At 47.1% G+C, this 864,017-nt stretch overlaps 14 protein-coding genes across 40 annotated transcripts; 9 read left to right on the top strand and 5 right to left on the bottom strand.

Annotated features, from left to right (window-relative positions):
• The first annotated feature begins 848 nt into the window (after nt 1-848).
• Nucleotides 849-2,340, top strand: LOC120759743 (galanin receptor type 1-like). Its single transcript, XM_040079327.1, has 2 exons — nt 849-910; nt 995-2,340. Exon 2 carries the CDS (start codon nt 1,064-1,066, stop codon nt 2,264-2,266), a length of 1,203 nt encoding a protein of 400 aa, XP_039935261.1. The 5' UTR covers nt 849-910; nt 995-1,063; the 3' UTR covers nt 2,267-2,340.
• Nucleotides 2,341-30,105: 27,765 nt separating this feature from the next.
• On the bottom strand, nt 30,106-38,321 carry CHST12 (carbohydrate sulfotransferase 12). 2 transcript variants are annotated; one of them, XM_040079037.2, is made up of 2 exons: nt 38,211-38,321; nt 30,106-32,899 (listed from the first exon to the last, which is right to left on the bottom strand). In XM_040079037.2, exon 2 carries the CDS (start codon nt 32,802-32,804, stop codon nt 31,554-31,556), a length of 1,251 nt encoding a protein of 416 aa, XP_039934971.1. In that variant the 5' UTR covers nt 32,805-32,899; nt 38,211-38,321; the 3' UTR covers nt 30,106-31,553. The 2 variants fall into 2 exon arrangements, with proteins under 2 accessions (XP_039934971.1, XP_039934972.1); XM_040079038.2 differs by lacking the exon at nt 38,211-38,321 and adding an exon at nt 37,872-38,089.
• Nucleotides 38,322-56,056: 17,735 nt separating this feature from the next.
• On the bottom strand, nt 56,057-70,837 carry EIF3B (eukaryotic translation initiation factor 3 subunit B). The gene is made up of 19 exons (XM_040079335.1): nt 70,375-70,837; nt 67,032-67,224; nt 66,148-66,267; nt 66,006-66,063; nt 65,226-65,354; nt 64,064-64,221; nt 63,342-63,473; nt 63,172-63,238; nt 63,023-63,069; nt 62,065-62,275; nt 61,424-61,496; nt 60,842-60,964; nt 60,588-60,666; nt 59,616-59,754; nt 59,300-59,425; nt 58,754-58,831; nt 58,211-58,319; nt 57,726-57,843; nt 56,057-56,628 (listed from the first exon to the last, which is right to left on the bottom strand). The coding sequence occupies exons 1-18, from the start codon at nt 70,835-70,837 to the stop codon at nt 57,740-57,742; spliced, it is 2,409 nt and encodes an 802-aa protein (XP_039935269.1). The 3' UTR covers nt 56,057-56,628; nt 57,726-57,739.
• A 5,012-nt stretch (nt 70,838-75,849) lies between these two features.
• On the top strand, nt 75,850-96,812 carry SNX8 (sorting nexin 8). 6 transcript variants are annotated; one of them, XM_040079229.2, is made up of 12 exons: nt 75,884-75,941; nt 76,942-77,015; nt 83,515-83,705; nt 84,152-84,269; nt 86,671-86,792; nt 87,162-87,242; nt 88,184-88,344; nt 88,751-88,883; nt 89,972-90,040; nt 90,806-90,955; nt 91,347-91,496; nt 92,240-96,812. In XM_040079229.2, exons 2-12 carry the CDS (start codon nt 76,982-76,984, stop codon nt 92,351-92,353), a joined length of 1,323 nt encoding a protein of 440 aa, XP_039935163.1. In that variant the 5' UTR covers nt 75,884-75,941; nt 76,942-76,981; the 3' UTR covers nt 92,354-96,812. The 6 variants fall into 6 exon arrangements, with proteins under 6 accessions (XP_039935160.1, XP_039935159.1, XP_039935163.1 ...); XM_040079227.1 differs by having other exon boundaries at nt 88,724-88,883; XM_040079228.2 differs by lacking the exon at nt 75,884-75,941 and adding an exon at nt 76,512-76,760 and having other exon boundaries at nt 88,724-88,883.
• Nucleotides 96,813-97,133: 321 nt separating this feature from the next.
• NUDT1 (nudix hydrolase 1) lies at nt 97,134-101,640 on the bottom strand. Its single transcript, XM_040079230.1, has 4 exons — nt 101,540-101,640; nt 100,829-100,985; nt 97,856-98,001; nt 97,134-97,640 (listed from the first exon to the last, which is right to left on the bottom strand). Exons 2-4 carry the CDS (start codon nt 100,978-100,980, stop codon nt 97,468-97,470), a joined length of 471 nt encoding a protein of 156 aa, XP_039935164.1. The 5' UTR covers nt 100,981-100,985; nt 101,540-101,640; the 3' UTR covers nt 97,134-97,467.
• A 100-nt stretch (nt 101,641-101,740) lies between these two features.
• Nucleotides 101,741-104,109, top strand: MRM2 (mitochondrial rRNA methyltransferase 2). 3 transcript variants are annotated; one of them, XM_040079209.2, is made up of 3 exons: nt 101,741-101,789; nt 102,452-102,723; nt 103,438-104,109. In XM_040079209.2, exons 1-3 carry the CDS (start codon nt 101,752-101,754, stop codon nt 103,860-103,862), a joined length of 735 nt encoding a protein of 244 aa, XP_039935143.1. In that variant the 5' UTR covers nt 101,741-101,751; the 3' UTR covers nt 103,863-104,109. The 3 variants fall into 3 exon arrangements, with proteins under 3 accessions (XP_039935143.1, XP_039935144.1, XP_039935145.1); XM_040079210.1 differs by having other exon boundaries at nt 101,763-101,889; XM_040079211.1 differs by lacking the exon at nt 101,741-101,789 and adding an exon at nt 101,804-102,174.
• Nucleotides 104,110-104,853: 744 nt separating this feature from the next.
• Nucleotides 104,854-451,498, top strand: MAD1L1 (mitotic arrest deficient 1 like 1). Of its 10 annotated transcripts, none has more exons than XM_040079071.2 (19): nt 104,861-104,963; nt 105,063-105,272; nt 106,072-106,225; nt 107,468-107,608; nt 109,320-109,499; nt 109,879-110,003; nt 110,708-110,789; nt 111,899-112,029; nt 113,193-113,307; nt 113,823-113,884; nt 139,764-139,850; nt 205,160-205,304; nt 244,954-245,094; nt 271,044-271,100; nt 288,094-288,182; nt 296,557-296,647; nt 328,013-328,220; nt 360,292-360,482; nt 450,389-451,498. In XM_040079071.2, exons 3-19 carry the CDS (start codon nt 106,076-106,078, stop codon nt 450,545-450,547), a joined length of 2,154 nt encoding a protein of 717 aa, XP_039935005.1. In that variant the 5' UTR covers nt 104,861-104,963; nt 105,063-105,272; nt 106,072-106,075; the 3' UTR covers nt 450,548-451,498. The 10 variants fall into 10 exon arrangements, with proteins under 10 accessions (XP_039935008.1, XP_039935005.1, XP_039935004.1 ...); XM_040079072.1 differs by having other exon boundaries at nt 104,864-104,963; nt 105,236-105,272; XM_040079070.2 differs by lacking the exon at nt 105,063-105,272.
• Nucleotides 451,499-468,887: 17,389 nt separating this feature from the next.
• ELFN1 (extracellular leucine rich repeat and fibronectin type III domain containing 1) lies at nt 468,888-572,379 on the bottom strand. Of its 2 annotated transcripts, none has more exons than XM_040079617.2 (4): nt 572,295-572,379; nt 550,116-550,228; nt 514,898-515,031; nt 468,888-472,493 (listed from the first exon to the last, which is right to left on the bottom strand). In XM_040079617.2, the coding sequence occupies exon 4, from the start codon at nt 472,051-472,053 to the stop codon at nt 469,663-469,665; it is 2,391 nt and encodes a 796-aa protein (XP_039935551.1). In that variant the 5' UTR covers nt 472,054-472,493; nt 514,898-515,031; nt 550,116-550,228; nt 572,295-572,379; the 3' UTR covers nt 468,888-469,662. The 2 variants fall into 2 exon arrangements, with proteins under 2 accessions (XP_039935551.1, XP_039935552.1); XM_040079618.2 differs by lacking the exon at nt 572,295-572,379 and adding an exon at nt 569,303-569,444.
• Nucleotides 572,380-611,913: 39,534 nt separating this feature from the next.
• Nucleotides 611,914-615,245, top strand: PSMG3 (proteasome assembly chaperone 3). Of its 2 annotated transcripts, none has more exons than XM_040079622.1 (3): nt 611,914-612,020; nt 612,380-612,597; nt 614,608-615,245. In XM_040079622.1, the coding sequence occupies exons 2-3, from the start codon at nt 612,382-612,384 to the stop codon at nt 614,758-614,760; spliced, it is 369 nt and encodes a 122-aa protein (XP_039935556.1). In that variant the 5' UTR covers nt 611,914-612,020; nt 612,380-612,381; the 3' UTR covers nt 614,761-615,245. The 2 variants fall into 2 exon arrangements, with proteins under 2 accessions (XP_039935556.1, XP_039935557.1); XM_040079623.2 differs by lacking the exon at nt 611,914-612,020 and adding an exon at nt 612,148-612,276.
• A 1,434-nt stretch (nt 615,246-616,679) lies between these two features.
• Nucleotides 616,680-628,341, top strand: TMEM184A (transmembrane protein 184A). 3 transcript variants are annotated; one of them, XM_040079420.2, is made up of 9 exons: nt 616,680-616,791; nt 620,147-620,371; nt 621,008-621,173; nt 621,993-622,083; nt 622,170-622,245; nt 622,799-622,890; nt 623,283-623,452; nt 623,552-623,749; nt 624,184-628,341. In XM_040079420.2, exons 2-9 carry the CDS (start codon nt 620,147-620,149, stop codon nt 624,432-624,434), a joined length of 1,269 nt encoding a protein of 422 aa, XP_039935354.1. In that variant the 5' UTR covers nt 616,680-616,791; the 3' UTR covers nt 624,435-628,341. The 3 variants fall into 3 exon arrangements, with proteins under 3 accessions (XP_039935354.1, XP_039935353.1, XP_039935352.1); XM_040079419.2 differs by lacking the exon at nt 616,680-616,791 and adding an exon at nt 617,108-617,210; XM_040079418.2 differs by lacking the exon at nt 616,680-616,791 and adding an exon at nt 617,285-617,527.
• Nucleotides 628,342-628,674: 333 nt separating this feature from the next.
• On the bottom strand, nt 628,675-643,197 carry MAFK (MAF bZIP transcription factor K). Of its 5 annotated transcripts, none has more exons than XR_009208345.1 (4): nt 639,080-640,159; nt 634,892-634,971; nt 632,776-633,696; nt 628,675-628,816 (listed from the first exon to the last, which is right to left on the bottom strand). XR_009208345.1 is itself a non-coding variant. In XM_040079421.1 (3 exons), the coding sequence occupies exons 2-3, from the start codon at nt 634,925-634,927 to the stop codon at nt 633,262-633,264; spliced, it is 471 nt and encodes a 156-aa protein (XP_039935355.1). In that variant the 5' UTR covers nt 634,928-634,971; nt 643,052-643,197; the 3' UTR covers nt 628,818-633,261. The 5 variants fall into 5 exon arrangements, 3 of the variants coding, with proteins under 3 accessions (XP_039935355.1, XP_039935358.1, XP_039935357.1); XR_009208346.1 differs by having other exon boundaries at nt 628,693-628,816; nt 632,817-633,696; XM_040079421.1 differs by lacking the exons at nt 628,675-628,816; nt 639,080-640,159 and adding an exon at nt 643,052-643,197 and having other exon boundaries at nt 628,818-633,696.
• Nucleotides 643,198-645,486: 2,289 nt separating this feature from the next.
• On the top strand, nt 645,487-656,038 carry LOC120759797 (lysosomal alpha-glucosidase-like). Its single transcript, XM_040079416.2, has 20 exons — nt 645,487-645,571; nt 646,667-647,198; nt 647,404-647,549; nt 648,510-648,675; nt 649,172-649,268; nt 650,277-650,396; nt 650,659-650,777; nt 650,847-650,978; nt 651,748-651,858; nt 652,652-652,765; nt 652,922-653,006; nt 653,355-653,472; nt 653,823-653,956; nt 654,053-654,204; nt 654,340-654,488; nt 654,577-654,718; nt 654,885-654,983; nt 655,108-655,272; nt 655,355-655,501; nt 655,707-656,038. Exons 2-20 carry the CDS (start codon nt 646,677-646,679, stop codon nt 655,767-655,769), a joined length of 2,781 nt encoding a protein of 926 aa, XP_039935350.1. The 5' UTR covers nt 645,487-645,571; nt 646,667-646,676; the 3' UTR covers nt 655,770-656,038.
• A 797-nt stretch (nt 656,039-656,835) lies between these two features.
• Nucleotides 656,836-683,643, top strand: INTS1 (integrator complex subunit 1). 2 transcript variants are annotated; one of them, XM_058422605.1, is made up of 47 exons: nt 656,836-656,911; nt 657,018-657,308; nt 657,874-658,070; nt 658,282-658,419; nt 658,815-658,974; nt 659,356-659,461; nt 659,720-659,906; nt 660,036-660,181; nt 660,460-660,601; nt 660,935-661,111; nt 661,386-661,494; nt 662,093-662,213; nt 662,862-662,939; nt 663,449-663,606; nt 664,800-664,896; nt 665,298-665,389; nt 665,713-665,773; nt 666,157-666,354; nt 666,641-666,770; nt 666,936-667,115; nt 667,207-667,356; nt 667,557-667,736; nt 667,904-668,008; nt 668,341-668,508; nt 668,821-668,932; nt 669,256-669,414; nt 670,160-670,306; nt 670,702-670,800; nt 671,173-671,297; nt 671,982-672,326; nt 672,901-673,060; nt 673,668-673,808; nt 674,190-674,370; nt 674,454-674,577; nt 675,060-675,178; nt 676,149-676,236; nt 676,834-677,060; nt 678,045-678,168; nt 678,648-678,781; nt 679,152-679,344; nt 679,609-679,736; nt 680,202-680,314; nt 680,865-680,978; nt 681,781-681,851; nt 682,356-682,447; nt 682,520-682,629; nt 683,027-683,643. In XM_058422605.1, the coding sequence occupies exons 1-47, from the start codon at nt 656,854-656,856 to the stop codon at nt 683,140-683,142; spliced, it is 6,651 nt and encodes a 2,216-aa protein (XP_058278588.1). In that variant the 5' UTR covers nt 656,836-656,853; the 3' UTR covers nt 683,143-683,643. The 2 variants fall into 2 exon arrangements, with proteins under 2 accessions (XP_058278588.1, XP_039935374.2); XM_040079440.2 differs by having other exon boundaries at nt 669,253-669,414.
• An 8,892-nt stretch (nt 683,644-692,535) lies between these two features.
• On the top strand, nt 692,536-717,138 carry MICALL2 (MICAL like 2). Its single transcript, XM_040079583.2, has 17 exons — nt 692,536-692,698; nt 699,450-699,498; nt 702,999-703,140; nt 705,551-705,711; nt 706,334-706,455; nt 706,819-707,490; nt 707,699-707,868; nt 708,755-708,830; nt 708,972-709,087; nt 709,631-709,780; nt 712,468-712,523; nt 713,015-713,138; nt 713,571-713,661; nt 714,024-714,097; nt 714,397-714,511; nt 715,410-715,456; nt 715,548-717,138. The coding sequence occupies exons 1-17, from the start codon at nt 692,556-692,558 to the stop codon at nt 715,631-715,633; spliced, it is 2,394 nt and encodes a 797-aa protein (XP_039935517.1). The 5' UTR covers nt 692,536-692,555; the 3' UTR covers nt 715,634-717,138.
• Nucleotides 717,139-864,017: the final 146,879 nt, after the last annotated feature.

Here is an 864,017-nt window from a genome sequence, read left to right as displayed (position 1 = left end):
GTGCGTGCGGGGCTGTGTGCGGAGTGTCCTGCATGTGCGGAGCTGTGTGCGTGGCTTTGTGCGTGGCTTTGTGCGTGTGCGGGGTGTGCAAGGCGTGCGGGGCTGTGTGCGGGGCTGCGTGCAGGGCGGTGTGAAGGGTGTGCGGAGCTGTGTGCGGGGCTGTGTGCGGGGCGTGCAGCGTGTGCGCGCCGCGGGCTGTGCGCCGGGCTGGCGGTGCGGTGGGTGCGTGGGTGCGAGCACGCGCGTGTGGCAGCGGGTCGGGCGCTGCCGCCGCACACACGCACGGACACGGGGACACACGGACACGGGGACACACGGACACACGCACACATCCGCGGCAGAGCTGCCGGCGGGAGGAGCCCGGCCGGCGCTGCTCGCCATCCGCCCGGTGAGTGCCGCCGCGCCGCGGGACCGCGGGAGAGACAGGGGGAACCGGGAGGAACCGGGGGGAACCCAGAGCCTCGGGGCAGCCCGGAGCAGAGGTCCGGCGGCCGCGGGACACGCAACTTTCCGGGGAAGGAGGGAATGAGGGACAGAAAGAGGGGGCAGTGGCTGCGGACCGAGGCTGGAGATGCTCTTCGGGCTGCGGGGGCACCGCGTCTCCTTCCCTCTCCCAGTGCCGTCTCCCCGCCGCCGGGCAGGGGCTCCCGCCGGTCCCGCCGCTGCTGCCGGACCGGTGCCGGTGCCGGTGCTGCGCTGCCCAGCCTGGCCGCCCCGCGCTGCGGCCGCTTCTCAACTAAGTTGGGGATAAGCCACTGCTGGCCCGGCAGCTCCCCGTGAAGGACGATCTCCGCTCCGAGCCCTTGCTGACCCTCCTTCTCCACATCCTCTCTTGCAGGCAGTGCTGATCCCAGCTCACCATGTCCGGAGCACTGGGAGCAGCGCAGAAGGCTCTGCTCTGTTAGCCCAGGTTGCCGGGGGTGGGGGGGACTCAGCCATGGATTTGTCCCCCCCAGAACCCGGGGCCCCTCCTGACCCTCTGCAGCTTTGGCAGGAGGAGAACCAGACGCAAGGCGGGCTCTGGAATGGCAGCCAGGAGCTGGGGTGGGAAGAGCTGGAGAAGATGCTCTTCCTCTTCGCAAAGGAGCCTGTCACCATCAGCCTCACAGTGATGTACTTGGTGTCCTTTGTGGTGGGCTTCGTGGGCAACATCCTGTCCATCAGGGTGCTGACCCGCAAGCGCCGGAGCCGGGCGTCCAGCCTGAGCGCCACCCGCAGCCTCCTCATCAACCTGGCCGTGTGTGACCTCATGGTGGTGTGCATCTGCATGCCCATCACCGTGGGCAACCTCATCTACAAAGCCTGGGTGTACGGGGACTTCCTGTGCCGGGCAGTGCCCTTCATCCAGGCTGTTTCTGTGTCCGCCAGCGTCCTCAGCCTGACCGTCATCAGCGTGAACCGGTACTACAGCGTGCACAACCCGCTCAACGCCCGGTCCTTCTTCACCCAGAAGAGGATCCTCAGCACCATCCTGGTGGTGTGGTTGTTGTCCTCAGGGATATGCATGCCCCTCATCTTCATGAGCAAGCGGGACGAGATCGGGGTGGTGGAGGGCTTGCCCCTGGTGTTTTCCATCTGCAGGGAGATTTGGCCTCAGGAGAGGCTCAAGCAAGCCTACAACTTCCTGCTCTTCTGTGCCCTGTACTGCCTGCCCGTGCTGTTCAACATGGTGATCTGCTTCCTCACGGTGCGCCGGCTGTGGAGCCGCAGCAGCCAGCTGAAGGAGAGCTCTGCCCTGAACCGATCCCTGCCCGCCTCCAGGCTGAAGGTCCGCAGGAAGGTGGCCCAGATGGTGGTGGCCCTGGTCCTGCTGTTCGCCATCTCTTGGCTGCCCGTCTACCTGATGGACATCTGGATCGATTTCAACATCCCCAAGTCTTTGCAGGACGTGACTCCTCCTCCTTGGATCCTGCAGCTCAGACCTTTTGCCCAGTGGCTTGGCCTCACCAATTCCAGCCTCAACCCTATATGCTATTGCTTCATCGGGAACCTCTACAGGTCAGCCAAGGAAATGAAGAGCAAATACCACCAAAGGATGGTCTCTCTCTTTAACTTCTCTCTGTCTGAAGGGACAACCCATTCCTCAGTCGCAGAGCTGCTCTCTTACCGGAGTTCCGTGGAGCCTGCAAGGAAAGGACCCTCCACCACCCCCTCCACGGACAGGAGATGTCAGGGAATTCATGGCCATAAGAACCAGCGTGGACACTTGAACTCCTGCCAGCACCCACCTCTGAATACTGTCTCCAGTGAGAACACTTCCTTGTAATTCTGCTCAGGAAGTGCCACTCATACCCTCATCTGCATTTAAGGACTCTAGAGATCTTTCTGAACCCGATATTTTAATGCTGGAAAAGAGCTTTCTTCTAACAACTCTTGATACCATTTCAAAAATGCTGTGACAGGGAAAGAAACAGGTAACAAAAAAGAAGATGCATTTTAACTCGGATTATTTTTACTGGGGACAACTGGATGTGCAGCCCGTTGCCCAGTCAACAGTCACATAATTAGACAGATCAAGTTCCCAACGAGTGAGCTCTCCCTGCAGCTCCATCCCTGGATGCAGAGTGGATACAGTGGATGCTGTGTGGATACAGCAACGATTTGACTGCTTGCTGCTGCTCACACTTGCTGATGAAGAGCAATGATAAGAGGCACTCTGTGCTCCAGATCCATCAGTTGTAGTTGCAAGCAGTGAAGAAAAGCTGGAAACAGCGTCATAAAAAGTAATAGTAAATGGAGAATTTCACACACTTCACCACTTAAGATTTCATTGTCTGCTTATATTGTTTCACTCCTCCACGCAAATAAATTCTCCTTATGTGAAGAGACCATGCCAGGAGTACTAAAGCAACCATCACCATTCCACATTTGGGAATTCAGAAGGGATAATGTGGCCTCAGAGGTGATTTAGGAAACAAAACAGGAAAATATTTTTTTTGGCCGTCAGCTGTCTTTCTTACAGCGGTGCTCCTGTGCGTGGAGTGGAAAGAACTGGGCATTTATTAACATGATTTGCACTTGAAAAACCAGCCTTGTTCAGCTGTGTCTGTACCAAACAAAGTCAATGGCATGTGAAAATAAAAATAGAAAGTGGTTTATAGCTAATAAAATCAGAAACAACTAATGCAATGCTGTTTGTCTGAGAAGGAGCGAATCAAAGTGCTTGCTTTTCCTGAGCATCACAAGTAGGTTAAAATCTATTTCGTCCATCTTCTCCTTTAAAGGAGACTTTGATAAATAAATTGTACACTTTTATTCTGTTAGCATTGAAAGACTCCAGTAAAGCCTGAGCATTCTGTTGTTCTGAGCACTGGATCTGTGTGCACAAAGGAGACCTTTCCTCCCAAGATCTAAGAGAAAACACATCAGACCAGGCAACAGGTGGGAGGCAAAAAAAACATGCAACAAAAGGCTGAAATGATACGAGAGATGAATCCCTGCCCTGCTCGATGCCAGGGGAGAGGGGATGTGCAGCATCTCCTGGTGCCAGAAGAGCCCGTGCCCAGCTGCCTGTGCCCCAGCACCTGGCACAGCAGGTTTGTCCTCTTAGCAGAGCCCAGACTGAACACGGCAGTGTCCCTGCGAGCGGATTTTGCATTTAAAGGAACTCAGGTTTCTAACGACTGGGGGCTTTTTAAATTATTATTATTATCACCGAAAAAGGGAAGGATGTTTAAGGAAATCCAGTATTCATATTTCATTCCTGCTGCCTTCCAGGGGGCCTCTTGCTGGCCAGAAGACAGAGACAAGAAAATAGCCATTGAACCTAACCCTTGTAATGATTGCTCAATAGCGTTTAATGTTAACAATGATCTGCCTGGGAAGTGAAAGATTTCTCCTTACCAGGCAGTGCCATCATCAATTTGTATTCTCTTTATATGAACGAACAAGACTTCACAACTACCCAGATTTATGGTTTTTATGTGTGCTGGAGACGAGAACATCTGCATATTTGCAGGTGATATAGGAGTGTACCTACTGCCTGATCTTTTAGTAGCTGTGGAGAAAAGCCTGTAGAGATTTTATTTTCCCTTTCAAGGCATATTTTTAGGGCTGGCAATATGTGGCAGACTGAGGAGCATCAAAAGCTCACTCTGAATGCCCACTGATTCTGTGTCTGTAAAAAGATGTTCTCCATCCCCAGACCAAATGTAACACAATATTGTAACCCCTGCATTGCCCTGACCTATATATTTAATCCTGTCCCAAATAAATGACAATGAAAGGGCCACGGAAGTGCCAGACCAGCTCCATTCCCTGTGGTGGCCTGGCTCTGAAAACGGACAGGGTCAAGTGATGCAGTCAAAGATGCAAGATTTCCATATTTTAAAATTTCCCAGAGGAGAATTCTTTTCTCTGAATTCATGAGCTGATGCCTGGATCCTGCCTGGAAGTCTCTGTACCCTCCATGGAGGCAGAAATACCAGGGTCTGTGTTCTCCTCAGTGTACCTGGTCCTCCTCCTCCTGACACAGGTGCCTGTGCCTTCCTCCAGCCCCACAGCACTCCTGAGATTCACAGCGGCAAAAGCCACTTCCACTAGGCAAGGTTATCTCCTCTTCACACTTCTAAATGTATTTCCCAGTTTTGCTCAGTGTCCCTGTTTTCCTATAATAAAGTCGAATTGCTCACTTAACTCCTCTTTGTCTCTTTGTTTGCTTCTTCTCCATCACCCACGCTCCAACACCTTCCCCACCGTCTCTACAGTGAAATCTCCCCCTGCCTTTCCCTGTTATCACTCTCTGCCTGTGAATTCCCCTCACTCTAATGACCCATTCATGCCTTCTCTCCCCTGATGAGAAATCCCCTGGTGCCCCGCTGATCTGAAGGGCTCCTTTTGTGCTGCAGACACCTGTGCGCTGCGCAGAACGCTGATTTATTTCGCAGGGCTTTGCCCAGGGGCTGCCAGGTAAGTAATGGATTTCGGTCACTCTCACCCGAGGGTAAATGAGAAGCAGTGACGTCAATGTGGAAGCCACACAGCATCCTGTGAGCTGCCTGGGCTCTGGCAGTGATTTTATTAACCTGAACAGGTCTGTGGAACTCGGCAGTGCCTGGCTGACTCATCCTGGATCCCAGAGAGGTGAAACCACACCGTTTGGGAAGGTGGCTTCTTCCCTCTATTATCTGATAAAAGATCTCTTTGTATTTAGGGCTGATGAGACATCTGAGCGTCCTCCAGGCCACACAAGGTCCTCATTTTGGATTCAAGGGACTCCTGGTCCATCGAGGCATTGGGAGCAGACATGGCTCTGGCTGATGAACATGGATGGTCTCCTCACAGGAGCTCCAGCCGAACGTCTCGTACTCGGTGTGGGGTTGTGGAAATGTGTTTCTCTCTAAATGTGCCCAGGCAGACTGGAAATGTGAATTGTAGGTGTCTCAAGGACAATGTTTTCCCACTGCAATGCTGCTAATGCATCTCAGTCCCACTCTTCCCCCGTGGGTCTTTCCTCTCTGCTCTGCTCTTTGAATCAATACAGCCATTTTACCACGTTACCAAAACAGGATGTTTAGAACAGCCTTTCCTAGAGTCACTGAACCATTTAGGTTGCAAAAAGACCTCTAAGATCATCGAGTCCAACCATTAACCCAGCGCTGCCAAGGCCCTACCAAACCACATTCCCAAGCACCTCATCCTTTAAATCCTCCAGGGATGGGGACTCCACCACTGCCCTGGGCAGTTGTGCCAGTGCTGGAATCCATCTGCTGTGTTAAGGACTTCCAGGCAGCTGCTGCTCAGAAACCCTCTCAGGCATATCCCATCATCTGTTCTGTGCTGTCAGTACTGCCTCAAAGATGAGACAGGTTTATTTTCTGGGAGCCACCAGGGAGATAGAAAAGAGGCAATGTTTTGTAGCAGGTATCATTGAGGTATGTACAATCATGACTGCTACGTGGCCTTGGTATGGAGATTGATGAATCACTGTTCCTTATAACAAAATACTCAGGGGAAGCCAGTGAAAGGATTGGACAGGATGTGTGGGGGGAAGCAGCACCTCTTCTCACACCGTGGCAGCTGCTGGGCTCACAGGCAGAGGAAGTGGTGAGGGCTGAAAGCGATGAAAAGTGTCCAGGAGGAGAGGACCCTTCACAGCAGAAAAGGCCATCAGCAGCTCTTTAAATCAATGATGAAACTTCTGACCTAGAGTACATTGGGTGTATAACCTGTAATTTCCACTCTTGCTCCTTCCCAGGACGTGCTACCAGCCATCACTGGGAGCTGCCTGCTGGGCTGAGCATGGTTTGATTAATTCAGTACCCTTGTTTTTACACCCTTATGAAAATCCTGCCACATTAAAGAGCAAGGCAAGAGCAGAGGATGAATTCAGAGCTGGAAAAACTTGACCAATGGCAAAACTTTGCAAGGCACGTTCACCTGGAGGTAGGGCAGGTTAATGCTGACACAGCTCAGGCTGAGAAATGCTCACTCTGGCACTTCCAGAGCGAGAGCTGAGGAGCCCCAGGGGATGGTGCATGGGGCCCACTCCAGTGCAACACAACAGAATCTACAGATCCATCCCTCTTCCAGTATTCATCAGCCCTCTCCAGGGGTCAGCACTTGCACTGCAACATCCCAGAAAGAAGAATGCCCTCCAAAGGGCAACTCCTGCCTGCTGGTATTTTACACATCATTCTTACAGATGCTGGCATTCAAAGTAGGATGGAAGCTGGCTGGAAAGTTATCCACAACCCCAGCAGCCCCAGCATAACTCCTCCTGCACTCCATACACCACAGCACACCCCACACACAACACCTGAGCTCCTCTGACCTGAATACCCAAAAGAACAGGGAGACTGCAGGACTTGCCTGGGTTTGCAGTGCGTTGTGATGCCCTTGCAAAGAATCAGAGAAGCATCACTGTGAATCCTCTAGGAAAAAGCAGTGCACCTCAGTTTATATTTTTGATTATATTTGTCATGAAAACAAATCACTGGCAGCTGCTAGAAGAGGAAATGAAAGAGCAGCTGTGAGCAGGTACAACCAAGAGAGATTGGTGGAGCCCTCTGGGAAACTCAGCCTCCAGGAAAGTGCTGCTTGCCTGGCACGTGTAGGGATCACATAAGACTCTTCCCAAATTTTCTGGGGATGAATGACTGCTGGTTAGGTCGGCCCAGGGGCACAGGAACTGCAGTAGTTGCTTTCTCTGCCTGCTAAACATCTTTAGGCAAAGCCCTCGGACTCAGAACTGACAGAACGCAGCTGCAAAGTCAATGCAGCCTCGTGTGCCTGCCACCCCAGGCTCCTCTGCCAGGTCCTGGAGCAGCCTCCTGGCTGCCCTCATCTAGCTTTTCTTCCTCCTTCACTTGAAACAACCGGGAAACATTTTTAAGTGTTTCAGCAAAAAAGGTGAATGCAGCGCTTGCAGAGAACTTCTTTGCAAGGGAGGAATCCTCAGCAGAGTGCTCCTGGTTGGTGCCTCTTGCTGATTGCAAGACAGCCCCAAGAAGAAATCAATGCCCAGAGTGCAGTGGTGAGGAGCTGGCTCAGGACTGCCAGGGCAGGGGCACTGATTACCTTGTGATTATCCTCACCCCATGGGGAGAAGGGGAAGTCTCATGCAGCTGCAATGTGACCTTTGATTTTAAATATTTTCTACGCTCAACCTTTTCCTTCTTAACTCATTGCACTCTAAGACAACTGGTTTATGCTGCATGCTGGGTGGGTGGGTGGGTGTGTGTGTGTGGGGGGAGGTGAATTATCCCAGGATGATTTATTTAAAAAAATACACACGAGGTATTTCTGCACCTGAAAGATCCGGGAATGAACAACTTGTCCCCACATGCCTTACCCTTGTCTCTGTGAGGTTTTACAGCACTGAGGAGCACAAAATGCTGTGTTCACTGTAGGATAAGATCACCAAACTTAAATAATTCCTTTACCTGGCTGGCGTTTCCCATCCACAGCCCTCTGCCAGGTGCTCTGGGGCCAATCTGCAGAGCAGGGAGCAGTGGCCTCCCCCTGCCCGTGCCAGGGCTGGCTCTTCTGTGGCTGCCAAGCACCTCCAAACAAAAGCACCAGCATCCCTGGGTGTGCAGGCTGCTGCCCCAGGTGCTGCAGAGTCTCTGCCTTTCTTAATTTTCCACTTGAGGTGTTTTCAGTCAATCCCCGCTTCCCTGTCCTCAGCCATTCACCACGAGAACGGAGCTGCTGAATTGAAGGGCTTTGTGAATGAGTCTTTAGGCAGATGTATCCCATTACCCAGGGCTCAGAAGTCGTGAGCTGCTATTTCTTAGTGTGAGGAAGGAAAATGTGGCAAAACATTCAGGAAATAAGCTAAAAGATGAAAAGGAGAAGGAGAGAAAGTCCAGACAGTGAAATAAAACCATCTTAAGGCAATTACTGGGGGAGAAATAGATCTGCCAAGGATATTAAAGCTCTCATCCACTTGCTAATCTCTTCTGATAAAGGTCTCACTGGCTAAACTAATAACACCATTAAATCTGTGGTAATCAGTACCAGAGGCAGCCCAAGGATCTCACAAAGTCACATGCCTGGAGGAAAACCTTTTCCAGCATGACTGGGCACAACCAGCAGCAGGTAAGTGGAGGTTGCACCTGAAATGCAGCATAATTGCTGTGGGACTGTGACTCAGTCACCTCCCTAATCGCCTCCCTCAGCTCAGAACTGAACCTGGAATTCCCAGGGCTGCATCCAGCACTTCTGCTTTGTCAGATTGTTATTCTGGGCTCTGGCAGCAAACCATGAGTTCCTGCACTCGGTGCCTCTCAGTACACATTGCTGTTTGGAGTGGGCTGGCTCATAAAGCTTCCACCAAGGTGGGAAGTTCTCCTGCGGGAACGAACAGCCCAGCACAGCCCCTGGCAGAAATGCGTCAAGGAAAGGATATGAAACGGCAAAACTATCCAAAATCCTCCTCCTAAATCCTCACAGCAGGGGCAAGGCTGCAGTCTGCTCCTCTGTGAGTGGGAGGGGAAACAGATTGTGGGGGGACAACCAGCCCTGCAAGGTGCACGTGGTGACCTGGAGCAGCAGGGAGGAGGTGCACAGGTGCATCCATGCAGCAACATGAGACAGTGACCAAGAGTTTGTGCAAAAGCACTTTTGATGTCCCCTCTCCAGCAGGGCTCTGACTGGGCAGCGAGGCAGTGGAGATGCTGCTCCTCTGTGACAGGAGGGCGTGCCCAGGCTCCTTGCTCTCCAAAAACATGCACATCCTGCTCCTCTTTCATTCCCTCTCCACCACTGTTGGCTTCAGCAGAGTTTCTTCTGATCCATACCCGCAGGAGATTAGAGTGAGGCACAGAGTGAAGGAAATATTGCCAAGGTGAGGCTGCTGTCACATCAGCTCCTGTAATTCCATAGCCTTAATGGATCTACTCCTAATTTACAAGTGAGAGCTGGACCTGGCACCACGGGCTGAGAAAAAAGGTGTCATTTTTATACAGTCAAATTTATATCTGAAATAAACACCACATTAGATCTTTCCAAGTGGTCTGAGATGCAATGTGTTCTTTTCTCTCCCTGTGGAAAGGTGAAAATCTTGCTAATGTTTTCAGTGCCCTCAGGTCTCGAGGCTGGATGTTTTTTGGCCAACTGCTTGCTCCACACAGGCTGTCAGGGGCCAAAATGGGAATTGTGTCCTCCAACCATTTGATGTGAGAGATTTTCAGCCTCTTCCTTGAGGCTGCCTTTTGCAGGGAATGACGCAGTCCTGATGATATGCAGTCTCTTACAGAAAAATTCAGATGATGAAGAATAAATAGTTTTCCATCTGTATGGGCTTTCCTTGTAGACTTCAGAAATAAGGAATACATACATATGAATATACTTCCAATTACAGTGTAAGCATATCAAGTTTAGAACACCGTGGTCCCTGCAGAAGCTGGCGAATATCTGCGTGATCACAGGCTGTGAATGGAAATTCGTGGCTTAACCAAGACCATGTCACACAGGACCGACTGTGGGGACTCAAATGGATCTACAGACACACATCCTGGAGGGAAAACACCTACAGCAGCCACGTTTCTGCATCTGCAAGCACAGCGTGGGAAGACTGAGTAGGATGGGAAAGCCTTTGCTCTCAAATAACAAAATGCTCTTTTTGATCTCATCTCCTTAATGCTCTTCCTGAAGTCCAGGCATGACAGCCCAGAAGCCAGAAAGCTGCCAAATTTGTCATGGAAACAGCAAAGCTTTTCTGCGAGGCTCAGTGCCAGAACTGGAAGCCAGAACTCCTAGGAACAGCAAACAACTCTTTCCCAGTCTTTTGCTTGGTCAAGGAAAAAGCAAAACTTGGGAAAGCAGGAGAGGCAGTGATGGATGTGGGGGTTTGAAAGGGGTGATGGAGCAGCTCCCCTTCCTCCATACCTACTGCCAGGGGAGGGCAAGAGAGGCACTGCCAGGACACGTGGGAAGCTCCTTGCTCCAGGCTGGCTCGGCTGCAAAGGTACAACACAACTGGACAGCAAGACCTTAAATTTCTTATCTGCAGACTTGAAGCTGCCAGACCAGAGGCAATCTTTGCTGCCTCCTCTTGTAGCACAGAAATGAGGGCCACAACCCATGGGCTCCTCTCGTGCTGGCAATTAGAAGAGACTGGAGAAATCTCTCAGGGCATGGCACTTTCTGATGAAGATCTGTGTCCTGCTCTGTGGGAGCAGAGATGTGCAGTGCTGGTGAGAGAACTCAAAACGAGTGGGAAAGAGAAAAGCAGTTTTTCATTTGTGCTGATAAGCTTCAGCATGTTTGGTTCAGCAGCCTTTGCCCATGGGAAATGTTCTGACAGATTATTGTTGTGGGGTTTGTCAGGGCTTTTTTTTTCCCAAGTCCTTTCCTCAACTGTGAGAAAAGCTAGGAATTGTAATTTTTGTTCCTTGGCATGCTGTGCTGGATAAGAGAAATCTGCAAACAAGGAGGTGAAACGATGGAGTGCAGCCCTGAACAGAGAGGTGGACATGACAGAGTTGAAAACAACGCAGATTGTGAAGTAGCAAGAAGGTACCAAAATTAAGTAACCACAGGTGAGTGCTTCTGCTTGGGGGAACTGCTCAAGAACCAAACAACCAACACAGGGACTGCACAAATTTACCTTGTTTTATATGCCTCACCCCTTACTGTGGATGGTCTGTGTCCACACAGGGGATGGGGAGGATGATTGCCCCTGCCAGTCCCTGCTGTCCTTCCCATTGCCTCTCAAATGGAAAATGGTCCCCATGCCTCCCTTGTAAAACCACATGAGCCTCAGCTTGACTTGACTCCCTCAGTCCTGCCATCCTTGAGGAGGTGCCAGGAGTCTGGAGCCACAAGCTCCACAGCCCATGGCTTCTGTCCAGGAGAGAAGGGGCTGGAGCCACACAGGCTCCACTGCAGGGACTGGACCTTCCAAGGAAATGGGATCTACATGGCTTTGAAACTATGACTAATTGGTCCTTTCTTTGCTCCTAATTCTTATTGCTAGCCATTTTAATTATACAAATGAGGTTTTCTCTTGTTTCGTCCCCAGAGAGTCAATGCATTAAACAAAACATTAAAATATAATCACGGAAACTCTCTCATATATATTTATAATGTCGGAATTGCTGGCATTAATGCAGAAGTGGCTTCTTCACGCTTATTTCTTCTCACTCTATCTATATCCAAAATATACAGCACACAAAAGATAAACACATTAAACTGCCCAGCCATTAGCACATCTGTCATCCAGAAAGAAATGCAAGGAACAAATTTACAGGGAAAAGCCAGTGAAGGAGACAAACACAATTACAGTGATGTGTCTCCACCACTGTCTGATCATTAAGGGTGATGACAAGGGAAGTGTCATTCCAAAGACTCTGGCTATTTGGGAGCTGCTTCCACATGAAAAACACCAAGAAGAGAAAAAGAGCAAGGTGGAAAACCCACAGTGACCCAGGGCAAATGGGCTGGTTTGCTACCTGTGCAGGAATCCCCCTGCATTATATACAGGGGGACATTGTCCAGAAGGCCGGACTTAGTCCATATTTTCAATAGTTACATCCAAAATACTTCCCACTTTAGAGAGAAACGAGACACCAAGTGCAGCCTTCAACCACATTCTACAGGAGAGGGGGGTAGGAAAGCGTGAAGGTGCTCAGAGCCTCTCAGCCACCACCTGCCCCAGCCCCTCTATCACTCTCGAGCTCCTGAAGAAACGCTCAGCCCCTTCTCAGCCAGTTTGGTGCTGCTTTCCCAGGCCAGGGTCAGCCCGGAAAGGTGCCGCAGTCAGGATGCCTCCCCAAGGGCTGTGAGGTGCTGGCACATTCCCCTTGCCTGACTGTTTTTCCAGGGGAAGGATGACTGCAGCTGCATCCCAGGCTGGGAAGAGTCCAGCCTGGTGCATCTAATCGAGGAGCCAATCTCTTCCTTGTGCTCCAAGAGCCAAAGCACAGACACAAACCCTGCGGCACGCACCGCTCAGCTGGGGCGTCCTGGCACCCCCAGGAGCAGCCCCAGCACCGCACAGCTTTCCTTCTCAGGCCCTGGAATTTGAAGGCAGGAGCTGCTCTCCAGCACACCAGCACAATAATCTGCCTTATTAAGAATCCCTCAGCCCCCAGATCCTATTTTGGACTGATGCTTTGCTCTTGTTTGTAGGTGGCCACTGTCTGCTTGATTTGTGAGTACTCCTGAACCGCTCACAAATTCAATCAAGTGCCCTTGCAGGAATCACTCCCACGGTGACGCCAAACTCGAGGGAGGTTGCAAGGAATGACCAGTCACAAAAAGCCGACCTTCTGCATCAATAACTGGTGCTGCTAAAGCTGACTCCTCAGGCATTAGTGGGATTGACTGCTGCTCCCCACCAGATGCATTGATGCCAAGTGCACCTTGAGTGTGTATTAGCAGTAAGTTACTGTTGGTACCTCTTAGTTTCTTCCATCAAAAAGCAATCACCCTCCTCCCTTTCCCCATGGCAACCAGGGTTTAGTAATCACCTCATCACCTATTCCAAATTGAGGCTGTAATACCTGTCCTCAAAGACTGAAAACTCCAGTCTCTATTAAACTGCAAGTATCTGTTACTCTGGCAAAGCATCTTCCAGGCTGCATGTGGATAAATGTTCCCTCCTCTGGCTTGAAGAATGGTGGGATGAGAAGGGCAGAGAAGATAAATATTTAAACAGCCTGCAAAAGGAAAACCATGCTTTGAGATGTGGGAAACCAAATGCTCCACAGGTGAAACTTCCAAGGAAAATGCAAAGGATCAGGAATTAAGTATTGCGCTTTACCCACAGGGGAGATTTCTCTCATATCTCTTTTTCTGGCTTCTGCAGACAAGTTGACAGCCTGAATTATCAAAGCATTTGTGCTACACAGGAGGGATTCTCATCTGGGGGCTGGTGCAGCAGAAGACATCTAAGATGGAAATGGAGCTCACTATTTGTTTCTCTGCTGCCAGCTCTGGTTACAAGAAATGCGTTTCTAAAACCTCCAGCCTGGCCAGGGACAGAGCCATCAGTGGATCTCTAACTTGAAAATGTGCTGCTAAGGAGGTAGAAAATAAAGAGCAAAGATTCTCAAGACCTGATTGAAGGTGCCGAGCACTCACTCGCTCCTAACATTTCTTATCCAGAACCATTTGTTTCACAGGAGTTTTCTAGCAATGGATTCCGTTCCAATTAAAAAAAAAAATAAATCTGAGCACCGAATTTTACTCAAAAATCTTGAAAAGCCGGGGAAAATACGTAAATTCAAAAATTAATTATCAGAGTTTAGGCGCTTTTTTTTTCCCCCCTAAATATTTGTAGAGTAAAAATAATGTTAATTCGATGACATGATGAAAATAGGGAAAAATTCTACTCTAAATGTTTTCTGTGACAGTATCCAAAGCCTGGGAGAAAAACCCTTAGTAGCGGGGGAAAGAAGGAATTCTGCAGGATCCTAAGACACGCGCAGCGATTGAAGCAAATGTAAAACACCTCCGACAAGAAACTGCTCACGCAAATGTGCTCCTTGGTGGCACCATCTGCTGGGTGTCACAGAAGCAGCTGAGACACGGAGGAACTGGAGTCCGTGGTTTGCTGTGTCCAGCAGACACGAGAGAGAGCAGAACAAGGTCAGGGCGTGACGTGGGATGTAGGGTGTAGGATGTGCAAAAGCACCTGCAAAATCCAGAAGAGCTCCATCTCACCAGAATCTTCCTTACCGGGTGAGAGTCTGGTTTCCACAGGCTCTCTTTTCCTGTAGTCTTCAAAGAAAATAGCAAAGCAGGGTACCTGTACTGTCATTCTGGTAGGAACACACGAATCCCATGCTAGAGTTCAACTAGGAAATTCTCTGTGCACATTTCTGCTCCCTCATCCAAGAAATATAAACCTGAGAGGACAACCAAAGAGAAACGTTAAGTAACTGGTTTTGAACTCTCTCTCTTTCAACCCACAGAGAGGACAGGATGTGGAGCCAGCCCGGAAGAAAGGTTTGAATTCAAGCCTACACGGTGCCTTCACAAAGAATGAAGGCACTGCACAGAAGTCTCTGCCAGGCTCGCCCTCAGCTGGTGCTGACTCATCCTTGTGCTCTTTGGTGGCCCATTTTCGGCCACATGAAAGCAGCCAGCCCCTCCACCATGCCAGCGGCTGGCCTCCCATGCCCTGCTGCCCCACGTCTCCAAGGTCAGCTTGGATTTCTGATCAAACTCCTCCTCCCAAGCCCCGATCTCCCAGGCACTCATGGAGCTCACCTCTGCTCTCTTTAAAGCACCTTCCACCAACAGAAACAGACATCACAGCATCCACATACCGAATTCATGTTCTTCATCTTCTCCTCCCAGTTTTCATAGATTATATAAAGACTTCCCAAGCACTCACACCTTGTTCCTAGAGGATTGCATGCTGTGCTAGTCACAGAGTAAGATAAAGTCATGAGCAATTGGGAGAGGATGATGCCAATTTGGCATGGCCCTCTGTTAAATTGCTTAACACTAATCCAAGTTTTTCACAAGGCACATGCCCAAAACACATGATTATCTGGATTCAATCTCCACCATCACAGATTCTGCACCTCTTGGAGAAATAATGCACTTCTCCATGACATAGCTGACCCAGAGATCCTTAAGATGACATAAAATTAATAGAAGTCATGCTTTTCCCTGTGTCTGTTGCTGCAGCTTTCGAACCCGCTGAAAGCTATTAGTAGGTTTTGATGACAGCTGGAAGTGTCACTGTGCACTGGAGACACTCCAGTTACTTGAGAGTGGGTTCTGGGATATCTGAAATGCTGGTTCATTGTATTTTGTCTTGTTGTAGCTCTGTAGGAAGCAGCCCAGTATTCCTGGCCCTTACCTGAATTGCACCATCCCATAAGCAAACCCATTTAAAGAGTAATGACAAATTTAAAACCAGCTGGAAAAGAACCCAGCATTAAAATTATTGACTCTGGGCTCTGTAAAGACCATTTAATGTAATTCCCTTGCTTCTGTTACATACCCCAGACACAGGCAAATTGAGAGGTTTGGGATTTTTAGGATGCAGATTTGAAGCCTGGTTGATGGCTCAGCAGAATCAGTGCCCTGCATCCCACGCCTGCTCACATCAAGACTTCAACACCACATCTCAAGGACAAAAAAAGGGGATTTCCACAGGGAATTGTGATGTAACAGAACAGAAGCTGTTAATTGTCTTTATGATGACCTGGTGAGTTACTGGAATCTTCATTCCATATAAATGGCAGTTTATTTATAGATGAGCTACTTCAACCACCAACAATTGTGAGGCATGAGGGAATTCTAAATTTCTCCACGTTTCCCAACTGGACATAAAAATAATCTGGAAACGATTTTCTGCTGACTTCATGGTGATTTGGAACTGCAGTTTCCTCCTCATTCACCAGTTTGGTTTCTGTCACAGGTCAGAGACATGGATCCTGTTACTTCCATTAACTTTCCTTTTTAGTGAGAACAGCCTTATCTCTGCTCTGACCAAGACTCCTCTGATACCTGAGCTTTTAAAGCAAACAGCAAAACTGGATTTTGATGACCTTTAAACTTGAATAGTAAATTTTATTTTTTTTTTTAAGCATGTAGCAGTGGTTCTATTTTTGTTCCAGCCATTGATGATGACCGTGTTTTGTGATGATTTATGCATCAGAAGGATATTAGTTGAGACGCTTCGTGTATCTGCTACAGTGATATTTTGGTACTTTGTTCTTAAGATAAATAGATTGGTGTAAGCTGAGCTCCACAAAGCTGCATTTCACAAACTAGGGAATATTAAAAAAAAAAAAAAACAAAAACTTGTGAGAGCACTTGCTGAAGATGCTGTTTATCATTTGCTGCAGAACCACAACAGAACATGCTTTAGTAATATATACTTTATAATGCCAATCGATAAAGTCATTGAAATATTTAAGGCATTTCTTTCATGTTTTGATTTTCATTAGAAATTCATATTAGACATTAGACACATTCTTTCAAAACACTTGAGAGTTACAGCCTTTTTTTATTATTATTTTTTAATGATACAAAGCCTTTTCCCTCTCCTGTCCTATCTCGGCCCCTTTGTATGTCTCAGGGTTCTTAGAGCACAGTGCACTTAGAAGCCATTAGTCACCTATTGGCATATTTAGGAGGCTGCTAGCTTTGAAAATCTGATCCTTGTGAGCTCAGAGTGCTTGGTCACGTCGGGGGCATGAAACGCCAGATTACTTGGCAGCACAAATACAAAGTGACAGAAGGATGTGGACGCAGTTGCCTGTCCTTGCTGCTGAACCAGCCCTGGTGCTCCATACCGTGACGATGCTGGCTGAAGTCAGAGTTGGGCAGACTGGCCCCAGCCTGGGTGTCTGCCTCTCCAGGAGCATCCTCCAGATGCAGGCAGGATGCTTGTGACAGGATTCTTTAGGACAGGACTTTCTCTCCTAAGTCACTGCCCAGGCACGGCTTGTTTGTCCTCCTCAGCTTCCAAGTGCTGTTTTAAGGCTGCCCCTCACATCAGCAGGAACTCTCCTCTGACAGAGGCTTTCCAAGTCTCCCTTTCTCAGTGAAACCTGGTGATGGTGAGAAATGCCAGATGCCCATGCCAGAAATTGCTGGAAGTGCTGCTCATCCCCATGCGAGGCACGTGGCAAGTGAGAGCTGGCACACTGACCATAAATCAGGTGCTCTGCAGGCTTTGCACACCTGGGATTCTTCAGCTCCACCTCTGCCTTCTGCCTCCTCACCCTTCTCCACCAAACTGGCATTTCTCCATCATCAGCAACGTGTCATAGCAGTGAGAGAGAGAGGGGCAGAGAGAGACACAGAGAATCCATCGTGGATCTGGCTCCCCAGCTGAGGTCATTTGGCTTCCAGGCACTCAGGGAGTTTGCTCTGGGCTCGAGTCTGTCCGGGTCAGCAGTGTTGTTGTTCCTTTGTTATTTGACAAACCTCCAGCACAGACTTGTCCTGTCCATCACCAGCATCTCCTGAGTGGGACAAGAGCAGTGAGATGTGCTCTCAGCCAGCTGGAAACAAAGCAGAGATCTTCTTCGGAGCTCCACCGGCAGCTCCAAAACACTTGGGCAGCAGGAGCAAGCTGCTCTCTGAAGGATGGGAGAACCAAGACAGACCCAAACTGGTGACTGATGGAACTTTGCTTGCCTGATTTTCTTCTGGATCATCCCTGTCCTTTCTGCCATTCCTCCTCCCATCGAACTTCACTGCCCTTTGTGCTACTCATCCCTAAGGTCAGCAGCTCTTTGCTCCTGTCCTTTCCTCGCTCTTTCCAGCATCACCTTTTCAGAGGTGCAACAGGGATGACAGCAGTGGAACAATTCTAGAGCTCGAAGCCTGTTGTCAGAAATGAGATACCAATATACCCTGTTACCTCCCAATGACCCACCAAAGTACCTAAATCTAGGCTCTTGCACCACTTTGTCCTCCTAAAATATTTATGGTCTCCCCCCCTAAAAAGTCACTCCTGTCTCTTTTGGCTCCCCAAGGCGCAGACGGATGAGATTTCCCAGCCGGGCACTAGGTGGCAAAACATCCCGAGAAAGGGAATTTCCCACCTCGGCTCTTTAGGAAGGGCTTGCGGGAGCTTTGCAGAGTGTTCCGAGCGCAGCTGAATATGCAGAAGTTGCAAATGTAAGCGCACAGAGCCCAACAGAGAGAGTGAGAGGAGGTGATTTGTATTCCTGTCCTACCTTTGGGCACAAGGGTTTGCGTGCAAGCGTCTGAAGCTGTTTCCTCCTCCGCCGCTCTCCCGCTGACGGATTGTGGCCATAGAGCTTCAAATATGCAAACAGCAGCCCCGGTGAGGGCAGAGCCACTTCTGCTTACAGAGATGCGCTGGCTCCTTGCGACAGGCACGGGTCAAGTGAGCTGCAGCACTTGGCCCGAGGAGCCCTCAGCCCTGGCAGCACTGCCATCCTCCTCCTCCGACAGCTCCAGAACAAAGAACTGGCCATTTCACAGGATCATAGACTGCTTTGGGTCGGAAAGGACCTTAAATATCATCTAGTTCCAACCTCCCTGCCATGGGGAGGCTGGCCTGAAACAGAGACTGGACAGAGCTAGTGAATAAAGTAGGTATTTATTCAAAGTATCCGCCTGGGGCAGGACCAGGCTTGACCAGGGCTACAGCCAAGGTGGACCCAAAATGGTCACAAAATGCCTGATTTTGCAGATCACAGAGGCAATACTGGCCAAAATGGGTGACAGCAGGCAGGGTCCAGCTCTCCAAACCCTGATGCTGGGCATTGCTGGCAACATGTGTGGATGCAGGCACCCCTTCTGCTTTGCTCCAGGGAAGTTGGAGTGGAAGAAAAAAGCAACAGAGACCTCAATCAAGGAGGAGAGGTGGGGGGATTTGGGATCCCAGAGTGCCTGAGCTGGGTCAGAGCAGTGGGCACCCTCAGCAGGCATCACACCAGTGTGGTGGAGCACTTTAATCCAAGGTGAAGGTATCAGAAAGGAATGCTCTGCCAACTCCACAGCCTGGCAAACAGAGTGGAAAATGTGCCGAGATCTACAACTTCCTGAGCATGTTCTATGTCTGGAATCTGCCTGCAAAACAACCCAAATTTCTCAAAGGGGTTCATTATTCAAAACTATTCGCTGAATAATTTCTCTGAGTAATTGCAGGTCTGAAGCTTGTCAGCAAACAATTCATCGTGGGCACCCGGGCAGGCAGCTCTAACCATGCTCAGGCTCTGGTCTGTGAGTGGATAACCCCAGAGCTGGGTAGGAAGGGTAAACAAACTTGTTTGCAAAATCAGGATCTTGACAGGGAAAGGGAGAAAAAAAAAAAAAAAAAAAAAAAGAGAGAGAGAGAGAGAGAGAGAGGGAGAGAGAAATTGTATCATCTTAAAATAAGCTGCTTCCACCACGGTTTCTAGCTATAACTGACCAAAATAATCTGGCAGAGAGAACTGGGCAGTGGGGACCAGCCCTGGGCTGCCACATCCCTGCACATGGGGTGTGGCTCTGTCCTCCAGCTGCCCCCATGTCCCCGAGGGAGCAGCCAAAGTGGTTCCCAGGCAGGGAAGGGAAAGGAGCAGGAGATGGGGAAGGAGGAGCTGCCTCCATCCCTGCAGGGCCCTGAACACCATGGGAAGAGCTGTATGCTGGGGGAACATGTCACAGCCCCACTGTCCCAAGAAAATGTCACCAAGCAGTGCTGACAGTTCACACACACTTGGAGAAGGAGCAGGGACTGACTGGAAGTGTTTGCACAATTCAGGGCTCAGAAAGTGCACAGTAGCACTGGGCTGGGTACCAAAGTCATCACTCAGGCTATGTTTCCTGCTGAAATCATGAAATAATAGATGTCCAATTAACTGGCAAAGCAAGATGCAAAGAGAAATATTGCTTGCAGAGAGCTGGCGTAGTGCCCATGGAGTTATAATAAGAATATTTTATTTGCCTGGGCTATAGATAACCTATTTCTCTTCTCTCTCTTGCTGCCTCTGGGTTTCCTGAGAGTAAATGGGTTTTCTTGGAATAACTTTTCCAGCAATCTCTAAAGTCCTCTCACATTCCACCAGCTCAAATTTTTCCAAATACTGCTAGACTAAACACAGCCCTAATAGCTGGTGTCACAGACAGGAGTATCTGACACACTCAAACTGCACAAATTGCAAATTTGAGGCTGTGGTACTTTTCAAAATATTCCTGTGTGGGAACAGGAAGGGGAAGAGGAGCGAACCTACTTCAGCCTTTAGAACAGGCAGAGCAGGCAAAGTCAGAGAGAAAGAAGAAACAAAAACAAACAAACAAACAAAACAAACAAACCCCACAACAACAAAAAAACACCCTAGGAAAAAAAATAATTGGCAGGAAAAAAGCCTGCTTCACATTGCTGTTTCCTAAGCCAAAAATAAAACCACAGAGGTGTCAATAGGACTGGACAGATGTCAGCTCCCCATCCACCTGCTAAATAAGTTATTAGAATCCAGAGACCATTGCATGGAGAAAATCTTGTGCACAGCGCCCTGGAGCCAACACAGGGCACGTACTGCACATCCCTGAAGAGCACAACAGGAAAGGTTCCAATGGCAGCACTCCAGCCTATCAACCACACATAATTCAGATTAAGGGCAGCTAACATGAGCTAAAGCCTCTGAAGAAGGTGTCCAGGAAAATGACATTTTTAATGGGTCAGTCCTTCCCTGTAGGTGCTGCAGCAGCAGCTGAGCTGTTTGCTTAACTTGACATGTAACCACAGCTCGGGGTGGGAAAGAACGGATTCTGTTTAATTGCTGCAGCCATTACCCTAAAACGAGTTCTCTGTAGTTCTCTGTATCTGCTTGGCCCAAGAGTGTTTCCAAATCCTTAGGAGCAAGTCAGCAGTCAGAACCTCGGTAAAACTGGAGGCATCAAGCAGGTGAGGGACTCACTGAAGGTCAGAGCATGACCCATTGGCAAAACTAAGAATGGAAAATCCTTTGCCTCTCAGCCTTGTATCCCAATTGCATTCCTGGTGGTCTCTGATCTTGGGGAAGGCAACGCAAATGAAGTTCCAGTACACACAGAGGAACTTATTTTAATTAAACTGCCGTTGAAACAGCAGAGAAACATAACCTGTGAGTTCTGTTTCCTTCTTTTTTCCCTTTTAATTCTTAAATTTTTTCTTCCCAAGCCTTTCATTCGCAAAACTCGTTTATCCTTCCTTTCTTCTTCTGTATTCTTAAACTTCTCATTTTGCAGTATCTCTCTTTATTTGCAGAGAACAGGCTGGAGAAAACCAAGAGGTACATCCCTAATGGAAAGGGAGCCCTAAAACTCACCTGCCAGCTAATCCCTCTGCTGCTGGTGGCTGCCACTTTCCCATCCTGACAGCAGCTGGGAACACAGGGATGGATGGCTGTGTAAATGTGCAACGTGAGCTCGGGGTTTTGCTTTGTAAAGTGATGACAGAGCGAGAAGGAAAACACAGGATGCGACTGGAGAGCGGAAGATGTTTCCTCTGCGACAGCACCGTTCTGGGAGCCCAGCAAAGCCCCAGTTCTCACCAGTGGAAGTGTGGTGCAGGTGCAAAAAAGCAATCAAGTAACCAAAAACACAATGAGACAGCCTTTTCCTGCCGCTTCTTGACCTCATCCTTTCTCAAACCAAACACTGCTGTTCTTTCAGGGAAAATAAAATTTAAAATAAATAAATAAATAAATAAAGCCCCTGTTGCTTTTGACCAAACAAGAACAGAAGAAAAACAAATCCCAGTGCAGCTCCTGCTGTCTGTGGGTGACTGTCTGAGCAGGGCTGAGGGGAGCTGTGCCTCGGCTCCACGCTGTCAAGCCTTGCAGCTGCGGGCAGGGAGCAGCAGCAGCACAATGGCTCAGAAATGCCTTGCCAGGCTCAGGCAGATCAAGCCAAACACGTGTAGTTTGCCCATTTTCACTCGGAAGGCGCCACATGAGCTCCTGGAGCCAAACACACGGGGTCTAATAACTCCCAGAAGGGAGAGTCACAGAGTCATTTTTGTTGGAATAAACCTCCAAGGTCAGCGAGTGCCAGCTTTGATCCAAGAAGATCAGAAGACGGGAGAAAACCCAGGTTGCCTCCAGGTACCTGCCCAGGTGTTGGTCCTTCACCAGCCGGTTAACTCCATCCTGATGGAATTCCTCCTTTGCACTCCACTGCCAGTAGAACACACATCTCTAGAAGGGCCAAGAAAGGACCCTACAGAGAGCCCTTGCTTGTGGCATCACGATCTCTGTGGTGTGGGAAGAGGCCGGTCCAAAGCAAACACCAGCAAAAAAACCCCCAACAAAAATAAGGAAAAGATCAAGTTCAGAGTTAAGAATGAGGCAGCTAGTTTCTGTGTGTTCTTGCACTGAGTGGCATCCCTGCAAGGAGCAAGTGGGAATATTTTAACAAAAATATTCCAGCAAAGAACCCAGTTCTGGCAACTGAGCTGTATTGGAAATTTCCTTCCAATCGGCATGGCCAAAAAAAAAATATCCAGCTAACACTGACAGCAGCAGCCCAATCTATACTGAAAGCTTTTTCCTGAATATTGGAGGAGAAAACAGACAGAGACAAAAAAATAACACAAACCCACCCCAAAACACTTGCCCCTCGTTGTCTTTTTATCCTAAAATAATAAGAGCTAAATTTTCACTAGTGTCTCAATTCCAAAGGCAGACTTTGCAAGCAGGCAGTTTTCTTATTGAAAATAAAGTGAAAAGCACCGCTCCCAAACCTGCAGATTTTCCAGAAGCCAGGAGCTGTGTCCAAGCACACTGACCTTTTGCTAAGCTCTAAAAAATGTAATAAATGCAAAGCGCAACAGCATCTGGAACCTGCACTGACATCTTGAATTCACATTCCCACTTGCTGATGAAGGATGCTTTGCTTCTTCTGTTAAACAGGTTTGCTCCCCAAAACCTTGCCGTAGGCTGGAGCCACGGCTGTGCTGAGGGCCTGGTCCCAACCTGGCCCAATTTTGGGGCATGAAGGACCCTCACCACACAGCAGCTTCATCCTGCTGCTCTGCCTCTGCCTGGTGCTGCGTGGTGGAAGAGAAGCACAGTTTGTCTCGGTCTTACAAAGATCTTTTGTTGTCAGGCTGCTCCCAGCACCCTCACTGTCCCCAGGAGGATCTGTGTGTAGGATGCAAAATCACTCCAGGAATTGCTTCTGTCTGGGGGTATTTGTGGAGTAACATTACGAATTTTACTGCCCACCAGAGGCTGTCCTCTCTCTCCTGTTGCAGCTGGCAGGGCTTTGAAGGAAACCTGATGCTGCTTTGAGAATCCAAGGAATCCAGGAAGCTCAGACCTGAGGCATCTAAAGGAGAAGAGGGAAAACCAACACGATCCCAATTCCATCATTTTGGGATCAACTTCCAGCCCCACTAACTGGGGGCTGGATCAGTGCAGTGGATAGCAGAGGGTGCACTTGGGGCGTGCCTGGCTTCACTCTCTGGCTGCTGAGGGCAGCTGGAGCAGGGACAAAGCAAACAGGCTCGGGGAAGGACAGCCAGAGAGACACCCACAGCCACAGCAGAGCCTGGCTGTCCCACACCCACAGCATCCTGCTGGCTGCACAGCACAAACCACCCTGGGACACAATTTGCTCGGGAGAACTAACAAACAAACTGGGTTAATGGAGAGAAATGCCCCAGTATCGACAGTCCGTTGCAATGGAGTAATTGTAACCACAGAAATGACCCTCTGCTGACAGAAAGCAGGAGGCCATCACTTGCATGCGTTTCACTCCATCAAAAATGTGTTTGTTTAAACGTTTCACATGTGTTCACCTGCCCAGAACTGTGGATTGGTTCTGACACTTGACTTCACATACACTGCACTCACCCACAATACATAAAATACAAGGGAAGATAATCAAGGAACACAAATCTAGGTCATCGTGACCTGAAGCAAGAACCTTTATTTGGAAGACCTGCATGCCCAGACTACTACTGGGTAGCTGTGTCATGCCAAGGTGGGCTCCCCACTGTGCACAGCAACACCCAGCACTTGGGAAATGCTTATACACACTCAGTTCACTGATTTATCATTAGCTAAAGGTCACCAGAGGCTTTGTAAAAAGCTTTATCCTCTCAGCATGATCATTCTAGGTGACAAATACTTCTGATTTACCCAAGACACAAAACATACAGAGTCAGAAATCAATAAAGCACGCAAAGGTTGAGGGAAAGAAAAACTGGAGACAGACAGAAGTGCCCAATAACATGTGAAAGGTCACCGGCACCATCTCTCCTGCACTTCCACTCCCTGTGGACATTGCCCTGCTTGCAGAGACTGACAGCTGGTGGAACTGCAAGCCCTCCTCCCCCAGCACAGGCAAGCACAACCTTAGACCACCACTCTTCTTAGTTTGCTCTGAACAACTGTTTGGTCCAAGTACACAACACCCAGCACAACTCATGAAGACACAGGAATTTTAGATAATCTGTCCCCATATCAGGTATCAGAACCCCTTGGATTTTGCCTGCTGCAATGTGATAAGCTTTCTCCTCCTGATTTTTCAATTATCTCTTTGCTCCTCTACTTTGGCCCCTGCTCCCCGCTGAAAGGCAGACAGGACAGGTCTCCATGCTGCAGCAGATGGCTCCTGGCTTCTCAGCAGCCCTCCCACTCTCCTCAGCATTTACCTACCCCACAGAATCCCCATTTTAATCAGAGATGCCCTCCACTCCCCCCACCCTTTTTATCCTTCAGAAACACATCCCCAGCCCTGCTCCGCTCCCTGCTGACCACTCTTTTGGCCACCACTGCCTTTTTAACACATCTTCTTGGCTCTTCTCTGTCCCCTGCACTCCTCCCATGTTTTCCACAGAGACCTGTGTAGTGTCCAAACAAAACAAGAGTCAATCCCAATGGCATTTTGTTCCCTCCATTTTGAATTCCTACAATGACAGAGAAACAAACATTGAAACTGCAGCTTCTCTGCCACAAAATGTGGCTTTGCCAAAGCTGCGTGTGATCCATCTGCCTGGGGGACAAAACATGGAATTCATGAAGGCACTGCTTGGTGGGTCAGGAAAAGTCTCCCTCATTTGTTGAACACATGGTTTGGGCAAGACTGGGAGTATTTTGATACTGGCACAGTCTGAGGATGAGAATCTGAGACAAAACTGCAAACCCTTTCATTAGGTGAAAAGCGCCAGCAGAGCTAATGGCATCTCAGCTGGCTGAACACACTCTGCTCAAGAATGCCCAGCATTTCCCCGGATGAAGAGAGACATTTTGTTCAGATTGATGGCACTCTCCGTGCCTCCTCTTCCTCTGGAAGCCAGCCAGGGGCAGAGCAGGGTGGTGAGCTGGGCCCTCTGCATTTCTGTGGCAGAGTTTTGCTCATGGACCCACGTGAGCCCTTGAGCCGTGCAAAGCATATGTGCTCCTTGAATCAACACAGGTCTCATGCCAACAGCTTCTAGATCAACCCCATGGTCAAACATGCCTGGACTGAGGCAGTTTTGCACAGCTTTCCCTGCCAGCACTCTATCCCAATGCTCCCACACAGGTCACTGCTCCTCCTGGAGGGCTCCAGACCTCCTGTGGACACAGCTCACACACGGGGCTCTCTGAAATACAGGTGTCTACCACCCTCCCTTCATGGAGAACAAACAGGAGATGGCTTGAGGAACTCACCAAAGGGTTCACAGCTACAATTAGCATCACTGATAATTAAATACATGCTCCTTGGCTCTGTCTCATGTTTTGAGGAGGAAAACATGGTCCATTGCACGAGACTCGTCCGTTGCATGAGTTCACATCATTCCTTGCAAGGGAGATTCCTGCTGCCCTGCATCCCACCACAGCCTGGGGGTCACTGTCTCTCTCCAAATGCAATGGACCAGGTCCAGACCTCACTGCTCAGATGGCAAGGACACAAATATGTGAAAAGTCTGATAAAAAAGGCAATGTAAAAATGATGAAAAAAGACAGGTGAATAGCCACACTTACTTGCCCTGCTTCTCCTCTGGGGCAGTCTGCTAAAATTACTGCAGCATTCTCCATTAGCACCCGTGGTGTGACTCTTAGGGATGTCCTGGGCAGGGTAAAGAGCTGGACTCGATGATCCTTGCAGGATCTTCCACCTCAGGATAGCCTATGACGCTACGATTCTGGTTTGGTTTTTTTTTTTTTTTTTTTTTTTTTTTTTTTTTTTTTTTTTTTTTTTTTTTAATCACCTCCTTTTGTGAGGATTTCCAGAGCCTTTAGTATTCCAGCAATTAATTTTCCAGTCTCAGACACAGGCTCACCTGCAGCACAGGTTGCACAAAACAATCTCCTGCTGGGCGCAGGAACGGCGCTGTTGAGTTGGGGTTGTGCTTTGCTCATCGCCTCGCAGGGCATCCGTGACGGGAACTGCTGCTGACAGCGGCTGGGGGAGAAGGACTCCTGCTGCCGCAAGAGCCAGCCCGGGGAGAGCGGCAGCGGCGTCTGTCAGAGCCCAGGAACACGAAACGGGCTTCGGAATCGGCCACTGCGGGGCGGCTGCACGCCCTGCTTCCTGCGGAGCCTCGCACAGACACAGCGGCGAGAGGAGGCTCAGCCAGCCCTGCCGGCGGCCGAGCATCCCTCCCTCCCTCCCGTCCCGGCACGGGGATCTCCGGCATCGCTCCCGTCCCGGTACGGGGATCTCCGGCATCGCTCCCGTCCCGGCACGGGGATCTCCAGCATCCCTTCTGTCCCAGCACAGGGATCTCCAGCATCTCTCCCATCCCAGCACAGGGATCTCCGGCATCCCTCCTGTCCCAGTACAGGGATCTCCAGCATCCCTCTCATCCCAGCACAGGGATCTCCAGCATCCCTTCTGTCCCAGCACAGGGATCTCCGGCATCCCTCCTGTCCTAGCACAGGGATCTCCAGCATCCCTTCTGTCCCAGCACAGGGATCTCCAGCATCCCTTCTGTCCCGGCACGGGGATCTCCAGCATCCCTCTCATCCCAGCACAGGGATCTCCAGCATCCCTCCTGTCCTAGCACAGGGATCTCCAGCATCCCTCCTGTCCTAGCACAGGGATCTCCAGCATCCCTCCTGTCCTAGCACAGGGATCTCCAGCATCCCTCCTGTCCTAGCACAGGGATCTCCAGCATCCCTCCTGTCCTAGCACAGGGATCTCCAGCATCCCTCCTGTCCCAGCACAGGGATCTCCAGCATCCCTCCCATCCCAGCATAGGAGTATTCAGCACCCGTCCCATCCCAGCTCAGGGCTCTTCCACGTGCATGGCATGGCACTCTGCCACAGCCCCCGGGGCAAATGCTCCCCAACTCCTGCAAGGACAGACCTCAGCCAGCACAGTCTGAGCTCAATCCACAATTTGATTAAATCAAGGATAGAGAAGAGTTGTGCCAGCTCTAAAGCCGGCACCACCCATCCTCCCCATCTCCTTCCCAAACAGCCAGGTATCAATGGCTTTATTAAATTCCACTTTTATTTATCCCTCTTGCCCTTGACTAGAGGGTTTATGAGCAAGACCAGCGTGGGCAAGCCCTTAAATTCAAGCAACACGACTTTCTTTTGAGCCACCACACCCCACACCCTCCCTGGCAGCGCTGTGCACCACAGCCCCGCAGCACCCTGCCAAGTCACCGGCTTTCCCCCGCGGGCGCTGCAAAGGTCCAGCTTACGTAAGAAGGAACAAACTGGCTTTTCTTCACCACCCTTTCAATGCTGCCATTCATCCCCTGCCCTCCATCCTCCCAGTGCCACCTTGAAGGATGCAAAACACACAGCCAAAACACTTCATCTCACACGTTGTCCTGGGGTGATGAGTCTATAATTCTGTCTCCCTAAACACAAGAGAATTAAAGGGTTAAGGCAAAAAAAATAATGAGATGTAAAGGTACTCGTGTGTTAAAGACAGTCCTACCCTGACAAAGTCATGCTACTGCCCAAAAAACCATGGAGTTCTGACCTGACAGCCCTTTCCTGGAGGACACAGGGGCTGCAAAGCCAGGTCACATGCATCCCACTCCACCAGAGAATCCGGCATCAAACAGTGAGGGACCAAATCTGTTCAATGGTTGTATAAAGATTTTGGCTCCGACGCTGAGCAAGCACTAAAGCTGGTTTCAGTTCTGCCCAGCTGGAAACATCTTGGTCAAACCCCAGGTTATTTTTGCATCTGCACATCAGTTCTGCCTCGTTAGAGACTCCGTGCTGTCTTTAGCCAAGTGGTCAACCCCAGGGAAAAGCAAACCAAGAGGGGAACAGGACACAGCTTTGCAGGCTGAGCGTGAAATGACAAAGCCAGGTTTATTCAGACACAAATAGCGTGCTTCAAAGCATTTTCCACCCCTCATGAAACTGATACTAACATCATAAGCATCTACATTCCAGGATTTTTAGCCCTCTTCTGACTTCAGGCCAGCACGGATGCATTCTGCCGGCCATTATTTGTCAGATACCAAATTCCAACTCCTTTACGAAACCAGGGGGGAAGGAAGCATGGCTGGTTGAACTCTTTGTCCTTCTCCCCCCCACATACACACTTTCACATCATGAGAACAGAGCAAGAAACCCACAAAAAATGCACATTTCCAAAGCCAGAGGCGACATCCCAATTCTGGCAACCCAGTGGTCTCACCACAAAGCTCAGCACAGCCTGGATCCCCTTTGACTTCTTAACAATACATTCACAGTGGTGGCAGGGTGGGGAAGAAGGGCTTCAAAAGCGAGGAGCAGCAAGGAACAAGTTATTTTGAATCCAGAAGCCAAGCACTGCAACATGAACACTCCCCATTGGAGTTTTTCTGCTCCTCCCGGGAAGAGCTTTGAAGCGTGGCAATGGAAAATGAGGAGAGAGCCAACAGCACCCAGCACGTTGGCTGGGGACAGTTCTGCAAGCACTAAAATGCCTAAGATATCAGTAAAGGCTGGACTTGGTGAGGTGGAAGAGGAGAGTAGAGAACACAGGGCCTTGGGTGGACTCATGCCATTGGTACATTCTCTTTTCTGCCTGCAGCTCCCAGGGAGGCCGATGACGCCATTGGGATGCAGGCAGCTTGCTCAGCCTCACACATGGGGTGTTTTGGACCTCAGTGTGATGCAGGGTGGTGTGAGCACATAAAGCTGGAATTTACTCACTTCATCCAGCTTTGGATGTGGAAAGAGAAATCTGTGTGATGCAAGTCTCCCTGTCTAGCCAGTGTCGGCAAGGGAAGGGAGGCTCGGAAAAACCTTTTTTCTTCTACGGCTGTTAAATCACGAGGCAGCCACACGGAGAGGATACACTCACACCACATGGAGCAGCTGCTGGGCAGGTTTTGCAGCCTTTTTGCACCTCTTCTGCCCACTGCACAACCAGGACCTCGCTGCCAAAACCAGTAACACTCTGCAAGCCATTCCTCCCCTGCCCTGGACGAGTGCCAAGCAGTGACCTTGAGAAGACGTTCCTGGGACAGGCCGTGGCCAGGAATCACAGGACAAGTGTGGCTGGGGAGGCAGCAGCTGGTTTGCAGGGTGGCACTGGGATCCAAGCACTGCTCAGAGGGGCAGGAAGAGAGAGAACCAGATCAGGAGGTGCAGGGGAAGCAGCTGGTGGGAAGCTCACACGGCATCTGCGCTACGGCCCCAGCCCCCCATGCCTGCACATACTAAACATCAATTACATGGAAATTAAAAGAGGAAAAAAATAAACACTTTGAAAAGACAAGAGATGAAAACATCCACGCCGTGTTGTTTGAAGAGCGGGATGAACCCACCCTGAAGAAATGTAAATGGAGCAGGAATCAAGAGACTCCCGGGATTACTCATTACAGGAGACGAGACTCTACATCTTTCTGTTTCGCAGCAATTAACTGTTAACTGGGGAAAAAAATGAAGAGATCAACACTTTTCTATTATTAGTTTTAAATAATGACTCAGAAACAGGCACTTCCTTTTTCCCCAAGCTATGAGGAGCAAAGCACCAAGACCCTGACAACGGCTTCAGGCTCATTTAAACTGCAAATATCTCTGCAGAAATTACGGGAGAGAGTTGTGAATACAAAGAGAAACAAGCCCTTTATTTTGAGTCCAACTACCAGCAATTACCTCTCATTTACAGGTTAAAAAGCTTGATACAGCATATTTGTTAGGAAAAGCATGAAGTGCCTAGATGTACTTGTGCAGAAATTGGGGAAGTGAGAGAGAGAGAGGAAAAGTCATGCCTGCTGAAGGCCTTGGAAGGAAACTCAGTCAAAGGCCAATACAAAGAAGTCTCCCCAAAACACAGAGCTGTCTCCCAGGGCCTGACCCTGGACCTTAATCACCAATACCATCCAAAGTCCAGGGAAATAATTAAACATTTCAGCTCTGAAAGAGCTGCCTGCCTAATTTGCTAAGCAAACAGTTTTTGCAGAGCAATTCAGAGAGAGAAAGAGAAGTGGATTCAGCTGATGAGACACAAAAAATCTCTAAAGACTTAATTTCCTTTGGGAAGCAGCCCACATGCTCCCAGCACAGTGGGAACCATCACTCCTGCAGCAGGTCCCAGCAAGGCAGATGATCAAATCTGCATCAGCCATTTGGAATAAGCAGAAAGGCAGCGGATGAGGATGTGGTGTCACGAGCATTAGCTGGAATGCTGAAAACAGAAAACCTTTGAGTTCACCTTGACATCTGCTTATTAAAGGAAACCTTTTGGATTCTCTTCTCTCAGAGATAAGCATCTGCATCCCTGCCACTTTCCCTTAAAGAGTGCACAGGGATGATGAAGACACAGCACAGTTCTCAAGGGACCTGCAGTGCATGCAGCAGTGACCAGGACGTGGAGCAGCACACCACCAGGGCCTGGCCAGCTCGCCCATCCACGAGCACGCTCTGCCCACCCTGACTGGCCACAACCCCTAAGAACTTCAGCACCCTCCTGGAATGGGACAAGTCACGGGAATGCTCCACACTAGCAAGGTACAGGGGCTGAACCTCAGCTTTGTGGACAGCAGAGTCCCACAGTGCTTGGCCAAAAGGTCAGGCAGTGCAGAGGTGCTGTGCTGGCCACCTGCACACCCCAAAACACCCCACAGGACTTGTCACTGCCCCCAGTGCCATTTCCTTCCTGTGACTCTGGTGTCACACTCCACACCTGTGAGCAGTGTGAGTCACAGAGTCCTTCCAGGCCTGTTTGGCAGAGCCAGGCACTCACCCATCCCACTGCCTTGGAGTGACCAAAGCAGACCTGGCACCATCAACATCCCAGCCCCCAGGGAGATCCAACTGCAAACCTTGGACCTCCGAAACAGCAGCCCTGAGACAACACACAGAGGCAGGTACATCATTTCTTCAGGTTCTCTTTTACTTTTTTTTTTTTTTTAATTCCTTCCCCTCCTTTGCCAAGAAACACGCTTTGTTTTAAATATCTTAAATATATTAATTTTTAAAAAGTATTAATAAAAAGCTACTGAAGGACATGATTGGCAGAGTGACCAAGGGCAGCAACCCATTGCAAAGTATGGGGACATTTTAAAAAACAGAAAACAAATGACAACCCCCCAAAAATGGCATTTTTTGCATATGCACAGCTGGCTGGAATACCCTGGACTCTGGCATTATTGCAAAAATGGAAGGGGAAGCAGTAGAAAAAATATATTTCATTGTACCAACTTGCATCAGGAAGGGAGTTAAGAGCAAAAATGAGGAGGATTTAAACATTTTTGGTATTTCAGATGTTCCCTCCCACACCCACTGCCCAATCACGTTCAGTCTTTAAGCAAGTTTTCTGGCTTGGGGTAGCCAAAGAGTACAAAATCTGCTTCGTAAAGCTTGTAGAGCTGCTGCCTCCAAGCCAGTGGGATTTTGGCAAACCAGTTATCTTCCCAGCTGCTGGCAGTCCTGTTCCTGTAGCTGGGTGGGAAGCGAAGCAGCCTGTCCACTTTGAGGAGCTGCAATAAATAAGCAGCATCCTCATCCAGCGTCTCCAGCTTCCCGATGAAATCATAGTCAATCTGGCACGGGTGGCACAGACGGTAAACCTGCCTCCAGTGCTCATTGAAGGGGGCCATCTTCTCTGTCCTGGGGTCCAGTAAGTACTGGATGAAGTCAGAAAAGGAGACTTTGAGGCCTGCCCCGAAGGCCTCGCTAACGGAGGTGGGAAGGTTGGTGTGGTTGGAGTACAGCTTTAGCATGGGGATGGCGAAACGCCGGTAGAAGTCCTCGTTCTCCAGCTCAAACTTGCTGCGAAAGGCGGAGATGAGGCGGACGAAGGGGTCTCGTACAAAGAGGAACTTGGTGTACTTCTTCAGCTTGATCTTCATCAGGTGCCGGGAGAACTTCCCGTAGCGGCGCCAGAATTTGTTGAACGTCAGGTGGGTGCTGGTGTTGTGGACGTGCTCCCGGGGGATATCCAGGGGGTTCCGGTAGGGAACGCCCTGGTCCAGCAGGCTCTCACTTAGCACGATCATCACGCGTTTCCAGTTGGTGCAGGCCACCTTGGGCACGTAGCAGTAGATGACGCCGTGGCGGTCATCCACGATCAGGTGGTTGAGCTCGTAGTTTGGAATGTCATCGAAGGAGCGCTCCTTGGTGGGGAAGGTGAAGCTGGAATTGGCACAAAACTCCCGCAACGTTCTCTGCCTCTCCACCTGCAGCTTCTCTTGGTCCAAGCTGTTCCTGTCCTTGTGTGTAGACCAGTCATAGCCGCGCACGTTCTCCTCCAAGTTACTTAGCACAGGCTTGTTGGAGCCCTGGACGAGGAGCTGCTCTGTCTTTCGGGGGATAGAGCTGTTCTGTTTCAGGCTCGAACTGAGCAGCTTTGCCAAAAATTCATCGACATCTGGCAAGGCTTCCCAGTCCTCACCCGCGGCGATGGCTCCCGGGGAGCGGGGTCTGGAGAAGGATGTGTGCAGGTAGAAGTGAGCCGTCCCCACGTTGTCCCAGTACACAATAATCAGGAGGATCATGAAGATGGAGACCAGCACCACAGACAGACGGAGGAGCCGCGCTTTGGTCATCCTGACACCTACTGTGGTAGCTGGCTTTCACCTGGATTCACCTCTGGCTTGCAGAGTGAGGCTTGGGGTCCAGCATGGTGCTGCAGAGCAGGAGCCTGGAAAGGTATGAGGAAAGAAAAGTTAGTTGAACCCCTTAATCCTTCTGGTTCTGGCACAATCAAAACTGGTCGTGGGGCTGACCATCCCCATTTCCACGTGGGGAGAGCTGCGAGAGTCAGAGGTACCCATAGAGACTGTGCAAAAGAGCTGGCTGGCCAAAAGCAGACAATGTGTTGCAATTTTATCAGTTTCATAGCAATCATGGCTTTTGTCAATCTCCAGTTTCTGAAGTCAGGTGATTTCAAGAGAAGCTCTGATTAAATTTTAAAAAGTGAGTAAAATATGATTTCAGGCCTAGAGCCTACAGAGGCAAGTTTGAGAGTATTAAAATACACAACCATACACGGAAAGTATGCAGAACCATTTACCTTTCAGACCTCCTTGATTTTTACACTATCTAACACACAAGAAGAAAGAAGCCTCAATCCATGATTTCAGCTTTTGGTATCACACTGTGGCCTCATCTCTGTATGAAGGTGCTCTGTGCTGAAAACAAGATCCTTACTGGAATTATGAACACAGGGCTAAAGGTGCCACTGCCTCAGCGGCTAAAGCAAGTCCCTGCTGAGAGAACATCACTGACCTGAACACACCATCTTATCTACCCTGTGTGAAGACACCCAGTAGGTGTTATCTCCATGATCTTTCTTGGTAGCTATTTCATTTTTCCAGGAACAAAGATTACACAGTTCTCCTACAACCCTCCCACAAAAGGATACAGTCCTGAGAAGAGCCATGCATCAATAAAAATCTAAAGGAGAGATTACCTTTAACTGAATGATTCAGGAGATTATGGATGCTCTGCTAAATCTGTGTTTGTGCCCAGACACTGTTGAGTCAGGACCTCTTTTCCTGCTTTAATGTAATTTATATTTCTATCACACTCAACACTAACAACTCTTGATCACCAACGACAGGAGAGAAATCACTGTTAAAGGGGCAGCTGAGATCATCTCTTGTGAGGGGCACAGCAGGTTTGGGTTTTTTGCTTCAACCAGCCCCATCATTTCACTGCTGTATGCTTTCCATGATTCCCAGCCCCTTTCTTCCTGCAAGATCCCCCAAGATCCCACCCACCTCCCCACCCTACTGCATGTTTTCTGTCCAAGGCTCCATGCAGAGGCAGGCTGGCAAACCAGCCTTGATCTCTCCCCAAGCCAGCAAGGAGACAGTGCCTACAGCCAGGGAAGAACAACACAGCAAAGTGAGGAGCTACAAATAGTTACTGCAATGTTCTCCAAGCACAGTCCAGGCTCTGATTATAAACACATAGCAGCACCTACAGATAAAAAACAAGAGCTGTCCTTTCCACAGACATCCCAAATCTTTCCAATGACTTCAGAACAAACTCTGCAAACACCAGCTTTGAAAACAAAGCCACTTCAGGGCAAGCAGCCCTGAAAAGTTTTGGGTTTTGTTTTTTGGGGTTTTTTTTTTTTTGTTTTTTTTTTAATGAAGGCTGGGTGTCTCTTCTTCCCAAAACACAGAGGTTGCTCCCCAGCCAATCCACACCACCCTAAACAGCATCAACCCCACCCTTCACAGAGATGCAGAAGAACTCGAGTCCAGAAGTGCTGAGCTCTGTCATTCCCAGGGAAAAGGTGCTCAGCACCTCTGAAGCTCACTGCAGCCTAGCAGTGAATGACTTGGTAAAAAGGCTGTGTTTGTGTCTCAGCGGTGACGGGTTTTAACAACCAAAGTCCAGGTTTCAAACATCAGACAAGAATTTAGTAACAAAGAGGAACAATACCAGATACTGTTACATGTCAAAGTATTAGGTCAGCTTGTCCCAAGACAGAAAACACATATCCAAAGGCTTATGGTTTCTCCACCCTGCTGTATTTATTTACAATTTGGAAGTAGGGAGAGCCAGAAATCCAGCAGAGCTGTAGCCTAACACAAGGCTTTGCACTGCAACACCAAAAAGTGCCCTTTCCTGAAGCCAGGTTCTTATTCTGCCTGCTAAGAGGGGCTGGAGGAACGGCAGACAAAGCGTTTTACACTCTGCAGAGCAAGAAGCAGGTATTACTCAGCAGTAATTCTCCGTGTTTAGCTAGTCAAGACTGAGGATAGAGCAGATCTGAGCAGAAACACCCAGAGAGATCAGCAGAGAGCTAAAGAAGGGGCAAATTACATATGTGCGTCAGCACTTCAGACCAAGCAACTGAGTCCAGCAGCAGAAGATAATGGAGGGACACTGCCAAGCCTCCTGCTTGGCATGCTCTTGGGTTTGAGTTTTGCCCAGATCTGCTCTTGCTTTTGATCCCGTTCAGCTGCTTAGGGCAGGGACTGCTTCCTATTCTGGATGAATAGTGTGCCCACTGCGCACAGAATCCCAGCACACTGTGCTTCCAGCGCTGCTTGAGACCTCTGGGCTGGCTGGAATGCAGCAAGCCTGGAAAGCTGCACAGAGAATCCTCTTCTACCCCCAAACCCAGCAGCTTCCACAGCCCTGGGCAGCACAGCAGCCTCCAGCATTCCTGCAAAGCTGTCCCAGCCAGGCATGGACAGATCACCCTCCTGGCAGCAGCGACAGGGGCAGACTGGACGCTGTGTGTGGCACTCACATTCCCGGGGCAAATGGAAAGAGGGATCTTCACCAAAGCCACCCCACAATGCAGCTTTACCAAGTGCACCCCAAGGGCTCCAGCCTGCTCTCCAGGACACTGCACACAGGCCTGCCAGAGAGTTTCGCTTTTCCAAGACACACACAGCAGCAAGCAGCACAGAATCAGAAAGACTCCACTTCCATTAACTCTACCAGTGCCAGAGAGGAACCCTGGAAAAGAGCAGTAAGACAGCTTAATTCCCCCTCAGAAGGAAAGCGCTGCAGAAAACAGGAGTTGCCCTATTGATTACGACCCATCCCCTTCCTGAGCACTTCATAAAGGACACCAGACTGAAAGCACAAATTAGAGGTCTCTGTGCACATTAGAGGGAACGTGCCTCTGTCCTCCCCTCGCCAGAATCAAAAGGAAAAGCTTCCAGAAGGAGCCAGGAATTTACATTCAAGTTCAACCCAAAGTCACCAGCCAACAGGAACGTGCACACAAAGCTGCCTCTGTGACACAGTGCTGGCAAACTGGAAAGTGGACCAAGCGCTATAATCATCCTACAGGGTCCCCTGAGCAGCCATCCTGTGACCATCTCCAACCTGAACCTGACCTGGGCGTGAACCAAGAAATTTTCTTCCCATCCCAGGCCTGAGAAAGACACTGAGGTCTGAGGTCAATCATCCAATGACATGCCAAATCCCCTCTTGTGTCAACCAACCACTTCCCGAACTCTCATTTAACACCGGAAAGGGGAGACGCGTCCCCAGCACTGTTATTGCAATAGCTATTGCAGACACAACTCCTGGTGCGTTTGGAAACTTTATTTCCACTTCACAGCCCGATTGTAACTGTTTATTCTTAGGCTAGATAAGAGCTTAAGTAATTTGTGTCTCTTCAGTCTTCCCTTCCAGCCTCTCAGCAAAAGAGAAAACCACTCGCTCACTTACAGGAGCAGTAAGGCCTACAGAAAATAAATCAGCTTACAGAAAGGCATGTGCCAGACACAGGGAACAATAAGGCCTCTCTATGAACAGCAGTGGTCTTGAAAGAAATGTGCCTCCAAAGGCTTTGGGTGCAGATCCCCTCTCTTCTTGCTTTGTGTTTCCCCAGCACTAAACGCCACCTCAATTCCTCCAGTGCCCACTTGATCTAACATGAGAAGATTCAGGGTTTCAGGCAGCTTACTTGGATTTTGCCTGCTTAGGGAGACAGAAAGAAGCAGGGTAAGAACTTTTAAAAACACATAAAACTCCCACCAAATTCAAATGGATACTTTCTCTTGGGGCACTTCCCCAGGGATCACCGGACCCATGCAGCCTTCTGTACTCACATATCATGGTACACACACATCATGCTCAGGGAATCAGCAACCTCTAGAGAAGTGGAACCAATTTAATCTCCTAAAGGTGCAGGAGAACGAGCTCCCACCAGTGCAAGCAGACTGCACCAACAAACAAATTTCATGCACTTGGCTATCACTCAACACATTGTTTCTGCCCAGCCTCCCAAAAGTCTAGCACCCTTTGCAGAGCAAGGAAGTTTTAACCCATCGAATGACATCAATACTTACATGAGTATAAATGTACACCATAAGCAAAAAACAGAGCTGCTTTGCATGCTGCACCACAACTTAGCCCATATATGTTAGACACCAGCAGAAGAACATCCTAATCTACAGTTTGCCAGCACCTTGCCCGCCACTGCTGCCAAAAAGTTTGTACAGGCTCGGCAGCATTTGCACCTCTTTTTTAAATATCCGTACTTGGAAGTTATCACCATCTCTTAAACTTCAGGACGAAACTCCCCAAAACACAGCACATCCTGCTCACGCATCACTTTTATCACAAACTTCCAGCACACGCACCATCCCTGGCTTCACAATCGCAGGAAGCACCTCAGGCAGCCTGGGCCAGCAGCACCCGGGGACATTCCTTGTGTGTCAACCCCGACAGCCGCACTGGCTGTAGTCACCCTACAAACACCTGGTTCCGGCACAGTTTCCAGCCTGAGCCCTGCAGTGAAGTTTTGCACGCGAAGCTGAGGCTGGAAGAAGAGCGTTTTTGGGCGGAGCAGCGCTGGAAGCCGGGCTGTGCCGTCGGGAGGCGGCTGCATCCCGGGATCGCTCCCGGAGCCGCTCATCCCCGGGTCGCTGCCAAGCCCGGCAGGGCTGCACCGGCCCCAGGCCCAGCAGCGGGGCTGGAGGGAGTCACAGAATCGTCAAGGTTGGAAAAGACCTGTAGGATCGAGCCCCACGATCAACCTAACGCTGTCAAACCGTGACCCCGAGTGCCACATCTACATCTACCTCCAAGGGACGGTGGCACCACCACCTCTCTGGTGGTTCGGGCTCGGCTTGAGGCTGTTTCCTCTTCCTCTATCTTTTGCTACCTGGGAAAAAAAGACCGACACCCACCTGTCTACAACATCCTTCCAGGTGGCCGTAGAGAGCGATGAGGTCCCCCTGTCCTCCTTTAATCCAGGCTAAACCCCCACCCAGCTCCCTGGGGAGCGTCCAGCCGGGAAGGTGCCGCGTGTGTGGAGAAGGAGAGCTGCCCCGCAGAGAGCCCCGCAGCCCCGGCCCCGCGTCCCGCCGGAGCCGAGCCCTACCTGGCACCGGCGAGAGCGGAGGGGCAGGCGGGGGGCACGCCGCGCTCATAACCGGGAGCTGGTCCAGCCCCGGGGCGGCACCGCCTCGGCGAGCCCCGCCCGGCTCCTCGGACAACCCCCGAGCCCTGCCCGGCCCCGCGCTCACCTCCCGCCCGGGCACCGCAGCCTTCGCCTTCTTCCCCTTCCCTTCTTCTTCTTCTTCTTCTTCTTCCTCTCCTCCTCCTCCTCCTCCTCCTCCTCCCGCCGCGCTCCCGGCGCCGCCTCTCGCGAGACGCCGCGCGCGGGGGTCCCCGCGGGGCCGCGCAGGCGCCGCTCCGCCCGCCAGGGGGCGGCCCCGGCCCCGCGCCCGCCCGCGCCTGAGGGGAGCGCCGTGTGGGGCGGCTGCGGGGTCCTGACGGCCTCTCGGCGTGCGGAGAAACGGCCATCGACTAAAACGCGAGATTCACCTCGACGTGTGGGAGCGCTGCTTCCCATGGAGATGGGCAGAGCACGGGAACAGGGTGGCCGGGGAGGGTGCGGAGTCTCCCGCTCTGGAGATAGCCCAAACCCACCTGGACGCGTTCCTGTGTCACCTGCTTTAGCTGACCCCTCCGTGGCAGGGAGTTTGGCTAGGTGTTACTCAGAGGTCCCTCCCGACCCTGAAAATTCAGTGATTCTGTAAAAATTTAATGTAAAGCGCACTTTTTAATTACTTGCAGGCTGCCACCGCACCGTAACGCTGTGTGGGGATTTAATGTCCCTGACCAGCAGTCATAAGGAACAAAGTCTAAACAACTGGACACAGTAAGGCTAGAAAATGCTGCTGAAAAATCCCAGGAGAGTTTAAGCTCCTTTTGCTTCTCTAGTCGTTTGTGATTTGTAAGAATTGAATCAAAAAAAAAATTAGCCCAGCACTGAAAAGTTCCACTTTGCACAAGACAGGGGCAGCAGCCTCACGTCCAGCAATAATCAAACCTACAAGTGATAATTTACAGATCCCGCCTCCAAGATTTCAAGCCCCAGCTTTTACATAAATTAACAGACATTAAATGTAGATTTTACAAGCAGGGAAGTTTGCACATCACGTGGCTCTGTACTCTTCATAACATTCATGGAAAATTATCAAATTCTTTGTCACACAAATTTCCCCTTGGGAGATGCAGCCTCAGACTGAGGCACTCGGCTCAATTCAGCTCACTTGAAAAGGCACCAAACACTGCAACTTTTTCATGGTGATTCAGCCCAAAGGTATTTAGCAAAGATGTATATTCTTGGAAAGCTTCATTTTCCCTGTTTTTGGTCCTGCACTGTTTGCAGGTCAGTGAGGTCTTGTAAATACAGTCCTGGCTCAGGACCTGCTGGCACAGGATTGTCTTATACACACTCTGTGCTAATTTTACCTGTGTGTCCGTTCTTTATATCTTTGTTTATCTGAAAAAGTCAGCTCCGGGGACACGTGTTCCTGACCTTCCACTTCCCTGTCACACTTTTTCCTGCTGCTTTCTGTTTCTTGAGGAAAATTGGCTACTTGCTACACCCGCTCACATCCTTGCATTGATTACATCCCCAATTCAGGGGCTTAAGGCATTTATAAAGACAAGTAATTAAGCTTCCTCATCTCTGGAGTGAACTATCTCTCCTCTTCCCGACAGCAAAGCAAGAGGAGTACCGAAATAGGAGTGTGTACAGTGTCACCCAGTGAGAAACATCACACAGGAGAATTCTTTGCCAGTGTAAAAAAGATTCTTCATCCATTTGGAAAAAAAATGCCCAAACCTACCTGAGACTATCACCTTAAAGGAGGGAAGACACTTCTGCTTGGGGCAAGGAGTCACTATCCCGTGCAATTATCAGACACATTTTATTTGCAGCATGTTTAAAAAAAAAAAACCCTTAATGGAGAAGGCTACCAAATGAAGACATTTGTTCCAAAAAGAGAAACACATTCCCACGGTTTACCTCGAGGTTAGTCATTCTTGTCAGGGTCTTCACCTCTCCCCACTGCTGCCTCTCTGTCTGTAGTCAGATCTGAAATGCTCTGTAGATAGAAGAGAGCTTAGAGCAATCTCTGGCTGCTCTCACAGCCAAACATCTGCTCACCCAAACAGCATTCCAGACGTGCAGTGCACCTCCCAGCTTCACAGCAACACACAGGGAAAGAACAGGGAAGCTATTTCTCAGGCATTTACATTTGGTTTTAATAGTCAGGGAGCCTTTTGGATGCATGGGTGGTATCCACACTTTTGCCCTGGGAATAAAAGGCATCTTGGGCTCCATGCTGACATCTTCTGGGAGAGACACTGCTGGGAAAATGAGGTTTTCTCCTTCTCTTGGACTCTGTTATCACCCTGCTTGTTTTAGACTGAAGCTAACTGCTAGAGCACACAGGACAGAGCAAAGACTTGAAGTAGGGATATAGAACAGGAAATTTGCAGTGTGTAAGCTTCCTCTCCTCCCTGCTCGCCTTCCCTCTGCTCTTCAGCAGCATGACACAGAAGCTTAAATACATTTTAAGGCACACCTCTGAATCTGCTTCTTCAGCTTCCAGCAATCTTGAAATTATATTCCTTTGGGGCCAAAGAGAGTCCTGTTCATGGGTAACTTCTTTTTAGTCCTGGGCTGGCTCCCCAGACAGGCGACTGCCTGTGGCTTTTACCGACTGCTGGCACCATCTGCAGGCCCTGCAAGAGAGGGAAGAACTCAGTCAAGTTTCTCGCACCTTGATTTGAGTCTCGTTGCCAGTCAAAACAGGGAAGAGACAGATTGCCACAGGCCGTGGAGGGGTGAGTTTGGCAAAGGCCAAGGATCTGCACATCACTGCCTCAGGAAGATCCCGAGGTGACACCTTCAGTGGAAGCAGTATGCTGGCATATGGCTAACTCAGATTAAATTCTGTGCTTCACATATGGATTAGACTGGCGTTATGAACACCTCTGAAAATGTTATTTTCTCTTCCTAAGAGGTTATTTTTGGCTAAGAGGGAGATGGAGTGTAACTCCTTCTGGAACGTTGCCCGTGTCATCTGTTGCAAAGAAAAAAGGCTTAAAACTTGGCTATGAAACCTCTACCCATGTGACTGCTTTCACAACTGGACCATTTGTGTTGCATTTACAGCTCTTTTAGTTCAGATTGCATCAGAGCAAGTGCTGAACAGTGTCACAGTTCCTCCTGTGCCATCCAATCTGATACTTCATGCACTCACTCGTTTCTGTAGGTCCTGTCCTTTGACGTGACCAGCATTGCTCTGCTGGGTGGTGCTTGCAGGAGCTTTGCCTTTTGGTAGTACCTTGCATGGAGTCCCCTCTGTTGGAAACAGGGGGAGCTTTGTTATAAACAGTGGGAACAGAGCACAGTTTAAAAACATTTTGCAATGTATGAGTTGCTAATATCTATCCAAAATAAATTAAATGGATAGTTAACCATCTTTTAGTTTAAAAAAAAAAAAAAGCTAAGAAAAACGTATGAGGATCAGTAAACACCCCTTGCCAGAACGGTGAAGGATTCTGGCAATATTTCAATAGGATTTGGGCGTCCAGTTCTCCTGGTCTTGTCTGTCCGCACAAAGCAAAGCAACTGAAGCTGGCAGATGGTCGGTGCAGCCTGTCACTGGTGTCCTTGTTGAGGGTTAGCTTAGATATGAAACAAAGACTAAACTGAGATCAACAGCTTGCTGCACATGAACCCAGCTGAATGTTAGTGCTTCACCATAGGTTACAGAGGCAGAGCTGAGGCAGTACAGAGGATGTGCTTTCTTACCCATCAAAAGCTACTTAGGCCGTATAAAAATATGGTTGTCTTACTGATAGTTCTGATCATTAGTGTTTACCCTGACTTATTTCTCATATGACAATCCATCTTCTCCAGCTGAGCTGATGCAGGACATCCCCATCTCTCAGATGTGATGTCAGGCACAGAGAAATCTCTTTGGCCCCTGCCTGAATGGTGGATGACAAGAGCCCTGACCTTTGTGGCAATGGATCTGCTACTTGCAGCTTTGAATGGATGGAAGAGGCTGGCTTGGCACAGGCGGCTCTCATAGATTTTGTCTGTACTGGGGCTTGAGGGAGTCCAGGTCTTATCTTTTGGGATCTGAAAAACATCAGGATGAGTTAAACCCAGTGGTGTTTTCTCTGACCTCTGACTGTTGTCCACATTGCACCAAAAATATTCTCTGCCCTTCCCACCTGACCGGCTCAGCTTGCTCTTTAGGCAGGAGGTCAGGGGTGTTATAGAAGAATGAAGATATTTAACTTATTTCCTCATGCAGTTTGTACTATGTTTCTCTTGCTGTATTTAAAAACCACCCCCTTCCCTGGGTCTCCTGGATCTGCACAATTCATCCCCTTTAGAAAAAGCGCTAAGATAAATTTGTGTTCCTACCCTGTGAAAGTTTGGTTCTTCACAAATTTTGGTTCTTTGTCAATTTCCTCCAAGGTCTCTGGACTCAGTAGTAACAGCAGCAATGTCTATAGGAGGTGCTTTTTCCCATGGAAAACCTCACATACACTAGGTTTAGCTGCTCTGCATGTTCTGCCATCACAGAAGCAGGATGCTTTTCTCAGCAAATGTGCCTTGAATTCAGTTCCTGCCATACTGACCTGCTGAACTGAGCTTTCTGGCAAACCAGAGAAGGTTGGGCTGAGATGGGTATCCAGAGACCATACTTCCTACAGAGCGTCATTTTAGATGATCTGTAGCTGCCACTGTGAACAGAATATGCCAAGAGGTTAACAGATGAAAGCACAGACCCCTTATGGACAGGGAGAGATGAAACATGTCTAGCTGAGAGCTGTCAAGCTGTGGGGAAAGCCAGAAAGCTGGTAAACATGGTGATAAAGAACACAGCAAGGAATACTTCAGAATTCATTTTTGTCCCCTGATCCTCACTATCCCTGCTACTTTCTTTGGTTTAAAAGCCCGGCAACAGAAGCAAATTGCAACGTGTCCCATAACCCTCTCTGCAGAGAAGGCTCCTGCTAAAACAGAGCTGATTTGCAAGATCAATATACAAGGAAACTTTTTTAAGGGATTTCAGTGTCTAGAGGTTGTTCCAGATTGGTATCTCCCAGCTTTGTGGACTTACCTGGGAGGTGCCAGGTCTCCATGCCCTAGAGAGTAAATCTAATTATAAGAAAGACTTAGAGTACTTGTCTGACTCAAGGGTGATGGACGAAATGTCAAATTTCACCCCCCTGGGTATATCCTTCATGTTCCCAGGCACACCCTTTCTGAGATCATCTTTATTAGGATCCAGATGCTGACTGACATCCAGGGAAGGGCTGTTGTGGGGCTGCAGGAAGAGGGAAGAATGAGATCTTCAGCAGATTTTTGTCACTATAAAGCCCCTTCTCTAGCCCAGGCTCTCTGTCGGTGTTACAAAGACACTCTTGATACCTTATGTGCTTTTACAGAGTTGAAGCCACCTGCTATTTGCTCCCCTCCTGTAGAGGGTCACCCAGAGTAGTTTGATTTCTTATATAACAACATGACTAACATTTAGTGTATTATTCAAGGTGAAACCCGACTCTGTGCCCTGTTCATTCTAGACAATCATAATAAACAGGAGATGCTGCTGCTTGGACTCCCTGCTGAAGACTGGCAATTTCCTGGCAACCCTTACAGTCTCAAAACACACAAGTTTTCCTAAGACAAAGCAGCCAGCAGCATCTTTTCTTTCTGGTAGGAAAGATCTGAAGGTCTCAGAACAACGGTGCCCTGAGCGAGCAGAGGCCTCTGGATAAGAGTTTCCTTCAGCAGTCACTTGGGCCGTTGCCTGTTTGGCTGTCTCACCTTTGCCTTTCTGTTGAGTGGAACTGCAGAGACAACGTGTTCATAAAACAAAATCCCTGTGCAGCTCCTGACTGGTACCAGGACCCAGCCAGGCTTTGGGTGTGTGTGATTCCATGGCCATGACACCACATCATGAGACAGGGTGGATCCTCCAGCACAAGAGGCTGCTCTGCCTTACCCTGAGCATGCTGGACAGAAGCAGGATGCAAACATGAGTGTTCCTAAGGTGCAGTCTGAAGTACTTAGGAGTCAGATGCCTCACTGCTTTTATGCTGCCAGCACAAATCCACATGAACCTCCGAACCTCCTGCCCTCAAGCACCCACCAGGCAGAGGCCAGACTGGCCACCTTGAGGGCACCTTCCCCTCCTCCCCTTCAGGGCCACTGTCCTGCGCTCTTCTGCCAGCAGCAGGTTGATCTCTTCTCTCACTGCTGTAAATTCCTGAGGTTCATGTGAATCCATGACATCCCTGTCTTCCTCCTCAGTGTTTCCTCCTTTCTCCTCCTTTGATGGCACCCTTGCATGCATCCTGAACCTTCTCTGGTTCCCAGCTGCCAGGGAAAGAAAAAAAAAAATAGGAACTTTGGGGACACAGTGACATGGCTCTAGCGATGCATAGCCCTTCATTGTGTCTGTACAGCCTCTGTGTCTTCCATGACAACAGCAGAAGTAATTAGTCCAGGCTGCTCTGGAGCTGGACAAACCACGCAAAAGAACACAATTACTTTCCTCCCTTTGCCTCCTATGTGATCTTTCTGTGGAAAGAACACCCCAACACAAATTACTGCCTATTCACAGGTACTTGTTGAATATCTGTAATGTCATCATGATTGTTTTAACCATAAATGACCCAAATTCTAAGGAACCAGATCTTCCATTACCCAAAGGGAATCTATAAGAAAGAGTCCACAAAAAAGAAAACTTTTTACAAGGGCACGTAGTGGCAGGGCAAGGGGGAATGGCTTCAAACTGACAGAGGCAAGGTTAGATTAGATGTTAAGAAGAAATTCCTTACTGGGAGGGTGGTGAGGCACTGGTGAGGGTTGCTCAGAGGACCTGGTGGTGTCCCATCCCTGGAAGGGTTCAAGACCAGGTTGGATGGGGCTTGGAGCAACCTGGTCCAGTGGAGTGTCCCTACCCATGGCAGGGGGAATGGAATGAGATGATCCTTAAGGTCCCTTCCAACCCAAACCATCTTATGATTCTATAAAATTTAGAGGCAGCTAATGATAGGGAACTGACACCTGCTTATAAGTTTATCCAGAAGAAAAGGATGCTGTTGCTTTTTCAGGCAGGGAATCATGCCTAGAGGCACTGCATCGAAATGGAAACCACTTCAAAAGCACCGAGTGACTGGACCGGGGAAGGACCAATCCAGCCTGTGCTTCCACCCAGTTTTTCCCTTAAAACACAAGTTCAGAATTAGGACCAAAAGAGGTGAGACATCTCCCAATTATACGTTAGTCCTGAGCCTAAACCCGATGCTCTGTGTGCTGGTTGCCTCACAGAGCTATAGCTTCTCCTGGCGAGTTTGGAGGTGCATGCTGGAAGCTGAGGATGTTCTCACTCAGCAGTTGTTAGGAGGTGCCTGCAGGTATCCACATGCAGCTCGATGTTGGTGTTTTCCAGCTCCATCAGGCTGTGACACATCTCCATTTGCTCTCTGAAAGCCTCGATCAGCTGTGCCTTCAAGGTGTTCATTACTTGGCTGTGTGCCTCAGGCCCTTGGTGCCTCTCTGCTGCAGGGGAAAACATTTCTGTTCTGACTTTAGGCCAGGCAAAATTCTGTGAAATCCCCCCAAAACTCCAAAACTACTCTGGGACCAGCCACGTGTTACAAGACATTCCTTTATATGACTCTGCTTCTTTCTGCAGTCTTGTCAAGTTCATCATGTGCTGAAGAAATATGATAGAGCTTTATGATTTCATTACTAGCAATAACTAGGGCTCATTGCTATGCTTTTGTGAATATGAAGGGGAAACTGCATTGCAGAGAGATCTCTTCTGCCTTTGCACACACCAAAAGGAAAAAGCTATCTGTTTTCTGTGCTTGTTATCTAGAAATAACCTTGGCTGTTGGTAGCAGAGGCCTATTATATCTCAAGTATAGTCTGTCAGAGAACTTGTCTATTTTTATTTCATTTCTTGCCAGACTCACTGACAAAAGGGACAATTCCTGGGGCAGAACAATCAGTGTTTTAAAATCTTCACCCTGCCCGTCTCTCTATTTTTTTTTTCTTTTTTAAAATTACATTCAATGGACCATAGAGCAGAGCTCAGTGTCCTGACACAGCCTCAGAGCCCGCGGTGATGCAGGCTATAAACTCGGTCACCTCTCTGTGAGAGACAGGACCCCCCACAGCAAATGCCACCATTTGATGTCAAATCTCCTTTCAAGGGCAGGTTTGTGAAATTTAACACATTTTAAGGCTGAGGAAGATGCTGAGAAGGGTGATAGCCAGAGTCACACAGAGAGGCTCATGTAGAAAAACAACTTCAGCTCCCCCACCTGCCTCCACTGCCCGTAAGACTGTGCTTCCCACAGTGCTCCTCCACAAGCGTTGTTGAGGCAGTTTCCTCAGCCATGAGAGACCCACCAAGCACCACCACAACCCCCACAGCCCCTCTCCTGCTCTCTTCCCTCCAGAAACCCCAGAGCCATTCTAGCTCCCGGCTCTAACATTGCAGAACCCCAAGATTGGGACCAATTGCACTTTTCTCCTCCTGGTCCTCAACCCTCTCCCTCAGCTGCTTGATCTCCCCACATCCTTACCTGCCACATCATCCTCTGCCTTTCCATTATTCTGCCTCTTTTCTTTCACCTTCATATTTCTCATCTACAACTCACACAATTTGCTTTCCACTGTTCCCTTCATCTGCATTTCCTCTCTTATTCACACCTCTACACCAACCTGCACTGCCCACTCCTGGAGTTTGTTCTTCCTTCATCCACTGCATCTTCTATTTCCCCTTGCAAGCTTTTCGTCATAGAATCATAAAATGGTTTGGGTTGGAAGGGATCTTAAAGCCCCTCTTGTTCTGTGGGCAGGGTCACCTTCCACTATCCCTGTCCAACCTGGCCTTGGACACTTTCAGGGATGGGACATCCACAGCTTCCCTGGGCAACCTGTGACAGAGCCTCATGAAAACTTTAAGGTGTTTTTTGCTCTGGTACCTGTGTCTTGCTGTTTTTTGCTCAATAGGCAGAGAACAAAGTCATTTGAGATTCTTCAAAGGAGGCGCTGGCTGGGCTGATGTGTGCAATCGTAACAGTCCTGCTGTTGCCCCCCAAGGACTCCTGGAGAGATGCAATGTTTATGTGGTTAATGTGGATGTGGCAGGGTTTTATGGTGCAGGGACAGCCACCGTGGCTGGGTACCCTGCAGTTCATTGAGATTCCGGTGCAGAATCCCATTTAGGAGTGAAGGGAGTGCTGGTAAAAGACCATTCATTAGGCCCTCTCTCCATCAACAGTAAAATCAATAAGTAATTAACTCGCTACGAAAGAAGAATTTTGCAAGAAAATCGCAATTTACACAAATGCACTGGCGGTGCCTCAATTCTGCTCACAAAAGGAGCCTGCCTTTCCCTCCGTGTCTCCTCCTCCCCACCATCCTCTAGAAAACACATCTGTCATGCAGCAGCAGTGAGAGCTCCAAGCACCAAGGCTTGAGGCCAGGTTCATAAATGAGGTTGTAAAGTATCTATGAAATAACCAGCGTGGCATAGAGTGTGTCTGCAACCTTTCTGATTTCCTAAGGGAGAAACAACTTATGACAGCACACAGTCACTCTCAGTCCTCCTTCCTCTTGCCCCCAAAAATTTATTGTCCAATTTCAGCCAAATCTTATAGAAGGGATGAAACATTCAAAGGCATTAAGTTAATTTAAAAACTCACTAGTCACCTGTGAGCTTAGAGATATATGACCCACATCTACAGAATTTCTTTAACCATAGAAGCTTCTTCCTTAATCCTCTGAGAGGCAAAATGAACAGGTCTTTCCTGTTCCTGTTCCTGTTAAAGACACAGAGAGCAGCAGCAAAGCCCAACTGCCACCTGAGCAAGCTTCCCCAAAAAATGATGCTTGGCTTCCTATTTATTTAGTCCTTCACCACATAATTTCCTCCACTTACTCCAGTGTTTCACTGCACAGTGAGGAGAGAGACCGTGTGTGCCATCCAAAAAGGGTGACAAGAGGACTGGCAGATGGGCAGACAGGTAGGTTAACTGCTCACCTAGGTGTTCAGAGCTAGAGCTGTAGTCTATAAATGCTTTCCACAGCTACATCTGCTCCCCTGAGAGCAGCCTCCAGCATTGCACAGATGCCCTTATCACCTCCTCCTTTCTAATGGGAAGATTTGTCTCTACTGAATTCTACCTCAATTAAGTGACTTTTCTAACGTGGCAGCTTCACTGTTCCTTCAGCATTTAAGTGAGGTCCACACTTCCCAGTGAGAATGGTATTTTAACTCTTCACCCTTGTCCTCACAGTAAGCACTTAATTAGCTCTATATTTGTGGTTTTCACAGCTGTATTTTATTCCTCTGAAGCAGAACAGCTACAGGGAGTACTTTACCTGCTGGACCGCATGCAAAAATTGTTGCACTAAAGCCAGAAATGACTCCTTCTATCAGGCTCTTTGTTGGTGGACATATTTCCTCCTAATTCAGTCAAAAAAACCCACAGACTTTTGGTCAGGCACAACAGCTGTCCAAATGATTTATACCTAATTACATTCCCTGTGATTTTCTCACTATGTTTTAGAAATTTCCTGGGCTCTGGAAGGATTTGCAAGCTGTTTGAATTCTGATACATCATAAGAATGGGCAGAAAAGCACAGAGGTTTATTGAATTTTCTAAAGGCAGGCAAGATGCAGAAGCCTACTGAAAGAAATATCCTTCAATATCATTATTTTATTGGACTCTGAACATGAAATGCTTTGGTGTTTTTGTGCCTGCTGAAGGAAGGAGTAAATTCCTTCCCCGACCTTTATTGGGAAGTGCCACTGGGTTTCCAAAAATGTCTTAGGCAGCATACAAGAGTGAAGCTTCATGTGAACGAGAACACAGGTGACTGATGTGCTGGGAGAAGCAAGGCTGCAGTCACATCGTGGTTAAATCCTCCCAGTTCACTTTTCCCCAGTCTGCAAAACACGGCTCAGTGAGGGCACCAGAGCTCCCTTGACTGTAAAACCACAGAGCCAAAACGTGACAGTGACCTGATTCACCAGAGACCTCGGGAGACAAAGCTCTGCTCCCCTGCTCCCCTGGGGAGGGACAGTGAGGGAGGGAGAGGCAGAATGAACACCACACATCTCCCCCACTTCTCTGGCAAAAGGAAAACCCTCACAGCCCTCTCACCTTCAGCACTGTCACCTTTTATCTGGGTGACAAGTGGCCTCTGGGCTGTGCTGCTCTGTTCGCCTGCCAAAAACATTTATCTAAGCAGGGGAAACAGTTCTAATGTTAAGCCTTTAAAAGAAATGGAAGGCTGCTACCTGGGTTGCTGTGTGATCAAAACCACAAATGTCTTTCCTCAGGATCTGTTATCTCACGAGATGCCACCTGGGTCTCGGCTTGGATCCATCAGGACCCCCTTTGTGACGGGATAAAGTCAGAGGGAGAACGGCTAGGTCTGGTTTGGATAGCAGCCTGTGGGGATTCCTCCCAGCACCATCCCTCGGCCAGAGGAATGCTGCACTACAGCTTTGCCTTGAAAACGCTCAGACACTCAGGGCTGAGGCCGACAGGCTGAGTTTTGCAACTGATGTGGCAACTTCTGCAACCTGGAGAGCTGCAAAATCCTTGGAAGGGCCGTTGAACAGCGAAACAGTCGCTGGCGTTGGGAAAGAGCAGAGCCTGCAGGGACGCAACAGGGAGGGAGGGACAGCACCTCTTACCTCAATTTTCAGCTAAGATTCAGACAGAGGAGCTATGAAAGAAAATAGCCAGGCTCCTCAGCAGCATAATTGCCCGAAGCCTTTTGTGCAGAAGGACTGAGGGAAATATCTGCATTGCTCAAGGACAGAAATTTCATTCTGTGTCTGGCTTTTATTAAGGCAAAAAGCAAAGTTGAGGAAGGAGTTGCAGCAGGTTACAGAACAGTTCTGTTTCTTCTCAGTCCTTTAGGACTTATTCAGTACATGATTATCACAGTGTATTGTTACTGTGCAGAATGGGGTTCTTTCTCCTCCACTGAGAGGGCTCACAAGGAGATGCTCAAGGAAAGGACAGAGTGTCTCCTGTGCCTCCTTCTCCAGAGCAGCTTTAGTGCTCTCTCAGATGAACAGATTGTTAGATAAGCAATTAGAGCATAGACCAGCAGAATAATCCTCTTGGTGCCCAGGAGAGAGACAGGTGTCCAGGACAGGTGCCCACGGGGTTCCAGAAACTTCAGAACTTTCCTTTTTTTGCATTTCCCACTAAATTTCAAGTCCCTAGCAAGTATCTCTTTGATCTGCAAGTTTTCAATTACCAGAATTACTTGGTTGTTGTTGTTGTTTTTTTTTTTAATTCCTTCATTTTTACTGGTCCGGCTCACACGTTAAAAACTGAAGCAACACAAGAACAAGCTGTGAAGGGAACTCCTGATTTGTCCTTGGTGGCAGCATTTGCCTGCATAAGAGAGACTGACACGTAATCATGTGCACAGGCAAGGGTGACAGGCAGGAGCAGAGCCTGGAGAATGAGGTCAGCTTGTTTCCTTGAGAAGTTTGTCCTGTAACACTTTCAGGCCCCTTTTACCAAGCTCATGTAACAGCCAGATTTTGCTCACACAGTGTATTTATGTGTCCAAGAGTCCTCCTTTCCCAATTTGGAGCTAATGCCTTGTCTAACTAGCAGTATTCTAAAAGCACAAATCTTCTGCTGTTTCATGGAGGCATAAAAATATAACAAGCCACAAGCAGAGTCAGTTTTGAGTTAGGATTAATAAGCAGACAGAAGCAGTTCTAAATGAGTTCAGCTGGGAGTAAAAATAGCAGGGAACATGAATGCAAATCAAAACACACCAGGAAATTTAAGTACTTTAACTGCCCAGTCAATTAATTTGCTTCCATAATTGCAGTTATTTGCATTATTAAGAGAAAAGCATTCTCATAGACAGAAGTTACTCAGACAAATGTCACGCACATTTCCTTCTCAGATTTCCATTAGAGAAAATAGATCTTGGGGAAGATGATGCAAGTCTGAATAAGATCTATAAAAATAAAAGCTGATAGCCTAGTGAGATTAATGGCTGCTTTAAAATAGGAAAAAAAAAAAAATAAAAGCTGTATTTCACAAGCAAGGTACTAAACAAAAATTGCATTTGTAATCCATAAAGGGGAAGAAGAGATTCGTGCTCTCTTTGCTTCTGCGGGCTGCTACCATGTGATTATTTTGTGGAGACAAGACGTTACAGAATCATTGTTTGTTTAGGAAGGGTTCAGAGAAAGATCAGCTGATGCACAATAAAAACCAATGGGATTTACATCAAAAATGAAGGTAAATTACAAGGGCACAATAAAAATATGTGAATAGATGTAGCACTGTTGAAGAAGTAAGTGGGAGCCTTCTGCAATTCCTGCCTCTTACAGAGGTGAGCAAGAGGTGGAAGATGCAGGACTGGTACAAAAGAAACGCCCCTGCACGGGAAGCTGCATCCCTGCTGTGTCTCAGGAAAGGCAGGAGTTTTGCAGGATTTGAAAGCAAGGGCTTGCACGTGAACCAGAAGAGCTCTGCAGGCAGTGAGTGCAGCTCCCTCCTCCACCTCAGCATCGCTGGGAGCAGAGGGCCACCTGCACACACAGGCACACACGGGTGGCTTTTGTGCGCTGAGGTCACCCAGAGCTCCCTGCAACAGGGCTCAGCTCCGGGCAAGCACCAGCCACGCTCACGGCTTCTTGCTGATCACATTCGAAACGTTAGAGCTTTAAAGCACGGAGAGTTTAATGACGTTCTTAAAGTTCAAAGCAGTTCGTTCTCCCATGATTTGTACTTGACAAATCCTTCCTCCCTCTGCCTCTGGCTCTGTCTCTGACACAGCAGGGCTCCGAGTGATTGACAGGGAAGGTGGCGGAGCGAGCTCAGCCGTGTCATTGCCGCAGCCAGCAGGAACCTTCGGAGGTCTGGGACCGTGGTACCCACAGCCGTAGAGCTGAGCACAATTACAGATTCCCCCGGTGCTCCCAAAACACCGATTAAAGTTATCCATGACAAGGAAAGGCAGTTGCATTTCACTAAGTACCCACTTTGTTTAATCCCAGGTAACAATCATTATGAGCCTTGTTCAACCAGATCAGAGCAAGTTGGCTCTGATCAGTGCAGGTCCTGCAAGGCTCCTCGGGAGCTGGAATTCATCTGGAATTCATCACAGGACTGGAGCAATTATAAAGCAGCAATTAAGTGCCAGTGCCTCGTGCCACAACTCAATCAGTCAGAAACACACTGCTCTGTTTGAAACACAGACACAACTCGACTCCGAGATTTAAAATGCAACGGCACAACCTATTTGTCAGCATTAATAACAGACAAGAGCGTGTGCATTTGAGCCTTGTTAATGTACAGGTGAAGCCGCAGGAAACGCTGCTGTGGGGTTAATGGAGCCCCCTGAAGCTGGGATCCTGCTCTGCCCTCTCTCACTGTGGGTGAGTGGCACAGTCCCAAAGCTGTGTGCCTGGCAGAGGGTGTTTGAAATTCCACCCAAGAACTGCCTTTGGGATCTCGGGTAATAACAGAGATTTGAAAAATTCTATTTTCACCTTTTTCACCTGGTTGTTTTTGCTCTCATAAAACACAGTGGATGTCCCCTTTGCGGCTCCTGGCAGAAGAGCTGGTGCTGCTAAAGCATTTCCTAGTGCACAGGAATGATGCTGTACCCAGTGAGCAGTTATCAAAACAGATTTGTTCTACAGCCCCACCAGTCACAAGCAACTAGTTTCTATAGGAACCAGATTTCTCTCCACAATAATGAGCCATGTACCAATTAAATGAGGGTTTCACCAACAGCTCCCAGTCTCAAGCAGTGCAAGAGACAATTGTGAGTAGTTCCAACAGCAATAAGGGAACATTTCTTTGCTGTGAACATCTCAGGGTACCAGGTGAGCTCCCTAGCTTTGGACAGCTTTTAATATTCACAAGAATAAGTTAATTGCCATTTCATCAGCTCTCTAAACAGGGCTGAGGAACACTACTGTGGGAGCAGCTCATTCCCACATCTCTTAAAAGCATTTGAAAATATTATCCTGTACACTATAATCCCAAATTCTACAGGAGGTGGAGGGGATCGTGCAAGTCAGCCTTAAACTCCAGAATGGTCCATTTCATCACTGCAGCTGGGAGCCCTGGCACTGAGGGTAAGAAAACAAACCCAAATGAGCAGCATGTGCAGCCAGGTCACACCAAGTACGAAGGCTTTTCCTTGCATTAGAGAGGAATGCAAGGTATTCCACATATTATTGACTTTATTTTAAGCGATTCAGTTAGAGCAGAGGTCTCTGTGTCTGCCCCAATCCTGTTTTCAGCACACTGTGAGAGCAGTGCTTCAGTTTAACTGAGAGGCAGGGGGTTGGAGGTTAAAACTTGGGAGAGGATTACATTTTCAAAGCATTCCTCTTCCTGGGATCAACACAGGGATGCTGAGGCCCTGCAGGAATTGTGAGGGCTCCGGCAGGATTTTAATCCCAGCTGCTTTTGGCTGCTGATTGTGAATCTGTCACTCAGGTCCCAAAGAGATGGGGACAAAGAGGATCACTGTGACACCACCACCACCTGCCAGGTGACCCAGCCTCACTCACCCTACTGCACATTGCTCTCTGCAGATGACTTTTGCACAACTTTCACTTTAAATCATGCACAGATAGCACAAGTCTGTTCTTTTTCCCCCTGATTGGAGCAGGGAGCCCACCAGGACTCCATGCATTACAACAATCCATTAAAAAAATAACCCACAAGATCACCCTTTGTATTCATCATTTATTGACAGTAAAGAAGTCAAAGCTCATAAAAGTTACAGCGAGGCTTAATGAAAAAATATTAGAATTTAAGAAGTTAAAACTTAGTTTAGCAAGTGACCAAAATTTGTTCTGTGAAGTTGCATGAAGGGCTGTAGATGATTAAAAGGTCATGAGAATATTTATTACAAATTCAAAATAAAGACAGAGTGAAGACTAGCCCAGGATTATATGAATTGGTCCAGTTAATCCTGCTATTTAAGAACAATCATTAAAAATACTTAATATAATATTTAAACAAAACCAAGGATAGATACTATCTTAATGCTTAAGGTTTGTTTCCTTTCCCACCCAAATTCTGGACCCTTCAGGGCACTCAGTGGAGGTACAAGTGCTGTGGGAAGCCTTTTTCCCCACCACACACAGCTTTAGACTGTACCTACAAACCTGCTTCTGCTTTGGCCATCTTTCTGGAGCCCTTCCAAAGGCACAGGCTGAGAAGCAGTGGCAGAGAACTCAAAGCTACACAGATGGATTCAATCCTACTCCACCTCCTAGTGCAATTCCAAGATATGGCAAGGATAATTTACCAAATCCATTCCCATAAAGCAATTTCAGTGGCATGTAATTCGCAAAAAGCACGTGAAGTAAAAAACACAACAGGAAAGATGAAGTAATTGAAGAGAATGATGTCAGAAATGCCGGTGTTAGATGAGAAAAAGCCTGGTCAGTACAAGATCTCATCCGCATCCAAAGCTGCTGCAGGAACAATTTTGGATGCAATTTTTGTGGGTTTTTTTTCCTCCACTGATGATCCACCTTTCAGAGAAGCATCTTAGAAGAGAACTCAATTCATTCAACACTGCCATTACATTTAATTACTTAGAAAACAGCCAGGAATAAAACACAGCAGCCTATTAAACCTCCATTGCATGAAGACAGGGGGAAAAAACTTTCCATTTGTAATTCAAAAAATGCTGACAAAGTCAGCTCTTCACAACAAAAGGGTCATAAAAATAATTCCTGCTATGCAAGATCAAACCATCATTCTTTACCATGAGGGTGCTCAGTCCCTGGCACAGGGTGCCCAGAGAAGCTGTGGCTGCCCCTGGATCCCTGGAAGAGTCCAAGGCTGGGTTGGATGGGGCTTGGAGCACCCTGGGATAGTGGAAGGTGTCCCTGCCATGGCATGGAGTGGGACTGGATGAGCTTTAGCATCCTTTCCAACCCAAACCATTCTGTGATCACTGGAGAACGTAGTTGTAGTCTATGTTATTCTGCACTGTTTTTCTAGAAAGTATTTCATTCCAGTCTAGTTGAGAAATGAGGCTGGGAAATACTGTGGAGTAAACTTTAATGAACTATACCCATCTATATGGATTATGAATGAACAAATGCAGAAAGCTGAAAATTAGTACAGACTTTTGGAAAAACGTGCTGGTTAAAGAGTGAATTGTTGAAACTTAATCAGTACCATTTATGGGAAAATAATTTTGAAAACTTTCTGGTAAAGAGGACATGGGAGTTAATTGAGGCATTTGTGCATCGGCCATCACAGCAAATTTACCTGATGACAAAGGAAGTGCTGAGAACATCCCTGTCCCCTGGCCACCTGCAGCTGAGTGGGGCTGTCTCCTGTGCCCAGAGGGCTCCCCACTCCAGAGCTGTGCCACCCTGCTGTACAAGTGAGCCCTGGGCTTAAGGAAAGCCAGCCAAGAGTGCTCACCTTGGCAATTTCCCTGCCCAGTCCAGGAGAGGAGACAGAACATCCTCATTCTGCAAGGGCAAGGAACACGCCAGCCTCTCACTGCTCAAAGACCCAGCACTACTCACAAATACAAGTACAGAGAAGCTGCTGCACCAGCTCTGAGTACAGTTCTCCATCCTGAGCTTGGAGGGCTTTGGAAATGGAACCAGGTACTGTAAGAGGGAACAGAAATCATGTGCAGAGAGCAGTGCTCTGGAACCCTGCAGTTTTCACTGGTAAGATACACTGACCCGGTAATTCCTGAGGCTTTTATCAGTTTGCAAGTGGTTTAAGCAGCCAGTCATTTTCTAGGCACTCCACCACCATGAACAGGTCAACGTGACAGATTAATGAGCTGTACCATATTGTAAAAAACCAAGCAACCACAACACAAAGCCGGAAGGGCCATGAGGAACCAAGATTTGAAAAAAACCCAAAGCAACCATTAGCCAATACAGCAACCACACTCTTATTACTGGGTGATGTTTGACTTTGATCATTCAGGGCAGCATTCCCTACAAACAACACACAGGCAGCCTGGTTTTAGTATAGGTCTGCTTTTATTTCCATATTCAGCTCTTTGAGGGAGACATCCTTTCACAATCTGAAAGGAGGAGGGTATAGCCCGCTGTAGTGCTGCTTCAGCACACTAAAACACATCAGACGAAAAATGCTTCCGGTGACTTTTCCCCACCCCAAATGAACACCTGTCCATGCCCTGGGGGCACAGAGAGAGTCCTGGAACCCAAGCATTGTGTGTGTGACACAGGGGTGCACTGGTGAACCTCACCTCACTGGCAGGAGGCAAAAACTGCCAGCTGGCAAGGACTGCACGGGAGTTGGGAAGTAAATACTGGTAGTAGTGGATTTAAAAAGAAAAAAAAAATAATAATCAAACCCTAGAAAAAAAAATAATATAAATTTAAAAGCAGCGCCTTTCCAGTATCTCACTGCTGCAGGCAGCAAGACTTAAAGGCACTACAATGTGTCAGAATGGAGAAAATCTGGTGCATCCACCCTTCCAGAGTGCAAGAATATGGATTAAGAATTCCAAAGTTGATATAGGCTTTCGGAAAACAAACAAACTTCTCTTCAGCACAAGATCTGGTGGAGCTGCAGAAAAACAAAAGGAGAGGTGAGTTAGTTACCGTGCTTTCATACAAAAAGCTCAATCTCAGAAGCTGAGCTGGTGGAAGGCTACACCAGCTTGTGTTTCAACTCTTCCTCTACACTCATGTGGTTTAAATCCATACACTAAGCAGCTTCTCTCCCTCTTCCTTCCATAAAAAGATCTCCCATGTATGGAACACATAAGCCAGACCCAAATATAGTCAAAGGTATCAAGGTATTACTTCTCTACAGCTGCAAGAGGCACATGTTGCACCTGAGCTCTTTAGGTATCTGGAGGCTGAAGAACTGCAGGGTGACGTTCAGCTGCTATTTCCAGACTCCCCTTCCTCTAGTGAGATCCTAAACATGACAGGGCAGGAACTCACTGCAAGTTTTAAATCCTGTAAGCGTCTGTGAAAGTATTTTTCCTCCTCAGTACAATGCCAAGCTCACTAAAGGACATTTCCTACAACAGGGGCTGCAAGTTCTCCACTGCCAACATAAAATATATGAATTCACAAGAAGGAGCTGGGAAAAAAACAGTGAATTAAATACAAGATTTCCCAACAAGCCATGCCAGTCAGTACACCAAAATCTGCTATCATGTGAACTCTATCCAACTTTTCTAGAAAACAGGAACTGAGTTCATGCAGATATTTAAACATCATCTCAAAATTTTATCAGCCCACAGACAAATGCTGTATAATCTTTAATACAGTACTTAAAACTCTGTCCAGTCTTGGACTAACATGCAAATCTTCAAAAGGCAAAATTCCTATCTCATACCAACTACAGTTCCTCCTACTGACAGAACTTTCAGGTCTGCAACACTCTTCATAGGCTGAGCCTGACTCTGTTGTGGGTTTGATCTCTCAGGCACGACAGGATGCACAGAGTTATTCTGCTCAGTACAACTCACAGATCTGATTATCTGTAATTATTTTTTAAAAAAACTTGTCTTTCCTAGCTACAGAAAAAAACATAAACCAGCTCAGAGAATAACAGATTCACCAGTGCAACACACAGACCTAACTCCCTAAAGCAAATTATCGACTCCATAGCAATAGCTGACAGTTTCTCTCAAAATTATGTTATCTTACCACGGTTTTATTAATTACTCTGGTTCTGCAAGGGTAATAATTTCTTCATTGATAAAAAATTCCACAGTCTCCTCCTCCCAGTCATCGACATTGCTGTCCAGCTCATCTGTGTCTACCCCTGCAATGGAGAAAACATCAACACGGAACTCAACAAACGAAGCAGCAATGAAATGATTTGATGCTCTTAGCAGAAACAGCCCTTAGCCCAGCAGTGAAACAAGAGGTAAAGAGGTACTTGGTGGTTTAATTCCTACCAAGTACCAGTAAAATTTAATCAGTGACAACTAAGGCATTACTGTCTCCTGCTACAGTTTTATCCCAAGGTCAAGCCAATGCCTTTTTTTCCTCGTGCCACGATTCAGGATAAAGAGGTATAAAATCCCTCCAGAGAACAGGGGGCTGGCTTTGGCAGGGAGCAGAGGGAGAAGGGAAGGGGCTGAGGCGGTGAAGGAGGAGCTCTGTGGTTTTGCCCAGCCCTGTCTCACCCCCGCGCAGCTCCAGGCGCTCGTTGCGCTGCTCCATGTACAGCTCTTGTGCCATCTTGCGGTACTTCCGGAACTCCTCCATCATCGTGCGCCGCCGCTCCACCAGCTCCTGCAGGGGCAGGGAGCGCTTGGTGAACCTCCCCCGAGCCAAACCCACGCCCAGGCATTCCTCAGAGTCAGACTTCGTTCTCATAAACACCTTCTACTGACTTAAATTAAAAAAAAAAATTCTCTTCTCTGATCAGAATGCTGTTTTGGTCAGGTGTCCTTTTTTCTAATTGGAAGAGCTTTTCTTAATTTAAACACTGGCTAACGCAGCAACATGCTAAGGACTACAAAATTTTACCACCTTTGCTTAACAATGTAACACCAGTTCCTCTCCAGACTCTTTACAGTAGTATCTCTGAACTACCCATTGGAATAATTCTAACCATCTGGATCAAAGGAACTTGTGATACAGGAAATGTAACTTACATATCATCAGTACAAACTAACGATAGGCTACAAGAGCTTAATCTAGAATATATTTCAAAAGTGTCTTGCCTTTGAAGCTTTGGACTGGCTCAGGCGATCCTTCTGCTCAAATATCTTGGAGTATTTCTTCAGATCCTTCTTAATTTGCTGTGAAACAGGAAATTTTATTTCAACTGGAGTATCAGACTAGCAATTACAGCCATCATCTTCTCTCAGAACTCCTTCAAGCAGGCTATGCCCCTCTTAAAAACATGTCTGTGATAGGCAATTTCCCTTCACTATAATTTTGTGCCTTGGCTTATAGATCATGTAAGTGCTTCTGTACACATACAACTAGCAAAATCTGAGAACAAAATTCAACTTACTCTTCCTTATACCCTTTCATCATACCCTAACTGTAAGAACAACTGGTAACCACTTCTATTTTGAGCTTATAATAACAGCCAATATCTGCAGACATTCCCAGAAGTGAGGTCCCACACTGCAATGTGTTTATTCACACATTCAGGGCAAAAGGCAGTTGTGTAACAAACCTCACTCTCAAGAAGAGGGAGTACACCAAGAATGTTTTCCAGACCAAATCCATGGCAGCACAAAGCCCCTGGAATACCCCACCTTTATCTGATCCTCGCTGAGCAGGGTGGCTGGTCGTGGTCTCCAGAGCAGCTGACAGAACCTGTCTTTGTTGTTCTTCTGAAGCAGACGGCCTTGGAAGGTCCATAACCAATATGCATTGTCCACCTGGAAGAGCAGTGCAGCAGCTCAGCCAAAATAAGCTTTAACTTAACACTGGAGTGCTCAGAAATGAATGTTTAAAACTGTGGTGGAGGTTAAGTCATTCAACCAGCGACAGGCTCTCTTCCTAATCAATAACCCTTTCCAGTACCACTGGAAGAGCAAGCAGGGGTGGGGAAAAGAGCTGCAGCAGTACCTTGTGGCTCCACCAGGACACGGAGGTGACAATGTATCTGCCCGTGGGGTCCCACTCCACATCCGAGGCCGTGTAGTGCTCCGCGATGTTCATCATGGTGCAGTCAGACGTGTCAACAAATGCTAAGGCACCATTCATGCTGCACAGGCAAAACAAGACATTGCTTCACACACCAGCACAGCCTGGCCTTATAAAAACATTTCACAAGCTGCATCTCTACAACTCCTCATTACAAACAAATTCTCAAGACACGGGTTCGTGCCAGTCTCTGCGGCTGGAAAGGAACATGGTGGATAAAAACAAAACATCACATAAGAATGACACTTCTGTTTCTATGTTCAGGGACACTTAAGAATATAAATGAAATGGGTTAAAGTCACAGTGAAAACATGCTCTGGGCAAGCTACAGCCAAAGTTTAACAACCATATGCTCAGACACAGTAGTGAAGAAGAGATTAAAGAAAAGATTTCTAAGATGAACAGAAGAGCTTGTTTGAAAGCACATGAAAGAAAGTAGTACTTGACCAGTTAACAACAATCATTTTCACTTGCTCTAAAGTGAACTTTCCTGATAATTCTTTCAAAGAGCAGCACTGACATTTACAGGTACTGCCCATGAAAGTGCACAAGGTGATGACAACAAACACATCACGAGAGCCACAAGCACGGCCAGACTGGATTGTCTCAGTCAGTATTTAACTTAAACAGCTGGAAGGTGTTTCTAAATATGCACTTTCCAGTTGAAAAATGCATTCTTCATTTGATGTGGCAAAAACAGGAAGGGAAAGCTGCAAAGGACTAAGATACATCATGAAGTTGCATCTCTGCACTGCCTTTGCTTTTGCACAGCTCTATCAGAATTACAGCAATCAACACTGACAGGGGCACCAAGCACTTCTTGGTGAGATACTGTAGTTCTTTTCCTCTCTTAAAATCAGTGTGGTGGGGTTCAGCAGCCTGTGCAACACTCACCTTCTGAGGCCAGCCAACACTACGAACTGCCCCTGGGGACTCCAGAATATCGTGTTTGCCTGCTGTTTGTCAAACGTTTCTGAAAAGAAACAAGGCAAATTCAGAAAAAGACCTCAATCTAATGCCATCAATTACAAGCACTAACCCCACTAATTTCTCACAAAACATCACAAACAGCTGCAATTTTGAGTTTAGTGCATCTACTACCAAGCAAAATGTTTAGTATATGCACGTCTCACTTGTTTTTCACTTACTTATGAGTTCTATTTTCCCATTGTTTTTAACATGGTAAAAGGAAACTGAAATTCGTGGAGTTTCTCCATGCAACACAGCAAACTTGCTTCCATTTGGTTCCCAAGCAAAGGCTATGATGCTTTCTGTAACAAGAGCAGCCAAAACACTGTTAAAGGAGAATACAAACCTCTCATTTCAAGTAGTTACCATAAAAAAAATCAAGATATTGAAGAGAGGGAAGCCATCAGTTAACAGGCTTTCTTTTAAAACACAGGTTGATAATTCAATTTCAGGGAGTTAGGGGAAGTATTTCTATATATAGCTTTAAGTCTTCCATCATCTACATATCTCATCAGCCCTATCATTTTTATTAATAGCACATTTTCAGTTCTGTCATTTTTTAAGTCAGTCACAAACATGAACAGCAACAGAAGTTTTGATTTCTCATTTTTACATGAGACATTCTGCAACATTAAAATCCAGCTCTTTTCCAAAGGGTTAAATTCCTGATTATGTCATGTGTTGACAAGCATTTCTAAGAAAGACACAAGCATCTCTGCAGAAAAGTTCAAGCTCAAAAGTAAGGAAATACTTGGCATTACCTTTCATTTCCACCACATCCACTGGCACCTGTTTCTCTCTCATGCGGAATATCTCAAAGTTGGTCACTACTCCCTGTAAAGGCCAAAATCAGCTCATTACCCAGCACAAAAACAGCAGAGTAAATAATTTTATCACTTGGCATAGAAGGACAACTCCACAATTGGCCTGTCAGGACACAGGATGAGAGTGAGTCAAGGTTTATTCCTTTAATGAGAGCAGATAAATACAATATACCTCCTTACCAAAAACATTCCAAATTTGTTCTGATAGAGTAACTTCAGAATTGGGTTTGCCTTTTTTTTTTCCTCACACTGGTGTAAAATTTAATTAAGACAGATGAACACGTGGCACACTATGCAGCTTGACCTACATGATGTTCAACAGCTGCTTAATTGTGAGCAGGAGAAGAGGTGAGGCACAGACCTCTCAGAGACCAAGAGGCCACTAAGCTCAAAGCAAATCCTGGATGCAAACATTACCTACATTTTGCTTTCCACGTGCTTCAAATTCATACAGAAAAAAAAATAAAAATAGCTTTGATATGATGTAATTTACACTGCCTTTATTTAAAGACAGCACTGTAAGAAAAGGAAGCATGAGACAAAAGCAGAATTTCCCAATAAAATCAGAACCCATGTACCTGTGTGCCTTTGGGAGTCCTGTCTACCTTCACACACAGGTAGTCCCCATTCTTCTGCCAGTGCAGTTTACAATCCACTACGTTGAACAAATTCCGCACACGGATTTCTTGTCTAGAAGGCAGCTGCATCAAAGTCACTCTTGCTGGGATGTCTTTGTCCTCAGGCACCCAGAAAGCAATTATGTTACCACCTGGAGACCACGAGAAGTCTCTACAAGAACAAAGTTAAAAACGTGCCATTTTAATTCTCAGTTAGAGATACTACAAGCAGAAACCACTTTCCTCATAGTACCTGAATGTTGCAAAGATCAACTCTGGATAATAAAGACAGGCACAGATACATAACTGAGGGCCCTTTAATAACCAAACCAGATTTTTAAGCAGCTATTTAAATTTGCTATATCACCAGTGTTGTCTCATCAGTACATCTCACCAAAAAGCAAGGGTTTACACACACAGCGACTGCCAAAGATTAAGGAACAAATGAGCCAAAAAAAACCCCTATTAAATTACCAGGGAGACCATCTTCTTGCACCTGGGTACACTTAATTTTCTTGTTGCTTTACAGAGATGTACTTTAAAAACTCTCACAGGAGTCAAAGTGTCCTGTGCAGACACAGCACACTGCTCTAAGCCAGCACAACCACCTTGTTAGAGAGATATTCCCCCACAAACTGCATTCCAGTCTGGTTTTGTAGGCAAGGAACAGAACTCCCAAGCTAGATGCTAGATTAAGCAGTACCACAAAGAGGATTTCAAAGCACAGAATCTAACAAGTATGTTCATCAAGTGGAGAGTTTTCCACTTCTTTTTGCCACTTTGTCTAATTTGACCACCTCAACATGTAAAGCGCTCTGCTCCAGGAACCAGTCTAAAGATTCCTCCTGGCGTAACAAATCTCCAGACTAACAGATCCCAGCTAAAGAGCACAGTTATCGTAACAAGAGAATAGACTCACCTTATGCCATTGATTTTCAAGCTCTTTTTGTCCAACAAACCCATAGACTAAAAGATGAGAAAAGGACGTATTTTCAAGTTAGTAACGTTCTTACATTTACACACATACTTTCTACTCTCGTCATTATGCAAAAAAAGACAAGAACTTACAGGTGTTTCATAGATGCTGAGGGTATCTGAAGTCATTCGAGCAAAGAATTTACCATCATGACTCCATCTAAGCAAGAAAAGAAAAAAAAAAAAATTAAATTGGAACTGCCTTTTTATTAAATGAAGTCTGAGACCACAACTCTCTACTCTAATTCTGTTTCTCAACCTACTTAAAAATAGGCCAGTGAGCTGAGTTTTCACAGTGGAATCCTCTCTTCTTTTGGCCAGTCAGAATATCCCAGATGATGATAGCCTGAGGGTCATCCTGTGTGTCCATCAAAGGGCTGAAGGTCACTAAATACCTGCAAAAGAAATAATCCAATTCATTAGTGAAACTTCATTTAATATGTCAATACCACCAGGTTTTCATCCAAGTAGTATCTAAATACCAGGCACTTTTAAACTGAGATTTAAAAATGAGACTTTTCAGGGGAGGGACAAATAAGAACAGGATGATAAAAGAGGAGAAAGTTTTCTGGCATCCCTCTGGCTGAAAGGTTCTAGATTTATGTGCAAGTCTCTGATATTGATGTCACAAGGGAGGGGAACTCACCAAATACACTGTTACCTATTAGATAGTTTTGACATGAGAGTAACACTGGTTTCAAAGCAAATATAAATCATTGACCTTATCCAATCCAAATTACAGGGATGCTGGGCTTCTCCATTGAAAGGTAAATAATCTCTTTAATACAAAAAAGCATGAAACCCAACTGCTTCCAAATGTGTTACTTGAAAACCCAAATGAAAATGCATTATTTTATCCTTCTCTCCAGAGCTCTTTAATGTTAAAAACCCTTAAGAAATTAATTTCAGCACTCCAGATTTGGAGGATGCTGCTCATGCCTCATGCTTTTGACCCATTAGTCCAAACCAATGTCATGCTCTGTACCTTTCACAGGGTGAGAAGTCAATAAGCTGCACTCCTTGGTGACTAAACCTTTGAATCTGCTTGAACTTCTCTCCACCCCACAGCGCGATGCCTCTCTGGTGGAATGTAGCCAGGTAGGTGCCTTTGGGAGACCAACGGACGTAGGTCTCTGTCCACCTCTGGAGTTCACAAAAAAAAGTACACACAAAAGTTTAACTTCACGCTGTGTCCCTAAAAGGAATGGAATAATGTTTGTAGAAGCACATTTTGTAAAACCCTTTAGAAAGTGAAGATCTCAGGATCTGTGGAGTTTTATTTCATGCATATAATGTACAGTACCTATTCTTCAGGTTGAAAATTGTCAGTTGGGACCTTTTCGACTCACAGAACACCAAAGATGTTTTTCAGGTACAGTGACATCCTTTGTGTAGCAACAATTAAACCCACCTACCACCCTGGATTTCCTTCTTTCAGCCTTGGTAAGAGCACGCTGTTCTCAGAAGAGTAAGTATTTCAAATTTCTGAACAACATAGCTCTGGACCTCCAGCTAAATTAGAGAGATCTCAGCAATACAGACCACAGCCAGAGACCATGGTGATGAGCAAATATTCTCACCGTCCCAGAGCCAACTTCCTCCTACTGCAATGCACAATGGTTATTATGGAAAATGCTCCTGGGTTCTAACAGTTCCCAGCAAGCCCAGTGCCTGCAGCAGACAGACAGACTAACTCTCCTTTTTCATGCCATTACCAAACCAGCTATTCCTCTTTAACACCTCTGTGGTCAGCACAAAAGCAAGGAGTCATCTGAAGCAGCAAACGTAAGCACATATTCAGCTCAAACGAACAGTGCTCCTCAAACTCTGACTTTGCATTCTCAGGTCTTTCTGAATCACCTATAACAGGGAGATGAAGGAAACTAATGGGCATCATAGACCAGTTTAAAAAAAACAAAACAAAAAAACACCACCACCACAAATTCTTAAAAAGTTCACTTCACAGTTCTCTTACCTAAGCAGCTCAGTCTAATTCTAAAGGATGTGATTTCACCATTCTTCCCAAGGAAGTAAAAATTATTTCAGCAATGAGAAAAAGCCTTTTTTTAAATTAAAAAGCTGCAATGCCATAAAATGAAGGAGATTGGCAGTGTATCTGCAATCTCCAGCACTTCCAGGACACTCACTGCTCTGTCCTCAATCTGAACAGGTTCCTTGATGTCATTCCAAAAAATGGATGTCCGGTCTCCGGACTCAAAGATCACGCTGTACTGATCCCTACAATCAGGGTCTTCCAACCAGTACCGGAGATTCCCCTGAGAAAAACAGAGCAAAAGAGTATTAGTGACTCAAAGGCTGAGTCAACAAGTCCCACAAATTCATATCTACCTGGCAGGTGGGACCTGGTCTTACCAGAGAGTGCAACTTTGGGGTCTTACCACTGCAAACAAGTTTTTGAAGTGAAATTAATCAATTCTAATTACTGGAGGCTGAGAGCACACCATAAACAGGTGGATCTTCAAGGTATTTTGATGATGTTTAATACTTATTTTAAACAAGAAGTCATTTGGTATTTGGTGTTTAAAGAAAAAGCAAACTATCCTTTCTTCCCACAGACTATTTACAAAGCAACCAGTAACAAACACCAAAGTTTGCCTCAAACAATTAAGAATATAAAAAGATGCTTTTCAAAGTCTATTTTAAATGATTTGTGCAAAATTATTATTCATTCTTAAATAATAAGAGTAAATTAAGCTTCACACTATGTGTAACTATCAAGCAGGAGAACCCAAATTCCTCCCAGCACTGCATGATGGTGAGCATGACACAACAAGAGCATGTGATCAGCACTGCTATTTACACCCCCATTAACACATTGTTTCTATTTTCATAAGGACATTTCAGCAATGAAGTAACCATTTAATAATAAATTGAATATTCCTTCCGCTTTTCCGAAAATTCCTTACCAAATCCTTAAATGGCTGTTTCTCAGGGATTTCCCACTCGTCACTGATCGTCATGTACCTGAAAGAGCAATTTTGGTTGGTTACCCTCCACGCAGGCACTCAGGATTAGAATCCCCAGATGACACACAATTGCTGCACTCACTTATCAAAGTCTGTGAAGAGGTTGACTCTGAAAGTGTGCTGCTTATCCAGTTTGTATCCATCTGCGTTCTTCACGGCATCCACGGCGTGGGAGGGAGACATGTACTCCAGGAAGATGTACCTGCAAGGAAGGAAATCCAAAGTACAAGGCATAGTTGACTACACAACAGGCTCAAAACGAAGAGGAAACAATGGGGATTAATTAAGAATTCAGCAGAGAGCATCTACAAGATAACTTCTTGGTTTGTCCCTAACCAATTAGGGTCAACAGCGAATTAATCTCCATTCTGCCCACAGGCTCACAAACATTTTTTAGCTCTCTAGGCCTGACCTCAATTAATCTGATATCCTTTCTGAAATGGGCCAGACATAGCAGTGAATGCAAGCTCAACACAACCAGGACAACAGTGAGACAGGAACACGCAGGGAACATCCACAGCTCTTCCCAGCTGACCAACAGGTCATGTTTAGGAATTGTAACTTGCTGTCACAGGCATCTCAAAGCATCACTATTGGTCTTTAATTACACAACTCAGCTTCCTTCTGCCCACTAAATCCAACCTAGCTTGGAGCCCAGCAGACCCAAAACTAATGGCATCCTGAACACCATCAGTGTCTCAAAATGAGGTAAGAACACAGACAGAATAATTTTCATGCTGATTTATAGAAGCAACAACCCCCACCACCCTCCACTATGGAGCCTAATGAGCATATTAAGCTTCTCAGTTCCTTCAGGAACTTGTTTGTCACTCAGACTCATGTCAGGACTGCACAGGCTGAGGTAGAAAGAAGAACTATGAGGTCACCCATAAAGTATTGACACTAACAAAGATCAGCCAGAGCTGGGTTTCAGTCCTTGCTCCAGCTGGAGTTATCATGACTTACCCTTTTGTTTTTCCATCTGCTTCTGGATAAAATTCATTGATAATTTTACCAAACTTGGAAAATATTTTGTGGATGACATTCTTCAGTTTCTCCAGTCGGTCTGGTCCAACCTGGGGCACATTATCCACAACAATCACCGAGTCTATTCCATCTGCCTCCTGTGGCTGATCTTTCAGGATGTCACCAAGCAGTTCTGCAAAGACAGCACAGACAGGAAACTAAGGCACTGCTCACATCATGAAGGAGACAAGATGAAAAGAACAGTGAGAGTAAGAAAACAGAGACTTCAAATTTCAAGAAATTTCAGGAATCATTTAAGAAACCTGGTAGGGAATGAATGTTCTGTCAGAAAAACTGAAGTGAACGCACAACACCCCAACAGCACATCCTGACTAAGTGACAGGATTACGTGGTTTCATGCCAACTTTAAGCACCCAACTCTTGAAGTCTTTCCCAAAAACACACCTTACACGCTGAGGCTGTCAACACTTGCACCATGAGTTTTTCTCATGGATGGAACTGGCTCACAAAGTCCTCAAAACTGACAATAGCACAGACAAATGCATGATTTACTACCTGACCTCTGACCAGTCCTCTTGCTCAAATTATAACCAGATTACTTTGATAAAAATGAATGTAACCTGTACGTCCCTCTCAAATTACACAAGTTTTAGCATAATTCAAAACTATCCACCATACTGGAAGCTCTGCATGTCTCAGCATCACTATAATTAAGAACTCACACTCCATCTAAACCTTTAATTAAGCACAAAAACGAAGGTCCAAGGCAAGACACTGGACCATATTTAAGCTAAGACCATAGACCAGATTTAAGCTTTGTGAAGACAAGCACACATCCTCCCACACTGGATATTCTTTGAACTTATTAATTCCTGAATATGTAGTAAGTTTTAAGATTACGTGAAGATCACTATAAAATACAAGACTACACAAAAAATAAGTTCACACCACTATACTTTTGAATTAGATAAAATTTGGAGAGTCAGACTATCTATAGTATCCACAGACTACGGGGAAAGAAAGAAATCCAAACACACGTGGAAAGACTTAAAATATGAGAACAAACTAAAAAAGGCATGGTATATGCTGATATTTTGAAGACATTAAATTTTTGATGGTTCTGTAATTCAAGAAATTTTTCTGCCCAGAAACATCACTAGAAAGATCTCCAGCAATGAAGAATTATCAGAAACATGCTCACTTTGAATTTCAAACTACTAAAAAGTTGCTTTCGACAACTTTAAGCTCCAACAGGTTATTACACATGAAGCTTCCCACTGATCTGGGGCAACATGAATCAAAAATATTTAGCCCATTACCATCAAGATTATGTAGCATCCACAGAATGTTGTTGCTTGTAATATTTATCACTCAAAAAGATCATCTCCATGTGCATGTAGGAACTACAAATAACAAGTAATAACATAAAATATATAAAATGAAATGACTTTTCCACAGGAGTCTACAAGCAAAAGGAGAAAACCAAAGTAAAACACAAAAGGGTAATTTTTAAGGCTCCTTTAGTTATTTCTTTTATAGTCACTTCTCAGAAAATACTTTTTAGGCCAAGGAATCCATGTTTAGATTCCTGAGCAGGAATGCAACACCCTGTATTGAATCAAAACTGCAACAGACTGAAGACAAATTCCCACACTGTGCCCTTAAATTCAAAATTGTGAACAAAGGAATCTTCAAAGAGCAAGGAGCTGGTTCAGCCAGCTCCTGCTGCAGCCAGAAGGGAAGCAGTGAAGGGTGTGGTGGGTACAGGGCTATCTTCAGCTGGCAGTATTGTAAGGACCACTGTCATTATCTGAGCTAAAGCTTCACTGGTACCTAAGTGGTTGTCCAACAATCCCTCCTGTAACTGGGATCAGCTGTTCTTCCATGCCAACACCACTCGGGGGGGAAAGAAGAGGCTGTAAAAGAGCTGAGATGTTCCAGTCCTGCAGCTGGTCCATCTCACAGGTGCTCCTGAAGATCTGTGTTACCATGAGCATTGAAAGAGCCTTGGCTTGGTCACACTGGGCTGCTTCTCTCCTTGGGGAGGCACCAGAATAATGGGAAAGGAGTAAGGAAGCTCAAGAAGCAATCCACACAGATGGAAAAGCCAGGCCAGCAAGAGTGACTAAACTTAAATGCTGTAACTCAGCCATTAACACTAGATTTCACACAGCTGAGAAGTTAACCAAATTAATTAACAACAAAGTAGGTGGGAATGGAAAATACGCCCAGTTTCTAAGAAGGAACTGAACATAACAATCCCAGATGCACACAAAGTGTATTAAGCAGGCACTTAACAAAATAAATCCAACTCCAAGGCAATTTTGCCAAAGTCTCTTTAAGAAACCAATGAAAAAGTTCAAAGAGCTGTTATACAGACTGCTAAACTGAGAACAGCAAACACTTCCTTAATCTAGCATATTTGGCTGCTGTTTTATCAAACTAAACAAAGGACTGGAACACAAGAATGTATCACCTGTATTCCACTGCCAGTTGAAATAACCAGCTGATTTACAATCCTGTGCTTTAGAAACATCTTTCCACTCTTGATATGTGTAACAGACCCTACAACACGCAGAATACACACACACCAGACCCTAAAACAGCACAAATGCTGAACAAATAACAGGGGAAAACATGTACTTTTGCTACTCAAAAAGTAAGAAAATTTATCTGGAAAGACACATCTAAAAACCACTAAATTAGAGTTCTAACTTCTTCATGGCAAGCCCATGTCTAAATAAAACACAACAGCTTTACCATTTTAAGGCAGTCAATATCCACTACCTTTACAAGAGCCTGGGCTGACATTTTTAACTACCAGAAATGATTTTTCCCTATGTTCTTGTCACCAAGTACCTATAATCACATCTTCACGAGCAGTAACTCTCCTGAAACCCTGTTTTCATTCTGGGTGCACAGATAAAACAAGAAGGATAAAATACAGTTCGTAACGACCACATCAACCATTTAAAACTTCTGCTTCTACAGCTGATTTTAACTAATGGAGGCAAAAGGAAGGGAGACGAGCTGATGATTCCACCCAGAGGGCAGCCCACGCCTGAGGTGTAACAGCGACTTTAGAACCACTTTAACAGGAGCTTTTAGAACAGCAGTGCTGTGCGGTGCAGAGAAAACTCAGAAAAAAGCCATCACTTAAGAAGCCCAGACAGGATGCAGAGGGGCACGCAGGATGCGGAGCTGCCCGGCACCAGGGCGGAGGCGCAGCCGGGCCCGGGGGCTCGGGGCAGAGCGTTCCCCGGCCTGGCCCCGGCTCCCCACGGGCTCCCCCGGAGCCCCCGCGGCTCCTCCCGCCCCGCACCTTCGTCGCTGATGTCGTCCACGAAGTCCTCGGGGTCGCTGAAGGAAATTTCATCCTCGGGCTCGGCCGGGGCGGCGGGCGCGGCCTCCCCGTTCTCCTGCGCCGCGCCGGGCTCGGCCTCGGCCGGCGGCTCGGACTTGGGCTCCGCCGCGGGCTCGGCCTCCGAGCCGGGCTCGGGCTCGGCCTTCGCGGGGCTCTCGCGGCCGGACGGCGGCTGCGGCTCGGGCGGCGGCGGCTGCTCGGGCTCCTCGGCGGCGGCGGGCGGCGGCTCGGGGGGCCCCGGCGGAGCCTCGGACTCTCCTCCTCCTTCCTCCTCCTCATCTTCCTTCTCGTCCTCCTCCTCCCGCCGCTGCTGCGCCGGCTCCGCGGGCGGCGGGGGCGCGTCCGTGTGCTCGGGCTCCTCGGCGGGGCCCTGCGCGCCGGGCGGCGCGGCGGCCGCGGGGCTCTCCTCGGTGTCCTGCATGGGCGGGCGGCGGCGGTGGCCGGGCCCGGGTGCGGTGCCCGGCGCGGGTGTGCGGGTGTCGGCGCGGTGCCCGGTCCGCTGCGCTGGCTGCGGGCTCTGGGGTCGCGGTCCCGGTCCCGTCCGGAGCGCGGCGCGGAAAGGCGGGGGAGGGGCGGGGCGGCTCCTACGGCCGGGCCATGTGCGCCAGGCCCAGCGGCCCGCGCGCGCCGGCACCTACCAACGCGCGCGGGGCCAGAGGGGGATCCCCGCCCCCGCCGCCGCTCCCGCCCGCCGCCGCCTGCTCTCCCCTCCGCGCACGGGCGATCCCGCCGCCTTCGCCAGCCCTGTCTCGCTCAGCCGGCGGAGGCTTCGTCACCTTCTCACCCCGCTGCGCGCCTGTCACCCCTATTTCGTGACTGCTGTGGTTGAGCTCAAGATGGCGCCGTTTTCCATTCTACTGAGGTGGGGCCCGGCCGAACTATTTTTTGGGGGGCGCGGTTACATTTGACTGCGCTGATGCCCAGTGAAACCTCCCTGCGTGTGCGGCCGCTCAGCACCCGTCGCTGCCCGGCGCTGGGCAGCGGGGGGCAGGACAATGCCATGGGGACAGGACACCGCACCGGTACGAACCTCGCCCTACCGCCCCCCTACAATCTTTCACCGTGGCTTCGCCCGAAGGCGTTCGGCGCGGGCGCTACCAAGCTGCTGTAGAGAGGGAGGCGCGCGGTGCTTCGCCGACATCGACGCGGTTGTGCCGGGGCGCGGCGAGGGCGGCGGGTCAGCGCTCCCCCCGCGGCGGCGGGGCCGTGTGGTACGGCCCGGCGGTAGCGCCACATCAGCCGGGCGGGATGGCGGCACGGGCGGTGTGTCCGGGCGGCGTCCGAGCGCTGCTTTAGTCCCGCCATGACCTTTGTGGGGTTTAAATAACATCTTTTCCTGAGGTACAAGACGCCAGTGGCCATGCCGCGGCATCTCTGCCTGCCCCGCCAGAATGCTTAAAGGTCCGGTGACCTCCCGGTGGAGCCGGGCGCACAGGACAGTGGTGTGAGGGGTCACCGTGCACAGCCCTGGCCTCTTCACGTGATGTTTAAATGGTTCTGAACTGGTCAAGCTCCCTATTCTTCGCGTTGGCTACCAACATGACTGACCTGAGAGGTGACCCCACGTTACCGATTAAAGCACCACATTCTGTCCCGGGCACCTCAGGGTGATGTACAAGAATACATGAATGTGACTTTTGTCACCATGTATGTTTACATATATACACACACACACACACATATATATATATATATATAGTATATTCAGAGTGGCTCAGAGAACTTGGAATTTCCCTCGGATACCATTTGAGGTGACAATTTCAGAGGAAAATCTCGAGAAATGGCTGATCTGTTCGAACTTAGAGACGAATGCTTGCATTTTGAGTAGGATTTCTTTTTTATACCAATGCTTTCAATCAATCATCAAAACGGACAATGCCAGCATTTAACAAACAAACAAAAAAAACACACACACACAAAAAAAACCCCCAAACAAACAAAAAAACCCCAACCTGAAACAGACAGAACAAGTACTATACATGGCATTTTAAAATCGGACCTTGTCTCATATGGCAGCAGCTTTTGTGTTTTGACAAACCCTTGAGGGCAGATGTTTAAGAAGCTAAGGCAGACGCGCCAGTTGTGTAATTTTTCATGGAGTCACACGATGGCATCCGAACTCCACTCCAATTCCGAGTGTGTCCACTCCCTGTTGAAGGCAGCTCGAATGAATTGGAAATGATGACTGGCACTTTGTACAGGAGTTTTTTCCCCTCATTATACCATGGTAGCTGACCAGACACGGGCTTCCCGGTCAGCACCAGCCCTGACTCTAAAGTGAACAGAAAATGCTGTTGCCTGACATCACAACCATCTATTTTTCCAGATGTGAGGCAGGACATGGCTGCTGTTCAATCCATGCTCCCAGCTGGGTCCTCAATATTCCGTGGCTCTTCCAGGGCTGTGTATGAAGTCTGTGTTGCTTTTGTTTCACCACTCCCACAGTTGTCTATATTGCTGGAATGTGCAATTTCTGCAATTGCCCTTCTTCCTGTTTGCACTTTTCCAGTCACTCTGGTTAAACAGGGGATATAAACATTGGATTCTCCTTTCCCTGACATTGCACGGGCTGCTCTTTGCACTTTCCTGTACTTTTCAGCAACTTTTGATTTATCTGCTCTTCCTTCCTTCTCCCTTTCCTTTCTCTGTTGAAATTTCCCCTCAGTCCCTGTTCTATCTCACTGCTGTTCTTTTTTCTTCCAGCCCTTACTCAGCAATGTGAGGCAGAGCGGAACAACTTAAAATCAGAGATTTTGACACTGGCAGCTGAAGCCTGTTCCTTTAAGTACTGCACATGCACAGCTCCCAATCAATGGGAAATTTGGGGGGAAAAAACCCTTGCAGGAATGGCTTTTTATAACACAGCTCTCCAACCAGCAGTGCCTCATGAATTTTACTGCGTGCAGGTGATCTGAGAATAGTGGAGCTGACAGCTCTGTTTCCTAAACTGAATTCTGAAGGAGTAAGCAAGTTCTTGTATGAAATTTCATCTAATCCTGACAGGACGTGCCCGGAATGACACATTGTGAGGCAGGGCCTCGGGTAGGAACCTATTTCTGCATTGCTTTTGTCACCTGGAACCTGCTGGTTCAGCCCCTCTGCTCCGCTCTGGTGAGACCCAGCTGGAGTCCTGCATCCATCCCAGCACAGGAAGGACATGGACCTCCTGGAACAAGTCCAGAAGAGGCCACTGAGATGATCAGAGGGATGGAGCAGCTCTCCTGAGGGAAAGGCTGAGAGAACTGGGATTGTTCAGCCTGGAGAAGAGGAGATTTCGGGGTGACCTGAAGGGGCCTGCAAGAAAGATGGAAGGAGATTATTTACAAGGGGGAATGGCTTTAAATTGAAAAAGAGTAGGTTTTGATTCGATATTAGGAAAAAACTCTTCCCTGTGAGGGTGGGGAGGCCCTGCCACAGGTTGCCCAGAGCAGCTGAGGCTGCCCCATCCCTGGAAGTGTCCAAGGCCAGGCTGGATGGGGCTTGGAGCAGCCTGGGACAGTGGGAGGTGTCCCTGCTCACAGAACGGGGGCGTAACAAAATGTTCTTTAAGGTCCTTCCAACTCAAACCATTCTGTGATTCTCTGATGTGTCTTTTTTTTTTTTCTTTTTTTGTTTCTTTATGCTCAAGGTTTCCAGAAAGTTTTGCTGCAGTTACAGCAAATACAGAAGTGTCCAATAACTTATGTCAAGCAGACTCTTTCTGGCCCCGTTGAAAATTTATTTCTGCAATTGAATTATTTTTCACAGTATTTTCTTCAAGACTCCAAAGCAATCTTCAGTTGAGAATATCTTATTTATACCAAATAAATAGTTATGCTATTAGCTTAAGTACAGACCAATCAAAAATCTATAGCTAAATGAGAACATGTTGATTCCTCCATTCATTTTCTCCAAAATTGCTATATAGGCAAAAAATCCTGTGGTGCTCAGAAGTGCTGAGCACGCAGAACTCTGCTCGGCTGCTGCACAAACATGGTTTGAAGGGCCTCTCAGCTTAAATAATGCCATGCTTTTTTAATTTTATACGCAGCTTTCGTCTGCACCCACGCTCGTGGGGACTGAGCTGAAATAGCACTGAGGGAGGAGGAAAAGGAGAATCACCCGACTCATTCACATCTTTGTAGCAGCACAAAAAAACTCTCAAAGGGGAGCATTGTGGTCACAGTTACCCCTGAAATAATTCTCACTTGATAATTTTGTGCTTTAGTTCTCTCTGTGTACAGTGGAGGTGACTATTTAGCTTCCCACGATTAAGAAATATCAGGGACATTAATTAGGGAGGGCATCCAATCCTTTGGACATTGAAAACATAAAACATTATTATGGATTGTACATCTCAATCTGGAGGTCCAAAGTCTGTAAGGATTTTTTTCATGTCTGATGGTGTTTTCAAGAAAATCGCTGTACAAAATATGTGCCTTTCTTTTCACCACTGTCAACCATATCATTCCTAATAAAATACAGGAAGTGGGGAAAAAAAACACTAATAAAATGAGAGGTGCTCATACAATGTTCATATTTATGTGCTTTTCTGAATAGCTTAGTGTTCATTTCTACCAAATTTACCAAAAATCCAGAGGCATGCAAAATATAAAAAAAATACTGAGCATAGGAAACTTGATTAATTGCTTAGATGGCAGCAGAAATGCCATGGGAAAAAGAACTCAGTTAAAGAAAATATACCAAAAATGACTTGGAGTAATTCATCTGATGAGAGGGCACAGTCTCGAGCTGTGCCAGGGGAGGTTTAGGTTGGACATCAGGAGGGATTTCTTCACAGAAGGGGTGTGTAGACATTGGAATGGACTGCCCAGGGAGGTGGGGGAAGTCACCGATCCTGGAGGTCTTTCAGGACAGAGCGGACGTGGCACTCAGTGCCGTGGTCTGGGTGACAAGGGGGTGTTCGTCCATTTCAATTTCAAATTGCTTTTCAAACTCTTTTCCGACCCAACTGATTCCGTGATTGTGTGACTGGAAACCCAAAGTACAGCCTCAAGAGTTTATCTACTTCTCCTGGCGCACAGAAAGCCTCCCTGAAGTTTGCAACAACCATCCTTTTCAGATTCCAAAAAGTAAAGCAGTTATACTTCCCAATAATCCTGTATTAAACCCATGAGCCGATCACTTCTTATACGCTTTAAGATACTTGAGAGATGCGCTATTAATCCCGAAGCGGTTCAGAGGCGCTCGGAGCGATCCCGCCAGCGGCTCGCTGCTCCTGCCGGAGCCCGTGCGGGCTGCCCCGGAGCCGGGGGCGCTGCCCGAGCGGGGCACGATGGCTCAGCGCTGCGGTGTGACGGATCCCCGCGGAGCGGGGCGCGGGCGGAGCCGCAGGCGGCGGGCACCGCGCCCCCGCGCCCCTCGCCCCCGGCCCCGCGGGAGGCGGCTCTGCCCGCCCGCCCCGCCCGCGCTGACAGGCGGGCGCTGCGGAGGAAGGGGAGGGCGGCCGGCCCGGCCTCACATGACCGCGGCCGCGATGGACGGCGAGCCGCCCGCGGGCACGGCGGGCGCGGGCACGGCCGCAGGTACGGGGGGATGCGGGATGCGGGCGGCGGGGCCGCGCCGAGCGCTGCCCGCCCGGGGAGCGGACGGGGCTCCGCGCCGGGGTCGGGGCCGCGCTCCCCGCCAGAACCTGCGGGGAAGCTCCGCCGCTTTCCCCTCTTCCCCGGGGGGCGGCGGGACCCCCCCGGCCCCGGCCCGCCCGGCGGCTGCCCAGGGCCGGGCCGCAGCGCTGCCCTTCGGGGGGCTGACGGGGGTCCCTCTCTGTGCCGGGGCGCAGCTGGCGGTGCCCGGCCCGCTGCGGTTACCTGCCCGGCGGGGCGGCAGGAGATCGCCCCGGTGGCCGCGGGCGCTCGGCTCCCCGAGCCCTTCTGCGGGGCTGGGCGCGGGCACGGGGCGCGGTCCTGAACTTCTCCCGTGGGGAGTCACGCGGCCGAGCGCTCCCAGCGTGCTGCACTGACTTTATTTTATTTATTGTTTGTTCCGTGCCTGCTCCCCCGCCCGCCGAGGTGCGCTGGTTCCGCCGCGGGTCAGCGCGCAGCGGCGCGGGCGGTCCCTGTGCCCCCGCTCCCAGCCCAGCCCAGCCCGCCGCACATCCAGCGGGGAAAGCTCCGGCTCCGGGCGCTGCGGTTCTCGGAGCGAGCGGCTGGGGCTGGGGTGAAGAAACTTGTAGCCGAGTACTGCCGGCGCTAGTTGCGAAATGAGAGATGGAGAGAGCTGGGTGAATTGAGGGAATAACATGTTAGACTCCTTTAGCAGCTAAACCGAAGGAAACTTTTACAAGGAAACTTTTAGAGGGCTCTCTAAAGTTCCCTTTGCAGTGGCTGAAGTTTTGTACCTGCTCTGTGCGTACTATTTTTTTTTTTTCCCCCCCCTCAGTTTGGAAAGAAAAATTAGTAGCTAAACTTAATGCATGGAAAAATGGTTTGGTTGATTATATTTAGGATCCACTCTGAATTTAGGCCTGTGATGCTCCTGATGCAGATAATGCTTATAAATAAGTTATTTTGGAATATTTCTGTCCAGGACTGATGTAACAAATTGAACAGCAGCCTTTGTGGAAAAAATGTCCTACTGTGCCAAAGAGAGAGCTTGCTCAGGTATGTCTGTTATAGATTTACCATCTGCTTCAGGAGCCTTATAGAATGTCTCCAAGTAGGGTATTCTTGAACTGATTAACTTCTGGTGATGGTGCTTCTGTACCTTTCTGAGCTACTCAGCCTTCTTTAGAAAACTTGGTTTTCTTTGGCAAAGGTTTTATGGTGAGCACTGAGAGAGGGTATATAATGATCTTGGCTAAAGAAAAATAATGCTGTGAATGCAGCAGTGTTATTTTTTATTGTTATTTCTAGCATCATGATGCAGGTTCAGAGATCTTTGAAGTTTCACACCCATATGTAATTTTTCTGGGAGACCAGCAGTTTGTCTGTGAGTGTTTTGGGGAGCTTGAAATATCCAGATTAATGAGAGTCCTGATAGGTATCACTGATGCTCCCCTATGAGAGCACATACAAATGCCTTGTTTTGGGATTTAGCAGAGTTCAAAGTACTTTAATACAATCAAAGAGAAAAGAAAAAACGTTAACATCCAGGATACAGAAGTCAGTTTTGCAGAGTTGCTTTTATAACTTTTTTTTTCCTTTTGCTTCCATGTGAGTCTGTTTTGCCACAACTGCTCCAGGTGTGTTGGCTTTGTGGGGAGTGAGGTGTCTCTTTTTCCTCTGATGGTAAACCTTTAACTGTGTGCAGCTCGTGGGAGGGCTGTACATGCTACAGACCGTATAATTTGCACATGGCCACTGATTTCCCCCACAGCCTTCAAGTTTCAGGAGTTGATGCAGGTTGAGGGAGAAAAATTTACCTGGAATTGGTACAAAAGAAGGAGAGCTTTAATGATTGCTTTTCAGCTGGGTTTGGGATAGGAATGAGCTTGTTCTAACTATAAAATGTGTGAAAAGACCGTTGGGAGGCTGTAGTGTCTGGGGTGGGAATGCCGTTTTTTAATGCTGACATCGAGTTTTCCCCGCACTGTAATCAGAAGGGTGAGAAACATGTAAGGAAGATGAGAAGCAAAACAAAAGATAAACTGTTTCTTTTCATGGGATATTCTTGACCTCTATAAGGGCGGTTGGTTGTGGAAACTTGCCAGTTTTGTAGCGTGGCTAAAATGTCCTTGTGAAAGTTTCCCGGAGTAGTTGTTTGGGTTATTGCTTGCTGGGTTGCATTTTTGGGTGTGAATTTTTACACTTCCAACCTCTTTGTGAAAAATGATAGCCTAGCAGTCATCCACTGAGAGCTGGGAACCAGCCCTAGTGAGCATTTGACTTCTTGTCTCCGTAGTCTTAGGGCACATTCCTCGATGGATTTTTCTCTGCTAATCCTGTTATTTCTTCAAAGTAGCTGCATCTCACTTTATTGTGTTTGCTACAGCTGGGGTCTGTGGCTCACGGCTGGCTTGTGAATGGAATGTGTCCCTTGTATTCCCCGACTGGGGAAATCAGATGAATCGGTTGATGATCCAACTGCGTAGTTAAAGGAGCAAGGCAATAGGCTTTTGGTTAGTTCTTTACATACAGGAAATCTGTGTGACAGGTTGGTGTTGGGTTTTTTTCCTGCTGGAGTATGGGATTGTGGTAGTTTGAGAAGCAGCAAGAGGCCTACAGCTGCAGGGGACTGCAGAAATTCAGGTGCTTTTTAAATATTACTAAATAAAGCTTAAATAGTCTCATCTCGTTTTGAGTTGTGGCATAACTTCTCTGTTTCATCTTTAGGAGCACCAAGTACTGAATAACTATCTTAAACTTACTTGGAAAAAAACCCCAAACAACCACCAAAAAACCCCTCCCCAAACCAAAACCAAACTACCCGCGGCACCAAAAAAAAAAAAAAAAACTACTCAAAACAAGGGGAAATATGAAAACCTAACCAAAGGAAAAAAAAAACAAAACCAGAAAACCCAGGCTAACTAGTGCAGGGTAAATACTTGACATCTGTGGTGGTGGTGTTTTTGTTTTGTTTGAAGGAGAAAAACAAAATGTTGGAGCCTGTTCCCAGCATCTAATTTTACGATAGTGTGTGCTATTTTATCTTGTTTTGGCATTGAGTAACTTGTTTTTACAAGGGAATTGTTGGGAAGAAGAGGGAAGGAGACTGTTAATTAGAGTGAAGCTAAATATGATAACTTTCCTTGTACCCAGTAAGAAATACAGACCTGCCTTCCATGTTGAACACAGAGCTGTGTAGCACTTTGTGTTAGACTGATTCTTTTGCTTTTCTCCTTTTGGAATAGGAATTGCATGGTTTTAAATTCTTCAAAACAACCCAAACAAGTTGTGGTGGTTTTTTTTTTTTTTTTTTTTAAAGGGGATTTCACATTATGTAATATTTAAAGAAACCCAAAAGCTTAGATGGGAATCTTTGAATTTGTAGTTGAAATCTGCACCAGTTTTCAGGGAAGCTGTTGTGGATGTTGGATTCTGGAATTATGGAGGAATGTGTTTGACACAATAAGGGGGAAAGGCATTTCCATAATTCCTGGTGCTTCTCATGAGGAGACAGAAAGGAAAGGGAAATGCTGATGAATGATATTTACATTGCTGCTTTAGTACTCCTGGCTCAGGAGTTGGTAGTGGAGCCCCCATTTTTTTTCCAGGGAGAAATCTGAGGTATCTGTGTGCAAACCCCGTCAGTTTTCATATTCCCTTGCACTTCCTGGGGGTTGGATCCCCTCTGCTCTGCACAGCTGTGGCCTGTGATGATGGAGGAGAGGTCTGAGCTGTTTTTCCTGAAGGTTTTGCTTCCTTACAGTCTTCTTTCTCCTTCTAGTAAATGTGCTACTAATTTAACAAGTAATTCTGTGTCACCATCTGCTTAAGCATGTCTAATAAATTTATCTGATGAGCACCTGGTGTAATAAAGTGTTGGTAGCACCAGCCATCTGTAAAATGGAGATAAGGCCTCCAAGTTTGATTGACAGAGCTTAATCAGGGAAGGGAGATCAATGTTGTGATTTACCACCTGTGCTTCCAGCCCCGGCATCGCCCTGCTGTATGTGCTCACTCACACCTGAAAACTCTGTGCAGCTATCCAGGTACTTGGAAATTTGCTCTGGCTTTCATAAATGCCTGATTTTGGAAATTAGGATGGAGGAAACTGGTAACTCCATGGAGGACAGATTGCTGCCCGGTTGTATCAGTGGAGTAATGAACGTTGAGCACTAACTAAAGCATGAAGCACATGGTATGAAGCAGAGAAATTTTCTATTGCAGTTGTTCTCTGGCTAAGTTTCTCAACTCCCTTCAGTCCAAAGGCTACCTGACTTGTTACCAAAAAAAAAAAAAAAAAAAGAAAAAGTATTATGCAGTGTTTTCATAGCTGTTTTCTTTTACAACCAAACAAAAACTAGGCCATGCTTTGAATGCTTCTTCAAACTTTTAGTGCTTGTTGTCTTCTTGTTGCATATGTATGTTTATATGTATTATTTTTAACTTTTATATCAACTTGTTTTCGGTTGTATCAGGCCACTTCCTGATATCTTATTGACAACAGATTGACAAACTGCTGTAGCAAAAGCCTAGCTTGTAGGAAAAAGCTGATTTTTATTTTGTCTGCTTCCCAGTGTTCCAGGGGAACCATTCCATACCTCATTTCTGTATCCACTTGCTGCTCTCTCTATATAAACTTTGCTAGATAATGATCTGCTGAAACCAAAGGGAATGTTTTCAAAATTAGCTGTTCTCCAGCAGAGAGTGCGTGATGGGAAGCGTTAAGTGTTCTGTTACAATGCATGTAAATCCTTTTGCTGGCTGAACACAGGAGCTCATACCAATGAGTTCCCACTATTATCCACCATTCCTGGCCCGGGCTCTTGAGGCTGTTCCCAAATAGGCTCTTTAGTAACTCGAATGAAAAATGGGCTGAAGAACAGCTCCAGTATGTATTACTCTGTAGGGTTAATGTTGATGCCATGATAAGCGTTTCCTAAAGCAGGTTAACAGCTGTTCCCAAGTCATTTTGTTGTGTTCTCAGAGCGGTGTTTGTGGGTGTAGATTTACTCTGAGTAACTGTCTTGTTGATACCAGACACACTGAGGTTATTAATTAAACAGTAATTATTCAAACTTGTTTGCGTGGTTGTCTGGTTTGTGCGATTTCACACATTTAGACAAGGTTGAGATGTAAAGAATATTTCAGGGAGAGCCAAGAGTGTGAACTGCTGATAAAGAGCAGGCATGTCCTGTAGGTGATTTTTAGAAAGCAAATTTAGAGAATAACTTGATAAAAACTGGGGAGGAATTATCAAGATAAGAGCAGCATGGCTGAATTGTCCAAGGACTGTGGAGTCTTGCCTGGTGGGACATCACTCTGTAGATGTGTTACAGGGTGATGGGGTGCAGACCCGTAATGAACTTTAGGGTCCTCAGCATCAGTTTGGTTCTGGGATTTGCAGATGAAACACTGAGGGTTTCATGCTTCACCCTGTACATCTTTTCTCCTCATACCTGTCTCTTGCCTTTGGAGCTTCAGGAGTTTACCAGACAATGCTGAGCCCCAGTTCAGGGACTGGTTTGTGCTGTTGGTTGTCCAGCAGAAAGGTGGCAAGCAGAGACAGTGACTCAATAGGCAGGAGGAGATGTTGTGTTAGTACAGATTGGCACTGCTTGGGGAGTTAGTTGGGGTGCATTTTGAGTAGGCCCCTTTGGGGGAGGCCTCTGCAACGTCAGCCAGTGGCTGAGCGGCACAGAATGCTCTGGAATTCTCTGCAAGGATGTGTGTGTAAGCGCTGGAAGAGTAACAACATCTGTCTTGTGTCACATTTCATTGGTGTGTCTTGAACAGTTAAACCCAAGAGTTACGAGGGTGGGCACCCAGAGAACTGCTGCTCTGGATATCCAGGATGCCTTGTGCTCTACAGACGGCGTCACTTCATCCAGCAGTATCCCATGTCAACACTGAATTAGCTTGGATTATTTTACTGCAAATTTCTGGCAGGTAGCTGGAAATTTTTAGGAGCTGCTCCATAGGTGGGGTTAACAGGTGATATTAAAGCAAAGGTGTTAAGACTTGCTTCTCTGAGTCACATTAGCAGGAATCTGAAGCCTGATGAGGCATGTGGGATAAGGTCATTTGTCCAGGATTTGGTTTGGTTTCATTAAGCCATTTTATGGAACAAATAGCAGAGTGTCTGTTACGAAGTCATAAATCTGAGGAATTAAAGATTGCTTGTTTTCCCCATTTATCAGGCACATGAAGAAGCAGGTGGGAAACCCTTATCAGGAGGAGGTCAGGGCTTTCAAGTTAAGGATATGACTTCTTATCTTCCTTGAGTTAATCTGTTACCCAGCTAACAACTTTTTGAACTAGGTATCCAAGCATAAAGAAAAGCTTCTTGCTTCTGCAGCGTTACTGTCTGTGTTCTCAAAATTGCAGATATATTTAAGAACTTCTGCACAATGGCAAGGAAGGGATAATGAATCCTACCTGGCTGCTCTAGGTACTTTCCATCAGTGGATTTGACTTGCTTTATAAAAGCTGGTTCATGGTATGCCTCTTGGAGAGAGGAAGCCACCACCTGCTCCAGACTGGAGAGCAGAACTCAGGTGCGGGGTGAGGAGAGTTCAGGGTTGTACCCTCAGTTTTCACTCTGTTTTCTGTGTGTGGAATGGGTAGAAAAGAAAGGATGGTTTTGAAAAACAATGTCAGCTTAGTTTGCAGTCACATAATAGATGTAGTTATGAAGTGGGGTTGAGATAACAGGCTGCAGTCAGGCACTTGATAAGAGAACACTCTGAGTCATCGGCTTTGCCCCTTCTTTGATGTCATTTGTCCTCTGGGGCCACATTCTTAAGACTCATCTTTTTTCACTTCTGCATCTGTCGGAGAATCAGTTACTGTCCAAAGCTGCCCAGTTATGGTCAAATTCACTGTTGAGAGCTGCTTGTTTTCTAGCTACAGTGGAAGAGAATAGGTAAGCTTGAAAGATTTTGCCACAGCTTGCTATGATTGAGGAATTGTCAAGTTGTAGGAACCTTTTCCCTCTGCTTTGGAACTTAAGCATGTTGACATAGTAAATTATTGTAATTCATGCTCACTGTAGCACACTGTCATAGAGTTTAATAAAATTATATCAAATTAAGTGTCTCCTTCCTTCATAATGATGTGCAAAATTAATGGATGAAATTTCTGCAGCGGGGTAAAACGACACATTTTTCTTTCCTTCCATGAGTTGTTCTAGGCAGGATCCAGAAGTGCTGAGCAAGGGTTTCGTTCATTTTGGCAGATCCTGCTGTGGTGGGAGCTGGACAGACAGGAAATGCAGGCCTCTTGGCTGATTCACAGAACAAATTTGGCCCGTGATTCTTTGCTTAGTGGAGATGTCTCAGTGACTCGATATAATTGGCGGTGCTGGTGAGCAGGGAGGCACCGGCCATGTGAACGTGTGTGAAGCAGCATAACCTCCCAGGGGAGTGGCCTGGCTGGGCTTCTGGTGGTGTTGCACCACTCTGGGAGCACCAAGCAAAGGAGGAGAATATTTTAAGGCTACTTCTTTTACTATATCTTATCAGCTCTACACTTTTTTTTTTCCCTTTTTGTCTTCTAGATTTGGCAAAGCCTCCAGTAAATGAACCAAGGGAGCCGGAACAGTTTCTAATGCAGACGCCCCAGGGAAATCCACTGCTGCTTTCCCACACCCTACAAGAGCTATTGAGCAAGGATAGTGTGCAGGTGGAGCTTATACCTGAGAAGAAGGGCCTTTTTCTGAAACATGTGGAATATGAGGTTTCCAGCAAGGTAATGTGAACAAGCTTTGGGCTTGGTGAGAATGTATCCTCCTGAGAATGTCTGTGCAGTTTCTGCTGGCAAAGTCCTGAGCGATTTAGGTGTGCTGAGTGATGCTGCTTTTAAGTAGACCAGTTGTGTGGGTTGACTTTTAATGCAGCAGCATTGGGCCTTCCTGGCTTGGGCCTGTGCAGCATGGAACATCTAACTGAGCTCTGAAGGGTGGTGTGCAGGTTCAGCTGCTTGGAACCTGAGCTCTGTACAAAAGCAGGTGTATGACAGTGAGAACGGAATGGTTTTATAACATGTCAGAGTAGGCAGCTGAATATTTCAAACTAGTTTGCAGTCTAGTTTTGGGCTAGTGAAGAAATTGTATTGAGAGTGCAAAAAAAAAAAAAAATTGTGGCGGTGCTGCTGTCTGAGCTGTGCGCTGACCTGTCCCCCTGTGTCACCTGCAGCGGTTCAAGTGCTCGGTGTACAGACGATACAACGACTTCGTGGTGTTCCACGAGATGCTGCTGCAGAAGTTCCCCTATCGCATGGTGCCAGCCCTGCCCCCAAAGAGGATGCTGGGAGGTAAAGCTGCATCTTCATTTTGGGTTTTGCTTCACCGTGCAGGTGCCATCAAGGTGATGCTGTTGGAAAGGAATGTTTAAAAGATCAAAAGCCCTGGCTTCTGCAAGAGCCATCAAGGTGATACTGTTGGAAGGAAATGTTTAAATTATTGAAAGCCTTGGCTTCTGCCTGGCTCAGACAACAGCTTTGAGGTTATAATTGTTTGGAGGTGTAAATTATTGCCATGTTAGGAATTCCTAGAGGTGAAATATGAATGCAAAGTTTCAGTGGGGTTTCTTCCTGTGGAATTTCAGTATCTAATGATTTTTCTTTGTAAGATTTTAGGTGTAATTCTACACAAGGGCGTGGCAGAGCTGCAGGTATTGCTTCTTAGGAAAACAGGTTGTGATGGTCATTGTTTAGTGGTGGACTTGGCAGTGTTAGTTGAACAGCTGGATCTTGAAAGTTCTTTTCCAACCTAAATGGAATCAGTTCATTCAAGTATACTTTAGCAGTTAGACTAGGAACCAAGAAGTATCCCAAGACAGAAAACATATCAAAGATCCTTCAGAAACATTGTTTTCATTAATCTCAAATATTGACACTGGTTTTAAGCATCTTTATTTCAAAAGTTGTGTAACTGTATAAGATCCTGTCTTGTTTATTACTTTATCTTTGAAAGAACAAGCTCTTCAGTGTCTTCTCTCCTGCCCATGGTGCCAAGCTCACTGTGTTCCAATAAATAATTTCAGCTGAGGACTCCATGTATTGCTCCAGTAAAGCAGAATTGGTAAACAGGGAGCAGAGCAGGGTGTATAGTGAACTGGAGCAAAGCAAAATCACACTCCTGAAAAGCTTCAATGGTCATATGTTTTTATGATGGAATGTGAATTGTGAAGACTTTTTTTAAGGGATTGTGATACCCATGTGTGAATTTAACTTGATTCAGTGTTCTCAGCCAGAATTTCCACTTCATACAACATCTGTGAGCAAAGAGACCTTTTCTGATTAATCTCAGTGGGCAGAGGATGCCTGTAGAGAAGCTCCCAATATCTGTCACTTGTCTGGGACTGTTATTTCCTTGCATTGCTGGTGTGTTGATATTTCCCTGCATTCACTGGTGCATTTCTTCCCACACATATTATAACTTTAGGGAAAAAAACCTGATAGGATTAGTTCCCAAACTGTTTAAGGAGAACAGTTCTAATACAGTGCAAAGCTGTGATAAGGCAGAGAGTGTTGGATGCCTTTAGTCCAGTGACTGCATATAGAAGAGCTGTGGAAGTGGGCTTAATGGGAACTGCAAACAGGAAGAAGGAAAGGGAACAGGCAGTTCTTGTTTCTGCATAGATTAATGGACTGACAAATGCTGTTGCAAGATGCAGGATTTGATGGATTAGTGTAGATGTGTGACTCTTGGAGCCTGCAAGTCCCAGAGCCGGATGGACAAAGCTCTGTGCCTTGCCCTTGGTGTGCCCCTCTGCGGAGGTACACGGATCGCAGTGGGGGTCTGCTCCCCTCCATCTCTCAGGTGGAGATGGATGACCTGCTCTGCTGGTTTGGAGGACAGCAACCATCTGAGGCAGATCCTGTGGGAAGTGTGTAGAAAACTGCAGAAGTGTCTGTGTAGGTTAAGTGTGAGCAAAGCAAAACCAAGATCTGCAACCGCAATGGCAGAAAAATGAATTGGTGGGCAGTGCTGTACTGAGGATCACCTCTGAGAGTCCTCAGAGCCAGCAAACTGCCAGCTTAAAACTGTGGCAAAAGAGTAAAGTTCCTTCATGATATGAGTATTGCCATGGATAAGAGCATTCCTTTAATTTCTTTCTATTCTGCTTTCTTTTCCTTCCGTCTTTGATTTTATTTATTGTTCCTGAAAAACTCCAGGAACTTTGATTTAATTCCTTGCTGCAGTTATTGCCAGATTGAAAATCTTCCTGTTTCAGCAAGACATGCAGAATTTTTTTTAGTTTGGCAAGTAAAGACTCTGGATGGATGTGCTGCAGATTGCTGTGCAAGTCTTGAGAAGTAATTTTTGATGTCTTGCATGAAAAGGATGGATGCTGATCCCAGGAGTCCCAGACAGGCTGAATATCCTCTGTGGAACTGATTCAGAGGAAGAAGAATCTCTGTAGGCCTGTTGTTTGTAGGTGGAGGTTTCAGGCCTTAGGTTTGGTTGTTTGTCCTTCCTCCATGACGTGACCTGTGGAAATAACCACGTGTAGCTGTGTGTGCTGGATTTTGTAAGAGGTAAAGAACGCTCGATGGAATATTTGTTCAGGTGGTCAGTCTGAAAGGTCTGGTTTTGGGAGCTGACAGACTACAGGTAACCATTCTTTGGTTTTTGTTGCAGTGCTTTCTTTTTTCTTTCTGAGATGTAACCTGAGGGGCGTTAATTGCAATTTCACGTTCCTTCCTGCAGCTGATCGCGAGTTCATAGAATCGAGGAGGAGAGCGCTGAAGCGATTTATAAACCTGGTGGCTCGACATCCCCCTTTCTCTGAAGATGTGCTCTTGAAACTCTTTCTGTCCTTCAGTGGCTCAGTGAGTGTTTGTTAGCAATAGTCCTGAGCTTGCAAGTCTTGCTGTAACTGCCTGGCTGGGCACAGCATTCAGAATTGCTGTTAACCTACATGGCTTTGCTCCCTGGGATGAAGGGAATTTCCTCTCAGTAGGTGTTTCCACAGTGGAAAGTGGAAGGTAATTTCACTCAGTGCCAGGAGTGTAGTATTTTGAAAATTATAACTGTTCTTAGGGGAACAGAGATTATGCTTTTACTTAAATTAAACCTAACCTGGGTAAATCTGCATCTGCTGAGTTGTGCCTTGCTGCTGTAATACATCTGAGACCTGCATGAACTGCCTGTGTTTTTCATAGTTCTTTCATGCTCATTTGATTCTGTATTTTCTCCAGGATGTACAGAATAAGCTAAGGGAGTTGGTCCAGGGAGTAGGAGATGAATTTGTGACTTGCAGATTAGCTACCCAGGCCAAGGTATGTATATGAATTCCTTGCAACATGTTATTCTGGTTTGAATGGCTTTCTTCTCCAGGTGCTTCAGTTATGGCATTTGTGCAGTGATGGAGGCCTTAGGTAGGAGACAGTTGTTTCCAGAGTGTGAAGGACTCGTAGTTTTATTGAAAAGATCAAATAAACTTTTGACTCCTAAGGGCCTGATATTCCTAGCTAAATTCTGGCTCATGAATATGATATAGATTAAACAACGAATCCTGCTCAGAACATGTTTCTCTGTAATTGCTTGTACTTGCCTAACAAACAAATGCACAAATTGCACAATTTAAGAGTTAATGTCTGGATTGATGCCTTTCCCTTGTGCTCATGCCCTCATTCTGTCTGTTGTCCTCTCCCTGTGGGAGAGCAATTTGGACTGTTATGGAAAAGTTAGTTATAAGTTCTCCATATATCTGTTTATCCCAGTGATTAGTGCTATGACAAGTTTTAAGTACACATCTGTGTACACTGTGTTCATTGAGCAATTTCAAAGCAGGTTGTTGTTCAGGTTCCTGCAATGCTTGCAGAAGGTTTTGCAACTGGAGCTTAATTCAGGCTTTTACCAGTGATAAACTGGTCAAAAAAAAGCTGAACTTTCAGCTCATGCTCGACTTTACTGGGCTGGGAGTTACCAGTAGGATCAGATCAGAACTTGTAAGCTTGAAACTTCACAAAACCTCTTTTAAATACATAGGAGAATTGCAGATTTTGCCAACTGTTTACATTGAGTATTTGAACCGCTTTATACCTCTGAAAATTGGGGCTGTTTGTGTGACATGTGACTTGGGCACCCAAATGGGAAACTGATCTCTGCGGAGTTGTTAGAGCACAGTGGGAGAGATTAAGCACAGGAGGGAAGCCTGTCCCTCTCTGCAGACTGTGCCTCTGATTTATCTACCAGTAATCCCTCTGTACTCCTCCAGGACTACCTCCCAGCTGACATTCAGGCCCAGTTTGCTGCCAGCAGGGAGCTGATCAGAAATATTTATAACAGCTTTTATAAGCTCCGGGACCGTGCGGAGAGGATTGCTTCCCGAGCCATCGATAACGCCTCCGACCTCCTCTTATTTGGGAAGGAGCTAAGGTAGGTTTGGGGGAACAGGGTTTGCTGATGTGAACATTTCTACTGTTGGTTTAGAACTCAAAACTCTTGTAAAGTTTACCTGCAAACGGTCTGGTAAAAATGGGTATTTCAGTGCATGCTGTAGGACATAATCAATTTTCCTTCTATTAAAGAAGGAAATGCACGCTTTCCACTAAGGCTGCATTCCCTGAGTGTGAGGAAAGAAAACAGAAATACCTTCACATTCAGGTCCTTGTGTTACTGTCTCTCTCCCCAGTATGTACACAGTTAACTGCATTTGTGATGGGACAGTAGTAGCTCAGCGCTGTGAGCTATTTAGACAGATTTGAAACTGCTCTCTGCAAATAATTTTATCTACTCAGTGGAATTTGTCTCCTAGGTGTGACCATTGCTTATCTCCTTCCAGTGCTTTGGGCTCAGACACTACCCCACTTCCTTCCTGGGCTGCTTTGAATAACAACACCTGGGGGACTCTGAAACAAGCCTTGAAGGGTCTGTCTGTTGAATTTGCACTTCTGGCAGATAAGGCTGTGCAGCAGGTGAGTCCTTTACTTTTGTCTTTTTTTTTTTTCCTTTGTGTAACATGAATGAGGTACACTGTTGCCCTAAATTTCATCTTGAATCATGAGCTCTGTGGACATAAGTCTTTCAAGAGTTAAGAGGGAGATTGCAGTCCAAACTCACATCCTTAACTAACAGCCTGCTTGTTCAAGCTTGTGTGAAATACCTGGACTGTGTTTAAATGGGGGGAAAAAATGTAACAGGCAAGGGAAAGGAAAGAAAAACCTGCTTTATTTCTTAATTTTAAATGGTTACTACACACATTAAGTTCACTACTAGGGTGAGTCCAAAAAGTGCTGTGTTCCATTTTATTAGTCTGCTACAGAGAACCTAGAATTACTTATTTCTGAATCAAATTTTCACATTCACGTACTTAAACATTACATGAGAATCATTCAGGTGGAAGCACCACATTCCGGTCCAAGTGTACAGCGTGGTAATGACTGTCAGAATGATGTGAGAACACACCAGTCTGGGAAGGAAAAGTAATAGTTTTGTCTTCAGTGCTCTTCATCTCATTGTGTTAAAACACTCAGTGTGCTTTTGTAGATCAGTCAGGCCAGGTCTCTTTCTCTGGAGTTTACGCTCCAGAGAGCTCTATTGATACAGGAAGAAAAGAGTATTCTATAAAATAAAAAAACTGGTAGTGAAATTTGTCTTGGTGTCTCATCTCTGCCTTCTGATGCATGAACTATTATGGGCAACATGCAGGTATTCAGTTTTAATGGATTAGTTATCTTGTAGGAAGGGAAGATGAAAGATTGGAGGAATCTGCAAGAGCAAGGAATTCCAGGCAGAGTGCGCTGAAAGGACTGACACGCAGGCCTGTGAAACCAACTCCTCTTGTTCTAATGATCAGTCAGTTGGAAAAGCTGTTCCTGCCTCAGTCAGGTCTTTGTTCTGCACACTGAAGACTAAACACTCCAGTGCCATCGCAGAGATTTTTGATGCAGTTGTGTAAGCGCCGATGTGCCCTGGAGAGAGCAGTGAGAGCCTGCGTGGTGCGTGGGGGTGAATGGCTGTGATGCCAGGCTTATGTAAAATGTACTTTTTCCTTGTTTTCTAGGGTAAACAGGAAGAGAATGATGTGGTGGAGAAGTTGAACCTTTTCCTGGATTTACTCCAGTCCTATAAAGTAAGCTCTGCTGTTCTGCCAACAAGAAAGTTGTTTAGAGCAAGCTTGTGCTCTTTAGAGGGTGTAACGCCAACTGGATGGAAAACTGTCTGTGGGGCCAGTTCAGAGGCAAACTGGGCATCTGGCAGAGGGAGGGGAGTGGCTGTTGGCCATAAGGAGCTCTGTAGCCTTCCTGATCAGCTTGTCTGATGATGAGAGCTTGCCAAAGAGCAAACTCTGCAAGGAATTCAAAAATACAACTGGTTAAACTGTGTGGATCGGCTAACATTTTGTTATTAGATTTGGCTGCTTTTGAGTCAAAGCAGTGAACTAGATTGCTACTGATTTGCTCATGAAGACATGAGTTCAGTTATGAATGAAAGGATTCTGTTAATACTAGTCTTCTGGTCAGCTGTATGTGGCAGCCTCTCCTGACATTCCCAGGCCAGGACTGAATTTGAAGGACTTGAGCCACCACTTTAATTAATTGCCAGCACTTAATACTGAGAAGGTCAGAAAAGATAAGAGGCCTGATAAGATCCACAATGTTGGCAGAAGTGATTCTCCAGGTTGCCTCTTCAGCTCACTGGTCTGGGTTCAAGCAGTTTTCTTTCTTAAATTCTTAGCTACTGGCATTTTCTGACCCTCTTGAAAGCAAAGGATCAAAAATCTTCAGCATAGAAATGACACAAAGCGTGACCACACGTGTGTGTTCCTGATGTACTTGGCTGCGTTTGCTGACTCTTGGCTCCCACTACACACCTTCTGTTTTCTTTTCCCATAAAGGACCTGTGTGAAAGGCACGAGAAGGGGGTATTGCACAAGCACCAGCGAGCGTTGCACAAGTACAGCATGATGAAGAAGCAGATGATGAGCGCCACTGTGCAGAACAAAGAGCCAGAATCTGTGGAGCAACTGGAATCTCGGATTGTGGAGGTAGGGCAGGCACCTGGGAGAGCAAAGGGTGGGACTGGGCTCTGTAATGGTGCTGCTCTGTAATTCAGTCACATTTGCAGAAAGTTTTTGGACTGAAAGGGGAGCCTGTGCTTTGGGAAATCTGTGCTACCCGCTGTGCCACGTGGAAAACGTGTTACTTTTCCTCACCACTGGTTACTGGCTCTCTGGCAGCACGTCATTTGCAGGAGCTGTGGGAAGCAGCAGTCTGCATGATGGAAAGGGCAGTTCCTGTTGCATCAAATGGGAATGCTGCTCCTTTTTTTAGGTTTTTGGTATGTGTTTGAATTGCTGGTATGGGGAGGAGAGCTGTTTTCTCCTGTTTCTCCTTTCTCCCACCCTCTTCCTGGTCACTGAGTTCCTCTTCTTTCAGCAAGAAAACGCGATCATAACCATGGAGCTGCGGAATTACTTCTCCCTGTATTGCCTGCATCAGGAGACACAGCTCATCCACATCTACCTGCCTCTCACATCTCACATTTTGGGGGCCTTTGTCAACTCCCAGATTCAGGGTCACAAAGAGGTGAGTTCTAGACTGTGTCCTTTTCCCCAAAATATGAATAACAATTTGAATGGATTTGTTTTCACCCATTGGCCTGCACCCTCTAATCATCTGTGCAGCTGGGTTCTCTCATAATTTAGGAAGTTATCTGAGGTTTTTCCAGTTTGGGGTGGGGGTCAAGGTTGGCCTCTAAGCTCTCTAAAAGATGGTATCTTCTTGCAGCAAGTTTTTTTTCTTCTTTTCTTCTCCCATCTGTAGCTGGCCCTACCCTGTGAGTAGTTGAAAAAGACCCAACCATTAAATCTCTACTCTGTAATGAATGATGCATGTTTGCTGTATTAATCTGTTTTTTTGTTGAGCTACAGAGAAATTGTGTGACAAGAAAACTTTCTAGGTTTGGCTCTAAAACTTAGAAGCTCCCTTTTGTTAAACCCTAAATATGGGCTTTAATATTCCACATATATAGACTTTCTTGCTTTGGTTATATTAGAAAAGTCTTTTCTCCTTCAGCTCTCTTCCATCCCTTCAGTGAAGGAATTTGATGAAGGGAAGTCTCCCTTCCATAAAGGCTCAGAAAAACGTTCATGGAGCTGCACATAGCACTGGTTGAACAGGAGCAGTCTGGGTCCATTGAACTTCCTGAAAATACTTCAGCAAATTTGTGTTGTGCTTCTGAGTGCCCGAGACTGCTGCTAAAATTCTGTGTGGTGAGATTGTTACCTGCTGTGTGGTCATGTCTGCTTTCTCTCCTTCTCCACTCACAGATGAGTAAAGTTTGGAATGAATTGAAGCCGAAGTTGAGCTGCCTTTTCGTGGGATCCAGCAGTATGCCAACTCCACCGCTGTCACCTCCAGAGGGAAACTTCTTTTCCAATTAATGTTCCGAGCATCCCACATGGAGCAAGAAGGGCAATCAACGAAGGGGTGGGACCTCTACCTCCAATGAATCCTCCAAACAGCTCCTTTTTTTTTTTTTTTTTTTTAATATTGCTGCTTTCAGCTGCTCTCTGATTTAGACAGACTGGATGTGGGGCAGAACATATGTTTATAGAGACAATTTTGTAATTTTGCAATGCCCTGGGGCAGAGCTGATGTTCATTATTCTGCAGACGCTCCTCATGGGGTTGGGATATGGCCTGGCACAGCGAGTGCTGCCGTGTTGTTGCTGAGGCCTCTGCATCTTGTACTAACAGTCCTCCAATCGTGTTTATCTGCAGCTGTGCTGACACATCTCTGCACGTCTCTGAAGTGCTGAGATGAACAGGATAGCTGAAGCACTTGCTTGTAGTGGCGATAAATTGCTTTTTATACCTTGGAGGGCCTGTGTTAGGGACGTGTGTGCATAAGGAAAGCTGAAAGCCATTCCCCCATCCCACTGTAGGTGTCTAGATTTGATTTCTTACTGCTAGACCTTAGCACAAAATGAATGAAGTGGTTGGATTTTGTAACCCAGCTGGGCAGGGGTCAGCGCTGCTGTGTGGCAGGGATTTTCCTGATGGTGCTGCATGGACTGTATTGTCAGTGTGTTTCCCTTCACGGTTGCAGGGCAGCCTGGGGACTTGCTCATATTTTTCAGTTTGGGGCCAAAGACAGCTGGGTTCTGGAACTCAGAGGAGTTTGCCTGGCATAAATGGGAAAATAATTGACTAAAACACTCCTTAATTGTATGCCACTCCTACTACAGGAGCAGAACAGCTACAAGGTAGCTTGTTTATTTCTTCTGGAGGTTCTGACCTCCTGGTGAGTAGCTGTTCAGATCTGTTGGAGAGCTGCTGAGCCAAAGGCCGGTGTTTTCTTTGGTGTAATATCAGAAGTACCCTGTTGCACCAGCAGGCTGGAACACAGTGCTGATAAAGTTCATTAGCAAAAATTCAGTATTATCAGGATGTTACTGTCATTCTTCCTGGCTGCGGGTAGCATTGCAGTGTGTTTGTAAAGGAGAGTGGACAATTAAGTGAAAGTTCTCATCTCTAAAAATGCCACAGCCCTTGGTAATGGGGCTTTCAGAATGGTTTGTGGTTGTGATAAAGGGACTAAACATTCTCCACTGGCTTTCCCTTGGGAGGCAAAGGGGGAGAACGTGCGTGTCGTGTTACCTCAGGGGAAATGGTGCACATCCTCCAGAGAAACCGATAATCAAACTGCAAACGTCTGCAGCAAAACTCTGTGTGAACAGGACTCCCTGAACCTGACTTCTCTGGGGCCAAAATAGCTTCCAAAGGGGAATTTGTGACTTGGCTTCTTAGCATTTTCCTCGAATGGGTAAAAAAGGAAGCACATTAAGAAGGATGAGTGCTTGATGTTAAATTGGAACCATTACAGTATTTTCCCACTAGGGAACTTCCCGATTATCAGGAAGTGTATTTAAATCCTCCAATCACAGAATCTTTTTTTTTTTTTTTTTTTTTCTTTTCTTTTTCTTTTTTCTTTTTTTTTAATTTAGGAAGTTCAGTGCAACATGAAAATCTTCCTAGCCCAGGTGGAAATTCTGGAATAGTTTATTCAGCTAGGAGCAGGATAAGTTATTTGCCCAGTTTCAGGAGACTGAATAACCATTACTCACAGCCCTCAAAATGGAGTAAATACAGTGCTATGGATGAATTCCTTGAGTGCTGGGCCTTAAGCAGTGTGCAGCCAACCTTGTACAGAATGCATTAAGAGCTTTTTCCAACAATTCAAATGTTAACTCACTTTCCTCCTGCACATGGGCCTTGTCCAGTGAGACAGATGAACTGCAAATGGCTGTGACAGATTTGATTCTCTCCTGGAGATTTCCTAAGCGATGCAGAAGAAATTCTGCTCACAAGCTGGAGCAAACTGTCAGGGGAGGGAAATGTTTCTACAGTCCAGTTACAGAAAAGATATCATCTCAGGCATGGCACAACAGGTTTTTCTGCTTGACCTTGTCTTGATTAGGAAGATGGTTTGTGGTTCAAGTGTGGAAAGTGAGTTACCAGACTTTTCCATGCTCTTCGCTCCTGGCATTATCAGAAGGTGCTGGCTGGTTATGGCTGGCTTAGTCTTAGCACCCATCCTCCCTCATTTATCTTTGTTTGCCTGATGTGGTGAACAGTGAAACTGAGAAAATACTGTATGTTTTGGGGCAAGATCTGATAATTTATGATGGGTCTCATATATTACTTGTTTGACTGGGCAGTGTTCTATAGGAGTGCTTACAAAGGACTAGCCTGAATTGAATTTTGCACTTCCCACTTTTAGAAAAAACCCACAAATTTGAACTTGATTTAAAATCAAAAAACAACCCCCCCAAAAGCAAACATCAAAATGACATTAGGGCTTTAGACTGTCTCTTCTTTCCTGTTCACTTTCAAGCACAAATTGTACAGTCCTAGTGCAGGGACTGTAACAATGATACAGACAGATCACAGGACCTATAAAGAAACTGAAATTATGTGGTTCTGAGAAACATCCCATTCCTCCATTGTCAACCCTTGTGTCTTTGAGAAGAGATTTGGGGATGGGCTTTTTTTTTTGTTTCACCAGGTATTTGAGAACTGAGGCCCAGTATTCTCAAAGCTGATCCAGCTGCTGGCACGTTCAGAGTTTATTTCATACTGGACTATCAAGCTTCTGTCTCACTCCTAAACACATGCAGACACTATTTCATACAACCCTTAGTTTGCAAACCTTTCTTCTGGGAGACTGGTCAGTGTGCAAATAGCACTGTTTGTTTACCTCAGTGTGTGAGGGATTTCCTTCCTGTCTTTGTCATGTTCAGTTTATGGATCTGTCAGACTTGGAGCATCAAGCACAGCTTCCTTCCTCCAGAGGGAAGCAGCAGGGACTCCAAGGATCCATCAAGCTGACTTCAGCTGTCTGTCTGCCCTAGCCAATGTGGGGAAGACAGTTGTAGTTACCTCCATGCTCTTGCCTTCTGCAGTAAACACTAACCAAGCCAGACTAATGGAGGAGTGCGTGCTGCCTATCTGAGATCCGATGCTCCTGTAAGGTGCAGTGCCAAAGTGTTAATGTGCTTTTGTGAATGGAAGCTTTTCTATGTGTGCCTGAGGTCAGGGGACTTTCATGTGTTCAAAGGAGTGATGGTAGAAAAGCCTTCAGTGTCTGTCAGAGCAGTCCTGGAGGTACCAGGGCAGTCAACGCCTGAGACCCTGAAAGGCTGCCTGAAAACTGTTCTCTGAAAAGGGATTTATGTTTTGTCACTCCTGAGGGCTTCTCCACTTCCAGCTGTGAAGTGGGAATATACAGGCTTTTTGTCAGTATCATGTTGAAAGGCTCAAAACTCTATTTACAATACCTTAAATCTTTGATCCTTTCCCTCTCCTTCCATCTTCTGGCAAGTTGCTCCTCTTAAGTTGTAACATGTTGAGTGGTGCCTTGCTACATTCCTGTGCTTTTAACTCTCCTTTAACCATGCAAGGGTGTAATTCCTGGAATTTGTAACAGGTTAATTTTCACTCTTCAGTTTGTGCTGTTTACTAAAAGACAAAGATCACTAGCTGGGAACAGAACTTATTTAAACCATGTCAGTCTCATGGCAGCCGGAGCAGTAACATCCCAGTTCTTTCCAGGCTTGGGGACAGCACTTTCCTGAAAGGACTCAGCTGACTGCACACAGGGGATAACAGATGTTCTTTTCCTACCCAAACTCCTGGAGGAATAGAAAGTAATTTTGTGTGATTGTCACATGCTGTCTCTCACCCAAAAATTTAGTTTCCACCAGGAAATAAACCAAGGTATTGAACAGGTATTGGCTGCCAGTCATTCCCTTTGCCACCATGCAGTAGGGTCCTACACTCTGTAAAAGCTGCCTGTCCTTTTGTGCTTATTCTATTTGTGCCAAGCCATTCTCTGTTAGAGCAGCCAGGAACCCTCACTGCCAGATCAGAAGCAGAGGTGGGTATCAAAACCTCTGTAAATAAGTGTGCAGCACAAAAGGAAAAGTGAGGTTTTAAGATGTTAATTCATCCTCCTAAATCTGAGCTGTGGCTTGCTGAGCAGATGAAGAAGGATGTTTTTGAGTGGTATAAATTTTTCAAAACTGCTGGAAGGAGACAAGAAAAAAACATAGTTCAGAGGGTGTGAATTTTGCCTGCCTGGAATATCCTGTATCTTTGCTTTGCTCAATTAGCCTTATGTATGAAGCACTTTATCCAAATGCAGGAATTAAAAAACTATTACTACAGCTGGTAGACTGGAAATGTTTACAGATCTTACATTACATTCCAAGATTCTATCTGTAAGTGTTACATGTCTGTAAAAGTGTTTGAAAGAAAAAAACAAAACCAAGCTTGTGTAAGAAATTACATATGTGATGTGTTATTTCTGGCATGGTTGGATTAAATTTCTGCTGTTCACTGTGCTAGGTTGGGCTGACATCAGTGCTGAGCTCCTGCTCCTGCCCTGGGACAAAGCCTTCAGCCCTAAGGGATGGCACCTTACAACAGGAACCTGCTGGGAGTTGTAAATATTTTTACCTGAAATACTCAAATTGTTTGACTTCACAGCAGGAACTGCAACAGTAAAAGCTGGGCTGGGACAGGACTGTACATCTACCTCTGGCTTGTGTTTTCTTAACTCCCATAACCTCACACTGCCTTCAGCTGGAGGATCCTGAAGGAGTTTCTGGTTCAAACCTTTCAAAAGGCTTTCACAGCATCATTACAACAGAACAGCACATGCTTTTACTAAAAAAGTATTTTTAATAATGATAAAAATAAAATCCACCCATGAGGGAAAAGCTTAAGCCACTAAAAGAGTTAACACTTAAGTTTTTAATAGTTGTGATCACATAACCACTAAAGCCTACCACAGCCAGGGACTTCACAGCAGGGAAAATCTTGTTACTTTAATTTCTGCTCGAAGAAACCCCCTTAACTTTCCTTACTTTGCAGCGACCTGGAAAATAAGTCTCATTTTCTGGAGAGCTGAGCAAGGAGACCCTCATAAGTCATACTCAGGATGCTGTAGCCCAATGTGGGCAGTAGCACATGGGGTGAATGCTTCTGCTTTCTTAAACTTCCTCCACTTCTTTTAGGCTGTGCTCCAGGATGGTGTCTTGTCCCTGGAACTTAAAATAGCCACGAAACAACTTTCTCTGAAGCACCAGGGGAAACCAATAGCTGTCGTCGGGCCACATGCGATGGAATGGCACCTCGTCCAGCCGAAACCACTGGGGCCGCATTTCTGGTGGCAGAAAACAAAAGAACTTTGCATGGGACTTTCTCATGGATTTTTGCTGCCTACACTGTTAATATTGGTCAACAAGCAGCTTCCCTCTAGAGGCCAGCTGCCTTCCTTCTGGGAGGCATTTTAGCATGAATAGTTCTCCATTTCATAAGGGCAACGCTGTCTCAGAAGAGTACACACACATCCTTCCTTTCCCCACACCAGCCACCTACCCTCACTTTCTGTTGGTTCTCCATGAAAGTGATCTGCCCGGAAAATGTGAACGTCCATGAGTTCAGAGTTGCCGACAAATTCAAATGTGATCTGGCCCATCTTCTGCAAGGTGTCCACAGTCAGTCCACTCTCCTCCAGGAGCTCCCTGCACAAGAAAAAGACTTCTTAAATGAAAGTGAGCATTGGGAGGGCAGAAATGCAGTCATTAGACATTCAAAACCCTTCCAGTGAACCAAAGGTGAAAGCTCTTACGGTACAACAGAGCAGGCTTCTGACCTGCACCAAGCCACGAGGCTACAGCACCACAGTGGAGCAGGTCAGGTGGGATCGTGTGTTATTTCATGCTCCTGAGCCTGGCAGGAAAACAGTCTTATGTTGGAAGGGAAAGAGTCAGGAAAATTGATCATTTAGTATAATTTAGCCCTTGCAACATGCAGGTCTTCTTGAGGTAAGCTAGAAGTGGGTGTGTGAAGTCATGTGACTGTAGCTGGGTGTGGCTTCAGAGCTCCAAGATACATTTCATTTAGATGGGCAAAAGGCTTTGCCAACTTCAACTTAAATCTTTTAGAACTGTGGAGAAGCACGTCATGAACACCAGAAAAAATATCTATACTTGTTACACAATCAGCCACTAATGAGGCAAACTGAAGCTTACTTAAATTACACACTCCATAACATAATTTGCACACAGAAGGTTAAGAATTCTGATTCCCATTCAAATGCAGCATAAAAAAAAAATAAATTGTTGAAACTGTGCCTTTCCTCTCCTTGGAAGCACATTGAGCATAATGAGAGGCCAGAAGGCAAGACTTAAGAGCACTTGGAGAGCTGTGCCAGCTCTTTTCCACACGCCACCATGCACAGCTACTTGAAGCACACTCAATTATTTCCTCTCTATGCTCTGTGTTCAGATTTTTTTTTTTTTTTTTTTAATTTTACCTCCCTCTAACAGAAGCAGCAGAGCTTGAAGTTAGTCATGGTTTTTCTAATGCACAAAAATAAGGAATACTCTGAAACCATGTATCTTTAGTTATGGTTAATAATTAATGTGGTTGTCTATTTGGCAGCAACAACAATTTTAAAATGTAATGGAAATGATTCTAAGGCTCCAGTTTTCTTTGGCATTGATTTCATGGATCCCATCTTTCAAAATTATACTTCAGCTTAATGTCTTGGCTAATTTTAGTTTAGCTTTTGAGAAGCTATCTATGTCTAAAATAGAGGCAGTTTTCCAGCAGTGACTCTAAAAGCCTCCTTCAACAGGCACTGATAATTGAACAACAAAGTACTACACTGCTACAGTTCTCCAGGCAATTTATCCATCCGCTGCTTGGCTCTGTCTGTAGCAAGTGGAAACATTACAGGTGGCAAACTAGAAATAACTCATTGACTAAATGCTCCCCTTACAAGATGTGCCACAGAGCTGCCCAGGTGCTCATGGGAATGTGCTGTACCCAGCAGAAGATGAGAATCTTCCTGGTACTGGGGACTTTTGTTCATGTTTTGGCTTAATATTTAACTACCTGTGCTGACAGGACACTTCACACCTGCTGCCTCTGCCAGCCCCGCTGAGACAGAGCAATGTGGAAGCACAAGCTCAGATATCAATTCCCAGTGCAGAGTGGAAGTGGTGCAAGGGGAGTTTGATTTGGACTGTGTGATGCTTCCTGCAGCAGAGCTGTGCCCTGAGGCAGCACTGCACCAGCAGTGCTCCAGCCAGCAAGGTGGCCAGTGTGTCCAGCTGTTCCTGGCCCTGGGGACAGCTTCCTGCCCAGCTGACCTCAGCAGGGATTGGTTGTGTCATTGCAAGCAAGCTGCAGGAGAAGGGATGGGGACAGTCCCCAGCAGCAGGTGCTGGTTGTGCTGTGGCACATTGCATTTGGATTGGGGAAAATGTTAGCACTTGACATCTTGTGTGAACAGAAGTTCTGGTGTCAAACTCGGGGCCAGCACAGGTAAACACACCAAGGAGATCAAATGCTACATGAAACCATTAGATTCACCCCACAGCTGGTGGCAGGTAAGACTAGCAAATGTTAAGTGACAAAACTTACGTCCCTCCCTCTGCTCAGAGATGGTAATTATACAAAAAGCCATGATGAAGTGTGGGGTATGTTAAGGCCATGTGCTGCTGGGAGCACATCTGCACAGAGACCCTTCTGTCCCCAGGCCCAGCTCACCACAGAGCCCGGGCCGTTGTGCTGGCACAGCTGAGGAGGCTGTTGAGGGCAGAAGCTGTTGGGAACCAGCTGAGCACACCGCCATTGATCTTCCTGCAGGTGCAAGGGCAGCTCTGGGCACACATCACAAACAGAGGAGATGGCAAAGCGTGGCTTTGTATCAGCAACGTTCATGTGAAGAACAAGGCACCTAATTTTAAGAGGAGTTTACCAATTCAGCTGTGATCTGCTGCTTCATTTTAATGACCAGATAGATGAAAGAACTACAACAAATCAGTACTAAAAGGTTTAAAAATGACACCGTGCCTTTTTACTGATGAAATTCGATTCTGCAACTCAGCATTAGCACTTAAAAATGTCACCATAAAATCAAATAATAAGCAGTTTGGCTAATTATTTAAATTAAATTAGCTGTAATTCTTCTATATAGCCAAAATTAAACCCTGCACCTCTCTTCAGAGTGCAAGAACCTCCACCCACCACGCACTCATTCTCAGTTTAGATCAGAGTCCAGGAGATGGGAGAGAGGACACAAGAAGTTCCAGTTGCTCACAGACTGGATGAGAGTTTAAGATTTGCAGATGACAAAGGGGGAGCAATCCTGTTTCTCTGTACATGTGGATGATCCCTCATCACTTGTGGAGCAGGTGGGTCACGACTGGACCGGTGGGTAACACAAAGGTGTCACTGACCAGATGAGCCGTGGTGCCTTCACCTGCAGCCCACTGCCGATGGTCCAATACCCTCTCCTGTGCTCCCATCCCTGTCCCGCGGCGCCGGCCCAGCCCTCACCTGCGGGCAGCCTCCTCGATGCTCTCCCCGGGCTGCACCTTTCCCCCGAAGCCGTTCCACAGCCCGGCGCCGAACCCGCGCTTCTTCATGCCCAGGAGAACACGGGACGGCTGCACCACCAGGACGAGGGTGAAGAGTCTGGACGTGTGCATGGCTCCTGGGTGAGGGACGAGACGGGCACGCTGTGCCAAGGGTTCCCGGCACCCTTGGGAGGGGACCCGGAGGGTACATGGAGCCCCTCAGCCCCCAAACCCCCAGCACCCCTCCCCAATGCCCGGTTCCTAAACCCTGGTCCCCCAGTACCTCTCCCAATACCTACTTCTCTACCGCCCGCCTTCCCAAATCCTTGTTTCCCCAAAACCCCCTCCCCGAATCCTGACCCCCCATGTCCTTAACACCCTCTCCCGGAATCCCTGACTCCCAGAATCCCTTCCCCAAATCTCTGATCCCCTCCGCAAATCCCTGTCCCCCCAGTCTGCCTGACCATCCTCAACACCCCTTCCCCGCGTCCCTGAGCGCCCAGAAACCCCTCCCCAAATCTCCGATCCGCTCTCCCTGAATCCCTGCTCCTCCTAAAACTCCCTCCCTGATCCCTTATCACCCTCAACATCCCCTCCCCGAATCCCTGACTCCCAGCGCCCCTTCCCCAAATCGCTGATCCCCCACCCCAACCCCTGACCCCCCTGCACTCCCATCCCTGTCCCCGCGCACCTCAGCCCCACACTCGCAGCTTTCCCGCCGGCCTCGGTGTCACCCTGAGCCCGTCCCCGCTCTTCCCGCGCCGCCGCCGCCCCGCCCGCGTTCGCCGTGAGGGGAGGCGGGCCGGGGCGGGCCGGGGCGGGCCGGGGCGGGCCGGGGCGGGCCGGGGCGGGCCGGGGCGGGCCGGGGCGGGCCGAGGGGGGCCGGGGCGGGCTGAGGCGGCCATGGCGGGCGCGGGGGGAGCCGCCATTGCCGGGGGCCGGTGCGTGCCGCGGCGGCTGAGGCGATTCCGGCGCCCAGGCGGGGGATGGTGGGGTGTCGTTAGTGCCGGCGCCTGGAGTTTCCCTCGGGAACGGGTTAATGTGCGTTTGGGAGTTTAGGTTAATGCCCTGCGGCCGTTCCGCCCGCGGCTCTTGATGGCTCAGGAGCTTGTAGGAGCTCGGGCATCCCTCCGTTCCTCCGAGGGGAGGCCACCGGCCCCGCTGAGGCAGCACAGGACCGTGCTGGGATCACTCTGCCATGTCGTGTCCTAAAAACAGCAGAGCAGAAGCTGGAGTAGGATCTCTTTCTCCCCTTAGCTCAGGATAACAAAGGAGGCCTCATCCAAAATACGTCCCTGCTGTTGTGATAGGACCTGACAAGTAAAGGTGCCAGAAATCTCAAATTTGGGCGCTTTTTAGAATCATAGAATGGTCTGAGTTGGAAGAGACCTTTGGAGACATCTAGCTCGATGACCCTGCCAAGGCAGGGTCACCTGGAGCAGGTGACGTAGGAACATGTCCAGCTTTATTTTGAATGTCTCCCCACAGGGAGACTCCACACCTTCCCTGGGCTGCCTGTAGTGCCTGGATTGAATTCCTGTAGAGACTTCTGAACACAGAGTGGTTATTTACTGAAGGGTTGACTTGCCTCTCTTCCTGGCAGTTGTTGGCTTTGGATGAACAGATGCCTGCACACAACGGTGAAGTTTCTGAGGAAAACTGGAACGGAGCAGAGGTGGTTGGAGAGGCACTTGAAGGATCCCTTTGTCAAGGCATCGAAGCAGCAGCATTACCGTTGTCGAAGTGCCTTCAAGTTGCTGGAAATTGATGACAAGCTTCGTGTTCTTCGTCCAGGACTTTCTGTTCTTGACTGTGGAGCAGCACCTGGTGCTTGGAGCCAGGTTGCTGTAGAGAGGGTCAATGCCTTAGGTACTGGTAAGTGCAATTGTTTGACAGGCGAGATTGGGATGATACCCCTCTTGAAGTGTGTGAGAGATCTGTGAAATACTGTGGAATCTAAATCAAAATACTGCGAGATCAAGGAAATGTTATGATGGTAACAGTATGGGGAGGGGACATGGGTCATTGGCAAGTGCCAGAGCCCCTGATAAAAACATGAAGGAGTGAGCCTAGTAAATCTTCATATAGAGAAATTGTGTTTATGGAATAAAACATACTGTGTGGTGCTAGTGACCTGATTAGCTGTTGAGGGGAAGATCCCTTCATCCAGTTCTGAAATTTGTGTGATTGTGACCTCCAGCAATTACCTTGGCTTATTTGAAATATTATTTCCCTTCTCGAAAAATGGAAGCAACTGCTGTGCATGGTTTATGTTGGTGAAACCACTGATGTTTACAAAATGAGGTGTTATCATCTGCACCATTGTCCAGGATTTCTGGACTGTCAGCCTTGAAAGAGAAGCAGAAAACCAAGAAAAATCCTCCTTGTCTGTCCAAAGTAGCTGAGTTTTTATGTTTTGAATGGATGAGCTTGTGGCAAAGCCTCCATCCAGATGCACCCAGCAAACTGCCAGGGGACGAGAAGGCAGCCGTGGCAGGTGGTGGGTTTTGTCTGTTGCCTGGCACAGAGCGTGCATGTGCAGGTTTTTGCAGCCACTCTGAGTGTTCCCTGTATCATTCATCCTCACAGATTCCGCTGTCCCTCGGGGCTTCGTGCTTGGCGTTGACCTGCTGCGGATTTCTCCTCTGGAAGGAGCGGTTTTCCTGTCGGAGGCTGACATTGCAGACCCCAGCACACTGAGGGCGATCCAGAGCCTGCTTCCCTTAGGGCAGGCAGATATCATCCTGAGTGACATGGCACCCAACGCCACGGGCATTAAAGAACTGGATCATCAGAAGCTGATCAATCTGTGTTTGGGCCTTCTGGATGTCTCCCAAAGCATTTTAAAGCCCAAAGGAACGATGCTCTGTAAATTCTGGGATGGATCCGAGGCCCGTGTTCTGCAAAACAGACTGAAGGAGCAGTTCCAGGATGTGAGAACTATAAAGCCTCAGGCCAGCCGGAAGGACTCTGCAGAATCTTATTACTTGGCAAGGCTGTACAGAGGGAAATGAAAGTCAAGAACTGCAGATTCTCTGACACTGATTGGAAATCTCAACTTAGTGCGTGTTTAAAGGAAAATCCCACCAAAATCCCACCATTAAGACCCTGGGAAAATTTGCTGCTCTTCTCAAAGTCCATCAGGCTTTTCAAATACTTGTGGACAAAATGGTTGGGAATGGAGTGGAGTAATCTGAAAGGCAACCTCTGGGGCTGGAGTAATGGAAATGAAAATAAAATGCTGATTAGATGAGTTTTTAATGGGTGCCTGAAAATCATTGCACTGTTACTGCCGTCATACGTGAGGCTGACCATAAAGGTTGTTAGACCGTGAGGGAGCAGCAGAAGGGAGTTTGAGCTGGTTTGGTGCCTTTTAGAAGCTGGTGCGATTCATTAGCACAGGTAAAAATGGAAAATGTGTCTGTGCACATCAGGATCTGCATCCTCCTGCGGGATGTGTAACAGCCATGTGAGAGGCACGGCTGCCTTGGGAATGTTCTGCCCCATTGCTCTGCTGCCTCTCCTACAGACACAGGTTATATTTTGGATTTGCTGCTTCCTGGCACTCGTAAATCCAGTCACTGGCAGTGGGACGGGGTCATGGCTATGCAGATCACCTCCCCAGTGCTTTTTAGGTGTGACCAATGGTGTTTCTCAGGCAAAAAAGACATGATGTTCCTAAGACCCCGGCAGCGAGAATGACTGAATTGCTGGAAATCTGTTTGCACAAATAAATTTGGCTGTCGCCTTATCTGAAAGTGACAAATTTTATATTAAATAGTGCTTTTATCAGGCTGACTGTGGCATGAGTTATATGAGAGGCTGTTTTTATGACTCCCAGGCCTTTCTCACCATCAGCAGCTCATTTGGGGCTGCTGACGAGATGCCTGCCGGAGCAGGAGGACGCGGGGCGGTTTTTGGGAGGGGCGGGCGGAGCTCCAAGCGTCGTCCCACCTTGTCGGGTGATTACGGTAACGCGCGGAGTGCTGCGCGCATATCGCCACCGTTACGGCTGCCGGTGCGGCAGTTCTCGCGAGAGGCGGGCGCGGAGTTCCCGCGAGGTCCCGTGGCCGGGGCGAGGAGGGAGATCCAAGCGGGGCGCGCGGCGCCGAGCGGTGAGGGAGGGACGGGGGAAGGGGCAGGGACGGGGGGAAAGGACAGAGAATGGGGGGCTCCTGCCGCGCCCGGCCCACTCCACCCTGCTCTTCCTCCAGGGGAGTCGTGCGGATGAACCCCTCGCTGCCCGGAGCTGCCCCGTGCCCGCCGCGGCCGCTCTGGGTGTTCGCTGCTCGCCGCGGGTCCCTGCGTGCCCCGAGGGAGCCCTGGCCACGGGGGTTTCTGAATCGGACCGGGTCACACGCCTAAGTGTTGTCCTAATTGTTAGCAGGTTTGAGAGCGGGCTTGCTGGAGCTACCTGTCGGCAGGTGCGTTTGGTACTCCAGTGCACAGTTTGGGTTTTGGCAGATCTGTTGCTTCTGCGCCGCTCTTACGCCTCCTCCTCGTGATGCTGTAACTCCAAACAATATCTACTGTGTAACCCCGAGAGTGCAGGAGCCCGGCGGCAGCCCCCAGTCCCTGTAGTACAAGCCATGTAGATATTGTGGCTGCCTTTCCTGGTCCTGGATATTTTCCGATGTTTCTGGGGATTTATGGAGCGTGCAGTCACTGGAGGGACTCACCTAAGGCTTCCTGAAATCTCCTGGGAAACCTTCCAGGCTTTTCTGAGCTCCAGATTTGATTTCTCTTTGGCCTTTTAGTTAGTATCCTTCTGAACTGGAAGGAAGAGCTGCATCTCATTATTCATATAATGAGAGGCAGTTTCACCTGTAGAAGTGATCAGTGGACTTGGGAAAACTTCTTGTTGGAAATCAGAGTTCAAAGTGCTTCTGGGAAATCAGAAACAAGTGTAGCAGGAAGGGTTTGGTGCTGCTCTGGAGTTAGTTCTGCTCCCATCAGCTTCAAAAATTAGGGGGAAGAACAATGAGTTTGGATTGGTCAGAGAAGAAAAGGCTGTCTTGCATCTTTTTCTCGTTTCAGAGAAAATTACAGCTTCAGCCTGGGTGGGGTCATGTTTTCTGTGTATCAGCAGTGATTTGCAGATTGATTTTACCCTGTAAATTGGAAGACCCTGTGTTCATTGTTTCCTCAGGGCAGTGATGGATCCCTCTTTAGCAGAGCAGTTTGCTCTCAGTGTTTTGCTGATGACTTTCTGTCCATTTCCAGAACCATGGAGGACTTGGAAAATAACACCACTGTCTTCTCCACCCTGAGATCCCTCAACAACTTCATTTCACAGCGTATGGAGGGGGTGTCTGGGCTGGCTACACCAGGATCATCTCAAAGCTCCTTACAGATGCAGTACCAGCAGAGGATGCAGGTGAGGAGTCCTCATCTTGCTGGTTCCTGCAGTATCACTTCAGTCTGGTCCTGTGCTCCTTTTGATTCCAGGAGCAGGGAATTTCATTCAGTTCTGACCATTCTTTCCGAAACTGACGTGAAATTGACACAAACTCAATAAAGGGAGCTTGCTGTCACTATTGCAGAATCTTTTCCAGAACATATTTAATTTTGTTTTACAGTTTCAGACAGATTTATTTCTCTTTTGTAAAAGTTTAAGAAACATCCTTTGAATTTATTCCCTGCTAGGTATAGCTGTCCCAGCTCAGGAAATTAAATAGTGTGTTGTTTTCATATTGCTGAACAAAGGAGTTTTATATCTTAGCATTTTTCTAGTAAGACATTTTGTTACCTTTATTCAGAATTTAAAGGCTTCTGTGCCTGGACACATCCAGGAGACTTGCACTGAGCTGTGGCTTTGATATGCAAACCAGTTGTGCTTTCTTATCCACCTGGATTATTTACTTTTTTTTTTTTCCTTAGCTGCTTCAGGCTCATAAAGTATAAAGTAAATTGACATCTTAGATCCCAGGGACTGTTTATTAGGCTGAGATGAAATTTCTCTATTCTGTATCTTAATAAAATTTCTATTTCAGCCCCTAAGTACAAAATAAGTTTGCTTTTTTCTTAAATGTAAATCTGCTTTGCACTTGGAATGTCGACAAACATTTAAGCTTTTTCTTCTGTCTGTGTTCCATCTCTGGGGGCAGCAGTAGTTGCAGGAGGCTTTCTCTGGTTAGAGTCTCCATTGACTGTGTGTGTTGGATGTACATCAGCAGAATGTGAGCAATTCTGTTAGTATTGTCTGTGCTCTCAGGTAATTTGAAGGAAAAAACGAAGTGTAATGTTGTAGAGGTTGTAGAAAAACATGTTATTTTGCTCAGCAGTTACGCTTTATTGGGAGCATAATTGTGCTTTTTAGACTTGGGGAGTTCATAATTAGCTTTTTGGATAGAGAGGTAGATTTTGTCAGACTACATCTAGAGATTGAGAAATGCTGACTTAAGAACCAGGAATTAATTTCTTTCCAGTTCACCTTGGTTTGATGTGGGTTTCTGAGTGTGGAGTTGAACTCTTAGTTTCCCAATCTGCAGCTGGTGTGAGAGGTACCACAAATTTGATGGTAGTTTGTAAAATGGCAAGTTAATGTCAGCTGAGCAGTACAGGGCAGGATGTGCTGTTAATGGTGTGCCATGTCCCTTTTCACACATGAACTGACCAGCTGGAGGAGCAAGCTGGGCAGATCCACTCCAAATCCCAGCTGCTGCAGGTGGAACGGGAGAAGATGCAGATGGAGCTGAGCCACAAACGAGCTCGCATCGAGCTGGAGAAGGCAGCTAATACCAATGCCAGGAACTATGAGGTGAGTGGGATGTCTGCACGTGGCTTGGGAGCATTGGCCTGAGCCAGAACACATGGAGAGCATTTACATCAGCGGTTTGGTCTGGTTCGGTTCAGGGATGTGCTTTGGTTTGCAGTGGTCTGTCTCAGAATGTGTATAGTTACTCTTTTTTGGGGGTGAAACGAAACTGAAAGGTGCACTCTAGGAACAAGCCTGGTGTTCTTCAGCTGCTAATGGACCCTGTCTTCAGAGCAGGACTTCAGTGAGTCTGCATTTACTGTGTTTGCATTTACTGCAGGTGTGGGTGTCAAGCTGCCAGCACCAACACATCTACAGAACTGCTCCCAGTGCACTGCATTAACTTGCTGATGTGCACAAGAGTGTGAACTTGAAGCCTCGTTAGGTTCACAGACTGATGATCTGATCACTGGATTCTGTTAGCTTACCACTGAAGTTGTCATGGATTACAGTAACAAAAGGGATTTGTTATTAGTTTCTCCCAGAAGTATTTAATCATTTTTCTCCTAGAGGAGTTTAAACTTCTGCTGGCACAATTGCAAGCGTTTGGTTTGTGTGACTGTAATTAATTGGAATGGCAGCAGTGCCAGCCGTGCAGTGTCACGCAAGAGAGCCTGCACTGATAAAACAGTGAGCCTCACTCAGGGACTAATAGCTTTTATTGGGTTCTGCTTTTCTTCCCACATATGTTTGCTTAGCGATGTTACTGAAATAAGCTGTGGATCAGTGGCTTTTGTAGCATAATAGAAGTCTTCTGTGTGGGTGATTATTGAAAAAGAAATCTATAAAAAATAATAAGTACGTTTTGTTGTATTTTATGAGGGTGACAGATTTAGTGTGTGGTTGTGAAATAGGGAGTCAGTGACTAAATTCCTCTTTCCTCTGAAGTCAGGTGATGTGGGATTAAGCCAGGAAGAGTTCAAACTGGAATGTAGCTGAGTCAGTCACAGAAACCCTTGAAATACTGGTACAAAAAAAGGGAGCAGCATTAATCCAGCACTGTGGTAATTACCCTGCTCAGATTCTGTGTTTTTCCAAGTCACGTGGATAAAGATTTTAGCAACCTCACATTGCTTTGCATAATCCTTGGTTACTATGCAAATCCGTGTCTCCAGTTGCTTTAATTAGCTAAGCAATTTACTATGCGTTTTTTCAATAAGTATCAATTTGTGGTAGGAATAAACTGAAATGGTATATGAAAGGTTATCAGACTGCAAAAATATTCATTGGATTAGTTGATAATATTTTCTTTTAAATGGCCTCAATTCCAGAAGTTGCAGAGGGAAGTTTGTCTTCTTAACTCAGGTATTGAGGTCTGAGTTTCTGAAAGTCAATTTGCTGTGCACGGGTCAGCTTTAAATTGGAGATTGAATGTTTTCAAATTTGATCTGATGGAGAGTGTGCAGTGGAATCTGTGAAGCCACATCTGTATTCTCATAGTCATGTCTTAGTATAAGATACTTGGAAGAGGTGGTCTCTTAATTTTCCAACTCCATTTCCCTGGTTAATTCCTTGGGTAATTCCGTTGAGTTGCTGCTGATAAGATTTTTGTCTTTGCTAGGTTAAAGCTGTGATCTGAGTAACTTTGCTTTATGATGAAGCAGTTACCATTGGTGACCATGGTAATGAGGAATGGGGACAAAAGAAGGAAAAAATGGCTTCACCTTTCTGCTGCTTTCTTCTTAAGTCTCTTTGTGTTTTTTCCCTCGGCCAGCGAGAGGCTGACCGTAACCAGGAGCTGCTCACGCGCATAAAGCAGTACCAGGAAAGGGAAACAGAGGCTGAAAATAAACTGAAAGAACAAATGGAGATGAACAAATCTTACAAGAAGAGCATGGAGACAATGAGTAAGAAGCTACAAGAGAAGGAGAGCAAATTAGCTGAAGCTAATGAAGTAAGAACAGAGTAATTTTTAATCCATCCATAGCTTCAGGTGACTTTGCAGTTCTTGTGACTTGAAAATGACCTTTTTGATTAAAAAAACCTTTAAACAAAATAACTGGAACATTGTGTTCATCACCTGAAGATGAATAAACCCTGGTGTATGTTTTTTCTGTCAAAATTTAGAAACAGACCAAACCCAGACATGAGTAGGTCAGAAGGAGAAGAGATATATGGAGAAGGAGAAAAAAAGTGTGAGGCAACATCCAGCATCTGGATTCAGAAGTGTGAAGAAAGGGACAGTGATGGAGGAGATAATATGGGAAAGTGTTCAGGGAAGTCAGGAGAGTCAGCCTTGCATGTTAATACTTTTTTTTTTCCCATTAATTCAGACAATCACTGTATTGAAAGGGAAAATATCAGAGATGCAATGGAATATAATGAACCAAGAGATGCAGATGACAAGCCAAGACTCTCAGAAGCAGGAGCTGATGGAGCAGCTGGATGTTGAAAAAAAGTAAGCAAGGGATGAATGACTGTAGGGAGAAAAAGGCAAACAGAACTTCAGTCTTGTGCAGCTGTCATCACTCAGAAAACTTGCAACGGCGTTTGATTTCTGCTCTTCAAAGGGGTTCTTTGATCTGGGTGTGCAGGTTAGAACCGTTGTTTGAAACCAGCTCTGAGGTGCAATTTTAATTGTACCTTGAGGAAAAAGACCCACCAACCTGAGCTTTAAATCTCAGTGATGTTTCGTGTTCCTGGTGGAGAGTTAACAGAAGGCACATGGGTGGGAAGGGCTGATCTGAACTTTATGGACTGAGCAGAACAAAAATATCAAACCTTAAATCACAGTGAAGTACGGGTAATTGAAAGTTACGAGTGTATTTTTCTTTGTTTACTAACTTGAGCTCTTCAGTTTCAAAGTTGTGAGGTTCTCTTTACTCTGAGTATATATTTGTTGTTTTCAGAATTAAAGTGGCTTGATTTTTTTTAGCATTTTTTCTCAATATGCTTCTTTTTATTAAAATGAATGGATATTTTTGTTTCTAAATTAGGGGGAGCTGATGTGAGTGTGAGACTGAAAGAGAAAATGTTACATAAGAGTAACATTTACTTTGTTAGTGCTCTTTGACTCTGTGGGTCAGACACTTCTGCAGGTGGGTTGTTTCTGGGGCCTGATTTCTCGGTGCTCAAAATGCCTCATGTGTCTTCACTTTCCAGAAAATGGCAGGAAGCAAGTCAGCAAATCCAGACACTGCAAGCAAGCCAGTCCTTGCTGGCAGAATATGAACAGAAGGTTAAGGTAAGAAACTTTGTGACCTATATAAAGCTTTAGATTTTAATTCTTTCCGTGGAAGAACAGAACACTGGTTTTGTGAAAAACTGGGCTGTTGCAGAAGTAAAAGGTTAGTTTGTCATATGAGTACCTGAGTTGGTTGCTGGCAAGAGTTGAGCTTGGGTGGCTATCTACAATTAGCTGTAACATGACACTTTCTTTGTTGTATCAATTGGTTGAAATTAAGCATGCTTTCTCTGTAGAAAGGTGATTTATATCCTTATGAACTGCTCTGGAGGAATGCTCTTTTTGGTCTTGTGCCACAGGACAAATTTACTGTGCAAAAGATTGCTTCTAGAGTGATTTTTTTTCAAATGGTGTGTGATGAGCCCAGCAGCTACAGTTATTTTCTGCTTCCCAGAAAATCCTTCCTCTGCAGTTGTATTTAGAAAGTGCAATTCCTTGTAAAGCTTTCAAAACTATGCTAAGTTAAATGTCATTATAGAGATGCTTTTTTGAGCACATAGGTTGCTGAGAGTCTGTCTTTTTAACTTGTCTTGTCTTCCTGGCAGAGGTAGATGAGGAGAGTTTGGTTTGAGCAGTGACATTGCCTTGCTGTTAGACCAACCTGATTGCCAGCAAGAGGAGACATTCTCCATTGAAATCAAAGGATGGAAAGCAGGATATGAATTTGCAACACAGCCCTAAATAATCTGTTTTTTAGTGGAAAATGCCCCAACATTTACCATAATGTTGAAATGCATATTTGTGTCTCTTTCTGTACCTAATTCTTGCAGGCCATTCAAATGCTTCCCTCTGCACTTCATTGATGGAGGGATAGAGGATGAGAAAATCACAGATTTGGTTCAGTTGATAGAAGAGGGTACTTTTAATGAGTAATTGAGGGGGTTATTGTTATGAACTTGGACTAAGCAGGTGTAGAGAGACGAGCCCAGGTGTTAAAAGTGCAACAAAGTCATCCCTGCTTTGAGCATGGTTTGGACCACATGACCTCCTGAATTCACTTCTAACTTCATTCAAGTCCTTGATTTGAGCTTACAGGGTACAATGCAGAAATAGCTCCTACAGATTCCAACTTATTTACTGCTGTCCTGTTCTCATGCCATGTTCTCCAGGATCTGGAGCTGAAGTTGTCCCAGCAGGAACACGATGCTCTAATTGTCAAGAACATGAAGGCAGAACTGGCTCGTTTCCCAAAAATGGAGCGTGAATTGCGCCAGCTCCGGGAGGAAAATGCTTACTTCAGGTGAAGGAAGGGTTCAGGTTGTTGAGGGTTATGTTCCTCTGTGCATGCTACAGCTGCACTGTCTGCACTTTGACATCCCTCTTTAGGGTTTCCACATGGGAAAGCTCAGAAGGAAGTATTTAATATAAATACTGCTTATGAATTGAGCAGTTTCATGTTGCTCCCTAGATGAGAGGATCTGACAAGATCTGAGGCGTCTTCTCAAACACAGGAGCCTCAGAATGTGCGTTCATTGTTCTGGGTGGTGGTTTTGGTTTGTGAGAACAGAATTTAATGTTTAAAGGTAGTGATGAACTCCATACAGCTTGGGGAAAGAATTTCCTGTAGGGAAAAAAGGCAGCTGAATGTTTCTTTAATAACTGGTTTTGCTTAGCTGTTGTTACACTGTTCTAAAGGCCTGTTGTTCCAGCATAATGTTTAGAAAGTGTCTTGTTTAAATTTCTAAAGCATTCTGATATAGCCATTGGTAAGAGTAGGCTTTCTGGATTGTCAAAGTGGCAGTCAATTTGGAAAATTAAATTAGCTGAAATGTGAAATAAATTGCCTTAAGGTATTTGGTGTGTTGTTGTTGTTTGTTTGTTTTTCCTTTTTTTTTAATTACATGAGTCATCTTGCCAGCTTTTTTTTTTTTTTTTTTTTAAATTAAGTAATTTTCCTAGGTTTTGGTCTTGTAATTATTTCATTATAATTTTAAATTGTTTATCTTGGAATTCTTTCTCATGCTTGCTTTTCTACATTGAAACATACCAACATTATAAAGGTCATTTGTTTTGTACTGTTTTATTTTACCCTTCTACATCTCTGTTGAAGTAAAACCAAGCAGTGCTCCAAAGCCTGGGTCTGTAATGCTTGCTGTGTTCCAGCCAGACTGAAAAGCAGAGTTTGGAGTCTTTTGTTTACCCTTGTTTGGACAAATAGTAAAGTAGACACAAAGCTCCAGCTTGTTTGGGCATAATTAGGATAGTATTTAGGGTAGAAGAAAATAATATCAATAAAACTGTATTTTTTTTTTTTTTTGGTAGTAGTAGTGGCTTTGCAGTGAAGGTTATGGAAGTGAGTCAGTTGAATATCCTGATTCTCTTGGTTTTCCTGTATATCTGAAAGTTTGTGAAGGGGAGTTGAGTTGCATGAATCTTTAGTAATTTTCTCTCTCTTCACCACAGGGAAATGAAAGAAAACAATGGTTTGCTTAAAGAGGAAGTGGAAGGTCTCCAAAGAAAACTGGAACGCTATGAGAAAGTCCAAGCACAGCTAGTGACTGTGGAATTGGAAAATGAGGTGAGGAGCTGGGAACATCTGGTGGATGAGCAGAACAGGAGTTTCCTTTATTGCCTGTCCTGACTTTTAGGCTCTTCCTGTATTGTGTTACTTAAGATATGATACCTCCTTTAATTAATGGACTCAAACCAGACAGTCCCAAAATGGAAAGTCAGCATGAGGGGAATTATGGCAAGGAAGGTGTAAAAGGCAAAAGGATATCTGCTGTTCAGCTGGAGATTTTGTCAAGAATAATCTCATCATAGTGTCTATTTTAGTCTTGATGTTCCTCTTTCACCTTTGTTTTGCTGGAAAGGCTTTTTCTGGCGTCAGGCTCTGTCCAGATGTGGTGGTGTCGAACAGGTGTGTGGTCAGAACCTCGATAGCCAGGGCTGCAGAATGACAAACCAAAAGGGCTGGATAAGATCAGCAAATCCACAGGAGGAGAAGGAAGGACACTGACTATGAGAAAACTCTGGAAAGTGAGCTGTTGAACATGTGTCTATGTCTAACTCGACTTTTAATCTTTACTTTAGAAACTTCTGGGAAAATTACAAAGCTGGGAGAAACTGGACCAGAGCACTGGCTTAAATATCAGGTATGTGCTCGCAGCTCTGGAGGGAAGTAGGACTTTAAGCCCCTTTCCTCTTAATCTTCTGACTTATCTCTTAAGTGTGTTGGTCATGCTTTCCTTCTGTCCCTTCTTCATGTGGAAGCTCTTCTAGTACTTTTTATTATATATGAGAAGAAAATAAATTACACATTTTTTTTAAAGTAACTTTGGTAACTAACAAATGTTCTTAACCAAGTCAGCTTGAGTAATGTCTTTGAGGCTGGGGATCAGTTTTGCATTCTTGAAACTTTTTGTGGATAGCTGCATTTTTGTTTAGTTTTGTTTAGTTAGAGATTAAACTTGTTTAATAAGTGAATTTCTCAGAATTTTAGATGTCCAGAGAAGAGAATGTGTGCTACTTGTGAAAAACTGTTGTAAACATATTTCCTTTGAAATCTGGATATCGAAATCAGCTGCTAGATCACGTTGTGACTTTCTTTCCCTAAAGCAGCTGAAGAAATGTTATTTTAGTTATTTTGTCAAACCCACTCCCCAGTTGTGTTTTGTAACACCAGCTGGTCTGTGTGCTGGTACTCAACAGCTCCTCCTGACATCTGGAGCAGTGAACCAGATTTTTTAAGGTCGCTGTGTATGTGGTATAAAAAGGAGCTGGAAATAGTGGAATTTGTGATCATTTTCTTCTGCTGCAGAACGTGTTCTGTGTATATATGAATCTTTTGTGTGCCATGTTTCAACACTGTTTTATTTTCTCTAAATATTTAGTGTTGTTACATGAGAAAAGGAGATGCTTCTTTGTAAATAACTGATATGAGCATTAATCACCTTGGTCAAAGCTGAAACATGAACAGCAGAACCTCATCTTGCCAGTTGTTTCTCCATTCCATTCATTCCCCATACCCAGCCACAGAGCTGTGTCTGCACACTGCTGGGATTGTTTAGAAATGCACAAATGGTTTGGACACATCGCTGCCTCATGTAAGAGATACTTGTGTTCCACCTTGGAAAGCTCCCTTAATTTTCTCAGTGTTTACTCTTTAATGAGGATAACGAACCTTTTCCAGAGGCCTGCTGGTAGGTAGCATGCTTGAGGTTTTCTGCTGCATCTGCTGAGGATCCATACATTTAGATGAAGATGGAATTATGCTAAGTCTCCTATGGTAAGGTATGGACAGAAATTGTAGGAATCCTTTTCACAAAACCTTTTGGAGTAAAAGCTTTTTACTTATCTCAAGCTGTTAAAGGTTTAACGAGGTAATTTCACAGTGGGAGAGAAATGGAACCAAGTGATTCTGCCTGTTGAAGTCTAATAACTCCTTCATTTAAAATCAGAATATTCACTGTGAAGTGCTAGCTTTGTGATTGGGCTGTATTGTTTAGTGCTATTAATGGCACCTTCTACAGAAAGGGGAATTGCTCTTGAGAAAGATCATCTTTTCATGCAATTGGAACAAGTGGAACTGGATGATTTCCCCCTCCTTCTCATATTGTTCTTTTTTTTCCTTGCTCAGATTTCTTACAGCGTGAATTACATTAATTTTTGGTGAGGGTGATGAAGGTGATAAGAGATCATTGTCCTGGTTGGATACTGGAGAATGCTGTTGGTGAAAGTTTGAGAGGAGTTAATTGCCCATCTCATAGTAGAAAAGAAACAAGAACAAGCTCGCTGATTTGTCCCAAAGAGCCAGAGCAATGTTATGTTTGCTAATAACTAGATAAGAAAGGGGAAAGGGAATAAATTAGGATTTCTCATCTTTTCTTATCAGGTTCTTTATTGGTACAGAAGATGTAAAGGAAGTGCATGCAGCATGTGGTGTTTTAGGAGAGGATGATTTTTCATTTCCTCCAGCACTTCCATAGGGCTTGTTCAGTGTCTGCTCTCGGTGGTTTCTGTTCACTGATTGCCTGCTCCCAGCAGGCTTTTTGTCAGATAGGCTTATGATCGGCCCTTGCAGTGTAATTTTATGTAATAATACTTGGGAAGGAGGTGCAGCTTTCAGGAGTGTGGTGGTAATCCAACTGTTTTTAGTACTAGTCTCTTTTTGGTGACAATGGAAGAGTGTTTATAATGCTTCACCTTGTGGGGGGAAAACAAGTTCATTAACAGTTGGCTCTGGCTAATCTTATGTTTGCTCATTCTGGATTTCAGTTGTAAGCTCCTGGGCTTTTCTCTCTTCATAAACAGTGGAAACAAAAACTCTATAGCAGCTCTATAGCAAAATATCCCTGTGCTGTACAGTAGCTAGATAATAAAATAGGACTCACCATATGTGTTATATATGGTTCATCTGTACACATTATGAATCTATGTCATCCTTCCTGTGTTCCAGTACATTTGCATCATATGTCCTTTGGATTCCTTGAGCTTCCTACCGCCTACCTTGCAGAGTAGTTTGCTCTGGTTTTTATTGTGGATCTAGGTCTTTTTTGTGTGTTACTGTTATGCTGCCAGTGGTTTGCATACATTTGTCATGTGTAGCTCTGACTTGATATTTCTGCTGTAAAATTGGTTTCAGCTGTAAAGGGGAACATCCACAAAATGTTAAATTCTTGCTCTGTGACTAGAAAGTCTTACTTATTTTGGAGTGCACTATCCTATGGAAGGATATTTATACACAGCTTTTTTAGCACTGTTATTAGGAAAGGGTTGTGTTGAGAAAATAAGCTTCTCGTGGTCTGTCTGTCCAGAATGTGCTGATGTAGTTTCTATTTCTTCAAAATCGAGTAATTGAGTTGTTGACTGGTTGACCGTTTTCACTGACAAGCCATGTTAATCGTGACACACTGGGCTGCTTTTTCAGCATTGGACTTAGAGATATTTTTCAGGGGGTTCCTCTACTGCCATTAAACAATTAATCTATTTTACCTGAAGAATATTTGGGGGAAGTTTTGGGTGACAAAGCCCAGAGCTCCCACGAGATGGCGCCCGCTCTCCTGCAGGGGAAGGAACGGGAGCGCTCCAGCTGGGATTCAGCCCGCTGTGAATCCATCAGCCTTGGGAAGGGGCAGCTGCTCTCGGGAAAACTCAGAACTTTGAAACTCTCTTCTGTGCTGCCTGCATGCAGTCATCGTCTCCTTGCCCAGTACTCCGGGCTGTAACTTGGTCTGAAAATGGTTTGTGCAGGTTTCTCTAATGGAATGTGTTTTTCTAACTGACTTTGTAAACTTCATGTTTACAGCACGTGTTCTTAATTTTGTTGTGTTTAATATGAGTTCTTCACAGCCTGGTTCCTTTCTCCCCACCCCAAGCCTTAGAATTGCATTCTCAGAGCAGCGCTGTTACTGTTCTGCCTTTCTCTTCTGCAGCATGTAGAAGATGCCCAAATAAAAAATGAGGGTGCTTGTACTGTGAGCTATTAATCTAAATAAGCCTGTTTTGCTGTTGTTTGTCTGTGTTTGCTTGATATTGGTTTTGTCCTCTAATGAATTAGGCAAGTGATTTGCTACCCGTAAATAGATAGAGCCTGGAGTACTGAGTGTTGCAAAAAGATGTGCATCAGGTATTTGTTAAAGTTGAGGCAGTAACTCAGATACTGAGGGTACTGGTAGCCATTGATAGCAGCTGACAAGGTTTAATGCTAAATTTGTCTTTGTCTTATTCCATAAGTGGCAGAAGATTGCAAGTTTTGAAAGGCTGGCTGAAGAGTTATACGTGTGGGTGAAGACTGGCAGGTGGGCCACAAACAACAGCTTCAGAGGAGTTTTAGTCCAAGCTTTTTTTCTTTTTTTGAGGTAATAAATAGTAATGTGTGATAGAGGGTTTGTTTCTTATTTTGCTTAATGTTGCTTTTTTTTTTAATAGAAGTAATGGGTTATAAAGTTTTTACAGATTGACCTGCTGGGCTCAAAGATCTGTGTATACACAGCAGAATAATTTTGAACTGGTAATCAAATATATTGATCATGGTCTATTTAAGTCAGTCTTTCCTTTTTGGAATGCTGTTTTCTGTTGCCGGGGGTACTGTCAGCTCAGGCTTGGCGTTCATGTGTGGGGAATAAAATAAACAAACCACTTTTCAGAATCATTCCAGTTTTTTCCACAGTGGGGATCTCAGCTGTTCTTTTTCTGAAGGACCATGGAATACAGTGTGGAAATTAGAGAGAAGTGTGCTTGGACTCCTGTGTGGAGCTCAGAGTCTCTGGTCACGGGCTTGGGTGTTCTGAGTCATGTCCCACTGTGGTTCTTGTGTAAGGCAGATCTTGGCTCCCTGTGCTGATGGAGTGAGGCTGACCCAGAGACACTTGGGGTTCACTGAGTCTGGGTTTGGGGAGTGCCCACAGAGCCCCTCAGGGTGAATGCAGGGGGCTGCAGCAGTGAGATCTGGAGCTGCTGCCCTGCCAAGGGAAGCGCACGTTTGGCAGGAATTTGGGCCAGTGCTGAGGGACCGTTTTCCCTCGGTGGAGCTGCCAGCTGCAGACAGCACACACTGATCTGCTGACCTGTCGCCTCAAGCCAAAGAAGTAAACCTGGGAATGCTGACCTGGTTTTCTTTCTGAAACATCTGTGGGCTGGCTGGCTGACAGATCTTGGGGACTAACTTCCTGCAGTGTCTGAGACCAATTAAGAAGAGGAGATAGTGTGAATGTGTATGCATTTCCTCTCTAAGAAAGGGTTTAATTAAGTGGCAAGCATCTCTATTTAGTACAGTGGTTTGCTCAGTTGTAATTCATAATTACCCAGGTGCTACGCTCAGTACGGGAAGTCCTTCTATGCACATTCTGCTTTTGGAGCTGGGGGAAGGGAGGAGAGAGGGAGGAAAAGGGGAATCGGATTTCTTGATTCTGCATTTAGTGGTGGATTAGTGCTCTTTTTTTTCAGTGAATAGAAGAAAAAGGAGAATATTGGAGTTCTCTACTTTCCTTTTTGAATCTTGATTAACTATGCTTAGCTACTCTTTTCCATCCAAGGCATTGAATATCTTTGCAGTAGTGAATGAAGCTCATAATCTTTTCCTTTCTCACAAGACAGCAATTTGTCTTTCTCTGAATGTCCATTATGAGTGAATGGTTACTGGTTTAAAAAAAATAAGTTGACAGATATACAAAATAGTGCATGTTGAAATAATTTGAATTACTCATGTTACTCTGGATACTTAATTAACTGCAACCAATCAAGACAAGACTGGATGGAGGTTATTGTTGCTGGTTCCAGTAATGCCATAATTCTGGCATGATCATTCCATAGTGGAGCAAATATTTTTATGGGATAGCCTATTGTAGCCCTGTGGTCTTTTGTCATCAAGCAAGAAATCAGTCTAATTAAAAGCATTTGGTGCTGGCTGCCCGCTGTCCTGAACTACAGTGCTAATTTCTTTGTTGGAGGGTGAGGCGTTTGGTTTGTCTTGGTTGGCCCCTGGTGGCCCCCAGCTTTAGAGCTGTGTCCCTAATTGGAGGAGAAAATTAGGATTAGCACAGTAGGAGGATATTGAAGCTTCATGTTCTATGTCTTCATTTTTTCATAAATAGTTGTAATTGATGATCTGTGAACAGACTGAAATTTGCATGACTGCTGTTTACAAGATTCCCAGTGTAAAACAAACTGTCTCCTCACAGTGGGGATTCCCAGGGTACCCAGTAGGGAGATAAATGTTGTGTAGGGGGAACAAGTAATTAAAAACCACCACAAACAAACACCAAAAACCAAAACAGCAACCAAGAAGCACTGTGCTTGTTAGAGAAACTTTTATAGTTAATCAGATTTCAGTTTACCTCAGGGATGGATTATCTGCTGCTGTTCTGTACAGGCGCAAGCACTGCAATTCATTGTTACTTTTTTTACCTTCTACTGAAGGTGAAGGTTTGGGAAATGCTAAAGAATTCACTTTCTGAAGAGGGCCAGTGTATGAAGGTTGCTAGTATTCTCCCAAATCCCTCAGAATAGGGCTTTCTCCTGGCTTCTGCATGGGGATTGATATTGAGTGAATTTCCCTTGCATTGTTCTGCCATGATGAGTTAGTCCCAGGTTTGAGCAGCTCTGCCATTCCTCTCTCACCTGGGGCTTCTGACTCCAGTGTCTGTCTTAAAATATTCTGTTCCTATCTGGTACCTTCTGGTTCTGTGAACTCTGCAGCTGAAAGAGGTTGTTCCTGCAGAGCAAAAAAGCAATCTATAATGGGAAATAGCAATCCCATTCCTGATCTGTTCCCTCATCAGGTCTCCTGTTTTGGTGCATAAATACTTGTGCTGCTCCAAAGCAGGACTGGGGACGTGGCAATGAGCAGCCAGGGATGGAAGGGATGATGACGGTAAACATTGTCTTTATATAGAAATAAAGGTTATGTGCTCAGTATTTGTAGGACTTAGCATGTGTGAAAGATGAAAGCAGTCCCTCAGCAGTGTTTAACAGCTTCTTGAGGGGGAAGTGCCTGAACAGTTCCAAAGGACATCTATCTTTAGAGTGAGGTACAGGTTTAAAGAGAAAATTATTTGTGGTTGTCTTACACTAAAATTGTGTGTGCTGAAGCCACCAATTTTTACATAGAGAAGTCCTGGAGGAAGCTATCACCTGTCGAATGTGACATGCAGCATATGCTGGAGTGTTCCTCTAAGCTCTTTTGTTCTTCATTATTCTGTTCTCTTGTTTTAAAATGTACATTATTCTTCACTTTCCACGCTGCCTTAGATTTTAGCTTTCTATGACAGAACACTTACTGTGCCTCATGGGGAGAAAATGCTTCTTTGTAATCTCAGATTCTGAAGCTCCAGGCTTCAGAGCAGTCAAATGCAGTTTTGGTAGACTTCAGTCCACATTTAGGTGTTGGGAGTAATGCATTTAAATGTGATGCTTGGAAGTGTGATGTCAAATCTGTGCTTTAAGTAGAGTTTAGTTTTTCTCCCATTCTCTTGGGGTTTATCCACTTAGTTTTAATAAAGCAACCACATTTCATAGATCTCTTTAAGTGTTGCAGGTCTGTGTTTTTACAGTTCTTCACTGAAATACTGGGCAAAACTTCCTGTCAGTCTTTCCTGTCTGATACTAATTTTCTCCAAAGAATGCTGTACTTATCTCTGATGTTCAAAAATATTAGTGTTCTTTCTCCTTTGCCATTAAAGCTTTTATTTCCATTTGAATATATCAGAGTAATAACTCTGGAGGCTAAAGGAGAGATGGGAAGAGTATAAAATAAAACAGATGAGCACCTGACATTGAGGCAGAGCAAGGCTGTAATGTATAATCAGATAATCAGAGTGAGAAGTAAGCAAGCTCAGATCAAAAATATATCTGTCCTTGCTTTGCATTTCAAAGCTCTGGGAACAGTTCAAGAGATTGTCTTCCCAGGATCACAGATCTGCCATTCTGGAGACAGAAAAAGCTGTAAAGTAGCAGCTTAGCTCACTGTCCATATTTGGTGGAGCAGGATTTGAGGAACTTCAGTAGTTTTGAGTACAAGAACTGTGTGGAGAGTAATTTAGGGATGTGTGCTGGTGTTGTCTGCCCTATAGCAGGTGTTTCATTTGCCATGGGAGGCTCACCAGTCAGACACTTCATTTTGAGCTGCTGCTTTATTTCTTGCCGGTATTGTTTGACACTGTTGGAAAACAGTTGGGTAAAAGTTGCTTGGCTCCTTGCAGCATTTAGTGACCCATGTTATGTGTAAATGGCTTGAACTCTGCTGCTCACTCTGCTGTGAAGGAGAAGCTTTCAAAAATACAGACACTTAGAAAGAGCCACTTTCATTGCATTACAGCCCTGTTTGCCTTAAAGTGAAATTATCATTTAAATGGCAGAGACTAATCAGCAAGAGGATGGTTTGCTTCTGTCAGACAGCTCAAATGCTTGTGCTTGATTTTTATTCAGCCTATCATTTGATCGTTTCCAAAAACCCAATAACCACTATAATCTCCAGCTCAGTTTTAATTTTACCTTTCCATTTTAGCATCTTTCAATATTTCAGCTCTAAATTTTAAGCTGGAGCTGTCAACGTGCTCTGCCTCCCTTCTCCCTTAGATGTGCAGTGCATTATCCCTCACTTACCCCAAAGTTTTGCTTTTGCAGGGAAACTTTTAAACAAAAATGTGCATCCCATACATGCATATTGAGTGATGGTTTTGTTTTAGCATAGCAAAACAAATGCAGAGGCCTTTTTTGAACAGAAGTAAAACAAAATGCTTCAGTAAGGATTCAAACTCTTGTATGCTGCTCCCCTGTACTCCTGGGCATGGCCTTTAGCTACAGGGGCAAGGAATCTCCCTTCTTCATTGGATCAAGGAATACCAAGATGGATTGTACCAGACTGATGTAACAGTTTTCTTTGTCTAGAGAAGTATCTTATCAGATAAATCACAATAAATCTTATTTATTTGAACTTCACTGGAACAAGAACTGCTTGGGAAAGTACAAACCATGGGAGAGAAGATGGGAATTAATAGAAGAATTGTAGGATGTATAAGAATTGTTTAAGCAGGGATAGATTCAGTATTGTTGAAAGAAAATGCAAGGATAAGTAGAATTCCTCAAAGATTAACCTTAGAATCTGCTTTATTTAGTATTTCTTTTAATGGTTTTGGTGCAAAAATTTGGTGTGTGCTGATAAAACTTGGCTAATGATGCCAAGTTCAGAGGATTCATAAATACACAAAAGCTGGATACGCAGAACTGAATGACCCTAAGGATTAGAATGCAGAAATGGAACAAAATTCAATGAAACAAAGCACAGTGCTCCATGGAATTGGGAGCTGAATGCAAACTTCTTTTGGAAAATGTAGCACATAAGTGGAAAGGACCAGAAGGGCTGTGTGCTTGTTACAGTGACTGTTCATTCTCATGCAGGGGGAGGCTCCAGGAGAAAAATTGCCGTGGAGGTGAAAGTGTTCAAGTGCCTGGGAGATGCTTCTCAGAGTTCTGGTCAGTCAGTGCGGAGGAAGAGAGAGGGGTAATCCAGAAAGTGGCTGCTGGAAGGAGCCTGGGAGCCCACTGAGTGTGGAATGGAACAGCCTCTGGCAGAATCTGGTGGGAGATGTAATTGCTGCCAGGAAATTCACGGATAGAAGGGAGGAGAAGGAAGCGGGGGATCCGTACTGGTTAGAAAAGGAGACTTATCCTTAAGACTTGCACTGACATTTAAATCAAATTGCTATAACCCTGCCATGAATGCAGTTACAAGGAGATTGCATTCAGAACTTTAGTTTTTCTAAAACTCACAGTTTCCGGTGGAGTCGGAGGTATCCAAGTTGCTGCTCCACAGGGTGATGGAGGAGATGAGTTTGTAGTAGCAAAGGACTAGACAGGATCTAAACTAGAAGGTTCTTTACCCTTTCATTTGACTGCGTATGTGCCAGTGTGTAAACAAGAGGGTGTACTCAGGAATAGGAAGAGAGGACAGTACATTTTAGTTTGGAATTGCAGGCTTTGTTTAATACCAGGGTTCTGAAAGCTGGAGGTGGGGAGGGTGAGTGGGGGTTAGTGAGTAAAAGCAGATCATGTCTATTTTTCTGCCCATGCAGAACGAAATCTGTGGACAGGGACTTGAAGTGTGAGAGCAGCTGACCTTTGTTCATGTTGAGAAATAAGCAGTTTGCTGAAAAATGCACTGAACTATTAAGTAGAGCTTATCTGACAGTGCTGATAAGACCAAAATATGATTTGGATTGTCAGAGAAGCTTTTCTGAGTGTATTTGGTGCAGGTTATCTTGATGGTGTTTTGAGAATGACTCACTCCTGGATAGTGTTTAACCTCATCAGTGCCTGGAGCACGAATTCCTGCTTCTGAGGGTAGCTGGGAAGGGGCTGCTCTAATCATCTGTCTTTGGTTTGTTGTCAGTGCAGTGAGGAGTTCTGTGCTGGATCGGCCAGGAAAGGTCTAATTTTCAGTTTTAATTGTACCTAACAGCCGGCATAGCAACATCAACGTGGGGCAGGAGGAAATTGGAAATGTACGAACATTACAGTACTTCAGTTTTTTAGCATCGTTAAAATGCACCTACTCTGACAAGCTTGCTTACATGCCCTGTGAAGGTATTATGTAAGCTTTGTCCTGAAGCTCCCTTGGGACTGTTTTCCCAATGAATATTTTGATGAAAACTTACCTTTACTTAGGTTATAGTCTCTTTCCTCACCAGCTACTTTATTAAAGGGAATATTCCTGCAAATATACCTTTGTCCATGCATTGCTTTGAGAGAGAAAAATTCATGTAGCTTGGAGTAGCAAAAGCACAGCACGGTATCTTCCAACATTTCTTAAAGGGCACAGTGAACTTGAAATGTTAGTGAGTTAAAAGATTAATGTGATAAGTGCCTCAAGGTTCTCTTGAACTAGTGATTATGTAAGTGTTGTTTGTTATTTTAAAATAACTCCTAGCATGGAAATTAGCATGGTGGATTGGATTATTTACTCATCCATTTCTGGTCAGTGTCAGTGCTATCTTGGCTAGATAGAAAAATCCAGAGTAACGGGCAAGACCTGAAGCAGGTTTTTTTTTAAGAACAAAAGTTTTTTAACTCTCAGTATGAATTTTAAATAAGCATAAAGATTTTTAGTTGGTGCCCTCCATCCCTTTTTATAAGTAAAGACTCTTGCAGTCTGGAGCTATTATGTGTTATGTGCATAGAGTAAATAGAAAAATGTTTTACTTACAGCTATAATCTTTATTATTTGAAACAATATTCAACAAAGTTTAAGGTATTAGAAGTGAGCTTCCTGTATTGTTGCTGTTTATGTAAATGATGCCTTTTCCTCTTTGAGACAAAATGAAAAGTGTTTTTCGTCTTAACCTACAAAACCCACAGCCTGAAGCGAGCTGCCTGAATGAGAGCAAACACTGCATTGGGCTGGCAAAGAGCACTAGGGCTGGAATAATTGGAAAGATTCCCATTTTGGGAGCAAAGGTGGGAGGTGTTGTGGGCTGAGTGGATCCCTGTGTTTAGTGAATACCCAGAATCAGCATCTTGGGGGTGTTTTCAAAGTGCTGACCTGCACACCTGAAATAAGAGCTCAGGGCTCCTGCTTTCGAATGCAGCTCTCAGTGGGGTTAGAGCAGTTTGTAGGAGATGGAGCCAGGTCTGCTCAGCAGAAAGGAGATAAAACATGCCAACTCTCCCACTTAGCCAAGGCAGGTAAGAGTTGGAGGTGCATGGGACAATCTCTCCTTCCCTTCCACTGATGTGCAGTTCCAGGAGTGCATTGGCAAAGCTTGTTTTTTCAGCTGGATGCTCGGCACATACTTTGGTCGTCACCTTGCAGCAAAATGTTTATTTCTAATGAAGTCACATCCTGCAGAATGGTGTTCTTGCAAGAGCATGACCCATTTTGAACAGTGTGGTAGAAACCTCTGCAGCAGTGGAGCCGCTCTCAACTTTTCTTGCCTCTTGCTATAAGCAGGAACAGATCTGTCACAGAGCCTAACCTTCCAACACAGCAGAGTTTTGGCTTTTCCAGAAATGTATTGGTTCAGATTTTGAGCATCTCTTCTCTGCCTTTTTAGTACCTCTTGGGCTCAATCCTTGCTCACTCGCTTTCCCTGCATTATTCTCTACTCTCTTGTCAGCAGAGTTCACAATTTCTGTGTCTCTGCAGGGAGTAATGGGCCGCTATTGCAAGAACCATTTTCTGGCACAAGTTGTTCTTGTTGTAATTGCTTTTGAATTCTTATTACTTGTTTAAACTGTCTTCCAGAGATACTCTGATATAAGCAGTATAGTACAAGGGAAGATAAATCTTTTGAGTAGGAAGAAATATGAAATTCTGGATTTATTTGAGTTATTCCCTGCTGACCAAGTTGATTTATTTTCTGTTTTAATGAAACACTCTTCCTCTTGCTGTGATACACATCAAGCTCTTCAGTGATGGCTTGAAATCCTGCTAACTTTTTAAAGGAGGGCAGAAATGGGGTATCTGGCTTTGACTGAGAATATGTTCAGTATCTGCATCTTCAGTTAGAGAAGTCAGCTGTTCATCCAGTTAACTGGGACAGCTTTTGGGAATACTTCACAGCTCTGCTCTTGGCTCCATTAGAAGATGAAGCTTTAATGTAGTTACGAGTTTTCTGTACTCAGTTTTGCTACTGTGTTTGCAAATGACATTTAACTCCGTGCTCTTTGTAATCCCAGAGATAAGGCTTTGTGGCTTCAGGTGGTTTTCTGCAAATGCAGCAGCCAAGGTTGATGGCACCAAGCCTATTTTGTGACAAGCCTTTCATTCAGGCCTGATGGTTTCCAGTGTGACTTTGGCAAAGGCGTCACCTGCCTTCTGGAGAGCTGGCCCGCTTGTCAAGGTCACACAACACCTTTTGGCTCACCTGTCTGCAAGTACCTGGCAAGGGGAAATGCAATTGGCACTTTGTAATAAGTGATATATTTGCAAGGCTGGTAGAGAGGAAGAGTGAAAAAATGCTCTGAATTATTTTATTTTTTTCTAATTGAGTAGACAAAGGTCTTGGAAATGTATGTGTTCCCGCCTGGATGGCTTGTGACAGCTGCTAAAGATAAACATGCTCTTTCTCAATGTCATTTGACTGTAGTTAGATAGTTAAAATAGCTTTTTGTCTTCCAGAAATATCTGTCTGGTTTTTGTGTTCTGTTCTTTTCAGTGGTGGTGTGTTCAGGTCAGCAGATTTTCAAAGATTGGTAGAATACCAGGTTGGAAGGGACCTCGAGGTTCAGCCTTTTCTAACAAAGACCTGGTTTGGACAAGATGGCCAAGAACTGGGTCCAGGCGAACCTTAAAAGTGTTCAGTGTTGGAGGAAGGTTTAGGTAAACCCTTAACCAACATACATCATGAAAACCTAAACCATAATGTCTGAATCTACAGCACAGTTGAGTGTTTACCAGAAGTGACTTTCATATTCTGGTACCCATATGATGTTAATAATTGTCAGAGACATCTGATACACAATGTTAGGAGAATTGTATTTTTGTGTCTAAGGTTGTAAGGGCTACAAAATAAGTATTTGGCCCTTCAGAATTCAAGCATCAGAGGGACAGCTACCAAAGTTTTAGCATCTGTGTCAGTCCGTGGCTTTTGTCAGGGAGGATGGAATGCTTTTGGTACTAAGTTGGGATTCAGTTCTATGGTGTGATTAAATCATTACATGGAATTTGATGGAACCATATCTGGCAAGAATCTTGCTGACAGCCTCAAGTTTGTATGTGGGTTTTTATAATTTAAAGGGGCTGTCTCTCACCTGGTTGTTTCTTACAATTTTCTGTGCTTAGTAATTTGGAATTGTTAGGTTTGTATATGCTGTCCCCTGCATTTTCCCTCCTTGCTGTGCCAGGGGAGTGGGGACTTCACTGAAGCAGAAGGAAATAACCACCTTCTCCTCCTCCACACACTGCTGCGTTTGTCAGAGGCAGCTCAAGGGCTCAGGTTGTCCTGCTGTTGTGGAGGAGCTGCAATTCTCTTCTGTCTGAACAATAAGCTTTGTATCTATTTGTACAGTAATGAACTGCTTTTGTTTCCTTCAGGAACCTGCTCTGCTGTCTGGAGCGTTTCCATTTACAGACAACCCTTGCCAAATTAATTTTATTTAATTATCTCCCAGGGCTAAGCTTGAATACATTTTGTGTTAAATTCACCGTTTCTCCCTCTTCTGAACGAAATGGACTTAATATCCTTGTTAAAATCTGATTAAAACTAAAATTGAGTTTTTTGAAGTCTGATTATCCCATGAAATGGAATTTTTAAACCTAATTATGAATGGATTTGCATACATTCTTAGCACCATTGAAAAGAAAGTTGAAATAAATTTATTAATGAAATCTTACTCTGCTGTCTCTTTGGGCCATGGCAATTGCTGGAGAGTAAGGGAGAAGGAAGGCAGGCGAGAATAAAAACTCCCCCTCTTTTGAAATAAACCCTCTCCCCTCCCAATTAATTCTAGAGCTGTTTTGACCCTGTCTCATTTTTATTCCTCCCTGCCACACAGCCCAATTTAGGTAATTGACGGCCTTTCAGAGGGTAACTACACAGTTGAGCTGGTTTCATGTATTTAAAGTCTTTGTGCTTTCTGAAGGGAGGATGTAGTGGGCAACTTTTGTTTCCACTATTATGTTCTTTCTCTTTTTCCCGAGGTAGCCCTGACACCTAATCAATAGGCATCTCTTGTTCCTCCTTTCTGAGGAGCTGTATACTGGAGTGTTCCTGTTAAGCCTGCTAAAAATTGGATGGTTTGACAGACTCTGGTGAATGTGCACATGGAAATTGGGATTGTCTATGTAGTTCCCTGGGTTTGCAGCCAAAAGGTTCTTTTGTAGGATATATTTGAATCTCTCAGTACAGTAATTGTGCCCATCCCTTCAGGATTGTGCCAGTTCTCTCTGGGAAAAGGTGTGCCAGTGAAGGATGTGTCCGCTTGTCTGACGTGGTGCAGAGGGCAGCAGGATGCCTGTGCAGGGAGGTGTTGGTTTCATGTGGAGGCTCCTCCTTGTTGAATCTTTCTGTGTGTTTCTTGCACTGATTGAAGAGTCCATCTCCTTACACGAAAGGTACAGCTTGAAGGTGTGACTTTTTTATTTTTCAGCCAAGTCATCCTCTTACCTAGACTTAGAAAAAGCTCTTTGCCTATTTAAGCATTAGTTACAAATTTTTTAACAATGTCTTCTCTCTGTTATGTGCTGTCTGCAGATTTTTTTTTTTTCTTGTTAAAAAAATATAATAGATGTGCTAGAAAAAAGGTGCTTTGGCAGTTCGGAAATCCTGGTCTTGATACATGACTCTGCAAGGAGTAAATGCTCAGCATGTGGCCAAGTGTTCTGCAATCATTTGCATTTGCAAAGTTGCTTTCAAAGAGAGACTTCTTTTCCATATGCCTTTGTGCTTTCATTTTAATCCTGTCTTTGCACAGGTTTGGTACCAAACATAGTGGTGGTATCAAGTTCTACATGAAATGTGGATTTCTGGCACTGTTTCTTCGGGGTGCTTCTGAAGTGGGGAGTTCTATGAGAGAAGCTGTGGTTCAGCAGAGGAAGAAGAGTGGAGCTGAGATTTGAGAATATTTTTAGTTGGCATGTGCTCAGGTTCTAAACCAGGATGGTTGAATTAAATTAAAAATTTTCTTGGTGATGTTACAGGAAAACTCAAAAATTCAGACAAGCTTTGGAGGAAAGCAGCTGACTGATGGAGCTCTGCACCAGCAACTTAAAATTACTTTGTGGTTTAATGGCTGCAGCTTTCATTTGTGCTTTCTGAAGCTGTTGTCCAAAGACAGGTTTAGCATCTCAGGTACATAATACTGTATAACTAGGACTCCCTTGCAGTATCTTCCCAGTTAAGTTCCAGTGAAATCTGAGGAGCTGGGAATTTCCGATGCACCTTTTCCTCAATTGTGGAGCTGTTGTACAAAGCTGCAGTCACACCAGCAGTGAGCAGAATCTGGAAGCTGAAGATCCCAGAGAAGCCAGGAGGAGATCTCCAGGAGGATGGATGTTTTGAAGACTTTTGGAAGGCTGTTTAATTATTTTATTCTTGCCTGATTGGTTCTGTAGCATCCATCTGCTAAAATAGGAAAAGTAACTGGTTTTTGTGTAGTCTTGATGAAGGGTGGGAGCATGGGTGGCGTGATGAAGCAAAGTCTTGAAAGTAAATGAGAATGAAAGGAAGGAAGTGCAAGTGGTGTGAAAAAAGGCTGTCTGTTTGTTTTAGCAGAGAGAAGAGGACACATTTCAAACTTTGTCAGTGTTTATCATCTAATCTTGTTAGTGCCTCGCCCAGCAGCTTCAGGCATTGAAAGTGTTCAAAGCTCCATGACAGCAGCAAGCCAAGACGATGTCCAAGCGCTTGTGACACCAGTGCAGTCCTTGCCTGAATCCCAGTCCCAGGAACCGTGGCAGACACAGGGAAGCCACAATTTTGCTTTTGGCTGCTCTGAACCCTGTGCTGGATGCAGGTACCTGAGCTGAGTGAGGGTTTTTGAGAGCAAGCTGGCAAAAGAAGAGTAATTGTTGAAGTGCCACTGTTTACATCTGTAATGCAATTACACTTGAGCAGTTCTACTTTCTGTGAACAAGTCTTAAAGTCTGCTTCTGTCTCCTTCTGCCATGAATTATTCATTCCTTATGGATGAGGGTGATTGGGGTTTGGCTTTCACAGGCACGTTTATTATGCCCACTTAGCTCCAACTGCTTTGGCATGCTCCAAGCCTCAGTTATTTTCCCAGCGTTTGTTCTTAGCATTCATTGTTCTTGATGTTAAAACTTTTGGACTGTGTAATTCAGCTCTGGTTTTGGGAGTGAGAGTCTGAGGGGATGGAGGGTGTTGGTTTCTTTCTTTTGATTTTCTCTGCAGCAAGCATAGGAAGAGCTTTTTATTTAAATCTCTGCTAATTGCCAAGTCTGAGGGTAACTGCTGTATTATCACCATGTGTCAAAGAACTTGGATGTGTGGCTTGGGAGCTTTGGATGTTAAGGAAATAAAGCAGAATTTCAAAACGAGGTGAGATTGATGTGCTCTGCCCTTCAGGGAGAGTTGTTCTGAGGGCTGGTGAGATTGGGATATCATAACACAGGGGTGCCAGCACCTCTGCAGCAGCAGTGACATCTGGGTTCCTCTGTTCTGACAACTTGTGTTGTCTGCTTTGTACTGGGACTGCAGCGCTCAGGTCTTAGTGTGTCTCATGTTAGTGATGCCTAGAGCTGATGTGCTAATGGGCTTCCATAAAACTTTCTATTTTAAATGTTATTTGTCCTTCACTTTGAATATTAAATTTTTAGAAACTTTCAAAAAAAAAAAAAAAGTATGAGAGAGAATTACTGCATTTGTTTAAAGTTCTGAAAGCTTTTTTTAGCTAAACAGTTCAAAGAGCGCATCTCACTAATCAGAGGAATATTTTTGTGTCCCCGGGGTGGTCACAGTGTTTTAATTGGAACTCGGGCTTCTTTGAAGTCCTTTTTAATCCTCCCTGAGCTGGGGGAGAGGGTTTGAAGACAGTGCTGTAAATCTGAAATTTCTTTGGTTTATTTACATGTGTCTGGGGACGTGTGTAATTCGTTTTCCTGGATGAAGCCTGTGGACGGCTGAGTGGGAAATGTGCTTCCCTAAGTGGGGAGGCCGGAGCCAAAGGTGGGGGTTCTGCACACTGAGCTCACGTGCTCCTGGATTTGTCAAAACCAGGAATTGGGCAGCAGGCTCAGAATGGGAAATGAACTCTGTGGGAAACAATGTGGTAGCTAAACGTGAGGCTAGGCTAAGCAAAAAGCTGGGATTTAAACTCATGTTTTAGGATTAACTGATTAGTCTGGCTCACAAAAATGGTGTTGCATATTGATATTTGACTTTTACCAGTTAGGAAACAAAAGATTTAGGAGACACTGCTTATGATTGATAGCTTTAATCATCGATTAAATCAGTGTGAGGTTTCATTTTTCTACATCGAACTTGAGATTTTTGGGTGTCCCTAATGATATTGCTTAGTCTTTGTGCCTCACTTTCTAAAATTCAGGCTTTGCTTTGGTCTGGTTTCCAGGGATATCTGGTCCTACCTCCAATGTTTCATGAACTTGATGTAACTACCACAAGCAGATCTTCAGTGGCAGCTGATGCCTTTTTGCCATCTTAATACAAATGCTCTGTGGCTGCTGACAGCACGAGCATTTTCCTTAGGCATTGTCTAATTTTGTTGTTCTGCTATTGATTTTCATGATAAATATAATCATTTATCAGCTGTGTTTTCTGTACTTCACTAAGGCTTTTAACCTCTCACATTTGCTGAAGCTTGGATGTTTTATGTTCTGCTTCTGGCAGAGGTGAGATATAATCTTTTACTGAATTTGGGTAGTGTTTAATTAATCAAAGCAACAGGCTTAACCTCAATTTTCTGTCTGAATTCCAGCTGAACATACAAGCAGTATGCCTTTCATTTTTTCTGAAATTGTTACCATAAATTTACCTGCGACTATTACTGTATTGATATTAAAAACCCAGTTATAAAATAACTTTTAGTGTAGCTTAAAGTTGCAGTTTAAAGTGGCCATTCCTGCCATGAGATTGAATAGGTAAGTGATTGTAATCAGAAGTAAAAAAGAATAATATATGGGATGTCAAATCACTTTATATAAAAGCAATTGAAAATAGGGTTTAGACTCTCCCAAGGACCTCTCTCCAGCCATTATTGTTATTATTTCCTTTTGCTGAAGGTTAGGGGCTTTGTGTTACTGCTGGCTAATATTTTCAGCTGATAAGAGTCTGGGTAAACAATGGGATCAATAAAGAAGTTGAAAACAATACAAGGACTGAGATAAATTAATATTTTGCAGGGGTTATCTCAGACAGGTGTCAAAAGAACAAGACCATCAATTCAGTGCAATCTGTAAAATGGTCAAATGTACATAAATTGTCAGTAGCCAGCCTTGGCTGCAGCAGGAGTTCTCCTGTCAGACAGGAGCCCTGTCTGTCTGGAAAAATGATGTCTCTGTGTTGGTAATTTCCACGGGGGTAGCAGTTACGCCAGAAGGGCATGTTGGATACATGCAAATTATATTTGTTTTTAGGTTTTGGGGGATTTTTGTGTCTTGTCCCTGTGTCCCACTCCTCCTTCATTGAGAAGAAGCTGATGACGTCTATTTCTAGGCTGGTCCAGGTCACTTTAATGTCTTGAGAGTGACCTTGCATAATAGAACCAGCAGAGGTTTGGTAAAACTCTCAGTTTATTAGCATAGATATTCTTGCCTAATTTGTAAGATAAGAAGTTAGAGATTATTTTAGATCCTTCTGTTGTAACCAGCCCTCCCTGCCAGATCTCAGCTTCATGAGGAGCAAATCTCTGAATGAGCTTTTATTCATTGACATGGAAGTTAGAAAGAGAAGCTTCTGCCTGATCTTCTGGAAATTTAATTTATTGCCTTGATTTTTTTTTAGCTGTCAGATTTCTTTCCCAGTTTTGTATAATCCTGGTAATTGGCATGGAATGGCTTTCAGAGTTTCTAACGACCCACTGTTGAATGATATATCTGTGAAAGATACAACATCTGCCTGTTTGGAGTTTGTTTCCAATGAACATATCTTTGTATTTCAGTCTAGTTTTCAGATATTTTTTGTATATTGCTATTCACACTATTCAAATGCCTTGAAAGTCTCGGGTTAGGATTCGTAATTGGTATTCTGCTGTCATTCAGTTCTTGAGATTAGTTTGGTTTGCCCCCACCTTCCTCATGAAATGTCTTGGCTCCGCTGTTCACACTGTCCTCTCAGCCCAGCCTCAGATTGCCAAAATTATTGTTCCAACTCCAGTGACAAATAGAAACTATAGGAAAAACAGCCCTACTTGGGACTCCCGAAAAGGAGTTTTTATTCATTTGGCGGCATTATTTTTCCCTTTAGCTTTTGCTTTTTCCTCAAGTTAAGTCTATGATTAGGAAAAATACTTAAAATGTCTTCTGCTGCTGCTGGAGTAAAATGAAACATTACATTATTAAGTGTGTTTACATTTTGTGCTGGAAGTCTTAAGGGCAGTAGGTACAAAATTGTGTTCCACGATAATTTCCTTTCAACATCGTCATTAATATATAATTACATTCGCTAAATGTGAATTGAGAAAATACATTTGCTTCTCTAATTGAGAAGATTGTGCTGTTATCTCTGTTAGCACGAGAGCAGTAACAGCCATTTTTAAAATCCCTTTTGATCATTTCCAACTTGACTACTTATGTGCTACTGCTGGTGAATACCTGAAAGGTGCTTTAGAAGTTTGTGGTTTTTTCTTTCTCTTCAGTGTCTAATCTATTGGATTTAAGACCTTAAAAGCTCTTTATTTTCTTGTATAGGAAAAACATAGGACAAAGAATTTGCACAGCTTTGCAGATACACTCCCTGTGTCTTGAGATCTATGTTAAATGCCTTATTGCTGCCTTATAAATGGTTCCATTTTATGAAGGTCTCTTGATGACTGTGAAATTTTTGTTTCACCATGACAGCTAAAAGCTTTGAATTATGTCATATGGTCGAGCATGCAGCAGCAGACCCCAAAGCTGAGTATTTTTATCTTCCAGATCAGCAGTCTTTGTACTGCTGTGTGTACATTCCCTGTGCTTGAGGTCTCTGAAAGCCTTTCACTGGTGAGGTTCCATTCCACTGTGCAATGTGTGTTACCACATTTCTGTGCATTGTTCTGTGCTTGCTCTTAGGGGTAGGGATGAGGAAGGAATTTGTGCTGTTGAAATGTCTGCCAAATGGTTAATTTTTTTTTCCTAAGTAAGATGAATTTTATCTTGTTGAGCTCTTACATATATCTTTAAAGTAGAAATGAAACTTGAACAATGTGTTGTTATGATGCCATAACTTTGGGAGGAAAAAAGCTTTTTCATTAAAATCCAAAGAAGTTATTAACTGGAATCTAAGACAGTTTTCTTCCTTTTTTCCCCCTCTTCAAATTATGGCTTGATTGGATTAATTGCTAATTTTGCAATTGCTCCAAAAGAGATGTATCAATTGTCTTTAGAATTGTCAAGACACTTATAATGTTTTCTTACAAATAAGTTGTTCTTCTGCTTCGAGTGGTTAATGGGGACATTTGCTTTGGTAAAGAGCAATTGGATTTGTTGATTCTATCTGTACACAAATAAGAGTTCTCTAAATGAGAGGAACCTCGGAGGCTGAGATTGCTTATTGCTTTCACTTGCACTTCAGATTTCCTCCACTTACTTTCTACATAAAATATTAAGCAGCCACTTTGTTGGAGAAACAGTCTCAGGTATACCTTAGTTCTGTGGGTTTGACATCTCTTTATACCTTCATTTGAATGACTAAAGGCCTGTGACTGCTTTTCAAAACATTTTAATCAAAGTGCTGCAAAGCACTAAATGTGTCCTAATTGCCTGGAAACACTGAGGATTTGTTTTTGTGACTAATGTGTGTAGGAGATTCCATGTGGATTAGTTAATGTAGTCGGGAATAGGAAGGGAGGATGTAGGCACGGAGGTATGAACGCACAGGGGTAACCTGGACTGGAGCTGGAAGGGGCTTTTCTGCAGGAGAGGTGCTGTTGTGAAAGTTAAATCTCAGAACTTCAGGTCTGGACACCAGATTTTAGTGGCAATATCTTCCTCTAGTCTGGTGAAGGGGAGCTAAGGAGTCTTCCCAAGGAGGTGATGCATATATTGAGGAGAAAGGGAGATTAAATAATTTGGAGTTAATATGACTAAATTCAACATAAGGACTGTGCTGTATCCTAGAAGTCTGTATGAGCTGTTGTGATTATTTGCTGAACTTTCTTGCAGGGCGAGTCCTTCCAGGAACTGAGCTGCTTTTGGACTTGGTGAAGCTTCAGAGCTAGACAGGAGTCCTGTAAACCAGAGACAGAGGAATTAAAGCAGTTGAGGAGATCAAATATGCAAAGAGGATGTTTGAGACTCACTTCAAACATACAGGAAAAGACTGTTACAGGCATTCCATGGCCTTTCTAATCACACAGAAATATTTAAAACAACTAAACTGCCTTTCCAGAAATCTTCTCTTGTTGTCATGTTATTGTTCTGTTTGTTCTTCAGATGCTGTTGTTTTCCTGCCTAGAAGGAAGATTAAATAATTTTTATGAAAGTAGAAAAGGTTCTTCTTTTGGAGAGGAGAATTTCAGAATCTTATTACATTTCTTTGTACATAATAGGAAAAAAGATAAGGAACAAAATAAGTATTTTATACTTCTGGGAGATTACTTTAAAAAAACAAAAAAACCCAAGAAACTAAACCCCTAAACCCACAGAAGACACCTGGAAATTGTTTTTCGTAGAAGAGAAGATGTGGACTCCCTTTCTGTGCCTTATTTTCTTGACAAACACTTTAATAAGAACACTGGTCTCTGGTCTTTGTCAGTTAATTATGTTTAAGTGTAAAACTGAAAATACTGTACCAAAAATGTTTCATTTTAATTTGATATGGCTTAGTTGAGGCAACCAGACCAGTCATTGTATATTCATATTGAGCTGAATCTGTAAAGAGAAATGTTAATTCAGCAGACTACCAAAAATAAGTAGTGATTTAGTGTTATAAATGTGGTATTAGTTTGGTAGTTTAAATCAAATTTAATTAAACAAAAAGCAGTGAAGAACTCAGTCCTCCAAACATAGTTGATGAAGTGCCTGCTTTTCTCTTTAATTTTACTTTTGTCTTGCACTTCCATACTTAAAATTTAATGTCTGATCTTTACCGTCAAAACTCTTCCTTTGCTGTGCATTTTGAAACATTTTATAGAAGCAATAAGAAGTTGACATTCTGATAAATTATAAATTAAAAATTTTTTTCTTTAACATTTTCATCTACTTAGTCTCATTTTAATGTTACTTCGACAGCTAATTCTCAGTGTGTAACTGTCAGAGTTTATACTGAAATGGTGATAGATCCTTAACTAGGAACAGAGCCTTCCTCCAAATCCTGGGAAATGTCAGTTGTGTGCATTAAAAAAAAAAAGCATACAAAATAGCATAAGCTCTTTTCCTCAAAAGTTTAAAAAGTATGATTTTTAGTGGGCACTAAAAGTCATTATATGACTTTTTAGATATGGACATCCCATTAATTTAATTTTTCACTTCATTTGAATGGTTTTATGTTTTCGTCATTCTTAAGTTGCTCCTTTTTAAGTTATCTGTGCTTCAAGGGAAGGCAAAGGGCTTTGGTTACCAGCAGTTTTGTCTCCTTACTTACTGTGCCGTGAGCTGCTGGACTAATTTGCTTATTTAGGGCAAAAGAAAACCTCGTTCAAAATAGGCTTAAATTCAACTGTTTGTTTTTATGGAAGGAAGGGGGTGGGTCTCAGGATGGGAAGGTGGGACAGAGGAAGAACCTTCCAGCTTTTATCTCCACGTGCCTTAGCCAGGAGAAGGGAACTGAAGGCAGTGATTTGCTCCTGCATTTAGGAAGCCCCTTTTTCATTTGTTCATGTGAACTTTATGATTACAAAGCACATGAATCAATTTTGATAGCACACTGCCCTGACTTGGACCGTTCTGGGTCCCTTTACAGGTTTTTGGGTGGCTGGTGCACACGAGCTGTGGGTTTTTTGGTGGATCCATGGGCTCCGTTCCTCCACCGGGAAGGAAGCTGCCTGCAGGTTTGCAGAGCAAACAGTGGCAGTGCTCAGCTTTTCAGAAAGGGAGTTCTGGCTCTGTATGGTCAGGACAGGGTTTCAAACTTCCCTCAGCAAGCCATGGTGATTCCAGTACTGTTGGAAAGCTGCATTGTCACAAAGATGCTCTTAAAGCAGATTCCTTGGCTTTCCAATACTGGTTTTGGTATCAGCTGTTCCATAGGGGATGGACAGAGCTGAGCAAAGATTCAGCCAAGGCTCTCAAGGCCTTGTTGCTGTGTGTTGGGATGCTGACAAATTTCTCTCTTCCCATGGCATTGTTTGCAGAAACTCGTGCAGTGAGAGGGCTGGTTACAGCTGGTTGCTGTTTGCTGTGCTTTGGGACTTGACCAATTCTCTTCAAATTGAGAGCTTTGATTTAATTTTATTTTGCATGCAGCGTCGTTCCTCTGCTTGGATCAGTGGAAATTTGGCTTTTGCCAAACTGCTGGTGCTCAGGATAGGGAATAGACCTTGGAACCAGGCTTTGAAACCTCTCAATTAGGGTGTTGGACAGCAGAGTGTATGCAAAGGTGTCTTTGGCTCTATCACCTGACATGATTTCGTGTTACAGAAAGTGAACTTTTCTTTACAGGGGATTAATACCCATGGACTTTGTTTTCTGTTCCATATCTACACTGCTCCACTTAGAAATAAAATAATAAAATCTATTTATTGCCAATAAAACATTGTCCAGAACGAAGTGTGAACCTAAAGCTGCCAGTTGCTGGAACTGAGATTGGAAGCTGATTGTTGGTTTGAATGGCTGAACAGATGAGGATGATTGTTTTTTATTGGAAATCGCTCAGGAGCTGTCATTACTAGAAATCTGTGGCTTTTATAGTACTCTCTCATTTTACTACTGGATTAATTTCTGTTCCTGATCTCAGTCCTAATATATTATAGTATGAATTTCTGAAAAAAAAAAAACCAAGAAAAAAAATCAAGGCAGATACACATTTTTGTACATTAAAAAAAGAATCAGTGAAATTATTTCATTGAGGCAGGGACCAAACACTGGTGTTGGGGGCTGACATTCAACATGACCAGAAAGCTGCCTGATACCAACTATGCTTATGATAAAGCTGCTCTATTTGGGTGATTTATTAGCAGCTTAGAACTGCATTTTTCAGAGCCTCGTTGACTTGGCATTACACTGTACAAAGATTTTTCCTGTGGAAATCATTGTGTCTGCTTACAGCTTCTTTTTGCCAAACAGACTGAGTGTGCCCAGTCCATTTCCCTGGTGTTCCCCCTGATGCCCAACCACTGATAGCCCTCTGTGAAGAGCTGGTGAACTGCTCCAGTTGAGAATCCCTTCAGGCTCAGCTACAAAGCTTTGAAATGTTATTTAATGCTGCAACACATTTGAAAATTCAGATGCACGTTGGCTTAAAATTGACTTGTCTTTGCTAACAGAATGTTATTTTCAGATGCTTTAGCCAAGCCATCTTCAGGCTGTGTCTTGGTTTCTTCTCTTAATTCCCTTGGCTAGTGAGTGTGATGTCCTGTCCTGACTGATTTCTTGCTGCAATCTGTTCCTTCCTGCATTGTCTGATGGGAGAACACTTCCATCTGTTTAATTGTATATTAACTATTAAGACTCAGATGTAACACAAAAGGTGTTAGAGGCCCCAAATTTTTCTGCTGAGGAAGGATAAAGGTTTGTAATTCTGGAAGTGAAAGGCAGGAGTTTTTCAGCTGGGATTGCCAAAATTGAATCCTATCTGCACCAGCTCAGCATTTAACTAATTTTCACTCAACTGGAAGTGACAGATGATTAAAGAGAAAAAGCAATGCCTTTTGTTTGATGTGAGTAATTTCCTGAAAAGTATTTTCATCAGAGAAAGGGCTTCTCTAGTCCTAGATCCAGTGAGAACCTAATGATCAAGCTCAAGGCACTTCTCCCTGTTCAGTTTTTGGGGTGGCAGCAGCCTCATTCCAGTGCTGTGTTTCAATACTGTAGACTCTGACCAGGCTTAGTTTCATCTGCCAGCAGCAGTGGAACCTCGACTTGCTGTTTGGGGGACATGATTGTGTTTCTGCAGATTTCACTGCTGCAAGGGTGACTTCCCTGTTGCTCCCTGTGAAAAGTCCTGTCGAGGTCTGGGTTACTCCTCCCTTTGTGGGTGGTGCATCTTGATGGAGCAAAGGGATGGATGTACTCACTTCATACAGGGGTGCCCTTTCCAGCCTCCTTTCCTTTGGGAAGTGTGATAGAGATGCTTCTGTTTTAAGGTGGGAAAAACTTTTCTGATGGCTCAAGACAAGTTTTTATTTTTACAACTTAAAGAGAGGCCTCAGAAAGAACAGTGTCATCCTCTCTGGAACTGCCAGCCTGGAGTTATTTTGATCCCATTCCATTACCTTTAAGCATTTGTCATTGGATTTGATGAAAAAATAAACCTATTTCTGACAACTGCGGAGTCATTGCTAGCGGGTCTGTAGAAATCTCTGATCTCTCTGACAGGAAAAGCTTATCAGTGACATCTGAAGTGCTTCCCAGAGCTGAAGGATTCTCGTTTTTAATGCTGTGGCTCTGGAATAATGGTGTGTGTGAAGGACTCTGAAGTCAGCACTCTGGTAGCTCTGTGGGACCACTGCTTTGAGTCACCTGTGATGTACCAGAACATCTACACTCTCAGAGGGTGTTCAGCAGTAGCCAGAGTTGTTGAATTGTACAGTCTGCATTTGGATTTATTTCCTCCTTTTCTTACCCTCTTACTACTAATGCTGTGCTCAGTACTGTGATGGCTTTAGATTTTATGTGAGCTGGACGGGCTGCAGCTCTGTCTTGTTCTAAGGGGCTGCAACAGGTTTGGCCCCAGGAAATTGCTTGGCTGTTTTATGGTTGTGTATGGAATATAGATTTGCAACCAATGATTCATTAAAAGTTGTTATCTTGTTTTAATTGCATAGGACACCTGATGATCTCTCGAGGCAAATTGTGGCCCTGCAGCAGCGGGAGCTTGCCCTGAAAGAGCAGAATTCCACCTTCATGAGCAGGTGAGTGACTCCAAGGGGGGATGCTGGTTGTAAGACCCTGCTATGTTAAAGCACAGAGAAAGGAAACAAGGACTGCAATCTGAGAGACCAGCTCTTTAGATTTTCTTGATGTTCCATGGAGCCTTCTGTGCTGCCTTCTATTCTTTCCCATGTTGATAAAGGGCTTTCTGCTTACTGAAATCCTTGTAGGAAGAAAAAAATTAATGACTATGGGTGATGCAGTCAAGAGTTAATCAAGCTCTGTTATGAGCTACAGTGTTTGCAAGGGGAAGCGAGTTGCTTTCCCCAGGCCATTTCATCTGGGAAGGAAATGTCACAAAGCAAAATGTGCCAGGAGTCTATCTGGGTATGGGAAAGGGAGCAGGAGCTCTGAGGACTGTGCTGTGACTGCTAAAAGGACCAGGTTGTAGAGTTGGGAAAGGAAAAGGATGTTTGCAATTCCGATGGCAAAGTACTGCCAGCTTTGAGAGGAGCAGTCTGTTTATGGAGTGAGATGCGTGTTTGAAACATGAGCGTGTTTAAACCATTGCCCTCCTGTGGGAGTGAATATGTAATGGGGAAATAAATTTTCCAGAGCTAAACTTTCCAGGCTGTCCTGGTTCCACAGCCTATCTGAACACAGCTCCACAGCATGCCAGGCAGTGCTTCTCACCCTCAGTGCACATCTTACTTCCTTCTCTGTTTAATTCCACACCTTAGGAGCCCTCTGTTAAAGCCATTCTTGTTAAAAGCAATACCTCTGTCTTTCCAAAAGACCCTGGACTGTTTGCATTGCAGCTTGTAGCTGCCTTGGCTGAGCAACAGGAGTGTGGAGAATTTCAGCCTTTGGTGTAAAAATGCTGAATGTAAAGCAGGCAATACCCTGTTGAGCTCTGGGTGGGCACACTTAGCTTGTCGTGAGCAGCATTTCCTGCTGTGTCTCCTGAGGTAGGTGCTGCATTTTGGTTCAGGAGATGATCGTGTTTTGGGCTCCGCCTTCTTAATGATGGGCAGGATTCAAGCAGGGTGTTTAAAAACTTTGGCTGTGCTGCTGCTGTTAATGAAACTGTTTAGTCACTTGTAAAATGGTTAGCTAAGTGTAAATTCCCAGGAGTGAGCCAGCCAAATTGTTGTGTGTTTTTTGCTGTGAGGTTCACAAGGGAGAAAAAAATCTCACCAATGTAAAAAAAGACATTCTGTGTATTAAAAATAAACCAAGTAAACCCTCCATCCCACACCTGATTAAATGATCAAATGAAAGAATGATGGTAGTGTTTGAGTCACTGATTTGGGGTTTGGCTTTTTTTTTCAGGCTGCTCTTCACAGCTTCTCAGAGAAGTTCTGTCTCTAAATTTATTAATGGCCAAGGGGAATCATCTGTAGAAAATGCAGCTTTTGGTAGTGCCTGTTCATCTAGATATAATTGTGCCAATTTAGTTTAAAAATAAAAACATGATTAAAATTACTTTTTGATTTCAAGTTAAATGGGCTGTAAAGCTGCTCAAATTAAAATTCTAACATTTTCCTGATGCAATGCTGTGTGTCATTTCTGAAACTGATAATTTTGACTTTCTTCTCTCACATACCTTATTCTGTCTTATAAAGAAGGCAATAAGATAAATTTTTAAAAACCTTTCATTACAGGTGATTTGAAAGCTCCCAGCAGAAGGTTTTGAGTTTTTGGAAATAAAACCTTGTTAAGGAAGCAAACCTAATTTTCTCCTTTCCATAAATCTTTAGCTGATACTCTTCTTTTATTTGTTTTTCAATTGTGTTCAGAATTGTCTGTGTATTAGAGTAACTTAATATGTGATCATGCCTCCCTCTAGTGATGGAGCCCAGCACTTATTCAGCTTTCTATTGTTTGGTTTTTTTCATCCACAGGTTCTTTAGCCCTTAGTTGAAATATGTTGTCTTTGGTGCTGATAGTGCAGCGTTTGATTTGTTAAGTCAGTGGTTATGTGTGTGCAGAGTAATGTGCAGTGCAAGCAGCACAGAATTTGTGTCTACCCTAAGAATTTTAAGTTTTCTCCATTCAAATGAATGAATTAGCAGGTGCTTAAGAAAACATCATCACAAGTTGGCATTTGAATTTATTTTTATGGCAATGAAGGAGAGAATCACAGATAGTCCTGGCTCACCTGTTGCTATGGTGCCAAACTGAGTTTAGTAGAAAAGTTTTTAGGTGTCATGGTAAAGGGCATTATATTGTCCCCTTCCCTACCTGGCAGATATTGGGTCCTTGTGCAGTGGATGTGTGTTTGCTCATCACCAGGCTTTTAAACACAGGCAGGAGAGGGCCTGGGAGGTGGTTTGCAAGCTGATTATTCTCTCTGTCTTCACACTGCAATCATCTTGGTTTGTATTCCCCGTGACGCTTTCCCACTGTTCAGTGACTGGGGTGGACACTTGCCAGCTGCTATTTCTGTGTCCTGTACTTGGTCTAGAATGGGGAGTTATGGTTGATAACCTTTTCCGAATGGCTTCACTGAACAGAAAATTTATTTTTTTTCTCATTCTTGCATTCTTGACCTGCTTTCCGTTTATTACTGTGCATTTTTTTGAGCCAGTGTTTGCGTCATTAAAAAGGCAATAGAGGTGGTCCCACCACAAAGTGACAACAACACTACAAGCCCACCCTTGCAGTGGCATTTCCCTGCGTGGGGATCTGCGGTGCAATCTGTGTTTTGTGTAGCCTGTGCAATTGCCAGTGTCCCCAGGCCTCCCAGAGATCAAATGATGATGCATTTCCTATTTGCTTCATCACTCACATTGGACACTTTTAGATACAGAACCACAGGACTGAATTTCCTGAGCAGTAGGTTTAAATCAATTTCTTTTAACAGCGATTGTTTACACCTCTGAGCTGTGCTGACACCCTCGGAGCTTGCTATTTTTGGGAAGGGGAGAAAACCTTCCCGTGGTGCCAGCATGGGGCAAGAGGAGAGGGTCACTTTAGCACTGAACACAACTCACTTCCCTTGGCAACTTCAGGACGGCTGAGTAATGTAGCTGAAAGTGCCGTTAATCGTGCGTGATGGACTCTCAGTGCTGCTTTGGAGTGTGTTGCTAGAAGTCGTATAAATAGAGTAAATTACACCTTCAGCAGCAGCAGCAGGAAGTGTCGTGGAGCTTTTTAACTGCGGAGCAAAGATAACAATGTAAAGGTTCAAAAGCTCGAAAGAAGATTGCTCAGGGCCACTTTGATAGCAAGAATTGTACCTGCTCGGCTATTTAGGAAAAGGTGATGGAAGGACGGTGTTTAATTAGTGGGTCAGTTTAACCATGCAGCCGCCTTTAAAGCCCATTTTCCCCCAGCTGTGACTGCTGTAGGTGTGGTACACTGAAATGTGTTGCTGGTTGTAGTGGGGGATATGGAAAGTGGTTCATAAGCTTTTCTCTTATGGAGAAATGATGTAGCAGTTATACTGTTTTTTAAAGTGAGAAAAACGGCATGTTTATTTGCCTGCTTCCTATCTGCATATTTGGTCTCTCTGGAGAGATTTCCTCAAAGTATTCTAGAATTGGAAGTGTCCTATGAGATGGCTCACGTGAAGGAATGATGCTGCTTTATGGCTTGAGCTTTGCTGCATTTCTGAAAGACAGCCCATGAAAATGGTTACTTGGGGCTCCTCCCAAAGTGATCATTTCTACTTTGGCTCTTGTGGTCTAAGTGCAGTGTTGACTTTGGACCTTGAGACGTCTTGTGGAAAGTCAAATACAAGGAAACACGTAGGAGAAGTTGGTTCTGGGCAGGATGAAGGACACAAGGGAAAATGGAAGAGCGGTAAATCCTTGGTTTGGTGTTGAGATCCCGGAGCTGATGGCTTATTCCCATCACCTTGTGTCAGAAACCCAGCCATGTGTTTTGACATATTGTTTCATATAGGAAAAGGGACACAGAGAATGTGTTTGAAAGAGGATTTTCCTTACTGCAAGTGCTCACAGAGTTCTGTTAGGAGACATGCTTGTTTACCACCTTTATTCATATAAATCATGTAAAACTGATTTACCCAAACAACCTGCTGTGTGTGTTGTTACTTAAAATGAAATAAAACCCCAAACCATTGAAGACCAGGGAATGTAGATTGCAAACTGAACAGAAAATGCTTTAGACTTGGGCAGCAGGGATTTTTTTTATTATTAAAAAAAAAAAAAAAAGAGTGATGATAAGCCCAGAGCTGTCCATCTTCATGAGTGCTGTTAGCTCAGAAGTGTTGTAAATCTACTGCCCAACCTCTCTTTTCCTTGGATGTCCCAATGAATGTCAGTCACAAAAACAAATAGAGCCTGTCAGACTTCTTCCCCTAATCTTCTGGAAAGTTGGACAGAAGTTTAATTACAGTGAAGTGTCTTTTATCTGACAGAGAGAGAAGTGCTAGCTTTTTATTAGGCTTTATGAGTTATTTTGTGATCAAAAGAAGCACTTAATGTCTAATATAGGACTAGGTAGGGATTTTTTTTCTTCCTTCGTTCATCTATATGGCACATTGCACCTTGATTTATACATGGAGGTGTCTGTGTACCTAATACCAGACAAATGTTTATTCACAGTGCTTGAGGGCAATATTAACTGCTGGCAGGTTCTGCATTCGTTTTACAGAGTGAGATGATGAAGAATTGACTGTAGATGCTGCTTTTCTTTTTCTCCAAAATGCATCTTTCCTGCACTTCTATACCAGAAGGTACTGACAGTGTCTCATTAAGTGACCAATCTACATATTCATATAGTAAGCTTATAGAGAAACATCTGGTTATTCATGACTCTAATTAGGTAGATACAAAGCTTCTCTGTTTTTGTTTTTTTTTTTCCTATCATATAGTTAGCAGAAAATAGGACAGCAAAAAATAATTTAACCAAGACATTGACTTATGCTTCCAATTTGAAAAACATGGGATTTTGCCCAGACCTTTGCTTTTCATGATTGTGCCATTTTTAGTCTGATTTCCTGAGGAAGTGAGGCTTATTACTGTGCTTTGTGTATGTATGTAGATGAGATTTGTCTGTGCCTACCCTACACTTTTGAACTTGCAAGTTGTGTTCTGTCAGGCTTGGCAGATGGTGGAGGTCTCAAAAAGAGTGAATTTCAGCAAGTTTAAGGCAGTCAGATCTCCATCTCCAGGAGGAGATCTCCATCCTGAGGCCATGCCCTGAGGTCATGTCAGGGATCAGAGCCCTGCAAGCAAAGAGACCCTTGGGAATGTCCCATTGTCAGGAAGGCTCCTTGGGAGATCAGGCAGCACTGAGGGAGCTCTGTCCTCACACCATCATTTTTGTCCATCAGTTTTGCTATTCGATGCTCTCCAAAGGCTCCTGGCATTTGAGAATAGCCATGGTAATGTTGTTGGTATCATTTTCTTGCTTTTCATGTTTCATGTCATTTTGGTATGAGAAAAAGAATTCTGCTTGGGTCAGGAGTCACCTTTTGAGAGGGAAATCCAGTGGAAACCAGGCAACTTTGGTTCTGGAGCTCATGGAACATTCTCTCTGTATTTAAAAAGGAAATATGTAGAAAAAGCTGAAAAAAGCAGCTTAGAGGAGGTAGGCAAATCTATAATGATACCACTGTCTCAGCCTGGAGCTCTGAGGAGACTGTAGAGTGCAAAACCAGTACAAATATTTCTCCTTGGTTTCTTACCTTTTATTTGACTGTGCTTCTGGGAGAACATTCAAGAATAATCTGTGAGAGCACTCTGTTCTGTGCTCTGATCACTTCTAATGATTAAAAAAAAAATAATTTAGAAGCTTTTAGAAGCTGTTTAACTCCGTTTTTAATAGTTCTCCTTGTTCCAGGCTCATGCTTGACCCTGATGTCTGTGCATCTCTGTTACTGGAATGAATGATGGCTTTCATTTGTTAGTGCTCATCTGGAGATGCTGATTCAGCATTCCCTTGGTAGCAGTGGGCATTATTGACCAGGAAAATGTGTTAAAATAAGCCGCTAATTTGGTAGGAAGCACAGGCTGTTCTTAGTAGTGTGTGGTACAGCAGGCACCGTGCTTGGAGCTGCACTGTAAAAGTTAGGGAAGGAGAAATGTGCCTTGCATCTCTCCTGTGCATGACTCACATCTACACTATAAATCTTTCACTTCTGCAAGATTAAAATTCCTAAAAATTCTAGCTGAAATAGATGTATCTTAATACTAGTCCAGGGTTCTCAGAAACCAGAATGAATATTTAGATATTGAAGTAGTTAGAAGTCAAAACTTATTATTTCTTTTCATTGATCATAGCATCTCTCTGCTAAGAATAAATTAATGATGTACAGGAGGCTGATGGGCAAAGGAGAGTGCCCCACATCCACGTTGTATTTGTGATACGAATGCAGAGGGAGGAGTTGTAATCTCAGCTGTGCACTAGGCAGCAGTACAGAAATATTCTACTTTGAAACCAGTAGTATTATGTAAAACCATACATTCAGCCTGCTGCCAAGCTTTGTGTAGAGCTCTGGGAATTGTAGTGCTTTAAGATTTCCTGTTCTTTGGGATTTGTCTTTTATTGCCTCTGCAATGTGGCAGTATGCCTTGGAAAGTTTGAAGTGAGTTGGAAAGAGCAGGGCCAGTCAGTTTGGTGATATCTTTGGAATCGGTGTTGAAGTCACCAGGGTGGTTCCATAAATGAGGAAGATGAATGGAGCCCAAGAAATCTGGGTTCAGTTTGTGGAGTGTTTTCCTGGGTGCTGAGTCACTTTAGCCAGTGACACGAGTTTCTCACTTTCTCACCTCATGAATGAAAACAAACGTTACATCCTGCCTACTCTGCACCTTACTATTTTTAAGGCAAATAAAACACATTCATTCCTATCCTGTTAAGAATTTTTTGTTCCTTCCTCCCCCAAATACACATCTGTTTCTTCCCATACGGTATCTTAAAATGACTGTAGTGACCACGGCTCCTGAACTGTGTGTTTCATGAGAAGACATCAACAGTCAAACAAGGCTGTGTTTAACAGTTTTGTCTCTTAATTTGTAATGCTAGAGCTGCAATACAGCTTTCCTGAGCAGCCACGGGAAGCCAGAGGAAGATTGGTGGCAGAATGCAGAATGAATTTTCTGTCTTTTTATACTCATTTATTCGAACACCTACTGTAGCTGCTGTAATAACAGAAGTTTCAAAGACTATGGATTTTTCTAAAGTACTTTATGGTACTGTTGATGTTGTTTATTTTGAGCAGATTGATGAGGACAGCCAGAATACACTGAGACATTTTACCAAGGTAAATGTGAATTCTATAGGATTTTTTAAACCCGCTGTAAAGTGGTGTCAGTTCAAATACTGCACAGAACATGGTTATGTCTGAAAAATAGATTGTTTGGCCTGAGATGTCTCAATCAGTTGATCATATCTGCACGTACACTTTGTTCAGCTCCATAACTAACGTCTTCTTGAACAATTTCTCATCTGGATCACATCCTCTCTACTGCCTGCTGCCTTCAGGCTGCTGTTATTGGTATTTTCATTATGTGTTTAATATTCTTTGTGGCTGCTTGTATGCACATGTGAATGTATAGAGCAAAATACTGAAGGTATATCACTGGTGGTGGTGGGAAGGCATTTTTAATTAGTCATAAATATTCTGCTGTCAAAGTTTTATCATCAATACAAAAGAAATACTGCTCGGAAAGTTTATTCAAGAAGTGAGCTGCTTGTCTTTTTTAGCTGCGTAAGGCAAAAAAAAAACAAACCCCAACTTGTCATAAATTGCAGTCAACCCCCCTCCCAAAAAGCAGCTTTCTCTCGCTGCTCTGAAAGTTAAATGACTAATGTGCATAATTTATTTGAGCATCTGTGCTAAAAACTTGCATACCAAGTTTTAGTTCAATGTGATCAACAATGGCGAAAATTAGGATTTATCATGGAAATGCTGACGGATGTGAACATGTGTAGGCTAAACCGGTGCCTGACAAACCTTCTTATTGTGCAATGCTAATGGTGAAACACAGTTTTTTTTTTTTTTCCTGCTCTAATTGCATTTCCCCACCCCCCTTCGGCTGCCTAATTTGCTGCTTTTCAAAATTCGGTGGTTTTAGCTGCGCTTCATATTTGGATTCCTGCTTTTTCTGGAGTCTGCATAAAACCTCCTAAGTTGTCTTGTGATATTTCTAAGCGTAAGATCCCCTGAGCTGCCTGGCTGAGCATCAGCATCCTGAGCTCGGGCTGGGGCTTTGCAGTAACTGCAGGAGAACAGGAGATGGTGCCGGCAGCCTTGGCAGCTGCTCTGCCTTCCCTCCCCTCCTCCTCCTCCTCCTCTGCCTTGCACAGCCAGGCTGCTGTCACCAGCGTTATAAATTCTGGAGCCAATTAGCTAAAAAATGCTACAAGTGAAAGGAAGGAGAAGAAGCTGTAGAACATCTTGATGTGAATATGGCTGTTTGAGAAACTCTTCCTGTGGAACGGTTTGGGTTGGAAGGGACCTTAAAAATCACGTTTCCAACCCCCTGTCGTGGGCAGGGGTGCCACTCACTAGACCAGGGTCCAATCCAATCTGGTCTTTGAACACTTCCAGGGATGAGACATCCACTGCCTCTCTGGGCAGCCTGTTCCAGTGCTTTACCACCCTCTGAGTAAAGAATTCCTTCCTAACATTTGCTCTAAACCTGCCCTCTGTCAATTTAAAACCATTGTTCCAGGTCTTATCACTTTCTACCTGTATAAAAGTTCCCTCTCCTCCTTTTATAAGCCCTCTTTAGGCACCTGAGGGCCACAATAAGGTCTCCCCAGAGCCTTCTCTTCTCCAGGCTGAACAACCCCAGCTCTCTCAGGCTGTCTTTGTAGGAGAGGTGCTCCAACCCTTGGGACATCATCCTGGCTCAGTTGTACCCTTTGCTGCAGCTCTGGTGCAGCCTTTGGTGAAGCATCAGATACATTTGAGCATCTGGTTAAGGAAGGAGAAGCTGGTTTGGAGGAGTCAAGGCAAGGCCTTCTTAGGAAACTGTGCTGATAAAGTCTTATCTTAGATATTGGAAAGATCTTGGCTGTATTCATGCCTTGTTGGTGCTTCCTCCTTTCTCCAGTCTTGTCCACCAGATTTCTTGTTGAAGAAAATTTATGATTAAATTTCCAAAGTCAGACCAATTGCTTAGTTCTTGCATGGGCATCACAGAAGGGAAATGTGTTTATAGTCAGTTCTCTCTCTGTCTCTGTTTGAAGCAGTATTTGGTGTGTTTTCAGGCAGCAGTGGCTCAGCCATGCCCTGTTCAGGTGAAATGCTGACAGTTTCTCAGTGCAGTCATTCTGTTTCAGGAAGGTGTCCCTCCTTAGGAAGGAGAGGGGATAGAGTTAGAGATGAGTTTAGAGAGGATGCATCCTGCTGATCCAGTTATTTTGTTGCTGGTGACTTGTTTTTGTTCTGTTTTTCCCTTAACTTGTGGTGGGATGCGATGTTCAGAGGGCCTGTTGGGGCTGGATGTGTGGTCAGAAAGAAGGCTGGGGCATGGTGATCTGTTGGAGTTCAGAAGAGTGTTCCAGCAAAATGTAATTTCCTTGTCATATTCTGTGTATGGGCTGTTTTTTGCATATTTTCAATTTTTAAAACAATGTCCATATTCATAACTTTTAAAATATGTTCTCACTGTTAAGAGATGGAAACCAGTAACAAAAAAAACCCACACACACACAAAACCCCCATCAAAACCCCCACAACAAATCCCCCAAGCTTTCCTTTTATTGAAGCAACAACAATCAAATTCTTATGACTGGAATAACTACTGAAGAGGCTCTCTGTTTCTCAGCCAGAGAAAGCTTTTGAAATATTTATGGAAATAAACCAAAACGTGTCCTTTCTGACTGTACAAATAAGAGATTATCAGATCTAGCCTATGGCAGTTGCAGTACATACCGTCCAAAGCATCTACAACTAATAAAGTAGAGCGTATGCTTTTAAAAAATGCTGTGAGGTTTTGGGTTTTTATTTTTTTTTAATGGGACTCTACTGAAAAGCAGATTTCCATGGATTATCCTAATGAAAAAGTCTTTTTGCACCTTGCATTGGAGGTAAAAATTGTTACTGAGGCAATACATTAATTGACTTTTTAAAACCAGAAGCATCATTTATGTTGATGCATCTTTATCTGCTTAAAGAGCAAGACTGAAGTCGCTTTGTAGCTCTTTCTGCGGTAGCTGGGAGTGTGGAGCAGGGCTGCTCCCATCCCCTCCTGTCGAATCCTGTGCCACCAGGGACAGAATTGCAGCACAGGTTGTCTGGCCGTGTCACACTCCCAATTTACTGCGTTGAACTTGCTCATCTGGGTCTTACACCTTGCTTTTCACTCTGCAACTCTTGCTCTGGTGTGAGAATTGGAGCTTGTTGAAGTCAGAGTGCATTTTGATGATTCACAGAAGAATCAGCAGAGCCAGGTTTGTAAGGAGTGATACCTTTTATTAGCCCCAGTGATAGGATTAGCAGGCAGACATTGGTGTGGGCACACAGCCAACGCTCACATCTGATGGAGAGGGAAAAGCCTTCCAGCTAAATGCAGGTTGAGAACAATTGCTCTGAGTTTAACTTGATTAATCAATTGGACAATTTGAGAGAGAAGATGGTGGGCACACGTGGGACAGGAATCAGAGGAAATGGAGGGGCTGTTAGCACCCATGAGAAAGAGATTGTCCAATTTGTTCTGATAGCAGGGTTTGGGTACTTGGAGAAGACAATTAGTAGAATGAACTTTCTCCTTATCGAAGGAAATATTTGAAAGCAAATAGTGTGTGTCATGTTTTTGTTGGAGCCTCATCCTGTGCTTCACTGAGTCAGCACTGGCTTGTCAGCCTTGCAGTTAAGGGACTAGGACTGCAATTTTATATTATCTGAAAATACTATTTTCTAAACTGTCAATAAAATAATTTTGCTATATTGTTTGACTTATCTCCTCTGAGCACTCAGGTGCAGCAGCAAGTCTGAACTGCCAATACAGTGACTGCTGAATGAGTTTTGCTTTGTTTGTCCCAATACTTTCTAGGATTAAGTTGTTGTTCCCTGAGCCCTGCTGCGAGTGCTCTGGGCTCTGCTGGCTCTGGGAAAGGCCAGCTGCAGATACCAAGGGGGATATTGGTGCTCATGGCAAAATCTGTCGTCAGTTTTGGACTTAACAGCAGCGTAATTAACTTTTTTAAAAAAACCTTTTAATTGTGTCCTGTTAATACAAGTGCACCTGCTGTTGTGTTACCTTGAATGATGTGCAGTTTGTGCAAAGCCATGGGTGGTAAGTCTCTAGCTCGCCTATTTGAGAGTAACATGATGTCTTTTAAGTGTATTTGTCAGATTTTTTTCTTTCCTGATTACATCCAAAAAGGGGGAAAAATGCTGATAATAACTGTGATTATAAAACCCCAAGTAACAGTAAGATAACCTGGGGCAGAGTAGTGCCTAAAAATACTTGTCGTTTTTAAGCTAATTACATTTTATATTGCCAGTGACCTTTTGGAAACCTTTCATTTACATGGATTGCTGATGCCTCCAAGGAAATGCCTTTATGCAGAGAGAAAATGCATTCCAGTCATCTCCTCAAAGCAGAATGCAGGTCTGCTGTCTGTAGAATGTGCCCTTTCTCAGAAGGACTTCATAGCAGGCTTGTTCTGAGCTCAGGGGGAGCTTTTTGTGGTGGAGCACCCAGGCTGTGTCATCTCACCAAGCTGCTGCTTGAAGGTGAGGGCTCTGCGTATAAACAAGGATGGGGGACATTCTTGAACTTACAGAAATACTCATTAATACTTAAAGGCAGAGGAGACTTGAAATTCATTCTGACTCCCTTGGGAAATTTGTGGCTCAGTGGCAAACTTATGAATGATGAACTGTGGGCCTTGTTTCAAACATATGAGCCAAATATAAGGCAGAAATTCCTCACTTTGTGCAAGCTTTTAATTTGCATTTTTTTAATGTGATGTTGAAGTAATTCACATCTTCCCTGAATGAATGTTGAAGGTCTTGAACTGAACACAGGAGAGTGAGACTGGATGAAGTTTGTGTAGTTTCTCCTTTCCCATCCTCTGAAGATGGGTATCTAATTCGTGAATGAGAGCTGAACAAGAGAGAGCAGATTTGTTGCAGCTCCCCTGGATAATGTAGCTGTCATTGAGGCTGACAGAAGTTGCTGTGTCCTTCTCCTTGCAAACCCAGCAGTCCTGGTCAGACAGCCTCCGACTTGATTGTTTTGATGTTTTAAAAATAAAGTGAGTGGCATCTTTTGTTAATGTGTACAGACTTTGAAGAAGTTCCTCTTGTCCTTAAAGAAGTGAATCAAGCCAAGGACTCAGTGTAGATGGTACCATGTTTGATCAGTCAAGCTAATTTTTAACTTTTTTTTTTTCACAGCACTATTAAAGAATAAGTTACCTTCTCTAGTTACCTTACTTCAAAGAAGTAAACCACCATCATTGTCTCTGCTGCAAGATACTGAAGCACATTCTTGAAACAGGAGAACTGGACATAAAAATTCCATGAGACTTGGCTGATTGTTACCAATCCCATACTGGGATTTAGGCCACTAAGTACTCATCACTGTATCAGGAGAGGCTTATGTGGAGGTCAGGTGAAATGCAGAAAATTTGGGACCAACAGAAGTCCTGCAGCAGAGATGAACCAGGGCTTGTAAAAATGCTTTTCTCATAAGGAGGCTGATGGTGTAAGCAATGTGTGTCAGCTGTGTTTTCACACCTGACCTAGCCTGGAGCCTCTCTGAAGTACAGTAAATGTTATTTATGTTCTCCCCAAGTGTGTACAAGGATATGTGTAACTGCTTGTGGTCAATGATGTGGTGCTTTTTAATGTGTTAAAGCTGCTTCAGGTAAAGAGGGAGAGGCTGGATGGAAATTGAGAGACCTCTGTAAGACAGGACTGCAGAAACATTTAAAACTCAGTGGACCTTTGGAAGCAATTTTGTTCTGGGCTCTGATTTTGACCCAGAACTTGTGTGTAATGTTAGGCAAGTCAGCACAATCTGTCCTCTGGCTGGTGAGAGTTAACAAACCTTGTGACAGAATTTACCAGAGCATGTCTTTGTCACTGCTTGTGCAGGGCTTTCTCAAAGAGCAATTTGTGCCACTTGCAAATCCTAAAGCTTTTGCCTATGCCCCAAACAGATTTTTTTTGAATTATTCCAAAAATAAACATGAGAGAAAGCAGGTGAATTTTGTTTTGCTTCAATCAGCTTTGTATCCCATTCATCAAATAGCATCCTATTAAGAAAACTGTGGGAACCCTCCTAAGGAAGAGAAGAAGCTGGCAGTATTCCATGGTCCTGGAATAGACCACTATGCAAAGAAATGCTGCCCTAGTCCCCTGAAAAGTCCATGCTTGTACTTTTGGAGTGACAGAGACAGAAGAGTGGTGAGAGCAGTTTTGTTTTGGCACTGCAACAGGGATTTGTTACAACACTCAAAAGTTTGGCTTCGGTGTGGATTTGCTGGTTTGCCTTATGCATTTTAAAGGTATCGAGTGAGGAAAAAACAGAGAGCAACCTGTGAAGATGGTGAAGGGTCTGGAGGAGAAGCCATGCAAGGAGTGGCTGAGGTCTCCTGGTTTATTCAGCTGGAGAAGGGGAGACTCATGGGGGCTGCAGCTCCTCCCCAGGGGCAGCACAGCTCCGATCTCTGCTCCCTGTGAGCAGGGACAGGACCCAGGGAACGGCTGGAGCTGTGTCAGGGGAGATTTAGAGTGGATATCAGGAAAAGGTTCTTCACCCAGAGGGTGCTGGGTTCTGCCCAGGCTCCCCAGGGAATGGTCACAGCCACAAGGCTGCCAAAGCTCAAGGGATGCACAGGGTGGGATTGTTGTCTGTGCAGGGCAGAATCTGGACTCAATGATCTTTGTCAGTCCCTTCCAACTCAGGATATTCTGTGATTCTAAAAAGTACACGTTCCAACTCCAGCTTCTGCAGAAGAGGGGTGGAGTGTGAAGAGAAAAAGTGTGGCATTACTGCCAAACCATCTGCAGCTGAGCAAAGCCACATGTGAGAGTAAATCATCAATATTTCAGATCACCACTTTGATAAACAAATTTTAAAAAGTGAGAATGAAAACCTGAGGAAACAAAGCAGAAGAGTGAGTCTGTGTGCGTTAATGTCCCTTGAGCCCCTAGCAGGCAGGAGAAAAGGTTGTTAGAATTCTAATTTGAATTCAAATTCCTTTTGATTTTGTAGTCCATGCCAATTCTGTGTATATTGTCACTGGAAAGTGAGCACGGAATGCTTGAGACTCCCTTACCTTGATGCTTGGCTAATTTTATGGCCCTCCCATATTTTGTAGCTGTAAATGTTGCATACTTTATTGCATTTAAACTGGTTTTAATATAGTAGGTCATAAAAATTAAGAAAGGAGTGGTAGTGTCCACGGCAGTGTTGCATTTAGTTCAGGGAGGATGCTGGCAAGTCACTGAAAGGCTTAAACTGCAACTCCAGGATCATCTGCTTAGTGAAGCCAGTGCAGAAATAAAAACCCCCAACCTGTCACAGCTGAGAATGGATTTCATTGTTAAAAAATTCCTCCTTTTCCTTTCATCTAAGGAGCTGGTTTTTGCGTTGAGGCATCGATCCCAGTGTGAGGAGAGGAGGGAGGCTGTTTCTTTCCTTTTCATAAAAAGGTTCAGCAAGTTCTGTACACTGCATAGCTGTACATATATATATATATATTTAATATATTTATGTACAATACGGTGTAGCTGGGAAACTTCCTAGCTAACTGCTGAGGAGCAGCTCTAGTTTATCTGTTAATTGCAATTATTCTACCTGCAACCCATAAGTCTTTATGATTTCATACATCTGCTTCCAGGAGGTTGATTACTCCTGCTGCATTAAAAGCTGAAATAGCATGGGAAGGTAGGCACTTACTGCGGGATGGTTCCATGGACGTGTTTGACATTTCTTAACTGTTGAGCATTTGGCTTTGAAACTTCCTTCAGAGAGTGGCAGGGCTGATGTCTGATCTCCACATGGGTCACAGCTTCATTTAATACCTTTTGACATTAAAACTGTTTGAGAACTGATGCCTGTGGTTTTGTCTGCTCTGATTTCATCATGGCTTAACAGTTGGTAAACGTTCCTGTAAAATGTTTATGGTGGTTTCTCCAAGTGACAGCTTCAGTTCCCACATCCTGAACTTGTATCTCAGCAGCTGCTTCCCACCAACCTCCACGTTCAGCGCAGACTGGGAGCTGCAGAGGAGCCAGAGGCTGAGAACACTTGCTTGGATCCTTTATCCCATATAACAACAGGGGCAATTTATTTTGCTGCTCCCATTTAAAGAACCAAAGAAAAAGTCTCTTAATGCCTCAGAATGATTACACCTGTTTGTCTAAGATGTCACAAAAGCAGAACTGGATGGAACACGGTGTCCACCTGAGGCACAGTTGGCACATTCACTAACCTGAAACCTTAATGTAAACTTGAACCGCTTTAGAGGCTGGCAGTAATGGCTGTGATCAGTCAGTTTGCTTTTTGTTTGTGCAGATGATGTTCAGAGAACCTGGACACAGAACCACACTAAATGACATTATTTTAATAATTCCTTTATAGCATCCATTTAATCATTCTGGGAGCCAGCACAGATGTATTTTGGAGTGTTCAAAGCAGGTATCCCATCACTCATTCAGCTTTATCTGCATCCAAACAAATATCTGGATAGCTAACTTTTTCTTTTTTTTTTTTTTTTTTTTTTTTTTTAAGTTACTTTCCCACTGCTCCTTGATTTCTACAGCAGGAAAAAAAAAGAAATCAAAAAGAAAATGAAAAAGCTGTGCCTCTGGCCCGTCCCTGTGCAAGGTGGGCTCTGCTCAGCACGGAACAGCATGAATTGGAGAGGAGGCTCTTCATATGGGAGTCAATCCAGCGTTTGGAATCTTACCTTTTTCTCTTCCTGGCACCCCCAACATTGTCCACTGTGAAGGAGAAATGAGGCTTGGAAATTGAGAGACCTCAATTGAGTGCAGGCCAGGAGTGTGTAAAAGGTACTAAAATAATATGCTTTGCAGCATGTGTTTTGGCAAGATGAGTTAATGTGTTTTACTGCTCCACAGTGGAAGTCACAGATTTCACTCAGGCTCTTTCCATCTGCCTTTAAATTGTGTCCACAATTTCATTTCTTCTGTTTTTCATTTCTTTCTTTTTGTCTCTTAGTTCTTGCAGCCCTTCATGTGTCCCATGTAACTTAAAGGTCTGCAATACCTTATCCAGTCTCTTTGAAATAAACTCTCTCACGTAGAAATTGCCGGCAGGGAGACCATTGGACGTGATGTAGCATTCATTTCTCTGCTGCACTGGGTAATGATTTCCTGGTTCCAGGAGCAGGAAATTAAAATTCTGGTGAGAGGATTTGCCCCCTTCCTCACTCAGCAAGGCCCCTGTGCCAGAGCACAATCACTTCCTCTGCAGGAGCAGGGGGAATGTGATACTGTGGTCATTCAATCAGAGGGAGAAATGCTTTAATCTCTGCTATTCTGTCTGATAAATGCTTCCTTCTTTGTTCTGAATTCAGATCTCTAGTGCTCCTATTGTTGCAGGGATTGGCGGAGAAAAGAGATCATCCTGTCCAGTTAAGTGTTCAGTGATGATGCCTTCCTTTATTCCCAGAGGTACTTTGTGATTTAGTAAGAGAAATGCAATTGCAAGAAGGGCAGAAAAAGCATAGGAAAGAAGTGGGACTATCTGGCAAATCCCAGCACAGCTTGTAATTTCCCTAAAACAAGGACAGCGTGCCTTGTGAGAGACTTTCATTTGCAAAAGCAGTGGAGATAGAGCAGCTTCTGCTCCAGCACGGGGTCTTTGCTCTGAATATTTGGGGTGCTCCATATTTATTGGGCAGATGAGTTTCTGAATTTCTGACCTGTGCAGCCTCTTCCTTTGTCGTGTGTTCCCCTTCCCTGCGGCAGCTGCACAAAGATGTGATGGATGGCTATTGACTTTGCTGCTTTCTTTTGCTCCCTTTGCTGTATTGACACGAGTTAATAGGGCAGAAGTGGAAGACAGACTGGGTACAAAGTGGAGAGAGATTTTATGTCAATAGGATTTGTAAGATAAGAAATACAGCATTAAGGGTGAACACACAGGAGAGTTAATAGCTAACAAACGACTCAATGTGTTGACAGGAGAAAAGACACTGACCAGGAGCCATAAACTCTTCCTCAATGAGAATATGTTCTCTTGTTTGGTGTGATGTGTTATTGGTAATTAGTTTTCTCAGCGCTGTCAAATGCTGAAAGATGGGTTGTTGTCTTTTATAATGCTGTTATAATGTTTCATTATCTTGGCTTTACGAGTTCTGGTTCGATTAGTTGATCACACCATTAGAGGAGAGTGCCTCCTTTTTTATTAATACTACTACATCCATATGCTCCCTTGATTTGGTCATATTAAAAGTGGAAATGAGCATGTTGAGTGAAATTTAAGCTCGAAGGTGATTGGAAATGGAAGGCAGAACAAGTTCTGACTGAGCAATAATAGTTCACCCAGCTTTAAAAGGCAGTAGATCATTTAAGCTTTTTAATAAATGGAGTGTGTATTCTAGAATTTTAAACCAGATATTAGTAAGGAGCCCCCCAGAAGGCTGTACATCCAAATGAAGAAAAAACATTTTATATGTTTCTTACGTTCAGTGCTTCTAAAAAACTCTGCTGATACGTAGCAGTAGTTTGAAAGGCTGAAGAAACACTTTCATTGGTACCAGGAAACAAGTTGAACATCTTAAAATGAGTTCTGTGCTACCACTGAACGTTGTTGGATCCTTAGAATGTTGCTGAATTACTGAAAGGAAACTGCCAGGGGCGAGAAGCAGCCCTGGAAAACAAATTGCAGCAGGTATTTGGAAACCAGCTAAATACACGTTCACTGGAAGATGAAAGGAGACTCTTCATATCTCTTATAATTATTAAAGAGAAGAGCTGAGCTGCTGGCAAAGTTATTTAGATGGGTTAACAATTGAAAAATGAGTAGTTTAGTTAAATATTGGAAAGCTAGAAATGAATGAGAGTTCTTAGACCAAGTTAATTATGCGTGGATGTGTTCTGTAGGTATGGGGGGGAAATGGCAAGGGGTATTTACTGGGCCAATTTTTCAGTTTGCCTTTTGTTTGGGAGCTTTTTTTAATGAGAAGGATGTTCAGTAATTTTCATTTGATTAATGTTTGTGGCATTTTAATGTTCTTTTAAAATGGGCATCTGCATACATTTCTAAAGGGCCCCTGCCTGGTTTGGCTCATGAAGTTCTTCTGTACTGGACTTGGGTAGAATTAGAAGAAGAAAAAGCATAATTTAGTGCACTGCAGGCCAAAATACTAAACCCATGTTAGAGACAAATAGTGGCATAAGCTGAAGAGTTCCATAGAAATAACCTTTCCTTTGTGACCTTCTTAGGAGAATGGAAACAAAGGCAACTTCTTTCTCTTCCCGCTTCAAGTGTCTTTTTTATTTTGGCTTAAAATCTTTATATCTAAACATGCAATAAATATGTTCCTGCCTGGGTTTCTGAAAATAAGAAATCCATTGGTGAAGGACATAGTTAGAGAGGCAGTAGGGAGCTTCAGCCTGTTGTTCCAGTGAGGTACATTACACTCAATGTGGCAGCTGGAAGTTTTTGTAGGCAGATGGAGCCTTTGGGGTAAGCAGAAATGGTGAATTCAGAACTGAGGATTTGAAGCTTGGGCTGGAGTTTGCACACAGTCACATTTCAGATGTGTGTTATGAATACTTAGTTCTGCTTTCTCATCTTTACCAGATGTTACATGACAAGGTGCAGATTGGTTGATAACCACAGTTTGTTCAGGAGAGCTGCAAGAAGTTAGTTCTTTAGAAAAAAAAACCCACCAAGATTAGTGATTTCTATTGAAATCTCTGATCATGGCCAAACAGCTGCTATTCCTCTAAAAGACCTTATTTTACAAGAGTGTTGTCATCAGGTTTATTTTCAGGGCTGTTATCAGTGCTTGGGGTGTGAACAAGTTCAGACACTGGGGAGACTTGTGTGAACTTCTCATATAATCATAACTTAATCCATTGACTGGAACCACACAGATATTTGTTTTTTAAGTCTTTGCCAAAGAGATGCTGGAAGTGACATTCTCCTGTTAGGTACCCTGACATTTGAACTGTTAATCATGATGGAATTTGATTTGGGCATTTAACTGTGCAAAGCTTTTCTGCCCTTTTGTTAATTAGCTGGATTATCCATCTATTAGACAGGATGCATGTTTATTTGCATGGACAGTCTCCATCTGGTTTGGGAATCTCATGCTGAGGTCAGTACCTTTGTTTCCAGATAATAGGAGATCTTGGTAAAGCATAAAATCCCAGAAAGGTTTGGGTTGGAAGGGACCTCAAAGATGATCTTGTTCCAGCCCCCTGCCATGGGCAGTGACACCTTCCACTAGCCCAGGTTGCTTTGTAGATGACAGGGATTTTAACCTTTCTGTTTAGAGTGGGTGATTGAACTATTTTGTCCTAGGCTTTGGCTTTAATACCATTTTTGCAAACAGATGCAGAGATGTTGAGGTATTTTTATTGAATGGATTGAATTGTTGCAGATTTTTCCTAGGGTATCAGACCAGTTTTTTTATCTAAGAACAGAAGAAAAATTTATTTTTGGAGTAGTTTCATTAGTCTTTGAGTTTGGATGTTCATTAGCCTCTGGCTACCTTGCTCACACAAGAGAGGGGGACAGGTCTTTTAAAGCCAGGGAGTTTTGTACAGAGGAAGGAGCAAGGACCTGGCTTTTACTCCAGCCAAAAGCAGTGACAGCTGGTTTGCTCTATTTAGTTTGTGGCAAGGAGAAGGAGCGTGTGTTCTGTAGCCCACACGTTCAGAAGGAACAGAATTTAGAGAGAAAGTCTGGGGAGGAGAGAGGAAGTGTGGGCAATGTAGGGCTGATGGGGGTGATGTGGGTGGATATTTGATTTGTTACTGTATGGGAGGGATTAGACATACAGCCACAGTCCAAAGGAAATTGAGCTTTGCTAGTTAGGTGGCTTTGTGGATTACAGGAGTATCTGATGTTGTGTGTGTGCATAAGGTAATTTAACATGGTCAGAGAAGGCTGCCTGGAAGAGGACCTGCTCAATAACATCTGTTTAAAAAGACTTGTATTTTTCTCCTGACGTGCATTCTGTGACTGAGCAGGTTAAGACCATAATTGATTTTCTTAAACCCTCTTTTTCTTAATGACTATGGAGCTAAAGAGAGACAATTCAGTACGGAGAATTTCACTTCGTGTCTTCCAAAGTTGAATCCATTGATTTTTCTGAGGATTAGCATGCTTGGTGTTGTGCTAATTATAAAGAACTTTGCAGCAGAAAATTGCAAAAGACTGTTGTGTTGGGTGGACTCAATTTACTCTATATTTTTGAACTGAATTCCTTTGACTTTAACTCATATTTTTAATGTTCCTTTTTCTTTGGCTCTAAGTGGCCATTTCATCCGTGTCTGCATGGCCTGCTTCACCACATCAAGGCTGTGGTTGCAGCAGGGATGCTTGACATCTGCTTTCTATTCCAAGTAAGAGCATTAGGAATGTCACCAAGGGACGGATACATGGACAGAAGCAAGAGAGGAAAAGTTCAGGCATTGGAGAAAGTAAGGTTTGATCCTTCAGAGAGCCCTATGATTGGGATTGACTGAGTTTGATTTCAAATTAACAACTAAAATCTTGCAGTTCCTCTTGCTCATTTATAATTTCTGGTGGTTATTCCCACTTCTGTGGCCTCCTTCCCCTTCTGCATCCTCTGTGCTTGTCTCACTTCCCTGGGGCAATGCCAGAGTCTCTGGTTTCTTCCCTGGTGGCCTCAGTGCTGCCTCTGCCATTGGGATCCACCTGCTTTGTGTGACAGAATGGGGAGCTACAGTGACAAGAAGCTAAGTGCCAGCAACCAAAAATAACCCCCAGTTTTCACTGCTGACTTTTATCAGTCTGTTCCCTTAAAAATGTGCTGAATGCTGCCAAGTGTTGCCACAACATATATGGCATTGTTAATGTTCGATAGAATTCCGTTGTTTAAAAAAGAAAAAGGCCACAGAGCTCTTGCAGTAGCCCTTGAATGTGTGCTCACCTGTTGGGGATTGAAATGGTACCTTTGAAGTGAACTTATACTGTGTTATAGTGCAGGAGAAACACTAATTTGGGAAGCCATGAAAGTACTGTTCTGTTTATTCTAAATGTTCTGTTGGAAAACTTCTGGGGGAGGATCCCTACAAGTACATCTATTAATCACTTCTACCCAGAAAAGAAATTTGTGAGATGTAATAAGCAATTGAATTAGATGAATCTCCAAAACAGTAAGATGCATTTCTTGAAGTGAGCTGGGCAAACACAGAATCCTTGGGAACCAGCAAGTGAAACGTGATCTGTGCAGATGTGCTCTTTATTTACCAGAAGATGCTCAGCTCCATGTGGGCAGACCTTTCTCACTTGGACCTAAGAAGAGAGGTTTTTCTAATTAAATAGCCTTTTTGTTGGAAAGCAGACCTGGGAAAGCATTTTTTGTGTGAAGATGTTCCCCTGTTGAGTCACTGCAGTGGGAGTGCTGTAAGATGGACATTCAAAGAGTGCTCTCACTACTGAGCTGAATTCTCTTAACCCTCATCTGATTATTAACATCTAATTTGTTTCAGAAAAGTGGGAGTAGCATGAGTGTGTTTTGCTCAAGCTGTTTAACCAAAGGAGTCAAGGGCTTGTCTGTTCCTCCTCAAAGCTGCTGCTGCCTCAATATTGTGGTTGTATTTAGTGCTGAAGACCCGTGAGAGACAATGAAAATGAGACATTTCTGGTTTTCTGCTTGAGAGCTTCCTGAGGTGATGCTGGTGCATCATATGTCTTGGAAGACTTGTGTCTGCCTTGATCACCCTTCAGTTTCACTGGAAAAAGAATTGTTCCCATAAAAATGAGGGAAAGCCCTGTACAGCACAAAGCTGCATGCTGGCTCTCTTCTCTACTAGTTTTCCTTAATATTGTGTTATAGATCTAAAGACATTAAATTTTATCTCTGGGGTAGTTTTGTTACTCTTTGGCTCCTTATTACCCTGAGTCCATCAGAGACAAGAGCTATTGTGTTGTTTCAGTTGCAAAACAAATCCACAAAGGAGTTATTATCTTAATTAGTTTGAAATGTAATTTCATTCAAGCTGTAACAAACAAGTAGGTACAAAAAAAAAAAAAAAAAGCAGGTAGTAGGGGAAAACAAGAAGGAATGATAATCCTTGCTGAGTGGACTCTGGTAAGTATAACTCGATGGTTGTTAAGTGTTTAACTGTTTTGGGTGTTGAAATCCTGTATCTGGCAAAAGCTCTTTTATAAATGAGACAGCAGAGACAGAGTTTTAATAGGTTAAATAAGCTGCCCAAGCAATACAGATTCATTTTGCATCACAAGAGCATACAGTTCTTCAAGTGCTCGGTAAACATTCACGTGTTTATTGTATTGCTCTCTGTTTCCCTTAGGTTGAGAGGGTGATGGATAGTAATAGTAGCACTGGCTAAAATCAGACTCAGTTGTTCTTCTCTGGAGAGTTGTTGCTTTGTATCTTTTGCGTTGTTAGAGACTTTTTCATATGCTGGTGTTTGGGGCTGAGTTTGTTTGCACCACTTCTGGGCCCAATGCTCAACTCCCAAGAGATTGTTGGATTTCACTAATCCTGTATAGTTAAGTCAGGTTATTTTTATTCCTTTTTAATCTCTCTCACAGGATTGAAGAAGTCCAGAACTGACTCCTTGCCAAATGATTCCAAAGGTTGTTTATGATAAAAAAAGCCATTTGGTATTTCTCCTTTATTTTCCCTTCAAAGGTCGTACCTTTCCTTGCCAGATGTGAAGGCCTTGTATAAAATTAAACCCTGTTTCCGTTTTTGGATAAAAATAACAATGCAGGAGGTATGTACTTAATGGCTTTGTGTATTCCCTGGGTGATTGCAGTAGCTCAGCTGCATCAAAAGCTGGCATTTAGCAGACCAAGTCCACAGTGGATTGGATCAATGCAGTGCAGAACTGAAGTCGGTGGAGTTGGATATAAATATATTTCTCCCTCCATAACAATTAAATGACATTTTTTCTGAAGATCCAGATTGTAACTATCTTTAAATACACAGTGTTTCATACAGACAGATCAGGTCTTCAGTTCATCTGTTCAGTGCCTGGAACAGCTTGATGCTAGGTAGCTTTTTTACAGCGATGAACTAATTTCACTCAAACCTTTCTCGTGTCAGATGCACATTATTGCTCTGCCTGTGTCCCTCTTGCCTTTGAGAAAAGCCTGTTTATATCAGATGTCTCCTTGTTTGTGCACTGCTGGCACATTGCTGCTGCACACAGACCTCAGACTCTCCCTTGGTTTCTTCTTTTAATGGGGTGCGACTGCTGCAGCTGGCATTTCACTCCTCTGCTCTTTATTCTGTGCACTGAGGAAAACTTCGGGTGTTAACCAGTGTTGAGTTTCATTTATTTATTTGTTCCAGGATTGTAAACAGATTTGCTTCCTGTGTGGGAGCAGAGCCAGGCACTTGCTTGATTTGTTACTTGCAGCGACACAGGAGCAGGGGGATCTGTCAACTCCCTGCAGGCAGCTGAAGCCAGTCTGGAATATACTTAATTGCTCTTTCACAGACTCCTCTTTGCCCAGGGTAACTTCAGAAAGAATGTTCTGAGTTTGCAGCAGTCCTTAAGATGTGGGCATTGTGGCAAACTTACTGCTATTTTAAACTGTTTCATAGGGGAAATGGGTACTGATGTTGTGCTGGCTCTCCATGTCTTTCATTTGTCCGTCTGATATTCCTGTCTTTAGATCCCAGACTGGCCTTTCCTCCTGAACTGCACCATTTCTCCTGCTCTGACACCTTCTGACTGAGCTGCTGTTTGTTCTCAGTCTTGGATATAATTTTTTGGGTGTGTGGGGTGTCTGTGTAGACACATCTGCTACAGATGTCACTATTTTTATCAAGTTGCTTTTACCAAAGTGCCAGATTTGCAGTCTCCGTTTTCCCCAGCGTTGTTGGTGATATTTGGGATTCCCTTTTATTTCCTGGCTTTTTGGAGATTTAAGGTACCCCTCACCCCCCAGTTTACCCTAAATTTAAACATAAATATTTCTGGGTTTTGTGAGGATGAACTTCAATGTGATAAATGATTACAAGGCTGAAGGAATATTGAATGTTTACCAAAACTAAGGGCATTATTTTGCATGTCTGCTTTGTGCCAGAGTGAAATAATTAGCGCAGGAACTGTATGATAAACTTGTAGTGACTCAACACAGTCATCTGATAATTTTAAAATGTTATTAAGAGATGACTCTTCAGGGGAATTGCTTAGAGCCTTGTGGAGTCTAATGATTTGTTCAGTGCCTTGTGGAGTCAGCTGAGCTGTTACCTCTGCCATGGTGCCATCCTATGGGATGGCCACGGTGATCCTGTTCCTGTGGGGCTGCCATTGATTTCAGGGCTGTGCCTCAATTCCTATCTTGCCATGTCATAATTTCACTCCTTGCTCGTTTTCAAGCCTTCCCTGGTAGCAAAGATCTGCTTCTAAGGTACATTTAAAGATCTAAACCCATCCAAATTCACAATTTTTTTTTAACAGTGTCAGAAAATGCTATTGTCAGCTGTAAGTTTTTTCTCTTTTTTTGCGGCATTCTCCTGGTGTTCTTTCCCATTTTCAAGGCAGCTTTAGACAAGTACAGAAGGGACTGTTGTGATTGATTGGGACTTATGGGCTGCTGTTCCTTTCTCCTACCCCCAGGTCCAATGTGATCCAGGGCTGTATGATCACATTCTTGATTGTCTGCATCCTTTGTGCTTAGTGCCAGCTGATGGAAAGAATAAAATAGTTTGTTAGAGAAACTTCTAACTTTTTACCTGCCAAACTCAATCCAGCCTTGGGCATTTCAGATAAAATAGTTTGGAAACAGGAAAGATGTGTGCTGGGTTTTTTCCCCTCTCTCTCTGAGAGGCTTCTGCTGAGGTTTGTAGAAGGGCATTCTAACAATAGTCGGTTCTGTAGGAGGTGAATTTGTGTTATGCCATCTATATTTTAGTAGAGAAGGACAGGATTGAATAGTCATAGGACTAAAATGCATCTTAGAAAGATCCATTAGTTAGAAATGGCCTCTGGAGCACACAGCATCTGCCATGGAGACCGTGGCAGGAGCCAGTGAAGAGCTGCAGCTTCTCACCCATTTATTTTCATGTGGAAACGCAGTGATTTGGAAACATCTGATTCCTTTTACCTGGAAAATGGACAAATTCCACCAGCATCCCGACCCCCCTGGACGTGCTGCAATCCCTCCCTGATGCTTCCCACTTGAAATGCAATCCTCCAGGACAAGGCTTTCTTAGCAGTAAATGAATTTTCTAATGAGCTTGCCTTCCAAAACAGCGAGGAGATGCCAAGTGACACGTTGGGAAGTGCCAAGCAGGAGGGAAATGGCTCTTCTGTGCCGACTGTCATAAACAGGATGTGGTTTGTTTACAGTCCTCACTTGCTCTCTACAGTTCCCTGTCAGGGCTGTGCACGAATGAGCCTCCCTGCAATGGCCTGGAGAAATCCGAGGTTTCTGAGCCAATATCAAATATTGTGTCAGAGGAGGAAGTGGCTCCGGGCGAAGGAGCAAACAAAATTAAGCATTGTATCTTGGATTCTTCTGTGCTTTTCTGGGGCATTTATCATTCTGACTGTGCAGCTGCGATGCAGTTGACTGCAGAGCAGAAGGGAATTTAATAAAGCGGGAGGGTAACTGTTGGGTGACTAATTTTAAGAGGAGGTATGTTGAAAAGCCGTCGTAGTGGGATAGTTTTGGAATGGGGACAAGGGTTTGTTAAGAGGTACATTACAAGAAAACAGTCTTGAAAGTTGTAAGAAGAATAAAATGGAGCAGTTCAGCTGGAAGTGACCTAGAATTATCATCTAGTCCAACCTCCAAGAAAACAACTTCAAGGGTTTTTTCCCTATCACCCCCAAAAATCCACATAACCCCCTTGGCATTGGCTGGAGCTCTTTGCACAGTGCTGAGGGGGTTCTGCTGACCACCTCACAGCTCAGGTGCCGCAGAATTAGTTACAAACATCATCAGAGCTCTGTGAGGAAACCCCAAGGAGCCAGGGCTCTTGCCTTTGGTGCTTTTGCCGTTAAAGATTGCCGAGCTCATGTGCCATAAACCACTCCGTGTACAGGAACATGGTGCTGATCCACTGTGGTTTAAGTGAAACTTCCCTTGGAGTGACAGCAAATCCACCAAGGTCCCCTGGCTGTGGGGTTTGGCACGTGCTGCTCCTGGAGGGAAGGGTGCTCTGAACAATCTAATTAGGCCAAGTTTTATTCTCCGAGGCTTCGCTGCCAATGAAAGCTCCTCGCTTAGAAAAATGAAATTGAGCTATAGCCCAGAGTAATGCGATTTGCATTAGAGCAGATTGCGAACATAAGGTAAATTTTTAAGTATCAAAGTAATTTAGAGACTGAAGTTTTACAGAAATTCTGTGATGCTTAAACAGTTTGCGACTCTCTCTCATAGTTTTCTAAGAAAAGGCTCTGATGCTTGGGAGTTGACGTTCTCTGTTTTCCTACATACATGGATCTCTTCCTGTATATATCTTAAACAACATGAATAATTCAGTGCTTGTAAATAGACAGGGAGACGTGTTGAGCTGGAAAGTCAGGGGTTTCTTTGTTGATAGTCATGTATTTTAGTTGTTGTGTAAAGAAGGCAAATAAAAGAAGTTAAAGTAACACTGTTTACATCACCCCAGGAGTGTTTGTGCTTGTGTTTATCTGCTCCTCTCGAGTATTTTGTTGCACTTTAAAATCAGTTCCTTGATTCCTTGGCACTAATTTACCAGCTGAAGTTTGTCTGAAAGGACATGTGGGCTGCCTTGTCTTTTTTGGGGCTGCAAAGACCACCAACATTCCCTACAAGCAGCTTGGGTTTTCAGCCAGCCTGCTGCTGCTCTGGCAGAGCGTTTTGGTGATGCCTCAGTATTCTGAGTTTTTTGTTTGCCACCTAGGATGCTGACAACTGAAAAGGCTAATTGGGATAAGGTGTAGGGAGGAATAGAAGATCTCAGAACTCGGACAATAAACAGAATTAATTTGGTTGGTGCACGAGTTGTGTTGTGGAGCAAGGCTGTACACGTATCTTCTCTCATGTTGAAGCAAGGAGCAACTTGCTGTCAGAAAAGGAAGGAATCATTTGTACTGAGTTTAGATAAACTCCCAGTGGCTGCAGACTTGTCTTTAAGGGTTTGTGTGGGGATTTAGTGCTGTGGCCTGACTGGATGTGCTCTGTCTGACTGAGAAAATGAGAACTGATGACTGCAAGCTGCCATCCATTGGTGTGGATGGCTTTTGGTTTTTAAGTCACTGCTCATTAGTGAGGAAAGCAGGGTTAGAGTCGCTGCTTGTATAATTTGCAGAAGTAAAAATCAAATGTCAATGCAGGATGGATGAATATTGCAGGAAGCAAAGTTATGGCAGTATTAACAGACGCTGAGCATTTCTAGTATAAACTGAAAAGGCCACTCTAGCAAGCCAGCACTTCCTAATCTTACTAGCAGAAATAGGTATTGTATTTAACTCTTAAATCTTTGAGTCTGAAATCTTTGTGTTTACCTTGTTATTGTGCTTTCCTCTCCTCATCTGGAGAAAAAAAAGGTGGTTTGGTAAGAGAAGAGTTACGACAAAATAATACCCTACAGAAGTGAAACCATCAGCCCAGCATGGAGCAATCCTTCTTTACACAAATACCATTTAGCCGTAAGAAATACAGAGTTCATCTCTTTGTACAGAAGATATATGGGTTTGCAATCTGCAGAGGGGAATATGAATCCAGCTGTTTGTATTATGATTATTATTTCTTTTTGATTATAGGCTGTTTGTGCCTAGGGAGAACAGCCAAGCTGAGGAATGGGTGTGCATTGTGCTGGCAAATCCAGTTTGGTGCTTTGTCCCGGGCGAAAGGAGAGCGACAGAAATGCTGATGGAAAAACAGGAAAAAAACCTTAAAGAAATGAGAACTGTTTTCTTAACAGCATCCATAAAGCTGGGACTTGATGGTGTATTCTTGAAATATCTTTTTCTAGCACACTAAAATTTTCAAGGGCTTCTTGTTATTTAATTTTTAAGATGCTGTATTTATAACATGCAAGGTATAAAAGCTCTTGCTGATCAGAAGGTGTTGGGAGATTTGGGAACTCTGGTGTCATCAATATATTCTGTAAATAAGTCTCATTGACTTATTAATAAACCAAATGTGGGAGAATGTGGGAGGTGTCTCTGAAATAAAAGTGCTGTGTTCTGCAGCTCCTCAGAGCCAGCATGGCAGCCTGCTCCTGTCTCTCTCTCCCCAAAGCGTGCTGTGGGTGCAGGCAGTGAGCTGGAGGATTTGTTGCAGATGTGGCATCTTGCTTTCCAGCCTTCCTTCGCAGGAGCTTGTCGTTTCTTCCTGGAATGTGTTTTGATTCTGTTAGGTGAAGGTGGAGCAGCCTGTGTAGGAAATGGGAGCACTCGGGGAGTATCTGCTGCTGGCAGAGACCTCATCCAGCCCAGGCTCCATCACAGGAGACGTGGCATGATGTAGGATTTATCTGGGCAGATTTATTGTCTCCCAAGGGGCTGCTAGCACAGGGATGGGGAATGTGGAGGTACAAACCTCCGTGACCTAGTTGCAATTCCTTGGAACATACGCCCTGAAAACGTGCGCTTCACACAAGTATTGAAGTGCATGACTTTATTCACCCTTGGCAGTGGAGAGCGGTGGATGCAGCTCTCCTCCCCACTGGGTTGATTGGGATTTGTAGCTCTCAAGGATTAACCAGGCTCTGCCCCATCTTGGTTTAAAATTAGATGATTTCTGCCCCGAGGTCCTGAAAATTTTAGCCTTGTCGGAGGTGAAGGATCATGACATCACACCCTGGGAGCATCAGAGATCCTGGGACTCTGGATGAAAAGTGAATGTTCTGGAAGGCCTCACAGAGAGCACTGGGAAGGTTTTGGTGCTGGTGAAGGCCTCAAAGCTTTTGAGAAAAATCCCCCACAGCAGTGCCTACTCCATCATCTGTTTTAGGAACAGGACTTGGCTCAAGGTTGCTGCAAGTGAGGAGCACCTTTCACAAGGACAGTCCAGAGAACACTGAGCTGATCCCTGTCAGATGTCACCTGTAAACTTGTTCTCCTCAGACACCTCAACACTAGACAGCAAAAATGGCTTCTGGAAATTAATATTTTAACTCTAATATAGAAGTGAGGGCATTCCTTCATGGCACTCCAGCTGTTGAGCTGCCTGGAAAAAGGCCAGGTAGAAAGTCAGTGGATGGTGTAACAGCTGGGCTAAAATGTGTGCAATCTTTTATATTGGGAGAATGTGTCTATTGAAGCTTGTCAGATTTTCTGTTTCTACAGCATTTCCAGATTGGGTTTTATTTGTTAATGTTCTGTTAGGTTGTGTTTTTGCATGGTTTTACACTGATAGGTTGGAATTTTTTTTTTTTTTAAGTGTTGTATTTTCACTTTTGAGAAAATAAATACTAGTTTTGTGGAACTGTCTTTGATACATTTTTCATGATGGCTTAATAATAGAACTACCATGAAAGGCTGCTTCCCAACAATGTGCTGTGATTTCCATATGAGAAGGGGGGGGTGGGATCCCAAATATTTTGATGTTCCATTAAAATTTAAAGAAATATTATATTCAATTCTCTGTGGCATTTCTAAAAAAGATTCCTTAATTTTTTTTCTGGTATAGTGCAGATGGCATTAAAAAAAAAAGAAAAGCTTTATGAATCTCCAGCCTGCTGCTCATCTCAGCAGGAACTGCTCAAGACACCAGGGGAGGCCTGACCAAGCATTCCCAAGGGATTATCATGTGGATGCACTCTGCACATTGTCTTCTCACCAGTGTTTTCCATTGCCTGGTAGAATGCTTTTCCTTTCAGCAGCTGGAGTTTTGCTGTTTTCCATGACTGTCATGGAAATGAAAGGCCTGGCAAGGGACCTCTTGCATTCTAGACCAGACCCCAGGTCTGGAGGGATCATTCCATATTCTTTTAATTGATTTATTGAGGTTTTGAATGCTGCATTTCATGCTCTGATCTGTAGTTGAGGGAAAGGCCAATATGGCTGCGTCACCATCAGTGACATATTTAACTTTTGATACATCCCCAAGTGACTCCAGGTACATTTTTTTCCGGAGCAGAACAGTTGGTCTATTGTTGATTTAATTTGGTTACCTATAATGAAAGCTTCAGTAAAATATTTAGAAGTTATAAACACAGAATTGTAGCCAAGAACTGACTTACAGAACGGCTTCTGCCAGTTCCTTGAATTTTTATCCCAGGAAGTATTAACGCAAATTCTGTTTAGTCATAGAATTTTCTCTCAGTTCTGCTACTTATGATTTACTTCAGTGTCATCTCCTGCCAACTTCTGCTAAAAATACCTGATGCCAAAATATTTTGCTTTATAATTTAATGATGCCTTAGTTGGTTGTTTGTTTTTTTTTTGGTTTTTTTTCTGCTTCTCATATTTTCCGCGGCATTACCTGAAACTGAGCTGAATTTTTGGAGCTTTTTTGAAATTTTAGGAAATACTTGTTCCAGCTCCTGTCCTGTGTAAGGGGCTGCAGTGGGATTGCACTATTTTAATAGCAGTAGTTGGAAATTACTGAGATGTGCTTCTCTGTTTGTTTCAGTCCAGCTGACTTGCCCCATATCTTTTCTGTTGCCTATTCAATACGCAGCTCCACCTCCTGATGTTGTTGGAAAATTGATTGCTCACACAGGTGGTATTCTAGTTTATCTTCTTCAGAGACAAGGAGAGTGCTCTGTGCCTTGATGATAAAGAAGCATTTTTCTCATCTCTGGTAAAATTATCATTTTATACACAACTGTTTATTTTCTCCTGTCTCTGCGTGCTTTCAGTGTTTTCTGAAGATAACTGTTGATCTTTTTTCCTTCTTTGACTGCACTCACTGGTGTTCCCAGAGCATTTCCATTTGCTCTGTGTTAAGCAAGCTTTCAGGTACTACTGTTCCTTACCTGCCTCCCTCTCTTCATTGATTCGTGGTGGCAGTTTAGCATGTTTGATTTTACAGAGAAGTAGACTGGTTTGGAGCCTTCCCAGCTGTATGTTAGAAACTTCTTGTGCCCTCATATTTGCATTACCCTGAATCCTAGACAAGCTGACTTTTAAGAGTCAGAGATTTAAAGAGCAAGCTCAGAATTCTTATTTGAAGCCCATATTTGCATGTCTGTATATTTTCTGTGCACACCTGTGTATTCTTTTATCTAAATCATATACCAAGTTCATTAATTTTTCAGTAGCTGAACTGCATGGCTTTTGATTTTCACAGTAAGCAACTTTCTGAGATGGATGGTGCACTTGGGACCTGTATGTGGCATTTGGGATGTTTAGCTGATGCCTTTCTCTTCTTGATGAACTTCCAGACAATGGCAGGCGTGGATTGCAGACCATATGAACCATTTCAATGGTTTTGAACCCTTGCAGCTTTTTCCCTGGGTTTCAGAGAGGTTTGTGATTGTCCCTGGTTGTCCCACATCCCCTCACCTGATGGCAGGTGCTGCAGAGGGAGGTGTTTGCACTCCCTGTGACAAGATGTGCATCACTCCCATCTCCTGAGCAGACACCTCAGGCGTTTCATTTGCTGATAATCTTGTTCCAGCCCCCTGCCCTGGGCAGGCACAACTCGACCAGTTTGCTCCAAGCCCCATCCAACTGGTGCTGAGCTTTCCCAGAGTTGTGATGCTAGACCCTGGTTGTTTACCACAGTCACAGAAGATAATAAAATATGCAGTTGGCATTGAGGATCATTTCAAGTTTATGGCAGCTGTTATTTGAATGAGGACAGTGATGTAAGATAAGGTCTTGCTTTTTCTAAGGTCTGAGATTTGCAATAATCATTTTCATGACATTATGTTGCCGGCTTTCTTATGGTTTTATTTCGTAGCATATGCTGACTTTGATTATGTGTGTGCGAGAAAATCACATGTTTTTGGATGACCTGGACGACTTTGATACGAAGACATTTAATTATGGAAAATAACTTCTGCAACAGCAGGTGGCTTTAAAACTGCTCATATTCAAACTGTACTGTGTGGTCATAAATGCAATATTGTAGTAAAAACGCAGATCGGATTTTGGACTTGTTTCCAAGCCCAGAGGGTCGTATGTTGTTTGTAAGTTTTGAATACTAAACATAATGCTATTGCTGGAGATAATTTCTAGCTCCCAAGTTACAGTAGCATGGAATAAACAGACTTTTATTACTGGCAATCAGTGAGTACATTTTGGTTTGTATTAAATCTGGCTTCAGTGAAGATAAACTTGAGTTTTTTTCCTCGATCAGCTTCTCCTGCTTTTATGCTTTTTCTGGGTAGATCAGTAGAGAAAGGAAGAAAACTGCTCAGGGAGGTTGTGGACTCCCCAACCCTGGCAGTGTCCAAGGCCAGGCTGGATGGGGCTTGGAGCAACCTGGGATACAGTGGAAGGTGTCCCTGCCGTGACAGGGTGAAATGAGATGATCTTTAAGGTCCTTTCCAACCCAAACCATTCTGTGATTCCATGATCAGTGATGGGTAACACTCTCCAGGCAGCGTGGCCTCAGTCCAGGGAAGAGCTGGACCACTCCTGTGTTTGGGTTTACACTGCACGAGGTGATGGAGCCTGAGTGTCTCTGAGCTGGGCGCCTGAGGTGTCCCACTGCTCTGGGAAAAGCACTTCCAGTATTTCTAATGTTGAACAGACCTTTCAGCAGCTCTTATCAGAATGACCAAACAAACATTTTCATGAACAATGAAACAGCTTTAATTTCCTGTGGATTTCTCTGTCTTGGTTAATTAGCTTTCTCGAAACCAGGCTTAATTTTTCTGTTGATTCTTCATTAGCCTGAAAAACAACCATGCTTTTCTCCCTGTTGCTCTTTTCCTACAGAGTATTTTGGATAGCAGCATGTGTGCTGCTGTATTCAACACCACCAATTAGATCAGGGACTAGAGAAATTAAGGGTGAATTTGTGAATACCAAATTGTCTCCTCACCAGCTGCTTATTTTCACAAAACTTGTAGGAAGGGAGTTATCCTTGAGATGTCTGCTCTCTATCCTGTGGAGATGACTTTTGTAAGTAGGTGTTGTAGGGGAGGAAAAAAAATGCACAGAATGTCTAACCTTGATTTTCTGTTGTAACGATTAAAATATCCTAAAAGTATGGATTTTGCATCCAGAGGTGAGTGTACTTATTTTAATTTTTCTTTTTTAATGAGAGTCACTTAGAGCTCTTTGCATACAAAGTGATACAATAGCATTTAATATTCTTTTCCTTTAAGATGATAAAGGCACAGGGTTTTGTGTTGGTACCTGCTAGGAGGAATTTCCATTGAAATTTCCAAATCCATGTCATCTTTTGATAAAGCAGCATTAACTGCTATTACTTTATTGAAGAGACATCATTATTTCTTATGAGTGCCATCAGTGCTTTTCTTAATGATTTTCCATCACACTGATTTTGACCAGAACCTTTACATGATTTTTAAAAAAACAGTTTGTGAATGAATGACTCAGGGTGCATTTGGATATCTCACTCTAGTCACCTGTTACGTGTGAATTAAGAGCCACCACAGAGGTGCTTCTGCTGCTGCTTTGATTGGATGCACCTTTGATTCAGTCATCATTATTATGCACTCTGAATAATAAATCTTAATTCCCTAATTACTCGTTTACCCACTGTTCTAAATTGTCACATATTTACCTGATGCCATGTAATTAGCTAATTACAAAATTTATACAATAGATGATGTATTTTTCATGTTTCATAGTTGGAAAAATACAATAGGAAATGGATTGGGAGGTATGTTTAAATGCCCAAAGTACTTCCAGCTGTAATCACTTAAGAAAGCTTACTAATCTTAATAAAGAGATTTATACTTAAGCTTCCACACAAGAACCATGAAATGGGGAGTACAGCACTAACAAAATAAATGTTGAAACTGGAAGTTTGGGCAAATACTTGAGCTTTCCCACTGAGCTTTTTTCTTAATAATAGTCAATATATTCAATAATATTTGGTTAAGAATTTGTTATTGCATGACTTACCTGACAGCCTATATAATTAAATATTAATTAAAATGGCATATCTTATGCAGATATTCCCTCTGTCTGGGAACTATCAGTATTAAGAGGACCTTTCTGAGCACAAAACTCTACAGTGGTCGATTCTCTGAACCATTTGAATACAATGTCCATTACTTGTGGTTTTAATTAAGGTGGGTTTGTTTCTGCAACTGGGGAAGTGGGGGAAAAAGGGTGGAAAATGGCCATTTGGAAAATCCTCTTCTGTCTTCCCATACTTACCTTGACTACAAGAAGCCCATGCAATTAGTAAGACATTTGTTGCTTTTGTTGTTTGACATCTGAGAAGTGATGCAATTTTTTTTTCCTTTAAAAGAGAACCTAGAGCAAACCACGCCGAGATTACTTTTGAAGCCAAGGCTTTTCCTGGTAATCAAGTGTTTACAGAAAGATGCTTTGTTCAAACCTTTTCTGGGGCTCTGTATGCTTAAACAAAGGGCTTTTAGACTTAAACACAGCTGTTCATTTGAAAATGAAAAATCAAATTAAGCAGAACCAGCTTTTGAAAGTTAATGTTGTATAGCCACGGAAACAAAGGAAGAAAATACTGTGTTTTACGTTTCACTTAAATAACTTTTTTAACATAAAGTTTTCAACTCAGAAGTGTGGTTTCAAAGCTGCTCATCTCTTGCTGTGTCCCGCAATAGAACATCTGCGTTCATTCTGACGCGGATGAATGACATGAATTAAACTAAAACCGTTGAAGTGCTCTTTTTAACATAATTACACCTTGTTCATTTTGGAGACACAATGCAGGGATGAAATGCCAATTAAGCCTGGTATGTTAATGAGATTGAGACTGAATAGGGGATTAGAGCGGACACAAATCCCAGCGGAATTTATTTGATATAATCCCTCAAGTTTGTGGTGTTTTCAAATGTACAATAAGATTTCTATTAAAATTTCCAGGCACAGAATAAAAACAAAACAAAAAAATCTCCAAACATATTAAGTTTGGGGATGACATAAAGAAGCTGGCATGGGGTCTGAGTTTGGTAGTCTTGGTTTTATTGTCTTTGCTTGTGTCAGGTTGAAAGAAAACTTTGTAAGTGTTTCATGTTTCCACCAGCACAGAGTTCTCTTGCACATTCATGCCATGTGTGTGTCATGGAGTTCCACAGTGTGTAAATATTACTTTACTAAGATCCCCCAGGCTTGTGAGAGCAAGAACTGGGATTTGTGATGTAAATATATGTGTTTTTATACATGTATTTACACATAAAAGAAACAGGATATTACTTCATTACATAATTTAGTGTTTTTTAAAAGAGAACCAGACCAACGAACCGTAGAACACAAACCAATACAAGTGGCTGCCTTTGCCTTATAAAGATGGATTCTACCTTCTTACACCATCATTTTTTAATTACATTTTTGGCATGGTCATCCGAAGCAGTGTGTTGGCAGGAGGGTGGATGGTTGCTGGATATTTTGAGCAGGACGGAGTGTAACTCCACATCTGGTGATCAGGAACAGGAGATAAGGTGTAGATGCCTCTTGCTTGTGGTCACTAAGTTGGTAAGCTGTACCTATGTTTAGAAATAGAAGGTGATCTTTTAATCAGCTGCATTAAAAAGAACCCAAAATGACAAAAGATGTGTAATCCAAATTTTTCATGGTTACGAAGACATAATTCCATTTCCTAGAAAACTCGGTAGTTTATCTACTAGAACATCTCAAGGCCGATGATTCTGTTCCAGATGGATCTTACTGCAGATCAGTCCGGCTTTAGGAGCACGATCAAACCATCCTTTCAGCTACAGATCAGGTTTAAGATGAAATGCCATGTCACTACCTGTGATTGATTCTTGAGTTTCTGTTAGATGAGGAGAACTCCTGTGTGTGGAGGACAGACAGCCTCTTAGCCAGGCTCTGGATGAGAGACACTTTGAGTCAGGGCTCTTCAAGTCAATTTAAATCCTAATTAGGACGCTGGAGAAGCTCCCCTAAAAGGCTGCACAGGGGTCCTTGGTGTGTGCTGAGGCTCAGAATGAAAAGCCATTGCCTGGTCTTTTCAGTTTGCCAGTGGTGTGTCCAACCCAATGTCTGATTGATTTTGTCTGTCACACAAGTATAAATTTTTTGTCTGTGTGAGTGAGGACTTAGCACAATGTCAATCACCCAGGGTAGTTTTATAAAGGGAAGGTTCAGAAACCTACTAGAAAAGAAAGGAGAAAATTCCTTTCTATTTTTCCTGTACAATTTAATTTGTTCTTGTATTACTTGTAGGTGGAAGCCCTTGGGGCTTTTTTATTTGTCCTATATTAAAAAAATGTATTAAACTCTTGAGTCCCCTTTGTGGCAGGGAGTCCAGTTGTTTAAACAAGTATAATTCTTGTCTTTTTGAGAGTGTTCATAGTTTTTTAAATAGAGTTTCTGAAACGTTAAACTATTATCCTTTTCTGTCCCTTTTTGAGGAGCTGGCCTCTCAATCAGAACAGCTATATGCAGAAAAATAACTGCTTGAATTAATCAAAAGGCTGTCTTTTAGTAGTGGATTGAGCCTCCCAGAGAATGGGTTATCTTCATTAAGTGTGTTTTTCTTTTGCTATATCCGTTGCCTTTTGGTAGCACCATTTGTCTTCAGCCTGTCTCGATATTTGCCTCCAAGCAACTCTCAGGTTAACAGCTAGTGTTAAAATGAATTATTAATATTGCTGGAGATACTGCTGGCTTGAAGTGTTTGAGAAGAGTCTGGAGCTACATTACAGCTTCCTATGAATGTCAGGGCTGCTCGACAGCTACAGCAATTTTCCTGCTCTGTTTCCTAAGCCAAATCCTTGCTAGATCCTTGGTAGTTGTGTCCTGCTCTGTGTTGTGACCAGCTGGATGCCAGCCTGTCCTCATTTGTATGCACCTCTATAATTCCTTGCCCAGGCTGGAATATACAGCAGTGTCCTGAAGTGTGAGTCTGCCCTGGGACTACAAACCACAGCAGTTTCAGGCTCCTCAGCACGGTCTGTGGCACAGAGATCAAATCTACTGATAAGTTTTTGTACTCATCTCCCAGAGAATCCAAGGTCTCCATGGTTTTTCTTCACTGCTGTAATTATCAGTGTCTGGGATATTGAAAATGCTTGTAATGACATGTCAGCTCTCCATGTAGAACAGAATTTTCTTAATTTTTCTTTGGTTTGTTAAAAAAAAAAAAATCTCCCTCTGGAAGTAAACCCAACTCCCCCTTTCTCAGCTGAGCATCTATTTTGATACCACCCTCCACAGTAAAAATAACTTCACCAATCCTGTTTCTAACAGTTTAAGAAATAAGTGATGAATTAGAACTGGTTGCTGCTTTGGGGATGGGAAGAAGGGAGGACCCAGAAACTGAGCCATGTGTCAGAGCTGCTCCTGCAGAGACACACGCTTGGTGCCGTGGTGACGCTGTGAGAATATTCCAAGTGGAATATGTTGTAAGGAAGGAATCACCTCTGTTACTCAAAACTCCATGCACTGCTGTAAAATTTGCTGGCCCATGTGTTGTTGTTCTGGATCTAATTCAAAGCAGGATTAATCTTTTCACTTACGAGATGCTGGCGCTTTGACTTCATTTCTTACAGCTTAGGTTAAATCTTTTACCGTGTGGGTAGGAGAGCATCCAAGTGTTGCAGCTTCTGCTGGTGGCTGTGAGTGGGATAAGGGAGGAGTCCCAGTTCTGCGATGCTGATTCTCTGTAATGCTTCAGAAGCTGGGTCCTTCCACCATCCACATCACATTTTAAAGCAAAACCAAACTGACCAAAGAACAAACCCATGAGCAACCAAACAAAAAAAGCCCCAAACAAGCAAAAAAGATGCTGCTAGTTCCTGTCAGGCTTTGCTGCTTAGAAGTAGCCATCCAGATTTGAGTTCAACTGGTTTCTGAGATCTGGAGCTTGTCTTTTATGTTAAATGCATTGGGAATGCTGGAATTAGATGTATAAGGTTAAAGTAATGACATTTTTAATTTGAGAACTTATCCAGGTATGAAGTGAATTACTGAAACAGTTGGCTTAACAGAACTGAATATAAAATATACAATTGGAGCTGTATTCCTGACATGCATTTAATTATTTGATATAAAGCTTTTTTCAAGAGATAAATGATGGCTGAAATGATTCTGAGTGCCGCTATAACTGTTTGGATTGTCCTGTCCTCTGGATTAACATCTCTCAGGAAAGGCTACAACTTGACTTTGTGTCTGTGTCTGTTTGGCTGCTCACACCTGGGCCATTCTCCCCACCTTGTGTTACTCCTCTTCTTATCCTCTGCTCACTTTTCCCAGCAGGGCTTTGAGGTAAATCTTGCTGGATTTTTTTTTTTTTTTTAACTGATGAGAAGATGAATGGTATTTTTCGGCATGTAGACTCTTTCCAGGATTTGCTTGTTTCTCTGGTACATTGGACACACAATTCCCACGCAGAGCTGGAAGCTGGCACCGCTGGGCTGGGTTAAATCCCTGAGCTGTGGAGTGCTCAGACACTGGTATTCTTCTTGGCACTCTTCCCACGTTCCCTTCCAATGGGGGATGATCCATATGCGTTCAATGCAGCTTTCCTGTAATAGGCCTCAGTGCCTGCAATAACAGATTCTGTTGTCACGCAGTTGGGCAGTGAAACTCTGATCATTACTTATCTGAGCGCTGATGCTTTGCCCCAGGCAGCTGATTAGATAAATTCCCATCTTTATCTTTTAGTTTTCTAGATGTTAGCAGCATACTCCTTTCCTTGTGATACTTCTCTTGGAAGGGTTTGCTCTGAAGATTGTCTGTAGTGGTTTCTTAATCTTGTGTGGTATCAGTGCAAGGATCTAGAAGGGGTCTGCAATTTCCGTTCAGATGAATCCTGCTGCAGCTGCTGCTGCTCCTTCCCGATGTGTATGAGTGAGGTGCTGTCAGTATTTTCACTCTGTGAGGGCAAACAGCAGTGAAATTGAACTCAGCAGTGCCCTTTGCCTCTTGGCATCTTTCCTCCTGGGCGCAGTGGAGTTTCTCACTCTCAGAGGCACTAGAAGCCCGTTGGGGTAGCAGGTTTCTTTTACCAATAATTTACATCCAGCTGCTTAAGGAGCCCGTTGTAGGTATGAGCTCTGACAGAATGTGTAAATTACAGCTGGTTTTACCCATGACATGTCTCAATTTGTTCAGTCTGGGCAGGGTTGGTTACCTTCAACTCGGCAGAATAACTCCGGGAGGGGAGGTGAGGTGCAGAACCACTTGGATGAGCAGATTTATGAAAATCAGGTGTGCTGAAAGTACTAAATAACTGCAGCAGGACAAACGATATTCCACAGTGACTGGAGTATTTTCTGCTCTGGTTGGAGCAGTAGAGGGATGTGGTAGATACTCATCCCCAGTGGTGTTGTCTTGCTGCATTCTGGTTGTGGAGCATCACAGCACCAACCTGCCTGTAAATGTATAATTGAACGTTCTGAGACAGTAAGCTGACAACAAAATGCAGTTTTTAAAGTTCCCTCATCTTACAAATAAAACTATGCTTGGCAAAATAAAAAGGTAAAGTTTCTGCCTAGCTTAAGAAAATTAAATGCTTTTTCGTGTAATTTTATTCACATTGCCAGAGCCTAACAAAGATGTGGTTGTTTACTTGTTTGCTCTAATCATATTCTTTTGGTTTTGTCATTAATAATGTATTGTGAATATCAATTAAAAGCTAAGCAGAAATTCAGACTTTTCTCAGCGCCAATTGAAAATGAAACATTGTTTCAAAGGAATATTTTTCTAATTTAAGAGGGAAAAAAAAGCCAAATAATTCAAAGTTGGTGTGTGAGAAATCTTGATAATTAGAAAATGATTCTTCCAGCTTGCAGCTGACAGGAGATGCTAAATCACATATATAAAAAGGAAGAAGAGAAAGGAGTGGAAAGTAAATTGTTAGCCCTGTTCCATAACTGATGGGAAAAGCAGGCAATTAGGTGATTTCTTTCATTTTCTCACATGTGCAAATGAGAATCCATTCATAAGAGATCTGTAATATAAATGATAAAACTGAAAACAACAACAATAACAACGAAGAAAGATCAGCTTGCCAGGTACGGTCTGAGTGTGAAGGTAGATATTTTGTCAGTGCTGTGAGTTGGTGCTCTGGGCTAGCTTGGCTCGAAGGGCCCTCGAGCAGTGGCAGGGCTTGGCTTGTCACTGATGTCCCAGCCCTGAAACAGCAGCACCTCCTGGATGAGAAGTCTCACTCTTTGTGCTGTGGAGCTGTGCCCAAATTCTGTTGTCTTTGAGCAGAAAAGGATGGACGCTGTCCCTGTCCCTGCTGGACACTGTTCAGAGCTCCTCCCTTGGCTTTTCCTGGTGGCTTTGGCGTTTGTTAGGGAGCAAAAACGGATTCGTGGCTGCGGATCTTCGGCGCCTGCTTTGGTTTCCTTAGCAAATTGATGTATTGTGGCAGCCACCACCCCACTCCTCGATGGAAAAAACCTCCCCTGGCCCTTCTGCAGGTCTGTGTGGGTCTGTCAGTGCTGTCAGGGGCTGTGGGTCCTGCAGAGCTCCTGCTGCTCCGAGCTCAGCCCCTGCCTCGTTTCCGTAGCGGGGCATCGCCAGCTCGGGGCTGGGTGGGTTTTAATCGGGCTTTTCCTTTTCCTGTTTGCACTCTGCTCCATTTTTCCTATTAAATGGTGATTGCACATTGTTGAAGAAGGCAGTCAAGTGTAAATTTCATTTTTTGCTTCAGCTAATGTTGCTGTTAGAGGTGGCTTTGCACATCTGTGAATATTCCCTGAAGGAGGAGGAGGAAGATCAATAGATGTTCCAAAAAAACAAAACAAAAAGAAAGCAGTGGGAGAAATTTTGGGGTAAAGGAAACTGTGTTTCAGTACAGAAACTTTCTGGTTCCGTCTGCTTCCAATCACTTGCTTTGAGCTTCCTTGGAGCAGACAGGGATGATTTGTGTTTTTTCCAGAGATGGAAGGAAGTAGAAGGAAGTAGAAGACACTTTCTTTTGAATAAACGGATTTAGGTGGGGATGAAATCTCCCTTTGTGTCATTTATTTGGATTATTTTCTAAGCAAATGAGAGGGTGTGCATTCATTTGTGTGTGAGGGTTTCCTATGCTGCTTCTCTAACAGGTCCTGTTAATTCTCAGTGCACAAAGCTTTGTGCTGGGACTTCGATACGAAGTGGCAGTCCATTCTGTCCATGCAAGGTCATTCCCTGCTGTATATTCACAAGTTTCTTCTCCTAACCTTGCAGAGGAAACTCTGTTCCCCTTTTTTGAGTACTCTCTTACTCTGGGGCAATGTTTTTAGGAAGCAAAAGTACCAGGTAAGTTTTTCCATCTCTTTGTGGTCACCCTGAGAGCACATCCCTCTAAATCTTGTGAGTCCAGATTGACTTTATTATCCAGAGGGACTTTTGTAGCTTCTTGACTGCAGTATTTCTTGACTGCTGCTCAGATTTCAGTACCAACTGTGGTTCATTTTTTGCATACATTCCACTGGTGGCTAGTCCCCTTTTATTACCACCTTTTCATTTGCCCTAAAGTCTGAGCTGCTCATAGTGCTGAGCTCTTTCCTTCTTTCCTTCTGTTTTTCCCATCCTTTTACGCACAGATATTTTATTCATGTAGTCCCTTCTGTTCGCTATTTGTCTTCCTTGCTTAAAATCCAAGTGCTGGTTAGTTTTTGGATGCATTATAGCTGCAGCCCCCAACCTGCCTTTTAAGCTGCAAGCATGACTAAGGACAACAAGGCAGTATTTATTTTCCTTGTTCCTTCCATTGTGTTTATATTCATTTATTATCCTGTCTTTTAAATGGAAGGTGTTCTGTGCAGTTGCTGACTCTCTCCTCTGTCTCATAAAACTTCTCAGATACTTGGGGCTATAAAAACCTAGTTGTAATCTGCTTTGGGATTTTCTTTAGAGATTTGTTACCTGTGTGCTACCCGTAAAAAAATGTGTTAAAATAATTTAATTTATGGTGAATTTTTGTTCATTTCTCTGCAGTAGTTCCTGCAGCCAGGTAAGATGACTGCTGAGTGAAGAATTGCCTGTCTCTTCACCGTGTGGATGTGCATTTTTATCACCTCAACTTCCTTTGCGTGTTTTCTTATTGCTGTCTTTCTGTTCAGGAAAACACAGTTTTTTCTAAAGTTGGGGGTCTGTCTGTGCTACAGGAATTGGAGACCAGCAGGTAAAATCTGCAGGTGTAAAACAGCACAACATGACGAGTAGGATTAAATTTTGGGATACCACGCAGTAGGATGGTATCAATGCTCAAAAAGGGACTGAGAACAATAAAGGAAGAAAAATACATTTTGGTTTATTATTACAAAGGTACCTCATCTGATTCAAAAAGAGTCCGAGACAGAAGTTGCTGGAAAGATGGAGAATATCCTGTGAGAGTTTTGATATGCCTTTGTCCTGCTCTTGTATTTTCCAAAGACTTCTGCCTTGGCTGCTGTTGAAGAAGGAGCGCTGGGCTAGATTAGATTTTGTCTGACCCCAGAGTGACTGCTGAGAATAGTTATTTTTCTTTGAGGAATAGCAACAGGCTTTATAAAATGGAATATTTGTGTACTCAGTGCAAGGTGTGGTGATGTACCAATGTTAACAATGTAGGTGGGTGTTCAGGAAATCCATCTTCTGCATGACAACACAGTTAAGTTTCTGTGCACCAGGGATATTCAGATACATTGCAAATTATCAAGAGGGCAAATTCACTGTGCTTCAGAACCTGCTGGGTAAATCACCTTACCGTGCACAACATAATATGGCTTTAATTCACCAACTGTTTAAATATGACATTCTTCACAAGGCAGCCTCAGCACTCAACCCTTTGGTGCATGTTAAATTTTAATGGAACATCTTCGATTAAAAATGAAGCTTTTGGAGCTCACACTGTTCATATGCAAAAAGTGGTTATCGTCATAAAAATCCCAGGAGGGGAGCAGAAAAATGCAATAAAATTTCACACTGTTTAATGTTCATCACCCTCGGGTATCCAGTAGATTTCCACTAACTAAATGTGAATTCCATTTGCTTTAGTAGCTGAATCTCCTTTCTCAGCCAACTTGCTTGTGCTGCTGCCCATGGAATCTGTTTGGAGTGTTTTCTTTTGAAATGCCTTTGTATTTCTTCAGATTTCTCTCTTTAAGAAATGCAGCTCAGTTAAGTGAAGTGGTTTATTTCCAGTGTCATGTCTGAGCATCTTCTGTGGGTTTGTTTGATCAGTTCTTGGCTGCCTTTCCTCCTTCGCTCTGCACAGAATTTGCTTTGTGGCAGGGCTGTAAGGAAGCAGAAGTGCAGTTCTTTGCTCTGCATTCCCTCCTCATCCCTACTAGATTGATAAATCACAGCTGTTTATTGGGAAATCTAATATATGGCTCAGCCCCATAAGGTAAATCTGTTTTATTTGATAAAATACACTGTTATTACCTGCCAACCTTCACCACAGGTTAGTGAAAGTGCCAAGGTTATCAGAAAACTGCTGATTGTTATTTTTGGCTTTCTCATCTGGATTCAAAACCCACCTGCCCTTCTCCTGTGTCCTGGGCTCCTCTTCCAGGACTTGTGTCCAGATTTCCCTTTGCAAAGAAGTTGATGCACCAGGATGGGTGGGAAATACAAAAAGCTTCTCCTGGAGATGCTTTCTCTGCTGTCACTGACCAGCACCACTTGGTTGCCACCTGGGCTTCCCTTTGGAAACCACAGGCACTGTGTGTTGTCTCCAGCACTGCTGCTTCTCTCAAGGCTGGGAATAACTGATTTCCCCATCCATAACACAGGAGCAGAACCAATTGGTTTTGTCTTCTCTCATTTCTCTTTTGTTGTCTGAAATTAAGGTGATTTTTCCCTCTGAGCTGGCTTTTCTGCAGACCTATATCTCTCATTTATTGTACTCTTGCACTGAGGCTACTGATACTGAAAGAAAAGTTTGCTCTGTCATCTTTCTGACAGTTCTTTTATGACAATTCTTGGGCTTTTGGGAGATGTGGCTCTTTTTACTCTCTTTTTGAGAGGAAATACTGTTTGTGCCTGAAGGTTCTGTTGAGAAATGTCTGGGTTTTCAGTCTTGTGTGTGTCTATAGGTACCCACGTAGGTTCTGGTGCCAGATTTTTTTGCATGTTTATCATATAAACAGTGTACATAAGAAGGATTGTGCCATTACTATTAAATACAGTGTTGTACAGATGAGTAATGGAGGTACAGGGGAGGTTAAATGGATTGCCTGAGGTTAAGCTGAAAGCCTGAGGCTCAGTGTGTCTTTGAACTTAGATCTGCTGAATCCCAGATAAGAGCTCTAACCTGTTAATTTTCCTTCTTAGATCTGTTACTGCTGCAATTAATTTATAACTTTATCATCAAATGCAAAATATTTCAATGGCTAAACACAAAAGAGTTGTTCAATCAATTTTAGATGGAATTTACTTTTAAGAACTGGACAACCACTAATAAATATTTTCCAAGTATTATGAAAAGTGGAAAATACATTGCTTTTAAGTCTTAAGTCTGTCTTCAGGCTAAAGATATCCCTGATTCTGACTGTGCACACCCAGTTTCCTGGGAGATTTCATATCCTGTTTTGATTTCCTGAGATGGAAGGTGACCGCTGGGCAGAGATCTCTCTCCCATGGTGTCTGTGGTGAGAGCCTGTTCTGTCCTTTGGGCAGGGACGTGCAGGGGCAGCACAGGGCAGGATGGCTTTGAGCTGAAGGACAGCAGGTCTAGATTGGATATTGGGAAGAAATTCTCCCCTGTGAGGATGGGGAGGCCCTGGCACAGGTGCCCAGACAGCTATGGCTGCCCCTGGATCCCTGGAAGTGTCCAAGGCTGGGTTGGACGGGGCTTGGAGCAACCTGGGACATTGGAAGCTGTCCTTGCCATGGCATGGAGTGGGGTGGGTGAACTTCAGGATCCCTTCCAGCTCAAACTCTTCCATGATTCCACGGTCCACTGGATTGTTTTATCAAAGTAAGGATAATTCTTCCTATCTAACACTGTTATTCAGCACTTTAGTTTTCCAAAGTAATTTTCCCTTTGAATTTTTTGTTTGCTTGTTTGTTTCTTCATTTTTGAAGAATAAATTTCTTGGCTTCCTCAGTGTAACTTTGGTGTTAATTGCTAATCTCCTGAAGCTTCAACAGGTAATTGGCTGAGACTTCACTCTGGCAGCCCACAGCTCAGTGTGCTCTGAAGTGGCTTCTCATAGATTGCATTTTTATAATGATGTGTTTTAAAGCAAGTCACCTCTGCTGGTATTTGGGACATTTGAATAGGAAACAGTGGATGTATTTGTGGTATGTTTTAGGGAAACAAAACTTTTGCCCGTGCTTCAGGGTATCCAGAGCCCATTTAGTACTGCAGGGAGATTAATTCCGTAACACACTTTGTTTCTCAGAAGAACATGATCCCCTAGATTCAGATAACAGTCACTGAGGAAATTTGCAGCTCAGATTGCAGGGAAATGTCTGCCTTCAAAATACTATAGAATTATTCACTGTATTCTGCAATATTGGGAGTTTTGGTAACTGAGTTTTCACTGCTCAGAATGAAATTGTGTAATAGATGCTGGAGGCTTAAATTTCTTAATTGTCCCTATGCATCTACTTATTTTTATAATTACTGTCTGTGTGTCAAAAATGTATTACTGGAAAGAGAGTATCAAAGATCCTTTCCCCATTTGAATGAGCACTGCTAGCAGCTGTCACACATAGTATAAAAACTATAGAGGCAATTTAGCTTGGCCCAGCATTTCTGTTCTCTCTATATCAAAGTCTGCCATTTCAGCCTCATTTTCCTGGCAATGGGATTATGTGCTTTATTACTTTATTTGGGTAGAGGATGAAATTCTTCAGCCTTTTTTCAGTCCGTGGAGCTTCCAAGGTGTCATGGTCTGAGGCAAGAGATTTGCAGCTGGGTTTAGTTAGAAATGACTCCTGGATGCTCAGTCACCATAATGACTCTGTTTGGATTTTAATGCCCTTGCACCTCAGCTCCCTGCATGGGAATAATGTGCTGTTTCACAAAGATGAAAGGGGAAGAAAATGGTTTTGTAATGTTTCTGCAGGAGATTCTCCTTGAAAAATGAGATGAGGAATTTGTGAATATGAAGGGCCCTTAGCATTTTGGCATAGAATGGCATTTTGTCTCATTTTATGGGGGGGGCTGCAGTGCACTGTCTGACCATGGGAAATGTAAAAATGAGAATTCCTAAATCTGTATATTATAAAGTTTTAATTCAAACCCGGTTCTGTGTTCATTTGGAAAGTAAGAATGTTGGATCTGGACTGTTTCTTACAAGTTAACTACAACATGGCAAGAACCTAACAAAACTGGAGGTTTTTTACCTTCAGTTTCAATCACTTCATAATTTTTTTCATGTACAGAAAAGCAACTTGAGGGAGAAAAATTAAGCAAAAAGAGGCAAAACCATCAAGTTCTGTGAGTAAGTCATTAGGATAGAATTAACTGAGGGCCGTGGATCTTGGTCTTACTGTCCTGGTCCTTGCATGAAGAGTTATTTGCTCTGCAAGCTGCATGTTGTGGCCGTGGCTGCTGACACCTGGGAGCAGGTTGCTCATGGAAGAGCATCACTTCACACCTTTTTTTTCCCAAAAAAGGCCCCTTTTCAGTTTCCTGGATTGGTACAGAGATACAGGGGATTAGCTCTGTTCTTGCCAGCTCAGGTAAAGCCCTTGGTCAGGAGCCACTGAGCTTTGAAACGAATCCCTAAAAGTTGTGCTCCAAACCACCCCATCCGAATCCTGCTGGGTTCCCTGTCCAGGAGAGGCACTGGCAGGGAGAAACTGCCACAGAGCACAGCCAGAGAGAACCCAAAATGATGGGAACAGCCCAGCCACCAGCCAGGGCAGGAGAGGTCTGGTGGGCTGTGGATGTAACACAAAGTACATTTCCCCTTTTACATGGATTTTTCTCGCGTCTGAACAATGTCCCGGATTGGATTCAAAGGGTGACTGTCTAATTCCCTTAATTGCTGTGATTCAGAGGCAGTTTTGGAGATGTCTTCTCTAATCAGCACGCTGTGGTGCCTGCCTTTGCTCTTCAGGCTTAATGTGCCTTGGATGGAAGCAAAGCAAAGGTTTTTGTGTGTAAACACAAATAACGTTGTCCTGGGTGTTTGCTCACAAATGGATGAGGCTGGATGCTGCCAGTGGGGCTCTGTGTGTGGAGTGGTTTTGTTTAACTGAGTGTTACTGCAAGCTTACAGTTGATTGAAAACTTCAATTTCCTCTTTCCTAAGCTGCACTGTTGCCCATAGATGTAATACTTTGAAATATGACTTTATGTGCATATGTGTACCCATGCAGGCTTCAGATTAGAGAGTAAAATGTATGATTAAACTAACATTCAATGTTTAAGCTACTCAGTCAACAGCCTTCTGGTTATGGATGTGTTTCTAAGTTGGACAGGTCAGCAGATGGGACGGTTACTACAGTTTTTGTGGTAGTTTTTGTCACCAGTCAAACTCTTCACTGCACAGGGGTTAGGGAATGAATACATTTGGGGAGCATTCAGAATGGAGGGAAAATGCCCGGTTCTAGTCTCAATTCCAGGCACAAACCAGTTTCAGGACAGCTGGAAGTTTCCACTGAAATTATGAAATGAATTTACATCTCTCTGGTTAATTAGCACTACTATCCCCAGCAAACACTTGAAGCGGATGGGAAATTTTCACTCTTGTTTTTGAGCCATGTCTGCAGGCAGTGTAAAACTGCACAGACCACGTGTGTGTCAGGGGACCCTCCCAAGCATATGAGCTCTGAATTTAATGGATTTGAAAATACTTTAAGAAGAGATGTGGCTGGATGAGAAATGTCAGTGTCTCCTGCAAACCGGTTTGGGCTGAATCTTCATCTGAATTGTTCTGGGGAAAGGCAACCCACCCCAGCACGCCTCCTGTACACAACACAGAAAGAGTGGAAAAAGCCTGCTTGAGATACAAAACTTGCTTGAAGATCAGAATGGAAAACTAATCTGCTCAGCTGTTCTTTAAGAGCAGACTGAGCTTTGCATTAATGCAGTCACAGTTGATGGGACACAGAGGAAAGCAAACCGGAGGCTGAGAGCCTACCTTTAAAACAGTAAATTCGATGTTCCGAAAGGCAAGACGTTCACAGCTATTATCATCTCATATTTATTTGCAGTCTCATTTTCCTTGCACTTACATTTAGACCTCCTACTATGCTATTAAATGTGATAACTAGGTGGTTTTGCCCTGTTTTTGGAGGCACTGGCTTTTCAGATTGATTTTTAAAAATGCAGGGCTACCATCAGAACCTCGTATTTGATGACACTCAATATCTCTGACTTTTTTTTTTAAAAAAATCAATGCACACTGAATCTTGTGCAAAACCACACTAATTTCTTCTAATGAAACTGTAAGGCTGACACCTGTAATCTTCTCAGCAATCCAGATTTTACCTTTTGGAGGCAGAACTCTTGCACACAGCGCTGGTAACTTGTGCTGCCTAGGATTTCTGTCTGGCCCTCACTTGGAAAGATGGTGAGAATAACCACAATTAGTTGATGTCAAATTGACCCAGGTTTTCAAGATTCAGCAGGGAATCTCATGAAGGCAAGCAAAGATTGCTCAGGCAGCTGCATGGATTAGTTTTTCCTCTCTTCAGGGCTCTCTCCCGCCTGCAAGATTTGTCTTGGGATGTCAGTGGAGACAGGCACTGCAATTAGCTTTATATAAATAAATTTGATGTTATTGAACACGACTGCTTATGATGTTTCTACAGAAGCTTGAAGAAAAAGGGGAATAAGTACTGGAAGTTGTTTGAATATTCAAATATTGGTACTGTGCCTTTTGGTATTTTTCATGGAGTAAACCCGGTGCCTCTGCTCGTGTCACTGCCCTGCTCTGCACCAGCTCAGACCTGCCAAGTGCTAAATGCAGGATTTTCTACTTAACAGCCTGGTGTAAGACCTCATAGGAAGCTTATATTTGCTTGTTGAAACCGAATTGCCAGCAGTTTTCTTGGGGAATTAAAAAGAATTTTAAAAAAGCCCCACCGATATGAAAATTAAAATCCAGCGATGTGCTAATCGAGGCCATGCAGGCTGCAACCCTGCCCCTCATTTAAAATAAATGCTGATGACCTGGTTAAATTTAGTCCTCAGTTGTGGGCAGAACTGAAGTTATTTTTCTTACGTGCCGTAGGTTCAAGCAGTTGTATTTTCTGTTGCAGCTGTGGTGTAAATAAACACTGGGTACCAAAATAACCTGGTAGGAGGTCCATGTGCTGGAGCGGGCTCAGAGAGGTGAGGTGCCTCATAACCAAAGGAAAATTCCATACTTTATGGTATTGTACAAACATTTCCTGAATTACTGGTATGTCATAAGACATTATTCTTGCATTGTACCTAAAAGCCAGGCGTTACTCTGTGCATTCAGTCATGGTTGTTATTGCTTGTTTCACTGGAATTCTGGTTGTCATGTGGTTAACTCGGGAAAGGATATGTTTTAATTTCAGATGCAATCCTACATTTCAGTTTAATACTTTAATTGAACCTTAAAAAACCCACTCTGAGGACCTGACAGACGATATCTTTTTGCTCGGCCTTTGTTCTATGGATGGTGGTGTTAGAAAATCAAATATAAGTTTCTCCTCTGGTTTAGAAATATCCACTTGCCCACATAATCTTTGTAAATGTTCTCTGTGCTATAGTTTACAGTGCTGGTTTGAAAGTTCAATGCAAGGTAAATGTTGGATTGTGCCTGCATTCTCTTTAGTTCCAATGCTTTTATCCCACGGTGCTGCACCACAAATGGATGAAATATTTCACAAATCCAATTAAAAAAAAGAAAGATGAACTCGTGAAACTGGTTTTGTACTGTAAACACTACTGGTAAAATACAAACATTAATTCTTCTTACAAAGATTCTTTAATCGATAGAAATGTCACTATACATTTTTTATAAAACTATTAAAATAGTCATTTCCCTAGACTGTCCTGCCTTAATTGAAACACAAATATTGGAACAGCAAGGTCCTGAAAATGAGAGCATGAACAACCCTGGAATGAATTGGTTATTATTGTTTAGAGCTAGAGAAGGATCAGAAAAATACTGATGAAATCAGCTAGATTAGAGTTTTAAAATATTCCTGTATGAAGTTTGTCATAAGTAATTACAGGCTTATGGATTTTCAAATCATTCTCAGGTTGTTAATTGTATAAATGCTATCAGTATCTAATAGTTGGAGCTATGCAATCCATTTTCTCTAATAGATTAATGAATTCAACTAAAATTGATTGACGGTTTGGTCGATTGATTTGAGCGATTCCAAGTAGACTTGTCAATATATACTCATTTCGAGATACTGAGAGTGTCATAAAATTAGCTAAAGACCAGAAAATATTTACTCATTTGGCCATGTATCCTCTACAGTACAGAGTATTTGGATACTTTAACAGGTTTCAGGGTTTGCTGTTTACTGCTTTTATTCACTTTGAGAATAACTTTGAACAGCCGCAACATCAAAGAAAAACCTCTCCCAGGTTAGCAGCCTGTCAGTTCAGTCAGTGTACGTGCACAAAATAACTTCTGTAAAATCCTGGTGATTTTGTGTGTGTCTTTGCTGTACTCTTCCTGATGTTTTTCCTTGTCTGGCTTACTTGCTTGGGTGTTTTTAATTATTATTTCTATTTTATTTTTCTTTTTCATTGATTAAAAGCATGAACAATGAGGGCCATATACAGTTGCTGTGCCAGTTATCTTTTATATAAAACCTCATGTATCTGTTGAAATGTAGAGAGCCTGGGAAGAAGCACTTGCTGGTTGTTCCTGGCTCACACCTGCAAATATTCCTTGGTTTGGAACATCACCTGTAGCTGGTACAGGTGTTCTGTGCAAAATATCACCAAATCACAGTCAGCCCACAAGGAACTCTGCTGGCATTCATGGGTGACACTGGTGCTGTTGATGGAAAGAGATATTTTCTGTATTCTTACAAGCTTCTTGTGAATTTGCAATAAAATTACCAGTTTTCTGCTCGAGTTCCATTTTAAAGTTTTTAGAAAAAGACTTTTTTTTCCCCCTTGCTGTGTTGATAAATTTGGTGAGAGGGTTTGCTTAAGGTATTTGTGCAAAATTGACAAGAATTTTAACAATTGCAAATAGTTTTTGCACTGCTTTCTGTTAATGAACCCACCTGGACTAATACTCCAGTGGTGTGTTATTGCAGTGTATGGTCACAATGGATTCCTCGTTTTCAGCAAAAACCTTGCTTTGCTTTGCCTTATGCTGTTGAAAGCTGGTTTATACAACCTACTAGTAAGCAAATTTATTGTGTCTTGTCTGTTGGTGTTTCTTCATCCTTCAGTAAACTTGGTTTTCTGTACTGTTGAATGAAATCTGGGGGAAAATTCCACCCTTTCTTCTGGACCACTGGGTACATCTCTGCTGAAATACCTGCAGTAACCAAAGCGACTGTGATTTGTAAATTCCCCTGTCCCAAAGTGAATTAAATGACAGAGGAAAGAGCTGCCAGACATGGATCCTTGATCACTGCTTTCTTCCTTCAGAAGAGTGGCGAGAAAAATTCCCTGATTGAAGATGATCACTGCTGGAAATTAGATCTGGGAACACACGTTTTTTGGGAGTGTTTCAGCAAGCAGTGGCAGAACTCAGGAGTCTCAGATTTTACTCAGACCAACGCCTTCTTCCCTCTTTGTTGTCATTCCAGAGATCTAACAGACTCTTGTATAAAGGGCACAAAATTGTTTCTTCTTTTACATTTAGTTCTTCATCTTTCTTGCTTCATTTAAAGCTGTTTTTCTGATCTGCATTCGTGTTACCGTTTGTTCCCATGGGAGTGATTACATGGTGCCAAAGCACAGAGAGCAGAGTCCTTGAAGCAGCTGAACGGGGAAGACACTTTACTACAAGAAAAGTGCCCTGGGACATGAATTGCTTTAATTAAAACCTTCAGGCAAAAGTTACAAGTCTCCAAGTACATCTCATGTAAATCAGATGGCAGTTCCTTACTGGTTTTTAATGTTGTTTGATGTGTATTACAGTTGAGCAAATCTGTTTTGCAGCAGTTATACACCTTACAGTATAAATCTATATTTTCATATTGCCCTAAAGATGTTAAGAAGCCTTTTTATGCACAGGAGTGAGAGCCCCAAAAGCAGCATTCTGTGTGTGAGAGCAACAGTTGGAGGCTAAACACTGTTAAATTGACTGTTAAAAGAAGTGATTGTGCAGTAACTTTGGAAGTGGGAGGCTCTCTAATGGATTGCAAAAGTAAACAGGTTTCTCCAAGACCTCCTGTGATTATACACACAGGAAAAGCCCCATCAGAGAAATCAAACAGCATTTAAAAATATGAAAACAATTAATGCTTGCAACTCTTGCAATGCTGCGGAGAATAAAACGGTGCAGATATTATTTAATATGAATTGGTAAGTACTGTGCTCTTGTGTGTCTCTCTCTGTATATGTGTACACATATATATATATATTTATACACTGCACATATAACTGTAAATATATTTCAGGTGCAGGAATTTTCTAAATCTCTGCCAGCAGGGAGATGCCAAGCTCTGATCTGAGAGTTTCCACTCAATATCCCACTGAGGCCGTGGTTCCCTGTCATGCCTCCAGTTGTGCTGGAGAGCAAAACACCCCTCTCCTTCTCCTCTCCCTCTGCCAAAGTGCCTGATACTAAGCCTCAGGAATAATGACAAAAATGATTCATTATTAATAAGTTAACCTAGACTATATAAGGCTTGACTTCTTCTGTCTGCCCTGCTGAGTTTGATGTGTATTTCCCTTCCAGAGAAAAAGAAAATCCTGCACAGAATAGCCATGGGGTTCTCTTTATAAGATGTCTGTTTCTGCTTAAGTGGGTTGATGGTAGATTGGAATCATTTCCTTGCTGCTGATGGCAAAGTGATACTTCATACTTCACTGGAGATTTCTGAACTCCATCAGTCCTTTACTGCTTGCAGTCAGCATGGCTTAGCAGTTGAAGATTAAGGCTAGAACTATAATATGTTAAAAAAAAAAAAAAAGAAAGAGGCCAAATTTCAGCCCTGCCTCTGAGGAGTTTCTCTGCCTGGCAGTGGAAAGTTTGCTCACCTTCTGCATTAATATTTTGCTGTTACCAAAATGGCTACATGTACCTTCCTTACAGAGTGAGAAACAGGTGAATACTCTCACACTATCTGGATAAATGAAATATCGTTTGGATATCTTAGTTTAATGTGCAGGTGTCATGCCTGTCAGCAGGGCACTCTGTATCTTCAAATACAGAGTACCAGTTAAGTGTTGTTATTTGCACACAGGCAAACTAAACTTACTTGTCCCCGATGTATTCCCATCTCTGTTGACGTCTTAGATATTTGCTTTGTGAATTTCCTTTATCAAAACTCCTAGGTTGTCCTCTGCTGCCACAAAATCCTTCAATTGCCTTTTTTTTGACATCTGGTGGTATTAATTGTGTGGTGGACCTCAGACAAGAATATTCTGCCTCGTTACGTGTCTGGTTACTGGTGTGGCAGCAGGTGTTATTAGTAGGTATTGTTGGGCATTGATTTGCATTTTCCAGCTGCCTCTCTTTGAAGACCATTAATGTAGTGATTGGTTTCTTTTTCAGCAGCTTCGGTAGAGATTGATGAAAGCAAACTCACAACCACCAGGGAGATGTTCCAAAAGAGCACTCCTGGTATCTTGCTCGGTGTCCCACTGGCAGCAGGACTCTGTGGCCGGTCTGTGCTTGGGGCTGGTGGTGGGATTTAGGTGGCTCTGTTTAATTTCGGTTGTGCCCGCTCTGCTTCCCTTGTGATGGAAGATGGGGTGTCAGTATTGGTGTAGTCTCTGTCCTGGGTGTGTATAAGGGCATTGATTTATGGTTGTATGAGGCTCTTTCCCTCTTGTAGATGAGCTGGGTCACCAGGTCCCACACCCCCCAGCCCTGTGAATCCTGTGGCTGATGGAACATGGTGTTGTTCTTGCCTCTGGTGAGAGAGGAGAGTTTGTATAGGAGATTTGCTCAGTACCTTGCTGTGCTGTGTAAGCAAAGAATCCTTCTATCAATTCATACAAGAACTAACCCTGCCTTTTTAAAGGTCATTTCTGTCTCAGTCAGCTCTTAAAGTTCAAGAGGAAATAAACTGCTTAGAGTTGGCATTTTTCAAGTCAAGTGTCAACTTTTCAAGCCCCCGAGCCAGTGAATACTGGAGGAAGGAGAGATTAATAAGTGAGCTGCTTGCTTGATACAGTGATTGTGCAGAAACGTTCCCTTTTTTCTTTTCTCTTTACGGGGCTTTGGAATGAACATCATTGAAATATCTTACTTTCTCCTTTTCACTTTACAATGCAAAAGTACCCAGAGCTCTTTAGAAGTGCTTCTTTTCTCATTAGTCCGGTGACAGCGAGTGGAGAGTTTGTCAGCTCCACTGAAGTAGGACACAAGGAACATTTTATGACATTGCCAATACCAAAAAGCTCCTTTAACCAGAGATTCTTATTATCCAGTGGGAACAAAACTCTCTCTCAGAAAGCAGCCGGAGGCTGAAGTCTCCAAGCAGGTGCCTGCCCTTAACTGCATTGACGCCTTTTCCCATGCAGGGGATGGTGGATCGATAAGGAAATAACCAGGAGGAATGGGCTGCATTAATCAGGTACAATGGAGGCAGCAGGGGAGATGATGAGGGAAGACAGGTGGCAATCGAAGGATGTGCTGAGCACAGCCCATCAATTGCCTGCCAAAGTGCCTCTATTGAGCGTGGGGGACGTGGGCTGGTGGGGACCAGCTCTGATTGTGCTGATGGGCAGCTCCAGATGGAGCCAGCTGTGTCTCCCAGTTACTGCCTGGGGGTTTTAGTTTTGGTCTTGGCAACTTTGTCTTGTCAATTTGTTTTGCTGGCCCTCCTAAACTCCCATTGACGGTTTTCTTCTTTCCTTCCTGAATGAGTTTGCAGAAATAAACACATTAGTGACATTGTGCTGTCGTGCTTTGCTTTAAATAAAAAAAGCATCACGGTAAGAACAATTTTTGAAAGTGACAGATAAATCAGCCTTGCCGAGTATCTCTGCATGGTCACTCTGTCCCTGGAAGTGTTCAAGGCAGGCTGGATGGGGTTCTGGCAGCCTGGTCTAGTGGAAAGAGTCCCTGCTGATGGCAGGAAGGTTGGAATGACATGATCTTTCGGATCCCTTCCAACCCAAAGCATCTCATGATTCTGTGGTATTCCAGACCATTTGATGTCATGCTCTGCTGGGGTTAAACCAAGACGGTGATGAATTGAGGTGCCACAGTGCTGAGGGCAGAAACCTCTCCCTACACCTGCTGAATCCATGCTGGACTATCATCCTGCCCCTCCGACGTGGAGCTGGTTGATGCAGGAGTTGTGATGCCAACTGGCTGATATCGAATTACATTGAACAGAGAATTTATTTTATAAGTGATGCAGAGACAAAATTACTTGGTTGGCACACCTTGAAATTAATTTCCTTGTCACATCTTCACCATAAAGTAAGGGATCTGATTTGTTTGCAAATATAGTGATTTTGAAACCTGAAACTGCTGTAGAAAGGCTATTTACGTGTCCACCTAACTGGTTTCTCTATAAGTATTCATGACAAAAAGATTGCATAGAACGTAGTATTGTTTTATTAAACACCTGAAAATATCGATGCAGAAGAATTGATGTAACAGGGCTATAAATGCAGTGGTTCTGGCAGTTCTTCCATGGTGACAGCTTTATTCCCCTTGCCTTGTATTGGTTTATGGGTTCTTTGACCTAATTTGGGGGATTAAAATTAGAGGAAGATAGATCTCTGTGCCCTGCATGTAAATCCTAATAATGTCAACAGTCCAGTGGAAGATTGAAATAGTGCTCTGGATTTCTAAGTGGAACAGGGAAAACAAGCATCCACAGGATTTTTTAGGAACGGGGTTAGCAGGACTTCATTTGGGCAAAACCTCTTCATGGGGAAGAAATTACAGCTTGGGAACAGGGTCTGAGGAAGCTTTTGCCTCTGCTCAGCTGCTCGGACACAGCAGCTCTACATATTTCCTGGGTTTGCAGAGAGAGAGGCTGCGCAGCCACTGCAGGAGGAATGGCAGATATTCCTGGTGTGACAGTCGAGCTTGGAAAGATCCCAGTTTCTTTAGTCTCATTATGTGACACCAGATGGCTGGAGACCAGCTCTTCTCTGCTTTGTGGGTCTGCCTGTGCTTATGTACATGCCCAAAATGGATGTGTATGAGAATGCAAAATAATATTATTGGGATGAAGCTTACCCCAGAGTGGATGTTTTTGGTGCAGCTTCAGCTAACACTGCTGTTTTGCCTCATTCTTGTTCTTAGATAGATGGTTTTGCTTTTATGGGGATTTTTTTTTTATTTTTTAATATTTTAAGTGGTGTTTTCCCCATGAGGAAAACAGGTACTCGAAAGTCAAGATCCGGGTTGCAAGGTAAAGCTCTCAGGGGGTAGGAAATCCCAAATTCAAGTCACTTGACACCTTAGTCTAGTTTCCCATAGCATGCAGCATTCTTCTTTCACTTGGCAGAGATGGCAGATTATGCTGACTTAATGAGCAGCTATTAATGCTTTTCTACAGAGAAATTTAATAATTTATTAGTTACTTCTTATGCTAGTTCTGTTACACCAGATGTGAACCAAGGAGAAAGTGTAGCCTTGTTTTTGGAGATGCCAATATGGAATATTTAGAACATGTTCTTTCAAAACCCTGACCCAAGGCTTCACCTGGCCTGAGTAGCTGCTACTGATTCCAGCAGCAGTGTTAGTGCCCAGCACTGGAGCTCAGCACCAGGGGCTGCCCAGTGACTTAGCACCAAGCACGGCTTTGGAAAGGTCATGGTATCACCAGGAGCTCTGGCAGAAGCAAGAACTGGAACCAGATTTTTTGGGGGGAGGCTTTCAGTTGCCTTAATGTGAGACCATTCTCTTCATGCAATTTCTGTGCTTCATTAATCTTCCAAATTCTGAAGCAAATGAGGCAGAGATCCTGCAGAAAACAGATGCAGTTAGCAGTGAATCCTGATTCGTTGTTAGAGCGTGGTAGAAAAGATCCTACACTACCATGACATGTTGTTTGTGCCCAAAGACATGGTGGCACTTGGAAAATCCATGGTTACAGGTCAGGTTATTTGGTCATGGAAATTTTAATATCTTTGCAGACTTAAAATGCATCCATATTGAGGATTTAAGGATTAGAGGTCTGTTACAATGCTGTGCTTAATATGGCTTGGGTCCTGGTAGACTGCTTTGACATGAGCTGAGTCAAAGCAGGTGGGAGGCAGATATGAGATGGAGTTAAATTGGTGCTTGTGAGCAAGAAAAGCCAAGAGCAGCAGTCTGGCAGAGTGCTTGTCAGAGATAGCTGAGTGACTTTGCAGTCATTCCTTTGCTTTTGTCTCTGCCAGTGTCCCATGGGTAAATGCTGGGGGGTAGCACTTAATTGTTTGGGTTTATTTGTTGTCAACAAGTAACACCACGAATTCTCTTCTGAGTCCCTAGTGAAAACTGAGTCAAGTTTTCATCACATAACCTGGAGGGATTTTCACTGACAAAAGCCTGATGCTGAAATGCTGAGCCATAGCTTTGGATTTTAGTCGGAGTTATGGTGAGGGTCCATCGCTGAATTGTTCTGCAAAAAATACTTCAGACAATTGTGTTTCTGTAAATTTGTTCAGGTAGTCTTAGGTTCAGATATTAAAAAAAAAAGAAAAAAGTGACTGAGCGGTAATATACAATCCTCATTTCAATCCTCATTTCACTGTGGAGTACTGTAATTCACACTGGAAATGAGGTCTCATTGGAAAAGGTAATTTGAAACAGATCCGCAGAACCTTCACAAAGCTGTAATGAGTCACCAGCCTGTGAGGACTCACTTGCTATATTGCGGTGGAGGGTTTAATGTTTTGTTTTTCCCATCTAAACACTTTGACCCTTCTTATTTTATTAATATAAGCCATTATCTAACTGTCAAGAGCCTAGAATTTCAGCAGATTTGTTTGCTGACAAGTTGGTTCAAGCACGACCATTCTCCTACTCATTTCTTTCACCACTTCAAGCAAATTTTCCTCTTTTTTCACTCCTCTTTATCAGTTCTTTATTCTTTAGAGCTCTTCAGCTCTCATGCTATTCCCAGATGACTTTCCCACTCTCTTGATAAGTGTTGGTTGGAATGGATAACAGAAATTGGAATTGGTTGGAATGGATAACAGAAATTGGAAATATTCTTAGTCACTCATGGTGTTCATGTTACCAGTTGCCTGTGTGGTGTGGCTGTGCTGGAGAGTTGTCCCAGTGACTTGACAGCTTACTGGGAGAGAGAAGAGTTATGATGTGCCCTTCATAAAGCAAATAATACTGGACTGGGTTGAGAAAACTGCAATGCCTTCACTTGTGACTGTGCAGCAAACTGAAATCCTTGGGATGTGAATTTGGGGCTGAGTGGTGGGGAAGGACAGAGGTAGGGACTGAATCCCTGTAGTGAGGGAGCAGCAGAAAATACCAGTACAAAAAAAGAGTGAAAAGTTTTGACTTTCTTCGTCATATTTAGTGAGTTTCTCCAGCCCACAAGTGTGATTGTAGATTGGTAACTGGTGGGGCCAACTGCATTATTCATTCTGGTTCAGTCTGAAATGAAATCATTGAGGGCAATTTTATGTGTCACACTTCAAGGTCAGATGAGAGTATTTATTATTCCTTCTCTGTTTATCTGTGAATGCAAATTGAATTTAGTGATTCAAATTGATGAAATGTTAGAAATATAAAACTCATCAGAGCCGACACGAAGAGAAATTACTGGGTAGAGCTGGCCAGTGACTTCAGCAGCCCATGTACAGGCCTCTGTTTTGATTAGTAATTATTTCAGTCTTTGGGTTTTCTCATTCAGAGTTTTGTTTCAGTTATTGTCATTTTTGTTTTCAAAGAAAAAAGTGTAATAACACTTTGAAGCATTTAGAATTTGAATTAGATGATGTAAACTAAGCCAGCTGCAGAGAGGGTGCTCGGATCCTGGCTGGAGAAAAGGTTTCCTTTCAAAATTCTTCCTTGGGGTTGTTCTTTGGGGGCTTGTTTGTTTGTTTTCCTGTCTCCTTTGACAGTCCCCTTTCTCCAGTATTTTACTCCCATGTGCTGGATGCTGAAATCTGGATGAGGGGTGATGGGGAAGGGAGCAGACATTTGGCATCTTCTGGTGCTGAAGTTCCACATGTTCCCTTACTGACAGCATTGTCCACAGGTTGATCTTCCTCACTAGCCAGGGCTGTTAGGAGAGCCAAAATTAGCAGCTGCAAAGGGGACCAAATGAACACAACTCCTGAAATAATAGGGGTGGAGATTCTCCCTTCCCAGCTCTCTGTAACGTGTTTTGAACAGTTCAGTGAACATCTTGGTTCTGTGTGGTGGCTCAGTCTCTGGTCAGAGGGCATCTCTGGGCATTCTGTTCTCTCCAGTGTAGGAAAGACACCTTAAACTTGTTCTCATCTCAGAATGGGAGTGGAAAATCCTTTTCAGTGAATGCCCTTTTAAAACAGTCCATCCTCCATAAGTGCCAAATGCCACATGCGACTGATGATGAAGGGAGAGATGACACAAGCTGTACTGGCTCTATGCTGTGTTAAACATCACAGAGGACTCTTAGTTCTAACTCCTCCTTTTTAATTACTTGCATTTAGTATTTGCTTCTCTCCAAGCACTGCAAGGGAATCTGTTTGCTCAGGGTGTAACTGGTGTCTGACCTGTTGTTGATTCAGAACAAGAGCCATGAGCATCTGCACATACCAAAGGCCCTTAAAGATTTGCCTGCATAAGCTAATATTAATCACTTTGTTTATTCAGATATCAGAATAATTTTTTCCTGCACCCAGTTGCACTGAAGGCAGCAGCATTTTCAAGTGTAGTAAGTACACAGCCAGCAGTGTGGGCTCAGTGGTTTTTAAATACCAGTAGAAGTTTTATTTGCCAGATAAATGCCTTTAGGAGAAGCTTTGGCCTTATGAACACTTCAGGTTTAGAAGCTTAGAAAAAGGACATTTATGCCTGTAGTTATCTCCCCCTGGAAATATTTTTCGTTCCAGAATTCAGTGATGGATGTTGAAACTACTGAAGTTTCCACATAAAACCAAAACAAGCCACGGACGTTCCTCATTTGTTAAGACACTGCTTTCATTCTCATCTTGATGGTGATGTGGAATGCCTGTTTAGAACTGGGACAGGGATTCTCACCTCGAGTGGCTGATTAAGTGTCCGTTCAAGTGGAGCCTGTGCATTTTGGATTTTGGCAATGTTCCTGAGCTGGGCTCCTTTGGTCGCTGCTGTCAGCGCAGCCCTGTGTGCTGCAGCGTGTTGACCCTGTAATGGAAGGAAGCACAGGGTGCCTGATGTGAATTTATTTTAGTGGATCTCAACTCCTGCCAGTCAATTATGGCCGTTGTACTGGGGCTGGGGCAGAAAATGTGTGTTATTTCTTTTCTCTAACTGCTCACTTTGGTGGAACTGCGTTTCCGCACCTGATAATTATGCTGCTGGTTAGGGAGTAAAATTAAATACTGTCTCACAGATAAAGCATTGTCAGTGTACCAATAATGCTCCAAATGTCTGTCTGCTTCTTACCCATTTCCTCTGGCCGCACTCGCAAAATAATTCTCTTTATGTTCTTCCCTCATTATAAATTCAATATGATTTGAATCTTCCTTGTATGTCTAGCGGCAAGATGATGTATGATCTGTTTACCTTTGAATGATTTGTGATTTATGGAAGCCTGATGCTGGTGAGTTATACAAAAGATCTTTGAGAAAATACAAGGTGTGAACCAAGAGAAAGTTTGCAGATATTTGCTGAAGACTTGGGAGAAATAAATAACAAGGAGAAAGCGTGTTTTCCCACCGACTCTCTGTAGACCATTTCATGTAGTGTTTTGTGTAGCAGCATTTCACATGGCTTTCTGTGAGGCACGCTTAAAGCTTTAAATAAAATATAGCCCCTGTGATAGCTTCTACTAAAGATGTTCGTATTTTGTATCATTTCTCTTTCTGAATGTAGTGAGCAAATAGCTAACACAGACCTGTTGGCCGCCACAGCTCCCACAGTGCCAGTGGCAGAGCAGGATTTGAGGGCAGGGGAGGGTGACAATTCTATCTGTGAAGAAGAAAGGAAGCAGAAAGAGATGCCAATCTTATTGTAGTAAAAGTTAGCACCCAAACCTCTGAATTTTGAGCTGAAATACTTGTAGCGCTAAAGTCTTCTCCTTCCTGGTGGTAGTTTTTCTAGTTTACCTGCCTTAAATGCTAAACTAGTTTAGGGAGCTCCATCTGTAGCTGTGTTCTCAGAGCTCCAAACAGTCTTTTCTGCAGCATTTTGTAGTGGAGCAGATTTTTCTCTTTTTAACATACAATGGGTATTTTAATGTTTTGCCCAGCGTCACCTTTTCTTTCCTGTGTCCTGTCCCTGTTTAAGTCAGGCTGTTTTCATCTTCTCCCTTCTGTTTTTCCTTTTTCATTCCCATCCTGGATGGTGCTGAGGCAGGTTAGGCAGAGGCTGATGGGGGAGGTTGTCTGTGTCAGAAGTTGGATGTTGTAAGAATCCTTGAGGGAGAGCACAGGCAGGGATGTCCTGCTGCTATCCACTGGAAAATAAAAGACATGCTGGAGTTACCCTGGTTTTGCTTATGCCTTTGTGTTTGCTCAGAAAACCTGTGGGGGAGGAACTGGAATGAAAAATAACGTTTTTGTTCAGCCCTCTGTTTATCAGTTTCCAGTGTGGTTTATGCGTGTACGTGTGGATTCACTGAGATGCCTGCGAGTTGTCAAGTTTCAGGAATGGGTGTTCCTTCATCCAAATGTCTTGCTACAAAACAATTTCCTCGGCTCCTTTTTGCCTCATTAGCTTCTGCATTAACCCTTTTTTTTGGACTCTGACACGAGGATGTTGATGGCTGCGGCGCGCTTCTCTTCTCAGCTCGGCGTGTGCCACGGCGCTGTCACCGTGTTTTCCCTCTGTGCTCCCTCGCTGTTCTTCCCATCACACCCTGCTTTTCTCTTTGATGTTCTCTCCCTCCTGACAGCTGGCCCTGGTAGGTACACGTGTCTCATCTTCTCCCCAGCTACAACATGACCCAGACAGTGTTGCTCTTCTAATTGGCGCTGTGGACCCCTTGTTTTCCTCCCAGGTTCATACACAGACTGCTTCTGGCATCCTGTTTGCTTTCCCTGTATTTTTATTTGTCGGTAACTCCGAGGTGGTAACTTGGCTACTGGAAGGATGGAATGATTAAAATAATGCTTTATGGATCACTGGGGGGCGGGGGGAAGCTGTCAGTTGCTTTTGTCATTTTTGAAGGAGATTATTAAAATGGATCTTATAGCTTCGGTATTCACTGTGTGCCCTCATTGTTCTCAGTCTTTCAAAGAATATTCTGGAAAATGAAGTTTTATCATTAAGATTGCATTAAAGTGGATTACAGAAGGGAAGAGCAAAATATGAAGAGTCTCAAAAAACCCAGAACAGAAAGTTGTTGGCATCTCATTCACTGGGATGTGGAACAAGGAACATTAATAGGCTGATAAACAGAAATGACTTTTTCTCTTTAAGGCTTAAAAGGTTTACTTTGAACTCGCAAAGATTTTTTTAAATGCCACTTCCCCAAGCTTATGTTGAATGGATAACTTGGTGCCTCTTTTATTTTAGTTTTTAATGCCCATATTGAGTGAGCAATTACTTCTGATAAGCCATAGGTGCCATCAGGGTGGAAGAAGAGTGCACTTAAAGAAGTCTGGCTTTAAAGGCTTTTTGCTTCTGAGCACCTACTTGCAAATCCTGTTTTGTGTCAATAAGAAATAGAACTTTCCTTTTGGATTTTTCCTTATAGAAGCAGCTCATGTTGTATTTGGTGCAGTTTCTGGAAGAATTATCAATCTGCCCAAAGAGAGGAAGAAAGGATCTCAATAATGTACTTTGGCATGGTGTGGAGAGTTGTGAGGAAGTTGAATTTCACACCTCCCATAGCAAGGAAACCTATGGTAACAGTTCAGGGAGTTTGAGGATTGTCCTCGCTTTCAGAGACGTCTCTGGCATTTGAATTTTAGGTACATTAACATCACATTTATATTGAGGCTGAAATATAAACGGATGAAGATGTTATTTCCATGCAGTGGCTGGGGAAATTGCCCATTTGTATCTCTTTGCTCAACTTCTCTCATGTTTTAAAACAGTTGTTTTCCAGCCTAGCTTGAGAATTTTGTATGTGGCTGAATGTCTGTGCTCTCCATGAGACGTAAATCTCAAATATTTTTCATTATTTTGGGAAGGAAACTTAGCACATATCTCATTTTTCTTGGTGAATGTCAAATCAATCATCATTTGTCGGTCCACTCAACGATTATAGAAATAAGTCACAATATTGTGAGATTAAAAAAAAAAGATTGCTCCACTGCCTTATCAAAATGTTTTGCAATCATCAAATGTGAGATTTTCACTGTTTCAGGGTAATTAATGTTATGTTTGCATTTTTTTCTTTTGTTCTGACTCTAATCAGGACAAAGGTTCTTTGATAAAGGAAAAAGTATTTGCAGCAAGGTTTCTGTAGTGTGATTTCAATTATTATAACACATATATCAGAGTTAATGAGGGTTTTGTACTTATATTTACCCTATGCATAAAAAGGAATATTGTTGAACAAACTGTAATAAATCTTAAGGCATAAATTGAGGTTACCAGGAATTACCCATCTTCTCTGCCCTGTTTTGAGGACTGACCTGCTGCAAGCTTGATAGGCTGACTCACAGGCATGTTCCATCACCAGAGATGCTACTCTTGGCACGGGTGCCCTTCTCAAATGATTAATTAAAACAGGTCCAAGGAGTAGTGCCCTGCAATGCAATTATCCAGTTCCCAATGCAGATGTGAAGTCCTCTTGATGAACCTTCCCACATGAATACAGCAATGAAGAGACCATTTCACAGTTCCCAATTATTGAATTGGTCTGTGAATGGTTCCAAATTGAACTGGTGCTTCAAACAGGTTTCTAATTCATCCAGTGCTTCAAAACAAATACATTTTTCAAAGAGAAGGATATTGAGGTAGGGAGGCAGCTGCTTTGGAATTCTTGTGAATTCCTAAATATATTTCCCAAGAAATACAGTTTGGTGACCTGGCAGTGCAGGTTGCACTCGATTTATGCTAGAAGTGTTCTTTAAGTATTCCCTTTGGGATCTATCTAAACAGTACCTTAACAATAGTGCTATTTTATTTAAAAGCATTTTAATTTATTTTCTTTCAAATACAATGATGAATAAGACCCCTCAGAAGCACTCATAAATTTTCCACTGTTGTTTCTAGCATTAGAGAAACAAAGTTCTTCTGTTCCTGACTAAGCTGGAGATGTTGAGTTTGATCTTTCTCACTTGCTTGAGGGTTTTTGACTTCTGTGCAAGACTTTTATTTCGTGTCCTGCTCACTCATTAAGTACTTAGCGCAGTCTTGGATAAACTCATCATATTTAAGTCATGAACTGACTCTTAATCACAGGAGTGATTCCACTTTTATTTTGTTATTGATCAAGTGCTTTGCCAGCAGTTGATGTGTGATGAGCTGCTTGATGTGAGCCTTGGAGCAGCTGCTCCTCAGTGCCCCAGCAGCAGACTGGGGCTGAAGGGCACACGTGGAGAGCTTCTCCAGGAGCACACGGATAATTGTGTATCACCACTGCGTGCTGCACAGAGAACTGAGAAGAGGAGGGCCCAGGCTGTTCTGGTTTAATTGAGAATCCACATCTCAAAAGAAATGCTAATCACCTGCCCTTAGAAGACATTTCTCTTCCAACATAGGCTGGTGGCAAGAGCAATGTGCTGGTAGTGGCTGTAATTACTTGCTGAGTACTATCTCTCAGTCAAAGCAGATAATATAAAACCTACCTTTTCTTCTTCTTTGTTAGAAAAAAATGAAAAGATCCAGTAGAACCTAAGGTGGTGCGTTGTTTGTTGAAACCGAGGCACGTTCTCAAAGGCAAACAGATTGATTTTGGAACAGATGTACATACAGTTCTTATATGCTTCGTACGTGTGAGGTTCCAGTAATTGGTGTTGCACAGGCAGGCTGTCCCTGGGGTGGATCTCCCCTCATCTCTTTTTCTGACAACAGCTGATAATGAGACTGCACCTACCCAGTTTTCAGTGGCGCAGCCGTAAGATGAGAGCGACACGGTCGTGGTCGTGCTCCTCTGAGGCTTTCCTGATCCCTCTGATGATGGAGGGGCAGCTCCCAGGAGGTCACAGCTCTGTCTTATCTTTCTTAGTGCCCGGATGCTGGAGAAGGCCCGGCAGCAGCTGCAGGAGGAAATGCTGTGTGTGCAGAGCCAGCTGTTGGATGAGAAGAAGAAACGAGAGCACCAGGAAGCGCTGGTCAGGCGGCTGCAGAAACGTGTGGTGCTCCTCACCAAGGTGAGTTCCCAGACCATGTTTGCAAAAGCCCATGTCTTTATTTCTTTCTGCCAGGTGCAGTCCTTCCTATTTCTTCTTTGTTCACCTCTATAACTGGTGCTGCACAACTGTTCTGGGGTCTTTGCATAAAGGGTGCCGTGGGAGGCATGAAACCTGTCTTTAGGGGCTTTGTTGGAAAGGAAGTACCAGTGCCTCCTGAAACTGTGCTCATGTTCCCCCCAGTTGGGCTCGTGCTGTGCTGAGGATACATGACTTCGTCTGAGCCTTGGCATCGCTGTGAGGGCAGAGAATTGAATCATGTTGTTGCTGGAGTGTTTTGAGCCACTGAAGGGAATTTATAATGGCTTTGGCTGCATTGCCTCCTTTCCTAAAGAGAACGAAGTGGCAGCACCTTGTCAACTGCTCCTGTGGAAAAACAATTTACAGAGAGTAAGAGATTTGCCTTCCTCTTACGCTGGAAGTCTGTTCAAATGTAATGGCAAGCACTAGACCAGTAAATTGAAAATACATTTTAAGATTCTTTCTATAGAATATATCAAAGGGGTCTGCATCATGCTGTATCAGGTGTGCTCTCATGATGAAATTCTATACAATAATTCTGAAGTCTGCAGAGCATTGAAAATTTTATATTAAATTCTGAGAGCTCTCTTTCCACAAAGGGAATAATAATTTGCTGCAGCCAGAATGAGAGTTACTTCACTTTCCAAGAATACTCCTTGCAAAACTTCCCTCATCTGAGCAATCTCCTTGGTGTTATGAAGCTGCTCACGTAAAGGAGCTTATGTGTGTGCAGAAGGTCAGACTCCAGTAGTCAGAGCTCATGAGAGGGAACCAGGCACATCACCACATGGGGAGGCAGGAGGGGAGAGGGCTGCTGTGGTGCCTGAGCTTTAGGCTTTGATTTTCAGTGTCAACTAAAGCGTTTTGATCGATTTTAATTGCGCTGCACCCAATTTTGTGTAATTCCCATGTCACTGTTGAGCCAAAGAAGCTGTGATGTATGGTGCAGTAAGCAGGGCTCTTGAAGCATGAAGCAGCCACTTTACAAGAGGATATTCCATCAGATCTTCTGACTGCAGAGTTTGACGCCAGGGAGAGTCACAGTAGTGCAAAGAGAAAAATGACAGCGGTTCTTCCAGCCTCACGCTGAATCAGGGTGGATGGACCAAACTCTCTCCATGGAAACAGAAGAGGCATCTCCCAGCCCTTCTGCTGCCCCCAGCAGCAGGCAGCTCTCTGTAGTGTTCTAGTTTGGGACTGCCATGGCTGGATATGACACAGGTGTATGCTGAGCCCATTAAAAAACCTGTCTTTATAACCTTTTCAGCTGTCTAACATTGTGCTGGACTGCTCAGCCATTAAAGAAGTTTCTCAGATGGTTTCTAAAACAGTCCCTTTGTTAACTTGTTTCCAGTGCTCAGCAGAAACACTTTTTGTCATAAACCACAAAAATATCATTATTTTTATCTAAGTACGGGACAAAGCCACAACACTACTTTGTCATGTGATGGATTATACCCCGGTTCATATGGAAAGACAAACCTTGGCTTTGTTTGCTGTGCTCCCCCTGAAGAGGAGCATGGGAAAAGTTGGAAGTGTTCTTCATCCGGCCATAGCGAATAAACTTGTGTTTTGACAGGGGAGGTTTTCAGTGTACTCAGTGATTCATCAACTGACCTGTTTTGAAGGAATAAAAACTTTGCTGTTCTCTGAAAATTTATATTCCATCCAGAGAACGCTGGGGTCCTTTGTGAAGAAGTACAGGCATTGTGATACATGGACAATCTATCCTCAGCACTGTTTCTCCTGCTGGTTGCCCTTCTCATGCAAAATCAGAAGAAAGAATTTAATTTAATTAAAAGAAAGTATGATATTGTGATTTAAAATGAGATTGAGCAAATACATTTCCTGTCAGAAATAATTATTTTACATTGAAAGCATATCACCTAGAATGGTATTTAATTATCTAATTAGTGGCATCAGTACTGTAGCGTGCTTTTATGTGATTTGAGAATGGAAAAGATGAGTTCTCTCTATTCAATCTTTGTCTTGTTAAATAGGACCGTGAAAATCTAATTTGGGGGAGAGTATTATATATATGATTGAAATGCTATTGCTTTTGGTAGTATGACTTCTGCATTTGTATATGTTTGACTCTACTAGAGCAGTGAATCAGCGCCTGTGTGCTGAGCAAACAAGGCCTGAAAGGCATCAGAGATGTTCAGCAGTGCAAGTTTAATGCTGTAACAGCTTTCCTTTCTTTGGGCTCAGATTGGAACCTGGAAGTCTCAGTCCTAGAATATGTTTTAAAATATGAATAGAGAACAGGAAGTTGTTTTTTTGTTTGGGAACAGCAGTACCAAATATTTCAGTAGTAAATGTACTCTCTTCAAGGGGGTATTTGCTCTGCCAGTCTGACTCCTTCTCACTTCTATGGCTACTGATTGTTTTTCCCCCGAGACTGAAGCAATATTTTGTGGCTCTTACAGAGTGCCTGTCTCACTTGTCAGTCATGCTCAGTTGCTGCTTGCCACGGTTCCTGCCTTGGTTGCTCTCATATTTCCATTTCAGTGCATTTCACCTCTCTGTCCATTGCTTCCTTCCTCACCTCATTTGCTTCCTTTGGGCTTTCCTGATCTTACTTGGGCCTTTCCCCTTGGTTTACTGCTTGGAAATGACACAGTTGTCAGTCTGGGATACTTCAGTGCATCCCTACAGATCTCTCCTCCCTGGCAGACTGGGACAGCATTCTCCAGTCTCTGAAGGTTGCTGCAGTGGTCCAGCCCCATCGATTCCACTGCTGAGTGTGGGCTGGTGTAGGAGCTGCATCCTGGTTTTTCCTGCTCACAAACTGCTCTTTAGAACGTGTTGGTTGATCAGTTTGTCCCATATGTCCTTGGAAACCAGGGCAGGACTGAAGTTTTCTGATTCACATGTTTTCAAATGAAACATAAGAGTAGATTAGGACACCACTGAGGCTTTCAGACATTGATGGCTGGAAGGTTTCTCCTGGACTGTCACTCCCTTCACTTAAGGTGGTGAAACAGAAATTGATGTTTGAAGGGATGGATTCACTCTCTCAGAGATCTGCCTGACTGGGTTTGCTGTCTGTCATGCTTTTTGCTTTCCCTTAGCTCAGAGTTTTGGGAAACTCATCTTTGCTTTAATACCTGAGGTAGCTGTGATACAGCAGTACTGGGAGATGCCTGAAATGCTGGGGAAACATCTAGTCCACCTCTGCCCTTTTGCCTGTTTGATTTACTGCTGTATTTGCTTTGAATGCCATGTTTACTCACACGGTTTTGTATTTGACTTCTCTGTTGTCCTTAAGCTTTTGAGTGTTTCTCTTTTGATGAGAGCTTTGCACATAACTCCTGGTCTTTGTTTATGAAGTGGGCTTGTTGAAAACGGTCAGTTCTGCTAATTTCTGAATGGCTAAAATTGGAATATCTCTAGGAAATTTTACATGACGTAGAGGTCTCCCAAAATGAAAAACCCTTTCTGAAAATCCTTATTTGAGTGTAAGCAGCTGATTTGAATCAGTATTTCGTGGAAAGCCAGCTCTGGCTTATTTATTTCAGGAGGGCAGCTTACAGAGGGCACAACTGGCCAGCAGAAGTGTTGGTGGAGAACGGCAATAAAGGTGCACTCAAAAACCCCCAAAGCCCTTTGATGTGGAGGGCCAAAGGTTGGCTATCACCTCCTCCTCTCCTCCAGTGATTTTACCTGGCTGTGATCAGCCCTCACTGTGGTTTGTACTTAGCTGCTGCCAGGGTTCAGAGCGGCCAGCCTCTTCCCCTGCACAGTTCAGGTCAGTGACTCCCGAAGCAGCTGTGTGTGCTCAGAAGGAACTCCTGCAAGAAGCTGTAGAGTGTGTGGGATCAGCCCACACCACTGCAGGTTTGACCAGAGACAAAATGCTTTTTGCAGCTGGGATCCTTTGCAGGAAGCTCAAAACTGAAAATGGGAAGCCCAGTTTCGGTTACTTTTTGTACCATATTCCAAATGAGTCCAATTAGTTCCTGAAATTGTAGGCTTTATGGATGTACGCTGCCATAATTGCAGCCCTTGCTCTTGTATAAGGCATGCCACCAGGACTGAACTAATCTGCTCGTGTTGGATGTCGCTGTTTCGCTGCGTTTATTTCCTGTCTGTGCACTTGTCTGCCTTTGGCTACTCTGCTGCCCAGAGAAGAGACTGAAAAATTCCCTTTTGTTTCCTGGGCTCTCAACCAGATCATGTGATATGATAGGAAATCTGTTTCTGTTGAGACATAATTTAGGCCATCACCATAAAAGTTAGAGATTAAACAAGTATTGATTAACCAACTCCAGCTGACTGCTGATACCACATGTTCCTGGAGATATCAGTCAGTGTGAAGTATGTTAGTGACTCCCAGAGCTGAGAATGGCAAAAATGCATCAGAAATGGGACTAGGTAATTAAACTGTTCATTAAGCATGGCAGATGCAGAGTTCATGACTTGATTTGCCATCTGCTTTGTTTTGTAATCAGTAAAGATTTAAAATAATGCTGATGGCTTCTCTGTCGTATTGGGTCCCGCATGATGTTTTTTTTTCTGAGGAGGTAGATGATTTTAAAGCACAAGGAAGGATCTTAAAGTTCTGGGTGTGCAGCAAAGAAGATGAATTAACCCCTGTCCTGGGATATGTGAAAAATTAGCTGTACATACACTAGAAGCAGGCACTTTGGCAAGCAGATCCTTGTGACAGAACTTTTGGCCATCACACCCCGGGCTGTGCTCTGCATCCAGGCAGCACAGTTGGCTTTGGGGCAGGTCTGAGCTGCTCCTCGGGGCTGTGAGCAGTATCCAATGCTCTCCCTGGCTGTTCTCACTCTCCCTCCTTCCTTCAGTCCATGTCATGATTCTGTGGATGTCATTTAAGCAGTGCTGGTGCATCCCCAGCTGTGCTGCTGCTCCACACGTGGTTAACTGCTGTCGGCCTGACCCTGGCCAAACCTTTCCCTCTGCTCACTGTGTCTCCCCTTTGTAGGTCTTTATGAACTCAGGGAAGCTACCTTCCTCTTTATATGTTTCTGTCCACTCAGGGACGGCAGTTGTCAGGGGCTCCTTTTCAGGAGTTTAAATTCCCCAGCATTCAGGTGGTTTTAGAGTTCTGGCCCTCTGCAAAGCTCTGTGCCAAACGCAGGAAAAGACGGAGTCTTCAAGGTTACATGCTTCGTTTATTAGTTCTTATCTTACAATTTTCTCAGTGTCCAAAAGATGTTTGCCGCGGCTCGGACATCTGGTGACTCCTCCTGTCTCTGGGCTGTCCTTATCTTTTATACTAATTGCTACGTATTCTTTATTTACTATTTATTACCAATGTCTATCACTATTACTAAAAAGGTCATCTTTACTCTGACCCAGTCCTCACTGACTGCTTTGTGCCAACGTCACTGCAGAAATGGAGTGAGGGAACAAGAAGGAAGAAGAAAGAGACAACGCTCTAAATTCTCCATCTTGCCCCATTCACTTCAATGCCAAGAATCCCAAACTCACTGTTTTTTCACCCCGTTATATACTAAACTACTATTTTTACACTCTTGTGGCCTGCAATGCTTCCTGCAGCGCAAGAAGCCTCTCCCATGGACTGAAATCAAATCCAGTGTCTCTCTGAGCCCTGGGCTCTGGGCTGGGGTCCCAGACCCCCCTGCCCAAGTCCCTGACCTTCCAGGGTAACCAAAGGAATGCCCTGGACTCCAACATTTATAAATTCATTTTAAGGTGATTGCACATCCCCCTCCTCTGTGATTAAGCAAGGCAGGTTTTGTGAGTGCTTCCTTAGACCATCCTGCATCCTTGAGAAGAGCGAGACAAAACCCTCCGTGCTTGAAGGAAACTCAGCAGCCTTTTAGATTGAGCACAGGTCTCTCTAATTTCAACTTGATTGTTGATGATATAATTTCAGAGAAAAAGGTGGTGGGTAGTTAGGGGTGGAGAAGGATAATAGCAGGATAATAGAAGATCATTAACAGGTGTGAGAAAGAGACAAAGAGAGGATTGCTGCCTGTGGAGTGCAGGGGTTTGGAGTAGGTCACTGCTGAATTTTAATTTTTAATAGCCAGTACCATCATCAATTTTAATTCCCAGACCCTTCTTGTAGGGTGCCTTTTTTTAAAGAATGAAGGCCAACAGGTCAGAGATGAGGTAGGTGCTTTTATGAATAATTCTCTGCCATGTGAACTGGTGCTAAAATGCTCCTCTGTTCAGTCTGATGCAGGGCGGTTGCTGGGCTCCATGTTTGTGATTTTTCTGGATTAGTGGATAAAGAGTGCTGAGTTTTGTGAGGAGAAAGCAGGATTTGGGCGTTTGATGCTGGCTTCCATAGACGTTTTGTTGGAATTAAGGAAGACTCACACTTTGCTTTTGTTGGCCTCTGGCTGCCTTCTGTCTATGAGGTGGAAAGTGCTCCAGGGAAATGAGTTCTGTGAGAGTTATTTCAACACAGTTTATTTGGGTTTTTTATTTGTTTGTTTTGGGGTTTTTTTTGCTGTATAACCCAAATTTGTTGTGAGGTTTTTTGGTTTTTTTTTTGAGTCACTTCTTCCAGTTACTTGCTGTGTCATATTTTGGTCCTGATCCACTTAACGTGGAGCTCAGGCAGCTGCCTCCACATGCAGCAGTGTTGGAGGTAACTTGCTGCTACCACTCTTTGCCTGCAATAGATGCCCTGCAGGATAGCTCCACAAATGTGTGTTCTGACAACATGCTTCCTGTTTTATTTTTATTTTTCTTCATGTGTATCACTGGTCTGCTTTACCTTTCTTAATCATCCTGCAGTCTGCACTGTGAGGACCTTTAAGCCATGCTCTCACTTTCCATACCCTGCTAGGATCTCTTGACCTGATTTCAAGTGGCTCTAGATCTCAGTCTGAGAGTGATATTTTTTTTTTTCCTTCCCTCTGTCTGTACCCTCTAATTTGTCCACTTCTGAGTTTTATTTAGCTTTTAATGGAATGGTCTAACTCGGGTTTTCAAGGAAGTTGCTACAGGGAATACAAAAGAACAAATACAGACTTTATCAGCCTCAGCTGTTCCCCAAGTCACTCAGCCCTGCTCTTAGAGAAGCACAGCAGTGCTGATGGCTTCACCCTGGCCTTGCCGTGACCCAGCCATAGTATTTTATTTTATTTTCATTTTATTGAAATGGTTTCATCTGCAGCACTGCCCTTGCTGTAGCTTTGTGAGCACAATCCCACAATAGTCCAATGGCAATTTTTGCAGACGCTTGTACAGTGACAAACTAACTCTGTGCTGATTTATACTTGATGCTTCGTTATATTCATTACAAGATCCTATTTGCATGCTTGACATTTTAAAATACTGTGTTTGGAATGTGTTATTTATTTTGAGACCTTTATTAAGCAACCTCAATCTAAGGGTTTAATTGTTACTGATAGCTAAGAGTATAATTACCTCAGTAAAATATCATGGCTATATTAAGCAAATGGCAATTGTCTTCCAGAAGAAAATGAGTACAAGCCATTTTCCTTTGAAACAGGTTGTTTCACGAGGCCTGCTAATATCTTTTACTGATGCAATTGAAGAATCTCTATAAAGAATGAAAAAGGAAAGCTGAAATCAATGTGTTTGTAGAAGGGACTGGCTGCAGCAGTGTTGAAGCAGGGCACAAAGACCATTTGGGAGGAGGAAGCATCTTTAAATTAAACCAGGATATGTTACTGTTTCTCAAGTGGGATTTGCAGATTTTGGAAAGTCAGAAGAATGGGGTTTTTGCTGGTGTGGGCTCCCAGAGCAGTGCCTGGTTTCCTTTTTTGCCATTGTTCTTTGCCTAACTTGGTCAGAAGTTTGCTACTCTTGACTGGGTGAAGAAAGCAGCGGAGCTGTTGAGTTTTCATTTCCTTATCCTGCTCCAAAATAATTTTTCAAAGCCTAAGAGTTCCCTTAGTTGGACTTGTCAGTCTGCATTTGTCAAAGGTGTGTCTGTCTCTGAGATGTGGGCACTGCACACGTTTGGGAGCCACTCTGCCCCTCTTGCTTTCCACTGCATCCTCCCTAGTGGGACCTTTTGCTCTTGATCTGTTGTCCTAATTCCTCATAGCTAGTGGAGAAATGTGCCTTTTCCCTGGCTTTGGATGTTGTACTTTGTGTACCCCTGAGGTACCTGGAGGAATCTGTCCCTGGGCTTTGCTTCCCTTTCCCTTTTAGAACCATAAAAGAGCTCATAAAAATTATCTTAGCAGTTTTCTGGGAATCAGTTTTGTGTATTTTTTTTTTTTTTTTCCTCTTGCCTTATTATGTATCTGGTAAACCTTGCAATGATAAAAATACGGAGTTCATCGTTATCTTTATATCTGATGCTTTTGAGGTGGAGGCACAAGGACAGCCTCTGTATTCTCACTGATGTTATCTCTGACATAACTTCTATTTAAGCAGCAAGTTTAGAGGGTTTTTAAAAATTTTATAACAATTCAGAGTACGCAGCAAAGTTAAAAGTTATGTGTTATTTTATGAGGTATCTGTGAAGAACAATAGAAATGTGATCTTTTTTTTCCCAGAATACTGACTGGATTCTGCTTTGTTCTGCCCCCACTAGATATGAATGCTCACTGCTAAGAGGTTAGATTACGAAAATTAGAAATATACCCATAAAAGAATTTATATGACCTTCAGTTCTCATATTTCTCTGAGAGAAAGGGCTGTAGGACTTCTAAAGGTAAAATACTCAATAAAAAGAAATTAGGTTAATCCAATGTTATGGCTGAGAATTTAAACTCACCCAGGTCAGGTAATTCAAAGTTATAGTTCCCTTGCTGCGTGTGCTGTAACATTTATTCCTTAGCTCCTCAGCCCAGAATTCTGAAGGATGGTTGAGCAGGTCTGGCAGGGAAGCAGGCAGGAAGATGGATGGCTGGGATGAGGGAGCGATTGTTGGGGGAAGTCGGGCAGAACAAAGCTGACTGCTGGGCAGGGGCTGGGGCAGCATCCAGGGACAGGGAAAAGGGGCTTAGGATTTCTGAACAGCAGGCTCTGAAATACCAGCAAGGCTAAGCTGCACAAAAAGGGTTTGTGTTTTATTTTTTTTTTTTTTTTTGCAATTCTTTGTTCCTCAGATACTTAGGGTTTGAAGGCATTAATCTCACTGCCTGTTAGAGTGGTGGTATTGCCACAGGAGCTGTAGCTTTGAATCTCTGACTTCTCTCTGTTTTAATTCTCAGCCATAAAACTGGGTTAACTGGGTTTGCTTCAAGTTGAATTGCAATGGATTTTTTTTTTTAAGGATAGGGGAGAGAGATAATTAAGTAATTGCACAGTAGCTTATTTCAACATGTGATGGGAGCCTCTGGTAAGAACAGCTGCACTACTCAGGCACCAGTCAGAGCATCCTTTCAAATGAAGACCCAAAATCTTTATAAAACTGAAGGACTGTCTGGAGAATTGAGGAGTTTTGGATTGCTCCTGGCACAGTGTCATGCAGTACTGACTATTTTGTTCAATGTGTGTTCACAACATCTCAGGTCAAGCATTGCTTAAATTGATGAATATATTAGAAGTCAAATGAGGTTTTACAAAGCGTCTTGGAAATGGTCTCTGACCCATGATTTGTTGCATTGAGGAGAAATGTACTGTTCCCTCTTTTATGAGCACATTTGTTCAGGTGGTATTTCAGATAGCGTCAACAACTGTTTAATAGAAGCTATAGAAAATTTGAAGAATTGGTGTCGTTTCAGTTAATTAATTTTGACTGGTGTCAGATTATTATTTTACAAGTTTCTCACTATACAAAACAGCTGCTGGGTTTTTTAGTGTTTTGTGGGGCAGGGACTGTGCAGAATCATTAACTGTGAACTTCCCTGTTTGGATGGAACCAGTTTGGGACAGTGGGGAAGTTGAGGCTTAGTTTTCTGTCTGTATGAATGAAGTGCTTCAGGATTTCCCTGGAAAGATCCCAGCCTTTTTGAAGTCAGGAATTTAAAAAGGGATCAACAGGTGAAGTGTGAGCATGAGACAGGAAAGGAGGATATGCTTTTTACACATCAAGATGATGTTGGACTTGCTTTCTATCAGGAGGAGATGATCTCTTCTCACAAGAGTCTTCTGATTTGTAGAGGTTGTCTTAGGAAGGTTCCATAATCCTGTAGGGTATCCAAGCTGCTTTTTAAGCATAGGGAAGCATGGCCAGAGTAAAGTTTAAATAAGGCTTAAACAATAAGAGTGGAGCAACACTGGAGAAAATGGAACCCCCACCCTACTTGGTCTTTTAGTCATAATTATTTTGGGTGCCACAAGGGCATTTTCAAAAGGAGTGTGCAGCTCCCCAAATGATCTAGTGTCTGAATTAGAAATTTGAGCAATTTAACTCCTCTCCTCAGTTGCTGTTTTTTTCAGACACGTGTATAAGCTGCAGGAGTTTTATGTTTTATGCTTGCAATAGGAATTCTGCTCTGTAAATAGTATTTTCAGCCTTGCAGATAAGGAAACACTTTCTGGCTTTAATAAATTAATTTTCTGTTGATAACAAACTACCTTTGGAGACCAACTTTTCAGGTTGACATTTCTATTATATTAATTACAAAGAGAGGAGAAGCTGTGCTTGTTTTGTCATTGGGAAATGCCATTTGCCAAGTTATTGGAAAGCTGACCTTGTCAGAAGTGTTATTGCATTATCCCTCAGTGAGGGCCACCACAACTGAATGACAAGGAAAAAAATGCAGAAAGAAAAAAGCAATTTCAGGAGATATAATGAAATCAAAACAAAATGCCTTTTATTCCTCTTCAACGTGGAGATGTTTATTAAGATAGCGTATGTAAGAGTTTGGTGCTGGGGGGAAAAAAGTGCTTGTGAACCGTTTGGGGTTGTTTTTCAAAAAATGAAAACCACCATACAAGAGAATTCTTGACCTTTTGCATGAAGTGAACATGAGCAGGAGGCAGTGCTCACTCCAGTGACATCTCTCCCTGTTTCCACTACATATCCCTCTTCATTTTCCTTTCCCCCCTCTTGTTCATTCTGTACATGAGGCTAAAGGGGCTCAGCCTGTGTGGACCAAAGCCTCCACCCAAGGGCTGGGGGTGTCCTTTGCCACCTCAGTGCTTGGAGAGCTCACCCTGGAATCATTTTCTTTCCCATCCCTGGTTCACTTCACCAGTCCTTTAAGTAAATCCCAGCTCTTCTGTTTGCTTCCAGCAAAATGCCAAGCAAATCATCTGTTTGTTTTCTTCTTTCCCTCCCAATTTAAAACCACAGAGCTGTTAGTTTTCTCAGAGCCATTCTTTGTTCTCCCTGAACGCTGGGGAACAGCAACAGCCGCTCATTTCTACTCTCCCTCTGTGTACCATCCAGGCACAGCTCTGCTGAAAACCCAGGTGATTGCCTTCTCCAAGGAGCCTTCATGTGCCCCTAAACAATCCTGTGCAGGAAAGTACCACTCAGCTTAGTGGCCGTTTCATCTTTGAACGTGTGGGGTACAGCAGGACACGTTCAGTGTCTCATTCTGCCCATCCCTGTGCTGGAATTGTGACAGAGGTGCAGGTCACGGGTAGCCCAGTGAGTGGTTCATAATGGAGCATGGTCATCACACTTTAAAAGCTTTAAATGAAATCTTTTCCACTGAAGAATTATTTTAAAAGCCCCAGAAAGTTGTTTAACTCACCCCCTCCTTCGGTGTGAGGCAACGTGTTTCTTATGTAATATCTATGCACATGAATTTGTCATGTGTGGTGTTAACCTCAGGCTATGTTTGTAGCCCTTGCGTTCCAGTATTGGCTTTTTACTTGCATAAAAGAGAAGAAAAAAGCCCTGCTGAATTCCTTGAAAACATCCTAAATGGGATGCTGAGGAGATGTAAATAATAGCCAGGCTTATAGTTTAACTCTCTGGGGGCATGGCAAGCTGAAGGGTGTGAAACACGTGTTCTGGCTCTGATGCTTTCCTTCAGATAACGCAAGAAAACCAGAAATGCAGAAGTAATTAAATGTGCATACCTTCCCTGCCTCGCTTTCCTCTCTGCCTGCACATGGATTTGTGAATTCTGAGGTTCTGAAGCTCCTTCTGCTGCAGCTGTTGGTGCATTTTCTGCATCGAGTCCTCTGTAGGGGTTCACTCCCTAACATAAGGAATTTTTTAATCCCTCCAAGCCAGCAGCTCAAGCTGACTCATTTAAATCTGTCTCCTACCAAAATGCTGCGACTTTGTGAGTTCTTGTTAAACTTCACCTAGCTAGGCTGAGTTTGGGGTGCTCTTTTTGTCACTATTTATGCTCTCACTACTTCTCCCTCTGCGGAGGTGGTTTGTTTTCTGCTTCGTTTTCCTTTAAGGAGAGGGAGCAGGGATGTGGAGTTGTTGCCCCCATAAGCCAGCAGTTACACAGGCTTAGTTTTAGTGCCAGACTGCTCCGCTGAAGGACCTGGATCTCTTGACTGCAGCCAGAACATCCAAGTAGGCATGTCCAGTTGAATTAGTAACAGGAACAGATAAAGAACTTCCTGCCAAGCCTGCCTGGTGGGCAGGGGGCATACTTTGGCTTTATGGAGAATTCCCTGTGTTTTGGATGTTCTTCAGCTCCGAGAACCTCCGAGCTGTTCCTCCTCAGCTGCCGCTCCGCGCTCGGATCGTGGCTCTGCCTCCACGCGGATGAATGGGCGCCTAACGATCTGCATCAGAAGTTTTGATTTGTAATTAACTTTCAATATGCTAAAAGGAAGGCTAATAACATTAAATGCAAATTACAGAGTTCTCATTCTTGGTGCAAATACAACTTAAGAGAAATGGTATCTTCTCATTTTGCTGTGTTGTTTGGATGTAACAAGCATGATTGCTGCTCTCCCCAGGGGCGGCTTTGGGACTTACAAGGTTTATTCATCCAGACCAATGAGTTCTTTTTCCTGGCAATTTTTTTCCCCCAAAAAGTAGTGATAAGAAACTCTGAGAGGGAGGGGGAAACCTTCTTGATACATTGCCTGTCCTTTCTCCTTTTTTTGTCCTGGGACTTGGTCTGGAGTTAAATGTGTTATAAATATCAGAGTATCAATGCTTGGTAGATTTAGGAGAGCTCTTAGCAACTAATCAAGGTTAAATGCTGTCTATTTTGGGAACCTGAATGATGCTGTCACTCACATTTTAGTAGTACTCAGTGTCTAGAGCTGCTTTCTTCCTTCTGTCATTCCTATGAGGTGGGGAAGCACTGTAATCTCAGTTATAAAAGAGCATGGGGAACAGAGATGCTGGGGTGAAATAGCTGACGACCCGAGCCCAAGTCAGACAGGAGTGCTAGTGGAAGAGCTGTGAAATCTTTATTGCATCTCCTTCTGAGAATGTTTGGTTTTTTATGAAGTCCCCCAGCACAGACTACAGTTTTCTGTGCCTTACCCATGTGACAATGACCTCCCTTCAGGTGGCAAATCCTTTGTGTATGTATTCCCTGACACTGCCTGCTCCGCTGGGTTAGTATCAGCATTTCACTGGTTTTCTATGTCTTTTGAGTCTTGTCATATCCTGGAAGCATCTGGTATCGTTGTGGTGAACCTGTGTTAGTACAAGGGTCTGATTTTTTTCCTGGAGCTGCGTTGCTGAAGTGGTTTTGTTTGTGGAGGTTGTGGCTGAAGTCCCTTCCCTCCTCTCTGTGTGCTCTGGTTGGCTGGCATGTCCCTAGGGATGTCATAGCTTCCAAGGGTGTCAAAACCAAATCCCTAGGAGGTTGTGGTGTAAAAGCTGCTTGTGTGCACACTGTGTGAAATGTAAACTTTTTTCCTTCCCCTCTGCATTAACTTCTATTCGTGTGTGATTTTGCTCAGTCTGTTTATCAGCCTTTGCTCATCTGTCATTATTGATATTTTTAGGTGCTCCAGAATGTCTCACCCTTGTCTCTAGGCTCTGCTGACATTAATATTTTATGTTGTCAGCTCACATCTTGCTGCTTGCCCCTGTTCCACTAAGCTAATAATGATCCTGAAGGAAACTTCTGTCTCTAATCCTCAGTGCAGCCTCCTGCTAATTGCTTTCCAGGGCAGGGAGGGGTGGTGTGCCCCTCCACCAGCCAGCTCCCACCAGCAGGTATTTGGTTCTCACATAATGATTAAAACCCAGGGATGCTCACTCACTTAAACAGCCTTTCAAACCCTGTGTTCACTGGTTCACTCTCCTGTGAGTTCTCTCAAAGAATTGTCAACTGGTTCAGTTTAAATTAGTTTCACAAAAGCTCGTGCTTATCTATCTCTGTTTTATCTTGTTACACTCAACTCAAAGAGGTGCTTTGAATTCTGAACCTTCTTAACTAATTTTCCTAATGTTCAGGTGAAACTTCCTTGCCAATGATTCTGATTTCCCAGAACAACCTTATCTCTGCTTTCAAAACAGAGGAGGATGTGTGCAGTCCGGTATCTCCAATAGGATAGCCATTTTTAATGATAAATCATTTTATTCCTTTTGTCTGCTAACACCTTTGTTATTTTTTGGTCTTGGGTGAATATCCAGCTTTGAGATTATTATTATATCTTCTTAGTGCAGTTTAATTTCTTGAAGCATTTAGCTGCCTTTATCGCAGTTCTCTGGATAAAGCAGAGGAGCAGTGATGATTCTTTTTGGAGCCTGGATCTTTGCTGGGTCAGAGTGTGCAGCTACAGCCACTTGTGCCTCTGAGAGACTCAAAGGATTGCCCTGTATGTGGAGCTGCCCATTTCAGCTTTGCTTGGGGCTTTATGTTTTCATGGTGTTGAAATTTATCTGCCTTTAAAATAAAAATTAATATTATTGCTGTGGCTTTTATTTACTTGATCTTCTCCATTATGTTTTACATTTACATGACCTTTTCTTGCATCATGCAAGCATCGTGACTTTCAGTGTTTTGATATTTATATTTGTTTTCCTCTTTATGAAACTGGTCATGTTAAAAAAAAGAAATCTATTTCATTTCAAATTTCCTTAAAGATATGAGATACCCTTGCAAGTTCACATACCGCAAGAAGCAATTTCTGAGCTGCTCGTTCTCTTCTCCCTGTACAAGTGTCTGAATATCCTGTGAGATTTAACAGCGTTGCAGTGAGTAAAGAAATCACTGTATTCCCAGAAAAGTGTGACTGGATCACAGCTGCTGTCACTGCTGTCTGTCTGCAAGATGAATCAGCCTCTGCAATGTGCAGCTGTGGGCAGTCCGTGGAGCTGGGTGGTCCTGTTCTCTAGGCTCAGGTGGGGATTTCAAATCTGTTATACCTCATTTGGGCTAGTACTACATGGATTCCTCCCTTCCCCTTTCTTCCCCCTTTAAAATTTATCATTAGATTTTATTTATTTGACTTATTTAATTTTATTGTTTCATTTGATGAAACAACCTGGTTGGTGGCTGCATATTTATTTAAAGGGAGGCAATCAGCTGCCAGATAAGGTGAGAGGCCATAGTTCAGGCATTATCTGTGCCAGGTACTGTTGCCAGATGGCCAAAGAGCAATCTTCTAACTAGTCCTGGATGTGATTATGATGTTTCTATGAACTTATTCCAATTTCACCTTTTATTTGTCTTCACAGCTGTTAAGGGTACTTTTTATGGTGTTTCTCTAGTCTGGAAAATTTAGATCAGTTTAGAACACAACTTCTCAGAGCTGCAGGAAGTAGGGCATAGTTTAAAGAGGATTAGTGATCAGTGTGTATAAGGACTAGTCTAAGGTAAATCTTAGAAGGAGCACCTTCATCTTAATAATATATGTGTCACTAGAGATTTGTTTCTTTCTTCAGCTGGAATCTGTCATGTTAAAGGTCATTTTATTGAAATTCATGCTCACATATTCATAAAAGGATGCATTCTTCTGAGCATTATCAATCACCAGGTTTTTGAAGCTGCCATGCTGGGTCTTTTCTGTATGTTTTAGCTCTGGAATCTGATGTGATGAATTAAGTGAGATGTCTGCTCATGATATTACAGCATTAATAATATTGAGGGGGGAATTGTGATGACATGCAGTCTTTATACTTGTTGTGGTTTAACTGGCAAAATATGAATTTATAGGAATGGGACTGTTAGACCACTTTCAGAGCTAAATCCAACCTGTAGGAAGGAGTTCCTTGACAATCTCGTGTTGCCCAAAGCTGTGCCACTGCACCTCCTTCCATTTATCCTTAGATTTATTTTTTTTTTTTTTCCCCACACCAAAATTTGTTCGAAATTTCCTTGTAATAGAGCATTATGGATAACACTTGTCACATTTGGAAGCTGTGAGCCACCGAGGAACGATTTCAGCTCACTCCTTTACAGCCTGCCAGCCTTTTTGCCGTTCAGCGTTGAGGGGCTGGGCACTGCTACAGAGCTGATTGATCAAATATTCCAACAAGGAGACTCCTTTGCCCTCCAACCTTGAGGATGTTAAGTGTGGGCTGAGAAAAGGTGTCCCTGAGGGCTGTGTGCTGTGAGGAGCTGGAGGAGGCTGCTGTGTGTGCTGAGCCCTGCTTATGGCATCCCTTAGCTTCCCATCCAGAGCCAGGCTAATGACAGCTCTGATAATGCCAGATGGCAGGCACCAGTTGTCATTTAATAGCGGAGAAATGCCTAAATGTTGTCTCCAAAACGGGTTTCTTCATTCTTTCTCCTCGTTCCAGCCTGGCAGTGCTCCTCAGGCGGCACTTAGGGACCTCCTAAGAAGATCTTGTGTAGAAAACTGTCAGAACAGATTGCTGTATGGATTTTCAGAGGATTAAAGTTAATTAAAGAGCTATTCCTTGCTTTCATTTCCTCATATCTGCCAGCTATTTACATGCTAATGTAGGGTCTTCCAGGGAGAACAGGACAAGTGTCAGAATTGGGCATGTTATCACACATGGAGACAGTAGAAAATAATGAGATGAGCAAAAAATATATATATAAAATATGTATGTACGTGTGTGTAGCTTGACAACTGAAAGCCAGCAGCAGAACTTTTTCATACTTTCAGTAATGTGTGATCTTACTGAATATAATTCACTCCATTACATCTCACACTGCATAATTTAATACTACATTCACTATAGTATCTTTACATAAGGAGTTTTATAAACAAGCAGATTTAACAGTTTGGGGTTTTGGGGTTTTTTTCTGTCTTGTTCTAAAGAGGAAAGTTCTTTTCTGCAGAAGTAGTGAGTAGTTTTACTAGGAGTACAAACCTGGGAGCAGAGACTTTGGTGGGGACTGGCATTTAGTGTTGCCTCCTCTCAGAAAGATTAAGCAAAGGAGGTGCTCAGCATGGGAGAAAACTGAGAGTGAATGTAATAGTTTTCTGCTCCAGTTGCATTATTATTTGCCCATTCCATTTTCACATTTTTTCAGAGGATTATTTTCTCCTGTAATTTTTCAATATTTTTCATTTTAACACTTTATTAAAGCTGCTGCATAACAGATGTAATAAGATTGATCTCAGGTTACACTTCAAGAGGGAGTTTAATGCTTTAGGAAAATGAGAAACCTCACTGTCTGCATTTTTAAACAAAACTATCTAAACCATCTGTATTGTTAAGCATAGGTGAAGAGTTTTGTCAGCTCCTGAGGGCAGTCCAGATAGTTTGAGGGTGCTGAAGGTAATTGAGCTTCTAAGGACCAAGAACAGTTGAAGACAGATTTGTTTTCTGTAGTTTTTTGCTCTCCAGTGTGCAAGTGACATACAAAGTGAGTGGCTGAGCAAACCCAAAGTGCTCCTTACCACGGGCTGCAGTTGAGGTTGGAGTCCCTGTGTTCAGTGTGACCTTTGTGAAACAGCTCTTTGGCATTAGCCTTTCTCTTCATTTTATCCTTTTGTGGTTTTCCTAGTGGAAAGCATGATGGTCTTACTGTCAGATGTCAGGTGGCTGTTCTTTGGCCTTGAAAATCAGCTTGACATTTTGTGAAAGAGTTAAAAGATATGGGGAAGGGAAAAAAACCTTTTTTGGAGACTCATTTGGGGGAAGGCAGGTGGAGAAGGTCACCCACGCTGAAAAGTCATGACTTATCCCCTGCTTGCTCCTGCCTTGGTAGCACAGCTTCCTTAAAAGATGCCCTGAAAGGGATGTCAGGCCAGAGATACTCTGGGATTTGGGTGTTTGAGGTTTTCTCTTGTATTTGATATCCTAAATCCTCTCTTTAGCCAGGCTGGTGGGCTGACCAAGATGAAATGCTGCTGTGCAATAAGCCTCAGGCTGATTTTTCTCTCTGTTGTGGCTCTGTGAATGTCACCTGAGCTCCACCAGGGAAAAGCTGTCCCTGGTGTCTGGGGAGATGCTGCTAAAGGCTTGTTTACCCAGGCCTGTGCAGGTCAGAATACTTAGGGAATAACTTGTTCTTGACTCCCCATACCAGAGGAAACCAGTGTTGTTTCAGCCTCTCTGCTGACTAAATCCTGTTGCTGTGTGGTTGGGAGAATTTGAAATGAGTGCTCAGAAAAACCAGTGAACTTACAGAATTTACTGAAGGTGGGGCACACATGGAGCTGATGTCTCGTCCCTTACTGGGCTGCCTGTCCCTGGCAGGGCCAACAGAGCGTTGTTTGCAGCAGCTCTGACAAATGGAAATGACAAAACACTGCTTAAAACACAAAGTATTCTAATTTGTGATGCTCATCTCTGTTACACAAATGGTAAGACTCCTGATTTTTATGTGTCCAATACTGGTTTTGGGCAAATGTGTAAACATTTAAGAAGAAGAAGAGGGAACTATTCTCAAGCTTTTCCTTTCAGTGATATGTGTATGCACTTTTTTTTGCCATTCATCTACGTTGTGCTTTGTGTGAGGGAAGTTTCTATTTTGTGTGTCAAGTGGAATCTTCAATTTTATTTTGCCACGTGTTCGAAGGAAGTTTTTATTTCTGTTGCATTGTTTTAGAAAGAGATCCACGCTGCTTTTGCTAAGAAATGGTCTCTATTCAGTCAGAACAGTTGGTCTGTTTTGAGACTAGAGTGGAGTCACATCATGAAGGAGCACTTCAGGCATAAAGGGCATTTGTGTAACAGGTTCCGTGTGCTGAGAGTATGCGTATTTTCTGTGGTGAGAATTAAGCCTGAACATTTTTTTTTTTTTTTCCACATTTTTGCATTTTACTGGAAAAGAATTGAGAGGGGAAAAGAGTCTTTTTCAGGCGTTACATGCACATTTTGCTACTTTATGCCATGCCCCTTTTCTGGGACCTGTAAATATATGGATTTCTAAGGTATTTAGCTCAATGCAACCGTTCCTTGCTGCTGGGAAGAGAACATGAATCTTTTTTGGGAACTAAAATTCCAGTGCCCATATGTGTCTGATTTATGGGTCACAGGGCCTTCGTTCTGCATCCTCAACCTTCAGACTTTGTGATTCTTGGTGATGGATGAGGGTATTGGGATAAGAAGGTAATTTTAAGGAAATAGATGAAACGCGTTTCAAATAGTGAGGTAAGGATTTGATGTCAGTGTGGTGGCTTTTTTTTTTAACTCAAAGTTTTATGTTATTTTGATTTCTGGAGCTTAAATAGGGCACGGTAAGGATCCTAAAACCAAGATTAGATTTTTGACTTTAATTTTTTGGAGTGTCATCCCTCAAGATCCAAATTAAAGTAGCAACTTAAGAGCAGCAAACAACATAAATATTTCAGAAGCAGCATGTTTTCTATCATCTGCCATCTGTTGATGACCTATGCATAGGGAAGGATTCATTCCCCAAAGTCAAAGGTTTAATTTCTCAATGAGATGCCCCAAGAAAGCTGTGAAATACAAGGCAAAATCTGCTGGTTGAGAGAGCTCTTCAGCATTATTTTTCTTCCCTCTTGGGAACTTCTATGGACTGGTTGAAGGCAGGTGCTGACACCTGCATTGTATTGTGGGGGAAGAAGTGATGCACAGTACTTAGTTTTGTATATGTATAAATAAAAATTAGCAAATGAGAGAACTAAAGAAGTCTGGTTAGTTTACACTGTGGCTTTTGAGCTTTAGCTTTTTGAATGGTTCTGAAGATGGAAAAGAGAGGCCACAAGTTGTGTCCTTGAATCTGTGAATGCTGCAGAGAAGCTCAGATGCTCACAGCACCATTTCCATTAATGCATTTTCCTGTCTTTGGCACAAATGACCCCGGATATGCCATAGCTCTTAACACATTTTGAAACTCTCTCCCGTAATTAACTTCTGGTGGACAGAAACAAGGCTGTGGGGATTAGAGATTTGAAGAGGGATTTTTTAACAGGTTTTGAAAATGGTGCTTGGAGGTCCTTCTGCCATTCACATGACTAAGTTTAATTATTTTGAATTGATTATAGGGTCTTGAGCACGGATATGTAACGAGCTGTTTGTTGTCCCTCAGCAACAGCACCTTTTTAAAGCCCTCTTCACTCAGATCCCAGCCAAGCACGGTGTTCCTCTTTGCGGCTGATTTGCCAGCCTGATTGTGCTGAGCAGCCTCTGCAAGGTTTCCATCCATCCAGAGCAGCTTCATCCTATCCCCAGAGGAAGCCTGGTGACACTCAAGCCTCTAGCTCAGTCCACACGCTGCTGTTGGCATCAGCTCAACCTTCCCGACCCTGGGAAGTTTGAACAAAATCTGCCTGCTCTTCCCACCCTCTCCATTACCACCAGCCTTCCCAAATTGTAGAACCACAGAATGGTGTGGGTTGGAAGAAACCCTAAAACTTCCTAAAACCCGTTCCAACCCTCTTCCAGGGACAGGGGCACCTTCTGCTAGACCCAGTGTCCCATCCAACCTGGCTGTGAACACTCCAGGGATGTCACTTGAGGGTGTCTTTGTCACTGATGTGCAGTACAGAGCTCATGGTGATGATGGTGTTCCTCTGGGCTGTTAATAATTACAGTCCTGCACAGTGGCTAGTCTGATGACAAGTCTGCAAAAAAACTCTTGGTAGCCTTTGAAGCAAGCATGCAGCAGTATCCTATTTTCAGCTGTACGTATTTTTTTCCTAGAATTACTTCACCATGGCACTGCTCTGAATATGTCTTGTGAGATAAGCTTTAAATCCTACTTGGGCAAAGTTTTTATTAAAAATTAACATTTGCATGGGGAGTTATAAAAAAGAATAGGGCCTTCATTAGCTTAAAATCATCCAAAATACAAAATAGTATTGAATTGCTCTCCACTGACCAGACAGACTCTTACTGCCTGCCACATCTTGAAGCCCAGAAAAGGCAGCATCAGTAATATTCAAAAAGCCACACTGGAAACTGCACCTCTGTTCCCAGAGGTCCAAGAAAATGAGCTAAACAGCCTGAACTTATTGGAATGGGATGTTAGCTGCCATTTGTCTCAGTGGGGAAAACTGCAGTGTTCATTAGGCATCCACTCCAGATGTACTACTCTGGCAGCTCACGATGTTTGGGAGTGAAAAGTCAATGCAGGGGACGTAGTTTCAAACAGGTTTGCTTTATGGAAGCTCACACTTGAACCAACACAACTCCTGGGCCAGGTAGAGCTCGTTTATGCTGACTGAGGATCGATCCCAATGACAGCGGTTCTGTTCTCCAGCCTTTACAGGAGTTTGAGGGAAATGGAGTGATTGTAAAGGTACTGGAAAACAAGTGTGATGGGAAAGAGTCTGTACAATGGATGTGTGTAGAACATCAGTTTTCATTTTCATTTTGTTTTCTGGGACAGATGAGGGGCACATTCTTTCCCGTATCCCTTTCCTCTTGGGACTGCATGTCGCTTGCCTCTACCTTGCAGCATTTAATCTGTTGTGATTGTCTTAAATGTCTGAATCTCCAGGATATTCACCTTCCCTTGGGCTGGAAGTCACCAGCATGTGTGTCTTTGTGTTAATTTGTCCCAGTTCAGAGGCACAGCATCATTAGTGAGCCGCCACTGCTGTGGTAATTACTGTGGGATTTGGGCACAGCGGTTTGCTCGTGCATTTCTCTGTACCTTCTCTTTAATCTACACAGGCCATCTGCTTCATTTCTTAACTAGAAGTTGTTTTGTTTCTGCTTTGGAAGAGTGACTCTGTTGCTCCTAATCTTCTCTGTGTAGAAAAACCATTGCAGCCGGGATAAATTACATCAGTTTGATAGATTGTGCTCGCTTTTGAAAGATTTCTTGCAGGTCGTGCCCCGTAGTCTTGCTGTGCACAGATTTTTGCTTTCCTCTGTGGCTACAGGGACAGTCAGGGCAGAATTTTGGTAGGACCACTCTGTGATCTTGGGAACTCTTTTAAGTCTGACCACAGGCCTACTGTTGGCTTCGAGCAAAGATTTCCCGGTACAAATATAAATGCACTATAACAAAAAATGTTACTGGGTGGTTATCCCATGACAGCCCTTTGAATAATAACCTTTTAAACTCTTGTCCAAATAAGAATTGTGTGTTGGGTGACAAAAGCACTTCGACTTCTGTCTAAAAGGTCTGTTGTGTCTGCTTATCTGATTAAAAATAGTGAATTGTTGGACTGATTAGGTCAAAGATCCAAGTTACTCCAAATCTGTCTTCTCTTCTTTTGCCTTTCTCTTCCCAGGACTTCTCCAGGATTAAATGGATCAGCTTTTTGTTAAGAGCTGGTTTCCTAATCTTGGGCAGTCCTCAGGCATCACAGGAGATTGTTTAAGTGGATGGAACATTAATATTGCTGTTGGGTAAAGCTTGCTTTTATTTCCCAGAAAAACCTGTTCATTAGATGATGATTTTGAGGGGTACTCTGTGGTGTGGTCAAACGAGACAATTTTTGACGTTTTAGAGGCATTAAAATAAGATTGTCAAACAAGAGCAGTGGGGATCTAACAACATATATCACTTTTTTGTCTTTGGAAGAATTTACAGCCTAGTTTTACCCATAAAGTGGGTTTTGTTTGTTGCCTTTTAAAGATGTTCCTGTTGTCGATAAATAAAAGGTGAGGGCTACAGTGATCCATGCCTCAAATAATACAAAATGAGAAAAATAACTTCCTTAGGTCTATTGACAATTTATTTTTCTTGTAATGGGAACATTATTTCTGCATGAGCCTCTCTCTCCTTGCCACTAGAAGCTGGTGCATGCAGTTCTGAGACAATGAAATAGCAGCATCGAATCAGGGAGTTTGCATGCTGGTTTTGTGAAAAGAATAAAAAAAAAAAACACGTTATTTCTCCGAAGATGTTTTGGAGTAGAGCAATCATTTAGAAAATGAAAAGATTCTTTGTCTAGGAGGCTCTTCTGTTTCACTGTTTAATCTAAGCAGCTGTCTTTCTCCTTCCCCATGGGAAGTTGTGGTGGGTAAATAACATGGAAATTCGTTTGATGATGGAGACATTAGAGGTTGGCATGGACAATTAATTTGTTATTAGACAGAATTAATTTTATTTGATCCTTACATGGTTCTGTTGCTGCATATAAATTCCAGCAGCTCAATGAGTTATCCTGTGAATGTAGCCCTGGTTTTGCTGAAGGGCTTTTGGTGGCTCTGACATCAGAAGTGGCTTCTCCCCTCACCTGAGGGTGAAATGGAGATACAGGGAAGCTTTTGGCTTTGTGCTGCTGGAAGTCTTTGTGGGATTTGTGACCTAAAGCTTGAGTTTTTCCTCTTCCTAGTCTAAATGCTCTGTTCCTTTGCTCAGAACTGGTTTCAAAATGTTTCTGAAGCTCCATCAGCAGAAAGCTGACTTGAGAAGAAAATGAGAAGCTTTTCTTCTGAATTCCTTTGCTCACATGTGGGATAGGATGAAGTATTAGTGGCTACAGGTAGAAGTGTTAATTTTCATCTCCAGGGGGATGGAGATGATGGGATGATCCCCTCACAGAGGGACAAAGCAGGATTTCCCTTTTTACTCCTAGAATTCAAAGCCTCATTTTGGTTGATTCTGGTAGGTACTGATCATTTCTTCCGCAAAAATAGAAAGGAATTAGATCTCCTGGTGTCTTTCATGACTTTTGAATGTCAAGAATTTGGAGCACGTGCAACAGGAATTATTTGGGAATGTTCATATTTGTCACTATCTCTGCTTCTTTTTACTGCTTCCTTCTGGCTTTGCCCCTCTCTGTGTGACTTCAGGAGAGGCAGCACCTCAGAAGTGGCTGCACAGTGCCAGTGATCCTTTCCTATGCAGAGCTGGTGCACATTTTGGTGTTTTGTTTTGTAAGGGTGACCTAATCACTGAGAAGATCCCCAGAGAGACCTCAGAGGTCTGTGTTTTAGCCCAGTTCTAAACTGGTGATTGACCACAACCACTTCATCTGGGGGGCACCAGCTTCTCCTCCTAGGAGAGGGTGATGCTGAACTCCCCTAAAAGGCTGTTTTAGGATTAACTGCTAAAAAGGACAGCATAAAAACCTAAAGGTAGCCCTGTGCTTGTGCACTGCTAAGAGCAGGAGTTTCATGAACAAGTTACTTATAACAGTGTCCTCATAAGGCATTTGTATTTGCATATATTATACTGCATTTTTCCTCCTGCCTTAATTGTCTGTGCTCCAGTTTTCCCCAGACTGGGAGAGTCTCTTTCTTGTGCTAGATTGGTGAACTAAAGATAAAAGTTTTTGCAAATGAGACCAAGGACAAAAGCAGGGAGGATGTTCAACTCGGAGCTGTAAAAGAATATGTGTGTTAGGAAGAGTACCAAATTCAATTATTTTTGTTAACCGGTGAGATCAGAAGAGGAATCAATTATATCATGCAGGTATCTCTCTTTGTGAGCTGCATGATGATAACTTCAATTGCATTTGCTTTTTAAAGTTGATGAGCCAGGAGAGACAGCATTGTTTCAGTAGGAATGAGCAAGAAAGAGGCTCATGTCATCTCTAAATGGCAGGGAAATACAAAACTCACACGTCTTGTCAGTAATATCTTCTGTTTAAAAAGGAAATAAGTGAAAAATCAGGAAAAACGAAGGGATAACATCACACCTCTTGAAGAAATACAGGGCCAGGCTCGGTGTGCGTTGTTGGAGATGATTTAGCAGTAATTAAATTGGTTCCAACATAGCGGGAAAAGACTGAAGATGAGAAGGAGGAGGAAAAAAAAATATAAATTCCTTACTATCCATTAGCATACCAGACTGTTAGCAAGCTCGGTGGGGGAGTGGTGTGTAAGTAAGCATTAGTGATGAGTAGCTGCCCTCCCCTTTCAGTCCACACTGAGCAAGCGCTTCACGCTGGTGTTAACCACCCCCAGCACAGACAGGCTGTCATTTCTGGGTCTGTTCGAAATGCTCTGCTCTCAGACAGAGCAGACACCACAGAAATTCCCTTAATGCTGAACGCAGAGCCCGGCTCCTTGAACGCAGAGCCCGGCTCCTTGAACGCAGAGCCCGGCTCCTTCTTCGTTTCCCATCCCTTTCCTTCCCCTGTGAGGGTCTCACTGTTTGTACGATGCCCTCCCAGGCTGTTCCTGCCGGGCTCCGGCAGCCCCTGGCAGAGATCCCCCGTGTTCCCCAGGCTGTGCAAACCTTGTTCCATGGAGCCTTTTCTTGCAGCCAGCTTGCCGTGGGATGCTGTGCCTCTGGGGCCGCTGTGGCTCATGGAACGACACGCCGCGTATAAATAACACCGCCTTGTTTCTGACCCTCTCCTGTGGCGTTGCAAATAGCAGCCATATCCATCACACGCTGTTCATCGAAACACGAGGGGTTAAAACCACTCCAGAGACCCCCTGTTTCTTCACAGGGCTAGTGATAAAGCAATTGCTGTTTGGAGCATGGGAGGAGTTGCCTTTGTGTGTCTCTTTTGCTGTTGGTATCAGTGGGGTAAATTGATAAATTCAGTTCTGAGCTTTTCAAGTATTTTCATTGTAAAAAAAAAAAGCGTTCTTTAAGAATTAAATATATATATGTTTGAAGTGCGTGAATGTTGGATTTAGAGGAGAATGATTGTGTTCAGCTCAATTCGGTGGGTGATATTAAAGAGGCAATTACACATGATTTGTGAAATAAAGAGCAACCTCGGCAGAGTGTGGTACCTGCAGGGTTTAACAGCACCCTCTGATCTGAGCTAATAAGAGCAGTGTCTAATATTAGAGTTTGCCTTGTCAGAAAAGCCATTAGTGTGCCAGTGTGAGGACGGGGCGTGTAGCAGCTGTTTGCCTTTTGGTGCCACAGGAGGAGGCAGGGAGAAGCTCTCTCTAAAAACTTCATTTGTCATGCTGCTGGTTTGCTGTTTATAGCATTAAACTGTTGATTAAGAAAAAGATGATTGAATAGGTACCTGCTTTTAGAAGCACTCAGACTTCAGTTGGAGATTAATCCCTTCATTTGCTTGTATTCCTCAGAAGTTTTTAAAAATTTGTGTAAAGTTGTTTTTTGTTTTTTATTTTTTCCTTTTGAGATGGAAACTTCAGAGCTCTCTACTTTTCGACCTTTTTATTCTTTTCATGTCATTCTCCTTCGTACACATTGAACCGACAGTATTTTTTCATTCCTTCCTCACACATCCAAAACCTAAAAACAATTACAGTTTCCATTCTGTGCCCTCTGGAGGAACAGGTCTTTGTACAGGATCTGCCACAGGCTTGGTGAGGAAGGGTTTCCGATTAGTACCACATTTGTTGTTAAATTCAAAGCTTTTAGAGATTTGTGCTAAAATTAGGTATATGGAGTAACCTGTTGGATGTGCAAATGCAGAATATTAATCAAAGACCACAGACATTTCTTCGCTGCTTTGATTTTTTTTCATGGCTCTGTATTCTGCATTTTGCCTGTTGGCTGGCCCTGAGTTTTCAATTACAAAGTGATTTCTTGTCCTTTTTCCCCATCTCATTTATTCCTGGCTCTCCTTCCAGTCAGCTCTGGATAACTGAGAGATATGCTAGGATGGTTCTTCTCAGTTGTTGGAGAGGAATTGATATTTATTAACCGTCTACTGAAATGGTAAAAATCAAGAGGAAAAAGTGAAGAATTACACTAGTGAATGCTGCAGAGAAGCATATCTTCAAGTATGTACTAGACTGGAGGAAGAGGTGATAAATTTTTGCCAAGAATCGTGCTCACAGGCGTAGAGATCATTCCTAGCAGGTATTTTGTGTTCTGTTCGTGCTTCCAAGGCACTGCCCCAGCAGCTCTGAGCACAGACAGGATGGATGGACTGTGCTTTGCCCTCTCCTCCCTCCCTGACCTCGGTGTCCTGCTCCCTGGGCTGAGGGGAATCCAAGTGACACAGCCTGGGAGCCAGCCTGGTCTTGTCAAGCAGCCTGAGGTGGATGGGATCGATAATTCCCTGAGCTGGAGCTCTGCAGAGGTGGTCAGTGAGACACAAACCTTGGTGAGGCTTCAGGTGTTGGGACCATCAGAAGATCCATCCCCAGAAGGTACATCAGTGCGGCACAGGGACATCAACTGCTTGTACCTGCTTGCTCGTGTCACAGAAGTGCCACTAGAGGCTCTTACGTGGTGATCACACTGTTTTAACAGCCTGCTCAGAAGCTGAAGACTTCTAAAGAGACAGCAGCAGTGTTTTCTTTGCGTATGTTCCTTTCATTATGTATATCTGGAGCCGATGTGATTTGCTCGTGTTCTGAACTGATAGATTTTCCCCTCATTTTCTTCTTGACTTAAGTGAGTATTAATCATAAACTGTTTCATTAGGAACTAATTTGATTCAGAGGAAAAAGTTGAGAAGGTTTGACATCTGCTGTAAAATTTGTACCACTTCTTCCATGGACTTGAGGCAGGTATTTGGCACAGAGATTCTTCTGCATAACCTTGCTCATTGATTTTGTTTGTGTGTGCATTTAGCATCCTTGATGTGCACAGTGAGACAGGCAGAAACTTATCACTTGCTGCTTTTTGAGTGCTTCTTTACCCTCAACAAGTTGAAGAGAATGAATAACCACAGGCAGCGTCTCTGGGACTGCACTGACCAAAACAATGCAGTTATCCTGCTGTCTTTGAACATGGTAAAGCTCACAAATGTTGTTATTGGAGGTGAAATAATAAGGACAAGTCTAAAAAGTAATAGTTACAGGTAAAATAGGAACAGGTTTTAGAATAAGTTGATGGAGGGGGATTGTCAGGTGGTCAGAAATTCCAGCTGTGTGATTTGTTCCTGTTCCTGAAGTTTTTCCTTCCCTTTATCGCCAAACCAACCCTTTCTTTGTGCTTGTGGATTCAAGTGATTTTATGTTGATTGTGGCGGGCTTTTTAGACAGCCTAGGGGGCTAAAGATGTTAAAGATGCTGTTAAATAATTGAGAATGATTCCTGAGAGGGGAAAACAAGGCCAATGGCAGGATCATAGCCCTGGTCTTCTGGAGAGGGGAGTCTGATCTGTTCTTGAACCTGCCTGGAAGAATTCCATGGAATATGCTCCTGGAGAGAAGGGGAAACCAGGAGAGCTGGGGAGGTTGGGGAGGACAATATCCTGAGCAGCTAGCTTTCAAACCTCAGCTGTTGTGCAAGCCTGAGTCTGCCTAGTGCTGATAATAGACTGAAAATGGCATCATCTCCTACAGCCCTGGCTGGTAAGATAAAGGTGTATTTGAGAAAGATTGTACTAAGTCAGGAGTGTGCCAGGTTTATTGAAAGGCACTTTATTAAATAATATAATGGTATTTTCTAAATGGAAGCAGAAGAACCAAATATAACAACAGATATGTGACATCATTTTGAACTTTTAACTTACTTTAGAATAAGAAAATTGTTCTCATAGTATTCCCTGACACATCTCAATGGACGTTTTTCCAGAGATGGGACAAATTTAGCAATGAGTGTTTTGGGCTTAGATACTGCAGTGCAAAAGGGTCTGATCTCACCTTTTTGTGTTCTTGAGGACTTGATTGCAAACTCAAAGTTCTGTAATTCTGCCCATGGTGGGTTGTGCGTCCTTTGGATTGTCTTTCTGGTAGGTGGAATGCAGCAAAGGTGAAAATTCAACTTAAGTTCCTTAAAATTGTTCAGAAAATTTTGTGTGGATGTGTTGCAGTATGGAAGTAAGATAACCATCATTGGCTGTTTGCTATTGACCATCTTCTTCCATGGTGTTACGTGGCAGGGAGGGACTTTTTCCCCTCTATCTTTTTTTTGCCAGTTATTTCTGTGATTGTGCCATATTCTGTGCACTTTGAAGTTGTGCCCAGAAGTAGAAAAGCTGATGGTCTGTTTCCTTCTCCAAAACGTGGCAGCTCGTTATTATGAAAACAAACCAAAGGGTTTAGTTTGCAGCAAAGGAGATTTTTTGATGCTGTGTTTCTGTTCTTTACTGAAACGTGGTTTTGGTGAACATGCAAATATTGTGGTCAAATATTAATTAAAAGGCTGATGAATGTTTATTTCTCATACATTTAATCATAATTGTTTTTCAGATGTGTACAATGAATGTCTTTCCTAAGTAATGTTTTTCTTCTGGTAAACTGATTTTTCCACTTGTTTTTAATGAAGCACGCCTTCAGTGTTTCACATTTTGTCTAATGGTGTGAGCATAACATTCTTGATGTCAATGCAGTTTTGAGGGAAGATTTTGTTGACTTAATGTTGCAGAGACAGTGGAGAGAGAAAAGAAAGCAGTGTCATTTTGTCTGTGAATTAATTTTGCAGTGTCTAGTGATACTAAATGGAAGGTGTTCACTGAGTGGCAGCTAGTGTTAAAATGAGCTTTACTAACTAGTAGGCTATTTTAAAGTAAAAAATTCAGCTCTGAAATGTTGAAATTTGAGGAAATTTGTACATGTGGGCTGTTAGCACAAGAACTGGAGATTCAGGTGCTGAGATATCTCCTCTTCCCTGGTGTTCTCTGCTGCTGTGCTTGAGGGGGGGTGTTGCTGAGGAGATTACTTGCTGTTTTTTTTGTCATCCCTGGCTCAGCAGCTTTTGGGAGAACATCTTGTCCTGTTGCTCTGAGCACACCAGGAGTGGGTGAGGATGTACCTGTTACTCACAGAGAGGTGGGGAAGGGACCCAGGACTTTGTGTCTTCACTGTTTCTCTTCACTTATTCCTTACCAAGCCAGTTCAGGCAAGGATGCTGCAGACTGAGAGCAGCAGTCAGACATGGGTGATGAGAGTGTGAAAGACTGGGGAAGCAGTTATGCTGGGAAAATGACTGGACTTGTTGACCTTAAAAAGCAGTCAAAGAAGAGTTGGCAATTTGAAAGCCCAGAATCTAATAAACGAATGGTTCAGAGAAGTTGTTTGGGAGTTGTTTTCCCTGTCTGTGCAAGGCAACAACAAAGATGTTCAATGGAGCTGAAAGGTGGCAAATTAAAACCTGATAAAAGAAAATGCATTTTCAAGCAGTGAAAAAAAGTAATGGGATTAATTTCCACACTGGCAAAGTCAGGAGTCTCTCAGTCTTCAGAAAGACTGGATGTTTATATGATCAATAAAAGTATCCAGAGGAGTTGTCAATGAGAGATTGCTTTTCAAATGTTTTTATCAGCTGTCATTTTTCTGGCGCTGGGAGGCTCAAGGTGAAGGTGTAACTGGAATTTTGGTAAAGTACCTGTTTCTTAAACTTCCAGTTTTGTTCTTCACCATGCCAGGGTCTCAAGAGGAGCAGGATCCCAGGCACAGAGGGGTGGGTTATGGGCTCCTCTGCCTCCCTGCCCTGAGGTTCATACGGGATTCAAGAGCCAGCAAATGGCAAATCTCTGTGCAGAGGCTGCAGTCCTGAGCACTGAGGTGGCACACTTCCCTTTTCAAGTGCAGGAGACTCTTTCAGAAGTGCAGGTCACAGGGTTAAATATCATCCCAGCTTCGTGGAGCTCACTGGCTGCCCGAGAGCAGGTTCTGTGGGTGACTCCTGATGAAGCTAATGAGGCACATTCTGTGGGTGTTGGCTGAGCTGTGCTCTGGGTGAGAGAATAAACTGATCCTAAAAGCTGCTTGGTGCAGTTTCCATCTTTTATAAGACAGAAGTGTTAAAGTGACCTTTCATATTTTCAAAGGGTACAGGTTAAAACATGGAGCCCTCATGATGTAGGCAATGTGAAACATATATGATGTAAAATTAGTATTTTGACCTCACGCAAGGAAAGCATAGAGTTTTAGTTCAAAGTAAAGGTTTATCTTTGCTTTGCCCTGCATAAATCACTGGGTGTGATGAAATAATCTGACCCAGTCTTATTGCTGGGAGCATGGTTTGGGTGTGAATTGACTCTTTGTGGTTGTTATTATTATTTCAAGAATATACTTGGGTATTCCTTTGCTTTATAGGTGGTTTATGTAGTATGGAAGGTGCACCCTGGGCCAGATTTCAGTCTCGGTTCCGTCTTCTCTCCCTGGTTCCTCTCTGAAGGAGGAACTGCTGGGCTGCAAGGGCCAAGAGCTGTGTCCTCTCTGCCCTGAGAATCCTTTATAAAGATAATGCAGATATGCCATGGGTGACCTGAGAAATAACCTGATGTAGAATTTGTGAAACTCTTGTTGGAATCACTGATCTTTTATACCCTGGAGGCAGTAGAAGGAATGTTTTATGAATTAAGTGATGTATGGGAAATGATTAATATCTCCTAATGAAGCAGTCAGGTGAGGTATATTCTGAAGGATCACCTAAAATCCGTTTTTCTTTGCCTTTTTCAAAAAAGCCACAGCTGGCATATTTCTGGAGTTGTTAACACATCATGAAGGGATCAAGGAATTGCTTTTGGGTTTGGTGGAATGTGCTGCATAGGATTGGATGAACTCATGTCTGGTGGTGTGTTTTTTTTTTTTTGTTTTTTGTTTTTTGTTTTTTTTTTTTTAATTATTATTTTTTGTTGTTGTTGTTGTTTTGGTGAGGCCATTCCTCCTCCTTCATTCTTGTGGAGATAACTGCACTGGCTTTGAGCACAGTTCAGTTTACTTTTCTCCCAAGTTAATGATATTTAAGCAGTTAAAACTGCAGCAACTGGTTGTTAAGAGCTTTAGAGGCCAATATCTGGGTTACTTAGTAGACAGACAGGAGGAAAAGAAGTCTGAGTGTAAGGAGTAAACATAGGGGGTGAATTTTTATACACTGTCAACATGGCAGCATAAAAAATCTCATGTGCCATCACAAAAAAATTCTTTTGTTCTTATTTTTGGTTCTCGTTTGTTTTGATTTTTTTTTTTGAATAGGTAAGGTATTAGTTTTGTATTGCCAGCAAGGATATATCCATTCCCTTGTCAGCTGTATGCTTTCCCTCTGGCAGTGATGATAATCTAGTGGCTGGGGAAGGTATGTTGAGGGGTTTTTGTGTGGTTGTTTTTTTTTTTAAAAGAAATTACTGTTTTTCAGATGTGAACTGAGCACATGGTGTCAGATGGGGAGTGACCCTGTGCTGAGGCAGGTGAATGCAGCAGCTTCACACACACAAGATTGCTGCTGCCTGAGCAGTGGGACTGTGAGAAATGATAGGAAAAAGAGGTTTTTTGGGTTTGTTTTTTTTTTTTTTTGGAATGAGGAGATGCCAAACACACAGGGACAGAAAAGCAGGCTCGCTCTGGAGACGAGCTGCAGTGAGCGTTCCGGCAGAGGGGAGCTAAACCAAGAAAAAAAATCATACAATTATTTCACGGCAGCAGGAGGCTAAGAAACATAACTAAACATGTTAAACTCACTGTGAAGCAAGAGGACCCCAGGGGTATTTTAGTCAGATAATATTTAATTTGTTGCAGTGTCAGTTGTATGATTGCTCGTCAGCTGGCATATGGATGTGCTGTAAGCAAAGTGGGGCTTCCGGAGACCATGCACGATTTTCCAGAAGATAGTAAAGCAGATTTATCAGAGACGGATTAAAAGAGTTACAGTGGATTTATTTGCTCTGGTCCATTGCCAGGATAGGAGGCAAGCTGAGCTCTCTGCAGAGGAGCGTTGGAAGAGAGGGACAAGAGCTAGAAGGGGAGGGCTGTAAATCAGGAGGAAAACCTACGGAACACAAGAGCGTGTAAGAAATACACAGGTATTTGTAGGAGTACGTTTGATGCTGCCAGCTGAACGTTGGCCAGAAGAGCAATTGGATTTCCCAGTTTCTCCAAAATTTAAGAATGGGTGGTTGAGAAGCTAGGAGTGTCTCTGAATGCCTTATTCTGGCACCTAAAATGAGTGAGTCTTTGATCATTTCTCTCGTGCTCTCTGCCTGATTGTTTCCTCTTCCCACCACAGTTTCCCAGCCTCGGGAAGAAAGTTGCTTTTCAGCCTGAATGATAACTGGACTTTCCTAGCAAGAAAATGGCTCTGTTATAAAAGTGTTAGAGAAAAGATAAAACCCATCCCTTGCAGAGAGATGATGGGACAGACCAGGATTCAAGGTTTGCTGTGTGCCTGTGGTTATGTACATCAACCTTTCTGACCTCTCCCCACCTGTTCCTGTTAGGCATGGATGGAGGTACTTGGACTTCAAAAGAAGGAATATTTTATTTTTCTTGGAGGAGCCCTAGTTGTAGAGCACAGCACATCTGAAAGACTTCTTTATAGGTTAAATCCACCTTTAGATTCCTGCAGTAGCTCTATATTGGCTTGAGGGGCGAAAACACAAGTAGAGGGCTGGTTGATATATAGACAGTCATATTCGAGAATTAAGGATATTTTTAAAAATGTTTCCTAATGGTCTTGTCAGTGCAAGGCTAGTGAAATCCGCTGGATGTTTTTATTTTTGTGAAGTTAACAGGCTCTTTTTTTTTGTAAATGGTGTTTTAATTGAGGTCTTGAGTAGAAAGTCAATGGTGTGTGTATACATACGTGTCTGCAGTCAGTTCTGATTTGCAAAGCAATGTGAAAATAGGTCAGCCACGGAGAGAAGTGTTGGGAAATGGCTGCAGCTGAGAAGGAAGCTATTTGTAGGCTTGGGAGTAGAAAATATTGGCTTAAAGATGGTTTGTACAGAAGATGAGTGGTAAGAGGAAGGGGATCTAGTGATCATAGATGCTGCTGAAGGCAAGGAGGGGTTGAGAAGTTTCTGGTAATTTAACTTCTGCTGGCTTTGTTTGGCTGAGAGCCTCTTGGGTTTTTTTGTTCTAGGAGAGTCCATTAGCTCCTGTGCTAATTAGCAGTGCTCCAAGAGGGGAGCCTGAGGGATGTGGCTCCCATAAGAGCAAAGTCTGACCCAATGTGTCTTTAGCCCCTGCAGGCCTGGTGCTTCCTGGGTCTTGCTGTTGCTTTTTCCCTACACTTTCCATAAGGCAACAGGATTTGAACACAGCTTTACTTCCAAAGCAAGGCTTAACAGCCCTGAGACTGGGGCAGAACCTGCTAATTGCCAGCTTCCCTCTTCCCATTCCCTGGTGAACGCTTTTCTGTGGGGTGCAGGGCATCTCCTGGGTCCTGGTGGACCTGAAGAGGGCTGCACGTGTTTCCCATGAGGAAGATGCAAACAGGCAGCTCTGGCATGGGGCAGATTCCCACTGGTGCTGCAGCCTGTCCGTGGTGCCCGCTGGCTCTGAGCTTCGTTTCTGTGAATTTCAGCACCCTGATTCAAACTCATCCCTCCAAATTACAAAGATGTGTTGAATTGTAATTCCTCTCTTTGATAAAAACATCACTCTAGTTAAGATTTATCACATTTATTATTTGGCTTTATTCAGTAAGCAATTTACCTGTCAAAGAGGGAAATTAGACTGTTTTCATATTATTCATATTAAGGCTTGGTTGATTGTTTCTTGTCCCTAATTCTTCTGTGGCTGCTTGCAATTTGATTGTTAATGTTTTTTTCAAGTATTTTATGAGATACCAAAATATTGAAGTGATTTATGATTGCCAAAATCTGTATCTTCTCACCCATCCTTCTCTTGAAAGGTTGGGTCTGCTCCTCTGTCCTGTTTTCAGTTCCTCTCTTCCCATTTGTGATTTCCTCAAAGGTAGCTCTGGACCAGAGATTAATGTGGTTAATTTTATCAAGTAACCTAAGAATATATTTTATCAGTAGGTCTTGACACAATCTAATACATTCACGGATTCTTCAATTATTTCTAATCATATTTTGGCTTATATTCCTGTGCCTCACACTGCTGATTTTACTGATGTTAAGCATCTGGTCAAGCCCCACTTACCATCTCCCTTTTTCTGTATATGGGTTTAAAGCGAGAAAGCCCAGACCTCTGTTATGCAGTCATCTCTCTTTTATTTGTGTTTTTACAAGAAATAGTTAGCTAAATTATACCTGATTGCAAATAGCATCTGTTTGATGTTGAAGCTCCCATATCTTTCTTCAGTCTTGAAATTTTCCCTTATTACAACTAATTTGGATTTAGAAGTCTGAAGATGAAGAGGAGGGGGAAGAAATTTCTGCCACTGATTTCTGATAATGAAGCAGCCTGTTAACATTCCCCCAAAATTATCATTAATTAAACAAAAAGCTGATGTAATACTTGGAAATATTTCTGTACCATCGAAAAAAAAGCACCAAGTGGGGAATATTCTGATTCCGCTGTACAGAGTCTGTCTCCTCTGCCAGGCTCTAGCCCGTGCACAAGTGAGAGAGGAAGCGAGCTGTGTCGTCGGGTTGTGGATTAATAGTCAGAGTTCACTCGTGTGGAAATAAAGCAGATTTTACTGTGACTAGAATCTGTCATTAAAAAGCCATTATTGGAACTGACCAGCACAATTCCTGCTCTCTCATTGCTAATGACAAAGCAATCTGTTCTTTAAAAAACAGCAACCCTCTATTTTCTTGCGGAGAACGGCGCGGGAGACTCACCAGAGCAGAAGCGGGGTGAAGAGAGGCAGTTGAAAGATTTATTGATCAATAAACCAGACAATTACAGCTTGTTTATAAAGGGGGAAAAAAAATAAAAAAGCCACCTCAAACCTCAGGCCTGCGAGCAACGCTGAGACTCTAATAATGATAACTCTGGCATCCAGCTTGAAACGATAAAAGTCAATAGGAAGATATAGGATTTCAATAAAATTATGACACTAGATAAACTTTACCCCAGGAACACATTTTCCCTGGGTGTGTGACTGACTTCAGTTAGATTTGTAACTTTAATTTCTTTCTTATCGATTTTTTTTTTTTTTTTTTTTCTTCAACTAATTAGGAAGTCCGTGGTGAATGGTGGGTGTGGGTTTGAAGAGGGGCTAAGGAGCAGCAGCAGAAGGGCCTGAACTTATATGTATGTATATAAGGTCAGAGACCTTTCTGTGGATTTTTGGCTATGTTTTACTCTTCAGTTGCTTCCCACACCCGGGCTGGAGTGGCTCTGATGCTCCTCGGTGGGTGTGCGGGTGTCTGTGGCTGCCCTTGTGACGTGCGGTGCTGCGAGGGTGATGATGGTGCTTATGTGAACCCTCCTCAGATCTTTCCCTAAAACTAACCCAAAAGTCCTGGAGGATCCCACTTCTATTCCTGCTGTTTCTAAACTGCTCTGGGGTGTGAATGCTGCAGAAAGGGATTTGTCAGCCGGGTCAAATTTTGGTTTTACGCAGAGGGAGGAGAGCAGCTGGTGGGAGGACTGGGGAGAAGCTTCGTCTTAGGGGTGGCATTTTGCAGAGGTGCCATCCTGTTCTTTCCCACAGCACATTTTCAAGGGATTAGCTCTAGTTTCTGGTTAAAATGATAAAATGTGTTTTCTTCTTAGTCACTTATGCAATAGTGGGAGGAATATTTATTTGATGAATGGGCTGGTGCTGGCAGAAGGAAGGGAAACTGTTCAACCTTTGAAAAAAATCACTATCCTTCCTCTTTTTCAAAACTTACATCTCCTCAAACACAGCTGCAAGCTGGAGCACCAGGGTTTGCTGTAGGGCATTAATTTCCTAGGTTTATAATGAACATCAAAATTATTATTCTGAGTTTAGGGCATGTTTGGAATGAGCTGCCCTTCTGTTCAGGTGTTGATTTAAAGCTGGTTAAGGTGAATATCATCTGGAATTGTGCCAGGATAGGGCCATGGTGAGTTAGCAGAGATTTACCCTGGGTAAATTTTGGAAATTCCCAGAGGAACTGCTTTTTAGTAATTCTGATTAATACTCTCCAGATAGCAAAGCAGCTCTATCAGAATAAGGGTAGAAAGGGCATCTGAAAGTGCCTGGGGAGGAATTTGATGGGTTTTGAAGAATGAAGAAATACTGCAGCAATTACTAAATTAGGATTACATTTTAGAGAATCTTTTTAGACAGAGGACTTCTCAACAAGAACTTGTGTTTCCTGCCAAACGAACAAGATCTTTAGGAGGGAGGGAAAAGCTTTCAGTAAGTGCTCTTGATGGGGAGAAATTTAGAAAATAGAGCTGGGGACCACTTGTTGGAAGCTGAGAATTGATTTCACTAACAGCATTAATATTTAGAAATAATTAAAGAAGATAAGTAAACTCCAGGATCAAGTGTTTGATTGTGTCACCCTTTAGTTCAGCTTTGCAGAACTTTTTTTTCTTTTTTTTCAGTACAGCTTCTGCTGTGTTTACTGTGTGTGATTTTTATTCTTGAAGTTTACTCTTCTTTTTAGAGAGATGCTTGAAGGGCAAGGGCTGTGGTTGATTTTAGGGGAAAGCCAGCCTCTGGGGTTCTGGTCATGCTCCCATGCAGTTTTCCCATGCTCACATTAAAGCTGGGGTTTGTCCTCCTCGTAGCTTGACAGCCCAGGGAGCTGCTGAGATCTTGATGGGGATGACTCAAATGACTTCATATTCAGCAGTTAATTGGAAGCCAAGTGTGATGGGAGTTGCCAGGGGTCCAGTTTGCTTTTGGAAAAACACCAAGGATTTTGGGACTGTCCCTGCTTCAATGGAGAGAACACAGCAGTGGTAAATTATCACATGGATGAAAGATGCTTCGGAGAAAATTAGGACAGCGGAGCAGCTCAGAGTGCAGAGAAGGAGAGAGGATGCTGTAATTGCAAATCTAATTGCAACAACATGCAAAGCTCAAACCAATACCTTCACTAAATGCTGTCATTATGTTCTCTTCTGTGCTCTAGAAAGTGATTTGGCTGTAAATGGGGAATGGCATTCATCTCCTGAGCAAAAGCAGTTTGCTTTATGAAGAGTGCACTGGGCAGACTGGGAACATGTCTGTGGGTACTGCAGGGGGAAAAGGAGGATGGAGAGATCCTGTCCTGCTGCCTCTCTGCTAAACAAGTGAATTACAAGGCAGCTGTGATTGAATTTCGGTTTGCTTCTTCTTTTTCAGTAATGTGGAAGTATTTCCTTTCACATGTCTCTCATATGAACAATTTTAAACTATGGCAAAACTGCTTCCATGGAAAAATATTTCTCTTCAGTCAAATCTGGGCTAGGAGCTAGTAATAGCTGCTGGTACTATTTGTGTTAAAACCTGTTTTTCCTTATGAATTTATTAACTCAGTTCCTGTAGCCCCAGGCTGCCCTTCAGCCTTGGGGTCCTTTTACCTGCTGCCCAACCCAACCATCTTGGCTGACCTTTCAGTCCATGACGTGCTCTGAACACACTGTACCTCAGGCAGTGCCCCCAGTCTTGTCACACCTTGAATTTGAATGTTCCTTCCCTCCCCACATGGACATTTGCTATCCACGTTCAGTCTTTGACCTTTAGAACTGGAAGGAGGAGATAACCTTTGTATCCAGGCCGGGCTGGGTGGTTAGTGGTCACCTTCACTATCTGAAATACAGCCTTTTGCATTTTGGGGTGTGGGGAGAAGGACCTTTTTTCTTGCTCCAACAATTCCTGATTTCCCCAAGTGAAACTTTTCATTGCAGCTGAGCTGGCTTTCTGAAGTGCTGCACTGGCCTGGGCTGGATGTGAACTGCACAGCTGTACAGCCCAGTGATCTCCTGGTGTTACTGTGTGGTGGCAGAATTCCCACCAAGGAGCTGGTTTGTCCAGAGTGCTCCTGCATTTCTGTACCAGGGGAGGCAGCAAACCCCAGCAGTGAAGGGGTGGCGCTGCTCAGCTTTCCGCAGAGTTTTGGCTCTTTGGGTTTATGCCCAGAGCCTGTGCTGCTCTGACCCTGTTCTGTAGCTTCAGAAGCATCAAGGTTCTTCCATGCAGTCGAAAGATGCAGTCGAAAGATGAAACTCTTCATCAGCTGCTAATCCTCGTGTGCATATTGCAGTGTGACCAGTCACCTCCTTAAACATACCTGGCTTCTTCAAATTTTCCTTTTGTCCCCATTCTTCTTCTCCATCAGTCCCTTGGAGGGAGGCATTAGGTGCTTCTGAAGCTGGGAATGCATTAGGAATATTCCAGCCCGAAGCTGACACAAAAATTTGTATGTTTAGCTCTGAGCCCAAGCCTTGTAGTTGGGAAACGCTCTGAGGGAGGGGAGAAGGATCCTTCTGTTTGTCTTTCTCTGCAAATGCCTGCTTATAATTGCCAGTAGGTAGAGAAGCGAGCCAAACACTGTCTGCCAGACATTAACCTCTGAAAAAATGTTTGTTACAAGCACCGAGTGTTGCAGCATCTAACAAGTGATAAGTCACATACCATTTTGAGGCTATTTGCTCTCAGCCACTTTGTTCGATGTCAAATATGTTTCATTTCTGTTGTGACAATTCTGTTCTTTCTTTGCTGAGGCTCTGGCAGGAAAAATATCAAGTACAACACTAAATATTTTGCTGAGGAAACTCACTCAGCCATGTTGAATTAGAAGAGTGTCTCCAGGAAGAAGGCAGGCTCTGTTTTCAGTTGCCATCTGCTTTTTAGAGTGTCTGCATGTTGCTTTCCTGCAAAGGACGTGGGGTTTTATAGATACAAGACAGTCTAATTTTTCAGCTTTCACAGCAGCAACGTTTATTTTATTAAAACTGTGTGTTCGTCTGTGCCTTGATGCTGGTACGAAGATAATGAGTGTACATCCATCAGAGTTGAGTTGAACGGTGGTCAAAGATGTAGAAGGCTCTCGGGGTGCGGTCTGGGGCTCTATCCCTAAAAGGTTCTGCTGTTGTTCCTGGCAGGGTGTTGTGCAGTCAGGGGCTCTGAATGTTTCACTGTTGTTCCCGGCAGGAGCGCGACGGGATGCGGGCGATCCTGGAGTCGTACGACAGCGAGCTGACGCCGGCGGAGCACTCGCCGCAGCTGAGCCGCCGCATGCGCGAGGCCGAGGACATGGTGCAGAAGCTGCACGCTCACAACACCGAGCTGGAGGTAATAAAGCAGCATCCTGCTCTAACCCCAGGGGTTGGAGGAGTTGAGACCTCTAAGGCTGAGTTGCCTGGTGACGGGATCCGCTCTCGTGGGAGCCGGGTTCGCCACGTTCGCGCTCCGAAATTCCGGGATCAATAAGAGCCACGAGTTATTGCTCTGCAGCTGAAGCTGGCGGAAGTCAAGAATAATCATCTTGGGGTGTGCTGTGCTGCACTGCACGGCTGGAGGGGCAGCCACACCCTCTGGTGAAAGGGTTGTGAAGGGGTGGTGGGGCCTTCTCTGGTGCAAAGAGATTCACTCTATCACGTGTGTAATCAAAGCTCTGCTCTACACAGTGTGAGCAACTTGCGTTTGCAACAGCTTTACGTAAGGATTGAAGGAGCAAAGCATGTGTCCACTGTAAATTCTTCATTTCTTGGCTTTGTGCCTGAAAAAACGAGAGAACACTGGTCACTATTAAATGCTTTTTACTAGGTTTTCTCTAAGAAAGAAAACGCTCTCTCCAAAGATAGAAGTATTTCTTAAGGGAATTCTTATATTCTCCTTAGTTTTCTTTTTGAAAACTGGGAATCTGAAATTTGACACTGGTGAGCTAAAAGTTAAGCTAAATTGGCCAAGTTGTTCCTCTCTGCTGTTGTGCTTAGCGGAATGGACTTTATGCTCATGAGTTGAAATATTTGGAATATATATGTGATCCTAAAGCTTGGCAGTTTTATTACATCAGGCTTTACAATAGTCATAAGTATGTGAGTTTTTTCTTCATGTTTAATTCCATCATCATCTAGATTTAGATGCTATAACTCAAATAGAGCAGACTGGTAGAAATTGCTCCTTGGGTTCATGCTCAAGCCACAGGGTGAACTGTCTCACTCTGCACAAAGCTCTGTTGTTTCTGGCATCTTTAAAAATGCTCTTGCCTTGCGTTGGGAGATGGGGACTTATTTCAGGCAGTACTGGCTCCAGTGATCTTTAAATCCTTAGAACAGCACAGTGTGGTGTACATCAGTGTCCTGGTATAGATCCATTTCATTGCTGTTTCTCTGAAACAAATTCTTCAAAGTTTTGGGCAAGCTGATGGAGAAAGTAGCTGGTAACACCAGATGAAATGGAAATTTGCCTGAATTCATCTGCCTCAGAATGTTTCTCTGTTTTGTCTTTTGAACACTGTAATGCTTCCCAGCAGACAGAGCAGGATTCAGGGATGCTGACATAAAGGGATAGGTGGCTATTTTATCCTGCTTCCTTAGATGTTCCCAACAGTGGCTCTGGGTTGTTGCAGGGAGATTTTCTGCATTGTTTCCTTGAATGTGTCAGGTGTGCTCTGTTGTGTACAGGCAATAGCGAATTATCTTTTCTTCTTCAGATGAAAGCATGGAAGAGTGTGGGAACCATTTGGTTCTACCTCTTTAATTATTTATAGGGAACAAATTCTAAGTTTATTTTCATGGATATGGACTAAGGGGTACATGGAAAATTTCAGAAAGGAGCTGTGTTCTCTGGAGTTTTGCTGTGTGTGATGTCAACCTCTAAGCCTTTCAAAGACTTTGCTAGAAGCAGGATTCAAAGACCTGGTATTTTCCTCCCAAAGTAAAATTTTACGCTTCGGCTTGATTGTGTTTACTTTTCTGACTGCGGCGTTGGCTGCTGAATCCCATCTGTTTTGAAATTTTGGGGGAAAAGTGCTTTGTTCCAGTAAAAATCAGAAAACTGGAAAGGAAACTTGAGGTACAGTCAGGACCCCCTGGTGCTTCATCATCAGGAGCTGCAGCTGCAATCAGCTGCCAGTAGATCAAAGCTGCTGAGATGGTCGATGGCTGCTATTAATAACTCCTACCTTGATGCTCTGCACCCTCCCAGCTCTGCTGAGCCTCCCCATGAGGTTTGGAAATGTTGACACCTGCATGACTCAGCTCACAAACAGAGCAGACTGCTGGGATGAGGCACCTTGGAGCCTCAGGTGTTTGAGATGTGGGAGAAACAACCTCTCTGGGGGGGGAGGAGGGGTGGAAAAGGCAACTTGAGCGTGTTTAAATCAGTGTGGCAGAAGGGTTTGGAGCATCCTGGGAGCGTCTGGTGTGGAAGGGCAGCACACAGGGAGCTGGGGAGAGGAGCACAGGAGAACCAGCAATGCTCACCTGGGAGAATCACACGTTTGCCAGCAAAGCAACCAGTGCACAGCTATGAAGACAGATCCAGGGGAGGCCTGGGGTGGGACAGAGAGGGGACAGGGATGGATTTGATCTGAAAAGGCCTGGCTGATGCTTTTTGGAAGGCTGGCGTGGTTGAAGTGTGGAAAAACTCAAGATCACCAGTTAGCAGGGGATGTGCTGTTGTGGATGCCCACGGTGATGCCCACAGAGGGGTCACTGGCATGCAGCAGACAGTGGGACACAGTCCCTGTGTGCTCCATCTCTGCTGGGGAAGCTCCAGCTATGCTCCAGGAGCTTCTGGAGTTTAACAAAGCCCTTGAAGACTCTGAGGTAAACGCATCCTCCTGCACTTCATTTTTGTGGGTTCTGCCCTCCAGCTTTGTTCATAAATCTTAACATTTGCTCTGTGAGCCATGTCTGTCCTCTCTGGCTTTTTATCAGTGTTTTCTCCTTTTTTCGTTTTTAAAATTTTTGCTGTAAACTACTTAATTTAATAAAATCTCTTTCTGTGCTTCCTAGAAGAGAACCTAGTAGAGAAAAGATATTTTCTTTTTTTTCTTGTTTATTCTGCCTGCCCAAATCTGTCAAAACAGAGGAGGAAAAAGGGATACTAACAACGTTTTTTTCCATACTCTGGAAAGGGAGATTTCCCCATCCATTTCAGCAGGAAGCTCTGGTGAGGACGGAGTGATGGAGGTAATACATTTAGAGAGAGGAGGAAGCTGTGAGGGACTGGGAAGACTTTGGGCTGAGGCAACAGCTTTTAACTCGTTAACTTTTAACTCCTCACTAAGGAGATGGGGTCTCTAGTAGGTCCTTTGCTGGGTGTGCATACGGAAGTGGGAAGCTGCTTAAAGGAGCCGAGGGAATGTGAGAGGAGTGTGCAAGCTCTGGAGGGGGCTGTGTGTGCTGGGAGGATGGAGTCAGGGCACACAGGGAGCTGTGCCCCAGCCCTTGCTGGGCAGGAGAGCTGCTGGGAGCGCTGCTTTGCCTGCATCAGACATCTCCTGCATTACAGGCACCTTCCAGAAACTGGGATACAGCAGGGTGCTTTGATCCCAGATCATTTCAGAGGTGATGCTGCAGAAGAACCGCTCCTGTCAGAGCCTGATGGGGCAGAGGACTGAAAGGCAAAGAAAGGCTGATGGGGAACTTTTTAAATCCCCTTCAGTGATGATGGATGAGAAAAGCTGGATCTGTAATGCATGGATATGCAAACAGATGGACAAGCAGTTGCTTTCTCCTCCCCAGAACTGCCTGCCCCCAGCCCAGCCCCCTACTCCAGGGGGCTGATGTGGCTGGAGGGGTTCAAGCAATCATTTTACAGAGCGTTGAATGTAAAGCATGGAGAGCTGCAAAGAAAAATGCCATCTGAAATGGTGGCTGGAAAAGCAAGCAGGCTGTGCCAGCCCATTTCACATGGTTAATGAAGTGTTGCTCACCATCCTTTTAAAAGTGTGTTTTGGAACTGGAAAGGGAATGAGTTTGTCCCTGGCCAGCCTGTTATAAATACTGTAACAGAAATGTTTCTGTATTTCTATAGCAGGATGAATTTTTGTTTTGATACTGGTCATATTAATAGTTTTCTAGCCAATCTTGGTTAACTTTTACCACCTGAGCTCTCATTACTTTTAATTTCAAGCTAAATATGACAACACAAAAACCTTCTTTGCGTGCAGCAGCCACTGTGAAAAAGCTTTGATGCGGAGTTTAGTGTTTGAAAAGTCAAATCCAGCTGCACAAAAGGGAGATAATCATAAATATAACTGCATTAATAGTGATTTTATTACAACACTCCTGGCTCCATACGAAACTTTAAATGAAGAGAGATATGCAAGGAAGACTCATGCTGACGCCTTCAATGGTCTCCAGCATCTTTTACATTGAGAGATTTCCCCTGTCTGTGGGCACCATATGCACTCTAATCAGTTAATTGTGAGGCTGACAGTTTCAGCACATGAGATGCCATATGTTCCGTGGTTTTGTTCCATCACAGGCATTACTGGTGACCTCAAAACTCGTTGACCAAATATTGTCATGTTATCTGCCCCTGATAACTGCAATGCATCTGCTGATGGTGAAACCTGGACCTTGCTGATTTTGTGGTGTAAAGTCACCAGCCTGCTCCTTTCGAAGGGGGTTTACTCAGCAGCCACCCCAGTGCTTGAAGTGCTTAAATTTTACGGTGAATGCATTAAAATGTTAATTTGAGCAGTTAACAGTTCTTCCTTGTCTTTCACTCAGCTTCCCCCATCAGCACTTTTCCACGTTTTTTGCCTTTTTTTTTTTTCCCTTCCCTTTGATCCACACTTTGTGTTTATCTTGCTCCTTTGCCACATTTCCTCTCCCCCTCAAAGGTAGATTGCTCCTTTACACAGCAGAAGGGGCTTCTGTGGTGGTGGGAACTTTACAGAGACGTTTCCTCCCATCTGTGCAAGTTACAGAGGAGTTTGTTTTAATTTTCAGGTTTCTCCTGCCTACTTTCCCTACCTCTCTGCTGCCATCCAACCTTTTTTTTTTTTTTTTTTTTTTTTTTTGCTCAGTGACAACTTTCAAGAAGCAGTGAGATGATTACTCTGCTCACTTTGGACGTCCGTAAGGAGCAAACAGGAATCGCTAGAGCTTTCCTGCCACTCCAGGATGGCATATGTTTCACTTGCCCAGACTTCTGCTGTCACTGTAGCATCTTGTCTGTGGCTCGTGGGAGAAAACAGGCTCTCTCTAGGGATGGTGCTGAGATGCTCCACGCATCAGCTCCCACTGATTGCTGAAGCAGTCACGGGGCCGAACTTCATCTTCAAACACCTCGTTGAAACAGCGCTTTGAACCCAGATGCTTTGGCATCTCTTGGCAGACTCCAGCCTTCCCAGGAGCCACTGAGGAATTTGTTTTTCTTTGCTAAAGGAGAGCAGGTCAGGCCGGTGTTCTCTGGCAGCCCTGCATAATGGATTATCTTGGGCTCTCTGTTATTTCACGTGTTTCACCTTCCTTCAGACCTGAGTGACCTTATGGAGTCAGTGAGTCATTAGTGTCCTCCCCTCCCTCTTACACCTGCCAGTGGCTGTGTTTGGGGAGAACACCTGGCAAATAATCATCATATAATTGAGGAAGTCAAGTCACCAAGAGGATTAATGATTTTTTAAAGGTGACAGTCCCTGCCCTGTGGAAGGACAGTGACTCTTAAAACTAATTGATGCCGGAGCAGATCCTGTCTCTGTGCATCTGAGACTTTTTGTTTGGTCAAGCTAGATTTTAAAACTCAGTTGCTCTTAATTTTTTGGAGGAGATTCCTCATTTTGGATCTGTCCTGAAAGTCAGTAATTGATCAATAGACACAGTCTGTGGCACTTCCTTACACTGGAGGTATTCTGCACAAACCAGCATTGTTTTCACTACAGGGAGATTTTTGCTGCTATTTTTAGCGTGTGAATGCTCTGACAGCTTAAGAATGGCTTTAAGTCAGCAGTTTCCAGGGACCACAGCTAAGTGGAAGCAGCCTCCATCATTCTCAGGAATGAGAATGTCCTGTCACCAACTTGCATAGGGTGGATCATTAACTAAGACAACTTCTCCAGCCTGTGAAAGACTGCCACCAGAAAAATACCCCCAGCTGAAAACACACCAGCAGCCTCAGGGACACTTTTACCTCTTGTCTATGCATTGAAATGCAGGAGACAGAAAAGCATTTTCCAGCTCTGCATCTCTCATGTGCTTCAAGTGCAGTAAGGACAGGGATAGACAATTGTCCTTGCTATCACCTCTTGCTGAGAGTCACTCCTGGTGCAGATGCAGTCAGTGACACTCTGCCCCTTGTTCTCTTGCTGGGTCACATCTTGACACTGTCATGTGGAGCTGTGCAGTAGTGATGAATATAACACCAATCACCTGTGTCAGCAGTGCAGGGAGCTCAGGGTGGATTCTGCCTGAGTGCTTCAAGCCTGCAGGAAGCACACCCAGCCTAGGTGAGGCTGTGCTGATGTCATCCTCCTGCTGTCCAGGTTGGATGCTCAGAGGATGTGGGAATGCTCCTGTACTCAGGCTCTAAGTAATCATTCAGCCCTGGCAGACTGATAGATGCCAGCAACAGAAAGATCTTCCCTTCTTGCCAACAATGCTCCACTTAAAATGCTCTTGGTATGAACAAATCCTCCCATAGCCTCTTCTGGTGATGTTATGAATAACCAAGCACAAAAGAGGCTTGACATAAGGAATTTGGATTAGCTTCAGATGTCCCTGGCTATAGGAAACATGAGAAACAGATGAACCGTGTCTAAATTCCTACAGAAGATTTAAAATTGGGTTCTTTCTTAGTGATGTATTGGGAGAGCCGATAACTGAGGTGCACTTATGAGTCACATTTACCACAATAGAGCTGGGGAGAGCATTTCATGCGATGCTGAGAGCTTTAAAATGCTTTACACTGGAGAGCCTGCATGCCTGTGCTGAGAGATACAGGCTCTGCAATTAGATGTCTTTAAGTGGAGGAGGAGGAGGAAGTAGGAATACATTTGAAGTGGGAGCAGTGGCCCCATCCACAGCAAAGGCATTGCCTAAAAGAGCTGCTCCTGTGCAATGTGGTGCAAATCCCCTCCTGCTGCCAGGTGCAGCTGGGGACCAGGGGCTGAACTGGGGCACAGGCAGAGCCAGTGGTGATATGTCTCTTCCCTCTGAGGCAGAAGACAAAAAAAGGCAAATTAAGTATCTTTGGGGAGTGGATTAGGAACAGATAGCTTCCAGCTTTTCAGAGGGAAGGCTTTCAAAGAGTAGAAGCATGTTCTTATGTTGGTCTCCATGGCTTGCTGCTGCAGGCAGTGTGGAGGGATGAATGGCAGGCAGTAGAGAGGTTGCTGGGCAAATTCTTCTAGAACTTGCACCATTTTCCAGTGTTGCTTTCCACAACTGCAGGATTGTTTTGGTTTTCTGCAACGTTAGAGAAACATTCAATGTTAGGACTACTGCTTTCTGTGTTTAATTTGGGGATTTAACCTCTATGAATCTTTTCCAAGCTGGAAAGTGTGGTGGTTTGAGATAGCACTGGTCTGATCCCATGTGCCTTGTGCAGCTGCAGCCTGTGTCACTGCTGTGCCACACATCTGGTTTGCCTTGGGGCAGGATTGGTTAAAGTCTCCTAACAGCTTCCAAGGTGTGTGGTCCCTTTCTGGAGTGAGGTGATGGGATCTCCTGGGAGGCAGTGCCACATCCTCCAGAGCACTTCCAGCCCAGAGTTTCCTGCAGCAGGTGGAATGTGTTCGTGTGCCTCAACTGCCAAATAAATATTTTGGTGACTGACTCTTTAGGAATGGGAGAATTGGCCAGGACTGACCAGTTTTTCTCCAGACTGGAAGCTGGGCTTGTCTAGGTTATGTTTCCCAGAGGGGCTCTCAGGCCAGTGCTTCTCATCTTTGTTGAGCTCTATTGGTGAATCAATCAGGCTCAGGCCAATAATGTCTCCTGTATGTTCAAACTGCTACTTAGGCACCTTCTCACATCAATGAAAGCTATAACAGCCCATGGCAACCAAGCAGTTTTGGGGAGAAAGGAAATAAATATCTCCTGAAGAAAAAAAAAGGTAAAAGCTAAGGTTACACATCAGGATAATGTTTTACATGGAAATTTTACCTGTTCCCTAGCTTTGAGTTGTATTAACGAGATTAAACAGCTCTTTTCTGGGAGTCTTGATGTTCTGAACTTATTGAGATTTGTTGATTTATTTTTTTTTTTATAATCACTGGATTTGAATTCTGTGATTTGTAGTGCTTCATTTCAGAATAATTGCATAATCACTGCATAATTTAAAACTTAAAGTATGTAGTTGTAAATGTTTTCGTGTCATCTTTTAATTCATGATGACGGTGACCTGTAAGAGCGAGTTCTATTTTTAATTATTATTTTCAGTTTAAAAGCACGCTGTAAATGTTCCAAGGGTTTCCTGTAGGGCCTCCATGTAGGCTCAGCACAGTTGTGCCCACTGCGTTTCTGTGGGGTCCAGCTACAGAGTTTTGTTGAAATCCTGTTACCAAATAGTTATAACATATAAACAGGAAAAAATGCTTTGAGAAAACAGCAGCAACACAAGCTTGTTCCCATGCCCTCGTGGATCCCAACACCCCTGCTCTTTGCAGTTTGCAAGGATTATAAGATGCACTTTAATGTGCTTAATACTTTGGTTATTGTTGCAATTAGTACAACAGTAGTTGCTGTCTTGGTTTTCTTTTTGAAGCCCATTGATTCTTTATATTGGCCTTAATTACAAGTAGTAGAAGAGGTGTTTCTTCAGGGAACTAATTATTCTAAAAAGCCTGGTTCAGCTAGTGCCTGAGCAGTTTGTCCAATGGGGCTTAAATGCAGGTGCCAGTTGCAGTTGTTTTGTTTCAGGACATCCATAATCGTTCACCCTCAGTACTTTCTCCACGTTATGAGTTTTGTGTTTGCTCCCATCTGCTCTCCCAGCCTTTCACCATGGCCAGAGGCTGCAGCACCTCCATTTCCTCAGCCTGGTTTGTGTTAAGGTTGTGAATTTGAGCACGGCACCATTGCCAGTAAAAACTCGAACAGAATTCAAAGGAAGGGAAAGGATTTCTCTCTTTATTCTTCTCTTTTTCTTTTTCACTTCAGTGTGACCAGCCTACTAATATTTGGATAAGGCTGGGAGCAGAGTAAGTGAAAAACCCAGCTGATAGCAGTTCCCACCATGCTGTGAATAAAAACTAAGCTGTTGATATAGATCTCCTCTGTCCAGGGGTGGTCCAGGTAAATTGTAAGGAACAATTCTGCTTTCTCGGAGGCTTTGCAATTTATCTATTTGCTTTAATCAGTGTTAATGTCAAATGTGCTTTTATGGTGCTAAAAGCTTTTCAGCAAAACAAACTGAAAGCCCGGAGTTGTGGAGAAAGCCACGATCTCCCTGTAATGCAAGTTGTAACATTTTTCTTTTGGATTTTATTTATGCTGTTTAATAAAACAGGCAGTGCTGTGGAACACACGTGCCATGAATCCAGCTGTGGTGACAGTATCACGGCTATGAAATGCATGGCACATCGATTTGACATATTGATGTGATTTATGTCTTCATTTTGTTTAAACGGCTCTAATGGCTTCAGCTTTGACAGATGTACACTCAGATTTCTAGTTCTGTTCAAGCCCACATTAAAAACACAACTGATTCCTGGCTTAAAACATTGATTTTTATCTGTTCTGTGTCCCCGTGCCTGTGTTCCACACGTCAGACTCCCAAATGTGAGTCTTTGTGGCATTGACTTCACTTCTTTTTGGAAAATTGTAGAGGCAGTTCATTTTCATTGGAAAGCTGATTCTTGCGAGAGTTGCTAAACCTAAACATTTTTTATTTTTTAAGGAAATCAACAAGAAGCTTGAAAGATTATATGTTATAACATATGTTATGTGTTTATACTGGTGTATAAAAGCCCAGTGAGATATTCAGAAACCATTAACATCAGAGTAATTACTTTGTAGAAGTTATTTTAAGTAGAATTTCATGTGTAATGGGAGAGGGTTTGAGGCTTCTTTGTATAAAGGTTACCATTGTACATTATTTATATACACAAAGAAATGATGAGTGTCTGTATCTGTATTAATTATTGAAGTATTTCTTGAGAGCCCACAAACTCTGAATTTTTCATAAAATCTAGGCTGTGCAGTGCAGTTGGGAAGTGACCCGGTGGTAGAGACCATAAACCAGTGATCTTTGTGGCAGATATTATCGCTAAGCCAGTTGTTACCAGCCCTGCCTTTGGCAACTCTATTCCAAGTACTCTCAATTTTATTAACACGTGGAGGCAGAGTTCTTCACTTTCTGGCTTATTCCCTTTTACAAGAGGTCATTTCATGAGTGAAAATGCAGCCTGAGGATAGATCAGCCCCCTGGTATCTCAAATACTCAGGTAAAATGTGTGTTCCTTTGACCTCCATGGGTCCAGTTCCACCTTAGCAAAATCAGGGGCTGGTTTGTGAAGCGTTCTGTGACCTTTTGTGTGAAGGAAGGTGATGGGGACAGCAGGAGTGACATCTGCAGTGACAACCCCTGTTCCTCTGGGTGGGAACACGCCAGCAGTCACTAATGTTCAGTAGTTATTTGCTTTGCACACGTGTGGGTGCGAAGGGACAGGAGCCCCCACTTGCAGAGTGCTGAAATGAGGCACCCCTTCTTCAAAGAGCCTGGGCTGGAGGCACCTGTCCCCAAGGCTGCTCCTGCTCAGGGGGGATGGATGCTGCCCTTCCTGCTCAGGGGGGATGGATGCTGCCCTTCCTGCTCAGGGGGGATGGATGCTGCCCTTCCTGCTCAGGGGGGATGGATGCTGCCCTTCCTGCTCAGGGGGGATGGATGCTGCCCTTCCTGCTCAGGGGGGATGGATGCTGCCCTTCCTGCTCCTGCTAGGGGGGATGGATGCTGCCCTTCCTGCTCAGGGGGGATGGATGCTGCCCTTCCTGTTCCTGCTAGGGGGGATGGATGCTGCCCTTCCTGCTCCTGCTCAGGGGGGATGGATGCTGCCCTTCCTGTTCCTGCTAGGGGGGATGGATGCTGCCCTTCCTGCTCAAGGGGGATGGATTCTGCCCTTCCTGCTCCTGCTCAGGGGGGATGGATTCTGCCCTTCCTGCTCCTGCTCAGGGGGGATGGATGCTGCCCTTCCTGCTCAGGGGGGATGGATGCTGCCCTTCCTGTTCCTGCTCGGGGGGGATGGATGCTGCCCTTCCTGCTCAGGGGGGATGGATGCTGCCCTTCCTGCTCCTGCTCAGGGGGGATGGATGCTGCCCTTCCTGCTCAGGGGGGATGGATGCTGCCCTTCCTGCTCCTGCTCAGGGGGGATGGATGCTGCCCTTCCTGCTCAGGGGGAATGGATTCTGCCCTTCCTGCTCAGGGGGGATGGATGCTGCCCTTCTTGCTCCTGCTCAGGGGGGATGGATGCTGCCCTTCCTGCTCCAAGGGGATTTGTTCCCCTTGCACCTCGTGCGCAAAGATCGTCTGAGTGCGCTTAATTGTCTCTCAGCTGCAGCATGGCAGCCCTGAGAGCTGCTGAAAAGAGAGTTGTTGTTGGCATTATGGATGGTATTTATTTAGAGCTGCTCATTGTGCTTGGCAGAGGCTGCCTGGGGGGGCTGTGATGAGTGGAAAGCTACCTATGCAGATGGATTTAATTCCTGGGAATGTGTACAGCTGGATAAAATACATGGTGAGTCTCAAATACTTCCGACATGCGTGGTACCAAACACATCCAAGCTTGTTTGAAAGTGTCAGTTAATTATTTTCGGGAATTATTACTCCCAAAAGGCACAATGTAAATACATGTGTACACATATATAAGTGTTCCTAGGAAAGCATGTCTGAAGAGCTCTAGATGAGTGATTTTACACTCTCATAACAATAATGTCCCGGGCTAATTCTACAGACTTTTTATTGCTTTGCTGTTTAGGTCCATTTTTGAAGACAGTAGGTGTGACCATCACAACTGTATAGAGAAATGACATTTATCGTCCCAGTGCCGTGTGACCTTATTGTTCATAAGTGGCATTTCCTTTCAGGATAATGAGCACCTTTTTATTTAGGCCAGGCGAGATCCACGGTCCTTGTATCCAATTCCTGCAGCCCATTGACACTGTACACATTACTGCAATTATTGTGGATATTATTTTCTGTTACATTCCGCTTGCTCTTTGGATTATGCTTTTTTTTCTGACCAGCAAAGGGGACTGAGGAAAGGAAAGGTCACACTCAAGTCTTCGTGAATATCTGGAGGCTGTTGCATGGCACAAATACAGCCACTCCTACAGCAAATGTACATTTATATACCCTTCCTCTGTGGCCTCTTGCACCAAGAGTGACTCACTTTTTTGGCATGTATCAGCCTGGGACAAATGAGCTGGCATTGCCCTGGGGTCAGGCACTTTTAGGCTCAGGTAAATCTGTGTAGATGTTTATCTGCTAGGTTAAGAAGAAAGAAAATTGAAGCATGAAAAGAAGCTTAAAAAAACCCAAGCGTTGACAGTTCTTACTCTTATGTGTTCATGTGAGGGAGCTCTCTGTCGTGCTCCATGGTGCTTTGCCACCAGGAGCCTCTGGAGCAGAGCTCCCAGCCCTGAGCATCCCACTGTCCATGGAGGAGCAGTTCAACACCCCTCTACCGCTGTGGCAGGGAGGGGCTAATAACTGAGATTATCTTGGCATACACCCTGACTTCTTTCCTTCCCCTGCCAAATGGAGATCTCTCGTGTCTCTAGAGCACGGTTTTGCTCAACAGGCATTCAGGAGCAAGGAAACTCGAGGGTTTCTAATGGGACCATCAGGCACTTTCACTTTTTGCTGTGTCAGGCTGCATTTGCTGGAGCAAGAAGCAGTTGTGAGTTGCTGGATTGCTTTCCTGAAATCAGTTACTGTTTGGTTCACTCAGAGAAGATAAAGCACCCACATCTCAGAAAATATCATCCTATCTGGCCTCTTTGGCAGTCTCAGCAGAAGGGCCAAGGGAAACAAATGGAGCACGTGTAAGATAAAATCGTAGCGCTCCCTCTGGAGTTAATGCTTTCAGCCCAAAACTGAGCAGCACTGATGGGGCAACATATGGAAATATTCCCTTCTGTTCCTGCTGCTCAGTTCTGTGGATAAACAAAGGGCTTCAGCCCTGGCTTGATTAACCCTGCACTTCGCCCTCTCCTGCAGGATCTTACAATGAGAATTAAACTGATGGTTGGCAAACACAGAATACGGACCAGGCTTGTGCAGGGCAAGATGTTAACTGCTGAAGTTTAAAATTTTGGATTTCAGGCCATTTTGATAGCTTTCTCCTACTTCCTACAGGGGGGAACAATTAATTTTGAGAAATCTGTAAATCTGTGCAGAGCTGATGTGGGGTCAGCCTCCATCCCCACCGAGGAGGAGGCTCTGAGGAGGTCCTGGGCTGCTCACTGGCAAGATCTGCCATGGAGTTGCAAGGAAATGCTTTGCAGTAGAGAAGGTCTTTAAAGCTAGTCAGCCTCCTTGGGAAGGGAAACCTGAAGGTTTTCTCCTCCTTGGATTCTGTGAGAGCCTCCTTCAGGCTTGAAAGAAGGAGCATAAGATTAAGAGGAGTAATTAAAAAGGGTGCCAGAGAGCTGGAGACTGGGGATGTTGTGGGCAGTCAGACTAGCTGTGGGAGAGAGGAGGAGACTGAGCAGACAGTTGGAACAAGAGCTGTGAAATAAGCCTCAGCTATTTTGAGAAGTGATTACTCAATATTTAAAAAGTAGTTTATTAGAAATTTCCCTGGAAATGCGTTTCAGAAACTGGATCCTCTCTGGATGTGATTCAGATTCCTCCAGCTCTGGTGTTCATTGACACGAGTATTTTCACTTTTGCTACGATGTGGATGGCTGCTTAACTTTAATAGTTTTGAGGCCACTCCTGTTTTGGATGGCTCTTGGCACAAGAGGGCTGCAGAAACATTACACTTCCAGTGCTTTTCTTTAATGGCTGCACTTCATATGTTCAATCTGGTATGTAGGAAAGACTAGAAATTAAGTCCTAGGTGGCCCACTGAGGCTTGACCTTGCAGTTACTGATAACATAAAAGCCTTCTTCAAGTTGTAGGTGTGAGGGGACTTTCAGGGCATCCCTAGCTCCAAGTCAGTGGTGCCTGTTCCCATCCCTGATCCTTCACTCTTCTGGAAAACCAGAGGCAGAAAGGTATTTGAACATTTCATACATTTGAATGTCTTCGTTTTCCCTTATCCCTCCTTCCCACACCTCATCTTTTTCTGTTTCTTTTAGATTTTTACCACATTTCTTCTACCTTGTCAGCCACCTCCTTTCTAACAGACCATTAAGCAATAACAAGAGAAAACAAAAAAAATCCCTTGCTGTTCCCTTCAAGTGCTTGCCTTGCATTTGCTGCCTATTTATAGCTGATTCATTTAAACCACAGTGGCAGTCAATCAGAAATGTGGTGAATCCTTCTTTCAAGAGCATGCCAAGAAAGGATCTTTTTAGTTTGCTTGCTTTATTTATGATTTTTGCTGGAGCCTCTACAGTGTGCCTAAATTCCATTGGGATTTATTTATTTTGAATAAATTCTCAGTTAAAAGTAGAAGAGTTTTGTTCCTTTTCTTAGAAGTTACAGGAGCATGACTATAGTGTGCAGGGATGTTTGATTTTATTTGAGGGTATTTTACTACACCTCCTTTTTTATTTATTTTTTTTTTCTTCCAGCTGGAATCTTGGAGGATTTTTTTTACTTTTTCAGTGTAAGGAATGTTTTTGGATAAGAGAGGCTGTTAACCTCTGGTTTTTTTTTCCTTCAAGTCATTTTCCCTTAAACTTCAGGCAAATTCTGCCTCTAATCTGTGGTACCAACCTGATGGGGTCAAATATTGTAATATGCAATACCTGGAATGGGGAGTGCTCCTTTGAGCGGAGGAGATCTCTGCTGTGGGGAGGTCTCTGTTGGGAAAAGATACTTGGCAATTTTCTTCTAATATTGCAAATCTCTTGTCAAGATGAAGGTTGGTTTTGCTTTCCCAAAACAGATTTAGAAAGAAAATACTGTGTGAAACTGGTCTTTGTATTTGCCAGAGCCTCTGCAAAAATGTTTTAGCAGCAGTAGCTGAGCTTATTTGGGGTTTTTCCCCCTTTTTTGTTCTTTCCTTCCTCCCTTTGATTTTATGCCATGATACCCTGGCAGGACCATAAGGATGAGGCAGTCATCTGGAGGGCTGACTCAGAAAACTGGTATAAAATTCCAGAAGAAAATTCCAGCTTGGCCTCAAACATGAATATACCTTCTGTGTCAAGGAGTCTCTGCTAACCTTGCCTTGGTGCAGAAGGTACAGGCTGAAGAAGGATGATTTTCCTGTTTGTTTTTCCATCTCACTGCCTATGATAGGACTTGATTCTGTGTTCTGGACCCTCCTGGGTCAGTTGTGTTTAGAGCAGCCAGCACAGATCAGCTGTGCTGAAGCACACCGACATTTGGAAATCCCTGTCTGGAAGGGGAATTGAGCCATGAGCTTCTGCTAATTATAATCGCTATGTTTAAAATGGGATGTTTGCTTTATTCAGCAAAATCCAACTATGCACCCAGACTAGAGGCTGGAAATGCTCTGGCAGCAGAGGAGACAGATCCTCAATACACACATTCCCAGGGCAGAAGCGAGGGCAAGGCAAGCATCGCTTTGTCAGAGCAAACATTGCACAATCTTGTCCTGGGGGTGGATGGTGTTACCTAGCAACTTCCAAGAGCGTTGGAAATCTCTTGGAGACCCTCCGAGGCTTAGGCACTCTCCCCAGTGTTCTGCTGGATGCCAAAACCACGCTGGCTGGAATTTCCCAAGCCAAGGGTAGTGCTGGCTGGAACCCCTCCTTGACCTTTCTTTGAGCTGGGACAACCTATGCAGTAGTGCTGAGAACAAGAACAGAAACCAAACTTGATTCGAGTTAACAACAACAACAAAAGTTTGATTTAAACACAGATCTTCACTCCCCATTGTTGTTTTCTGGCTGGCTCACAACAATTGCACAAGGAAGTGTGCCCACATGCCTGAGGGCTCCTGTTGGGAGTGTGTTTGTGGGGATAACAGATATCATTAGGGACAGAGCTCACAGCACCATTAAAGACGTCTTCTCTGAGCTATCACCAGCTGCCAGCAGCCTTGGGCAGCTTGGAGGAAGGCACTGGCCCACTCAGGGGTGTAAGGTCAGTGTGAGTTGTTCAGTAGCCTTGTTTTAGCAGTTAAAAGGTTATCAAAAGTGACTGATATTAGGGGACTTGAATAAAAAAAACCCCTATAGCTGTGCCACTGATTAACTTATGATTAACTTAATCTTTGTTTCATCCAGCTGTGACCATGGATCATCTCTTTGGGCTCTCATCCATACCCTATACCCTCTTCCTCACTTTTGCTTGGGGCAGAGGCTTTCCATCCATACTGCTTTTGTCTGGATTTTTTTTTCAGATTCTAACTCCATTGTAAGCCTGTTTTTTAACTCTCCCAAATACTAGTGTTCCTCTCCAAAGACACTGGCCACCCCCTCCTCTCTTCAGAAGCGCTGACACCCTAAGGCTGTAGAGCCCTCTCCTTTCCTGGCAAACAGGAATATTTTCCAGGTATTCAGCTGTCAGCTCAGTGGAAAGAAAATGTTGCTTTATGGTTGGTAGACTGACAATAACTCTTTATCCCTTTAAATTAAAAGTGACACACTCACATAAATCATTATAACGGTGCTGTGTGCAAACACAGAGCCTGGGTCCAGAGGAGTTATGAGATGACAGTGAGTTGGGGTGAATACCCTTATTCTTGACTTTGAGAAGTGCAGTGACAATGAATCACTCCTAGTGATGAGATGCAGCAGTGCTGACTCATTGGGCTGAAATTAGAAGGGCTTTTTTAGGTAGAGATGTAATTCCACCATTTTTTTGTGATGAATGGATAAGAGTGAACATTTTTGATGGCTAATTTACAGATTTCATGAATTAAATGCAGTTTCTTTCCCTCCAGCTCACAAACCTAGTTGGAGGTAACTTGATGTGGAGAATTTAGATCCAGTGAGGTTTTCCTGGCAAAAATGCACAGGAGGGAGTTGACATTTTGGTAGATTCTGGGTGTTACATTGACACCTCTTCTCATATTTATTTCCTTTTTTTGGATTTGGTTAGTAGTGATGTTTGCTTTCATCAAGAGAAGGCTTTGGAGCCCGAATTAATTCAGCTGATAAACTAAAGGATGGGGGAAAAAAAAAAGTAAATAAATGAGCTGGGCTTAAATTTTGTCACAAAATTAAACAAATGCACAAACATTTGTTCCCCTCTCCTTCAACCAGCTTCTTTTATTACATCTAATGGCAAGGGATTCTGTTCCCATTAGCTGCTGAGTTTTCTGTTTGTCTCTAGCTCTGCTTCCCAGTTCCAGGAGTGTTAATATAACCTGAGGAAAACATCTTGCTCACCAGATCCCAGAATTGCTTACAGTCCTGTTTTCAGATCACCTAAACAGTAATGAATTACCAGATTCCCAGGTGTGTTTCATCTTTTTCAGGATCAGGCACTGGTATCCCTTCATTTCACCTTTAGAGGTTTGACCACAGCACAGTGAAATTAATTCTCTTTAGTGTCCTCCAGATACTTTGTATTTCTTTACCTATTTGCTATTTCCCTATGCAGTGGGCTGGTACTCTCCTAATGGTTTGGAGTTGCAGTAATATATGAATAATCTGTTTTACTCCTGGCAAGAGATTTGCAGCTAACCCTCAACACATGGATTTTATCTTTCTGCTGTTGGGTTAAAACTTTTGCTGGGGAGCAGCAGAAGAGAAGGAACCTTCTGCTACATCTTCACACTCAGCTGCTTTTCTGAGGCAGGAATTATTCTGAGGCCACAAAGAGGATTTGAGTGGCAGAGGCTTCTCTGATGGCTCCCAGTGATGGAGAATGACTCCTTTGGAGAGTCCATCAGCATCCCACAGTCACTTGTTTGTGTCCTGGAGATGCTGTGCTGGCCAACTTCCTCACGCTGGTAGCAATTGGCTTGGCAGAGTTCCATCAGTCAGGCTGCCCTTTGCTGTTGAGGAAGCAGCTGCAAGCTCACATTTTTTGTTTTGGCACTGTATTCTCTCCCCAGGGGACTGCAGCACCGTTTGATTAGGATGGGGGGAAGGAGACCTATTACAAAAGTAGATTATTCCCAGCAGAGCTGTGCTAATCTTTTGGTCTCTGTGCTCCTTCTTAGCAAGGTGCTGAATGAAAACATCAAGGGAAGATGGGGAGAGAGAGAAGTCTCTGGGGTGTTGCCCCTCAGCTGCAGGTCATAGACCAAAACAATACATTGATGTTCTTGTTTTGAGATGTTTTTGCAGAACTAGGGTGGTTTTGTTACCTGAGCCCACTATTTTCCTGCCTACCTTGCCTCATTTTTATCTGTTTCAGCCTGGCATGAGGCTGTCCAACCTCTAGGGACTCATCCCTTCCTGGATAGAAGGTTCTGCATTTTTTTCATCTCCCAGTTTGCTTCTCTTCCTTCCCCCACAGCATCTGCCTGAGAGCTTATGCAAGCAGTGGTGATGGAGTAGATTTAGAGAAGTTCAGGGTCTTTCTCCAAGTTTTACATTTTATTGCAGCTGTGAAGGTCACCTTTGCTTTGAGGATCAGGGAGAGGAGGTTGCTGCCACCTCTGAACGTGTTGGGCTGGAGTTCTGCACTTATTATGGGGCTTAATCCTTTTGGTGCTGTGGCCCATCAGGTGTGGTCTGTGTCAACAGTGGCACCTTGTGCTCGGAGATTATCCTTTTCCTAAAGTTTTTTGACAGTTTTACAGAGTCAATATTATCTTTAGGTTAGAGAGGGAGAGAAAAGGAGGAGTTTCGGAGTTTAGTGCTTTGCCCCAGGTCTCAGTTGTTAGGCAGAGTGGGACCAAGAGCCAGGTTTCTGCTGCAGGACTGTGCAGCTTGCTTTAAGCTAGGTCAAGTAGTTTGCCAGGAATAAGGATATGGGCAACTTCTCCTTGGAATCCTGTCTTCATCTCCTCTCAGTTCCACAGTTACTTTGTTAACACCCTTTTCTCATAGTCTAACCAGGCAGAGCTTGGGGTTATTTCATTATAATAAGCTTACAAGAATTCTTGACACTACAAGTGACTGTATTGTCTTAAAGAGGAGAGAGATTGGTCTGTCCTTGAGGCTCAAGAGCTAGAGAAAGGTGTGGTCATTATCCCCTTGTCCAGGGTGTTGACAGGAGCCCATATCTTTGCTAGGGGAGATGTTTTCCCCGTGTCTTCAGTAATTATAGCGATGACTCTGGTGATTTTTCAATTTGCAGTTTCATGTTTTTGTTGAGTGCCCAAGAACTCTGCTTTATTCCTCCCTGATTTTGGTAACCAGCTGCTTTCTGTCTTTCACTGGGGGTGGCATTTCCCTGCACAAATCCAGTACAAAACTGGTTTTCAGGGAAAGGAGCAGCTCTTGTTTTTTTGGTGGAAAACACTCTCGCTGCTCTAGACAAAGCAGTGGCCTTCAGTCTCTGGGTGTTGTGGTTTGCTGTGATGCCCAGGAGCACAAGTCCCTGGAGATGTGGGACATCTGGCTTACAGGCATTCTCATTTCCTGTGTTTCCTGTCCTTGCTTGGGGTAAAATTAAGGACTAAATTACATGGAAAACTGCATAAGCTGTGGCCTGAGACACATGCTTTTCATTGAGCTGCAGGCCTATCCTCATAAATTATGTCTGTAAGTAATGGTCTCTGCTTTGCCTATTGCAGCTTTTCCGCAACTAAGAGCGAGTGGGGTTTCACTGAATTTAAATTTCTGAAACACATTCAAAAATTGTTGGGGAATTTTCCTTTTCACTTTTGCATCAGACCGAGCCCCCTGCCACGTCCAATCCAGCTCCTGTGAGATAACATGGTGTTCTGGATGCTTTTGAGACAGCAGCAGAGTTTATTTGTAGCTGTCCTTTCCCACTTCATAAAGGATGTGCATTTGGTTTTATAACCAGGAGAACTTTCTTGAGAACAGCAAAAGAGGAGCCTGTAAAGCAGCAAGGAAGTTATTTAGCAATGGCTGGTACTAAACTGTCTTCCTGATTGTGGTCCCAACTGATGCAATTTTGTGAAAGATTGGCAATCTCAACTAAAAAGCATCAAAATACATTAAATTAGAAAGGCCCAGTTAGTTCAGAGTAATCCTGTAGTACAGTTCAGAGGTGCAGAAACAATCCTGCTCTGCTGCCCTTGGGCAATAATGGTGTGCAATGGGTTGAAGGCCACAAATGTTGGCTGGCATGGGATAAATGGATATCTGACTTTAAAGTAAACAGAGAAATGCTTGCATGAACTGTTGAAAGCTGAATCCCACGGGTGAGATTCCAGATTGAGCACTAATGAAAATTTAATTTCAGTTCTCACAGTATTTTAATATGCAGGATCACAATATGCAAATGAAGTGAAGTCTGACTGCAAGTGGCTGATGAGTTACTTCTGCTCAGTCTCTGCCACCCCCAGAAGTAATCTGTCTGTGGCTTTTGTGAAATCAAAGTTTCCCTTCTGTTTTCCCCCCAAGCCAGAGCCTCATTCTTTGCTGAGAGGTAATTAGTGACTGCAAAGTTCTCTTCAAATTGTTCTCATCCTATTCCTGTGTTGTTCCATGTAACTCATCAGCGTGGTGCTTATGTTTCTACATTGGATTGAATTCTAATTGTTGCAGTCAGTGCTTTCCTTATCAGAACTGTCCTGGGAGCGCTGCCATGTTTTCAAGTTTCCTTCTGTATTCCAGCTGCAGCTTCAAAGCACTTTCTTGGCTTTGTGTCTCCTGAATCTGATAGAAAAAGATGATACTGTGCTTTTTTGTCTTTTCTTCCTTCTGCCTGTGGCACCAGATAAGGTGTTCTGGCTTGGACACTGTAGAGGACACATCACACTTCAGCCACACACCCAAGCCATCCAGCTTGAGCCAAGAGGCTCCATCTTCTGTCTTCTTTTGTGAGCGATCAGAGAAACAAGTAACTGTGAAATTACCCAGGGAATGGGGAGCAGCCAGCACGAGGGAACTGAAGTGATTTGGCGTGTTAGAACATACAAGATTCCCTATTTCTGTGATCGGCGGCCGATATATCCTTGTAAATTTAAATTGTGTGTTAACTTTCTCAAAGAGGAGAAGCAAGAATTTATCTTAGAAGTTAATTAATTTGAAATAGCTATTAATGAACATTATACCTAATTTTGCCCATTATCACACTTGACTTGGATTTGCATACAACTGTTGCATATAAAATACTTCCAAAGGTATCTTGGGCTTCAGTGAGCCGTAAAAATGCCATTTTTTGCAGCTGTGTTCCAGCTCTGCCAGGGAAAACCTCTTCCTTCTTCCCTTCCATGCAGAGGTGCTGCCCTTCCAACGAGTGGCCTTCCTTCTGGGGCCTCACACTTGGAATTTCTAGCTGTGATTCACAACCCCAGAACAGGCAGCTCTGTATGTCCTCAGGTATTTCCCCCTGACGAGAAAGAATAAAAATCGCTCTAATTTGAGGCAGTGAATGTGCTGCTTGTTTCCCTCCTTTGCAGAGTACCGACATTGTATTAACGTGACTCTGACGATAATCATGTTTTTTGATGAAAGCATAAGACTAAAATGATGTTTCCAAATGAAGGTTGTTTTGATTTATTCCCTGGATGCAGCACGCCTAATTTTGCTTCCCGAACTCTTTGAAGCACGCTTTTATTTTATGGCGCTGGCTGTTGCCACTGCTGTGCTGTACCTGTGAGCTATTTAATGTGCCACATCGAGGAGTAAATTAATGCAGGTCCACAAAGAGAGCGCTTCGATTTGCTAATTGCTTGTAGAGCAGAGGGTATTGTTGTGTAGAGAAGGACCGTTCATTAGAGACTGAGTAGTTAATTTTTCCCTACGAATGGGGCTCACATTTGAGCTCCTTGCACATCGTTCAGGGCAGCCAGCTCACCATCAGTCCCTGGAAGGGGAATGGGGGGCTCTGGATGCAGTCAGTTTAACCAGCTGCATTGTCACCACCAGATTGCCTCGGTTTCATTCATTAAGCCCTCCCTGACCAGCCTCCTCCAGTGCTGTCAGTGAAGGCTGACTTTTGGAAGGTACAGAAAAGACAAATTATTGATGCAGGGAAGCAAGTTAAACAATTCAGAAATGTCTCCTTGGAGCTGAGTTGGTTCCCCTCCTTGGAAACCATTCCTGCTCCTCTTTCAGCCCGAGCTGCAGATTCCCAGTGAGGCTGGGGCACAGGTTCTTCTCTTCCTGCCACTCTCTTTTGAGGATGACAGTCCACTGACAGTAGATTAGACTATGTTGTCATGTAAGATGAATATTTTGAATTGACAAAGCCTTTTTTGAAAGCCTAGAGTAATTGACTGAGTACTTAAAAGGATTTTTTTCCCTGCTTTGCTACTTGATTTTCCCTTACCTGGTTGTGCTGCCTTCAGTGGGTGCATTGCACTGTATTTGTATATCTGATTCATAGTATGTTTGCATATCAGGTTTCTTAACCCTTGAGCTCGGTGATCTGTGGGAATTTAACATGTGTGTTAAGTAAAAAGAATTTCCTTGGAGCTTTAAGTTAACTTCTATGCGTAGCATGAAAATTCAACACACAAGTCTATCCTGCGGAGAGATTGCTGAGCTACCAAGGGGAAACACGATCGATTGAAAAGACCCTAACACACAGAGCTGAGCTGCTCACAGAATCATGGAATGGTTTGGGCTGGAGGGGACCTTAAAAACCATCTTTCTGTGGGCAGGGATACCTTCTTGGACGAGGTTGCTCAGAGATCCATCCAGCCTGGCTTTGGACCCTTCCAGAGCTGGGGCAGCCACAGCTTCTCTGGGCAACCTGTGCCAGAGCCTTACCACCCTCACAGGGAAGATTGTTTAGACTGTCTAATGTAAGCCTGCTCTTTTCCAGTTTGGAGCCATTCCCCCATGTCCTGTCCCTGCCTAGATTGCTTTTCCCAGAGCAGAACTCTGAGATGGGACTGGCAAACTGCTCCAGCATCTGCTGGACCCCCTGTGCCTTCCCACCACCCCTGAAAGGCCCCTGTCCAACCCTCATGTGTTCCTTGTCTGCATGTGGCTGCACTGAGAAACCCAACAGTCCATTCCTGAAAAGATACATTCCAAGAAAAAACATAATGCTGGTTTTTTATTTTCAGGTCTTTTCCATCAAATGCCTGGGGAATGGCAGCAGGGGCTGAGCAGGCTGCCAGGCACCATCCAGGGCCCTCTGCAGCTCCTTGGCTCTGGGGGCTGCCAGCTCCTCCCCAGCACTCTGATTGAGTTGTGGGGATAAGTTCAGAGCCTAATTTCTCCTTCATAATTAAAAATGCGTGCATCTGTCGTGCTGCTGGTGATTACTCTGTATTTTCTTGTGGCCTAGAAGGAACATGGCAGTGAATCACTTTGCCAGCAGCTGTCCTCCAACAGCTGAGGGAGGTTCAATATTTGATTTAAGCTAATAAAAAGTCTGGGATCGGGCTGATGTTTACAAACTGGACGTGATAAAGCATCCAGATCAGCTCTATCACAGCCTGGCAAGTGTAGACACTGGGGACCCCGCTGAAAATCTGGGCTTTGTCTGGTGCTTCCCCAGCTGTCTGAGTAGGTGGGCAGGGACAGGGAGTGGCAGGGTCCCCACTCTGCACTGCCAGTGCATCCAACAGCATCAGTGAGCTGGGGAAGCCTCCTTCTTTCCAGCTTTGTCACTCTAACGGCTCTCAGTGCATTAAATATGTCCCTTTTGCTCTTCTCTGAGAGTTGCAGTCAAATTGTACGTTTAAAAATGTTTTAATCTTCATAAATCATTTCTTCCAGCAGTCTAGTAAGTTTAGTAGCTGCTCTCTGAATTCCCACTAGTTACTGACTCTTTCCCTTTGAGATGAGCTGCCTAGAAATAAATGCAATGAAGAAAACCTACTTTGTGATTTAGTTCTTATCTGATTGCTTCTCCAAATCATATTGATCTGCTGTTGTTATGCTGCTGGCTTGGACTTGCTGTCCAGGTTTCTCTGTGTGTCTCTGTTGGCATAGCACCTTGAAATGGTTATTTTCCTCAAGCCATATTATTACTAAGATAAATTATGGCATATTTCCTGCTTGTATTTTCAATTTTTCCTATGCCTTTGTATTATTTCTCTCTTGCCTAAAAGGTTTTTCCAGCCTTTGGCTGAGGTAAAATGTGTTGGAGTCTTTGCTATCCTTTGCTTCTGATTTTTATGGGAGTATTATACTTTAAAATGCTCTTATACCCATCTAGTTAAACAGGCTCCTAGGGTACTGTTGCTTTGGTGTTATAAATAAAAACATTTACACTGTGAGGGTGACCAAAGCTTGGCACAGTGTGATGGGTTGATCCAGGCTGGGTGCCAGGTGCCCACCAAAACCACAGGGGACTGAGCTTTGAGGGGATTCCCACCCTTCCAGTGTGGGTTACTCTGTGATTCCATAGGAGGCTGAACAGAGGCTGGACTCTCAAATTCAGGGCTGATAGCTACTGTTAAAAAATACATGGTTTTTAATCTAATTTTCAATTAAGTAATTCTTATATCTGGTTTAGGATAGGCTAGTGGTTCCCATCTAAAGGTCATCTTCATATAGAGAAAGAAAATAAATATGCAGGTTGTTTGTAATCAAAAATATTCAGTCATTCTTGGGGTGTTTTGCAGAGTTTATGCCAGTACCTCTCCTAAATAACCTCTCTAAGGTCATGTTTTCTAATTCTTCCCCAAGCAACTCCTGGCTCCAGCCCGCTGCTGTCATTGTACCTGCTTCAATAGCAGCAGGGAAAAGTCTTTCCCAGGTGTCTGCCAATTTACAGTTCTCTGATGTTTCCACATCAAACTTGGTGATCGTTTCATTTTTGCTCTCCACTTGCTTGTCCAGGCGCTCCTGTTTTGGTTGGGGCTGGTGTTTCCCGCAGTGTTTGATGAGTGTGTTTCGTTCTTCTGTGCCAGGTCCCAGGCTTGTATTAAAACCCTTTTCATCTTCTTTCAGTGCCTCTCCCTTCAATAATGTCACATCATCCCCGGCCTTGCACGGCAAGAAGCTGAAACTTTTTCTGCTTCCGCTGAACTCTGGGGCCAGGGAAATTTTGAACTGTTTGCTTGTTTGTTTGCAAAATGGAACTTCTGCTGTGCTGAACGCTTAGACTGTATTTCTTTATTTATTTGTTTGCTTCCATTTCAGCGCAGTTAGCCTCCAAAGCTAAGAATGTTTTGCTTTTCATTGTAATGAACTGCTTGCTCCTTGTCTCTGGTTTGGATGTGGCATTCAAAAAACTCATTTCATATGTGGTGAGAAGTTGGGAGATGCCGGAGGCTTTTAATGAGTATTTGCTTGAAATTACATGAATCAGTTTGTGGGAAAGTTGGTTTTATTTCTTTTATTTGTTTACACTGTTTAAGTTATCTTATTTGTCATCAGTAACTATTTTTTAGGCTTTCTGCTAAGCAGAGAAAGGCTGATTGCAGCCTAGCAGAGTGTTAGAAAATCAAGGATGTGGGAAGTAATAGCACTCATGTATTATGTGTGGCTTCTCTTAACCATCTCCTAAATATCCGTTTGGTTTAAAATCCTTTTTCATAAACAAAACTCTGTAAAAGATCCCTTTCTGAGTCAAGTTCCTGTTTCCCCTCAGATTATGCCAGGATAACCAAAGGTATTTCTACTCTGGTTTGAGATTCTTTACATTTCAAATTTCCCTTTAAAAAAAGTAAAAATGCTGCATTGAGATCTTTTCTCATGGAAATTCAGGAGGTTTATGTTACAGAGCAGATTTTCTTGATGCTTTACCCCACAGCATTTTGGAAGGCTTCCAAACCCAACCTTGGAGCCCAGAAATTCAACAGAACGTTTTCTATGAAGTTAGCTTGAAACACGTACGCCTTTCAGGAGCTAGGGAGCTAAACCTCCTCTTCTTCAGAGTTAACCTGGGCAAAACTGGGTGGGTTTTAGACCACGCTTTCTGCAGCTTCACACAAATGGAGTGGAGGCATGGTTCTGGCTGGACCATGGGGTTGGAATTTGGGCTGGCTCATCTGGTGTCATTCTCTGCAATAAACCTGGTTTTTCTTGTGCGTGTAGACTTCAGGCTCTTTGGGACAGGATTCTCTCATGCTCTGGGATGCTGACAGGACAGAACAAGACCAAGCACTTATAATTCCTTCTCTGAGCCATGAAAATCATGGTGCCATATGTGATTTTTTTAGGGGGGTGGTCAGAGAGGGGGACGAGAGTCTTATTAAACTTCCAAAATACATTCTAGACTTAATTTCCTTTTTTTTTCCTTTTTCCCCTGTGTCTTGAAGGCTCAGCTGTCTCAGGTTCTGGAAGAAGTGGGAAACCACAAGCAAAGAGCAGAGATGGTAAGTGTTCAATTTCTGGTTTGGGTTGTTTTTTTTTTTTTCCCTCTGGTTGTTTTACAGAGCAATAAAATGCAAAGTTCAGTTCATTTAAACAGTGAATCAGTTCCAGATATTCAGAAATGAACAGGAAATAAACATTGCAAAAGTTGTGTTGCTGCTGCCAGTCCTGGCGCTCCCTGTCTCCATACTCACCTGGAAAAAGTGTTGGATGAGGTCTAGTGGTCTGTCATCCTTCTTTTGGCAATTCCTTTTCTTCTTAGCAAGCATTTAATTTCATACTGAATTAACTCCTTTCTTTGGAGGCCTTTGATTCGGTCTCAAGTGTTCAAAGGACAGGCAGATGAGATACCAGAGAATTACCACAAACTATTTTTTTTATAATATCTGTTAATTTTCCGCTGGGTTTGTCTGTTTTATTGGCACTTCCCTCAAGGACCAAAATTAATAAAGGGACACAAAACCAGGTAGCAGGGAGGTTTATATGCAGTTTCATGACTTGAATATGATTTTTTTATACTCAGGAATAAATGAGGTGTCAGTGTTAAGCCGTTTCGTGAACTCATGTTTTTGCTAACGGATGAACTGTGGGATTCCGGCAACTTTTTCTAGTCACAAGGAAAACCTGAGCAGTATCCAAGATGCAGACTCATTCTGTAGATGTGATTAATTTTATTACTAATATAAAAACAGGCCTGCAGCACTGGCTAGTAAGTAGGTGCTAAACAGACATCTGTTCTGAAATCCAAATCATAAACCGGAGTGCCAGCAGAGATCTTTTTAGACTTGGGCTGCACTCTAGCAGGGCACTGAAGGGCAGGATGAGGTGCCCTACTGTGCTATTAATGGGTTGCCATACGTCTGTTAGGATTTTTTTTTTTAATTTGTGCTTCTTGCTGTTTCAACATCAGATTTTTCCATCCTGAGAGCGTTAATTGATTCCAGTTCTGCGGTGGTCTCACGTTGTGGGCAAACATTTTTGTATGCCCAGCTGCTTTCTGTGGTGACACAGGCCACAACTGTTACTTCCAAAGAAAACTGAATTAATCCTGTTTACCATCTGATCTCATTAAGTGCTGCCTTGTAACAGTTTCAAATTTTATGCAATCAATTTTGTGTTGTGCTCACTAGATGTATCAGAGGAAAAACTTGTTGTTATGTTTTAAATGTTCTGATGTTCTGGGGTTTTTTAAAAACACTGAAAAGTTTTCCTCTTGGGCTCATTAAGCCTGGTTTTTGAGTTGTTTGCCTTCAAATATTTGTTGTATTAATCTGGCTAGCAGAGGGCTGGAGAAACTGGAACTTCCAGTGTTAAAGCATTAATTGGTGCTGTGCATCATCCATCAGCAGAGGATAAAGCAACAGTCAGTGTTCAGTGCCTATTCTCAAGGGCTTTTCAGTGGAAAACTTCTGGTCTTGTGATCTTCCAGTAACTCTTAGATCAAGCTCCTATGAACAGGCTGTTTTCTGTGGGGCTTTAGACCATGGATTGCAGATTGTGAGGTGTAGGCTTTATTCAGCGGCTTGAATTTATTCAATAAATACAGGAGAATTAATTCATACAGAAGAAAAGAGATTTTTTTTTTTTTTCCATCTTTTCTCCTTTTGAGGGAAAACCTGACAGTATAGCTCCTTCTTTTCACTGGTGGTAGATGGTTCTTCTGTATCCCCAGTCAAAATCTCCCTGGTAGGGGAAGTTGTTGTCACTTTGTGTCGTCTGCAGTGTTGATGGTGACTGAGGTCTGTCCCCTTTGGATGGGGCTGTTCCACAGCTGCCTGCCACGGGCTCCTGTGGATGTGCCACCACCCCACTCTCCTCCCTGCCATCCAGCAAAATGCTCTTTATGTGCCTTTTTTCCCCCTCCCTCTCCAGATCAGTGTCTCCCCGGATGGGCTGGTTTTCAGGCTCCTTTAAATTTGCCTGGTTTGGGTTGCTGACCTCTCGCCTTCCTTTTCATCCCTTTCACCCGTGAGCCTCCGGTCTCAGTTTGGTGTTGAGCAGGGAATGCTGAGGGCTTTGTCCTGCTCTGTGCTGACAGATGTGGATGTTGCTTTTCATCAGCTCTTCTGCACCCAGGCCTGTGGCTCTAGGTGAGGTGGAACAAACACCTGCCAGGTGCTCTCGTGGAGTCTGCTGAGACCTTTGGGCTGCTCTGGGACAAACCTCTGTGCAGGTGACACCTCTGCTGCCACCCTCCCTGGAAATGAAGAGCTGGGCTCTGGCTCCAGGGAACTGGCTGATGGCACCTCACTGATGAGAACCAAGGAGTTCTTCCTATCAGTGGGGGCATCTCTGGTAAATGAGTTGCTCTTTACATAGCAATATTTAAAAGTACAATATTGTGGGATAAGTCTGATGGGATGGTGGCCTCAATACAACAGTATCTGCACATTCAGGGCCATCTCCTCCTCCAAGAAAAGCTCAGGGAATTGTGTCCCCAGGGACAATGGCAAATGAAGTGCCAGGTCAGGGCACAAGGTCCTGCTAGAGGAAAATGGGATGCCAGTGGAATGGAGCGGTTGTTCTGGCTGCTCCAGTGCAGGGATTCATTGCTTGTCAACTAAAAGTGAGCGTGCTTCTGAAGGAACAACAACAAAAAGAAATTTAAATGTCTTCAGTTAATTGCAGCTGACAAGACAAAGGCGGTTTGACTTTCCAGTATTAATTAGCAAACCCATACTAATTAGCTTGTATAAGCACAATTCATGCCTCTTTCCCTAAATGCAATTAATATTTGCAACTGAAGAAATCTCTGGGCTGTGCCTCTGTATCATTAACATACTTCGCCCTAATTAGACACGGCCAGTAGTGGCTGGAGAAATGAGTTTGTGATTACAACCATAAAAAACCTTCTAATATTCTATATCCTTCAGGGAATTTGAACCTAGAATTTATTTTTTGATTTAAGAAAAATTACCCTTATCATTGTGCTGTGTAATTAACAATGAAACGTTGATTTTCCTCTCCTCTAACCCTTCAGTTATTTATTTTTCTTTGTTCACAGTTTAAGCATGTTCATACTGTAAGGGAACAGTGCCCATAAGACACATAAAGAGTCACTACTCTTGCTAGGACTCAGATCATTGAGCTGCCCCACAGATCCAAGGGGTTTTTCCCTCTTTTATTTGCTGAATGTTTGTTGTTTCCAATTTTTTTTTTTTTTGTTTGTTTGTTTGAATGTGAGCTTTTCTCACAATTTGATCAGCACTGGAAGTTTTCTTTATTGAAGCTGGTGCTACAGTGTCTTTATTTCCAGGATGTGCAAGGAGGTTGCTCAGCGTTCACCCAGCTCCCTGATCTGTGGTCCCAGGATCTTATTTCTCATGGCACGTTAGTTTAGTGCTTTACAGGCCTGAAGCTGAGGGAGAGCTTCACTCACACCAAAATATTATTTGTGGAAAATGCCCTCTTGTTTGTTATGTTATTTTTCTTTCCCTCCCTGAGGGAGGGAAACAGAAGACGCGTTCGTTTTTGTAATTTTCGTTTGCCTTTTTCATATCCCTTTATAGACACGAGGAGATTGTTTGGCTCAAGCTTGCCATCCAAGCAACAGCTCTGATCTCTGATCTTACACTTTCTTCCAGCCTGGTTCTGTAGCAGGGGGCATTCATGTCAAGATTTTTTGTTCTCCATCATTAATCCCTGAGGGAAGTTGGCTTGGTATTAAAAAAGCATCACCTGTATTTTCATTACCCTGAGGTGCTCTGGGTATCTTTTGGCTTTCATCTTCAAAAGACAGCTTGGCCCATGTGGGCTCTGAAATCTATAGACTGCTCTTTGGAACAAATTAAATTTCACCCTCCAGCAGATTAAAAAGGATGGATATAAGAATCAGAAGAATTGCTTAGCAGAGTGGGAGGTAAAGAAGATTTGAAGTCCAAGAATGCAGCCGTCACCAAATGAATGGCATAAATTGAGTGTCCTTACAAAGGGAATAAAGACACCTTAAAATTAATATAATCAACGCCCCTTGCCTTGAGGAAAAGTGTTGGTTAACCCTTTGCAGAGAAGAGGAGACCTTTATTTAAGAGCAGCAGGTCAGCAAGAGTTAAAGAGCCAATCATGTGTTCAGTCTGATGAAATCATAATGTTTAGGATTAACTTAAATGTCAGTGACTGCCTACACTGATGGTTATCAGGAGTAGAAATGGAGACAGAAAGGACATGAAGGAAATAAACTCAGAACACTGAACTTGATGTAGCTGGGAACTAGCTGTTAACTGGAAAGCAAAATGGAAAAGTTATTACCCATGTTTTTAATTTACAGGTAACACCAATGGTAGTAGGAAAAAATATGAACTTTAGTAGAGAAAAGACCTGCCCTGGATTACTGGCCAATAGAGCTCATTAAATTCTTGTTTAAGAGTTACTGAACAGAAAGCAAGAAATACAACAGACCGAGAACAAGAACAAAAGTGGTGTTCATTAGTGGAAATGTAAATTCTCTGTATTATATGTAATAGGAAGGCAATTAAATGTGGGATTAGAGGGCTGAACCACAGTAGTTATAAATAAAAATGAAGCTTTGCAGGAACATCTTTAGGACCAACAGGTTGGGAGGGGCAGGAGACAACTGACTGGTGCAGGGAGTCTCCATCTGTCAAAAATGTGTTACATAATTTCTGAATTGATTTAGCAGGTGACAGCAAATCTCCTTCTCATGTGACAGATTTTATCCTAACACTTTATGTGAGGCCAGCAAAGCCAAGACAGATGAGCAGTGTAGCACTCAACTGAGCAGCAGGGTGAATAGTTTTAGTAAGGCAATCTTAGAGAAAAATCCACTTCTCAAATCAGATTGAAAAGCATGAACCTGGTTATAAAGAGACAGCAAAAGAAGCTAATCCAGAATGAAGTGATATAGTAACAGAAGACTGGAAGAGGACTTTTAGATCATAAAGTCCAGTCCTTCAGTAACTGAGGCAAATGTAGCACGTATCTCAGTTCATAAATTTATCAAGCTCGTCTTGAAACTGCTTTGGTTGTTTGTACCATTACTGTCATGGAAAGAGTGCTCTGGCAGCTGAAATCTTCCCAGTGCCAACTGAAAATATATGTGCAGTTAATATCCATTTTTTTCTTGTGCTAATATTCTCCTTAAACTACAGTGACTGTTCTTCCTCCCTCATATTTATGCCATGACATATTTATAGAGAACAATTGTTCTCTCCCAGCCTTTCATTTGTCTAGGTTAAACAAATCAAGCTCTTGCAGCCTTCTCTTAAAACAGGCTCTTCAGTTTCCTCATGAATCATGCAGCTTTCTTTAAATCTCTTCCTCTTTTCTGTCTCTCCTTTGAAGATGAGTAATCAAGAGTGGTCACGTCATTCCAGGTGATGTTCCAGCAGTAGATTTTGCAAAGGTGTCTTCCACAGGAAGCTCTTCCATTTCTGTGGTGGAAGAGCTGAGCTGTATCCGGGCCATCACCAATTTCCAGTGCCACACAGCGCTGGTGCTCATCCTGGGGTCCGTTCATCTGCCCCACTCTGTCCTCTCGAGCTGCTGGCTGAGGAAGGCTCAGTTTGTGGGAGGGATTCCAGCTGTTTTGGGACTTGCACTCTGACATTTCAGTTCTGTGCTGTTCCTCCCGTTTTCACGTAGCTTCCTCTTTCTGATCAGTTTATGTTCCTCTGTGGTAAAGCCGCTGTGCTATCAGTAATTGTATTTGTGCATTTGTATTTTTGTATTCCACTTCATTGAATTTTGTTTGTTTTGAATGTGTCTGAGATGTCTTTGTCTCTATCAAGTAGTTTTACTTCAGCAGAGCCATTTGTTGTTTGTTTACTTCACAGTGTTTATATCTTTCTTCTCTTACTGTGTGTTCCTGTAAATTCTGAATTATGAGCTCTTAGAAGAGGGGGATGATTGTACAGGAGTCATTGATACCCTATTTTGGGGCTTCTCCCTGTTTTAAATGCGAAGTTTTGGTTCTGAAGGCGGAGTCCAGACTAGAGGGATGGGAGAGCACTTGTCCTTTCCCTGGCAGAGGGCTCTCAGCGCCTGTTGTAAACAACTACATTAAAACTCGTCCCTGCTATTCCCCACGGGGCAGGAATATAGTGAGCTCTGAGGTACACAGACAAGGTCATTTTTTTCTCCCTCTCCCAGCCTGGGGAATGATGAACAGCCCCAGTCAGTGTGTTGCACCTGCTGCGTGTTCCCCCTTGGAAAATTTCATGTTGAACGCACAAAACCGTGGCACCATCGGAAGCATCTGTTGCAGGTGGCTGTGGGCAGAGCAGGGAGTGTGGAGGAAGCCTTGGGATGCTGGTGGATGAGTGCTGACAAAGTGCCTGCAGGCTGGAGAGGTGCTCTGCACATTACACCTCGGCACTGTCTCAATGCTATTTTAATTAGGTGAGAAGGAGAGACTTACTGAGTCAGTTCTCGTGGTTTATCTCTGTTTTAAAAATCTAGCCGGGCACATGGGATCAAATAGCACGTTCCCTTCAAATTAAAAAGAAATAAACGGTCTGTTTTAAAGTCCCATTACACAAATGAACCTGCTGTTGGATCCATTAACGTGGAAGCTTTATGGGACGCGGCAGCACCGTTTGGTTTCAGCAGGACTGTTTTCATTTGCTCCTCCAAGGCGATTAGAGCTGACACGACTGGCAGCAGGAAGAAATGTGGCTGCCTGAAGTGGAGGACTGCCTTCCTGCTGGTCTTGCCTGTGGGACAGGTGCTGCCAGACTGGGGGGAAATGATCTGACCCAGACCTGAAGAGTAATTCCAGCTCAGATGAGAGTCATGGACATTGCCCCAATTCCCAGCCCATCATTTGGGGTGGCCTCCATGCCACGGGTGTACCCCTAAAACCTGAGCTGTATTGTCAGGCATGAAGATAGCAGGAACAAGGACTGGAGAGGGAGAAGTGGGGAGGGTTTTTTCTCTTCACTTGTTGAGCAGAGCAGAAACGTGGTTGTCCTGTTTAGAAGGTGCTGCAGCTGGAGTGGTCCTTGTCAGTGTCACTGCTGTCACTAAAAATCTGAGTTACACTGAGTTACTTGGTTAAATGAGAACAGGATAGGGGTATTATCAGAGGCTTTATTATAGTAGGCACAGCCTGGAGGCACAGAAGGCCTATTTAATAGACATGCAGGAATTGTGCTTTTCGAGGCTTCATTCATCTCTACAGAGCCTGTAAGAAGTTTATGGGCTACCTCAGACTCACTTGGTTCAAATTAGCTGAAATAAAATTTCCTGGAGAATGCAGGGGCTCTACATTATGTTCAGCACTTTGAGAAAACCAGGTGAGAGGTCCAGGATGCCTCTAGTAATCTGTCATTTGTGCTCCTTTATTCTGCCTTCCTACAAGGCAGCTTGGAGAAGCTGTAGAAGGAATATGAAATTCCAGTGCACATCCAGAGAGGGAAAGGAAGATTTGGGGTTGTTGAACAATCATGTTAGGATGGGACAAAATACTAACTGATGTACAGCTTCCTTGTGACAAGGATGGAGACCAGTTTCCTCCTGCTTTCAGAGCTCTGGGAAGCTGTGCCTGCCTCAGAAGAGGACCATCCTGAGAGATCTGGTGCAAGAGATACGATTCTGTAAGCACAGCTTGTCCCGAACGTGCAGGAGGATGTGAAGGTCTCTAGCTATGGGATCTGGGGAGGGCGTGCAGGGCATGTTCAGAGGATGTGCCTGCCGATCAAAGGTTGCTAGATACTTCTCTTCTTGCCTGGGGCTGGCTTTGTGTATACAAAAAGGGAGATAAAGGCTTAAAAAAAAAAAAAATTAAGTTTCAAGACTTAGTCCTTACACTGACAGCCTAATCAGCTTGTTACATCATTTGTTTTCAGTCTTTTTGTGTCTCAGTGTCCTTCGAAGAGCTTGTTCCCTGTGCTTCTTGCCTTTGGCTGATGGATGCTGGGGGCAGGTAGTATCTGTGCCAGGCTGGGGTCTGTCAGGGCAGCAGAGTCCTCCAGCAGGAGCTGTAAAACCCAATTTATCCACTGAGATGAGGAGATCATAGAGCAGAATTTTTCCTATGACCTCTTGGTAAATAATGAATGGCAGAGCCCTGCCTCTTTGGAATCACTTAATTGAGGCTGACAACTCTTTGTTGTATTACAGGATCTGGCTTGTCAGGCGAATTTTAACTTATTTATGAATATTTCATTAACCTCTAAAGACTGGCTGTATAAAATCGAGCTCCTGCCAGGCCCTGTCCTGTTGATGCTGTGTTCTGTGCTAATGTCATCGCTGCACATGCAGTACACCTTTCCTCAGAGCTGGGCCTCAGAGTTTATTGTTGGTGGCAGAAAGAAAGGTTAAAATGCCAGGTTTGTGCTTTGGCACCGGAGTTGAACATATGGTATTTGAGAGGGAATTGCTGTTTGCCTTTCACTCTGACTGCTGAAGGGCCCTGCAGGCATCACCCTGAGAGGCTGAAATGGGCAGAGCAGTCTTGGCAGAGCCCTGTGGCATTTGGGTTTTGGCACGAGGAGAGAGATTTCTCACTTTTTATCCACTAAAAGCCCACAGCTTTTTGTCACAGGCTAATCTCAGGATGGGTCATTTAGCTAGAAAATATTCAACCTGCTCTACTTAACCTGTTCTTTGGGCAGGGTTTGGGGAACAAGGCTCCTTCCAGGCTCTGCAGCTTCCTCGAAAGCAGCTGGAAGGTCCTGTCAGGAGAGCAGCTGCTTCCCCATTGCTGGGCCCCTTGTCCCATCCTCACATTCCCAACTCTGGGGGTTCAGGGAGCAGCTTTAGCAGGCAGCTCTGCTGGCCCCTGCCAAGATGTGCCAGCAAACAGTGCTCCCAGCTGTACTGAACTGCAAAATTGGGCTGGAGCTGCAGCGGCAGCGAGAGAGCTGCTCCTAAAAGCACAGGCTGTGCGTTGTTCCATGTGAGCAAGAGAAAGAGGATTAAGTTCAAGCACTCAGTGAAGGCTCCTTTGCTCTCTTTGCTTTATTAAGCAGGATTGATTCCGCTGCATTTGTGTTAGGAAACAAAGAAACAAAACTGGATGTTGGATTCCTCTTTCCCTTGATCTTCCTAGGTGCTTGGGAACTGCATGGATTCTTCTCTGACTGTTTATTATTATTTTTCAACGGGAAAACTGATGGTGGGGAGTGAGAGGTGGGATTACAAGCTCCCATTTGATGAGAATTGTTGACTGAATGCTCCGGAAACTCCTCGAGGCTATATTTTCAGGAAACAAACTGTATTCAAACTCTGTATGGAGGAGGTATGACATCTTCACAGATTTATTTGTTGCTTTGCCTGTAAATTGCAGCTGCTAGAAGACTTGATTCTAGCAAAATATGCCTACTCCTGTATGAAAGAAGTGATCTGTGTGATGCCCTTCTCAAGAGCAGACAACTCCCCTGTGCCAACACCGCGGCTACACCGGGCAGGGATGAGGCACATCCAGTCTGGCACCTTGACAGGTTCCCTAAACAGGCTCTTATTCTGTGTTTTGCTGTTTTAACCAGGAGTAATGGGTAGGAGGTGTCAGCCAGTTAAGGCTAATTATTCCAGAGTTGCCTTCTCTCTCTGGACACCAGCTGTTTTGTTCTCCCTGGCTGGGAGGAGCTTTCGGTAGTAATTAAAGGAAGCAGTCATCTACACGCCTGGTGGAAGTGGTGGAGTGAGGCTGATAACAGCAGAGAGCTCCGAGCTGAATGAACGTGGAAATTAGGTGATCCTTCTTCAGAATGAGCTGTTAGAGCAAAGAGAGGGGTTTTGGACGTGGAGCTGTCAAGGTGTTTTGCTGTCAAGCAGTGGCAGTGAGGTCTCATTGCAGTGCCTGTGAGCGTGGGCAGGGCAGGCTGAGAGGAAGAGATTCCCTGTCTGCTCCTTTCTTGGGAGTGAGGGTTGAAATGTGTAATTATACTTGAATAAACTCATGGGTTTAAATTAACATCTTCAGTTCCCGTGCTCGGTGTGTCTCTTGCACAGGATGTTTGCTCTTCTTCCCCATGAGCCTTCCAAGTTTGTTAATTTTGAGCTCTGAGCCAGCTTCCATCCATCTGAAGTGTCTAGTAGTGCTTATTTCCAAAGTCACATCCTGCACCCATCCCAGATTACTAAAATGAAATAAATACAGCACCAAGGACAGTGGGTGCATGGGGATGGTTGGCATCTGGTGGTGCTGGGATGTGAGAAGGAACTTGAGAGGGGCAGGAGACCAGGTCTTGGAGCAAAGGTGACTTTTGGGGAAGAGCTTGTTGGATGGGCTGTGCTGGGAAGAGTTTGGGGCTTTTGGGGATGTGATGTGATGGTGATTCCTTCTTCACATGCTTGGGCATGGCAGCTCAGGCTTGGGCCGTTTTGGGACCCATGTGACATTTGCCTTAGTTTGCAGAACAGCGTCCTGCCATACCCTGTCCCACTGTGATTACATATGGAAACCATAGGGTGGCTGGTTTAATTAAGGTGTCTGCGCATTTGTCCTCTTGTTCCTTTGCGGCAGGGCTGAGCTTGGCTCGCTGAGCCTGTCTGGAGTTTCCCCAAGTTGTGCTGGTGCCATGCAACGTGGAGGGGAGGTGCTGGACGGAAAGCTGCGGGCTGCCTGCGGATTGGGAATCAGAGGGGAGAGAGGTGAATGCTCGTTAGGGCTCCCTTGGGGTGGATGAATTAGTTAATGACTTTGCTGTGCTTTGAAAATGCAAATGCTGTGTCAGAGCTAAGTCTGATTATAATAATCAATCTTCCTTTGGAGAGGGTGCTGGGTTTGAGGAAGGGGGAGAGTGATGAGACTGGGGCTGAATTTTTAGATCACAGATCTCTGCTGTTGTTAAGGAACCGGATGTTGTCTGAGAGGTCAGCAGAGCCGAGGTGGGGCAAAAGGTGGATTTGGGCAGAATCATCCTGGCAAGCACCAGTGGGCCTTGGCAGGCTGAAGTTAATTTTGTAATTTTGTCCCTTATGATTGCCCTGCCTGGAAAGGGAGAGGCTGTTGTCTGCTCCTGTGTGTGAGCTACCCCTGTAATGGGAAAGATAGAAACTGCATCATAAGCAGGGTCCTCCAGGGATGGGGGAGAGGGGAGGGTGGCTGCTGCAGACGTCCAGCCCTGACAGCTCCTTCTCCCTTGGCACCCCATTCGTTTGTAGCAAGCGTTCCTAGTAATTACACCTCTTAATTTAGGAGAGCGAGTGGGAGAAAGGAATATAAATTTGTGTATTAACTTTAGAGATTGGAAATAGGGCAAGTGAACCTTCTCTCTGGGAGATTATATTTGGAAATGAAATAGAATGACATTTGGTATAAACTTGAAAAATTGCTCTCTTTTTACTGCAACGGGAGGAGAAAAGACACAATCCAGACTGTATTGGAGAGAAGCAGAAGTCAGCATATGTCCATTTCACAGTGTGTGTGTATCTACAGTTATATATATATGCATGAGTACATTTTTAGGAAAGTGTTTGCTTAGAGGTTGCTCCTAGCCCTGACTCCTCAGTGATAAAAGCACAGCAAGCTCGTTACAGATGGTGGAACCCCTAGAGAGTGGTGACTCTGATCCAGCCAGCCTTCATCTTCCAAGAAAAAAAAAACACAACATTTTTTTTTGCTACAGCCAAGTGGGAGATGGGTAGTTCCAAACCACTTTTTGTTGAATATCTGATTTTCTTTGGCTTTATTACTTCTGTTTCACAGTGGCATCGAGGATTAATTTTCCCAAGAAAAATGTACCAACTAATCCTGGGCTGCTTAGCCCATTTCTAAATGGCAGGCGATATTTTGTTTTACAAGTACCGTCCTACTTTTTGAAGAAGAGTAAAGTTCACAAGGAAATGTGGTGAGGCTTAGTTCTCCCTCTGTGTGCTTCTCTGCAGATGTTTCGGGGGTACAGCAACAGAGTGCCAGTGGGGTGGGCATATGGAAGAGCTGGTGGTGCTTTTGCTGAGCAGAATGATCTCGGAAATGCTCAGCTTGGTGTCTTACTCTGCTGTGGTGTTGCTGGACACCCAAATTAAACTCACTGGTGTTTCATGTGTATTGGATTTTTGATGCCAGAGTTCTAAGCTTGTAGACAACACCAAGCTTGCTGTGCTGCCTTGTGGGAAGAGGCAGAGAAGCTTCTTAGTCTCTGCTACATCCAGCAGAGAGAAGCACAAATGGCATCACTGTTGTATCAAGGTCCTGGTTTGCCTGTTTTCAGCCCTCAGTGCATGGGCCATACTCGGGGTCCCGTTCCTCTGTTCTTGTCTATTTTAGCATACACTCTTCCTTTCCGAGTCTGCTTGGTGTTCATGCATTTTAAATATTTATGTACTGAAATAGCTCCTTGACTTGTGTTGAGACTTGTAGTCCAACACAACCTCTCAATTCACCTTTCCGTGCCGGCTCTGTGCAATTCAGTTCCCATTTATTGCTGCTGTTCAAAATCAGCTCTTTTGCTGAGGAAGGCCTTTCAAAGGATGTTGCATCAGCCCATTGTTAAATAAACCTTTAGACATTTATAATGGATTCAGCATTTCCTGCTTTTTGCAGTTCCAAAAATGCTGAATGACGTGCAGACACACTTCATCAGGATAAGATTGCTGTATCAGCCCCTCTCAAAAATGCACTCATTATTCAAATAATGACTGTATGTCTCCAGCATGTGTTCTGTGAAATGTGTGTACATGATGTGGGCGAGTAAACCAGCACCCCTCCCCTTTTTCTTTTCAACATGCAAACCCTACATTGGCAGTGAGTTGAAGTACTTTAGATTTTGAGTCCTTTATTACCCAAAATGAGCCACCTGAAGAGAGTTTTGATGATTCCTTTGGGCAGTGCGTTAAAATTTTCTGAAGTTTGTAAACATGGTTTTCAAGGCTGACTGATCTGACCTGTGAGGAGCCTCACTCTGAAGATGGAGCGTGGACAGCAGTGGTCAGTGGGAGGCTCTGGGAAAGCTTTTCTCCATTAACGCTGAAACCTGCTGGAGATGAGTGTGAGGAACAACAGGTCCGTGGCATTGCAGAGACTCAGGGTGCTTGCTTGGAAGGGACGATAGGTCAGAAATTACAAACGTCAGAAATATACCAAGAAAATCAACTCTCTAAAGTTCTTCTAGCTATCTGGAGATTAATTTATAATTTTGTTTCCCCTGTCATCTCATATGTCTTTAAATAATTGTTACAGAAGAGAGAAGCAGTGAGGAACATATTTCTAACCCTGCTGTGGGTGTTTGCTATGCTATTAACACTTGGAGGAGAACCACCTTCTTGGGATCTTGTCCAGGCAGGTTTAAAAGTAAGGCTGAAAGAGCAATGGTATTTCATATAATTAAATACTAGATGAAAATGCATCCATGTTCTTCCTTCCTCTCTTTCTCCTTTGGTAAATAACGATGACGCTACTTATTTTGGAAAGGTTATTTGCATTTCATCTTTTGGGGCACCTGCAGTTTTTTTTTGACAATGGACATTCTAAAATTAGTCTATATCCTGTATGTGTCTTGATCACTTTTTATTGAGAGTAATAAAGTTGTGCTGGAATTCACGCTTAAGAATTGAAAGAGATAAAAACGTTCAGGATAAATGGGATCACTTCAGTTTGAGAACAAGGGGCCCCTATATTTTGATAAGAGAACAACGCATCCTCAAAATGTTAAGAACCTGTTCATGTGTTTTATTCATTCATGGGCTCTGATAGTACTCATTATTCTGCCTTACATAAAAACCTCAGATAACTTTAAAAACTATTAAAATAACAGCATGGCTTCTTTTCAAGTTGCTCATGTGTTCTGTAAGGTGGGAATATCGCTGGGGGTCAGATCCTGGGTGATATAACCCCTGAAGCTCCAGCAGATGCTGCTGTATTTCACAACAGTGTTCCCTGTCTGCTCTTAATGCCACTAAAAAGATCAAGGCTGACCTGGGTGGTTTGGTATGGAATGGGGGAATACAGCAGTGAGCTGTAATTTGAGCAGCCCTTTTCCTCCCTCTGCCTGGTAATGACTTCTACTAGTTTAATGTATTCAAAGCAATAAAAGTTTAACTCAGCCTGTCACATAAAATTATTGATAAAAATTGGAAGAGTTTAGACAGGAATAGTGAGTTGGTTCAAAAAGCATAAAATGCCTGCTGAAAGTGGCATCTGGTGAACAAGAGAGACCAGGACTGGAAATTCATTTAGGAGAAGGGATGTGATAGGAATTAGGCAGAGAAAGTAGCAGGAGGGGTTTGGATCTTCCTTTCCTTATCCCTTCTTGGGTCTGTTCTTTGGCACAGGTACTGAGAGGACAAGTGGACAGGGAGGCACAAACTGCAGCTGTGGTGAATTATTTCATGCTCATCACCCATTCCCAGAGCTATCCTGAGGCTGTGTCAAAGGGAATGGTCTTGGAAAGCTCCTCAACTCTTATTCCTTATTTTAGCTATTCTCTTCATTCTTGTTTTGTGGCTTGCTGCTTGCACTGTATTTCCTTCAGAAAAGCAGAATTGGGTCCCAAGATTGAGCTACTCCATCTCAACTATTTTTGTCCTGGAAAAGACATTAATAACATGACAATAAATAGCATTTTTAACATCTTCAGTGGGATTGGCTGTAAGGAATGTTTTCCTAACAATTGCTAGGGATGATATCTAGAAACAACATATTTTGAGTGAAGTATTTAATAGCTTAATTGTTTTACTTTCTTATTTCATAAACAATTAGTGAGCTCTGAATGGCAGTAATTTCCTGTGGCACAAAATTGTGTCTTGGCTTGAACTTTAAACTCTCCAGTAGTTTTAATCCTAGTTCTGGCAAGCAGGTCTGTGTCAAACATCTCACTCCTCGAGCCAGTTTCATCTGTAGTGATATCACTGTGTCCTCTTCTCCCTTCTCACCTCAGGCACATCGAATTTTCAGTCCAGGGAGTCTTGGTGCTTGCAAATTGGGAGGACATAAAAATGAGATGAAATGCCCTTGCAGGCCATGTGCCCTTCCTTCCTCATTGTCCTTCAGCAGCTTATTCTTAGAAACCCAGCAGAATCTCATCCTGCCGCTGCTGAGAGTACCTGGCACTAATTTGTCACCGCTGTGTATCAAGTGAGATGCTTCTCACAAACTCCCTCAAGCCCGTTTGTGTTCACTCTCCCATCTCCTTTCCCTGTTACACACTCTGTTTTTTCCCCTCTCTGTGCAGCCACCCCAAGAGACCCCAGATCACAACAGCAGATTCCTCACCTGTCTGTGCCCCCTTGTCCCCGGAGAAGGTGGCTGTCATTTACCTGTGGGTGAGCAGGTGCCACATGGGCATGAGGCTGAGCCCTCTTCGCCAGGGATAAATAACTCACCAGCCCTCCCAGCTTCAAATGCTGCCCTCACTCATCCCAGAAAGCATCCTCAAACTCCTCACAGCAAACACATCCAGGCTTCAGCAGACACGGGAAAACGGAGGCATAATGAGTGTTTTCCTGCTAGAAGTAGGTTGGAATTGAAGCCTACTCCTCATCCCAGTACCTTTTATTCACATTCCTGGAATTATCTGGTGTGCTTGCTTTATCCCCAGCCATCTGTGATGGGCTGAGCTGGGAGAGATAAGCTCAGTAATCAGAAAATTGAGGGAAGCATTTCTGGCTGTGATAATCTTATCAGGCAGCTAATATGAATTAACATTTGTACAGCCTGATGATGCAGGTGGGCTTTTGCTTATTTTTTATTCCTGGATGTTTTTTGACAAGGTAGGGGGAGAATGCGAGGCTCTTTGGGACGTCAGGGGCAATTAGGTTAAAACATTTTTCGGTGCTCTCTTTCTTCTGCTCTGTTCCTCTGGTGTCAGAAAGGGGCGGGAGCATAATCCAACCATCCATTTTCTGCCCTTTCCTGCCAGCAGCTCTGCCTGTCTTTTCTGGTAAGCACGGAAGGGTGAAGAGGCAGCATGTCAGAACTTCAGTTCTGTCTGAGCAATGTGACTGTCCGTGACAAGACGCTCCTTTTTCTTGTAAAATTGAAGAGTTTCTGTAAAAAGCTTGCAGAAGTGTGCCATTGCAATGTGATTTTTGCTCTACAAGTCTAATCTATGCTGTTGCAGGGAATGGTGTGTTAATGGATTATTTCGCCGATGCTGAGTGCTGAACTCTCTGTGGTCACAAGTTTTGCATCTATAATTAAGGCTGGATTGCTTATTATTTCCCTCCTGGGTGAAAAAAATATTGTTTTCTTCAACAGATTTATTAGGGGAATTAGTCGACAGGTGGTAAAAAGACAGATGACAAAAGGAAGTCCAGAATCTCAAGGATGAGTGTGTGAAGAAGGTCTAAGCTGAGAGAAGGTGTTGGAACAGAAGTTGGAGTATCCTCTAGGTAGTTTGTCTCTGCTCACACTTCATAATAAATCATTTTTGAGGGATTTAGGAACAAGTAACATATGGAGTTTATCAATCTGTGCATTGTCTTGATCTCTGAATTAGGGACCCAGACTGCTACAAGTCAGGGAGCCTGGGAATTGTAGAGTCTGGGTAAGAAGTTCTCATGTCTGTAAAGTTTTGAAATACTTTCTTGTGAGTTCCTACCCAAGCAAAGCCAGAGGCAGAAAATATTCTTAATTGTTTGTTTGTTCAGCCAGAGCTACCTGAGCAGCTAGAGCTAGAAGTGTATATTGGAAAATGCTGGAAATATTCCCCAGTCTTTTGGATTCAGTGTAAGTGTCTTAGAGCTGTCGTGGACAAGACAGTGGTTCCTTTCTTCTGGGAGAGGAATTGAGTGAGGTTAAACTATCAATACTAAAACTCAGGTCCCAGCGAGCTCCTAATGCCACACAGAATCTTCTGCATCCCGTTTTCCACGGGGAAAAATATCTGAAAGAGAAGCAGGAGCTTTGCTAGTACCATTCAACTTTCTGAGCCCGTCTGCTGTGGAGAAAATGTTGGGAAAAGCAAAAGGAATTGCAAGGGGAAGGAGGATTAAGTGAGGTTCTGACATTCAAACACGAGAGAAGGTGTGCTTCACATCTGTGCCATGAGAAGTCTGACCTGTGCAGAACCTCCTGATTTCCTCCCCCCTCTGCTGTTTGTGTGTGCCCTTGCCAGTGCTGCAGGAACATCTAACACCTTTTGTCTCCTGCAGCTGGAGGTGGAGATGAAGGTCCTGAAGTCCCAGCAGTGCACGGTCGAGCCGAGCACCGTCATCACCAAGGAGGAGGTGGACACGCTCAGGTAGGCAAAGCAAGGGCAAGGCTGAGCAGGTTCTACTCTTTTTGGTGGAACTGATGAGAAGGGAAATGCCTGGGGTGGTTTCAGTGCCCGCTGTGGCTATTGTCATCTCCTGGTGGAGCAGCAGCTACAGGAGCTCGCTGTGCTGTAGTGCATAAAGAAGTTTGGGTGCAGACTGCCTGTGTCCATAGGCTGCCTGCTATGCAGGCAATGGGGTGATGATCAGGATGTATTTTCCTGGTATTCCTGAAGTAGGATGTTCTTTTCCTGTGCGCATTTTAGTTTCTCACCAGCTTTTACGGATGTGAAAACCCCATGAAGCATTAGCAGAAACATTCTGCCCGTGATCTGTCCTGCATTTAGATACTTTATAAGCTTTGCTATCTTTTGGGAGGCTTCAGGCTCTTTTCTTTTGATGTCTGGGGTCTTTTGCTGTCAGTTAATTCATAAGCCTGGCTCCTGCATCACTATTCCCCCTGTTGACTCTCTTTCCTGTGGAAACAGCATTGCTGTTTATTTGTTATTTTGACCAAATCTCGACTGTAAATACAGGATCTGTTGGCATGTGTGTGAAGAGGTTTAGAATCCAGCTTTTGTACTGCTGATGCATGTGTAGCACTGGAGATAAAAGAGGGATGTTTCCCCTTGTGCATTGCTGGAGATGGCAGAGGGGTACCTGTTGTGATTCAGTGAAAGAGAAGTTACAAAACAGCATTTCAGCAGAGGATACATGAGCATTTACAAAAGCTACAGTGAAGCTAAACAACCTTTCCATGTATTCATTAAAGCATTTATAGCTTCCATTGCAAAGCAGGTGACACAATAGATACTGAGCACAGAAAAGTTCATCTGTTTCTGAATGTTTAATAAAGTTGCTTTTATTTAAGTTGTGTGAGTCAGGTCCTCACAGGCTGAGTGTTTAATTCTCAACTCCTGTAAGACATTGGCTGGACTTTCACGTCTTAATTCTTGTGTATTTTCAGATCCATCACAATAAAGAGTGTGATTGCCTCATAGGACTGAAAGCAAGGTTTTGCAGCAAGCGGAATTCTGCAGAAAGCAGAAATTACTGGCCTGTATGTTATGGCTTTGCCTCTGGAGCTTGTTTTACAGCTTTGAAAGCCCAATTCCATAGCAGGAGGGAGGTGTTTGAAAATAACACATGTTCAGCAAAGCTATTCCAATACCTTTTAGAGTTGTACACCTAATCTTGGGGACTTGCTCCTGTAGTTCCCTCAAGGTGCTGTAATAGTTCTGGAGGCCCAAGGCATACATCTCCTTTTTTTTATTCTATCATATGTTTGAGTTCTGCTAAAGGAGGGAATGCTATGACTTCTTCTATTTCCTGGGCAGGGGTGAGTGGAGCTCACAAATACCTGCTTGTTGTGGGATTGTGGCGTTTGAGTCAGCTCAACAGAAGCCCTAAAGCTCCTAGATAATGTTCTTCCCTCTTTGTTTTTAAGGAATTTCTTTGACTACTAATTTCACTCTCTCCTCTTTCCCTGGATAGTATCAAACCTTTCACACAAAGTATGTCCCAAACCCAGGCCAATTCCCAGTGCAGTTGATGGTGCAGAGCTGTTTTCCAGTGATGGGCCATACTCTGAAGGCTGTTTCAGCAGAGGCCAGGCTTCTGCAGTTGTTTCACGTTGATATTTTGGTTTTTCTTCTCTCTTGCTCCTGAAGCCGTGGGTGCATAGCAGTCACAGTTCCACGTTCTAGTTCCAGACTGTTTTTTTTCTGTAATTTTTTACTGAACCACTTCTTGTTGTATGGCTGGTTTGAATACTTGTCCCCGGCCCTGATGCTGGTTATTTGGTTACAGAGCTGTTTCACAAAGCATGGATTTGTTTGATTTTGATTGCCCTTTTCATTACTCAGCTCTAACATCAAATGACTTGGTGCAAGGTGCTCTCTTCCTGCTGGAGCACTGTAAACCAGTCCCTGCTCCTTTTCCCTTGCTGTTGGCTTCTATTACTGCTTCAGACATCTCCTTGCACTCTCAGGCACTCCACATCAGAGTGGAGAGAAATTTCAGAACTGACTCCATAAAGATTTTTTTCTTATGTTTCTAGACTTAAGCGGTCAATGGATGTGGTTGTACTTTATTTTGCATTTTCTGTGCACTGTTCAAGAAACTGGGCCAAGTTCTTTCTTCATAGAAGAGGCTCCTCCTCAAAGGAACACAGAACAAAACACTGTATTCTCCCAGACCTTTGGGGCTCAGGAGGAGTGTGCTGTGATCCACATCAAACACTCCTCGTGGCTCAGCTGGATGTGTCCTCTCCGTACAGCGGCAATGAACCGGGTGGGTGTGATTAAAGAACAGAAGGGGTTTGGAGGAGAGCAGGGATCAGAATGGGAAGGGATTAGATCTGCTGTGCTCATCCTCCTCCTGTGGGCCTCAACAGCACCAGTTTACTCAATTTTATGTAGCTGCTAAGGAGAACAGCCCAAACTCCACTGTCGCTCCTTCCTTCTATGCATCCCTGCCAGAAACGAATTCTGGGAGAAAACAGGGGGAAGAACACAAACTTCCAAATTGGAAAGTGGGGGAAGAAAAGCTAGTTTATGAGGGAGTTATTTCCACTTCTGTAGTTTCTTGTAGTCTCTGAAAACCTGTAACCTACAGGATGATGTGTCTGCTCCTCTGGGCTGAGCCCAGCCTCTCCTGTTAGCTGCTGTCATGGAGGAACAGGAAAAATAGGAGGAACCTCTGAAGCCAGCAAGAGGAGTGTGCAGAACAGGAATGGACTGTTGAGCCTCCAGGCATTTCCATATAGACCCTGTTGTTAGGAGCTCACTTCTGAAAACAAAAGCAGGCGAGACATAAAGGAGGAAAAAAAAATCCATACTAATCCTTTGAATCTGTATTCACCTCTTGTAAGGGAACGAGAGCTTTTAAGAAAAATACCTTTTGTCTCATTTTTCTTTAGTATGGAAAGTAAATTTTCAGCTAGAAACTTGAAAGACTTTATCAGTTTTTCCTCCTTCTCTTGAGAACAAAGTGTTATTTCGTCAGACCTTTTATAACTTTGAAACTCTCTCCCAGCATCATCGTTTCTGGAGAGACAATAAAAGCAGTGCTAATGCTGTCATTTCTCACACTTTTTGCTGCTCCCTCTGAAATATTTGTTTATATTCTGTAGATCCTATGAAAAGAAACTGTGGTCAACCCATTGAGTTCCTGCACTGTGTAGGGTACAGCATTTGGGCATTAGCACCTTTTAGAGGGAAGGTGATAACTGTGAAGAAACTGGTATTTCAGAATCTATAAATAAAAGGAATATATTTAAAAAGAGCTTCACTAAAGACTTAAGTGACAACAGCTGAAGGACCTTTTCAGCTGGAACAAATCTGAACTTTTTCTTTCTGCTGTCAAACTGCAACCCCAGTAAATCCTAAATGTTTTCTGTGGATTTAGTGACTGGGTAGAGTTACAGTAATTCAAAAGAAATTCATGTCCTTGCCAATGCCCATTAGTCACACTTGCTGGAATTCTGTCTGCTCTGCTCCTAACACCATCTCGATGCCATCTGGATCCCTTAATAGCATCTTCCCAACACATACATTTGCTGCTCCATTCAGTATTTTCCTGTTCAGCAGTAGCTTTTCTGCCTGACCATGCCCCCTTCACAGATGGGGCCTCTGTGAGACGTGTCCTCATTGGTGATATCCACAGGCAGCCCCATAACACAGCTGAGAACATTAAAAACCAATGAAACAAAGATAAAAGGGTGATGGTAGGGGGAGTTTTCAGTTGGTAATTCCACTGAAAAGCTCTGGACTCAGAGAGGCTTTTGGAGTGCCTGGATGCTGTTGATAATCCAACAGATTGCCCCCATTTTTCCTTTCTGAAGTAGGAGCAGCCTTGTCTCACGATCTGAGGTTTTTTGACAGACTGAACACACATGTGGGATGTCTCCTGATTCCCACAAGTGTCATTTCAGGAGACCTGAGGCTGTAGGTGGGTTTTTTTTTTTCCTCATTCCCTCTTCTGATTTGAGATAATGAAACATGCAGTAGAGGCAATATGAAACTCCGTTTATAAAAGAGGGAAAATCTGCAAATGCCAATGAATCTGTATTCTTTTACCAAATTTATCTTGTGAAAGGTTGTGGAGGTGGCATCAATTTACCTTATGCCTGTGGAGCCTTCAACTCTTGGTTGAGCCATCTGATACAGGAAAATCTAGACATATGAAGAGATCTTTGCCAGAGATTACGTATTTTCATGTTTTCAAACCCCTGTATGGAAAAGTTTATGAATTCTCCAGAAATTAATTCAAATGGTTTCTTCCTGTATCACAAAATTTGACAATGGTGTTGATATTTCAGAAAGTAACTGGTGCTTTTTCCTTCCTTGTGGCACAAGGCTGTTTTTTAGAATAGACACTGGTTTTTAAGGCCAGGTTGGATGGGGCTTGGAGGAATCTGGTTTAGTGAAAGGTGTCCCTGCCCATGGTGGTGGGGCTGGAACTGAATGATCTTTAAGGTCCCTTTTAACCCAAAACTTGAGCTGGTAGATGATTGTGCTGTACCCAGGTGTTTCTCTACCCTGCTTTTTGTGGTACTCACAAGGATTTGTCTTGCGTTGTTCTCCCTACCTGAAGGTAACTCCACTATGTTACGAGTGGAGGATTGCAAATTGGTGATAAAATAGCATCACCTCTCTTGTGCATAAGGAGTGTGCACCAAGGCTGCCTTTGTGGCTGCTGGTGCATCCCAGAGCAGTACACAATCATCCCTATACGAGAATTTAATGAAAAAAAAACGTAAACGAAAAAAATCCAAGTGCCAAGCCAGTAAATATTTTTCAATATTTGACTTCCATATTTTAACCACCAGCTGCAAATGCTTTGCTGTGTTTATATATAGATAGGATTTCCCTTGCTTCTCTCTTTTTGCCATTGGGAAGCATTCCCCAGGGGGCTGGGAAGCAGAGCTGGAATAGCACAAACTGTTTGCCAATGGTTCTGAACGCTTTCCCACTGGAGATCCAGGACACTTAATGGTGTTAAAAATAAGATAGGAGGGGGGTAAATGGTGAAAGCACTAGTCAGTCTCAAAATCCTCTTGGCACAAAGGCGACAGCGATGTTCCCGTTCCTCAGTGTGGAGGAAGCAGCAGGTTTTGTCTCTGAAGGAGAAGCAGGGAGTGCCCTGTGACTCCATGGGCTGACCTTGCCCGGAGCAGGGCAGGAAGCCCTGCAGCCCTGCATTGTGTTGGGAAAGGAGGATGCCCAGAGCTGGGACACGGGGAAGGAGCAGCCAGCTGGGGGGTGAGCCCGAGGCCATGCTCAGGGGGGAGAGGCTGTGACCCCCAGCTCAGGGTGCTCCTGTTGCAGGTCACAGTAGATGATTGTGGAGAAGAGAAAGCTCCAGGATGACCTCACTGTGCCTTTTAGTACTTAAAGGTACTAAGGTTACAGGAGAGTTGAAGAGGTACTTTTGACCTTGACACGGAGTGGTAGCTCAAGGGGCAATGGCTTTTAGCTGACAAAGGCCAGGGTTAGGTGGAAAATAGGGAAGAAATCCTTCCCTGTGAGTGTGGGGAGCCCCTGGCACAGGGTGCCCAGAGAAGCTGTGGCTGCCCCTGGATCCCTGGAAGTGTCCAAGCTGGGTTGGACAGGGCTTTAAGCAACCTTGGATAGGGGAAGGTGTCCCTGCCCATGGCAGAGTGGGGAACTAAATGATTTTTCCTGTCCCTTCCACCACAAACCCTTTCAGGATTCCGTGATATCTGCTGCCTGACTGGGAGCGCCCCGGGCTTTAAATCACCGCTTGCTCAGCAGCGAGGCACAAAGGGCACAAACAGATTATTGAATCCTGAAACTGCAGGTGAAATAGCACAAAAATGTAATGGCTTGAATCCACCCTCATTACAGCTGTGTCTCCGGTCTTTGGGAAGTGTTTTCTGGCTGCTGCTATGCGTGTTTTTCAAAGGGTAACTGAGAAGTCTGATCTTAAACCTCCCCACGGAGACAAGTTTTGCAGGCAGATAACAGCAGTGTCAGATTATTCGTGAGGCTGGATGGGGAGAAATTTGTTCCCAATTAAAATTCAGCATGTCAAGGATGGAGGAAGTACTGATGAGAGTCCTGTGTCTGGCTCTGACCTTTCAGGAGCTGCTGTTCCTCAGAGAAGAGTGTTGCTCTCCTCGTGGCCTGTTCTGCAATCTATTTAGAAATGCACCGTTAAAAGCATTAATCCACTTTGAATTTCCATTTTTCCTGACCTTTTCAGTGTCCTGCTTTAGCATCCTCTGTCCCCACCAGCTTTGTGTCTCTTCTGAAAGTTATTGATGATGTTTTTTAGTGGCTTGGACAGTGGTAAAACTGTTCCTCAGCATTTAAAGCCTTCCAAGAGCAGAAGAAGATGAGATTTTATAATATTTGAAAATTGCCAGCAGGGGTCAGGCTTACAAATAATTTAAGCAATTCAAGCTGCATATTTATGAAGGAGACATTTCTGTGCTGAACATGATGTAGATGAACGTGCTTCTGTGGAAAAGTTTGGAACTGTTGCCAAATGAACAAGAGAGATGACTTCTTCCTTGTACCTGAAACTGCTGTTGCATAATTTTGGGATATTGGCAGATGGATACAGTCTGTATTGTATGGTGCAAGGATTTTCAACTTAATTTAAATAATTTTAAAATATTATTAAGCAAGATAATGAATTTTTAAAGAATAATCTGAGAAAAGGATTCTGAGAAAATAGAATCCAAAGATCAGCGTTATTCTGTATTAGTTGTACAATTGAACCCAAGAGGTTAACATGTGGAAGGGGAGGGTCTTGAAGAACCATCAGGGTTTTGTACTCTGTACTTAAATGCAAGAAAAAAAAAAATTGTACCCAGTCTTTTATACATATATCTTCTGCCTAAAAAGTTTGATAGAGTTCTCTGAAGGATTCACCATTTGTCTAAGACTGGTAGGGTTGATCTAATGTATTTGACCTTTCAAAACGCTTTGAGCCAAAGGTCATAAAGAAACTTGGATGGAGTGAAAAAAAGAGATTTTGTTGGATTGATAAGAATATATAAACCCTGGAGGTCTGGCTGTCCCAGTGTGCTGTGGGTGCCCATGTGAACAGAACATCTGGGTACCTTGCCAGGATGCTCTCCTGGCTTCTCAGTGCCTTGTCTCCATGATTTCCTGAGCCAGAGATAATACAATATATTTTTACTTTGTAAAACGTCATGCCTTTTTTTTTTCTGTTAATTTGTTTATGTAATGCGAAGTTAAAATATGGAAAATTGAAGAATAAATGTTTTCACAATGCTGAGGGGTTTTCTGCTAGATCCTAGAATGGTTTTGATTGGGAATTGGGAACTTGTCCAACACAAAAAAAAGGGGTTTGTGAGTAGTGAGGTGGCAGAGTTTGAGATAAAATGAAATTATTCAGCTTATCAGAGCATTCAGAATTTCAGAAGAAATCTTAAGATGCTGCTTGAGATGGGAGATGAAGTTGCCTGTCAATAATTGCCAAACCCATGCACATAAGAAAAAACACCCTTTTACTCCCACAACAGAGAGCTCTAAATGAGCTGTTGTCACTCAAGAAAGAGATCTTACATTAATGTGAACAGCTTTCTGAAAATATTAGGTAGGTGTTCCATAGTTAAAAATGCAAATAGAATACTAGAAGCTGTTGGAAAGGAAGTTGAGAGTAAAGCAGAAATCTTCATTATACCACTGAATATATCTGAGTACTCTTTGTAGTTCCAGCTTATTTCTTGTCAAAAAGTCTATATAAAACTTGAAGGAACAAGGAAGAACAATAAAATATGGAAAATCCTTGGTGTCAAGGAAGACTAAGCTGAGATTCTTCAGGACATAATAGAGGAGGCCTGTACTGTGGTGCAGAGAGAGGGGAATGTGGTAAAATTATTCATGACTTTTCATAGCAGAACTAACGGGCACTCAGTGAAATAATCACATGTGAAGTATAAAACAAACTGGACTAATTTTTCATACAGTACATAATTAAATTGTGGAACTTACTGCCAAGGAGTGTTGTGAAGGCCAAAAGTATAAATCAGATCAAAAAGAGATTTGATGCCTCATGGAGGTTTTAGCTGCTGGTGGTTATTAAACATGATGGTCTAGGCTGAGTCTGTGGTTCAGAAGGTATCCAAGCTGAACTTGCTTTATATTCAAATTGTATATTTTTAATATACTTTTACAAATTACATTCTCATCATATAAACATGTCACTTTTAACCATATGTTTTAGCCGCCTCAGCAGTGCGGTTTTGTGGTACTGAATGCAGGAATAATCTGACACTATTTCTGCTTTCACGCTTTACTTGATTATTTGTGGCGGGACTGTGCAGGGACACCCCAAGTCTATTAATTTTCCCTTCTTCTGCAGGTTGAAAATTGAGGAGCTGGAAGCTGAACGCAGCAAGCTGGCAGAGGAGAACAGATCTCTGGAAATGAAGCTGGAGAAGTTCACTCAGCAGGTAGGAGTGTGGAGGTGCAGAGCAGCTGGGGAGCCTGGCATGGTCCGTGTGCCGTGGCTGTTCTGGCAGATGTGCCTGAGTGCTCCCAGCATGGAGTTTCCCTCCCCTCCATCTGGGCAAGGCACCTCTGGGCAGCCTGTGCTGAAGCACTGTCACACCTGTCTTCAGAGAGGTTTGATGTCAGATGTGATCACACGGGTTCAGTTGTCTTGTTGGGTGACTCTCCCTAGGACGTCTCTCCTTGGAGCCTTAAAAATTGGTCCATGTTAAGTAGCTCCAACACTAGAAGTTGTCTGTTCCCAAATTCATTCGTGACAAAGTGGGAGCATAGACAGGGCTGAGCAGCATGGAGTGGATGGGAAATTGTGAGTTCTGTTTGTATTGAAGTCTCCTCTCTGCTGGTGTCAGCGATGGAAGCAGAGACCACCTCAGCAGGCAGGGGTTTTCCAAGCCAGGAACCATCAGAGCTGTTGAGGGGATGAGCTGGCAGCATCCACAGATGTTGGGAACAGAAGGTGTGGAGTCAGAGGATGGGAGGTGTGCTCCTTTTGCTGTGCTACTCTGTGTGTTTTGCCTTGTCCTGGGGCTGTCCTCTATGGCAGAAGGTTTCACTCTGGATAGATCTGTGGAATCTCACACAAGGGCATCTGCAGTGGATAAGGGGACTGGCTGTTCTGCTTGTTGTCACCCTAGGAACAGCTTTCCTGTGCAGAGGAAGGGCAGGGGAGGTGCTTCAAGCTTTTGTGGTGTTTTCTGTTTGAAAGATGCTGGAGCAAACAAGAACCTGAGCCTATTGGTTCAATCAAAGCCCACCCTTCTATGAAGAGTGTTATCTCTTCCTTCCTTTCTCTCTGATGTGCTGAACAATTTGTCATTGTAGCATTCTCTTATTTTTTCTTTCTTTTTATCTTTATTATTCCTTTTTTTTTTACTTTTTTTTTTGCAAATTCCTTCCTGGTAGAAAACCTGCAGGTTTGAAATTACCCAGATTTCAGCCAGACCATTGATTTTATCTTGACACCTATTAGATGTGAATCAATTTTTTTTTTTATTATTTTTATAACCCATTCCTGAGGACAGGGGAAGTGACAGCTTTGATAAAGTAGGGAGCTAAGAGCTGCTGAGCATCTCTGCTGAGCCATATTTAGTGTGAAACCTGTCACCTCGCTCTCCTTTAATTGGGTTTCAGTCATCAGAAGGAGATGAAAGCTTTGGGCTGGTGTTTGGGTGCTTAGGTCTCCAACAAACACACAAGCAGCTTTGGTTTCAGAGCAGATTACAGCTCAGGTCATGGGTAATCTGCCTACATGGTTTTACAGTGGTTGCTGACTTTCCAAGAAGGCCTGACCAGAGGACTTTCCTATTTTATTTGTGGTATCTCGAACTATCACAAAGATCTGCTTTGTTTGTTCATGCAAAAATGAACCAAGTGACTCGAGATGCCAAGTCTTGAGTAGCAGGTCTAGGAAAGAGAAATCTTCGAGCTAGAGGCCTGAATTCGGGTCATGATGCTCTTCCATCTCCCTTGCCAAGGCTGAGGACATGGATTTAACTCCTCATTTAACAGGAGGTAGCTCCCCCTGTCCCTAAAGCTCACTTTACTTGTGTCTTAGAGGACTTGATGCCTAAAGTAGTTTTTTCCAAAAGAGACGGAGTACAGAGGAAAGCACAAGTACAGGAATATTCAGCTGAATGCTAAAGTGTCAGTATTGATCAGTGTGTGCCCACCTGAATGACCAAGAACTCCTCAGAGGGAGAAACAACAGCCTTCCCAATTTTTATTCATCTTGTGAATCAAATACCTTGACAGGCCAAGTTTAAAATGAGCCTTTTTATAAACACATTTGAAGGAAGGTTTGTTTCAGTGAGAATCCACAAAGTTAAGGATAAACTTAGAAATTCACCTCTTCTATCAGTGCTGGGCAAATATGCTGAAAATGTCATTATACACTTAGATGAGGTCACTGAAGTGTTGCTAGTTTGACATGTTATTTATTCCCACCTCTGAAAGAAATCATTGGGAAATGATGGGTTAAAATAAAGTCTGTATCATGAAGGGGAAAAAGAAAGACTACATATAGAAGTCACAAGGAAGTTTTACTGAGCAGGAAGATGACTAAAACTACGAACATGGGAGAAGCATGGCTTCAATCAAATAAAGGTGTAAGAGAAGGGGCTGACATTAAACCAGATAGAATGAGGGTGATTTCTGACAAATCTTTATCTGCAGTTCCTTCTAGTAAAATAAAACCTCTGACTCCTGGAATTGTATCTGTTAAAGGAAAGATATGTAGAAGGGACATATTAAAGTTGGGAATTTGGGAGAGACAGAATGTAAAATTAAGGCTCTGGGTGCTTTACACTGAACTGAATCTGCTGAGTTCACAAAGTTATGGTTGGTGCATGAAATCCAGGGAGATACAACTAATAATTTGTAATTACAAGTGTCGGTTTGAATGTATTGAGGTGTGGAAAGAAGTAGAGTTTTAAAAGTGTTTGTCCCCAAATCACAGAATTGTTTAGGCTGAGAAAGACCTCAGATCATTGAATCCAACCTATGACCCAAGACCAGCAGACCATGTCTGTGAACCAGACCATGGCACTGAGTGCCAAGTCCAGTCTTCCCTTGAACACCTCCAGGAATGGCAAATCCACCACTTCCCTGGGCAGCCCATTCTGATTCTAACCTCTGGTTCTGTGAAGAAATTCTCCCTCTCGCATCCTTTTGTACCTGAATATTGGCACGGGAATTTTGCTGATTTCTGCACAAAAGTCCACTTTATGAGCAAGGGGACCCTGATGGACTGGGCAGAGGGCAAAGAAGCACCTGGAAAGGTGCTTTTAGTGTGTGACACACTCCTTGAGCTCAGTATTAGCAAATGAACTGAGGTGCTGATAGCTCCCCACAGCTGGGTATGTAACATCTGACTTCTCTTTGTATTCTGTGCTTGTGTGGGTCAGCTTGAATTATGCCTGAAGGTGTTTTCCACCTCCACACACCCTATCTACCAAAACCCTTTGCCTCTTGACACCTAGCTGCAGGATGCATTGATTTTCTTTCACTGGTATAAAGACTTTAGCATGGATATCACTCACTGGCCAGGCCTTTACTGCTAATGAAAACCTCAGATTGCAAAAACACAGGAGATGTAAAGCTGTAGAGAAATGACACCCGGTTGAGACTGCCTCCCTGGTGCCCAGGATATTATCTTAAGGAAAACATTTGAAACTGTGGCTCAGGAGACGGGTTCAAGTAATATGAAAAGAGTGGGTTTAAACACACAATTTTATCTCCTCTACCCTTCCTTTCAATGAAGCAAAAAAACATTTCCAGGAAACCTGAGCTGCTACTGCTTTGGCCCATGGTGGGCAGGCTGAGATTTCAAAGAAAGGCTTGGTTTGTTTAGTTATCTGAAATGATCTGGACCATCTTCCAGAGGTGCTGGTGGGAAAGTGCAGCTTGATTCCGGGAACAAAAGAGACTGATCAAATCAGTGCTTTTTGGATAAAGTGGGAGGAAAGAGTTGTGAGGAGTGTTCAATTAGCATTTCTTACTGCTAGGAGCCCTGTTTACAGGCAACCAAGCGGATGTGAAGTGTTCCTTATGCAAATACTACTCTCCTGCTTTTCCTGCTCTCCTCTACTCTTCCAGCTGAAGAAGAGATTCTTCAAGGTTGGCTGCTTCAAGGAAGATTGATTAAAATCAGCTGCAGTTTGACTTAATTGGATCCATATGCTTGGAGAGGGAGCAGGACTAGTTAAAGTCCTCATAATTAGTTCACAGCTGGTTGGTGAGAATGAAACTCCAGTTAGAGTTCAGATAAGTGGATCTATATACATAGAAGGCAAGTAGATGGGATTTTTTTTTTTTACACTGAGATGTGTTTGGGCTTGAAAATCACCTCTAGTCCCATAGCCAAGCTGGCAGCCTAATCCTTTTGAGCGTGTGCATGTGTATTTATGAGGCTAAAGGGAAAGAGTCTGTATTTTCTGGCTTGTTTTTGAATAAAAAGAATCACCTGTGGATGCTGGCAGTCAAGAAAACCTGATAGAAAACTGGAAGAGGATCTCAGGAGTAGACAAAACACAACACGGATGTGTGGGAAAGGGTCATGACTTGGCACAAACTCTGGCCCATCCAACTTTGATTGCCAAGTCCCTGCTCACAGTAGTAACTGGTTGTGCTTAGCCTCTCTGCCAGTCAGTAATAAGACAACAACACCCTCAAGAATGCAGTATTATTCATACATATTGAAATGATTGATTTTTGCCTATTATTTCAAAGCTCAGAAAGAGCTGACTGACTACACAGTGTGGGGACAGTCATCAGAAAGCTTACCCCAGACAGAAGCTGGAATTTACATTAAGCTTTGCTGTTACAATAGAAGGGGTTGAATTGCCTATTGCAGTGTCTTTGAGGGAAGTGCCTGCTGGGTTTAGTTCTCCAGAGATGTCCATGAATGATAGAAATGCTGGACACCCAGAGCATTTACATTTCCCCTTCCTTATCTCTGCAACCTTTGTGGTTGGGCTGGCCTCCTCCCTCTTCTAGCCTGTATTTTGAGCACTGTATAACAAAATATCTGGGAGCTGTACCCCAGGGGGAGGTGGACAGAGAATGTTTCTCCTCTTTAAGCATTAATGACTCATTTTATTGTTAGGGCTTTGGCAGCCAGGCAGCAACTAGCTTGGAGCTAAGAACCCAAGGCAAAGCTGAGGTCATTTAGCAGTCTAACTGTTCATTTTGTGACCAGTGAAGAATGATGAATGAATCATTTACACTGTTTTAAAACTTAAAAGGACATAGTCAACCTTTCAAGGTTCTCTAATTGGCCTCTCAAATGCTCACAAGTCTTCTTCCTGGATTATCTCCATGCCCTCCCTTTTCACAAACTTCCTGTCCTTTTTTCTTCATTTGTGCATGCTGAGGTCTGTGTTAGTCCCTGTGGCACAGCTGGTCCCGGTTGTAAAGCTCACCTAAGTTCAGCCTTTTATTTATTTTTTTCTAGAAGGCTTCTTTAGATGGTTCTGGGCAAATCACTTGGCATCTCTTAAGTCAGGTGCTGCTTTTGGCAAGGTCTAGGATCAAATTTGCCTATACTCCAGAGTGACTTAATTATGAGATGAAATAACTGAGAGTATACAGCGGGAGACCCAGTAAAGAGAGAATGAAGAGAAGTGCAGGTCCAGGACTGCAGAAGATGGGATCATAAGGATCATCCATGGGGATGGATGGGGAAAAGAGTGATTTGTGATCAGTTCCACAGGTTCCTGGATTTGATCAGCAATAAGCTCATCTTTTACAGGCAAAGCCTATCTTCTAAATTTCACAGGCAGCAGCAGGTCTGCACTGACCTGAGGAAGTGTATCTGCTCAAGTGTATATAGTCAGAGACCACTCTGGGGGTCGCTCCACAGTTTTGGCCAAAACAGCAATTAAAAACATGTGACATCATGGGTATTAAATTATGGCAGATCAGAGGTTTGTAGTGCTTGCATTAAGCAGGGGAGAATATTCACCCAGGAAGCTCTTTGATTGAAGAAGGGTGTCCAATGAGTCTGGTTCTGGGCATAACAACAGCAGTGGAGATGTGATGTCACAGTAGGTGCCAGGGGCAGAGGAGCATCGTGGAGTCACCCAGAATGTCCGGATGGTTGGCCTGAGCACACCTCTGCTGTCATACCACCTTCACTTCAATTATCTCTAGAGCTGGGTAGGAGAAACCATGTCTGAACTGCTCTGCTGTGTGGGTGTCCCTGGTGTTCACAGGGAGCTGCTAAGGGCATGTGCTGAAGTGGCACCCAAACGAATGGGAGAGAAAAGAGCTTCCCCTATAAGGTGCCCATAAATTGTGCCGAAAGGATTATACCTGTTATTTGGGAAAGAACATTGTGTATCTTGTGCCACGTGGATTAGGCACTGCAGGAAATCCTAGAACTGGTGTAAAATGGAAGGAGTGTAGAACCTGCTGTGATCCAGCCCCTGGGGATTATGTGACACTGAATTAACTGGGGCTAAGCAAATATTTGTACGTGTTAATTCTGAATACGTTTCTGTTATTGGAATTAACAGAAATTAGAAACATTCCACGGGAGCAGAGAGGAGAAGCATAAACATGTCAGTTACTTGTAGGTTTGTCATTAGGTGGTTCAAGGAGGAGCTGCTTGATGGCCTTGGTGACCCCGATAAATGTGATGTGCAAAGTGGATGTCAAATGGAACAAGGACATGCACAGAACAGACTTGCTAATGTTTGTTAACATCAGGGACCACGAGTGCATGGATTCACATTTGTGCAGGAAAATTTTACCAACATGCCCTTTAAAAAGAGTTTTTTAAAGGAATTTGCACATTGAATATTAAACACCTGAAGCTCTATAAATTCTACTGCCAGAGCTGCCACCGTATTGTTTATTTCATGCAGCACCTTTCTCAAAGTTCTGCAGAAACTGATTAACATTTGCATAATACATTTAACATGAAAATCCAGAATAAATTCATTAATGTTCTCCTGCCACTACCCTTGAAAATATCAGCGGCTGTGTGGCATCACAAGGCTCATTAGACGAGCAGAGGGGGAGGATTTCCCGAACAGCTCTGAACCAGGAAAGGTCAGTGCACTGAGTGCCACCACCTGAGCAGCAGCACGGGGAGCTGGGCCATGGGGAATGTCCTGCTGGAAAAGGTCGCTGTACCACTACACAGGAAGCATGAACTTTAGGAGGTGCCATCCATGCTGGAGTAGAAAAACAGAGCACAAAATGCAGATGAGGATGCTGCTGTGCTAAGGAGGAGGCTGCTCCTGCAGCACGTGTGTTCTGCGGGGTCAAGCAGCAGGAAATTATTCCAGTCCTTCTGTGGTGTAAGAAAGCTGGCTTGGAACAAACCTTGGCTTTCCGAACAGGTGTTGCAGAATAAATGGTGATGTTCTAAAAGCCGTGCAAGGCTTGGTTGCATGGCACCAGACCACTAAATCTGGGGTGTGTGCGCTGCCTTCATGGGAGGATGGAGACAGAGACATCACTCTCGTTAATGCTCTTGTTTAGTAAAAAGAGCAACAGTGTACAAAAATTAGTAATTTCAGCTACAACTGCACATTCAGACTCTCAGTTGTGTATTTAAATGCCCACACAAAAACTTACAGTGCATGCCAGTGAAGCAGTAGTAAGTAGCAACTCCAGAAGGTTTCTGTGTGTTTCACTGATCCCCAGAATAACCCTGTGGGTGAAAGCCAAAGCTGATGAGACAGAAACAACAATTTTAAAATAAGACTTCACTTTCAAACTCCTCTAATCTTACTTATCACACAAAGAAAAAGCAAAGTTTCAGGAAGCGATAAGAGTGACTGTCCCTTTATAGTTTTCTTGTTTTTCTCTGTATTTGTTCTGTGGCACAAATTAGTTTTCAATTGTTCTTTCTTCATTTTCTATTATTTTTCTGCTGCTTTGAATTCTGCTTCCATGTCACAGATACAAAACAAAAATGTCATTTAGACCTTTATAACACAAATAATGCTTCACAAGGTTTGTTTACTGAAGCTTTTGCTTTCTCTCAGACTTTGATGAGCACCATGTCCATAAGTTGCAGCTCTCTCCAGCCCAGGCTTTTAGCTTTTCATTACTCATTACCATTTCAACCTTTGGTTGATAACCCAATTATTTTTTGATTTTTTGATTAAAACAAAGTAATAGGTCATGGTTTCATGCTGCTCTTGTCTTTGCCATTTCTGTTGTGGTCTGGCTTTGTAAAGTCTAAGTTTTCAGTAATGGTCTTCAGCAGTTTTATTCTTCTGATAAAGATACTCTGGTTATGATGCCATATTTTTCCTTTACTACTTGGTATATGTAAAACTTGACACCATCTCTAGGAGACAAAAGGCCAGGATGTGTCACCCAGATTATGGAAAAGATAAAAGTTAGGGTTTAATAATATTTTCTCTGAGTGTGTGATGAGGGGAAGAGGAAAAATCTGCCTGTTTTGTGTCACAGTCAAGAGTGGGCAGTGTTTGTAATGATGTTAAAATATACATGAGGAAATGGGGAGATGCTCTGAGCTGAGGCACTGGTGGGGGTGATACTGTGCATCAGAGAAACACATTTTTGTGTCACCTCTGTCAGGGGGATTCAAGCATGTGAGATGTTGGTGCGTTATCTTACATATCCCAGAACTGTTCCCTTTGATCAGACTGACCTACCACCTCTGTGACACTTGGAGGCAGAGATTTACGTTAAAAAAAATGGGTTTTCTCTGAAGAATTTCTTTGAATAGCAGGAAGGAAACTGGATGTGCCTCTGTCACTCAGATGTGTGTGGCATTGAGCATTCACCTGGCAGTGCAGGCTCATGGTGTGCCCGGGGGGGGTAAGTGGGGAGAAGTAACACCCCAATAACAGAGAATTTCTGTCAGCACACCCTGAACACAGATCATCATACAGGCCCTTCCTAGCCCGAATTTGGCTCAATTTCCATTTGCTGTTGTTTGATAAGACTTTAAAGAGACATGGATCCAGACAAGTCAGAAAAAAGTAATTGTTTCTGACAGCTTTCCTGGCTAGATTTGAAAGACAGGTAAGAGTGGAAGATGATGCCTAATTTAGGTAGAAGGGCTGTTCTGTTTAAATGAGGATGGACAGCTGGAGTGGCAGGGTAAGGGAAGTGCTGTGGGAAGACCATCTTCTTGTATCTTTTAGAAAAAATGAGCAGTGTCCCATGAGGGGGTTCTGTGTGTTCAGGACGCGTCTGGAAATCCCAGCTGTGTTCCATGCAGATGGGAGGGATCCCAGGTGATCACAGCCCTGCTCACCCGAGCACGGGGCTCAGCTCCATCAGGAGCTTTGCTGCTTTGTCTGATGGGCATTTAAACCCCACATTTCCTAAAGGATGCAGCAGCTCTGTGCCTGTTCTTTGCATTTTTGGCAGGACGTTTAAAACGAAATAAAAATTGCCTGAAAGCTGTTGTGCATGTTGGACATGACAGAAGATGTTCAGTTGAGATTGTGACCTTTCAGAACAAAGACTGCTTTTGAAAAGGGGGGTTCATTGTGCTTCTGGCTCTAGTAAGATGAAAAACTTGAAAAATCAGTAACATGAAGGCTGTGCAGCAAGGAGGAGCTCTCCAGAGGTCCTCTTGTGTATTTTCAGTTGTCTTCCAGTGGATGCACTCTTTCCCTCTGTGCAGTGCTACCACAATTCCAATCAGTAGTAATTACAGAAATGTTCTCATTTTTATGAGTAGAGGGATGTGAAAAGCTGTTGACAGCAGTTTGCAAGGGAGCTCAGCTGTGGTGCTGCTTTCCCTCTAGATCCATCACAGCCAGAGCTGCTGACCTTAAGGTTATTTCCCAAGGAGTCAGGGCTTGCTCAGGGGTCAGTCTGTTCAGTGTGCAAGGAAAAGTGTGATTAGATATGTGTGAGCTCTTATGATTAATATTAACATGGTGGAGCTGTCTGAACATTTAAATACAACACTGGGGAAATTAATTTTATGCATAAATATATGTATATATGTTTGTAGATGATTATTAAAATGCATATCAATGTATTTAAATGTAGACATGACTTGATATAGATGGGTGTAAAATAGGAATATCACCTACATTGGCTTAACAGAATCCAGCTGGAGTGTGGTCAGAGGGATGGCAAAGGTGGCCAAACAGGGAGGGAAATGCCTGCTCAGGAGGGAGAGCAGACAGTGGGTGTGGGCTGGGGCTTCTTCCTGGGGTATGCTACTACCAGCACATCAGACTGTGCCCTTCAGGCTCTCAGGAACTGAAATGAAGGAGGGGCAGAATGGAGATATTCCATAGGATCCTCTTCAGGTGCTGGGGGGAAGTAATAGTGATTGTATGACATGAAATGTTTTCCCCAGTGCTGCCAAGTGGCTGTGCCATGGTGGCACATAGGCAATAACTTCTACACCCAAGCAGTTTGAGGACTGAATGTCAGAGTCTTTTGACTTTCCTGCTTTCTGAAGGTCTCTGACATGTTCTGAGTGTGATGCTTCTGTGGACACCGCTTGGGAGACAGATCTGTGTCCGTATCTGGAGATTTTTTGTGTGGTCCATTCTCTCAAGCATCCTAGAGAAAAAAAAGCACTGGTCATGCTGTGTCGGTCAATTCCCCAAGTGTATCCCTCCTAAGCCTACCCTTTCATCCTTGCCATTTTAGTTCCTTGGCTATTTTGTTCAACTTAATGCACTTTACTGATGTTTCCCGCTTCCAGGGGATCAAAAAGATAGTCTGAGTCCTTTAGATATGTGTGAAAGTTAGAGATTATGCCCTTCTACTGATTTACTCAATGATAACTTGGAAACTTCTATCTGGGCAAGGCTGCTTCTGAAGTATTTATTTCTTCAGGCGGGCAGTTCAGGATAATGTTGAATTTGCTGGTTGGAGCAGTTAACTCAAAGCTGCTCAGAATCCAATAGATTGCCCCATAGCCATTCCTCTTATTTTTTCAGTTTATCCACAAATCTCTCTTACTCTTGTAAAATTGAAATGAAGATGAGATGACTGTCCCCATCTGAAAAGATTTCAGTGCTGCTTGAAGTCTCCTTGCACTGGCAGAAAAAACAATTGAGCTTTGAGCTTGAACTGAGAGACAGATAAGATCACCAGGAGATTTCCACAGCAAATGCGGAGTATATTCTTCTCTAATGGATTCTTAGTGCTGTCTGGCAAGTAATTGAATTGCTTGGGTATGAAGGCAGAGGGGACTGGGTTGGGGGTTTTTGGTGTTTGGTGGGTTTTTTTAAAGCTCCCAAATTTTGTGAAGAAAGGAAGTAAACCATGGTTTCTCTGCATAACACAGGATGTCTGTCAGACATGGGGAAGCTAATTAAAATGTCACCATATGTACATGAGGGTGATGAGGCAGAAAAGACCGATCACTTCCTTGGTTCCAGGAATTTGTCTGTGTCTCTGCTTCTATCTACTCACTGCGAAATCTGCAAGTAATTCATGCTCTGGGGGTAGGAATGAGGCCGCTGGGTAAATCTGGCCTCTCCCTCTCTCTCACTGGAGTAAAACAGAAAATAAAAAAGGTCCATTCTTGCTCTGCTGCAATTACTAAGGCAGTCTCACTCCAGCTGGGCGATAGCAAAGATGCTGGTTCCTGCTGTCCCATCGTAGCCAGCACTGCTGGTACACTCTGCCAGAGGACCAGTGCTAGCAGAGGTTAGCGCTGGGGCAACTGGAAGGGTTCCACAGCCAATCTTGTTCCAGTGTACAGCATGTGAGGGGACAGAAGCAAAGCAGCGTCCGCCTCTTTCCCATCCTTTTGTTTAAAAGTACGAAGTATGTCCTGGAAAGCCAAGGGAATGATGGAGAGAGATAATAACACACCCTTTGGTGCATTCTTTGGAAACACTCGAATGGCCAAGAGGTGGTCCAAGCCTTACAGCCTGCATCATTGAAAACCACTGAACAACAGCAAAATGGGGAGGGAAAAAAAAAAAAAAAAAGAGGACGATCATCAGGGAAATTGCTATAATGGTAAGATAATTAGAAGGCAGAATGATTAACATTAGTCAGTGTGCTGCATTGGCAAGGACTGTGCAAGTTGACATAATGGGCCTCTTCCATATCAAACGTGCAGTTTTTCAACATCCAGTTTAACACTTTCATGTGAGTTTAATAGAGTTCACAGCTGAAACAAGCATTTGGTGCTCATGTAATGTTGCACAGTACCTTTCCTCTCCTGTGGCTACTAGAAGGACCTACTACTATTCCCTTTTGTGCCTACTGATACTGAAGGATAAAAGCAACTCTCACCATGGAATTCTTCTACATTGTTTTGAATGACAGCTAGACATGAATTCCTGGGCATTTTCTTCCTGTCGTGCCTGATGGAAATGAACTTCCCTAGAAAAAAAATGTTTGCAGATTCCTCCTGCCAGCCCTTGTGTGCAGGCCCTTGGATTTGCCAAAACTAAATGGTGCAAGAATGGAGATTTATCACCACATTTAATAGCTGGATTTGTAGCCTGATTGAGTTTGGAGCAAAACTTGGAATGCAGAATGACCTCAGTGGTCCCCATCTCTACTGATCACTGCAGACCAGTAAACATTTGTTCTCCTTAGATTGCCACCACCCCACCTGCCTCACGTATGGACCAGGGCATTGGGTGTTTTGTCTCCCTCCATTTTCCCAGGATCTGCAGTGGCTTTCTACTTGCTGTGCTTAGACATGGGCCGGTGTCTGGTGTTTGTGCTGGGGCACTTCTGGACCCCACAAGCTTTCCCCCACCTCTGCACACAGAAATCAGGCGCATCATTCGCAATCCTTCATTGCAGCTGATAAAATCCGCTGGTGTGCTGTGGCAGAAGATCCCTTAGATCTCAGTAGTGCTTTTCTTTTTTTCTTGTACCCCTCTTCTATGTAAATAAAACATCTTTTTCCCTGTAAGATGTTGGAGAGCACAGTACCCGAGCCCCTCTCTCTGCTCGGTGCACGGCGTGTGGGACTCTCAGAAAGGAATTGCAGTCACGCAGCTGTGCAGCGAATATGGAGAGGGTGTTTGGTGTGGTTTGTATTTCATGGATTATTTTCTGGCTCCTTCTGACCCTACCTCAAATGAAATTCCTGCACTTCACCCTTCCTCTGGGCTGGGCAATCAGCAGCTACGATCGAGGGCTGTAGGGGGGCAGTGCTCGGGCATACAAAGCAGCCACGTCAGGACTGAGCAGCCAGGGCTAACGGGGAGCGAGGCCGGGAGCAGAGACAGAAATATGGCAGAATGAGATTCATTAGGGATCAGATTCAATAACTGCACAAGGATGAGAAGTTTATGATCAAAGGCTTACTTCGAGCATTTTAATGACATAGTCATTTAATCCGTTTAAAGCAGATAGATAAGGAGTTAAGTGAAATCTACAGCAGCTGCCTTTCTGAGCTGTTTATGAACCTGTTCCAGGCTACAGATCACTGTGAAAGGCACAGGATGGGTGCTTGCTGTAGTAATTGAATAGTATATAATGGGCTACCAGGCTTTACAGGCTGATTTACATATGAGGTCAGTAAAACTTAATGCAAACACTTGTGGTTTGTGTTATTAGGGTGTGTGGTTCCTCAGCTATTTTTAATGTGCGTGCTACTAGAAAGAGTACAGAATGAAGGAAGGAGTTATTTAAAAACCTTTCTGTGCCAGGATACTTAATTCCCAGTGGGTGTATCTCCTCTGGAAGTAACATCAGTATAGGCTGTTGTGGTGACAAGATTCAGATGGGCTCTGGCACTCAAACCACCAGGTCATCAACCATAGGAATTATGCATCTGAAAAAAACCAGGAGGGTCAAGGGAGCAAGAAAATTATTTCCCAACCTTTCCTTCTACTGTTGGACTTTTGCCACCCTCTTTCTCTCTCTTGGGGACCCTTCTTGGTTAGCTAACTTCCTTCCCAGCTTTTCTTGACAAACACTTTTAAACTCCTGTGGGGCAGTTGGTGACATTATGCTGCCTGTGCCCACAGAGCACAGCTCAAGCCAGTCCCTCATTCTCACAGGCTTTTAGCCTCCTGGACACCACAAATTACAGCTGGAGTGCTGCATATGCCCATGGACAGCACCTTTTGCTATTTCTCAGGTATTGCCTCTCCCCTTCAAAACTCTCCCAGCGCACACACGGGTTTATAAAGCTTACAGCTCCTACATCCCACCTACTCCTTCCCTTCGATTAAACCCCTGGTCCTGTGCACACACTGCTGTGGAGAAGCAAGCAGAGGGGGCTCTTTCTCTACTCACAGCTCGAGGCTTGTTGAGCTGCTGGAAGCAAAGTAGTAGCTGCTGCTGCATTGTTTAAGGCCATGTTACAGTCCCGGCTGTGTGTGATGCAGACACGGGATCAGAGCTGGCATCGAGCTGGTGGGGAGCAGGAAGAATTTCCCAGGGCTCCAGGCCATCTTGTTTTCTACTTATACAGAAAGTTGCTGTCCTGCAGTGGTATCGATTGGTTTTAAAATAGGGAGGTGATAAATGGAGATTTCAGGTGGTTCTGGTCAATGTGACTGCAAGGGTTGGAGCCATTTAAATCGAGTCTGGAATATCTTACCTTACCTCACGCTGGTTTTCCTAGGAGGGATCTGCTTATGGCTACAAGGAACAGCGTGGTTGCATGGAGGGACCAGCACAGCTCTCGTCACTTGTGCTTTGCACAGGAACCACCTGCATCCTCTTCCTCCAGCTCCTGTCCCCCACACCAGCTGCCTTTCTGCTGCGGTGTTTGGGATGCCTGTCACAGCTGCTCAAAGGCTGCTGCATGTCTGAGAGACCAGCCAAGGCTGAAGGTTACAAATCCCTTGCAGCATTCCCTGGCAGCCAGGTTATAGATCAGGGTTTAAGCAACCTTGGGTTTGCTGTCGATCTGCATGCTCCCATTTCCTGAATGGGAATTGGAAATTGTCTGGTTTGAAAATAATTAAAATTTGTCTTTTGAAAAGCTGGTGCTAACAGACAGATCTCTCATTACTCCACTCCCCTGTTGTTCCCCTGTGTCCCTGTGTTTTTTCAGCTACCGTTCTTTCTCAAGAGCGTAGAGACTGAGCACTTGAGAGTTCACTTGTAGAAAGTAATGTACAAAAACCTGGATTTTAATTCCTCTTCTGCCTTCAACTGCCTTGTTCTTTGAGGGGGCCTGTTGCACTCTATTTACACGTGACTATTTCAGTGGTGTTAATGCTTTGGACTAGCAGCAGCTGCCCCCTGGCAATGCAGCACAGTGGCTTACCCAAAATAAGAGTAGCTCTCCACCCCCAACCCTGTGTCAGGAACACTGGAACAAGTTTTTAATCTCTTGAATGCAAAGGTTGTCTGTTTTCTGTGGCAGCACGAAACCCATCCCTGACAGAAGCCCAAATTAGCAATAAGGTTGTTGCAAGCAAAAAACTCAGGCCTCAGGCTCTTTTCTTCAGTTATCTATAAATATTTGGTCAATTAAGCTTATGTCTGGAAAAGTAAAACCTCCACATAAATGATGATGACAGGGAGAGGCAGGAGAGAAGGCTCAGCAGCAGCAAGAGGAAGATGGTGCCAAAGCTGAGCTGGGGATGTGGCTGGGTTATTGACAGTGCACAGCTCTGGCAGGCAGAAGGTGATGCCACTTCCAGCTCTGTTGAGGATGTGACTGAGTGCAAGTGGCTTTCTCAGAATCTGTAGATAATATCCCTGAAACGTGGTCGCTTGTGCTGTGGTTTGGAGATCGCAGAGGGAGGGAAACAATTCTAAAAGGAAAAGGTTTTGCCATAACACGTTTCCTTTGAGCATCTATTACGCCTGTCCAAATATACAAGGTTTGGTCCCTTGTCAGATTCTGTCATGGTTAAGTTTGCCTGGAGCAGCTCTGGACTTCTTTGGGCACAGCTGGCTGATCTTCACACTGTCCAGCCTGGTAACCCAAAATTTGCTGACCATCTCACCTGGCAGAGCAGCACTCCTTGTTCTTTGCCTGGTAGTATTCCTTTTTTTTTTTTTTCCATAGGAGACTATCTCATTTAACAGCTTTTGAGAGTGGCAAACACATTTGTGTGTGGTTTAACTTAATATACAGTCTGCAGTGCTGAAGTGAAGGCGCTGATCAGTTCTTACAGTTGAGATAACATTCAGAAAACAAATTAGAATTTGCGGTTGGTACGGATCCAGGCAGAATTCACAAAGTTGAATAATTTTTTTTAAGTTGAATGTGAACAAGCTTATTATGGATCCAGAGAAACCAGGCATGTATTGAGGAACTAGAGATATTTGTGATTTTTTTTTTTTTTTCCTTATTAGTATAGAGAGTCGACCACATTATGGTCTCCTGTAGGGCATTTGTAATGTGGGTTAGAATTACTACAGTGGCAAGGAGGTAGTGGGGGGGAACAAAGCCTGAGAGTAGCGGGCTGGGTTTTATTTGTTTCAGAAGACCAGAGTGCAGCTGGCTAGTGAAGCTGGCTTTCCCCCTGTGGCGCAGTGCAAGATGTTCCAGGTCTTTCCTGAGGGCAGAACCAGAAATTTTTATCTGTCTGAAACTGTGCTTGAGGCACACGAAGAACAACAGTCATTTTGCTGTTACTGTGACTCGTGCATGCTGCAGCAGAAGTAATAAGGGGGTACAGGGCGAAATTGTGCTTTTTCAGGGTGTTTACTTTTCTGCTCCCCTTCCACTCTGCAGTCCTTCGGGTGCCTCCCCGAAGTGCTCAAGACTTGATGTCAGGTGCTGCCTTCAGAGAGCAGCTGTGGGAGATGGATGGGAGACTGGCTGCAGGATGTTGGGTGGAAACGTGAGAAATAGCTTGTTAGAGCTTTGGCTTTAATGAAGGTGAACACATTGTAGAATGTGTTACAAAGAATGTGTACACATGGTCAGGGGTGTTGTAGATAGAGGTGTGTTTGTGTTTTGTGACTTGTAGAGCTTTCACATCTCAGTCCATCTTTGTTTCTCTCTTCTTCATCTCCCAGAAAAGTAGTTCTTAAATTGACTTTACTCCCTTTGAATCAGGATGGAGACTCCCTAACATAAAGCCTGGGGATCAAAAAATCTGTTTCCATTCTCTAATTTTTTGCACTCTTAATCCTCAAATAACCCTTGTAATTTTCCAATGAGCTGGATTGCATCTGTATGGATCAGCATCTACATGTTCAAGTTGTCATTATGACTGTGAGAAAGACATTTCCTTTAGGGGAAAAAAAAGCACCATCTCAGTAGCTGGGTCTTAAGTGTCATTCTGATTTTCCATCACCTGAGGATTTGAGCAGCTCTGCCACTTTGGAATATTGAAATGAACATAGATTTGAAAGTATTTTTGTATTTAGAGGCATTGATTCTAATATCATTTCTCTACAAATTAAAATTTTCCTTGAAAAAGATTAAACTGTCAGTGATAACATCTAAGTTCTTGTTATATCTAAGAGGAATAAATGCTGAAGTTATAGAATTGTCTGGAGGCTTATAAAGAAAGAGGGGGAATTAATGATACGAGAGAGAATGGATAAAAGTATTGGATAACATTTATTTTTGAATTGGAGGAAGTGGAATGAGTTGAATTAAGAGGTTTAGGGCCAAAAAGAATACCCATTATTCTGATATAACACAAAAAAATAGTTTTAAGAGAAATCCGCCCAGTGACTTGTGGTTGCTCCATAGCCTGTTTTTAATAAGATATCAAATATTGATTTAAAGACACTAAGTAACAGACAATGTATTGGTTTCCCTGGTTAGCCATCCCTATTAAAAATATATATTATTTCCACTTCATTGGCTTCACCGTGAAGTGAAGCTATCAGGTTCTCTCTATGCTTTTGTTTGCGACATTAAAGAACCATTTAGTGTCAGATTTCCACCGAAAACCCAGATCAAATTGCTTCTGCCTTCTCCATAGCAAATGAAATAGTTTGATTTCCATTAATTTCTCAGTGGAAGATGTGTTTTTTTCAGACCATAAATCATTCATGGGAATCTTCTCATCACTTCCCTTAGTTTTCAACAATTCCTCCGTGCCTGCAACGCCTCACCTGGGTGTGTTACCACCGCAGGGGTCACATCAGTGCTGCCTTCAGGGGCAGTATTGTTTCTTTAGCCCTTCCTGCTCAATGATACATAAAGATCCTGGCTGTTCCTTGGGGTTTTTTTTCCTCCTCACTGCATTAAATTAGAGGTAACCCTTAGTTATTAACTGTGGCCTCCTCACAGACACTGTCTTCCAGAAAGTACCTGCTGTGTTGTGTTCTGCTCTCTGGGATCTCTCACGGTGCATTTGAATTCATAGGGAGTGATTGTACCTGGCACAATCAGATTTCTGAACTGTCTTTGTGGGCTTTATTGTTTGCTACAATTCTGCCTTTGCGTTATCTGCATATTTTAGTAAGGTTTTATTATTTCCTTATGTATCTTAGAGAATGTGTGCTGCATACGATCGGCCGAAGAAGCAATTCTTGTTGGGAAAGTAACAGGGAAAAGTCGCTATTATTTCGTCAGCTTTTGGGCCATTTTAAAACTGCCATAGTCTGATTTTGCATCATGCTGGTTTTAAAAGAAAATGCCATTTTGATACCGAGGCAAATATATTACAGAATTCCTATTCTGTTATGTCAACACCGTTATCTTAGTTAACTAGACTTGAAATCTCTTCAAGTCTGTTTGACAAGACCCATTTTCCATGAAATTGTGTTACTTGCTTTTTCTGATCTTTTCTTCTAATGGAGTTATGTATCAGCCCTGTCTTGTGAGTTAAGGAGATTCAGTTTGCTGCATTCTGGAAGCTTCATGAAAAGCAAACAAGGCAGCAGATAACTCGATCTGTATGAAGCGAGCTGGTTAATCTCATTTTTCAGTCTTCACAGTCTATTCACCAGCCAGCGCTGTCTGATTCCGACTGCAGTAAAACGTGCAGATCAATACTGCCAATGGGTGATTAGCAATTTGCAAACTCCAGTAAGTGAATGCATCCGAGTCAAGGTTTGAAGTTGGAGAAGAAAGTGGAGGAGGAGTGATTGAGTGGGCTGAAATAATGAAAGCGGATATTTCCTCTCAAGTGAAATGTAAGCATTGTTGAGCTCTGTTAAGCAAGATGATGGCAGAGATTTGTACTCCTCTCACAGTGATTACAGAAAATAATATTTTTTTCTGAAATCACCAACATCAAATGTGCTTTTCCCTTATCACCCCTCTTGATCTTCTTTTTCCTCTGCTGTTGACCTGCTGGAGGATAAAAATGTCTAAATTTATGCAACTGAGATGTTTATCGTTGCTCTTGAGGCCACTTTTTGCTTACTCAGTCAGATGAATACCAAGGTGCTTGTCTGCTACTCAGTTTCAGGCAGAAAACCCATGGTTTCTGTCAGTATATTCCATACCAACCAAAGTTTTTCAATAAACACCTTTAGCTCCCTTGGAGACCCTGTGTACCGCCTAAGAGTGCAGCTGAAGTAGCAGTAATTTTGAGGTATTAAAGCTGCATTAAAAACAAAACAGTAACTGAAATATGGAAAAGCACCAGGTAGTTCCTGCAGGGAAGGAAAATTGCATTCTCCCTAGCAAATGTGGTCTGACCTCTGAAATTCAGCGTGATTGTGTGCTTAAAGATGCCATCTGAAAATCTGTGGTTAGAGAAGTACAGGAAAGCTCTCTTTCAGGTTTGCTCAAATGAAGTTGAAAAGATCCCTTCTCAACTGCAGCCAGGCTGTATTTCCAAGTTATGCATGTGTTGTCTAATTAAAACTTAATGGGAAAGAAGTAACTACCGCAGTGCAGGAGCATGTTGTGATAGCTGTAGTGTAAGGCTGAGCTGTCCTCTCCTCCCTGGATTGTTACACGAGGGCTGGAGAACTGTGTTCTCATTGAGAAACACCAGAAAAGTAGAATTTCCCCTCATCCACCATTTTCTTTCTTAAAAAATCTGTGATGTATGCTGGCCATGAGGAAAGTGATGATAAAAATCAAAGTCTGAGTTTTATACAGCAGGAAGTACTGTGTTTTGAAGGAGGTTTTGTAGGGTCTTAACAGTTTAGAGATTGACCTGGTAGTCATGATTCTGGAAAAACCTGGCAGTAAAATTTAAAATCATTGCCCCTTCGCATCTCTGTGCAAAATGTGCCGGTTGCTCTCCAGTCCATTAGCACAGTGATGTAAAACTGGTGAAATAAAATCAAACGGGAGGCAGGACAGTTGTATGTCAGACCATTAAGTCACGCACTGTTGTTCGGACAGTTTTGTGTCTACCAAACGTATTTCAAGGTAGATTCAGTTTGGCTTTGGCTCAACTTGGCAGCAGTCTAAGCCTGAATGAGGAAAATGTGTTGTTGGGGATGAAGTGATGTAAGTCAGGTTTAGCATGTTTGACAGAGACATTTTGCTAATGGGTTGGTGATCCCAGTGTGACTTTTTAAAGCATTTTCCCGTATCTTTGGTTCAAACTGCATTTACTTGAAAAGACATGAATAGCAATTGAAGCTTTGCAGGCAACCAAGAAGTATCTTCCCCCAGGGAAAGCTACGAAGGGATATTTAAGCAGATGGTTGTGCTGATGGAAGTCTCCGTGTGAACAGTCTGACCCAGCACGTGGGGTATGAAACGTTGGGGGATGTAGTTTATGTCACCTACTGAGATGCAGCTGAAATTGCAAAACCTGTTCTCTTGCCAGAGGTGTTTTTCTCTTTGTCATAAGAACAGAAGGGTTTAAGCTGAAATTCTGCTCCGTTGCCAAGGCTCAGGTGAATTCCTTGTGCCTTCTGTGGGTGGCTGCTCCTTCTCTCCCCTCTGCTTCATCTTACTCTGTGATGTTACAGCTTGAAATTCCCCCTTCACAGCCCAGGAATTTACTCCTGTGTGGAGACTTTCTGGGCCTCACCACTACAATGGGTAAAACAAAGCCAAGTTAGCAGTTCTTGCTTTCTCAGGCCATATGTAGCTAGTGAGGGTATTGATTTAGTTTTGATGTGATGTAGTTTATAAATATGCATGAGGATTTAGGGTTATTTAACTGTGCTTTTTAATTCTCCTTGCATTGCTGACTCTTCTAGTTCAGGGTTTCTTTGTATGCACAGCAACCTCTTCCATGACAGCCCAGTTCTCACTGCCTGGGACATGTCTAATGTTTGTTAATCCCAAGTCTGTAGAAACCTTTAATATTCAAGGAATAAAAGGAGACAAAGTGATGCCCTTCTGCACAGGGACCAAGAGAGCAGAGTCCAGCTCCAAGGAGTAGGGTGAGGAAACCTGGGGCAAAAAGGTAATCATCACAAGGTGGAGAGAAGGAAGGAGATAGAGGAGACCTTTTTCATGCTCCTAGAGAAGGGGAAAAGAGATCTTTTTATCAGGGATCCTACAATTTGCTTAAATTTAAAAAAGAATTGACCTCATCAAAGGGCGAAAAGGGAGGGAAAACCAAACATTTTTCTATTTGCCTTGGGGGATAGAAGAGAATGCACCATCTGAATCGATCTTTGGATGGTTTAGACACTCGGGTCCCTTACTTGAGAAAGAGCAGAGCAAACAGAAGAGGGTTCTGCCTGCTCGACCCACCTAGGGGAACCTGCAGTCATTCCTCATGGTATAGATGACTGCATGGACAAAAGGATGGTGTGTACATGGATAAGAGCTTTTCTGAGGTGCTGGAGACTTTCTCACTTTTCCCTGTACCCAGTTATCCATTACTCAAGGGATTTCCACCTGTACCTGGTTGGACACTGAGGTGATGTTGGTGAGAGGAGCTCTCCCCAGGGGCAGGACAAGCACCACATCGCTGTGAAGTGACTGTGACAAAAGGAATAAAGCTTGGCAGTTCTGCTGTGGCTGCTCTTCCCCTTGGAGTGTTGCAGGGACATGTTTTGTTTTCCTCCTTTCCCCGTCTGCTTGGCCACAGCAGAAGGTGCGTGGGAGGCGATAGCCCCTCGCAGGGAGAGGCTGTACTGGAGCTTCTTTAACCTGCGACACGTTTGCTGTAAATCCCACTCCGACACTGCCCAGCTGCTCGAGGAGACTGTCAGAAATGAGTCCTCCAAACCACTTTGGTCTGTCATGGTTTCTATGTGATGGGAAAGGGAACTTGACTTGCTCTTTGAGTGGAAAATCCTGCTTGAGGCTGGGATCCTGGTAATGGTGGTGGGTTAGCTCAGGGGGGCAGCCAAGGCTGAGGGTGCTCATTCATCCACTCAAATTGCTTTGTACTCTGCCAGGTTGGAATTTGATGTGCAAGGACGTATAATAGTACTTTTATATGCATTAGATTACAGGATCAAAACGTCCTGGTGCACTTAAAGCATTTAGGAGATTCAGTGTTGCTGTTGTGGTTGACCTCAGCATTCAGCCCGTGCCATGTGTTTGCTGTACAGATACACAATGTGATTGACAGCACTCCCTGTCACTTGTTTTTCAGGCTTTTATATGCTCCAATGAACTTTGATGCTTCCATGAAGGCTTCTACATAATTTTTAATTATATGTCTTTCTATTTATACCAGATAGTGTCTAAAAAAATACCCGCAGAGGTTTTGCTTTTTGCTAATGAGATCCATTAACTGGAAAATCCTATTACATTGCAGTTTCACTTTGCTTTATAAAGTCTTGAAAGGGGGACCTCTGCTGCCATACTTCATTCTGACTTTTCCCTTCCTGTCTAGATACTGAGGCTCCTGGTCTAGCATGGCAAATTTGTGTTGCTTCTCTCCTCTGGGATCTCTCCTTGATGTCCCATCTGAATTCATTCCAAAGTAGAGCTTTACCAGGAAACACAGAGCTATGGAGGCATTAAAGTAAGATTTATAAAGCATTGTGAGGAAGGAAAGCTTTGTGTGTCGGAATATCTGGATTGGAGTGAATACTACAAAAAACCTCACTTCAAATGTCTCCTGTCTTTGCAGAATAAAAAAAGAGAGCAGCAAAGAAATAGTTAAACTTTTTGGTAAAGTGTGTGTACTTCTCTTGAAAGATTTGGTCTGACACATCTCAACAATATTCTCAACCAAAGTTACTTCATTTGTATGGGAAAGTTGATAAAATGTTTTTTTGAAATTCAGATCTGTGAGAGCCAGTATTTCTCACTATATAAAGTTAAGACTTATCTCTGAAAAGGAATTTTTATAACTCATACTTTAAGCTCTTTGGGGCTGTTTTCAGAACCTATGTGCTTTTTATTTTCAGTGTCTTTATCAGAAGTTTTTGAACCAGTACAGGTCTCCTCTGCACACTACTAGACTGTAAATAATAGCAACTTTTTATGGACTTTGTTCTCAGGAAAGGCAGAAATCCTTCACTTGAAAAAACTAGTGTAGAAACCCTGGAATTCAAGTCTCTAGGTGGTAACAAGCCATCCTAGAGCAGACTATGATTTTCTTCCATTTCAATAAAAGAAAGAGCAGCAATTGAAAAGGACAGTGAACATTTGGATGCATTTTTTCTTTTAGATTATCCCAGCTTCATGCCATTCCACGTCTCTCTGTCCTGACTCTTAACCTTCTTGTCACGTTTGTTTGCATCCCAGACCTCATCTGAATGCCTCACTCAATGCAAATTGCAGTCTTGCATCCTCCGGGGAACATAACGTTTGAAAGAGATATAGAGAAAACCAGATCTCCTTTTAAAACTGTACCTGAAGGGCTTTCACGCCACTGCTAAGACATTTTATTTTATTTTATTACTCCCATCGTAGCAGTGTCCAAAATGTGTTACATGTTGTACCCAAAGATATGGTCTGGTGTTAGAGCAGTGTGATTAGGGTGATTAGAGCTTTTTTGTCTGTGATACAGCCGAACTCCAACCACCTCCCTGTCTCATTGCTAATTTGCTGTGGATGCTGCGGTGAAAGGGGCCATAGGGAGGAATATCAATGAGCATGGATGGTGTGGAAGATCCGCTCAGGAAGGAAGAGAAAAACCCCTGTAGGAGCCTTTGTGGGAGGAGCAGCTGTTCCAGGTGGCATTGCTAACGGAGTGGGGAAGGTGATGTGGGATTGCTCATTGCTCCTGAGGGCAAGGGTGTGGGATCTGTTGTGCTGGTGGAGGAGTTACTGGCCATGAAGAGGCATAACTCAGGCTAACACAGAGTCTTCACTGTTCTGGAAATGACTGATGTGGGTGTTCAGGAGGTCAGAGGGGAAAGGTTGCCTGAATCAAGGTATATGAACCTGAGGTTGCATCACCTGGGCAGGGAGAAAGTTCTCCCTGTTTTGTGGAAGAAGTAGCAGGTGTTGTACTAAGAACTGGCTGAGATAATGATGGAAAGGTTGCCCAAGTGAATTTCTGCTGCCAGGTTTCAGTGTTTTGTGTGTGCAGATGTGCACGAAAAAAAGTTGGCGAGAGAAGAAGGGGAGGGAAGTGGCTTGAGACCTGGTGGGAACAAATGAGCCTTTTCCCAACATCCAGCACCTTCTGTTTTTCTTCGCCCCCCCACAACTGTTTCTGATGTCAGGCGTGCACATACTGGCAGAGCTAAAAGGAGCAGGTGGTGGTTGTTGCTTGTTTGTTAGTTTGCCTTGTCTCATCTTTGCAATCCATTTTTGTTACATACAGCTCCTGTTCCACAGGCTTTAAAGATCCCTTGGTGTGGTTATCTTGTGTGACAGAGGGAGCTGGGGCGGGTGAGCGTGCTGTGCTTTGTGCACTGGGTACAGAGGGAATTCTTTGGGATGCAGTTTACTTTGGGTATTACTCTAATCACTTTAACAAGCCTGAGCAAAGAAACAAAGAACAAAACCAAGAACCAGAATTTCCATTAAAATGGCATTTCCTGAGGTAGGATTAAGCTTTCTGAGGCTGCCTCGTACTGGGTACAGAAATGCTTCCAATAGCCTTTTGTATGAGAGAGTTGAGTAACCAATTTATTTATTTTCTTTTTTTTAAGCTGTTAAAATAAAATTTAGGTAGATCAGGGGAAGCTGCTCACCTGAATAGCCAGGCATACTCTAGTTAATAAGCTACTACTGCAAGAGCTGTAGTTGTTGGGGACCTTGCATGTGCCTTTCAGGTGATAAATTCCAATTTTGCTTTCCTGCTGTTTTTTTTGTTCTCCATCATTGAGTGAAATTTCCGATGGGTATTGATGCAGGACTAACAGCAGACAATTCTTGACATAAATGCTGAGCCATTAACCATAAGATGAAGATAAACATGTTCAAAGACAACTTCTAATGGTATGTGACTTGTCTGCTTTCATAACTCAGTGGAAGCAGCGGAATATTCATTATCTGTGTGTGCAAAGCCCGTGTGGCTGTGTTTACCCACAAATACCACATGCTTGCAGTGAAGCCAGACAGTCATTCCAGCCTTTCCTTGAAGGATCCATCGTCAGGAGGAGGGACTGAGTCCCAAGAATAAACCTGCAGGTCCCCAAAAGCAGTGTCAGCTTCTCTAGCATCAGAAACCTGGATTTTGCAAGAATTCAGTAGCTGGAGCCTGGAGTGAAAGATCAGCCAGAAACCTTGAGTAACATTTGGTCACCTTTTGTCCTATCTTTGAAGGATTCTAGATGTGCCACCTGTGTTTTAGTCCACGATTTACCAAAGTGTATCACCAGGCTGCGCCAGCAGTGAAGTACCATCCTCTGCTCGAGAGTTCAAAAGTTCAGTTTTGGATGTTGACCACCTGTATATGCCCAATTACCTGCTGTGTGTTAGTGTTGACAATTGAAGCTACTCTTTTGCCTGCAAGAGGTAGTAAATGGAAGGGAGAGCCTTCCCTGGCCAGTTGGATGCTTTTCAAACACGTCTCTTCCACCATCCCCCCAACTGATGCTTTATGTTTTATATCTGTACATAAGAAACTTTCCCATCTGTCTCTTACAGCTAGATGCAGTCCTTATTTGGACTATTCTTCTAAGGTAACTACTGACCCATTTAAAGCTGATATAATCTACTAAGCTCCGTAAATAATTTCTATTTAAGTTCTCCAGTACTGAATAACTCATCCCAGTCCAGAAACCTTGGAGATTTCGCTCTTAAGAAGTCAGCATGGGGAGAAACTCCGTAGCTCAAGAGGCAGCAGTGTCTGGGTGGCTCTCACTGTGCACGAGAGTCTCGTCAGGAGGAAATGGTCCTTTCCTTGAAGAGCTTCCAAGCACCAGCCTTTTCTCAGCAGGGCCAAGCACAAGCTGTTGTATTGCCAGCCAGCAGCCATTAAGCTCAGCTGTCCATATGCTCCACCAGAATTTATTGTGCTGCTCAGAAATCACAATCTTTTAAGGCTGACAGATACCAAGGCTGAAAAGATGAGGTACTTAAGTGCGTGTCACCCCTGTCTACGGGTTTTGATGATTTTACTTGCCAGAGCGTTAAACAGAAGGAGCCTGTGAGGATGTGAAGTCAGCTGAAAATCCTTCAGAGTGCCTGCTGACATTGTATCCTGACAGTAACTGCCTTTTTTTGGGATGTATGGACTTCTTTAATTTCATTAGTGGTGTTAGATAAACATATTCACACCAATGGAGACTATTCCCTTTGCTACCAGCTCTACCTTCTGAACAGAAATACCTGCAGCAGATGAATAGACCTTAAATGGAGTTGTTAAGCACTGAATGTTTCATTAAATGTAAAGTGGTCCACATGGTTTAAAGTGCTTTATTCTTACCTGTGCGCCTGTGAAAGTGAGTGGAGTAGAGAGAAAAGCTTTTATAGCTCCTGGAGAAAGGCATCGCTGAATTGGGACTGTGCAGCTTTCAAACAATCAGGAGGAGAGATGCCAAAATAAGTTCATCCCTCTTCAAGGTGCTGTCATGGCAGCTTTCATTGTTCTTCTAAACAACTCCCCTTCTAAAGGAAAAGTTTCTGTTTTTCAGAGATTAAAGCAGTCCTGTCTTCATTCATTGCTTTGGCACTTGACTGATTCTTCCCTAATGGGCAGATTACTTAGGAAGTTTTTGAGCTGTAATTTCAACACGTAGACCAACATGCTGACTGTTTGACAATAATATAGTTTTAAAAAATGGCACGTAGCATCAGCACAATTATCTCCCTGGGGTGGTTTTTCTTCAAGCTGGAGGATGGAAGTGAGAGGGGAGGCAGCAGCATCTGACTTGAGCTCGTACCTCGGTTCTAGATGACAAATTGGCCCTGTTGCAAATTCTTTTTTTCCATAGTCTTTTGTCAGAAAGTTTCTTGATAGCCAGAGTCTTACTAAATAGTTCTGCCAGAGTGTGCTTGGAACATACTGCATTAAGCCAATATTTGTGTGTGGCATCTGCAGCGTTTGTCACACACAGTGACTCCACAGTTGGGACAGCAGCAGTGGGGTGGTTCATGGTTTCCCTTGTGGATACCCTGGGGCATATGTCTGTAAGGCTGAGGATAATGCATCAAAAATAACATTATTTCACAAATAGTGGATTGTATTAACACGTGGAATCAACAAATCATCTCTATGAAATGTCCGGTGCCCTTCAGAGAGCCAAAAAAAAAAAAAAAAGGTTTTTAGGTTTTTGCTGCCTTAAGCACCAAATCAGCTAGTTAACATCTTGCTTTCCAGGAAAGAGTAATTCACTTTTTTAAGTGCCAACCAGATTTGGTTGCAATCAATCAAGGTATTTATTGCTTCCTCCTAAATTGAAGCTCTGTGTACATTTTTCTGACAGATCTGAATTACTTGTTCAATGTTATCCTTGGAAGGAAGAATCAATGAACGCCAGCAGTTCTCTCTAGTCCAAGTCATTTACTCTTCAGAATCTCTACAATTTCTGGTTTTTAAGGTATTGGGGAAAACAGGGGTAAAGAGGGGATGCTGCTGAGAATCTGGCAGTGATGTGTTACCTTTGCAGTCTGAGACACTGGCCATGATGTGCTGATGAGCAAAACAAGCTACCAAGTTACTGCTGAACGAGCCAGGGCTGGGATGGCTTTCCAACAGAGCTCTGTAGGTCATACATCGATTGCATCCCCCAAATGTCCCACATTTCCATATAAAGGCACCATGTGCTTAAGTGGATTTTGTCAAAGCGCACGTTCAGGCCGAGTTTCCCAACCTGCAGCACGATTTTCACGCTTCTTGGAGAAGCCAGGGATACATTACTGTTTGTTACAAGATGCTTTTTAACTCTGCTAAGCAATACCTCCTTGCATGTGTTTTCTCAGCACAGAAGCAGCATCTGGAGCTGTGCCTGGGCAGCTGTTTGGGGAGTCCCAGCTCCTGTTCAAGGAACGTGGCTGTCTCTTCTGTGCCTGCCTTTCAAATGCCACTGTTTGGTTTTCCTCTTCAGTCACCCAAGATTAGAAATGATTTTCTAAATGGGCGAATCTGTTTTAGGTCTTCTCTCCCAGTGCCTGAAACAATTCTCCAGGCTTCTGCTGCGCAACTGAAAGAACAAAATTATGATCAGTAAGACTAATTTATTGTAGGTGGAAGTGCAGTTGACAGAGAAAAACAGCAATTTACATTTTCCAGAACGAAAGGGATTTCAGGAGGATGTTGTTTGCTTTCTTCAGTCCCTGGTTTCCTACCAGCATTAAGGTTTCATGTCTATCAAATGCTAGTGAGATTTTAATGCTGCTTTTCTGTCTCTTATTTGAGAGAAAAATACAGAGCAGTTTCCAGCCATGGATCTTCATAGAGCCAACCCATAACAACTCATTTTCACAACACAAAGTCACTCCCGACCTTCAAAAATTTGGGAAAAACACTTCAAACGTCCCAAGCTGTGAAACTGTTTTGACTTTCTGTATTACCTGCACATGAGACCCATCCCTTTCATCAGACGCTGCCTCTGGTCTGCACCGTTTCCATGGAAAGCTTCCTGCATTTATTTGAAACTCCAGAGAGTGCCAGTAAATTTCCTGGAGACTTAAGTAATGCTCTGCTTGGTATGACTGTGAGGTGGCAGCATGGTCTGGTGGTGAGGAGGAGCAGCTCTGAGGATGTTTTCTTTTCTGCCATGCTGCTGAGGAACCTGGAACCAGAGACTGCATCTTTGCACACTGGCACTCCCCTCACATACTGCATCTTCAGGCTTTGTTGTTTGCTTTTTGGGCTTTAATTGGTAGTTTCCCGTGGGGTTTGTACAGGAACTGGCATGCTGGGATCCCTGTCTCACTTGGTTTCTTTTAGGCATTGCTGTAATATAAACCAGCTGCACTAATACTTTAGCTGTAGGGAGAAATGTACTGGTTTGATGTGTGCTGTGTAGAAGAAAGAGAAAGCTACTGCCCCTAGCCCAAAAATGTGAGTAGCATAGCAAATATGTTAGTGATCTCGCAGAAATGTTAAATGAGATGGATTCTGCCACTGCCTTCGTTGCACCGTGGGCTTTTAAGAGATTCTCTTGTCTCAGTGAAGCTTTGGACTGATGTGCTGAGGAGAGCTGGTGAACCCTGAAAATAAGGCTGAGTCCTGGTGATGAGTTTTAGAGCAAGATTTTTCAAGGGGAGCATGTTATGAAAGGAGAGGATAAATGGTCTGAAAGATCTGTAAGAGCCAAAGCACTGCAGCCTCATGGCAGGGCTTTGTAGAAAGGCCAGATAGATGATGGAAAAGAGTAAAAAAACCTGCAGAATAAACACATTGGTGCAGTGTGGGTTACAGCAGCCCTAGCAGGGAGGTGGCAGCAGTCTCCAGGTGTGCAAGGCTTTTCTCACACAGGGATCCTGCTGCTGTGCCTGCAGCAACGGTGATCCCTGCACGGGGGCTGGAATGGTGCTGGCAGCCAGGACGAGGAGCTGTGAGCTCTGCCTGACCTTGGCAAGGGACACAGGGCCAGAGCCCTTCCCAGCTGCTCAGAAGCACCAGCAGCTGCCCAAGGAGAGCTGGGATCCACAGCTGACACTGGAGCATCCTCCTGCCAGCCAGAGTAAGCCCTGTTGCAAACTTTGGAGTTGAACCTCTTCCCTCGAAAGACAAACACGAGAGTGAGGAGTGCCCTGACCTGTCTGGAGGAGTCCAGAAGTGCAAATAGCACAAGAAGGTAACGAGCTGAGTGGAAAAACAGGTTTGTAAATGCCAGTGTGTGCTGGGGAAAATACATCTAATGAGCTGGTGTTGCAGCTGTCTTCCTTCTCCCTCTGTTTGACTCTCCAAGATGCTGCTTGTGTCCTGAATTTCTCTTGATCGAGACTGATGGTGGGATTATTCCTTCTTTTGGCCCAAGTTGCCTGATTGGCAATTAGGGGAGGTTTGTCTCAGCCTGGCTGTGGAAATGGGGTCACAAAGCCCTGTTTCTGTGGGGCTGCAGGGCAGTGCTGCCCTCCCAGGTGTTCTGAGGTCACTGAAGTGAGGCTTGGGCAGTAGGAGAACGTGCATCACCTGCTCAGTGCATGGCCAAGGGCTGGGAGACCACATACCCCTGACTGTGGGGAGTGCAAACAGCTGGAAGGATACCTGAGGTTTCCATGCCTGAGTCTCCCTGGAGTGAGCTCTTGGACCAGGGCAGACCTCTGGGAGTTCCTCCCACCCCTTCTTGGCCTGGGACACGTGTGTGATCTCCTTTCTTTGTAACTTGCACTTACACTGTGGCACAGTGACTCCTCTCTCCTACCCAGGTGCACAGCTGGGCTCAAACTGGTTTCTCAGAGTAGTTATGAGGGACACCACACCTCCCTCTTTTTTTTTCTCTCTCTGGGAAGAAGATCCCAGAAGAGCACCTTTGACCACAGTGACAGAAGCTGCTATTTTGTGAAAGCCCACAGATTTGTCCATGCTCTCCAGCACTCTTCCAGCAACCAGAGATGCTGGAAGAGTCTCACATGTCCTGTCCTGGCATGGCCCATTTATGGAGCTGTTGTCCTTGAATTTGTCAAACCCATTTTTGATGCTGTTTTGTGTCTGTTGCCAGGCTCTGGGGCAGTGAGTTTCAGGAATTCATGGCCTGATGAGGAGCTTCACAGTATATGACTAGAGAGTATTTTCAATAAAAGATGTTTGGGAGTGGGATCTTCTGGGGTCTCTTACCAGCAGTCACCAGCAATGCAGGATGAAGTCACTCAGTCTCTGCTCTGGTTTGCATGGAAAAAAAAAAAAACCAACAAAAAACCCACATAAAGTTCTATCACGTCTTTAACGGAAATGAAATGATAAAATTGGGATAATACCTACCTCATGCTGCTCTCGAGGGTTAATTAATGTTTACAAAATCACTTTAGGTCCCGAGATTTAATTGAAGGAAAAATATTACCATATAAAATAGCTTTTTATGCAGGCACTGCTATAGGGTTTCAGCTGGGCAGAGTGCCGTGGCAGCCAGCATTAGCACATGTTTTACTACATTTATGGTTGCAAGGCTTCCTGTAGTTTGTATGAAAATTGTCTCTCTGAAATCACAAATGAAACATCAGTGTTTTCCTCTCGCTTTGAAAGAATATTAATTTGCCATCTTAGGGCTTGACTGACTATTCAAACTGCTGTAAATACAATTCTCCTTTGAGGAAAAAGGAATGGAATATCGGTTCCCTTGCTTGGGACGAGCTGATACAACTTGCTAATGTCTCCACCTTTGGATGCCATGGATGTTGCTGGCTCATATGAGCAATAAATCAGGCTGGCACTGCGTGTCCTGCTGTAGTTTAAGGGTGTGTTTGGGTGTTCATTATAATCTCCTGCTATCAAGAGATTTTAAATACAGCTATAAAATTTCATTTCTGGAGTTTAATTTGACTGTGGAAGTGTCAACCAGGGAACGAGTTCTGTTAAGTGGGGTGTTTCTGTGGGTTTTTTCTGGTTTGGTTATTTTTTGTTTGTTTGTTGTTTCTTTGCCTTGTTTCAGGGTGTTTTTTTTTTAAGATGGTGTATCGAGAGAAGGAGAAACAACACAAGGTTTGGCTTCCTTTAGCTGTTGGAATAAAACCTTGTCACTGCATAAATGTCACCTTATTTTCTTGCTGCAACTTTTTTTTTTTTTTTTATTTCACTGAGTGGTACAGGCTGGGTGGACTTGGAGGTTGGATTGGTTTCTCAGTGTGCTTTTGTTTTGTTTTTTTCTCTGCCACCCAGGGTGACTACGACCCCAGCAGAACCAAAGTTGTCCATTTCAGCATGAACCCGATGAGTTTGGCCAAGCAGCAGCGCAAGGAGGAGCAGCAGCAGCTGCAGGAGGAGTGTGAAAGGCTGAGGGAGCTCGTGAGGGTGCTCAAAGGAGGCGGCTCCATCTCTGGGAATCTGGAAGGAGTTGGGGGTTTTCAGTCCCCACAAGAAGTTGCAGGTAGGCTGCTGGCTTCTGGTCCTGGGGATGCATTTATTCATCCGTGTTGCCAGAGGAACTGAGTGCAGAAGCAGATGGAGGCATTGCAGACAGTGTGCTTGATGGAGTGGTTGTATGGAAAAGGAAAACAGCTGGGTTGATGCAGGAGAGAGTGTGTGGTGGCAATCCTGTGGCAGTGTGGTAGAGGGTGGGTAGTAAGGCTAAATAATAATAATTCGTATCATTTGTTCATGATGAATGAAATACTGATACAACAGCCTTCATAGGCTGGTGGCCGACAGGGTGAAAGGAAATATTTCCTTCCTTTCAGGGCTGGTTTAGCCCTTGAGGTTGTACAGACAGCAGGAAATAACTTTCATAGCTGCAGGGAAGCAAGTGGTTGGAATCTTTTCAGACCTGGCTTAAAACAAATTAATATTGTTTATCAGTGTATATGTGCCCCATTAATCACAGCTACATTCAATACTCCATGAAAGCAGAGTACATCTTTCACTGAGCTAAATACGTTTCACAGAATCTGTGGCTCTCCAGTGCAGTCTGTCTTCCTTTCACATACCTGAGTGAGACTTTTTAGTACAGCAACCCCGAAAATCAACACCTCAGATTCTGAAAATCAAGGTAAGGATATCAGTAAAGCCTAACCCATCATCTGTAACGCAGTGAGGGACCAGGCAGAATCAAGTTATGTGAAGAGCCCAGGAGAAGTTACTGCTGTAACTCTCTCATAGCCTCAAAACAGTTTGTTAGAGAAGAAAAAATGAAAAAGAGCTGAAGGTCTGTGTGGAGCAAACCAACTGCATGTACATGGTTGATGTCTGGAGGTCAGGCACCTCCCGCAGATGAGAGTGAGAGAGCAGAGCTTTTCCCAAAGGTCACAAGTGCTGGAGACTTCAGACCCACAGGAGGACAGAGCCCTGGTTTAAAGAAAATGCACAAAAACGCCCCATCTTTCTCTGTTATGAAACCGAAATGCTCAGAAAGTGGCTTGTCTGTTGTCCCATCGCTCAAACAATGGCACTGTATTGCTGCTGAGAATGTGTTCCAGCACCTCAGAGTGGATTATGGTACTCTACAGCCTTAAAAATATGGTGGTGAAAAGCGCAGATGGGGTGGTTTGTAAAGTGAAGTGCTCACTGCATGTTACAAGTAAGTGAGAGTTCTGTCACTCCTGTTAGTGGATGCTCTAACAGATGCATAAGCATGAAACACTTGGCAAACATTTTAAAAGACCATTGTCTGTAGGAGCTTCCAGTCTCTGATGCCCAGTGAGCAGTTCTTGGGGACAGCTCTTGCGTTGCAATTTAAATTTGAAATTCACGGGCTTTTAGGGGTTTAAATTGCAGTGGATGCTGCTCCCCAGTGCCCTTGTCTGTCCTTATGCCCTGAGTACCAGGCACATGTGATGCTGCAGGTCCAGGAGGGCTGACAGTGCCCAGGGAGGGCAGGGGCAGAGAGGCTGCAGAGGTGGGGTCAGCCTGTGTCTCTGTTCATTCACTGAGGAGTGAACCTCTGGGGTCTCATTTGCAGTAATTAGACCATCTCTTCTGGGGAAATGTGTTCCTCACGTGTGCCTCCTGTGATGTGTTAGAATCATTATCCTGCTGCCTTTCCACGCAGCTGCTTTCAGCTGTTTGTGAGGTGCCTCTGTGCTGGGATGTTACCAGGTTTGTCGTTAGCTCAGAAAGGGATGCATTTTTAAAGCTGTTTTCTCTTCTGCCTTTGATTCCAACAGGAAAACAAACAGCTCACTGGGTTTCAGGGTATTTCCAGCCTCATGTATGCGGTGCCTTTTTTTTTTTTTTTTTTTTTTTTTTCCTTTTACCCCAGTCCTAAGCTACATCATTCTGACTTCTGGTGACTATCTCAGATGAAAGAGAGCATCAGGTTCAGAACTTAGAAGGGTGGGAAGTACTTCAGTGTCATTTACCAAAGTCACAGGAGGGTCCTCTGTGTTCTCAGAGTGCCTATAAGTGCATCTGGAAGTGGTTCTTGTAAACAAAATGGAAAAATGCTGTTAAAGGATGGAGCAGCCGTGTGGATGATTCTCTTTGAGGACAGGGTAAAGATATAGGAAGCCAGATTATGTGGAAAGATCTTGGGTATTTTTTCTTGTATTTCATGTGCTTGTGTGCATCACTGTCATGCACAGGGCACATTACCATAAATACACCTAAACTGTCATTTCTGCTGTGGGGGCATTCAGCAGCATGGTCAGAGCATGGGGACTGCAAATGTCGGCATGTGAAGAGATGCTGAGGGTGTTACAGTGCTGACCACAAGGTTACCGGGTTATTCTGAGCTGGCTTTAAATTAGCCAGGTGAATTCCAGATTTGGCCTCCTTGCTGGGGCAGGGAGAGCTCCTGGTGGGTTTGGGGACAGCTGATCGAGCGTGCTGTGCGAGCTGCATCCATTTCTGCACTGACTGCATCCTGCATCCGCAGTGTGGATACAGCAGCTGTTCAGCAGTGGCTCAACAACATGGATTCGTGTGGCCAAAAAACTCACACTGTCTCCCTCTGCACACGACATGGAAGATCCAGCTTTTGCTGTTTTCTTAGCTCTGCCCACAGGAACAGCTGCCACATGCCTTCTGCTTCAGTGTATTTTCAAGGTGTGAAGTGGGGAGCGTGTGGCAGAAACTCCCTCTGCTTTGTCGCTGTCCAATTGGCTGCCCCAGGGAGGGAGGTTGGCTGTGCATGATAAGGGAGCGGATTTCTGTGAGTTTTGTGACGCTGTTTCTGTGCAAAAATCACAAGAATTGGAGTTTTTCTTTTACCCCTTTCTGTCAGCTGCAGTCCCCATCTGTCTGTTTATCCAGCTCGTTCGTGTGACACAGGCAAGAGGCAAATTTCAGTTCTCTGAGCTTTTGAGGTGGGAGGTCCCTGGTGTCAGAATAGAATGGGATGAAAAGAGAGCAAGGACACAGTAGGAAGAGTGTGGATAAAAGCTGGGAGGACAACAAAGGTCACATGTAAGTTTGCATTTTGCCTTTAGACAAAGGTAAATGTAAGATTTTATTGTCCTGTTTTGCCATATAACCTGACTGGCTGCTTGGAGAGGTGAGGGATTTTGAGTGGCCTCCAGCCAGCCGGGTTTGATGCGTTCAGCAAGCTTATGTGGTATGCAACAGCTATGCTTATGGCTCACAGAATTATAATTATACCAACCAAAAAAAGGCATTAAGGACAATGATGTTGATGGTTTTGATAATAATGTGTTGGCCATTGTTAAATCCCTTCATTGGACTGGAGTGCAGCACATTTCTTCTGATCGTATTTCCGACTCCTGCGTAGGTAATAAGAAAATTATTACTGTGGACGTTAAAGCTCATTAAATGTGACTCTATTAAAAATCAAGGTTATGCTGGACTTTAAATCTCTTTGAGCATAACCGCTGGAGGCTGCAGCGCAGCCTGGCAACTTGCCACATGCTTCAGTGGCCCTTTCCTCTTGTTTATCCCATAATAGTCGCTGTTCAGATGGGGACCTATGGAGAGCCATAACAACATCCTGTCCTTTTCCAAAATACAGATTGGCAGTGCGGGCTGGTGGGGTGTTGAGGGGGACAGGGCTGTGAGCTGTGCTCGGGGAGGGGGCTGGAGCTCTGTGAGCGTTGTGTAAGAGCGGGGAGCACCAGGGTCACACAGCCATCTGGGGAGAGGCTCCACATCCTCCTGCCTCGGAAACGGGGATGCAGATTGTGACAGCTTTGGAAAGGTGGCACAGGGCATTGCTGCGCAGATCTGAAATCTGTTCCAGTTCTGCATTTCCCTTTCCTGTGCTCTTCACCCATTCCCTCCACTGCCCCTTCTGTATTTCAGTCTGCATCTTCTACCTTTTTTTTTTTTTTTTCCCATCTCCATAGCTTTTCCTATTTTTTCCCCATTTCTCTCCAGGCCATTTCTGCTTAGATGTTTCTTTTTTTGCCCTGTGGGGTCCTGGTTGACCTCTTGATTTCTGCCACTGCTAGAGATGGATTTGGGTCTTAGTTGCAAGCAAATATATAGGTGGCAGCTAATGGGGAGCTGAGAGAAGTAATGACTTGTAACAAAGCATAGGAAGAAATGAGGGAGGATGGTTCAGGTGCTCCTTGTCTCCATTTGTGTTTCTATCTTAGAGGTAATATATCTGAAGGTAGGAATGGATGATCCATGGAAGCTGGTTCCTGACTAAAAGAATGCAAAAATGCGAATTTTCCATGAGCTCTCTCATGATTTATTGCTATCCCGTAGCTACACTGGAGTGTTCCCTTCTTCATGCAGCTTCTCCCCGTGAGAAAGAGGAAAAGTGCTTTTAATATTCTTTCTGGTGAGAGGGAGGCTGGCACCCCTACCAGGAAGGAAGATGGGGAAATCAACTCTGATTTCAACCATCTGGGGAGAACTTTGGATCTATTTTCCTGAGCATAATTCCACCAAAAAGAAAAGCATTTCATCCATCTCAATGGTTTCAGTGTCCTTTTTCCTTACTAGGAAAAAGGTGGGAAAAAAAGGGTCCTTGATGAAGGACTGGGGAATCTCACTCTGAGGCAGGTGTTTGGCCCTAACACAGATCCTACACCTGGCGTTCAGCAGGGGCTGTCCCCAGCATCACAGCCATGCCAGGGCCTTGTAAAATGTATTTAATTGAATTTAAATTGGGTAATGAATTAATATTAAAATAATCTAATCTTGTTGAAGTGACGCGCCAGAGACAGAAAAATTTGTCACTGTCCCAGTGTGCTTGTGCTTCTGATGGATGTGTTTCTGAGTACAGAAGGTGACAAAAAAGGAGCAGATGGAATTTAGAAGTTGCCATTCTCCATCCACAGCTGGCTGAGCTGTTGGTGCTTGGAAGCTTTGGTGCTTCCTGCTGTCTGTGTAGGGAATCCACACACGATGAGGGCTGCACCTGTGAGTGAGACCCGAGCCCACCTGATGGGGGATTCTTCCCTGACCTCAGCTGCTGGTGGGTGCCTGTGTGGAAGTGCAGCCTCCATTCCTCACTTTGTGCCAGTGGCTCCCAGCATCCCACTGGTCAGATGGGCTTGGGCCAGGTGGGTGCACAGAGGGCAGCTCTCCTTCAGTCTCACCCTGCCTCTTCCTGAAGCACAGGAAGGATTCATTAGGTGACTCTTCTGTCACTTATGTTTAACCTGCTGGTTCCCCTTCACTTGTACTGAAGGAATTGCCTTTGTTCTAAAGAGACACAAAGGTCCAGGGCATTTGCTGCCTTCAAATGTTAAGGGACTTCAGTTAAAAGCAGGATGTTAGCCTTTGTGCCCTGCCTGTATCTCAGTAAATTGCTTTCTGCATATCCCAATTTCATCTGAAGTTAATAAAGAGCTTGACTTTGCCTCTGGTGCTTTGCTGTGCACTGATGAAGGTCTGTCCTCTTTCACTCCAGAGATGGCCACATATCCTTCACGGGGGAAGAAATCATCCCCTACTGCCACTGCATCTGAGATGTTGCATAGTGCTGGTGTGCAAACCACAAATGATATAGAAAGCAGCACAAGGGATGAGAGTTATTAGCAGCAGTCCTGAGGCACTGGGAGCTGCTGCCCTCCCGTGCTGACTCCACAGCCTCCGTGGGGCAATCCCTCCAGCTCTCAGCTAATTCTCGTTATTATTGTTTTTATGGTGCTACTTTCTCTTCTGCAAGACATTTAGACCAGTCTGGGACTTGAATTGTATATTAAGACTGGGAATAAGCTGATTGTTTAAATAGAGCTTACTTTGATTCCCTTCGTTATTATCCATATCCCTTTGTCTCAGCCCAGCACTGGAGATAGCCAGGTGGTGCTGCTAAATATACTTGTCTTCATAAAAAATTCTAGCAGAGTTGTGATCTCCTGTACTTGATATTGACAGGGTTACAGTGGTCAGGGGAGAGTCCCCAAACGGTGTCAGTGGATTGGGGCAGTGCAGCTGAAGCTTTTGTGCGTTCTGATTCAGCAACAGTGACTTTGACTGCTGAAGTCACTGCAGGCACCAGTAAAGGTCCTGGCTTGAATGAAAGTCCACTATCTCAAGAGGGCTGGAAGAAATGTTTTCTGATCGTAAAAATAATAATTGCTTTAATCATATATAGTATTCATCATCCAGAAAGATTCCCAAGGTTGGGGTTTTTTTGGAGATAATACAGCTATGCAGACATGCAGCCCTGAGGATATTGCAAACAGTGTGCCCTGCCTGTGGCAAGTTGCCACAAGTTTGTTGAACAACCAAAGCCTTGCCCTGAGCTCTGTGTAATCTGTGTGCTGTGAGAGGGCCAAGGGTTGCTGACCAAACAAACCCCCAAGGATGCCTGAAGCCTGCAGCTTCTTGTGAAACTGGGGTGGGAGGTGACACTGAGATGTTGCTGGATCTTTCAGGCTCTGTCTGCCGTCCAGGGAGCCAGAGGTTTGTAATAAATTCTGTAAAGTAGTTCTGTTGTAGCTGGTGAATGTGTAAAACTCAGTGTCAGTCAAAGGTTACTATCCAGACTATACTTAGCCTTCACAAAGAGCAAAAAAAGCTGCAGAATTTCTTCCTGCCCTCCTTTTCTTCCAATTTCACATGTGAAGTTGTTGGAGGACTTCAGTATTTCTGTCTTTCTAAGAGGCAGCCTGTGAACCTACATAATACTTCCATACAGCTCCAGCAAGTTCTACAAGGGTTGTTTTTTTGGGTTTTTTTTAAGCATCTTCTACCCTCTTGCTAGGCACTGTGCAGAAATGGATTACAAAATATTTAGTAGAAGTTCCATTAAAAAAAAAAAAAAAAAACCAACCTGATTTTGGAAAGAAAAAATAGTAAAATAAGTTGAGAGAGAGAAGGAAATGGAAAAGAAAATAAAATGTATATGTGATGAGGAGCACCAAATTTAAACACAACTGCGACAACATCTGCAGTGGTTTCTGAAGCAATATGAGGAGGGAGGCTCCCAAGGGAAGGTTCTCTGGGTTTATTGATCCTGACTTGAGTCTGGGTGTAATGGAAATGAGTAGCACTGCAAGAAAATACAGCTGAGGAGAAGGCTGCTGGTTTCGTGGGCAAATGCATTTTCCTTACTTGGTCCTGACACAGTAAAGGTGTGGTGTTTCATCTGGGGAGGAAGAGGCTGCCTTTGCTGAGGCAGGTGAGAAGGTTAGAGGTAGCTACAGCCATTACAGATGGGGAGAGAGCAAGGTTAAAGGTGGCTTCAGGGAGTAGATAAATCAAGAGAAAATGTGTGGAGAAACCTGGGCTGACACAGAGTATTCTCCTTCTGTATGTGGCTGTGAAGGAGAAGCTGGTAATAGAAACAGTACTTTTAAGCCTGATTACTTGGGATTCCAGTTCCCAGTCCATCAGTAGCTGAGTGAAATACAAAGTGGGCACGTGGAAGGGTTGTTCTCACTACCAGAAGCAAACCCTAGAAGAAGCTGTGCTCCTTCATTTCTACTGGGGGGATGTTCAGAGCCTTTGCAAGGAGAAAAGTCAGTGAGCAGCAGAAGGATCCAAAATCTTCTCTCTGTGCTTTAACTCCTTCCCATCCCCACAATCCTTGTAAAACACCACCAAATTTGTACTATACAGAAACTGCCACATGAAAGGTAACACCCTTCGTGGCCACAGTTCTTCTACATCCCTCAGGTTCTTCAGTATCCCTCTGTGCTGATGGTGTCTTTATCAACCAGAGACAAGCCAGCAGCCTGTCGAGCTTTGTTGTTGGTAAACTTGGTCATTTGTGTTTTCCTGCCTGGGATACTTGAGTCGAGCCCTCATTGCTTGGTTGTGGCCTCCTTGGTGGCTGGGATGCTCGTGCTAGATCTCTCCAGGCCTGAAGGGGAGGAAATGCAGAGTTATCTGCAGCTGCCCTTTGGCTCCTGCAGCGCTGTGCTGTGAGCTGCCTCTGACAGCGCTTTGCATCGTGGAGCAGCTTTTGATTAGGCCTGATGTGCCACAAGGCCCCTGGATGTACACAATTGAAAATGCTCTTTCATTCATCAGCAGGATTGAGAAGAAAGGCTTGTGCTGATGTCTCAAATTCAGGCCGACACGATTTCCCTGACATCAGAAAAACCAGCCTGCCAGCGCGGCGGAGCGCTCCGGCGGCGCAGAGCCTCAGATCTCTGCTCTGCATCTTGTCCATGGATTGTTTCTCCTGGAAACTAAAGCCTGATGCCTCTGTGAGCCAGTAGGACTGGTAGAAAACCAGTGGAGGGACTTTGCAAGGGGTGTCAAGGACACGGGGAAGTCTTAAAAAGCCTTGTGCTGGCAAGGTGAACATCCCCTTGGTTGGGGTTGTTTATTGCACTCAGGAAAGATTACAGGAATGGGAATGTACTGAACTTAATTACCCTTTCCCACTCCATACTATCCAAGATGGTTTTCCTGTTGTGATCAGGTCATAATAGGAAAGAAAATGACTGAGTTTTCTGGTTTACTCTGGAGTCCTCATACCAATTTGCAGGCAACTATATGTGGCCAGGAGCTGACATCTGACTGTCTTCTCAGGGTAAATCAGGTTCCTTAACACAGAATCCCAGGTGAAGGGATGAATGTGTGCACACTGAGAAATAAAGTCTGTCTCCTTGTACCACATTTTAAAGGGGCAACATGCAACTAAAATTTGGAGGCCGAAGGATAACTTTTGGCGTGGATTGTTTTTCTGGTTCATCTCCCTGACTCTGGGAAGCTGTTTTTTTCTGAGCAGTACTGTTGTGTGGTTGAATTTCCAGTTTTTCTTTTCACTTATGCTGATTATTTAGGAGCTGTAAATGAAGTAAAATAAGGTTCAGTATTTTAGAGCAGCGGCTGTATTTAAGAAGTTTATATTCGATGAGTAAGTTGATGACTTTGCATTATGTGAATTTGATGTGCAAAGTTGTCACTAGAGTGTAAACACAGTGACAGCAGGACCAGCAATTCCCAGCCTAATCAAGTAAGCAGAGTCACACATTCTTTGAGCTATAGTGTAATAGAGACTGATTTACATATTAAAATGAGAGAAGCTACACAGATCCAACAATTAAGTTGATATTTTAATTGCCTAAAAGTCAGGAAATTCAAAGTTATGTTGCCTGCATCAGTTAATTTGTCACCCGCATCTATTTGTGGTATTTTCAATGACTTTATTTGGTACAAAACCAATGTGGATTTAAATACATTAAATGTTAGCTGTGGTTGAAAGGAGAGCTTTGGATTTGCTGGTTTAGAAAGCAGACTAAGAGAATTGAGGGCTCAATTCTTGGTCTGTTTAAAAGTAGTACAAACGAATTTCAGGTAATTTCTTTCTTAATATTCTAGTAGGCCTGTTGGGAGGGAGGGAGCGGGAGCTGTATTCAAATGCAATGAAAAAAAATTCTCATTGATCTCAATAGACCTTGAATTGTATCCTTTACTTCTTGTTTTCTTTGTAAGGAATAAGCTTTATTTAATTGCAAATTCACACAAATGCACTAGTAGCACTAAGAATTACATCAATATATGGATTCTGTCCTTGATGTTTATGCTGGTTTCACAGGGCTGATCTTGCATTCAGATAAGCTCTCACTATACAGCTCCCTTATCTCCCCATGCTGATTTTCTGATATATGAATGCTTGTTCCCTGCACTCACAAAAAGCTATTCACATGCCAAGTCTGACAATTTTTTTTTTTTTTTATAATCCTTCTTTGAATTAGCCTACAAAAAGAATATGTTTGAAAAGGTTAACTAATGGATACATTTTTCTCCCTGACGAGGAAAAGAAGAATGGTGAAGTGCTGAAAAATGGTCAAGCAGAGTTTTGATCACGCTTTTCTTATCAAATACATCCTAGGCAGTGAACAAGTAGGAGAAATGTTAATCCATAGTGGATTTATTTGGAATGGAGAACGTCTATTTGGAAAGCAATCAGCATACAAAAGCAGACACTTGTAATTACTTTGCTGTCTCAATCATGGCACTGACATCAGTACCACGATGTGGTAGAGTTGTGGTATCCTTTAGAATGTGGTGCTGACATGAGGATGTCAGCTGGAAGGGAGAAAAGCCTGTCTTAGCATCTTCACCCCTATTGATCAGGCTTGCTAACACCCAGGTGTTAGGTCAGTAAGTAAATGCAGTGCTCTCTGTGTGCTGCCTGTGGTCTGGGCACCTCGTGCCGCTGGTGTGGTTTTGTGCCAGGGAGGCAAAGGCATTGTTAAATCACAGCAAGTCCTAAAATGCAGGAAACTCATGTCTGCCCATCAGGGATTTCTGAACGTCTGGGAGCAGCCTGTTCTTTACAGGAAACTAAAGCTACCAGGTGTGGTTTGTGTGTCACAGCAGTGATGCATCTCTCCTCGCTATTGCAGTGTTCCCATGTTTTCTCCATTTCAGTGCCAGCTTGTCTGGCATCTTCACTTGGAGAGCAAGTCAATCCAGCTTCCATTAGGGAACAGCACATTCATTCTTACATACAACCAGCTCCATCTCAATGGATGAAAATCAAACAGATGAAAAGCTGAAGATGAGATCAGATTCACAAATTGCCTTTTCACTCTCTGGCTCTCTGAGTGTGTTTCTGTCTCTGTTGAATAGAAGAGTCCTGATGGGTCCTGTTGGAGGACTGTGGCATGGTGGGTTGTTGGGCGGGTATGCAGTGTTGTAAAGTTACCTTCTGCCATGATCAGACACCATCACACGTGTGCAGCAAAAGTACCTAAATTAAATAGATCAGAGGTTTCTGTAAGGAAGGGCCAGAGGCAGCAGCAGCAGCACCTTTGCTGGAGACTGCGGATGTGTCATCAGAAATCTCTCTGCTGGTGGCATCAAAGCGGCCGTGCAGATCTGAGACATTCAGCAAAGGCTTTCTGAATAGGCTGGTAATGACGGCGGCGTGTGATTCCCCTTTTAGACTGCCATGCTGCGATGCCTTCCCTGAAACGAGGCAGGATTCAGGCCAGGGGAAGTTTCTGTCTCCTTTTAGAAAAGCGATAAAAATAAATCCCGAGTTAGAGCCGGTGATGATAGAGCCGCGTAGCAGATGTGGGCTAAAGGCGTTTCCATCGTCAGCCGCCATGGGGAGGAACTCCAGGTCAGGTTGTTTCCACAATCAGTCCCTTCCTCCCTACGTGGGCAGGGTGCTGATGAGTTTGCAAGCTCCCTGCAGGACATGTTTGGACTCCCATGGTGCTACAAGGAGTAGAGAGATTACACTTTGCTCCCAATTCAAAGCACTTCTTTCTACTACAGGATCCATCACATTTTACAGTGAAAAACCCCATTAAAGAGGAGGGGAGCATTACCCTGTGCTTTTATTTCAGAGTCCCTAGGAAGTTTTTGGCGAAGAGAGAAGTTTTGAGCAGAATGTTCCCACATATGCCAAGGCTTCATCTGCAAGGTGATGTCCTAAGCCAAATGGAGAGGCTGCTTGCAGCACTTGGAAACAGATTTAAAGCTAATGGCATCTTAGTTACGCCTCAGGTAGCTCAGAGTCCTCAGCTGCTAACCCCAACAAAAATAAATAAGGATAAAAATTAGAACCAGGCATATCACACCTCCTGCAGCATGTTAAATGCTGCTATTCTCCTCTGTCAAAGCTGGAGTGAGCCAGGCTCTTCCATGCAACCAGGGCAAATAAGCAATTAGCAAGAGGTACAGAAATAGTGTTTAGGAAGGTATAAAGTTGCTCTGAGAGCTATTAAACACCTCTCCTTGTTTTGCTCGTTGTTTAGAGAGGGAATGTTTGACACTTAACAATAGCTGACTAATGCTTTGGGTTTTTTTTTTTTCCTTTTAATGATCGAAATTCAGGGGAGGGCTGACTGTGACAGGCAGGAAAAAGAATTGCCATCTAAGTGAAGCACTTTTTAATTGGAAAGCTCCTTGGATGATTTGGTTTGCAGTGATTTGACTGCTGTCTGGTTTGAATGTGTCAGTGGTACTGACCAGCAGGATGCAGTCCTGTTCTGCAGATCCTGGTTTGCTCTTCAGGCATTGAGAAAGGAAGCTGCTCCAACAAGGAGAATCTGTGATGAGGGAAATTATAACCAAAGCCAGCCGTGCTCACAACTTCACCATCTGCTGGGCAAGCTCTTCTTGGATGCCAGCACTGATAGGAGCAGGCATAATGATGATAATATTTTCCACTTCTGTAGCACCCTCTGTGCAAAGGTCTCTGAGTATGCCAGAGATACTAATTAAGCACCCATGGGAGGTGGGCAGGAGTCTCCACACAGGCTTTTTTTGCTTGCAGAGTCTAAAAAGATTGTGGCAGTAATCTTTGGGCAGCAATTCCTTCCGTCAGGCAGCTTTGGAAGAACTGAGAACCTTTCATAGCGGTGTTAGTTTGAATCAAAGCTGTGTTAGGAAAGCAATCTGGCTGACATTGACCTGCTGGACTGAGCTTATGCTCCTGAGTGGTCTTGTTGGGGGAGCAGCAGAAGCTGGGTCTGCTGTAGCTGGATCAGAGTTTCTTGTAGGCTAAGACTTGGAGTAGGTCTTATAATTTATGTCCAGTCCTTAACAAATGGCCTTCTGAGGAAACTGTGCCCTTAAGATCAGATGGGAATCTCCGTGCAGTGCTCTACATGTGAAAAATCGTGGAATCATATTCTAGTTTGGGTTGGAAGAGACCCTTAAAGGTCATCTAGTCCAACCCCTGCAATAAACAGGGGCATCTTCAACTGGGTCAGGTTGCTCAAAGCCCTGTCCAGCCTGACCTCAAATGCTTCCATGCACCACCTCTTTGGGCAAACTCTGCCAGTGTTTCACCATCCTCACTGAAAAAAACTTCTTCCTTATACCCAGTCTGAATCGACCCTCTTTTAGTTTAAAACCTATTGCAGAAACCCTGCTGCAAAGTCTCTCCGTGTCTTTCTTGCAAACCACCTTTAAGAACTAAAAGGCAGCACTAAGGTCTCCCTGGAGCTTTATTTTAGATAATTCAGTCTTTCTTTTTCATAACCTGCATTTCCACAGACTTCAGGAAATACATGAATAACACTGAATGGTCCATCAGGAAGGGGAAAAGGAAAAAAATTAGCCACAAATCTTTAATGCATGATGCCAACAGTCACAGTCCTGGATTTAAAAGTACGTTCCCTTGAAGATCCATAACATGCTCTTCAGTCGGGTACAGTTGTCACAATGAAGCTTTTCCTTCCCCTTGATTGCAAGGCATAAAATGAAATCTCCTGATTAAGAGCAAAGATACACCTACTATCCACGATCTCTAGGAGGAAAAATACTGTTGTCAAGTACCCATTATATGGTGTGTAAGTGTATTTGAGGCTATTAAAGACAGTTATCCTCAGAGATTTATATGTAACAGGTTAGAACGGGGGAGGGTGGGGGAAAAAAACCCTTGCTGTGTTTAATTATTGCTGGGTGCTGCATGCACTTTTCTCCATTATTTACTTAATCTTAAATGCCAGATGCTAAAGGGCACCGGCATCAATTAACTGCTTAATTAGACTTGCAAAGAAATCATGTAATTTAGTTATAGGCAAATAAAAAACCCAAAAACGCACAGAACAGAAGCTCAGGGCTCTCTTTGCAATCATTTTTAAAGCTCCCTGCATACATTGTTTGCTTTCATTGCTCACTGGAAACTCTTTGGAGCACTCTCTGTGCCTCTTGCCCTGTAGGGAGCCAAATGTCTGGATGCAGCATCTCTCGTTCATTCTGAGTGGATTTAGCCACAGCTCGCTTTGTTGCTTTCCAAACTCTTTTAGCAGGGGTTTGGATGAAGGATTTATGTGGTGCCTCACCCTGATCCAGAGCAGAACCTGGCTCTCACCCTTTCTGTGCTCTGCCTCCCCTCTTGTGCTTGCTCTGGGTGCCCAGTCAGGGCAAGACCATGTGCTGCTCCCTATTCCGCCTAGGAAGATACATTTTTGTGTTTTGCAGTGTATTTTAGCACTTTAGCATGCAAGCTAAAAGCACCCTAACTTTAACAAAAAAGCCCTGCTTCCCTCACCTCAAAATAATAAGCAGCCAGATAGTTTTATTCCATTAGTTCCCGCTCTTACAAATAAGAGCATTCACAAGAGTGGAATGTATTTTGTTTTATCAAGGCCTAGAACTCTGACTGAGTCCTTATGTTGCAAATTGCTGTTAAGAGGGTAATAATAATGCCCTGGGCCTGATTATAAAGCGAAGTCTTCCTTCTGGAGAGCTGCTGCTGCCCGTGTGCCTCTGGTGCCACTGTTGTCACTTTGGTATCAGCACCACTGTCATTGCACTGCCTCTGCAGCATCCCCCGTTTCACAACTTCTGTTTCTTTCTTCGTGCCTGGATGTTGGAAGCTGCTGACATATTTTTTCTCAAATGTCCTGAAACCTTTCTGAAAACAAGGTGGTGTTCAGCTTTTGAGAGCTTTGTTCTCCCTCTCTGCCTGTGCTGTCTCAACACTGCTCTTTTCCTTTCTGAAAATGCGACCCAGCCCTTACAGAGTTCCTTATTTCTTCAAAGCACTGTATAAACATTATCTAATTAAGTATATATAACATGCCCTGAAGTATTTTAAGGGAAAACTGCAGCACAGCATTGAAGTTTCCAGCCACTTGATCCAGTGTAAAATCTGATTGAATCACTAATTATTTTTCAAAATGCTGTGCCTAATGACATGTATCAAGACAGTAAGATCAGAGCTGCAGCCAGAAGCACTGGGAGCCAGGCTGTCAGGTAAGTTCTGTATTAGTTCTGGAGTTGGTTTGGATCTGCACACTGAGGTAATAAACAAAAACACAACAAACAAAAAAAAAAGAGTTGCTGCAGCATTCAGATCTTTCCTGTTTGGATATATATAATCAGCTCTACATTTCCTGTTGAAATGTTCATTAAAATTGCAGCCCCTGTGATTATGCAGCTGCCTAATTCAAATCAATGGGGCTCCTGAAACAATTTTGGATATTTTTAAATACTGCTGTAGAACTTCCTTGTTTACAATGTTATGATTAAGTGACTTTTTTCCTAAGTCATCTAAAACATTAATAAAAATCTCTTTAGGTTTTCTCTAATTTTTGGGTTGTTTTTTTTTGGTGTGGGGTTTTTTTTGGTTTTGTTTTTGTTTTTTAATCTGAGCAGCTGCAAGTCATGCAAACCTTGCTTTATGGTTTTATCTTTTACTTCTTAGTACAGAATGTGTTTTAGGATTGATAACTAAATCAGAAGCCCAATTACACATGTTCGTTATAATTCCTAATAAGCCGTAATTGACTTTTTTTGTTGTTTTGGAATCCAAATACAAGTAAACAAAATGAATGGAGCAGCAGAATAAACCTCACTGAGAGTCCTGTGGCTGGTGAGAGGGAATGGAGGAGTGGCAGTGTGACACTTGGTTGCTGGCTGGGGTTAAACCATGACAAACAGTCATGCTGGGCTCCCAGCTCACCAGCTTCTGAAGCAACTGTTGATAATGCTGCCAAGAAGATTATAATGTCCAAAAGGTCAAGTGCTTCAATAGGTCCCATGCTGAAAGGGAGGTAATTTCGGTTTTACTGGAAAGATGCATTCAAGGTAATTTCAGCTCAGGAAATTCTGCTTTGGAATGCTTCAGGGTGATGCCTGGGCTCTTGTCAGTTTGTTTAAATGGCTTTGGGTTTATTAGCTTTTCACTTTTCTAATACCTTCAATCCCTTTTACTGTTTGTTACTGAAGCCTTGGCACAATTCCGATGTGTTTAAGTTGCAGACGTTACAGGAAAATATCTAAATCAAAACATCGTGGGAGAGAGACAGCATGAACAAGCAGATGTTTACAGTCTATGACTTCTGTGGATGAGGAAAAGCAAACACATTTCTATAAAAACTCAACATGGTAAAAGCATTTTAGTTGTCTGTAGTTACGTGCCTCACCTGCTCGCAAAGGTGGTTTTTCTAGTTGTCTTTTGCTTTTATTACCTCTCTCCAGCTGTACTTATGAACTCCTTTGTTTAACTCCACTTGGTAATGGTCCCACTGGGGCTGCAGGAGCAGGGGAGGAGGCAGAGCTGGCACAGCTCAGGGCTGGAGCTCTGGGTCACATCATTCCTTGCTGAACACATCTGCTGGTGCTGCCGGCTCACGTGTGGGGGTGGCCAGATGTGAAGCACTGCAGATGTTTTGGTGTGGTTGAGCCCAGATGGTCTGATACCAACCTGCCAGTGCTGCTGCCACCGCTGCATCCCTGATCACAGCAAGGGGCAATGATACCGTGGAAACTGTGCAGGTCAAAATTGGTCAGTGCTGGCTGGAAATTGCCATCTGTCTGCTTATTGGGTTGAGAAATACATGAAGATTGTAAATGAACCCTTGTTCTGTGGTGCTGGAGAAGTAGGATGCAGCCTGTAGGATTGAGGAGTGAGAACTGTTATTTAGTATCCTTTGTGTCCTCTTGGTATTCAGAACCTATTCACCTATTGAATTCACCTATGGAAAGTTGGAGGTAAATGCTTTGGATGTGGACACGGGAAGTGAATGAGATGGAAGAGGACAGGAGAGACCAAAGCTTTTTCTCCTTTTTATAGAGAATAGATTGAATGTGATTTGGCCACTGCACCTTAATGGGTAATCCCCACTCTGAGCCTCAGATGAAAAGAAGAAATCTATAAGGCTAGAGATAATGCAGGAGGATTTTTGCAGACTTTTCTCAGATGTAAAGTGAGCTACTGAATAGCACAGCCTTTAAGGATAACTTTTTCTTCGAGCACAGAGCTAATTCACTGATTTAGCCGAGTTGGATAAATCTGTTGCTCATTGCTTGCAAATCCCACGCACACAGATCTTTTGTGTGTACCGTTTTTTCCTTTCCTCAACATATACTCTTCCTAAGACTCTCTGACCTGTTCTGGCTGAGGTGCTCATGCCAGCAGCATGGTCTCCATGGCACTTGGTGTCATTGACCTTAGTGAGAAGAATCCACAGCAGCAGCAAGTGAAATATTCCCTAAACCTGAAGTGAATCCTTCTTGAGGGAGGCTGCAGTGCAAGAGATCAGGAATCTCTGCACTCGCTCCTTGGTGTGGGGTGGATCACAGGAAACCAAGAGTGCTGTGCTTTTTTTCTAAACCAAAATAATCTCTTTGGTGACTAAGCAGGGGAGATCTTGATTTTTTGACAGATCTAATTCCAAACAGGATAGTCCTGCACTAAGCCAGTGTTCGGTGTAGAGTTCTCAGGAGACAGAGAGATGGAAGAGTTCAGGCAATGTCAGAAAGCAAGAGGATCTTCCCAACAACTAGGGCAGGAAGAAGGGATGTAGAGGCTGTGCAAGGGGAATTGAAGATGAAGCTGGTAAAGAAAAATAGTGAAATTCTGGAGTAGGCTGTTCTTTGAGCCTGCTACTACCGTTGGTGTGGTGGAGCTTGCTGCAATGAGTGTGTTGGCCTCTCGGGATTCCCAAAGCAGTCTGCAAACTTAAATCTGCACGGTGCTCGTTTCATCCACCACTCACATGCATCCACGGCTAGTGTGAAGCACAGCAGCTGCTTAGTGCCGCACAGGGACCGTCCTGGTGGCAGAAAGTGAGAAGTGTCTTTTTAACTTGGAAGTGGAGGAGGCACAAGGTGGTTACCAAATGGCATTTGTACAGGACTGATGCCACAGTCCTGGGTCGCGCCCTCGGCCCCAAATAAAAAATGCTCTGCCAGGAAAAATGTTTTACCTCTTCTGTAACATTCCAGGTCTGAGTCTCTTATTTTCTCTGAAAAATGTTATATCCAGAGCACAGCGTGCTCCCTGCCATAACCTTTAGCTCGTTACTGATTCAGGAAGCGAGTGCCAGCTATTGAATCACAGGGCTGGGACCCAGCTAAAGGTCAGGATTGTGTCTACGTACATGAAAGCAAGCACAGCCTCTTCTTCCCAAAAGCACTAATACGTGGAGATGTAAAAGTCCTCGTCTGTGAATTCTGCAACACTCACATCAGGCTTGGAAGCAAACAGACAGGTAGGAAAAGGCAGCTTCCCAGTTGGGGATAATCACATCAAGGGACTGATGGAGTTTAGGAGATGTGGGCACAAGCAAACAGCCATTGTTAGTCTCCAGAAAATGTGTTTCTGCCAGCAAATGCAGACATTTGAAGCAGTTTGAAAAGCCAGGCTAACTCCCATGGCTTGCTGGCCTTCCAAGATAACACTTTTTACCTGTGTCCCACTGCAAAGGTTTTATGCTGTTGTTTTTTCCAGCTCATGCTTAGTTTCCAGTGTCTCTGCCTCCAGCAGCTTTTCAGCTAACTTTGCTCTTAAAACTTCTTGCCTTTTGTTCGTTTGAGTTGTGTGATACAGGATTGAATGCCTTGCATCTGTAGGGAAAAAGTCTCTCCTTCAAGACATTCATGGACCTACATATCTCTGCTTCATGTTAAATTGAAAGATTTTTTCCTCTGTTATTTGGGATTTCTCAGTTGTTAAAACATTTCAATACCCGTCATTAGCAAAGGGACATTGGGCTGACAGAACCCATTTCTCAATCTCCCACATTTACTCACCTGCATCAGTTCTGCTGAGCTTAATTTCCATTATAATCCACTGGGTCACCTGTGCTCCATCAGACTCTTCTCTCTAAGGTCTTGTTTCATTAGAACTTTATTATAGAGTTAATTTTATTTTTTAAAGCCATCAAATTCAAGGCTGAGCTATGAATTTTCCTGTTAAACAGGAAGACATTCCAGGTCTGTGCCGTGATTCAGCAGATTCTGTGTTCTCAGGGCTGTCACCAGATCTGCACTGTTGAATTAAGTAGTATCCTTGACTTTCTTTCCCTTAGCTCCTCTATCTGTAAAAAGGAGACAGTGCTAATCTCTCATTTGTGTGACTCCATAAGGTTTGTCCAGCACTTCAAAGATGCCAAAGACAATAAAACTGCCAAGCCTCCTTTCACTAACAGGATGGATGATTTACACCCAAAATGCTCATTTTTGTGCTAAAACAAGATCACCTGAAAGATACTGCAGTTGGAACCGACCCAAGGAAGGGGGGAGGAGGAAACCATCTGTTACACAACAGCAGAAATATTTCAGGGCATTCGCCTGGGAAGCTCTGGGTGACGGGTTTGGAATATGAAGGCTTATTTATATGGATGGAGCTAATTTTCTCTAAGTTATTCATTTTTCACTTAGGGAATTACCTAATCTTACAAGACACTCTAGGAGGAAAGATTCATTTATTCTCTGTCTCATTCAGCCGCAGGCAAGCCTGAAGATGCTCTGCCTCTTCCAGTTCTGCTTTTTTAACTGATTCTATTAATGGAGCTTAAATATTTTCTTCTTCTGGATAAAAAGGGTTAATCTTTCTCGTTCCCACTCACCCTTCTCCTCCTCTTTTTCTGGAGAGTTCTTTTTTTGGCAGCTCTGGCTGTTTCTATCATCTTCTCCCCCTAATCTGCCACTATCTGAAGAATTCATTACATTTCAAATCAGAGGCCTTGCTGCATACATTAGCAGGTTTTAATAGACTTGCCACGACTCAAAAAGGAGGAAAAAAAGAGAGAAGATTTAAAACTCTTGTCTTGCCGAAAGCAGACAGATTGACTCAAAAATGATTCAGTCAATAAAAGATGAGTTTTGAAAAGGCTTCCCTCTGCTCAAAGGGAGCTCGTATTCCAGAGAATTAGGTTTTTCTAAGCCCACTGTCAGAAATTAATAATACATATGGCATGTAAAATGGATTTAGCCCTCTACAGCCTTATACAAACATATCTTTGACTTGCTAAATGTGACACGACTACCAGGATTTTCCAGCCTTTATCCCAGGAGTTTGTCATCTCTCCAGAATGGTGACCTCGGTGGAATTTTTAAGCACATTAAAAAAAAAAAAGCTAAATGAGATTTTAATTAAGAATATGTTTCTACGTCCCTCACCCTTTTTCTCCACCCAAACCCCTGCTGTCAGAGTGTTTTATTATTATTTGCAGTCAAAATGATGCCAAAAGCTCTGGTTTAAACTCTCAAGCTATCAAGTGTCTTTGCTTGACTCTTTTAGTAGCCTTCCTTTGAAGAAAGATGCTGAGCCCTCTGCAGAATCTTTCAGTTGGGTGTGGGTTTTTTCTGCTGCCACAAAAAGGCTTATAGGCAAATAAAATAACGTCTTTCTTAGGAAAAAAGGGCTTCTGTCTTATTAGGTCTATCCACAAGTATTCTTTTGTGATTTGAGCTCTTCCCAGATGGTCCTGCTCACCTTGCTTAAGGTAACTCGAATGTGCAGGTGTGAAATCACTCCCCACCACTGTTTATTCCTCCATCACATTCCCTCAGCTGATAAGAATTAAAGGTATTAATTTTATCCTCCTGGATGATTTGGTTTGATCCTTTATTGAAACTGGCCTTGTTGAAACTACAGAAGGTGTTGTCTTGAGCAGGTGGGTGCATACAGCCTTCTGGATGGCTGTGGGCTGACTGTATTTGTCCATCTCTGTTTTCTCATTCTTCCAAACCCCACTATTTAATTATTTTAATTATTTTTTTAGATATCAAAGTAGTTGACTCAGTCTTGAAATCTTTTCCGCATTCTCTCTCTGAAAATTTTTTCTCCACCTTTTATTTTAATTACTTATTATGAATTACCCTTTAAGCTAACTTTGCAAAGTCACTGCATGTCCTTATCTCCTGATGGATCTCTTCTGTCCTCAGCTGTGTTACTCTGCATATTGCCTGTGGGCTTGTGGAATGTCCTGTGTGAATGTGTTGCAGCAACACAAAGTCTGGCTCTGGACAATATCTCCTAGATGATTCAGAGAAACTTTTAAAAACATCACTGAAGAAATGAACACACTAAAGTGCTCCATTTTGGACCATTATGTGCTCTACGGATGTTGCTAGTGCTTGAAACAAGCAGAGCTCATAATTTTTTAAATGTGTTTGTAGGTTCTGTGAGAAGTCTGAGCTTAGAGCTGTTGACAACATGCACCCAAAAGTGCAGCAGTAGTGTGTTCTTCTTTCCCACCATGAAACAGGAGACTGGCTCAGATTTTCTTGTGCTTCTCTGGCTCCAAAGAGATCTCTAATCCTGGGTGTTGGTGTTTAGAAGAATTTCCATCAAAGTAACAAGAGGTATTTTCCACAGAGCTGAAGGTAATGAGGTGGTTCAGCTCTAGCAAAAGTATTTCACTGGGTAGGAGATTTCCACTTTTATCTTAGATGTCAGATTTGCTTTTTTTGTTGGTGGGTGGTTTGTTTTTTGTGTTTTTGAATATAAATTTGACATGCCAAGGTTACAATCCCAGAGTTACGTCCCTGGTTTCTTGGGTGTATTTTCTGGTCAGAATGTGGAATTACCAGCTGCAGGAGCATCACTTAATGGGATTTAATTCCCTCTAACTCTCCTAGGCCAGGTTGGATGTGTCTCTGAGCAGCCTGACCCAGTGAGTGGCTTCTCTGTGTGGAACAAGATGATCTTTAAGGTCCCTTACAACCCCAGCCATTCTGTGATTCTGTGTAACTGGAAATGGCCTGTCCTCACAGGACACCCAGTAAAACATCACCTTCTCCAGTACCAATTTCCTTGAAGAAATTTGTGTGACTGGATCTCTTGGTCTTTCTTGCACAAGCAGGAACTCTACTTACTCATTTCTGTCAAGAGCCATGAGTAATTGCTTCCTTGGAATTCTACAGGACTTCTGCTCTTTGCCCCACTTCACCCGTGAGCATTAGCCAAGCAAATGCTGGTCCTTGGGCTGTGTTGTAAGATATAACCAGGAGCTATGCAACAGTCCCAGGAAGAAAACACTTGGCTGTCTTGCATTTGTCCAGTCCTTGGTGTTTCAAATTCTTGGAAAACACAAATATACAAAACCTAGAAATCAGCTGGGTTTCTGCAGCTGGAACTGGTGCTGGAGTCATTCTTCTTCTGGGTGTTTTATTATAAGTACCAAGCTTCTTCCCAGGATAAGTCTCCAGAGTTAATGTCCTGTTATATCATAATCAGGAGCTTTTAGTTTTCTTTAGAAGATGTGCTCCTTACGTTGATATAGAGATGAACAAAAGTGAAGGGAACAAGCATGACTTCACCTCTAGTTTTGTGTTTGTTTCCAATTAGTTCATTTTTGAATCTCGTCCATGTTCTCTTGACTTGGGAAAAGTAGTTTTCCTGGTGCATATTATGTCTCTTGAGCTTCCAGCTGCTTTGCTGGGACATAGCCACCCAATAATCTCCTTGGGAATAATTGCTGGTGTCTTTTCAGATAATTCTTGTGAAAGGTGACAAACTGCTCGCCACAGTGAGATGTTAATAACACAGAGATGCCCTTTGTTTGAAAGCTGGTGCAGAAATTACCCCATGCAGTTGTTGGAAAGTCAGAGTTTTGATGGTAAGAAGTGAGGAATGGATTCATTCATTTGCATATAATTCCAGGCCTTTTGTGTCATCTTTTGTGTAAACCATACAATTTCCATCCCTGTGGGGAATGTGTGCTCATAATACAGAGGGACAGGAACATGGGCTCGCTCTCAGCAGGAATCAGGGTTAAAGACATGTCATCTACTAAAAAGCAGGAAAACATGGTCTGCAGGAACTACACTGAGAGAAACAGCCATGGAAAATTAATGAATCCAAGTTATTAGACCAGCTCAGGGGAGACCGTGCCTCCTGATGTCCCCTCTGAAGGCATCAGAAAAAGGGAGGAAACTGTGTCCTTCTAGGGGTGTATTGAGCTGAACTGTCCCTGCATCTGCCTCGAATCCCAATCAAGACTTACTGCATATTCTCTTGCAGTCAGAGGCTCCTTTTACCAGCCAGATCCACTGCAGCTGTCTGAGGTGGATGTCTTTCTCTGTGGCACTAAAATTAAACTCTTAAAAACTCTTTAGGCTGCAGCTGACTAGTGTGTTCCCAGTGCACGTTTTTCAGCTTTTTTATAAAGAGGTGATGTATTTTTGAAAACAAATGGCATAGGTGTCTCTGTTCTGTTGTGATATAGAGTCAGAGAGTTCCATAAAATACTTGTTTTAGCTTTTCTGTACTTCCTTCTCTATTTCTAGGTAGCCAGAAGGTCTCTCTGAGTAGGCAGCCGGTGCCAGTGATGAACTTTACAATTAGAGCCTTAGTGCCCATCTTCCAAAATTTCTAATAAAATTGCATGAATATTTAATACCCAATTATTAAATATTTAAAGATTGAAAACCGAACTGGCTTGGAAGTTAGCACGTGGTGAATAATTCAGGATCAGGAGAGGAGACTTGGCATTTGGGCTGAGACAGATGTTACCTTTCCTGTCTCCCTGCCGGGAGATGATTTTGGTGTCCTCCAGCCTTGGCAACACCTGTGCTTGGAGACATCAAGCCTTTGCCTCTTGGCCAGGAGTCCCAGCACAAAGGTAGAGGAAATAATCCTCCCTTGTTCGTACTAATGTCTCAGACTCCTACAATAGAAATAAAAGCTCCAGAGGCTGGAATAATATGATTGAAAGCCTGGTTATCCAGGAGATGGCTCTGTTTCCAAACATCTTTCATGCTCCAGGGAAATAAGTTTGCTTGTCTTTACATCTGTGTCACCATCCTGCAGTTCTGTTGTTTCAAAGTCCCTTTTTCCCCCTCCTGCTCTGCTGCTGCTCCACACTGAAGCAGCACTCCGTTCCGCTCCACCATGAGCATCTTTAAAGGATTGTTTTCATAAAGTGGACACCGGACAATGAAGTGAAACATGAAAAATACACCAATAAAACGGGGCAGAACCAGCTATCCTGTGAGAGGAGGTCTGGGGCACCCAGAAGAGTGCTCAGAGGAAACAACTGATGTGATTCTTGAGCAGAGTGCCTTTGGGTCCCGCTGCAGGAGCACAAAGAGCAGGGAGAAGGGTTTGGGAAAGGTTTGACTAGTTGGCATCCAGAGAGCTTTCAGGCCAAGAGCAATACGTTTTCAGAGCCAACACTTCAAAACACTATTAAGGGGATAAATAGGGGAGGAAAAAAGGATTGAATAGAAGGAGCGAGTGGAGGCTTTTTAGAGCTTAATTTCCTTTGAAACAAAAGCCCTAAAACAAATTCCACAATCTTCTGCCATTAAAAACACAAGTAAGGTGGCATGCTGCAGAGCCTTGCTGTTCTCTGTTGCAGTGCCAGTGTGTTCTCCTCCCAGCTGGCTGAAGCCTGTGCATTTTCCTGGCTGCGCCCTGCAGGCTGTGCTCAGTACCCATGGGGCCATTGGCTGACATTTCTGCACAGTGTCACAAAATAGGGAGTTCTGGAGCTGGGAATGGGGTTATTAATGACTGTGAGGAAGTAATTATATGGGCAGAAGGGCTTGTTGACAGCCATGCTCCCAGTCTGCAGGGTTTAGAGTTTGGTCTGTGCATCCCAAATTGGAACTAAAGGGTACCTGTATGATGCCCTGCCCCATCTCAGCATCTGTCTTACACCACGGGGTTATCTGACGAGGGATTTAGACATGGGAGGAACCTCATGAGGTATTTGTTAGTTCTGTATTTTGACTGTCTGCCTGCAAAGCTACAAGCTTTTTGTGTCATGAGCACAGACTTTGCAGTGCGGAGAACAGAGGGAGACAAGAAACTGTAAGTAACACAATCTTGGACACTACCACTGAGTCAAAATAGCATTTCCATGAGTCTCAGCATCTGCATTTGACTATAAAAAGTTCCATGAGTAAGAGCAGAATGGCTTTGCTCCTGGGAAGGCTTGAAATCATCTCTTGCTAGCGGTGGAAATCTCTCCCGTTCACAGCTTCGGTGAGCATCATCAGCTAATAAACTGTGAAGCACTCTCTAATGCATGATTGAATATTGTCCACCCTGTGCTGTGAATTACTAAAACTCCTGCAAAAAGTCTTTACTGTGAGAGAGAACAAATAGCTATTGCTGGAGCTGTTTTTCTCATTTGGTTTAATAGCAGATGTTGGGTGCTGTTTCAGAGGTTTAAATGCATCCAGTGTTTTGGGGTAGTACTGATAGTAGTGATGTGCCAATGGAAACAAAATAATGGGCAGAGAGCAGGGGAGATGATAGGCAGGGGATAAATTAATCTATTAGATGCTTTTGCAGACCACCTTGTCTAATTAACAATGCATATTATATACGTAATTATATCGTTCTTAGGATTAATCGTTTCATTAGACACTTGAGTGGTTTCAAAGCCAAAGTGGTTTCAAGGTTTTTTTTCTTGGAAGCAACTTAGTGGAGAAGTGATTCTCCTTCATCTGTCAAGTGATGCAAGTTATGCCCCTGTTTTTTGCTCCCTGACTTCCCTGAACTACAGCCCATGAAAAGTCCCACTGACTTTTTTTTTTGGAACTCCAAATTAGATTACCTGGAAAACATATAGGCTGGAAGACTTATGCCTGAGATTTGCTGGCTAGTTCTAGAAGCAGAAGTGCTTTCCTGTAAACTGGAGTGACACAGTGTATTTGTGTTTTTAAGGTGAGGCTATTTTTTGCATCGGAAGTTAATCTGAATCTGCAGCTCTGGCTGACATCACTTTGTTCTGAGGAGTGCTGTTGGGCTGTAATTGCCATATGGAAGGGAAATGTGGCTGGCAGACTTTAATCACCATTTGGGAGGTGGAGGGAGATGTCTCCCTGCTCGGATCACAATTTATGACCAGCGTGACCACCCTAATTTCCAAACTGTTTGTGCCATATCACGGTGATTGATGAAGTCCATCTTGGGCAATAAATAGTTCTCCTGAGGTTAATTTCTGCTGTGTCTGGGGTGTGTGCTGCCATCCCCGCTGAGTTCTGTATTGCTGGAAGCAGGCTGCTCGCATCATTACTGCCACAGATTTTAGTGGTACCCGGGGTCTCTTCACACAGAACTGTGCTGCCTCCGCTGAGAACAGCTGCAGGGGTGGCTGAGGAGCTGAGCTGAGCTTCCAAAAGCCCCACTGTTTTCTGCCTGCCCCCACTCCAAAGCAGCTCTGCCAACAAGGAGAAGAAGGACAGAGAAAGCTCCAAGCAGTGCCCAGGCTGGGATGCCCTGAGAGAACCTTTTGCTCAGTGATGGTTCTTTGGCCAAATTCAGGTGTGCTTGTGAGTTTTGCAATTTAGTGTTGTAATCTCTGTCTTAGCAAAAGGAAGAAAAGAAAATCACCCTTTGGTTGATCCTGACCCATGTTCTGTGTGTGTGTGTAGGTACTGCAAGAGGGAGTTCACGCTCTTCCATGGCTTCCTCTCTTTGGTCCTCAGCGTCCTGCTGCTCTCACCTTACCCTTCCAGTGTCCTCTGCTACTTTCTGCAAGTTACCAGAGGATAATTAATTACGGACTTCTTTCCAAGAGAGAGAGCCTTTGTGAAGGTGCATGGGTTGTCTTAAATGGGGCCTTCAGCCAGCCATCCTCAGTGAAGAGGAACATCTGGGAAATTTTTTTCTTTAGTGGAGAGTTCTCGGGCAGTGCAAGAGCTGCAGCTGGTCATGGTGGTGGAGACCTTTACTTGTGCTGTGCTGCCTTTGAAAACTCTCCCCAGAGCTGCTGGAAGGGCAAGCTGGTGGCTGGAGGAGGGGGCTGGGAGGTGCATTGAACCATATGGTACATACACGGTTTAAAAATAAACCGATGTTGACTGATCAAATAAATACCACTTAGGTTTCAAATTGAACAGCCAGCGCAGTCTGTTGAATATAAAACTGTTTTTACCTTCAAGAAAAGTTGTAATTCATGGCTGTAATGTCACAAATTTCAAGTTTTGCAGGGAGCAGTGGGAGGCTGCCAGACTGTAAGGTCGAGTAGGGGTGGTGTGGGGCTGTGTGGTCCCACTCCCCCAGGGCATAAAACACGCCTATAAAATCTAGCAAAGCGAATTTTATTTCTCAAAAGCAATGGTCATAAACTTGCCTGCATCAGAAAATGTTCAGCTCTTCTCCTATTAGCCTTTATTTAACACGATACAATTTATTTTTATGTTGTGCCCTTCACAGAACTCTTTTTCAGACGCTGCTCCTCATAAACTGAGGCTGGCAAAGAAAATTTCAGCTCGGGGTTTGAGCAGGGGAATGACTGGAAGGGTCCCAGGTGCAGAGAGTCAGATGGGAAGGACAGACCTGCAATGGGTGGAGTGATTCAGGATCAGTTTGGGGGTGCAAGGGGGTGATCAATGAGTGTCACTGCATGGCAGCAGCTCCTGTAGATGGGGGAGAATAAAGGTAATTGTGCCTTGCTGCTTGGAACTGAGATACGTGTTTCCTCTTCCCGTTACGGACCTTGCGTGAACAAGGTGGTTCTGGCATCCCTTCTGTAAGCTGGAAACAAAATGTAAGCCATCTCTTGTTTAAGTAAAGCGGGGTTGGTGAAGCTGCAGCATCCTCCATAGCACAGCTGGGTGGCATCTGTCTTGAGGCACCCTGGCAGGGTCAGCTGGGACAGGAATTGATGTGTAAATACTTCATCCTCTGTGTGTTGGAGCGAGTGACCCCCAAACATGGCACTGAGGGAAAGTAACCTTTAATGGAGAGTTAGAGAGGACTGCAGGCCTTTCTGAGACAGGGCTATATTAGCTGGGATTGCAGCTGAATTAATGCAGCTACATGGCTTGTGGCATCTTTGAGGATGGGCAGAACAAATTTGTATTTTCCTGGAAAAGACTAGTGATACATTTAATTTCATGCCACTTTTGGCATGCTCAGAGTCACATTGTTTCCTCCTCTTTCCCTGGGGAAAAGGCTAAGCGTGAATTTGGTTTCCTTTGGTGTAGAGACTGATATTGTTATTGATTGACCTGGCTGAACTCGGAGCAAGAGCCAAAGCTGTGGTATTTCCAGGCTGCTCTGAACAGTTGCAGATGTAAGGAGTGTCAAAGCAATGGAATAAAAAGCAGTGACATTTCCAATATGAGACCAAAAAAGCCCAACTCATATTTTATTTATTTATCCAAAATAGTTTGAATTATTCATTAAAGTCAGTGTAAGTGTGTGAAAATACAAGGTGTTTCAAGAAGCAGTGTCATTAGGAGGAATTAATCATTTGGCAATAATAATTTTCTAACAGATTAATGATTTTTTTATCAGTGAGGATATTTTTTCCTCATCAAACTTTTCAGGACAGGCAACTTTTTGTACGTACTCTCGGCCTGAATACAAAGGAGATGAGGCAGTATTTAAATATATTTTCCTGTTCTCTCTGTTCTTTTTTTTTTTTTTTTTTTCTTTTGGTCAGGCTAGTCATTACCCCCAACCAAGGCATGGCCTGTGTAACCTCATGCTTATTTTCTAAGTTCTTATTTGTTTCATAAACTTGGAGATGCTTTGGCTCCCCTTCTTTGGGATGAAGGGTGTTTGTGATCTCCCCATCCATGGCCTCTGCAACTTCTCTCACCTGTGTTGGACAAGTGGAACGAGGTCAAATACAGGAACTGAGACATGTTCTTTAAATACAGGGATTCTGGTTTTCAAATACTGTCTTTTAAAGATGTAATTAAACCTAATTCTCCAAACATTGGGAAAGATCTGAATGGATCAAGATGCTCAGTTTTCTGTAGGTGGTAGATAAAAGGGGTGGGCACATCAGTGCTCTCACTGGAGCCCTGCCCTGCTACTGCACCTGACCCATCCCAAAAGGATCTCCCTTTGTTCCATGGCCTCTGTGGCTGTGCCTTAAACACTGCTCTGAAACAGCTGAGTTGCACTCTGTGCAAGTGATGACCTTTAAATCAGTTTTTCCTGACTGTGCTAGAAATTTGGCGGGAATTAGGGGTATTAGGTGAGGCTTAAGAATTAGCGTTTTCACAGCTTTGAGTTCAGGTGCAGAGCAAACAATGAGCTGCCTTTTAGCTTAACATCTTCACTTGATGGGGGACATATTAGAAAACTTAATTACTGTCCCCAAGTCTGTGCATATGCTGCTGTCCTGCTGGCTGGGTGCAGGGAATCTGTGGTGCCAGGTCTGTACTTGGACAGACCAGTGGTGCAGAGAAGCTCGAGGTACCCTAAAAATAGACATTCTTTGCCATTTTAGACACCCCAAGGTGTCTGAGATGTTGGCCTAGGGCTGGCTGATATCACACAAAACCTGCAGGATGCTTCTTTCCTGCAGAAGCGTGGTGGAAAGGTATGAAAGATATCCTAGGACATCTCGAACGGCTTTGTTTCAGCAGTGGGATCCCATCTCACTTCTCTCAAGTCTCAGTTTACCTTCCTCTGAAGCCACTCTTCCATGGATCCTGCTCACGGTGTGCTTCCTTGTGTCAGCAGAATCCTCAGTGGAACACAGGGGAGCAGTCACAGTGCTGAGCGCTGTCCTGAGTTAAACCAGGAACAGCCCTGGGCTGAATCATTCCCAGGGGATGAACTCTGCAGGAGGGAGGCACCAGCAGTGCCGCAGCCGAGCTGCTGAGAGCTGCGGCTCAATTGGGCATAAAGGAAGAGCAATCTCTGTTTTACAGTCAGGGTTCAATGGACCTTTCCCTGGGGGCAGCTGCAAACTCAGGCGTTCCTATAGTGTCCCTGTGCCTCCTTGGGGTGTTTTCCTGCTCTGTCCCTGAGCTGAAGAAGCCCTGCTGGACAATTGCTGATGGAGTGACGGAAGGGATGACAAGGCTTTGTCCCACCCCAGGCTGGCGCCGGCACATCCAGCTGCGTCTACGTTAGCAGTTCCCGAGTTCGGCACCTTGTGCCAGTGGCTGACACGAGGCATCTCCAACGAGCAGAGAAGTTTTCATGCAGATGAATTCCTCCAGCCTGGACACCACCACTGCCGCAGGCTCTGGAAAGAGGGCCAGGAGGAGCAGCGGGAGGCGCCAAGGGCACGCAGTCGGGGGTGAACGCTCCCTGGTACTTCAGTTACACGGGAAAGCCCCAGATTTCTTGCATAAAAGACTGACTGTAGTCAAAGTTTTTCCTTTCTCACCCTGAGGGTAGTGGAGGGAAGCAGTTGCCGTCACTAAGTTGCTATTGCAGAGTTGTTAAACTAGGCCAGCGCTGTTGGGTGAGGATGCTCGCGGTGGCCACTGGCAGAACCAAGTCTGAGAGACAAAAGAGTGGGAAAGGCACTAACTCTTCATGAATAACGAAAGCTGTTCAAGGAGTTAATGAATTAGGGCGCCATCCACCTCCAAGGTTATAAAAGTTGGGAAAGGCAACCTCTGAGATGCAGTAGGAAGAGGCAGATTTACTTTTCCAAGGCTAGGCTGCATTTATTAGGGAAAAAAATATTGCTGTTGGACATGGGCAATATATTAAAGGCAGGGCTGCCTCTGACAGTGATGAAATGTTATTTACCACTGCAGTGTGGTCACTGAATTTTTACTTTCATATATAGGATTTTGTCCTTAACAGTTGTACAGCTGAATGAAAACAGAATATCCAGGTCGGAGCCACCCATTAACCTCTCAATTTCAGAGGCTGATTACTTGATTAATCAAAGACCAGTCCCAGCTGAGATGGTGGGGAAAGGGTTGTAATAATCCAGAGAAGGGTTGAGTTAATCACACATAGATGAGTTGCTGTGAGTGGGAAGGTGGGTGGTCAGAAAAGAGCCTTTTTGAGCTCACGAGAAGGGACTGTGTGTAAAACACAGCCCTTTGGGCCATGAAGGGTGGTTTGGATATTCTCTACTCAGTTTACATCTCCCTACAATTGGGGGGTTCCCTGCATAGCAGGGTTTTAATGAACCAGCTGATGATGTTCCTCATGACTGGTTTGCTCCCCTTCATGAAGCAAGATGCAGCTGGGGGAAGCCCAGAGTAAAGGCAAATATTGCTTGTACATCACCTGCAGAAGCTGCTCAGGAAGTTGGAGCTGGATTATTTGACGTGCTGGATTAGCAGCTGGCCAGTGTTAACTCTCACTCAGATATAAAGGGACATGTAGTTCTCTTTAACCATTAAAGAGTTCCTCTCCTTGCCTGGGGATTAAACTGACTTGGATTAAGGCCAAGGTACTTCTGAGCAGGGGCATCCTCAGTGACATTTAAGGCACTTTAACTTAACACATTAAATTATCCTTTTGTTCCACCCACAGTGCCTAACCAAAGCAGTACAGGAGATGAGAGGTGACTGGCATTCTCCTGGTGTGCCTGCAGCTGCTCAGAGGTGAATGTCACTGGCAAGTCCACAGCCTTGCAGCTTCCATCCTACATCCTCCCTGCACTCTGCCTGGGAGGCCAATGGAAACGCTTTCCAGCAAGTACTCAAGCAAAAAAATTTCCAGCTCACTTGGGAAGCAATAATGTTTTAGTATGGGCTCTATAAACCCAGCCAAAAACATTCCTCATATTCCAGCAGTCACCTTGCTCTGAAGTTCCTGCTGGCCTGCTGCTGGACCTGAACTAGCTAAACTAAAGACATATGGGCTACAAATGCTGCAATTACATCTCTGATCACAGCACAAAGCCTTAAACCTCAGAATGATAAAGAGGTTTTTCGATTGAGGAAGTCTATTTGTTTGCTGTTAGAAAGAGTGAGGATTTTTCCTAACCCTGGACTGCAGTGTTGATAAAACAGGCTGACTTGGGAGACATCTCTAGTGTATATTAAAGTAAAGCCAATCTCTGTAATTAATGGGATGATAAATCGAGGTTTAATTACTCAGAAGGCACCTTGGGTGAAAGATTCATGGTAATTGTTGTGTATCCTCTTGAAGGATTCACAGTACTGGCAGCTCCCTTTGTAGCAATAAAACACGGGGTGAGTGGCAGGCAGTCTCCCAGGATCTCTCTGATAGGGACTAGTCCACTTAAGGCAGCAAATGCAAAGAGGCAGAGGTGCTCTCCAGGCTTTTTATCACAATAAAAGCCCCTTCCCAAACCTCGAGGGATTCCTAAGCAGTGTGTCAATTTGAGATCAAAGCACTTACCTCAGATCTTCTCCGTTGGAGATTTCCCTTGTAGGCAGCTTCCTCCTGATGCAAACATACGGAGGCGTATTTCGGGCCATTTTTCCCCTTCATTGCTTTGTGTAGGGGAACACCCTTCTCTTGGGTTCCGTGTAGAAAACAAGATGTGTGCGTGTGGGGAAATGGCTGCTATAGCTCTGAGGTTTTGTAGTGTGTTGTTAAAAGACTATCTGAGGAAAAGAAAAATCCATCCCACCAAGACATGTCTGTTTTCCTTACTCCCCAGGTTACTATCTTTTAGTCTGCTGGGGCCAGGAGGAGAGGAATCCAGCTTGCTTGTTTCTTTACTCTGCCTGCTTAATTCACTTTTTAATTAACCTTTTCAATTCACTCAGTTTGGCACTGTAAGTACAGCACAAGGGTTCTGTGCCGGTGACATACTAGAAAGCACCCGTTTTCTTCCCTTACCCAGAGCTGAAGAAGCAAGTGGAAAGCGCAGAACTGAAAAACCAGCGCCTGAAAGAAGTTTTCCAGACCAAGATCCAGGAGTTCCGCAAGGTGTGCTACACGCTCACGGGCTACCAGATCGACATCACCACGGAGAACCAGTACAGGCTCAGCTCCATCTACGCCGAGCACCAGGGCGACTGCCTGCTTTTCAAGGTAGGTCTCTGGCTACACCTGATTCTTTGGGTTCGTGGTTTTCAACGTGTCAGCGTGTACTTGCTCTTTCTTGATGATTAGACTGGAAAATCACTGCCCCCTGCTACGTGGCAGAGTGTTCCTCGTGAGGGAAGTAGAGATCCTTTCTTCTGTTAAAAAGCAGGAGGTTTGACATCTGGTCTCCCACTTATATATCAAAGTCTGGAGTAAAGAGAAGAGACTATATAGCCATAATACCTCAGGCAGCTGGCCTGGCACTTCACCTTTTTATATTATCAGTTATGTGCCGCAGTAATAAAACCTTATGTAACCATCAAGGCTCATCATTACTTCACTATGAGATATATGTCCCTATGTTTTTTTTACCATCCTCTAGCTTGTCTGCGTGCCATCATCTTGTCTTTATGTAAATTGGAATCCCTTTTGAGCAGCAGCTCATCCTGGTGTCTGTGAAGTGCCATTTATGTGAACGGCACAGATGAGTAGCAATAACAGTCTGTCTTGTGTCTGTCGGGTGCTGTTTCTGCTCTGCCTGGGTGGGCTCTGAGCTTGTGGCTTGATAGAGGGGCTGTTTTTCTGCAGTGTTGCCTACCAGCTGGCAAAGCTGAGCTGATGCATTAGAGAGCTGAGGTGTGACATTAGAAGTCACCAAGATGTCAGCTCCTGTCTTTAGCTCCTGTCTCAAGTGCCGACAGCCCAAGTTTACAGGTCAGTGGGAGAACTTTCTTCTTCTCCGTGGCAAACACGACAGCCACAACACTTAAAATCATACCTGCCCCCCACTGATCCTCCCTAGGGCAGATCTCCCTTATGAAGGGGTTTGGAGGTATCCAGTATAGGAGGGAACTCTACAAGTGGGAAGTGGGAAAGTTCTGTTTCTGCAGACCTACAGCTGTGTGCCACATGTGGATGGCTGCAAGATCATTTATCTACATAACAGGACAAATGTTTTCCTGTTCTGCAACTTTAGTGCCTCAGGAAAAAAAAAATAAAACAAATAAAGCAAGTGAGGGTATATATAAGATAGCACCTAGGGAGGATCTTCAGTAAAACTAGGAAAATATCCCCAAAACAGTCACAGTGATTTGCCTTAGGAGAGTTCTGGACAACCTGAGTCACATGGCAGCAACAAAAGAAAAGCTCAGTGCCCAGGGAAGAGAATAATTCTGTTGGTTTTAAGGTGCTGCCGTTGAATCCTGAAAACAGTTCTCTGAGATGGTACAGTGCTGCTCTAACACCCCCAGAGATCTGTGCTCACACCTGTAGTGTTAAATATTCAATGAATGAGACTGGGGCAGACTCCTGGAGATGTCTGTTGGATGCTATGGCCGGACAGTACAAGTTGCAGTTTTTTCTGCACCACAGGAAAGATGGCAGGCTTGGATAAAGTTAATAAAATGTGAGAAAATTGTATTCTGGCCACATGAATGGCAGCTCAGGAGCTCGTCTCTGGTAGAAGGAAACTCTCCTTGGTAAAATGGCAATATAAATAATTTATATGTAGGAGAGGGGATACTAAAGTACAGATTTCTCTCTCCTTGCTTTCTCTTCTTCACTCGAGTGTTTGTTCCCAAGTATGTCCGATGGGTGGAGGTGAGTGTCGCCGGGTAGAGAAGATGTCACATTTCTTAGAGCCAAGGGAGGGTCATTTATTGATTCTTTGAATTCCTCAGCCTCTCTTACCTCACCACCTCTCTGGACAAAAGGAGCAGATTTGCTAATTACAACATGAACAAGAAAATTCCAGACTCTTTCTCCCTGTTCAGTAAATCGCAGACAATTCCCACTGACTGCAGCTTTGAATAGTAGTAGAATATAAACAACAAATTATTTCCTTGCTGAGTCCAGGCAGCTGGTTCTCATGTATGTGTTAAGGCTTGAATCCTCACTACAGCTTCCAGCAGGGTTATGTGTTTATGCTGTGGAATTTCTGAGCCATAGCAGACTGTGGGTGTTTGTGTGCATTTCATTAACCCAGAGAGGTCACAAAGCATGGATGCTATTTGTATTTATTCTATTCGAGCAGTTTGTGGAACAGGGTCTATATAATTAAACCAGAGAAGTCCCTTGGCACTTTACAAGCTTCTGTAGTTCGGCTGTAAACTTTAAAAGCATATTTCAGTAGCACTGCTGGTGGCATTTAATTTTAAGCGAGGGATGCAATAGGAGGTCCTGTAATGTAACCCCTTCAAAGCTAAATGAAGATGAAAGATATGCTTGGTTTTCCTGGCCAAGGTGTGCTGTTGCTATAGTGGAGCTTATTATCTACCTGCTGTATGTGTCCAGGCAGTTTGCATTAATTGGGATTAGAGCTCCAGTGAAAGGGTTAATCACAGCGCTGTGCTGGGAATGTCAATGACTGCATCTATAAATGAGCACTGAATTCCAATGAAACTATACCAGTGTTTATTGGTGATCTCTATCGGTGCAACAGATGAGCTCATCAGCTTGAAGGATGTCCCAGTGATTTTGAGCCCCTCGGTGAGTGCGTGGGCAGAAAGGCACATCTCAGGCTTCACAGCTCGCTCCCGTTTGTTTGCTCCTTTTTATTGTTTCAATTAAACGCTGTGGAAAGGGCTGTTACAGACTCCTCACCAGGAGTTTAGATTCTGATGATTTTTTTCGTGGGCTGTAATGCATTGTAGCTCCTGGGGCACTTGACAGTTTCGTATTCCATTCCTGTTGCTGCTCCATTAGATGTGTCCAGCCATGGTACAGACTTTGTGTTCCGTGTGATGCTTCACTGGTGTGTCTAGACCAGCCCACACGCGCCAGATATCCAGGAACTGCCTCAATTCCCTTTGTAACAAGCCATTAAAGATGTCTGTTAAAACAAATAAACATTGCTGGGGAGCTTCTGGAATGAGGAGGTGGCAAATCAGGCTGTCATTGCCTGGCCAGGTGCGCATTGAGGTGTTTATCCTTGTCTCTGCCTGGGTCCTGAATGGGAGTAAGGAAATGAGGTCTTTAGAAAGGCAATGACAATTGTTTCAGACAAAGAAAGTCCTTCAGTAAACAGAAGGGCTGGTCAAATTTGAAGAGGAGATGATTTGGAGACACTTGTGCAAATGAACAAACAGTGGAAAGAAATTAAATCGTAGGCTTTTTTCTTTTTGTGTGCCTAAGGACACAGTCCCAGCCAAAGCATCTGAAGTCAATCAATTTAAAAGAAAAAGGGTAGAATTCCTTTTATTTGGTAGACCCTATGGCTTCAAGGAGCTACTGAGAGCAGGAGGCCACTGCATTTTCTAAGAAGCTAAGATATCTTTGTGGACAAATAATAACATCTAGTTTTACATTAAATAGGTACATTATTCAAAGCTCTCTGCTTGGAGGTGACTCCTCCAGGCAACTCCTTACTATAGAGCTTAGGAAGAGAATTCCCCTTCATCCTGCTTATTTTTTGGCTTGAGTATACAAATGATTTTGCTGTTTCTGTACTTGGAGACATTCAAGTCTATCCTCTGGAAATGGGAATAAAGGCTTGAGTGAAGCATTCTCAATGCTTCAGGTAAACTGTTTCCAGTGTTGCAGCGTGAATGTGGAGCTCATCACTTTGAAAAGATCCTAGGCTATGCAATTGTCAATGTTTGCAATCTTTCTGGTGTCAGATTCCTCTACTTTCTTAGAAAGAAGTGCTCGGATTTCTTGATAATTCGTGCCTAAATTATTTGGGTCTAAATTGGTTGGGAAGGAAGTTAAACCAGACAAACTCTTTCCAGTGTCACAGTGGTGTTATGTGTCTGAGCTCATAAATAATCCTGGCCAAAAGGCTGCCTTTAGACAGATATTTTCTATATCCTCAGAGCTTAGTCTTGCAGAGCACAGAATTTTCTCTGCTTCCAGGTCTCACCCTTGTTATTTTCTGTCAAAATTATCAAATGAAAACCCAAACACCAGCAGTAGTTCATCGAAGAGCATCCCCAGGTTGATAGGCTGTATTCCTTGCGAGAGAATACCCTAGATACCAGACAGCAAACAAAACCAGAAGCATCTTGACGTAGCTTGTGAGTGTGGAGGCTCCAGGGCTGGCACTTCTTGCTGCAAAATTAAACCTTTGTTGGTGTCCTGTTGGATTGGTAATACAGTGATAAAATCAAGTAAAATCATCAGCTTTTCTACAGCAATTTTGATAAATTAAAAAGCTGTGCAAAGCTGCTCTGCACACGCTGTCTTGGCACACCTCTTTCAGGAGTTAAATACAGAATTAGTTTGTAAGGAGAACTGTAACTACCAAAACTTTGGGGCCACCTGAAAAGTGAACACTTGGTTCTGATGTAGATCACTGTGGGTGTGGAGGCTGAGCATAAGGGTGTAAAAAGGATATGGATATTTCTTTCCTTTGAATGGAAGAAGGCTGAACCACCTTGAACTGCCCAGTCCTCCTCAGCTTGCCCCATGGCTTGGGTACCTCACTGTCCTCCTGTATTGACCAGGTGTGTAAAACACAGCAGGGCAGCAGTGTGCACAGGATGCAATAGTTTAATTTTCTTTTCTTCAGGAGGGAAATGAGGCTGGATTGAACAAGGAAGGAGGAAGAACTTGGAGGCTGTTTTTCAAGCACAAAGTGATGCTGACAAACCGCTGGCTGAAAGGGGGAGGCAAAACTTGTGTGGTTAAATGTGCAGAGAGAGTTCTGGTCTGCTGAGATTCCAGCACAGGCTGAGTACGTCTGGCCAGGGCACGCTGGTGAATGATGTACAGCTCAGAATAAGCAGGATGGTTAATGCAGGGATTACTTTTATTCTCCTGAGTGCTCTTGTTTCATCTCGAAGCTGTCAGAGCTGTTGGGAGCTGTGATTTTTGAGTCCACATTCTTGGCATACCTGCAGCTTCAGTTATTCCTCCTCGAACCTAGCAGAGCATCGTGGAGAAGCCTGTTCTAGCTGTTTGTTTCTTTTTGTATCTCTTATCTTCTCCCCTCTCCTCCTCTTCACCCTCGATGAGTCTCGAGGGGAGAAGGAAATCACGGATTTGATGGAGAGCTATTCTTCCAGCCGCCGCCTCACGCTCTTGCACACACAATCAAAACTAACAATGGGGCTCATCGGTGGAGCAGGCCAGGCAGCAAGAGATTGATTAGGGACTGTAGACCTCTCTTAACTCCTCGTTCTTGTTAATTGCGAGTTATTTCCTTTTCATATTTTGTTTTCGGTTTGCCCGATTTCAGCTCAGCTCCGGGGGCGCGGGCCGTCGCTGTGTGAGCGTGGTTCCTTCCTGCCGGGTGATTGCTGGGATTCCTGGAAGGGTCAGCAAGCACACATCCTGGGTGGCACTAATCAGCAGCCTCTAAAAGGAGCTGCTGAGCAATCTGTGCTGTTGCAGCATCAAATCCTGCGTTTAAATTGCCCACACGTAATTTTCTTTCAGATATTGTAGTTATATAAAAGTTAGGTCCTAACACTGGTTTGTGTTGGGACCTAACTTTAATTCTTCCTACTGTTTTCAAATTGCTCTTCTTCATGGTTTTTTTTTTTCTTCCTTACACAGTTTCTCTCTTACTGCAAATGCTTCCCTGCACAACTCCCTATTCCCTAGTGCACATTAAGGCTTTTTCCTTTTTTGTTTTTAATGAAGCCAGTCATCTCGAGTATACTGGAAAAATCTAACAGAAGGTTTTCCTTTTGACTGCGGAATTTCTGAGCAAAGGCCTGAAGAGGTTGGGCTGAAGCCCTCTTTCAGATGAACAAAGGGAATGTTCTTTTTCTGCCTCTCTTCCCCACCGGTACAAGGTGGATGTTGCTTCTGCCGATGTCCCTGGATTGTTGTGAGGGTAAAAGGCTGATGCTGGTGGGGAGCACAGAGCACCTTTGGGCTGGGAAACACCCTCCCCTGCTACCTGCCAGTCTGGTATCCATTTCCAGTGTGTTGGCACCACTTGCTCCCCTTCCTGCCATGCCTGTGAGTCTGCCAAGGTAGATCCAGGCATGGAGGTAATTAACACTGATTATATTGGAGCATTATTCTAGTGACAAAGTCTTTCCTGACTAGCAGGAGAGTGGGATGGGCAAGGCTTTCTGAAAGGTCAGAGATTTGTCTTGCTTGGGGGTGCATCCTCTCTGTTGGAGTTACGTGGTGAGGCAGATACAAAACCTGTCACTTCACAGGACTGGTTTGGGACAGGAAACGTGAGGTTGGCTCTCAGATGCCATCTGAGCTTCAGGCTGTCTCTCTGCAATTCTGTTTGTTTTGCAGTCATCATCTGCTGATCACCAAGTTGCTTTTGCACTCTCCCTTCCCTTTGCGCCTTCATTCCCCAAGGCCAGGGCAGTGCCACTGTGGTATTCCCAGGTTTCCCTCCCCACAGCACCCTCCTTGTGCCGGCATGAGCTCTGCCTCCCTGTCTGCACTTCCTTGGCAAAGGAGGAGGGCGCTGAAAAAAAGCAGCTCTCGAGTTGTCCACAAGAATTCTTCACCTGACTTCAGCCCCCATCGCTGTCAGAACTGCTGATAGCCTCATCCAGGCTGTGGCAGGCATCAGCCATCCCAGCTGAAGGACCTCACCGTCTTTCCTGGGCTTCTGGTGGCATTGGCAGCGTTAAATTTACAGCTGGACTCAATGATCATGAAGGTCTTTTCCAACTTAAATGATTCTATGATTCTGCAATAACAATAAGTAACAAAATTACTGCAATGCACCCATTTCTTAGTAAGTTTGCAATTTATCTCCCTCCAAGTCTCCTTCACTGAAATATCTCTAATTTAATGAAACAGGAGTGACAGCCCGTGCTTTCTGGGGTGAGGCATCAAGGAGCACAGGTCACTGATAAGAATTTAATTAAAGCAGAGCATCCAGGCTGGTGTGGCAGCGTGTGTGGCCCTGGAGGGACATGGGGTGGACATGGGGCAGGTCGTGCCTGTGCCCCAAGCAGGAGCCTGTGACTCCATCCTTGTGTCACGGGGCAGAGCCAGGACAGCACAGAGGAGGCAGAGCAGGTCCTGGCTTTTACCTGTTCTAATAAAACCCTCTCCCTCTTCTCTCCCCTCCACCACATCCCCGTGATTGCAGTTTGCTGAAGAAAAGTCGCTCCTGTCTGTGCCCGGTGTCCCTGTGGGAGGGCTCGGGAGAGGAGGATGTCTGTGCCCGCCTGCTGCTGTGCTTGAGCAGCTTACAAAGGACTGTGTGGGCTGGCAGGAGTGTGTTTACGCAATGTGAGACCAAGACAGAGTTAAAAAAGGGATGAAGCAGAGGGGACATAAGCAAAGCCCCTCCTGGATTCCCGTTCCCATCTCGGCTGCTAAATCGCCACGTGGCTCTGCGCTAGGTCAGTCAACCTCCTGGTTTTCTCTGTCCCTCTCGCCTGGTTGCAGGACATTACAATTTGTGGGCTCACAGGGGTTTGAGAAGCTTTTCAAAATGACCTGTGGTGGGGAAGCTGTATGTGGATGGGTTGCAGATGTAACCAGGGCAGACAGCTTTTTCCTGCGCAGCAGTGGATGCAGGAAATTGTCCCTGGGGCACATGGTGCATCCTGAGGGGGCTTGGGGCATGACTGGTGCTCATTTCCTTTTCTGTGGGTGCCCACCACCTCCAGCTGGCATGAAATATCTTCAATTTTATCACCTATCAATCTGTCTATCTATCTATCTGAGTCTCTGGTAGTTTCAAAAGATGTTCTACTTAGAGATTGTGTGATCAGCACTCTTTAAGAAAAAAGCAGTGCCTTTGGAGCCTGGGCGATGGGGGAATACCAATCCTCGCTGCAGCACACATGAAATGGGTGTTTTGCAAAGCAGCTTTTGATGCACGCTTGTTAGTGTCCCTGGCTGCTCTCTTGTGATTTTGCAGAACATGCAGAGCCGTGTCAGCAGCCACAACCCGCCCGTCGCTTGCATATGGTTCTGTTCAAAGCTGCACATGAAAAGGAGCAGGAATTGCTGGGGGATTTTATTTTGCAGGGGAAAAGCCTGGAGTTTCTGGGTACCCTGCATCTCAGCCGTTTTCTGTGGCTGCTCCACAGTCTCTGTTGTTTGCTGTCCTTGGACACAAGGAGGGGAGGGGTCAGCTCCTGTGCCTTGGGCACCTTCTGGGCCTCTGTGCAGGTGTTGATCTGCTCCAAGGCAGAGCAGGTCTGTCACAGCATCATCTTGTGTGCCATCCCCGTGTGACAAATGCTGTCAGGGACTTCAGTAGTCCCTCTGGAGCTTTCCTCCACTTGTGATTCCATGTGAGCACCCCAAAGCCTCTCTTGAGCTGGCTGTGAGGGGTGGTTGGTGTTGCAGAGGGCATGCAGTGAGAGCATTGCCAAGGTTCTTCAAGGTGGCTTTGGTACCACTCCTTCACCTTTTCCCTGTATGTTCCAGGAACAGGTTTGTGAGAACACCTCTAGGAAAAGCAGTTAGTTCCAAAACCAGCTCTGAGGTGCAGCTGGCAGCATCCAGCAAAGCACCCACCAGCCTGTGAGTGCCCAGGTCATGGCAGCTCAGTCAGCCTGCACAAAGGCACCAGTGGGAGTGGGTGGCAGTCGCTGACTCTCTTCTGTCTTGAGTAAGCAGCATGTTGTTTAAATCTAATTAGGGCTTATCTCTTCTTTTGGGAGTTATAGTACTACCCATGGCTGACTGGGGCAGAAGATTTTCTAACCTTCAGGGAGGGAAGAGGATGTGTGTTTGTGTATATAAAGATTGTTCACAAGTATGGAAACACAGCAAAAGATTCCCACGCTGGTGTGGCCCTGGAACATCTGTTGCCTCCATCTGAAATGTGTGTCTGGGCTCATGTAAAGGTCTTGTCCTTTAATTGTTGTGAATATAAATGCTTGTGTTGTGCCTTCATGTAGGATTTCAGTTGAAAGATTGCAGCCTAAATTCGGTTTGGGTGATGAGGTGTTTGGCTCTTTCTCAGCATGTTTGGCAGGTGAGGGACTAGTGAGAAGCAGAGAATGGGGGTCACAGATCCCCTTTGGCAGCCAAAGGGGCTGTCTCACTCACCAGGAGTGAGACAGGAGCTGGCATCTCACAGCTATACAATTCCTCTATCATCCTTGTATTTCTTCCACATTTCACAGTCTAAAATCTCAATTCTTACATGGTTCTTAACCATGAAGTTGGCGCAGCATAAACCAGTTAATGTGCTTTCTCTCAAACTGGCTTGCCAGCTTAAGATAAGAGCTCTGTAGGCAGCTCTCCTTCATGGGATCCCAGTCTGTACCATGTTTCCCCAAGACCCTCATCTAAACAGAGGTATTTTTTTTTTTTATGAAACCACTTGTAGAAAAGCAAAAATAATAACTCCTGTGAGTGTAACTTCTACTTTGCTCCGAGGCATCCTATCACTGTTAGGGGGTAGTTATTGCTGGAGAGCGTTGGAAGCACATCAGGCATCCAGTTGTGGCATTTCCTGAGAGTTTGATGCACTTCAAACGATCTTCCTGATCATTTTGATGATCCTCCTGAGAGTTTGATGGCAGTGTCGGGGGGTGATCAGCATGATGTGCCACACGGGCTCTCCAGATCATAACACGTCCCATCAGTGGTGCAGTGTGAATCCATTCATGTTGCTGTGTCCATGGAGCACTGACAGAATGCAGCAGTGCCTGGAAATCCTCCTGGGGAGCTTTGTGCAAGGACTGATACTGGGATCCTGGTGGATTTCTACCTGACACTACAGAGCAGCAGTGCTTGCAGCTCAGCTCTTTATGTTCTGTATACTTAAGGAATTAGTATGGCTACAGCTCTAATAATTTAATATTAAGAATAGTATTAAGGATTTGATAATGTATCAACTGTCTTCGTTCACATTCATGGAGATGGTAGGAAAACCTCTCCTGTTCTCACATTTGTTTCAAATAGGCAAGTCCATGAATCACTGTAAGTGATCACAAAAACCGTTCCTGCTGCCCCATGTGAGTGTTAGTGCTCTGAGCAGGTAACTTAGTTCTGCTTTAGGCCTTTTTATCTAATATGTTTTCTGTTTTGCCAATTGCATGAGAATGTCCTTCGAGGAAGAAGTTCTGAAAAGTATTTTATGTCAAATCTGTCTTATAAGGATTTGTAGATAAATCACGTCATGGGGGAAGCAGGGAATTTGAGAGCTGTGGATGACCTCCAGCTCTGGTAACTCCCAAGATTATCTTCTGATGGCATCTTTTGCTTCCAGAAGAAAACAAACCAATCTGCCTTGTATCTTGGAGGGAATACACCAAACTGAGGCTTGAAATTTTTAATTTGTCCTGAATCTGTTTCAGCTAAAGCAGGTAGCTGATAACAGTGGATCTACCTCAGCCATGTTCTGGGGAGCTGTCATAAATTTAAACCTTTAAGTGAAGGTTTTGTCTGTGTTCATGGAAGGCTCTGGGGAATGTTCCGTGTGCTGGCTGTCACTTTGCATTTCCGGGACGTATCCGACCCTGCAGAGGGAACTGTCTGCAGATGATTTTTCTCTGAAGCAGAGTGGAGAGCAGCACAAGGTGGGGTTTGTTTACAATTGTGTGGGTGCCTTTGGTGCCTGCCACGTGCCATGCAGCGGTGATGAATCTGCAGCAAGGGTTGCCGTCAGCTGTCAGTTTGCTGGTCCCAGTGAAGCCTCCTGTGTGTGTGAGTGTTGAAAAGGCCCAGCTGACGGTTTCAGGGAGGCCCAGAGGTTTTGGACATGTGTGTAAACAGCTGCCTCTTGCTGTGCTGCTCAGGAGGGTGTCAGACATCTGTGCATGTCTCTGTCAGGCAGGCATCTCACCGCCTTGTCCTGCGGAACCGCAGGACTTGTCCTTGGCTTTTTGGCAGCCACTGCAGCCTAAAGTTGTTTTTCTTCATATAATTCCATTAGAGTGATGACAGTTTCAAGTTGGAACAGAAAAAGACCTGATGAAAGGACCACTCTGTGAGCAGGGAAGATAGACAGAGTGGGAGCAGTAACTAGCAAGGTAATAGACGGTGATGGATCTATAATCTCTGAGGCTGCTGTGTGCAGTAAATTCCTAAATAGTGTCCTTTCAGCCCTAACCTATTTATTTGCAAAGTGCTAAATTTAATTTTCCTTAGTCTGCAGGAAAGCAGCATCCCAGGAATAAACCTTTAGCCCAGCCAAGAAGCTGTGCCAAAGTGCTTGTTCCAGCATTTCCATTTCCTCTTCGCTCTGTGCAGAGCGTCGGGGCTGTGCCCCCCAGCACGTTAACGCTCGGGTTGGGATGGATCCTGCTCAGGAGCCTCTTCAAAAGGGAAAATTTCATAGCTGCAGGTTCAGTAAAACCACCTGGACTCTTAAGAGCAAGATGAATGAACCTGTCCTGAGGTGGAAAGGCTGGCACATGAAAGCCTGTGAGGGAGCTTGTCCTGCGTGTCCTGACGCTCTGTCTGTGCTAAAGGCTCAGCTCAGAATAACTTCAAGAGTTGAACAGCACATAAAAACCCATATATTCAGAAATCTCCACAGAGCTGCATCTTGAGGAAGATAAGAGGTGAGTTTTCCAAGCAGCCAATGCTCTGTACATTCACCTGGTGAAGTTTCAGCAAATGTGGTGAAAAATAGGTTTCTGTGGGTTGCTTTATGCTCCTGGTAGCACTGTGCAGGTGATATACGCAGCATGTGTTCTTCTGGAGCTACCAAAGACGTTTGTTTTTTCCCCCCAAATTCGCAATTCTGCAGAGTTTTAGAAATTTTGATAAAATATTTCAGGAGCAGCCGCACAGCGTCTGAATCCGGGAGTTGGCTTTGAGTCAGCGCTCAGTGTTCCTTCAGTTATCATGACCCCAGTGAAGTGCAATGTGGGCTGTCACTAATCCTGTTGCTTCAGAGAAAATCCAGATCTCAGCTTCACAGCTTTGCTATTTTCCTGCCCGTGGAGGGTTTTGGCAGAGCTTCCTGTTCCTCTTTGTCCATTTCTTTTCCCCATGATGGCAGCACAAGCAGTGCTGCTTTGGCTGGTGGGGAAAGTCCTGCCAGTGCTGCCCTGAGATTCCACCGTATTCCCAAGATGTTGCTTCCCAAGGACTCTGTTCACTTTAGCTGTCTTTATTCCACTGAGTAAAAATCCAACTAAGCCTTGGAGCAAAATGGCATTGAAAAGGCGAGGGGGGTTTTGTGTATATTTGTTCCATTTTGCTATTTTTTAGCACCTCAGGAATGGAATTGGGATGTGTAAGATTAAATCCAGCCCTTCCCTGTCCTTCTCTAATCTCAGTCTGCAGAAGGTTCTGAGCTTCTCGGCTCCCTGTGCTGCTCAGAGCTCTGACATCCCTCTCACATTTATTTTAAAATAAATAAAAATAACAGTGCTGGGAGTTGAGGGTGGAGAATTATGCAGGTCTTTTGCCCACTTTTTGCTTTGACATGGAGCTGGTGGGAAGGGTAGCTCTGCTGCAGGCTGGGAAAGGACCTGCCTTGAGCTGATACTGAATTTGCTGTGGGAGCCTCTGTTATTCTGGAATGAGGTGAAGTTTCCATCCAAGGGCGGGTGCTGTGTCACCTGCCCTTTCCTCACCAGTTAACAGGTTCCTTGAGTCTTGCTCTTTCTGCTGATAGCGTGGGTACAGGTGAGAAAACAGATATTTTTTGTGAGTTGAGATGATGTCTTTCTCCAAGAACCTTTCTCTGCTGTTCTTTCATTTTAAGCACAGTGTCACAGAAAATTTCATTAGCCACACCAAAAGTCTCTGAGCTTGCAATCAGCCTGTCAGGGAGTGATAGATGTACAGCATTGATTAATATTTACATTCTTTGGAGATTTTCCCTTACCCAAGGGGGTCATGTGGACAGCCATGAGTACTTGAGCTTTGGAAGAACCTGGGGTTCACTCTCTGCAGTGAATACAGAATTGGTAGGGTATTAAACTGAAATGGCTTCTCCACAAAACCAGAACTTAAGCAACTTAAAACCGTACTTTCCTACCGTATTTTCCCCTTGAGCCAGGTCTACAGGGAGGCTTCTCATGGAGGGGGTAAGTGGGCAGCACACCAAAGGCCTTCAGACTGCAGAGGGGCATCTCCAGTTTGCCTGAGCTGCTTTCATTACTCAGAGACTGAAATTTTAATCATTGAATTAATTTTTCAGAAACCGAAGTGCAAATCTGTACCCCCAGCGGCATTAATAATGAATGCAGGGAAGAGAGACATTAGGAAAAAGAAGGGATAGGAAATTTGGGGTTGGGGAAGGAATGTTTTTTGGGGGTTATTAATTTGGAGAGATAATGTATGTGTTGTATTTCTTTCTCCCTGGGCCTTTCTCCTTTCTTGCCCATGCTGTGTCCAACAGAGTCTGCTTCATTTCTGTCCGAGGCATTTTTCCAGTCCTTTTCCTTCTTGCTTCTCTTTCACCTGGATTTTCTTCTCCGGGGTAGATAGCCAACTCTGGACACACAGGGCCCACTCCTCATCTCCAGAGCAGCCCCTGAAGCTTTGGGGGGTCTCTGGTCACATCACGAGGAGAGAAGGAGCTGGGGCTGTCTCCTCAGGTTTAAAGGAGACAAGGTCTGAACTTACAGCCAAGATGCCAGAGCTTTCTTCTTTGCTTTTGGCTCCTTCCTCTCTCAAAGAGCACACAGGATTTTTTTTCCCCCCTCCTAATTAAAAGTATTATATACCAGAAGATTAATTAGAAATGAAAGTGATTTTTTTTTTCCCCCCTTCCCTTTTCTGCCAGTGGAAAAGGCCTGTGTCAGGCAACTGCCAGAGGGAGCTGGGATTTCTCCCTTTAATGGATTCCAGGCAATTTGCCTCTGGACAGCTATCTTATAAATAATGAATGTTTGCACAGATTCTCCCAATTCTCCGTCAGCGCAGGTGGTCTTCACTTCCACCAGCCCAAACGGCTCTGGAAACCACAGGGTGCTCCCAGCCTCCGTTACCACACCAAAGGGGCAATTCCTCACCATTCCCCTCCCTCCTCCTTGCAGGCATCATGAAGACCCCCTATGGTGATGGATTTGTATCTTTATTTATCTGGAATCCCATCGAGCCATCGCATCCACGCTCTGCCGTTCCTCCTCCATCACACAGCGCTGCCAGCAAAACCTGCAGCAGAGGATGGGCGCATTCCCCCTCGTGCTCCAGCCCAGGTGCACATTGCATGATTGCAGGGCATTTTCAAAGCCTTTGTGCTCCCTTTCCAAGGCTCTCGCACGCAGCAAGAGGACGATTCTTTGAATTGTTGTAGTAATCTTTTAGAAATGAGGATTTGGTTCAATGGGTGCTCCACAGGGACCCACCTAGAGGAGAAATCCTCACCCAGAAGGAAAGCTGTTCTTGGGTTAAAAGCCCCCCAGAGTGTTTTATGCAGAGCAGGGGCTTTAAAAGTGGCCGTAGTGGTGCAGGGATGAATTCCAGCCGCGAGGAGGACAGTGTAGCCCGAGGGTTTCTCTTCACACTGTGCCACTTGCCCTGTTTATTTCCTTTCCGTTCAAATGGAAGTGGTGACTGCAGGCAGATGAAGGTGAAGGTCCCCAGCTGCAGAGAGCTCCTGTGGTCAGCAGCCACCTGCTTCAGAGGAAAGCTGGGGATTGCTCCAAGAACCTTTTCTGTGGCTCTAAATACAGCAGCTAATGACACCTTCCACTCAGCGGGAAGAAAACAGAATTACTAAACTTGCAATTTGGCACAGTGGGAGTGTGAGTTTGTCCTGCCAGTTTCTCATTGCTATATATTTCCAAGACTTTTTTTCCTCCGTGTTATTATTATTTTTTTTTTTTTCCCTTCTCTGAGGCAGGTGGAATCTACATCAAGGGGTTCACTTTAAGGATTCAAATTATGTGTATGGAAGGCACAGCCCCAAAAGGAGAAGACTGATGGTTGCTTATAAGTCATCCAGCATAAAAAGGAGAATGTGCATGTTCCCTGGGAAATGCCACATGTCTTGGCCTTGTGAATAATGTGTAGTGATGTCCCATTAGGAGCCACGTTCCCAGTTTGGTGTTGAAGGAGAGATATATATTTCCATATAATTTAAATCATTTTGAATTATGGTTTAGGTTTGTGCTAGGCAGGCTGCACAGAGGTTCCAGGAGAATATTGTTTGAGATGGCTTCAGGGGCAAAAGAAAGAAGACAACTGGAGGCAAGGTTAGAGAAAAGTGAACATTTCCAGTTGAGCAAGTTTTACGGTCGTGCACTGTGGTAATTGAAGGTTTGCTGTTAAATGCTACAAATCTGTGCTGGAGAAGAAAACCTGGCCCCAGTTTGAGATTGCTGCAGTGTGAGGTGGGAGAGCTCTTAGGGCAAGAGGTGCTGTTTGTAAAGAAATGCAGGGAGCATTAATGATAGGTTAGCAAGGCCCAGTTTTGTAGAGGAGCCCATCATCTCCAGGGATTGTGAGGGTTCATCCTGAAGATGCATGAAAATGCAGATTAATTTCTCCATCACTGCCTGGAATGGACCTGTCGAGCTGAGTTTGTCCTGGCGCTGTTTGGGGACTGTGGGGTGAAACAAGTGAATACTGTGGTGGTAAAACTCTGTCTTTCTAGCTCCTCTTCTACACCTCTGCGTGCTTGTTGCCAAGTCTGTGTTTGAGCTGGGGGACAGACAACCATCACCAGCTCAGACTAGAGAGAAGTGCTCAAAACTCATTTCTGCAGCCAGCCCCGGAGTGCTCGGAAGAAGCAAACGCCTGGTTTCTGGAGCAGGGACTTGCTTTAATGTTCTTATCAACTGTTTTGCAGTCTTTGTTAAAAGAGGTCAAGGCTCAATTCCCCTGGGTGGGGACTTCTTGAGCACAGTACTTATTATTAGGGCAGTACCATATCTTGTAATTAGGGATGTAATTCCCATCTCTGTAGAGAGCCAGCCTGTAGCCTGGGTACCATTTAAGAGTTTCATGAGATGAATTAAGCGAGGATGGACTGAGCAATACAAGGAATTTCAGCAGAGATCACTCACCTGAAGTACTGCAGGTGTTTCAAACGAGATATGAAAAGTAAATACCTCCCCTTATTTTACTTCCCTTTCTTTTCTAGAGTAGGCAAGGAGAATGGCATTGTTTTGGGGCCATGCAGTAGTGACCTTCTGACAACTTGCAGCCTGGTTGTTTGAAAGGTTGCATCATTCCCTAGTCCCTGCTGGAGCAGCTGGAAGAACCTCTATTTCTTTTTCTGTCTGACACTAAAGATTTTTACCTGCAAAGGACCTGTGTCTTAGAAAATTGTTGTTGCAGTACATCTGAAGAGTCAGGCTTTTAAGTGTGATGTAGAAAATTCTTACTTAATTTAGCATTTTGTTAACTTTACTTTTTTTTCCTCCTTACCTACATGGGTAGCAGTTCTTGCGTTGTTCTGCAGGGAGTTCTACAGTTTATACGCCTTGTAGAAAATAATTTATGTAAGTGCAGAATAAATCAATCACACTTGAAAAAAAGAAAGCAAAGCAATCAACTTTGGGCTTGAAATAAGGAGTAGGTGAAAGGCTGAAAGAAAAGAAGGGCAAAGAAGATGAATTGTGAAGAAAAATAGCAACAAAATTGTGTACAGCGGTAAGACAGAAAAAGCAAGGGAAGGCCAGACATACAAGTTAATGCAATGTATTTTCCCCTGTAATTATATTCATTTGATGTAGATTTGTGCCAGGCACTTTACAGCAGTGTTAATGAGATGAAGGAAGAGCTGATATCCATAGCAGTTTCAAAGACAGGACTTGAAGCTGTTCTCAGTGGGCATGGCTATATTTAGCATCCCAGCACACTGGATATAGGATGCCACTACAGTCTTACACGAAGGCTTCTGAAGGAAGATATCAAAGCACATTGCAGTATTTCCCAAATTCTGTTTCCCAAAACGCTGAGGGCTAGTTGCCAGTTGTTGCTGTGTCTGTGTTCATATTTTTGTACAGCAGGTGCCAACATGGAATTTGAGTCAGATATCCACTGATGATTCTAGTCTTGCCATCTTTGTGGAATTCTTGTTCTTCAGCTGTCTTCAGGAAAAGGGTTTTGCTACCACGGGGTTATCTTCAGGTGTGAGGATCTCCAGAGTGTCTCAGGGGAAGGAAGCACTAATTCATGAATGAAGCGTGGTTCCTCTGCAAATTTGCATTTGCCTTCCTTGCTTTCACACATCGTCCTCCAGAGGGATGAGAGCTGGAGCTCGTTGCCCTCAGCCCCCCGTAATCCTGTTGATAACCTCACTCTAATGATGCACTGAGTGCTGAGGAGTCACGTACTGCACTTGTGATTTTTCTGCAGTGCAACTGGCACCCCTTCATCCTGAAAAACAACAGTACAGATTTTACTGGGAAAAGGGAAGAGGATATTCCCAGGGATTGCTGAACATTTACCTTCCCATATGTAGGGCTCAAAGAGGCGTAAAGCTCGCGTGCTCACAGACAGTTATGTTAGCAACAGGTAGGAAAAATGCTCTGGAATTATTCACACAGGCTCCTGGTGGGAGCTCAGAGTTTTGTGGGTTATCCACCAAGGCAGAGATGAGGTGAAAAATAGGAGTTTAATTTAGGGGATGTTTTCCCTGCCTTCAGCACATCTCTCCAGCTCCTGTCTCTGCTCCCTGATTGCAGTGTAATCTTGCTCATTACTCTGTGACCATAACCTCCTCTCCCTATTTCAGCAGTGAACAACCAGCAGCCAATCTGTGTCCAGAATTAAGATTGTGACCCTCTCCAGTTCCCCCTGCTTCAGTCAGCTGTGGAAGGAGGTACACAGAGGCTCTCTACTAATTGTTAGAAAAGAAGAATTTCAGACCCTGAATTGTTTGCTGAGATTTTCTGTGGTTTATTTTGCTCTGTGCAGCAACAGTTTGCAACAAAAGCAGAGGATTGATTGCTCCTGGAGTTTATTGTGCCTGCTTTTAAAGGAGGCTGAAAGGGGTGTCAGGTGGGAGACGGCTGGTCACTCTCACAATGACAGTGTCCTCAGTGCACTTCACCTGCTCTTTGGGAAGCAGCCATCACACCTACAGCTGTGTGCCTTTGCTCTGCTGCTGATGCCTCAGGTGAACTGCTTGTTAAGGAGGGCAAAACTGTAGATTTCTTTTTGGAAGGAAGGATGGGATTATTCCCCCAGCTGAATAAAGCTGCAGGTTTGGGGCACAATTGACCCATTTGTACTCACAAATGTACAACAGCTTTGTAGGTGGTAATGACTTCTGTCAAATTCTTTTATTTGTCACTTTGAACTATCAGATTATAGAAGAGGCACAAAGACTCCTTGTTGGTAGGAAGATAGCTTGAAGTTGCTGAATCATTACAAGCATCTTAATGCCGAAGCAACTAATCGTTTCATCCAGTGCTAGCTTTGGGCTCTGCCTTCCCTCAGGACCTGGATGTTGTAGAGAACAAGAAAATTAGTGCTAAAAAGATTATTTAGCTGTATGTGAAGTGATCCTCCGCGCTCCTCACATTTCAGAAGGCTGCTGCTTGCTGCGCTGCAATGTTGCTCTGTGAGCAACCCAGGTAAGAGCTGGAGGAGCACCCGAGATGCCCACAAGGACACAGAGGGCACTTCCTGTTGCTTTACATTTACTAGAATATGTTGTATGTAGTGTTCAAAACGGTGGGTAATTATATTTTGCAATGAAATCTATGAACATCTGTTCTTCTCCCTTTCTGTGCCAAGTCCCAACCTTTGGGAATCATGTTGTCTCCACAACAGTTAGATAGCACATTTGCCCCCTAAACTAAGTAGGGGTTTCAAGACAGGAGAAGAAACCTCTCAGGAAAAGCATTTTTTAAAAAAAACTTCCAGCAGCAGCTATGCAGGGACGAGAAGAGAGAGGGAGATGTGGTGGCAAGAGCAGGAAATTGAGACCCACTGTGGTGCCCACACTGAGCAAGGCCCAGTGAAGAATGATATTCATGAATTAACAGCTTCATTGGAGTTGGGTGTATGCCTGGCTGGGAGGTGCATAACTGAGTGTCTCAAAAACATAAAAAAGTTTTTCATGCTTTCTGTTTTAGCAGAAGTTTGGAAGTCTGGTGGAATCCTCTGCTGTAAATATTTATCTTCTAGCTCCCTTTGCACCCCCCTCATTGGGAAAGCTCTTGGGTCCTACAGTAACTGCAGCTTTCCTTCTCTTAGCAATGACAGTGGCACAGTAGTGATGGCTGGCGTGCTGCAGGGAAGAAGGATGTACTCCATCTAGGCTAGACTTGCAAAGAGTAAATTGGAGCAAAAATAGATTAAATCTTTCCATAGTTCAGTGGCAAAAGTAAATCACCCATCATTTGCCTTCTATCTCCCAGATGCATTAAAATGTGGGAAATGCTCCATCTCTGAACCCTTCATTTCTTGACAAGTTTTATTCATTCTTTCCTCTCTGATGTTTTTATTAATTTGTTCTCTGAGGCAGTTCCTGCTGTGCCAAGTCCTTTGACTGCATGGTGTAGGGAGATGTTGATGGTCTTGCACAAGGAGCACTGGATTCTGAACTCAGGGTTTGATGGATATTCTACAACTCCTCCATGTTTCTTTTTCTTTGGGCTTTTGCAATATCCTTTGAAAGGGAGCAGCAGAAACAAAAAATTAAAGGTTCCAAGAGTTACCAATATTTTCTGTGCCTTTTGTCCCACATGATAAAGTCCCAAGTAAAGCAGATAAAAAGATAAAAAGCAAGGGTGACTGTGGTGTGAAAGACAGCTTGGAATGCTGATGATTAGTGATAGAACAGGATGTTCAGGATAGGGCTTGGACCTTAGGATTAAGTGATTTTAAAGATACCTTCTTTGAAGGCTCTGACCTTGTCCTTCCATTTTCAGGCTTCTGCTTTATTGCTCTCCCAAGGAACCGAGGCAGTTGATTAACTCGTAACTCACTAGTTCTTGACACATTAAGCAGCAAATTTGACTCTAATTAACAGCTTTTATTAACCCAGGTTCCCCCTTCCCTCCTCCCTTTCACTCTAGAGACTCCTCAAGCCATTACAGGTTTTAAAGTAATTTCTAATTTTTTTAATCTTTTTTTTTTAATCATAAGTGAATATGTGCAGACGTTGGAATGCACAGCTCAGGGGAGAGACGTGTGTCCGTCAAAGGAAAATTTGGAAAGTAAATATGGTTATTGGGAAGGAAGCGAGGGGTTGGGCTGTGGATGGAGCTGGTGGCTGGCCACAGGCTTGGCTTGACACAGAAGAGGAAACCATGAAGGGCAGGCTTTCCTCAGCTCCCCACCTCCTGCTCTGCGCCGCTGCTTCCCAGCTGAGAGCAGCCAGGCTCAGCTTCAGTGATCCCCCAAGGTATGCAGCCTGCCCTGAAAATGAGAGGGGGCATTTGCTGGCCAGATTGGATGAGAGCTCTGCTGCTCCTCAGAGCCTGCCAGTGCCCAGCTGCCAGAGAGATCTGCATGGAAATCAGCCTGCAGGGAGCTGAGGGAACGGAGGGAATGGCGTTTGGGAGGTCATCCTGTACACAGTGTCCATAGTTATCCCATCCATACCCAGCGCTGGGGCTGATGGAGCAGCGGCTCCCTGGGGAGTTCTCCACGGTAGAGATCTGGGGTGGGATGGGAGAAGGGCTGAGAAGAGCTGAGGGAGTGCCTCTTCTTCTCCAGTGAGGTTCTCTGTGCTCATTTAGTCAGCAGATACAGCAGCTTGTTGGCGAGCACACAGCCAAGAAATTCCAGGGATCCTGACTGTAATCCAGCACAGCCACTGAGTGCCTCACTCTGGCCCGTTCCCCATCAGTGATTTGGGAGCAGTAATGGCTCTGCCAGTTTGTCCAGGTGTTCCAGTTCTGGTGTGCAAGTTCCTGGTGAAGTGTTAATTTTTCTAGTTTGTGAGGGAGAGGGAGGATCTTCACCCTCGTTCAAACACAGAGAGACAGTTTGTTTTCAGATTTCAAAACACATAGTGCTGTGAACCTGCCCAAGAAATTACTGTGGTGTCTTTATAAAAGATGTTTTTCATAAGCTTTGGTAAATGTGTTTTGCCACTATTGCTCTCAATGTATCTAATTCAGTTTTGGGCTTTCTGAACTCTTGATCTGCAAGAGAGCCTGTGACAGTGAGCTCCAGAGGTCAATGCAGGACTTGGGAAAAGCGGGGGGAGGGTTTATATCTGTTTAAAATTGCCATTCTGTTCCTCTGGGTATCATTTCCCAGGCATCTTGCAAGAAAAGAGTAAATACCTTCATTATTCTGTGCTTTCTCAGGTTTCTCCTTAACTGCTAAACAGCTGTGTTTTTATATTTTCTGTAACTAAAGCGAGTGAACGTCTCCCAAGACAGCCCGCAGTGAAGATGAAGTGTTTCAGTGCTCCTGAGAGGCAGAGCAGCCAAGGTCAGCTCAATGCCCCCCAAACCAATCGTGTCATATGCAGTCTCTCCACATCCCAGCTCACTCTCCTATGCAAATAGCTGAAGAATGTGTTAGACAAAACCAGTCCTCGGGGAGCAGCCAATGTAATCTTTCACTATGTTGAATATTGATCGTGTGTTATACCTCCTTTTTTAATTTAGTTCAGTTAGTTTCTGGATTTGTAATAGCACTTTATCCCTTGCTCCGTTGCTCAGAGAGTTTTCTTGTAGCCTTCTTGGTGGTACTTTGTCACAGAGGCTTTGAAAATCCAAATAATTAAACTTAATCCTCAGGGTTTCTTTCTCTTTTTTTCTCCTTAAGAATTTTAGGGAATTCTCCTGGATAGGAAGGGAATATTTTTATTTATTTATTAGCATAATTTTTTGCCTAGGGGTTTATTATTTCTTGTTTAGTTTTATTTGATGCAGAAATAAGTCTTAAGGCCTCATATTCTCTGGATGGTTTTTGAAAACCTGGAGTCAAGCTACAATATTGCTCCTTTCTTGCCTGCTGCTATATGCATCTGATTTTAAGGCTAATTTATTTTTTTAACAATTTCAATACTTTTAGGTCCTCAAATATAATCCTGCCTTGGTGATTCATGACCCACTGAGGATAAGAGATGTGGTCTGGGAGCTTGCAGTTGATTTTGTGAGTTGAGCAAACTTTGCAAGTCACAGGGAGAGCCGTGTGCAGAAATGACAGCCAGCAGGTAAATATGTGTCCCCATCATGGGGCACCCGTGGAATCCATCAGGGGAAGACTGAACTCCCTCCAGCATGTCCCTTTGCTGACTTCAAAAAGGAGGATGAAACTAGGCTTCATTTTAATGTTTCAATTTATTATGTTGGCAAGGTGCAGTTTAAGTAGAGACAGGCCAGAGGTGTTTTTTTTTATTTGGACTGCGTAGAAGATAAATCAGGTGTGATCTTTGCATTACGGCTCTGTGATGCTCACCAAGAGCAGTGATGGATAAGTGTCTTTGTCACTTCTTCTCTGCCAAGAAGAATAAGAAAAATGAGGCTTCCCTTCTGCCATGCAAACAACTGCCAGTCTGTGCATTAAGCAGAAGGCAGGGCTAGGAAGGAAGTTACCTCGAGGGGTTCCCTCCTGATCTGACACACCAGGTTGGAGGAAATTCATTAGAGATATTTTGGTGAGTGGGTGTAGTGAGCACACAGCTCCCAGGATGTGTTTTCAAAGGGTCTGTCTGAGGTTAATGCTGCACTAGATCTCCTCTTTTGTGCTAAATTAGGCTAATATTTAAACAATCTTCTTATTAATTTCTCTGATAATTCCAGTGTTTATCATCTACCAGTGACGTGTCTAAATCTCTGTGTGCTTTATTCTTGGAGTTTCTCTGGTGCAGGGGCTGGCAATGTTCCTGTGTCATCATGTGTCTCAGCATAACCTCTGTGCATGTTGTTGAATTCTGGAGATGAACATAAGGATTAAGATCTTGAGAGGTTAAACAGAATAGATAATTCTCTGTTCCCCCTTGTTTTATCTTCAGTTCCTTTCTCAAGCCATTTGTAGTGAGGTTGCCTTCTCCTTTTGAGATCTTGGATGGTGCTGCTTTGTTTGGACTACTGTCTAGTTTTCTAGGCTGTCTCATTTTGCTGTCTCTTCAGTGTTTCCCATCTCTTCAGGACCTGTTTGCTTCTCCATCTGCCTTTCCTGCCAGGTTCCTCAGGTTTCCACAAAGCAGCTGCATTGCTCCAGCATCTGAGAATAATTTAAATGGAACTGCACTTGACAGTGATGCTGCCAACACTCATTTTGATCCCTGCATCCAGGGACCTTTTTGTTATTTTCATCATGACCTAAACTTGAAATAAGCAGCTGCAGGGCAGGAAGGGATGCCTTGCTCCACTGCACTGCTTGGGGTAGAAGATAACTCCTTCAAAGTGCGAGTGTGCAGGATTATGATGTTTTATTCTCTTAAGGTACCATGTTGGCTTCCAAAGTTAGGTAATTTCTAAGGGCTTCTAATTTTTTTTTTTTCATGAGCAGCTTTAAATAGAAGTCATTAGACACTGTTGTTCAAACTTAATTAACTGTTCTCCTTACTGAATTACAGCACAGCAAAAAGCGATGGCACTGTAGACGGAGAAACATCTTACTAGATTTAAAAAAAAAAAAAAAAAAAAAACAAAAACCCAAAACACAAGTAGATTTAACACTTAATTAGAACACAGGACCTTTGGCAGCCCAGGTATCAGGCTGCCTTCTGGGTGATCAGTGGGGAGAGAGGTGTCTCACTTCCCAGATTGCTGCAGTTGAACCTCGTGTGCTTCAGGCATCATCGGAGCACATGGCCTTGCTTTGTTCACAGGGGTTGGTGCCTGTCCCCCCAGCACAGGCAAAGCGTAACTGCGCCATGTGCAGTTTATTTCATGTTCAGTCTCGCAGGTGCCTGTAGCAGCAGTGAATCAGGGCAGTGGTCAGGCTCCAGCCTGTGCAGACAGCCCCAGTGCAGGCTGTGGTTGCTGGACAGCCCTTGCTGTGGTTTCCAGTGCAAGTTACCATCATTCTGAACTATTATCAGCAAGGGAAGGCAGCACAGGATCCTGTTCACAGCCTTGGAGAGGGAGAGGTCTTTCCTGTGCCTGAGCAGAGGGTTTCAGCTGTGTCTGCACAAGGAGGTGGTGTAAAACCATGTGTGTTTTTAACAAGAGTAGCAGGCAATGTTGATGTTCTAGAGTGTAGTTATGTTGAAGGGAAACAGTTAAGTATAATTTCATAGAGTTACAAGATGGTTTGAGTTGGAAGGAACCTTGCAGACCATCCAGTTCCACCCCCCTGCCATGGGCAGGGACACCTTCCACTAGACTAGATTCTTCCAAGCCTCATCCATCCTTAGACACTGCCAGGGTTGGGGCAGCCACAGCTTCTCTGGGCAACCTGTGCCGGTGCCTCAAGACTCTCACAGGAAAGAATTTCATCCTTATATCTAATCTATAGATAGCAGAGAAAATAACGTGATCAGAAAATGGATTTAGAAGTTGTTGACCTGCACAGTTATCTAGAATTGTTTTTTAGGCCAGGTGAAGTTGCCTGGAAGGAAGCCTTTGCAGCATTAAATCAGGCATGTATTGTCTTTGACTTTTGATATTTAGAACAAAACTTCTGGAAGCGGATAAACCTTCCCATCACATCTGAAAGGCTGCTGATGTTTTGACACTTCCTGCCTTGTAGCACCTTGTGAGGCCTCTCTGAAGTGTGGAGCAGCAGCTTGGGGAGACTCTATGACCACATCCCACTGGGAAAAGGCTTTCTTTTAAAAGAGCTTGCAGAGATGTCTGCTGTGTCTCCGTCCTCCTGGGAGGCTGAAGGAGATACAGCAGGGTGAACATCTCTGCAAAACACAGGATTGAGTTGTATTAATGTCAAGTGTTGGCAGTGGCAGCAACACTCGCTTTTGCCATGTGCTGGATCCATCTCTCCTTCATCCTGTGCCTTAGTCTGACCATCACAAAACAATTTGGTTTCTTTAGCTTGGTTTTGGAGCTACAGCAAGAGCTTACAACAGCTCTTTGGAGTAATTTTCATCTCTGTTCCAGCCAACTTGATTAGACTGCAGATAACACTAGGAGTGAATAAGAGCTCCAGCTCCAAGGGAGCTGGAACGTAATTACTGTAGATGAAGGGTACTCTCCGCAGCTCCTCCAAGAGTGCTGAGATTAGACTGTAATCATTGTTTGTAAGCAGACAGGAATGAGGGGTAATCAGCCAGGCAGCCCTTGCACGTTATTCCAGGAATTAATATTAGCTTCCTGAAGTAGCTCATCAGTTCACACTTACATGAAACCACAGAAATCAACAGGTCTTGTCTTCCCACCATGGCAGCTGCCCAGTGGGCTGGGCCCTGTGAGGCTCAGGTTTGGGGTTCTGTGGGTCAGGCAGGGTGGGCAGAGAGGCTGACGTGGCTGTGCAAGAGGGAATTGGTGTTCCCAGGGAGGACTGAGGTTCTCAGCTCCATGGGGAGAGAGGCTGCCAAGAGGTTGGGCCCAGGAGAGCTCGGGAGCTGCGGCCTGGTGCTACTGCCTGTGGAGAGGCAGACAGGTTCACTGTGCTGAGGAGGGGAAGGCATCGCTTTTTTCTTTAGTAATCTCCTTTAGCCTGCAGAGCTGTGGTGGGAGGAAGGGAGGGACAGCACTGGGGAGGAGTGGGGAAGTTTGGGTTTGAAGAAAATCTTTGCAAGTGTGCTTGGTGCTGCTTGAATCCGGCCCTAATTATGAAGCCTGCGGGTCCCGGTGAGCACAGTGAGAACATCGTGTACAGACACAAAGTTAACACTAGGCAGCAAAAGTCTTGACATCCCTCTGATGTGAAACGAGAAGAGAAGGAAAAAAGAGCTTGCAAATCCAGGCAGAAATCATTAGGAGAGCGAGTCCACAGACCATGAAGGGTCATTTGAGTTTCAAAAAGCACACGTACTGCTTTCACCAGAACTTGCTACTGCAAGCCAGGTGGTGGGACCATTTCATGTGAGTGTTAGCCTGCCCTGCTTCCCTCCCTTCAGCAATTCTCACTGCCAAGCCCTTTGCTTCCACCAGTTTTGGAATAAATCACCAACCAACCAAATGATTATCTCTTGCAGTACTTTACATACATTAGTTATGTGCTTGGGCTTTTAATGATGCTGCTGCTCTGACAGCTCACTAAATATGACGCAGCTTTATGGGTGGCATTGCTAATACTTCAGCAGCCAAAGGTTAGCTGCTATTATTAACCACATTAGTACTGGCTCTTATAGGAAAAGTGAGTGGAGATAGATGCTTTCTCCAGAAAGCTCACAGCCTAAAAGCCAAACCTGAAGGAGTATCAAAGGAGGCAGCAGCCCATGAGCAAATGAACTACTGGTAGCTGGCACAGTGTCATAAGCTTACACTTGTGGCTGTTGGTTCATTTGGTTTGTTAATTGGAATAGAGGTAGGTCGAAGGGCACAGCAGGAACCTGGCAGCCAGAGAAGGGAAGAGGGACAGAGCCAGAGCATCACCTGCCCGTCCTGATCCACTGCCAGAGTTCTGGAGCTCTCTCAGCAGGAGGATGTCTGGAAAAATTCGCAAGAAGAATGTGTTCATGTCTGCATGGATTGCTCCCAAAAGTCTCTTCCAGGCTCTTTTTTAGCATGGGGAAAAGCATGGGAGGGCACATGGGTGAAGCTGTTTGGGCTTCAAAGCTGCAAACCTTCCTTGGCAGAGCAAGGTGTGTGCATGGCTGCTGAGGAGCACCTGCGTTAGGGAAGGACCATGCGGTGGAAAGCTGTGATGGTGAAGAGAAATGAGTGAGTTGGACACCTGGAAAAGGTGGGTGAGGAGAGAGAGGAGCCTCTGGAAAGGGATCTTGAAGTTACTGGGTAAAATGAGCTATGCTGAGGTTGCGCAGCCATGAATTCGCATGACTTGGGCATAATTATTGCAGCCCAGATCAGAGAGGAGGAGCTGTCTAAACTCATTTCTTTTTTGCCGCATTTCTCATTTAGATATGGTTTTTAATCTAATGGATCTTTGTGCAGTTGGGCTCGGGAGTGAGAAAGGCCCTGCTTGCTGTGGTGGAGCAGCGAGCAGAGAGGTGGGGTTTGCTGATGAATATCAGCTTCTAGAAAAGAATTGTTTTTCTTGCTCCTGCTGCTGCTTTGCTGAGGGACTGGGACATAGATCTCATTTTAGAAATCTCACGGTGTGACTGTTGTGTTTCTTAGAAAGGACAGTAGGGAGAAGAAATCCATGGCACGAAGGGGGATGATGTCTGTGGGTGACACTGATTGTGCTTTTGTCCTGTGCTCATCACCAGCCCCATCACACTGAGATGTTCTGCCTTGGCTACCTGGAGATCAGTGTCAGTGCCTCCTCTGATGGACTATTAATACTTCCCAAAGCCCTAGAAGCCTATCTAATAAAAGCCATGAGTGCCTTGGTGCCTTGCTGCATGACTGGAAGATTTATTGCTACAAGCAGCAGAAAAAGCATCTGGGGAAGCAGAGGGGTTGGTTGCTTAAAGAAATTTTAATATCACAGGTCCCCACATTCCAGTTCATCTTTACCAAAGGAGTTATCAGGTTAGAAGGTCCAGTGGGAACAGAGAGAACATGTTATCATCTCTATTATAGGGAAGGCTATGCCAGCACTTTTCATGAAAACCTTCTGTTTTCAAATGGCTATAAATAGTTGGTTAAATGCACATAAATAGATCCTACCTGGGGGTAAATACTTGACTTTGAAGTGAGCAGACGGCTGCTTCTCACTTTTAACCTACATAAAATGAGGGACAGCAGTGTTGCCAAATATGAGTGTTGAAAATTGTAAATGCAATGTAAAAAATAACAATATGCTCTGAGATAATTTTATTTGCCATCTGGTTTTGAGCTGTCAGTTATACTTGCATCATGTTTTCTCTGCAACTGCAAAGTTTCTTTATTTTGAAACAAAAACAAAGATTGCCATCTAGTACCTTGACTTCAGGATATCGAAATTGAAGAAAAGTTTTTAATCAAATCAAGTCTTGCAAAGCTTTTCAGAAAGGGAAGAATGCTGGCAATGGTAGGGCATTTAGGGAAGTTTATTAATCTCTTTTAGTTTTATGAAAAAGCAGATTAACCAAACAGACATAATGAATGCATCAGACATCTCCATGCATTCACAATGAATGTTTGCAGGTAGGCATTTGGAAATTAGGAAGCATTAAGTTAAAAACACATATTTTCCCTCTGTGGTTGTACCCTAAAGAATTAACTTTCCACACCCTTATAGGCATTTGCTACACCCTTGCAGCCACATGTAGCCTAAATAATCTGTGAGTTTGTGATTAAAGCTTTTTTAATATTTATGTTCCTTGGGGATTTAATATTTGATATTCTTGTCTCTTGTTTTTATGGAAAAAAGATAAAAACAAGAAGACAAACAGAAGCTGACATGTACAAGACTGCTGCCATTGTGAACTGGCAGAAAGACCTAATCTCATTTTTTTCCTTACTTCGGCTTGTGGACATGCAGTGCAAGTAGGTTTGTGCAGTTTATGGAGATGTGAAGCAGCTGTATGAACCATTTCAAGTTGGAATAAAATGGTTCCCTTCCTGAATAAAAATATCTGGAGGGCAGCTCACATTCCCCACTAGGCAGATGGGGACATGGACTTGGCAGTGCTGGCTTAATGCTTGGGCCCAAATGATCCTGAAGGTCTTTTCCAACCAAAATGGTTTTGTGATGCTGTGGCTGAAGGGGGGTCCCACCGCTGAAGGAGGAGAGGTGTTGAGAGCTGAACCTCTTTGAAATTGTTTCCCAAATAAGACAGGAGTTATTTTTCTTGAATGGCTGCAGGGCATCACTGTGCAGACTGAAGGCAGATGGGAGAAAATTGTCATTTTTCATTGGGCTGAGTTATCCTGCTCCTCCGGTTTTATTTAAAGTAAACTTGGTCAAGAGGTATTTTGGGGAGAGTCGAAGACATTCAGCTGGGCTGGGCTGGCACAAGGACAGCATCCACCTCCCAGCCTTCCGTGGGGAGGATCCAAGTGCACTCAGCCATGGCAGGCAGGATTTTGGAGGGACTTGGCACCCATGGGGGCTCACCTGTATTGTGCAAGGAGGCTGCAGGCCTGGGCTGTGACTGAGGCACTGCTTTGGCAGGCTGCAGGCCAGCTGAGCCCTGGCATGAGGGTCTTTTCCCCCACACCCCAGCAGAGGCAGATCCCACTGCCAGCTCTGCCAGGCACCCGGAGCCCAGGCAGCCGATCTGTATGTGGAGCTCGTGCCCACGCAGTGACTGCTTTGGGTTATTCATCTCCTGTAGCAGGCTCTGCTGCCTCCTCCCACCCCAAGCTAATTGCTTTGCAAAGCTTCCAAGGTACACCAACTTTTTGTGGCAGCTAACAAGCTTAGCTGATGAGTTCTGCCATCATCCTTCTCCAGAGCTAATCAGCTTACCAGTGCTCCAGAGCTAATGGGTCTGTGGGTCACAGCAGCACCGTGAACTGCTCACACACGCATTTCCCACATCCATCTTTAATTGCATGGCTGCTGCTTTAATGGAGTTTCCTCCTGCATATGCTTCGCCTTCTTCTCCAATGGTTATCACTTGTTATTTTGCAGCCAATTCTTTTTTTCCCTCTGATGCACAGTTCATTAAAGACTATTTTCATGCTATGGTTGAGATTTCAAATATCAGCTGCTTCCAAGTCATCCCACCCAGACTGGGTGGTGCCCAAAATTTATTTACAAATGGAAAATTACATTCGGGATAGCACATCTCATGAGCGCTATGTGCTTTTTACCAGTGCATCCCTGAAAAAAAAAAAAAAAGATCAGTTCCAACGGAGAAAATAATTGAGTGATGTCAGCTCTCAAAAGTCAGGATTTCACAGAGTTGGGAGTGGAAGGGCTGAGAGCTGCTGCAGTGGAGATTCTGCAGCCGAAGAGCGACGCTGCCAGCCTGTAGCCCCGTCATCTTCAAGTGCAGCAGCTGAGAGCTGCACCTGCGCCTGCATCCCTCCCCTAATTTGAAGTGGCTTCACAATCATTTTGCTAGAAAAGGTATTTTATCCTTTTCACTCACTACGTGAAAGCAAGTGGAGAAAAGCGACTGACAAAGAAATGCTGATGGTAACATGTCAAAAATGCCGACTCTGCATTTGGCGAGCAACCCAACGATAAAAAGAAATTTTTTCCCCCTTGTATTTTTCAGCTTTTATAATGGCAGGGGATGGGAGCAGGTAAGGCATCTGCCTGAATCTTTGTGTGAAGTTGTGGCGTGTCTCTGGCTTGGCAGTGTCCCAGGCTGAGACATGATGGGAAGGGTTTGATGCTGAAGTTGAACTGTGAGCGCAGTTTCACATCTCCAGCTGTGCTCCATCCCCACGGGCAGCAGCACTTCGTGCTTGGCAGTGGGGAGAGGACATCCTGCTCCTCACCTGTCCCTAAAGCAGAGCAGGGGCAGAGCAGGCAGGACCTTTTCCAGGAAGAGTCACTCAGAAGGGTTTTGCCATCTGAGCTCCCAGCTGTGAGTGTGCCGCAGAAGCTCCTCATGACTTAGGAAAATATAATTAAATGCTGCTCAGTGACTGTATTGTTAATAACATGATTAAAAAGAAGTTCCTCTTGACCATATCCCGTTCTCGAAAGCGAAATGGAAGAAATGCCATTTAGAAAGTGGGATGTTGTTGTCTGTTCTAATTTTCATTAAATTCTGTGCTTCTGCTCCTCTACAATAATGGTTGCCCAGGTTAATTAACACATGTTGTATGAAAATTAAAGTCCTTATATTGTATTTTTTTCAGCTGAGTTCTCTCCTGTTCTTCTCTTCAGAGCAAAGAGCAGTGCTCTTTCTTCCCTTATTATAATCTTGGTGTTTTATAGACCTCTTTTATGAGCCTCTTGTTTTTGTCCCTTCATACAGTTTACCCAGAATTCCTGAGGGATTTATAAAAACGTCTCTTTGCTTTCTCTAGTGCTTTTCAGTACTCTCCTGGGCCTATCTTAAAGAATTTGCACAATATTTTAGATAAGTATAAGCCACCAATTAAAAAGTTGCATTACTGTATAATCCAGACTATTCCCTATTTTCTGTGCGTTACTGTCCAGAACTTCATCCAAGTTTTGCTAACTCTTGGAAAAAGCACTACCAAAACAGAGGCCTGGTTTTCCTCTGCCCTGAGCCACATCAAATTATTTCTCTTCCCATATTATGCTACCACGGAGGATTTGCACATGTTTTTAATAGTTTTTCCTTGCTCGTTTTGCTGGCACGGGATCATAGTTTGCCAGTCCAAATTGGTAAGCTCCTTCCCAAGCCTTTATTTAAAAACTAGGCTTGATAAGAGCCCAGTGTTTTGCCTTGCCCAACAATTCTTTGGCTTCCAGGCAAATTCTACCCACGTAGGAAGGAGTCCTTCATGATACCTGACAAAATTAATTGGGGAAAAAAACCACTTTGGGATGCTTTTAGTCAATTCAGATGGAGTTTCTGTGGAACCTCGGTGAATATGTTTGAGGAGGGGAGACACAAAATCATGTTGCCATTAGGACACTGTCCCAAACCATGGAACCCAGAGTCTGATGTTTCTTTTCTCTCTTAAAAATGTGACCTAGCTTCTGCTTCCCCACAGGCATGTTCCAGAACTGGGGTGTCCCAGCTGGGAATATTTGGAACAGCTGTTCCTCCTGCTTACTCTGAGGTCTGGAAATCCAGATTTCTTCTGAGTGGAGACCAAGAAAAGGGGTCCTGACCACCCTGTTGGAGGAGATACAAAGAGCTTGCTTTGCTTTTGTCCTGTGCATGATAACTGTTGTGTAAAACACATCTTATGTATATAAAAAGAAATATAAATTTGTATAAAATGCCTCACTGAGCGCAACAAAAGTCGAGCAGCTCTTCAGGAGGGTTTAGTTCAGAGGCAGGTTATCGTGGCTGCCAAAGGGGGATGGCACCACACGGCATCCGTGGTGGAGTCTGTCTGTTCTGCACAGAGATAGCGAGGAGGAAGTGGGCTGGCTCTCAGCCACAGCAACAGATTGCTCCTCTTTTGCAGACTGAAGTCATGTCTGAAATAAATACACGCGCTCACTGTCGCGCATCCTGCACGGAGCAGTGGAGGAGCTGAGCAGAAATGAGCGGTTTTGGCTGGAAATTTCTTATATTGTCGTGTAGAGATGGATTTAAAGCTCTGGGGCAAATATTCTCCTTCCAGTGGCTACAGCTTTTCGTGTGGCTTTGGTGTGACTATACAACACCGTGAAGTGAGCATGTTTTGATAAATCCAGTCCTTCAGTTGGGATCCTTCTGAACTTATAATACATCCATTGACTCCTCTCTTATGTTGTGCCATACCTGAAGGTGTGTCAGGTGTTCGCAGGTGGTGAGAAAAGAACGAAGCCCAGTTTCTGTTCTGGCTGTGTACTTTTCTCTCTGCTTCAGCCCTGAGCTCTTTGCTTAGGTTTTGACACCTCCCCCATGAAAGCTCCATCTCCCAGGCCCAGTAGTCACGGACTGCTGGTGAGGAGCACGCCTGGAGGTGTTTGCCAGGCTCGACGTGCAGAGTCCCTGGTGCTGATGTTCCTTTATCTGTAAAGCCAGCAGTGAGGGGCTGGGGCTGGCGGTGCCTCGCATAGCGTGCGAGTGTAATTAAGAAGATCAACTGTGCCAGTTTTCCGACTCCCCTCTGCTCGTTTGAGGAACAATAGCGCTAAATGATGATTGTAATTCATTACAAATGCACCCTAATTAAATTACCCATCAGTGGCTGCAAGATTAATGATATCAACCCGAGTTAAAACATGATTTAAAGTTAGGCTTGTCACATTTTTCAGTTATTTTGTGGAAGTTCACAGGAGGAAGGGATGGGGCAGAGTGCAAGGTGTGATTGGATGATGCTGTGGAAAACAGCTGGAGCAGCCAAAGGCTGTGGCTAATGGCGTTCCTTTCGACTTTGCTGGGGGCAAACCCTCTGGAAGCTTTTCTCAGGTCTGTCAGGAGGGCTGTGGAGCTGTACCTTTGTCAGGGAATGTTGTTAATCTCTTTGTAGGATGGGCAGGAGGATCCTGTAGAGAGTCTGGCACAGCAAGGAACTGAGCCTGGATCTCCCTGGGTCGTTCTGAGTTTAGCTTGCTGAGTTGTCTTGCCTTTCTTCTTTTTTTTTTTTTGTGTTTCTGCATGCTGAATATCATCCAGTCTTTCTTGAAAACACCTGTAAAAGTAGCAGGGAAACACCATGGATGACATAAGGAATAGTATCAAATACACCAGAGCATCAGCCTTTTTCCCCTTCCTTAGAGAAGTTTCACATTGCAAATGGTTCTCAACAGCAAATATTTACAAGAGAAAGACAACAGCACAACTTTGCCCAAAGTACAAAATTCACGACATTTCATAAAAAGAGACAAAACAAGGTGCCTGCAAACATGCAGCATTGGGAATTTTGCTGCCTCTGTACTGCTGGGGAAGCCTCTGGAGGTGTTCCCAGGCTCAAGTGAAGGGGAGGACTGATGTGTGGGATGTGTCTAGGTGGATGAGAAGGAAAAAAAAGTTGTCTCAGCGTAAGGACTGTCTCTCTAAACACCCTAGCACAGATTGGCTGTGCTTGGCATTGGTTCTGTCATTAGCTGGCAAATAAGCAAGGAGGAATCTTTTCAAAGTAATTTCATTTTCTAGTATTGTACATCCTGTCCTTAAATGCCTTTGCTGATTGGATTGATGGTGCCAGTCCAGAAATGGACATTGTTTACCAGTCGGGGCTGGACTCTTAATAGATCTTCTCAAACTCCTTGAGAGGCAGCTCTTGGATGCTCCAAGCAGAAATAAATAGAGCAATGTGGTCGATGTGCCCTTTGTATCAGTGGAATGGACCTCATTAGAACGTTGTACACAACTGCTGTGGGTTGGAGCAGCAGAAACAAGTGGAGTTCCTGGAAATGAGAATAAACCAGGGCTTGAATGAGAAAGTTGCATGTGTCAGAGAGGAGGCAGCTTTGTTTTTTGCATGGTGCCCTGTTGATTTGTTTCCTTTGCTGGATGCTGGGACAGCCTGGGGCTTGTGAAACACAGGAGGATGCAGGAAGGGGTGCTGGAACAGCAGGTGCTGTGGGATGAGACAGCCCATCCTCTGCCATCCCATGGACTCTCCAGCACTGCTGTGGCAGGCAGATGGCACTTACCAGCTGTGCAAGCCTAATTAATTCACATCAAAGTTACTGGAAGACATTTCTCTGGGGGATGGATGGTTACCAAGAGGTTCAAACTCTTGCTAATATTGAATGTCGTCATCTCCAGGTTTGGATGACCTTGCTTCTGTTGATAAAATGAGGCATTTTCCAGGCTTTTTGCATGTTCTCTTCAGCAGTGCTGTTGCTCATAATATTGAAATGATTTCCCTTGAGCAGGATAGGGATGAATAACTTCAAAGACTTTTCTTCCATAAAATTGTCTGTAAAAGCCATCTCTCATTACACCAGATTTGTAAGTGCAATTTTTACAGGTAGAGGTAATTTTTTATCTTTAACATAAGGGTGGCGAGGCACTGGCACAGGTTGCCCAGAGAAGCTGTGGCTGCCACATCCCTGAAAGTGTCCAAGGTTAGGTTGGACAGGGCTTGGAGCAGCCTGGGATAATGGAAGGTGTCCCTGCCATGGCAGGGGGGTTGAAATTAAATGGTCTTTAAGATCCTGTACCATGGGCATCAGTGGATCCAAGAGGGAGCAGGCTGGGGATTGCTGTTCTCCAGATTTCCAGATCTTGCACACATTAGTGCAGGAATGTCAGCCAGATGTTGGCTGTTGGAGCACTGGGTGCCTCTGTCACAGACCCAATGTGATCTATGAGTTCTGGGAAGGTGGAGTGATCACCTGCAGCTCTTGGCATCCTAGTCACATCTCATCTTCTGTTGGAGAGTTCAGAGCTGCTTCCACAGCCCATCAGCATGTGAATAAATACCTGTCCAAGGAGAGCTGCCAGCTGGCTCAGCCATCAGAGGGGCCTCCCCCGCAAATTTTGGGTAATGCAGCAGATTTAGCAAGTAATATCAGAGTTTTGTGGCCTACTTCTTTCTCTCTGGAGGGTTTTCTGACCTGGCTATGTAGCCTTGAAGCTACATATTGCTCTGCTTGTTATTGCCTTACAAAGCTAAATGGGTTTTTTCTCTTTTCTTTCCCCACCCCCCCCCCCCCCCCCCAGGTGTTTGGACTTGTTTTTATTTAGGACACAACCCTTTTTGTCTTTCTGGTTTTGCCTTCCCCAGCTATCTCCTACTGACAAGGTTGCTGGGATTCAGAGAAATAGCTGACTCACAGGGGCAGATGTTGGGATTTTCCTCTGTAACTGAGCCTATGGAAGGGGAATTTTCCTTTAGGCATTGCGGAGAGAGAGCTCTGCTGGCTCTGACAGGTGCCAGGGGAGTGGTGGTGGGAAGGAGACATCCTTTAACTGAGGAGATGGGGTGAAACTGGGGAGTTTCAATGGTGCTATAGATCAGTGGTTTACATCCAGTCCGTGCAGATAGAGATGAGAAGTCATTACATGCTGCCCTCTTGATCAGTGACCTATGTGAAATGAGTTTGGGTTTAGTCCAGTTCTCTGCGGATAAGCTGTTTGCAGAAAGCAATCAACGCATCTGGCATGGACAGGCACCCCAACCTGCTGCCTCAGCACGGGCCAAGGATGCAAATGTGTCCTGGAGGCCAAGATGCAGTTACACCAAGTCTGGCTTAGGGCTTTTGCTGTAATCTGCTACCGTGGTGCATCTTGCACCTTCTCCAATATGGATGTCCACCATACCAATTCACAAGCTTCTGGCTGATGTTTTGATGCATCCACAAATTAGAAGGGACAAAATCTGGAGGGTTTTGACTCCTTGGTGTCATACTGAGCCTGCCTTTGTGGTGAAATGAAGCGCACATTAACAGAGATTGTGTCTCTTGAGGTCATGCCCCCTTACTGCCCCAGGGTTGCCTCCTTGTACCCCATCAGAATGGCTCTGGGCCCAGCTCAGACCTTTTTCAAGGGCAGAAGAAGCTGAGGCAGGGCAGAAGCTCCGTCACCTGGAGCTCACTCCTTGATCTCTGCTCAGCCAGGGCTCCAAAGCCTCAAGAAGTGTTTGCTTCTGTCAAACGCTGCAGCCATGAGAGCAGGAGAAATCTGGTGGCCTCCAAGAGCTGAAAAATACCTTGTGAGGATCGACTCTCTGCAGCGTAGAGATGTTTCTTTTAGAAGAAATAGCTCTCTGGTTCGAAAGATATATATTCTAGACTGATCAGTGATCTGGGTTAGCAGCAGCACATGGCACTGCCTTGCTGTTTCCAGAGACAGATCCCTCCAGGACAGAGCTAAAGAGCAGAGTCGGAGGAACTGAGGAGCGCCTGAGTGTGTGGATGCTGCTCCTCCCCACTGTCCATGCCTGTAGTCCTGCCAGCTCACGGGCAGTGTCCTGGTTCCATAGCCTGTGATCAGTGGTCAGCAGATGGGCCCCAAGTTCAGCCTGATTAGTGCTGTTCAGTCAACAAGGCCAAGGCAAAGTTGCTGCCTGTCTCATCCCATATGGTGGCTCCTGCTGTCGCTGTTCTTGTGGGAAAAGCTCTGAGCAGCCTCCTGGTCTCGAGTCCAGCCCCTGTTTTCCCCTCACCATTCAGGAGAGAGCACTGGAAACACCAGTGTTTCTGTCAAGCATGGTTGCACCTGAGCGGTGACGTCTGACTCCCAGTGCTGCTGATAGCTGGGAGCTGGCACTGCTTCGTCCCAGTGGATACTCCCTGTCACTTGGCAGGAACAGGCTCCCAGTGGGAACTGCTCCAACACCCTGCAGATGTCCAGGGCCCGTGCCCTGCCTCAGATCTGTGAGCATAAAGGTGAAACAGATGGATGAAAATTAATTCGGAACGGATTCCTGAGCTGTCATTCGGTGGCTGAGGGAGGAATGGAGAGACTAAAGTGAGACAATTTGGGTGACTCCAACTTATTCTTCATGTGTTCTGTTGGAAACTGTCACTTGGAGTTAATCCTTTCTATAGATTCTTAAATTTTTTTCAACCACAGCAACAAGCTGAGGAGCTTGCTTTGTAAAATTGTAGGTGTAGGGTGCCAACAACACAACTGGCTCCCAGGGAGGTCCAGAAGAGTGCCTGGAGTTGGTCTGTCCCTTCCTGTGGAGATGTGGGGAGTGGGAATGCAAAATCGAAGGGCTCTAGATTCAGGACTTGTGCAATGACAGGTTGTGATCCAAATGGGTAATGCACACAAAGCTTCTTGACATCATCCCTTTAACATCTTTTATCCTGAGAATGTCCTAAACAGCTTCCTGATATAGCCAGCCCTCAGAGCTTGTGCCAGCCTCAAAATCTTCATCATTTCAGGGTTGTTCTCTCCAGTTCCCCACACTGGATATGTCCTCATGTCCTCCTATTGTGTTCTGGCATGCTGAAATGGAGAAGGTCTTCTCGTGATGCACAAGTGCTCCAATTAATCACCTATGGCAGTTTGTGTCTCTTATTAGTTTGGAAATTCAGAGAAATGCCGAGGGGTTGGCACAATCTGTTGAGGTGGAGTATGTCTGAGTCTGCTGAAGAGGAGCTGGCTCAACCATAGCTGGTTTTGTTTGTCTTCACAGTTGTTACCACACATTTTCTGTGATCACATAACTGAGATCTGAGTAGATCAAATTTCAGTTTTTTCCCTCCTCTTATGATTCTGGGCTTATTAGCGCTGACAGTTATTTATTTGTCCTTAGTTGTAGGCTGAGGCTGCTTTATGGATAATGTGGGAAGGCTGTCTTTTTTAATTAGACCACAGTCTGTTGTCTGTCTGCCTCATGGGCAGGACACAGCATGCTGTTTTGCTGAGTTTATAATAGCAGGAAGCCCTGGATGCAGGAGGTCATGTTGGGCTTTTTTTCACAGAGGTTTTAGAGCAACAACTCACAACATCAGTGTTCCCAAGACTAAGCAGGAAACAAAACCTATGGAATATATTCTCCTCTCACTCCCCACAGTGAACTATTTAAATTACATTGGGGCATGATGAGGTACAATAGGAACTGAGAGCAGCACACCATGCCCAGCCAGACCACAAGCTGGGTTTGCAGGAACTTATTCCAACTTATTTCCTGTGTCTCCTAGCGAGGTGCCAGCACACATGTTGCATCCCAGATCTGGCAGGAGTTGTTCTCAGAAGTATCGCAGCAACTAATGAGGAACATTGGCTTCGTGGAAACTCACGCCTTTTCTTTTCCCAGCGTGATCACCTGTAGAATGTGCATTATGTCACCACTATGAGATCGGTAGCTTTATATAGTGTCCTATCTTGTATAAAAAGTCAAAGCTGCTGTGTCTTGCTCTTTGAATTCAGTGGCCCATAGCAGGGGGGCTGGAACTAGATGATCTTTAAGGTTCCTTCCAACCCAAACCATTCTGGGACTCTATGAATAATTTTCTTGCATCTTTCTTGACAGCAGCGGACAAACTTGTGCAGAGCAGCTCCTGGTTCTTTGTGGGCAGCAAGGGAGTGAAGTTGGTTCTGATGCCAGCAGGGAAGCTGGGATGGAGGGACAGCTGTCAGGAGCATATCACCAGTCTCCCTCCTCCAAGTCTGACTGAGGACAGGGTGCTCAGCAGAGCACTCATCCACGCCTTTTTCATTTGCCCCTGATTTCAGCAAAGGGGACAGTAACAAGTTGTGTTCATTACCAGACCTTGCAATTCAAGAAAACTCTTAAAATAGAAACTTTCCTTATTCTTCAGCTGCTGGCTCACTGCCCAGGGAAAATAGTGGGTTAAGAATATGAGGCAACAACTTTTCTTTTTCCAGTAATAGTGCTTTCAAACTATATGTCTGTTTAGGAACATTAATCATTGTAACTAGGGGGTAAAAATTTTCTGCCTGTCTTTAATCTTACCTGTGCAATGAGATGGCAACTGAGCTTTTGCTTTCTGTGGATGATTAAGAAGGGCCAAGCTTCAAATAGTTGGCTATATCTTTTTCTCAATTTGCTTTTCTGTCAGGTTAAATTAGAGATGGTCTTAGCCATTCTGTTGCAAACTCTCCTTGTCCTGTGATCTTTGCTGTTGCAAACTGTGCAGGGCTGGTCTGGGTTAGCCCTGCTGTGGAAAACCTGCAGTGAAGGTTTGTCAGAAGGTTCTGCAGTAAAAAAACACCCTTGTCTGAGGCAGCCATGGCACAGCGTGCAGTCAAGAGATGTTGCATTGCCTAAGGGTCTGCCCTGTGGAAGAGATACAGAACTGCTCGTAGGTCTTGATTTCTTGCGGCACTTTCATGAGACTAAGAGTAGTTCTTGACAAATATTGATGTATTTGCAGCGTAATTACAAAGCTTGGTTGGTATTTATATCTCCTTTCCAGCCTGTGCTAACGTTGGTAGATGGTGTTAAAGAGGTGCTCTGTGATTAGTAGCATTAAGTGATACTTCAAAGTGTTTTCCAGACAATAACTAACTAATCCAGTCTGATGCCTGTGAGGGGGAAGAGATCCCAAGGTATTATTTGTAGCATTTCCTGTTTGTAAATCCCTACGGAATCTCTGAGAGGCAAAAGAAATTCCATACATGCGATAAATAAATGGTATAGAATGGTACAAGATTACAGCCAGCCTCCCCATGTGGCTTGGACGCCCCTTGCGTGCGTTGCCTCCTGTGAGGCAGATGTTCTCATTAGAGGAGAGGACGGTGGGTATGCAGGGTAGAGGCTTCTCCTGCTGTGCAAGAGGCAGCTCCTGGGCCGTTCTTTGGCCAGACGGTGGAAGGGCACAGCACTCACAGCATCACCTGGGGCGCTGAGCAGCACCTGGTCCTGACTTCACAAAGAGGGTTACATGGATGGCTGGGCAAACACAAACGCTTCTGACTCGTGCAGCAACTTGCTCCTGCACGAACATTCACACTGACTGGATACCCGGGAGATTAAATCCTTGGACATGGGTTGTGTTTGTGCTGTTCCTCGGTGCAGCTGGGGACATGCCCTGATTCCTAGCGAAGGGACGGTAGGGCTGAGCATCATGTGTTGTCTTCATTAAACTCTGACTGTTCCTTATGTCCATTTTTGCAGTATCTGCTTCTGCATCCCTTCCCTTTGAAAGCTACTATGGGTGAGAGTTTCTGAGGAGCAGGAGTAGGTCAGTAGGAGTCAGTAGTAGTAGTAGTCAGTAGTCCTACTCCTGAGGAGCAGGAGTAGGTCAGTAGGAGTCAGCCCTTATGGTAGGATGGCTGCTCTGTATCTCACCATCTTCTGGTAGATCTTCCTTAGGCTTTCCTTTCTTGCTTTGTTGTTAGCAAAGGAATTAATTAAACACGGCAGGCCACTGTCCTTTGTTGCTGGCTCCAACCTGCAGGTGCTGTAGAGAAACACCACAAGCACTCTGTCCCTCTCCCATCTCCTCCTCCAAAAGCTTTTAGCCATCGGTAAGTTTGGGATAAAACCCCAAGCCTAAGTGACAGCCACCAAGCCAGTGCAAAAAGTCAGATGTTGGGAGATAAACTCACTGATTAAAGAAAATGGATTTCAGAGAAGTGGAGAGGAAGGCAGAGTGAGCACATTGAGGAGGAAGAGAACAGAAAGCCCATGGCAGGAGCTGGGCAGAGCAGCCGGGGTGAATAAACAACCAGCCGGCGTGTTCCACCAGCATAGCTGATTTGTTCCTCTCTTCCAAACGGTTTAGCTGAAACCCGCAATTTGAAAAAAATCTTTCCTTTGTTTTTTGGTGGGGTTTTTTTTTTTTTTTTTTTTTTTTTAAACAGTTCAGTGCCTAGGAGAGCATCAAAGAGCTCGGGTTTCAAATCAAAATGAGACTGTGGCGGTTGTGTTGTCGTTGTACCTGTTCCGCTGCTCTGGTCTTTGGGAGGCGGAGGCGTCTTTGGGGAGCGGGCCCAGCCAGGCTCGTTGCTATGGCAAAGTCTCTGCTGATGCCTGCTCTCCGCCTGTAATTGCTATTCAGCAGCTGTTTCCAGTGGTTGTCTGGAGGAACTTGCACAAGTTATGGACGCGAAAATCCCTCCCTGTACGTTGGCCTTTGCTGGAGCTGAGCTTTGACAGGAGAGATGCATTAGCTTCCAAACTCACAAGTAATTAGGTTGGTTTGAGTCGTACTTTGCTGAAAGTTAAGGCTTTGGGGCTGGGAAAGGAGAGTGGAGGAGGGGCAAGTGGCAACTTTAAAATCAATATTGCAAATGCGATGCAAAAGAGTGTAATTAGCATGTTTTGCAGGGCCTATTAATTCCTCTGAAATGCTGTTTATTAGGCAGAAGAACTTTGGGAGCCCATCAGTGGATTAAACAGGTTCTGTAATGAAATGTAAATGGTGTAATTGGGCTTGTTCTGAAAGTATTTATTCTTCACCTGTGACCTGCTTGATTGCGGTTTGACAACACGAAGGAGTGTGCATCTCTTCGTTAATGACAGCTAATTCCCTGGAGCTAATGGAGTGGGACGCCCAGGCGCACGACGCCAGGAACGGCGGGTCACGCCTGGAGCTCCCCAGTGATTGGCACCAATCCGAGCACAATGTAACTTTAATTACAGTAATTCCAAATCTAAAGCAAGCATTTAGCTGCTGGAGAGAGGCTCTTAATTTTGCAAATAGGTGCCGTATAATGTGCTGACCTTTTATTAGGCAAATATTGGGATGGGTGGGAATGCTGTCCTCCAAGTTACAGGTGTTGTTGGCTCCCATTAGCTCAGTGAAAATCACGGAGATGTGTTCTCCCTGCCAGGTTAACTACACGGATTTCCTTCAACAAGCAACATTGTGGAGCCAGGGGGAAACGTGGTGCTCTGTGTTATTTAAATGCAGTCTTTCCATCAAGGCATGAAAATCTTCTGCTGCTCTTCTGCCTTCGGTGTGTGTTTTTGTCAGTGTAGACAACCGGGATTTCTGTTGCTGTTTTCCGTTTTTACAAACCCTCTTTACCCAAGCTGTGCAGTGCTAAATATCTTCAGGCACACAGGAAAGGTCATGCAGCTCTCTTGGAGAGCTAAACAGTCAATTCTGCCTGGCACTGCGATATCCTCAATTACGTGCTACCGTCGGTGCTGGTTCTGCTCTCCCTCTTCTGTAGGGTTGAGAGGTTTATGCCCAGCCCCAGTTTCCCTTCTCTCATGCTGGAGAGGGCCTTTCCAGCGTAGACTGGCTGTTCTGTGGGAGCAGAGGGTGCTGTGCTGGTAGAGAAGACCAAGGGGACTGGCAGTCCTGCAGCTGTTCCCAAATCCATTAAGGCCTGCAGCCTCCAACCTCGCCTTCTGTTAGCTCAGTCCCCCTGTTAAGAAATGGACTTGTTGAAATGAACCCAGGCAGGGAAGCTTTTATCCAGGAAACGTCCAAGTCTGTGTGCATGGATTTGAAGTAGGTCCCCAGGGGAGTGCTGTAGGCTGTTGTATTTAATGTTTGGAGCAGAAGCAATACAATTTCTCCAAGTAATGCCTCTCTTTTCTATTTCATTATTCTTCCTCCTCTGCCTCTTTCCATCCACAAGCTGAGAGGCAGAGAGGTGGCAGCGACAGCATGGTCACAGATCCCTTTACATCATTGATCTTGGGCTTGTCCCCAGAGTCAGGACAGGCTGGAGAGGGCAGGGTGGGAGGCAGCTGTACACAGCACAGGCAGTAGACATTTGGCAACCTGAACAAATGAAGGAGTGAGCATCACTGGGAGAAGGACTGGCAGTGATGGGGTGTTCGATGCTCCTGTAGGGCAGCAGCCAGTGGCAGGCACTTGCCTGAAACCCGCCCAGCAGTGATGAGAGCAGTAGCAAAGAGGAGGGAGCGTCCTCACAAGGCCAGGCATGTGCTCCTCCCCAGCAGATGGCTCTCCATGCACCATTCCTAAAGCCAGCAGAAGTAATACCTTCTCTGGATGAGCTCATGCTCCTGTAGCCTCTCTGTGCTGGATTTGTGCTTTGTGGAGAGTCAGTGCACTGGCATACACCTGGAGCAGAAGCAGAGCAGCCTCTGGCTCCAGCGTGGCTGCACTGAGCAGCTTCTGATGTCAAAAGCATCCCATTCCCCCCAGGTTCACATCTGGAAGAGGCATCTGTGATGGGAATCCTGCTGGGAAGTGATATATGGGAAGACCAAGTTAACATTGCAAAGAGGAGATTTCCTTGGCAAAAAAAGCAATAATAATTCTGATCATTGTCAAGTCAAAAACCTTCAGGTTTACCTACCTCTATTTCCTAGCCTTTGCTAACATGCCACATCACATCCTAATGTCTCCTCTTGCTCCTTACCTTAAATCTTTGTACATTTTCTGTTTATTCGCAGGTTGAAGACAGTCACCCCATGTTAAATAAAGATACTAAGGAATTCCTTCTTTTCAAAAGCACATTAATGTAAAACTCTTGAGAGCTTCAGACTAAGTCCCTCTTTTCATGGAGTCCAAAAGCATGGATTGCTCTCTGGGAAAAGCTGTGCCAGATCAGTAGTTGGTCTTCCCTGGCATTTTATCTTTGAGATATGGGAAAGAGAAAGATAACATGGCTCCACAGAAGCTGGATAAGAGCTGGCAAATGTTTGTAACAACCAGTCCAACACAAAGTGTAGCAGCAGGATGGGCTTTGCATGGGGAGCCTTGGATCCAGTGGAAGATTGGATATTGTTAATATGGCCAAGTGCCTCAAGGAGAGCCTGGAAGAAACTTCAGGCTGCTTATCCTTTTCATATCTCCACTTACTTGTTTTCTTTGGAGTCCATACAGCCACTAGTTCCTTTTTCCCTTCAATTCCTCATTTTGCATCCAAATAAAGGAGCCAACCCATTGCATGTGTTCCAGGCATAGAAATAGAAAGCTGTATAAAATAGCTTTGTGAGCGTGAGCAGCAATTGAGTACTTTATCTGTTCAAGCCCATTCTTGTCCATTCACCCCCATTCATCTTCTTTTAGGGTTTTTCTCTTTATCAGCCTGAAGGCTTTTCAAGGAATGGACTCAGCCTCTGTCATGTTGCCACAAAGACCTGTTGCGTTTTGGGCGCTAAATAAATAATAAATATTGGGTACTAAATAAATAATAAAAACTGCCTGTACTGAAAGCCATCCTGCAGATTAATGCTGCTGCTATAAACAAACCAGGCTTTGAGCTGGGGAGAGCAGCAGCTTCCTCGGGTGGTCTGAGCACGGGATGAGTGGCAGCTCCCAGTCATTAATACAGGACTTTGATCTCTGAGATAAGAGGTTACTCCCCCGTGGCCCTTTGTCGTGAGGAACCAGTGATAGACTGACAGCAATAAAACATGGCAATTTGAGAGGCTCCTCCAGCATTTTACTGAGATTAGTTCTCCGGAAGGGGCTGTTAGAGGGGAAGGAATGATGGAATGGCCGGTTATGTGACCGCTGTGACTCATTAATATATCAAAATTTATGTCCAGAGTACCCTCACAGCTGGTCCAGACCAACTCTTAGGAGCTGGTTTCTCTCTTCTCCCTGTGCTGCTGTTGCCTAAAGGCTTCAGTAGGAGATGTGCTGACTCTTTTAACAGCGTCCTGCATTTACTATGGATCCAGGAGTTTTTGACACAATGGAGCCTTGGCTGTGCCACCAGCACAGATGTCAAGTTTGTTCTGCACCTGGGACAGTCTCTGTCCCTTCAGCCACCTTTCCAAGTGCCACAACAGCCAGTTACCAGCTGTGGTGACACAGACACGTCCCTGAGAGCCTCCTGCCTCACTGGGGTTGGGCTTTGGGTGTCTTCTCAGGTTGTCTTGGTGAAATTAGCAGAGCAGCAAGACAATTGCTGGGAGGTGATGGTGGGGGATGCTCATTTTATTGAATTTCAACCCCTGAACTAATAAATCACAGCCTCAACTGATGGGAAAAGTTGGCTTTTGCCAGTGGGCAGAAGAACACTAGACAGCATTTACTGCCAGAATACAAGTCAATTGAGGCCTGACCTTTTCACCCAGAGGTCCCCAGACCAGGCTTTGTCACCCAGAGTTCTGGCAATAAGTGACAGAAAATCATTGACACTGATCAGTAGTTTTTCTCAACAGGACGGGTTTTAACCCTTTATCTAGTTCCTATTAAAAAGCAGATACATACAACACAGAAACCATCCCAACTTTGTCTCCTGCTGCCAAGATCCACCATGCTAATATTTGTTCTGAGGAGGAGAGAACTTGAGTCTTCCCTGTCTAGGGGACTCTGGGGCATGTCACCCCTCACGGTATGGCTGAGCCCAGCTCTCCTGTCTTGCCACCCTTCTCCTGGGATGGCTCATTTCATTCTTGCTGCTTGCCATTAGTTCCTTCCCACCTTGCTAGATTAACTTGTAATTAAACCACTTGAGTAGATCAGGAGGAAGCAGTGTGTTGGGGTTGGTACTGCTTGTAGGGAGAGAAAGGCACAGAGATTACCCTTGGATCCTGCCCCACAGATGAACTGAGCAGTGTTTGAATCCCACAATTTCCTGACTGTTGCCTTGGGGTATCGTTTTGCAGGAGAAGGTGCTAAAGACAGTAGAGAAAATAAAGGGCAGGAATTATGAATTTTCTGCATTCCTCCTTTATTGTCTGCTGACAATTTTTCTTCCCTTTTCCCCCAGCTTTTCTTTACACCAAGATGGCCCCAACCTTTTTTCCAAGTCTGCCTTGTTCCCACAAATCAGAGTGGGATAAGGGGAAGAGTGTGAGCTCTTTCCAACTCCCTCAGCTTCATTGCTGTCTCCCTTCTGTTTTCTCCTTTCGTGTGGCAAGGTGAATCCTCCTTCCCTCCACTTTGACCTCATTCATGGGGGCACAATGCTGTTGAATGACCCAACACCTCTTGGTTTGCTGTTCCAGTTTTAGATTTGTTATTTGATTTCTATCCTTGCTTGCCTCCAGATATCCACCTTGATGCTCACTGTTCTCCCCCCAGATCGCCTCCATGGCACTGTGCTCCCTCACCACTGCCATGCTGCAGTTTAGCACTCACAGGAGCATGATGAAACCCCCATCACCACTCGGTTTAAAGCAAATCAAAATGCATGGTTCTCAGAGAGGAGACAATCAAAGATGAATGAAGCCAGCCAGTGGTTAGCATAAGTCAGAATGAGATACTGCTTGAGGAGGAATATTTCTGTGACTGTGAAGCAGCGTGGGGATGGAGGAATCAGTCTCGAGGCAGCAGCACAGCTGTTCCCATCTTCCTTTCCCAGCACGTGAGTCACAGAAAGATGATGTTGTTTGGAGATCCCACTGGTGGCAAAGCAGTTTTGCCCTGGAGTGTTGGTGCTTACAGTGATGCTCGGAGGGCAGCAAGAAGCACAGCAGGGCTGAGCAGTTGGACAGGATCGTTGCAAAGGGCTGGAAAGGAGAATAGGGTGTGGTGTGTCTGGGTTTGGGGTATTTCACACAGGAGCTGTGCTCGTGTAAGCTCCCAGTGCTGGGAACCAAAAAAGTTTCATTGAGGGAGCAAAAAACCAGCTCCTGTTCAGGGCAGGATTTGAGAAGAGGGATTATATGGATGCAGAGAAGAGCACCAGCCCTGTGAGGCCTCCCACAGAGAAGATGTGAGGCAGAAGGAGGAAGGGAAGGGAGAAAGCACTCTTTGAGGCAGTTTGGCAAAGAAGACAGTGAAGAGAAGACAATGTGGGTGAGAGAAGTATGAGGAGATGGGAGAAGTAGTCCAAGAGTTCCCATTGGCATTAGGGGAAGAGATGACTGTGTAGGTCATTTGTCATGTAGGCAGGAGAGAGCAAAGCAGCCTTGGGAAGAGAAAAAAGCTGGAAAAAGGCCTTCAAAGGTGACCAGGGCCAACTTAGCGAGCAGTCTCTTGACAAAAAAGTAGAGTGCTTCCTTTGGGTCTTCCAGCAGAATCTCCTGGAATCTCAGTCTTTGCTTCCCTCCTTTCCTGTCTCCTTTGAGTTGGAGCCATTGATTTCAGCATGTGCAAATTCAGCTTGAAATCAGCTTCCAGCATCACCTCCTGCATCAGCCTATAACAGGACAAGAGGAGGCAGGAAAGGTGACATAAAGATGGGGTGGACAGCATAAAGCATGTGGTACATAGGCCTCTATTTTATCAAGAGATTATCTTAACCTGTTTCTCTAAAAACAGGGGAAATCCTTGGTGAGCAGTCTCTATTCTGCCTCACCTCAAGATCTAAAACCAGTGAGAGGCTGGAGAATTTCCTTCTAATTAACTTAACAAAGGCTAGGTTAATAAGGAGCTTGATCATAGTCTGAGTTCCTGTATGGGAAGGAGATTGTGGCTAGTGAAGAGCTCTTTAATCTATCGGACAAAAACATAACAAGATCAAATGCTGGAAGTAGAAACCAGAAAAGATTAGAAATAAGGAAATGCTTTTGTTACAACAGGGGTAATTAGCCACTGGAACTATTTATCTCAGTACGTAGGGGATTTGCCATCACTTTGAAGTGTCTAAATGAAGACGGGATATTCTCGTACAAGAAATGTTCTAAGTCAGCTGGTAATTATGAGCCTGATGCAGGAACTGCTTTGCTTAATTCACCAGCTTGTGCCTTTCATCAGTTTTTAGATTGGCTGATTCTTACGGTTCTTTTGAGCTCCACAATTTGGGAGCCTATGAGAAATCAGGGATAGTGCTGATGAGCAGGGCACCTGAGAGTACAAATACTGCTACTGGGAAGTAGCGGAATAGTGCAAAAGGCTCTTTTGAAGCAGGAAAGAGAAATCTGTGGCAACATTTACTAACAACTCAGTAATTCTGCTGGAAAGAAAATGGCTTTCTTGTGTTTCAGTAGGGATCAGGCTGCAAACCCACCTCAGGCTGGTTTTTCCAGAGGCAGCTGGAGATGGTGTCACCTCACCAGACTCATCATGCCGTGTGGATTCTGTCACAGGACTGACAGAGTGCAGTGGCTTTCTTTGTCCCAGCTCGTAGCATCCATCTTTCAAGCAATTCCCACACATAATTTATCCACTCTCTGGCATAACTTTCTGGCTTCTTGTTTTCCGTGCTCGTTTTATGGGTAAGGACAGTTGGGGTGGGGTGGAGATTTAACTCGGACAATTAGGGAAGGGAGCTGTCAGAGCTGGGATTAGTACTCAGGGCTCCAGAGCCACCATCTCATTTTAAAATTACTAATGAAGTGCTAGGAAATGTATGTATGCTGTTGGCCTGAATTTGATCTTCCTTTCTTAAATAAGAATAATAAAAGAGGGAAGGGGCTGGAGGAACGCTGCAGTACAGAGTGATCTCCATTGGGAGCTGGACTGGGAATGCCAAAGGCTTCAGTGCTCGTCTGTGTCTCTGGCAGCCTGACCCTGCCATGAGGATAATCAAGTTTAAAATTAAATCAAATTTCAAATGTTAAACCAGCCAATTAAAGATGTAATTACATCAAAACATGCATTTTAAAGAAGTTTTTGTTTACTCTGTCATAATTAATTTATTTAGCAAGAAAACTTTAGTTGGTACAAAATACTTGTTAAATTGGGCATGAGCACTGAGGGAACAAATATGGAGCAACACAGAGGCATAGCAGGGCAGGAGTTGCCCAAAAACTCACCTGAAAATCCCTGAAGAACTGGCTGAATGAGTTCTATGGGGAAGATCTTTTCCTACCACAAACCAAGCATGATGTATCTATTTTTCTGACTGCATGTCTGGAAGCATGATTGCTGTTTCTGGCCTGTCCATTAACCTTAAAAATGTCTTTGATCAAATAACTTACCGTCTCTTGCCTTTGATTTCCCTTGATGTCTCCCTTCAGAAGACTGAATAGCTGGCAAGTTGAATGCTGGGCTCCTTGGAAGTTATCCCTTACCTGTGTGTTCATAGCAGCAGTTGATAGCATGTGAATTATATTCTCTTGTTTCCTGCAGCTCAGCATCCCTGAATTTCAGGATCTTTCCTGTATCTTTAGGCGGGTTGGTGTTTATTTCACCTGTAGCCTGTTGCATAGGGTGGCATTTTTCAGAAGAATTTTTTTTTTTCTGTCTTGACTTTCCTTATGAAATGTTATTTGAACCTTGGTGAATACCTTTCAGTAGTGAGAGTAGGTGGATTTCAGGTCTCTTTCCTTTCACATTCTACCATATGAGCTGAGGGTTGCAAGGTTCAGTGTATCAGGATGTTCCTGAAAGCTTCTTGCTTCCTACTTGTTTCGACCTTTTAGTATGGCTTTGGTTCTTCTGCCAGTCTTGAGACTCCATTCAAGGAATGACAAGTGCAAATTTCTAGTACTAAAGCAGTGAGGAGGGAGTGACTGCTGAAGGAACCTCTCAAAACTATGAATTTTACAGTATGGGAGGACCCAGAGAGGAGGATGGGCACCAGTGGATCAAACAGCTGAGAGAGGAAAGGCAAAGTCCCCAAGCCCCAGGTGGGTGACCTGCTTTGCTTTGGCTGTGGTTTATAGATCTCCTGGATGGCAGTGGCCAGGGGACTGTGACACCATTCTGTACAGGGACAGGGATGACCCAGTGGTGCTGACCTGCAGAACCACTTGTTCATTCACATCGTAGCTGGATCCAGAGGTTTTCGAAAGAATTTGGTTGGAAAGTGCTGAAGTGAAGCCTTAAGAGGTAGAGTTTGCTTTTCATCATCCAGCAGCAGTTAATTTGTGAGGAAAGGAGGAAATCTGACATTCAAAGGCTTGAATTCCTTATGCTTTTTCCATCCCCCATCCTCCTTTCTGTTCAGGAGTAGACAGGAACTGGAAGCAGTCACTGTAAGTTTGCAGTCGCCTGAACTTTTCGTAGTTAATTAATCCCATCTTTATTCACACAGCACTCTCTGCCTCAGACCGTGGGTAATAAACACCGATCAAGCAAGCAGAGATGATAAATTATCTATTTAATAATTAACAAATTAGTCCTAACAGATGGAACCAAAACAAATTTGTCTGTATGTGCACACAGCACACGGCTTGCCTTCCGCTGTTTGTCACACTGGGACGTGACCCAGAGATTTTGGCATTTCTCCACTGATAGTCACCCTCACGTGCCACTTGGGCTGGTCACGAGTTTATCTCTGGGTCTGCTGTGACTTTCTAGATGTGACATTCTCCATGTGCCAGCAGTGGATGAATGAGGCAAAGCGTGATGTCATAGAGGAAGAGCGCAATGGAGAAGAGGAGGATTCCATCATTTTAGTATTAGTTAGGATGCAGGAGCATCCCTGCAGAAGTATCAGCTGTCCATTGTGATCTGTTACGTTGAATTAATAGAGATTATAGTCCCTGTAATTCTTTCTCTTATTATCTAGCAGAGAATAAAAAGTCAATGCACTGCTGAGTTAAATAAACATGAGGCACTACAGTCATATGAACATAGTATCCTGTGAGCTAACTGTGCATATATTATTCATCTCCAGTTATTATTCATGACCTTTCCCTCACACCGTCGTGGCTCCATCACTTGTGAATTTATAACTTCATTAATAATGAGTGACAATTAATAATGTATTTTCATTATATCCATTGGGCGTATTTACAGCATTCATAATACATTCAAATAACTGATTTGAGGTGTAAAAATAAAACCACAGCTCTTCCATGGGCCCTCACCTTTTTGATTTTGAAGAGTCACTATTTCTGTGGATAATCCTTCCTGCTCCCATTGCTGTGTGGCCATGCTGTGTAATAGCCTGCCATCTGCCACCATCACAGTTAAAAGGGCTTGTATCAAAGCAGGAAACATCATTATTGTGTGAGATTAGAAGAAGATGATCCACAAATTCATCATTATTGAAAGCGACACCGGAATGGTGAGAGCGTGGGAAAGGTTTGAAGTTCAGCTGTTTCCTTCTCCTCTCCCCCGCCAGTTGCATTTGGTTGAAATTGAGGAGCCCATTCAGGTGGAAAGAGGCACCTTGGACTCAGCCAGGCTCCAGGAAGCTCTGTGATGGTCCTGGGAGCACAGAGATTTGCTGGGGGTGTTGCTGGGATGTGTACCTAGCACAAACACACCGTAGCAGGTCACACTGTTGTGCTTTATTTTAATTGAAAGACGCCTACCTCATTTCCTTCCTCATCTGCAGCAGTTTAATCCTCAGGTTTTTTAGAACCAGAAAGTTTTTGCAAGCTCTACTTTCGATTTTTTTTTTTTTTTCTCACAAAGAAAACTCTAAAATACTTTGGTTTCTCACCGACATCTCTTCCCTGTTCTCTGCCTAGGTGTGCTGGCTTTGGACAACACAGTCTAAACACTGGAGACTCAGGGACAGATAAGCAGTTAACATAACTAATCCTCTTTCAGTTCCACTTCTTTCCTCTTTGAGTATGCTGATAATTCTTATTTTATTTTGTCAGCAGTACTTTGAGTTGCATTTCTCGAGTTCTCTTTCAGCATTCATAGCCCTATAGTAACACTCGACCAGTAAATAAAATTCACCTTTTATCTGTTCCCCATTATAGACATAGGCTGCATGCCTTTAAACAGCTCCAGGAATACTGAGTGCAGTGCAGGTACCACACCTGGAAAGCACATACTTGATATTCAGACAGGACAGGAAAAGCTGCCTCCAGCCCCATGGAATTAGAAGCACTTACTAGAAGAGTCAGTTGGATATCAGTAAGAATTTATGTTATTTTCTCTTCTAACTAATAGGATTTTTAAGTAAAGCTAAAGCTGATACGTCTGGCTGAGTCCGTGGCCTTTGTGAGAGTTGCAGCTTCACCAAATGACAAAGGGCTGAGCAATGTGAATTCTGGGTATCCTGTGTGCTTGGTGGAAACAGCTGCAAGGAGGTGTAAAGAGGGAGTCAGGAGAAGAAAGCCATGAGCAAGGGACAGTAAGTGATCTCTTTTGTATTGGTTTTAATCAAAACATGATGAGGAGAGCTAAAGCATAAAGCAAGGAAGGGATTTTGCTTGTGTCAGCCTAGAGGAGGGAGCTGTTAATTTCACTCTATCATTTTGAATTGATTTCTGGAGCGCTTACTAATCCATCTTCTCCAGCCAAACACTTCTCTCTGCCTATCACCGTTCATTCTTTTGGATTTAAATTACGAGTCTGTATTAATTTAGCTAGCTCTTTTTGCTGCTTGTTTTTTTGTTTGCCTATTGAACCCACTTTGGGCCCCCAGAACAAGTTTCATGCTGCACTTAAGCGGCCCAAGTTAGCTGGGAGCCTGTGCAGACACTTTTTCCTTTGGACAGCATTGTCAGAACAAGCCAACCAGTGACTGATGTGATCTGGAGTCAGCGAGGGTGTACGGTGGATAAATGTGCCTGACACTTTGTGATAGAGCTGGTAATTACATTTCACAGTGAGTGGTATTAATAGTGAAAGGAGGCTCTGGCGACGCCGCATGAGAACTGGTAACAAGAGAGGCTGTAGGGAGAAGAGGGAGCCATTTATTAACCTAAAGAATTACAGAAAGGTGGACTTCTCCTCAGAATGCAGAGGAACTTTCCTGGACATGATGCCTTTGAGAAACTCAGGGCCTTTGGTGACACCGATGATATTGAAACCTCTTTTCTTTCTTTTTACCTCACCTCAGACTCTTGGAGACTTCCATCTCCCTGCTCTTGCTCAAACACTACTTCACTTGGATTTAGGCTGCATAGAGATGCTGCTTGGCAAGGAATTCACAGATCTTAAGGTCTGAAGTTCATAAGTTTTAGAACCCATAGAAGAAAAGGTGATGAACTCTGAAGAGAGTCAGCTGTTGGTGTCAGATGATTATGAGGCATGCTGGACAAATGTCCTGCAAAACAGGATTCTCCATCAGTGTGGTCTTGGGGAAAGATCTCTGTGAAGGAGAAATGCCCATGCTCAAGACTTCCCAAGAAGCAACAGAAACTGTTGTACCTCAGTCTTCCCTGGACAATAACTTACAATTACATTTTCCATATAAAATGTCTTTGAGGGATAAAAGTAGTCTCTCCCAAAGGTTCAGTTTATGAAAGGTCGTTTCCTGTGGGTCCTTCTGCTCCTCCCTGCTCACACCTCACATTCCAGCCACTCTCCTGATTTTCCTAAGGTTTGCCGGCATTTGCCACATGCCCAGTGCCGTGTCCAGGCTGTTTCCCTTCCATCCCAGCAGCCGTGTGAGAGGGATGGTGCCAGCCCAGGCAGTCCATTAGTGCTCAGAAGGGATCTGAAGTGCCTTCCAGCCAAGGTGTAGCCGCCGGCACAGCCGGTGCACGAGGCCCTGGCTGCCGGCTTGTGCAGCTCTCTCCCGGGGTTCTTAAAAGGAAAAACGTGCCAGCTCTGGGAAGGAGGACAGCACAACGATGGAAAACAAGCCTGAGCTGGAGAGAATTGCCAGGATTTTAAGGTATTAGAAGCGCTCCAGAACCAGAATGATTTAATGCTGTGATTACTTCTTAATGCGGCGCACGGAAGGTTTTTTATTAGATTTCCCCCTGCCCCATTTATTCCTTCTAAGTGCTGCAGAAACAGGTAGCTTTTGAAATAAACACCTGGGGCTGTTATACTATGTCACTCAGTTTAATTAACTTTTAAATCATATGGTGTCACCTGGACACCTTTCTAAATTCTACAAGCCCATGAGACAGCAATAGCTGCAGGTCTATTCCATTCCCACCTGTGATAAAATCACCTTCTGGAGGCTGCAGGGTTCCCCTCTGCCCTTTCCTTCCTCACAGATGTCCTCTCTTTCAAACAGCATAGGCTGGAGCCAAGTGACTTGTAGCTTAAGGGCTTGAAGATAGGTGCTGTTGAGTTAATGTTGAGTGGTATCTTTGTGAGTTTGGGTCAGTGAAGCAACTCTCTGGTGTCCAGAATAACTTTACACAGATGGTTTCACAGGCTATGTATCCACACAGCAGTTCATGCTCTTGGCCACGAGATGGTCTTACCCAGCAAGTGACAGAGGAATGCATTAGGAAGAGACGAAATGTGTCCCATTGTGCTTAAAGCTGCTTGACAGGGAAGTATTTATTATTAATTTTTGCTCTTTTCTGATACAAGTAGGCTTTGTACTGGCGATTCGCCTATGCTAAGAAGGTGCCAGCTGTGCATTTTCCCAGTGTCAGACCCAGTAAATGTTTATGGTTCCATCCATCCATCCATCCATAATTTTGTAGGCATTTAGAGCAAAATGACAGGGGAAAGAGCTAAAACATAGGATTGTCTGGTCCCTTCCTCAGGCCAAAGGAGGGAGCAATCCATGGGGTCTGTGTCTCACAGCGAGGCTGCTTGCACTGAGCTTAGTCCATTCTGTGCTCAGGAAGCTGAATCTCAGAGGAGACATACATTAACTGCTAGGGCTAATCCTTTAGGATGTTCATTATTCCAAGAGAAAAAAACAAAAACAAAACTAAAAAAACCCTAAACCAAATAATGAAGTCTTTAGTACTGATGGAGAGGAGGAACACAGAATGATTAGGAAGCAAAAAGGTGAAGGTGCTGGGATTTTCTGAGCACTTCCAAGTTCAAACTACCCCAAAAGCACTTAGTGTCCACATTTAAGGAAATGATTGAGAGATGCCTTTGAGATAAGCAAGACAGCCAAGAGATAAAACAGATGAGGTGAGAAGTAAACCTGGCAATTAATTACATAGAATTATGATGGCTGAGTGTGAGAACGGGGAAAATCACTGAAAGAAGAGAAGACCAAGGACTGCTGTCAGCATGGATGTGACCAAGAAGGTTTGTGGAGGAAGCAACAGAGAGGTCAGCATTGAGTTAAAGGAGTGCATGGACATAACAAATGGGAGGAGAGGAATGGGAAGATATAAGGGTTAATAGACCAGATAAGAGTATGAAAAGTCCTGCTGGTGAGAAATGGAAGGGTTGGAAAAGGCCACTAGAAAGGTCTCACTCTCTCAGGTGACCCCTGAGGTGGAGGTGGAATTGATTGGCCGTGCAACAATGTCACTGCATCCTCTTCATCTTTATTTAAAGTTCCTCCTTTTGTGTGTGAGCTCTCTGCACAACCTCAGCAGTGTGAGTGAGCTGGGCTGCTGTCAGCTCTGTACCTTCCCACTGTGCTCCTGCCCCTCCTTTGATGGTACGTCCCGGATATTTCCCTCCAGCTCATCTGATTTGCAGAAACACAAGTGATTCTTAAGCTTTTTTTGCACTTGTGGTTTTTTTTCTTTTTTTTTTTTTCCTTTTTCTTCCTGTTCTCTGTTCTGAATGCATTAAAAATGGGAAGGCTGCGTAAGTGCAAGTCAAACCAAAGATTCCCGAGACCATTAGTGTGTAGTGCCAAGCTCATCCTTGCAGGAGTATATGGGATGGTCATTACAAGGCCCTTGGCAGCTCAAGTGATGATGAATTTGCAGGATGCCATTAAGCTGCCAGAATTTCTCTCTGCCAGTCCAAGTCAAAGAGCTCCACCATTTCCATAAAATAGAGAAGGAGGTGGGTTGGGGCACCACAGCAAACACTTGGAGCGAGCTGTGCTTCAGTGATGCACGGGCAGCTCTGAGCAAGGGAGGAGCTGTTTAGTTCAAATGCTGTATTTTGATCCCTTTCCTCTGCAGCTTTTCTGACCAAGTTTTCCACCTTTTTCTGTCTGTCTGTGAAATGGGAGTGAGCTGAAGCAGCCGTTTCATGTTGCTGCATCGCTGACATTGGGGCTTTGTTTCCTCCCGGGGAAGGTCAGACACAGTGCTGGGGGAGCAGCCGGCGGGAGCTCCCAGGAAATAATCAATAGAGGGAAGGTGGGGGACGAGCAAGCAGCGCTGAGAGATAGCATCTAACCCATGTTTAATAAGAAGGGGAGAGAGAGGTGCAGAGCCAGGAAGCGGGGGAATGTATTAGGAAAGCCGAGACCCAGCGAGAAACTGCATGATAACGCGGCACAGGTGATAGCAAAATGATAAGTCAGCAGAGCTGGACAGGGTGGTAATGTCCAGCTTTTCCATTCCAGGCAGGTAGTGCTGTGTTTGCAGGAGCTGCGGCTCCTCAGGAGCAGCAGACATGCGCCTGTGAATGTGAAACTGGGCAGGCAGGAGCTGGGAACCAGCCTGCACACACACTTGTCCCCAGAGCTCAGGGCTGCAGGCAAGCAGCAGGATGCAGGACCCTGAGCAAGAGGGAAAGTGGGAAGGGAGCATTTGCTCCTTTGGTTCTATTAAGCAGATGGACATGAGGCCCATGGAGCAGTGCTGTTGTCCCTGGCGTGGTGTTACTACAGTGGGGCACAGTGAACTCAGAGCTGACCTTCGTTGTCAAGGACATGGCTGGTGGTGTCACAAGTGCTCTGCAGGCTGGTTATGAATAGGCCTATGATAGACCTGTGCATGCAGCCAAAAATTAATAGCCTCCAAGAAAGCTGAGTGGGATAAGTGCACCTACTGTAAGGCCACTGGAGCAAGGAAGGGACAGACAAGTCGGTATATTTTTATTTCTCGTTCAGGAGTGCCCAGCCCATGAAGCCATAATCTGCTGATAAAGGCTGTAATCTGCTGATAAAGGCCTAGTTTAGTTCCAAGTTTCCTATAAATACAAGTGCTATTTCACCAGGAACCGTGTCTCTGCCCTTAACTGGTTCCAGCAGGAAACCATTGGAAAGGCAGGGAGTGAATCCATCTCCGTGTTTACCAGTTGTGTGAGCTCCAGACAGTGCAGTGGGAACCGTGTGTGTGATGGTGTTTACCCACAAGTCAGAGTCACACCCATCTGAGGGCAAATACAGTGAAGCACCTGGTTTGGCCAGAGATAGCTGGAACATGCCTGAGCATCCGTGGGGGTGTAGGAATGAGTTGTGTCTGTTGAGAGATACAGTCGCTCTAGCTGATGATTTTCCCCAGGGCCTCATGCTAATACCCTGACTGCTCCAGCCACGGCATGCAGATGCCACTTTTAAAAGAAAAATTGCTCTTCTTAACGTATTCTGCTTTGTCTATGCCTCCAGCTTTGCCCCCCAAAATAATTTTGACTGTGTAAGGCTCAAAATAGACAATCTTACTGTTTCAGACTGATTTTAAATCTTCCCTTTAGTGTCAAATGGTCAGGAAACAAATATTCATTCTGCTGGGAAAAGATGCATTGCTTTCCAGAGGCCACAGAACTTGCATCTAACCTAGAAAGTCTTCAGCTTAATGCACTGCAGTTTAGTGACATGTTTATCTGCACAAACTCTACTTGCTGATGGTCTCTAATGGGCTCTGGACTTAAGTTAGCAAGGGAATCTTGACATGGCAAGCATATATATATATGTATTTTTTCTATTTCTAGGTACATATGGCTGTGGAATAAAAATTGTCCAATGTCAATAGCATTTGTAAGCTCAGGTTTTGGCATATCCAGTCTCTTACTGATTTGTCACACTCAGAAAAGGAGAAAGCCTGGCTCAAGGTGGACTTGCTGTGCAAGTAGATGGCATCAGGCAGGAGGCAATGCTGCCATGGGTCACCCAGCCCTTTGCTTCCCCACCCAGTAAATCCTCCCAATGCAGAGCTGAGACATTGCCAGGCAATGGGGCAGGCAATGCTGGCACGACCCCCATTTTTTGGTATTTCATTATCACGGTTAACATAGCTACATATGAGTTCAGGAGCAAGCAAAATGTCCCATTTTGCCTTAGTCCAAGGCTTTCTGACTGTCTCTTGGTGCTGGAAGCAGCATCTCTCAAACTGTCCTTTTTTTTTTTTTTTTTTTTTTTCCATAACAAGCTGTTTAATATTAACGCTGATTACCCAATTGCTCATTTCAGAGAGAGCAATGACAACTTTCAGAGCTTTGGGGACTTAATTTTCTTCTGGATTTATGGGCAGCCACCCAGATCTCTCCAGCGTGGCTTCTTTTCTGTATCATCTGTATTTTTGCAGACAGCGCTCTAAAGATATTCGAGTACAAGTTATTTCACACTGATCCTTGGCTTTCCCCATGTTTTCTGTTTCCTTGTTAAGTAAAACAGTGTGTTTATATTTTTAACATTTTTACAGAAGATCAAGCCAGACAGGATACAGCTACAATACCCTGGAAAGACAGATGTATTTGACATACTTGACTGTGAACTGTCAGCATCTAGGGGGTGATAGTGGATAAGATAAGGAGGAGTTGCCTGAAGAACATTTAGAAAAGAGAAAGTGAGAGAGAGATCTATTCTTCCAAGGTATCACCTGAGGAGGATCTACTTCAAATTACCAGCAGGCAGTATTTTACCAGTTCTGAACTATAAATTACTTTTGTTTAAGTTTGAGCCTACATGTGAAGGTCATTGTGCTAAAGTCCCTCCACCCTTCAGTGCAGGCATTCCCCTGGTACTGCGAGCTCTGTGCAGAAACTGAGTCTGCATTTACAGCGAGTGTCTTGGTGTCTCATTAAACAAGTGCTTGGAGAAAGTGCTAAACCCTGATGGGTTTGCCACAAGCATCTGTCTGGGAGGAAGGAGAGGTGTCACAGAGTGACATGTCAACAGAGGCCGTGTAGTTTGTGCTCCTCACACCGTGCGTCATTTCTTACCCGTACATACTCTCCTCCCGTCGGATGAGAAACATATGAATCAGTCATACTGCCTGCTCTGTGCCCTGTAAATTAGAGAAAGATGCAGCTGGTTTGTCTTTTTGTTTTCTGTGCTCTTTAACTGCCTCTTCATTATATCACCCAGCGTCCCTTTCTCCAGCCTCTTTCATATCCATCTTTGAGAATGATGAGCAGTCAAGTGTGACATGCCCCGAAGGTGACTGTCAAAACACGCTGAATTATGCAGTGGTCCAGTATTCCTTTTCTTTTCTCCCTTTCTCCTTAAAGTATTGCTGGAAGAAGAGTTGCAGTGATTGATTGGGAGGTCAGGATTTCCTTTCAGATTGGGTGGACCACTTTGGATTTTGTATGATTTAAAATGGAAACCTTGGCAAGTCTTTCAGTGTGTTGAGGCTTTCCGTAGTGTTGGTATGGAGCGTTTTGGAGTCTCCTTCTCTGGAGGCATTTGAAATCTGTCTGGATACACAATCCAGAGTGTGGTGCTCTAGGGAACCTGCTTGAGCAGGGAGGTTGGACCATGTGACCCTCGGTGGTTCTTTCCAACCTTACCCATTCTGTGACGTATTCTGGGTTTCTGTGGATCACTCCACACATCCAACCGTGAACTCCTGCTTGTTCCCCTCTTTGTGTTCCCAAGTCCTTTTAGTTTCAAATGGCTGACTTAATTGGCTTTCTGATGGCCAGATACTTTTGTGTAATGACACTTTCCCAGTGATTAATCTGGTTTTTTCTCCTTAATTTACGGAGGAGGTGTCTGGGACTATGTCTGGACTAGTGCTGTGCTGGTTTGAGCGGTTCCCATCTCTCCCTGTCTATCGCTACCATAAAGCTGTGCTTAAAGAAACCTTTCCTCCCTTCAGGCAAAACAGGAGATGCATGTAGGCTGTGCTGACGTTATCTTTGGTAGCTGTGCTGGAGCTTGGTGGCAGCTCACGGGGCCGGGTGGTTCCATCCAGCTGTGCCCATCTCCAGTGGAAGCAGCGCTCCACGGCGCCAGCATTCCCATACGGCTGAGCAGCCCTGCCTGGGGACCCCGTGACGTGGGGTGGGCTGGGGACAGGATGACAGCCGCCTTTCCAGCCACATGGGGAGGAAAACAGGCAGTGCAGGGGGACCCCGAGCCAGTGGTGTCCCCAGGCTGGGAACTGAGCCACGCCTGGGTCCATCCAGCCAGCCCTGACGGCCGGGCTGTGCTGCTCAGGGAGGAGGCTCTCCAGGGACGTGCCTCTTCAAGCACATTGCAGTCACAAAATTTAATTGACGCATTTCAGAGTCTTAAACCTGAAGTGCAGCCTCGGGAAGAGGGAATGCCTTTTAGGCTTCTTTAAAGGATCCGGGATTTTATGTAATAATAACAACAACAACAACAGCAATAATAATAATAACAACAACTACTTAGCTAGGACCTACACAAAATCATTGATGTTTGCCTTTGCCATCAGCTTAATGTGCGTTTTGCTGATGCACAACTCCTGGTTGATACTGTTGCATAAATAAAGTAAGCCCTGTTAATTTTAAACTACTTGAGAAACATATACATGCAAAAATGTAAAGCTTACAGAAAAAGGGCAAAATCAGCAGGAAAAGAGAGGGATTATTTTCCACAGTGCCCTTTTAATTAAAACAATAATTAATTCTTTTCCCTGACATGCACATACAGATTACTCTTTTAAAATATTCCTGCTTGAAATAAAATTACTTAAAGCTACACAGCGGAAGAACAGACAGTAAATCTAAAGGAGAAAAATCAGGACTGCATGTATTTTGAGCAGTGCTTTGGAATCCAAAATGGTCACTGGAATGCATGCCATAAAATCTAATGGCAAGGTGAACAAAATACTCCTCGAGACCCAAGTGCTGAGAACAGGCAGAGGCTTCATGCAGGCACTGGGGCCGATGAAGTGGAAAATTGAGTTAATATTTTGCACATACACAAATCAAACCAACTGTGCTCCTTTCCAGGGGACAAAATGCTTCCTACTGTTGGTCTCGATGCACTGTATTGCCATAACTTTTTCTGGCCTTGTGGACTTCGAAGGTTGCTCGGGGAGGAATCTTGCCTGGAAAGTGGATGTGGAAGCAAGAGATCACTTTAGGAAGGGTGGAAGAGGGGCAGAAGCAGGCACGGGGGAGAAGAGGAGGTGGTGGAAAGCCAGTGATGGTGCAGCACCAGAACCGGGTTGGACACGGGACCAGCTCTTCTCCACAGGGCAGTGGTCACTGCCCCAAGGCTGCCAGAGTTCAAGAAGAGTTTGGACATTGCTCTGACAGCTGGGATTCTTGGGGCTGTTCTGTGCAGGGCTGGGAGCTGCACTCAGTGATCCCTGTGGGTCCATTCCAGTTCAGGATATTCTATGATTCCTCAGCCAAGGGAGGTGCCAGCAAGCCTTGGGGGCCCATTTCTTTTGGTGGGGGCTGTGGAACATGGATGGTTCCACTGGGGGAAGTGGGGTTGCTGTGAGGGTCTGCACTTTGATAGTGGTGATGGAAAAATGACAGAGAAAGGTGGAGAAAAATGAAGGCAACACATCAAAGGCTGGTGGAGAGGCCAAAGGTAAAGAGAGGGGAGAAGAGAGATGTGTTTCTGAGGGAATGAAGGCATCCATTGCTTATCCCATCCTTTATGATACCATCAAACAATTCCCTTTCCAACTCCCTCAGCCGTGCCAGAGGAAGCTGCAGTGTGGCAGCCAAACCCCAGCTTGCAGCCATTTGCTCCCAACCAGCATCTCTGTGAGGCAGCCCCAGCGCCTGGAGCTCGGTCTCTCAGCGCCCTGGAAAGCCTCTGAAAAGCGCTGGGCACAGCAGGGAAGCATCTCACTGCCTCCCTGTAATTAGACTTGTGAAAATGCCTCAGTGGAGAAGAAAAGCCCGAAGAGCTTGCTCCTGGGTGGGAGATTTCTCCCGAGGGCTGATCCTGCAGGCAGCTAGTGCCAGCCCGGCTCAGGATTGCATTGCTGAGTTTTGCTGCCCAGCCAGGGTTTAATTTCTTATGGTGGTGATTACGACTACTCATTTAGGGACATAAAAGGAGTTGGGCCGTACGGGGGGACCGGTGCCAAAATGAGGAATTAGAAGGACAGCATGAAAAATAAACCTGAGGAGCTTTTGTTGACCTGTAAAGGAGATCATACTGGAATGGCCATCAAAGGAGAGGTGGAAAGAGAATGTGTGTGAATGAATGGAGTTCATGTTGTCCATGCTGGGTTATTTTGCTGTACCCAGGGCAGGCTTCGGGCCACAGAGCCACAATCAGCAGTGCAGCCACAAAGACCTCACCAGCCCAATCTCCAGTAGTGCTAATTAAGAGAAAAGAGTTTCTTCCATTTCCTTTTTGACAAACTGGTTTCCACACATCACTTCATTCGGTTACTTTCCTCCAGAGGCTGACAAGCCAGGGAAATGCTGTTCCCTTTGTCACTGCTGTTAATTAAGGCAGGGCTGAGGCACCCTGGTGAACCTCAGGTACCTCTCAATTTGCAGAGGGCTTTGCAGCACTGAAATCAGCTGTAGGACTGGAGACATGTTTCACCAGGAGCCCCAGAAGCCCACAAAGTCCTTGATTACAGGGGGGAAGTCTGGTTCATCCAAACTCTGGAAGAACAAAGGAGTTGTAATCATGTACTTCCACCTGCTAGAGTGGTCTAAAAATGACCTTTTTTTTGTGCTTCTGGTGAGCCTCAAGTCTTGTCTTGTTCAGCTGAACTCAAAGAGAACATGGTGTAGTAGGGGACTACAGGGATGCTTCCCAGGAGCTCCACACCAAGTCTGCTCCTTTGCCTTTTGCCTTGGGCACGTGGTGCTGCTCCCTCCTGCCTCTCCTGTTTTTCATGAAGTCCCACGTGGCTGGAGAACCTGTCAAAGGCATCTGCAATCCTCTTCTCTGAAAGGGCCTCATCTCCTTTGGAGAAAATTGAGGGATTTGCTCTTACACTCCAGTGTCTATGTGACCTCTCAGCCTAATTTTTGGTGGATTAAAAGGAACTTCTTCTTTCCCTACCCATCTTCTCTGCAGCTTGGATTCATCATCCGAGGAGGAGAGATGTGGGCATATACCAAATTTCTTTGGATGGTTGGGATTGCCTTTCTTGTGTATCCAGACAGGTGTAGCCCATCCTCATTCAGTGCCACATTTCAGCTGTAAGTGCCAATGCTTCTTGAGCTACCAGTGGCTGCAGCTTTCTGTGGGGAGACCCACCCCTGCATAAGCAGCTTTCTTCTGTTTAACAGTTCCAGTTTCATTTCTTGCTTGCCCTTGATCAGCACTTGGCACTGGCACTTGGCACTAGAGTGGTTGTGTAAGTAAAGACATTCACAGCCTGTGTCATTTGGGGAGGTAAATGGTTAAATGTCTCAAGTTCAGCTCATAGCACTGATTTCTTGGGTCTTGTCTTTGTTTCAGGGCACATCCAAGTTTTGAGGACAGCTAAAGGTGATGGAGATGACACCTTAATTGAAAGGGGTCAGAGTGCTGCATACTTCTCTTGCATTAACATTCTGTGCATATTCCTTTTTAAACCCAAAGGTTCTGTCCACTGTTCCTTGCTGGCCCTCAGGAAGTGAACTCTTGGTAAAGGGCTTAAAAGACAATATTAAAAGGGGAGAGAAAAAAGCTGAAAAGGGGATTACAAATCCAATAAAAATTGCTCTCAAGAGTAGACAGTATCTGCTGGACAGGAAATATATTTGAGTTTCTGACTTGCTGCAAAATACCTCAGCCACAGAAAGTCCTGAGCAGAGGGTGAGCCTGGTGCTCAGTTAATCATCAAAGACAAGCAGAGGACACTCAGCTTGCACAGGGATCAAGTCTGAAGCCACCTCATGCATATTGCAGTGGCTCTGCCTGTGCGGGTGCTGGAGCGCTGATGGAGCAGCGGCCGCTGCAGAAGAATTTGCTGATGCCTCCTGGTGTGTGCAGGCTGTGCTGGTGGGGATGGATTCCTGGCTCTGGAAGGTGGCAGCCAGCCCCCTGTACGCTTAGCTCGCCAGCTGCTTGGGGTACGTGGTCATCACGTGGAGATCTTTGGCGGTCTGGGATTTGAGGAACTCTGAAAATGGGCTCTGAAAAGCTCTGAAAAGTTCTGTGCTTTTGCCCAGTGCAGTGGGCTCAGCTTTCTTCTGGAGAGCAGGTGAATAGTTTGGGCATTAGGATGTCAACAGTAGATGTTGTTTCTAAATCTCTCTGCTTTGTGAGGAATTTTTGGCTGTTAAGTGCGGTCATAGGTTGTAGACAGAAATCATGAGCTGAGTCCTCTTGATCGTAAGACAAACCAGCCTCTCTGATTGTTCAGAACCTTCCCTTATATAGAGTTCAAAACTCCTGGATCTGGACAACTGATGGGTCTGGCTTTTAGCACAGCTCCCTGGCCAATGATACATCTGCATTTAGGGTTGGAAGGGATTGGTTGAGGTCTCTGTTTGAGTTTAAATCTGTCCTGTGATTGTTCACCTAGGGACTTGTTTATTGAACTAGGAGAGCCAAATTGGGTTTCTTATTATGGCCAGATTTATCTGTCCAGCTAGAGACTAGCTGTACTGTGACAATTGGCTGTTGCACTCATCCTACGCATCCTATCAATTATCACGTGGGTAACTGAAGATTTTTCACCGGTATCTCCCTTTTCTGGATCCAGGGTGAGAGTGCTTTCAAGCCCACCAGCAGACAGTGGAGAAGGCAGCAGCTCCAATTCTGCCTGTGCTCCGTTCCCTGAACGCTTTTGTGCTACAGGCTGGAAACGTTCAGGTTGGGCCCGTTCTTTCCGTGGATGCTCTTTATGCCATTGCCTTTCATCCGAGCGGGGGTGGGACAGGCAGGATGCTGGCACAGCCCCCTCTGTGTGCAAGGGCGACTGAAGTGCCTCGTGGAGACTTTGTCGGAGTCTTTCTAAGAGCATCTGCCTCCAGTTGGGGTAATCAGTACTCTCAAGCTGTAGTAGTGAGTATCTCGTTGATGGAATGTGAAAGTGAGCAAAATGTCAGTTCAGCACTGCGTGGAGGCCTCGCTGACACACAGGCTGCTTCTGAAACTGCTGGCGTTTTTTTCAGTTAATTGCCTTTTTAATCATAGTGAAATTGCTCCTATTTGCATGAATATTCCAACAGCAGGATCGGTTTGCTCTTGTCACAGATACTCACTACATATCACATTCAGTTTTGCTTAATATGCCTCATATTCAGAGGATCAAACTTTTTTCCGTTTTATTCTTTTGTTTACCTCTGGCTGCCACAGGATGGGCAAATATTTTTTGTTTATTTCAAAAGATGTCTTGAAATAAATAAAATGTCTGGAGAGGGCTCTAGGGAGACATTATAGCAGGCTTCCAGTGCCCAACAGGGAATTTCAGGAGAGCAGGAGTGAGACTTACAAGGGTATGGGGTGATAGGACAAGGGGGAATGGCTTCAAACTGACAGAGGATAGGGCTAGATGGGATATAGGGAAGAAATTCTTCCCAGTGACGGTGATGAGGCCCTGGCACAGGTTGCCCAGAGAAGCTGAGGCTGCCCCATCCTTGGAAGTGTCCAAGGCCAGGCTGGATGGGGCTTGGAGTAACCTGGGATAGGGGAAGCTGTCCCTGCCCATGGAACTGGATGATCTTTAAGGTCCCTTCCAACATAAACCTTTCTATGTTTTTGTCATTATATGTTCTCCTCTCCTCCTTACCTGCTGCCCAACTCCCCGAAGGCTCCCTCAGAATCAGAAAACAAAATTCCTGGGAGTGATTCCTGGAGTGATACTGCTGTTCACCCTGCCAGTATCAGTGCTCCTGATGTAGTGTAAAATGTAAAACTACTTGAATACACCTGAATAGTCCTTGTCCCTGCCAGCATCACTCAGGACTGGCGTAACTGCTGGGCATGGGGTTGGCTTGTACAAACCACCCAACAATTCAGTGTTCAGGCTGTTCACAGGACAGGAGGCCACAGATAGGGACAGGCAGCTAAGGGACTGCACAGAGCAGTGGGGCAGTTACCTCAGCAGCCTGGCCAGGGAGGTACCCCAGGTGCAGACCTTGCTTGGGTGGCTGTTCTGGTGCAGCAAGAGGAGCTGGCATGGCCAGGGATTCCCTTTGCCCTGAGCTCTCCCTGCCAGAGCAGAAGGGAGGGCAGAGCTCCAACCTGCATTGGAGACCTGGCTCCATCACTACCCTTGGCTCGTTAGCAGAAGGAGGATCTGCATCCTCCAGGAGGTGTTGGAAACAACCTGTGATGTTGGAGACACACATGTTGATGAGGATGTCACAGCTCCCTCAGATGGAAGTGCTCAGGTGTTGGTAGGGGGCAGTGAAAACCTCGCTCAGAGTCAGCAGCATACAAAGATGGACCCGTCCGCTTCCAAGGCAGTAAAGAAGTAGGAAACAGGCTGGGCAATCAGTCATCTCCAACTGTCAACTTTTAAGCAGAAAACATTGATTTTAATGGTAATTTCTGCATAAAAATTAATGGCACTATAAAGTCTTAATTTGGAGTTTCAGAACAAATAATGTAATAGTAAAAGGCAGCATCCTGGAGTAATTTGGAAATGAATTAGGCCAGTGGAATGAAACTCTCCCCTCTGAGACGCCTTTAATTGATCATCCCCGTAACAGCTAGTTTACAAACATATCATGAGAGCTCTTGCTGCCCTGGCACCTTCCAGGCAGCACTTCCAGCATCAGTATGGAAACCAGTACATCCCTGCATGTTCCTTCTGGGTCCTAACGAGGAGATGATGGGGAGGAAATAAATCAAGTGCAGTCATGTGGTCGGCACAACAGGAGTCTCTGAGGTTTGAACAGAGGGAAAACACTCTCCCCACAAGTAGCAGAAACCACAAATCTAAAATTAGCCAAGCCCTTCAGATTGGCAGTAGGCAAGTGGTGGATCCCTGTGGATGCTCTGTGCTGACAGCACTATTAATACATCAGCCAAGGGCTTGGGTGAGGGTGGGGAGCGCTGTGTGTGAGTTGGGAGTAATATGTTTTCAACATCTGGTCTCGTTCATTGGAGCAATACCAGGGGCTGAGCTGTGATACAGGGCAGGAATGCTAGAGACTTTCTCTGAAATGTAAAAAATAAAAAATTGCTGCTTCTTACTTAATTACAGTCCTGCCAGTTGCTATGTTGAAATGCTGCTTTAAAAGCCTTTGTGAGTAATTAGTGTCAAAAATATAAGATCTACAAAGCCATAAACTCACAGCTTGGTAATATTACCAAGTACTAATTAAAAAAAGAAAAAAGAAAAGTCTCTCTTTCATGATAAGATTTCCAGCATAGAGAAAGATAAAAATGATGCAATTTGCAAATGATAGGAGAAGAAAAAAAGGAAACCTGAGAGAAGGATTGAGGAGAGAAGAAAGTCGATATCAACAAGGCTGTAGATCTCTGAGTGATTTGGTAAGGGTAAGGGAAGTGAAATATTGGAATCTCAAGACAGAAATATAGTCAGGAATATATCCTGGAAGCCTCTTCTGCTATGCAACAGAAATAAGGTTGAATATCAGGCACTGTGGACAAGAGGGCTACAAATACTGCTGTATTTGGGACTAAACCTGGCATGGCTCTCTGGAGCAGTTGAGTATTGCAGGAATGTCTTAAGCGGCAGAAAAATTAGAGATACTTTATGCAAATCCGCAAGTGTGTCATGGCATCTTGTGAGGGGTATGTGACATCCCACCCATATTCCTCCTGACCAGTCCAGACCCCTCTCTGGACTGGTGTTACAGAAGCAGATCCAGTCTGGCAGAGGGAAACCAGGCTCACACGCAGCAGCTCAGAGAGTTTGCTTATACTGAGATGAGGTGTTTATCCTTTGGAAAAAAAAGATTAAAAAGGGACCTCATTAAGGTATAAAGAAAACCCTGCTGGGAATAAAAGATCAAGGCTATTTGGGTTATTGTCAAATACATGTGTCAAGGGACATAAAGCTAGTCTGAAGAAGGACCTGAATTCTACAAAACATAAGCTGATTTTTTTTTTTTTTTTTAACAGCACTTAATAATGCAATTATAATAACAACTTGTGCTTTCTCATGCCTTCCAATTTAAGATCTGAAAGCACTTCACAAACATGAATTAAGCCTTCCAGGACTGTTGTGAGGTACAGCAACTATTCCTCTATTTTACAAACTGAAAAACTGAGGAACAGCATGATTGCGAGGCAGCACAGCATGTGGAGGAGTATGTCTTTATTTTAATCGGGTTGGGCATTGCCTCAGGGCTTTGCTTGCTCACCAGGTGCAGTCCTGTGGCAGTCCAGAACCTGTCTCCTGATGACGCTCTGGAGTTTTTCATTCGGCACCTTCCTCCCTCTGATCCCTCAGCCTTTATGGAAGTGCTCATTTGTGAACAGGGAAGGAGAGCATTGGAAGGTGCCCACACAGCCAGTGATGGCTCACGCTGCTCCGAGATCCCAGGTGTCCCTTGACACCAGTGGATGAAGTTTTGTTGTCCCCAGCCTCCTTGTGTGCCAGCAGCACCGCAGGAACCCAGGGCAGAGGGGCTCCTAAGCCATTTGCATCTGATGTGGTTTGTAAATCCCTGTGTTCAGAGTGTCATTGTGCTGTCCAGGGTTGTCCCTTCCTCTGGTGCCCACCACATGGCTGAAGAGCAGGGGAACCACAGGCTCATCCTTTGAAATGCCTCTCTAAGGTTTCTGTTCTCATTTCCCACTCAACAGAAGCCCCTGCAGGCAGGTGGGTGTTTGGGACTGGGAGCTGGGCTGTTTGATTGTACCAGCCATGAGAGGGAAGCTGCCAATGGTCTGGTTGAACATCACGGGCTGTTTCGAGTCTGGAATTGTGAACTTCTCCATTCACCTTGACAGTGCTCTTGTGGTGGGACCATTAGTATGGGTGGCAAGTCAGCAGGAAATAAAATTGTCCTGCCCTTAACAAGCTGGCTTTACCTGACCTTGAAGACATTATTTTGTTTCCTGGATGTTTTAAATTAAGTGGCATTTCAGCTAAGGTAGTTACATATAAATTGGTTGGGATGATGCTTTCTTGAGCTGAACATGCCCAGCCAGTGCCTGTTAACTCCCTGGTTCTGCATCCATTCCTGCCTCTCTCCTTTTTCACCAACACAGGTTTCCTTTAGATATCACAGATACCTAGATATGTGCATTCGCTCCTTGTTTTTCCTCACTCTCCCCTCTTTGTAGCATGAGAATGCAGAGCAGCCTGTTTCGACAACTGTGCTGTGCACAGAGCTTGGGGTCTTGTTTTTAGTGTGCTCTGATGGCACGTGGGTAAGCAGGATCTAGGGTGACATCAACAGGAGGCAGCTGTACTTGAAGGAGACTTCTGCACAAGTCCGTGGCACATGTGCTTGTTTCCATACCTCGAGTTCATCCTCTGACTCTGAGATCATATGCTGGAATGTTTCTTTGGGTTGCAGGATGAACTGTTTTGTGGTTTCTTCTCATCATCCAGGGGACCAAATATCCCTTGGATTTTTCTAAAGGCTGCTTTGCAGGAAAGCATTCCTAGAAAAATGAATCCACCTCATTGTTATTCAGGCCTCAGTGTGGGGGGAATCTTACTTTTCTTCCACCATGCAGCTAATCACTGCATGGGGCTGTGCTCAAGCTTCAGCAGCACTGTTGTTTGGTAAAGATTAAAAAATAACAATTGGTGGTGTCATCAAATCAGTGCAGCCAGTGAAATCAAAGCTTCAAACATCATCAAAGGTCTATACGTCTCACAGAGCAAAAAGCCACAAGAGCAACAGAATGGCTGTGCTGCCACTGCTGCTTTGATCCCAGTGCTGATGTTGGAGATGAAATCAGATTGCAGCATTCCTCCAGTCTGCCTTCCACACTGAGAGATCCTGAGTGCATCAATAAACAGTCGAAAACAAGGAGGGCGTGTGTTCAGGAGCACTTCAGGCTTTGGGATAAGTGTTTCTAGAGAGTTTGCTGGGAACAGAAATCTAACTGAAATCAATAGCAGCATATCTGCTCTTTAATGACAAGCCGATACGAGGCGGCACCGGAGTACAGCGTGTTCTCACCTGCCTCTGTGCTAAGTGGACAAGCTGCTGCGAGCGGATCCAGCTGGGAAGTGTGCTTGTGAATTACACCCTCTGGAAGAGAGGCTGGGATCCCACGAGCTAAGCCTGCCTCAGAGTGAAAAGGCTGCGACCTCGGAGCAGCAGAAGGGAGGTTCAAAGCCACTGCTGGTGTGTATCGGTAGCAGACATATGTCCAGAAGGAAATAAGGGCTATTTATCTCTCAGATAGTTATGGCACTGCAATGGAGATGGGGTTGAATTTTCCAGCAGCTCTGCAGTGTCTGTCCTGAGCTGGAGGCAGCTCTTTGTCATCCACGCTCTTACCTTACCCCGGTGCTCAGCGTTTGAGTGATGGCTCTGCTCATCCTTAATGCCGATGTAGGGCTGGGTGTCAATGCACCATTGAGGGTGAGTTGTGGGAATCTCCAGACTCCATTGGTCTGATATTATTGCTGTATTAGAAGGGAAAAACAGGGTAAAAATCTGTGGCAGCCTTGGTAGAAGGAACAATTGTCTATTCCAACATGTTTATAAGTCTGGGCCTGGAGTCAGCTTAATGCCATTTGGTTCACTGCTGCCAGGGGTGGAGGCCACAGACAAAGACAGGCTGGACTGGATGGTGTCCTGCTGTTGGTGGCTGTGCAGTCCCAACACTCTCTCTATATGATATCCCGACTCAGAGGGAACACAGAAGAGCAAGGCTTTAAAAGACTCTTCTCTGTAAAGAAGAATTAGAAACAGGCTGGAGGCCTGATGAGACAGGACTACTTCTGCACCAGCAAGTCCATTTAATGGCTGAGGGTCAATATTCAGCACTAGGGGCACATGGAGAAGGTTCAGGTGTCTGAATTAGCTTCCAAGTTAGTTTCAGGTGCAGACGATGCTTTCAGGACATCTGTTTGTACAGCTGAGACAAATTCTGGGAAAATGGGCATCGTGTTTGCCACCAATTTAGACAAACCCTGCTTTGGACCTTGAAAATTTGTCAAGGATTTGGGTTTTTTCTTCAGTAATGCATGCTGGCAAGCTGTGGCAGGAGAAGGTGCTTGAATCCAGGCTGAACTGAACTCTGAATGAATCCATGGATTGATTTGCTATGCTGTCTCATTTCAGCCTTTGAGTTTTTGCAGATCCCACAGCCAGGTGAAAGGCCATTTGCAGTGGTGGTGAGGGATAAGCCAGCACACCGTGTTGTCTTTGTTAGCATTCAGCTGTAGCCATGCAGGATCAGAGCTCTGATCACTTGTTCACACAGTTCAGCTGTTGTGGGTTGTCAGGGCATCATGGTGACCTCTAAACCAGGGAGGCCACTGGGGCTCTGCAGCTCTGAAGACTGAGACCAGTTGAGTTGCATGGTGGAGCTGGTTGTCAGTGCTCTGGTCCTGCAACTGGGCATATTTGGGAGTCTCAGTGAGCCCATGAGTCTTCAAGAAGGAGAGATGTAATCAATCTGCACAATCCTGCTCTTGGCTGTGCTCTGCTGGCTGCTTTCCCCACTCAGCTGTCCTACCTGGACCCTCTGATGCAGCCCCTGCCCATTCTTTACAACCAGGAGCTCCTTTTTGGCAGCTCTTTTTGCAGCCTGGCCATCATGGCTCTCTGTCTGCTCATTTTGAAAAACCCCTTATAATGGTCCTGGACTTCTCTGGAAGACATTTCCCATATTTCTCCCCACACTCAACAGGAGTGTCAGCATCCACAGGATTTCTTACAGCTCTGAGAATGCCTTTCACTGGGAACCTGCCTGCACCAAAGTACCCTGGCACAGTTTGAGCTGCATTTTTTTCTGATCTTTTTAAGAGTTGGGAATGGCAGTTTTGATGTCTGGTATCTGTGAACATGAAAGGCTCCTTTCCTTCTGACTGTGCACTGGGCAGGGCAATGCCTGTCTCTCCTAATCAAAAGTGTAATCAAAGATCTCAGTTCTTGTAAAAAATGTGTTAAGAAGAAGGAGAAATAACACAGCAGATTTCTATTGGCTTCACTGCTGGTTTGCTCTGGTTTCTACTTCTGTGCTTCTCTCTCCTGCCTTTCACAAAAGAACTCCCACCTCAACTTTCCCAATGTCTTGACATGTTTAATTGCAAAACATTGAGCTTTGAAAACAAAACAAACAAACAAAAATCGTTGCATTTGATTCAAACAAAACATCAATTGTCCTTCAGTTCCCACACCATGGATATTGGCAACATTTTGTCAGCACCAAGAGTGAGTAGAAGGATCACAGCAAGAAAACAAAACTTCCAACTGGAAGGAAAAGAAGCTGAGCCAGGAAAACAGCTGTGCCCCATCACTCCCTGTCCCACAGCTGTGCCTTAATAAATGGTCTGCTGACCTGATGTTAATGTTTCCAGTTTACAGTAAAGCAGCATTTCCCTTAAACAAGATACTGATAAAGTGAAACAAGGGAATAGAGGGGGCGGAGAAGAAATTTGCAAAACATGCTGGAGTGAGAAAGTCGGAACATACCGTGTGTGTCTTGGGAGTGAGAACATGTCTCAGTGTGTGAATAAATATATAAGGTATAGACATATGCTCTCCCTTCTCAGAAACTCTCCGAGTAGTCCCAGATTTTGCTGCTTTCAGTAGCGTGGCAAAGGAGAAGGCAGAGGAAAGTTGGAGCTGGTGATTGAGGGTTGTAGGATGGTGGTTTGGATGGAGCATCCTCACTTTATGAAAAGGAGACTGGTCACAAAGAGGGTCTCCGCCATCACCCGAGACAGTGTGTGAGGAGCAAGTGGTCTGTCTGGAGAGATACAATGCACTCAGGTCTGCTCATTATCATCCTGCAGACAAAGGCTAATGGAGATCAGATTTCCACACAAATTCAGCTGAGGAAAAAAGAGAACGGGAAGAGGAATCAGGAAAGTGTTAGCACAAAGTTATCTGTTAAATGGATTTTTTTATTGTTTTTGATGAAGTCTGCGCAGAGCTGTTGTCCTCTTTTAAATTCCTCTTCTGGCATTTGTTCCCCTTTTCACTGCCTCCACAATTCTCCCATTCAAGTCAAAAAAGCTACATCTGAAAGACGAGTGTAACATTAGCAGAAATTACTAGCAGCAGTGATTTCAATATTCAAATGGACAATATATTTAGTAATAGACTGGGAGTTGCATAAATAGAGTATGAATGCCTGGTAATGAATCATATCAATAATTTTCACATACAGACTGTGCCTTACATTTCTCAAAGGCCTTTACAAATACCAATTGATTCTCACAGCAGGCCTGCTCAGTGGAGGAGTTGTTATTAGTTTTAGTGGAGGGTGAGGATATTGAGATGCAGAGAAATGCTGCGACTTGTGTAGTTCATGCTGGGATCCAAAGTGAGGAATAAACTTGGAAGCTCCTGACTCACAGCTCTTGAGCATGGGACTATGTAGCTCTGTGTGATTTCTTTGGCTTGGCTGGAAGTGGCAGTCCTCTTGGAAGGGGTTTTCTGTCAGACCCCAAAGTCTGGGGCTGATGGGATGTGGGTAAAGGCAGGAATAATTAATACACAGTGAATGGCAGAACTGGTCTTGATCGAGCTGTGCTTTAAGCTTACAGGCAGGATTAGCACCCCTGCCCCACACAAGTCAGGACTGGAGGTTTTTTGACCTGTGGTAACATGTTTTTCCATGAAGAAAAATGGCAGCTAATGCAGCCAAACTCCATGAAGAGAAAGGGGCATCTTGAAGCCAGCTGCACTTTGTAACTCACCCACCTCTGTCAAGGAGGGTAATGGCCGAAGACTGGAAGTCTCTTTTCTAGTGTAGCATCTGACCCAGCATTCACCACCCCCTCCCCATCCTGTGTTTACTGTTGCCTGTCTTAATTCTGCAGTAAATTGTTGCAGCCCTTAATGTTTCTCCCAGTGACCCCGGGATGCAAGTCAGTGATGAGAAGAAAGGCAGGTTAAACAGCACGTGCCTCAGACAAGGAAAACCTAATTTATCTTTTGCCCTCATGTTGTACTGAACTCACCAAGGCTGGCTCACTGCTCAGGAGAAGAGGACATGCTCTCAACTTGTATAAAACCATGACATGGTATTCCCAGCCGTATTTTCCAACACATTTTACTGTAACATTTTACTTGATGTTTTGAGTGACACTGCACACCAAGAAATTGTCTAGAAGCTGGCCACGCTAGTGCTTGGCTTTTTATTTTTCTGAGAGGTTACAACATTTCCAACACATCAACGTGTTAAGAGTATTTTAAATTGGCAGAATAACACGCGTTATGTTGCACTTGTCTCTATCGAATTTCTTCTGCTGTAGCATTGCCCAGTGACCCAAATTTCACGGGTCCTCGTGGTCCCTCACAGTTCTCCACACTCATAAGCCACCAAAGTCATTTTGCCATCTCACAGGGGGGGTTTTTTGTGCTCTAAATCATCAGTCATTGGGCTGAAACCATCAATTCTTGTGATCATGTTGCCAGCTCTGCTCCATGGTCCTCCACGGAGACTGGCAGGGGACCGAGGATGGAAGAATCATCCAAGTTCCTCTGGGGCTGAGAGACAAAGAAGAAATGGGCAACCCAAATTGTGTTTTCAGACCTTAATTGCTGAGCCCCAGCCCCAGTCTGACAAGCTCTGCCTGCTCTTCATACAATGACCAGAGGCAGAAGGCAACGACTGGGGACCCACAACCCAGAACCGGATTTTCCACCTGGGACTTGCAGCCTTTGGAAAGTGCATTTGTATTTCTCAGGGCTGTCCCACAGGGACAAACTTTAGCTTTCAAACTTTAGGAACTGTTTTAACAAGCTTATTGAGGAACTTCATTGTCTTGTCTTCCAGATGAAGCTTGGCCACATCTACTCTTTTAAATCTGTTTTTCCCTCTACCTCCTTATCAACCTATTCAGCATGGAGTTTTACCTTTCCCTGACCATTTTCTATATTAATGCTCTTTTTTTGTAATCTTTACCTGATGTAAATGATATTTGTAGTTTCATTAACTCTTTCAGAGAAGAATCTGTATATTAATGTCAAGAAGGTTTTCTTCTACACTCGGATGCTCTTTCAGCCATATTATATTCCTCTAGGCGCTACCTCAGGTATTTTGTGCTATGAACTGAGTCTAGCATGTTTAGGGAATAGATTTTTTATTTTTTTTCCTTTTCCCTTCTTAAGAAAAAGAAGGAAAAAGGAAAACATAGCAACGACAGCATGGCAACAGCAGCTGCAGCACAAAGGAGAAATAGGCAAACAGAATTCCGAAACATGTATTCACTGGTAAGCTATTTTTATTGGTTGGTGAGTGAGTATGTGGGGGTATTATAACAAAATGAGTGAGAAAATATCTTACAAATAATTCATAAGTAACTTTAGATGAGAACACATCTTGATGACTTCATCCCCACAGCTAGCCCTCATGGTGTATGAATCTCCACATGCACAAACTTAAAAGGTCGCCTCTGATCTGTGCTATTTATACATTGCATATTTGTACACAGGCACATATATAACATTCCATACAAAAAGTAATGTCAGTGGAGCATTAAGGTTAAACAACAGGGCACTAAAAAGTAAAGAATTGTGCCTCCCCACATAGCATCTTAAGAATAAATCCATATTTTAAGAATAAATCTGCCTCTGCCTTTGCCCTGGAGAGCAGAGATTTCCCCACAGCCTGGGTGTTTTGTGGGGACTTGCAGGGTCTGACCATTCCTCCTGCCTCTGCTGCTGACCTGCTTTGTGACCCTGAGCACTTTGCATTGCTTCTCTGGGGACTCCTTTCCCCATTCCCCTTTTGTCTGGAGCATGCAGGCAGGAACCTCCAGCCCAGAAATGTTTGCATCTTTGGGCAGAACTCAGCCATGTGTGGGACTATGTATGTACTGAGAGGTGACAAAATAAGAAAGAAAAGCATCTTCCTTCACCAGCCTGATCTAGTGGGCAGCATCCCACTTGAGATGGAACTAGATGATCTTCAGGGTTCATTCCAGCTCAGACTATCCTGTGATTCTGTGAAATCTTCTGCTTCACCATCCTCTCCCCAAAATGCCCCACTCTCACTGCAGGTCGGTAAAACTGTGGGAAGTCTTCTGCTAAATTCAAAAAAAAATCATTGAAAGCTTGAGAGAAAGAGCCTCCAAAGTGCTGAACTCCTTTACAGTTACAGCCTGATCTGTTGTGCTGTGTGAGCCCTTTTCTTCTGTTCAGTTATGATCCATGGGAGACTGAAAGTAAACACAGTCTCTTAAGTCTCCTCCACAATCCCGATGCTTTTACTGGCACAGAGATGAGCCCAGCTCGGCCTTCTGCACCCAAAACTAGATTCATTTGTCTTTAGAAACAACACAAATCTGTTTTCCTGGTTAAATAAAGTCATTTGCAGGGTTCTGTTGTGGGAAGGATGTGTCAGCCTGTCCTGAAAGGAGCAGTCATGGGGATGAATGGGTCGGTTGTTGGGCTGGAGCAGCCCTGTGCACACTGAAGGGCTCTTCCCGAGGCAGGCTGAGCCCCGGCTGGGATTGTGCCCGGAGGATGCTGCAGGTGCCTGGGCATCACTGCCGGCTTTATTGTGGGCATTCCCTCCCCACACCGTGCCACTGGCTTTGGGATTGATTATGGCAGAATTGAATCCCACATCTCACACGTTCCCTTCAGCCCCGTGTTTTGGGAAAGCTCGAGCACCGAGTCCTTTGTGTGGCTCTGTGCTGGTGTAGGAAGCCCATTTCTTCTTGTCTGTCGGTCTCAGGCCGTGCTGGTGCTTCCCTGCCCTTCTGAGGTGTGACAAGCAATGACTACATAATGTTTTTCAATTCTCCTCGCTGCTGTAGAGTTACTTGTTGTAGAAATTTTGACGTGTAACTGGTAGGAAAAAAAGGTTGGTGATGTTCTCCAGAGGACATCAGGAATGAGGAGGCAGTAGCTAAAGTGGTTTGGTTCCCTCTGAGGTTTTTTTTCAAATGTAGTTGAAAACAAGCAAGGGAAATGAGATGCTTAGAAGCGCAACGTTTGTGAGGTTCTTTCTGGTTTTAAATTACTTTGTTTAAACATCTTTGTCCATGAAACCTCCGAGGGAGCTCATCTGCTCATTTTCTCATCTGCATCTTCTGCTTTCTGTCTGGTTCTTACACAAGAAAGAATGTTAAGTATCTCATGTACATCTATATATACAGAAGTAAATGTAATTGAGTTGTAAAATAGTCTGGTTGAGCAGGACAAGGTCAGTGATCTCAAATAATCCCAACACCTTAGCCAGGACCTGCTCTGTATTACTGTTCAGTGTTTGCTGAGGTCTTTTCCTGTGGCCTTCTGTAACATCTGAATATATATTAGTGCTTTTTACAATGTATTTAGAGCACAGCCTAGATGCAAAGCATTTGAAGAAATACTTCTTGACTCTTTTGCTGTTATGTTTGTAAATTTTGCTTGTGAAAACAATTCTCAAGAGCATTGTTAGGTGGGTCATAGCAGGAACACTTCTGGGCTTGCTGGGGAATGTGTGAAAGCAGGTTTGGAGGGCTTTTATTTTCACACCATGCTTCGGCTCTGTAGTGATAAATGTTTTCTGGAGTACAAACCTGAAGTCCCTCTCCTTGCAGGTCTCACTCATTGAAATGTAGAGAGAGGTTTTTTTAATTTCAGGGTTTTCGTAGCCATCACGTTGTGTCACTCTTAGCCAGTGACAGGTCTGATCAGCAGCATGGCAAGCAGCACAAAGTGGGAACTGCTGTTTATTTTAGCAGCTGATGGCACTAGACAGGTAGGATTAGTGCTGGACATATGGCAGAGTGGAAAGGTAATGGCAGAGCATGGGAAAAAATGAGGGAGGAACAGATCTTTTAGGCAACTCTCTATTGGCAATTGACCTACAACTCCAAACAAGCTCGACACGCACGACCAGATTTTTTACCATACCCTTTGGGCTGTGTGCTGGGTAATTCCCATGTCCTTCAGCAGGTGGGACAAATGCTGCTGAAGTGTAGATATCTGGGAGGGAAGCACTTGGAGTCCTCTGAAAGTCATCTTAATTCAGGACAATATTTTAACCTCGCAGGTGTGGGGAAAGAAAAATTGTGTTTCTTTTTCTTTCAGGCAGAACCAGCGCCTACACACACACCTGGCTCTAAAACCCCAACTAGTATGTGCTCCTTTCAGCCAGACCCACAGCATCGTGTGGGATGAGAGGATGTCACAGTGGCTTTGTTGCTGCAGCATTGCAACCACAAACAGCCCAATTACTTAAAATGAGCCTCAGCCAGTTCATTCATATTTGATTAAGGATTTTTTGAAAGATAGGCATACAGAGCTAAGAGCTGGCTCCAGCCTGAGTTATTTACATCAGGATGGGGGTGATAAAATCTTTTATTAGTGTCAGTGCTTAAATATTTTGGCTCTCTATTCCAATATTGTGGCAAGAAGGAGCCATATGTGTTCCTAGAAAGAGCCTAGTGCAGCCGTTAATCAGGAGAGGATCTATTAATGTATTAACATTCAGAATAATGAGCAAAACCAGCCTGCACTGCAGAGACGAACACATATCTTTCGTCTGCAGTTTTGAAGTGTTTGGAAAATGTTGTGTTCCTCCATCTTTCTAAAACTGGTGTTCTGCCAAGAGAAGTTCTTTTCTGTTGTTAATTTTAGAAAGGTTAAATCTATTTACAAAAGCAAACATAGCATGGAGTGCTGAAAACCAGGAGGGTGTGGGCACTAACAGGCTCCCAAGCTTTAGAGTTCACAGCAGGAGCTGACTTGGCAGGGAAATTGTAGACTTGTCCTTTCCTTCCCTTAATGCTAGGCTGAGCAGGGGACAAGGTATGAAATCCAAGCTCCATACCAGCTCCCCATCACCACCTTTCTCCAGAAAGCACTGGACAACGCGTGTCCATCTCTGCAGATCACTACTGGGCTTAAGGGAAGCTTGCTGAAAGACTTGGCACAGGAAAAGGGCAAATTTTAAAGAGCTCAGGAGTGGGAGAGATTGCTGGTTGAGCAGCTTGCATGCCTCGAGGTCATTGCTAATGAGCAGTATCTTGCCTAAAGAAGTGAACATTTCATTTTAGTGCTGCTATGAAAAGCAGCCGGGCTGTCTCCCCTTTGCATCCCACGCTACTGCCCGCTTTGCTGTGGCATCTGGAGCAGGCTGCACCAGGAAGGGAAGGAAGCCCTCCTAAAGGATGTAGAAGCATGCTGAAGTGGTATCTGAGCTCAGATGAGAGAAGCTGGAGCATGACAGCTGTTACAGGATCATGCAAAAAGCCTGCCAGCAAAAATGCATCAACTTCTGTGATATCCGGGTGTCTTGTCTCCTGTTTTCATAATTGCATACATGGTGTCTGCATAAATCTCTTCCCCCCTGCGCTTGCAGCAAAAGGAGCTGACTGGTGGATGGCAGCACGTCAGTGGGAGAACACCAGCAGGAAGAGACAACCAGTCAGATGTGTGTCAGAAGGGGAGGCCCAGGGCCCCAGGCAGATTCCTCGGAGGTTGCAGGAACATGGTGCATTCACTAAACACAAAACCTCTCCTTTTCCCTTCGGGGAGAGGAGCATGTTCAGCCAGACATGAGAACCAGCAGTGCTGTCTTGCCATGTTCTTCAGGAGGTTAGTGCCAATTGACAGCACAGGCAGCAACAGCGGGAGCCTTCAGGAAATGCATCGTAGCCCAAAGGGCTGAGAGTTCCCTCAAGGGATACAGTAGAATTTCTGCTACTGTTTCAGTGAATACTGAAATCTTCCTATTTATTCACTCCTTAGCTGCAACTTCTGTTTCTTGAGCTGTGGACTTTCCTCTTATGGTGACATCAGACCTGCTCAAGGAGAGAGGAGTCCTATGTGCCCTTGTTTCACATTGGGTTTTACCATTAAAAGCCCATTTCAAGAAAGCTGGATATACCCAACCCGCACAAGCCAGTTGACTGGTTTCCCTACTATCTTGTTCTTCTTTCCTGTCTGTGGACTACGAGTCTGGTTGAGTAACTCCACAGACAGAATTACTGGCATCCACCAGCTCCATGATAAAAATAATAACATCTTCTTCTCAGTATAAACTTCCACTTGTGGCCATAGATGTAGTCTGAGAAATGTGCTTCCCCAAAGCAGGGCTGTGAGCTGTAAAGGGTTAAAACTCATTCTTGAGGACACAAGAAAATCATTTTGCATGTTCAGAATCAGCTTCCTTCTTTGACTTGCTGGGTACTGACAACTCAGGCTCTTTGGTCCTGCTGACAGTCGTGCTGATGACAGCGATTTCAGATGAAGAAAAACGAAGAAAATGTGAGCCAGCAAAAACTGAGAGCAGCAAAAGCACCTCCCTCAACTCATGCTAACGTCGTGACATTTGGTTATTGATGTTGCAATGGCAACTAATGGTACTCCCAGAGCCAACACTTAAATTCCACTTTGGTAGGTCCTAACTGTAAGCAAGTCAAACGGTGCCACAGGAAGGGGTCATTATTGACCAATTCTTCTTGCTCTTAGGTGAGCAGTGGCTCTGGTCTGCGCAGCGCTGGCTGCGATGCAGAGCGCTGGCTCTGCGCAAAGGTGACAAATGCGTGTCACCGATTCCCTTGATGTAAGGCTTGAACCTGCATTTTAGCCCAGGGTGCCAGACTATGACAAACAACAGCTAGAAGAGGGTAATGAATAAACATGGTGAGAATTTCAGCTGTAATCTGCCATCAGGTCCATCTGTTACTCCTTCCCCCGCAAGCCTTGCAAACTCAATGAGCCAGGAGCGGGCATGCTCCATACACTGTCCCATCCCTCAGCCACACTGCTAAGGTCTAATTGTCTGCTTGTCGTTAAGTTTATCACTTACAGTCCCTTGAGCCATTACTGGTCACAGGATCTTGTTCAGTTCTTTAGCCTTCCATCCACCGTGCTTACAGCAAGACTTCCGGAAGGATACCAAAAAGGTGATGAGGACAAATATGTTACTCACATGATGGCATCTACAGAGTAGCAGTCACTCCAGATGTGCCTCCCAGGTGTGTGTGCTGTGCTCATTTAACCCTTCCCAGCACCAGGCACTCTCCCTCTGTCTCATGCACGGTGAGATGCCCAGCTCCCAAACTCAGGGGTTCATTTCCAGTTGGCAGCTGGTGAGTCCTGAAGTCTGTATGACCTGTTTTCACTCTGTGTCATGTGCAGGCACTTCAGAGGGGAGTCTTGGGTTTTCCTGCTGATTTGCTCTAATCCAGAGACAGGAAAGCAGAGGCTTCTGAGCAGGACCATGATGCAGGGGCAGCCAAGCAGCAGAACGGTGCATGTCTGGTGTAAGTAACATGACTCAGTAAGGGATGAAGGCTGCAGCAAGCTTTGCTATTACCATGATTCGCAAAGCAGTCACACGGAGAGAGAGGTTTTCCAGGGCAGAGGTTCCTCCATTCCGACTCAAGGCTGAGTTCAGGCGGAGAGAGCCTCTTTGTTTATTTCTTACTTTTTATACTTTTTTGGGTCTGGCCAAAGATTGGCTTTTTTTGGGTTTCCACCCCTCAGCCTCAGTGGCCAGGCCAGTTGTCAGTTACAACTGTTTTCAGGTTAGAAATATGCAAACAAAGGACAGAGAATGAAAAACAAAGGATTTGTTTATGTTACATATGTGGGAAAAAGGTAGAACTGCTTCTAATATTGCACCATAGCTAAAGATCTGACTCCATTTTATAAAAATTCAAAAGGCTTTAAAAAACTCAAAAAAAACAGGGTAACACTTTGCCTCTTGGGGAGCAGGGGTTTGCTTTGGGGATGGGGTGCTTATCTCACAGGCAACACCACAGCCTCAAAAGTTGCAGTCAAAATTCTCCGTAGCTCCAGACGTCTCTCACCGATGCAGGGTTTGGCAAACTTTACTGCCTGTCTTCTCTTACAGACCTCATGCCCCCAGCTGCTGTTCACAAGTGGAGTATCTCCCTGCCTTGGGATCAGGCAGTCTTAATTACAGCCCACACAGATGACTTTTTTTTTTTTTTTTTTTTTTTTTTTTTTTTTTTTTCTCCTCTCATTTCTCCCATAGGTGCTTCTTTCTCATGTTTCAGAAACTGCATGTTCTTGGTTTACTGCTCCTCTGTTCCTTCCAGCTCGGAGAGCTTCCCAGCAAGGGAGATGGAGAGGAATGTGATAAGCAGCTTGGCTGGTTAATGAGCTCCCTGTCTAACTGAGGGATTCTTGTACGCTGGGTTCACTTGCCAATCCCTGGTGCCTCCCTCAAGTTCTCTGCCTTCTGCTGGCTCTCCTGGGGGAGCAGTTTGGAACCTGGTTTCAGTTGCAGCTAGTTTTTACTTTGTCCCAAGCCATGTTCACCAGGGTCAGGTGCAGACCAGAAACTGCCTCTGGATGGCAGGGCTGGAGAGCTACGTGAGTCTGAGATTTGGCTGGGAAAACAGAACTCAAAAAACACCCAGTCCCTCGCATTCCCAGCGACAACTGCAGAGTCACTGCAGGGAAAGTAACGGGAGATTTTTCTCTCCCTAATTTATGTCTCTCCTGCATATGGCTTCTACAGAGTCACTGATGTTACAGACAGATGGGTTGGCATTTTACTAGACAGAACACATGGGCTAGATGTTGTTAATGCTTGTTAGCTACCCGCTCTGCAGCTTGACCAGTCCAGCGCAGTCACCTCGCAGATGGCTGGAGCGGTCCAGCCCTGCCGCGCGTGGTGTGACAGCAGTTGGGATAACGCGCGTTTGGCTGCTCTTTCCAAAGGGATTTGTTCTAGGTCAGAAATAGCCATGGCTGTGGGATCAGCGCAGCTTCCCTGTGAATCGAGGAGAGACTCTGATTTGTAAAGATCCTGAGATTTTATGGAGGTATTGGCTTTAAGGGCTTAATGCCGTAGTTTGGGTTTTTATGTGGAATGGGGTTGGAAAAATGCTGTGAGCTCTGTGCCTTGTTTCCATCTCTACTCCTTAATGCTTGATGTTTAAAAGCACGTTTGGCTGGTGAACACTATTTAGCAGATCTGAAGTCTTTTAAAAACTTATACTTTATAAGCTGAAGCTCCAACTACAGCCAGCTGCCAGTATTAGTTTAGAATGACATCCCATGTCATTTTCCATCCTGTGATGTGAGTAGTCTGCTGTGATTTACTCTCACCAGCCGTGTGTTCAGTGGAACCATTTTTAGGTATCACCTCAGCAAATCTCCACAGGGTGAGTCTCCTTGGTGGCTGGTTTGGACATCCCATCAGAATCTGTGGATGCAGAAGTAGATGCTGTGGGTGAATCATTTACGTTGCCATCTTCCCTCTTTGACAATGTTCAATTTGCAGCATAATGACAGGAGCCTGAATGAATCCTACAGATGAGACAGGGAATTTTAGTTTCAGCACTTGTTCTCTAAAAACTCTCAAAGCACTTTTGGAAAATGCATGGGTATTAATCCACACTGAGCAGTAGTTCTTCAATCCTATGATTTAAATTGGATATATTTGTCTCTGTCTGTCCTGAACTGTTCAGTAACATTAATGCACCCTGATAATAGCTGTCACATTTTACCCCGGGGGTTGTTCCTCAGTGATAGGTGAAATCACAGCAGTTCAAAGACCTGTCTTCCAGGATGAAAAACTCTATAGGAATATTCAGATATAAAATAGTAATAGTGTGAATCAAAAAATACGCTTCCCTTATTTTAAAGCCTTTGATCTTATTTTTATTGCATCGCATTTGACAGTCTGAAGGGCATTAACCTGTAGGAGAAACCTTTTGAAAGAAGGTGCTGACTCGCCCTCTGCTGCGCAGAGCACTGTCCCCCATGATTAACACCAGCAGGTTTCCCCCATGGAGAGGGCTGCAGCCCTTCAGCACATGTCCCTGCTCTTTTTCATGTTTCATTTCTGACGTGAGCTTGGTGCAGGAGAGCTTTGCCTAGATCAAAACAGGGAGCTGTGGGGAGAAGCTGGTGCATCACATCCCGCTCTGCGTTCCTTTGCTGCTGAGCTGCAGCAGCATCCAGGACCCCATCACTGCTGCCACTCGTGTACACACTGTACACAGTGCCTGGGTCGTGCTTCTGATTAAGATGGAAGTATATGAGCTGACCTCTTGTTCCAAAGACATTCTGGGGTTGTGGTTCATCTCAGTGTTGAATAATAAGAAAGAGAAAGGAAATGTTTGCTATAAATCTCAGTGCACACAGGGCTGTTTCTCACTTTCCCCATCCCAGCATTCAATTTTCTTCTTGGCATTGCCAGGCATTTGCTTTTCTTTGCTCAGCAGCTAAAAGCAGCTTTTTCATTATATTTCCTGGAAGGCTTTTTACAGGCATCCATCCCTGTCTGCCTCATAAATTCACTTTATATACCAAGCTGGTGACACAGAGGTCAGAGGTCTTGGCAAGAAACAATTATTATAAAGAAGTACTCTTCTTCTTTGGGTTACAATGAGGATATTAAAGTGGGAGCGGGGGGAAATTTTGCTGCAGACAAGGAATGGTCATTTGTGAAAGGGAGGTGTCCTGGTTGATTAAGTGCTGCTCATCCTGTGGGAGCCACCATGGGCAGGCATCCTGTCAGGCCAGCTGGAACCTGCCAGTTACCATGAAAAAAAAAGAAGGAAACCAGTAAACAGTTTGCTAAATAACCTCATAAATACTTCCAGCCATAAGCACATCTTGTGGTTCAATTTCGTGGTTTTTGTTTTTTTTTTTTTCCTTTCCTTAATATTTCCCTAATTTTAAATGAACGGCCTGTAATTAAAGTGATTTAGAGGCTACCTGGGGACCTGGTATTTGAGCAGTGCATGATGCTTAGGAGAGATTGATTGGTGAGGCATAACTCGATTGGGGTATTTTGATAATGATATCATCACCCGAGAGAGCCAAGTTCGAGCAATTAAATCTCAAAACCTCGTGTTTGGGTTGTTATAACTTCAGCAGGCAGCTTCTGCATGTGCGAACACACACACACATTTTCCTTGGTGTTTTCCTGGGCACTCCAGTTTTTTGGCTGCCCTGTGTCTGGCTGTCTGTCTGTCTGTCTGTCCATCTGGGGTGATCTGAAGTGGCAATTTATCAGCTGTGCAGACGCAGAGAGAAGGGTGCCAGCCCACTCCGCATCGCTGCTTCCCCCCTCAACTTCTGCACGTGGACAAGGCGGCCTTCGACATTTAGAAAAATCTTGGCATCTGAAGCAAGAGGCAGAAACAAAAGGATTTTCTCATTTAAAGGTCAGAGCCAGCAGCTTCTTAAAGGCAATTTTCAAACAGGTTTGTTGGAACTGTGGCAGGGTTTGTGTGTGTTAGTGGGTGCTGAGGGAGGCCGTGGCTGCCATGGGGAAGGTGTTGGGGAGTTGGGGGCGTTTCAGGACCAGCAGTGCGCCCGAGGCTCCGAGGCACATGTGGCCATAGGGCTGTGGAGTTTTTAGGAGGTGATCGGGTGGAACAGCCAACCCTGAGGGCTTCTGCTGACACGTGAAGGCTTTGGGAAGAGGGAGTGACTGCCCCACATGAAGAGGAGGTCTGAGAGATTCATGTGATGAAGGCAAACTGCCAAAGGCCAAATCGATCTGGTGGGGAGATGTGCACAACCCACGTTGGTGTGGACGGCACAGCACTCTTCAGGGTAGGCTGGGGAACACCACAAGGAGGTGGGAAAGGGGCAGTGAGAACTCAGGCACAGAGGCCACAGCATGGCCCACAGTGCTGGAGCAGCCCCTGGACCTGCACAGAGCAGGGAGAAGCAGGGGAGCGTTGGGTGTGAAGCCGTGGTGCCCCTTCCCTCAGCGCTCTCGGGGCTGGTCGCTGTGTGTGCTCAGTGTCCGTGGGGACACAGCACAGACAGTGATTTATGGAAGGAGCAGAGCAGATGAGATGAGGCCTTCGAGATACCTTCACTGGGTAAATGTCACCAGGCAATGATTCGCTTCCTCCTCTTGACCCCTAATACATCTTAGCCCTGGAAAGCACCGTCTACCATAGAGCGTGGCCAAGTGGCATCTGCAAAGAGGTTTGTCACCACACCAAGGGGTGCCTCTGACAGCCCTGCCAAAGCCCTGGACTTCATCCTTCTGCACGCTGTGGAGGTGTTTGAACCTCCTTTGTTCCCAAGCTGAGACACAACTGTCTTGCCTGCTGTGCCTGGCACAAAGCTCCACCATCCCTGTTGTCAGCGTGCCAAAACCCATTCAGGAATTCCACCTGCAGCACTGGAGGTGTGTATTTGAAGTTGCAGGGACACATGTCCTGCATGGATTGCATCCCCAAAGGCAATTTTGTTTTCTCAGTGTGGAAATCAGAAGCAGAAAATCTTCACTTCATTTTGAAATCTCAAGTTGTATAGAATGCTGAAGCCCTCCTTCCCTGTTTCTGCATTTCTACTCCATACTTTCTTGTGATACCAAGTCTCCACATCAGCTCTCTCCTTGGGGTGTGCAGCCACACTGTTTTCAGTCTTATTCCAGGGTCTGAAGGTCTACAAGACCTTGGGTCTTACTCTCAACCCATATTTTTCAAGAAGCATCCTTTGTTATTAAAGTCACTCTGCGTGCCAGTTTATAGCCAACGGCACTTTGGGAGCCATTGTTTTTAGCTACCAAAATATGTCAGAGAGAAGTTTTTAGCTACCAAAATATGTCAGAGAGAAGAGGAAACGGGTGTAGAGGAAACTAAAACCTGAACGTATCTGGGTGAGAGTGCACTTCTGAACCATGTGGTAGCTTGTGAGTGACTAAAGGAGGCACTGTCACACTTACCACACTTTTCTTCTGCTGGAAGAAGCAGAGAAGGAGATGCTGGGTTTTGGCCTTTGGGGAAGGTTTCTGTGCAACAGCAGCACGGGTGCAAGGAGCCATCTCAGCAGGAGCAGTGCAGACAGAAGTACATGTTACATTCAAGTGGCAGTAGTTGAGAGAGCCTGTTACAGTCCATGTGTTGCAGTTTTACAAGCCCAGTTCATCCAGCTGCAGGTCCATCCCCCAGCAGGGATATTTGGGAATGCCTATTGCTCCTCCACATCATCTGTATTGTCTGCTCCTTACTGAGATGGAGAGAAGAACCCACTTTTCGACCACGTTGGTGGTTAAGGGAGAGATTTTTACACGTGTATCTGAACTGTAAAGCCTTGAATAATTTACTGGTTTCCAGAGTTAAGAGGAAGATTTACGATGTTTCCTTCTGGCAGGTGGCTGCCGATCTTGATTCCCCTGAAGAAACAGTTGTGCTAACAGCTCCTTTCTCGGAGCAGCCCCTCCAAGTTCATGTTGTTCTGTGCTAAATAGAGCACTGTTGTGGTTTACAATACAGAAGAGGTCTGCCCCCTGATCTGGTTGCTGTGGGGTAGCACAGCCTGCGAGGAGGCAAACAGGCTGTCACCCTTCAAACCTACAGCCAGTCACATCCCTCACCCCAGCAGAGCTGGGTGTGCAGTAACACCGGGCAAAGAGTGATTTCCTTTGCTTTTCTAGAAAAGGTCCCCGTAGTCCCTAAATCAGACTAAACTGGCAACCGAGCTTAGCGAAAGCTGAAATCCTTCCTTTTGCAAGTATTTGAGATCTGAATAAAACATAACAGAGACCTGAAACTCGGTAGTTTAGTGAGCCAGACTGACTTTTCCCATGAATTAGAAGAAACCGATATAGGGCTGTGTACAGAGTACCTGAGAGATGGTATTCTCATAGTGATTAGCTGCTGCTCTGTGCTCAGGGAAATGGAGGTTTAGGAGGGGATATTTACATCTCTAGTCAGCACTGCGCTTGTGTGGCCCAGCACAGAGGGGAAAGGGAGAGTGAAGCGTGATGGTGGTCCCCAAAGTGTCCTCTTGCATTGACTCTGGGGTGTATGGGGATACTCACAGATCCAGCTTTTCCTTTGATCCTGTATATTCAGTTTGGCTTTAAATGTTGATGCTTTTTGCTTTTTTCTTTCTTATTTTCTTTCTTTTTTTCTTTCTTTTTTCTTTTCTTTTTTACCCTTCTCTTTAAGAGCAAGAACACACTGTAGCAGTGATGTCAGTAGTGTTGGACACAGAGCAGTCAGCAGTTTGAATGTGCTCTGGTCTCTCTCACCCCATTCCCACCCATGGACTGTCCCCATGGATCAGTGACACTTGTTTATGCTCCTTTTAACTTTGCATTTTATTCCTGGATGGGCTGGCGTGGCTTTTGGCTTCATCTGAACTTAGAATTTTAGGGAATGCATCAGCAGAGTGAATGGTGATTGCATTACATGGAGTGTGCTGTGAATAGCTGACCTGTGCTGGCACCTGCAAGTTCTTGTCAGCAGGAGTTGTGTCCAGGAGTTTGCCTTTGAGGGTTGAAACTTTTTGTAAATAATAATAAAAAATATATACTAAAAGTGGGTGGAGGGAATCCTAGCTATGAACAGTGAAGAGGAGGACTCGAGTGCCCTTGCAGCTTTGAACTGCTGGAAATTTCTTATTTTAATATTCCTTCTTTTCAGAAATGCAGTTTTTAGAGCTGGAACCACATTCATGCTCTGCATTGATCCAGAATGGTGTGGAACACCAGACCCTGCAGCATTCACTCAGCAGAGTGTCCTCCCCCTCAGTTCCTGCACACCCCTGTGCATCCCCCTGCCTTGCTCTGATCCTCTGCTCGCTCCTGTTCCTGCCTCGGGCACTTCCCTCTCTGCCAGCAAGTGCACCAGGCAGGGTGCAGGCTGGCTTTTGAAAAGAAATCCTGTGAACTAATGGGAACATATTGCTATTATTTCATATAATCACTTTATTTGTAAAGCATAGGCTGCAGAGGTACTCCCGCTGTTGAACCCAAAGCAGCAAATCTATCTATATATACCAGCCTATACTACATTATGAACAGATGGGTAAAGAAAAAAAAGCAATAAAAACAAATAATAAGAAAAGTAACAATGATAGCAATTTTAAAACACTCCTAGGGAAAAAAAAAAAAATTAGTTTCTCCGTTTTTTTGAAAGCAGTGTGAGATTGAATGAGCTGCACTGCAAGTGCATCCATCCTCTAAGTTTGCATGTAAACATCTCCCGGCAGAGGAAGAATTGCTTTTTTTCCAAGCAGCTGCCTTCTCACCTTGTGCCTGTTACAGAAGCAATCATAAGAAACCTGGGTGAGATGTCTGGGGTTTGGAAGCATTTGGGGGTTTTCTTTGATTTTTTTTGAGTTCCTGGGGAGACAGAGGCCATGGGGGTGAGAGAAAGGATGGTGCCTCCCTTGACAGCTGAAAAAACTCAATGGGAAATAGTAATCTTCTCAGAAGCAGATATTTGTCCACATAACTTTCTCTGAACATTATTCATCTGCCTCTGCTGCAGGAGGAAGCTTTGTTTATGAAGAATAGTAGAGAGAAACTACCATTAATCTCATAAAAAAAGAGAAGATATTCAAATGTAGCCTTCACCCACGACACCAGTGAGCTCAAAGTAGAGGAAATTTAAAACATTTATGTTGCTCTGTTTCTGAGGTCATAAAACACAAGTAAATGGTCTGGCACTGGATGCTAAATTTCTTAAGGAATTTACTTTAATTAATTAAACTAGTAAACCAATTAATGGATTTGCTTGTAAATTCTTAGAAAATTAATTCTGTGCCCAAAGAGTGTTTTAAATCTGCAAGGGAGGCTGTGTATTTCATACGGAGCTTGAATTCCCATTTCAGATGAATCCAACTCGGCGCTGAGAGAGTTGGAGACACAAGTGATGCATTCATAATACTCGGACCTTCCTCCAAAACTGGCACTTCTCATCAGCTGAATCCAGGGGAGATTTGCAAAATAAAACCTGTGCTGCTGCCACAGCACCCAGCTCCTGTGCTTGCTGCTCTGCTCTGACACCTCTGGCTTTATGTGGGCTGGGAATTTACATCCTTCCTGATGCCTCCAACCGGCTCCTTCATCCGCTGTCGCTTCCCTCTTTGATCTGGTCCAGGGCTACCTCAGGTGCTCAGGAGGCATCAGGTAGCTCCAGTAAGCAGCAGATCAAAGCACGGGATTTGCTGAAAAACAACCCAGCCAAAATAAAGATCTGAACAGAAGCTAATTCACTTTTCCACGTGGAAACCTTGTTGTGATTCCCTGCCTGGCTCGGAGATGACAGGGCCATCCTCTGTAGCTTGCACTCCTCACAATCCAAAGTGACCCAGACATGGAAAGTTTGTCCAAATGTGTCCAGGCTCCTGAGAACATGAAATTGGAAGGAAGCAGGTTCCCTGGGGCTCTCAGCAGGTACAGCCATGTTTTCCCCTCACATGGCAATCCTCCACTTTGGATCTTGGCATCCTTTGATTGAGGAGAGGGCTGCCAGCCATGCCTGACACCTCCCGTGCGGTCCCACCTCGGCTCCAACAGGAAGCAGAGCGGCAAAGCAATTATAAATGGGAGAATTTTGAAGGGGAAAATGGCAGGGGAAAAAGAATTAGCATTTGCACTGTGATGTTTTTGCTGTTTATTAATAAACAAGCCGCTTTTGTGCCTCCGGGGGCAGGAGAGGCTTCAAGCATTCCTTATTTCTCTTGCATTTAGCTTTTTTTTTTGCTTGTTTTATATGTTACAGGAGATTTGTAATGTCTTCCCACATGTTGAGTTTCCTTATTTTCTTGAGAGCATCTCTGGAATAATTCCTCTGGAGGTTTCAGCTGTGTGCTGCCAGGCTGATTTAAACACTTTAGGGATGCAGGGTGGATGAGTACTCATTGGGAAGGAGTTATGTTAATTAGGAACAGGTCTGCTCCCTCCTAAAGAAGTGGTGTGACTTCAGGGAGAGAAAGCCCCTGTGCAGAGCTCCTGCCACCCTGGGTGGTGTTGGTGACAGTGACCCTGATGTGGCCACCCCTGTTCTGTGCTGGCAGCACAGGCTCTTTCCAGGATGGTCAAACCCCTCATCTCCCCAACACCACATTTGTCACCAGGGAAGGCTCACAGGGGTTCTGCATGGGGACACTGGAATGCAGCACTCAGGAACGCCGTGTGCCAAGCAGATGGCATGTCCTTGGTGACAGGTGGATCCGTGCCAAAGGAGGCTTCAGGGTGACACTGCTCCTGAGTCACGGGAGGTGAATCGAAACCCTCTGGTATTAATGGGCTTGTTCTTCTTTCCCTTTAGGCCTCCAGCTCCTCCGGTGGAAAAATGCAGCTTCTGGAAACGGAGTTCTCACGCACCATCAGGGAGCTCATTGACCTCCACCTGCTGCGCCAGGACAGCATCCCAGCCTTCCTCAGCGCCCTCACCCTCGACCTCTTCAGCCGCCAGACCATTGCTTAGTGTCCCACTGCCACCTGCCAGCCAGGGCTTGGCCCTCCTGGGCAGGACACTTGAGGTGGTGAGGAAAAATTCTCCTATCCACCACCCTTAATTTGTGGGTTTGGGTTGCTTCTGTTTTGCAGGGAACTCCTTCTTCCCCCTTCTTTCATGCTGAGTCACAAGTCACACCAAATCCTCTGAAAAGCATAATTTTCCTCCTGTGGGAGGGCAAGTCGAGCTCCATCCCAGGGCTCTCCTGTGCCAGGATCCAATCCCTGCCATTGAACTGGGCCACGTGTTCATCACTACCCAGATTCTCAGGATGCGTCTGGGAATGCTGTGGGAACTGCTGGTTTGAGGAGCCCCAGCATCACCATTCACAGCTTTTCCCAGTAGGATTCCCTAGATCTGAGCCCTAACAAAGAGACAAACCTGCATGAGGCTGGTGCTCCCTGCTGCATGGTTGTCCTCTTCTAATGGGAGCCAAGGGCTTGATCTCTAAGGACAGAGACCCTGTGAAAGTCTCTTTCTCTTGCAAACATCTCATCACCCAGCAGTTTTTTGGGGTTTTTTGAGATATCAGGTCACTGATATCTCAAAAAATTATTTTTAAGATATCAATGACCCGAGTCTGCCATCATTCAGCAGACAAGCACAAGCGTAAATGGCAATTTGAAGCCCCCGTACCTGTGTTGACACCTCTGTGGCTCAGTCACTGCCATGCTTTTGGTTCCTCACCAAGACTTTAGGGCACTTGGTTATCTCAGGACTGTAGAAAGTGTAAAGGAGCAGTTTGGGCTGTGTTCAACGCTGGTGGCTTTATCCTGCTGCCTGCCACCACCCTGTTGGTATCTGTTTTGGGAGGTCTTCCTCTTCTCCTCCATGGAGGGTGGAGCATCCCCAGAAGTTTGACATTTTGTGTTATAGTAGATGTAGCTCTTCTGTCGTAGCAATAAAGTGTCACTACCCAAACTGGGTGTATGACTCTTTTTTGGGATGCACTCTGTGCCTTGCTGTGCTCTCCCACATCTGGGGGATGACCACATCAATTGTTTGATGTGCTATGCAAGGGGAGGACAACATTATCTCTGTTTTTCCAGGCAAGTCTCGTCCATGGAGTTATAGAATCATCAATGGTTTGGGTTGGAAGGGACCTTGGAGATCATCTGCTTCTAACCCCTGCTGCCTTAAACCAAATCAGCTTGCTATAACCTCCTGTGTGTATTGATTTCCCCCTGATTTCAGCAGGAACACACTCCCTAGGCTTGGAGAAACGGTAGCAGTGAGCAGGCTAGTAAGTTAGCTGGGATACTTGCAGTGACTTCAGGGTTGGCCGCGTTTGCTGGAGTCACTTGGAGACCTGTTGATGCGTCTACAGGCACGGAAAACATCTGCTGTTGACCCCCATCTGCTGCTGATCAGAGGTGGAGGGACAAGCATGAGATCTGGGGAGCTGCAGCCACCATCTCCCCAGCTCTCCTCTCTGCAGGGAAGCGCAATAGCAAAAGTTTGTCATTTTCTCTTCTGCTTGAAGAAGTCCCGGTGGAAGATGGATTGCTGGGCATGCTGTGCCAGGGGAAGGCTGCCTGATTCATATGCACGGCGTGGCACGGAGAGTCGCCTTCCCCAGTCATGGGGAAAATGAATCATGACGTCAGCCGCATTCAGCTCCGCCACCAACACAATAGCAGATCCTGGCTGCCGCGGAAAATTTTTCTTCTGGCTCCTTGCAGGAGAAATGAAGTAATTAATAAGTTTACAATAAACCCTCTATCTTAGCAAAACACAGGTGAGGCGAGAAGCGATGCTGGAGAGCGACAAGGGAAAACACATCCTGCCCGTTGGAAAGTTGCCTCCCGAGAGTGGAAGGATAATAAGTTGGGAGAGAACACACAGTAGGCTTCCGAGATGCCTCCGGTGGGGAGGAGACATGAATTACTGCTCTGCTCCCTGTTCTCCCAGCAAGACTGATTTGTTCAACTAAGTTTAATGCGGCAGCATGGCTGGGAGAGGTGTGTGGTGAGGATGGGTGCTTGGCTGGAGGTGCTGGTGTGGTGCAGCTTCCGTCCATGGCTTGGGGAGCCGCTGGGTGACTGTCCTGCTTTGGCCAGAAGCATCCCTGCCCTGCTCATGGCATTATCCTGCTGCATAGTGAGTTCACAGGGCTCACATGAAACTGGGGCTTTTGGGAGGCTTGACTTCTCTAAGTGGAAGCCTGGGAGTTGTTCATGTGGAGGTGTGACCATTGCAAAGCCACTTGGGCCACCTGTGGGCCATGGAGAAGAGGAGCTGAGACTCCCCAGTTTCTAGTTCCAACACTGAATCCAGGATGAAGCCACAAACCTAATGGCTGTACCTGATACCGTGGCAGCTCCCATCTCTGCCACTGTCATTATCCTGCTTGTCTGAGCCATGAGGGAGCTGCAAGGAATAACTGTGACACTGAAATTTCACAGTGATTGCTCCTTCCTTTATCAGCTACGTGGGCTCAGCAGCCCATCAAAGGCACTGCCACCGTGTTCACCAGCCCCTGCATCCCCCCTCCATGAGTGCAGCCTCCTGGGGCAGTGCAAAGAGATCCCAGTTGCCACCACCCCAGGTAAGTCACAAGTCCCATCTGGGTTTGCCTCATCACTTGCAAAACTCCAGCCTTTTTTGTCGAAAACCATTTTAGAAAATCTTGGTAGCTGGGTAATAAATTTGCAGTTGGTTGGAGGGGAAGGGCGGGAGCGCTCACAAGCGCGCGTGTGCTCGCTGGGTTCCTGTGCACGCTAGCTGGGTTTATGTGCTGTAGGCTGTAAAATCTGATTTACTGGTGCACAGCTGCACGAGTCTGTATGTGTTTTGGGGTGTGTGTGTGTGTGTGTGTGTGTGTGTGTGTGTGTGAGAGCACTGTCTTGTTTGCAGTGTTGCCTGAAGCTTCCCTTCACTCAAACTGCTCGAGTCCCTGCTCCGCTACAAACAGCCCTGTCCCTCTGTGTGCACAAACACACACCAAAAGGACACAGAGCTGTCGGGTGCTGCCATACAGTCGAGAAAGCAGCAGAGCCCTGGGCTAAGGCAGGTTTCACCAGATTTGTGCCTCTCCTAAGGGCACGTCTCTGAACCTGGAGCCTTCTGCTCCTGCTTTGTGTCTCCTGGCTCTTGGTGTTGTCATGTGTTGTTCGTGTTGTCCTGGAAGTGTGGGATGCCTGAGAGGAAACCAGGGAAACCCTTTCGGGATGAGCCATGACAAGTTTGGAGTTTGTAGATGTTAGTTTTGGATCTTCTCCATGTAATACTGTAAGAGCAAGGGAAGGAGAAGGGATAAGAGCATTGGAGCCATGATGGAGGTGGGAACCTAGAGAGTGAAGGGCAGGAGCAGAGCAGGGGATGGATGGAAGAAACGGGGCATGGATGGACGGAGAAGCCACCTCCATTTCTGAACAGCTGCAGTGCCAGCCTGGCTGTCAGCTCTCCACTGCTCTCCTCTGCTCCCTCCAAACAAACACTGAGCAGCACCTGCCCTTTTCATTTCCTAACCCAGCAGTGGGCTCAGAGGCAGCTGAGAGTGGTGTGAGTTGGGCTGATGGGCAGACGTGTCAAAATAAACCCCGGGGGTGACAGGCAAGAGCCTTCCTCAGCCATCCCAAACTGCTGGAGGTGGGAGAGGGCACAGCCAGGGCAAGATTGGTTCTGTTGGATCTTTTAGCTGTTCAGAGACGTTGGGACAGTAGTGGTGGTGTCTGATGCCAGGTGACTGTAGCTAAGGACAGGACCGGGGGAGGATGGAACAGGCTCTCAGTGCTGGTGTGAATCACATTCCTGCTGCCTGCTGTGACAGCAGATTCAGATTTAATAGCAGCGTTGCTAAAACTTGCATGATATTTAAAAGCTACAAAATGCACTCACTCTGATCAGGGGAGGGATAGTAAATAAATAAATAAATAAAAAATCAGCAAAGCTTTTTCATGAAGTCTTTTTAAAATATTAAAATCCCATCCTTCCCAACAGGAAAGCTTTTTTCAGGCTAAGAGGAAAAACTGAACGGCATCTGATGATATCGCATTGACACAAGTGTCTAGAAAAATAGGGTAGGAACGTATGATCTGTTCTGAGAAAGGAACCATAGCTAATAGGAAATATGCTGATACTACTTTTAATTTCATGACTCAGGTTTGCTGCAAAACTGATGGAAATCTGTGTTGGAGCTTGGTTACATTAAAACGGTTCTTGGCTGCTTGGGGGTTTTCCAGTTCCTGTTTCTCTTTTTGGGGATTATTATTGTAAAATATTTCAGTACTCTGGTGGTTTACAGGTGTTATTTGAAAGGACGGGGGAATGGTCTTTTGGATAAAAGGAAGAAGAGATTTTTGCTCCAGAAGGATCCCTGGCCAAAGCCCAGCCTTGGACAGGCCATCCCAGCCATCCCTCCTGTTCCTTCCACCCACGGTGTCCGTGTCTCCAGCCTTCCTTTTGTGCATGTTTTCCCTCAGAGCAAGTACGAGGAACAAAACAGAAGAAAAACATGCTTTAAAGAAAATGCTGCCATGTAATTTAAGGAGCACAAAGAAAGCGTCTTGCTGGTGGAGGTCTCAGAAGAAACCCATCTCTTTGGTCTCCACCCAAACCACATTCCTCCACCAAAGCACATTCCCTTGGGTTGTGTCAGTTTTCTTCTGCTTCCCCAACATGGGATCAAGCCTCCACCAGCCCCTTCATCTTCCCTGTGCTGTTTCCTGGCCCAGGCTCCAGTGCTGATGAGTTTATTAGTGTTGCTAATTTTACCTGATGCTGCTTCCTTCTCTTCATGACAGGTTATGTTTTTTTGAACTCTCCAGCTGATTGATTCAGCTCTCTTTAATATTCCCTGTTTCACTTTGAATTCTCTTTGTTGACTGTTGCTTGTTGTGGTTCTGGGTTTTTGTTTTGTTTTGTTTTGTTTTCTTTAATCCTACCACTGTCTCTTTTTCCTTCCTGGTCCTTCTAATGCTTCTTCAGCCTGGAGCAAAGCCAGAGACCATTGGGAGGTCATTGAAACACAGACGGCTGTAGGATTTAAATAAGGACTGGGTAATTTTATGACCATTAACAAGGCTCACTGCTATGCAAGCCAAAGTAATAAGGGCAATCATATCTCATGGTTCGGGGAGCAAGTTGATTGCCTGCAGGGACTGAGAAGGTAATTCTGCATCCCTGACTCCCCCCAAAATATGATACAGTTGACAAGATGCACCAGGCAGGTCGAAGGGCTTGGCTAGAGGGTGAGAGAATTTCCTTTATCATCTCTGTTGTCACACTCCATTGATGTAATCAGAAACTTCTGGTATCAGCATGGTGGGAAATGCTCTCCAGGCAGATGAAAGGCTCTGAAGTCTGGCAGATGATCCTTTCCTCTTAAGGAGCAACTGCTGAGTGACATTTGTGCTGTATGATGGCAGATAGTTCACTTTGCTGCTAGGGACTGGCTCGCCTGCCTGGCTGCTCCATAACCACTGACAGGGAATGGCCTTCCTAAAAGAAACACAGGCTGTGGATGTCACTTGGATCCTGCATTTCGGAGGAACAAAACTCCCACTCCCCTCTGACCGTGCACAGCCTTGAACACAACGGGGTGATGGCAAATCACACTGTCCTTCCTTCAGCCTTGTCCTCAGCACGGTTCTCCCACTCCTCCGTGTGCCTGAGCCTTTCCCCAGCTCAGTTTTGGGCTCTCCCATCTCCTCCGTGTGCCTGAGCCTTTCCTCAGCTCCTTTTGGGCTCTCCCATCTCCTGTGTTGCCTGAGCCTTTCCCCAGCTCAGTTTTGGGCTCTCCCATCTCCTCCGTGTGCCTGAGCCTTTCCTCAGCTCCTTTTGGGCTCTCCCATCTCCTCCGTGTGCCTGAGCCTTTCCCCAGCTCAGTTTTGGGCTCTCCCATCTCCTCCGTGTGCCTGAGCCTTTCCTCAGCCCGGTTTTGGGAGCCCCTGGGTGCGTGTGCGCTGGGCTCCCGCCCCGATGCCGCGGTTGCGGGGCAGAGCCGCCCGCGCTCGGCGGCCCGGCAGTGACAGCTCCTCCTGCCTGGGTCCTGGCAGGGGAAGGAACAGCCCTGGAGAGGAGGCGATGGCGAGGAACGAACCGAATCCGCGGGGAGCCGAGCTGCTCGTCCTGGCGGCTGCGCTGGGACGAGGAGGAGCGAGGAAAGCTCTCCAGATAGCAGGAGTGCCCTGGGCGGGTCTGTCCCGCCGCTGTCGGATGTCTCTGGGTGTCTGTCGGTGATGCTCACGTTCTGGTTCGGTGTTGGAGTGTCCTCCACTGGTATCCTGGGCACTGAGCCCTGAGCTCTTGCGGGCAGAGCATCCCCTGTGTGATGTGTGCCACCCCAGCCATGGCAGTCCTCTCCTGAGCACACCAGGCTGTGCTCCCGTCCCGAGGTGAGGATTGCAGCTCTGGGAAGGCACAAATTCACTTTGCCAACTCACTAGAAAGCACCGAGTGCAGAATCACAGAGTCACAGAATGTCTAGGTTGGAAGAGACCTTCAAGATCATCGAGTCCAACCCAACAATAGATGCTGGGTATTCTAAGCAGTGATTTTAATAGGAGGTCACATCCTGGTCCCCGTTTGCTCCCCAGTATGGCTGTGGAGCAGCAGTTTGTAGATGTCTCTGCAGAGTCTTGTCGTGTCTCTTCCCTGACAGCTTTGCCAGTGCAAAGGGAGCTGTCAGCAAAACTCCCCTCTGCACCACACACAGCGGAAGTGCTGAGGGAAGATGGAAATCTCACCTGCACAGGATGCTCAGCTCTGGCAGATAAGGTGGTTCTACAGGTTGCTTTGAAAGTCCAGCCTCAAGCACGTTCCTGATCCATGCAGAGACCCCACAGTGTCGGAGCCACGACACTGACAGGATGCTCCAGCCTGGCTGCACCTCCTCTTCCTTGCTTCTGTCCTTAACAGAAGGAGGAGAATGCCTCATGGGACTGAAGCAGGTTTGTTCCCAAGGTAAGGAAAGCACCAGGCCCCCCAAAAGCCACAGCCTCCTCACACACACCCTGTTTATATCACTGCTGTTTCCTGGCTTCACAGTTAACTCAGGACAGTCCCCAGGTCCTGTAACCAGTGTTAAATGTAATGAATGATCTTGTCCTCCTTGTTTGTCTCCTCTTTAGTGTAACACTGTAATTAGCTTAATTACCAACAGATTCTTTTTTTTTTTTTTTGTAACTTAAAATGGAAATTAAATTTTGCACCAGGTTTTACAGGCTGTTAACGGGAATCGAATAATCAAGCCTGACTCCAAGTCCTTGAAAATGAGTATTAAAAAAGGTCTGAATTTGCATATTCATGTTTTTAATAGGGTTCAGAAGGTATATTTGCAACTGATGAAAAGGATTAATTAAGCTTAATTTGCATAGGAAGAACAGTTTAACCCCTTGCATCCTAACAAGGCAGAGACTGACAATTTGCATTCCATGGTTTGATGCTGGAGAGACACCCAGACTGAGAGCAGTGCCCTGCAAAGCACCTTCCTTCTCCTCCAGGAGGACAGAACTAGGAGAATACAGGATCCCAGCATCATCCTGGCACAGCTGGTCCCCCTGTGCCCACAGCCACCTCCAGGTTTGTTTTCCATCTCTCTACCAGGGTGGTTTGTGACCTGGGTCTCCCACCGCAATGCCACCACACCGGGCTTTGAGCTAAACATGCTGCTCCTTCTGTTGTGAGCTGGGCTGGGCAGCTCTGACACAGATTAAAGAAATCATTTCAGTGCAGCCAGCTCTGTCCCCTGAGCTGTTCACGGCAGGGCTGCTTGTAGCCAGCACAGGGTGGGAGCACCATGGCTGGTAGGGGCACCAAACCTTCGACTCCTGATCTCATTTCCAATTTCCTTTTTTCTCAGTGAGATTGATCCCACTCAGGGGCTAAAGGCTCTGTGGGAATGTCAGACCAGGGGGAGACTCAGTGAGTCCTGTCCTGCTCCCAGCCACCAGCCTGTGACAGCATCCCAAAAGTCTGGGACTCGTGCAGCTTCAGAGAAAGGGCCATAGAGCTGCCTGCACCCAAACTCCCAGCTGGCACCTCTGGCACGGAGAAATCAGCAGGGTCTTGCACAGCTCTGTCCAGTTGTGATGTAAGAAAAACATTCAGCCCTGCCCATGTCCATGGTGGGGGTTTGGAACTAGAGGACATTTGAGGTTCTCTACAACCCAAACCTTTCTCGGGTTCTATCTAACCCTCCCAAATCAATCTCTTCTAAGAATGGAAAGCAGAGTGGGAACGTTACGCTTCCCGGTGCCCTACAAAGAACAGAGCACAGCTTTGAGTCGGTGCCTGAATATTGCTGAAAAGTGGCAAAAAATAAATAAATCAGGCATTCATTTTGCTTCAGCAGGTGGTGTGCTGCGCTCCCCTTGTAACGCTTTGGTGGCATGTGTTGCTAATTATTTTTGGGGTGGAATTTGCTGTGCACAGCGCACGGGGTTCATTAGACAGAGATGGCTTTGAAGTGGCGCTCGGAATTAATGCTGGCATATGTAAATGCTTCTTGTGCCACGGAAAAGCTGGCTATAAATGATGCATGAGGTCCAGTGAGAGAGATGCCTGCTTTGTTTACACACACCCATTGGGCCTCGTTACACCAGGAGCAGGCAGAGGAGGCTCTGCAGAGCCTTCACAGACCGTGCAGCCGCTGCCCGGCTCTACGTGAGCATTTCATGGAAGTTAACAAGGCGTCTTTAGCGCATCCCAAACTTCCTCCCGTCAGAAAGGTGTTTAAGCAACCCATCAAGGCTGCTGCTCTGTGCTCATTGCTTTCTCCTGGTCCCCCAGATGATGAGGAGGACACGTCCTGCACTGTAATTCATCGAGGTCCTGACTCTGCCTCCCTCAAGTAAAACCTGCCTTGGAGCAGAGGCACTTAGGGATAACTCTGGGGTGAGGAGTCCCTGCTCACCTCCTCCTGCTCTCACCTGGCCCAGCCTCTCACACAGGCCCCACAGAGCTGTGCTCACAGGACGGTTGGGGGATGTTTCGTTTAAGAGGAAGAAAACCTAAAGAAAGAGAAAGAAAGCACAAAGCCCACGAGCACAGCCGAGAGAGCAGGAGGCAGTGCATGCAGCAAAAAGCCAGAGGAACGTAAGACCCCTCAAACCCTCTCTCCAAAGGCTTTTGATGATGGCCCTTCCACTGCTGGACGTATCCCAGAAAAGCCAAGTTCACCTCTATGCCCCAGGGGATGTGTTTTATCCCCAGAAATTCTTTCAGAGATGATTTCTTGTGGTTCTCCTCTATAAAGCAGGGCCCCTCTTGGATCACCCAACAGGGAGGTGGGAAAATAGCTCCCTAACATCTTCTTGGAGTTTATCTCTGCTGCTGGGATTGGGATTGGGCAGGTCATGGGTGAACCAGTGCCTTCTCCTGGTTGCTGTCCCAGCAGCCCAGAGTGAGCTGGAGATCTTGCACAGTCCAGTGGGACCCCATGGAGACATCCCTCTGGCATGGGTCTGGGATGCCTGGAGCAGGTCTGAGAGATCTGTGCCCCAGCAAAGCAGGGTCTGGAGCACAACTGCACCAAAACCAGGGCACTTGTATGGGGGCAGCCGAGCACCTGTGCAGCTCCATTTACCTGGGATGATAAGCCCAGTGTTGTAGTGGGTGTTTAGGCTGCTAAGGCCAGAAATCATCACAAAGTGGGTGGCAAAACCGATGGCTGCTTGTTTTGAGTGAGTGACTGTACCTGGGACACAATGTGGAGGCTTTGGCAGTACCTGACGTGCAAGGGGTTTGTTGTTCACCCATTCTGGGACTGAACAAGTGTCAGGTTCAATGGGTGAGCTTCTCTTCATCCTGACAAGCACTTCCTCTTCTTGGCTGCTTCCCTTTAGGCCTGACCAGGAGCAGCCTCCAGACCCCTGGCCACCCCCAAACAGCTGTGGGAGTGTGTGTGGGGCAGTTGCTTGGGCACTTTTGTGCTCCTCCAGTGCTGCTGCCAAGAAAAGAGGCTGGAAATCACCAAGTGTGTCATGTTTTCCCTGCCGAGTTTATGAAATCGCTTGCTCATCAAACACAAAAGGAATTGTTTGCTTTTTAAGTAAAACAAATATAAAATGCTTTCCTCTTCATTGCTGTCCAAAAATCTGCCTCGTTCCCTCTGCCTCTGCGCTTGCCAAGGCCACTGGGATTCACAGGTGGGGTCTCTCTGAGCCCCAATCTCCCACCCCATCCACCCACGGAGAAGGGCCCTGCAGATTCCATGTCCCTGCTCATGAGGACACACGAGCACAGGGGCAGTCCCCGGGCAGCAGACACCAAGAGCTGGAACTGCTGGGAGCCTGGCTCCCATCCATGGCACGCTCCCCAGCCAGCCCTCCAGACAAACTCCCTGTCACAGGTCTGGTCTGGACAAACTCAAGGTGAGGAAGGAGGGAGCCGAGCATGAAGCTGTGACCAAGTGCTGAGAGGATTTTGTATTTTCCTACTTCCAACTGTTTATTTACCAACATGCTGGAGAGCAGCAATCACTTCCTCATGCCTTATCGAGAAGCTCAGCTGTGAAATAACTAAATGAACCATCCCTTTTTATTAGCCTTTGGACTGAGCAGAGGAGCAATCAGTTAATGGCTGACCAGTTTTTGAAGATGCTAAGCACATTACAAGTGCTAAGTATTATTATTTTCCCTCCTATGCTTTATTTTTCCCTCTGAATACTCAGTTTAAATAACCCTTTCAATTACATTATCTGGTTTCATGCATTCTGCTCAGATTAAACACGGTGCCACTTACAATTCACCCACCTCAGTGGCTTCCAGGTCTCTGCAAGTCTCATCCTAACCTTTGCTTCTCAAGCTTGGGTGAAAATAGCCTTTGCTTTGGGTCCAGAATCTGCCCCAGCTCTGCTTTGGCTTCTTAAACTCGAATGCATCCACATCACTTTCTGTCGGGCACAGCAACCTCTGGTTCCTTGCTCTTGCATGCTGTTCTTTCTTAATAAGGGAACATCTTGCATCCTTTCCCTTTCCTTCCAGCTAAATTAACTCCCTGGATAAGCTGTCTCCTCCCACTTGATGGCATTTTGTGATGTTTTGGTTTATTCTTCTTTGTGAGGGCTTTGTGCTGCACTTCCAACCGATTTCTCTCATCAGCCCTGGGATCTCCACCCATGTACGTCTGTGGCTTTGCAGAGAAGTGGGGCTGGCTCAGACTTCACAGCAGTGGGTAAATCCATCTGCTGGCAACTTCAGAGCAGTGATGGATGGATCAGTCCTTCACAGCCACAGGTGGGCTCTGTTGGGTGTGCTGTTCTTCAGAGCCAACCTGGGGCAGGGACTTCTCAGTCACCTCAGCCAGGGGAGCCTCACAACTGCATCCAAAAGTGTTTCACCATCTCAGGTGGTTTCTGGAGCTCCCAGCTCTGCCCCAGCACCTCCATGTCTGCTTCTCCACTCCTGATAACTGTGCTGGGACATGTCTGGTCTTCAGGACCCAAATGTGAGATGGTGGGAGGTCAGAAGCCAGCCCACCCCTCATCTCACTGTCCTCCCTGGCTGTGGGCTCTGCCAGGGAAATACTTTTGGAGTGACCAAACCAGGCACGTGCCCTCCCCAGCCCCTGCTGCCAGCCTCCTGGCGTATCATTCCCAGAGCCCTGGTGTCTGCATCTGTCTCTTAGGAGCTGTGATCACCCTGCAAGGCTGGAGACAGCTGTGGAGCAGCTCGGGGCTTGGCAGCTGTCAGCTCGTGGATGGTTTGTCATTCTTGGGACTGCTGTGCCTCTGCCTGGGATTTCCCAGTCAGAGATGTGTGTGTGCTCAGCCTCTGTGGTGGGTGGGAGTGTTGTTACAGCCAGAATGATCTGAGGATATAATTGAGATAAGGTTTGTATGGAGAGGTAATAAATTACAGCACCTGAGATGGCTGGGGAAAAAACCCAAAGCACAACTGGTTTTGTGTACACAAGATCTTTGTCAGCCTAAGCTGAGCTGGACACATCAGGGATGTTTCAGCTGGATGGTGGCAGATGGTTTGTGCCCATGGCCACTTTTCCAGGGGGTTGTTGGCTCTGCCAGCCCCTTGGAGCTGCTCCCAGGAGCTGCTCTGCTGCCACTCTTCCAAATCTCACTGTGACACAAATCCCAGGTGGGGCAGGAGGGCACTTCTGGGACAAGCAGACTTTAAGCTCCACTTCAGGGAATGGAAACCTTTGTGTCTTGGCTCCAAATGTGGTGGAACAAGATTAATTAATTTAGCTGCATCGCATGAAGAGTGCCAGTGTTTACTTGTGAGACCACAGAGGAGCTTTGGCAGTACCCAGGGAGGCCTCCTGTGTCTGGATGGGCTGGGAGCTCTTGATTGCAAGGCAGGAGATGCCCAAGGAGAGCTCTGCTGCGCAAAAGCAATGCTGAGAGAGAGGAACAGATTTAAGAGGCCCCCAGCAGAGGCAAAGCTGCAAGCACCACACACAAACTGAGGCATTCCATCACATTTCTGCAGGTCAGGTCAAGCCAGCCAGGGGCTTCTGCAAGGATGGAGGAGTCTGTCATGGCTGGGTACCGTGGTGGGATGAGCCAGACTGGAGGGCTGCTAGGAAAGCAAGCGAGGTGGGAGGAAATGTGGATGTTGTGTGCCGGGCTGGTTGCTTCCTTTCACAGCTGAAAACACTGAGGAATATGACAGACCCAGAGCAGAGCCCAGGAGATGAGCAAGACAATGCAGGGGACAACACTCACAGATCTTAATGGATGAGACGGACCAGGAGAGAAGAGCTCATTAGAAAAGGGCATTGCATGGTGAAGGGAGGACAGGATGTAAGCCGCGTGAAAGCTGATAAAAGACAGAAATGGAAATCTTTTCGTCCCAAAGAGAGCAAGGATAGAGTACATTAATGAGCTCTTTAATGGCAAGGCACGTAAAGGTGAGCAGCAAATGGCTATTGCCAGACAGCTGAGCTGAGTGCGAAAAAACAAAGGTAGGTGGGATGTGAGAAGCGATCGAGCTCGTACAGGAACAACAGCACAACCCTGTGATTAACATTCCCGCTGAATTATTGAAAAAGCACACACACAAACTTGGAGACTTGGCAGTCTCCTCTGGTTACTCTGCAGGGACAGGGAGGTTGCAGAGGGATGGCGACAGGCATGTTCACATCCAATTTGAACCAAAAGAAAGGGCAGCAAAACTAAACTGAAAACTGGCCTCTTGCTTGGCTACTCCCCACATCCCTGGTGCCTCTGTGTCTTCTCATCCCTCGCGCAGAGGAAACTGAGTCAGAAAACTGGCTGCACTTTGCATCAGATGGTTTCCCTCCATTAAGTTCGGGGCGGGGCGGGGGAAGGTGGGATGAACAAAACTCTCAAGGCAGTATTTGTAAAATCTCTACCACCCTTCTGGTGGTGCTGGTGAGCTGCCGGAGAGGGGTAAAACAGAAACCGTGACACACAGATGTGATGCCTCGGAGCCTAAGGAAATTCGGGTGAAGCCAAAGTCACTGCTCCAAGCCAAGGAGCTGGGTTGGTTTCTCCAGCAGCACCGGCCATGCCCACCAGCACCTTCACCACCTTCAGTGCCTTGGGCACTGCTGGAAGCGAGGGTTGGAGGTGAAGAGAATGAAATGTGCTCTATTCCTCTCTCTGGAGAACAATTTAACCTCAGAACACTCACCCAGAAAAACTGACCCAGGGCCCGTGGTGGAAAGCCTGTGGTGAGGAAAAAGAGAGGAGAGAGGAGCTGGAGGAGAGGCTGGGGCACCTCTGAGGTCCACACCCGCCTGGCCATGGCAGCGTTGCAGCCATGCTACAAGACCGGTTCACACGCCCGTGGCATTTAAGGTAGGATCAATGCTTTTCCTAAATAAACCCTTCACCCCCTGAAGCCCATCCCTCCCCTCTCCTCTGCTCTGTCCCTGCCCTGTGCCCATGTGCATCCACGTGCTCACAGCTCCGAGCTTTGGGTGGGGACTGGGGGGTGACACTGTCCCCAAAGGTCCCCAAAGGGCGCTGCAGAGGAGAGGGACACGATGTGCACCGAGGAGGAGCTGAATCCACGCCGGGCAGCTCCCCAAACGCTGCTGCGCCCGCGCTGGGCGCTGTTGCTGTCGTTGTTGTTGGTCCTCCTTCCCCTGACGAGCACTCACAGATGCAAATAAATTCTGACTTGGGCTCCCAAATTCCTGCTCTGCTGGCTGTGCTAAAAATAGCCCAACGCAGTGCGTGCTGGCTTCAATCACCCTCATCGATCCGCGCTGCTGGGGCCGCTCCAGCCGCAGCGCAGCCTCCCGCTGCCTCCCGGAGCCCTGCTCCCCAAAGGGTTTGTGCGATGAGAACACCTCCAGCGCACTGTCCTCCACCCCTGCCGACCCCTTCTCCTGCAGACGGGGTGATTTATCGCTCCACGGCCCCTCGGGCGGCCAGGCTGCGGCTCCCGGGCTCTGCGCATCCAGCACCGAGCTCGGGGCTCGGCAAGAGCCAGCCCTGGTTCAGGGAAGGGCTGACCTCGAAAGTGGGCAGAAGGGAGCGTTTGGAGAGGAGCTGGCTGGGGTTTCGGGGGGGAGGGAGCATGCAGGAGCTGGCTGGGCTGCTGGAGCCCAGGGCTCTGCTCTGACTCTGGGTCTCCAAGGGCTCTGGGCATCTCCCAGGTGTTGATCCATCAGCACCAGTGGGGCTGGGAGAGGGACGGCTCCCTGGCAGCCCTAGGAAAGGTGCCAGCACCCAGGTGGCACTGCAGGTCACCAGCTTGATTTGAGCAGAGCCAATGAAGTCTGGCTGTTTTCTGGTCAGGGTGGTGCATGGGAGCACCACCATCCCTTCTCAGGGCCCCCGTGGACCCCCACAGACCCCTCCCGTGGGATCTGCGCCTGGGTTCGTGGCAAACTCAGCTGAAGCCATCAGGAGGCTCAAATGCTGGGCAGGGAGGGTGGCAGCTCACACCTCCAATACCCACCAGCTCCGAAGGAGGCAGCCCCCAGCTCCCCCCGAAGTGCTTTGCTGTGTCAGGGAGGCAGCTGGGCAGGCACTGCCACCACGGCCACCCTGTGCTGCCCCACGTTCCTGTCTGTGAGCGTGGCCCTTCCCGCAGGCCGTGCTTTGGAACAGATGGACACAGCCGGCGTGCGCACCGGGGCTGGCAGGTGCCCTCAGGAATCCTGGGCTTAAGTGGTGCATGTCTACATAAAGGGATGTTTCTGTCCCAATTTACAGGCTTTTAAATAATATCCAGGCTCTAGGTGCCACGCAGGCTCTGTAACACACGGCAGGGTCCTTTGCTGACTCTGGGCCAGAGTGAGGATTGAGCCATGGGTAGTGGGCTTGGATTTACCCTCCAATTAGAAGCTGTCCTTGCTGGGGGAGGGATCAGAGGAAGGATTTTTAGTGCTGCCATGGTTTTGCCCTTGTAGACAGGTTGTTGAGACAACAGCAGTTTTGTGGACACAGAAGGGCATCAGCAGAATGCAATTCCACATGGCCCCAGGGCTGTGACTCTACTGCAGGGAACTGTATTTTTTCCCCCTAGCCTCCCCTCCTCTTCACTCCAACATGCCTTTCCTGTGCTCTCCCCTTTCTGCTTGGTGAGGAGCCCTCTTCCTTTGGATGAGTGTGGGGCAGCAGAAGCAGCCTGGCTGGACAAGGCATCACTTAGCAGAAGCAGCTTGAGAGCTTTGGTGGTTGAACAGGAGACAAAACAAAGAACAAAAGCACTCAACAGGTCACAGGTGATGAAATCCCCACTCAGAGGGGTCTTTAAAGCAGCTGTCTTAGGGGGATGGAAGATGCTATGGTCAGAGCTCTCCAGGCCCTGTGCAGAGCCAGCCCTGGAGCTCATCCATGGAGTGGTGGCCCTGGGGACAGTGGGAACTCTTCCCTTTTCTTGTCTGGCTTTTTTCACAGCTCATTTTATAGCATCTCCTGCCAAAGGGATGTGGACCATGGTTGCCAGGACTGCACATTGCTTTGGAGGGAGGGCAAGGGGCTGGAAGGTGCTCAGCAGCCCAGGAGCCATCTGGAGACCTGTGGTGAGGCCCCTCAACAATGGGGTACTGGGTGATGCCTTAGAGATATCTTGGAGGTAGAGAGGGCCTTTTTCCAATTCTCCATTTTCCCAGTTGCAGACAGCTTGCATGTGGGAAGTGTTTAATTTAGAAAGGCCAGCACTGCTGTATCACATTCCTGTGTCGGTCTCTGTTGGTTTATGACCGGTGAAATCCTGGTGTGAAAACAGAATCAGGCTTTGATTTCATCTGCCCCTGCTGTTTTACACCACTAACAGCTTTGCATTTCGATAGCAGCTTTTATTCTAGGAGCTAAATGGGCTTCACAGACAGCCAATTAATTAATTGTGGCTCCCCAGCCAGCCTGTGCCCTCAGTGCCACAAGAAAGCATTTGCAGAGGAGGAAACAGAGGCAGAGGAGCAAAATGAGTGGTCCCAGCTAAAGAGCTGAGCTGGCTCCACAGCGAGGCCTCACACTGCACTGGCTGGGCCATTGCTCCCAGTTCCATGGATGGTCCTGATGCCATTTCCAAACTGGTGTGGGAACGGTCTCAATGCAGAGATCAGCTGAGGAAGTTCTTTGGGGGTCTATCAGTAACTGTCAGTGCTGGATCTGAGCCCAAATTAACTCAAGAGCTGCCATCACCTGGGTTGGACCACCCCAGCCTCTCGAAAAGGAATCCTGTGAGACCATCAATCAGTGTCAGGAGGCCCCACTACTGTTTCCATCATCCATCCTTGCTGACCAAGGATTATTTCTCCTGGATGGGACCTTGAGGAACCTGATTTAGTGTGTGGCATCCCTGCCCATGGCCAGGGAGTTGGAACTAAATGAAGATGACTTTTTATTTTATAATCCTGGGTGATTTTTAGGTCCCTTCCAACCCAAACCATATCTGTGAGGAGGCACTCAGGGTTTGCAAGGAAAGGCTGCTCCAGCTGAAGGGTTTGCTTTGGTCCGGGTGCTAGAGCTGAGATCTGGGGAGGGACCTGCATGATGGCACTAAACAAGAGGGGTGACCCTCAACTCACCCCCTCCAGGTCCTGTTCATCACCTGGTGAGCAAGACACAGCCCTGGGAAAGCTGCGTGCTGTGGGCAGGATCTGGGGCACCTGGAGGGGGTGGAGGAATGTGCCTTTGCTCAGGCAGACTGAATGCATTCCTGGAGAAATTACCTGCCTTTTATTATGAAATCCTGCTAATGGTTTGTTGTCTACACAAATAACCACGGGGAACGAACTCGTGCACATCCCAGCCTGCTCTGTGTCTTCCTGGCTCAGCTCCTTTCCGAACAAACATAACCTTTCGCAAGAATACCTGTCAAAATCGCTTTGAAATATTGAAATAACAGGATGGGATATGGTTTGCTCCTGGGCCCTAGTGCTCATCCATCAGGACTCAGGATGTCCATCCAAAGCGACTTGTGAGCAGGATGCAAGGGAAAAAAACTCTGGCAAGCAGCAGGGCCTCACAGGGCTGCATCTGGGGAGCTTAGCACCTCACCTCGCTGTGCTGGCTCCCTGCATTCCCACACACTCACCTGGGAGCAGGGCAGCTCTCAGACCCTCGTGAAGCCCTCACTTTTGGTTGGTCATGGGGTGGGTGAGACATAGAGGCTTGTGATTCAGCTGGAACTGATCAGGACAAAACAATGTCCTTTGGCCACCAGTGTGGCCTCAACACCCCTGTTCTCACCTTCTGTGAGTATTTTAGAGATGGGGCAAAAAGCTGTGGAGTCTCGGAAGAGTGTTGGACAGCAATGGTTGAGGGGCCCGTGGCTGCTTGGGTGAACCCATGGACACAGAGCTTTCACTTTCCCTTCCAGTCTCCAAGGGCCAAGGGCTGGTCAGGGGCTCCCCAGGGCGTCTCAGTGTGGACAAGCTGTAAATGCTGTGTCTTTTACCTCAAAAGCAAAATCACCCCTCCATTCTCTCCCTCCCTGCAGAGCAGCAAGAGGCTTTGTGCTCTAACTCATCACTGGCTCCCTGCCTTGAAAGTGGGGGGATAATCCACCCCTCGGTGGCTGGTCCCAAGGGCCACCACTGCCCAGACACATCTGTTTAGGGGCAGAGACCATTACTTTTTGATTTGCAGCAGGGATCGCATTGCATGGTGGCACCTGCTCAGCCAAGAGCCTTCCACTGCACAACCCCTCCCCAGTTCCTGGTGGTGATGGTCTCCCACCTGGAAAAAGGTGAGGGATTCTGTTTTCCTGGATATGAACCTCTTTTCTTCAATGCACTTGGAAGTGATGAGAACTTGGACACAGATAATTGGTGGAAGAAATCAAAACAAAACACTTAGAAATCCAATCCAACTCCCCCCTCCAAAAGATATCCCATCAACCAGCCAACCAACGAAAAAGTCCTTCAAATAAAACTCCATCTCTTTCTCTAAAATCCATGATTAAAACCTGGTACAAACAGGTGAATATAGATATATATATATATTTTTTTTTTTTTTAGTAGATGTAGTATTCTTTTTTTTCTCCTCTCTCTTTCTCATTATACAGCAAACATTGCAAATATAGAAATTTTCTCTGTACAATTAACGACTTCGGTTTACAATGCAATGTGTGGTAAAACCTCTTAGTGAGTGAAAATGTGAACGGGCCTTCGACCGGGTAAAAGTCTAAACTGGAAGACTCCGTTTGCAAAAACAGCCCAAAAGATGGAGCTCCTTCTGGTCTCTTTTTGGTTTTTGTTGCTGTTTTTGTCGCTGTTGATTTTGGAAGGGAAGGAAGGAAGAACACAAACTGTTCACAAAGAATCCACAAAATCACGGAATAGGGACTCATGCAATGCAATATTGGAAAACGCCAGACCTCAGCTCTCTGCCCGCTCTTTCATTTTCATTTTATATTCAATTTTTTCTTTTTTTCTTATATTTTTTTAAAAAATCAAAATGAAACAAAACTTTTTTTTTTTTCCCACTCCACAGTTTGTTCTGCAAAGTTTGTGTTCAAATTTGGTGCATGTCTCACCAACGTGAAGACATTTTAATATCTCACTTTATATATTATATAGAATATTTATAGATTTTTCATTATTTGTTCTCTCTTTTTATTTTTTATTGACTCTCTCTTTTTTTTTTTTTTTTTTTTTTAAATTTTATTTTGTTTCAAAGACAGTCTGAATAAAAATAGCTGCTGCGGATTTCTTTTGGTCCAGTTAGTGTGTTAAGTCACGAGTTGTGTGAGGACTCAGGACTTTTGCTGGGCAGAGACGCCCTTCCAGTAGTCTAAGATGTCGTGAAGATCCTCGTCTTTGGCAAACTGGACCTTTTTGCGTAGGGCATGGCCGGCGGCCATGTACTCCTCCTCGTCTTTGTGCCGCTTGCGGTTGAGTTTGAAGCGCTCCCAGATGCTGTGCGATGGTTTGCAGGTGTACTCTGGGCTGGAGGTGTAGCTCAGGTTGTGATACTGAGGCGAGAGCTGGGAGTAGGCCAGGTCTCTGGGGCGAGGGCGGGTCAGAGGCTCCAGGATGGAGGGCTTCCGCCCGCCCATGCTGTCGTGCTGCTCCCCTGGGTGCGAGCTGGGGTACGAGTGCCGGTGTTCGCTGTACTGGCGGATCTTCTCCGCCTCTGCCCGCAGGATGGCCGCGGCCGGTGTCACAGTGAGGATGGTGTCGGTGGTGGGGGATGTCTTCTCAATGTATTTGGCTTCGGATTTGTGGCCCGATCCCTCGGAGCGGTAGGACCTGGGGCTCCGTATGGAGCCACTGGAAGAGGTGCTGGAGCGTTTGGGGGCCGCCTCCATGCTGTGGTGTCGCTGGAGAGGGTGGTTGTAGCTTTCCTTGTAGACGGGGGAAAGGAATCCGTGCTTGCTGGGGATCTGCTCTGATAAGAGCACCAGCTGAGGCTCCACCGTGGAGACTGCCCCCGACTTCACCCCTTGGAAGGAGGTGGACTCGGATTTCAAGGCATCGATGCAGTTGTTGATGATCTGGTTCACCTTGTCCACCTCCTTGGCAATGGTGGAGATCTCAGCCACAGAGCCCTGGGTGTCTGGCGGCAGGGACAGCTCACAGTCTCGCCTCTCGGGCTGCTCACCCGTCCTCACCTCCATGTAGTTGCCCTTGGTGGCCTTGGGGGTCTCGCTGCTCTCAATCAGCTTGTACTGCTCGACCTCACCAGCAGAAGGTAGGTAGGGGATGCGGGTCACTGTCTCCCCACCCAGTATCTGTCCCTGGGACAGCTGGGTGATGCTGGTGGTCTCCATTTCTGGCCCGTATTTCAGCTCGATGATGGTCTTCTTCATGCTGCCGGCAGCCTTTTTGTGCTTCTCCTCCTGCTGGCGCCTCTTCCGGAGGCAGTAATACACCACGCCCAGGACAATCACCATGCCAAAGAGACAGCCCAGGATTGTCATGATATAATGGGTGGCAGTGGAAGGGGTGGGCACCGGCTCCTTGCGGTTGGGTCTGGTGGGGGTGATGGTGACGCAGGTGTGGTTGTACTTGGAGTACTGGTGAACAGAGACTACGCAGTAGGTGTAATCTCTTTGTGCTACTAGGTTGCTCACGGTGATGTTCTCCTCCTTCTTCCTGAGCTTGGTGATCATGGAGGAGAAGCCATTTTCGAACTGGGAGAGGATGTACATCTTGCTGAAGGGGTAGGGGATCTGCACGGTGAGGACGGCCGAGTTGTGGTTGAGGTGCTTCACCTGGATGTTGGGGCGCACCTCCGTCTCACCGATGGGCGTGAACAGGGAGAACTGCGGCGTCGTGCCGTCGCCGGAGGAGCACTCCTCCTCGGAGCAGGGGCTTTCGGAGGGCACCGTGGTCACCTGGTACCTGGGAGGGATAAAACGAGGAATCACAGTGTAGGAGCCACCAGTGCAAAGGGAAGAGAGCATGCTCAGAGCATTGCGGTAGCCAGTCCGGCCTTGGCCCAACAAGTAGTAGCCCACGTAGTCGGGCGGGGAGTCGCACTGCATCCGGTCGTAGGTGCGTGTCATGTTGGTGAAAGCCTCCAGCCATTGCAGGAAGCCGAGGAGCTCGCAGGAGCAGTAGAAGGGGTTACTGTAGAGTTCACAGACAGAGAGCTTGTTTAGGCCCCGAAAAGTGTTGCTGTCCAGTCTCTGGATCCTGTTCATGGACAGGTCAATGTTCACTATGTTGGGGCACTCCCAGAAGGCATTGGGGGTGACGGTCTCGATGAGGTTGGCCTGGAGATAGAGGTACTCCAGCTTCCCCAGGCCCCGGAGGATGCCCTCGGTGAGGTTCCTCAGTCGGTTGTAACCCAGCTGCAGCACCTGGAGGTTGAACTGTCCTGAAAAGGCACCGTCCTCGATGTAGGAGATCTCGTTCTTCGTCAGGTTGAGGTATGTCAGGTTGCCGAAGCGGCTGAGCGAGGCGTACTGCACGCTCTTGATCTTATTGTCGTTCAGCCGCAGGTCCACGATGGTGCTGTTGATCTGCTGGGGGATGGACTCGTAAGGGGGCTGGTTTTGGCTGCAGATGGCCAACCAGACGAAGCCCTTGTCCCCCTCGATGAGCCAGCAGTCTGCCCGCACCCCGCCGGCGTGCAGGAGAGACACGGCCGCCACGCACATGCAGAGGGCTGACGTCACGGCCCACCGGCGACCTGCCATCTGGAAGGGCAGCACGGAGAAGGGGTTCCTGGTCTGCTGGAAGCGGGGAACAGGACGGGGGCTGGGCAGGTGTGGGCTAGTGCTCCTTCGGCAGCTTTGCTTGCCTCTCCCTTCTCCTCATGGCTCGGAGACGGGAGGGAAGCGTCCGTGGAGAAAGCGGAGCTCGGTGCCCACGGTACTCGGCAGCCAGCAGCCAGGGGCTGCTACCAAGGTCTTGGTGGCTGAGGCTGGTCCCACATCACCAGGCCTCTGGCATCTCGAGGAGGGAGTCATGAAGTTAAGTGCCTGTGCAGAGGAGTTGTTCAGGCTTAGAGACAAGCCTTCCTCTCATTTTTTATAGTACTTCTCCTCGTTCTCTTTTTGCTGCACAACGTGATGCTGGTCCCCATCTCCCTGTGCCTCTGTGTGTTCGGCTCTCCCTGCTCGGTCCCTCAGCTCACCTGCTCAAAACAAAACACAAGCACAAGGTAAGCACAAAGGAAGGACAGTCAGCAGTCAGAGGTGCTGGAGATCCATCCAGCTCCCCTCTTAGTTAGGCAATCGTCTTCTCATTCTGGCAGCCACCTTTCAAGGAGCTTTTGGCTTATTTGGCTGCCACCAGCACTATTTGGCAGCACAAGGGGAGGTGGTCACTGACCATTGAGGTCACCCTCTAAACCCTTGGGTGATCACTGACCATGGAGCCCTTGTCCAGCATCACTTATTTGGCAGTGGAGGGACCAACACACATCCAGTGCACCGTTTGTCTGACCTATTTAGGTGTCTACCTGAGGAGGAGAGGAGTGATGCCCCAGAAGTGTCTGTTCCTCTCCGCTGAGAGCAGATGAAGCCTAGACAACTCGCTCTGATGTAGATTTGATGCTGCAGCGTTTTGCTGAGGGGAATCCTGACTGTCTCGTGTGCTGGTGTGCGCAGCAGCAGAGCCCACACAAGGGGTGCTGGTCGAGGACACCGTGTCCCTCTTCTTGCACTGCCACGTGGCATCTGGGATACAGCCCAGCATCAAAGGCTTGTCCTGTTTCTGGGAACCTGAGCAGCCGTTTCAGGGCACTCTTCGCAAAACCCACCGGTGTGATTGTGAACCACCCAGTGTCCTTGTCCCTGCTGGGGGCTTGTTGCCTTTCTCCAAGGCCTCTCCCTCCCAGGTGATGCAGAGGTGTGGAAAACCAGCAAACATTCAGTGGTATAACAAGAGCATTTGCAGAGGATGGGACAAGGCCTTCCCTCCCCAGCCAGAAACAGATGTTTGAGGAGTAGGAGAAGTACTCACTAGACACAAACCAGTGGGGCTGCCAGCAGCCTCACTCCCCACAAAGAAACTAATTTCTGGCTCACTTTTTCCATTTTTTTTCCCCCCTTAAATTTTTGACTAAGCATACATTTCCATGGACAGCTCTTCTTTTTCTGATTTTTTAGGGAAAAGTGGAGAGGTGGGAAATGCAGGAGAACCAACATCTCCTGGGTCATGCTTTTCCACAAGATATTGAAAACATCATCTGTGGATATCTCTACTGCCAAACAGAACTCTGGGCTGGTAGGATGGATGCAGTGAGATGCTGTGGCAGTCAAGGAGTTGCCCACAAGTGGAGAGAAATCATCATGGCCTATCTAGAAAAATCCTTCTTTGAACATTTTTTTGGGGAATGGGAACACCGTTCGTCTCCCTTGTCCAAGGGCAGACTGTAGAAGCCAGGGAAGACACCACCAATACTCCTTGGAAATGCAGCTGGTAAGAACTGGAGGTTTCTTGGGAAGTTGTGAAGGAGATAGGGCCTCACCTTACATCCAAATTGTCTTTCATGAAATCTGAAAAACTGTATAAATCCAGAAACAGTTTTCTAAACCATTTTACAGTGCTCAGGCTGGACTGTTCTTGGTACTGCATACCTGAAAATCATGTGGGGCTGATTGTTTAGAGGCAGATGCCATACTCTGACCCTTGTCCCAAAGAAACCAGGTTCCTTCCCAGCCACAATACCAGGCAGGGAAGGAGACCATATTTCACTGCAGAGATCCCTGTTTACCATTCAGTTTATACCTTGGTAAACAGGCCAGTAATAATAAGCAGTAAAACAGTTTATTTGGTTGGTTTGTGGACAATGAGTCTGTTCCGTGGTGACAGTTAGGTTTCCATTACATGAATAACAAGACCTTCTCTCACATCAGCTCTCTGCACATGACACTTTCCAGCCACCTTGTCCTCCTTGTGCTGTCACTGCTCTGGGATGCTCGGCCAGTACCTGGAAGTCCATTTCAACACAGCTGAGTCCCGAGCCAGCGAGGAAGGGAAGAGGGACTGTGCTCCCTGGGAGATTGCAGGTGAGTGTCCCCCCCTTGCCACCCACACAGCGGGACACACTGCAGTGCCAGACTGAAACACGTCTGCTGCTACATCCCTCTGGTGTTAGACAACTCAATTAACCTCTCTGCACTCCAGCCTCCTCTCTAGTACCGTGAGATAATGACAGAACTTCACGGGGTGGTGGGAGACTGAAGCAAAGCGCCCCGAGCTCCTCTCGTTGGGGTGAAAATCCCAGCACATGCATTGTGTTGCAGGTGGAGACTTTCCCTCTAGATGTGCCAGCTCTCCTCTGTCACAGGGAGCAGCCTGTGGGGATGTGTATTGCCCCTAAGGGTGTAGGATGAGGGTACTCCTGGCCTGCAGAGCCCTAAGCAATGGCTTGCCCCAGCTGCCCCTTCGGGGTGGCACTTGATTCCAGCATCTCCCTGTCCTCCTCCATGGACTTGTGGATTCCTGCAGGCAAGGAAAGCCCAGACCGAGCACAGGCAGCAGGAAAGGATGCACTTGGCATCTTCTCTTCAGCACAAACTTATTGTCTCCTCTTTCTCCCATTGTGACCCAGCCACCCTTGTCTGGGCAAACCTGTGTTTGGGAAGGCTCTGCAGAGCCAAACCAGCCTTTTCCTCACAGAGGAATGTTCCTGTCACTCCTCCCTGGGGAAAGGCTGTGGGCAGAGGGAATTAGTGGAGTGGGACCATCCATGAGCAAAGAGCAGAGACAGACTCCCCACAGATCTTGCCGGGCTGATCTCCTACAGCCTTCCCCTTATAGCACCCTTGTGCTTCCCCCATCTACCTGGAGGTGTTGGGGATGAAGAAAAGCAGCAGTAAATTACTCAAACACGTTCAGTAAGGCTCCCACTGTATGTTTTCTCTTCTCTCTCGTACATTGCCTATCAGCCACGTCCTTCTTAACAACAAAAAGGAGAAATGGCATTTTATCAGCAGCCCGAGTTTAATTTCAGCTCATTAAAGCAACCAATTTGCTGGTTTATTTGCTTTACAAAGTGTGAATAAAATGACAGCATTAAGAAGATGTGAGAGAGGAAAGAGGGGCTAATCTCCCTTTTTATTAGATTCTTGGGACATGACTGGTGAGTGGAGAAGTGGGTCTTGTTTCTTTGCACAAAAAGCATAATTGTTCATCTTGTTGGCTTCTGAGAGCCTCCATCCCAGCCCGTGGTGGGTGTGGGTGTGTGCCCAAGCGACACCAGTGCCGAGCATCCCGCAAGGATCTGGTGGTTTAACTCTCCTGCCTGCCTGATTCATCTTTGCCCAGTCGTCTTGAGTTTATTCTCCTTGTAACACAATTGCACATCACTTTTTCCAGTCCTCTGATCCCCTACAGAGCTGAGAAAACCTGGGAATAAACCAGCAAAACTCTCACATGAAAAACAACCAGGAAAGCGGCGATTTGGGGGTCTCTTTTGCTGTTGGAGAACAAAGCAAAAGTGGGAATGAAGACAGTGTGGAACAACAACAGAAATGTTTTGGAATGGTGGGTTTAATCTCAGTCAGAGGTGTTTTGAAGTGTGGCCCCATGGTGACAATGACAACAGGCCATCCATGACAAGGAGGTGGCCACCCAGGAAATGCCATTCCTGCTCAGTTACCTGGGCCCTGCAGACACGATTCCCTTTCCTTCTCCTCCCTGTTAATCCTCAGCCCTGACTGTGATATGCTCCCCTCCTTCCCATCTCTATTTCTCCAGCCCTGGTCCCTGCCAACAACCCAGCAGCAAAGAGGGATGGCTGGAATTTCGAGTGTGCAGCCTGCACTGGAGGAGCAGCAGCATCCTTTCTCCTGGCTGAAAACCCACAACAAGGGAGGTGGAAAGGAAAAGGCAAAGCTGGAGCTTCCAAAACCAGTGCAAGCTGGCTGGGAAGTTTTTGCTTCCATTTCCCAACTAATGGCATCTTGGAAAATTAAACCAGAGCAGCAGCTGCAGGGAAGCAAACAAAGCAGCCGTGGGGGCTGGGAAGGGAGCTGACATTCAGTTCCTAATTTTGTTATTCTACTGAATGAGTTATTTCAAACTGTGGATTACATTTACTGAGGGAACGCAAGATTACGCATGTGTGTGTGTGTGTATACACACAGCAGTGCTCCTCTCCTTGGCATTTCTGCATCTCCATAACTTCCTTTTCCTTAGCTGCTCCATGTCCAGCTTCTTTTAGATCCCCTTTCACAGCCACTTGGGCTGTATTATCAAAAAAATTATCCCCACTACAAAGAGAGCCAGAGGAAAATGGGAATGGTACATTACAAATATGAGTGTTTGGTTGCCCAAACAGGGGGGGAGAGAAAATTTGGCTAACAGATTTTAAAGTAAACCTTGGTTCTTCATTATCTGTAAGATAATCTGGAGAGGCAGCTCCAAGATGGAAGATAAGACCTTTAATAGTGATGAAATCACCTGTAAATAGCTAATGTCCGCCCTGTATATGTCAGGTGAGGAAAGGAGGATTCCAGGCAGGTTTTTCCCTCATTTATACCCCTGGTCTTTGCTCCGTGACTTCTGCTGGGTGATTCTTGGTCAGAATCACAACCTCCCTGGATAATAAAGATGCTCAGGCCTGTAAAATTCAAGTTCATTTTATATCCAGACATCCTGGTCCTAATATCCTTCATTGACAGGGTTTAGGCAGAATTTTGTGCATCCCAACCCTATTCCCAAACACCTCACAGTGTTAGATAATAGAGTTCTCCAGTCAATTCTACTCTCTCCTGCTATTATTTATTATTTAAGAAAAACAGGCAAGGGAGAAGAGATATATTTTCCACTGAGGTTTGAGGAGAGATTAAGAAGAAATGAAGCAGAGAGACGAAGGGGAGGCTGAGAGAGAAGTGCCCAGCATTGCACCCAGGATAGCTTTTTGGGACTCTGGGAGGTCACAGGTTGTATGACAGGTATCCAGGTGGGAGGGATGACAAAGAGATAACTTTTCTGGAAGACACTGGGAGAAACAAAGACAAATGGCATGCTTGGTCTCTATACAGGGACAGTAATATTACCAATATGTCAATCAATATTGCCAATATTATCAACACTCATGGGCTCCAAATGGAGCTGGGGCCAATCTCTCCTTGCCTTATTCCTATTTTAACTTTGATTGAGAAAGTTCTGATCTCTACTGGAAGCTGATATTCAAACCCATTTAATTTAGCAGTAAACTGGGGTGCTGTAGTGTCTGAGGAGAGCCCGAGTTCAAAGCCACTGTGCCTCCAAAAGCCAGGATGAGGCCAAAGCTGCAGCCTGGGAATGGCCAGAACAGATCTGTTTGCACAAATGTTTTTAGAACCCTTCTTTCTATGGCAAAACAAATTCTGGTTTAAAATGACAATATTTTTAAGACAAACTGTTGTGATTTCAGAAAATAAGACTATTCTGCTGTTACTCAGCTGCAGTCTGAAGTCATTTACATCCATCTCATGCTGCTTGGTTTCCAGGGTCTGTTGAGATGACAACCCCATCTCACGCTGCTGTGGGCTGCTGAGCAGAAGCCTCTGCTGAGTTTAAGTAAATGCATAAATGATCTTCTTAGTGAGCAACCTCTTAAGCCCAGCTGGGGTACCTGTGCATTAAACCAGCCTTCCAAAACGTCGGCACGAGCGGCAGTGGAACATCAGCTCCAGCCCCTGACAGTGCAGTTGAGCCTTCAGGGAGCTGAGAAATGAGATGAGAGGGACAGAGCGAGGGGAAAGTGAAGAGGAAAAAGGTTTTAGGGGATGTAGAAAAGTAAGAGCTCTGATCAGGTATGACTCTAGCAATAAGGAAGGTGTGTTTCCATGGGAGAAAGCCTCTCTGATGTTTTCTTGATGGGATTTTTCCTTAGAAATAATCACTCTGAATCACACCTTCATTATGGGATGGTTATGCTGATGGCAGGCTGGGGAAAAGCAGAGGTCTGGTGTGGAAGCAAGAGTCCTGCTTTCTCCTGTAAATAGTGCTGAAGATCAAAGGATATTTTTCCAGCACCGATGCAATGGAGGGAGCCAGCCCCATGCTGGGATGTGGAGCTGCTGGTGCTCCTCAGCAGTGACAGTCTGAGCTGAGCCTCGTCTCCCCTGCATTGTCATCCTCACTCAGATCTTTGCTGCTGTTTGGAAAAGGGCTGTACCGCTTCCATTCATTAATTTATTTTTGCAGGAAGCCTGCATAACCCTGTGCCTCCCAGATGGGAAAAACCAGTTTTGCACTGGGGAAAATCTGGTGATGGATCTGTGAAATGGTGAGTTGTTAGAAATTATTTTTAGAGGTGCAAGTGTGGTTTTGGCTTTGTTTTTTCTTATGGTTGTATTTGCAGAAGAAAACTTCCCCCTCTGTCCTGCCCTTCCCCTGTGAAGGGGTCTCTGGCCAGTGCAACATCACAGTTTCTAGGCAATGCTGAGTGTTGAGAGATGGACAAGAAAACACACAGCTCACTAAGGACTTCATGGGAATGATCTGTGATCTCTGGGTAGGCAGAACAGAATTCACCTTTCCACCAGCCTGTGTCCTGCACACAGGAATTGTTATGTCTGTGCTGTAAGCAAATACCTCTGCTAACCTCTCACTGACTCGCTCGTCTTGGAAGCTGGTCCTGCTTTTCTGGTTGGCCACTTTCAGATGTCTCTCCCAGTCCAGGTTATCTTGTGATTTTAATGATGTAGCTCCTGTCCTCTGGAGCTGAGGAGCCCAGCTTAAGGCTGGACCCCCTCCCTGGCTATCCACTTTCTGAAGGGGGTTTCTGCCCAGATCTTGCTATCTCTGGCAAGCCCCAGTGCCCTACAAGCCTCATTTTAGCTCAGTGCTGCAGGCTGGCTTCTTGTCATGGGCCAGGAGAAGGTTAATGATCATCTGGGCAGCCCTCCAAAACCAGTCTAATGTTTATTCAGGACAGCAGCATTGCAGAGGAAACCAAGCGTGACCACCTTCCAGGTACAGCTTACCCACCACGGCCCTGCCCCTGCAGGTGGCTGTGCTGGAGCAGCTCACATTTGTCCACTCTTGGAGAAGACCCTTCCCTAGGTCAGCCCAGGTCCTCCTCAACATTTCCAACCCTGCCCTCTAAACCCAAAGAGATGCAGTGTTCCTACAGAAAAACAGTTTACCAGGCTGTGGGTCAGCTGTTTCGGCAGTTTGGGGGTTTTCTGTTTGTTTTGTTTGTTTTTGTTTTGTATTGAGGTTTTTGTTTTTTTAATAGAACGCTCCTCATGGATCAGATACCCAGGCTGCAAACAAATACCCATTTATCTGGATATTTGGGAGGTGGGTCAGTGGTCTCAGCCTGGTGGTGGTGGTCTTCCACCTAAAAGTCTGTGTCCTGATGCAGAAAAGCTTATAAAGAAATGGGTTGCAGGTCTGTGCTCCAGCTGGGTCTGGGGTGGAAGTGAGAGGATGAAGAGCTGGTGCAGATCAGCACACGAGGAGGCACAGGGATGTGAGACAGCGGTGACTTTACCCTCTGGCAGAGGGCAGAGTCCACAAGATGGCTGTGTGCATTTACCCACCTCAGCCATGAATTACAGCCTTTTCTTCCCACCAGCACAGCCCCTGCAGTTACTCCATCCTGCCTTTGACACAACGTGAAAGGATGTGCAACAGATTCATCCCAACAACACCCTGCACCTGTAGGGAGATGAGCACACTGCTTTCTTGGGGGTCCCCTCGGGGCTCTCAGGGCTCCAGGAAGGGATTGGGTATAACCTGTAGAGCCTGAAGGCCTGAGATGTGCTGTGCTGAGGGAAAGATTCTCTCCCAGCAGTAAGTTCTCACAGACATACATGGCTCAGGAGAGCTCTTGATGCTTCCCTCGGGGTGCAGGAAAAATTGTACTGATAGCAAAGTGTTTTCTGAGGCAGCCCTGAGATGCTGGTACTGGCTTCACCATCAACAGTCCCAAAACAGCTGGTTCTCGCTGCCTTCCCAGGCATGCTGAGAGGCATTGTGAGAACATCTATCTGGCAGTGTCTCTGGAGAACACTGGGAATGTGCTTCCTGCTACCTGAGATGGTCAGGGAGATGGCTGGGCAGCCAGATGGCCACATGTGCTCAGAGCTGATATTAATGTCTCATTTGATTATGTTTACAGCATGATTAAAATGCTCCTAGAATCCTGAGCAGGTATCTTTATCATGCTAAATCTAGGCAGAACACTGTGGGCTTGGCTGGTTAAGCATGGTGCCAGACAGTGTTTCTCTCAAGACTTCCTGATTTCCCACTGGAGTTGCCCATGCACTGGTGCGAACAAGCAAAGCCCATCTTTGTCCATAGAGGATGCTCAGCTACAGGAATGAGGGACCACTGGCATTTCTTTATAGTCCCAGCATGCCTAAAGCTCAACCAAACAGCCTTCCACCTGAAAGTCTGTGTCCTGATGCAGAAAAGCTTGTAAAAAAATGGGTTGTGCACATGCTAGACTCTAAAATAGACTGGTTTTTTTGTCTGGGCACATGGTCAATGCCAAACTGGTGGTGGAAAAGCAGCAGTAGGAGCTACTGTGTGGGCTTGCAGCACACAAAGCCCCTCCTCAGCATCCTGTCTGCTCCTCAGCCAGGTCTGTGGCCACTCTCTGGGCCTTGGTTTCACTGCTTGTCCAGAAGATACGGAGGGTGGGAAGAAACTTTGGAGTCCAAGACAACAGAAGCAGGGAGCTATGCCAATGTTTGGATTGCCCGTCCTTTTCATAAACATTTCCTGTGGAGGTTACCCAAGCCGAAAAAGCAAGTGAACCCAAAACACCTACCCTCTTTGGAGGATTGGAGTTTATTGTTAATAATCTACTGCTAAAAGGGTAACATCTGTTTTGGACAAAATGTAATGAGATTTAAACCCCAGGTGGAGGGAGGACTTCACAGTAATAAATGACTTTCTGTATGTCTAAATAGTTTTAATTTTTTTCCTGGCAGAAATAGCTGCTTTTCACCTCAGGCTTCTTTTTGCCAGCTCTTTTTGTTTAATGATTGCTATTAATTTCCAGGGTGGCAGATGGATTCCAGGCTGGTGTAGTCTGAGATGAGGAAAAACAGCCCGTGAAGGTGTGAGCTTGCCGTGAATGTGTGCACAGGTCACACATGCTGGTGCGATGCCACGTGTGGGAGTTTGCTTCCCAGGGGAACAATTGCTTCCAGGTACCTGCTCCTCCCCACTGGGGTGTTTGAGCATCTCTCAGTCACCAAGGAAGGTAAGTTAACACTTCTGGTGACTGCCCATAGCTCTGCCTGTTTAGACCTTCATTTAATAAAGCTGCTGATTTCAGCAAGGGTTCGGGAGGAATTCAAACCAGCACCCAGTGCTCTGCTAAATCCAAGCTGAAGTGAGCTGGAGAGCAGCACGTGGTCCCCAGAAGATGGAAAGGAGCTCCCTGCCCATGGCTGGATGCTGCCAGGTGATGGGGATTCCTCCTTGGGCATGAAACAGACGTTTTCTAGTGCTTTTCCTGTGTTATTTGGATTGTTTTTTTAATAGCGTGGGATGTCCCAAACAGACAATCCTTCTCCATCCGCTGGCTGTGGCAGTAAATATCTGCTGCTGAACCCAGCACACCCTGCCAAGCTCCTAGTGCCCAAAGGAGGACTTTCTTTATCCTCTCTGCCACCACCTCCTCCTCAAGAAGCCTGCAGAACTAATTCCAATTAGTGCTACAGTGTGCTGGGGTGCCCTCCTTCGTCTTCCCCTCCTGTGGAGCATCTCTGGGCTTGGCTCAGGAGGCAGGACACATGGGCAGCCAGGTGAGAGCTGGATCTAGGGAGCAAGGCTGATGATGGACCACCACATGGCAGCACCCTGTGGACAGACAGCTGTCCCGAGACAAGAGTGGGCCAGAGGACATGGGAAGGAGGGAGGGGTTCATTTGCCCGGGCCTGGGCAAGCCCCTGGGGATGGAGGAAAGGGGGTAGAGATAGAAAGTGCAGCATCTCAGGTGATGCAGATAATCTCCTTTAATCTCCTGCTCAAAATAAACCAAAGTCAAGTAAAGGAGGGATTACAGGGCCTAAGCCACTGTTATTTCCAGGCTGGAACAGACTTAGGTTGCCTCTGAAGGGCTCCCGAGGAAGAAGAGGAGCTGCAGCAAATTCCAGCCTGCTGGAAATGCCTCCTGGTGAGGGCGTCTGGCCGGGCTGGGGACCCTCCTGAGGTAGCCCAAGGGCAGCTGGAGCTGTAGGGACAGCAGCTGCTGGCAGATTTAGGAGCCTACACAGGGACCAGGTCCCAGGGAATGTCTTAGATGGCCACTTGTCACCTTGTCGTTGTTGATGGGTTTATTCTTAGTGCAGGATCCAAACTGCTTTATAGCCATTAATTATCCTAATGGGGAAGCAGTGCCCATGAAACCCGTTTTACAGATGGGACAGAGAGCCCAGGAGGAGGTAAATGACCTAGCAGGTGCTGGGGCAGGGCTAGAGTGGGGTGGCCAGACCCTGCCCCTCCATCTCCCTCCAATTTTAAGGGGCATTTCCTCGGATGCGTGTTCCCATCAGCTGTGAGGCTGAAGGCATCTCCTGCCCTTTGCCAGAAAGCCACACCAGGGCTGGGCTGCCGTGCTGCTGCCGGGGAAAAGGGAGCTGCAGAGCCCTATTCATCAGCTCCTGGTGATGTCTCTGAGATAGCAGCAGCACAGGGACTGTGTGAAGCGGGTTTGCACTGGGGAGGGAGCAGAGCATGTTCATTTTAATGAGCCTGTCCCTGCCTAAAGGAGAGAGAAAGCAAGAGGCCAACCTGGTTTAATAAACTCTAGCATGCGGATTTAATCAGATGGATCATTGTTCCCCAGCACAGGGATGAATATATTAAAAAAATGATTCAAACTTTTCCCCTTTGTTTTTCATTTGTATTATGTGCTGCGGTGTGATAAAACATCCTGGGGCCAACTTGCAAGGCAATAAAAGAGACGGTGGAGGAGAGGAAGACATTGATCCATGCGAGCAGGCACAAGCACCGTGGGGAGGGAGGCTGCTGGCAGGCAGGGCTGGAAGAGAGGGGCTGCAGCATCCTCAGCCCCCACCAAAGCCCCAGGGAAGATGTGGTTATGGGGGCTGACCTGCTGTCAGCTCCTTTCCAGAGATCTGAGATGACTAATAGCAGTTTAAGTCCAGTGCTAAAAGCAGCCTTTGGTCAAGCATGAGGCCCCCATCTCAGTACAGAAAGATCAGAGCACAAGGATATCCCCACACCCCTGCCCCAGGAGGGGAGGAGGGACAGTCCCCACCTTTCTACAGAGACCCCAGCACGTGGATTGTGCTGGTGGTGTCTTTTGGAGTTAGGTGGCACTGGCCTTCCAGGGAATGGTGCAACAGGACAAACTTTCCTCTGGACTCTCCCCTTCTCCTAACCAGGAGTTGTTTCATCACTGCCTCCCCACTGCACCATGTGCCAGGCAGGGAGGAGTGGGGATCTGGGTGCTGCTCACTGATTTAGGGAACTAAGTAGCTGTGGCTGCAAAGCTGCAAACTGCACAGCAGAAGGCCAGGGCTGTATTGTGGGGTTTTGCCACTGCTCCCTGTGTGTATGCCACACCCCGTGCCTCTGACTGTCCCTGGGGACTGCAGGCATTGCTTGGAGGCACAGAAAGGTCTTGGTCCAGTACAGCAAAGTGCAGGCTGGGTCTGCAGGCAGCCCAGGTGGGATTGTGCCAGCGTGTGCCCCAGAAGCTCCTGGCTCTGGGCTTGCGAGGCTCCTGCTACGTGGGTGGGAATAAAGTCAGCTTAGACAAAATAGCCTTTTGTACTAAATCCTGGACAGACCACCTGGAGCTGTGGACAAGGACACACCTCAGGGGCCTCAAGATGCCTCCGTGGAATTTACCTCCTCTGCCCTGCCCAAGCTCACTGTCCTCGGCTCAGGCTTAAATAACCCCCAGCCCTTGCTTTGCTCACCCTTCCCTGGCCCATCAGGCTGCTTGCCACCCTGAGACACAAAGAACTGGCTCTCTGAGGATGGGACAGGGCACTCAGCTGGGTTTTTAGCCACTCCACCTAACACTAAGGCCAGAGCTGTCCAGCTGCCCTACACAGCTCCCTGGCAGGTGATGGATGGGCATTTGGCTGAAGGCAGCCCAGAGGTGTTTTTTTGGGGAGCTACAGGTCCCCCTGCCATAGAGCTAAGCTGGACCTGACAGGTCGGACTGGCCCTAGGAAAAGGGATGGGGTTTGTGGTGAGAACCCAGGAATTATGTTTCACATCCTTCCTTCAGGATGGATGACCTCCACCAGCAGCAGGGCCATGGTAGTGTTTAGAGGAGGGGGAAAAGGCATCTTCTTCCTTGGAAAAGATTGCTCTAAATTGTGCCATTTACTGAAAAGTCACTTATGACCACTTGGTGTTAAGTATCACCAACTTTGGCTTCTAACACACCACGATGCTACTGCTTCATTACTTTATCTATTACTGCCCATAAACACTAATAAATATTCCTATTTTCATTCCCCCCATTGTTTAAGTGGTCATTAATTGTAGTTTATGTGCTGTCTTTGTGTATTTGTGTACGATAGCTTCTTCATGATTCCTTGATTAACTGTGATTGATTGTGTATTTTAAAATCAATTAAAAGTTTCAACACTAAAAGGTAGAGTCTTTAGAAGTAATTCTCCAAGACATTGACACTTATAATGGAGTTATTGTAGTGCTGGGATCCACTAGTGCGGCACGCCGTGATCTTTATTCTCTAGATTTATGCAAATGAGTAAGCGTGAATGTGCACGTGGCTGTGTCTGGTGTGGGAGTTACATGGCAGGAAGAGGGTGTGGAAAAAAACCAGCTTCTCACAGGGTTGCTGGTTTTTGTGGGTGACCAAGCATCACCCATTTCCTTCCTTAAAACACTAATGATGCAAGGGCTGAGCCCCAGGACCCCATCACTTCCTTGCACTATGTATTAATTTTCTAATTGTAAAGAGGTGCCAATACCCCCAGCTGAAGGGGGGCACTGAGTGGGATGTGTGCTCTTCTGCAGAGCTGATTTTTTGAATGCCCCTGCGCCTCGGTGGGGTGGAGGTGAGGGATAGTGGAGGTATAGGGGTGGCTGTGAAGGCCTGTGTTTGTGGTGGTGCTGATGACGGAGGAGGAGGAGGGTGGCCATCACCTGGGTGTCAGGGCATGTGCTGGAGCACTAATCTCTGCTCTTTATAGCATCATGCCCGTATTACATCACTGCTTTGCTCCTCATATTGCTGTTGTGCTGGGAAAACGTGTGCGTCCAGCACCAGAGCTGCAGGAAATGGGCTTAACACCATGCTCTCGTGCTGCCTTGCCCTGTAAACCTGAATCCTAAGTGCTTATGCCTCTGTGCACTCTGTAACTCCAGGGCAGCTCTGCCCAAGCAGCTTCTCACGGCCCATGCAGAGAGTTAGGGGTGGGGAAACCACGTAAGAGATTGTGTGCAGGTGCTCCGAGGTGGGGGAGCAGATCCCCAAGGACCAGTGGGGAATCAGCCCTTGCAGTGGATCCCCTGCTTGTCCCCCATCCTCCCGGATGTCTGCCTGCTGCCAGGAGCAGGGCCCTCCCCGCCATCTGCCAGCTCAGGCAGAGGATTCCTGTGCACTAATCTGCTCACAGACATTTGTCACCCACCCCTCTCCCAGCTGCACGATGCAAAAAATGCCTCAGTGCCCCAGTGCAGCTGCTGGTTGCACCACCTGTAGGGGAAATCACCAGTCCTGCTAAATGATGGGGGGCCCATTTTGTGCAAGCCCTGGAATGGGATCACTCTGTTGTATTAACTCGCCTGCTTGCATTGATGTTAATGAAATAAAGAAATATAATGGTTCCAGACTTTTAAACATCTTATAGGCTCAATTTGCATAATGGCCACCGCTACCCTGAACAGGAACTGATCTGTCAAAAAATATTGTTCCAGTCCTCTATCATTCAGCTCAATGGGAGGTGCAGACTGGCCCACAGGAGCTGTTTTTTGCTGATGGAGTGGAGTTTGCCTAGTGCCAACCATAAAAAGCTAATATTAGCACGCAATCCAATATTGTAAAAAAGAAATTGGTTAAAAGTTATAGATCAATAACTGCTAACGTGGCTCTGTTTTTCAGACAGATCGTGTTTGCTGCTGCCTGCTGATGGGGAGGCAGGCTCCCTCCTGCTGGAGCTCCTCCAGGGTTCTCCTTGGAGGAGCCTGGGGCTGCCACTCGAGGCTCAGCTGTCCTGAACAACCCTGGGAGCTTTCTGTGCTGCACAGTGTTTCTTGTGGAAGTTTGTTCCCCTCAACCTGGGGAATGAAATGCTGGTCAGGGCTGGCCATTAGCCCTGTCTCCACCTTCCTGCACAGCCCTCCTCAGTGCCTCAGATCCCCTCTGCTTCACGTCCTACAGCAACCCCACTTGATGCCTTAGATCGTTACTCCTTGATTAGCTAGACCCCTTCTCCTCCCTGCCCTAGATCACTGCTCCTTGATTATCCACATCTCTGTTCTTTGATGCCCCAGATCTCTGCTCCTTGATTACCTACATCTCTGCTCCTCCATGCCCTAGATCTCTTCTCCTTGAATATCCTGATCTCTGCTCTTTGATGCCCTACATTTCTTCTCATCTGTGCCCCAGATCTCTGCCTGCTGCCAAGACCGTGCCTCTCCCAGCAGACAACTTCTGCAGTGCTTCCAGCTCTTCCAGAGCAACAGGATACTCTTACCCCTGTGGGGAGAAGGGTGTTGGTCTGGGCATGTGTCTGTCCCCTCCCTGAAGGGAGGTGAGCATCCCCGCTCTCCACAGTGTGGATTTAAAGCACGTTGCCCACGTGGCAGGGACTGCCTCCCCACACCAGAGTGTGTTTAGGGAGTGTAGACCCAAATCCTCAGCTACAGTGATGGGGATAGGAGTGTGCAGGAGCAGGGAACCAGCTGAGCATCACGAGCCAGCGTGACAATGGCCCTCTTGCCCCAGCTGACCTTGGGCTTGCCTCTGATAGCTCATTACAGCCTGCCTTTGGTCACTTCCCTCTCCCCTGCTCTTGGAGATGCTGGAGAGCTTTCCTGACCAATATCATCAAAAAGGACATTTTTACGTCCAAAATATACAACTTAATTAGAACTGTGAAGGGAGAGAGCAGCCAGTCCATAAAATACCCACCCTGTGACAATCTCCGTACTGATTCTGCAGGAACTGGGGACAAGAGACACCCGGTTTTCAGTGGGAACTGGGTGGTTTCCCTAATGCTAGAAATACCACTCAGGTGCTGGACAAAATGGGCTTCTCCCACTGGGTTTGGTGTGGAAATGCCCTCACCTGCAGTCAAATGTGCTTTGCTGAATTGGGACCCATTGGAAGCATGGACCGAGTAGCTGCAGACAGCAACAGAGACCCTCAACTAAATCATCACCCTGCACCTCACATTTTGGTTCAGCGCTTGAGTATCCACTGTCACCCCACAGTCTTGCTAACACACTCACTGAACTGGGGCCATTTCTAGCTTCCCAGGGCCATCTCCCTGCAGGCAGTGAGGCAGGCTCACCCCACGGCACATGAGAGGAGTGCGTTTGCACCCAGCTGCCTAACAAGCGAGGTCCGGTCCTTCCCGTCTCTGCAGCTGCCCCACGAAACAGCTGACACCTTAAAAACTGATGGGGTTCATTTCCTGCCTCTGTGCACTTACTTGAAGCACCAGCTCTGCCATTTCCAGCCATGTCCACATTAATTACTGTCACAACCCGAGTACCTTGGCACGCGCTCCCCGGGCCGGAGCGTCTGTCCCGGCTGTGACCTGCATTTCCCTCCCCTCGGGACCTTTCGCATGACTGGGATTTCCAGTGCTGCTGCCTGCAGCAGGGGGAACAAAGCTGCTGCTGGGATAGCCCCCTGGGAGGAGGACAGGCGGCCAGGCAGCTCTGCTGACAGGCTGGCTCTGGCCCAGGCTCGCCAGCAGCACAGGGGTTCCATCCCCTCCTTCGCCCCTGGCCTCACTGAGCAGTAGCATCAGCGCTGCCCCATCTCTGGGGCATGGGCTTTTCCACGTGGCATAAACGGCTTAAATATTCATCAGAGACTGACTCCGTGGCTGGGTGGTGGAAACGCCTCTCCTGGGATTGTCTGGAGTCCTTGCACTGAGTCCCTTTAGGTTTGAGCTCTAGGGATCAGCCTTCAGCTTTCCACCAAGGAGTCCTTCCGAACAGAAACCCCCAGTTTCCAAGGAAAAAAAGTCAAGCCATGGAAAAAGGCTCAGCTCACTCTAAAAACAGCTCCTGAGGGATGGAGACAGGATTTTCAATGCTCTGTTGGCTGCAGAAAATTGAAAATCTCATATTTTTTTTGCATAAAATGCTGATTAACCAGTGTTAAACACAAGAGTGTCTTAGACAGTAAAAGGACATGCACAAAAGAGATAAAACACTAGAAATAATGAGGTAATGAAAGTCAGCAACTGAAAGGATCATCAATAAAGCTGCTTCAGCACGGACAGTTACATCTAACCCAGGTAACACACAGCCTAGTCAAAAGTCTGACCAAAAGTGTGCTTTGAATGCATGAACACACCAAAACCAGGACCTGCAAGAGACTGACAGACACCAGAGAACACAACATTCGTTCGAGATGCTTCATTCCTGCCTTTTGCCATTCACCTCAAAACCTCATGGGAAAACACCAAGCCCACAAGCAGTAGCTCCCCAGAAAAAGGTCTACAAATTATCGTGGGTCACAGGCTGAACACGAAGTATCCGTGTCGCATCAAGAGGCAGAGAGAGCCCTGGGATATATGAGCTGCAGTGTGGCCTAGGAGTCTCACAAAAACATCTTTCTTATCTGTTCAGGGCTGGTGAGGTCTACACTGGAGTAGATTCTGCTATTGGCAGCTCATATCAGAAAGGAGGCGGCGCTGCTGGAGGCAGCACAGAGCAGACAGGATGATCAGAGGTCTGTGAGACATGACCTACAAAGAAAGATTGAAAGAACTGGGTTATTTTGCCTAAAAGAGATGATGGAAGAAGAGATGTGATAACAGTTTTCAAGTGCTTAGAAGGCTGCTTCTAAGGGGAAGAGAATAATCTGTTCTTTATGACCATGGTGGACAGGACAAGAAATAATCAGCTTAAATTACAGCAGGAGAAATCAGGTTAGACTTGGGGACAAAAAAAAAGGCTCAAGGAGCAAGGCAGTGGTTACCTGGGAGGTGGAGGGGCTCTGTCACTACAAACACAAATGCTGTCTGGGGACAGGCTGGCAAACATCCATGGGGAGAGGGGGCTGTCCTGGGGCAGGGCTGCACCCTCTCCATGCCCCTGTGGTGCCTTCAACATGAGCCTGGAGCTCCTGGATTGTCCAAAGTGAGCTCATCCTGCAGCAATCGCTTCAGCTGGCTGGACAAATCCCAGACATTCTGGCTTGTGAGCACATTCAAGATAACAAAACTTGATCTGGTAGCAGACTGGGGGCACAAGTCAACGTTTTGGGTTATTTTTCTTTCAGTAAAGAAATATTTCAAAATTGATTTTCCTTTTTCCCTCTCATCTCTTTCAGTCACTCGATTGTAACACAAACGAAGCGGAGCATCCCAGCCATGCCACACAGTCAAGCTGAAATGACACCATCCAAATGAAACCTGTTTGAGAATGTCCTCGCTGAAAACAACAGTGAAACCAATCTCTCTCCTCCAGACAGCCGGGTCGGGTTGAATCACCGGTTCTGAGTGCACAGACTTGCCTGGAGATGTTTTTCAGCCAGCTCACAGGATTGTTGCTACCAGAGAGACAAAAAGAAAACAAAAACGGGGCCCCTTCCAACCCAGCTGTGTCCCCACTGAGCAGCAGCCACGGTGCCAGTGGCTGGGATGGGGGATCCGCCTCGGTGTCCAAGAGCAGCTCCATCCACATCCACTCAGTAGCACCTCCTCTGTGCTGCTGAGCACGCACCTTGGGGCTACTGATTAAGAGATTCTCTGTTCTCCTGAGGAATTATTATTACCCCTGGCTTCCAAGAGCAATCCTTTACTTTAAAAACCTGCCTCCTAATTCATTTTATATTTACCTACAGAATCTTGGCCAGGGTTTCTGAGAGTTGCGGGTTTCTGGAAAGGCCAAGTTTTAAATGGAGCTGACTCAGCAGAAGCTAACTTGATTGAAACAGTGCCTGTTGGAGTTTATTCCACTTCTGGGCAGGATTGGAAACAAAGCAGCAGAAAATGGACTCTTCCCAGCTTTGTTTTCTCCACAGGCTCTTGGCTGCGTGCAGCAAATTTTGCTGCTGACCCACAGGGCTGGGACTGAAGTGGATGAGAGCAGAAGAGAGCTGGCAGAATCCCTGATGTATATCCCATATTCTATTGATTTAAAGTTTAACACAGTTGGGATGAGCATCAAATAAAAAAGAAGAAAAAGGAAGAAATAATGAAAAAAATTAAAAGCCTGTAAGCAATTAATTTTCAGCCTCGCTGCCCAGCATCACTCTCAAGGAGGGGACTGGGGATGCAACTAATACTTAGATTATTAAAATTCTGGTATAGGCAAGCCCTGCCATGGGGAGCATGGTGCCAGTTCTTTTCCACACTACAACAGCAGCAAACTGGGACTTGGATTTATTTTAACATAGCCCATGGAGCCAAGCCTGCTTCTGCCTTCCTTTTCCCATGTGGTGAATCCTTGGTGGTGCCTGTGGCACAATCTGACTTCTGGACACGATGGCAGCACACTTTGCTTGTTGATGCTGGTGGGGCAGTGCTGTCCCAAGCAGGTCTTGCTTGGGAGATGAGTGTCCCCACCACAGCCTGGCCTTTTTCTCAGGTTCTCCTCACTCAAGAGCTGGAGCTGGGAAGAGAAGATGGATTATGGAGGATGGCCAAACTGCCATGCCAATGAAACACTGGGGACTGCAGTTGGATCCTGTCCCAGGTGAACCAAGATTCCTTCAAGGAAAAACTCATTTTAGGCTCAAGAGAAAAATATAAAAGTGGTGAAAGTCGACCATCTTCTCATACCTTGGAGAGTGCCTGCTTCTGATGTCCTCGCTGTTATGAGGTGCCTGAGTGACAGCCAGGCTATGAAATACAGCCAAGGGTTTTTGAATTGACAGCTCATTTCGTGTACAAGCAAAGCCTGAAAGACAGTCCAGAGCTGCTTAGCAAGAGCAGGCTAATAGCTAAGTACACAGCAGAGACCTAATGAGAGCACCAGTATCTCCTAACTCCAGCTCCATTCAGAAAGCCAAGAATATGGAAGTTGTCACTTAGTGTCCAATGGCCATAACGAATGAGCCAGTGGAGGCGCCCAGAAAGAATAATACCATAAATTGGCAAGGTGGCAGTTGCATTCATCAGCTCAAACAAGAGCTGGTCATCCATAAAATCCAGCAGGATCAAAGACCAGTTCTTCAACTCCAATGTTATTTCCACCTTTAGAGTGTGGGTGGAAATATGCTTGAAATTCGCCAGCAGCCCCAACAGATGCGTCACTTCTGCTGAGAGCTAATGCTGGATGGCGATCCAGGCTATGAAATGCTATTAATTTATTACAGCAAATGCTGAGAATTACCAGGGGATTCAAATCTCAACCCCCAAGTCCTCTGGAGAAGGCAGCGAGTGTACGCCCAGGACGTGCATCAGTGGCCTGCTGAAGCACCCAGCACCTGTGCTGGAGGTGGGGAGCAGCCTGCCCTGGGCAGCGATTTGGAGACACCTCCAGCACACACTGAAATGTGCCTGCTGAGCTTGTGCTGCAGGGACAAGACACTGGGGACAGGACCCTGCTGTCTCCTCCCCAGTGACAGCGTTTGTCTCCAGCCCGCAACACGAGCACAAAGGCGCACGGCAGCCTGACAGCTACCACCCTTCCCCTGGGAGCTGGGAAGGAGGGTGAGAAACGTGCTGCAAGTCCCCAGGAACTCCTGCCCACTCCTGTCTGCTCCCCCTGAGCTGCCTGTCACCGCCATGGGGTTTGCCACCACCGTGACAAGCCCGCGGGAGCGAGCGCGGCGTTATCTGCACCGCTGCTGCTGTGTTTGCCAGGCTGGGATTTGTGCAGGGAGATAACTTCCCTCCAGGATCCAGGATCACATCCTGCCTTCCCTGGGGAAAAGGGGTGGGAACCCCGCTGCCACTTTTGATATCCTTCCCCCGGGGGCATTGCTGGGAGCAGGGGGTGGTTTGCTCGCCCCAAGGTGGGTCACAATGCTGGGAGTGGAACAGAGTCCCTGGTAAGGACTTTCTGGGTTTTTTTTTCCCTTTGAAGGGGTGATTTGAAACCCCTGGGCCACCAAGTGCTGTGCAGCGTTATCCGTGCAACAGCTAATGAAGATCACTCAACCCCATAAAGATTTTAAGTCAAGGGTTTGATGTTAATTATGGACCAAAACATTTAATAGCCCGCTTCACTTCCACCAGGCATTTTTTTAATTAAAAAATGATATATTGCACAAAAGGAGGGGGAAAAGGGAGAGAAATAATTGAAGATTGTTTTATTCCAGAACAACCTGAGGCAGGGAAGGCAGTAAAGAGACGACGTGTTGGGGAGTGTGATGGCAGCACCAGAGAGGCCATGAACGGGTGGCAGAGGAAGCCGGGTCAGGGGAAGCAGTCTCATCACACTGGGAGAAAGTGCCCAGGGAAAGGGAAAACAGCGCAAGGCAGGTAGGTGGAAATCCACATCAATCTTTTGGCCACCTTGTTGGCCTGCCCTTACCTGTTGAATCTTTACTTTGTGCTGCTGAAGACTTGGTTTCAAACCCCTCTTTCTGACCCTCTGTCAGCTGTCTCTCAAGAAAAACAGCTAAACCCTCGGGGTGGAAATTAGTCTGGAATAGGTCAGGGATGAAGAAAAACTGACATGTCTGGCTCTGACGTTACTCTGGTTTTCATTCAACATTTAAAGATGGGTTTGAGCAGGGCTTGGCCTGAGATGCATTCAAAGAGTCTGTGCAAGGGAAAGGTCTTCTGCAGAGCAAACCAACACTCCCCCTGCCTTGGGCAGTGCCCATCAGCTGGTGGTGCAGGGGGCAAGGGGGCAGCAGGAGGGAGCAGCTCCAGGTGCCAGGCTGGTATTGGGCTAACTCAAGGAAGGAGGAAGAGAGGTGGGATGGAAATGTGGCCTGGGGCTGACTAGGAGAACTTAGTGCGACTGCTTACAACTGGAAGTAGCAGGAGTACGACACCGAAGTCCCTGTCCACGGATGGCCTCAAGTCCTCCTGTGTCTCCAGCTCTGAGCCTTGCTGTTGTTCTCTTCCTTCAGCTCTACAAGGGGAATAATATTATTCCCTCCTCACAGGGTTTTGAGATGCTCAGTTACTATGGTGATGGGGCCATAAAAGTACCAAAGATAGCAAGAACAATAATATCAGACATGGTAGGAGCCAAATAATTGCATTTAGGGCACACACACAACACAAAAGGGAGAGCCACCTCCATTCACCACAGCTCTCAAACCCCAAAGACAAAACTTTTGTTGTACCAACGGGCTCTCAGCCTGCTTAAAGGGCTAATTCCCAAATCCTGCAATATCCACTCAAAGCTAGGAGTGGTCACCAACAACTGCAGCTCCAGGACTGGTCCTGCCTCTCCACAGTTCCAGCCAGGAAGAGATGGGAGCAGCAGGACTGGACGGCCTTTGCCAGTGGAGAAATCAAATGTTCCTCGCACCACCTCTGTGACACAAAGTCCCACAGGTGTTTGGCCACTGCACTGTGTGGCCAGCTAAGCACTGTTTGTTTGCCCAGAGTGGCGAGTGTGCCCAGCACAATGCCACTGACAGCTTGTTCCTTTGTCTCTGCTGAGCACGGCGCCTGCCTCATTAATTTTTTTTTTAATTTATGGGGCTTTAATTGAAAAAATGGTGTAACATCTGTGGCTGCTTCATAACACCTGTGCGTGACAAGGCTGATTTTCAGCAGTGATTGTCACAGCATTCTCATCTGGGCAATGCTGAGTCAGGGCTGTGTGGCCTCCTCTGAACTGCTCAGGCAAGAATGATCCTTGGAGGGCACGTAATTAATACGGGATGGAAAACAAGGTGCCGAGGAAAAAAATACAAAAGACACCCCTTTTGAAAGGGGGAAAGCATTTGTTCAGGTGAAGCATTGCAAACTCACCACTCACCGTGTGGCGAGTTTGCAGTGGTTCACCTGAACAAATGCTGCTGGCACTCAGATGGAGAGCTGGGCTGCCAACCCAGCTCTGGTGTACCGGTAAGAGGAGGTGGCAGAGGGGATTTGGCCGTTCCAGCAGCATTTTGGGCAGTGTTTGCACCCCACTGCAAACCTTGTGGTTGCCCCCAGCTCTAGCCCAGGAGCTGCCTGCTCCCTGAGGGGGGCACAGGCAAAGCTGGTCCTTCTCTTGCGGCAGCCCTTTACAGCAGCAGCGTGTGCCACCGCAGTGACCTCCTGCTCTGGGGTTTGCTGAGCCCAAGGGGGCTGTTGGCAGCAGGAATACAAACCGCCCTTCTGCCATTTACACAGCTGCTCTGGGGACCTGCCCTGCTCATTCCTGCTCTGACAAACATTTGCACACTTGCAGCAGCCCAGATGTGGCTGGGAAATGCCACCACCCGTGCTGTGGCACGAGGAGCTGCTGCAGCCCTGGCCTCACCAGCTGTGGACAGTGACCCTGGAAGGCAGCAGACACCCCCAGATGGCTGAAAGCCTAGAATCCTTCTCCTTCGTTGTTAGGTCTGGAGGCCCAGCACTGCCCAGGTAGTTTTTGTCATGAGTAAAAGGATCCTGAAGCTCACTGGTGGTGTTGCCACCCAAATCCTCATGATTTTGACAGCCTTGAGCCCTGCCTACCGAAAGCTGCCCCCTTGCAGCATCTCCCAGGGCCTGCTGTGCAGGAGCTGGCTGGAACAGTTTGGCTGTTCAGGAAGCATAGAGCAGCCTAGGAGGCTTACAGGTGCCTCTTACATTTCTACATGCTCATGACAAAGCTGCTTGGTAGCACGAGTGAGCGAGGAGCAGCAGGGACACAGCTCCGGCTGTGCACAGGCTGAGGTTTCTTCCTTGCAGGAGCCTCCCTCTACAAAGCTGGAGGAGGTTTTATCCTCTGCTCGCAGCTCTGGGAAGCTCAGGCTGCCCTGAAATCCCTCTTCCCACTGTGACTTGGTAAATAAATAAAACCCTGTTCCCTGCTGAGCTCGGTAATGGCAACAGGGCTGCCAGGGCAGCAGACAACCAGGGCTGGCAGGTGGGAAGCAGGGGCCAGCTGAGTGGTTTGGGCAGGGAATAAAGGAGCAGCAGTGCAAACATTTCCTTGTCCTGCCCCTTCTCACTGCAGCTTGGCAGCACACCCGTATAACACGGGCTTTTTGAGCAGATTCCCCCCTGCACATCCTGGGAGCAGCCCCCGCTGCTCTCCCCTTCAGCACAGCATCCGGGCTGAGAATTCCCCTCTTATCTCAGAGCACATTAAAAAAAAAAAAAATCAATGTAATTACACAGCAAACATTAATTGTGATCAGAAAATGCAACTGAGAGGGATTGATCTGGAGGAGGGTGGCAGCTAGCCACCAAATTACTGAACACCAAATCGGTGGGGTTGGTCCAGACAGCAAAGCATCCTTGGTGGATTGGCCACCTCAGTCTCTGGTTTCTGTTACTGGCTCTTCCAGAGTTTGTGGCGTAAGGCAAACTGAGAAGTGGATAAATGTGTTTGTAGATGTATCTAGGTGCCCCTGGCACGGCTGCTAAGAGGACATGAGACAAGAGAAAGCAAATGGCTTGTCTCAACCTGGTAATCCCAAGGACATGGCTAATCCTGCTTGGGGTGAAACTTCATCCCTGCTAGGGAGGTGACCTCCATGCAGATGCTTCCTCAGTTGGTTGTCGAAGCTCTCCTGGGGACAGGACTCCCACACACCTCCTTTACAGCCCGCACAGGCTCTCAGCCAACTTTGTCCTTAGGAAGCTTTTCCTGAGCAATCTAACCCAAGACCTCTTGGTTGCACTTTAAGCCTATTACAGCTTGTCCAACCCCTGACCAATTGATCAGCATCATCTTTATAACTGCTTCTTTCCACACTGATGAATGTTACACATCCTACCTCCAGTTGTCTCGGTCCTGGAGCACAAACCAGCTCTCTTAGTCCATCTTCCCTGGGGCATGTTTTCAAAACTCTGTGAACTCACTCAATTTGTCTGAATCTTTCTTAGAGTTGTGATGCCAAAGCCTGGAGATATATGTCTCCAGATGATGCATCACTAGCACTAAATAGAGCCAAATAAATTACCTTGCTGCTTTCTATCTGAAACTATCAATACATCTGTGGGTAAGATGTGCCTTTGCTCTCCCTTTCCCAAGCACCAGGTTATTGTCTGCTGCTCCGTTTGAGGGCTACTCCATTGCTTGAGCCACTCTCCTGCTGGCTTACCAGTCCTTCCCCATCTTATATCTGCGATTTTGATATTGCCTTCCTAAGTGCAACACTTTGCACTTGACTTTATTGAATTTCACTGTATTGATTTCAGGCCATTTCTCCAATTTATCAAGATCATTTTGCTCTGAGGAATCTGGCAGCAGCTTGTCTTATATCTGCTCTGTTGACAAAAGGTCTTTAGACCTCAGGGCTATCAAGCCAGAGCTTTGCATCAGTCCCGAAAATTGTCAGAAGGAACCACAGGGGAGGCATGGGGACAGTGGCAGGTGGAAGTGACACACTGGCTCACACAGGCACAGCCCCACGCTGCCAGCTCAGCCAGGCAAGGAGCAGAAGCAAGAGGAGGAGACAGAAGGAGCAAGAGGGAAATGCTAATGGGTCCCCAAGGGTGAGAGCAGGGATACCTGCTGAGAGGTGCTGGGGCCCTGCTGCAGCCCTGGGGACTGCCCTGGAGCAGGAGGATGGAGGGGAGATGAGCACCAGGGTTTAATGGTCCCTCTTTCCTTCCAGGTCAGCGTGTGATGAGCTGCCCTGTTCCCACCTGAGGGCTCGCCAGCAGACTGGGAGAAGCCCTGCAGCATCAGGCACTAATGCCACTATCTGGGGACAGAAAAACTGGAGTAAGATGGAGACAGAAGTCCACCCTGGTGTGCACAAACCAGGTCAGATGGTTGTGTTGTTGCTATTATTATTATTATCATTACTCAGAGGTTGGAGTGCTCCCCTCTTTAAGGCAGAGAAAGAGTCTTGGGAAGCTGCTGCTGGTCCTGGGGTGGAAGGAGCAGCTCCCAACCCTTCTGCCTGGGCATGCTGCAGGAGCACAAGGCTTTGGGCAAACATTATGGATATACAACAGCATCCACCTTCCCACCACACTCTCCTCCCTCGACTTCTCCCACCAGCTTGCCAACAGCCCTTTCCTCTGCCTCCTCCTCCTCCTGCCCCTCAGGAGGGCTACAGTTCAGTCAACAATTACCCACATACTGGGAGGAATTTCCTAGAAGACTTTGTAGAAAAGCACCTCCTGCAGAGCTGCTTCCTGACAAGTCCCCATTCTCCCGTGGAGGGCAGGTGAAACAGCTGCTGGCACAGCGGGAAGGCCGGGAAAGCATCGGGAGAGAGCTGCCAACAGCCCTGGGGAAGGGGCAAAGCAGGGGCGTAATGGAGGGGCTGGAACAGCTTGGGAGAGAGCAGTGGAAATGGTTTCCTTGAGAAAAGGCTGGCAAGCCTAGACTGGAACAAAGATAGCAAGGAAGTGATAGCAGAGCTCCTACAAGTGCAGAGGTCACGAGGAGAGAAGAGGAGCAAGGTTTGGGAGAAGGCCTGGCAGCCACAGGAGCTCACCTTGGCTCTTGCCGTGGTAATGATGCAGACACAGACATGTGATAAGCCCTACTCTGCACACACTTTAAAATCTAAGTAGCTTATGAATAAGTAATAATCCCATATTCCCAGAGCCATAATCTATATTTAATTAAGAAAATAACTAAACGGTGGCAGTAAAAGGGGCTGTGTGGGGAAACGGAGAGAGGAGCACTCTTCAGATAAGCTGCAGTGAGAAAGGGAGCAAACAGCAGCCTCAGCATGGCAGTGGCAGCAGAGCCCTGGGCTCCAGCTTGGCTGCAAACACGAGGTAACCTGGCCTTCAGAACACCTGTCTGCAGCAGAGTCTGCCTCAGGAAGCTTCTTGGGTCAACAGGGGAGCTGCAGTTGGCCAGGAGGGACTCAGTCCTTCACAGGCAAGTGTGAAATTTCCTGCTGTCCAGTGATCCTGGCCTGTGCACGGAGAGCAGAGCACAGAGGAGCCAAAACAGCCCTCACATCCTGTATGGGGACATTCAAAAGAGCCTTCACCACTGCCACAACCAAACTGCCTTACAGCGTTTCTGTGCTCGGTGCCCAAGGTCTCCTCATGCCTGGCACTGGCAAATCCAAGCCAGTCCTGCAGCTGAGTGGCACACGGGGCTGGAGAGCTGTTAGCCTGGAAGGGGCCATGCCAGCCCAACGCTGGGCCAGTGCCCAGAGCATGCAGAGGTGTTCATACAATGTCTGCAGGAGCTCCTCAGCCCAGGCCAGAGCCCACAGCAGCGCTCTTCTGGATCCCTTAATGCACCCCTGGGACCACCATCCTTCCCAGTATCACCCCAGCATCCATGGGCACAGGCTTTTCAGGGGTCTTTGCCAACTTGGAGCCAGTGCCAGGCCAGGCCAGGAGCTTGGTTTTCCCCGTGCTGTGGCCGGTGCTGATGTGAGCGCTGATCATCCCCTGCTCTGGGCCAGAGAGAAAAATAGATAGTCCAAATACTCAGCAGCTGTGTCCAGAGCCCTTCCAACCCCACCAAAACCACATCCCAGCTACATCCCCAAACCTTTCCCTCCTGGCACCTTTCACCAGTTCCCCAAAGCATCGCTGCAGCCTTGCTCTGGTAAATATGTTTTCCTTATCATTCCACCCACGGGGTCTGCAGGTGACAGACACCCCTCTGCTTCCTTGGATTGTAGTAGTGGAAATGACAGCACGTTTTAAAGGCTGGGTTAAAGAGAAGGAAAAAAAAAAAAAAATCTCAGTCCACATACTATACATTATAAACAGACCGTCTGGTTTTTAAATTGAAAATCAGCAATAATCACTGCTAAGAGCCTGCTGAACAAAACCAGCCTTATTACCACTGGGACAAATTCATATTTACCAAAAGAACACAAGCATTTTTTAAGCTGCTGTTGAGCTCCCTGAGTTGCTAATGTCTTGCTGCTTCCCCTCACGGAGGTCCCTGGGAGTGGTGACACAGAGCCACAGCAGGGACGTGTGGGCAGTGCAGAGTGGGGGCAATCCTTTCAGCTGTGGGCAAGAGAGAGGAAGGAGATTTGGAGCAGGCCCAGCTATGCCAGGCTGCAAAGAGAGATGCCATCAGGTTTGGGGTTGTTGTTTTTTTTTTTTTTTAGCTGCAGTCTTTAACTGCTGTTTTATGGTAGGGAGAGGGGAGGCCTGGAGAAACGTGGGTGGAGAAACCTGGCTGTGCCTGGGTGGAGATGAGTGGCAGGCATGGCACAGGCTGTGTTCCAAGGGGCACAGCCATTCCATTCCTTTAAGGAGCGGAGAAAAACACAACTTTTAGAGCACACGGAGTGCACAGAGCCCACCCAGCACACAGTGGGCAGCTGTCCCTGTGAAGACACTGCTGAGAGGTGAAGGAATGGCCCAGGGCAGCTGGGCAGGCAGGTGTATGAGCTGCAGGGACTTCTTGGATTTGGATTATCAAGGGGGATAACAGATAACTACCTCACTTTCCCATCACAGCTGTCACACTGCTGATAGCAAGGTCAGGACACAGGCAATAAACGCACTGAGGGGAGTGCAGGGATGGGATCCCCGAATCTGCCTGTCCTCCACTTCTTTACCAGAACAAGTGACCAGGGCACTGCAGAAACTGCCACAGGGAGCAGGGTGCGTCTCAGTGGGATGAAGGGCATTGCTGCCAGGCCTCAGGGCTGTCCTGGGGGTGCAGAGCAGGCTGAGTTCTCACACAGCACAGACATGGGAAAGAAAACTCAAAGCATCCCCTTGCCAACATCCTGAGATTTTCCTTTCCTCTCGTCCCAGGCCACAGTACAGAGAGATCACTAGAAGCTGGCTGCTAAATCTGATCTGTCCTGTGCTTTGGGAACGGCAAGGTACCACAAAAACCACCAACCAGCTGCAAAGGTGGCTGCCAACCCAGAGCCAGGAGCGCAGCTCGAGCAGGTGGAGGTAACACTCCTTCATCTGGGTTTTGGTCCCTGAATCAGAGGGCTGGACAGCATGGGCCACCACTGATCCAGCATCTGAGTGACTGCAGAAGAAGCACCCTGGCTGGAGCCCTGCCTGGGCACTGTTTCAGGCACAGCTGCCAGCGGGCTCCTGCACTTGGCCTGTCCTGTGTAATGATCAGCACAAGTGATGTGGGACTGGGACTGACAGCGTTCCACAGCCCTGGCCACAGCAGCAGTTACCCAGAGCTCTGGAGCAGCCATACCCTGGGAGGTGGGGATAAATGGGTTTTCTCTCTGCTGGAGCGTGGCCAGTGGCGAGGAAGCACAGGCTTGTAAGGCTGATGTCCCAAGTGATGCCAACTGCTCCCTGTTGTGAGTTGTCTCCGAGTGCAGCATGCAGGTTCAAATGTTACAGAGAAATAAGAAAGGTGTAGCCTTGGAAGGTGGAGGAGAAAGGAAAGGAACAATTTAGTAATGAATATATTATGTAGGCATGTCCTCCCTCTTGCCTGCTGGCATGGATTAATATCCATAAATCAAAGAGGAAGGGGCTTTTTTTAATGCTGGTCCTCAGAAAATTGCTAAGGGGGCATTAATGAGGAGAGACATCTGGGAATGGCTCCAGGTGCATTGGCTGCATGCACAGGAAATGCTGCAGTGCTGCTGTCAGCTAAAAATTATTCCTGTGCTGGGGACACATGTGGTCCATGAGGATAACAGCTTGGGAACCATGGGTCCCCATAGAGGGGTTGGTCAAACTCAGGAGGAAGGTGGACAATCCCTTGGATCTCTGCTCCACAAGGCAGCTCCTTCCTTCTCTTGCACACCAGGAACATTGGCCCTCATCCTTTGCTCAGCAAGAAGGCACACACAGTGAACGATGGGACAGTCTCAGCCTGGGGAAGCCAGGAGCCAAAACTGAAGTGAGACGTGTCATTCCATCCATCCTGCCTCTGCTGGGCAGGCTGTCACCAGAGACAGGAGTCAGGGACAGTGTCACCTCCCAGCCACCACCACTGCCATGACACAGGATGGGGAGCAGCACCTCTTCCTGCTGTTCCACGAAGCTTTGGATCAAGCAGAGGTAAGGATCACCCTCTGGGGCTAGAAGGAGCCCTGTGTTGTGAAAGGAGCTCTGAGGTTACATGGAAGGGACAGAGGGCAGAGGCTCCAAGCATGGAGAATCTCTCTGCAGTGTTTCTGGAGCCCACCCCGAGGGTGGCTGGTGGGTGTTTGGGCAAGATGCAATTACTCTGCTGAACAAGCACAAGCCCTAATGCATTGAGCAGGGATGACCTCCTCGGGATCTTTCCCTTTCAGCAGCACAAGGCCCCTCCCAGGACTTCAGAGGGGTGTTGAACCCAGGGACAGTGGCACAGCGGGACCTTTCACATCCCCAGGAGGGCTCTGTGTGGTGGGGGCTGCTATCAGGAAAAAGAGGGTCCCTTTCGTGGTTTTTTTCCTAAGGGGAGGGCGTTGAGTGCCAGGATTTTATTAATCACATTTTATGTGCATTTTAAAACCCCCAGCAATCCTCACTTGTTAAGAGCACCTGCTCCTCTCCCACCCCCCTGTAATCTCATGCCTGCTCCCTCTCTGCCCTTCCCGGGACCACCTCCTTCCACTTGCACTGACCCACTTCAGGCGTCGGATTTGCAGCCCAGCGGCGCAGCCGGGGGAAGAGGCTGGATGCACAGGATAAATTGGCAGAGCAGGGAGGCAGCCAGGGCTGGGTGAGCAGGAACAGGCTCTGCAGGAGACAGAGACACCCACGGCCAGGCACACGTGGAGAGGCGAGAATCCCGCCAGGGAGAAGCCTGGCAGCAAAGGAAGCTAAGAAAGCATAATGTTCACAGCATGAATGGATTAGAGGGGCAAAGGGGAAGGAAAACCAATCAGGAGCGAGGGAAGGGCATGACAGAGAGGGGCACAGAGCAGTGGAAGGGAAGCTCACCAGCCAGGCAAAGCTCTGCAGAGCACAGCTGCTACTTTTCAGGTTGCACTGCAAGGGAAGGAAAGGTGTGATAGGGGAGAAAGCTTGGCCCTAGCACAGGGGGAATCTGCCACCCCAGAGGGGTGGAGCAGGATGGGGGGATCTTGAGGGGCTGCTGAGACTGAGCCGTAGAGAGGGAAAGGAGGGATGGAGGAGGCTGAGTATTTGGAGATGCCTCAGCAGGTCAGGGCTTATTTAAAATGAACACTCAGCTCCTTCAAGTTTCACCTCATGTGACGAAGCAGCCCCAACTTCTGACAGCAGAGAAGAAGCAGCTGCTGTCCCAGGGTCCCGGCAGAGGGATGAAAGCCCCAAATATGAGATCCAGAGAGCTGTTACAAGCAAATCCATGTGGCAACATCAGAAAGCCATGCTGGGGCCGAGCTCACAGGCAGACAAGCTTAGCCCTCGGAGAGCAGGGAATTGCTATCTGTCTGTGTCTCCCTCTGTTTTTCCTGATTTTATTGTGTTTTGTTTAATTGAATCACACACACACATGCACATAAAGCCCCAAATCGTGGTGTAAAGTCTGTGAGGAAATGAGCAGCAAATTAACGTTCCAGGAGGAGTGATGCTGAGCAAACACATGACACTCGCACGAGCTGAGAGCCGGAGAGAGGCAGCAGGAGGAGACAGGAGAAACTGGCAGAGAGGGAAGAGGGAGCTGCAAAAAGGATTTTCCTAGGGGAAATGGAGCCCAAAGAAAGCAGAACAAGGGAAAACCTGAGAGGAGAAGTGAGAGGAGAGCACAGATGGTGCTGGGGGTTCCTGTGGTCACTGTGCCCAAACTCTCACTGATCCCTGTGTGGAGCAGTTCAGAGCACAGGGACAGAAAGCTCACACAGCTTGTGGCCAGGGCATGGCTGGGCTCAGGGGACATGGCTCAAACTCCCTCATTGCTTTGGGGCTCTCCTGAACAATTATGAGCAAAACACTCCTCTGGACCCAGTATCCAAGTCCACCAGGGCCACCGTCATGACCAGCTCAGCCTCTCTCCTCTGGCGTGGCAATGGCATCCCTCCCTCAGCTCTCAGCTCAGCCAGGACCCCCACTCCCCTCCCTCTTGTCCCTTCTGGTGTGTCTGCAGCTCCACACAAGATGCTCATCCTCAGGAAAAGATTGGGTACTGAGGAATGATGGACATGTGGGACAGGACCGTGACATGCTGTGGCATCTGCTCCAGCACTTCCCAGGCTCCTCATCCCCACAGAGCTGCATCCCATCCAAACCCTGGATGAGCAGTAACCCCCTCAGCAGCCTGTGACCACAGTGCAGAGGGCAGGGACACAGAGGGGAAGGAGCACCTCCAGGACAGAGATGTACACCTGTACAGACAGGCAGCTCTCTTGTCCCTCCTCACCTCCCAGCTCACCCCTGCTCACGAGGGGCTGGGAGGCAGCACAGCCCTGTTCAGCCACTCCACAAGATGAGGCGCTCTTCAGTACTGGAGAAGTGCAGGGTTAAAAGATTCTGATTATCCTGCCCAGGCTCACTGTGACAGGCCTCACATGTGCTCAGTCACATCCAGATATGAAGCCACTCTGGAAACCAAGACATTTATTCAAAGGAGCAGCAGCACTGCACACACATCTGCCTGTGTAAAGGAGAACTTCAAAAGGGCTGACAGTCACAGAGCCCAGCAGTAACCTTTGGCTAATTAGCTGTCTTGATTTCCTTGCAGTTTATTTTTATACTTCTTGGGCTCTGAAATGCATTTACTGTAATGTCAAAAAGGCCATGGTAAATATAAAGCTTTCCAGCAATAAGTATATCCACCCCACTGAGCTTTTGGGACTGACAGCTCCAGCTTGGCGTGGGCCAGGTGGAGTGACAATGCTTTGCTGAGGTTTTTGTCTTGCACAGGATTTACTGAGACTGTGCTGGTGGAAATGATAAAGGCACCTGGGGCAAAGCAGGTATGGGCATGGAGCACAATGAGCACAGAGCAGAGGGCACCTCTAATGGTGCTTTCCTGAGGTCAAATCACAAATGAGCAGAAAAGACAGAGCGGTGAGGAAGCCTGCAGGATGCAAAGCCACGAGCCAGCTCGCCAAGGAGAGGTGAGGTCAAGGAAAGCAGGCAAGCAGAAAGGTGGGAGTGATGCTGAACCTGCAGAGAGAAGCAGGTGGGACCCCATTCTAAGCATTAAGGAAATCATCAATGGCAGCTGCACTGCTCAGAGAGCCTGTAGAAGCCACAGAGCCCTCCTGCTCCTGGACAGAGGAGAGAAAAGCCTGGAACGATGCTTTGGTTAGATCTCAGTCAACAAGGGACTTCCAAATCCCATTGGGGTGGAAGGTAACAGTGCCTGTTGAAGCAGGTCGCTCTGCTCCCCACCCCAGCTGTGCTTGAAGTAAGTCTGTGCTCCATGCACAGTGCCACAGACACCCTGTGACCCTTGTCAGAGGGCTTGTGACTCTCACTGACACCTGGCACCCCAGGGCTTCCCTAACGAAGTCAACCCCTCCATTCCTGGCTGAATTCCACCCCCTCCATCCCAGCAGCTCCTGCACTCCACAGACTCTGCACGTCAGCGCTGCTGAACTCCACTTGCCCAAGCTGTTGGGGCTCAGGTGAGGGCGTGCACAGCCTGAGACACTCCTGCTTCCCTCTGCAGGGACATGCAGCCCACTCTGACAGCCTGGCATCTGCCTCCTGCTGCCTCCTGCCCTGGGGCTGGGCACAGAACCGGGCTGAGCCGCACTGCGAGGAAACACGAAGGGTAAGGAAACAGCTTCATTATCTCCGCACTGTGATCTCCAGCACAAACCACTCAACATGTGGCTCTCCCTGGACTGCACACAGAGAAGATCAGTGGAAAGAAAACAGAGAAGAGACCAATGCATAAATGATCAGAAATGAAGCAATGCTCCTCTGCCCCCAGACCTAGAGAGGAGAGTTCAGAGCCCCTGCAGATGGGTGGCAGGCACCCAGCACTTCAAACAGCCTCTCCCCATCAGCTGCTGCTCCTCCTGCCTGGCTGGGTGTCAGTCTCAGGACTGCCCTGTGTACCAGCTGGAAGAACTCAGTGCCAATTAAAAACCAGGCTCTTGTATCCTTTGAACTGCAGAGAAACAAAACCCGTGAATTCAAACTTTGCCTTTTTTTCCCCCCAGATGATGTCAGGAGTTGAGGAGACAGAGCAGTGCTGAGTGCAATTGCTGTTGAGAGCTTCTAACTGTTTCAGTGTGCTTCTTGAACTCCACCAGCACAGCTGTGTCAGAGTTGGTAACTGCAAATCCTTCATTTTAAGGGTCAAATCCTTATAGACTCACTCAGGGAAGTCAATAGGAAGTTTACCTTTGACTCAGCTATGTAAAATCAACAAGAAATTCCCAACTGATCGTAGTGATACATGATCATGGTTCCATTTCCAATCCCAAGCATCCTTTCCTAAAAGTCAAGTCACATTTTCATTTTTAAACCCGTTCTTACACTTAGAGCTTGTGCTGCCTGATCAGAACCAGAACGTCTCAGATGGCCGGGCTGGATTTTGGGACTGACCTCAGCCAGCACTCAAATCTGAGTCTCCTCACTTCTGCTGAGGTTCAAGTGTTTCAGGACTGAGCTCTCTGCTGGGATAATGCACCTGTGAGGCACAGCATGGCTCTGCTCAGGCCCTTGGTGTGCAGCTGGTTGTGCCCTGGCTGCTCCTGAAAATCCCTTTGGCCTCACCCAAGCACCTCAAAAGCCCTTTGTACCAACAACCTGCACCTGGGTTGCTTCAAATGATGAATACCATGGGTGCAGTCTCAAAGCATCTTGAAAACCATCAGGTTTGTGAGCAGAGCAAGGCACTGTCATACAGTCCTAAAACTGCCCACAGGGTGATGGCGAGCAGCAAGCACTGAAGGTCTCAGTGACAGGGAAGGAGTTGCTCATGCAGAACAGGAGGGACATGCAGCACCAAGCCCTCGCCCCTATCAGCCCTTTTACTGCCCATTTACCTCGGCCAGATGTGTGTGATGCCTGTGGAATCCCAGCCCTCTGGCATGGCCAGAGGGCATGGTGCAGGGATCTTTTAAAGGAGTTGGTGCCATTTGGGCAGGGAGGGTCCTGAGCTTGTGGGTCATGCATATATACCTGCCTATACATTATTAATGCCCTCCACATGACAGCTGCTGGCTGTATCTACAGACTCTGTGCACTGATGCTTCTCACTGAGTCACGGCTGTGTAAAGCTCCTTGACAGAGCTGGAGGATGAGAGATGTGGTAAAATCCAAAACATGAGTATTGCATCAAAGGTTCTGTGGTTATCAGAGCACAAACAACATCTCCTTCCCAATTCCAGGGGCAGGAGTAGTGCAAGAGCTGTCTAACTACCCTCCTGGAGCACAGGGTCCATACCCAGGGGCCCAGTGTGTCAGGGACAGCCCGAGATGCTCCACAGGGGTGCAGTGAGGTGGTCTGTCCATGCTGCTGGCAGAGGAGCTGAGGAAATCAGCAAGGAGCTGGTGGGTGGACTTGAGTGGGATTTCTCAGCAGTGGAGAGCTCAGCAGTCCTCCACACGTGCCTGGCTGTGTCAGTCACTCTTGGTTTAGCTGACACGCAGGAGAGCCTCATGTGAGGCTTCCAGAGGATGCTGCACACTAATGTGGGAGATTCCCCCATTGCCTTCAGGGACGGGCAGAACCCGAGGCACTGTGCAGTGAAAAATGAAGAAGGATGGCTGGGACAGTCTCGCAGTCTCTCTTTAGTTTTTCAATGCCATCCTTCTCCCCAGGCCTTTCACCTGCTCTGAAGCTGCTGCCTCAGCCACCCAAGATGAGTGAAGGATACATGAGCATCCTGATGGGCAAAACAGCCACTTCCAACAGCAGGTACCCTGCACTGCCATGGGCATTCATCTACAGAGAGTCCTTGAGGATGGGCAGGAGGTTTTCCACCCATATTTTGCTGGAGCTCTGCTCTGGGGAATAGCTGTGGCTCTGAGGAATCAGGGCTCCAAGGCAGGGACACCTGCATGGGGAAAAGATCCCACTCTGGGAATAGACAAGGAGCAGGACATCAGGGAGGATCACTGTTTCCATAGTGGGGTTACTAGCAGAGAGAAGTCTGAGCCTTCTAACTCCATCTCTGCAGTCAGTGACTCCTCCACCATGTATTACATTTTATTCTATAAGTGCAAAGCAATTTCCATTGAGAGTAGGGACAGTGAAGCACAGAGAAAGAGGAGCATAATATCTCATCTTTTTTAAATCCCCACCATCCCAAAGGATCCTGGTGCCGTTTGCTTTACTTTCTCTATGCATGCACAGTTAATTAGCATTACCACAGAACTGCAGGTATTCTCAGACTTAGTAGGGGGAATATCTTGTAATAGAAGGGTAAGCAAATTGTTTCTGCTGTTTCCATTACAGCCAACTTTGATTATCCAGGGTAATGGGATAACAGGGACAAAGCAAAAACATGGATAACATGGGACCTATGCAAATTAAGCTGAGGGGGGAAAAAAAAGTGATGCTGAGAGTAATGGAGGAAAGAAAGGGCAGCGATACAGATTAAGGAGCATGGAGATCCCTGTGTTAGCACTGCCTTAAGCTGACAAATCCACACACAATGGTACCTGGGCACGGCAGTTACAGAGCAAATCTGTAGGGTCTGTCACTGTGAGAGGGAAGCAGAGACATCCCCTGCACAGCAAAGCCAGGCTGCAGCTGAGGGAGGCAAATTGCATTAATGCCGAGCATTTCAAAGCCTCTGTGTGAGGGATTTGTCATTAAAATGAATAAGATTTGGGCACTCAACCCACCTCCTCCCTACACGAGCAGGAAGAAGCCCAATTTAAAGGTCAGCGTCTTAATGGTTTTCGCTGTGTATATACCAGGATAATTCCTCTCCAAACAGAAATCCAGCACCTCCTGGCTGAGCCACAGCCGCTGCTTGAAGGAGCACAAGAGCATCCATAGCTGAGGAGGTACAGGAATACAGACAGGTACAGCTTCCATGCTAAAAGGGGGTGGGAAGAGGCTCCAGCGTCATCTCCTTGCCATACAGCCCAAGATGAGGAAAAGGAACAGCGCTGGAGTTCCTGTGTAGTCCCTCATCTCAGCAGAGACCGGATTCACTCCACTCTGTCAAAGGGGATGTTCAAATCCTTGGCACCAATATCGTGGAGGCAGCTCTGAAAAATCTCTGGCGGTGGGTGGATAAAAAGGGCACCAGTGGAGATGAGACAGAAAGAAGAGAGGGAGGAATCTTAGAGGAAGAAGAATCTTCTTAATAGGTTTTATTCATTTAACCCAAAGAGAGAACAGTAGGGGGAAATATATGCCATTTAAATGTAAACCAGCAATAAAAATAATCATTAGAGTCATAATCTCAATCTGTTAGCATTTTATGTAGAAAAAAAATCTTAGTGGGAAATATCTTCTGAGTAAACTATTTGCATTTACTTAGTATGAAGGAGCCTCTTAAATATAACTCAATCATTTTCATGGACTTTTTTTGCAGGGGCAAAAAAAGTTATCAGTACCCAGTTCTTGCAAGTGCCTGATGATTTCAGAGCCCCTGTAGAGCCTGACTTGGAGAAGCTGCTGGCCCACCCCAGCTGGGATCTCCTGTCCGTATCCCTGTGGATGTTCCTGTTTCCATACTGGAAACGCCCGTGGATTTTAATGGCAGGTAGGAATCATCACCCTCCACCCAAATGGTGATGTGACTTTGTGACTGGCCATCACTTGCTCAGATCTAGCAAGCTTTAACTGAGGAAAAGTAACTTCAGAGCATGTTTCCAGGCCCTGCATACTCCAGAAGAAGTGAAAACCACCTGACCATGTCTTTTAGCTTTTCCTCTTGTAAAAGAAGAGAAAAACGAGGGGTTTTCCCTACGTGGAGGAGCTGCAGGGCTGGCAGTGAAGATGCAGGGCAGGAAGGCCTTTCCTGGGGCAGGAGGGGAGATTGGATGTGTCCACCTGTACCTCAGAAGGAGCTTTTCTGGCCAGTGTCTTGTCCCCAAGATCAGTCCCTGTGGGGACACGGCGCTGCCCACGTGCAGGTGCTCAGGGGACGTCACTGTCCCTGTGACACCCACGCCAAGTGCATCTCAGCCACAAAGAGAGGGATAAACACCCTCTTCTGCCTGGGGACACCTTTTAATCTTCTTGCTAGATTTTCATACACTAGTCCAGGCTCCCAGCTGGGCCAGGCATGATCCCATGCACAGAGGTGGCTAAACCAAGGCTGCTATTTCACGCCATGCACTGCTCGGGGCTGGGGATGCTCTCACTGATGGCACTGGGGGTTCTCACCACACTGCAGCAGCCACACCTTACCTTGCCCCAGAGGGGAGAACATCCCCTGGAGGCAGACACCTGGACCAGCATCCCCAGTGCTGGGAAGCTCATCAGCCCCTTGCAGAGCTGCTGGTGGGAGGACATTTGTGGGCAGCAGGTGCCAGAGCAGCAGCTCTCCAGAGGCCAGGGCTCCATACCAGCTACTGCAGCTCCTGGAGTGGGTCTGGTCCTGTGTCCACAGCCTGGGGAGCAGGACTGGTCCTGTGTCCACAGCCTGGGGAGCAGGACTGGTCCTGTGTCCACAGTCTGGGGAGCAGGTCTGGTCCTGTGTCCACAGCCTGGGGAGCTGGTCTGGTCCTGTGTCCACAGCCTGGGGAGCAGGTCTGGTCCTGTGTCCACAGCCTGGGGAGCAGGTCTGGTCCTGTGTCCACAGCCTGGGGAGCTGGTCTGGTCCTGTGTCCACAGCCTGGGGAGCTGGTCTGGTCCTGTGTCCACAGCCTGGGGAGCTGGTCTGGTCCTGTGTCCACAGCCTGGGGAGCAGGTCTGGCCCCCATGCCCTGCTCATCACCAGATCTCCAAACTCTCAGTGGCCCTCATGCTGTGTGGGTAATTCAGGCTCACAAGGGGGTTATTAAAATCCATTCAAAGTTAATGTCAGCCCGTTCGGTGTTAATGTCAGTGGCTGAGAGGCACAGCAGGAGTGGGTGGAGAAGGGCTTTGATTTCCCCGCTCTAATTTCCAAGCGGGGTGGGCTTGGCAGGCAGTGATGGGGAACGGGGAGCAGTGGCGGGTGGAGGGTGCGGTGACACACGTCCCACAGCAGACAGGCCAGGACTCGCAGTTTAATCCCGGCAGCCAAACATTTCACTCCACGTTTTGCTTGACAGCATCTCTCCCTGGCTGGCCATTTCAGAGGCGTGTTATCTGCCAGGTTCCCAGCAGGTGAGTCTGCCTGAGCAGTCAGCTCTGCTCAGAGGCTGGGAAGGGGCTGTTGGTGTGGGATTCCATCAGGTATCTCAGGTGGACTGGGCATCACACCCAGGCACTTCCCATCAGCTGCATCTGGAGGTTCAAACCACCAAACCAACCCCAACCTCTGCACCGACCCACAGCCCATCAAACCAGCTGGGGTTGAAAGCAGGGCTGGAGTTTGCTCACGCCGGTCGGGTGAGTCCAAGCCATCCCCTGGATTTTGAAAAAAACCCGGGTAATTTCAGGATGTGGCCAGCATCGTGCCAGCTAAGATAAGAGTAATCGGAGCTCCGGGCCGTAAGCCGATTCCTTGCTATGACAGGAAGGAATTAGCCCCGTCTCTCCGCCCAGCAGCGTTGGTACACATGGGCACACACCTGGCAGGGGGCTGAGCCGCCGGGACACGTGTGTCCCCATGCTTGCCAGGGACAGGGTGACAAGGATCCTGTGCAGGCAGTGCACAAGTCCCATGGACAGCAGAGGAAATCTGCTCCAACCATCATTCACAGGGCAGGCATTGCCCCCCACCTCCCTGCACCGGCACAGCAGTGCTGGGAACCCCCAAGTCCCATTCCCAGGAGGTTCTCCCCCAGTTTCAGCATCTTTGCAGCGGGGATTCCTCCACCCTGGCAGAGAAATGCATTGCAGTCTCTTAATAGCTCATCCTGTCTGGAAGCTTTTCCTCGTGTGTAAATACAATGTGTATAACAGTGGCCTCATTTCGCAATATAGGAGTGCATCAGACGCAGCTAAAGGTACTGAGGGTGGCTTAAATGATCCAAATTTAACATTTGGTTATGTAGGCTGAATATTTCAGTGAGTTTTTTAGGTTAGAAGGCGCTGTAAATGGAGCCTGACCTCCTAGACAGTGAATTTTACCCAAGGATTTAAATCTGACCATTAAGCTTCATCCTTCTGACAGACAAAAATTAGCCTGGTTCATAAGCAAGGGGTACAGCTGCTGAAGGCAGACTGGTCACAAGGCACAAGATCAAAGTGTTGAACAACATCTCTGAAGGGCAGCAGGTCCTGCCCGATGATGCAGCCACAAACCAGGTTATTCTGCTTTAGCTTCTCCAATCTGTCAAATGAGGGTAACAAGCAGTTCTGAGGTCAAATCCAGTGTTCAAAAGCAATATTTGGTGCTGCTGTTTTCACCTGGAAAATAGCTGCTATTCAAAAATCAAGAGTATTAGAGAAAAGTGAAACTCTAGCGGTTCCCAGCCATCGGCCAGATGGATCAGTGAGGTGGTTTAGGGTGGCAGGATGATCGAGATGTGTGGCACCAGCAGACCCAAGTCCCATCCTGTGTCCCTGGGGAGAGGGGCCAGGGGGGTGGGAAGGAGTTGCATCTCCCTGCAGCTGGCATCTCGTGCCACATGGCAGGTTACCAAGCAGCTGAGAGTGGGAGATGATTTCTTTTGCCAGTTTTCTAATTTATCTAATGAGCGAGAAAATAAATCAAGCTGACAGTCACCCAGGTGGTTTTGAGCCTCAGCTCCTCACAGTCCCCTTGTTCTCCCAGCCCATTTTATAAGAGGGTTACAACCCGAGGACACAGCACTAACTCCTGCTATAATCTTTTCTTCACCAACGTCACTTAGCAGATGGAGTCATTTAGATGTGCTCACGTTTAAATGAGTGGCTTGCCCTGAAAGGGACAGAGCTGGGGCTGCTGGCAAGGTTTTCGGGATCGTTAGCCTAGAAAATGCTTAGCAGGGGAAGCAGTTGGCAGGCAGATTTCACGGACATGGCACCGCTGTCCTCTGCCAGCAAAATTACAAGGCTGAAATCCTGGAGCAGGATGGGGCCAAACCGTTCACAGCAAACAATTTAATTGATGAATGAAGTGAATTGCCCAGGAGACGGGTTTTAGACATCTGCTCACTGCATGAAGCCGCTTGGAGAAGGGTTTGCACAGTCGGGTGTTGCCTGGGATGGGCTGGCTGGGGCTCCCCGTGGTGGGAACCTTCACCAGAGCCCCCTGGGCACCTTCTCCCAGGCACAGCAACCCAGTGCTGTGAGCCTGGCTACCTCCAGGCTTGCCAATCCAAGGTACTTACAGTTCTGACTGCTCCTAAGCCTTCGTGGCTGGACCAGTGATGGGACCAGGCAGATCTCAGCACTCGGTGCTGGAAGCGGAGCCAGCACAGTGCAAGGGGGAACAGCACCAATCTAAACAGCAAAAGCTACTTTTCAGCTCCTGCAAGAAATTCCACAGCAGTCTGAAGAGGTCTTTCCTCTCCAGCTCCCTGACCTCCTGCATAAGGCTACCTCCATAAGCTCCTTTCATTTTGTCTAATGAAGTAAATTAGTTCTCCAGCTCTTCCAAGGAGAAAAGGCATAAAAATGTACATTGAGATGAATGCTCACAACCCTTGAAAATACCTCTTGCTTGTGAAAAGGCTTCTGAGGAATGAATAGAAGGGACAATGATTACCAAAAAAGGAGGAAATATTGTTCATGCTGCTGGGGTAGCATTTGACCCAGCCCTTGCAAAGCCTGGGGAGAAAAAGGAGGAGGAAGGCAGGGAGCTGAGACACTAATGGCAATCATAGCTCCGTTGGGAGCAATATCTCACAGTGTCAATGGAGATCAATCACAAATTATTCAGCCAAATAGTTCTCAAAACAAACTCTTGTTCGGCTCCTTTGTGGCAGGCATGAAGCTTTCTCTGCAAGGCCCATTTTTACATCTTAGGTAACTCAGTGCTGGACGGTGTAACACTCCATTGTGAAATCCCTGCAGGAGCCTTTGATGCAGGCATCTTCCAGACGAGATGCAGAGCTTATCAGCTCAAATAACACAACTGTCTTTTATCCTTTGTGTCCCAGGCCTGCCGTTTTGGCACTTATATTTGTAATTCATTGCCTGGCTCTGGCTCTGGATCCATCTGGACAGGCAAACTGTCTATCTGTCTGCATTGCTGAGATATTTGTGTCTGCCCCAAGGGACCTGAGCACCTAAACTCCGCTTATCTTCATTGATGCTTAGGTTCCTAATTGGTTAAAAGTCACTTTGGAAAGGTGGTCTTAAGGGCTTTAGGCTTGTAGATGCTTTCAAAATGATTTCCCCCAGGCCAGGCTGTCCATCTTTCCCTGGGACTGCATCCCTGGTCTGGTCTGGCTTCCAGAGATGCCCGTGCCCCTCCAGCTCCACTGTCCCTCCCTTTCAGATCAGTGCCAGCCCACAGACCTGCCTGCCTTTCACCAGCAATACATTTTCCTCAAAAAAGGACAAATGAGGTGGAAGAAGAAAAGGTGAAAACACGATAATAGCTGTGGGAAAAGGCTGCTGCTAAAGATTTTACAATGCTGGAAATAGAGGCTCAGAGAAAAGTTTTTCTCCAAAAATTATTCTTTTCAATCTCAACAGCGCACTGAAGAGAAGTTAAGGCACACTTTTGAGCACCTTTTGTACTCAAATTCAAAATTCACCTGTCTAACCAAGCAGTAACAGAAATAATCTTTTTTTTATCCAGCTGCACATTTTGCTGCAGAAATTTGTTTCCATTAAGCTATTCCCCTTTGTCCTCTTAGAAAGCATATTTTAAATAATAACAGTGTAAAAAAAAAAATTACACACTACCTAAAAAACTCAACCCTGTCAACCGTGCACTTTTATACAAAAGTTATCTCCTTCTTACAATGGATTGATGAAAACCCTTTTCATAATGTCAAGGTGGAGATGAGGAAGAGGGAGAAAATTTCAAAGTGCCCGGCACAGCTAGTCATTTTAACAGAGAACATGGGGAAAAATCTGGTCTTAGAAAACTGAGCTACAGCTCCAACATGAACCCGATGTTCTTTTTCTGCTCTGTAAAGCAGAATTTTGTAGAAGTCGGGATGGAGGCGTGCGCTGCACTTCTCATCTGCAGGCGAGAAATAACGTGCTTTTTCTTTATTCCCTAAATCTCAAAAGATGAATGCGAATTCAAGCTTTAAATAAATAAAAATTAAATATGCAACCATGATCGCTTGCACTGCTGCCACACTTTCAGGAGTGCAGCAGCCGCGGCTCAGCCGCTCAGGGATTCCCCAGGAAGGTCAGCACCCGGAGAGGAGCCCCACCAGGGACCACACCGTGATCAGCAACGTGAGAAACACAACCCTGGCTCGCTGTCTGTGTCTGCATTACACCCTTCCCTACTGGGAATGAATGCCAAGAGCCTCCCCTCCACCATCCACTCCTGGGGAGGATTTCCCAGCCCTGGAGCCTGCTCCTGAAATTCTTGCTCCATCCTTGCTGGCTCTCTCCCACAGGCAGCTGTCTCACTACGGCTACTCCTCTCACTCCAGAGATGCCATGGGCACGGCCACCCCTCACCTCTGAGCCTGTGTGTCACTGCTGGCTCCAGCCACGGCCTGAAGGTCTCCTAGGCGCTGTCCTCAGGGGCTGGGAGGCACGCTGGACACGGCATTCGGGATCCCACGAGGTGGTCACCAAGCCCAGTGTTTAAACTGCAAGGATAAAAGAGAAAGCATGAGAGGGAGTTTCAACAAAGGGGATAAAAGATTGATTGATGGCTTGATTAATACCAAGCCATCCCAGGGACTGAACAGCTGCTTAAGCTGTGGATCAAACACAGAGACACAGGGACCAGAGGTGAAGGGGAAGAAGACCACAGGGAGGTCCAAATGAGAGCAGCTGCTCAACAGGGTAACTAAAAGGGAAAATAAATCCACTTGCCAGTGGATTTGGGACTGTGAGGAATGCTGGAAAGAGAGTTGGGACTGAAGTAAAGAGAATGGGACAAATGCCAGACAAAGATGGAAAAAGATGCAAGGAAGATGGATGGCTCTGGGCATGCCCAGGGCAGATGGCACAAAACATCAATGCAGAGCTCCTGGAGGAGTGAGGAGCCACTGCCACCACCAGCACCAGACACCCAGCGTGTGCAGGTTTTAATAAATTTAACAATCCTTGTTACACCCGAAGAATGGTCCCATAAATGTCTTTTTAAACCTTAAGTGTGATTTTATTGTTCTCAGTGGTCAGTTCCCGCACCGTCATTGTTTTTCTATGACTTTTGGATGCCTGGCTGGCCAGGGCTCTCTCTGCTTCCCACTGCTGTCAGTTCCTGCTCACCTCTGGTGCCAAACAACCAGGACAGCAAGAAGAAGTGACGCTGAGTGTTAACAGTACTCATCTTTGTGATATTCAATGTCTTGTTTTATTATCATCTACACAGTAACAATAACAGCAATATTAGTGACAACCATTTTGTTACTCCTCCCGTTAGTAATATTCAGACATGACCTAAGAGGTATTTCAGAAAGACAACACAAATCCAGTGCAAGATCCAGGGGAATGGGGCAGTTAATTAAATGTCAGAGTGATGGACAGAGCTGGGACAAGCCTGGAACACTATCAGAGAGCTGGACAACCTCTGACAAGCACAGGGAGATGGATGGATCTGAGACACATCCCAGACCTCTCCCCCAGCAGACACGGAACCCTCCTACCCACACACATCTTTAAACACAACACTGCTCCCTCTCCATCACTGCTTCATTGACTTATGCAGGTAAGGAAATTTGCTGGGGAAAGCTGCCTTCCGAGCCACACCACTGATCACAGCCTGATCTAGTGACATTTTTATACCTCCGAACGGTGCAAAGAAAATAAAGAGCCCCATTGAAAATGACAGCGCCTTAGAAGTGTGTTTTACCAGCAAATGTGTGAACTCACAGCAGGTAGGGGCTTATTTTGCAAAAGATTTCTTCTCCTTTTTCCAAACTAGACATTCATAAGAGAGGCAGGTGGTGGCCAGGGAATATGGAGAGAGAATGGCAGCCGCAGGGTGTTCCAAAACTCCAAGAATATTAGAGAACAAAAGGAAGCCTGTGACAGATTCCGGGCGATCTGTAAGTCATCAGGAAGAGCGCAGAGCATAATAGACTAATCAATCAGGCAGACAAGGGTGAAGTGTCACGGGGAGGCAATGGGTAGTTGGAGGTCAGTTATGAAATATAATCTCTAAATTGGAAGGAGAAGGGCAGTAGCACAAGACAGGTGTTTGAATGCAGGTAGGTGAACGTTGGATTGGTGATTTCCAGGAGAGCGAATGCTGGATGGGAATATTATGGGGGTAAGGAAAAATAACCTGCTATTTTAGAGACAGGCACATATTCTGTGAAGTGAAAGGCTGAGCTGGCGAGACTTTAAAGTGTTGTTCCATTTCAGAAAATGCTGCTGGAAGACAGACGGTGGGGCTCCCTGGTGCTCGTTCCTCTGGGTTTCCAGACAAAGTTTGTCAGGTTAGAAGCAAAACAAAATAAAATAAAATTAAATTAAAAAAAAAAAAAAAAAAAAAAAAAGCAATGCTTTTCCTAGGCATAAATCCTGCAAATAACAGCTGGGATCTGAAAGCCAAGCCAGACCCTTTCTAGCTGGTGCTTTCTCATCGGCATGCGTAATCTCTAATCTAGTTAGCTGAGATGCAGGGAAGTTGCACGCTGCCACGCATGAGGAGACGGGGATTCTGCAGGTGATTTAATTACTCCTTCCACAGAGAAAGTGGGAGTCAATAAGGCACCACTCACCCTCCATTAGCTAACTGGACTTCACAGGCCCAACAAGAAACCAGGCAGCATCATTTACTGCTCTAAGTTAAGCAGGAACAGCCCCATTACAGCCAAAGAAAAGTCTGACTTGAAGTAATTTCTACCAACACTTTTCTGACCTTAACTGCATATTACAAAGATGTCACACAGTCCTTGTAAGAACAGTTAGACTGGAGAAATTAGAGCCGAATGAAGAATTCCTAATGAATAATCATCTGGCAAACTTCACCTCATTTTATGCTCAGGAAACATTCACACACAGATTGCAAAGTCCTCACATTTCTTTGTCAATGGATATAGCTTGCTGGTTTTTTCCCACTGAGCAAATAGCAACGTAACAGTTCATTGAAAAATCGACATTCAAGCACGGGCTGGGTGGATGGGTTATGCCAGACACATGGTGCTGTTCCTCCAGGTCTTCCATTGGGTGAGGGATCAGAGCAGCTCCAAGAAATGCAAATCAGGACTGTTACCTCTCTTTTTGACATTCCTTTTTACCAAATCTGTCAGTGCTGGAGCACACTGACTGGACTGAGCCATGGATATGGGCAATGTGGGCAGGGAGCCAGCTCTGGTCCCTCTGTAACTGATGGGAGATGGCCAGGTATTGTCAAAGCCACTGGAGAGGTCGACACCAAGCACACACTGCAGAACCTGGAGACCTTAAGATGGTTACCCTGACTCCCTTAAACCCCTAAAACCACCTGCTCAAGTCTCCATGGCCAGTGCTGGCCAGGGCTGTGGAGAAAGGGGCACAGGTGAGCAGCCCAGGAGGGGGAAGCACCGGTGAGGCTGCACCAAGGCTGGCAGCTGACCTGCTGGTGGCTGAAGAAGCTGAGAACAGCCTGTGCTGTAACACCCAGGGGCATAAGGGAGTGTGGGGCAATAAATCAAGCTCTCAAAGCAGAGCATATTAGGAGATCAATGGGACAGACATTAGACCAAAGGAGCAAACTCCAGGGAGACAGGAGCAATTTTTTTCTTCCTCCTTCTCCCTCGTTGCTAAGGATTTTTTCTTCTCATTTAATACCATCCTCATTGTTTTTAAGTGAACAGCAAAGCCGGTGGGTTCCACGTGGCATTAGCAATGTGTTTGTGAAAGGGAAAACGACTGGCTCCTAGCAGGATTTGATAAAAGCCTCTCCAAGTTCTGAGTGATTTACAGCTGGAGAAAACAAACACGGACTGATACAAATGCAGAGGGAGGCAGAGCCGGCACCAGCATCCAGGTACACTCAATTACCAATTCATCAGCCCAAGTGAACTTGAAGGGCTTTTCAAACTCTACATGGCTCTAAATTAAAGGAAATATTTAGATGGATAACGTTCTGCAGTGGAGAAGAAGAAGACTAATTTGTTGATCTTCAGCTCAAGAGCCCTGGCCTTCCATGGGCAAAGGGCCAGAGGAAAGGGGTGCAGGTGGCAGCTCCCACTCCCCATGTGGGACCAGGGAATGGACCAAACATCAGGATGATGTTCACACACTATTGCAAACCTGTTAGCACACAGCTCTCTCTCTCCTCACCATGCCAGCCCCCAAACAGACTTTTTTTTTCCCCTGTCTCTACTAAAAACTTTGCTTTTGTCTGCCCTGGAGGTAATGATGGCAAAGCTGTGAAAATAACAAATTTTTTTGGTTCATTGGCACAAAAAAAAAAAAAAAAAAAAAAAAAAAAAAAAAAAAAAAAAATCACTGCACAGTGACCCCAAATTGGAATTGTCCAGGCTCTCCACAGCAATATATATATATATATATATATAAAAGATATATATCTGTGGTCAAACAACAGTTTAATTCAATCTGAAACTAACTCTTGGGGAATGTCATTCTTCCCTCCATCCCCTGCCCAGAAACCCATTTTTTTCACAAGAAGAGATGATTTACAGCTCCACGCTCCAGCAGCACTGACACCGCCACAGTGTTTGATATCTTCCCCTGTTCCATGAAGCTCCTCCGTGCTGGGGCACGGGGCCCTTCAGTGCTGTTCTGAAACTCTGAGGCAGCTGGGGGTAGGAACAGAGGGAGTCTGGCTGCTGAGAGACTGCAGGGAACTCTTTGTTAGTTGTTCATGCAGAAAGTGTTTTGATTTCAGCGTCTAATTGATATCTTGGGGAAATCTTTGCAAAAGACAATGCATCCTCCCCAGACCCCACCTGTGTGTGCTCAGCTGAGGGGCTCAGTTGAGGCTGCCAGTGCTGACAGAGCCCCAAGGCTGTGGGTCTGTCCCTGTTCCCCTGCTCCACATCCTCATCCCACAGGTTTGGAGAGCTGAACCAGCATGAGAGCCCTGGGGCAGCTGGAAGGGTGGGTGCTGAGCTTCACTGCTGCTCAAATTTTTGGCAGAGAGGAGACTTTGGAGAGTTCCGTGCCGTGATGTCTGTTCATCAGCAAGGAGAGCTGTGTCAGCCTCCAGTCCCCCTCAGGAGTAGGGACTGCCTGCATCCCTCTGGAAGCTGCCAGCATCATCCCTCCTCCTGCCAGAAGTAGCATCAAGCCCTGAATTTTCCACTGGCTATCAGCCCTCCTCTTTCCTCTGGCCTCCTCCAAAGACAGCAGCCATCGCTCACACATGCAGCTCCAAGGCTGGCTCTGAACTATTTAAAAGCACAGCAGGTATTTTAATTATTCACATCAAGCGCGCCTTGCTTGCTAACGACTCTCTGAAGCTGTCATAGCTGCTGGGGGTGGAGCAGAGCCCTGCCAGCAGCTTCCCATGGCCTGGCCTTGGGGCAAAGCCTGGCTCTGCAAAACAACCACCGTCCAGTGCTGTCACTGAGGGCAGAGGTGGCAGGGGCACACTTGGGTGAGGAGCACCCTGGCAGATCTGTCTGGTCCACCCAGCCCATTGCCAGCCTCCTGCCTGGCACCTTGCACCCCCCGGACCAGGGGTATCAGCCAAACGCTTTGCTATTAACTGCAAGCCCCACACTGACAGGTTAGCTCTTGTATTTTAAGGGCACTGGAATTACCAAAATGCAAGGAAACAGAGGGATACTTATACAGCACAGCTGGGAGGCTTCAGATGAAGGCACTGGAGGTGATGACACACTTCCTTGCTGCCTCGAGCTGCTCCCAGGGTTTGATGCAAGGAGCCGCATTGGAAAACAAGCCCTTGCCACCCTGCAGCAATGTCTTTATTTGCTTCTTCCCTCCCAGTACCATCAAAAACATTTGCTGCAATAGAATCGCTCTTCTTAGGGACAATAGGAAAAGGTTCTTTACCCAGAGGGTGTTTGGGCACTGGAACAGGCTCCCCAGGGAAGTGGTTGCAGCACCAAGCCTACCAGAGTTCAAGAAAAGTTTGGATGGCTCTCGGGTGCCTGGTGTGATTATTGGGGTTGGTTGTCTTGTGCAGGGCCAGGAGCTGGACTCAATGGCCATTCTGGACCCCTTCCAACTCAGGATATTCCATGATTCTGTGATTCTGACCCACATCCCACATTGGCAGAACAAGCTCAGCTCTCTCGAGGTGAAATACGTGCAGGAAGCAGGATGGTGTCCCACGCTCATGGCTGGAAGGAAGATAGATTGTGTTGGAGGGAGTCAGGTTCATCCCAGGCTCACAGGGGCTTTTCTCAGCTCTGGAGTGCAGCTGAGGGGCAGAGAGAGGCATCCCACCTGCAGAAGCATCAGGGCTGTGGGTTCCTTCATTTTTACCCCACTGAGTCTCAATTAAAGGTGAGCTTCCTTTAGGGACCTTGGGATTTCTATCTGAGGTTGACCTGTTTTCTTGGAGGCTCCTCTCAGTTATTTCTCTTATTTCTGGCAATTAAGCTGCTTTTCTTCCCTGCCTTTCCTCACCATTACCTCAAGGTAAATTTGGAGGATTCCCAAGAATATTCAGGACCTGCTTTCCCCCACTTCAAGACAAGCAAGAGCCTTATCATGGTAACCCTGAGCTCCAGGGCTCTTCTCCAGCAGCAACTTCTCGTGGGCAAAGCCTGAGAGCAGAGAGGCCCCCACAAAAGCACATCCCAGGCTCGTCAAGCCTCCTGGACCATCAGAGCCAGCCCCTCTCTTTTTAACCTGCATGTTTTTTAATGCTAATTCCCACCACATGCCCAGTTCGAAGCTCTAATAATGAACAACTGCTTTCTTCCTTTCCTTCTTGATTTCATATTCATGAGTCAGGGTTTCCTGGCACTAAACGTAAATGCTAAACGGAAATCGCTGCACAGTGACACGTCTGTGTAGCTTCACTGTCCATTTATTTGCCTTTTCAAAGAGCTGCTGTGTTAAGCAAACATCCCTGCCTGGATCCTATCTGGAGGAGTTTGTCTGGTACGGCATGGTGCCTGCCGGGGTGGGGGAAGCGACTCGCTGTGATGGTGTCTCGCAGCTCTGTTTTTGCTCCAGGGTACTTCTTGTACAATAGTTTGAGCTCGGTGAATATCTCAACCTTTTCTGGAATATTTTTGCTCGGATCTTGGCAGGATGTGTTCAGTTCTGACACAGCGAGGGATGAAGCAGGGAACTCCCTGAGAGAAAAGCATCCGTTGCTTCGGCTTGGACTTCACTGGGGGCTCCTGCAGGCAGCGGTGGGCAGATGTCTTGGCAGGGGAAGCAAAGAGGCACCTGTAACATCACTGGGCAAATTATTTTTTTTCTGGCTACTAGAAAATTCACATACACACGCCAACAACAACAAAAAAACCAAAACAAAACCAATAAACAAACAAAACAAACAAAACCCCAAACATTTCAGGCTCCATCCAAACTTCCTGCCATCTTCCAAAAGAGAGAGACAAAAGACAAAAGACATCTTGAAAAAAGGATTGTTTTCCATTAACCATATTGGTCAAAATATTTTCCAAGTATTTTCCTTGAAGACTGCACTTCCATGTTGAATTGGACTTTTAAAAGAGCAAGGGCAAAAAATAATCTAAAAGTGAAAGTCAAAGGAGTTAGATGAGATGTTCTTCTCTGCAGAGACACCAAAGCTGTGCAATTTCCAGACCTTATAACATGTCTGGGATGGAAGCTTTAGGATCACAGATTGGCACCCTGAAGTCTCCTCTCCACCAGTTCACCCTGCCCACAGAGTAAAACATCTGCCCACATCTGCCAGGGAACCCTTTGTCCCCTTGGAGACATCATCATCCTCACCTATCTGCTCTGCAATCAACGGGATCAGGAATCACTGTCCTGGAAGCAAGGACAACCACGTAGGGCTGGAGCTGGGCTGTGCTGGCCCTGCTCCCTGATCTCTTCATGGGAGCACCAGCTGAAGGTGGCTTTGCTCTAACTGGTGGGCTGGAAAGGGGAGCAGCCAATATCCAAGAACCCTGGGCTGCTCTGCCAGCTTTGCTCCTGCCCCAGTCACATCCATGGGGCAACGTGGGCAGTGAGGAACTGCAGTGAACTGGCAACTGGCTCTTCAGCTGTCCAATGCTGGAGGCTTTCCCCCCTCTCAGCTGCCTCCACTGGGGATCCTCCTTATGATCTTGGTGCTCTGTTGCTTTCTGCAGTCATCCATTGCATTTCCCTTTCTGCCTTTCCCCAAATACTTTAATCATAGGAAGGCAAGAGAGAAGATGAGAGATGAATTTCAGACCACGAGAAATGAACTCACAAATGAGAGTGTCTGCAAGCACCATCTGAAGAGCCGCACTCATGCTCATGGAGAACATCATGTGTGGCATGTGTTCAATCAAAGTAATCAATGGGGACCACATTTTGAATATTATCTACGCGCAACAGACTCCTTGGGAGGAAATTATGCAGCAATATTTAATAGTGGCAATGGTTCAGCAAGTAAAATAAAGGAATTTTCCTCAAAACACCATCATCTTCTCATGGATAACTCCCAGATGGGACCGAGGTAAAAAAACCCTTTCATTAAAAAGCTATTCAGTTATGGTAAAACCGCCATATGTGGCTCACTGAGATTCTGATTGTCAGTGACTTCAGCTTGAAAGCTGCTGTGAAATCAGAAAACTACTTCCCATTTGAACAGGGGGGTGGAAATCGGTCCTTAGGGACCTGAAAGCACAGCTCGATCTCACGCAGCTGAAGGTGTCTTACAGCTGGATGTCTAGGTTAAGGTAATTGTCTAGACTTCTTTTATCATCAGTGAACAGAGAGACGTGCACCAACCCCCAGAGAGTGATTCATTCCTCCTGTCTTATACACCTATTTTTGGATGGGATGAATTATTCTCTGGAGGTGTTCAACTTTCTCCACTGACTGTGGAGTCTGGATGATGAACTTGGCCTAGACACTTCACCTCTCTGGTGCTGAAACAGGGAGTGCTCCACCAGAGAAGACAACTCAAGTTGTGCCAATAATGGTGGTAGGTTGGGAGCACTTGGCCAACACTTACAGTGAACAGACACAAGAGAAGCAGTTCCCGCAGCAGGCAGGAGATGGAGGAGGGCAAATCATCATAAGCACACCCTGTGGAGTGATCTCAGTACTTTAAAAAGACTTGAGTACACACTGGTCCCTGATTATCTCATCTAGTTCTTTTATGTCATGCAAAAAGTACAGATTACATCCAATTGCTTTCTAAGTGTGACCTGAAAGTTGTAATTTTGCACTCCTAGAAGGAAAGCAGGAACTGGTCTCTCAGGTGAGTGCAGCCTTCCCAAAAGACCAAACCTTTTACTGAGCTTGGGTTTTCCTGAGATTAGCAGTTCCAAACTTCTACAAACTTCCACAAACTTCCACTTTATTTCTGAGGCACCACCTGTATTCTTCTACCCATCTTCTCAGTCCTGAACAGTCTTGCAATTTTCAGGGCTTGGTTACAGCCTTAAGAGCTCTTTCGCAGACAGAAGGTTTCATGTCTGTTTTGCCATAGTCCACAGTCAATGCTAATAACCCATACTGCAAAAATACTGTGTTCTTGGAGGCTTCTTGCTGTTAGTCTTCCATAAATAAATGAGATTATTATCTTCCATGACTTCAGTGGGAGCCAGTTTTAGTCATCCCAGAAGACCAAGTTCTTAGTGCCAACTCAGGTTTTAGATCTTAGAGCCAGCTAAGCCACCTCTTAGAGCCATCCTGCCAAAACCTCTCCAGATTCCACTCCTGCTGTATAACATGGGACAGGTTACTTGTGCAAAACCCAGGACTCAGGATTCAGGAACTCTGCAGGAAGGCCAGACATTGCCATTTCAAAGATCAACATGAGAAAATCAAGTAGGGAACTATACGGCAGGAGAAGTCACCAGAGGAAGGCCAGGCTGCCATCCATATACAGCTTCCCAAAGGGAATGTTTGCAACTGGTTCTGAGCAGGGCACACTAATTGCAAAAATGTATGTCAGGACCCTTCTCCAAAGCCAACAAATGTGGAGGAAGAGTTGGGATAAAATTAACGAGGTGAAGAGTTGTGAGCACTAAATCACCATGAGAGACATTTGTGTTCTTTCCTGGGGCGTGCTACTGCCAGGAACAGGATGCAGCTGATGACAAAAAGCCCATGGCTGGAAGCCAAAGGGTTCCTTGGGGGCCAGGGAAATGCCTTGGAGACTTCAGTTCTCTGCACCAATTGGCTTACACCTGTCGAAAAAAAATCCCCAGTATTTTTTCCTGACTCATCTGGAAAATCAAGACGGATCATCCATATTTAACAGGCTCTTCGCAGTGCTCATGGGAACGTGTTCAAGACAAGGCAGAGCAAGACCTTCAGTTCACAGTGTGAAATCAAAAGTAACCCAGACATGTGAAGGGATCATCCATCTGTCTATCCAGAAACATGGAACACACAGGATTCTTAGAGCCTAAGTGGTATAAATTACCCTCCTGTGAACTGAACAGATTCACTTAATAATATGAGAGTCCAGCAGGACAGACACCAATACTTGGTTTCTCCTTTTTGACTTGCTTTCTCTTTCCTTTCCTACTTCAGCCACTGAGTTTTCTGGTACAGATTTCTGCATCTCTGCCTCAATTTTCCTCTATTTAAAAAGAGATTAATGTGACAGGGAAGTGTTGGAGATCTCTTAAGGAAAGCCACCGCATGAGAGATTTTTCTATTTTAAATTGTGAAAAGTGCTAGCCAAATGCTAGTTCTTAAATACAGCTGGTGAATATATAAGGAAAATTGATTTTCGCAGAAGACTACATCATTTAAGTGAAAACTCAATAATCATCTTCCATACCAGCATTTAAATATCTGAGCAAAAACACTCAAATAATGATATCTTTTGGGTTCAGATTGTTCACTGGAAAGAAGGGAACACACAGTATCAGTCTCAATACTATGTTGACAGAGAACACAAATGTCAGTTTGACCATCTTAGAAAAGACATTTTAAAAGATAGGAAATTAAATGAGTCAGGATTACTCATGATGAAATTTTACATTAAGCAGTGAAAACACTTATTTCAGGACAATTTTTGGGATTGCTGGCAATGCAAAGAAAATGCATTTGTGAAATAACTGCCTCCCTTGATAAAGAAACACAGAGACAACAAGCTCCAGAGATGAACACTGTAACCCAAAAGCGGGACAGAATGCTAAAGAGCATAAGAGAAATCTCAACACATAATCAAGGGAAAAGGAAAAATTACAAATAAAAGTGGCCAAAGGAGACTTCCATGAAAGGGGTAGCAAGATAAAAGGGTTTGCCTTGCCTTATTACAAGGGAGTTTATATACAGTACAAAAATATGGAAATTTTTCAGAACAAATGCAAAATTATTTTAATAAGAAGATGTAGCTCAGTTTAGAAAAAGGCAAAAAAAAAAAAAAAAAAAAAAAAAAGTGCAACATTACAGTATCATACCAATGGTCAAAGGGTTAGTAACCATGTAATTTCTGGCAAGGGAGTTAAATATAACCAGCAGGCTCTACAGCCAGGCAGCCCTGATCAGGTGTCAGTTCACTTTCCCAGCAGAAAGTTGCATTTCAACAAAGCTGAAATATCCCATGACATGAATTAGTTCTGGCAAAATCACATTTTAAAAGAATTAGGAATGTTTTGATAAATCAAACATTTCATTTGCAAGACTTCAGGAGAATTTTTCATTTCTATTTTTATCACATAACGAACTCTTGAAACATTCATATCTAAATGGCATTAAAATTAACCTGAAGTAGATTTTAATAATAACTTAATATTCTATTCAGAATGCAACCAAGTGTCAAAATCTTGTATTTTCCTGCAAGGTACAAATTTTTCTATTATCTCGTTGTTAAAGTTTCAGCCTTTCCAGCTATTTATTCCAGAACCTGTACTGTAACATAAGAAAAAGGCAGACTCTTGAAACCCTCAGGTATGTTGTTGTTATTCTAACGTGAAACGAAAGGAAATCTGTAAGCAAACATATCTGCAGCTCACAGCATCAGACCAAAATATGAGCATCGGGCCTGTAAGTCTGCTCAACACCCTTGGAGTGCAGTGAACTGCATTCACTCCGCTTAGGTGAAGAAACAGGAATTTAAAAATATTTTGGGTACAGGAACAGCACCTGACTTTGTAGAGTGGCCATTCTTTGTGAACCTTCCTCTTTTACACCTCGGTCTGGTTTATATTTAGAGCTGCTATAAATACCGTCTGTTTAATCAAATGAAAAAAAAATATTTTGATAGATCATTCACTCATTTATTCTCCCCGAAAGAAAGGCTGCCGATAAGACTGTCTGTTTTCACTGCATCTGTTCACTTGGCAGGAAAAAATAATTTCAATGGAAACATTGCAAAAACCTACCCTTTCTACCCAGATGCTCTATTTCCATATTTCTGATGCCATCCTGCCTGCAACCACTTCTTTAGATTTACATGAATTAACTAGTGTAGGACAGACACCAGACTACAAAGTGCTCACAAAGTAACAATTGCTTTTGATGATGACTTTGGAAGTTCAATGGAAAAGCTGTAATCGCTTGTCCATGTACAGAAATAAACATTATGGGATGGGTTTAATACACCTAAAAGTTTCATCCCATACGGCGCCTTTACATAAGTTTCAGAATGAGACTGCAATGTAGAACAAAGTACACAGGTTCCAGCTAGGCAGCATTTGTATGAACTTCTCCCTTCATCATTTCCCCTCATTCTTAGGGTTTCTTCTTCAGTTATCCAAGATTTCTCTGCACTTCAAAAAAATAAGTGCAACCACAGCTATACAGGTCTTTTTTAATAATAAAACTTACTGAGTCAAAAATCAACCTGAAAAACTAATATTGAGCTTCAACTAATATTAAAGAGAGAAAACTAATATTAAGCTTCAAGTTAAAGCTAACCAGAAGAACAACAGATATTTGGGAAATAAATTAGGAATAATTTGCATCTAATCCAACCTGGAGACTCTTTCAAACTCTTTAGGTCTTTCCACGACCAAGCTAAAGGAATCAACCAACAGGAAAAATGTGTGGAATAAATCTGCAGCCCTGTTCTGGCTCACCAGAGTTAATTCTACTGATAGAAAATTTGTACAAGGCATAGAGCATGAGGAAATTAACCCTTTTGATCACAGGGAATTGGCAGAAGATGCAACAAAATGCAATTTTTCATAATTATGATCCCTCTCTTTTATCCTAAAGCACAGTACTGGGAACACAGCCTTGAAGATTACACAAAGCACTAAGGATTTGTAAGATAGTAATGATTATATGGTGCAGCCAGGGAGTAGGATTTTACCTATTATTACCAAGCTTAAAAGAGAGGTTCTAAGTCTGCAGAAGTTTGATGGTAAATTCACAGGCTTCTGGAGCACAGTGGCAGGCAGGAGTGCAAAAAAAAAAAAAAAAATTACAGTTTCTAGCCTATTTTACAGCATTTAGTTCTAACTGCGGTCAAAAAATTTACAGACATCGAGGAACAGATAGAAAAAGACAAAAACAAATCAGAAAAAGTATGAAAATGAACTACAGTGAGAAGGTTCTGTTTACCAATACCCCTTGTCATGCAGTTGTGAACTAACAGTCATATTGTACTAAACCATGTGACCAGGAGAATTCTGCAGCCATTAGACAAAAACTCTTGGTAAAATCCTTGCAAGGTCTGAATTAAAAAATGAGCCATCAAGAAGACAAAAGCAATTGCTTTCCAAATGGCCAGGCAAAAATGGATTGACATAACATGATCAAGTAGCTATTGCATGTAATTTGATGGCAAGTCTGTATAAAACTTAATATAGCCTCTATTGTGCCTCTTCCAGATTATGCTCTTGATGTAACTGGCTTGTGAGTAGTGCTGGAGAAACTGCAGTGGGGAAAGGGACTTCCAACATGTAATTTGGTTTTGTCCTAAAATACAGACATATTGTCAGGAAATAGTAACTGTTACCAAAAATACCTCTGGAATAAAAAATACTGCGTTTTTTCCAGTGGAAATAATCTTAAGAGAAGAAAATACCAAAATAGCCCACACTAAAACACAAAGTCCCTGCAAGAAGAACGTGCCCTGGTTCAGCAAAACAGGTAAGAATGTGCTGATGCCAAGGGAGTTCTGCCCAGTGGAAACCATTTGTGTATGACAATTTTAAGTATGTTTATGTCCCCTTGAAGTGAGCTGGATGCATAATGCTCCAACAAAGCGGGTGGTAGCAGGGACCCTTCTCCCTTCCCATGGCAGTTTGGGATCTATGGCATCAAGCATTGGGAAAACAAAGACCTCAAAACTTCGTTCATCTGGGAAAACAAACAAACAAAAAAAAACAAAGTGAAGAGTTGTAAAGCTCTGCAACACCTTTTCCCTGTATAATTCATAGCAAGAGAGGAGCAGAGGAGTAGATCATTTAAGATGGATCCGTTCACTTGCAGATGTTGATAACCCACGGGATGTTTGAGGGTTTTGCCTTGTCCTGGTGCCAGCAGAGGCGCCCAGAACCTCTTTGGACCCCCCTAGACGTGGAAAACTGAAGTGTAAGGACAGAATTTAAGGAATCAGTTCTACTCCAACTCATGATCATGTGTAGCCTTGACACAGTTTGGAAGTTTGTGTCACAAGACCACACTTGTGCCACGCTTTGTGTCATTGAGATCTGAACTTCCACCGGAGCGCCACTCCTTCCTTAAGGCTGCAGTTTGTGACCCTTCCTCAAACAAAAGCAGAACTGCTCTCGCTTCTTCTTGAAAGACAGGTCCTTAAATATTTACCTCAGAATCTGGATTTTCATTTTTGGCTCTTTGATCTTTTCTTTTTTGTTGGGTTTTGGTTTGTATTTTTTTTTTTTTTTCCCCTCTTTACTCATTCTGGAGTATTTAGTCTCATCCCACAGCTCCTGAGTGGATGTGTTAAGAATAAAATAACAACAAGGGGTGGGATTTTCCAAAGCACTCAGCATCGGCCTGACTCTACTCTCTTTGAAGTCAGCAGGAGTTTTATTACCAACTTCAATGGGAGCAGTTAAGCCAATGCTGCACATTGTGAACGTGCATATTCATGAAGCAAGCAGGATTTGCTAATGGAACATGGATTCAAACGGCTGGTAAGGTTTTAAGCGAGAAAGCTACTTGAAAAGAAAACAAAACAAAACAAAAAAAAACCCCAACAAACAAGTAGTTCCATGAGCACCAGAACTATGAAATCCTGCTTTCTTTGAGCTTGATTGACTTGGGCACTGAGAAGAGGCATGTGCTGATTGAAGTCCTTCCTGTGGGTGGGGTGCTGAGATTTGTGCTCTCTCCCAAATGGATTCACCGGCATCAAATAAAGGCTCAGCACAACATGGCAGCTTTTTCCTCAGTAGAAGTAGGGCATCTCTCTTCTCCCTCTGCCAGTCTGCTCAAACCTTGAGGGAACTTGCTATTTTTGAGACTGCTACCCTCTATCAAATTCGGCTGGAGTTGGATAATGCACTTAAAAGTTGTGAGGCATATACACACAGGTATAAACACACTCCATGTGAGCATGAAATCCGCGTTTTTGCAGGATCTGCAGGAAGGCAGATGTTAAGACTGCTCAGGATCAAGTTTTGAGGCAATGAAAAGGATGGGTTCAGAGCAGTTGAAGAGCAAACAGCCCCAGATGGATGAACCACAACCCTCTGAGAACCTCAGCTATGGAGAAGGCGCTAAGAAAAGGGCAACCCTTGAGGAAAGAAGACAACAATATGGTCCTTCAGAGGAATTAGAACAATGGTTGCTGAGATAAAAGTACATTCCAGATAAGAAACTGACATATATAAATGTGACAAATTGCTCCAAGTACTGAAAATGTCTAAAAAAAATACAGTACTTGAAAGGGTGCAGGATTTTTGAGCAACGGAGGCACTGCACTTCTGGAAAGCCAGGGCATTTCCATTCTGGAAAGCCAAAGCATCTTTGGCTGCACAAAGAAAACAAAAGGAAGCTGCAACACTGACTGGTCCCTTTGGCAACTGGGCTAAAGCAACCCAAGAGGAAGACAGAGAGAGTTGGATACAGTCCCCAAACTCCTTTCATATGGGAATCCAGGCTCCCAGGAACAAAGCCTGGCAATGGATGGACCTTCCCTTCCAAGAGCAGCCCATTGCCAGCCCAGGTGCTCACATGCACTGTCACTGCCTTTGGCACCAGGGATGTCCAAAGAAGAGGATCAATTCTCTCTCCACCCCACAATTTCCACACCGCTGACAACTCAGAAAACAATTCAAGAGGGAATTCAAAGGATCTGTTGAAATTTCGACGAGGAAATCTGAGTGAGTGAGCATATGTAAATAGAAAGAATGAGTAGCACATAATTACATCAAATTGTTACTTAGCAAGGGAAGTAAATAACCCAAAATATGCAGAGCAAAAAATGGCAATGAATTAGAACTAATTACTTAAGGCTAATTAAAATAAGAATGGCTTGAATTGAAATATGTTAATAGCATTGAACCTGCCTTCTACCAGGGAATTTCAATAAAAGTGATAATGTCACTTCAACCTTCACCTGACAAGGGGAGGGAAGTTGGGATTTGGAGCTCGTGGCTGCTGGGGGGTACTGACCACAGCAATGCATTATTTATGATGGAATGGACCGGATTTTTGTGGCAGGTGCAGGTCTCCTGTTCATGGGTAGAAAGAGGTTTTCTTGGATAATGGATGTGAAGTGGAGAAAATACTGCGACAGGCCAAAGCTAAATCCCTCGAAGACTAATAGATCCTGAGGTACCTCTCCATGCTGGGAAATGCTACGGTTGAAGAGAGAAAAAGAGAAAGGCATGGAGATAATGAGATCACAAAGAAGGAAAGAGAAAAGGGGAACAAGAGAGACCGAGGGAGCGAGGAATGAAATAGATAGGGAAAGCTTAGAGCCATGACAAATCATCACCGGCTTCAATTACACGAGCCTGCTGGGCTATGAAATCTGCCAAAGGTCACTGGATTCCTGTCTTTGCAACTAAAAACCAAGTGGCTTTGCTGGTTCCACCCCACGGCCCGACTGTCTGGTGGGAGTGCCCAGGGACCAGCTGCTGGCTGCAGGTTCCTGCACAGGCTGCAGGGCACTAACAAGCTGGTCCAGAGAGCACGGACAGCCCCAGTTAGGAGATGAACGTGTCAGAGCCCTGCACCAACAGCCAGCACTTTGCCAGCACGCCAAAGGGCTCCTGTGCCAGCAGCTCAAGCCCTGCCAGAGAGCAGGGGGAAACCTGAAGCAGCAGCAAAGCCTGGTTCAGCATCTTCTTGCCATGACGCAGAGCCCAGCTCGTGCTCCACCACCACCCTGTGCAGGATTATGTCCCAACGCACCCTCAGCCACTGATCCCAGCAGTGGTGGATCCCTGCTGGGCACAGACACAGCTGGTTCAGTGGCAGCATCTACACATGGAGAAATCCTGATCTGCTGCCACAAGCAGGGAGCGCCCTGGCTGTGCACCATGCTCCAGGGCTCACCCCCTGGTGCTGAGCTGGGCACAAAGCTCTCCCTGCTCCTCCAGGAGTCCAGCTGTTAGTTGTGTTTACTGCCTCATGCTTTCCAGTCCCTCTGCTTCACACTGGAGGTGAAAATCTCTTCACTCTCTCACAGCCCCGGAATTCCCATAAAAACCATGAGCTCCTCATCCCAGCACTCCGCATGAACAGGGGTCATGGAGAGGATGGAGGGTGGGATATGGCAGTACTGCAGCCCTTCCACTTTCACTCCATCTCCTGGGCTGGCTTTTGAGCCAACTGAAGGAAAAGCTGGTGCCAGGCTTGCTGCCAGCTGATGAATCCAACTGGATTCATCTTGGATGTGTGCATCTGAGAAAGCCCTAAAGCCAAAGCACGGCTGGGTTCTGCCCAGCAGGAATGGGATGCTGTGAAACACCAGAGAGGTGCTGCAGCTCCAGAGGCACTGCTCAGCCTTCCCAGCATGGACCAGCTGCTGAGACTGGACTGCAAAGCCAGTCAGGAGCAACGCTACAGACTGACTCTGAGGCAATGGTAACAAACCTTGGATTGACTGTCTGAACCACAGGCTGTGAGCTACTGATGAGCACCTCCCCAGAGCTCCATTTGTACTGAATTCCAGCCAGGACGGGTGATGGTGGGACACACCCTCGGAAAATGCCACTGCACTGAGTATCAGGGCTCTGCTTTGAGCAGTGCTGGTGGCTGTAATGTTATTTCTATTTCTCCAGCCTCCTTCAGAAGGAAAAGCATTGCTTGGAAAACCGGAGTTCAGACTTGCAGCTCCTCCTGTCCACGGAGGAGCTGTGGCAGGCCAGAGCAGGTTCCCATGAGCCTGCTGCCAAAATCCTGACATCTCTGTCGCTGCCCTGCCTGACCCTCTGCCTTCCAGGGAGGGAAGCCCTGTCACCGGTGAGGATGCTGCCTCGGCAGACACAGGCAGCCACCTGAAAGACATTTCCTCTTTGTTTCTCTGCTCGGTGTAATGAATCCTGCCTCCCACTCAGATCTGCTAAGTAAGAGGAGTTACTGTGAGTAATCCCCACTTCGGCGTCTTCGGCTGTAATCGCAGAGAAATCACATTAGCTGTTTTTTTCTAGGACAAGGAGGAATTCATCAAATCGCAATCCGGGAAGAGCACACACGAGAGAGAGAGAGAGAAAGCCAACAACACACACGTACCCTGCAAAAAAATCCCAGAGTTGACATTTACATTTCAAACGCTTATAACAGCTAAACAAATAACAGTAATTATACTATTTGCATACTTTGTTAAATAATTGTTTGCTAGGTAAAGGCAGCCTGTGTGTGTGTGTGTTGGTGTGTGTCTGTGTGTGTGTGCAAGGAGCAGATGCCTGAAATCCCGGGAAGCAGAACAGCTGCTGCTTCCCCTCCCAGGTGACCTGTTTGCTTTACAAAATGGTGACAAGTGACCCAAAGCACTGGCCAGGGGGGGCTGGATGTGCTGATACAGGGAGCACAGAGGCATGGGGCAGGAGGCCCTTGGGTGAGGAGGATGAGGACCATGAGCTGTAATCCCGCTGCTCAGTACCCACATCACCCTCCTGGGAACACGGACATGAGCACCAGCAGTGGAAGAGGTGAAGCTCCAATGCTCTGAGCATGAATTGAGGATTGCAGAAACGCTGCCAAGAAGGAGAGCTGTGGAAGAAAGCAGGGGAAGGCACAGAAGCTGGACAGAGGGAGCTCCCCACCTTGCTGAACACCCCTCTGACGATGATGCCTGACTCAGAGCCCACAAACCATCTCCTGGCTGGCAATTTCCCTTTGCTCCTGCAAAAGCGTCTCAGCTTTCAACCCTTTCTGCTCAGCTCCTCGAGCAGACAGCTAATTGAAGGGTTTCCTTTCATTTCTAGTACAGAAAACCCACTAAATGCCTTTTAATCTGCCCAGCTTTCCCCATGATTGGCTCTGTCTATCCGCTCACCACTCCTATCCTGTTGTTCAGGTTGTTTTTTTTAATAGACTTGAATGATGCAAACTGGTGGAGAGAGGAGAAGCCTTCTGCCTCTCCTCACATGGTCAGAAAAGGTGGAGCGGAGCCAGAGCCACTGCATCCTTTCACACCTGGATGGAACCAGGTCAGGCAGCTAATGCATTTCTCAGGCTCAGTGGCTACTTGTTGGAGACACACAAATGCTGCTCGGCTGCTTGAGTGCTGGAGCCTGGGAGAAAAAATTCCAGCAAGAGACATATGTGTCGGAAAGGCTGAGAGGGATGTGGTGCCAGGAAAGAGAAAAGTGATGCACACACGCAGAGCTCAGCTCTGTGCAACAGGAAGAGATGCAGATTGAATAAAAGGCTCCATGACTCTGAAACTGCCCCTCACAACATCAGTAAAGGGTGGAGGGTGCATCGACCACAAGAGCCAGTGCTCGTGCCCTGCTCATGGGTGGAATCGCAGCTCCAGAGGTTAAAAGTGTCCCTTAGTCTGGGAGCAAACCCCTGCTGACTCTGACCCCCCCCACCCAGAGAGTTTGTCCCCCCAAGCAACAGCAGGAAAGTCACAGTCCCAAGGAACAGCCCAGGCACTCACTGGCTCTGATCTGTGCAGCTCAGATTTTTAAGTGTACAACTAAGGGCATCCCATGGGGCTGGGGAAGAGAAATGCTCCAAAATAACCATTTTCCCCTCAGAACATTTTCACTGGAAACATTTATATTTACCCTTCAGAGAAAAAAAACAAAACTTTTTCCTGATTTTTTTCTTTAAGTTGAAAGAACATTTTCCAGTTCAACTCTTGTTCTTTCAAGTAGAAATGTTCAGTTTTCTTTAATGACTCCTTTCTCCCTCACTACTCTGCTTTTTACTTGGAGTTTAAAAAAAAAAAAAAAAAAGAAAAAGAGATGAGGAAAGGAAAACTAACAAAACCAGAATGAATAACTTGAAAAAGAAAAATTCTAAGCTTCATAAGTGATTTTGAAGGATGCAAGAGCTTTAAGCAAACTTTTTTATGTGGGTCAAAAAAAACTTCTCAGGATTAAAAAAAAAAAAGCCTAAACAAAACCCCTTAGTGTGAGTGAAACAACGTGGACCAGCTCTATAAAAAAGCTTTGCCACAACTGCCTGTGCAGAAAAATCATAGAATTATAAAATCACAGAAGAGTCTGGGTTGGAAGGAACCTTTAAAGGTCACCTAGTCCAATCCCCCTGTCATGGGCAGGGCCACCTTCCCCTATCCCAGTGTAATAGTTTCAATTTCGAAACTGGGCAGAAACACTAATTAATGTAGTGGTAAATTCTGGTCTTAGTACTTACTCTTTCTGTTGGAGAGAGACTAGGAGAAAAACAAAGCAGGCTCAACTCGATGTTACCTGTCTCTCTCTGGCCAAAGGAAAGAAGAAAAAGGACCCACCTACAGGAAATCAAGGGTTTTTTATATATGGTACTTCCCAAAGTCGTAGTTAACAATTCCCAGTGGTTAGAGCAGATGTCAATATTCCAACTAACCCTCTGATAAGTCCCTGTCTTTTCTAAAGCAATTCCCAGGTCCTGACCTGGAGAATTATTCTACATTCTTCTATAACTAAAAAAGCAAACTGTACTAACCCATGACACCCAGGTTGCCCAAAGCCCCATCCAATCTGGCTTTGAACACTTCCAACAATGCGGCAGCCACAGCTTCTCTGGGCAGCCTGTGCCAGTGGTTTACCACCCTCACCCTAAAAAAACCTTCTTTTTATCTAACCCAAACTGACCCTCTTTTAGTTTAAAACCATCACCCCTTGTCCTATCGCTACTGACCCTGCTAAAACATTTGTTTGTTGTGCCACGCGTGCAGTGCGTGCCACGGGGCAGAGCAGGGAGCCTTGGGAAGTATGCTCGGTTTAGGACAAAATGGCAACAAATCAGAGAGAAAAGGAGTGTGATTCCTGCCTCCCTTTCAATAATAATCACAAAAAAGAGCTTGTGGAAACGGACACGTTTTCCTTCAAAAGATATTTAACACTTCATTTTGCTTCGTCCTTTTCGGAATACTTCTTACAAAGCACAAAGGCTTTAAACAAAAGGTCATTAGGAGATAAAGAATTGAAGCTCTTCTTGCAAGAATGAAAGGAGAAGGCATCTTGACATTTTTAACGGGGTTTTTTTCTCCCCTCTCTTTTCCAAACTGAAAATTAATCAACGTTGATTTGATTTCACACACATAAGGCTGTTTTGTGGAAGCAGCATTTGCTGACAGAGAGGTGTTTGACAAGAAAATTCCAGCCAGAGGAGCACACAATACAATATGCTGCACACCATTAGGGTACACAAGCTGCAAGGACACTGGTCTCCCAGGGTTCATAATAAATCCTGTCCTTTTTCTGGGTCAAGAAACTCGTAGCTGTCTGGAGGTTATGCTAACACACCGGGGTTTGGGGACTGATGTTGAGATCTGAGGAATTCCTGCTGCCTGGAATAGAAACAATGAAATTGTTCCAAGGCACCATTTATTCCCAGGTGCCTGCAAGCTGTCATTTCTGGGGAAGATGAACAATTTGAGGAGATCTAATGCCTTCAGAAATAATTCAGGAAGACAGACTTCATTCAGGTCCCCAGGTCAGTAATGAATGGGACTCGCGTGAGTCAGAGGAGGAACGGAGGGGACCTGAGCAGCAGCTCTCCAAAGCCAGGTGAGCTTGTGCAGCCGTGCAAGGGGCACTGAAGGCTTTGAGCAGCTGGGACTGGAGGCCACACGTGCTCCAGAGGGGCTGGGTGGGAGCAGTGAGGCCCAAGGGGTGCAGCAGCCCTGGGGCTGGCAGGTACAACAGCAGGAGGCTGCTCTGCCAGCGTATCAAGGACCAACGCAGCCTTGTGCTACCCCAGCACCCCTGCTCCCCTCAGGAAATGCCTGCTTTATCTTGCCTCCTTTCACCTGTCAGTCAGCTCTAGTCTAAGACAGACAGGAATTCTCTGACTGGGAACAAACAAGCAATGCTATGAGCAGTGGGGTGTTGCCCCTTAGGTGTTTGAGAAAGAGCTGTGAGACGCCCTGAATGTGCCACAGCCTCGATGCAATGGAAGGTCAGAGGCGGGATGAGGCAGGAGCAGCATGGAAAAAATCACAGGATCATTAAGGTTGGAAAAGACCACCACGACCTCTAGACCCTATCACAAAGATATCCCTTCCCCACAGGACACACGGGTACCAGAACCAGTCCTGCTTCCCTGCAGCACTGCCCTGCTGGCATTCACTTTCCTGCTGGCATGCCACTGCTCTGGAATGCCGTGGGTCCCTGTATCTATGTCAGGGAGCAGAGAAAATGGCAAGGGAAAAGCAAACAAAGTGAATGAGGAAAGCATAACAAACCCAGCAGAAAAATCTTCCCACGCCACTCTGTGCTTTCAAGTAAATGAGGCTAATTAACTAATTGCCTAAATTATTAGGGCTATTTTTACCCTTGTATGAAGGCTTGGCGTTATTGCCAATTTCTTAAGACTCAGCACTGAACTCTCAACTTATCAGGAAGTTAACGAAGCAAAGCCCCTGGAGAGGGGACCCCCAGGGCAGAGCAGCTGCCAGGCCAGGGCTGGGTTGGGGCTCAGGTGGGCACCTCTGCAGCAGCATCTGCAGCAAAACCAGCCCTCTGGGTGATGCTGCTTGACACAGAAGCTCAGAGCTGTTTGCTGAAATCTCCCCTGCACCTGAATCACCCCTCAGGAAAGGATTTCTCTCCATCAGCTTCCCACTGCAGCCAAGATGATTTGGAGGAAGGGTTTCACACCTGGGTGAGAGAAGGGGAAGACTGATAGCTGTATGCCAGTCCTGGCTCCATGGAAACTCATCAGCTCTTCTGGGCAGACCCAGAGTAACCTTGGACAACTGGACCACCCAAAAGGAAAGGGCTGATCCACTGCTGTAACCTCGACTGACCACACTCATGGCCCCAAACACGCAGCCTCCAGGCAGGAATCCAACGTGGCAGGAGCTCCCTGCTTCTGCTTTGAGAAAATGCTGGCTTCTTGGGGTTTGAGGGATTTTCTCCACAAAGAGATCTAGATGTTTTCTCCTCTTCAGCTAAATGCCAACATCCCAGCTCCCTGGTGGCAATCTCAGTTAACTCCATTACAATCCCCCAGTCATTCTGGCTGAAGAGCTCATCCCCTCAGGAGCCAGAAGACGGATAGCTCTCCTTTTCTGTAACAAATCTCTCCTATCAGCTCTAATGAGGTGACATATCAAGCCTGGCTCTTCTCTCAGCACACAAGTACACAACAGTTTGGGGTGGCAAAGTCTCTTCCAGGCACATCACTGTGGAGAAGGGCAGGTGACAGTCTGCTGCCCTTTGGGTGCAGGAGTGAGCTCCCTCCTTGGAGTTATCTCCAAGTTTACCTTCAATGCTGGACCAGCCATGGCTTGGTGTGGCTGAGTCCTGGAGACTACAAGGATGGAGATCTCACAGCCTTTTCTGGCCATCTGTTGTGGAGCTGTGCCACCCTCTTAGTGCACATCTCCTTCCAAGAGCCCAGCCTGAGCCCCCCAAGCTGCCTGTGTGCCCTCTGCCCCCCTGTGAGTCTGCCTGCTGCTCTTGGGAGGAGTTTGGCTCTGTCGCCTCTCTAAGCTCTGTCCAAGCAGCTGTAGCTATTTAATGCTGCCTTTCCAATCTGGATCCTGCTGTCTGGCAGGATGAGCCCTGGAATGCTGGTCTGACAGTGCTGGTGAAGGGAACCAGCAGTTCACATCAAACGAATCCAAGTAAGCCGCAGATGTCCCTGGGTCAGCTCCACCCAGGCACTTGTGCCTCCAAACAGGGCTCCTGGGCCCCTCACAACTGTTTTGGTGAGGGTAAGTGAGATGAGGAAGGAGGACCAGATGGCAACCAGTGCCCTGGTCAGCAATGCCTGAGGGGCATCTCACAAATATGACTCACCATAATTTGTTGGTATCTGTCTTTCTACCTGCAGGCCCTCTCCCCAAACTCTGGTCACCTTGCTTGCTGAAAATCCCATTTTGCTTGGGGCTAGCCAGCTTTTTCTATTGAAAAACTCTATGTTTGACTAGTCCAGAGTGGAACCTCTGTTAGATCAGGTTCTTTTATCTTGGAAAAGATGAATACTTTCTCTCCTGTTTTGTCAGAGAAGCACAGAGAGCCATTGTTCCAAAATTTTGTAAATATAAAACAGAGATTATGGTCCCTGGGGTGACTTGGCAGGAAACTTCACCATTTTCAAGGGCCTTCCTGCATGTGAAATGGAAAGAGCAATGCTGCCCTGTAGCTCCCTGTTTGCAATGAACTTAGAAATTCTTGAATATCTGGCACAAGACATGCTGTATTATCTCCTACCTCATCTCCCGTGTATAAAGCTGGCAGCCTGGTCAGGGGAATTATTCCAGATTTGTGCTGTCCAGAAAACATCCTGACAGGAAGATTTGCAAGTCACGTCCCCCTGCTCAGTGCCATCTCCTGCCCCATTGCTCAGGAACCCACTAGAGATGATGAAATCTGGGTTCTCCACCCCGGGAGAGGGTTGGCAGTCCCAAACCAGGAGCTGGCAGGCGGTTCTCGCTGCCTGCTGCCAGCTCCAAGGGCTCTCACTGCCTGTTCCCATCACTCTCAATGTTCCCAAGACACCACCACCTCAGCCACCACTGCAGAGAAACCAAAGGCTGCCCTTTCCACCCACTCTTAGGGACCAGCAGGGAACCTGGATGACACTGGGGAGCCCAGGAGAGGTCAGGCCTGCTCCAATATTCACAATTCAGGAGAATATCCTGGTTTCTTCATTACCCCCAATAGAGCAGTGGAGATGGAGAGGATGGAGAGGACACAGCTACTTCCCTCCTGCTCTAGGGCAGGTCCTGCTGGAGGTGTTGGGGCAAAAGGAGTAAAAGTCTGCTTTCAATTCACCAAGTGCCTCTTCCCAGCACATTTGCAAGTCAGATTAAATTCCCCAGGTTTGCCTTCTGCATATTTTATCCACTAACATATTTGCATAGATTTAAATACAATACAAAGCCGCAGACACCATCAAAAGAGGCTAGAGAGGAAAGGGTAGGAGAAGCTTGTCCTTTTTCTTCAGGCTTGTGGAAGATTCTGTACTCAGAGGTCGGAGAAGGGGCATTGCCAGGCTGGAGCTGTGCCAGTCCCTCACCTGAGCAAGCACTGCTTGGAGGGACAGGCAGGAGCCACGGGAGACTTCAGCAGGTGGGTTCAGGGCAGGGATTGGCACTGCTGGTGCTGGGACAGAGCATTCAGTAACCTCAAGCCATGCCAGGATCACCTGACAGAGCAGGATGTCAGCTGGGAATTTGCTGCATGGCATCTCTCCAGAAAGTGGAAAAATCCCTTGGATACTGCAAAGGTTTCGTGGGAATGCCCCACTGGTGCATTGCCCAGGAGGTCTCAGCACAGGCACAGGTAAGGCACAGTTTAAACACACACTGGACAAAGAGAAGCACCATGTTGGATGATTAAAACCCCCATGTACCTGCAAGAAATGGAGAATAGATCCTGCTCACCCGAGCTGTGAAACACATTCATTCACCTGTTGCAGGAATTAATCCTTTTTTGTTGTTTTTTTTTTTTACTAACAGAGAGTGGCAGAGCTGTGCACACAGAAATCCTGTCTGAAATGAATCCCTGATAAAGGGGAAGCCAAGTTAAAAGGTGAGTTTTACTACCTGCCAACGCTTTGGGTTTTTAAAGGGTCTCTTGTGGAATTACTGTATTAGCAGGCTATTACAGGTATAGATATCAAACTGCTATGCACAGCAAGAAAAATCATAAAAGTTTTGAGATGTGACGGAAACACACAGAAAAAATGAGTCAGAAGAGGGCAAAAGGGGGAGAGGGGAGAAGCAGTGATATGCAGAGGGGAGGGAGGCTGGTAAATGATGGAGGAGATAGTGGAAAGGGGATGAAGAAGAGAGCAATGAGTAGTAGTGTTGGAAGAATAGAGAAAGATAAAAAGAGGAGGAGGAAGGAAAAATGAGATAAATGAGGGCAAAGACCAACTCATCATTTTGCAATTCCACCCCGGTGGAGAGGAAAATTGATGTCTGGAGCTTTTTTATGGCCAACCTCCTGGGCATGGGACAAAAGACAAGTTATTACCCAACCCCAGGTCAGGTCTGTAGCCTGCCAGCTGCCTAGACACATTCAGAGAGCCCAGGAGAGCTGTAAATCAAGGGGGCCAAAGAGATCGAGGGAGGCTGGGACCAGGCACAGCGGCGAGCTCAGCAGAGGCAGTATCACCAGAGGAGAGGAACGATCCGAGGAGCAACACGGGCAGATGAGGAATGCCCAGCTCAGAGGGCTTTGCTCATCTCTCCTTCATGCCATTCCTAAGGACAGCACTCCCCCAGAGATGCAAGTCCCCCTGCATTTCCTCCTGATTTCTCTTCCTATTGATTTTCAAGCCCTGAATACCATTTATTTTTGCTTGCTTGATTCACTCATTCATTGAATAAAGGCTTCATCACTATTATTATTATTATCCCCGTCACTGGGCTCCTCATCACACATTATATTATTTGCATTGCAGAGCTGGAAGATTTCAGGTTGAGGCAGGAAATTTGTGTGAGTTGTTATTACTGCAATCAGATGAAGTGAGAATTGGATCGGCGGAGGCTGCCAGAGCTCAGCTCTCCCAGCAGGACACCGAGGCTCTGCCCAATCAGGGGAAGCTGCTGCCTCGATGTGCAGGTCCCACCAGCAATTTTGGACTTGCCTGTGGTGTCCCACCTCTCCCTCCCTTCCCACCTCCCAGCCCCACCAGCTGCCAGCAGAGAACGGGGAAACGCGTCGGTACGGGAGGGCGAGGAATCAGAGAGGACTTGGCGAGATTGCACATTTTCTGCCTTGCTGATGGTATTTATTAGACAACAGAAAATAGCTATTTTACCATCTGCCTTGTAAAAAAAAAAAAAAAAAAAAAAAAGTAAAAAAAAAAAAAGGAAAAAAAAAAAAATCATTAAATTAATGGAATGTGCAGCTGCTGAACAGAGTGTTCCTCTTGCGGCCGCCTCCCCATTAGCCCAGCACTTGCTGGAGCAGGGAATCGGGCTGCCAAAAGGAGCTGTGGCTAACTCCAGCTCGTGTGGTGGGAGAGGATGGACAGACGGACAGCCCCCTGCTCCTCCCAGCCCCCAGGTCCTGCCAGGAGACTTAAAAATGCCCTGTTGCTGCAGACAAGGTCTAAGTGCTCCTTGCTCATCGTGCTGTGGAGCAGAGGGTCCATCCCCCTTCCTGCACACACCCCTGCTGGGTCAGCCTGTGAAGGGAGCCTCGGGGGTCTGCTCAGCAGGGTGAAAGTGCCTCCTTCTGCCCAAGCAGAGCCTGATCCAAACTGCAGCTTGAGGAGGTCACTGCTGCCCATGGTCATTTGCTGAGCACGGCAGGGTGTGCAGGCAGGTGAAGTCCCAATTTCCTGGCCTCTGCCACCTCAACATGACCTAGTCCATCCATCTATCCATCTCTACATCCCAGAGTTCCACCAAGCTGATGGTTCAGCTGGGATCACCAAACGAAGGGAGCCTCAAGTCTGGCTGACTGCACAGCCCAGAGGAGTTCCTACACATAAGCCTTTGTTTTGGCTGAGGGGAGACCAAAGATAACAAGCCCAATCCTTTCCCAATCCCAGCACGACAGGTGCACCATAAACCCGAGGTCCTGGATGATTTTAACGATGCTGACGGAGAGAGAACAGCAGCCAGTTTCACCCGCTCATTTCTACTGAACGGCTTTATGTGAACCTTTTCCTCTGACACTTGGTGGAGCCTGGGCAGTGTTTGATGGTGAAGTGATGTCCAAAATCCCGTATTACATGGGGCTTTGAGGAGCAGATCCACCGCTTTGCACTGCCACACTCTCCAGGAGGTATCAGATACCAAAACATGCTGCCTCGGCTCACTGCCTCACCACTTCATCACGAGCAGCTCCTGAAGAGTTTTATCTACAACTGCTTTGGGCCCAGCAGTTCTTCTAAGGAAATAAAGTCCTTTGTTAGTTCCCTCAGCACTGCCGATGTTTCAGGATCGCTGCAGCATAATCCACATTTAATCCTCAATTGTGTTTGCTGCTGCTAACCCCTCTGCTAATGCCAGGGAGCTCCCAGTGCCTCCACTGCTCCTCTGGAGCTGCAATCCCTTCCCTGCTGCCCTCTCCTCCTCTTTCTAGGAGGCTTTTCTAGATAGATGTTTCACCTAGGTGAGTTTTTACCTGTCCTTCACAGGGAATTTGTTCTCTTAAACTTGCTCCTTCAGCATTTACAAAGCACCTGGGGGGAAGCTGACCTTGGGAGACAGGTCCAGCTGCAAAGAGCTGCCCCCATTGAGTCTGTGGTGGGAGCAGGAGATGGGCCCCTGGATTTCAGCATGCAAAGGGAAGCTACAGGACTACAGCATGTCGAATCACCTCACGCCGAAATAAATCCTGACATAATAAGCCCTAATACCGCCAAAGAAACTATTACAGTCAGTTACAAAAATAATCCACATTGAAAATCGGTGAAAATACCTCTCCCCAGTGGAATGACATGGCTCTAGAGGATCAGTTCCAGTCAAAGATGATCATTTCATGTTTACCCAACAGATGAGGGCACCTCCAAAAGTCAAATGTTTGCTGCCAAAAAAGCCCTGCCTAAGTGAGGTTTTGCCACCTCTCATCAAAGAGTTGCCTTTAAAAGGGATGAGCAAGTACAAAAGGGAAGACCATGAAAGGCAGAGATCAAATCAAAGTCCAGAAGGTTGCTCTGACTCTCTCTTACACCACTGCCTTCATTCCTATCAATCCAATCAATTTGCAGCAGCAAGGGCAGCACAAACACCAGCCTGATTGCTTCTTTAGCAGAAATTCTCAGGTTTTCAGAGGCTAATGGCAAAACTTCTCTTAGCTTTTGCCGGTGTTGCTGCTGATCTTGGGGATTTGAAGGCAGAACCCTGTCTGCAATTTGCTGATTTTATCTACAGCATCAGCTGGTTGTGTTTTCAGGGCTGTAGGTGTCTCAGCACGTGTGGATTTGGCCTGTGGTGTGAACATGCTGCCTTGGGCAGTGGTGGCAGTGCTACTCTCTCAGAGGAACCTGTGACACAGGACCACCAGGTTGCTGAGCTCCTTGCTGGAGAGGCTCACGGGTTGTTTTAGAAAGCAGGTTAGCCAGAAAGACATGGCAGAGTAGCAAAAAAACAGGGGCTGACATTTTTTTCCTTGGAAAAACATTTGCTTTCTTAGGGAAAAAAAAAAATGAACAACCCACCTAATTTCATGTAAACAAACAAACAAACAAACAAACACCCCCAAGTCCCTTTAATTAAAACTTGAAGCCTGTCACGGGGAATTTTGATTAAAACGTTGACATTTTGCAACATTGCCCTTGGACAAATCGCGAGCACCAAAAGCTCGGAGACAGGGACACCGTGGAAAGTGACTCTGCGCACGCCAGAGCGTTTGGGAAGGACATTTCATCTTCCTGCAGTCAGGTGTGTCGGTAATTCCGCGACGTTTCTCATGTGTTTGCCCTTCCCATGTCCACGTGCAATCTGCACTGCAAGGGGGCCGTGGCAGGACTGCGAGAAGGCCAAGAGAAGGTCGTGTGGTTGCACAGAGGGAAAATGCAGCGCGCCCCTGGCAGGGCTCTGCGGGCTCCAGGCGCCGTGTGGAAAGGAGGGACTTTGTGCCTGTGTGCCTCCTGCTGCTGGCACAGGCATGGAGCTGCATCCCTTCACAGAGCCCAGCACACATTTTTACAGCGGCCCAAGGTCAGGGGTGCTGGCTGGGGCAGCGAGAGGTGAAGCACAGCTCCCAGATTTCGGGTCACTCGTTTGTTCCCCGGGAATTTGCGGAGCCGCAGGTTGCCGCAGCGCCCGCAGGTCTCCAGGACGCCTGCAGTGCTCAGAGCCTCACACAGCGGGATGCTTCCACCTCGTGAGTCAGAAATGCTGGTGCTGAGGGTCTCTCCTGCTTAGGAACATTCTGATACATCACCCCCGGCTCAGCTGCAGACAGCAGCCGTTCCCTGGGCCCTGCTCATCCACACACGGACCCATGTCCACCTCAACCACCCATGGAGGAAAACCAGAGGAGACAGACAGGGAGGAAGGACCTCACCCTCTAGGTCTGCCCTGGGGCTGATGCTTTTGAATACCACAAGTCCCATCTCACATCATTTCCCCGTTGCCCCATCCCTCTGCTTCTCCCGTGCTTACAGGAGCACTCGGTTCACACGAACAGATCCCAGCGACCCCGGATGATTAAAGGAAGCGCTGCCTTTTAAATTGCTCTGATTGGAGTTGACGGCCGTGTGGAATTGGACACTTGGCTCTAATGATGTGTGAAAATCTCCCCGCTGTGACCCGTAGTTCCAGCTGTGGAAAATAAGGAGAAAGGCAGAGGAGGGGCATGAAAAACCCCTTTCAGTGGGAGTCCCAGATCAGACAGAGGTTTGTCACTCAGAACAGTCCCTCTGGGGCTCTGCTCAGTGCCTGCATGTGGCTGGGAGAAGTGGCCCTGCTTCACACAACCGATGGTGTGTAAATGTGGCACCAGCGGCAGCAGATGAACTGGAGACATGGTCCAGTGCAGATTAGCATGGCCAAAGCATCTGAGCCACACTGGAATCTCACTCCCAGACAAGGAAGGCCTGCCAGTTTCATGGGTGGGCTCCATCCTGGCTCTGGCTGGTCCCACCGATATTCCAACGCTGGCGTTGGGGGGTGTTATCCGAGACTGAGGGGCTGCTGGTGCGTGCTGGCTGCCATGGCACAGCCGTGCTGCTGGAGCATTGCTCGGGCTGTGACTCCTCTGGATGAGGCTGTGGTGAGCTGGATCCAGCCCCAGGGGCAGGCAGGCACAACCAGCCTGCAGCACAGCACGGTGGCTTCAGTCGAGTCCCACGAGCACGGTAAGAATCGTCTCAGTGAGCAGACCACGCTGTCCCCAGTGCACAGGGGACACCAGCTGACACCTCCTGAGCTTGGTCTCCATCACTGCTGCTGCCAGGGGACCAGCCAGCAGATCTCTGCATGAAGGCAATGTCAGCCCAGCCCATTCAATGTCTTCTGTCCCCACCCCAGCCCCCCTGTTATTAAATCCCTGATGACACCTGAATTCAAAGCAAATCTGGCCATACACAGCCTAATCCTTCCTCTCCAGACAAATTGGCTTCTTAGAGGCCCTCCACGCTGAGATTCACTGTTCTGAGGCAGAGGGGAATGTCCAGCTGGGCTCTGAAACAAAGGATGAGTTTCCTCAGGCTCAGAAGGGGCTAAACAGACCCACGGGGGGAGGCCGGGCACCGGCCGGAGATGTCCTGCAGCGAGTGACCCTCAATGTGACATTGATGGCTCTTAATTCCTAAGCCCGCTTTGGAAGGATTTCAGTAGATCCAATTTAATCACTGCAGCCTCTTCATCTCCCCTGTCTCAGCTCAGGGTAATGTTATGCATCCTCCTCCACCGGTTTTCTCCAAGAACTGGCCACCCTCCTCTGCCTCCGGGGATCCCCAGCGTGAGGCCACCAAGCCCTTCACCTGCTGCAGGGCGTGGGGCTGCCAAAGCCACAGCTGCCCTCGGCCTGTTTACCACCACACAGCTCAGAGAGCTTCTGCTTCATTTCCCGTGCCCGTGGGAGGACTCGTTGTGGCGCTAAGGAGGGGCACGGCTCCCCGCAGGTGCACCCACCACCTCCCCACTGCTGGGCTGCACCGTGCGTAGCATTAAACATTGGAGCGCTTGTCAAAACGTTGTAACCGGGGGTTTTTTTTTTGTCTTGTTCCATTAGCTCCATTTGCAAAGGCCACCACTGGAACTACTGAACGCTTATTTCTACTGAATCCAGCTTAGAAGTGACGATCTGAGGGAGCGGGAGACAGGACAGTGTGTTCCGCGGCACCAGCTTCTCGCCACCGCCGCTCAGCTGAGACACGCTGGCTTTTGAAATATCATTGTTATTCCTACCTCAGAGAAACCTAAAATAAAGAGGTTGGCTCTTCCATCTGCTTGATTTGCTCCTGCTGATTAAATAGGGTACACAAATATCAGGCAGGTGGCTGCCCCGTGGAAGTTCTGGGGCTGTGCGTTTAAACACCCTGCACAGTTTGTGGTACCGGCCACGGGAGCTGAATTTCCTCCCCAGGTGCAAAATAAAGTGTGGTTATTACAGGAATTTCCTGTTGCTACAGAAGCACACACATGGATCTTCCTCCCTCGCTGCCTGTGCATGAACAATGTCTTATTATGCAAATACTATGAGTATTAGACAAAAAGCACGGAAGAAAGCCGGTGGAGCCAGCAGTTTAGATGGAGGGAAGCATGGGGGGGGGGGGGGGGGGGGGGCTGTGGGGATCAATGGTCCCCAGGTTTGCTTCATGTTCACTTTATCAGCAAGAACGACACAGCAAGAGGGAGTTGCATGGTGTTGGGGACACCTGCAGCCCCCAGGGACATTGAGGAGATGCTCAGCATCTGGCCACTGAACCCTGCACCAGGGTCACTGCAGGGCTCAGCCTCCCCAGGCAAACCCCAATTTTGCAGGAGGGATCTGGGCTTGCTGCAGGACAATGGGACAGGACTGCTGGTGGCAGCCCTGCAATCGACAGCCTCCCCCCATTCAGGGTTAAAAAAAAAAAAGGGAAATCTAAAGCCTTCTTAAAGACTTCCCTGCGTTTTAGCTCGTTGCTATTTAAAGACATGTGAGAGCCCAAGAGTTCCAGCCCGGCTGCCTGGATGCTTTGCAAAGTTGTAATCCCCGCTAGTGACATCACGGGCCGTTGCCATGGGGATGTCACAAACTCAGAGCTGTGACTTCATCGCAGCAGAGATGGGCAGCAAGGGAGGCAGTGCTTCCCAGCCACCAGTGCCTCTGGTAATTAGCAAACTGGCATGGAAAATCAGGATGAAACACAGAGGATAGGGATATAAAACCATTTTGCGAGTGCGGTCTATTGGAAAGCATTCCCTCGTGAGAAAGCGCCTCCTTAATGTATCCTGAGCTCTTAAATAACCCGCAAAAGGCAGGGAATAAAATAGAAATTATAGTGATTTGTTTTATTGGGCATTTCATTGAGTAATTAAGAGGATAATTATGAGAAGGAACATTAAAAGGCGTTACTCTCAGCCTTCATCCTGCTTTACAGGAGCATCCTTACATTGAATGTGCAGCGTCATCCGACATTGTCCTGTGCCAACGTGGGTTCCCTGCAGGGAGGGAGGCATGCATGGATGTGGGAAGGGGTGGGAAACATCTCCCCCATGGCCTGACAGGATGCCAGAGCTCTCCCAAGAAATGCAGGGTGGGAATGGTAGGTTGCAGGGAGCAAATCCCACCTTCATGGTGTCTCCTGGCATGTGTCAGGCCCTTGTGCACCGTGTGTCGTGCAGGGGAGGGAAAAACTGGGGAGAGATCAGTGTGGTGTGAAGCACTGACGGAGCACCACAGCCAAGGCACAAACGACAGAAAGCTGGGAATCCAGCTGCAAGCTCAGCACAATGGTCACCCTGCACCAGGAGGGCAGCTGTCACCCACCCCCCTTCTAACACCTATCCCCCTTTTTTGTCTCCTCACCTTTGGAGAATGCATACAGAAGTACCTGGTTAACTAATCCAGATCCAGACAGGTCGCAGCAGCACCCCAAGAGCCCTCAGCAGTCACAACTCAATCTAAACTGCTGCTCTAACACTGCCAGTGTTTCCCCCAGATGAGGAAGCCTTGGTGCTGGCCAACACATCATGAAAACACATCAGTGAAACAAAGACCTACTCAAGTCCCAAAATCTGCAGCTCCTTTCTGACCCCAGCACATCTCGCTCCACCCCATTTACCCACCAGCACAGACACACTCCAAACAGAAATGTCAGGACATCAGGTCCCACCACAGGCTTCCTCCAGAGCCCATGGCGCCTCCTGGGGACACCAATGCTCACAATACTGACACCTTCCAAGAGCCCCCAGGTGAAAGCCAGCCCCAGGGACAGCAATTTGTCCACTTCAAGTCCCCAGTGGTCACTGCAGAGAGCAAACGTGGCAATATGGGAACTGCAAACAGGAGTGATGGACACGATGAAGAGAAAGAGCTTTACTAGAAGCAACGACTCCCACTGGACAGGCATCTACAAACACTGAGGTGACAGATGAGCTGATGCCCATTACCTCCTCAAACCACTTGCATGGGCGTCAAAACAAGCAACCAACCCACCCAGATAAACGAGAAACCCCAACCTGCAACATGCAGTGCTGACCAGTTGCTAAGATTGAAGCAGTCCTTAGGTCCTTGCTTGCTACAAAACATATATTTAGGAAAGCATGCTTTAAACTGGCCTCTGTGGCTGGAAACCCCTTTTTCCTCCCTAGGGAGATGGATGTGACAGCTATAACCCAGTTGCTTTGCTGGGTTTCAGGGACAGTGGCTTGTCCATGTTGAGCCCAAAGCATCAGACAACTGTCAGAAAAATCCGCGTTCAGGAAGTCACCAACCCTCCCTTTTCTTGTCCTGGGAGCCACGACTCCCCTCCATACTCCCCTGCTCAGGGGGAGCAATTTCCACCCTCTTCAAAAGAGAGTAAAACTGGCTTTTTGGCTTCTGGCTGGCCCTACCAGGCACGAGAGCAGCTTGCTGGGAGACTCGAGTGCTCAGCACAGCCCTAAAACAAGGCTCCAGTTTGAAGTGCATGGATTGAGGCTGGATTAAGAAAACCCAGGAGGAGTGCTTAGCTCTGCTCCTGCTCTAAAAACGCTGCTCAGCAGCAGCAGCCAACGCAGCTTCATCCTGCTCAGCCCTTCATGTGATCCCTTCGAAGCGCCGGGGAAGCGGCGATTTCGTATGCGCGGTTCGACGTGATCTGGGAGCAGGGAATGGCAGGGAATGTGCTCAGCCTCCCAACGCTGCAGGAGCACCCAGAGGGGAGCTGATCCTCCCTGAACCAGGAGCAGGGAATGGCAGGGAATGTGCTCAGCCTCCCAACGCTGCAGGAGCACCCAGAGGGGAGCTGATCTGGTTCTCACCAAGAGGAGCAGCATCAAAAACCTCCACAGGGGCAGGGAAATAACAAGAACAAACACAGGACAAAATGCCACCACTAACCCCCAGTACAGCCCAAAGAGCCTTGCACTGCCTGGGTGCAGAGCAGGTCCCAGGCAGACACCTATCTGTGGCTTGAGACAAGTTTAGAGAATCCCTTCTGAAGTTTCCCTCTTGCAAACACCTTATTTCTCCCCTCTAATCAGTGCAACGAGCAAGCTTAGTGCAACACAAATAGAGAACAGGGGACAAAACAATTTTCCAGCCCATACCTGAAGGTGCATCCTTCTTTTCTCACCAAGCAGCAGGGAGGACGTTGCTGTCTCTCGGTAATTTTCCAACATCCTGTGTTGCAGGTAGATTTATGCACTGATCATAGTTGAAGCTGTTAATAAAAAAGTGCAAAGAAAACGGGTTTTACTGTGAAGCACAGGGCTGCTTTTCTCACAGCTTTGCATTATCATGACTTCCTCCTTTTTTTTAATCTTTTTTTCTATGATTGACCATGTTTGGGGTTCAAAGCTTTAAAAATAAATCGCGGATCGTCTTTCATCTACTATGCATGAGAGAGTCAGAATCATTACATGGTTTAAATGGATATTTTGGAAGCAACTCTGGACCAAGCAGTTCCTGCTTTAACTGGGAGCCAGAGGGATGAAGCTAATTTGCAAATAATGTTACATGCTGGTTTTGCTTGAACTTGGGGAAAATCTGCAGTGGCTACTTGTCATTCTTTGTGAGAAATTGAACAAAATGAAAATCAGTTCACTAGTTAAAAAAGAAATATGTATATATATTAAAAAAAAAAAAAAAAAAATCTGCAGCAGACCAATTTCTCCCGCATCAGGGGAACATCCCAGGACTGCAATTAAGCCGTGGCTCAGCACAAACCCTCCTGCTGCCCGAGCACTGAGGACAGGCACACCGGCCGTCCTTTTCCTGGGAGCAGATTTTGAACTCGGTGAGCTGCGAGCTTTTCTGCAGCTCTGCTTGAGCCACCTCTTCCTCAGGCAGTTCAAAAGTCAACTTTCCCCTCCAGCATCGCTCTCGCCTTCCCCCAGGAGCGGGGGCTCCCGATTCTGCAGCACTGCACCTTCGCAGGGAATCACCTCTCGATGACTTTGTGGATAATGCATTCAAGGGGAAGCAGAGGAGTTAATATAATGTAATTTTCCATGTTTACTGCATTATTACAGTGGTTGAATCTGCTGATTAGTTCCCTTTTTTAATTTTTTTTTTTTGCCATCTCTTCCTAAGCATCCCTTTTATTTTTGCCCTGCTTATCTGCATAGAGTCATTCATTCACACGGCTGCTGCAACAGCAAGCAGGGCCAAAGCTGTCATTTCTCCTCCCTTTCACATTTTAATCTTGCAGACCTCAATCTCTGTGATACCACTATTACTTTGTCCATATCTGATCTAACGGGAACCTGCTATTATTTTTTTTTTTTTGGCCTTAAAAAGAGAAAACTAATCTGAGCAAAAGATCATGGTGGCTGTGGCTGTGGCACTAATGATCCCAGGCATGCCTCCTAGCAATGAATCCAGTGCTAGAACAGAGAATGTTTGTTTCCCTTCTCTCTACAGAACTGCAGGACTGACCCCTCATGCACAGGCAGCTCCCACGAATAAACAACATTGCCCCGATCTCCTGGGGGAATTCATTCCTCTGCCAAATATCTCAGCAGCTCTTCTTATTGTCTTATTTGTCCAAACAGTGGAAAAACAACTCAAGTGGAGCCACTCTCCAACAGCACGACTGTTTACTGGTTTATTCAGATTTGCTCCCCTACGAGCTAGGAAAGTCTCTTGCCCCAGTGGTCATTAACTGAAAAGAGAGCGGGGAAATTTCCTGTAATATGAACAATACCAGAAATAATGCTCCTCCTTCCTGTTCTTTGAAGATCACGGCAAGACACTTTGGCCCCTGGGCTCCCTAATGCTTCCCCCCTCCAGCTCTGAGCTATCACCCCAACTGGAGACCATCCGCTGAAGCATCAAGCCAGGATGCTCTGTATATGCCAACCACATCAGCCAGAAAGGATTTACTTGGGAGAGGCAAGGAGACAAATTGAGGAATCCCTCTCCTCCCTTCTCTTTCATGAGCAGGTTTGCTCGCTCAGTCTTCTCACTCCATGTCCACAATCTGCACCCTCAGTGTGGTTTGTACCTAGGCTGTGCTCATCACCTCTGCCTGCAGTCCAGAGACCTCCACGTGTCCCCTTCTCCCAGGATATTATAAATAAACCAGGGGCCATGTTCAGTTCTTGCTCTGTGATGCAAGCAGGGATGTGGAACTGCTTCAAAGACACTCAGCACTGGCAGGGCACAGGGTCCTGCCTACCCCCTGTCCAGGATTTACACAGATGAGACTTCTGGAAATCAAACTGAGCCCTTCCCCACATCCTCTGCTGGTTTGGAGAATCCCTTGCTCACAGAGCTCACAGCTGCCCAAGCTGTAGCACTGCAGGAACCCGACCATTTCTCAGTCTACCTGCACCCCATCGTGATTGTATTCACTGTTAATGAAAGATTAAGTGTTCTAAAGAGCTATATTAATTTTAAAGCTACTAGTAATCATCAGCTGTCCCTCGCTTCACCTCACAAGCCTGAGAGCTGTAACAAAAGAGCAAATTCCAGCTCAGAGCATCTGTAAGCTGTGATCCACAGCTCCAGGTCCCACAGGCATTTTCTGCAAGTAGTGAGGACCCTCAAAGATCCTCAAATGTGAGCAACCATAAAAAGCCAGAAATGGCAAAAAAATAACTCTGTTATTCTCATCTCTGAAAGTCAGGACTAAAACAAGCAGGACTGAAAGTCAGGACTAAAACAAGCCTGCCAGCTCTGCAACACCGATCTGACTTCTCTCGTGCCAGGCTGCACCCCTGTGATCATCCCAGGAGCCCAGGTTTGCTCAGCAGCAGCCGCAGCAGCCATTAGATGCTGATAACCCATTCTAGTTCCAGGAGAAAGTCTGCATTTCCAAATGTGTCCCTTGCCCTCCTCCTCCTCTTTGGGAAAATGCAGCTCCTTGCAGGAGCAAGAGCCAAACAAAAGTCACAGCGGACCCATCCCAAATCAGTTCTCATGGGACAGGAGTGTCCCTATGATCACATAACACCCATCCCACCTCCCAAAAGTGGCATTTGCTCCCATCAGAGGCGCTCCATCAGCACCAGGAGCAGGGCCATGTCTGCCCTGAATCCTCCAGCTCCTCAGTAGGGCAGGCAGAGCAGGAAGCCGCCAGCCCCAGCAAGGAATCTGTGTGTCAGAAGGGCACATGTGCAGGTACAGAGCATCCTCTGCACGCCAGAAGCTTTCCTGCTGGCTCGGCACATCAGCACCGGTGGTGAATCACATCTCCTTTGTATTTCACTTGGAGGGACAGGGAGAAAGACGTATTTCACAGAAGAGAGTCACAAAGAGGCCCACCTAGGAAAATAGGCTATTTTTGGCACTATAATCCCTTTCCTGTGAAGAAGAGAGGGGGGGCCCAAGAGACTGAAGGAGCTGCTGAAACCCAGAGGGGAATCTGGTAGCAGAGCCCAGGGCATAATTCAAATTATCAGGGACCAACAACCAGGACTAAGACCCATGTTTAAAGACGGTAGCAGCCTCAGGACTGAGAACTCTGCTTCGCCACCTGCCTGCCCACCAATCCTGCCGTGAGCCACGCCAGTGTGGGATGCTGCGGAGCAAGAAGGTGACAAGGAGCACTCTGTTTGCTTCCACGGACCTTTCCCAATTATGCAAAGACCTGGCTCTTCATCTGAGCGCTAATTCTCACCCTCTTTCATCCCATTCTTTTGCAGCTTTTCCACAAATCCAGAATGCATTTGAGCGATCAGCACAATGTTTAGTGAGAAAATCGTATGCTACATTTCCGCTTGGCATGATTTTGAAATGGTTAAGCTGTTAAGCCCTGAAAGGGAAGTTTTAAGAACACCGTGAATAAAAGAAGCCAAAAACAAAAATAAACCAACGGCGGCGAAATTAGAGCGCGACATAAAGGAACCATTTGGATGGATCCTTTTTTGCAGAGAAATGGTGCGTGCTGGCGGCTCCAGTGCCAGGATCTCTGCAGTCCTGTAGCACTTGGACTTTCATTACAACGGCAGAGGAATAAATGGAAGGCCACCACCAGCACACAGGAGAGGTAGGGAGTTTTCCTAAGCTGTGATCAAATCCCTTACAAACTTCTCTAAACCATGGCCGCACGGTACCTGAGGCGCCCTTTGCCCCACTCTGTCCCAGCACGGGAGGTGCTGTCAGAGCAGGAAGGGGCTGCTTGACACACACATAAGGTCAGGCAGTGCTCCAGGGTGGAGTACCCCAGAAACGCTTGTATACCAACATTTTACAGATAAACTCTTCCAAGGAGAAGCAAATCCTGCCCCAGCGTGTGTCTCACACAACACAACCCCAGCGATGCTGGTCTAAGGACAGCAGGATGTGCCCAGAGTGTTCTGGGGACAGGGGGGACTCCCCACCTTCACCCAAACCAACTCGATTCACACAGTGAGGTGACAATTGTGTGGCCCCTCTGTCCCCTGGGTCACTCAGAGGTCCCTCCTGAATTATGCATTGCTCACACTGACTTGTGCAGCCAGTTACTGGGCTGCAGGACACAGCTCCGACCACGACCATTTTACACTGGTTTTTGTCATAAAATGTGATACAATGCTGGATCGAAAGACCTCCCAGAATCCATACATGCGACAATGTCCCACTCCAGCTGTGATACAAAGCATTAAGGTAATGACAGTTGCATTCATACCTGGTACTTTTAGATCCACCCAACCCAGAGCAGCTGAGAGGAACAAGGGCTCTCTTTCTCCCACTCCAGCCTCCCCTGAGCCACTGTGAAGTGTTTGTTAGTCAAAGAGCTCCTGCAAGAGAGCTCTCTCACCTGGGAGGGCCTGGATCAGAGACACCAGGTCAGGTCATCTACAAAGGTAATGGTGGGAAAAACATCGTTCCCAAGCACATTCATGTCTGTGCACGTCTGTGCAGAGGTCAGGCACGCTCTGTGTAAGGGCATCTCCTGTCCAGTTCTGTGCCCTGACCCAGCTTCAGCTGGGAGTGGTAAAGAAGATGAACAAACAGCCCAAACCAGCCTTTTCCTCCACCCCCTACAACTTCTCCAGCTCAGGTCCTCCCCAGTCTTTCTGAAGTGCCAAAGGATTTCACACTGGGTGTGCACAGTCACAGGATGAAACCCATGACCTGTAGCCCCAAACCCTCTGCTCTGCTCCTCCTGGAAGGCAGGAACCTGAGCAGTCAACCCACCACCCACATCCACCCTGGGAGGAGTTCTAAGACTTGCCTAGAAAAAGTCAACACCAACCTGAGTCACCACTGGCAGAAGTACCGCTTCAAAACAGAAACAGAGTCCCAGAGGTCCCTTGTGCCAGCATTTCTGAGCCCCACCTTGTGACCTCCCCTCCTGGCTCATCCTCCTCCACAATCTTGGAACTGCAGCTCCTCTGGAAAGCCCTCTGCCTCCACAAGCAGAAGTTCTCATGTACAAAGTACTGACAAATCGCTGGGATTTCATTTTTATTGGAAAAACAAAGCCCCCTCTGCACATGCCCCTTCCCCGATAACAAACAGCATCTCTGCAGCTGTTGATTACCCCTGAAGCACAGCACACACAGGAACAGGCCGTGAGACCTGCCGAGGGCTTGGGCTGAGAAAACAGCACAATAAATTCCTTATTGCAAGTCGAGGGCCAGCACTTCCACAAGGAGGAGAATTTTACTCTGCACTGATTTTTATATCACAAACTGCCTCTGTGGTGCGGTCTCAAGGAGCCCTTGCTTCTCCTCACTCTGGGAGGAAGCCTGGCAGCCTCATCCCTGCTCACACTTCAGGCAGAGGGAATAATTCCCCTGGATGAGGCAGGTAACAGCACAGTGCTGCTCGAGCTCAGGGATGCACTCACCTCCCACCAACCACCAGTGCATGTGGGCTCCAAGTCACCATTTATCATTTCAAACTGCCTCCATCCCATTTCCAAGTGAGCTAGTGGGATTTCACGGGAGGCTGGAGCTGGGTCTTCAGATGTCGTACAGAATAAAACCTAAACAAGTAGGCAACTCTTTCCTTCCTCATCTGAAGTGCCCTGTTATCAAGTGCTAAAATTCTTTAAAGAAATCACTGGGCAGTGATTAGTGTCACTTCACTAGTGTCCCTACCCTTGCAGCACCACAGGATAAACGAGCACTGGGCAAAGGTGAATCAGTGTCTGTGGAGGAGCACTCCTGTCCATGGGTATTTGGGTGTTTCTCCACACTGGCAGCCTGGTGACTCTCACTGCAATACACAACTTCAGGATAAAAGATGCTGAGAAGGTGCTGGTGAAGAAAGGAAACTGTTTTCCCCTCTCTTTTGTTTTACAAGTGCTCCTGCTGGCACTGGCTCCTGGACATGCATTTCACCATGCCCTGCTGAGCAGGTTAACACAGAAGCTCAGACCCAGGCACTGCTGCCTGTGGGCTCCACTGTGGATCAGCTGGGTGATGAGGAAAAGGTTTGTTTGCATTGCTGGCATTTGGTATTTGCAGCATGCCCAGAGCACAGGATGGCCACAGGAGTTCACACCACACACATTTGTGAATGCAAAACCCTCCTACCAGCCCTCTGTGCCATCCCAGGATGGCAGGGCAAGGTCACAGCACCCAGCTCTGCCCCCAAAGCTGGCAAGGCTCCAGTGACCCTGCTAAAAGCCAGCACAGGGTGAAGCAGCCCTCAGGCTCCACTCAAACACATCAAGTATTCAGTCCTCAGCTACAGGGCTGGGGAACACCAGGAGAGCCTGGAAGATGAGCAGTTGTGTTACCAGGCATTCATCATCAGGAATGAGAGCACACAACTCAACACGAGTGTCCTCCACTGGCTTCAAGGGCACACATGCATTGAAATTCCCAGCAGATCCAGGGCTCTTGTTTGCACTTCCATCACAGCCACGGCCAGAAGCTCTGAAGGCTTTCCAGGCAAAGCCAGGAGTTCCACTCGGACTGGCAGCCTCGGTTTGCACCTGTGCAGTGCTTTGTGGAGGCTCCTGGGAGAGTGATGGAGGGATTTTTTTTCTATTTATTAATTAGAAAAGCGGTTTATCTATTTTAAATGGAAAGGTAGAGGAGATTTTGCTTTTTTTCCCCTTTCATTTATTTCTAAATTGTTCTAATCATCAGAACTTCTTGCCACAATGAACAACTAGACAGTTGTCATGTTACCTTAGCTGTATCATGGCAGGCAGCTAATCCTGCTGGTCATAAATCATGTCCCTTTCCATCTCCATTATGTAGCCAGAGCAAATTCGTTATGATGCTTGTGTCATTACACACCAATGCCTTTCCATTATCATATAACTGGATACCCCCAAGGTTTGTAATTTGCAGCATAATAGTAATTTTTAAGAACCATTGGTAATCAATAGCTCTCAGCATCACTGTCAGGATCATTTGCAAAACAAATAACAACACCGATCTCAACCAACTTTACAGGAGGGATATTTAATCCCCATGAACTGCATTATATGATGGATAAGCGAGGAATCCTAGACTATGGATCATGTCTTTTCCTTGGATTAAATATCACTTCAATCAATGTTGCTCCCAGCTGTACAATGCCGTCTGTGTTTTCACTGGGTAACGCTGAAGTATTGTTTTACAAATTGACATCAGCTACGTGCTGGGCAACAAAAGCCCAGCGTGGGCTGTGAGGAGGGGGCACAGCCAGGGGCAAGGCCGATGAGATGCCCAGGGGAACGGCCAGCAGCAGCAAGGCTGGGGGCACAGGGGGCTGCAGGGACCCACAAACAGGGCACAGCAGATGTTTGACCACGGCCACTGCTGTGGTGGGGTGAGCACAGACGGTTCTCCAGCCCTGGGGGGCTGAGCAGGGCAGAGGTGATGCTCCCTCCCAGCGTGGGTTTGCTCTGCACAGCTCTCCAAGGCACAGCCCTGCCCTGGACACCAGGATGCCCAGCACAGCCTCTGTACCAAAACAATGTGAGCAGCAGGAGCAGGTGCAGTTCTCAGCCCCGTGTCCACACAGAGCTGCGGTTTGACCGAGTCACCCTGTGACTACTGAAGTGCTGTGTAGTATCATCTAAGAGGTTCAGCCATTGCCCCACCATCTAACAGGGACACTAACAGGTTTTACTCACTGCTTTTCCTTTTCCTTCAGCATGCACAGGCTGGAATTTGGAAGGAAACTGCATCCCAGCCACCCTGCCCTGGCTGTGGTCTGTCTGTCCATCTACATCCAGGACCTGACAACCTTCAGTGCAGCTTTTCCATTTAAAAATGGAGACAAAAGCAGCTGATCCAGCCAGGCCTGTGCAAGCAGTGCCTGGAGAGCACTTGCAGGGACACCACTGGCCTTGGGCTGTGCCACAGCCCAGGGCTCCCTAATGAACATCTCCCAAGTCAGATTAAACACCACTCCTGTGCTTCAGCAGCCTCACAATCAGCCAGCCAAGTGACCTGTTGCATGGCCAAGAGCCAGCCAGCACCTGCACCTTCCCTTGCAGATGGCTTCCTGAGGCATTAAATCCACATTTAAATTTTCTACTCAGTTCTGCCTCTTCAGAGCTCTCCATAAGAGCAGAGCCATATCTCGCTCCTTGCAGCTGGAGACACCTTTAGCAAAATCTCCAGCTCCTAGTGATGTGGAAAAATTCATGCATTTCTCTCCTTGTGTAAGCATGGGTCTGGCATTCACGGCACTTCCCAGAGATAAGCCCCAAATCGCTCATCTCTAGAAACTCTAGAAGTTTGGTAAGGATGGACAGAGTTGGGATTAAAAAAAAAAAAAACCTACACCCTTAGACCCTGACTAAACACTTCAGCTGCTGGAGATTACAGAATCTTATTTAGTCATACCAGAGAGCATTTTTCACAGAGGGAAAATCTTCATCAACCTGGCTCTGTGAAGGCAGTCAAATAAAAAATGTTGGAAGCTTGGTTTGGTTCATTTTTAGAGACAAATGTGGTCTAGAAATGGGATTAACTGGGGTGTTCTGGCACCCCTTCCCACTCAGCAGCACCTCAGCTGGGCTGTGCACTCCTGCAAGCTCCTGGCTGCCCCAAGGAAAATGCCATTAAAGAAAACAGAGCTATTTTTAAAGCTAGGAGGACAATTTCTCCTCCCAGTTACACCAGTGACCTCGTGACTCTCCACAAGGTTGGGCAGGCACAGCTCTGATTTGGGGCTATTTTGAGCATCCTCCAGAGTCACCAGGCACCCAGCAGGCAGAAAGCACCGAGGAGCAGGATAAGGCCCCGGTCTTCAGACAGTCAGTCCCAACCTGCTAAGACAGCGATAACTTCCACCAACAAAAGAATAAACTATGAATTCTCTTTTTAAATAAAACACTTTAACCAACACAACCACTTCCCCCACACGCACATGGGCCTGTGCTGCTCCTGCTGCCTTCCCCACTCATTCATCACACATGCACATGCAGTACAAACTCATTCAGGGCTCTTCTGCAGATGAAATATTTACATGGTTTATACTTTGCTATCCTTTTTAAATAAGATGGAGTCACCATAAACAGACTTGGGCTGATTTCCTCTCTCCACCACCACCTTTTTTCCTGTTCATATTCTCCCTGCAGTTCCACGCTGCATGCAGGTCGATCCAGGAGCTTCACGGGCACAACCCATGCTGGTGAATGGATGGAGACCCCTTGGACGTTGCAGGTATTGCAGCGGGGTGGGGAAGCAGTCTGTGCTCTCTTGAGCAAGCACATGGGCTGTGGTGTGACTGAGGGGATGTCACACACGAAGAGAGTGCAGAGCCGGGACTTTGCAGCCTGTGTGTGACCAGCTGGGATGAACACAACCTGCCTCGCCATCTGACCCAGCCTGTCTGTGCTACCCTTTTCAGGAGCTGCTGCTCCCACCCCGAGGCAGCAGCCACATTTTGGCTGCTGGTGGCACCAGGAAAAGCAAAACCCTGGGCAAGCTGGCAGACAAGACACGGGCAACACGCAATGCTGCTGCTGGTGTGCTGACACACCACCCAAAACCCTCAAGAGCATCAGGCTTCAAGGAATTTCCCAGCTTGTGTGGTCCAAGGAAGATGTAACCACAACACAGAGGCTTTCCCCCCACTGCCATGCCCAGCTCCCAAGTGTCCCAGGAGGCTGCACACACACACAGAGGCTTCACCAGGAATCCTGATGGACAGCAACTGAGCCAAGCAACCAGCAGGTCTACCCAAATCCTCCCCCATGTTCTCACACTGGAGGCCAGCGCACCCCTGGCACAAAGGGAGAGGGGACACACCCGTGGGCAGGGAGGGAAGAGCTCTCCCTTCCCTGCAGAAGCCTCGAGATGGAGAAGGCTTACAGCTGTGTCTGCATCCATATGCATAAGAGAACAGGCCCTGATCCAGCACACGCTTACGTCAATCTGCCGTCACCAAGATTCAGGAGAACGTTTAAAATTAAACGAAAATTTCCTTGCACTGCAAAACTAAGGACAAAGAAAGCAAGGAAGCCTTGTGGGTAGCGCAGAAGCAGGTGTTGAAGGACCTGGTCCCAGCAAGGCTCTGGTACTGCCACCCCAGATAACCCTGGGCATGTCACTTCACTTCCAGGTTCACCCACTGAGTGCAGCTGCCAGCTCCCTGGATATCATTCTGATGACAGATCAGGGGCTCTCAGATGGTCACAGAAAACCTGACCAGCTCAGGAGGTTATTTCCCATCTGGTCCCCATGCCTGGCTCTTTACACACCATGTGCAGGACAGGTTACCTGTAACTCAGCACCTCCAAGGACCCCACAAGCCCTGGCTCTGAGGAGCCGCTTGCAATCCAAACCACAGAAATAAGCCAGCATTTGCAACAACACTTCAGATTTCACCTGCTGAAAGTAAAGACAACAGCTTTTCAAAGTAAATGGGGAGAAAAAGCAAGATCAATAAGTGACACACGCTTAATTCCCAAGCCAGCCTCATTAAAATGAAGTGTGTTGTTCTGTTTACCCCCACAAATAAGAATCCCAGTGCAAAAGAGAGTGTGCTGTCCTAAGGGCTATACAAGCTGATGCTGTTTTCTGGCTCTTTTGTTAAGACTGGGACTGGAATGGACAAAAGAATCATAACATGAATCATCCATTCTTTATTGACAGGGAGGGGGGAAAAGCCAAGCAGAAAGTTTGGGGCTTTTTCTTAAAGCCAGTGTGGTATTAGAGAACCTACGAGCTCGTTCACAATTGGAAAGGATTTTAATATAAAGAGGACTTTTCTGCAAACTGTTGTAGAATCACAGAATCATTTATATTGGAAAATACTTCCAAGATCATCAAGTCCATTAGTGAAGTTCAAGATGAACAAACTGACCCACACAGTAAACGAGACAAACTTCTCTGCACTTGGATGGAGCCATGATGTTCACTTTGCTTGGAAGTGTCTTTTGTCTTTTAGGGCGTTCTCCAACCTAAATGACCATATGGTTTCTAATGAAGCTTTAAGAATCTCATCCCACAGATTTATTTCCCCTTTTTTCTTCATACATGACGCAGTTACACAAACTCCACAGTCCAATTTCTGCTCCTCTGTGAACTGGGACAGTGAAACGTGTTGGTTTATTGAAGTTTTCCCCTTACTCCTCTGTGGTAGATGTTCTCCAGAAGCAGCTGCATTATTCCTGAGGCCAGGCTTCAGCATTTCCACGGACAGTGTAAAAAAGGAGCCAGGACAGGTGAGCGACACCAGAGGGGCTCAGTGAGGTGTGAATCCCCACCCACCCTACGTGCACCCCTCACTTCCAGCCCCAGCTGCCTGCTCAGCAGGGCTGGGCAGAGACAGAGCTCTGCTCCATTCCCCCTCAGTGTCCTGCACAGCTGGCAGAGCACAGCCTGCTCCCAGCACAGCCAGGTCCCTGCAGCCCCTACGGACCAAGGCTCAGACCCAGGCAGTGCAGAAGTTCAATGGTGCCACGAAACACCAGAGACTGGCTTGAACGCCCAGATTTTAAACACAGAGAGGTTTCCAGCAGCTCTCCATCCCCTTGGGCCACGCAGCAGACTTTACAATTCATTGTTCAGCACCACCTTCCCCAGGAGACGGCGGCTGGAAGTGACATTACTGCAGTGCCAGCAGTCCATCAGCTCGGTGCCACCAGCAGTCCCACCCCTCATCCCACTGCCTGTCACACTCCTGATGGCTGCCCACACCAGCCTTTGTACCTGCGTCACCCTGAGCAGGTGCAGAGCACCACGAGGGCTACAGGGTTTGCTTTCCAGCCCCATCCTTTGGCAGGAGTAAAGCAGAAACAGGTATTTTTACTCTGCAAATCAGATGTTCGATACCTTTTTTAAATCATTGACTTTTTTGTATTGCTTTAACAAACCCACCCCTTCTTTTTTTGGGGCAATGAGAGCTCAGAAGGGTGAGTAGAAAGTGTCCCTACTCCACACACCCCAGCTTTTACTCCAGGCCAGGCACAAATTTTCAGCACAATTCTGAAAAGAAAACTACTCCAACTTCTCAGGTGTCCCAGTGTAACCAGACTGACCAACTGTTCAGCCTGGAGAGGAAAAGGTTAATTAATAATGCCACAAGATGAGCCCCTGGGCCACACAACTCCCTGCTTGGTGAACCACCAGCACTACAGGAACCGGCACTGAGCTGAAGTTAAGACATTTATCCTTTGACAATACTCCATTGCAACAACTTCATTTTGATGATACCGGGATGATTAATGCTTACAGCCACTGTCATTTCCTTTGATAGATTTTTGGGGCTGTGGAGTGACATTTGCTCAATGCACCATTCCTGAAAAGCTGCACTCATCATAGCGTGGAGGAGAGGGATGCTCCATGCATCAGCCATCAGTAACCTGCCTCTGCCAGCTGCAGGTGGCCAGGAGAGACACTGGGAGGAACTGGGGGATGCTTACAGAAAGCCTTGACTGGTAAAGGCTGTGGTTAAACAGCCAAAATTGTAAGAAATGGTGAGAGTTTGTCTTTCTCAGTAGAAAGAAAACTTCAGCCAAGAGCTGCAGCAGACTTTGCTGTTTTGCCACAAACACGCTGGAAGATCAGATCCTGAGAGAAACTCTCCAGGGCTGAGTCGCAGCCACAGCAAGCTCTCACAACTGCTCTCGAAGGCAAAACACATCCAAAAAATCAGACTGGCCAATCGGTAAAACAAGACAGACAAATGTCTCAACTGTAGCCTTCACTAATGGCAAAAAAACCCCAACCCAACTTGGAAACCTTAATCTTAACCTGTGCTCCTCTGAGTTCCCCCCACCTGTAACATGAGGACAAGACTCATTTCCCTCACCCGTCTGCTGCAAGGTTCTCCTAATCAATCAGCTCATTAATTCATGCAAAGCATTAGACAGGCAGCAGATGGATGGCCTTACACAATAGTGTTTTCTACAGGGAAATATTTCTACTTAACTCTCCACCAGCAGCTGCCTGCCCACTCTCATCTCAACAGCACGGAGTGGTCCAGGCTCACCCAGGGACACCCGTCAGGTCCAGAGCAGCGGAGTCTCCTCTGGATTCCACATGGAATTCCCTGGCTGGAATTCCACACCCTTTCCACAAGGCTTCCTACCAGACTTGATTTTCCTCATATTTAAAAGCTGTCTCGGGAGCGTAATGATTTTAAATTCACTCCGTGCCGCAGTCAATCAATGGAGCGGCGGCTGCCGGTGCCTGGCGAGCAGGCGGTGATGAATGGGGCTTTGGAGGCTGCACCGCTCGCCTCCGAGCGAGAGCAGAGCGTGGGCAGAGCGTGGGGAAGAGAAGCAAAGCCAGGAACAAAAATTAAAAGGGAGAAATGGGGCGGGGGGTAGAAAAGCCCAAACCGCTCTCCGCAAAGTTGGGACAAGTGTTGGTCGGGAAGGCGTCGCTCGGAGGGAGCAGCATTGGCCTGCGTTGGTCTCCCTGACCAGTTACCATCCCGTAACTCGAATAAACCAGGTAATATTATTTGTTTCAAGCAAGTGCTAACCCCAAGCCTGGCTTGTGGCGAGGCCCAGAGCCCTGGCACCAGCACGCGCCCTGCACGTGTGCCACTGACCCAGCTCTGCTTTCCAGGAGCTGCCAGAGAACAAACGCCCGAGACCATCTCTCGGGAGCACATCCTCCCTGCGGACAGAGCAGTGAAGGACACGGGAGCAAAGGTGCTGTCCCTCAACCTTTCTCGCGCAGAAGCAGGCAGAGAAACCCCACGGGGTGGCACAGAGCTCCCTGTGCCTCCACACCCCTGCACAGCGCCAGGTGCCGGGAGGAGCAGCCCCGTGTGTCACACTCGCCCTAGAGGGACAGGGAGCGCCCATCCCTGCAAGCACCATGAGATTGCAGAGAAGAAAAAAATCAAATAACGCTATTTGTGGGATCCCAAAGGGCCTAATCCTGCCCCAGCATGCTGCAGATCGCCCTGCTCTACGGAGAACAGATGCTGCTCAGCATTCAAAAGGAGCTGCTTCAGATCTGGGCTCTTTTTCTCCCTCTTCCTCCTATTACGGGGTCAGGTCAGTGCTGTGCAGCCTGTCAGCATAAAAAAAAAAATTAAAAAAATAATAATAATACAGAAAACTGGTATTCCCAAAGAAGCTACAGCTTGTGGTATGAGCATCACAGCTGAGTGTTACGAGTCTCACAAAGCAGAGAGGGGAAAGAGTCAAAAACGAAACTCACCACACCAGCAAAATAAAAAATATGACGCAGTAAATTAATGATGTTGCTCCAATCTGAGAAAACACTAATTAAGAATGTGTAATTGAATTAATGCATTATTTAGAAACCCCAGCAAATCCTGAGTGGGAATATAAATACATTACAGGGTTCCTTTGACATCAAGTCTCTCTCATACCTCACGACCTGCAATTTATTTTAATGTCACCAGAATCTCCAGATTTATTTACGTCCTTGCCATTGACCACTGCTTTACGTTTATCCCACATATCAATAGCCTCTCCCCTCAATTCCACACACTCAAGTGCTCCATATGGGGTGGTGATGACCATTTGATAAGTCATAAGTAAGTGCAATTAATTAGCTCAGCTAATCAACCACTTCCCTCCCCAATGCCCTGCAGCCACAGATCTGGGTCTAATTTGTTTAGAGCCTGGAAAAACATCAAATTCCTCATTAGAAAATAAATCCATCTCCTAGAAATACTGTTTTTCTATAGCTTCAAGTGTCGGTTTGCTCTGTGTTACACTGGGAAAGGCCCTGCACAAGCAGGATCTAAACCCAGCCCAGAACAGGTCAAGAAAACGATATCATCACATCGTGAAAACAGAAGAAAACAGTATCTCAGGGAAAAGGAGAGGGAAAAGTCAGCCCCTCAAAGGTATCACAGCAGATGTTTGTACCTGTGAAAGGTCCTGAGATGGTGCATTTGCAGCTGGGATGGTTTAGGAGTGCTTTGGGTATTTAGCAAGAGGCTTTACAAACATTCTTCCCTCATTTTGAGCCCTTCACAGCAAGGGTTAGGGCTCTTACTACCATTTCTAGGAAGAGATACAAATCCACCAAAAAGAAAGAAAGAAATCCAGTTAAATTGTTTAAAGCTGCTAAAGACACTTTTAAGGAAAGCAGCATGAGAAAATAATGCAGGCAAGTCCAGGTTCACATACATCGAGCTCTGGGAAAGGGAAAAGAGAAGCAGCACTAAAGTGCCTTGTGTTAGATACGAGCATACGCTGTAGCAAAATATGCATGCTGTTTATAAAACATATTGGAAGACTTTTCCCTAAAAGATGCCATAGGGAGTATAAAATTTTATGATCTCTGCCTGTCCATTTCACAAAGATATACACAAACAAGTAGCCAAACCTGCTTGCAGTTTAACTCCATTAAATCCAATGAATGAGCTTGGCCCACGAAAACTCTGCACTTACTGTAATAAAGTTAAAAGCTGATAGCAGCTGATACAGTAAAACACATACATTTCCATACACTTATTCCTGCAGATTTAAAAATATGAGTGAGCTTCAGAGATTGCCCTTGTCCAGCTCATAAAGAAATGCTGGAATAGGCAAGGAAAAAAAAAAAAAAAACCAAACAGATCTTGGAGATTTTCCCACCCATTCCCTCTAAGCACAAAGGAGAGAGGGGTAGGGGAAGCCAGCACAGTTGCAGTCATTTGGCTTTTCTGAGAGCCCTGAGCACATACAATGTGGGAGCTAGAACAAACCCCTGATGGTTTGGGGCCCCACCAAGCAGGAAGAGAGGTCGCAGCTCTGGGACCCCACTTCTCCCTCAGCAGTCCCCAGTGAGGACAAGGAGCTCTCAGGGCTCAGATGTGGGCTGCTCTGCTCCCTGAGGGAGCTGGCCACGCTTCCATTAGCAGAGGGCTTTCCTCAGGAGCAGCGGTTCTGCAGCCACTGGGACATCTTCAACTGCACCTTGAACCTCACACTGTGCGGGAGGCAGACCAGGGAGTGCAGAAGCCAAGTCCAAACAACAATGTCCAAGTCCCTGATTGATAGGTTTGATTTGGGGTTTGGTTTTGAGGTGTTTTTTTTTAAACACATGCAGCTTTCTCGCAGGCTGCTGCCGTAACCTCACTAACTCCCCTCTCCACCTCCCCAAGCTTCTTGCTGTGTCCCCCCAGCTTCCTCACCCAGTCTCATAAACCCCCTGCACCCTGAGTGCCACCTTCCCCAGACCCTTCTGCCCCAGCTCTTCATGGTGCATGGAGGGTCCAGGTCCCCCTCACTTGGAGCCAACTCTCACAACTCCTTTCTTTGATAATTATTATAATTTTCTCCTGTTACAGGGATGTCTCAGGGACTGAGGTAACCCTTGTGCTGGGTACATACACTCCCCACTCCAGCAGCCAAGTAACACCACACAAATCATTTCATGCTCTCTGTCCTCCTTCTCCCCATCGAGCCCCTGACATCGCTCTGCTGAGGGTTTAGCAGACATGGGACCAAGGCTCAGAGTCTCCAGTCCCTTCACCCCAAGGTCCTCACAGACAACTGCTTTCACAGCTCTGCCTCCCTCCTCACCCACAGTTTGGGTGGTGCATGACTCCATAGCTGTCCCACCGAGCTCCACACCGCTCCTCTCCTCCCCACCAGCCTCCTCCAGCCCCAGTTTACTGCTGGCCATCAGATCACTGTCTCCCCACCCACAGATACTGCGCCTCAATGCCGCCGTGACATCAGGCTCACTCCAACCCTCCCCAAGCCCCGGGTTTGCAACACCAAGAAAATCCAGCAGCTACACAAAATCATGCCAAGCACTGCTCCAGGCTGTGCTCCTTGCTCAAGCCTCCACAGCAGCTTCCCATCTCCTCAACCCTGCACCTCACAGCCTCGTTGGTGACTCCACAGCTGCCACCCCACTGCCAAGGACAGCACGGCTTACCTGCAGCAAGACCCCAGCCCCACATCCTCTCCTCCTCAGGCTCCTCACTGCCCTGCAGCAGATCCTTCACAAGCCCCTCTGCTCCACCTGACTTCCCAGTGCCCTTTGCTGAACAACCACATAAGCCCAGGCTTTTGCTTCACCTGGAGCTAACACCAATTCACAGCATCTGCTGGCAGCTAGGATGCTGCAAGTGATGTTGTGCTGCTGTGGCTTTTATTAGCATGAAATCCTGGCCCTGGAGCAGCCAGCAGGGAAGAGCACGCTGACCAGCATGGCTGGGATGCTCCTGGTGCTGCTTTCTGTGTCCCTCTGGAACACAGGACTCCACTGACATAACCACTCACTTACCCCCAGCACATACATGCAGAAGTAAGTATTGGGAAAAAAATGCCCAAGGATGGGGCTGAGACTTGACAAAGAGATGGGACAGCTCTGGGCTCTCCAGGGCATGGACCTCATGTCCTGTCCCCATCACAGTTCCTCCAGCCTCAGCGTTACATCCAGAGCTCAGCTCATAAACCTCAGAGTCACTGACCACGTCCTGTTTGCATGCATCGAGCGCTCCCGTGTTTAGCATACGGCAGGAGAACTGGAATACATAATCCACAGCTCACAGCGACAAACCCTGCACCTAGAACAAGCCAAAAAGCTGACCTTTCAGAGTTAAGCATCCTGGTGAGAGGGTAGATCTTGTGTTTTCTGATCATCAAACAGGGAAGCATTAGCCAGACAGGGAGAACAAGCTCTTATCTAGACCTGATTTCTCTCCCCTCCAGGGGATCCTGTAGGATATTTCAGTTCTCTCTCGCTCGCTGTATGATTCTTCCCTCCCCCAGTAGCTTGAAATCAGCCAAATTCACAATCTAATCTGGCCAGGAGTCAAAGGGGAGAAAAATCAAGTCCTAATGCAGTGACTACTTTGAATGGAGAACTGAAGCCAATCAGAAAGGCATTATTGATCCCTGCTTGGAGCACCTCGGTCAGGAAGGGGGAAGCTGCGGGCAGCCGCAGAGCTGCCCACCGCAGCCAGCCAGGGCTGCCCTGCCAGGCCTGCAGCGCTCCCAGCAGAGCTCCCAGCGCCCGCCCGGGCTGAGAGCCGGCCCCGTCCGGCAGGACGAGAGCAGCCAGCACCCCCGTGTCACCACTGGCGAGCACCGGCCCATGGCCAGCACCAGCCCATGGCCAGCACCGGCCCACGTGTGTGCGAGAGCGTGACCCGTGTGCTGCCCGCAGCGCCGTGCTTGTGTGAGGACACTTCCAGTGTGCATCGCCTTGGCGTGGGCCCGTCTGCGGGAGCCGGGCTGCTCCGTGGGCCGGGGCGTGCGTGCGGCTGTGCGCTCCGAGAGCTGCGCGCATCCCAGCGGCGTTAGAGCGGGGCAGCTGTGCGGGAGAGCCAAGGGCAGGGCAGGGCAGGGCAGGGTGTCCGTGTGTGCAGGGGCACCTGCGCCGCACAGTCCCCGCAGCAAGCAGGGACAGGCAGCGGGTGGCTCTGCGCGGGCAGCGGCGCAGGGGCGACCGAGGATGGGGAGCAGCCGGGCAAGGCTGAGCTCAGCTCGGGGCATCCTGGGGTGCGATCCCGATGATCCGACCAGCGTCAGCGCTGGCTATGGTCTCCTCTGCCTTATGTAACCACGGCAGGGACGGAGCGCCGAAGGGGGATGGAGAGCGGGGGGAGAGGAGCTCCCCACTGAGCCCCGAAAGCGAAGGAGCCGCGGCAGAAGCTGGATACCCCCGGCAAGGTAACTCTAGACGCCCGGCCGAGCGGGGTTGCCCCCGGGCAGGCCGGCCCGGCTCGGGGGTGCCCCGGTGCGGAGCGGGTCCAGCCGCCGGGGCCGGTCCCAGCCGGGAGCTGCGGCCGGGCTCAGCCCGGAACCCCCCAAAGCCGGCGGGCGCGGGGCGGCAGTACCGGCGGAGGAAAGGAGTCCTGGGAAGTTTAGGGACTCCACATTTTGCAAGGAGTCAGGAGGAAAACACGCTTCCTAAGAAAAAAACCTAAACCCATGCAGGGTGCCGGTAGCTCCTGTCCCCCTTTGGCTGTGCCCCCCAATCTGCCATCCCGGGCACCGCGGGGCCGTGAGGCACCGGCAGCCCCTTACCTGCCGGCGTCACGTCTGCTGCTGCCTGCCCTGCTCCGGCTCTTCCTCCTCCTCTCCTTCCTCCTCCTCTCTCCCTCTCCCTGCTGCTTGGGGCTCTTTATGGAGATTCATTCATTCATGCCTTCCCATCGGTCCCTCAGCCTTTCCCTGCCTCCCGGAGGCAGAGCGTGTGACGCCTCGCCCCTTTCCAGCCACTTTCTGTTGTCACAGAGCGGCGCTGCCCCAGCCCGGAGCGGCGGCCGGGCTGGGACACGCGTGGGCAGCGCCGGGCCGCGGGAGCGTCCCCCGGCGCGGGGTGAGGGGCGTGGGCGGCCGTGGGCACGGCACCGGCCCGCCCTGGGGGTACACAGAGTCTCTGGCACCCGCAGCAGGAGGGTCGGCCCGGCCCCAGGGCTTTCTGCCCTGCTCTCCGCTTTCCCCGTCGCTGCCCATCGCCGCCGGCTCCCACCGAGCAGCGGCTCTGCGGAGAGGGCACGGGTGGGCCCGCACCCCCAAGCAACCCTGGCCCTTTCTTTCCCTCTCTGCTCGCCCCTCCGTCCTATTCCAGCTCGTCTTTCGTCCCCCTCTCCCGCTGCCACCGCACCCGCGCCCGGACCGAGCGCTGCCCCATCCCCGCCGCTGACACCAGCGCTGGCTCAAGATCGGAGCGGGGCTCCGTGCGGGGTCACGGGCACACGGCCAGTCCCGCGTCCTTCCCACCCCACCCGGGAGCCGCTCGCTCCTCCAGGTCATCGGGCAAAGTTCATCTCTGCTCCAGCCTTCCCCAGGACGGGGGTCCCCCCCCTGCCCAGCGCTGCGCTTCGGGGGGCTGGGGACACGCTCCCGGTCCCTACCGACAGCACCCCGCTGCCCCCCGCTGCCGTAGCAAACCCGAGGGGTCTGGGGAAATGTGAGCCCTGCCGGAGGTGCTGACTGGGGATTTTAGGTGCTAAATTCGAGCGGACGGCCTCGTCTCTGCGAAGGCACGGGGTTATTCTTTTCAGGTGGGGCAGAAAAAAACATGCTTTTTAAAGACATCGTCGGAAATGTGAAGAGCCGCTCCCGGGCTTTGGCTTTGCCACGGCATTCGGAACGATAAACCCTTCACTTGGGGCGAAACCCCTTAAAAACCCTCCCGTGAGCGCCCCGCCCGCTCCCGTTGAGCCGCGCCGTTCCTGCCGCCGGTGCCACCCCCTTCGCATCGGTGCCATCAATTTCTGTTAACGATCGCTTTATTCACCGCTGCAAACTTCTAAATATTTAATCCAGCGCGAATCGGCGGCGGAACGCGCGAAGCCGACGGGAGGAGGCGAGTCCCCGGCCGGGGAGGCGGGAGCGGCGGCTCTGCCCCGGGGGAGCGCGGTGATGGCAGTCCCCCCGTCCCCTCCCTCCGCGGGGCTTTCCCGGGGCTGCAAATCACATCCGAGACGTGGGCAGCACCGCAGATCCCCCGGGCTGCCCGAGCCGGAAAGGCAGGGATGAGCGGAGGTGCGGAGGAGTCGATCCAGGGAGAGCTGGAGGAGGAAAAGGCTGCGAAGGAGGGGAGGGACCCCGGCATCCCCCCAGCACCGGACGCGGCTGCCCGTGCGGTCCCGCCGGGCACGGGACGAGCAGCCACGCTCCACACGGAGCGGGACGAGGACTGGGGACAGCCGGGGCTTTGGGCTGGTTTGAGCGGGGGCTGTCCCCACCTCCCCGGCATCCCCGGCTTCCACGCACCGCCCCGAGGACCCCCAGACGCGGCCGAGCCTCATTTTAAACGAAGCCAAGAAAATTCTTTGGCAACTCTGCGAGTGCCCGGTCCGACCGGCGAGTGCCCCAGTCCGACGGGCGAGTTTGCCGGTGCTCCGTGCTCTGCCTGTATTCAGGAACCGAGGCGGAACTTTACGGCAACATCTGTCATTATATTTAAAACTGCCACACACCCTCCGGGAAGAAACACGTTCCGTGCGTCCGTACCACCCCCCCCCCCCCCCCACCGCCGCCCTTTTCTAAAAAAAAATAAAATAAAATAAAAAATAAATGCCCCCCAAAAAACCCACCACAAAAAGCCAACCAACCGAGCGAAAGCGGCTCAAACTCTCAGGCGGGAACCTGCCCTTCCTCCTCCCCCGAGCCGTCACCGACGGCGGTCGTACCCGGCGAGGTCCCGGGGACCGTCCCCCTCCCCGGAGAGTCCCCCCCTCGCCCTCCTCCACTTATTTTCTTTAATTAAAGCTCTATGTGCGGCGCGTTCGGCGAGGACAGGAATAGCCGCCGAAGGAGCGCGTGTGGGGGGAGGCAGGTCCCAACTGCCGGCGTGGGAATGCAGAAGGGATTGGGGGGGCGGGGGGGAGCAGAGCCGGAGAGCGGCTCTGCCACAGCTCCCACCCCGAGGCTCGCAGGCTCCAGGGTTATTTGGGGTGAGGGCGACGGTCTCCCCTGTCCGAGCGCTCCTGTGGCGACCCGGGCCGAAGACCCCTGCCCCCGGCGCGATGCTCCTGCCCGCGGCACCGGCTCTTCCCCCGGAGCGCCGGGGCTTCCCGCAGGCAACAGTTGCGGGGGCTCCCCCGGGGGATGCTCGGGCTCGGGCGCACCCCGCCGGCGGAGGGAGACCCCGAAGTGGGGATCCACCCCGGGCGGGGGAGGGAACACGGGCCGAGCGGCCGGAGGGGTTCCCGGCTCCGTGGCCCCGGCCCGGCCGTGGGGAGCCGCTCCGCTCCCGATCTCCCGCTCGCCCTGGGGATAAGGAGAGCGGGAGCAGCCCCGGCCGAGCGTGGGGACTCCCTGCCCGCGGAGAGGAGGGCGCCCCGCTCCCCGCGCCGCCGGCCCCGCGGTTCTTTCTCGCCGGAGCCCCAGCCTGGGCTGCGGCCGCCAAAAGTTTGGCGACACGGAACGGCCACCGGGGGCTGCGCGGGGCTGCGCGGCGGGGCGGCACCGGAGCGGAGCAGAGCGGGGGGCTCCGCTCGGGGTCGGGGGCGGCGGGGAGGGGGGGGCCCGGACAGTCTGCGGAGGGGGATGCGGGCGCACCTACCTGCTCCGGAGGCGGCTCCCGGCGCGCCCAGCCCCGAAGCGCGGTGATGGGCGGCGGACGCACCCGCGGCTGCGGCTCCCCGCGCCCTTCCAAGCGGGCGGGCCGGGGGCAGGAGGCGGGCAGGGAAACGCAGCCGGAGCCGAGCAAATCCCAGCGCTGGAGCCCGGCCTCCGAGAAGAGAAGGGCTGCAGCTCCTCACTGCGTCAGGCGGAGAGCCCTGCCCGTGCAGGCGGCGCCGGGCAGCGCTGCCAGGCCCGGGGGGCTCCGCCGGCACCGCTCGGCACGGCTCGGGTGGGATGGGATGGGCACGGCGCGGATCTGCTCGCTGCGGGCCGGGTGGAGGGGTGGGATGGGGCACGGCACGGTTCGGTTCGGTTCGGTACGGCCTAGCACGGTCCGGTTGGGCTCGGCACGCCCGGTTGGGCTCGGTTCCGGCTCGGCACGGCACGGTTCGGTTCGGTAGAGCTCTGCGGGGCTCGCTGACGGCCCGGAGCGATAAACGGCTTGGCCGGCAGAGTGGGGCTGTGTGCGGTGGCACTGTGAGTGTGACACAGGGCGTGTGACACTGTGACACCGGGTGTGTGACACTGCGCGGCACCGTGTGCACACGACACTGCGTTCGTGACACTTGCATGTGTGTGACACTGCCTGTGTGTGTGTGTGTGACACCTTGAGAGAGGGGGGTTGTGAGTGCGCAGGGCTTGTGGAGGTGTGAGTGTCCGTGTCGGGGACATCTGCCTGTGTGCGTGGGTGTGCCGCTGTGTTTGTCGTGTGTGTGGTGACACCCTGAGGGGGTGCAGGGATGATCGTGTTGGGGTGTGTGTCTGTATGCTGGGGTGGGAGGGTGCAGGGTCCGGGGTGTGTCTGTGTCTCTGCGAGCCTGTGCCAACATCTCTCTGTCCCTGTGTGTGCATGACAGCCACCCCACCCCTGACACCAAATCTGAGCCTCCGTGGGCCAAACTGGTCCCAGCTGGGCAGCACCAGGTGATGCTGGGAGCACGAGGACTGGCACTAGCCGTGACACTGGTGGGGCTGGACCACGACCCCCACTCACAGCTCCCTGGGGACCCCAGCCCCTGTGCTCAGCCCTTCCTGGGCATCCTCCTGCCTCAGACCTCCCTTCACCTGTTGCAGAGGCTGCCATCCTGCCTCCCCATTTCGGGCATGTTTTTTATGCTGTTTTAGCAGCACAACACACCTTTAATCAGGATGATTAAAGTGTGGCTGGCACTGAGCCGGCCCTTGGAACAGAAGTGCTCTTCTCTCTCCCCAGGCACTGTCATTTGAGGTAAGGGCTGGCCCGTGTATTTTTTTGTGATGGTTTGAGGTGTCTCAAACCATCTCCGAAATCACCTCCTAGCCAGTGATTTCCTTTTGCAGCCGTGCAAGGAGGTGGCAGGGGAGAGAGAAAAGGATGGGTGTAGGAGAGAAATTTTACTCCTTTCAATTTAATAGCAACAACACCAACACCACCACAGCCAAAAAAAAACCTGAAGCGTGGAGTAATAGAGCTGGGAGACAGCCTGGGAACAGGCAAGCAATGGCCCCTCTCCAAGTGGCAGCTGGCAACCTGGCACAGCACTCAGCTGCATTCGACACACGTCCCAGGGAAAGTGCCCATGGGAATGCAGGAGATACCCTGCATGATGGAGAGAAAGGGCATGGAGAATGGATCCAGCATCCTCTCTCCCACAGCTGTGACCCAGTCCCCAGGGTGTTGGTCTCTGGGTGAGTAGGTTAATCTGAGGTTCTTCCATTGCTCTTCACCATCACACCTGTGCTCATGCCCCTGAAGCATGGATGACCCCTTCCTCCCTGGAGCAGGAATATCCCATTCTCCCATGCTCTGTGGGATGCCCTAAAGGCAAGGAATTCCCATTGAAATTGCTTTAGGCTAATAAATGCATAGGCAATGACATGAAATAGCAGGGGCCACCATGAGGGTGGCTCTGGGGTCAAATGTCTTCCTGGGGAGATGACAGATAAGAGGTCCCACCCCTCCTCTGCCTTTGCTGGAGAAAGAACAGACTGGCTTCCCTGGGCAGGGAGCAGACACTGCCGGGTCCCTCCTGGTGCCAGGAGCAGGGTGTTCTAATGTTCAGCCCCCACATCTGTGCCACACAAACCCTGGGCCAGCCACAAACACTGAGGGTTCATGCCAGCCCTAGAGCTGCAACTGACACCTGGCATCTGGAAGAATAATCACCCAGAGGCGACATGGATGCTACTGGCACTCCATTAGAGACCTTCACCCATGGAGATCAGCAGTGAGGAGAGGGAAGGTTTGCCAAAGGCTCTTTGCAAATTTGCTGCCTGCTGGTGCACATTGTCCCTGCTCCTCAGGGTTGCTTTGGGAGAGGCAGCCCCAAAAACCTCAAGCCTCACTCATGGATCAAGGACAGGCTTTAAACAGCATCATTTCTTCCAGCTGCCAGGTCAACAGGGGGTGGAAAGACTTTGTGGCAATCAAACAACTTTGCAAACCGAGATAAATTAATAAAAGGAGTAAGTACTTCTGAGCAAGCTGTTCCAGTTCTTCTGGGAGGAAGTGACGCCAGTCCAGACTCTGGTCCCTATATTTAGTAAAAATCTAAACCAGACATTGATAATATTATTAAAGACAGGAAGGAGTAAAAGAAGACGTAGCCTTGCTGGGATGACTGATCTATTTATGCGAGATGGCGGGAGGAGTGCTGTGAGAAAGGTGTCTGGGGTCAGGAGAGCTTCTGTGAGCCCTTCCCCTCCACCAGCACAAGATGTCTAACACAGCAGGCTCAAGCAGTCCTAACCCAGTTTAACAGGAGGGAGAGGTGGTTAATAAAACACTGCCTGCTTCCCACGATGATGTGGAGGGGGTATGGGAATGAGAGCTCTTCTGCTGCCTTTTTGAGAATCACCTGGAAAGAAATGCTGGCCAAGGGACAGAGCGTTGGCTGGGCACTGCTCCATTTGCCCATGCAGAACGAGGAGGTGTTGAGTAAGATAAGGAAACAAAGTGTGACCTTGGGTAGGCCATATCTCCTCTGTCCTTGCTCAGGGCAGGGACTGAGCTGTTCCCCTGCAGTGCCCACAGCAGCGGGGCTTGGCTCGGGGTTCTCCTTGTGTCATGGTGAGTGTGACAGCCTGGTGTCCTTGCAGAGAGGGGAGCGCTCACCAAAACCGGGGAGTCTGGAGGGAGAGGTGGTGATGTGACAGCCCTGTGACTGCCTCTGTGCAGGGCCTGGGGGAGAGTCAGAGATCCCCACCACACCTCCACGGGACCCCATGTGGGCAAGGGATGGAGGTGTGGTGTGCTTTGCTTGGTTATACTGTTCATCTCCCCCCAAAAGCAATGGCTTCAACTGTCTTAAAAATCCCAAGCACCTGAAGCCCCACAGTGAGACCCTTAACAGCAATGACCCACCTCACACAGGGGGTAAAAATCCAACCAGCCTTGCTCCACCTGGGACCCCGTGAGGCCTCTGCCTCCAGCTCCCCCCCTCTGCCGTGGACATCTGAAAAATGCACCACAACAGGGAGCTCTTACCAGAAAAAAGGGAGGATGATGCTCACAGCAAGGGTTTGATCTTCCCCTCTGCATCCCCACAAGACTGGCTGGTGTCCCCTGGCTTGGAGGGTGAGTAGATCTGCCCAACCATGAGTCACCATTCAGTAGGGTGAGGGGATGCTGCTCTGCAGTTCCCAGCGATGCACCGGCTTAGCTGTGGGTGACTTGACATCCAAGGGATAAATTTTTTTTCAGCCTGAAATGCTTTTTCACTGTTGTTGTCAAATCCTATCTAAAAATCATCAGATTAATTAGAAAACAAAAAATGACATTTTATGGCCTGTTTGTGCTGTAAGTGGACTAAGGCCTTATGGTATTTAGAGAATGTTTGGAAAACAACTGCAATATTTACATCTGGGAAAGTTACCAGGCCCAGGCAGAAGCTGCATTTCAAAACATTTTTGTTTAACATACTCAGCCTTGGTGATGACAAATATTACTGCACATCATTACTCCAATTTTTCAGGGCATTAATACCTCATCCATTGCAAATCACATCTGCTGTAGACTTGGCAGCTTGGATGTGGTTTTTATAGGTCCCCATTTGTTCTGAGTTCCTCTCTCAGTTTTGACTTTGAAACTCTCATGAAGTCAATGAAAGTCAGTGAGAGGTGACAGCAGTAGGAAGAGGGGACTCCTGCCAGCCCACAGCCCAGGTGCAGAGTGATTGTGCATCAGGAACTGCTCTGCTCACCACCTGGAGCTGGTGGGGACATCCAGGACTGGCTTGGTCTCCAGTTCTACCTTTACTTGCGGGGCCTGGCAGCTGAGGGGATGTCCATGAGGACAGTGCAGCTCCTGTGTAGACATTCCTTCTCACCCCCTTCCCAAAACAGAGACACTTCCCTATCCTGTGTGCTGCTTGTATCGACCACTGAGTCTGAAAATGGGTTTCATTTGGTCCCCTTCATCCTTGTTGATGCTGACTGCTGTCTCCCCGCTGTGCTTGCAACCCTGTGGAGCCTACATCTGCAGCTCTGGATTCAGGGCAGCACGGTTGGATGTCCTTCACCAAGCCCCCGGGGGACTCATCCCACTGTTGATGGTTTCTTTTGGACCTTCTGGATACTTGACATGCTACTGTAATGCAGATTGCACAGCATCTTCCTCTTGGGGACTCCAAGAAAGTAGACAGAGTAAATAATTCAAAATGAGCAAATTCTTTAAAGATATTTTCTTTGGGGGGGGGGGGGGGGGGGGGGGGGGGGGGGGGGGGGTTGGTTTGTTTGTTTGGTTTTTGTTTGTTGGTTTGGGGGTTTTTTGTGGTTTTTTTTTTTTTTCTTTACTCTGTCATACTCACGTTGTCCATAAAGAAAATGAGAAATCCTCCAGTGCACATCTTAGGTGCTACTCACAAGGTCCTGATGAGGTTTCCCTGTCTGGATTTTGCACCCCTCACTGCTGTATCCGCTGTGGAGTCTCACTGCTTTGAAAGGCACATTCTGTTTTGCATGGGAACAACCTCCAAGTCTGCTTAACACATGAGTGCTCACTCAGAGAGTAACTCTCAACTTGTGGGTGCTTTCAAACCAAGGAGGCTGTCACCAAACCTTCAAGTTGCAATTTGGGCCACGGCCCAGCAAAACACACATTTCAAACCATGTCTGCCAGGGCAATGTCCAAAATCCACCCTGCACGCTTAGCCATGTCCAAACACCAGTGTATGGAGAGGGAAGCCTTGTCCCTTGGCACTCCTGGTGCTGCACAGATCCAAGCACAGACATCGTGAACCCCATTTTTACAAGTGGTGACTGATTTGGGGGTTTCAAAGCCGTGCCGTGGGTACCCGAGGTTCAATCTCCTTTGGGGTGGCAGTGGAGGAAAGCCAGCCTGAGTCTGAAGGTCTTCACAGCACAAGCTTTCCTTTGTTGCTGTGCATTTGCTTCTCCCACACTCCTGATGTCCATGAGGTGATGTCCGGTGACCCTTTGCTTGAGGAGTCTCACCTTGTCATGCGTGAGGGGCATCATCTGTTCCTCAAAAGGCAGAGCCAGCTCAAGGCTTGTCTGCAGCACTGGCCAAACCAAGTGATGCTGTTCCAGGGCTGTCATTAAAATGAAGGTATTCCGTTTTGCCAAAGCCATCCTGAAGCTGATTCCAGCAAGAAAGGTTGACAGGGAGCACACGCCTGCCTTGGAGACATGTAGATGCAGCATGACTTTCTTTTTATTTACAGAGCATCAGATTGCACATTCCCTAAGAGCTCTGATTCATCCCTCTCAAACCCTAGAACAAATATTCCAAAATCAGTCTACGGCATGGGGACAGGCTTTGTTCAGTGCTTTGAAAGAGAGCAGGTAAAGTCATTACCCTCACTTTGCATAGCAAAAAATGATATGCATAAAGCTGCATGGAACAACCCTGCAAAGCTCAAAGGAAACAAATGGGCGACTTGCACCATGAATTTCAATGGGACTTTGTGCCGCCAGGATAATAGCCAGGGAGACAGTGAAATATTGCATGGAGAGACAGTGGGCAGTAAAAACATGTTGGACTTGCTAATGCGGTGGAATATCCCGCAATATCGCACGGGGGGAGATTGCAGAGCGATTGCGTGGGGACACTGGATCAGCCTGGGAGACAATGGAGCACACACGGGCCCAGGACAGGAATCCTTTGGGATGCTAATTGCAGAGATCTTTTAAACACAGGGAATCGCCCTGTGGTTTCTCTCTGGAGCTGCCCCCGTGGCTTGAAGAGCTATTTACCCAGCTTGCCCTGGAGGAAGAATCTGGTTTGAAGGGAGGTCTCCAGCCAGTTTTTCACACAGGTTAACTACAGCCCTCGGAGTGCCTGGCCTGGGATGGAGATCTGTAGCCAAGTTTCTTATTATTATTCCCAGCAACTGCCTTCACCCTGATCCCTGGCTGCCAAACACAGCCTGCCTCAGGCTCCCCCACTTTCTGTGGTCCGAAGCAGGAGAGACAAAGCAGAGTTTCAGAACTCTGTAGCTCAACGGGCTACAGCATGCCAGCTCCATGGGGATGGTGTCACAAAGCATCTCTGCCTTCTGCAAGCTCCCTGCTCCCCCAGCTGTCCTTGTGGGATGCCCTGTGGGCCATGGGCTCAGCAAAGTCCCTAAATATACGCTGAAGAAAGTCATCCTTCTATTTGACACCTGGAGAAAAGGAGGTTTGCACGTAGCTGGGTAACTCGCCCGAGGATGGAGTGGAGTGAATTAGCATCCTTTAAATTAAAGAGCTTTAAACAGCATCTTCTCCCCAAATTGCCACTATATCCATTTCAATAGTTATAGCAAACACTTTGCAAGTACACCCAGAGGAAGAGGAGGGAGGAGGGAGAAAGCCAAGAAAGAGAGGTTGGGCAATGCTGCAGCGCCGTGGGGAGGGGGCCGGGAGAAGCCAATTTGCACCAGGAGCAGCTGCACTGTTACCAAGGAAAAGATGCTAAAGCCAGGAATTCCCTAAGGCACCCTAAACTTCTATAGATTGCTGATGGTGAAAGCTGTAAATGAAAGGACACCTCTGAGTGAGCACTCATGTATTAAGCAGACTTGGAGGTTGTTCCCATGCAAAACAGAATGTGCCTTTCAAAGCTGTGCGACTCCACAGCGGATACAGCAGTGAGGGGTGCAAAATTCAGACAGGGAAACCTCATCAGGACCTTCAAGCTGCATTTTCAAGATGTCTGTGACAAGGGGAAATGGCAGTACCGTGTCTGACTGCCACCATGGAGTCTGGCTGCTGGTTCCTGTGCGTGGCCACCTGCACTATTTAAGGCTCTTTAAGTGTCATTTGTATTTTGGACCAAAGTGAGACGGGGAGAAAGGAGAGAATAGATGAGATGTGTAGGTGAAGCTACAAGATGGAACTGGTTGAGGTTCAGCTGTGGACATTTAAACTCTTTGGTTCTGAAAAGCAGAAAAAAAATTAAGATGGCTGAAAGCAGTGGACAAATTAGAAATTCAGATGGGTATCCAGCTATTCAAGCCACCAAATCTGGAATTAATGACACCATCTCAGTTTCTTCTCCTATTTTAAGGCTGACTGGAGATCCAGGAGAATATGAGCGCAAGAAGGGAATGGAAATGGGCTCAGAATGAGTCATGTGGTGCATCTCCTTTCCCCAGGATTCCAGGAGCCGAGACCTTCAAATCCATCACCTTCTTTAGCTGGGCCCAGGCAGGGTGAGTGCATCCTTGAAATAAGAGTGTGGGGAGCAATTCTCCTCCATCCACACCAACTCTGAAGGCAGCACTCTAGTAACGCCCCTTTTATTGACACGACATTCAAAACAGGGCAGCTGGGGCTGCTGACTCAGAGGTCCCCAGGTGAGGAGGAAGCTGCTGGGAAGGCTCCAAAAGCTGCGAGCAGATCCCACGGCGAGCCCCGGCCGTGCGGTGACTACAGCCATCCAAAACAGCATTTGTCTCCGCTGAGACTCACAAGCCCCTCGGGAAGGGAGAGACCAGCTATTCAGCAGTGCCGTCAGATCCCACGGGAATGTTTTGCTCAGAGAATGGGAGTTTGGAGGTTTTCTGCAGCTTCCCCTCCCAGTCTCAATTTACCTCACCAAATTAAAAGCAGTGTGGGCTGGAAACGACGTTAAAAGGAAAAAAGACGACAGAAAAATCACACTGAGCGCATTGTTCTGGATAAATAAGACACAGGCGTGTTGTGGAAGGTAGCTAAACCCAGCCCACAAATGGTCTTCTCCTGCCAGGAAGATGTGACAAAAATAATTACTTGGGCTATACATAATTATTGTGCTGCTTTGAGCAGCTGCCTGCCCTTGGCACAGTTAAGGGAGCCTTCCCCTGCTACTGATGAGTGACATTAACCATGAGCACATTAAATTGCCGGCCTGCTGAAGGGGCTGGGACGTCCCAGGATGGTGCTGGGTGCCCACCTGTGTGTCTGGCCACGCTGATGCAGGAGCACCCTGTGCCTGTTGCAGGAGAAATGCTGCCAGTTGCCATTCCCAGTTGCACCAGTGCCTGGAGGTTGGACCCCAATGCAATCCGGCATCAAGATCTCCACTCAGGAGATGCTGGTTGCCACTGGCAGGTCCAGCTTGGCACCAGAGATGCCAGTGATGGTTTGTGGTACTCATGGGAAGGACCAATGCTGGAAAACAGAGAACTGGTTTGATGGTAAAAAAAGGAAGGGAAAAAGTAATGAAATCAGTTGGGGTTTTTTTCTCCCATGGGTGAAGAAAGCTCCAAGTCCCTCCAGATTTGGTCCAGCTGCCAGAAAGAGACTTGTTCCATGGGTCACTTGGGGAAACCTCCATGGAATAAATTAAATGTTCTTCATTTAATTCTCTCAAAGGAGGAAATAAGAGTTTTACAACCAGCTGTCAAATGCTCGGCAGCTAAAATATCAACAAAGTATGACAGATGCAAGACTGAAAAAGCCTCTGAGGTCTCCTTTTATTGACTGGGAAGTCTCTGGTTTCTATCTTATTATCTTTCAAGCTAAACTGATATGAGCTGAACAATCAGGAAATTGAATAGCATCATTGGCAAAGACCATCCCCTCCCAAAATAGCTGACAGTGATGAATACCTGAGAAGACCCATTGCTTCAGCGTGGTGGGATCTAACAAAACAATGCCCGATCTTATCCCATACAACCATTTGGCCAGAGGTGACGGAACACCAAACGTCCTGCATCTCCTTTATCTGGGAATAATCTAACATCTGGGTCACATGGAGCCAGGTTGCAGATTGATAATCGCATACTTGAAGATCACAGGCTATGAAAATTATTGCTGTGCTGGCTGGAATAAATTATGCAAAGCAATGCGTTATCTGGAAGGCTGCGACGCACAGGCACACGCGCACACGCACACTTCGGTGATCTATCGCTCTCCATGCAGATGTTCTGCTGCAAAGACATTTTAATTAATACATTGAAAATACGTTTCCTGCCTTGTCTGAGCCGGAGATGAGCAGGGAAATGATGCTGAGTGGGGTAAAGCCCCCACTGCAAAAGAAATTCAGAAGGGAAGACGCAGTGATTTAAAACCAGTCAGAACTAAGAGGCGTCTGATCTGGGGCCCAGTCGTGCATTGAGCAGGTGTTGGCAGGAGGCTGCAGGAATTGGAGATGCTCTCCTGAAGGCACTGTGGGGCTGGAGCTGTAGCACATCTCAATCTTTACTAACTCTTTTGCTCCTTCTGAGGACGTCCCTTCACCCTCTCCTCATCCTTGGCATTCCCACTGCCTCGGTGTGCATCGATGACCCAGGTTAAGGCTCAGAGAGTCACTGCTCAAAGCAGAAACCAAACCTAACGCATGAAAAAGTGGCTCCTCCAGAAGGGCCACTGAAATGAAAAGGCCCAGTCAAGACACCAACCACACCAGCAACATTTGGATACAGATATCTTTCCTGAAAGAGAAATAATCTGAAAAAGAAATTTCCACCCCTCAGTACAAACCAAAAGAGTGGGACACCTGCCCTAAGTATGAAAACGATTTTGCCTTTCACGCTCTTCTCCTTTTCTATTTTATTTTTACTGACTCTCCTGCCTCACATCTGAGACTCTCCCACACAGACCAGCCAAGGACCACAGTGGCTGCAATAAAAAATGGGGAAATTTGCCCAGCTGTCCCCATTGCCCACTCCAGTGGCACAGTCACCGAGACACCACTCAGTAAGCACATCCTGCCCAGCTCACAGCTGATTTGGCCTCAGTGGGGGTGACACAACCACGTAACATGTTCTCCTCTATCATGTTCCATCAGACCTCAAGGAGAGCAATCACCAAAACCCCTGTCTGAATCTAATCAGCATGGAGGGCTCCTGCCTCAAGCAGAGAGAGCCCCAAATATACTCCCTGGAGAAAAAAAGATGTGAAATTACCCTTGCCAGGCTAGAGAGTGCTTTTAAATTGCAGCAGAAGTGTTTGACAGATAGTTCTGCTCTCCACAGGAGCTTCTTCCCATCCTTGGGATTTAAGCCTGTTAATAGTGGAGTATGATGATATTATCTGTTTGTATTGCACTTTTTATCATAAACAGTCCCCAAAGTGATTTTCTATCATGTCCTCTGAGAGCTGCTGAAACACAGGCCCTGGTGGGAAGCAGCAGCAGCAAAGCAGCCACCACCCTGCTTACAGGGGAGAGGAAGGGGGAATTTGGACCAAGAAACCCATATCCTTGGTTTCTCAGGCCCACACAAACCAGCAGGGATGTGGGATATTTGGTCCTACCCAAAAGAACTGTGTACTAGACAGTCCACACTATCTTTGTGATGATGGACAGGTGGGATGGCAGAGCAAACTCTGACTTTGGCCAGGCTGGGACACTGCTCCTGGGAGAGGCAGCGGCTGCAGCCTCAAGCCCAGCCCATGGCTTGCTGCTCCACACGGGACACAAGCTCCCCTCAGGGAACACAGCCTGTGTTCACCTCAGCTGCCAGGCCTGAGCCACCATCCCTGGTCCTCAGTCAAGAACACATGGAAATGCATTTCTCCTGCCCTCCTTTTGGATAGATCTTCACAGAGCAAAACCTGGGGTTATTTCTGTGACCTCTGCTCAAAATCTGTCTGACCCGCCAATATTAGAGTATGGACAAGGGGAAGGCAGCGTTAGAAGGAAAGGTGGAGAAATGAAAGATGGAGGGGCAGGGGAGTGGGAAGGGATAAGGACTGCAACTGGAAGTGGAAAAAGAAAGGGAAGGTTTATCCTCAATGAGCAATGGCCAGGAAGGGTGGGAGAGGGAGAGCCTCATTGCAGCCACGCAGTCCCTGGGGCTGTGCAGGTCCCTAGGATGCACGCCATGTCTCTCCCCAAGAACTTCTGTCTCTGCAGAAGCTGCAGATGAGATCCCAGCAGCTGAGAACACCCTCCAGGCCAAAACCACCCCAAATAACCACCCCAAATAATCCACCCCACCTGCCGGTGTCCAGGGACCCTGGCTGCAGGATTAGCCTGGCTGCCCCGACCTCTGCCCTGCCCTTTGTGTGGGGATGCCAGGAGCCTCTGGCCAGCTGCACTAAGGGTCTGGTGGACCTCCAGTTCCATGCCACTGACCCCAGCCACCGTGCATTTGTCCCAGCAGGAGGAATGGCAAGAGATGGTCCCAGAGCCCCTGTGCAAGCACGGGGGAGGCTGCACACCACAGCCCGTGGTGCAGGCAGGGTCCTGGGAGCACCACCGAGGCTCTGCCCTGGGCTGTGGCGAGGGTGGCTACGTGCACAGCTCCGTGCTTGCCAGGACCAGCTTCTGCCCACCCACCTGGCCACCCAGCTTGGAGACTGCCGTGCAGTGGCCTGTGAGCATCGCCTGGCGATGCACACAATCAGAACAAGTATTTCTGCGCGCTCTGCTTTGACACGGGGACAGATTTCTGCTGGACAGATACTTTGAAGAAGCATTTCCTTCCCCGAAAGCGGAGCACAGTTGCTGTGCCCAATCCTCCTTCCTACAGCCACGTTTTAATGAGACATCCCGGGCACAGGCACGCAGAGCTCCAGAAGCATCGTGGAGCAGGCAGCTCCGTGCTGGGAATATCACTGGAGACACAAAGAGATTTCACTCGCAGCTACGTCGTGGCTTGATTGACACCCTGTAATAAAGAGATTCGCCACATAATTACTGTGCACTTGGGATGCAGCACCAGGGATTATTTTAACCCAGTGACAGCCTTAAACGGTAGTTAAAGTATATGTTTATATTAATGCCATTAGTTATTTCTGTGTCTTTTACACAACAGGCTTTTCCTGGAAATGACAAAACCGTAAACAACAGCTCAGGTGTCTTCCAGAGACATCTCTGCCCCTACTTCCTGATGAAGCATTGAAGCAAGCAGGAGGGGAAGGATCTGAGCTGATATTCAACTAGCAGCACCTTGACTTGAGGACAAGAAGTGGTGCAGGATCAGGCACTGGTGTCAGGAGCCTCTCACCTCTCAGCACGACAGGGTAAATGCAGGAGCCTGAAACAAAATCTCTTCCATACTCAGTGTGCAGCTGTGGCAGCGAGGAATTGCCACATGTGACACAGTGCCAGCGGCTGAGACCTGACCTCTGTGAGCACACCTACAACTGGTACAGCTGCAGTCACTTCCAGGTATCTGTTCCAGCCTTGCCACAAAAGCTGTTAACCTGGACTTATAACAAATGAGAGAAGGAGCTGAGTATTTACTGGTAGAGAATAACAATAATAAATTATGTTTTTTATGAAGAAATATTACCTAGAAATTTTATTTCTATTTGAGGGCCTCCAACAGTCAGTAATGTAATAAAAAGGAAAAAGAATATGGGAAGGGGAAAATTAGAAAAATGAAGGTGATCAAATAAAAACACATGCCTATATATGCCTTAAGTCAATAATACCTAGACATTACAGTTGTGTTTGTGTTCTTCTGCAATGAAGGAAAGGCTACATTTCACAAACTGATACAAATTACCCTGGAATCGAAATGAAAATGGGTACAAAAGAGGTGGTGAAATATTATCAGTCAGTAATGGGAACACAGCTCCTTCCATCACTGTCACCATCAGCTGTGATGCCAGTGGATGCACAGAGGCTGGTACAGCTCCCGGTGGTGCCCCTGTGTGCCAGGGGGGTCACACACCACCTGGGAATACTCCTCCTTCATTTGACTTACATCAGTGTTTTGCTGTGATGCTGAGATGGACACACCAGGCCCGTCCTGGGGCTGGGTTGCATCTCTGCAGTGTGGTCACCCACCATTAACTACGTGACTCAGGCATTTTTTCCCGAGCTGCTGCTCAGTTCCCAGCTGGTAGCAGAAGTTCTCCTCATCTGCCCTTATGTGAGCGACCTTGCACTGCTGGCACTCTTAGATTTAATCACTTCTACTCGTGTCGAGATCGCTCAGGTCTTCTGGTACGACATTATGTGCCTCTGTATTGAGGATATTTCACAGCATTGCATCTCCAGAGCATTTCATTAGCATAAGACTAATTTTTATACCAAGGTCATTAATTAAAACATTAAATTATGAAAACATTGGCATTCCTGCCCTTGAGAAGCTTGGTCAGCCCTTTGCAGCAATGCTTCCCTGCTCCTCGCTACCCCCACCTTTTATCCCACTAATTCCCACCTCCTCTGGTTTAATTAATAGGACATGAGACAGGTGAGGAAGTCAGGCTGTGAAACTGCCCAGGAAGTCAGTTTTGGGGTAATGGTGGAATAAAGGACACAGCTTAGGGAGGAGACGGGTCTGCACCCGCACAGCTTGCAAAGGTGACCCAGCCCTGAAGTGTGCACATCAGCAGCCTTGTCTCTGGGGGAGGAGGGGACCACACAGCTGCTCTTAGGGACACACAGGCCCTCTACGGTCACGGTGACAGCCTGCTGCTGGTCACTGCCTTCTCAGGAGGTGGAAGCAATGTGGGGATTTAAAGGTCCATATCTGAATTTAGTTAGAAAACACCCCAAAGCCTTCCTCATTGCATACATCCTTCCTGCACTCCTTAGCAGGAACCTCAGCCCGCTCCTGGAGCACCACAAACCTGTCCCAGCAGAACTTGCCATGGAAAAGAACATCCTTATAGCATCACCACATCCCAGAGGGGTGTCACTGTTGGCACTCACTGCATGTGGATCACCAAAGTTACTCTGTGTGTGTGTGTGAAAAACCAGGAGGCCTGCAGAGAGGACACTGAAGTGCAAGGGACAAGAAAGAGAATGTCCCCAGTGGATGGAGGATGCCACAGTATCCGCTAGGAGCCATTCCAGAGCTCAGCTGATGGGAAGGTCAGTGCACACATCCTCACGGCCCAAAGACTTTTTAACTCTTCTCTCCAGCTGAGTGGCAGGCAAGAAGTAACCTCAGTGATTGCATTTCTTTGTATGACCCCATCTAAAACTTTCTGCATCAGATAAACAACTCCCAAGGGTCAATTAACATGTCTTGAGATGATTAGAGTCTGACACTGATGAAACCCAGCAGTAATTAGCAAATTAAAAAAAAAAACAACCCTTTTGATTAGTACTCAGCATAATTCCCTCCAATTATTCAAAGTTCATGACTACAGGGGGTGGAATATCTCCAGGAATATTTATTTATATCCCTATTTTTTTCCAATCAACTTTGTGAATCTAGTTAATCATCAGCACTTGAACTTGTTAACTTGGAGAGTTTCAGAGCTGTCACTCTGTCTGATTGCTGGAGACAGCCCAGGGAAGAGTTTGGGGAGCACAGAGAATCCAAATACCTGTCTCAGGCAAAGAAAAAAAAAAAAAAACAAAAAACAAGACACTGAAAACAAGAAGAAAGAAAAAACTCCAACCGAGTGCAGCAGCAGAGAAAATAAAAATACTGTGTTTTCCCTCTCTTTGTTTCGAGTCACAGCTTGGTGCTGGCATATTTTGCATTAGCTTGTCAGACGGTGCTTTGCAAAGGCAATGCATTTCCTCCTGCACACGGACAAAATCCTCTCCGAAGGGATGCTCCTGCCTGCAAAGCCCAAATATCTGGGCAGGAGCAGCCCAGGCACCCAAGCCTCCCTGAAAACGTGCTCCATGGCAATGCAGGCAAAGAATGGCCTCAAGCTAAGAAGCTCCTTGTCTGCAGGCGCAGTAAATCAGCTCCCAGCCAGACCCTGCTGCGGCTGGGGCAGGGCTGGCCTGCCCACCAGTCACCATTCACGGGAAGGGCAAGCCACAAAAATGCTGGAATTGCTCTGGAAGTCGCTGCTGCCCGCAGGGAAGCTTTGCTAAAGCATTTCATGCCTGTCTTCAGCTGGTATGAGAACAGTTTTCCTGCCCTAAATCCTCCCGCATCCTTTCAGGCAGGCAGGAAGGGACTGGGAACCATGAAACCACTCCTTCACTACCCCTCTCCAAAGGGAGGTCACTGCTCCAGTGGCCAGTGCTCCTGGCTGAATGTGGGACCAGCATCCCCACACTGCTGTCAGAGGGGGGATGTGTGATCCCATCTGCTCCAGAGCTACTGCTGTGTCCTTGCTCTCAGAGGGGGCTCCAGACCTATGGGAGGGGCAGATGAAGAGGGAGCTGGAGACGGCAGCGCTTCGAAGGATCACAGCGGTCAGCACCACGAGGCCTTATTGGGAAACTGCTCCAGTGGAGTAGATAAAAGCTGCCCTTTGCAGAGAGGACAGGCACTCTCTCATCTCCTGGCACAGGCTCTCAGCATCCCCATCTCTGCTGGCCCTTGCCTCCCAGCAGCGGCAGTGTTTGGGCAGGGACACTGTCCACCCTGGTGTCCTGCAGGGACTGCCCTTGTTGATTACAGGGGCAAGTGCAGGGGCATGGGGAAGTGGCCACATGGAAAGTGGGCTTGTCAGGCTCTGAGCTGCAACTCCTCCACACTCTGCTTCATTAAAAACTTCTACTCTGCCTGACTGAGCCCTGAGGGATGGAGAAGTCTAGTCCTAGATAGGAAGACATACACTTAAACCTTTCAAAGCCATTTTTCATTGGACTTTTCTATATTCATCACTGCAGACTAACAGAGATTTTCTCTCTAGTTTAGATGATTTTTTTTTTAATTTAATCCTATCCAGAGAGAGCCCTCTAGGGAGCTCCTAACCCTGCTTTAATAACATGCTCATTAGCAAGGTTATTCAGGGAGTGGTTTCTATTTGACACTCCAGCATCTTTCCAATTAATGTTGCTTTAAAACAAGCAAACCTTAAAAAAGAGAGAATATCAAACAGCTCAGAGTCAGCACTGCAGGAAGCCAGCAATTTCCTCTGGATTTTCATCTCCCTCTCCAAACTTGGTTCTTAGTATCGCAGCCATTTGATGAGACAGAAGGAAATTAAAAGACTACAAGTCCCTGCCATCTCTGTAGCTCAGGGATGTCAAAGCAGAAACCACAACACCGAGTGGGACAAGGGTGGCTTTGTTGAGCTGGATTAGGTCCAGCGTGATGCATTCTCTGGGCCATGCAAATGCAAGGTTGTACCAATGCACACAGGATCTCTCATGAGCCAAGGGACAACTGAGTGACATTTCCTGCCATCTCTACAACTGGAAATCCCTCCATCAGCTCAACACCTCCCTGCACAGGAGGTCTTTGCCTGGGTCCCTCATGTGAGGCTCCCAAAGTGGGGTCACTGCTCCAGTGAGCAGTGCTCCTGGCTGAACGTGGGACCAGCATCCCCCCACTGCTGGGATGGGGGTGGATGTGTGACCCCATCCCACAGCTCCACCTGCTCCAGGTGCTGCAGAAGGTGAAGCGTTGCACTGTCAGGACATCACTTATTGAAAACCGTTTCAAAACATGCTCAATTTGCCCAAGATAAGCAGGACTGAAGATTCTCCTCCACTGCCCAACACTTCCCCTGCTGCAGTAACAGGACCTATTAATTTCATTTTAGGTGTAGAAAATTGAAATCTGGGTCGGAAGCGTAGAAAGCAAAGGCAGACAAGGTACAAAGCCACTGCAAAGAAATACCACCCATGGCAAGTCAGCAGCTACAGAGGGAGCGGGACAGGGACAAATTCTGCACTTTTGGAGGGCCAGCACCAGTCCAGTGGCCAAAGAGAACTGCAGCAATTTGCACCCAGCTGAGCTTGGCCCCAGAGAGGGGAGAACAAGTACTGCTTGAGCCAGGAATGAAATCAAAGTGGTGAAACAGCAAGAGGAAGAAGTGTTCAGAGCCTGTGAGTTCCTAGAGCTGGTAATAATACAGACTTGTTACCCTTGGTGTTGTCCTCAAGTCATTCCCCACGACTTGGACTGAAGTAAGTGCATGACTGTGTTGTGTACCACAGCTCACCTTGCACACCTTGCTGCCTGTGATGCAGGGAATGTCAGCGTTACCCGGCTGTGGGAACAGATAAAACTCTGAGTAAGTCTGCTGGCATCCTCCGCTCTCTATTATCACAAGTCCCCCTCAGGCTCTTCTCTTTGCTTTCCCCAGTCTTACACAGAATTTTGGCTCTTTCCCTGTTAATTAAATGACAGCCGTCTGCAGCCAGCGCTTGAATTACACCTGCCTAAAGCGATCAGCAGTGATTGGAATTGTCGTATCATTTTGATTGCAAAGATTCCCACACAAGTCAAAACAAGCAGGGAGTACAGGCATATGCTGAGAGCTTTTATGAGGCTGAGACGACTTCCTTTTGCTCACGCACACCCAAGGCCTGTCCCAAACTCTTCTCTCTGCAGGAGTCTAAGAGCAAGGCTGAACAGAGAGGGTTTATTCCCTTGGGCTTCAGCTCCTTGCAGTGGTTTGCAGTGGGAGCAGATGATGCTGCTGCTGGCCAGAGCTGTTTGTGGGACCCGAGGTAGTGCTAGAGATGAGGCACAGCCCACGTATATCCTGCTCTGCTGTTTCAGGATTATTTCTTCACATCAGGCTTGCAGCAGCTGATGTTTCCCTGGCTTGTTTTACAGCTGTGGTGGAAGAAGAAAAGCCAGTGAAAGGGATATAACTGAAATAGGGCAACTTAGAAGCAGGCTCATAAAGATGAAAGAGTACAGATCAGTGAGGCTCTATGGAAGCTCTCCCCAGCAAGCATCGTGCCAGGATTCCCCCAGGGATTGTCCACTCCTCTCCGTACTGCACTGCGGTGCAAACACCAGCTCTCCTCTGCAGTTCTCCACTCCTCCATAAAGTCTTGACCGTACACAATAAAAGGGATGTCCAAGACTTCCCAGTACATCAGGAAAAGTCTGCCCCAGAGCTCATGGGAGGCTGTGATGGCACAGCTACGCTGGGAGTGCTGGGAGAGGACTTGTGCATGGCATCAACTGAACCCCTGATGCTCTACTTCCATCAGCTCTCACACTGAACCAGGCATATGTAAAATGTTTTCAGTAAATATCAAACCAGCCAGGAAATGGACAATTCAAGAATTCAAAAACATTGGTGAAATCAGGCTGAATTTGGGAAAACTGCAATGAAAATCCCTGGGGGAAGAAGGCAGAAGAAACATGTTGCCCTCTATAAGTGAAATTTCTAACTGTGGTTTCAAAGGACAATTTTCTTTAAGACCAGACCTCATTTTTAAAGTGAAGCAGAGAGAAGGAAAGAAAGTGTGTGTCAGGTCAAATAACCTAAAGCAAAATATTTCAGCTCAGGTCTAGTGAGACAGCTGGGGTCCTCAGCTGAAAGATGAAGCAGGGGGAAACTGAACCAATTTTTTCCCCCCTGATTTATTGGATCAGATACCAGCCAAAAGCCCTCTGACTTGCCAGCTCTGCTGTCCAGCCCAGGGCCGTGGCACGGGCACCCACAGGACACTGCTGGGGGAACATCTCCCTGCTGCTCGATCCCGCTCAGGAATTGCGGTGCCCCTTTCTGTTGCTACAGAAACAGCCGTGATGTCATCCCCGCAGATGAGGAGGAAGCGCAGGAGCTCCCGGGAAGGGCAGAGAGGTCACCCAGGATTGTGTCCTCCCCGTGCCAAGCCCCAGGCACTCTGTCCCCGGGCATGCAAAGGCGTGCCGGCGAACACAAGAGCTGCAGGGGAAGAGGTGAACAGGTTTGTGTCCTTGGGAAGCACATTTTAAGCATTTTAAGTACTGAAAACTCACTTTTTTTTTTTTTTTTTTTGGAGGTCTGGAATAGATTCTACAATGTATTGGTTTGGAGCAATAATGACATCCAGTGGCTGGTTGGCTTAGTTCTCAAGGGGAACTGTGCACGAGCATCTCCCATCCTGTTGCTGCTCAAGGATGTTAGAGAGGGACAGGCTGGAGCAGACAGAGCTCACTCCACGCTCCGCTTGCACCTGGAAGAAACAGCACTGGGACGAGTGCTCCAGCAGCTACAGAACCAGGACACGCTCCCAGGACATGCTCCTGCTGCATCCTCCCCAGCAAGCCCCAAGCCTGCTTCTTGTGAAGTCTCTTGGCTTCAGGGGGAGAACAGAATGAGAGCCAAGAACTCTGCTGCTTGCTGGAGAAGCTCGTACGGTGGACACCAACCTACAGCAGCCAGTCAGCAGCACGGGCACTGAACACTGACGTGTTTGTGGAATTGAGTCACAAGAGCTGAGACATCTGAGGCCAAGCTGAGCAATTTCTGTGCCCAGGGAAACCAGGGATCTCTCAAACACTGGGACACCATGACAAGTTACATGGGCCACAGGATGCCAACACAGAGCAGCTCCATTGGATGTCACTGTGCCCATGCCAAGGGTGACACTGATTGCTGTGCCCCACAGCTTTCTCAGCAATTGCCCTGAAAGGGGCCCCCAGGCACCATGGGGAAGGGACCAAGGCCTGGGGCACATTGCACACATAGGAGAAACATTTTTGTCTGTATGGTGGGCAGGAGCACATTTCCTTGGTGTCAGGCAGATGGTCTGGAGTCAGTATCTCCTCCCAGCCTTGCTGTCCCTGTTTCAGTCCCAGCCAGGCTGTGTGTGTGGCATTTGAAGATGCAGCAGCTGAAGATCCTCTTGGCAGACCTCCTCCTGCAAGGTCAGGCTCCCAAGCAGGCACAAAGCCAACCTTAAAAAACCAAGCAGCATCTCAGGGCCTTCAGCAACATGCAGTGTTGTGTCCCTGTTGCCCAAAGGGACTGGGACAGCACAATCTGGGGATCTGAGGCATAGAATATTAGCAGATTTACATGGGATTAAATTAGACTCAGCACTCGGGGGGTGGCTTCATCACATCCCTTAATGACAGCAAAGGCAGGAGAATGATTTATTTGAAGCCAGAGCCCAGACACTGGGTTTTTAAGGTCTCTGAACACATCCCTTGCAAAAAGCCAGGTTGGCAAAGCCTTTCAGGAGTGGTTTCTCTGCTCATCCCTGCCAATGATTATTGGGTCAGGCAGAGGTTTCACTCCAGAGCTGATGGCTTTACATGCATGGATATTCCCAGTTCCCCTCGAGGCTCCAGTAGCAAACACAGCTCAGCTCACATGCGCCTGCCCAGACCCCAACCAAGCCACTGAGATGTGAAGGATGCAGTTGTGCAAGCAGAGAGTGAGCTCCAGTGCCTCTGCCCCTGAAGCTCAAAAATGGGCAGAGCTGGCAGAGGGGCTGGCACAGCATCTCCCCACATCCCTGCCAGAGCAGACAGGATGATTTGGATCAATGCAGATGTGAGCCATGGCCATGGCACGGTCCCAGGAGCCTCTCACCCCTTGACAGCAGCCTTAAAGCTCTCCCTCACCTGTGCTAAGAGTGTGAAGTTTGCCCCACATCTGCTTCTCATCTGTAACTGCATCTCGGGGAGAGCCACCTTTGTCCTGGATGAGCAGATGGAGCCATTCATCTCTGAGGAACCTGGGAGAATGCTAAAGTCAATTAAGCCAGGGTACTAATTGCAGAGGGTCAATAGACATCTTTCACTGCCCTGGAAGATGTGCAAAGACCCATGAACAATCAGGGACACAGAAGATCAGTTGATTTGGGGAATCATCTCTTTACAAAGCCACTTTAACTAAGGCCATCACCTTACAGAATGGTCTCTGCTCTCTGCAGTGACATTTCCCTGACAGGGATTGCACCAGTTTCTATCACAGCCTATAAGCTCACAAGCACCTCATTTCAGTGCTGCGAGGGCCTTGCTCACACTTCTCACTCCTTGGAGAGAACTATTCCATGTGCCCAATGCCCAAACACAACTGCAGGAGGAAATTGTCTCCTGGCATTGCTGTTAGCAGAGCAGGTGCTTGCTTTAACAGCTGCATGGGCCTCAAAGCTGCCTGTCTCCAGCTCCCAGGGGAAAGGGACTTTGCCAACAGTGCTCCCCCATGGGATGCTTCACCCAGGTGATGAATGAACAGGCTTCTTGTTCTTTTCTCCTTTTAAAATTAATAGCAAATGCTCAGAGTCACATCTGCATGGGAGATGCACTCTAGAGTCCACCGTGTCCCTCTCCTGCTGTTTCTGACAGGCCACCAGTGTCTCAGCAGTGCCAGGAGAGGAGAAGCCCTGAGGTTCTCCCCTTGAAGTGCCATGTGCTACTGTGACAGGGAAACCTGTGCTGAAGTGAGGGAGAGATCAGCCACAGCTGGTCCAGGTGTTACCTTGGCCAACACACTGTCTGGATGGGATGTCTCTGTCTGCAGAGCCTGGCCTCAGGAGCCTGGTGGTCTCAGCCAGCTCTTCTTGGCCAGCTGCTGGTGCACAGAGAGTGGGAAGCAATCCAGGACAGTCCTGCTGTGTCGGTTTCTCAAGCAAAGAGCAGAAGAAAGAGATCATTGCACAAATGCAGGAAAACTCCCCAAATGTTTGGTAGGGATTTTGTTGGAGGGAGACATGAGGGACAGCCAGGCTTTGGGAGAGCAGGGAAACAGAACACAGGTCTGGCTTCCCTGGTTTCATTTCAGAATCACAGAAATGATGGGGTTGGAAGGAACTCAAAAGCATCGTTGGGTCCAGCTCCTAAGTGAATAGCCCATATAAGGATCAAACCCACAACTTTGGGGTTATTAGCACCATATTCTGACTAGCAGAGCTAAGTTCATTGCTGTTGCTAATTTTGCGTCTGGGGTGAAAGGACTAAAGGGGAAAGAAATGGAAAAGAAGCGTGAAAAGGGAAGGAAAAAAACCAAACAAACAAAACAACTAAAGAAATAGGAAAGGGAAAGGGGAAAGGGGAAAGGGGAAAAGGAAAGAAAAAGAGAAGCTATTCCAAACCCAAAGGACCTTTCCAGACCAGCATTTAACAGGTTTTCTCCTGTTATATTAACACTAGACAATCAAACTGTTCAGCTATAAGGTTATTTCCCTCAAGGATAAAGCAGTGGCCTGGTGAATGCTTAAGAAGATCTAACAGACATGTTATTGTGTTCCTGAAGTCTGAGAGATCACTTACAGCTCGTGCTGGTCTCTGATGGCCTTGTGCTGCTGGGCTTGATGAGTTTGGAATGAGACAAACTGGATGTCTCCGCTGAGGGAAGTCATCCCAAGCTCTGCTTTTTGTCCCAGGGAGGAAGGGGCAGCCTCAGACACGTGGCACTTCTGTCCCAGCTCACCTGTGCAGACACGTGGCTCTGCTGGGTTTCCCAATGCGCTCTTGCCAGCTGCCATTGAACAGCTGCCACTTGGCCCCCTGAGAGCTTTCCTCACGTCGGCATACAATCCTCTACTGCCTCACAAAATGTGGGGACAAATACCCATCCTACCCACAGCATCCTGCAGTTACTGCCACGGCCCCTCCTGCCTGCACTGGGGACACGTGTGCTGTGCACTGAGTGATGTGCTGCCCAATTCCACCGTGGAGCCCAAACCCCAGCCAGCCTCACTGATGAAAAGTGGGTTTCACTTATGTAAATGGATTTTTTTTTTTCTCTCTCTCGCAGCTCATGGCCACAAGGTACAGTTTTGTCAGTCACTAATTAAGCAAAATCATGTATTTCCTTCTTTCAGGCAGGGCTTCTTACAGCCTTATATCTTAGCCTGAATATCCCCTACTCTCCTCTACAGATTTAATTTCCTTAATCTTTTGTCCTGCAACTCCTCCCTGCAACTTTGAATGCTGGTCCCTTACTGACACGCCTCAGTCTGGGATTCCTCTGTGGCATCCCCTGTGCTGGACAACACAAACAGATCCTGGGTATTACACACAAAACCTCCAAGTGGTACTTCACCTGCCACAGGATCCTCTCCTCTCCTCTCCTCTCCTCTCCTCTCCTCTCCTCTCCTCTCCTCTCCTCTCCTCTCCTCTCCTCTCCTCTCCTCTCCTCTCCTCTCCTCTCCTCTCCTCTCCTCCTCTCCTCTCCTCTCCTCTCCTCTCCTCTCCTCTCCTCTCCTCTCCTCTCCTCTCCTCTCCTCTCCTCTCCTCCCCTCTCCTCTCCTCCCCTCTCCTCTCCCCCCATTTCCTTTGAGTGCTCTGATTTCAGCCCACACTCACCATTTCTGTCGTATTCTCCCTCATTACATCTCATTTTAGACCTCTAGTTTACCAGGATCGAGTTATACTACAAAGATAGAAATGTCCACGTAGTTAAAGCTCTGGGGCTCAGAGATAGGGGTTTAACTCCCTCTCTGACACACTCTGTTTGTGCAGTAAGGTGCTTAGATATGACAGCAGTGAGACCCATAGAAAATCCTTCTGAGGCTTATTTGTGGAGGATGGTAAAGTGCATTTGAACATCCAGTCCCTACAGGTGCAGAGTTGCTCAGTCTCACTTTTCCTAGTCCATGTGACTCTTCTGTGGAGTTTAGAAACCTCAACATCTCCCCAGCCTAGCACTGCTCTGTTGCTAGCATAAATCCCAGCTCCCCCCTGCTGCAGCAAGCCCTTTAGAGCTCTTTTAAATGACATTACCTTTTCTTTGTATATTTTTGATCCAAAGCACAGGAGAAAGCTAACAGAGGGAAATCAGCATTTTAATCAGCATTGGTGATGTGGCATTTCATAAGCAAGTCAGCTTATACATGGGTTCGGATGATATAAAAATTGGCTAGTGGGAAGAATATTTACAGGAGTCTTTTCCCAGACTTGGAATTAGAGAAAATAATCCTACTAAATTAAACAAAAGTGATAATAATATAAGAGAGTGCTTCTTAAACGCAACAGCATCCTTCCTTGCCAGCAACATAGAACTCAATGTTTTGAACACATGTACAATGCATTTTTAATGTAAACAGCATGAGGCAAAATTCCAGCATAGGATGTGAAATAGAAAGAGAAATCGTTCAGGAAAGGAATTGGGGAAATTGCTAACGTTGCACACAGGATGAAACTTTCTCTAAATCCCAAGCTCTGTCTGCAGGGCGTTACAGCATCAATACCATTATCGCTGCACACCATGGGCCGCTTATTGCTTTTAATTATGTTAGCAAAATAAAGGATCCTTTCTGGCCGGACTGGATGGACAATGTTAAGCCATGCTGGCAAAGCTGGATAAACCTCATTAAGGAGAATTTGGCACAGGGAGAGATAACGCTGCACACTCACCAAGTTGAGGATACTTCAAAGGGGAAAAAGGCTTTTGAAAATGGATTTCTTGGGAGTCACAACATGACTGGGCACCTTACTCATCCTGCAGCCAACTGCTACAGAGGAGGGAAGGTCTTCCTGGGAGAACGCCCTCTGCTTGCCTTGCCACCTCCACAGCCACATGATGTAATGGTGCTGTGTCACAACCAACTTGTGGGGTGACAAGACTCTGCCCCATTGTTTTGGTGCTCCTGAAACCACCGAGAATGCAGTGAAAGGACCGTGGCCCCAGGCATGCACAATATGGGATGGCAGATCCCTGCAGATCTGCTGCATCCAATGGCTCCCAGACTGTATGGACAGCTGGGCTGCACGTTCTCCTGTGTTTGCTCCATTTTGTTTGCATGGAAGACACAGTGAGGGATGAAGGAGCAGGGTTATTATGCATGCAGGCAAGAGTGATTGGGGAGGGATGGCAAGGACACTTTGGGGACAAGGTTAGAATTCAAAATTATTTAGACAAGTAGGCTGAAACGGCCCCAAGTACTGAGGTGAAATGCAGCCAGGCACTGCATTTCAGCAGAAGGCACAAACTGCTCATATCCAGGGTGGGAATGAATGGAGACATGGTTTTTCTTCCAGAAAGGAACTGGGATAATGGCAGTCACAAGGCAATTGTCTCTCCTGCAGCTCCAAATGAGGAATGGTTCCTCTCCTTGCATTGCTTAACGAGTAGCAGAAAAGAGATGTTTACCTTGTCTCCCCTTCAGCTTAACTATTCAGTCCTTAAGGCCTTTAACAGATAACCTTCAGGGAACAGTCTGTCCTGCACAGCTGCAGCAGACAGGACAAGATGACATGGGTTTAAATTGCAGTGAGAGCAAATCAGGTTAGACACAGATAACTGTTTACAGGGTCTGGAGTAGATAACTTCGGGATGCTGGGGAGTCTCCATGTCGAGAGATGTAAACTTTTCTTTCCTGTTAGTCTACAGGTCTTTTCTCCTTTCTGTGATGTTTAAAATGCTATCTGTGTGGCAAAGGAATTTGAGAATTTTACCATCCTTGAGGAGAGGAGTTTGTCTGAGTTCCCCTGAAGCATTTTCCCGAGCACAGGGGAGGCAAGGCTAGTTCATCATCCTATGTACTAACACTGCCCTGAATATTGGGAAAAGATAGAAGTGATGCTATTTTTGAAGGCAATATTGACTATAAATAGACATGGCAAGGTGCCAGCTTCAAAACAGAACTGTTTCCAATAGAGCTGGGTGAGGCACTCAAAGAGTCTTTTGAAAAATCCATTAAGGCTCCATCAAAACAAGGAGCTTTTCAGGATGATAGACACATAGGTGCCTCCTTCAGCTCCTTCACTGAAATATAAAAATCAGGCATGTTTTCTCCTTATTTCCTTTCATTCAGATTCAGCCCCTTCAGAGGAAAACAAAAAAGTAAATTAAAGTTCCTGTTGCAGAAAAGAAGACAGCACCATTTCAAGTTTTAACAGATCTTCCATTGATCAGCCTTAAATCAGATCTTCAATCGGCTGCGTGCTGCCTGCAGTCGAGCTCTTGGCTCCGCTGCACTGCTGCTGACATGCAAAGGACTTAGCAGGCAAGCAGAGAGCTCCCGAGTTTGCAACCCTCATCTGGTGCTCAAACCTTCAAAATGCAGAAGCTTTCAAGACTGAAAAGCCCAGGCTTTTGCCTTTCCACCAGTAGGTCTTTGAACACCTCTGGGTCTTTGTAATAGCAGCATCTGCTTCATCATTTCAATTTCTGCATGAGTCACAGTTCCCCTCATGTACTACTTTTCCTTTCCCACTCTGCCTCAGAGATAAGAATTCACTGTCCCAGAGCAGAGATTTGAAAAACCTCAGGCAATGGATTCATGTCCAGAAAAAAAATGAATCTTATCTATGACAGAGGGAAAAGGAAGGGGGCGAAATGTGTTTGTAGTAAAATTGTTAAGAGACCAAATCTGTGCTTCCTTAGGAAGTTCCTGGGTTGTAAAGCACCAATTAACGTGAACATGATGTGAAATATGAATAGGCCAGGGCTTTGACTCATCCCCCAGTGCAAACCGAGTGAAGAGCTTGAGTTGGCAACATGAGCAGTAATTTCAAGAGGGAAAGGAAAGCCTTTCATTTGAACTGGATGTGCCTCCAGCCACAGCAGAGGGACAGAGGAAGTAATAAAAGTTAGGAAATGCCAAGACGTGGAGATGAGAGAAAAGAGCGCCTGGGGTCTGCCCTGGCCACATGCCAGATGACAGCATGGGGTCCTTGCAATTATTTCCATCATGAATCCAACAACCACTGCGGATTTGCACTCATAAGCAAGGACCTCAGCTTCCAAAGGAACAATGCACACTTCAGCTGTGGATCCCCACAGCTGACCAACCAACCCACTCAATGCCTCTGGCAGCAGAGTATTTTTAAAATATTTTAGGAGACAGGACAAGGATCAAATTGGTGAGGGAGCCACCGGAACTGATCATTTGGTTCTTTAGAAATGCTTTTTCTACATGATTGCAACTGAATGCTGGGGACATGAGGAGATAGATGAGTGATACATCCTTAGCTGTGACCCCCAACTGTCCCAGGGAAGACAGCAACAGTACTCCTGTCCTGCCTGGCTGATTGATATTTGGGACCCAGCAGAGTTGGTACTCAGATGCTGAGGACAAACCAAAGCCATTTTTGGTGCACTCTCTATTTACAGTTGCAGCACAACCAAATCCATCAAACGGGAAGACGAGTTCAGTTGTCACTGTCACATCCCGGAGGAAGACTGGGCTGACTCAATTAGAAGACATACATGAGTATTGATTATTGCCAAGTACAAATTCTCTCTCCCTCTCAACTGCGTGGCATACTGTCAGTTTATTTTCCCCCTCCAGGTTACTCTTAATTTCAAAATAACGTGATTGTTGTTGTTCCCAATGTACAATACAAATTGACAATATAATGTAGCTTGTATTACCACAGTCCCTGCTGGCCTCTGATGAGTTAGTAATTCAGCCATTTGATTTCCTCCTTATTTTTTCCCCCTTTTCGCTTGTGGATTCCAAGTGCTCTGAAAATGTATTTCTTGTTTATGTTCAAAGCAAGCCACCTCACAGCTGTAGGATGTCTGAAAGATCTTTCTTGCCCTCCCATGCTACTATAGAGGGGGCTGGATCTGTTCCAAAGATCCCATCCTGTAATTGTAGCCATGAGTCACTTATTCCCAGGGAAACTTATTTCCAGGGCATCACAGTGGGGTGAGGACAGGTTCCTGGGAGCCAACCCCCTCTGTATACTGACAACTATCTTGGAGGGGACAGGAGAGGCTGTGAGCTCCCTACCTCAGCTTACAGGCCAGGACCAAGCAAGGAATGGATGCAGCAATCTACAGACTCCCAGGGTAAATGAAATGTTAGATCCCACCAAACACATCTGCCTAGAGAGCTGTTTATTCAAGTGGGAATCTATCATCCCTGCCTCTGGAAATAAAGCCATTAGAGTACTTTGCTATAAACTCATGAGCCTAAAAAAGAGCCTGTCTCATCTGAAAATGGAGATCTCATAGTCCTGCACAGAGCAAAAAGAAAAGTCCAACTTTCTACACAAGCATTATCAGTCTCCTGCCCTTGCAGGGGAGTCTGGGAGTCCAACTTCTCCCACACCTGCAGTTTCCTGCATGGAACTGGCAAAATGCACTGACTGCACTGAACAAGCCTAGGGACTCAGAAGTCCCATGATCTCACCAGGAGATATTAAAATTCTTCATCTTCCTCTTGCCTGATGAAAGAGGAATGAAGTGTGCTTGGGCCAGTTAGAAACAAAACTATTTCCAGTGCATAACATCTATTGCTCTCCTTGGGGATGACTCAGGATGTGAGCTACACATTTCTGGTGGAATGGTATTGGAGAGGACAGCAGGGCCAGCCCTTCAGTTCTGTATTTATGGATATCATCAGAAAAGTTTTATTGGATACATATTTTGCATCCCTCTCTCTGGAGGATCTTGCTTATTTTCATAGTAGTTTTGTTCTCTTACTTTCAGTAACTGATTTTATACACGTGTGTACACACAGAGGATTTGGGTAAGAATTCCTCAAAGTATGGAGAAACACCCGGTGTTTCCTGCTTTATATAAGGAAAGAACATGGAACTCCAGCCTTGACTGGAAGTTCAGAGGGGCTGGAGTAGGTCAAACCCTTCTACCTGTCACCACATCACATTTCCCTCCTCTAAAGGAGAACTGCTGTGCACTTGTCTTGCGCAAAGACCTGCCAAGGCTGTGTTTTCTCCCCAACAAGACGTGCTGCTTTCTCCACTTAAGTCACCCATCAAGGAGGCACCCAAGTGCTCTCCTTGAGGGCTAATCCTGATGGTGATCCCCCCAAGGAGGCCTGGGTTGTGTTTCAGAGGGTGTAAGTCTGCAGCTCATGGTCCCCAAAGCCTTCCTGCTAAGCACTGAGCCCCGCTTTGCCCAGGGACAGTGCTCACATGGCGGCACGACTGAAACATGGGATCACTGCGTGGATAAATACAAAACTCTTCTGCATTCAGATGCACCAGAGAGTGATTCAGTACCAGTCCTGGTTTAGCACCTTGGTCTAGGTACCACATGCCCTCATCGGAGTGCATTGTCCTTTCTCCAAAATGTGAGACATCCTAATATTTTCACCCAAACAGGGAAAAGGGAAGAAATATCTTAGACGTTCTCACAAAAACACCATGTCTTGCAAGTAGTTTGTGTCAATCAAATGTTTCCTTTTGCTCATTTTTCCCATGTAAGATAAAATGTGGATTAAAAAATCAACATGAAGTGAAATGACTGCAACTTTCTTTGAAAAATCATCAAAGCAGAACACTGTAACCTAAAAGTAATTTTTGAAAAGGGAGTGATCAAAACAATTGGGCCTTATGTGTCAAAATAACATTTCCAACAAAAATTCCTTTAACAACATTTTCTCAAAAGCTATTCATTGCACCGTTCCCAAAAGGACCATTCCCGGTGATAACACGAAGAGATCACCTAGGAATTTTCTCCTCTTATGCTTCCTTTTAAGGCAGTGATGACGTGCATTGGTCTCTTCTTCTCTCTTCACGTGCTGTCTTTGAGACTTTTAGTCTTTTGTATCAAGTCTTGTTATTAATGTTGGGCGTGGGGAGCACGAGTGTGAGATGCACAGCACCACAGACCCTGCACAGCTGTACCACGCTTGCCTGCAGTAACAGGGGACTCGTTGGACTGACACTGATGTCCCCAAGACAGCAGTGATCTTTCAGAAGGAAAGGCAGCCCCACATGAAGGTCACACAACAGGTTTTGCCCCATTCATATTGGTAAGTTCGATGTGCTGCTGTTTGCTGCTGTGCATGTACAGAGCAGACACGTAGATAAGAGGGGTTGTGCTCATGCACCTGTCAGCAGAGCAGTGAGATGTCCAGCACATAGGAGGAATATATATACAGGAGATGATTGTTGGAGCATGCCTGTGTGATCCCTCTGCCCAGGATAGCACATGCTGAACTCTGGCCATGCAAGCAGGCTGGAACAGCCCTGAACAGAGCAGAGTGAATGCCCTTCTTCATCATGCAGGTGTCACTTCTCCTGACTCACATTCAATTGCACTCGTGGAGCTGATTGCAGATTTCAGCCTGCTCTTGCATATCAAGCACATATTCGATGTTCCAGGGACTCAATACACAAAAAGTCAGCACGTGCTCTTCCTTACAGCCCCTGAGGCTTGTTCATCCCTGGTGGAGCCACGTAAAGAATGAATTTGGCCTATTTTGTCAGATACAGGGATATCTGTGGGATAGTATGTTCAATCCTTTATGTCATCTATCTCTCCTCAGCAAAATGTATCTGTGACTACTTCTCCGTTTGTTGGGTTTTTTTGTAAATGCAGAATTATACAATAACCTTCAAACTGAAGGAGAGAGGAATAATAATGTTTAATCTAAAAGTTTAACTAGTCAAAACAAAGTTAGGGAAAGCACTAAGCATCTCAGGTGCTGGTTAACCTATAAATGAAAAATAATGAAGGCTGGAAAAAGGAATATTAAATTAAGTATATTCTTAGAGGAATCAGATCTTGGCTCATATATAAGTCCTCAGTGCTGCAGGAAAGGAATGGGTAGACGAAGCTGGAGGAAAAGAGAAAATCAGTGTCTTCTCACAGAAAACAAGGGAAAACATTAGTGGAGCTTGGGTAAAATGGAAAAGACCTCCACTTAAAAAAGTTTATGTTACATTCATACCACATAACAGCAGTAATGTGTTTTGCCCTCAAAAACAAACAGCAAAGCAAGTTTTGTGTTCAAATACAGGTTATCCACGCATGGAGCTGACACACAGCCCTGTAAGGATTGTTCCTGTTGCATGGAGCTCCTGCCTCATTTTAAAGGAGTTGTAGTGCCAGGAGAGCTCCCAGAGATGGAGCTGCACACTTCTCTTTCTCCTCCAGACAGGGACACAGTCCCTTGGGAACTTTATAATTTACGGCAAATTGCCTCAGCATCCTCGCTGGATGACCTCCTTCCACTGTGCAGGCATGTGGGACCCAGGAACAGCACAAGCACCATCCCCTCCCACAACAGGTCTGGGGACAAGGATGCTACAGACACATCAGTCCTGCTGTCTCCAGCTGCTCTGTGGGAGCTGATGCTGCCGGATCCATGTTGCATTGTTGTGTAGAAAAGCAGAGACTCCTCTCCAAAGCTCTAACGTGGCTTCCAAGTCAACAGCAAATAAACTTCTGCAAAGAATGCTGAGCTGTAATGCTGGTTCCAGCTGGTTTGGGGAACATTGTTCTGTTGGAAACCGTATTTCATGGTCTGTAACTGTGACAGGGTTTTCTGAACACTTCTCACTCCTTGGAAGCTAATGGTTGTTCCTCAGCACAGATTTACAATTTAATTGAAAAAAAAATGAGAGAAAGAGGAGAAATTTTGATTAACACTGCTCTTAATCATCAAAGCTTTAGCTAGAAACTACCTGGTGGTTTTGCCAGCCCAAGCCACAATATGTATTAGAGGACTGACAGCAGAAGCAACCAAAGAGGAGAATAAAACAAGAATGGGGCAAATGATGGTCTCACTTGCTCAGGAACAACTCTATGACATAAATAGCTACTTCACATTTATGTGGCTGAAGAAGATCAGTTTGTCCCAGTGGCTTCTCGACACTGAACATTTGTCCTGCTTTCTAATCTTTAGGACCTTCCCCTAGCAAGTCTCCTGTCAAGCTCCTATTTGTCCTGTTTGCATGATATATCAGGAAACATCTCTAGAAAGAGACATCAGCCTATGGCATGTAATTCTCTCTGTGAAATAATCTGCTTTGCTGCAGGCTGTGTAGGGGAGATCTGTTACGATTCAAGAGTGTCCCATTCAAAAACTGCCGAAGCAAAGAGCAAAAATTCTCTGAGTCAACCCTGAACCAAAGTCCCAGCCAACATCAGGGAGCCCTTTTCTGTTAGAAGAGCCTCTTTTTCAGTTAAGGACTTTCATCCAAGTTATCCGAACACTTGCAATCAAATGGCATTTTGTGCTAACATTAATCCGGGTGTCCTGGCCACATTCCAGTTCAAGTAACAACATTCTGCCAACCTAAATTTCTCCAGAGGTTTCAGTAGGATGGAATTTTCTTCTGTTTTGTCTTCCATTTCAGGGTATTTAATTCTGGACAATGCAAAAGACTGACCACCTTCCAACCCAGCACTGGCAGCACCTCTATCAGGAGGAAAGGGGACCTTGAAGTGAGAAGGACCAAAATCCGGCATGAAAACACATAATTAATTATAAATGACTTTTAAAACACTTCGGTGCTTTTCTTTTAAATTCTGATATCAGTCGAAAATGTAGAGCTGGAATACTACTGACATCTCTGAGAAAGTTTATCAGCAATCCCAGCAATAAGAACAGAGGTACCTTTTAAATTGTAATCAATACACTTGTGACACAAATGAAAGGGAGATGTTACATAAGGAGTTTTTTTCCACTGGAGAGAGCCCTGACAGCCAGTTATTGCACTGAGGAAACGAAGTCACCCAGATGGACTCTCCGTCACACTAATGAAACCATCTCATAACTGTAACAGAGACCTCATGTATCTGCTATGACACCTAGCAAATCCGGGCATGAATAAATAACCAAAGTCCAATTGAATTAACCTCCAGCTGATCAGCCCTCCTAAACAAATTATCCTAAACTCTGAACGAGATTAGAAGGACTGGCACAGGCCATAATCATGTGGCAGGAGTGCTAATTCAGTTTAACAAGTTTAAACCTAATCCTCCAGTGTTCTCAGATCTCAGGGTTTCAGGGCAAACTAGTTCCGAAATGCTCTTGGAAGGGTTAGAAAAAGAGGCTCACATGAAGTTGAGAACAAAAACATGCGCTCAGCATAGAGTCACCTAATGATACAGAATAAGAATTGCAAACGCAGAGCAAGGAAGGATTTAGGCAGAGCACTTCTTACTGAGACAGAAGAGAACAGGAAAATGACATTGATTTCCTCATAAAGTATTCCAACCTCATTTCCAGGATGAAACTTAAAAGTTGATAGGATATCTGCCTTTCTTAATTTTCATGTTTCTTGTGCAGAAACAGGAGATAAGCACCTATGAAATAAGGGACAATACTCCATTTAATGCCATTTTCCCCCGGTATGTAATTGTATTTTCTTCTAAGAGTAATCTGTACAGTCCATCAAAAGCACAATTAAATTAGCACAAACTTCAGTTCATTACTTAGAATGGCACTAACAAACAATTCAGTACTTGTTTCTTTTATGTTATTCATAAAAGAATTTATGTGGTCAGTTAAAATCAACTTTGAACTTCAACTTTAACAGACTCAGTATTTCCAGGGCTTTGAAATATTAAATCTGCTTCCAAGAGGAAATATTTATTTGATTACTTTCTAGACATAGGAGGAGATGTAGTAAATTCTACAAGTTTGCTGAAATGGAGATACCCAGGATTAGAATCTCTTCTAAAAACAAATTCCTGCAGTACATGCATATGCCTCCCCAAATCCTTCAAATCGCAATATTCTTCATAAATGTATTTCCAATCTTCTGTCATAGGTAAGTCCTTCAATAGAACTCCCGGTTTCCTAAAATCTCACATCTTTTCAGTGAGTCTGCTTAGTACAGGCAGACAAAGACAGAAATCTGAGAGTCACTATAGCCACTAAAGGACACCTGCCTGCACTCCCCTGCCTTGCCATGCAATGTCTTTATGCAAGTCTGACTTGGATTAGAACACAACTTCAGTTTTATGTGCTAAACTTCAGCACCAGAGAGGATGATAATTTTGACTAGATGGCATCACAAAAGAGACATTCAGACATGGTTTCCACCATCCTCAGTATCTTCAACACCTATACAGAACTTAAAAATCAGATGATTTTTCAGATAATATTCAGAAGTAATTCATAATACCCAGAAATCATTTTGGTATTGTTTCATTGCAAGGCATTGTTGCCCATTTTGTTGAGAACTTGCCTGAATGCTTCCACATATTTGTGTGTTGCAAAATGAATACCTCCTGTAATTCTGAAACTTTTGTTACACAACCCTCAAAATGGAATCATGACTTGTCTGCTGTGTACTTTGCTGTTATTTATGCAGTATATAAATGCAAGGTAAATATTTATTCTCATTTTCCACTGTGTGCACTGACTGATATCTCCAAAAGTTAACAGCAGCATTATGGACTGCAAATGATGACACATTGTCAAAGTTGAAACCATTTGGTTAGATGCCTCTTACATCTTCAAATATTCCCAATGTAATTTCGTAACTGTCTTGAACATAATGAGGCAATGGATTTTTCCTCTTTCAACTGTGTAACAATGAACAACTATTAGAACTACTTTATTATTTCCAGAGTTTGAGGGATCAGTGGCCACAGAGAAAGTATGCCCTTTTCAACCAAGTTTTTAATTGTTTTCTCACTTGAAAGAGGAGCTAATTTATTACTGGCAGCACAGAAGGCATTTGTCTCATCAAGATATATCATTTTAACTGTGGGTGAATTCTAGACAACAACACTATTTAATTTGCTGTCACAATTAAGTGATTTATAGGACTGACAGTACTATTAGCATCATACTAATACTCTGACATTCTTGTTACTTCTGCAAAAGCCATGGAGTTATCTTCTGTGCTTTCACACTTCTCAGGAACAGGAGGGTATGAATTTTACTCTTAGAAGCTATGCCACAGCAGTTTTTACAATCCACTCCATTTGCATGTTGTCTTCCATCTGACAGACCACCACAAGCATCTGAAAATCTCCTACATAAACTTTAGTGAGCTTTAAGGCAATTACTGCTGTCTTTACTGATCCATGGATGTAATTCCTTTGGCCACTGCAGCAATACAAAGCTTCTGCTGCTCACAGAGTAGATCTGCTGATGGATGATACCATCCACAGGCGCTGTCATGGCTGTGATCTATGAAGGGCTGTTATTTGACAAATGAAAATTATGTAAACAGTACTCAAACTCAATCTTGCCTCATGATGACTCTGTCTGTTCCATACCCCCTGCCTACAGTGCCCTGAACAGCCAGCTGTTATCTCATGATAAATATTGGGGATAAAATTACCATCAGACAGCACCAGGTTGACTGCATGATGTAATCCTGCCTCTTTTAGGTAGCTGGAGCTCTTTTAGCTCTCTTAGGTAGTCTGGAGTATTTCTGGAGGTATACCTCACACATTTCAAGAATGTCATTTTCATTTCAGTGGTTGTTGAAATCATTTCTGGAGAAATTTTTGCAAGGAAATTTAAGATGTGCTGGTTTTAATGGTACTGAATATATGAAAACTACTGCTGTTTGAGATCAAGCACCCCAGAAAACTGTTTTTCAGCAAAGTCCTTCTGCAGGTGTAACTTGCTTCACTCTTGCCAGGCTTTGCAATCTCAACACGAGCCCCTTCCCAAAATTCTCCCCCAGCATCAAGGTTGCTCCTTTCTCCTCTCAGCCCCATGGATCTGTAATCCTCCTCCCCCAGCCTGCAGAGCAGCTCAGAAAACACCAATGACACAGCATAAAAAAGTCCTACAAGGGCTGGAGTACTCCTCTATTTATAGTCGCTAAATCTGACTAAAAAAAAATCTTCCACAGAGCACCAGTCAAATTGCCTACCTAGATGTTTCCAGGCCCAGCCAGGGCATGCTGGCTTTCTGCCATGTTTTTAATCCTACCCTGTGCATTGAGCTTTCTCAGGAAAATCTGCTAGTGCTCATATGTGGGCTGTTTACTATGAACACCAAACATTAATGAACATTCCCATATTGCTTCCTTACTAAGCTGCAAGTGCAAGAAACCAAAACAAATGGCACGACCTGACAGTCTCAGGCACGTAAACACATCCAGCCCTTCTATTTCAGATGTGCAGCTGAGTGCAGCTCACTCAGAACGGGAACAATTTGGGTTTAAGTGCTATGTTTGTTTTTTCTTCTAAGACTATGTTTTTTGCTGGCTGAATTCTACACTGGGAAAAAAAATGTTTCAGCAACAACAGAATAGGTTGGAGTGGTTCTGCAATGCCTGATGGATTTGCTGAGCCTTCCTACCACACAATCAATGAAATAAGAGGTGCTCCATACAATAAGAGCCATGGGGACAACTTCAGAACAAAGCAAACCTCTTAGAATTCTCTCTCAGAATAAGAACTGATAATTTGTTATCCCAGGGAGCACAGAAAAGGGACCAACACACAAAAGAGCCAGAATCCCCTCATCTTCCTTCAAAATATGAGCATGTAAACTGAGTGCCTTACAGCTTTAACTCTGAGATGCTGTTCAGATATCACCTAATCCTGGACACATCTGAACTCCTCAGCAGCCCACACTCCAACCTCAGGTTCTCCTGCACACCTGAGGTCCCATTTCTGCTCATGTGCAGAAGCAGCTGGGCTATGGTCATGTTTGGCAGGTTCCTTTATCAGGAGGAGGTCTAGAAACCCCGAGAAAACCAACCAACTTCAGGTGCAGCAGGGGTGACTCCTGACTGCGGACAGTGGGGTTCAAAGCCGTGTTTCCACTCTGCACCAAAGGCTGAGCTGACTGCAGAGAGCCAGCCACGGAGACCCGACTGCTGGGGCTGAACAGCCCCGGGTGTGCTCCCCTCCCTGCCTCCCCCAGGGCCTCGATTCACTCTTATTCCTGAACACGGTCTCTTCGGACTAATTAAATGCAGTGGGATGGCTTGGAAGGAGAAATCCAGGAGATGAATTTCTGCTGTTCCTTCTCCTCCTTTTCCAATGGCCCCATAGAGAGAGCCCTCGCACAACCCCGCACCACCCACACCCCCGACCTTGCTGTGACAGTAATAAGGGGAAGAGGAGCGTTCTGATATTGCCTGGCCCGAGGAATGTGCTCGCAGGCAGCTCCACTTCATGTACCTGATTTATAACAAGGGTCAGAATAATTCCCTAGCAGCTCCTGCATCAGGGAGCAAATTAATTCCTTTCCTCTCTCCTTGGCTGTGCAGCCCAGAGTCCAGCTGCACCCGAGTTTCCAGCTCACAGTCTATATTCCGCATCATAAAAGATACAAGAGAGAAATCTAAACTAGAGAAGTAATAACCTGTAAACTAATAAACCAGCCCAGCACTTTGATAGTGAGGCGCTCCCCAGAGGAGGGATTATTAATGTGTGTCCTGAAACATTGTGTGTCTATGTTTGAGAGTAGAGGGAAAGATTTCTGCTCTGTGGATCTCACACATTTGTTTCTTATAAATCAGATAAATGCAAAGACTAATATAAAAGCAGCCTCCTTCCAGTCTTCACACACAGAGGCACTTAAGCAGTTTAAAAAGAAAGCAGTATGAAATCGCTCGAATAAATAATAATAAAGGTATTAAGCTGCAATATAGGGTAGTTTTGCTTGTCAAAGTATGGGGCTGCATAGTCCATTGATTTTCTCTTATAATTGAGATAGTGACATGCACAGCTTATGTTTCTTCGGCAGCAAGTGCATGGGAATGGAAGAAGGGATCTTGAAATCCTGTGAAATCTCCAGCTGAGGATTTGATGGCTCTGAAACTGCTGTCGGTTTCGATTCTTTATTTCCTTTGAACCGTAAAATGGGTTATATTAACAATCTGTTATGATGAAAGACAGTTTATGAAGCTAAATGTAATAACGTTTGCAATGTGATCAGGGATCTATGGAGGAAAAGTGTTATAGAAACCAGGAGTGTGAGTATGGATACAGATCCTTCTCAGCCAGAAACGCTGAGAAGCAGATGACAGGCAGACAGATCCGTCAGGAAAGGTCCCATTACCTGTCCTGGTGTGTATCCTCAAACCCCCATCCCCTGCCTCAGTCACAGAGACAACAGGAGCCTTCTCCTTAGTTCATTTCTTTAATGTATTCACTATCAGTGATGAGGCTTCAGTGCTCAGTTACTTCAGCTTGCTATATCCCACCTCAGCTTCATGAGACAAAATGAGACGTCCAGTTGATTGGAACTGTGAAAGACAACTTTTTTTTTGGTCCCAAACTAATGCAAAACAGCAAAGAATAGTGTTTCCATGTAAATCTAAACTACAGTGGACTCCCTTTGTTCTCCTGTCATGTAAAAAATAAAATGAAGTCTGGCAAGGATGGAAGGAAGAATCCAGTTCTTTGTGTCCTGAAGTAAAGTTAGTCTCTGGAGAAGGCAGAGCAGAAATAAACTTCTTTATGAGTCAGGAGGTTTTACTGACAATAGCTACTATTATCTCTGTCAAACAGGCAAAGCCTCGAGTGATTGTGGTAAGCAAGAAAGAGGAATGCTGTTTATTCAGTGCTGGAAAACAGACTATTTGCTAGACTGCAAAGAGTACTGAAAAGGTAGTGAGTCTCTCTGAATTAACCACAAAAATAACCTGCTGAATTAAAAGCTTTTCCATGGACCTCTGCTGCTCTCTAACGGTGCCTAAAGGATTCTCAGCACAAAGTCTGTGTGCTCCTCCTGTAATCAAGTTTTGGTAAAACTTTTAATGCAAATAAACAAAAGAAGTATTCATGAGGTCCTTCAGAGATGTTACCTGAACAGATAACCCACAGGTCATGTAGCTATTGCTGTGCCCATGGCCAGGATATTTGGGATGTGGTGAGGATGCTGGTAAAGGAGAGCTAAAACATGGGAATGCAGGTTTCAACTATATTTTAGATGCATCAATTGCATAAGTCTGGGAGGTTGCAAACTTCTGGAAAATGCCAATTTTCAGGGCTTTGTATAAATTATAACACAAAAATTTTATTCATGAGTACCATTATTCCAAAGGAAAAAATTAGCACTGCATTAACTATGTATAATTAACTGAAACTTGTTTGCACATGGGATAGACACATTTGGTTTCACTCTTCTCAAACAGAAGTCTTTATTTTATCCCCCAGTACAGCTCCATTGGGCATCTGCCAACACTAATAGCAAGGCCACTTTCATGAGCAAAATCAGCTGTTTTCATAGAATCACAGAATGGTTTGGGTTGGAAATAACCTTAAAGATCATCCCATTTCACCCTGGCATGGGCAGGGACACCTTCCACTATCCCAGGTTGCTCCAAGCCCCGTCCAGCCTGGCCTTAGACACTTCCATGGGGCAGCCACAGCTTCTCTGGCCACCCTGTGCCAGGGCCTCACCACCCTCACAAGGAAGTTTTTCCTAATAGCCAATATTAACTTCTTAGCTCTGAGTTTAAAAGCATTCACCTCGTCCTATCTCTGTCTGCCTATGTAAGAAGTTGCCTCCTTTACACAAGCCTCCTTTGTAAGCCACTTTTATTTAGATGGGAAGCACGCTCTGGATCTTACGGTGTGGCCTAACAACACCCAGTAGTGGGAGCAATCGTATCAAATAAGGAAACGGAGGGTAAAAGAAAAACAATATTCACAGCCCTCCTAGGGCCCCCAGGGTCACCTGTCCCCTCACAGGCCAGGGGGGACCTGCCCTGTGACTTCTCCCCACCTCCCAGCGTGAAACGGGGACAAACCAGCCGTGGAGCCCGGACCGGCGGAAAGGGTTCATCCCCGGAGACGGGGATCACCCCCAGAGAAGGGGATCATCCCCGGAGATGGGGATCACCCCCAGAGAAGGGGATCATCCCCGGAGACGGGGATCACCCCCAGAGAAGGGGATCATCCCAGGGAGAAAGGAGCGAGTGCGGCAGCCCGAGGCCGTGAGGGGCCGGAGATGGCGCCTCCCGCTCGAGCGCGGCGGGTAATGGCGGCGGCGCTGTGGGAAGGGGAGGGGACAGGCCGTGAGGGCAGCGGCTGCCCTGCGCCATCGCCCCCCGCCGGCTGCGGGAGGGAGGGAAGGAAGGAAGGAAGGAAGAGAAAGGAAAAGAAAGGCGCCGTTTCCGCCACGGAGGGGCGGGCTTGGCCGGAGAGCAGCGGCGCGGCGGGGCTGGCAAGGGTAGGGGCTTGAGGGCCGCGGCCCGTCGGGATGGGGGGGTGGCTGTCTCCCTGTGTCCGTATCTCTCTCAGGAAAAGCCTGATGGAGCCGAGGTGGAAAGCAGGGCTCGAGGTTTCCCCCCCGGTAGCAGCTATCCTCGTTAGCGGGGCCCCTGTCAGAGGCAGCGCGGCCGTGCAGCGGCAGTGATGCCATCGCTGCGGGGCTGCGAAGTCCTCCCCAGTCAGGGGCGAGGGTTTGCGCTGAAATTAACTTAAGCGTGGGTATTTCAAATTATGGGAAGGATTCGGTCTTTTTGTAGCCCGTAGCGCATGTTTTTTAATCTGATGTTGTGGTGGTGTCGTTTCGTTCTTTTTCGGAAGCGATGGAAGCGGGTCCCATCGTGACGTCCAAGCAGCGGGAGGAGGTGGTGCACGGGGTGCCGACGGAGGTGGTGTGCACGGCCTTCTCCAACTCGGTCCTCGTGGTGGTCACACAGTACGGCAAGCTGGGGACCATCGTCTACGTGGACCCCAACACCATCGGCGACAACGTGGGCAGGCCCTCCCTCACCACGAAGGTGCTGCTGGGCAAGGATGAGGTGAGAGCGGATGCGAAGCGCAGAGGCAGCAGGGATAAGGGGGAAATGTAGTAGGTGGGGCTGTGCAAGTTGCTAGGGAGTTGATGAATCACAGCAGTTAAGCAGTGTTTGAACAGTGATAAGATTAATTTTAAAATGAGGAAAAGAGGGGCTCATCAGAAAAGTATGTGCGCTCGTCTGCTCTTGGACATAAAAGTTTAACTAACAGTGAGAGGTTTGGCGATCTGTTGTTTTGTGTCCTGCAGGATATGGATTGCTTCTGCATGTTTATGGAAAATTTGATAAAGCTCTGTTGATTTAAAGGTTGCAAGATTAAATATGTAGCCATTGATAACCTTTTGGGGTTTCTGTTCCAGTGCGTTTGTTTTCCTTTTCAGGTCTGTTTTCCCACCCCCGTCCTCCCCTGTCCATGCCTACCCCATAATGGACTTTAGTTGCCCACTCCCAAGTGTGCCTGCCAGCGCCTTCCCTTGATAAAGTTTAATTTGTTTTCCTTCAACAAAATTAGGTTTTTATCGAGCATTTCACAAAGCTAGAGAGAAAGCAGAAGCAAATGTGTTTCACAAAACATCAACTGGTCAGACATTAAAACAGAAAGTTACAGAGCTACAAGATTATGAGGCTTTCCATCAGGGTTGAAGCTTTCACGTATTACTTGCTGGCTTTAACTAGAAAAGCTGTAGCAACACAAGTTCCTGATTCTATCCATGACTTCCCCTTGTGGAGTTCTTTCTCTTAAGCAATAGCCTTCCCTTTTTGGATAAGAGATGTTTTGCTTTCTCTGCTTCCATATCTGCTAATGCTGACCATCTCCACTCCCAAGCTTATTTTGTGTTTTATTTGGAAATGGGAGGTGCTGTGTTTACTTTGTCCCATTCTATTTTTAAATAATTTTAACTAACTCATCTAAACTTCAAGAAAAGACTTTTGCTAGTTTGCTGCTTTCTTGCTTGTCACTGTTAACATCCTCCTTTGGGATGTTGCACACTTCCAAACAGCAGCTGAAATCGAGCAAACTCATCCTTCTGACAGATACACAACTATGGGTGTAAATAGAATCCAGACAAGCTGGGTGGTTTGAAGCTGTGCTGGGTGAGGTTGAGACTGGGCTTTAGAAAACACCTCTTCACCAAGAGGGTGGTCAGACACTGGAACAGGCTTGAGGTGGTTGATGCTCTGAGCCTGTCAGTGTTTAAGGGCCATTTGGACAATCCCCTGAATAATGTTTTAACCTGGTCAGCTCTGAGTTGTCAGGCGGTTGGACTAGATGTCATTGTAGGTGCTTTCCAACTGAAATAGTCAATGCTGTTTTGATTTATTCTTGCTAAAGAAACCTCATGGAAAAGATTATATCCCTTTTTTTGCCTCCTACTTACTTCTGGTTTTCATTAGTCTATTAAAATAAAAAGTAACACGTCTGTAACACCAGGCATACAAAAAGTGTGTATGTAACACCATTTAGGGGTCTCTAGGAATTAGAAAAATAACAGTTTTTTCCCAGGGATTGTCAGTGGAATAGCCCCTCTTCAGAACAAATTTTAAACAAAAAAAAAAACTGTACTTGCAAACTTCTTTAGAAACCTAGCTGTGAATAAGTAAAGGCATTTGGATCCACAGCATTTCGTATAATTTAACACTGGTGCTATAGTTCAGGTGGGAGGATTATGGAAGGAAGGAGTCTCCATACTGAGTTTCCAAGTTTTCCAGACAGTGCTAAACTCAATTCAAGTGCAGCTCCAGTAAAGTTGTTTCAGGGTGGTGTGGGTGGCTGGCACACTCATGGGACCAAACTCTTCCCTTTAAAGCTGGGTGGGAAAGTGCTTTCTAAAGTTCCCTGTCCCATGGCTTGCCTTTGCCGACCATGTTGGAACTGCTCAGTAACCATCGAGCTCAGTTGGAGTCTAGGATCAACAGCTTCTCCACGTCACTCCGGGACTCTTCCTCTCCTAACTCCTGCAGGAGGGCTCTCCCATCTGTAGGAATGTACACCTGTATCCCTTTGCTTTTCAGCCCCTCGTGCATGTTTGTGCCAAAAACCTGGTGGCATTCGTGTCGCAGGAAGCTGGGAACAAACCTGTTCTCCTCGCCATGGCTTTGAAGGACAAGACCGTGGAAGGAATACAGGCTCTACGAGAAGTGATCCGAAGCTGCCAAGTGTGGTGAAGTTGTGCCATCTGGATTCAAGGAAATGATCTTGAGTCCGTGACTCATCGCCACCTATTTAAAAGGACTAGAAATGAAAATGATGGAATGTCTTTGTGGTGGTTTTGGACGTCCTGAGGAATTTCATGAATTTTTCTCTACTGTGTAGAACATTTTGTGGGTTTTGTTACTGGGGCAGGTTTGCAAGTTCATATAGACAGTGAGATGAGAGCAATTGTCTCAACATAGGAGAGAAGTGCTACTTTTATCATGTTGGATGGGTCATTTATCTGGGGAAAGGCTCTGCTCTGCACATGTGTCCTGAGGAGCAGCAGATGCCAAGCTCTGTAGCTGTGCTGTACCACAAAGGGGGAACACCCAGTGCAGAGGGAATAAAGGAAACATTTTCAAATCAAATTTTACCTGTTTTCTTTTTTGCTTTGTGAGAATCACTTCAATTGAAATACAAGCCTTGGTGAAAAAATCAACAGTTGTATAATGGGAAAGACTTTCTTGCCTTTTTTAAGGAAATGAGTCCTAGATGGCTGCTTTGTCCTTATGTCCATTCCTTTCTGGATGTAGTCTGAATTAATTTTCTACTTTCACTCTGATTTTAAAGAGAGGCAGATAATGATGCTCTGCAAATTTCATGAAAGGTGATGTCAGGGTGGAAGACAGGAACCCAAAATAGTGGTAAGAAAATAATTTCTGCCAATGGAGTGCACGGTACTGACACATCAGAGAAACAGAACATCCATAGGCTGATCACCTGCAATGACCAGCTGACTTAGGAGACGTGGAGACAGAGGGTTTGAGGGGTTACACAGGGTTGTTTCTGCCAAGTCATTTACAAAAAGTGTCAGATTAAGTTGTATGAGCTGATGCAAAGATAAACAGCCAAACTTTCGCCTTTTGCTTGGAAAGCACATTTGTTTTTACCTCTTGTAATAAACAACAAGTAGTAAATTTTTAAGTGAGCTGTTACACACTTTTGTCACTTATGAACTTGACAGCACAGATGGAGGCCAGGTTTTGGATTCTGGGCAGGGAGGAGTTGTGCTAAGACCAGTTAGTACAGCAGAATCAGCACAGAGCCTGTGCCCACCCCATGGTGATCCAGCTGCCAGGTCACTTCTGTTGCTAAAAAATCCCCTAGAAGTAGAAAAGCAGAAAGTGGATTTTGAAAGGATTCTTCTCTGAAGTAAGGGTTATTTACAGCATTTAAAGGGATTATGAGAAATGAAACTCTTTTTTAAAAATACATTCAAACACTGCAGGCTTCCAGCTGCCCTTGACAAGAAACTTCATCTAAAAATAATTTTCAAAACTGTGCTTCCAAGAATCAAAGATTCGCATCTGCCAGAACTATAAATTTTTCCTCTTTTACACTTCCCTTTTTTTGTCTAGGAAGGCTGAGAGAGGCATGTGGAATTAGTTATTGTCAGTCGTAGTTTGCTAGTAGGGATTCTCTCCTGACACAAAACTGGTGCTGAATTTGCAAATTGGATGGAAATCGCATCTTCCACTGTGGTGATACAGTGGTGTGCTGCTGCCGTGCCCCAAAGAGCTGAGTGTTATTACCTAAATGCCAGGCACAAGTTAAGCACCTTCATTTCCTGGCTGTGTATGTGCCACCAGGTCTGCACAGGGCGGTGGGTGAGGAAAGGACATGGAAACCTCTCTGATTTGATGCTCGGAGCCAGGACAGACTTACTTTGCTGCCTTTCTATGCGTGATAAATTAGAGCCCGAGCAATTGGTCCTTCGACTTTGCACCTCTCTGCTGCACAGTTAAGCCGAGGGGAAGGCCTGCCCAAACAACAGGCACAAGGTGCCACCAGCTGCCTGCCTTTTAGTCATCGCTCACCTCCAGGTAGAGATTAATTCCCAGTTGCTGGGAAAGCTGCCTCTGCCACCCGGGCAGAGCTCTTGCCCTCGGCCGCAGGACCTGTGCTGGGTGGGGGGCAGCGGCGTCGGGCCGCACCGCGGCTTTCCATCCGCAAATAAATGTTTGCTTTGCGGGCGTGGGTGCCGAGCACGGCGGACTGGAAAGGTAAGTTGAGTAGCTTTTCTGCGGGAGACGAAGCCCGACCTGCTGCTCCAGCTCCCGCGGGGCCCGGGGCGCAGGGAGGGCGCTGGCAGGGTGAGCCGGGCACGGCGAGGGGTGCCGGTAAGGTAAGCGGGGCGCCGGCGGGGCCCGGGGCACAGCCAGGGCCGGTGGGGCGCCGGTGAGACCCGGGGCATAGCCAGGGCCAGTGGGGCTCTGACGGGGCCCAAGGGCAGTGGGGCAGCGGTGGGAGCCGGCGAGCAGCGAGCGTAAGTGGGGCAGCGGCAGGGCCCGCGGCCAGCAGGCGGGCAGGGCTGGGAGGGCGGCCGGAGGAGGAGTCTCCAGCGGTGCAGGTGGAGGAGGGCACGGGGGATGCAGAGGCAGGAGCACGGCAACCAGACTCCCTCCCGGAGGAGCCCCAAAGGGTGAGTGGGGCACTGGGGGGTGCGCAGCAGCTGGCGGAAACCCCACAGGTCAGGGCTGAGCCAGCCTTTGGTTCTGAGCACCTGTGGGAGCCGCTGGGAGGGCAGAGCCTCCTCTAAGAGCCCTGTGCCTGCGTCATCCACTCCTCCAGATGAGGGCTCGATGCTGCCCTGCCGCGATTTGTAGCTGTGTGCTGTAGCTCCTTCCTCCTGAGTGGCCTGATGGTGGTGTGGAGAGGCTGGTCCCGTAAATAACCCGAGTGTCCCGGCTTTATCTGAAAGCAATCGGGAGGGAAGGCATGTCTCCTGCTCTGGTGAGGGTAAGCCTGGATGCTCCCCTCTCCGGGATGTGGATCAGGGATCTCAGAGGCACTGCTGGGGGGCTGCGAGGGTTCACCTTTCCCTGCTGACTTGCTTCACCCCACAGGGGGCTGCTGCCGAGATGGGGATTTGTCCGAGGTGCCGCAGGGCACAAAGAGGCATGTGAGCTGGGAGTCGGGCTCTGGCAGCCTGCAGATGGAGGGGAATCCCTAGCAAGGTGAAAAGCCCCATTTGCAGGTGGCCTGCCAGAACACAAACTTCACTTCTCAGTTTATCGTCTCAGTTCTCACTTAGCATCTAACATCCCAGGGAGTGTGTGTAACAGGTAGACTCCGTACGGCAGGTACCTGCAAGGTGTCTGAAAACAGACAGATTGGATATGGCTCGGTCTCATCGAGGAGCTGCATTTTGCAGCTGATATTATTCCCGGTGTCTCCTTGCTGCCTTTGTTTTGGAAGCAAATGCCTCTCTAACTGCATTGAATTGCCTGACTCCCTTGCACGGCCGGGATCTAATTACCTGTGGATCTGGGAGCCCTGCCTCCCAACGGCACCGAGGCTTTTGCTTTTAATGACTTGCTCTGCCGTGTTCAGAGTGTGACAGCGTCGGGGAGGCTGCCAGGACCGGCTATTGGTGCCACCGTGCTCACGCTGCCATGGCTGGCAGAGTTAATAGGAGATGGGGTATCTTGGGCCAAACATCTGTGGCACAGCACCGGGCTGAAAACAGAATAAATGGATCTAGTGAAGAGCACAGCTCTTTGCCACGTCTTGGGGAGTAAGCTGGATCGTTAGAAAAGTGACTGAAGAAACACAGCTAGAAAGAGGGAGATTTCATCCTGCTCTGTCATGATGCTCTGGCAGAGGCAAAGCGTGGCCAAACCCAGACATTTAGCCCCAGCCAGCAGCAGGGCAGCGCCGTAAAGAGCGAGGGAGTGACTGGGGAACGGGGCACGGCCGGACTCTCGCCTCCCTCCCTGCGCCGCGAGCTATCTCCGTCCTCCTGTTAATGTTTACAAGGCAGGTCCGGCAGCATCCAAGTCTGTCCAAAGACCAGATCCCGCCCCGGCTTTCCCGGGATCCTTTTTCCTGCTGGCCGGGGCAGGACCACGGGACGGTGGCAGGGAGGAAGAAGGCGGCTCCCTGCCGCCTGTGTAACGCTATCGGCCCCGCTGTCCCTGCGGCCAGCTCCGGGTGCTCCGGGTGAGCTCCTGGGGCCCCGCCAGCTGCGCCCGGGCATCTCCGCTTACACGCGACTCCTGCCAGGCGGGGCCGGGGAAAGGTATTTTTAGGGCTGTTGATCTGACACCAGCTGAGTTTCCTCTCCTGTGAGGTTGGGGTTCGGTGAGAGGGCAGAGCAGGGGGCCGTGGGGTCAGCTCTTGCTTTGGTTTGTTTTCAGTGTTTAGCCGGACCGAGGTCATTCCCTTACCGCTCTTATCCATGGCAGATATTTTTGTGCTTCTCTCCAGTTCGTGCTTACAGTTTTGCCCCAGGTGATAGTTACCCAGCAGCTAAAATACTTGTTTATTAACAACGCACTGAGAAGCATCTATGTTGTTAGAGTTCAGCTTGTTGGGGTTTTTTTAACCACTATTGTTACATTTGGGAAAAAGCAGCTTTCCATAGATTAGCAGAAAAAGAACCCAAACATGGCAGTTTATGCATCTGTCGGCCTTGAGATATGAAGCTGCCCTATAAATAATTGCTTATTATTAGGTCCCTGCTGTCTGGAGCCGCAGGGTACACGGTGTCCGTATGCCCAGCCTCCCTCTACACCAGGAATGCTCCGTGCCTTGGGGCAGCCAGCTTCCAGGAGCACACACCGAGCAGGGAGATGCCAGAGCACTCCAGCATCCCCAAAGGGCAGCAGCTCTGCCTCTGGCACGGCAGGTTTTCTCCCTTGTGTTTAATTTGGGTGCAGGAGGGACTGCTGGCTGTCCTTCAGGTCTTGGGGTTGGCACTACTGGCACAGGGACACCCCCACAATCCCAAAATAGCTGGGTGAGAAATGTGGGTGACACCAAATGTCTTGTTTCTTGGGCAGCCCCAGGCTTTGCCCCCAGCAGGCCACACATGATGAAAGAAGCCAAATTTGGGGGGTGCTGGTGTTTTCTGGGCTCCCAAGGAAGATGACAAAGTGCCCTGATGGCTTGTTGGTAAGGGACTCTTTATTATCCTGGGTGAGGGATTGGTTTAACCCTTAAGTCTCTGTTTTCTGATGGAAAAGGGTCCTTAGCCACAAGTGTGAACTCACAGGGGTGCAAATATGTACAGATCATTCCCTTTCAAGCAGGAGTGATTCCTGAAAAAGCAAGGAGAAAGCTGAGAAGGAGAAGTGTCTTTTGGGAGACATGGGAACTGCATAGACCTCCTCAGGGAAGGGAAGGTCTGCTCTTAAAGGATATTTGCATTTTCCTGCTGGGAGAAGCAGACCCAATCATGGCAAAGGGGCTGGTTTGGGTGAGGGACACCCTGGAAAAACCCTGAGGAGGAGATAAATCTCACAGGAGGTTTGTACACGCTGTGTGGGCTGGGAAATCTGCTGGGACCTTCCCTGTCACCAGCTTACCTCGCTCCTGCTTTCCTGCACCCCTCCCCTTTCCTCTCTCTCCCTGCAGATGAGTAATGCCACACGTGCTGTGCCCTCTCCCATGGCACCTGGCACACCAGGGCCTGGCACAGCAGCCAGGCTGGCCTCAGCCCCCCCGTTCTCAGCTGTTGCCCTGCTTACGGCTGGTCACAACGACTCCCAGGATGGCCAGCAGCTTTTCCTGACCACGACAGCAGCGCACGTCATCTCTGGCATCTTCGTGTGGTCAGCACTCATCATCACCTTCCACCAGGTACGGGCTGCAGCAGAGATGGGACTCAGCACAGAGGCTGACATGAGAGCAAAACTATCGATTGCCCCCAAGTCCACTCAGCTCCAGATAAATATTTCTTCCTGTTGCTGCCCAGAGGCGATATCCCTGCTGTCAGGAGCCTGGTGCTGGCAGCTCGGAAGGATGGACTTTGCCCACGCTCTAACCAGGTGGTTTCCAGAGCCAGGAGAGGCTGCAGGACATTGGCACTGCCCAAAGGCAACACCCAACGGGGCATTTGGGGTGTTTGGGGTGCACAGCACCAGCTGCCTTGAGGCATACCCCGAGTGGGCATGGTTTAGGGGGCTGTGCAGGTCTGTGCTTCTGAAGACAGCCCTGGGGCAAGCTGCTGTCTGCAAGCACTGGGATGGGGCTGCCCAAGGGAGGCACATTCCTCACACAGCCCAAAGAAGGAACCTGATTTCCACACGTTTTCATGCCAGGGATTGGCCCAGGGACCGGGATGGAGCCTGCTGTGTGTATTCACTGCATTGGGTCTGTGGTGGAAAGCTGGCAGGGTGACAGGAGGGTTAACACAGCACTCCTGGGCTTGGGGACACCTCTAGTCCCCATCCTGACCCGTGGCAGCCACAACACTGCATGCTGGGCACTTTGCAGATCTACACACACCTGAGGAATTACACCATCCCCAAGGAGCAGCGCTACATCATCCGCATCCTCTTCATCGTGCCTGTCTACGCCTTCGACTCCTGGCTCAGCCTCCTCCTCCTCGGCAGCCACCAGTACTACGTCTACTTCGACTCGGTGCGCGACTGCTATGAAGGTGAGCGCAGCATCTGCTCAGCAGGGAGGCTGAGGCAAAGCAGGGCTCTCATCCTGTGACCTGTCTCTGGAGCGTCTTGGATTGTGAAGTGGCAAATCTCCATCGCTTTCACTTCCCGCTCTCCGTTCCTCCATGCAGTTTTCACCTTCCTTCCCTGTTGGCAGCAGGGAGAGGATGTCCCACGAGCTGGTGCCTTTGTGATACAGGCTTGGTGGGACCCCAGCACACTGGTCCTGAGAATGAGGTTTTCTGGCTGCCTGTGGGGTAGAAGTGCAGCATCTCTAAAACATGAGGCAGATGTACCCAAGAAATTGGGGAGTTGGGTGTGTTGAAGTGCAAGGGAAACTTGTGAGGATTAAGGCTGTTTTTCTACCTTGTTCCTCTCTTCCTCAGGAACCAAGTTGTGCGGGCATTTGCATTACTCTAGGTTTGGGGTATATGAAAAATAAGTGGTGGGGATGTCCAAGAAAACTGTTTAGGACCCGCTCCTTGCTGGCCACCAGCCATTTGTGCTGCTCCTGAGCAACTTTGAGGTACTTCCATGCAGATGGTCCATGGATAGACCGTGTGTGCCCAGAGGAGCTGCTGTGTCTGTAATGAACTCTGTGCACATAGTGCAATGTGTCTGACTCCATTTGGAAGTCGGATGGATTTGACCTGCTGCTCCTCTCACTGGGCTCCCACCCACCAGCATCCCAAATCTTGACGCAGTGCCAGGTTGGATGAGGAAACACCTGAGCAGGAAGGAATGTGAGATGAAACCACCCCTTCCAGGACTTCCATCAGTCCTGCTGATCATGTCTGCCCTTGCCTTGGCAGCTTTTGTGATTTACAGCTTCCTGAGCCTGTGCTTCGAGTACCTTGGAGGGGAGAGCACCATCATGACAGAGATCCGCGGGAAGCCCATTGCGTAAGTCCCAGCATCCCATGAGTTCTTCTCCACCCACCTTCCCCACCCAGCACCCCCAAAGGTATCCCCATGCCTTCTGCTTCCAGGTCCAGCTGCTTTTACGGGACCTGCTGCCTTCAGGGTATGTCCTACTCCATTGGGTTCCTGCGCTTCTGCAAGCAGGTGGGTACCCGATGGGGAGCACCGATCCACTTCCCTCAGATGAGGGCTCTCTGACTGGCAGGTTCTTCCCCACTGCCCTGCCAAGGGGCTTTAGGTTCATTATTCTCTTCAGATGCTGGATTTGGAGGTGTTTTTCCTCTGAGGGAGGCAGGTCACCAGCTCGCTGGCAGCTGGCCAGCAGCAAGGCTGCTCGCTGTCCTTGCCTCTGACTCACTGCTGAGTCAGGGTCTCCTCCCACTGCAGAGCTCAGATTGCCATCTCTGTCCAGTCCCAGGTTAGCCTGGAAGCTGTCTCACTCTCCGGGACTGCACTGTGGGCTGAATCCTGTCACTCCTCTGTCCCCAAGCCCTCTGGTCCCACACCTGGCTACGCTGCCTTTCGGGAGCTGCCTCCTGGAAGCCCCACTCCCTCACATCTGCAGGCCTTGTGCTGGTTCACATTTCACCCCACAGCGCTGCTCTCTCCTGTGTGTGGGTCCCTGGAGCAGAGGGGTGGGATGTGGGGAGGGGGATGTCCTGCTGCCCCTGGTACACCGTGTCTCTCCCCTGTGCAGGCCACACTGCAGTTCTGCATTGTGAAACCCCTCATGGCAATCATCACCATCATCCTGCAGGCGTTTGGGAAGTACCACGATGGAGACTTCAAGTGAGGATGCTGGGTGGGGCTGGGGGGTGAATGGGAGAGGATGGATCCCTGCTCCATCACCAGTGTGTCCAGGAAGCTGCTCCATGGATAGCTGAGAGCATTGTGAGCCCAAAGTGCTGGGGAGTGGAGATTCACTGCCCTCAAACAATAAAGGGACAAAACTCCTGTGAGCCATAATAAATAAAATAATAAATCAAAAGAGGTCCCATCAACAGAGGGGAAGCTGCTGCCTCTGCCCTCCTCCCCCTCCTGGGCTGTGTTCTCCCCCACAGCAAAGCCACGCACCCTCTCCTGTCCCATTTGATCTCTTTGCCTCCAGTTGCACTTGCTTTGCTCCCCACAGCCCAGGGCAGCATCTCTCTCTCTCCCTCTCTCTCTCTCTCTGCCCACAGTGTCCACAGTGGATACCTCTACATTACCATCATCTACAACTTCTCTGTCAGCCTGGCCCTTTACGCCCTTTTCCTCTTCTACTTTGCCACCATGGACCTGCTGCGCCCGTTTGACCCCGTCCTCAAGTTCATCACCATCAAGGCCGTCATCTTCCTCTCCTTCTGGCAAGGTGGGTCCCACCATGGACACCCAGAGCTTCTCCTCCCATAGCCCCACCTGGATCAGGGGTGCAGGAGCAGAACTGACCCCTCTCCCTTCCCCTGCACAGGGACACTGCTGGCAGTCCTGGAGAAGTGTGGCGTGATCCCTGAAGTTCAGATCATTGATGGGAAGGAGGTGGGAGCTGGAACAGTGGCTGCTGGCTACCAGAACTTCATCATCTGCATTGAAATGTTCTTCGCTTCCATTGCCCTGCGCTACGCATTCACCTGCCAGGTGTACAGGGAGAAGAAAGAAAACTCAACAGGTAACTGCTCCTCACTTCTTCCTTTCTTCAATGACTAAGGAAAGAGGAAACCTCCCTTATTTTATTAGTATCCCATTACCAATGGGATGCCAAAAGCTACAAGAGGAATTTTTTTATCCTGTGCTCCATGCATTTCTTCTCCCTCTTTCCTCATGACAACCACAAGCTAAAACAAGGGGGCAGGTAAGGAGACCTTGGTGTGGCTGGGCAGAATTAGGGGATGGTGGTATTACCCACATGTTGTTGGAGAGGATCTATCCTCTTTGGAACATGGAGCTGGGATTGCCTTCCTTCTCCTTGGGACTTGGAACTGTGAGCCGACATGGGCCACAACGAGCCCCTGATCCTGAATTTCTAAGGCAAAGTGCCTTGGATCACTTGGGCTCATCGATTGTCCGCTGTCCCATCGCCCTCCTGCTCTCCCTGTTTTGCAGCAAACCTCGCCCCGATGCAGAGCATCTCGAGCGGGCTGAAGGAGACCATCAGCCCCCAGGACATCGTGCAGGACGCCATCCACAACTTCTCGCCCGCGTACCAGCAGTACACCCAGCAGTCGATGCAGGAGGCAGAGCGCAAAGCGCCGGGGGAGAATGGGCACGTGGCCTCCAAGATAGATGGACAGAGCAGCAGGAAGAGCAAAAACATTGAAAAGAGAATGCTGATCCTGTCAGATGAGGAGCTGTAGGAGGTATCAGAAGAGACACTGACACTGAAGAGGTTCTAACCCATGCGAAGGGGAGGTGTCTTGAGGCTGAGACAGCCTGGGCTAATCAGAGTACTGAGAAGCCAGGAACTCTATCCAAAAAGCCAGTCTCTCAAAGGGAAGATGCGATAACCCAGAAAAGGTTAAGTCAAATAGTGCCAGCTTCTGCTGTCATGGATGGAGCTGTGTTGGACCCTGTGTTGCAGCCTGGGCTTTGCTGCCCCACTGCTGCTGTCTCTCTGCCAGCCCTGTGCCAATGCTGGGGGATGCCAGGCAGCAAAGGGAGCCGGGGTTCAGGAGAGACCAGCCGCCCTCGCCCTCCTCTTACCTCCAAGATGTGCTGAGGCCTGAGAGAAATGCTTTTCTCAGCACAGTTCTGCTCTAGTTTCTCCCAATTTGAGTAAAAAATGATCTCCAAGGGCTCCGTGGAGAAAACCAGCCCAGGAAGGTGACTTCACTTCACCTCAAAACCCGGTAAAGGTTGAAAGACGTCATTCCTTATTTTTACATTTTTTCGCTTCTCCTTCTCACAGCAAAGCTTATAGAGATATGCAAAAGACCTTTACCATGGAGAAAGAGTAAGTCATCCTCTTCTCCCTCCAGATGTGGATGCAGCTGTCCAAGTAACTCCCCCGGGAGTGTGGCAGGACCTCACTGGGACTAACCAGAGGTCTGCAGCTGCATTTCTGAGAGCTGCCGGTGACAGAAGTGCTTGTTTGTGTCTAAACCAGCTTATCTCTGAACAGATCAGAAGTTAAAAGGGATTCCAGCTTCCTTATCAGAATCTTTATTAGGGAACCAGACTGTGACTGGTGGTGGTAGGAATTCACTTACTGAGAACTGTCTGTTCCTCCTAACTCTTCAATATTCCCCCGTCCCTGGGCTTTGCCTGACTTGTGGGAAGGCAAGCAGGAGCAGAGCCCAGCTGCGTGACCATGGTGAGGAAAAAGAGGTGCTGAGGGATGTTGCCTCATCTTGGCTGGGGCAAGACCACAGGCAAGGGAAGACTGTGTACAGGGGGATGCTCCTCATATCAGTGACGGCGAGCTCACATCCTTCTAATAAGACTTCTCCTTTCTTCCCCAATTTTCAGTCTAATTTCTATTCTCCTGTTTATGAGATGATCCCTGGGAATGAACTTAGGCACTGGTTGGGCTGTTGTCTGGGATGGTAGCTGGCTAGTGGAAGGACAAAGGCAAATCTACAGCCTCAGATTTGCAGTCATGTAGCAAACAAACCGATGGATAAGGCTCGGAGCCCTTTTAAACACAACTCGTAGAATCTGGATCTTTTTATTCCCTGCTCTTAAGCTGCAAAATGTAAATCACAACACAAAATAATTTATTTCTTTTTCTAATAAACAGCAATTTCTAGCACAGAGCAAGCAAGCGTTTTCACTGAGCTCAGCAAGCAAAGCCCACGATCTGCCTGTTCCTGCTATAATGCTGATGCTCTTAAGCTTAACGTCCTCCCTGCCCCTCAATGCTGGCCCAGCAGAAATACCTGCACACGCAGCATCCTGCACATTTTGGCATTCCTACAGGATTTGTGCTCATCTTTTTGACTCCACAAAGAACGTGCTTGTCTCCTGCTTCCTCTCCTTGCACAGCACCTCTTCCAACCCTCGCCTAAGCTGCGGATGCAGTGGTTCAGAGGTGCTGGATCCGGTTTAGGTAAACTAAGCCCAGACTCCAGCCCCAACAAGGCAAGTTCTGTTTATTATTATTATTGGGGCAATCTTACCATGCTATAACCCAGACTCCACATGAGCAACCTATAGTTCAGCCAGTCCTGCAAGTCCCTCTGGTCCGAAGAAGCACTGCTCGTACCTGCCCAGCCGGTGAGACTGCGGCCACTTTTCCGGCAATAAGGTCCATAAACAAGAGCCAGATGCTCTGCACATCCAGGCATTCATCCAGGATCCTGCACATCCTGGGAGCAAGAGTGCCCTGCGTAGAAAGTGCAGCCTCAGTACTCAGGGACAAGGCTGCTCGGCTCTGTAACGCAGCCAGCACTGAAGCAGGGACATCTCACCTGAACATCTTGGTCTTCGCCCCTCTGGGAGCAGGCGGCTACAGCTGCAGGAACAGAGGCTGCTCTGGCCCCTGGGGCGAGGACAGACTGCAAAGGTGATGATGGCACATCTGCTGGCGCACTCGCAGCCGCTGAGATAAAGACTCGCACAAGAACACAGCAAGAACTGTGGTTGTACTTCATTGCACAAATGATCGACTCCGGTGCATAATGGGCTGCCTCCATCGCTCTGCCAGCAGGTGCAATTCCCACTGCAGACAATAACATTTGCCTATTTATGTCAAGCCCTGATTACTGTATTATATGTAAAACAGATCTTTCTTGCAAGCCAAACAAGGAGGGGGGAAGAAAAAAAAAAAAAAAAGTCAGCTGTGACTCATGCAAGTCAGCAGTGTGATACCAGCCTGAAGGAGCCGTGCTGGGCTGGACACCAGCTGGCTGCCGCGACGGCAACAGCAGGCACCCTCCCTGCTCCAGCCGGCGCGAGCTGGGCCTCCTGCTCGTCCTTTTTCTTGGAGAGGGGAGAGAGGCAAGAGCTGATGGCTCAGGCTGGGCGCTGTCACGGCCCTCAAAAGCCTTAAGCTGTCAAAAGGCATCCGTGAGGAACAGAAATGCCAACGGTGGTGTAGGCTGGACGCCGTCTCCTCTGCTAACGCGTCTCCTCCACCTCCTCAACAAGGACACGGGGAAAGCTGGCGGCGAGCACACGGGTGACCTACACGGGAGCCTGCTGTGCCTGGAGCCACGCCAGCAGGCAGCCCGGGAGGAGCAGGCGTCTCTCACTGCCAGCAGCAGGCTCCGGTGGTCGGCAGATTTGTTTTCCTGTTGTCGCTTGTCCTCGGGCTTTCCCCAAGGACAAGGCTGAGCTGCAGCTATCAGAGCTCCTGGTGCTTTTTGGGCTGGATCAGGCAGGTTTACACCCCACTCCTGTCAGAGGTGATCATCACAGGGCACACTACACGTGCAGGAGCTCAGGCTGACCTCCGTAAAGCAGAGGGGAAGGAAGGCAGCTGCTGGCACCACAGCAGAGGCAGCTCTCATGCATGGCTGCTCGCTGCACAGCACCTAGTCTGAGACAGACGCTTCTTTTTTTTGGGTGCTAGCACTCACCAACAAGTCCCTGGGCCCAGCTGCCAACAGGCACCAGGCTGCCAGACCTGCACCAGAGAACAGGATTTGTGCTTCTAGCACACTGTTCACAGAGACCTTCTATGCTCCTCCCCTACACATGGTGAACATTGAGTTTCCTTCCGCTTCTGAACCTTCACCTGGCCCATTCCTGATGCCCTTTTCCTCCTGAACTAATGCTCCTCCATCCCTCCAACAGTCACAACTGGCCCACCTCCCTTGTCCCCTCCACTGTCACCAGCTCCTTGCTGCAGTGACTCCAGGCAGAAGCCAAAGGAGCTGATCATGCTTTTTTTGCTCAGCACAGAGACTGCCACCAGCCCCAGGCTTCATCCACATGTCTGCTCAGCCAAGCCTGCCTGGCCCTGCCTAATGACCATCCATTACCTGCTGACACACAAAGCCTCTCAGCCCTGCTCCGCTCCTCTTAATTCCAGCTTTGGCCAACACACCCATCTGTCTCCAACCTACTGCCTCAACCAAGTGTTTTCCCCCCTTCAGCTGATCCCTCAAGAAACTCAACCATTTGAAATAGGGAATTGAAGCCAACACAACCCCTGAAAGCTCACTGGCACAAGGTACCACCTTCTGAAAAGCCCCAACAGGGAAAAGCAAAAAGATGAAGTATTGATGTAAGGGGTTAAAGCAGTTTATTCACAAGCAGTCACACAGGGAAAGCATGAAGGGATATTTCACAACCCAAAGGAAGAGGGAGGAGTGTCTCTCTCCGGCACTCCAAGACAGGTCCACAGTGTCTCCAAGCCACAAGTGGCTTTGCTCAGCATCACGACTGCAGGCAGGTGCCTGCTGAGCTGTCAGTCCTGCTCGTGCTAACACAGACACCCAGTGACCGTGCACAAAGACAGAGCCCCTGCGTTAGGAACAGACACACGCGTCTGAGCGCGGGATGGACCTGCCAAACAGCTCGGGCAAGAGCTATCCCCGGAGCACATTCCAAGTGCCCCAAGAAAGCACCACAGCAAGGCTGAGATGGGCTCCAGGAGGCCGGGTCAGATGATTGCCAAAGCCCAAGCTGCCATCCCGCTCGCCTTAGCCCAGCCTGCCTGCAAAAAACATCGCTCACCGCAGCACCACAGCCGGCCGGGTGCTGCACTGGGGACAGGCAGCAAGAAAACCCGAGGAAAACGCTCCACTGAAGATCAATTCAGGCTCCAAAACGCTGACCATAGACCAGGGCAAGTCTGAAACCAGAAAATGCTTTATTGGAAAGGTACAAAAAAACCAGTCACTGCAGCTAAATTTACAGCAATAAATTACGTTGTGGCTGTCAAGAGAAGTAATGGACACATACACAGGGCTATTCGCCTTACAAACAGGAATCCACATTGCTTGGTATATCAATAATTTATTTTATAATAAAAAAGCAGCACAAAAATAAATATTGAAATGAAATTACTGAGTAACCACAGAGGATAGAATGAGCTGGTGATAAAAAACAACTTAAAACAGAAGACTTCTATCATTAAAAAAATGAAAGCAAGTATCCACCATCTACAGAAACACCCCAGCAGACTGAAATACAGACGAAGGAAAACAAATCCACATTACAAAAGTTTTTCGGTTTTGTTTTGTTTCTTTTTTTTTTTTTTTTCCTTTCCCCCCCCCCCTTTTTTTTTCCTTTTTTTTTTTTTTTCTTCTTAAATAAAAACAATCATGACAATGAAGTTTAAATGATTCGAGAGAGAAAAAAAAAAAAAAATGCCACCTTCTCCTCCCTCCCCGGGTCTGAGCTCTCCCGTGGCACAGTTCTCCTCTGCCCCGGCCCAGTGCCAGCGCCTCGTCCCTCCCCGCCGTGCCAGAGCTGCCGTGGCACCCAGCTCTCTGCACTTTGTGGTCTCCTCCCGGCAGGAGCAGAGATGCTGCCTCATTTCAAAGGGATCTGGAGCTGCCCTGGAGGGAAAGGTTCCCCACTCCCGCCAGAGAGCACAGCAAACGTTGTCTGTGAGAACAGAGGTGTCCCTTCCCGGTCCCTGCGCGACGCTTTCCTCCTCTCGTGCCTCCCGCCCAGCCCTCGGTTCACGCTGCGAACGGAGCAACCAAAGAAAGGCCAGGCCCAGGGGAGAGGATCCCAGCACCCAAAAATGAGAGCCCCCGCTCCTCCTCAGCGGGGTCGGGGGGACAATCTAAGAGGGGCAGAGAAGGGAGCCCCGGCATCCGAAGTACTGCAGAGAGAGGCGCGGCTGCGGGGACGTGTCCCACGCCACCAGCTCCCCACGCCACGCTCGCCCTGGGTGTCAGGCTGGCAAGTGCAGGACGGAGAGAAAAAAAAACCAAAAAAAAAAAAACCCAAACAAAACAAAAGGAAAATAAAACACAACAGAAACAAACCGAACCCCAGAGGAATGCAACGTGACAACCCCAAGCTGGAGGGCCCTCCAGGGAGGAGGGTGGAGGAGCTGCGTCTCCAACGCCATCAACAGCTTTCGGGTCATTCCTCCCTCCACGTTACCTTGCAATTCTGATCCCTCTGTGGAAGTTTAGCCAGGACATTTCATTCCCCTCCAGGTCACCACCCAGGGAGCCCTGGACTGGCAATTTCTTTTAATAAAGATTTACAGTATCAAACTTGGAAAAAAAATTATTTTTTTTTTCTTTTTTACGAAAAATCTGTACGATAAAATGTATATAATTATATATTTATATATATATTTCTCTCTCTTTAAATATTTCCACGTGGTCCTTATGGATATCCAATATGGATTACCTACCATGGCTATGGTATCAACAGCTTTAACAACACCCAGGCCTCTTGTTCTTTATCGAGTGACCAGAGATTTAAGTGCCTACCAGCACTAAACTAGCAATCACTTGGACAAGCCTTTGGCACCCTTCCAAGAACTGGAAAAAAAAGAAATACTTGGCCACAAGGGAAGTGCCACATGAAGATATGTTTCTCAACTCATTCCAACAGCAAGAAGACCCCAGGAACAAAGTTCGACCTCCGTCCCCTTCAGTGAGACAGGTCTGATTTCCCCGGAGGGGTGTCAAGGGCAGCCAGAGGGTGTTCCTATCTAGCCAGGAATGTTACGGAGCTCTGGAGCTGTTTTAAAGACTGGAAGCATTTGGGCATTTTCAAGTCAACTGGCCTTTTTCATTAAAGTTTTCATTTAAAGCCCCAACAGTGCCGGGAGTCTCCATTTTGCCTGTTTTCGGAGGCACCTGTAAGGTCTGGGAAAGTGTCCAATGTCTGTGAGCTGGAGAACATGAGAGGACCAGGAAATGACCGTAACATCTTTCTCTTCCTCAGCTTCTGCTGTGGGAGTCAATAACTGGTACTGATACACAGGACATCGATCTGCCTGTTTGGAGATAGGGAGGGAATGGAGGAGAAATGAGGTAACACTAAGCGTCATCCAAACTCTACGTGTTGGAAAATGACTTGAAGGAAACTCCCTGCTCCCCTCCAAAACACGTGGATCTGGCAGGGGAACGAGCCTTCAGGAAGCATTTCACTGACACCCTTTCTGGCTCAGTAAGGTCACGGATGTCGATGTTGGGGACTGAATGAGAACCAAGTCTGAGGTTTCTCTTTTCATTAACCTATTTCACAAAGGATCCTCCTGGGAAATCCAGAGACTCCGATGACAAGGTGAAAAAAAAGAAAAAGCAAGCTAACAACTTCTTCCAAAGACAAGTAGGGCTTCACTAAATTTCTACCAACTTACTGCCATTCAAGGCAAGATAAAGCCTCAAACAACAAATTATACTGGGTGTCAGATGCCAGTTCACTGTCCTCTTTCCAACAACGGTAGCACTTGATTATTCTCTTTCAGTCCAAACCACTTATGAGTTCTCCGTGACCTTTGTTTTCTGTTCTAGAGCCCAAATTCTCCGAGCTCTTCTCCTCATCTTAAACCTCAGCAATCTCATTCTCTTCTCACCTGCATGACAACAGGCATCGTCCATTCCACAAGTCTCTGACCTGCCCTACAAAACACACAGTCCCTTTTCTTTCCTACTTCAAGAAGAAAAAAAAACGACAACAAAACACACAAACACCAACATAGCTATTTTTTTTTTTTTTACAGTGACCTGGAAACATTCATCGTTTTCATCACTGCTGCGCGACAGCAGAATCTCTCCTTTCAGCTTCCCAAATCCTGCCCACTGCCAAGCCAGAAATCCCTCTCCCAAACCACTGCTCAGAGCCAAACGAACGACTTCTCAATCCCAACTCCTCTGTCCCCTACACGCACGTTGATTTTCCATCCTGCCCTCCGTGCGCCTCTCAGGATAACTCACCCACTTGCAAGAGAAAGCATCAAGTTTCAGGGTCACATTCACACAGGTTGTCTGAACACTGAGGGTTGTTCACTGTACTCTTTGGATCCCAAATTCAGCATCTGATGTGCTATGGAGAGGGACAGACTCTTCCAAGCTCGCATCTGACCTCCCCATAGCCCTTTTCTGATCGCCACAGACTGGTGAGCGCAGCTCTCCAGCTAAGGATGCTCATTGCTAACATACCAATGCTTTTGTCAAAGAGGAGACTCTAAACTTCTCTCCTCTTGGCTGAATGCTATTGCCCTCCAGTTACACTTCAGTGCTTTAAAAACATCCTTCCGAAATACTCTGCACAAACCCCTTCTCGTAGTGCTGATCCCAGCAGAACTGTCCCATCTTCTCTCACAGCCAATTCTGCCTCCGCCACTAATACGTGCAGCATTTTTCCTCCTCGTCTCCCCTTCTCCTCCCCATCACACTGCTCCTCACAGCATTTACTGTGCCTCCCTCCCTTCAGCTTCAGGTAACCCAGGAAAAAAAAGCTGCTTCTTCAAGACTGCGGATCATTTGGAAGAAACAAACTGCATAAATATACCCAATTCACAGGCACACCTTTGGGAAGGAGCTATCAGGAAACTTGGGCTTGGAATAAAGGAGGCTGCAATGTAGTTTTTTTACAGGCCACACAGGTAAGGGGCATATTAAAATATGTAAAATATGTATTTTTCCATATTTTAACAGCATGAGTTGAAAACAAAAGGTTATTCTGAATGGGTGTGGTCAGACCCAAGCATTTATCTCCATCATCCTCCCACTCCCACCAATCTTAGCAGGCTGAAATCAACCCCAAAAAGCCGATATTCCTGCCCTCATAATATCAAATGGAAGTGAGGAAGGTAGGGGAGACCCTTCTTACAAGGAGTAGGAGGCCATTAAAGGAAACTCTTTTTCCCATACATTCATCTCACACGATGATTTCTACGGTCCGTATGTTTCCTGGCTCTTGAGCATCATTCACGAAGACTCCGGAGGCTCCTCAGGTATCTTCTCCCAGCTGGAAAGCTGCCCACAGCTGAGAGGGGTTTGTGGAGGCAGAGGGAAGGAGGAAGCAGATCTTGCAATTTGTACTGCATACAGAGCTCAGATCCTGGACACGAGAGGTTGATGGAGCCACTGAGTCCAGACAGAAGCAGCCAGTTAAGTTCTCTTTGTAGGAACCCTTTGGGTTTGTTTGTTTTTCTCTTTTCTTTTTTTTTTTTTTATTTTCTTCTGCGTTTTTTTGCACTTTTGGAAGAGACTTCTTAAAATGCCAATTCTTGACGTGACCAAGGACTCCGGAACAATGCATAAGAGCCTTATCCCCTCCCCTCTGAAAGGCTGCTAGTTCCCCCCACCGAGGGCACTAGGAGGCTGCTGAAAACGGCACAGAACTGGATGAGATTTCGGCTGATTTCACGATGGTGATGACACTGGTGGTGGCGACTTTGGTCGGGGTAATAGGCCCTCGCGCCACAGTACGAGCAAAGGTCTGGAGTGCTTCGTACTTGGAGCGCAAGGCATCCAGCTCTAGCTTCATGCTGCTGTTTTCTCTGGCCAGCTTCTCCACCTCTTGCTGCAGCTCGACCCGCTGCCTCTCGAGCTCCTCTTTCTGAGTCACACGCTTGATGCGGCAGCTGGCAGCGTAGCCCCGGTTCTTCAGCGTGCGCCTCCGCTGCTTCAGACGGATGACCTCCTCTTTGGTGAGACCCCTCAGGTGCTGGTTCAGCTCCCGTACGGACATTGACACGAGTTCATCATCACTCAGCACTGGGGCATTCTCTCCTGACTCCTCCTTTACCTGCAAATACCAACAGCACAGGGGTAGCAGCAACCCGACGCGAGCGGATGCTCTGGGCAGCAGAAGGAGAAAAGGCCACCCCTCAGCAATGTGATATCCCTACCTGGAAGACACCCCAGATGTGCTGTGGAGGGCACAAGCTCCACTAAAACACCTGGGTTAAGCATGGCAGAGATCTCAGCGCTTGAGCTGTCTGGGTTTGGGTCCCCCTTCTTAGGTCAGGGAAAGCAGTTATCTTTACATACCCAATGTGAACACAACAGCAAGATTTTCAAGGGAATAAATGTAAAGTCGGCTGAAGCCTTTTTTTTTTTTTTGTGAAGTCCTTTGTCAGGACCTGGAATTCCTAATGAATGCTAAAGACGACACCTTTTCCCAGCATTATGCTGGGACACCAGTGCACCATCTCAAAAGCAGAATAGCTGCTTCTGTGCAGGGCTTAATTGAGCATTTTGTGGTTTTTTGTTGAAGATTGCTCATTTCAGTAGTGAACAAAACCAACCATGCTTGGCTTCAAGGACAGCCTGATTTCGTTTTGCTGGGGCACAGCAACTGAAGGTACATGAGAAAACCACCAAGGCCTTGCCCTTTCCTCAAGCGTATTTGCCACCACCATTATTTTCAGAATCACAGAATTTTTTACGATGAAAAAGACCCTCAATATGACTGAACACAGAACTTTTAAGGCACAATCCTTTTGTCTTTTCAGAGACTGCAGGATGTATGGAATGAAGAGCCAAAACATTAGAAAGAAATTTCAACAATGCATGAACAGCCCAGGCACAGACCACCATCACCTTGGTATTTCCAAGGCATTTACTGTCTCGTGGGTCTGGGAGACACCAGCTGAACACATCCCTTCCCCAGTGCCTCCCAGTCCTGACAGTAAAATTCATTGCCAAGACTGGGAGCACTGGTTTCAGGATGCTGCCAATACCTGCTATCGTCAGAAGTCTCTTGGATAGCTGCCGGGATATGCCAGCCTCCATGCCACCCCAGAGACTTCAGGCCTCTTTCTGGGTAATGCCAGCATTCTTCTACCCTAACTTTTCCTGTAGACAGTGGGAAATTGTATCGGCACCCATTTCTAAGAGTCTCTCGGAATGAAAAAGAACTGTCACGTACGACCAACATCGCACAGCTCTGCGACAGCCTCCCCAGCCACCCAGCACCACCCACTCAGCTTCTTCCCTACCTTTAATGCCTTGTTCGGTTTGGGATTAGTCGTCATAACCTGAGCACAGTCTTCCGGACAAAACTGCTCAGAAATTGCAACTGGAAAAAAAAAAACAAGGTTTCCAGGTTAATCTCGGAGACGAGGGCAGGAAGAAGATACCCAGCCTTCCCCAAACCAACCACCATTAAAAGAAACAGGCACATGGTTGTTTGAAGTACTGGGATGGATTCAGATATCATTTACCCTATTCAGATAAGAGAAAGAGAAATTTGTGTTGACAAGTGCATTGCTTTTTAACACCAAGACCTCGTATTTTGCTGTTAACCACGCTAAGATCCAGCAGAGAAGACAGGGCAGGGAGGAAAGAAGGACACCCACATTCATCTGTAAACAAGAGTCACACTAAGCACCACGCATCACCTTGCCATGTGCCACCCCTTCCCAAGGGGAGAATGGAGCGTGGCCTCCAAGGCCCTGTCACCGGCTCACCTCCCTCTGGAGGCATCCCAGACGCTCCAAATGGCCTATTAGGGACTCAATTAAGAGTTACCTCTGCTCATAAAAGGCACTGAAAAGCCACAAGACAACAACTCCCTTCGTTCTCATTTTGATGATTATTAGCCCGGCTCGAAATTGAGCCAGCAACCCAGAGAGAAGCTGCCTGGTTTGTAACCTGCTTCCAGCGCTGTCCCCACCCAAAGGAGACGCTACCAGAAAACCCAAACAACAGAAACAAAAGCCCCCGACAACAAAGCCAGGAAGGAGTTCACCTCTCCCAACACACCAAGACTGTTGCTTCCCAATCCTCCAGCCCCAGACCGCGAGAGCAAACCTGCTTGATGTTTCTAGCGACGTGGAGGCACGTCCATCGACAGCCAGCCCCGTCCCCTGCCGCGACACTGCCCTTCACTCTCACCTTAGCCAGCGACTGCACCCCTCTGACCAGCGCCTCGCAGAAAATCCACCTGCCCGCGCCTCCACCCAAGCCCTTCGCCCCGCGGCGACGACGGTGCGACGGTACCTACCCCGGGAGAGGCGCCGGCAGCCGTGCCACCATCACAGCCTCTGCTACGGCTCCCCGGCGGGGAGGGGGCGAGGCGCCGGTGCCCCCGACACAGGGCGGCTTCGAGGGCTGCGCACCCGCGGCACCGCAGAGCGCTGCCTGTCTGGCGGGAGTCCTCTCTCTCCCCCCACCTTCTCCAGCCCAGCCCAAACCCTCCCCATTTCCACGTCTGCATCGTGTCACACATCCTAATCATTCATGAAAAATCCAGCCAAAGCATCCCAAGCATGATTCCCTTCTGATAGTTGCCATGGTGACCTTGGGAAAGTAGCCAACCCGGAGACAGTCACCATGGAAACAGAGAAGCCCAAAAGCAATAATGACTTCAGGTCATGTCTGTGCAAAGACATCACGAGGTCGTCGGAGAGTAAACAAACTCATTCATATCTGCAAACAGGGGTGGCGGGATTTGGGGGGGTGCGAAGGTGGGGCGTGGGGACCAGCTGGGAGCGGGGTGGGTGAAGGTGCTGGCTCAGCCCGTGCTGCTGTCACTTGAATTTTATCAGCCAAGGCACCTCATCATCACACGACTTACATAAAAATCAAGATGAAGAGCAGGAGGGGGGGGAAAAAAAAATAATCCCGTAATTGCAGAGCTGCAAGATACTATCCTAGATATTAGGGAGTGTATTTAGGCGCCTCCTCTATTTTTAAGCCCGAGACAGCACAGCTCTCCATGTCTGGAGGAGGGACAAGGACAGCCGCACAGCACACAAGCCAAGATGCTCCGTGATGAATGGACCACTTACAGCAACTGGTGTGCGCTGCATTTTCTAGAGCATCACCGAGTCCTTCCCTGCTCTCCCTCCAGCACTGAGCCCCACCCCGGGCACACCTCCAGCCACAGCCCCTTGTCCTGCCAGGACAGCAAGAGTGGGCAGGGCAGGGGGGCAAGTCCCAGCCTCGCTCAGCTGCCTTGGACAGATGGGGACGTGCCCGACCTCTGCCTGCGCGCTCTTCGGAGCCCGATCTCCTGCGAGCACAGGAGACCCCAGCGCTGCCCTTTCACCGTCCACCGCTTCCCCTCCGCACCAGGCGCTTGCTGCCCACCCCTACCTCCCGGCCGGAGGCGCAGACGTAGGCACTGGCAGCTGGGGGGGAAGGAAAGAGCTCCTTGTCTCGGCCAGCAGGTCTCGGAGTGCAGGAGCGCAGAGGCGCTGCCAGTGCGTAGAGGAAAGGGCCGGCAGCCCCCTCCCTGCAGAGGCGCAGCCGGGCCGCAGGCAGTTGGTGCCATAGTTATGCAGTGAGTCACCAGCTGTTTACAGAGTTTGAGCGCTCGCATTCCCACAGCATCAGAAACTCTTCCTTCCCTCGGCGGCATCCCCCCCTCCCTCGCCGCCCCCATCCCTACAAGGGAAGGGGCGCGCTGGCCGCTCGCCGCGCTGCGAGCGCCGGAAAAGGAAAGGCAGAAAGGAGGGGGAGGCCAACGACAGCCCCGTCACACCCACCAAAGTGCACAAAAAGCCTTTTGATCCTCACCCGGCGCGTCTTCAAAGCGTTTTATGCGCCAGCCGATGGAAAAACTGAACGCGGCCGCTTGGCCGCGCGGAGATGGAAAGAAATGTAAAAGTATCGTGGAAAACGAGAGCCGAGGGTGCCTCCAGTGGGGGTCAGCGTGAGGGCTCACCTGCCACCCTGAGCAGTGCTCCAGCTCTGAGTGATGAAACCCCTCTGGTCACCTGTTGCTCCATGTCAGCGAAGCAACAGCTCTCTACCCTGCACATTCCTCAGCGGACAGCACAGGCGCTCGGCTCAGCGCCTTCTGCCGCACACCTGTCTCCCCTCAAACACCAAAGCACCCTGGATGGGCCAGCATCCCTCAGAGATAGGCTGGGATCCACCCTACTGCGCATGGGGCCATGGGCCAGAGCTGCTGCTGACACAGATTAGTGGGGAGGGCTCAAAGCACCATCAGGAATTGTGATGCCAGACCCTCTTAAAACAAGGGCGGGAGACCGTGGGCTGGTCTGACCCAAAGGGCAAGATTGCACAGAGCAAGTAGAAACACTCAAACAGGCTCAAGTCTCACACTCAGATATGAGTGCCAGCGAGAGTCTTATCTCTGCACTAGGTGAAGGCACAGGTGTGGTCCGGGCTCCGCTCGAAACCGATACAACAACACTTGCAATCCTCACCAGCAGTCCTCCAGGGCCTTGGGCCTCATCTCCTCATCTACCAAATCCTTCCCCATCAGGAATATTTGGGACTATTCAGCTACCAGCAGGAAGACACTAAAAAATCAGCACGTCTTCTCCCAAACTCACACAGCAAAACCCCGCAATGAAATCATAAACCACTCTGCGAACAAGTCATACCCAGCAGCGTTCCCTAAACATGCTGCACGGGGGTCTTCTGGGACCCTGCCTGCGATTTGATTATTAGAACCCTTTTAGTCTTTACCCTACTCCTGCCCTTCTTTCCTTAATTGCATTTGCTGCATCACATCTAAAATTAGGAGCTCAGCTTTTTGGAACGAGGACCGCGCTACATCCCTGCTCTGTAAGCAGTACGACACACTTCGAACGCCACATCAATAAAGCAGCAAGTAGTATTACACCAACTGTGAGGAGAAAAAGCTTTTCCAGAGCAGCTCCACACTCATATTTACAGCAAGTGTTTTGACTGTGGGTTACATAAAGAGCCCTTGTAATTCTGCAATAAAGTTACCCATTGACAGCCTTGCCAACGCCCTCTCCCTCTCTCAGACAGCTCCTGTGCATCCTGCAGCATCCTCCCAAAAACCTGGAAGTCTCCAGCTGACATCCTAAGCCTGACAGTCTCAGCTCAGAGCATCTAGAGATCCCAGTTCCTTCGCTTTGAAAGGGAAAGGCAGCAGAAAACCCTGACTCAGACAGAGGTAGGACAGAGCTTTCCACACCAGGCTTGCAATTAAGAAAGAAAACATGCCAGAGTGAGATTTCAGACTTTCCACGCTACAGGGCTTTCCAAGCACATTACACATTAAGGAATTACTATAAAATCGCTGCCGACACCCGACAACTGCAGATGAACTTGAATTTTAAAACTCTTCCTACACTGAAAGACAACCCCGGCCACAACACGAGTGCCTGGCAGACAGCTCTGCTGGTGTTTAGCTTCCATCCTCACACAGGTACAGCAGACTGAAAACATGCAGCCCTCACCTTCCGCCAGGCCAGCGACGACTTCCCGAGGGCAGAAAAACAGCGCAAGGTTCAAGCGGGGATCTCTGCCATCACGTCTCCACTCGGCACCGACAGCTATGCAGGGCTGTCTACTCACTCCCAAACGTGGCCATTTAATTCTTAGGCAGCTGTTTAAATTTCTCCTTTATCCGCAAGTTGTTCCCGGCTCCAGAGCGCTAGCCAAACGGATGTGCCTACCACGGGTAACATCTGAGCTGACAGGTGAAGGCGACTACAGATGCTTAAATCCTCATAGCCGTTCCTCTGCCGCTCGGAGGCACGACACGGATTTCCAGCACATTGCAGCACGGTAGGCAGAGCACCATCCCTCTCCCCATCATTCAAAAAGCCATTCTCCTGCTCTGACAACCTTCACACATCCTGTAAGGCAGACTGACACTTGTCACTCATTTGTAATGAGAGCGGGGAGGGACGGGCTGGTGGTGTGAATCAGAGAGTAGAGAAGCATATGCGAGGCAATATATTTGACATGAAGAGAGAGAAGACACAAGGAGGGGGTGAGTCACTGTTTACTGTTCTAGAGGAGCTCCACGCAGCCCTCGCCCAGCTGGCCAGCTTTCCATTTCCCTTATGGATCGGAACCAGCATCCAGCAGCAAAGAGGAGATTCAGGAACCTTCAGAGCACATTTGAGAGCTGCCAGGACACAGCTCTCGGAGGCGCTCTCTGGGGAAGCCTGGACACGGATCAGACAGTCTTCAGTGGTTTGGTAAACAACCTAGTCAGAAGCTGCAGAGAGCCTGTGGTTAGGGAGCAGGGATATGGAGCACCAGGCTGGTACGCCTGAGTGTCACCTCTGAAACTTCATGGAGGAGGAGGAGGCTGAAGGGGAAAGGTATGCGACAGCCAGCCCTGGTACTGACAAGCTTACAGCACTTTTTCCATCACGTGCTTGTAAAACGCGGTGACAGAGATATACTGGAATTACACCTCAGCATCACCAGCCCAGAGACGCAGCTCCCAAGCAGGACAAGCTGAGCCACCAAGCAACAAATAACTTGCTGGGACGCACAGCCAGACCTTGGGGCAGAACTGGGATCGGGATTCCTAACTTTGCTGCTCCTGACCCCAAGTGCCAGCCATCAAGCCAGAGATCTTCACTAACTGCTAATAATGCAACACGGTGGCATCTCTGTTTGGCATCTTGCAATATTGCAAAGCAGTGGGAGCCACTAAGCAGCCTGTCCCTCCACGCGGGAGTGCGGTGCCAGGGTAATTGCTCCCATTACTGCCTTTCCCCAGCCCTTGTGCTGATGGTCACAGAGCACTGATTCGTTTGGGCTTGCTTCATGCTTGGAAGACTCTCTGCCCAAGTTTGAAGATAGCCTCAAACAATAGCTGAGACAGAAGTGGAAACTGCCTGTTCATCTCTACAGGGTGCTGAGCCTGAAACTTCCTGATAATTGAAAGTGCTAGCACCGCTCAAGTATTTCACAGCTGGATGTTTACAAAAATGATCAGCGAGCGAGCTTATCCCACAAACCCCGACTGCCGCAGGGGCCAGCGCACCCAGCTGTCCTTTCTTCGCTTCCCAAACATCTCACACAGCTAGAGATTTTCAATACCAAGTCCTGCAGCACATTCCATGCCATTAATCATCTTCCAATGCTGATGGAAATCAGAGGGTATCAAGCTGATCTGTATTTTTCCCTTTCAGGAGGCACACAGCAGTACTGAACTCCATGCCGCAACAGATTGCTGAGACGGGCGACGGCGCAGAAATGACATAAAACATGACAAAGCACACCGTCCTTGACAGGCAAGCAGAAAAAATTAAAAAAAAAAAAAAAAAAAAAAAAAAAAAAAAAGCCAATGAATTTCTGCCTCTGGTTCAATAACAGCTGTGAAGCAAGGCAAGAACCTGGCGTAATACAGCCGGGAACATTTCACAGGGCTCAAAGCCCTGTCAAGCTCAGAGCCGGCAGAAGCGGGCAGGGTGTCCTGACGGCGAGAGTCACCGTGTGCCCAACCTTGCGGCAAGCGGCCCGGCGCTGCTCGCCGCCAGCCCCGGGTCCGGCAGCCCGGCCGGGCGGGAGCGGAGTTACCGCCGGGGCCGCGCTGCCATTGGGCGGCCGCGGCGTCCGTCACCCCGAGGAAGTGACTGCACGAGCAAGGCTTGAGGAAGGGTTCTCCGCAGGCAGCACCGCGGACACACACGGAAGGACAGGGGGGAAAAGGCGGAGGGACGCACGCTCCTTTCATCAGTGAGGAAAAAAAAAGCACCAGGTAAACTCATCCGCTGCTAAAACCCCGACAGCAGCCACGGCACGCCGCGCTGGGATGGGGCGCGGGGCTGCGTCCGCCACGGGGCTTACAAAAACTGAAAGTGCAAGAAAAAAAAAAAAAAAAAAAAAAAAAAAAAAAAAAAAGGCGTGCAGCTTTTCAGGGAAACACTTCGCTCTCACTGGCTTCCTCCACCTCCCGCACTCCCAGCTCAGCTTTAGGCACGCTGGCAAAGGAGGGGGCGGCCAGGTGAAAGCGAAAATGGAGGCCTTTCCCTTTTCTGTAACAACTTTGCCCAAAGGGGGCTCGTTCCTAATTTGAGACCTCATGGCCTGCTTTCAGCAGAATCTGTAAAATAAATCCTCCGCGGAGGAACCCACGAGGGAGGGGAGCGGGCTCTCAGCCCGAGGAAGAGGAGGAGGAAGGAAACAGACCCTGACACACTGTGAGAGTTTGGAGATCTCAGTTCCCGTCGCTCGTGGCCTGGATGTTTCCCCACCTTATGCCGCTGCCGTCACTGGGAGGCTGAAGAGGTTCCCCCCACCCACCTCCTCACTTCTGATTGAATCCCCGAAGCGTCCCGCACCCACCAGACAGTCACGCGGCAGTGCCCGCTCCCGGAATGTCACCGTCCCCTTTCCTCCCACCGCCATCCCCGGGCGGCCCCAGAGCACCCCGTTTCCAGGGCGGCCCCCTGCACACGCATCCCTCCCTCCCTCCCTCCCCACAGGCTCCGGGACCGGCCCCAACACACCACGCACTTCTCTCTCTTTCGACCCAACCAGCAGCTGTGCTCAGCAGAGATAAGCCCCCCACCCGCCGCAGCCCTGACCCCCAGCCCATCCGACGGGCAGCGACGCGCCCGCCTGGCATTTCCCGGCGGCGGCTGCTGCTGCCCGATAACCCGGGGCGGACAGCGGATCACGAAGCCTCCACCACGCCCGGCCACCGCCGCGGCCACGCTGCCCGGCCCCGGCTGCGCCCCGGTTCCCTCCGTACTACAAAAGCTGCTATTTTTAGTCGGCGGAGCGCGCGGCGTCACAACAGGTTTCCTCACATGTATTTTAAGAGCCATTCAAAGGCAGAGGCAGGCAGCGCGCTCATCCTCGGGGGGAAGAAAAATAACAACAAGAGACGGGGAAAGCATCACCCGGCAAACACCCAGGGGACCTCCAGCCCCGTGTCCCCGAGAGTGCGGGCGTGCCGCCAGCCCCGTCCCACGGGGGTCGAGCGGTGCCGGCTCCGCGCTGGTGCGAGGTGACAGGGAAGATGCGACGGCGGGGCCGTCGCGCCTCCGCCCCCCGGGGGCTTCGGGGGCCGCTCGGCGGAGGCGGGCGGCGGCGGCCCCGCCGTGGGGGAGCGGGAATGGGGGGGGCTCGGGGAGCGCCGCCCGCCCCTCGCCCCCCGCCGGGCCCCACGTGCGCGCCCGGCCCGGCCCGGCCCGGCCCGGTGCGAGGGGCGGCGGCACCACGTGCCCGGCGCGGTGGTGACTCAGCACTTTTACCTCCGCCGCCCCGCCCGCCCGCCCGCCCGCGCCCGACCGGACCCGACCGGACCGAGCGGCACCCGAGCCGGACCCGGGCCGAGCCGCCCCTTCCCCCGCCATCGAACGGCAACGCGCGGCCACCCCCCTCTTCCCGGCTCCGACCCACCCCCACCGACCCCCCCCCGCCCGCCCCCTCCGCGCCGCGCCCGGGCGGCCCCTCACCTGCGTGCCGGCGGGAGCGCCCCGTGGCGGGGGCGGCTGCGGGGGCGGCGGGGGCGCGGGGGCGGCGGCGGGGGCGCTGCGCGGCTCCCTCCTCCCTCCCTGCCAGCGAGTCCCGCGGACAACAACAAGCGCGGGGCGGCCGCCTCCCCCCCGCCGCGCCGCCGACCAACCAGCGCCCCCGCCGCTTCCGGCATGGCGCGTCACCGCGCGCGTCACCGCCCGGCCCGCCCGCCCGCCGCGTCACCGCCCGGGACCGCCCGCGCCGTTCATTCATGGGGAAGGGCGCGGGACGGGCGGGGCGCCGCTGCCGGCACGTAGTCGCACCCCCCCCTCCCCGCCTTGGTCCTCGTCCCGATCCTTGTTCTCATGAGGATGCTCATCCTGATCCTCAGCCGTCTTTCATCCTCATCCTCACTCTGGTCCTCGTTCCTCTTTTATGTCCCCTTCATCCCCGTCCGCGTCTCCTCTACACCACGCCCCGTGCCCCCGCCCCGCTGCGGGGCTCGCCCCTCTCCCGCAGCTCCATACCGCCCGGATCAGTCCCGGCGGAGGGGGCGCAGCGTGGGCCGGGGGTTTTGCACGCTCATACACGGGTGCGTTTTGTAGAATCAGAATGGTTGGTTAGGGAGGGACCTGAAAGCTCATGCCGTTTAAACCCTCCTGCGATGGGCAGGCACACCTTGTGCTAGACGAGGATGTTCCAAACCCCATCTAAACTGGCGTCGAACACCTCCAGGGATGTGGAATTCACAACTTCTCTGTGCAACCTGTGCAAGTGCCTCGCCACCCTCATGGAAAAGATTTCCTCCTGACATCTAATCTAAATCTGCTCTTTGTCAGTTTAAAGCCATTAACCCCTTGTCCTGTCACCATATGCCCTGGTCAGAAGTACCTCTTAAGATTTCTTTTAGGCTTCCTTCAGACAGGGAAAGACAACAATAAGATCTCCCTGAAGCTTTCTCTTGTCCAGGCTGAGCAATCCAAATTCTCTCCTCCTTTCCTCATAGGAGAGGTGTTTCATCCCTCTAATCCATTTGGTGGCCTTCTCTGGACTTGCTCCAGCAGCTCCATGTCCTTCCTGTGGTGAAGACCCCAGAGCTAGACACAGCACTGCAGGTGGGGACTCATCAGAGCAGAGCAGAGGAGTAGAATCACTTCCTTCGACCTCCTGGCCATTCTGCTTTTCGTGCAGCCCAGGACACTGCTGGCTTCCTAGGTTGCAAGTGCTTCGTTGGCTCGTATCCAGCCTCTCATCCACCAGCACCCCCAAGTCCTTGGAAGAGCTGCTCTTGATCCGTTCATCCAGTCTGGATTGATACCCTGACCCAGGTGCAGCACCAGCACTTGCCCTTGTTGCAGGGCAAAAGATGGTGGGGAAACATGTCCTGGCATCTCAAAGCTCTTGGGAGGACTCTCTTGTTCCCTGGGCTCCTTGAGGTGGCCACTGACCAGCCTTGCCCTCCTCCACTAGCTGTGGACCAGCCTGTGCCCAGCACTGCCTGTCCTGCAGCCCCCTGAGCATTGCAGCAGGGCCAAATCCTGCCCAGGGCTGGATCCTCAACACAATCTTTGCACTTTCCTTGTGCAGTTACATGAGCTGCTAAACACAGCACCCTGACCCCTATGGTGTGACAGCCCCACACACGGGACTCACCAGAATTGAGGTATTTCCCCTTGTTTTTGCAACAACATGGGGTCTGACAGATCACATTTGGCAGGAGGGGAGCGGCTGTGTCACCTGAAATTCTGTTTCTGGGTGAATCGCCCTGTTCGCAACCGGTTACTTCTCGTTTTCATTCCCTGGGGAAAGTACCTCTGCTCCAAAGGTCTGTTTTCATTCACTGCTGAACTTTAGACTGCGGTGGCCTTCAACAGTAAACAAGGAGCAGCTCTCCAGTCCCTTGAAAAGCTGGAAAGCCTGTGCAGTACGCACACTTGTTGAGCAGATGAAGAGGAGTGCATGGGAGACAGGACCTCTGGTGGAACTTGGATGGCAAAAGGGCGGTGTTCTGGCGTGTGTGGGGTTTGTGACTCTGGCCCACCTGCTGTGTGCTCAAAACACACCCAGCATCACGATTCCACTGAGCAGGGATAAAGGGCTCTCACCCTGCAGGGGGGCACGGAAGCGTTCGTTCTCTGGATTTTGACACCCTGCCTGCACCGGCTGGGGAGAAACCTAAAAAAACCCGCTGATCTCCCCATACTCTCCACTCTTAAACAGCACCGCGCGTAGACGCGAATATTAAAACTAAAACTAAAATTAAAAAAAAAAGAAAAAGAAAGAAAAAAAAGAAAAAGGCACACAACGCGGAGGAGCGAGCGGAGGTGGGGCGTGCGGGGATGCGCCGCTACTAGAGAGGCGCGGTAGGAGCCGGCCGAGCGGCTCGTCGGGTGTTTACGGCGGAACCGGCGGAGCTGCAGAGCCGGGAGCGCTGCCCGCCCGCTGCCCGCTGCCCGCCCGCTACCCGCTGCCCGCTGCCCGCCCGCCGCCCGCAGCCACAATGTCAAGAGGAGACACGTGTATGTAAGCGCCGGCACGGCCGGAGCGGGGCCCGCAGGCGGGCGGGAGCTCCCGGGGTGCTCGGCCCCCCGTGCCCGCCCGGGGACGCCCCGGTTGCGTGTGTCCCGCCCCGCAGTGCCACCGCTGCGGGCGGGCCGGGCACAAAGGCCCGGGTGCGTGTGCCGAGGTGCCCGCGGTTCCGGAGCCCCCCGCGCCTGGGGAAGCGGCGGGAGGTTGCGTAAGGCGGAGGCGCTGCCGCTCGGGGAGGTTCGCGGCCGGGCCCCGGCGGGTTGAGCCGTGGTGGTGGCCCGAGCTGGGGGAGCGCTGCCGGGGAATAAACCTGTTTGTGGGGGATGGAGCCGTTTTGTGAGCCTTTGCAGGGAGCAGGGTCCGAGTGAGAGTGAGGAGACGGAGACAAGAAAGTTGTGTCTGTTTTTTAAGATGCTGAGATTGCTCCCTGCAAACTTAACAGGAGCATGGGGGTCTCCTTGGCTTAGAATGCGGGGGGTGTTTGCCTGAGAGGTTGTCGGAATCAGCTTTTATCAGTGGAAAGCAAGGATAATGCCATATTCCCAGCCGTCCCTTGCCCAGCCCTTCTCGGGTCTAAAACCTCTTAGTCAGGGCTTTGGACGGTGATGACAAAGGATGCTCAGAGCAGAAGAATGCTCGGAGCAGAGAATGCTCCACACCTCGGAGCTGCAGCTCTCAGCATCACAGCTCTGTTCCCACAGGAAGAGCAGGCTCGGTTTTGCTCGCACCTTCCAGAAACACTGCAGCCCGTTAATTCAGACCTGGGAAAAACCCCTTGAGGGGCACCTCTGCCACCTTCCAAAACCAGACGGTGCTTTGTCCCTTAGGACTGGTGGACAGTCAGGGGTCAGTGTCTCCCCACACTTAGCAGGGTCAGGCCCACCTGGCCTGGGCAGAGCCTTCCTTTGCTGAGTTCGCCAGGTGCATCTTGACTGACGGTGCAGATGTGATGCTGCAGGGTGCCCAGGTGGGCAGGCTCTGCCCAAACCACAGGCACCAGGAGCGGGGGAAACTGTCCTTGAGGCCTGGGCAAGCTCTCCCTCTCTGTCTCCATCACACCTGCCACCATCTCTCCTTCCATCCAGCACCAGGACAATGAAGTCATACCAGAAGCTGACAACAACACAGCCAGCAGCATGCCAGGTGGAAGAGGAAGGGGCTGCCCCGATGCCCTCCGGCCACGGGAAGCTGGCCCCGTGGTGGGTGGGCAGCGGGCTGCTGGTGGCCGCTGTTCTGCTGAGCACCATCACTGTCTGGGTGCTGCGGCAGGTATCGGGGGGCTGGCTCGGACCCACGCCACCCCCCAAGTGTCTCCTGGTACCTGAGAGCCATCGCTTTGACTGCTACCCAGAGCGGCGCGTGGTGGTGACCCAGGAGCTCTGTGAAAGCCGAGGGTGCTGCTTCATCCAGAGTCCCCCGCCGGCAGAGGGCAAGCAGGGGGTGCCCTGGTGCTTCTATCCCCCTGACTTCCCCAGCTACACCCTGGAGAGCCTCAACCAGACAGCGCTGGGCATGGCGGGGTTGCTGGTGCGAAGAGAGAAGGCCTATTACCCCCGGGACATCGAGAAGCTGAGGCTGGATGTGGAGTTTGAGACGGACACGCGGCTGCACATCAAGGTGAGCTTCCTGCTGGCTGCCCTCAAGAGCCTGTGACTGTGCTCCTGACCCTGGTGCCTGCCATCCCATAGGTGACCGTCCCTTGCTTGGCCCAAGTCTGGAATCTGCTGTGCTCCAGGCATGACTGTGTGGGGCCAGTGAGCATCTCCAGCCCTTTGCCCTCTTGCATTGCTGGTCTTTGAAGCGCTTTTTCTCCCTTTTGCAGATAACAGATGCAGCCAACCCACGCTATGAAGTTCCCCTTGATGTTCCCCGGGTGATGAAGAGAGCAGAAAACCCCATCTACAGTCTGAACTTCTCCTGGGACCCCTTTGGGGTGCTGCTGCAGCGCAAGGCAACAGGGACAGTGCTGTAAGAACCCACCTCATGCTCACACTGCGGCAGGTGGAGGGAAGCTTATCCCACCCTAGGAAGGCTCCAGCATGTTTCCTAGAGCTTTTTCATTAGGAAAACCCATGCTGTGAAGTCTCCAGCCAATTATTACTCCTTGTCTTGCATCTTTTGAGCAGTTCTCATGTGGGAATGTGGCAGCAGGTGGCTTCCTGGCCCCAGCAACTGGACAAGTGCTTGCTCTGACTGTGGCAGAGCTGTGTGGGATCAGCATCTCTCCAAAAACTTTCCAAATCTCTGATTCCTCCCAGGGTCCAAACATTGGACTGGGGTCCAAATACTGTGTAGGTCCCAGCACATCACCAAAAAATGATCTGGTGGCTCAGGAAAAATGCCAAAGAATGGTTGGCATTGGCTTTGCCCTCTCCCTGCTTTTGCGTTTCCCTAGCTGTCCAAGGTATGGGGACACCCCCAGCTCCAGGCTTTTTGTGGAAAAGGACTGCGGTTGACTTTGCTGTACATCTCCACAGCTTTGCCCACACTAAGCTGGCAGTGAACACCAACAGCTGGACCATGTCTTGTCAGGATGTTTTGGGATCCCTTCCTTTCCTCCTCCTTCCCATCTGCTGGTGGCTGTGGTCCATCCTGTACTTGGGAGCTGCCTATCAATGACAGCAGGCTGAGAAACCCCATGGCCCTATCACCTCAGTGGTTAATAATAACAAGGTGGAAACTTCTGCTGTCAAAGGGAATGCTGTGCTGCACTGGGTCAGGCTGGCTTGGGGTATGCCTTGTGTCCAGGCAGACCTGAATTTGCTCCTGGGCCAAGGTGTTGGGGCTGGATGCAGGGTGAGATGTGCTGCTAGACAGCCCCTTGAGATGCTTTGAGATTGAAGAGATCAGTTATTGCTGGGCAAATGGATCCTAATGATCCCAGAAGCCTCTCTTGACCCTCTCTCTTTCTTGGTGTCACCCTGGCAGGCTAAACACCACCGTGGCCCCCTTGATCTTTGCTGACCAGTTTCTCCAGATATCCACATCACTCCCATCCAAGTTCCTCTATGGGCTGGGGGAGCACCGTGGCAGCCTCCTGCACAGCCTGGACTGGAACACCCTCACACTGTGGGCCCGTGACGTCTCTCCCACGGTACATCTACCCTCTCCCCTTAGGGGTGCAGGGGGTGAGGGCAGGAGCGCCGCTTTCCTGTGCTTTGGACAAACCCTGGGAAAGGATGGCAGGGGTGGGCAGCAGCACTGGGAGAGGCTGGGGGTGGTTGAGGCTGATGAGCAGGTATGTGCCAGGGAGGATTTCAGAGCAATTGCAAAATGCTCTTGGCACTCCAAGGGCACTGGGTGTTTCCGCTCCACCCTGCTCCTCGTGCAATGTGTTGTGGTGAGGCAGGAGGTTTCCCCCTCACCCAGCCCAGCTCAGTAGCAGCCCCTGAGCTGGAGGAAGAAGCAGCCTCCCATGGCCTTATGCTCCAAACCTATCCTCATTCCTTGCCTTATGCTCCAGAGGGGTGACAGATGCCTGGTTAGGTGGTGGCAGCATATGTACCTCAGGGTCATTTATTCCCCTTCAGTGACATGGGGCTCTCCTGCTTTGCCCTCTTTGCTGTCTTACTGTGCACCTCTCCTTGCAGGAATCGTTCAACCTGTACGGCGCCCACCCCTTCTACCTGCTGATGGAGGAGGGTGGAAATGCTCACGGTGTTTTCCTACTCAACAGCAACGCCATGGGTAGGTGTCCAGGGGACCCCAGGCCAGCTTGTCCGTGGTGGAGGACCTGGCAGACCGGGACAGATGGGAGCTACTGGAGTGGCCAGTTTGGGAACCTGGGGTGAGAGGAAGCCATAAAAGTGAAAGATGTGGTTTGATGGCTCCGTTATTGAGCGCAGCCATCTGTTTCCTGGCTACGGCGAGGCTCTTTAGCAACCGCCGAGCAGTTTAACCACACGCCCAGCTGCCGAGCTGCCACCAGGAAGGCAGGTCCCTTGTGTGCAGGTCCATCCCCATTCCCCCTCCACCGAAATGCCCTTGCCCCCAGGCCCAACAGCGGGGCACGGCTGGGGCACGGCCGGGGATGCCATCTGCTGGCACGCTCTTCCCAGCTGTGCTGCGCCAGCTGCGGCCGTGGCATCTGCCCGTGTGTGCCAGCTGATAACACAGCGGCTCCTGCGGGCCCCTGCCCTGTCAGAACCACCCGTCCCTCCCGGCAGCTGCCTCTTGCAGCCAGCTGGGATGATGCTGTTCGCACCGGGGCTCCTGCAGTTCCAGCTGTGCTCAGCTCTGTTGCTGTCATGCTGCTGAGGAGGAGCTCCTGTGAGATGCAGCCACCTGAGCTGAGGTGCAAAGGCTCCTCCATGTGAAGAGCCCTTGCCAGGAAAGGCCTGGCTTGTGCAAGTAGCTCTGGATTCACTTAGGAGGGGATTTCAGGGGAGGACACGAAGGAAAGCACTGCACTTAAGTGCTTAGTCTTGGTCCAGCAGTGGAAGCTGGCACAGATTTGAGCTTAAAGAGCAGATTTTCAAGATAGCATAAACCCATGATCTCTCTGGCCTGTGCTGATTTAAGCTTCCAGACATCCATTTAGCATCTGCTGAGTTCAAGGCAGGGATTTCTCTATTCCCCTGAGCATTGCCTGTGGTGCTGCCTGGGCCCCATCACACGGGCTAAGGTCTGGGGGTTGCTCCTCAGTTGTCACTACCTTTTTCTCTTCTCTTTCCCTTTGTACCTTCCCTCTCAAAGAGGTGGCTCTGCAGCCTGCTCCAGGCCTGACCTGGAGGACCATTGGAGGGGTGCTGGATTTTTACATCTTCCTGGGGCCCGATCCCAACATGGTCATCCAACAGTACCAGCAGGTGATAGGTAAGTGCCCGCACCCCAACACAGCTATCTGCAGGCACCTTCTTCATGCCCACATCCCTGCCTCACCCCCGTTTCACCACCATCCCCAGTTCTCTCAGCTGGGGAGGGATCAGCATCCCCCAGCCGTCCCGTCCCCAGCCCTTCCAGCACATTGTGGTCAGTGATCACCTTTTATCGTCCCTCACCCCTTACCTTCCCGTCCTTTTGAGATGCTGCTGTCACCTTGGGAAACCCCATCCGTGCTCCCACTGCCCCACTGCAGGTTTCCCAGCCATGCCACCCATCTGGGCTCTTGGCTTCCACCTGTGCCGCTGGGGCTACGGATCCAGCAACGAGACGTGGCAGACCGTGAGAGCCATGAGGAACTACCAGATCCCCCAGGTAACCCCCCAGGCCTGTGGGGCAGGGGGTCCAGTCTCCATCAGCCATTCCTGAGCCTCTTCCCCGCAGGATGCGCAGTGGAATGACATCGATTACATGGATGGGTACCGGGACTTCACCTTGGATTCCCAGAAGTTTGCCTCCCTCCCCTCCCTGGTGGAAGACCTCCACAAACACGGGCAGCGCTACGTTATGATCTTGGTACTCCCCCTCCTCTCTCAGTGTGCTGTCTTTGCTGCAGGGATGTCAGACAAGGGCGTAATGGACGCTCCTGGTCCCAGCTGGTCATTCCTGGCCCTGGGGATTTTTGTAGGAGGCCAGTTCCCAGTGCTGGTCAGGCAGCTGTAAACTGTGACTGGAAATCCCCCTAATGCCGGAACCCTGGAGACACGGCCAGGTTCTTGTGCTGTGCTCCTGTCTTTCTGCTGGTACAAGGATGGCCCTGACCCCTGTGAGAGAAGGAATGGAGGAACTGTGGGTCAGGTGGTTTAACATGTGGGGGCACAGCTCAGGTGTCTTCACATCCCCACAAGTTCTGGGATCTTGTGACTTGGCTGTAATGTCCTTAGTTCCCTTTGCAAGGAGTGAGGCCATGGGTTCTGCTTGCCGGAGGCAGTGGGGACCAGCAGGTCCTTGAAGGGGAAAGTTCAATTTCCTCCTCATTGAACACTCTGTAGTAACCCAGGCCTGTCCATGACCTGATAATTCTTGCATAAGAGCAAGATTTCTTGTATTTGTCCCCCCTTCCCAAAGCACCACAACGGGTCCTGGGTACTTGCAGAAGTGGCATTTCAGAAAACATGCCTGGAAGTGTTGAAGCAAGTTTCTCTTCCCCTTGGGGGGAAACAGCCGCCGTGTGTGGGCTCTGGCTGACCCTGTCTGGGTCCTCTTCTGTGAATCACACTGGTCTGGCCAGGGGAAGGAGCCGTGTTCTGCCTGGAATGGCACTAACCCTCTGCTCCATCCCCAGGATCCTGGCATCAGCAGCACCAGCCCTCGTGGCTCCTACTGGCCCTTTGATGAAGGCTTGAGACGGGGTTTGTTCCTCAACACCACCCAAGGGCAGCCACTCATCGGGCAGGTGAGGACCTCCAGGGGGAAATCCCAGCCCAGTGGGTTGTGCAATACCAGGGTTGGGATTTCATCACAGCAGAGGGAAAGCCAAGTGGCCAAGGGACTTCTCAGGGATAATTGCCAGAGCCTGGCTCAGCCCTTGTCTTCCTCATGTGTCACCTCCTGGTGTCTTCACCAGCCCCTGCTCAGCAGAGGAGCCTGTGGGAGTCATATGAGCTTAACAGAGTCAGCAGTGCTGCCTGAGGCTGGTCATCTGATCTCCCTCCCTTCCTGTTTCTGGGGTGAGGGGAGGTTGTCTGTGGTGGATAGTGTGCCTCCAGACCTGCTCTGCAGCTGTTCCCTCCCACTTTGACCCCTCTGGCTGTTTTCTCCCACCTGCTGTCTCTCACATCTCCAAGGAGGGGGCTTTTGATGTAGCCAAAAAACGTGCGGGAGAATGAATTTACTAAAATTCTTGGAATGAGGCAAGGCACAGAGAAATCATGGCTTTTCCCTGACATGTTCTGGGTGAGGTGGTATCAGGCCTTGTGCAAGTGGGGGCAGAGCAGCTGTTCCATCAGCTGCCACTGCCCACGGACTGTGGGGACTCCTCAGCACCTGGTACTCCCGGTACCATGGAGGTAGGAGGGATGCTGTGTGTGTGTAGCACCCAGGAACTCGAAGCATTGACTGGGTTTATCTTCTGTCTCGCTGTTTCACCCCCATAGAAATCCCTGGCTTGCTGTGGTACCCTGTTCCCCATGGTGGCTCCTCACAAATCACCTGCTTGCTGAACCCGTGGCTTTGTACTGTCCCCACAGGTATGGCCTGGCTTCACTGCCTTCGCTGACTTCTCCAACCCAGACACACACCAGTGGTGGCTGGAGAACCTGCAGCACTTCCATGCCCACGTGCCCTTTGATGGCCTCTGGATCGTAAGTCCTTCCTTGCCCTTGGGTTTCTCCCTGCCAGCAGCTCAGCTCGTGTCTGGTGTGGGTCCAGGCAGGACTCTCCCTCAAATGCAGCTTTTCTGGGTTTACCCCTTATCCCAAAAAAACACCTGAAATTGCTACACTATTTTCTCTGCTTAGGACATGAATGAGCCATCCAACTTCATGGATGGCTCTGAAGATGGCTGCCCCCCAGGAGAGTTTGACAGCCCACCCTACACTCCAGGTAAGGAGGGAGATGAGATGCAAGGCTGTGCTGGTAGGTACTGTGCACTTTGAGATCGCTGCCAACTGAGTGTGGTGGAGGAACACCATTTCTAAGAGACACTGTGTCTCTTTTACACCCAGAATGTCTCCACCCCTACCTTCCTGTGCCAGTATCCATGTCTAAGCCATGCACACTTGTTAGGGCCGTGTCAGGATGCAGTGTGGGGCCATCTGTGTGAGCTTTTGGCACTGGGTTGGCAGTGACAGCTGGCTGTGGGAGGGCTGACCCAGAGCCAGCAAGTGTGGGGAGTCCATAGCCCCTGCACCCCACCACCACCGGGTCCAACTGGGCTCTCCCTCCTGGCAGCCGTGCTGGGGGATTCCCTCTCTGCAAAGACGGTGTGTGCCTCGGCAAAGCAGAAAGTCTCGGTGCACTACAACCTCCACAACCTCTATGGGCTGATGGAAGCCAAAGCCACAGCAAGGTACCTGAGCATCCCGCTTTCTGACAGCCTGGGGATGGGCTGGGACAAAATCCTTCTCACAGCTGAGTAAGAAAAGGATGGGGATTGGAGTGTGATCTGAGAAGGGGAGAGCTCTGACTGCTCACAGCCTCTGGCATGGGAATAACCCGGGAGAAGAGGGGAGCTGACACTGCTCTGGGAGGAATAGGTGAATGAGGCTGGTCCTGCTGGAACCCTTTGCTGTACTGTTCGGACTGACTGTCCACTCCTCTGCCAGGGGGCTGGAATTTTCCCTCAGCTGTTGTGGGATAGGGCAAACGCCTGGTGGGCTGCTCTTACCTTCTGCTCCCAGCTCTCCTGTTGTTTTCCAGCGCCTTGGTCAAGATCCGGGGGAAGCGCCCCTTCCTCATCTCCCGCTCCACCTTCCCCAGCCAGGGCCGGTACTCAGGGCACTGGCTGGGTGACAACCGGAGCCAGTGGAAGGACATGTGTTACTCCATTCCAGGTGGGTGGCACAGAGCCCCTACCAGCACTCCTAGAGCCTTCTGCTTCTTTGGAGATGTCTCCAAAACCGTGCCCTGTCGACTGTCCCTGCCCTCAGGGCTGCTGAGCTTCAGCCTCTTTGGCATCCCACTGGTCGGGGCAGACATCTGCGGCTTCTCGGGCAGCACCTCGGAGGAGCTGTGCACCCGCTGGATGCAGCTCGGTGCCTTCTACCCCTTCGCTCGCAACCACAACACCCAGAACGAGAAGGTGGAGGGCAGTGTGCCCAGTGGGAGGCATCCCAGGGGTGGGATGCGGGATGTGATACGCAGGATATGGGATGTGGGATGAAGGGATGGAGGGATTGGAGGTGACACAGGTGCTGACTGCCCGCATCTCCCCCAGGCCCAGGACCCAACAGCGTTCAGCCCCGCAGCCAGGACAGCCATGAAGGACGTGCTGCTGACCCGCTATTCCCTCCTGCCCTTCCTCTACACCCTTTTCCACCGTGCCCACCTGCAAGGGGACACCGTCGCCCGGCCCTTGTTCTTTGAGTAAGGCCATCCCCACCGGGAGCTGGGGAGATGCTTGGGCTGAATCGCGGAGAAGCGCCGATCGAGCGGCGTCTCCGTCCCGCCGCAGGTTCCCTTGGGATGTGGCCACGTGGGAGCTGGACAGGCAGTTCCTGTGGGGCCGGAGCCTGCTGGTAACACCAGTGCTGGAGCCTGGGGTGGACTCAGTCACAGGTTACGTCCCCCAAGGCACGTGGTACGACTTCTACACGGTGAGGAGCATCACGGCATTTGGCTGGGGGCCGGGTGATCCCTGCTTGACCCTCTGGGGGCTGTGGGTGGGAAGCCCTGGCTGAGCCCGGTGAGCCCTAATGGAGGGAGGGTTGGAGATGCCTGAGCCCTGATCTCTCACACCCATGTCTCTTGCCACCTGCCCAGGGCTCCTCGGTGAACAGCAGTGGGGAGATGTTGAAGATGTCGGCCCCTCTGGAGCACCTCAACCTGCACATCCAGGAAGGTTCCATCCTGCCCACCCAGGTGAGTGCCCACCCAGCACCTCCCTGGGTGCTATCCACAGCGTGTGTGTCCCCCAGCACCTCAACTCCTGGACCCCCGTCCCCAGTGGTTGTGGCACTACAGAACCCATGTGTTTGAACCCCAGAAACCAGGAACCACCACAGAGGTGACCCGGGAGAATCCACTGCGTCTCATCGTGGCCTTATCCTCACATGCCACTGCCTGGGGTGACCTTTTCTGGGATGATGGCGAGAGCCTGGACACCTTTGAGAAGGGCAACTACTCCTACGTGGTGTTCAATGTCACACAGGTGGGATGTGGTGGGGAGGGCAGGACTGGGGGGGTTCCCATGTTACCTAATCACCTTGAGCTCATGCTGTCCACTCCTACAGAACATCTTCACCTCCACCGTCCTCCATGCCAGCACCGAGGCCACCAAGGTCACCATTGGCACACTGAGCATCTTTGGCGTGCAGAGGCCACCCAGCAAGGTCCTCTTGAATGGCCAGGAGAAGCCCTTTTCCTACCTGGACAACCAGGTATGGCCTCATTTCAGAGTGCCCTTTACTAGGTGGGGGTCCCCATCCTGAGGGTCTCCACCTCTCCTCCTCCAGGGTCACAGTGTGACCAAAGAGGGAGATGAAGACTGTGCAGCTCTCCTGCCATGCCAGGGTTTAGAGGAAAGCATTCTCCGCTTCCCCTCCGTCAAGGTTGTATGGCAAAATGTCTCCTCTCCCTCCACAGGTTCTCACCGTGAGTGACCTTGGCATGAGCCTCAGCCAGGGCTTCTCCCTGCAGTGGCTGTGAGCTGGGGGCCGTGGGGACCCTCACCTGACCAGGACACCCACCAGGGAGACGCTCAGTGCTCCAGCCCCTGAAGCTGAGATGCTGCCATGGAAGGGGCGTTGGGGAGCGTCACCTGCTGCTGCTCGTCCCCCTCCAGCACAGCTGGGGACAGGGGGCATGGGATGGGGGGCTTGGCTGCTGGGTGCGCCCTGCATGGTCCTGGGTGGGTGCTGTGGGTGGAGGTGTGGGTACCCGCGGTTCCTGCTGCAATAAAGGCATGTGGAGAGCTTGTCCTGGGAGCATGATATGGGGACAGAAGGGGTGGCATGGGGGAGAGGGGGTGGGCAGCCCGTTGCTGTGGGGCCCCCAGTTTTAGTCCTTGACCTTAGTTCTCCTGACTCCATCACCCTGATTTCAGATGCTCAATTTTAGCCCTAATCCAACACCCCCAATCCCAGCCCCACATTCCAGCCACTACTTTCAGCTCCCTAATTTCAGCGCCTGACTCCAGCCTCCAATCCCACCTCCTTGATTCCTCTTTTTGATCCCAGATCCCCCAATCACAGAATCATTTAGGCCGGAAAAGACCTCCAAGATCAAGACCAGCCTCGGACTAATCACTTTTTCAAATACACCATGGCACTGAGTGCCACGTCCAGTGACTTCTTGAACTCCATCACCACCCTGGACAGCCCATTCCTAAATGTAATCCCCCTTTCCGCGAGGAAAATCCTCCTGACGTCTGACTTAACATCCCCCGGTGCTGCTTGACACTATATCCTCTTGTCCTGCTGCTAATTGCCTGGAAGACGAGGCGGATCAAACATCAAAGAGCATCCCCTCTTTAGGAGATGTTTGCGTATCCCACATCTTGCGGCAATCCCAGCCCGTCCCTGACCCCGGAGCCCCGCCGGGGGTGCGGTCCCCCCTCCCGCCGCCAGACGGCGCTGCGCAGCGGGGCCGGACGGGGCGGGCGGTGCCGCCGCCGCGGTTCCGCTTCCGTGTGGCCGCGGCCGTCGGTCGCTGCCGGCTCTCGGTGCCCGGCCTCTGTCCGTCCGTCGCGGGTGTCGCTCGGTCCGTCCCTGGGCCGGTGCTCGGCGGCGCCATGAACCGGCCGAAGGCGGCGGCCGTGCGGCGGCCCAGCGCCGTGCCCAAGCCCTCCGGTGAGTCCCGCGGGGCCGGGCGGCGGGGGGTGCTGCGGGCGCTGCGGCTCGGTGTCGCTCGCGTCGCTGTGGCTGTCGCTCACTGTCGCTGTGTCTCCCCTCGCAGCGCACCCTCCTCCCGGAGACTTCATCGCGCTGGGCTCCAAGGGGCAGAGCGGCGAGGGCAAGGCCGCCGTCACGCTGCTGAAGCCGGCGCCGCCCGGGCTGCCCTCGGAGCGCAAGCGGGACGCGGCCGCAGCCTTGGCCGGCCCGGCGGGGCTGCCCGGCCTCACCAAGCGCCCCAAGCTCTCCTCCACGCCGCCCCTCAGCGCCCTGGGGCGCCTGGCAGAGGCGGCCGTGGCGGAGAAAAGAGCCATCTCGCCCTCCATCAAGGAGCCGTCTGTCATCCCCATCGAAGGTGAGGTCTCGCTGCCGCACCTGCCATCACACAGGAACCTCAGAGAAAGGAAACTTCTCCTTTCTCCGGAGTCTCATCCCAGGAGTCTTGCTTGGCGCTCGCACAGTAATTACGTGCTATCGTCGAGGGTTTCCTTCCCTGGATATAGGGCTGAAGTCAAGGTTTTCTCTTCTGTTGGCGTTGGGTTGTGTTCATTCTGTCTGACAGCTGTTCAGTAGCCGTATGTGAAATACGTCCTTGAGGAAATCTCAAAGTCTGAATTTTGGTATTTTAGTCGCAAACTTCTTTAGCAAACTCTGGGTCTGGATGTTGCCTTTGAGTTGTCATTCCATTTCTGATGTTGGATACATTTGTAGAGGAGTGTGCTAGCATGGGAAAACAATGAAGGGGCATTATCAGTTGTGAAACAGAACTTCTAATGGCAATTGAGTAGGGAAAAGCTATTGCAGGGGCTAAAAGCGAGATGTTCTGTGCTTTGCTGTCCGTTGTGACTGGTCCTGAAGCACCTCAGGGTGGTTATTTGGCATGAGGGTAGGTGCTGATGCCTGTGTGTTGGTGGTTGCAGTTGTCCCCACGGTGCTGCTGGATGAGATTGAGGCAGCAGAGGCAGAAGGCAACGATGACCGTATTGAGGGGGTGCTGTGTGGAGCTGTGAAGCAGCTGAAGATGAACAGAGCCAAACCTGACACCACTCTGTACCTGAGCCTAATGTACCTGGCAAAAATCAAACCCAACATATTTGCTACTGAAGGGGTTATCGAGGTGAGGACTCACAAAGTTACTGATCATTCCTGCCAAACTGTGAGCAGAGTCGCACTTTCTCTCAAGCCAGAACGTGATCTGCATGGCTTTGTAAATACCAGAGCCCTGTGGCCAGCTGCTGTAATTTGTATTTCTCTTTCTGCAGCTTCTCTGCATGCTTTCTCAATAGACGGCTTGTTTATTATTTTATTTTTTGTGGATGTTATTCCAGGCACTGTGCAGCCTACTCCGAAGAGATGCCTCCATCAATTTCAAAGCCAAAGGGAATAGCCTTGTGTCTGTCTTGGCGTGCAACCTTCTCATGGCAGCTTATGAAGAGGATGAGAACTGGCCAGAGATCTTTGTCAAGGTGGGTCAACTGAGGGGGCTTCTGCTGGACCGAGGCAGTGGTGGGCAGACTGGGTTGGGAAATGTTGATCTGCTGGAGTAGGAGAGCAGCTTAAGGTTTATTACAGCTGTAGGGAAGGGGGTGGCTATTTAAACAACCCATTAACTTAAAAAGGCTGAGCTGACCAGCTTCTATATTTTGATGGTAGAAGTTGTTGTAAAGTCTTTTTTGAGAATGTGCCCAGTAGAGCTTGGGATGTGATGGTGTGTATTTTTGCTCTTGTATGATCTGGTTTTCATCCATCCACTGGTTATGCTAGTTTCCTACTCTGTATATTTTTTATGGATTTAAATCTGTAAAAACTCACAAAAACTCCTGTAATTAACCCCATGAAAATGGACTGTTCCCTTCTGCAGGTGTACATTGAGGACTCCCTTGGGGAGCGCATCTGGGTGGACAGCCCTCACTGCAAGACATTTGTGGATAACATCCAGACAGCTTTTAACACAAAGATGCCTCCTAAGACCATGCTCTTGCATGGAGAAGTTGGACGTAGTGGAGGGGACCTTAGTGCTGGTAAGAAGATGTTTGGGAACCAGGAACAAAAGTTTGGGAGAGGATGAAACCTGCACTGCTTATTGACTTGTGAGAATAGTTTGGTACTGGATGGAGTCACATAGGCCAGGCTTTGAGTTACAGGCATTGCTTTTCTTCTTTCTGGTGCTCTTTCCTGTCCAGGGGATGTTTGAGGGTAGTGAAAAATGGGCCTGTATGGGATGCAGTTTGAGAGGCTGTGGTCTTTCTGGAAGGGATCCCTGCAAGAAGCTGAACAAACCAGAGCACAAAGAATTGGTTTCTAGAGAGTGGAGTTGTCTCATGGAGTGTGCTGTGTCGAGTGATCCCTCTCTAGGGAGAAGAGCCCTCTCACAGAGTGTCCTGTGTCCTGGTCTCTCTTAGGGAGTAGCCCACACCCTTCCATGACAGAAGAGGAGGACAGCCAGAGTGAGCTGCTGATTGCAGAGGAGAAAATGAGCCCGGAGCAGGCGGGCCAGCTGATGCCCAGGTACAGTGCCTCTTCCTCTCCTAACACAGCTGTGTGGCAGATGTGTCTGTGCTCACCCACCCTGCAGAGCTGTGGCAGGAAGCTCCTTCTCTGTGCTCCTGTGGCACCTGCTGGGGGACGTTGAGCGTCAGATAAAACTGGATCCGGGAGGAAAGAGCTGATTTTCTTGGTTTGCAAGTCATACCACAAACAGGAAAGAGTGCTGATCTCTGGGCTGGCTTTTGTGGAAATGAGTAAAGTTCAGTTTGTGTGGCCCAGGTATGAAGACCTTGCAGAGAGTGTGGAGGAATATGTCCTGGACATGCTTCGGGACCAGCTCAACCGGCGCCAGCCCATGGACAACGTCTCCAGGAACCTCCTCCGGCTGCTGACGGCAACCTGTGGCTACAAAGAGGTGCGTCAGATGGCTGTGCAGAGGCTGGAGATGTGGCTGCAGAATCCAAAGGTAAGGAGAGGAGCTGTTGAAGCACAGCCCTGGCCTGGAATCCAGCCAGGAGGGCTGCGTACTGCAGGCCAGTTACATTTCTGGTCTGTAACGGTGGGTGGCTGGATCCTTTCTGCTCTTTCTCTGCAGCTGACCAAGCCAGCTCAGGACTTGCTGATGTCCGTCTGTATGAACTGTAACACCCACAGCTCAGAGGACATGGAAGTTATCTCCAACCTGATCAAAATCCGCCTCAAGCCAAAAGTCCTCCTCAACCACTACATGCTGTGTGTCAGGTGAGTGGAGTGGCAGGAAGAGAAAGCACTGTGGGAGCTGTGCCCAGGGACTTGACAGTCTCAGTGTCTCTGCACAATGGTTTTAAACGCCAGCTTGGGGCATGGAGTGTCTTGTGTTCATCTAAATGCATTTCATTGTCCTAGAAATCTTTCAGTAGTCTTTTAATATTGTCCTTTGATATGTGCTGTTCCATCCTTTTCACTTTTGTGTGCTAAATACTTCAAGGAGAAATGAAAAGAATGTGTCCAGCTGCAGTATCCTTGGTCTTCCCTTGCAGAGAGCTGCTGAATGCACACAGGGATAACCTGGGCACCACCATTAAGTTTGTGATTTTCAATGAACTATCAAATGCAAGAAATCCCAACAACATGCAGATCCTGTATACTGTGCTTCAGCACAGCTCAGAGCAAGCTCCAAAGGTGGGTGCAATGTCTTGGATGGCTGATTTAGTTGACCTGACAGATTTAGTTGTTTTGTGGCTCAGATGAACCTTTTCACAGACAGCTGTCTGATCTGTATCATACTGTTTTGAAATTATATAATTGTTCTTGGTAGGAATAAACATAAACGGTCATTTTCTAACTCCCACATTCTGGTTGATAATGCACTTTCATGAAAGAAACATTATTACAGCTCCCCAGGGGTCTGAAGGACAGGTGTTTTGTTTCCAGCATGGTTTCCTTGTGTCTCTTCATTTTGTGGATGCAGACCCATTACAGTGCACTGAAAGTTTTCTCTCTTTGTGGCCCCAGTACCTGGCAATGGTGTTCCAGGACCTGTTGACCACCAAGGACGATTACCTGCGAGCTTCGCGGGCTCTGCTGAGGGAGATCATCAAGCAGACAAAGCACGAGATCAACTTCCAGGCCTTCTGTCTGGGTCTCATGCAGGAGCGGAAGGAGGCTCTCTATGCAGAGATGGAATTTAAGGTACCATTTTTGACCCTTGTGCTGCTGCATGTGCCAGTGATGCACTGAGCTCTTCTGTGTCTGTTTTCTTGGCCATTCTTTCTTTTGCTCCTTGGTGTCTGAGTGAGTCACTGTTTGTGTGTCTCATAGGAGCACTCCCATATCTCATTTCCAAACATCCACGTTCATCATTTTTGATGACAAAACATTTCCAGAAGGCAGCTCTGGGTTTTGCTATTCACCTTCCTTTTTTTTTTTTTTTTTTTTTTTTTTTCCTTTCCTTTTCTATTTTAAGGAGCGGTTTGTCATCCACATAACCGACCTGCTGGCTGTCTCCATGATGCTTGGCATCACAGCCCAGGTGAAGGAGGCTGGAATTGCTTGGGACAAAGGAGAGAAAAAGAGTAAGCAGAAGAACCTAGGTTCTCTCTAAGGATGGGCATCTTGGTAGATATCTGCCCTGATGTTGGGAGAACATCAGCTAGGGTTGGGAGTCTGCTGTCACCCTGGGACTGACAGAGATAGGAGCTGTGGCGTTTGCATGGCTGGGTGCTTATTGTATCTGTGGAAGCAGTGGCTGAGAGGCTGGGGAAAAGGAGCTGTGGGTGGAGGGACCTCAGGGGCAGCTGCAAGGATTAAGGGGCTGGGAATAGAGGCCTTTGGTGTGGCACTGACGTGACTGCCCACATGCCTTCTCACAAAACTAATCCACCTGTGCTTTGTGTTGGGGGTTTTGCTGCAGCATGTGTCAGAAAGCAAACAAAGCTGGGGGGCTCAAGCCTTTCTCATGCACTCCTCTGGTTCCCTAGTTCTTTAGTGGAAGGTGTCCCTGCCTGTGGTGCAGGAATTGGAACAAGATGATCTTTAAGGTTCCTTCCAACCCAAACCATTCTGTGATTCTATGATTTACTGTTGATGCCTCAGAGTCCTGATCAGTGTCTTGAAACCACCACACTTCTGATGGGGCCCACGTGTGTATTTTGTGACCTGACTGTTTTTCAGACCTGGAAGTGCTGCGCTCTTTCCAGAACCAAATTGCTGCTATCCAACGTGATGCTGTCTGGTGGCTGCATACAGTTGTTCCGTCTATCAGCAAGCTGGCTCCAAAGGACTATGTGCACTGGTGAGAGTCAGCCTGGTCATGCCTGTGCATAAACAGTCCCTTCCCCAACACAGTGATATATTGTGAAAAACACTAAAGTTTGGTTAGATTTCTCTCCCATTTTCAGACAAGGAGCAGAAACAGTTTTAGCAGGGTTCAGGCTGGGTCTCTGAAATTCCTTCCTTGCACCAGAAACATATGATAATGGAAAATATTTCTGATTTATATTATTTGGGTCCACTCAGTAGGGGATTTTTAGCTATCTGCCCAAACAAATTCCCTCTGGACTCCTTGTTTTGTTTTTTTGTTTGTTTTTGTTTTTGTTTGACATCCTTTTTAAGGCTCTGTGGCTGAGGGCTCCACAGATAGTTCTGTCTTCTGAAGGACAGATGGTATCCTGGGGTCTTGACACAAGGCATTACTGAGGCAGTTCAAGCCAGAATTAATAGTGAGCAGGAAAGTGCAAAAACCCAGAGCCCATATTGTATAGTCCTCCCTGTTCTGAATCATGTTATTGTTGCTACACACATTATTGTTGCTACACTCACATCTGAAAGGGCTCCTTCATGTGTAGGATGGGAAGCTTTAGCAGGATTTGGGGGAGACTGGGCTGTTGTACGTGTTCTTGAGCCTCACAGATGGTGTTTACTGTCCTCTTCATCTCTCCAGCCTCCACAAGGTGCTCTTCACAGAACAGCCAGAAACCTACTACAAATGGGACAACTGGCCCCCTGAGAGTGACCGCAAGTGAGTGTGTGCCCCTCCCGTGGCGGGTGAGGGTGGGAGCTGCTCCAGCTGGAGGCAGAGGAATGGCTGTTTTCTGGTGATCCTTAGATAGCTCTGTGTTGGAGAGGCTTGGAACTGCGCTCAGATTTTCTTCATCTGTTACACTGCCGTAAAACTGGGGGGTGTTGTTCCACTCTCCATCTGTTCCTCTTCCTCCTTCTTTGCTGTTCCCTGTGCCAAGCTGTTCTGTATCTTGAGGCTGTAGTTGTAAGGAGGGCAGCCCCGCAGTGCGTGGGTGACTGGGGTAACTTGGGGAGCTCAGACTCGAGGAGGCTGAACCGGAGAGGTACAAGGCAATGCAAGTGACACTCAGATAATTTGTTTCAAATAGTTGCATTTGGAGCTGGAGATCAGGAAAAGTGATGTAAACTAAGCTGTGAAGTATCTTCTGCTTGGATGAGCGTTAGGGTCTGTGGGGCTTTCATGCTGCTGTCCAAAGAAGTGTGACTGTTGTCTGGTGTCTCCTGCAGCTTCTTCCTTCGCCTGTGCTCCGAGGTGCCCATCCTGGAGGACACCCTGATGCGCATCCTCGTGATCGGATTGTCGCGGGACCTGCCCCTGGGCCCCGCCGATGCCATGGAGCTCGCCGACCACTTGGTGAAGAGGGCTGCAGCTGTGCAAGCAGATGGTGAGGCTGCACAGAGCTCCCACCAGCAAGTGCTTGCTTCTGTCTCCACGTCCTCCTATTGCCACCCAGGGCTGAGACAGCTCCTACCACCTACCAAAGAGCCTTTACATCACTTAAAGCATATTTTAGTCATGATGGCTAAGTGTTTGGCTCAAAGCCAGACATGTACTGCTGTTGCTTTCTCACTGGAGAAGCTTCTTATTTTCTCTTACTGTTTCTCTCTGTTACTAATTTTGTATCATGGAGTGTTTGGGAAATTACTGGTTGTGTGGCGAATGAAGGACTGTGAACAACCACCCAGAGTTTTGAGTCAGCGTTTTTAAATTCAATTTAGTCCTTTGTACATACTGTAAAATGAAATTTATAGGCTATGCAAAAATGGAAGGGTTGGAAGTTAAATTAATTAACCAATTGTGTGCTCTTCTCAAGTCCATTATTGAGGCACTTAGAGAACAGCAGTTACAAAAGCAATCTTTACTCTTACCCCTTTTATGAATTCATTTAGCATTTGTCTAAATTCCTGCATTGCTGGGAAATATGTCCATTCAGCTGAGCTGTATGTGTTTGTGGCAGAATTGAGGGTGTTGTCAGAGTTTGAATCTAAATCTTACATGCTTTTAGTGCTGACTCGTTAATGGCAAAGAGTGATCTTGAACTGCTGAGTGCTTGGGGAAGGATCTAGACTTTGCTGTTCAGTATCCTCTCAAAATATGTCCAGCCTCTCATAGGATTTTAAATCCTGCACCATTTTATATACTGGAAGACTCAGAATTAGAGTGAGTTTGAAAACTTGCAACAAAGTTGAAATGCATTTTTAGTTCCTCTGAGCCCCAGAAGTTCTGATCAGATTTGTTGCTTACCTGAAGGAGTGTATCCAAGCTCTGAAACAGTTACAAGTATCATATTGGATGCATTCGGGGGAAAATGTACCCTTAAGAGAAAAAAAAGTACCCTTAAGAATCTAAACCAGATTGCTGCTGAAAAGCTCCATATCCTTATATATTGACTTATAGGATTTTTTAAGTGTTGTTACTCTTTAAATGTTGTTTTTTTGTTGTTTCTGTAATATCATGAGAGCAAGCCCACAATAACATACTTGCTTGAAGTAAAATTTGTTTTATACTGTGGTGCTTGGAGGACTTTCAGGCAGGTAGTCAGGTCAATAACTTGTTCAGTCTTTTCTTCTCCTCCAGATGTTGAGGTCCTGAGGGTAGAAAGAATCCAGCTGATCGATGCAGTCTTAAATCTGTGCACTTATCACCATCCAGAGAATATCCAGCTACCCCCAGGGTAAGACTTATCACGTAGATAATCCTGTTGTGATCTAGCTCACTTTCACCTTGTGACTAACATTCCCAGCTCACAGATTTTAAGATGCTTTTCTCTGTTAAAATTTGTAATAGCAAAATTTACAGGGTCATGTTCAGGTGGGTATTTCTCTAGAGCAATCAAGACCTGAGTCATAGACTGTACTTTGGTCTGCAAGCACTGACCTTTCTGCCCTAGAAATCTTCAGCTGAATCCTGCTGTCCCTCCTGAAAGGATTTTTGTGTGCATGTGTCTGTTCATTGGTAAAAGCACTAAACTGGCATGACTGAATCTAAACAATATATGATTAAGGAGAAAAGCAAACTTGAGATGAGCTTAAGGAGCCAAACTTGACCACTTACCTCTATTGATGGCTTTTGCAGGTACCAGCCTCCCAATCTAGCTATTTCTACACTCTACTGGAAAGCCTGGCCTCTCCTGCTTGTAGTGGCTGCGTTCAATCCTGAAAACATTGGTGAGTATGAACGTTTCTCAGGATACCAGGTCTGCTGCAAAAATTGGCCAAGGTGCTTTCTGCAGAAGTCTGGTTGCTTGTGTGCAAGGCCTGTGCTGGGTTGGTGAGGTAACTGCAGTGAAATAACTGTGTATCCTCTGTGGGTGAAAAATGTATGGGGGTGGGATTTGGACCAGCATGTGGCTGGAATTGCCTTGTTTGTGCTTCGGGTGCTATGAGCTGTTCTCAAGTAAGTTTATGTCTCCCCAGCTTGGAATGTGTTAGAGTATATGTAAAGACTCTGGTTTTTTCCCTGTATTTCTTATTGTTCTTCTCTGCTGCAGGTCTGGCTGCATGGGAAGAGTATCCCTCTCTGAAGATGCTCATGGAAATGGTCATGACCAAGTTAGTATGGTTAAATCCCTACGTATTATCAAACAGACCACTGTAAACACACATTTCTGAATTTAGTTTGTGCCATGCGACTCCTTCCTTTCCAGTGGGACTTGTGTAAAATAAACTGGCATCAGCACTGCAGTTGGAGTGGGAAAAGTGCCTTCCCTTGACAAAAATATTATAAGCAGGGGAATAAAGCTGAGAAAAAGGGGGAGGGGGATGACTGCTGTACATTGCTGAGAAGGTCTCAGTCTCCTGGCTCCACTGAGAAATTACTTGTTTTTTTCTACATTGCCCATCAGAGCCGAGGTCCTGTGTTCTTTCTGACTGTGGTTCATGAATTTTGAATAGACCAAGGTAACCATTTCCTTTTTTAAAACTTATTTTCTCAGTAATTATTCCTATCCTCAATGTACCTTGACGGATGAGGAGACACGCACAGAGATGATTAATCGTGAACTTCAAATCTCTCAGAGAGAAAAACAGGAGATTCTTGCATTTGAGGGTCATCTGGCAGCTGCATCCACAAAACAGACAATTACAGAAAGCAGCAGCCTCTTGTTGTCCCAGCTGACAAGTCTGGACCCTCAGTAAGTAGCCACCTTCATTCTGGTATCTTCATGAAGTCCTAGTTAACAACACTTGTCAGGAAATCCTGCTCCCCCACAGGGTGGTTGATGTGGGGAGGAAGAACCCAGTGGTGTGGTAGCCCATGGGATCACAGAATCATAGAATGGTTTTGGTTGGAAGATCATCTGGTTCCAACCTGCCTGCCACCTTCCTATAAACCCCTCCTGCACTACAGAGCTGACTGATCCTCATCACATCAGAGTGAAAGTCTGTCAGGCTGTGGCTAACTCGCTGTTTCTGTGACAGGGGCCCCCCTCGCAGACCTCCGCCACATGTCCTGGAGCAGGTGAAAAGCCTGAACCAGTCGCTTCGCTTGGGCCACCTCCTGTGTCGCAGTCGCCATCCTGACTTTCTTCTCAACATCATTCAAAGACAGGTGGGCTGTGCTGGGACTGGATCCCTCACCTCTGAAACTGGAGCAGGGTGAGGGGCAAAAGGAAGCTAAGTGAGATTCAGGGCAAGGTGCTTTGCTGCTCAGGAATTAAATGATCGGTGTGCTGCATCTGTGTTCTGCTGATCTTGTTGCTCTCATCCTTCCCAGGCCTCATCACAGTCAATGCCATGGCTGGCAGACCTGGTTCAGTCCAGCGAGGGCTCCTTGGACGTCCTGCCCGTGCAGTGTCTTTGTGAGTTCCTGCTTCATGATGCTGCTGATGAATCAACCTCAGGTGAAGAAGAAGAGGAGGGTGAGAGTAAGGACCAGCGTGCCAAGAAACGCCAGGTGAGCAGTCTCCTGGGGATCCCTTCTGTTACCTACTTTCTGTGCATCCCAGATTTGATTTCACTGGACAGACCAACTTATCACTCCACAGAGACAACAGAAACAAAGGCAGTTGCTTGGACGCTTGCAAGACTTGCTGTTGGGACCCAAAGCAGATGAACAGACAACCTGCGAGGTGCTTGACTACTTCCTGCGGCGCCTGAGTTCCTCCCAGGTGGCTTCCCGGGTCCTGGCCATGAAGGTGAGCAGGATGAGAATCATCTTCACTAGGGTCTGTCTGAAGCCCAGGGCAGAGCCCTAGGTTATCTTGAGTCCTGTTGTGCGCTGCATTTGGATCGTTCTGTGGTGTTTGAAGCATGTTTCTGTTATATTCACTTGTATGAAACTAGCAGTCCAGCTGTGGCTTCATATGCAACAGCTGTATGTGTGTGACTCGTGCAGGGCCTGTCCTTGGTGCTGTCGGAGGGAGGAATGCGTGATGGGGAGGAGAAGGATCACCCCATGGAAGAAGACTCCGGCGATTCCGAGCTGCTGCAGGGATATCAGTGGCTGCTGAGGGACCTCCCGAGGCTGCCACTCTTTGACAGTGTGAGAGCCACAACAGCTCTGGCCTTGCAGCAGGTGGGTGGAAGCAGCTTGTTCTTTTTCTACTAGTGCTGAAACAGATCTAAACAAACTGGATCTGGCTGTGATATTGATGGGGTTATGTGCTTGCAGAAGAATTTTGCTTATGCTGGTGCTTGTTTTCATTAAATCCTGCTTTCTAATGAAAGGAATTCTCATTCTAGGCCATCCACATGGAGACCGATCCCCAGACCATCAGTGCTTACCTGGTGTACCTCTCCCAGCACGCCCCGGTGGAGGAGCAGGGACAGCACAACGACCTTGCTCTGGTGAGAGGAGGGATTGTGTAGGGGACACGTGGCTCGTCCCAGGACAGTGGTAGGCATTGCTGTACCACCAAGATGAGTTTTGGGGAGTATACAAATACTTACTTTGTAATGGGGTGCTTCAGAACACATCTGTGCTCCACTGGGGCACTGTAAGATGCATGCAGGGCAGTGGCCTTTTCCCTCCTGTGTCAGTTCTGCTCATCTCCACAAGCTGATCTCCAGAGTGGTATGTGCTGGGCTGATGATGGGAACTGGAGAACTTGATGCAGTGAAACAGCGGGACCTGGCTGTGTTTTGCGCTAAAGCCCTCCTGGATGTTTTTTTCCCTGCAGGATGTCGCCCGACTGATCGTGGAGCGCTCCACCATCATGTCCCACCTGTTCTCCAAGCTCTCCTACAGTGCTGAGTCGGATGCAGTGCTCGTGGCTCTGCTCTCCATCTTCTCCCGCTACATCAAGCGCATGCGGCAGAGCAAGGAGGGCGAGGAGGTGTACAGCTGGGTGAGTGCCTCCTGCCTTGCCCCAGCAGGTCACACAGACTGGGCAGGTGAACAAACAGAAGCCCTTTATGGGTTACTCAATTTGAATAAAACAAGTCCAGCGCAAGAATTCCCTGATCTGAAAACAATCAGATCGTGACGTGGTATCAGAGCCAAGCCTATGTGTAAAAAGCCTTTTTAACTTTTCCCCAAGTGTCTTTTGTGGACAGTGTTGGAGATACTGGGTACTATGATCTGACTAAATTTGTCCATTCTCATGTTCTCCTTTCTCTCCCCACCTTTGCTCATCCTGTTTTTTCCTGCGTTTTTCCAGTCAGAGTCCCAGGATCAGGTGTTCCTTCGTTGGACTAGTGGGGAAACAGCCACCATGCACATCCTTGTGGTCCATGCCATGGTTATTCTCCTGACACTGGGGCCACCTCAAGGTTGGTGAAGTATGCTCAGATTTTTTTAGGGGGTAATGGTCCATACAGGGTGGCTTTTCTCTATCTGCTGTCTCCTAACAGGTCAGGCTTGTGTTAATCCTTCTACTCACAGGCTTGACCCTTGCAGTACTTGTTTGTAGCTGGAAGATTTATCAGAATATTGCTGCAGAGAGTGAAGGATTTTGCAGGCTGATTTTTTTTTTGCCTTCTGCAGACAGCAGGAAATATTAAAACAATGGTGTGTTCTGGTGTTTTGATAAAGGGCAGGGCGTTCTAGGTGCTTGTGAACGTGGGAAATATTTTTTTTATCCACTCTTAAGCAGGGGATGGTGATTTTTACACCTTACTGGATATCTGGTTCCCGGAGAAGAAGCCCCTTCCTACTGCTTTTCTGGTCGACACCTCGGAGGAGGCTCTGCTGCTCCCCGACTGGCTGAAGCTGCGGATGATCCGCTCCGAGGTGCCACGCCTCGTTGATGCAGGTGAGCCTGTGCAAGGCTTGTTGGTGTTTCAAACCCTGCTGAAAGGAAAGGGAGAGGCTCCCCTGTGCCCAGCCATCCTACTTGGATGCCTTTGGATGGAGCCGTGTCACTGTTACCTTTGAAGCAGGGGCCTGAGTCTGAATGGATATTCCCCTTTCTGTGTACTTTAAAGGAATGGGAGACTCTGAATGGAGGTCCCATCTCTTTTACAACAATTCAGATGGAATTAAACTATTCAATCACCAGGCAACAGGCACAGTGCTGTGGAAAGCTGTGCCTGAAGGATGTAAAAGCCAAACCTCTGGTTACTCTGGTCCTCACACCACTTGTCAGTGCTCTCTTTCTTCTTGGTATTCAGAGCTTTCATCTCATTTTACTAATTAAATGACAGCTGTCTATAGCCAGTGATTGAATTATTGAATAATTCCTGCCTGCAGCCATCAAGAGATAGGGTGGAAGTTATTTTTTAATACGAATGATTGCATTACTGAGGTTCTAATAAAATTAAACAGAAGATCAGATTACCCAGTGAGTGAATTAACTGGAAGATGCAATAAGGCAGCAATGATTTGCAGAGGAAAGAAAATATAGTAGGCAGCTGTCAGACTTCTGGCTTTAGACTCTCTGCAGCTTTGTCATTAATATGTTTCTGTTGGTCCAGACAAAAGCATAAAGATCAGGTAGTAAAGGTGACCCTCCATGGGCAGTTCAGAGGTCTGAGGATTCAGTGTTTTGTTTATTTCAGCCCTGCAGGACCTGGAGCCACAGCAGCTGCTTCTCTTTGTTCAGTCCTTTGGAATCCCAGTTTCCAGCATGAGCAAACTTCTGCAGTACCTGGATCAGGCAGTATCTCATGACCCACAGACGCTGGAGCAGAACATCATGGACAAGAGTAAGAGCTACAGATGAGGCTGACTAGACATTTAACTTTTTCTTGAACAGTTTCCATGAGTATCTCCAGTGACTTCCTTGGAAAAATCCAAGCTAGTTCAGCAAACTTTGTGCACAGGCTGCTTTGGCAGCTTGTTGTCACTGTAGACACCTGGGTGGCCCCTGGCTGTATTTCTCAAAATAGATGAGGATTTTTTTGGATTGGAATGTACAGAGTCAAAAAGTACTTTGGAAGGTACTTTGTAAAAGAAACAGAGTTTTCAAGGCATCATGTTTACAAAGTCTGTGGGAACAGCAGATTCTCTTGTTTGTGGGAGCTGTACAAACAGCCAATTCTGTCCTGTTTTACTGAAGAGGGTAAGATTATGCTGTGCTCTTATTTCCTCCTTTTTTCAGATTACATGGCTCATCTTGTGGAGGTTCAACACGAGAGAGGAGCAACAGGAGGCCAAACTTTCCACTCCCTGCTTACTGCCTCCTTACCAGCCCGTCGAGGTACTGCCCAGGATAGCCTAAATACCAAAGTCATCTTCTGAACTTCCCTCCTTTGTTGCTGTTGAGAGAAACAGGCAGAGGTGTCTTAAAAAGCAGTCATGTTGCAATAAACCATCAAGCTACAGTTAGACACCAGTTCTTGCTAGAGTTTTTTGCTTCTAGCAAAGAGAAAAATTCCAATATTTTTGGAGTTTATTACAGTGAGTTTTTCTGAGTCATACGGAAAAGTAGGTCTTGCTTGGAATTAAGAGAAAAGCTGCTGAATTCTTCAGTAGTTAGAATCTGTAAAGCTGAAGGTGATCTGGTGTTGGGGCTCCAGATGTTATCTACCATAACAGCATTTTCCTTTCTTTCCCTTCATTCCTCTTGCAGACAGCGCTGAGACCGCAAGGTCAAAATCTAGTCCTGAAAACTCTCAAAGTCAGAGTCGGATCCGGGCCTTGAGCCAGGTCCGTGTTCTGGGCCCAGAAGATGATCTGGCAGGCATCTTTCTGCAGGTACTGCTACAACCTCCAGCTGAGTAGCTGCTTCCCTGCAGCAGCTTTACAAAATCCATTTCTTTCATACTTGCATCTTGTGATTCCTTATCCTGCAGTGTTTGCAGGCAATAAATATGAAAGCCCTGATGCAATGAGGCTGTGCCATTACAGCCTGGTGGAGCTGATACTGGCAGGAATTTTTTCTTGTAGTTGGAACGTGATGTAGCTTTTGATGATGCCTGGTACTGTCAGTACCTACTAGCATGTTGCTGTCTCTGCACCTTGTTTGTTCTGTGTGTAGTGCCTTTCCTCTCAGCAGTGGATGTAGGATTTGTGAAATGCTCACAGGGCCCTGGCAGCAAAGCTGTGTGCAAACAGCATTTGTACTCTGGCTTGTCTGCTTACAGAGCTTCCCTCCCTCCACTGACTGCAGAAGGAGCCTACAGGGAATTAATTGGCCAAGTCGGTTGTTGGTGTTTGGGTAGTAGATTCCCCTGCAGTGTCAATGCTGATAGTCATGTCAGGGTTGCAGAGATGCTGCTTATGTTCGTGTGCCAGGCACTAGAATATAGAAAAAGCTGTATCAGAAGGTTCAGTCAGTATAACTGTCCAAGGCGAATGGCTCCTCTGCCTCAGGGTGTTCATGGTCCAGCAATCCTTTCACTGTCTGTCATAAACGTGCTCCCTGTTGTATCCCCACAGCTTTTCCCACTGACCCCGGACCCGCGGTGGCAGAACTCCAGCCTGCGGCCGCTGGCCCTGGCACTGCAGCAGGCAATGGGGCAGGAGCTGGCTCACATCCGCCAAGGGGCCGTGCCGGCCAGCAGGGCCACGGCCAGCGGGGCCACGGCCAGCGGGACCACAGACAGCGGGGTCAAGGACACTGGGGCCACGGACAGCGGGGTCACAACCAGCGGGGTCACGGCGCGGCTGCTGCAGGCCATGGCCGCGCTGCTCAACTCGGCGCACAGCGGCGCCCTGGTCATGGCCATGCACCGCCACCACTTCATCTCCTGCCCGCTCATGCGCCAGCTCTACCAGTACCACGTGAGTGGCTTTGGGAGCCTTTCGTAAAGAGGGGTGAGGGAGAAACGGGAAATCTCTGTGGGAGCATTCACAAAGAGGGGTGAGGGAGAAACGGGAAATCTGCAGTGCATCTGCTCTGCTGTGTGCACACTTTGCAGTGCTCAGGTTGCCCGGCCATGGGCATCTGGATGCAGGCTGACCACGTTAGCCTAGCACTGCTGAGATTACCTGCAGTATTAGTGTACCTTATCTAGCCTGGTAACGCTTTTTTGGATTTACAACTGTAGGTCCCTGCTGGTTTTGGGATCTCTAGTCTGTGCTATTCTGTAGTGTTGGAAATGTCTTGCAAGCCAGGGCATTTGGAGACAGTTTGAGAAGTCTAATTCATAGAGTCATAAAATGGTTTGGGTTGGAAGGGGCCTTAAAGATCACCTAGCTCCAATTCCCTTTCCATGGGTGAGGCACCTTTCACTAGACCAGGCTGTGCCAAGCCCATGCAACCTGGCCTTGAATCTTCCAGGGATGGGGAGTCCAGAACCTCTGGGCAACCTCTGCCAGCGCCTCACCACCCTCACTGTAATGCATTTCTTCCCAGCGCTCCATGCCACAGGACACTGCCTTCTCCTCGCTCTTCTTCAAAGTGCTCATGCAGATGCTGCAGTGGTTGGAGAACCCCGCGGTGGAAGATGGTCCCCTGCGAGCTCAGCTGAAGGCTTTTGCTGTGCAGTACTCCTCAAGGCACAGGATCAGTGATGGTACTAGCACTGGGCAGCTTGTGGGACTCAGAGGGGACAAAGTGGGACAAGAAAGAGACAAACAAAACTGCAGCTGGAGCAGGAAGTGTCATGGGCAGCCTTTTAGACAGGTGTCATAAGGAGTTACAAAAGTAGCAGCACACTGTGATGGAGAAACTCTTTGAGGCTGTGAACAAGTGCCTTAGCTCTGGGGGCTTGCTGCAGATACCTGGTAGCATCTCACCAAGCACAGCAGGTCTCTCAGGGAAAACTTATAATTTCTCAGGCCAGGAATTTTGTATGAGCTGTAGTTTGGTGGATGAGCATGCAGGAATGCCTCTGGAACAAGGTCATATCATGAGTTGTTTATCATGTGCCCTCCCTTGGAGTCTAACCAAGAGCTTGGGCATGGAGATGGGTTTGTGGTTACAGGGCTTTTTCTTAGCTGCATGTCCCTGTAACATGCAGGAGAGCTGTCAGGGGTTGTGGTGGCCATAAATGGCAGTAGAATATGCGTTTGTATGTTTGAGTAGCTGTGCCCTGGAGGCACATGGGGAGTCTGTAGGAGGGAAGTCTGATGTGGGGGCTGGCTTGTCCCTGTGATGCCAGTGCTGTGATTTCGTTACAGTTCGAGGTGGCTTCTTGCACCTCACAGAAGCTCTTTCTTTCCGTCGTGACCCTGACTTGATCAGCTCCACGGTCTGTGCCATCATTGCAACCCTGAAATCAGGAGAGAAGTGTAATGTGGAGCCAGAGCTTATCAGCAAAGGTATGGATGTCCTTCTTCTCTCCTTTGCAGCAGCAGCTTGAACTTCCAGCCCAGCAAAGCAGTGCTTACTGTGCAGGCTGTGGGAATCTGCCTTCTCCCTGGATCAGAAAATGTGAACTGATCTAAGCCTGGCCCTATCTTGTATCACCTCTTTTCTGCCACTGTATGTGGATTTATAAACTGTGATCTGGGGCTGGGATTAAGTCTCTGAGAAAACTGTTGGTTTCTGTTAACAGAAAGAGAAATAGAAGCTTACTATCCCAAATAAAAATGTTTTCCCTCTTCCTCACTGAGCCTGGCTCTCAGGAGTAATACTTGCAAGGTTCCATATCTTTCACCACGTCCTGAAGTTAATGAGTGGCATCTTTCTCCCTCTGCTAGTCCTTCAAGATCTGATTGAAACCCACTCTCCATACCTGGAGGAGCTCCTGACTGTCCTCTTCTCAGCTACTGTTGAGACCACTGCCAGGTGTCCTGCAATGAAACCAATTGCTGTGGTGTGCTCCTTGTTGCTCCAGGACAAAGAAGAAACACCAGTAAAGAAGGAGGTGGAGAGTTGCTGGTGAGCCAAGGCAATGATGGGACTTCCCAGGTAGGTCTGGGTGCATGGTGTCACCAGTGACACTGGCCTTGCTTTGTCCACAGTGCTGAATCAGCTTGGCCAGGGCCAGCCTCTGGACTTCTCAATGACTGGCTGGAGATGTTGGACCCAGAGGTCATCAGCAGCTGCCCAGATCTACAGCAGAAGCTTCTGTTTTCCTGGAGCAAGGTAAGAGCTGTTGGGCAGAGGAGCTGCTGTCCTGAAACTTTCTGGGGTACTGACCTAGCCCTCGAAACTGGGCAAGGGGTGTGAGTTCCAAAGCAGTACAGGCTGTGCAAGGCTCACATTTCTCAGGGCAGGGCTCATGTTTCCTCTTATCTTTATATTTGCTCAGCTGTGTTCTTTTAAGGACTTCAAAGTGCTTTACAGACACAACACGGCCCCATAACAACCCAGCCAGCTGTGTTTCCGTTGGTATTTTTGCAGACAGATCAATAGCTTGCCCAAAGTGCCATGCCAAAGTTAAGGCTGAAACTGAATTTCACATCTGATGCCATGTTCTGTCAGAAAGTGCTGCCCTAAATCCTCTTGCTGTCTGTGCTGTCTGCTCTCCTGGATTGTCATCCTTCTGCAGGACACATGGCATCTCCTACACCCAGCTCACTACCAGGATGTGTTCATTACATCTCCTCCTCTTTCGGTGCTTCCAGGCAGGGTCCCAGGTGCCCTCCTTCCGCCCGTACCTCTTGGCTCTTCTGACTCACCAGTCCAGCTGGACCACGCTGCACCAGTGCATCAGGCTTCTGCTTGGCAGGAACAGGGAGCAAAGGTGAGTCTTGTTTGTCAGGCCAAGCCGAGGGATTGAGCTGGGCAACTCTGTCTGAGAGAGAACAAGACCTGCCGTGTTCATGATGTGTCTGCCAGGAGATGTAAGTCAGCCAAAAGGAGACCTTGTGAGAAGGATGCAGATTTCAGTCCTGCTGATTTGTGTATCTTGATATAAATATTTCCTACTCTTTGGTGGAAGCAGCACATAAAGATTTGTCTGTGCTCTAAACAGGAAGTGCTAATTGTGGGTAATCCATCTTGCATTGCCCTTGTTGATAAGCTTTATGAACATAGGGTTTGCAGGATGGCTTGGATAGCAAACTGAGGGCTGTCTCTGTACCCGGGCAGGCTCCAGTGGATCTTTTGGTTGAACTAAACTGCATTTCCAGTCTTTCTCTAACTCTTTCATGACATCAGCATCCCAGTTTTGATCTCTGCAGCAGCCCTAGCTCTCAGCTTCTATACACAGCTTTCAAATACTGAAGTTTCCAGTGTAGTAGTATTGTTATAGTTATGGACCAGGAAATGCTAACACCTAATAACAACAATACTTCTAAAACTGACAGCATTTCAGTTTATTGCTTTATTCTTAATTTCTTGCTCAAAATTACATTAGTTTCTCAGGTCAAGGTAACTGCTGTGATAGGGACAGTAGGGTCATTGGTCTGATTATACCAACTGTTTGTGTTGATGACCAACTCCTGGTGCAAGGCTCCATGTAACCCCCACACTTGCTGAATGCCATTTGTTCTGCTTTATACCCTGTGCTGTGCTTATTGCAGCAACTATTTAGTCATAATCTGGGAACAGAACCAACCCCTTTTTCGTGACTTAATAGATCCTATTTTTACATTTGCAGATGTTTCTTTCTTCACAGCACTCATGTTTAGTGATACTTCCATGTGTTTGTGTGCTGCGTGAGGATTGTGTTGACTCTAATTGTAAATCTGTCTTCTTTTATCTTCTGTCAGGTTTGACCCAACTGCATCCTTGGATTTCTTGTGGGCCTGCATTCACATTCCTCGGATCTGGCAGGGAAGGGACCAGAGAACTCCTCAGGTATTTGCTCAATTCTTTCAAGATTCCTATCTGGATGGAGTGAGAGGCAATGTTTTCACAGAGCTTGATTTTTCCATGGCCAAGAGGTGGCTGGAGTGATTGAGGTGCAGTGTGCCAAGTTTGCTGCCTGTACCTCAGCTGGTTACTGAGCTGCTCTGCTGTTACATATTACAGTGGCAGTTTAGAGTCCAAAAAGCTGATAGGAACACATAAAGTTTGCCCACTTGGCATTTCCCCTGCAGCAATTGCCACAATATCTGGTAAAGGCACAAGGCTAAAAGCTAAAACCCAGCATGGGATAATTGCCATTTTACAAAGAAAAGGAGGCTGTGTCTCTTCTCCACAGAATTTCTTTGGTTTGGTGACTGAATTATGCTTTCTGACCCATCACATGCTGAGATGGAAGTAAATGAAGAAGTAGAGGAGGGGTAAAGAGGTTTTATTTAGGGCTGTGGTGCTTTCAGAGCTCTAGATCTGGGACTGTTCTTTAGTCTGGTTCTAAGATGTTCCCTTCCAGTTAGGGTAGGTGTGAGTAGAAGGAACTAAGGATGTTGGGATTTGCTGTGGAATCATTTGGGGTATTCTCTTGCATTCCAGAAGCGCCGTGAGGAATTTGTGCTCCACCTGAAAGCATCAGAACTGATCAGCATGGTGGAGCTGATCCTGGCTGAAGCAGAGACCAGACCCCAGAACACTGATGAGGCCTCCTGCACGCTCATCCAGTCTCGACTGCCGCTGTTGCTCAGTTGTTCTCACGGAGACCTTGAGAACATAAAAAAAGTAACGGAATATTTGACCAGCTGCATCCAGCAGTGGGGAAGCAGGTGAGGCTGCAAATGAGGAGCATTGTCTGCTGGAATTGTAGTTCTGGGGCACAGGCAGGCAGGTAATGATGAGACTTGCCAGTATATCTTCATCAAGAGTATCATGTTCCAGAGCCTGTATGAAAAGGGCACACTATCGTCCCTGAGGTTCGGGGAAATAGCAAGTGGTTTCAAGTGGTACTCAGACCAGGAAGCTGACTTGAAAAGTGAAATTTAAGGTTTCTTTTGCTTTTAGGACTTCAGAGTGAAATTCTTGACATGCTTGGGTTTTTTTTTTTTTTCTTTCATTCTTTAAGGCAAGGGTTATTTTTAATTACTAGTTCCTAACATGGGATTTCTTGTCTACTCATCCCTTGAGTCACTGCTTGTAATACATCCTGCTTCTGACTTGCTTTCAAAGCTGAATGGAGACCAAATTGTTTCCTTACAGCTATTTTAGGACTGTGGAAAGAACAGGAAGATGATGTTTTTGTGGCAGTGAAAGGAACTGACCTAATTCCAGCCTTGCTTGTGGTGATATTAGGAAAGATTCTGAGTAACTGTTGCTTTCTACTGCCTCCTAGTCAGGGATCTACAGGGGTTTCGGGTGTGTAGAGAACATGCTGGTTAGTCAGAATAGTTGTGGTTCTGACTTCTTTTCCGATTGGGATGGGACTGACCGTGAGTACCACATGCAGGAACTCTGCACTGGAGATGTAAGCAGAGCTTTCTTGTCCTATGCCCTTTGGAACTGCAGTTTTCTAACTCCCAATGGCGTCATGATGGATCTCCATAGAGTGTGGATGGATCTCTGTAGAAGGTGAATGATCTGAGTTGTTCAAAAGAAGGAAAGACTTAAAAAACACTGGTTGAAATTAATGTCTGTGTTTTCACATGCTCTGTTAGCCACATGCAGGAAGGCTGTGTCTAATCTGATGGGTCTGGGATGTTTGCTGGTTGAACTGATGTAGTAGCCAGTGGCTGACCTCTCCCTTCCTCCTTTAGCTCTGTGGGGAAATGCTGCCAGGACCTTCTGCTGCAGATATACCTGCAACTACCTGAGCTCCTTGTGCCTATGCCTGAGATGCTTTTTACCAGTGAAGGAGCCAGAGACAGCAGCACATGCAAGGTAAAGTTAGAGGCATAGGAAAGCCCCTTACCAGTTGGGTATGCAGAGTGGATGCTACCTTGAGGCCCAGTTTGGAGGGTGAGAACTGGCAAAAACTTTCTGGGTGACTTTGGTTTCTTTATTTTGCTTTTCTGTTACTCCATCCCTGCCTGCGCTCTCCAGAGCAGAGAGTTCTGGTATGGTTTATTTAGCAGTGTCCTTCTATAAAATAATGTAAGCTCCACAAGCTTCTGTGTGCCAAAGGCTTCTGTAAGGCACAAGTGTGCAGGCATCTGATCCTGCTTTGATGTCTGTAGGGACTGTGGACTTCAGATCCCATGCCAGCTGGAACACTGCATCTACTCACAGATTCTACCTGAAAATAATTTCTGTTAACGCCCCCTGTGTAGCTGGAAAGGAATTGGGAAACACTGCTGGAGAGCCAGGGGCTGGTTTGTACATTAAACTTCTTAACAGTTTGCTCATTATTTTTCTTCCAGCTTGATGCCCTGGTTCACAGATTCATTAACCTCCTCGCAGACACCAGCGACTCCAAGTCATCCGAAAGCCGCGTGTGGGATGCGAATATGGCCTGCAGGAAGCTGGCTGTGGCTCATCCCATCCTCCTCCTTAGGTACCTCTCTTTCCCTGTGTGTGGCTGGGGCTTACTGAAAAGCATCCACCACTGTCCTAGAAAGGGAACAGACTTGCAGCAGTCACAACGGTGGTGAGAGAATTCACCTTCAGATACAGAAGCCAAGAGGAAAGGCAGCAAAGTTACATCTTTTATGATGAGGCAACACCTTGTGTCTCTCAGAAAATAATCTTGGAATTGGAGACTGGGGAGCAGAATGTGGGTGGGAAATGGGGCTTCCTGAGTCTATCAGTATAGTGATCTTGACCAGAACTCTGAGAGAGGATAAGAGATTTTTTTTGCCTTCCAGGAACTGACGCAACGTGTTCTTGAAAGATCTAGGCCTAGATTTTCTTGTCTGGTGTTTCAGGCACTTGCCAATGATTGCAGCGCTGCTGCACGGCCGTGTTCACCTCAATTTCCAGGAGTTCAGGCAGCAGAACCATTTGACCTTCTTCATCCACGTCCTGGGGATCCTGGAGCTGCTCCAGCCGCAGGTCTTCCAGAACGAGCACCAGGCGGCACTCTGGGACTGTCTGCTCTCCTTCATCCGTCTGCTGCTGGTAGGAAAATCCCTGCTTCCCTCCGTGTGCCTGCTGCTGGCCACTAGATGGGGAAGCTCGTGTAACACGGTGCCGACCTTGGTGCTTCTCGTTTGAAGGGAAAGCCTTCCTAAAGGCCTGTGAACAAAAAAGTGCACTAAGTACCTTGGAGAGCTTGAAGAGGAGGCAGGAGATAAGAAACTGATCCCTGGTACCGAGGTGCAGGATGGGGCAGTGCATTGCTGCTTTTTTTGGTTAACTCTCACCTTCTTGATCCTTTCCCAGAACTACAGAAGGTCCTCGCGGCACCTGGCTGCCTTCATCAGCAAGTTTGTCCAGTTTATCCACAAGTACATCACATGCAATGCCCAGGCAGCTGTCTCCTTCTTGCAGAAGCACTCGGATCCACTCCAGTAAGCTTCCTTATGCCTGTTAGCCTGTGCACAGTCAGATTGCCAGGAGCTAATCAGACAGAAGACAGCAAGAGGATGTGACAGAATAGCTGCTAATATGGCACTTTTTCACCCTTGGCTCCCTTAAGTCACCATTGAAATGAGCAGCATCTCTCTTCTTTATAGGTGAAAACTGAGCCCAAGGAAGTCACATAATGACTTTAACTCACATAATGGCCTAAATGTTATATTGAGGTATTACAGTGCCCTGCAGCCTTTCCAGAGAGGCAGCTGGAGAATCTTTCCCCAGAGCAGTGGCTGCAGGGTCCCACCCACAGATATGTGGGGAAAATGCATTTGAGTTACAGTTATGAAGAAAGGAAAAATCTTGTTTCTGCTTCTGAGAAGCTCTTTGTTTCAGTGTACGTATCTGTGCTTATGTCCTTACTGCTATTGAAAGCCAAACATGCCACCTCTTTTTCCCAGTGACCTGTCATCAGACAACAGTGACCTAGCAATGCTGAAGTCCCTCCTGGCTGGGCTGAGTCTGCCTAGTAAGAGTGGCATCTTGGACAGGGGCTCTGATGAAGAGAAGGATGGTGAGTCTGGGTGGGAGATGAGTTATTCCAGCTGGTGAAGCTGCAGCCTGTTTTGGAGAATAGGTGTTTTTGTGGCGCATATACTGTTCTTGTTCTTGTAACAGCTCAGTGTTTAGAGTGGAGAATGGCATTTGTGTGCTCAGCAGTTGGGAACCAGTATCTGGGATGGGTTAATTTGTTTTCCTGCCAGTGGTATCACTACTGGAGCAGAAGAACAACCCTTAACAAGGGTGAGTTTCCTTGTCGTGGATTTTGCCCTTTTAATCCACACTGAAGGATTGACCTGTTGGGGGGGACCCTAAGGGTACAACTGTTTACAGCTTGCACAGCTTGCATGGGAAAATTATTCAGTATTGAAAGAGCTTGTGAAGCTTCCTCCTCATGTCAGCTGAGGAGGTTACAGGAGGTGCAGTGAGATTAGAGACAGTGTGAGAGCCAGGAATTTTATCACAGCACTGCTGGTGGCTCATGATACACCACTGCACTGGCAGGGAATGCTGGCCAGTCCACAGGCTGTCAGGAGTGCCCTGCTCTCTCTCTCTCCCCCCAGATGAAGCAGCTGCTGGCTCTCTCCCCCTGGTCAGCGTGTCCCTCTTCACCCCCCTCACGCCGGCTGAAATGGCTCCATATATGAAGAGGCTCTCCAGAGGCCAAACAGTGGAGGGTGAGTGAGGACCTGCAGACCTGTGCAAAGACACAGGGCAAATGCAGACATTAGTCAACCTTGTTACTTATCTGCCAGCAGCAGCCTGGTTTCCTGTTTCTATCTTGTGTTTGGAAGTCACCAGCAGTTAGGATGTCGTTCCATTTTTGGATTAACTTCTCCATAACCTGTGATTCACTGACAGAGGCTTCCTATGATTCTGTTATCACTTAGCTCAGCAGTGTTTCAGTGGCCTCTATTTTGGGGCTCTTCAAGGATCTTTAAGCATTTTAGGAGGTAGCATGAGTAAATCAAGGAGTGCTGCAGTTTGAAGTGCTGATAGCAATGAAATACCAAACAGATGAGAAGCAGGATTTGTTAGAAATCCCCAAATGGCCTTCATGAAAGAAAACAGTGTTAACCTGGCATATGGGAACAATAATCTTCTCCAAAGGTCTTCTAAAATTACAGGTGTCGGGTGTTCAAACCTAAGTTGTGACTTTTCCTTCCAAGGCAGAATAGGACAAGAATGTCCTGCTTGTACCCTGTTTTTTAAAGAGACACTCTGTGGCAGTCTTTAGTTAGAGAAGAAGGTGTTCTGGAACTGAAACCTCTCACCCCATTGCACTCCTTCCTCTGCATGACCAGGGGATGTGTTGACCCCTGGTCTCCTCCTTTCTGAAGACCTGCCTTTATTACACTACCTCTGTGTGCATGTGGGAAAACTTGATGGCTTGGGAGATTGGTTTTGGGGGGAAAAAGAAAAGATTCTTTGCTGGATCAGTGAATTTCAGTCACCTTTTCAACCTGTGTCTTCTCCCAGACATCCTGGAGGTGCTGACAGACATCGATGAGATGTCCAGACGGAGGCCAGAAATTCTTGCCTTTTTTGCTGTGAGTATTGGTGTCTCAAACTGCCACTGGAAGGAAGAGATTCTTTTCACTAGAGTCTGTTGCACAGCCAGCTTAAGCACTACCTTTCCTCTGCTTTTTGGGTGGTTGTTGCAGCACCTTAGGAGAAAAGTGTCCTCAGTTAGCCCTGCTGAGGGCAGACAGTATTTCCCTCCATTGCATGCTGGCTCAACCATCATCTACTTTATGTCAGAGGAAGAATTAAACCTCTGTCCTCTTCTCAGGATGAGGAGAGAACAGAACAGCTCTGTTGAATAAGCTGGAAACCAGGGAAAACTCAGCTGTCCCACATGAAATAAGATTACAGAAGGGGACTTTAAAGTATTCAAAACCAGGATAATCTGTTTTACAAAGAGGGATTTCTGGGGTCAGCCAGTACCTGCTGGATTTGTGTTGGGCTGGATTGGTGTGGAGGGGGAGTAATGCCAGTCTGAGGAGTTTGTCCTCCCTGAATGGCCCCCTGATCCACATTTGTCCATCTTTCAGACAAACCTACAGAAGCTGATGAGTTCATCAGAGGATTCCTGCCGAAACCTGGCCTTCAGCCTGGCTCTGCGCTCCATCCAGAACAACCCCAGGTGAGCACCACTGGAACTGAGGCTGTGCTGGCTGATCTGGACTGTTCTGACCCTATCATGTTTCACTCCCAGCATTGCTGCAGATTTCCTGCCCACCTACATGTACTGCCTGGGCAGCCGAGACTTCGAGGTGGTGCAGACAGCACTGAGGAACCTGCCTGAATACACCCTCCTTTGCCAAGGTGAGTGGAGATCGGCCACCCTTGGGGCATGGTTGGCCTCACAGGGGTCAAAGCTGGGGTCCTGTGCTGGGAACAGCTCCCCTGGGAAGTTGCCATGGATTGCTGTTGCTTAGACCAGGCCATCAATACCAATAGTAGCTTTGGGCTGAGCTTCACAAGGGGGATTTGTCATAGAGACACGGGGAGCTTCCTTGAAGTAGATTTGCTCCCTTACGGTTTTCTCTGAGTTGTGACCTCTCACATGATCACAAACTCACAGAGCTGTTTGAGGGGGGATTGTGCCAGGTTCTTATGGAAGAAGAGATTTCTCATGCAGCTGCAAATGCTCATCCAGTGGTTGTTGGTGGATTGCTCTTGCACATGGAGCCAGTCCTCACTGTGCCTTTCCCTTTCCCAGAGCACGCAGCAGTGTTGCTGCACAGGGCCTTCCTGGTGGGCATGTACGGCCAGATCGACACCAGCTCGCAGATCTCAGAGGCCTTGAAGATTCTGCACATGGAGGCCATGATATGAACATGTGGTTCTGGGAGTTCCACCTCCAGAGGAATTAATTTAATGGATTCATCAGCTGCATTACAGCCCTGTGAGAACAGTGTATTGCAACTCATGTGCTGGAGGATCAAAGAGGTGATGTGGCAGGCCAGACTGTGCTGGAAAAGAAGAAGGTGCTGACTGAAGATCAGAAAGGGGCAAGGATCAATCTGGCTGCCTAAGATGCCATTTGTGTGGGAGAAAAATCTCCTGAACATTGTGCCAAACGGGGACCACTTCCTTCCTGGGGTCTTGGGGCAGCGGCTGTCAGTTTGTTGTTTGGGGTTTTTGTGTCTCCACGAAGGCAGAGCTGCTGGGAGAGCAGAAGGGAGTGAGTGATGGCCCTTGCACTTGAAGTGTCTGCACTCTCTGTCTTGGTAGAGAACATGCAGATTTGTGCAGGGGGAGAGACCACTTTGGTGTCTGGGGATGAGTGGGGTTTTTTTAATTTTTATTTTATAATTAAAATTCTCTTTGTTTCCACTGTGCCTTTCTCTGCTCCCTTGCACGTAACTTGACATCCCTCTCCCCCTGTTATTCAGTCTCTTGTTATTCTAGACAAAGCATCTCTGGAAGACCTGTCTCCATGGCCAAGTGCTCACAGAGCTGTCTTGGCCTTTTACAGGATATGCAAGAAATGGAGCAGATTTGGAAGTGTCAGTGGGGTACCATGGATGAGTTGGGTCAGCTCCAACTGCTGACAGGACTTTATAAGAGGTTCCTTGGAAAACTTTGTTTAAAAACAAATAAAGCAAACTTCTTGGTCCATCTGCAAACATCCCAGCAGCTGGGCACTGTCACAGTGGAGGTTTTGAACAAGTAGCTGGGTTTCCTCTTTGGGATCTGCCAGTTCCTCCCTGTGATTCCTCTGACCACTGCTTTCTGGTCCTTGCCTGCTGATAGGGGTGATGGTTTATTTGCCACCTCTCACTTGAGGACAGGAAATCTTCTTTCCCCTGTTCCAGATAAATTACTGCTCCGTGTGCTTGTTCTCCAGCCTCAATTCTAATCACCTGTTTGTTCTCATGTCATTTATCTCTATTCCTCTGGTGCTCCACTGGTTAGCAGAGAAACACTGTAGTATAGTAAAGACAAACATCCTGGAGGAATTTTATCTCTGTGCTGGTGGCAGGGACAGTTGTGACCTCGTAGGTGGCTGGGTGGGGAAATACTGTCTGTTCTTGCACACGAGGCGTACCACAGCTGAGCACTTTAGCTGGTGTGTCAAAATATGAACGAATGTCCAGCTGGCTTTGCAGAGAAATGGAGAAGAAAAGGGGGAGAACGGAACTTCCCATCAACTCTAAGTAGCCTTGTCTTTAAATAGAGATTAGAGCCATCAGTTATGGATGCAACATGCTCTTTTCCTCAGCAGCATCTGTTTCGCATCCGGAGCCACTACTGTGGCAATTAGCTCCATATAAATTATGTGGAGGAACAGCTGAAGGAGATCAAGTCAGTGGAATGGGTTTCCTGAGGGGCTCAGTGACAGCAGGATTAACTCCAGTCCAAGGGGAGCCAGTAATCTCACTGGGAGCCCCTACCTTAGTCCCTAATCACACATCATTAAGGCACTGCTCAGTTTGTCAGAGCAGGGAGGGAGTTCTGTTGGTGCTGCTGTGGGCCTAGAGCAGCTGGGAACTTGTGGGACTTCCTGGAAAAGGGCTTTTAAGGACTTTGAGCCAAGGAGCAAGGAAGATGTCTCAAGACTGTTATTGTGCAAAGGCAGTGAGTCAAACACAGTAGCGGTGCTTTGGTGAAGATCCTCTCTGCAGCTGGGGCTTTCCAGAAATTCCACTCTGGGGCTGCAACTAGAAATATTTACAGGCAAAACCAAACAATGCGGTTGGTCCCAGATAATCCTGTGTCTGTTTTGCAATGCCTGTAGTGAGCAGACCTGCTCCAGGATTCTTGGGTCATAGCAGCAGGGCACGCTTGGATGTTGGCAGAACTACTTCATGACCCCTGAGTCCAGAACAGACAGGCTTTGCAGAGCTGTGTGGGATGTGTCTGGGAAGGTGGAAGGAGCATCTCTTAGCAGCAGCAGCAATAGTCACCTTTTGGGACATCAGGAAATGAAGTCAAATGGAGATGATGTGGGTGGAAGTTACTCTGCAGAACTGAGACTTGCCATAGATCTCCCACTACAAAAATCATCATCTGTGATTTGTTGATCTCTCATTTTTTCTGTGTTGAAGGTTCCCACAACACATTTTTTCTGCTGCCACTGGACGCAGTGGAGCTAAGCAGGTAGCCTTGGCTCGAAGCACAACATCAAAACCAGATCAGTGCTGAAAACAGGGCTGTCAGAGGGTGCCTGGCTGTGTGGAGACAGCTCAGGGCAGGAGCCCATCCCTGCTGTCGGGGAAGGCAGCCGTGACAGTCTCAAATGGTGACAGTGGCACTGATGCCCTGACACTTGCCTGCCTCTAATCTGTGTGCTGTAACTTCCATCTCTGCCTGGCTGAGCACCTCCTCTCCTCCCATCCTGGCTGAGCTGACAGTGTCACACTTCACGGCTCTGCCACGCTCCTCCTGGGGCTGGGGCCATCTTCTGTGTCTTCGAGAGCTTGTGCCTTGATCAGAAGAGGAGTGGTGGTGAGATTTGCAGGGTCTTTCCTGGCCAAGCCCATGGCGCCCCATGACTCACCCAGTGCAAGTCACTGCTCTCGTCTGCCTCACAGGCAGCACATCCCAAACTGGTGCAAAATGCTTCTTTAAACACTTTTCTACCATCATCTCCTGTAGTCAAGAGCTTTCTAAAGAGAACTGGGCTGCCAGAGCTGGTGTCTGTGGCTGGGGAATATGCTTAACACAGGGTCATAGGGAGGTTTTTGTCTTCTCAGATACACTGGGGATCCCTTGCCAGCTGTAGGAGGAGGCACGATGGGGAAAACTGGCCAGAGGCTTGTTTCTCATCCTGTGGCTGCACCCAGCTCAGGGCAAGGCTGGCTCCTGTCCAGCATGCACATGCTGGACCTTCACTGCTTGGCTGGGCACCAGTGGGCATCTCTAACCTGGCCACACCACGCACCTGCCAGGCCCTGTGTGGCTGGAATTGTGGCCACTCACATGTGCCAATGTCCTGGAGGTTTGTGGCTTTTTGACACGGCTCTGGGCAAGGCTGAGCTTCCCAGGAACTGTGAGGGGTATCCTGGAGCAGCATGTAAATTTCTTCATGAGCAGGGCGTGACTAACCAGGGAGGTGCCTGCCTGTTCCTGACTCAGTGGCCGCTGCCTCTGGGACTTGCCTGGAGCTGGATGAGTCCCAGCACTGAGCTCAGAAGAAAATCGGCCCTATCTGCCACACCAGCAGCGGAAACGCAGGGAGAGGTGTGCAGGTAACAGCCACCGACTGGGATTTCATGGCTAAAGACTGATGTTGTACCAGCCATGAGAGATGAGAGAGGGTCAAGAGAAGCCTCATCCTGCAAACAGCAGCAGGTAAGAAGTCCTGTGCAAAATAAAAAAAGGAGAGACAAACTCTGTCTCCATTACGTCGTGTCTGTGAGTGGAGTCTGTTCCCAGGACTGCTCCCTGGGGCCCTGCCATCCTCCAGCCAACCTCATCTGTGACCTCCGTCAGTGGCAAATGCAATCCTGGCCCCGCCTGCCCTCAATTAACTTCCTTCTGGCCATACCACAGCTCAGGACAGTACAGCTCACACTTAACTCGAGGATGTGTTTGCTAAAAGCTGTACATGGTAAGACTTTTGTTAACTTTAGGAGTGTCAAGGCCAGCCCCATGCCAGCTAAGTAGCCTGGCTGCTATAAGGGTAACATTTGCCTAAGGTGGACTGCTCCCTGTGTTGCCTTTCCTTGTATTTAGGTAATTTTCCCCTAAAGTAGCAGAATATAGAGTTTGAAATCTCCCATCATTTTAAAATCAGAAGACCTCTATAATAACGTATCTGTCTGTCCTGTGCTGCTGGTGGTGGTTTGGTATCAGCCTGTCTGCAGGAACACCATCTCTAACACAAGAAGATACTGGAAAAAAATGTCAGGACCCCCAGCAACAACTAAAAAATTAATTAAGCTACAGTAGCCCAATCATTGCTGGGTAATTATTAAGCTGTAAGAATCGCTAATTGTCTTATTAGCATTAAGCAATTATGCAAATAATAGAAAACATACCATAAGAGTAATAATGATATTCAAAATCCAAAGTGATGCGTACGGTTTTATTGTGAATATCTTTGGAGAGGAGTGAGACCCCTAAGGGTGCTCAGCCCTTTTGGGGCACCCCAAAACACATCTACCATGTTCTCTTGCAGAGTTTATAGTGCCCCACACCAGGCCATCCCCTGGTTCTGCACCCACCAAGGCACCAACGCAGGGACACTGAGTGGCCACCCTGCTATGCCACGACTGGAGAGTAACAATTTTATACTGTTCCAGATGTTCACAGATGTTCCAGAGGAGTCCCTGTGCTCCCCCTAATAAAACACATAATGCTTCAGGATTGGTCTGGGTGAAAACAATGCAATTTGTAGTTTTTCTGTCGATTTAGTGCAAAAGTGGAAAGTTCTGGCCTTTAGAGTTACTCTGTCTCAAGGATTCTATTGCTATTAAGTTCGTAACCTGAGGTGCGATCTGGCTTCTTTTCCAGGTGAGGTTCCAGCTGGATTTCAGGGTTCAGAAATAAGCTGGATGATGAGCAAGTGGTTTTGTGTTCCTTGAAACAAGAACACCACCTCACTTATCCTCACTACTGAGGAAAAAGGAAATTTCACTCACTCATGTCTACAATGAGCCTGGAAAACACAAAGTGTTTTTTGCTTCAGCATGTTCACACTGTTAATCACTAACAAATTTTATTGGTTTTACAGGCTTTAAACTCTGCTCTACTGATAAGACACAGCATTTTGAAGTGCCCAAGCCAGTTCCTGCTCCAGGGTGTGTCCTGCTCCCATGGTGGTACCTTGATAAACCTGGGGTCACTTCACCTAGGTGCATGATCCAAACAGGTTTTGGTCTGCAAAACACACCTTTGCTTTTGCTTTCTGATAAGAATGGGGATGTTTGCAGCTCCTGGAGGACCAGAGAGAGTGTTCTGCCATAGCATTGCAAAGACTGGGGATTACCATCATCTGTTTCCCCTCTTTGGAAGACAAGGGGAGATCACCTTATGAAATAAATACCACTCCCAACCCTCTTGGAGAGCTCCTTCCAGCTCCCTGGCACTGGTGACCCACCAAGCTGCTGTTCATGCCCTTTTAATTTTTCCAATCACTCGGTGTGTAGGATGCAGGATCTGAGCAATCTCTTATCTTCGTTGCCTGGAAATGACTTTCTGAAATCGCCCTCTAGCCCGTCCTACATTTTACTGCATTGGGGAACAGGAAAGCCAGAAGGACATTGGGCTGGTGGGTAGGAGGGACAAGGGAGAGACTTCTTTCTGTTTTGACATGATATTGTATTATACCTAGGTGATAGGACACTGCTCTGATGCTCACTGGTTTTGGTCCTTTGAGATTTTAGGATAATGGGTTTACCATTTATGACTTCTCAGGGGGATGTGTTGCAGAGAGATTTACCAAAGTGCCTTTTCCTGTAACTTCATGTTTCTCTTTCATCTTCTTGGAAGAATGGAAGGAGTGGAAATTCTTGTTCAGACTTGAATTTCATAATAACTCTTTTTCTGCTACTTTTGCAGGTCAAACTAGTCAGACTCTGAGGGGAGGCAGGTATCATGTGGAAGCATTTCTGCGTGAGTAGCTGTGAAATTGTTGGGGCTTTCTTTTCCCTGTTTGGGGCCTTTCCATCTCTGTGGAGTCAGCCTGGCTGCCTTCTGGGAAGAGAGTTGATGAGGCATGTTACTGATGAGACAAATGCTTTTTCCTTCTTGTTTTAAATCCCTCAATTTAATTCAAGCCATTGGCACGGGGTTGTATGAGAGCTCTTGGCTACGACACACACTTCCTATTGTTGGGAGTGAACAGCCCGCAGCAAAATTGTGAAGTAGCTCAATTTGATCAGCTGATTTCTCACAGTAGTTAAAAGATGTGATTTTTTCCTATGATGTTATGCTCTCTTAGGAGGAAAAAAAAGAAGAAGCATCACTTGATTCTCAACTTCTTGAGGCTCCACGTTTCCTGATACACAGAACTGGCCCTTCCTCCCCTGGAGTCTTCAAGCTGATAAATGTTGGTTGGGTTTTTTGGGCTTTAGGGTGGCCTAGTCAGATATTTAGTTTTTTTTCTCAAGTGATACTAAAATCCATTGGTTGCTGCATGTGGGAAGCAGGATAAATTTAAGAGGTGATGGCAGAGTAATCCCCACTAGTCATAGTCATAGCAACGGTCAGGAAGCACTCAGGATTTTTCTGGTGCAGTCTGGTACGTAAGAAAACTGAAAAGGAATGAGGAAGAGAGAGTGTCTATAAGTAGAGAAGAATAAATCAGTCCATATCTGTGGATTGCTTCTCCAACAAGCTTCCAAACACACCTTGGGAAGGGAGCTAGAGGAATAGGCACTGTGCTGCAGGACACACTTTCCTCCATGAGCCAGCTGCGCATCACAGGTGGGAAACCTCACCCAGCAGCTCTGGGAAAAGCTCAGTGAGCAGGGGCAAGGTCTGCAAAGCAGGATAAGGACCTATAAGGCTCCCTCAAAGGAAAAGATGTAGAAAGGAGAGGTACAATCCAGAGTAAGGATTTGTAAACATCATCCCCTGAGGAACATCTTGTGAGAACAGCAGCTGTGGGTAAAAGGCAGCTGCACAGGCAGCTCTGCTCCCTTCCTGCCCCGTTCCTCTCAGTGTGTGTCAGCTACCTGTTGGTGCATTAAAGGCTCATCATAGCTGCAAACTCCCGCAGAGCTCTCCTTAACTCACCAGCTAACACTGCACAAGTCTCTGCTGCCTGTACTTTGGAAAGCCATTATTGGGCCAGCAGTAATACTCTTACTATATTAGCAAACTCCTTCAGAAATGTCATTTTAATCACCTTAGTGGATAATGTGGACCTGATTCTTCTGGTGTAGCAAGGGCTGTACCTCCAGACTAACCCTCTCTCGGGATGCACAGCTTGGAGCCAGCAACTAATAGTTTCTTTTTCCGGTGTCTGCAAGCCTGGATTTGTGGTATGACCGTCCTGGTGAAAAACGGCACAGCGCAGGGAGGGACGAGGTGGATCGTGGTGGCCTGTGATACACAGGGAATCGCAGCTGCTCTGAGCCCAGCCTGGCTTTCCACTCCGTGGGTCTGTGTCCCCTGCCACCCAGCCCCAGCTGCCCCTTCCCAAAGCACGAGGTAATGAGAAGGGACTAACTGCATTGACTCATTAAGCTGGGTTTGTTAGAAGACAGATTGTCATGTTAAACAAATATATTGTAAAAAAATTAAGTCTCATTCCCTGGGCCGTGCCCCATCTGGGCCATTAAATCTGGAAGGGGTAAGTACAGCTGTGTCAAAGCTGCGCTCAGGAGCTGATTTTCACTGTTTATATGACTGGCGACTGGCAACCATTCCATTCCCAAACCTCATTTCCTTCTCCTCGTTTCCCAGGGCTGCACTACGTCGGTTGGAAGTGCAGCAGGGGATGCACACTGCTAAACAGAAACTCCACAGACACACTTCCTAAACCCAGCGCTTCCTCTTTATTTCACACCAAGGCCTAAGATACCTGAGCATGGGAAGGGCTGCTCATTGTCAGCCAGGCTTTTTGTAAATTATACAGTTTTATCGAAGGTGTTGTGGAAATGTGGGACAGCTCATCTTTCAGGGCTCCAGCAAGCATCTTTTTTGAGGGAAGTGAGGGGTAAAAACCCAACTTTGAGTTAATCCAGCATTTCTTTTGATCGGTCCCTTGGTAGTCTGATTAATTTTGAGTGCAGATGTTCCTGCTTTTCATCACAGAATACACCCAGGACCTGGGAGCAGCCTCACAGTGCCGTATTTCCTCCTCACCACAGCACTCTTGTTACTGTTGTGCAGCACATACGCTAAGGCCTTATTACAAGGGATTCCTATAAATGGCATAAAGGATTAATAATGTATTTATAACACAACTTTGTTTTAGTATAAAGTGATCTATAAATTTGTAATAAATGTTTTATAATGTTTTTGTAGCCTGTTATAAATGATAAATGGGAGACTATAGATGCCACATCAAATATTCATGCTGCATTGTGTGCATTATTATGCCATTACTGTTCAGGAAACCATTAATAATAAAGTGAATGGAGATGTAAAAGTTGCTGACATGCCCAGCAAGCCATTTATAATGAAATGTATAATCCTTACCATAAAGTAAATACATTGGCCAGTGATTGTTGATGAAATGGAAACACTCTGAATTATTTGTGAGGTATTTATATATTAATGTATATTATCCATATCATGTCGCAGAAATGCCGTTAATATATTATATGTATTATTGATTATTTTTACCTAATTTATAGGCAGCTGTTTAAGTGTTACCTTGTCTCTTCTCATGTTTTGCCAGCTGCATGAGGTCTGGTGAGTTATTTTATGGGATGCGTGTGCTGCGGGGCAGCTGTTGCGAGCCGGAGCGAGCCCAGCGGGGCAGGACGGCAGCGGGGGCCTTCCTGCCCCCCTCTCCCACCGCACTTCTCTGGTGGGGACGGGGAGGAACCTGCGGGTCTTTTCCAGCCTGAACCTTTCGTGATTTCATGACGTTGCCGATGCCTGATGCGCTGCCCCAGCAGGGACAGACCCCCTGCTCCCGGCTGGCCTCCCTCCCTGGCCACAAGGAGACCTCCGGGGAGGTTCTGGGCAGGTTCTGGGCAGGTTTTGGACAGGTTCTGGACAGGTTCTGGGCAGCCGAGCTTCGTCCTCCCTCCTCCCCGCTCCTTGCCCGGCGGTCGCGCTAGGGTGGGAGAGGGGCTCTGCCGGCTCCGGCACCGCTCCCCCTTGGTGTTACTCGGTGTTACTTGGTGATGCTGGGGACGTATCCGCCCACCCAGCCCAGATTATCCAGCGGACAGTTACGCTTAGGTGATTTACGGTGCTTTTTAACTTTTTCTCCTCCAAATGGAGCGAAAACATCCCTCCCAGTGACTAAATCCACGCCTCCCCCGGTGGCCGCCCCTTCGGGCAGGACGTTTGGACGCTTTTGCGTGGGAGCAGAGGACATTTCCCTTTGCCCTCGGTAGCCGCTGGGACGTGCGGGCTCCCTCGGTGGCCCGGGTGCCGGAGGCGCCTAACCCGAGGCGAGGCGGCCCCGCAGCCGCCTTCTCCGCCGCTTCTCCGCCCCTCGCCCGCCTCTTTCCCCGCCTCCCGCCGCCGGTCCTGCCGCCACCCGCCGGCTGCTCGGCCCGGGCTGGGCACGGCTCGGTGCGGAGGGTCCCCGGCCCTGCCCGGCCCTGCCCGGCCCGGCCCGGCCCTGCCCGGCCCAGCCCCGGGGCGCGGCGCCCACCGGCTCCCCGCGGGCCATGGCGGCCATCCAGAACCTGCAGCTGTGGTGCCGGCAGCAGTGCGAGGGCTACCGCGATGTCAGCATCACCAACATGACCACCTCGTTCCGCGACGGCCTCGCCTTCTGCGCCATCCTGCACCGACACCGCCCGGACCTCATGTGAGTACCGTGCCGGGCATCCAGGGCCGCGCCAGGGCTGCGGGCTCGGCGGGGCTGGGAGCCCCCGCTCGCGGCCCGGGACCCTCGCTGGGCTGTGGCCATCACTCTGTCCATCGAGCTGCGGATCCCGTGTCCTCCACCCCCGCAGAACCCTCGCTGGGCTGTGGCCATCCCTCTGTCCATCGAGCTGTGGATGGGCTGTGGACATCACGCCATCCATTGAGCTATGGATGGGCTGTCCCCATCCCGCCGTCCATCGAGCTGTGGATGAGCTGTACCCATCCTGCTGTCCATCGAGTTGTGGATGGGCTGTACCTATCCCGCCGTCCACTGGCTGTCCCCATCTCACTGTCCATCGAGCTGTGGATGGGCTGTCCCCATCTCACTGTCCATTGAGCTGTGGATGGGCTGTCCCCATCCTGCCGTCCATCGAGCTGTGGATGGGCTGTCCCCATCCTGCCGTCCATCGAGCTGTGGATGGGCTGTCCCCATCTCACTGTCCATTGAGCTGTGGATGGGCTGTCCCCATCTCACTGTCCATTGAGCTGTGGATGGGCTGTCCCCATCTCACTGTCCATTGAGCTGTGGATGGGCTGTCCCCATCCTGCCGTCCATCGAGCTGTGGATGGGCTGTGGCCATCACGGCATCCATTGAGCTATGAATGGGTTGTCCCTATCCCACTGTCCATTGAGCTGCACAGCCCGGGTTCTCCATCCTCCCAAGAACCCTCTCCAGGCTGTGGCCATCCCGCCATTCAACAAGTTCTGTGTGGGCTGTAGCCATCCTGCCGTCCATCGAGCTGTGGACCCTGGTCTTCCACCTTCCCTGGGCTCTTGCCCTCCCTGTGGGCACATCACCAGCAGCATTCTGTTCACACCCACGCTGAGAATCTCCAAGAGAAAAGCTTCATTCTCCCAGCCTGTGTGCTGTTTTTTTCCATACATTTTTCCTTTTCCCTTTTTCTTCCCTCAGTAGCTGAATTATAAATGTTGTAAATGCGTCTTTTCCGTTGCAAAACAAGTTCAGGCACCGATCTTTGGGGCAGCATTTCCTTCTTTGCTGTTGTGTTTGCTCTGGCTGGGCTCAAATCGCTCAGCCCAACAGCGCGAGGCAAGGGATATTTAAACAAAATGCAGTAAAAGGGCAGGGCTCCACAGCCGCTGGATTCCTGCACATCCTTGTTTTTCCCATCTGGTGCTCTGTCTGTGGGAGGTTAAATGCTTTCCACGCCTTGCTGGTGCCACTGCTGGTGCCCTGTGGGTTTTGACCTGTCCCTGCCCAAAGGTTAACATCTGGGAAGGTGAATGGCCAAAGGGAATCATAGACCCTGCTTCATAGTTGGAGTGTTCTGAGTTTGTGGGTTTTTTTTTCTTCGGGGCTCATTGAGATGGGGGGATTGAGGGGGAAAGATAAAGGCAAGGGAGCACTGGAAAGAGTGCCCAGGAGTACTGATTTAAGCATTAGGTCTCTCCTGGTCAGATGAGCCCAGCTGCGTGAGGAACAGATTTGGTTTTCTGCCGTTTTCCTCCTGTCCTATGTATTCTCCCTTTTTCTTCATGCTCCCAGGACATGGGTTTTTGTGCAGACATCCCTCTTGCAGGTGTCTTGCTCCTGTTTGAACCCAAGAGAAGATCTCTTGTTTTCTCTCCTCTGTTGTCTTGAAACTTGACAGAAAGCGCAGCAGGCTTGGGCAGCAGGAGGTTCGTTCAGGAGCTCCAGGCACCCTTTGTTGTCCCAGTGCTTGGGCAGTCTGTTGCCATGTATGACTTCCTGATGTGTTGTCATGTCCATGAGACTCCAAATATTTCCTTTCCTTCCTTTGATTCACAGTCCCAAAAATACAAAACGCCGGGGCAGAAAGGTTGAGGTGTTTTGGAGGGGCTGTGACTGCTTCCTGCAGCTGGCCCATCCGGAGCACGGCCGTACACAGGGGCTCAGTGATGTGAGAGTTGCAATAATCCTGTTGCCCAGTTTAGTGAGTTGTTTATAATCCTTGAACTGTGCAAAAAGGGTTGTGGATAGACATCTCTTAAATAAATTTTCCTGTGCTGAAGAGGGAAGATGTTCCTTGAGGCCTCTCTCTGTTCCCATTCATTTTCTTTTATGGTGGACGTTCTGCCTGACTTTATTTGGGACATCGCTGAAGCTTTTCTGACTCAGACCAGCTCAGCAAGAGCTGCCTGAAGGTTAAAGTAAGAGAAGCCTTTATTTGTGACCTCCCTCATCAGTATCAGTGCTGTAATACAGGAAAGCACCACGTGTTCCATGGGCTGGGCAAAGTCCTGCTGGAAGGAAGTGGTGTTCTCAGGTAGTTGGTGGCCAGGGCTGCCAGGTGCCATGTGTCAAATCCTGGGGCAGAATGTGCAGATTCTCCATGTGTCCCTGAAAGCTCCTCTGGGTGTTCTTGGTGCAGGGTTCAACAGTGGAGGACTGCAGCTGGGCGCACGTGTGACTGTGACTTCTGCTTCCCAGGGCTCCTGTCCTTGCTTCTGCCACAGATTCTAGTTGAAGATCAAACCCATCAGACTGAAAGTAAAACTAGAAAGGGGTATTTGGTGTTTGGAACCCTTGGTGTGTTTGCAGAGCTCTGCTGGATAGATCACTTGCAGAACATGATTCAGTCACAGCATTAGTTTTGCAACAGTGTGTTTTCTGTCTTGGCTTACACAAATGACATTCTTGGGCTGAGTTCAGGGGATTTCTCCTGCAGGAGCCTGAAAAATTACCAGGAAAACTTCAAACTCAAAACATGAACATAAACATGGGCTTCTCCTGTGAGGTATGTGGCTCAGAAGACAGGCTGGTGTGGGTCTCTCCTTCCTTCCTGTTTTTTTGCTGGAAAACATATGGAAAATATGATAACCTCTCGAACTTAGCCAACATTGGCCTGTGTGTTACCAGTGAACAGGGCAAGCTGTGTAAAATTAGAAATGCATTTCCCACTCACTTCCCACTCATGCAAGGATGTTCAAGGGGAGTGGAGATTCATGCTGAATTACCATGGAAATCCACTTCTTTTTTGTCCCAGATGAAGAGTGCTTCAGAGTCAGTCCCAGCTGGGCACACACGCTCTGTTAGGCAGGCTCCAGCCCATTTTCTGGGATGGTTGTAGAGCCTGGGGACATCTCTTGTCAGAGGAGCATGAGGACTCATGGCAGCTTGGTAGGAGGCTGAGGTCAGCAGCTGCCACATGTGGTGGTGAAGGTTGTGCAAGCTTCAGCCACGATTTTAGTGGCCTTGTCCTGATAAATGAGTTAGAAGAGGCAGGGGAGCTGTGCATACTCACTCAAATATTAATGCCAGATGTCAAGGAAAGGTTTTGATTAAGATCCTTCTCTTCTTCCAGGATCTTGCTCTTTCCCAGACTGCAAGCTGGTGTTCTGGGAATGGGCTGGTGGTGAAATCCCCTTGGCAGCTGAGCAGCAGCGGTGCTCTTTTCCTCCAGCAGCATTTCCAGGTCATTGTCAGCTCAGCAGGGCAGGATGAGGTCACGCTGCCCTGCTGGGGATGGGCTGTCTGCAGCCTCTCTCCTCGGCAGAAGGCCGGGGTGAAGCAGAGCCGCCTGCTTGGCTTGGTGGGTCTGTGGTTTGTGTGACAGGCGTGGGCAGGGGGAAGGTGGCTCGGGGTTTATTTCGGCAGCATTCTGTCACTTTCCAGCCAGAGCATGGCAGCATGGAGCAGGCATTCCTGAGAGGAGCATGAGCACATGGGGGACATCTCCTGCCTGGAGTTCCCAGCCTTGTCCCACCTCCCCAGCTTTGCATCTCCAGAAAGAGCACAGCTGAAAGATGTTCCCAGAGCATGCTGGACTTCAGCCCCCTGTTCAAGGACTGTGAGCTGGCAAAGGGTGCCTCACTCTTTTACAGCGATCCTTTCGACTGCACATCTTATTGTCTGTAGAGAAAACAGCACAGAAGTGCCAAAAAGCAGAAACTTTTTGGTGCTGTCAAGGCTCTGGGATATTTTTTTGCTCAGTCTGCTCCAAGGTCAAGTTTCCAATCAAGTTAGTGCTTGCAGCAGCGGGGATTCCTCCTGTGGAAGCACATGTGCTTGCAGAGGGCTGTGGCATGTTTGTGGGTGCTGGATCTGTGCAGCTGGAGCAGGGGACGGTCACGGAGATTTGTGGGCATGAGAAATGCTCAGCCACTTATTTGTGAAGGGAATGGGGTTTTTTCAGAGCTAAAAACTTCTCTGCTATTCCTGTGCTAGTGAACTCCACTCTGATTTGTTTCCAGCACTGGAGGCCTCTCTTGGGTCACATTTATATTTCTCACATTTTCCAATTAATTCAGTTGCCTGTGTTTTCTCAGCGGAGAACTCCTACTTCCCTGTTTGTATTACCTTTGCTGTCTTAGGATTACATTGGTCCAGAGAGCTTTGATATTCCAAGATAGGAGATGCACCAGAAAGATCAATTTCCAAAAGAAATATTAGATGTAAGCAGTTCACCTGACTAGCCAGGGAAAGAATGATGCTGAGAGGTCAGGAGACTCTTGAAATGACCAAATAACCTGGTTGTTTGCACTTTCTTTTGAGGAATAGAAGGGGATTTGAGACATTCACCACCAAAAGATTGGGGTTTTTAGGTCTCTGCTGCATGTCAGGGAGTGCACACACCACCACAGCAAAAAGCACTGAGTGTGGCTGAAGGCCACTGACCAACAATAAATAGTAATTCCAGTGTCTTACATGTCAGAATGAACAAGGAAGCTGGAGCTCCTCTTCATTCTTGCAGTGTTGTGCTGCATTTCCATTGCTACAGAGACTGTTTGGGAGCAGAACTGGGAATGAGGCAAAGAGCTGAAATCACCTCCTTCAGCTGGGTCTTAAAAAAAGCCAGCTTTCTGGCCTGACAACCCAAGGATGGTTGTATCTATTGTTTCACCGAGACTTTATTGGCGCGTGATTATTTTTGTTGCTCTTTTTAATCCATTGTCTCAGGGAAGGGAAATCTTTGGGCAGGAGCTGTGCTTGAAGGAAAACCTCTGCAATTCCCTTTGATTTTGCACAGGAAAGAGTCTATGGTTTAGAGGTGGGATGTGCCTTGTCTTTACGTGCTCTTTGGGGGAGTTTAACCTCAGGGTCTTATCTGTCATTCTTTCCCTCCTTATCCCACGTGGCAATACCAGATGTGGGAAGCAGGGAGGAGGCATAGGCTGTGGCACGATGAGCAAGCCTGCTTGAGGTGCCTCTCTTATTCATGATGTAATGCTCCACTTTCTGTGCTGGGTAGATAAAGGACCTGGCTTGCTCCTTGCTGTTACAAGCAGTGGAAAAAGTTCCCCTGCTGCAATACAGATCATGTGTTTCTCTCATGAATAGGTCGCTGCAAGCCAGCTTTGCCCTGGCTCTCAGAGTTACCCTGGCTCATCCCAGAGGAGAGGGATGGGCTAAGAACGTGGGTCCACACTGGATGTAAAAGTGCTAAATACAAAAAAAATGCAAAGTTGGTGCTGTTTACTGTTTATCAGCGAGAATTCCCTCTCAGGTATCAGCCTCTCGCTCAGCTCTGTGCCAGCAGACACAAGAATTGTAAGGTGAAACAGGGTTATCAGGAAGGAATTGACCCTGCCAACCTGCCTGGGCAGAAGGAAGCAGTGCTGGAGAACAAGGCTGCCAGCCAACAGCCAGTTTTGTATTCCCTGTTTAGCAAGTGCCAGTCAGTTTAAAACAAAGCTGATGATAGCTGTTTCCTAAGCAAGGGACACGCTCTGCCATGGGTGAGGGAGCACGCTGTGTTGTGGCTCTACTTCCAGTAGCACAATGTCTCCCTGTGCTTTCAGCTCATCCCAGGTTCTGAGCTCCCAGCACAGTGCAGACAGAGTGGCATCTGGGTTGGACCAGGGAGAGGGAAAGCAAATCTGGGGAGAGGTGAAGAGGGAAGTGATGTCTGGAGACAGCAGAAAGGAGTTGTTGACTTTGGCTTGGATTTGTGAACAGTAATTGTCACTTCCTTTTCAGTTACTTGTTATGATCACAAATCAAAAGTTACAGCCCTGGGGAAAGCAGAGTAAGATTTCCACCGGCAACTTTGGTGTTATCAGATGCAGTATGGTGTGGGCAGAGGTTTTCCCAGGCAGATCCTGGGTGCTGGTTTTGTGGAGTTCTGCCAGAGGAAAAAAGAGGATTTGAAGCCAAAATTCATGTGCTGCTGGACCCAGGAGCTTCTGAGATCAGAGATATGGGTGTGTTGGAGAAGCGTGTGATATGTGCAGTGTGTGAGGGATCCATGAGAGACCTTCTTGGAGCTCAGCTCTTTCTGTTGGGAGACAGCCTTCAAGACAGGAGAAGAACATGGATGTGACTGGAAAGTAATTCTGGGGAGAGAGTGTTAATACCTGGCCAGCAGGTGGTTTTTAGATGGGAGAGAAGCAAGGCTTTTCTGGGGGCCAAGAAACCACCCCACGAATTACAGGTTGCTCCTGGCTGTCTCAGCAGAACCCCTCAATCTGCCTGGGATGTTTTTGCATCAATATGTCCTGTCCACAGGCAGCTGTGGGAGTCAGCCCTGCAAAGGTAGATGTGCCAAAATTACCTTGTGCTGCCTGTGGGCAGATGCTGTGCCTGCTGCACATCTCTGCAGGTCTGTGACTCTCGGATGGGATCTGCCATTTGCTCTCTCTGGGGCTGTTCAGGGGTGAGATGGGCTCTGTCCCCTCAGCCAGTGAGGCTCTGAGAGGTTTGAGAGCTGAAAGTGGAGCAGCTCACTCCACATCACCAGCCTGAGATTTTTCTCTTTCTGTATTTCAGAAATTTTGACTCCCTCAGAAAAGAAAATGTGTACGAGAACAACAAATTGGTAAGTGACTTTTAATATTTACTTTTGGTCTAGTCCATGATCTGGCACTTTGCTGATGTGATTTAGCAACAGAAACCCTGAAGACACAGTGTGCCCATTGTGCTGTGTTCCAATCCTTTGCCTTATTCTGCACCTTGCAGCCTTCTCCTTTGAACAGCAATGTCCAGCCTGGCTGGCTGCTTGAAAGCACCTTCAAACTGTTCATACTTCTGGCCACACAGTGATGCCTGTTCCCAGCGTGTCCTGTGGCAGCAGAGGTGCTAGAGCTCAAAACATGATCATGTTGAGAATGTGATGTTCCTGAGGGATAGAGCAGGAGCTGGGAAGAAGCCGGTGTGAGAGGGGAAGTATCCTCCCACTTCTGTTCCTTCCTGGTGCAGGGGATCAAGGTGGATACATCCTAAAACCTGCCTGGACACTTCACTCCAGCTGAGTATTGAAGTTTCTCATGTTCTTTCTATAAAGAAAATAGAAGGTACGCAGGCCAACCCCCTCCTGCATTGTATTCCAGCATGGTCTTAGTGATCCGAGGAAGGATTTTCCTCTCCCTCTCTCTATCACAAAAGGAGAGGCAGTGAATTATAACACTTCTCTTCCCTTGGCATTGCTCCACACAGTTTCATGGCTGCTTGACAGGAGCTTGGGATATGAGCGAACCATGGCAGCTTACCCTTGTCTGGGCTGGAGGAGTGACACGCTCTCAGGCAGTGAGCTGGCGGGAGTGCTTCTCGCCTCTGGAAGAGCTAAACCTGTCCCCCCATGGCTCCTTAGCTTCTGCTCCCCCTCATCCCTGGCTGTGTCCGCAGCTCCCACGACAGAGCCTCTGTCCCCGGGCTGGGGCTGCAGCCTGTGAGCAGTCAGTGACACTCTGGGGTTCAGCCCGTGTGTCCCTCTCCATGGGGAGATTCAGACCAGGCGTTTTGCCCTGGAGGTTTGGTATTTGGCAGGAGTTGGGCCTCTTCGCCATGGGAGCGTATCTTGGCTGAAGTGCTGAGGATCCCTGAGTGTTGCTCCTTGTCCAGCTGGGCTGATGGTGTCTGCTTGTGTCTGGGAAATGAGCTCTGCGAGCTGCCTCCGCTGCTTTTATTAATGAAAAGCTTCTTTGTGCTTCTCATAAAGAGTTGCTCCCGTCCTTTGTTGCAGTCTGTGTGTCCCCTCCTCCCCCTTTCTTAGTTTCTTTTATGTCCTTTGTTTTGCTCTCTCTTCCTTACTCCACCTGCTGTGGGATGACTTGTCTGTGTTGTCCTTTCACTGCTGGTGTCCTGCTGCCTTGGCTGTGCTGTCTGTGGGATTGACCCTCCACCTCTCCGTGCCTGGGCTGGCCTCCCCCTTGGGCTGCTCTCCATCCTAACTCCTACACTTCCTTGCTCTGGCTGTCCTTGGGATACAAGTGGGCCTGATTTCTCCCAGCATTATTCCTCTGCTATTATCCAGTCCCATCCTGCTGCCTTACTCATCAGAGACATCTTTTCAAGGGCTGTATTGTGCGTACAAAACAGACTTGTTTGAACTGCAATTTGTCATATAAGGTCATCTGTCAAGGAAGAATGTCATTTCTCAGGTGCCACAAGACCAATCCCCCCAAACTCTAGAAAAAGTTCAGTTGGTGGCTTTTTTTTTTTTTTTTGCTAGAGATTTCAGAAATATGTAAAGTGGAGGAAAGTTTCTGGAGGCCTTGGATGGTGTTGCGGTGTAGCAGGTGGAGCCTGTGCCAGAGGGAACCTCTGCCAGGCTAGCTCAGTAGCCTCGAGCGTATCACTTTCCATTTTGCATGGACATGGCAGCAGTGGCACTTTCTTTCCCTGGAAAGCACTTGGAGCTGCACTGATGAAAAACATGATGCAAAACCAACATGCTGGTCCTTTAAAGGCCAGCCTGGGCCGGCAGGTAGAGGAGAAGGGTGACTGGGTCCTGTTAGGTGGTGATCCTGTCGTGTCTCCAGGCAAGAGCAGTTCCCAGGAACACGAGGATGCTGCAGGCACAGGGGACACCATGTCCTAGAGCTGCTGTCTGCATTGCTCCCCTCGCTCTGGCCGAACCAGCTGAGTGCACAGAGCATCCTCCTGCTTGTGCTCCAGGCTGCCCCTGTTCTGTGCCCGTTGCCCTGTGCCACCCGTGGCGCAGCACGGCAGGAGGTGGCATGACCTGTGTTCCCACTAAACCCCACACCAGGAATGTCCAGCAAGAAAACTCGACTGGTCAGACCAGTTGTGCAGCCAGTGCAGCGGGGAACACTCCAAAGAATGTATTAAGTACCAGTTTACAAGACAGGAAAGTGCCAGGCTGGGCTGGCAGCTGGGATGACACAGCCAGTTGTAACTGGCTGAAAGCGTTTTTAATGTCAACTCCATTGCATTTTTACTGGGATAGCCAATGGAAAAAAAAAAAAAAAATGGTAATTAACTTGCTGAAAAATAGTGGCTGTTTGTTTCTTCTAAGCAGGAATGGTTGGCTTGTACACCAACGCTGTGTGTGTCCGTGCCAGAGGTCAGATGCAGACTGGTTTAATGTATTCAAGGGGTTTTTTTTAACCCTTTCACTGTGGGCTTTAGCAGTTGCCTTCCTTGTGCTTCTAGTCCTGCAAGTGCTGTTTTCCTTTGCTGTATTGGCATTTCAACAGGGATGCTCCAAAGGGGGAGAAAAAGGATTTTTTTCCTATAAGTTGGGAAGGAACAAGGCTGGAAAAGGTCCTTAGTAAATGCCCTAAACTGAGCTGAGCAAGGGTGAAGTTTGGATGTTGCAATTTGTTTTTGGTATTTTTTTAAAGGCTTTTCAGAGGCAAGAGAAAATAGCTTTTGCCTCCTGTACCTGCAGTTTCAAATCAGACGACACCACAAAGAGGAATATTTACCCCGAATACATGTTAGGTAGCATGGAAACAGTTAAACTGGAAAGGAGCTGTCAGGAATTCTTCTGCATTTCACTTCTTTTCCCCCTTTCTGGTCAGGGAGAGCAGGGTCCCTCCTGCAGCCCAAGATTTCCCATTTTCAGATGGAGAAGAGCAGGCAGTGGGAGGCAGGAAGCTTTAACATTTGCCCAGCACTCAGAGATGAAAGCTGCCTGCGAGCACCTAGCAGCCCACCGTTAATTGGGGAGCGCTCCAGGTTGGGCTGGGAGCCTGCAAACAAGTCTGCCAGCCTGGGCTGACACATCCCCTTCTGCCAGGCCTGGCTCTCTGCAGCTGTGCACTCACGCACACAGGCAAGCTGGAGGAAGAGCAAGGGAAGCCCAGGTGAGTTACTGTGCAGTGAGCTATGGCCAGCTTGCCAGGCCAGATTTTTGGCTCCTTGCCTGGATTTCTCAAGGCAGTGGCTGGAAGCCATGACTCCGTTGGTTCCTACGATGTAGGAGTTAAACTGGTGCAGCTGTTCCCCGGTAGAGTTATTATTTGAGTGGGGCTGTTTGCAGTGCACTTTCTTACTTATGATGAGGAGCAGCTCTGCTGCCTGGCATGGACAAGACCTCTCTATTTTATTTTATTTTTTTTCCCCTTTCTCCAGGCATTTCGAGTGGCAGAGGAGGAGCTGGGGATCCCAGCCTTGCTGGATGCAGAGGATATGGTTGCTCTGAAGGTACCAGACAGGCTGAGCATCCTCACCTACGTTTCCCAGTATTATAACTACTTCCATGGACGGTCTCCTAGTAAGTACCATATTCCCTGGAGAGGTGGGAAGGATCAGGGCTTCATTTCATGTTTTCCCTTTCCTAACAAGCTTGGAAAAGCAAAATGAACTGCAGAGAGGCTGTTTTGGTACCAGAACTATTTCACTGGGGGGATCTGAACTCTTTGCACACCAGCCTACAGCTGCACCACTGCTTTTGGAAGGGTACAAGGCCATGTCTTGTCTTTGAAATTGCCTTAAAATTTAAAATGCAGTCTAAAATTTCTTATGGTCCAGCCAGAGAGGAGCACTGAAGGTTCCTTTCCGTGGTCCCCACCTCAGCTCTCCACTCTTGAGCACCTCCACCCCCTGTTCCAGTCTTTGGCACACCTGAGGGCTGGTGAGAACATGGAATAGAACAAGGCTGAGCTTGTCTGTGAGGCTGTGCCAATGTGACAGCATCAGTGGTAGGGCTTGTACAGCACAGCAGCACTGATAGAAGGAAGGAGAAGAAAATTATCACCCTAACTGGCATAATTGTGATAGAAATTCTGTCAAACATAAAACAGGCCACAGAGCTGCCAAGGCATTGTATTCACGTACTGGAGAGTTTATCTGGGCTCACAGGAGCATCATTGTAGTCTTGGTTTATGCTTGGCTTTAAGCTCACACAAAATGAAGTAATATGATAAACCAATTTTACAGGTTCCTCCAGAGGAAACTTTAGAAAGTGGGACATGAATGACTTAACTGGTTAAGGTGAATCTAAATGGAGAGATATGTTTTGAAAATGTCCTACATCTTGGAAAGAAAGCACAATTCACTCAAAGCTGCCTTTAATGTTTGAACTCTTCCTACTTCTCCACCTCTTGACACATTTAAGCATGCTTTTTTTCTCCCCCCACAACTTCTTCCCTTCACCTCTTCATTTTTTTATTTCTTGTTTTAAAACTGTTCTGATTGAAGTCAAACAAATTCCATCGTGTTTGTGCCAAGTGGCGAGAAACTGGGTCAGGTTGGGGTCTTTGCCCCCTCCCCCTTGCATCTTGTCTACCACGTCATCAAGCACAGCACATTTTTATACTCTCTAGTGTCCCACAAAACACTTTGGTTGCATTCCTGTTGCTGGGGTGAATGTGAATGTCTGAAAATGAGCCCAGCCTGGAATGTGCCCTCTGACACGGAGCAGAAACATGGAATCACAGTCGTGCCCTTCAGATGGGTTCCAGCAGGACCATGAAATAAGCAGGACACGAGAGGAAAGAGAGGGTGAGCAGACAGCGTTTTAGTGAGGTCAGGCTTTTGTGGATGAGTGGAGTTGAAGCCACCCATCTTTGTGCTGGGCTTTGGGAATTCAGTAAATGGCACAAGTGGGGAGTGAGGGGGCAGTCTGAGCCTGAACTGTCCCCAGGTCCCTGCAGTAGGAGCCCTGGGTGTTTATTTGGAGAGTTGGCTTTCTTGAGGGCAGACTGCTGGGAACTGGGCTCCCTCTCTGCTCCCTGCCCTTTCTGTGTTTACTGAGCAGGGTATAATCTCTTTTCAGATGAGTGGCCATTTAAGTGTCACTTGGAAAGTGAAGCTGTGGCTCAAATATCCCACAAGGGACACAGAGATAGCTCGTTCAGAGTAGGAAGTGGTGCAAAAATAACATCCCTGTGAGACGCTTGGGGTTTGTCTCTGTAAAAACTTTGCACAAAGCCTTATTTCCCAGGGAAGTTTTTCTGCACTTCCCAGGGCACAGGGCACCATTCCCTGCTTGACTAAAGTGTGTTGGAGATTCCCTTTTCTCCACTTGTAGTGAATTTTGAGGGGTTCTGTTTCATCTGCAAAGAAACGAGAATTGGGCATTTTCAGGCTGCTGGTGGCAAATCTTGGTTTCCACAGCAGCACCTCTATGGCACCTCCAAGTCTTTGCAGAATTACCCGTTTTTAGTGGTGATTTCCACATTCAACAAGGCTCTTTGCTCTGTGGGATGGTCACTTGCAGCAGTGGATGTTCAGGCTGTGCAGGAGGTCTGGAGCACAGCAACTTGAATGAAGCAAACCCTCTGTGCTTCAGCTCCTTAGCCATGACGCCTCTGCCTGTTCCAGCAGGGCCTGTTTCAGTCAGGATCTGTTCCAGCCAAACCCTGGGCTGGAATTGAAAACCCAAGGTCTTGTTCCCACCGTTGATGGATGGTGATTTGCATTTCTTCACTTTTGCATTTCTCTTCATGAAATTCCCTGAGAAGAGAAAAATTAGCAGTTTCAGAATGTTGTTACAATTCGCTTGTTGCCTCTTCCTCCTCAGTCCAGTACAGAACTGCTCATGAAGGAAATCTGTGTCTCCTTGTGTGCTTTCCATGTTACCCATCAGGCACCTCTGGATATTCTTACTTTATAAATTATTCCTAAACCTGTGAGTTTTCCTTATGTTTCCTTAAAAAAATTCCCTTCTTTCATTCTCCCAGTTGGAGGCATGGCTGGAATCAAGCGTCCTTCCTCTGAATCTCCAGAGCAGCATCCTGGGAAGAAAACTGCTCCAGAGCCTCCTAAGCCAGTGCCACCAAAACTGCCTCCTGCCCACCCACCAGCCAGAGCTAAGCCAAAGGAAACCTCCCCAGTTACCACGGTAAGAAATGTGGGTTTGGGTGTTCTTTATACCTTCAATCTGCTCAGTGAGATACTGGGCTAGTTCAAGGCTCCTGGTGGTAAGGACTTAGTGTCTAAATTTTCTGTTCACTGATTTAATCCAGAGGTCTGATTCTGGCATAGATTGAGGTGAGAGTCACTGCAAAACCATCAGTCCAGCTTGGATACGTCGTGAACAGGACGTGGGTGTCTTAGGACATGGATATGCTGTTCCTAGATATTGAGGATGGAGTTTTTTACAGGATGTAGTACTATTTTTGCTGGAAAACATTGATCCAATTATTGGATACGGTTTCAAAGCAGAGTAGGGATGAAAACAGGGTGGAAGCCCTTTCCCAGCTAATTTAAATCAGAGACCTTTGCCTATAGGCAGACAGAGCATCCTGCTCCTCTGGCTTTGTGGGAACATATTCCCCATACTCTGTCCTTCCAAGGGCTGTTCCATTTCTATTTCTGTGACAAAGGGATTAGAGGGAGAGGGGATTTCCTGGATGTCACTGCTCTGTCCTGGCTGTGCATGCCAAACACTCACCTTCTTGGGAGATTTGTAGCTGTGTCCAGGCCCATGGTCTTGTTTGCTCACCCACTGCCTCTCCCCACAGAGAAGGGTCCTGGCAGAGAGTGGGAACATCCCCAGCAGCTGCTGTGGGGTCTGTGGGAACCACGTGCACCTGGTGCAGCGCTACTTGGTCGATGGGAAGCTCTATCACAGGAACTGCTTCAGGTACAGCAGCTCTTCAAAGCAGGGGTACAGCCCTGGGGGTCACAGAGGGCCAGCCTGGTTCCTTTGGGACTGGAGAGAGTGGTGTGGCACATTTTTTTTTGAAGCGGAGGCAACCTGGGCTTGCTCTTGATCTGTGTGTAAGGGAAATTGTCTCCCCAGGTCTGTTTTCATCTACACCTTTCCTTCTTCAGGCTGTGCTATCAACAGCTCTTGTTCTGGTGCCTGAGGAATGTGCACACAGGGTCTGCCCACTGCCAGTGCGGTACCTTCACCGTCCTGTGGATGGTGGAGTCGTGCCTGCACTCCCAGCTGTGTGTCTCCCAGCACTCTGGAGGATGTTTCCTGAGACTTTTGTATCCACAGGTGCAGGCAGTGTTGGAACTTGCTTCTTCCTGGAAGCTACAAAGCTGGGCCTGAGCCCGGTACGTTCATCTGTACCAGCCACCAGCAGCCAGACAACGTCCAGATCTCTGGTGTCCACAGTACTGGGAAAAAAACTGACAGTGCCCCAGCCCCTACTGCTGCCAGGGCGTTCCAGAAAGCAGCAGAACCCAAGAAACCAGAGCAGGTGTTGAAGAAACCCAGCCAGGAAGGCCTCACTAATTCAACCAAGCCATCTGTTTCATCTTCTGGAAGCTCTGGCTTCAAAAGTGTAAATACTCCATGGTCCTCCTCAGCTGGAAATAAATCAGAGGACTGCAAAAGTGCCTCGTTGGGGAATAAAACAGATTGCCATGAGGGCCCCCCATCAAAGCCTTCTTGGACATCCTCCACAGCAAAAACACAGCAAGCCCGAGAAAATTTTTTTCGGTCATTGGAGTCCTCCAGCAATAAATCTTCTGACACTCAAAAACAAGTCCAGTCTCCTCATGGCCCCGATAAAACTGCCCCTGCCAGAACCACTGCTGAGGTCAGTCGAGTGAATGCTGGGAAGGATCAGGCCCGTAACCATATTATACAGGCTCTGTCTGCATCGAGCACTTCTCCAAACAGGCCAGGAGGACTCAGTTCCACCAGCTCCTCAGTACCTAGCAGGTAAACACTATTTCTTTTTCCCTTTGTACTGCCAAGATGTTCCTTGGGATAATTTGGAGAAGCTCCTGCATCCTTTACTTTGTCCTGACCGCTCTTATGGCTCAGTTTTAAAGGCATGTAGAGGGACACATACAAATCATTGGAACAGAGGCAAATAAAAAGGTCCATCCTTTAGAAAAAGACTCACTAAGTTGTTCTTTTTTTGCAGTGGCAAGTTTTCTCCCACCAGTTCTCAGAGTACAGCTCCAAAAACGCAGCCCAGCAAAACGGGGTACACAGCACCAAAGCAGGAAAAGATTCCAGACCCTGTGCCCAAGAGCCAGGCTGCCAGCAAACCTGTTGACTCTTTGCACAAGCCAGAGCCAAAAGGCACCAAAGGTGAGGCTGAATGATTACACAGTTCTGCCTGGACACAGCACTCCATCTTCATGCCTTCCTCTTGGACCAGTACAGCACATGTGTCCATGACTCCTGTCCTTTGTGTCTGTACCACCACGTAGGGGTGTTCTGATCTGTGGGACTCAACACACCTCCATTTATCCCTTGCAATTGCTCCCTCTAGCATGGTGAGTTCTACTGCTCTGAGGATCTCCAGGTATTTGGAGTTTGTACGTGCTGTCATCAAACATTGGGATCACGGTGGCTTTCAAAGGCTTAGGTTTTCCCAGATGGGAGACCTTGCCAGAACTTTGGGATGATTTTTTGCTTGCAGTTGCAGGGTTGCAGGTCGCCCAGCCTCCTTGTCTGTTTTGAACCAAGCTTCCATCATGGTGACTTAGCAGTGGGCCAGGGGATGATATTCTGGGGGGTCCCAGCATCTCAGGCACTTTCAGGTGGCCAATATTTTTTTGGGCCAGAGGAAGTGTCTGTTTGCAGTTTGCTGTGACATTGTGGGGCTTTTTGTCTCTCCCTCTTTCTGCCCCAGCCTTTGGTCTCTGAGATCTGAGCAGTTTGTGTTGTATTGCTGTTGAATGTGCCTGTTCATGTATTCTGGCTGAATTTCTGTAACTGTGTAGGTTTTAAAGCATTTGATCTGAAAGGGACAAAATGCCACTGAAATTACTTACTACCTATTGTATCTGAATCTCTTCATTTAAACTTGTTCAGCTGGTGCTGGTTTGCTGCAATAACATCATAGTACCTGCCCCAGTGCATGGCTTATCTCCTAGGACTCTCCTGAGACTCAACTCTGGCTTGTTTCTTTTTATTGGATGCTTTTGTTCTTGTTTATTTTTTATTTACCTTGCTATGTTCTTTCCTTCAGGAAGCACAAATGTTGCTGACAACAAGTCTGAGAGCCCAGAAGGGTGGAGATCTCGGTTGAAGCCTGTAGCCAACAAGTGAGTGTCTTTGGAGCTGGTGGGTTTCCATGACAGGTGTGACCATCCCAGGTGGAGATCCACACCGGGATGTCCAGAACTTTTCCTGTGGACCATCCTGCAAGAGGGATTGTTTCCTACCTTTGTCTTTTTTCTGTGCAGGGACCAAGATGGCTCTAAGAAACCTACTGATAACTCCCAGATGGGAACAGGGAGCCCAGCACACAAGGAGCCAAAGCCAAGCCCATCAGCTGTCCCACCAGCAAAGCAGGACTCTGGTATGAAGGATAAAAGCTTTGCCTCCATTATGTTTATCAGGAAAGGGACAGGAATTGGTATTGCAAGGGCCATGTGAGGAATGTGTTGGTGGAGATTGTGCCTTGCTTTCAGGGATTTTTGCTCTCTGCACCTGCTTTAGTCTTGTGGTGCCTTTATTTTGTGCCTTTGATGGGTGGCCTCCCTTCTTCCCCAGGGAGAGGGACTCAGTCTCCATAGGGTTCCCTTCTCCTGCAAGACAGCCAGCAAGATTCCACTTACCCTCTCTTGCATGATTGTGTAATGTTGAGAAATCTTAGTGATGGTTCCCAACTGTTTATTCTCCTCCTAAATGTTTATTCTCCTCTTACTCTGGCTTTGTAAAGAGTTTTTTTCCTCCTGTTTACTTTGGGCTTATGCCCTTCATTATCATCAAGAGAGGAGGACTAGGACTAGAAATGGAGTTTGGTAGTGGTGAGTGCCAGAGACGTTGGGCAATAAAGGGATTTTTATGAGATGAGAGTTGAAATTTCTTACCCAAAACCTGCCTGTGCTTCCTAATCTAGCTTCATCTGGTGGATTCACGAAGAAGTTGTTGATTCCCAGCTCAGATCTTATCAGGAGCTGTCAGAATTCAAAGCAAGACTGGAAAGATCCCGGAGGGGCTGCCAAGAAGGAGGAAGATGGCAACCAGTTGAAAACAAGCGCTGCTACGTGTAAGATCTCTTCTGCCTACTAAAGTCACTGTCTCCTCTGCATTGTCAGGGAACAGCCTCAGTGGTCAGTATGGGATATGCGTGCCAGAGTTTTCTGTGGCTAACGTCATGGGGGTAGAATCTGGGTAATTAATTTTTATTAGCCAGCTTGGCCTAAGCAGGAAGCAGCAAGGCCAGAGAATTCAGTGGGAAAGGAAGAAATTGAAATAGGAATTTTTCAAGGTCACTGCCCTGTCATTCTTTAGACGTAGTGCTATGAAGAGGACCATCTCCTAATTTGGGGAACCGAGATCTAGTTGATGTCTCTGTTCCTCTTCAGTTGAGTAGCTTTAGGAGATAAAAGGAATGCAGAGATCTGTCACCCAGAGCCTCCAGCTGGCGGGACCCACAGGAGCAGGAGCCAAAGCTGCTGTTTCTTTGATTTTCAAAGATGTCCTGACCTGAAGTTTGTCCCTACTCTTAATCCAGCCTCTTACTCATGTTTGTTCAGCCACAGCTTTACTGTGTACCTCTCCTCCCATGCCCAGTTATCCTTGCTCTGACATATCCCACTGCAATGCCAAGGAAATTTTCTGGAACTGACCTGATACTTGCTGCTGTCCTGTTTGCTCAGCTTCTTTGTCTCCCCTTTCCTTACCCCATCTTGCTGTGTCTTATCTGTCTGGAGTAGAAGATTCTCAAAGCAGGGCTCAGTCCTGCCCCTGATGTTTGTCTTGGAGCAAGCAGGATGGGTCCCAATGGCTCAATGGCCTCGTGCTTTATTTTTTGTCAGCTGGTTCTACCATTGTCCTTAGCCAGCACCCTTGACAGCTACCAAACATTCAATCTTCAGTTGTTTAGTCTTTTTTAAAAGTTTGGTGTGCCTCTTTGCCAGCGTTTTCCCAAAACTTTCCACCTCCTCTTTCCTCAGACTCAGCCCGAGGGTTCAGCATTAGTCTCTCCCAGGAAGGGAGCTGTTAAGATAAGGGAGGCCGGGTTTGTATCACTCTTTCTAAAGGTTAATGAGTGCCCTGGGGGAGGGCCATTGGGAAATTTTCCTGGCAGTCTCCCCTCTCTTTTCCCCACTGAAAGGCTGGTTCCTGCTGCTGTCACTGGGCAGGCTGTGGGTTAGGGACAGAGCTGTTGCTCCTCTGTGTAGATTGAAGATCTTTACTTCAGCACTCAGAGCTGTGAACAGTCAGCTGCTGTTCCTGCCCTCAGTCCTGGGGTTGTGTTGAGCTGTGGATGATGAGCATTTCTACAGACCATGCATTTTCTTTGGTGGTAGGTGGTGTTTTCTGTTGAGAAAGGAGACTCCAGGGTTTTCCTGCCAACTGTCCTACTTCCAGCTTGCTGGCAGGCAGCCAACCCCTCCTGTGTCTGTCAAGCCAGAACCTGAGGGTATCAGGGGATATCAGATCCTGAGCTGGTCACAGGGTGTCATTTTACAAGCTCTTCCCCTCCAGTGACCATGCCCTTGTCTCCATCAGTGCTGCAGCTTTCTGCCTTGGTTGGAGGTGCTGCAGAGGCCACTTGGAAGGAGCGTGGAGAAGCAGGACTGAGCTGGGAGAGGGAAGTGTTGTTTAGACAGGACAGGTCCCTCTTGGAGGAATCTTTAGGTGAAGTGTGAGTTGCAGGCAGTGCACAGGCAGCAAACCAGCAGCATCCAGAGGAAAGAGATCCCTGACGGAGGCCAGCAGTACAGGAACAACACAGCCACATCCAGCATCTTCTCCTTTCGCACTCCTCCTAGAAAGCACAGTAGAGCAAGGGCTGGGCAACTGGAGAGCTGTCCTTGAGTTCTTCTTCAGTCCCCAGAGAGTCTCAGGAGGCTCCCCTAGTCTGCCTGTCCTGTCTTTCTCCTTGTGTGTGCTGAGCCTGCACCTGCATCGCTGCTGCCTTTGTTACAGCCCTGCTCTTTTGATAGTAGAGTTTTCCTTCCTTATCACATCATCCACTCACGCCTCTGTTCTCTCTCTGTGGTAATTATCCAGCCCAGCCCCTCGGGTATCCAAATACCTCACACTCTTCTGTAGTTATCCTTGCAGCACAGTTGGGCAGAGGAAGCTGAGGCACAGTGGAACAAATACACGTTGCTTAAGGATTGATTTTAATAGGTGTCCAGGGCCTAAATAATGCTGTGTAGTGGGGCCTGAGGGACTTCTCACCTAGGAAGTGTTTTGTGGGAGGAATTGAACCTTAGTTTCCTGAGAGCTACACTGAGGTCCCCTAGACCGTCTTTGTTTCATCAGTATTTACTGATGTTCCTTTGTAAAAGAGCACTAGAGGGACATTTTTAGTATATCTTGGTGTTTCCTGTGACAGTAACCCAGTCTTTCAGTGCTATCCTTTGGAAGCTTAATAAGGAATGGATTTTGCCACAACAAATATCTTTGGGTTTCAACAATATAGTGAATGAATGTGGAAGTCAGTGTTCTTGGGTGGAAATTCCAAAGTCACACCTGAATTAGGTGACTGTCTATATCCTGGGGTTGAAAACAGCAACCTGTGACCTGAGTGACAAGCCACAAGGCGTAAATCAGGCTGTGAGGATGTTTCTTACTTTGGTCAGGCATGTGTATCATCTGTGACCTCTCTTGAGTAGCTGGGACCTGTTGTGCTCTAGTGGTGTAGGGATTGTCTCACACCATAAAATTATTTGAAGGTTGTTGTGACATTATTTGTTTGGTTTTTTTTCTCCATTCTAGTTAAACTCCCTGTTCCAAAAAGCAAAGGCAAGCTTCAGATGGTGTCCCCAACCAAGGTATGGCTGAAAACCAGGTGTAAGGGGAGCAGGCTGGGGTTTTGAATATCCAACTGGAGTGCTTGTCCAGATATATCTGAGTTTGTCTTTTGGGGAGGGTTTATTTGGATACCCAGGGAAAAGGTGAAAAGCTCTGGAGCAGAGACAAGGGGGAGAAGCTGCTGGTTATCTTCCATGCAGGGAGACAATCAGAGCTGGAATGAAACAGAGCCAAACAAAACTATGGCAGACATTGCAGTCCCCACAGAAGGAGGGAGAATGTCTCCAGACTGACCGGTGTGGGTGTAGTTACCACTGACAGCAGATGTGTCACATCCTTGCAGTGACATTGCTCTGTTGTGAGCAGCCAGCTCTGCACCTCTGCTCACCTGGCCCTCCCAGGATGTGGCTCTGTACTTGGGCACCTGATGCCCTTGCCCAGCTCTGCTGTGACCTCAGCAAGCAGCCTGAGGGTTGCTCAGCTGTATTTGCTCCTCCATTTTTTTTCCTAGCTGCACCCAGACTACCTCCCTGAGGAGAAAATCCAGGAGAAGGTTCGTGACATCGAGAAGCAGCTGGACGAGCTGGAATTGAAAGGCGTGGATCTGGAGAAGCAGCTGCGTGCCTGCGAGGGAGGTAAAGGAGACCTGGTGCCAGCTCTGCTGTGCTGGGGAGGTGTGGGGCTCATGTCCAACCCCTGGGCACTCCTGGCTCCATTTTTAGCAGCTCAGGCTACGTGTGAGACACCAGGTTGCCAGAGGTACCTGCTTTACGAAGATAAAGCCTGGGGAATTTTGAACCTTCTCTGGCTGTTTTGTAACATATTTTTTTGAGCAAAGTCTTGTGTTAATTTGGCTGAGGATCGGAGAGTTTTGGGAGTCCTGTAGCAGAGTATCCATAAGCAGCTTCCTTGAATCCTGCATCCCTTGTACCCAGGAGCTCCAAAGATTTTCACTTGGGGTTACCTGGGGCTCACATAAGTCATCCTAGGATCTCCCTCAAGAGATTGTGTGTTTGAGCCAGGGGGGCTGAACTGACACAGCTTCTTGCCCTTTGTCTCCTCTGTAGATGAGTCTGAGGATGCCCTTATGGTGGATTGGTTCAAACTGATCCATGAGAAGCAGCTGCTGCTCAGACAGGAGTCTGAACTGATGTACAAGTGAGTACAACCAGAAATTCCCCTGTCTGCTTGTGCACTTCCTGTGGGCAGTGAAGGGGAGGGCGTGTGGCAGCCAAAAAACATGATGTGCCTGTTGGTGGGATGAGAAGGGTCGAGGGTGTCTCTGGGAGGACTGCCAGCATCACGGCATATTAGCCAGTGGGCCTTTGAGCACCCAGGGTCTGTGAAGAGCTTGTGAGGAGAAAAACTTCAGAAATGTGATGGAGGAAGATTTCCCCTGGCTTACCAACCCCTGCCCAGGTGGTGGGCAACACAGAGATGAGGCTTTAGCATGACAGGGGAAGGATCCAACCCTGGGGCATGGCAGGGCAGTAACTCATCACTTCTGTCATTCCTTCCAGGATGAAGCAGCAGAACCTGGAGGAGCAGCAGTGGAATATTGAGATGGAGCTGAGAAGCCTCATGAGCAAACCAGGTAAGGACTGGCCACACTGGGAGTGCTGCTGGTCCCAGGAGACTCCACTTTGTGTGCCAGCCCTGGGATGTCCTTCAGATCTGAAGGCACTGCCAGGGACTGTGGGTGCACTGTGGGTGTCCCCTGTCAGGTGCAGACTCCCTGTGACATCCAACCCACCTCTGCTTTGTGAGGGGATGCAGGATGTGCCCCTGAGCATGGGGACAGTAAAATTAGCCTTGCTGGAGCAGGGTGGAGGCAGGAGCCACAGTGCCTGTACTGCCTGTAGCTGTGAGATGGGCTTCCCTTGTCTTGGGCAGAGGAGCTGAAGACACCCAGGGAGAAGGAGAAAGAGAAGGAGCTGCTGGAGTCGTACCTCAACACAGTCAATGATCGGAATAATATTGTGGATTGCCTGGATGAGGACAGACTCAGGTGAGGGGGCTCAGATGGTGGGAAAGGAGCCAACACTACTGTATTTGCACTGCTGCCCAGGCTGTAGGGGTGGGTGAGTGGCTGTAGTACAGACTTCTGCTCCATGAGAGGTGGGTGGTCACTTGTCATCAACCATCTTGTCCTAAATGCCGCTGTCTTTGCATCCTTGGCAGCTGTTGGAAAGAGATGAGGACCACAGCCCTGTTCTCTCTCAAGCTAAAGCTGCTGTGAGAACAGGGCTGTGAAAATGTGGAATGTGGGGGAAGAGAGGGAGAGGCTGGAGATGGGGAGGCTGGAGGCACTATGGGAGATGCAGGAGGAATCTGAGAACATGAAGTCAGGAATGTGCTCCTCTGCTGCAGCAAGTGAAAGAACAACTGTAGCCAAGAGCTGGATCCTTCCCAAAGGAAGACTCTGTGTCAAGTAGCTGGATTTGTGCCTCCTGATGCTGGGAACAGCCTCCATTTCTTGATCTCAGAGCACCAGCTCCTGCTTGTGGGTTCTGGTAGTGCCCAGGACAAGGTGGTGATAGCAATGTGCTTGTCCCTGATGGCAGTGAGCACCTCTGTAGCACCCTGTGCTACTTTGTCTAAGCTTCATCCATCTCCTGGGGTGTGGTGGTGTCTCACCGCTCCATGATCTGGGATGATTCATCAGCCAGCTGGGAGAATGTCTGGAAATCCCCACACAGGCTCTTGCTTTCAAGGGAACCAGATGGAATTTGCTAATGTCTAGGACTCTAGCTGTTGGGTTTTTTTTCCTGCAGCCTTCTCAGGGTATGCTGTGGAGGTTGGTAATTTCATACTGGGGAATAAGAGCAGTATTTGCATGAGCTTTGGTATGTATCTACCAGCTTGTCATGAACACAGTTTTCTAATACCATGCTGTTCCCTTACAGAGAGAAAGAGGAAGACCAGATGTTGGCAGACATGATACAGAGGCTGGGTAAGGGCCCCTTCTCCTCTTGCAGAGCAGCGCTGGGGCTCACTGGGGCTTTGGCTCTCAACCTGCTCTGTGTCTGCTCCCTCTCCTGCAGATGGATCTCTTGAGAGCCAGGAGCCAGAGAGGAAGAAGAACAAGTTCCGCTTGTCCAAAATATGGAAACAGAAAAAACAAGAGTAAAGCTCAGGAGCTTGATGTTCCTTTTCCCAGTGGCCCAGAGAGACCCATCAAAGGTGTGGTCCATCCTGAGTGCTGCTTTCTTTGGAGCTGTGCAGGACTGTGAGAGGCCCATCAAGGGTGTGGTCCTTCCTGAGTGCTGCTCTCCTGGAGCTCCTGGACTGTGAGAGGCTCCTCTGCTCCCTGACGTGGAGCCTGCAGGTTTGCTGTCCAAAGGGACAGTGTGAATCCCCTCTGGCCCTGGTATGGGGCCCAAGGATCCCTTTCTCTGCACATGGACTTCTAAGACTGTTTTGCTCCTTTGGCTCTGAGTCAGAGCTGTTTCAGCCTTGCTGGCAGCTCAGGAGGGCAGAGCTGTTTGCCCACCCAGTGCTCGGGCCAGTACAGTCCTGAATGCAGGAGCACAGCCCTGCATGGCACCCACAGTGTCCCAAACCTGTCACCAGGGCTGCACCCAGGACACTGCACTGGGCTGTGGAGGGGCCATTGTCCCTCCCTTCCTCTCTCTCTGCTTGTGCTGTGCCTCTTTGGCCAGGGTCAGAGATGCAGAGAGGGAGGTGCTGCGAGAGCGATTGATGGTTTCCCTCTTATCACACCAGTGCAAACTGAAGGCTCCATGTCTGGGGGGAGCAGGGAGCAGAGCCACCTCTGTGTCTGTGGTGTGGGATGTTCTCGCCCCACAGCAGTTTCAGCAATAGTGATTTGTTTCCAGACCTCTTTTGGAAGTTGCTGTAGGCTGATTTCTCAAAGCCATGAGAGGCTGCTCACTGCTTCATTCCCTCTGTGGGGGAGATTTGTAGCCTCCTTATTTCTCTGGCTGCTCAGTGAAGCAGCGTTCTCGTTGTCTGCGGCCTATCCCGATGAAAATGAACAGAACTATTCTTTTAATAACCTGGTGCTAACTGGGAGCACAAGGGAGTTCATGGGTTTGCCTCACCCCTGGGTCTTCTGCATGGGACCGATATTTCAGTTCCTGAGCTCCATCCCTGGACAGCCAGTGCCCTCCAGGGGTGTAGTGGCTCAGCTTGGTGAGACCAGGAGTGTAGGAGCAGGTTCTGGGCTGCTGCAGGGAGCCTTTCCACGCTCTTCCCTCAGTCCAGTGTCCGCAGCCAGACCTGCCCTGGGTGCACCCTCTCTTCCCAGTCAACCTGGGGAGCAGGACGGAGACAGCCATGAAAAAATCAGATTAATTCCTGTTGCCTCTGGTCTGTGCGGACCTCCTCCCTCCCTCCACGGCGGGCACTCGAGGTTTCTGCGGCTCCTGTTGCCCAGCAGGAGCAGGGATTTTTGCCGGAGGAGGTTCGGTCCCGCCGCGCCGGCGGCAGAGCGGAGGCGATGCGTCCCTTTCCCACGAGGTGGCAGTGGGACTCTCCGCCCGGACAGGGATGTGCTCGGGCTGGGACCCAGTGCCCGAGGGGCTTCCTGGAGCCCCCAGGGGACCGTGTGTGTGCCAGTGGTGGGATACCCCCTGCCTGCATCTGCTTTTGCCCAATAAAGAGTTACTGGAGCAAATCTCAGCATCTCAGCGTGATTTGGGGGTACTGGGGATATGGCTGTGCCAGTCGCTGTGAGCACTGCTAATCCCTCTCTGGAGCTTGGTGTACCTGTGATGGAGCAATCCTTGCTCAGAGCCTGCAGAGCACGTCCTGGGGGAGCAGTGGCACCAAGGGGTTTTTCACTGACTTTGTTTAGGTATCAAACTCACCCCTGCTCTCAGGTAAATGCAATTCCCCCCTTGCTGCTTTAGCATCACAAGTGTCCCAAATCCTGTGGGGTCCCAGCCTGGCCAGCAGACGTGGGAGAGACAAGAGGCAGAGCTCGCTCTGCCAGAGCTGAACCGTGGCACTGGTGACCCGAGTGGCAGCACCGCGGTGTCACCGGGTGAAGAGCTGCCCGAGGCTCTGCCACCACTCTGCTCCAGGTTGGCCTGTGCTCACCCAGAGGGAAAGACAAACTGCTGACCACAGGGGCTGGCATGCTGTGCTTTGCCATCCTGGTCTGCTTGTCAGGAAGCTTTTTCGTTCCTGGGGCTGTGTGTAAACATGGGGGGAGGGAGGAGGGCTCCTCTTCCAGACCTGGGCAGTAGCAGCAAATCCCCAGAACTAAACCTGCCTTTGTGGGCTGCCAGCTGAGAGGAAGGGAGCTGAAACCATCTCTGCTGAAGGAGAGAAATACCTTTCCTGATGAGCTATCCCAGTCTGTCATTACTGCTGGGCTTTCATCTTTTCAGGCTCTGAGTCTCCAGCCTCAAGAAGTTTAGTCTGCATGGATTTGGAGGATGGTGGCAGCATCATCCAAATTCATCCAATCCTTCCCTCTCCAGCCTTCACCCACCTTGAAAACAGGGAGGAAATGGACCTCTGCAGAAATGTGATAACAGAGTTCTTAAACAACAACCCCAGGGCCCTGTGGTGGCAATGGCTGGACCTGCTGTAGGGTTTGTTTTTGTGAGAAGGCCAGGCTGCTGCCAGACAGCAGGCAGGGTACACCTGCTAGCTACATGCTCCAAGAACAGGTTTTGAAGGGAAAGCTGCTCCTTCTCCCATCTGGAGTCTGTTTGAGATGGTAGCCATGGTCTAGGGGATATGAGGTTCACCTGGTTTAGGTTTAAGTGGTGTCCAGGTAGAAAAGGACTGAGAGTAGGAGAGGAGACAGAACCCAGCCTGCCTCACCATGCTGCTGGTGTGAGGCTGACTGCAGGACTAACCTCAGTTATTTCTACACCAAAGAGAGGGTAAATAGTGGAGTAGTGATCCAAAAACATCCTGCTCAGAGTCCCAAACTCTTGTCTGTATCGATGAAACGTTGTCTGGCTGTGGCCAGGGAACACCAAAACCAAGCTCAGTACTGCCTGTCCCATGGCTCCTGCACACCTGGCAAATGCTGATGGCGACCATGAGAACGACCTGGCTTGTTCCTCCTTCCTCTGCCTTGAGTTTGGGACTCGTAGGATTTGCAATTCCACCATTCTCCTAATGCAATGCTTGAAACGAGCCCTACAAGAACTAAGCTGTTGGCTAAGGTGGAGAAAGGGAATGGCTTTTCTCCAGCTGGCTGCTTTCAGCTGAGCTGATTCCCCTGCCTGACCCCTGTTTGCTCTCCTGGCACAAGCAGCTTTGCTCACCCCGTGGAAGTGCTCCAGAAGGCAAAGCAAGAGGATTTGGCCTTCAGACTGAGCAGGAAAGGAAGTGTTGGGAAACCAGCTCTCGTCTGCCTCTCCACAGTGGTCACTCCTGAGTAATTAGGCAATCCAGGCACCCTCCTACAAGCGAATGGGAATCAAATTCCTCTCCTTTCTCCATGAGAAAGGGCTGTTTGTGCTCTGCTCCAGCCCCACCAGACGCTGAGCCCCGAGGTCAGGCTGGCAGGGGGCTGACAGATACATTGCTGTGTGCATGTGGGTGTCTGCATTTCGGTGATGACTGAGAGCTTAATTACTCTTCTAGGTCAGCTGCTCCGCTTCCAAAATGGTTTTAAGGGGGCTGAGCTTCCTGCTCATTTCCTGATGGCCTCCAGTCGGGTTCGTGGCCTCACCAGCTCCTGGATACCTGGAGAGCCACCACTGCTTTCTTTGTAGCTGAAGAGGAGCATGGGGGCTGCTCAGGCCCTGGGGGCTGCACCCCTGAGCCTCTGCCATTTAGGAGGCTCTTGGAGATCCTTCTGCAGGTTTGGAGTGATGGGGAAGCTGCTGCTGGCTCTGTCACTTCCAGACTTGCAGATGAAGCTGTGATTAGGCTCTGTGTGTGCGTGTGTGTGTCTCTCTCTCTCTTCTGCTGTTTTCTTTAATTACAATCTCCGAGGTAATTTCTGACGCATCATTAACAGTTCTGAGTAAACAAGGGGAATTCTCCAAATTATTTGCCATGAGCACAAAGGGAAATCGACTTTCATCGTCTCCCTCTTCATCCGAGTAAGAAGCTGATCTGCAGTGAGCATGGGGAAGAAAAGAATGTTGTGGATGCCCTCTGATGCTTTGAGTCTATTTGAGACAGAGCAGCAACACATCCAGCTTTTCCAGCTGACTGGGGCCACTTCTGCCCACAGCTTTTTGTCCCCAGTGCTGAACAAAGCGGCTGGAACTTGTCACCATTGTAACTGTACATGCAAAGTGCTTCCTGCCCGTGAGAGCTTTGGGTGCTGCCTTTGAGTGTTCGCCTCTTGTTTCCAGCTGGATGAATCGGAACATGAGCTGCTCAGCAGATGGGACAGTCCAAAAGCATCCTCAAGGCTTGGAAGGTAACACCCTGGTCGTGGCTGCTGGGTTGCAGGGTAATACCTGAGGCCAGCATGGCTTTAATGAGAGAAAGAAGGAGCACTGATATGGAGAGAGTGCAGGGCTGGGAAGGGAAGGAAGGAGCAATGACACAGAAACACTTGGAGGCCGGGAAACAAAGTTCACACCAAAGCAAGAATTCACAGGGATGCTGGTGTGAGAGCCACAAATACACCTGGTGGCTGGAGAGTTCTTCTTAGCTGGGAGTCCATGGGAGAGAATTCCAACCTAGTGCAGGGCTCAAGGGAAAGGGGCCTCATTCCAGGGGTGGCTCATGGAGCTCAGAGGAGGCAGTGCCCTACCCCTGCCCTGCTCTGTCAGCCCCTTCACCCACGCTCCAGCACGGTGGCAAAGCGTCTGCGGCAGCAGCCGAGGGAGCGAAGATTATTTATATTCATGCTGCAGCTCTGCCAGCCGTGACTCTGTTATCTGCCATGCATGAATATTATTTGAATACGGAGTTTGTCGTGACTATTCTTCCGCGTGAAACGAGGGATTTGCTGTGGGATGGGAGCCCTCCCTCTGGCTGTCAGTCAGGAGGGGTTTCCTTTTCCTGTCTCGTTGGAAGCTGCGTCCCCAGCAAGGTGAGACAGTGGACACTTTTTCTCTTGTTAATATCCATGTCTAATCTCCTCTCAGAGGGGCCCTTTGTCCTAGACTGTAGCCAAGATGAGTAATTCAGGGATAGATGAGACGCTATAATTGGTTTGTGACAAATTAAAACATTTTTCCTTCGGAGCTGAGAGCAGGACTGTGGTCTGGAGCTGTCAAGCGTCACAGGGGAGGGTGATTTTCGGAGTAAGCGCATTGCAAATTGGCTCCAGATATGCCTTGGAGTCTGAAATTAAACTCCAGCTGGTGACTCTTCTCAGTTGGGGTTTTATTTTAGTGGGGGACAAAGGGAACATGTGTGTGGAGGGACAGCCTGATCGATACAGAGAACGTGACTGCTTTTTACATCACGCCGTGAGCTGGGAACCAGCATGAGCCATGGTGGGGGTGCTGGGGAGCCCCCAGAGGTGTGGTGGGGCTGAGCAGGCCAAGCACCAGGGCTCACCGCTGCCTGGGTTTCCTTTCACAGAATCACAGGATCACAGAATGTCTAGGTTGGAAGAGTCCTTCAAGATCATCGAGTCCAACCCATGCCCTAACACCTCAACTAGACCACAGCATCGAGTGCCACATCCAGTCTTTTTTTAAACACATCCAGGGATGGTGACTCCACCACCTCCCTAGTCAGACTATTTCAGGACTTTTTCACTCTTTCCATGAAAATCTTTTTCCTAATGTCCAACCTATATTTCCCTTGATGCAGCCTGAGACTATGTCCTCTCATTCTGTCAGTTGCTGCCTGGAGAAAGAAACCAACCCCCAGCTGATACAACCACCCTTCAGGATCTTGTAGAGAATTATATGGTCACCCCTGAGTCTCCTTTTCTCCAGGCTAAACCACCTCAGCTCCCTCAGTCGTTTTTCACAGGGTTTGTGTTTCAAGTCCTTCACCAGCCTCGTTGTCCTCCTCTGTGCACTCAAGCATCTCAACATCCTTCCTAAACTGAGGGGCCCAGAACTGGACACTGCACTCAAGGTGTGGCCTTTACACTTCTCTCAGTGGTTCCTCCATCACAGAAAGGAAGAACCATGCTGGAAAGCTGCAGATGACACCATCTCCTCTCTTGGCCACAAGTGGGTACCATCTGCAGAACCTCTTTAGGAGATGTAGGCTGGTCCTCGCCACAAAGAGTCCCTCACCTCCCTCACCTCCACCCAGAGAGCAGGGAATTAGCTAAAATTCAGGAACATAGAAATGATCAGGACAGACAGCTTGATGAAATACTTGGTTTGACCCTTTATGAGCTGGTCTAGGGCGAAGGAGTGGAGGTGGGAGGAAAAGGACATTCTGATGCAACTGCTCAGCACAGCTGCATGGAGAGAAATGCTGCAGCAGCATCTCCACCTCGCTGGGAAGATGGGTGGAGAATGAAGGGATGCATGGAAAGGACGTGGGTCTGTAAGGGAGGTTTAAAAGACACGAGAGGTATCACCATGTGGGCTGGTTTGTGTGTAAATGGTGGTGGGGAAGAAAGCCTCGAGATGTTGTATCTGATACGGAAGAAAAGGGAGTTCCAAGGAAGGAGTGCTGTGAGTTTCCCAGGAAGGCTGTGTCCCAAAGGGAAGGAAACAGTCTGGAAGAGATAGTCGTAGTTATGAAAACAGGGTAAATGCACAGGCTGTCAGTGAGTTGGCAGAGTTTAGACCCTGGAGGTGCTGGGTGAAGAAAGGAGGAGATCTGGGCATCTCTTAGATGTGAGGACTAAAATGAGCAGGCCACGGTGGCAGGGTGATGGTGGTGGGGAGTTGGGGGGCTTGGAAGGAAAGATCAGAGGATCTGGTTTAGCAATGGAAAGTGCATAGATGCAGCAAATCCTGAAAGGCAGGATCAGATGGTGAGCTGTGACTGGTGTCACTGGCATTAAGACGTTAGCTAATCCGGTTTAAGGGGATAAGCCCAAGAAAAACTGTGGAGACCTAAATTGGAGCTTGTCACTCTCCCGTGGAAAACAGAAGTGTGGAGGAGGAGGAGGATTTGCTGAAAGAGCCCCGGATGTTTGGTCAGGAACAGAGGGAGGATGGCTGTGAAGGTGAAGGGTCAGGAGGTATCAGGTGGGAAGGAACAGGAAGACAGGAGTCAGCAGAAGTGGAGAAACCCAGGAGCCTCCCGGTGTGCACAGTGCCTCTGTTAATAACTGACCTGTAGCCCACCCTAATGGCGAAGCTGTCAAGGTAGCAGGGAATCTACAGAAACCCAGTGATTTTGGTCTGGGAAGCTTAAATGATGCATATCAAAGCCAGGATGTAAATTGCATAAGTGTGATGTAGGTCTGGCACTAAAGTGATAAGAGTCATATCAAGGGAATAACTTAATTAACTGGTCTTGATCAAAGAACTATATGAATTCAATAGCCCAGTTCTCAGTGCTAAATGATGAAGTTTAGAAAAACTGTACTTGACACAATTATCAATTTTCCTGCCCGAGGAGCTTTGAAGTGCCATTAAGAAAGGACAGCTTGTTGTTCAGTTTAGGACAACTTTCTCCTTCCCTCCAGTGATCAGGAGGCAGAGGGGCTCTCTCTCCTTCTCAAGTTCTCATTTGAAATGGTCTGAAGCATAATAAACACTGGATGTCAAGGGGAATGGTACTGTGGATTTCACAAATTAATTGTTTCAGATGATGTAAATTAGGAACAAAGAGCTGTCCTTTCCCTGCCATCCAGGGAAAAAAAACCAAAACAAAACAAAACAAAAAACAAACAAACAAACAAAAAAAAAACCACAAAAAAAAAAAACAACCCAAAAAAACCACAAACACCCAAACACAACAAAACAACAACAAGAACAACAAAAACCCACACCACAAAACCTGTTTATTTCCCTATAGCTTTCATTTTGCTCAGATTTTTGGATGGGAAGTGGTCCCATTTAACTTCCATCAGTCCTGGACCATCCATTCCCTGTGACAGACCATGCTGTTCAAACAAGATAGTGGGTATGAGCAAGGAATGAGTCAGCCTCTTTCCAGAAGCCACTAGAAAGGCTTCTGGAAGTCTCTGCAATACGCAATGCCATGTCTGTCAGTCCCACCCTTCTGCTTAGGTGTAATGCAGGAGCTGGGTCTTTTCTCTGCTGTTACACCTGCAGACCTCAACCAGGGGCTCCAGAGAGGCATCTGCACATTTGGATGTGCCTCCTGGAAAAGGATGTCTGAATCTTGCCGGTGACAGTGATGGGAGTAAAGCCCTACTGCTTCCTGCTGCTTCTACCTGTGAACAGACTTCCCTGCCCCTCTCCATCTCTGGGCACTGTGTCCTTTCCACTGGTGAGTATCTCATTCCCAAGGCAGGGAAAACTGGGAATGTGTCTTGTCTGTCCAGTGCGGTGTGAGGCTGCTGTGAAAAGCTGAGAAGCCTCAGAAAGTCCCTTGGGAAATCGAGGATTAATTCAATTTCTTTCCTACTCCAGGATTTCCCTCTGCAGGACACAGATGGACTCTGAAATGAGGTGGTTCCTCCTCCTGGGCAGAGAGAGGGAACGATTTCCAAAGCAAGCCCAAATTCCTCTTCCTTGGGTCTTCCCCAGAATAAGACGAGCGATGGCAGTGGACGATTCCCTCTGTGAGCCACACCGCTGGTTTTTCTCCAGGAGATGGGAGGAAGCTGGGTGCTGGTAGCCAGGAGGCAAAGCTGCAGCTGGCCATGCCAGCTCCGAACAGCGAGGGCAATTAGAGATCAGAAGAGCTGGGGTGGCTTCGTCACATTTCCCTGCTGCTGTTCTGGAGGTGATAATATAATTCATATCAGAAGAGTTAGTGGGCTGAAAATGAATTGGAGAAATCAATCCAGAGGGTATAAATGAATTAGCATGTAAATGAGGACACTTGCTCTACATAGTTTAATATTGCCTGCAGCTGTAAATAATTCCAGGGATGGAATCAAAAGCCGCAAACAACTTCATTTTTGTGCTCCTCCCCCGTCCGGGAGCACCTGCAGCTACGACCGACCCACCCTTGCAGAATCATCACATTGCAAGGGAGTTAAAGGAGATTAGATGTATAAACTCTTTTTTTTTTTTTTCTTTTCCTCCCCTGATTGGCCGTTATTTACAAGGCTGCTGCTCCCTGCTCCGAGCATCAAGTCCCTGTTTGTGCATGCACATGGCAGTCTAAGTGCTGGGGAGGGGGAGAACCAGCCAGAGGTGAGACCTCGTGCAGCGCATCACGAGCTGTCCCGCTCACCCTGGGGTGGGCTGGCGTGTGTGTGTGAAATAGCAATTTCTCACCAAACAGCTGCAGGATGAAAGCTCTCGATTGGGGTGGAGGATTTCACCCTCCTGGGGTGCCGGGAAGTGGGAGAGGTGGGTGCTTGGAGAGCAGGAGCTGGCTGGGGTAGCACCTTGGTTCGTGGAGCTATCTGGAGAGAAGGCATTTCCAAGGGACAGGGAAGCGTTTGCATGGGGGGACTGCACACTTATGTGCAGTGTGGAAAACTGGAAGAGGTGCAGAGCCGAGTCATCAGAGTGGGGAAGGTGTTGGGGAGCCTCTCTATGTGAGCTGACTAAAGGAGCAGGGCTTATTTGGCTAATGAAAGGAAGGCTGAGAGATGTGATTGCACGGGCAGATAAACACAAGAGAGGGAGAGGAGCTAGTTAAGCTAAAGGCCAGTGTTGATACCGGAACATGCAGATACAAACTAGTTATGAATAAATTTCATAGGGAAATGAGATGGGAGTGTCTAAGCACCAGAGCAGAGACTATGGACGAGCACTGGAGAGTCCACACAACCAGGCTGCTCTTGCACTGGTGTTTGACTGTAAAATAGGATTATAGGAGCAGGTCCCTCGAGATAAGGCAACTACATTTTGTAATCTGGGAAGTTCTGCCTGTTGCCAAAAGCCCCTTTGTTGTTCTGGCAGGGGAAGGATGCAGATCTGAGGAAGGGCATATGTCTCGTTGAGTGACTCCAAGAGCGGTTGTTGAGAGCTTTTGGAGTGGTGCTGATGACAGGAGGTTAAAGATGATCCTCAACAGTCTTTTATCAGTACTTCCCTCTTGTTTTTTGACACTGACAGATCACTGAGTTCCCTCTTTCATCAGGTTGGAGTTTCAGGTTCTGCACTAACTAGATCTCCCAGGTGGACTGGAAACACTGATTAAGATGGATAGAGTGAAAGCAAGTCCATTAAATTGTTAATAAAGAATATTACACACATACCTTAATCTGCAGCTAGCCTGACACTTTATAAAAGTACATTAGGATATAATCCAATTGAAGCCACAATATCGAGAACATCTTATCTCATCACAAATTGAAATTATATCATATTCCTCATTTCTTAAATTAAAAAGCTAAAACCTTTTAGTTTGCTCTCATATGCTTGTGTAAAACTTAATCAGTGGTTTTAACAACATTATTTTTCAATATGGGCCATTTCTGCTCTCATTTATTTACAAGAGAGAACTTCCTGGTAGAAGAAGTGATTCAATTTGCAGGAGGATACATCAAGCACTTAAGGATTTTGTAGGGATTGATTGATTATTTATCGTGTTATCTTGCCTGGAGACGTCTGATATGCCTGTGCTTCTGCTATCTCTCATTCCACCTAATGCTCTCCCGTTGCGTCTCGCTCCCCTCCGGTGCTCAGGGCGCTCCTCCGCGCACATGTGGCTGCACGAGCGCGTCGGAGGGAAAGGGGCTCAGGGGAGGCACGGCTGAGGCTGTCTCTGCTGGGATGAAGATGCTGGACTGGGCAGATGGGAGAGGTTAATTTCGCAGGGAGATAGCACAGAGGTGAGAGGGGTGGAAGGGTGGTTTGAAGTTCTGTTGGTTTGAACCAGGGGCTGCGGCGCTGCTCAGCTGCGCTCCTCCGAGCACGGCAAACGTGTCCTTCCTTTCAGGGGAAGGAGGTGGGACACAGAGAGGCCGGGTGGTTTGCTGGAAGTGACCCCAGGAGCAGAAAACAGCCCTGAAGGGCCATCAGCTCTGGTCACCTGGGGCCACGCTTCCCAGGGTAGCCATAAAAACCTTCCAGTTTACAATAACCTTCATAACCTTCAAGTTGCCCAGTGAAGCACGGGATGATGTCCTGGGACATCCACAGGACAATGCTCCCCATGCTGAGCTCTCCCAGTGATGCAGGGGCAGTGGCTTCTCCAGGGATCTTTGCAAAAACATCCTTACGCTTGTGAGGAATCTGGTGACCCGATACAGCCAGGATTGGGGGGCAGAGAGGAAGGGGCCAGCACCTCATGCCTAAAGGAAACCACTCTCACACCAATGACTGTCTCCCTCTGCTTCACTGGGGCAGAGGGGCTCATTAGCAATGACAATTAGCGTGTCCTGCATGCTAATGAAGGTGTCAACCCAAGGCCTAAGGGGTGACGTGCAAGGTCTCCATTTGAGGGGGGATGACCCTCAGGAGCCCTGCAAGAGGGCTGTGGCTTGAGCTTTGTCTTGAACGTTGGCCACTCTTGGGTGCTGATTCATGAGTTGAGAGAAGGAGGGATGTTAGAGGGAGCTCTTGGCCTCCCATCCCTGGCAGGGCATTGGGGCACTGGATAGAGCAAGGAAGAAAATGGTTTTGATTTTATGCAAGAAAACGATGACAGTAGAAACCCCAACCAAACCCTCAGGCGTTTGGGCTGTGGTTGTCTGTATGGCAGGGGAGGCACTGGGAACAAGGACATTTGAGGTTTATTCTTTTCACTGCTGTAAATTTTGGCAAATCATTCTCCCTGCCATAGTTTTCCCCGAGCAGTTTGAGATCAGCTGGGTTTATTCTTTTATGAGTATTGGAGTGCAGGAATTGCTGTCTTCTGGTGAAAATAAATACAAAAATCCTGAAGCACGACTCCAAAGAGAGATGAGCCTGCAAAAAAAAAAAAAGCACCGCGCTGGAAAGGGAGTATGTTTGGTTTGTCTTATTTTTCTTTTGCTTTCTGGGATTTTAGGATTCCTGTTGCAGGGATTGCACCAAGATGACAAACTAGAGAGTTTTCAAAATGGGAACACAATCCCCTGACTCCAGGAGCTCAGACTTAAATATCAACAAATAACTCAGGATGCAGTGTGAGTGCTGATGGAGCAGCTGACTCGGCGAGCATGGAGGTGAGCGACTCCAGAGCCCCACAGAGCCCCACAGCCCTGATTCGCTGAACCCAGCGGAATGAATTCCTGTATTGGATGATCCATGTGCACGGGCCTCCGTGGGATCACGGCCAACATTCGCAAAGTGCTGTGAGATGCTTGGATGAAAGAGACCACAGAAGCGCAAAGTATTACTTTTTCATGATTGCTGCAATTGCTATCCTTGGGGCTGTCCAAATATTGTTGTTCCAAGTGAAAATATAAAATCCTTTTGGCACGTTTCTGTTTTGCGTCGTGATAAATAGAAATGCAGGAGGGGAAAAAAAAAAATCTCCTCTAAGAGTGAGAGAAGGAAAAGCAGCCCCTGTGCAATTTGTTACACATCTCATATGTCTCTGACTGCTAGCTGTAGAGATATTTAGAGGGAGTATTTAGCCAACCCAGTGCACAGCCTCTGGAGTCCTGGCTTCTGCCTTGGTCCATGCTTGGTTGAACCTTTACAGCAGCTTTATGGGTTTTTTTGCACAGCATTTCAGGAGAGGCTTTGATTCTGGAGGATGCCAACTGCACCGAGTGGAGCTAAGATGATTAATCAAATTATTTGAAGGGCGTTCGCCAGAACTGGGCAGTGACCAGTCTCTGTCCTAATCTCTGGATTGAGATGTCAAGCCGGCCTCCAGCTTGGAGCACTGAGCTCGCCAGGAGGCAGAGGGTGGAAAGAAATCTCTGACAGCAAACAGCCTGGCAGGGCTGCCCACGGTGGGGAGGGAAACTGGCCATCAGGGGCCATGGGCTGGTGCTGCCCAGTGGGCTGGGGAGCTTTGCGTGTCAGGGAGATTGGACAAAGCTTCTCTAGCTGTCACGGAGCGGGAACAAGGTGAGGATTGTGCCTCATGCTGCCGTCCTCCCACCAGGCTGCAGGGAGGAAGGGGGAAAGGCTGGGATGTGCAGAGCTCCCACAGGATGAGCCCTTCTCTGCTCCCATGCCAGGTCAGGTTGTGGCTGGGCAGGACGGAGGAACGAGTGGCCTGGTGTGCCAGAGATCCAGGCACTGACTGAGTCATTTTGAACTTGGTGCCTGTGTCGGGTGCTGTGGGGAGCTGGGGCTTTGTTTGGAGTCTTGCAGGGAATGGTGCAGGGTGGGTGGTGCGGGACGAGGCTGGCAGAGGGCTCCAGGAGATGAGAAACGCCGTGGGAAGCGGGGACTTTGGCTCGGTGATGCGCTTTTCTCTTCAGGGACCAGCTGGGTTTTTTGCCCACCTGCTTTTCTGTTCAGCGAGTGTTTGGTTATATTCACAGCTAAAGATAAAGCCAAAGCACCGGAGAAGGAGAAGGCACACGCTGCAGCAGCACAGCCCAGGGCAGCTGGGGTGGGGTTAAGGGGAAATCCACTCACATGGGGACGAGGGACCCTCCCGTGCCCTCCCTCCCCTCCTGCTCCGGGCATCGCAGGCAGATGGGCTTTCCCCAGTGCCAGGACGAGCACTTGGCACTGCTGCACGGGGAATTGCAGGTCTCGCTCTCCTCTCCAGCTGGCTTGGGTGGGCAGGGTCGCTGCTTCTACGTGAGCCCCAAAGCGCGCCGGGATCCCCTTTGCTGACGGCACCTGAGGCGTCTCACGGACCCGAGCATCCTCCTCCTCTGCCCTCCCCGCCACGCTGGGGGCTGATTCTCTGCCCACCACTCAACTCTTCCTCTGCAGAAACCTCTTCGCGTGTCTCCACGTCTCTCGCAGCCCCTCCGGGCGCTCTGAGCCCGTGCCCGAGCAGCGTCGGGGCCGCGCCTTTGCGGACCGCGCTCGCCATCTGCGCGGCCCCGGCCGGCGGCCGCTGGCTCCCGGCCAGACACGGAGCGTGGAGCTGCCGGCAGCTTCCACCGGGCACCCGGTGCCCATGCCACGGCCGTCACGTGTGCCCATCAGCTGATGGGGAGGATGACTCAGCCGGCAGCTGTCGGGCCCCTAAAATAATGACAAAAACAATTAGCAGTCCAAGCAGTAGCCTCTCCTTAATTATCTCCTCCGAGTTTAATTAACTAGCTAAATTATCAGCAGTAATGTAGGCATTAATTATGTCAAATTACAGTGTAAAAATCACAAAGTGTGGAAAATGTCAATTCAGCTGCGCTCACCTGCCGGGCTGAGACAGCGCCGGTGACGGAGGCTCAGCCTGGCGCAGGGGAAGGGGCTGCTCCCCTCCCCGGGGGACCGGGACCCTGCCACAGCGTCCTCAGCGACACCGCGGGGACACCGGCACCGTGCCGGTGGCACGGGTTTGGTTGGGAGACGGCGGGGGCTGCCCGGGTGGGTGCTGGAGTGGGGAGGGGGGAGAATTTTGGCTCTTGGCAGAGGGAGGGGAAGGAGCGTGGCTCTCCCCAAACCAGATGGCTTGGATGCTGAATTATTAAATTATGAATATTAATACAAATCAGACACGGAAGAGGTAATAATTTTGCTGCCCTACAGAAATAATTAACATAATTTTGATAAATTACATGATAAGAGAATCTCAAAATTGAGGTAGATTTATCTTAATTAATATCTTGGACTTGCTCCGAAAGGTAAATTGTTCCACTGGGGACTGGGGAAGGGTGAAGAAGGGGACCCTGGCTCTGAGAGCTGGCCCTTTCCTGGGGTGAGCATGGTGGGGAGGACAGGGCACTCCCCCAGGCTGTGCCACAACCCTGGCTCAGTGGGTGCAATGTCAGGGTAATTCCCACCCCCACGGGGACACTGAGTGATTTATTTCATATTGCATGAAAACATGAACAGAGTTGGTCAGAGAGCACAAGTCTGAGCTGGTGTCTCCAAGCTCCTCTGGACCCAGAGCCACGCTGCCCTGGGCTCTGCCAGGTATTTTTGCTCGGCACACTGCCGGGCAGGCACTGAAGTCTGAGCCTGCAGGTTAAATGTCTTCACCAAATCTGCTGCCCGAGTGTCCCTTGGCTTTGCTTCAGGTGCCCCTGCTTGGGCACACGTGCATTGCAACCCACGTGCCTGTTCCATTCATCCATCCCCATGGACACTCCAGGCAGGTACAGCAAGTGCAGGGGTTTGCTTTTTGCTGGTGAGCCACCACAAGCTGAACTGATGCTGGTGGGGACAAGCCACACTGGGAGTTAGCCTGGAAGGGAATGGGAGGTTCAGTTATTGAGTGATTTGCTTCACCATCACTCATTGTGGTGTTGCCACTGTCCTGCGTGGTTTTCCTTTGGCCTGCATGACTCCAGGTAAATCCACGTCCCTCTCCAAGTGTGCGTGTGATGATGGGCAGTGCCCTTCCCTTTGGAGAGCTCTGCCTGCAAAGGTGCAAATCTGCCCCCAAAAGGATGTACAGACAGGGTGTGCAGAATTGCTTCATGTGGCACAAAATGTAGTACTTAAATCTCAGAGTCTTCCAGGAGGATGTAACCTTCCAGCAGTGATCTGACCCCCAGAACCTCCCCCAGGCACAGGCAGCGCTGGTACAGATGTGTGCATGGAGATCATCCATAGCTTGTGGCATCAAAGCTGCAACTCGAATTACAGGGCTAATTGCAAAATTAAAGTCAATTATTCTTTACTATGATATTTTTGTAATGTCAGATCAGGCAATGTAGGAGAAGATGTTATCTGTACATCCATATTGTCCATTTTAAATGTCCAGAGTTGTGGCCCCACCACAGTTCTTCCTGTAGCTTGGTGATGTTTCAAGTATGTGTCTGCTGAAAGGGCTTGGAGCTCGGTTACTTGACGTATTTCTGACACGGATGAGCAGGAGGAGAGCGAGGAGCAGGCAGGAGAGGCTGTTCTCAGGAGGCTTCAGTCTTGGTCTTGAGCTCGAGAGGTTTTTAGATTCACATCCATGCGTTTGCCAGCTTAATTGGCAAAAGCTTTAATTTTTCAGAAGGGTTAGAAATCTTGTTGATCTGTTCCCACTGGCAGGATTTAAAGCCTCAAACACTTTACTTTTTCAAAGAGCTGTACAAATGTTAACTAATACAGCCCCAGTTAAGCATAATCTCTAGATGGGGAAACAGAGTCACAGGCTGCATGAGTGCCTTAGCCTGCGTGGGGAGTTGCTGGGTCCTTGTCCCATGCTTCATCCAGAAGGCACTGTCATCTCTCCCAAGCCTTCCCCACTCTGCCTGATCCCCTTGCCTTGCTGCTGTAAAACCAAGCTGTATTTAATTGGTTTTGGCTGTGCAGAAAATAACAAAAAGGGAAACCCCAAAGCTGCTGATTGCTGCGGTGCCAAGGCACAGGCTGGAAGCAGGGACTGCTCACCATGTGGCAGCTTTGGTGCAACCAGGTGAGGCCAGGGATGGTGCCCAGGAGAATAAGGGATATTCCTGGGGCACAGTGAGTGGTAGGAGCCAATATTGGGGGTATCATTCATGGAGAATGCACAACAGGAGATCCTTTGCCCTACTGGGAACTTCCAGCTATGGACTGACAGTCATTGCTGTTACGGAGCACGTGGGCCAGCAGCCCTCACAGTTACTCTGACACCCCTGCTGCTCCCCACCCATCTTCTGGGTGGCAGAAGAGAGGTTTCCCTTGGGGTCCCCTCTTGTGAGGACCCCATCAAACAGTCCCCGTGGCTGGAGCTGTCTGCAGCCCCAGCAGCAGAGGGATGTGAAGCCCAGCGCCTGCACAGCGCTGGAAATCCTGTTCAAACGAGGGCACCCTGCTCTGTGCCACCCATCCCCTCGGCTGGGCGCTGAGGGGGGCTGGAGCAGCGTCAGTGAGCCCTGGGTGCCCCTCCTCACAGGCAGGATGGACACCCAGCCCCAGCACAGGGCAGGGCACCTCCGGGCTCCTGCTTTCACCCATCTGTGTGTCTGCCTGGCAGAGCAGGTAGAGCCCGGGGCTCTGGTGCTGCAGGGATGCCCCACGAGCATCCCCAGGGGAGCTGCTGGGCTGGCGAGGCTCAGAGGCTCACGCTGTGTGTAGATGTATGCACACACACACACACACACACACACACACACACACACGCAGGGGTGGCCTGGCACGAACACCCGCTGCATCCAACCAGTCAATTTGAGCCCAGCCTTAACCCCTTCACTGCTGCAGGAGGCAAATCCCGGGGCTCGGCGCTGTCAGGAGTGGGGGATGTGCCCCTGCTGGTACGTAAAGCCAGCGAGATGGGAAGAATGTGGCTGGTTCTTGGGGGGACCGAGTTGTTCAGCTGTGTCCAGAGTAGGGGATGGAGAAAGGAAATTGAAGCCCAGTGTAATGTAAGGCACAAAGGAAGGGTTTTAGGAGGTCTGGGGGGAAGGAGGGTTGGACAGAGAGTGGGGTTGGAAGAACAGCACCTTTCAGGCACCAAGCCTGAGCTGGAGGAGGAGGGGGTGGATGGAGGGAAATTGAGGCAGGGAAATAGATGGACACAAATGGAGAGGGGCAGTTGTTGGTGTGACCACCCTGCTTCTCCTTGACAAGATTTCTGTGGGGGGAAGAAATCCAGGCTGGGACAGCAAGAAGGTGCAGGAGCCATCCCTACACACGCACATATGGGTGCGAGCAAGACGTTCCCACCTGGGAGAACACATCTGTGATGCGCAGCTGATGGAAACCTCATCTTTCCCCTCCTCTTGCAAACTCCCCTCTGCTGGGGCTGGATGGAGGGTGACTGGCACTGCTTCTGCCTTTTGTGGTTGCTGTTTCCACTTTGTTTCAGGTTTCTCCTCTATTGGGACTTTGGGCCTTCCCATTCCCCAGTAATTATATAATTACTTCACAACATGCTGCAGGAATAGTCAGGGAGACGGCTACGGCTAGCACAACAATGGTGACAAGTAAAACATTAATTTCTGGAGTTCTTTTAATTAATTCATCAGGAATCGTGCTGTGCGGGATGATTACGTTAAAGTGTTTAATTACAAATTTATATGTAATGATGCACTTTAATTACTTTGGACTGGTACAATATTATTGGGCCCTTTTCCCAAGATTCCTGGCACTGGGTTTGGGCTGCACATAAGCAGTGCCATGGATGCTTGTGCCTCTAAATTATTTACATGGCATGGGAGAAATCCGGTCCTGATTGATGAGAGCAAATTTTTCCCTTAGCTGAACGGGAGCGAGGGCCTCGGGGAATCCGGAGGAGGAAGGTCAGTGTGGCGTGTGTGTATCAGGCAGAACATCAGGGCATTTTTTGTTGGAAGAATCGAGGTTAATCTGGTGGAAACTGAAGTGATAGAGAGCCAGGCATGATAAATATTTATCAAAGGGACCGGTGTCAGGATTCTGGTTCACCGATGCAGATATGTCCTGGATGGATCTCACGAAGCAGCACGAGATGCTGCTGCAAGCAGCCCTCGCCAAGCACGTCGGGTGGTTTCTCCAGCTCCCCTCCTTTGCTCGTCCCCCTTGCCTTTGTCTTGCCTGTCTTTGTGTGCATATGTGTGTGTGTGTGTGTGTGTGCACACTCATTTTCTTTCCCTTTAGGCTCCCATTTTCCCCTCATCCCGTCTCTATTTGCCTCCGTGCACGGGGAGCATCTGTCATTCTTCTTTCTCCTTTGTCAGCATCCTCCCAGGCTAGACAGACCCCAGAGGGATGGCCACGCTGTTAGAGAGGCCTGGGAGTAAGTCTGGGGTCAGCCTGTCTTTAAGCTGCTCTACATGCAGAATGGCCAGTTGTGTCGTACATATATATATAAATATGGATTATTTATGTATAGGTAGATATATCTGTGCTACACAAAGTAGTCTGCAGGACAAGCAGCGCCTTGCTGTTTATGGTTCACAGCTTCCAGCACACAAGGGTCTGGCAAAACTTGACTTTTGTTTGCATTTGGGGATCAGGATCTGGCAAGGAAGAAATCAGACAATTTCCTTCTCAAGAGCAGGGGAAAGAGAGGTCAGCTTTGGGTTTGTAGTGATGGGTCCTGCAAGGTGAGGTTTGCTGTAGCGTCGCTGATGCTTGTCTTGCTGTGGGTTTGTGTCAGTGCAATTGCAACCAGAATTTGCTGGCAAATAGCAGCAAATGGACCCTGTGAGATGCTCTGCTCCACGACAGCCGTGACTTTGCATGCTTATTTTCTGTGCAGTTGCACAGATGATGCACAGCTTTGCCCAGGACCTCAGGATCCCGGCGTCCAAGCCACAGGGCTGTGTTCTCCGGCTTTGAACACATAAAAAAGGTGTCACTTGCAGGTGCTGATGTCACACTGCCACTTTCTGTAGGTGCAAGTCGCTTTTAGGGATGTGCCAGTTTCTGGTGGAACTGGCAGGAGGAAATGAGGATTTCTGTGTGAGCTGGGAGAGTGTCTGGACAGAGGTGGGTGAGGGTTGCCCTCACAGCTGGCACCCATTTCTTGCTCTCCAGAGCACTCGAGCTCAGGGGCTGCTTTGCTGCAGTGAGGCCGTTCATGAGGGTGAGCAGGTTGGAAAGAATCCCTCCAGGAGCCAAAATGCACATTGTCCTGCTGACTCACAACTGCTGCTGCTATGGCTGAGAAGGTGGAGGAAACCCCTTTTTCCCAGGGGAGGACAGGATGTTCGCAAGCACAGCTCATTCCAGAAAGTTTTGCCTCCTGCATTTCCCCCCACGATGGTCAGGCTTTGCAGAGGCTGTTGCAGCCTGTGGGAATGGCCCCTCACTGCACACAGAAGGGAGGGAAACACTTCTCCCTGCAGCCTTCCTGCGCCCTTTTCCTTTGCAAATGTGTTTGTAAGTTGTGACCGCATTTTGGCAGTGAGCTGGGAGCGCTGGACAGCTCGGTGAGAGCAGAAGCATCTCTCACCACAGCTCAGGTATTTCCAGGCCAGAGCTGGTCCCAGAGTTGGGCATTGCACATGTGAGGTCATGCCACCCCTTTTCCTGCCAGTCCTCAGTGGGAAGGGATTTGGGAGCCATGGCAGGAGCAGGGCTTTCCTGGAGGGTGGGTGGGATTTAAGGGACTGTGATCAAGGTGCTGGCGAAATGTGTGAGCATCATGGAGAGCAAACCTTGCTGGGTGTTTTTGTTTGGGCTTTTTTTTTTTTTTTTTTTTTTTTTTTTTAGTTGGTTGGTTGTTTTGTTTGGTTGGTTGTGTGGGGTTTTTTGTACGGTTGGTTTGTTGTTGTTTTGTTTGTTTGTTTTTAATTCCCTCTGACCTTACTCCAGACACCCAGAAATGGTTTTAATGCTGGTACTTACTCCAGGAGGAGGAGGTAGGGTTCTGCACACATAGCCACCTATCCCAGGTGGGCTGTGCCAGTCAGAGGCTCAGGGCAGCTTTCAGGGCAGACCCACCGTGCAGGGAGATTCATTTGTAAACCATTCCCGTTGGTGGCTCTTGTCCTGCCCGCACCCAGCCGGAGCTGGAAGCAGGGGCTGCTGCCTCTCTGTGATGTACAGGAGCCCCAGGAAGGACTCCCTGCCACCACCTCCCCGTCGCCCCACGCTGGAGGGACTTGGCCGCTCCCGTGGGGACAGGAGATGATGCCCGAGCTGCCGCAACGCACCGGGGGCTGCCCGAGGCTGTTCCCTTCTCCCGGTGCCGGGATGCGAGGAACCCCGCTCGGCGCCCGGTGCCTTCCCCGCGGCCGTGCCCAGCGCGGCTGGCAGCGGGCTGGAGCTGCTGGGGAAGGCTCCTCGGGCCTGCCAAGGCCAGATGGTGTTTGCGAGCCCAGCCAGGTCCCAGCTGAGCGCTGCCCGGCGAGACGCGCGGGAGCCGCGGCCGCAGCCGGCGCTGCCAAAGCCGCGGCATATGCTGCGCTCTGCCCTACACCTGCCCACGGGCGGCGAGAGAGAGGGCAGCCCCATCTGGAAGGAACCGAGCGCGTAAAGAAAGGCGTAGAACACCCCAAAAAAACGGGAATAATAAAAAAAGCGGCGGTGAGAGGGGAGATGCAGCCATCCCCGGTGAGGCGGCGGGGAGCAGAGCCCGGGGAGGGGCTGGGATCTGTCCCCTTCCACGCAGACCCCATCCCCAGCAGGATCCCCGCTCCCCTTTGCACAGCTCAGGGCCGTCTGCCCGGCCGTGTCCCCACCGGCACCCCCGAAAGGTTCTGGGAAACTGCCGGGGGATATCTCGCTTCTTCTCAGGAGCAAACCCCAAATGCTCGTGAGCACAATTGATGGGAGAAGGTACTTTCTGCCTGTTTTGAATTTACTTTGGTAAACTGCACTCACTCGGGGCTCGGTCTATAATTTATTGAAAAGAATCAGACTGGAAACCAGCTTCATACTGTGAGTAATTTCTAGCATCGTGTAATCTATCACCGCGAGACAGGGCACTTTGTTTCTATGAAAAATTATTTTTATACTTGGCTTAGTAACAGCAACAATTATTATTATTAATATTAATAACTACTTGTGTAAGGCCTTTCATGCGTGGTTCAGGAAGTGGTTTTGCACGTGGGTCAGAAGGTGTTGGCTGCCTCTCATGGGAAGGGAAACTGAGGCACAGATTTGGCTACTGCCTCACTCATGCTCACCCCGGTGTGCAGCATCCTCACTCCCAAAATGCAGCTTGGACCACTGGGTGCTGTTTCCCTTTGTATATTTCAAAAATATTTGAGGCTTTAGTGATTAACGAGATTAGGATTTTTTTTTTTTTTTTTTTTTTTTTTTAATTTAGGTCTACATAAGTTCAAAAAATTATTAGTGTAGTCCAGAAAGAAATAGCCCCTCCCACATCCTGGTAGCTGGATCTCATCCCTTGGGAGAGTGCAGAAACAAGCACAACATCTCAGCTCGGAAATAGTGACTCAAATGTTCCTCCACTTAGTATTAATGTAGAAAATGTCCGAAGATTTCCCTCAGGCTGGCTCCCTGGTGTCTGGCCTGTGGCCACTGGAGGCCCTGCACTGGAGGCCCTGTCCTGAGCACAGGGATGTCTGCCTGGATGTGAAACTCAGGACCCGTGCTCACCACAGCGGTGCCAGGGCTGAGATCTGTGCGATGCCCATCCTTCACTCCCTGCTGCCAAGCTCACCAGCCTGGCTTATTAAATAACATGGTGACACTTTGCAGGGATCTCCCCAGCCTCTCTTTCCAGAGTGGAAAAATGCCATTTCTGGGTAGAGAGCAGCAAAGAGCTGCTGCTGCAAATACACTGGGCACAGGGGATGGGGAGAGAGCCCCCAGCTCGGCTCCAGGGGTGGACAGAGGTGCGTGGGGACACTTCAGCTTCACCCTCTCTTGTCCTCTCTGCTGCTTAGGCCACCTCCAAACTAAACATGGACTGGTCTGGACACGAGTGAACTTAGAAACTACTCCAGGGGACAATTGCATTCTTCTGTGGAAAAGGTGTAAACTTTCTATCCATGCATCATTCAAGACCCTGTTTTATCAGTAACGAGAGAGCTCTTCCGCTGAGCTTTATCCCTGTCTCTTTCCACTTCTTGCTTTGTAGCAAGAATAATAATATTTAACATTTGTTGAACATTTTACAACCTCAAATTCCATTTACAGGTATTAGCTAATGAAGGCCTGGGTTGCTCCTGTGAGGTGGAGGGGTATGGCAATGATATCTTCTGCATTCTCAGGTGGAAAATTCAAGGCAGTGCCCCTCAGTGCCTCTCTGGGGCACCATCTCTGGGTTTACTTACGAAATCTTCTCCTCTAGCAAGAAAAGGAGGTAAAAAAAAATTTAGAAAAAAAATCCCTTCTTAACTCCCATTAGGAATTTCAGTTTTCTTTCGGCATTTTTTTCCTTTATTTCTTTAACACAATGAAAAATGTTTGGAGCAGAGAGGCGTTCCTTAATCCTGTACAGTGGTAATATAATCTTCATTTGTTCAGAGTCATTCAACCTGAATCATCCCCAGGCACTGAAGCTGCTGTGCGAGCAATGCACGGTGATAAATCCACCCACCACCTCAGTGTAGGTGCTCCCGTACAAAACACAATGAACCAGCCCAGGGGCAGGGGGACAACACTCACCCCTACACCCAGGAGCATGTTGGACTGAAGCCTTTCCAAGAAGTGGCCTTTTCTGCTCAGTTTGTTGTGCCAAAGTCAGATTTTTAAGGATTTACCGTGCAGGTTCATGAGCCCCAGAACACAGACTGGTGTGTGCTGTCCCTCTGTCCAGGATTTCTGGACATCAGCATTTCCAGCAGGCAAATTCCCCAGTTCCACCTGGAAAAGAGCTCTAGGAAGTTGTGCTGGAGGAGCCCGGGGGTGTTGGTGGTATTTAATGATGCAGGGTCCCGGTGGGGCTGAGCTGTCAGAGCCCTGTTCAGGCTGGAGGAGCAGCATCCAGGAGGGCAGTGCCACAGCCCCGCTCACACACAGTGCCAGGCACCAGATGGAAAAACAAAGTGTCCCCACTGCCAGACCCATCACCTCTGCCCGTGGAAGTTAGTGAGAAGGGCAGGCAGAAGCTTGGGGAAAGCCAGGGTGCACATCACTTTTTCCTGCTCCACTTTTCTCCGATTTCCCAGGACTTTGGAGGGTTCTGATCCATCGCAGGGTGAGGAAGCCAACAGATGGCACTGTGCAGTTTCTGGAGGAGCCCGGCCTTTCTGGAGGCCAGAGATGGGATGCCCGAATCCTGGAAAAGCCTTGCACTTCAGGGAAGTTTCTCTCCATGCAGAAGCACAGGCAAAGTCCCACCATGGAGAAGGTTCTCACGGCCCTTCATCTGCCCCAAACATGGTATATTTGTATTGCAAAGCAGGTATTTTTGTACACAGCCGTGGGACGTTATCTGTTAACAGAAAAAAGGAGGCAAAACCCTCCAGCAAAGTAGGTCAGGGTTAGAAAAGTCCAGATTCTCGTCAGGGATCATTTTTCTCCCTGCAGCCTCTGTGGCAGGCTCAGGCAGAGCAGACCCCTCGGTGCCAGTGCCCAGCTGAGGAAATCAGTCGTGGGGAGCTGATGGTTTTGGCAGGGGGTGCAGGGCTCCCCAAGAGCGTGGCTGGGTCAGCTGCTGGCCTTTATCAGGAGTATGACTTTAACCCTGGGGACTCTGGCTGCTCAGCGTGAGCAGAGCAGAGGTGAGGGATGGTGAGGTTGGCTCCTGGTAATAAACCCCTGCCTGTTTTTCCATCAAACCTCCCCTGTGCTCTTTATTTCACACATCCTGAGGTTTGTGCTTGCTGCTCCAGGAGCAGAGGCGCGTTGATGGCTCCAGCCACAGGTCTGCCCTTGCAGCAGCATTGGGCAGGTGGTTTAGGGTGAGTTATCCCCACCACTCAAAACGTGCCTGCCTTCCATGCTAACTCTCTAACTTATTTCCAGGCCAGTATTGTGGAGTCCTGCAGAGCCATTCCCCGGTGTTCCCAGTTCTACCTGCTATCACTGCTGTCACTGATATCCTGGTCCTCCTTGATTTCAGCTCCCTGAAGAGGTCTAAGCAATGAGATAAGGCCCCTGTGTTGATGGTGTATCCTCCACTGGACAGCACGTATGTGGGATGGGGCTCTGCCTGGCCCCAAACCCAGGACTGGGAGCTGCCCTCACCTGGGAGCTACATCTGAGCAGCTGTCAAGGTGAGGTAAGCTCAGAATGGCCCAATTTCCCCCATTTTCTTGCCTAAAGCCACCAGACCTGTCCCAGTGAGCGGGACCAGCAGCAAGTGTGACCACATCTCCTCACCCAGCCGAGCTGCCTGTCCTCTCATTACTACAACTTGCTGTTCTCTTCTTCCCTCCCTCCCTCTTTCAACACCCCTCTCCAGGTCCAATCCAGCAGAGGTATGCAGCATTTGCTGCCAGGTCCTGAGCATCCCCCAGAGCCACTGTGCCCTCTGAGGACGTGCTTGGTGTCACTGCTGCACCTGCACTGCCCCACAGGCCTGACCCTGCTGCCATTCTGTGCCACCTTTCAAATCACTCAATCACATCAGGGTAAGTAGTTATATCAGGCTGACCCCTGCCTTGTCAATCTTTACATCATTCAAAGGCAATTTAGCCTATTCATTCATAACGAGAGGCTATTGATTGAATAATCTCTGTTATTAGTGGAAGGGTAGAACTTGTTCTTTGTTGTATTTTAATATTGGGTGTGTTGGTAGCTTTAACCTACCCCTGTTGTGCTCTGCTGTAACTGCCACTGCAATTACAGTAAAGAGCACGAGCAGATACTTGATTAAGCCTTGCAGAGATTATTACAAAGCAAGGCCTCGTTCTGAATGCACAAATTTCAGGAGAAACAGCATAAAGATGCATGCACGTGTGAATTCCTAGAGTCTGCAAGCACAATTTATCCTTGCAGGTCAATAGCTCATATTGTCTGCTCTGCCAAATTGTTCAAACACATACAATGCTCCCAAAACGTTGCTTAATTAGATTCTAGAGAACATTGATACACAAACAAAAGATATTAATATCAAGGATTTCAGCATCAAATGTAGTTTACACAGATCAAAGAACATTTTTGGTGCAAAGAGGTTATGAATGTGATGGGTTGTTACTCCACAAGTGCAGAATATGACAAGAAAGGGAAGCAGTGATGAGAGAGCAGAGCACAAAGAGGAACGAGTACGGACTCATGAGGGACACGGGCAAGATGAAGCTGCAGAAACAGAGGGAAAAGGAAGATTACTGGAGAGGCAGGGAAAACATCTTACAGGAAACACCATGCCCTAAAATGGATATGGAGCTTTTGGAGGGTGTGGGGTTGTGAATTGCTGGGGTAGAATGAGATTTTTCCCCCTCCGTAAGGATGAGATCTTAAGATCAAGATCCAAAACTTGAAAACGTTTGTAGGCAAAATCTTCCTTGAAGTTAATGGTTAAGGTCTGAAAGGAGCCCTGGTGCTTGGCTGGGAGCCTTTTGTGGCTTAGTTGTTTGATCTGTGCTGCTTGAAACTGGGATGAGGCAGTGAAGGGGTGAGGGAAGAGGGTGTGGAGATGAGGAAGAGGAGGGACAGGTCAGAGTCACAGGTGGGCTATCAAATGCGCAGCTCTGGCCAGGCCTTGGATCTTGGGGGCAATGAGATAGGAAAGGGGACAAATATAATTAACAATTGTCTGTCCTGACTGTCACAAACATGTGACAGTGTGGGGGAGATGGATGGTTGCTTGGGATGTGGATGTCCTGATGCCATCACTTTGGAACAGCTACAGGGTCTGAGAGTATCTTGCTGGAGCCTCGGTGATCCTGGGATAAGCAGGACTGCCCCAAATCTGCAGATCCCTGAGTGGGGAGATATTCAGTGTAGTCAACAGGTCTGAATTCAGCTCATCCACAGCGCCTGGAACAGAAAATCACTCTCTGGTGTCCACCTGAACAGAGGCAAGGGGCTGGAAAGGAAACATTGGAAAGGGATGGGAGGATAGGCACAAAGCAGCACGCCAGGAAAACAAGCAAAAACAGCTAAAAGAGCAAGCCAAGGGGAAGTCAATAAAATTGACTTAAAATACATATGAATGAAAAAAATTAATAAGCCAAAGCTGTATTTAATGTCAATATTGTTGTAGTAGTCTGAGAAGTCATGAATAAATAAAAGCAGATGGTGGATTGATCATCCAACACCAAGAAAGGCACTTGTGAAGAATATGAGTCTGTCTGCCTTTCTTCTTAAGGCAGACAGACTCATATGTGTGTGTCTCATTTGCTTTAATGGGAGTCATGTTTGCAAACTCCTGTGTATTAGGAAACAGGTAAACCTCGGTGGTTAAGGCTTGTTTTGACACAATTATTTCCTTTTTCTCCGGGAAAGTATTAACTTCTGCTTTGAAAGAGTTCCACATGCATATTACACTGTATATCACAGCAACCTGCCAAATCCACTGTAAATTATTCAAAAATAGGCTGACAAATCAAGGGCTAGCATTTTAAAGTGAGGGTAATTTGCAGCATTATTGAAGAGCTCCCTCCCCCTTCAACTTTTCCCAATGAGCACTAAAAGCAAACTGTCCCTGCTGGTTCTGACAAGGGAAGGATTGCCCTTATTTCAAATTCTGGCTGAAAGGCTGGGACCTGCACCTCATTCCTCAGAGATGCTGGGTGCTCCCAGAGCCAACAATCACGCTCAAAAAGCTCAGCTCCTTGCCCAGCTTTTCATCTATCGATTTTTCCTCGTGGTTAGTGCATTGCAATATCCTATTTAAAAAAATTGGGAAGAGAGGAAACTGCATCACATTGAGCTCCTGGCACAGGGGACTTGCTATTAGGTCCTACTGCAGAAGATTTTTTAAGCATGCACTTTCTGAAAAATCTTTTTTTTATTAGGCTCTTTCATTAGAAAGGTCCTTAGTTACACTGCAGATGCAGAGACCAAGGAATTTGTCTGTCTCTCTGCCACTACTCCTCAATGCCATGGCATGTAGCCCTCAGAGACTGAAGTAACATCCTGAATGTCCCTTTGAAAATGCATTATTTGTCTTTAAAATGTAACTCCAGAGTAAGAAAGAAGTGGCCAGGCACAAAATAGTCAGTATGCTCAAGGATGCAGATTTTTATACCAACTTTATTCCTACTCATCAACAGGGAACACAACAACTTTTTAGTTTTTCTCAGCGATCTGAACTTACGGCTGTGCCCAAGCGTGGTGTGGATGGCTCATTGCACCTTTGCTTTGGAGGGGAGATGGATGTGAAGGCAGAGACCTGAGGAGAGCAGAGAGTGTCCCCGTTCCATGGTCATCTTGAGCCACTGAGCAGGAGTGGTGTGAGCTGGAGGGGCCCCTGCACAGCTCAGGAGCAGGGCAGCTTCCAGCACACCCCTGCTGCGTGTTTGTACCACGTGCTGACCGTGTTTCTCCGTGCCTTAAGCAAGCTCTGTTTAGAAAACCTTGGCTGTAGACTTTGAGATGGGTTGTTTTGCATTTTGATCCCTTTCTGAAGCCGTGGAGCTGCCAGGAAAATTTTGTTTACTAAAAGTGAGTTGATGTGGAGCCTCTGTGTGTAGGATGACCATTACATACCTCAGGAGATGCTGGGCTGCCTGCTGAATGTGGTCTGATCCTGTCAGGTCCCCAAGATGGTGCAGAGGAAGCCCAAAGGCTCTTTATTTATCTCTAGCACAATTTACACCTTGTTTCAAACCTGCTTTTGTAGCCTGGGTGTTCTTCTTCTTTACACTGTGCCCATTACTGTGAGATGGAATTTATGGCTTGTGCTCTTCAAGTGTTTGACAATTCTGGTTTATCTGCCCCAGGAGTTTTGTCTTTCCCCTGGAAATGATTAGGTGGTTGTGAATTGACTTGAGGAGCTATCAGGAGGAATAGGCAAGAGGAACAGCGGCAGCCTGTAGGAAACTCAGGAGACCTGTATCAACAGGTATTTCAGAAAGGCATTAGGGGAGTTGTTGCTTGAGGAAACAACTAGCAGAGCTGTGAACTTGATTGCCACCAGACTCTAACCCAGCTGATAAAGTCAGGTGTGACCCATGGCCAGCTCAGTCTGTGCAAACCTCAGCTGCAAAGGTCCTGGGTGTGCAGAACTGTGGGATCATGGTGGAGGCTGTCTCTGCCTGCGGTCATGAAACCAAAAACCCCAAAAGCAGCAGTCGGGACTGACCGTGTAGTGCTGAATTGGGGCAGAGTGGCTGGAAAGCTGCCCAGTGGAAAAGGACCTGGGATGATGGTGAACACCGGCTGAACCCGAGCCAGAGTGTGTCCAGGTGGCCCAAAAGGCCAATGACACCTGGCTTGTACCAGCAATAATGTGGCCAGTAGAACAAGACAGCGATCATCCCCCAGTGCTGGGCACTGGTGAAGCTGCACCTCAAATCCTGTGCTCAGTTCAGGGCCCCCCAATCCAAGACAGACATTGAGGGGCTGAATCAAGTCCAGAAAAGGATAACAGAGATTGGGAAGGGCCTGGAGCACAAGTCTGATCAGGAGTGGCTGAGGGAGCTGGTGGGCTCAGCCTGGAGGGAAGGAGGCTCAGGGGGAACCTTCTCACTCCCTACCCCACATTGAGAGGGGATTGTAGCCAGGAGGGTGTTGGTCACTTCTCCCAAGTAATAAGCAATAGGATGACAGGAAATGGCTTCAAGTTGCACCAGGGGAGGCGTAGATCAGATGTTAGGAAAAAATTCATCACCAAAGGAGTTGTCAAGCACTGGAACAGGCTGTCTGGAGCTGTGGTGGAGTCACCATCCCTGGAGGTGTTTAAAACCTGCAGATGTGGCACTTGGGGATGTGGTTTAGTGGTGGCCTTGGCAGTGCTAAATTAATGGTTGGACTTGGTGACCTTAAAGGTCCTTTCTCACCCAAATTATTCTTTGATTCTATGAAGGAAAATGCTGCTGAATGTTGGCTGCTCATGGATGTGAGCACCCTGAGCACCAATAGTGTGGGGACAGGAGACTCTTGTGTTGGATTCACAGGTAAGAAGATCCAGCTCTCCAGAAAGAAAAGATGGACCAGGCCCTTGTGACAAATTGCAAGCACACAAGGCAGGTAAGGGATGGTGCTGACTGCCAGGCAGAGGTGGAAAAGGCTGAAAGGAGATTTGGCTTAGATTTAGGAAATCCTGAAGGCAGTGGATAATCTGGACACAGAACGGTCATTCACCAAATCCTGTAAATACAAGAACAAGAGCCACTCAGTTGAAAACAGTAAGAGATTAGGTTTGAGATAGATAAAAGAGCTCTTCTGGACACGGCAGGTAGTGAACTTTGGAAACTTACTGCCAAAGGAGGAAAAGGAGATTAGACAAACTCATGGAAACAGCTTTCTAAGCAGCAGCTAAAATCCCTGGCCAGGGATGCACCCTCCAGCATCTCTGCCAAGGCAGCTCGGGGAACGCAAGGGAAGTGGAAAGCAGCACGGGTAGCACGCTTTTCTGAAACACCATCTCCCACTGTGCCCATCACAGACAGCGTGCCAGGCTGGACATCCCTCTGGATGGAGCCAGCCAGGGCATCCCATCCACCGAGCCCCCTGGCACGAGCAGTCCTGCCGCAGCGCACACACGGCGCTGGCACGGCAGGCGTGCCAAGGCCCTCACCCCGCAGCTCCTTCTGCACCGAGGGCTGAGTGGCACAGCTGCTGGGGTGGTGCTTGCCCCCCGTGCTCGGGGCAGGGGCTCTGCCGCTTCCCTGCTTGCCATCCTTGCCGTGCTGCTCTGGGCCCCAGCCGTGGCAGCTGCCCAGAGAGTGCCTCGCCGCCGCAGCATAAGACACATGGATCAATTAGCTCAGTTGCCGGGTTTCGCTTTTGAATCAATTAACTGGAACTGAAATTAACTAAAAATATCCTTTGCTTATTAACAGACTGAACTAATTGCAATAAAAGGTGGAGAAAAATAAAAGAGGAGATGTTATTTGTCACAGCGAATCTCAGCCCTCTTCTCGATTCCTCATTTACTGGGTGGACTAATGATTCCACAACCTCCAAATTGGTTGTGTCATCCCACGATGAGGCAGGTGGGCTTCCCACCATCTCCAGCACATCCCAGCTCTGCAGGGCTGGGATGGGGCCTGTCCAAGACCCACTCTTGTATCCACCAATTCTCCTGCCTTGGCTGCTCCACGGGGCCTGGCAGCATGCAGCCCTCTTTGTCTCACCTTCCGTCCCTTTGTTTCTGCCTTCAGCTCTTTCTTTGTCTGATTTCCCCCTTTTTTTGTTGTTTGTATCCATCATTTCTCTGTTGCCCTCACCGTTCTCTCTCCTCCTTCTTGCGTGTCTCCAGGGATTTCCATCCATTCCCCCCAGCCCTTCCTTTCTCCCCATTTCCACCAACCTCTTCCCCTTCCCCCTGTCCGCAGCGCTATCCCGCTCCTTCCCTCTGTCTTCCCAGCTGCAATTAGAGCTAATCAGATACCTGAGCAACTCTGCAAAGCTATTAGTGGCTCCTCTCTCATCCCAGGGGGTGGTGAGCAGAGCTGGACAATTAGGCTTTTCCATGCAGCCCCCAGCCTGATGAACACAATAACCGACGTGGGGCTACGGGCACATCTCTGCCGCCGGCCCAGCGAACACCCCTGGCCACGCTGGCACTCCCAGGGTGGGATCCAGCACGGAGGGTGCCCCTGAGGGCACGCCTGGCCACCCTCCTCCTGCCCCTGTGCGTGCCCTCTGTCAGGATCACCCCTTTTTGGGGAGCCTGGGGGGTGCTTTTGCTGGGGGCAGAGCCTCTGTGGCAGGGCCGACGTGCAGGGTTTGTTGCAGAGAATTTCCCCTCTCGCTCCGCAGCCCAGCGCACCCCTCCTGCTGCTGGATCTATGAGCTGTGTGTGTGTTTTGTAATTAAGCAGTTAATTGCACTGGAGTTCTTGATTAGCTTTGGGGGATGGTAATGTTCTAGCAGGATGAGATGTTGTGTACAGTTCAGAATCATTTACAGAAATTGGAGCTAATTTTGCTGTCTGTGCTTATTACTGCATTAATTTAATTTGGGTTGCTTTTAGCTCATTAACACATCTAATTAATTCGTTGACATCACTATTAAGATGTCTCTTTGAAATTGGCGTCTCCAGATAATCAGGATGGAAGAGGCTGACAGATCAGGCGCGAAGCTGACTGGGAAAATGGGGAAAGAAAAAAAAAAAGGGACGACTAATGAATTTTCCATCAGAATCGCACGGTTTGTCAGAGTTGGTATCAGAGAGACAGAGACAGAGCTGGTGAGACAGAGAAAGGGCACGAGAGAGACAGCAGTGGTAAAAAGAGACTTTCTTTCAAAAATATTATATTTGTTAGGAGAGCAAGCAAGATGCATGAGAGGACAATAAATATTCTTTAGTGAATTGACATCAAGGCTGCATATTTCTTAGTTAATTTTCCTCTCTCCCTGGTTTTCCGTGGCGGCTTTTTGGCTGCTTTCATTTTTCTTCTGCACCATAAATGATTTTGTTCTCCCAGTGCTGGATGCTTTGATGGCCCGATTGGGGTGGGCACTGTGAGTTGTCCCTTCTGCCATCACAGGTCCTGCTCTGCCAAGGACAGGGGGAGGCTGCAGGGATGGGAGATCCTCTGTGCCCTGCGCTGCAGGGAGTGCAGGGTTCAGGGGAGAGATGGACAATTGCAAGCAATTAAATTACAGTGGTTTAATGAGTTTGCACATATCAGCAAAGCCTCACTATTTGGCCTGGCTGCTTTTGTGAAATAAAGCAGTTTAGCTTAAGCCTGCCATCACGGTGGTTGTGGCAGAAGAGAGATGTCCTGAGGGTTTGGAAGGGTGATTGTGGTTTGCTGGACTGGGAGGAAAGTCACATGAAACTTCCCCAGGAGCTGCTGGTCCCCTATGTGGGCAGGAGCCTCGGAGCCTCGGTGGCTGTGGGGCACCCAGGACAGCCCACCTGCCACCCTGGCACTGAGAGAAGGTAAAAACACCCTTTGTGACATTCCCAGGTGGCACTGAACTGGAAGCCTGGGACACCACTGGGGCCTGGGAATCAACTGCACACGGACAAATGTGAGTAAACCCAGCAAGAGGTGGTGGCAAGGAGGCAAATAACACCTTCACCAGGCAAGAGCTGGTGCCCTTGTCCAGGGCATAAACTCGTGGCCCCTTCTTGGGGGCAGCTGTGGAGATGGTGAATGTGCCTTGAGGCTGGATGGTGGCAGAGCTCAGGGAATGTCACCAGCAGGGTTGGAGTTAGGTGGGCTGCAAAGAGCAGGGAGAGAAGGGCCAACACTGATCTCGTTCCCTGACTCAGGTTGATAAAGATGTGCTTAAAATGACCCAGAAGAGCTGCTCTTCTAGCTCCAGAACATTAATTTGGAGGTTTGATGTGCAAGGGATGCATTTGTGGGGCACAGCTGGCTAAAGGCACAAAAGGAGGAGGCGGGGTGGAAGATCCGTAGAGGGGAGAAATACGACAGCGAGAATAAAACCAGAAAGGAGCAGAGAGGGTTTGGGGTGACAGGTGAGAACTGGGAAGTCCTGGCATTAGAAATGTTTATTCCGAGGTGAGGCAACACTTGAGGAGCAGATGGGGAAACACCAGACATGGATCTTTTCCTTTCTCTTTAACCCCTCTGTTGTCCAAGCCTGCAGGGCACTGAGCCAACAAGCACACCCCTCAGCACACAGCCAAGCTCTCCAGCCTATTGGGCTTCCACTGTTCTCAAATTATTCCCATCTCCCCCAGATTTGAAGAGCCTGCTCAATGTGGTGGAGAGCTGGGAGCCTGAATGTGGCCACGCTGCCTTAGCAGGAAACTCTCCATTCCCAAAACACATTGTCCCAAAACCATGAGGTCCTTGGACACAAGGGGAGGAGGAAGAAGACTCAGATTTGTTCTGAGGTGGATTATGGTTTTCTCCTGCAGATTTCCTGTTGGTTCTCATCCAACTCAGAATTCACAGGCTCTTTCTGTTCCACATTCCTTCTGACAGGTAGAAGCAGCCCCAAACCCACTTCACTCATGATTTCAGCCTTTCTGGATTCACAGAACCCCCCGATTCTCACAAGTCATGTGCAGACCTCTCCACTGCTTACAATTTGTGCTGACTGACAGCAAACCAGCTTTCCCTGGTTCCCTTCCACAACTCCTGATGGTGCCCTCTGGCATCTGAGCCACCAAGCCAGTTAACCCACCACACTTCCAGCCACATTCTGCACACCCCAGTCAGCATGCTTGTTCCTGGAAGCGTTTCCAGTGGAGTTGGTAACATTATCTGGGCTACAAACGTAATGTTTCCTTCTCACCATCTTTGTGGCCCTCCCAAGGGAGGTGCAATGTGGATGGAGGCAATAGAAGGAGCATTTTCACTGGGAATAGCTGTGCTGCAGAAAGGCTTTTGTAAAATGGCTTCAAACTAATTGATTTTAAAAGAGAATAACATCTCAAGTTGCAGTAGAAAGGCTGCAGTGGAGGGAGAGGATGATTTTAAAGGGTCTGTGCATGGCACCTGGTTCCATGGGAGGACCTTGAAGGCTCTGAGGTCAACGTGCTGCCCAGTGTGCTGAACCCAGGCAGAGCAGCCCTGTGCCCCTGGCTCCAGGGACAGCCCTGTCCTCATCAGATTCATTGTCTGTGTGCCCTCTCAGGCTGAAAAAAGACAAATGGAGAAAGCAATTCCTGCCTCACAGCAATTACCACCCTTGCTCAGAGTGGCTGGGGATCTCACCAGCAGGACGGATGGGCCCTGGGAGAGGAGGCTCCAGGGTCCCTCCAGCAGGGTCTAGGTGATGGTGAAGGGTTGCAGAGATGAAATCTCCTTCATTACTTGCTTTGCTTTGCCAGACCTCACTCTGGAGGAGCTGGTGGTGGTGGATGGAGGTGAAGAGTCAAGACCTTCCCATTACAGGGACAAAGGCAGCTGAGCTCTGTGCTGTGCACTGTAGGATGGGTACAGGGAGGCTGTGCCCTTTGACCAGGGATCTCAGCCCGGGAAACACATGGTGTGCAGGCATCTACCTGGCTTTCAAAGGTACCAAACCAGCCTGGGAGAAGTTACAGATGGAGGAGACTGGTTTAAGAGCCTCTTTTCTGGCAGTCTTGCTTTGCCCTGCTGCCATGGAGCTGAAACACCCAGGCCAGCTCAATGGCTGCTGTGATCTGTTCCACTTCCCAAATGGAGATCAAATCCTTTCAGCCCATCCCAAAGGAGAGAAGCCCTGAAAAACCACAGGAGTGGCATTGGCTTCCTTGGATTCCTGGTCCAACAGTGCTAAAATGGAGCGTGTCTGTAGGTTTCTTCTATCCGTGACTGGGGAGGGAAAAAACCCTCCAGTATCCCCACTCTAAAATTGAATCTGAGGTCTGGTCTTTCTCCCCAGCATCACAGGGCTCCCTGTGAGGAGCACAGGGTGATTTACTCCAATGCTGAGCTGCAGTTCCCACCTGGGGAGGAGAAGTTTGCTCCTATTCCTATTCAATTTCATTCAAGGGAAAGAGAATATTAGAAACTCCACTCTTTAGCACTTCATTAAACACTTTAGTTTAATAGCATCCTCCAGGGAATCCCAGTCTGGACCACGTGAGCCAGGAGTAAACAGCTGCATCAATTAACCCCATAATCTCAAGGGTGCTATTAGAAGGTGAGATACCCTTAGAAAGTGCATATGCCTGCAATTAGGCTTAAAATACTTAAGTGTCAATAGCCTTAGTTATTTGTGCTCTCTGCTATTGATCTTGCTTATGTTTTCCACATTAAACAGTCTTTCTTACTTCATCAATAAATTAAGTGCTGTTTAGATTTATTCACTTTTTCTATTAAATAGTGCAAACTCCTGAGCTGCTGGCTCTATCTGAGATGAGGGTCTCCAACCCTCTTTGCTGGCAGCTCCATCTTGCTTTTGTTCCAGCAGCTGGGGAAAGCAGCAGCAGGGAAACAAATGCAGGAGCTACTGGCTTGGGTTGACCATTAAAGCTCAGGCAGGGAAAAGGAGGCATTTTGTCTGGGTTTGCTGGATTTGCTGTTTTATGTTTGTTAGACCAGATTTGGAGGAGACCTTAGAGAAGTCCAGCTTTCCATACCATGAACTTGACAGAAATGTTTGAGGTTTTGCCACATGGGGATTTGAGGAAGGGACAGTTTCCACAAGTCCATGCAGAAGATATATTTCCTGTCTTTTCTCCACAGTACAAAGCTCTGGGAAGAGCTTTAAATCATCTGAAATGTCAACCAACAAGGCAGGGAGCCTGTTCTTTTTACTCCTCATAATTTCCATCAGCTTCATTGCTGATTGTAGTCTCTTCCTTCAGATTATTTGCCCCCAAAACAGATGTATGCATAGAATGTGACTGCACTGTGTTGCTGGCTGGAAGCTGGGACCGTTCTGGGAAATTCAGGTGTTCCAGAAGGGTGTGACACAGTGGAGAGACCTTTCCTGCAGAGCAGGTTGAAAAGAGGGCTTGAGGAGGGGGAAAGCTTTTATGATTGTTTCTGTTTTGCAGCTTGAATTTAAGTCCTAATTCTTACTCATCTGGGTATGGACCAAGGCTGTGGTCCTGCTGCAGGGTAAGTACTGCTACAGGGTAAGTACCACACTGAATGAAGCAGCAGCTTTTGCAAGGGGCTGGTGGCATCAAATGCTGAAAACATCCTTTTCATTCTGTAAGTTCTTCGACAGACTCTTGCTTTCAACATCACCTTAAAGACCTTGTGTAACTCTGTAGGGAAATTGTGACACTCAGGGTTTTGGTTTAGTCATGGAGTTGGAACTGCTGGGTTAACAGTTGGATTCCATGATTTTTTCCAACCTAAATGATTCCATGATTATTTTCATGGTCAATTTTTTTTTTCCTTTGGTCATCCTGACTTTTTTTGTGTTAAGTTTAATGAATGTTGTTTCATGAGGAGCATGCCTGAAAAAAAGGGAAAACTTAGGGCTTTTAAAAGGACAGTCATTCAGATAGTTCTCATTGTTTAGCTTGCTCTTCCCTGCCCATCTGGTGTGTACCAGTGCACGCAGAACTTTATTTTTACCCAGGCATTCCTGACTGGAGGGAGGCCTGCAGGCCCTTGTTGTTGCAATTAAACCATGTGCTACTTTCCATAACTCATTAGCCCTTTAGTTTCTGGATTAATGCAATGTGCAAATAATGTCACAAATTGAATATTAGTAGACTTCTATTGAGGATTAAGAGGCAGTAAAAGCATATCACTGTGTCTTCATTGTCTTTGCATGGCTGTGGTTTGTCCAGCATAGCCAGTGGTTTGTTAACCACCCGATAACTCACTGCCTCCTCTCCTTCCCTGGTTTGGCAGGGGTAGCCCAGAAATTAGATGAGGAAAACAACATGTGAATGTGGAGGTGTGACAAAGGAATCACTGCACCGTGTCCAAACCCTTTTTTTCAAAGGAGAGCTTTTCCTGAGGATAGCCCCAGCTCTTCTAGAGATGCTCCCACACACACCCAGCAGCACTTGGTCGACAGCAGCCCATCATGGTCAGCTAATGGGCTGTGCTTGCCCCGAGTTGGACACTTCACCTCTGCCATGGCATGGATTTGGCAGTGGATTTGTGACCTCCAATTATCTTCAGGCGCACGGTTGAGGTGGGATTGCTAAAACCAGCCTGAGCATCCCTATCACTGCTCAGAGATGGAGCAGAACAAGCAGGGTTTGGAAGGGGTGCAAGGTCCCATCCCAGGCAAAGATCTCCGTGAGGACCCCAGCACCTGCTCCAAGGCTCTGGTTGTGGGTTTGGGACCTATGGTGGGCAGTGCCAGTCCCACACGAGCCCAAAGCTTTTAACCTCAGATGTGCTGATGGTGTCAGGGTGGGGAGGATGGCTCCGTGCCATGAGAACTTTCAGGGCATTGTGGAGCAAAATGGGTGCAGCTTTCTTTTAATGCACTGAAGTGGAGGAAAATTTCAATCTAATAATGTAAAGCGGCAATAACCGTTATAATTAATTTATATAAAAGGCATTATAAAATTACACATGATGCATTTAAATCCCATCCAGGAGCAGTGCTCGTTTTCCAGTTAAGCTATGAGTTGTGCTAAGGCAGACGGGGAAAGAGGTATTTCAATATGTCTTATAATTTTATATTCTTTCTAATATCTCTCATGCTAATTTCATTATGCAACACAGTCAGCACAATGATGTAATTATTGAAAAGTAATTTTGCAATAAATGGATTTAAATGTGTTCAAGTCCATTGTAAATTCAATCTCTTGGTAAAGGTGGATTGAATAGGCAGGAAAAAGGGAGCAGGGACGTTACTGGGTGAAAATTGAGAAGTCCTGAGCATCCCACATCGGGCATCTGCTTACACCAACTAATAACATCCACTTCAGATGGAGACCACTCTCAGAGCCAGCCTACCTCCCTCTGAACCCCCAAAGCTGCACCTTGCAAAGGGCACTTCCAGCCTTCATGGTGGGGGAAATTTTGGCTCAGTCAAGTCTCCTCCCAGAGCAAGGCACCGCCATTTCTGGGTGTCTGTGCTGCTCTCAGCAAAGTGGGTCCTGTGTGGGTGTCTTAGTCTGGATTAAGGGCTCAGTTACTGGGCAGGGACATAAAGATATTCTTCTGCATAAGACATGGGAGAAGTGATTTCTATTCCTGGCTCTGTCAGAAACTTCCTGTGTGATACTGGGCAAGCGGTATATCATCTCTGCGCTTCCATTTCCTCATGTGCACAATAGGGATAAGGAGTGCTTCCCCAGCTCATCGGTGAAATTAATGCAACATATGTAAAGTGCATGTATATCCCCAGATGAAAGGTGCCATTGTAATAATATTCAAATTATTATGGAAAATAGATAAAGCGACCAACCCCTGCTAAAGGATCGTCTAGCTTTTCACCAGATTCATGAGATCCATGCTAAATGTGATAAGAAAACTTCAGATGTCAAGTGGTTTAGAGTCAGGCTCTGCTCATGAAATGGAGCTGGCTGTGCCTTTTAAGTGGAGGATGAGATAGCAAAGAATTTGGGGCTGGGAAAGTTATTGCTGTGGTAAAGCTGCGCCAGTTTATTGGATATCACCATTCATCTCGGGGGGAAGGCTGGGGGATGCACTACCTAATGGCCAAATCAGGACCAGGAACCCTTCTGTGACACTGAAATCAAAGTGATAAAGCAGGGGCTGTTTGGTTTTTCTGACCTCAGTGGCTGCATACAGATCTTGGGTGCCCCAGGAAGGGGAGACTGAATGAATTGTCATCGTAGGAATCCTTCACCCATGAGGATTATGTTAGGCCTCCACCTCGAGGCAAAGGGAAGAGTTCTGCTGTCACCTGTAGAGCAGGGAGGATGCACAGAGGTGATGGGACCTCTCTGATGTCCTCTGGGCATCTCCCCTTTCCCTCAGCATCACTCCAAGCTATGTCTGGGCAGGACCCAGGCTTCCATGCAAGCAGTGTCCATGTTCTTGGCACTAGAGGTACATCTGAGCAGGACTGGTGGCACACAGACATTTGTGTGTTTCCTTGGAACAAATCTGCCTCCTGGAGTTCCCTTCCATGAGAAAGGGGGTGCTGGCTTGGCCTCTGGAAGAGCCGTGCTGGGGATCACTGAAAGCCTGAGCTCACGGGAGATTTGACTCGTAAAAGCGCTGTGCTGGTCTCTCCTGGCACCATTGTACAGTTGCCCAGCACCAAATGCTCAGTTATAGACAAAATTGAATTTACAATTTGCTTTTGGGCAATGTGTAAATTGGCCCTTCATTGATTATTAATGAAGTGTTAATTGCTCTTTGCAACCAATTTTTATGCAAATGCTATTAGTGCTATTTGCACAGTCCTGCAATTTACAGTTTTACATTTGCAATGGCCTGGTGAAAAGATGTGAAAAGATGACAGCTTGTCCTAAAAGAAAACAAGAAGGGGAGGAGGGAGGCAATTGCAAAACTTGCAAAACTTGGAGTAGCAAAATAACACAATTAGGAATGAGAAAACATAAAAAACCCGAACCAACAAAACACGAACAAACAAACTCTCTTTCTTTATTGATTGTTACAGATTCAGCGTTGACAGGGGTTGTTCTGAATGTAACAGGATCCCACGGCAGATGTAAACCAGACTCCAGGCATTTGCTGCGCGCTTCACCGAGGAGGTCAGTGTATGAATTCGCCTGTGAAAACATTGATGCGAGGCTGCCAGGCATTAGCCATTCAAGAGCCGGGTGCTTTTCTCGGTGACAAATGACGCGGTGTTAGCTCGTGAATGCGCTGCTTTGCCGCGGAGCTCTTCTCCGAGGTAACACCTCTCCCTGCGTGGGGCACGGAGCTGAGCCCTCCCCATCGTCTGCCCGGGCTCTGCCATCACACCGGCTCTCTTTACACCTCCTTTTACTTCTTCGTCCCAGCAACACCTTGTAAACTCCACAAGGAGTTGTGTTTTGGCTGGCTCCTACAGAACGGGAGTGTTGTAGGTCGCATTTTGCTAGTGGGGAGTGAGGGTTTCTGCTAAGGACTTGTTTGCAGCTACAATTTTCTTAGAGGCTCTGGGTGTTCCTATCTGCTCTGAAGCTTCCCAGGAAGCCTTTGGTGGAGTACAGAATCAGATTCAGCTCCAAGCTGCTCCCTGATTGCTCCACCTCTATCAGACAAACTTCTCAGTGAATTTCACTGCCGGTGTTTGGGGCAGCAGAGCGGCCTCATCTCCTGTTGGGGGACAGATGATGCTGGTGGCACAGGGCTTGCTGAGTGCCTAACAGACATGGTTTTTAATTTGGGTAGGGGCAGGCAGTCAACATTAGGACCCAGAGGAGCAGAAAAGGAATGAATCACTGCCCGAGTGTGTTACCCTCACTCAGATGTCATTAAGGGCTTAGAATCATAGAATGGTTTGAGTTGGAAGGGACCTTAAACATCATCTTGTTTCAACCCCTCTGCAATGGGTAGGGATGCCGTTCACTATCCCAGGTTGCTCCAAGCTCCATCCAGCTTCACCTTGGACATTTCCAGGGACGGGGCAGCCACAGCTTCCCTGGGAAACCTGTGCCAGGGCCTCCCCACCCTCACAGGGATGAATTTATTCCCCACATGTGATCTAAACCTGCCTCTGTCAGTTTGAATTCCCCCTTGTCTCATCACTCCCTCCCTTGTCTGAAGCCCCTCCGGCTCTCTCGCAGACCCTCTCTGTACCAAAGGTACCAACTGCTGGTACCAGGGTACCAGGGGTACCCGGGTTCATGGCAGAGCATTTGGTGCAAGCCAAGGCCTCTCTGCTGCCCCATTGCCATCAGCAGCTGCCCCTTGCAGGGCTTCCCCGTGGTGCTACCCACACCCTCTCGCTGCTCTCTCCCTTTCCCCAGGCAGCAGCGCAGGAATTCTGCTGTACAGCTGCAGGGATCGCTGCCGGTGCCTGGCTCTTGCCGGCAGCGCAGATTTCCCCCGGCTTTGATTCCAGCCCGTGTTTTTCCCCGGTGGGATGCCGCTGCTGGCTGCTGCTGGCGTGGTCGCAGGTGGTGCAGGGACACCGGGGGTGCCGGGGATGCGGCGGGCACGGAGAGCAGCTGGAGCCGGCAGCCGCGATCCCCCGTGGAGCTGTGAGGCCTCGCACAGACACAGCGTGGCACTCTTTTCCAGGGCACCGTGCCTGGTGCCCGTGGGAGCCTGTCCCCACGCCAGACCTGATCCCTGCTGTGCCAGCAGCCACAGGGGCCCTGCTGCTTTGCCAGCTCCATTTGCTCCTTGCACACCCTGCTCTGGTCCTCCTGCACACCCACTGTGATCCTCCTGCACACCCCACTGTGATCCTTCTGCACATCCCACTGTGATCCCCCTGCACACCCCGCTCTGATTCCCCTGCACACCCTGCTCTGATTCCCCTGCACACCCCACTGTGATCCCCCTGCACACCCCACTGTGATCCCCCTGCACACTCCACTGTGATCCTTCTGCACACCCCACTGTGATCCTCCTGCACACCCCACTGTGATCCCCCTGCACACTCCACTGTGATCCCCCTGCACACCCTGCTCCGATCCCCCTGCATACCCCTCTGTGATCCCCCTGCACACCCCGCTCTGATTCCCCTGCACACCCCACTGTGATCCTCCTGCACACCCCACTGTGATCCCCCTGCACACCCTGCTCTGATCCCCCTGCACACCCTGCTCTGATCCCCCTGCACACCCCACTGTGATCCTCCTGCACACCCCGCTCTGATCCCCCTGCACACCCTGCTCTGATCCCCCTGCACACCCTGCTCCGATCCCCCTGCACACCCTGCTCTGATTCCCCTGCACACCCTGCTCTGATCCCCCTGTACACTCCACTGTGATCCCCCTGCACACCCCACTGTGATCCTCCTGCACACCCCACTGTGATCCCCCTGCACACCCTGCTCTGATCCCCCTGCACACCCCACTGTGATCCCCCTGCACACCCCGCTCTGATTCCCCTGCACACCCTGCTCTGATCCCCCTGCACACCCCACTGTGATCCCCCTGCACACCCCGCTCTGATCCCCCATACATCCAGCTCTGATCCCCCTGTCCACCCCATTCTGGACACTCTGGCCCTGCCCCTCCAGCCTGAGGCTGGTGCTGTGCTGGGCATCACCGAGAGCTGCCGCCCCCAGGATCATGTCCCGAGGATGCTTTACAGCTGCTCAGAGCATGATGAGTACGCCTGTTTGTCACGAATGTTTTGTGGAAAAATCAGCCAGGGAATAGTTTAGAGGGGGGTGTAATTTTTTGGTTTTAGCCCTGGCAGAACTGTTTGGATGTGTGACTTGGTGTTACTGTTAGTTTCCCTTGGTTTTGGGGGATATAATCTGCCTTTTCATGGTGGTTATGTCCTTAGTCTGAACAAGGATCCAGATGTGGCAGCTGAGGCTGCAGAAAATGGGAATGTATTTCCCAGGTAAGAGACACGCAGCCACCTTCCCCCAGAAAATCCTCTTGATGCCTGGGCTAAAATATGCACTGTGCCCAGGAAAGAGCTTTTCCAGCCTAGAAAAACCCAAGAAGCTGAACTTGGCCTTGGCCTGAGGTGGCTGGTGACACTGGACAAGTCTCCTGGTACTTTAAGGTGTGTGCAATAACACTCACAGTCCTCCAGGAGCAATGCTCCAGGGGCACCCAGCTGCAGGCAGCCCAGCAGGAACCCCAAAACACAGGGAGCAGCACCACTGTGCCCCTCCAGGAGAAAGAGGGCAGTAGCTTCAATTCAAAGAATTGTTGCCAGGCTTTCACCAGTGACTCATTGGTCTCTCACACACGATCCCTTGTTAGCAGGGCACTATCTGGGGACACCCCCTGTCCTGTGTTGCCAAGGCACCTTCACTGGAGGGACTTTCTGCACCTCCTTCTGTTCCTTCCTCTCACCTTTTGTTTTCCAAAACAGCCCTTGCTCGACAGAGCATCTCAGCTCTGTGGGCACAGACACGTGCACGAGGCTGACTGCCCCCCAGAACAGCTCTGCTCTGCCATGGACTCCTGGGGCTTTGCTCTTTGTGGTAGCAGAGATGGGGGAGAGGCTGTTTTGCTGGGCCACTGAGCATCTGGTGGGCCAGTTCATTCAGTTCTGTCACCAGGATGCCATCTGCATCCTGAGGACCCAGCCTGGCAGATCAGCATTGGGCTTCCCTTGGCCAGGTGGACACCTTGAGGAAGGGCAAACATGGGGTGGTGAGATAGGAAAGGAATAAACTCGTTTAAGCTGTTTTAACTTTCAGATTCCCTCCAGGCTTAAAGCGTGCTTTCATTTTCAGCATTTTTTTTCTGTTTTCTTTCCAACACCTGGTTTGGAAGACTGTTCTACCAATGAAATATGAACAAAGTCATGTTTTTCCCCACTCCTTGGCAGTGAGCGCCTGCCATCAGCAGTGGCAGTTTGGGCTGGGCTTGTTCATCCTTAGTCTCCAGGCAGCACAGGGAGGTTCCGAAGATGGAGGAGGAAACCTCTTCTCCTATATAAGAACACTTCTCTGCAAGTGCTGATGGATTTTCCTGTTCATAAAAATGTCCATCCTCCACTTGACAGTCAAAACCCAAGAAGAAATCATGGACCTTATATTTCAGGACTGGCGTCCTAGCAGGACCTCATTTCAAATCCCCCAAATTTGAGGAACATGTATTTTAAATAAAGTGCTCTAAAAAATGCAGTAAATTTTTAATTTTATTTTTATTAAATACTAAATTGATGACGGCTGACACTTTATTAAAGTGTCAAAGTGAGTGTTCCTACATTCTAATTACTTATCCTAACAAGGAGGAAGCCTCGTCAGGAGCTGTGCGTGCTGGCGTGTGCAGGCGAGGGGCGCTCCTGGTAACTAACACCTATTAAACTATCATTTACACCTTGAGGCATCTCATTAATATCTCAACTGGTGAGACTGCACTGCCAGTGCCTACCTGACCCAGGGTGTTGACAGGAGAAATGGCTCCGGGAGGCCTTTCCTCGCTCCAGGCTTTCCTGAATAAATAATTCCTATAAAATTAATAACGACTATTCTACTTAATTGAATTCCTGATAAATGAAGATTCTTCCAGGCACCTGTTAAAAGCATCCAAGAGATGCAGGAGAGGTGCTGCACCTCATTCTGGGGGCAGTTTTTTTCTTCCCCTCTCTCCTATTCTTGCTTCTTTTGTCTCTCCAAACATCTTCCACCCCGTTCATCCCTCCTGCTGTTCCCTCCTTGTCATTCTATTTCTTCCTCTCCTTGCCACATCTTCTCTTTTCTGCAGCATTTTCCTTTCTGATCTCCTGTTTGACCCATTTCCCTGGCTCTGCCTGGATCCACCTTTATGGGTACCTATCTCAGTGACTAATTTTCCTTCCGAAGCCTTTGCCTTATGTCCTCTCTTCTCCTTCCATGTTTATTTCCCTTTCATCCATCTTCCATTTAGCTCTTTTCTCACCAATAAGACCCATTTTTCTCAGGTTTCCTTCCAGGCCCTGAAAATATTTTTTTTAGAGGAATCTCCTCACTGATGTGAGCTCTCTGTCAGAGGAGGTTGTGGCATTTCATCTTCAGAGCCATCAAAAAGATACATCCTCTCCCAAAGTGGAGTTTGTCATCCTCAAAAACTGATGGAACATGCATTCATCCCACCTTCTGCATAGTTTGAGAGATACCTGTGTGTCGAGAGGAGATTGTCCTCAAGCCAGAGTTTATATGAACACCACTTGGATGCCAAATCATTACAAGAGAGATAATGGGCCTCTAGGAGGGACATGTTGGAGTTTTAGAGCTTTTTATTGCCTTGTTGCTCTTACCTTGTGCATTACTGACATTTGGGGTTGGTCATCAATTGTTGAGGTTCACTTTTGTCACTCCTTTAATAAATATAAAAATAACCACTAAAAAAAAAATCTATTCTATTTTTATTTTATTCCAATTAGAAAAACAAACTAGAAAGTACACTTAGTATTAAAAAGTCCAACTCGAGATTCAAAGCAAGTAACTTGAAAATAAATAAATACATAACAGAAAAAAATATCATTAAATAACACATGAATAACAAGTAATAGGATTTTAATCTTCCTGCTAGGAGAGGCTACTTCTTCAGCACTAAAGGTGACTCACAAGCAGCATCATTCTGGGAAAGTTAAAAGTGGTAATTTGACAAGACCCAAAGATTGTGTGGGAATCAAAGGGATGAATCAGCCTTGCAGGGGGCTCTCCTTCCTCCGTCTCCTAGTGATGAGTGAAACTGGAAAGCCAGATCAGTTAAGAGCTGCTGAAAAATAAGAGATGATCACATCCTCATGAACACCCAGGTAGCCTGGAAATCACTGTCCCTCAAGGGCATGATGGGGAAAGCTGAACACAGTTCAAAAGGAGGTTCAGCGTTTTTATGGATAACTACATCCAGAGTTGTATGAATTATTATTATTATTATTATTAGTAGTAGTAGTAGTAGTAGTAGTGGTAGTGGTGGTGGTGGTGGTGGTGGCGATGGTCTGGAGAGCATCTCTGTGTGCCTACACCAGGATTCCATGAACCAGTGAAGTTCATTACTCTCAAAACAGGGTTTCTTCCACCAATTTCTGCTGCCTCCAGTGGTAGAGCTGACAGGGAGCCTGAGACCTCTGGGGCACCTGGAAACGGGAGGGTCGAGCCCAGAGTTTGCACTCAGGTTGTGTGTTTCTGTTCACGTGGAGACATCCAGAACACAGACAAAGGTGAGAAAGGAAGAGAATAAATCAGGGAAGGAAAAGATTGGGTTTATGGTGGTGGTGGGAAGGCCAGAAGGGAGGACAGAGAATACCTGAGAGAAAGGAAAAACAGGTGGAGAAGGAAGAGGATTTATTTTGACAGGCAATAGGAGGATGACAGGGGCCAGTTCTAGCAGACGAGGACCTCCCACTGGAATCCAAGGGCAGTTATTTGGAGCAGGTCTTTTGCAATGTAGCAAAGGAAAATTGGTACTTTTGATGTTTGGTACTGGGCTGGTGGGTGAGCTAGGAAAGCAGAAACAGGCAAATAGGAGCAGGGAAGAAGAATGCATGGAACAAGAAAAAAATGATGTAAGCTGAGAGTGCAGAGAGCGCTTAGAGGGACTGACCAAACTATGTGTGTAGAGTGGTGTAATGTTTCCATCTAAAAGAGGTGACAACCAAAAGCTGTGAAGATTGGAAGAGGAGGTACCTAATGCTGTGTTTGCAGTGCAGAGAGGATGGGCAGGCGTGGCAGGAGCAGGGGCCGTGCTGCCTTCCCCACCTCACAGCTGGTCTTCGCTGTGAGTGTAATTTAAGGCGGAACTTGGCCTTTCTTACATATTTCACTCACTCCCTTGATTTTAATTGACCCTGTTATGGGCATTTCAAGCATTTCAGGAGCCTGTGGTGCCTGGTTTCCCAGGTCAGAGGGAGGTGAGTGTTGTTCCTCTGCCAGAGGAGAAGGGAGTGCTGTGCAGAATCTTTGGGATGGAGAAAGGGCTGTGAGTTGGTGTTGAACGTGGGTGCACCTCGTAATAGCTCTACAGTGGCTTTGCCTGCCTTCCTTCACCCTCCTTTTCCTTCCACCATCCCTCTTTCTTTTCTCTGCTCAAGAGTATGTTTGTCTACGCTCCTGGCTTTCGCAGGAGCACGTTTAGCTCTGACACCATGGCAGCCAGGAGGCCACTGGGAGCTCGCATGTGTCCCTCGGACAGAGGGCTGCCTCTGGGGTGGCTCAGGGTGCTGGCTCTCCCTGTCCCCATCGTGCAGGTGGGGTCCCCAGGGCTGGCACACGTGGTTGGGGCAGCAGCAGCACTGCAGCAGGACAGGGCAGGGCAGCACAGGGGTGCAGTGCCCCAGGGGTGGGCAGCCAGGTGTGCGCCCCACGCCTGCCGTGGCAGTGGAGGGGGCAGGCTGCTTGGAGGTACAGCTGCCCGGCCTCAGATCAGTGTTTATTTTCCAGGCTGAAAGGAAGCTTGTGATCCCAAAGCCCTCTGTGTTTAGCCAGACCTCTCATTCACTTGCAGAGGAAACCCATGTCAGCCGCTCCCCTTTGTCTCCCCTGAGCTATTGCTTTGAATCTGAAAGGATTGGGTGCAGATTTCAAGGGATGTTCAGACAAAGGCTGTTTGAACAGCACTTGTGTAAATAATCCATGAAAAACTCTTTGAATAACGTCAATGAAATTTTCTCTGAATTTGCTATTCTTTTTCTCCAGCGGCAGAAAGAAGTGGAAGTCAGGAAAGGGAGGAGAGTCGGAGGAAGGGAGGGAGAGAGGGAAGAAAGGGGTGGGAGAAGCACCGACACTTTTTTCTCTCTGCCAAGTTCTCTCAATGCCAAGAAGTAGCTTGACTTAGGGGGAAAAAAAAAAAATCTCTTTGTTATTTCCACAGCTTCAGGAATAATCTCATACGGGACCTCCGTGTCCTCAAACTTCTCCATACATTAAATGTAAGGGGACACCCTCGCATTTCGCTCAGCAAGGGTAGTGTCGAGCCAGTTAATTATTAGCCGTGTGGTTTAATGTTCACTTGCTGTACATATGTACGGAACAATTCCCCTTTAGCACGTCGTTTAGTTTGCATTAAAATGGAGATAATTGTTTCCATGCCAAATGTTCCCGTCCCGCCTCCCCCATCCCTCTTCATACAGTTTATACAAATTACAGCCTCAAACAAGAGGGAGAAAAAGTCTTTGATTGGGCTCCTTTTGAAGCTATCCAAATTGAATCCCGTGCTGTGTTTGGGGACACCTCGGGCTGGGCGAGGAGGGGGACACGGGGGATCTCCGGTGTGAACCCTGCTGCGGCACGGGGTGGCACCGGGAGGCTGCGACCGCCCCGGGAAGGGGCTGCGGGGGCTCTCGGCTTCTCCGGGAGCCGCTTCAGTGGATGTCCAGGAGATGGAGCAGTGTTTCTGTGGCCTCTGCCGCCGGTGCCCCTAACGAGCCGGTCTGTCTGAACTCGGAATGAATTTTGTTCCCTTTTCATCACTCCCTGATGTCCAGCTGCTCCTGTCAACACCTTCTTATAGCATGTAATTCATCGCTCAGAGTGACAGCTGGGGCCGTGGGGCTGGGACCAGCTCCTCCTGCCATCGGCTGCACCCACAGAGAGTCCCTGGCCAGAGCAGGGGCTTCCCTCGCCCCCTCCCCGCACCTGGGGCTCACAGCTCTCCCAAGGATTCCCCAGACAAACCCCGGAGCTCGCTCTGTCCCGCTCCCGCTCTCACCGGGGCACCTCTGCCGGGGGTTTTGTGCGGAGCATCTCCTTCCAGACCCCGTCCCCAGCGGGGGCTGCGGGACGCCGCAGAGAAGGGAGCAAGGCGCCGCTGCCGGGAGGGAGGATGGCTGAGCCCACGGCGGCAGCTCCCGCAGGACGCACCGCCACCTGAGCGCCGGCCCCCAGTCCTTTTATTCCTGAGGTTTGGCTTATTTTGGCTTGCAGGAGCAAGCCTGTCCCCGGATTTGTGGGCTTGCACCCACATAATGAATAGTGGCTGCCACCCCACGCACCCCCAAGAAAAACCCAACAGGGAGGCGCTTTGCCAATGCTGCTGCGCACAAAAATGTGCGGCTTCCTCTTGTACCAATCCCCGACCCAAATGCCCTCTTCCCTTCAGTCTATCCATCAGTTTCTAATAATTATTCTTTAACTCAGCACTTCTGCCTTCAATTCTTCCCTCCGTAGCTTCCTGCTTTCCCAGAATTTATTCTATATTTCACCCATTTCTTGTCCTCATTTATAATTCTTCTTTATTTTATTACTTTGCATAATTTCCTTTTAGGATTTGTAATAAAATAAATTCTGCCACCTCTGTCTTCTCATGTCTGCTCTCAAGTGTCAGTGAGTGCTCTTCTGAAGCGGTTTCCAATGACTCCCAAACCCTGTGCTGGAGCTGCCCCAGTCTTGGAGGATGTGGGGAGCCTTTCCAAATGAATCAGAGCCCTGAGTGACATGTGGAAAGACCCTCAGTGTAAATCCAGGGAGAAGCTCTAGTACGTTTTTTGGGGTTTTTTTTGCTATGGTGAAATGCTGACATGGGCAGAATCATCATTTCATGATTGACCAAATCTGAATTTAAAATACTGATGACTGAGTGAATGAGGAAGTTGAGGAGAAAAATCACGGACATATTGATGTCCAATCTGTCCTGGAAAACAGGAATGCACATAGGGAAACTGAGGCACAGACCTCTAATCCACATCCTTCAAGGTATGAGATGCTTGGCTCTCTTTTGAATCCCAAAGGCAGAGACATCTGACATTTTTGACAGTTTGTGCCTGATTCACCTGCTCAAGGTCACACAGGACACTTGGAGGATGGTGATGAAAAAAACAAAATCCAAATTTTCTGTGGTTCATCCCAGAATCTGAATGTTTTAGCTGGTATGTGGCCCAGCATGAGGAAGAGAAGAGGACCTGGATGAGTTTCTCCATGTTTCAGTGCACTCCACCTCTACAGAAAATAGAAACTATTTTTGTGGAATTGGAGTTCAAATGCTGTTGTCTTCTGGAGAAGAAGGTAGATCTGCCACATCCATTGAGCAGCCACAGAGCCAAGAATTTCCTGTTACCTCCATGGAGTGGAAATTTGAAATTTGCTCAGTAACTTCTATGCAGGGTGAAGGATTTGGGAAAACTGTGGGAATACTGATTGATGCATGGTCCAGATCCAAGGAGATGAGAGAACATGAGCTTGTGATGATGCTTCCTTGCCCTTGGAAATTCCTTTTCAAAAGCTGAGCACCCAGGAAGGACCATTTCTATGAAAAGCAGTAGAGCCTTAATGCAGACATGCATTTCCTCAACAGAGGAAAGAAACAATCAGCCTCCAACCCTGGTAATGTGGGCCCCCCTGGAAAACACCTTTTTTCCTGCAGGCAAGAAGAGGTCCCTTTCCAGCACAGCCTTGCAGTGAAGTTTGGGGCTGTTCCTGGAGGTGGCTATGCAGGGAACCAGGAATCCATGGTTCATTTAATTTTTAAGAGGCTCCGGATAGGAGATCATAGAAACAAATGAAAGGACTCCCTCCATGCCCAAAATCCGTAATGGTTTCTCCACTGTAGGCCTCTTACCTGTCTCCAAAGTTGTGCATCGTGCACTAAGGCTCATGAACCCTTTTGAAGGCTCATTTTGAACAAACCCAGCCCCAAAGATGTCTTTGTGTGTGAGAACCACGTGGTGTCTTTCACCATCCCCTTGGTTTTTAAAATTCTTGGCTCTGAAGCTCAAAGTAAAACACACAAGAACAAAACCTCAGCGGAATCAGATGGAAAACATCCTCCTGGTTCTCTGTGCTGGATGAAAACCACCAGCTTCATCTTCCTAGCGCATTTTTTGATTTGGGTTTGTTTTTTTTTTTTTTTTTTAATTTTGTTTGGGTATCTTTTTTCCCCTAGTATGGAGAAATCCCTGTGTGGTTTGGGTTTGCGAGAAGGATTTTCCCTTCATGCGCTGCCACAACCACTGAGATCAGCTGAGGCACTCGAGTGAACGGATCCAGGATGTAATTGTCTGCGGGCTGATGCCAGGTTTTTTCAGAGGAGGGACCGACTGGCTGCGTTTCAGTTCCACCTCTGCCTTGACAGAGCCTGTCTCCTTTAATCATTAGAGTTCAGTGCACGGCTCTCGCCTGGCACAAGTTGGAATTTCATTTGTTTTGGAGGGAGATTGCCTCTTTTGTTAGTTTAGGTCTTTTGGTTCCAGTTGTGTAAACTGGGACAAGGCGATCCCATTGGCTCGGAGGAGCTGACAGCCAGGAGGAGGCTGGTCTGCCATTCAGATTTAGGGTTTGGTTTTAACTCTTTAATAGTTCTGGTTTCTATAATGAGGCACGTTTTACAAACCACTAACTGTATGAGTGTGTGTTTTTTCCCAAACTCAGGGCAGTCAACACGAGTTTGGCACTGTAAACTGAGTTTCCTGAGCAAACTGATCTCCAATTTTTTCAAATGGAAGTGAATGTTGTGCTATTGCAGCCTTGCAAAACTCTAGTTAATTTATGGTAGTGTAAAATCCATTTTTTTTTTAATGACAGTGACACTGCCAAAATCTTTGCAGATGCAGAAACAGCTTCACAGGAGAATTTCAATCTAACATCAACAAGAGATTTGGAAGATGAATTGCACAAGGATCTCCTTCCTCTAAAGATGCTGCTTTGTTTTGCTTTTTAGCATTTGGTTTGCCTCTAATATTGTCTGGTTTATGATGTTTTAATTATTGCTGTTTATTTATTATAATCATATTTTAATTGTTTTTGTAGTGCCTTGAGTGCCTTGGCAGGGGGGCGTATTATAAATTAAATTATTATTAAAATGTTATTGTTATGTGTACCTACTCCAAACTAAACTAGAGCAGGGAACACACTCAGCTGCCTGGAATTAATTCCTCCTTCTTCTTTTCCTTTGTCTCTGCTCAGAAGCAGAGTTCAAAGGGTTGGGGAGAGAAAAGGGTGTTTCACTGGCTTCTCCTGGGGCAAGGCAAGCGAGGGGAGCTTTGCTCTGGGCTCCCTTGGGGACCCCACGCTGCCTCCCTCGGGTCCCAGGCATGAAGTTAGGGAAAAGGCGTGCTCTGTGAGTGGGCAGAGGTTGAGTTATTTTTTAGAGGAGCTGGTTGATGCTTGCTGAAGTACAACGGCATTTCCTAGTTCTTAAATTAAACGGGAGAGTGTCACGTGTGCTTGGAGGGCTTGGCCCCGTCTGAATCCCACTTTCCACATCCTGACCTTTCTGGTTTGCTGCAGACATCACTGTGGGTCCCAGCAGGGTCTCTGCCAGCCCAGAGAAACCCCACCAGGTAAGCCCACAGCTCTCGAAATCACAGCCAAGGTTTCAGCCTCTGGCCCATTCCTGCTGCACAGGGTTGATGCCATCACTCCTCCACTTCTGCTTTGGCTTCTTTGGGATTTCCATGGGGCAGAGACCACTGGCCATCTCAAGACCAAAACACCTTCACTCCCAGCTCATCCCAAGACCAAACAGGACAACCAGGAAAAATCTGAAGAGACGCATTCTGTTAATTTCATTTTCACTTTTCTCCCCGCAGGTTTTCTCAGACCCCTCTGTCCCAACACAGCCTGGCTGTTGGTGTTGCAGCATGAGCACAGACAGCCCACCCCTGGAACAACCCCTTTCTGTGGGATTGGGATCCAGCTTGAAGGTCACCAAGGCTTCAGACTGACAGACGTCATCAGGAGTCTTTGTCCATCATGGAAAAGAACGATTCCCCCCTCCTCCAGACCTCCTTATCTCTTGCTTAGAGGCTCAGCTAAGAATTATTTGGGTTCTCCATGGATAATAATCTTGGGTGTTCTGGTGATAGGAGCCCCACGAGCACCATTGATGGATTAGTGATAATGTGAAGGGTTTTCTTATATTAGCCATCAGTTTGCTAATGAATATTAAGAGACAGTTGTCATATGAGCATCTCTGCCCTTTGGAGCTGGTGGCAAACTTCACACCTTCAGCTCTCCTAATAAGACAGTATTTCATCCTGCTCAAATGCTTATTATAGCTAGTCTGATAGGTACTGTAAGATCTCATTATTTATCTATATGCTTTATTTTGGGTAGATAATAGAAAAAATTGCCTAGAAGGGCAGCAATTTATTCCTACCATTTAGGAATAAAACTGTGATTTTAACTTATTCCTGTCTGTGGACTCCTGAATTAAGGTTTCCAGTGGAAGTAAAGACCTCCTTATTTCGTGGCCTGCCAGAGACCTCAGTTCACAGCCCATGGGTAGAGTGGAGGCCACGAGGACAGGAGAGGGAATTTGGCTGGGTGTTTCTGTAGGATTCCTAATGCCTCAATAAACCCACAGGGTTTCACCAACTGCTGCCCCATGGTGGCATCACAGAGGGTCAGCAAAAATCGCTGTTCCTGCAGACACTTTGTGTCAGTCTGAGGAGAAGCCATCTCTTCTGTCCCCTCCATTCCTTCCATTTAACCAGAGCCACATGCCAGGCACCTTCTCCCTCCCCGAGATGCATCCATTTATTGGTCCTGCTTTGGACCCTGCTTTTCCCCTGCTTTTCCCACCCCTCTCTGGCACATCCCCAGGGATCTCCAGATGGGGCTCAGCTGCTGCCCTTCTCCATATGCACAGCCTCTTCCCCAGGCCCTTTCTGCCCGGCTGTGATGGGAAGGGAGCTGCAATTCCCTGCGCTGCCCCATCCTCCAGCAAAGCCCTGGTAATCCTGCATCCAGGGGCCATTTAGTCCTGTCTGCCTGGTTTGTGGCTCTGCCACTGAAGGGTCCTAATTTGGTGTCATGTTGAGAGCAGACCAGAAGGCAGGGCAGGGCTCCCAAGGGTTGGGGTCTGCTCCTGATTTTACAACCGTGCAAAGTGTGAGCTTGGGAAAGGGTATTGGTTAAACCCAAGCACCCACTGGGTGTGTTGTTGCTCTACGTCTGCTTTCCTGGCTTAAGGTTTTAATTTTATTGTGTTTGTTGATGATCATTACAAAAGTGAAGCTATTTAAGCATAAAGACTTTGAGCTCCTCTGGCTTTCTGAGCCTGCAGTAGAGCAAGTAACCCTTTGCTCAGGTAAAACACATCTTTAGACCCTATGAACCTGCATCACTTCTGCCTGAGCTTCTGATAATGGAGTAACATGTCCAAAATCTCACTCTTCCCATAAAAATGTAGGTTGTGTTACCAAAAGCAGATACCACAATGGCTGATTTCTTTGTTTCTTCCTCTAAGGAGCATGCACAAGAAATCCCAGGCTGGGAAAAATAGGTCCCACCATCCCCTTCTGGGGTAAATAAAAGGAAAAAAATCCTTTTTTTTCCAAGGGTTTTTGTCTTGGATTGGGAGGGCATAGGGAGGCAAACACACATGCCTCCCTCTCGTGCTGGTGATGGTGGATGTAGCCATGGGATATGTGTAATATAATTACACTGCCCTGTGATAAACCACGCTTAACTCAGCTCCGTTCTTCCCACTAATCCACCTCCAGTGGGATTTCTCCTGACGCCGCAGACTCCGCAGGCTTCAAGAGTGGTCTTTATGAAAGCAACACCAAACCAGCCACCTGCCCCTGTCTGGGGGCTGTGCTCTCCCCCAGGGAAAAGCACACCCTGGCTCGCTCCTGCGCCCGCAGCCCAGCAAACTTTGCTCACCCTCGTGCCTCGCCGAGCCCTGACACTGGGGAGCCCAGCTCCCACGTGCCATCAGGGCTAAACCTGCAGATTTACACCCTCAGCTTTTCCATGGAGTTCTCTGGATTTATAAGAGGGCAGGAGGTGACCTGCAGAATTTAACAATGGGTGCTAACCTTGGGTGTAACCAAGGCCGGAGCACTGGCTGTGGGAACTAAGTTGCAACCCGCCTAGAAGACAACACTCGTTTCCTTTCTTGCATTAACATATTTATTTTCAATGATTTAGGGTGTGATATGGCTGTGTCTGTGCTGGGGAGGGATCAGCAGTACAACAGGAGTTTCTGGCCCAGATGGCTTCCATCCTTTTCTATTACCTAGCTGAAACCAGAGGAGCTTTTAACTGAGAACAAATGATTTTAGGCCCTCTTCATACTGCCACTGTTCACCTATGTTTGAAAATGTTATCCCCAATGCCTGATGTACCTGTAAGGTGTTTTAACTTCCATGTGACTAAATGCTGGGCTCTTGCAGGTCTGCAGCACAGCTCCCGGTTTGCCTGGCTGAAAATCACATCTATATGTGCGTTTGCACACCAGAGCTGGGCTAGGATCCCACCAGCCAGCCACTTCATTCCCTCTGCAGACAGGTTCTCACTGTATCTCTTTCCAGACAAGAAAGCCCTTGTGACTGAGATGCTAAAAATAACAAATGTGTCTTCATGCCTTCAGTGAGATGGGCCATGGGTGGGCACAGCCTGGCTTTTAAAGGGTTAAGGAGGCTGTGTCCTTGGTGACATGCAATTTATGATCTTGTGAATCCTTTTTTAATTATTTTGCTGTGACAGAGGTGGAAATATCCAACTTCAAACGACTGGCTTTATTGATATGCTGCTATTTGTGCCTCTGTGGAGGAACAATCCCATAAAAGCAATAAATTAGAAAAACCCCTTTTCTCATCAGAGAGAGAGCTACTTTCTGGCTGGGAGCAAGAGGCCTGGTGCAAAGGCATTTCAGTTCCACGAAGGGGCTCTCTGTGATCTGTGGAAAAGCCCTTTCTCACCAAGCAGGCACATTTACAGTGCACCCAAGTACTCAGCTGCACATCCTCCCTCCAAGTCGGGCCAGGCTCATTGCACATGGCTGGAGTTTGGAATTTTTTGTCTGCATTCATGGATGTTGGCTGAACATCTGTAAAATGTTTATGGCTTTGTGGCTGCTCACATTGGCTAGTTATTTACCGTATCTGCTCTGAGAGGATGATCAGAAAGCACATTTTAGGACAGAAAAAGGGATTTCAAAGTACAATTAACTGATGCTGTTGGAGAGGAGCTGGCTGAGGCCAAAATGGCTGTGTTTATTTGCAGACACGAATGACCAGTTTTCACCACAGAGAACGCAACAAAATCCAACTCATGAATCCAGATGAGAGCAAATATGACATTGTATTATTTTTTTTATTTTTAGTGCAAACAGTTGCCCGTAACAGAGATGTACAGGCCTGGCCACAGGAGTACCCAGAGACAGCCATACAAACATCAGCAGTTATGAAATGATTTGTGCTTCCAGCTGCATTTGGCAGGTGCCAGAGCTGAGCTGGGCTCTGCCAGCATGACCAGTCAGTGGCATGTGAGCGAGCCTCTTCCCCTCTCTTTGGACACGCACTGCCTGATGTGGTACAAAAAAATACGTAGAGACTCATCCTGGGCCCCAGGGATGATCACCAGCCTGACCCCAGCTAGCATAAAGGAATTGCAGAGTTTGGTGAAATCGATTCCATGCTCATCCTGGTCAAATCCCCTGCCTGTAGCTGCAGCTATGGTCTCAGTCCCAGCCCAGGAAGGAGAGCGAGACTTCACCAGGGCTGAGCTCACACATTTTTAACAAGTCAAGCAGCTGCCCCAGGTCTTGTCTTTGCCAAAGGGAAGACAGCAGTGTACCTCAAGCTGTAAGCTCTAAGCTGTTTTTGTTAAGAGGATCTGTGAAATATCTGCTCTTGTAGCAGTAGAAAATCTGATCCTACCCCAGAACTCCACTCATTTCAGAAGCTGACTTTTGGTAACAACCCTGTCTGGCACCCAGCCCGGTCCAGGTCTGAATTGATGATCTCAAGGTAAAATTGCTCCAAATGCCATCATTTTTCCCTGGAAACACCCAAGAAGCACAAGATAGGGCCTGATTCTTTTTTGCACCCTGCCATAAATCAGGAATGCCTTCACTGAGGTCGCAGGCACTTCACACGCTCTAGTAGTGGTACAAGAGAAAGATGATTTGTTCTCTGAATTTTTACCTGCTGTTGATCTAATCCTGAGATGCTGCAGTAAATGGGATATTGCTTTTGACTTACACAGATGCTGGATCAAACCTACAGTGATTAACATTCAACACCTGTGCTCCAATCAAGGTACTTTTCTGGAGTAACATCATTTATGTTGAAACTTCTTCTCCTTCAGTCACTGATCTTCAGGCTTATCTGCCTTAGCCTGGTGTAAATCCAGGGTAACGCTGTTCTTATTGGAGTTATTTCTGATCAGCACTGGTTTAAATGAAATCTGAATGTGACCCACAGATGACACAGTTTCAGGGCCCTGTAAAGACCAGAGCTACCCCAAGTTCCCTGGGTAATATATCCCCTCATCCACTCTGACCAGCACAAAGCACCGTGGAGGAGAAACCATTGCATTTTCATGCCTTGACATTGTAAAATTTACTGTGCAGTGGGGTCTTCCACTTACAGACAATGTTTTCATGGGTATGGAACCACCTACCTCTGTGCTGGCCCATCCTCAGGGCTTGTCCTCAAATCCATAAAACTTCTAGGCTTGACACATGCTGAGCTGTGAGAGGCAATCCAAGGGCTGGAGAACATTTCCCATCCAGAGAGAAAGGGACCAGGCAGGAAAACAGTCCTGGCTTTGGGAAACTCTCTCTGCTGGCAGATGGAGCTGATCATCCCTGTGGGCAGCCCAGTCCTCTAGATAAGGGGATTTTCCCATGACTCCCATAAAATCCCATCCATGACCTACAGCCCAACTCTCACACCCCATCAGAACCAGTGCTTTCAGGCTGGACTGGGCACCCAGCAGCGAGGTGTCTGCCAGCTCAGAGCCCACCCAGGGTGGATTTCAGAGCCCATTTCCAGCAGCACCTTGCCATGCCCATGGGAAAGAAGCAGCACAAGCAGTGAGGAGCCGCACGCGACTAAACCCTGCACTGCTGCAGAGCTGGAGCAAACTGGAGCCTCGTGCAAAACCATCTCTTGCTGCTGCTTGATCACACCTTGAAGATAACTGGTGAGGCCAGGCAAGGAGAAACCAATGTCTGCCACCTCCATGGGCCTCCCGGGCATGTTCACACCTCCAGCCTTGCGACCCCTCAGGAAATCATCCCACTAGAGGGCACTGGGAGTCGATCTTCCACTCCTTCCTCTTACTTGCTGCTCTTTATTTGAGTTTCTCCTTGCTTAGCGTTCTCCCCACCTCTCCCTCCTCTTTGCTGGCCAGCTCAGACTGTTTAAATTGGAAATTATTTGTATTACTGTCTGTAAATAATAGATGAGGGAGTGAAGTGGAGTTGGTGTCCCTTCCATAAACTCCTCCTCACTTTAATTAGTGCGAAACAGCCTGGTGAGAATGCGAGCTGCCTTGATGCTGGTAATTAAAATTGAAACCACTGAAAAGCTGCTCTATTTTTTATCGGAGCTGCTGTTCGGAGCCGGGAGCCTGCGGACGGCTCTGCAGTAAAGAGTGATAATGAAGGTGTGAATTCCCGGAGGGAGGAGGGGCAGCTGTAGCGATGGCTGAACTTACACCAGATGAAAATGCAGGAGCAATTAGAGGTGGCTGTGTACAAGCTGGGCATCGGAGATTAGTTGGCACCTTGGGAACATGGCAGGGAGGGACAGGGAAGGGGAGATTTTTATATATTTTTTTCATTTCGGGAAAAAAAAAAATAATTGAAAAAAAATAAAAAAGGTGGTAACTTAAAATAAAGGCAAACCTGTTCAGTGTGCCTGCCTGAGCAAGGGCTGGGAGGGATGGTGGAAGATGGGGATGCAGTACAGAGAATGTGGGGTTGGAGACAACGGGGTGTCTTGCATCGGGAAACAGCAGCATTGATCCCACTGGGTTTTTCAGGAGCACCCCAGCTGCCTTTGCAGGAAAGGCATGGGCTTGCCGCCATCCCCAGGTGTGCTGCTCCTGAATGCGCATCTGAGCATCTTTGCATGTCCTCTGTGTGCCCATGAACTGAACCAAAGCCAAGTGGTGACCACTGAGGACTTCTCCTCATCTTCTGTTAGGCTTTGGATCAGACCCCACCTCTGAAAAATAGTAACTGTTTACCTGAGTATCCACAAGTGATGGAAGATGGAAAGCACAGAGAGCTTAGTTCTTAGCCAAAGTGGAGTTTGGTAAGAGTTGCTCTAAGTAATCAGATGTGGTTATTAATTGCTTCCTGCTCTGACACGTTCATTGTAGTGGGTGTTCCACCAAACAGTTAATGGTTTCTGCATAATTTCTGCTGGGCAGCAGAAAATATGTCAGATAATATAATGTATATACATTCTCTGTCTATGGTAAGAGCTGTAAACCTGCAAAATCTTATTCTGGCTACAGCCACCCTGCAAGGAAAACACTCTCGGAACGAAAACACATGAGATAGAGGCGCTTTGGGGGAAGAGAATCTCCTCCATCCTCCAAGAGCTGATGAGAGCCTCCACCCAGAGGGCACATCACTGCACCCTGGCTCGTTAGCTGCCTCGACACTGAGGAACACCTGAAGGTGTCAAATTGTCGTAATTTAGACCCAAGAGGAATTCTGTAGGAAGGAAGTTAAAGAGACTGCAAATCGCCTGCCCCAAATCAGTTGTGGTTCCAGAGGGTTGGCTCTTGGGCTTCTCTTGGATCAGGAGCTGCTTACGTAGGGCACAGCTCCGTGACAGTAATGCAATTCCCAATGTGAATTTAGGCTGCAAAGTAGGAAAAGCTCAGACTTTCCATAGGAAGTTTCAATAGAATGAAAAGCCAAAATTTAAAAACTGACCATGAAGGGAGCAAACATAATATATCCTGTAATATCTTGATCTTGGGAAAGATCTGTGAAATAAATAGGAGCCTGCACATTAGTGTCCTTACGCTCCAAGAAAGAGGAAAAACATTGCTTAATTTGAAACATACACTTGACTTTACCTGCATGAAGGATTATCCTAAATTTTCATTGAAACCTTTAGCACACTTGGTTTCCTAACAAACCCCATGGCTTTTTAGAAAAGGCATTTTCTGGTGAAAAGCTGCACAGCTTTTTTTCTTTGTCATTGAGTCATAGTAACGAAATATTTTTATACTTGAAATTTATAACTTGATCTCCTGAAGGAAGAATCTGGGAGAAGATTGAGGGCAAAGGAAGGAGAGCTGAGATGTCCATGGCTAGTGTTTTGTTTGTTTTCAGTTAATGTGATATTCTCAGGAATATGCTGATCCAGGTATGCTGACGAGTGCCTTAGCATATTAGTGAGATCTCCATGATTCATATTTATCTCCTCTGTCTTCTATGCCTGTGAATTTCTCTGTGATTTCATCTGCGAGGCGCAAGCATCCCTCGGAGAGACTTTGCTAAACTCTCCAGAGTTTGGAGACTGGCAGTTTATAAACCCAGGAGGTGGGCAAGTTTAGAATCATTTGAGGCTTAGAGACTCTGAACAATTGTGTTTTCACTTGTTTTTGGTTTGTTTGGTAACGAGCCTGTTTTGTTTTATTATAAACCAGGTAGGCCTTGCAGTTGAATTACGCCTTTGTTCACTCTGCTCGACATTGTTTTCTCAGCTAGTAGGTTGTATTCTCTCACCTGTCAGACACAATACAAAATTGTGACTGAGCAGATTTCAATACTGAGAGGGCATTTTCTCAAGCCTACAGGACATGTTTGTTTAACAACTTGTTTCATACACTGGTCATTGTCTTATTTAAGACAAAGAGAAAGCAGAGCAGATTTGTATCTGAGCTATCTTGTGTACAAATACTTGGGACTCTGTGTCTTTCTGCTTTGCCAAATAATGTTTTCAAGACAACTGAGCTGTCAATTTGTTAGAAGGAAGAATATGACTCTTCAGAAATGCTTATTTCCTTTACTGAATGCTAGGAAATTTCCAGGGGAAAAAAACTTAGATAGAACTAAGTTAGAAGATAAATTGAAATCCTTTGATTGAAAGTAATGTTATTAAAAAGTTTTAATTATTGAGAAGAAAGTGCAGGAAAGGCACTCAGAGCTAACATAAAAATGATTGGAAACTGGTAATTAAAACAAAATGCTTGAAAATTAAACACCACAAAATATGAAACTGCAATCATGGCTCTGATTCATTGCAACACTTAAAATTTGGGATTGCTGTTAAGTTGTAGACAGTTGGTTTGAATTCTGTGGGTCTCTGTTGATGCTGCAAGTTGGGGAGGTGCTGCAGAACTTTCCTGGTGGAGGCCACCAGACTTCAGGTCCCATCCTTATCCTTCGCTTGCCCACCTCTTGCTGTCCTCCATTTAGATTTCCACTCTAAAGCAAAACTTGCTCTTTCTGAGAGTATCTGGATGCCTCCCTCCTTAAAGTTCATCAGTTTCACCCTCCCAAATAGTTAAAGCTTTATTTTGCAATCCCATTACAATTACTTAAGCAGAGAGCTGTGTCTCTTTGCAGAGCACCAACTTCTGCTCAGCAAAGGTTGCTTTCCTCGAGTGGCAGCCTCTGGATTTCTGCACAAACATCTCCAGAACATCCCTGGGATCTTGCAGAGCCAGGTCTGTGTTTCCCTGAACAGTTCACGAGGGAGTTGACATCAGACCGTTGTTCCCATGGTCACTGGGCTGGTTTGGGAGTCTGCTTCACCAAAATATCGTGAGGAGTCCCTATATAAGCAAGGTGTAGGTGCTTCTGTTGGCACTTTTTTGCACCAGAAGAGCCACCACTCCTTTGACAGTCACAGCCAGACAAGACCCATCCAGTCACCCTCTCTGTTATCAGACTGGGTTTTTCTACATCATCAGAGCAGTGAATGTCACCTTGTTGCCATCCTCTATGGACAGACTGCCTCATTCCCTCCTCCAGGACATCTAGGAGAAACATCTGAGCCTCACATGGGACTTGGCTCCTGCCACCCTCTTTGCCCACAGTGCACTTTCCCAGGAGAGACCGAGAGAGAGCAATCTCAGACTTGGAAGAAGGTAATTTGAATTGGATGTGAAGTTGTTACTAATTTAATGTTTATCCAATAACAAGGACTTTGCAAAACCCCTTACCTTTTCATGAGCCTCAGGTAACACTGTCAATTCATAATTGCTATGATTCCTTTATCCTGTGGTTTAATAAATAATTTACCTAAATTATTAAAATGAAAATTTCAACATTATTAAAAATTAACCAGGTTAAATGAGCAAACAGTAAATAGTGCTGGGATTGTCCTGCGTGACAAGAGTCTGCAGCTTTTATTGTCTTTTTCCCAGGCGCAGAGGGGACGTTCCTCCCTCCCCCTCTTCCTCCTCCCTCCCTCCACTTCCACTGCTCTACTCTTGTCTTTCACAAACTCCTCTCCTTGATATCAGTTTTCTTTGCAGCCTGTTCTTTCGTCTCTGTGTCCTGTTCTCCAGCGTGGGTTTGCTCTTCCTGCCCATGAACCCTCTCCCTCCCTGCTGTAGCACCAGGCATCCATCTCCTCTCTGCACACTCTATTCTGCACACATATGTAGCACAAGATGCCTGGTGGGCTTTTTTGTGTTTTTCTTTTTTCCTTTGATCCGTGGCTGGCAGTGCCATCTGATGCCAGGAAGACACAGATCCAGGAGAACATATGATCTCCAAAGAGCAGGGAGTTTGTCAGGTCTTCAGGATATGGGCTGCTTCCATTCATGAAAAATTTATTAAATTCTGACTGCTCTTAAAGGATCGCAGCTCTGTCATTTTTAATTGAAACATTCAGTTTGCCCAAAATGAAGTGCTCCATCTTCCAGGCTGTATCTCTTGCCAGATTTTTTTTTTCTTCTTCTTCTCTGTAAATCCTGCTGAACTGCTCCTTCTGCTGCTTTCTGGCAGAATTCCTCATTGACTTAAAAGGGTTCCCCCCCCCTCCAGGCTTCATCCCATCCATTTTCCCTTTCAGCACATGGGAGTCCTGGAAACGGCCTTTCCTCCTGCCTGGCATTTTTTCACACAGAACACTTGCACCAGCACAGACCTTGAGGCACACAGGTGATCTTCTCCTGCAGACCTGAGGGAATGAGGCACCCAGCTCCTGCTGAGTTTTGGTAAGAGCTTGGTGCCAGCAGGCCTGTCCATCCCTTCCCCAGGGTGCCCATAACACCATCCCACACCCCCTGCAGACACCCGGGCTCTGAAAGGCAGGTGTGGACTTCTTACTGTGCACTAATCACGCTCTTCTTTTTCTTCTGCTGCCAGGAGACCACAAGGGGTGTCAGGCAATACTTGCCACCGAAATTTAGGTTTCCCCTTCTTATCCCTTTCTGAGCAACCCTTGTGTGGTTCCCAGCCTTGTTACAGTCCTGTTTAGGATGGAAAACGAAGGAAAAAAATCCCGCTCGCATGCAGAAGCAGTGGTGGTGTGAGCCACAAAGATAGTTCAGCTGGAATGTGTCCAGGAGACCTGGAGTGCTTGTTCCTACAACACGCTCTTGAGAGGTGAAGCCCCAAGGGTATGGTCAAAGTGGAGGCAAATGGATGCAGTAGGAAAGCGGTGAGACCCAGAGCCCATAAAACAGGGGAGATGTGTCCGTGGGGAACGTGGCAGTTATTGACTGCACTGTCACGTGGCGTGGCCCTTTCCTTCCACAGTCAAGGCTGATATCTGAATTACTTTGGATTTTAACCACAATTAAAGAGCTAATCAAGGTCAACAGCTCCTTTCAAATACAGTTTAGTACAAAATCCTAATGCAGGAATTACACAAATTGATATTGTCAATATAATGGATTCAAACCAATTGTGCTAAACAAGGTTGTATCAAGTCTGCACTCTGTATTAGGTGAGGGCTAATTCTGTCCAGCAGCAGTGGAGACGAACAGAAAAACAGATACATCAAGGCTTCACAGTCTGGATTTATTACCAAGGTGGTTTTTACTCCCCTCAAAGAATTCATTAGTCTAAGAAAGCAGTGCAGTTCCGAGGATTCAGTTCCATTCAGAGGGCAGAATGCACAAAATTGAACACATGCGATCTCTCGGTCTAATCTATAGGAGACAGAAGGAGGGGACTGTCAAGAGAAATGGTGAGCCTAGAGAATAAATCCGAACAGCAGCCCCTGGTGAAAAAGGAGGTAACAAAAGACTCTGCTCAGGTACCCAAATGGATTGAACTACTTGAGACATCTGAAAGTATCCAAAACACCAGGCATGACTGGAAGATGTGACAAGAGACCTGTAGAAAACCCATATTCTCCCAGCGCGGCAGATCTCTGGAGTGACTTAAATGAATCCCAGGGGACCTAACCCTCTCACACCAAGTGACATTCCAGCCTTGTTTTGCTTTTCCTTTCAGTCCCTTAAAGGTTTCACCAATGAGTTTCTTCCCAGCTATGTAGACATGATGTCTTTCCCTTCATCTCAGCATCCACCTTTTGATTCCTCTTCTTAGAGGAAGTGTGTGGAGTGACCCCAGCCCTTTCTCCCACCCTCCAAACTGCTTTGGAATGGTGGGAGACAGCCAACTTTTCCGGGGTCCGTGTGAAAGGAGCTAAATGGGAACACAAAGGTGGTAATGGAGTGGAAGCAGAGCAAGGAAAGTCTCACTGATGGATTATTAGGCACTGTCAAAGTTTCAGCAGAGTGGAAAACTTGGAGGCAGGAGTAGTAACCCATGAAAAATCACCTCTTCCTTTTCCTGTCCATGGCAGGGCAGCGTGTCCAGATCAAAGCCACCCATCACTGCTCGGCCTCAGTCACACGATTTACGAGGCACTGGGGCACCAGCCCATTAACAGCTCTGGTAATTCATTGCGAGGGCAACGGGAGGTGTAGATCCCCTCCCCTCACACATTTACCCAACTGTCCCCCCAGCCACTGGACCTGGACATCAGAGGGGCTGATGTTATGGACGAGAAGAGCCACAAGAGAAGCAACAGGGAAGGAGAGGACACTTGGGAGAGTCTGGGATAGTTGGAGTGGGTGGGAGAGGAATGACCCAAGTGGCAGAGCCATTTTCTCATGTACCCATCAAGAAAATCTCATTGGGTTTAATTGCATTCTGACCTTCCGGAGCTCCTCCTGGCTGTTTCCCTTGGGATCGGCCTTGGAGAAGGAGCGTGCTTCATGCACATGAGCAGCTGGGAGGCCTCTGCACTTTTTCAAGGTCTGTGAGATATTGTGCTCCCCACACAGGGCAGTCCCTGCTGCCAGCAGCTGGTTTAGAGGCTCAACAACACCAAAATCATTGATGGCTGCAGGTCACACCAGCTAAGGCGAGATACAAGGTCCCAACACAATTTGGAACTTGAAGACCTAGAAATTCTTAGGTGGAGAACGTTCATGTAGCATTCCATCGCTTTACTGGCAGCACTCAGACATACTGCCTTCTCTTACTCTTCTGCTACATGTCTACACTCAAAAATAGCTTTGCAGAAAGAAAATGTTTTGTTGCTTTCCAAGGATAACAAATTCCAGATTTACTCTTTGTTTTTTTTTGTGTCTGGCTACTCCATCCATTTCACCTTGTTCCCTTTCTCTCTGTCTTTACCTTCCCTGTAGTCTGACAGTCCCATTTCTTGTTTCCCATCACCATTTCTTGTATTATATTCCATTTTCCTTGCACTAGTATCTTTCTGCTCTTTCATGCTTGGCTCCAGCTGCTTCCAGATCTTCCAAAAAATCCACTTCTGACTTCCCTGACTTTTTAAAATTCTTCTGCTGTTCCCTGCGCATGGTCAGCTCTTCAACATTAGCTAATATTTGGTGTCAAAAACTTGTCTCAGCTATATGACTAGGTTTAAAACATCTATATATTCAGAAGAAAACTTTGAATGTGAGTTTTCCTCTTCAATAATTGGTACGCTAGAGCTAAATCCTCATCAGAGGTGCTTGCTTTTAAGGGCAGCGGTGGAGATAAATAGGCTCTGAAGCAGAAATGGAAGGCTCACCAGTCATATTCAGTAAGTGAGATAAGATGGCCAGATCAGTGGAGTGTTTTCTTGCAAAAATCTTTCAAATTTCTCTTAAAAAGGGGCCTTTAAAAATTAATTCCACTGCGGTTTCTTTTGTGTCATTTTTAAGTTGCTACTTATCATTTCCTTTTGAAGCAAGACTACAAACACATCTCCATCAATTTCCCTCAGAAACTCATTTTCTTTTTCATACTATGAGGTTCACAAGAAATATGGCTAATTTCTCAACCACTGGTTGCTGTGCACTTGACCCCGTGGTCACAGGGCCAGGCAGATGTGCCTGCAAGAGAGGAGAACACTCTTTTACTGGTTTGCTTCAGCATGGGACAGGGAAGTGGCCAGCTAAAATGAGATGGAAGTGGCCAGAGTATTTCCTGTTCCTCCTCAAAGGGCAAAATCTGGTCCTTAAAGCATGACCAAGAATGAGAATCTGGCAATGATCTTTGGTTAAAAGATAACCAGAAAGGAGGTAAATGGAGAGAAAGTGCAAATGAGAAGATACTGGTCCAGCTGGGGGGAAAAGGCTTTGTTAGGGTAACAGTTTGGAAGGAAAATCTATGAGATTCAGGTTTATACATGCCTGACTCTTGAAAATTTGATTTAGACACTTTAGTGATTCCTAGGTGGAAGAAATTCAACTCCATTTAAGTGGAAGGAACAATTCCATTAACTACTCATAGTAAAGTTTGGACACTTTCAGTCATGACTTTCTAGAAGCAGAACTCAGCCCCACATTCAGCTCCTCCAGGGTCCACAGCCCTGGGAAGACACAAAAAGGAGACGAGGCAAGGTTTTGATGGCTCCTCTGTGTTACTTTCTGGGAAAGGAGCCTCGTAAATATTCATACATGTTGTCATGGGATTTACAGCCTGTTTAGAACTCAGGGTTATGGTACATTGCCACCTCTAAAGGCAGATGGCTCATCTTCACCTATGAGAAGATGAAGGGTGAGATGAAACCCTTCGGCAGAAGGAGAAATGAAGCAGGGCCATGAGAGGACAAACCTTTGATACTGCACAGAAGGGAAGTCTAGCATGGGAAAGGGCAGGGTCTCCACCAGGTCTTGAACACATGTGAAACCCATCAGGGTCACTGTTCCCATGGTAGTCTGTTGTCTGAGCCATAACACGACACCCTACAGGGAGGGAAAGGCATCCTGTGGGTAGGGGGAAGAGCTATCTATGCTTTTAAGAGGTTGGCTGGGAATTAAGGGAATACTTTATGGTGGTTACACTCTGAATTTATAGTTTCCTCCTCTTGCTTTTTAATGTTATCCTGCCAAATTACCTGTGGTTTGTCCCATAACTTCCATCTGCCCTGTGGTCTGACATGTCCTAGCACCACCTGGGAGACATGAAAGAATACAAAATAAACAATCTGTCTGAGAAGAGGGGGCTGCACTGCAAAATGTAGATTATTTTCTGGACCTAAACCCTAATTGTCCAGACTCTTGGATCAGGATTTAATAGATTTTTTTCTCATGTGATAGGGCAATGGTGACATTACAACACAGATCAGGACTTTCTTATTCCAAAAATGTGACTTGGGTACCCTGTTTTCAAGAAGACTTTTGGCTGTGAAGTTCAGAAAACATCTACTGCCTATTAACTAACCTCTCAGTCTTATTGCTTAGAGGTCAGAGCTACTCTACATCTGTTCTCAAGAGATAGAAGAAGGCTCATCATCAGTGTCTCCCAGAGCTTCAAAGCACAGTAGGACACCTACTCAGAGAAGATCTGCTTCCCATTGCTGTCATGGAGAAGCTAAAATCAGGTCACATATAGCTGCTAATAAAAATATAATTCTGTTCTGAGAACCTGCTGGCCATTCATTACTTGAAGGTGAGATGTTGCCACAGAGTTAAGGGTTTGGGAACCTTTGTAACTTATTTTTGGAAACCTGGCCACATTGTGTGGATGTCTAGCTTTGGAAGCCGACCCTCAAAATAAGGCTGTGTAGTCCCAAGAGAGAAAGTCTACTGGTAGTAGAGGAGAGAAAATAAAGCCTTCTCTGCAGATGTCCCTGTTAACTTGACCCTTGTTTCAGAGGGTTACTCAGGGTTTGTAGCTGCTTGTCTGTGAGTCCTGGAGACTGCCTATGTCTTCATCTTCATTAAGGTCTTCTCTTGTCTCACAGGCCCTGTCCCCCTGTGTCCCTCTGCAGCTGACCTAGCTCTTCACTCCCTGTCTCTGCCCGGTGGGGAGCACAGGAGGTGCCCTGTGTGGGCTTCCAGCAAAGCAGTTCCCTGTCACATGTGCCCCCACCAGGAGCAGAAATGCAAACCCAGCAGTGGGAATGAGCTGCCTTTTCTCACAACTGCCCTGCCCGAAGCCATGTTCCTGCAGTTCACCTCAGTGGCTCTAAAATAATTAGGAGGTTTGAAGTTTCACACGCCCCAGCAGAGAGAGACAGGACAACTCATCTGTTATTGCAGCCCCAGTGAACAACACTTTGGAATGATGTGGGGAATCCTGAACTTGGAAACCTCTCTGTGACCTTTGCCTGAGAGTGGGGTCATCCCCAATATCCGGGGTGGACACAAGTTGAGCTCAGGTCCCTGTCCCTTTCAGAGCAGAGCAGGGAACCCAAGCATCCTGACACAGGACATCACCTGCCAAGTCAAGCATTAAACATTAATCCCAGTAGGATTTTCACTCCTCTGTCTCTGAGGTGAAAGCAGATTAGGAATTTGATCTCCCGAGAGTACTGCGTGGACGTCGCCCTTGAATAGGCTCCCTGTAGTTTGTCCATCTCTTTGGGGTTTTGCCTTTCATTAGATGTCACTGCCCTTCAAGCTCTTTTTATTTATTTATTTATTTCAGGTTTTCTTGTATCAGTCCCTCCTGGGGGACTGCAGGGGAACCTGGAGCATTTGTGGGGATCCTGCAAATCTGGGGAAACCTCAGCAGCTGTGACACCTCCCCCAAAAGCACGGTGCCTTTGCTGTGGGGCTCCACAGCCAAAGGAGGAGTCAAGGGTCTTGCTGGGACTTTGAAGAGGCCACAGCTGCATGAGAGAAAAAAAAATCCTCTGAGTGCAGGAGTGGCTATTTTGGCCTGTGGACAGGAAGGGGTGACGACCAGTGTGGTTTAGCAGGGCTCATCTAAGGTGGGTACAGGGCCAGGCTGGGCAAAGGAGGGCGGGTGGTACTGAGGTGTGGAGAGCAAGGTCCCTCAGCCCTGTAACCATGGGGACTCTGCTGTCAGGTGGGGTGGTGCCTCCTCAAATGGGAGCCCATGGCGTGGGGAGAGAGAGTTCCTGTCCTTGGAGCTCATCCCTGCCTGGCACCCGCCAGGGCTGGGCAACGGCAGCCACAGCATCTGAGGTTTGGGAAAGGCAGCAAGCTCAGCCTGTGTCGAAATGAAAACGGGGGAAAAGAGAAAAGGGAAATTCTTTCCAAGGTCTGTTTTCCTTAGGATGAGCAGATTGATGATTTAGTGAGACTGCCTGGTTATTTTTCCATGTCGCTGCCTTTGGCCCCTTGTTCGGAGCAGCTGAGCCAGAGAGACGGGAAGGCAAAGTCTGGGGAGCAGAGGCAGGGCTGGGGCTGGCATTTGCAGGGCAGGATTGGATCTACAAAAGCCACCAGCAACAGCAGCAGATCACAGGAGCCTCTTCCAATGGATTTTTTGTCCTCTGACCCTTGGAGTGAGCATTCACCAGGCTCACCATCAATATACACAGCATCCTACAGCACCTTCTGCTCTCTCCCAAAGTGCAGGAGGAACAACCAGCACAGGGAAATGGTCTCCCAGCCAGAGCCCTTCTCTCAACTGAATTCCTGCCTTTGCAAGCTCTCTGCAATCCCAGACTGTCACCAAGGCCTTCACCCCACAGAGGTGCTGCGTACCAGTGGAAGGAAGGTCCTCCCAGAGCTGCTCACCATTTCACGCTCGGCACTATCACGTCACACCAGAGCAGGTAGGCACAAACGCTCACCTGCCTCCAGCACCTCAGGTCTGCCCTGCCACACTGGAAAGGAGGCAGCCTCCACCTGAAAAGCTCCAACAAAGGCAGGTCAGGCCCTCCGTGGGTGCCCAGCTCCCCCGTTGCAGTGGGCTGCTGGATGTGTGCAGAAACCCCTCGGTCCCCTTCCCGCCGGGCCTGGCAGGGAGGTGGCAGTGCCAGGCGTGGTGCTGTTTAATTCACAACGCTCTCCCTCCACCAACAGCACCTCTCACAGGGATTGCAGGGTAGCCAGCATGCCGTGGTTGGATTGAGCCGGCAGATTTAATTAAGTTGCGATTTAATTACCTATCAGCATCCCTATTTAATAAAGCTCAGGAGGATTTTAATTTTGAAAAAAAAAATAATAATAATAAATGATAAGGCCTGTCACCGAGCGGCAGAAAGGGCACCAGGTCCAGGCAGGAGGGCTCTGCAGGCAGTGTCCCTGTCCCTCCCTGTGGGATGAGGCAGGACGTGGCCGGGCTCGGACAGAGCTTGGGAGAGCTGGCACAGATTGCAGAGAGGGGAGTGTGACCCTTAGCATTCTGTGTGATGCCACACAGCCACGGCTCACCTCCAGGCACTCCTGTCTCTGCTTGCATATTTTGCCTCTTTGTACAGAGACTGAAGGGGGACACAGGACCCCCTGCCCACTGCCCCATATTGTCCTGATCATGTTTGGTCATTTTTGCTGTCTGCTGGAGCCTCTCTGAGGGGAGGCTGGCTCTTGTGGTGGTTGGCATTTCTCTGGTGTCCTTGCTAGACAGCACATCTAGGGTGTGGATGCTGCTTGGGTTTTCTGGTGAGGTTGTGAATACACTGAGACCCAGCAGGTAATTTTAACCCGAGGTTTAGTTTTGATTCGCCAGATCAAAGTTGAAGCTGTGTGTGATGCTCAGGGCCATCAGGATTCGGGCAGGTTTGGAGAGGACATTTTGGCTCCTCCCTGAGCAGTAAGTGAAGATGTCAGTTTGTGGCCATGCCCAGCATCTGGGAGAATTTCCACCAAAGATATCCATCCACTCCAGCACTTCAGCCATTATCTCCCTCCAAGCCCCTCCCAGCCTCACTAACCTGTACACAGCATTAAAGTAACTGTTTTGCCGAGGATGTTTCCTTGGGGTTTAATTGTGCTTGAGGTTTTATTTCTTTTGGGCCAGACCCAGACCCCGTGACAAGCAGACGTGGTCGTTATCCCAGGGTGGGACTCACCAGCTTTGTGTGAGCTCAGACGTTGGACGGGGACCTTCTGGTCTTTGTTGCCGATGGGGATGGGTTTCTTGTTCTGCCATCTGTGTTCATCCTGTTTTCTGTTTTAGAGCTTTCCTTTAATGGAAACTCACCCGAGACCTCTGTGTCGTGTGGTGCCCGACTGCATCTCCCCACTGATGAGGATGTGTCAACACCAAGTTTAGCACTTCTTAAACTATGATAACTGTAAACACAGTATGAAGGAAGCAGTGCTTTAAGCAAGAAAAATGAGGGAAAGCCCAAAACCTTTCCCCCTAGTCACCAGCATCACACAAAATGAGATCTAGACTGAGCTCTAAAATACCTCCAAGGGGATAATATGTCCATATGTGCTTCCCACCTGCACCTGGAAGAGCACATATGGCTTCCTTAGCTCTTGCTCTGGCCTCTAAAAACACCTAGATTTGTGACATTCACTTTTAGAGATCCCTCAGCTAGTCATCGTGGGTTCCCTCTCTCTCTTCCTCCCAAAAAGCCACTTTCCAACAGGGAAAACAGCTGAGATGGAGAGGCACAGACCTTGGTATTTCTATTGTTTCATGGTAACAGTGCCTGTCCTGAGACACCAGGCCTGACAGATTGACATAACAGGTTAATAAGTGCTTTCCACTTCTCCTAAAGGCTAATTAAATATTAATCCACTTGGTGAGGTCAGCAAAAATAACAAACAATTGGCAGAGTGAAATTCGTTTAATTAATTCTCCTGTGGAGGTTTTTTAAGCATCTTCCTCCCTTGACAGATGACTGCCTTGGCTGCAGTAACCTACGGTGAAATCAGAACTTATTGGTTCTGGGCCTGTTTTTCTCAGATATTTAATTTTGTTTCTTTTGATTTGCTTGTTTTTTAGTTTCTGAATGCTTGTTGGGTATTGCCCAAGGCGAAGAGAAGAGGAGAGAAGAGAAGAGAAGAGAAGAGAAGAGAAGAGAAGAGAAGAGAAGAGAAGAGAAGAGAAGAGAAGAGAAGAGAAGAGAATTCAGAAGTGGAGTCTGAAGATGAAGAAGAAGGTGTTGGACAAAGTCTTCTTAGAAGGCTCCAACCTTCAGCTGCCAAAGACATGAGGTGCCGAATCAGTGCAGAAATCACATAGAAGTTGTCCCTCGGCCCTGGTGGTCTGGGTGTGGGGTACAAAGGGTGAAAGCTATCTCAGCCAGACTTCAGGCAAGCCTAGAGGTGCCTTTCCTCACAGCTACAATCTTGGGAATGAGAAAGAAAGGGGAGACACAGAAGACAGCATGACTGGGGATCAATAAACAACTCCAAGAAGGAAACTGGCGCTTCCTTGCCTCCAAAATGCACTCTTAGAAACAAACAGTAGAAAGTTCCAGAGGAAAGGATTAAGGGAAAAAAAATCTTCATACACAGAAGCTGCACTGACTCTTTCTCCAGGTATTTCTCTAAGCATCTGCCTGTCTGGAGTAGCGTGTCCCCATGGACACTCCATGGCTGATTTCCTGTGAACTGCAACCCACGCTCACCTTTCAGCATAACAGGGGAAAATATCCCTGGGCATGGAGCCTTCCAGGCATCAGTCCAGACTAGGAGAGAACTGAGAGAAGTGGAGAAACTTTCTCTGGGTTACTGCTTTAGTTCCATGTTAATTTTTTATTTATCTGAAAGTGTCACTGGAAGGGTTTTCAAAGTGAGTCTAAAGTAATTAGGCACTCCTGCTGATGGATTGCACTGGAGAGACATGTGGATTATTTATTACAAAGTCACTTGCTGGAAAGGTTAGAGGCTGAGAAGTAATTATTTTTTCCTTTTCTTCCTTTTTTTTTTTTTTCCTCAGTGCCGGAATCATCAGGGGAGACCAGCTGAAGTTCCTCTGTGAGATATTGCATCCTGCCTAAGTGCTCCTTTTGTCCTTTCTCCCATGGTAGCCAAGGAGGTCCCTCAAGGAGGACGTTGAACTGCACCTCACGAAGCCTTCAGTGCTGGGAGCATGTTTTGGGTTGAAATCCCTGCCTAGCACTCACCCTTTATGTCTGGGAATTTTAGGGGTTCCCTGCTCTCTGATCTCAGCACGTCACACCTGCAGCCAGGCTCAGTTTTCAGGCTGAACTGAGGTTAGGCTCACCTAACCAAGCCCAGGAGGCCCTGGAGGGCAGCTGGTTCGCCTGGCAAGTCTGGCACACGACTCTGAGTGTTTTGAGCAATACCAGGAGGATTCAACGCTTCCAGCAACCTCAGCTGCCTCCTCCTCTCCTGCCTTGTAATCTACGTCTAGGATGGGAATTGAATCCAAAGAAACGCAATCCTCGACCTTGAAAAACAAAGCAAGGCTTGGCGGAAGTCTACCGATGAATATGCAACAGCCCTAATCAGGAATCCTTTGTCAAAAAGGGGATAATTGTGGCTAACAACATGTTAGTGTAATGCTGGATCCTCAGGCTTCTAACAGCTTATAAAATCAGGATCTGGTTTTGGAGGGAAAAGCTTAGTGAACAAAGACATGCTGGAGGAATGAGTCACTGGAGAGTTCAGTTCCTGCTGGACAGTGTTAGAGTTGCATAAACCAAACCAAGTCCCGGGACATTCAGAACAAGAGCCTGGGGTGGAGTCAGGAATTAGAGGGTGGTCTCAGGGGAGTGGTGTTGACACAGGGAAGTTGGGAGGATGGAGCATTAACTGCTCTGCTCTGTTCCTTAAACAGTGCCCGTGCCATGGCGTCTGGGCCGGTATTAGCTTTACAGGAGGTGGCTATTGAGGTCCCTGCTAAATAAAAAAAAAACAAACAACCTGAATAAACCTTGCCCCTTTGCAGAGGTCAGTTTAGTTTTAGTTGACAAATTATATGAATTTCTCAAGGTGAGTGAGGACCAAGTATCTGCACTGGAACTGGAGCTGAGGACTCCCCAGTCCTGTGCTCCCACTGCCTGGCTGCACTCCCAGTGGTCTCTGGCTTTGCACCAGCACATCCCAGGGAATACCCTGCCAGTGGTGTCACCACCTTGTGCTAGTCCATACAGACTTCCCTCGGGTGCCTGGCTAGGGACACAGCCTGCATTCCCGGCCCGTTGTGTGCGGCTGGCCTCCAGGCCACCCAGGCAGAGCTCTCCTCTGACAGCAGCAACCCCTGGCTCGTGGTATTTATAGATCCCATCCATGTCCTCGGCGAGGAAGGCATCCATAATCTCTTACAGATGTGAGAACAAAGCCAGCCAGTGACTCGAAAGGACCGCCCAGCAGAGTAATGGATGGAGACCTATTTCTTAGTGGCCTCTGACAGTCATTCCTCCCCCTGCATGCTCTTCCTCAGGAGACTCATCAGGGCCTGCCTGGTGCTCCCCAGTGCCTGAAAACCTTCCCTTGGGCAGGCACTCATCCCCATTCCCAGCAGAGGGACCCTCTAGAAACTGTCTTCCATCATCCCCAAAAGGGGTGGCATGTTCTCCTGAAAATCCCAGAAGATATATGAACAAAGGAGGAAGGGCACAGGAGGAATATGTCCCTGATGCAGATGAAGCACAAGGCTCCTGCCTTGGGGGCTGGTTGCTCCAACAGGTACAGCCACACCAAAGTGCTCCCTGCCAGCTCTCCTGGGGCTTTAGGGTCAGGTAATACTCATGCCACCCACTGTACGTGCACATCTCCTGGATTTACTGCACAGCAGGGTGTTTTGCCTTCCCTTAAATCCTTACATTACCATCTCGAGTTTTCTCCAGTTATCAATATCTCCTGCTCAGGAACAAAAAGCTTCTCTGATCTCTTCAGCATCCTTTCCCTTTTAACTCACCATCTCCAACTTCCTTTTCACCCCTGGGTCAAAGCTCACGCCGAAATTCTCCCTTATTTAGATTTTCATTTCCCATTTCCCTTTCTGGACATTTTCTGTGCCTTCCTCCAATTTCCCTCTTGCCCTGCCCCAAATCCCGCCCTGCCTTCTGTGCAGGGAGGTTGGTACTTGGCAGCGCTGGCACAGGGCCACCCGGCTGCCCCAGGGCCTGGCAGAGCATGTCCTGTCCTCGTTTTCAGGTCAGTGTCCTGTCTGCCAGGAACCCAACTGTTCGCCTGGCAAAAGCCAAGGTGAAAGATCTGATTAGGAATTTACGTGCCTGGATGTTGTCATCTCCCCCTCTGCCACTGCCCAGGACCTCAGTCCCTTCTTGGAGTTGTCCTGCACAGGGGGTTTTGGGGGAGTGTCAGGAGTTGGTAGGGAGCAATAATTATGCTCATGGGCTCCTACCCCAAGCAGGTGAACTCAAAGAAGCACTGGAAAGGGGGATGAGCCAGCTCAGTGGAGAATGAAGCACGTGGAGCTGCTGGACACAGACTTCTGGCAGCACCATGGGAAGGAGGGGGGTGTTGGCTGGAGAGGTTCGGCTGGGAAAGCAGCGCTGGCTCCCGTCCCCTCTGCACTTAATTGCACGAGGATCTGCAGCCAAGTAACCTTTTAACGAGGGTCCAATTGGTAACACATCCATTCGCCTTGAATCATTGCTAGAAATAACTCCGAGGTCATACATCCCTGCCGACCGCCTGCCGAGCTGGGCGTAGTGTTCAGGGCTCACTGTTCCATGTGTTTTGGAGCTGTTTGGGAGCGCTCTGAGCAGCTCCCTCGCTGGTACTCCTGTCCAGCCACAGCGGGCTACAACTGCATCCTGCTTACTTTTAATCCCAGCTGCTGTGGACTCCAATCAACCACTACAGGGACCAAGCTGGTGGAGGGAAGCTCATCTCAAATCTTCTGCCTCCAGACCCAGACACGTTGCTGCCTTTCCTCCTGACTGCAGTGCGGCCTCTTGGATGGTCGTGCAGGAATTTGCGTTTGGAATTTCCTATAACCTGAAGTTGCTGCTAGACCCTGACTGAAGCTCATCTGTGGAGAAGGGGAGCCCTTTGGAGACCACCTTTGAGGCTTCAGCTCCTTCCCAGTGCCAACCCCACCCGCCAGGAGGGAGGCGGGATGGAACAGATCGACGGGTGGGCAGGCAGCGGGTTGGCAGCACTCAGCAGAACGGTGACTTTGTACCGAGCCAGAGCACAACTGGCCAGGGCCCTTCTAATGAGTTCCTCCGGTCAGGGCAGCCCACTGAGACAATATTCACACCGATGCTCGGGCTAATGGCAAAACCGGCTTCCAAACCTGCGGCGGCCGAGGGAGGGAGAGGGGCAGCTGCCCACACGCAGAGGGGACTGGAGCCAACAGCACGGGAAAGGGAGGCTGGAGCAAGAGGTCAAGCAGAGAAAAGGAGGCGCCTCTCCCATTGCCAATGTCCCCTGCACAGATCTCCTGCTTTGCCCTTTGCACTCTTTGGGGTTTTCCCTTCCAGCAGCCCCAGCCGCTCTGGCAGCAGGCACGGCTGGAGCAGCTTTTCCTGGAAGCGGGGTGTCCCCGGCGTGTCCCCCACGCTGGGAGAGCGGCCCCGCAGCCAGCACAGCCCTTGGCGGGGCTTTGTCGGGAACCAAACACAGTAACTGTTTAACGATTTAACTGCACTAATGAATATTGGGCCAGATATTTTCAAGGCCTGTTCAGACTGATTACTTGGAGAGCTGAGTATGTCTACCAATTACCCAGGCAATTAGGCAACTAATTAAACACTTACCCTCAGCTTCATAAACAGAAGAGAGAGAGAGGGGAAAAAAAGGAGGGAGGGAGAGAGCTGGCTCCGGTTTCTGTGAAATATTAGCTGTCAGAAATTGCTGCTTGCAAGGGAAGGTGCACAAAGGCAGACGGATCTGGGCGGACAGAAAGACTGACAGCATGCACGGGGGAGCGCAGCCATCGGACCCCTTCACTTTGGCAGTGCCCACAGCATGGAAAAGTGTGGAGCCGTTGGGTCTGCCCTGCCCAGGCAGGCAGTGGGTTTCAGGACATGTCCAAACCATCATTCCCTGCCCCTTTCCTGCTTGCCTGTGACCAGGCAGGCTGCAGAGCCAGAGCTCATCAACACGCCGTCATCTGGCACGGTGCTGGGAGAGAGGTGCCAGGGAGGACGCTCCAGCCCAAGCACCCAGCAGCTCCTGCCCCATGCAAAAACACGTGGTGAAAGGAGGCAGCAGCAAGCTGCGAGCCAGACCCCTGGGAGAACTGCTTTTCAGTGGAGAACAAGCAGCAACGGCCCAGAGGGTGCGTGCTATAGGGTTTATGCCAGTTTAGCACACCAAGGTTTCATCCTTTTAGATATTTAGGAGCAATGCTGGTCTCCAGCTGGACATCTTGCCAAGGGTCACAGGGTCGAGGCCACGCACAGATTAAATCCCACATCTGGCATTTGCTCAGGCCTCTGCTAAAAAGGAGATATATGTTAAACCCGAAGCTCGTGTGAGAAAGTGAAGCAGCGTGGTTTCCTCCAGGTAAGGCCCAGAGGGTTTCACACTGCGCTCCCGACTTCTTCCCTGCTCAGCACTGGTCCTGCTATTGAAGGTCCTGTCTCCTAAACCTCTGGAGACCTGTATTTTCCAAGAAATAAGGGAAAGAATATTGTTGGAGGGTATACAGAAACACTCTAGACTTTTGGGAAAATTTTGAATAATAGTTCTTTCCCAGAAAAAATGTTGAAAACATTGGGAAAATGCTGAAATACCTTTCTTATTTTTTAAACTATTTTGGTATAAATGTTTTCCTTTTAAAATGTGCTTGCCCCTTCCATTTTCAGAGACAGATTTTTGAGCATTTGAAGGCTGCATGGTTGCTCATGCCTGATGCAGGGTCAGCCATGGTAGTGACATCCTGCTTGTAGTCTCAACAAGGCACCAGCCATACTCTTTTAAACAATTAAACAATTTGGAAATATCTGCTACTTTTTAGATGCATCATGTCTTCATAACATTTATTTATCTATCCAGGTGCAGTTCCAAAACCAGATAAGGATCAGAGAGATGCTCAGTGATAGGTTATTTCCACATCACAACGCCTGTGTTCTTTTTCTGGCTAGATGGGATCTTGCAAGAGGTACTTTTTGTGTAGTTTTGGGATGCTCTAAGAGCTGAAAGGACAGGGGGGAAATCCAGAAGTCTCTCTGCACTGAGAGAGACAGCACAGAGCTGTCTACTCTCTTTTGATACTATTTGTCTTGATCCTACCTTCTGGAACAAGGTGGATTGGATTGCTTGGGGGTAATTCCAAAAACTTCAGAAGATAAAAATCAGCCTCATGAACATGGGGTACTACAGAGGACACCTTGACAAGCTATGTGTTGGTAATGTGGGCAGATGGACTTCATCTTGCTCGTGAATATTCAGATGGAGACACACCTTTGCTGAGCGCGGTGATGGAGCTGGGAGGAATAACTGGATGTGACACCAGGCTGATAACGCACAGATGGCACTTAACAAGGTAAATGAGTGAGCTGATGGGCTTCGCTGGAGCCCTCAGACAAGGCAGAGATGGAGTTTGCTTAGCCCTGGAGTTTGAGTGACCTGGAGGTTATTCACAGAAGAGCTCTCACTCTACCTGCTGAAATGATGCATCTGGGTTCAGGGCAGCTGTAGCTGCCTATTTCCTCCTTCCAAGCCCTCCAAGACTTTTTCACTCTGGCATTGTGGCCCTTCAAAAATATCTTCTCTATTAACACATCCCCCAGGAGAGCTGGATAATCATTCACCAAGACATGTTTCATTTCTGGACTCCTGTCTCCTTTTTCAAGTCCCTCCACAATCTCCTTTCCCTGAGCTCACTTCTCCACATCATTGAACTTCCCAGCTGTACAACCCTTAAGATGGTGGGATAAACACCCCAACTTTGTATAATGCCCACATTGAATGTAACAATTACTGACTGGCTGTTTGTACTCAGATCTCATTTACTATATTCGTTCTCCCTTTTTCTTTTGGTTGGTCATGAATTGCCAAGCCCTAAAGGTTTCCAATTTCCTTCTGACTCCTCCCCTCTCCAGCTTCCTGAGATGTGGCCCTGCAGAGCTGAGATTCCAAGGCCTTAGGGACTGTGGTGCTGCACTCTGGCTTGCAGATGTCCAAGGGACATGGACAAAAGGTCACTCAGCTGTAGGACACGGTGCAGCCCTGGCTGTCACAGATGGGCCTATACCAGCACCGTTTGGTGATGCCAGCTTCTGCCTTGCGTCTCATTGGGAAGCCACAACATCTCCACCCTTGTGGAGGTGGAGCCATGGCAGAACTTGCTTGAGCTGGTTTTGTTTCCATGGGGAAAGACAAAAATACCCTCCCAGTAACAGCGGAATCTCTAATGTACCGTGGGGCTCTCTTGGATTCAGAGCCACTGGGAGCAAGGAGAGTTTTCTCACTGGCTCCAGGGATGCAGGATTGGACCCTTAACTATTACTCCAAACAAAACAAGCTGTCCTGGTAATTGGGGTAGGTCTGCTCTCGTGCCAGAGAGTTGAAATGTTTATTGTGTAAGGCATCAGAAAAAGGAAAGGAATCTGCTGGGAGCACTTGGATCGTTCCCGTAGAACATGCCCTGAGTCTCTGTTTGAATGCCGGGTCTGTGGCGCGGAGACGGGAGCTTGTTTTGATAGTTTCTCTGCATTCAGAGGCATGAACACTTTACAGTTTTCTGTTGAAATGACCCATTTCTGAGAGCGGAAAGCAGCAGCCAATAAGCGCCCGGGCCCCTCCGTATGTATCCGGAGTTTACAAACCATCCCCACCGATCCGTGGTAGTTAATGGACACTCCTGCTGCTTTGGGGGGCTGGAAAACTGTTCCAGGTGACTACCGGCCTCAGCTAGAGACAAGTCAGTCCCCAGAGGTCTGAGGAGACACATGAGAATGAACTCAGCGTTTCTCCTGAAGCGTGACGTTGATTAATGAGGGTGCACAGCTCTGGCCAGTGCGGCTGATGCCGCCCGTGGGGAATCGCTGCATATAAAGGAGCTGAGCACCAGTGTTCACAATGAGCCAGCCCCGACTGGCCAGGAGAGGCTTTCAGACGTAAAAACTGGCAAGCAGCTTGCAGGAGTCTCAAAGCCACACCTCGTCCCTGCCTGCTTTTGTCACCTGGTGTTTTGGCTTCAGCCTCCTGAGCACATTCCTCCTTGGAGACCAACCTTGTTTTGAGTTGGCTCTGGTTTCAGACTGAGCAGTGCGCTGGTTTTTTGGAATCTGGAGCAGTGCTTCTGCCAGGAAAGCTCATTTTCCTTCTCTTTGTTTTCTCAGCTCCTCCCTGAGCTTCCACAGGTGATGGCTGAGGCTACAAAAGACCATGAGTTGGTCTAGTCCATCTTTCTGCATAATAAAAACTGCAGGAGCAGAAAGGTGAGCAAGAAGGTAGAGAGGAGGTGTAGAACTTAATTTTTTTAGGAGTCTAAGTGTCCATATCTGTCATCCTAAAGAAATTTAAACATGGCCTGAGGACTTGAGCTCCAGTTAAAACCTCATCCCTCCCCAGTGGACAATGACAACTCTCCTTGGCATCTCTAAGCTGGGCATGACAAATGCTCAGCACAGCAGCTGGACTGGATCTGAGCTTGCCTGGATGTGGTCCTTCAGCCTTCCTCACGCTCTCCAGGAGTCTGTTTTCCACCCACACACTGTGAAGAAGATCTACACGTCACACTGTGCTGCTGCTGTGGGAGCCTCCAGCTTTCTTCTTGCTTGCTGGCAATCCCAGGGAAGACTGGGATTGTCCTGAGGTATATGTCCTCAGACACTGGTTTTGCATGAAATAGTAGTTCGGTGTCTAGGAAGAGCTGGAAAACCCTAGGAAAACCCTCCTCTTCTACTATGACAAGAGAGCAGATTCTTCCAGATCTCTGTCCCTGCTCATCCCAGAAGTGCAAAACATCCTTCTGTGGTCCTTTGGGTGGGCAGAGCAGGCAGACCCTCCTAATGCCTTTGCCATCCCAGCACAGTGCAGACACTGAGAAAGTTGTGGGCATCTCAGCATCTTTATTCCCATGTGCTCTGCATCTGAGACTTCCTGGGAGCTCCTTGTGCAAAGCTAAAAACATCTGCAAAAGCAAAGGTTAAGAAAGCTGCTGGGGATTCATGTTACCTCTCTCCCATGAGGACTCTGTGACTTCCATTCACACCACTTCCCGCATAATCAAAAAACAAACCTTGAATGCCCGAGAATGTAACTTTTCTCAGAGGAAGGAGCCACTGGCTGTAAACCCTTTGTAAAACAGCAGGTTTCCTGGTAAAATGTACTGGCTGTTTCCCAAGGGGGGTGATGCTATCTCTACAAACCCAAGCAAGATTCACAGCAGGCAGCTCATGCAAACAAATACCAGAGCAGGAGTGTTTTGGGGTGAGGAGATGTTTGAAGCTGGCTCTGCTTTTGCTTTGGATGGTAGGTGAGAGCTGATCAACTACACTTTCATCTCCTGCCATCCTTGGAGGCTGGCAGGGCAGCAGTGACCCAGAGATGGCTAAACATTGATACAGCCAGAAACAAACTGGAATGAAAAGGGAAAAGATGCTCATTGCAAGAGCAGAGATAAGAAGCTCTCAATCAGGCCACCAAGCCATGCAAGTGCCACCAGGATGCTCATAGTTTTTCTTTCACAAATATTGCCTTCGCTGGAGGCATCTGGATTAAAGGCGTGGTTCGGGACATATGCAGGAGGCAAAATACCAGAGCTCAGAGGATGCTCTTTTAAAATCTGCATGCCCTTTTGTGTGTCTGCCATAATTTGGAGAGTTAGAAATGAAACAAGCCCATGTCTGTCTATGTAACACAGGCTGACCTGTGCCTGCACATATGTTTATATCCAGTGCACACAATATACACCCCCATTTCCATACCCTACTCTCCGATGGTGCAGCTGAAGATGCCGTGTCCCTTTTACCCTCAGTTCAGACAGTGCCAGGAGATGTCTGAACCTTTCTGTGACGTGCAGAAGGAAAATGTCTGTTTATTTCTGTGTGAGCAGCGGGTTCCCTCTGGGATGCCTTGATTGATACCCTGCTATTGATTCCAGCAGCAGCTGGGATGGACTCAGGGCACCCAAATACGAAACCGAGGGGAAGCATGTGCACGCACCACAGCTGTGCCGCTGCCCCATCCTGCCTGCAGCCTCCTGACCCTCTCCTATTAACCACAACCCCCAAGCAGGGTCCTGGCAGGGTGGTTGACACCTCCGGGGTTTTTAGCAAACCTCCCTGCCAGCCTTGGCCCTGGAGCCACAGCCACAGCTGGTGTGAGCCTGCCCAGAGAGGGTATCCTGATGGGCTGGTGGAGCAGCTCCAGGACACCTCTGGAGCCAGGGGGCTGTAGGCACGTGGGTCAGACTGATTTCTGGATATAACCCTCCTCTTCTCTCTGCCACAGGCTGACTCAGTCACAGGGCAGCAGCAAATAGGCAGGATGGGGAAGAAACCACCATAATTCAAAATGGACAGGTGTGGGATTTTTAGTTAAGGGACATGCAGGAAACTTTTGGGTTTTTTAACACTTCTGCCTGTGTTTATTCCTGTGATATTTTTGATAAAGACCTTGGTGAGACAATAGTCAGGAGAAAAGGGAGAAGTGAATTTGAATGCTCCCTTCTGGAAAAAAGCTGGAGTAAAAGAGTAAATGAGGAATCAAGGAAACCTGCAAAAACAGGTGGGAAAAAGAGTGAACATGGAAAAACTTCTGGACTGGTATTTTTAGTTCCCTCTGTCCAAGAGAAGCCAACTGCAGCAGTTTGGAATACAGCTCCCAAATTGTCCACAGTTTTATAGAAAGGGGAGGTCTATGTGTTTCTAGCACGTGTCCATGACCAAAAGCCAGAGCATTTGTGCCCAGACTTTATTTTCATCACTCCAGCCCCATACCTGCATCAAGGTGTTTCCATTCCTGTGTTCTCCTGGTGCCTTGGAGGTGAAGTATGGCAAAGTTTATGGAGAGCAGGAAACAAATTCCCCCTGGAGTCTGGAAAGACCCTATCATTTAAATTAAATGTTTGCCTTTGAGAAGACAAAAAGAGCACTGTCTCCAACAGAGCTGCCTGGCGACGTGGCGAATATTTATTACAGTGCAGGTAGTTTAAGAAAACAGAAGCATTTCACTGGAGATTTGGATCTTCAGCCTAAATAGGAGCTTGGACTGCAAAGGTTCAGTTGCTAATTAAATCTAAGTTGGACACTGTTCCATAGAGGGCAGATTGTAACTATAAGAGGATGTTAATGTGGATTTTAAATATTTATTATAACTGAGGTAGGTTATAAAAACAGACATTCTTCCTTTCAACACTCTATAATGTCAGATTTAGAGGTTTGTCTCGGGCTGTGAGTGATTTCCCAGCAGCTGTCAGGGGCTGGAGGGCAATTTATCACCCTCCCAGTGAGAGATCTCGCCGGACAGTGAAAGATTAGCGCTCTGATTTATGGCACGCAAGGAAAAAACAACGTTGTTCGAGCGGGTGCCTGGGTGCTGATTTTCACACACCTGTTCCCAGCCCAGCCACACGAGCTGATGATTTCACATCTCCAGCAGTGCCTGGTAGAGTTGAGAACCCCCCTGGTGCCACTGCAGGGATGCTGGGCTGAGCAGGCAGGAGCCCACGTGGGCAGCAGGGCTTGGTTCTGAAGGGCTTCACAGAGCCAGGCGTGGTTTGAGGATTGTGGTTCCTGGTAGAGTTGGGATTTTTCTTGGCCAGGGCATTGTTGGGATGAGCTCCATCCAAGCTGGAGCCATGGGGCAAGACCTGGCAGAGATGCAGAATTCTGCAGGAAGGGAAAAGTTTATGAAGGACCAAACAAGGGAGTATTTTGTCCCTTGGAAACCACCCAGGCCCCTGACACCGTCCCTTAAGGGCATTAAGCACCACTCCTAGCAGATAAGTGAAGTATCTCTCTGCTTCTGAAGAGCACAGCCCCACAAATGTTAAAGCCCTTTCCTCAGCCCTGCAGGGTAAATCTGCTTTGAACCATGGTTTCCACGGCAGAGTGGGAGACACCATTGGCACTTGCTGCTGAAATGTCCTCTTCTGTATGTCAGCTGTCAGCTGTGGACCCTACAGGTCTCATCTGCCTGAGGTGACCAGAAAAATTACCATGGTCTCCATGTCACCTGCACAAGTGGTGGGGAGCAAGGAGGTGAGAGGGACGCCCCAGTGACCACATCGCTGGAGCCTGGGAAAAGCCTGGTGAGGAGATGTCCCTGCTTTGCCCGCCTTGGAAACAATGTGACTACAGGGGTATGGAATGCAAGCCCGGGGGAGAAATGGGTGTGCACCCAAAGGAAGACAAATGGAGGACGAAGGAGCTTTCACTGAACCCAACAGAATTGGGTTGGAAATTCTGTTTGGCAGAAAATTGTGGAAATTGTGGCTTTGTGGTGAAAAAAACCTTTTAAAACCAGATGAATCCCAAAGTTTTCGGTGAAACAGGTGCATCCCAAAATGCAAGACCTGTCCTGCATGTGGTTTCAAATCCACATTTGTCAGATCACACTCTGATGGATCACTTCTCCACAAGCCTGACTTGATCTTGTCATGTAGGACACACACCCAACTTCCACATGCCTCATCTTTAGTGCTCCTGACAAACCACAGTTCTCCTGTTGATGTCCCCTGCCTTGTGAGCATTGGACCTTGATGCTTGGGTCCAGTCCTGCTTCCTCCCTCCCTCAGCCTGGAGTTTATCAATATCTTCACATACTTTGTGTCCCACATCCTGCGACGTGGCTACACTTGTGCAGCTCAGTCAATTAGAGGAGACGGTGCCATCATCTGATTTGGTTTGTTACTTGGGAAAGCAGCAGTGGAGTCAGGATTGATCCAATAGTCCAAGATGAAGCTTGGCTGGGGAGGGATGCTCGAATGAGGGGCTGTGTGTAAGTGTTAGCGATTGGTTTTAAATCAGATTTCCTTCGCCCTGCATTTCACATGGAGGGAGGGCTGGGACTGAAAATCCTCTTGCCAGAGAAAACGTGCTAAAAGGGCAATTTACTCACTCCCTGCATTGCCATCCAGCTCAGCAGGGCTCTGGAGCTGTAGGAGGCCTTCCAGTTAAACACTTAGAGTGGAAAAAACAACTTTCAGGTGTGGTTTATGACGTGACCAAAACAGATCCTGTGGGTCTGCCTGGGGCACTGCCATTGCCAAGAGCCCCAGCAGGGCTGAGGTGGCAGTGGCTCTCCTTCGTGGGCTTCCCTTGTGGCAAGGAAAAGTCTGGGAGGGATGGTCCAAGATTTTACAGCCGTTAGTGGGAATGTGTGTCCAGCACACAGAAGGGTTACTGCTTGGGGTTTTCTCCTAAAGAGTAGCAAGGGGGTTTTGGTGTGGGCCCCTCACAGGATGGGAGGAGGATGCTGTTTCTTGCTGAATTTGTCTCCACTGGAACCAAAACGACCGGATTAAAAACCTTCACAAAAGCATGCATCTAAAGAAGTGAATCTTGCTGAGCAAAATATGACTCAGAAATCCAGGAAACAATCTGATTTCCTCTTCCAGGAATGGCCTAGCCACTAAACCAAAATGATTTTAAGTCAAAGCTGCCAAAGAATTCCATTAAACTGGCTGAGTGGGAGAAAAGCAGCTGTGTGCAGCAAATAACTGCATTAGCCACACGACAAAACAAATGCAACAAAAGCCCCCAAACAAAATTACATTTTACAATTAGGAAATTAATAACTCTTTAGACAAAAGCAAGGCAATGGAAAAAAAATTAGCATAGACTGACGCTTCTAATTGTCTTTCTTTTAGCTCCTCTGTTCACTGATCCATCGAACAATGATAAAGGCATTAAATTTGGTGATTATGTTCAGTGTTTCTAATGACAGTGAGCTGCCTGGGACTTGACTGCCAGTGCTCAGGTGTGTGCTGGAGGGAGCTATGTCTCTGCACCACGCTGCAGCGTGCAATTGGCTGCATGGAGGAGGTGACGCGAGGTAAAGCATCTCAACCACCTCCATCCTCAGCAGCTCTTGCAAGAGTCTCCCTCCCAAGCTAGGGCAACAATCTGGAGTGCCAGCAGAGAGGAAAACTCCTGCTGCAGTTGATTCTGGGTGCGTTCATCTCTTGTGGTGGCCCTGGAGCTGGAAGCCCCTCGCTGTGGGAGCTCAGGGCCAGGCTGTGTCCCAGAGGTGCTGAGCTCTCTTGGGCTGGGCTGTCTCATGCACAGCAAGGACGCTCCAGCCTCACAATTACGATTCCCCTTTTTATTTGCTTTCTTATCTGTAAGAACATGTTTCCCCAAAGCACTTCCCCAGCTCCTGTTAGCTTGGGCTTGCTTCTGATTCTGATCAAGTTGGTACTTATGGCTTTGATTGAAGCAGGCATGTGATCTGATTATCCATATGTCCACCGGGGCGCGTGTCACAGCTTGCCTAGCACATGGCAGTGCTTATAATATCATTAACAATGTCTGAATAACAACTGTTAGTTAGAGTCAGCCTTTATTATCGCGTGGGGCTTCACTGGGTTTCCTTTGATTATTGTTTTCTTCCATCTTGTTGCGAGTGCCTCCCAATCCTGCAGTAATGAGGGGCAGTTGCCTGCAAAGGGATGCAGCAACACCTTTCAAAGATGCTCGTGATGGTCTTGGTGTGGGTGGGAGGGGGGATGTTTTGGGATGTTTGTGGATGTTTGGGGGTGTTTTGGGATGTTTTGGGATGTTTTAAGCAACCGCTCTTGTCTAAGGCATGCCTGACTTACGACCCAGGTCCTTGGCATTGTTGCTCCTTCCAGATGAGGTTAATGCAGAGCAAGATCTGGTGACCAAAAAGGGACTGGAACTCCTCCCTGATTGAATTTAAATTGTTGCCACCCTGCTGTTTTGCCAGAGAGAGGAACTTCTCTCTGCCTCTTTGTGAGGTGCTCAAGTCCTGGCATGAGCTTTATGTCCCGTGCCAGTGTCTCTGCCTCCGAGGGAAGGACGTGGATGCTGCAGCCCATGGGGACATCACATGCAGAATCAGAGCCAACACCGGACACGTCTCCTCCTGAGTTCAGTGATCATAACCATTGCTCTGCATGGGGTTTTCCTTCACCTCTCTCCAATCTTTACCAAGTGCCTGAGCTCTCATTACCATCCCCAGGTCAGGAAAGGACACTCCCAGCCCTGGGAATGTCCAGAGCATCAGGGGAAGGGGAGCAAGATTTGCCCTGCATCAATGACATGAGTTTTATGCCTCTTCCCTTTCAAGTGTGTGCTCTGTGATGTATTGACCCGCTGTGTTTTTTCAGTTGTGTTGTGGTTTGGAGAAAAACAGCTCTGCTTCTACGAGAGAGGCAGCTCTGAGCTGGGTCAGCCTGGGCAGGGGGAGCTCATAAAACTCTGCTGTGAGCCATGAGAGGTGAAGGGGAGGAAGACATTCTCCATGGTGCAGGATTGTGGAGCTGGTTCCTATCACAGCCAGCTTCAACAGGCAAAATCACAAAGCAGAACGTGGCCTGGTTTAAAGCCCCTTCTCTGCAGTGCTTCCCAAGACCTGGGTTTGCCCCAGCCCTGGGCTGGAGGAGAGGCAGGACAGAGGCTGATGTGAGTATCCTCACTGGAACACTGCCTGCATTGCTCCTACACTGGGAAACTCCTCTGTTTCCTGAAAAGGCTGTTTTCACATGGTTACTGTGATGGAAGGGGATGTATTCTCATCCTCACACAAGTTCCCTGCCCTGCAGGGGTCTGCTCAAAGATAGGAGCTGCCAGTCATCAGGCATGGCTCACCCTGTGCACTTTGTTGTCCCCTTTCCCTGTGAGAAGCCTGAAGAATTCCTTTCTCTCAGAAAATGGCCTCACCACCTGCATTCCTGCTCCAGAGCACAGAGCATTTCCCTTACCAAACTGGCCTTGCTGGGTTCAGAGGGAGCCAGGACAGTGTGACACAGTCACACAGTCACCACCACCCTGTTCAGGAGCATCCTTGGGTTCCCACCTCCAGATTTATCCCAGGACAGAGAGACTGTCCCACCCACAACCCTGAAAAGGTTTCAGTTGCTTTTCACCCAAATTTTCTGCTCTTCTCCTCCCATTGTGCTGCCCTCCTGTAGACCAATCTTCCCAAACTCTCCTTGCAAATACTTAATTTTGACATGAGCTTTTGAGAGAAAGGGCAGTAGTGGGAGTGAAGCTGGAAACGTGAGACCAGAGGGTCTGGAGAGCTGGTGCCACAGGCCCAGGCACGGTGAACGTGACCACACATAGATTTGTACATGCATGCCCTGACTGCAGCCATCCAAGCCTCTCCAGCGAGCAGAATGTGCTGTGTACTTAGCTAATGAATTAAACAACTATAATTAATTCTATTTATAAGATGCCTCTAGGTGTATTTACAACAAGAACAATAAAAACAATAACGCATTACACGATGCCAGGCAGCATTAGTTAATGCAAACGAGAACACAGAGCAGCCAAAACCCCAGCACTGGCTGCCCTGTGCCTCCAGCCTGGCTAAGCAGCACTGCTTGGGCCCCTTCTCAGTTTTGTTTTGCTCCCCTCAGCTCTGATTTCAAGCTTTTCAACAACGTCCTTTCTATTTTTTTTCTGTTGGGGAGGTCACTTCAATCTAATAATCTTCAGTTTAAAATGGGTCTTCCCATCTCGCCACCTCCAGACTTCACTGGATCAGTGTGCCCATCTCAAATAGTAAAATCTTTCACCCATTTGCACCTAACCCCCACCAGTGCCCCAAAACCTCCAGGAAAACCTGACAAAGTGGGGCTGGGGTTGCCAGAGGGCAGCAGGGTTGGGCAGCCATGGCAGCAAACCCTGCACCATCACCAGCCCCAGGGCAGCACCCCAGTGCAGGGACTTGCCCTCTGCAGGTAGCAGCCAGGGATGGAGATGCAGCAGCAGCACTGCGGGAGGAAGGCAGGGACAGCTCTCTCTTGGGAGAGACCTCACAGGCCATCAGGGTCTGCAGAAGGGATTTCCTCGTGTCCAGTTTTACCAACACGTTCTACTTCTGGTGGGACTTTGGGGGGCTGTTGCTAGCTAGGCTTTGATCACTTGATGGCAAGGCTGGGGTGAAATATTCCTCCTGGCCCCGCGCACAGACTCTCCAGGCAAGAGCACATGTCTAAACCTTCTGATGGCTGTTAGACTTGGTTAAACCAATACTCTTTTTATTATTTTTCTGGCAATAAGCATATGGGCTGTAACTCTTTTTGTCAGCACTCCAAGAAGGATTTAACACTTTCCCCGTAGAGGACAGCCTACTGATTACCTGCTGCTCTGCTGGGATGCCTGCAGCCTGCCTTCCCTAACTCCAGACTCATTTACAAATCCAGCATGCCTGATTTCTGGGGGAGCTGCAGCATTTTCCTTAGAGCAGGCACACAGTGGTCTGTACTCCAGGAGAAGGTGCACACAGTCAGAGCCTGAGCTTGCTAACTCCCCGCTTGCTTTAGCAGCTGAGGAAGGGACTTGGGTGCAGCAGAGGGTCTGTCCCTTCCCAGGGTCCCTGCAGGATCCTCTGTGAGAGGGATTGTGAGGGTTTGATTGTCAAAATCCACTTTCATGCAGTTTTGGGATGCCCCAGGCTACTCACATTTTCCTCTCCTTCAGTTGCCAGGGCTGCCAGTTACTGATCTGTTGAATGATGAGCCATTAATGATAAGAAACTCTAAAGACTTGTTCTCCTTTCAGCTCTTGGGTGTGATACCTGCCTGCAGCGGTGCTCCTGAGAGGAAATTCCCCTCTGAGATGTCACCATGGAGAGCTGAGCTCAGCTCTGCACTGGCTCTCACTTGCCCTGGTGTTGTATGGACTGAGCTGATACTCAAGGCGTTTTGGGGGGTCAAGGCTGCAATATGCCAAGACAAACCCACTCCACCCATCTCTGTGCTCTGGCTCCCTCTGGTCACCACCGGCAGCAGTGGGATGTTCTTCCCTGCAAGCAGACCATCCCCAAAGCTGTGAGCTCCCCACCACCCTCCTCTGCAGCCCCATGCCTGCTTTCTTAGGCAGGGATTTCCTTGAGCCTTTCAGGTTTGATAGCTCTTCCTGGCACATGGCCAGCCAGTTCCACGCTCCTTTTTGCTCATCAATCTTTTCACCAAAACACGGTGATGTACACTGTGATATACACTGAGAAGCATCCCCACGGGCTCCCAAGACAGCAGACAAATTACCAGATTATTTGTGAATTTTAGCCACCCGATGGGAATTCAATGCTTCAGCTGTAAACGTGAAATCAGCTACTTCCTACAACTTCAAAACAGGGAGCTGTTAACAAGTCAGGTAAATTAAACAGCAGACTCTTTGCACTAACAGGCAGAGCTGTCAGGAGAAGACAGATGCCTGCAATCAGCATGGAGCTCAGCCCCGCTCCCCACCCCTGGCTTCAGGAAGAAAGCACTGACTTATTCTGGAGCAGCTGCCTGGGAAGTTCCTCCAGGAGCAGATCTCCCCCCTGCCTTTGTGCCCTTCACTGGGATGCTCTTGCACAAACCCAGACTGGGTCTGTGCAAACCCAACCCATGGTGGGCACCTCACTCCAGCATCCTGCTCCTTTATGTTGTTGGCCCCTGGAAACCCTTCAAAACCAAGTGTGCAAAGGTTGTGGGGGGAAAAAAAAACCTTAGAAATTTGTGCTGTGAGCACAAAATGGCTTTAAAACATCACCTTGCCAGAGATCAGATAGAGGAAGAACAGTGCTCAGCCGGGGATCAAGCTGAAGGTATCGCTCAGCTAAACAAAGCCACTTTCCCTCCAAAAAGCCATCAAAACCAGGGTTACAGGGGCTCATCCTCTCCCTCTGCACAGGGATCTGCCAAGCCAGAGCGTAACTCTGAGTGCTCCCACACAGGGAAACTCTTGACGAGGGGAAAATGCAGCTACACTCAAATTTGTTAGGTAAATTTATTATGGATAATTTAAATACACTACAGAACTTAGTGTGCTGTATGCACCATTTGATAGGGCTCCACAGTGCTGTAATCAACTAGTGCTGACAATAGGAAATGCAGAATTATTAATTTTCATTTATATATTGGTTTAAATACCTTAGTGTTAAATAAGCAGATTTTTTTTTTTTTTTTTTCTAATTCCTCCTTCTTACTGCATGGCAGATCAGGTTGAATTTCTTAAGAATTGTCACTGGTATGAACCAATTTATACAGCACTCTTTTGAAATGTGAAAAGTACAAAAATAGTATTTTGAAGGACGAAACTAAAAGGCATCAGGGTGTGAGATTCCTTTTTTCCTTGTCTTACCTCTTGGAATAAAGTTAGTAAAGAGCCATCCTTGCACCTCTCTCGGAAGATTCTTTGACATCTTGTTTAAAATATTTATTCAGATACAGAAGGAATTACTCTCAGCTTTGTGTCTGCAAAGAATTCCCAGCCGTATACTGCAGGAGGCTTTCAAGGTTTGGGCCTTTTGTAAAGTAGTTAGGAACCCTTTGCATAAATGTCATCTGATTTTATTGTTTTGACACTTCTGCAATGATAAATATTGTTACTGAAAGTCAGCAAAACAGATGGATGGCTGCCTTGGTGGATTTTGTGAAATCTCATGCTAATTAAGAGACTGTCAGGCAAAAAAAAAAAAAAAAAGAGGAATTGAGATTGAGATACTGCATTTGCTTGTCTGACTAGACGCACAGGGGAAAGTGCTGCTGGGGAGGTGCTGCTGGGGCTTGAGAAGCGTGTGCCTCGACAGGCTCGCACCTCCTTGCCCTCCTGCTCTCTGCTCAGAAACCTCACAAGGTTTTGGAGTGATGTTATCTTTCTCTGAGCTTTAAAAAAGAGTGGGTGATCTCAAAAGGGGCTGAGAACTCAGTGATGAAGCAGGAGGATGGTGAAACACTCCACGTGCATCTTCCTTGGCCGTGCCCATCAGAGTGTACACCTGCAATGCCAGACTTTTGCGGACCTGGGGATGAAAAAGCATCCGGGCATCCCTCCTTGTCTGAGAGAACAGGCACAGGAGAGGTCCCAGCACTGGGTGGGAGGGAAGGATGCAGCACCTGGTTGTCTTTAACTGAAACAGCCACAACATCAGTAAAAAGTTACAGGCTGGCACAAAATTGATTGGTTCTAGGAGGTAAAGATTGAAAAACACCGGTGGACTCAAAGGGCCGGTGGGAATGAGCAGGACCTGCCCAGGGTTTTGTTTACAGTTCCAGGTTCCCACCATTAAGCAGAAGAGCTGACAGGGTTGTTTTCCTTCCAGCAGCTTGAACTCATCTGTTTGTCTTCATCTCTATTTGCAAACAGCAGCCCAGGGCCAGCTTTGCTTTCACTTTATCCTTGGTGGCAGAGCGAGCTGCAGAAACTGGAGCTGCAGCCCATCCACAGCATGAGGGATGGGAAACAGCTGAGCAGGGAGAGCCCTGATTCCCTCAGGAGTCCAGGTTAAACAAGCCTAGTGTGGGACCCACAGGCATTCACAAGCCTCCCTGCCAGCTTGGGAAAAGGGCTGAAACACGGCCAAAAATGTTCCATCACTGTGGGCTCCACACTTTGCCAGCCTTCTTCATGTGGAGGGGCAAATGATTACATCCTTGAGGATCCTGATTATCCTTGGCAATCCTTGATGATGTCCTGAACATGTTTTGTTGGTTGTTTTTTTTTTTCCTGAGACACCTGAGCCATGCAGTGTGGGACAGCAGAGTGCAGCGGAGCAGTTGCTGGTCTGGGGTCAAGGAGCAGTTGAGTTACAGCACCAGGTCCGTCACTTCTCATTGGCTTCATTAGAGGTAGTTCATCAAGGATATTAATGTTCTTTTTCATCATTGCAACTTTCAGCTGGTTTCTCCCACAGCAGCTTTCTATACATCCCCAGGGCGAGCAGTGCTGACAATAAAAATCCAAATTTCCCCAAAGGGAAGGGACTGCTCATCACCAAGTGCCGCTGCTGTTCCAGGGACATGGGTGGCTGCAAGCAGGCTGTGGTTCGTCTCTCTCATTCCTCCCAAAATACTGCTGGGGAGGTTTTAAAGAGAGCAATCATGGGCCTGGATTTGTCTCACCACTCTCAAAGCTGGAGAGCTTTGGTGGGAGTCTCAATCCTCTGGGTGACTTTTTCCAACCAGGGCAGTGAGTGGAGAGTTCAGGGAGCAATTTCTCCAATCCAGGAGGGAATTGCTCACCAGGATGGACCTGACAGGTCCCAGCCTGCTGTCCCATGGTGAACAAATCCCACCACAGTGGCAGTCCACTCCCCTACCCCAGCTTCTCCTGCAGCAGCACCTCTCCTTTCCACACCCACAAGTGCCACCTATTTCTCTGCTTTTTGGGGTTGTCCCAAACAGTCCCCTACTTTACTTCCTCAAGATAACCAACCCTAAAAAGGCCTTCCCACTGACATCCACACTCCCTGCTCCTGAACATCCTAGAATCCTATCACTGTTTGCTTAGCAGCATCACCCAAACACCCCCAAAATGGGCACCAAGAAAAGAAAACCCATCCTTTGCCCCTTCATTTGTCTGTGAGCATCTTCCAGCCCTCCCAATCTCCAAAGTATTTGGCTTTGTAAGCTTGGCCAGATCTTCCTTGGCTTTCATACTGATCCTGTTGCTGCATTTTAGGCTCCCTTTTAATTAAAAAAAAAAATCTCAATGATATTTTGCTTTTTTTTTTTTTCCCAGGTTGCTAATATTCCTTTCAATGGACCTTGATTAATGGCTGAAAGCTCAGGAATATTCCTGGTATTCACTTAGCCAGAGCAATTACACTGCAAAAAGCAGCATGAGAACCCTGGGTTGACATGCAAATAGCCATGTTACACAATTAGTTGATGCACAATTAATTGGAATAATGACAAATGTAGTCAAATAAGGCTGGATTTAGGCTGTGTAAATCTGAGGCACGCCTTAGGGTTATACAATTAAGAGATGTAAGGAGACAACAGCAGAATCCTTCAAGGACGAAAAGCCTATTCCTGAGAAAAATTATTTTCTCTTTAGACCCAGCCTGGGAAAAACTGGCAAAAGGACAGTGACCCGAATGTGACAAAGACTAGACCGGCACATGTCCCTTATCTGTGTGGGCTTGCACTGAGAATTACCAGCACCTCACCCTGCTCCCATCCAGCAGGACCCTGCACAGTGCTCCTCCACCCCAGTCTCAAAGGCTTGGAAAAGGCCAATCATCCCCAAACCTGCCCAAGCCTCACAAGACACCTTTGCTTCTGCTTCTCATCGTTTTTCATAACCCAAGAACCACCAAACTTTCTTGGAAGAAGAAGAAAAAAGAAAACCGCGCTAACATCTTGCACGGCATTGCCATGACCGTCTCCACTACGACCCACTAAAAAGGAGGATAAACTTTGAATGTTCATCTGTCAATTTTATTTCCCTCCCATCTGTTTCTCCCTGGTTTGCAAGCCCAGAAATGGGGAGAGAAGGTGGGATGCAGACTTTTTTTCCTGCAGCTGCTTCAGATCTTGTCTTCCTGACAAGTTTGTTCTGTGATCCACACAATGACCAAACCTGCACAGCCCCATGGTAACAAAATAATTACCCAGCAGGCAGGGAGCACTGAGGGCTTCCTGCAGCCGGAGAAACAGGACATGCTCATCACTGGAATGTGCAGAGGACAATCACGCCTCAGGGTCCTTGCAACGTTCGTTTTATTTTATTACTGCTTTATTTTCCTCTCCTTTAGAAAACTGCTACATTAACCCCCAGATCTTAGATATTGAGCCTGGCCGGTGTTAAAAGTTTAATTACTCTAACTGTTAATTATAATGCTTGCAGAGACCACTTGCCACCCAGGCCTGGCAAGCTCTGATTCCCAGCACGGTTTTAGTGGTGGGATGTATTTTGGGGGTAGTTTTATGTCCTCTAATGACAGAAACACCTGATGGATTCTGGGTGTAGAGACAGGTCTGAGAGCATCCCAGGATGATTCCAAGCAAGGGCATTCAAATGTGCCGGTAAGACAAGATATCCTGAACGGAGTTGTCCTGATCCAGCCTGCACTTGTTTTCCTATACCCTGTACCTTGGTCTGTGCGTCTGAACGACCACTTCAGATTTCTTCCTGGTCTCTTTTATTCCTGCTGTTCTTGCTCATCTTTACGAACACTTTTATTCTCTGAGTTTGAGTTCTCAGTGGATGTGCATGCAGAATGGTCCCCAACATAGCTGAAGCAAATTCATTGAAGAATTGACTTGATTTACAGAGATTTTTCCTGCGTGTTTCACCAGACTGTGATATTCTGTACATTTTTAAGGCTTTAGATATCCACTCCTTCTCCTGTCTTGATCAGTAGTCTTACTCCATTGGTTGAAGAGGGAGTTAATCAAACCCTATAAAATATTCTCCGTGCTCAGTCTCTTACCAGGGTTCTATTGAGAAATAAATGATGCTTTAGGGCTTAAATCAATGTTCCTTGAGCCAATACCCTTCAGGTGATTTCAGTGGGGTCTGGATCAGCTCTTTAGAATACACATTATTCCAGTAAGTGTTCTTTATCTAGAGAAGATATTTAGCCTTGAAAAACGATCAGGAACATTTTAAGCAGCCGAAGACAAATTCTGCTTGATCACACATACAATAATGATTGATGGTAATGGAAAAAAACAAATGCTATAATGATGATTTACTCGCCTGTCAAAAAAAATTAGTCATCCTAGAATTATGCCAAGCTCATGCTTATGTGGGGATATGTGCACAAACACACGTGTGCAGGTACACAGGACAGGTTGCATCTGTGACAGCAGCACGTGCACACGCTCTGGGGCTGGGCAACACGGTGACAAAAGAGCCTCTTGCACAGCAGAAAATATAATTCACAAGGGTGGCAGCAGTGCTTTGCTGAGGGATGACGAGAGGAAGCATCTAATTACCAACGTGTGCCACGCGAGCTATCGCTGCTGTGTAGGGAAACACACAAAACACGTGTGCTGAGGCCTCCTTCCACACTGCACGTTAAACCCATCTGCTTTTAGGCACGGACAGTTTGATCATATTTCATCCTAGGGATTTTTGGTGATGTGGAATGGAGGTGATTTTGCAGGACCCCAGTGCCCTGTATGCACAGTCACATATTTGAAATAGATGTGCCGTGTATTTCATCCGGTATTTATTTTTGCCAGCTGGGTTGCCGCTATCAAACATTTGGGTTCCTTGCTGCTGATCGGGGAGGAGGGCTCTTTGTGGGCTTTTATTTGTTGGGGTTTTTCCCCTCCCCCAGCACAATTTCAAATAATTTCAGGTCCTTAATACTGGTCATGAACCTCCCCTCGCATCTGAAACCAGCACGAGGGTGCAAGAGTGGACAAGACCATCCCAAGATCTCTGTTTCTTTACATAAATCAAATTCTTTTACAATCCTTCAACATAACACATTAAAATATGCCTGTCTCGCCCGCTCTCTCCCGGCAGCTCTCCCGGATTGCCTGCCAGAGGAGTGGAGACCCCTGGGAATTGTTTAGCAGCGATTCACTGGGTCAGTGTATTAGAACAGACTCAAGTCTATCAGCCAGATGGTGACTTCAGAAAAAAATTGACACACCATTTCAAACTGATTTCACGCAAACCCTCCTGAGGGGAGCCAGTGGGAATCCAGCAATCAGATCTGTTGTGAATAAATATTACAAAATTGTCAATTACAAAAGGGATGTTTAAAATGTTTGACTGATTTAGAATCTATTCATTCCTTGCCGTATACTTTGATGATGGATCTTTCAATATTACTGACTGATTGCTTCCCTTGGCCAGAGAAATCTCAGATTTTAATTTTTTTATTGGAGGAAGTTACTGTGCTGCCTTTCCAGGCTTTTATGGTAAGCAGGCATCTGAGATAAAAGCTAAGCCAGGTACAATTTGGGGCATGATGTCCTCTACAGATAGTGGCTTAAAAATGAGCATTGGACTTAACAAGGCAACCAGGTCCGAACGCTTTCAAAGCTACACAGGACCAAGATCTCTCACAGGTAAATTTAATCAGTGTACATGCAAATGTCTGCCTTTGCAGATGGGAGAGGTTGGAATATTCTTCCAAGCACCAGTTATGCATGCACATCAAGTTATGTATTCAGCTGAAAAAGCTGTTTGCCTCATGTTGAAAGGCACGGTGGAGGCAATTTCTGTGCTTCTGCTCCCCACGTGACTGCTCTCGATCCATCACTTTCTCTGGCCTTGTTTCTCGGTCTCAAACTGCACATCCAGACAGGCCATTCCCATCTTGGAAGGGCTTGCTGAGCCTTCCCCATCTTGGCCACCCTCTCTCTCCATCAGACCAGAGCACTCCAGTGTTGCCTTTGGGCCACCTGAGTCCATTCCATAACAGTTCAGCTTCCCCAAATACTCCTGCTTCCAAGGGATCTTTGATTTTACCAGCACTACTGGACCACTCTCTGCTTCCCTCTGATGGAGAACTGATCCCTGATGTGGTCAGTGTTCACTTCCCTTTTTTTTTTTTTTTTTTTTTTTTTTTTTTTCCCTCCTATCTCTGAGGTGGTTTAATTTATTGTCCCAGGGTGGTATCACCAGTTGTCTCTCCCTCTCTTTAGATCTTCATATAGTAAATAGTAAAGCTCACCTCTGAGTGAAACTCTTGTTCCCACAGGTCATTTAGCTGGTCTGTGCAGGTCAATCTTACCAGTCCTTCACCCCCACCAGATGGAGATATGATCACTAGAAAGGACAACGAGGCGTAAATCAAAGTTATTCCACAAACGGAATTTCAAAAGGCTTCTAAGGATGAAAATGAAATTTATAAAGCTTCATTAGCACAGTATTATCTAATTGTATCCAGATTGTAGTAAATTTATAGATTTATAGAAATTAATATACTATGTTTTCATCCTGGATTTGTCTCGATTTCTGAGGGATTACAGCACTTCCTAGTAGCCCTAAAATTTCTTCAATAAACAGACACATTTCTCTTCTAAATAATCCTGATTCCAGGTCTTGTCTCTACAGTTCATATCTACAATTCAGCCATCAGCCTGAACCTGATCTAGGCCTGGAAGAATCTTTCTCAGCAAATATTTGTCCACCTTTTTAGAGACTTGGTGTGCCTGACTCAGAGGCACTCTGGATGTGAGCAGTGATGTGTGGTTTCTATATTGCCTTTCCTGTGCCCTTGCTCCCTGGGCAATGGCCATAGGCAGTTCCAAAGAGGAAAGAGCCATAAAAGCTGATGTCTCTGCCCAGAAGTGATGAAACATCTCACAGAAGTGATCTCACATCTGGGTGACACCTGTGGTCTCTGTCCCTCTTGCTCTGAATACCTGCTGTTTCTCTGCTGTCCTGCCTCTTGCTGGAGTGACCCATGCTGCTGGGGTCATGAAAAACCCTCGCTGAACCCCCTCTTGCCTTGGGCTCACACCACCCTCCCCAGTGTGGTTGCAATCCAGTGCTCTCCTCACTTCTCCTCCCCAGCCCAGAGACAGCACCACTGACCCTCCAGGACCGCCAGCCATGGCTTTGCCTCTCCTGGAAAATGTATCTGGCTGCCCCTCCAGGAAGGTCTGGGACAATCTCATGCCTTGCAATGGCAGTGTCATGGAGTGGCAGCCCCAGGCAGCCCTGGGAAGCTGAGACAGGCCCCAGGTCCCTCTGGCACTGGGTGACATCTCCTTCCCACTCCCTCCTTAGATCTTCGTCCCTGTGGTCCCCCTAGCACCTGATGGCTCCTTAGGATAGAGCAACAAACCAAAGACAACTTGTGATCCACGTGGCTGTGGCCAGAGTTTCCTTGCTGAGGTCTGAGACTGCTCTTCTCCAGCGTGTCCTGGTCACCGCGTCCCTGCTCTCCCTTAACGCCCTTCCCAGGCACTGGAGAAACGCTCCGGTGGCACCACAACTCTGACATCGATCTTCTGCAGAACTCCCCCTTGCCAGACCTCTCGGTGGTTTGCCGAGCTCCAGGCTCCCCCGTGGCCCTCGGGCCCTGTCCCCACACCCTGCTGCCGGCCCAGCACACAGCATTTCAGTCAGCATCCAAGCTGCCGCCTGGGAAACTCCCTGCCGGGGGGAAACGCTGCAAACGGAGACCCAGGGACAGCAGATAGAGTTGCACGGTCATTATTTCCAGGAGCCTCTTGATCAGTGGTATGAAAGGCAACAACAAAGGTCATCCTGAACTTTAAACTCAACACCGTCTCCCCATCCCCCCAGCAAAGCACTTTCCACCCAGGCAGTAAATCTTTCTGTGATGAGGGAGAGAGCGCCGTTCCCAAGGAGCAGGTCCTTCCCACGGCCGAGCCTGTGTTCATCAGAGGGAGAGGCACAAAGGTTTGGTTCTGAAACTTTTAGCTCAGCCTCTGCCTCGCGTTTCTACACCACCCCAAGATGTTGGGAGACCTGATCTTGCACTGGGCTGTCCCTGCAGCACAGCAGGGCTCGGGAATGGGGCTGACAGGCTTGGATGGGGTGTGCTAGAAGCAGCCCAGACAGAGGAAAACTCAAGGTCTACCCACCACCTCAGAAGCAGGGAGATGTGGAAGCAGCGTCAGTTTTATCCACCTCCAGGTTCAAGGGGATTTTCCATCCCAGGGAGCACTGAAGGCTTGTTGGGGCTCTGGTGTTCCCAGAACACTGTCATGACTTCGAAGAAGTGTCTCTCCCTGTGGGGAGATTTTTACAATAACTACTCACTGCACACCAAGAGGTACTTGTAGCAAAGAAAAACACCCAGAGAACAAGAAAATAAGTCCTGGCTCCAGAAGTACTTCCACACAAAACATTCAGATTTGAATCAATATTATTGAGAAATTTTGATAAAATTGCTCGGAAAATTCCCTCTGAATGACAATCAGAAACCACTTCTGTTAACAGCTGAAACTGCCTCACACCCTCTTAGGTCATCTCTGAGGTTCTACACTCTTCCATGCTCTCGCCTTTTTTTTTTTTTTTCTTCCTTCCCTATAATAAGATTTATTATTGGGTTATTCTTCATGGTATATTAGCCCTTAGCCAGAGTCGGTGCTGACAGAAATGTTAGTCATTTGGGCTCTGCTTAACCTGCTAAGAAGAACTGAATTTACAGAATGGGACGAGGCTTTTTATGATTTCATTCCAGAGCCAAATCAGATAAGAATAATTATCCTCTCCTGGGATATTAGGCAGCACCTCCCCAGGACCAGCAGCTGACAGCTGTTTTATTGGTTGAGTCACTTGGGTCTGGAGTCGAGGATTAATTGTTCATGTGTCCGGGTGGCTCCAGGAACAACAGTGAAAGGTTCTTGCAGGAGATGGGAGATAATTTATTTTCAATTGTTTTCATGCACATGATTTCAGTGGACAAGGTGAATTAAAAATAAAATCGCATAAATAACCCTGCTCCCACAACTCTCTGCATTCGTTGTTAAACACTGGCTGGTGCATTTCAGATCTAGGGTTCTTTAGCAGGAAAAAAAAAATGTAGCATCAGAGGAAATACAGTCCTTCCAAAGCAAGTTCAAGTCCACTTTGTCACCAAATGTCCTCTCGGACCATCCCATGAAGGCAGTGCCTGATGCCTACCCCTGCCCTTCCTTGGCACCCACCCCTAATGCTTTTATTCAGAATTAATTTACTCCTGCCTATCACCTGCTTGAGATTATTCTAATGATAATGGCCTCGATCCAAAGCAAATTAAAAACCAATGGTGAGGCTTTCCCTGACTTGAGCAGCCTCGCACTCGGCTGAGCGCGGCTTTGCTGCAGCCACCGTCTCTCCCGGGTGGCAGGGTCTGGCTGTCCCCTCGCTGGGACACACGCTGTGCCTCTGTGACAGGCAGAAGGGGCCCAGGAGCGGGCAGGGAAGGCAGTTGCCTGGAGCAGCAGGGGCTCGGGCAGCTCAACACCCACTGCCCAGCTTGTCTGCACAGCTCTGCCAGCACTGGGGAAGCCAGGGAGGATCCCTCACCCACCCTTCCCTGGGATGCAAGTGGCAGCAGGAATAAAAGTCCCCCCTTCTCCAAGGGAGTGCTGTCAGCTTTCTGCTCAACCTCCCTTCTCCTCCTGCTTGTGGAAGCTGCCCGCCCATGGGGTGTGTTTTGCCCATGTGCTGAGGAGCGGGAGCATCTCCAAGGGGTTTTTGCTCTGGGGTTTGCAGTTTGAGTGGAAAGGGGCAAGTCCCCAAGTCCTCTTGCAGAGCTCACATCATTGCTCCCACAGTTCAGCTCATTCTGCAAATACCATGCCTCAAAACGGGGAAGGTGTTCTGGCAGAAACAGCCTGGCTGTGTGGGGGAAGAAATTTATTACAGCTGCTTCCCAGCCTTCCCCCCATTGACATCTTCATGTTGTGTCCATGTCTGTGGTGCAATTGCTTTGCATTGCAAGGAGAGCTTTAAGTTCCTCTCAAGAAGAGGCAAAAGAAAGAGTCAGGGCAAACCATCCCTGGGGCTGGCTGAAGGAACAGGGGTCTTACGGCTTTGGAGCAGGGTGGGTCCTTGCAGTGCTGCACCTCAAACCCAGGGAGCAGAGCCCTCCAGCAGATAAAGGACATGAGGTCTTTGTGTGCATGGAAGAGACGTTGGACAGCTTTCAGGCTTGGCACAAAGTGAGTAAAAGTCCCACTGAAGCCAACAAGCGTCTTTGCCCACTTCTGCCAGGGCTAACTTTGTCCCTGAGGCCATTACCCAGGGGCTTTCAGGCGCTTCGTGTGCACTGTGCCGATCTGTCAGATGAGGAAGTTATGAGGAAGCAATGGAGTGTCACGAAGGGATTGAAGAGAATTGATACGTGAGCCTGGATAATTATGAGGTTGCCAGTCCAGTGTCATTTCACGGCTGGGCTGGCTCTTTGTGGTGTATGATACCCATCAATGCAAAAATGGAAATGAAGATAAATGGGGCAATGGCAGAAGCAGTTAGATCTGTCTTGCAGGCTGACTGCTGAAGTTCCCTGTTGATTTGGGAACAGCATCCTCCATCAGCAGCAAGAGGCAAATTTGGAAAGTGTGACTTGCCATGACCAGCGATGGGACCCAGGACAAGACAGGGAGTACCACCAGGTCAACAGGCTGGGCAATTTTAAGAAAGTAGTTGGCCAGTCTGTACTTTGTCAGGGTTAAATTGTACACACTCTGCTGTGCCTCCTTTGCCTGTTAAGGTGAACATCACAGGCAAGGTTGAAGTAGGACAGTGATGCAGCTGGGCTAGGAGGACATCAGGGAGGGACAAAACCATGGGGTGGAAATTTTTAGTTAGATAAAAATAAGACAGAGGGTCTTAATAGATGTCCATGCAATAGAAAAATGTAGAACAAGCAAAGGTTTAACTTCCGAAGAAGAGAAGAAAAAATTGGTTCCACACAGGAGAGAGCTGTCTGGGAAGTACCTGATCAGAGTCCCAGTAGGCAGGACACTGAGGCTGAGCTGGCAGTGTGACTTTCTCAAGGTCACGTCACTATTTCCCTCCTTGGGAGGGAAGTGTGGGCTATGAAAAAATGGAAACTTGTGATTTGTACCAACACATGTTGCATCATCCTGAAGCTGACCTAGGCTCACTCAGTCTGACCCCACAGTAGTTACAGACAGATATCCCTGGAAAGCCAAAGATGCAATATTTTAGAAGAGACAGGGTGATTCATACAGGAAGAAATTTGTAGGAATTACAAGAAGAAGAGGAACAACAGAAGATACTGCTCATTTAAAAAAAAATAAAAATGTTGGCTATAAATGAATTTAGTTAGGGAAATTTTTGTTCCATGTAGCAGCTACTCATAGCCTTGACTCTGTCCACAGAGAGGTGCCAGAAACCCCAAGGCAGTGGTGGAGGGTGGAGAGGAGGAAGCTCTAAGGATGGTTTTGAGAAACCAAGTGTTTTGATTGTGATCCCCAGCCCTCTGCAATGAAGAGCGATGCCAAACAGATGATGACATGATTTATTTGCAGAAGGTGCTGCCCTCACCATGCATGAGATGTCCAGGAAATAAAGGCTCTCAGACCTCAATTAGCAATGGGATTCCAGTGATAACGAAGCACTGATTGCTGCCTGGGATGGAGGAGAGCAAGACCTGATTAGGGGAGTAGTGAAGGGTGTCTCTGTAAACATGGCCAGATCCGGGGCTAAAGTGCTGGGCTGACATTACCTGTCACCCTTTGTATTTCCCTACACTTCCATGACCTGAGAAGGTGTGGAAGCTCCAGCCCATACCTGCTGCATGGTCTCCACAGAGAGGACACCTTTCTGGACTCAGGAGATGGAGATTTGGGTAAGAAGCACTCACAGTGACTGTGCACTGTGTTTTGCAGATCAGTGGGGATGCTGCTCTGCATCCATTTCAGCCAAGAGAAGAAGGCCTGGGTGAGGCAGAGGAGCACTGCATGAAGTACAGTGCCACTGAAATCACCACTTCACCCCACATCCTGCTCAGGAGGAGGGGAAATTTGAACATCCTCCAAGTTTAGGACACTAAAATAAGTGAGGAGCATTTGGGATCCCATCTCACCCCTGCAAAGAGGAGAATTATTGAGAACAGAGGGCAGAGTGTCCCTATTACCAGCCTAGCAAACATTTAATATGAAGCCCAGCAGCTCTAGATAGTTCCTTCGTGAAGCATAACTAAGACGTTGACAAGAGATTTAAAAACTTTGTCACATCAATGCAAGAAATTGGAACTGGATGCAGTTTTATTGGAAATGTAAGGGCTTTTTTTTTCCATTTCTATGTTCAATAGAAAACTTAAATATTGAAAGGAAAGCTCTCTGGGGATGGAAAATCTCCTCCAGTTCACCCCACAGCAGACAAGAGGGATGATGGCTTTTCAAACCAAGGCTGAGACCTCTCCTGGGAGGAAAAACATCAGGAAAAAGGTCAAGAGGTTAAAGCTTAAATTTAGGGAACTTGTTTTCTTCATTACTTTTAAATCTCACCCTTTAAGATAAGAATTTAATGGCACAAATTTGGGAGATATTTCTATTTTCCCCGTTAGGAGATAACTGCATGCAGCAGATGCAGCCAGGGCTACAGAATTTCTCTCTCTTCCTGGCAGAGTGGGGGTGGGAGGTTGGTGGGTGAGGAGCCCTCCAACTCACCCCATAACCTGGGAGCAAGTTATTCACCCTTTTCTGGTTTTTCTCCCATGTAAGAAAAGGTGCAAAACAAGCAACTGGGCTGAAAAGAGCTCACAATTACTTGATGTTTTCCACATCAGCAGAACTCAGACATCACTGGGAAGTGATAGGACAGTGAAGCCTGTGCCTCAGTTTCCCCTGTGCTGTCCCCCAAAACAGGCTGGAGCTGCACTTATAAATCAGCCAGCTAGCAGGACTTGGAGCTGCTGCAACAAAACCAAGCGGGAGAAAGTTGATATATTTTCTTTTTTTTTCCTCCCCAAATCAGATGCAAACCTACTCTGCTCAAATCCTCCGCTCTTAATGTGGGACTCTGCCAGTTTAAGAGGGGGGCAAAGCGGGGATTTCCGATGCAAAATTCAGGACAGTGGAGAGGCGATGCAATAATTGTCAGTCCAGAGAGCATCCCGGTGCACATGTTCGGAGGATAAGAGTGTCACCAGAGTCTATTGTCTGTCCCCTCTCTGTTAAAGTAGAGATAAGGCTGGGATAAATCTCACTGGGACATTCTGCCCTATGATGTTATTTCATGCCACATCACCTAATAGGTGTATTTTCACACTGCTTGCTACTGCTGTGAGGCTCTGCAGCTCCTAGCCAGGCTGACAATCTCACTATATGGAGAATGGAATAGTGACGGCTAATTGATTTTACAGCAGTACCGAAGGACAGACAATGAAAGTACCATCAATTTAATCCACTATTTAATGGTTCCAATTTAGCCTCTGTAAATGCTCACTAAACTAATTTCTCTGGGTTCAGCAATCTGAAAAGCTATCATATCTCTAATCTCCTTCAATATATTCATCTGGAAAAGGGAATTTAGCCAATTCTGATGTGCGGAGATGATCTGTTAGCACAGTGTAAATGTTTATAACACGGCAATCTAGTTCGTTTATAAGGATATGAAAAGTTTTATTGGGGAGGGCACTGAAGTGGAACCACGGGATAATAGGCAGTTACCCAGCAGTCTCTGGGAGCCAGGGAGCGGGCAGGCATGCAGAAAAATACTAGGATTTACTTTAATCCCAAATTGTAAGCTAAAGTTCTGCCCAGTACATGATGCACCTGGGACTACTGGAACAAAGGATTGTCTCCCGTCCCCCCGTGACCCAGGCTTTCACGCTACACCATGATAGCAACAGTCATTTTATTTCCTCCAAGAGGCTGAAAATTAGTTTAGTTTTAGCACATATATATCTCCTCGTCCAACCAAGTTGCGAGAGGGGAGCTAGTCTTGAGGGCACTTGTTCTTCTCTAAGGTTTGGGGGATTTGGGGTTTGACTTTTGGGGTTTTTTTACAGAGGTTGGGTTTTTCATGGTGAAATATGGTTGCCCCCAAGTCCTGGATCTCACCCAGATCTTCTCCATCCGTCAGGACACCTCTGCTGCACAGGCAGCCCTGACACCCTCCTGAAGCCAAGCTGGAGTTTTTCCCCTGCTGCAGTAGGGACAAGACCCAGTGACCTGTCTGTAGAGGGGAAAGTTCCCTTGAGGATTAAAGTTCTTCTGCAGCAATTCACCTCTCTTGGGGGAGGGCCTGTCCTTGGCCCAAACCCAAAACTGAAATCTGCCACCAATCCAGGAGAAAACATATCAGGTCTAGGTTTTGTACCCATGCAAGCACCATCCCTCCCTCTTTGTTGCCTGTATCCTGAGGACAATGGGGACTGGTATGTGCTGGTTCTGCTCCCAGAAACTGGGGACTGTTCCTTAAGCTGCTGAGGACACTGGGGACATGGGGACAGACCATTTTTTGTGTTTAGAAATTTTAAAAACTTCTCTCAAGATTACACTTGCCAGGGGACATTCAGTTTTAGGGACAGTTCCAAGCCTCAGAGTTTTGAGGATAAGAAGTTTGATGAAGCTTTTTAACATCACAAGGGAGGAGCAGGCCAGTGAAATAATCTCTGTGTGTAGTTTTTTTTATTTTAAATATAATGCAATGTTAAATATAATCCTCTAATATCTGCGACATGCTAACACAGCTACAGGAGAGAATGTACCCATGTAGACACAGACCTGCCTCTGTGCAGGGACACGTGGGAGCAGCTCACAGCTCATCCAGGAGCTCTTCATCCCCAGTTGTCACCACCATGCCTGGTTTGTCAATTCCTGCCCTTTTGACAAGACCTGGCAAACCCATCCGGGCACCCAGGACTGGAGCTGGCATTTACCATCCTGAGCTGGCAAAGCGCTTTCATGGAGAGAGCACTTCTGGACTGCAGTGGCTTTGTAGTCCAACCATCTTTTTTCCCTTTTAAATTCAAAGACAATTCCACAAATGAGCTTCTGCTTGATTAGTGTTTTAATGAATATATCTGGATACACCACAAGTCCACCAGCCGTGACTCCAGAGCCACAGGCGATGCTATCCAGATGCTGCCTTTGTGCTGTCAGTTCGGGGCGTTAATGTCAGCGACGCCAGGGGAGCGAGAAGGGCAATAGTCAAGGAATAAGCGTCATGTGAGACCGTGATTTCCCCTGGACCGACCTCTCCAGCCTGGGCGTGGGCACTGCGAGGTCCAGATGGGCGATGAAAGGCGCTGGGCCGTGCTCCTGCCTGCCTGGGACCCCGTTCTGGGGCAGCTGGGACCCCGAGCCGATGCTCCCCACCCCGGGCAGCCCCTCTGCTGGAGCTGCAGCACAGATTATTTGGCTCCCGTTTCTTTTTTTTGGCTGCGCTGCAGATGGAGAAAGGGCTGCTCGCTCACCGAGTGTGCTCATGATCACTTTGGATGGGGAAATCCTGAGCAAGGGCAGGTTCCCTTCTGCTCCCAGGACTGATCCCTGGAAAGAGACACCGCACAAGATGTTTTATGGCAGCAGGGCACATTTTTTTTCCCCTTGTAAATTATATTTAACATTCCAGGGAACTTTATTGCATTTGGTGTTAGGGTTTATGAAAAAATCTGTATTTAACTTCAAGCCCTGGTAAACATCTTTGCTTATGTTGTTATGTGATTCTTTATTTGAGTATTTCGATTTAATTTCACAGTTCATATACCTTAAAGTTTTGATTTTTTTCTCCTCCCCTCTCATTCAGGGAGAGCCAGGGCTGGCCAGGGGCTTGTTGGTCTCCAGTGAGCTCTACTCTCCCATGGGGTGGCTGTTCCTGGGCTGCCACCTTCATCTCTCGTCCCTAGAGAGGTGCCTGGGCAAGGGGAGAGGGCAGGAGACCCTCTGAGGATGGGGAAATGCTGCACCTCAGCCCGCTGCCATCCTCAGCTCAGCGGCTTTCAAGAAGCCAGTCTTCTGAAATTAGTCATCCCTGGGAGCTCCCAGGGCTTTCCCACATTGGAAATGCATAGGGCTGAATGTAGGTCAGCACAATGGGGCTGCCCCTAGGACCACGCCTGAGCCAGGTGTCAGGAGCCCGTCCCAAAATCTGTTGAAGTCTGGGGAAGGTTTTCTGCTGGCACCAGTGGGCTCTGAATCAAGCCAACAAATGCACCTGTCACAGCTTCAGCCTCCACAGAGGGAGGAAGGGGAGGATGAAGAACCAAAAGGATGGCAGCCATAAAGACTGCAGGAAAATGTAAATATGGAGCTCAGTGGCAGATCTTGTTGGCCTCCAGGTGCCAAGGGCTGGCTGCCAAGTGTACAGATTATTTTGATAGATCAGCACCTTGGGTTTGTGCTGCTTCCACCAGCTCCATCCTCCTGGTCTCATCAGGGACTGAGTGTTCACCACCTGGGAATCACATGCCCAAATTATCCTGCAGTTTTGTGGCAAAAGGAAGAGATGTGCAAGGGTTTGTCCCACTTGGATAACTCATTAGAAGCTGGTGAGGCTGCTGCCCAGAAGGCAAGAAATGGTGAACTTGGATAATGATAGTGATTTCTGTAGTGCTGTTTAAAAGATCTATGTATAAGATCTCACTGCCCTATTTATGCACTCTTCCTGCAGGATTGTCTCCCTCCAGACCCAAATGAAGCAGCGCTTTGACAGCTCAAATGGCCACAGCTGTAGTGTCCACTTGCCACTGCTATTTACAGAACACCATTTTTTAACCTGAGCCTGTGATTAAATTGTCTGATTGATGTTATTGGGAAAAAAAAGCCAAACCAACAGGATGTAGAGCTTTTTGGAGAGCTTTCCTTTTCACACTTAGATTTATGGTCCAATTTTTGCTTAGACAAAACCCAATGCAACACTGCTGAATAAACATCTATTTTAGGAAGACCTTGTGGAGAAGAAGTGACCTTGTGGGCAATCCCCCCAGCCCCTCACAGGCCACACCAACATGTCACAACACTTTGGTATTTTTGAAGACGTGGATTTTTTTTTTCCAATCCCGTTTGTGATTGCTGTGTACTGGAGGTTTCCTATTTACTTCAGCCTGCCTGGCTCACCAAATAATTGCTATTTGCATTTCGAAGGACTTTCCCAGAAATGCGTGTGTCATACTGATACACAGCTTCATTTCCTTTGGATGCTCTAGGCCGTATGTTCCAGTCTGGAATATGAAAATCCTGTCTTGGAATGCCAAAGGTCTCAATAAATCCACCAAAAGGAAAACATTTTTTATTATTCTTGAGTAAAATCAAAACAGACATAACTCTTCGTCAGGAAATGCACCTCTCCAACGAGGGGGAGGTTAAACTGCATCCAGAAAGGGTGAAATAAATTGTATCTTTGCCTTTCTAAATGAAGAGTCATACTCTACTGCACATCTTTGTACAAAATTCCCATTGACACCAATTCCACTTATTTATTGATTGTTTTTTTATGTGCTCAATGCCATAGCAACGGGCTACATTCCATAAATTAAATGCAACATTGCATTAAGTTAAACTTCTCGCGATGGAGAACACACACAGCACCCAACCCTGCGCTGCTCCTGAGCACTGATAAATAAACCAGCAATTATCCCAGGCTGAGCCAGGAATTGTGAAAGGCAGTCAGCTTGCCCTTCTCTTGGTGGATGGGCTCAGGCAGCTCCACGTGCACACGAAACCACACGGAGTGTGGCACATCACAGAGCGGGGCCCTCGGTCTGCAGTCAGCAGGAACATTGCTTGGCTTGCTGCTGGTGTGATACTATTTAGCTCCAAGCTACTCCTCACATGTGTAAAATTAAGCAAATGAGCAAAGAGAGAAGTCCTGGATCATCGGAATAACTACAGCTCGTCGGCATTTATGGGTGTCATTCATTTCAGTGACATCATTGCTCCATGGTAACGAGTATATTTTAGATTGGAGAAATAGATGGCATGAAAAATAGATTAGTTTTATTTAGATAGATTATATCATTATATAAATAGATAGACCACTCTATTTCTACTCATCTTCCACCTCCTGGTTAATAGGACACAGTTTTATTTATAGATAGAGATGCAGGAAATGTTTCCACGTAAATGTTTCATAATTCTGTTGTATTTCTGTGTTTTATTTTAATGGGTCACCCCGACTGTAGCAATCTGAGCTAGGTAATATGTTTCTACAAAGTGGAGAGTACTTCAGAGTTGTCCAGATGGGCCCAAAATGGGGAATGCTCAGCGAGATCTACCTCATGTATTGAATGTGGGAGAGTAAGAACTAAAGCCGGGTCCTGGAGGGACACAAAGGAGACTAAGCGGGGAATTACTGCTTTGGGTTATGAAAAAAAAAAAACAGGAATTGAGAAGGGAGGGCATGAGAGAGCACACACATTTGTCTGTCCACTCTAGGGCTACTAAGCAGCCAGGAAATGCCACACTGTTCCCCCTGCATGGTCGGAAAAGGAGAGAGACCCCAGGTGCTGTTGGAGGAACGGTCCTGCCCCACCTGCAGGTCCTGTCTGGGGAGTGGGACCCACAGGGTTCATCTGGCAGTGACACCCCAACAGATTCCTGGTTCCACATGGCATTTTGGGTGCCCAGGCATTTTGGGTGTCCCGTGAACATGCCAATCTCACTCTCCCCAGGATGGCACAGGCAGCCCAAACCCCTTTCCCACGCAGCCTCCCACCCCAAACCCTCCCTCGCCGAGAAACACAACAGCACCTCATCCACAACAACCCCACAGAGACTGAAACCACCAGGCAGGCAGGACAGAGCCTTTATTGCACTACCTAAAGGAGCAAACCCTGGCACCCAGCAGCCCAGGCTCACCCTGCTCCTCGCAGGGTGCCGGGGAGCGGGTGACGCGCGGCTGTGGCGGCTCCGGCGCCTTCCCCACGCGGCTCAATTACAAGCAGACAAGGCAGTGTCACATGTGATTCACAATGTCGATTTCATGCTCGCGGTAACCATTTACGAAAGAGCTGTGGAGGTTTTACATTTGATAAGAAATCAACGGTGTTTGTGTTTGTAAAAGACCGATCACGGAGTGTGACAGCTCCGAGAGATTGCTGCGGAGCATTGACTGCGCGTCTGTAGTCTGTCATGGACCCATAAGTATTTATTTCAAATGTTGGTGGGTTGTGTTGTGATGGTGGTGTGGTTTTCTTTTTCTTTTTCTTTTTTTTTTTTTTTTAAACCAGGATGTTTGAAAATAAACTGTCAGTCTCTATTTACAGCTGAACAAGTAGAAAATACAAGAGATTTTAGGTTAAATTGTCAGTTAACAGAATTCAAAATAGAAAAAATATGTACAGCGCTTGCTGGTTTATTACCTGCTGGAAAGAGAGTATCATTTCTAAATTTAGAGATACAGATGTCTCTCTATCAGGAAACACAGATTGACTCTAGAGCATATTTCAGGTGCCTTTATTTTCCTGAACCCCACCATCTCGCCTACCTCAACACATTTGCATCCAATTACTAGAGCATTAATTGGTAGGGGCCTGATACAATCCCAGCTATGAAGGTGTAAATCCCAGCATTTTGATAGGAATGTTCCAGATTTTCCAGCAGAGCTGAGTTTGCAGCCTCGACATCCAAGGTCTGACAGAGTTTTGGAGCCAGGTGACCCCAGGACCAGATCCTTATTTTGGAGACATCTGGGTTTCGTGAGAGAGCCCAGATACAAAAGTAATCCTCACTTTTACACCAAGTAACAGCCTCTTGCACACTTATTAAATGACTTGTCCCAACCTGATTTTCCAAACCTCTTCTCCATAGGCAGGAAGATCTTACATCAGTTCTTGGTGACTTTTCTTGGCAGCTTCATGATGCAAACTCAGACACCCGAAGCAGAGAGACTTTTTTCAGTGCAAATTCTCCTGCATCCATTCCTGGCTCCCCCCATTTCTAAATTTGCTGAACCTTTGCTAAATGAGTCCAAAAAATTTCCCACTTTCTTCAAGTAGCCAGAATAGGTATACTGGGACCAAGGTATTTCCCAACAGTATAAACAAGATTAGTCAGGAGTTCTCCCAGCTGTGAGCATCCAGCTCTTAAACACCAGTAGGAGCCAGCTTTGAACTCTTAACAGTCAGGTATTGCCTCTAACTCAACCTCTGGCTGCATTTCAAGCATGAACTTTCTCAAAAACACAAGAGAACAGATGCTATCCTACACTAATAAGTGCTTCATTTCTTGACGGATGCTCTGGGTAGTGAACAGCATCTGAGGAAAGAGGAGAAGAAAAAAAAAGAAATATAACATGGAAGATATATATTGGGCCAGGACTTGGCTGGAATAAATCTGAGCATCTCACAGTTCAGTGGAGCGATATTTGATGAGCCTTGACTGCGGATGTCTCCCTTTTAACACACGTAACAGTCTGCAACTGTGTTGGGAGAAAATCATAGACCCAGAAGGAAATAATCCTGTGCTCCATCAAGTCACGGAGGTCTTGGATACCACTCTGGAAAGCGTTGGCTTTGTCTGAATTCCTCCAGTTTTCCATCCAAATGCTGCCTTATAAAGTCTGGCCCAATATTTCTGTTTCAGCTTCCATGTCCTTGGTAGATAAAAGAGACACTGCCAGAGAGCCAGGATGCAGTCCCTTGGTCAGACCCACGGATGGAAAATTAATTCATGGCTTATTTTTGATGGAACAAAACTGCAACAAACTCCTTCATTGGGCTTGTTTTGGGATAGCTGGTATCCAGAGCATGCTCTGCTGCAGGGTGATAGATTTTTCTGCAAGGCTCTGGGAGTCCATGCCGTGGTGCTGCTCAGCTGTGCTTCTGGTCTGGTGGCTCCTGAGACTCTACCATGAGTGCTGTAATGACAGAGAGGTTTTTTTTTCCTCAAAGCTCCAGCTCTTGAAATCTTGTGAATAAGAGAACAATTTGGATTTCTTCCGAGCAAATTTCTAGTTCATGGTTATGGAGAAAACGTGAAGATCTGAAGCCTGCAGGCTAAGCAAATATAAATAAATAAACAAACATACAAATAAATAAATAAATAAATGAATGAATAAATTTGGGGTGGGGGGAGAAAGGAAAGAAAGCATTTTAAATTAATTTCTTAACATTGTGCACATCACAGGGCCGTGTCATGAGCTTCTGACTGCAGTTGCTGTCTTCTGGAGTTTCAGAGCCTGGTAAATGCCTCTATAAGCTAAGATGCCTCTACCTTTCTGCCTGAGATGTTGCTGAGCAGCTTCATGCATTCCCTGCTGAGTTCTGCCCCAGGCATGCTCCCAGCTTACCTGGGGCATCCCTGCCTGGACACTGCTCCCTCTGTCCATTCCCCACGGGAGTGCCAAAGCCAGCAGTGCTCAATGCACCACTCCAGGAAAGGATGTTAGCCTGAGTTATCCCGCTCATCCTCCTTACAGGGTGCTCCCAAGACCCTTCCCCTCTTCTCCATGGCTCCTAAGTGCACAGCTCCAGGCTGCAGGAGCCCACTCCCAACAGACTTGCCCCTCGCTGACCTCCCTGCGACCAGGAGAGACTGGCACATTTACTGTGACCGCCTTGTCAAAGGCCAGCACAGAGCCTGCCTGTTTGCCAGCTGGGAATTGTCTCCATGTTCATCCCTTGGAGGGGTTGTTCTGTGGGTTTATTGACTAAATAAGGGTATTGATTTGTTAAGAGCCTTTCTTCCTCCTTTCAGTGCGAAATATTGCTATCTCTTCCCTCTTCTCTGTACTCCAGGTGAGAAGTTCTTTTAGTGACACCATAAATTTCCATCTCTGCTTTACTCTGCTCTGTAAACAAGTGTTTGCCTGTCCACAGGGGTTAATTTGGTCATGTTAAACTCTCTGAAGAACCCTCTTGGGCTCTGCACTCACAGACTTGCTCCGAAGGAGATCCCCATGCTCACCATGCAGGCACCCTTCATCACCCACTGCATTTCTCCTGACACACATTGCAGGCTCCATTCACAGCTGCTTCAAGATCAGGGTGTTGTAATAGCCCCCACCAATGCAGTGCTCCCAAAAACAACTGACCAGGATTTCCACTGGGTTAAAGGATGACCTGCAGAGGCTGTTTGAAGGCTAACACATGATAATCACTGTTAAGAATGATTGAAGACCATAGTACCTTTCCCTCACATCTGTTTTATAAGGCGAGACACTCGTTATTGCTTGCCATTGTCATGCAACACTTGGATGTGCTGGTGTCCGTAAATGCGAAAGATTTGGCTTGCCAAAAATTCATGGTCTCTGAAAGGTTCCCAGTTTTTCTGGGTGAGCTCAACTTGGATTCAGTGAACCTTTCTTCCTGAGGAGAAAGTGCAGGTCTTAGGGAAAGTGCACAGGAAAGTCATCTGTTTCTCAGCTTTTCAGAGATGTCTCCAGTTTATAGGCTCCTAATGCCCATGGATAGGTTTCATTTGCCTTTTATTTCCATGAAATCCATCCAAAGTCCCGGGCACAGGGGGAAAAGAGGAAGAAGTGGTTTGGTTCACAGTGTATTTTCAGCTAGAGTAGGATGATCATCATCCTGGGTCACATGAACTTCCGTGACACTGTTAGGGACCTTTCGCTGTGATCCTCCTTTGACTAATCCTTTCTTTCTTGAGATTATGCTCCAGCAGTAAAACAAACTATTTTAATCTCTTGGGATGCCAGAAGAGATTACAAGTTCCATTAATCTTTTCCTTGGCTTAACTGTGAGCCACAGTGGGCTTTGGAGGGCTGTGCTAGAGGTGGAGCATCAGCAAGGCTGCTTGGTTGGCTACTTCTACCAGCAGCAGGTCCTACAACCAGTCCCACCAGGCTGGATCCATCCTGTCCTCCCCTGGGCCACACGACGTGAGCGTCATGCCATACAGGAGTTAATTTTCAGAGTATTGCAGCACTGCACGAGCCTGGGGAGTCAGCAGGGAGCAATACAACCCCAAGCCCATGCAATACTTGGGAAATTCACTCTTGTATGCCGGTATCCCTCAAAAGCCTCCTGAGCTGGCAGCGTTATAGATCACGGGGAGGCCGGTGGAGTCGAGGCACCGTCGCAGCCACCAAAGGTCTTATGAAACTGTAGGAAACATAATCCCAGAAAGTGCTGTGTCAGCTCCTTTATTGATACAGCAGCAGAGCTCCGTAGGCAATGGAAGCACAGCTAATGCCACACAGAGGCAGCGCTGCCTCTTGGGTATCAGCATCTTGGCTGTGATCTTTGCTCCACTGCACTGAGGGAGGAGAGGGTGCCCTCGTCTTGGCAGTGCCAGGACACAATCCAATGACTCCATTCAGAATCTCTGGGATAACGTCAGCACAGCACAGTGTGCCATCACCAGATGAGAGGCATTGGAATTGAATGAAAATACCCCAGAAGAAGAAGGAGGTCTGGCCTGGGCACCAGGCTATGCTTTAGGAAACACCAGGGCTATATTTTCGTGATTAGAGCAGATAGAAATGTCAACACACTCCTGCAAAGTATTTATCCTTGAGTGTTCCATAGCAGGCACTCTACCAGGACTGATTTGGACACAGCCCAAATGCCTTTACACTAGAATTTGAATCAGTCACCTAAAGGTTTGAACCATCCAGTTGAGCGGCATAAAACACCGATTATGCAGCCAGCGATTTCCACCCCGCCGCCCCAAGAGAAACCCTGATGTCTGATCCTGTGGGTCACCGTGGGAAGCAGCAGGTAAAAGCAAGCTCAGGAATACTGCCTGCAACAGCAACACAACATCTGCTGCACCAAACCTGCCTCTGGATGCTGGAGCCCGCTGCTGAGCTGCCTTACTCCTGCCTTACACTGGTGTGAGAGATGAATCAGACCCTCGGTGTGCGCAGTGAACATATGTCCCAGCAGCTGCTGTGGAGCTCTGCTCGAACCCAGTTGTGCGAGCAGCAGGTTCGGCTGGGTTCCCTCGAACCCAGAGTGCCACAGAAGGCATTAATAGGCTGTTTGGTGCCTGTTGGGAAGCACCCAGAGGATAACCGAACCACGAGCAATAAACAACACTGCTTTACAAAGAACAAGTCACGCCAGACCAGCTAGATAGCTTTTTTTTTTTTTTTTTTTGGGGGGGGTGGGGATCAAATTACAAAATTAGCAGATGAAAAGTCTTACAGAAGATGTAATGCATCCAGACTTCAGCCGAGCATTTGTATTGATCCCTGCAAAATGCTGCTTGAGAAACTCATCCGGGCTGCCTTAGATGTGGGCAATAACAACAGTGCAGACTGGGAAGCGTCAGCTGGGCTGTAAACAAGGAGGAGACACCAAGGGCCAGTAGCACTCTGAGGTACAGGAGCTGCATCACAGGGCCAGCCTTGGCTCAGCTCCACAGAAATATGGGACATGGGGTGATGGGGACAGGACAATTCAACCACAGATTCACCTGAAAGGACCAAAACAGGGACCTTTCTAAAAAATATGTCCATAGGGAGTGGTGCCATCATTGTTGAGGTGCTGGTCTCCTCTCTGCCTTGGAAATAAGGTGATCCTGCCCCGGGGCTGATTTGGAGCCAAGACAAGAGATGGGGGTCACCAAGACTATTTTTGAAGCAAAGAGTTGTTCACCCTGGCCAAGTCCCCACTGCAAAATCCACAATCAACCTTCCTTGGTTTCAGGACTTCTCTTTCAAATATATGTGTATTTTAGTGCTGTTTCATTTTTACAACAGCTTCTGTTAATGAGGACCACAGGCAGAGAAAACTTGGGGAAGTTTTGCTGTGAGTGTGAGGCAGCTGAGGCTGGGGCTGACAGGGGTTGCTGGTCGGCCCAGGCGCAATTTGGCAGCTGTCACATCTCCATGCCAGACAAGGCTGACCTCGAGCCTGGGACCCTGTGGCAGGAAGCAAAACACATGTCTGGCACATAAGCCGTAGAAAAATGCCCACTTTTGTTGTCACCAGCAGAAAAACTGACACTTTCAGGAGGGTGACATCCTCCTGCTCATCCAGGCAGATCCATGGTCACAAACCCAGGTTTTGGCACCCCAGCAAAAGCACCAGTCTTTCAGCTGAGGTGCAGGCTCACTACCCAGACTTCCATTGAAGAAGCAAATTGCAAAGAGGGGTTGGACCATCAGTCCTTTTTAAGATCACCGTTCTTGCTCTCTTCTCTCATCAAACAAGGACAACTCTCCATAAAATCCCCCTGCCAAGTAAAGCCCATGTGGGAAAAAAACAGACATTTAACCACAAGCTTCTTAGTTGTTTAACCTCCTGCTCAGCCTCTGATTAAACTTTGGATTCTAGGTGTCTCCACCCTGCTTACCCCCTTTTACCCTGCTCTTCCAGCCCATCTCCCAAACAGGAGCAGCCTGTCCCTGCATCCTACTGCAGCAACAAGTGCCCCAGCCACTGCTGATGTCACTCAAAGCAGTCCCATTGCCAAGTCGTGTCTGATCATGCCATTAATCTGATTATTTACCATGTGTCTGCTTAAATCCTTTGATTGCTTCTGCACCTACAGAGATGTTGATATATGTGTTGCTAAAAAGGCAGGGGGGAAAAATCCAGTCACATCAAATCAAATAAATAAATTCTTCTGCATTCCTGTTGGAAAAGTTCTTGATCTAGGCACACAAGCACGCCTAGCAGGTCAAGCACTCAATCAGCATCCACTCTTCGTGCTGGAAGCCAGCAGCCAGGGCGAGGTTTTGCCAGGCTGGCGTGAGGGGGTGGCACCCCTTGGAGAGGAATGGCCAGGTTGGGAGCAGCTGTGAGCTGGCATCTCCTGGATCCCACCAGCCTCTCTACCCACCTCCACCTAGTGAAGCCATCCCTGCATCCACTGAGGCTTTTCATCTCCAAAAGAGATGTCCTTTATTTAATCCAGCTGATGGAGAACATCAGTAAACCCCCAGTTCTCAACATTCCCCATCCTCATGGTCCTTCTCAGGCACGTGCCAGCTCCTCATCTACCCAAATGCCCTCTTTTGCGCTGCCATTTTGCGGGGCTGCGGGGCTGCAGCACCCTTTGGACACCTGTCCATCCTAAAGCCGAGGGGTCAGAGCAGCTGTGCCAGCCTTCCAGCAGCACCCTGCCCTTGTGGGGTTCATGTGGCACGCCGTGGTTCCTGCACCCTTCACACATGTGCTTCTCCTCTGCTGCCCAGCTCTCCCACTCCGGAGCCCGTGCTCCCATCACTGGGACAGGCAAACATCATCTGATTGCTGGACCAGAGGGCGGCATGTGGGGACCAGGGAGAGCCAAATGAGGTTTGTTTCCCTGATAAAACCTGGGAAGGATTATGGTCTCTTTAAGCCTGTCTCCGCAGCCTTCCAGCTCCCCGTGCGCTGACCCAGTCGTGTGCTGTATTAGAATTGTAGAGTAATAAATGAACAGTGGAGGGGTTTGTAATGATGATTAGGGACTGAAATTGGTTCAGATTTACAGTGTCACTCAGGAGCGGAGGCAGAGGGGGAAGGCATTCTGCGCGGCCTAATGGATCCATCAACTCGTTTTGGCTGCTCGGTGGGCCGCGCAGGGTCACCAGGCTTTCCGCTGGCAGCACAAAGCACTTCAATTTTGTTAGGAAATGTATCAATTTAACTGACTTGAGCAGTGCACGGCAGAAAAAAAAAAAAAAAAAAAAAAAAAAAAAAAAGGGGGGGGGGAGGAAAAAGGGGGTGGGGGGGGGGAGCAGGGAGGAGGAAAAAAAAATAAAAAAACCTAATGAATCTGGACTCAATTTTCCGCCACACTGCCTCTGCGAACTGTCGGAAACAATGTCTGCGGTCGGGGTGAAGGCAGCGCGGATAGGCTGCCCGAGAGCCGCGGAGACGCGCTGCCTCCCGCCAGCCACCGGCCAGGGCTGCCACTCTCCTAACAATGATGTCATTAAAGGTAAATTGGCCTCTATTTCAGCAGGATGATAGTGCTAATTGAGTGGGAAAATATAATATAGGGAGCTGTTGTCTGCAGTTAAAGGGAGGAGGGGGACAGATTAAATGGCCTACAATAGTGGGTGTCAGGCACGGCAGATGTTGCTTTCCGCTGATAACTGCGCTGACATATCTCGAGCTTGTCAAGGCTGAGGTTTTCAGAGAGACTTACAGCAAAAGGCAGCAGATGGCCCTCCTGAATGGGAATGAAGTGCTTAAACAGCCTGGCTGCTGAAGGCAGCTAGTTTGTAAATAGAGGAGTCGGAGGTGTCTTATTGATCCCGCTCAGTGCCCGCCAGCGCGGAGGAGCGGCGGGGAGCCGGCGGGACCGGGCTGCCAGCGGCGGTGGCTGCGCTGGTGACACGGCCGGGGCTGGCAGATGCTGCTGGATGGCAGCCCGGGGTGGCGGGGCCGAGCGGGGCTCCGTGCCGGCGATGTGTCGCCTTAAAAGTCACAGATGTCGAACGGCAGGACAAAAGTCGGGGCGGTGTCCGAGCGGGAGGGTGGCGGGGCTCGGCCGCGGGAGCGCGACTCGCGTGTCCCCGGCAGCTGCACTGCGCACACTGAGACCTCTGCACCCAAAGCTGCCCACCAGCAGCGCCCACACCGAGCCAGACCCCCTTTGCGACCCTCCCTAGGCCGCCGTGTGCAAAAAGCCCCGAGGTGAGCACAGGTATTTCAAATACAGACAGACGCGTCCTGGGAATGCGTGACTGTGAGTGCAACACACGCGCTGCAAGGTGAAACCACGTGTAACATTAAACAGCCACAAACTGGACCTTGCTGCACATCAGACCGACTGTGGATACTCTCAGCGAGCTGGAGTTTTGCTTGGCTCCGTGAGTTGTGCCTCAGCTGCAGTGGGATGTGCTGGGAAGCGCCCTGGGTGTCAGCTATACTGGAATGTGTGGGGCAGCACCCCGCACCTGGGATGTGCTGTTTGCTCCAGGAATAAGTCAGAAACGGCACAACAATCACACGTGTTGGCGCTGTACAGATCAGTAATACACACTTAGCTGTGCACTTCTGTCCGTGCCATACTGAATTTTGGAGGACACGAAGGGATGCTGTTATGGGTCCATAAGCGTCGCCCTTCTGTATCTGCCCTTGCAAATACAGCTTCCCAAGGCACCCACCAAAATGAAATGGCACATGCGCGTGTCTCCTTTCCAGTGCCAAAACCACACACACAAATCCTCTCCCTCCATGCATGAGACCATCATCAGCCACTCAAGCAGGCTGGGACACAGGGTCAGGAACGTCACACATGGGCAGGAGCAGACCCTGTTGCCATCCAGAAGCCTCCTGAAACCCTCCTCAGCCAGGACATCCCCATGTTGTTCCATGTGTGCTGAGCCTTTCCCATGAGCCTGTCTGAATATAAACACACACACACACACACGTGCTGTTATTAAATCTATCCAAACAGGTAAGCACGCATCTCACAAAGCCACATGGAGGCTGGCATGAGTGCTTACCTGCTTACAAAATGACATAAATTGAGTCTGTATACACAAACACATACACTGACACAGCTGGGGAAACACACTGCTAATATCCACATCGACAGAGGTTTACCACAGATGAGGTTATGGCCACACTCCCTCTCCCACACATCCTCATGAGCAAAATCCTCCAGCCTGGGATGGATTCTGCTCTCTGTTGAACTCAGTGGAGCTGCTGTGGTTGGGAGTCCTTGGCATTGGTGTGGTTCAGACCCTGTTCTCCCTGTTTCTGCTGACTTACATGAATTAAATTGAGGTGCAATTGTCATTTAGGGATGTGATGAGCTCATTATTCCCAGGCTGCCCAAAGCTGAATGAATCAGCACCAGCAGCCAAACTCCCTACAGAGACCCAGCAAAGCGTCAAGTCTGGAGAGTATCTGGGGACAGCACCAAGAGCTTTGCACATATCACAAGCCTGTCCCACATTCACCCTTTGCCACCAGTGGGACAACAACCATCCTGCAAAACTGGTCCCATAGAGGGCAGGCAAGGGGTGAGCCCTGCATGAGCTCCCCACTGTGCCCAGGCATCTGTTGTGTGCATGAAACAGATGAAACAGGGTGTTTCCTCCATGGGAAGGACCTTGCTTTATCCAAATGTGCTCTGCTGTGTGGGATCAAGGCGATACTGCACTACTCCTTGCTCTCTTCCATCACCAACTACAAGAACAAGCAGAGACATGGAGAAACACCATTAAATTAAGGCATTCAACAGTTCAGGGTCATTTGTAGTTTGAGGGCTGCCAGCAGTCAGACAGATGGGAGTGATGTCTTACACAGACACCCAGTACCTCTCTCCACAGGCCCAATCTTCTGCCCCCAGCTCACTCCAGGGGCTGCAGGGAAGGGAACACATTTCATACAGCTCACAAAGGGAGCACCTGGCTGCTGGCCAGACCACCGCTTGTCCAGGGGAAGGTGACCGCAAGACCTTGTTCTTGGTTTGGGTCTAGAACAGTCTTTTTGGTGCTCCCTGCATTCTCTGTCCTCAAGCATCTCACAGCATTTCCCTTCTCTCCCTGCTGTGTCCCCTCTACATTTTCCTAGGTCACATCCTCTCTTCGTTCTGCCTGTTATCTCTTGGCAGTCCATTTTCTCCCTCCTTAAATGCATTTTTGTCTTCCCTTCTGTCACTGTTATTGGCACAAATCAGCAGCTTCTGGCCCTTTCAGGTCTCTCCTCTCCTCTCTGTGCTTCTCCACTACCCACCTTCACTCAATTTGCCCTTAAACCCCTGTTTCTTTGCTGCTCAGGCAGCTTGGTCGTCTGCAGCTCTCCCACACCCTCACTCCAGAGCACCACTCACCCACAGGCAGGGCGGGCAGAAAACCTCAGCTGGGTTTTGCCATGGCTTTGCCAGCAGTCAGGGATTTGGCTGCCATCCACCCTCGAGAGGAGGTCCATAATTTCACACAGTAGGCTTGAGCACACCATCAAAGCTCACGTACAAAACCAAACATCGGACGGACAGATGTTGAGCCAAGACCTTCTGCTTCTCACCCAGTGCCCTGATTATTGTCTGATGTCTACAGGCCTCTGTAAACTGCTGTTATCTGGTACCAGGAGCTCCCCTGCCTTCAGTGCAATGCGTTTGCAGCTCTCTCATCTCCACAAAGGTGATGTTCTCCCCCCAGGGTACTCCTGCCAAGTGGGAAATGGCTGGCGCATGTGAGGATGTCCTGGATTTTGATCCACTCAGTGGCCACGACCAGGAGAAGCCTCCAAGTGGAAAAAGGGGGAGATGTGCCTGGACAATAGAAGCTTTGACTACACCCAAATAACTCATGAGCCCTTTGGAAGCCCGCAGAACCTTCAGAGATGTGAGGAAACCATCCTGGACACTTCAAACTCCTTGGCCTGAGTGAAGTTCCCCCATGGATCCTAAGGGACCCTCTGTCCAGAGGATGGGGTGTCACCACCCCAGTTACATAAAGAAACTCCCTCTGCACAGAGGGAAAAGCTCCTTAATGGGTAGCCCCACATTTACAGTAATCAAGAATGATTCAATTGACAGGTTTGTGTGGTGTTTGTTAATTTACTTGAGATTCATTCCTGGGAACAGCTGGCTGTATCCCAGCAGGACTGTGACTCTCACTAGCCCACCTGCTGCTAGACAGACGGGCTTTGGGTACAGTTGTAGTTAAAGTTTAGCAGGCAGATATTTCTGGCCATTAAAAATGGAAAAGTTCTTCAAAGATTCACATGCAGAGGAGGTTTTGGAGGCAAAGGCATTGACTCTGGGCTTTGCTAAATGGCTTTTCTTGGTTTCCAGGGTGGTCAAGTTGCTGAGTGCTTGTTTTGTCATTTGAGCATTACCAATTGAATTACCATGATCATGGTACAGAAAGAAGAGCTCATGAAAAAGTCACTTGATATTAAATTACAGGGTCTGTTCTGGAAGCTTTATATAAGGAGTTTGACTCATAGAGCATTAGACACCCAACTCCTATGGATAATAGGGGGAGAATGGGCATATATCTCTCTGCTTTGGAAACCTCTGACCAATCAATTTATATAACATTAATATTTGTCTTCCTTAAATTGACTGTATTCTTTTAAGAGAAAATTATGTTTTCTTTCTAGTGCCCACATTGACACGAATCTTAAATTGTATGATAAAAAGATGTATTAAAAAAAATACAGAACTATTCCTCGGAAGAATCTTTTTTTAAAAAATCACAACTATGTTTCAACAAAATATATTCCTCATGTACAAATACAGATCTCTCCCAGAAATTCCAGCAGGTGATGAGATGCTCCGAAAGGACCACTTGGCCCCACAGACCCACAGGGCTGCTGGACCCTGTACCACAGCCCTCTTGGGAGTTTAGGGGGTCAGAATTGGGGCTATCATCCCCAGTGAGCCCCCCTGGTTGCGGTGTGGGTCACTCAGAGCCCAGCCCAGCTCCTCCATGACCACAGGGAACCTACCACCAGCGATGGAGGTGCTGCATCCCACCACTGTCAATAGTTCTGGTCCCAGTCCAGAGCAAGGGTCAAACATCACCAAACCAGAGCAAAATGCCCACAATGCTTGGGGCAATCCCCACTGCTGGGCTTTCCTGTCACTAAACTATTGATTAGTTATTGATTAAAGCATCTATTAATCTTTATAAACTATTTATAAGTGGAACCTTAACTTAAAGTGTGACCTGTACAATATTGAAATAGAAATTGTACTTAATATGGATTTTAAGTAAGTTAGATACGTAAGTGAAACCCCCCCATGGTTGCGTGTCAGGTGTGGAGCGTTCCACTCAGTTAAATACTTTGGGCTTTCCTTCAAGCCTCCACACTTTGATAAAAATAAGTAACAGCTTGAATTAAGCACCTGCCCTGACCCCTGTTACACAGCTGTCTTTGAAGGACTGGTTGGCCCCCATCCTTCAGCAGCCCTTCCCAGCCTCACGCCAAGCCTGGGGCTGCTGAGGCGGCTGCTGGAGGAGGTGGTGGCAGCACTGGCTGTGGCTGTGAGCTCAAACCGCCGGCACCGCCTGGCTAAAAATCAAACAAGGAGCTCGCCACTGTGAGATCTCTGCCGGCTCCGTTTGTTACATGGCACATCCGGGGGGGGTGACCAGCTTGCAATATATTAAACAATTAATCATTTAGGTTGTGATGCCCTTAAAGCCGCAGGCATCTCCCACTGAACGTGTGGCACAGGTGCGGGTGCCCCGTAGAGGGATCCTGCCTGCAAACTTTGGGAAGCAAGGATGGAACTGCCAGCCAGACTGTAAGAGGCGTGTCCTGCAGGTTCACAAGGCTTTCCTGATGACCCCACTTCTCCGTGCCCCGCGTTTCCACGCGTGTTGACCAATAACCCCAAAAAGCACCGCTGTGGCGGGCACGGCTCAGAGGGAGCGGCAGAGTCGAACGTGCTGCTGAACTCAGGCTGGGCTGGGCTGAGCCTGGCCTGGCTCATTTGTGCTAATGATGCTGTTCACCTCCAGCCTCTCCTCTGCCAGGGTTTGCAGCGAGTATCTCTCTTTGCACCTATTTCATCAACTGAAGCTCTTGACATCACTTACTTCATGGCATTTGCGTCCTTGTTTCCAGCTGAGGGATCAGGTGACATGGCAGAGCAGATATTGCTGTTGCATATAGTTGTAACTAAAGGCTTTTCAATATTTACGTTGCTGCTTTTCCTGTCCATCGTGGATTACAGCTGCCCTTTGAGAAATAGGTTCAGGAAGGGAAGGACATGGCCTGTTGCAATGGGAAGGAGCTGGGGCTCTGCAGAGTGTCCTCTGCAGGAAATGCTGCAGCAGCTGAGGGGGGAAAGGTGTCTGGGTGGGACTGGTTGCACATCCTGGGACAAATTGCAGTGCTCCAATTTTGGTACCTCCATTTTCTCACCTAAGAAGGAGGGTTTGCGGCAGTGCTGGGAAGGCCAAGTGCAGTTATGAGGATTAACAGGAGGTTTGAGGGATGGAAAAAGACTTTATGCCAAGTCAGCTCCCCTCTGTAACCTTGTGCCTCAGAAACATCCTGGCTGCTGGTTTTTTTCCAGCACAAATGGCAGAAGAGGCTCTCATACCTCTGGCTTGTAACAGATTTTCTGGGTCACATTAATTTCTGAGCAATTTTGGAAGAGACCCTACAGGGATAATACCCTCACCCAGGAAGTGGTTGTACTAAGAGAATAACGAAACCACAGGAGGAGCTGAGGCACTTTAAAATGTCCAAGGCACAGGGATATGCCCCACATATTGCTTTCCTTAATAATGCATCAGGAGCTCCTGCTCCACCAGCAAAGTGCCCAGCACACAGTCAGGCTCCTGGACACCTCACCTCAGCAGGGTCCAACAGGATTCCGCTCCTGTGCAACCACAAAAAATCGGAGAAATCCTTCTCTGGCACAGAGGTGCCCCAGATCTGCGCTCTGCAGACCTAGGAGCAGGATTTCAGCTGATGTCTCATGAGCCGTGGGCTGAATAGGAACTGTAATTGGTGCAATTCTACATCTTCAAGGCTATTAGATCCTTGTAGCTCCCCATCATGCTGTGTTTGGAGTAAATAGAGAGTGTTTAGCCAAGCTGAGAGATCCTCTAATGGAACAGACAGTTCTTCCTCTCTTCATCAGCTTGTCCCCACAGCTTTGTTATTTAAAGTCAGGTTAGGGGGGAAAAAAAAAAAAAACAACAAATAAATAAATAAAAAATCAGTAGACAGGTTTGGTTTGGAAGCCGGAGGACAGGAAAAGTTAGAGATATTTATTTGACAGGGTCAAGGTTGCTGCTTTTCTTTTCTCTTTCCCCAGGTCCCATAGGTGTTAGACTGAGAGACATTTAATCGAGGGAGTAGCGGTTTCATATCTATAACAAAAATCAAATAATGCAAGATGATTTACTCCCCCTAGCAACCAGGGAGCTTACCCTTAGCAACCAGCCTAGCCTCAGGCAGCGGTGTAATCAGCTTGAAAATATTTCAATTATTGTGTTGATTTTAGTGGATTTGAGAAGCGCTGTGCGGAGAGACCAGGCACATTCTGCCCACGACCTGGAGAGGAAGATATTGATTTAAACAGGTGTCAGAAAGGAAAAGTGGAGTAAATTTAAATGCAATAGGAGAACAGCGCATTGAGTGTGGTTCAGTGTGGGGGTGACATTTTGCTCATCGCCTTGAATGAAAGTGACTCAACTGAACTAGAAATTTCACCTTGAAAATCATCTCCCATCGACACAATCAAGAGAAAGCCGTTCGCCATCTCTTTTCCCTGGTCCGGGGAAGAAGCGGGGGGGGACAACTGGCACCTGGGTTTCCAAGACAGCTTTGGAGAAAGTAACTATCAGAGAAATATGGGATTAGTGTATCCAACTCGAGAAATTAGCTGAGTGGTGCTGGGGGAGAAGCAGAGGAGACGGGAAGGAGAATGTCTGCAGAGGATGGGGTGCAGAATTCAGGAGGACTGAGCTACAAGAAGTGACGCCATTCTCAGACTCCTGAAGTGAGGAATTTGGTACCAGCACCAGACCGAGTTACTGCTGGTGGAGTCAGCAGGAGCAGTGGTCCAGGCAGTCTCAGACCTCAGACTGTGTTTCTCCTAGCATGGCATGGGTCAAACCCTGCTCTTGGTAGCATCACCACTACCCCACAAATCAGCACACTGGGGTGTTTCTGGCCACCTTCAGCCTCCAAAATGAAGTTTGTCCATGTTATCCACCTGATCTGGTGCAAAAGAGGTAACCAAATCCTGATCTTTAGGAAACTGTCCCGTTCCCTTCCACCCTTTGCTGCCTGTCCCCCCACAGACATCAGATGCTCCCAGCAGAGCCCCAGCTTGTCTCCAGGCTGCTCCTCCCACGTTTTGTACTCATCAGGCAGCTGCAGGAACAGCCTGTGTGCAGTTCAGCAGAAACCAGTGACATCTTTGTACACACAGCACAGACGAGCTGTTTTCTGATGCAGCAGAAGTCCGTAGACAGTGTACTGATAATAGGGTTTCACCTGCTCCCAGTGAAGTGACAACTGACATGCCATGTTCTGATGAGCCTCTTTCCAGTAGGGTGACACCGTGCACAGAGTGCATTATAACCCCGGTTCTTCGGCTGCCACAGCCTGTGCTCAACACCAGCAGTACCCAGAGCTGCAGCAGGGCTGCAACTTCATCCAATCCACGAGGAAGCTGCCATCCCTGTGCCTCTGACAGTTTGTGTGCAGGGCACTTCTCACCTGTCGCCCTGTGATGAGCGAGGGCCGTGCGGCGCAGGGGTGCCCGGTGTGGGGATCGATACCTGGCACAGCTGAGCACAGATTTGTGCCTTGCCCTGGACGCTGCTGCTGCATCCCGAGCTCCTCCTGCTCAGAGCCATCCTTCCCATCAGCGAGGGAAAGAGCCAAGGCAGGAGCAAGGGCTCTGCAGGGACAGCGGGGGCCGGGAGGGCTCCGTCTCCACCGGAGCTGTTGGGGAGCCAGGCAGGTTGGCGCTGCCTCGGTTTTCCTCCTGTCGCCAGGAATTCCTTCCGCACTTGTCAAGTGACCAAGGCGAATCACTTTTGTTTGAGATGGTTCACACTTCTCCGGGTTCAATTTCAAAGTGGCATTTTTAGAGCTTATCACATGCCATTTATAAATGTATCAGTGCCTGCTCAAAAGCTCGCTGGAAAGAGGGATGCTGCATCCCTCCCCCGTTTGACAAGAACACAAGCCCTGCACAATCTTCAGACAGCAAAGGGCACTGCCTTATCTCTGGCTAGTAAAGGGTGTATCTTGACATTGCTACAATCACCCTCATGGTGTAAGAAGAGGAAAAATCAGCCTTTCTCCTGGATTTTGAACCATTTTGAAGCTTTTCTCTCTGCCATAAACCAAACTGATTTCTGGATTGTAGTTGTTAGAACAGACGTCTCCTGCTAAAACAGGCTTTGGGCTGCAATGGTGGCAATCCCACTCCAAACTCATGCACCCAGTTTTGCCTTACATTAGATACAAGGTGGGTTAATCAACTGCAACAGGGGAAGGGGCCGTGCATTTATCCCAGGGAAAGAACCCCCCACAGGCAGCTGCTACCAAGCAGCCACCGTGTTTCAGATCTCAGCTTTAGCTTTTCCTCACAGTAAATTTCCAGCAAATCCTGAAAAGGAGAAGGGTATCCAAAACACCTTCCTTTGGCTTATTTAGGGACTCAAAAGGAGCAAAGGACTGCTGAGACAACATCCACTGCAACCAGAAAATGTAGCGAGGCTGAGGAGGAGACAACACTGACGTGCCTGGAGGAGATGCTGTGCAGATACACAGCCAAACACCCCCACACCACCAGGGCCAGCTCGGTAAGAGCACACATTTTAACCTCATTGACTCACCCCAGGCAGGCAGGATCCTTCCCTCACCGCTCCCAGCAGCGCCAGCAGAGCCTGTTTGATGTGCTGACCTGCCCTCCACAAGCATCTTACACTCTCTATCTTTGTTGGATTGGGAGGGAAAGAGAAAAATTCAGATTATTTTTAAGCCCATTTGCTGCCTTGCCCTGAAATGTGCAGTCTCTTCCCTGGAACGTACCTTCAGTGTAATCCTCTCTTTACCAGGGTCTGTAGTCGCTCATTCACGCGTTCCTCTGCCTTCCTTCATTATAACCTGTTGCTCGTCAGAAACCCCAGCAGCTTAAACTGGACTGCTTCTTTGCTTGATAACGGTAATCAGGGCTTTAGCAGGCAGCTTTGCAGAATCAGCCTGCCCTGCACCCCTCCCACTCCCAATTTTCTGATGGAGAGGTGATCAGTCAGGGGAAAAAAAGCTACATGTTCACCTGGAGAGCAGAACAATTTGCATTTTGGGGGGTGGTTACTGAAAAATGAGGTATTTAGGCAGTGCCACATGAGATTTCCAAGGGAATTCCTGACTTAGATTTGCAGCAACACTGTCCTGGCATTTTGCCTTGTTAGTATCTGTAGAGTTATTAAAAGTCAATAACCAAATCAGAAAAGGTAAATACATGGGGGCATCTCCTGCCATTGATTTTTGGGCAGGATACCCCTCTGAAATCAATGGAGAGCCTTGCTTAAAAGGCCAGTGGCATGGTAAGGGCTACACTTCTTAAGCAGAAAGAAGCAGAAATCCAATATGAGTTTATCTACTAGCTCTGTCTCCAAAACCTGACATTCTTGTCTTCTCAATCCCATTTTCCTGCAGAACAATCCAAGTAACTCCCACTGACTTGTCTTCAAAAATCAAGTCTTATTTTCTATGGCTGTTCTTTAAAGGGAATTAGGCAGTTGCTGTTATTGTGTATTTGGAGATACAGATGCAGAGGTTCAGGTTATTCTTCCTTTTGCCTTTGCATTGCTGAGTTGGACACTATGTATGAGTGACAGATCAATTCATTCACTTTTTGAAACTTTTTTTGTCCTGAATTTTAAAGGTTTCAGTTTAGTAATGATGGTATCGAGCCAGCCAATGTTTGTAATTGAAATCAGAAACTGAAATAGGAAATGCATCATCGGGCTAAACTGTATTTACAGCACAAAACCAACACTTTAAACAGCATTGGCCATCCTAAATCACAAAGCCTCCCTCAACTACCCAGCAGCTTAGGCATCAGGCACTGCTCGAACTCTGGACTCCATCCAAGGCCTCTGGAAGTCAGCTGGTGGCTTTTTTTTGGCCTGGCAGGTGCCTGAGAGTCACTGTAAGGCTCTTCCCTGTGTTACCTTAGCACACAGCGCTTCCTTTCTCTGGCCAGTTTCCTTAAGCTGCCATGGGCAATGACAGCTTTCCTCATGTCTGAATAACTGCTCATGCTTTTGGCTTGAAAAACAGCATAATAATCCTTTTTAAAATTTTTTTTCCCCGAACTTTCCAATCAAGCATAAAGCTGGAGACCTATTTCTCCGTCCTGCAGCATCTCTGCTTCTGAGGCTGCCAGCTCTTGTACCCCCACTGCAAACTCTGCTGCAGATCTGCTTTGCAACAGAAACTTTTCAGGTGGAAGCAGATCTTTGAGCACGACACCAAGATTTAGACTTACACAATCAGGGGAGGTGACATCCGTCCTCCTCGTGGGTGCTGGCCCCCGTGTCTGCTGCAGGGCTGTGCCAGGCAGCTGGGCAGGGAAAAACCAGACAGGTCAGCGTAGCCACCAGCTACAACAATTTCTTTTGGCACAGGGAAGAGGTCTTTATCCCCTCAGAGGGGTTGCAGCTTTTGCAGATGGGAGGCTGAGGCTCATCTGAGATACAGAGGGTTCATTCTCCACCTGAATTCCTTGGAGAGGAAACACACCGAGGAGCTGAGATACTGACCTGGTGCATCCGTCCTCCTGGAGCTCTCCTGCCACATCTTCCCAGCCTGTGTCTGTGCCAGGGAGATTCAGCTAGCCCAGGTGTGCTCGCCTGCATTAGACCTCTATTTCCTCTCCTAAATTTTGTGGCAGCTGTTGAGCAGGGTCCACTTAAGCTCGGTGCTAAAGGCAATCTGCACCACCCGCTTCTCTCCTGGAAAAGATCCGTACGTGGAGCAGAGAGGAGCAGCAGGAACTTTCATCTCAAGCGTGCAGAAAGCACAAAAGCAGCATCCTTCCCTGTGCTCCCTCCCTCCTCCAAGAGAAGACGGTGTCTTCAGGGGGAGGAAAATACGGAAACCACAAGCTGGAGCCTCGAGCACAGCCAAAGGAAGCTGGTGGAAATATTCCAGCTAGGAAATAGATGGAGCTGAGCCATAAAATGCTTCACTCAGACACGTTCCCTGACAACACTGGGGGCCCCCTGCTCTATATCCCACACTGCCAGACTTGCCACATATAAAATCAAGGCAAGTGACCACAAGCATAAAAAAGAGTTATGCTCTGCCACGGTGCGTTTTCAGCACTCCAACAGCACGGCACCACACGGAGAAAGAGGGTTTGTCCCCATTTCCTTCAGGAAGAGGTTTCAACCAGCAAAAATCCCACATTACAGCTGTGGCAGAAATGCCACTACTCAGCGAAAGGAGCCCAGGGGACCTGTCACAGAGGAAGAGCTTCGGGAGAGCTCTTTGCTCACCAGTGACAGAACTTGCCCAGGGTGTCTGGCTCACCTTGCTTTCCAGCTGTGGGTGTTGTGTTTCCAGTTTCTGAAGGGTTTGGGTGTTGGGGATCCCCATCCACATTTGCTCTGGACCCTGTAACTGCACTCTTATCCACTGCTTTTGTTCCTGGCTTCCCACCAATAGTAGGGGTGTTCCCTGGGGTGTGAGAAAAAGCTGGGCCAAATCTAGCTTCATCTTTGTGGTTTATGGATGGCAAGAGGATCTCTGGGGCGTCTCCAACTGGTCTAAACCATCCTAGGGAAAATTCCCTAGCAATATCTGGACAAACTGGAAGGGTTCTGTACAGAATCAAGCTCAGCCTCAAAAAAGAAAGAGAATACATCCCCAAAAAACCCCACAAACCCAGCTCTGTTGGTTTCAAATGATAAATGTACCCACCAAGGACCTTCCTGCAGCTCTGTGTTTACAATATATGTCCCTCTTCACTCTGTAGCTGTGGCAGAGCATGAGAGGCAGGCTTGAACACAGTGATGACCTTACAAAATCCAAGATGAGAACAGTTTCGCAGTTATGTGTCACCAGCAGACCTTTCCAAATAACTGATATACCTCAGACCACTCGTGTGCACACCTGAAGCTGCTCAGAAATAAGCCCTTGCTGCCTTTCTGCTACAGACACACCATCATTTCAGAACGTTAAAGTGAAGCACCCAAAGCTCCAGAAACTCATTGCAAGTAATCTCACTGCCAGAAGAAAGGCAACGTGGGGTTCATCAGAAAACTGGGTTCAAACTTTAACATCTTCAGATGAAAGCAATCACTCCACAAAGAACAGCGAGCCTTTGGTGTGAGAAGGAATTCACCTTCACCACAGCACCGCCCCAGCAGCCTGGCCAATGATGCAAAACCGAAAACACTCTGTTCACAGAGGCTCCAGCTGCTTCTGCTGAGGTTTTCCTTGTTTCAGAAAGGAATTTGGGATCATTCAGAGAAAGAAAGAGCAATGCCTGCTCCTTCAGGTCCTGTAGAAATTTAGCAAGGAAAGAGAGAAACTTTTTTAACCTGAAGAATTTAGGAAATGAAGGCCAGTTCTGGCAGAGCTATGCCACGGGGTCCAGGAAGCATCCACCTCCTGTGTGTTGGTATGAAGTTTAAAAAATAATCAGTCCTCACAGGTGGATCAAATCCAGACATTCTCCTGCAGCCATCAGGAAAATAACACCTTGTTTTCTTAGGAACCAGATGTTCCCCACACAGCAAACGCTCCAAATTTATGACAGCTCTGTCAGACTCTACAGACCTGTAATGGTCTCTGGGCAGAGGGAACACAGAGCAAATGGAAAATATACAGGAGGAAGCAGAGGGGGAAAAAAGCTTCATTCCACATCCTCAGCTGTGGAAATGTATTTGGAGTAAGCGTTGGAGGCTGCAGCTCCTAGAGGAGGCTGCACTGTCTCTCATTGAAAATGAGACTGAAATTATGTTCCACGTCAGCTGTCAAGTAATGGTTTTGAAACCTTAAACAGAGAATACATTTGCAGCTATTAGCACGGTGTGGTCATGGTTTGTATTTGAAGGTGAAAACAGTTTGTAAGGAGGGAAAGAAAACATTAATTCTATTCATCTTGAAAGTTGCTTTAACTTTTCAAAATGCTACGGTAAATTTTGGAAGTTTAAAATTAGTTTCAAGATGAATAGAATTAATGAGTGAATTAGAACTGGTACAAAATTGCAATAAATAATATTCAAGACCTTTTAATAATCTTTGCAATGATTAAAATGAATGGAATTTTTTTTCTTTTTGCTATAAAACTGGAGCTCTTTTAAGTATAAATTGTGATAATGACTCGAGAATTTCCAGCGTCAGGTTTTTCCATTACATCTCAGCCTCCACAGTTGATCTAAGGCTTAAAGAATAACATTCAAGCCTCACTTTCTAATGATGAGGTGTTTGACACAGAAAGCAATCCTAATAGAGGAGGCTGCCTACCCGGTGATTGCTGCCAAGTAGAGCTGACAAAGAAACATTTTTCAACCGAGTCTCTTAACAAAACCTCCTCCTTGGACCTGGGACTGCGAGTGATGAGCTGGGATCCTGTTGTGAGAAACGCTTGACAGATCAGACCTGTGTTTGTAATTCTGACAGCATTTGTTATAAGTCTTGCTTTAAAAAAAAAAAAAAAAAAAAAGAGTGTGTGTATATATATATATATATATATATATGTGTGTGTGTGTGTGTATATATATATATATATATATATGACAAGATCTTTGGTAATGCTGAGTGATGAAACACTAATACCATTAGCACAGTTATAACAGTCCGTGATACCTCAGGTCTGGTTCAACACAGGAAAATCCTCCTCAGAAACCAGGTTTGGAAAATTTAAAACGTCTTTGCCCAGAGCTCTTGCCAAGCCTTTTAACCTCTGAGTTTTTCTGGGATATGTCTCCATCATTGCCAAGAAAGCTGCTGGTGCCCTGTGAGTGGTTCTTCAAAAGTCTTGCACCAAATTATGCCCGGACAATTTCCTGTAAATTCTCAATTTTGGGGAAAAATTCATCTTGGCTTCAAAAAGCACTGTAGCACAATTTTTATTTTTTTTTCCCCTGTTTGTTCAGCCATTCTCCCTGTGTGCCTTGGGGAAAAGCTTTGCTCGCAGGACAGATTTCCCAGCGGGACAGCTGCCCCAATTCATCTGCAGACACAGCCCCCACCATGGCTGGTTGACACCCTCCAAGACTGTTTCACTGTCCCTCTTGATGTCCTTTGTGTCCCTCTTGATGTCCTTCGTTCCTGCCTCTCCAGGTAGCTCTGTAACCCTCATTTACCCCAGTATCTGTGTACTGCCCATGGCCAGCTGGATTTTTCCCTGCTGTTGCCCGTCCTGTTCCAGTTTCACACTGCAGCTGCAGGGAGGCAGATGCCCCAGGCTGGCCACTGCTTGGGCTGACCCCTGCTCCCCTCACCCTGAGATCATCCCTTCCCTGTGGCAGGAAGGTCAGGGCTGGAGCCTGCTCTCTCCAAAGAGAGATCTGGTTTCTCTCTGGTTCCTCTGCTTCCAGCAGGAGAGTTTGACCTGCCAGTAGGCTCCATCACCATCCTCCAAACCAGCAGCTTTCCCCCGAGGGTCACTGCTGCCCAGGGAACTCAGCATGGCCCCCCTCCCACCCCCGCTGTCCCTGTGCTGCCTTTGCTCAGTGGGTGCTGCTGCCTGGCAGGGACCACAGCTCCTGGGCATCCACCACACTCTTCTGAGCTTCTCTGTGGTGCTGAGATGCATTTTCAAGATCCATCACATCTCAGTGGCTGGTTTCTCCCGTTCTCTCCAGCAGGACGCCACAGGTTCCTCCCCAAACCCTCCGCTTTCTGCTTAACCAGTCATTCTTCCATTAGAGCAAAATACAACACTCTCACTCGGCTTCCAGCTCTGCTTCCCCTCTGCAGATGTGAGGGTGCAGCCTGAACCGTGCTTCCTTGATTTCTTAGTTTTGCGTGAGAGCCCATAATCCACTCAGAAGCAGTTTGCAGTAATTCTGCATGGGAGACGCCGCCCATACTGAATTGTGCTGCATGGACTTCCCGGGAGCTCCTGTGCTGGCAGGCAGGCACGGGCAAGGACAGAGCCATCTTCCAGGTGTATTTATTTCCCCAGCCAGGACAGCTCGTAATCGCAGACAAACTGTTCGTCCTTGACTCCCGTCTCGGCAAAGGAAGACTGAACTTCCCGCAACACGATCCATATCGCATCAGATTTGATATATTTCATAACAGCCTTTTATTCTCCTGTCTTTGTTCATTTATTTATCAATCTGACACTTTGCTAGATACGTCGCTGTCTTTCTTTTTATTCACCTGTCATTATCTCCTGCTCACATGTTATAATACTCAACTTTTTTATGTATATTAAACATAAAAAGGCTCTTGGCCTGTGCCTTTTCACTGTGGATTTTCTCTGTTGCACTTAAATAGCAATAGAACGGATGATTTGCAAATCCTTTCTGACTTTTAGTGATATAAATCGTTGCTGCTTGGAGCTTCCATCCTGCCTAGAAGCACTGAAAAGCCTCTCTGCCCCACGTGTCTGCACAGCCCGAGTCACTCCTGTGATGCTCCCAGGCTTTTGGGACCAGGTCTGTGGAGAGGGAACTCAGGAGCGGAGCAGAAGAGCCCCATAAACACCCAGGCACCGTAAATAAACATTTACCAGCTTTCCATGATCTAACCCTCTGCGTTAACCTGCGCTAAATCCCGCAGGAGGGAGTCCAAGAGGTTTTCCCCAGCACAAATCCCAGGAGCTCGGAGGCGGCGAAGGCGCTGCCGTGCCTGGCGTGGCTCTCTGGGTCTCAGGTGCAGAGCTCAGCTTAATCCTTTAGGAGGAAAGTTGGCTCACAACTTACAGCCAAATAAAATCATCCCCTGCTTTTCCTTGAGCGTTTCACAGAAGCAGTTAGATTACTCCATCCTGAATTTTTACTGCCATCAGAGAAACAACTAAAAATATTTAACTTGTTCCTTAAAAATATTTAACGTGGTTTTGACAGTTCACCAGCTGTTTAAAAGTAGCTGAAAAGGATGGCAAAGGCTGTTGCTGAGTTTAATAAATATGTGTGTGTGTAATGTTTGTTATCTGAGAAGTACATTTAGATGTCAGCTTAGGTTAGTATCACATATGCTAGAACACATGTTCCTTTTCTGGTATACATCTATAATTGTGCCCATTTATCTCATTGCAGTTTAAAGTACCAACAGGGTAAATAAAGGCACTGTCTATTCTACTTTGAGAAAGAGAGAGACCAGGCTATTTAAGTCAGCGAGAAAATATAAAACGCTGCAGATAAAAACTTTCAAGGGTGGGGAAAATTACTTTTTAAAATAGCACAATCAAGGACATCTTTGCTGTGGAAAGATTTTAGTCGGAAAGAACCAATTCAAGAGCTCCTGCAGAATGGATGTAGGCAGAGAACAGTGGCAGAAGCAGGGAGGCATTCTGCCTGTGTCCTTTTTTACAGTAATCTCTAGCCGTTAATTTTCCATGTCTATTAAAATAAAAATGCTCATACAGATTTATTTCTGCGTGGCATAGGATCCAAACACGAGTAAGTGAAGCTGGTGCTGCAGGTGAGGGTGAGGAAGGGGTGGAGGAAGCAGAGGTAGGCTAAACCAGGAGCATGGCACTAACCACACCCAACCAACCCAGCAGGATAGTTCCCTCAAGCCAGAGCACAAGTGACATCCACACAACAATGCCAGCTGAGGACCCTCTGGGATGCCTACACGGATCAGGGCTGGGGACACACCTACACATAGCCTCACTCAGGATCACGAAAAACCTGCCAGAACTTGGCCTTCCTCCACATTTGTGTGGCCTTTGTCAAACACGAGGCAGGAAGATTTGCTGGACCAAGTCCACAAGCATCCTGAAGGCAAACAGAATGAGGATGCAGGTTTGGTTCTTTCAAAGTAGCTGTCCTTCAAGATATGCCTGCCCCAGACTGAGCTCTCACACCTGGTTCCTTTAACCACCCCCGTGTTAGTCCAGAGCTGGAAGCAAACAATCAGCTCCCACTGAAGCCAGAAATTCCTGTCCCAGCCCTTGACACCCAGCCACGATGTGCAGAGCGAGGAAATAAAACAGCTCAGGAATCCAGCACTTTGTGGCTTGGATTTGTGAAAGCAATGATAAATTTAAAAGGATTTAGGGAAACTCTAATTGCAGGAATCAGTCTTGAGAGACAGAGCGGGACTCCTAGGCTTCTTTGATGTTCAATTCATAAAAGTCCTCAAATTACAGAAGGAGAATCACTTTGCAGCTTGGAACAAACTGACAGTCCAGAAATACACTGAAAACCAGTCACTGAGCTCCAGTGAGCCATAAAGACAAACTGCCAGGGGCAAAATGAACATTAAAACCAAGATCACCAGACACATAAAATGTGTTTTGAAGGAGAAGCCAAAGAGTTTTTGGTCATATTTGTGACTGGACATGCGAGCTCACCAACCAGACTGGTGGCACTGGATTTTCCAAGGGTGATTTGTTTGTGTGTGTCTCTTGTTCTCGCAGATAAAGCTGATAGAGGGAGCCTTGGTGGGACAACTGAGGTGACTGAGATCCCTCAGTTCTGCTGTAAACTATTTGAAATGAAACAGAAATGCCAGTGAAGGGGTTTAGGGTGCTGATTTGTCAGCCTGAAGTGAACTGTGATGGTTGTTTTTGTACATCTCATCTAACCACAATTTAGGAGAGCAAAAGGAATGAAATGGACAGTGAAGATCTGGTAGCTGGATTTGCCTAAGATTTGTAATGTTTCCATAATCCTTTCTTACCTAAACAGATCAAAAAAGATCGAGTGCGACATGAAGGTTATTTTCACCACACACAGAGGCAGCATCAGTCAGTTCAAGAGCCATTCTGGAGCACTCTATGTGCTCTAAGAGCATCAAAGCCATTTTATGTGGAATAAAACATGATCCTGCAGGAGCTTCTTGCAGCCTGAGTTATGCACCAAACCCAGATGACAATTCAAATAACACTGGCAAAAGCCATCCTAAAGTGGGGCTTGGACCCCTGGGTGCAGCAGGAGCTGGAAGCCTGAGGAACGCTCCTAAATCACCCACGTGTTACGGATCATCACAAACGCACCGGCACGGCTGCAAATCTTGCAAATGACAAGAGGCTCGAATGAGGACTCTATCCTGCAAAACAGAGAGTGGTGCCAGGACCACAGCTATTTAGCTGCCTTGCCAGAACAAACCACCTTGTGAGAGCGAGCCCTTGGCTGCCAAGAGAAGAGCAGTTCCTGGAGATGCAGGGATGGGGGAGAGGCGGCTGCGCCGAAAGCGCCGCTGGAGGCTTCAGCTCCTTCCAAAACCAACAGGCAATGCTAAAAAGAGAGATAGGTTTATCAAGCACATTATTTTTAGGAGGAAGAGAAAAGCTTCCAGTGCCTCCAGCTGTCTCCAAGGCTTTGGGGTGATGCAGTGAGGCCGGGGTTGGCTCTGTGGTGCCCGCTGGGGGTGGCACACGCTGCACCAGCAGCCTGGGGGGAGCAGAGGGGAAGGAGGAGGGAGAGGGGAAGGAGGAGGAAATCGTGCCATGTCCTTCTCCTATGCCAAAAAATGAAAAGAAACTATAAACCCCCTGTTTTCAGCATATAAAAAGGTTGTGAAAATAGGACTCCAAGGGCTCTGCAAATGATTATGCTAATTAGATCCAGGGCTATTCAATAGCTCTGAAGTGATGCTCAGGAATTTTGAACTACAGTTTTTAGTGTGATTACAGATCATATTAAAATTCTATTAGTCTTCACCTAAGTTGCAAACAAGTAGGATGGAATAAGGGGTCCATGCCTCCCTCAAACCAAATACTTTCAATGTAGCAGATGCTGTAGAGTAAAAATACCCCCCTTTTTGAAATTAAAAGAAGCTTTGTTTATGTAATTACACAGAGTGAAACTACAAACTGTGAAATTTTCAAAGATTACTGATTTTTCCACATAGGCCCAAGTTTTGAGCGTTGTTGTAGAACAGCGTTTGTAATTGTTTGAGCCTTGCTACATAGTATAATTGAGACACTCAGTAGAGAAAACTTGGTAGCAAAATCTCTTTTTGTTTCTGCCTAACAAATGATAAATTGTTAATGACCACCTGTTACAATGTTAATGAAAGTGAGATCTGTATGTAAATAAAGAAAATTTAATAACTTAACAAGGTGGATTAAAATTCCCAACCTGCTCCTTGCTAATCTAATACCAAACACCAAATAGTTGCTATCTAAGCAGGAAACTAGTTAATGTATTCACCTCCATGTACTTTTCAAACTATAATTAATATTTTAAAAATTTATAAATCCAAAATCATAGGTTTGATTGTAACAAACAAAATATCTGCCTTTAATCTACTACAAAAGGTTGGCGCAAATCCCCTTAAACGATACTAAAATGTAAACCACGAGGCAGCACTGAGGAATTGATTATGTTTAACTTCTTTTGCATTTGTCCTAATCACATTCCTTATAATTGTATTTAAAATTGCTCCAAAACAGTTGATTGGTAATTCTGTAGCACAGAAGAATTATGGAATGAGAACACTGTTTCTTTGGAAGAAAAAAAAAAAAAAAGTCATGTTATAAATACCTCTCAAGGTATGTCCTCTGGACATCGGGTGAATATTAACGCTTGACAAATGGACATTTGCTGCTTTAAACTAAAGTGAAAGTTATTGAAAGGGAAGAAGTGAGGCTCTTACTTCTTGGAGAAGAAACTCACTTTCAGGTGCTTTTTCTCTTCTCCAAACCCCACATAGCATTTTACAGCACTGCCTTTCTCTCCTTTCCTCCTGATTTACACCCCACCAAGCCCACCCCACCCCACCCCAGTGGTTTGTGGGGCAGCTCTGGAGGGCTGGGGCTGCTGCTGGAGCCCCAGTTTAATCCCAGCCCTGCAGGTGTGGTTTCAGCAGGAATCCCTGCACTGGCAGGGACCTGTGGAGGTCCTTGACTCAACCTCCTGGCCCAAGCAAGGTTAGCTTCAAACCTAGACCAGGTGTCCCAAAATCCCAAGGGTGGAGCCTCCACAGCCCCTCTGGGGTGCTGTGTCAGGGCTGCACCATTCTCATGGGGAAATGCTGGATTTGGGGGGCTTTCTCCTTAAAACCAGAGGGGATTTGCCATTGCAAGTCACCCCCTGCCCTCCTATTGAGCACCTCAGTAGCTTCAGCAGGGAGATGGAGGGAGGGAAGGTGCATCTTCCCCTTCCATTCCACCACGGCCACGCACTCAGCTTGTCCATAAACCAGTCGATACCTGAGTCCTTCCTACCTTCCTCCCACTCCTCTCCTCAGCTGCGGTGGTTTCTCCCTGTTTTAGAAAGGTCCACAATCAACCCATGATACAAAAACTGAACAGAGATGGAGGAATGACACCTGCATCTGCCTGGGCTCTCCTCCACTGGACCTTCTCCTTCAGCTGCCCTGAATTTGGAGACCTAGACACAAACATGGTTGCTACCAGTCCATGACCACTTCTGAGGGGCCTGATCAGCATCATCCCATATCAAAGCAAGCACTGTCCTTGTCCATGGGGAAGTGAGCCCCAGAGGAGACTCCACAAATAGCAATTTCTGGGGGGGGGAAAAAAAAAGAAAAAAAAAAGAAAAAAAAAAAAGTAGAATATACATGCATAGTCTGTCCTTTAATTGGGAAGCACTTCACAGGTCTTCACTTAATCAAGACGGATACCTCATTAGGACCTCTCCCAGGGAACCAGTTTAGCCTCACAACGGCAAATCGCAGCACTGCTGCTTAATTGGGACAATTTTTGCAAAGTCTCCCCTTAATGGAGACATATTGGGCCAGTGCCAGGAGTTAAGTGGTGTTAAATGAAATAGGTGCAAAACTCCAACTTCCTGTCTTCTTGTATAAAGATTGTCAGCTAAGAATGTAAATAAATAAAGGCTAAATATTTAGGAGTAGGGGCTTAGATTTTCCTCGTTTTTTGGTTGCACATAGTACTGTAAAGAAATGTGAGCTTCTTGAGTCCATGCTTAACCCAACCTCCACTTGTAGCCTCCATGAGCAGAACTGTTTCTCCTGTTGTGCTTGGGCAGCACAAAGCACGCCTGGATCCAGATGTCTGGTGAAATATCCTGGATTTGCTCACTATGAGCAAGACAAATCATCACCCTCTACTCCAGCCTTCTGTAAAGGTGTCTGTAAAACCATCAGAGCAGGTCCATAGAGGAGCCAATGCCTTCACCCTGAAGCCCTGGAAACAGAAGCCAAGGTCCCCAGTGGATCATCCCAATCATGCAAGCACATACATTTCTATGTTCCTGCCATTCAAGGACCTTTGTGCCCTGGCTTTGGGTCAGAAATATAAAATTTTCACCTAAATGACACAGAGAATCTATGAAATGACACATTCGTGCCCACAGTGGGAAACCTGCCCTCCCTTCCATGAGGTCAGGTCTCTCCCACTGACGGGATGTTGCACAATTTGCCTAGAACGGAGCAAGTGCACCCCACCACGGTGTGGTGGGAGGGCTCTTCAGGTGGGTGAGGCCCTTGCTGGATGCTCTGGGCACCCCTGGTTTTGGCAAGAGCTGTGACAGAGGGTTCAACATCTGCTTGCTTGCCCATGCTTTATTCCTGGGACCTGCTCCCGCCAGAGTCAGAGTCCTCCTTCTCTCAGGTTCACTCCCTACACACAGAGAGCTGAAATCTTGTTCTCTTCCCCATTTTTCTCTGGAACAGCAGCTGTGGGGCAGCACAGTGCTGTTCAGTACAGGGTTAGCTTCTGGGCAAGGCTGCTGACAAATAAAGTAATCAAACTAATGGCAGGCACTTTCCCAAAATCACTCAGGGCAGCAGCAGCCACCAGCATGCTGGGAACAGACACCCAGAGCATCTTCCAGAACATAAAAAACAAGCTCCCTTCAAAAGACCTCTCCCACGATGTCTTAGATCCCCTCAGATATTTCTGAGTGTTAACATTAACTGACGAACCAGCCTGAGAGGCATCAAAGAAGGGTTTTTCCCTCCCTTCGTCATTAAGAGAAGCTGTTTTACAAGTAGCTGAGCAATTTGAAGGATATAAAAGGTGTGCAAAAAATTATCTCTTTAAGACATTGACTCAGTAACCTGTTAAAGATCTTAGTTAAATACATTTGCTCAGGACTCCTACAGTCTTTGACTGAAAGTGTTTTGTACATAAACAAACAACAACGCTCCTTCCATCCATTAAAACCCACCAGGCACTTTAATACATCACAGCGTAACCATTTAGCTCAGTCATTTTTCATTGTTTGACCTCACTTTTAATTAGAGACTAAATTATTAATGCCATTTGATAGGAGACAAACTACTTGGGAGTGCTGCTGTTCTCTAGGCCAGCTCTCAGGAACTACACGCTCAGAGTTTGTACGTTTCAAATAAAACATAAGTGGCCAGAAGAAAAACAATTTACATTTACAGCTCCTACAAACCCAGCATCCATCAAGAGTTTGGTGCTTAAAAAAAAAAAAAAAATCTCATGTGGCGTTATCAGTAGACTTTTAAAAATCAGCAAGAAAATATAAAGTTCCCCCAGAGAGAAACTCCCTGGAGATTTTCCAAGAAGTTCACAAGCTCTGGAAAAGCAGTTGCCAGATCCCGTAATCAAAACGCTCAGGATTGCTTAAAGAAGTTAGCAGTGTATTTTTTTCCCTGCACGGCTTTGATGTAGAGGTTCCTAAGGAGGGAAGATGAGCCCACAGAAACAGGAAAGCTGGAGGTGGTTTAAAGCCAGAGAGTGAGAGGGCACGGCTGCAGCACAGACCCAACGTCTGAGCCAGCTTAGCTGACACAACCAGACCCCAAATTGTTCCCAAGTGGGCCAGGTCAGGGTGTAACCTGCCCCTCACCAGGGCACCTGATCCCTTGGGAGCACCAGCCTGGGTTCCCCACTCCTGGCACTCTCTGTCCGAGGGCACAGAGCGCTGTTAAAGCAGGTTCTCTAACACCAGGCACACACCACAGCCTGCTCACGGACAGGAAGGTCTGTTGTGAGGTTCTCCTTCAGGAAAATAACCACCAGGCTTGCAGTCATTGTGGTGGAGGGGATGACAAATCTGGGATCCTTGGGACAGCTGGGACTGGATTTGGCCTCCCTTCCTAACAAAGAGCCTGAGGCCAGGCCCTTTCCCTCCTATTAAAGCCAAGCCTGGGTGACCCCCTCGAAAACACTTGGTGCCGCTGGGTTGGATAAAGAGCATCGGTCCCCACCTGCGGGGGGCTGTTGAACTCACCCCAGGGGTGTGTTTAGCCAATATCTCTTTCATTTGGGGTTTCCAGTGTTTCCCAGGACTGAATCCTCTTCATCCCTCAGTGACAGGCAATGTAGAAGGGCAGGGCACCTCACAGAGCAGCCACCCAGCCCTGCAGTGGCAGGAGATCCGCGTCCGCCCTTTTGAGGAGCCGACAGCGCAGGGCTGCCTGGAGCTGGCGAGGGGGTCACGCCTCTATAAGGTGTTGGAAAAACCACACCAAAACCTTTCAAAAACTGCAGCTCTGGAAGCTAGATAAGGAACTGGGGACGCATTGAGGGAGCGATTTCTCCAGCACGGTTCATCATCAGCAAGATCCCTTGCTGTGTTAGACAACTGTTCGGCTGTTTCCTGCACGACTGTGGTGTTATCAAATAAGGATGTGAGTTTTGCTGTACTGCTGCTAACAGGCAAAGCCATCAGCTCTTCCCTCACCCAACTCCCTCTGTCACCTTCAGGCGCTCTGACCCAGATCCAAACCCTTCCTGGCTCTGCCCTGGGAGGGTGGCAGGAGCCCTGTACCCCTCATGTGCCGAGGGAGTGAGGCTCTCCTCGGCTGTTACACGGCGCTCACCGTCTGTACCAAAGGCACAAAGCAACAATCATGTTTCTGCAAATTTGATGAAGCAGAAAATATGATCTCCACATTGTTCTTTAAAAACAGAGCAAGAAATCGGTTTTTCAGCTGGACTGGCCTTTCTGCAAAGGGCGATGTATGCCAAGCCAATTTGTTTGGGCTCAACTTTTTCCCGGCAGAAATTTGAAGAGTCTTGTGTCCTGTTGTTCCACTTATGTCATGAGGTTTCAAGCTCTTTGCCATCCAAACTCAGGCTACAAAAATTCACTGAGCTAGATTTTAGCCTGCAATGCTCTCGCTGTCAGGTCAGAATGTGGTTTTATTTCTTAGACATGTGTCTTTTGCTGTGTTAGTAGGTTCCAAGCAGTTATTTTCACTTACTCCTAAGACACAGAAAAATTGCTGTTTCTTCTCCCCCCTACCCTAAAAATGACATAATCTCCCCTGTACGCTTTCAGTGTAAAATAACCAAGCGCATATGAGGACTAATGGCCCTAAAGGAGCTGGCTAGATCTACTCACTCAATAATCCATGCTTTCAAAAGGCCTGATTTCACAGTTACAGAGACACCCCTGAGCAGTTTTGCTGCGAGAGCGAGCACTCGTAGCATCTCCTCTTCTCTCGATATGCTTCAGCAGCTCCCTCTAATGTCAGTGGGGACCCCCGTGTACAGCTCCAAGAAAATTAGACAGCATCAGACCACATCCTGCCCTCAGATGCACATCCACAGCTTCCAGTGGAGGTAATGAGACCGTCACAGCTTCCCAAGGGGTGGGAGCTGGTCGGGAGGATGAGGATGTTCCTGGGACCAGCACGTCCATCTCATCCTGAGCTCCATCTGCGGACAGGGTGATGCATCCACACGAGATGCTGCTGCATGGGAGGGACCCCAGGGATGGAAACCCCTTCGTCCTCACCGACTCTGGTTCTAATGCCAGGAGGGAGAGTTATAGGACAGAGGCTCGGAGCATAAAACATCCAGAGTCCTTGAACAAACCCCCCCATTCACATTCATTTCTAATCTGCCGATGCCCTATGTCCAGTAGTCAGTATTTTAAATTGTTATTAAATGTCTTTGGGGGGATTATAATTTGTATGCCTGATTATACAATGGATATACCTATCTATCTCGTGGTATCACAAATAGCCATACCATAATGATGATTGAAATATATAATCCCCCCAAAGATGGTCAGAACAATTTAAACTTCCCTCTGCTTAATTAAGAGAGTTAGGGGATTAGGTACATGAATTAAATGGAGGGGAAGGTTTGGTTTATGTTTTTAAAACCCAGCAGTCACAGGGAACTGGTGAGGGAGAAGTTAGACTGCCTTGTCCATCCTTCTGCTGTCTTGTCTCAGACATATCTGCCTTTCTCTCTGCCTGCCTGACACTGGAAGTCTTCCTCCTTCTATGAGGATGGGAGAACCCTTCTCTTCCCTTTTTCAACCTTCCAACATCATCCAACATGTCTTCTCAGTGTCTCCTAGGGAAAACATGTCAGCACACAACCTGATTCCATCACAGGTCACATCCCGGTGACCGCAGTGCTCATGGTTTGGTGTGCTGAGATACTCAGAGCTCTACCTGGCTGTACCACTGTGCCCTGCTACCTCCAGCCCCTCTCCCAAGCACGGAGTGACAACAGCTCCATCACCTCTGGGTGACCATGGGGCATATCTGGGTGAGCTCCAAAGCCCCGTGCACAGAGGAGAGACACTTCAGAAAGAGGTTTAAGAAAACAAGCCCACCTCTCCCAAGTTTCCCTTCCTTCAGGAGATCTCGGACTTGCCAATACTCTGCCGAGCAGAAGTGATCTGTTTGTCTTCTTCATGCTGACAATAAATCCAATCACACCTTGGATGGGTAAATAGAATCAATTGAGTCCCTGCAGCACCGTCCTCCCCTCGGCTCAGCACCAGCCCCCCTCTCCCTCATCAGCCATGCTAACAGGGAAAACAGGGCGCGTTTCACTCCCCGCATTTACCTGCTGATTACAGAGCCATCTTTGTCATTAGGGGTAAATTAATCAAGAGAGGTGAATGTTTTCGACAAGCTGCACTGTTTACTTCAAAAAAAGCAGAAACAAAATTAGTGTGATGTAGGGAGAGCCAGACGCTTGCTGGGCAGAGCAAAGGAGCCCAATCCGTCGGGAAGCAAAAATCACTGACTCGTTATTGCTGACTCCGAGCACAGCTTGGGGACAGGGATCCCTAAGCAGGCAGGGAGCTCCATGGGGTGCCAGGGAAGGACTCCCTGGGCTCCTTCCCCCTGCTCCTTGCTGCCAAAATCCCCTGCCAAGGAAAAGCAGGCTATCATGCACAAGCACCAGGGCAGCTTTGACACCCTGCTGCTCACTTCTCTCCACTGACAGATGTCAGGTTGGGATGTTCCCAGTTCCTTCGCACACTTCAGTCACCCCTAGGAAGGGTCCTTCACTCCAGTCCTAGCCAAACGTTTTAGCCTGGGAAAAAGGCACAGGGACTTTTGCAGCCATCCATAACTCTCTCGGTGGGTCTGACCAGATGCGGCTGAACCATTGTCTAGTTAAGAGGAAAAGATCAACCCGGATTTAAGAGGCAGCAAGGCCTCCATAACTCTTCTTTGAAGCACAGCCTGGCTGGATTTATGCTCTGCAGCGTGGCAGCAGGAAACAGATATAACTCGTAGTGAGGGTGCTGCTCCTTCTGAGAGGGAGGCTCTCACCCCAGCCCTTCCCAGGAAAGTTTTGGGGCCACACCTGAACTTCGGGCTGGGTGTCCCAGGTGATGCATGCGGCTCCTGGCTCAGATCTGCGGGGCCTGCGTCAGGGAAGGTATTTTTTTTTCTCTCTCTCTCTCCCTTTCTTCTTCTTTTTCTTTTTGTCTTTGAAATCTTGTCAGTATATCAACACACTTGATAAGGGCAGTGTTGTAGTTACACTTCTTTAATTAAGTGAATAATTAAAAAGAAGTTGATCATCAATTAGTTAATTAAATAATTAATCCATTTTACTTTCATACCCTTTTTTGTTAATCACTGTGGCTCCGGTAATGAGCCTCCTATGGGTTGCTAGGCAACCGCCTCCTCGTTTAAACAATCAGCAGCTGCCGCCCGTCAGCCCGTGTGAAGGGATGCGCGGGGCCGGGGCTCGGGGGCGCGCCCCTTTCGGGGCCGCAGGTTCGAGCCCCGCCTCCGCCGCGACCCCCACCCCAGCCGCTGCCTCGGGAACCGGCGGGGAAAGCTGGAATTCCCCCCAAAAACCGCCGGGAAACCAGCGTCCGTGCTCTCTCCTGGGTCCCAGGCCGCAAGGACGGGCGACAGCGCTACCGGGTAGCAGGGGGGAAGGCCGGGGATGTGATGCCGCTCCCGACGGGCGCCGGCAGCGCTCGCACGGCTCCCCTCGTCCTCACTCGGTGCCCCTCAACGACCTCCTCCCGTGCCTCAGTTTCTCCGGGAGAGCGATGCTCCTACGGTCCTTTCGCAGATGGTCCCTGTCCCGTGGGGGTCAACAGAGAGAGCCGGTGCTCCCCTGCGGCAGGCGGCAGCTCCCCTTCCCTCTGCTCTCTCTCCTTATTCTTTCGAGTTCTTTTTTTTATATTTATTAATTTATTTTCCCTTATTTTTTTCCTCTCTCCCTTCCCCACCCTCCCCTTTTTTCCCCCCTCCTCTGTTGCCAATTGTTTCTCTGCCCCGGGGCCAACCTGTAAATGAGATGTTACATCTGCACCGAGCTAAGTAAACACTTTACAAATGAATAAATAAGTGAATAAATAACGAAATAGTAATATCTGAGCCGAGCGGAGCCAGGCGGGGTGGCTCGGCCGGGGAGAGCTGGGGAGCTGGACCCCGCGGGGGCCAGGAGAGACCCCCGGCAGCCAGAGCTCCAAAGAGAGCCGCTCCCCGGGGGGATCCGAGCCGGCTTTCCCGGAGTGTCCCCCCCTGGCAGCGCAGTGCCAGCATTCCGTCCTTCCCCGTGCCCCCGCTCGGATGTGTCCCGGGAGGGGCTGGCAGCCCCTGCAGGGCTCCGGCCGCACCGCCCGGCCCGGGCTGAACTTTGTAATTATAATGGATAACGAGAACAAAGGCAAGAAGCACTCATTGAGTAACTGATATCAATTATGGAAGCAGGCTTTTGAGCCTGGAATAAATGATAGGGGAATTGGCCTGAGAGGGAGTGGGAACAGACATGTTATTATTTACGCCAGATTAAGAAAAGTATCCAATTTGCTGGTCATCTCCTTCCGCTGGGAATCGGCGTCAATTTTATTATTGTTCCTCAGATTTTAATATTCTCTAAATGAATTAAGATCGAGCTAGGTAGTTAGTCAATAGTTTAATGCAATTAATTAACTTCCCATCTCTTGGTTATCTCTGTTCGGGCCCCTTTTCTCCGGCCGGCCCCACTGCTGGGCAGCAGTTTGGGATAAATAAGGATGCACACTCGGCTCGAATCGAGGCTCCGTGCGTCGGCGTGTGTGTGTGCGTGTGTGTCTGTTGACTCTTTGGTGTCTAGATTTTTTCCACTGTTCCGTGCATTGTACGACATAACTAGAACTGAAGCAGTACATTTCTTCAAACAATGCCTCCCCGATTCCATTTGTAATGGAATTGGAGGGAGAAAATGTAATTGTGTGTTAAACATGAGGCAGCCATACATGAAGATAAGCAGGGCTGAGTGACTGGATATGGAAATCCAGCGCGGGGACCAGATACTGGAGGTCTATTTTGGAGTTAAATGGCTCATAAAAATAGGAGGTCGGGGTTTATTTATTTATTTATTTGGCCGAATATCTGTAGGGTCGCGCATGTGGAGCTGAGTCTTGAGGTGGGGGGAAGAGAAATGCAGGGGGGAAGAGTGGGGGGCTGAGGGTGGGCTGGCCGCTGCTTTGGGAGGGGGATTGGGAAAGGGAGAGCAGCCAGCCCGGGGGTCAGGATGTCCTGCCCGGGGACCCCCGCTCTGGGAGGTGTCCCTTGGAGCCAACCCCTCTTGGAACAATTTCTGTGGCCCAGGTCAGGACAAGAGAGATCGGGGTTTCCCCCCCGGTTTGAGGGACCCCGCGGGAGCGAAGGGGCCGGGGGGGTTCTGAGCACGGGAGGGTGCAGGGTGGGGGGCACACAGGAGCCCCGGGGGGTACACAGGGGTCCCGGGGGGCACACAGGGAGCGGGAGCCTCTCCCCGTACAGACAGAGGCGCCCCGAGGTCCCTCAGGACGCCGAGCCCCGTCCCCTCAGGGCGCTCCGTCCTGGGCCGCCCTGGCCAGGCTGGCAGAGCCTTTCCGGGGGGGTCGCTGGCCGAGGCCGCCCCTTCCCCGCCGGACATCTGCGAACGTCGTTAGGGCCGCTCCGCTCAGGAAGTTTTTCACACTTCACGTCTCATTAACCGCAGGTCTCGGATTCCTTGGGAAAGGGGGACAGGCGGGAGGGCGGCGGCGGCCCGAGGAGCGGGGGGGGACGCAGCCGATGGCAGAAGCTCGGGGGGGGTTCGGGGGGGTCCGGGGAACCCCGCAGCCCCCGGTGCCCCCCGGGACCGAGCTCCATCGCGCGGAGCCCCGGGGCGGCCACCCCGCCCCGGCCGTCGAGGTGACCCCGGCAGGGATTTGGGGCGGGGAGGGAGCCGGACACGGCAGGGGGGACCCCTGGAGAAGCTGCAGGCACCCCCCCGCACCGGCCCGACGGTGCGAAAGGAGCTGGGCTCCCCTTCCCTCCTCCGCACCCCGCAGGGCCGCCCCGAGGGGCCGCAGCTGAAATCACAGCCCCTGCCCCTCCCGGGGGCTCGGCCGCACAACCTCTGCGGGATGCGGCCGTCTGGGGAGGGCGAGGACATCCCCAGCATCTTAAATGTTTAAAAAAAGGGGGTTCGTTCTGTACTTACAGTGAGCGAAATTAAAAAGAAACAGTAAAATATTTGAAAATGAAGTGCGTTATATTTAATAAATATAAAATGAACAAAGGCTGCTATATTGCCAGCAATATCATTTCTTGCCCAGGGGCATTAATAAAGACTGAAAGGTTTGGAAAAAACAATATTTTCTATTAAAATTCTACGGTGCGTTTCAATATTAAAAGGATAGGTGATGAATTTTCAGTGTTACTCAGACGGGGTCAGCGACTAATTTCATTTCTTTCTGGTCAGCATTCTGTCGATAATTAATCAAAAGCAGAGTTTCTTAATGAAACACTTTTCATAAGGTGATAATTAGCAGGAAAGACGCGGAGTGCAGACAGTCACTGGTAGCTGTCTAATAACCAGAATGAAATCAGGGCTGGGTCCAGGGAGTTAAGCAAGAGCTTAAAAAAAAAAAAAAAAAAAAAAAAAAAAAAAAAAAAAAAAAAAAAAGGGAAATAAAAATGAAAATAAAAAGGGAGAAGAGGAGGAAAAGGGATGGAGGAGCCGCCTTGTGCAAAGTCCCGGGAGAGGGTTGTGTTTTTCAGCCCACTGCTGATCGCTTTTAACACCCGAGCCGGTGTAATTTCGCCTCCCGTGCCCCGCGGGGCGCGGAGCGGGCGCGCAGCCCCACGACCCGGACCTACTTTGGGGGGCTCGAAAGGAAGATACCCCCACATACACCCTCCTCATCCTCACCCCATTCATTGAGCTTCAAGGCAGAAATCAGCGCGGGGGACACTGTCCCCACCCGGGCCTTTCCTCGCCTCACCACGCAAAAAACGCGTGGAAAGAGTAAATGAAGTTAATGAAGAAAATTAGCAGCGATTAGTGACAGCGCCGGGGTCCGGCAGAGCTGGTGCTCCGGCCAGGAAAGTGTCTGGTAACAATTACAAAGATACCCCGCGCATAAACAAAAGAAATTAGCCCCTGGAATGATATTAAACAGTATAAAATTAACCGAAAGTTGTAATAAGTGAGGGATTAAAAAGGACCTGGCATTAATTCGTGGGTCTGAAGAGAGCCCAGCAGAAGGGGGAGAGAGGTGTGCTGAACCTTTAATTAATATTTGGCTGGAACATACCTTATTCATAATATCCATTGATGTAGTTACTCCACAAACAGAGAGGGATAATTTGTTTAGATAGATAAAAATAACCTTCAGGTGAGATTTTAAATACAAAACCAATCTATCCCTTGCATCTAGTCTGGCACTTAAACAGCAAACCTTTCAATAGGCTTTTTTCTCATATTAATATATTTTTTTTTAATCCAAACATGAATGACAAGTACTGCTTTCCTGCGACGCCGGGTGTTTTATTATAAAATTCTCCTGAAATGCTGTAAACTTTCAGATAAAGCTGAGAGGCAGGAGGCTG

This window comes from Hirundo rustica, chromosome 15 (assembly GCF_015227805.2).
Source record: "Hirundo rustica isolate bHirRus1 chromosome 15, bHirRus1.pri.v3, whole genome shotgun sequence".
Taxonomy (NCBI): Eukaryota; Metazoa; Chordata; class Aves; order Passeriformes; family Hirundinidae; genus Hirundo; species Hirundo rustica.
The sequence above is the reverse complement of the archived record's forward strand: the minus strand, read 5'-3'. Positions and strand labels throughout refer to the sequence as shown.

Bases quoted from the DNA above. Each gene is read 5' to 3' on its own strand.
- INTS1 (XM_040079440.2), top strand. From the start codon at position 656,854: ATGAACCGGCCGAAGGCGGCGGCCGTGCGGCGGCCCAGCGCCGTGCCC. The intron at 668,933-669,252 runs GTTGGTGAAGTA...TCCACTCTTAAG, and splicing joins GACACTGGGGCCACCTCAAG to CAGGGGATGGTGATTTTTAC. The intron at 674,371-674,453 runs GTGAGCCAAGGC...CTTTGTCCACAG, and splicing joins AAGGAGGTGGAGAGTTGCTG to TGCTGAATCAGCTTGGCCAG.
- NUDT1 (XM_040079230.1), bottom strand. From the start codon at position 100,980: ATGCACACGTCCAGACTCTTCACCCTCGTCCTGGTGGTGCAGCCGTCC. The intron at 98,002-100,828 runs GTGAGGGCTGGG...TTTCTTGTGCAG, and splicing joins ATCGAGGAGGCTGCCCGCAG to GGAGCTCCTGGAGGAGAGTG. The intron at 97,641-97,855 runs GTAGGTGGCTGG...TTCTGCCACCAG, and splicing joins AGAACCAACAGAAAGTGAGG to AAATGCGGCCCCAGTGGTTT.
- LOC120759743 (XM_040079327.1), top strand. From the start codon at position 1,064: ATGCTCTTCCTCTTCGCAAAGGAGCCTGTCACCATCAGCCTCACAGTG.
- MICALL2 (XM_040079583.2), top strand. From the start codon at position 692,556: ATGGCGGCCATCCAGAACCTGCAGCTGTGGTGCCGGCAGCAGTGCGAG. The intron at 703,141-705,550 runs GTAAGTACCATA...TCATTCTCCCAG, and splicing joins CTTCCATGGACGGTCTCCTA to TTGGAGGCATGGCTGGAATC. The intron at 715,457-715,547 runs GTAAGGGCCCCT...CCTCTCCTGCAG, and splicing joins AGACATGATACAGAGGCTGG to ATGGATCTCTTGAGAGCCAG.
- EIF3B (XM_040079335.1), bottom strand. From the start codon at position 70,837: ATGCAGGACACCGAGGAGAGCCCCGCGGCCGCCGCGCCGCCCGGCGCG. The intron at 65,355-66,005 runs GTAAGGAATTTT...TGTTTTTCTCAG, and splicing joins AACAGCCATTTAAGGATTTG to GGGAATCTCCGGTACTGGTT. The intron at 63,070-63,171 runs GTAAGTTCTTGT...CTCATCTTTTAG, and splicing joins TCAGCATCTATGAAACACCT to TCTATGGGTTTGTTGGACAA.
- SNX8 (XM_040079225.1), top strand. From the start codon at position 75,878: ATGACCGCGGCCGCGATGGACGGCGAGCCGCCCGCGGGCACGGCGGGC. The intron at 83,706-84,151 runs GTAATGTGAACA...TGTCACCTGCAG, and splicing joins AATATGAGGTTTCCAGCAAG to CGGTTCAAGTGCTCGGTGTA. The intron at 91,497-92,239 runs GTGAGTTCTAGA...CTCCACTCACAG, and splicing joins AGATTCAGGGTCACAAAGAG to ATGAGTAAAGTTTGGAATGA.
- ELFN1 (XM_040079617.2), bottom strand. From the start codon at position 472,053: ATGGCAGGTCGCCGGTGGGCCGTGACGTCAGCCCTCTGCATGTGCGTG.
- MAFK (XM_040079421.1), bottom strand. From the start codon at position 634,927: ATGACGACTAATCCCAAACCGAACAAGGCATTAAAG. The intron at 633,697-634,891 runs GTAGGGAAGAAG...TGGTATTTGCAG, and splicing joins AACCGAACAAGGCATTAAAG to GTAAAGGAGGAGTCAGGAGA.
- MRM2 (XM_040079209.2), top strand. From the start codon at position 101,752: ATGGCGGGCGCGGGGGGAGCCGCCATTGCCGGGGGCCG. The intron at 101,790-102,451 runs GTGCGTGCCGCG...TCTTCCTGGCAG, and splicing joins GCCGCCATTGCCGGGGGCCG to TTGTTGGCTTTGGATGAACA. The intron at 102,724-103,437 runs GTAAGTGCAATT...TCATCCTCACAG, and splicing joins GGTCAATGCCTTAGGTACTG to ATTCCGCTGTCCCTCGGGGC.
- CHST12 (XM_040079037.2), bottom strand. From the start codon at position 32,804: ATGACCAAAGCGCGGCTCCTCCGTCTGTCTGTGGTGCTGGTCTCCATC.
- LOC120759797 (XM_040079416.2), top strand. From the start codon at position 646,677: ATGAAGTCATACCAGAAGCTGACAACAACACAGCCAGCAGCATGCCAG. The intron at 653,007-653,354 runs GTAAGGAGGGAG...CCCTCCTGGCAG, and splicing joins CAGCCCACCCTACACTCCAG to CCGTGCTGGGGGATTCCCTC. The intron at 655,273-655,354 runs GTGGGATGTGGT...CCACTCCTACAG, and splicing joins TGGTGTTCAATGTCACACAG to AACATCTTCACCTCCACCGT.
- TMEM184A (XM_040079418.2), top strand. From the start codon at position 617,507: ATGTCTCCTGCTCTGGTGAGG. The intron at 622,084-622,169 runs GTAAGTCCCAGC...TTCTGCTTCCAG, and splicing joins ATCCGCGGGAAGCCCATTGC to GTCCAGCTGCTTTTACGGGA. The intron at 623,750-624,183 runs GTAACTGCTCCT...CCTGTTTTGCAG, and splicing joins GAAGAAAGAAAACTCAACAG to CAAACCTCGCCCCGATGCAG.
- MAD1L1 (XM_040079070.2), top strand. From the start codon at position 106,076: ATGGAGGACTTGGAAAATAACACCACTGTCTTCTCCACCCTGAGATCC. The intron at 106,226-107,467 runs GTGAGGAGTCCT...TGAACTGACCAG, and splicing joins AGTACCAGCAGAGGATGCAG to CTGGAGGAGCAAGCTGGGCA. The intron at 110,790-111,898 runs GTAAGAAACTTT...CATGTTCTCCAG, and splicing joins AATATGAACAGAAGGTTAAG to GATCTGGAGCTGAAGTTGTC.
- PSMG3 (XM_040079622.1), top strand. From the start codon at position 612,382: ATGGAAGCGGGTCCCATCGTGACGTCCAAGCAGCGGGAGGAGGTGGTG. The intron at 612,598-614,607 runs GTGAGAGCGGAT...TTTGCTTTTCAG, and splicing joins TGCTGCTGGGCAAGGATGAG to CCCCTCGTGCATGTTTGTGC.